The sequence below is a fragment of the Podarcis cretensis genome, assembly GCF_951804945.1.
Source record: "Podarcis cretensis genome assembly, chromosome: 16".
Taxonomy (NCBI): domain Eukaryota; kingdom Metazoa; phylum Chordata; class Lepidosauria; order Squamata; family Lacertidae; genus Podarcis; species Podarcis cretensis.
Window position 1 is genome coordinate 42407860 of NC_137186.1, and position 1150669 is coordinate 43558528.

Below are 1150669 nucleotides of genomic sequence, written 5' to 3' on the forward strand. Positions count from 1 at the left end.
CCGTTTACCTTCCCGCTGGTAAGCGGTCCCTATTTATCTACTTGCACCCGGAGGTGCTTTCGAACTGCTAGGTTGGCAGGCGCTGGGACCGAGCAGCGGGAGCGCACCCCGCCGCAGGGATTCGAACCGCCGACCTTTCGATCGGCAAGCCCTAGGCGCTGAGGCTTTAACCCACAGCGCCACCTGCGCCCCTTAATGGGCACTTTAGAGGCTAGTAAATGTATTATTCCATAAGCTTTCATAAATTACCAAGAATGATGCACCTGATTAAGTAGACCTTAGCACCCCAAAACTTATGCCATAATAAATTTGTTAGTCTTTAAGGTCCTGGTGCTGGTCTTTTTAATGTTTTGTTTAAACTGCACTGTGGTCTACTGTACTTTGCAGGGTTGTTGAGGATAAAAAGACTTTAAAACAGTTTGGCACATAAAGCCTTCAATAACTTGGGACCACTTCAACTGCAAGATTGCCCTACTCCACATGTGCCCACTTGACTGCTTTGATCACCAGAATTGGGACTACTGCACGGGCCACATACCTGTTCCATATTTGTAAGAACTCAGGCATTCAGTGTGGAAGCACCTGGACTTTGGAGCTTCCGGCCTATTGAGATCTAGCAGGCACCTTCGCTTTATTCTTTTTTGGTGCCTGCCAAAAATATTATTGTTTAGAAAAGTCTAACTTTTATTTTGTTTTAGTTTTTGTATGTTTTATAATAGGTTTGTGAATTTTTCTAACTTTCCTTGTTCTATCTTTTTGTAAACCACTTTGAGGCTCCCCCCCCCCATCAAGTGGTGTATGAATCCTATGAAATAAATAAAATGGGTGCATTCAGGGGTGCACAGTAGCGGCACTCTTTTTTCCTGGAAGAAAGGCCAGAAGCGAGGAAGGTGCGGGAGGGTCCAGAGGCCCGGCAGTTTGCCCCCCACCCTCGGGCATCTTCCCGAGGAGCCCGCAGCGCACGCCTATCGGGGAGCGACCCCGGGCTCTCGGCAGATCACGCTCAACTCCCCCGCTCTTCCAAGGGGGAACCAAGAATTCGGTTTCCAAACATCTCTCTCGCCGTTCCTATCTCTAGTGGCCGGGCGCGGTTTTCCAGCAGCCCCGCCCCCTGTGCGCTGACTATCTTTGACCCTCGCTGTGTCCCGTAGCCGACTGCCACTCAGGAGCGTGCGCGCCAATTTGAGCGTCTGAGGCGCTTCTGCGGGGAGAGGTGCGCGCGGGCTACAGTGGGGCTGGAGCCGGGCGGGTTGGGGCTGGGCGTTGCCTTCCAGAGCTGCCAGGCGGCTGGGCTTCTCCTGGGGCGTTTCTGGCTACTCGGCTTGTGCGGGGAGAGGTGCGCGCGGGTGGGTGGCTATCGGAGCCCTTTGGGCTTCTCCTGGGGGAGCTGCTGCGGGAGCCGGGCCGGGAAGCAGCCTGTCCGCCCCTCTCTCCCATTACGCAGGAAAATGTAAAATGGGGGCACGGGTGACTAACACAGGACTCTCTCAGGCTGGGGTTTTTTTTTATTAAAAATATATTTTAATAGATAAAATATTTTATTAGATTTAAGTGCAGTTATATTTTTCCAGAGGAGTAGCTACTGTATTTGTATATGAAAAACCTAAAGTTTTGAACTCTTTATTACTGTCTCTCACAGCCAATATACATAAATTATAGTGTAAAGAGCCTTAGGATTTAATGCTATTTATGATATTTTTATTAGTTAGAAAAACTGTATTGAGTGATCTTTGTATATTGGAGGCAGGATATATTCCTAAAATAAAAGAATGGGGAAATGAGTTTCATGGTGTTGATGTTTCTGCTAAATTGACTACCGTATTTTTCGCTCTAAAAGACTCACCAGACCACAAGACGCACCTAGTTTCTGGAGGAGAAAAAAAAGAAGAAAATATTCTGAATCTCAGAAGCCAGAACAGCAAGAGGGATCGCTGCACAGTGAAAGCAGCAATCCCTCTTGCTGTTCTGGCTTCTGGGATAGCTGCACAGCCTGCATTCGCTCCATAAGGCGCACACACATTTCCCCTTACTTTTTAGGAGGGAAAAAGTGAGTCTTGTAGAGCAAAAAATACGGTAGTTAGTTTTGACATCTTTAATGTGTGTGGTATTATCTTACTGAGAACTGGAGACATTTTCTTGAATACTAGGAAAAACACAGGTCATGCCTCTAATACTGGTGATACATTTGATATGTTTAATCTTGTACTTTTAAAGTATATATTTTAAGAAGTATAATCATTTTTAAAAGTTAAATTCGCCCCCACCCCCCGTTTATTCTGTTATAAAAGTCACAAACAACAGGGAAAGCTTATGCTGCTACATTTCTACCAGCTAAATAAATGCATTTCAAATTTTTGCCTGTGGGGACATTGCTTAAACACACAGCATGGTTATTTTGTCTTAATACAAAGGTTCAAATCATTACTTTGCTGGTCTATGTTGTTCATTAGTTTCTCTTCTGATTTTCTCCAGGTTATAAAGCCATGTGGGATACCGTGGAGCTGTTGGGTGGTGATGATACAGGGAGTGGTGCCCTGTATCAAAGAAACACCCTTGTTAAAATCACCTCGTCCGAAAAGGTAGAATTACTTTTAGTGGCATCACTGCAAGAGAAGACTCTGTAAAGACCTGTATAATGAATAACTTTAAAACTGAACTAAAAATCATGTTGACGGATGTTTCAAAGGTGCCATTGACTATGATTTGTCCTGTCAGTTGAAATGGGACTATAACTTAGGTTAAACTACTGTGGCATTATGGACTGTAGTATCTGGTCAGCATCTAGATCTTCCAGAGGGCCACATTATTATAATAAATAATAAATAGTAATAAATAATAAATTTTATTTATACCCCGGCCAAGACTGGGCTCAGGGCAGCTAGCACCAAATACATAATACGTACATTAAAAACACAAAATCAAACGATTAGTTGAAAATACAATTTGAATCACATTTAAAATCAAAATACAATTAAGTGGGAACCCACAAATCATAACTGTAGGAGTAAGGAATTAAAAGTTCACCAGGCCCAGCCACCTGTTCTGGTTCCATATGGGCCGATAGAAAGAGCCAAGGAGGCCATTTACATACAGGGTCCCATAGAAAGAAGGGGGTCAGACTGAGTCCAAACCAAAGGCCAGGTGGAACAGCTCCGTCTTGCAGACCCTGCGGAAAGTTGTCAAATCCCACAGGGCCCTGGTCTCTTGCGACAGAGCATTCCACCAGATGGGGGCCAGGACTGAAAAGGCTCTGGCCCTGGTCGAGGCCAGTCTAACCTTGAGGCCTGGGACCTCCAAAGTATTATTGTTTATGGACCATAAGGTCCTCTGTGGGGTGTACCAGGAGAGGCGGTCCTGTAGGTACGAGGGTCCTAGGCTTGGGAAGGACATGCTAAATAAAGGTTTTGCCTGGCACCTAATTATATATATTGATTACGTTAGGTGAGCCTCCTTGTTCTACAAACAGGGAACCACCACTGAAAATGCCTGTTCTTGTGTTGCCACCCTTGGCCTCCCGTGAGGGGGCACACGAAGAAGGGCCTCATGACGATCCCAGGGTCTAGATTGGTTCAAATGGGGAGAGGCATTGAGGTATTGGGGTCCTGAGCCTTATATGTCAAGAGCAACACGTTGAATTGCGCCTGGAAATTATTTGGTAGCCAGTGCAGTTGGGCTATGATTGGTGTTATGTGCTCACAATGTCTTGCCTAGGTGAGCAACCTGACTTGCATTCTTTACTAGCTGAAGTTTCCAAACCATTTTCAGAGGCACTGCAGTAATCTAACCTGGGGGTTACCAGAGCGTAGACAACAGAAGTTAGGGCGGCTATCCAGATGGGGCGTAGCTGAGCCATGCCATGCCACCAAGGCCACCTGAGCCTCAAGTAACAGTAATGGATCCAGAAGTCCGCCCAAACTAGGTACCTACTCTTTCAGAGGGAGAGTAACCCAATCAAGAGCAGGCAACCTCTCATTTATCTTGTCTAGGGAAGCATCCATTAACAGTGCCCCTGTCTTACATGGATTGAGCTTCAATTTCTTGGCCAGGGTGGATAAAAATCAATGATTTTAAAAATAATAATTAAAAAATTGATTTTTTAAAATAAAATGCTTTTGGAGGGAAAATCTTTCTACAGATAGTTTTCTATTTAAGCTACATTATACAGTGGTACCTCGGGTTACAGACGCTTTAGGTTACAGACTCCATTAACCCAGAAATAGTACCTCGGGTTAAGAACTTTGCCTCAGAATGAGAACAGAAATCGTGCTCCGGTGGCATGGTGGCAGCAGGAGGCCCCATTAGCTAAAGTGGTACCTCAGGTTAAGAACAGACCTCCAGAACGGATTAAGTTGTTAACCAGAGATACCACTGTAGTCCAAAGGCTGTTCATCAGAAAATAGGGATTTACTTTAATTTTTTGATAAATGAATTCCATTAATCCATTCACAATGTCATGCTCTTCCAGAGGTTTCTGTAAGATTATTTGGGGCAGTTTTTCTAATGAGAAGATATCACATATGCTTGTTTTTGCAGTTCTCAAAAGTGTGAATTTGTGTCTGCAGAGATGACATGCCTTTTCTTCACAGGAAAAATGTTATAAAATAAACATACAGAGTTGAGGAAAAAACCTTAATCCCATTGTTCCTTTGCAAATTCATATTCACAGAATCAACCCCTTACCTCTTAAATGCTGAGTTCCAAGAGGTTCAATGAATAGTGGAATAGATCTGCACAAGTAGCTAAGTGTGAAGCAGTAAAAATGAAAGTGCAAACCTTGTGAGCAGAATACTCCACAAATCTTGGGATCTTTGTGTAATGATTGTGCAACTCAGACTTGAGGCAAGTGCTGAAGGCTCTTCAGGGCTGGCAACCTCTTCCCAATCCCACTGGGCTCCAACAACTGCACCAACACTTAACTGTACAGAATACACACCTGAATCCAAAGCAAATCCAAAGAGGGGTGGTGGTGGTGGAAATAGTAACTGGGATCTGTAAGTCCTTGGTGAGACTTTGAATTGCTTGCCAGACAACTAATAAGAGCTCACTGGTTCCAGGTCCTTCTTCCCAGAGCTTGCCTGACATTGTCCAAACAATAAAGTCTACCTGGAACTTCAGTCCTGCAGCAGGAATCCCTGAACTTCTCTGCTCCAATCCTTTGCTCCCCTTTTCCAGCTGTCCAGCTGTTCATTCTGCAAGCCTGTTCCAGCCTGGGCCTATCAACTGTATCTCCCCCCTCCCCCCGCACTCTAGAAAAAGAAAGGCCAGCCTCTCCAAAGCCAGGGCTGCTGGGAGATATAGCCCCTTTTAGATTCCATTACATTTGTGTGTAAGGTCTAAGGTTTTTTTTAAAAAAAAATGTTTAACCACATCAGTTAACAAACATGGATACATATGCTATGTTATCATTTTAGTTAAATAAATTATTTAAATTGTTATTAAGGAAATTGGTTTTTTCCCCTCCTTCCAATAAAGTGCAGCAGAAAAGTTGTCCAAATATGAAGTTAACTTATTAAACCTCACAACAATTTCATAATTATCGGTCTGTGTATTTCTAATAGTATAACCAAATCAGTAATTTTTTATATAACTGTAAAAACCACTACGAAAATTTATTATTCCAAAAATGAAACATTAATCTGGTTGTAAATATTAAGATTATACCAGCAAGAATGAGCCTTTCTGTAAAATAGTGATTTAAATCAAGTCTTACTGACTAGTGATTTAAATTGTGATTTAAATAGATTTTATTTAAATCAAATCCACCCTGTTCTCGGCTCTCATCCGGTCCACGACCAAGACAAGACATCGGTCCAGTCAGATGCTAGATTTTATGCTAGATACACACAGAAAGTTACAACACACAATTTAATCTGGACAGGCTGCTTTTCTGTTTGTATTTGTAAATAAGTTCTGTTTACGTTCAGATGCTTTCTTTTATTGGTCAGGTTTTGTCTAACCCAAAGTTGTATGGCTGTTCCTCCAGTGATGGATGTGTGTTGGTGGCTGACAGAACAGTGGTGGTGCTTGATAATATTTGCCAGTCTCTTGAGATGTTTCTTCAATTTGGTGAGCTTACCATTTTGTATCTTGAAGCAGCCATAAATTGAATACTTGGAACTTTCAACGTAGTGTACCTCAGTTTGTTTTCTTCATTAAAATCTGTGCTCTGATCTGGAGTTTTGCATGTTCTGTGATATGGTTTTGAAGTCTTGAACACAGGAACTCTTTCCCCTTTGAAGGAAACAGATCAGCCTGGTGTTGTCATGCCCTTATAAAATCACTTGATCAGGGCAGTGGCTCTCAGTATTAATGTTGGTATATTATAGACACATAGCCCAAATTTTTAAACGTTTGTCAAAATAATTTTGCCATCTTTTGACCTATGAGTTGTTAAGACAGTAATAACTATCTAGTATTTCTCACAGCAGAGGAGTGTATGAGGCAAAAATTCAATGCATCTCGTTATGTAATAATACATAATCATTTCTGAATATAGTCACCCGTTGTGGTATCTGAATACTTCTTTTTAAAACCTTTTAGAGACTGAGGTGGAAGTTGTTGGATTGTGTCAAGAAGCACAGTTTCTTGTGATTGGGGAGAGAAGTGGAAACCTACATCTGATTCATGTATCAACAAAGCAAACCTTGTTAACTAATGTATGTAGCTTATTTCTTTTTTGCTTCTATATAACTATATGCAGCTGCCTCAGACATTCTTAAATATATGAAGTGTAAGTTGCCTCATACTGGTTGCATTGATATGTGGCACTAAACCCTGGGGATAAACCTAGGTGAGCTTTGGCTCACATATTGCCTCCTTCCTTTTCCTCCTTTTGCTGATTGCAAGGAAGAGATTGGAAGCTTTTGCTTATATTTTCAGCTAACTGTAGTTACTCATTTTGTCCAAGAACTGTGGTTAGGGTTAAATATAGTTTAGGGAAATAAGGTAGGATTGTAAACTATTGTTTGAAGTTGGCTTTCTCTCTAAACCATAGTTAGTACTAACCATAGTTTGTCTGGATTTAAACATAGCAAGTAACCATAGTAGATAAGAGGTGTGGGAGAGTGTGTGAGCCCTGAGGCTTGGTATGTAATACTAAACCATAGTTCAGTGTTACTTCTGAACCATTCCAGCCCAGTTACATCAATAGTCCAGTGTCATCAAATCAGTTGAATTTCCTGCTTTGCTATCAGAGGTCTATTTCACTAGAGATGCTGATAATTGAACTGTGGGACTTATGGGTGTGAAGCATATATTCAACAATTGAACTTTAGTTTTGGTATCCTGGTGAATTTCTGCTGTTGATGTGCTGACTGATTTTAAACTATAATAGATACTAATGTAATTTACAAAATTCATGATTTGAGTAGGATTAAATTAATTTGTGGTGTAAATTACATTGCTTTTTTGAAACTCATTCTAATAACCTTTTTTAAAATTAAAAATGTGTTTAGATGTTGGTTCAAAGATCTTCAGATGACAGGACTTATCTGAATCTTATTCTAGAAAAAGATAATGGAGATACAGGTACGATATTTTTTCTGAATAAGCTCAGGTTTTTCTCTTGTAAGCTCAGGTTGAGTGGGGGAGGGGAGGAAATGTAATGCCATAGAATTCTGCCTGATACAGGATACTTATATGAGGCTGATTTGAACTTGATTCTGTGAATTTTAATCATATTTCAACTTGTGCACCCTTGATTATTTTTATTTACTTTGATTTCAATTACCTTGGTGTAAACCAAGTTTTCTTCCTTTATTTGCTCATGTTTGGAGATGCCAGGTGGCAGTTCCTTTACTTGAAGAAGATCACATGGACACAATTTGATAACCCTTGCTGGGAAGGCTTCTTGATATTTACCTTGTCTTTGGTTATTTTGATAGGAACCTACCATGCATTTATTCTCACAAACAGTGGCTTCTTCTACATTACGCACCTCCCATTTGCCAAAACTCAGGAAGGTAGGACAATGTTGTTTTAGATCTAAAGCCTAATTGTGCATCATTGCATGGAAACATGTAGTAAGAGATGGAGTTTTTCTTTCTGCTTTCTGTAATGATTAGAATCTCAGGTTTGTAATGTGCTGAGCACCAACATCTTAATACTGCAGGAGCAAGAGATTTTGTTTAAGTGGTAATTGATTATGTGTATTAATTGAATTGCACTGGCTTTGATAATCTTTATTGGTTTGTAGTATTCAATGCAGACCAATTTCAATATGTTTGCTTTAGAGAGCCAACAATAACCACACAACTGCTGCAATTGTAATATTTATAAATGAATGCAGGATACTTTTCACATGACCTTGAGCAGGACTTCAGGAATATTTAGTGTTACTTTCACAGTATCACAGCTTGTTGGGGTGTATTAACCAGAGATTGTAGTTTGCAACTAACTGGTTACTTTAACAAGTTGTCTTCATGGTTTGATGTTGGCTTATTTTGAAACTAACCAGAGTTTGTTGTAAACTGAGATTTTTGGTTTCTTCACAATTATAATCTGGGATTTTGTGAAATTGAAATTAAATGCTACCAAATCCTCACAATCTTTTCAGAGGAGAAGTGTGTGTGTGTGTGTGTGTGTGTGTGAGAGAGAGAGAGAGAGAGAGAGAGACAGAGGGAGGTGTGTGCAGGTGGGTTGTTCAGTTTTGTTTCAACTCTTGCGTGTAGTTTTAAATTTTGGATTAATTTTGCATGTGAATGTGGCCATTGAGTCATCTGGAGCTACCTGCCTTGTAAGCATACTTGTGTCATGCTCTAGTCTGGATTGTATGAACTGATCTGTGATTGTGGATTTTGCCTTTGATCTGTTCTAAATCTAGTATTTATGACAATATTTTTCTTTCTTTGTTCAACATATATCTATCCAAAGTGTTTTGTTTTATATTCTTGATCATGCAGATTTTCAAAAACTGAATGTTATTGTCTATCTTTATTTTAAATAACAGTATCAATATTTATTGCTTAATTATTAGATAAAATTCAGAGGAGTAGATGAGTTATCCGGCTGCAATCCTAACCTCTTTTCCTGAGAGGAAGCTGCATTGAATTCACTAGGAATTACTTCTGAGTAGACATGGTTAGGGTTGTGCTGCAATAGTATTATAACCAGCAAGGAAAAAGTATACAGTGGTATCTCGTGTTGCGTAACCTCCAGGTTATGTAATCTTTGGGTTATGGCCGTGGCAAACCCGGAAGTGTATACTTCTGGGTTTCGCCCCAGGCGCTGAATTGCTCCATCGCTCCGCTTGCGTGCGCAGAAGGGTGCCTCCAGTTATGAAGTTTTTGGGATACGGCCGGGGCTCCGGAACGGATCCCATTCATAACTGTAGGTACCGCTGTAATGAGACTTTCAAAGACTGATATATCATGGTATTAGATTTCATTGATGCACAGACACTAGTCCATGGAAGCTTAAATTACACTAATCTGTTAGTCTTAAACTGCTTCCAAGACTCTTTCTTTATGTTTGTATATTATAAGTTATTGTAGTAAGCTACTGCAACTGCAAATTTCCTGAAGTATACATTAAAAAAGAGGCCAGGCTAATAAATGTGTGATCAGTAAAAAGTTTACAGAAATCAAATCTGCCTTCTGAATCTGTGACTACAACAGCCCAATAGAAAATACTTTCTAAAAATAGATATGTAATGTTGCTTTTCTCAACACACATTTTATGTTTATGCAGCAATTGACAAGCTGGACTTCAATTCTGCAAAGAAGGCAAGTGGGAGAATTCATATATCTTATATATTGTGTTTTGGTTTTTGAAATAGTTTGGTTGTGATTCATAGTACTGGGTGTGTGTACGGATCTACTAGGGATGCAAAATGTTAATTGCCACATTAAAAATGAATTAATATATCACATTTGTAATCCACTGCTCTTCTGTGATGGAGATTAAGCAGAGTAAGTTATTCTTTCCACTTACCTCAGGAACAGGACGATGCAAAGAACTTTGTGCATCACTCTATTGATGGAAGGAGAGACCTTCCCCTGTTCCAGGAAGCTGAAGAGATTTCATAGAGCTTTGCTAACATTCTTATAAGGATAGCTGCCAGATTCAAGGTTGATATCTCTGACCCTGATGAAAAAGTATGCCCCATATGAAAGCAGATGGCAAGCACCAACTTCTCTCATGGGCAGGAGGGAATGCCTCTTCTAAGATGATGCCTGCTGCAACACATGCGTGCATCACCTTATTAATAAATAAATAAAGCAAGCATGCTTATTCCTTTAGAAATGCTATTTTTATCCATATCCAAATATCTGAAATGTAATTGATAAAACTACTTGGCTAAATAATTCATTAGGTTTTTTTAATCAAGTTACTCCTCCAAATTAATTTATCATTTCTCTTGCGATTGTGAGTTATTTCTACCACTTTAACAAAAAGTAAAATCTGTGAGTGGCTATTTGTCTACCTTACAGTTACAAGGGCAGGTGGAAACATGTTTTATTTCTACAAAAGACTATCACACCATTGGCTGCCTGACTTCCACAACTAAGCACACAACTAACAAGATCACTTTGATAATAGGGGTAAGTATTATTTGAATACCTTTGTCTGTGAACTTCCTGTGGGTTTATCTGCAGCAATCTGTGCTGACTTCAGGATGTGTGCAAAATATTTGGCTTCTGTAGTCCCTCTTATGTGTTCCCATCTCTCTGTTGAGAGATTTTGTACCCAGGTGTGTTTTGCTCTTTTTGTCTTCATACGTCTAAGGCCACAAAATGTGTCATGTGATGGTTGTTTCCTTTTCCCAGCCACTTCATTGCTAGCTGTTGCAGAGACAGGCAACATCATGGTTTAATATCCCTAGTGTTATAAGAGTTTAAGGTCTCAAATATATAAATTAAATGTTCATAAACTTACAAGGCACATAAACACATACATAAGTATATAAACCACATGTCTGGAACAGTGCAGGAAAGCAGTCCTGAAGCCTTTTTGACTTTCCCAATGACCTCAAATATTCCTCTGCAGCAAGGGAGGCAAATGGGGAAAGCCCCATTGTCTCTTTGCTCACAAATCCTGGTGTATCTGTGTTTGAAAAGAGTAGCCAGACTGCCCAGATAATGCAGTCAGAGACCATTATCAATCAATCAGTGACCATTACTGGTATCCTGGCTTCTGCTGTAGGCTGCCCCTTCTGTGATGTATGTATGATGTATTGGGGGGTGGTCTTAGGCTTGCAGGGTGGCAATTTCAAAAAGTCTATATAAGGGCTTGCACACCATTGTTCTGGGTTCCTCTTCCTCCTGCATGTGGTGAGGGAGGAAGGAGCAGAATCACTGCATAACAGGGCCCCCAGCTCCCAACTCCTCTAGATGGATTTTGTAAGGATTTCGTAATGTGTGTAGCAGTTGCAATTCAAAGCAGCACTGGAAAAATCCACCAGCAGCTGGTGGCCCAGAGTCTTCCAAAACTGTGATGCTGAGCCCAGAAATTGGGGTGGGAGAGGGTTCCAACTTGCTATTACAATTTTAAAATCTTTGTGCCTATAATGATTTTCATAAGAACTAAATATCTTGAGAATCACTGATTAGGTCTGTTGTGAAACAGAATGCAGGTTTCTGATACAAATACTTTTCTTAAAAGGGTACAGGTGACTGTGTGATGTCTGTGTGGGAGGTGAATCCTAACAAAAGGCAGATAAGCATTCAAAGTGTTGCCGATTCAAGTTTGATTGAAGGTATGTTTTCCAGGCATAGGCATCCTAAAGAACTCTTTTTTTTTCAAAGACTTAGTTTCCCACGACCTTTGATATTTATTTAAAAGCCTTTGTTTCCATACTCTTCCAGCTTGTCAATATCCTTTTTAAACTGTGCTGCCCAGAACTGGACACAGCAGTTCAAGCGTGATCTGACCAAGGTGGAATAGAGCAATACTATGATTTCCCTTGATCTAGACACTATACTTCTGTTGATGCAGTCTAGAAGAGCATTAGCCTTTTTTGCTGCTGCATCACACTGTTGACTCATGTTCAGCTTGTAGTCTACTAAGATCTTTAGGTCTTTTTCTAAGTTCTTATGCTAGGGGGCGGGGCGGAAAAAGCCACTCCTGGAATCTGCAAGTGACTGACACAGTCATGAACTTTGGATTTCTGAACTGTACATAGTTGCTCTAAATAAAACCTGGAAAAGACAGGTTGGAGTCCTGGCTGTTTACTTGCAAGCAACCACCTAGAGACCTGATATTTTCACATGTACTATTGACAATCCAGGTGTCCTCCATCTTATATTTGTGCAGCTGGCTATGCCTGCCTAAGTGTGTTATCCTACAAAGGGGGTCTGGAAATAGCCAGTCCTTTTTTAGCCAAATAAAGGCAAGCAGCGTCTTGGAAAGGGTTCAGATGTATTGCAGACTGTTGTAAGAATAAATGATCCAGAGGAATTATGGACTCCGAGCATACATTTCAAAACCTCTTTATAGCTTTTGCTTTACACAATTAATTTGTGATCGATTCTTTTCAGCAATACGATTGGATAACAGAACATGAACAGCTTGATTGGTTTACAAAAATTATGCTCCTATCTACCAGCAATACAGTGGCAACAGATAGTTCTGAGCAAAGTTTATAGATTCACTATTCTTCTGTCTTATACAAATGCCTTTGAAGTTTCTAGTATGTGAAGGGCAATAAGCTCTTGGTGTGTTTTGCTAAGCTGATAAGAAAACAAGAGGCCCTGCTTGCTAGGAAAAAGACAGAAATATTCTCAGGTGGGGATGCAGGGAGAAAATGCTTAAACTTCCAACTCTATGATTCTATTTCTCTACAGTGTAAATCCTTCATTTACTCAATTGACAGATTATCTGATTGATACTGGACATCTCTGGCTTTGGGATTTAATGAGCATTACATGTGTGAAAAGAGAGAGATGCCTATCTTTCCAATACATTTCCAATAGAAGACAATGGCACAGATAGATTGTAGTTGTGACTGTGAGAATGTGCTTAGCATTTAGCAAGCTTAGTGAGGTCAGTTGTGTTTGAGAAACATGTACTGCGATAGAGAGTGCGAGCATAGGTGCATGCTGTGCCGTGTTGAGCTGAGGGTCTTGACATCTGTCCCAAGTTATGGGTCCCAGGTTACGACAGCTAGGTACATTTCTCTCTTGAAATCTTTATTAGCTTTGACCCTGTTTCCTAAATGGTCATCTTATTTTTTTAAAATAATATTTATTACTTTTAAAACTTACAAAAAAGAAAGAGAAGAAAAAAGAAAAAAAGAAAAAAAAACAAGAAAGGGAAAATACAATACAATATATAAACAATACAAAACACAGCATTGACACATTGACCTAAACAAAACAAAACAAAAACAATTTAAAAACATACATCATACCATTTCAGTACTCTATCTTTCATACCCTTGTTTCATCGACCTCCTCTCACCTCCCTTTTTGTATTCCACTTCTATTAATTGTTTCAGCAATTCCTTTCCATCTTTCTCTATTTTCTGTCATCTAAATATCTTAACTTATGTTTACCCTTATTTTCCATTAATACTATAATGCTTATTTATGCTTAACTCCTTATAACATTTCTACTAAAGCCATAAGATTTCATTCCAACATTTTTCTAACACTCAGTAATTTTACAATATTTCTATTTCTAAAAATAAACTTTAAACTTTTTCCAATCTTCTTCCACCATCTCTTCTCCCTGGTCTCGGATACTGCCAGTCATTCGTCAATTCCATATAGTCCATCAACTTGGTGATCTTCTGTCCGAGGCTCTTAACTCTTTTCCAAGTCCCTTCTGCAGGTCTTCTTCATATTTATACATGCACTTTACTTTGTCTTTTACTGATCTTGTTCTTATTTTCCTTCCTTTGATACTGAAGAGCAGATCTCGGGGAAGCTTCAACCTAGCAATGCTTTTATTCCTTCTCGACAGGTCAACCAAATTTTCATGGTTAAATCTAAAATCCATAAGGTATTTCAGGACATGTTTCAAAATTCCTCCAAATCTAAAGGCCCCCACAGCTCCAATCTCCTCACGACCCAAGTCCAAATCCCAAAAGTCAGTAAATCCCTGCATGAAGGGATCTATCCAAATTTCCTTCTCCAGTCCAGGCAGGGCTCCGATCCTTAAAATCTGACTTTTTCTAAATTCAATCATAAAAGGCCTCAACTTATAGTCCTCAATTTGCCTCTGTAAGGTTGGGGCTCCCACTTGTATTAGTTTAGGTTCAACAACAGCAACTTTCTCCTTCGCCTTCTCGACAATTTGCCCTGTCAAAGTAGATTCCTGAAGAAGTGGTATCTGAAGAAGTGTGCATGCACACGAAAGCTCATACCAAGAACTAACTTAGTTGGTCTTTAAGGTGCTACTGGAAGGAATTTTTTTTGTTTTGACTATGACAGACCAACACGGCTACCTATCTGTAAAGTAGATTCCTGAATCAGATCCTGAATAATTTCTGTATTGATGTTCACTTTTTGTCCCAAATTAGTCACTTTTTGTCACAAGTTAGTCACTTTTTGTCCCAAGTTATCAATTTTAGTAGTAATAAAATCTTTCTTCTTGTGGAGTTGTTCCAACGAGTGACTTATCTTGCATAATGCAATCACTAAAGCTTCTTCTGTCGACATTCTCAAATAGTCCAAGATCAATCCCTGATTCTCACAGTCTCTTATCTTGCAGCTGGTTCCCCCGGCTCAGCTCTTATAACAGTTTCAAAGGCTTCCTCTAGAGGGAAACAGTTTCTATTTGTGCCAATCCTTTTGAGCACAGTTCAAACAGTAAATATAGTTTCAATTTTCAGTTACTTTTCCTCCTTTTTAAACGCAGAAGAGGACAATGGAAACAATATATTTCTCTTATTTAGCTAACTGTCAAGATACGTTCTATTCACAGCCAATGTACTTCAAAACATCAATCTTACTGGCAGCCCCTTTCCAGGTTCAGAGCAGTGGTGATTTAATTTTCATCACTCTCTCCTGCAGGCTTGCGCGATCCAAAATTCCCCCCCTCTTCTCCCTTCTTCCAAGGGGGGTTTAATAGTTTTAATCGATGGAAGTTTAATCCTTTGCGGAAGACTTTCCAAGACCTTAGCTTGCAGCGTCTTTGCTTCAATCTATTTACAGAAGGGGAAGGCGGACTTCCTGTTTGAAACCTTCCCGTTTCGGTGCCAAATTAAGACATTTATAGATCAAGGGTAAATCCCCAGGGCAACGCTCAGGGCCTCAGGACCCTAGAGTTTCAGTTCAGAGACCCCAGGTGTTTTACTGTAGGGATGGGGAACTCTGTGACTGTCCAGATGCTGCTGGACTGCAGCTACTATCCTCATCATTGCCAATGCCATCATCATTTTATTATTTGTACCTCACACATCTGACTGGGTTGCCCCAGCCACTCTGGGCGGCTTTGAACATATATAAAACATAATCAAATATTAAACATTAAAAAACTTCCCTGAGTGCTGGCCCTACTGGCTAGGGCTATATTGGAGTCCTGTAATATCTGGAGGGCCACAGGTTCCACACCCCTATTTTACAGTTTCTATTTCAAATGCAACTTTTTAAAGCAAGAAATTAACAGACTTACATCCTTTTTTCCTTTTTACATTTTTTTACAGCTGCAAAAATGCTTCAGGTTGTAGATGAATTATTGTTTGTCTTGGATAATGAGGCAAGTGCTATTTTGATTTATTTGTTGCCCAGTTTTACAGATTGCTCCTGGATAAGGTTATGTTCCATAGTTTCAGTATTTGGCAAATGGACAATTAGTAAGAAAAAGTTTGTTTCCACTAGTGGAATTCAGAGCATTCATAACCATGATGAGCTCTTATTTAAATGGTTAATTAATATATTAAACTTTGGTTATGTTTTAAGAATGTTTAAGATAAAGACTACTTATATTTTTAATTGATTTTTAATTTCAAGTAACAAAGCATATACAAGGAATACAAGGAATATAGAGTTTAGTAGAAAAGAAGGAAAAATAGCAGCTGATGGTTTTAGTTTTAGATGTTTCAAGAAAGCCAGTCAAATGAAAGTTTTTCTCGATAAGGTTCCATGACTTGATGGAGGGTGAAAACCTTGTTTGATTGTCTTAACAAAGTCAGTAAAAGGATACCATGTTGAGGTGTGAGCCTCCCCCCCTCCCACCCCGATTGATACTCCTTTTGTGAAATGGTTAATTTGTCCACAAGTAGGATTTCCAGTGTTCAAAATTTGCCATGCACATTTTGCACCTGGCTATCAGTGCCTGAAGTCTCCACCATTTGGTGGTGCATACCTAGGGATTCTTGGAACTTGACTGTTTTTGCATACTAGCAACACATCCTGTCATGTGGGACCAATGTGAGAGAAGATGTGCACTGTGGAGAAAAAATGGAAACGATGAAGGGACAGAAGCCATTGACAGCCCTGATTAATGAACATGACAAATTATCCACCGAAATAGAAATGTTTGTTTCATAGTATGAAAGATCTAAGTATTACAAATGTATACTTTCATGGTTCATATAGTCAAAGGTAATAGGTCTTAATTAGTTACATCATAATGACACTTTTGTTTTCTTTTTCTTGTAGAATGGTTTGTCTTTGTGGAATATTTGCACTCTTACCATGATTTGGAGCTGTTGTTCTGTTCACATTGAAGAATTTCTTCTGATTTCAGAATCAGATTTTTCAGCAGCTGCAGGGTAAATTCAGGATTATAGCATACTTGCTGAGAAATATGAAAGGGTGTGCCACAGCAGAATGGCTCCTCCCCTAGCCTCTTACCAGAGCTGATGCCCACACTTTCTTGAAGTTTTGTATTGACTGACTTCAGAATCAGCCCCTGGGAACAAATTTCTGAGCAGACATCCATAGGAATGGGCTGTGTGTATGTGTTGTGTGACTAATCAGTTGTTATTGAACTACATCTCTGGCCAGTAGCCATGTTCCATGCTGAAAAACAGGGGTGTTGGGAATCCATAATCATTGCAGGGCCACAGGTTTCTTGTCCCCATATGGCAAGCATAGGCAACTTGGTGCCCCCTCCTGATGGAGCCAGCATGGTGCAGTGGTTAGAGTATCCAACTGGGTTCAAATTCTCACTCAGCCGTGAAGCTCACTGGGTGACCTTGGACCAGTCACTGTCTCTCAGACTAACCTACATCACAGAATACAATGGGGAGAGTGAGAATCATTTATGCCACTTTGAGCTCCTTGGAGGAAAGGTGAGATACCAAAGTAATAAATAACTAAAGTACTGAAATAAAATGTAAATGGTGATGGCTCATAACTTTTGTCATTAGTTGATGCATTTCCCTTCTTTTGTTAAGACAGGGGATTGCCAGTCTTAAGCTAGTTGCTTTGACAAACCGTGATGATGGCAAACAGGTAATTGTCTTCTATCAAAGAAAAGCTTCAAAACATTGTGCCTGTATTTTGGCAGCATCCTTTAGGATTATCCTAATTCCACTATTTCTCTGTAGATGAGGAACACTGTGGTGTTTTCACTGCCTACTATGCACCAGCTCTATTCTTTGGAAACTACTAATGTTTCTTCATTGATTCAGAGCGGAATAAATACGGTATGTTTTTCTCTTTTCTTCAATCCTAAGTAAGGCTGACCAGGGGGAATGTAAAAAGAAATCCAAGTCAGAGTTTAAGTATTGTAGGATTTGGTACAGTGATTCATCAGATATTAAAAGCTTCCCTAAACAGGTCTGCCTTCAGATGTCTTCTAAAAGTCTGATAGTAGTTTATTTATTTGACATCTTGTACAGTTAAGGCACATGCTACATATTGTTTCCCATGCAGGATACAATTTACTTTTTGGAAGGAATGTATGAAAATAACCAAGGGTAAGTTTGCACTTTAATAAAATACAATAAAAAGCTGCTGCTTTATTTTTGATGGTTATCAAAGCTTTTTTAAACCACACACTCATTTCTAGGGCATCAGACCATCCAGTTTCACTTCTGGTATTGAGATGCTTAACTGAAGCCTTGCCTGAGAACAGGTATACATATATTTTGACTTCTACTACTGCTTATGTAGAAAATTTGGTACTTGTGATATGGCTGCGCCAAAGTTAAGTGTGTCGTAAGCCTCATTAACTTCAAAGTGAAAGAGTTAAACATATGCTTAACATTACAATCCTATAAGTGTCCACTCAGATGTAAGTCCTATTGAGTTAATTGCAGACTCATTCTCCCAGTAAGAACATAGGAAGAGAAACTTGTCTCCAGATGGAAATCCCTAAAGGTAAATGAAATGGGCTTTGGACCAAGAAACCTCTGAAATCAGTTTCTTTACATCTAAGAGAATAATCACTAAAATGATTGCATAGATAGCACCTCTTTCTTGTCTTAATGTCAGATAATTTCAGCTACCACAGCTGCTTGCTGGAGAGAGTGTGAGGAGGTTTGGTCATATTTCCTTATGTGGTGGTTCTGTAAGGCAGTCCTCAGTTATTTAATTGTAGAATTGTAGAGCTGAAAGGAACCCCGAGGGTCATCTAGTCCAACTCCCTGCAATGGAGGAATCACAACTAAAGCATCTGTCACAGATGGTCATCCAACCTCTACTTAGAAACCTCCAAGGAAAGAGAGAGTCCACCATCCTTGAAGGTAGTCTGTTCCACTGTCAGAAAGTTCTTCCTGATGTTAAGTCAGAATCTTTTTTCTTATAACTTGAAACCATTCATTTGTGTCCTATCCTCCAGAGCAGGAGAAAACTAGCTTGCCCTTTACATATTTGAAGATTGCTGTCGTATCTCCTCTTTTCCTGTCTTGACAATCCCTGCTCCCTGAACCAGGCTTTTTCTGTGGTGGAGAAGCCTTGCTGAATGCATTGGTGGTGGGAAAATAGTTAGTTTAGTTAGCATACCAGCCTGTGCCTGTAGATCTCAGGGTGGTTCACAACATGAAATTACAATATAAGCCCCCCCCCATACATAATAAAAATAAGAACAAAAACAAGTCAGTAATCCTCCCGCAACACATTTAAAAAGGGATTGGATGTCAATCAGCCAAAGGCCTGGGAGAAGAGGAACATTTTCTCCTGGTGCCTAAAGGTGTATAATGAAGAGTGGGTTTCTCCCACTCTATTTATTTATCCCCCTCCCACCGGCCCAAGGTTGTGATCATGTTACTCAAGTGAGTGTAAGTAATTAGATGAATAGATTTAACTGGCTGTAACCATTTTGAAGTGGGAGGCAACAGCACTTCGTTTTCTCCCCCTTTTTAGACTGAGCCGTTTACTTCACAAGCACAAATTTACTGAAGCTGAGAATTTTGCTGTTCAGTTTGGACTGGATGTTGAGGTAAATGACTTTGTCTGCAAATCGTACCTCATCACTTACTGCCAACTGCAAAACCACAATGAAATAAGTAGACAAGGAAGCTCTCTCTGGTAGCTTCTATGCCTACTCATTCCAGTTACCCACTACAGCAGGAGTTTTAAATGTAAATTTCAAAATTGTTAATGGAGGCAAGGGACTGGTAAAGAATAAACAAATGTTCTGCAAATTTTTCTCTGACAATACTAGACAAGCCTGCTACTCTGAAAATAAAGAAGATTTTTTTTCCCAAAGGGGAAATAATGTGTTATGTGTGTGTTTAAAAAACAACAGAACGTTTACAAAGTGAAAATGAGCTCTATTTTGGAGAGATTGGCTTCAGAGTCTGTTGCCGGAGATTGCCAGTCAGCCTGGCTAGAACTTGTGGCTCAAGCTAAAGAAACGCTGGATAAAATAAAGGTATGGATTTATCCTACTATATTTAAAAGCATTTTTATACCACTTTATATACAAAATATCTAAGCGACCTACTACATAGAGTGCACTGCAGCAATCCAGTCTCAAGGCTGCTGATAGCCAGGATATCCCTTTCAATGAGCTGTTGTAGGCATTTCAGCCAAAGCTGGTAAAAGGTACTGATAGTCACAGAGACAACTAGAGCCTCCAGTGATCAATAATGGATCCATGAGTACTCCCACACTATGCTCCAGTTCCTTCAGAGGGTGTGCAATTCTGTCTATAAAGGCAGTTCACCTGTTTTCTGGATCCAAGTACCTCTCACCCACAGGATCTCCATCTGACCAGGATTCAGCTGCAGTTTATTAGCCCTTACCAGGTTCAGAGCCTATACCTCTACACCTTCTATGGAGAAGCCAAACTCTATGCGTGTCTTGTGAATGTGTATCTGTAGCTCTCTTGCAGTAGATAATTTGCACATGGGTGTATGTGATAAGTTTTTCTTTTAAGCTGTTTAGAAGATAAGTTTATTCTGTGTTTTTAATTGTTTCTCCTTCTAAATAGGATAACCAGTTTGTGACTGAGTACTGCATAAATACACCATGGCCAATATATGAAAGTGCTCGGGAAATGCTGAACTATGCTAGAAGCAGGGTAGGTTTTGATAGGTGCTTTCACACATCCTACTCGACTAGGGCCTTGGGAAACCCATCTTGGAGGCAGAGGTGTGGGACCCCATAGAGAATCGAAGCTTAGCTGAGGGCCTGGAAGACCTGCTACAGTTCTAAAGCAGTGTAAAGTACCTAGTGTCACCTGGGTTGCTGACAACCTCTCCAGCCACATTACTGGCTTTGCCTCAAGCCCTGATTCTTTTCGCTCACCCAGACCTTAAGAGTGAAGATGGCAGAGCATCTGGTGGGAAGCCCCAGAGTCAGCCTCTGGGAAGTTATCACCAGATGTCTCCGTAGGATAAAGTCTCTTTGGACGAAAGAGTCAAAAATTGCAGCTGAGAACAATGACCCAGGAGATGACTAAGAAGGGCAGGGAGATTCTAAGCTGGGTTAACAGTTGTTTACTGAGTTCCCTCTAGACCTCTCTTGCGCAGGCCCTGCTCCAGCACTAGATATTGGTCACCGACATCCAGAACCAAACCTAGTTTACAGCTACCCGTGTAGATTTTTTTGTTACAATGTTTGCATTGGACTGCAAGTTAATTTAGCACTTATTATTTCAGATCCTGAAGAGAGGTGACAAAACTGTTGCTCCTTTCTTGACTGGGGACCCAGCATCTCTTACAGAGGTAATGAAAATCAAATAATCCTGGACCTTTAAATTATTACTGGGATGTGGGTGAAATGAGGAACTGGAAAGAAAACCTTGGCCTCTACACTCTGGCTTGGCTCCTCTAGCAAGTGTATAGAGGCTGTGAGGCGGGGCACTGATATGTCTTCTTGTCAAGGGCACAAGGGAGTGAAACATTTAAATTTATTTTAATACATTTCTGCTCTACTTTTTAGGGCAGACCTTCACAAGGTAGTTTATAATGAGAATAGTAATGAAACAATTAAAACATAGTAAAGAATAGCAACATATAAAAGCTATTTTCCAACTGAATGAAAAGGCTTAGGTGTTCATTTTGTATTGTTTTTCAAGTTTTTCCAGTCATTTTTGTGCTATTCAAAATATTTTAGCTGTTTTTGTGACGAGAGATATATGTAAAAGGTGATTAATAATTTTAAAAATGCCTCCCAATTAAAAATTTTTTGGCAGAATTAAAGCAAAAGCCCCTCTAGGATCTGCTTAGAATGCCACAAGATGTGAGCAAGTGGCATTTTCAGAGGAGATTCCAGAAAAGGCTAAAAAGGCTTAGCCCATCCCTGATACCCTCTAACCTAATTGTGCACAGTGGAATACTGAGTTGGCAGTTCTGAAGAATCTGTCAGTCTATTGGCAGATCTCTTGTTAAATGTGCATCCAAGTATTTTTCTTGTAAAAAATCAGTGGTTTTTTCCCCTCCAGGTGATGAAGGCACAAGCAAAGCTAACTACATTTTGTGGAGCATTTGGATCAGAGATGTTCAGGTCTATCTTGTTTTTTTTCTTGTGTTGATTTTGGGTTTGTGCATGTGTAAATTATAACATTTTCTAGAATGATGTATATTAACTGTAGTAGAATTTTTTTCTATTTTGCAGGACTACAGAAGACAAAAATAATGGGGATTTGAATTTTTAAAAATCCTATTAAGATTTATATTCCACTTAATCTTAAGATCTTGGGGCAGTTAAAATACAGGATAAAAACAAGTAAATAAGTAGATCAAAACAGCAAAACAATACCCCCCTTCCCACAGACACATTTAAAAGGCTGTAGAATGTCAGGGAACTGCCATCGGAAAGACAGGAGGTGGAGGGGCTCTCAGAAGTCAGGAGAGACTCAGCAGCGGCGGAAGGCAGCAGCAGGGGGAGAGTGGGAGATCAGGGAGAGAGAGAGACGAAGGAATGGCTCAGGGAGTCTTCCAGCGATAACAGCGGAGAAGTCTCAGGTCCTCCCATAGGTACACCCACTCCTCGCCGGAAACTGTCGCGCCGAGAATCTAGACGACGCATTTCCGTCAAGGAGCTTTTATGCTGGAGTAGATTCCGTAAACGCCCACTGTCGGATTCTGCCAGCGACTGAGGGAGCCATGCTTAAGGGCTCCGCTAAAAACAGAGCCTTGCTAAGTTGAGCAAACTCTGAGGGACTAAGCTTTACGCACAAGCAGCTCATCATCCCATCACAGCAATCCGACAGTCTCTGAAAGCCGCTTGTGCAAAAGAAGCATCATGAGCAACCCAACCGGAGCAGGAGACGCAGGAGGAGCTGGAGCGGGTCCAAGCCTGGAAGAAAGGTACAGGATGTTGGAGGTCCAGCTAGCGCTGCAAACGGCTAGGCTCGAGGAGAGGAGGGCTCAGGATGCAGAAAAGGGGAAAGCCACCCCACTCACGAGGAAGGTGCCAGGATTGGTGCAGAAGTTTGGGGGGGATCCCAGGAACTATCAAGCCTTTAGAACAGAGATGCAATATGCCCTCAATCTGCAGTTTGATGACTTTCCCGATGAGGAATCGAGGGTAGCGTTTGTGATTGGCCATCTCGAAGGAGGGGCGAAGGACTGGGTGAGACCCCTGATGGCAGCTAATAATGACGCCCTAAAGGACTCGAGGAAGTTTTTTCGCGCCATGGACCTGATGTTTTCCAGCGAGATTGAGCAGGGAGTGGTGCGCAGACAGTTAATGGGGTGTAAACAGGGGAGCCGATCTGTCCGTGAGTACTGGACTGAGTTCACCATGTTGATTCATAAATTGGGATGGGACCTGTCGGCGGAACCCATACAAATGCTCTTTGAAGAAGGGCTATCTTCGGCGGTGAAGGACGAACTTTCCCGGGCGCCCAGGGTGGAGTCTATGGACCAGCTGACTAAATCAGCGCTGGCCATAGGAGCACGCCAGGAGGCGAGAGCTTTGGAGAAGCAGGAAGGGGAAGGGGGAACGTTGGAGGGATTTCCGCATTCCAGAGATTCCCGAGCAGCATTCCCCGCCAGTAGAGCCGATGGAAATTGGAACAGCGCGCGCGGGGGCAGTTTCAAACCCCAGTGAAGGGCGGAAGAAGGAGGGAAAGGGCGCCAAGAAATGTTTTCTCTGCCAACAGCCAGGTCACTTTGCCAGAGTCTGCCCACAAAGAAAGGAATAGCAAGGGATGGCGGGAGCTGTTGGGGGGGAGGAGGAGGGAGTTAAGGAGCAAGTAAAAGCCAACGCCTGGCTGCCACCATCGGGGCACAGCAGCCAGGCCAAAGAGCAGTGAATGTGCCCACGCCGGAACCACCAAGACCAGCGCTTGTAATAGAGGTGTCGCTAGAGCTGCCAAACGGACACCCACTAAAGATAAAGGCGCTATTGGACTCAGGCAGCTCCTGTAATTTTATGAGTAAGGAGTTTGCAGCCGAACACCAGATACAGATTATCCCTCTAAGTAACCCTTTGCAGGTGACCACGATTGATGGGAGGGCGCTGTTGGGAGGAGAAGTTAACCAGCAGACTGTCCCAATGATAATGAGGGTGGCAAGACACACGGAACTGATAGCGTTTAATGTGGCCACCTTGGGAGGAGCGCCCATTATTTTGGGAATGAGCTGGCTAGCGCTGCATGATCCGCTAGTGGGATGGCACCAGAGAGTAGTCTCATTTGGGTCAACACACTGCCTGGCACACTGCAAGGAAGGGGAAGCACAGGTGGGAGCCAAGGCCACCCTAGCAGGGATGGAAGTAGCTGATAAAGGGAAGGTACCATGACAATACGCCGACCTGGTTAACGTCTTCAGTGAAAGAGAAGCAGATAAACTGCCCCCGCACAGACCCTTTGACTGTCAAATTAACTTACTCCCAGGAGCACAACTGCCAGTGGGCAAGCTGTATGCAATGTCAGACAGTGAGATGCAGGAGTTAAGGGAGTTCATTGACAAGAATCTCAAGCGAGGTTTCATCAGAGAGTCATGAGCAGTGGGGGGCAGCCTAGTGTTCTTTGTGGACAAAAAAAATACTAATAAACCCAGATTGGTCATGGACTTCCGGGCCCTAAATGCAGTGTCAGAACCAGTGACTTTCCCCATGCCCAGAATCGATGACATTTTGACCCGGGTGAGGAAAGGGAAAATTTTTACCAAGCTGGACCTAAGGGGGGCATATAATCTGATACGTATGAGAAAGGGAGATGAGTGGAAAACCACTATGTTCACCCCCTTGGGGGCCTTTGAGTACCTCGTTATGCCCTCAGGTCTACAGGCGGGCTCGGCCTGTTTTCAATCGTTCATGAATCACGTCCTGGGACCATTGCTTTACAAGAACTGTGTAGCGTTCTTAGATGACGTCCTGGTGTACTCAGAGAATGAGGAGCAGCATGTGCGAGATGTAAGAGAGGTACTGAGCAGACTGCAAGAAAACCAGCTGTGGGTGAAACTGGAGAAGTGTCAGTTTCATACCAGAGAGGTGGAATTCCTGGGGTACCGGTTGTCAGACAAGGGATTGGCCATGGATCCCAGCAAGGTTCAAGCGGTACTGGAATGGAAGACACCGAAAACTAAGAAAGACATGCAAAGGTTTCTGGGCTTCGGAAACTTCTATCGGAAGTTCATCAAGAACTTTGCCCACTTAACGGCGCCCATCACTGATTGTCTTAGCAGCAAGAAGAAATTTGTCTGGACGGAAGAGGCGCAGCGAGCGTTCGAAAGATTAAAGAAGGCGTTTGCGTCGGAAGAACAACTTTTGCACGTGGATCTACAGCAACCAATGAGAGTGGAGACTGACGCCTCAGACCGAGCGGTGGGGGCTGTGCTTCTACAGCCGGGAAAAGATACGTCGGAATGGAGACCGTGTGCCTTCTTCTCGCGGAAGTTGAACAAATCCGAGAGGAACTACACCGTATACGACCGAGAATTGCTTGCCATTCATGAAGCGTTCCGGAGATGGCGACACTTGTTGATTGGGGCGCAGCACAAGGTCCAAGTGCGGACCGACCACAAAAATCTGGAGTACTGGAGAACTGCCCGAGTACTGAACCAGAGACAAGTGAGATGGGCCCAGGAGTTCTCCAAATTCCATTTTGAAATTCGTTACGTACCAGGACCAGAGAACGTAAGGGCGGACGCTCTCTCTCGAAAACCTGAGTATTTAGAGGGGGAGGGAGCGCCTGAGGAAAGGCATATCATCCCTGAGGACCACTGAGTGTGTGGGGCGGCATTGGTGGGGTAAAGAGAACTGGTAGAGGGCACCGAGAACAATGAATACGCCCAAGAGAAACTCAGAGAACTCAGGGGGACAGGGGAGAACACAGGGGGGTTTGAGGAAAAGAACGGGGTGTTGTATTACAAAGGGGCACTGTACATACCCGATGGGGAACTGAGGGGCAGAGTGCTCAAGCAGTTACACGACAGCCCCACAGCGGGGCACTTCGGGCAGCACAAAACCATGTGGTTGCTTACCAGGGAGTTTTGGTGGCCCAAGGTGAGGGAAGACGTACGGGAATATGTTAGGGGGTGCGACAGGTGCCAGCGAGCAAAAGGGGAGAGGCTGGCACCAGCGGGGCTATTGGAACCCTTACCCACACCAGAAAGGCCATGGGAGGCAGTATCCATAGATTTTATGACGGACCTGCCAAAATCCAAAGGGAAGACAGCTGTCATGGTGGTGGTAGACTTATTAACTAAGATGTGCCATTTTATAGCCTGTTCACACGCGGTCACAGCGGAAGAAACCGCCAAGTTGTTTGTAGAGCATATTTTCAGGTTGCATGGTGCCCCCTTGAGGGTGGTCAGCAACAGAGGGAAACAATTTACTTCCAGGTTCTGGAGGAAGCTCATGAGCTTACTGCACGTGGAAGTCAATTTTTCCACTGCCCGGCACCCAGAAACAAATGGGCAGGCGGAAAGGGCAAACGGGATTTTACAACAATACCTGAGGTGTTATGTAAATGACAGAGAAAATGATTGGGTAGATAAGTTGGCCCTGGCAGAATTTGCCTACAACAACGCGGAGAATGTGTCCACAGGGATAAGTCCCTTCCTGGCTAATTATGGGTGTCATCCCAGGGCATTTCCAGGAGAAGGAGGGGAGAGATGGAGTGTCCCGGCTGCGGAACACTTTGTTGAAGAGATGGAAGCGATCCACCGGCAACTCCAACTTAACTTAGAGAGGGCCAAGGAAGAATACAAAAAGCAAGCAGACAGAAGCAGAAGGGAAGGTGAAACCATAAGGGTGGGGGACAGGGTGTGGCTATCCACCCAAGGACTGCCGTTCAAGGGAGGGTGTAAGAAATTGAGACCCAAACGGCTGGGACCCTTTGAGGTCATACAACAGGTCAACCCGGTGGCATTCAAACTTAGATTACCCAACCACATGAAACTGCACCCAGTATTTCACAGGTCTCTACTGTCGCCATACCGAGAGGGGCGAGAGTGGGGGGAACGTGAGAGGGAGGTTACTCAAACACCAGTCATAGAAGAAAGGGAACGCAACATGCATGTGGCAGAAATCATTGATGCCAGGTGGAAAGGGAATCAGGTGGAGTATTTAGTAGAATGGGAAGGGGAAGCAGAGTCGGAAAACACATGGGTACCGGCAGAGGAGGTCAATGACGAGATTTTAATAGAAACGTTTCATCAACGGTTTCCAAGGAAACCTCAGCCCGTGGGACGGTTCAGGAGGGAATACTTTGGCACCACCGATGAGGAAGAGGAGTTTGAAGGGTTCCCAGAATCAGGGCTGGAAGAGGGAATAGACTCAGACGGGGAAGAGGACACAGGGAGAAGAGACGGGAGGCAGTGGAGAGAAGTGTTTGAATCCTCTGATGATGAGGAGTGTTCTTTCTGGGGTTTTCCATCCTCACCGCCAGCAGGGGAGGGGGCGGGAGGGGGTGAAGGGGGCCCTGGAGGGGAGGTGGATGTCAGGGAACTGCCATCGGAAAGACAGGAGGTGGAGGGGCTCTCAGAAGTCAGGAGAGACTCAGCAGCGGCGGAAGGCAGCAGCAGGGGGAGAGTGGGAGATCAGGGAGAGAGAGAGACGAAGGAATGGCTCAGGGAGTCTTCCAGCGATAACAGCGGAGAAGTCTCAGGTCCTCCCATAGGTACACCCACTCCTCGCCGGAAACTGTCGCGCCGAGAATCTAGACGACGCGTTTCCGTCAAGGAGCTTTTATGCTGGAGTAGATTCCGTAAACGCCCACTGTCGGATTCTGCCAGCGACTGAGGGAGCCATGCTTAAGGGCTCCGCTAAAAAACAGAGCTTTGCTAAGTTGAGCAAACTCTGAGGGACTAAGCTTTACGCACAAGCAGCTCATCATCCCATCACATAGAATATTAATCAGCCAAAGGCCTGGTTGAAGGGGAAGGTTTTCACCTGGCTTCTGAAAATATATAATGAAGGCGTCAGGTGAACCTCCCTATGTAGTTCTGTGTGAAATCAGTTTTTTCTTCTTTCTTTTCCTTCTCTTCCTGTTGTAATCCCACATTCTCTTTGGCGACCCTTCACTTTCGTTTTCTGCACACACAGACAATTCTCAGTGCGTCACAGCCAAGACAAAGGGAGACTGGCCTTCCGCCATTAGCACCAGGCATATATCCAAACTTCCCTTCTTTGGTCTCATTCCAGCTGCTAACGAGCTACTGCTTCAACAAGAACACCATTACTCCCATCATAAATTCTTTTATCATTCCATTAAGAGTCTTTGCCAAAACCTTAGTCAAATTTTCACAGTCAATTTTGTAGTTAAACCATAACGATAGCAAGATACTCTTTCAATTCCACTTGCATTTTCAAACAATCAGGCAGTCAGTCTTTCAAGGGGAATTTGCCAAATAAAACAGCAGATGCAAAATATATCAAAAAGAATAATGGAGGCTCATCCCTCCTCTGTTCCGACATACCAGTCCAATTGCGACGATAATCCTTCTCCAGGTCAAATCCTTGGTACCCAGTGGCTGAATCAGTTAGCAGAGTGCTTTGTCTCCCCTAGTTCAGAGCATGCCTGTTAATTAAGTCCAAATTTCATCTTAAAAAATCAGGTGTCCTCTGCTCATGGCGACAGCTTTGGAGAGTTGCCGAAAACTGTTACGATATGAGAGCAACGCAGCGGCAAACTTGCAGCTTGGTGAAAACATCACATGATGTGACTAGCTGTGGGAAAGAATCTTCCCGGAAGTTCACAGGCTTCAAAAGTCTTTGCTGTGTGTGTAATATGAGACCTTCCTGTTGCGTATGTAAAGGAAGTCTTTGCCACTTGCTTGCTGAAGACTGAGCTGTTCGGTCATGTTTTCTGTAGTGCTGCAAAGTCAGAAATAAAGAGATGTAAATAGACTTTCTGACTATCTCCTTTCCCTGCTAGGGAAGCAAGGAGGGAGGGGGTGTGCATTTTCCACGCTGGGAAATGTCGCGTATCAAGATCTTCCTTGACTGCGGGGATGCCAGCCAGGGCAGATCACCGGTAAACAAGCTCTGGGAACCGACGAGGGGGGCCAGCCTCTCCCGAGGGGGCTTGTTTTCCTCTGCTCATGGCGACAGCTTTGGAGAGTTGCCGAAAACATGCGGTGCATTGCACCCAGCGCCCCCTGCCCCCTCTTCCTTCTGGGTGGGCAGCAGGTATTGGATGAACTGCGGGTGGAGCTGCCCCCCCCCCAGCCTGGGGGGCGGGGTTGGGAGGATAATTACTCCCATATTATCCTTGATTAACTGCACGGAAAGGCGTACAGTGGTACCTCAGGTAACAGACGCTTCAGGTTACAGACTTCGCTAACCCAGAAATAGTACCTCGGGTTAAGAACCTTGCTTCAGGATGAGAACAGAAATCGCACGGTGGCGGCGCAGCAGCAGCAGGAGGCCCCATTAGCTAAAGTGGTACCTCAGGTTAAGAACGGACCTCCAGAATGAATTAAGTTCTTAACCCGAGGTACCACTGTAATGTAATGAAAAGTGTCATGGGTGCAGCCGTTCCCCATGGCAGCCAGACAGGAAGTGTTTATAATTCATGTTTTGAATCTATAGGCAAGGCTCAGCCAGCAGAGTACCATGATAATTTGATTTTTCTTTTTTGTGTGTGTGTGTGTTATCTAATCCAAAACCTTCGGTTGGTTACAAAGTTCAAAGCTGAACACATTTTTGGAGGAAGAATCTTCTGTATCTTAATTGCACCTCTGTTTTCGTATTTGTAATTTATGTTTTGTTGGGCTATGGTTCAATGTTCAATTTTTGTGGTTCTAGTGGAACTGCTTGGTTTGAATTTCTGAACAGTGAGGACCTCTTCAGGGACATCCTTTTACAGATAAAAGGAGGAAATCTCATGTCTGCCCAGTACCTCTGGCTAAGGCATCAGGTAAACGGTTTTGGATATTTCCAGTGGTCAGCACCATTCTCTGTCCTTGCCACACTCCTCCCCACTGCTGTTTTGTGTTCCTGAAGTATCTATGAGATACCTTGCTACATGCGTTGCCTGATCTTGGCTGCAGCTCCTCAAGAGCTCTTACGACTCCACCGCACGTCCATTAGATTGGCTTGTATCCCCTTTGTATGATACAAAGGTAGCAGGACTCTGTCTGATGCCTCAGAGAGCTGCTGTCAGAGTTGACCATACTGAGCCACATGGACCTGATAGTCTTTGATTTAAGAAAGCAGCTGCATATAATCACAAGCCATTCACTAACTACCACAGTTATTGGTCTGATGGTTGTGAAAATCTCTTTCCTTTTCCTCAGGAAGACTTCGAAGGTGACTTTAATGTGAAAATGCTGGACAAGTTGCTTAATACAATCCCTACAACAGTTTCCCTCAAAGAACTATGCCTGTGGTTTAAGGATGTCATCATTCCTTTTGTAAGGCGTGTTGTACCCAAAGGACAGGTAGAGTCTAATGGGAGACAAGGGGGATCCTTATAAAATATGGGTGAAGAACCCACATCTCAGGAGCGACATGTTGTCCTTGGTCTAATTTAATGTGCTCTGGGTCTGCCTGACACTGGCATGCAGTCCCTATGGGGGGTGGGGAGATTTCTCATCCTCTGTCTTTTTAAGATCTCAGTTAGTGAAGATTGGTGAATAGGGAGATGCACTGATTTATTTATTTTTAAGCCCTGGTAATTTTAAGCTCTGGTAAAGGTGGAGATTGCACAACAGGTTGCACAACAGTTGTGATAGAAAACAGCTGCAATAAATTTGTCCAAATACTTGGTCAGGACTGGTCGTTGTCCTCTTCAGATCACCACACAAACGCTTCTTGTTCTTTTATAACTTTTTATTGCGTATTAACAAAACAATCTTATAAACGGTTCTTAACTATTATTCCTGAGTCACTTCTTTCAGATCCCTTCTGAGCTCTGCTTCTCCGTGACCAGCCACTCTCAAAATGGCGAAGGCGCCCTTCCCTTCGCTTTCCTGCTCTTTTTTCTCACCTCCTGGCTAGAGCTGGCCTGTATCTCCCCTCCTCCCAATCTGAGCTAGAACTCAACCCTTGCCTTTCCTTGGAACAGCCGGTCCCTCCCGGTTGTTCCTCTTGCTCCCTTCTATTAGATTCACTGCTCCCCTCCCCCCCTTGGGGAATGCTTTCTCCCTCTGATAAACGGGAAACTTCTAACTCTTCCCTGACATACTTCTTAATATTTAAAGGACATTGAAGTAAAGTTAATATCTGTTGGGTTTTTAAAGTACTAAATTTAGCATATAACATTATGGAAAAGAATGTGAATTGAAAGTGGATTACCGTATTTTTCGCTCCATAAGACGCACCAGACCATAAGGCGCACCTAGTTTTGGGAGGAAGAAAACAAGAAAAAGTTATTCTGAATCCCAGAAGCCAGAACAGCAAGAGGGATCTGGCTTCTGGGATACCGTGTGGCTGTTCTGGCTTCTGGGATAACTGCACCAAGCCTCTTCAGGGCAGCGGGATGAAAGCTCCCCCTGCACGAAGAGGCTGCACACGGCTAAGGCAGAAGCCAGGACAGGCGCGTTGCTGAAGGGGCGCTGTGCAGTTCTCCCTCTCTGCGCAGCGCCCCTTCAGCGAAGCTGGAGAAGGAACAGGAGACCTTTCTGTTTCTCCTCCAGCTTCCAGGACAGGCACGTCGCTGTGAAGCTGGAGGAGGAACATAAGGAGTCTCTTCTGTTCCTCCTTGCTTTGCAGGACAGGTGCTGCACAGAGAGGGAGAGCTGCGCAGCACCCCTTCAGCGAAGCGGGAAGAGGAACAGAAGGGGCTCCGTTCCTCCTCCCGCTTTGCTGAAGGGGTGCTGCGCAGCTCTACCTCTCTGCGCAGCACCATTTGCTCCATACGATGCACTCACATTTCCCCTTTTTAGGAGGGAAAAAGTGCGTCTTATGGAGCGAAAAATACGGTACATTTTTTTTTAAATGCCCTAAGTCAAGGCCAGATGTGGATACCCAAATCAAAATACATAATACATTTTTGTTCACCCTGGTGCTAGATGCATTTTTCACAAGACAAAATAGTTTGAAAGCTACGATGGTCATATGGGCCTGCCCTTCTGTATGCCTTGCTTTTACCTGGTGTGTGAGTGGAAAAGCTACTTCTGTTTTGGTGCTCAGGCAATTGAATTCACGGCTCTGGGTAATCCATCTCTGCTAGGGATAGGGGTTTATTTTGTTCACTATGCATTTTGATGTGAAATTGCCTGATTTGCCGTTCTCATACCAGTGCTTTGATTGGAACATAGGTACTGGGAGTTGTCTGCGTATCAATGAAGTTCTTACAGCTTATCTAACAGGTTATGACTTGTAAGGTGGTCTGAGGGGCACATTTTTTTCTTAAATCTTTTTACATTTTCAAGCTGCCTATAGCAGCTAGCAAGCACAGCACTGAGTGAGATGCCTTTTTAAATGATCCAAGTAGCAGCTGTACATCGTAATGTGTGACCTGTTGCTAGGGAATTGTATAGAGAAAAGGATGGCTGCCCTGTTATACCTAAGCAGGTAACTACCTTTTCTTATACAATGTCCATGGTAGCTAAGTAGGTGTGGCCTGATGACAAGTTCTAGTGCTCTCTCCTGTAAGGGACCATCATGTAAAAGCACTGGATATATATATTTAGTATATGGCCTAGATGACGCTCATGGTCTCTTCCAATTCTACAGTTTTATGATATTCTCATTCTCTCTCTCTCTTTCTTCACTCTCTCTCATCTGGTTTGGTCCTTATCTTCCAGGAAAAAATAGCAAAGTGGCTGGAACAAAGAGCACGAAACCTTGAGTTAATTGACAAGGTAACGTAGTAATTCTCCTGTAAAACCCTGCATATTGCCTCTCTCCAAAAATGTCACTAATGTTTCATTTTTCAAAACAGGCCAACTGGCCAGAAAATGGACTTGAAATGGCACAGGTGTTTTTTATCAGCAAAGATCCAGGTGAAATTGGATCTGCATCTTCCTGGCATGGAGTTTCTTTGGTAAGGATTCTGCTTTCATGAAACCCATGTTTGGGAAAGTGTGAGCCTATACTTGTGCAGATGCACATGTGTTTAGAATTTGAGGGAGGGGCAGCATATTCTTAATTTATCCTGTTAAGCAAATTACCCCATTGCATTTATTTTAATTAATGAAAAATTTTGAAAGCACAAATTTTCCAGAATTTAGTAGTTTTCCTTTTTTATGTTTCTGTTAAGTGCAGAAGGATAATTTTGATGCAGGGAAATTTCACTGTTGTGTGTTTCAGGACCATGATGGTGAGGAGGTACGTGGTTTAGCAGAATTAGTCAGTGCTCTGCAGGGCTTGGTGGACCTCTATAAGAAATACAACTGCAGGCTGGCCCTCTGCGACTTTGAAAAGGTACAGTAAATTTGTGGCATTAAACCTCTGTGTAGGTGCCTGTGCGTGTGTAAAAAGAAAGAATGAAAGATTACTGTTACATTTAATTTATTAATGGGATTCTATGCCACTGAGTCATGATTTACATGTAAGATAATTAAAAACACAAAAACAACAAATAGATACCAAACAAGTCTAAAATCCTAATGATCCAGCTGGGGAAACCTAACAGAACAAAAATGTCTTCAGCTGTTTCTGGAAAGTGCAGATAGTGGGTTTTATCTCAACAAAAATGCTATTCTCTGGAACATGGGCAGCTGCACTAAAAGCCTGCTCCAAGTTACTGTGGAGTGCCCAGGCTTCTGAGATCTTTGGAACTTCAGGAGAAACTCTCCCATTGGCTGCAGTGATTTACTGAGTGTATAAGGGATAATGAGGTCTCTCAAGTACCAATCCTTTGAATTTGGGTTGGTAGCAGACTGGAAGCCAGTGCAAATTCCCCAAGCAAGGTGTTACATGCTGGCGGTAGTTTGCCCTTGGAAGCAACCTGGCTGTAATGTCCTGCACCAGCTGCAGCCTCCAGAAGAATTATCTCTGAAAAGCCGTTAGAAGAGCCATTGTGGATAGAATATTGGACTCAGATGAAGGAACTGGAATCTGAATCACTGCTTCCCATGAGATACACTGGCTGAATTTAAGCCATTCAACCTCAAAGGTTGTTGTGAGGCTGTGATCTGATAGCCACATAGGAAGAGCCTGCTGGGTCAGGCCAATGGCCCATCTAGGCCAGCAGCCTGTTCTCTCTCACAGTGGCCAACCAGAAGCATGCAGGAAACCCATAAGCAGGATCTGAACTAGGTAAAAGGGCTTTCTGCCCTCTTGTGGTTTCTGGCAGCTGGTATCCTAAAGCATCCCTGTCTCTGATTGTGGCGGCAGAGCAGAACCATAATTGGCTAGGAGCCATTTAGCCCAATCCTCTTTGAAAGCCATCCAAATTGATGGCTCTCCTCCTGTGGGAGCCGATGCATTCCTTGAAAGGGGGGGGGGTCGAATGTGAGGAATAAATTGGAACAGATGGAGTGGGCTGCTTTGAATGCATAGTTTGGTTTAAGTAGTCATGTATTAACAGACAAACTATGGTTGTTTTTATTAATATTTTATTGAATTTTACTTTAGTTTACATCAATACCTCAAGTGTAATCATAACAAAAAACACATTATGGTGAAATAAAAAGGTGGTGAGGAGAAAGGCCAGATTTCATAGCACCGCCCCCCCTCTCAATTTACTGGTGGGTCAAAATAAAAAAGAAAGACTTGGAACCAAAATACTTGAAGGAGAGCTCCCGCTCCCATTGTCCTGACTGGAGGTTAAGATCTAGGGAGATCTTCCTTGGTGTTCTACTTCAGGAGTAGGGCTGAGCAATATCTGGTTTTCAACATCACAATATATCACCAGCTAAATATCACAGTATCTTATATATCATGATGTATATCTGCGATGGCTGAGGGCCTTGCTGTGCCTCCCCGCAGGGGCAGAGGGTCTGGCCATACCTCCCCACAGCAGCAGAGGGTGCGTTGCACTTCCCCACAGCAGCTGAAGGCCTTGATGAGGCTTCCTGCGATGGTGGAGGGTCTTAAAATGTAAGGAAGTAGTAGATTTAATAAAAATGTTAAATAAACGTCCATGTATTGTATTTAATATATTTTCAACTAATTTATATTCAACTAATTTAAGAGTAGTTTAAGTGATTTACTGGTCAACTTGCATCTGCCTCCCTACTCAGAAGTCTAAGTGGAATCTGCTGGAATAAGCTCCACTGAGTTCAACTAAACCAGAGGTGTCCAAACTTTTTTCAAAGAGGGCCAGATTTTTAGGATTGAAGTTGTTGACATTTTTTTAGGATTTTGCCACAAAGTTGTTGCTCTCCGAGGGATAGATAGGCAGGCAAGAGCGGCTGCAAGAGGATTTCAAAGAGGGAGAGTGAGCCGTTGCAAGAGCCCGCTGGCAGCCCGCTGTAAGAGCCTGTGGGTGGGAGAGCGAGCGGCATGCAGGGCGCCTGCATGAGCCGGCCAGCGGCCAGGATAGAGAGCCGCATGCAGGGCGGCTACGTGAGCCAGCCAGCGACTGGAAAAGAGAGCCGGGTGCATGTGTGATCTGATGGGTGGGCAGTTCTGTTGTAAACAAAATCTGCCCTTTTCCCCTTATGGGGTATTCAAGAGCCCGTATAGAGTCCTGACATGGATTCCCTATTGGTAGGAGAAAATAACAGGCCAACCAGAGAATATTGAGAAGCAAAGCAGCTCGTAAGCCTGATCTTTATTAAAGCTGTTGCAACAGGGTGCTCCCCTCACACGCAGGAGGACGGAGGAGGACCCAGAACAAAGGTGTGCCAGCCCTTATATAGACATTTTAAATTCCCTGCCCTGGAACTCAAGACCACCCCTCCATACATCATACATACATCACAGAAGGGGTGTAACCCAAGACCCACCCCCCACAAACATCATACCTACATCACAGAAAAGGCCGTCTATAACAGAAATTTCAATGTTGTTGTTTTTCCTGTCTGCCAGGTTATCTGATAATGCCTTATCTGATTTCCTTTCCTGGTAGTCTGCCCATTCCTTTAAAATGGTGATTACCCAATTCCTGAGACAATGGGAAGGTTCCCTCACGCCCTCCCTCCTTGCAGAGAAACACTTGGTCAGCTTGGGAGTCAAAATGGTTTCAGGACGGTCTTCCTGTGCTGCTCCAGACATGTGGTCCACATATCTATGTTTGTGCTTGGTTGGTACAATTATGAACATTTTATAGACCTTAAATTTTTATTACAGTTCCAAGAGCTGCATGGCGAGCGCCGGCCTGCGGGCGGGTGAGCAAGCCGCACCGCATAACCACCCAGTGGGAACGCCGCCCACGCTCCCACTCCAGAACACAACTGCCTCTGGGGCCAGATTAAACCAACCGGCGGGCCAGATTTGGCCCAGGGGCTGGACTTTGGACATGCCTGAATTAAACGTACTTCTACTTTCCCAGGTGTAAGCCCCATTGAATTCAGTAGGGCTTGCTTGTTGAGTAGACACGCATTTGCTTGCACTCCTTCCTGAAAAACACCCTCCCCATTATTCTCATGCAGTACCCAACCTCCCATTTCATCATACGGCAGCCAGCTAAATCTTCTCCCCTCCACTACCCCCCCAGAAGGGCCCCCCCCAACCTTCATCCCACCTGTCGCTCCCTTTTTATCAAAGGGAGGGAGAGAGGGGAAGCAAGCTAAAAGATGATCACATTTGAATTAAAAAAACCACCCTTTTTAATATGTAGGAAAGCTAATTAGGGGGAACCAACAATAAAAACCACCAGAAAATAATAATAAAAACTCTTCCCCCTCTTTTTTTTTCCACTGATGAGGCTTTTTCTTGAAGGGCTTTCCAGTTTCCAGTGAGGAGGGAGGAGGGAGAGAACAAACAAAGCTGGAGACCCATGCCTGCAAATTATCTGCAAAGCAGAGCCACCCCTTGGGAAGCTGTTAAGTCTCCACCTTTTGTTCACTGGTATATTGCCTTGTTGAAACACGTATCACAATGTTATTTCAATACCAGTATTCAACTATATGGCAATTTATTGCACAGCCCTCCTCAGGAGCTGTCTGTTACACTGTGACTCAGAGTAGCTCCCTGGTTGTTGTTGTTGTTGTTTATTAGATTCATATGCCTTGCTTTATCACAAGATCTCAGGGCAGTTCACAAGATAAAAATACATGGTGAAAGCAGAAATAAATAGTTAAAACAAAAACAACAAAATAATAAAACCCCCCCTTTGCACAGACGTATTTAAAAGGCTGTAGTATAGTTAAAGCCATGGTTTTCCCAGTAGTGATGTATGGAAGTGAGAGCTGGACCATAAAGAAGGCTGATCGCCGAAGAATTGATGCTTTTGAATTATGGTGCTGGAGGAGACTCTTGAGAGTCCCATGGACTGCAAGAAGATCAAACCTCTCCATTCTTAAGGAGATCAACCCTGAGCGCTCACTGGAAGGACAGATCGTGAAGCTGAGGCTCCAATACTTTGGACACCTCATGAGAAGAGAAGACTCCCTGGAAAAGACCCTGATGTTGGGAAAGATGGAGGGCACAAGGAGAAGGGGATGACAGAGGATGAGATGGTTGGACAGTGTTCTCGAAGCTACAAACATGAGTCTGCCCAAACTGCGGGAGGCAGTGGAAGACAGAAGTGTCTGGCATGCTCTGGTCCAGGGGGTCACGAAGAGTCGGACACGACAAAACGACTAAACAACAACATGTTAATCAGCCAAAGGTGTGATTGAGGAGGAACATTTTTGCCTAAAGATGTAGGCACCAGATGAACCCCTACCTCCACAAGTAGGGGGCCACTGCAGAAATGGCCCACTCTTGTGTTTGTCACCCTCCAGATCTCACATGGAGGAGGCACATGAAGAAAGACCTCAGATGATGAATGGGTAGATTTATATGGGGAGAGGCAGTCCTTTAGGTACTGCTGTCCTGAGCCATATTGCTGGTTGTAGAATACCCTCCCCTTTGAGGTATAGCTTGTGCAGACTCTCTTGTTCCTGCATTTGGTTGTTTATACACTTTTGGAAATGTTTAGACATTAAAGATGGCTATTAGCTGGTGTTAAAAGAGAAGATAGTATGTATGTCAGGTGCTACTTGTGAATTTCCCAGGGTGTTTGACTTGTCATTGTTGGAAGCAATGTACTGACCTAGATGAGCCTTTGGTCTGATACCAGCAAGACCAGTTTGTTTTTAAAATCAAAATCAAATGGACCTGTTGGTGGATGGAGTTGGTGGCTTTTGTGTGATAATGAATCCTCTGAGCAGTTGTTCCTAAACTCCATCCCCCTCCCTCCATATGAACTACAGTGGTACCTCTGGTTATGTCCGCTTCATGTTACTGTTGTAAACAAAAATTGCCCTTTTCCCTTCTTAGGGAAAAGGGCAATTTTTGTTTACAACATTACGTTCTTTCAGGTTATGTCCTGCGGCGACCCTGAAGTACCAGAAAGGCTTACTTCTGGGTTTCGCCGTGTGCACAGATGCACAAAATGACGTCATGCGCAGAAGCGGCAAATTGCGACCCACGTGTGCGCAGACGCGCCACTGCGGGTTGCGCTATTTTCATGTTGCCAACGGGCCTCCGGAATGGATTCTGTTCGCAACCAGAGGTACCACTGTACTAAAAATTGTTGGTCTCTTGATAGACCACTTAGGGGTGGATTCAGCTTCCCTGTTCTGCTAGAAGCAGCCAATTTTTAGTGCTTCTTTTTTATTCTATTTTATTGTATTACAATTTTCATTCCATAAAATTAAAATTATAGTTCAATAAAAGACAATATAATTAATTAAAAACAATAAAAATGCAATTAAAAATCAATATGAATATTTAGTGTGGACACACTGTGGACCATTTGAATGAAGCTCACGGACCACATTTTGGTAACCCTGCTTTAGAGCAGAAGGTGGGTTATTGTATCACAATCAATTCTACGTTCAGCTCATCTTGCTACATAGCTAGTTCTTCTATTGTTTTATTTTGTTTGTTTCATAGGAAAATGCAAATAGGACTGTGTTTCGTATGCTTGATAAAGTACTTGCAGCAGAACTCATTCCAGCTACCTTAGAGAAGTATATTGAACCATACATGCACCATCATAATCTGGAGAAAGATGAAATTCTATTGCAGTACATAAAGGTATGCTCTTTTCTCTATTCAAGATCAATACAAAATCTCTTCTGAGTATTAAATAACTAAAGACTTTATTTCCCTCTACAGGGAGCCAGGTGCTTCTTTTCTTAGGTAGAAAAGTATGAATTTACAAAGAACTAGGCTAATTTGCATAATATTCAGCATTTAAATACTTCATTTTTTTCTCACCAGATCAAATTTCCCTTTTAGGTCCAATAAATTTACTCACAGGTTATTCTTTTTAGTCCAAATCCGAAATTTCCAAAGAAGAAGTCGTTGCTCTCCGCCGAATGGCATGCGGCTTCGCTAGGCAGGGGAAGCAGTGGACTCATAGCACCCCCCCCCCGTCACCTGCTCCGCAGCCTTTAAAAAGGCTCCTTCGCGGGTCGGGGGGGCGCAAACAGTGCCTGCCAAGTCACCAAGTCCATGGGCATCTCCGCCCATGGTTTTTGAGGGTCCCCGCGTCGCCGGCGTGGCAGGACCCAACCCCTACCCAGCAGACTCCCTCCGGAGCTCGGAGGGAGTCCGCCATTCGGCAATGGCGCCGACCCGGAAGTGCACAATACATTTAACTCTTGCCTGCTTGTCTGCCTGCCTGCGGAGCCGTGTATTGCCAGCACAAACTGCTTGCTCTCTTATCTGCCTGGCTGGCTGCCTGTTTGTCTCCATGTGATCAAATGGGGTGGGTGGCTGGTCTCTTTCCTCCCCAGCGATCCACAGGGAGGAAAGAGATCAGCTATCTCACTTGCTTGTGAGAAGGCAAACAGGCAGCCAGGCAGGCAACCAGAGCTGCCTAAGCAGTTGGTCTTGCACAGCTGGGAGCCTTCCTGCCTCCCAGCTGAGCTGTTTAAGGAAGCCCCAGCAACCCTACCACCTTGGCTTCCATGAGCTGGAGAGGTATGGCAAGGTGGCTTGCTCATCTGAAGGTCTGGGCAATGTATCTGGCTGCTTCTTCCTCCCCTAAGGTGGGGAGGAAGAAGCAGCCAGATACAATTCAGACATTGTGATATATCAGTATACCGTGGTATTTAGCTGCTGATGTAACATGATGCTGAAAACCATCCATCGCCCGGCCCTAGTACAGTCTTCAACAAATACACAGCCCTATGTTTAGTACTTGGTTTCTTTTTAAATTTGTTTTGTAATTATTGTTTTGTAATAATTGCATTGTTTAAATCCTTGTATTGTAAACTGTGGTGGCATTTTATTTACAGTGGAAAGTGTTGGTTCTAGGAAAAATAGGTATAAAGGAGATCCAAGTTTGGGGCAAGTACTCTTCGGTGAGAGAACCCCAGCAGAGAGTCAAAATCACAAAATATGCAGCAAAGTAAAATGTGGAAATTTAGGCTCTTAGACCTTTAAAATATGCCCTTCCAAGTTCTTTCCGGAGTTTCCCTCTTCCTTACCTTGGTCTTCTCCCCTTTTTGAAAATGGGGACAAGGCTTGCCCGCCTCCAGTCTGCAGAGACCTCCCCTGTTCTCCAAGAATTCTCAAAGATTATAGACAGAGGCTCTGTGAGTACATCAGCAAGCTCCTTTAGCATCCTTGGGTGCAGCTCATCAGGCCCTGGAGATCTGAGTTCATTTAAAGTAGCCAGGTGTTCCCCTACTACTTCTTTTCTTATCTTGGGCTGCAGCTCCCTCCTTGCATTGTTTATTCCGTTACCACCAGGTTGGGCACTGCTTTCCTTTGGGGTAAAGACAGAGGCAAAGTGTGTGTTAAGCATTTCCACTTTCTCTCTGTCACCCAGTAGTATTTCTCTGTCTTCTCTCAAGAGGCTTACTACTTGCATGTTCTTCCTCTTGCTTGGAAATAGCCAAAGAAACCTTTCATTATTATTTTTAATCTCTCTTTGAAGCCTGATTTCATTCTGAGGTTTTGCCCACCTGACATTCTCCCTGCAACAGTTGACAACTGATTTCTCCTTTCTTCCATTTTTATAAATGCCCATTCTTACATACTCAGCTCATCTGTAAGTTCCTTATGCAGACACACTGGTTTCTTTAGGTGCCTCCCACTTTTCTTTCTTTTTGGAATTGTCTGCCTTTGTGCTTTCAATATTTCACCTTTAAGAAGCTTCCATTCACCTTGGAATCCCTTCGCTTTGAGAATTTCTAACCGTGGGACTTCAACCAGTAGTTCCTTAAGCATTTTGAAATTATCCTTCCTAAAGTCCAGAGTGCATGTCTGACTATACTCAGCTTTCCCTTGCCTTTGTATCATGAAACCCAAGAGGACATGATCACTTCCTCCCAAGATTCCCTGTACTTCTACATTGTCAATCAGTTCCTCCCTGTGGTGAGGAACAGGTCCAGGAGAGATGACCCCCTTGTTGCTACTTCCATGAAATGAAATTGTCATTGAGGCAATTGAAAAATTTATTGGACCTTACAGTTCCAAGAGATATTGGGGTAGTTTATGTCTCCCATGACTACTATAGCTCTCCTTTTTGAAAGTTTGTTAATCTGCTGTAGGAAGGCATCATTCAAGTCCTCAGTCTGTAGCAGCACCCACAGCAAGGCCACTTGCTGTTTCCCTATTCTACAGTTTTTACCCATATACTCTCAATCTTCCATGTTCCAAGTCCTGGATCTCTTCACAAGTGTACATTTTCTCCTTCTCCTTCTCCCTTCCTGCTTGATCTATTTCTTTTGAGCAGGTTGTACCTCTCAATTTCTTCCTGTCTTCTTACCAGATTGCAGTGTGTGTAGGACTCTAGTCTAAAAACTGCATAGGAATTATACTAATGAATGGCATCTATTTTTAAAAAGGTTGATTTTTAATACTTTTGAAATACTTTTGCCACAACATTTTCACAACTTTCTTAAAATACTCTTTAGGACTTCCTGGAGCGGTATTGTAAACAGTCGACCTCTGTCTTTGACACTACGTGGGAAGCAAAGGCCATCGCTGTCTTGAGTTGCATGTCCAACATAGATGTGAGTAGGACAAGTGTGCCAATGTTCCAATGATCCTTCTTTTCATATTGAAATGCATGCGGGATGAGAAACGCCTCTGGTTTGGAAAGAAGAGGCCACTGGCACATAAGTCATAGAAATTTTCTTTTATAGTTGATCTTTGAAGGTGTGATAGCAGTAACATACAGTGCTGTGGTTCCTTGGAATCCAGGAGTGGAACAGCTGGTTCAACAGTACCTGGACATGGACCATGACAAGTAAGAGAACAAACACATATGTACCTCTTAGCCTTTAAACACAAGGGGTAGCAAACATGATGCCCTCTGCAACTCTCATCGTCCTTTGGTCTTCACCAAGCTGGATGGGGCTTGTGAGAGTTATGTAGTTCACAAGATCTGAAGACCACCAAGTTGGCTACTTCTGCTCTAACACTTAGTGACTTCAGGAATTGTTCCTTGTTTGTTTGACTTAACTGCTCACTTTTCTCTTTGTTAAAGTTTGAAGACTGTATAACATTAAAATAATGACTTACTGTGGTTGGATAGTCAGTGGGCCAGCATTGATGGTTTGGGCCTCTTGAAGCCTCTCATAGCATTGGACTGCCAGATACCCAACTGGGTCATTATATTAAATTTCACTCAGTGCCCCCTTTCGGTAAACAGTATTATAGTGCTGTTTAAAACACCTGCAAATGCATAAGAATCTTTCACGCATGAGCTGTCTTTCGTGGTGAGAATGGCATTGTGATTGGCTAGCCCTGTGTGTCAAGGGGCCCTACTAATGTACACATGGGGAGTTTCTTAAGGGGATTCCTGGGATCAATCAGGAGCCCCCCTCATAAGGAGGAGCACTACATTCATACATCAGTAAACAGGCAATATCTTTTTTCTATTGTCAGTCCATTAGTCCATCCAGCTAGTATTGTCTCCACTTACTAGCTAAGTTCTCTCCAAGCCCTGATGCCATTAGGGATACACTAGGGATGCCATGCCCAAATGTGGGGCCTCCTGCGTGCAAAACATGTACTCTTTCACTAAGCTGTGGGCCCTCACTGAATAGCTCACATACTCTTCTTGCTCTCAGATGCCCAACTGGTTTAGTATCTTCATGCTTGCTCTCCCAGGACTGAACTTTTAATTGGGTGGGGAGGGAATTGAATTTAAATCCTGTCCCTGAATGTTGGTAGAACAGAAGCCATTTGGACTTAATTTTTCCCATGTCTTACACAGCTTAGCTGTGCAAAGACAGGAGTGAGAGGCTGCTAGAGCAGCCTTAGGTTTTAGCTGTAATTCATATGGGTAATTTTGTACCATTATACAGGGGTGTTGAAGTTCAGGAAAAGAGAACAAATGTGGTCTACCAGGCCTTGTGGTTCTCTCCAGACTATACACTCACGGACTTTTGCCTAGTGGAAATGAGAGATGGCCAGAGGGAGAGTGCAGAAGCCCCCAACTTTTACATGGCTAGTACATAGCTAATTGTCATTGCAGGCATTTGCTCTGCCCTGGCCCTGCCCATTGGTGGCATATGGTCTCATGAAGTATGCCCATGCGAAATGGTTCCCTGTCCTGGCACTGTTGTGATTAATTTATTTGTGAGAGGTGGAGGGAAGATGGCTTAAGCTGCAAGTGGGACAGAAATATATGGGGTTGGCCCCCTTTGGGGAATGTTCTAGCTGCTTTGGCACAAACTTTTGTTTGTGGTATTTCTGCAACTGAAACAGCTTATTAGATTGGCCTGCCAATTTGTCAGAAGCTGAAATGTAAGTGCAGGCACACTTTATCTGCAGGGTGAAGCTTCTGCAAGAAGGTTATAGGCTAATGGAAATGAAGAAACTTTTGCGGAGCTATGGTATAAGAGACACCAATCTTTTAAATGATAAACAAGTGATGATGGTAAGTGGGGTCCTTTTTTTGGTAAAATGTACAGAAATAAGTCCCAATCATTTGAGTTGAAGAATGCTGTCATTGTTTGCAAGATTACAGCCTTTGTTCATATGCCAATTTTGGTTTATGCATATTAAAATTTAACTTTATATGCAAGATACTATGTTCTGTGATGAATATATTATGTCAGGCTTCCTCAACCTTGGCCCTCCAGATGTTTTTGAAACTACAATTCCTATCACCCCTGACCACTGGTCCCGCTAGCTAAGGATCATGGGAGTTGTAGGCCAAAAGCATCTGGAGGGCCGAGGTTGTGGAAGCCTGTATTATGTATTATAGTGTACTGATTTGTGTCTTTTTCCAGATGCTGGTAAAGTACATTCTACAACAAGACTCAAATACTTCTTTAGAAGATGCTTTGAAAATAGTACATGCATATATGTTGCCCACTGCAGATGTCTATGTCTGGAGGATTGTGGAACTTATTGATAAAGAAAAGGTGTGAACATACTCATTCTTTACATTTTTTTTCTTTAAATATCCAAACTGTCCATTAGAAATACTTCATATTTAATTATATTAGGTTACGTGCTCTACAGCAGCTAGCTGTTCTACAACTAGCAACTATTGTAGAAATAATTCACATAATTAACACAATCTTACTTAGTGGTCCATAGCTCAGTGGTAGAGCACAGGTTTGATCCCTGATATCTCCAAATAGGATCTAAACCCCCATATTGCCAATCAGTATAGATAGTACTGAACCAGATAGACCAAAGAGCTGACTTAATATAAGGCAGCTGCCAATGTATCTGGATCTAACTTAACTAGAATTTAACTAGTGCCACATTGCCAAAGGGGTCTCCAGATGTGTTTTTGAACAGTAATCTCTGTGCCCCACGGCAAGCTGTTTGTGAACTGAACATAGAATTAATACACTTTATGTATGCTTTCAGGGGGATGATATTATAAGTTTATTAAAAACACTGCCTCCTGCTGAAGCTGTGGAAATTGCAGATAAAATGTTGATATGGGGAAGACTGACATTAGAGAAAGAAACAGATGACTCTGAAGAAAAGGTAACTTCCATGAAACTGACTGCTGCTGATAATGTGTAAGTTATCCCCCAAGAGAGGTCAAACAAACATGTTCCCTGTTAAAAGCACAATGCTGTTCTCAAATGTTAACAGTAAAATCTTGCTCTTTGAGGTTGATGGGAGCATTCTCACATTTTCTTTTTCCTGTCCCCTTTCCAATGTCAACAGAAAATGCAGCTGTATATTAAAAAAATTCTTGGGGAGATCCTTGAATTCCTACTTGGTTGTTGTCAGAAAGGTAAATCTTGCATTTATTGTGTTTTAGGTTTTGTAATAAACCATCCAATAACCACTCTTATTCACTCCAACCCACTCTTTTTTTTTGGACAGAAAATATTTTGAAAAAAGAGGAATATGAAACAAACTTTAAATTGTTTAAAACTCTTGCAGCCTTACAGGTAAGGATCATAAGGCATTGATTTTTTTTAATCTGCTTTCTAGGTTGAGGTGAATGTAATTATTTAGAGGGAAAATGTAATCATGTATGTGTATTTCTTTAAAATACCCACATTCATCATTCACATATATGTGAATTCATCATTTTCATATATATGTATATGATCAGTGCTTTTTTTCTAGAAAAATAGGTGCTGATACTCACCATGAAGTTTTTCCAGTAAGTGCCACACTTTTAACAGCCAAAAAAAGAGGTGGTGGTACTGCGTACCCTTGAGTCCCCCCTTGGGGAAAATCACTGAATATGATTGAACCAAACCTCTTCACTTTCTAACCTGAGGGGTTTGGGGAATGGCATTGCTCAGTAGTAAGATTGCAAGCTTCCATGAACATGGTTCCGGGTTCAACCTCCAGTACTTCACTAAAGCAGGGATGAGGAACCTGTGGGCCCTCCAGATGTTCCTGGACTACAGTTCCCATCTTCCCTGACCATTGGATATCTTGGGTGGGGCTGGAAGAGATTGGTGTCCTACAACATCTGCAGTGCCACAGGCTCCTCATCAAGGAGTCAAAGCATCTCTGATAGCAGGGCTTGGGGGGGCCCATACTTGGAGAATCACTGCTAGTTCCATAAGAGTCAGAACTGGATTTGATGGAGCTCTATTCTGCACACTATGAGGTGGCTCATTTATTTTCTCAGTGGAGTGTGTACATTTCATCACCTATGAATGAACTTGAGCGCAAGTATGTGTTTAGCACTGTAAATAAACACAGTTTCTATGGGGGCGAAGCTGGACGTGAAGCTACGCAATTCTATTATTCTATTATTTTCATATTTTTCCTTTCACCCTCTTATTTTATCTTTTTGTTTAGGAGAATTTTAATACCTGTACTTTGGTTGGAGGTCATTGGAATCAATTATTAGTATCTCAGCTCCTTGAGAAAACTGAAGGAAAAGCATCCAGTTTACAAGATATCAGCAGGAAGAAACAGTTGTCCCATGTGAAGCTTGACAAACTGGCTTTGCTTCTGCAGAGGAGCAAGCATGAGATGGCCTTAGAACTGGTTCTGAGAGCATTAGAAGCTGGAAAAGTTGAAGAGGCACTAAATATATGCAGGTTTAAAAAATACATTTGGGCTTAGCCATTACCAGTCACTGTGCAATCTGGAGTTTTGCATGCTATATTAACTAACTATATTTATTTGAGGTTATTTTTTGACATCTTACGTCTGTTTGTACTCACCTTAATCCTTTCCTTTAAAATTTTGTCCTTAAAGAGATTTTCATGAAGATCATCCTAATGAACAAACAGGACAGTTGCTGTTCTTAGCATGTCAAAAACTTTGTCGTATGCTGGGTTCTAGTACTCCAATGGTTATGCCAAAAGGATTAAATCTTCCAGCTGTGGTCAATGAAATGGCATGTCAAGCAGTTACTATTTGCAGTCCAGGTAATGAATAACTTCACATGTTGTTATCTTCTGGAAAAAAAATATGGTTTCTTCCATTCATTTTTACATTAAATGAGTAAGAGTTCTTAAAAATTGTTTGAGCTCTTGTATTTTTTTTAAAGGTAAAATATATTTAAAACATTCACACTCTCTCCACAGATCTGATCTTAGATGCATTGGAGCTTTGCAAATACACCTCATTTGCCCTTGAAATTTATGGAAAGTGCCAAATTGAGGACTATGGATTTATATCAAAAGTGGTAATGCAGAATAAAGTATTTGCTGTTCATGGTATCTTGCTCTTCAGTTTAATAATCAAAGTTGTCCCTGTTGTACTAAAATAAAAGCAGTAAGGATGTGTTTGGATGCTTTGTATAGCAATATTTGAATACATGACATTTCATACAACTTTTCCCTTTTCTTGCGAGGAATCCTATTCGGAATAAGGGAATTTCCCTTAAGAAAAGGGAAACGTTGACAGCTATGCACAGGACAGGGTCTTACCCCCAAGGACTTTCAGTAGAAACAACAGACGCAGGGGTAAACAGGAGGAGAATATGGATTCCCACTTAACAATTTTCAGCTGTGTTTGTGTGCTCAGAGCCCCACCCATTTATAACCTTATGAACAAGAGCCAAGCGCAGGTGTTTCCACACACTAGTCTGATTCCTTTTTGTCTGTTCCCCCTTCCATCTTGGGCGGGACAGTTAAGGACCCAGCAAGATATCTGTGCCCTCCCTACTTCATTCATCTTGCTTTTCTTGTGGAGCTTTGACAAAAATGATAGCTAATTCTCTTTGTTTAGACAACCTATTTTGGAGCTGATAAAGACTCTTATGTAGAGTGGATGTTCAATGACTTTTTCACTGAAGATGGAGCACTTCTGGACCTGCCCTCTGTGCTTCCTTCTGCATATGAAATTGCTACATCTCTAGTGACTCAAGCAGGTAACCTTTGGTGGCTTAAACTTATTTCCACAATCTTTTCTCATATGAACTACTGTTTTAGGGAATTCTGGCACTTTATTCCCCACCCCCATTCCCTGTCTCTCCAATGCCTCATCTCACTCTGTGTTATTCTTTTTTTGTGCTAGCTAAATTGGTAATATTCAAACCCTTTAGATACCTACAGTTCACCTTTACACTATTCAGGGTTAAAATATCGGACATGTTAGTCAATAGTAGTGACTGAATAGTGACACAAGCATTTGGTTAGTTAACTGGAGGAGATGCTTTGTTGATCTTGTGGAGCTGTGTTCTTTATTTATTGTTGTGGCTTTATTTAGTGTGTGGAGTGCTTGTGTGTCTGTCTATATGTTGCACCCTGCTCTGGGATTGATTTTATTTGGAGAACTGATTATAAATAACCTGAATAAATAGTACTGCGGTCACCCTCACATGCTATGATAAGACAGGATTGCTTGTTAAGAACATAAGAAGATCAGACAAAGGGCCCATTTAGTCTACTATTCTGTTCTCGCAACCAGATGCCTATGGGAAGCCCACAGATAATACATGAGCGCAATAGACCACTCTCCCCATTTGTGATTATGCGCAACTTGTATTCCGAGGCATGCTGCCTCTGGTTATGGAGATGGTACACAGTTGTCATTAGTGGTAGCAATTGATGGCCTTGTGATGTGCAAATGCAGAAGCGCTTTCTCTCCCTCCCCCCTTGAAGAAAGTAAGAAAAAATAAAACTGGTGGTAATGGAGGAACCACCTGGGAAACTCCCAAGAGAAGAAGGCTTAGAGTCCAGGGGTTGGTGATAGGGCAACAATGAGTCATCAAATGTGGAAGACCGGGGAAAAAAGGTCAATCAATCAAACCTTTATTGCATTAGCATACAGCCATAGCAGGATAAAACAAAAATGCTATAGACAAGCAACCAAACAAAGTTCAAAACGATATTACTGGGGTTATGACATTTAAATTACCCTAAGACAATAATGTATAAATTTAGTTGCCGGGGCCGGGAATCTAGAATGCGGATGTATATAGAGCATATAATGGCCCCAAAATAGGCTCGACACATTAGGTTAAAAAGGTAATAAAGGAATTAAAGCAGGTCCAGGTCTAGGACACACTATCCAGTCAGACTGGGGAAAGGAGGTGTCGGAAGCTGAAGAGGTAACATGGCTTAGTGAGCAGAGAGGTTCAGAATTGGAGGCAGAAAATGAAGCAGGGGAGAAGAGACCAAGAGGCAGAGATGAGGCTGGGTGATGACAGGTGTCTTCCCCTCCACCCTTGTCTCCCAGAAGCAGAAGAGGCAGAAAAAGGGTGGAGGTGAGGTTGGCGACACACCGATGTAGTCTCTGATTCCTTGGGGGGGACGGGACATTGGAGAGGAGGGGACTTCGACAGCTGTGGAGAGGCAGGGATCTTCAATCTCTGCAACTGCTTCATAGGGGCAGGACCTGCCAGAGATGTGTTGCTGTGCTCATTAGGCCCGACACTCTTGTGCACATCTGGTTTTGCTAATAAAGAGTTAACTCCAACTTGCACAATGTGATTTACTGATATTTCTCATCTATTTCCACTCATCCTACTTCGAGAAACGTGACTCAAAGAAGTAGGAGGCCCAGGCTTCGCTCTGATTGTTTAGAAATACACAATCCCCTATTATGGAAGACGAAGAGCAGACTCCATTTGAGGATCTCTCCCTCATTACAGTCGATCAGGTATATGAAGACGAGCAGCAAAGTCAGTCCTCAGGGAATGTGCAGGCGACCTTGGAACGGACAGCTCACGGAAGAACCCCGACCAGACCTAAGAGGAGGCGTGTAGTGATGATAGGGGATTCCCTACTGAGGGGAACAGAAGCAGTGATCTGTGGGCCTGACAAGATGTCTCGAGAAGTGTGCTGTCTCCCCGGGGCTAAGATCCAAGATGTAACTGAACGACTGCAAGGAATCATAAAACCCACTGACAAATACCCCTTCCTCTTGGTTCATGTGGGAACCAATGACACTGCAAGCAATAGCCTCCAGAAGATCAAAAGAGACTACGAGGCTCTGGGCAGGAAATTGAAGCAATTAAATGCACAAATTGTCATCTCATCTGTCCTCCCAGTTGAACGACGTGGCCCAGGGAGAGAGGGAAAAATAGTGGAAGTGAACAGCTGTCTTTGCAAATGGTGTAAACAGGAACGGTTTGGATTCTTAGATCACGGACTGCAGTTTCTTGAAGATGGACTTCTGGCAAGCGATGGGCTGCACCTCACAACGGTTGGGAGGAATGTTTTTGCCAAAAATCTCAGAAACCTCATCAGGAGGGCTTTAAACTGACTAATGTGGGGGAGGGAGACAGTGCTCCTGAAGGTAGGAGTCTATCAATTGATGAAGATGATCATCCAAATATCATAGACCAAATGGAGCAAACAGCACACAGACCTAGTGGTGGGAGGAAAAAATCCTTAAATAAGAGACACGGGGGAATGATTAATGGACTTCAATGTCTGTACACTAATGCGCAAAGCATGGGAAATAAACAAGATGAGCTTGAGCTCTTGGTACAGCAAACTAAATATGACATAATAGGCATCACTGAAACCTGGTGGGATAAGTCCCACAACTGGAATGTAATAATGGAGGGATACAATCTATTTCAGAGAAACAGACCAGACAAGAAAGGAGGAGGAGTGGCGTTATATGTCAGGGATGTGTATACCTGTGAAGAGATCCAAGATTTAGAACCTCAAAGCCAAAGTGAGAGCATTTGGTCAAAATTAAGGGAGAGAAGAATAACAGGGACCTCATTGTGGGAGTTTACTATAGATCCCCAAGCCAAACGGAGGACAGATGGCCAAGCATGTTCCTGTTCCTGGAACAGATGGCCAAGCATGCAAAAGGAAGGGAGATAGTAGTAATGGGGGACTTCAATTACCCGGATATTTGCTGGATGTCAAACTCAGCCAAGAGCATAAGGTCAAACAGATTCCTCACTGGCCTTGCAGACAACTTCGTTGTCCAGAAAGTGGGAGAAGCAACAAGAGGAACAGCCATTTTAGATCTAGTCCTAACCAATGTTGATGACCTGGTTAGTGGGGTAGAAGTGGAAGGATCATTAGGCGCGAGTGATCATGCTCTTCTGAAGTTTACTATACAGCGGAAAGGAGCAGCCAAGCATACTAGGACTCAATTTCTTGACTTTAAGAAAGCCGACTTCATAAAACTTAGGGAAGTGCTGGGTGAGATCCCATGGACAGTAATACTAAAAGGAAAGGGAGTTCATGATGGCTGGGAGTTTGTTAAGAGGGAGATAGTAAAAGCACAACTTCAGGCAATACCAATGAGACGGAAACATGGAAGGTGCCTAAAGAAGCCAGGGTGGCTATCTAAAGAACTTTTAACTGAGTTAAGATTAAAAAAGGATGTGTACAAAAAATGGAAAAGGGGGGAAACCACCAAAGAGGAATTCAAACAAATAGCCAGCACATGTAGACCCAAAGTCAGAAAAGCTAAAGCACAGAATGAACTCAGGCTTGCTAGAGAGGTTAAAAACAAAAAAGAGGCTTTTATGGGTATGTTCGTAGCAAAAGGAAGAAGAAAGAAACAGTGGGGTCACTCAGAGGAGAAGATGGTGAAATGCAAACAGGGGACATAGAAAGGGCTGAACTCCTCAATGCCTTCTTTGCCTCAGTCTTCTCCGATAAAGAAAACAATGCCCGACCTGAAGAATTTGGAGCAAATGATTCAGCAGAGGAAACACAGCCCAGAATAACTAAGGAGATAGTACAAGAATACTTGGCTAGTCTAGATGTATTCAAGTCTCCAGGGCCAGATGAACTGCATCCAAGAATATTAAAAGAACTGGCAGATGTGATCTCAGAACCACTGGCAGTCATCTTTGAGAATTCCTGGAGAACAGGCGAAGTCCCGGCAGACTGGAGGAGGGCAAATGTTGTCCCTATTTTCAAAAAGGGGAAAAGAGAGGACCCAAATAATTACCGCCCAGTCAGTCTGACATCAATACCAGGGAAGATTCTGGAGCAGATCATTAAGCAAACAGTCTGTGAGCACCTAGAAAGGAATGCTGTGATCACCAATAGTCAGCATGGATTTCTGAAAAATAAGTCATGTCAGACTAACCTGATCTCATTTTTTGACAGAATTACAAGCCTGGTAGATGAAGGGAACGCAGTGGATGTAGCCTACCTTGAATTCAGCAAGGCATTTGACAAGGTGCCCCATGATATTCTTGTAAAGAAGCTGGTAAAATGCGGTCTTGACTATGCTACCACTCAGTGGATTTGTAACTGGCTGACTGACCGAACCCAAAGGGTGCTCATCAATGGTTCCTCTTCATCCTGGAGAAGAGTGACTAGTGGGGTGCCACAGGGTTCTGTCTTGGGCCCGGTCTTATTCAACATCTTTATCAACGACTTGGATGATGGACTCAAGGGCATCCTGATCAAATTTGCAGATGACACCAAACTGGGAGGGGTGGCTAACACCCCAGAGGACAGGATCACACTTCAAAACGACCTTGACAGATTAGAGAACTGGGCCAAAACAAACAAGATGAATTTTAACAGGGAGAAATGTAAAGTATTGCACTTGGGCAAAAAAAATGAGAGGCACAAATACAAGATGGGTGACACCTGGCTTGAGAGCAGTACATGTGAAAAGGATCTAGGAGTCTTGGTTGACCACAAACTTGACATGAGCCAACAGTGTGACGCGGCAGCTAAAAAAGCCAATGCAATTCTGGGCTGCATCAATAGGAGTATAGCATCGAGATCAAGGGAAGTAATAGTGCCACTGTATTCTGCTCTGGTCAGACCTCACCTGGAGTACTGTGTCCAGTTCTGGGCACCACAGTTCAAGAAGGACACTGACAAACTGGAACGTGTCCAGAGGAGGGCAACCAAAATGGTCAAAGGCCTGGAAACGATGCCTTATGAGGAACGGCTAGGAGAGCTGGGCATGTTTAGCCTGGAGAAGAGGAGGTTAAGGGGTGATATGATAGCCATGTTCAAATATATAAAAGGATGTCACATAGAGGAGGGAGAAAGGTTGTTTTCTGCTGCTCCAGAGAAGCGGACACGGAGCAATGGTTCCAAACTACAAGAAAGAAGATTCCGCCTAAACATTAGGAAGAACTTCCTGACAGTAAGAGCTGTTTGACAGTGCAATTTGCTGCCAAGGAGTGTGGTGGAGTCTCCTTCTTTGGAGGTCTTTAAGCAGAGGCTTGACAACCATATGTCAGGAGTGCTCTGATGGTGTTTCCTGCTTGGCAGGGGGTTGGACTCGATGGCCCTTGTGGTCTCTTCCAACTCTATGATTCTATGATCCTGTAAATAGTTTCTGCATGAATAAAGCCTTTGAACTCCATAAACTGTTAGTGATGGTTCCAATCTAATTCATCCAAGCTTCAGGGTTTGCTAACATGGTTACAGTGGTACCTTTGTTTGCAAACTGTCTGGTTTCCATACATTTTGGATTACAACCCATTTTTTTGTCAACCCATTGACAAACGTGTGCCTTGGGTTACAACCTGTTTTGGTTTACGAACGGACCTCCGGTACGGATTATAGTTGTAAACCAACATACAGTGGTGCCTCGCAAGACGGAAAACTCGCTAGACGAAAGAGTTTTCCGTTTTGGAGGTGCTTCGCAAAACGAATTTCCTATGGGCTTGCTTCGCAAGACGAAAATGTCTTGCGAGTTCCTGCGGGTTTTTTTTCTTTTTCCACCCTTTTTCTAAGCCGCTTATCCGCTAAGCCGATAATCCGCTAAAAGCTGCTAAGCCGCTAATAGCGCTAATCCGCTAAGCCGTCAATGGGCTTGCTTCGCAGGACGAAAAAACCGCTGGACGAAGAGAATCGCAGAACGGATTATTTTCGTCTTGTGAGGCACCACTGTACCACTGTAGTCATATCTCGGGTTACAGATGCTTCAGGTTGCGGTTTTTCAGGTTGCAGACCACTGAAACCTGAAAGTACTGGAACGGGTTACTTCCAGGTTTCGACGGTCGCGCATGCGCAGAAGCACCAAATTGCAACCCACGCGTGCGCAGACGCACCGCTGTGGGTTGCGAATGTGCATCCCGCACAGATCACGTTCCCAACCTGAGCGTCCACTGTATTTGGAGAAGGAGGATTATTATCTAAACTGCTGACAGTGTACCAAAGTATTTTGATACATTTGCTACCTTTCTTTTGCAGACTGGAAGATGTATCCTCTGGACTCAAACAGTTTGGCATATTGTCCATTCAAACAAGGTATTACATGAAAAAATGGTTACAGCTATAGGGACAAAATATTTTTTAAATCCTTATTTAAATCCTTAGTAGTCGAGAAGTAGAAAGGCATAGTGTTGCTTAACACATTTTCTTTTTTCCTTTTGTGTTGTAAATCCTTGAGTTTTAACTAGTTATTTGACTCACACAATCTGTTCAAGAATAAATGATTAGGTTACTATTCAAATAGTTATTTTAGATATGCTCAGGGGCTTCAATATGACCTGTAGGATTTTTAAACCCCTTTTTAGCACAGATTGCCCTAGCCCCTACAACCTGTTTTAAAGCTGGCAGAGCTTTAGGAAAGTGTTCCTTTCTGCATTATAACAAAATGTCTGTGCAAATGTCATTTCTAAGGCCTTTTCTTATATTTGCCTATAGATTAAAATACAATCCAGGGTTCCCTTGCATATGGGGAGATAGTTGCTCAGTTACTTGAATCCTGGCATGGATGCTTGTTAGTAGTAGTAGTAGTAATAATAATAATAATAATAATAATAATAATAATATATATATATATATATATATATATATATATATATATATATATATATATAATTTATACCCTGCCCACCTGGCTGGGTTTCCCCAGCCACTCTGGGCAGCTTCCAACAAAATATTAAAAATACAATAAAACACCAGACATTAAAAACGTCCTTAAAAAGGGCTGCCTTCAGATGTCTTTTAAAAGTCAGATAGTTGTTTGTTTCCTTGACATCTGATGGGAGGGTGTTCCACAGGGCAGACGCCACTACCGAGAAGGCCCTCTGCCTGGTTCCCTGTAACTTCACTTCTCGCAGCGAGGGAACTGCCAGAAGGCTCTTAGAGCTGGACCTCAGTGTGTGAGGTTGACCTGGCTCGTGTGACGGAGACCTGGGTGCGCGAAGGGGAAACTTATGAGAGATGGCACCCCCAGGTTTCTCCGTCCTCCACCAGTCGCGGACTGTGGGCTGGGGGGAGGCGTGGCATTATTAATCCGGGAAGATTGTTCTTTCAGGGCTCTACCATCGCCATCGATCCCCGGCATTGAATGTATTGGCCTAGTGTGGGGCTCCGAGGAGAGCTTGGCTGTCTGGCCGGTGTACCGGCCACCTAGCGCACCAGCAGCCACCCTGTCAGGCCTGCTGGAGGCGGTGGCCGGCTGGGCCTTGGAGTTCCCTAACCTATTGGTATTGGGGGACTTCAACATCCATGCTGATGCCACTCCCTCCTCACAGGCTCTGGACCTGGTGTCTTCCATGGCGACACTAGGGCTCTCCCAGTTTGTTTCAGGCCCCACACATCAAGCAGGCCACACGCTGGATTTGATTTTTGGCATTGGTATAGATGTGATCATGTTTCCTTCAATGAAGGTGCCATGGTCTGATCACTACGCTCTGAAAGCCAGGATTAACGTTCCACCCCACCCTGCTTAGGTGGCGAGCCGATTTGGGCTCGCCCGCAGAGGCTGATGGACCCTGATAGATTCCCGTCAAGCCTTGCGGGGCCTTTCTCCCCCTGGCGACTTATTGACTGAGCTTGTTGAGGCCTGGAATACCCAGCTCCTGGCAGCCATCAATGAGATCGCACCTAAGCGCCCTCTGCGACCCCGCAGAAACCGGGCTCCCTGGTTTACCGAGGAGTTCCGGAAAATGAAGCGGGACCTCAGACGGCTAGAGCGAGTATGGCAGGGTGCCCGTGATGGAGCTTCAAGAACATCTTATAGGGTTTTTATGAAAACCTACGAGATGGCAGTGAAGGCCGCTAAGAAGTCCTACTTCTCGGCCTCCATTGCATCCGCTAGCTCTCGCCCGGCGCAATTATTTAGTATAATCCCTTGAAGGACAGCCAAATTTAAATAACAATTTGACACACAGCTGTGAGGCATTTGCGAGCTTTTTTGTGGAGAAGGTCCTGTTGCTCCGCCATGACCTCCCTGCCAATTTGGATACAATAAAGGAACTGGAAGCCCATTGACTGTCCTCGGGTTCAGTATTGGACCACTTTGACCGGATATCCCCAGCCGATGTGGACAGACTCCTCCGAGCTGGAAAGCCCACCACTTGTCCTCTCGACTCATGCCTGTCTTAGCTGATTAGAGCGTGTCCAGACGAGGTGCGGGCCCCCCTGGGGGATATCATCAATTTGTCCCTTGGCACCGGGACATTCCCAGGGGAACTGAAGGAGGCAGTGGTGCGCCCGCTCTTAAAGAAAACATCATTAGATCCCTTAGATCTATCCAATTACCGCCCGGTTTCGAATCTTCCATTCCTGGGTAAGGTGATTGAGAGAGCGGTTGCTGAACAGCTTGGTAGGTTTCTGGATGAAACATTGGCTCTGGATCCATTCCAGTCCGGCTTCCGCGCTGGTCATGGGACCGAGACGGCTCTGGTCGCCCTAACAGATGACCTCCGCAGGCAGCTGGATCGAGGCGGGTCGGGGCTGCTGATTCTTCTAGACCTGTCAGCAGCCTTCGACATGGTCAATCACGAACTCCTGGACCACCGCCTTGCCGACGGGATCCAGGGCACATTCCTTCAATGGCTGCGCTCGTTTCTCTCTGGTCGGGGACAGAGGGTGGCGCTTGGGGGGGGAATTGTCATCGCGCCTGTCAGAGCTGCCCCTAGGTCCCAGCTCACAGAGGACCAACGCGAGGCTGTCGTTATGTACAAAAGTCTTTATTGAGGTTCAGTTTCCATTTCAAAGCCGCAGCGCGCAGCTCTACGTCTTAAACCCTAGACCGGCGAAGTCCCGTCTGAATCTCCTCCCCTCTGACACCAGTTTAAGATCCTAGCCCTGCTCCACCTTTTCCGCTGCTTTCTCCTCCTCTGGGTCCTCCTGCCCGCTGGGGCATCCCCCTTTCTGGACTCTTCTGACGCTGAGTCGCTTAACTCCTCCCCCTGCCTCCGGCGGGCTTTAGGACCCGGTTCCCAATCCTCATTCTCTGCTGTCCCGCGCTCCTGTACATTTGAACTTGCCTCTCGCGCCAACCCAGTGACCTTCCTCCTGACCATTACACTACTTCTGTCACTGCTTCCCTCTTCCGGGATACTGGCCGGATCTGACCTCCCCTCCGTTGTCTGACTCTCCGATGGAGGTGTGGTCAGCCCTGCCTTATCTTCTCTCCCTGGTGGGCAATGCACTGGCCCCGATCCTTGGGACTCTTCCCCCCCACTCTGCTCTGGTGGGGAAGCTGGTCCTGATTTCCAACTACTGCTCTGGGAGTCCCTGCTGCCCCCTTGCTCCTGGGGCGTTCCCCTTGGGAACCCCCTACCCCTGGCCACTGGCGCCCCCTTCTGTGAATCTTCCGATTCGCTGGAGAGGCTCATGGAATCCCTCGGTCCACTGTCCTCTTCTCCTACGCTCCCCTCGGATTCTTCCCCTTCGCTCTCCATCTCCTCTCTTCCCTGTGCCTCTGCTCCTGAGCCCCTGACATCCCCCCCCCTCGAAGCCCCCCCTTCCCCCCTCCCCCTCTTCTGGCGTGGGTTCTGGGTGCTCCAGTGTTGTGGGGGGGGTGAGTGCAGGATACAGTTCTTCCCCCGTGGTGTGCCTCCAGCCTGTTAGATCCGGCCAGTCCTCAACGGGCTCGTCGACGTCGATCTCCTCAGCTTCCATCTCTCTGCCGGTGTGTTCGAACCCCGGATCCTCCCCCAACACGTCCATGACCCCCTCTCCCCCTGTCGCCTGGGGTGACGCTGCGTGCGCGGGCCCGCTCTGCGCCACCCCACCTCAGGTTGATCTTCCCACCAATAAGAGCCGCCTGTGCCAAACCCTGAGAGGGACCCCTCTGGGGAGCTAGTCTCCGGCGCCGTGTCCTCCTCTGAAGAGAAACCCCGGAACGTGCTGGCTGAAAGTGTGGGTGTGAAAAGATATTCGTCGAAATAATCCTCCGGCATGGGCCTGTGTGGGAAGAGTGCGTGGAACTCGCCTTTGAGGTAGTGCTCCTCCACCGCATAGTACGGTACCCAGCTGTTGGTGCTGGCCGGGGTACATTCCCTGGCGAGGAGATATTCAACCCCCTCTTCCCCCCATCTTGAGTCCAAAATCTCCGTGACCTCGTTCAGCGGCCCCGCCCTCGGCGACCCCCCTGTCGTGGGTGCGTCTCTAAGCGGGCTAGGAGCTGTCCCTGGTGCCTGAAACCTGTGAGGTGCCTTGTAGGGCGTGAGCACCGATCTATGAAAGACCGGGTGCATTCTGGATCCCTCCGGTAGTGTCAACCGGAAGGCCACTGGGTTGATCTGTGCCTCAACTTGGTAAGGGCCTAGCTGCTTGTGTCCGAGCTTCTTCTTAGCTAAGGATCTGGCCGGCACTGCCTGGGCTGCTAAACAGACCCAGTCCCCTACCCGTATGTCCTCCCCAACTCTCCTGTGTCTGTCTGCCTGCATCTTGTACACGTGTTTTGCTAGCTCCAACTGCCTTCGGAGCTGTTCATGGACCTCCTGTAACTCCTCTGCCAATGCCTCTGCTCCCTGCGGCTCCCCTTCCCCCTCTTTCTCTAAGCCCGGGAAGGTCCTGGGATGTCGCCCATTGTTGGCGAAAAACGGTATCACCCCCGTGGACACGTGTTTCGTGTTGTTGTAGGCAAACTCGGCCAGCGGTAGGTAGTCCACCCAGGTCGAGGGCTGCTGGTTCGCGTAGCATCTCAGGTACTGCTGCATGATGGCGTTGACCCTCTCCGCTTGTCCGTTGGTCTGCGGGTGTCTTGCCGACGCTAGGTTGACCTTGACGTTCAGGATCCCCATCAGCTTCTGCCAGAAACTCGAGATGAACTGGCGCCCCCGGTCGGACAGGATAGACCGTGGCAGGCTGTGCACCTTGAACACGTGGTCTATGAACAGCTTGGCTGTCTGTTCCGCTGTGGCCACCTTCGCGCAAGGAATGAAGTGCGCCATCTTGGTGAACATGTCGACTACCACGAGTACTGCTGTTTTGCCCCTCGAGCTGGGCAGATCAGTGACAAAGTCCAAGGCCACCCTCTCCCACGGTTCGGACGGGGTCTGTAGCGGTTCCAACAGTCCCGCCGGCGGTCTGTGTACTGGCTTGGCCCTTTGGCATGTGTCGCACCTCGTGACGTAATCCGCGACTTCTCCCCGCATCTTGGGCCACCAAAAGTCTCTGGCTACTAATTCCACCGTCTTGTCCTTGCCGAAATGTCCGGCGCTGGGTGCGTCGTGTAGCTGTTGCAGTACTCTCGCGCGGAGTTCATCTCCCGGCACGTAGATGGCCCCTTTGCGGAGGAGCAGTCCGTCGCATATCTGGAACTCGTCGTCCTTCGCTGTGCCACTGCGCACCTCCTCCATCTTGGATCGTGCGAAGGAATCCGTTCGAAGCTCGCGCCGTATTGCTTCCAGGTCCACGGTGGCCGAAGCGCATGCCCACGCCTTAGGTGCGAAAATGTGTTTGGCCGCTACCGGTGCTGCTTCCTCCAGATACTGCGGCTTCCTGGATAGTGCATCAGCCATGATGTTGTTGTCTCCGGGGATATATTCTATCCTGAAGTCGAAATCCGCAAAGAACTCCGCCCAGCGGATGTGTCTCTGGTTCAGGAACCGCGCCGTGCGCCAGTATTCCAGGTTCTTATGGTCCGTGCGAACTTGCACTGTGTGTTTGGCTCCGATGAGGAAGTGCCGCCACGCCTTGAAGGCTGCATGAATGGCCAGCAACTCTCTGTCCCAGATGGTGTAGTTCTGCTCCGACTTGGTGAGTTTCCTGGAGTAGAAAGCACACAGCCTCCAATCCCCTTGCGGGTCTTGCTGCAACAGGACTGCCCCCACGGCTCTGTCGGAGGCATCCGTCTCAACCCTCATGGGTCTGCTGGGGTTCACATGTAGCAGTAGTTCTTCGGAAGCGAAGAGACGCTTGAGTTTCTGAAAGGACTGCTCCGCCTGCTCCGTCCAGATGAACTTCTTCTTCTTGGAGCTGAGGGTGTCCGTGATGGCTGCCATCTGCATAGCGAAACCCTTGATAAACTTGCGATAAAAGTTAGCAAAGCCGACAAACTTCTGGACCTCCTTCCGATTGCGCGGGCTTTTCCAGTCCAGTACCGAGCGTACCTTGGCGCTGTCCATGGCGATTCCCTTGTCGGACAGCTTGTAGCCCAGGAAATCCACCTCCGTCATGTCGAACTGGTACTTCTCCAGTTTGGCGTAAAGTCTGTGCTCCCATAGTCTTTGCAGGACTTCCTTGACATCTCTCTCGTGAGCCTCCTGCGATTCCGAGAAGATCAGAATGTCGTCCAGGAAGCAGACGCACTTCTTGTAGAGGAGCCCCGCTAACACGTGATGCATGAAGGCTTGGAAGCAGTGGGAGCCATTTTGTAAACCGAACGGCATAACCCTATATTCATAGGTGCCCAAGGGCGTAAACATGGCCGTCTTCCACTCGTCGCCCTCCCGCATGCGTATAAGATTGTACGCCCCTCGTAGATCCAACTTGGTGAAGATGCGTCCCTTCCTCACCGTCGCGAGCAAGTCGTCGATCTTGGGCATCGGGAAAGCTGTGGGCTTGGTTTTCGAGTTCAAGATTCTGAAATCAACTACCAACCTCTTTTGGGGCGTGTTTTTTTTCTTCACGAAGAACACAGGACTGCCCCCCACTGCTTTGGATTCCCGGATGAATCCCCGTTTCAAGTTGTGATCTATGAACTCCCTGAGCTCTTGCAGTTCGTCTTCAGACATGGAATACAGTTTTCCCGTCGGCAGCGTCGCCCCCAGCAGGAGGTCAATCTTGCAGTCGTAGGGTCTGTGGGGAGGCAGCTTGTCCGCTTCCTTCTCGCAGAAGACCTCCAAAAACGCCTTGTACTTGTCGGGTACCGCTTGCAGCATGCCCAGTTGTAGCTGTGGGTCATCCTCTTGCCCCTTGTCTTCCTGGTTAGTCATGATGCAATGTTCTGCGCAGTAGGAGGAGCAGAAGGTCAATTTACGCTGGTACCATGCCAATGCCAGGCTGTGCCTGTCCAACCAGCTCATGCCCAATACTATGGGCGTGTCTGACAGGTGGGTGACATTGAAGCTGATGACTTCGCGGTGATTTCCAATTCGCATCACCATTGGCGGCGTTTGCTGTACCACCTGTCCCCCCAGCAATTCTCTTCCATCGACTGTCACTACTTTTAGGGGCATCGTGGCAGGCAGGAGCGCTATGCTATGTTGCTTGATGAAATCCACTCCTATAAAGTCTGCATTGCTACCAGAGTCAATGGTAATAGGGACTTCCATGGTGAGCCCATTGGGAAGCTGGAGTGCTGCGGTGAGCTGCACCACTGGTTTGGGCGGGAGGGGGTCTGTGGGCTGTAAGATTCCTGGGGACTGCTTCACTGACTCGTCTGGCTGGGCCCCAGTGGCTCTGCTTCCAGCCAGACTTCGTCGTTTCCCTGCTGTGGTTCTCTCTGCTGAACTGCTTCTGTTACTGTTGCTGAGGCTGCAGTGTGCTTGTGGAGCCTCTGGGGGCACTCTTTTGCCATGTGCTGAGCACTGTCGCAGATGTAACACTTCCTGTTCCCTCTAGGAGGCTTCACTTTGGCTGCTCCCGGTGTTAGGGCTCTGGTTGCTGACTGAGCCTTGGCACCACCTATCTCCATCGGCTCCTCTCCCCCTCCCAGTGGAGGCGTGGATTGAGCGCGCGCTGAGTCCCTGGGAAAGAAGGGAGGTGCTCTCGCTGGTGTGCGTCCCCAACGCCCTTCGTCTTTGCTCCAGGGACGTTCTTCCAGACGCACCCCAATCGTCAGCGCTCTCTGGACAACTTCTTGAGTGCTCTGGGGTCTCTCCCCCCTTGCGATTTCGTCTTTCACAGCCCCGTTCAGCCCCTCCCAGAACAGGTCCCTGACGGCCGCTGAATCTTTTTCCCATCCCAGCGCGTTGACCAATGCAAAAAAGCGGGAGTGATATTGCCTCACAGTGGCTCTGCCTTGTTTCAATCCATGTATCTCCTTTCTGGCGACATCTACATCTATCGCTGATAAAAAAGAAGCATCCATTGCCTTAATGAAGGCATTCGCGTTTTGGAGGGCTGGATCATTATCTCTCCACAGATTGCGCAACCACGCTTTAGCTTCTCCACGGAGATGTGTTAGTATGAAGCCTACTTTCTCCTGCTCATCTCTAAAGTCCTTCTCCAGTAACTTTAGCGCAAAAACCACATCTGCTCTGAAGTTAGGATAGTGCTGCAGACTCCCATTGAAATGAGACACAAGGCTGCCTCCTCTCTTTCCCAGCCCAATCCCCTCTGGTCTGGCTCCCGGTAGCCCCTGTTTAGTCAACATTTCCAACCTGGCTTGCAGATCCTTGCAGACAGCAGCTGCTTCCTCTTCTCTACTCCTGGACGCTAGTATTTCTGCGTTAAGTTGTGTCACTGCGTTTTGCAGGGCTGCCATTTGTTCTTCGGTAGTCATCTTCTGCTGCTTTCGTGAGCTCGCGAAGTACCAATCTTCGCCCCTCGCTGCGTCCACTCACGTTGCAAGGTTTTTAGGGAGACGGGACTTACTATCAGAGCTGCCCCTAGGTCCCAGCTCACAGAGGACCAACGCGAGGCTGTCGTTATGTACAAAAGTCTTTAAAACTCTGGGGCTGGCAAGAGGCTGGAGGATGCATGAGAAAGTAGGAGCAGCAGCCGCTGACAAAGCCCCGCTGTGGCTCTGGTCTCTTCAGGGCTTCCTCCACCCTCACTGACATCCTGTGCGGGCTCCGGGAGGGTCTCTTTGAGAGCCACTGGGACTCTCCAGCTCTCTCCCTCAGCTCTTTTCAGGTTTGAACTTATTTATTCAATTATTTCCCAGCCCTGCACATATACATGGTCACGCACGAGTCAATTATGTATAAGTGGGGGGGGGGCGCCTGTATTATATTCCTTGACTGCCCTTCCCCAGCAGATCCCAAGCTGGGGTACAATCCTCTAAAATTTAACATTAAAACTGTTTTAACAAAAACTGATTATTTTCATAAGAATCTACTTTACATGAGCTAGTATTGTGAAAGTTATTTTACAACTTTTAAAAATTGTTAAAGTAAAAGGTATATATTTAAATGGAGTCCATTCACACATGTTTTGCGCAAGCAGGCAATGTGAGATCAAGGGTTGTAAATAGCGATTACATTACTAGTTTGATCATTAGGCCTCTAATGACACAATGACAAGCCAGTGTCGACCTCAGTGTCTGGGCTGAACGATGGGGGTGGAGACGCTCCTTCAGGTATACTGAGGCCGAGGCCGTTTAGGGCTTTAAAGGTCAGCACCAACACTTTGAATTGTGCTCGGAAACATACTGGGCACCAATTTAGGTGTTTTAATTCTGCTGTTACGTGGTTTTGGCAGCCACTCCCAGTCACCAGTCTAGCTGCCGCATTCTGGATTAGTTGTAGTCACCTTCAAAGGTAGCTCCACGTAGAGCGCATTGAAGTAGTCCAGGTGGGAGTAGCTTTAGGCCACAATCCTACACACACATACCTGTGTGTATGCTCAGCGGGCTGGACCTCTGGGAAGACATTGATCAGAGTGTGCCTACTGGTTGATTGCTGTTTGCACTTTATTTCCTCTGTCTTGCAGGCCATCTTTTGGTTCTGGTTTCAGATCCGCTGAAGTCGATCAGGAGTGTTACCACTGACTGACACCCCCCCCCCCCGTTTTTTCTTCAGTGGGTACCTTGCCAAGTTAGCTCCCTACAGTGTGCCCTACAAATCCATAATTTCCAATATAAGCCCAATTGTCATTCTTACAACATTCTGTAACTTTCCCCTCTAGGAATGGATGTTTGCCTATCATGCAGGAATCCCATCTTTGTTCTGCTCAGCACCTTACAAGAATTTGGCCAATTAGAGTTGGCTTTGGGGCTAATTGCCTCTGCTTTTGGGTCGTTCTTGCAGCATATGACATCAAACAGCGTGGAAATTAGTCTGTGTGAAAAGGTATGTGCCGGATCTGCAAGGAACCTACTCTAGTGAGGTCTACTTTAGGCTTGTGCCTAAGGCCAAATTGGATAGGACACCATTTACTCGATTAGCATTTGTGTGAATATACATAGCAGGTGGGGGACGGTGACAGTAGTGAGGCTTAGACTCTCTGCCCCGGCTGTAGTCTTGGATCAAGCACCTGGCAATATCCTATTTGCATGGGAAGTAAGGTTTGCATTTTGTGCCAGTGGCAGCCATTATATAACTGTGATCCATAAGTGTTCCTTCCCATGCAAATAGCAGACATGGGGCCTTCTATCTGGATCAATACTGCAGAGGAGGCTAAAGATGAAAAGCAGCCACCATGGTCTTGATCTATATCAAGACCCCTTCCCCTACACTTGCTATTTACATCATAGAAATGACATTAACGTAATTGCTGAGTGTGTGAGTGGGGTTATGCCTAGTTTTACTCCTCCTAGTTCCCTGCCTATGAAGGTGTTTGCAGAGTGTGTGAGTGGAGGGCAAGATTTTACTTAAAGCAGGTGGGTGCAGTGATCTGACTGGGCTGCTGTCCAATTGCACTACAGCTCAGGCTCTGCTCCTAAGAGCCAAACAGCTTTGCCATGTTTGGATCTTGTTTGTGATGCTTGTAATGTATATGACACATGTTTTCATAGCAACAAAATCGTTCCCGTATATTATTCTCTGTCCATCAGCTGTATGACCGGAAGACACTGGATGATGCCAGAACATTCTTCTTAACACTGATTCAAAGATCTACTTCACTAATTAAAAGCATCATTATGGGCCTATTGCACAAGGTGAGCATGTAAGCATGTATTGTGAGGAGGAAATGGCTTTGCAGGGCACCCGATTTCCTCTCCTTAGCTCTTTTGCAGTTCCCGTTCATTTGTTGATGCTTGTGCAGGAGAACTTTCTTGGGGGGTGGTGCCCTTTGTTTGCCAAGTGCCATATCCTTTCCTGATTTACAGAAAATTTAAATTAAGGTAAATTATTTTTAAAAAGAGCTTACTTTAAAGTATTTTTACTTGCAAAGGTTTTCAACAGCCACCTGATAGACCACAACCTTGCACTGGGTTACTGTACTTTGTTGTCCAAAGATGATGTATTTAAAAAGCTCTGGGACGTCATAAATAACATGTCACAGAATTACAGCAAGATTCTGGTAAGTTGTTTAAAACATTTTTCAGTTAGTTATGCCTTGTTTCTGGGCTTCCCATAAGTGTCTGGTTGGCCACTGTGAGAACAGGATTTCTCTGGCCCCATACAGGAGGTGATTCTTGTGTTCTTGTGCTTCCCTCCCCTTCTCCAGCACAGTTGCAAAGATGAGATCTGAAGAATCTGCTTCCATTTGTAAATAATTATTTGTTTAGCCAAGATCATAAATGACTGTTTAAATCAGGGTTCCCCCGAGAATGGATGTAAAGAGGAATTCTGGTTAATTTTAACGAACCAGAGTTCCCCAAGTTTAAATGTACTGGGCAACGTCACTTCAAAGCGAAAACATATGCTTCTTATCACCACCTAGTGGTCATGCCATAGTTTAGTGGGCTTTGTGTGCTCTGTTGGTGACCAAAAGTCTGGCGTCATGACACTGGAAGGAACTTACATCTCCCCCAATTGTTCATTTGTTGGAAGACTTATCTACTCTTGCAGCATATGATACTGCACCACAGATTGATGTGATCTGTTGCAGAGATATATTTTTCCCCTTTTTTGTTTTTATTCATTGATTAGATAGTTAAGGAAAAATAAAAACCAGTATAATATGAGAAAAGTCTAATTGAATGATAGCATAAGCAATAAGATAGCATAAGCAATAAACCATATGTCAGGAGTGCTCTGATGGTGTTTCCTGCTTGGCAGGGGGTTGGACTCGATGGCCCTTGTGGTCTCTTCCAACTCTATGATTCTATGATTCTAAGATACAAACGCATGAGGAGGCTCCTTTTTAAAAATACCTGAAGGGTTTGTGAATGATTGCAAGTACACTTGTGTTTTTCTTCATTACAATTTCTTTCCCCCACAAACAGGCAGTTGGTCTTGTTGGAGTGCAGCTAGCCAGTCACTATGATGAGACAAACGAGAAACAAGCATTTGAAGAATTAATCACAGATGCTGAATGGGGTATTCAGCTTGGTAAACTTGGTGTGAGTGCTTTTTTGCGTTTGAATTTGGATCAAATGGTTTATTTACATTTCCTGGGAGCTGATTCTTAAATTGGCTCTTTGACCAGAGAATATTTGCACACACATATGATGATAAATGGGGACGGGGGTGGCGCTGTGGGTAAAACTCAGCCCCTAGGACTTGCCAATCGTATGGTTGGCGGTTCGAATCCCCGTGGCGGGGTGAGCTCCCATCTTTTGGTCCTAGCTCCTGCCCACCTAGCAGTTCGAAAGCACTCTTAGGTGCAAGTAGATAAATAGGTACCGCTTTATAGCGGGAAGGTAAACGGCGTTTCTGTGTGCTGCGCTGGTGCTGGCTCGCCAGCTGCAGCTTCGTCACGCTGGCCACGTGACCCAGAAGTGTCTCTGGACAGCGCTGGCCCCCGGCCTCTTAAGTGAGATGGACGCGCAACCCTAGAGTCAGACACGACTGGCCCGTGCGGGCAGGAGTACCTTTACCTTTATGATGATAAATATTCCTCCAAACCTTGCTGCTGCACATTTTCTGTTGAAGTTTGGTGACTTTTTGTAATCTGCTCATGACGTGAGTAAAATGAGTGACTGGACCACTTACTGCTGCACAAACACCAGAAACATGTAAGAACATTTACTTTACCCTTCAGTACACTTACTCTAGAGTTGTTTTGCTTAAGTCCTTGTTCATGCTCCAGAGTAAATGAGTTGCAGCATTTGCTGCTGATATAATTTTAAATTGGAGAGATAGGGCCGCTTAGAACGGAGCCCCCACTTCCAGGTGCCAAATTTGGCTAAAACCCACCTGATTACTAAGACGCCCTCTGCCTAAAGGCATGTCCATAACAGCATTCTGCTCCAGACAAGGAAGCTTAGATCAATTCTTTGTGCCAAAAGAGAAGTGGATGTGTGAAGCTCAAACAAGTAGTGGAGAAGGAGCTGCTCCAGAGAAAGAACTTGAGGGGAGAGAGACATTCTGTTCTTCATCAGGCAATGGTGTTTCCACCACTTCCATTTTCTTAAATTTGGCATTTTGTTTATAGATCTCTTTCCAGGATTTATTTAGAATGCCCTCAGTAAGGAAGAAAGAGCTTCTAAGAACTTTGGTACAGCATCCAAATGTGGATACAGATCTCATACTAAAATACTGCAGGTAAGAAAGCTAAATATCATTCTTGCTATAAAAACACCATTTTATTCCATAAACATTTGTTAAAATAATTTAGAAATATCATTTGTAAACTGCTCTGAGGTATGTGGGTGTGTGTGTTTTACAATCAAGTGGTATATAAATTTTATGAAATAAAATAAATAAAATGTCTGCCTAATAGGCCCTCTGAACTGCGTTTTTTTAAAGAGATGTGTTCTGTAACACATCATTAGCGCAATAATATTTCATGGTAGCTAAGGTTATCAATGGCTCCTGGCCACGGTTGAAGGCAGTCATGCTTCTGAATACCAATTGCTGGATACCACAGAAGGAGAGAGGGCTCAGATTTCCCTTCCCACAGGGGGCATCTGGTTGGCCACAGTGAGAACAGGATGCTGGACTGGATGGACCACTGTCCTGATCCATCTGGGCTATTCTTATGCTCTTGTGTAGGTTCATTAGTGCTGGATTTATATTAGACTGTCCACATACCCTTCCATGTTACTACCTGCTCTGCAAAGCTTCCTCAGTGTTACTGTATTATTGTCATCTGGAGGGGCCACTCTTGCACTTTAGCACAACAAAAGCAGCACAACCCCCCCCCCATTAAAAAAATGATTTGTTGTTTTAAAAAAATGACAGGATTTCAGCAGGAAGTTACAGGTCATGCAGTGATAAATGAAGCAATATGCCCACCCTGAAACTTTTGCAGGCGCAAAAGCTATTGAAAATGGAACTTCATTACTATCATATCCTTTCTCTGGAATTGCTGTACAGTCATACCTCGGGTTAGATGTGCTTCAGGTTGAGCGCTTTTGGGTTGTGCTTCGCAGCAACCCGGAAGTAACGGAATGCGTTACTTTCGGGTTTTGCCGCTCGTGCATACGCAGACGGTCAAAATGACGTCACGCGCATGCACGGAATCGGCGAATCGAGACCCGCACAGATGCGGGTTACGTTCGCTTCAGGATGTGAACGGGGATCCGGATTGGATCCCATTTGTATCCAGAGGTACCACTGTAATGCTGCTTACAAATTAGATGTAGCCTTTTAACCATGAGTTGTATGATGATCTGATATCACCTGAGTTTCTCTTTCAGTTTGACTACTTCACCAGAAACATGATTAAAGTTAAAACAGACTAGTAATTTTTGAAAATGCAAAATTTGGACTGTGCCAATTCTCCATGAGACGCAAGTGGTGCTGTGGTCTAAACCACAGATCCTAGGGCTTGCTGATCAGAAGGTGGGCGGTTCAAATCCCCGCGACGGGGTGAGCTCCCATTGCTCAGTCCCTGCTCCTGCCAACCTAGCAGTTCGAAAGCACATCAAAGTGCAAGTAGATAAATAAGTATCGCTCCGGCGGGAAGGTAAACAGTGTTTCCGTGCACTGCTCTGGTTCACCAGAAGCGGCTTAGTCATGCTGGCCACATGACGCAGAAGCTGTCTGCGGACAAACGCCGGCTCCCTCTACCTTTACCTAATTCTCCATATTAAATACATCTTTGATAAACATTTCTTTGTTCTGTATGCATTGCACTGGAAGTTAAGATTTAATTTATTAATTTTGGATGTGGTTAAATTAATTTTATTTATGTAAGCTGTTTGTGATTGGCTGTTATTTCTAAATTATTTATATAAGTGAAATTCACTTTTTAATAATAAATAAATAGAATTGTGTATAACTGCTCTGATACCAAATCATCATGAATGCACAATAGAAAAGATGTTTGGAGAGGCGCTCAGAAAAATATTCCCAACTCTTACTGTATTCAGAACATACTACCTGACTGTGCTTTTTTCTTTTCTTTTCTTTTCAGCACTTTCCAGTTGGACACTGATTCAGCTTTGCAGCTTTGCATTGAAACACACCTCCAGAATGCTAGCATGAGTCATGCTGAAGGGTATTTAGGGGGGCATTCTGGGAAGCAGACTCATGCATTGGTAGTGGCCAGAGCTGCAGAAACAATCCCTCTTCTGAAAAGCACTACTGACTTGGTTACAAGCCTCAGTGTAATGTTGCACAAGGTAAAACTTACAGGCTATGTTTATCCCCCAAACCTAAATTCCACAATTTCTATTCCATTGTATGGAATAGGGCAGTATTAATTAGAAGGATGGACTGATTAAGCCTAACAGTTTTTTGCAAATAATTTTTCATACTAATTAGAAGGAAGAGGCCGAAACTCTGTCTAGTTTCAACCCCACCGCTTTTAAGATGAGGCCACCCACAGACCAACCTTCTCTTAACTAGATTATGACAGCCCGCTAGACCCATCTCAGGAAAGTACCTCCAGAGCAACTAACTTTTATTTAATACTTCATTACAGAAGATAGATGCCCAACATTACAGTCTCCAAGAGCCACAAGTTGTCCTCAATTTGCTGTCCCTGCCACATGTGATCATTGCATGCACTTAATAGCTGCATGTGAATTTGACCTTGGGATGGTTAGTATTTAACTTTGTTCCATCTAAACCAGGGTTTGTATCTGGTTAGCAAACCCTGGTTATGAGAGAACCTGGTTATCACTATCCATGGTTAAGGTCAGCAGGGGAAGGGCAAGGGGGATTCATGTTTGTGACAGGCAGCATGACCAAAGGCTGAGCTTTGTTTCTGTCCTCAGCAGCCTGACATGTATTTGTTTTTATGAGCTTTATCGTCTGGGATTTATCCATTCCTTTTGGTTTGTTCTGTGTTTTTGTTTCCTGTTTGCTTCTAATCCCTGGAACAGCTTGATCCATATGACTATGAAAGGATTGAAAGTCTTCTGACAATCACAGAAAAGGCTGGTGTGGAAGCAGCAGGCATCTCTCTGAATCAGGTAAGATAATGAACTGAGCCAATTGACTTACGGAATTGCAATCTGGCTTTTAAATGGGGGATCTGTTTGATAAACTATGGATTATTCTAACCCAGTGCTGCATATATAATCCATTTTGAAGAGAACCTCTAGAATCCCCTAGAAGTTTCAAGTAATGCTTGTTACCAGAAAGAAGTAGTACTGCTAGTCCATTTGAAAAGTATGTACTTTACAGGCATTATTCTTAAATAATTTGTTAAGTAACGACATTTGTTCAGTCGCCCTGCCTGAATCTTATTCCAGAGTGTGTATATTTATCTTTTAAAAGCCAGCTCTGGAATGAGCATTTTGTCTTTGTCCCTCTAGGCCCTGAAGCTCATAAAACTCCTGAAATCCTATAAAAGAACTTCCACTCCTGGAGATCTGGAACATCAGTATGCCTTTGAACAGGCTATTCCTTTATCACCAGCTGCTCAAACCAGGCTGCCTTTCCACTTGATCTTCTTTAGAACATTGCAGTGTTTCTGGAAAATCATTTGTAAGTTTGCAAAAAACAAACAAAACCCAGCACTTTTTAAACCTTAAATGAAGAGAGATGCATTTAAAGAATTTTCCCTGCTTTCCTCAGCTGAAAAAAGCTCCCAGAACAGCTGGCAGCAATCATTAACTTAAAAGTAGCTTGCCCTCAGCCTTACAGTCTTACAAGACACAAGAGGAAAAGGGAGTAGGAAGGAATGTGGGGCAGGGAGAAGTGAACTCAAGCACTCTGTGCATGGAACATAAGAAGAGCCTCCTGGATCAGGCCGCTGGTCCATCCAGTCCAACATCCTCTTCTCACTGTGGCAAACCCACAAGCAGGACCCCCCCCCCCCAAGATCACTCTCCCTCCTCAGAATTTCCAGCAACTGGTATTCAGAAGCATGACTGCGTCCAAGTGGGGAGGCAGAGCATGGCCCTCCTGGCTAATGGTCACTGATAGCCTCATCCAACATGAATTTGTCTAGTCGTCTTTTCAAGCCCTCATGCTGGTGGTCCTCGTTGCCTCCTGTGGGAGCAAGTTTCATAGTTTAACTATGCACTGCATGGAAAAGTCCAGAATCTTCAAACATTCAGCTTCATTTGAACGTTCACAAGTTCTAGTGTTATGAGAGAGGGAGAAAATCTTTTCTTTATCCACTTTCTCTGTGCCATGCATAATTTTATAACCTAACATGCTACTTCTTATTCTCCTTTTCTGTCAAGTCCCCAGTGCTGCAACCTTTCCTTATAGGAGAGTTGCTCCATCCCCTTGATAATTGTGGTTGCAATTTCCTGTACTTTTTCCAATTCTACTTTTTTAAGGTGAGGCATGCAGAACTGCACACAGTATGTTTGCAAGTCTTCTTTCTGGCAGGAAAGCAAGCTCCCTGCAGCAGCTCATTCTTAGGCTGATGGTAAAGGTACATTTGCAGGTGTGGACGAGAGGATATTTGATTGACAGGATTACTCCTCCCACTGACTCAGATAGGCAGGGTTCTTTGATGTGTTCTGTCTCCCCCCCCCATGCTCCCCCCCGGGGGTACTCAGGTACACGGTACTGGCACTCTAGGGGGGTGGTTTAAAATGTGGCACTTCTGTAACAACTTAATGGTGAGTACCAGCACCTTTTTTTCTAGAAAAAAGCACTGCATTGGCAAGCCTATGGGGCCCTGCGGAAAGTTCCCCCAACTCCAGCGGGTGCAGAATGCCGCAGCGAGACTCCTTACGGGGTCTTCGCTGCGAGATCACATTCACCCGGTGCTATACCAGCTGCACTGGCTCCCGGTGGAGTACAGGATCAGGTTTAAGGTGCTGGTTTTAACCTTCAAAGCCCTATACGGCCTAGGACCCTCGTACCTATGGGACCGCCTCTCCTGGTATGTCCCACGGAGGACCTTACGGTCTTCAAATAAAAACATCTTGAAGGTCCCAGGCCACAGAGAGGTAAGGCTGGCCTCAACTAGAGCCAGGGCTTTTTCGGCTGTGGCTCCAACCTGGTGGAACGCTCTGTCACAAGAGACTAGGGCCCTGCGGGACTTGACATCTTTCCGCAGGGCCTGCAAGACGGAGCTGTTCTGCCAGGCCTTTGGTCAGGGTTCAGTCTGACTCCCTCTCCCCTTTCATAAGAACTTGCATGAAAGTGGCCACCCAATTTTTCTCACAGGCCCATATAAGTTCAGCACAAACAGTTGGGCCTGGTGAGCATTGAAGGTCCCCAACCCTAATCTGCGGGTTGCCATCTGATTGGATTTTATTCTGATCCTGATCTGATTTGAGGATGTATTTTAATTGATTGTCTGATCTTATGTTAATGTATTAAACATTTGATGTTAGCCGCTCTGAGCCTGGCTTCGGCTGGGGAGGGCGGGATATAAATAAAAATTATTATTATTATTATTATTATTATTATTATTATTATTATTATTGAATAATTGGCATGGCTCTGTGGTGCTGTGCCATAAAAATGTTAGTGTTGAGGGGTCATCCGTAGCTCTGCCTGTTGATCTGGAGGCAAGATTACTTCTCCCCCTGGTTGGGGAGACGAAACGTGTGAAAGAACTCAGCCTGTCTGAGTCAGTGGGAAGAGGAGTCATCCCATCAATTGAATATCCTTGAGTCTGCTTCTCAAACCTTCTCAAAATTCATGGTAAGAGCCATTTTCTGTTTTCTGATAGCATTTGGAAAATCATTTATGGCTTTTCTTTTTGTAGATCCAGAGCTCAGTGAGGAATCATTCCCAAAAATTCTCTTGATCTCCAAACTTTTGAAGGTAATGATGAGCATATTTTTGATCTTGTTTTAACTTGTGGAATTAGCTTGTTGCAAGATGAGATGAACGCAACGCAAACTTAGGGGGCATCTTTCTAAAAGCAGATTAGGTAAATTCATGAAAGGCAGGCATATCTGGCTTGAGAGCAGTACATGTGAAAAGGATCTAGGAGTCTTGGTTGACCACAAACTTGACATGAGCCAACAGTGTGACGCGGCAGCTAAAAAAGCCAATGCAATTCTGGGCTGCATCAATAGGAGTATAGCATCGAGATCAAGGGAAGTAATAGTGCCACTGTATTCTGCTCTGGTCAGACCTCACCTGGAGTACTGTGTCCCAGTTCTGGGCACCACAGTTCAAGAAGGACACTGACAAACTGGAACGTGTCCAGAGGAGGGCAACCAAAATGGACTTACTCCTCCCCCACAGGAGAGAGTGGCAAGGGCATTCAGGGATGCCATTCAGATGGGGTCTAAACCAATGGTATCTCCAGACAAGCCAGCCCCTTCATCGGTATGGTCTGAGTTTTATTCCTTGGCTACATTAGAATATGACCAAATGGTGAGAGAGTGAGGTGGAAAGTATAGAACTGACATATCTAGAAGATCCTTTTTTCACATCATCTCCCCAATTTAAGGTGTTTAGTATTAGTGCACTAAGCCATAAACCGCTTGGAAGCCAAAGCCTGCAATTTACACTCAATTTACTTAACACAATTGTAATCTTACGTGCATGTCTGAAAAACAAACAAACAAATAGAAAAGAATGGAAAAAATAGGGGGGAAACAGAAGAAAAATGTCAAAAGGGGGCGGAAGAGCAGGAAAAATTATTGGCAAGCCTATCAGCCATTGCATTCACCCCAGGAGAGTGTTTGAGTGTGGTCAGACAGAGAGCGGGCCGAGTGAGAGCAATGGGGAGGTAGTTGGAGAGCACTTGCAGCTGGTCAGTGAGCATGGAGAAGGTGGTTAGAAAGTAAGCAGAGGTTCAGTCTGAGCATGGTCCCCAAACACAAGGCAGCTTCCTCCTCAATGGATGGGAAACCTAAACAGCAGAGACGTGTTCCCACACTGGAAGAGAAAGTGGCTGTGCTGGACTGCTTGAGGGATGGCATGTCTGCCTGCAGTGTGGCATGCAAATATGGCTGTAATGAATCCAGCATCTGTGCCATCAAGATCTGAGAGAAGGAAATGCACAGGGCTGTGGCAGCAATGAACTAGGTGTGTGACAAGGCCTTAGTCAAGACTAGAATGGCATTAAGCTTGTGGTTGGAAGGTGTGAACCAGAAATACGTGCCTGTTGATGGCCAAAAGCAGGGGGGCCAACTTGAATAAAACATTGGGGGGCCCAGACAAGCCCCTCCCTGCATAATCAATCACAAGATGTGACACCCTCCCCATTTGAATGACAATGCCTATTAACTTTGGAGGGGGGCAGCCCCCTCAAATATTTTATTGGGGGGAACTGAAGGGACTCCAGCCCCTAGGAGTTGGCTGCTATGGCCAAAAGGCTTTTACCCTCTGCAGACTTGAAACCTTGCGCAGGATGCACAACCAACCTGTGAAGGAATTCAAAGGCAGCGCTTGTTGGCTTCACAGGTTTAGGAGCCATTTCAACCTCAAATATGTGCACATGACTGGGGAGGCTATAACTGGACAGAGAGGCAGCAAAACTATTCCCTTGGCAATTAAAAGAGCTGCTTGGTTGGCATTAACCTGTGAGAGGGTCTACTCAGTGGTCCCCTGTTTGTGGTCTGCCCTCCCTGTTGTGTGCTCCCTTTTTTATAACTTTTTAGAGGAATTTTTAAATGTTCCCATTTACCCAGGCATTTGATTTCTATTCCTGGTAATCTTGTGATTGTTCTTAGATATGTTTTATTTTTGTTGTATTGTTTTAAGGCTGGTGTGTTTGCCACCCTGGACTCCTTTAGGAGGAAGGGTGGGAGAGATAATTATTTTTATTATTTGTAGCCAGCATCTGCTTGTAAGAGTTTGGGAGGTATCTGCATATTTGGAGGTGGGGCCCAAGACTCGCAGTAGGTAGGTAGGTAGATAAATGGAGGAATACCAAAACAGCCAAAGGAGGACTGGGTGTGTTCAGTAGCTGTGAAATGCTAGCTGACAGGGGGAGGGAGAAGTAGAAAAGGGGACATGGAGAATGGAATGTAGTGTTGGAAATCTGAGCAAGGAAACCCCACACTTAAGCATTTTGTTGCGCATCCCACTTGTAATACCCTTAAGTTTGTTGGATAGAAAGATCTCACACTGCCCTGTCAGTTTTTGTGCTCTTTTTTCAAGGTTTCACTGGATACCCTCTACACATCCGCAGCTAACCACCTGTTTCAAGAAAAACTGAAGCCGAAAATGCTGGAACTGGCAAGAAGAGGATATTTGCTGACATCTAACAAGGAAATTGCCAAGACCATGCAGACCATTCAGTCTTACTTGTTGTCTATAGCTAATCCAGAATGGGCTACAGCGCTCGCCTACAAGATCTTGCAAGAACTTCCAGCAGGTTAGCGAGGAGTATAGTCTTTTTAAAAGGGCATTTTGCACATCAGTTACAGTGGTACCTCGGGTTACAAACACTTCAGGTTACAGACTCCGCTAACCCAGAAGTAGTACCTTGGGTTAAGAACTTTGCCCCAGGATGAGAACAGAAATTGCACGCTGGCGGCAGCGGGAGGCCCCGTTAGCTAAAGTGGTACCTCAGGTTAAGAACGGACCTCCGGAACAAATTAAGTTCATAACCAGAGGTACCACTGTACTTGAATTGATGCCCATATGGATAAAGGAAGCTGCCTTATTGTGGACCATATTAGTTGTCTAGCCTAGCATTGTCTACTCTGATAGCAGTTCTCCAGGATCCCAGGCAGATGAGGCTGTTTTGCTCTGCAAGAAGATGCTGGGGGTTGAAACTGGAACCTTCTACATGCAAAGGAGATGGTCTTCCTCTCAGATATGCCACTTCCCAATATGCCTTCTAGTTCTGATTTATTCAGAATGTGAAATGCATTCCGTATTTTCTTTAAGGGAGCCTGTTGATTATTTATGCACTGGCAGACGAGTGATTCCTACACTCCCGCCTCTTCAAACCCCCACCTGTTTGCCCTTCTTAAGTGAATATTGTTTCCTGAAAGTTCATGACACGCTTGCATGGCTCCAGTCCTTGCTCTTTTTGAACTGTGGGGACTCCATTGGTTGCTAAGGGTTGTATCCAATATGTTACTTAGTGGTACACTGTTTTCTGCTGGAAAAATGTTTCGCGCCTACTGAACTTTGTTGCACAACAGATTCCACAATCTGCTGTACGGTGGCACCTCGGGTTAAGAACTTAATTCGTTCTGGAGGTTTGTTCTTAACCTGAAACTGCTCTTAACCTGAAGCACCACTTTAGCTATTGGGGCCTCCTGCTGCTGCTGCACTGCCGGAGCATGATTTCTGTTCTCATCCTGAAGCAAAGTTCTTAACCCAAGGTAATATTTCTGGGTTAGCGGAGTCTGTAACCTAAAGCATGTGCAACCTGAGGTACCACTGTACAACTTTTGCAATGGATTCTTTGTTGCACAGCGTTAAAACTCGCTCATCCACTTGAGCAAAAGCCTTTGCACTATTGGACAGAGAACAGGTCTTATACAGGAATATGGTGGAGCAGGCCAGGCCTCTTGTCTTGAGTGACTTCTTTATCTCATGGTCCCTTGTTACTTTCCACATTCCAGAGTTAAGCTTTGTCATTGCAACCAGACTTTTGCTGATGAATGCCAGCTCAAACAGTTTTGAGATCTAAGGGAGGAAGGGGAAAGTGACTGAGAGAGTGCTTTAATGTCTTCTTTCTTTTCTTTTTTCCCTTCAGGATCCACCAAGGCCCAGACTTTGAAATTCTGTTGCAGTTTAGCTGAAACATGGCTGAAGAATACAAATGTGACGGTATTAACTCTTGCACCACAAGCCTGTTATCAATATTTAGAGAACAAGTTTGAATTACACACATGTGCGTGTATAAGTAAAATAACATGCCATTTCTCAGATTCTGCTCCACTGGTGAGACCAGGAAACAGAACCAGGGGCTGTGGCTATGCAGATAAGAGGAGGCTTGATTCCAAGTGGTTGGGATCACTGGAGACAGGGAGTGCACTTTACTTTCTCTCCCCATTTGTTCCTATGGTCAGAAGTCGAGTACGGTACTGGTGGGTATTGGTGCCATAGGGCACAAACCCTTCCCTTCATTACTGACACTGAGTTGCCTTATCCACACTGGCAGGGACTTTGCAGAGATGTACAGTCTGTCTTCCAGCAGGGTATGCATGTGTCTCTTCACACAAATGCTGCCTTTCATAATGACAGACAGTATGCTAGCTTTTTGGTTTGTTTGGTTGGTTTTCCCCCCCTTACAAAGCACATAAAGCTGTGTGCTGTACAACCATTTTTTAAGTGTTATAATTTGTTAAAATCTTCAATAAAAATGATATTAAAGCAGAACATTTAGAAAGAACCCCACAGAGCAGCCCACACCACAGATGTGATACAAAGGAAAAAGGTACCTGGAGGGGAAAGAGAGATGGAGAAAGTTCCAGGAGAAGAGAAGCCATGGGGTATTTTGGCCCAGCTGAGGCAGTGAAGTGGGTTTGTGCCTTCTTGCCTCTGCAGCATTCAGGGAGTTCAGGAAGAGAAGGACATATGTAATAACCTGAAATAAGCTGTCACAGTAAGATGCAAGCTTTGCACGCAGCAGTTGAACTTACAGGTTTTACTGGCAATCCATTCTTATTAGCTTATTGTTTTCGTTTTTCCATTTGTTTGTTGATGCAGCCTGTTGGCTCTGCTTGTGAATGAAATGTTCTGTCTTCTGATAAAGGATGACTCTCGTGAAAAGGCCCGAGTGCATCTGAAGAAGCTGCAGATGCAACGCCAGAGATCTGCTACTGAGGCTGTACTTGCAGAGCACAAGCTGCACTCTGAGAGCCATCAGAAGCTCATTGGAAAACCTGCAAATCTGGTTGTTTTGCTTTATCAGCACAGCAGCATATCCGAAAGATTTCAGAATCCATCTGGCAGAAATTACCCAGGTTAGGTCACACCTCTCTTGCCTTCTGTGAGAGCCCGCATTTGCCTGGGACCCTTATAAAAGCAGCGCTCCTGCGGATCAGACACTACTGTTCCCACTCTGCTACCAAAAAAGGCTAGAGGCAACACAAGGATTCTCTGTTTGCACACCTTTCTTCACAATTAATTGGCTTGACTAAGGTCCTTTGTCAGAAAGGTGGCCTGTTAATATTTTCATTAATAAATAAAATAATAGTGTTTTGTTTGTAGCCCCTCCCCCACCGACTAAAGCTTTTACTACTGGCTCCCTGGCAAACTAGTGGTACCTGGACAGAGCAATGGCTTAAAAACTGTGCCTGGAAACTTGACTTCCCCCTCCCCTCTTATTAAATTTCTATACTGCCCTTCATCAGAGGATCACAGGGCAGTTTACAATATAAAAACACAACAATACAAAACAAACAAAAACAATAACTGCCCCCACCCAGTTTAAAAAGCCAAAGGCCTGGGAGAAGTCCTCAGCATCTTATCAGGCAAAGCAGCTTCCTTGAAATATGGCTTGCCTGCAACTGCCAATGATCCTCTGCGATGCCTGTTCATAGGAAGGTGTAAGGCACATTCTCATTTTATTTATGTTGGGCACTGGTGCCTTCTGAACAGTGTGTATACAAGCTGGAATGAGGATTTTGTCATAAAAATACTGTGTCTCTCTCTGTGTAGATATCCATGCAATGGCTAAAGAAATAGCTGAAATTAACAACTTGGATATGGAGAAAATACGGAATATGCTATTAGAAAAATGGCTATGTCCAAGTGTGCCACCAACAGATGTAAGTGTGCCCTTTAGAAAGAGGACTCAGTCATATTGTATCTCCTGTATTGGTAGCAATCTTCTTAAAGTGCATAGTGCACGTTCAACTACACTCAGCTTCCCCTTGTCTGTGTATAACGAAGCCTAAGAGGACATGAGAACTTCCTCCCAAATTTCCCAGCGCTTCCACTTTGTTGATCAGTTCCTAACTCTTGGTGAGGACCAGGTGTAAGATAGATGACCCCTGTGTAGCTTCTACCACCTTCCTTTTCTCTAAACTAAAAGCCCCCAGATGCTTTAGCCTTTCCTCACAGAGAAGTATGAATGGTGCCCAGATCAGTGTGAATGCCATTTTTTGCATTTTTTCCTAGTTTTTAATTATCTTTTTTAAAAAATTAAAAAATCAGTTGATATGTTCACACCAACACCCTTGGAAAGGGCTCAGTCTTACAAATTACTTGTTGTATTACTGGACCAATGAGGTGGAGAGATTGGGACAAGGGGCACACACTGCAACTAGATTCTTAGAAACTGCCTAGATCTCATAAAATCATAGAATCTTAAAGTTGGGAGGGACCCAAAGGTCATCTAGTCCAACCCCCTGCAGTGTAGAAATCTTAGCTAAAGCATCCATGACAGTTGGACAGTATTCCAGGTGTGGTCTCACCAAGGCAGAATACAGTAGGACTATTACTCCCCTTCATCTGGACACTAGACTTCTGTTGATGCAGCCTAGAATAGCGCTAGCTTCCCCACCTGCTGCATCACACTGTTGACTCATGTTAAGCTTGTGGTCCACCCAGACCCCTAGATCCTCTTCACATGCACTGCTAGTAAGCTAGGTGTCCCCCATCTTATATTTGTGCATCTGGTTCTTCCTGCCAGAGTGTAGAACCTTACATTTGTCCCTGTTGAAATTCATTTTGTTAGCTTGGACACAGTTTTCCAATCTGTTAAGGTCATTTTGAATTCTGATTCTGTCTTCTGCAGCATTAGCTACCCCTCTGTTTGGTGTCATCTACAAATTTGATAAGCACCCCCTCCGTTCCATCATCCAAGTCATTTATAAAGATGTTGAACGACAATGGGCACAGGAGTTTGTTCGTTTAAAGTTTTATAAATCTCCTTTTACCTACCCTCACATGGCAGCTTCCATACAGTATTAAAATGTAGAAACCCAAATATTACAAAATCCTTAAACCATATTTAAAACAAAACCAGAAACCAGCACAATAGCATTTAAGAGCCAACCTAACAGTTCGAAAGCACGTCAAAGTGCAAGTAGATAAATAGGTACCGCTCCGGTGGGAAGGTAAACGGCGTTTCTGTGCGCTGCTCTGGTTCGCCAGATGCGGCTTAGTCATGCTGGCCACATGACCCGGAAGCTGTACGCCGGCTCCCTCGGCCAATAAAGCGAGATGAGCGCCGCAACCCCAGAGTCAGCCACGACTGGACCTAATGGTCAGGGGTCCCTTTACCTTTACCTTTACCTTTACCTTTAAGCTTTAAAAACCACATAGTCAATTATATGCAGCTGCAAGCCCTTTGAGTAAACTGCCCAGGTGTGGTCATGATGTCTTTGAGCTGTGGAAAATGCAAGACATTTGGATTGGAATACTCCTGAGTATTTCCAGGATTATTTGGAAGTTTCCTCTTTCTTTGGTGGAGAGAGCCACAGCTGAGTGGTAGAGTGTCTGCTTTGTAAGCAGAGGTTCTAGGTAGGCCTGGGAAAGACTTTATTCTTGAAAGCCTGGCGAGCAGCAGCCAGACAGTAGACAAGACCAGGGGTCTGACTCAGGAAACATGGAAACATAGAAAGTCACCTTTGAGGATTAGGATGTCAAGATTTGGGATTCTCTGTTCTTAGATCAGTTCCAGAGTTCTGTGTTCAGGAGAGTAATCTGCAAATCACAACCCAGTCGTAGCCGTGCCAATTTCTAGTTTTAACACAACACAGTCAGTTGGGGAATAATCTGCATCTGCAAGTGTAAATGTATGTTTGGGGTGGGATGTACTCAGCTCAAATGCACACAGCATTTGGAAGTTGCCAGAAAGGCAGAGCCCCAGTTAAAATGCAGCAAAATATCTCACCTGCTAAGCAGGTTCTCTTCCCCAGTAAACTCCTGGGCTTTGGCCTGACCGAACATCTCAGTTTTGTCACTGAAAGCTAGTTTTCCAAAACCACCCTCTTCTACTTTCCATTTACTTTCCCATATCTTTTTAAAAGGTTTTTGAAAATATCCAAGATGAAGACTTTAAGAGGTAGGACTTTGTTCTGATGCAACCCTCTGATTGATTGGTTGGTTGGTTGGTTGGTTGGTTGGTTGGTTGGTTGGTTGGTTCATTCTACCTTGGGCTTCAGGCTTGGGGGAGCCCTTGGGGAATATATCCTAATGTGAGTAGGGGCTTGCCAAGGAAGTGTAACCCCCACTCACTGGACCTCTTCTTCTGTGCCCAATCTGCACAACTTCCCAGAGGGAGTTTCTGCTATGTCTCCCTCACTCTTGCATGTTGGAGGGGGCAGGTGAACAGCAAGGAAATGGATCTGCAGGACCAGGAGGCCTCAGAGGTTGGGGGTGGGCCCTCTGTAGTGCTGTGGGCTTCAGCAAGCACCCCTGGCACTGACTACAGTTTTCTTTTAAAGACTTGTTCTTCAGTAAGTTATTGATTTCATCATGTACGATGGAATTAAAATGTCAGCTTTACGCACAGTGAAACAAACCACTTTAGTGCAATCTGGAGTTCCCATTATTATTTTTATTTTTTTCCAGAGTTCTCTATCTCTTACAGCATGGCCCAGTGGATAACCACTTGAGAATCCTTTATGAATGTACAGTATCCACAACTTCAGTAAGTTATTTGTGTGTGTATTATAGATGCAGTGGCTAGACATTTTATGCTGTGCAAATTCTCTACTTCAGAACTAATTGATGGGGGGGGGGGTGGCACTAGAGTCCCAAGTCTGAGCTAGAATTTGAACACAGTGGCCGGGATCCAAAGAGCTACTGTTAAGCACATCTATGGCCTAAAATAATTCATGACTTCCTCACTCAGAACCTACAGAACCTGCTACCCCTTGTCATAACACTTATCTGCTCTTGAAACCTCCTTCAAAAACGGTTTGCCATGCAGCATGGCAGGCTGTTGTTTGAGAAACATAAGCCCTAAATCCCCTTCAGTGCATGGAATTAAAACTATTCTTGGCCCATAACTACTGGATTCTAGCTTTGAAATATATCTTCAGCTAGAGCAGTGTTTCCCAACCTTGGGTCTCCAGCTGTTTTTGAACTACAATTCCCATCATCCCTGACCACTGGTCTTGCTAGCTAGGGATGATGGGAGTTGTAGGCCAAAAACATCTGGAGGCCCAAGGTTGGGAAACACTGCGCTAGAGCATCAGAAGAGACTGCCGGATCAAGCCAATGGCCCATCAAGCCTAGCAACCTGTTCTCAAATTGGCCAAGCAGATTCCTGTGGGAAACTGCAAGCAGAACCTGAACACAAGAGCACTCGCCTCCAGTATCTTGCAAAGAAAGAATATAGACTGCTGCCTTTTACCTGGTCATACTCTGACTGGCAGGAGCTTTCGGGGACTGAGCCCAGGACCTTAAGTTTACAAAGCCAAGGATGGGGAATCCAGCCCTTCAGCTCACATCACCCCTGACCGTTGGCAGGGCTGACTGGGGCAAATAGAAGTTGGAGTTCAACAGCAGCTGGAAGACCAAATTGTTCCTATCCTTTTACTAAGCTGTGGTCTGGTGCGAAAAACAAATGCTGCTGGCTCCATAACTTTGCAAATTTATCAATCCCTAAGTTGTTTTGTTTCAATTATTTTATTTATTTTTGAAAATTTTAATGCTGTTAGCTTTGGGAGTGAACACTGAAAGTGTATGAAAGAAAATTTAAAACAATTTCACAAAATAACATACAAGTTTAGACATTATTTTGATGGTTTTAAACTAGCTGCAGCAGCAACTGAAGGCGGTAGAGTAGGTTGAATGAATGCAATTTCTAAAAGCACAATGGAGATAAGTGGGCATCCCTCCGAAGATCATTTCAGGGCCATGGCAGAAAAGGTCCTGCATTCTGTAGCTGGCAGCCTGGCCTCTCTAAATCTTGGAACTTGAAACAAGTCCTCGTCTGCTGTGTAATTTGGGGGAGGCATACATGGGCAAAGGCCTCAGTTGGCACCTTGAATTGAACTCTGAAACCAGTTGGTAGGCAAGTTGCTGGATAGGTCAATGCCGGTTTGGGTCTGTGAATCAGGAGCTGGGGCTCTAGCCCACTTGGTATCCTAAACTGTCTTCAGTGGCATCAATGTGGCAGTTTACTTCAACTGTAATATCCTCTCATTCAGTGAACAGGTTCTTGCAGGGCTAGTTTCAGCAATATTTTCACTCGGCAGCTGTCCTTTGGAAGAATGGAACTTTTTGCCTAATAGTCAGGAATAGCATCTCCCTCCACCCCCAGCACCAATATATAAAAAAGCCAATAAACTGGGGAAAAGATACTGTATAGTTTATTAATAGTTCAGTGCTTTAAAAATAATAATTCTGTATTATTTTCACCCCCCTCCCTATTTTAGCCTATTGGAGTAAACAAGTTGACCTTTGCTCACAGAAGCCGGGCTCTCAAGTGTCTGCTCTGCCTGGCGGACCCTTGTGCTGTTGAGACCCTCTTCAAAAAGCCCCTAGAGGAAGTGAGGTAAGCAGAGTCTTGTTTTCCTTCAGACATACAAAATGCCAACCAGTGATGAAGTTTCATTCAATTTCCCCAAACACCTTGTTGGCTCCCATCCACAGCATGTGCAGCGCTGACAGTGCTGCAGACATGAAAGCCTCCCCCACCCTTCTCCCAAGGAATTCAAGGTGGAATGTGTTGTGAGATGGCAGGCAGATCAATCACCCAAGGCTGAGCAGGAATTTAAACCAGAGCCACCACATCACACTGGCAGATTTAAGAAGCTAAGATCCAGCCAGTGCATGGATGAAAGCCGGGTCCTGAATTCCATGCAACAACTCAGTGACATTTTAGCATTTGAAAAAGGGCCCTGCATGCACAGTTTTGGATCAGGGAAAGAAAACAAACCGTTCCTCATCTAGCTCAGTTTGGCTGCACAGACTGTTTGCACACAGCTGTCTTTATTAGAAGTTTGTAGCATTTTGGTTTCCCTGTTGTGAACCTCTACAGTAAATGCACATTTCTTTTTAATAGGAATTTCCTGAAATGCTTAATTTTCCTTGCTCAGTTTGAAATTCTGAATATCCCATACACCTACTCAACGTTTCATAGCACTCCCAAGGAAGGAATGATCAAAGGCTTGTGGAAGAACCATAGCCACGAACCCATGGTAATACGGCAGGGGGTTGGAGATTGGAAGGGACAAAACACATATCTTTTTCCTCATGTTGTATCTTTTGTAATGCACAGCGGTATTCAGGACATTATCAGGCACACAGAGAAGAGTAAGAAGTGTTTAACTCCTACGTTACTGATGAACAGCAAAAGTTTTCTCTGCTTTGGTGCTTTGGAATGATTCACAGTAACATGGTGTTCAATAAAAAATAAAATAATTTACTCATTGGTTTCAGGCAGTGAAACTTGTGGCAGAGCTTAGCTTGGAATATAAAGTGCACGATCCTTTACTCTGGAATGGTTTGCTTCAGAAGCTAATTAGTTTCAACAAGGTAAGACTTCTTTGGAGAGGGAAAGGTCCCTCTGTGTTTTGGTGTCCTGCGAGAACAGCTCCCTAGTGCTAGTGCAGGTCTGGGTTCTGGTTAGTTAAATTTTACAGATTCAGGTACGTAGCCGTGTGTCAGGCCTGGTCGTTGTCCTCTTCAGATCACCACACAAACGCTTCTTGTCTTTTATAAAACTTTTTATTGCGTATTAACAAAACAGTTTTATAAACGGTTCTTAAGTATTCTTCCTCAGAGTCACTTATTTCAGATCCCTTCTGAGCTCTGCTTCTCCATGACCAGCCACTCTCAAAATGTCGAACGCGCCCTTCCCTTTGTTTTCCCGCTCTTCTTTCTACCCTCCTGGCTAGAGCTGGCCTGTATCTCCCCTCCTCCCAATCTGAGCTAGAACTGAACCCTTCCCTTTCCTGGGAACAGCCGGTCCCTCCCTGTTGTTCCTCCTGTTCTCTTCTATTAGATTCACTGCTCTCTTCCCCCCCCCTTGGGGAATGCTTTCTCCCTCTGAGAAACTGGAAACTTCTAACTCTTCCCTGACACCATGTTGGTCTGATGCAGTTGAAATATATATATATATATATATATATATATATATATATATAGTCCAGTAGCACCTTAGAGACCAACTAAGTTTGTTCTTGGTATAAGCTTTTGTGTGCATGCACACAAAGTAGTATCTGAAGTATCTGAAGTAGTGTGCATGCACATGAAAGCTTATTCCAAGAACAAACTTAGTTGGTCTCTAAGGTGCTACTGGACAATTTTTTATTTTTTTTATTTTCAGAAGGGGCTGTCTTCATCATTTAATTAACCAACTCAAGATGTGGTGATGGTCACCAAATTGGGATGGCTTTGCAAGAGGATTAGACAGATTTACAGAGGATGAGGCTCCCATTAGCTGCTAATCATAATGGCTGTGTGCTGTCTCCAGAATCAGCAGCTGTGTGGCTCTCAATAACTCTTGCCAAAGCACCTGGGTTGGGAGAGGCCTGTTGTACTTGTGTTCCACCTGTGGGCATCCCAGCACCATCTGGTCTGAATTGATGTTGATGTTTTATGTTATAAGACACCTTGTATGTATTAGGAAAGATGGGATAATTTAAAAAACAATAATGATAAAAACAAATCTATTCACTATTCATCCTTTTTTTTCTAATTTGCCTCATTTCATTTCTCATTTGGTTATTTGTCTCATTCTCAGACCAATTAATGGGGGACGATTGCATTGGGGGACGTCTTGAATTCCATGTCAATGTTTGTTTATTAACTTTTGGGTTTTCATAGACAAGCTAGAAAACTCAAAAGGTGCATGTTGTCCTCTATTGACTGATAAAGATGGGAGAGAATTAAACAACGCCATGCCCTCCATTAAAGTTGCATCTTAACAGTATCCTCTTGCTGTACTTATACAATCCTGGAAAATGCCTTGTGTATTTCAGGTTCATTATCTGAAGAAGGTTTTGACAGAGGTTACTGGGATCTGTTCCTTATGGCAGGTGCGTGAATTCTCACTCCCTCTCAAGCTGGAATATTTGCCCAACTTTAAAAAGAAATGAGTGTAGTAATTTGTTTATTTGCAGACAATTTAATATTTAATTTAATATTAAAAGGTCATTGATGTTACCGATTGCCTCCAAAGCACTGAGTGCCTTTCTACCAGCTGTGTTCCTGCCTGGACAGGAGGAGCCTGGTTGGCCTTAGTAATCTATGTACCTAGACTATGTGTGGGGTTGCCTTTTTAAAACTCTTCAGAAATTGCAGTTAGTCCAAAATGGAGCTCCAAAGTTGTTCCAGTTAGGAGTTAAGATCACATTGCACTTAATGGTTTACCCACTAAAATGGCTCCAAGTTCAATTTCAGGTTCAATTCAATGTCCTCATTTTTAAGGTGTAAAATATTTCATTACTGGGATTGTAGTACCTGAAGGGCCACTTTTCTCCACATGTGTCCCCCTAGACTTTTCAGACCTTCAGCAGAGGCCCTGCCTGAATGCCCTTGCCCTCGGAGGTGCAGCAAAGAGCCCGACTTGGCAGTGGCAGCATAACTGGGTTGCACTTTGCAGGGAGACTTACTGGGCAGTTAACTCGAAATAATTTGTGCACAAGGCAAAAATTCTTTAATTTCCCCCCAAGCTTTTTAATCCACTCTTCATTGCTTTCCTGCAGCTTGATGTTTATTTTTTTATTTCACTGACTGCAGATGGGATCCCCTGCCCACTGCTGCTAATCAGGGCACATTCATGGCGCCCTGTGAGCCTAGTACCGCTTTGTGAGACTTGCAAAAATGGCACTGGGCTTGCGGGGCGCTGTGAGCTGTTGTGTCCCTCTCAGCCTCCCTCCAGCTTGAGGGTGCTGAGAAGGATGCCATAGCTTACAACGTGGCAAGGTGCCGTGATGCGCCCCTCCGCCAAACCATGCCCAGGCCAATGGCCCCTCAGCCCCACCCACCCCATGCTACACCGCTGAGTGGTGGCAGGTGACTCCCTACTTAAGGGGACAGAGCCGCAGTGGGTGGAGGTAACAGGATGTCCCAGGAGGTGTGCTGTCTTCCAGGTGCAAAGATTTACTATGCAACAGAGGTTGCCATGTCTTATAAAACCCATTGACCACAACCCCTTCCTTCTGATTCATGTGGGTACAAACAATACTGACACACACAGCCTTTAATGTATAGAAAAGGACTCTGAGAATCTGAGCAGGAAGTTGAAGGGTCTTGGGGCATAGGTGGTTTTTTCATCACTCTTTCCTGTTGAAGGTCATGGCCCAGCAACAGAGAGGAAAACACTGGAAGTAAACCACGGGCTGCACAGTGGTTTTTGTTAGGGAAGATTTGACTTCTTTGACTGTGGTCTCCAGTTCCTTGAGGAAGGACTTCTGGCAAGAGTTGGGTTGCACATCACAGCAGTTGGCAAGAATGTTTGCCAAGAGTCTCACAAATCTGATCAGGAGAGCGTTAACCTATATTCTTGACAGGATCCACTAACCAATAAGTAGGGCATTCTCTCAGGCATTTGAAGATTTGTTTTAACTTTCCGCAGATTCCAAACTTCATCCTAGCTTGGCAGAATGTCATCCTGGCGCCATGCCTTTCAGGTTAGTTCTGTTTCTTTGCTCTTGAATCATGCCACTAAATCATCACTCAATGCTTTTGTGCATTTTAGGTAGAGCAAGTAAAGTGAAGGAAAAGCCATCAAAATTTGGAGGGTGGATGTGGAATTCAGCATCTTGGTAACCTCAGGTTTCGTTTCAACAAAAGGATTCTAGCCTGTTTGGTAGCAAAAGAAGAGCCTTCAAAGCGTGTGCAAAATAACTGATGAAATCTCAGGCACCAGAAAGTGGGTCAGTGGGATTCCCAGCAACCATGGGGAGGGGCTCATAGAAACATAGAACTGTAGAGTTGGAAGGGGCCCCTGCAGTGCAGGATTCACAACTGAAGCATCCATATAGAATCCATAGTTCAGTGCATTTCTCCTTGACCAACAAAAGCAGAATAAGGCTGTCGTCTTATATACACTCCTAGGCAAGTCCTACTAAACTTAAGTTTTACTCTTGAATAAACATGCATTGCAAATCATGTGCATTCTTAACTTATAGAGAAGTTTTTTAAATGTACAATTTGGATTGGAATGAGTGGGCAGCAGAATAGGACAAAGTGTTTGTTCATGCAGTGCATAATGAATGCATGGTACTAAAAAGCCACAGGATGTGCTCATGGTCACTGGCTTATAGGGGAATCAGACAAAATCATGGAGGAGTGGTCTGCCCAAAGGACAAGTGATAGATCCTTGTTCAAAGGCAGTATGTCTCTGAATTCTAGTTGCTGGGGAGCAACAATTGGGGAGGGCTGTTGCTGGCTTTCCTGGAGGCATCTGATTGGCTCCTGGAGGAAGGAATATTGGCTCTTGGTCTGACCCAGCAGAATGTTTCTTAGTTTCTTATAGCACATAATTTTTAATTCACATTTGCATATCCCCCACCCCCAATTTAGCCTTATTCACTTATTTGGTCTTCTGTTCTTGCTTAAATACTATGTGGTATCTGGCCATCCTACTACAATAGTCACACATTACAAAGATCACTAGTTTGCTATACTGTGTATAGAGAGATTTATTTATTTGGAGCATTTGTATCTCGCTCTTCAGCCAACAAGATGACTTATATACCATCAAAGCAAGATGGTCCCTACCCACAGGCAAAGGGGCAGGGAGGGAAGAGGAATATCAAATCTCAGTCACAAATCTTTAAACAGTTGTTGCTATATAGACCAGCTGGCACAGTTCAGGGGCTGGAGGTGCCTGAAGGAGCTGGGCCTCCAGCAAAGCTCTCCCACTGATGGCTGCCCCAGATGACAGTTGTGGGGAGAGGAGGCCTGATGGAGCTGACCTGTCACAGCAGAGCCAGTGGAGGGAGCTCTGCTTCACAGCTCTCACAGAGGTAGTTTGGATACAATGAGCTCATCTGCAGAGCTGAAAGCAATTGCTCTGTAAATCAAAAATTCAGTGTGTAGAAATCCTTTCACTATGTGTCTGTTTTGTTTTTAAAGCTTCACAGCCACCGAGTGCTAATCAGCTTGAAGCATGCTATGAGTCTTTCAGAACATTATTGAGGTAAATAAACATCTCATGTGGGAGAAAGAGACGCAATGTTTCCTTAAGAATTAAAAATTCCAGCACTCTCCATATGGAGCAGAATGAGGTGGCCAAATGGACCATACTACCTCAAGCTACAGGTGGGGAATAACACTTCTCCTATGTGTAAAAGCAAAAACCTAGCACATCATGGAGAAAGTACTTGCCAATTAAAAAAGCTAGCCTTTTCCCTGCTTTGCTGGCTTTATAGTTGCAGGGAATTTTAGTGTGTGAAAGCAATTTTCCATTGCTGCTCTTGCAGTTTATTTGACAGCTTCAGATGGCTTTGTGTGTGTACCAGGTCTGTGATAAGCAGTGCTTTTTTCAAGGGGTCCTCAAGGGTGTTGGCACCTCTTTTGTTGTTGTTAAAGTGTGGCATTTACTGTAAACCTCATGGTGAGAACCAGCACCTATTTTTCTAGGGGGAAAAAGCACTGGTGATAAAAGCATGAAAGGAACAACTAAATCATGAAGAAGTTGAATGATTAAAATATGGAATTAGCGTGTACACTTATGCATCAAGCTGTTAGGCCACTGAAGGAAGGTTGTTACTCTGTTAATTTATAAAATAACTGTAGCTGATAACTGTTTCCTCCACTTAATGGCTACTTCCCAAAGGTGTCCTCTCGTGGCTGATCTAGATCTGACTGGGATTGCAAAGCAGTATGCCCAATTAGACCTGCCAGCTTTGGCCTTGGGGTGTCTGTTGCTGATTCCACAACCTGAGAAAAGAGCTCAGCAGATTCAGGTGAGTGAAAACAGACACAAATAGTTGGTGTACTTCACAATCAGTTGGTGAAGCCCCTGAGTTAAAATTCTACAGTATCAATCTAGACTAAAGATGGATTGGGGGACCTGTGGCCCTCCATAAGTTTAGACTACAACTCCTGTCATCCTTGGCAACTGGCCAGTCTAGCTGGGGCTGATGGGATCATGCGAGTGAGAGTCCAACACATGGAGGGCCCAGCACACGTACACCCAGGAATTCCTACCCAGGCCTTATGTGTTCCACTTCAAGCGTTTATACAATCCTTTGTGCTTTTTTAAAAAAATCACCAGTAGCTCTGGGTTGGGAGTAGGTCGCATTCACCCTGAGTAGATTTTGTATTTACAGTGGTACCTGCAGTTGCACACAGGATCCGTTCCGGAGCTCCAGTCGATCCCAAGGTGTGCGTATCCGGAGGTGCCGCTTCTGCGCATGCGCGCAGCACGGTTTAGCACTTCTGACATGTGCGCATGGGAAAACCCGGAAAAATACTTCCGGGTTTGCCACATATGTATCCCAAAGGATACATAACCGGAGGTGAACCTGAGTAGAGGAGGTACCACTGTATTTGTGTTCTGTACACAAATGAAACACTCTTTCTTTGACTTTGGCCTACTTCTGTTAAAAAAAAAAGTTGCACTCCTTTCTTCCTCTAGTTTTATTTTGTGCCTGTCAATTTAGGATAGTACTCTTGTGACGAAGATGATGTCACGAATCATAGAATCTTGGAAGGGACTCCAAGGATCATCTAGTCCAGGGGTGTCAAACTCAAATTCATTGGGGGCCACATCAGCAGTTTGGTCACCCTCAAAGGGCCAGTTGTATCTGTGTCCACTCTTTATTATCACTTTCCCATCTCTCCTTAAATTGCCTTCCCTCTGCATCAGCTCCGCCTCCGCCACTTCCACCGCCCCCCAAGGCCTGGTCGCTCTTCTTGCGCTTGTACTTGTCCTTGTACATCTTGTTGTGGTGCCTCTTGCACATCCAGGGCTTGCGCTGCTTGGCCACTTGCGTGGTGGTCTCGCTGCAGCCTTTGTAGGCGCAGCTCTTGCAGCCTCCTCCTCCTCCTCCTCCCCCCTACTGAGCGCCGCCCTCCTCCTCCTCGTCCAGATACTCCAGGACTCCGCCAGGGCTGCTGGCGCTGTCGCCTCCGCCCCCGCCGCCGTCCGCGTTGCCCGCCGCCTGCGGGCCCAGCTCATAGAAGACCATGAGGCCCGAGGGCGCCTCCGAGGCCCCCCGCAACGGTGGCTGCGGCTGCTGCACCACCTGGGGCTGCAGCAAGGCGCCCACCGCCTCCCCGTCCCCGCTGCAGAGCTGCATCACCAGCAGCGTGAGCAGCTGAGGCGGGGAGGGGGAAGGCGACGATGAGGAGAAAGCGGCCGAGCTGCCGCTTGTGTTCCCGGAAGGCTCCGTCCCTCGGGCAGGCCTTGCAGCCAGGGCCTCCCGCAGGGCCCCTCGGCTGCCACAGCAACGGCAAACGGGCGCCACGGGCCAGGCGCTGACAGGTTGCCGGCTATTACGCACGCGCGGGGAAGGCGGTGCGCACGCGACCTCCGCCTCCTTTCCCCGGAAGCTCATTTAAGCGCGCAAGCGCAGAGGCGGCGACGGCGGGGCTTTCCCCCCCAATCCTTCCCCATCTGCGCATGCGCGTTGCACGCCCGACGTCACGCATGTTCAAAAAAGGCCGCTAGGGTAAGCGATCTCCTTTATGATATTGGAGTTAGCGGGAGGATTCGTTGCGCGCATGTGCCGTCTCGTTGGCAGCCTGTTCGATGGGCGGGTGGGAGGCAACTGGGCTTCTAATAGCAGCCTGGGGCTACACGGCTACACGGGCCACATGACGAGGTCTGGCGGGCCGGATTCGGCCCGCGGGCCTTGTGTTTGACACCCGTGATCTAGTCCAACCCCTGCAATGCAGGAATCTCAGCTAACGCATCCCTGGCAGATGGCCACCCAATCTCCAGGGAAGGAGAGGCCACAGCCTCCTGAGGGGGATACTGTTCCACTGTCAAAACAACTTTTACTGTCAGAAAGTTTTTCCAAATATTTAGTCAGAATCTCTTTTAATGTAACTTGAAGCCACTGGTTCGAGTCCTGCCTCCCAAAGCTGGAGGGGGAAAAACACATGTTCCCTCTTCCATGTGACAGCCCTTCAGATATTTGAAGATGGCTATCATATCTCCTCTCAGTCTCCTCTTTTCCAGGCTAAACATACTTAGCTCCTTCAACCGTTCCTCATAAGGCTTGGTTTCCACACCCTTGATCTCTTGCCCTCTATCCTCCTCTGTACATGTTCCAGCTTGTCAACATCCTACTTAAATTGTGGTGCCCAGAATTGGACACAGTATTCCAGGTGTGGTCTGACAAAAGCCGAATATAGTAGGACTATTGCTTCCCTTGATCTGGACACTGTACTTCTGTTGATGCAGCCTATAATGTTAGCTTTTCCCCCCTGCTGCATCACACTGTTGACTCATCTTAAGCTTGTGGTCCACAGACCCCTAGATCCTCTTCACATGTACTGCTAGTAAACTGGGTGTCTCCCATCTTATATTTATGCATCTGTTTTTTCCTGCCTAAGTCCAGAGCCTTATATTTTGTCCCAAAATGAATTCAATTTCATTTTGTTAGCTTGCACCCAGTTCCTCAATCGGTTACAGTCATTTTGAATTCTGATTCTGCCTTCTGCAGCATTAGCTTCTCCTCCCAGTTTGGTGTCATCTGCGAATTTGATGAGCATCTTAATTCCTTCGTCCATATCATTTATAAAGACATTGAACAACAATGGGCCCAGGACAGAACCATGCAGCACCCCACTTGTAACATTTTTCCAGGATGACGAGGAACCATTAATGGGTTCTCTCTGGGTTTGGTTAGTCAACCAGCTACAAATCCACCTAACAGTTACCTCGTTCAACCCCCATTTTACCAGCTTCCTCACAAGAATATCATGGGGGACTTTGTCAAAAGCCTTACTGAAATTAAGATGCACTATGTCTACAGCATTTCCCTGATCTACCAAGTTTGTGATAGCATTTTTAAAAAATGCCTCTTCTGCATGAAAGCTTCTACTGCAAAGAATGTTGACTTTAAGACCCTGCAAAACTTTTTGCTGCAATATTCAGTACAGCTCCTATATAGGATTTCATAGTTTGTGAAGCTATTATCCTTTGCAACCTCTTTGAACAAAAGTGCTGTAAGAATCAAGAATATTTCTGCAATGTTTGTTTGTTCTCAGATGCTTTAAAAGATTTGATCCTGTTTTTCCCCACCAGGGCTTCCTATCCTTATGTCAGCTTGGGACTGTGTTACTGCAAGTAGAGGAGCACATGAACCAGGGTATAGTAGCTGGCTTTGCCATACAGGTACCCCAATTTCAGCCCTTTGGGACAAAATAGACAAAGACACAGTTGATTCTTTCTCGTAAGCCGTGGACCTAACCAGAATAACTCTTCTACTGCTTTGCAGATTAGATGTCTGATTTTAGACTACATCATAAATGAGAAGTGTGAAGAGTTTCTAACCTCAGAATACATTCCATTCTTGAAGTTGCAGGAGATTCACCCTGGGAAACTTAAAAGCTTGGTAGAAAAACTTGTAGAAAATAATAGGTAAGTGAGTGCAGAATTCTCAAGTTTCATTTTTCTTTGTGCTAGGAGGGCCTAATCCTACTCTTCTCCACAACTGTGCCAAAGGATGTTCCCAGGCCTTTGCTTATACATGGAAGGGAGAGGTCTTGTTCATGTACAGTACCAGTAAGCCACGTGTGCATCCAATGTAAACAAGACACTGTAGCTCCTTTGTCGCTTCCTGGGCAAAGCAAGGGAGCAGCAGGCACACAGTGCAGGAGGAAGCAGCTGGTGGGCAGCTTGAGCACTCTTCTCCCGAGGCAGATGATGGCCGTGGAGAAGGCCAGGAGCGAAAATAAGCATCAGGGAGCAGAGACTGTATGCAATGCAGGAGGAGAGCAGGTGGAGAAGGAGCCAGCAATGGCAGAGACAGCAGTGGGTGGATCCACCGCCCCTCCAGAGGTCCATATCCGCTGCCCCACTCCCCTGGCATGCTATGCTTCATGCAGTGATTTGCCAGGTGCGACATATGCAACAAATGCTGCATTGGATTGTTGTCTAAATGAATACATACCTCTTCCCGCACTCCCACTGCAAAAAAATACCCTACAGGTATTGTGATTTTAGAAAACACTTGCCTCTCTTCTCTCAGTATGCACTTTTTCTTTTTTGCATAGTTCAAAAATATTGATTTGTTTTCTGCTAATGACCGCGTGTACATGTTTTATGCAGGATGGATGATGCAGCAGCCCTAATAAAAGGGTATCTTAAAACCTCTAGAACTCCTCTTCCAGAGGACAGGACATCTTCAGATGTTGTGAAGGTAATAAAACTTTTGTTAAAAAAAGTCAACCCACCATTAGTTCTCCTGAAACGCTTTCTATCTATTGAGTTTTAAATTTGTATCCTGACCTTTGTTTCAAAGGAGCCAAGAGCATCAACCAAAATGATTGAACAAAGTCTGAGAGCATCTTAGCTGAAACATGTTAGGCCATATTTTGTGTGCATCTGCAGGAAACAAAACTGCCAGTCTGAAAATTAAGATTCAGTAACTAATGAATTCTCAACATTTTTATTATTATATCTATTTATAGCCTGCATTTTCTCCAGACCTGGCACAGAAGGTGGTTTACACAAATTAAAAGAACACAGATAAAAATGCAAAAAGCTAAAAATAGTTAAAAAGCAATTAAACAAATGTCTTTTATAATCTTTTATATGCTTTATCTTTTTGTATTTTATCTGTGTTGTTTTATGTAAACCGCCTAACAGATGCAAATGTCTAATAGACATAGAATAACATACATACTTAGTACACATTCTGTTTCTTATAGAAAACTGAGTGGCTGGTAATTTCTTTTTCTTCCTTCAGATGTACTTCAACGAGCTGGCATAGAAGTCTTGTCATTCATATATATGCAGAAAGCCGTTTATGAGGTCTCATTATCCTGTATAGCTATGCTTTTTGTATTTTACTTGGCTCTGTATTTAATTTGAACCAAAAATTCACTAAAAATAACTGTTACAAATCTTGTTTGAGATTTCATAGAATCATAGAATCATAGAGTTGGAAGAGACCACAAGGGCCATCGAGTCCAACCCCCTGCCAAGCAGGAAACACCATCAGAGCACTCCTGACATATGGTTGTCAAGCCTCTGCTTAAAGACCTCCAAAGAAGGAGACTCCACCACACTCCTTGGCAGCAAATTCCACTGTCAAACAGCTCTTACTGTCAGGAAGTTCTTCCTAATGTTTAGGTGGAATCTTCTTTCTTATAGTTTGGATTTCTCTGCTTATGAAGAGAGAAACTTTGCCTAAAATCAAGGCAGCGCTAAGTTTCAGGGAATTACTGCATCCTTGTTGCACTTTGAAATTATTTGCAAATCCTATGATACTTTGATATCAAGACTGTTTTTAAACTGCTTTTATTCCAGTCCAGATAAATCTGACATTAAACCCCAACATGGCAACCACAGTGTTTTGTCACGAGCCTGACACAAGCTAAGGGGTATTTCACCCACCCAAGTAATTCCACTGTCATTTCAAGATGGCAACTTTCCCCCAAGCCCTAACCCCTGGCCACTGCTCAACATACCACCAGACATCTCTGCAGCAGCAGTTCCAAGCTTCAGGCTGCTGTTTGGTGCAGCAACAGTGCACAAGGCCTTGCGCTGGATGGAATTACAATATGGACTTGTACTTTTTCAGGTTTTGTGAGGCTTCTCCCCTATTGAAAAAATATACCATAGTTTTCGCTCCAAAACACGCACTTTTTTGCTCCTAGAAAGTAAGGGAAAATGCCTGTGCGTGTTACGGAGCGAATGATCCGCTGGGAGGGAGCAGCTTGTTTTCAGGCAGGATAGATTTGAGCATTGTCTGGGTCCTAGTGCCCCTACCGCTTTTTTGTGCTCCACTATTGCTGCTGGTGGCTGCTTATCACTCAGGCTGCAAAGAGGAGCGCTTTTACACAGCTAATGGCGAATCCCCTGCAATCCAAGTCCTCCTCACTTGCTCAAATCTATTCTGCCTCAAAACAAGGAGCGGAAGGAAAAGGCTGCAAACTGTTAAATAGAAAAAAACCCAGGCACAGGGTGAATACCTTAAGTATACCTTTAAAGCAACAGTGCTCTTTCCCTCCCTCCTCCCCGCTCAGCTCGCCGAAAAGTTCCTTCTCCACGCGTGCTCCTTGTCCCTTGAGTGCTTTTCCTTCCCTCCCCACTTAAAATGTGGTTACAAGGCACGGATCCACATGGATCCTCAGGATTTTTGCATTGGGCTACCCCAAGCTCACCATCAGATCACATGTCTGTGGCCACAGCATGAACCATAAAAATCATACATCCACTGTTTCGTTTAGAATATTTTTTTCTTGTTTTCCTCCTCTAAAAACTATGTGCGTGTTATGGTCAGATGCGTGTTATAGAGCGAAAAATACGGTAGTTGCCTCTCTTTTCTCCTGGTTTTCAATCCATTGGCTTAAGGAACCACTGAAATACAGTGGTACCTCAGGTTACTTATGCTTCAGGTTACATCCGCGTCAGGTTACAGACTCCGCTAACCCAGAAATAGTACCTTGGGTTAAGAACTTTGCTTCAGGATGAGAACAGAAATCGTGCGGTGGCAGCACGGCAGCAGCAGGAGGCCCCATTAGCTAAAGTGGTATCTCAGGTTAAGAACAGTTTCAGATTAAGAACGGACCTCCAGAACAAATTAAGTACATGTACACTCAGTAGAGTTTAATTTTCTGTCTAATATGTGAGACTTGGTTATTGCCTGCACATGAGGGTGGATTTGCAGTGGATTTAAGAGCACCTCCACCTTGCTTGGAAAAAGCCTTGCACTTCAAGGACGGCAAGCAAACGAGATGCACTCTCCACTGCTACAAGACACTATGACATATGTGGTCAGGCCTCAGATTTTCAGCTCTTCTAAGGCCCCCTTGCTTGGCCAGATCAGCCTGGAAACTTTCAGGCTCAGGTGACATTTATCCCAATATTGCTTTCTACCTGTCCTGTACATTCGTCCCCCAATGTCATGGTTTCTTCAACTAGGATAGAGAGCCACATACGTTATTCTCAGCAAAGGAATCCCAGCCCAAAACAGCCCCAACCTCAAGGAAGAAGACAGAAACAGAAAGCTTAAGTGTGACCAATTCTTATGTTCTTATATTGCTGGACAATGAGCCCATTTGGATGGGGTGAGAGAGGTCACTTCCAACATCTCTCTGTTCCACACTGAATAAATTTATGTTGCCATTTCTATGCTATTTAACATAATTCTTTCTCTTTTGGAGGGAGACTCATGGCCAAGAATAGACTCCAAAATGGCCACATGGCTGAGGTTTCCCCCCCCCGCCCGTGTGCAATTCAGCATCTGGAAGATTCGAGAAATTCGTAACATGACTAGCTCCCTTTCTGGTACATTCATCCACTGAGTGTAAAAGAAGAGAGGATGGAGACCTCTTTCAAGTTAATGTCCTGAGTCCTGCTTCTAGCAGCATTCAGACATGGAGCTGCAGTGACATCAGAGGAGAAGCTGGTTCAGGGCTCTGAGCTGCTGCTGGACGTAGGGTGACCCCCCCCCACCTGAGCTGTTGGACAGGAGCCTCCCAGACTACCAGGGTCTATAAGGACCAGAGCCCCTCCCGCCTCTGGCAATGCCAGGGCTGTTTCAGAAGGGAGGCTGCAGTGTGCCTGCCTTCAGGCCACAGGCTGGCTGCCCTTCAAGGTTGAAGGCTCAAAGCAGGGGAGCCTGGTGCCAGAGGCATTCAAGGTGTCTGTCTGTCTGCCTTTCTGATCCCAACCTTTGCTGCAGCAAGCTGCTCCCTCAGTGCTCCCCTCAGCCCAGCAACCTTTGACCAGACGTGCCTCTTTTTCTGTGGGATCCCAGTCTCGGATCAGAACATGACAAAAACTGTATTTCAGATGTATTTCAAGTTAGACAATAAAACTGTATTGAAGGGAGGGGGGTTAAACAGACATTTGTACACTTTTGTTACAAAACTGTAGAGCTACAATTTGTTGTAAAATCACTTTTTGGTCGGCAAACATTGCAAAATCTTTGTGTGCAATTACTGTGTATTTACAGGCTTCCTGTTAGTGATTTTCAATTATTATTATTATTATTATTTAGACAATAACATCACACACTCAACATAGGACATGGCTTAAGATAAATATATTAGTAAATAAATATTCTGAGAACATCTTTCCATAAATGAAATGTGCTGCTATACATATACAGAATGTACACAAATTGTTTCCTAGCCTTAGAAACATTAAAAATAGTAATGGAGAAAGAGCCCTTTAACCATATTACAAATCTTTACAGTACATTTTATACAAAACTGTTTTAAGTGCTACAGAAGTTTCATTTTCTTAAAAAAGTTTTTTTTTAAAATAGTGCCTCATGAGCCCATCAAAATGGCAACAATTAATTAAATAGGAAGGCATTTTGGATTAAAAACATCTATTGTACTGACCATTACAACACCTTTGTCATGAAGCTCTAGGACGAGGAAATGAAGACACGCAGCAGGCAGAAACTGGAAGCACCCTTGTTACTGGGGGTGAGGAGCAAGCGAGGAGAGAGACTTTCTAACCCAGCTCCTCAGGTTCAACTGCAAAGTGTCCAAGGCATGCAAACTCCACAGAGGAGCCTGTTCCTGCCTTCTGAGCCTGAGCCTGAGCTCAGGGCTGGGAAACCTGCTGTTGGGATTACCTCCTCTCCTCGTCCCTGACCTCTGGCTGTCCTGGCTGGGGATGATGGAAGAAGCAGGAGACCCAACAACATCAGCAGGAGGCCACAAGCGCCCCATAACCAGGGTGCTTACCTGTTGCCACTTTCTGAGTGGTTCCCCGCATTGTCACACTCAGGTGGGATCTTCACCTGTGCAGAAAGCATTTGGGAAGGTCTTAGGAGAGCTTGCAGCCCCTGCTCTCAAGCAGGGAAGCTCCATGGCCACTGCACACCTCAGGCCTCTCCTGCCATTCCTTGGAGCAAGCCGCAGCCCCGATATAAGAGCCTGGCCTTCATTCAACAGGGAAGGAAAGTGGGTACAGAGGTGCATAGATGGCCACTCCAAAAAGTTCTGGTTCCTCCTGGAATGAAACTTGGCTGGTTCTGCGGCCTAGTCTCAGGGGTTGAGTTCAGAGTGCGTCCTGTGAAGGGCACATCATATCTGTAGGCAGGCATCCTGAGAGGAGATGATGGCCCTGTCACACAAGTCAGGCGATGAGGCCCTTGGGGAGAGGCTCCACAGACACTAGGTATTGCCATCAACCAGTACCCAAGTGAAGGCTATAAAGAGAAGGTTGGATTCTGGAGTGAGTCCTGAAGATTGATCTAAAATGAGGATCAACATAGAATGTTCCAGAAAGGAAAAGGCCACTCCTGATAAACACCAAGGCAAGACATCAGACCAACTAATCATTGCTCAAGTGGGGCAGGCAAGCTCACTGGACTTTGTAGCATGCCTTTTGTCCGATGAGGGTTAGCTTTCAGTTACCTAAAGTTACCAATGTAGACTTCCCCCACAGAAAAGCAAATCTCAATTACCGGTAGAACATGAGAGACTTAATCTCACGATCATGTGTTAGAGGCCCACATTAGGCAAAACATTCCTGCATCGCAGGAGGTTGGACTAGATGAAGAGCAAAAAGTAATCAACTCCCAGGCTCTGGAGGATTGGAAATTGGCCTGAATACCCCAGGGGTGTTTTCAAGTTTGTCTCTGAAATGCAAATAAGTGTACTGACCATCAAGGTGGTCCAAACAAGCCTGGAAGGGCTTAAACATGCTCAGGTTGGACACTGAGCAGAAAAGATCTGTTGTCTGGTGCTTTGAGCCTTAATTCTGTGTATCCTTCATAGCTTGGGAGGTGAAACACTGTTAGAAGACAGATGCCAGATTGTCAGACCTCATGGACAAGATTCTAAGAAAGTGCTAGTGACAGAAATCAGTGCAAGACAGAAAAGTGGGTAACAACCACTGAACCTGTTTAAGGGTAGTAGAAGGCACTCAAAATGGATCTACCCAATGACTGCTAAGGATCAGAGGCAGTGCCTGAGCATTGCTAGCAAACAAAGGGAAGTGTGAAAAATGGAGGCTAGAGTTTGGCATCAGATTGCTGACACCCAGCACATCATTAGCATGCAGACTGTTAAAACTGGTACTAAGCTGCCAGCTGGGTAGTGTGTTATGGTTCTGGACAGTTAAGAGTTAACACTCCAGGAGCGTTCTTATCAACTGGGTGCATTGCCCACATGACCCAGGCATTTTCCTTTGATCTGTGCTCTGTGGGGGCTGAGCTCTCTCTGGAGAGCAGTCTGTCTGAGAATGTGAGCAAGGTAGTTTCGTTTTTGTTAGAGGCAGAAGCTGCAAGCATGCAGCTAGATTCTGCAGGTTTTTCTTTTCTGTTTGTTATGCTTCTAAATAGTGTTAGAATAGAAGCACTGGTATCAAGCTGAGTTATCGAAGACACCACGTCGACACAGACAAGCCATTTTACACTGCGAATGAACTCTGCTATTATCCGGCAACTGAGGAGAGTGGCAGCGCACGAGTGGAAGCGTGTGGGTGCCACTGGAGTTTGTCGTAGTGGCAATAAATCAAATTTATTGCAGGGCCGTTGCAGCAGACTCAGTGGGTCAAAGGATTAACGACCCACAAACTTTAACATAGTGAAATGAATTTGCCCCTCTTCTCCCATCTCATATATATTAATCATTCAGAAATGACCCAGGTACCAAGACTGAAGAATTCATTTAAGTTCTAGAGCAGGGACCAGATCTTCTGCTGTTTGCAGAAGTCCACAAGATTATCTACACAGGTGTGCTGGGTTCCAAGGCCCAGGCTAGATCATTCCCACAAACCAGTAATGTTTGCTAGATATGCATCTAGGCTACAAACTGCCCTTATGCAAGATGCATCTGTATGGTTCCTAGCATGCACTGAGATGCCATCTATAAAGGTACAAGATCCAGACAATGTCCTTTGTGTTAAAGCATCTATACTGCATGTGCTGGACACAAAGTCTGTGTGTCCAGGCACCCAGGGGGTTAGTATACCAAGATCACAAGCAACCTGTAGTGGGAATAAATCTGTATCTCTGCCTGGTACGAAGACTTGGATGAAATGCCAGGACTCCATTATCATCCATTCAGAGAGACAAGAAGGTGCCTGCATTTAAACCACATGCCTCAAGTACAAAGAGGAAACCAGAGTGTCCTAGGTACCAATATTGTCTGTACTGAGGATGCTCGTTACTGAGGATTGATCAGAGTGTGAGGCTGGCTGCACACGTTTCAGCACCAAGCTGAGGAGGGTGAACTGGAGTCATCGTGGATATGGAAGTCTCAGTCATCACTGGAAATGATGACACACTGGCTCTAGGATGCCCAAAGCACGAGTTGTGAATGGAAGTGTCTGAGCATCCAAAAAAAACAACAAAACAAAACCAGATTGCTGGGCCAACTGCAGAGGCAAAAACAGAGGTTGGAACCGATCATTGTGCCGTTTTGGGGATATGACAGCTCTTGCTATCAGCCTTGTGCCATTTTGAGCTCAAACACTGTTGGCCCCAGTCGGTATCATCACAAAACTTGGGGATTGACAAACCTGGCAGCACTTGGATGGGATACAAACAGGAGTTGAGGCAACAGCCTTCAGCAAGATGGTCACCCAACATAGAGAACTGTGGCTGGGCATGGGCGCCATGTTCCCTTCTGAAAAACCTTCCTGAGATGGACCTCAGCGGAGCACATTTCTGTCAGGCACAGGGGGTGTTCCCACTTGAAAGTGGCACCCTGTAAGGTGCAGAAGCCACAATTTTGGACATTAAAAAAATGAAGGCAAAAGTATGGATTCCTGCATTGCAAGGGGGTTGGACTAGATGACCCTGAGGGTCCTTTCCAACTCTATAATTCTATGAAAGCTGATAGAAACTGAGGTACTCAAAAAGGAAAGTTTCCAAATTCAGTTCCTTCTCTCCTTTCTCGCTTTGGATGACACACATATAGTCAATGACAGGAAATAAAGTGAAATGAAATATATTTTGAGGATAAATATTTGTAAAGCAAGAGAGGGAGGGAGGGAGTCTTGCTTGAAAAGAAACTGAGGAGAAAGTGGAGGCCCCTGACTTGAAGTCAGCTGGCACAGGGTCCCCTCACTCTGGAACAGGGCTGCAAGCTCTTCTAAGCGCCAGAACCTTCTGGAATGCTGCTGTGTGGTTGCAGATCCCGCCTACGTCACAGCACAGAGATCATAAGAGCATGAGGCGAGGAGGCCCATGGGCCAGGCCCTCACCTCTTGGGCTTTGATCTCAAATGCAGAAATCAAAACAGAACCCATTTTCCTTCCCTGTGCTCCCCTTGCACACACAAACACACGGCTGAGAGGGACTGCAGCTCACCAGGGAACTTCACTTGGTGAACGTGTACAATGCTGAGTTAATAATTACTGACGGGTAAAACACTAGGGTCTGTTCGTGTAACCTAGAACAGGTTAAGAGCTCTTTAAAATTTATACTGTTCAAGCTTTCTTTTTATTTTCATGAGCTGGGCACAAATGGAGAGGTTAGGTACCTTTCTGAATCACACAGTGCCATTGGTTTTAGTAAATTAAACTGAGGCTGGGGCAGGGAGAGAGTTCTAGGCACATTCCATTAAGAAAACATTAAACACCCTCCTCCCACAATCCACATTTTGGACACAGTTTAGCCAAATGTCCATCACAGAGAAGATAGAAGCAGCCTGCATACAGCATGCATCCACAGACCCCAAAGAGTGGCATTCCCTGAGGTCCTGCCCACGCAGACCAGGGGCCCTTTGGAATCATGCCTATGGGAGACAGAAGCCATTGTTTCCACAGGAAACGATTAACAATTGGAAGCAAGTGACAACATGCATCAACAGACAAAGAGGGAGGGATCTCTGCCTGCCGGGGCATGAGCGCAGGCAGGCACAAGGCACGGCCCTCAGAGCAGTGGCAGCAACCATCTCTGCAGCAGCGGACACAAGGCAGGGCTTAGGTCCAGCCTTAACCAACACACCCCTCCCTCGGAAGAGCAGCACCAGGCTCCCGCATCATCCCCAAAAGCCCTTTCCTGTTTCAGCAGAGCCCCTGAGATTACTGCGGCAGGTGTGCTCCTTGGAAACATTCATTGGTCCCCCGACCCCTCATCTTCTGGGGGCAGGTGAAGCTATCTCGGAAGATGCTATGCTCCAGAACGCTCCTGACTGCTGCCCCCAACTCCTTGACTGGTGCTGGACTGGCTGTGAGGAGGAAGGGGCACTCCGCAGCCAGCCTGCTTTCCCTGCCCCCTCGCGGCCATCCTCACTGCTGCCACTCCTTTGGACTTCTTTTGCTTCAAGGTGCCGTTGGCTTTCTAAGGCAGGCCCAGATGATCTCTGCAGGCAGCGGGGCTTGATGGCCCTCTCTGGGCTCCTGCCCAGCTGCAGGAGGTGGCAGAATTGGCACGGTGGCTTGTTACGGACACTTTGTGGCATAGAGGCTGCAATGCACACTGCGGAAGGTGCCTTCTCCAGTTGACCACTTCAATGGGTGAGCAAAAGCTAAAGACAATTTTGAATTCCAGCAGAGATTGCGAGGCACAAAGACAGGCTCCTGCTCTCATTAGTCACCAACCTGGCCTGGGCCTGGAGGATCACAGCCTGAAAAGACAAAGGAAGTGCCTCGAGTAGGCAGCCAGAGGGGAGGGCTTCCACAGCAACTACAAGCAGCTGAAATGTAGCAACCCACAGTTTAGCCAAATCTGCTTCCCTGGAAGCCCCACACCCTGTGCAGTAGCGTCCGTTCCTTCTTTCTGCTTGGGACCTCACCATGGGTTCTGTGCTCCTGCATGCACAAAGGCAGGTGTCAAAGTGACACCCCACCCCACCCCACCGCCCCACAGCCAGCACACTCCCATCAGGGCCAGGTAAGAGCCTGGCAGGCTGCTCTGCCCGACATCCAGCAGAAACACATTTCAGAGTTTGCCATCCCTCATGAAGCATCTACGCAGATTAAAGAGCTGGTGTCCCACCTACAACACCTTTCCTGCACACCTGCTGGAGCTGCTGACTTACCCACCATCTGGATGCCTCCTGCTGCTGCTGCTGCCGCTACCACAGCTGCCTCAGGACAGCTCAGGAGGGGGCTGGGAAAGAGCCCCAGGGCTTCCCCTTGCAGTAAGTCCCCCGGCTGATCCTGCAACAGCTCTCTGTGGGCCTTCCCTGGACCCAGGCAGAGTTGGTTTGCGGCTGCTGTTCCACGTGGCTCCTCCCAAGAGCGGCTGCTGCCTCCGTGGCAATCCGTGTGAGGCAGGGGTAGCTCACAGTCCCGGTCCTCGGGAATTATGGAGATGCGCTGACCCAGGTCACATCCCCCCACGTAGCAGCCTGGCAAGGCAGAGGAGTCCTCGGGGCACGGCGTGTACTGCACGTTGACAGCATAGTCCTCGGCGGCATAGCAGCCAGGCTGAGTCAGGCAGCTGTTGCCGGCCACCTGCTTCTCTTCATAGATGCAACAGGGCACAGCCTCACATGTCCCCCCCTCTGTCCTAATACTGTACAGATCTTGGCTTCTTCCTGCCTGCGGCTCTCGCCCAGAGCCACACCCTGCCCAAAGAGGCGGCCCAAGAAGCAGCATGCTGCACTCAGCTGCCCTGCCCAGCGACTCCCGGGGTGCAGGAGGGGCCTCAAAGCAGCAGGCACAAGCTGGCTCCCGGAGTCCTCTGCAGGGCCGGCTGGCTCCCCCCGCCAGGCCCTCTAGCCCTCCCCCCTCGGGGATGGTGCCTGGAGGCTCCCGGTGCTCTAGCGAGGAGTTGCTGCTGTAGTTCATCTCCAGGCTGCAGTTGGAGAGCTGGTCCCCTGCGGAAGTGGCCAGCACAGGCAGGCAGTCGCCGTCCACCACGTTTGGAGCAGGGGGCCCTTCCAGAAGAACCACGGTCCCTCTGCTTGCCCCACCCACCTCGCCCCCCCGACAGGGACTTTTGCTGCGGTAGATGTACGGGTCATAGTCACTGCTCAGGGAACTGCGGAAGGTGGAGCAGCTCCCATAGACTCCCTGGTTGCTGACCTCGGTGCAGTCCACCATGGAGTCACTGGAGGAGCAATGGCAGGGGCCCGAGCTGCTGCTGCCGCTGCTGCTGCTGCTGTCGCTCCCAGGGCCGTCGGCCAGGTAGCCGCTGCAGACGGAGCGGTGGCCGTGGTAGCAGCTGAAACTGGAGGTGCTGCCGCTCTCCAAGCGGGAGGAAGGCGCAACGTGGACCACAGGGGCGAAGAGCCTGCTGCTGCCGCCCCCACCGCCCACAGGCTGGAAGGCACGCGAGGGGCCCTTGGCAGCGACGCCCAGGGGCAGCTGTCCGTTCTGCTCTGGGTAGCTAAGGCCTTGGAAATAGTAGTGCTGGAACATGGTCTCATACTGGGAGAAGCAAGCTGGCTTGGAGAAGTGGTGGCTGCTGAACTTGGGCCTTCGGAAGGTGTGAATGGCTGGGTAGGCCCTGTGCTCCACCCCGCACTGATGCGCGTTCAGAGCATGGTCCAAGTGGATGGGCTGGTAGCTCCGGAGGAAGGCCGGGGCCTCCCCGTGCCGGTCCACTGTCAGGACGGTAATGGGGTTCCCGTGGGGGTCCATGCTGGTTCGTGTGGGGTAAGTGGTGACCCGGCTGGCTCTGTGCACTCGGCCCGGGTAATGGACGGGCAGGATCATGCGCTGCTGGTGCTGACGGCTGCGCATCTGATTGGCAAGGTCGTCGCACACCTGGCCGGTGGCACCCTTCTTTTGCTCTGTGCAGAAAGATGAAAGACGAGTCAGAGAAGGCTCTTGCAGCCAAGGCACGGCACACCTGCCCATCAGACGCCCCTACGGACCACCCAAAGAACTCCGGGGGGGGGGAGAGACTTCAACAAAGTTGTCCTACCATGCTGGAAGGTGCATCTCCCCTCCCGTTCCAGCTCTACTCCCAAGTATTTGTCCATTTAGCCTTCCATGGAGATGAGAGCAAGAGCCATCTCCCTTGGTGGGCAGGAATGGACCTCATCTTCCTTTTCCCCTGGGACACGTGCAGTGCTACAGAACACGGCAAGTGCCTGGACTCACCAATGATGTTGTGGCGGCAATGCGGGCAGGTGTGGTGCTGCAAAAGCCACGGGTCCACACACTTCCTGTGGAACCGATGAGCGCAGGGAATGACACGCAGCTCCTGTGGAAGCAAACGGGAGCTGAAGGGGTGGAAGCAGCCATGGACGGGGCCTTTGTCTAGCTGGCTTCTGGCTCATTCAGAGCAGCTCAGAGATTGGGCTGGATGCGGCTTCTCAAACCCGGACGGCCAGGCGCACATTCTGGCAAGCTCAGGTGACAGGGAGATGCTCAGCCAGGTGCCCCCTCAAAGGGCAGAACAAGGCCCCCCCCTCCACCACGAAGCCAGGAAGACTCTTGTGTTGCAAGCAGATGCCAGAGGCTCTCTTGTCACAGCCCACTCAAGACACTCAAGACACCCACCAACAGCAACAGGGAGGCCAGCTGCCTTGCTAGAAGCTTCTGATGAAAAGCAGCGCAGAAAGTGTTAACACCCTAGATCAGGGGTAGGCAAACTAAGGCCCGGGGGCCGGATCCAGCCCAATCGCCTTCTCAATCTGGCCCACGTACGGTCCGGGAATCAGCGTGTTTTTACATAAGTAGAACGTGTCCTTTTATTTTAAATGCATCCCTGGGTTATTTGTGGGGCCTGCCTGGTGTTTTCGCATGAGTAGAACGTGTGCTTTTTCTATGGCAAAGAAAGGCCACCTGCTCTCTTTCTCACCTCCCCATCCAGGTACTTCTCGAGGCAAATGGCGCAGTCAGAGGTGGAGCTGCTGCTCAGCGTGTCCAGGGCACCGCAGCTGCCTTCGCTGGGCCCTTTCAGCTTAGACTTGAACTTCCGTGTCTCCATCTTCTCAAGGGCCTGCACAGCAAGCCTGTTCATGGAATTCTGCAGCAGGAGAAAGACAAGGGCATTCCTGGGAAGCAGAAGCGGGGCAGCCCCACAGTGGCAGCCCCCGTTCGCTCAACCCCTGCATGACATTCTCAGTGCCAGGGTCAGGCCCAGGGGTAAAGCAATGGCCGGGGGTCTCCCCAGGCATGACAAAAGCCGTGAATGGGGTGGGAATGGACCTATCTCCTCCTTTCCACCGGGCCACAGTATGGACTTCCTCCAGATGTTAACGGAATCACAGAATGGTACAGATGGAAGGCACCCCCCAAGCGCCATCGCAACTAATCTCACGCTGCTGAGCCCCAGCTCCCCTCAGCCGCAGCTCATATGGCCAACGACCAGAGACAATGGGGATCTGAGGCCAACATCGGGGGGGGGTGAGCTGGAGCTGTTCCCCACCTCAAAGTAGTGCAATGCAGGGCCTGTTGCCTGCAGAGAGCCCATCCTGAAGCATGGAGGATCTGGGCAACACCCCTCCGGCACCGTGAGCCCCCACTGGTTACATTTGCACTTGGGGCAAGCCTCCCTCCCTCCCTCCACATTTAGGATGGCACTGACTGGCACTCACTGAGGATCCACATGCCATGAGGCTATCCCTGCCAGCAACTCAGGCATGGCTGCCAATGGGACCCTCCAGGAAATGCAAGAGCAAGAGCAATCGACATTAGCACGTCAGGAAGGCTTTGAAATTACTACAAATGCATTTGCCAAGAATGCCACAAACCTGCCTGTTCTAATTAAACCACCTCCCAAAACATAACCTAGGACATTTCCAAACAACACTGACCAGCCAAACGAAAGGAGAGGTGATCCTTTGAGGCCGCCTTCAGTTCCCAAGCCAGAAGAGGAGCCACTTTTCTTTTCACCCAAAGACTGTTTACCCCAGGGATCTTGAGCAACCCTGCATGTTTCTACCCGCTCCCTCCAGAAGGTGCCTTTTCCCCTCTTCCCTTTTAAATCCCTCACCTTCTCCAGTTCTTTTTGTCTCTTTGCAGCCTGCTTTCCCACTGCAAGAGCCTCCATCAGGACAGGACTGGTGCTTCGGGCTTTGTTGAAATGGCTGCTGGTGGTCACGGCAAGGAGGAAGCCAAGAACTCCCGCCTGGCCCATTAAATTGGCCAGCCCTGGGCACCCAGGAATCAGGGCAGACTCTAGGCCCACCTCACAAAGCCAGAGGCAGCAGTAGGGCAGGTCTGCCCAGAAGGCCCCTCACACCCCAAGGCCAGCGGAGGGCAAAGCATTTCTTGCCAGGAAGCTGCCTGCTGCCACCTTTCCAGAGCAGCCCCTCTTCTCCAGAGGAAGTGATTCACCTTCCCAGCAACACACGGCTAGAGGCCCAGGCAGCTCTTACTTACCTGGCTCCGGCGCTGCTTCAGTTTGATCTTGACCAGAAGAACAAGGCACACGAGAGAGACCACCACGAAAAAGGCCAAGAAAATCCCCATGTCGAAGTATTCGGTAGGTTGCTTAGAAGCAAAATCAGGGAGAGGAGAAGGCAAGAGATGGACAAAGATCAGCAGGGTTAACTTTTTTCCAGCTCAATGGCATACACCTTTTGGATACATTCAAAGCAGGCGGAGATTTTTCAGCTGGCAGCAGCAGCTAACATGGTGAACTAAACTGAAACGGTTAAAGTTTGAGGTACGCCACACCCAAAAGACTCCAAAAGGAATCCCGAGGTTTCAGAGTTTGCTGAAAGCTTTCATAAGGAATTCTCCAGGGTTTGTGCATGCACAGAACCTGTTTCCTATTCCTCTGACAAGTGTGTGTTTGCTGTTTGCAAAGATTTGTCCCTGGCTGGAAGTGAGCTGAATGCCAGGTGAAACCTCAGAGCCCTGGTTCACAATCCTTGCCTGCAACGTGCCTTGGGCACAAAAGGTCCGGGTTCAATTCCTGACAACTTCAGGTAGCACTGGGAAAAATCTGTGGCTTGAAGAATCGCAGAGAAGCTCACTGCTCGGCAGCGTCAATGATACTAAAGTAGATAGACCAAAGGTCTGACTCTGCATAAAATAGTTCTCTGTGCTCTCATTCTGTGAAAGGGAATTCTACATCCCAAAGCCTGGTGCTAATTCAGTCCATTTCTCTTCTGCTTCTGTGATGCATCAAGAGTTGAAATCAGCACCCTTCCCCATTACTAAAATCTCTGAGCAAACATTTTCATGACTGAATCAAGCCAGCTTTAGAAGAAGAGGGCTTTCACATATGAAAGCCTCAACTTTTCATTGGGAAGTGATTTGCTCCTATGAGATTAGTTTTCATGGAAAGGCACTTTCAAAGACCCCACCCCACCCCCAATACAAGGACTTTGCCCATTCACTCAAGTGCCTTTTTGAGCAACCATCACCCACCTGCCCACGAAGACCCAATCCCCCTGCCCAGCCTCCTACTAGGAATTGCTATGTCCAGCTCCACAAGCCTCTGTCTGGGCTGGCGACTCTTTCTTCCACTAGCTACTGGCTTCAGGGCATCCACTGGTAACTGTGCCCTCTTCATTTGGAGGTGACAAGACTTCCTTCCCATGCAGCTGTTAACTGCAAGAGCCATTTCTATAGCATGCCACTAGAAAGCAATTGCTTGGATTTCATTAGGCTCTTCTGAAGGCAGGGGAGGCTTTGGCTGCTTTTAACTGTCTAGTACTAAGAGGTGAAAGTCCCTGAAGAATGTTTACTCAACCCAAACATGTTTCTGGAAGCGCAGGCTTCACTCCAACCAGCCGGCTCTACTGGATCTCTCAGCGGCCTTTGATACCATCGACCATAACATCCTTCTGGGCCGTCTAGAGGGGCTGGGAGCTGGGGGCACTGTCATACAGTGGTTCCGCTCCTTCCTCCTGGGCCGTGTTCAGAAAGTGGTGGTGGGGGATGAGTGTTCAGACTCCTGGGCTCCCACTTGTGGGGTGCCTCAGGGCTCCATCCTCTTGCCCCATGCTTTTTAACATCTACATTCAGCTGCTGGGAGAGATCATCAGGAGGTTTGGGCTGGATGTCCATCAATATGCAGATGATACCCAGCTCTACCTCTCTTTCAAATCAGAACCAGTGAAGGCGGTGAAGGTCCTGTGTGAGTGTCTGGAGGCGGTTGGAGGATGGATGGCGGCTAACAGATTGAGGTTGAATCCTGACAAGACAGAAGTACTGTTTTGGGGGGACAGGAGGCGGGCAGGTGTGGAGGATTCCCTGGTCCTGAATGGGGTAACTGTGCCCCTGAAGGACCAGGTGTGCAGCCTGGAAATCATTTTGGACTCACAGCTGTCCATGGAGGCGCAGGTCAATTCTGTATCCAGGGCAGCTGTCTACCAACTCCACCTGGTACGCAGGCTGAGACCCTACCTGCCCGCAGACTGTCTCGCCAGAGTGGTGCATGCTCTAGTTATCTCCCGCTTGGACTACTGCAATGTGCTCTACGTGGGGCTACCTTTGAAGGTGACTTGGAAACTACAACTAATCCAGAATGCAGCAGCTAGACTGGTGACTGGAGGCGGCCGCCGAGACCATATAACACCGGTCTTGAAAGACCTACATTGGCTCCCAGTACGTTTCCGAGCACAATTCAAAGTGTTGGTGCTGACCTTTAAAGCCCTAAACCGCCTCGGTCCAGTATACCTGAAGGAGCGTCTCCACCCCCATCGTTCTGCCCGGACGCTGAGGTCCAGCGCCGAGGGCCTTCTGGCGGTTCCCTCATTGCAAGAAGCAAAGCTACAGGGAACCAGGCAGAGGGCCTTCTCGGTAGTGGCGCCCGCCCTGTGGAACGCCCTCCCATCAGATGTCAAAGCGATAAATAACTACCTGACATTCAGAAGACATCTTAAGGCAGCCCTGTTCAGGGAAGTTTTTAATCTGTGATATTTTACTATATTTTTGGTTTCTATGGAAGCCGCCCAGAGTGGCTGGAGAAACCCAGCCTGATGGGCGGGATACAAATATGTTGTTGTTGTTGTTGTTGTTGTTGTTGTTGTTGTTGTTGTTGTTATATCTGTATGCTCAGCCTTCCCCTGGAGCGAGGCAGAGTGCCACTGGGTCAGAATCTTACAGCTCAGCTTCGCCAAGAAATCCCTAAACTACACACTTTCAGCTCCATTTGCAAAAAAGAGGAAGTGAGAAAAGAGGGAGAATTCTAACTTAAGAAGACCAGCCCTCCACCGATGCCATGAGGTCAGTCCAGTGGTGGGTCCTTGGGGGACCCTGATCAGTACCTGGGCCAAGAGGCGAGAGCCAAACAACCAGAAAAGGGAGCAGGGAGAAGGAAAGATGGAGGAGGTGTTCTGGAGCATGCTGCAGTCTATTCAACTGGGGGGAGGGAATTATATTTTAATCTGAAGATTAATTTTCTAAACATTTCTATTATTTTTTCTTAACTTAAGGTTAAATACTATGATCCCAGCTAGGCTTGCAGGGCTCTGCCCACCAGTTAGCGAGCTGCAATAAAGAAGGGGAGCAGCCCACAGAAAGCCCCTGACAGGGGCCTGCCGGGTTGCCTTACCGGGGGAGGCCGGTGCTGAATCCTGGCACGGGCAACCTTCTGCTTGTTGACAATGTTCATCAATTTGACAGCATCTGCTCCTTTCACATACACAATGGGCCTTTTCAGGGGGTCTTCCAAGCCCTGGTTCAACTAGAACAAAATGGCGAAAGGTTAAGCTTCTCCCCACAAATCAACCTTTTTCTGGCAAATAAGCAGGTTGCAGGCTCACCAGGAAACTCCAGTCCCCCATCAGCAGAGGACCAACAACTGCACAAACAAATGATGAGCACCCTCCCCTTTCACAATACAACACACTTGACACTGCATACCTGGTCAATTGCATCTGGGTTCTCAGATACGTCAAAGATGACAGCTGTGGCTCCTCTCTGAACTGCCCGCTTGGCCTACAGGAAGTGGAGAGAGAAAGATGGAGGGAGAGACAGAAAGAGAATCAACTCAAGCCCCGCTTGCCTTCTCAGCCTGTCAACAGCAGCTCAAGGAGGAGGGAAAAGTCCCCTCCCAAGAAAGGCAGCTCCTTGCACTGGCCACAAGAGGTCAGCCATGAGCTGGACAAGCCTCCACTTGATGCCCCAAAGCGCTTTGGGCAGATCATCTCCAGTGGCAGGAACTGCCCCTCAAATCCCATGTCATCCGACACAAAGGCCACAAAGGCCGCTGCTCTTCAAAGGAAAACTCAACCCTCTGCAGTGTTGCATGAAGTCTTTCCCTTCCTCTCCGGCCTTTTGTGTAGTTTTGACCACACAAACTGTGCCCAACAACCTCATCCTTGTCCACCCCCTCCTGAAAGGGCACAGTAGCCTAACCTACTTGGAGGGGGGGGGTGCAAAAAGGAGATCTCAAAGCACATCATTCTCAGAGCCACCCCACCCCTGCCCATAAAACAACACTGGCACCCCCCCATCTTCAACTCTTTGAGTCTGCTGCCGGAACAGTCCAGGGCAGTTATGCCAAGGTTGATGCCACCCCGACGACAGCTCCTCTGTTGAGTAAGAATGGAAGCCAGGATGACACACACACACATACACACACACACACACACCCAGCGCCTTTGCCCGGCTTGAGAGCCCCCACCCCAGAGCGAGAGATTTGGGTGGCTTGCCCAGGCGGGGAGGCTCCACTCCTGCATTCCAGTGTGCTCCGTGCTCCACAGCTTCGCTGCAACTTGGCCTGACCTTCCAGGTTTCCCTGGCAGGAGATCAAAGCAGAGAAGCCACAAACACACCACAGAATGCAGAGTCCTCCTCCCTCCCTCCCTCCCTCTTCCATTTCCTCCTCTGCTCTGCTCTCAGGCAAGCTTTGAAGCCACAGGAGCAGCAGCAGCAGCAGCAGCAGCATGGAGCAGGCTAGAGCCTCAGGAGGGATCTCCGCCAGCCCACCACCTGCTGGGGGGGGGGTGACGGGACTACACAGGTGGCTGCCTGCCTGCCTGCCTGCCTGCCCCACCACAAGAAGAAAGAATAGGAAGAAGTGAAGGCCTTCCCCCTCCCCTCCCTGGCAGGGTAACTGAAGTGCAAAGAGGCCTTTGATAGCCCCCATTCAGCAGCAGAGCCCAGATGAGATGTGGGGAAGAAGCTGACTCCCTGACTGAGATAGGCAAGTGGTGGTCTCCACCTTCCATCCCTGGAGGGGGGCTGCTCTCCTCCTCTGCCTGCAGCCCAGGGCTCCCTGTGGATGGGCTATGTGTGAACCCCCCTCTAAAGAGGAGCTGGGTTGGCCAGCCTTCAAACAGAGGTGCTTGGAAAACTGTCTTCCCCAGGCCTTTTGACACTTGGCTCAAAGTATCCTGGACCCCAAATAAGTGAGAGCAGAGGAGGGGGGTGCTTGCGGCCCTCACACAGCCAGCTCCCCAGGGCTAGTGACTCACGGTCAGGATTCCCTTTCTGCTTTTATACCAGGGGCAGCAGCAGTTCTTACAACAGCATTTCCAGAGTTTTCCCATTGAAGGCAGCCTCAGCTCGCATTAGATACCTCCACCTGGTACAAGACACAGAGCCTTGGAAGGAATGCCATCCATTTCTGCTGCTGCTTCAGGCAAAGGAGATTCCCTGACAACCTCCAGAGCAGCCCTGGGGGGGGGGGGGGGAGCAGCTTGGCAGGTTTTTGCTCCAGGTCCAAAAAAGGAAAGGGGGGCAGTTGCACCCTGGGCTGCCCGCCATGCGCACGGATGGGCTGGACAAAAGCAGTGCCCTCTTTTCAAAGGCAGAATCTGGTCCCCCAAATGCTGCACGGACGGGGAGGAGGAGAGAGGAGGAGGAGGAGGAGGAGGAAAAGAACAAGGGAGCCGGCAGTGATGAGTCTAAGGCGGCTCCTCCTCCTCTTCAGCACCAATTTCACTGGCAGCTTTGTGAGCAAGGCTCAGTGCTGACACCTGACCAAGGCTTCATCTTGAAAGCAGGATCAGGCCACCTTAAACAGCCATTGCTTCCTGGGAAGTGCAGCTTGTTCAGGGTGCTGAGAGTTATTATAACACCTCTATTCCCCTTTCAGAGCTACAACTCCCAGAGTTTTATTTTATTATATTTATTTATTAAATTTGTATTCCACCCTTCATCTGAAGATCACAGGGCAGTACACAACCTAAACATGCAAAATGCACACGAAAACAACAAGAAGAAGCAGCTCTGTGAGGGGACTAAGGTGAATAGGGCTGTGTGTGAATCTGAACTTATTCTGTAGTTTATTACTATGGATCATGGCATAGGGAAGAAAAATGACATAACTCTAATATGACAGGAGACGCTCCATGAGGACCTCGGTACAAGTCTGATCTCAAAACATGTCCAGAAGGCATTCAGGAAACATCCTGAGCTCCTTCCACCTTGCATAAAGGTCAACACATGTAAAATTAGTTGTCATTGCAGTCTCTTCACCACCTGAATGGGGGCCATCAAGATAATGGCTAACACAACTTGAAGTCAGAGAGCAGACAAAAGATAACCAGTTCAGTCACAGCCCTCTAGGATGATTTTATTTCAAACACTAAATTTGGAAGGTGAGTGAGGTGAAGCTGGGCAGGAACTCTGGGGGAAAGACAACAGGACTATTGGAAATTGTATAAATTGCTCATCTCCACTGGGATGCCTTGACCAAGGTCAGCTGGCTCCCCCAGACCCCCAGAGGACCTTCATTCAGTGATCCCAAGGAAGAACAGGGATCCTCTTCCTCCCCTCCCTTTCCATTTCTTAACTTAGGAGCAGTGTGGGTTCTGCTGCCAAAACTGTCATGCTCATGTTCCTATAGACTTTTGAAAAAATGAAATAATCTTCCACTCTTCAGATCAAGGTGTGGGTACATTGCAGGATTTCCTGGCTGCTTAAACTGTAATTTTGCTGTCTGAAGCAGCTTTATAGGCGTCTCCCCACTTACCTGCATTCAACTCGCAGGACCAGGAAATAGTGAAATCAATCAATTTAAACTGCAAAAATGGCGTGAAAAGAGCAGCAAAACAGCTAGCAATCCCAGGAGCCTTTGCAACTGCGATCCCTCTGCCCCAGAGCCATAGCTAGGAGATCTTGCGCCCCTGGCAGAACCGTACAGATTGTGCCCCCGAGCGACGGACAAATTAGCTCTTCTTTTCGCCTCTCCTCCAACCCCCCCTTCACCCATTCAATTCCTCACGCACTTCACCTTGTAATGAATTTTTCACAGAAAACCCAATATTTAATTTATTATTTCTTAATAAAAAGTTTCCGCAAAGAAAATGACATTTTGATGTGAGTTGAGAGGGTTTTTAAAATGTAATTCCGTTGTAAAACAATACAGATAGGTCTAAATGAAACATACAAACAATAACATACAAACTGATTTGTTCCACAATGATAATTTTACATTATAATACCATATTAAAAAAAATCTGGGAGAGGAGATCCCAGCAAACTTTAGGGGTGCCAAAATTATCAATCTCTTTAAAAAAGATGACAGAACGGATTGCAGAAACTATTGAGGCATCTCTTTATTGGCTGCGGCTGGCAAAATTATTGCAAGGATCTTAGCAAACCGTCTCCTAACAAGGCGACCCGCCCTGAATCCCAAAATGGTTTTAGATCTTCTAGGGGGACAGTGGACATGATTTTCACTGCTTGACAGCTTCAAGAAAAATGCAGAGAGCAAAACCAACCCTTCTATACGGCATTTATTGACCTAAGGCCTTCCAGCACTATAAATCGTAATGCCCTGTGGACTGTCCTGAAAATTGACTGCTAAGATAAATTTGCGAACACCATTAGGCTCCTCCATGATAATATGACAGCAACAATCGCAGATAACAATGGCTCCCAAAGTGAACCATTCACAGTGGGATCAGGTGTTAAACAGGGTTGTGTTATCGCCCCAACTCTATTCATTACAGTGGTATCTCTGGTTACAAACTTACTTCATTCCGGAGGTCCATTCTTAACCTGAAACCATTCTTAATCTGACGTACCACTTTAGCTAATGGGGCCTTCCGCTGCTGCCGCGCCACCACGGCACGATTTCTGTTCTCATCCTGAGGTAAAGTTCTTAACCTGAGGTGCTACTTCCGGGTTAGCGGAGTCTGTAACCTGAAGTGTTTGTAAACCGAGGTACCACTGTGTTTTCATTGCCATGATCCTACAATTTGTCGATGGGAGACTCCCCTCTGGAGTAGAAATCATATATCGAACAAATGGAAAACTCTTTAATCTGAGGAGGCTGAAAGCAAAGAGTAAGGTAACTTCAGTCATAGAGCTTCAGCATGCTGATGACAACGCAGTGTGCGCACACTTAGAGAATGACCTCCAAACTATCCTAAGTATCTTCGCAGAAGCTTACGAAAAGCTTGGCCTATCGCTCAACACCCAAAAAACCAAAGTGCTGCACCAACAAGCACAAAACAATCCCTCTGCAGCACCACAAATCCAACTCAATGGTGTGATGCTAGAAAATGTCAATCACTTCTCCTACCTGGGCAGTTATCTTTCCACAAGGGCCGACACTGATGCCGAAATCCAGCATCGCCTAAGCTGTGAGTGCAGAGTGTTTGAGGACTGGGACATTGGCAGGGAAACCAAAATGCTTCTTTACAAAGCTATTGTACTACCAACCTTACTGTATGCTTGTGAAACATGAACTACCATATTTTTCGTCCCATAGGACACTTCGTCCCATAGGACACACCTAGTTTTTTGGGGGGGAAATAAAGGAATTTCCCCCCCTTTATCTCCCCCCCAAAAGCAGTCGGGGAAACCGAACCAGGTCGAGGAACAGCGGGATGGCAGTGCTGCGCCTCCCTGCTGTCCCCCGAGCTTGTGGGGCTGGCCGATGTCTGCCCGGTGCGAGGGGCGCTCTGCTTCAGGGTGCTCCTCGTGCCTGGCGGCAGGCTGCTATCCGCAGCATGGGGAGCCCTGCGGGGAACTCCAGCAGAGCTCCAACACGCTGCGGATGTCTGCCCTGCGGGGGGGGGGGCGCTCTGCTTCAGGGTGCCCCGCGCACCGGGCGGCAAGCTGTTATCCGCAGCGTGAGGAGCCCTGCGGGGAACTCCCGCAGGGCTGCCTAGGCTGCGGATGTGTTCCCGAAGCGCCGGGCGCTCTGCTTTCAGGGCACCCGACGATCCGGGAAGCAGGCTGCTATCTGCAGCCTAGACATCCCTGCGGGAACTCCCGCAGGGCTGCCTAGGCTGCGAATGTCTTCCTGAAGCCTGGAGAGCGAGAGGGGTCGGTGCGCACCGACCCCTCTCGCTCTCCAAGCTTCAGCGCAAGCCTGCATTCGCCCCATAGGATGCACCCAGATTTCCCCTTCATTTTTGGAGGGGAAAAAGTGCGTCCTATAGGGTGAAAAATACGGTACTTATAAACGCCATCTCCAACTCCTCAAAAGATTCCATCAATGGTGTCTCCGAAAATGTTTACACATCACTTGGGAAGAGAGGCGAACTAATGCCAGTGTACTGGAAGAAGCAAAGCTCACCAGTGTCAAAGCAATTATTCTTCAACATCAACTTCACTGGACTGGTCATGTTGTGCGGAAGCCTGATTATCGTCTTCCAAAGCAACTACCCTATACCAAACTTAAAAATGGAAAGCGTAATGCCAGTGGTCAACACAAAAAGTTTAATGACTGTCTCAAGGCAAATCTTAAAAAATGGTGTATAAACACCGACAATTGGGAAACACTGGCCTGCAAGCGCTCCAGTTGGAGAACAGCCTTGACCAAAGGTGTCATGGGCTTTGAAGATGCTCGAACTCAGGACGCAAGGGAGAAACGTGCTAAGAGGAAGGCACGCTTGGCAAACCTTCACCATGATGAACTCCTGCCCGTAAACCTCTGTCCCCACTGTGGAAGGACGTGTGGATCCAGAACTGGCCTCCACAGTCACTTACTGTGTTAAAACCGTGTTTATGGAAAACAATCTTACTCGGCTACAAGGGATTGTCAAAGAAGAAGAAAATATGATGTAAAATGGCCTGGGGGGCCCAGTGCTCCCAGGCTGCAGCTCTGCAGATGGTCACCTTAACCCAGCCAAGGCTTCAGGGAACTGAAAGAGACAACATGAAAGCCTTGCCCAGGTTTGCTCCTCCTTGGGGCTCGAATGAGGAGAGGGAGCAAGGAACAAGAAAGGAAAGGAAAGGAAAAAGGAAAAGGAAAGGAAAGGGAAAAAAGGAAAGATGAGACAGTTTCTCCAGCCAAGCCGGAAAAAGTGTCTTTCCTGTAAGAGCAGAGGCAGGCAATTAGAGAGGATCCTTAACTTCGCACACAAGAGAGAGAGAAAAAGAGTACAGGAGCAGAGCAGAAATAGGAGAAATACAGGGCAAACTGTCCTGTATTGAATCAACATAGGACACAACTTTGAAATAAGGAACAATCCTATATTAAACAGGACAGGTGGTAACCCTTGACCCCACCCCTTGGATAATTCTCAATGGAAAGTTCAGTTCTCATTACAGTGGTACCTCGGGTTACAGACGCTTCAGGTTAGAGACTCCGCTAACCCAGAAATAGTACCTCGGGTTAAGAACTTTACCTCAGGATGAGAAATCGTGTGGCGGCGGCAGCAGGAGGCCCCATTAGCTAAAGTGGTGCTTCAGGTTAAGAGCAGTTTCAGGTTAAGAACGGACCTCCAGAACGAATTAAGTTCTTAACCCGAGGTACCACTGTACCGGTAATGGATGGAGAACAGTTTTTTAAAAAACAAACAAACAAAATGTTGTTATTTGTAAAATTTATATCTTGAAGCAACTCTCTAAGCTATGTGGACCCTCTTGCTTAGTGGTGGTGACCTGGCCTTCTGACTCAAAAGTCCTACCCTGCAGACGGAAAATTTATAGAGGCTTCCCAATACTTTCGGTTTAAAAAGAACTGCGCAACAAAACAGTGCTTTGGTGTCTCCATTTTGCTGAAGTTTAGCGCGATCTAGCAACAGAAGGAAGAAAGTAGAAAAGAGATAAAAAGACAGATTGATGGATTTACTGGATTACATTGAGCAACGCACTTCCCTTTTGGCACCTTCTTATTTTTCTCTTGTTTAAGTCCTTCTAAGTTTAATTTCCAACTTTCTAAGGATTGCTGAGTCTGCATGAAGGTTTATTGCTTATCCCCTCCTCTGAATGGTCTATCTGGCTACGTTTTGACAGAGCCACTTGAAATATATAGGGACTAGATGCCTATTCGGATTTGATCTAAACTGAGATTTAAACTTCTATAATTTTGGATTATTTTTAGCTCCCTCTTTGTGTTTTTAGGGGGATCCTGTTCTCATTTTCATTTTTCATTTTTTACTCTATTTTCCCCACTCTTATTTCTGTCTTTATTTTTTTTATTTTTTATTTTTGTTGTTGTTGTTATTATTATTCTTTTTTCTACAAATTAAATGCATGATTTGCTAAGTGGATTTTTACAAGTATATTGGGACATTTAGGCAATTGGAAAATATTTAACATTTGGACTTAATTTCATCAACTTAATATAATTGAACTCTGGATTATTTTTTCATTCCCTTTTGCCTTTTCGTGACACGTCTGGCCATTTTGTTTTTTGGTTTCTTTTTTGTTTTTCCTTCTTCTGAGATAATACTATTGGCTAGGGAAATGTATTGATTTGGATATTATCATCATTCAACCCTGGAGTCTGTGGAGCTTTAATCGTGGTTTGGATTGGATTTAGCCTAAGTGGTGGCAAGAAGAAGGAAGGAAATTTATTGGTCATCCTGCCCATTGGGTTTTGGGTCCTATAACAATTTTGGGAAAAATTAAAGGAAATTGAAGTTTGATATTTACATAATTTAATTGAGATATAAAAATAATTTTTAAATATTTTGTTATTGGGCCTAAGAATATTTTGGGAAGTGTAGGAATATATTAATTTTGTTTCTCCAGAAAAAGGGTTGTGTTTACATTAATTTGTTAACGACTATATATTGAGTGGGAAAGAGTTGAGATTTGGTAAAACTATGTCTCACACACAGAAGAAAGTGAGCGAAAGTGGAACTCCGGCGGACAGGAGAGGCTCTAAACAGGAAACAGACTTCAGAGGAGAAATTTTGAAAATATTTGCAGAAATTAAAAATGATATTAAGCAGAGTGAGAAGAATTTAGAATCCAAATTAGAACAAATGGACAAAAGAATGGGCCAGATGGATAAAAAAATGGGCCAGATGGACAAAAAAATTGACGAAACAGTTAGTGAACTGAAAGGACAATTAAAGGACGTGAGTAGGAGGACTCAAACTTTGGAAGAGGGAATGAAAAGGAATAAATTGGAGATGAGGGAGGTGAAAAAAGAAGAGGAAAAAATAAGAACAGGAATGTCGGAAATTAATAAGGCACAGGAGGAGGTTTGGGACGCGATTGCCATGAATGAACTGAGACAGCGGGAAGTGAATCTGAGATTAAGGCTTGTCCCAGAGGTGCAAGGAGAGAATATTAAAGAGAAATTAATAAAGGAGATTGCACAATGAATGGAGCTGCAGACAGAGGAGGTTGCAAGGACAATACAAAATGCATTTCGAATCAAGACAAAATCAGTGATTTTTTGGAGAGCGCAAGGCGAAGGCTCAGCCCGTTCCCTCAAAGTCTGGGGTTATTAAGGGGTGTGGTTGGGGGGGGGGCTGCCTCTCCCTATGATTTTGTGGGCCCCCTCGCCTGCACCCGCCCAGCCTCGCACTCACTCCCCAGTGTCACCAGGGCTCCAAATGCGCCTGAGAGCAGAGCAGGAAGGCGGGACGGGCACAACCAAGCATGATGGTGGGGAGGCGGAGCCGGCGCAGAGGCGGCCACCAGGTTTGGTTGCGGTGGCAGATGGGTTTGAGTAGCGCTGGATGGAGCGGTGGTTGCCGGGCACGAGCCCTCCTCTCCTCCAGCACCAGCCAACCACCCCGGCGCAGCCCCAAGGGTGAAAATGGTGCCGGAGCAGCGCTGGGAGCATGCCGGAAGCCGCCCGGAGCCTCCTGCAGCGCTGTGGTGCCAGTTTCAGGAAAGGCACCAGCTTTGATTTAGCGCCCCCCTCTCACCTGCGCCTCTGGCAGCCGCCCACTTCGCCACCCCCTCGCTACGGCCCTGCTCTGCACCAACCTTTGAGGCCTGTAGAAAGCTGGAGTCCGACAGATTTTTTTGTTTTTTAGATGGTGCTCCCCACTATATGTGATTTCACATGTAAGCGCAGTACCTGGGAACGCAACCCCCGCAGAAGTGGGGAGACACCTATATCTATTTTGTCAATTTCATTTCATGTAAAAAACAACCTTCTTTTCCTTTTGTGTAATAATAACTTTTGTGGGCATAAGGGTTAAGGGTAAAACACGTATTCATAAATGGAAAGCAGGCTATAGCTCCAGCAAAAGCATCCAAAACTCTTTGACAGTATGTGTATCTCACCACGAGTGGTGACACACATACATGTTCAGGCACACAGTAACACTAACAGCTCTCAGCACCCTGAGAAAACTACACCTTCCAGGATTCTCTGGGACACGCCATGGCTGCTTTAAAGTGGTATGAAGCTGCTGCAAATGTATAGGTGCAGATGGGAGCGAAGATGACCCTGACAAAAACCAGCGGACACTGAACAGAGCAGGTGCCTCTGCTGCTCATCTCCTGGCAAGTGCTGGGCCCCCTGGAAGACGATGCTGCTCCAATAATAATTATAATTATAATAATAATAAATTTACATGCCGCCCATCTGACTAGCTTGCCCCAGCCACTCCAGGCAAACAAAAATAGTAAAAACACAACAAAACATCACACACTAGAAACTTCCCTGAAGGAGGGCTGCCTTCAAATGTCACTACCAGCAAGGCCCTCTGCCTGGTTCCCCCTGTGCTTTGAGGAGGTGTGCATCTCCTCTAACATTGCAGAGCGGCCAACTGGGAGAGATGGCGGTGGGGATAAGAGCAAGAACCATTTCACCAGGCAGATGCAAATCAACAGCTCCATTTTTCTTTCTATGACTGAATGCTTGGAATTTTTACTTCTCAGATGTGGGGTGGGGCACAGAGAAAGAGAGGGCCACCCACCCCACCTGCAGCCACGTTCTGTGCAACTGCAGCATTGCAACACCCTTCCGCCACCACTGCAGGATCAGGACCTCAAAAGAGAGGGACCAGAAATTGCACTGGCACCATTAATAACTTGCAAAGGTCTACCGCAGTTCCCAGGAAGACGTGCAGTGAATGTGATCCACGCGATGGTCACATCCAGACTGGATTATTGTAACTCACTCTACGTGGGGCTGCCCTTGAGACTGACCCAGAAACTCCAGCGGGTGCAGAATGCTGCGACGAGACTCCTTATGGGGTCTTCGCTGCGAGATCACATTCATCCGGTGCTATACCAGCTGCCCTGGCTCCCGGTGGAGTACAGGATCAGGTTTAAGGTGCTGGTTTTAACCTTTCAAGCCCTATACGGCCTAGGACCCTCGTACCTACAGGACTGCCTCTCCTGGTATGTCCCACGGAGGACCTTACGGTCTTCAAACAAAAACATCTTGGAGGTCCCGGGCCACAGAGAGGTTAGGCTGGCCTCAACCAGAGCCAGGGCCTTTTCAGCACTGGCCCCGATGTGGTGGAATGCTCTGTCACAAGAGACTAGGGCCCTGCGGGACTTGACATCTTTCTACAGGGCCTGCAAGACAGAGCTGTTCCACCAGGCCTTTGGCCAGGGCACAGCCTGACCCCCTCCTTTGGCAATCCTCACAGAACTCTAGCCCAATGGTTGCCATTAATCTGATTTGAATTAATTTTATAATGAAATGATTTTAGAATATTGTATTTATTTTACTATTGTTAGCCGCTCTGAGCCCGGCTTTGGCTGGGGAGGGTGGGATATATTATTATTATTATTATTATTATTATTATTATTATTATTATTCCTTCATGCCAAGAAATAATGCATGCCTTATCATTCTGTTAGCCAGGGGAAGCCTCCTTCTCTCAATTACTGCCCCCCCCCAGCAACACACCATAGGCAGCACAGCCCCTTTCCTCCCCAGCTGCTGCTTTGGTCCCCGAGAAACATCTTCCCTTCCCTATCGCTTGGGAAAGCTGCTCTGTGGCCAGCCTGGCCTTGTGGGGTTCTTGCAGAGCTGCTCCTGCTCCCTGGATGGCTCTTGTGGAGGCCATGCCACTCTGCGTCCCAAATTCACATGTTGCTTCATTTCAAAAGGAAGAGTTATTACAAAACTGGAAACTTCTCTCCACACAATCAGAGGAACAGAGTTGCATTGCAGAAGCCTTGGGACAAGGATTACAGAAAAACAAAAACAGAAACCCTTCCACCTCTGATTAGGGGTCTCATTTGCCAAAGCCGCTCCACAGAAGGCGTTGCTTGGAGAAGGTCTCCCAGCAGGTCGGCTCCTTTTGGGAAGCCTGCTCCAAGCAAATGTTTCTGGTGATGGAGAGGCAAAGGGCCTGCGGGTTGTTCCCCCTGGCCTTGCATTGCAGGAACAAAAAGCTTGACTAGGAAAGCCAGACCCATTTTCTCCTGCATGCTCTCCAGCGTGGGCATTCTCTCCTCTGCCCTCTCTGCCAGCCGTGCCTATTTGCCTGGCACCCAGCCCCCTCACCACGGACACTGCGGTGCTGGCGGTTGTGGCCATGGCTTGCGAGGGAGCGCTAACTTGCGAGAGGTTAACCACTGCCAATAAACAGGCAGGCAGGCAGGCTCATTAGTCCCTTGCAGACAAGCAGGCCAATGCCATAGTCTCAGGGCGGGTTGCAGGCTTTGGCATCAGTCATATTGCAGGGCCCACGTGGAGAGCATTTTTGCGAGGAGAGTTTGAAGTCAGTTCCCGGCCCCCACCCCAAACAGAGCAGCTTGTCCAGAAGCCCCCTGGAACTCCTAATATTCCTCCATGCCTGACACTATGGCAAGAGGGGAGCAAGAGACCCACAGCCATTGCTTCCCCAATGCTGGGTCTTTCCATTTATTTAGCTTGCAAAGGAGGAACCAGGAGGGAGGGGAGGGGTTTCCTTTTCGACTTTACAGGTAGCTTGTGTTTAGTTTGGAATTGCACCTCAGCTCTGCTCTGGAATCCAAGAACACTGGTGATTCCCTCGGCCACTCTGGACACTTTGACTGAAAGCTCCCAAGTTGACCATGTGGAACCAGATGTTATGGTTCATTTCAGGGGTGGGGAACCTCTGGCCCAATGGCTAAATTTGGCCCACTAGGCCTCCCCACCAGATGTCAAAGAGAAAAACAACTATCAGACTTTTAGAAGACATCTGAAGGCAGCCCTGTTTAGGGAAGCTTTTAATGTTTAATAGACTATTGTATTTTAATATTCTGTTGGAAGCCGCCCAGAGTGGCTGGGGAAACCCAGCCAGATGGGCGGGGTATAAATAATTTATTATTATTATTATTATTATTATTATTATTATTATACTACACATGAAGTCATACATGGCATCGTGGGCTGGAGGTGGGACTTTAAAGGAGCGGACTCCTGACTGCTCCTTTGCTGGAGCAAGGCATGCTTCCCACTGTCTATCAACCGGCACCCCTTGCTCAAAGGGGGGAACCACTTCTCCCTCCCAGGGCTGCTCTTTGAAGCTGCCCCTATTTCCACCCATTTTTTCCATTTCCACCTCCAACATCAGGGAAGAAAAGGAGACACATGGGAAGGCTTTGAAAGCCCTTTGTCTTCTATGTGTACAAAGGAGAAGCAGGGTGGATAACAAAGCCTCTTATTCCCCCCTCCCCAATGCTGGATGTGGAAAGGAGAAATACATGGGGGGGCAGGGAAAACAAAGGGGGGGGAGTGCCCAGTATCTACACCCCTGTCCAGAGGCTTGCAAACCCTCTTAAAGAACCTAATAGCCTGGCAGCTGGATCAGGCCCAAGGAAGCTCATCTAGTCCAGCATCCTCTTCTCACCCTGGCCAACAAGATGCTCCAATAAAAGGCACACACACACACACACACACACACACACACACACCCGCAACGCCCAGCGAGTATCAGAGACCTGCAGCCTCCTGACAGTGGAGGTAGAACACAGCCATTGTGACTAGAAGTCACTGACCACCTTGCTATCATTTGCTTATTCATAACGCTTACAAATTCTCCTTGATCATGTTTTCCACTTATTTATTGCCCAGAAGTGTTGCTGGCCCAAGAACTCACATGCTTCCTCACTCCCCACCCGATTCCTTTTTAAACATTGGCCATATAACTCACTTTCCAAGAAGCCCAACTTGAGTGAAAGTTGCAAATCTTGTTAGCCAAAATGAGCCAAAATCCCACCCCACCCCAGTGGGGGGGGCACTGCTAATGCAGAAAAGCATCTCTCCACAGACAAGGTCAGGTATTTCTGACTCACAAAATCTGGGAAGAATTTCTCCAGCTAAGGATCCTCAAAGCCGTCTCCTCAATGGAGAGGTTTTGGCCAGCCTCCCAGTCCTTTCGCCAAAATCTCCAGGGAAAGGAAGGGCTGATATGGAGCAACCTGGTGTTGACAACTCCAGAGAGGCAGCCTCTGCTCCTTTTCCCCACAACACGAAGGCCTGGTGGCAGGGGTGGGTGTCTCTTTGAAGCAGCCGGCATCAGGCACTTTTTGTGGTGGCCATGGAAACGGGCTCAGTGGGTTCCCAGCCTGGGAACCAAGCAGCAGCAGCAGCAGCAGCAGCAGCAGCAGCAGCAGAAACAGCAGCAGCCTGTGTGCCACCATGGCTCAAAGCAACCTCCTCCCCTCCACCTCCGAAGGAAGGGGGCAGGATTAGCCTAGCAGAAACAAGCTGGCCTTCAGGAAGGAAAATCTTGTCCAGATGAGGCCAGGGCTTCTCGACTCTTCTCCCCTCTCTGCCCCCAGACTGACCATTCTATTCAGAAGATCATCGGATCAGTCAAGAACAGCCCTCAAGATGCCTTGATCAGTCAAGGGGGCAACACCCTCTGCAAAGGCTTCCACGGCATCCCTTCCAAACAGCCCCACTTGCCACAGCACCAGCAGAGCCAAGTCCTTAGAAAGAAGGGCACCAGAAAGAAAGGGAGGATGCTTGTCTTGCTGCGCCCCCTTGGAAATGAAGAGTTGGGCGTTAATACCCAGTTCAAGAGAGGAGTCAGAGCATGGGGGGCAGACAGGATGGGATCTTCTCTTCCTTATAGAAAAGCAGCAATAGCACCACTGCCTTTCTTGCACAATGCTTCAGGCTCAAGGTAGCACCCGAGCACAAACACAAAATCACAGAATCATAGAACTCTAGAGCTGGAAGGGATCCCAAGGGTCATCTAGTCTGACCCCCCTGAAGTGCAGGAATCTCAACTAAAGCATCCTTGACAAATGGCCCGGTGACAGCCCTTGAGATCTCTGAAGATGGCTAGCATATCTCCTCCCAGTCTCCTCTTTTCCAGGCTCAACATACCCATACTTCATTCTTCAACTGTTCCTCATAAGGCTTCATCTTGGTTGCCCTCCTCTGCACCCATCCCAGAAATAAAAGCAAGGAGATTGATAGTGCCACTTCACAGTTGTCCTAACAGCTTCTTCTGACCTCACTAAGCCCTCTCTCGCAACCAGCCACCGTCAGCCACCTGCCTTTAACACAGGAATGCCCTCGGCCTCCTCATGCTGCTGAACTACAACTCCCGACAGCCCCCATGGCCAATGGTCAGGGCTGATGGGAGCACCAGCAGCACCTGGAGGGCCCCCACAGGTTCCTCAGTCCTGCCCTAGGGGAATCCTATTCCTCACCCTGGAAAGGAGCAGGGCCCTTAGCAGCTGGAAGCCAGGGTGCTCCCTGCATGCCCTCTTGGTGTCCTTACCCCCAACTAGGCCTGGTCAGCCTCACGAGGAACGGTACTTTGCCCAAAAGGAACATCAGTCTGATGCAGCAAAGGTATCCACCCAGTACTCTTCACTGCTGTGGGAGGTAAGTCCTCCACTTTAGAAGTCAGACAGTAAGGCAGCTTCTTCCATCAGTGGACACCAGTCTGCCAAAATGAACTGTGTGTGTATGTATGAACAATGCGGGGTGGGTGAGGAATCACTGACCTAATGCAGGTATTCCATGGGGGCCCTTGCTCCCTGGAGAGCTGCTGGGTGAGGGTGCCCACATTCTCCAGGGGAACAACAACCTGCTTGGAAGAACATCTGCCCCCACCTGGGTTAAGTGAAGATACCCAACAGGACCACAACTCAAGCCCTTCTGGCTCAGCTGCCCATTGCACAGTGCTAAGAAAAACCAGTATCAACTTCTCACACTTTTCCAGGTGGGTAGGAACCTCACAAGCATTCTTTTTTTAAAAAAAGAAAAAGGTATGCCTCAGCCCTGCCAATGGCCCTCTGGCAAGAGTCAAGACTGCCACTCCCTGCCCCGCCCCATCCCAGGGCTGTTCTTTGCCTGGTGCTGCTCCCAAAGGCTGTCCTGGCCTCAGCCTCACTGACCACCACAGCTTTTGGTCTGCCAGCAGCCATTTGCAGCCCCAGCTGAGGCTGGGGGTGGGGGGCGGGCAGCAAAGGCTCCCTTGCAGTGACGCCTGTGCTTGTCTTCCCAAAAGGGGCCACCTTGGAATGCATCCAGCTTGACCTTTGCCACAAAACACAGACTTAGAGTTGGAAATATGCCAGCTTCTAAGTTTGGCAAGAGCAACATCGGGAGATGGAAACGGAAAGCTGAACAGCCTCTTTGGCAAGGAAGAGTCATTCATGGACTAGGGTCATTCTCCAGTGGAGGGAGACTCTCAGGTGCCTCTGCCTGACCAAGGCAGAAGGAGCTCTACGCTGTCAATGGGGAGGGGAGCGGAGGGCCCAGGAGGGACATTATTAAGAGCAGCAGTGGGCTGGGGCACTTAGTGCCTTGCAACAGACCTGGCTTTAGACAGACACCCAGCATCTGGTGGGAGTGAGGGTTCACTCTGAGTCTGAAGGAAAGGATGTTCTTGGGAAGGAAGGGAAACAGATTACAATGTGGCAGCCCTAAACCATCCAGCATAAAAGCCCTGAATCTGCGCCTTCTGGGTGAACATTCATTGCTCATTTGGACTGTGCAGTGCACACCAAATCTCCTATTGTTTACTTGGCTTTGCAGCAACTGGTGCAGGATCAAGTCTCCGTGATGGAGATCCAGCAGCACACCAAGAGATCACGGCAGCCTGGAAGCACGTTTTGGAGAAGGGGCATCAAGGAGTAAACTTCTGGCAGCAACAACACCCACCCCTGCCAGGATTGTGTGTGTGCTCTACCAAGCTCACATCTACCTGGGAGTCAACCAGCACAATGAAGAGGCCCACCAAACAAGTCTCCTGGCAGCATGGTGTGGCATGGGGCAAGGGCATGGCCCTCTGCACCATCAGGGAGGGTCTTCTTACCTTGCCCAAGACTGTCAGGCAGGGCTTGGGTTCCACCTCCGGCTGCTCCAGCTTCACCACTCCAACCCAGCCATATTCGTACAAATCCTCTTCATCATTGCTATTGCAGAGTCCCAAGGGATGCATCTAGAAGAGGAGGAAGGGAAAGGAAACCATGAAGCAGATGAACAGGTTCATCTCATTTGCTTTCCATTGTGAGGTCACCAACATCCGTGCCCCTGGCGCCCCGCCCATCAACACATCCTCAGGTTCCCATAGAATGGTCCTAAAGATATTGCTGAGCACAACTCCAGGCAGGCCTCTCAACCTGCTCCTACCAGTGCTGTGACCAAGAGAAAATTCAGAAGTCGTGTCTCCTGCTGGGACATATTTGCAAAGTCCCAATGCCCTTGAGACTGAAGGGAGATGAACAGCATTAATACTGAAAAATGCATAAGTCTTTGTGGGTGTCTGTACATGGGACTGTTCTAGGTCAAAGCAGTTGAAGCAAAATGCTACAAAATGAAATGCTGCCAAAGCAGATATCCCTTCAGAGGGAACATCCCCATTCCTCCCAGCCGGCAAATGGTCAAGGCAAAAGGGGAGATGTCTCAAAGTGGTTTGCTAACAGCAGCAGAAAGAGCAACATCTCACTCATTTCTCTGAACCTGCTGAATCAAAGCTTGTGGCCATGAACTCTAGGCATTGGTTAGGTGCAGTGCAAGCAGAGTTTTCATTTAATTGGGTGCACTCTCATTCTTGTTTCATTCTTGGGATGGTCCCTAACCATCTCTCCTTTCCTACGGCTGCCTCTTTTTAAAGCAAAACCATATTGCTGTTTCTTCCCTTTAAGAAGAGACATCAAGCGCTTGCCTGACTTTGCTTGCCTCTTCCTCATGCTCTGAAGCAGCCTTGTTTGCGTTATCCAAAGGCAAGGTGTACAACTGCATTAAATGGTGCAGCAGACGGAGCCATCACTTTCCCCATCAGCATTCCCAAAGGATCTTCCTATACCCCTCACTGTCTGCTTGGAGTTCCTGGGTGGTGAAGGGGCACAGAAATGGTACATTCTTCTGTTTGCGGTCAGGATCATTTCCTGCAAGAATCTGTTGCCTCCCCAAACACAGCTTTTACGTCATCTGCATTTCTTCACAGACATTACACAGAAAGTAGCCTTCAACATGCTCTCCTGGCAACCTTATTTCCTCATGTGGGCAGAATTTTATGTTTTATCAGAGGACACTTGAGCACCTTAGAATAATTTTCAAGGATCCATTTGGATTAAGTCCAGGGGAGTGACCTGCTGGTCTGTTCCACTGCCAGCAATTCTAGGGCATTCAATACATCTAGGAATTTTACCTGCTTGTTGTGACCGGAACACGCATGTACTGGGCCTGTTGTTGTTCAATGTTTTATAAATGACTTGGACAAAGGAACTGAGGAGATACTTATCAACTCATCATTGAGGAAGCCAATGCCCCTGAAGTCAGAATCGGGATTGAATGTAACCTTAACAGATTGGAGAACTGGGCCCAAACTGACAAAATGAATTTCAATAGGGACATATGTAAGGTGCTGCACTTAGGCAGGAAGAACCAGATGCACAAATATAAGGTGGGGGACACCTGGCTTACTAGCAGTATATGTGAAAAGGATCTAGGAGTCTTGGTGGAACATAAGTCAACAGTGTGGAGCAGCAAAAAATGTTAATGCTATTCTAAGCTGCATTAACAGAAGTATAGTGTCCCAATCAAGGGAATTTATAATCCCACTCTATTCTGCCTTGGTCAGACCACACCTGAAATTCTGTGTCCAGTTCTGAGCAGAATTGACCAGCTGGAACATGTGCAGAGCAAGGTAAACAAAATGATAAAGGGTCTGGAAACCAAGCCTTGTGAGGAACGGTTGAGGGAGTTGGGTATGTTTAGCATGGAAAAGAGGAGACTAAGGTGAGATGTGACAGCCATTTTCAGATATCTATAAACGGAACAAGATACATAGTTTCCTCCTGCTCCAGAGTCTAGGACCTATGGTTTCAAGTTACAAGAAAGGAGATTCTAACTAAACATCAGGAAGAACTTTCTGACAGTAAGGGTTGCTTGACAGTGGAACAGACTCCCTCAGAAGGTGGTAGACTATCACTCTGAAACTTATCTATAGATGGTACCTAACATCACGTAAGCTGGTGCTGGTACACCCAGGAACCTCATCCAAATGCTGGAGAAGCTGCACCTACATAGGCACATACCTCCACTTGTGGTGGGAATGCCCCAAGGTTCAATCCTTTTGGATATCACTGCCGCAGGAAATCTCCAAAATAACAAAAGAGGTAATAGAAGCAACTCCAGAACTAGCCCTATTAAACATATTCCAGGTCAACAACACACATGCACATGACAAGGAACTCATGTCACTTGCTCTCAGCAGCTAGAAATATTGTAACTAGACACGGGAAGAACCTATTAGGAGTGAACATGGACCACTGGTACCAAAATATACATGAAACAGCCCAATTAGAAAAGTTAGCCGACAAACTTACAAATAGCACAAGGACAAGCAAAGGAGTTCCCCTTCATCACATGCACAGCACAACAAGACAATGAACTATCCCCCACAACAGCACACAAATCAATGTGGTTAACCTGACCCCACAACCTACCGCCCCTCCCCCGATAAGCCACACTGCAATCAACTGAACGCAACTAACCAAGCTCTGGACCCCTCTCTCTCTCACAATGCAAATAAAAACAAATAACTATATATGGTAAATAAAGGGCATACCCACGAGATGGTGACACAAAAACCCTGCACAAACACTATGCAACTGAATGAAAAAAATCATTATTCTTCCCCAACCCTCTCCCTTATCCCTTCCCCCCCCCCATGTCTAGGACAATAGTGTCTCATGCTGAATATAAACAAACTGTGAAAAAGAATATGAATCAAAAGTCTGCCATGTACTATCTAGTTGAGATACCTGCCTTGCAGGGGGTTGGACTAGATGACCCTGAGGGCCTGTTCCAACTTCACAATTCTATGATTCTATGGGACCTGCCTAGGAGGGGATAACTGGAGTCATCCACTACCATGTAGCACTTCTGTCTTTGGGTGCCTCGTTTTTAGGCTCCAAAACCCATCCTCTCCTGAGAATTTGGGTCAGGGGCATGATAGCACATTGCCAGTACTAAATTACTCTTGGGGATTAGTGGGGGTGTCTGACCCTTTGGGAATTTCTAGCTTGTTAGACTCAACACCTTTGCTGACGTAGAGAGTGAGGCATTCGCGTAGGAACACTTACAGTACAGTGTCTCTCATCAACTGTATTTGGAACAGACATCTTTAACCTCCTGTGCTTCAGCCTCCTCCAGCCCCCCACCACACACATGGATGTTCCTGCTTCAGCTTCCCCCAAGCCATCAACTTATGGGCTGCTCTGTTGCCATCTCAGCAGCTAAACTAGGAGAGAGTTCCTCTTCCTTCTTCAGTCCATCTCCAAGAAGCAGAGCAAAGCCAAATTGGGGGTGAAGGATCAGCCAGCCGTTTAAACCACCAAGCTTTTGCCTTTAAATCAAATAATTGAAATAAATGAGTGGGGGTGGGCAGAGATCTTCCCAGATGTCTGAAACAGCCTGTCTCAAAGGGGGCTGCTGCTGCTGCCTTTATCCAAGGTCACAGTATCTGCACACACTCCCAAGGGTTTAAAATAACTTCTAAAAGGACCGCACAACTTAAGTGGGGCTACTGTTACAGAGCAGGCCCAACGTGACTGGGAGGAAGAGTGCAGAACAGTCCCCCCACCCCAAGAAAAAGCGGCTTAGTGATTCAGAGGGGAGAAACTTCCTTTCTTTTGTCCTTCTAGCAAATAAAGCTCCCAATCTTAAAAAGGCAGAATAACCAGCTTCACCATTTAAATCCCAAACCAAGTCCTCTCTAAATCACAGGCTCCCTTTCCTATTAGGGGAAGTGACCCCACTTGCACAGGGAAGCCAGGACACAAAAGGAAACTTTCTGGAAGGCATCCAACAAGGTTTTACTCAGAGTGGCCTCATTCATTACTCATTCATAGACCTACTCTGAGTAGAAGTGCGTTGGCTGCCACCTTCCTACGGAGACTCCGCCCTGGGGCTCAGGCTTCCTATGAAGGGAGGGCTAGCAAGGCAGGGGTTGGGTCATGGCACTCCGGGAGGCAAGGCTGGGGGCAGTGGAGGAAGGTTCTTCCTGTGCTCTGCTTCTGGGACTCTGATCCTCAAGCTCCCTATTTGTAAACTCTGTGACTTCAGAGTCTCCATGCAAGACACAATCTGAGATATCGGGGAGGGGAGAGAAAGCAGACACTGGAAGAGTGAGGAAGATCATGAAACTGCTTCTGGAAGGGAGAGAAACAGCCTCTGTTCTGCTCCTTCCATCTCAAATGTGAGAAAAAGACTGTTGTTCTTCAGCAGCAACAGAAAGGCCAGAACTCATAAATCTGTTGGTCACTGTGAGAACAGGACACTGGACTACGTGGGCCTTTGGCCTGATCCAAAAGGGCTTTCAGAACTTGGCATACCTAAGATACAAGACTATCCTGCTAGAACAGTCAACAGTTCTATCAATTGCTTTATCCTTCATGGATCTGTTGCATACTTTTGAAAAATCACTGCTGGCTCAGGTTGAAAGTGTCACACCCCAGAATGCCACAGGGAAGCCCAAAGCAATGTGGTCCCTGAACTAGCATGACTAGCAGCCATGGAGAGCCTTATTCTCCTCCATGAATTGCTTCAATCCTCTTCTAGAGCTACCCAAGGGGTGGGGGAGCAAATCCCATAGTTTAAGCATGTGCTGTGATAAGTAGCATGTACTTTCGTCTGCCCCGAACGTCCCAACATTTGGTTTCACCGGATGGCCTCAATGGGTTTTACCCACATGACAGAGACAGAATAACTTCTCTCTTTTCACTTTTCTCCACACCATCCATAATTCCATAAGCCTCTCATCAGTTCTCCCACTTCCTCAATTCCTTCCCCTCACCCCCAATTAATTAGTCTCAAACTGTGTAGTCTTTCCTTACAGGCGAGTCTGCTCCAACCTCCCCATCACCTTGGTTGTCCCTTACTGCACCTTTTCCAGCTTTACAAGTTGTGGCAGTTGTAAGAGCATACAGGTGTGGCCACACTATCAATTTGTATAAAGGCACTATGATGTTGGCATTTTAATTTCTGATCCTTTCTTAATGATTCCTAACATGGAAGTCACCCTTTTCATGGCTGCCGCACACTAGGACCAATTCTTTCACAGAGCTTTCTGCCACAGCCCCACTATCGCTTCCCTGATTAGTTCACCGTGAGTTTAGTTCCCACCTGTGTGAAGTTAGAATTTTTTGCCCCAACATGCATCAGTCTCACTTCAATAGACCAAAATACATTTTCCACTGTAATGATCATTCAACAAGTTTGGACTCTTTTGGAGCTCATTCCCTATCACTTTGAGCATCTGCCAGCCTGAATAATTTGTTGTCATCTGAAAACCTGGCTGCCTCACTGCCCACCTCTGCCTCGAGAACATTTCTGAACAAGCTAAAGAAAAGCCTCTCTCCCGATGTAATATCCTTGGGAAGACCTCATTTCTTATACGCTTCAACCATGAGACCGCCCAGTTAGTCCTACTCTCTTCTTCCTCAGTTTATGTATGTTCAGAGGCAAGATGTTGAGTTAAGCAGACACACTGTGACCTGACCGAGCTGGGCTCATCTTATGTCAGGTCCAGACACAGAACTCTTACACCAGTCTTTTCTTCTTGTTGATTTGGACCAATCCTCTTTGTGCTGTGGGCTTAGGGGGCTTCATGCCTAGAGGCTACAAATTCTTCATAAGAATTTTACTGCACAATACTGATTAATTGCCCTGATGAGATTACAAACAAGTGAGATAATCCTGGCAATATGCACTCAAGGCCAGGATATGCTTCTGCGAAGGACCCCAATTTGTTTTAGAAGCATAGTCTTGGCTCAGCAACACTCCACTGTGGGCATGAAGACCTCATAGGATGAGGAAAAGTCAGGCTGACTTTTGAATAGACTACTGATGTAAACTGCCCAAGTTATGAAGCCTCCTCCTTTCTCTAATTTACAAAGCAAAGTTGGGAGTCTGCCCTGCAGTCCCATCCACAGGCTCCCATTTGCCCAGGAAAAAAAGGCTCAAGCCCTGACTGTCCTCCTTCTGGTCTCTCTGCCAGTGTGACATGTAACTCAGGAAAAACCACCCCTTAATTCTAGCCATCAAATGCGAGTGAGAAGATTTCATAGTTCCATTAACCTTTATACAATTTCTGGTCATGACTGAACAGTAACCTTGGTAGAGTGCCATAATCATCTTTTTTTTTAAAAAAAAAAATAATATTTATTAACATTTTAAAGACTGCAAAAGAAAGACAAAGAATTAAACAAAACAAAACAATACAATGCAAAAGCAAAAACACCACACAACACCAACCCCCAAACATTAAATTAACAAAACCAAACAAACACAATTTAAAACACACCTAATAAGTTCAATATCTTAACTTTCATTTACTTGTTTCAACGACCTCCTCACACCTCCCTTTTTGTATTCCACTTTAATTAACTGTTTCAGCAATTCCTTTCCATCTTCCTGTTTTCTGTCCTGTAATTTATCTTAACATATTCTAACCTTATTTTTCCCTTTAATATATAATTGTCTTAACATATTTTAACTTTATTTTCCCTTTAATACTCTAATAATCTATTTGTACTTAATTCCTTATAACATTTCTACTAAAGCCATATAGCTCCTTTCCAACATTTTTCTAAGACTCATTAATTTTACAATATTTTTATAAATAGTTTTTAAACTTTTTTCAATCTTCTTCCACCGACTCTTCTCCCTGGTCCCGGATTCTGCCAGTCATATCCGCCAATTCCCTATAGTCCATCAACCTGGTGATCTTCTGTCCGATGCGCTTAACTCTTTTCCAAGTCCCTTCTGCGAGTCTTCTTCATATTTATACATGAACTTTACTTTGTCTTCCACTGATCTTATTTTCATTTTCCTTCCTTTGAGGCTAAAGAGTAGATCTCAGGGAAACTCCCACCTAAAGATAATTTTATTCCTTCTCGACAGGGCAACCAAATCTCCGTAGTTAAATCTAAGATCCGAAAGGTATTTCAGGACGTCTTTCAAAATTTCCACTCTTGACTGTTGTTCTTCTAAGTTCCTCTGGTATTTCCAACAGTCTCTTATTTTGTTCTTCTCTTTTTTCCCTCCTCATCCAAGTCCGAGAGCCCTCACAGTTTTAATCTCTTCTTGACCCAAGTCCCGGTTCCAGAAGTCATCAAATTCCTGTGTAAGGAAATCTATCAAACTTTCCTTCTCCAGTTCAGGTAGGGCTCTGATCCTCAAAATCTGATTTTCTTTAAATTCAATCATAGCAGGCATCAACTTTTGGTCATCAAATTGCATCTGTAAGGCTGGGACTCTCTCACTCTCCAATTGTGTTACTTTAGGTTCAACGGCAATAACTTTCTCCCTAGCCTTCTCCGCAGTTTGCCATGTCAAAGTAGATTCCTGTGTCAGTTTCTGAATAGTTTCTATATTGGTGTTCACTTTTTGTCTCAAATTGTCAATTTTGGTAGTTACCACATCCACCTTTTTGTGAAGCTGTTCCGGTGAGTCACTTATCTTACATAATACAACCACTAAGGCCTCTTCTGTCAACATTCTTAACCGATTCAAGGTCCCCAGAATCTCACAGGTTTTTATCTTGCAGCTAGAAATTCCCCCAGCTCAACTCTTGTGACAGTTTCAAAAGCTTCCTCTAGAGGGAAACAGTTCCTCTAGAGGGAAACAGTTTCTATTTGTATTAGTCCTTTTAAACTCAATTCAAACAATAAAGTTAGTTTCAATATTCTGTTACTTTTACTCCTTTTTAAACGCAGACGGAGACAGTGGAAACAATGTATTCCTCTTATTTAACTAACTGTCAGTGAACGTTCTAATCATGGTCAGTCCTGTTGGCAGCCCGTTTCCAGGATCGGAGAGGTGGTATATTAACTCTGTTCGCTCTCTCCTGCAGGTATACTCAGTCCAAAACTTTCCCCCCTCTTCTCCTGCCACCAAGGGGGGTTTAGTATTTTTTACTGATGGAAATTTAGTCCTTTACAATAGGCTTTCCGAGACTTCAGCTTGCATCCTCATTGCTTCAATCTATTTACAAAAGGGGAAGGTGGACTTCCTGTTTTAGACCTCCCCGTTTCGGCACCAAATTAAGACATTTAAAAATCCAATTCTCCTCTCTACTCACGGGTAGTTGCTTTAAGATCAAATTGTCCACAGGAAAAAGTCAGCGCTCTCCGGCAACAGCTATGCGGCTTCGCTCCGTGGAAGAAGCAGTCAATTCGAAGCACCGCGCCGCTCACCCCACATTGCTCCGGATCCCCGAAACCGGGTTTCCCCGCGAGTAGGGGAGGCGCAAAAGGTGCCAGCCGAATCCCACGTTCACAGGCTTCACCCGCCTGTGATTTCTAGTGGGTCTCCGCCTTCGCCGTGGCAGCCAGACCCGGATTCCTACGAAGCAAATTCCTCCCGATCAGAGGAATTCCGCCATTACCAATGGCGAGTACCATATTCATCTTATCTTAGTATGGGATCTATAAATGCGAAAACCTCAAATTCCCAAGTTTTCCATGTCTGAGGCAGTGGGGATTACTCACAGATAGGTCCAGGCCACACTCTCACCCAGCTTGAACAGAACCCAGAATAAGTCAGCCTGGAAGTCTGCCAGGGAGTGATCTTCCAAAGGCCAAAGAAACACCATGGGATTATGGGTTCTTCCACTCCCTCCCAACTTATAATGCATCCATTAGACAGGATAACCATAAGCATTTGGTCTCCTGCAACTGTGCTTCTTCTAAGAGAGTAGAATAAGTCCCCCCCACCCCCCCACCCCACTGTTGTGTCTTCTTCCAATGCTGGCCAAAGGCTTATGGCACATGGCCCCCAAGGAGAGAAAAGAAAAGAGAGTGAGGTGCAAAATGTTATGTCCAGACTATTCTGGCAGAAGAGATTTGCCAGTAACTCCAAGAGCCAAAAGTTCTTGGCACTATCTGAAAGGAAAATAGCCTGAAATACACAGATGCTGTAGTTAAAGCTTCAGAAGGGATGCAAGGCTTCTCCCTCCACCTCCTCCCAATCACACACACCTGCAGCATGGGAACCACGTACCTGTGGTGCAATCCCATGCCACTTGGCAGCGTGGAAGTGAGAGTGTGAATGCCAATGGGCATCGTCACCACACTTGGGTCTATCCAAAAAACCAACATCCTCCCTCTGTTTGGAGTGGCTTCCACACCACTGAGTGCAGGTCCGGCTTGGCCCCTTCTGGTGGTCGACAAGGAAAGTACACTGCCACCAACAACTTAAGATGCAGACAACGTGGGGACACAAGTGTGGTAAGCTCACAACTGGCCTGTGACAGCAATCTCCAATTTACACACATGGCAGAAAGCATTGCCACCCCCTCCACTCTCACACCAGTCTTCTCCAGAAGGATTAATGGGCCTTACAAAAACTGCTCCAAGGTGAAAGATCCCCAACCACCACATAGACAAGGTGACAGCTTGAAAAGACATCCCACTCCTTTGCGAGCACAGAGCGGCTTCTCTCTCACCCTGGAAACTTTCTAGGTGCCAAAGCAATTGGCCCTGTGCTAGGCCACCAAAATATTGCTCACACTGCAAGACTGCTTTAAGGAAAACTGAAAAAGTCTGAACACCCTAAAGCATTTTTTTTTTTATAATCATATTTTATTAGGTTTTACAAAATTAACAGTAATAAAATTAACTAAAATCACTAAAATTAACTAAAAGCATTTAAGGACAGTGGCCCTCCTGGCCTGCATGCTTCTGCTACTTGAGGCTGCAGAGGTGGTGATGGAAGGGGCATGGATCCCAGTATCACTGGGCTCCCCCAGCTTCACTCACAAATACTCCCAGGGTGCCTTTGCCTGGTCCTCCTTGTGTCAGACACAGCCAGCAAATCCACCTGCAGAGGCCCACGTTAGATTCCACCTAAACATTAGGAAGAACTTCCTGACAGTAAGAGCTGTTCGACAGTGGAATTTGCTGCCAAGGAGTGTGGTGGAGTCTCCTTCTTTGGAGGTCTTTAAGCAGAGGCTTGACAACCATATGTCAGGAGTGCTCTGATGGTGTTTCCTGCTTGGCAGGGGGTTGGACTCGATGGCCCTTGTGGTCTCTTCCAACTCTATGATTCTATGATTCTAAGAAAAAAAATATTCTGAATCAAATGTTGTACTAAACTACTTAATAAACTACTGGTATATCAGAATAATATTTCAACCACGTACAGTGGTGCCCCGCAAGACGAACGCCTCGCAAGACGGAAAACCCGCTAGACGAAAGGGTTTTCCGTTTTGGAGGCGCTTCGCAAAACGAATTTCCCTATGGGCTTGCTTCGCAAGACGAAAATGTCTTGCGAGTTCCTGTGGGGTTTTTCCCCTCCCCCCCCCCTTTTCCTAAGCCCTAAGCCGCTTATCAGCTGATCCGCTGATAAGCCGCTTATCAGCTGATCAGCTAAAAGCCGCTAATAGCGCTAATCCGCTAAGCTGTCAATGGGCTTGCTTTGCAAGATGAAAAAACCGCCATACGAAGAGCCTCACAGAACGGATTAATTTCGTCTTGCGAGGCACCACTGTAAAGTGAACAGCAGTTAACAGTGGCATTAAGAACCATCATCACTGTCATTAACAAATGAAGAGAGACTTTAAGGTTTGAGTACTCTTCTAGTCTTCTGTGAACCCCAAGAACTTATCAGTGCTGGAGTCAGAATTTATGAAGCTCAGTTGTTCACAATCACTGACATCACTTTCTTCACTATCTTCATATAAGATACCATCTTCGTTTCCATCCAAAGCATTGCTAATGCCACATTTTTTTGAATGACTGTACAACGATTTCCTCCTTCACTGAGTGCCATGATGTTTTCACCCATTCACAAACTTGAGTGATAGTGGGCCTCTTCATTCGTCCAGTAGGTGTCAGATCATGATTACCAGCAGCCATCCACTTGTTCCACTCTTCTCACATAAAGACCTTAAATGGCTTGTAGTGGAAACATCGAGAGGTTGCAACTGGCTGGTAAGACCTCCAGGAATTGTAGCTAGATGAGTCTTCATTTCTTTAAAGCACTTTTCTGTAGTTTCGCTAAAATGTGCTCTAAACTGGTCAAGTACTAATAAGGCAGGTTTTTTCAAAAGCCCTCCAGGACGTTTGGACCACACTTTTTCAGCCCATACTCTCATTTCATTTTCGTCCATTCATCCTTTCTCATGAACATGTACAGCAATTCCTCTTGGAATCACTTCTTTTGGAAATGTTTTCCTTTTGAAAATTAACATGGGTGGCAATTCGGGGCCGTCTGCACAGCAAGACAACACAACCGTGTAATGGGTTTTCTCATGTCCGAAGGTTTTCACGGCGATAGTTTTGGCACCTTTCAGATCAACAGTCCTATTAGATGGCACATCAAAGGTTAGCAGGACTTCATCCATATTCCCAATCTGGCCAATTTCAAACCCATTTCTCTTCCTAGCATCAATTACAAATTTATGAAAAGACAAAATCTTATATTCATATTCTTCTGGCATTTTTTGTGCAATTCTAGTTTTGGTGCGCATAGCAAGGCCATATCGCCTCATAAATCTGTAGCACCACGATGGTAATCCAGTAAAATCGTGAATGCCTTTCTCTACAGCAATGTGTTTGGCTTCATATATTATCATTTTTTTAGAGACTGAGAAACCATTATTCTGGTGATTTGTGATCCATTCTTTCATGGCCATGTCCAACTGTGGCCACTTTGCAGCATTTCCACGAAAAGTCTGCTTACTTTTATCTGCTTTTTGCAGCTGATCCTCCTGTTTCCTCCACTCTCTTTCCATTTTTTCAGTTGGAGGTGGCCCAAAATGTCTCTCTGCTGCTCTGTTTCCATGCTCCTTAGTATATTTTACTACCTCTAGTTTAAAAGGAATCTTATATGCTAATCTTTTCTGCTTTATCATCCTTGTACGTAGAATGTAGAATGCCTCCGCCCATGCGAGCGTCGTCCTAAGGGGGTGGTGCAAGCGCACGAGCCAATCGCAATGGGGCAGTCGAGTGCAGGGACAGAAGGATTACACGGCCCCCACTGTGCTTGCTTTACACCTGTGTAAGCGGCTCCTTTCCCACTTTGCTGCTTTAAAGCAAGCTGCGGAGGCTCCCGTCCATCCCTCCTCCACGCAGCATTCACTTCATCACACAGACATTTCCCCTTACTTTTTAGGAGGAAAAAAGTGTGTCTTATGGAGCAAAAAATACAGTATATCTTGGCCTGCCACACACTTTGGATCTGGCTTTCTGTAATAGAATGGGGGAGGGGAGGATCTATGGGTGGGCAAGGCAGTGGTGACTCCATTACTCCTGCACAGAACATTATCTGACGCAGGTGGATCTTGTGGCAGGGGTAGAGCATCAACTGTGATGGCTTGGCCCAGAGACCAATGGATCCAGATGGCTTGCCAAGGTCCTTCAGGGTGTGGCTTTAGCTGGCAAGCCAGCTAGGGCCCTGGTCTCTTCCTGAAATAGGGAGATGACCGAGGCTACCAATATGATCACTCTGGAGCATCCTTGAGCAGCATCCTGCTGTTCTGAGGAGCTGGAGGGAACCAAAGAGTCGGGCCCACAACTCATACTCATACTTTGGTTCCTGGGATAGCTCAGTTGGTAGAGCATAAGTCTCTTGATCTCAGGGCTGGGGGTTTAAGCCCCACATTGGGTAAAAGATTCCTGCATTGCTGGGGTTGGACTAGATGATCCCTTTCAACTCTACAATTCTATGGTTTCTATGATTTCTCCTCTCCCTTACTCTCTCTCTTAAGAAAGTCAGACTCTGAGCAAGACTCAACAGCCATAGCAGCCACTGTGGAGTTCATGCTCAAGCTATGGCTTCCTTGCCAATGGTTCTGGGAGGCATCCAAAAGAGTGCACTGGACCAGAGCCATGCCCACTGAGTGACACTTCAGAAAGACACAGAAGGCCTTGAGCCTCAGAGCACCCAAGGGAAGAGCCTCCAGGGCCTGGATTAGGCACCAAGCAGGCTCAGAGAAAGTTTCCCTTTCTGAGCATCCCATGCAAGTTCCCAGATAGGCTCAGTCCAAAGCCATGTCCATCAACAGCAAACCCCCCCCCCCCCACTTTGCCTAATACAGCTGGACTTACATCCAGAGCAGGATATCTGATCAGATGAGTGGTCTCCCAGCTGTAGCATCTTTCCCACACACCCAAAGCCATGTGCCTGCTGTTTCCCAAAGCACCCATCTACATTATGCCAGGGACCCTAAATTCTGGCTTGTTGAAAGTTGTCTGGAAACTCATCTATGCCTGCAGTCAAGAGAACCCAGTGCACGGCCATGCTGTCTCTTCACCATCTCAGGCTCGCCAATCTCACACCACCAAGTCAGAGAAGCTCTCTCAGACTCCTAAAGAGGAAGCTTCCTTTTTCTGAAAATATCCCAGGCACCCCCCCCACACAGGATTCAAGGCGCCTTCAGAGGTGCACCAGCATCCCTCATCACCTACACCGGCTCCTCCACAAAATCAGAAAGGGTGCTTGGCTGTAAAGCAGGGGGCAGGGAAGGGGCCTCCACTCAGCCAGTAGGGCTAATGAACCTGCCTCATCTTCTTAACAGCCATCTTAGCTACGTTTCATATTATGTCATATGTAACAAAGGAATTCCTTCTCTTTACCCTGAACTTTCATTGGGTGACCACAATGTTCAGAAAGAGGGGAGTTGTCTCTACTATGGCCTCCTTTTCTGTGTACCAAAAACTGGTCCCCACAGTCTCTGCTTCATCACAGAAATCAAAATGGATGTTCTCAAGGAGGATTGGACATTCCTGCAGAAGGGGCTGTGGCCTCATTCAGCTCTTCTCCCCCATCATTACACCTTGGAAATCCAGTCTGTGGATATAGATGGCTGGGGGTGGCATTGGCAGCCCTGTCAGGAGATGTGGGGAGCCTTCCGGCCTTTCACAAATGATTGCTGGGAACCACATTCCCAAGGTTTCCCCCCTTTTCTTAGGATTCTGCTCTTGCATTTTCAGACTGCCAGTTGCAAGATGGTGGACAAGAGGAAATCTGAAAGACTAGAGTCTGTGGCAGGGCTCTCTCTCAGCTGCTGCGCTCCAGGGAGTCCTGCTCAAGCAGAGGGAGCCTCAGTCGGTGTCTAGACTCCAGACTTTTCTTTTTAAAGAACAGTCAATCTTACAAAAATGTCTCCTTAAAAATAACCTGGTGAAAAAACAAAGTTGAATGAAACAGAAAGCTGCCTGACATGCATACTCTGAAAATGGAATGCACAACCTTCTGTCAAACACAGAAAGTAAAAAAATCTACTTTTCTGTGTAAAGGAGCAAACCAGGGGCAAGAGGATGGGCCTTCGAAGCAGGACAAAGCCGATCCGGCTGCAGGCAGCATTTATTATGGAGCAAGGTATACTAACAGTCATTTGCTTTCCATCAACATGGAGAAGTCCTCTCCAGCTTGCATTATTACTAATTTAATTTATTACCTTTCACTCTAAGGCTCCAGGGAGGTAACGATAATTTAAAATACATTAACTGCCAGTCCCCACCTACACCCCCCAGTTTACCACCCTGTGCCCAAGGGCAGCACACCAAACAAAAGCTATTTTTTCTTAGCACAAAAGTGAAAAATGTGTTCAGAAGATGTTCCTGCTCACCAAAAAGACTCTGCCATTCCAAAAGGTTGGCAGACAGGCATCTTACACACTTCCTATAGCAATATATGAATTAGAAACCTGGGAACTTTTGTTTAAACCTGTTATTCAAATTGGTATTTTTCTTTTTTCTTTTCTGTATTGAAAAATAAGTACAAAATTAAAAGTGTGCAAGGTAAAATAAAACACAAATAGAAATAAAATAAAATAACACCCACGTTATAAAAAACTATAAACTTTTCATGATTGCTATTGTAGTTAAGCTAAACTTACCCTAATGCAGTCTTTATAAAAATGAATTCCAAATATAATTACATTTGTCAATGGTGAATCTACATTTGTATGCGACTGGTTCATGTGTTGCAAGCTTGTACATATCTTCTATCCATTCGTTGAAGGGTGCAACATTTTTATTTTTACAGTTCAATACCTGTCTTTTTGCCATAGAGTGCTGAGAGTCTATTCATACTGACCCTTTGTTAGGTTTCATGTACTGGTATACAAAATGAAAATTTAATATTTTACTGTATAGTTACATTAGGCGTCTCTATTACCTTGTGCCCCGAAATTATCCATATAGGACATTGTAAGAACATATGTTTTAAAGAAGGCTTGTCCCTGATACATCTCCAGCAGCTCGATGTCTTGGATAGCCCTTTAAAAACAAGCGCAATGGAGTCCCATAAGTTCTAAATTTTATCTTTGCTGTTGCATGACTCTGAGCTTAAGGTCCAGTGACACCCTTGCTAAAGAGCTTAACAGTTTCTCATTGCCTGGTTGAGACTGAGACCAATCTGTGTATTGAACTGGTTGGTGGCTAATAAACATTTATATAAAGTGATAGTGGGAGATTTCTTTTGTTAAAAAAAGGTAAAGGACCCCTGACCGTTAGGTCTAGCCGTGAACGACTCTGGGGTTGCGGCGCTCATCTCACTTTATTGGCCGAGGGAGCAGGCGTACAGCTTCTGGGTCATGTGGCCAGCATGACTAAGCCGCTTCTGGCGAACCAGAGCAGCACACGGAAATGCCATTTACCTTCCCGCCAGAGCGGTACCTATTTATCTACTTGCACTTTGATGTGCTTTCGAACTGCTAGGTTGGCAGGAGCAGGGACCGAGCAATGGGAGCTCACCCCATTGCAGGGGGTCGGCAAGTCCTAGGTTCTGTGGTTTAACCCACAGCGAAATATAGGCCATCATAAAACATCCATATATAAAAAATTAAAATATATACAAATAAACAGCCATGTAAAAATATGTACAGTCATAACAAGGATTTTCATTGGAGTTTCTTCCCACTAAATAGTGCCATTCACCACTCTAAGAGATACTATTGATTAAAAATTCAGCCACTCTTGGAGTTACTTCCGGGTTAATGTCAGACAGATAAAATCTGATATTTTCATTGTGCCATGATGTCAACTACCAAAAAAGGGGGGATAGCATGTGTTTGTATAGCTGGTTGTACAATGGACAGTAGAAAAGAATATGTTCTACTGTGTCTGGCACATTCAAAAAACTTATATTAATGCATTTTATAAAATCCAGTGGAAAGCCAAATTTCTGTAGTACTTTTTCCATGTGTTGTTTATGGACTTTATCAAAAGCTTTTTCCATGTCTAGAGATAATATAGCTAAATCATATTTGCTCATATGTCTCAAATCCACAACCACCCTGATATTATCTGCAGCTTGCCTTGTCTTTATAAACCCCGTTTCATCGTTTTTAACAATAGTCAGTATTACTATTTGCAGCCTTCTTGCCAGTATTGCTGTTAAGATTTTTGCATCAATATTAAACAGAGAAATTGGGCAAAAGCTAGCGCATTGCATTTGCCGGGTTTGGGAATAATAGTAATGTATGCCTGATTAAATAATATTGAGCTAATTCCTTCTTTATATATCTCATCATATAATGGGCATATCCTAGGCGCCAAAATATCAATATATGTTTTGTACCATTCCACTGGGAAAGCCTCTAACCCTGGTGCTTTACCATTTACCATGGTACAGTTTGTGATACTGATTCAGGCAAGGCAGATCCACCCTAGATCATTGCTTTTTTCCAGCACATCTCATAGACGAGTAGGCTATGAAACCACGTGGTGTGCTTTATGCAGCTTTCATCAATTTGAAAGCTGCATTTGACTCAATTTCGCAAGCAAGACTCTGGGATAAATTGAACTCCTCAAGTATAGACAAAAGACTACTGTACTTGATCAAATGCTTATTTGACGATACAGTGTTGAAAGTGCGCTGCTCCACAAATGGACAACTTACAGGATCTGTACCAGCCACAAAGGGAGTCAAGCAAAGGTGTATTCTAGCCCCCGCACTGTTCAACCTATACATATATGATATTGTCTAGTGTCTAACGTCTCCAGAGTATCATGCCCCTAAATTGGCCTCAAAACCCATCTCAATATTATTATATACAGACGATGCGGTTCTTCTAACCCAAACAAAAAAGGTACCCCTGCCCGTACGGGCCAGTCGTGTCCGACTCTAGGGTTGTGCGCCCATCTCACTTAAGAGGCCGGGGGCCAGCGCTGTCCGGAGACACTTCCGGGTCACGTGGCCAGCGTGACGAAGCTGCTCTGGCGAGCCAGCATCAGCACAGCACACGGAAACGCCATTTACCTTCCCGTTAGAAAGCAGTACCTATTTATCTACTTGCACTTTAAGGGTGCTTTCGAACTGCTAGGGGGCAGGAGCTGGGACCGCAGACGGGAGCTCACCCCACCGCGGGGATTTGAACCGCCAACCATGCGATCGGCAAGCCCTAGGTGCTGAGGATTTACCCACAGCGCCACCCGTGTCCATCCCAAACAAAAGCAGGCCTAAAAAGACTGATGAGGGCATTTTCAGGACATTGCCAGAGAGAACATCTGGCTGTGAATTACAAGAAAACCAAAGTCATGGTTTTCTCAAGAAACTACAGGGCCCATAGACGGCACATGGGCAATCAGCTAATAGAACAGCTTAAAGTTTTCAAATATCTTAGCCTTATTTTCCAGTCTACGGGGTCATGGGGAGCACACCAGAAATGTGCAAAAGAAAAAGCATTCCAAAGCGCCAAAATTTTGACATGCTTCTTCTACCCAAAAGGTGGTAAACATATACTGTACCATCAGTCCTAGAAGTGTTCCAAGCTAAAACACTAGCAGAGTTATTATATGGGGCTCAGATTTGGACAGACATCACCTTGGATCTATGGAAGCTGTCCGATCAAAGTTCTTAAGGCAAATTTTCTCTGTACCACCCTATGTCCCAAACGCCTCGTTGCGCATAAAGAAAATCTTCCCTCAGTAGAATTACGGATTTGGCATAGGACACTTAACTATTGGCTTCGCCTAAACTCAGATTCCCCCCAGTCTAATATCCCTAGTGCTGCAAGATTGTCACAAGAGCACCTGGACTAAAATCGTCTATCAAAAACTTCACTCTTGTGGTTTATCACAACAACAGCTACTCACTTTGGGTTTTAGTAAAGCAAACAGTCTAATTTGTCAGCGCCTAAATGATTTCGAGTGTCAGAACAACTTGGCCACAATAAGGAAATTTTGCCCATGGTATGACAATTTTCCACCTACCCATTTCGACTCTCTGGCACCCTATCTGCATAACCTAGCAATTCTAAAATATAGGTGCGCTTTTTCTCTCGCAAGATTGAATGTAGTGCCCTTGGCTGTAATTGAGGGACGATTCCAACAGATTCCACATGAAAAACACTTATGTAGCTGTGGAGATGGCAGTACCAAATCGGTGGCGCATGCCCTTCTGGCTTCCACTCTTTATAAAGACTTGAGGAATGAGGCTATCACCCCTCTTTTAATGTCCATCCCGGGTCGCCCAGTCAGTGCCACAATGTCCTTTCTCTTAGCAGATCAAGATGACCAGGTGACAGCAAAGGTTGCAAGGTTTCTAGCTGGGGCAATTAGAATAAGATCCACTATCTGACTATTGATTCAAAACCCAAAAATGTATTTCATATAATTGACTTTTTATTTCTATTATTTGTATATTGTATTGTTGTTTTACTACTATGGCCGATGGCTGACGCAAATAAGGATTCATTCATTTCTGATACTGGAGACATTAATAGTTGTTTGTGCATTGTCTCAAGAGCTGGTAGATTTATTAATTTTTAAGTTCTCCATAACCTCATCAGATAGCTCTTTTGGGTTACTATACAGAACTGAGTAAAATTTTAACACTGATTGTTCATATTTGTTGAAGATATATGCACTTCATCTGATTCCTCTCTAATTTGTGGGCTTGTTGACCTTCCGTCCTTCCTTCCTTCCTTCCTTCCTTCCTTCCTTCCTTCCTTTCTTTCTGGTTAATTTGCCAGAATCCTACCCACCTTTTCACCTGTTTCCCAATGCTTTTGTCCCATACACATGAACATGAATTCTACTTGTTGGGATAATATATTATTTAGTTCAATTTTCTTCTTTTGTGGCTTACTGTACAGTTGGGTTGTTAACTATTAATGTGCATAGATCTTTTAATTCCTCTTTTAATTTTTTTTCTTACTATTTCTAAGTTTATTTCTAAATTTCTAAATGTGATGTGTATGCTGTAATTTGACCTCAAATAAAAGCTTTATATCCTTCCCATTTATACATTCTAGTGGTCAAAGTCTCAGCATTTGTCAAAGACTTGTTTAGTCTTAGCCTTCTTTTGTTTTATGAATAGTTCATCATTAAGTATGATGTTAAGATGCTAGTTTCTTGATATTTCAGTTGTACTATGACATCTCCAATCCAATGTTATTGCTCTGTGAGTAGATACACAACAAACAACAATGTCCCAGTCTTGAATTTGATAGTGGAGGAACACTGTTATTAAGAAAATGTCCAATTTTTATGAACTTGACTATAGAATGAAAACTTCCTCTCAGTGGGGTGTCTTAAGCCTCTGGAGCACAGAAAACAAGCTTGCTCTATCATCCAGGTGACAACCCTTCAGATATTCAAATACAGCAATCATATCTCTCTGTCTCCTCTTTTCCAGGCTAAACATACCCAGCTCCTTCAACTCTTCCTTATAAGGCTTGATTTCTAGACCCCTGACCATCCTGGTCACCCTCATCTGCACACATTTCAGCTGGACAATATCCTTCTTAAAGTGTGATGGCCAGAACCGGACACACAAATCCAGGTGTGGTCCAGCGAAGACAGAATATAGTGGGAGCATAACATCCCTTGATCTGGAGACAATTCTGCAGATGCAACCTAGAAGAGCATTAGACTTTTCTGCTGCTGCATCACACTGTTGACTCATGTTATGTTTGGAGTCCACTAAGACCCCTATATCCTTTTCACATCTACTGCTAGTAAGCCAGGTGTCCCACATCTTACCGTATTTTTCGCTCTATAGGATGCACTTTTTCCCCTTCAAAAATGAAGGGGAAATGTGTGTACGTCCTATGGAGCGAAGAAGCCATAGCCCCACGACCCTCCCCCAGCTGGAGAGGTGACGTGCGACTATGGCAGCAGCCTCTCCGCTGCGCCTTTCCACTGCTCTGACCTGCTCTTTGGGGCTGGTGGTGGGCTTCCCCCGCCAGCCCCAAAGAGCAGGTCGAAAGGAACCTGAAGCCTGGTGCACACCGACCCCTCTCGCTCTCCAGGCTTCCAAGGTAGCCGCCTGAACGGCACCTTGTTTTAGAACAGGAAAACAAGAGGGGGAAAATTCTCCCCCTCTCTGCGCAGCGCCTCCTGCCGCTTCGCTGAAGGGGCGCTGGACAGAGAGGGGGATAATTTTTTTTCTTGTTCTCCCCCCTCTAAAACAAGGTGCGTCCTATTGTCCGGTGCGTCCTATGGTGCAAAAAATACAGTATATTTGTGCATTTCGTTCTTCCTGTCTAAGTGCAGCACATTACATTTATCCCTATTGAAACTCATTTCATTTGGGCCCAGTTCTTCAACCGGTTAAGGACATCTTGAATCCTGATTCTATCTTCTGAGGCTTTAGCTATCCCTCTCCATTTGGTATCATCTGCAAATTTGCTGAGTGTCCCTTTGTCCAAGTCATTTATAAAGATGCTAAACAACACCAGGCCCAGGGCGAACCTTGTGGCACAACAACTTGTCCATCTTTCCAGTATGATGAGCATTCCCCGATCCACCAAGCTCGTAACATTATCAAAGAAATAGTCTGGCATGACTTGTTTTTGAGAAACCCATGCTGGGTCTTAATAATCACCGCATCTTCTTCTAAACTTCCATTCTAAACAATGAAAGAAAACAAGGCTGCCTGCTTCCTTCTACACCAGGCTTGAGGAAACTTCTCAGCCTTCCTACGAGGCTCAGCCACCAGCTCCGCAGCCAAGCAGGTACTCTTTCCCTGCCTCCACCATACATGCTTCACCTCTCTGAGCAAACAAGGGGTGCCTTTGTTTTTCTCTCTCTCTTAAAAAAGCTTTGAAACCTGTCTCACAGGCTATGATTACATCAGCCAAGAGCCTTCTGGTTTTTTGTATCAGTTCTGCCTTACTCAGGCTTTGAAGAGCCTCTGTGTGCTGCTGCTCTGCGCTTTGATCTTTCCATTTCATTGCTCCAGGGCCGGAGGAGCTGATAGCATCTGCTTTGCCTGCACAGTTTAGGGCAACGCAGCAGCACCCATTCCTGCCTAGCTGAGGTTTTGCTAGATCAACTGGAGGAGCAGGAGCGGAACAAGAGGCACATGTGCACAAGGGTGCAGTTCTGGGCACAAGTCCACCCGCCCCAATCTAGGTCCAGAAGCCGAACATGGCTTCCTGCCTGCCAACCCCTGGCCACATCTGCACAGCTGGCACAGATGCTGGGAATCTGCCTGCCCCTCAGTGGTGCAGTTGGCCCCAAACCTAAGTGTCAGTGCTCCCCTTCACAGCAACAACAATGAACCTGCAAGAGCAGGTGCCGAATGGCCCTGGGCTGCATCTGGCCCTGGGCTGCATCGAGGGAGCTAACTTCATCCCATCATCTTTTTATAACCTGCTCTTTATTTTTTTAAAAACCAAAAAAACCACTATTTGCTCACACATAAAAGTTGAACCGCACACAAAGTGCTTCAGCTGGCTCAGTACTGTCTACAGTGGCCTTCCCCAACCTTGTGCCCTCCAGATGCTATTGAAATACAACTCCCATCATCATCTGTGACCACTGGCAATGCTGCCTATTGGGTCTGCTAGGAGGTGGTCATGAAGAGCACCCAGTTGGGCAAGGCAGCTGCCTGGCAGCAACTGTTCTCCAGGGTCTAGTTATGATGCTTCTAGCAGAGTAAGCAGCTTATGAGTTTTTTGTCATGGGAGTGCACATTATTGCCTTGGGATATATTTAGTAGAGCCAGTTCTGGAGTTGCTTCTATTACAAGTTTTGTTATTTTGCTGATTTCTTGTGAGACTGATATTCAAAAGGATTGAATTTGGGGGCATTCCCACCACAGGTGGAAGAATGTGCCCATGGAGGAGCTACCTCAGCAGCACCCAGGTGAAGTTCCTGGATGTATCATCACCAGCTTCTGTGGTGTTAGGTACCATCTATAGATAGGTTTCAGAGTGAGTTCCCTTCTTTTGGTTGAGATAGATCTAAAGGGTTTAAAGAAACTCAGATATGCATGCTAATCAACAAATGGCATCTTAAATCTAGGTTATGGTGACAACAACATAATGTCTAGGTGCCAGTCCCCTGCCCTGGTGGGGGGAATGATGATGATGATGATGATGATGAACATCAAATGAAACAATCTAGAAAAACAATAAATTCAAACTTCAAGGAAAATATTCCAGATCCTTCCCTAAGTGACATTTTGCTTTCCCCATATTGTTTTACCTACTTATAGCAGAAGTACTTTATGAAGTCTGTGTGGTGTAGTGGTTAAAGTGTTGGACTGGGACCTGGGAGTTGAGGATTCAAATCCATACTCAGTCATGAAGCTCACTGGGTGACCTTGGGCCAGTCACAGCCTCTTAAAGTACCTCACAGGGTCACTGTAGGGATTAACTAAGGAGGCAGGTAAGCCATCTCCTCCTTGGAGAAAAAGGTGGGTTATAAATGCAATAAATAAGCTGTTCTTCTTACTGCTCAAGAAAGCTGGAGGAGCTAGCCAGATGGAGATCTCAGTCACCAACCTGGCATCCAGAGATCTCCATGTGGACCCAATCCCCAATTGGACCCACACCAGTCGCAAAACATGCCTGAGAGGTTTCGAACACTGGCTTGGAGCAACGTTTTGACCACTGGGTTGAGTTTATTTCGTATCCTATGTCATGTTCCCATTGGTCTTTGATTGTTGTAATGGGGCCTGTAGTGTTGTGGAGTAGTATTTTGTAAATTGCAGACAGTGTTAGAAACTCAGGTATATAAGCTAATCACCAAATGGCACCTTAAATCTAGGTTGTGGTCACTGCAACAGACTGTTTAGGAGCCGTTTGGGGGGCTCGGCAGATTTGTTGTGTGGATTAATTTCATTTCTATACCACTTTATATTTTAAAGGAAAAAAATCTCAAAGCAGTTTACCATCATTAAACCAACCAGATAAAACAATCCAGAATTAAGCAGTGACACGACATCTCCCCAGATTGGCTGGCTGGCTGGCTGGCTGGCTGGCTGGCTGGCATGCAGCAGCATCTTTTGATGCTGGGGCAGGTGGGGGGACATGCCGCAACTCCAATTCCAGTTGGTCAGCACATGAGTTTTGCAACTAAGGAATCATGCCTAAGTTGGCTTCCCCTCCCACAGCCACAATTCCTTTTGTGTCAGCCAAGAAGGCAACAACTATAATATCACTGAATGTTGTTAACTGTTTTGGGAGTCCCTTTTTTTAACTGATGAGTGGGATAAAAATATTTTAAGTACGTTTATGTACCATTAACAGTGGCATCAGAACACCCTTATTTAAAGTACCTACAGAAGACCCCTCAGAGATATGCCAGACGATAGTGAGCCTTGGGAGGTCACCCCAGGGTGGCACCACCTTCTGGCTTCATAGGGGAGATGGCACTTCCATGCCCTGGGAAGACTTCTAACCCTACTGCTGCTGCCGCCTGAGGATAGGGAACAGTTCTCAGAACCTTGTGCAAGGGTAACACCTCTCTGCACAAAGCCCCTCGGGGGGGGAGGGGGGGAGGACAACTACTACTACTACTACTACTACTACTACACCTTCACGGAGACCTCCTTTCTCTTAGACCCATTTTGCTTCCTTTAGAATCCCCAAACTAGAACTACTCGTGCAACTACACAATAAACTACCATTTAGAGATTTTTAAAATATCCAGCAGTTAATATATACTTTCAAATGCATAAACAAACATAATATGCAGTACACTGCCATGCCACCACTGCATTTTATAGGACGCCTCTGGAGAAAAGCTGAGCAAGGCACCATTCAGCTCCCTAAGAAGCCTCACTGCTTTCCTTTTGCCAGGGGAGAATATATAAAACAACATGAAAACCAATAAAACCAGGGTGATCTTCCGGCACCACCAAATACTGGAATAATCGGCCAAAAAGGCTCTGTGTGCAGCCTGAAATCAGAGGATGGAGCCAGGCGTCCCTCGCCTGGTGGCTGCCACCACAGAGAACAATGGCCAACCACAGTGCTGGCTGCATTACTGCAATGAAACAGTCTAGTGTAGAGCAATGCATGCAGGATCAAAATAAGAGATACTTTTTGGGAGAAGATCTGCATCAGCACAACCAGACGCCTTCGTCTGCCCCAGCTGCAACAAAACATCTTTCCCTTATCAGTCTCTACAGCCATAGCAGGCACTGCAAACTTCCAACAGTTTGATTTCACCCCCAAAGATGCACTCCTCTGCTGTCTCCGGAGACAGCTGGGTGCCAATAACAACAAGAGAGTCCATGGCTTGGCTTTTGAAAAACAGGGGGTCTGCAGTACTTGGGTAAAGGTAAAGGTACCCCTGACCGTTAGGTCTAGGAGGTAGTAAAGAATGGGGCAAAGAGGCCATTAATAGGGACTGAAAGATACAAGAACATCACCTTCATCCAGTAGGACAGTCTATCCCTGGACACCTTCCCTATAAAGAGCTATGTAAAACAGGGTTGTGTTCTGGCCCCAACTCTCAGCTTGACTGAAGACTCCATTCAAGGAGTGACAGGTTCTGTTCAACCTGGTGCATCTCCACTCCAAGACAAAAGTGTGGTGGGTTCTTATCTGCAAGATGTTATTCGCAGGTGGTGCAGCCTAGACAGCGCACTTAGAGGAAACTCTACAGAGGCCTATCATCAGTTTTGCCTAATCCTGCTTGGAGCTGGGCCTTTCCACCAGCCTGATGAAGACCAACATCCTGGGTCAGCACTCCATGCATCAGCATTGGTGACCACACCCTTGAGCAGCGTTCAAAATTAGCCACACACATTTTGTGACTGGGGATTGTCAGAAAGTGAGCCCTTTGAAAAGTCTTGTCGCCATGTATGGCAACTGAGACTCAATAATAAAATTGCCATCGCTGGTGCTAAGAGAACGGGAGGAGAAACACCTCCAGTCCATTTTAGGATTTTTTTGTGTTGTACTTTGTTCTTTTCCTTTTAGCTGCCTTTTAATTGATTTTGTTCGTATTTTATCCTGTCGTTAAGCCACTTTGAGACCTTTTTTCCTGCATGATGTGATGAACAAGTGCAATTAATAATCACACACCCACACCCCGGCCTTTAGCCATGTTAGCTGGGGCTGATGGAAAGGGCCCCACAGCTGCTGGCTACCCCACCCCCATCATTTAAACAGAGGCAGCTAATGTGATGCCCTCCAGGTGTCAATGGACAATGCCTGGTCATGCGGATGAGGGCTGGGGGTGATTGCTGATTGGGGAGGCCAAGCTCCTCCTCTGCTGTCAAGAGGCAGCAGCCTGCCTCTCAATACCTTTTTAAAATGAGCTTTTTCTTTCTTTCCCCAGAAAGAAGGGTAGGATCCATACCAATGGATTCAAGATACAAAAAAGGAACAAGGATGCTTCAGTTGAGATTCCAGCATTGAAGGGGTTGGACTAGATGATCCCTTCCAATTCTACGATTCTACAAACTGCTTTCCCTTCTGCAGAGTCTTGACAAGGGGCTCCCTGCAACCTTGGATCAAGGGAAAGAAGGTATTCCAAGGCCCATCAACCTGTCTTCAAAGTGGCGTCAATGCTGCCACTTCCAGGTGGCCCAGAATCGCCTCCTCTCACAATGAGGCACTAAGGAGAGTGGTGGATGATGGCACTTATCAGGCACATATCACGCCAAAGCTGAGGGACTGGCGCTGGCTGCCTCTTATTTCATAAAATTTGTACCCCACTCGACTGTAAGGAACAATCTCGAAGCACCCCCCCACCCCGTGATTCACCAAGCCAGTTTCAAGGTCCAAAAAAACCTTCCTCTTCACTGTCTCTTCCCACGATGCTCATGGAACCTGGTTAGTTTTGTCACAGCCTGGTGATTATTGTCTTGTGGCAACTAGGAGGTGGGCTTTTTCACTGGCACTACCAGTGCTATGCAGCACCCTCCCTGCTGAAATGCAAGAGGGCCCATCAGTGCTGTCATTCCACCAGCTCCTGAAGACACACCTGTTTGGGTGAGCATTCCTCTGAACTGAATTGGTGATTTTATTGTTTTAACTGTTCATTAAGTGTTTTAATTGTTATGCTTTATAATTGTTTGTTTTAAGTAATGGTGTTTTAATGTTATTGTGTATTGTAATTATGGGTCGATTTTATGGTTGTAAGCTACTGAGAAGTCATTTTGGCATGTAAGCAGTATTTAAATTAAGATCACCACCAGCACCTCCCCAGTCCTCTTGGCTTTTCCCTCCACGCTTAATTTGAGAGGCCAGGAGGGGAAGAATGCAAGTGGCCACTTAAACCTGTCCACATCCTCAAGCCACACTCACTGAAACTTGCCCAGTAACACAGATGCAGGTGGCGCTGTGGTCTAAACCACAGAGCCTGGGGCTTGCCGATCAGAAGGTTGGCGGTTCGAATCCCCGTGACGGGGTGAGCTCCTGTTGCTCGGTCCCAGCTCCTGCCCACCTAGCAGTTCGAAAGCACATCAAAATGCAAGTAGATAAATAGGTACCGCTCCAGCGGGAAGGTAAACAGTGTTTCCATGCGCTGCTCTGGTTCGCCAGAAGCGGCTTAGTCATGCTGGCCACAGGCCCCGGAAGCTGTCTGCGGACAAATGCCGGCTCCCTCGGCCTATAAAGTGAGACAAGTGCACAACCCGAGTCGTCTGCAACTGGCCCTAATGGTCAGGGGTACCTTTACCTTTACCTAACACTGGACCAGGCAATACTCTGGACACCCCGTGAGGGTGACCTGCTACAACAGCAGCATCAGGGTCCCTGCCGTTACAAGCAACTCTATCCTCCAAACACCTTGCAATCAAGTTGCAGCAGATTGCCAAGGATACTAGTCTTTTGGGGGCCAGTAAGTAAAACATCCCACATGACTCCAGAGGGGAAGCAATGGCAGCAGAGAAGCAACTCTTCCTCATCACCATCACTGAGGAGGCACTTATCAAAATGAGCCCACCCAGAACTCGGCTGCTCCACCTGCAGCTTGCCTCCACTAGCTTTCTAGCTGCCACCTGAGTTGTTTTACTGCAGCAATTGCAGCGCCGCCCCAGATGCGCCCAGTGGGAAGGGGCACTCAGGAGTACAGGCAGCAACTGCCTGGGTCATTTCTGCATTCGCTCCATCAGCCAGGAATTCAAGGGGAGAATCAGTTCTACCAGAGCCCCCAGAGCCACCTGAGGTCCAGGGCTTCCCCTGCCTCTGCAGAGAACAGTTGTTGTAAGCTTAACCCTCAAGAGGAGTGACCTGACCATGACAAGGGAATGGTGCTAAGATCCTCACACCTTCAGATCGCATCTTCCTTCTTGGCCCATTGAGAAAACCAGGGGCAAAATGCCTCCAAGCCGATGCAGAGAGCCAGTAACATGTTGTGACAGTCCCACAGTGCTGAGCCATCCCAGAGCTGGTGGCCTCAGCATGAATGAGAAATCCTCCAGGTCTGAAAGCTTGGGGGACCTCAGCACCAGTCAGAATCCGAAATTCCTCAAGGCACCAGGTGCACTTTAGGACTGGCACAGTCCAATTGTGACTAAGTGAAGATGTCTTGTCGCCAGGTTTGCAGATCACCATCTCCACTATCTGGCTGGCACACAGCAGAGGTTTCTGCTGCTGCATGTCCCAATCAAAAGGTGCTGCTGCATGCCAACCAGCCAGCCTGCTGATCTGTGGAGATGTCTTGTCACTGTTTAATTCTGGATTGTTTTATTTGATGTTTTAATGTGTTGTAAACTGCTTTGAGATTTTTTTCTTTAAAATAGAAAGCCATATAGAAATGAAACAAATAATAAGAATAAGAAAATCCAGTCAGGCAAAAGTAAAAAGCTGTCTACAGTGGTACCTCGGGTTACATACGCTTCAAGTTACAGACTCTGCTAACCCAGAAATAGTACCTCGGTTAAGAACTTTGCTTCAGGATGAGAACAGAAATTGTGCTCCGGAGGTGCGGCAGCAGCAGGAGGCCCCATTAGCTAAAGTGGTACCTCAGGTTAAGAACAGTTTCAGGTTAAGAACGGACCTCCAGAACGAATTAAGTTCTTAACCTGAGGTACCACTGTAGACAGTCTGTTATGGTGACCGTAACCTAAGTTTAAGGTGCCATTCAGCGATTAGCTTATATATCTAAGTTTATAGCACTGGCAACAGCTCAGCCCCATCTCTATCAGCTCAAGCAGTGAAGCTGCTAGGCAGTGAGGTGGGCAATACATCAGCAGAACCCCTACTCTGCCCTGTGTGCCCAGTGCCAGGTACAGACACCCAACTGAAAAGAAGCCTGGACAGAGGGAGAACTCAAATTCCTATAGCAACCGCTTCTCAACCCTAAAGCTTGCTCTACTGCTGTGGTGAGAACCCTGGGAGGCACAAATGGGGAAGACCAACCACTTCTTTTGCACTCACTCAAGTTTTTGCTACACATGGCAGATTCAGCTGGAAACTTTCCAGTCATCAGAAAACCCTCCAGATCTATCACCCACCAGGAGAAAATGGATCACGGACCCTTCCCGCAAGGCCTTGTAACCTGCATCCTCCTGTGAGAGACGGCTCAGAAGCACCTGGAGACATTGAATTGGCAATCACTAGTTTGTTTTCCTTCAGTGGAGATGCTCACTTATGAAGGGAAACGAGAACAGCCCCAACTTGCCCCTTTGAAAGTCTGGCAAGAGAGAAGAGCCAACCAGCAGAACTGCTGCACCCAGCCCAAGTCAAGTCAGCTCCCAGTCCAGGTTTTCCCCTCAGCCGCTGCTCGCTCCCAAGACTTCAAAGGAGAAGTATTTTTGTGCAACCCAGCAAGGAGTGTAAACTGGCCAGCTGCTTGCAAAGCGCAGGAAATTAACTCTTTAGCAGCTAGCATCTTCCACTATCACTGAGAGCCAACCAGCAACAAGAAGAGGGAAGGCAGCTGGGGGAGGAGCAGGGAGCCATCTTTGATGTGGCTGACAAACTTGGGGAAAGCAAGGCAGCCAGGACTGCCCAGCACCACCACCAGACAGCTCCATGTTGTGCTTCAGAAAGCCAGCTCAGTGACTAAGGCAGAGTCCTCCGTTCCTCTAGCAATGCCAGTAGGCAGCTATAAATAGCTTCCTCACAGGCTGGAGGTTCAAAGGGCCTTAGCAATTTGCCACTTCAATGGAAAATGCCCCTCAGATCCACTCTGGTGTCACTAATCCAAGCCCTCTCAAAAAGTGGAAAGGAAGGCTTGCACTGGCCCTACCACCCCAGACAGGTCCCATGGAAGGGGCTGCATGCAGAAGGCCCTGCAGTTTCTCAGCTGCTACCCTGTAAAGGAGCCCCCCACCCCTTCCTTCCAACAGCTGAGTCACCCATTTTCCTCTCTCCAGGCTGTTTCAAGAGGGGCTTGCGGTCAGCTCTTAGCTAATCCAATTCTTCCTCAGAATGGAGAGAAGGAAAAGGCAGGATTTGGCTCCCTCAGCCCAAAGGGGCACTGCCAGGCCAGGAGTATTTATCTTTGTGTCTTAGCAAAGATGTGCCAAGGTGCAGCTGGGGAAATGGGCTCTCTAGAGCTATGGCTGCCTTGACTGAGGGAAGTGTTAAATGTTTGCCTGGCCTCCACATGTGACAGAGAGCTCCATGTGGATGAGAGGAATAGATAGATCTGGGTGACCAGAATCAGGGCTAGCTGCCAAGGCTTCTCTCCCACTCAGCAACGCAGTCACAGGGGTGGTCATGGCCTCCCCCCAGGGCAAAACAAAAACAGCACCTGCCACGCACGAGGACCAACGGCCCCTTGATTGGAGGGGTCAAGGGGGAGAAGGCAAGGCAGGAGGGGAGGCAGGTGAGCAAGGTACACCTGCAGATGCAAGAGCTGCCCTCCAAAAGGAGCCGGCAGCAGAAAATGACAATCACTCTTCCGTCCAGAACAAAGGGAGCCTGGGAGAAGCAAGAACCCAAAAGGAAAAGGAAGGCTGCAGCACAGCAGCAGCAGGAGCAGTGCAGAGGGAGATCCCTCTAGCTGTGGTCAAAAAGTGGACATTTCAAGAACAAAGGCTGGGCTAACCACTGGAGAGCCAGTGTGGTGTCATGGCTCAAGGGTCAGTCTAGGATATGGAGGAGATCAGGGTTCAAATCCCCAGAAGGCCCTATGAAGTTCAATGGGTGACCATGGTTCAGTCACGGCCTCAGTCAAACCCATCTGATGGGGATGTTGTGGGGATTTAATGAGCCAAGGGGGCAGCTATCACCTCTTCAGAAAAATAGTTTGTTGGAGGCGGGGCTGGGGGGACTCCTGCCACAACATTGCCAACAAGGTTGCATAAGTTACCAACCTGTTTATGGACAGCATGGAATTGCAAGAAGTTTACTCAGAAGGAAGTCTTGCTTTAGTCACTGGGGCCTTGGCAGATGGGGAAGAAGAAAGGAACAACTTAACCTCTTTCCACACCTTACCTGGTAGGAGGAAAGGGACATGCAGAGAGGAGAGGGATGCTTAGTTTTTATTAATTTGTACATTGTGTTTATATCCCACCTTTTTCTCCAAGGAGCTCAAGGTGGCTAACCATTTTTCTGAAGTGGTGACAGCTGCCCCAACAGCCACCCTCTGGTGGCCTCCAGCCTCGTCCCCCTCCCTCCACCTGCTCTGCTGGAGCCTGCTGCTCCTCTCCTCGTGACCCTTCAGCCTTGCTCTTTCTAGTTCTCCTTGATTCCCTCAGAATCCGCCAGGGCAGGGAGGCCTGTGGCCTCTTCTAGTGCTGCTGGACTGCAGTTCCCCTGCAACACAGAGGGCACCCTCTCTCATTCACCACCCAGGAGAAAGAGGCCAACTGAACCTGCCGCCAGTGCCTTCAGCTTCCAGGCCGCATCAGTCTAATTCCGTACGCAGCCTCAGAAGTAATTGTGCAATCAAATAAGACAAAGGGTTTTCAGTAGTTCATTAATCAAGCCAATCAATTAAAACCATTTTTTAATCCACTAGGCAGCAAAACTGTCCCTGCTGGTGGCTAGCAGCCTCTGCTAGGATGGTGCCCCGTGGATCATTTCCAAACCAAGAAATGTTGTGCTTTAATTCAGAACTAGTGCTTTAACTCATATGCAGAGCAGATTAAGTTGATTGGTTTAAACAATGTGTGCACTTAATCAGCCATGATCTGTTTATCCGAAGCAGACGTGGCTTGAAGAGATGCTTTCATCACAGTACACCAAAAGCAGGTATGGAGTCTCTGGGGAAAGGGAAATGTCTGAGGCCAAGTCAAGAGGCAGACCCCTCCAGGACCCCACCCAGAGGAAGGGGCTCGCATTCCAAAGACACAGAAGCCTCCCGGGAGTTAACAGTGTGCTCCCAAGTCCACGGATATAAGAGGAGCTGTTCACACAACCCAAGGGCAGGGAAGGAAACATCAAGCAGAAGGTTGCAGAATACTAATGCAACAAATACATAACAACTCCCTCCCTATTACCCGGAATCACATGCTTTGTACTTTGCATGCACGGGGGCCAGCTTAGCAGGGACTGGCTGTTCCAAATAGCACCCAGTATTAACAGCCTCCTCCAAAGCAGGAGGGCCAGGCACAGCCAGTACATGCCAATTGTCTTCTCTTCTTGCATTCTTTCCTGCTCCTGCACAGATACTGGTGGCAGCCCTGGAACAGCCCACCCCCGCTTGGCAAGGGCCCCTCTTTCAACTACACATGTGCTTTCTTCTACACCTTTCTTTCCAAAGTGGATCAGAGTCCTGCTTCTTTTAGTCCTCAGACTGTCAGTGCAACATCTAGGTGAGGCAACCCACACAGAAGGCAGCTGCCCCTCCAGCCCTCACCACCCTCAACCAGTGTGCCTAGGGCAGTGCCCCAGAGCACTGGCACTGCTCACAGAATTTCTCCTGGGTGCACCTTAGTGGCAAACAAAAAGGGGAGGACGGTCATAGAGCTCTGGGTTCTTCAAGGAGGTGGCATCATGACATAGCAAGAGGGTCTCCCTAGCCTTCTCTGATTAGGATGGCTTCACACACACAGCTTAATTGGTGTAGGGTGTGAGGGGAGGGGAATACAGGCACCATATCACATATTTGTGAGTACACATCTTAGGAATCAACTTCAGCACATGGCTTCAAATGGAGTTGTACACGACCTTCACCCACAGCTGTCCAACTTGTTCTTTCCCCCCACAACTTAGACAAAAAATGGGTCATGTGTGAAAGCTCCCAGAAGAAAGGAGGAGGTGGGCAGCTGAGGAAAGCAGAAGCCTGTTGCACTCCCCCAGAGAGAAAATGATGTGTGCAAGTGCTGCGTTCCTACCCAGGACCAGGGATCTTGAACTCTGTGGCTTTTGGAGGCTCACCTGCCTGTCAGGACATGCTTGATCTGTCCTCAGTAGCTGCCCTTCTCTGCCTTGCAGCAGAGAAAGTGTCAGTAGGAAAGGGATTGCCCTGACCACCCCTGTCCTTCCCCTCCTTGGCTCAGGATAAGGGGCATCTCTCAGCACAACACCCATCAATCTGGGCCAGGGGTCTGTCTTTTTAGGAGACATCTGACACATATCCAAGACTCTGCAACTGGCAGCCAAGACTGCTGCTGCTGCTGCTGCTGCTGCAGGGCTCATTTCTTCTGGGAGTCAACTTACAATGATCAAATTCCAAATTGTATCATCAGAGCAGTAATGAAACTCTACTATAAAGGATGCTTCAGCTTCCCAGGCAGCGCAACCCAATGCTGGCTAAACTGGGAGCCAAGGATCTGTTTACTAGAAGTGTGCCTACTCATAAGTCACCAGCAGCCAGTTAGGAGGACAGCAAATATTTCCTTAGCATCACAAACCCTTGACTCAGGTTCAGGCACTCCGATTTGGATTAGGACCGAAAGCAGCTCTCAGAAGCCTCGACAAGACCACTTGCAGAGTCCTGGAAGCCATCTTCAATGTCCTTAGGGAACAGAGAGAGTTGTGGGGATAGAGAGAGAGAAAGAAGGGGGGGAGTCACCCACAAAGCTCTCAGTAAGGCATCTGCAGTATCCAAGGACAGTCCCCAACGTCTGCATCTGCCACCGTTGCATGACCAGGTCCCACTGTACCATCATCGGAACAAGAATGGAACATGTGGGTGATCTGGAGTGGTGGCCGCTGAACCACCCAAGACCACAGCACAGCACACCTATGGTGGAAAGAGTGTTGTATGCCTCTCTGCCACCTTTTCTGCAAAGGCAAGGCAAGGGAATTTCCATGTCCTTGAGTTGTCCACAGGCTATTCATGTTGTGCCTGATTTCCATACACAGCTGTGGCTTAATGTTCTGCTATAACATTCCACACGCTAACCTAATACCGCCCCCACCCATCCAGCCCCAATGCCTTTTCCTGGTCCCTGGTCCTCCTGCCCACTCCCTCCACAACCAGACACTCTGGCCTCACTCTCCATGCAATTCTCAGTAGCCTCAATGCAACTCCCAGTTACACGCATTTCGAAGTGCTCTCTGCTCAGACACAGCCTGGCTGTTCCAGAAGTGGCATTTGGCTTCAAATGTCAGGGAAAGCAGGAAATTAAAAGTGGTTATGTGCGATATGCTCTGTTTTTAACTGCAGTGTTTATTCTTGGCTGCCCATACCATGGTTATTCCACAAGAACTCAAAATGAGCCTGCCACAATAGCCCTCCGTCCCCGCCCCTGTTACTGACACAACTTACTCACATATTATGGAGAATCCAGGCAACATTCCTGCCAAGCCAAGCTGTCCTGAGTTTTCCTCATCACTGCCCTTCCTCCTACTTGTCAGTGCTGTTTTAGAGCACATCAAGGCTGCTGAATTACAAGGTGAATTGTGAACCCATTACAGGTGAGTTTAGCACAACTGTCTTACCTGGTGTGGAGGACTAATCTGGACAGGATTGCTAATGCAAAAGCTCACTTTTCTATCTCCCGTGCTTCACCTCTGGGGAAGGTCCTCTCTCTTTCACTGCTACCTTCTAATTTCTTAGAATTACAATTATTTTCCACTTCACCAGTAGAACACACTTGTGCCCTTATAGAATGACATTCTCTACTTCCCTGAGCATCAAGATCAGCCTCCAAGGCCTTTCCCAAGTCTCTCTCAGATCAGAAGCAGGGCAGACAGGAACTAGAGAAGAGGCCCACCAATCTTTGGGCTCTGTCCCCTGTGAAGCTCCTCTCATGCTACACCAGTTTTCTGTTGGGACCTGGTGGTCAAGATCTTTTTATTTGCCCAACACTTTTAGATCTATCAGCCTGAAAGAGTTTCAGTGTATTTTTTGTAAATTAGTCAAACATGGGTTGCTCTCAGAACCTGCTGACTGAAGAGTGGAAAAGACTGTAAATAAAATAAAGTAAAAGGGGAAATTGCCCCTCCTGGAGCTGAAGCAGCAGCAGCAGCAGCTGGCTGAGGAAAGGGAGATCACCTTCTGCAGGTAAGGAGGGCTATGTAACCACCACCACCCCAGCCCAGCATCAGGACTGCCAATACCTCCATGAGAGCCTGGCTGCTGGACCAGGCTAAACATTCACCTGGTCCAACTTCCTGCTCTCCAGTGGCCAAACAAATACCTCTGAGAATCCTACAAACAGAGCCTAATCACAACAGCACCCTCTTCCAGCAACAAGTATTGAGAGCCACACCGCCTCTGATATGCTGGAGATAGGATACAGCCATCATGGCTAGTAAAACACTGATAAACAAATTCATGGAAGATAAAGCTAATTCTCTCTAAGTAGGTGCCAGTGCCACATTTTGCAGAAGAAAATCCCACAGTGCCTGGACTTAATGAAGGCGAAGAAGCCAGCTCTGAATCCTGCAATATGGAGGTGCTGCAGGTTCCAAAGTCTAGATGATGGGTCAATTGCCTGCTTTGTTTGGAGTCATACAGCCCCTGAAAGAGGAGATCCACAGTCTGTGCATGCCCCTGGATCCATGTCCATCATAAGAGACACAGGTGACCTCACTCAGTGGCTAGGACCAGCTTCAGGTGGCAAGATGGATAGGGTCATTTCTAGACTGGGAAAACCTAATTAAACACAGCTGTCTATGCACTGGTGACCTGCAGGTTGGATTACTGCAATGCACTCTGTGGTCTAGTGCAAAATGCAGCTGGTCAACTGAAAGAATTGTGCCGGCTGCCAATTAGCTGCTGGGCTAAGTTTTAGGTGCTAGAGTACTGGTGGGGAAAGTCCTACAATACAGTGAAAGATGGTCTCATGCCAAGGAATTCCTGCAGAGACCATCTCCTCAGAAGCTCCCTTCTGCTGTACAGCATCACGGGGCCCCTAGTGTGGTGGCACCCATGCTTTGGAATTCCCTCCCTTTACAAATCAGGCAGACACCATCTCAATCGCCTGATTGGTGCCTGTTGAAACCTTCCAAGTGGAGATTTCTATCCCACCTGCTATTGGCATTGAAATGGTTCTAACTGTTTTTTATATATCTAACTGTTTTTTAATATATATATATATATATATATATATATATATATATATATATATTTATTTATGCAATTGTTTTATTGTGTGTGAAATCACTTTGTGGTGCTACACAGGAAGCAGTGTTAGAAACTGAGATAGGAAAGCTAAGAGCTAAATGCACCTTAAACTAGGTTATGGGTGCAACAATGGAATGGCTTTTTATAACAAGAATTCAAAGTTGAAAATGAATGAATTGCAGCTAAAATATTACGTTCATTTTTCACATGGTCTAGTCCATGGGTAGGCAAACTAAGGCCTGGGGGCTGGATCCGGCCCAATTACCTTCTAAATCCGGCCCACGGACGGTCCAGGAATCAGCATGTTTTTACTTGAGTAGAATGTGTCCTTTTATTTAAAATGCATCTCTGGGTTATTTGTGTGGCATAGGAATTTGTTCATTTCTGCCCACCCAAAATATAGTCCGGCCCCCCACAAGGTTTGAGGGACAGTGGACCGGCCCCCTGCTGAAAAAGTATGGTGACCCCTGGTCTAGTCTTTCCCCTGCCCGCCCCCCTAATATTCTAAAGAGGGTTTCTTCTCCAGTCTTCAGAGAGTAGCTGGAAGTGGAGAAGCAGAAAAAGGTCCTCCTTCCACTTTGCAGTTTTAATCTGAAATCTTAGGTGCAGTACTGCTCCCAGAGCTCAGAAACTACTTGCGCTAATGAAATTCCCTGTCGCAAAATGCACCTAGAACAAAGGGAGTTTTGAACACTAGACGCCTGCTTCTTGGGAGAAAAGCAATGACAAACCTAGACAGCATCTTCAAAAGCAGAGATATCACCTTGCCAACAAAGGTCCGTATACTTAAAGCCATGGTTTTCCCAGTAGTGATGTATGGAAGTGAGAGCTGGACCATAAAGAAGGCTGATCGCCGAAGAATTGATGCTTTTGAATTATGGTGCTGGAGGAGACTCTTGAGAGTCCCATGGACTGCAAGAAGATCAAACCTATCCATTCTGAAGGAAATCAGCCCTGACTGCTCACTGGAAGGACAGATCCTGAAGCTGAGGCTCCAATACTTTGGCCACCTCATGAGGAGAAGACTCCCTGGAAAAGACCCTGATGTTGGGAAAGATGGAGGGCACAAGGAGAAGGGGACGACAGAGGACGAGATGGTTGGACAGTGTTCTCGAAGCTACCAGCATGAGTTTGACCAAACTGCGGGAGGCAGTGGAAGACTGGCGTGCTCTGGTCCATGGGGTCGCAAAGAGTCGGACACAACTAAACAACAAAGGAAGTGATTAATAAATGAAATTAATAATAATAATTTAACTATGCCATCCAGCCCCAACCAGATGACCTCCAAATGTCTTGGAATGCAACTGCCGGTGGCCCCAGCCAGCATGGCAAATGGTCAGGGTTTTGGGACACTGTAGTCCAATGCTTCTGGGAGACACCAGGTGAGGAAAATATGGAGTCAAATACTTGTCTTTGTCTGTCTGGAATATCCCGGCTTCACTGGATGACCCCACTGGGTTCTAGTATGATGAGAGAGGGCAGGCTGGGGGGGGTGCTTCTTCAAACTTGCATAATTTTTCACACCCCTCTATCCTGTCTCTTCAGATATGCAGATGACACAACCTTGATGGCAGAAAGTGAGGAGGAATTAAAGAACTTTCTAATGAGGGTGAAAGGTAAAGGTAAAGGTACCCCTGCCCGTACGGGCCAGTCTTGACAGACTCTGGGGTTGTGCGCCCATCTCACTTAAGAGGCCAGGGGCCAGCGCTGTCCGGAGACACTTCCGGGTCACGTGGCCAGCGTGACATCGCTGCTCTGGCCAGAGCCAGAGCCAGAGCCGCACACGGAAACGCCGTTTACCTTCCCGCTGGTAAGCGGTCCCTATTTATCTACTTGCACCCGGAGGTGCTTTCGAACTGCTAGGTTGGCAGGCGCTGGGACCAAGCAGCGGGAGCGCACCCCGCCGCAGGGATTCGAACCGCTGACCATGCGATCGGCAAGCCCTAGGCGCTGAGGCTTTAACCCACAGCGCCACCTGCGTCCCGGTGCCACCTGCGTCCCGGTAGGGTGAAAGAGGAGAGCGCAAAATATGATTTGAAGCTCAACATCAAAAAAACGAAGATCATGGCCACTGGTCCCATCACCTTCTGGCAAATAGAAAGGGAAGAAATGGAGGCAGTGAGAGATTTTACTTTCTTGGGCTCCATGATCACTGCAGATGGTGACAGCAGCCACGAAACTAAAAGTCGCCTGCTTCTGGGGAGAAAAGCAATGACAAACCTAGACAGCATATTAAAAAGCAGAGACATCACCTTGCCAACAAAGGTCCGTATACTTAAAGCCATGGTTTTCCCAGTAGTGATGTATGGAAGTGAGAGCTGGACCATAAAGAAGGCTGATCGCCGAAGAACTGATGCTTTTAAATTATGGTGCTGGAGGAGACTCTTGAGAGTCCCATGGACTGCAAGAAGATCAAACCTATCCATTCTGAAGGAAATCAGCCCTGACTGCTCACTGGAAGGACAGATTGTGAAGCTGAGGCTCCAATACTTTGGCCACCTCATGAGAAGAGAAGACTCCCTGGAAAAGACCCTGATGTTGGGAAAGATGGAGGGCACAAGTAGAAGGGGACGACAGAGGATGAGATGGTTGGACAGTGTTCTCGAAGCTACCAGCATGAGTTTGACTAAACTGCGGGAGGCAGTGCTCTGGTCCAGGGGGTCATGAAGAGTCGGACATGACTAAACGACTAAACAACAACAACAACAACAACAATCCTGTCTCTCCCCTTTACTTGCCTTTCTTTCTAGACTTTGCAATTAGTTTAGTTTGATTAAACTTCTTAGATACCTTTTCTAAAGAGAGACTCATATGGAGGGGGCATGTCTCTCACCCTCCCTCTCCTTTAGTTGGGGCACACCACAGCTGGGGCAGTTTCCAGCGCCATCAGCATTTCTCCTGTGGTGTTGCTAGGGCTGGCCCTCCCTGGGATTCCCCCAACGTTCAGGCATCCAACTCCCCTCACACAAACACCCTCAGCCCTCCTCCCACCCACTCCACCCCCCTGCCTTGCTTCGTGTTCACCCTGAGTCGTTCTGACTTGGGGAGTGGCCAGCAAAATGTTGGACCAGCTTCAAGCACTGAAGTTGGTACAACTCAGATCAGGCTAACCAGCAACATGGTGTTCACACAGGACTACAGTTCCACTTGCAGGCAGGCAGGGAGGGGAGGGGGCTGCAGCTCCCAAGAGGCCTCTTGCCTCATTTTATTCCTCCCCCCCCCCTTCCCATTTTCCACAGTGCCCAAAATAAACAGCACGTCCACAAAGGATACAAGATGAAAGGAAGAACTTCAGTTTCAGTATAAAGAAGTGCAAGCTGGAGTGATCTGAAGCTGCCTATAAATATGCAAGATCAAAGCCGGTCCTGTTAAATTAAAAATGCTGTCACACAGATAGGAACTAGCCTCTAGCACGGCCGGCTGCAACATGCGAGCCTCTGATCTGAGGCAGAGAGAGGATCAGCGCCCCAAGAAGCTGCATTCACCAAAAGGAAAAAAGGAAAGTGGAAAAAGAATTTCACCACCAGCAGATGAGTTTTAATAAGGATATTAAATAGCTTATACGCAAGTTATTAGAAACTTAACTCTTTCAAGGCAGCCTCAGGGCTTCGCAGAGGAGGAGGCACTAGCAATTTTCCAGGCTCCAGCAGACCCCTTCCAAGTCAGAAGGTGAAGCAGCCACAGCAGCCGTATGGCCTCTCAGCCAGGTAGCTGCAGCGCTGCAGGACCCCCTATCAAAGCAGGAAGCCATGGCTGTCCTGGGAAGGGGCATCTGGAGACACAAGGGATGGATGTCACTGCAAAGCAGAGACCGAGAATCTGTTACACCACCAGACCTCAAGAGCCGCCACATTATTATTATTACTATTACTATTATTATTATTAATTATTTATACGCCGCCCATCTGGCTGGGCCTCCCCAGCCACTCTGGGCGGCTTCCATGGAAACCAAAAATACAGTAAAATATCACAGATTAAAAACTTCCCTGAACAGGGCTGCCTTAAGATGTCTTCTGAATGTCAGGTAGTTGTTTATCGCTTTGACATCTGCTGGAAGGGCGTTCCACAGGGCAGGCGCCACTACCGAGAAGGCCCTCTGCCTGGTTCCCTGTAGCTTTGCTTCTCGCAATGAGGGAACCGCCAGAAGGCCCTCGGCGCTGGACCTCAGCGTCCGGGCAGAACGATGGGGGTGGAGACGCTCCTTCAGGTATACTGGACCGAGGCTGTTTAGTGCTTTAAAGGTCAGCACCAACACTTTGAATTGTGCTCGGAAACGTACTGGAAGCCAATATAGGTCTCGGCAGCTGCTCCCAGTCACCAGTCTACCTACCGCATTCTGGATTAGTTGTAGTTTCCGAGTCACCTTCAAAGGTAGCCCCACGTAGAGCGCATTGCAGTAGTCCAAGCGGGAGATAACCAGAGCATGCACCACTCTGGCGAGACAGTCCGCAGGCAGATAGGGTCTCAGCCTGCGTACCAGATGGAGCTGGTAAACAGCTGCCCTGGACACAGATTTGACCTGTGCCTCCATGGAAAGCTGTGAGTCCAAAATGACTCCCAGGCTGCGCACCTGGTCCTTCAGGGGCACAGTTACCCCATTCAGGACCAGGGAATCCTCCACACCTGCCCGCATCCTGTCTCCCCAAAACAGTACTTCTGTCTTGTCAGGATTCAACCTCAATCTGTTAGCCGCCATCCATCCTCCAACCGCCTCCAGACACTCACACAGGACCTTCACCGCCTTCACTGGTTCTGATTTAAAAGAGAGGTAGAGCTGGGTATCATCCGCATACTGATGAACACCCAGCCCAAACCCCCTGATGATCTCTCCCAGCGGCTGCATGTAAATGTTGAAAAGCATGGGGGAGAGGACAGAACCCTGAGGCACCCCACAAGTGGGAGCCCAGGGGTCTGAACACTCATCCCCCACCACCACTTTCTGAACACGGCCCAGGAGGAAGGAGTGGAACCACTGTATGACAGTGCCCCCAGCTCCCAACCCCTCAAGACGGTCCAGAAGGATGAAAATGAAGAGAGTTCAGTTCGCAGGTGCCTATTCCTTTCAACCTGGATAAACCAAAAAGGCAAGTGCTGAGGTCAGACTGGTACCGTAAATGCAATTCAGGAGGCCAGGTGGTCAAACCAGCTCACCCTCTTCAACCATTTATCACACCCTCTTCTTCCCACACTGCAGCTCTCCTCTTTTTGCCTGATGGTGGTGGAGGGACTGGATGAAAAAAGCAATGGGCCAGCTTTGGGAGTTTATAAGTCCAGTTCAGTGAACCAGGAGGCTGGTAAAGAATCTCCCCCTTATGCTTTCTTCCTCTGCTGCTCTGGCTGTAAGGGCCACCTCTGGACCAAGCCATGGCTGGTCCCAAGAGGAGCAGCTCGCAGATTTGCTGATCATCAGAAATGCAGCACCAACAGTGCCAAAGTATCAAAGTATCACTTCCTTTTTCTAGTTAAAAGCGAGACAGAAAGACCTGGAGTGTACAGGCATCCTGGCATGCAAAGCCACAGACATCTGCAGGTAGGCCAGTCAGTTGGTTCCCTCTCTCCAAAACAAAGCATCAAGTCCAGCCAGCCCCAATGTCTGCTGCAAAACTAGAAACATAGGCAGCACTCTGCAGCTGAGCCCGTTTTCCAGCACTGGCCTCTGAGTAAGGCATCACCTTAGACAAAGCCACACTGTGGCAGAATGCACAACTCTGCACCCAAGAGAGGATCTAGCTCTTCAGGAGCATCTTTTTCACCATGCTTATGTCAATACCGGTAGACCTCACTCACACTTAACTGCTCTTGTAAGCCAAACTTAAGCTGCAGAATTCCCAGCAGAACAGGAAAATTCCTGCTCAAGGGCTACTGAGCATAGAGGTGCTATGCCGGACTTTGCAGGACCAACCATCAGTGTGCAGAAAAACAGGGCACAGAGGTTTCCACATCAGAGGCTCCCCAGCTGTCATCCAACAGGCAACAATCCTCATATACTGCCATAGCAGCCTGTGATCAAGACTTGCAAATGGCAAACTAAGGCAGCATTGAAGGAGGTTGCACCAACATTTCTAAATAATTGCTTGAAAACAGATTCCTAAAACAAAAGTATCAACCTGGGAGTTGCAAGAAGCTTAAAGGTTTTGCCGCCATGGTTTATCCTCCTCTTCAGATATGCACAACCCACATCTGAGGCACACCAATGACAAACCCTGGAAGTAATTGGTCTGACCCAAGAAGCACAGACATCCCCCCAGAGCAGCAATTCTGCACTCTGCCACTTGCACAGTCAACATGCTCTGTGCCAGGACTCCTAAGGTGCTTCACACACCACGCCACAGGCTGCAATTCAGGCTGAGCAGGTGAACTCCTGCCCCCCTCACAGATGGCCAAGGCTTCCCCGCCAAGAACCTAGCCTCAAAACTGGAAGACGTGTACACCGTGGGGGAAGCAGACGCTCCATGCAGCCCAAAGAGCTGCCAAAACCAGGGGCCACACCCAGCCTCCTTGTCACTTGCACAGCCGTGCTGCCCAGCATCATTTCCTCGCCACTTGCCTGCCTGCCTGCCTGCCTGCCTGCCTGCCAGGAAGAGTCAAGGGTTTCCTTTGACACATACAGGAGGAGTGAGTAAGACACCTCAGGCAGGCAGCTACGCTCATCTCACTCAAGCTTCAGCAGCGAGAAGAGAAGATGACATTTTGGGCCCACCTGGAAGACAACCCTCCTCCATTGCTTTTTATTGCACATTCATGATTATCTGTACTATTGGGGCAGTCATATGCTGCCCCACTTTCAAAGCTGGCTGCACCTATAAAAGGTTCAAGGCAGCCACTCTGCTGCAAATGTTCTGGTTTATTTTTGTCCCACTTTTCTTGGCCTATTCAGACCCCAATAATGTGGCAGGGACACAGGTGGCCCTGTGGGTTAAACCAGAGCCTTGGACTTGCCGATCAGAAGGTCAGCGGTTCGAATCCCCACGACAGGGTGAGCTCTCGTTGCTTGGTCCCTGCTCCTGCCAACCTAGCAGTTCGAAAGCACAAAAAGTGCAAGTAGATAAATAGGTACCGCTCTGGTGGGAAGGTAAAGGGCGTTTCCGTGTGCTGCTCTGGTTCACCAGAAGCAGCTTAGTCATGCTGGCCACGTGACCCGGAAGCTGTACGCCGGCTCCCTCAGCCAATAAAGCGAGATGAGTGCCGCAACCCCAGAGTCAGTCATGACTGGACCTAATGGTCAGGGGTCCCCTTTACCTTTATTGTGCTCCTTCAACACAGCTGGCTAGAATTATTTAGACATGGACACTCGAACTAGAATGTAACTGAATGGGACTGACTTCAGAGTTCAGATGCACTGGATTGCACACTGAGTGGCTAAGAACAAGGCTTTGCATTAAGGATGCCCATAGTTATGTACTGATCCGTTTTTTCACTTCAATGAAGATCAGCTAATGCATCCTCACACAGCTGTATTGAACGTCAAGATCAGGAACTTCCCCCAATCTACACTCCCAACCCTCAGAAACTCTCAATCCTATCAAGGGGGTGTGGGGAAATGACAGATATAGCATCTGTTGTGCCCAAGCGGCCTGCCCAGAAGTAATAGCAGCAGCTTCTGTGAGTGGCCCACTTAAACTGAGGAAAGGAAGAAAGAGTTAAGATGCAAATGAAAACCCACAGGGGAGCCTAAATTCAAAAAAACTCATTTGTTAGGGTTTGAAGCAGAGAGACAGGAGTCGTGTGTTTTTTCATCAACAGGGTGACCTTTGAGGTGGCTTTATAATTCTAAATACTGGTACTGCTTCATGTTGTTCTGTGGAGGTTTTCATTACTGCAGAGCAGTACAGAGCAGCTAAGAAAGCAGAATAAACCCACCACTAACATCAGTAACACCTTGCAAGATACACCCACCATAAAACAGTGTCTGGAGCAGCCCTTAGTACAGGCATCCCCAAACTTGGCCCTCAAGATATTTTGGCACTACAAGTCTGTTCATCCCTAGCTAACAGGACCAGTGATCAGGGATGATGGGAACTGTAGTTCCGAAACAGCTGGAGGGCCGAGTTTGGGGATGCCTGCCTTAGTACAACAAAAGCCAGTTTGGGACCCAGCCCTGGGAGATGGATGCTTCCCCTGCCTTTTCCTTGCCGGAAGAGCTACATGGCTGAACAAGGGCCTCCTATGTCTAAGGGAACTTCAGCAGAGGTCCAACATGCGTGACGCGTCTGAGCAGGTGCCCACAATTCCTTCAAGAGCTGCTAAGAGAGATGTGAGTTCTCACAACACTTTCAGTCCTATGTAGCTGCTTGACAAGGCCCTTGGCAGTATTCACTACAGCACCAGCAGCTTGCAGAGGACAGGATGAGACAGACTCCTTCTCTGCAGGCTGGCCAGATTCCGGGGGGGGGGGGCAGGTTCCCCCCTCTCCAAAACAGGGCCACTACTGGCTGGACTTCATTAACCGCAAAGTTAGAAACATGTACTGTACGCTTTTGACACCTGAGCTGCTGTTGCGCTTTTGAGTAAAACAGCCTTCTACATGTTTGGACTACAACCTCCAACAGAGGCTGATGGGAGCTAAAGTCCAAAACATCTGGCAGGCACTGGCTTGGGGAGGGCATCCTGGACAACAAAATTCTCGCCGGGCACTTCGATTTGGGAGACAAAGCCTCTCTGTTTAGCAGGTTAGCACTAAAGCATGTTTAGAAACTAACGGGAGGAATGAGGCATTTTTCATTAAAACACGCAGGCGCTGCATGCTTATGGGATTCAGGCTGAGAGCCAAAGCCACCTTGCTTGGGGCGCCTCCGTCCACCCAGCAAAGCCCCTTCCTCTTCGCCCTGCTCCGAGGCGGGTTTGGGATGCCCCCCCCAACTTAGCAAGTCCCCCCCGCCCCCCGCAAGGCGTCCCGCGCAGCACCCTCGGCTCGCAGGCCAAGGCGACGGGGCGCAGCAGCCGAGCGCCAGGAACCTGCAGCACCTGCCCAAGCCCGGCCGGCCAAGCCCTCGCCTGCCGCCCCCTCCGCGGCGCCCGCCGGTTCTCCGTCGCAGGACGACCAGGCGGGCCGGAGCCCCGCCAGCAGCCCTCTGCCCCCTTCCCAAGTCCCGCGGCGCCCGCCAGGACCAGGCACTCTGCAGATGCTCAGAGGCCCCTCCCCGCGCGGGAAGGCCGCCCAGCGCGGCCTGCCCCGGAGCCCCCTTTCCGCGGCCGGCCGCGGGCTCACCTGCACGATCTCGCCCTCGGCGCTGAGCGTGGCCCCGGCGCGGGAGAAGCGGCCCTGCAGCCCCGTGGTGTAGGTGGTGTAGTCGCCGCCGGGGCTGGACTCGAAGAGCACCACCTCCACGAAGGCCGTCTCCTTGGCCAGCGCCGCCGCCGCCATCCTCGTCGCGGCCGCCGCCAGCAGCGCCACCAGAAGCAGCAGCAGCCCCGGCGGGGAGAAGGGAAGCGCCGGCCCCGCGAGAAGCCTCATCGCGCCGCCTGGCCCACCGCGCCGACCACGGGCAGCAGCAGCGCAGGAGGCGGCGGCGGCGGAGGCGGCGGCGGAGGCGGCGCCCGGTGGAGGCCACGCATCGCTCCCGCTGCGGCTGGCCCGACCGCCCGACCGCCCGCCTGCGCCGGCGGCTCCGACCCCAAAGCGCGGCGGCGGCGGCGCCTGCTGCTCGTGGCCGGGCCGGGCTGGGCTGGCCTCCCGTCCTGCGGCTCCCTCGCCTCGCGGCTCTCTCTCTCTCTCTCTCCTTCCTTCCTTCCTTCCTTCCTTCCCTCTCTCTCCCTCTCTCCCTCCGCCTCGCTCTCCTTCTCCGCCCTGCCGAGCCGCTTCCCTTTCATCCGCTCCACGTGACGGGGACCGCGGGGTTATCTCCGCCTCCGGCCCGCCTCGCTGCTCGCCAGCGCAGCCCTCCCCGCCGCGGCTGCGGCCTGGGCCGGCTGCTTCAGAGAGAGCGAGCCGCCTCCGAGCGCGCCCGGAGCCCCAGGCCGGCCAGGCGGCTCCCCGGGGTCTCGGGCGTCCCTTGCTCGCCTGCCTTTTCCTGAAGCGTCGGGGAAGGCGGCCTCGCGAGGAGCCCGGGGACCGTCCCGGGGCGTAGCCAGGATTTGGGGGGCAGGTGCCCCCCGTGACGCCCCTGGGAGCGTCCCCAGCCCCGCAAGGGGGCGCCAGGGGGAGGCCGGTGCTAAGCCCTGGCCCCTCCAGCGCTCCCACCTGGGGACCGAGCTCGCCTGGGGTGGCTGCTTGGCCCCTTGAGGAGGAGGCATCTCGGGTCAGAAGGCAGCATCTGCAGCGCTTCCAGCTTGGGAGAAGAGGATCCTCCAGACTTCACCCCGGCCTAATTCCCCCATGGCGGGGGGGGGGGCACCCAGGGGCTTCAGTGTGGCCCAGGGGGCCACTGCAGATCCCGCCCCTTTACCTGGCTGGTCCTCAGCCAAGGAAGTGGAGAGATGAGGGTGGGCAGGTGCCTAGGATCCTCCTACCTGCTGGACCGCCTCTCCTGGTCTGCCCCACGGAGAGCCTCAAGGTCCATAAATAGCAACCCCCCAGTGGTCCCGGGCCCTAAGGAAGTTAGATTGGCTTCACCCAGAGCCAGGGCCTTTTCAACTCTGGCTCCGGCCTGGTGGAACGCTCTGCCTCATGAGACCAGGGCAGGATCTGATTTCTTTCCGCAGGGCCTGTAAGACAGAGTTGTTCCGCCTGGCCTTTGGCTTGGAGCCAATTTGATTCCCTCCCTCTCTTTTTTTTTCTTTTCCTTCTCCTCCTGCGATGAGGCTACATTTTAATATTTTAATGTTTCAATATTTTAATGTTGTATTTTAATCTTGTTTTTAAGTTGTATTCATTCAACTTGTTTTTATTATTGCTTGTTAGCCACCCTGAGCCTGGCCTTGGCTGGGGAGGGCGGGGTATAAATAAAAATTATTATTATTATTATTACCTGCAAGAAGAGACCTCCACCTCTCCAGCCACCGGAGGGGAAATAGAAAGAGCCAGCCTGCCTGGCCTGTGGATGGATATGGCTTCCTCTAGGAGGGTCTCCATACAGCAACCTCCCTTGGGCACTTTCTCAGCCCAAAGCACCACCGAGTTCCCCCAAAAGGGGCCTAGACTGGCCGTTTTCCTTTCTTCCTCTGGCCTGGAAGGAACTTCCTGTTTTACGCGTCCGCCACGCACCCGGAGTCTCCCTGTTCCTGGCGCAGCTGACTGTTCCTGCTGTGGCTGCCTCACTCTTTCTTTTTATGTAGGTATGCTGCTTATATCTTCCCATGTAGCCTTTGAAAAGGCCCTTGAGGTACAAAAAGGAAAAACTTAACATGAAGAACCATCAAGAAGGATAAGTTCAGCCGTTCTCTTAGGGCAGCAAAAGCCAAACTCACAGGCCTATTTAAAATGCTGTTGTCCTTTGCTCTCCAAAGGCTGATGGAGAGCACTATTTTAATCATGTTTGCTCATTTTTGGAAGGTGAGAAGGACCCCCCAGCCTTGTTCTTCCAGAATGTGCCTGCCCCCTTTCCCCCACTGCGGTCCATCAAGGAAGGGGCTTTGGCCAGGTGGCTCTGTGTCCTCTGCCTCAGGCCCCAGAAGATCTGCCAAATTCTCACTTGTTGCAAGCATTTTAATCTAAATGCCATTCAAGGTAACTCCTAGCCAAATGGCATGGGATTAAGAAGCAGGAAGTCCTCATAGAATCATAGAATAGAATCATAGAATTATAGAGTTGGAAGAGACCACAAGAGCCATCGAGTCCAACCCCCTGCCAAGCAGGAAACACCATCAGAGCACTCCTGACATATGGTTGTCAAGCCTCTGCTTAAAGACCTCCAAAGAAGGAGACTCCACCTCACTCCTTAGCAGCAAATTCCACTGTCGAACTGCTCTTACTGTCAGGAAATTCTTCCTAATGTTTAGGTGGAATCTTCTTTCTTGTAGTTTGGAACCATTGCTCTGTGTCCGCTTCTCTGGAGCAGCAGGAAACAACCTTTCTCCCTCCTCTATGTGACATCCTTTTATATATTTGAACATGGCTATCATATCACCCCTTAACCTCCTCTTCTCCAGGCTAAACATGCCCAGCTCCCTTAGCCGTTCCTCATAAGGCATCGTTTCCAGGCCTTTGACCATTTTGGTTGCCCTCCTCTGGACACGTTCCAGTTTGTCAGTGTCCTTCTTGAACTGTGGTGCCCAGAACTGGACACAGTACTCCAGGTGAGGTCTGACCAGAGCAGAATACAGTGGCACTATTACTTCCCTTGATCTAGATGCTATACTCCTATTGATGCAGCCCAGAATTGCATTGGCTTTTTTAGCTGCCGCGTCACACTGTTGGCTCATGTCAAGTTTGTGGTCAACCAAGACTCCTAGATCCTTTTCACATGTACTGCTCTCAAGCCAGGTGTCACCCATCTTGTATTTGTGCCTCTCATTTTTTTTGCCCAAGTGCAATACTTTACATTTCTCCCTGTTAAAATTCATGGAGAATTTTAATTTTAAAATTCATGAAGTCCTATCCCACCTTTGTTCCTCCAAGGAGCTCAGTAGCAGGCATGGTTATCGCTTTCCCTGTTTTTCCATGAAGTAAGTTAGATTGAGAGATGGACTGGCTCAAGGTCACCCAGTGAGCTTTATGCCTCAGAGTGGAGATTTGAACCCTTGTTCTGAAATGGCCCAACTCGGGTGTGCCATCCCTGGCCACAAATGGATGGGACTCCCACTGCAAATGCCACAGAATAGCTGGAAGCTGGCCCTTCACAACATGGGCGCAGTCAAGGGGGCAGCTGCCCCCCAAATCAATAAAAATCAAATACTTAACTGAGGTTCTGCACCCCGCAACAAAAATCCAGGCTACGCCCATGTTTCTCAAGGCATTTTCCGGCCCACTGTCTCAAGAAGAGCCACTTGCAGGAGGATCCCTGACTTTGGGTGGGTCAGCTTGGGGTTCATAGGCAGGAGCCCCTGCCCCTCACAGATGCTCAAATGTTGACACATGGAGGGGCCTTTCTGGGTCCAGGGTGACATTCCCCCCTCAGTCTCTCCCCCTCCCCCTGAGCAAGGGGCTTGCCGTGTCTGTTTCCTTCTGTGGTTTCAGGCTCTTAAGACAGTCTCATGTGGACTAGTCGTGTTCTGATTCCTATCTATAAACCACCCCAGCAGGTGGAGTGGGGGCTGTGGACCAGGGCTTCGCTTTCATGAAGAAGCTGCCAAGTTTTGTTACATAAGTTTTAGCTGGCCTTTGAGCTGCTGCTTTGTTTTTCCCTTCTGACACCCACTTTCAAAACTTTTCTTCATAGTGAAAGCTAAATGGAGTTGCTTGGCCAGTGATATGTTAAATGTAGTCTTTAAAATGGTCTTCAGATTAGATAAATAGGTTCCTGTGGTGTTGCGGTGGGTGAGCTGCATGCCCTGAGTTGTATTTAGAGCAGGCATAGGCAAATGGCCCTCCGGATGTTTTAGGACTACAACTCCCATCATCCCTAGCTAACAGGACCAGTGGTCAGGGATGAGTTACCTGGGTGAACCCTATTCTGTCCGGACAGCCACTCACCCGTGGCTGTCTCAGTCACTGGCAGAATCCGTCAGTGGGCGTTTCTTGAACTTCTTCCAGCAAAGAAGCTCTTTGACGCCTAGTCTCCGCTTACTCTCCCTGTGCGGAAGCCTTCTGCGCAGGGAGGGTGTGGGCAGCGGAGGACCCGTGCTCTCCCCGCTGGTCTCCGGCAAGGAGTCATGGAGCCACCTCGCCAATTCCCCCATCTGCCCCCCTTCTCCACTGGTGCTACGCTGATTTCCCTCCCCAATAGATGGGCTGCTTCTCTCCCTCCTGGGACGCTTTCTGTAATCCCTCTGGAGCCCTCCCTCTCCCTCTGGCTCCGATGGCAGTTCCCTGACATCCACCTCCCCCCCAGGACCCCCTCCACCCCCGACACGATTTTCCGATTCAACCTCGTCTCTTTCCTTGGCCGACGATGCGGGGAATCCCCTGAAGGAGCTGTCACCATCCTCTGAGGATTCAAAATCAGCTTCCCACCCGCTCAGACCTCCCAGTCTGATTCTTCTCCCTCTGACACCTCCCCTCCCTCCTCTTCGGAGGCAGGAAAACCCACAAAGTCCTCTTCGTTGTCTGTGGTTCCAAATTCTTCCTCCCAGAATCTCGCTAGTGGTTTTGGTTTATCCGGGAACAAGCTGTGGAATTCTCCCACCAGATAGCCGTCATTCTTTGACTCAGCGGGGACCCACGTGTATTCTGATCTGGGTTCTCCCTCCCAAGCTACCAAGTACTCCACCTGGCGACCTCGCCACCTTGAATTGAGTATTTCCGTGGCTTGGTTGCGGTGTTCCCTCTCCTCTACCTGCGGGTGGGTGGTGACTCCTCCCTCCCGCCCTGGAAATTCCCGCCCCTCCCTGTACGGTGAAAGTAGGGACCGGTGGAACACAGGATGTATCTTCATGCTGTCAGGCAACTTGAACTTGAATGCCACGGGGTTCACCTGCTGTGTTACCTCAAAAGGCCCCAGCCGCCTTGGCTGCAACTTTTTGCACCCTCCCTTTAGGGGTAACCCTTGGGTTGACAACCACACCCGGTCTCCCACCCGTATGGCCTCCCCCTCCCGACGGTGCTTGTCCGCCTGCCTCTTGTAAGCTTCCTTGGCCCGCTCCAAGTTCATCTTGAGTTGCTGGTGCAAGGCCTCCATTTCTTCTACAAACTGCTCTGCCGCGGGTACACTCCATCCTTCCTCCCCCCTCCCCGGGAAGGCCCTGGGGTGACACCCATAATTGGCCATGAACGGGCTCATTCCCGTGGACACATGCTCAGCGTTATTGTACACAAATTCAGCCAACACTAGTTTCTCTACCCAATCGTTCTGTCTGTCGCTGACGTAGCAGCGTAGGTATTGCTGGAGTATACTGTTCGCTCTTTCTGCTTGTCCGTTGGTCTCCGGGTGCCTCGCCGTCGAGAAGCCCACCTCGACCTGTAGCAAGCTCATGAGCTTCCTCCAGAACCGGGAAGTAAATTGTTTCCCACAATCCGAGATGACCCTCGAGGGAGCCCCAGGCAGCCTGAAGATGTGATCCACAAACAACCTGGCTGTCTCATCTGCCGTCAGCGCATGTGAGCAAGCTATGAAATGGCACATTTTGGTCAGTAGATCGACCACTACCATGACTGCTGTCTTCCCCTTTGACTTGGGCAAATCTGTCATAAAATCAATGGACACCACCTCCCAGGGTCTCCCCGGTGTAGGTAAGGGTTCCAATAACCCTGCGGGGGCAGCCCTCTCCCCCTTTGCCCTCTGGCATCGGTCGCACCCCCGTACATATTCCCGTACATATTCCCTCACCTTTGGCCACCAGAACTGCCGGGTGACGAGCAGCATGGTCTTGTGCTGTCCAAAGTGCCCAGCTGTTGGGTTGTAATGGAGTTGTTTGAGTACCTTCCCCCTCAAGGTCTCCCCCGGTACATACAGTGCCCCCTTATAGTACAGTAGCCCTTCTTTTTCCTCAAACCCTCCCTGGTCTTCCCTTCCATCCCGGAGTTCCCTGATTTTCACTTGAGCGAATGCATCGTCTCTAGTAAGCCCGGCCAGTTCTCATTTCCCAACCAATGCTCCCCCACACACCCATCGGTCCTCGGGAAACACATGTCGGATCTCCGGCGGTCCCTCTCCTTCCATGTACTCCGGCTTCCTGGAGAGAGCATCCGCTCTTACGTTTTCCTCTCCTGGCACATATCGTATCTCGAAGGAAAACTTGGAGAACTCCTGAGCCCATCGAATCTGTCTCTGGTTGAGTACTTGCACGGTCTGCCAGTATTCCAAGTTCTTGTGGTCAGTACAAACCTGGATCTTGTGCTGCGCCCCTATCAACAGATGTCTCCATTGCCGAAAAGCCGCATAGATCGCAAGCAGTTCGCGGTCATACACGGTATAGTTTTGCTCCGACTTGCTTAGCTTCCTTGAGAAAAAGGCACACGGCCTCCAGCCCTGCTTGGCCCTGGGCTGCAAAAGGACCGCTCCGACGGCTCGGTCGGATGCGTCCGTCTCCAGTCTCATGGGCTTCTCCAGATCAACGTGCAGGAGCTGCTCCTCCGAAGCAAACGCCTTCTTCAGTCTTTCAAAGGATTGCTGGGCACTTTCTGTCCACGCAAACCTCTTTTTGCTACTGAGACAATCTGTGATGGGCGCTGTCAAGTGAGCGAAGTTCTTTATGAACTTCCTGTAGAAGTTGCTGAATCCTAAGAACCTCTGTACATCCTTCCGGGTTTTGGGGGCCTTCCATTCCAGCACTGCCTTCACCTTGCTTGGGTCCATAGCTAGGCCCTTGTCTGACAACTTGTACCCCTGAAACTCGACCTCTCTGGCGTGAAATTGACATTTTTCCAGCTTGACCCACAACTGGTGCTTCTGCAGTCTCTGTAGTACTTCCCTGACGTCTCTGACGTGTTGCTTCTCATTGTCCGAATAGATTAAGACGTCATCCAAAAAGGCTACGCAATTATTGTACAGCAGGGGTCCCAACACGTGGTGCATGAATGCTTGAAAGCAGGCAGAGCCCAATTGTAATCCAAATGGCATGACTCAAAAGCCCCTAGGGGGGTGAACATGGTAGTTTTCCATTCGTCCCCCTCCCTTATCCTAATCAAATTGTACGCTCCCCTGAGGTCCAGCTTGGTAAAAATTTTCCCGTGCCTCACCCGTGTTAAAATGTCGTCAATCCTGGGCATTGGGAAGGTCACGGGTTCTGACACCAGGTTCAGGGCCCGGTAATCCACTACAAGCCTGGGCTGATTAGTGTCTTTTTTGTCCGCAAAGAACACCGGACTGCCCCCCACCGCCTTTGATTCCCTTATGAACCCCCTTTTCAGGTTCTTGTCAATAAATTGCCGCAACTCCTGCATCTCCCGGTCTGACATGGCATACAGCTTACCCACCGGCAGCTGAGCCCCTGGGAGTAAGTTGATTTGGCAATCAAAGGGCCTGTGGGGGGGTAGTCTATCTGCCTCCTTCTCGCTGAAGACTTCTTTCAGATCAGCATATTGTGGTGGCACCTCCCCTCTTTGTTCCACGGCCAGCCCAGCCACCCTGGCCACCGTCATTCTTGGGTCCCCTCCCAGACAGTGTTCTAAGCAGTAACCTGACCCAAAGGTGACTGACAACTGATGCCATGACACTACTGGATCATGCAGTGCCAGCCAGCTAATCCCCAGTATTATTGGGGGTCCTGCCAGTGTGGCCACGTGAAAGGCAATGGTCTCCATGTGCCTGGACACCCTCGTTCGCATTGGCGGGGTCTGGTGTGTCACTTCCCCCCCCAGAAGTTCCCTGCCATCGATGGTGGTCACTTGCAAGGGAAAATCTAGGGGCAGCAGGTGGAGTTGGTGCTCCAGAGCAAAGTCCCTGCTGAAGAAATTACATGAGCTGCCCGAATCCAGCAGCCCCTTAACTTTGACGGGGTGCCCATTTGGGAGTTCTAGCACCACTTCTATGGCTATAGCTGCCTTGGGAGGGTCAGGCTGGGGCACTTCTATTGGTTGCTGGCCTGGCTGCTGCCCCTGCTGGTTGGCAGCCAGGCGTTGTCGTTTCCCTGCGCCTGCCCTTCCTCCCCCTTCTCCTCACAGCCAGCAGCCCCCACCATCCCTTGCCAGGCTTTTCTATGAGGGCAGACCTTAGCAAAATGTCCTGGTCGTTGACAGAGGAAACACTTCTTGGTAGTTTTCCACTCCTTTCCCTCCCTTTTGCGACTTTCACTGGAGTTTGAAACCTCTCTCGCGCGCGCGCCATCAATTTCCATTGGCTCCGCCGCCTGGGAAGGCTGTCTCGGTATCTCAGGAATGCAGTAGTCATGGCAACATTCCCCTCTCCCTTCGCGCTTCTCCTGAGCCCGCGCTTCCGGGCGTACGCCAATAGCAAGCGCAGCCTTGGTGAGCTCATCCATCGACCGTGGGCGGGGTGCGCGGGAAAACTCATCTTTCACTGCTGGGGACAGACCCTCCTCAAACAACATTTGTATCGGTTCAGAGTCCAGATCCCACCCGAGCCAGTGGATGAGCATCGCAAAACGCAACCAGTAGTCTCTGACGGACTGGCTCCCCTGCCTGCACCCCATCAGTTCCCGCCGAGTCACACTTTGCTCCACTTCGCTGGAGTACATCGCATCCATTGCCTGGAATAATTTCTTAAGGTCTGTGATGGCCTGGGATTCCGATTCAGAGGCTGAACCAGAGGAATCCCAGCCTGCACAGGAGTCCCCGCCTCCAGGGCCGGCTGAACTGGGGCAAGGCCTAGATTCTGAGGAGCCTGCACCTGTGTCAGATCCTCAAGAGCAGGCACCAGGTGAAACCCTTCTGGCCCCAGAGGTGCTTGAGGACTCAGTGGCTACAGGTGAGCCTCCTCCGGGGCCCAGTAACCCTTCGGCCTCTCCTGAACTACAGAGGCTTAGTGCAGAGAGGCAAAGGGAACTGGTTGCTCCCAGGAGGAGTGCTCGCCTTAAGGCCAGAGGAGGCGGGGCTCCTGGGGGCCGGGACCGCCCCTGGCCTTAGAAGAAGATAAAGGTCAGTCAGCCCGGTCCCAGGTTGCGGGAGCAACGTCGTTGTTGGCTTCAGACCTTCCAGTGTTCCTGTTCCCTGCTCGGCCTCCTGTTCCTGACCTTCCAGCGTTCCTGTACCCTGCCCGGCCTCCTGCTTCTGATCTTCCAGCGCTCCTGTTCCCGCCCGGCTCCCAGCTTCTGACCTTCCAGCGTTCCTGTTCCCTGCCCAGCCTTCTGCTTCTGACCTCCCAGCGTTCCTGTTCCCCGCCCGGCTCCCTGTTTCGGACCTTGCCTCTCATCGCGTGAACTCTGACTATGATCACGGTACCTTTCCCCCGGGACCAGCACAAGGTCCTTCAAGGCATCATTTTGCATCGCCATTAGGGGCCTGATCCATTCGCGTGCCCCATCCTGCAGATGCCCCACAATGTAAGCCACCCTCTCCCCGTCATCAGCAAAGTCATCATTTTGCAGTTCCAAAGCGTACTGTACTTCCGTTCGGAAAGCATTGTAGTCCTGGGGCTTCCCACCAAACTTTTGTACCAGCCCCAGTACCTTCCTTGCGATGGGGGTGGGTCTGACCTGTGCATCCTGAGCCCGTCTTTCGTCCAGCCGTGCCGTCAGGACAGCTACTTGCTGTTCCAAGTCTCAGTTCCTCTCTACCAGACTCTGCATTGTAGCTGGTTGCTCCGTCTCTCCGGCTGTCCCTGTTCGGCTCATCGTGCTGCCTCTCTGGGGCTGCGCACAAGCAACGTAAGGGACTGACTGATTGCTGTAATGGTTCTAGGGGTTGCTCGTGCGTAAGTCGTCGCCACACCTGGCTGAGTCACCTGGGTGAACCCTACTCTGTCCGGACAGCCACTCATCCATGGCTGTCTCAGTCGCTGGCAGAATCAGTCAGTGGGCGTTTCTTGAACTTCTTCCAGCAAAGAAGCTCTTTGACGCCGAGTCTCCGTCTACTCTCCCTGCGCGGAAGCCTTCTGCGCAGGGAGGGTGTGGGCAGCGGAGGACCCGTGCTCTCCCCGCTGGTCTCCGGCGAGGAGTCATGGAGCCACCTCGCCGATTCCCCCATCTGCCCCCCTTCTCCACTGGTGCTACGCTGATTTCCCTCCCCAATAGATGGGCTGCTTCTCTCCCTCCTGGGACGCTCTCCGTAATCCCTCTGGAGCCCTCCCTCTCCCTCTGGCTCCGATGGCAGTTCCCTGACAGAAGCCAAAAGAAAAATGACAATTTTAATGCAATCTGGTGTCACATTATTGATTACACAAATATTGAGGCATATGGTAGAACAGTAACCAAAGTACTGGCATGCATGAAGTACATATTTTAATTTTTTCTCTTTCATCCCTCCCCCACTTCCTATAAATTCCTATAAATTATAATTGATATTGATACAAAATACCTTATAGTTATGGTCTCCAATCTAAGCAATACATTATTTCATATCTGTAATAACTAATAATTTTGGTATATACACTGACACAGTTTTGTTAATATATTCAGAAACGTTTATCTGCATGTTTTTTGTTTTTTATTTTTATGTGATTGTTGTATGCCATATGCTCTGTGTAAACAAAGCTATATCTCAATGCAACCATGTTAAAAGGTAAAGGTAAAGGTACCCCTGCCCGTACGGGCCAGTCTTGACAGACTCTGGGGTTGTGCGCCCATCTCACTTAAGAGGCCAGGGGCCAGCGCTGTCCGGAGACACTTCCGGGTCACGTGGCCAGCGTGACATCGCTGCTCTGGCCAGAGCCAGAGCCAGAGCCGCACACGGAAATGCCGTTTACCTTCCCACTGGTAAGCGGTCCCTATTTATCTACTTGCACCCGGAGGTGCTTTCGAACTGCTAGGTTGGCAGGCGCTGGGACCGAGCAGCGGGAGCGCACTCCGCCGCAGGGATTCGAACCGCCGACCTTTCGATCGGCAAGCCCTAGGCGCTGAGGCTTTAACCCACAGCGCCACCTGCGTCCCTAATGCAACCATGTTAACCAATTTAAAGATGCAAACGAATACAAACCACATTACAGACAAACACATAAATTCACGGGCTAGGACCCTCGTACCTACGGGACTGGCTCTCCCGGTCTGCCCCACGGAGAGCCTCAAGGTCCATAAATAGCAACCCCCCAGTGGTCCCGGGCCCTAAGGAAGTTAGATTGGCTTCAACCAGAGCCAGGGCCTTTTCAACTCTGGCTCCGGCCTGGTGGAACGCTCTGCCTCATGAGACCAGGGCAGGATCTGATTTCTTTCCGCAGGGCCTGTAAGACAGAGTTGTTCCGCCTGGCCTTTGGCTTGGAGCCAATTTGATTCCCTCCCTCCCTCTCTTTTTTTTTCTTTTCCTTCTCCTCCTGCGATGAGGCTACATTTTAATATTTTAATGTTCCATTATTTTAATGTTGTATTTTATTTTTGTTTTTAAGTTGTAATCATTCATCTTGTTTTTATTGCTTGTAAGCCGCTCTGAGCCCGGCCTTGGCTGGGGAGGGCGGGGTATAAATAAAAAATTATTATTATTATTATTATTATTATTATTATTATTATTATTATTATTATTATTATTATAAATTGGCAAAGTCCAATCCTATATTGATGGAGTGGATCCTGAAACAGAAAGGCACATGAGATTGCCAACTTTGTGGCTTCAGCTGAGTCATGTTAAGAGCAATGTCACCTGTGGCACAGCAGTCTGTCATGGAGCTTGCAAGGCTACAGGAGCCCGACTGAGACAAGTAGGTTGGCTGAGACAACTAACTTTGCAACCCCAAAGAGGAAGAGCCAATAGCAACTGGGTCCTTGCTTTAAATAAAAAACAAAGTTTATTTATTGCAGAGGTTGGACTAGATGACCCTCAAGGTCCCTTCCAACTCTACGATTCTATGAAACAGAATTAAGAAATTGAAAGCTACTTCAGCTACATGGTTATTTTGGTTATTTTGCTTAGGGTATGGGAAGACACGTAGCATCTGTTTATTACCTGAAAGGCTTTTTTTTAATCGAGTGGACATCGAGTCGAATGCCTTCCCATTTATCCTGATCAATAATGGTAGCAACATCTTGTTCCCATAGCTACTTCAGGCTATCAGTAGAACCTTTAGTACTTTTCCTTAGTACTGCATGTTTCCATGTATAAGACCGCCCCCCCATGCATATGATGACCCCTATTTTTTTGGAATCCAAAATTAAGAAAACAATATTTTAGAGTCACCAGAACCCTAAAATTGAAATGAAAATCCAGACAATTGGATTCGTCTTATACACGGAAAAATATGGAAATTCATATATGTCAGATGTTAGAACTTTGTTTCAAAAAGTGTTAGTGCCAATGTAGCCTATGTTTTTACCTCTAAGAGTGAATGGGAGTGTTGCTTCTGGCGTACCTGGAGCCAGCTGAAGGACACCATAGTGATTTTGTCTTAAATCTGTGCAGCAGTTAAGGGTTAAGTTGTTTCTAAATAAACCTTGTACGTGTTTTGAGTCCCACTTTGCCCTATGAATTTAATTGTTGTAATGGACCCTCACAGTAAAATATGTGGTGATACAGGAACAGAATGAGTGGTGATGTTGGTGGGACTAATTTTATCAACAATTCCTTCCAAATTTTAAAATTTCTATTAAAAATAGGTTGTCTAGTGTGTTCAGTTTTTTCCATTGTATGAATTAGGAGTGCAGTGCTTTTGATTTTTATTTGTTCCCAATTTTTAGGATATTCCACACTCAACCAGATTTTAGGATATTCATCTTCAATAAGTGCAAAAAGACATTTTATATGAGAGACATTGTTCTAGCAGAGCACACCTGGAACACCCAGGGCTCATGTGACTTCTTTATAAAATGCTGAATTTCTGATTCTTGGTTTCCCTCATTAATAAATTTATTGATTAGTATCTGTCAGTTTTTCAGTTTTGGTTCAGCTGTTGCAATTAGAATTACTTGCTATAAAAGTAACCACTCAGGAATACCAACCATTTCAATTACTGCAATTTTACCTAGGTAATATAGCTTAAGCTTATTTTGTTGAAAAAGCTTTTTATTTATTTATTTATTTTTAATAGAAGTGAATAAGAATTAATTTTAAGATGTCATGTCCAAGTTTTAGGAATTGTGACATTCGGGTATTTAATTGATGAGTATAAGTCCAGTAGTAGTTTGTTGCATTTGGTGTTGTGGTGTGTGTGGTATATTTAGACAGAGCATTTCCAGTTTTTGAAAATTAATTTGGAGATCAGATAAAGCTCCATAAATGTTAGCACAGCTCATTATACCTAAACTAATCTAGACCTCTGCAATGGTTGTTGTAATGAGGCATCTAATCATAAGCTTGCATTTTTATTAAAGCTTATATGTTTAATCAGGGCTTGTATTTTAAGAATGAGTTTAAAAATGTTCTGTTTCATGCCAGGCAGAAGACCAGTTGCCTAAAAACCTTGGCAAGATATTTTTACTCCTAGACAAGGGCCCCCCCTGATTTATAGCAGAAAACAATTCTCAAAGTCGTAAAAAGGGAATTACAGGCTGACAGCCAAGGTTACACTGACCCTACAAATTAAGGGTGGATAAATAGTAAAATGAGCCATATCTTCTTCCTAAGGTTAAGAAGGTCAAGAGCAGTGAAAAAGCATCTAGCTGGTAGAAAGAGAACATTTTCTGGGAATACTTTTTCTAAAGCTGTTTCTTTCTTAAACTAAGATCCTTTTAAGATTTCTTTTCCTTTTAAAAGGTTGTTTATGTATTAAATATATTAGTTTAAATATAATTATGCAAAGGATTTAAGAAATGCTAGATTCTTATTTCATATAGTTGTAAGAGTTGTAACTATCCTGAAATTAAGTCAGGCACCAGCCAAGCCCCTTGCCAGACAGAAGACGCCAATCGAGCGCTCCTGATATATGGTTGTCAGGCCTTTTGTTTAGAAACCTTCAAATGAAGGAGATCTCTCAATGTTGATGTGAACTCAATCTTTGACATATGCATAAGATAAAAATTCAAGATTAATTATCTGTTTTGGAAGGCAATAGGGCAAGGAGGGCAAGAGGTGAGCTGGTAATTAAGATTCCTTGTTGAGACACATGTAAGATATATTACTACTTATTTGTCATTTATAGATAGAAGAATATATAGCTTTTTATTTTCCATAAAAGGCAAGAGGAAATGGGTGTATCTTTTGTGATTGGTTCTAGCAAACAGCCAATAGGAATTTCAACCAGGCTGATTGGACAGAGGCAGCCACAGGAGGAGCAAGGGGGCTGGATTAAGGAAATATAAGTGCTGGCCAGAATGGCAAGAGGCCAGGCCAGAGCTTGGTAACCATATACCACTGTGCCTCATATTTATTTGTCTGACAAATAAATTCCTATTTTAATTTCTCTATTGCTGCGTTGAATATTTCATTCCAGCTAAGCGTTAACCACAAGCAGGGTGCTACATTTTATGGTGCCTCTGTGACTCGGATAAGTGGTCTGCTGGAACGCAGCCCCTTCGCCCTACTGGGCAGGGTACAAGAGAGAGGACCTCTAAACTGCTTACCCAGCGCGCACTGGGAAATTTTTCCAGGGGAACGCAGAAGACTCGTCTGTCTGATACCCTGCTCACTGGCGGCGACGGACCGGGGGGAACCAGCCAAGGGTAAGTGCACAAAGGGGTTTTGGCCCTCCAATTAATTGGGAGGAAGAGAAGTCTTGATCAAACTTCTGCGTCTCAGTAAGGGGGAACTGAGTACGCTAGGTGGCTGGGTACATCAGATGGTGATCTGGTGTAGGGAAAGGTTGGGAGGTAGAGTGTGGTGAAGTATCCAGCGCATTGTATGTGTGAGAAAGTACAGAGCAATTTGTAGCTGACCTGAGTGTGGAGTGAGTAGTACTCCGGTTCCTAGTAAGGCGACTTCACTAGGCGAGAAACCTCACAAAGCGCTTGTGTGAGTGACTGAGTGGATACTTCACAGGGCCATACAATGGGAGTTGGGGGTTCAAAGGGGGGAAATACACCTCTTGAATGTATGTTAAATAATTTTAAGAAAGCCTTCTCAGGGGCATATGGAGTCAAAATGACGCCAGAGCGCTTGAGAACGTTATGTGAATTAGAATGGCCGAAATACAATACTGGATGGCCATCTCAGGGAACCTTTGATATAAATTTAGTAAGCAAACTTTGGTCTGATATCACCAAAGAAACTGGAGGGTGCCCAGAACAATTTTCATATATAGATTCTTGGCTGAGCACATTAAATAAAAATCCTCCATGGATAAGGGAATGCAAAGTCAAACGATGCAAATTATTGGCTGTAAAAGCCGAAGCTAGGAAAGGAATCTTGCCAAATAAACTCAAACCCATTTTTGAGGGACCAGAGGAAGAGGTGCTTCCACCTCCACCCTATGCTCCACATCGAAGGGAGCCTAATCCAAACACTCCACCAGTTGTAACCCCAAGGCAAGAAACTGGAATGAATAATGGGGGTGGAGTCACAGAGCTTGATTCCTTGATAGATTATGATAAATATCTTCAGGAGGCATTGGAGTCCTATAATAAAGCCCAAGCAGAAGTGGTTATTCCACCTGTGACTCCTAATAGACCTCCATCTACAGTCTCCTTTAGTGGAACAACTGATTGCCTACCCCAAACCCCTGTACATCCAAGTCCTAGAGAAATATTACAGAAGTTACAGGGAGACCTTGATCGGTCAGCAAGCAATACAGCCAGGCGTATAAAGCTGCTAAAAGAACGCCTTGGGACAAATACTATCCCCTATGATTTGAGGCCCCTAGAGCAAAGTGAAGAGAAAGGTCACGTAGTAGCCCCTCTTAGAAGAGTATTTGATGCACTTGAGGAGCCTGTGCTGGTTAACGGGCAACCCGGACCACGACCACCTCGAACTTCGACCCTGCAATATATTCCATTCACGACTACGGATCTGATGAATTGGAAAACACACACCGCATCTTTTGCAGAAAAACCTCAGGCTATGATGGACTTGGTGACTTCAATAGTAAATACTCATAGTCCTACTTGGACAGATTGTCGCCAGCTCCTAAATACTCTTTTCACCACTGAGGAAAGGAGAGACATAATTGAAAAGGCACAGATATATTTGCGTGAGCAGGCCAGAGTGGGAAATATTTTTAATATTGATCGTCATCTTCAGGACAACTTTCCCTTGAAAGATCCTAATTGGGATCCAAACAATGCAATTCACCTGGCCAGACTTACCACCTACCGCCAGACACTTGTGCAAGGTATCCGCAGGGCATGCCAGAAGCCCACTAATATGTCTAAAGTCTCAGAAGTAGAACAGAAACCAAATGAGAGTCCGGGAGACTTTTTTAGAGAGGCTGCAGGAAGCCTATCGTATATGGACTCCTTTTGACCCTGAAGCCCCTGAAAACAGCAGAATGATTACTGCTACATTTGTGGCCCAGTGCGCTTCTGACATTCGTAAGAAAATTCAGAAATCAGAAGGATGGGAAGGGATGCTGATGAGCCAAATTATGGCCATTGCACGCCGAGTTTATCGGAATAGGGATGAGGCTGAGAAACAAGAGAAGAAGAAGTGGCAGAAGGAAAAGATGGTAATGCTAGCCACAGCAGTGAAGCAAGATTACCGCCCCTTAAATGGAGGGAGAGGACGGGGAAAAAATCCACCACTGGGAAGGAATCAATGTGCAAATTGCAAGAAGGAGGGTCACTGGAAGCGGGAGTGTCCTGAACCCTTGAGGTTGGAAGAAGTACGCCCAGGTCCAGGCCCAGGCCCAGGCTCCGGCCCAAGGAACCAGGGACGGGGACGGGGAATGATCCGAGATGGAAGATATCAGAGACCTGGACAAGGACAGAGTAGAGACAATTTCATTGGACTGGCAGAAGAGGATTTTACCCAAGACTAGGAACGACCGGACTCCATAAAGTTAGGCTTCCAGGAGCCCACGGTCACGATTCAATTAGGGAGCCATTTAATAGACTTTATGATTGATACTGGGGCTGAATACTCAGTACTCCCAGAACTATTGCAGAAAAAGGCATCCAAAAGTGTAGTCATTAAAAGTGCCACTGGACAGTCAGCTAAGAGATCTTTCCTCCAACCTTTGGAATGCCAGATTGGGGGACATCGTTTAACCCATCAGTTTTTGTATATACCTGAGTGTCCAATACCTCTCTTAGGCAGAGATATGCTGTCCAAATTGCAGGCCCAAATCACCTTCACTCCTCGAGGTCCAGAAATGAAACTGCCATCAAAAGCAGCAGGAATAATTACCCTCTCAGTACCTAAGGAACAATCATGGCGCCTAATGTCAGCCTTGCAAGTCCAACCCACATTAGATACAGAATTAAACAAGCTCCTCCGAACTCTACAGGTGCCACCAGGAGTATGGGCCGAAAATAGCCCACCAGGAATGGCTAAGAATATAGCTCCAATTGTAGTAACCCTAAAACCTATGGCTACCCCTGTATCTGTAAAGCAATATCCCTTACCCCGGCGAGCAGCAGAGGGCATCCAGAAACATTTGGACCGCCTATTAAAATATGGTCTGCTTAAGCCCTGCCAATCAGAATGGAACACACCCCTTTTGCCTGTTCGAAAACCTGGGACAGATGAATACAGGCCAGTACAGGACTTGAGGCTCGTAAACCAGGCTATCGAGACCTTGCACCCAAATGTACCAAACCCATATACCTTGCTGAGTTTGATCCCACCAGAAGCAACATTTTTTACTGTATTGGACTTGAAAGATGCATTCTTCTGTTGCCGGCTGGCACCACAGAGCCAACCTATATTTGCCTTCCAGTGGGAAGACCCTTTGACAGGAACAAAAGGCCAGCTAACCTGGACAAGATTGCCCCAGGGATTCAAAAATTCCCCAACTTTATTTGGCACTGCCTTGGCGAAGGATCTAACAAGTTACCCCTTAATACCGGGAGAAAAGGTTCTGCAATATGTGGATGATCTTATACTAGCGGCAAAGGATTTTGATACCTGTAAAGAAGGGACAGAGGAACTGCTCCACTTGCTCTGGGAAGCTGGCTACCGAGTTTCCCAGAAAAAGGCACAGTTATGTTTAGAAAAAGTCAAATATTTGGGCTTTGACATCTCACACCAACAACGAGCATTGAGACCAGAGAGGAAAGAAGCTATTTGCCTTATCAAGGAACCTACCACAAGAAAACAACTTAGAGGATTCCTGGGAACAGCAGGGTTTTGTAGACTATGGATACCTGATTTCAGCAGTCTGGCCAAGCCCTTACATGAAAGCACTCGAGGTGCAGAAAAGGACCCATTTGTATGGGGACCTGAGCAGAAACAAGCCTTTTTAGTTATCAAACAACGACTTATGGAGGCCCCAGCCCTTGGATTGCCTAATTCGGAAAAACCCTTTCAGCTGTATGTACATGAACAGAATGGGATTGCAGCGGCAGTCCTGACCCAGAGATTAGGAAGTTGGAACCGTCCAGTAGCTTATTTGTCTAAACAATTGGACTCAGTAGCAAAAGGATGGCCTCCATGCCTAAGGGCAGTAGCGGCCACTGCAAGCCTTGTCAAAGAAGCTGATAAATTTACCTTTGGCCAGACGATGTATGTGAATGTACCTCATGCTGTTCTGACACTCATGGAATATAAGGGTAGTTATTGGCTGACGAACCCAAGAATGGCTAGATACCAAGGCCTATTGTGTGAAAATCCCAGAATTCATCTACGAGTAGTGAATATGCTCAATCCAGCGACTTTGCTGCCCCTACCAGAGGTAGATGATGAAGAATCACATGATTGTCTCCAAATAATGGATGAAGTTTATTCCAGTAGACCCGATCTGAAAGATGAGCCATTGAAAAATCCAGATGTTGTATATTATACTGATGGTAGCAGTTACCTGCATGAAGGTGCCAGACGAGCAGGATATGCTGTGGTCACTAATGAGGAAGTTGTGGAAGCTGAAGCTTTGCCTGCTGGCACCTCAGCACAAAAAGCTGAACTTATAGGTTTAACTAGAGCTCTGCAATTGGCAGCTGGATGTAAGGCAAACATCTATACTGATTCTAAATATGCCTTCTTAACCCTGCATGCACATGGAGCTCTATGGAAAGAAAGAGGTCTAATCGGAGCCCACGGGAAGGCCTTGAAATATGGACCTGAAGTAGAAATCCTGTTGGAAGCAGTATGGGCTCCAGAACAGATTGCTGTAATGCACTGCAAAGGTCATGGACGAGGAAGGGATCCAATAACCAGAGGAAATCATGCTGCTGACAAAGCAGCCCGGGAGGCAGCCCAAAAGCCTGTGGGAGGATTTATAGCAGCCCTCATACCAGAGGTAGTTCCAGAAGAAGTTAAACCTCACTATACCCCAGAAGAGAGGAAGTGGGCTGAACAGGAAGGAGCAGTTGTGAAGGACGGTTGGATGATCCTGCCGGACAATAGGATTTATGTACCTCATCATCTAGCAGGCACAATTGTAAGAAATTATCATGAATCTACTCACCTTGGCGGTACTGCAACCAGAGAGAGTCTCAGTCGGAAGTTGTATATTATTAATCTATCACAATTAGCAACTTGCATTTCACAGAAATGTGTTATTTGTGCTAAAAACAATCCCAGGCAGGGACCGGTACAACCTCCTGGAATTCAGCATGTGGGATACGTCCCCATGGAAAGCCTAATTGTGGACTTCACAGAGTTGGTCCCTTCTAAGGGATTCAAGTATCTCCTTGTGTTTGTAGATACTCTTACCGGATGGGTTGAAGCTTTTCCCACCCGAACTGAAAAGGCACGAGAGGTAACTAAGAGACTCCTCACTGAATTGATCCCGAGGTTTGGATTACCTAGATGCATTGGAAGTGATAATGGGCCAGCATTCATTGATCAAGTAGTACAAGAAGTATGTCGAGTCCTACAAGTGAAATGGAGACTGCATGCAGCATATAGGCCTCAGAGTTCAGGGAAAACTGAAAGAATGAATCGGACTCTGAAAACCCAATTGGAAAACTTAACCCAGGAAACGGGATTGGGATGGGTAGATGTGTTACCCATAACACTGTTTCGTGTTCGGTGTGCACCCACAAAAAGACTTAAGTTGTCACCTTTTGAGCTCCTGTATGGGAGGCCACCCTCCTTTGTTCAGGATATTCCAGCTGACCTTAAACAAATAGGAGACCATGTGACACAGGAACAAGTGCAATCTCTCTCCCGTGTTTTTGTTTCTCTTAACAGGTGGGCCCTCGAGCGCACGCCGTGCAGCATTGCCGAGCCGATTCATCAGTTCCAGGCTGGCGATAGCGTATGGGTGAAAGAGTGGAAACGCGATCCACTTGCACCTAAGTGGCGTGGACCTTACACCGTCTTGCTCTCTACTCCAACAGCGGTGAAGGTAGCTGAGGTGACCCCCTGGATTCATCACTCTCGTTTGAAGAAGTCTGAAGGCAGTTGGACGTGCAAAGGTGACCCCTCTAATCCTTTAAAACTGACTCTCTCCAAAAACCCCTGTATCTAGCCCTACCGGGAACGGGCTAGGTCACGGGCAACATTAGACGACCGGCCTGCTGCAGCCACAACCTGGAAACTGGCTGACCTGCGCACGCCTGAAGCTTGAGGAGCGTCTGAACCAGTGACTGTGGACGGGAAGATTCTCTTATACAATTGATTGACTGCCCCCTTGTGGAACAATTATAAGGGATATTACTCATTGGGGATTCTTGGGATATATGTTTTGGTCTTGGTGGTTCCCCATTTCTGTCACTGTGGGAATTATATTGGGGCTAATATTTATTTGCTATCACAATAAGGTAATCTTTTGTGGAAGGAATGCATATGCTAGACATCAACATGATTTTATTATTAATCCTGATCCCTTGGGAAGGGGAAGGGTCCTTGAATCTGACCAAATTTGCTAAATATGGATTCCGCCATGACCACAATATGTGGGTAGGCTTAGCTGAGATGGTAGCCAATGTTGCAAATAGGACTAATTGCCTTGTTTGCTCTCTTGGGCAAGATGATTCAGAGGGAGGTATGCCCTTATTACCGATACCATTAAATGCCATTGGTATGGTAAGCGAAATGCCACACCAAACAGAAGTACAGAATTTCCCCGGATGGAACTCAACTAAACCAATACGAGTTATACCTGTGCAAGGGGAATTCTGTGTGCATAAATCATCAGATGCAGCTGATCCTACCATGATAGGCTCTTCTCATTGCCACTATACTTGGGATTATATTAAGAATAGTCAAACCTGGGCAAACGGTACTACGTATCGAACTCGGAATACCTTGCCCTGTGCACCTCCTTTTATTCATGCATGGAAAATGGTATGGAACATAACTGTGACAGAAGAAGGCAATCTAACATACTGCACTGTGAACTCTCTACCCCTTTTGATATTTCGCCGTCTGCACTCCACGTACCAAAAACCTCAGACCCGATGGTTGTGGTGGATATGTGGAGAATGGGCATACAAGAAACTCCCTTCCAAATGGAGTGGGACTTGTTTCTTGGGATGGGTATTACCACCAATGTGGATTATGCCCACTAGTTCGGCCAAGCGTACACGAAGAAACGCTGACATTTCTCATATAGCAGGAGGAAGTACCCAAAGTTGGAGCGGTACTGATGATTGGCCACCAGAGCGCATTATAGCCTATTATGATCCTGCCTCCTGGAATCCTGGTGAGCTCATACAAGGGGCACGGGATCCTATTTATAATCTAAACAGAATAATTCGATTGCAAGCAGTAGTGGAACTTGTAACCAATGCAACGGCCCAGAGTTTGAGACTTATTGCACAACAGTTGGATGAAAGTAGAGCCGCCATTTTGCAGCTGAAAATGGGAATGGATTATGTACTTGCCAGGCAGGGAGGCCTATGTGGAGTCTTGAACTTGACAGGGAATGCCTGTTGCTTCAACATTTCTGATAATGGTGAGGCAATCCGTGTGTTGGCCACAAAGATGGAGAATATAGCACATGTCCCAGTACAAACATGGGAAGGATGGGATATGGGATGGCTCACCAATTGGTTACCTAATGTCGCAGGACTCAAAGGGATACTATTGTCTTGCTTGTTTTTCTTGACAGTAGTAATAATGGTTTTATGTATGGTGCCATGTATCATTTCATGTTTTAGAAGTACAATTAGCAAGATGATTTCAAATGAAACTCTACCTCATATCATGGCCCTATACAGAGCTTTACCTCAGGAATATGATGAAGGTCAATCTATCAAGGACACTTGGGATGAAGGTCCTTGAGCTTGAAAGGGGGGAATGAGGCATCTAATCATAAGCTTGCATTTTTATTAAAGCTTATATGTTTAATCAGGGCTTGTATTTTAAGAATGAGTTTAAAAATGTTCTGTTTCATGCCAGGCAGAAGACCAGTTGCCTAAAAACCTTGGCAAGATATCGTATCTCGAAGGCACATATCGTATCTCGAAGGAAAACTTGGAGAACTCCTGAGCCCATCGAATCTGTCTCTGGTTGAGTACTTGCACGGTCTGCCAGTATTCCAAGTTCTTGTGGTCAGTACAAACCTGGATCTTGTGCTGCGCCCCTATCAACAGATGTCTCCATTGCCGAAAAGCCGCATAGATCGCAAGCAGTTCGCGGTCATACACGGTATAGTTTTGCTCCGACTTGCTTAGCTTCCTTGAGAAAAAGGCACACGGCCTCCAGCCCTGCTTGGCCCTGGGCTGCAAAAGGACCGCTCCGACGGCTCGGTCGGATGCGTCCGTCTCCAGTCTCATGGGCTTCTCCAGATCAACGTGCAGGAGCTGCTCCTCCGAAGCAAACGCCTTCTTCAGTCTTTCAAAGGATTGCTGGGCACTTTCTGTCCACGCAAACCTCTTTTTGCTACTGAGACAATCTGTGATGGGCGCTGTCAAGTGAGCGAAGTTCTTTATGAACTTCCTGTAGAAGTTGCTGAATCCTAAGAACCTCTGTACATCCTTCCGGGTTTTGGGGGCCTTCCATTCCAGCACTGCCTTCACCTTGCTTGGGTCCATAGCTAGGCCCTTGTCTGACAACTTGTACCCCTGAAACTCGACCTCTCTGGCGTGAAATTGACATTTTTCCAGCTTGACCCACAACTGGTGCTTCTGCAGTCTCTGTAGTACTTCCCTGACGTCTCTGACGTGTTGCTTCTCATTGTCCGAATAGATTAAGACGTCATCCAAAAAGGCTACGCAATTATTGTACAGCAGGGGTCCCAACACGTGGTGCATGAATGCTTGAAAGCAGGCAGAGCCCAATTGTAATCCAAATGGCATGACTCAAAAGCCCCTAGGGGGGTGAACATGGTAGTTTTCCATTCGTCCCCCTCCCTTATCCTAATCAAATTGTACGCTCCCCTGAGGTCCAGCTTGGTAAAAATTTTCCCGTGCCTCACCCGTGTTAAAATGTCGTCAATCCTGGGCATTGGGAAGGTCACGGGTTCTGACACCAGGTTCAGGGCCCGGTAATCCACTACAAGCCTGGGCTGATTAGTGTCTTTTTTGTCCGCAAAGAACACCGGACTGCCCCCCACCGCCTTTGATTCCCTTATGAACCCCCTTTTCAGGTTCTTGTCAATAAATTGCCGCAACTCCTGCATCTCCCGGTCTGACATGGCATACAGCTTACCCACCGGCAGCTGAGCCCCTGGGAGTAAGTTGATTTGGCAATCAAAGGGCCTGTGGGGGGGTAGTCTATCTGCCTCCTTCTCGCTGAAGACTTCTTTCAGATCAGCATATTGTGGTGGCACCTCCCCTCTTTGTTCCACGGCCAGCCCAGCCACCCTGGCCACCGTCATTCTTGGGTCCCCTCCCAGACAGTGTTCTAAGCAGTAACCTGACCCAAAGGTGACTGACAACTGATGCCATGACACTACTGGATCATGCAGTGCCAGCCAGCTAATCCCCAGTATTATTGGGGGTCCTGCCAGTGTGGCCACGTGAAAGGCAATGGTCTCCATGTGCCTGGACACCCTCGTTCGCATTGGCGGGGTCTGGTGTGTCACTTCCCCCCCCAGAAGTTCCCTGCCATCGATGGTGGTCACTTGCAAGGGAAAATCTAGGGGCAGCAGGTGGAGTTGGTGCTCCAGAGCAAAGTCCCTGCTGAAGAAATTACATGAGCTGCCCGAATCCAGCAGCCCCTTAACTTTGACGGGGTGCCCATTTGGGAGTTCTAGCACCACTTCTATGGCTATAGCTGCCTTGGGAGGGTCAGGCTGGGGCACTTCTATTGGTTGCTGGCCTGGCTGCTGCCCCTGCTGGTTGGCAGCCAGGCGTTGTCGTTTCCCTGCGCCTGCCCTTCCTCCCCCTTCTCCTCACAGCCAGCAGCCCCCACCATCCCTTGCCAGGCTTTTCTATGAGGGCAGACCTTAGCAAAATGTCCTGGTCGTTGACAGAGGAAACACTTCTTGGTAGTTTTCCACTCCTTTCCCTCCCTTTTGCGACTTTCACTGGAGTTTGAAACCTCTCGCGCGCGCGCGCCATCAATTTCCATTGGCTCCGCCGCCTGGGAAGGCTGTCTCGGTATCTCAGGAATGCAGTAGTCATGGCAACATTCCCCTCTCCCTTCGCGCTTCTCCTGAGCCCGCGCTTCCGGGCGTACGCCAATAGCAAGCGCAGCCTTGGTGAGCTCATCCATCGACCGTGGGCGGGGTGCGCGGGAAAACTCATCTTTCACTGCTGGGGACAGACCCTCCTCAAACAACATTTGTATCGGTTCAGAGTCCAGATCCCACCCGAGCCAGTGGATGAGCATCGCAAAACGCAACCAGTAGTCTCTGACGGACTGGCTCCCCTGCCTGCACCCCATCAGTTCCCGCCGAGTCACACTTTGCTCCACTTCGCTGGAGTACATCGCATCCATTGCCTGGAATAATTTCTTAAGGTCTGTGATGGCCTGGGATTCCGATTCAGAGGCTGAACCAGAGGAATCCCAGCCTGCACAGGAGTCCCCGCCTCCAGGGCCGGCTGAACTGGGGCAAGGCCTAGATTCTGAGGAGCCTGCACCTGTGTCAGATCCTCAAGAGCAGGCACCAGGTGAAACCCTTCTGGCCCCAGAGGTGCTTGAGGACTCAGTGGCTACAGGTGAGCCTCCTCCGGGGCCCAGTAACCCTTCGGCCTCTCCTGAACTACAGAGGCTTAGTGCAGAGAGGCAAAGGGAACTGGTTGCTCCCAGGAGGAGTGCTCGCCTTAAGGCCAGAGGAGGCGGGGCTCCTGGGGGCCGGGACCGCCCCTGGCCTTAGAAGAAGATAAAGGTCAGTCAGCCCGGTCCCAGGTTGCGGGAGCAACGTCGTTGTTGGCTTCAGACCTTCCAGTGTTCCTGTTCCCTGCTCGGCCTCCTGTTCCTGACCTTCCAGCGTTCCTGTACCCTGCCCGGCCTCCTGCTTCTGATCTTCCAGCGCTCCTGTTCCCGCCCGGCTCCCAGCTTCTGACCTTCCAGCGTTCCTGTTCCCTGCCCAGCCTTCTGCTTCTGACCTCCCAGCGTTCCTGTTCCCCGCCCGGCTCCCTGTTTCGGACCTTGCCTCTCATCGCGTGAACTCTGACTATGATCACGGTACCTTTCCCCCGGGACCAGCACAAGGTCCTTCAAGGCATCATTTTGCATCGCCATTAGGGGCCTGATCCATTCGCGTGCCCCATCCTGCAGATGCCCCACAATGTAAGCCACCCTCTCCCCGTCATCAGCAAAGTCATCATTTTGCAGTTCCAAAGCGTACTGTACTTCCGTTCGGAAAGCATTGTAGTCCTGGGGCTTCCCACCAAACTTTTGTACCAGCCCCAGTACCTTCCTTGCGATGGGGGTGGGTCTGACCTGTGCATCCTGAGCCCGTCTTTCGTCCAGCCGTGCCGTCAGGACAGCTACTTGCTGTTCCAAGTCTCAGTTCCTCTCTACCAGACTCTGCATTGTAGCTGGTTGCTCCGTCTCTCCGGCTGTCCCTGTTCGGCTCATCGTGCTGCCTCTCTGGGGCTGCGCACAAGCAACGTAAGGGACTGACTGATTGCTGTAATGGTTCTAGGGGTTGCTCGTGCGTAAGTCGTCGCCACACCTGGCTGAGTCACCTGGGTGAACCCTACTCTGTCCGGACAGCCACTCATCCATGGCTGTCTCAGTCGCTGGCAGAATCAGTCAGTGGGCGTTTCTTGAACTTCTTCCAGCAAAGAAGCTCTTTGACGCCGAGTCTCCGTCTACTCTCCCTGCGCGGAAGCCTTCTGCGCAGGGAGGGTGTGGGCAGCGGAGGACCCGTGCTCTCCCCGCTGGTCTCCGGCGAGGAGTCATGGAGCCACCTCGCCGATTCCCCCATCTGCCCCCCTTCTCCACTGGTGCTACGCTGATTTCCCTCCCCAATAGATGGGCTGCTTCTCTCCCTCCTGGGACGCTCTCCGTAATCCCTCTGGAGCCCTCCCTCTCCCTCTGGCTCCGATGGCAGTTCCCTGACAGAAGCCAAAAGAAAAATGACAATTTTAATGCAATCTGGTGTCACATTATTGATTACACAAATATTGAGGCATATGGTAGAACAGTAACCAAAGTACTGGCATGCATGAAGTACATATTTTAATTTTTTCTCTTTCATCCCTCCCCCACTTCCTATAAATTCCTATAAATTATAATTGATATAGATACAAAATACCTTATAGTTATGGTCTCCAATCTAAGCAATACATTATTTCATATCTGTAATAACTAATAATTTTGGTATATACACTGACACAGTTTTGTTAATATATTCAGAAACGTTTATCTGCATGTTTTTTGTTTTTTATTTTTATGTGATTGTTGTATGCCATATGCTCTGTGTAAACAAAGCTATATCTCAATGCAACCATGTTAAAAGGTAAAGGTAAAGGTACCCCTGCCCGTACGGGCCAGTCTTGACAGACTCTGGGGTTGTGCGCCCATCTCACTTAAGAGGCCAGGGGCCAGCGCTGTCCGGAGACACTTCCGGGTCACGTGGCCAGCGTGACATCGCTGCTCTGGCCAGAGCCAGAGCCAGAGCCGCACACGGAAATGCCGTTTACCTTCCCACTGGTAAGCGGTCCCTATTTATCTACTTGCACCCGGAGGTGCTTTCGAACTGCTAGGTTGGCAGGCGCTGGGACCGAGCAGCGGGAGCGCACTCCGCCGCAGGGATTCGAACCGCCGACCTTTCGATCGGCAAGCCCTAGGCGCTGAGGCTTTAACCCACAGCGCCACCTGCGTCCCTAATGCAACCATGTTAACCAATTTAAAGATGCAAACGAATACAAACCACATTACAGACAAACACATAAATTCACGGGCTAGGACCCTCGTACCTACGGGACTGGCTCTCCCGGTCTGCCCCACGGAGAGCCTCAAGGTCCATAAATAGCAACCCCCCAGTGGTCCCGGGCCCTAAGGAAGTTAGATTGGCTTCAACCAGAGCCAGGGCCTTTTCAACTCTGGCTCCGGCCTGGTGGAACGCTCTGCCTCATGAGACCAGGGCAGGATCTGATTTCTTTCCGCAGGGCCTGTAAGACAGAGTTGTTCCGCCTGGCCTTTGGCTTGGAGCCAATTTGATTCCCTCCCTCCCTCTCTTTTTTTTTCTTTTCCTTCTCCTCCTGCGATGAGGCTACATTTTAATATTTTAATGTTCCATTATTTTAATGTTGTATTTTATTTTTGTTTTTAAGTTGTAATCATTCATCTTGTTTTTATTGCTTGTAAGCCGCTCTGAGCCCGGCCTTGGCTGGGGAGGGCGGGGTATAAATAAAAAATTATTATTATTATTATTATTATTATTATTATTATTATTATTATTATTATTATTATAAATTGGCAAAGTCCAATCCTATATTGATGGAGTGGATCCTGAAACAGAAAGGCACATGAGATTGCCAACTTTGTGGCTTCAGCTGAGTCATGTTAAGAGCAATGTCACCTGTGGCACAGCAGTCTGTCATGGAGCTTGCAAGGCTACAGGAGCCCGACTGAGACAAGTAGGTTGGCTGAGACAACTAACTTTGCAACCCCAAAGAGGAAGAGCCAATAGCAACTGGGTCCTTGCTTTAAATAAAAAACAAAGTTTATTTATTGCAGAGGTTGGACTAGATGACCCTCAAGGTCCCTTCCAACTCTACGATTCTATGAAACAGAATTAAGAAATTGAAAGCTACTTCAGCTACATGGTTATTTTGGTTATTTTGCTTAGGGTATGGGAAGACACGTAGCATCTGTTTATTACCTGAAAGGCTTTTTTTTAATCGAGTGGACATCGAGTCGAATGCCTTCCCATTTATCCTGATCAATAATGGTAGCAACATCTTGTTCCCATAGCTACTTCAGGCTATCAGTAGAACCTTTAGTACTTTTCCTTAGTACTGCATGTTTCCATGTATAAGACCGCCCCCCCATGCATATGATGACCCCTATTTTTTTGGAATCCAAAATTAAGAAAACAATATTTTAGAGTCACCAGAACCCTAAAATTGAAATGAAAATCCAGACAATTGGATTCGTCTTATACACGGAAAAATATGGAAATTCATATATGTCAGATGTTAGAACTTTGTTTCAAAAAGTGTTAGTGCCAATGTAGCCTATGTTTTTACCTCTAAGAGTGAATGGGAGTGTTGCTTCTGGCGTACCTGGAGCCAGCTGAAGGACACCATAGTGATTTTGTCTTAAATCTGTGCAGCAGTTAAGGGTTAAGTTGTTTCTAAATAAACCTTGTACGTGTTTTGAGTCCCACTTTGCCCTATGAATTTAATTGTTGTAATGGACCCTCACAGTAAAATATGTGGTGATACAGGAACAGAATGAGTGGTGATGTTGGTGGGACTAATTTTATCAACAATTCCTTCCAAATTTTAAAATTTCTATTAAAAATAGGTTGTCTAGTGTGTTCAGTTTTTTCCATTGTATGAATTAGGAGTGCAGTGCTTTTGATTTTTATTTGTTCCCAATTTTTAGGATATTCCACACTCAACCAGATTTTAGGATATTCATCTTCAATAAGTGCAAAAAGACATTTTATATGAGAGACATTGTTCTAGCAGAGCACACCTGGAACACCCAGGGCTCATGTGACTTCTTTATAAAATGCTGAATTTCTGATTCTTGGTTTCCCTCATTAATAAATTTATTGATTAGTATCTGTCAGTTTTTCAGTTTTGGTTCAGCTGTTGCAATTAGAATTACTTGCTATAAAAGTAACCACTCAGGAATACCAACCATTTCAATTACTGCAATTTTACCTAGGTAATATAGCTTAAGCTTATTTTGTTGAAAAAGCTTTTTATTTATTTATTTATTTTTAATAGAAGTGAATAAGAATTAATTTTAAGATGTCATGTCCAAGTTTTAGGAATTGTGACATTCGGGTATTTAATTGATGAGTATAAGTCCAGTAGTAGTTTGTTGCATTTGGTGTTGTGGTGTGTGTGGTATATTTAGACAGAGCATTTCCAGTTTTTGAAAATTAATTTGGAGATCAGATAAAGCTCCATAAATGTTAGCACAGCTCATTATACCTAAACTAATCTAGACCTCTGCAATGGTTGTTGTAATGAGGCATCTAATCATAAGCTTGCATTTTTATTAAAGCTTATATGTTTAATCAGGGCTTGTATTTTAAGAATGAGTTTAAAAATGTTCTGTTTCATGCCAGGCAGAAGACCAGTTGCCTAAAAACCTTGGCAAGATATTTTTACTCCTAGACAAGGGCCCCCCCTGATTTATAGCAGAAAACAATTCTCAAAGTCGTAAAAAGGGAATTACAGGCTGACAGCCAAGGTTACACTGACCCTACAAATTAAGGGTGGATAAATAGTAAAATGAGCCATATCTTCTTCCTAAGGTTAAGAAGGTCAAGAGCAGTGAAAAAGCATCTAGCTGGTAGAAAGAGAACATTTTCTGGGAATACTTTTTCTAAAGCTGTTTCTTTCTTAAACTAAGATCCTTTTAAGATTTCTTTTCCTTTTAAAAGGTTGTTTATGTATTAAATATATTAGTTTAAATATAATTATGCAAAGGATTTAAGAAATGCTAGATTCTTATTTCATATAGTTGTAAGAGTTGTAACTATCCTGAAATTAAGTCAGGCACCAGCCAAGCCCCTTGCCAGACAGAAGACGCCAATCGAGCGCTCCTGATATATGGTTGTCAGGCCTTTTGTTTAGAAACCTTCAAATGAAGGAGATCTCTCAATGTTGATGTGAACTCAATCTTTGACATATGCATAAGATAAAAATTCAAGATTAATTATCTGTTTTGGAAGGCAATAGGGCAAGGAGGGCAAGAGGTGAGCTGGTAATTAAGATTCCTTGTTGAGACACATGTAAGATATATTACTACTTATTTGTCATTTATAGATAGAAGAATATATAGCTTTTTATTTTCCATAAAAGGCAAGAGGAAATGGGTGTATCTTTTGTGATTGGTTCTAGCAAACAGCCAATAGGAATTTCAACCAGGCTGATTGGACAGAGGCAGCCACAGGAGGAGCAAGGGGGCTGGATTAAGGAAATATAAGTGCTGGCCAGAATGGCAAGAGGCCAGGCCAGAGCTTGGTAACCATATACCACTGTGCCTCATATTTATTTGTCTGACAAATAAATTCCTATTTTAATTTCTCTATTGCTGCGTTGAATATTTCATTCCAGCTAAGCGTTAACCACAAGCAGGGTGCTACATTTTATGGTGCCTCTGTGACTCGGATAAGTGGTCTGCTGGAACGCAGCCCCTTCGCCCTACTGGGCAGGGTACAAGAGAGAGGACCTCTAAACTGCTTACCCAGCGCGCACTGGGAAATTTTTCCAGGGGAACGCAGAAGACTCGTCTGTCTGATACCCTGCTCACTGGCGGCGACGGACCGGGGGGAACCAGCCAAGGGTAAGTGCACAAAGGGGTTTTGGCCCTCCAATTAATTGGGAGGAAGAGAAGTCTTGATCAAACTTCTGCGTCTCAGTAAGGGGGAACTGAGTACGCTAGGTGGCTGGGTACATCAGATGGTGATCTGGTGTAGGGAAAGGTTGGGAGGTAGAGTGTGGTGAAGTATCCAGCGCATTGTATGTGTGAGAAAGTACAGAGCAATTTGTAGCTGACCTGAGTGTGGAGTGAGTAGTACTCCGGTTCCTAGTAAGGCGACTTCACTAGGCGAGAAACCTCACAAAGCGCTTGTGTGAGTGACTGAGTGGATACTTCACAGGGCCATACAATGGGAGTTGGGGGTTCAAAGGGGGGAAATACACCTCTTGAATGTATGTTAAATAATTTTAAGAAAGCCTTCTCAGGGGCATATGGAGTCAAAATGACGCCAGAGCGCTTGAGAACGTTATGTGAATTAGAATGGCCGAAATACAATACTGGATGGCCATCTCAGGGAACCTTTGATATAAATTTAGTAAGCAAACTTTGGTCTGATATCACCAAAGAAACTGGAGGGTGCCCAGAACAATTTTCATATATAGATTCTTGGCTGAGCACATTAAATAAAAATCCTCCATGGATAAGGGAATGCAAAGTCAAACGATGCAAATTATTGGCTGTAAAAGCCGAAGCTAGGAAAGGAATCTTGCCAAATAAACTCAAACCCATTTTTGAGGGACCAGAGGAAGAGGTGCTTCCACCTCCACCCTATGCTCCACATCGAAGGGAGCCTAATCCAAACACTCCACCAGTTGTAACCCCAAGGCAAGAAACTGGAATGAATAATGGGGGTGGAGTCACAGAGCTTGATTCCTTGATAGATTATGATAAATATCTTCAGGAGGCATTGGAGTCCTATAATAAAGCCCAAGCAGAAGTGGTTATTCCACCTGTGACTCCTAATAGACCTCCATCTACAGTCTCCTTTAGTGGAACAACTGATTGCCTACCCCAAACCCCTGTACATCCAAGTCCTAGAGAAATATTACAGAAGTTACAGGGAGACCTTGATCGGTCAGCAAGCAATACAGCCAGGCGTATAAAGCTGCTAAAAGAACGCCTTGGGACAAATACTATCCCCTATGATTTGAGGCCCCTAGAGCAAAGTGAAGAGAAAGGTCACGTAGTAGCCCCTCTTAGAAGAGTATTTGATGCACTTGAGGAGCCTGTGCTGGTTAACGGGCAACCCGGACCACGACCACCTCGAACTTCGACCCTGCAATATATTCCATTCACGACTACGGATCTGATGAATTGGAAAACACACACCGCATCTTTTGCAGAAAAACCTCAGGCTATGATGGACTTGGTGACTTCAATAGTAAATACTCATAGTCCTACTTGGACAGATTGTCGCCAGCTCCTAAATACTCTTTTCACCACTGAGGAAAGGAGAGACATAATTGAAAAGGCACAGATATATTTGCGTGAGCAGGCCAGAGTGGGAAATATTTTTAATATTGATCGTCATCTTCAGGACAACTTTCCCTTGGAAGATCCTAATTGGGATCCAAACAATGCAATTCACCTGGCCAGACTTACCACCTACCGCCAGACACTTGTGCAAGGTATCCGCAGGGCATGCCAGAAGCCCACTAATATGTCTAAAGTCTCAGAAGTAGAACAGAAACCAAATGAGAGTCCGGGAGACTTTTTTAGAGAGGCTGCAGGAAGCCTATCGTATATGGACTCCTTTTGACCCTGAAGCCCCTGAAAACAGCAGAATGATTACTGCTACATTTGTGGCCCAGTGCGCTTCTGACATTCGTAAGAAAATTCAGAAATCAGAAGGATGGGAAGGGATGCTGATGAGCCAAATTATGGCCATTGCACGCCGAGTTTATCGGAATAGGGATGAGGCTGAGAAACAAGAGAAGAAGAAGTGGCAGAAGGAAAAGATGGTAATGCTAGCCACAGCAGTGAAGCAAGATTACCGCCCCTTAAATGGAGGGAGAGGACGGGGAAAAAATCCACCACTGGGAAGGAATCAATGTGCAAATTGCAAGAAGGAGGGTCACTGGAAGCGGGAGTGTCCTGAACCCTTGAGGTTGGAAGAAGTACGCCCAGGTCCAGGCCCAGGCCCAGGCTCCGGCCCAAGGAACCAGGGACGGGGACGGGGAATGATCCGAGATGGAAGATATCAGAGACCTGGACAAGGACAGAGTAGAGACAATTTCATTGGACTGGCAGAAGAGGATTTTACCCAAGACTAGGAACGACCGGACTCCATAAAGTTAGGAGCCCACGGTCACGATTCAATTAGGGAGCCATTTAATAGACTTTATGATTGATACTGGGGCTGAATACTCAGTACTCCCAGAACTATTGCAGAAAAAGGCATCCAAAAGTGTAGTCATTAAAAGTGCCACTGGACAGTCAGCTAAGAGATCTTTCCTCCAACCTTTGGAATGCCAGATTGGGGGACATCGTTTAACCCATCAGTTTTTGTATATACCTGAGTGTCCAATACCTCTCTTAGGCAGAGATATGCTGTCCAAATTGCAGGCCCAAATCACCTTCACTCCTCATTTTTCCAAGGACTTCAAAAAGTAAAGGCCAGGTCGGAGCTAAACAGTACAAATTGAGAGCATTTGCAGATGACTTAGTATTGACGTTACAGGAGCCAGAATCTAGTACTAAAAGGGTTTTAGAACTAATTCAAGAATTTGGTCAAGTGGCAGGATTTAAACTGAACAAGTTAAAAACTAAGGTTTTAGAGAAAAATTTGACATCAATTGAAAAAGAGAGGTTTCAGAATGAGACAGGTTTGACCGTGGTTAAGAAAGTGAAATATCTAGGGATTAATATGACAGCAAAAAATGGGAACTTATTTAAGGACAACTATGAAAAATGTTGGATGGAAGTGAAAAAAGATTTTGAAACTTGGTCAAATTTGAAGCTTTCCTTGTTGGGTCGAATTGCAGTTATAAAGATGAATGTATTGCCTAGAATGTTGTTTTTGTTTCAAACATTGCAAATTGTGGACAAGATGGACTGTTTCAAGAAGTGGCAGAAAGATATCTCAAGATTTGTCTGGCAGGGCAAGAAGCCCAGAATAAAATTTAAGATATTAACTGACGCAAAGGAAAGGGGTGGATTTGCCCTGCCAGACTTTAAACTCTATTATGAATCAGCAGCATTCTGCTGGCTGAAAGATTGGCTGCTTCTTGAGAACACAGACATTTTGGACTTAGAAGGATTTAACAATGTTTTTGGGTGGCATGCATATTTGTGGTACGACAAGGTTAAAGTACATAAAGCATTTAAAAACCATATTGTCAGGAAAGCATTGTTCAATGTTTGGATAAGATATAAAGACTTATTGGAAAATAAAACCCCGAGGTGGTTGTCACCAATGGAAGCGAAAGCTTTTAAAAGACTCAATATGGAGGCCAAATGGCCGAAATATTGGGGAAATTTTGGAACAAGAGGGAGATAAACTGAAATTGCAGATTTTTGAGAAACTAAAAAACAAAGTGCGAGATTGGCTTCATTAGTATCAGATAATGGAGGTATATAAATTGGACAAGAAAATTGGATTCCAGGTGGAAAAATCAAAATTAGAAACAGAATTGTTAGAACCCAAAACTAAGATTTTGTCAAGGATGTATAACTTGCTGCTTAAATGGAATACTCAGCATGAAACGGTGAAGTCTGTTATGATTAAATGGGCACAGGATGTTGGACATAATATTATGTTTGCTGACTGGGAACAGTTATGGACCACCGGTATGAAATTTACGGTATGCAATGCCTTAAGAGAGAATATTATGAAAATGATTTATAGGTGGTACATGAGCCCAGTCAAGCTTGCAAAAATTTATCATTTGCCCGATAATAAATGTTGGAAATGTAAAGAGACTGAAGGTACATTCTTTCACCTTTGGTGGACATGCCCAAGGATTAAGGCTTTCTGGGAAATGATTTATAATGAAATGAAAAAGGTATTTAAATATACCTTCTTGAAGAAACCAGAGGCCTTTCTCCTAGGCATGGTTGGCCAATTGGTGTCAAAGAAGGACAGAACTTTTTTTATGTATGCGACAACAGCAGCAAGAATACTTATCGCAAAATATTGGAAGACACAAGATCTACCCACTCTGGAAGAATGGCAGATGAAGATGATGGGCTATATGGGACTGGCAGAAATGACCGGCAGAATCCGAGACCAGGGAAAAGAGTCGGTGGAAGAAGATTGGAAGAAGTTTAAAAACTATTTGCAGAAATATTGTAAAATTAATGAATGTTAGAATGATGTTGGACAGAAATTAAATGGTTTCCAGCTGTAATGTTTAAGAGATATGAAAAATAAGGTTAGAAATAAGTAAAAACTAATGGCGAGGATTTGCTGAACGAACAATTTCAATTGGAATACAAGAAAGGGAGGTATGAGGAGGTCTGGAAAATAAGTTAAAAGAAAATAAGTAACGGAAATTCTATGTGGTTGTTTTTTTTTTGTTTCTATTTTTTTAAAAAAAGTAAAATCTCTCATTGCCTCCATTTCTTCCCCTTCTATTTGCCAGGAGGTGATGGGACCAGTAGCCATGATCTTCGTTTTTTTGATGTTGAGCTTCAGACCATATTTTGCACTCTCCTCTTTCACCCTCAATAAAAGGTTCTTTAATTCCTCCTCACTTTCTGCCATCAAGGTTGTGTCATCTGCATATCTGAGGTTGTTGATATTTCTTCCGGCAATCTTAATTCCGGCTAGGGATTCATCCAGCCCAGCCTTTCGCATGATGAATTCTGCATATAAGTTAAATAAGCAGGGAGACAAAATGCAGCCTTGTCGTACTCCTTTCCCAATTTTGAACCAGTCAGTTGTTCCATATCCAGTTCTAACTTTAGCTTCTTGTCCCACATAGAGATTTCTCAGGAGACAGATGAGGTGATCAGGCACTCCCATTTCTTTAAGAACTTGCCATAGTTTGCCATGGTCGACACAGTCAAAGGCTTTTGCATAGTCAATGAAGCAGAAGTAAATGTCTTTCTGGAACTCTCTAGCTTTCTCCATAATCCAGCGCATGTTGGCAATTTGGTCTCTGGTTCCTCTGCCTCTTCTAAATCCAGCTTGCACTTCTGGGAGTTCTCGGTCCACATACTGCTTGAGCCTTCCTTGTAGAATTTTAAGCATAACCTTGCTAGCGTGAGAAATTAGTGCAATTGTGCGATAGTTGGAGCATTCTTTGGCACTGCCCTTCTTTGGGATTGGGATGTAGACTGATCTTCTCCAATCTTCTGGCCACTGCTGAGTTTTCCAAACTTGCTGGCATATTGAGTGTAGCACCTTAACAGCATCATCTTTTAAAATTTTAAATAGTTCAGCTGGAATACCATCACTTCCACTGGCCTTGTTATTTGCAGTGCTTTCTAAGGCCCATTTGACTTCACTCTCCAGGATGTCTGGCTCAAGGTCAGCAACCACACTACCTGGGGTATATGAGGCATCCGTTTCTTTCTGGTATAATTCCTCTGTGTATTCTTGCCACCTCTTCTTGATGTCTTCTGCTTCTGTTAGGTCCTTTCCACTTTTGTCCTTTATTATGGAAATCTTTGTACAAAATGTTCCTTTCATATCTCCGATTTTACTTTCTTGGGCTCCATGATCACTGCAGATGGTGACAGCAGCCACGAAATTAAAAGACGCCTGCTTCTTGGGAGAAGGGCAATGACAGGCCTAGACAGCATCTTGAGAAGTAGAGACATCACCTTGCCAACAAAGGTCTGTATAGTTAAAGCTATGGTTTTCCCAGTAGTGATGTATGGAAGTGAGAGCTGGACCATAAAGAAGGCTGATCGCCGAAGAATTGATGCTTTTGAATTATGGTGCTGGAGGAGACTCTTGAGAGTCCCATGGATTGCAAGAAGATCAAACCTCTCCATTCTGAAGGAAATCAGCCCTGAGTGCTCACTGGAAGGACAGATTGTGAAGCTGAGGCTCCAGTACTTTGGCCACCTCATGAGAAGAGACGACTCCCTGGAGAAGACCCTGATGCTGGGAAAGATGGAGGGCACAAGGAGAAGGGGGCGACAGAGGACGAGATGGTTGGATAGTGTTTTCGAGGTTACCAGCATGAGTCTGACCAAGCTGCGGGGGGCAGTGGAGGACAGGAGTGCCTGGCGTTCTCTGGTCCATGGGGTCACGAAGAGTCGGACACGACTAAATGACTAAACAACAACAAAATTTTTGTATTTTTGTTTTTTCTTTTTGGTTTTTTCATTGTATTATTTCTGAAAACTTTAATAAATATTCTATAAAAAAAAAGTAAAGGCCAATATAATTTGCAAAATACTTTCCCCCCATCGTCACAGTACTGATAATGGGATATATCTTTCTCTTCCTGTGGTACAAAATGTTGTGACGTGGGGTTTGTGATTTCAGCTCTCTTGACATAATATGCTGGAGACAGTTCTCTAGTAACACTTCTTTATTAAAGCAACAAGACTGGTACCTGAGGAGGGGAGAGCTACATTTATAGGGACAGGGAACTAGCTAGAAAGGATACATTTTGGAGGGAACAATATCAGGCAATCACAGTCCTGCCTTTTGGAGGAAACCAATAAGACAGAGGATCCAAATACAGCAGCTTAAATGAACCAATAGTAGCTGTACCCTCTGGAACCAAAAGGCAGTTACTTTACCCTAATGCAAATACAGACAATAATAATACAGATATAAAATCCTTTGACTCAATACACAACACCCCTCCCCCCCTAGTGAGCACAGCAGACGTAATCTCTCAGGTACTGTGGGGTCCTACAACTTCTACTTGATCTCCTGACAACAGGTGTTGCTGGTTCTGGATTGGGTGTCACCTGTGGTAGGGGGGCTGCTATAGGGGTTTCGTCAGGAACAGATGGAGTCCCAGACATCTCAGGGTCCCCTACCTGTACCTAGTCATCCTGAGGACTAGCAGACCCTGGTTCATTTGCTGAAGCCCCTGGTGATTGCACCTCTGGGCCATTTTCACTCTGGTCTTGCAGCTCTGCATCGTTAGCTAGGGATGAATTATCAGACTCCTCCCTGCTGAGCGCCCGGCGCCTCAGCTGATCTATATGTCTCTTCCAAACTTGCCCATTTTCCAAGGTCACATAATAGGACACAGGTCCACTAGTCCAGGTGACCACACCAGCCACCCACCGCGAACCTCGTGAATAGTTCCTCACCCAGACCAGATCTTCAGGGGCGAAATACCTTGTTGTGTCAGTCTCAGCCTGGGGGTTTGCTCTTGAATTACGGTTTGGCATTTTATCCGGGTGGACATAATCCAGCACCGTTACCAATCTTCTACCCAAGAGCAGCTTAGCTGGTGACTTGCCCGTCACAGTACACGGTGTCGCATGCTGCAAAAATAACATTCGCGCGATGCGAGCTGACCAGTTACCCTCCATTAAGCGCGCAATGGATTCTTTGGCTGTTCTTACCATGCGTTCCGCCTGCCCATTGGAGGACGGGTGAAAGGGCGCGGATGTGACCCCTCTTATGAAGTTATCAGCCAAGAATGCCCTGAATTCTTGGGATACAAAAGCTGCCCCATTATCTGATACAATGGTCTCGGGTAACCCGTGGGTTGCAAACAGCTGCCTCAACACCTTGATTACGGCAGCTGATGCCATGCTAGGGACCATCGTCACTTCTAACCATTTGGAATATGCATCGACGATAACCAAAAAGACCTTCCCCTGGAATGGCCCAGCAAAATCTAAGTGCAGCCGGCTCCAGGGAGCTCTGGACTGCTCCCACCAGTGAACTGGTGCTCTGGCCACTTCTGGCCGCACCTCTTGGCATGCCTTGCATGTTCGTACCCATTGTTCTATGTTCTGGTCCATTCCAGGCCACCACACATAACATCGGGCTAGCGACTTCATCCTGACCATTTCCAGGTGTCCCATGTGAAGTGTCTCAAGAACCCTGTTTCTCAGTGGTGCTGGGATGATCACCCTATCTCCCCACAGGAGACAACCCTTATGCATGGATAACTCGTGCTGCCTTGTCGCATAAGGCCTGAATTTGTCTTCATGCGGACCACCTGGCCACCCCCTCCCCACCCAAGTGAGCACACGGGAGAGAACAGCATCTTTCCTCGTTTTCTCAGCAATATCAGTAGCTGTTACAGGAGCCCCCGGAAGTGTTTCCAGCATCATTATGTGCTCCGCTGGAGCAGGATCCTCATTGCTCCCGCCAGGAAGGGGCAATCGACTCAGCGCATCAGCGTGGCACAACCGTTTCCCCGGCACATGGGTCAAGGTGTACTGGAACCCGTTCAGGAAAATAGACCAACGCAACATTCTGGGGGAGAGAATTTGTGGCGTTTGTTTGTTCGGGTTGAACAACCCCAACAGTGGTTTGTGGACTGTTTCAATGGAGAAATGACGACCGTACACATAATCATGGAACTATTTGATTCCTGCCACAATTGCAAGCGCCTCTTTGTCAATTTGAGCATAGTTGCGCTCCGTGGGCGACAACGTACGGGAATAGAAAGAGATGGGCTTTTCCGACCCATCCGGTTCCCTATGACTCACCACCGCCCCCAGGCCGTATTGAGAGGCATCACATGCCAGGACCAGCGGCTTCTATTCATCATAATGAGCAAGGGCGCTCTTGCTACTCAGCATTCCTCGCAAGGAGTCAAAAGCCTTCTGCTGCTTCTGCCCCCATCGCCACACATTCTTTTTCTGCAACAGTCTATGTAATGGTTCAGCTACCGAAGCTTTCTGGGGTAAGAACGAATGATAAAAGTTAATAAGTCCCAGGAATGACTGCAACTCCGTCTTGTTCTGTGGTCGTGGTGCCTCGATGATGGCCTTAACCTTAGCATCTGTGGGGTGGATGCCTGATGCATCAATTTTAAACCCCAAGAATTCCACAGTTGGCACCCCAAAACTGCATTTTTCCTTTTTTAGTTGCAACCCCACCTCCTTGAACTTGAGCAACACGGCACGGACACGCGCAACCAGTTCCTGTGGGTCTTTTCCAGCAATCAAAACGTCATCAAAAAATGGCAAGACCCCCGGCAGACCTCTTAACAGGCGTTCCATGAGCCCTTGAAAAATCCCTGGGGCCACACAAACTCCAAATTGTAATCTGTTAACTCTGAACGCCCCTTTATGTGTGACAATAGTCTGTGCTTCCGCTGATTGTGGGGTTACTGGCAGCTGTTGGTAAGCTTGCGCCAGGTCAGTTTTGGCGAACACCTTGCCCCCAGCCAGTTTAGCCAACAGATGTGATACGACTGGAATGGGGTATGAGTTTCCCCTGAGTGCCTTATTGATAGTACATTTGTAATCAGCACAGATCCTGACTTCCCCATTTGCTTTAAGGGGCGTGACGATTGGAGTCTCCCACTTAGCGGAGTCCACGGGTGAGAGAACTCCCTGCTTGACCAATTTATCCAGCTCTGCTTCGATCTTGGGTTGCAGTGCAAATGGTACTCGCCTTGGTTTGAGTCGGATTGGGGCCACCCCAGGGTCCAATTCGAAGTCAACTGGGGGCCCTTTATAACAACCCAGTTTTCCATTAAAGAGACCAGCAAATTCTTTGCATAATGCCTCGCTCATCTCAGGGCAGGTTTGGATTGAATTAAGCCCTGATATACTCAGTCCCAGGGCGGGGAACCAGTCAGTGCCCAGGAGACTGGGGCGACTGCCCTTCGCAATCACCAGTTTGAGTACCGCCTGTTTGTCCCGGAACTGTACTCTCACGGCACACATTCCCATGACATGGATGCGGCCCGCTGAGTATGACTGCAAAGTTGCCGGGAAGGGCTCCAGAGGGGGCAACTTACCCCTGGGAAAGAATGTCCTCGCGGTCTGGTCCGACAAGATAGTGAATCCAGATCCGGAGTCCACCTCCATGTCGCACAGCTGACTCTCAATCTTCACCTTGACGTGTGTCTTGCCTTGCGCTGGAAACTGCACGACCCTCCCGTTGATCTCCATTACGTAGTGGCAGTCCTTTAGAACATGGTTTGCTGTGGGCGATCTGTGATGCTCCAGTCTAGGTGCTCCTGTCGCTCCCAATGCCGCCGATCTACAGACCCTGGCGATGTGACCTGTCTTTCCGCACGTCCGGCACATAGCATCCCGGAAACGACAACTCTTCCGCTCATGGTTTCCGCCACAACCAGGGCACCTGCCTCGGTGATCTTTGTGCACTGTGCAGGCCTGACGCACTGACTCGACCCCACGGACTGGGCTCTGGCTCGGAGTAGCCTCTAGCTCATCCATGGCATGCGCAACTTCTATCTGTGGCTTAGGGGCCCTGCGACTGGCATCAAGCTCCTCTCTTTCATAATTCTCCGTGGCGGTGGCCTCCTTCAAGGCTGAAGCAAGGGTAACCTCTTCTTTGGCCACGATGCGTCTTCTGGCTTTCTTGCTGCTCAGACCACCGATAAACCGATCCAGGAGAGTCTCTTCCAGATCTTGGAAGTCGCAGTGCTGAGTGAGCTTCCGCAGTTCAGCTAGAAATGCAGATACAGACTCCCCAGCACGCTGCTGCCTCTTATGAAACTCCATCCTCAGGGCCATCTTGGTCTCAGTAGGCGCTAAATGGCTTGTTAGGCAGGCAAGAATATCTTTGAGAGATGTCTCACTTAGCTTCGCTGGGGCAAGCAATGCCTTGGCCAGCTTGAAGATCTCAGGCCCACAGTAGCTCAGGAATGTGGCCCTTCTTTTGCTGGCATCGGTGATCCCTTGAGCCACTGCGAAAAACTCGAAGCGTTCGACGTAGTCTTCCCACGTGTGGGGCTCTGATGGCTGGAAGGGCTTCAATACCCTTGGACTCTCCATTGTCCTGTGGGCAGGGTCGTCTTCTCAGCTGGCCAGTGAGTCTTGTTCTTGGCTACAATCCGGACTCTGAGGCAGGGCTGCGTTTAACCGCTCCTCAGCATTCCGGATCCCACCTTCGTTGCCAGTTGTTGTGACGTGGGGTTTGTGATTTCAGCTCTCTTGACATAATATGCTGGAGACAGTTCTCTAGTAGCCTTTATTAAAGCAACAAGACTGAGACCTGAGGAGGGGAGAGCTACATTTATAGGGACAGGGAACTAGCTAGAAAGGATACATTTTGGAGGGAACAATATCAGGCAATCACAGTCCTGCCTTTTGGAGGAAACCAATAAGACAGAGGATCCAAATACAGCAGCTTAAATGAACCAATAGTAGCTGTACCCTCTGGAACCAAAAGGCAGTTACTTTACCCTAATGCAAATACAGACAATAATAATACAGATATAAAATCCTTTGACTCAATACACAACACAAAACATTCAGAATCTTACTGGGTCACCTGTAGATCTTTACCATCATCATCATTATCATCATCATCATCATCATCATAAATTAAATCTATACTGCCCTTCATCTGAGGCTCACTGGGTGGTTTCCTCAATCTTTTTCAGCCTTCTGGCTGTTACACTTGTAAAAAATATGCATCTATATTAAAAGTATCAGTCTATATGAGTCTATTCTTTCTCCTGGCTTGGTTTGGGTATAGCTATGAGTATTGTATCTTGCCACAGTTCTGGAATAAGTACTCAAGATTTAATGTCATTAAATAACAGGCACAAGAAAGGAATCAATTCTTCTTTAAAACTTTTAAAATCCACCTACGCATCCATCTTGTCCAGGGGATTTGCCTGGCTTTACATTTTTAATGACTCGGTTTATTTTGCCGATTGTGATTGGTTGGGTTAAGTGAGCTACTTGATCCTCATCTAGTTGTTGCACTCCTGTCCTGCCTAGATGTGTATTTATTGGTGTTTGGTCTGATTATTTCTCAGTACAGTATACAGGTTTCCAAACAATTGTTACAATTCCAGTTAGGTTTTTTTTCTTGGTTCATACAGTCTCCTGTTTTGTTTTGTTTTTAAGGGGGGAAATAGCATGTCCTTTACATTTTTGTTTCCATTTGTAAGCCAATCATATCGTTCAGTATCAAATTCATAATATTTCTGATTAATATACTGGAGGGGTCCTGTAGTTTTATTTACCTCTAAAAAATCTATTTCTGGGTTTCACCTCCTCCCCAGTTAATATTCAGTGCATCCTCTTGCTCCTAGACTTTTTATGTCTAAGTTCTGAATTCTTGATTTCTTAATTACTGTAATTAAGGCTGCTTCTGTTCCTGTCCGATCTTAAGCCAACTCCCTTCTCATATAAAGGTGCCCCTCAAAACTGCTTTCAGTGTATCCCATAGCAGACTGGTGGAATAAGCCTCCAGGCTAGCTAACAAATTGCAAAAACAAAAACCCGTTTATGTCATCTCTGATTTTTTTCTGCTTCAAGCGTGTTAGCAATAACAGGTCAGGCAGGTCACAGAACTCACATATAGCAAATTTTTGGAGGGGGAGAGATGAGGGAGTTGCCACAGTGACCCTTGGCAGCATTACGGTTTCCTTTGCTTTCTTTCGTAGGGTGCTCTGGGGCACATACTGTAGATGCTGACAGGACCTAAATTAGCAGTGTCCAGCCAGTAAAGGGGTTGTGAGGTCATGGCGAATAGCTTGAAACCATTGGCCAGATGTGTGGCTGCAATGTGGAGGTGTAAGCAGCCATTCAAGGCTGATCCGTTCTGCCATTCTTCATGGGGACAGGGCTAAGTCTCCTGCCCCACCTCCTTGCAGATTTTTAAAGGGAAAACCTAAAATCCACAGAGAAATATGAATGTTGACAAGTTGGATTTATCAGCTGCATTGCACATCTGTTGAACAAAGAGGGAGCCAGCAAACAGCTTTGTCTGACCCCTCTGGTTGAATCTGTTTCCTGTGACAACTGCCCTTCACTGCCTGCTCCGACTTGAAGCCTGGTGCCTGTGAATCATCAGGCAAGGTATAAAAGTCAGACATTTTGCATACTGTGTCCTTTAAATGAATATGCCATGGGGTGCTGATTATTAACTTTATTGTGGGAAGAGGAGCGGGGGAGTCTGTCATCCTGGTGCAAGACCAGAGAGATGGAGAGGAACAGGACCACTGGTAACATCTGCAGAATGGGAATGCCAGCAATGCTCAGATGGCTTCATTTCCAGCTTCCTGGTCCTATGTAGGATCTTGAGACATTCTGAATCCCAGTTTTCCTCAGTTCCTTTATTCTGATGGGAGTGATTCTGTGGATGCCCAGACATAGGACAGCAATCAGCTCCCTCTGCTGTTAGCAAAAAGAAAAGGATTGGTCTGCCCAACGTTGCTGCTGCACAGTCACACCTCCTGCCTCCAGGTGCGATGAACAGTTAGGGATTCTTCCTGCCAAAAGTGCACAGCTGTGCAGGGTGTCAAACAGTGGCTCAGTCCACCTGCTTCTGGCAGTAAGGTATATATGGGCTAGTTTACATGCCTTTACCTTCAGAGAGAATACCATTGTGGGGAAATTGTAAGGAGAAAAGGCCTTAGAGCAGAGGTCCTAAAAGGGTGTGTTGTGCCACACAAGCATGTCAGGAGAAGAAGCCAAGGGCGGCAGGAGGATTGAAGGCCAATTATGTGAACATTTCAGTACAGTACAGTATGGTACAGTACAGTATAGTATCAAATAAACACACACACACACACACACACACACACACAGAGTATCTACACCTCTCTTCAAGAACAGTGGCTATTCTTCTACAGTTCTCCACAACTGATGGTTGTGAACAGGGATTTCCAACTTTGACAAATATGAAAGGTCAAATAAAAGCTTATTTGTGTTGATGAAGAGAGGAGAGTTTGTCTCAAATTAGACCTGATATAAATAAGATTGCCCGGCAAAAGCAAGCCCACACCTTAAAGTACATATTTAAGAGGCTCATTTATAATTATATTTTGGAAATGATTCATGATTTTCTCTAGCTGTATTGTTTATACTTTCTGGGTGTCCCACAATCATATAATAAAGTAGCTGTGTTCCATGTTATAAATCACGCACTGCTGGGAGATGTTTCTTTTGTTTTCCAATGCAATTTTACCGATACACAATTTGGTGTCATGTGCACAAAGTTTTATTCTGAATGTGTGGCCCAGAGAAAAAAGTTTGAGAACTACTGCCCTAGAAAGACTGAAAAGGGCTCTTGGTGTTGCCTATATTGCCTGCTCAAATCCCACAGAAATATCAATTCAGACTGCTGAAAATTATTTTTACAAACGAAACTTTCTTGTTCCCATTTGTGCTGGTGTAATTAGAAGGGATTCAGTATTCGAAAGTGTTTTGATACAAGGCCATTGGAGAGGAGGTCGGAGGGGGAAAGGATCTTGGGCAGAGGCGGATTTCAGTTGCACTGGGTGTAGCGCCTTGCAGGTGCTGTTGTGGGCACCACAACTATTATTTAGAATGGAGTTTGAGAGGCAGAGGGGCACCAAATGTTGTTGTCACACAGGCTGCTGCTGAAATTCTAGACCCCAAGGTCTCCCACTATCTTGGGGTTGTGGTAGACAGCTGCATATGACCAGCATATCTCTGAATACTTGCACTGCAGAACAGCAGCAGCAGCAGAATACTAGGGCAGCCATGGGCTGCTTGCGGGCTTCCCTTAGGGGTGTGGTTGGCTACCACTGTGACAGACAGATGCTGGATTAGAAGCTAGTCCCTTGCTTTAAGCCAGCGGGGCTTCATGTTTTCTTTCATTTAACCAGATGCTTCAGGGAAGCCCACGGACAGGACAGCAGTGCCTGCTGTTCTTATGATGCAGGGGATGAGGATTTCCTACATGCAGACAAGGAGGGATGTTCCCAGCTGGTTCAGGGAAACCTCTAAGAAGCATCTCCTCAGATAACTGGCAGCGACTGTTCCCTCCCTGATATGCATAAGGGCAAAACCTGCCATGTGGGCCAGGACCTCTCAGGAAAGCACATGCCAGCTGCTCTCAGTGCTGGGAAAAGGGCTGCTGCTGCTGGGAATGCAAGTGGCACAACCGCCCACACAGCCTCACTGCTGCTGCTGCCGCCGCCACCTGCTGCATAAGTGTCCTAAAGGGCACCCTGGGGGTCCATAGGGCCAGGGCTAAGGCAGTGCCAGGCTTAGCTCATCCCTGCCTCTGCAGCCCCTTGCCGCCACTGCTGCCAGCTCTCTGGATTCATGGGCTAGAGGCAAAGCCACTCCCCCCCCCTTTTGATTTAGTACTTTCATATTATGCTGTGCTATTGTTCTTCTTGTGTTTTCTTTTTTATTGCAAGCTGCTCTGCTTCTTATGTTAATGAGATAAGAACAATATACCTCGGGTTACATACGCTTCAGGTTACATACGCTTCAGGTTACAGACTCCGCTAACCCAGAAATAGTGCTTCAGGTTAAGAACTTTGCTTCAGGATGAGGACAGAAATCATGCTCCGGCGGCATGGCAGCAGAGGGGGCCCCATTCGCTAAAGTGGTGCTTCAGGTTAATAACAGTTTCAGGTTAAGTACGAACCTCCGGAACAAATTAAGTACTTAACCTGAGGTACCACTGTAAAGCCAACCTGAACCCCAGGAGGCGGCTGCTGTGCTCCAGGGCATGGACCATCAGCTGGCTTGGGTTTGTGGCTGCCCACGGCTGATCTTTGAAGGTAGAGGAAGCCAAGGACGAGACTGGCAGTGTTGGGTGCCATGCTACTCACATCCCAGCACAAGAAAGGCTCAAGGCAGGGCTCACCTTTGCCTTCTCCCTTTACATAATATAATTCCCCTGGGCATTTGCAAAGAGTCTTTCCCTCAGAAGCCTCAGTCAGACATTGTGGAATTCAGGTGGGTGGCGGAGAAACAGTCTTCTTTGGCTTCCAACGCTCTAGTTTTGGAAGTTATGCTGTAGAGTTGAGAACAGCCGCATGACTGGCTTGGCAACAGCCTGTTCGGAAAAAGAGTGGCAAAAGTAGCCCGCTCAAGCCCATGTGTCCATATGCAAATGAAATCTCCCAAAGACCCGTGTGGAGCTGGACCCTGAAAAGGCGCCTCGGCCTGATTGCTCCAACGAGAGGACCATCTGCCTGCCTGCCTTGCATGGCTTTTCCTCTTCTCCCCTGGGCTGGGGAGGTAGCTCAGTTGCTTCAAGGCAAGGACAATCTGGGCAGCATAAGAAAGGCAGGCAGGCTTTGGATCAGCAAGTGGCTTTTGTTTGTTCTCCACCCCAGCTCTTCCCTCAACAAGAGAGAGGTGAGCAGCACCCGGACTTCACAGGTGGTTACAGGAAGGAATTCCTGCTCCAAACCAGGATATGCAAATAAGCAGCAGCTTACGGGAAGGGAGACTGCCAAGATCTGTAAGGCAGTTTCCCATGATAGCCGGTTCAACCAGCTGCCTTTGGAGCACAGCCAGCCTGAGGCAGCAGAGAAGGAGTGCCTGTCAGCTCAGACCCTCAGCCTTCTTCCCCAGAGGCCTGATAGACACAAAATGGCCAAATCGGAATGGCCAAATCTAATGCACCTCTGAGGCTAGAAAGAAAGAAGGCAGTTTCCTTCAATAACTGATAGCAGTAGCAACCCTATTTAAGGAGCATAATCGTAGCAATGTTGGCATGGTGGAGATGCTCCAAGTACAGTGGTACCTCAGGTTATAAACACTTCAGGTTACAGACTCCGCTAACCTGGAAGTAGTACCTCGGGTTAAGAACTTTACCTCAGGATAAGAACAGAAATTGTGTGCCACTGGAACAGCGGCAGCGGGAGGCCCCATTAGCTAAAGTGGTACCTCAGGTTAAGAACAGTTTCAGGTTAAGAACGGGCCTCCAGAACGAATTAAGTTTGTAAGAGGTACCACTGTACTGGAAGATGGGAAGTGACCCTTAATGGAATAAGCAGCTCATCACTGATTTTTTACATCCTTCACAGAAGTGCCTGATGGTAGGTGCAGTTCAGACATGGCAGTAGCAATGCGGAGTTTTTTTGCTACAAACTGTGAAGAAGATGAGGCTGGGTCCACCACAGAGAGAAGACTTTACTATTGGCTGGGGACTCTAGGGCAGCAGTGGGCCAGTCCTTCAGCAGGGGCAGGAAGAATCATTCCTGTCCAAAATGCCCAAGGGCAGGCACACACAGCTGACTGCTGTGAGGTCCTTTCTGGATGTGACCTGCCTGGTGGGCGCTTCCTGTGAAGAGGGAAAGCTGAACTCTGAAAAATGGACCTTCCCTGGCAATTGCTGCTCCAAGGGCTTGCCAAGAAACTATTCCCTTTGGGACATGTGGCCAGGCTCCCAATGACTACTATTTCCAAGACTTGACTTTCTGCAGCCCAGGAAGAATCCTGATGCAAGCTGTGTCTCAGACAAAGTGACACAGGATGCTAATGACTCTGCAACATACTGTGGGAGGGAGGGAGCGGTCCAGGCTGAACTGAGTCTCTTCTTACTGAAATTGTCACTCAGTTTTGTTATGTTTTTAAATGTGCCCAGTTTCTTTTGGCCAGCAGCTGCTGAAAACCTATGGGATTGTGGCTGCTCACTTATTAGGCGCTTCACCCCCAAATGCTCCCAGGAGGATCCATATTTGCTTTGGTGGGTACTGTCCCATCATCGCCACATCTAGACAGCCAGTTTATTGAGCATTCCATCTGATATTCTTGCACAAAGTTTGTGGGGAGATTATATCACAACATAGGCTGTTTATTGAGCACTCATTCCAAGTTGTCTGTGAGGAAGTTATATGGTGATGCCACAACAAGTAGTCATTATTCCACACTGTCCAGGGATCACTTTATGTATTGCAAAGAAGGCTGATTTTGTTGTGCAAGAGTAACCTGAATTTGCCGGCATTCAGCTGAATCCCACCCACAAAACAGAAACTCATTTGAAATGCCACCATAGGAGCTGGTGGCTGCATCTGCCTTTATGCCTTACAAAGGTAGGGAAAGGTATGTTGGGGGGCAGGCTGGGAAAGGGGCACACATGGCGCAGGAAGGTAGTGACTGTGCCAGGTGCCAGCCCCTCCTCCAACCTGGGGAATTGCAGTTGTCCTATCAGCCAGCCCCCCATGTGCATAAGTCAAATCACGTAAAATGAGGAGCTCCATCTAAAAAGCCACTAGATGTCTTTTTTTTTTTTTTACTACTGTCCAGCTCTCTCTTCTGCTCTCTCCAATCCAGACCAAAATATCTAGAGTTGAAGCTCTGGGGGCCGGCAGAAGGCCACAGGATTCACGGGGAAATGGCAGCTGCTGCTGCTGCTGCTGCTGCACTACCCTGCACGTCAGCTGTTAGGTGGGGGAGGAGAGGGCTGAGCAGCCTCGTCAAAGCCCTGCTGCACCTCCGGTCTCTTCTGGGCTTTCTCCACCCTCACTGACATCCTCTTCGGGCTCCGGGGAGGGTCTCCTTGCGACCCATGAGGAATCTCTAGCTCTCTTCTGCCATTTCCTGGTATGATTCTATTCATTTATTATTTCCCAGCACCATATGTATACATGGTCATGCGCAAGCAGAATGCACACGTCGGGTGTGTGCCTGTATTATGTTGTAAATCGTCCTGTGATCTTCAGATGAAGGGTGGTATACAAATGTAATAAATAAAATTAAAAAATAAATCCAATGGCTCTGCTTGGAGAAATTTTAAATGCTTTACTTGCCCTGTTTCATGAGCAACTAAAAAAAGGGGGGACAGCTCCTCTGAGTGTCATCTTCTTGCCTAGTTCCCCTCCCAGAAAACCTAGACCTAATCTGGAAGAGAGAAAATGCTTCTTTCTTCCCTTCCCTCCACACTTAAGTGAAATCCTCACCCTGTCTCTCCGCTTCCTTTGCTAATTCACTTCCCCTAGATATTGTTTTTCTCCTTTAAAGTCTGTTTATCCCACTCTTCAGTGCAATTAGAGAGTCAGTCATTGCTCTCAAGCTTACCATCTAAGTCAGTGGTTCTCAAACTTTTTTCTCAAAAATTTGCTCATGCCACACCAAATCTTTTTATTGGAAAAACCTACAAGTAGCAGTGCTTGATTTGTAAAGTAGAACACAACTACTTTATATGACCATGGGACAGCCAGAAAGTACAAAACAATGCGGCTACATAAGACCATGAATCATGTTACCAGAGAATCCGAGGGCTCCCTTGGGCAGAAATCAAGACACCAACCAGAGCAATTTGGAGCAAATCAGCGGCCTGTAGGATCGGTCTTTATTGAAGAAAAAAAACTGTCGCAACAGGACTCCCACCGCCCACAAGGTGAAGCAAGATGGAAGCCCAGAACAAAAGAAGACCCCAACTTTTATTAGCTCCTAATCCCCTAAGTTACACCCCTAGAAATACATCGTATTTACATCATGACTACATTAAAAATAGGAGGAGTCGGGGGAGGGGTTGCACAGGTAATCTGAGTATCCTGACACCTGGCCGGAGCCCCTTCTCTTCCTCCCCATGAGTCATTTTCAGGAAACAAAGGGAAAGGCGCAGTTTCCTGCCCCCTGAGGGGAATCCGGTCATGGTCCCTTTGTCAGAGTCTGTGTTGAATACACTAGTGTATGCAGTTCGTTGTGTCCTTGATAGTCTTCTGTCTGGGCCCATCAAGATGACTATCAAGGTTGACATGTCAACTGGGAAGGGCTGCAGAGTACGTGCCTGCTCGGTCAAGGGATTATGGCTGACTGGTATCAGGCCACCCCCCTTTGATAGTCCTTGTAATACAAAGCAGAACAAAAGTGGTCCGGTGAAAATCCGATATACGGCTGATTTATGGTGAATTTACGAAGAATACTGTCCTTGAAGTTCAAAGCACTTTTGCCTTCCCATAAGCGGTTTGCAACATTTTGATTAAATCAGTCATGGTCAATTGGACTCAGAAACTTTGTATTTGAGAACTGTCAAAGATAGAGAAGCAGGCGCCTGCTGCCTGCAGTACCTGTGTGGCCGCCACAAGGGGCGCTGTTTGGTAACGCTGATTGGCTGAAACGGCAGCTGATTGACCCCGAGTTCAGGCAGTTGGTCTCCCCATAATAAGGATAGGGCGAGGTAGAGTGTTACGGTCCACTAAGGTAAAATATACGAAAATAAAAGGGGTTCCGTGCAGAGCTGTCAAGCTAGCGCTTCCTTATTTACGGAAGGCTTTTAGGGGATGCCCCTCTAGAAGGGACATCTCCAGGCTCTGGGAGGGGGGAGGTGTGTGTGTGTGTGTGGTGCTTGTGCATTACATTGTAATGAATGGGGGTCTCCTGCTACAGTTCCCCCCTTCGGAGATAAGATTGCGAAGGTGGACACCGCACAATCCTTTTCTCTGCACAAGCTAGTAAAAATCTGACATGTCATACCCAGAATCCGGATTTCGTGGGGCTCCTAGGGGTCTCATCTCATTGAAAGTCGAAGGGGTTCCCGGTGGCAACATCCTGTGAGAGGCAGGCGTGCGGGAGCAGAGAAACGGAATGCAGGAGTCGCACGTTTGACAGCAAAGCGGGAAGCAATGGATAGCGCAGCAGAAGAAAGCAATGCAAATAGCTACGGTGATCAGAATCAGGAGCCCGTTTCCCAAGAGCTGTTTTATCCATACGGATCCTGGTAGCCAGCTCCAAAATTGAGCATCGGATAGACCTTCATGTTGAATATCTCTAAGCTCGTCTGTCAGTTTGTGGATACTGTTGAGATGTCCCGTAATGTTCAAGGTCTGATCAGAGACGTATGTACAGCACTCGGTTCCTACGAGGGCACATATGCCTCCGGTCGAAGCCAGAATATAGTCTAAAGCAAGGCGATTCTGAATCGCCATCTCTCTGACCTCCGTCAACTCCATTAGGATGGACTGGGTTGCCGCGTTAGATTCCTCCATAAAGGTTAATAGAATGTCAGTCAGTTTAAGGATGTCAACATGGTTGGAACCTGCTCCGTAGGCGGGGAAGAGGGCTCGCTCATAGGTTTCCCCATTGGCTGACACATCGGAAAGTTCTGATAAGTCCTTTGCCCTCTTATTGCGTCTCCTTCCAGGGGGAAGGTCTGGGGTGACCCTGATCCCAGGCAAGATAAGTCCAAGGTAGCAGGTGCCTTGGGAGTGGGGGCTGGCCCATACATAGCCACGATGGCCGCACACCCAAAACAATCCCTGTAGGCAGGAGTCTATGCGGCCGGTGAGAAAGGTACGGAAAAAGCACTGGGAAACGGGGGAGGGGTCCCAAGAATCAGGCAAGTTCATCACTTGTTTCCTTTTTTTAAATAAATAATATTTATTTTTAAAAAATTGAAGGTTACAAAAAGAAAAAGTAAAAACACCATATCAAACAAGAACAAAACAACGCATCACAATAAGAAAGAAGAGGAAGAAGAAGAAAAAAGAAAGAAAAGAAAGAAAAAAACACAGCTAATCTTCCCATAACTTGTCTTTCATTTGCTTGTTTCCTTGACCTCCTCATACCTCCCTTTTTTGTATTCTAGTTCAGTTAACTATTTCAGCAAATCCTTTCCATCTTTTCCACTTTTTGTTCTGTAATTTATCTTAATATAATGTAACTTTACTTTCCCTCCTTTCACCAATTAACAATCTATTTTTTCCTAGACCCTTATAACATTTCTGCTAAAACCACATAACTTCATTCCAACATCCTTCTAACATTCATTAATTTTACAATGTTTCTGTAGATAGTCTTTAAATTTCTTCCAATCTTCCTCCACCGACTCTTCTCCCTGGTCTCGGATTCTGCCAGTCATTTCCACCAGTTCCATGTAGTCCATCACCTTCATCTGCCATTCTTCCCGGATGGGTAGATCTTGTGTCTTCCAATACTTTGCAAGAAGTATTCTTGCTGCTGTTGTAGCATACATAAAGAAAGTTCTATCCTTCTTTGACACCAATTGGCCGACCATGCCCAGGAGAAAGGCCTCTGGTTTCTTCAGAAAGGTATATTTAAATACCTTTTTCATTTCATTATAGATCATCTCCCAGAAAGTCTTAATCTTTGGGCATGTCCACCAAAGGTGAAAGAATGTACCTTCCGTCTCTTTACATTTCCAAAATTTATTATCGGGCAAATGATAAATTTTTGCAAGCTTGACTGGTGTCATGTACCACCTGTAGATCATTTTCATTAAGTTTTCTCCTAGGGCATTACATGCCGTAAATTTCATGGCCCAGTCTTTTATTACTCAATACCTTCCTATGTAGCCTTATCACATGTGTTTCTTGTAGACAAATCAAGTCCAATTGTTCTTTTTTTAATAGATGAAATACTCTTTTCCTTTTTTGCGAGGAGTTCAGTCCATTAACATTCCAGCTTAATACTTGCAGTGCTATGATGTAGTTACTCTGATTCTCCTCCAACAGCACCCAATGCTTGTTCATCACTTGTTTCCAGGCAGACAACAGATCTGGATGGGTAGAGGGGGTGCCCTGTCGCCAGAAGGTGATTCTACCGGTCAGGGTGATGTCAATGATGTACTTACAGGTACTTTCTCCAATCATCCTGTCATTGCCGCTGAACTTCCGACAGAGGTCACTTTTTGTAGGTCCGGTTAGGTAGATGTACTGGTGAGTTAAGTTTACAGCCGTCAGGTTCCAGGACTGTACGCTGGCAGAGAGGTGTTGTTGTAAGGTGAGGGGTACTCCAAGAAAAGGAATGCCGCTGTGGAGGTGAGCCGGGGCGTTGGCACAGATCCAACAGTCGTCGGTGGTTGTTTGTTTTGCGATTTTGGAGACCAGCTTCACGTAGGTGTTGGAATGCCAGGTGGATAATAGGTCGTCATTGGTAGGGGGTTGAGATATCGACAGTTCCCCCCTTTGTTGAGGTGCCGTGCCCGCAGGGTGGAGGGGGTCTTGTCGATGTAGCTAGGTGAGGTTTGTAGCCACACCTCCACATCATTGGGCCCCCGAGGTATCCCACTCCGCAGGTGGGGTGGTGGAGTGATGCCAGCCCTCAAGGTACGCTCTGCCATCCCAGGTGGAGGCAAGGCCGATGTCCCAGACGCAGCAGTACCTTTGGAGGCAAACTCCCTGGAAGGTGGTGGGGCGAGGTACGGAGTCCACTCTCTGGCAGTAAAATCCATGAATCAGATGGTCGGTCAGTGTAAACTGATTCCCCACCGCCATTGTCTAAAATTGTCCAGTTCAGCGATTGTTGGGGCACATCATTGGAGAATAGTGTATAGGAACCATTTATACAGCGGAGTCTCATGTAACTTCTTAAAAAATTCCGATTTTCCTTCATTTGGTGCATAAGTGCCTACTATCAAGAATTTCTCTCCTTGTGATTGGATTTCAATTGCAACAAATCTTCCTTGGTCATCTTTAAATATGAATTTTGGTGATAGGCTCTCCTTTGCATAAAGAACTACACCTCTTTTTTAAACTTTATCTGATGAAATAAATTCATGGCCCAATCTTTTATTACTCAATATCTTCCTGTGTAGCCTTATCACATGTGTTTCTTGTAGGCAAATCAAGTCCAATTGTTCTTTTTTCAATAAATGAAAGACTCTCCGTCTTTTTTCCGGGGAGTTCAGTCCATTGACATTCCAACTCAATACTTGCAACGCCATGATATAATTACTCTGATTTTCCTCCAACTGCACCCAATGCTTGCTCTTCTTCTGTTAGTAGTGTTGGTGTCACATTCACTGGAGGGTCCAGTCCAAAGGATAATGTTGCTATATCCACTATTCCTCTATTCGATGATCTTCTGTCCAATGCTCTTTGCTCTAGTCCTCTATCTGGTGATCTTCTATCCGATGCTCTTGGGTCTTTTCCAAGTTCCTTCTGCAGATCTTCTTCGTGATTATACAAGAACTTTACTTTGTCTTCTACTGATCTTATTTTTATTTTCCTTCCTTTGAAACTGAAAGATAGGCCTTGGGGAAATTCCCACCTGAAGACGATTTTATTCCTTCTCAATAGGGCCACCAAATCTCCATAGTTAGATCTGAGATCCAAAAGATATTTCGGTATGTCTTTAAAAATTTCCCCTCTTGACTGTTGTACTTCCAAGGTCTTCTGGTAGTGCCAACCCAAAATTCTGTCTCTCTCTTCTTTAGTTTGGAGGGTGATCAAACAGTCTCTTATTCTATTCTTCTCTTTTCCCCCTCCTCTTCCAAGTCTGAAGGCTCTCACAATTCTGAACTCCTCTTGCTCCAAGTCCAAGTCCCAAAACTCAGCAAATTCCTGCGTAATAAAGTCTATCAAACTATCCTTCTCCAATTCAGGTAAAGCTCTGATCCTCAGATTCATCTGTTTTTCTTTAAGTTCAATCATAGAAAGCGTCAGCTTATGGTCATCAAGTTGCCTCTGTAGGGCTGAGACTCTCTCTCTCTCCAGTTGTGTTACTTTACATTCCACAGCAACAGCTTTTTCCCTAGCTTCCTCCGCAGTCTGCCGTATCAAGGTAGATTCCTGAATCAATTTCTGGATGGTTTTTGTATTAGTATTCACCTTTTGTCCCAAATTATTTATACTTTCTGTATTTAAATCGATTTTAATAGTTGCCGCATCCACTTTCTTGTTAAGCTGTTCCAATGAATCATTTATCTTACTTAATGCCAGCGCTAAAGTCTCTTCTGATGACATTCCTCTTGATTTGGAATTTACTGTTACAGCCACAGAGGAAGCAGGGGCCCCCAATGTTGAGGCCCTCCTAGGTTGCTGCCAGGTCTTCCCAGACCTTGTTGTTTTTTCAGGAATTGACTGGTCTATTTTTTCCTTTCCATCTGCCGTAACACTTAAGAAATTCAAGGTCAATCCCACAGTCACACAATTTTTATATTGCAGCTAGAGATTCCCCCAATCCAACTCTTGTAACAGTTTCAAAAGCTTCCTCTAGAGGGAAACAGTTGCTATTTGTATCAATCCATAATGTTCCCTTTTAGAACACAGTTCAAACAATAGAGTTAGTTTCAGTTTTCAGTTACTTTTACTCCTTTTTAAGGTCAGACGGAGACAATTGAAACAATTTATCTCTCTTATTTAGCTAGCTGTCAGCAAGCGTTCTATTCGCAATCAATAAACAATCCAAAGCACGTCAATCTTACTAGCAGCCCGTTTCCAGGTTCGGAGGGGTGGTATTTTAGCTTCCTTCACTCTCTCCTGCAGGCGTATACAATCCAAAACTTCCCCCCTCTTATCCTGCTTCCAAGGGATGTTTAATATTTTTTACTGATGGAAATTTAGTCCTTTGCAATAGGCTTTCCAAGACTCTAGCTTGCAGCCTCTTTGCTTCAGTCTATTTACAAAAGGGAAAGGCGGACTTTCTGTTTTGAACCTCCCCATTTCAATGCCAAATTAAGACATTTAAAAATCCAATTCTTCACTCTACTCACGGGTAGTTGCTTTAAGATCAAATTGTCCACAGGAAAAAGTCAGCGCTCTCCAGCAACAGCTATGCGGCTTCGCTCCGTGGAAAAAGCAGTCGATTTGAAGCACCGCGCCGCTCACCCCACGTTGCTCCGGATCCCTGAAACTGGGTTTCCCCGCGAGTAGGGGAGGCGCAAAAGGTGCCCGCCGAATCCCACGTTCACAGGCTTCACCCATCTATGATTTTTGATGGGTCTCCGCCTTCGCTGTGGTGGCCAGACCCGGATTTCCACGAGGCAAATTCCTCCCGGTCAGAGGAATTCCGCCATTGCCGAAGGCACCAACCCGGAAGTCCTATATGGATTACAATATGATTTTGATGGGAGATATGAATGGAGTGGTGTCTACAAATATGGATAAGGCACAGAGACAGGTAATTACCAAAGATGGTAGACTACCAAAAACCTTCTATGACATGACTGAAAATATGGATTTAGTTGATATCTGGAGAGTGAAGAATCCTCTGGGAAGAGAGGGAACTTTCTTCTCTGAGGCTAAAATGACATGGACAAGAATTGACCAAATATGGGTAACTAGAGGACTGGCTCCGAAGACTAGCAAAGTCGAGATTTGCCCCAAAACTTGTTCTGACCATAATGCTGTGAAGATGGAATTGAAATTGACGCCAATTGGTTCTTTTAGACGGCGGATGAATGATACTCTATTTAGGAATGAAGAAGTGACCAAGAATGCCCAAAAAACCTTGAGAGATTATTTTGAGATAAATATGAATACTTCAGTGGAAAAAAGAGTAATCTGGGATGCAAGTAAAGCGGTTATGAGAGGATTTTTGATACAACAGAATGCAATTAAGAAGAGAACCCAAAATGAAAAAAAAAAAATCCTGGAGAAAATAAAGGAAGGAGAGAAGAAACTGAGAGCAAAACCAAAGTCACAGGAGATCCTGAAAGAGATAAAGTTATACCAAGTACAATATATGAAAATGATGAATCAGGAAATAGAATGGAAGATTAAACAGATGAGACAAAAGACATTTGAAACGGCAAATAAGTGTGGAAAATTGTTGGCTTGGCAAATGAAAAAAAGACATAAACTTAATACTATTACAAATTTGGAAGTGGAAGGAAAGAATGTACAGAACCCAGTGGAGATCAGGAAGTGCTTCCAGAGGTACTTTAAACAACTTTATACACAGGAGAAGCAGAAAGAAATGGACATTGATTGATTTTTGAAAATAAATGGACTACAGAAAATCTCTCAGGAAAATAAGTTAATGTTAAACTATAAAATAATGGATCAGGAGGTGGAAGGGGCCATACAGAATATGCAATTAGGTAAATCTCCAGGACCAGATGGTTTGACTTCAAGATACTACAGATCTTTGAAATAATGGTTAATACAACCTTTGAAAGAAGTCTGTAACAAAATTTTGGAAGGGAGAAAGGCACCAGAGTCGTGGAAGGAAGCCTACATTACACTTATACCAAAAACAGAGACTGAAAAGACACAGCTTAAGAACTACCGCCCCATATCGCTGCTTAATGTGAATTATAAAATTTTTGCAGACATTTTGGCTAAAAGATTAAAAAAGGTTCTAGTAGAAGAAATTCATAAAGACCAAGCGGGCTTTCTCCCGGGCAGACATTTGTCTGACAACATGAGGAATATAATTAATATTCTAGAAAAATTACAAGTGAATATCAATACCAAGGCAGTTCTGATATTTGTGGACACAGAGAAAGCTTTCGATAATATTTCTTGGAATTTTATGAAGAAGAATTTACAGGGGATGGGGGTAGGTCAAGGCTTTGAAAATGGTATAGGTGCAATTTATTCAGAACAAAAGGCAAAATTAATTGTGAACAATGTAGTGACAGAAGAGTTTAAGATTGAGAAAGGAACACGACAAGGCTGCCCAATCTCTCCATTGCTTTTCATATCGGTCCTGGAGGTATTGTTAAATATGATTAGAAAGGACCAAGAGGTTAAAGGTATACAAGTGGGAGCTAAACAGTACAACTGAAAGCATTTGCTGATGACTTAGTATTGACTTTACAGGAGCCAGAATCTAGTACCAAAAGGGTACTGGAACTGATTCAAGAATTTGGACAGGTAGCAGGCTTCAAGTTGAATAAAATGAAAACTAAGGTCTTAGAGAAAAACTTAACTGTGAATGGGACTTCCGGTTGGCGCCAGCGCTAATGGCGGCTCTTTCTCTGATCTCCGGAGAAAGGGCTGCTCCACGAGTTCGGGTCTGACCGCTACGGCGAAGCGGGGACCCCTAAAATCACAGGCGCGGAAGCCTGTGAACAAGGAGACTCGGTGGGCACCTTTTGCGCCCCCCTTTACTGCAAAAGAGCCTTTTTAAAGGCTCTGGAGGAGCATCGGAGGTGTGCGGAGCTGAGAGTTGTTACCCAGCCCGTGGAGTGAAGCCGCGTCGCCATTGACGGAGAGCGCCGATTCCTTCCTGAAATTTGGACTGAAAAGGGATTCCCGTGAGTAGGATTGGAAACCTTACTGGGATTTTAAATTAAAGTTTTTAAAAATTTGGCCGAAAGTGGGGACGGCAAATAAAGGAAGTCTGCCTCCCCCGGACTGCATGATCGCTAAAGCAACGGAACTAGGAAGCTGTAATTGATAATTTATGGTGAACTTCTGAGAGGACTAACCCTAGCATTGAAGTTTAATTCCCCCCTAGTAAGCAGGAACAGGGGGGAAGAAGAAAAGGAAACCTGCATGAGAAAATCTTAAGGGACAATTTGCTGCAGTCTCTGACTCTGGGAACGGACTGTCTGGGTGAAGCACTTTGACAGGGAACTGTCAGATTTGTTGCAAAGTGAGGACTTTATTAGATACAATCGTCTGAGATTCTGTAGAAATAATATTGTTGCAACTAAAAGACTGAAAGACGTTCTTTAGTAACTTTTTCCCTCTGAGGGTTTTTGGATTCTTTGTTTCTTTGCTTATTGGATATCTTGGCTCCCTCTAGAGGGCTGAAGGCAACAGTTGCAACACTGACTGTTAAAAACAAAGTCACTGGATTTTTCCATTCGACCTGTTCCTGTGGGAACAACCTTGGGACATGAGTGGCCCTGCAGATGAAATAGCAACAAGATCTAAGGCTAAAGCAGCACAAAAGAAAAGGGGCTCCTTATCAGGATTACTGCCAACAGGCCCAGTTGGACAGGAAAAAGGAATAAGTGCATTCATGGAGTCAGTGACGCAGGCATTATTGAAGATAAATGAATCTTTAGAAAAGCTGAATAAACAGAGCACAGAAAATACCAAGCAATTGGCAGACCTTACGGCAAAATTAGACTTAAACACCAAAAGCGTGACATCTAACACAGAGATTATAAATAAATTGGTGCAAGAAAACGCCACAATTAGGAAGATTGAGGAAGAAGCCAAATCCACTGTGGAATCTACACAGGGAAATTTAGTACCGGTTTGTAGGAGGCTTGACCAACATGAGGAGACCCTCTCTTTGTGGGACATGCAACGTAAGGAGAAGAATTTGAGACTTAGGCTTGTTCCAGAAAGTGAAGGGGACAACCTAGTGGACTTTCTCACAAAATAAATTTCAGATTTCTGGCAGGTGAACCTAGAGGAAAAAGAATTTGAGATAACAACTGCCTTCAGATTGGGCAGAAGGCAAGGCAGGAAGATTCCAAGGGATTGCCTGATAACATTGAGATCTAAAGAGGAAAGAGACAAGATATTAAATTTGCATTATCAGAAGACGCTTCAGATCGAAAACGCCTCTGTGCAAATCTACAGGGATATCCCAAAATATATTCTGGAGGTGAGAACCTATTTTAAGAATTTGGTTGACCTGCTGAAGAAGAACAACATACCCTTTAGGTGGGAATATCCACAGGGTTTGTCCTTTAACTTTAAAGGAAAGAAAGTTAAAATAAGAACAGTACAAGATAAAGAACAATTTTTGGACAGATACGAGGAGGACCTGGTGAAAGGAGTGTTAAACTCGACATCAGACACAGATTTGGGGAACCTGACATTTGGACTTAAATCACCAACGGAAGAAGAACAGTCGCAGGGTGCTACTGGAGGGAACTAACCAATAATGTCTCTGCGGTTTTTAACCTGGAACTGCAATGGACTGAACCTTCCCAGAAAAAGGCGCGAGGTTTTTCATATTTTGAAAAGAGAACAATTGGATCTGATTTGTTTACAAGAAACCCACGTGACAAGGGCACACAGAAGATTACTTATAAATAAAAGATTGGGACAAGAATTTATTTCATCAGATAAAGTTAAGAAAAGAGGAGTGGTGATTTATGCAAAAGAGAAACTGGTTCCAAAACTGATTTTTAAAGATGAACATGGAAGAATTTTGGCAATTGAGATACAAATTCAAGGAGAAAAAATTTTGATATTTGGAATTTATGCACCGAATGAAGGGAAGGCAGAATTTTATAAGAAACTGCATGAGACATTAACGGACTATTTGGATTATAAGGTGATTCTTTTAGGAGATATGAACGGCGGCGTCTCTACAAATATGGACAAAGCACAAAGACAGGTGATCTCTAAGGATGGGAGATTACCTAAGACTTTCTTTGAAATGACTGACAATATGGACCTGATTGATATCTGGAGAACAAGAAACCCTCTCGAGAGAGAGGGAACATTCTTTTCGGAATCACAGATGACTTGGACAAGAATAGATCAAATATGGATTACTAGTGGAATGGCTCCAAAGATAAAAAAAGTGGAAATCTGCCCAAAGACATGCTCCGACCATAATGCGGTAAAGATGGAAATGAAAACAACAACAGCTGGCTCCTTTAGATGGAGAATGAATGATACCTTATTTAGAGATCCAGAGGTTTATCAAAAGGCCCAAAAAACCTTGAAGGACTACTTTGAGATAAATCTGAGGACAGAAGTGGAGAAAAGAGTGATCTGGGACGCAAGTAAGGCCGTGATGCGGGGTTTCCTGATACAACAGAACTCTTTAAAAAGGAGGAAACAAAATGAGAAGACAAGATTTTGGAAAAGATAAAAGAAAGCGAAAAGAAATTGAGATCTAAACCAAAGTCACATGAGATCTTGAGAGAAATTAAATTGTATCAGAAGCAATATATGGAATTGATGAACCAGGAGATTGAATGGAAAATTAAGCAAATGAGACAAAGGACATTCGAATCGGCAGATAAATGTGGGAAACTCCTATCATGGCAATTGAAGGAGAGACAGAAATTGAATACAGTCACAAGCTTGGAGGTGGATGGAAAGAACATTTTTAAACCAAATGAGATCAGTAACTGCTTTCAGAGTTATTTCAGAAGATTATATGCACAAGGGCCGGAAAACGAAGGAGAAATGGAAGAGTTCCTCAAGAAATATGGATTACAAAAAATTTCGCAACAAAGCACGTTGGCCTTAAATGAGAAAATAACTGAACAAGAAATAGAGGGCGCCATTCAAAATATGCAATTGGGGAAATCTCCAGGACCAGATGGATTAACCTCCAGATACTACAAAGCTTTGAAGGACTGGTTAATACAGCCGCTTAAGGAGGTTTGTAATGAGATATTAGAGGGGAAAAGGGCACCCGAATCGTGGAAAGAAGCTTTTATTACACTTATACCAAAGACTGAAGTTGATAAAAATCAGATCAAGAACTACCGCCCTATATCATTACTTAATGTGGATTACAAAATATTTGCAGACATTTTGGCAAAAAGATTGAAGAAGGTGTTAGTGGAGGAGATTCATAAAGACCAGGCAGGCTTTCTCCTGCGTAGACATCTATCTACCAACGTAAGGAATATAATTGACATTATAGAAATGTTGACAGTGAATATTAATACAAAGGCAGTTTTAATTTTCGTGGATGCGGAGAAAGCCTTTGACAATATATCTTGGAAATTTATGAAGAAGAAGAACCTCCATGGGTAGGCCAAAAGTTTGAAAATGGTATAAGTGCAATTTATTCGGAACAAAAGGCAAAGTTAATTGTAAATAATGTGGTTACTGACGAACTACTCATTGAAAAAGGGACACGGCAGGGGTGCCTAATATCCCCATTACTTTTTATATCGGTCCTGGAGGTTTTGCTAAACATGATTAGGGGGGACCAGCTGGTGAAAGGGATCCAGGTCGGAGCCAGACATCATAAATTGAAGGCTTTTGCAGATGACTTAGTATTGACTTTGCAAGAGCCAGACACTAGTACCAAAAGAGTCCTAGAATTAATTCAAGTATTTGGTCAGGTCGCAGGATTTAAGTTGAATAAACAAAAAACTAAGGTACTGGAAAAAAATTTAACAAATGTTGAAAGAGAGAGATTCCAAGAGGAAACTGGGTTAATGGTGGCAAAAAGAGTAAAATACCTGGGGATTAACATGACATCTAAGAACGTAAACTTATTTAAGGATAATTACGATAAGTGCTGGACAGAGATAAAGAAAGATTTAGAAATATGGTCGAACCTGAAGCTTGTTAGGTCGAATTGCAGTAATTAAAATGAATGTATTGCCTAGAATGTTATTTTTGTTTCAGACATTACAAATCGTTGATAAACTGGATTGTTTCAAGAAGTGGCAGAAAGATATATCTAAATTTGTCTGGCAGGGCAAAAAGCCCAGAATAAAGTTTAAGATACTCACTGATTCCAAAGAAAGAGGGGGGTTTGCCCTGCCGGACTTAAGACTGTATTATGAATTGGCAGCTTTCTGCTGGCTAAAAGACTGGCTACTTCTTGAAAATGCAGACATTCTAGACTTGGAAGGATTTGATAATAGTTTCGGTTGGCATGCATATATTTGGTATGACAAGGTTAAAGTGTATAAGGGTTTTAAAAATCATATTGTTAGGAAAGCACTGTATAATGTTTGGATTCGGTATAAGGATTTATTGGAAAATAAAACTCCCAGGTGGCTTTCACCGATGGAGGCTAAGGAGGTAAAGAAACTTAATATGAGAACTAATTGGCCAAAATATTCTGAAATTTTAGAACAAGAAGGTGGTGAATTTAAACTACAAAGTTTTGAGAAAATAAAGTCCAAGGTACGAGATTGGCTCCATTATTTTCAAATAATGGAGGCCTATAAACAAGACAGGAAAATTGGTTTCCAGGTGGAGAAATCGAAATTAGAAACAGAACTGTTAGAACCCAATACTAAGAATGTATCAAGAATGTATAACTTGCTGCTGAAGTGGAATACAATAGATGAGACAGTGAAGCCAGCTATGATTAGATGGGCACAAGACATAGGTCATGACATTATGTTTGCTGACTGGGAGCAGTTATGGACCACAGGTATTAAATTTACGGCATGCAATGCCTTAAGAGAAAACATTATGAAAATGATTTACAGGTGGTACATGACTCCAGTCAAGCTTGCGAAGATTTATGATCTGCCCAATAATAAATGTTGGAAATGTAAAGAGACTGAAGGTACCTTCTTCCACCTTTGGTGGACCTGCCCAAAGATTAAGGCCTTCTGGGAAATGATTTATAATGAGATTAAGAAAGTACTTAAATGCACCTTTCATAAAAAACCAGAGGCATTTCTCTTGGGTATGGTCGGCCAATTGGTGCCGAGGAAGGACAAAAACTTTTTTTTTGTACGCTACTACGGCAGCAAGGATTCTTCTAGCAAAATATTGGAAGACACAAGAGCTACCCACGCTGGAGGAATGGCAGGCGAAAGTGATTGACTTTATGGGATTGGCAGAAATGACCGGCAGAATCCGTGACCAAGAGAAAGAGACTGTGGAAGAAGACTGGAAGAAGTTTAAAATATATCTTAAGAGCTACTATAAAATTGAGGAGTGCTAAAATGCTAAGGGAGAGGAAGACGTAGAATTACAGCGGTAAATTTTGTTTGATTTAGGGTGAAATTGAAAAGGAGAATGAATTTAAATTTAATTGGTTAAAAGGGTTGTTGAATAATTGTTAAAAACAAAAAAGGATGCAAAAAGGGGAAGGTATGGGGAAGTCCGAGAAAAGAGGCTTATGAAAATAAGGTTAAGAAATTATGAATTTATGTGTTTGTTTGTATGTTGTTCTTGTTGTGTTTTTTAAAAATTGGAAAACTAATAAAAAATTTATATATATATATATATATATAAAACTTAACTGTGAATGATAAAGAGAAGTTCCAGGAGGAGACAGGATTAATATTAATAAAGAAAGTGAAATATTTACGGGTTAACATAACTGCCAAGAATGTGAACCTGTTTAAGGATAATTATGAAAAATGTTGGATTGAAGTGAAAAAGGACTTAGAAATATGGTCAAATTTGAAGCTATCATTGCTAGGTCGAATTGCTGCGATAAAAATGAATGTATTGCCAAGGATGTTGTTTTTGTTTCAAACATTGCAAATTATAGACAAGATGGATTGCTTCAAGAAGTAGCAGAGAGATATTTCCAGATTTGTCTGGCAGGGCAAGAAGCCTCGAATAAAATTTAAGATATTAACTGATGCTAAAGAAAGAGGTGGATTTGCCCTGCCAGACCTTAAACTTTACTATGAATCAGCTGCTTTTTGCTGGCTGAAAGAATGGCTGCTTCTTGAAAACACTGATGTGCTGGATTTAGAGGGTTTTAACAATGTATTTGGTTGGCATGCATATTTGTGGTATGATAAGGTAAAAGCACATAAAGCGTTTAAAAACCATATTGTTAGAAAAGCACTGTTTAATGTTTGGATAAGATATAAGGACTTGTTAGAAAATAAAACCCCAAGATGGTTGTCACCAATGGAAGCGAAGGCACAGAAAAAACTCAATATGGAGGCCAAATGGCTGAAATATTGGGAAATTTTGGAACAAGATGGAGACAGAGTAAAACTGCAGAGCTTTGAAAAATTAAAAAACAAAGTGCGAGATTGGCTCCATTATTACCAAATAATGGAGGCATATAATTTGGACAAAAAAGTTGGCTTCCAGGTGGAAAAATCAAAATTGGAAACAGAATTGTTAGATCCCAAAATTAAGAATTTGTCAAGAATGTATAACTTGCTGTTGAAATGGAACACTCAGGATGAAACGGTGAAATCTGCTATGATTAAATGGGCACAAGATGTTGGACATAACATTATGATGGCTGACTGGGAACAGTTATTGTAATGGTTCTAGGGGGTTGCTCATGTGTAAGTTGGCACCACACCTGGCTGGATTACCTGGGTGAACCCTTTCTGTCCGGACAGCCACCCATCCGTGGCTGTCTCAATCACTGGCAAAATCTGTCAGTGGGCGTTTCTTGAACTTCTTCCAGCAAAAAAGTTCTTTGACGCCCAGTCTCCTCCTACTCTCCCTGCGCGGAAGTCTTCTGCGCAGGGAGGGTGTGGGCAGCGGAGGACCCGTGCTCTCCCTGCTGGTCTCCGGTGAGGAGTCCAGGAGCCTTTTCTCCGATTCCCCCATCCGCCCCCCCCTTCTCCACTGGTGCTACGCTTATTTCCTTCCCCAGTGGATGGGCTGCCTCTCTCCCTACTGGGACCCTCTCCGGCATCCCTCTGGAGCCTTCCCTCCGCCTCTGGCTCCAGGGGCAGTTCCCTGACATCCACCTCCCCCCCAGGACCCCCTCCACCCCGGCCCGATTTTCCGACTCAAACTCATCCCTTTCCTCGGCTGACGATGCAGGGAATCCCCTGAAGGAGCTGTCACCATCCTCTGAGGATTCAAACCCCGCTTCCCACCCGCTCCAATCTCTTCCCGTGGGTTGGGCCTCCCAGTCCGATTCTTCTCCCTCTGACACCTCCCCTCCCTCCTCTTCGGAGGCAGGAAAACCCACAAAGCCCTCTTCGTCGTCTGTGGTTCCAAATTCTTCCTCCCAGAATCTCGCTAGTGGTTTTGGTTTATCCGGGAACAGGCTGTGGAATTCTTCCACCAGATACCCGTCATTGATCGACTCAGCGGGGACCCACGTGTTTTCTGACCGGGGTTCTCCCTCCCACGCTACCAAGTACTCCACCTGGCGACCTCGCAACCTTGAATCGAGTATTTCCATGGCTTGGTTGCAGTGTTCCCTCTCCTCTACCCGTGGGTGGGTGGTGACTCCTCCCTCCCACCCCGAAAATTCCTGTCCCTCCCTGTACGGTGAAAGTAGGGACCTGTGGAACACAGGATGTATCTTCATGCTATCAGGCAACTTGAGCTTGAATGCCACCGGATTCACCTGTTGTGTTACCTCAAAAGGCCCCAGCCTTCTCGGCTGCAACTTTTTGCACCCTCCCTTTAGGGGTAACCCTTGGGTTGACAACCACACCCGGTCTCCCACCCTTATGGCCTCCCCCTCCCGACGGTGCTTGTCTGCCTGCCTCTTGTAAGCTTCCTTGGCCCGTTCCAAGTTCATCTTGAATTGCTGGTGCAAGACCTCCATTTCTTCTACAAACTGCTCTGCCGTGGGTACACTCCATCCTTCCTCCCCCCTCCCCAGGAAGGCCCTGGGATGACACCCATAATTGGCCATGAACGGGCTCATTCCCGTGGACACATGTTCAGCGTTATTGTACGCAAATTCAGCCAACGCTAGTTTCTCTACCCAATCGTTCTGTCTCTTGCTGATGTAGCAGCGTAGGTACTGCTGGAGTATACTGTTCGCTCTTTCTGCTTGCCCATTGGTTTCCGGATGCCTCGCCGTCGAGAAGCCCACCTCGACCTGTAGCAAGCTCATGAGCTTCCTCCAGAACTGGGAAGTAAATTGTTTCCCGCGATCCGAGATGACCCTCGAGGGATACCCATGCAGCCTGAAGACGTGATCCACAAACAATCTGGCTGTCTCCTCTGCCGTCACCGCATGTGAGCAAGCTATGAAATGGCACATTTTTGTCAGTAGATCGACTACTACCATGACTGCTGTTTTCCCCCTTGATTTGGGCAGATCTGTCATAAAATCAATGGACACCACCTCCCAGGGTCTTCCCAGTGTAAGGGTTCCAGTAACACTGCGGGGACAGCCCTCTCCCCCTTTGCCCTCTGGCATCGGTCGCACCCCCGTACATATTCCCGTACGTCTTCCCTCACCTTTGGCCACCAGAACTGCCTGCTGACGAGTAGCATGGTCTTATGTTGCCCAAAGTGCCCAGCTGTTGGGTTGGCATGGAGTTGTTTGAGTACCTTCTCCCTCAAGGTTTTCCCCAGTACAGTGCCCCCTTATAGTACAGTAGCCCTTCTTTTTCCTCAAACCCTCCCTGGTCTTCCCTTCCATCCCGGAGTTCCCTGATTTTCGCTTGAGCGAACGCGTCATCTCTAGTAAGCCTGGTCAGTTCTCGTTTCCCAACCAACGCTCCCCCCCACACCCATCGGTCCTCTGGAAACACGTGTCGGACCTCCGGCGGCCCCTCTCCTTCCATGTACTCCAGTTTCCGGGAGAGAGCGTCGGCTCTTATGTTTTCCTCTCCTGGCACATATCGTATCTCGAAGGAAAACTTGGAGAACTCCTGAGCCCATCGAATCTGTCTCTGGTTGAGCACTTGTGCGGTCTGCCAGTATTCCAAGTTCTTATGGTCAGTACAAACCTGGATCTTGTGCCGCGCCCCTATCAACAGATGTCTCCATTGCCAAAACACCACAGAGATTGCCAGCAGTTCTCGATCAGACACTGTAGAGTTTTGCTCTGACTTGCTCAGCTTTCTTGAGAAAAAGGCACACGGCCTCCAGCCCTGCTTGGCCCTGGGCTGCAAAAGGACCGCTCCCACGGCTCGGTCGGACGTGTCCGTCTCCAGTCTCATGGGCTTCTCCAGATCAACAAATAGGAGCTGCTCCTCTGAAGGGAACGCCTTCTTCAGTCTCTCAAAGGAGAGCTGGGCACTTTCTGTCCACGCGAACTTCTTTTTGCTACTGAGACAATCTGTGATGGGCGCGGTTAAGTGAGCGAAGTTCTTAATGCACTTCCTGTAGAAGTTGCTGAACTCTAAGAACCTCTGCACATCCTTCCGGGTTTTGGGGGCCTTCCATTCCAGCACTGCCTTCACCTTGCTTGGGTCCATAGCTAGTCCCTTGTCTGACAACTTGTACCCCAGAAACTAGACTTCTCTGGCATGAAACTGGCATTTTTCCAGCTTGACCCACAACTGGTGCTTCTGCAGTCGCTGTAGTACTTCCCTGACGTCTCTGACGTGTTGCTTCTCATTGTCCGAATAGATTAAGACGTCATCTAAAAAGGCTACGCAATTCTTGTACAGCAGGGGTCCCAACACGTGGTGCATGAAAGCTTGAAAACAGGCAGAGCCCGATTGTAATCCAAATGGCATGACCAAGTACTCAAAGGCCCCTAGGGGGGTGAACATGGTAGTTTTCCATTTGTCCCCCTCCCTTATCCTAATCAAATTGTATGCTCCCCTGAGGTCCAGTTTGGTAAAAAATTTCCCTGCCTCACATGTGTTAAAATGTCGTCAATCCTGGGCATTGGGAAGGTCACGGGTTCTGACACCAGGTTCAGGGCCCGGTAATCCACTACAAGCCTGGGCTGATTAGTGTCTTTTTTGTCCACAAAGAACACCGGACTGCCCCCCACCGCCTTTGATTCCCTTTTCAGGTTCTTGTCAATAAACTGCTGCAATTCCTGCATCTCCCGGTCGGACATGGCATACAGCTTGCCCACCAGCAACTGAGCCTCTGGGAGTAAGTTGATTTGGCAGTCAAAGGGCCTGTGGGGGGGTAGTCTATCTGCCTCCTTCTCGCTGAAGACCTCCTGCAGGTCAGCATATTGTGGTGGCACCTCCCCTCTTTGTTCCACGGCCAGCCCAGCCACCCTGGCCACCGTCATTCTTGGGTTCTCCCCCCCAGACAGTGTTCCAAGCAGTAAGCTGACTCAAAGGTGACTGACCGCTGATGCCATGACACTACTGGATCATGCAGTGCCAGCCAGCTCATTCCCAGTATTACTGGAGGTCCTGCCAGTGTGGCCATGTGAAAAGCGATGGTCTCCGTGTGCCTGGAAACCCTCATTTGCATTGGTGGGGTCTGGTGTGTCACTCTCCCCCCCCCCGAAGTTCCCTGCCATCGATGGTGGTCACTTGCAAGGGAAAATCCAGGGGCAGCAGGTTAAGTTGGTGCTCCAGAGCAAAGTCCCTGCTGAAGAAATTACAGGAACTGCCTGAATCCAGCAGCCCCTTAACCTTGACTGGGTGCCCATTCGGGAGTTCTAGCACCACTTCTATGTCTATTGCTGCCTTGGGAGAGTCAGGCTGGGGCACTTCTATTGGTTGTTGGCCTGGCTGCTGCCCCTGCTGGTTGGCAGCCAGGCGTTGTCGTTTCCCTGCACCTGCCCTTCCTCCCCCTTCTCCTCACAGCCAGCAGCCCCCACCATCCCTTGCCAGACTTTCCTTTGAGGGCAGACCCTGGCAAAATGTCCTGGCCACTGGCAGAGGAAACACTTCTTGGTAGTTTTCCAATCCTTCCCCACCTTCTTGCGACCTTCACTGGAGTTTGAAACCGCGCGCGCCATCAATTTCCATTAGCTCAGCCACCTGGGAAAGCTGTCTCAGTATTTCAGGAATGCGGTAGTCATGGCAAAGTTCTCCTCTCACTTTGCGTTTCTCCTGAGCCCGCGCTTCCTGCCGTACTCCAATCGCAAGCACAGCCTTGGTCAGTTGATCCATCGACTGTGGGCGGGGCGCGCAGGACAACTCGTCTTTCACCGTTGGGGACAACCCCTCCTCAAACAACATTTGTATTGGTTCAGAGTCCAGATCCCAACCAAGCCGGTGGATCAACATCACAAAGCGTGACCAGTAGTCTCTAACAGACTGGCTCCCCTGCTTGCACCCCATCAGTTCCCGCCGAGTCACACTTTGCTCCACTTCGCTGTAATACATCGCATTCATCACCTGAAAAAAATTCTTAAGGTCCTTCAAGGCATCATTTTGCATTGCCATTAGGGGCCTGATCCATTCGCATGCCCCATCCTCCAGATGCCCCACAATGTACGCTACCCTCTCCCCGTCATCAGCAAAGTCATTATGCTGCAGTTCCAAAGCGTACTCTATTTCCGTTTGGAACGCATTGTAGTCCTGGGGTTTCCCACCAAATTTGTGTACCAGCCCCGGTACCTTCCTTGCGATGGGGGTGGGTCTGACCTGCGCATCCTGAGCCCGTCTTTCGTCCAGCCGCGCCGTCAAGAGAGCTACATGCTGTTCCAAGTTTCGATTTCTTTCTAGCAGACTTGGCATCGCAGCTGGCTGCTCTGGCTCTCCAGCTGTCCCTGTTCGGCTCATCGTGCTGCCTCGGGGGGGGGGGGGGGCTCCGCACAAGCAACGTCAGTGGCTGACGGATTGCTGTAATGGTTCTAGGGGGTTGCTAGTGCGTAAGTTGGCACCACACCTGGCTGGGTTACCTGGGTGAACCCTTTCTGTCCGGACAGCCACCCATCCGTGGCTGTCTCAATCACTGGCAGAATCTGTCAGTGGGCGTTTCTTGAACTTCTTCCAGCAAAAAAGTTCTTTGACGCCCAGTCTCCTCCTACTCTCCCTGCGCGGAAGTCTTCTGCGCAGGGAGGGTGTGGGCAGCGGAGGACCCGTGCTCTCCCCGCTGGTCTTCTGCGAGGAGTCCTGGAGCCTTCTCTCCGATTCCCCCATCTGCCCCCCTCCTCCACTGGTGCTACGCTGATTTCCTTCCCCAGTGGATGGGCTGCCTCTCTCCCTACTGCGACCCTCTCCGGCATCCCTCTGGAGCCTTCCCTCCGCCTCTGGCTCCGATGGCAGTTCCCTGACAGTTATGGACCACAGGTATTAAATTTACGGCATGTAATGCCCTAAGAGAAAACTTAATGAAAATGATTTACAGGTGGTACATGACACCAGTCAAGCTTGCAAAAATTTACCATTTGCCCGAAAATAAATGTTGGAAATGTAATGAGATTGAAGGTACATTCTTTCACCTTTGGTGGACATGCCCAAAGATTAAGACATTCTGGGAGATGATTTATAATGAAATGAAAAAGGTATTCAAATATACCTTCCTGAAGAAACCAGAGGCCTTTCTCCTGGGCATGGTCAGCCAATTGATGCCAAAGAAGGACAGAACTTTCTTTATGTACGCAACAACAGCAGCAAGAATACTCATCGCAAAGTATTGGAAGACACAAGATTTACCCACCCAGGAAGAATGGCAGATGAAGTTGATGGACTATATGGAACTGGTGGAAATGACTGGCAGAATCCGAGACCAGGGAGAAGAGTCAGTGGAAGAAGACTGGAAAAAGTTTAAAGATTATTTACAGAAATATTGTAAAATTAATGAATGTTAGAAAAATGATGGAATGAAGTTATATGGCATTAGCAGAAATGTTATAAGGAATTAGGTACAGACAGATTGTAAATGTATTAAAGGGAAAAAATAAGGTTAGAATATGTTAAGATTAATTACAGGACAGAAAACAGAGAAAGATGGAAAGGAATTGCTGAAACAGTTAATTGAAGTGGAATACAAAAAGAGAGGTGTGAGGAGGTCGCTGAAACAAGTGAATGAAAGTTATGATATTGAAATTATTGGATGTGTTTTTAATTGTTTTTGTTTTGTTTGGTCGATTCAATGTTTTAGGGTTTGGGTTGTGGGTGTTTTTGTTTTGTTTTTGCATTGCATTGTATTGTATTGTCTTGTTTAATTCTTTTTCTTTTCTTTTGTAATCTTTAAACGGCTAATAAATATTATTTTTTTAAAAAAAAATATACAGCGGGCTCGGTGCATTACATTGTAATGAAGGAGGGGTTCTCCTGCTACAGTTCCCCCCTTCGGAGATAAGATTGCGAAGGTGGACACCGCACAATCCTTTTCTCCGCACAAGGTAGTAAAAGTCTGACATGCCATACCCAGAATCCAGATTTCGCGGGGCTCCTAGGGGTCCCATCTCGATGAAAGTTGAAGGGGTTCCCAGCAGGAACATCCTGTGAGAGGCAGGCGTGCGGGAGCAGAGAAACGGAACACAGGAGTTGCACATTTGACAGCAAAGCGGGAAGCAATGGATAGCGCAGCAGAAGAAAGCGATGCAAATAGCAACGGTGATCAGAATCCGGAGCCCGTTTCCCAAGAGATGTTTTATCCATGCGGATCCTGGTAGCCAGCTCCAAAATTGAGCATCGGATAGGCCTTCATGTTGAATATCTCTAAGCTCATCTGTCAGTTTGTGGATATTGTTGAGATGTCCCGTAATGTTCAAGGTCTGATCAGAGATGTATGTACAGCACTCGGTTCCTACGAGGGCACATATGCCTCCGGTCGAAGCCAGAATATAGTCTAAAGCAAGGCGATTCTGAATCGCCATCTGTCTGACCTCTGTCAACTCTGTTAGGATGGACTGGGTTGCCGCGTTAGATTCCTCCATAAAGGTTAATAGAATGTCAGTCAGTTTAAGGATGTCAACATGGTTGGAACCTGCTCCGTAGGCGGGGAAGAGGGCTCGCCCATAGGTTTCCCCATTGGCTGACACATCGGAAAGTTCTGATAAGTCCTTTGCCCTCTTATTGCATCTCCTTCCAGGGGGAAGTTCTGGGGTGACCCTGATCCCAGGCAAGTTAAGTCCAATGTAGCAGGTGCCTCGGGAGTGGGGGCTGGCCCATACATAGCCACGATGGCCGCACACCCAAAACAATCCCTGTAGGCAGGAGTCTATGCGGCCGGTGAGAAAGGTACGGAAAAAGCACTGGGAAACGGGGGAGGGGTCCCAAGAATCAGGCAAGTTCATTACTTGTTTCCAAGCAGACAACAGATCTGGATGGGTAGAGGGGGTGCCCTGTCGCCACAAGGTGATTCTACCGGTCAGGGTGATGTCAATGATGTACTTACAGGTGCTTTCTCCAATCATCCTGTCATTGCCGCTGAACTTTCGACAGAGGTCACTTTTCGTAGGTCCGGTTAGGTAAATGTACTGGTGAGTTAAGTTTACAGCCGTCAGGTTCCAGGACTGTACGTCGGCAGAGAGGTGTTGTTGTAAGGTGAGGGGTACTCCAAGAAAAGGAATGCCGCTGTGGAGGTGAGCCGGGGCGTTGGCACAGATCCAACAATTGTCGGTGGTCGTTTGTTTTGCAATTTCGGAGACCAGCTTCACGTAGGTGTTGGAATGCCAGGTGGATAATAGGTCGTCATTGGTAGGGGGTTAAGATATCGTCAGTTCCCCCCTTTGTTGAGGTGCCGTGCCCACAGGGTGGAGGGGGTCTTGTCGATGCAGGTAGGTGAGGTTTGTAGCTACACCGCCACATCTTTGAGGCCCCGAGGTATCCCACTCCCCGGGTGGGGTGGTGGAGTGATACCAGCCCTCAAGGTATGCTCTGCCATCCCAGGTGGAGGCGAGGCCGATGTTCCAGACACAGCAGTACCTTCGGAGGCAAACTCCTTGACGGGTGGTGGGGCGAGGTATGGAGTCCACTCTCTGTCAGTAAAATCCATGGATCAGACGGTCGGTCGGGTGATTTCGGTCAGTGTAAAGTGTGTGTGTGTGTGGTGCTTGTGCATTACATTGTAATGAAGGGGGGGTTTCCTGCTACAATCATTCCCAAAATATAATTATAAATGAGCCCCTTACCTATGTGCCTTAAATATGTATACAAACTCAATGAGAGGTGTGAGCTTGCTTTTGCTCATTTATATTACCGGTAGGTGTAATTTGACACAAACTCTGATCCCTTCATAAACACAAAGAAGCCATTCTCTTTTCTGATCTTTCATATGTATCAGAACTGAAAATCCCTGTTTATGCTATGTCGTGGAGAGACTGTAGAAGAATAGTCAGTGGTCTTGAACAGACGTATGGATACTGTTTCTGGTTGTATATCCAAAAAGAGTCCAGTGACATTTTCAAGGTGCAATCATTGGAAATGGATGTCATTGCCTCATCCTGAACAGCTGCGATTTGCAAAGGAGTCTATAAGCCAGTCAAAATTTTATGTAGACAGTGATGCAAAGTACTAAATCCTTCCTACCATGTTGCAAGGTGTTCCTGTATGAGGCTGTTCAGTTCACTGATTGCTTGCCATCCTCTCCTGCCACAGCAGTGCGGTGCCATACCCTCCGAGAACCACTGATCCAAGTCATGATACATAGTTGTCACTAGGTGACAGCTGAAGGAGAGCCAAAGATCTTGGAGAACAAGTTGAAGGAGTGCCAAAGACAATTGCTAGCCCCTCAAGGGAGCTGGTGGAAAAGCCTCACTGGATTTTCTCCTTTGCTACCTTCCATCTGTTTCTGGCTTAATCCAGCCACCCCATTGAGCTCTGCCTACTGCAATCAGTCCCTGTCGCCATCACTGCCCCTGTGAGAGGGATGCGTGGCAGAGTAGCTGTTGTGTGCAGCAGTGGCGTAGCGTGGGTTGTCAGCACCCGGGGCAAGGCAAGTAATTTGCGCCCCCTAACCTGTGGATTTTAGTAGGGGCAGAGAGCTGCGAGTGCGAGCGCGCCCCCCCCCAGATGTTGCGCCCGGGCCCCCCTGCACCCCCCACGCTAGGCCACTGGTGTGCAGGGCCAGAATGGCAAGCTGAAGAAGGGCACAGTGCCCCCTCTGCAGTTTGCAGAACTGTATGCAAGAGGGGCAAGGGTGCTTTTCTCGCCATAAAGCACAGGGAGAGTGTCCTTTGCAAAGGTCTGGCCCCGCCTTAACTTCAGGAGGGAGGGCCCACCTGGTAAGCGCTGCCCATCTCCACAAGGCACCTGGGTCTGGGCCCAGGCTCACCTGCTGCCTCCAGAATGGCTTCGGAACAACTCCTGTGTGAAGGACGCCGGCATCATCGGGAACTTTTTACTTTAGAGCCAAGAGGAGTAACAGGGACATGAGAGACAGTGTAAAATGTTCCATAACCCTGGAAGCAGGAAGGGTGGGGTGAGACCATGAGGCGCCTCCGCGGGAGGCCCCAGGCGGGTGGGGTGGGGGGGGGGACGAGGCTCCAGGGCCAGAGGCGGGCGCTGGGCGAGGGGAGCCCGCGGCGGCCTCGCTCTCCTCCCGCTCCGGCCCCGCCTTCGCCCTCGTGCGGGCGCCTCGGGGCAGAGACCAGCGAGCGGCGCGGACAGAGGCGTCTCCCCTCGGCGGGGCTTCTGCGGCTGCGCGCGAGGGCGGCCAACGTGGCGCTGGTTGGGGGGGAAGGGCGAGAAGAGGGAGCATGCGCAGCGCGGGCAGTTCCTCCGGCTGACGCAACCGCCAGCTGCCCAATGAGCGCGAGCCACGACGTTAGCTATGCGGAAGGGTCTGTTGGCGAGCCAGTCCGCCGGAGCGAGAGGGAGCCGAGAGGAGCCGCCGCGCCGAGAGAGGAGGAGGAACGAGCCGCCGCCGCCATGGTCCCCCTGCCGGTCCCCGCAAGCGGGCCTCCGCCTCCCCACGCGCGGCTGCTGCTCCTGCCGGCGGCCGCCGCCGCCTCCTCCTCCTCCTCGGCAGCCGCGCCGCCCGCCCCCGGCGCGGCCTTGTCTCCGCCGCCGCCGCGCAAGAGGCAGCGCCTGGCGCACCTCAGCCCCGAGGAGAAGGCGCTGCGCCGGTGAGGGGAGCAGGGAAGGCGGGCGGGCGGGCGGGCGGGCGGGGGGCTCGGGAAAGGGGCCTGGCCGCTGACAGCCTGCCGCCTCTCTCCGCAGGAAGCTGAAGAACCGCGTGGCGGCGCAGAGCGCGCGGGACCGCAAGAAGGCGCGCATGGGCGAGCTGGAGCGGCAGGCCGTCGAGCTGGAGGCGGAGGTAGGTGGGCCAGGGAGGGCAGCGCGGGCCGGAGAGGGCTCCCGGGGCCGCATCCCGCCGCTCAGCGCCGCCTCTCTCCTCCCCGCAGAACCAGAAGCTGCTGGCCGAGAACCAGGCGCTTCGCGAGCGGACGCACAGCCTGGCGCGGGAGAACCGGGAGCTGCGCCTGCGCCTCGGGCTCCCCGCTCTGGAGGCACCGCCCGCAGGAGCAGAAGGAGGGGCAGCACCGACGGCAGTAGCGCTGAAGGTAAGAGAGCAGCTCCAAGAGGCCCCACCTGTCTCCCTGAACTCGAGCGCTCGCCTGAGTCTCTCTCTCCTTCCCCCTCAAAGGTGGAGATGCTGGAAGAAGATGAGGGGGAGCAGCCCGAGAGGGGCAGCACCACTGGGGCAACGGCCGGGTCCGCTGAGTCTGCAGCACTTAGACTACGTGTTCCTCTGCAGCAGGGACAGGCCCAGCAGCCGCTTGCCTTGGTGGTGGTGCCCTCCGCTTGGATCCAGACAACTCTGATTCTTCAGATTCTGAGGTGAGTTCTGTTGCAACCCTTTCTGGCCTGCTGTGCACAAATGCAGATGGAACATGGACCCCTTTTGGCTTCCTAGAGCACAGCTCAGACTGGGCTTCATCCCACAAAGAACGGCCTAGATTTCCTCACATTCTCACAGCAACGGCTAGCCACCTTACTTTCACCGAGGGGTTAGGCAGCTTGTTAGGAGCTGGGAAGCTGACTGGGACATCTTGGAATGGGATGTTTTTTTGTGATAATGAGAGGACTTATTCCTTTTGCAGTCTGATCTCCTCTTGGGCATTCTGGACAGCTTGGATCCAGACTTGTTCCTGCACTATGGAGGAAGTGCAGAACCAGCCTGTGTGGAGAAGTTGCACCAAGAAGCGAGTGGAGAAGCAGATTCCTTACCAGCCTCCCCCAGTTCCTCTCTGGGGTCCACAGCACCCAAGCTGGAGGCCATTAATGAACTGATACGGTTTGACCATGAGTATACCAAACCCTTCTTCCTGGAGATTGTGGCGGAGGGGGAGGGCCAAGCCAATATGCTAGTGAGAATAGAGGAAGTTGTTCCTCCCTCCTCTGAAAGCGTCCCCCTGGAGTACCCCATCTCTGTCAAGGAGGAGCCTGTCAATGTTCTCTTACCTGAGCTGGGCGTCTCCCACATGCTCACCTCAGACCAGAAGCCTCATCTCACCCCCTGTCTGCTAGATGCTTCCAGTGATTCAGGTTACGAGGGCTCCCCTTCCCCTTTCAGTGACCTGTCCTCCCCATTGGACGCAGAGTATGGCTGGGAGGAGGCCTTTGCCAATGAACTTTTCCCGCAGCTGATCAGTGTGTAAAAGTCTCTGACTCCCCCAGTGAGCCCCTGCCCTCACAGCCAAAAGGAGAGCAGGGCTACTTATAAAGAACATTCCTCTTGAAAGTGTTTCAGCAGAACCTTAAGTATTGTTCTCATTTGTATGTTTTATATACCCAACATTTGCCTAATGCAGAGATGAGGCGATCTAAGAAATCAACATTTTACAGGGTTAGAAGTGGGCACCTGTGCTCTTTGAGTAAGACATTGCCCTGTGAGGGGTGGGTGGGTTTTCCCCTTTTCATTTATGTAAATAATGGGGCAATTTGGGATAGAAATCTTTTGTAAAACAAAAAAGTGTAATAATTATTTTTCCTCCGCTGCATATTTAAACAATTATCTGCAATTAAAAAAAAATGGAAGTGATTTCTTGCCTGCCTTCCCCACCCTATTAAATGTGTAAAATACTTTTCCTATAGACAGTATTGCACAATTGCTGGCAATAAGGTGGTTTAGGGTTTGAAGAAAGTTTATTATTATTTGGGCAGTCAGAACAGAACGTATGGCATTGCTACATAAAGAACAGTCGCTAGCTTTGCGCCATTCCTTTTCATTCACATTAAGATTTTGAAAGGAACAAGGTATCAAAATTGAGCCAGTATGTGTTCAGACTTTTTTTGGAATCTGAACGTACTCCGTGCAGGGGGTGCACTTCCATTTTGAGTTCCACACTTCTGTTGCCTGCTTGCTTGCCACCTGACCTGGGCTTCCCTTACTCGGTGAGGGGATGGCTGATGCTGCAGTGACAAAGGCAGCAGAGGGACCCAGCGCCAGGGGGGTAGCGACGGCAGCACTGCAGCATCACACTCGCCCCTTCAATGGCAATTGGTAGATCAGTGCTAGTTTTTTATACTTGGTAGTAAATTGCAGCCTGGTCTATTGCTGTCATTTTGTGGATCAATGGTCTCGTCAGATAGTAAAATTCATGTTAAATTGCTGTTTTAGGGGTTGTTTTTAATTGTCTGGAACGGATTACAGTCATACCTCATGTTACGTCCACTTCATGTTACGTTTTTTCAGGTTACGTCCCGCAGCAACCTGGAAGTACCGGAAAGGGTTGCTTCCGGGTTTCGCCACTCGCACATGGGCAGACGTGCAAAATGACGTCATGCGAGGTGGCGAATTGCAACCCGTGCATGTGCAGATGCGCCGCTGTGGGTTGTGTTCCTTTCATGTCGTGAACAGGCCTCCAGAACGGATCCCGTTCACATCCAGAGGTACCACTGTAATCCATTTCGCATTACTTTCTATGGGAAAGTGTGCCTTGGTTTTGGAACAGACTTCCGGAATGGATTCAGTTTGAGAACCAAGGTACCACTGTTAGACAAGGAGCAGGTAGGCACAAAACAAGTCCATGTTATGTAATGAGGCACAGTACATGGTGTCTTTCGATCAGCTCTAGCATTGACCTGCAGCTTCATTTCAGCTGACACAGAAATACAGACTAAGTCACAACACTTTGAGGGATCATAGGCTAAAAACTCTGCACATGAAAGACTCAAAATCCAAGGGTGCCACTAGAAGTTGTAGGGGGAGAGCCAGATAAATAGTTACCAAAACATTGAAAGTGCAATGTGGCAATGTGTCCCTCAAGGCAGTTTTTTTTTTGGGGGGGGGTCCCATTTAGGCCGCTGTTAGTGCTTGAGATGCAAGACACCTGCTCCACCTCACACAGCAACTGCAGGTGCTTTTATTGCTTTAGCGACACAATGTTACTTGCTGATTTGCAACACAGCTTGTTCAGGGAGATGGTTTGATCACTTCAGCAGGTTGCGAGTGCTCGGTGGTGTATATTTTTCAGGGCCTTCTGGAGGGGCAAAGGCTGAACTAAAAAGTCCAAAGGAGCTTTTCATGGCAGCTAGCCAATGCAGCATCACCAGGGGCCAGTAGAAACTTGCAACTATTCCACCACCTCTTCAGTGGTCAAAACAGCAAGACCATCCCGCAGCATACTACAAACGTTAAAAAAGTTTATTGACATACAAATTGGTCCAACCAAAGACAGACCACAATCCAATGTTGCTTATTTCAAACGGACGGACCAGCAAAAACACTCGGAGAACTCCCCCTCTGAGCTATACTTGTGTGGCACTGTTTTCCTGTGAGGAAGCTGAGGCAGGTCTCAATGACAAAAATGAATTGGAAAATAAATTAAAGTGATCTGGATCTATTTACCTCTGGAATCAGAAGAATTCCCCTTCTCTCACCAGTATTTGTGGGATAAGCAGCCTCATAACCAACATGCTTACATAAGCTGTTCTGCCAGGCTTAGCTCACCTTGAGAGACTAGATAATCAAGTATTTGTCCGCCCCGCCCCCTGAAAAGCTCAGCATGTGTTCCAGCTTAGCCGCATGGCTCTAACAAACCTCCCTTGAGTTCCTATACCAATAATTTAGGAACTTTCACCACTTTGTAAGTAAGCCAAGTTTTACAGCCTGTGCAACTTTCTGAGTGCTGTTGCTGTACGGAAAAGCACATGAATCTGACCTTTGGAGAGTTTTAGACAATTTTAAGCTTACCAAATGTGTTGTCCTTTAGAACACACAAGGGCATATTCTAAAGGTCTGTATTCCCACACTTTGCTTGTGTCCTCACCATGGAGTACTTGCCCCAAACCTGGATCCTGGCATTCAGGAATTCTTTCTTTATATACCTATTTTATCCTTCCACCAACAGAAGTAGTCTTCATTAAACAGCATTTAGCCAGCATGAATGGTAACTGCAACATCTGAAAAAGAACCACCACTCACTCCTTCTGACTTCCAAGGATGTGGGCCAATGGAAGACCCAATGCCAGAGCCAGACATTTGCCTTCACCGTCTTCTCACATCAGCTGTGGAGGCCCTTCCACATGCTACCAGAGTGGGGACCAGCAGGTTCTAACCTGCTCTATCCTCTGAAACTTGGGCAGTTTAAAAGCCACTTCTGCTTGTATGTAGAGGACTACCAAAAAGGAAAATAACAATGGGATAAATGCTTTTCTCATACTTCTTTGGCCCACCAGTTGTTGCCAGGCTACATCCCCAATCTCTTGACCACTAGCCCTGCTGGCTGCAGGTGACAGTTTAGTCTTAACAAGATTGGGGGGTGGATGCACAGGGTTTCCACTCTGAATTAAGATGTAAATGTTTAGGTACAATTGTTCTAATGTTTTGAAGAAGACAAGGAGTGTGGGCAGGGAAGATTAATAATAATAATAATAAAAACCAACAAAAAGGACATATACATAAACTCAAGTGACCATCCAGGAAATGAGTGTGGTTTTAAATTCTTTCAGGTGAGGATGTTTTGCTGATGTTGCCCTTCCTGGTAATTCTAGATTTAGGAAAGGACCATTTTGTAGCTTCCTGGCAGCCAGGAAATGGCTTTTCTGAATAAAGACACGAGGTATCGTTCCAGAGGAAAGCAACTTTGTGTTCTATGGCATTCAGACAGTTGTCACTGGAGGACTGGCAGCACCAGCCATGGCTCAGATTCAGGCACAATGTGAAATGAACGTTAAAGCTGCTGTTTTGGGCAGGCTGATACTTGTATGACATTGGTTTTGGGAATGGTTGGCCCAAAGCCATCAACTGTGTCCTGACTCCCTCAACCCAATGGAGCAATCTTTGGGAGGAAGGGGAGAGTAAGCAGGAGTCAGCCAACAGAAATGGCTCTTGACTCAAAGCTAAGGCCTGCAGCCAGCTCTGTGGCTTGGCTTCTATCCCGCCCCACCTCTTGACAATTTCTAGGCCACACTTGAGCCGGCAAGGATGCCTGCAAGGTGGCCTTTCCTCCCTTTCCTCACAGCAACACTTAAGCCACACGGCTCAAGGAGCAGCAGTGAAAGCGAATGCAGGCAACCAAACACTCAAGACTGAGACTCTCCTTTTAAAGCAGGTGAAAATCCTCCACTGAAGTTCCAAACAGAACAACACTTGTAGCTTAGTGGGCATAGAGGGTGGTCTGAGCCAGAACTACACTGTCAGCTCCTGACTTTTACTCCATGAAAAGGGAAGAAAAAAGTCACGCCCAAAAGGAAAAATATGAACCTTACCCATCACATTTCTTTACAAGGACTCTGAAAGTGTCTTCTGCTCCATGTTCCAGACATGTTACTATTCCACCCTAGATTCTTTATGGTCCTCACAGTCCCCTCCCCCGAAAAGTCCAGTCTCAGCATGTCTGGAGAACTCTGCCTCAGCCCCTTCTTCTTTGCCTACAACTCCATCTCTTCGTCTGCACCTGCAGGGCGCCCCAGGGGGCCATAGAGGGCCGAAGGCATCTCCTCTTGCTGAGGCTGCTCAGGAAACTCTGCTGTCTGTGGGCAAAAGGCAGCTTCCTGGGCTGCTGGCTTCATGGGGCATCTTCCTGTGATCAGTGGCTTGAAGTTTTTCACAGAAACAGGCGTCCTTTCAGTGAGGAACTCTGGGAGAGGCTTCCAAAGCACCAGCTCCATGGAGGGGCGGCTCCTGCGTGGATGAGAGCACAGGAATCACAACAGAGAATCCTGTTGCATCAACCCCTAGCCAAAGCCCTGCAGTGTTACTGCTGCTCTGGAGTTCATCCCCACAGTTGCCTATTTTTGGTCCCTTCAACAACCCCCTCCTCAAGCCAAGCAGGAAGATCCTGTCACAGCCTGCCTTGCTATGGCCCTGGGCAGGGTGTGTGTGAAACTGGCAAATGCATTCTTAGTTCAGTGGACTGTGCGGCCCCCTCCCAAGCACCTCCATGAGCCAGGCTTCGCTCTGGCAGCTCCTTACATGGACTCGATCATTTGCCTTGTCAGGTCTCCTTCGTAATCCCTCTTCAGGCCTGTTTTCAGGGTGTCAGAAAGAACCAAGGTGGGAAGGGTGCAGACACCTCCTGCTGGAAGGGCGCTCTCATCTTCTTCATCCTCGTCAATTATTCTAGCAACAGAAAGGGAGGGATATGAATTTTTTTCAAATATAAAGCTGTAAAGAAATGAAATGAAAAAAATAATAATGTCACCACAAAAAAAGAAAAAGCAGCTAGACATTCTGTTGCGGCAACTGCAAGTTTAAGGTGCTGCTCGGCAATTAGCTTATGCTTCAAAGTTTCCAACACTGCTGTGAAGGCAACATTGGAAGTGTTTGGGCAATTTCTGATGGAATCATTGATGGGGTGGGGGGAGGAGAAGATGAGGTCTATCAATCTCACCTATTCACCTCTGCACCTACTCACTTTCAGCCAAAGTAGAGAAAATACCAGTGCGGAAACAAAAAACAAGCAAACACCAGGCCAGCAGCAGCAAATCCAGTCCAGGGGGTTGCAAAAGGAGGCACCTTCCCCCCTCCTGAGCTGAACTGTCTCGGCCCCTACCTGTCCTCGATCTCCTGCAGCTTCCTGCGGGCCGCCTCGCACTGCAGCTCCCCCGCCGACTGCTCCATCTCTTCCCAGGGAACGTCCAGCGGGCCAGGCAGGTGACTCTGGCCCTGCGAAGAGAGTCCCGGGCCGCACGGCTGGCCCGCGACAAGGAGCCACTCGCCCAAGGCAGGCACCGCCTCCGCCAGCCTCTTCTTGGCCTCCGGGCAGCTGGCGAAGGAATGGCGCAGCTTAGACGGGGCTCCGCGGCGGCCGAAGCTCGCGGGGGCCGCTCCCCGCCGCGCCCCCTCCCCACTTCCCCGCCGGCCAGCCGGCCGGCGCTTACCCGTCGGGCTCCCCGTCCAGGCGGCGCTTGTGGCTGCTGCGGCGGCGGCGGCGCAGGGCGGGCGGCCTGCGGGGGAGAGAAGGCTGCGCTCAGCGGGAGCCGCCAGGGCGCCCAGGCCCGGACCACCCCGCCCGCCCGCCCCCCACTCGCCCGCCCGCCTACCGTGCGCGGATCCTGGGCGGCGGCGCGCAGAGGCCGGCCCGGCGGGCCCCCAGCCCCTCCATGGCCCTCCCCGCCGCGGGCCGGAGGGGGGGCGCGGCTCCTCCCCCCGGAAAGGCCCCCTGCAGGGCCGCCATGGCGCGCCGGGGAGCGCAGGCGCGGGTTCACGCGGGCGGGTTCGCGCGGGGCCTGCTCGTCCTCGGAGGGGCCGCCCGCGCCGCTGCTTCTTCCGCTCTTCCGCTTCCGCTCCCGGAGGACGCCGGGAATGGCAGGGGCGGCGGCGGCGCCCTGGGCATGCCGGGAGCGGTAGTTCCGTCGGGGAGGCGGGGCACCGCCCTTCCGGAAGCCCCTTCCGCCCGGCCGCCTCCTTGCGGGGCTCCCCTCCTGCCCTCGGCTCCTGGAAGTGGGGCAGCCGGAAACGTCTGTAAGAAACACACGACCCATTTCCCCCCATTCCCTGTTTAAGCGCCGCCGGGAGACGAAGGGATCGCGGGGCGTCTCTTATTTTGACGGCTGCTTGCGAGGCAGCGCCCCCTAACGAGGACCCCCGGTACTGCAGGTGTAAACCAGGCATCCTCGCCGAGGACCCCCGCGGAGTCAGGGAAAGTGGGGAGCTGACTTGCAACATTGTATCCAGCCTTGTTACTTTTTACCCAGTAGAGCCGTGGTCTCATTTTCTACAGTAAAAAAATTCAATATAAAATCACATCTGTGATGGATTTTCATCATTCCAATGGTGTTTTGCTCAGGGAAAGGATGGCGACCAGAGGAGGGAGGTCGGGCCTGGGGGAGCCATAATCCCCAAGGGGAATGGTCACGTACTCCCTGCAAACCCTGCCCATACCCAATAGGTGCTAGGTCTCACCTTCCAGACTCAGACAAAGGGGGATATTGGTCTTGGCCTGGATGTCAGAGATTGCGGGCATCACCTTTTGCCTTAACCAGTGCCAGGAATGCTAAATATCCCAGACTGACAAGGCATCAGTTTTCAGCCAAGATGCCACTCCTAGTTTATGACATGCTTGTGACATATGTGTGACGATTTCAATGTGGTGCAATGAGTAATTCGGGAAAACCTTTAAAAGAGAGTGACACCCTTCTGATGCTTCTCTCTGCATCTTTTATGTTGTAGTTTGGAGTCATTGTTGCAACAATAAAGATCAGGCCTCTTGGCTGCTGTTTTGCTTCTATATCCTGGCTATGTTCTTTGCTTGACTCTTCAACCTGAGCCTCAAAACTCTTTGCAGCAGTGGCCAGCATGGGACAGTGGCCACACCCTGCGAAATGGCTTTGACTGGACCCACACCTGCGAGGCCGAGACGGGGGTGTTGTCATCTGCACAGCCCATGACACCCCCCGCCCCCCCCACTCTGCCCAGGCTTGCCCAGAGAGGTCACTTTGGTGCTGCTAACACAGCAAAAAACAATGCAGAATGGCAACAGTTACAAGTGACCGGTCTCTGCAGCCACAGCAGGCACTGTGATTCCCCTGCGGTTTGACTTCACCCCTGGAGGCACACTCCATTGTCTCTCAAGACAGATGGATTGCAACCAAACCTGCTGTCCACCTGACTTCCACTCTGCTGCTGCAGTCAACTTTACAGCCCCCTCGCCCCTCTTTTTCCCCAAAAAAAGAAAGAAAAAAAAAAAGAAATACCGGTACTAGGCTAACAACATCCAGCTATTCTTCAGGGTTGTCTTCACTTCTTCCCACCTCCCTTCAGCAAAATGGGGCTAACAACAGGGAGCTGTTTTGCAGGGCAGGCATAGCTCACATTCTCTCTGCTCTTAAAGCACATTCTTGCAAACCTGCTCCATGCAATAGGGGTATAATCACAGACTTCATCTACATTGGTACTAACAGAGTAATTTTAAAAATGCTTACAAACTCAGGAGAAAATCACCTCCCGTTTTGGCATGAAAGCCTAAATGAGAAGGATCATGACACACCACTCCCCAGTTGCAGCTGCACTTAAATCCCAGGTACCATGAAGTGGTGGCAGCAGCAGCCCTTCACCAGGGGAAGCCAGTGGGAAAGGCTTAAAGTCAAGCCAAAAATCTCTGGTCACCTCCAGGGTTGTATTTTATGGGAGAGGTTTGAGGGCACACTGGAAATTTAGGTTTGTGCAATTAAAGTGGATTAAAGTGCCCCATTGTCCTGGTGCAACAAATCCACTTCAATCAATTAGTCTCCTATATTGGCATAGAATACGTGCATCATTTACATGGATCAGAACACATCACTGTTAACAGAACATAGTAGGAGATACTTTAGGATAAAACTGTCCAGACACCGTGAGGTATGAAAATGGCTCTTAGGACCTATAGTGATGTAATTTCATGGTTTCATTCAAAAATCTTGCCACATTCTCCACAACGTCATTCCTACAATTTGTCAGTCTGCATTTCTTAGTAAAGAAAGTGTTGATTTCTGTGTAGAGATTTTTCCTGTTCTACTTAATTCAAGAGTGTTCTGGAAAGTTTTCTTTCTATGTGAAAGAAACAGGCAGAAGGTTATTGTTTGGGTTATTTCTTCTGGGAAGCTGAGTACAGCTGGTTTACACTAGTTCTTTTATCTTTCTGTCAAGGTTGTGCTGACTATTAAAGTCAGACCAGGAGGAGCCTGGGTCTCACTTTTTCCTTTTATCTCATTGTTCCTGTGTGGTATTCTGTATGCTGTAGTGTTAAGGTTTGGTCTTATTACAACTGGATTTTGAATGTACTGGATTTGTGACCATTATGCTCATTTGCTTTCAGTAGCAGTAAAGCTCTGCTGGATGAAGTACAGTACAATTGCCTTTGGTCTATTTTTGGGAGCTCTGCAACATGTTTAAGTTTTTTTCTCCTCTGAAGAAGCTGGGGCGACACAATTGTTCAACAGATAAGACATCCTGGAAGAGTCAGAGCAATAAATCCCCTTCTTCTACTTTTCATATATTTTTTTGCAGAAAATGGGCAATAAAAGAAAATGTATGTGATGGATTCAACCTGTTTTGTGCCACAAGGGCAGTATCTCTTATAGGATGGGTTTTTAAAGAATCTACCTTGCAAAACTGCATATGGTAAGACGTTAAATCTTGCAAGGGAAAGAGCTCTACCTAGGTGGGGACCATAAAGCTGATGTAAATATGCAGTGTCCTGGCCAAATGAGGGTGGAATTCTCAGCCCCAATGGGAAACAGGTTTTACTGCCTACGCTGCTAAGGGTTTGGAATTAAATATCTAGGATTCTGTGCTTGATTGTTTAGAATGCTTCCAATTGTGGGAACATAAGCAGTGACTTGAGTGATAGGCCACAGGTTCTGATTTTGCTCTCAATGCAAGCTAGCCATTCAGAGTGGTGGGATTCTGCCAGTATGTGGAAAGTTAAAGAGGAGGAATCAGGCATGGAATGTAGGCGGAGTCAGTACTTTATAGTGGTGAGCCACGCTTTGATTTCCAGCAGCTCGTCCAGTTTCCAGACACATAGCTGCATGTGGCACACAATTTGACAGGATTTAGTGCAAGAATTTGGATTGGATGCGTTCCAACGACTGGTTAACTGCACCAGTCCATAATGGGATGCCATAGAGGAGTTTGGGGGCTACTTTGGCCTTAAATACCTTTACACTCCAAGAGTTGGGGTGCTTTTCTTCACACAACACCCTAACCTGAGTGCCTAAAGCAGGCACAGGCAAACTCGGCCCTCCAGATGTTTTGGGACTACAACTCCCATCATCCCTAGCTAACAGGACCAGTGGTCAGGAGTGATGGGAGTTGTAGTCCTAAAACATCTGGAGTGCCGAGTTTGCCTCTGCCTGGCCTAAAGGGTTGCTAGCTGGTCAGAAAGAAATGACCTTGCCTTGCCCCTGTTCCTTTGGCCAAGGCTCGAGATGCAGGGATCTGCAGGGGAGGTTTCTCAGGTGAGGGACCACAGAAACTCCAGTTTTCTCCTCTCACCTGCCTCCCTGAGCTATCTCTACTGACATCCTCTTTTCTCCTTCCTGGCCTTGGAGCCCCTGCACATTCTGGGAAGCAGCTCCTTGGGTTTGTCTGCCTCTTCTCCCAGTGACCGGATTCCTTTGCCAGCCTATCCACCTGGGTCTCTGGCTGGCTGCGGCCATCTTTCCTTTGGCTCTTTTTCTGCATCCACTTTGGTGTCGCCAGCTCCATATTCTGGAGGCTTTTGCTGCATCTCCAACAGAATTCTGCCCAAAGGGGGCTAGTTTGAAAAGCTCTGGACTGTGACCCACTCTTTCCAGGCAGACGTGAAGCCTGGAGACACCAAGGGATTCAGACAGCCTCATTTCTTCCCAGGTCTCTTCTCTCGCATTGTGTGAGCAGCACTGAGCTGGGAGCCCTCCCTCCCCACCGGACGGAGTTTGCAGTTTAAAGCCAGCTTAATTTTTTGAGCCAGCAACATGTGAAAGCCAGTCAGGTGAGGGGCTCAGTCTTTCTTATTGGCGCTTCAAGGGGCCTCTAGGTGGAAGAGCTGAGATGCGAGAGAAGGGCCCTCGGGTGCTTCATCAGCTCTGCGCATTGCTCCATACTCCATGGACTGCTCCAAGTGTCCTGCCAGAGGCTCGAGGTCCAAGGGAGGAATGAGGGAAAATCACAAGGTAATTGTCTCCTCCCAGCTCTCTGTTTGCTTCTTTATATCTCTCTCTTCACGGACAAATGGGGGCCCACAACAAACTGGTCACTAATGTGCATGTTTCCCTGAGCAACCAAAACGAATGGACTTTTCACAGTTGGTGAAAAAGTTCTTTGTGGGGTGACCCCTGAAATGCTTTGACTCACTGGCAGGCTGTGATGAGTCCCAGCCCATAAAACTCCATAGACAGCCGAGTCTGAAGTACCTTGGCATGAAGGCTCTGGGGTCTGCTGCAACAGCACTTTGCCACCCCAACGGTGGCACGTCTCAGCCTCCTTCTGCTGTAGCTCAGCCACCTTGGTGAGAAGGCCACCTGCCAGGTGTGGAGAATGGAGCACCAGCCGCTGCTGAAAGGTGCTGGACAGCCTAGCAAGGTAAGCAAGCTTGCAGAGTCACAGGCGACAAGGCGGCTGTGGGCTTAGGTTTCAGGCAGAAGTATTGAGTCTCGTAATACAGGAGGGGATGTGTGCGCATTGTAGAGGCAACTGAAATGAGGATGCAGATTTGCATACCCTGATTTTAGAGGAGATCCCTTCTAACAAACAGATGGTGAGTTGTGTGAATACTTTCATGAGGCAACTGATAATGGAAATTGCAGCATGAATTTGAGAAGTATCTGCCTATCTATCTACCCAGCCTTTTAGGATACAAATTCTTCTAAAGAGGCTTGCAGGTAAGATTACACTACCTTCTTAAAAGCCCCCAAATACCCTTAGAGACCATCTTGGGTGTTCAGATTGATGGGGGGGGTGTGTGCTCTTGATAGTTCTGGTGGCACTAGCTGTGCCATCCCTCCTTCCCCACAGAGAAGGGGCATCTGGCCCCTTTGTCATTCGGCTCCCATCCTATGGTGAAGAGGCACCGCTTCATCCTGGCCCTTGATACCTGTGAAATATATATTTCAGGACCCACCCTAATATTCCGATTGTAAATGATTTCCAGTGATTGTAATATTGCAATAAATTCGACAGATAAATAAATAAATAAAGTAAACAGCATATTTCGTACAGGGCAGTTGATGGTAGGTACCTGAGGGGGGGGGGATTTGTTTTGATTGTTAAATTTCGATTTTCTACCCACTGTACTTCAACCATTTTGACACCACTGTCAGTGAGTGAGCAAATATTTATATATTGGTGACTCGTGTAGAGAATTGTCCTCTCTCTCTCAGGGTGCAGAACAGAGAAATAAAAGTGGAGTTTAATTCTGTAAGTAATAAATGGGGGTGGGGTCAGAGTCTGGAATGGCTTCCAGGGGGCGTATGGCTGCAGCTACTGCTTCACCATCATTTCGGCTTTGGCGAAGGCATGTGTTGAGCTCTGATACTTGCTGCTGTTGGCAAGAGACTGATGGGCCAAGTGACCACACTGAACTCTGTTTTGGGTGAAGAGTCTAACCAACTGTGCTGGAGCATCCATGTCCCTGAACAGACACCTCTCCCATCCCTCAGCCCCCATTTGCTTGTCTCAAGGTGGGTCAGTTTAATGTTGTGCCATGTCAGGAGTGAAGGAAAGGAAGCAGGAATGCGAAAAGCTAAGAGCATAATGAATGACAGCTCCTCATCCTGTCAAGTGATTAATTCCTCAGATAATCCATCCACATCAGCATCACAAGCAGGAAGTCACGAGGCTCTCAGCAGTGATGGGGATGCTTCTCCTGTGTGGCTGCCCTGCTCTGCACACCCAGCTTGTTGCCCGAGTGCTTGGTCATCTCCTTGTCTGCCAGCCCCGAGGTGAAGCCAAGGCCCGCTCACCGCCCAGTCTAGGAGAAAAGGGAAACAACAAGGCACTGGCGGTTGGGTCCCAAGGAAGTCCTTTCCACCTTGCCCCCTCCCCCAGGACAAAGGCAAAGTCAAGAAACACAGCAGCCCCAGAGAACTATAGTGAGCAGTGGGAAAGGGTTTGTTTGTTTTCCAGTTTGGGGCTTTGAAAGTCCAGAGTGAGTCATGATGTAGCCAGTAACTTTGGTGTTGGGGTGGTAGTTTTGTGTGTGTGCATTCCTTTGTGCTCAAGCCAGACTTGATCAGCCTGGGTCACATGCCAAGGGATTACCTGGCAAAGAGGCTATTCCTACTTGAGGACCAAGGCGGGAGGCCAATGGGCAGGTTTCCAAGTGGGGACAGATGCCAAACAGCTCATGCCTCTGCTGCCTGGTGGAGCAGGATTCCTCCATCAAACAGGGCAGCAGTTCTGTGGGTCAAATGAGGTGTCACCCAGCAAAGCTCGCTTTGAACAGTTGGGCCACTCAGCAAACACTGTTCTGCAGCAGGCTCAAACCTCATGAGCCCCCCCCCAAACTTACCTGCTCTCCTTGTTTTCCATTTTTTGCTAGAAATTGCTGTCTGCCACTTTTTTAAATTCACAAAGCAAGAATGCAAACCCACAAAGAGGAGAGCTCTGATGGGCAAGAGTGAGCTGTGCTCAGGGATCCTGATTCTGCAACTCTTGCTAAAGGTCACAATGATTGTCTTGTTGGATCAGGTAGTAGCTAGTCAGGTCCTGTGTGCTTTGCCAGGATTCTAGCGACCTGCAAGCATCTGGAGTTTGTTGGTGCTGACCCTGGGAAGCTGAACTGCATTCAGGAAAAGGAAGGCCAACACCTCTGTAGTGCTGAGAAAGATCCAAGGCAGGTGGGGAATGGAGAAGCTGAATCCTAGAATCCTAGAATTGTAGAGTTGTAAGGGACCACGAGGGTCATCTAGCCCAACCCCCTGCAATGCAGGAATGTTTTGTCCAATGGGCATGGGAGTAGCCAGGATTTTTGTTGGGGGGGGCAGGACTTTCTATTGTTTTACTTGATCTGGGGGGGGGGGTTAGCTGCCCCTTGCCCCCTATTGGCTATGCCCATGCCAACGGGGGACTCAAACCCACAACCTGAGATGAAGAGTCTCATACCCCACAGACTGAGCTATCCTGCCTCTGCTTTAAAATGCAAGAGGAAGAGAAGAAGACAGCTGGATGGGGCACCTGGAAGCAGAGGCAGCACAAGGAGCAGAAACCCACAGGCCAAAGGGCAGTGCCAGACCTGCTGTTCAGCGGGTGCCCAATTGCTGCCACTGTGCCATGCAATCAATGGTGCTTGCTTGTGTTTGTCCTTAATTCATTGGTATGCTTCTTAATTAATTGCTTGATTCAGTTTATAAACCATCTGTTCACATTTATTATGCTTGACTCCAGTGTGAGTACAAATCCGCTTCTCCCTTAGTTCAGAACTGTGGGTCCAGCATCAGCGCACCTCTGCGGCAGCCTCTCTGCTGGAGAGGAGGGTGGCATAAAATGCCTGCCCCCTGGGCCTGAGGGAAGCCTTCCCCAACCTGTTGCCCTCCAGATATTTTGGACTGCCACTGTCATCCGCCTCAGCATCATACAGCCACGTTGGTTGGCTGGGACTGATAGGACTGCTAATCCATAACATCTGCAGAGCTTGGCAAAGGCTACTTAGATGTCAGTTATAATCTGCAAAAGTGAGAGATCCCATTCTCTGAAGGAAGGCTCTTGGGATGAGAGGTTGTGGGGGAAGGCCCCAGTCTGTTCCAAGTAGCATGACTCTCTGGACCATGAGGGTCTCTGGCTTCTTTCTCTAGCTCCCGACTTGGACGCTCCTTTTGGCTGTTTGTGCGGCAGGAATCGGAGGCACCTTTCAATATGGGTACAATGTTTCAGTCATCAATGCACCCACCGAGGTGAGATGCTGTTTTTATCTCTTTTCTATTGCTGGAGATGGGAGGGTTACTCTACACTATTCTCTGACCTATCAAAGGCTTGGAGCAAAGTTGCCTGTTGCTTTTGTAAACCTCTTCCCCAGAAACACTTCTTATCAAGCCATGAGGATAAATAAAAAGCTGTCAGGTTGTTGTTCAAATATCTGCATCATGCAGATGACTCATGCAGTCCAAACTAAGTGAACACTCCACCCCAGATTTGTGTCAAGGAATGGGGGCCACTTGCCCTCCCCAGATACAGGGGGGCTTTGTCCCTCTCCCTTCCCTCAGGGCTACTTTGGCTGCCGTCATTGGGCAGGAGGCCACAAGGGCCAAGCAGAAGAATCTCTTCCTTCCAGTCTTGCCACGCCCCAGTTGCCCCTGAGGATGGGGAGACTGGCCAAGAGCTGGTGATGGCTCCATTGTGCTGTCATAAATCGACAGTAAGGCTATAGATCGTAAAACTGAGCAAGTCTGGAGGGATGCAGGCGGCTGCCCTCGCCCATCATCAGCTGATTCCCTTTCTGATTAAAGAGTGCAATCTTGATTTACCAAAACATTTCATGCATTTTAAAAATAATTAAAACAAAGTAACCATGGAGAGATAAAAGCACGAGACTGAAAAAAGAGTGAGACAAACAGGCTGATGTCTCATGGACTGAGAGCCTGGGGCTGCACGGATAGCAGAGTTCAGAGGATGCTGGTATATTTTGGTCTGTTGAAGAGAAAATGGCCTGCCTTCGTCTCACCATGACCCAGCATTCAGAAAGAGGGATTCCCCCCTCCCAGACTCTTGATTGAGACAATGAAGCATCTCTTAGAGGACAACCAGTGCCTGTGTGTAGTGGTGGCGGCAGGGGGAGGGGAGCATAGTTGGGGACATTGTCAGGAATCGGCACCGGGGGGCCCCTGCTGGCCCTGGGAATCTGGGAAAGCCAAGCCCCACACCTCCCCACTTTCCCTCTCACCAGCCTCTCTGGTTTCGTGGTGGCCTGGCAATGGGAATATGACTGTCCTTCAATAAGAGGGTTAGGCAGCTGTTGCCATGGAAACAGAGCCACCTCTCTCTGCATAGAGAGGGGCAGAGGCAAGGTGCCCACAGCCTTGAAGAGTGGCAGTGGCTCAGTGAATGGAGCACTGGGTGTGATTGCCCTATCAAGTCCTAGCGGCTCTGCCAAGTCATTGATCAGTTGTTCACCAACAATAGTAAGCATTACCATGTCCTGACTCCTGCTGCTACTTCCTGCTTCTTGCTGTTAGGGTGCACCCCCCTGCAAGGTTTCTACCTCACACTGTAAATCTCCTTTTCAAACTAACAAGATGCCCCACAGCCTGCCCAAGTCCATAAGTTAGAGGGTGGGAGGGGGCGAGGACCACAAAACCCCTGAGCACCTGCCAATTTATTTAGAAGAATTTATAAACTACTTTTTAAAAGCCTAAGCAGTATACATGAAAACAATACAAGCAATTATCAATATACAAATAAAATAAGCAAAATTTAAAAACAAGTGAACACAACTAGTCTTGCCAGGTTTGCTTGAGCAATTTTTTAGCTGTGTGTTTGCCTCATATGAAGACACAAGGAGCCTCAAAGCACAGGTACCAGTTCCTCGCAAATGTGAGGTGAACATCATACGGTCCTTGTAAGAGTTCAAGGTCCATGGACTAAATTGCCGAGAGGCACCTGGGGGCGGGGAGCAACCCCTCAAGTAAACTCTGCATTCACCAGGCCCTGGCTTGCTCTCTCTCTCCTGTGGCATTTGCTAAAAAAAGGCTGTTGTGTAGCTGGGCAAGGAAAGAGATGCTTCTGGGCCAGGTGGGAGGCTTTGATTAGATGGGCTAAATGATCTCTTCACTTTGTCCTTCCAGCACATCCACAAGTTCCTCAATGACACCTGGCAGAGGCGTTACCAGGCAGAGCTCAGTTCCAGCATGCTGACCCTCCTCTGGTCCACCATTGCTTCCATTTTCTCCCTGGGAGGGCTCTTTGGGGCTCACCTTGGAGGCAGCCTGGCCATCCGCCTGGGCAGGTGAGCAAGATGGAAGAGCACACGCTTCTGGCTTCTGCAGAAGAAGCTTCACTGTTCTGCAGGATGCTTCTTATCATAAGAAGAAAAATGGTTGTATTGCTTTCTTTATTTTTTTGCATTGCTTAATCCGAAGGATGTGAGGCCACGTACGCAGTCCCCAACTTAATTTCCCCTGCATAACAACCCTGTGAGGCTGGGCTGAAAGAGTGAGACTTGCCCAAGAATAACCAGGACATTGACTGAGTGGGTCTTTCAGCTCATCTTCCAGCACTCAAAGCCAAGCACAACCCTATCAGCAAAAATAGGAGTGTTGGGGGCGGGGCGGGGAGTCTCCAGAGGGGTGACTCTCCATTGTGTGGTTTAGTGGGAAAGAGGCCCTTGTGGATTCCAACCAGCTTATCCAAGATGTTTAATTTTGCCTGTTTCTCTTGGAGGTCCTTGAACGCTGTGCCAACTTTGTCCAGGAGCCCGTCAGGGTCTGTGACAAAAAATTCTCTGTCCCTCAAGGGTGCAATCCTGTTACCCTCCTCCTTTGCAGGAAAGGAGCTCTTTTAATGAACAACTTTATTGCCATCCTGGCCGCCATCCTCATGGGAATTAGCTTTCCAGCCGGATTGTATGAATTGCTGATTGTTGGGAGATTTCTGATTGGTATGAACACAGGTAAGACTCAACTTTGCACCTGGGAAAATTCACCTGGTGGGATTTCAGGGGCATTAAGGGCACATGTGGGATATGTTTGTGCACCTGTGACTTCATCAATGATCAGCTAGTGGTCTTACTTTGTGTGGGCACATCCTACTGCAAAGGGCCTTTATGTAGTTTTATTTTGTGAACCTTTGCTTTCTTTTTCTGGTGGTGTTGTTGAGGCTGAACACCCTGTGACACCACTAGCAACCTATAATGAAAGGCCACCTGCAGCCCCTGAGGCTCCCCTGGGTGTGGATCCTGCAATGAAGAAGGGAGGCCACTGATTTCCTCTTCCATTTCCAGGCATCGGTCTCTGTGTGCAGCCTCTCTACATAGGCGAGGCTGCCCCTAAGCACCTGCGAGGCGCTATGGTCATGGGCAGCTCCATCTTCCTGACAGGGGGGATTCTAACAGGACAGGTTATTGGCTTAAGGTGAGTGCCGGGGCCCTCATCTCCCAGAGGGGGCTGCTCAGCTCAGGCCTGGCTTGTTGTCCCAGGATCAGGATGGAGCTGGCAGCCCCTTGTCTCAGCATTGTCTGTTCTTCCTGCAGGGAGTTACTTGGTGGAGAGGCCTACTGGCATTTTCTGCTCTCAAGCAGCTGCTTCCCAGCCTTCATCCAACTCTTGACCCTACCCTGGTTTCCAGAAAGTCCCCGGTTTCTCTTCATTGACCAAGGGGATGAGATGAAATGCATCAAAGGTGAAGTCTGCCCTTCAGCATCCGCTGCTCCTTGCTTCCCCCACCCCACCCCCCTCTCAGCCCCAGATGCCCTGCTCCCCAAAAGGTTACTTACCTCCCCAGAGAGGCTTTTAGCCACATGGGAATGTTCAGGGAGGCAGGAGAGGATATATTGTTTAATTATATCCTTCCCAACTTGTGTTAACAAGTTCTATAATTTAGCAGAGTAACATTCCCCCTTTTAAAAATTGCACAGTGGATAATGTCTTTGTCAGGCTTGCATAAGCCTCTAAAATAAGTTTCCTGAGAATTCCCCTTTATTCCCTCTTAAAAGAATAGACAAGACACAGTCTTGTATAAAAGTATATAAAATAGTTTACTCACATTCTGTTCACAGAAGTTTCCCAGAAGGCAGACTTAGGTTACAAAATATATATATGTGGAATCTATCCCATAAGGAGATAGAGATGTTGCTTCTTCGAGGAATGGAGTCAGAGAGAGAGAGATGGGTGCCTCCCCTGTGCTATTTTGTTACCTGCACAGGTGAGGTCATGCCCACCTCTGGTCGCATGTAGAGGAAATTTGTCCCAGCCCAGGAAGAAACAGGAAGTTCTGACTGGCTGGCCCAGACACCCCCTTTTTATGTCCACTCTAGGAATGTTGTATTTGACTACTCTGTGTTTCACACCCCACAAGCCACTGCTGGTTGTTTCCTTCTGCTCCAAAGAGTTGTGTGTCCAAGGACTTGGTGTGGGGCCTTGGGCAAGCCAGTTTGTGCCCAGTCCAGGTGCACCTGTGAAGTAGCCAGCCCGACTCCTCTCCCATTGGGTGGGTGGGAGGGTGGTTTCTATGATCCAAACTGCAAGGCCCCTTGCCTGTCTCTCTCTCGAGCTGCAGCAGCTCTTGGCAGCCTCACGAAGATCTCCTGCGCTCAAAGGCCCACTTGGGCCCTAAAAGCTCTCCTCTATCCTTCCCAGCAATGAAACGGTTCCATGGCCCTTTGAACTACCAGGCAGAAATGGAGGACATCCAGAAGGAGCGCTTTGCACTTGGTGGTGAGGCAGCCAAGAAACCCTGGCAACTCTTCACTGACCGCAGCATCCGATGGCAGCTCATCACCATCATCCTCTTGACAATGGGCCAGCAGCTCAGCGGGATCAATGCGGTGAGTACCAGGACTGAGCCACTCCCCACTCAGGAGAAGAGCAGCTCTCCATTAGGCATCGCTCATTTGCCTGCTGCCTAGTTTCCCCCCTGCCATGCAATGACATGCATTGACACTCCAAGCAAACATCAGCCAACTTGGAAATGGCTTAGCTGCTGGGACTTCTCTAAGAGATTCCTGGCAGCTGTCACCTTGAGGAAATGCTGAGTATGGTTAGGTCAGGGGTAGGCAACCTAAGGTCCATGGGCCGGATGCGGCCCAATCGCCTTCTCAGTCTGGCCCGTGGATGGTCCAGGAATTGTCATGTTTTTACATGAGTAGAATGTGTGCTTTTATTTAAAATGCATCTCTGGGTTATTTGTGGGGCATAGGAATTCGTTCATTTTTATTCCCCCCCCAAATATAGTCTGGCCCACCACATGGTCTGAGGGATGGTGGACCGGCCCATGGCTGAAAAAGGTTGCTGACCCCGGGTTAGGTGCTCTGTTCTCTGATAGAACTACAGTTCCCAGGATTCCTTGGCTGGGAGCTGAGAGACTGAAGGTGGTGCGGAGCTGGCTCAGTGTAGATGTGTCCAAACAAAGGGCATACATGTGAAAGGACATTTATTCCCATTGTTAGCACAAACAGGGAAATGTGCATTGGGCTCAAAGGTGGACTGGGAAAGGGGCAAAATGTCAGCCTTTTTAGGAACTGGGGTGACAGGGAAGTGTCTGAATGTCACTCACTATGGGAGAAACTCCAACCCATCCTTTGTTCCGAAGCAACTGTCAGAACCAGAGTGGGGTTGTTTATCTGCCAGTTTCATGTCCAAGTCCAGCTTTCCATTTTACATACCCAAGCTGGCTGGCTGATCTGCTTCTTAAACTGAACTTTGCCTGGTCCAGTTGTCTATGAAGAGCAAAGCCAGGCCCTCTCCCCACCCCACACTGTTCCCCTCCATGTGCTCTCCCTTGCACTGGACTTCAGCAGTGAGGGCACGGCTGGTGGCACTCTTGACCAGCCCTTTCACACCCAGCTCACTTTCCTGTGAAGATTGGAGGGCGACCCTCCCATGGAAGAATGCAGAGCTTCCAGGCCCCCGTAGTGGGCAAGGTATGCACATCAGTTTTTAGAAGGTGGTAACATTAAGCAGTTTCTTTTCTTTTCTTAGCCGCTTTTCCAGGTAAGATACCTACCCAAATTAACTCTGCACAGGCCACGTTGCCTGGGCTGTGCCTGCTTTGCCTGGTGATTTGCCTCCCATGCATTATGTTTTTGGTATTTACTCACAGATTTACTTCTATGCAAGTTATGTATTTGAGGAAGCTGGGATCCCCCGAGAAAACATTCCTTACGTGACCCTTGGCACTGGGGCTTGCGAGTGCCTCACTGCCCTCACCTGCGTAAGTGATGAGTGTTCCAATTGCGCCCATCTGAATTTCTGAGGCAAGAAAGAGAATCCTCCTTGCTGCCGAGTGAGTGAATGCTTTTCTCTTCTTTTCGCAGGGCTTGCTCATTGAGTCTATGGGGAGAAGGGTCCTGATCCTGGGAGGCTACTCCCTGATGACCTTGTGGTGCATAGTGCTGACTTTTTCCCTGACGTACCAGGTAGGCTGGGAAGTCTTGTTCAGAACACATGTGGGCCAGCTGCAATGCAGCTTTTCAGCATGATGCCTGCTCATGTGGTGTGCATGGGTGCTGAATCTTGATGAGCAAGGCACCATGAGAGGAGTCACTGAAGGCCAGCAGGTCTCAGGAGTCCCCTGCTATTGGATTCCCACCCCCGGCTTGGCCCTGATCCCCTTCAGGGTGGTTACATGAGGGAGGGGCATGGTGGCTGCAGCCAGTGCCAAGCCTTCCCATGTGCTCTCTCTTCCCCAGGTGTACTCGTGGGCACCCTACCTGAGCATGGCCTGCATATTTGCCTTCATCTTGAGTTTTGGGCTTGGACCAGGTACCTCTTCCCAGTGATGAATTTGGTGCAGCCACTGCGTGTGCCCTCAACTACCAGTTGTTGGATTTTAAGTTGGGGACTTTTGGAGCCACAGGGTTTTACCAACAGGCAGAGCAGGGCTACCAACAGGATGCTGCAAAAGCTAAGCAGGCTGCTTGAAGGCACTGAAACATCCCACCTGCTTAGGGCAAGTGCAGGAAATGCATGGAGGCATCCTAAGTCCCCAGGAAGAACCAGGTTGCTGGAAAAAGCCTCCTGTTCCCATGGTGGCCAGCTAGCTGCCTCTTCCAGGAAGCCCTAAGCAGGACATGAGGACAACAAACCTCTCCCACTTGCGTTTCCCATCAACTGTTCCTCAAGATTAAGCACCATTGGATTCTCCCAGAAGCTAAGGGCAGGCATGAAGGGGATGGGAAGCATCCTAGGTCAAGAGGTGGAGCTGTTATTAGGTGCATTCTCTCCATTTTATGGGCATCAGATACTACTATTCTGTACTGACGTGCCTTCCCTCCATAGACCCAAGGATTACAATAGTTGCCATGCTTTAAAAGAAGAGGGAGTTGCCACAACTGACCGTTTGTTCTTAGCCTATGGCTCTGTAGCCAGATTCCAACAAAACCTAGCTGCTAGCTTCCCCCTCAAAGACATGCAAGCAGCTTCCTAATCTACGAAGGGAAATCGTTTCATTTTCTGTTTATTGAAATACTGCCCCAGCATAGCACCACCTTTTTTGAAAATTGGTTTGCAGGTGGGGTGACGAACACTTTGACCACAGAATTATTCACCCAGTCTTCGCGCCCAGCTGCTTACATGATTGCAGGCTCGGTGAGCTGGCTCAGCTTCTTCACTATCGGGATGCTCTTCCCCTTCATTGTGGTAGGTAAACTGGCAGTTTGTAGCCACCCAACCTCCCCTGGCTGCTCCTGCAAGATACCACTCAGGGGGACTCATCAGGAGATGGCGCTGCTGTGCCCGTTGCCCTGGTTTTTGCATTTGACATTTGTTGTTTTTATTATTATATTCCTAGCTGGGCTTCTGTCCACTTTCACATCAAAAAAGGGGCTCATAAATGTTGATATAAAATAGAGGGAACCCCAGAGAGCACCCTTCTCTATCGTCATCATCATCATCCCCACCGCCTGACATCAATGCAAAATGAACTGAAGCTGGCCTCTGATGAGACAGCACCAAACCCTGGCTGGGTTCTCTCAGCAGCACCCCTGGCTGCCCCTTTTCAGTAAAGCCCGAGAAAGACGGTTCACCTCTTAGTGCAATTGGAGGCAATTCTGTATGATGAGCTGCCCTTGAATCAGGGAGGTGCCTCATGCACGAGGGACAAATCTTCACTAATTCCTTTCCAGCAACCCCCTGCGAAGGGAGCTGAGAAGTACAAAATGAGCAGAAACAGCTGCCAGTAAAACAGCCTGTTCAGCCCAGAAATGCATTTAGATCATGTTTTCTAAGCCTTTAATGATCTCTATTTAGAACTTGCCTCCCCAAAAAATGAAAAGGGAAAAATGCATCTAATTCAAATTCCTAGAATTTCTAAGATGTGCAATGATTCCAAGTTCACTAAGCAGGAGAGATTTCTAGCCAGTGATAGTGGATGCAAGAATTCAAATGACCAGCTTAAGCAGATAAAGCCACTCCAGGTGGGGGTTGGGGTGTTGCTCATGGTCCAGGATCTCCTTGTGAGGCATGCTGGATCAGGCCAAAGGAGCCCCTCTAGCACAGCATCCTGCTCTCACAGCGGCTGGCCAGATGCAGCCTCTCTGGGGAAGGCTGCAAGCAGGGCCCAAATACAACGACACTCTTCCTACTAGTGATGATGGAGGTAACTTGTAGCCATTGAGAGAGAAATTCATGAAGAAGGCTGAGTCATCCAGCAGTGCCTGGAGGGGCACAGAAGGTGCCCCCCCCACGTGACATGCTTTCTTTTTCCTTCTTCCAGAAAGGCCTCAAGCAGTACTGCTTCATTGTGTTTTTGCTAGAATGCTGCTTGGTTGTCATTTTCATCTCCTTTGTTATTCCTGAGACAAAGAACAAAACCTTCCTGGAAATTAAGAGAGAGTTCCACAAGCTCAACTTTGGTAGAAGCAAGGAACAAGAGGGAGAACTGTGCGAGAGACAACATCTTAGCAATGAATTCTAAAGGGTGGGACATAGCTGTTAGGCGCAGGACCTTGCCAGCTGCGCCAGGGAACACTCATACCAACTGACTCTGCTAGCAGGCCAACCGTTGCTCCCCAACACTAGCAACCACCCCCCTGGCTACAGAGAAGGAGGCTGTTCTTGCTGCCAGGACTTTGTTCTCCCCCCACCCTGTCCCTCCTTAAACACATTTTGTATCCTGTACAAGGACTCAGTTCAATAAAGTCAGCTGTTCATCTAAGTGACTGTCTTTACTGCTGAGCCACAAAGCTGTGAGATGCAGCCTGGCAAAATCAAGGTAGGACAACCAAATGAAAGGTGACCAGCTCAGCAAGGAAAGCATCTCGGGGGCTGAGATACCCAGTGGGCATCTTTTGTGACGGAGTATTTGGAGGAGGAGGGGGGAAAGGAATAGTGCCCAGGGAAATATAAACAGAGACCTCACCCTTTACACCCCCTTCAATGTAACCTTTCTGGTACTTTTAAAAAACTACCTATAGTTGTTTATTTTGTACTGTTATAAAGTCCCTTGAAACATGTATGCAAGGTACTTCATAAACTATGGATGATAACCTACAAACCTTGGGGGGAAAGGATTGCAAAGGGAAAGAAGAATTCGACATCAGTCTCTGCCCTGTACAGTGTCCATCCTGCTACTTATGCAACAGCGCATATGTTTTAAAACGGGATTAGACACACTGAGGGAAGATGAGGCATTAGTTGCCAGAGAAGGGCCACTGTTTTCATACCCCTCCCTGCTGGTGGGCTGTCAAGGGGGGTGGGAGCAGATCTGGCTGGCCACTACAGGGAAAAGGATGCAGAAGTCAATGGGCCTCCACCAGCTGCAAGGCTCTTCTTAGTGGACTGTGTACCAGTTGCTCATAAGAGTCCTTCTAGAGCTCCACTTTGCACTAAACTGGAATGAGGAACCTTCGACTCTCCAGGTGTTGGGGCTCTCTTGAGCCATGCAAGTTGGAGTGTCCCGCCCCCCTTGCAGGAAACACTCAGAACTGGACATGCTAAACAGTAAGTTGCTTAAGTGCCAGAAGATCTGGTTTCCTCAGAACTTCTACAAGCCTCGCCTAGTTTGTATCACTCCCTGTCTTTCCCTGTGCCGCATCTCACAGAACAGTCTTAGACCAACTCAGCCCTCACCAAATCAAGACAGCATGTCACCATCTAGCCTAACCTCATTTCTTTAAAATTCTAAACTGAAGTGTATCCAGAGGCCACACATTTATTTTGATTTATAAGCTTGGGAGCTCAAAACAACGCATAACATGTATTTCCCAGACATAAACTGGGCTAAATTAGGCAGTTCCTAAGTATGGCCTCATCCAAAGCAGGGTCTCTGCACTCAAGTGTTTATCGGAGAGCATCTTGACAATGGAGCAGTGAGATGTTTTCCACAGGTTGAGGAGCAGGTATCATGCCCATTCTCTTCCATGTCATGCCAAAGAATGCACTGCACCGTGGCCTCATTGCTTTGAGTTGCCTATCAAACATTCAGATGGGAACCACTCATCCTAGGAAATACTGTGAAGTCAGGAAGGGATTTTCTTCTTCTTCAGCTTTTCTTCTAGGTTTGCAAAATATTTCATTTTGGCTAGATATTTTTTGGCTTCTTGAAGATCATCTGCAATTAAACAAAGAAAAAGCAAATTTGTACTCCAGTGGGAACTTTGCTCCCAGCACTGAGAAATGGCTACACTATCAGAATCAGCACACTCCTGGCATTCAGGAACCCAAAGAACAGCAGGTTTTTGCAATATGTCAGTCAAGTGACTTCAAGAAAGTAGGCTGCTCTGCTGCTGGGCCATCCTGCAGAACTTAGTACTCCTAACAGGACTAACCATTGTGTGCCTTAAGATCAATGTCTGTAGAGAAATGAGCCTCAATAAAACCAGTAAATGCATTCTGTTTCTGAACAGCTCAGCTTTCCTTGAAAGGTTGGCTTTAAGCAAGTCCTTACAATCCAGAATGGCTTTTGATGAGCGCTCAGCCCTGTAAGCCATGTGGATGGCACGTGCCACATGCAGCCGGGAGCACAAGAGGTCATTTGCAAGCAGGTCACACCCCAAAGAAAGTAGGAAGGAAATACTCCTACCATGTTCAAACGCTCTGCTCACATCCTTAATCAGCTCCTCTTGTTTAGCTGGAAGGGAAAGAAGAGGGCATTGATTTCATTTAAGACAAAGCTGTTAACTACATGTGCCTTCACCCCTGTTCATGAGATATCATGACCATGGATACTGTCCTTAGGAGGGCAAATGTTAAAGCAGCCTTCCGGGCCCATTGTCCTTACTGTTCTGGATTATAATTCTCATCATGCCCACCTATGAACCATGTTGGCTTGGAAGAATGCTCTATTGAGCCAGGAAGCAGCAGATGTCTTATTGAAAGTCTAGCCACACCCACAAAGGGATTTTTCCAAAATGTCTCTAGAAATGAGAAAGTGCTCTCTGATTCATCTGATCTATGACTGAGCTCACTCCATGTCAAGCACGGCACAACCACCCCCCCCCTTCAGTTCTTCCTTGTTGTACTTGCCCTTGACAAAGGGGAAATTGCTTGGGCTCCAGTGGAAAATATATTGCAAATATGAGCTTTTAGTCTTTCTAGAAATGACACCGTAAGCCCCTTGCTGTAGTTTCTGCATAGAATTGGGTACTGGTATTGTGCTTCTTAGGGACACGGGTGGCCCTGTGGGTTAAACCACAGAGCCTAGGACATGCTGATCAGAAGGTCGGCGGTTCGAATCCCCACGATGGGGTGAGTTCCCATTGCTTGGTCCCTGCTCCTGCCCACCTAGCAGTTCGAAAGCACAAAAAGTGCAAGTAGATAAATAGGTGGGAAGGTAAAGGGCGTTTCCGTGTGCTGCTCTGGTTCGCCAGAAGCAGCTTAGTCATGCTGGCCACATGACCCGGAAGCTGTACGCTGGCTCCCTCGGCCAATAAAGCAAGATGAGCGCCGCAACCCCAGAGTCGGTCACAACTGGACCTAATGGTCAGGGGTCCCTTTACCTTTATTGTGCAACTTCAACACAGCTGGCTAGATTTAGACATGGACACTCAAACTAGAATGTAACTGAATGGGACTGACTTCAGAGTTCAGATGCACTGGATTGCACACTGAGTGGTTAAGAACAAGGCTTTGCATTAAGGATGCCCATAGTTATGTACTGATCCGTTTTTTCACTTCAGTGAAGATCAGCTAATGCATCCTCACACAGCTGTATTGAACGTCAAGATCAGGAACTTTCCCCAATCTAAACTCCCAACCCTCAGAAACTCTCAATCCTATCAAGGGGGTGTGGGGAAATGACAGATATAGCATCTGTTGTGCCCAAGCGGCCTGCCCAGAAGTAATAGCAGCAGCTTCTGTGAGTGGCCCACTTAAACTGAGGAAAGGAAGAAAGAGTTAAGATGCAAATGAAAACCCACAGGGGAGCCTAAATTCAAAAAACCCTCATTTGTTAGGGTTTGAAGCAGAGAGACAGGAGTCGTGTGTTTTTTCATCAACAGGGTGACCTTTGAGGTGGCTTTATAATTCTAAATACTGCTTCATGTTGTTCTGTGGAGGTTTTCATTACTGTGCTTTCACTCCTTGATAGATTCCCACCCCTCACCCTACTGAAAGACAGCACAGACACCTCTTCAGGCACAATTCTCCATCTTACCTGCAATAAAGTTTTCCATCTCTTCTATTTTAGCATCATTGTTTGCATCTGACAGTTTCTCGTTCATTTCCATGATTTCTGAGAGAAACTCAGGGTCTGCCTCAAGGTCTGTTCCTTTCTCCAGCTCTACTCCATTCAACTCCAGCTAGAAAAGAATGATCATGGCTTTTAGCAAATCCTTTCCATCTTCCTCAAATTTCTGTCCTATCATTTAACTTGACAAATTCTAACATTATTTTTTCCTTTAATCCATTTACAATCTGTTGTACTTAATTCTTTATAACATTTCTGCTAAAGCCATGTGGAATACAAAAAAAGGGAGGTGTGAGGAGGTCGCTGAAACAAGTAAAAGAAAGTTAATAACATTGAAAGTATTGGATGTGTTTTTTTAATTGTTTTATTTTTGTTATGTATATGTAGTATTTTTGTCTTTGTATTGTATTGTACGGTTTTGTTATGTTTAATTCTTTTTCTTTTTTCCTGTAACTTTCAAAACTTTAATAATTTTTTTTTTTTTTTTTAAAAAGATAATGGCTTTTAAGAACTTCCTCACTTGACTCTGAAGGCAGCCTGTGAACCATGAGAATTGATCAGCACCTGTTGATGCAAAAGGCAGTAGCTACTTCCTATGGAAAGCCGAGGTAGACACGAGCATGGAGATGCAATGCCACTGCTGGGCTGGAGATTCACTCTGGTTGGCTGCAGGTACAGCTAGCCTGAGGAGGGTGGGTTCAGCACTTTGGGAGGGAAAAAGAAAAGGAACCGAGAGTTGGTATTCTTGGCGCTCAGCTGGATAGGTGGATAGCCTTTTGGCTGTTTGTGTAACATCCACCCTGAGGGAAAGATCTACAGCCAGAGAAAGGAGTCTTTGAACTGAGTGTCAGATTTAAAGACAGTGGAGTATACAGACAAATGAGAACTGGGAAGCTGAATTTGAGAAAGGAAAAGTAGAGTTGTGAGGGAACACTCCACTTAGGTTTCAGTTCAGCAAGAAGGGGATAGATCTTCTGGAGACAACTAATCCCAAACCAGTCAGGAGGGGTGTGGTGATCCCCTGGTCTGTCATACTAATAGAGGAGCCTCAGGAGTGTGATTTATAGAAGGCTGGGAAGCCAAGAAAAAGTATCAGCTTGTGAAGAAATCATCCATAAAAATGAATGCTTTAGCTTAAGTGCTACTTTTATTTCAAACCGCTCTAGTAATTAATAATACAGGCTGCTTCAAAGAATGGCAAAGGGAAATTTCTAGATTTGTCTAGCAGGGGAAGAAATTGAGAATAAAGTATAAAATTCTGATAGAAGCTAAAGAAAGAGGTGGGTTCTCGCTGCCAAACTTACTTTATATTATGACACTGCTTGTTTATGTTGGTTAAAAGCTTGGATACTGTTGAAGAATATTCAGTTAAATTTGGAGGGGTACAATATTAAATTTGGTTGGCATGCATGCTTTTGGTATGGTAAAGCTAAAATTTATAAGAACTTTTTGAACCATGTAATTAGGAAGAATTTATATAGGGTATGGAGGACACATAAAAATCTGCTAGAAAGGAAAACACCCTTATGGCTCTTGCCTATGGAAGTAATCTCACTGAAAACACTGAATATGGGTCAACAGTGGACAACATACAGAGACCTTTTGGACATTTTAGATCAAGAGGTAGAATTGAAGAAACTAGAAGACATCAGAAACTAGGTGATGGACTGGCTACATTACCCGCCTACTGAACGAAGTGTTTAAGTAAGATAAGCAGTGTGGATTTATGGACCAAAGTTCCAGATCTGAAAGGGAACCAGTAGAAAATAGAGGAAAATTAATTTCTAGGATGCGTAAGAGTTTGTTAGAATGGGAAACAAATGATGACTTGGTAAAATCTGCTATGATTCATTGGGCAAGGGATGTAGGACATAATACAGAATTGAGCCTCTGGGGAAAACTGGAAAACTGGTTTGAAATTTACAGTATGTTATGCTTTGAAAGATGTGAAAATGATTTATAGAAGGTATCTGGCACTAAGTTAGCAAATATGTATAAGTCAGAATCAGGTACCTTCTGTCAAGAAACAGAAGGTACATTTTATCATATGTGGTGAACATGCAAAGCAGCTAAAGGTTTTTGGGAGATGATACGGAATGAGAAGTGGCGGCAGTAGGGACACATCCCTCCTTAGTCTTTCTTTAATGAAGCAGCTTACTGTCAACCAACACCCTCTTCTTTTCTAAAATGTCCTTATCATCTCTCTCCCAGCCTGTCCTTGTCCAGGGGCCAAAGTAGGCTTTATTTCACCTGGGTCAAAGACCCCACTTGGCATCCCCCATGGGCATTTGTGTACACAAACACACAGGCTGGGAGACTCAGTGGAATCCCTCTGGAGGCTTCATCTGTAGCTAGGGGTCTGCATTCTCCCCTTTGCTTCGATTGGCCTTTGACCTGAGCCAGCAGGGCTTTGCTTCTCACATGGGTGGTGTGAGGCCCTTTGGCCACGTGTGAGGGTGTCATCCTGTGGAACACAGCAGGTATCTTACCAGGTACAGCCCACGGCTCAGGGGGCTCAGGAGCGTCCGGTAGGCTTTGTTAGCCAGAGAAGAGTGTTGCTTGGAAAAATTCTGCTCCGCCTGTTGAAAGAGCATTGGGAGATCAGCTCGCCAGTACTCCTGAGCCACCACTGGGAGAAAAGCACAGCGAACCCAAACAACTGTGTTTACCTTACACTTTAACTTTACTCTGACTTGCTTGCACAAGAATCCATTTACTGATCTGCTCCCTCCCATGACAAGAGAGGGTGGCAGAAGGGAAGGAGGCACCCGGCCTAGGCCTCGCCTATGGAAGCGGAGGGACGCCCCCCCTAAATAGCCATGGGGCGTCTTTCTAGGACGTCTGCGAGGGCCCCCCCGGGTGGGCGAGGGGCGGCCGGCCCGCCTGACCTGAGGTTTCTGGCTGAAGAAGTCGGGGTGCAGCGCTCGCTGCAGGCTCCGGAAGCGCTGCTGGACGAGGCCCACGTCCACCTGGAAGCTGCGCTCGCTGCAGGCGAGAGAGAGAGAGAGAGAGAGAGTGAGGAGGGGGCGCGGAGAGAGACCCCGCACCCGGCCCAGCGCCCTCGGCTCCAGGCCACGCACCATCCCAGCAGGCGGAAGAGGTCGGCGCGGGGCTCGGGGGGCTGCAGCGCCCGGCACGAAGGGCAGAAGAAGCGCGGGGGCGGCGAGGCGGGCGGCAGAGCCAGGCCGCAGCTCCAGCACGACGCCGGAGGCGGCGGCGAGGACGAGGAGGGCGAAGGCCAGGCGGCGGCGGCGGCGGCCCAGGGGGGCGCCCGGGGGTCGAGGAGGCGCCGCGGCGCCGCCGCCCAGCGAAGCCTCCTGCTCAGCGCGTCCCACCTCATCCGGCCCGGACTACAACTCCCGGCGGGCCCTGCGCGCCGGCTCGCCCGCGGTTGGCTCAGGCTCGTGACGCAGGCCTCCGGGGGCGGGGCTGCCGAAAAGGCGGGAGGGAGCCGCCAGGTGCGCCGCCGGGGCTCGCTCTCCTCGCCGGGAGAGTCGCTGCGGAGAAGGCCTCGGCCGGAGGAAAGCGCCCCTGGGCGGCGCCCCTCCCTCGCTCGGCCGCGTCGCCGGCAGCTCCTTCTCCCGGGAAGCCGCCATGTCCCACCCGGAGCCCGGAAGCGACTCCCAGCCGCCGCCGCCGCCGCCGCCGCCTCCTCGCCCGCCGGCGGAAGGCTCCAGCGGCTCCAGCGGCACCCCGGGCGCCAGCCAGTCGTCGTCCAGCTCCGGCACCCTCAGCTCCCTGGACACGCTCCCCACGCAGGACCTGCCGCCCATCCCCGAGGACCCGGAGCCCGGCCCGCAGGAGCCCTCGCCGCAGCCCTGGGGCCGCCTCTTCAGCCTGGCCAGGGGCTTCCCCAGCTGCGGTGCGTGAGCCCAGCCCCGGCCCGGCAGGAGCAGGCTGCCCTCTCCCGCCGGCTCCCCTGGGCTTCAGACCAGAGGAAGTCACAGCATAGAGTGTGTCTTCAGGCTAGGGAAAATACGCTGCTCTTGCCTCTTCAGAATCACAACTGGGTGGAGGGAAGAGCAGGCACAGGCAAGCTCGGCCCTCCAGATGTTTTGGGACTACAACTCCCTGACCACTGGTCCTGTTAGCTAGGGATGGTGGGAGTTGTAGTCCCAAAACATCTGGAGGGCCGAGTTTGCCTATGCCTGGTCTAGAGGTGCGTTTGCTCTAAGGGAAATCCACCCGTGCCAGCCAGAGAGCCTGTTCCTTTGCTAAGAAGGGTGCTCTTATGCACCAGGTGGCAGTGGCGTAGCGTGGGGGGTGCAGGGGGGGACCGGGCGCAACATCTGGGGGTTAGGGTTAGGGGGCGCAAATCCACGGGTTAGGGGGCGCAAATCCACGGGTTAGGGGGTGCAAATTACTTGCCTTGCCCCGGGTGCTGACGACCCACGCTACGCCACTGCCAGGTGGGAAAACTCAGTGCAGCCAGCATCCTCCACTGGAGTTCCAGAAGAACCAGATCCAACTGGGATATTGCTTGTCCAGCTGGGATGTGATCTTGTACCCTTTTCTTTTATATGAGCACTCGGGAATAAGGCAAGTAGTGGAATGGGCTCCCAGCCCAGCCACTCGCTAAGGTGTTTCCTTGTGTTAGAAGGAAAAGGTATCAGGAATTCATCTACATCTTGGCCAAACTGCAGCAATTCTGGTCTTCCTCTATATTTGAACTGCTGTTCATTATTTTCAGCAGTTCACTATACTTTTTGCTTCCTTCTTTGTCTCTTTTTGGATGATTCCTCATTATCAGGGACTGGGGTTTTGCTGGGAATCACCTTTTCCTTCTGTTAATACCGTTCTGGTCTTTGATGCCAGCAAGCAATTGCCCTTCTGGTGAATAAAAGTAAAAGGAGAGCTTGTTTATAAACCCATGTCAGATAAATCTCTGGTAGGTTTTAATTTCTCAAAGCTTTTTGATTCAGATGGGGAGATGCCTGCTATGCTTGAGCCTCCTTTGCTCTTCTCAGACCCGCAAGAGGATGCAGGAAACATGCTGTTTCCTTACTTGGGTTTTGTGCTCTTCTTTTTCCCCACCCTAGACTGCGTGAAAAATGAGTACTGGTTTGGGAGAGACCCAAGTTGCGACTACAGTTTTGCTAAGCTGAATCTGACTGAGACAGAGCTCTATAAACAGTACAGCAAAAGGCACTTCCGCATCTTCAGAGTAAGTACTGCAGAGATTCCTTCTTGCTTTCTGCTCTGGGCAACAAGTTCCACTTTGAGGAAGTTTTCTGGTGGCAGTGAATGGGTGTGCCTGGGTTGTGTGCCCTTCTGGCTTGCAAGGTTTATGTGGGGCTCTTTCTGCAGAATTTGAACCCTTCCTATTTCCTCGCTTATGATTCTGCTGTGAGGGAGACCCTGCCAAGTGGACTCTCCTAGCTCACTGTCCTTCCTCCAAGGAACCAGGGCCCGGAAGCTGCCACGTGGCCTATATTGAAGACCAAAGTGCCAATGGGACTTTCATCAATGGAAAGCTCCTTGGGAAGAGCAAGAAGCTTCCCTTGGCAAATGTTGCTGAAATCTCGCTCTCCCTGCCCCACAACAAAGGTAAGATTCCTTGCAAACTCCCTGGCTTACAGGGGCATTTTGGGTAGTGAGTGTAATCCAGTTTTCAACCTTCATGGTTTTATAGTGACACAGCTTGATGAAATAGTGTCAAAATTAACCCTGAATGTAATGTAAGAGGCAGTCTGTATCAGAAGAAACGCCTCACTCTCTGTGGGTGATAATCTCCCTCCACTCCTGTTCTCCAGTGGCTGCTGTTCAGAGTGACGCACTTGGAGCTGTTGTGTGTTTAGTGCACAGGCAGACAATGAAATTCGTTAGCCCAACATGTAGGGATGGATACTAGCTTGGATGGTTGTTGTTTTTCTAACTGATTTTTAATTTCAAGTAAGAAAAAAAACCCATACAAAGAAAGCAGTTTAGTAGTAGTACAGAAAGGAAATAAAAACAGCGTCTGATGGTTGTAGTTTTAGACCTTTTAATAAAGGCAATCCAATGAAAGTGTCTCTCCATAAGTCCAGTCCCTGCCTATTGATATTCCTTTTGTGACATAATCAATTTGTCCATAAGCACAATGTCACATATTTGCGAAATCCAGGCTTCAAAAAGATTTGCATTTGCAGTTTTCCCATATTTTTGTGATCACTAATCTAGCTGCAGTTAATAAATTGAGGATGAGGTCTTTATTGGTTATGTTCTTGAACTGAGGGGTAAAATAATATAGGAAGGCCAATTTGGGGTCTTATAGTAGTGATTGTCCCATTGTTTGATTAAATGTTTGAAAAACTTTCCCCAAGGGAATTTTTTTTGGGCAGAACCACCACATGTGCACTAGATAGCCAGGTAAGTTGCATTCCCACCAGCAAAAGTTGGATGTGTTATAATTAATTCTGTATAATCTAGCTGTATGTAGCATCAATGTGCTATCTTAAAAGCATGTTATTGAGTTCTAATTGAGATAGATCCACATGGTAGTTTATTCCAAATTTGTTGCTCTAATTCTTCTTCAAAATCTTTTCCCCATTTTAGTCTTAATGAAGTGAGAGGAAGAGTAGCCAATTGTGTGTGGATTTTATTTTATTTTAATTTTTATTCAATAAGAAACTTTATTGTTATTACTGTATTGTCATTTTCACACAGAATGGTTATTGACATAAGCACATACAAAATGCAGTAAGAATGATGAATGTAAAAATACAAGTAGAAAAATAAAATGAGAATACATAGGGGAGGGGATAACTGGGAGACAACTGAGAGTGCAACGCCGCGTACACTTATCACATATAAGAAGAAAAAGGTGAATCAAATTATGTCTGAGGATTTTCTATAGTTGTGAGAGATTCCCTTTCCCAGTGGGTTGGTTGAGTTGAGTAGTTGCTCAAAACTATTTAAGTCGTGTAATGCTTGAATCTTATACAGTGGTGCCCCGCAAGATGAATGCCTCGCAAGACGAAAAACCCGCTAGGCGAAAGGGTTTTCCGTTTTGGAGGTGCTTCGCAAGACGAATTTCCCTATGGGCTTGCTTTGCAAGACGAAAATGTCTTGCGGGTTTTTCCTACTTCCCCCCCCTCCCCCCCTTTTTCTAAGCCGCTAAACCGCTTATCCGCTAAGCCGCTAAAAGCCGCTAAGCCGCTAATAGCGCTAATCCGCTAATGGGCTTGCTTTGCAAGACGAAGAGACTCGTGGAACGGATTCTTTTCGTCTTGCGAGGCACCACTGTATTTGGCTGATTTAGAAAATGTATAATCTGGTATATCTCTAATCAGCCACATCGTATATCTTCCAATACAAAGGAGCAGTTGATTAGCTTGGCTGGTTTTAAAAGGGGAATAAGCAAATGCATTGAGGACAGGGCTGTCAATGGCTTTTAGTCATGATGGTTGTACTAGCTCAAATATAATAATATCTGCTGGAGATCATGACCCAAAGAGAGTTGTTGCGCTCATGTCTTGCTTATGGGGTTCCCATATTGCCCTCCACCTTCCGCAGTGAAGGCAGACTTTCCTGGCGTGTAGCAAAGCAATTTGGAAAGGGATCTCATTCTGTCAGCATTATTAGCATTGTTACATATACAAACACATTGTTCTTCTGATCTCTTCCATTATGTTTGGCCACAACACTGAGCACTGGAGATCAGGAAGAGAGTTGTATGTTTTCCTTGCAATAGTAGTTATTGGACTGGGATCGCCTCTCCTTCCTCTCGCTTTCCAGTATTTGTATTCTCTGACCTCATGGAAAGTGATCATCAGCTGGAGTATCCCAAGGAGCTCACAGACAAATATATCATATCAAAAACGTTGGGCACGTAAGTTAGAGTCTTTCTGCCTGCCTATCTTACAAGTTTTCTGCAGTGCTGTCTTTAGGGAAGACCACTGAGAGTTGCACCTGTGGGCGGGGGGTGGGGGAGTGGGCATCATGAGGTTTCAATGGTAGCCCTCAGTGGAGGTGAATCAGCCTCCTCAGTCTTTTGCTCCCACATCAGGGGATGAGAGAGGAGAGGACTGTCCTCTGAAGCTCTGTTTAAATCTGGGGCACTGCGGGCATTTCTTTCACAGTTTCACCATCTAAATGTTAGAACCCTAACCTTGAAGTAGCCTCCTTTTTCTGCTAGTGGTGCCTGTGGAGAGGTGAAGCTGGCCTTTGAAAGGGACACCTGTAAGAAAGTGGCCATAAAAATAATAAATAAACGGAGGTTTATGGCAGATGTTTTGCCGGAGAATGTAAGTATCTCTTTGTTTTTGTCCTCTGGGCAGGGAATTTTTGATGGAGGGAAATATTATTTGTAAAGTACCTTAGGTTGTCACCTGTGCTCTGTAGATGATTAAACATTGTTTGCTTTGACTGCTGCTGATTAAGATGATATATGCAAATTTATTTGTGCTAAACAAATTGTGGATAACTCACAATCTTAAATGACTCACACCTCAGTCCTAAACTTATAGCATGGAAGAATCAGTGGAACTTTTGTGGCATGTGCTGAGGTTTGTGGCCCTAGTGGAATTTGTAAAGTTACCTGATTGTGCCTATGTGAGCTTTTGTTTCAAGAAAAGCATTGACTGGTTCAGCCTCCCCCAGGGTGGATGTTTTAGACTACAATTCCCATCAGCCTCTGCCAGCAGGGCTGTGTTGCCTTTAGCTGATGGACATCTTTACCCAAAACATCTAGAAGGCACCAGGTTGAGGAAGGCTGGCCTAGTTTCCTTTTCTATCTCTCAAAACAATCTCCCTGATACAAATCAGGTGGTTCTACAACTCTGTGAAATTTCAAGGACTCTTCTGCCAGCTGAGCCTTATGTTTGGCTTTCCTGCTTTTTTTGCTGCAGCAATGCAGGCTGTCTTCAGCACTTTTACTGAGGGCAGGAGGCTTGATGTTCTGTCAGTGTGTGAGCTTCCTTCTGTTTCGCTGTCCTCTTGCACCGTCAAGCACCCTCAAGCTAAGCAGATGGGCTCATACTAAAGCTGTGCAAGTGACCTTTATGCTTTGATGTTCCATTGTCTAAAAGCAGGACAAGCCTTTTAATGTGGAAACAGAAGTGGAGATTCTGAAGAAGATTGACCATGTAAGTGGGCCCTTAAACCAGGCAGCTTTTAAAATTATTTTTACCTCCCCTCTTCTCACTAAAGGCTAGGGCTGGGTGATATCTGGTTTTCAACTTCACAATATATCGCCAGTTAACATTGTGATATCTTGATATGTTACAGTGTCTGAAATAAGCATGGAGCTGGTATCACCAGCTAAACATTGAAATATACTGATATATCATAATGTCTGAAATAAGGATGGAGCTATGTAGAGGCATTGGCTGGCTTCATGGTTGCTTCCACATTGTGATTTTTGCATGGCACACACGCACACTCATGATTAGCAATATATTGCCAGGTCAAAAATTATGAAACAGATATCATGATACGGACTTGAAGTGGTTTTGGATGATATATCGATATATTGTCCAGCCCTACTAAAGATCTGACAGTGCTTCTAATTTATCTCATATGCTACTAGCAAGCCCATTCTCTCGGGGCAGATTCTGATGTCTGCAAAATGGAATCCACTGTGCCCAACAGGCTGAGTATTGTGGGGTTCAGCCTCAGAGGAACCTAAAGGTGTTCAGAAGCACAACAAAAATCTTAGGGGGGAAATCGCTTAAACGTGGGAGGAATTGAGGCCAGGGAATGGTGTTGGCTGACTGACTGTTGAAAGGCAGGGAGGAAAAGTAATTTAATTTGAAGTACCTTGGGAGAGGGCAACGCAGGCTGGAACGGTGAACAGCAACATACCATGCTGCAACAGTTTATTGCAGTTCCCACTTATTTTTTTACTCAGTGGAGTGTGGCGGTATATTTAGGTCCTATGGTGGAGATGTCATTCTTGCCCTTTGTCCTCACATTTGTAAGCATTTTCCTTTGAACTGAGAGTTCTGTGCTGTTCTTTGGCTTCAGGAAGAAAGAGCTGCTTTTGGAGGCTGTTGCTTTCTCCGAGAGCGGCTTTTTCCTAGCAAATGTTTGGATGTTTTCCTTTCCTTCCTTGCTACAGCCTTGCCTTATCAAGATAATAGACTTCTTTGAAGGAGAAGACTTTTACATTGTTTTGGAATTGTAAGTTATTCTTCTTTGTGCTTTTTGGGGCGGAGGGAGCGGTTTTGTGCCTCAGGTCTGTGAGTGGCAGTGTCTAAAATGAGCAGTTCAGTGTGGCTATAATTAAAGAAGAAGAAAACTCAGGTGATGACTGCTGGAAAGAGAAGCTAAGGAGATGGAATGAATGGACAATCTAGGCAGCCTTTCTCAGGGGCTGGATTTGTATTGGAACCAGCCCTCTTCCTCCTCGTTCAGCTGTTGTTCAGACTGTTCCATGTTTAGTGCTCAAAATAATCCCTGTGTGTAGAGGTTCTCATCTCAGAGTCAACCATGCTCACTTGATGAAGAAGGTTCTTGATCACAAACAAGCCTCTTAGGCTCCAGGCTGCTTCAGAATTTTTCTTGTCATTTTGGAAGATATCCTTGGTCATAGAGATTTCAGCATACAAAGACTGTCTCTCCTCTTGGCTTCCTTGCTAGTGTTTGGCTAGTCTTGGAAAACTAATTCTAGATCTTTGCATGCTACACTGAAGAATTTTGTATCCAGTGATGAAAAATAGTTGCTACTTTACATCATGAACACCATTTCCATTTTTATTTTGCCTTCAAACATGGGTTTACTCTGCTCTGTCTTTCAGGATGGAAGGTGGAGAGCTATTTGACAAGGTTCTGCGCCCAGCAAGACTGAGTGAAGCAACGTGCAAACTTTATTTTTATCAAATGCTTTTGGCTGTGCAGGTACCCCTTAACTCTGCAAAACTGGTTGTCTCCCGGTAATGTAGGATGAGCTTGGCTTGATGACTGTTAATGTATTCACTGGTACAATCTGGAGTCTGCTTTGTTGCACCACATGGATGCAACAGCCTCTTTTGTTAAACCTTCTGATGAGCAAAGGCTGTTGTGTAGCTGCTTCAAAATATGGTTAACTAACCTTGCTGGATTGCAGTTCCCCTCATCCCTGACTATTGGCTGGCTAGGGATGATGGGAAGTGGGAGTCCAACCTGGAAGTCTACAGGTTAGTTGCCCCTGATGTAGCACATGGAAACATTTACTGCATAGACCATGCAATGTCTCTAAACAGAAGTGTACCTCTCTTCATCACTTGGAGAATTCACAGAAAGACATTACATCTCTGCACCCTGAGGAAGTGCCACAGCTCAGTGACAGAAAAGATAAGAGCAGTTTGCTGGATCAGGCTGGTGGACCATCTAGTCCAGCATCCTGTTCTCACAGAAGTCAACCAGATGCCTGTGGGAAGCCAAGCATGACCCCAGCACAAGAGCCCACACTTCCTGCCTGCCTTGGACTGTGGAGGTGGAACATGGCCTTCAGGGCTAGAAGCCATTGCTCACCTTATTCTCCATGAAAGAGAGCCTTTTGTTTTATTCCACGACTGCTAAGCTTTCTCAAGAGTTTTTTTATATTATTATTTAACAAAATTTATATACTGCTTGATTATAATAAAACCTTTACGCACTTAAAATACAATTATCAATAAGAGACAGTTAAAGCAGGTGTTTAAAAGCAACCAGAGTCTTGGACAAGGTCCTTTGTGAAAAGCTTTGTGAAATTCCAAGTACACTTTGCCGGCTGGATCACGTCTATAAGCTTGTTGACATTCTTATAGAACACTAAAAGGTTAGCAAGACAGCATAGCAAAAACAGTAGCATAGCAAAACAATAGTAATTATAATAATGTACAAAGCCCCCACATTTCAATACAGTGGTACCTCGTTTTGAGTCCGCCCCGTTTAGCATCCATTTCATGGAATGTCTGTGACAAACCTGGAAGTGCCGGGCTACTTTTGGGTTTGCTGCACGCGCAGAAGCATAAAACCACTCCGCGCATGTGCGCAGAGCGGCGCTTTGTCGAGCGTCCCTTTCGTCAAGCGGATCCCGGACTCAAAACGAGGTACCACTGTACTATAAATATAACAAGATTACATAAACAACATGCAGCATCCAATAGCAAAAATAACAAGGGAGCCTCATAGTTTCACCTTAGTCCTGGAAACACCCTTCCCATGATGTTGCTCTCATGATGTTGTTTCCACTGTGGAATCCTCTTCAGATTTTTCTATTCAAGATTGGGAGTTCAAGATTTATTTTCTTCAAGATCAGCTCTAAGCATTGAACTTGCAATGTGGACCTGTTATGTTGAATTGTTCTGCTACACTCTGGGCAATATAGATCACACACACACACACACACACTAAGTTGTCAGTTGTTTTTGTTTACGAAGTGCTGGTGGCTGTGCCTGTGAGGGGGCTGACTAGGCATGGAAGGCAGGACATGGTACTCTAAAAGGAGTGGAGATGCCACTTGCAAAGGTGTGTGAGCCACAACAATCTGTTAATTGCATAATATTCTTTCTCTTTTTGGCGCTGTGCAAAGTATCTTCATGAAAAAGGCATTATTCACCGGGACCTGAAACTGGAGAATGTGCTGTTGTCATCTCCTGAGGCAAATTGCCTTATAAAGGTGAGCAGGAGTTGTCTAAGAATTCAGCCCTCCCCTCCTCAACCCACATCATGTGCCTTAAACAAAGTTGCTCTGCGAGATGCTTTGACCCAGGTCTCTGATGTCGATGGCATTCCAGTGCATGCCACTCAGTTATCATGGAATGAAATATTTAAGACAGAGGCCATGAGTGCAGGGTGTGTTTGTGAAAGACCTTGTGACTCTGCTTGGTCTCCCAGGCCCTCTTGGTCTCTCCCTCTGCAAAATCTTGCCTTCCAAGGTTTTGCTTTGGAGACGAAACTATTGTCTAGCAGTTTTTTTACATACCTAGGCAAGGGTGGCTTGGGAGACATGCAGACCTTCATTGCAAGAAGCAGGTTAAATGACTTCTGAAGTTTTGATCAATCTATTCTTGTTACTTTTCTTGTTGTACAAGATAACAGATTTTGGTCAATCCAAAATTCTTGGAGAAACATCCCTTATGAAAACATTATGCGGTACACCTGACTATCTTGCTCCCGAAGTTCAAAATTTTGCTGAGACAGGAGGTTATGGGCGCTCAGTGGACTGCTGGAGTCTGGGAGTCATTCTCTTTATTTGGTAAGAAGCCCAGGAAGGCTGACAAAGGTTTGTGTCCTCCCATAAAGTGTACCTGTTTGTGGGTGAAATTTTGAACACATCGACTTGAATACTTTTTATTTTTAATTTTTGTCTCTTGCCCTTCCATGGAGAACGAAGGCTGAATTCTGTGCAAGACTTACTTGGATGTGAGTTCATTAAAGTTAGTTTGACTTCTGTACATGTAGGCTCAAACTTTAGTTGCCTGTTAACCTTGTAACAATCCTGTAAGACTGAGTGAGAGTTGCATTTCCAAGCGCTGTTGTCGCCGTGGAGTTGAGCCTCCAATTCCCACTTCAGACATTGTCCCTCTGCCCCTCGTGGGTTTTTGGCTGCAGGCCTGCCATGTTTTTCTTCTTGTTTGTCTCAATTAGCCTCTCCGGATATCCACCCTTCTCTGATAAAAATGCTCGTCTGTCTCTGAGGGAGCAGATCGCCCAGGGAGAATACTACTACTGTGCAGAAATATGGCAGCATGTGTCAGAGGAGGGTAAGGCATTGGTGTGACCCTGTTTCTCAGGACAGAGGAGTGTCTGTTGACCATAGAGGCACCAGCATTGTTTAAATGAGAGAGCTGTCTAAAAGTCTTAAGCGTCATTGTGACTCAAGCAGAAGGTTGGTAGTTCCAGCCCATCCAGGGACAGCTGTGGGCAGGATTCCTGCATTGCATGGGGTTGGGAGGGATATCCTTTGGGATCCCTTCCAATTCTACAATTCTGTTAGTGCAAGGCATGTTGGCTGGGACTCAAACAAATGACACAAACTGAACTGCTGGGGTCTTCTTCCTTGCATCAAAGGGAAGCCTGGCTAAACAATGGCGCTGAAAGGAACTTCTTGTCTCTTGAAGGCTACCTGTGGCTTCCAATAGGGAGCCAAGGAGACTTACAGCATCCTCCTGGCCCTCAAACAGGTGAAAGAGGTGAGGTACCTTTTTCCTCTCCCACTTAGGAAGCAAGGGCAGCAAAACCACACAGGTGTGTTCTGAATAGCATCTTACAAGGTAACTGGCTTATGGCTTGGCACTAAGTGCATCTGCATCTCCTCAGCCACTGTGCCATGACTGGTGATGTTAATGGCAGATGCTACCGCAGTCAGACTTCCTTCCTTTCTTGCTTGGGGTTGTGGCAAGGGCTCATGGCATCATTTTAACCCTGGTCTTCTGGGTCCTAGTGCACTTAATATCCCTCCATGGTATTCTGCATTCCAAAAAGATGTAGAAGTGAGTAAGCTGTAGGAGCAGAACAATATTTTCCCATGGGTTTGGAAATTTATGGGGTCCCTTGTTAACAGTCCTTTTTGGCCCCTGTAAGACTAACCGATTCAGGCTTTGTTCCTGTACATACTTATCACAGAGCAATCCCCTTGGAATTAAATGAAGCTTATGTTTGAGTAATGTACAGTTTCTTTGGCCTGAACCCACACTAGAAATTGTGACAGCAGGAGCCTCTTCTGAATATAGGTAAGGTACTTAAACATTGAGTACTAACTACAACGTTTATGTATCAGCTGTTCCTTTGCCAAGGAGGAGGACAGGGAGGGAGCCAGAACAGGTGGGGGCCACACATGTTTTCTCCAAGCAGAGAAGCAGGTGTGGCAGGCTGGACTAGAGGGGCCATGAGGGTTTCATTCTGTTATTGCTGAACTACAGCACATTTTGCTTTGTTGTTTCAGCCTTTGACCTCGTGCAGAAGTTGCTAGTGGTGGATCCACGGAAGCGTCTTAAAATAGAAGAGGCTTTAGAACATCCCTGGCTTCAGGTATATGCTCACCTGAGCTGTCCTATCTAGGTAGAACAGGACAGGATGATTTTGTTCATTTGTTTTGTTGAAGATGTTTCTCAGCGGCCCCTCATAACAAAATGCATCACAATCCACAGTAGACCAGCCATATATCAGGCAGGTCTTTAACAAGCATTGAAAGCCCTTATTTTGAAGTGGAGGTGGTTCCATTTGCTGGGTGCCACAACTGAGAAGTCCCTTCTTCAAATTGTGGCATGATAAGACCTAACAGGCTGTGACAGCCAGGATGACCTCCTCCAACAGTTTTAGTGTATGGAATGGTCTGTATTGGACAAATACAGGTTCCAAGTTGTTGTTTTTTTAAAAAATATATTTCTACCCCACCCTTTCCCCTGACAGGACCCCAGGCAGCTTACAGATAAAAGCAATAATTGCTACAAACCTAGAAAAGTCAATAATTAAAAAAGCACTTAAACATTAATAGAATTAAAAGAATAAACATAAATGAAATCTATTTAAAACATACAAATAATTATAATAAAACCAGCGTGGCACCAGCCCTTTCACTAAAAGCAGTCAGTTCCCAAAAGCCTGTTGGAGCGAAAAGCTCTTTACCTGCTGATGGAGTTCTTAGCGTTTTGTATGTCAACGAAAGACAGCAAATGGCCAGTGTGTGGAGTCTTCACAGGGACACCGTGGCAGTGAAGATAATGCCTTGGCAATATGAATGGAGAAGGGGAGCTGGGTGTATGGCCCCCTTAGGGGCAGGGGCTTGTACCTTTGGCCAAGGCCAAAGACTGCATTCCACCATGTTTGCGTTTCTGCTTGCTGAATCCTGCAGATAGATTTCCCTCTCTCTGAAATATAGTGGACCCTCCAGTTCTGGGGGTCCGTCTGCTACCCAAAAAGTGTCTGAGGCAGAAAATCCAAATAACTCCTCCCACTGTAGTGGGGAAGGAATTTACTAATAAACTGACAATTTGATGCCCTCCAATAGGTACCCCAGAATATGCTGCCTGCCTGAGGCTGGAGTCTGCTCCTTGCATCCCCTCCATCCCCATTCTTGCTTCCCATTGCCTGCCTTGTGGCCCAGCCTCGTTCTTGGCTGCTTCACACTGTTAATCAACTGCTAGAATTATGCCACCCTATGATTTCATTTTAAATATATGTGCAAATACATATTCTCCACAGGATGAAAATATGAAGCACACTTTTCAACGGTTAATCACTCAAACTCAGGAGCCGGTGCCTGCATCAGAGGCCTCAACTTTGGTATCTATTTCTCATGATGGGTTGCTTGAAGAACTTGTGAATTGATTTTAGAAAACTTTTGGGGGGATTTTCCTTTTTTAAAAAATGGGAAAATAACTTAATTCAGCACTGGCTTGTGTTCAAGCAAGCAGAGGCATTTGGGAGCGCTGCTGCATGGTGTAAGGAGCCAGAGTCCTTGGGTCACCTGAGGCTTTGGGTAGGGGTTTTGACAGGTGAAGCCGTAGATAGACCACTGGAGGGCTTTGGGGGGGGGGGAAGATGAAGAGTGAGGGGGGTGGTAGCCCCAAACAAAAATAGTGCAGTATAATGGCTTTGTATTACAGGAGTGCATTGACTACCCATGAAGGCACAAATACAATTGGCATTTAAAGAAGTAGAACAGAGTCCTACAACCGTATGCTAAAACCAGCCAAATCTATATGGCAGCAACATAAAATGGTCACCAGATATGAGATGGAATAAACTGAAGCAACTTTTCCAAGGGGGGTGGGGAATGGACTTCTCACTGAGGCTAAAAGTCCTCCAAGTATTTTGGAATATTTGACAGGCGGTGTCTCTTTCAGAGCGGCTGGTCTGCTTTCTCTCTCTGTTTCATTTGATCCTCCTCGTCCAGATAATGCAGTCGCTTCTGGAGGCAGAGTGGTGCCTATAATGATGGGTTGTGCCAGTTCAGGCCCCATGCCCAGCCACAGTTGGCAGCAATCCATGGTTTGCAAACCCACTTCAATCCGTGGTTGCTGATTTGCCTTGTGGACAGCAAACCATGTTTTCTCCAATCATACAAGGGGCTTTCTTAGGCACCACGGAGTGTTTGGAGCACTGCTGCACCCTTCCATGGCCTTGCAGCAGGTGGTTCCACAGGTTAATCCTCCTGCTTTCTTTTTCAGCCACCCACCAGCAGGAGGAAACGGCACCACTCGCAGGAGCAGGCTGGTCCCTCCAAGGTGCAAAAAGTGAAGATGGCTTCTTAAGGGCTGTTTTTTAAAAAAGAAATTTTTATAAGTTTATGAAGTTCTTTTAAACTGTAGTACATGAATATTTTGATAAATAAAAAGCTTTCTAAGACTAGCGTGACCTGGTTAATTGTGAAGAACTCCCACTGTGTATACCGTGCCTGCCGTCCTGGGGAAGGGGGGCGAGTGTAAGCGACCCCTTCCGACGTGCGCGCGTCGGTCCCTGTCCTGCCCCGGACTTTCTGCAACTTTTCTCCTGCAGTTGGAGGGAGCGGAGGAGGGGCGCGGCCGTCCCCAGCCCCCCCCGGCGGGGCGGAGCAGCGCACAGCCCGAAGATGGCGCCGATGCCGCCGCCGGCGGGGCGGGAGCGGGGCGGCCGGCGGGCCGAGGGGGCGTCGCAGCCGCCGCGGTGAGCCGAAGCGGGGCCGCCATGGAGCCCGAGGCGCCGCGGAGCTTCAGGCGCTGGCGCCGAGGAGGCGGCGGCGGGCGGGATCCTCGCGGGCCCCTTCTAGCCGGGGTGAGCGCCGGGCGAAGCTGGAGGGACGGGGGCGACGAAGCGGGGGGCGGATTTGGACGCTGGGAGAGGAGGGGGTCGTCCGGACAGGCGGCGAGGTCTTGCCGCGCCCAGCGCCACGTCCCGGCTGGATGGGGCTCCCGGCGCGGGGCTGCGGAGGTGGGAAGCGGGAAGCGGGAAGCGGGCGCCGCCCCTTCGGTAGCCCCGACGTGCCTGGGGGCAGCCCCTGCCGGGAGGCGAGCGCGCTCTCCAGGGCGCCCCGGGGGCCGCCGCCGCCGCCCCCTCGCGCCCTGGCCGCTCCTTCGGGGCTGCCTCCCGGCCGGGGGGGCCCGCGCCTCTCTGGCGCGCCGGGGGAAGGGCGCTCGGACAGCTGGGCTCGGCGGAACTAAAGGCGAAACTAAGCCAACTTGACGCGTGTGCGCTGAGGCAAGTTGGAGGGTTGGGTGATAGTTGCACACTGTGAGGTGGACTCGTTTGTTAGCCCCTTGAGTATAAAAAGCGCCCCCCCCCCACTTCCAGTGTTTGTGCAATTTTTATACAGATGGGTATAGATTTCTCTCCCCTCCCCTTCTGGCCTGCCTTCTTTCCCTTTCCTTGTCTTGCCTTTCCCTTGCAGGATGGGAGTTGTAGTCCAAAACATCTGGAGAGCTCCAGGTTGACTGAGGCAGCTCCCGGTGTAACTGAGTTGAGCAGACCAGAGTTTCCAGATCCAGGAAGCTGCCTTGTGCCAAACCAGGTCGTGGGCTCATCTCCTTCAGTACTGCCCACTTTGGCAATGCACTTCTAGCTCCAGTGCCAGAGAAAGGCTTTTCACTCATCTGCTCCTTAATATACGTGTGCATGAGTACACACACACACACACACACACACACTGGAGGCATCCAAGTTGCACAGTTTCAGCTATGCTTGCCCCACGAGAGCACACCCAACACTCCCAGAGCTGTTGTGCTGCTCAGGCCTTGCTCCTTGGGGGTGGCTGCTCTAGGACTGGTAGGGATGCTCCCTCCCCAGCACTGTTTGCCTTACAGAAGGCTGGCTGGCTGGCTGGCTGGCTGGCTGGCTAGCTGTGGGGCGGCTTCAGGGGTAACATGATTGTGCAGTTTTTGCATATATATGAAAAGCAGGGCTGGCTCAGGGAGGGTGTCCTGCAAGGAGGTCTGTATCAATGCCTTGGCACTAAAGTGGTTAATAAAGAGCTGGTTGAGAAAATGCTCTCTCCTTCCTGGGGTGAGAGGGGAGAAAGTGCCATAAGCTGGAAATCCTGAAGAGTTGCTATTCAGCTTGTTTCACTTCACAGCGGGGGGCGGCTCCCCCCTGAAGGAGACCATTTTATCCGGCATTGTCTTTGGGAAGCCTTTGGAGGAGCTGGGGCTGTGGATGCTGCAAGGGCACCAGGTGCCCGCCTGCCTTTTCTTACATGGGCCAATGATGAGCAGGTGAAGAGCAGCAAAACTGTTGTTGCCTTGCTTGTTTTGCATCAAGTAGCAAAGGGTTCCTGCTGTTCTTCCAGTCCCTGAAACCCCTTACATGCAGCCCTAAGGGCTGAGCGTGAAGCTTCCTGGCGAGAGGGCAGATTTATTCCTTGCCTCCTAAATAAAAAGTAGAATTAGTGCGGCCCATCAGGCAGCTGCAGGTTCCATACTAGTCAGCTGTCTCCATCACTGGCTTAGACTGGCGTTGTGCAGACAGTACATTTTCCTTATTGGGTCCTGCTGCCAATTAGAAGTTACTCCAGGCCATTTGAGTTAAAAGGTAAAGGTAAAGGTACCCCTGCCCGTACGGGCCAGTCTTGACAGACTCTGGGGTTGTGCGCCCATCTCACTTAAGAGGCCAGGGGCCAGCGCTGTCCGGAGACACTTCCGGGTCACGTGGCCAGCGTGACATCGCTGCTCTGGCGAGCCAGAGCTGCACACGGAAACGCCGTTTACCTTCCCGCCGGTAAGCGGTCCCTATTTATCTACTTGCACCCGGAGGTGCTTTCGAACTGCTAGGTTGGCAGGCGCTGGGACCGAGCAGCGGGAGCGCACCCCGCCGCAGGGATTCGAACCGCTGACCTTTCGATCGGCAAGTCCTAGGCGCTGAGGCTTTAACCCACAGCGCCACCTGCGTCCCTTGCCATTTGAGTTACTTCTAGGCTTTTTGAGATGCTTGCAGGAGCCGTGGCTTCTGTGCAAAGTGTCTCTGGGTCCCAGCACCTGACTTACGTTGGGCCAGCTGTCCTCATGCTGTCCACCTGATTCCACCAGGTACTGATGCCGGCAATGGGTGGGAAAGGAGGAGGAGACTGAATGATAGGAAGGAGGATGAATTATCCGCACGTTGGGACAGTTTGAAGCTAGCTTTGCTTACACCCCTTAAAGACAGCGATGCCTTCTTCAAGGAACACATTATCTCCTTGTAGATGATCTTCCTTCAGCAGCTTGTAGGCTTCTGTCATAGCCATAAATGAGAGCTTGGCCTCGCGGATGCAGGAATGCCCCCAGCCTCAGAGTTTGCACCACTTCCAGTCCAACCTGTGTGTGCCAGTTTGCTTGCCCCTTAGCTTCCTTGACTTTGACTTTGCTAAAATGTGGGGGGCTGTTCTCGGGGAGTGTTACTGTGGCGTTGCAGAGAACATGTTTTGCCCTGACAGCTGACTACTTTCTCCTCCAAGAAAAGTATTTGTACTGCACTGGAAACGGATGAAAGGATGTTCAGTAAATAACTGAGGGTGGTGGGGTGGCAAGAAATAAGCATTACTATTCCTTGAATCAGCAGTTCTGATAAATGTAGGTAAGGGCTCCTTTCTGAGCAGCTACAGGGGAGGACAGTTTGGGAGGAGGAAGACAGAGCATTTAATCCAAGTGTGTACAAAGCCACCACCCTCAGATTTGATCTGTGATGTGTGGCTAATCCCACCAGCCGGGGTTGGTTTTAGTATAGTGAAAGGATCTTCACTGTGGTTCCTAGGTCAGCCTCTGCGGAAGGTGAGGAGCTTCTACTCTGCTGCTGCTTGCCTTTTTAAAATGAAGCAAAAAGCTGATGACCCCATCCGGGTTGATTTGCCAGCTGTTGGGGCCTGAGGACTTGGCAGAGACTTTCACAAGGCCGGAGCAGTGAATAATGAAAACCTGCAGTGACTTCGCAGGGTGGAAGCCATTGTGTCTTTCCTATTAATAAACAGCATTTTAGTAAGTGCAGGAAGTGCTGCTTGTTCTAGCTGATAAATTGGATAAATGCCTCCTCCTCCTCCTCCTCCTCCTCCCTGTCTATTTGCAGATTTCTCTGTTTGGGTTGAAGCGCTTTGAGAGCAGAAGCCCTGACGGCCTTGTGCTGAGCAAGGCTGAGTTTGTTGAGAAGGTGCGCCAGAGCAACCAGGCCTGCCACGAGGGCAACTTCCACAAGGCCATTGTGCTCTACAGTGAAGCTCTGGCTGTCGATCCTCAGAACTGCATCCTGTACAGCAACCGCTCGGCAGCGTACATGAAGACGCAGCAGTACGACCAAGCCCTCGATGACGCCATCCAGGCACGCCTCCTGAACCCCAAGTGGCCAAAGGTAGGCCCCCTGACTTGCTCTCGCCTGTGCAGCAGAGCGTCCGCACAACTGGGCACCTAAGGCTCCCGCAGCAGAGGTCCGTGAGAGCCAGATACACTACCTTTCCTGGCTTGCTGCCTTCTGCCAGAGGGAGAGAGCAGGGCTGTGTGCTCTGCCCAGGGGTGAGGGGGGGTGGATCCTCACCTTCTCTGGCCCCTGTAATTTTCATTTATTTATTCATTTTGTATACCGCCCTTGATCTGAAGATCTCGGGGTGGTTCACAGCATAAAAATACAAGATAAAAACACAAAACTCAATAGAAACAGGAACAAGAGCAAAACAAACCGATAAACCTACCTTCCACAAACACATTTAAAAGGATACAGGATGTTGTTCAGCCAAAGGTCTGGCTGAAGAGGAAGGTTTTTGCCTGGCACCTTTCCCTCTGGCTTCTGAGGTTCCTGTGGATAGTTCCCATGCTTTTCCAAGTCCTGTCTGTATTTAGGACATTCACAGCTATCTGCTAGTCCTTCTAAGAGTCACACTTGGTGCGCTTTCCATCAGGCTCCTGGGCATGCTGCTCTCCAAAAGGTTTCCATTACTCGGCTTGCTGAGCTAGTTGTTTGCCTTCAGGCCTTGGGGGAAGGGCTCTCCCTCCCCCCCCCCCCCGCATTGCAGAGTCTTGCGAAGGGGACTGTGCTATGTGTGCATGGTCACGACTAACGTGTACATGGAATTCTATTTAGCTGCTGAATGAAGAAGCCATTTCTCCACTTCCTGGGCTCTTAGGTTATGCTGCCTTTCTGCTCACCAAGTGGAACTTGGGGCCCCTGAGGGTCCTGCTCCTGCTTGTGGGGGTCAGCCAGGCCCAGAGTGGGCAAGGGCTCCGCCCCTCTAGACATTCTTCTCCCTTGCTCTCCCTTCCAGCCCCTACAAAGCGTGGCGCCAAGGGGGCTCACTGCCAGGTTGAGCTCTTGATCAGAGAGACCTTGCTCTGGTTTCCATTTCCTTGTTCTAGACACACACGCAGATTTGTGCTGTTGCTCTGAATGAACAGCAGTAGTCAAAAATGAAGTGAGATTACCCTTGTCTTTACCCAGCAATTAACACGGACACCTGGGTGCACGGGGCCTGCCTTTCTCTCTCTTGACTTTGCTGTCTACGGAGCATTCCCGTTCCTCCCTAGCCCGCTTGCTCTGACTCCCTGGCCACCATCGTCCTGACTTGCAACAGGCAGCTCCCCTTCTTCGTGGGTGGGTGGGTGGGTGGGGGAATGCAAGCATTTATCTTGTGGCTCCCGTGCCTCTGTGACCCCCTCCAGTACCCAGCACCCAGCATCTCCCAGCGCCTGCCCTGGCGGCTCCTGGAGCAGGGAGGATAGGTAGGAAAGACTCAGGTCATGTGTGAAATGGGTTTCTGGGTGCAAGTGGAATCTCCTCAGCCCCACTCTTCTGACCTCTTTGGATGGCCTGCTACAGGAATCACAATTTTGTTCTCTCCCCTTCCCCCTAAAAGTTGGATGTTCTGAGCTCCTAAAAGGAGCCCCCTTGGCCCCAAAGCACAGGATAAGGACAGTATCTTGACAACCTTGTGTAGTTGCCCTATAAAAAGCAAGTGAACACGAAGCCTGGCCATTCTGGAATAAATGCCTGGTGTGGACTCTCCCATGCCGTCAGCTGCTTTGCAAGGCTGGGGCATCTCTCTTGCTCTGACGGGCATTGGAATTTGTGCCGGATGCATTGTCATGCCTTCATAGTGGGACGAAACACGACGAGGGTTTTCTCGGCTTCAGATTTTGCTCCAGAGGCAGCGAGCAACGTTATGTTAGGAGGACTCCTCCTCCTCCGTCCTCCCGTCCTGCCTGCCTTGAGCTGCCAGCACGAGCTGTGAAAGGGCCAGTGCCTGGCAAGCAGCAGCCTGCCTTCCTCTTGGACCAGAGGCTCTTCACCTCTGAGGCCGCTGTGCAAGAGAGGAAGCCACTCTTTCCTTGGCTGCATGTGCGGCTGTGTGCCCAGGGCTGCTGAGCAGAGAAGCCCCGGACAGGCTCTTCTTAGCTCTCTCTCTGGAGAAAGCAAGGGCAATTTTTTTCTGCCATAGGTTGGGGGGGGGGCAGCAGCTTTTGCTTCCTTTCTATTTTGCTCTTGAAGGAAATGGCAGGTTTCCCATAAATGTTTGTCTGAGGCTGTGCTTCTGCTTCCATGGCAACAAGGGCCGAGTTTTACTCCGCTGACTCTGGTGATATGAAGGCTATTAATCTGCTCCAAATAGTAGGAAACGGAGGAGTCTGGCCCAGGAGGGGTCTCTCAGCCTCCCCAGGTGCGAGGGGCCAGTCCCCAAGGCCTCTCTGCACATTATCTTTCCATTTCCCTTTGTCCTGCTGTGTCACTGAAGAGACGCAGGGAGGGGAGTGAGACCCACACATTTCAGGCTACATTTTGCAGCTTGATCCAATTGTGCCCCCAAGCTGTTCTCCATCCTGTCAGTCTGACAGCAAGTCTGCCAGAGAAGAGTCTGATAAGCCGCTTTCTTTGTCCAAAGAGTTTAGATTTTCTCTTGCTGTGATGTGAGACCGATCCCTTGCAGACACTCCACTGATTGGCACTGGGCTTGGAATGAGGTGGGGGTGGGGGTGTGCCAGACACATTGGTGCTTTGTACTCTCCCAGGGAAAATAGATGTGGCGTGTGTGCTTTGTTCTGTAAGTGTGAGACTTCAGAGTGATTTCTCAGAGACACTGCAGGGCCTTCCCCAGCCCCTTTCTTCCCATGTTTCATGGGCACAAAGCCCCATCAAGGCTGGTTCTGGGCTTGGCAGTGCCTTTGTAAAACCAGATTTGTAATAGGAATGGAATATAGACAGAGGCAGCCCGTTGGTCCATCTGGCTCAGCACTGTCCCCACGGACTGGCAGCAGCCCTCCAAGGTTTCAAGTGGAGCTATGCCACCTACACAGAGGTGCCATTGGGGAAAGAACCGGAGGTCTTCTGCCTGCCCCACGGCTGTGCATCTCCATGTCTGGCATCTTCCTGTGAGATTGCTGTGGATGGTCCGATCCTGCCTCTCTGTTCATGTCGTCTTCCAGGGCCAGATTTCGCCAAGGAGAATCTAATGGAGAATCATGGAATTGTAGAGCTGGAAGGGACCCTGAGGATCATCTAGTCCAACTTCCTGCAGTGCAGGAATAGGCAGCTGTCCCATAGGGGATCAGACCTGCAACCTTGGCGTTGTCAGCACCACACTGCAACTGAAGCTCAGGTCCACGCACAGGCGTGCCAGAGGTAGCTCATAGGGAGCCTTACACAAAAGAAAATTGCTCTGCTGCCAGGTGGTGAAACAGAGGAGGAGGAGGAGGAGGATAAACACAATGTTTCTGGAAACCAGTGGGACACATCCTTTCCCGCATTTCTGCCACATAGGTAATTAATTGTTTGAAAATTGCAAATCCTCCCTCCCTCCTTCCCTCCTTTGCTGCCTCTTCTTCCAGGCCTGCTGATACATTTGTGATCATAGAATCATATAATTGTAGAGTTTGAAGGGACCCTGAGGGTCTTCTGGTTCAATCCCCTGCAGTGCAGGAGTCTCACTCCCAGCCTCATGCAACTGTCTTAGAAATGCTTGCTAGGAGCTGAGCTTCCTGAGATACTCTGAAAAGGCCAGGCTTTCCAAGAAAATAGGCACATCCTTTTCAATTCTCTTAAATCTGTTAAATAAAATGACACAGAGAGAAGTCCATTCTTAGTAATTCTGATAAATATTAACCATTGATCACCAGCAAGCAGCCTGATAATGCAATTATAGTTACAGGTGAAACTCGAAAAATTAGAATATCATGGAAAAGTTCATTTATTTCAGTAATTCAACTTAAAAGGTGAAACTAATATATGAGATAGACTCATGACATGCAAAGCAATGTACGCTGTACGCCATAATCATCACAATTATAACAAATAAATGCTTGACATATCTTGCTTTGCATGTCATGAGTCTATCTCATATATTAGTTTCACCTTTTAAGTTGAATTTCTGAAATAAATGAACTTTTCCATGATATTCTAATTTTTCGAGTTTCACCTGTAGTAAAAAAAGCAATTTTGTATCTTGTGCCACTTATTAGTTTTTAGAACATTATAACATTTAATCTAAGATCAGAAAAACACAGCCAACTTTAAATGAATAAAACATTGTGGATCCGTTAAGTTATGTTTGGTAATAATTCAATAAAATTCTGCCACATTATCAAGAAGTTGTGTTCCAAAAGTCTAAGGGAATGTGTTGACTTCACCAGTGCTGCAAAGTCCCTGATTCCATCCAGCCATTTTTGGGTTGTGGACACTGTTGATTCTATCCAGTCATTAGCAAAAAGTACTCTGGCTACAGCTGAAATCTAATGGGCTCGTTCTTTATGTTCTGGTCTAACTGATCATTTCGTATAATGTAATAAAAAGAATGCTGAATGAAATGGGACTTCATAGCCTATAATCCTTGTTAATTAATGTTTAATTTTCCTGCAGTATTTTTGACATCTCGCATTTCCACTGTGTGTGTGTGTGGGTGGGTGGGTGGGTGGGTGGGTGAAAACCACCCCTGGCATTTTCAACAAGTGGGTGGGTAATTTTTTATCTTCATTGGGACAATGCACCACCTACTCATGATCTTAGAGAAATTTTCTCTTACTCCATAAAGTATTTAAAGGGAGTCTATATGCAGTTTCCTATAGATTTCCCCAGATTTCTAAGGGGATTACTCCCCAGCCCGTAGTCTATGCCCATAAGATATTGTTTTACTTGTTCAGGTCTGGTACCTTGTTTTATAAAAGGCTGGTTAAGATTTTGGTATCTGTGCCTATTGGCCTTTATACTTAGTTTTCCAAAGTCTTTAACTATGGAATCATTGAACTTTGGGTCATAAGAGCTTTAACCCTGAAATGATTATGATCCTTCCTCATTTGGAAACCTGCTATTGCCTTTATATCAGGGCTCAGCAAACTTTTTCAGCAGGGGGCTGGTCCACCGTCCCTCAGACCATGTGGTGGGCTGGACTATATTTTGAAAAAAAATAAAAAATGAACGAATTCCTATGCCCCACAAATAACCCAGAGATACATTTATTCTACTCATGTAAAAACATGCTGATTCCTGGACCGTCTGCAGGCCGGATTGAGAAGGCGATTGGGCCGGATCCAGCCCCTGGGCCTTAGTTTGCCTACCGATGCTTTATATCATCTTTTATTGACTCCGTAGGGGAGAGGCTCCAAATTGGTATTAATTCCAGATCTGTAACAAAGAGGATGATAGTAGGGGCTGCGCTTGCTCCCCTCACCAGCCTCCCTCTCATTCTCCCATATCAACCCTCAAGAGCTTCCTGCCTTCTGCAACTGGTGAGTTCATTTTCCACTTTCCCAACCCCATCTCTCTCTTCTGTTCTGCAGCCACGCTCTGCTCCAGTTTTCACCTTTATCCCTTGGTCCATGCCTCCCCCACTTTTCTCAGCTCCTCCTTGCACACACATATTGCTCCCCTTTCCATGCCTTGTTCTTGCTTGTTCTACATATATGGGTCTCTGCTTGTTAAATTATCTGTTCCACATTACTACATTTAGTAATCACCAGGAGTGAAATACATTATGTGACGGTGCTATGGAATATTTGAGGACTCCACATCCCTTATCTCTCTCACATGAAGGGGTTGAGGAATGGAAGAGGGAGAAGTTTGAGTTCAGTGAAAAGGGAGAAGCAGTGAAAGGAAAAAAAGTTGCTGTTTTAAACAATGGCAAAAGTTAGAGTAAAGCAGGGGCATATAGACATTGAGAGGAAAATGGTAATGTTAAACAACTGCAGAGGTTTAAGTAAACAGAAAACAGTTTTTACAAGGCAAAATAGTAGAGATGGGTAGAATGATATGATACGATACAATAATCTTTATTGTCATTGTCCCATACAGAACAACGAAATTGAAAAAATCTACATTCTACATAGAAGCTAACAGCAAAAAGGCAACACAGCGGAGCCCTTCCAAATTCCCTTCTCACTGTACTCACACCTCCCTGCAAACTTCCTAGAACTAACTTAACATCACCTCATTTTTCCTCCCCCTTATTTATTTGGCTGCTGCTCACATACATGCAGGGTTCTTTCCAGTAATAATGTGGTTTTCATGCTTCCATTTTGTTTCCAAAACCATGTTGTCTGTGTTCTCTGCTTCACTGCTGTAACAAGTCCCGTGAGTTTGCCCAAGTGGGGCAGGCCAGGGGGTGCTTTCGATGTGGGACTAGTTGCAGTGCACTGCGCTTTTCAACCCTGTTTTTAGCTGGCTTGTTGCCTCCCAGTGAGGCATCTGTATGTTGGGCAGTGGCAAATTGCAGGTTTTAAGTTTCCTTTCCTCTTGCATTTTTCTCCCACGTGATGGTGCGAGGGCCTCAGCCTTTTAGAAAATCTGCCTGGTGGTTCACGGCTGCTTGAGAGCAGCAGGAGCCAGACGGTTGCAGCCTGAGATGGGGCCGTATCCTCTGTGCATACATTGCTGCAGATAACCAGAGAGAAATGGATGAAGGGAGAAGCTGGAAAGGATAGCTGTTTTGCTCAAGACCAGCCATAGTCTGAGCCTTCCTGAGCTCTGCTTCCCATTAAGGGCATGCCATCCACATTTCTCCAAGGAAAATAGGGACATCCTATTCAATAACAACAATAATAATATTTATACCTCACTCATCTGACTGGATTGTCCAAGCCACTCTGGGCAGCTTCCAACATATATAAAAACACAATAAAACATTAAACATTAAAAAACTAACCTATACAGGGATGCCTTCAGATTGCTTGGGCGGTTGGATAACGCCATACCTTACAAACTTTCTCTTATGAAAATAGGGACGTCCTAAGGAAAAGCAGGACATTATGGGATCAAATCAGAAACTGGGGCAGCTTCTGTAAATCTGGGACTGTCTCTGGAAAATAGGGTCACTTGGAGGGTCTTTGCAAGGGCAGTGATGAGAGGAACGCTGGTCTTTGTACTGCTGTGGCATTCAGACAAGGAGGAAGCAAATAGCTTCTCCACATGTCTTCTCGTATTGCTTCTTGACTAGACTGGGCCCCCCAGGACCCCCAGCTGTTCCCAGGGAAAGCAGAGGAGACCAGCAAGGCCTTCCTGAAGTCCCATAGGCAGAGAGTGGATGTGGTGAGGCCTTTGAGGCCAGAGCTGATACAGACCTGGACGCGCTGTGCCGTGCCCCCTGCGCTGGGTACCACACAGGTCGTTCCCGCAGGACTGGGGCCTCCTCTGGCAAGAGCAGGGCTCCTGTGACACAAGAAGGAAAGCTGCTTTTTAGCTGTCAGCCAGATGCCAGGGCAGCCACTGGTGGCCAGCCTTGAAGGCTGGGCAGTTCTGGGCGTTTGTGGGTGGGGAAGATGCCGCTCTCCTGCCTTGTATGGCAGCTGATGGAGGCCTCTTGAACGAAGTTTTTCTGGCCCACCGAGGTGTCCAAGCACACCAGACAAGAATGTTGGAAAGTCACACGTTCAAAGTCACGTGCTGGTGGCTGAATGCTCAAGGGGAAGCTGAGGCTGGATTCAAATAAGATGGGCTTATGAAACCAAGAGGTTTCTCCATCTTGGTCCCTGCTTGGCTTGATATCCAGCTCTTAGAGGTTCAGCATCCTTGGCCTTCTTTGCATTTCATTCCCAGAGAAGCTGCTGGTGTGGTGGTGCCTCTCTCAGGACCTTTGGCAAACTCCTTCCCTCCTCTTTCAAAAAGATACCTTTTTGCTGTTGGTGATTCTGGAGACTTCTGTTTTCTGTATATTGTAATGCTTTATTGCTGTATTTCTGTACTTGATGTTGCTGCTCTTAGTAGTTTGTATGGATGGTTCTAGTATATATTTTTGTATTTTAATTTGCTGAACACCTTAATACAGAGGTTTTCAACCTTTTTGAATCCACGGCTCCCTTGACCAACAACGTTCTTTCTGTGGCTCCCTTGTGGGATAAGTGGTACAATCCTGACCATCATTCAAGGTGCTGAAGGGTGTAGCAGTGCACCAGTTGAAAACTACTGGCCTATGCTATAAATTCTGCACATGCTCAGAGAAACATCTTTAGAAGCAACCTAACACCCCCCCCCCAAACAAACAACCAGGGAAGGCACAGACCTGCTCATAGATTTCCTGTCTTGCTTCGGAACTTGTCTCTTACATCATACTTGTTTGTTTGTGCCAAGCGGGAGCCTCGGAGTGGACTTGCTTGGTGGGTGCTTGTTTTAAGAGGTCTGCTTTGGTTGTCTGCCAGAATGTCTCTTAGACTGGCGCAAAAAGTATTTTTGCAGATATGAAGTGATCTCCAAGTGGCAGAGCAAGTGTTGCTCCATCCCTGGGAGCTCGGTGCCTCTTTTTGTGTACCCCTCTAGAAGCGTCTTCCTTTTGCCCCCAACTCAGCCAAGCTGCGACCTTCAAGGAGGGTCTGTGATGCCTGCCTCTGCTCCAGCCCAGCGCCACTTGGCACTTGCTTCCACCTGAGCACTGGGGTTTGTAGATGATCAGGATCCTGAGCGCAAAAAGCAGAGGCAGGGGGCTTTCTGCTCAGATCAAGCAGGTGACAGAGGGTCTTTCTCTGCTGCAGCTCAGCCCAGACAGAGCCACCAAATGATGGTCTCTTGCCTTGATCACCAGGTCTCCATCAAGGTCAGTGGAGGGGTTTGGGGCAGCATTAATTACGTTGTGTCTGTGGGAGGCAGTGTTGCACTGAGGAGGAGAAGGCTGCAGGCTGTCATGGAGTCTTATGGAGTCTTAAACCCACCTCGCCTGCTTGCGGTTAGGAGCACAGCTGATCCTGTCTGGAGCCTCCTCTGGGCCTGGTGGGCTCTAGAACGTCCCAGGCAGTGCTGCTTCCACCTCCACACCTGCATGTTGATTTGACACCTGTCCAAAGTACGGGACGACCTCTCTGCACACTAGTTTGGCTTCCCTGACTCCCTCTCCTACCTTGCCTTTGCTGTGGAGGCCCAGCAACACCTCTGGGCGTGCTCGTGGGGCAAAGGCAGATCCTAGCCAAAAAGGAAGAAGGAGGCCTAGCTCTCAGCATCTCTTGAGAAGCCGGTGTTGCCTTTTGCCTGCCAGCCAACGACCGCATTTTCTTGCCCATTGATCCTTGGCTGGGCTTTCCTTTCCAGGCATCTGCAATAAGGAAACTCCAGCTGGGCGTGGAGACAGCCGCATCCCAGAGGCTCCTGCAGAGCTGGGGGAGGAAGCTTCCTGCCTTGACTTCCAAGTGGCTTCCAGCACTTCAGTCTGTGGAGAGGCACCTGTGGGTCGCACCTTGAGGTCCGTGTGCCTTGCCAAACTGTTTGAGTGACCCATCAGTGCAAGGGGTGTCTGTCACACCTGTGGACAGGAGGCAGCAGTGCAGTGGTGGGCTTTGGGGTTTGGGCTCAAAGGGATGTTTTTTTCTTTTATACCAGCTCCTCTGGCAGCTGCTTTCATTGCGTCCTAGAAGAGAGGGGTTGTTAGGCTATGTTTTCTTTAGTTTGGGCTTGAATGTGGCAGACCTGGCTTCCGAGGATGGCCTTGGCAAGCCTCAGCCTCCTTTTCCTCATGAATCCAGTGAGGGGAAAAGTGGAAGCTTAAGGAGCTCTAGAAAGAATGGGCAGCAAGTGGAGCACAGGAGCTCTTTGCTCAAATGTCAGGAGGCCTAGCATGGCAGTTGCTGCTGCTGCATGTTACTTTATTTATAAAAACAAAACAAATAAATAAAAAGGAAGTTTTCCTGGCTCCCTGCATGTGGGCACTTTCCCTCCCCCCTTCAGTCTCCCTCAGGATGTGTCTGGCTGGCCAGTGCAAATGGCATCTGGCTGAGATGGTCCCCTGCCAAGCCATGCTCTGCTCATCTCCTGCTCTTGGTCTCGTCTTCTGGGGGTGCGCCCTTCCCTCCCAGAAATTGCCTGCTTGCTTAAGAGATGCCTTTCAAGCGTGTGAGAGCCCAGCAAGTACACATTTGCAATGAGGGCACTTCCCTTGGTATTTGATGCAGAAGTCACTCTTGCGGCAAAACAAGCTCTTCGGAGACCCTGCACAGCGATGTGAAAAGTGGAGGCTTTCAGAGGTCCAGCTTTTATAGAGTGACCCAGAAAGAGAGCTTGGGAGGGGGCAGTGTATGACTGCCTGGCATCCTGCTATCTCTGAGCAAAACAGGATGGCCAAGTAGTGCCACTTGTGAGCGATGCTCCGCCTTGTGGCTTCCTGCCTGCCTGGGCTTTGCTCTCCCCAGCATCTCTGCTCTACTTTATTTCTCCAGTGCCCACAGTTTACTATCCTCTCATCTCCTTTTGGCTTTGTAGATTTGGGAATATTGCCTGGAAGGGGCGGGTTGATCTTCACTCTGAGTTGCTGCTGCTGTTGTTGTGTCATGTGAATTTTGGAGGATGCAACAAAATACTGAGGAGGACTATTTGCTTTTCTCCTTGCTTGCTAATTGGGCCCAGCTGTTGGCCACGTGAAGAATCCTTGGGATGGCTTGAGGATGGGTGCCCCCGCCTAGTCTGCTGAAGGGGGGGGGGGGCTAAGACATTGGTCCTAGTGGCCCCCCTCACCGGCAGAATGTTGCTCCCCCTCGTGGCACATAAAAACACAAGAGTGAAGAATGTGACTTGACCACTGAAGAATTTTTTATGAATAGGGCTCTTGTTTTTAATTTGATGAGCAGAGAACTTTCCAGGTTTGTCCCTCTCTTTCCAATCTGTCTTTAATTTGCAGAGAGATGCATTCCAGTTTTTCAAACATGAAACTGTTTAATGGGTTTTTTTTGGCTCCTCCTGAGTGCTGGTTGTGAGAGTTTACCCCGAGACTTCGCATGTTTGCTCCTCCTCCCACAGTGCAGTGAGGCAGACTTGGGGGGAGACCTTTTGCCAGTTCCCTTGGTAGCCTGTTTTTCTTCTTTTGCTGCAGGAGGTAACAGGTTGACCAGCCAGCCTCTTTTCCAAAGCTGAGTGAGCCCCACTAAGAATAGTCTGCAATAAGCTTGTGCCTCTCAGGCTGCTCTGGCCTCTCTGTTGATCCTTGGTGATGCCTTTCTCGGTGGCCAGTTTGTGTGGCCCCCATGCCTTTCCCCTGGGAGATGGGACTGGCTTCTGTTGCAGGCGGCACCTGTAGTGCACTGTCTTGCAGTGCCTTCTTTGCTCCTGTGGCTTCAAGACTTTGGGTCTGGCACCTGAGACTGTGGGGTGTGTGTGTGTGTGTGTGAGAGAGAGAGAGAGAGAGAGAGAGGGAGGGAGGGAGAGGGAGAGATAAGGGGGCTCAGTGGGGAGGAGGGGTAACAAATTCACAGCTGGGAGCAGCCCTTAGGTTTCTCTGCTGGCCCCTGTGTTCTTCTTTTGCCTGAACACCCCCCCATCCCTTTTTTTAGAGCTAGGTACGTTTAATGCGATACCTTAACTGAGCTGAATTCAAACCCTAGTTTGCTTTAATTCACACTTTGAAGTTGTTGGAAGAAACTGCTGATTTGGGTTTGTGGTTCATGCTGACATAGGGAGCGTGGGCTACACCAGTTTGAAGGCCCCTCCCACCTGCCCTGGCCTCCAGTAGAATTGTAGGGTTAGAAGGGAGCCTGAGAGTCATCTAGTCCAACCCCCTGCAAGGCAGGAATATGCAGCTGTCCCTTGCGGGGTTGGCATTATTAGTACTGAACTATGTTCTCACCAACTCAGCTACCTAGTTGATCTGTGGCAGCTCCATCTCTGCTTCTTCTGTGTTGTTCTGCCTTTAGACATCCTCAGCTGCCCAGAGAGGAAGCAAGAGAGGGATTGCCCATGGGGAACACGTGCGGCATGTTGCCATGAAAAAGTAAATAGGAGGAATGATATCGATAAAATATTGGCTCAGGGAAGATTGGACCTCCTGCCAACCCATTCCCTTGAGTGTACATTTTGCTTACGTTTGAATTCTCTGTGAAGAAAATACAGGCAGTGACCATTCCGCATGGGAGTTCTGTTCCTGGCCCCCATGCACGTCAGCGAAGCACATAGAAGCATGCCCACCCACCTTCTGCTTTCCTCCAGGTCCAAAAGGACCCGCACATCGGTGTTCACACATCAATTGGTCACGCTTAAGGTGGTCACCATCTGTATGCATGAATATACAGTGGTACCTCAGGTTACATACGCTTCAGGTTCCAGACTCCGCTAACCCAGAAATAGTGCTTCAGGTTAAGAACTTTGCTTCAGGATGAGAACAGAAATCGGGTTCCGGTGGCGGAGTAGCAGTGGGAGGCCCCATTAGCTAAAGTGGTGCTTCAGGTTAAGAACAGTTTCAGGTTAAGTACGGACCTCCGGAACGAATTAAGTACTTAACATGAGGTACACAGTGGTACCTCTGGACACGAACGGGATCCGTTCTGGAGCCCCGTTCGCATCCTGAGCAGAACGCAACCTGCATCTGCGTGGGTCGCGATTCGCTGCTTCTGCGCATGTGCGTGACATCATTTTGAATGTCTGCGCATGCGCGAGTGGCGAAACCCGAAAGCAACCTATTCTGTTACTTCCGGGTCGCCGCGGGACGCAACCTGAAAAGATTTAACCTGAAGCAACTTTAACCCAAGGTATGACTGTACTCTATTTGGTTGCACAGGAACTCAGCAAAGCAGTGCTTTTTGACGAAGAATCTGTTTTCATAACAAATCCTGAAGCTGACTCAACAGACCCTCCAAATCCCCACTGCTGAGTCTCACAGGGGCTGCTCCTGTCCTGCTTGTGACCCATCTGGTTGGCAACCATGAGAGCAAGAGGCGGGGTTGGGGGGGCCCTTTTGGCCTCGTGCTGCAGAGGCTCTTCTTATGGTCTTATGCTACAAAGCCAAGGCACAGAAGCCATGCCTCTCTGTCTGCCTGGTGGAGCATATTTTGAAGATCTCCTCCTTAATTCCTAAAGCAATAATGCTTGGAAGGTGACTGAGCTGTTCATTCCTCAAGCGTAGACTATAGAGGAAGGCAGGAAACAGCAGCAGCAGAAGGTACCCTGGTTGTGGCCTCCTGTGGCTGGAGGGGGCGGATCTTGTGGTCCTTGAAATAACAATGGGATGATTCCTGGAAGGTCACATTAAGGAAAATACAGTTTTAGTGACTCTCTCTCTCGAGAAACTATCTGGTTATTCAGTACAAAACTGAGGTGGTTGCTGAGCGATAGGGAGTGAGCCTTGGGACGGGAACAGGAAGCTGCCATGGCAAGACTACTCTAAGCTCTCAGGAGCCTGCTTGCAGTCGCTAGCTCATAGGAATGACCAAAAGTAATAGAACCTGTCCAGGTGTCCTGGTTTTTTTGTTTCCCTGCTGATTTGTAAAGGAGTGAAGCATTCCAGGTTATTTGTGAGCATGTGTGGCAAAGAGTTAAAAGTGAAGGTGCAAGTGGGGAGGAGGAGCTGCCAAATCAGTGTGGAATTGACACTGATTAGCAGCTTAATTGTGGGAGTTCAGTGTGCAATTTCTGCAGCCTCCTGCTCTGCAGCAAACTGTCGCTGCACAGCCTTTCTAGCCGCCATCTGGCAACTCTGGGCTAGTCCTGGAGCAGGTTTAATAGCCTTGTGTGCTGCTTTGTGTGTGTTTTTCAGAGAGTGGCATTCCTCCAGCTGCATTTCTGTGTCATGAAATCAGAGCTAAAGTGGGGAAGAGAAGAATGCAGAGCTTGGAAATGCAATGTTTTATGCAGAACTGCTGTGTGCAGGCGTAAAGAGAAAAGAAAAGAAAGCCCCAAAACCAGAATCACAGTTCAAATGAAAAGAAAATGTATTCATTCAACATGTCACTCCTGAATGGAGATAATGGCCAAGGCTGACGTGGTAGCTGCTGCCATTGAATGGAATGGTTTGCTGGGTTCTGCTCCTGGGATGCGAAGAGCAGCTTTGTTAAACATCAGGAGGGTGCACTGAATTGGCTCCTGCCTCTTGTACTGGTGTTAGTTTTCAAGGGTGACCAAACATGTATCACAGGGATGAGAGGAGTCTTGTTTGCTTTGAAATCCTAAGGGATTTGGCTTCTGGATGCTGCCTTTCCATGCTCCCCAGTGGAACGTCTTCTCTGGATCCTCCAGGGAGGGATGTGCCAAGGGAGCTGTTCCTGCTGCACAGTGGAAGGAGGCCTCTTCCAGGAGATGTGGTTGTCCTTCCATTTCACCTGGTGCTATCAGGGTTCCTGCCCGCCCTTCTCTGAAATGTTTTGTGTACTCTGGAAGTCTACATTACCTGTGCCTGTCCCAAAATGCAATTGCCGAAATGTGAGAGGAGACACTGTAATTCCTTCTCCTGGTTTTGGACTTCGGTTGTGGTTTTCAGACTTTGATTTTACAAATGGTTGGCTGGGATCCAGGTTGTGGATGGTGGATTGTATGAATAGTCATGGATTTAAAAAGTGTTATCAGGACTTGTGGTCAAGGAATCCTCTTTGATGATACTCCAGTTGTCGAGAATTCTCCTGCTGGTTTCTGCAGGTGGTGGATTCCTTTGGCACTGCTCTGGGGGCACCAGCAAGTATTGTGCTCTAAATGAAATTTGTGTCCTAACCAAATTTTTCCTGACCTGATTAGGACCAGGAGCATTGAGCCATATGCTAGGCAGACCCTCCTCCGCCTGTGGCTGGGCAGGCTGATCAGGTGAGGCAGGTGCTTTGTAGGGACTGGTGTTGGAAGAGCCCTGCTGCTGGATCAGACCAAAGTGAGCCCATTAGTCCAGCATCTCACCGTAGTCAGCCAGATAGTTTTGGGAGACCTTCAAGTAGCAAAACATGAGCACAAGAGCGTTCTTTCTTCATGGAGCAAATTCGCTGTAGGTCTGTGCTGGCCAGCAGCTTGTGTCTGATAGCAGATGCATCTTTAGCCTTGCTCTCCAGGCATAGCCAAGCCCTCCATGCTTCAGAACTTGATTTTCGTGGCCAGGATGGTGCATGAGTTAACTTCACATGGGGAGGAGATGCATTTGAAGATGCATTGCTTGTGTCTGCTCAGGAGCAATCTTAATATCACCACACTTTGCTTGGGACTGCTCACTTCAGGTGCTTGAGCTAATTCAGGGGTGGCTGGGGGGCCCTTATCTCTCCTACCCTTAGGGGCCACATAGAACAGGTGGGTGGGGCCGCCCACTTGTCTTTTTTTTAAAAAAAAATATTTATTAAGAGTTTAAAGATTACAAAAAGAAAGAAAAAGAATTAAACAAATCAATATAATACAATACAAAAACAGAAACAAAAACACTACATAAAACATTGAATTAACAAAACAAAATAAGAACAATTAAAAACACTTCCAATATTTTCAAGCTTATCTTTCATTCACTTGTTTCATTGACTTCCTCATGCCTCCCTTTTTGTATTCCACTTCAGTTAACTGTTTCAGCAATTCCTTTCCATCTTCCTCTGTTTTCTGTCCTGTAATTAATCTTAACATATTCTAACTTTGTTTTTTCCCTTTAATACATTAACAATCTATCTGTACCTAGTTCCTTATAACATTTCTGCCAAAGCCATATAACTTCATTCCATCATTTTTCTAAAGCTCATTAATTTTACAATATTTCTGTAAATAATCTTTATTTTTTTCCCAATCTTCTTCCACCGACTCTTCTCCCTGGTCTCGGATTCTGCCAGTCATTTCCGCCAATTCCATATAGTCCATCAGCTTCATCTGCCATTCTTCCCGGGTGGGTAAATCTTGTGTCTTCCAATACTTTGCGATGAGTGTTCTTGCTGCTGTTGTTGCATACATTAAGAAAGTTCTGTCCTTCTTTGGCACCCATTGGCCGACCATGCCCAGGAGAAAGGCCTCTGGTTTCTTCAGAAAGGTATATTTAAATACCTTTTTCATTTCATTATAAATCATCTCCCAGAATGTCTTAATCCTTGGGCATGTCCACCAAAGGTGAAAGAATGTACCTTCAATCTCATTACATTTCCAACATTTATTTTTGGGCAAATGGTAGATTTTTGCAAGCTTGACTGGTGTCATGTACCACCTGTAAATCATTTTCATTAAATTCTCTCTTAGTGCATTACATGCTGTAAATTTCATACCTGTGGTCCATAACTGTTCCCAGTCAGCCATCATTATGTTATGTCCAACATCTTGTGCCCATTTAATCATAGCAGATTTCACCGTTTCATCCTGAGTGTTCCATTTCAACAGCAAATTATACATTCTTGACAAATTCTTAATTTTGGGATCTAACAATTCTGTTTCCAATTTTGATTTTTCCACCTGGAAGCCAACTTTTTTATCCAAATTATATACCTCCATTATTTGGTAATAATGGAGCCAATCTCGCACTTGGTTTTTTAATTTTTCAAAACTCTGCAATTTTACCCTGTCTCCATCTTGTTCCAAAATTTCCCAATATTTCGGCCATTTGGCCTCCATATTGAGTTTTTTCTGTGCCTTCGCTTCCATTGGTGATAACCATCTTGGGGTTTTATTTTCTAACAAGTCCTTATATCTTATCCAAACATTAAACAATGCTTTCCTAACAATATGGTTTTTGAATGCTTTATGTGCTTTTACCTTATCATACCACAAATATGCATGCCAATCAAATACATTGTTAAAACCTTCTAAATCCAGCACATCAGTGTTTTCAAGAAGCAGCCATTCTTTCAGCCAGCAAAAAGCAGCTGATTCATAGTAAAGTTTAAGGTCTGGCAGGGCAAATCCACCTCTTTCTTTAGCATCAGTTAATATCTTAAATTTTATTCGAGGCTTCTTGCCCTGCCAGACAAATCTGGAAATGTCTCTCTGCCACTTCTTGAAACAATCCGTCTTGTCTATGATTTGCTATGTTTGAAACAAGAACAACATCCTTGGCAATACATTCATTTTTATCACAGCAATTCTGCCTAGCAATGATAGCTTCAAATTTGACCATATTTCTAAGTCCTTTTTCACTTCAATCCAACATTTTTCATAATTATCCTTAAACAGATTCACATTCTTGGCAGTCATATTAACCCCTAAATATTTCAGTTTCTTGACCAGTGTTAATCCTGTCTCTTCCTGGAACTTCTCTCTCTCATTCAGAGTTAAATTTTTCTCTAAAACCTTAGTTTTCATTTTGTTTAACTTAAAACCTGCTACCTGTCCAAATTCTTGAATCAGTTCCAGTACCCTTTTAGTACTAGATTCTGGCTCCTGTAAAGTCAATACTAGGTCATCAGCAAATGCCCTCAATTTATACTGTTTAGCTCCCACTTGTATACCTTTAACCAATTGGTCCTTTCTAATCATATTTAGTAAAACCTCCATGACCAATATAAAAAGCAGTGGAGAGATTGGGCAACCTTGTCGTGTTCCTTTCTCAATCTTAAACTCTTCTGTAACTACATTGTTCACAATTAATTTTGCTTTTTGTTCTGAATAGATTGCACCTATACCATTTTCAAAACCTTGACCTACCCCCATCCCCTGTAAATTCTTCTTCATAAAGCTCCAAGAAATATTATCGAAAGCTTTCTCCGCATCCACAAATATCAAAACTGCCTTAGTATTGATATTCACTTGTAGTTTTTCTAAAATGTTGATTATATTCCTCATATTGTCAGACAGATGTCTGCCCGGGAGAAAGCCCCCTTGGTCTTTATGAATTTCTTCTACTAACACCTTTTTTTTAATCTTTTAGCCAAAATATGTGCAAAAATTTTGTAATCCACGTTAAGCAGTGATATGGGGCGGTAATTCTTAAGCTGTGTCTTTTCAGTCTCTGTTTTCGGTATAAGTGTAATATAGGCTTCTGTCAGGGAACTGCCATCGGAGCCCAGGGATGTGGCGAGGCTCCCAGATGCTGGGGAGGGAACCAGCAGGGGGAGAACTTCTGCTGAGGAAGTAGAGGAGGGGGAAGCGTCGGAGGGAAGGCTCAGAGACGCTTCCAGCGAGGGCAGCGGAGAGAGCTCAGGACCTCCCATTGGGATGCCCACTCTGCGCAGAAAGCTGTCGCGCAGGGAAGCTAGGTGGAGACTCTCGGTTATGGAGCTTTTATGTTGGAAGAAATTCAGGAAACGCCCACTGACGGATTCTGCCAGCGATTAAGACAGCCACTAAGTAAGGGCTGTCCGGGCAGGGAAAGTTTTAGCCAACTACTCAGCTTGGAGCGGAGTGGCGCTTATGCACAAGCAACCCCTTATCCCATTACAGCAATCCGTCAGTCCTCGACGTTGTTTGTGCGGAGGAGGCATCATGAGCAAAACAGAAGGAGCTGGAAGTGGAGAGGGAGCCAGGGGAGGACCAACTCTGGAGGAGAGAAACAGAGATTTGGAACAACAGCTGGCTCTACTAGTGGCGCGGCTCGATGAGAGGAGGGCTCAGGATGCACAGGGGAAACCCACCCCCATTGCAAGGAAGGTACCGGGACTGGTGCATAAGTTCGGGGGCAATCCGAGGGACTACCAGGCATTTAAGACATAGGTGCAGTATGCACTGGACCTGCAGTACGATGACTTTGTAGACGAGGGGGCGAGAGTAGCCTTCGTGATCGGACACCTGGAGGCTGGAGCCAGAGAGTGGGTTAGACCACTGATGGCCTCCGATAATGATGCCTTAAAAGACTTGAGGAAGTTTTTTGCAGCCATGGATCTGATGTTTTCCAGCCAAATTGAGCAGAGCATTGTGCGCAGGCAGTTGATGGCGTGCAAGCAAGGGAACCAATCAGTCAGAGAGTACTGGTCGCGATTTGCCATGCTCATACACCGACTGGGGTGGGATTTGACTTCGGAACTGATTCAGATGTTATTTGAGGAAGGTCTGGCCCCCGCAGTGAAGGACGAACTTTCCTGTGCGCCCCGCCCGCAGTCGATGGATCAGCTGACCAAGGCTGTGCTTGCTATTGGAGCGCGGCAGGAAGCAAGGGCTCTAGAGAAGCGGGAAGGCAGAGGAGAGCGTTGGAATGACTTCCGCATTCCTGAAATACCAGAGCAACCTTCCCCGCCAGTGGAGCCAATGGAGATCGGAGGTGCGCACGTGCGCGGGGTTTCAAACTCTGGCGAAGTTCAAAAGAAGGAGGGGAAAACAACCAAGAAGTGTTTCCTCTGCCAGCAGCCAGGGCATTTTGCCAGGGTCTGCCCTCAAAGAAAGGCATGGCAAGGAATGGTGGGGGCGGCTGGGAGTGAGGAGGAGGGGCTTAAGGAGCAGGGAAAAGCCAGCGCTTGGCTGCCAACGACTGGGCACAGCAGACAGGCAAACAACCAGTAAATGTGCCCAAACCAGAGCCCCCCCGAGCAGCCATCGCCATAGAAGTGGAACTAGAGCTCCCCAACGGCCACCCACTCAAGATAAAGGCGCTGTTGGACTCAGGGAGTTCTTGTAATTTTCTTAGCAAGGACTTTGCGTCAGAGCATCAGCTGCAGACTCTGCCTCTAGAGAGCTCTTTGCAAGTCACGACCATAGATGGGAGGGAACTCCTGGGAGGAGAGGTAACACACCAGACGCCCCCCATGAGAATGAGGATCGCCAGGCACACTGAGATTATTGCCTTTCACGTAGCCACCCTAGCGGGACCGCCAATCATACTGGGAATGAGCTGGCTGGCGCTACATGATCCATTAGTGGGATGGCACCAGCGGACGGTCTCATTCGGGTCAGCTCACTGCTTAGAACACTGCCACGGGGGGGGGGGGAACCCCGAGGATGGCAATAGCCAGAGTGGCAGGGATGGCAGTGGGGAAGGAGGGGCAGGTACCACCGCAGTACGCTGACTTGCAAGATGTCTTCAGTGAGAAAGAAGCGGATAGATTGCCCCCTCATAGGCCCTTTGACTGTCAAATCAACCTACTCCCAGGAGCCCAGCTGCCAGTGGGCAAACTGTACGCCATGTCGGACAGGGAGATGCAGGAGTTGAGGGAATTTATAGACAAGAACCTAAAGAGAGGTTTCATAAGGGAATCAAGGGCGGTGGGGGGCAGTCCAGTGTTCTTTGTGGACAAGAAGGACACTAAGCCCAGGCTTGTAGTGGACTTTCGGGCCATGAATTCTGTGTCGGAACCTGTGACCTTCCCCATGCCCAGGATAGACGACATTTTGACCAGGGTGAGGAAGGGAAAGATTTTCACCAAGCTGGACCTAAGGGGAGCGTACAATCTGATCAGGATGAGGGGGGGAGATGAATGGAAAACCACCATGTTCACCCCTCTGGGGGCCTTCGAGTACCTCGTTATGCCCTTTGGATTACAAGCGGGTTCGGCGTGTTTTCAATCTTTCATGCATCACGTTTTGGGACCCTTGCTGTACAAGAACTGCGTAGCCTTTTTAGATGACGTGTTGATTTATTCGGAGGACGAGGAACAACACGTCAGAGATGTCCGGGAAGTGCTAAAGAGGTTACAGGCGCACCAGCTGTGGGTCAAACTGGAGAAGTGCCAGTTCCACACCCGAGAGGTCGAGTTCCTGGGGTACCGGTTGTCAGACAAGGGACTAGCTATGGATCCGGGCAAGGTACAAGCGGTACTGGAATGGAAAACACCCAAGACCCGGAAGGACGTGCAGAGGTTCCTGGGGTTTGGAAACTTCTATCGGAAGTTCATCAAAAACTTTGCCCACTTAACCGTGCCCATCACAGATTGCCTCAGTAGCAAAAAGAAGTTTGTCTGGACGGAAGAGGCGCAGCAATCTTTTGAAAGGCTAAAGAAGGCATTCACTTCGGAAGAGCAGCTCTTGCATGTGGATCTGCAGAAGCCAATGAGGCTGGAGACCGACGCATCGGACAGAGCGGTGGGGGCCGTACTGCTTCAACCGGGAGGGAACCAGTCCGACTGGAGACCGTGTGCCTTTTTCTCCAGGAAGTTGAACAAGTCGGAGCAGAACTACACGGTGTATGACCGGGAGCTGCTGGCTATTTATGAAGCCTTTCGACGCTGGAGACATTTGCTAATAGGGGCGCAGCACAAGATCCAGGTGTGTACGGATCATAAGAACCTGGAATACTGGAGGACGGCAAGGGTACTCAACCAGAGACAGGTGCGGTGGGCTCAGGAGTTTTCCAAGTTCCATTTTGAGATTTGTTATGTACCGGGGGAGGAAAATGTCAGAGCAGACGCCCTCTCCCGGAAGCCGGAGTATCTGGAAGGAGAGGGAGCGCTGGAAGAACGACATGTGATACCTGAGGACTGATGGGTGTGTGGGGGAGTGTTGGTAGGGCGACGGGAGCTTGCAGAGGGGAAGGCAGACGACGAGTACACCCAAAACAAGATCAGGGAGCTCAGGGGGACAGGAGGAAACCCGGGGGGGGGGGTTGAGGAAAGGGATGGGGCACTGTATTACCGGGGGGCATTGTATATACCAGAGGGGAACTTGAGGAGTAGAGTACTCAAACAATTACACGACAGCCCCACGGCGGGACATTTTGGTCAACACAAAACCATGTTGCTAGTCACCAGGCAGTTCTGGTGGCCAAAGGTGAGGGAAGATGTACGAGAATACATAAGGGGGTGCGACCGCTGCCAGAGAGCCAAAGGGGAGAGGGCGGCACCCGCGGGGTTACTAGAACCATTACCCACACCAGAAAGACCATGGGAGGCAGTGTCCATAGATTTTATGACCGATTTGCCCAAGTCAAGGGAAAAATGTCCGTCATGGTAGTAGTCGACTTGTTAACTAAGATGTGCCATTTCATCGCCTGCTCACATGCGGTGACGGCGGAGGAAACTGCCAAGCTGTTTGTGGAACACGTTTTCAGGCTGCATGGCGCCCCCTTGAGGGTTTTATCAGACCGAGGAAAACAATTTACTTCCAGGTTCTGGAGGAAGCTCATGAGCCTACTACACGTCGAGGTCAATTTCTCGATGGCCAAGCACCCGGAGACCAACGGGCAGGCGGAAAGAGCGAACAGTATACTCCAACAATACTTACGATGCTATGTCAGCGAGAGGGAGAATGACTGGGTAGAGAAATTAGCTTTGGCCGAATTTGCCTACAATAACGTGGAGCATGTGTCCACGGGAATGAGCCCGTTCATGGCCAATTATGGGTGTCACCCCAGGGCCTTCCCAGGGGGAGGGGAGGAGAGATGGAGTGTACCAGCGGCGGAACAGTTTGTGGAGGAAATGGAAGCCCTGCACCAACAGCTTAAGATGAACTTGGAGAGGGCCAAGGAAGTTTACAAGAGGCAGGCAGACAAGCACCGTCAGGGAGGGGAGACCATAAGGGTTGGGGACCGGGTGTGGTTGTCAACCCAAGGGTTACCGTTCAAGGGAGGTTGCAAGAAATTAAGGCCAAGGCGACTGGGACCCTTCGAAGTAACACAGCAGGTGAACCCAGTGGCCTTTAGGCTCAAATTGCCTGACAACATGAAACTACACCTGGTGTTCCATAGGTCGTTACTCTCACCATACAGGGAAGGGCGGGAATTTCAGGGACAAGAGGGAGAGATTCCCGAACATGCACAGGTAGAAGAGAGGGAGAGCAGTAGTCACGCAGCGGAGATACTAGATTCAAGGTGGAGGGGAAGACAGGTGGAGTATCTGGTGGCTTGGGAGGGGGAGCCTGAGTCGGAAAATGCATGGGTACCAGCGGAAACCATCAAGGATGAGTTTCTCCTGGAAGAGTTTCACCGCAGGTTCCCAAGGAAGCCCAGACCTTTAGTGAGGTTCTGGGAGGAGCAATTTGGCACCACAGATGACAAAGAGGATTTTGAGGGATTTCCGGCCTCTGAGGGGGAGGGAGGAGAAGTATCGGAGGATATGGAATCGGATTGGGAAGATTCTCCAGTGGGAAGAGATAGTAGTAGGTGGAGAGCGGTGTTCGAGTCATCAGAAGATGGGGAAGGTTCCTTCCGGGGGTTTCCGGCATCACCGGCCAAGGAAAGGGGATGGACCGGGGGTGAGGGGGGCCCTGGAGGGGAGGTGGATGTCAGGGAACTGCCATCGGAGCCCAGGGAGGTGGCGAGGCTCCCAGACGCTAGGGAGGGAACCAGCAGGGGGAGAACTTCCGCTGAGGAAGTAGAGGAGGGGAAAGCATCGGAGGGAAGGCTCAGAGACGCTTCCAGCGAGGGCAGTGGAGAGAGCTCAGGACCTCCCATTGGGATGCCCACTCTGCGCAGAAAGCTGTTGCACAGGGAAGCTAGGCGGAGACTCTCGGTTAAGGAGCTTTTATGTTGGAAGAAATTCAGGAAACGCCCACTGACGGATTCTGCCAGCGATTAAGACAGCCACTAAGTAAGGGCTGTCCGGGCAGGGAAAGTTTTAGCCAATTACTCAGCTTGGAGCGGAGTGGCGCTTACGCACAAGCAACCCCTTATCCCATTACAGCTTCCTTCCATGACTCTGGTGCCCTTTTCCCTTCCAATATTTCATTACAGACTTGCTTCAATGGTTGTATTAGCCATTCTTTCAAAGATCTATAATATCTTGAGGTCAAACCATCCGGTCCTGGAGATTTACCCAATTGCATATTCTGTATGGCCCCTTCCACTTCCTGATCCATTATTTTATAATTCAACATTAACTTATTTTCCTGAGAGATTTTCTGTAGACCATTTGTTTTCAAAAATCGATCAATGTCCATTTCTTTCTGCTTCTCCTGTGTATAAAGTTGTTTAAAATACCTCTGGAAGCACTTCCTGATCTCCACTGGATTCTGTATATTTTTTCCTTCCACTTCCAAATTCGTAATAGTATTAAGTTTTTGTCTTTTTTTCATTTGCCAGGCCAACAATTTCCCACACTTATTTGCCGATTCAAATGTCTTTTGTCTCATCTGTTTAATCTTCCATTCTATCTCTTGATTCATCAATTTCATATATTGTACTTGATATAACTTTATCTCTCTCAGGATCTCCTGTGATTTTGGTTTTGCTCTCAGTTTCTTCTCTCCTTCCTTTATTTTCTCCAGGATTTTATCTTGTTTTCATTTTGTGTTCTCTTTTTAATTGCATTCTGTTGTATCAAAAATCCTCTCATAACCGCTTTACTTGCGTCCCGGATTACTCTTTTTTCCACTGTAGTATTCATATTTATCTCAAAATAGTCTCTCAAAGTTTTTTGGGCCTTCTTGGTTACTTCTTCATTCCTAAACAAAGTATCATTCATCCTCCATCTAAAGGAACCAATTGGCGTCAATTTCATCTCCATTTTCACAGCATTATGGTCGGAACAGGTTTTGGGGCAGATCTCCACTTTGCTGATCTTTGGACCAATCCCCTAGTTACCCAAATTTGATCAATTCTTGTCTATGTCATTTTAGCCTCGGAGAAGAAAGTTCCCTCTCTTCCCATCAGGTTCTTCACTCTCCAAATGTCAACTAACTCCATATTTTCAGTCATGTCGAAAAAGGATTTTGGTAGTCTACCATCTTTGGTGACTACCTGTCTCTGTGCCTTATCCATATTTGTAGACACCACTCCATTCATGTCTCCCATCAAGATCATATTGTAATCCATATAGTCCAATAGAGTCTCATGTAACTTCTTAAAAAATTCCGATTTTCCTTTATTTGGTGCATAGATACCTACTATCAAAAATTTCTCTCCTTGTGATTGAATTTCAATTGCAACAAATCTTCCTTGTTCATCTTTAAACATAAATTTTGGTGATAGGCTCTCCTTTGCATAAAGAACTACACCTCTTTTTAAACTTTATCCGATGAAATAAATTAATGGCCCAATCTTTTATTGCTCAATATCTTCCTGTGTAGCCTTATCACATCTGTTTCTTGTAGACAGATCAAGTCCAAATGTTTTTTTTTCAATAAATGGAAGACTCTCCGCCTTTTTTCCGGGGAGTTCAGTCCATTAACATTCCAACTCAGTACTTGCAATGCCATGGTGTAATTACTCTGCTTTTCCTCCAACTGCACCCAATGCTTGCTCTTCTTCTGTTGGTGTTGTTGGTGTCACATTCACTGGGGGATCCAATCCAAAGGAATATGTTGATATATCCAATATTCCCTTATTTGATGATCTTCTGTCCAATGCTCTTTGCTCTAGTCCTCTGTCTGATGGTCTTCTATCCAGTACTTCTGGCTCTTTCCCAAGTCTCTTCTGGAGATCTTCGTATTTATCCAAGAACTTTACTTTGTCTTCTACTGATCTTATTTTTATTTTCCTTCCTTTGAAACTGAAAGATAGACCTTGGGGAAATTCCCACCTGAAGATGATTTTATTACTTCTCAACAGGTCGACCAAATCTCTGTAATTAAACCTAAGATCCAAAAGATATTTCAGAACGTCTTTAAAAATTTCCACTCTTGACTGTTGTATTTCCAAATTCTTCAGATAGTGCCAACCCAAAATTCTATCCCTCTCTTCTTTAGTTCGGAGGGTGATCAAACAGTCTCTTATTCTACTCTTTTCTCCCCCCCTCTTCCGAGTCTGAAGGCACTCACAATTCTGAATTCCTCTTGCTCCCAGTCCAATTCCCAAAAATCAGCCAATTCCTGCGTGATAAATTCTATCAAACTGTCCTTCTCCAGTTCAGGTACAGCTCTAATCCTCAAATTTGTCTGTTTTTCTTTGAGCTCAATCATAGAAAGAGTCAGCTTATGGTCATCAAGTTGCCTCTGTAGATTTGGGACTCTCTCTGCCTCCAGTTGTGTTACTTTATCTTCTACAACAGCAACTTTTTCCCTAGCTTCCTCTGCGGTCTGTCGAATCAAAGTAGATTCCTGTATCAATTTCTGGATAGTTTCTGTATTAGTATTCACCTTTTGTCCCAAATTATTTATACTTTCTGTATTTAAGTCAATTTTAATAGTTGCAGCATCCACTTTCGCATTTGTCGCATCCACTTTCGCATTTGTCGCATCTGCTTTCTTATTAAGCTGTTCCAATGCCTCATTAATCTTGCCCAATGCAGCCGCTAATGCCTCTTCTGTTGACATTCCTCTTGGTTTAGAATGTACTGATCCAGCCGCTGAGGGAGCAGGGGGACCTGATGTTGAGTCTCTCCTAGGTTGCTGCCAAGACTTCCCAGACCTTGTTGTTTTTTCTGGGGTTGACTGGTCTATCTTTCCCTTTCCATCTGCCATAACACTTAAAGAATTCAAGGTCAGTCCCACAGTCACACAGTTTTTATCTTACAGCTGGGAATTACCTAATCCAGCTCCTGTGACAGTTTCAAAAACTTCCTCTAGAGGGAAACAGTTGCAATTTGTAACAGTCTGTAATGTCCCCTTTTAAAATGCAGTTCAAGCAATAAAGTTAATTAGTTACAGTTTTCAGTTACTTTTTTTAAAAGTCAGACGGAGACAGTCAAAACAAAGTATCTCTTATTTGGCAAGCTGTCAAAAAACGTTCTATTTGCAGTGCATAAACATTTCAAAGCACGTCAATCTTAATGGCAGCCCCAGTCCAGGTTCGGAGCGGTAGTATTCTAACTTCCTTCACTCTCTCCTGCAGGCATGTACAATCCACACTTCCCCCCTCTTCTCCTGCTTCCAAGGGGGGGTTAGATGTTTTTTTACTGATGGAAATTTAGTCTTTTAAGATAGGCTTTCCAAGCCTTTAGCTTACAGCCTCTTTGCTTCAGTCTATTTACAAAAGGGGAAGGCGGACTTCCTGTTTTGAACCTCCCCCGTTCGATGCCAAATTAAGATGTTTTAAAAATCCAATTCTCCACTCTACTCACGGGTAGTTGCTTTAAAATCAAATTGTCCACAGGAAAAAGTAAGCGCTCTCCGGCAACAGCTGTGCGGCTTCACTCTGTGAAGGAAGCAGTCGGTTTGAAGCACCGCGCCACTCACCCTACGTCGCTCCAGACCCCCGAAACCGGGTTTCCCCGTGAGTAGGGGGGGGCGCAGAAGGTGCCAGCCGAATCCCACGTTCACAGGCTTCACCCGCCTGTGATTTATAGTGGGTTTCTGCCTTCGCTGTGGCGGCCAGACCCAAATTTTCAAGAAGCAAATTCCTCCCAGTCAGAGGAATTCCGCCATTGCCGATGGTGCTAACCCGGAAGTCCGGGGCCGCCCACTTGTCAGTCACCTAACGTCATACAAAGAGCCCTGCATAGTGCTCAGAGGTGCAGCTGATCAGCAGGCTTGAAGTCGCTTTGAGCTCTCAAGCAGTATCATGCAGGTTGTTTTTTTTTGTCCATAGCTTTTATATACTGCTTTTTAACACGTGGTCTCCAAGTGAAATGCAAACCCTCCCAATAAAAAAAAACCGTCAACCACATGTTTAAGCAACAAATGTCAGTACAAAGCAGTCAGAACAAAAAGCATGGGTAAATGGCCCTGACAGGAGGGCCAGACTCCCTGAGGTCCAGAAAAAGGAGAATGATGGGCAGCAGTCTTGCCTGCCCATCCAACCACGGGGACCATTCTAGGGGTCTGGGGCTCAGCCTCCAGCCCAGCCCAGAAGGCCCTGCTGCTTCCGGTGGAAGTCTGGCAAGGCCGTGGACTTTGGAGATGGGAGTTGGGGCTTGGAGCAATTTGAGAGAGATCCTGGAGACTGCTTTGTTGAGCATGCAGTGTTGGAGCACAGCAGGAACCACAGATTCAAGAACATAACAATGAGCATTAACTGTGTGGTTTATATGGTGAGGTTTCTGGGGTTCTTCTGTAGTGTAATGGCAAAGAATCGGAACTCAAGCCTAGGAAGCCCCAGGTTGAAAACTCAGCCCAGCTTTGTACTGGGCAACCTTAGGGAGGCCTCTGTTCTGCCCGCTAGCAGAAGTGGGGTATTAATCCCAGCCCACCTTACAAACGGATGGTCAGGAGAGCTGTGAAAATTCACTGTTGTTGTATAAATGCTGGGTGTGAGTAATCATTTTTGCTAGTTGTCAGAGGTGCCTGGGTCTGTGGGTGGGCATTGCTTTCTGGGGTTCCTTCAGGTGCAGCTGAAAAACAAGCATGGGGAGGTTGGGATACTGGTGCTTGCATTCAAGGGGGGTGAAATTCCTCAGTTGTCTTCTACTCACATTGAGTTTGGACTGTGAAGCGATCAGTTTTTGCTAGCAAAGCAACTGCCAGGTGGAAAAGTTTCTGGTCTTCAGCAGTGGGAGGAATTAAGCAGATGTTAGCAGCTGCACTTGAGCAGCAGGGCCTGGCCTTTCCTGGGCCAACGGAGGGCCCCACCCCCGCTCCTCTTTCAGCCTGAGGTGCTGCTGCTGCTGCTGTGAGTTGTGTCCCTGCATGGACTGTCACTGAGAGGGAGGCTGACATATTTCCCATGGCTTGGCTCATGGGCTGCTCTCCACCCACACCCCTTGAGGTGCATGCTGGGAAATGTTTCCTCACCATGACCTTGGGAAGAGCTCTGCAAACCATTTCCGTAGCCAGAGTTGGACCATGGCCAGCTTCCTTGCAAATGAGAAATCAAAATGCAATTGTTGCTTGTGGGAGGCCTCCTTATTCCTTCTCCCAGCATATTTTATGGATTTATTCATCCAAAGGAACCTAAGGTGGCATCCATGGTGGCATAGTCAGGCTTTCAGGTGACTTCCTCATCTGTCATGAAACGTGTATGCTTGAACAGGCAAAAATCGAGCTTTCTGCCTCCCTCTGCTTCTCCCAACAGTTTTAAGATAGAAATATTCTCTTGCGTTCCTTTTCAAGGAAGATTCATAAATGTAATAAGAAGCAAATGCTCATCAACTTTGCCCCTGTCACAGAGAGGAGGCCACAACGATTTAAAGAGATGTAGGACTTCACCGATGCTCATTCCTGCTGGTGGAAGATATTGAAGGAAAGGATAGGAGGCTGGACATTCCCTAAGCCCCTGCCCTGGCCTTTGTTTTGAGCAAGAATTTAGAAAAAGTGCCAGGCAAATGCTTTAAGATGGTTAAAATAAAGCTGACAGTTCATCAGAAGTACAAAGGGATTGTGTGTGTTGTTCTGTGTGATAGTGTTTGTTCCAGAAGTTGCCTGTGTCTCCTTTGGTGGAATGAAGGCACCAGAGGTACACTCAGCCTCTGCCTTTTCTTTTCTTTTTTTAAATAATATTTATTACTTTTAAACACTACAAAAAAGGAAAGAAAAAAGAAAAAAGAAAAAAAAGGGGGGAATACAATACAATATAAAAAGATTACACAACACTAACGCAATAAACTAAACAAAACAAAACAAAAACAGTTTAACACACACAGCCTCTGCCTTTTCACAGGCACAGGTGCCTTCGGGGACTCCTGAGGATGGCCCCCTCCTGTCAGGGGATGGGCAAGAGTGGAAGGTGCCTTATACGAAGTCAGACCATTGGTCCATTTAGCTCTGTGTTGTCCACAACGACTGTCTTTCTTCTTGTTCAGCAGTAGTTCCTCCTCCAGAATGCAAATATCCCCTTGCGGTCACCTCTTGTTCCTTCCAGCCAGGAGGCAGGTTGCATTTGATCTGGCACAGCTGCTGCTGCTGCTGCTGGGATTCCAGGAGCGGGGAATCCCGAGCTGAGGACATTCTTGTTGCTGCTGTGATGGCTTTCTCTCTGCCCACTGATGATTAAGTGATACCTGCACTTAGCACAACGCTCCGCCCCCCCCCCCCGCACACAAGGTCTCATGGGCACCTGCATCCCTCCACCCCAGCTCTTCTGGGGCCAAAGACTCCTGCTTGAGTCAACATCTGGCTGGCCCACCCCCTGTGGCTTATGGGGAGATGTTGCCCACTTGATCCACATTGGGGACTGGGAGGGACAAAGGCCCACTGGGCTGTTTCTTTTGAGCAAGGGAGGGAGGGAGCAGCCCACAGGGACAGGGGCTGCTGGTGCCCCTCTGTGTGCCAGCACTCAAGAGAGCTGCCCTCCTTGTGCTCCTCCGCTTGCTGAGTGGCCAGGCAGCGCTTTCACTGCCAGGACTGACATTCTTTGCATACCTAGGGGATGTTTGTTTTGGGTTTTCTTGCCTCCCTTTGCAAAATGCATTCGAGGAAATTACATTTTATCCTGCATTTTTTGGTCGTGAAATGCAGGCAACTGTTTTTGAGGGAGTAAATTTTTCATGACTAGCACTTGGATACTAAATAAAAAATGACGGCTTCTTGGATTTGATTGCACTCTAAATATGTGCCTGCAACTAAGGGAGGCGGTGATGGTTTGGAGGTGGCAGGTGGAGGAGAGGTGAAGGTATTGAAGGAGGCAGGTGTCTCCCTCTCCTAGAGCACTGCTTGGCCTCCTGTGTGGATACCACGCCTTCGGACAGAGGTGGGGGGGCAAGAGGCAGAAGTCCACCTTCTTCACACAGGCACAATCCTTAATTGCATGGGGGAGCAACAGTGGGCACCAACGAAGTTGGTGGGAACTTGCCTCATTCTGCTCATGCGCTACGACACGTTCTCAAGATGGAGGGTGAGGGAACAGCTGCAGTCGCCTGCGGTTCCTGCGCAATGTTTGCCATCTTGCCAAAGGTTGCAGGCAGCTTTACCTGCAGCAATTGCATGTTGATTGCCCTCTTAGAAGACAAAGTCCAGCAACTGGAGGAACGTGTAGCTATGCTCCAAAGTATTAGAGAGCTGGTGCTCTTCTTGGAAGCAACAGAGCACACCGTCTCCACCAAGGAGGAGACAGGGGACTCCCCTGAGAAGGAGGCTAGTTCACCAACACAGGAGCCAGATATATGGAGAAACGTGACTCAAAGAAGTAGGAGGCCCAGGGTTCGCTCTGATTGTTTAGAAAAACACAATCACTTTGAGGTCCTCTCCCCTAGCATGGAAGACGAAGAGCAGACTCCATTTGAGGATCTCTTCCTCATTACAGTCGATCAGGTATATGAAGACGAGCAGCAAAGTCAGTCCTCAGGGAATGTGCAGGCGACCTTGGAACGGACAGCTCACGGAAGAACCCCGACCAGACCTAAGAGGAGGCGTGTAGTGGTGATAGGGGATTCCCTACTGAGGGCAACAGAAGCAGTGATCTGTGGGCCTGACAAGATGTCTCGGGAAGTGTGCTGTCTCCCCGGGGCTAAGATCCAAGATGTAACTGAACGACTGCAAGGAATCATAAAACCCACTGACAAATACCCCTTCCTCTTGGTTCATGTGGGAACCAATGACACTGCAAGCAATAGCCTCCAGAAGATCAAAAGAGACTACGAGGCTCTGGGCAGGAAATTGAAGCAATTAAATGCACAAATTGTCATCTCATCTGTCCTCCCAGTTGAACGACGTGGCCCAGGGAGAGAGGGAAAAATAGTGGAAGTGAACAGCTGGCTTCACAAATGGTGTAAACAGGAACGGTTTACTCTGGGAGGTGATTTATAATGAAATGAAAAAGGTATTTAAATATACCTTTCTGAAGAAACCAGAGGCCTTTCTCCTGGGCATGGTCGGCCAATTGGTGCCAAAGAAGGACAGAACTTTCTTTATGTATGCAACAACAGCAGCAAGAATACTCATCGCGAAGTATTGGAAGACACAAGATTTACCCACCCGGGAAGAATGGCAGATGAAGCTGATGGACTATATGGAATTGGCGGAAATGTCTGGCAGAATCCGAGACCAGGGAGAAGAGTCGGTGGAAGAAGATTGGGAAAAAAATTAAAGATTATGTACAGAAATATTGTAAAATTAATGAGCTTTAGAAAAATGGTGGAATGAAGTTATATGGCTTTGGCAGAAATGTTATAAGGAACTAGGTACAGATAGATTGTTAATGTATTAAAGGGAAAAAAATAAGGTTAGAATATGTTAAGATTAATTACAGGACAGAAAACAGGAAGATGGAAAGGAATTGCTGAAACAGTTAATTGAAGTGGAATATAAAAAGGGAGGCGTGAGGAAATCAATGAAACAAGTGAATGAAAGCTAAGATTGAAAATATTGGGAGTGTTTTTAATTGTTTTTGTTTTGTTTTGTTAATTCAATGTTTTACGTAGTGTTTTTGTTTTTGTATTGTATTATATTGATTTGTTTTAATTTTTTTCTTTCTTTTTGTAATCTTTAAACTCTCAATAAATATTATTTTTTAAAAAATAATAATAAACAGGAACGGTTTGGATTCTTAGATCACGGACTGCAGTTTCTTGAAGATGGACTTCTGGCAAGCGATGGGCTGCACCTCACAATGGTTGGGAGGAATGTTTTTGCCAAAAATCTCAGAAACCTCATCAGGAGGCCTTTAAACTGACTAATGTGGGGGAGGGAGACAGTGCTCCTGAAGGTAGGAATCTATCAATTGATGAAGATGATCATCCAAATGTCATAGACCAAATGGATCAAACAGCACGCAGACCTAGTGGTGGGAGGAAAAAATCCTTAAATAAGAGACACGGGGGAATGATTAATGGACTTCAATATCTGTACACTAATGCGCAATGCATGGGAAATAAACAAGATGAGCTTGAGCTCTTGGTACAGCAAACTAAATATGACATAATAGGCATCACTGAAACCTGGTGGGATAAGTCCCACGACTGGAATGTAATAATGGAGGGATACAATCTTTTTCAGAGAAACAGACCAGACAAGAAAGGAGGAGGAGTGGTGTTATATGTCAGGGATGTGTATACCTGTGAAGAGATCCAAGATTTAGAACCTCAAAGCCAAAGTGAGAGCATTTGGGTCAAAATTAAGGGAGAGAAGAATAACAGTGACCTCATTGTGGGAGTTACTATAGATCCCCAAGCCAAACGGAGGACATAGATGATGCCTTCCTGGAACAGATGGCCAAGCATGCAAAAGGGAGGGAGATAGTAGTAATGGGGGACTTCAATTACCCGGATATTTGTTGGATGTCAAACTCAGCCAAGAGCATAAGGTCAAACAGATTCTTCACTGGCCTTGCAGACAACTTCATTGTCCAGAAAGTGGGAGAAGCAACAAGAGGAACAGCCATTTTAGATCTGGTCCTAACCAATGTTGATGACCTGGTTAGTGGGGTAGAAGTGGAAGGATCATTAGGCGCGAGTGATCATGCTCTTCTGAAGTTTACTATACAGCGGAAAGGAGCAGCCAAGCATACTAGGACTCAATTTCTTGACTTTAAGAAAGCCGACTTCATAAAACTTAGGGAAGTGCTGGGTGAGATCCCATGGACAGTAATACTAAAAGGAAAGGGAGTTCATGATGGCTGGGAGTTTGTTAAGAGGGAGATAGTAAAAGCACAACTTCAGGCAATACCAATGAGACGGAAACATGGAAGGTGCCTAAAGAAGCCAGGGTGGCTATCTAAAGAACTTTTAACTGAGTTAAGATTAAAAAAGGATGTGTCCAAAAAATGGAAAAGGGGGGAAACCACCAAAGAGGAATTCAAACAAATAGCCAGCACGTGTAGACACAAAGTGAGAAAAGCTAAAGCAGAATGAACTCAGGCTTGCTAGAGAGGTTAAAAGCAACAAAAAAGGCTTTTATGGGTATGTTCGTAGCAAAAGGAAGAACAAAGAAACAGTGGGGTCACTCAGAGGAGAAGATGGTGAAATGCAAACAGGGGACACAGAAAGGGCTGAACTCCTCAATGCCTTCTTTGCCTCAGTCTTCTCCGATAAAGAAAACAATGCCCGACCTGAAGAATATGGAGCAAATGATTCAGCAGAGGAAACACAGCCCAGAATAACTAAGGAGATAGTACAAGAATACTTGGCTAGTCTAGATGTATTCAAGTCTCCAGGGCCAGATGAACTGCATCCAAGAGTATTAAAAGAACTGGCAGATGTGATCTCAGAACCACTGGCAGTCATCTTTGAGAATTCCTGGAGAACAGGCGAAGTCCCGGCAGACTGGAGGAGGGCAAATGTTGTCCCTATTTTCAAAAAGGGGAAAAGATGGGTGACACCTGGCTTGAGAGCAGTACATGTGAAAAGGATCTAGGAGTCTTGGTTGACCACAAACTTGACATGAGCCAACAGTGTGACGCGGCAGCTAAAAAAGCCAATGCAATTCTGGGCTGCATCAATAGGAGTATAGCATCTAGATCAAGGGAAGTAATAGTGCCACTGTATTCTGCTCTGGTCAGACCTCACCTGGAGTACTGTGTCCAGTTCTGGGCACCACAGTTCAAGAAGGACACGGACAAACTGGAACGTGTCCAGAGGAGGGCAACCAAAATAGTCAAAGGCCTGGAAACGATACCTTATGAGGAACGGCTAAGGGAGCTGGGCATGTTTAGCCTGGAGAAGAGGAGGTTAAGGGGTGATATGATAGCCATGTTCAAATATATAAAAGGATGTCACATAGAGGAGGGAGAAAGGTTGTTTTCTGCTGCTCCAGAGAAGCGGACACGGAGCAATGGATCCAAACTACAAGAAAGAAGATTCCACCTAAACATTAGGAAGAACTTCCTGACAGTAAGAGCTGTTCGACAGTGGAATTTGCTGCCAAGGAGTGTGGTGGAGTCTCCTTCTTTGGAGGTCTTTAAGCAGAGGCTTGACAACCATATGTCAGGAGTGCTCTGATGGTGTTTCCTGCTTGGACTCGATGGCCCTTGTGGTCTCGTCCAACTCTATGATTCTATGATTCTATGATTCTACGGTGGTCTGGAGTTCCACAGGCCAGAGTGTTGCTTCATTTGGGAACATACCCAAGCTCCTTTTCACTTTGGTTACTGCATGGTGTTGGGAAAAGCAGGGGGAGCTTGTGCAAGAGAGGAAAGGCTGGGTCTGGCCTGGCAATGCCTCCTGCTCCGTAGAGCTCAGGAAATGACTCCATCTGTGCCAGGTAACGCAAGAGCTCCCCATTTGGTTGAATGTCTGCATGCATACAATTGGTTCCCTAGAATTGGGACACCTCCTCCCCTGCTGAGAGGAGGAGACAGTGGGTGGACGTTCTTGGGAAGGGGAGCCCAGGCTCGACTGAGACTGGGGGTTCTCTGCGCTTGAAATAGAAGGAAGCGCCATCTGTTCTGCTGGGTGCCAAGATCAGCTAGCATCTGCCTCAAAGCTTCTCCCACTTGCGCTCTGGCATTTTAGCACTAAACTGGAGCAGGCGGCTGGTGGAAAATTTGCAGAGGTTAAGCTGTGGGAGAAACTTAGTTTGCAGATGTGCCCAAGAAAATGACCTCTGTCCTGCCAAATAAGTTATAGCCTAGCTGGTCATCAGCTGGTCTGGATCAAGGTACATATTACACCAAACCATGTGTGTAGCAGTGAGCTCGGCCAGTGTGGCGGAATTTGGAGCACACCATTGGGGTGTTTTTTTTGGGGGGGATAGGGCTGAATGCTCCCTTGCCCATCTCCCACAAAATGCACCTGCCTCCTTAAGTGGCTGGTCTGGTGTGACGTGGAGGGGTGGGCTGGGGGACGGAGCCCCTCCCCCTCTTATTGTGCTCCATGGAGGAAAAGCAGCCTCTGGGGTCTTGCCTCTGGGGCAGGGTGGGGTGGGGCGGAGGGAGCCACCACAGAGGCAGAGGCTTCTCTAGTAGGCACCTATGGGGTGCATTGTAAGATAGAGTTGCAGGGGGGAAACCTAGAACAAAGAATGGAAGAAGTCTTGTCAAAGACAAATGAACTCCCCCTTTCTATCTTAATGGCAAATGCAAGGATGGGGTTGCTGTGGCAGGAGGCCTTTGTGGTCAGAGCTGCCTCTTGGTGACGTCTCTTCAGAGAGTTGACCGTTTGGGGGACAAGTTTGGGGCACCTCAAGCATGGCTGGCAGGGTCATGTGCCATCTGCCCGGGAAGCATTTCGTGGCTCTAGAAAAGAGCCTGTGTTTCCATCACCAGTTGGCCACGTTTCCTGTAAGCAAATGGTTTGGCCTCCCTCTCTGCCAGTGGAGCAGGCACCGGGTGGAACAGTGTTTCTGAGTGGGAATGTGAAGCGTTGGGGTGAACTTCAGTCTTGATTGCAAGAACTGAACCCCTTTTATACAGCCAGCTCTACATAACAAGAAGAGGACTGTTTAAAAACGAAGATCCATGTTGGCTTTTGCTGTCTGATCTTGGTTTCAGCAGAGAGGAGCAGAACTGCCAAAGCGGGAGAGATATGAGGTGCTGGCTGGTTGCTTCCCTGGCCCACAGCTGCTGCAGCGACAGTCGGAAGAGATGCTGCGAAGGGGGGGGGGGGGAGGTGGCATATGGTGCAGGAGGAAGCACCGTGGAGAGATAGGGTGGGCGGACATTCTGTTATTAAAAGCAGCTCTCATTAACCCCTCTATTTTCTTGGAACCAATTTCAGAGGGAAACAAGTAATTAATTAGAGTGAGGAGGCTACATCTCAATCTGGGTGCCTCTGTGAGGCATCCTACAAAAACATTGCATTGCCTTCAGATGTGCCATGCGCAGAGGTTCAAGGCAACACACTGTGACTGAGACAGGCAAGGAGTCTTGCCCTGGGGGGCAGGCGAGAGACGTCTGGGCCAGATGAAAGGGGAACTGGATCCATTCAGGGAGAGAAGAGGCTCCATTGGACTGAAAGACGGAGTGGCTTTGTTGATTCAGGACATGAGCTGATGACTGGTGCCCTGCATTGAGGGGGAGGCAGGTTTGGAGCCGGGTGGGGGAGAAATTTGATTCTATTCTCATCTGAAGCCGAATAGATCAAATTCACATTTTCTGAAACAGTATGTGAACTGAAACACAGAACCGTCCTTTGAAATTCATAGTTGCCTGAATGCTGTGATGCAGTTCTTCAGCCAAACTATGTTTACAAAAGCACATGTATTAGGAGGAAGTGTGCAGCACAGTGATGTGATGGAAGATGGCGCAAGCTTGTTTTCTGCTACTCTGGAGGGTAGGACCCGAACCAATATTACAAGACAGGAGATTATGACTAAACATTAGGAAGAATGACAGGGGAACAGACTCCCATGAGAAGTGGGTGGACTCTTCTTTCTTGGAGGTTTCAAAGCAGAGTTTGGTTTTCCATCTGTCACGTATGAAGCAGTTCCTGCCTTGCAGGGGGTTGGGCTAGATGACCCGCAGAGTCCCTTCCAACTCTATAATTCCAACTCTATGATTCTATGAGAACTGAAATGGAGAGATCTTTCCATCCTAGTTTTGAGAGTGTTTTGTGACCATGGTAGTCCTCTCAATATGTTTCAGAAATAAAGGAAGAGCACTGAACCTTCTGAACAGCGCTTCCCTTTCCCCACTGGTTGCTTGTTCCTATCCCAGACAAGCTGCACTTGCAGCTCTCTGGGCTCTGATGTGACCCCAGCAGGGCCCTTGGCAGAGCGGAGCCTGCAGCCACCTACGGGTGGCATCTCCTGCTACCTCCATCCTGTTTGCAAAGCCCTTTACGTGCTTCTGAAGAATCATGGCGGAGCTGGTCCCAACTGATATATATGGCTTGCATTTCCTTTCATATCCTGCTGCCTTCTTAAAACACTGTTTAATGGCTGAAAGGAAGTTATGCCAAACAATTCTCCTCTAGGAAGGGCATCCCTGCAGACTGCTTATGACCTAGAAAGGCAGCATTAACAGTGCTCTCCGCCAGAAAGTAAAATCCGTCCAACCCCTGAAGAGTTCATGAATTTATAATCAAAGACCTCCCTCCTTGAATTGCTCTACATTGCAGAAAACTCTTCCAAAATACTTCATTCCGCCAAGAAAATGTGTGACGTGGTGACTGACTCTTTGAAAGCTCAGTTTCTGTCTTGTCAGAAGCAAGGTGGTTTAAAGAAATTAAAAGAATCAATATATACCCTGTAATGCAGAAATACTTCACAGAACCTAGAATCATAGAATCATAGAGTTGGGAGAGACCACAAGGGCCATCGAGTCCAACCCCCTGCCAAGCAGGAAACACCATCAGAGCACTCCTGACATATGGTTGTCAAGCCTCTGCTTAAAGACCTTCAAAGAAGGAGACTCGACCACACTCCTTGGCAGCAAATTCCACTGTCGAACAGCTCTTACTGTCAGGAAGTTCTTCCTAATGTTTAGGTGGAATCTTCTTTCTTGTAGTTTGGAACCATTGCTCCATGTCCGCTTCTCTGGAGCAGCAGAACCTGTCAACTGTTAATCACACACATCAAGAAACAGCATGTAATACAAAGTGGGCACCCACCTCTTGTTTCAGGGATCTCTTCTCTCTCCTCTCCCCTCCTCACCTTGCTCTCCAATTTAACTTTTTCTTTTTGGCTGATACCAGGTACAGTGTTACATACGGGTTACATACGCTTCACATACGCTTCAGGTTACAGACTCCACTACAAAAAAGGAAAGAAAAAAAAAGACAAAAAAAGACAATACAATACAATATAAAAAGATTACACAACACTAACGCAATAAACAAAACAAAACAAAAACAGTTTAACACACATCATACAATTTCAGTATCTTATCTTTCATTCACTTGTTTCAACGACCTCCTCACACCTCCCTTTTTGTATTCCACTTCCATTAATTGTTTCAGCAATTCCTTTCCATCTTCCTCTATTTTCTGACCTATAATTATCTTAACATATTCTAACCTTATTTTTCCTTTAATACTCTAATAATCTATTTATACCTAATTCCTTATAACATTTCTACTAAAGCCATATAACTTCATTCCAACATTTTTCTAACATTTATTAATTTTACAATATTTCTATAAATAGTCTTTAAACTTTTCCCCAATCTTCTTCCACCGACTCTTCTCCCTGGTCTCGGATTCTGCCAGTCATTTCCGCCAATTTCATATAGTCCATCAACCTCAGAACCAGAATCAGAATCTCAGAACCACTGGCAGTCATCTTTGAGAATTCCTGGAGAACAGGCGAAGTCCCGGCAGACTGGAGGAGGGCAAATGTTGTCCCTATTTTCAAAAAGGGGAAAAGAGAGGACCCAAATAATTACCGCCCAGTCAGTCTGACATCAATACCAGGGAAGATTCTGGAGCAGATCATTAAGCAAACAGTCTGTGAGCACCTAGAAAGGAATGCTATGATCACCAATAGTCAGCATGGATTTCTGAAAAATAAGTCATGTCAGACTAACCTGATCTCGTTTTTTGACAGAATTACAAGCCTGGTAGATGAAGGGAACGCAGTGGATGTAGCCTACCTTGATTTCAGCAAGGCATTTGACAAGGTGCCCCATGATATTCTTGTAAAGAAGCTGGTAAAATGCGGTCTTGACTATGCTACCACTCAGTGGATTTGTAACTGGCTGACTGACCGAACCCAAAGGGTGCTCATCAATGGTTCCTCTTCATCCTGGAGAAGAGTGACTAGTGGGGTGCCACAGAGTTCTGTCTTGGGCCCGGTCTTATTCAACATCTTTATCAACGTCTTGGATGATGGACTCAAGGGCATCCTGATCAAATTTGCAGATGACACCAAACTGGGAGGGGTGGCTAACACCCCAGAGGACAGGATCACACTTCAAAACGACCTTGACAGATTAGAGAACTGGGGCAAAACAAACAAGATGAATTTTAACAGGGAGAAATGTAAAGTATTGCACTTGAGCAAAAAAAATGAGAGGCACAAATACAAGATGGGTGACACCTGGCTTGAGAGCAGTACATGTGAAAAGGATCTAGGAGTCTTGGTTGACCACAAACTTGACATGAGCCAACAGTGTGACGCGGCAGCTAAAAAAGCCAATGCAATTCTGGGCTGCATCAATAGGAGTATAGCATCTAGATCAAGGGAAGTAATAGTGCCACTGTATTCTGCTCTGGTCAGACCTCACCTGGAGTACTGTGTCCAGTTCTGGGCACCACAGTTCAAGAAGGACACGGACAAACTGGAACGTGTCCAGAGGAGGGCAACCAAAATAGTCAAAGGCCTGGAAACGATACCTTATGAGGAACGGCTAAGGGAGCTGGGCATGTTTAGCCTGGAGAAGAGGAGGTTAAGGGGTGATATGATAGCCATGTTCAAATATATAAAAGGATGTCACATAGAGGAGGGAGAAAGGTTGTTTTCTGCTGCTCCAGAGAAGCGGACACGGAGCAATGGATCCAAACTACAAGAAAGAAGATTCCACCTAAACATTAGGAAGAACTTCCTGACAGTAAGAGCTGTTCGACAGTGGAATTTGCTGCCAAGGAGTGTGGTGGAGTCTCCTTCTTTGGAGGTCTTTAAGCAGAGGCTTGACAACCATATGTCAGGAGTGCTCTGATGGTGTTTCCTGCTTGGACTCGATGGCCCTTGTGGTCTCTTCCAACTCTATGATTCTATGATTCTATGAACCTGGTGATCTTCTGTCTGATGCTCTTAGCTCTTTTCCAAGTCCCTTCTGCAGATCTTCTTCGTATTTATACAAAAACTTTACTTTGTCTTCTACTGATCTCATTTTTATTTTCCTTCCTTTAAAACTGAAGAATAGACATTGGGGAAACTCCCACCTAAAGATGATTTTATTCCTTCTCAGCAGAGCAACCAAATCTCCGTAGTTAGACCTAAGAGCCAAAAGGTATTTCGGGACGTCTTAAAAAAATTCCACTCTTGGCTGTTGTACTTCTAGGTTCTTCTGGTAGTGCCAACAGTCTCTTATTCTGTTCTTCTCTTTTTCCCCTCCTCTTCCAAATCTGAAGGCCCTCACAGTTTTAAACTCTTCTTGACCCAGATCCAAGTCCCAAAAATCAGCAAATTCCTGTGTGAAGAAGCCTATCAAACTTTCCTTCTCCAATTCCGGTGGGGCTCTGATCCTCAAATTCGTCTGTTTTTCTTTAAATTCAATCATAACAAGCGTCAACTTATGGTCATCAAGTTGCCTCTGTAAGGCTGGGACTCTCTCTCTCACCAATTGTGTTACTTTGCATTCAGCAGCAACGGCTTTCTCCCTAGCTTCCTCTGCAGTCTGTCGTATCAAAGTAGATTCCTGTATCAATTTCTGGATTGTTTCTGTATTGATATTCACCTTTTGTCCCAGATTATTTATACTTTCTGTATTTAAGTCAATTTTAATAGTTGCAGCGTCCACTTTCGCCTTTGTCACATCTATTTTCTTGTTAAGCTGTTCCAGTGAATCACTTATCTTACTTAATGCAACCGCTAAGGTCTCTTCTGTCAACATTCCTCTTGATTTTGAATATACTGTTACAAAAGCAATAGCGGAAGAAGCAGGGGGGCCTGATCTTGAGGCTCTCCTAGATTGCTGTCAAGTCCTCCCAGACCTTAATGTTTTTTCAGGAATTGACTAGTCCGTTTTTTCCTTTCCATTTGCCATAACACTTAACCGATTCAAGGTCAGTCCCAGAGCCTCACAGCTTTTTATCTTGCAGCTGGAAATTCCCCAGCCCAGCTCTTGTAACAGTTTCAAAAGCTTCCTCTAGGGGGAAACCGTTTCTGTTTATATTAGTCAATAATGTCCTCTTTTAAACACAGCTCAAACAATGAAGTTAGTTTCAATTTTCAGTTACTTTTACTCCTTTTTAAAAGCAGACGGAGACAGTAGAAACAATGTATTTCTCTTATTAGCTAGCTGTCAAGGAGCGTTCTAATCGCTGTCAGTGAGCCTTCCAAAGAACGTCAGTCCTGCTAGCAGCCTGTTTCCAGGGTCTGAGCGGCAGTATTTAAACTCTCTTCACTCTCTCCCGCAGGCATATTCAGTTCACAACTCCCCCCCTTCTTCTCCTGCCTCCTGTTCTTTAATGACAGAAATTTAGTCCTTTACAATAAGCTTTCCAAGGCTTCAGCTTGCAGCCTCAATGCTTCAGTCTATTTACAAAAGGGGAAGGCGGACTTCCTGTATTGAACCTCCCCGTTACGATACCAAATTAAACTTTTAGAAATCCAATTCTCCCGCTTCAGCTCTACTCACGGGTAATTACTTTAAAATCAAATTGTCCACAGGAAAAAGTCAGTGCTCTCCGGCAACAGCTATGCGGCTTCGCTCCGTGGAAGAAGCAGACGATTCGAAGCACCGCGCTGCTCACCCCATGTCGCTCCGGACCCCCGAAACAGGGTTTCCCCACAAGTAGGGGAGGCGCAAAAGGTGCCCGCCGAATCCCACGCTCACAGGCTTCTCCTGCCTGTGATTTTTTGCGGGTCTCCGCCTTCGCCGTGGCGGCCAGACCCAATTCCCTTGGGGCAAATTCCTCCCGATCAGAGGAATTCAGCCATTACCGGAGGCACCAACCCGGAAGTCTAGGTTACAGACTCCACTAACCCAGAAATAGTATCTCAGTTTCAGAGCTTTGCTTCAGAATGAGAACAGGCACCGGCACAGCGGGCCCCATTAGCTAAAGTGGTACCTCAGGTTAAGAACAGTTTCAGGTTAAGAACAGACCTCCAGAACAAATTATTATCCCGAGGTACCACTGTAGTTCTGAAGAAGAAAAGAAAGACCCACAAAGGGCTCTTTCAGGCTGCCGGAGCATAAAGTGGGCCAGTTAGGGGGGACTTTGGATGCCCTGCTGGAGCTGTCCTCTGGCCAGCCTGCCTAAGCCTCAAAGAGGCCCTTGTGTGCCTCCGTCCCCTTAAATGAGGTTGCGTAAACCAGGGCACCACTAACAATAGCCTGGGTGACTTAGTGCTGGCAGCCAAAGGCCCTTTCTCTCAGCAGAGGACGGCCAAGATGTGACTTTCTGCTGGAATTGGGGTTGGGGGAGGCAGAGCGTTCCTGATGGAGCACAGGATGTACCAGGAGAGATCAAGTGCGGCAGCTGTGATATTGTCAGTAAAAGTTTGGCCTCTTAGGCATTAAGTCTCACAGCTTCTGGATCACCTGCTACAAGTGAGAATATTGTGTTGGCAGATGCAATGTCTTGTTTCCCGAAGGTCCTAGAGATGGGGTGAGGAGCCTGCGACCCACCCTCAGCTTAATTTCAAAGGGCCCACAGAGATGGGGTGGCAGAGGGAGAGCTTATATGGGGCAGCAAACTCCACTTGCCACCAGCTCTACAGACCTCTCATCTGCCCTGCAGCCCTCTGTTGATGCTCCCCACATTGAACCATAGAATTGTAGAGTTGGAAGGGACCCTGAGGGTCATATAGTCCAACCCCTTGCAATGCAGGAATATGCTGCTGTCTCATATGGGGATTAGCCTGCAACCTTGGGGTGATCAGCACCATGCTCTAATTGCTCTTAATAGAAGCTCTCCCGGCTTTTACAGTCTTGCATGTGAAGTCAGCCTAGTGGTGGTCCAGCTGTGGTCCCCTAGTCACAAACCACATAATGGCATCTTCCTTGGCAGAAATGGACCGCAGAAGAGCCCTGTGGCCCAGGGCAAGCTTGGTCCACCAAGGAGTCCAGTAGCCTGATCCCCTCACCAGCCAGCCAGCCAGCCAGCCAGCCAGCCTTCTGCAGCTTCCAGGCAGCACAGTCAGACCAGGCAAGACTGCGTGGGCCAACCCACTCCCATTTCATGTTCCCATCATGGTGTTTCCATGTAACTGTATAAGAATGTAAAACTGGGTTTGTTTTCAGGGTCTCTGTTTGACTTTCCCACAAAGGATATCGGGTTGTAACTCTTCCCCTTGGTGGCTCCCTGTCCGCGGATGTGAGGCAGGCGCTGTCTCTGCTCCCTTTCCAGGACCTACTGCAGATCTCCTTCTTCCAGCAAGCCTTTTCAATGGAGCTCTTTCTTTCCTAGCCAGCATCTGTGTTAGAATTCTTTTAAACACGTTTTTAAATGCTTTATTCTTTGTGTGTTTGCTGCCCTGGGCTCTTTTTGGAGGCAGCACAGATACAGGATACATTTAAAAAATAAAAATAACAAAGTAGATAGCATGTCTGCAAATGAGAAACTGGCACCCACAAAGGAAGGGTGGGCATAAGCTGGAGACACCTCTGGGGCAACCAGACAGGGGCCCTTCTGCTTCCTGGAGGGGCGTGGCATTTTCCTCCCCAACTGAAGCATCATATTGTGGAAAGAGGGTTGACAGGTTGGTACATGGGCAAGAGATTTCACAGCTATATTAGGACAAAATATCTCTTCAGTGATTTTAAGCAGTAAAAATCTAAAGCAAAGATTGTTTTCATTGGGACTAGGCTGAAGGCCAAATGAGGCTTTAAGCAGGAGGGCTTCCACAATGGGATCTCTGGGTACTTTGACTGGCTCTGGGCTGGGGGCTGAATTGAATGGGGCAGTGGTGTTCTGGTCTTCAGTGCATTTTCTCCCTCCAGACCTCCCCTCCAGCTGCTTGTTCCAGAATCTCCCATGTGAGGATCTTGCTCTTGCCGTTGTCGGAGTGATCCTTGCATGTGTCCCCATTGCATGTCAGACCCACCAAGTGTCCCTGTTTTCCAGGGACAGTCCTGGATTACAGAAGCTGTCCCAGTTTCTGATTTGATCCTGGCATATCCTGCTTTTCCTCAGGACGTCCCTATTTTTATCAGAGAATTATTGAAGGGTATGGAATTATGTGACCCCCAAGCCAAGGAGCTATACAACCTTTAGAAGACATCTGAAGTCAGCCCTGTATAAGGAATGTTTTTTTTAATGTTTAATGTTTAATTATGTTTTTATATATGTTGGATGCCCAGAGTGGCTGGGGCAACCCTGTCAGATGAGCCAGGTATTATGTAAAAGAATGTCCCTATTTTCACTGGAGAAATGTTGGACAGTATGGTGGATGGAGCTGTGCTCTTTCTTAATGGTTGGGAATGCCTTTTACCAGCTGCAGCGGGAATGCCAACTATGGCCACCCTTGGGCAGAGATGATCTGGCCATAGTGATTCATGCACTTCAAGATGACTTCTTCTTCTTCTTGCATAATCTTCATATCAGCTTTAATTCATTTTAGTTCCATTGTTTTGAGCCTCCTGTACTCCACTTAGAGGCTACTGTCATTCAGTGGAATAGTAAACAAGGTGGTTGGGTTTTTTTGCACAGGGGGCAGGAAATGTGGCCCCTGCTGCAATAACAGATGGAGGGAGAGGGGGGCATGATTCTTATGGTATTGGAAGCCCATCTTCTGTCACAGGTCACTTGAAAGACCCCAAGAGGCTCCTGATCTCTCCTCGAGAGCCAGTGTGGTGTAGTGGTTAAGAGCGGTGGACTTGTAATCTGGTGAACCGGGTTCGCATCTCCGCTCCTCCACATGCAGCTGTTGGGTGACCTTGGGCCAGTCACACTTCTCTGAAGTCTCTCAGCCCCACTCACCTCACAGAGTGTTTGTTGTGGGGAGGAAGGGAAAGGAGAATGTTAGCTGCTTTGAGACTCCTTCAGGTAGTGATAAAGCGGGATATCAAATCCAAACTCCTCTTCTTCCTCTCCTCCTCCTCCTCCTCCTCCTCCTCCTCCTCCTCTTCCTCCTCCTCCTCCTCCTCCTCTTCCTCCTCCTCCTCCTCCTCCTCTTCCTCTTCCTCCTCCTCCTCCTCCTCCTTCTCCTCTCTGTACACTCCTTCCACTGCTTCTCTGTAAGAGAACCTATCCTTGTTCAAGGAGGAACTCCATCCTCTGACTAGACCCAGGACTGGAAATTGGAAGAGGCGCCTGGGTCCCTCCAACAGCTCACTTGTTGCAGAAAGATGAACTGGAGGGGGAAATTCCTGGTGGTTCCTCTCTGAGGGCTTTGAGATGCATTGGGAGGCAAATGAACCCTTAAAAGGGTGTGTGGAGGCCCCAAGGAAGACACAGGGTGGCAAATAACTGCTTTGCAATGAGGAAAGTGGTGTTTTCTGGACAAATGAAAAGAAACCAGGGCTGGAAGAACCTGTGGGAAGATCTAGTGGTGAAGGAGCAGCACTGGGGCTTCAGTGGAGGGGGGGGGAGGCACCAGTGGTTTCTGCCCCACTATTTCCATGGTCTGTTCAAGAGTGGCTGCACACTGGTTGGCAGGCAGGGGTATGATGTCACTAGTGGCAGAAGATCCCTCCCCCTGCCCCCAGGCTCTGCAAGCTTGTTCACAGCCAGATGTATATGTGCTGGAAGGGAGCTGCCATCCCTGGGAAGGCAGGAGGAAGGGAAACGGGATCATCTCCTTCCCAGCCAGCTGCCAAGGCCTTTACTCCTCCCTCCTGATGCTCCAGCCTTTGGGGCTGCTGCTGCTGCTGTGTCAGTTCAGCACTTGGGAGCCGTCTGTCTAGAAGACCTGAGTCAGCATTGTTCTCCTTCCTGCGTCGCTCTGGGAACAAGACAGAGCAAAACTCTTTGTTTTATTTTGCTTTCTGTCTGGGTGATTTACAGCCTGGGCTTCTCTGGCCCTGCCAGGCGGTTCCTGTGTGTGTTGCTTTTGGAAGGACTACACCAGGGGACCTCTTGGGTCACTGCCAAGCTGCCCATGCCAGTCAGGACTTGGGCCTGGTGGCAACTCCCCCATTTTGCTGCTCGTGTCTGAGTTTGCTTGGTTCTTCAATTGCGCATCCTGAACAAAGACAGGTTTCTGTCTGTAGGTGAGAGGAAGAGAGCTTCCAGGCAATAGTCCTGTTAAATTGAAATGAAGAGAAGGCAGGAAGATCTGGGGCTGCAGCAACTGACCCCTGGCCCATGTCATGAGAAGGACTAAACAGGTTGTGGCGATGGGGCCAAGGGGCAGAACACAGTGTCTTTGGCCAGTCTGTGGACCCCACCTGCTCCCTCCCTTTGCATTCTTGACTCTTTCAGAGTCTGAATTCTTCATCTGTACAGGAGGCCTAGTGTTTGGATTGTCCAGCACTGCACCCCCCTGGATGGTGAAGGTGTCTGGTTGAGGAAGCCATGTGGGTGTTTCAAGGCATTCATGGAAGAGGCTGTTGTGTGTGTGTTGAGGGCCCCTGGGCAGATGCCACCGTCACCCCCTTCTTTGCTCATTTTGGAAGGGGTCTTGTGTGTTGCCTCAGTCTCTGAAGATCTCAGAGCGATTGAAGCCAGTATTACTTCTCTTCCAGGCTGTTTATAGAATCATAGAATTGTAGATTTGGAAGGGACCCCCAAGGGTCATATAGTCCAACCCCCTGCAGTGGAGGAATCTAAACTAAAGCATCCATGACAGGTGGCCATCCAACCACTGCTTAAAAACCTCCAAGCGAGGAGAGTCCACCACCTCCTGAGGGTGTCCAGTCTACTGTGGAGCATCTCTTACTTCAGAAAGTTCTTCCTGATGTTGAGTCGGAATCTCCTTTTTTTGTAACTTGAAGCCATTGGTTCAAGTTCTGCCCTCAAGAGCAGGGAAAACAAGCTTGCTCAATTCCCCATGTGGCATATTTGAGCAACGTTGTAGCTACTTGGACCTGGTGCCCTGGGAATCAGAGGAACAATACTAAAGCCTGAAGGTTTGCTAACATTTGGAGCAGCTGGTGATGGTGGTAGTAAAGGTAAAGGTAAAGGGACCCCTGACCGTTAGGTCCAGTCGTGGCCGACTCTGGGTTGTGGCGCTCATCTTGCTTTATTGGCCGAGGGAGCCGGCGTACAGCTTCCGGGTCATGTGGCCAGCAGGACTCAGCATGACTTCTGGCGAGCATGACTTCTGGCGAACCAGAGCAGCGCACGGAACTGCTGTTTACCTTCCCGCCGGAGCGGTACCTATTTATCTACTTGCACTTTGACGTGCTTTCAAACTGCTAGGTGGGCAGGAGCAGGGACTGAGCAACGGGAGCTCACCCCGTTGCGGGGATTCGAACCGCCAACCTTCTGTTCGGCAAGTCCTAGGCTCTGTGGTTTAACCCACAGCGCCACCTGCGTAGCTTTGACCACAAACCTGGTCAGGGAGGGAGTGGGGAGTGTTGGGTTGAATTGTGTCTGGAGGTAATGCAGGGGCCATGTCCTGTTGTGCACCTGGGCAGCAGGTGAGGGTTCTCCCCTTGGGTGGCTCTTCCAAGAGAAAATGCTCGGAGGCTGTAGCTGCAGGAGCAGCAGCATCTGCCAAAGGGTAGCAGACGTCTTCCGCAAGCTTGGATCTGTGCATGAGAGAGACAGACAGATGGATCATTGGCATGTCCCATATTCTGTGGCATTAAACTGCTTATGCCTAAACTTTCAGTAAATGCCAATGGACTCAAGGCACACATGGCAAAAATGCTGCAGATGCTGGGACGTTCCCTGTCAGGTGTGACTTCTTTAGCTTGGCACTACTTTCCCCAAGAGAGGCGCTTGGTGATCCTTGCTGCCCTGTTCAGGGTTTGATAAGGCCCTGGGCCTGGTCCTCTTTTCAGGAGAGGGGGCACAGGCCAGGGCACCAGTCCTCTTGTGCTGTACCCACAGCTGCTTCTTAGGAATGGCCTCCTTAGTGAGGATAGGGGGAGCTAGCTGCTGTCAGCGTGGTTTTCTGTATAAATTGGGACTGTTTTGGCAGAGTGTTTAGCCATGGCTACTGCACAGAAGTTTCCCCCATGGACAGGAGGGAGGTTTCATGTGGATTGGGAAGAATGGGGCACTGCAGTGGTCACTCGCATCTTCCTGATGTCTTCCCAGCAGAGTCTGCAGGCGGACACCGGGCACTTTCTCCTTCCTCGCTTGCAGCCAGCCACCTTGCTTCTCCTTGCAAATCAGTAAAAGAAGACTCTGCAGCAGAGGAGCCTGAGAACGGTTGCTGGCTGTTACAGGATCCTGTGCAGAACCCCTTGAGGAAAGACGAGCAGAATGGATGTTGTAACCTCCATATGTTTCCAGAGCATGGAGGAGAATTTTGAATAGACAAAACAGATCTTTTGCAATACAATAGTTTTATTGTGCAGCCTTTTGAGGAAGGGAGAGCTGAGCGAAGCTTACCTTTCCTTCAGTCCATTTGCATTGGAAACAAGCAGCCCAGCTCCACAGCAACTACAGGGAGCTGCCCACCTCGAGGAGGAGGAGGCCTTCTGCTCTTAGGTTTCCGTTTTGCTGTCTTCTCCTTTCAGACACTCCATGTGAATGCAGAATGTTCTCCTCACCACAGTTGTGAGGGCTGAGATTTCTGCAGCTGCTCAATTGGGGAGAAGCAATGAAGAACCGAGATGGCCACTGGGAGGATCAGAGATGCATCAAAGGCTTCTTCAGCAAAGGGAGTATGTTGTGGGCTTGCAGTTGTGTTTGCATTCCCCTTTAATTTGCATACTTCGTATGGCCCTCAAACCACACCCATCTTAGTACTCCCCCCCCCCCGTAAATTTGGATTTACTTGATATGGGGGAATTGTGGGAAAGTGGGCTCCAAATTGCTCCACTTCAGGTCATAGGTGATTAGTTTTAGGCGTTTGGGTAGGGGGGCTCAATTGTCACTTTCATTTCTTTTTCCACTGTGCTTGCAACTCTTTCCAGTATGCTTAGCCTTCCCTGTAGTTTTCTTTGGATCTCTCAGATTTACACAAAACCAGAAAACTGCACAAGCAAACCACATTTTACATTTCTCCAGCAGATATTGCACAACAATCTGAGAAGTGTTTAGTGAGAATTTATAGCTGCCTTACTGTGTGCTTTTACACACTTGTTGGATGGGGGAAACTAAAAAAACAACCCCCACACACCTGAGGTGTAGCTGTCTCTGCCCAACTGGAAGTTCCTATTCGTGTACAGTCCAATCTGAATGTGGGGAGAAGCACAATAATAGCTAAATAATGCTCCATTGTGGACAGGCCTTGAGAAAAAAAATCAGAGCATGGGGTGGTTTTGCCTGCTTTTAGCCAGCGGATGTGATTCAGTATCTCTGGACATTACTTCTGTTTCTGGAGAAAGTTGCCTCACTTTGGACTCATCCACACTTACCTTTGCTCTGTGCTTTGTAGGCACATCTCTGGGCTTTCCAGGTCTGTCCATGCCTGAGCAGTGTTGGGTTTTTCCCCCTAATGAAGCTTAACCCTGGGGAAACTGCATTTTACTGCTGAATCAGAGCAAACAACAGTTGGGTTTTCTGCAGACGACCCCTCTGAGATGCCAGCAGGATTGGGTTTAATGGGCAAATGGGGCGGATTTGAATGAGCCAGGTGTCAGGGAGTGGGTGCTGTTGTTGGGGTCTGCAGACCCACTTCTTTGAAGCTAAGAGGGAGTGAGTGAGAGGACTGCTGCTCTCTCCGAGGACTGGAGTGGCACTTGTTGGTTATTTGTACCTACTCACCTGTGTGATTCTTAGTGAACAGCCAGAGAACTCCCTCTCACCTTTGCAGAGCGGATAAAGGCAAGGTAGGGCAGGATGCTCAAGCAGGTGCCTCTCAACCATAGAGAACCTTGGGCAGCTTCCCTGTGGGCTTTGGGCCTCCGCCTGCCTGACGTCTCCTCGTTTAGCAGCCCCACTTTCTAGGCCAACCACAGCCTTGTTGCACCCATCCCAGCAGCTGCAACCGCCACCTCTTGCACGCTGCGTAGAAGGGGCTGGGAGGCAGAGGCGTGTGGGGTGGGGTGTTAGGGTGTGGGCAGGAGGGAGGTCTCCTAAAGGAGAAGGAAATTAGAAAGTGAGATAAAAGGTTGACATTGTTATCAAACATAAATCAATAAATAGATAGATATGATAGATAGATAGAGGAAAGATGTTACAGGTGAGCGTGAGGAAAGAGTCCTGGCCATTTGGGGGAAAGAAAGGATAAAGTGCAAGTTAAGTATGAAAGGATAACAGGGGAGAAGTTGTTGAAGGAGCTAAGTCAAAATACTTTGAGAGGCACATGGGGTGGGAAGGGAAATGTATGAAAGAGTCAACCTTTTCCATTCAGAGCCTCTGAATGAACAAATTCTGCATAAAGAGGTGGGCCAAAATACATCCAAAGCAAAATGTCTGTAGTTAGGTTTGAGGAAAGCTGAGCTAGATAACTCCTTGCCAAAAGGAAAATGATGTGGCAAAGAATTTAGAAATTTACAAAGATGGATCCGATGTCAGTAGAAAATGTTGGTAATTGCAGAGCTCTGATTCCACCCACCTGCCCCCATTTTGAGACTGGCGGGCCTCAGTAATTTCCATCCATTTTCTTTTTCTTTTTTGGGAAGTCTGAGATCCCCTATGATAAAGGCAGCTTTCCTCTTCCAAATCTCCATTTGCCCTTGGCTGAGGGCTGCCTGCTCTCCACGGACAGGCATCTTGCCCTCCCGGCTTCGTGTCTGCCAGAAGAGGGTCTTGAAGGCCCACTGACCCCTCTGCTGCCTCCTTTCCATTTTTTCTAGGCAGGACAAAGCCCAGCGCCCTTCCTCAGAGAATCCCAGCAACAGAGCATCAAGGAAGAGGGGCATCTCTGGAACATATTAAGATGTGACTTGCCCTTCTCCTGTGCAGCCTGTGAAATAGTTAAGTTTGATGAAGTGCTAATGAAGAATTATGAAGTTATTTGTTTGACTTTGTCACTCGGGGCTCTTTGCAAATGAGACTATTCATCTCACAGTGCAGCCAGTCGTGTTTCTTAAAGGGAATTAATTAATGCCGTTTGTCTTCCTACCCAGATCTCCGGTTCTTCTCCTTCCCAGGCCTGGTCTGCCATCATGCCAGCCACCCTCCTGTTCTTTCTCAAATGGTTTCTTCTCTTCTGCAGTTTCGCTTGTGGGTGGCCACTTTTATCTGATCACCCACACACTTCCAACTAACTCCCTTGGGTGCCTGAAAGAGCTGGCGAGGGGGGGTTGTTTCCTTTGGAAGGGGCCATGTGTGGGAAGGGTCTTTCCAGGGCCAGCTCCCAGCCATTAGGTTGATGGCTTGGCAAGTTCTCAGGTCTCCCTCCTCCCCTTGCTGGCAGCAGGCTCTCTTTCTCGGCCCCTCCTCACTGGCCAAATGCCCCCCCCAGTCCATTAAAGGAGGAGGAGGCATGTCGCTTTGGTGATGGAGGTTCAAGGCATAGTGGAAACTGAACCAGGCACCGAAGGGTCTTCAGACGGAGCAGAGAAAGGCAGAGTCTGCCACTGAGAGGACCATGTGCCCTGAGGATCTAGCTGTCACAACGCCCAGCAGAGGCTGTCAAGTCTTGATGCTGAAACCATTGATGATCAGGGTGATCCCCTGATGAATGGTTGGTGTCAGCTATGGACTTTTGACTGGAAGTGAATTGGTGGCCTCTGCAGTTGCTAACTGCTGAGGTTCCCCTAGCAAATGGAGCAGGTCTCCTGGCGGAGGCAAGGGCTGCCACAGTCTTCTTCATCTAGCCCCTTCTGGCCACTGAAAGCTTTCCGATGTGGTGGGCACAAACGTGAGCCCCGTGGATCCCCCCGGGTGCGCCTCAGAGATGCTGTGCAAGTAGAAGAAGCCATGTTTCCTTGTTTTCTGTACGGACAAAAATGGATGTGTCGTTTTCCAGCAAAGGTCTGGGAGAAGCACAGGTGGGAAACATGCAGCTGTGTCGCTGGGTGCGTGTGCGCATGCATTCATGTGGCAGTGCTGAGCGGCTTTCCCTCTCGTCCTGCAGCAGGTGGAGCTTATTGTCTGTCCACTGAACAATGCAGGTATTTGATGGCTGAGTGGTTGTGCACGGGGTTTGGGTGTGGTGTTATTTCTGGCATTTGGAAGAAGCTGTGCCCCCCAGGCAGCTAAGAGGTGGTGTGTGTGTGTGTGTGAGAGAGAGAGAGAGAGAGAGAGAGACAGAGACAGAGAGAGAGAGAGACAGGCAGACAGATAGACAGACAGACAGACAGAGAGAGAGAGACAGACAGAAAGATGCAGAGAAAGAAAGACAGACAGACATTGATGTCTGCCTGCAGTTGCAGGCACAGAGGTGGGGGAAGGAAGGCTTTCCCCCTTGTCTTTGAACATCCCCGATCTTTACAGTTTCAGACTATACATTTCTGCATGTCTAGATGTGGTCCTCTCTGTTGATAGTTAAAGCAATGGGGTTGGGGTTGCCTGGCAACCACAGGGAGAACTAGGAGGAGGGAGGGAGGAGCTGTAGCAGAGAGAGAGAGAGAGAGAGAGAGAGAGAGAGAGAGAGAGAGAAGCAGCAGAAGAAGGAAGGAAGGAAGGAAGGAAGGAAGGAAGGAAGGAAGGGAGTCCCTGCATGGTTAAGCCACCTCCATCCCACCCACATGGAGCAGAGCTGCCCCCCACTTTTTCTGGGGCCACCAGGGGCTTGCTCCTATCATCCCCACTGTGGTGAAAGCTGCATTTGTGAATTTCATTTCTTGCTTCTTCGTGACCTTCGCATGTCCACCCCATAACGTGGCATTTCCTGGACTGAGCTTAGGTTTCCTCAGGTGGGCGTTGACAACTGCCTCACTATAACCATGGGCTCTGTGGAGACTGCCCAGCCCTGGGGTCTGACCCTTTGACTGACCCAAGCTCGGCTGAAAGCCAAAGCCTCTTTCTCTGTGCATGAGGGCAGAAGCTCCATGGGGTCAGGTGGAGTTTCTGCACTGGGAGTGGTTCTTGACCCACATCTTGATCAGATTAAATGTTTTCATGGCAACAGGATGTGTGCTTTCTAGGAATGGAGGAGAGGGGCAGTTATGATGGGGCGGTTGGGGGGAGGGAAGGAGTCCTTCCAAACAATGCATTTTCTGTTCAGCATCCTAAAAATTTCAGCGAGGTAACCAAAGCCTCTTAAAAATGGGGTCACAATTAATGTGGCTCATAAAATCCATCGCCTTCTCCCCGAAGATGTCACATTTTGGGCCTCCAATGAAAACAGAAGTTAAAATCCATTTCCTGTCAAGTGAACCGCAGGAATGAACCGGGTGCCTGGGGACTCTACCATAAATAATTCACAGGCACAACATCACATTAAAATAATGCTGCTGAGCTCAGGATACAAGCCCTCACCGGCCAGGAAATTCCAATTTTCCCACTCCAGCCTCTCTCCTGAAGCTGAAGCCCTCTCAAGGCAGGTCGCGAGACTGCTGCGGTGGGAGGGAGCAGGAGGGCACCCCTTACTCCACAGGCCATGAAGGAGGGCACCCCATGCCCTACTCTGTCCCTCTTGGCCCTCACTCCCCAGAACACAGCTCCACCCTGCCGGGACAGCACCTTCTGGGGCAGCAGGGAACGGAGTCTCCCTTGGATGCCATCAAACTCCAACTCCCATCGGTCAGTGTGGCTACCTGGGTGACCGCAGGGTCAGCCGCCATTCCTCAGTCCCCGTGGGCAAGATTGCTGCCAGCATGGGGCTTCTCCCAGAGTGGCTTTCCCCCCAGATCATAGAATGGTAGGGTTGGAAGGTACTGCAAGTGCAATCTAGTCCAATCCTCTGCAGTCCAGGAGGCTCTTGCCCAACGTGGGGCTCAAGCCCATGGCCCTGAGATTAAGAGTCTCATGCTCAACCAACTGAGCTTTCCCAGCTTGTTTAGTTATGTTCACTTGTGCATGTCGGCAGCTTCCCAAGGCCTTCCAGCAGTGCCTTTGTGCCTTGAGACCTCTCCAGCCCTTCCTCAGGGTATTCTGAGGTCTGGCCAGCTGGCCTTCTCTGCCAGGGCTCTCAGGCTGGATTCTAGCCCATCCTTGGCTGCACCCAAACCTCAGCTTTTCCAGGATGGCTGTACCGCTTTGGGGGCATTTTGAGTGCAACAGCAGGATGTGACCTCACCCCATGGGAAGGTCTTGTGGTGGCCTCTTGTGGCCTTGCGCTCATCTGCCCTCCTTCCTCCCCGGAGTCAGCTGCACCCCGTAGCTCTTGGCTGGCCTCTGATCTGCTCAGAAGATCGTCAGGATTTCCTGCAAGCCCAGAGTGACTCAAGGCCAGGTCAGGGCAGCTTTGCAAGGAGAGGGAATTCAGAAAGCCAAAGACCATTGTGAACATTTCTCTTGAAAGCAGGATAGAGATGAGACCCAGGGAGTTTATAGGATTCTGCCCTTCCTGTTTTGGCTGTGATTCTAAAATGGTCTTAGCAGAAGGGACGATCAGAAGTGGGGATCCACAAGGTCGTTTCTCTTCTCTTCGCTTTCCATGTTGTACAGTGACCCTTTCAGGGAGAGGCAGAGTTTCCCAGAGCTCTTTCTCAAATCTTTCTTTGTGTGTTTTGCATCTGTTGGGGTCATTCTGAGTGCTGCAGCGACCAAGACCTCCCCATCCTGTTCTCTTAGCTGCAGGGGAGGGAGGGCTGTGCTGTGCTGTGGCAGCCCCTGCCTCCTCTTCCAGGGGCATCATCAGTAGCAAGCAGGGAGGCAATTCTCTATTGCAACAAGATTAAGCTTAATCCTGCATTAACCTATTTGATCATTTTGCAGCCCAGCTGAATAAATTGCAATTAATGGCAGGCACCTCGAGCCCTGTGATAATCCTGTGTGCGAGCGCGTGTGAGAGAGTGAGCAGCCTCCCCTACAGCAGCCCTTCAAGTCCACCAGCCTGGCAGTTGGTGATAAATGCTGCTGGCACAACTTTTATCTCCAGGCAGGGTGCTCTGCACCTCCTTGAACCAAGTGACACAACATCTCTCTAATTAGTGCTAAGCAGGGAGTTTTCCCCAGCCTCTCTTGCCCTGTCAGATGGGGAATTTTCCAGATAAGCTGACCCTCATTTTGCAAAGGCCTGTCTCTGGATTATACCCCTGAGAAAAGAGCTTTATTCTGCCTGGATAAGCAAAGTATTTTTCCCAAAGTGATTTGCAGTCTTTTGAAGTGAGTCACCCTATACAGAGCCCAGATAGCCTCTGTGCAGCCAGACCCGCCTTCATGGCCAATGGGGAGCTGGAGGGAGAGGCAGCCCCTTCTCCAACTTGCCTATAAAGCAATGTTGAAAAAACAGGCTGGGCCTCACTTTTTACTTGAATGGGTGGTAAGTCATGGGTTAAAATGGATGAAGAAACTGACAGGCTGAGTGTTGGAGCAAGGCGCTGCTAGGGCATGCACACATGGGGACTTGTTTAGCTTGGCATGCGCACCTTGAAAACATTTTTAATTGTTTTTAAAATACACATTTCTTGAAATACCAGATTTGCACAAAACAGCAGTGAACAATTGGTCAAAAACACGTGTTGCTCCAAGAAAGGCAAGCTTTTGCAATTGTTTGCACGAAATGCTGCCTCTTCCTTTCCCACCTCCTGTGCTTGCAAGGAGAAATTGTTAATTTTAATTTTAATATAGCTGTTTTGTGCAAAAGCACTTCTGTGCAAAGAGCTGTTTTAAAAATAAAAACACAATGAATGTGCCTTCACCAGCAATGGGCCATGAAGGGCCACCTGCATCCCTTTCTTTGTTCTGATGACAACAAAATGAAAGCAGGATTCGGGGCAAGAGATGGCACCCAGCAAAATTGTCACCCCCAATGTAAAAAAGCCCCGCCCACTCCATGTGCTTCAGCAGCACTTTTCTATGGGATTTTCTTCCTTTAGCAGATTATCCATAGATTGGGAAAATCCGGATTTAGTGGGGGAAAGTGCTGACTGCCACTCTGATGCTGAGGATGACACAAGGAGCTCCGGCTCCAAAGGGGGCTGAGCCCTACCGCAGTTGTGCTGGGGGGAGCAGCTGGGGCTTGGCTCTCCATCCTGGCCTCCGAGGGCAGCTGGAAGGAGACCGGAGGGGCAGGCGGGGGGGGGGTCCTTGTGAGTAGGTGGGCGCCGGGGAAGCCAGGCCTGGGCCTCGGAGAAGCTGCCTTGGGGAAGCCCCCTGGGGCTGCCCACTCTGCTTTTACAGGAGGTGTTTGCACAACAGCCGTCGTAGTCCTGGAAGACTAGATAGATGCACCGTCCAGATAGTGGGAACGTGTGGCTTTGCTAGGAAGACCAAAGAGGTTTCTTTTGTGCTGGGCCGGACTCTTTCCTTTGTTCGGCTCGGTCCAGCCTGCTCGGCCCCCGATGCCGGGCTCCCCTCGGGAGCTGGGCGGGAGGCAGCCTCGGGGTGCGCGGGCCCCGCTTGCCCAGGCGGCGCTGCCGGGGACGCGGCGAGGAGGCTTCCCCGACCCCGCAAAGGGAGGGCGCCCCCAGCGGCGAGCACTAGGGCCCGGGAGGCGCCCCGCTCCCGAGCTGGAGCAGGCGGGCTGCGCCGAGCGAGGGAAGGAAGTCATTAGTGCAGCGGCGGCGGCGGCGGAGGCGGAGGCGGAGGCGGAGGCGGGCGGAGAAGCAGCGCCGCGGGCTGGCCGGGGCGTGGATGTGGGGCTCGGGCAGGCGGGCAGGCAGGCGCTGCTGCTGCTGCTGCTGCTGGGGGCTGTTCTGCGCGCAGGACCCGGAGCCCCGCGGGGGCGCGCGGGCCGTGGGGCTTTCCTGCGGGCCGGGCTCGGCGGCGGCGGCGGCGGCGGCGGCGGGGCTTGCATGGCCGCGGCAGGGAGGGCGGCTTCCCGACGCGGCCGCCGCCCCTCGCCCTCCGGCCTGCCTGGCGCTCTGCGGAGGATGCCGCGCCTCCCGGCCTCCCCGCGCGGCCGCCCAGCGGCGCACTCCGGCCCCCGGGCGCCGTGAGCGGCGGAGCCGGAGCTGTCCCGCCCCGAGGGCAGGCCGGCAGGCAGGCAGGCAGGCAGGAGGCAGCATGAGCGCCGCTGCCCGAGCCCTTGAGCCCGCCGCCAGCAGCGCCAGCCCCGTCCCGGCTTGATGCTCAGGAGCCCGGCTGTACAAATATGATGAAATGGCAGCCCCGGAAGAAGGTGAGGTCGCGCGGCCCCGGCAGGGGACTGGGGAGGGGGCTCGTCCCGGGGCATCTCCCCCCCGGGGGGGCTGGTGTGGGGAGGTGGCTAAAGCGGCAAGGGGGGCCCTGCTGCCCGGACTCCGCCCGGGATCCTCTGGCTGGTGCTCCTTCCTTCCCTTTCGGGGAGACGGGCGTGGGGAGGCGCTTTGCCCCGCCACGTGTGGAGCGGATGCCCCCCGGACCCGTCTCGGTGCAGCCTTGTCCGCTGCGCACGTGCCAGGCGGCTGCCCTTCTGTGTGCCACTGCGGTTGTGCTGGGCTGCTGCTGCTGCTGCTGCTGCTGCTGCTTTGAGCTCACGTCTCAGCTGGCAGTAAATCTCCCTCTTTCAGGCCATTTCCTTATATGGCCGCTTTGTTGGAAGTAGAGTTTCCTAAGCTGATCGTCCTTCTGCAGGCAGCGCCAGCCAACTGTGGCGCTGGGTGGGGAAGGGACGGCTGCTGTGGGTGATGGGGGCTCCTGGGGTTCCCAGGGCGGCTCGCTGCTTTACCTGGATGGCTCACCGCTGAGCAACAGGACCTGTCAGTCCCCTGTGCTGCATATTGCAGCTGTGCCGGCCACCAGATATCGCTCTTCCTTGGTACTCTGCTGTGCCACGGAGCTGGCCATTGCCTATCTTTGCTTGCCAGGGACTTCCTGCCTTTTGCCTCAGTGCGGGAGCTGGGAAGGGGCAGGCGGGCGGGCGCCCTTTCTCACATCCATGCACACACCCTGCCTGCCTGCCTTCCCACCCACCCTCCTCTGGCAGTGCCCTCTCCACCTCTCCAGCATGTTTGTCAAAGCCTGTTTTTGTCATTCGGTGGAGCTGGCCAAGTCAAGTCCTGTGGTTTGCACTTTGGACCCCCCCCCCCCTTTGGGCTGCAGTTGCAGAAGCCTTGACTCAAACTGCTGAAATATTATTCTTGGCAGCTGGAAGAGGCTCTTCGAAGTGTCGGGGTTCTCTCTGCAGAATCGGTTCACCCAGGCGACGCTTAATCACAAAACCAGAGGCTGGAGTTTGTTCTTTGTGCTCACGTCTCAGCCACAATCCTCACCAGGGCTGGTTCCACCCTCTGCCGGAGAAAGATCACTTTGCTCTTGGCCTCGGCTATCAAATGTCTCCTGAATCTGCTTGGTCTGTGAGATGATGGAAACACTCCCTCTCCATTTGCTCAGACACAGCAGGAAAGAGCTCCCTGGCACAGGCGGCTGGCAGCCCCCACTGCATTTGTGGCGTGAAAGGGGCTGCCTGCTTGGCTTCAGACTAAGAGTGGTGCCAGGACGGTGCCATCTGTGATGCCAACCAATAGCACTTGACCATCGTTCCCGCACCATTTGGCTCTGAGGTGAGGCCCAGCCGCTTGCCTGGTGAGCCCAAACACGGTCAGCTCTGAACTGCTCCAAAGGGCTCTCTTCTCTGCCCCACTCCTCTTGTGGGTTGCTTGCTCTCCATAGTTTTACAGGAGCCTCTTTGTTCGGGGGGGGGGGGGGGGAGCCAAGGGAAGGCTGGCAGGTGGGGAGAGTGTACTGTAAATGCCCATGCGTTTGGAGCTGGTGGTTCTGGCGTGGGCACCCTATGGAAAGCACGCCTCTTCTGTTTGTATTTGTATCCAGTCATGCCACTTTCATCAATACCACACCAGGCAGTATCCCTTAAAGGTCAGAATAGATGGGCACCAACCCCCTGCCCCCAAGATGGCCCCTGGGGAGCTGGCCTTGAAAAAGGAGTGGTCTTGTTTCAGAGTTGCCCCTCCTTGTGGTACATGTAGCTTCTGGGGGGTTTCAGGCACAGAAGGTGTACAGTGGTATCTCGGGTTACATACACTTCAAGTTACAGACTCCGCTAACCCAGAAATAGTACCTCAGGTTAAGAACTTTGCTTCAGGATGAGAATAGAAATTGTGCGGCAGCAGCGCAGCAGCAGCAGGAGGCCCCATTAGCTAAAGTGGTGCTTCAGGTTAAGAACAGTTTCAGGTTAAGAACGGACCTCCAGAACGAATTAAGTACTTAACCCGAGGTACCACTGTATCCTCTTTTGGCTCATGTTAACTCTTCTCAAGTCTTTCTTTCCCTTGACAGGGTCTTGCAGGCTTTGAGATATTTAGCCAGCTCCATCCCATTCTGTCAGTTTTGCTTTGGGGGGTGGGGGGTGGGGAGAGCTCTGAATCCAGCACTAATTCAAGGAGGTTCCTGCCTTGAATTTTTCTTCCTCTCCCCCTGCCGACAACTATAAATAAGAAAAAGAACAGGGAGACAAATTCTTCTTCTTGATTAGTTATTAGTTATTCGCTATCCTGGTTAAGGGACGCAGGTGGCGAAGGGACGCAGGTGGCGCTGTGGGTTAAAGCCTCAGCGCCTAGGACTTGCCGATCGAAAGGTCGGCAGTTTGAATCCCTGCGGCGGGGTGCGCTCCCGCTGCTCGGTCCCAGCGCCTGCCAACCTAGCAGTTCGAAAGCACCTCTGGGTGCAAGTAGATAAATAGGGACCGCTTACCAGCGGGAAGGTAAACGGTGTTTCCGTGTGCGGCTCTGGCTCGCCAGAGCAGCGATGTCACGCTGGCCACGTGACCCGGAAGTGTCTCCGGACAGCGCTGGCCCCTGGCCTCTTAAGTGAGATGGGCGCACAACCCCAGAGTCTGTCAAGACTGGCCCGTACGGGCAGGGGTACCTTTACCTTTACCTTTATCCTGGTTAGCTCAGCTGGTTAGAGTGCGGTGCTTCTAATACCCAAGATTGGAGGCTTGATCCCCATACGGGACAGCTGCATATTCCTGCATTGCAGGGGGTTGGGTCCCTTCATCATTTGAACACCAGAGATACGGTAATCTGTTTGGGGTTAACAGGGTGCCCCCCTCCAGGACTACAGCTCCTGTCATCCTTGACCATTAGTCATGCTGGCTGAGGCTCTTGGGAATTTTGGTAGCTGGAAACCACAGGAGGCGAGAGTGCTGTCGTGCTCGGATCCTGCTTGTGGGTTTTCCACAATAGGCCTCTGGTTGGCCCCTGTGAGAACAGGATGCTAGACGAGATGGGCCCCCTTAGGCCTGATCCAGCAGGCTTTTCTTATGCTCTTATGTGATGCCCTCCATATGTTTTGGACTACATTGAGTACCCTTGATATAAACTAAAGATTCTGTAGTCTCAAGCCTACCCATTCTGAACAGAGGAGAGGTGCAAAAGGCTTCTGTTTGTGTGGCAGTGGCTAATATAGGCAAGTTCCCCCCATTGACTGGTGGCAGTGGGTAGGAGGCATGGATGCACCCTTCTGTTTTTGATTTGGCTGCCATTTTGTGTCATGCCACACCCCACCGGAGCCATTCCCATGGTACTTTGGAAAAGAATGCAATTGTACTTAGGAACTATGTGCATTTGGGTTCCTACCTGATTTTGGGATCAATATTTGTCCTTGTCTGCTCCAAAGCCTTGGATTACCCTGGCTGACATTCACTCATCCATGGTATTAAGCAATGGTTGACCTGCAACATCTCCAGATACTTCATAATATTCTGGAGGTAATTGGCCAAGACCTGGTGATTTGTTGTTCTTAGTTTTCTTTGTTGTTGTTGTTGTTTAGTCGTTTTGTCATGTCCGACTCTTCGTGACCCCCTGGACCAGAGCACGCCAGGCACTCCGGTCTTCCACTGCCTCCTGCAGTTTGGTCAGACTCATGTTTGTAGCTTCGAGAACACTGTCCAGCCATCTCGTCCTCCGTCATCCCCTTTTCCTTGTGCCCTCCATCTTTCCCAACATCAGGGTATTTTCCAGGGAGTCTTCTCTTCTCATGAGGTGGCCAAAGTATTGGAGCCTCAGCTTCAGGATCTGTCCTTCCAGTGAGCACTCAGGGCTAATTTCCTTAAGAATGGATACGTTTGATCTTCTTGCAGTCCATGGGACTCTCAAGAGTCTCCTCCAGCACCATACAGTGGTGCCCGCAAGACGAACGCCTCGCAAGACGGAAAACCCACTAGACGAAAGGGTTTTCCGTTTTGGAGGCGCTTCGCAAAACGAATTTCCCTATGGGCTTGCTTCGCAAGACGAAAATGTCTTGCGAGTTCCTGCGGGTTTTTTCTCCTTCCCCCCCTTTTTCTAAGCCGCTAAGCCGCTTATCAGCTGATCTGCTAAGCCGCTAAAAGCCGCTAATAGCGCTAATCCGCTAAGCCGTCAATGGGCTTGCTTCGCAAGACGAAAAAACCGCTAGACGAAGAGACTTGCGGAACGGATTAATTTCGTCTTGCGAGGCACCACTGTAATTCAAAAGCATCACAGCCTGTTTAAACTAAAGAAACTAAGGATCCTAGAAACTAAGATAACCCTTAGGAAACGCAGGAGCCCCTCTTTTCCCTTCTTGAAATTCTGCTCCAGGCAGGGGAGGGGGAAGTGTCTTGTGCTGGTCCCAAGGCCCAGCCTGTCAGCATCCTGCACCACTGCCCTTAGCCGAGCTTGATTAATTACAGGCAAGTTCTGCATCTGCCCCCAGAAGGGTTATTGATCTGGAGCTGCCTCATTGCTCCAGCGAAGTAGATGTGTGTTTGCTCTCAGTGTGTGAGCCAGATTCTTTTGTGAGAGAAGGAGTTGCCCAGAGTCCCCAGAGCTCACCTTGCCTATATGTGGGGCCTTGTGGTGAGGCGGACAGAGTTGTGACAGTGTATTGGGACTGTCCACTGCTTTGCCTGTGGCTGCAGGAGATGGGATCTCTTGCTTGACCTTCTTCTTGCCAGGGATTGTGCAGCAGGAGGTAACACACCTTGACTCCTCTTCGCACCATTTGTGAAATATTGCAGGCTGGAGAGTTCTGGGTTGTTTTCAAAACCTCTTTCCTCTTGAGATGACAGCTTTGGAGAGAGCTGCTGCTGGCTTTGAGCTGAGTTACCGGGAGATGGGTGGGGGCAAAGCAGGAAGAGGAGTCCTTGTGGCGGCTGGAGGGGATGCTGCCCCCTTTCTGCTTCCAGTGGCAACCCCTCTCCCTTGCTCAGTGCCACTGCATCATTAGTGCATGCAGGTAGCATGGATGTGTGGCCCTGTTGCAAAACCCCTGTGGGTGCCACCTGCCTCTGCTGAGCACCCCCCAGGGTTCTGGCTGCTCCAGCCGTGCCTGCGCACCATCATGATGGAAGCTCTGAGCACCTCCATCAGGGAGCTCCCCTTCTCCCTGAAGAAGAGCACCTACATAAGAGGCTAAGAAAAACCTTGCAGCTGCATTAGGCCAAAGGGGGCCCCTCTAGTCCTGCTCTCATCAAGGCCAACCAGGTGCTTATTATGGGAAACCTGCCAGAAGGGCACAGGGTTGTTGTGCCTCCTTCTTTTTGGGTGCAGCGATATGTCCTCCTAGGTGGGTCCAGGCCATCCCTGGGGCTCCCCGTTTGTCCTCAGGGAAACGGTTGTGTGAAGTTGTGGCATAGACAATGCTTGGTATGGGCATGGATTCTGCCATCTCTCTCTTTTCCCTTCTGTGTGCAGCACACTGGCTCCCCCACAGGTAGCCCTGTTCTCCATCTCCCCTCATTCCCAGCCAGCATAGAAAAGGCTCAGAGCTGCAGCCAAAGGACCTCAGGAGGCCTCCCTTTGGACTGCTTTCCACTTTCTGTGAAGTTGAGGCTTGGTTAGGCTGCCTCACCTTCCTGCCAGGCCCAGCCTGGTTTGTGCTTTGAAAATCTCTGGATAGTTAGGTTAACAGAAAGCCAGATGCTCTCGTGGGCAGAAATGCTGAGAGGAGGTCAAGCGATTTTGTTTCTGGCTCCGTTGCCTTGTAGTGTATTGGAAGCTGAATCCTGCAAATGGCTGTGGCTCCTGAGTGTTGTGGGGATTTCAGAGTGGAGGGGCTGAGCCACACCCTGCTCTGCTTCCCTGCGACTGGCATGGCTGGGGGGGGGGGGGACTTTCCTTGGGCCTCTTTGTCTGGCTGAACAGGCGGCTCTTCATTTGTTCCTCTGTCAGCTGCGGGTGGGGCTTTTGGGTTTGCAAAAACCCAAATAAGGGGAGGGAGATTGGACTGGGGGCCGAAGGAAAGTCAAGCCTATGTGCGAATGCTGAGCCCAGAGAGGGGAGGGGGTTTGGGACCCATGAAGGCTGCTGCTGCTGGTGGTCTTGGAGGCTTCACATCTAGATAGGCAATGGAGTCTGGTTTGGGGAAGACTGTCTTTTCTAGGGCTGGTCAACCTGGGAGCAGATTTTCTTCTTTGTTCTGTGCCTCCAGAATAAACTGAGCTTTCATTGCCTACCTGAGAACTGGAGGAAGTCTGAGTTTTGCTTTGTTCTGACTGTGGAGCTTCCCACTGTCCGTGCTTTTGCCCGCATTCTGGATTCTGTGGAACAAATCCTGGCTACTGCGCCACCTGTTTCTCTCCCTGTTTGCCCCCCCCCCCATCATTTGGGGTTTAATTTTCAAAGAATTTGGCATCTTTATCCTGGCAAATGGTTTTGTGACAGGCTTGAGGAAGGATGATGGTGGTGATTCAAAAAGGCTTTCTTTACCTTGTTTAAATGTCATGTTGAAGTTGGCTCTAAGTGAGGAGTGGCCTTGTGACTGACACAAATACCATCCAATCAACACTGTGCAAAGCCACCTTCAGAAGTTGCCACATGTGGCACAGCTGTGATGAGGCTCAGGGCTGAAATCAGATGGGATGCCTTCTGGCCAACAGGGGAGGAACTCAGGCAGCACCTAGGCTTCCTTGTGGCACCCTTCTTTCTCTGCAAAGTCTCCTCCGATTTGGGGGCAAGCACTGCTGTTGCTCCTTAAGGAGAAAAGGTGTGTGTTGGGGGTGGGGAGTCCGTATTTGTCTGGGGAGTGGCCGGCCTCTCTTGGACGAGCCTTTTGACAGCAGTCAAGGGAGCAGGTTCTTGCTTTCTTTGTGGGGAGAGCAGAATTGGGCACGTCCTCCCCCCTTGCTCTGAGGCCTTGTCTCTTTCTGCGTGGGCCACAGGCTGGAACTGCTGGGTTGGAGTGAGATTTATTTCATAAAATTTATATACTGCTTGAATATAAAGGAAGACCTCGGAAGGGTTTCCAAAGCAGGTGAGGGGGGCGTTCACAGCTGAAGGAGCTCCCTGGCACAGACTTCGTTTCCTCTGGGGTGTGGGGTGCCTTTGGGAGAGTCTCCAAAGGGCCATGTTAGGCTTTGTGGGGTGTAGGGTAGGAGTCTGAATGGTAGAATGGTCTAGTCCTTAAACACCAGGTTTGTTCTGGGCTAGGAGTCTAGCTGCACCACTGGTTCTGTGCCACTGGAGCCACCACTGAAAAGCCCTTTTTCTTGGGGTCCAGACCTCTTAACTGAAGATGGACCACCAGGAGGGCCATAGAAGTGTAGAGTTGGAAGGGACCCCAAGAATGACCTAGTTCAGGCATAGGCAAACTCTGGTCCTCCAGATGTTTGGGACTACAATTCCCACCATCCCTTGCTAACAGGACCAGTGGTCAGGGATGATGGGAATTGTAGTCCCAAACATCTGGAGGGCCAGAGTTTGCTTATGCCTGACCTAGTTCAACCCACTGCAATGCAGGAATCTCAGTGCTTGTGGTCTACTAAGACCCCTTGATCCTTTTCACATGTACTACTGGCAAGCCAGTAGTTTCCCATCTTATATTTGTGCAGCTGGTTCTTCCTGCCTAAGTGCAGAACCTAATCCCCCCCCCCCACTGAAATTCATTTGTTAGTTTTGGCCTAGTTTTCCAATCTGTTAAGGTCATCTTGAATCCCTAGTCTGTCTTCTGTGGCATTGGCTACCATTCCCAGTTCAGTGCCAGGTACAAATGTGATGAGCATCACCTCAGTTCCTTTGTGCAAGTCATTTATAAAGATGTTGAACAAGAACAGGTCCAGGACAGAACCCTAGGGCACCCCACTTGTCCCTTTTTTCCAGGATGACGAGGACTCATTAATGAGTACTCTTTGGGTTCAGTCAGTCAACCAGCTACAAAGCCACCTAACAGTTACCTTGTCCAGGCCACATTTTACCAGCTTCTCCACAAGAATATCATGAGGGACTTTGTCAGAAGCCTTACTGAAATTAAGATACGCTACATCCACAGTACCCCCCTGATCCACCAAACTGGTAACTCTATTGGAAAAAAAAGAGAGATTTGTCTGGCATGACTTGTTTTTGAGAAACCCATGTTGGTTGTTAATAACCACAACATCCTTTTCTAAGTGCTCACAGACAGACTGGACCTTTCCTGGTATCTGTGTCAAGCTGACCAGTTGGTATTTCCCTCCCTTTTTGAAGATGGGGACAACATTTGCCCACCTCCAGTCTGCAGAGACCTCACCTGTTCTCCAACAATTCTCAAAGCGTAGAGGCTCTGAGATTACACCCTCAAACTCTATAGTACCCTTTGGTGCAGCAAATCAGGCCCAGGAGATGTGAATTCATTTAAAGTAGCTAGGTGTTCTCTTACCACCTTTTTCCTGTCTTGGGCTTCTGGTCCTTGCTGGCATCGTTTATACTGTTATCACCAGGTTGGGCACTGCTTTCCTTTGGGGTGAAGACAGAGGCAAAATAGCTGTTGAACAGTTCCTCCTCCTCTGTGACACCCAGTAACATTTCTCTGTTGTCTTCATGGAAGAGACCGACTAATTGCTTGTACTTTGAACCAAAGCCAAAGAAACCTTTTTATTTTTAACCTCCCTTGCAAATCTGAGTTCATTCTGAGCTTTGGACCACCTGACCTTCTCCCTGCAATTGCTGGCTACTCATATATACTCTTATTTCATGATTTCTTCCGTTTCCCATTTCTTATACATGCCGCTCTTAAATCTCAGTTCATCTTCAAGTTTCCTATGCAGCCATAGATGCCTCCCTCTTTTATTGTGCCTCTTTCCGCCTTTGTGCCTCCAATATTTCACTTTTAAGAAACTCCCATCCATCTTTGAGTATTTCTGACCATACTACATCCAGTAGTTTCTTACACTTTTTGAAATCAGCCTTCTTAAAATCCAGAGTGCATGTCCGACTACAATCAGCTTTCCCTTGCCTGTGTATAATGGAGTAGCCAAAAGGCTATGATCACTTCCTCCCAAGGTTCCCAATACTTCAATTTCTTCAGTCAGTCCCTCCTTGTTGGTGAGGACCTGGTCCAAGAGAGGTAACCCCCTTGTTGCTTCCTTCACCTTCTGGGAAGTGAAATTGTCAGTGAGGCAATTGAGAAATTTGTTGGAGAATTTGAGTTCCAAGAGATATTGGGGGTATTTTAAGTTTCCCATGGCTTATCCTTCCTTTTTGAATGTTTGGTAATCTGCTCTAGGAAGGCATCATCCAAGTCCTCAATCTGGCTTGGGGAGTCTGTAGCAGCACCCACAGTAAGGTCATTGTGTTTCTCTCTTTTACAGTTTTTACCTGTATACTCTTGATGTACCTTCCATGCTTCAAGTCATGGATCTCTTCACATCCTTTCTATATAGTGCTACATCCACTTTGCACATCCTTTATATATAATGCTGCTACTCCTCTCTTTTTGGTTAATTTCTTTTGAGCAGACTGTTCTCAACTTCTGTATTACAGTTAATGGTCTCATCCCACCAGGTTTCAGTAATGCCTATTAGGTCATATTTGCCATCCTGTATTAAGAGCTCAAGTTCTTCTTGCTTGTTTCCCATACTCTGTGCATTTGTGTTGAGACAACTGAAACCATGAGCCATTCCTCTGCACATTGCTGCTTTTGTCCCCCTCTGTAGGGAGTCACGTCTCTTCCTTCTCTGGGAAGCAGCAGGATCTGTACACACTTAGATCTGTACACACTGATCTAAGAGCAGATCTTAGAGTACAGGCTGATCACTATGGATGAAGGTGTTCTTGCAGATATTTATTTAGATCTCAAGGCTTTTTGGGTTTTTAGTGTCAAAGTAAGCACCTTGAATTGGACCCAGAAAATGATAGCTAATATGCTGTCCCTGTCAGCAGTCTTGCAGCAGCATTTCTGGGCTGCCTTCAAGAGCAGCTCCATGGAGAGCACATCACAGTAGTTGAGCATGAGTATCCCTGGCCAGGCTATCCGTGTCCAGAAATGGCTGTAGTTGCTGCATTTGGCTAGCTAAAGCCAGACATAAAGGCTCCTAGTCACCAAGGTCACCTTGGCCTTAGGTGTCAAGATGATTTCAGAAGTACCTGTTGCTTCAAGCAGGGTGCAGCCCCATTAAGAACAGGTAATTCTGCCAGTTCTGAGGCCCTTCTTCGTGTGCTGCCTCCTTGAGAGGTCTGGAAGGTGACAACACGAGAACAGGCCTTTTCTGTGGTGGCTCCCCATCTGTGGAATGCTCTCCCCAGGGAGGTTCGCCTGGTGCCTTCATTATACACCTTTAGGTGCCAGGCAAAAACACTCCCCTTTAACCAGGCCTTTGGGTGATTGGCATCCAATGCCCTTTTAAAACGTGTTGGGGGGCGTTATTGGGTTGTTTTTGTTTTGATTATGTATTTTGTGGTTTTATATTCTGATTTTATCCTATGAACTGCCCTAAGATGTGCAGGTATAGGGCGGTATACAGATTTAATTAATTAATAATAACAATAACAATAATAACTCTGGGACTTGGGAACCTACCCCACGTCCATCTTGCCTGGTTCCCGTTTCTGTCTGCAGGCCCACAGGCTGCCTGCACACCTGGGCTTGAGCCTCTCTGTGCTTCTCCTGGTCCTGATGAGGGAGACGGAGAGCAAGGGAAGGGAGCGAGAGTGCCATGTCTCACTTCATCCCTATCTTGCTTTTGCTGGGGAGGGAGGAGGGCAAAGGGCACCTGCTGGGTGTCTGGCAGCTGCCTTGGCAGAGCTGGGGGAGGGAAGTCTCTTGTGTCTTCTCTGCTGCTGGCTGTGCCTTCCCTCTGGCTTTCTCTCTCCACTTCCATGTCTTCTGCTGCCGGAGGGATCTTCTTCCATGGAGATTCTCCTGCAGATGATGGACTCCTCTAGCAGCATGTCACCTTGCCTTCAGATCATTGTGCTGTCAGCAGCTGGGGGGGGGGGCTGTGCATTTTGGTGCTGAATGTAGGGCAGAGCCATCCCTCTCTGAAAATGTGCTGGAGCCAGCCAAGAACAGCAGCTGGCTCTCAAGTGCCGTGTTGCTGGGCCTGCTTGCTGGCCTGGGGGGGGGGGGGAACCCTCCTCCTTGTTCTCCAGACTGAAGGAGAAAGCAGGAGATGGGAGGGTGCTGATGGGTGCCTAGCCAGGGTGGCTGTGCAGCCATGATGGGGAAGCGGTGGCGGTGATTGTGGGGCTTGGCTTGCCTTTCCCTTCAGCTCACCAAGAATCCTATGGGCGCAGCTCGTTGGTCATTCTTGTGCTCTCTGTGCTGTTTTGCTTGGCTTTGAGCAGCTTCTGCAACAGCTGTTGCCATGTTTTCCCTAATTGCCCTCAGAAAAAAGAGCCCCTTGGAGGAGAAATGCCTTCAGGCATTGCACACTCCTAGCACAGAGAGGGGGGAGCTGTGCTGGGCTTAGGGGAGGGGGGGACTGCTTCCCCGCCCCACTTGGCTGTAATGGTGGGGCTGAGTCGTGGGGAGCGGGGGGGGGGGGGCTTTTTTCCACAGAGATGGAAGAGTGATGAAGGCATCACCCAGCAATGGGCATTCATGAGCAAAGGCCCTGCTGCTGACCCCACAGCGACACCAAGCTCTGACCTCCTGCCATGGTGGAGAATTTTGGAGGGCACAAGAATGGCTTGCGATAATGGCACTCCTTCCCTCACCCCAACTGGTTCCTGTTAAGAACCATAATTGCAGCCATTGAATGAAATACTTCAAGGCGTCATTTCTCTTTGGGGTCCATTCCCAGTGGAGGCTAACAGCACCTGACACCTGAATTCCAGCCAGGTGGGAAAAGTGGAGGGCCCCCCTTTATTTTGAGGAACGGCTAAGGGAGCTGGGCATGTTTAGCCTGGAGAAGAGGAGGTTAAGGGGTGATATGATAGCCATGTTCAAATATATAAAAGGATGTCACATAGAGGAGGGAGAAAGGTTGTTTTCTGCTGCTCCAGAGAAGCCGACACGGAGCAATGGTTCCAAACTACAAGAAAGAAGATTCCACCTAAACATTAGGAAGAACTTCCTGACAGTAAGAGCTGTTCGGCAGTGGAATTTGCTGCCAAGGAGTGTGGTGGAGTCTCCTTCTTTGGAGGTCTTTAAGCAGAGGCTTGACAACCATATGTCAGGAGTGCTCTGATGGTGTTTCCTGCTTGGCAGGGGGTTGGACTCGATGGCCCTTGTGGTCTCTTCCAACTCTAGGATTCTATGATTCTATGATTTTACTTACTTACTTAGAGATTTCTACTTGGCACTTTGGTTTAAACCCAAGTTACAGGAAGGCTCCTTGGAACCACATTAGGCAGGCTGCTTTCCTTGTTCTCCTGCCTCCTGATGGCTGAAATGGGTGAGCAGGACTTGGGGAGAGGGCCCTTTTTCTGCGGTGGACCCACAACTTCATAGTTCACTGCCAGCTGATCTCTGCAAAGCTCCTGTCTCTTAGAATAGCTTTGAAGACCAGTTTGTTTGGGGTGGCTTAATCAGGAGGGATGGATCATTTTTTAATGGTGCTCCTTTTCACTATTGGCTGGGCTGAATTTTGTGTTTACAGTGGTGCCTCGTAAGACGAAATTAATCCGTTCCGTGAGGCTCTTCGTCTAGCGGTTTTTTCGTCTTGCGAAGCAAGCCCATTGACAGCTTAGCGGATTAGCGCGTTTAGCGGTTTAGCGGCTTTTAGCGGATCAGCTGATAAGCGGCTTAGGGCTTAGGAAAAGGGGGAAAAAGGGGAAAAAACCCCGCAGGAACTCGCAAGACATTTTCGCCTTGCGAAGCAAGCCCATTGGGAAATTTGTTTTGCGAAGCGCCTCCAAAATGGAAAACCCTTTCGTCTAGCGGGTTTTCCGTCTTGCGAGGCGTTCGTCTTGCGGGGCACCACTGTATATTCTGGGCGGAAGGTGGGGCTTTGTAGTATTGGTGTTTTATAAAAGTTGTGGGTCTCTTGCAGAAATTGCTCAGTATTTTGTATTCTTTTACATTTCACTATTGCAGAAGCTGTATTTTTACACAGTTGTTACGTCAACCACTGTGAGAGAGTTTTACTCAGAAAGGTAGCTGATAAATGCTCAAAATAATAAATGAAATGAATTCTGATAGTAGGAAGGTGGCTTCTTACAATTTGAAATGATACTGTCATGCAACCCTTCTCTTGGGCTCCCGGGGCGGGGGGGGGGCCTGGAGGAGGAGGAAGAGCAGGGCAGGTGCTGAGCCTGAATGGGGGCTGAGATGCTGCACAGTCTGAAGGTTGGGCTGCTTTGAATTCTTGCTCCTTCCATGCAGGCCGGATGCCAGAGAGAGAGATAGGGGGGCCTCCTCCTTCTTCTCCTCTGCTTGGCTTTATGGTTTGTAAGCTCCTCTTGATCAGTGAAATGGGAGTGCAAAGCAGAGCTCCAACTCTGAGACCCTCCAGGATGGCTGGCTTTTGCTCCTTCGATGCAGCCTTGGAAATCTTCCCCCTGAGGTGGTGGAAGTGGCGGGGGTCCTGCTTCCTCCTGGACCCACTTCAGGGTCACCCCTGGCAGAACTGTCCAGATTGCACCCCCTAGGTAAAGGTAAAGGTACCCCTGCCCGTACGGGCCAGTCTTGACAGACTCTGGGGTTGTGCGCCCATCTCACTTAAGAGGCCAGGGGCCAGCGCTGTCCGGAGACACCTCCGGGTCACGTGGCCAGCGTGACAAAGCTGCATCTGGCGAGCCAGAGCCACACACGGAAACGCCGTTTACCTTCCCGCTGGTAAGCGGTCCCTATTTATCTACTTGCACCCGGAGGTGCTTTCAAACTGCTAGGTTGGCAGGCGCTGGGACCGAGCAGCGGGAGCGCACCCCGCCGCAGGGATTCGAACCGCCGACCTTTCAATCGGCAAGTCCTAGGCGCTGAGGCTTTAACCCACAGCGCCACCTGCGTCCCACAAAAGTTACTAGCCTGTAAATAAATAATATTAGCCCACTTCTGCATACATGTCAGCCAGTATGCTAGCCTGTTTTCTGGATATTGCTTTTTCCAACACATGTGACCAGGAAGATGGTTATTAAAGGTAAAGGTGACCTTCCACAGACAGACCATTATGGCATTGCACCCCCTAGCCACTAACAAATTAGCTCTTCTTTCCGCCTCTCCTCCAACCCCCCCCTTCAATTCACCCACTATTTCAAACCTTTTCTTATGAGGCAATAATATTTTTATTTATATATATATCTATGGACATATTTTAAAGCCCATTTTGCACACACACCCTTGCCTGCGACCCTGGCGGGGGCCCACCTCACCACCTCCTAGCTTTGGCCCTGCCACTGGGACCCCCCCTCCTGTTTTTCTTGGTCTTTCCATCTCCCACATTGGGGTGTGTCACAACCTCCCCAGGCCACACCTAAAGCCAAGAAGAGTCCATCTTGGGGCCTCAGGGTGTGATCTAGAGGTCTGCTGCTTTTTTACTGCTTTGTACCACCCTGCTCTGATCTTCCAGCAGAGCTCTGAAATCATAGGAAAATCAAGTTCTGCCATGACCCCAAACTCTCTGTGAAGATGAGATCTCTTAGCAGCAGCAGCAGCGTCCTTGCCCTTCCAGCCAGGGAGGTGTGTGTGTATGGGGTGTGTGTGAGAGTTTTATGTGCTGCCCAGCAGAAGCCAGTGGAGTCCCTGCTCAGGGTTTTCCTTTGAAGGCTGTGCTGGGTTTCTTTCTTTGCATCCTTTGGGCTCACAGAGCTGTGTGTGAGCAGGAAAAGCAGCCGCTGCTTACCAAGTGGATTTTGATTCCTATTGTGAAGCTCCACGATGCCCGTCTCATTTCCGTGGGGAGATGGTGATATGGGGACGGCAGAGGTGCTTGGCTTCTGTGTGGGAAGGAGCTGCCCGGTGGTGGAGGCAGCGAGGAAGGAGGAGTGCCAGGGCCACTTTCCCCTTCTGCCTTCGTCTGACCCAAATCCAACAGGAATGCTCCAGGGCTTGAGGAGCTGAGTCTCCACGGCAGAGGTGGGCAGCCCTTTTGGCCCTGGGAACCAGCTTTGATGGTTGGGCAGGGCAACCAAGATGTCTGTTGCATGATGGCACTATGTCACCACGTGATTGACAGGTGGGCTGCACCACTTGCTTTTCCGCAACCCTTGCGTGGGGTTGCCAAGCTTAGGAAGCGCAGTGCCAGGAGCTTTGCCAACCTCCCAACATGGGTGGCAGAAAAGGGAAGGGTGTGGGGCTCACAAGGCCCCTTGCCAGCCTTGCCATCTCTTCTCCTCTCCAATGTCAGGGGCAGAAAGGAGGAGCGGTTGCCATTGAATGGAAAATGCTTCCTCCCTGCTCCTTGAAGAAGGGGTGCTCCTCCCAGCTGTTGGGTGATGGGCTCCTTCGATGCTCCACTCCACTCCTCTAACATGGGGCTTGACTTCATGTGAAGGGGGCATGAGGGTTCCCTCAAAGTGCCTGACAGGCCAAGAATGCTTCTCAGTTCCTCACACCTCTTTTCTTTTGTTTCTGCAACCAGTTTTGGGAGAGATCAGAGAAGACAAGGAAATGAAGTGTGGCTGATTTTGGGATGCTTCATTCTGAACCATGCTCCTCTGCTTTTCTTTCCTCACACCCCACTTCTCACACAATTAACAAGGAACGTGTGTGCCAAAGTCTTGGGCAAGCTGTTTACAAAGCCTGTTCCTGGCTGGTGCTCCCCACTCTGCCACAAGAAATTAGGGGGCAGCGGGTGGCTTCAACACCCAGTTGCAACTGGGCAAAACCCATGAGGACTTTGAGAGCGGCAACAGCCCTGAGGCCACCAGACCAGGCACAGCAAAGAAAGAGGGCTCCTTTTCGTGGTGGAAACAGTTGCTGGAGCCTCTAAGGAGCTGGCCCAGTTCACAAGGCTGGATCTCACCCAACAAAGCGGCTCAACAAGCCTTCCTGTTTCCAGACATGCTTTGGAAGTTCTCACCCAGGAGAGGGAGATGGTCCCTGGGGAAGCTTTTGCACTTGGGCAGAGGAGGAGTCAAAGTGGCTCAGCAGGCAAGAACGGGGGCCGAGGGAGCTCCTCCCACCGTGAGGCAGCTGTGGTCCTTCAGTGGAAACTCTTCATCCTCTCAAGTTTTCAGATGGGCAAGATGAGGTTGGGGGCTCATTGGGGACTAGCGTTCCTCTTGCAAAGCAAGTATCGTCAGCCAAGCCTGCCTTCTTGCTGGCTGCTTGCTCACTCTGCCTCAGTGGCTCTCAGATTCCACCTGCTCAGCACTTTCTTCCCCATCAATTGCAGGGTGGCTTCCTAGGGATGCACCTCCCAGATGTGCTGCTCCCAGCATTTCTTGGGCACCCACATGGAGCTGGTGTGGCTGATGTAGCTTTGCTCAGAGCCTGGCGTGCTCTTCTCCTCCTCCTAGTTAATGGGCAGCCTCCAGTAATTATGGGGAAGGCGATCCAGTGGCCCAGTTACAGGATTTTGAGGCATTTCCACTCCCAAGCGTCCACAAAGCCTGGGAGGTTTGGTTTCCTTGGAACTCATGCACATCCTGAGAAGAGCTGCTGGAGAAGGAGGAGGAGAGGCCGCAGATTTGTGTGAGCAGCAGGAAGGTCTCCCAAGCCACACCCTCGATCCTAAGTGAAGTGCTCCATCCTCCCATGGCCTTGGCTTTGGGGCCACTGGCTTTTCTGGGTCCTTATTTGCTCTTGAGTCAGAGACCGTGAAGATCAGGTTGGGACCTTCGAGTGCCCATCAGGTGCAGTCGGAAGGAGGTCTAGAGTGCAATGCGCAGGCAGCCTTTGTGGCTGAAGGGCAGGAGCCTAGCCTGGAGGGGGGGAGCCTTGGCAGCAGGAATAGCTTCAAAGGGCAGAGGCTGTTGAAGAGCCCTTTGCCTGCCTGCCCAATAGCTGCCTACCCCCCCCCTTTCAGAGGCTGCCCTGTCGTGTTGTGGATGGGGACAGGAGCCTCACTTGGAGCTGGAAGGCAGCTTCCTTGCGGAAGGGAAGGGGTCTGGACAAGGGGTCCAGTCTGCCACCGTCCAGTCCGTTGTGGGAAAAAGAGACACCACCCCCAGCTTTCCACAGTTTTGCCAGAAGTTACAGAGTTCTCACTTAGAACCATTGTGGGCTGAAAGGTGAGAGCTGTCCTTTAAAAGCGATGTGTGCATTTGAGGGCTTATCCACATGTGCTTTCATGCTTGCACTGCTCAGTGTCCAAGCGGGAAAAACTGCAATTCTGCAGAAAACCCAAATGGCTGTTTGTTGCACTTCAGCTTCAAAGAGCAGGTTTTTGCAGGGAAACCTTCAGAAAGAGAGGGAGAAGGGAAAGGAAAGTGTGGAGAACCCCTGAGTCTTGTGCCCCCAGCCTGGGCACCCCTGGGCATTGCCTGGGCACCCCTTCGAGAGGCAGAGCTGGTGCTGGGCCTTGGGGGCGGCAGGCAGGCTTCTACAGCCAGCACTCAGCCAGCTGCTGTTACTGCAGGAGGGGAAGGAATGTGGACCTGGCAGTCAGAGGGGCCCCCTAGCTGCCGGAAGAGGCTTCATGCCCAAACAGCCTCCTTTGTGTTGGCCACCCTTTGGGGAGGCGTGTAGGGGTTTCTGGTCTGCTCCAGTCTTTGGAGGGCCCTGTCTGAGCCTTGTGGAGTTAGGCCGCCTGCTCCTCTGCAGCCCCTTCTTCTACCCAAGGGGGTCCGGACTGCAGCCAACCTCTATTTCCCAGGTTCAGAGCCCCCTCCTGGTTGCAGCCTCTAAGAAAGCGCTTCATCTGAGGCTGCCTCTCCTCCCCAGGGTCTGCATTCTCTGTTTTGGAGGGGTCTCCATTGTGAGGATGCTTTTCCCTGTGTGTGAGGAAGGAAAGGGGGCCCCTCTTCATGTGCCAGGAAAGGTGCTTGCGAGCCTTCTGGGTGTCACTGCCTTGTGCAGAGGAGTCTCCTGCCCTGCCTGGAGTTGCAGTGGCTTGCTCCGAAGCCGGAGCCGGAGCCTGCCCCAAGCATTTTGAGGGGAGGGTGTGGGGCTATGAGGAGGCCTTGGCCTTTTATGCTTCCGCTCCTCTGTGTACGTGACTTTTTCGAAATTGCAATTTTATTTCCTTGCTTGGTAGTAAATGCACTGGACGCATATGAGGCTGGAGGAGGAAGGCAGCGGTGGCGGCAGCAGCATGAGCAAACAGCAGCATAAATTGTGCTTGGCGGGTTGGAAGTGATTCCTGCCCCCTGCAGGGCTTTGGAGAGGTTCAGCTCCTCCAGAGTCATGAATAATGAAGCCGGAACGTGGAGGGCCATGCGCCAGTTGCAAGGAGGCTTTCTACTGGGGGCGAGAGCTGCTCTTAGCAACTGCTGCTGCTGGGGCCACTCTGGGCTGCAGTGGAGCCAGTTGGACGGCACTCTGGTGCTTCCCTAAAACACTGATGTCCGTTCAGCAGCCTGGGGTCCCACAAGTCGCACATTCCTTTGCTGGGGCTGGGGCCAGTCCGACTCCCCGGCTTGCTGCAGGATCAGGGAAGGCCTTTGCTGCATCTTCTGTGAGGCTAGATGGGACTCTGGGTCAGGGTCCTGGCAACAGGAGACAGATCAGTGATGCAAAACACTCTGCTGTGTGGAGGTGCTCTTGCAGTCAAGTGTACAACCTTTGCCACTGACACCTTTGGTTTGGATGTGGCCATTTCCATTAGCCAAGGAGCTGGCTCCCCAAGGGGCACTGGCACTGGACCTGGAGTACTTGGGAAGCAGCGGGCTACGCCACCAGCTGTCCTTGCTCACTCTGGTGGGACGTTAGACAGGCTGCCCTCTCTTTGGACTGGGCAGCATCTCTGGGAGAATTGGGATCACAAAAGGGTGGAAGGACTGGAAAGATTGAACATTTTGGCAGCAATGGCAGAATGTGATCTACCATGGTGGCCACTGGCTGGCACCCGCCGGGCCCACTAGTCAGCACCCTGCCTGCAGAAGAACCCCTGAGCAGCACTACCATGTTTCTACTCCCCATAGTTAGCCATTGTGGGTGGTGATTTTGGTAGATAGGCTGCATAGGGTGGAGTGGATTTATTGGACTGTAGTATTTATTGGAGTAAATTGACACAAAGGTGATTTACAAAAAGAATAAAACCATGAAACATGGTCTTAGCTGAGCGTGTGCATGCTGTCTCTTAGTGGCTTGGCTCCGTGTGGCTGCTTCATGAGGGGCAGAGGTGCTGCAGAGGGGCCTCAACTTGTCTTCCATGCCTGCTTTCTTCAGGGTGAAGTATCTGTCAAGCTCACAACACCAGCCTGCTTGGCATTTTTGCAGGGAGGATGTCATGGATGGGCTCCACACATCTTCTTTCTCTGGTTCTCATGGGGGAAGCTGGAGTGGTGCAATTATTGATCCCCACATAAATATTGATGGGCGCCAACCCTTGTATGCTGTAAAAGAAGATGAGATAAATTTGTGGAGGACAGGTCTCTCAGGGTCTCTCAGCAACTATGTTGTTGTTGTTTAGTCGTTTAGTCGTGTCCGACTTTTCGTGACCCTATGGACCAGAGTACGCCAGGCACTCCTGTCCTCCACTGCCTCCCGCAGTTTGGTCAGACTCATGTTTGTGGCTTCAAGAACACTGTCCAACCATCTCGTCCTCTGTCGTCCCCTTCTCTTTGTGCCCTCCATCTTTCCCAATATCAGGGTCTTTTCCAGGGAGTCTTCTCTTCTCATGAGGTGGCCAAAGTATTGGAGTCTCAGCTTCAGGATCTGTCCTTCCAGTGAGCATTCACGGCTGATTTCCTCAAGAGTGGATAGGTTTGATCTTCTTGCAGTCCATGGGACTCTCAAGAATCTCCTCCAGCACCAGAATTCAAAAGCATCCATTCTTCGGCGAACAGCCTTCTTTATGGTCCAGCTCTCACTTCCATATATCACTACTGGGAAAACCATGGCTTTAACTATACGGACCTTTGTTGGCAAGGTGATGTCTCTGCTTTTTAAGATGCTGTCTGGGTTTGTCATTGCTTTTCTCCCAAGAAGCGGGTGTCTTTTAATTTTGTGACTGCTGTCTTCATCTGCAGTGATCTTGGAGCCCAAGAAAGTAAAATCTCTCACTGCCTCCATTTCTTCCCCTTCTATTTGCCAGGAGGTGATGGGTCCAGTGGCCATGATCTTAGTTTTTTTGATGTTGAGCTTCAGACCATATTTTGCGCTCTCCTCTTTCACCCTCATTAAAAGGTTCTTTAATTCCTCCTCACTTTCTGCCATCAAGATTGTGTCATCTGCATATCTGAGGTTGTTGATATTTCTTCCTATGCAATATTTTTCTTTACAGCATTGGACTTTCCTTTCGCTTCCAGGCATATCCGCAACTGAGCGACCTTTCGGCTTTGGCCCAGCCACTTCATCAGCTCTGAATCTACTTGTACTTGTACTCCGCTCTTCCTCAGTAGCATGTTGGACACCTTCCGACCTGAGGGGCTCATCTTTCAGTGTCATAACTTTTATATGCCTGTTGTCTTTGTCCATGGAGTTTTCTTGGCAGGGATACTGGAGTGGCTTGTCGGTTCCTGCTCCAGGTGGATCATGTTTGGTCAAAACTCTCCACTATGACCTGTCCATCTTGGGTGGCCCTGCACGGCATAGCTCATAGTTTCTCTGAGTTATTCAAGCCCCTTCGCCATGGCAAGGCAGTGATCCATGAAGGGGCAGCGACTATGAGTCCATCCCAATTCTTCTCTCCAGCCTTAAGTTCTGCCTTCGCTTTCAATGGGGGGGGGGCATCAATATTCTTTTCTTTATCTCTTGCAACCATGACTTCAAGAGGTGGTTCTTTTGGTTTCACTTTCAAACTACCCACAGGTTGTTAGATGGATTCTCCTTCGATCTTTTAACAGCGTCCAGTTCTTAACAGGTGGTCTCTTTCACTTTCTGGTCTTCAAGCCCAACGTCGGCAGCTTTGTAGCGTTTTACTTGGAGACAGTGGGCCTCTGAATACTAGCTGCTGGTTGTCGCAAGTGGGGGGAGAGGGCGGTGGCGGTGGCTTCTGTAGTGCTCAGGTTCTGCTTGTGGGCATCTGCTTGGCCACTGTTTGTACAGGATGCTGGACTAGAGGCCCCTTTGGCCGGATCCAGCTGTAGCCAGGCCCTTCTGATGTTCTTAGAAACAGAAATGTAGTCTGATGGACACTAGGCCTGGGTGATGATCCATCACCCAGGATCGCTCTCAGGGCCAGAGCACATTGGTGCCTTCCCCCGGCGGTATATCACGGGGGGAGCCTGCCTGCTCCTGAGTCCCTCTGCTGCCAGTGCCCCGAGGGAGGAACAAGCTGCATTGGCCTTGTGAGGCTCTGGGGTGAAACTGCTGCCACTCCCACCGAGGGAGGGAGCTGAGGTGGTTTCACCCCGGAGCCTCAAGGGGCTGCTTCTCCCCCTCTGCTTTTCAGAATCGCAGCGCATCACGTTTGGCTGGTGATACATTGCGATGTTGAAAAGCTGGTATCGCCCAGCCCTAATGGACATCTTGTTGAATGCTTAAAAGCTATGTGTTGTGCATTTCAAGGTTAACAATGGATAACATTATGGACATGGATCCTGTCTGTTTTGGAAAGAAGGCCCCTTGTTCTTTTTTGTAAATATTTTTGTTGAATGGTTTTTTGAACATACAAATAAGAAACATCAATATAAAACAGAATCATAGCACATCTGTCATATCAATCGCTGTGAACAGACCCTCCCAAGTGTCCCTATTTTCCAGGGAGAGTCACGGTTTTACAGAAGCCATTCCGGTTTCTGATTTGATCCCAGAATATCCTTTTCCTTAGGACACCCCTGTTTTCATCAGAGAAATGTAAGAGGGTACGGAAGTCTCCATGAGTGGATGCAGGAATTATGGTATGACTAGATCTGTTAACATATGAAATAAAACCAACCCTCTCATCCTCTGCTGAGTGGGAGCACTGCAGCTGGCAGGTGATGGCCTCTGCTCTGGGTCCTCCGGCTCACGTGCCCATCTCCTCTAGAGCTTCCCTTGCTATCAACAAAATGCTTGTGTGTACAGGCAAAGCAAGACTGGGGGGCAAGGATGGCCAGTTGCTGGACCCCAAATCTGTACGCCTGCCAGGGGAGATGGGCAGCTTTGATGCGCCTTGGAAGTTTGACATTGCATTTTCCCATTAATGAGCCAAAGCATTGCTGGCTCCCTGCTTCAGTAGCTGCTGCCCACCCTTGGCCCATAGCAAGGAGCAGATGGTTCCATGGTCTGCTCAGACATGTTTCCAGATCGCAGGCTGAGGTGGGGGGATGTCATCTTCTCCCCTGCCTGGTGGATGGCACCTATGCCAGTCCTTGCATTTCTCCCCCCCTCACTCGCCACCCCCTCAGTGAGGCTCCTGTTGATTCCTCTCTCCTCCTCTTCCTCCTCCTGTGCCTCCTTGGTGCCCCCCTTGCCTTTCCCCTCTGCCTTTCTGACCCAATTCCCCAGTAGCCTCCTTGGAGGGGCAGCTGCACTTATTCCTCCTCATTTATTCACTCAGAGGAAGCTGCATTACATTTGCTGCATGGTTCCAGCAGGAACTTGAGGGGTCTGCAGAGATTTTGTGACAAGACGGGCTCCTTGCAAGAAGTAAGCTGAGTCCCAGGAAAGAGTGGAGCAGACTCTACTCATTCCCCTCTTTGTTTCGGGGTTTGCATCTCTCCCTCATGGAAGAGTTCCTTTGAGTGGACCCCCATGAAAGGACAAAGGGGAGGTACCTGTAGGAGAGGGAAGCAGATGGCCCCCCCACAGCTGTGACTTGGGTGGGTGGGGTCTCCTTGGGAGAATGAAGTCACAGGTGCTCACTGGTTTCAGAGCAAGTTTCAGTGGCAAATACTTGTGTGTGAAGGTTGAGTTGTTGTGATTTCCCCTGGAGGATGAGCCACGTTCCTTCAGATTTATATCAACCGGAGATTCCCCTGCTTGCCAGCCTAATGGAAGGGCTCGTAATTGCTGTGTAGATTCTTTTTACAGCCTCCTTGGACTAAATTTAACAATCCGTAGCTGAATCAGGTAAACACAAGACATTCAGAGCACCTCCAGAGAGACTCCAGGGGAAGGGGGCATGTTCTTCATGGCTTTGTTTTTCAATCAGTATCAAATAGTTTAGGGGTTCTGTGTGTGTTTTGCATAGAAAGCTGACTCTTCCAGCTGGCTTGGTGGTGTTTGCAGTCTGTTTCCTTGACCAATCAGCTTCAGAGGAATTTCGCTGCTGTCCAACCAGCAGTTGGGTTTGAGACAGGAGCCGTTCATGGGAAGGTAGCCGTTTTGTGTCTGTCAGGTCTCTCTTGATGGCCTCTCCCACAGTTTGGCCTCAGTTTGGTCGAATCATGGAATTGTAGAGTTGGAAGGGAAACTCTTGACTCTTCCAATCAGAGCAGAGATCCTTGTGACAGGTGAAGCAGGTGGAAACTTATTTCCGCTTGAAGGTGGATGGCAGCATCACCATTGTCAAAGAGCAAAGCACCTCCCTCCTCACCGCATCAGGCTGGAAGCAGCAGATGAGACTTGTTGCATCTCACATGATCACACAGCAGAATTTGGGCAAGGGCCAAATCTTGCACTGGATGACCCTTGAAGTTAGACAAGGCTAACTTCTACTGCCAAAGGATTCTGGGATGGAGGGAGCTCTGTGGCTTGGTCCTCGCAATGCCTCTCTCCCACCAACTCTTCTCAGGATCAAACAGAAGAGGGGTGCAGTTTGGAGCACTTGGGATTCAAGGCTGCAACCTCAGATTAGGCAAAGCAGGAAGGTTAGACCCCTCGGCATTACCCACAGGACACCTGGGCCCATTTGTCGATCTTGGATGTGTTGGGATGTGACTGCTTTTAAAGTCCAGATTCTTCAAGTGATAGCAGTGAATATTTTATATCTTCCACTTAAGTAAATTATTTAAGCAGAGGTTCTTGAACAGCATTGCCTGGCAGCTCCAGGGAGAGGATTTGTTGCTGTGAAACTGGTTTGTACTATTTTAAGCTTATGCTGTTCCCCAGACATGCTTTCTTGGTGAAGATTAAACCAGTTCTTAGAAAATATTCCTCGCTGTTAGTCTTATCAGGTGTGGGGAAGCAATTTCAGCCTGAGGGCCACATTCCCTTCTGGGCAGCTTTCCAGGGGCCACAGGTGGGCAGAGCAATACATGTGAAGGTGACCTTTGTGCAGGAGTCCAGTGTTTGCACATGCCCCCTCCTCCCCCAGGCAAGCAAGAAGATTTATCTGTGTCCAGAGACCCATCCCAGCTAGTCAAGGACACTCAAGGAGCAGGGGCAAAGCAAGGCTAGTGGGGGTGTAGCCTGGGAGGGTCCCAGGGGCCAGACAGAGAGGGTTGAGGGCCACATGTGCCCCCCATCACTGCACTAAGTCATGGTGAGATGTCTCGCTTTCTGGGAGGAGGCAGGAGCAGAATGTCAAAGGCTCTTTCTGGTGGGGGGAGGCAGATTGTTTGGGGAGCTTTTCAGGGGGTCTCAACTAAGAAGCCTTTGGGGACGCAGGGAGGTGCTTTGGCTTGCTGAAAGGATCCTGCTCCCAGCTCCTCCAGGCCACCATCTAAGTGGGGCAAGCAGTGGATTCTACATGCAGCCCTCTGAGCTGCCAGATCTCAGGGCGGCAGGGGCTTTCCCTGAATTCCTGCCTTTGGAGCAGAACACACCACATGTTAGCAGCTGCCTCTGTTGAGGGGGCGGGGGGGGGGGGGGCTGGGACAAGGCTGGTCCAAGAGGAAGGTAGCTCTCCTTCCCTCCTGCTCGTATCCAGGTCATTGCAAGAGGGCAGGAAGAAGAGGCGAAAGGTGTCTCAGCCAGTTTTCCCTCTCCAGCCTTTAGCTGGCAGGGGCCCCTGATTTTAAAGCTAGTGAGAGCTGAATCGCCAGAGGGCCATTACTGTGTGTTCCTGGGGCTCAGGGACCCCCTCCTTTCTCCCAGACCACTCCTGAAATTCTGCACAGAGCCCTGGCATTTAGGAACACAGGGAGCTGCCTTACATCCAATTCAGCATTTGTCTGCACTGACTGGCAGCAGCTCTCCCTGATTTCCGGCAGCATTGCTCTCCCAGCATTACCTGGCAATACCAGGGATTGAACCTTTGACCTTCTGTATGCAAGGCAGATGTTCTGCCACTCAGCTGTGGCCCACAAGATTTAGGGATACTTAGAAACCACCTGGCAAATGCATGTTTTATAAAGTACAATGGAAGTCTAAAGACACCCAACAAGATAAAGGCAGGCAGGTTGGCTTAGCTGGCGATGGCAGGGCCATCCAAGGCAGCAACTTGAGCTGCAGTTGGGAAGAAACAAAAAGCTTCTCTGGTGAGGGATTGGCAATGTGATTTCTGCACAGACTCTTTCTTGAAGAGCTCTGTATAAAACAAGCATTTTAATTTGCAAGCGCAAAAGGTGACAAGCCAATTTCCTGTCAAAGCCAAGGTAGAGCCAGATTTGGCAAATAGGCACCTCTTTCCTAGCAGAAGACTTGGATCATGGTCCTCCTCACGGACGAGAGATGAGCTCTGAAACATGCAAGGCCTTCATGTGGGCAAGCATAATGTTTCATACAGAGAAGAAAGGGCTTGTGTTTGTCAAACACCACAGAAGGTTCCAGGGACGTCCATCTGCGTGGAAGTTGCAGCCCTCTTGCTGTCCTCTATCTCTGTTTTCCTCATTTGGGAGGAGCAGATGAGCGCACAACTAAGTCCATCTCACCAAGATGGGTGATCTTGTCATTCTGCATTGGCAGCAACCAAAATTCCTGTCACAGAGGACCCCCCATCTCCTTTGGTTCCAGGTTTCAGCAGGTGAGAATGAATAGCTGATTGTTGGCCTCCAGTGTCAGAATCCCATTTCTTGAGCACCTTCTCTTCAGGGGCCAGGGCAGCAGGCAGGGGGGACTGATCCGGAGAGTGTGGATTGCCACCCCCAGGCATTGCCACCCCCTTCCCCAATGCCAAAGGAGAGGGTGGGCTGCTGCTGGTGGTCCTTCATCTGCTGCGTGGGGTAGAAAGGGAATTAGCAAGCAGATGAGTACCGGTAATTGGTGTGTTGCAAATCTGTGAAGTACATACTTGGTTGCAACCTTCTGCAACCCCTCCCCACAGCCCCCTCTTTTATTCCCATCTCAGAGCCCCCTGGGAAGGACAGTGCAAACTCCATGTGTTTTGGGGCCAAGAACAATCCACCCCACAGCCCCCCAACCCCCACTTGCTATGTCTTTAAGCCAAGGCTGGAGTTCGGCTATTCCTCTGCTGTCTAGGGATCCAAACAGAAGAGAGCCTTGGCTGAGCATCCTCTCCAGCCCATTGCCCGGCCTGCTGGCTCTGGTGTCCTCCTTGCCTCTTCCCTGCCTCTCCTGCTGCTGGGTGAGGGCGAAGGCTTCCTTCAGGCAGGCTGGCCACGTATTCTGGCCTCCTCTTCCTCAGCTCCTTGGAGAATTGGCTCCTAGTGCAGCCGGCCTTCCCTTTCCCTTCCAAGCGCAAAGGATGGCCTCACATGGACCATTCCTGCTCCTTGCTTTTAGAGCAGCCACCTGCTGATCTCTCTTCCTCCTGTGTAGGGTGAGGAGCTAAGTCTTTGTCCCTTTTCTGAATGCTTTTGGTGCACCTGGGAGAGCCAGGGCAGAATAGGCCAGGGTTTCCTTCCTTCTTTCTCCCCTGGCTCCTTGTCCTGCCCTTGCAGGAGACACAGAGCAGAGGAGAGGGATGGCCTGGCAAAGGAAGCACATCTTCCAAGAGAGAATCCAGGAAATAGTTTTGTCTGGGATCAGAAGATGCATTTATGCCTGTCAAGAAGAGACCCTTGAGTCGCAGAGAGATCGGAAGGGGGAATGGGTGACATCTGAGCAGGCAGCTGGTCTAGCCTTTGTGGAATCTACCTTTTGCCTCCTTTTCCTTGGTCCTTATTTCCATTCTCCAGAAAGAAATCAGAGGCTCTTGGCTTCAAACCTGCAGCAAATGGCAGTGGGGAGTTGGGGGCTGGGGATTTGAGTAAACCCTCTCCAGTTCCCCGCCAATCAGTTGAGAAGCTCTTTACAATATAAATGTGAGCGTATTTTAATATGGTAATTAATTGAGGTGTGCCGCAGAGGGGCATTCATTGCCCCGAGAAAGTGCCCCTTCCCCCGAAAGAGATGCCCATGGGACAGCTCAGCTATGAGGAATTCTTCTGTAATTTACAGGATGAACTGGGAGGTAATTACTTATGCCTGGCGGGCCAGGAGAATTAGTATTGACGGGTGTGTGTGTCTGCACTGGGATGGCGGTCGATGGAGAGGCTTTTACTGGGCTGCCGCTGTCAGTTGAAATCCTGCTGGTTTTGTTCGGCTTCATTTTGTTGGAGTGGCTGGAAGCCCCCAAGAGGAGAGAGGGGTCTTGGGCTCAAATCCTGCTTTTCCATGATGGACACCTGTTTGGCCACTGTGAGAACAGGATGCTGGACTAGATGAGCCATTGGCCTGACCAATGACTCTTACTGTGTTCTTATGTGCACTGTATGTGGGTTGGGCCCTCTGGCCCACTCACAGATTAGCCTACGATTTGCATACGCTTTCTGTCATGTGCAGATTTGTGATTTCTTTTGCAGATGGAGTGGAGGGCCTCAAAAGAAGTGTACATCCACACATGTAATTTTACGACAGACAGGTGTACAGGTGAAGCTTTTCCTATAATGGCGTTTCCACATGAGGAAAGGCTTAACCTGTAGAATGCCTGCCTGCCACGCAGGTGAAAGGACCATGCTTTCCCCCCATGTCATCCTAAACCGAAGTCTGGGCTGCAACCCTGTGCCCACTTAACTGGGAGCAAGCCCCATCCAACGCGGTGACTTCATTCTCAATGGATGTGCACCTTTATGCTGTAAGCACACAGCAAATTATTCACAAGAAGGTGCCCTGGGGCATTGAGTGCAGGAGCCGCAGATGTGCTATCAGGCGGCAGGACCTGCAGCCTTGAGTATGTTCATTTAGAAACCACTCGATCAAAAACTTCCCCGAGTGGTATGCAACAAAAAATTATAGATAAAACATGAGTAAAACCAACAAACCAACTAATGTAAAATATATGTGTGATTTTTTTTAAAAAACCCCCCACAAAATTGATAAAACTTTAAAAACAAATGTAGACAACCTAGTTGTGTGCCTGGACAGGGCTACTGAAGCACGGAGGTTTTCAGCAGGTGTCCAAAACCATCTCTGGAGGGAGCCATCGTGGAGCCACCTGGGTTTCGGCTGTTTCGTCAGATGCTGCCACTCACTTTTTGTTATGTGCACCACCCTCTCCATCACTCTCAGTTTTGGGTGGAGATGTGGAGGCTGGGAGGCCTAGAGCGCAGGAGGGCCGGGGATTGGGGCAGCGGCAAGGAAGCCCTTTTGCGGGAGGCGCTGGGACTGGGGGGGGGGGAGTGAAGAAGCCACAGCAGCCGGTTTGAGCTGTGGCATCTGGAGGCCCTGTGTGCTCTGGCCTCTTGCCAATGTGTCTCTGACTTGAGACATTTGTTTGCCAGCCTGGGTCCCGTTGCCCTAGGATTGCACCCAGGGCCCACTTGCCACTTGGCTTCTGATGAGTCAAAGGAGCAGCACATGGCAGCTCCCAGGAGGCCGAGGAGGAAGGCTGGGCCAGGGATCCACAGTGCTCAGGTGAAGAGGTGCATCCTCGTTTGGGGGGGGGTTGCTGTTTTTGTTCTACCACCCACCTTTGCTGCTCCACACTTGGTCCTGTCTCACCAGCGAACAGAAAGTTGATCCTATTAGAGCGACTCTTGTGTTTGAGACTTAGAGTTCATAGAATCATAGAGTTGAAAGGGTCACCCATGAGGGTCATCTAGTCCAACCCCTGCAAAGCAGGAATCTTTTGCCAAATGTGGGGCTTGAAACCACAGTCCTGAGATTGAGAGGCTCGTGCTCTACCAACTGAGCTATCCCAGCCCTGAAGAGTTGGGCTTCCGTTTTTGGTCACTGTGCTGGTTGATGTATTGTCCATTTTGTCTACGCTCCCTAGGGCTGTCAGCCGGGGGTTTCCTGAAAGAGCCCCCAGCCGACCCCCTGCCAAGGCTTGGGCACCTGAAGGGGCTGAGGCCATGGGGCCTTGGGTGGGCAGAGCAGCTCCCCAGGCAAGTCGCCCCTTGCAGGACCGGGTCAAGGGGCGGTGAGGCTTCTTGCAGACTCGTGTGCTGTTCTGGGGCAGGCAGCTAAAGCAAAGCAGATGTTCTGCTAGGAGGGGTCTGCGCAGGATCAGCCAAGCTGATGTTTCTTGACCTTTTTTAGAACAGTTCAATAAAAACAAGCAGTTGCCATAGCAACTACCACATTATTTGGTGCTTCAGAGATTTGCGATAAAGGAGGAGAGCTGAGTGAAAGCAGCACATGGTGAAGGCGTTCCTCTCCTTTGTGCTGCAGGCTTGAGAGTCCATGAAGACGCTGCGTGGTGCAGGGTCTGGGCGTAAGGAGCCCCTGTGGTGGAGGCAGGCAGGCAGGCAGGCAGGCAGGCAGGCAGGGGGCCTTGGTGTTTGTAGTGAGGGGATTGCCTCTCAGCCGCAGGAGGAGGAAGGCGGAGACAGAGTGATTGGCCGAGACCTGCCGTGCAGGACGGATTGTGATGCCTTTGAGGGTCGGCACCCCACAACCCTTTGCTAACCTTCCTGGCTGATGCCTCCCAGGCTGCCTCAGGTCCTTGTCTCTGGGGCCAGGCATTGCCTCCCTTTGGACTCCTTGAGTCGTCAGACTTGATTTTGTGCAGCCATGGTTGGGCAGAGAGAAGCAGCATGAGCAGAAGGCTGCTCCCTTCAGTGCGAGGGCTTGTGAAATGGCCTCTGTACCACATGCCAGAATTGGGCCTGAGCTACGTGGCCCTGGGAAAGGTGCCTGCATTCTGGGGCAGCAGTGTTTGGGTGCCTGGAGGATCAAGGCAAAGAAGGGGACAACCTGGAGACAGGGGTCCAGAACTGATCCTCACAGGATGTGAATGAAATATTGCTGGCTGCAACTGATCTTAGGACAAGAAGAAATCTTTAATCACTCCTTGCAAGGAGGCAACCAGGAAGAAAGATGTTAATTAGAGTAAAAGATGTTGTGGCTTTTGAAGCCAGACTTCCTTTCTCTGAAGCAGGCCTCCTTTGTTTTTCCTTCACTGGAAACTCCAAAGATTTGCTTTCAGGCGTTCGGCTGCTGGCTTATTCTTAAAAAGGCAGACAGGGTGGCTCTCTCAAGATGGAATAATAAGCACCCAAAGGCTTTTCACCATGCCTTTTGGAGAGGGCCATTTTGCTGACGCTGTTGAGCAGGAATTATGTACTTGGCTGCCCATATTTATTTCTGCCACAGCGAAACGGCTGCAGCTGCGGTCGGGTCCGTGGGCCTCCTGCCTGTCCCTTGCAGGAAAACCCTCTGGAAGGCTTGCAGCAGGAAGCGACAGCCTTTGAGGTGCTTGGTTGTTGGTCCCTGACCAGGATCTCTCACTTGGGGCTTGCCCACACTTCCATTTGCCCCACCACGTCCCCTCTGGTGGAATCCGCTGCTGAATTGGAGCAAACGTCAAACCGCAAGGGCTCTGAGCTGTGAAGAGCACCTGTGGAAAGGGAAGTGAGAAATGGGTGGGAATGTGGGGGTGTGCCAAGTAGGGGGCGGGGCTGTATGCTTTTTGGACCATTAAGTGCTTCAGAGAGATGTTTTGGTATTTCCTCTGCCCTCTCCTCCTCTTTGTCTGATGGAAACACCACAATGGTTCAGTGTTTAGTCCAGCAGGACTGACATTTTACTTGAGAATCTGAGATACCCACCAAGAGTGACAGTCAAGGGTGGTCCACCCCAAGGCCCTTTTGCAAACAGAATGCAATTTCTGTTCTGCATGGAAATGGGTGGCTGGACTGAGCCTTGAGGGAAGGGCCTCCTGCAGCCTCTTCCTAGCATTTGCCAGCCTCAGGCCCACAACAGGGCATGTTCTGGCACATGTGAGGCAAGTGTGCCCCTTCCTCTCCAGGACCCTCCCCAAGATGCTCCTAAGTTGAAGCAAGGAGACCTCCAGGTGTGTCTGGTCAGGGCACACACAGGCAAAGCAGCCAACCCAGCTAAAGCACCTGGAAGCTGGAAAAGGAGGAGGAGTTGGCCCCAGGAAAGTGGGGAGCGAAGGCCTGAGCCAACTATAGCACTGCAGTGGCAGCCTGGCCCTTCATGGCAGGGAGTACTGCACCCAGAGGAGGAAGGCCCAGTGTCTGCTGCGGGTCCTCTTCTCTGGCGATGCACCTTGACCGTATCAGGTGTGGGGCTTGCGTGCATCAGCCGGCAGAGGAGCGCTGAACAAAGCCGGTGCAAGGGGCTGGATTGCACGGTGCTCGCTGTGCAGGCCCTGCATGGTGGAAGCAGCTCCTCAGAGCTGTGCCTTTTCTTCCCCCTCCAAGCTCTGCAGCAATCCTTGCTGGTTTGAGACTGTCTTTGTGTGGTACTGGCAATGCATTGCCTTCTCCATTGCCTGCTTACAAATTGGCCAGCAATTTGTTATGCAAATGATCCACACTCTGCTAGCGCAGTTTTCATGACAAAATTACAGGGTGAATGCTAATGAAGAGCCTGGGCCCTGAATCCGTTCCATTACCTTATTGTGTGGAGTTTATTCCGCAGGGAGCTGCAGCTTCTAAGCCTTTGCTCTACAATCACTTTGCAGCCAACTATACTTGGCTCCTGCCAGGATTAACCCTGTAATCTGGTCACCTTCTTGCCACCAATTAAGCTGCTGTGGCTACAGCCACCCTGCTTCCCAAAGGGAGGGAAGGCACCGCTCACAGGGGGAGGAGGGGTTTTTGCTCCCCCCTTGGGATCAATGAGCAGCAGGCAGGTAGCTGGAGGCCCCTTGTGCAGCTGCAGCAGATGCTCCTAATGGTTGCAGAAGGGGAGTAGAAAGCAGATTCTGGGAGGGGCTGCTGCTCTTTGGGACCCCCCCCCCCGCCACAAGAGAACCCTTTTGATTTCCAGTGTCAAGGCACTGCCCATCATGCAGCACAGCTGGCGACTCTCCATGTCTGGAGGCCCCAGATTAAATCCTGGTGTCTCCTGCAAAAGGCTCTCCTGTCACAAGAACAGTGAAACTTTGGAAACTCTTACCTACGTGAAGGGGACGCAGGTGGCGCTGTGGGTAAAAGCCTCAGCACCTAGGGCTTGCCGATCGAAAGGTCGGCGGTTCGAATCCCTGCGGCGGGGTGCGCTCCCGTCGTTCGGTCCCAGCGCCTGCCAACCTAGCAGTTCGAAAGCACCTCCGGGTGCAAGTAGATAAATAGGGACCGCTTACCAGCGGGAAGGTAAACGGCGTTTCCGTGTGCGGCTCTGGCTCGCCAGAGCAGCGATGTCACGCTGGCCACGTGACCCGGAAGTGTCTCCGGACAGCGCTGGCCCCTGGCCTCTTAAGTGAGATGGGCGCACAACCCCAGAGTCTGTCAAGACTGGCCCGTATGGGCAGGGGTACCTTTACCTTTACCTTTTTACCTACGTGAAACTCTGACATTGTGAGAGGCTTTGGGGCAAAAGGGGATTCCTCCTGGTCCCACTGCCAGCCTGGCTGGTGGGTCTGGCCTGGAAGCTGTGGTGGAGAAGGGGTGCTTTCCACTAGCCCAAATTGGGCACTCTCAGGGGGGCTGCTGGCCCAGATTCTGCGCCTGTCTTTGGTGTTTCCCAGTCGTATGGGAGTCGACGAGCCCTTCTGTGTTGATGCCAGGTGGAGTAGACAATGCAGGCTAGATGGCAAAATGGCCTGGCTGGAATCAGGTCCCTTCCACCAGCCCCCCTATGAGAACTGGCAGAGTCTGGCCAGGAAGAGGACCTTGCAGGCCACAGCGGAGAGCTCAGTGAAGACGTTGACCCTGCATGCGGCAGCTGTGCCAAAGGCGAATGCCCGCCAGGAATGGGAAATAAAAGTGCCATTGTGCAAATCTATTTAGAATACATACGACATACAGTTCTGGTCGCCTCACCTCAGGAAGGATGTTGTGGAGCTGGAAAAGGTTCTGGAAGGGGCAGCATGGGGGGTCCTGGGGTTGGTGTAGCTCCCCGTGAAGAAAGGTTGCCGCAGTTGGGGAGCCAGATGGGGTGTGGAGACGAGATTCTCTGCGCTCCCTCAAGATGCAGTGATGGTTGCCAGGATGAGTGGCCTCTGGTGGGGACTCCTGCTGCCGCTTGTGGCCCCATGGTGAGAGGGGGGTGCCCAGGGGCGTGCGTTCCCTCCCCCCGCCCCTTTGTTTTGCAGCTTGGCTCCCTTTCTTGTGGGCGGCTGCTGAGGGGCCACTCTTCCCTCTGGGCTCTCTCTGCCTGATGCCCAGCAGTTGCTGCTCCAAACGCCTTTCCTCCCAGTCAGACCCGGAGGCTGGCAAGGAGAAGGAACCACCAAGCGCCAAGGAGGCCCAAGAGGGCGGCCCCCTTGGCAAGGGCTCCTGGGCTTTGTGTGCTTCCAAAAGGCAAGGCACCTTGCAGAGATTCTCTTCTCCCGTCCCCTTCCTGCTGCTGGAGCCAAAGCCAGGGGCTGGGGCCTTCCGAACCACCCCCATCTTGCAGAGCTCTGCTCCAGGGAAAGGGTCTGAGTCACCCCAGCTGCACCGCCTGTTCCTGGAGGGTTGGGGAGAGCCTTCTTGCTATTCCTGGACGGCCTGATCTTCCTCCTGCATCCTCACAAGGCATGCGTTGCTGGCAGGAAGCTGGGCTGTGTCCGCCATTCTCCCTGAGCCCAGCCTGTGCTGCCTGCTTGGTACCCTTTGCTTCCACTGTGGGTGACTCTGCGTCCTGCCCCCCCTGCCAGTATCGGGCACAGGATGGGGTCAAATCACGCCTGGTGGGTGATCTTTTGTGACACCTCAAGGCTGGAGAGTTGGGGGATTTGCTGCCTTTTAGGGTCTTGGGTGTGTCTGGGAGGATCTTGGCCCAGCCCACCCGCTCTGACATTGGCAGGTGGGGTGTTTGGGTAGCATGTGGCTGAGCTGGGTCAGCTGGTTCCCTTCTCTGTGCTGGGGGCAGTGCCCCTTTCCTGCCCCAAGATGTCTTCCACGCTGTGTGTGGCAGCGCTTTGAGCAGCCCACAGACTGCACACCAGCTGTCTCTGCCAGGGTCCTCAGCCCTTCTCTTGGGTGCTGAGCTCAGTTTGGGTCCAGCAAAGCTGTCTGGAGCCTGGGCTGGGTGAACTCCTTGGCACCCTCCGTCCAGCTGCCTTTCTGCCCTCCCCATCTCTCTGTTCTCTCTGCTGCCTCTTCCGCCCAGTGGGCTCCTCACGAGTCAAAGCCTCTGGCCCTAATCTAATTGCTCTGCTGCTGGATTTGTACTACAGTGGCCTGTTTGGTTCAATAATAACACATTTATGCTAAAGGTTAATGAAATGAATTCTGCTTCCATCCAATTCATTAAAAATGGTTCTACAATCAACGCTTGCTAATGGAAAAGAGATTAAAAATTCATGTCTATAAATTTCCCGTGTCATTTCTGATTTTTCTTAATCTCTGCCTCTGTGGACTGGCTCCTGAGCAAGCCTGAATGCCCTAATGGACAGCCACTTTGGGTATTAATTGCAAATCTGTTCCACTTGGGTAACAACAAAGGTGTGTGTGTGTGTGTGTGAGAGAGAGAGAGAGAGAGAGAGAGAGCGCATCCTGCCACATGCCTTGCATCCAGGCTATAGAAGCAGCTTGGGAAATGCCGCAAACTCTGTTCATAGAAATACTTTTTCATGTAAAAGATTATGCCTGCTTTGTGGATGAATGTGCTGAAACCCTTGTGAGAGACACACATTTCACATTTAATAAGTGTGTATCTGATGTTAAGTAAGTGTACAAAGTTTAAGCATGGAAATCAGCACAAAACATGATGGAATGGCCTTCCGTGATGGCGTTCCCGCGAGGTGAGGGCCCCGTCTGAGCGGTCTGCTTAAGGCAGCATCATGCCCCTTTAAGCCGCCCTGGCCTCCCCCAAGGAATGCTGGGGAGTGTAGTTGGGAGCGTTAGGAGGCTGCTCTTCCCCTGAGGCTCCTGGGCTTCTCCCTGCTGACCTTTGCCTTGTGTTGTTGCAGGCCTACTTCCGACAGGGTGTTGCCCTCCAGTACCTTGGGCGCCATGCCGATGCCCTGGCAGCCTTTGCCTCTGGCTTGGCTCAAGATCCCAAGAGTCTGCAGCTGCTGGTGGGGATGGTGGAAGCCGCCATGAAGTCTCCCATGCGAGGTGAGTGAGGGCCCCTGGGATTCCTGCCCAGCGCCGGCTGCACTGTGTCGTGCGGAAGGTCCCACAGGTTCACGCTTGCTTGCTTCCTTGCTTCTCCTGTGTTTGGCCCCAGCAGAACTTGGGAACTGTGCTTGCCAATGCAAATAAGGACCCAACGCAATCGGTAGGGGCCAGCCTCCCCCCCCCCCAGTGTTGTCAGCTTCATGGATGACAAGTGCAGCCACCAAGGGGCTCCCTTTTGCATTGAGACATGCGGGGCACTGCCAGGCTATCACGGTTGTTTTCCCACCTCCCCAATAGTCCTTTTGCTCTCCTTCCATATTCTCTTGCACCAGCCACCTCCTTCTTTGTGAGTTGAGTGATGATGCCCTGAAGAGAGGTTGAAATGAAGTCTTCTGTCCACCTCTCTGATTGGGGAGCCTTTCAGGTGTGTTCCTGCTGTGGATGGAGGGTTTTCACTCTGCCCAGGCCTGGCCTAGTACTGCTAGGAGTCCCTTCCAACTCTCCCATGCTATGACTCTACCTGGAATGCTGCTGGGGATTGAATCTGGGGCCTTCTGTAGGCAGAGCAGATGTTCTACCTCAGAATCATGGCCTTTTCCTAAAAATCAGAGGTGGGGAACATCCAGGCCACAGCCCAATCTTGGTCCACTGGGTGAGGGAAGGTCTAACTAAGTTGGCTTGCAAATCCATTTCTTCCAAACCATGGTATTTTCCCCCAAATATTTCCATTCTTCAAGACTTTTCCCCTCATTTTGTTATTTAATTCTCACAGTTAGTATAGACATCTCAGCATATTCCAAAATCTTCATGAGCAATTCTTCTTTGGTTGGGAGTTCTTCTTTCCATTTTTGTACGTAGACTATTCCTGCCACCGTTGTAGAATACGTAAACAAATTAATTCCTTTGGCAGCTCTGGACCAGTTATACCTAACAGAAAGGCCTCAGGATTCTTGGGAATCAGGTGTGAACCTGAGACTTCCCTCAGCTGCAGCTGCAGCTGTCCTGGGTGGGTGTGTTTGCTTCTCCAAGGCGGAGGAAGGATGGTACATGAAGCCTGTCTCCCTTCCTCTCGCAGAGTCCCTGGAGCCAACCTACCAGCAGCTGCAGAAGATGAAGCTGGACAAGAGCCCTTTTGTAGTGGTCTCTGTGGTTGGCCAGGAGCTGCTGACGGCCGGCCACCACGGGGCCTCGGTGGTGGTCCTGGAAGCGGCCTTGAAGATTGGGACATGCAGCCTGAAACTGAGGGGCTCTGTCTTCTCAGCCCTGAGCAGCGCCTACTGGTCCCTGGGCAACACCGAGAAGAGTGCGGGCTACATGCAGCAGGACTTGGACGTGGCCAAGACTTTAGGTAGCCGTTTGGACCACCTGTCCCAACTTAGAGGGCAAGCGGGAGGAGGAGGATGGCTTGTTCAGCAGCATAGAAGCAGGTGGTGACGACCAGGGCTGCAGGGGGTCTTTGCTCCATAGCCTCCCGCACTGCAAGGAGGCTGGATCCATGCTCATCCTTGTGTGGAAAGGGTGGCTCATTTTCTGGAGCAGCCAAGGACCCTGCCTCTCCCTCGGAATCTGTAGTCTCTAGAGAGCGGTGTGAGGAACAGCTGCCCCCCCTCCTCAAGCGGTGGGGCATCCTCTTTGTGCCTCTACACCCTACACAGCAGTTACCTTTGAAAGTCTAGTGGCCAGGCAGGGGAGCATTGAAGGGGTGCCGCTCGTCTCCAGGCAGATCACCTCTCTTGTGGCATTTGGGCTGGGAGAAAGCGAAAGACACCTGGTTGCTGGGGTGTGTGTTTGCTGTGAGAAGAGATGAGCATGGGTATTAGATGTGAATTTGCATGCATTTGCATAAATGTCTCTCTCTGGCTGCTCCTCACTCTTGTGTTTCTGCTTGCTTGCCATCCAGGTGACCAGATGGGTGAATGCCGAGCTCACGGCAATTTGGGCTCTGCATTCTTCTCCAAAGGAAATTACCGGGAGGCCTTGACAAACCACAGACATCAGCTGATGCTTGCCATGAAACTCAAGGACAGAGAGGTAGGTGGGGCTGGGGGGAGCAGTTTGTGCTGGCTGGGCTGGGGGTGTCCTGCACTTCCAGGGAGGCAGCTCTTCTGGGCTCAGCTGTATCTGCCGCTTCTTTCTGCCAGCTTAGAGGTGGCTGACATGGTAGAGCCTGGGGGTGTCACCCTGGAATACACCCTATGAGCCATGCCAACAGATAAGATTCTGAAGGGGCCCAGTGGGCACGTCTGGCCTTTGGCTCTGGGGTGGGGACTCTGAATTGTGTTTCTAAGAGCCAGCCACAAATCCCTCGCTCACAGAATGGCTTTGGGACATGGGAGAACAGCTGCCTTTGGGTGCTGGGAAAGTATCCTTGTAGGGGTGGAGACCAGGCGCAGGCCAGCAGTGGAAAGTCTGACTGCTTGTGTCTGTACAAGAGGAGGCTGGCCGCCCGGCACCGTGACTGAGCAAGCCTGGATCAACATGGGGAGCTGCCTTTGGCAAACGGCACAGCTTCGCCCCACTGCCTGTGTGTGTGTGTGGGGGGGAGGGTGGGGGAGATGGGTGTTTTGTGCATCTCCAGCTTGCTTGGGCTTGGTGCAGGCCGGTGGATCTGGATTCTGCTTGATCACAATATTTTTTCCATTTATGGCCCATCTGGGCACATAATTAGCAGCTATTGACAACAAACGGCTACTTGGATTGTGAGAACCCCGAGCCTCTTGGATTTCCTGTGGATGTAACCACAGGAAATTGCTTTGGCGCTTTCTGATGACATCACCCTGACCACAGGGCTTCCTCTGAATGCACAGCTGTTTTTCTTGGCCCCCTCTGCAGACTTCTCTGTAACAAGCAGACTCTTATAATGTTGCAACGGTGCTGATGTGAATTCCACCAGAAGGGCTTGTTCTGGGCTGGCCTGGAATGAGGTAATGGTCACCCGGAATAGGAAGAAGCACAGCTTGAATGCTGGCCAAGCTCCTCCCGGAAGAGCCTTTTGCTGGGCAGCCTCTGCCATATGGAAGAGGTTTCCGGAGGGCTCTGGGTCCCACCAGCAGCGGGCAAGCTGGTTTGGAGGCCACCCTCACCCACGAACTGAGCAAAGGGAGCAGGAAGGGAAAGGCTCTGTGCCAGCTTCCTTTGGGATCAGAGAGGCTCTGAGCCCAGAGTTGCTGGAAATCATTGAGGCAAGCCCTGTGAGAGGAGCGGGCGACGGCATGGCCCCCTCTGCCCCTCAGCACTGTTGCTTTCATCAGGGGGTGGAGTAGGACTGGCCTGTGGCGGGCGTGGCTCTTAATGATGCCCCTTCCCATTATCTGGGAAGTGTTCTTTGGCTGCTACAGGAGTCCAGAGGAGGCGGAAACAAAGCGTTCAGATCGCTGGAACCTTTTCCTCACAATGGCTGCAGAGACCACAGAAATGCTGCAACATAATCAGCTCTCCCAGCTCTCAGGACTTTCTAAGGTTACCAGATTTTTTTCAATGAACCTGGGGACACTTTTCAACTTCAATAGGAATGATTTTGCCAGGGGACTGATTGGTAAATCCGGGGACTGTCCCCGGGAAACGGGGACGTCTGGTAACCTTACTTTGGATGCCTCCGATTACAAGATGCCCTGCTTTTAATAATAGCAAAGAGAGTGAGATGGAATCGGAGCCTGGCTCTGCGGAGATACGGGATTACTTGGAAGCGGGTGGCAGAGGAGGGGCCCTGGCTGCTGCAGGCGGCTCCAGGATGGCGCTTCCAGGCCTGTCTGGATGGAGCAGGACTGGGCCCTTGAGGGGAAGACGATGGCTGCCTCTGGGGCAAAGGGCTGTGAGAGCCAGGTGCTCACCTGCCAGAGGACATTGACTGTCTCACCCTCTTTGGTCCTGTTAGGCAAAAGGGCTTGCATCTCAAGCAGGGCTCACTTCTCTGCCTTACAGTCTCGATGGCGTCTTTGTCCGCGGGACAAGGACATTCTCAGTGCCTGCCATGCCTTTGGATGGAGCTTTGCTTTTTTTAAAAAAATAATATTTATTACCTTTTCCAACAATTTAAACACTACAAAAAATAAAAACAATACAATACAATACAAAAAAACAACAACAACCACTACATTACACTAACAAAACACTAACATTAAACTAACAAAACAAAACAAACACAATTTAAAACTCATCCAATAATTTCAATATCTTATCTTTCATTCCCTTATTTCCGCGACCTCCTCACACCTCCCTTTTTGTATTCCACTTCTATTAATTTTTCCAGCAATTCCTTTCCATCTTCCTCTATTTTTAATCCTATAATTATCTTAAAACATTCTAACCTTATTTTCCCTTTAATACTCTATTAATCTGTTTATCCTTAATTCCTTATAACATTTCTACTAAAGCCATATAACTTCATTCCAACATTTCCCTAACATTCATTAATTTTACAGTATTTCCGTAAATAGTCTTTAAACTTTAATCTTCTTCCACCGATTCTTCTCCCTGGTCTCTGACTCTGCCAGTCATTTCCGCCAATTCCATGTAATCCATCAACTTCATCTGCCATTCTTCCCGGGTGGGTAAATCTTGTGTCTTCCAATATTTTGCGATGAGTATTCTTGCTGCTGCTGTTGCATACATAAAAAATGTTCTATCCTTCTTTGGCACCAGTTGGCCGACCATGCCCAGGAGAAAGGCCTCTGGTTTCTTCAGGAAGGTATATTTGTGTGTTTTTTTATATAAGATATTTATTGAAATTTTCAAAGATAATACAATTTAAAAAAAAAAGGAAACAACAAAAATACAAAAATGCAAAAACAAAAACAACTAAAAACACATATAATTTCCAATTACTTATTTTCTTTTAACTTATTTTCCAGACCTCCTCATACCTCCCTTTCTTATATTCCAATTCAAATTATTAATTCAGCAAATCCTCACCATTAGTTTTTACTTATTTCAAAACCTTATTTTCCATATCTCTTAAGCATTACAGCTGGAAACCACTTAATTTCTGTCCAACATCATTCTAACCTTCATTAATTTTACAATATTTCTGTAAATAGTCTTTAAACTTCTTCCAATCTTCTTCCGCCGACTCTTTTCCCTGGTCTTGGATTCTGCCGGTCATTTCTGCCAGTCCCATATAGTCAATCATCTTCATCTGCCATTCTTCCAGAGTGGGTAAATCTTGTGTCTTCCAATATTTTGCAATAAGTATTCTTGCTGCTGTTGTCGCGTACATAAAAAATGTTCTATCCTTCTTTGGCACCAATTGGCCAACCATGCCCAGGAGAAAGGCCTCTGGTTTCTTCAAGAAGGTATATTTGAATACCTTTTTCATTTCATTATAAATCATCTCCCAGAATGTCTTAATCCTTGGGCATGTCCACCAAAGGTGAAAGAATGTACCTTCAATCTCATTACATTTCCAACATTTATTTTCGGGCAAATGGTAAATTTTTGCAAGCTTGACTGGTGTCATGTACCACCTGTAAATCATTTTCATTAAGTTTTCTCTTAGGGCATTACATGCCATAAATTTCATACCTGTGGTCCATAACTGTTCCCAGTCAGCCATCATTATGTTATGTCCAACATCTTGTGCCCATTTAATCATAACTGATTTCACCATTTCGTCCTGAGTGTTCCATCTCAGCAACAAGTTATACATTCTTGACAAATGCTTAGTTTTTGGATCTAACAATTCTGTTTCCAATTTTGATTTTTCCACCTGGAAGCCAACTTTTTTGTCTGAATTATATGCCTCCATTATTTGGTAATAATGAAGCCAATCTCACACTTTATTTTTCTATTTTTCAAAGCTCTGCAATTTTATTCTGTCTCCATCTTGTTCCAAAATTTCCCAATATTTCGGCCATTTGGCCTCCATATTGAGTTTTTTCTGTGCCTTCGCTTCCATTGGTGACAACCATCTTGGGGTTTTCTTTTCTAACAAATCCTTATATCTTATCCAAACATTAAACAATGCTTTTCTAACAATATGATTTTTAAAAGCTTTGTGTACTTTTACCTTATCATACCACAAATAAGCATGCCAGCCAAAAGCATTATTGAAACCTTCTAGATCCAACATGTCAGTGTTTTCAAGAAGCAGCCATTCTTAACCAATGTTAATCCTGTCTCCTCCTGAAACTTTTCTCTCTCATTCACAGTTAAATTTTTCTCTAAAACCTTAGTTTTCATCGTGTTCAACTTAAAGCCTGCTACCTATCCAAATTCTTGAATCAGTTCCAATACCCTTTTAGTACTAGATTCTGGCTCCTGTAAAGTCAACACTAAGTCATCAGCAAATGCTTTCAGTTTGTACTATTTAACTCCCACTTATATACCTTTAACCTCTTGGTCCTTTCTAATTATATTTAACAAAACCTCAAGGACCGATATAAAGAGCAATGGAGAGATTGGGCAACCTTGTCGTGTCCTTTTCTCAATTTTGAATTCTTCTGTCACCACATTGTTCACAATTAGTTTTGCCTTTTGTTCTGAGTAAATTACACCTATACCATTTTCAAAACCTTGACCTACCCCCATCCCCTGTAGATTCTTCTTCATAAAACTCCATGAGATGTTGTCAAAGGCTTTCTCTGCATCCACAAATATCAAAACTGCCTTGGTATTGATATTCACTTGTAATTTTTCTAGAATATTAATTATATTCCTCGTCTTGTCAGACAAGTGTCTGCCCGGGAGAAAGCCCGCTTGGTCTTTATGAATTTCTTCTACTAGAACCTTTTTTAGTCTTTTAGCCAAGATGTCTGCAAAAATTTTGTAATCCACATTAAGCAGCGATATGGGGCGGTAGTTCTTAAGCTGTGTCTTTTCAGTCTCTGTTTTTGGTATAAGTGTAATATAAGCTTCCTTCCACGACTCTGGTGCCTTTCTCCCTTCCAAAATTTCGTTACAGACTTCCTTCAATGGTTGTATTAGCCATTCTTTCAAAGATCTGTAATATCTTGAAGTCAAACCATCTGGTCCTGGAGATTTACCTAATTGCATATTCTGGATAGCCCCTTCCACCTCCTGATCCGTTATTTTATAATTCAACATTAGCTGTTTTTCCTGAGAAATTTTGTGTAGTTTGTTTATTTTCAGAAATTGATCAATGTCTATTTCTTTCTGCTTCTCCTGTGTATAAAGTTGTTTGAAATATCTCTGAAAACACTTCCTGATCTCCACTGGGTTCTGTATATTCTTTCCTTCCACATCCAAATTTGTAATAGTATTTAGTTTTTGTCTTTTTTTCATTTGCCAGGCCAATAATTTTCCACACTTATTTGCCGATTCAAATGTCTTTTGCCTCATCTGTTTGATCTTCCATTCTATTTCCTGATTCATCAGCTTTGTATATTGTACTTGGTATAACTTTATCTCTTTCAGAATCTCCTGTGACTTTGGTTTTGCTCTCAGTTTCTTCTCTCCTTCCTCTATTTTCCCCAGGATTTTATCCTTTTTTTCATTCTGAGTTCTCTTCTTAATTGCATTTTGTTATATTAGGAATCCCCTCATAACCTCTTTGTTTTCCGTCCCAAATTACTCTTTTTTCCACTGTAGTATTCATATTTATTTCAAAATAGTCTCAGAGTTTTTTGGGCCTTCTTGGTCACCTCTTCATTCCTAAACAAGGTATCGTTCATCCTCCATCTAAAGGAACCAGTTGGCATCAATTTCATTTCCATTTTCACAGCATTATGGTCGGAACAGGTTTTGGGGCAGATCTCCACTTTGCTGATCTTCGGGACCAATCCCCTAGTTACCCAAATTTGATCAATTCTTGTCCATGTCATTTTAGCCTCGGAGAAGAAAGTTCCCTCTCTTCCCATCGGGTTCTTCACTCTCCAAATGTCAACTAAATCCGTATTATCAGTCATGTCAAAGAAAGTTTTAGGTAGTCTACCATCTTTGTTGACTACCTGTCTCTGTGCCTTGTCCATATTTGTTCATATCTCCCATCAAGATCATGTTGTAGTCCATATAATCCATCAAAGTCTCATGTAACTTCTTAAAGAACTCTGATTTGCCTTCATTTGGCGCATAAATACCTACAATTAGGAATTTCTCTCCTTGTGATTGAATTTCAATTGCAATAAATCTTCCTTGTTCATCTTTAAATATGAATTTTGGTGATAGGCTCTCCTTTGCATAAAGGACCACTCCTCTTTTTTTTAACTTTATCTGATGAAATAAATTATTGGCCCAATCTTTTATTACTCAATATCTTCCTATGTAGCCTTATCACATGTGTTTCTTATAAACAAATCAAATCCAAATGTTCTTTTTTCAATAAATGAAAGACTCTCCGCCTTTTTTCCGGGGAATTCAGCCCATTCACATTCCAGCTCGAAACCTGCAACGCCATCATGTATTTACGCTGATATTCCTCCAACTGCACCCAATGCTTGCTCTTCTTCTGTTGGTGGTGGTGGTGGCACGTTCACTGGGAAATCCAGTCCAAAGGATAATGTTGATATATCCAATATTCCCCTATTTGGTGATCCTCTATCCAATGCTCTTTGCTCTGATCCTCTATCTGGTGATCTTCTATCCGTTGCTCTTGACTCTTTTCCAAGTCCTTTCTGCAGATCTTCTTTGTATTTATCCAAAAACTTTACTTTATCTTCTACTGATCTTATTTTTATTTTCCTTCCTTTGAAGCTAAAAGATAGACCTTGGGGAAACTCCCACCTAAAGATAATTTTGTTCCTTCTCAGCAGGGCAACCAGATCTCTGTAGTTAGACCTTAGATCCAAAAGATATTTTGGGACATCTTTAAAAATTTCCACTCTTGACCGTTGTACTTCTAGGTTCTTCTGATAGTGCCAGCCCAAAATTCTATCTCTCTCTTCTTTCGTTCGAAGGGTAATCAAGCAATCTCTTATTTTGTTCTTCTCCTTTTTCCCTCCTCTTCCAAGTCTAAAGGCCCTCACAATTCTAAACTCTTCTTGGCCCAAGTCCAAGTCCCAAAAGTCAGCAAATTCCTGTGTGAGGAAATCTGTCAAACTTTCCTTCTCAAATTCAGGTAAGGCTCTGATCCTCAGATTTGTCTGTTTTTCTTTAAGTTCAATCATAGCAAGCGTCAACTTATGTTCCTCAAGTTGCCTCTATAGGGCTGGGACTCTCTCTGCCTCAAGTTCTGTTACTTTACATTCAGCAGCAACAGCTTTCTCCCTGGCTTCTTCCGCAGTCTGCCGTATCAAAATAGATTCCTGTGTCAATTTCTGGATAGCTTCTGTGTTGGTATTCACCTTTTGTCCCAGATTATTTATACTTTCTGTATTTAAGTCAATTTTAGTAGTTGCAGCATCCACTTTCACATTTATCGCGTCTGTTTTCTTGTTAAGCTGTTCCAATGAATCATTTATCTTACTTAATGCAATCGCCAAGGCTTCTTCTGTTGACATTCCTCTTAATTTTGAGTGAACTGATATGGAAGCAGCCGCAGAAGGAGCAGGGAGACCTGGTGTTGAGCCTCTCCTGGGTTGCTGCAAAGTCTTCCCAGACCTTAATGTTTTTTCTGCGGTTTGCTGGTCTGTTTTTTCCTTTCAATTTGCCATAACACTTAAAAATTCAAGGTCAGTCCCAGAGTCTCACAATTTTTTATCTTGCAGCTGGAAATTCCCCTAGCCCAGCTCAAAAAAACAACCAATTTCAAAAGCTTCCACTAGGGGAGAAACAGTTTCTATTTATATTGATCAATGTATCAATCAATAGTGTCCTCTTTTAAGCACAGTTCAAGAAACCCAAAGTTAGTATCAATTTTCAGTTACTTTTACTCCTTTTTAAAAAACAACCGGAGACAGTAAAAACAATGTATTTCTCTTGTAGCTAACTGTTAATAAATGTTCTAAGCGCTGTACAGTGGTGCCCCGCAAGACGAACGCCTCGCAAGACGGAAAACCCGCTAGACGAAAGGGTTTTCCGTTTTGGAGGCGCTTCGCAAAACGAATTTCCCTAAGGGCTTGCTTCGCGGTTTCCCCCCCTTTTCCCCCCTTTTCCTAAGCCGTTAAGCTGCTTATCAGCTGATCCGCTGATAAGCCGCTTAACAGCTGATCGCTAAAAGCTGCTAAATCGCTAATAGCGCTAATCCGCTAAGCTGTCAATGGGCTTGCTTTGCAAGACGAAAAAATCGCTATACGGAGAGCCTCACGGAACGGATTAATTTCGTCTTGCAAGGCACCACTGTATAATCCAAAAGACGTCAGTCCTGCTAGCAGCCCGTTTCCAGGGTCCGAGCGGCGGTATTTTAACACTCTTCACTCTCTCCTGCAGGCATATTTAGTCCACAACTCCCCCCCCTCTTCTCCTGCCTCCAAGGGGGGGATTTAATGTTCTTTACAGATGGAAATTCAGTCTTTTACAATAGGCTTTCCAAGACTTCAGCTTGCAGCCTCATTGCTTCAGTCTATTTACAAAAGGGGGGACTTCCGGGTTAGCGCCATCGACTAATGGCGGATTCCCTCCGAGCTCCGGAGGGAATCGGCTCTGCAGGATTGGGTCTTGCCGCTGTGGCGACGTGGGGACCCTTAAAAATAACAGGCGCGGAAGCCTGTGAGCATGGTGACTCGGCGGGCACCATTTACTCCCCCCCAATCCGCGAAGGAGCCTTTTTAAAGGCTCTGGAACGGGGACGGGGTGCGGCGCGGTGCTGAGAGTAGACTGCTTCTTCTGCGGAGTGAAGCCGCAAGCCATTGTCGGAGAGCGCTGACTTTTTCCTTTGAACAATTGGACTTTAAAGCAACAACATGTGAGTAGTACGGAAATTGGAATTTTAAAGAAAAATTTTGATGAATTAGGTACGAGCGGGGAAGGTTTAAAAAGGAAGTCCGCCCCCCCCTTTGTAAATAATTTAAAGCAAAGGACCTGCTAACTAAGGTCGAGAGAATCTTTTCTTTCTTTTTTGTAAAAGATTTTAACTTCACGATTTGCTATTACAAGAAATCTTACTGGAGGATAAATAACTAATTTTGGGAGCTGAAGTGTCACCCTCCCGGACCCGGGAGAGTTCCGCGAGAGAGCCTGTTGATGAAGTACCGAAGAGTTTGACAGCTGTCAAGTTAGCTGTCAAGAAGGAAAAAGAGAACTTTGTTTCTGTTGCTTCTGCTGGTTATATTGGTTACAATTTGTTGAAAATAAGGAAGGGCTGATACAAACTAACTTGATTCTTGGATTTGAGCTGAAAGGAACATTAAGGAACCAAAATCCTCCTAGAGGGGTTTTAGGGACATTATAAGAATGGCTGGAGGAGGGAAAATCCAAGCTGAATTGGACAGAGCATTTGTTCTCTTGGGAAAGTTACAAGGCCAAATTGATGTTTTGGCTATAAACGTCACAACTCTGGACTTAACAGTAAATAACATGGTTGAATCTGATATGGATTTGAAACAGGAAGCCTATTCAATTGGACAAATAGAGAAACCTGAGAGCTTTGAAAATATCGAGAAGGAAACATATGTGGCCCCGAAGAAAAGGAAGGAGGAGCTGTAATTTTGCAGATGTTAAAGGAGAGCTGTAACTTGAGGCCTGACATGATGGCAACAAAGCAAAATAAAAACTTGATGTGGAAAGTCTGGCCTGAATTGGAGAGTGGAAAATTGAGAGATCTCCTTATGTGGAGATCTGAAGACCGAAGGATTATAAATTTGATTAAGGTGGAAGTTGGAGCTTTGGGGACATTTGGATTTGAAAGGAGTTTGAAACAAGATTTGGAATACCCCATAGGCTTTATTTTTAAGTATGGAGGTCTGACTGGAAGAAACATGGATCCTGTTGGGCCGGAGCCTCTCCGAGATTTGGGGTTTAACATTAAGGACTATCAAAAAGACCGGCAGAGAGGAACTGAGAGAGATTTAAGAGCCTCGGATGTGAGATCTCCAGGCTAATACTATATTGAGACTGATGGACACTTGCTGGGGACTGAAACCGGGAAAGGGGTGGGTGGAGTCTGGGAATCCAAAGGGTACACAATTATAATTTGTTCTGTTTTTATATTGTTTTGCTATTGGTATGAAAATTGGGAAAGTCGTAGAAGGGAAGTTTGGTCGACATTAGGAAAAATGTTTAAGAATGAGTACTGATGTATAAGCATTGATGTTTAAGTTCGGATAAGTTAAAACTGGTCTCTAAAAAGGGTCTAAATTAAATGAAGATAAGGTTTGCAAAAATAAATTAAGGAAATGGAAGAAAGAGAAAAAGTAAAATAATAACATGTTAAAATAAATTATTAAGTAAAGTTGAGAAATAAGTAATAAGGATTTGCTGAGCTAATAATTTAAATTGGAATACAAGAGGGGGAGGTGTGAGGAGGTCTGAGAAACAAGTTAAAGGAAAATAAGTAATTGAAATTCTATGTGTTTTTAATTGTTTTAAGTTTTGTATTTTTGTCTTTTTGTCTTTTTTTGGGGGTCTATTTTTGTTCTTGTTTTGTTATTGAAAATCCTAATAAATATTCATTTTAAAAAAAACAAAAAACAAAAGGGGAAGGCGGACTTCCTGAATTGAACCTCCCCGTTACAATGCCAAATTAAACTTTTAAAAATCCAGTTCTTCCCGCCTCAGCTCTACTCACGGGTAGTTACTTTAAAGCCAAATTGTCCACAGGAAAAAGTCAGCGCTCTCCGGCAACAGCTATGTGGCTTCGCTCCGTGGAAGAAGCAGTCGATTCAAAGCACCGCGCCGCTCACCTCATGTCGCTCCAGACCCCCGAAACCGGGTTTCCCCGCGAGTAAGGGAGTAATGGGACGCAGGTGGCGCTGTGGGTTAAAGCCTCAGCGCCTAGGGCTTGCCGATCGAAAGGTCGGCGGTTCGAATCCCTGCGGCGGGGTGCGCTCCCGCTGCTCGGTCCCAGCGCCTGCCAACCTAGCAGCTCGAAAGCACCTCCGGGTGCAAGTAGATAAATAGGGACCGCTTACCAGCGGGAAGGTAAACGGCGTTTCCGTGTGCGGCTCTGGCTCGCCAGAGCAGCGATGTCACGCTGGCCACGTGACCCGGAAGTGTCTCCGGACAGCGCTGGCCCCTGGCCTCTTAAGTGAGATGGGCGCACAACTCCAGAGTCTGTCAAGACTGGCCCGTACGGGCAGGGGTACCTTTACCTTTACCTTTACCTTTAAGGGAGGCACAAAAGGTGCCCGCCGAATCCCACGCTCACAGGCTTCTCCTGCCTGTGATTTTTTGTGGGTCTCTGCCTTCGCCGTGGCAGCCAGACCCAATTCCCAGGGTGCAAATTCCTCCCGATCAGAGGAATTCTGCCATTACAGGAGGCACCAACCCAGAAGTCCGGATGGAGCTTTGCCCTATGAAGGCAGGGGCATCCTGCAGCCGCTTGGAATGGGTGGCAGCAGTGGCCCCCTCACCCTCTCCCCCCAGCCCCCTTCCTTGCTGGGCCCCACACAGATTGTGTGGCCATGGTGCTGGGGGGAGGGAGGCGGGGTCTGATGTTGCCATGCTTGCCTTGTGCTGGAAGAGAAGCAACCTGAATTTTGAAGGGAAGGAGGGCTTTGTTTGTTTCGGCTCAGCTGTCTCCCTGCAAATCCTGCTCTCTCCCCTCCATTGTCTGGCCACCGTGTTGCACATTAATCATGGGGGAAGGCTGGAGAGCCTGACGAACGGCACCAGAGTTTGGCAGCCGCCTAATTGCTCTGCTGCTGTGGTGGAGCAGCCTGCTCTTCTCTTGCTCCTTGGGAGGAGGCCTGAGCCTCCTGGCTAGTGATGATCCGGGGCCTTTTCTCTCTGGATCCCTCTGCTTTGCTACTCGGCCTCCCGCTGCTCTCTGGGGACGTGATGCAGGCTGCTCGTTTCCTTTCTCTTGAAAGTTATGGCATTCCTCTGAGTCGCCTCTCTGACGCTTGCCAAGGCAGCTGTTTCAGGGGAGTGCTGGCACCAGTGGGTGAGGTTGCCACCTACCACCTCTGCAGAATTGGGGTGTGTTTCGGGGGGGGGGGTGAGCCTTGGCGGTGAGTGTGTCTCTTCCCAGTTGGCATTGGCATGTGGCAGAAAAGAACCAGCTCTGTGTGGCTGTCCCACAGCCAGCTTCCTCTGGAGGGTGCCAAACACTTCTGAGACCTCAAATGCTCAGAATTTTTAAGAGGGAGCTTCTCGCTCCAGGGACATTTTGCTGTAAATAAAATACAGAGAGAAGGATGGAATGACCCAAGGATCCAGGCTGCCACCCCCATCTCCCTTCAGCATTGGCTGAAAATTCAAAAGGAGAGAAACTCCTGGGAAATTCTCTTGGCCTCTTGGTGCCCACAGAAATTTCCTTGTGTGAGGTCTGAATGGCTCCCCCTTTATACCACCACAGCTGAGGAAGGAGGCCTCCAGGGCTCTTCTGCACACCCCCTGTGAGAAGACAGAGCAAGGGGCTGGGGAAGTGATGGCCTCCCCAGGCTAGCCTGCAGGTGCCAGAGGCTGGCCGGCCTGCCGCCTTGTGGTCAACCCTGTGGGGAGCGGATTTGCCGCCTGCCGCATTCCAGCCCAATGACAAGGGTCCCTGCCTAGAGAAACCCCTTGAGCCTTGGCTGGGCGGCTGAGGGGGGGAGGGGATCAAAGCTGCCAGCAGAGTCATGGGGAGCAGATCCCCTTGAAGGAGCCATTAATCTGGCGGTTCCTCTGGGGTGAGACCATCTTTGCCTCAGGCAGCCAGGTGTGATGGCCCAGCTCTTTGCCCTGGTGGCCTAGGCCTTGCAGAGGGAGGGGCCCACCATTGCCTTTGCCCCCGTGGCTTCCCCAGTTGGGTTTCTGTCTGGGCTGCCAGGAGGAAGAACTCTGGGTTCCCTTTGCGCTGCGTGGAGCTATGGAGGAAGGAACGAGTGGCGAGAGAGCTGTGCTCAGCCCCCCAAAGGGAGCAATCAGAAGTGCATCCATCATGCGCTAATCTCTGCAGCTTACTCCCCTGCTGGCTGGCCGGGGGGGGGGGGGGAGACTCTCCCTGCATCTTCATTATTTCACTCTCTGTTTGTGGTGACAGGTTGAAGATGGTCAGCAAGTTGGTGAGCCAGACCAGGAAATGAAATCTCAGGGCAGGGGGGCGTTAGGCATTTCGGCAAAATTCAGTGTGTGTGGAGGGGACACTCCAAGGAAGCATGTGCTCTTGAGCCCTTTTTTTGCAGGGCATGGGGTGCTCATCCACACAGCAGTTGAATCGCTGAACTGTGAGCCTCCAGTTCCCATTCACAGCCCCAGGTGTTGCCATTTTGGCTCCTTCCTGGCTGTGTCTGCTTAGCCACCCCCTCTCCCCATTCTGTCCCTCCTCCCCCCAAAAACCCCAGGCTGTCTGAGCAGGGCCAGATCTGGCAAGGCTAAAAGCTGCTCCCTGGGCTCTCCCCTCCCCGCTCCACTCACATCTGATTTGGGGGGGGGGCTGAGGGTGGTTGCAGTGGACGGAGCTGGCTTCCCCTTCCTGCTCCTCAAGGAAACAGCTTGCTTTGAATGATTAATTTGCAGGAAGCAGGGTTTTATTCATTTTTAAAGAAACCCATTCACAGTCAGTTGCATGGCCAAGGGGGTGTGGAGGCGGTGTGTGTGTGTGTGATTCAGGACACTGCACAACAGCGCTGCACAGCATCCCCCCCTCCCATCCCTCAGGATTGGAGCAGATCTGAAGTGGGTTCCTCCCCATCCTTCTGGATTTCCCCCCTGTGTGCGGGCTGACATGATAAAGGGACTGGGATGAGGTTGGTGCCGGAGGGAGGCCACTGATTAAGCAGAGACACCAGCCTCTCCAAGGGCACACCTGAAGCCACCTGGGCGGGGACAGGCCCCTTTGCCCCACCAGCCCCTTCCTGCCTTCACTCCATTTTCTCTTCCGAGGGGTGGAGGGAAATGGAGGCTGGCGCGGCCTCAGGGTGGGAGGGCTTCTGGGGGCACCTTTTCTTCCCAGAGGAGCTAGTGCCAAGAGAGAGAGCCCAGCAGAGGGTTTGCCCGGCAAGAGCCATGCTTTCTCTAAGGGCACATGGAGTCAGTTGCAGGCCCATGCGCTGCAGGGTGTGCCAGAGGCTCCCTGCCCTCTGCTCTTGGCCTTCAGTCTCACCAGCACCCAGGACAGCCCCGGGTTGCAAACCATTGGGTGGGTCTTGCTCCAGGGTGAAAAATCTGACCCTCCTGCCCAGCTGGCTAAGGCGGCCTCTTCTGGGCTTGGCAGGGATTCTGAAATGCAGGAAATTAAGAAAATGCCTGTCTATGATAGCTGATCTCTGCTTTTAAATGTTTGCATGGTTTTTATTGTATTTAGGCAGGTTTGTTATAAGCCGCTATCAGTATATAATTTTATGAATAGTGGTATACAAATGTTTTATAAATGGAATAAATAAACATTCCCCTGGTGAGAAGAAGTCCACCTCCTCCACCAGGGCTCCGTGAGATGCCCCTCGCCACTGTTGGCTGTCCCAGGGACTTTCCCCCAGGGGGTGGCCTGGATGGCTGGGCCTTGACTCCTTTTGGCACACGGGGCTCTGTGCCAGGGGGGAGGCACAGGGGCAGGCACAGCCGTGCTGCTGACAGCGACAGCCTTGGCTGGCCAGGGGGGTTCAGTTCTCAGTCACCTTTGACAACTCAGGAGCTGCCTCCGCCAGCGCCTTCTGTCAAAAAACAAAGCAACTGGAGAGCCCATGAAGTAGCTTACTCACTTGCAAGTCCTTGGGGGGGGGGCATGTCTGCAGGGCTGTGTGTGGTCTTCCCTCAGGCGTGGGTTGCCACTGGCTCTCCACGCAGGAAGTCTCTCATTTTGCATGTCCCGCCAGTTGCAGAAGCAGAGCTGGGCTAGTTTGTCCTTCGCACAGGAATGCTACGTGGTGCCCAAGTGCAGCCAAGCAGGGGGGCTTTGTTAGCTATGATAACAGAAAGAAACGGAGGCCTGCTGTGGCTTTGTGCATGTGTGCCAGGGGAGCAGCACAGCACCCCAGTTGCTGCCCTCTCCATGGGCTTGTGAAGAGCTTCCCGCAGCATGCCTTGTCTCCTGCCTGCTCTGCCCTGTGCTGGCCCCGCGTCTGGGCTTGCGGGGGCTGTTTGGAGGGCAGGGAGCCCTGGTGGTTCTGTGGGGCTCACTCCTTTCTCTGCTCCCTCTGCCTCTCCCCTGCAGGCAGCCTCCTCGGCCCTCAGCAGCCTGGGCCACGTCTACACGGCCATTGGGGACTACCCCAACGCCTTGGCCAGCCATAAGCAGTGCGTGCTCCTGGCCAAGCAAGGGAAGGACGATCTCTCCGAGGCCCGGGAGCTGGGCAACATGGGGGCCGTCTACATCGCCATGGGCGACTTCGAGAACGCCGTGCAGTGCCACGAGCAGCACCTGGCCATCGCTAAGGCCCTGGGCTGCCGGCGGGAGGAAGCCCGTGCCTACAGCAACCTGGGCAGCGCTTACCACTACCGCCGAAACTTTGACAAGGCCATGTCTTACCACAACCACGTTTTGGAGCTGGCCCAGGAGCTGGAGGAGAAGTCCATTGAGATGCGTGCCTACGCCGGCCTGGGCCACGCTGCCCGCTGCATGCAGGACCTGGAGCGGGCCAAGCAGTACCACGGGGAGCAGCTCAGCATCGCCGAGAGCCTGCAGGATCGCGCCGCCCAGGGGCGCGCCTCCTCCAACCTGGGTGAGCTGCTTCTACCTTTCTGCCTGACCTGAGCCTAGTGAGGAGGAGGGGGCCCTGTGGGGCAGAGGCGGTGGCAGGAGGGTGCGATGCTTCCTCAGGAAAGAAGGAGGCGGGCAATGTGGGGCTGTCCAGGAGGCTCCACGGGGGCCGGGGGGCTTATTGAGCTTGGTCTGTGACGTGGGGGCTCCATTTGACAGGCACTTCAAGGACTGATGCAGATTTGTATAAAATTGGCATGTGCCAGCTGGGGAATTAGAAGGGAGGTGGCCCCTCATCCTCACATCTGTAGAAGACCAGGAACAAGAGAGAGAGGAGAGAGACCCTCGGCTGCTCCTTCCCTTCTCCAGACAACAGCACCAGCCGTGGGTTGGGCGTGGGGCAGGAGCAGAGGAGTGTCTCTGGGCAGCCATGGAACACATCAGACCTTTTCAGCCCCCCCCCCCCCAGCCCCTTCTGCTGCTCAGCACCAGGTTCTGGATGTGTGCAGAATTTTCCAGATTTGCTGGCAGAGGAGCACCTAGTTTGGGATGTTTCTAAGGAGGGTTTGGGCTTCCCTGGAATTTAAAAACAGACCTAGAATCATGGAATCATGGAGTTGGAAGGGGACCCTGGCTATCATCTAGTCCACCCCCTCCAATGCAGGAGTCTGGCCTAAAGCATCCCCGACAGATGGCCATCCACCCTCTGCTTAGAAACCTCCAAGGAAGGAAGGCCCAGCACCTCTCAGGGTTGTGCTTCCCTGCTGCTCAGGGAGGCTCCCAGCCTGTCAGCCCACCTGCACTCTTTTCTCTTTGTTTGGAAAATATATTTATTATTTTACATTGATTAGATCAAATGGCATACAATTTACATCAAAATTTATTTATTTACCTTCGTGACTTTCCATCCTTTATTCTGTGATGGTCTAATTCTCTCTCTGGTTCCCTCCTGCCTGTCTATTTACCGAAATCCTATATTACAATCTTTTCTGTTTTCTTTCCATTGCTCGTAAGTCAAAACCTGCTTGAAATTTTATGTGGCTGTATTGTCTTCTTCTATAGACTGAGCACTCCAGTAGCTAGAGTAACTCGCTTGAGCTTCCTCCTTGGTTGGGATTTCTGGGGTTTCCCATTTTGGTGCCCAGAGTCCTCTAGCTGCTGTGCTGGCCTACAAAAACAACTTTGCCAGCCTGTTTGTGCTCCTTCCTGGCAGGGATCATCCATCAGATGAAGGGCGACTATGAGGCGGCCTTGAAGCTGCACAAGGTCCACCTTTCCATTGCGCAGGAGCTGAACGACTACGCGGCGCAGGGTCGGGCCTACGGGAATATGGGCAACGCCTACAACGCCTTGGGCCTCTTTGACCAGGCGGTCAAGTACCACCGGCAGGAGCTGCAGATCTCCATGGAGGTGAACGACCGAGCCTCTCAGGCCTCCACCCACGGCAACCTGGCAGTGGCCTACCAAGCCCTGGGTGCCCACGACCGGGCCCTGCAGCACTACCAGAATCACCTCAACATCGCCCGGGAGCTGCGGGACATCCAGAGCGAAGCCCGGGCCCTGGGCAACCTGGGGAACTTCCACTGCTCCCGGGGGGAGTTTGCCCAGGCAGCCCCCTACTATGAGCAGTACCTGCAGCTGTCCCCGGAGCTGCAGGACATGGAGGGGGAGGGCAAGGTGTGCCACAACCTGGGCTATGCCCATTACTGCCTGGGTAACTATGAGGAGGCCGTCAAGTACTATGAGCAAGACCTGGCCCTCGCCAAGGATCTGCATGACAAGCTGAGCCAGGCCAAAGCCTACTGCAACCTGGGCCTGGCCTTCAAAGCACTGGCCTGCTTCGGCAAGGCTGAGGAGTGCCAGAAGTACCTCCTGTCCCTGGCCCAGTCGCTCAGCAATGCCCAAGCCAAGTTCCGGGCGCTGGGCAACCTGGGCGACCTCTCCATCTGCAAGAAGGATGTGGCTGGTGCCGTCAAGTTCTACGAGCAGCAGCTGAGCCTGGCGCACCAGGTCACGGACCGGAGGCTGGAGGCCAGCGCCTACGCAGCCCTGGGCTCGGCCTACCGCCTGCTGCAGAAGCACGACAAGGCCCTGGGCTACCACACGCAGGAACTGGAGGTATACCAGGAGCTGGGCGAGGCCCTGGGCGAGTGCCGCGCACACGGGCATCTGGCCGCTGTCTACATGGCCCTGGGCAAGTTCACCATGGCCTTCAAGTGCTACGAGGAGCAGCTGGAGCTGGGGCAGAAGCTGAAGGACCCTGGCATTGAGGCCCAGGTCTACGGCAACATGGGCATCACCAAGATGAACATGGGCGCCATGGAAGAGGCCATCGGCTACTTTGAGCAGCAGCTGGCCACCCTGCAGCAGCTGAGTGGCACCGAGGCCATGCTGGACCGGGGAAGGGCCTTCGGGAGCCTGGGCGACTGCTACGAGGCCCTGGGCGACTTTGAGGAGGCTGTCAAATACTATGAGCAGTACCTGTCCGTGGCACAGAGCCTGAACCGTGTGCAGGACCAGGTCAAGGCCTACCGGGGCCTGGGCAATGGGCACAGGTAAGGCGGAGGCAGCGGGGAGGGGAGTCCCAAGGGATGCATGAGCAGCTCCCCAGTTAGGGGTCAGGGGAGGGGGAAAGGCTCTGGGCAGTGATGGGGCCTTTCCAGAGGGGGACCCGGAACGGGATGGAGGTCCCGGCTCTGTCCCATACAAAGAAAGGGGCTGCCTTCCTCCGTTGCCGTGGAGCCCAAGGGGTGGATTTCAGGGCTCAGTGGCGGGTGGGAGGAGGCTGGCACAGAAGCCGCCTGCCCCCGGCAGCCTCCTTCCCGAAGCCCTAGTGAGAGTAATGCTGGCTGTGTCCCCCCTCCCCCAGGGCAATGGGGAGCTTGCAGCAGGCCCTGGTGTGCTTTGAGAAGAGGCTGGTGGTGGCTCACGAGCTCGGGGAGGCGTTTGACAAGGCCCAGGCCTACGGGGAGCTGGGCGCCCTGCACAGCCAACTGGGCAACTCGGAGCAGGCCATCTCCTGCCTGGAGCGCCAGCTGGGCATCGCGCGGGAGATGAAGGATCAGGCCCTGGAGGGGAGCGCCGCCTGCGGCTTGGGCAGCATCTACCAACAGATGGCTGAATACGACACGGCCCTGCAGTACCACCAGCTGGACCTCCAGATTGCCGAGGAGACCCACAACGCGGCCAGCCAGGGCCGGGCCTACGGCAACCTGGGCCTGACCTACGAGTCCCTTGGCACCTACGAGAGAGCAGTGGTCTACCAGGAGCAGCATCTGAGCATCGCGGCTCAGATGAATGACCTGGTGGCCAAAACTGCCTCCTACAGCAGCCTGGGCAGGACCCACCATGCCCTCCAGAACTACTCCCAAGCCGTGATGTACCTGCAGGAAGGTGAGCAAGCAGGCGGGGGAGGGGGGCAACATGGCCAGGCCAGGCCAGGCTGCCTGGAAATATTCAGGAGAACCAAGGCCTTGTGGGCAGTCCCTCCATAGCCTGCATGTGTCCAGGGAGCTCCTTTGAGAAACCCTGACTGGATACAGGGGCGTCCACAGTGGGGAGGAAGAGGCAGCAGAGGAGGAGCTCAGCATCGTACTGTGGCAGCTGTTCCATCAGGACCAGCATTTCAGCTTGCACGCTGATGTGTGTGTGTGTGTGTGAGGGGGTCTCCTGACCTCCCCAGAGCCAATTTGGGGGAAGGATGCAAGGAAAGCGCAGAGGAAGAGGGTTTGGGTCTGGGCTCCTGGTGGTGGACAACCGGACACACCCAGAGGAGGGGAAGAGCTGGGAGCTACTGGAGCCTGGGAGCTTGGAGGGTCAGGGAAAGGAGGAAACAAGCAGGTGCCCCAGCCCAGACCAAAGACAGGAGTCAGGCTTAGCAGCTTCACCACAGAGACCCCCTGCCAGCTCCTCGCACTCGCAGATCCAGCGTTTGCTCCACATCACAGACAGAGGGTCCCTGGGGGCTCACTGTAGACAGAGGGAGGGGCGCGACACAGAGGGAAGGGAGGGAAGGGGAAGGTGCAAGACAGTCTGAGCAACTGGGAGTGTATCTCTGGAGCCTCCATGTGGATTCTATTCTGATTCCTTAATAAAATGACTATGGGCAAGTTAGCTGGTGTTGCCTTCCCTCTCTCCCTGCGGGACCCCTGAGTAGATTCCCTGCCCAGGAGGCAGCGTGGAAGTGCTGGGGGGCAGGGGGGCGGGTCTTGTTCTTCAGGGAGCCCTTGCCTGGCTCCTGGGGGTCCAGAGGGGCGGGGGCATTTTTCTGCCCTGCCCTGCGCTGGAGCTGGGACCCAGGATTTGTGGGCACCTCTTGCATCCTGTGCTCCTCCTCTGGCTCTTGCCCCCCCCCCCGCTTGTGGCTGACAGGTTCCCAGTTCCTGAGAGGCCAGCTGGTCCAAGGGGGCTGCAGGGGGCTGGAGGGGCCAAGTAAGGAGGGTGGCTTCTGGGTCTGGCTGGTTGAAGAATCCGCATGAGTCAGAGAGCAGAGCCCCACGGCTGCTGGGGCCTTCTGCAGCAGGGGGGCAAGACTCACCCTGCCCTTCCATTCTCCTGCAGGGCTGAGGCTGGCGGAGCAGCTGGGCCGCAGGGAGGATGAAGCCAGGATCCGGCACGGCCTGGGCCTTTCGCTCTGGGCTAGTGGGAATCTGGAGGAGGCTCAGCACCAGGTGAGCACCAGGGAGCGGCGGGCGAGGAGGTCCCTCAGCCCCTGCAGATGATCCCAGAGGATCCATGGGCCATGCTCCGTGGTGCCCCATCCGCCCTTGGCAGTCCTGGTTTGGGCAGCTCAGCTGAGCTTCAGGATTCTGCCTCCGCCTTGACGGGCTTCCCCCTCCCCCTTGCCCCACAGCTCTACCGGGCCTCCGCCCTCTTTGAGACCATCCGGCATGAGGTGCAGCTCAGCACAGACTACAAGCTCTCCCTCTTTGACCTCCAGACGTCCTCCTACCAGGCCCTTCAGCGGGTGCTGGTGAGTCTAGGTAAGAGAGGGCAGCACCTGGGGGGAGGGGCATTTGGGACAGATCTTCCTGCCCTGGGCCCGGGGGGAAGAGGGCTGCAGATTTAGCAGTGCTGTGGGTGGGGAGGGCAGGTTTCTCCTTACCTTCTCGTTTCCACAAGCGTGTCAGGCAGGTGCATTGCTCTGGGATACCCCTCCCCCTGGCAGCATGAGCCTCACGTGTGGCTCCGCCTCCTTCCTCCCCACAGGGCACCACGATGAGGCTCTGGCCGTGGCGGAGAGAGGCCGCACAAGAGCCTTTGCTGACCTGCTGGTGGAGCGCCAGACAGGCCAGCAGGAGTCGGACCCCTATTCCCCCGTGACGGTTGATCAGGTCCTGGAAGTGGTGAACGGGCAGCGGGGGCTGGTTCTGTACTATTCCTTGGCTGCAGGGCACCTTTACAGTTGGCTCCTGGCTCCTGGGGCAGGTAAGTCACAGTGACACCAGTGTGTGTGTGTGTGCCAGGTAGGGCTGGGCAATATATCTGCTTTTCAACATCGTGATATATCACCAGTTCAAACACACTGCTCTTCAGTTGGGAGAAAGCCACACTCGCAGAGCTCAGTTGATGCTGGATTTCGGCATCAGTGTGGAAAGATAACTGCCCAGGTAGGAGAAGTGATCAACATTTTCCAGCGTTACACTGTTGAGTTGGATTTGTGGTGCTGCAGAGGGATTGTTTTGTGTTTGTTGGTGCAGCACTTTGGTGTACTAGAAGAAGCAAAGCTCACCAGTGTCGAAGCAATGATTCTTCAACACCAACTTCATTGGACTGATCATGTTGTGCAGAGGCCTGATTATCGTCTTCCAAAGCAACTACTCTATTCCGAACTTAAAAATGGATAGTGTAATGCTAGTGGTCAAAAAAAGAGGTTTAAAGACTCTCGAGGGAAATCTAAAAAAATGTATAAACACAGACAACTGGGAAACACTGGCCTGCGAGCGCTCCAGTTGGAGAACAGCCTTTACCAAAGGTGTCATGGACTTTGAAAACGTTCGAACTCAGGACGAAAGAGGAAGGCACATTTGGCAAACCCTCATCGTGATCAACTCCCACCTGGAAACCTCTGTCCCCACTGTGGAAGGATGTGTGGATCCAGAATTGGCCTCCACAGTCACCTACGGACTCACTGTTAAGACCATATTCATGGAAGACAATCTTACTCAGTTATGAGTATCACCGAAGAAACCACCAGCTAAACATCACGATATACCAATATATCACAATATCTGAAATAAGGATGGAGTTATGGAGAGGCATTGGCTGGCTTCATGGTTTACATCGCATTGGGATTTTTGCATACCGCACACAAACACACATCAAGATTTGTGATATATTGCCAGGTTAAAAATTATGAAATGGCTATCACGATATGGACTTCGAATCGGTTTTGGATTTTATATTGATATATCACCCAGCCCTAGGGCCTCCTGGGTCCTCGCTTAGAGGCGCTCAGCTTTCTTTTGGCAGGGCTGGATGGAAGGAAGTTCCTGGGGTGCTCTTTGAGGCTGGGGGCAGCCATCTTGGGTGGGATGCCACAGAGGTGAGGGAAGCACACCATGGGGCAGCTGCCTGTTCCCAGGAGAATTCCACCCCCCCCACCTTGGCTGACTCAAGGCCTCCCTTCCTCCTCCCGTGTAGGCACACGTGTGCTCAAATGGTGTCCTGGGCTCACCCAGCGAGGGGCAGGCGCAGGGGTTCTCGGGCTGGTCAATTGTGACTGCCTCCTCCTTGCAGCTGATCTGCCCCACTGGCCGGCAGAGGAGGAAAGCCCCTGGTTGTTGTCTCAGGGGGCAAATTATTCCATTACGTCCAGAATCGGCCTTAAACTACAAGTGCTATTCCAACCCTACTAACGATTTTAACTGTTTACAATGGTCTTTAAGATAAGTTTTCCCATTATTAAAATTTTGGTCTTCCTGATTTCTCTCTTTTGGTCATTTTAGCCATTTCAGCATAGTCCATAAACTTCATTTGCCATTTTTCTCTGCTTTCTTACCTCTGAGCTGCCACTTGGGCCCGTCTGGTTCTGGGTCTTCTGCTGCCTTCCCCAGCTGCCTTGGCTGCTTGGACCCTCCCCTCATGGGATGAGAGACCCCCTCTCAGGATTGCTGAGAGGCTCTGCTCTCCCCACTTACAAGCTGGCTCTCCTCCGCTCACCTGCCTTTCTGTGGTTCACCTTTGCAGGTAGCTTAAAGTCCATAAAGAGGAGGTGGAGCGGGTGGAGGTCCCTGCCACACCCTGCTGAGCCACCACTTCCTGGCCTCCATCCCCCCCCCCCCCAGGCTGGCTCCCTTTCTCCGTGTGGTTTTGCCTGGGGAAGCTGGACCAGGACCATTTGTCAGGCAGACAGAGGAGCCTTTGATAGAAGCATCCTGTATTTTGGTTCTGAGAAACCTTCTTTATGGGCTGCTTGAAGACACAGGTGACTGCGGCAGAATGCGCCTGGCTTATCTGAGGCTCCTCTCCCAGCAGCACTTGTTCAGCTTCCTCATGGAAGGCTGTCTGCTGCAAAGCAAGGGGGGAGGGGGGTAGGGGTCCTGGCTTGCGGGGAGGGGGGTCTGACCGCCTGTTCATTGCTGGGAATAACAGAGGCTTTAAATCTTTCTGCCTCTTCCCACTTGCAGGCTGATGAGCAGAGGCCCTTCTCCCTCTGCACGCCCAGTTGCAGCAGCAGAGATGGAGCAGGGCCCATCTAGCAGGTCTGGGGAGGAGGAGGAGGAGGAGGAGGTTTTGGCCCCTCGTGGCTCTCCTGATGTGGGGACTCCTTTTCAGGGATCTTGAAGTTCCACGAATGCTACCTGGGCGAGGGTCCGGCCGAGGGTTCCGGAGACTTCCAGGAGAACACCGCCAGCCTCCAGGCAGTCACCAGCTCAGCTCTCGAGCACCTCAGCGCCAGTGTGCGGGAAGCGCTGGGCGTGGACTCTTACTACATGCGGTAAGGGGGGGGGGCTTCAGGGGCAGAGGAACCACAGTGAAGAAGAGGGGGCAGCTTTCTCCCGGCAGCCACCGCCCAGGAGAGTGCCCCTTCCCCTTGCAGGCTCAGAGGGGATTGTTCCTGGCTGAGGCAATTCTCCAGCTGGTCCGTCAGGAGGTCCTGGGGCTGCCAGGGGGCGGGGGCGCTGCCTGTGAGGATTTGAGCCAAGGGAGCCCAGGAACACGACCGGCATTCCAGCTGGGAGGAAGGCAAGCTGCTTTGGAGGATTCCTGGCAATTGGGGAGATTTGTGAGCAGAGTGTGAATGGGATTCCTTTCCTCACAGCTGTCAGAGCCTGCCTGGAGTGCAGAGGCTGCAGCCTGGTCCTTGCAGAACCTTCCTGTCCTGTGAAGAGCAGGAAAATCTCTTTGGATCCTGCTCCATCCTGAGCCTCTGCCTGTCTGTGAAGGCTGCTGCCTTGGCATGCATAGGCCTTTGAGCCAGCTGCATTCATCGGGGGCAGCGATGGCGGCTTAGGGCTCTCCAAGGCCAGCCGAAGAGGGGGAGGCACTCCCTTTTGCAGCAGAGGCAGGAGCTCCCTTCCAAGCCCCCACCCTGAGCTTTCTGGCAGCAGCAGGAAGATTCCTCCACCCTCTCCTGCAATGTGCCTCCTAGTTCTCTGCTGCTGGGTCTCGTGGCTCTGCTGCTCCCCAGTCATGCCAGCAGTGCTGGCAGCAGCCCCTGCTCGGGGGGGGGGGGGGCAGGCCAGACCTCTGAGACCCCCCCCAGGAGTGTTGGCTGCCCTGAAATCTATGTTGGGAGGAGAGTAGCATGCAGATGGGCTCTGTTAATTGATCTGTACTGGCCAAATGAAGGCGGTCAAGCCAGCTGCATTCTGAGAAGGGCAGCTGCAGTTGAAATTACCCCAAATGTGCTGAAGGGGAGGTTTTGAATTGTGACTGATTGAAAGCATCATGCTTTTTGCGGGGGGGGGGGGGGAGCAGAGAACAAGCTGGAATTTGAAAAGCAAAAACTCACCACAGCTGTTCCTTTTGTGTTGTTTGCCCAGCTATTTCTCTGGGCCCTGCTTGCTGCTGGGAGCACAGATGCCCCCCCCCCCCGTGTTCTCTCAGTTCCTGCTGACATTCCTGCCTCTTGCTCCTCTGCCAGAGCCTCGGCCAGCAGCGAAACTGAGAGTGAGGCAGGAGACATCATGGACCAGCAGTTTGAGGAGATGAGCCACAAGCTGGACTCCACCTCGGACCCCACTGGCTTCCTGAGGATGGTCAGCAGGAACAACCTCTTCAACAGGTAGGGTGAAGGGAAGAGGAGAGCCCTGGGGGCCCCTGCCCTGCCCTCCTCGTGGGGCTCTCTCCAGCCACCCTCCTTCTCTCTAGCCTCTCGGTTTCTGCCTGCTGAGACCCCCCCCCCCACTTCGCTGTCCAGGGTGGGGGCAGAAGCAGGCATTCAGACGTGGCTTGGGCAGAAAAGTGAAACCTCCTGGGGCTTTTTTTTCAGCCACATGGGTGGGGACTGGGCTTCCCCCCTCATTCCAGCCCATTCAGGAACAACAGTTACTTTAGACAGTTACTGAACATACACAGTGCAATCTTTGTTTAAAAACAAAACAAAAACACAGCTAAGCTTTCTTCACTACTTTAAGAACATGAAATGTATCCCTGAAAACAACCATTTAGTATATGTATGAAATTTAAAGATATACCATAAATCACCTCTTACATGAGTATTGTGTGTATATGCAAAATCACATAAAGTCTAGAAAACAGTAAAAAAAGAAAAGAAATAGCTGCACTTATCGGTGAATGTGGCTCTTCCTCCCCTCCTCCTCTTCGCTGGATGTTTCTTCAGGGTTGACCGATAGCCAGAAAAAGTGCTTGGCTGTGGTTCAGATCCAGAGGTGGGTTGCATGGGCTCATTTGGTGATGGTGCTGCTGGGTTCTTGACCAGTACTGCAGTAAAATGGAAGAAGGTTTTTTATCTGGTTTAGAAATAGTTTGTAGACTCACAGTGTTACCATACAAAAATGAAGTAAATGTTTAAAGATTTAAAACGCAAAAAATAAACATTCTTACAACAATGTTGTTGTGGTTATTTATTAAATCTACATACTGCCCTTCACCTGCAAATCCCAGGGCAGTTCACAACAGAAAAACCCCCCAAAACAAAAAAAAGGCAAAACTAAATGCAGTCGTTTAACCGGCAGCAAAGGGGCCCGTCCAGGTCTCCATTCTGCGTGTGTCTTCCTGGCGGCAAACGTTCCGTGGGGAGGGACGCAGCGCCTTGCAGGGCTGGAAGAGGGGCTTGCCTTGCACCCTGCCAGGCCTCCCTTGCTCTTCATTAAGCTGTGCCCCCCCCAACCTGTCCCTGGGATAAATTCTTGGTCTCACAAACAAGGCAGGAGGGTGGAGAGCTGCTGCCCCCTGCTGGCTGTTCAGAGCCTATGCTGCTTCCTCCTCTTGCATCTCAAACTCGTCTCTGTGTGGTGAGCAGCCATGAAGTCTGGGCCCTTTGGGAAAGGAGATGCAGAGGGAGAGGGAGCCTCTCTGGGCAGTGCCCGGTGCCCCCTCTCCAGCCAGGCTTAGGAGATGGACCTCCTCCCTGCCCCCAGCTAGCAAGGTCGCTCAGCTCTTGGGGCAGACTGAAGGGATCGGCTGTGGTTGGCATGGGCGCAGAGGGAGCTGCCCCCATCCTGCGGGTTCTCACCAACTGGGGCTTCAGCACCCCTTGAAGTGGACCCATGCCATTCTCCCCAGGTCAGAGGTGGCGGCTGTTGCTTCACTCAGCCACTTGTGCTCAGCTGCAAAATGTCCCCCCCTGGAGGTTGTGCCAATGCCGTGGGGCATGGGCTAACTTCTGGAGAAGAAGCAGGTGCCAGGAGGTCCTGGCACTGGGCTGATCTGCCCCCCAGCCCCTGCCTCCTGTTGCATTCCAGCCAGTGCCCATGGGCACCTCAGGAGGGGCAGCAGAGCCCTCCACTTCTGCAGGGCTTTTGGTGTGTGTGTGCCAGAGGGCTTGGGGTTCTAGATCTGCAGCGCTCTCCCTCTCCCCGCTCTCCACAGGAGCTGCCAGAGCATGAACAGCCTCTTCAGCGGAGGAGGCCCAGCGTCCCCAGCCAAAGAAGCCGCCTCCTCTTCCTCCTTGCCCCGCCGGCTCAGCTCCTTCAGCAAGTCCCCCCTGCGCTCCCTCTATGACCTGCTGATTGGGCCCATGGAAGGGGTAAGTCCTGGGCAGTGCCTCCCTTGGGATAGCAAGGCCCCTCTGGACACTGCTGGGAAGCAGGGGGGGGGGTTGCAAGAGGGTCCTGGTGGGGCGAGGTAGGGTGGCTTCCCTTTATGGGATTCCTCCTCTTTGGCCTGATGTGAGGGTAAATGAAACCTAGTTGGCCACCAGTTTTGTCCCACTCCAGAATGGAGAAGAACAGAGCTGAAGTCTTTCCTGCCTTCTTCCTCCTGGCCACCTGCTGTGGTGGCGGCGTCTTGTCAGGGAGAGTCCTGGTTCGGCCGCTTGCGAGAGAGTCCCAGGCAGGCAGGCAGGCAGGCAGGCAGGCAGGTGAAGTGGGTGGCTCTGCCTCTCTCCCCAGACCTCCTTCTCCTGGGCCTTGGGGTCTTTCATTAGCCACTGACCTGGGTCCCCTCCCCCCTTGGCCTTGCTGCCTTGCTCTGTTGTGGGCAGCTGGGCTCCCTGGCTGGCAGTGGCGGGGGGCGTGTGCAGGAGGAAAATGCAGCTCTGTGTGGTGAGCAGCCATGAAGTCTGGGCCCTTTGGGAAAGGAGATGCAGAGGGAGAGGGAGCCTCTCTGGGCAGTGCCCGGTGCCCCCTCTCCAGCCAGGCTTAGGAGATGGACCTCCTCCCTGCCCCCAGCTAGCAAGGTCGCTCAGCTCTTGGGGCAGACTGAAGGGATCGGCTGTGGTTGGCATGGGCGCAGAGGGAGCTGCCTCCATCCTGCGGGTTCTCGCCAACTGGGGCTTCAGCTCCCCTTGAAGTGGACCCATGCCAGGCGGATACCCTTTAAAAATCCCAGGCGGAGGAAGCCTGGGAACGTGGGATTCGGCTGACACCAGGAGCGCCCCCCGCTACCCGCAGGGAAACCCCTTCCAGTTCCCAGCCTGGCAGTTGGGGAACTTGGCTGTGAGGGTGCTGTTTTAATAATTCTGAATGGCTTTGGTTTGTTTTGTGCCACCCCAGGCACCTTTGGGAGGAAGGGCAGGTGTGTTCCTGTGTGTGTGTGTGTTCCAAAAGATCTCTGCCTCCTCCTCTCTCCCTCCCTCCCAGGGCCTGATGCACTCCAGTGGGCCGGTCGGCCGCCACCGGCAGCTGGTCCTGGTGCTGGAAGGGGAGCTGTACCTCATCCCTTTTGCTCTCCTCAAGGGCAGCTCCTCCAACGAGTACCTGTACGAGCGCTTCAGCCTCATTGCAGTGCCCTCCCTCCGCGCCCTGAACCCCAGCGCCAAGGTAGGCTGCCTGGTCCTCCACTTCTCCTCCGCGTCCTCTGGGCCCTGGGAAGCTGGTGGGGCAGAGCCGCTCTGTTGCTGTCCCATAGTGGCAGGGAGTCCTACCCCCCACCCCTGCCTCCCTCTTGTGACCCTCCAAGACCCCCAAGCCACTTTTGTTCCAGTGGCAGGAAGGTATAGCCCTGGGTCTGCCCCCCTGTTCTTCCTCCTTGCACCCCACAGCTCCCTGGCCCGCTTTGCCATGCCAAGAGTGCCAACCAAGGACCTGCCAGGCCACAGCAGCACGTGGAGGGTGCAAGTGCCCAGCTGGGAGGCAGTGAGGGGGCGAGGGAGTTGGTCCTCTGACCAGCAGGGGTGGCCCCGTGGTCAGGCATTCCCTGTGTGGGGCTTGCTGGTGTGAGCAGTCCAGCCCTGGGGAAGGTGACACAGCTTCTCCTTCTGCCCTTCCAGAGCCAGGCCAAGAAGGGTCTCTCAGCATACGGCAGCTCCCCTGCCATGGCTGCCGTCATCGGCAACCCCAAGCTGCCCCCCTCAGTGATGGACCGCTGGCTGTGGGGGCCCATGCCCTCCGCCGAGGAGGAGGCCTACGCAGTCGCGGAGCTGCTGGGCTGCCAGCCCCTGGTGGGCAGCATGGCCACCAAGGAGCGGGTGATGAGCGCCCTGGCCCAGGCCGAGTGCGCCCACTTCGCCACCCACGTCTCGTGGAAGCTGGCCGCCCTGGTCCTGACGCCCAACGCCGAGAGCCTGGCGGCCAGCAGCAAAGGTGCTTTCGGTAACTCCTACACCATCCCGGAGTCTCTGCGCATGCAGGACGACACCAGCGACGCAGAGAGCATCTCAGACTGCCCGCCCCTCCAGGAGTTTCTGCTCACGGCAGCCGACGTGCTGGACCTGCGCTTGCCTCTCAAGCTGGTGGTGCTGGGCTCCTACCAGGAGTCCAACGGCAAGGTCACGGCCGACGGCGTGATTGGGCTGACGAGAGCCTTCCTGGCGGCTGGCGCCGACTGCGTCTTGGTCTCCCTCTGGCCGGTGCCCACGGCCGCTTCCAAGGTGTTTGTCCACAGCTTCTACACGGCGCTGCTTGGAGGCCTCAAGGCCAGCGCAGCACTGGGAGAGGCCATGAAGATGGTGCAGAGCAGCAAGCAGTTTGCCCACCCCTCCAACTGGGCAGGTGAGGAAGGCCCCTGAACATGGCGCCCACCCCAGACCAGGAGGTCACTGCGGCTGTGAATGTCATGAGTCGAAGGTGGCGCTGGCACAGCTTGGGGGGCTGGGTGCTCCCCCTGCCCTGCCCTTGCCGTGGGTCAGAGAGGGTGGCTCTTACCCCTGAGACCACGTGCAAGGCGAGCATGGCCAGCCCACCTATAAGGCAAGGTGAGGGGACTGCCTCAGGCGGCAGGATCCACAGGTACAGCAGATCTCACCTCCAAGGAATGGCAACGATGGCACATTCCTTGGAGGTTGGATCTGCCACCCATGCTGCCTCTAAGTGGCCTTTTGGTGAGTAGGAGGCTGGTCTCCGTGCACCCCTTGGGAAGAGATGGCAGGGGCTGCCTTTGGGGGTCTCTAAGTCTCAGCACCGGCCCGGCGTGATTGAAAGTGGGCCGCTTTTGCCCCTACAATGCTCTCTGATTCCCACTTCAAGTGATTTTTGCAGCCCCACCTTGTTCCCAAAGCAGATCACCTTCACTCCCCCTTTGTTCCCTGGCAGGAGGGGGCAGCATTTTGTGGTTTGCCTCGGGTGCCAAAATGCCTTGGGCAGGCCCTGAGAGTGAGACTTGTCCCTGCTGCAGGCTTCATGCTGATTGGGAGCGACGTCAAACTGAACAGCCCTTCCTCTCTGGTTGGCCAAGCCCTGACGGACATCCTGCAGCACCCAGAGCGGGCGCGCGATGCCCTGCGGGTCCTACTCCACCTGGTGAGGGTGCAGCCGCTGCCTCAGAGGAGCTGAGCATGTGGGTGGCGAGACAAGTGGCAAGGAAGGGGCTGGCTGTGCTCACTTCAAGGCTTGAGCTTCTCTGGGGGCTCTTGCCAGATGTGGGGCATGTGGAGCCCCTCAGGAGCCTTCCTCTAGCTTGGGATGGGGCAGGGAGGGAGGCGGGAGGGAGCTCACAGACTCTGCTTTGCGCATAGGTTGAGAAGTCCCTGCAACGGATCCACAGCGGGCAGCACAACTCCATGTACACCTCCCAGCAGAGTGTGGAGAACAAAGTGGGCGGGATCCCAGGCTGGCAGGCTCTCCTGACCGCAGTGGGCTTCCGGCTGGACCCCCCAGCCAGCGGGCTCCCCGCAGCTGTCTTCTTTCCCACCGCAGACCCCGGGGACCGTCTCCAGCAGTGCAGCACCACGCTCCAATCCCTGCTGGGTAAGGCTCGGGCAGAGGCCTGGCAGGGCAGCCTCTGGGCCCCTCTGGGGCACCCAGGGCCTGGGGTGGGGGTGAGGGTGGGGCTTTCCCCCAGAGTGATGGGGCCTCTCTCCATGGCAGGTTTGCCCAATGCTGCCCTTCAGGCCCTCTGCAAGCTCATCACCGCCTCTGAGACGGGAGAGCAGCTCATCAGCAGGGTGAGTGGCGTGTCACCCCCCCCCCCCCGAGGCCCCTCTGGCAGTGATCACTGGGGCCAGACAAGGAGTGCTGCCTGACGCCCACCGTGCTGCAAAGGGACACCATCAGGCTGCTGCCTGAGCACGCCCTCTCCTGGCTCTAAACATCTCTCTCTCTCTCTCTCTCTCTCTCTCTCTCTCTCTCTCCCAATTCTCCTTTCTGCTTCCCAAAGGCTGTTAAAAATATGGTAGGAATGGTGAGTATCAGAACCCTCCCTTCAACCCTCTCTCCCATCCTGCACCTGAGTTCTGGGGTGGGGGGGGGGACAGCCTTCTGCTTCCCTCCTTTGTGTCCTTTTCAGCAGCAGCAGCAGCAGCAGCCTTGCTTTCCTCCCTGTCCCCTGGAGTAGCCCATTCCTTGCTCTTTCCTTCCTCCTGCTCCTCCCTTGGCTGGCCTCCAGAGAGGAAGGGGGCAAGGGGGGGGGGGAGGGGAGTCGAGCTGGGTTGTCCTGCCTCTAACTGCTTCTCCTTCCTCCTCCTCCTGCACTCCAGCTCCATCAAGTCCTGGTGCAGCTCCAGGTGGGAGAGAAGGAGCAAGATTTCTCCTTGGCCCCCATCCAGGTCTCCATCAGCGTCCAGCTTTGGCGGCTGCCAGGCTGCCACGAGTTCCTGGCAGCTCTAGGTAAGGCAGCGGGTGTGTCTTTGGGGTGCCAGCCGGGAGGGAGGGCAGGGCAGGTCCTGCTCCAGGGGCTACCCACTGGGCCCCTCCCTGTGGGCTCCCGGCCTTAAGCCGCGTCTTGCTTGCAGGCTTCGACCTGTGCGAAGTTGGCCAGGAGGAGGTGATCCTGAAGACAGGCAAGCAGGCCAGCCGCCGGACAATGCACTTTGCTCTGCAGACGCTTCTCTCGCTTTTTGGTGAGGCTTCTGCCTGGGAAAGGGGCGCCTTGTGGCTGGGATGGTGGGCATGGGAACACAAGCTTCCTGCATGGGCAATGTCCTCCAGCAGCTGCCCAAGAGACTGGGCGAGGGGCACCAAGGGGCTGGGAAAGGAGGGCTGCTCCTTTGCTCAGCTGTTGCTCTGGAACTGCGCCTGGTCTTTTTGGCAAATGGCAACCATGCCTGGGTGGCCGGCAGGACAAGCGGCAGCAGCTGGAGATACTGGCACCAAATCCTCAAAGGAGGGGTGGGATGGGGTGCTAGCCAGCAGCATGTGGCCCTCGGGGGGTTCCTGAGTGGTGAGCAGTGGGGACTCACAGCTTGGCTCCAAGGGGTCAACCCCAGTAAGAGCGCTTGAGGCTGTTCCTCTCTGAGCCCCGGGGAGCACCCCTGCTGCCTCCTTGGCCTTCATGCCCCTCTCTGCTTTCTCTAGACTCCACGGAGCTCCCCAAACGACTCAGCCTGGACAGCTCCTCCTCCCTCGAGTCGCTGGCCTCTGCTCAGTCCATCTCCAACCCTGGGCCGCTGGGCTACCAGAACCCGCCCTTCTCCCCGCCATGCCCCGACAGCCTGGGCTCCGACGCCATCTCCGTCTACAGCCTCAACTCCATCACGTCTTCCATCAGCTTTGCTTCCAAGCCCGAGTGCGGCGTGGCGGAAGGGGGCAGCTTCAGGGGGCGCCTGGACCCCGAGAGGCCCAAGAATGCCTATCCCCAAAGGGCTGCCCCACCCCATGGGCAGCTCTCGCCTCCAGGCAGTGCTGTCCCCAGCAAGGAGGAGGAAGATGACGAGGAGTATGAAGGCTTCTCCATCATCAGCAACGAGCCTCTGGCGACCTACCAGGACAGCAGGCGGGGGCGCTTTTCCCCTGACCACAATCCCTCCTGGACTCATAGAGGCAGAGGCGTTGTGGTCTCAGTCAGTTCCAAGGGGAGTGTCAGCTCTCCCAACTCCCCTGTGAAAATGGCTCTTATTCCCAGCCCAAACTCCCCTTTCCAAAAAGTTGGGAAACTGGCCAGCTCGGACACTGGCGAGTCGGACCAGTCCAGCACTGAGACAGACAGCACCGTCAAGTCCCAGGAGGAGAGCGCGCCCCCACTGGACCCCCGCGAGTTGGCCCAGAAGATCCTGGAGGAGACGCAGAGCCACCTCCTGGCTGTGGAGCAGCTGCAACGCAGCAGCCAGCTGGCACAGAGCAGCAGCAGCCTGGACCCCCTCCCCAGAGCCCCCCTGCTGCCCACGGGGCGCGCCTCCTCCTTCCGCGCCTCAGAGACCAGCGCCTTCAGCAGGCCTCCGTGCTCCGGCCACAAGGGCCAGGCCTCCCCTGCCCCCCTCCGGCCAAAGCCCCCTGCCAGGAGCTCCTCCCTTCAGAAAGTCAGCTCTGGCTACAGCAGCCCCACCACCTCCGAGGCCTCCCACCGAGAGGAAGGGGCTGGCCCCCACAGCAGCCAGCCGTCCCCCAGCTCCGAGCCTCAGGGGGGGTTCCTGCCCGGGGAGCAGCAGCCTCTGCCGTCCTCACCCTTCCGGCTCAAATACCCCAGCTCCCCCTACAGCACCCACATTTCCAAATCGCCCAGGAACGCCTCCCCGAGCTCAGGACACCACTCCCCGGCCGGCAGCACCCCCTCGCCCGCTCTCTCCTACTCTTCCGCCAGCTCTGCCCGCTCCAGCCCCGCCGACGCCCCCTCCCTCGACAAGCTCAAGATGGCCGCCATCGATGAGAAGGTGCAGGCCATCCACAACCTAAAGATGTTCTGGCAAAACACCCCTCAGCACCCCACGGGGCCCCTCAAGATCTTCCGGAGCTCCTCGGGGAGGAGGGACGTCCTCAGCTTGCTGAACTTGTCTCCGCGGCACGGCAAGGAGGAAGGGGCCGACAAACTGGAGCTGAAGGACTTATCTGCCCCTCGGCCACTTTCTTCCCCTCAGAGGGGTGCCCCCAATGGACACACCAGCCCCCTGGCCCCCCCGGCACAGGCCCCAGCCCCCACCAGCACCCCAGGCCCTGGGCGCCCCGCACGGCTGCCCTCTGGGAATGGCTACAAGTTCTTGTCGCCAGGACGGTTCTTCCCCTCCTCCAAGTGCTGAAGCCCCCGGCCACCTGCTCTGCTGGTCAGGAGCCCAGGGCCTTGGATGGGGCAGAACCTCGGGCAACGAGCTGGGAGGGGTGGGCAGAGGCGGATCCAGGCGCTCAGTGAGCTGCCTGGGCAGAGGCCAGAGCTGTGGGTCGGTGCCAGCTGGCAGCTTGCCTCCTCTCAGTGCCCCCCCCCGGGTGCCGGATACCAGCTTCCAGAGTCCCCAAGGACTGGAGTGGGAGGAGGGTGTTCTAGCAGGCAAGATTCACAAACAACTGTCTGTGGTGAAAAGGTACAAGCCTCTCTTTTGATGTTTCTGGGGAGGTGGGTTGCTAGAAGTGGGTTGGCACTGCCCTTTTCTGGGAGATGCAAGTGTGGTCTTGTGGTCGCCTGCCCTCCAGGGGTCTTCTCTGGAATGACTAGACCCCGCCTAGAGACCTTGTCTGGCTGGGACAGGCAGGAGGATCCGTTGGGTGCTGGAGCTGGCACAGAGTCAAACCACAGCAGGCTCTGTCCTTTGCAAACGATGACGCGACTCTGCTCTGGGGCAGTAGCTGCTGGCCTGGAGGTCCAGGGCCCCCCATCTGGCACCAGGCCTCCTGCCTCCCTTTGCCACCTTGCCTCCTCCTGGGGGCTTTCCCTTGCTCACCTGATTTGGGTCAGACACCAGGCTCCGCGTCCCAAGCACAAAGGAGAGGCCCCCCTGCTCCTCTCCCCACCTTCCTCCCCCACATCCCTATTACTGTGCCAGGGGCTTGGGGTTTCTGAAGGCAGGAGTGTGGGGGTTGCCAGGAGTTGCCCAGCTTGCCGCCACATGGGGAGCAAGTGTTGGGGTTCCTCACCTTTCTTTGGTTTTCTTTCTTCACATTTCCAAGCTATGCAGCTGTGAGGGGAGGGGGGAGCCTACGTCCAGGCCAGGAGACGCAGGCGGAAGCCAGAGAGTGGGAAGACAGGGCAGGTCCCAGCAGGCCGCTTGCCCATCAGTGGGAACCCAACCCTTCGGGGTCCTGCCCATTGGCTGGTGGGTGTGGTGGGCCTGCCCCCCAAGGCCCAGCCTCTTCCCTTGTGGGTGCGAGCTCTCGGGAGCACCTCTTGGTCTTCGTCTACTCTATGCAAAGCCACTCTGCAGGCAGCTGCAGGGGGTTTTCTGCAAAATCTTGGGAGGGCCTGTAGCCCCGCCCCCTGCAGCCTGCAGAGCTTCTGTGCTTCCTTGTTTGCTTGCTTCTTAGGCAGAAGTCTAAGCAATGGTGCTTTCATGGGCTGCCGCCCTCCTCCGCCCGCTTCCTGGTGGTGCCAGGTGCTGCAGCCTCCAGCCTTCTCAGAATGCCAGTTCTTCCCTTGAGGGGGGAAGAGGGGGCTCCCTGCAGGGCCCCTTTGGCCTCAAGTTCCACGTTCAGCAAAGCCTCACCCCTCTGCCCCACCCTGGCTCTCAACTCACTCCTCTGCTCCCCGTGAGGAGGAATCGACCAGGTTTGTCGCTTATAAGGGGAAATTCAGGGAGGATCATATCTCTGCACCCCAGGAATCTGCCCCCTGTGGAGCCCCTCCTCGTTCGTCGTCCTCCTTGTCGTGTTTGTGCATGTCTGAGTGACAACACTGCTTCTCACAGTGAGCAATAAGCGTTCGGTGTGATGCCACGTACAAGTCCCCCCCCTCACACACACACACACACACACACACACACACACCTCGCCAAGAGAGGGCCCTTCCATTTGACTTCAGGCTGCAGAGGTCCCTGAGCCACCTGGGCTTTGGTCTCTGTGGGGCCCAGAGCTGGCCAGAGCATGCTGCCCGCTCCCCTCCTGCGCCAAGGCCCTCGCCCAATCTCTCATGCTGGAGAACTGAAAGGTCTGGGGGAGGGTGGTTTCCAGAGGCCCCTCCCCCACCTGCTTGTGTCCACTGGGGGCCTTGTGGTCCATCTGCTCTGCCCCTTGGTCATGTGTTCTTGTGGGGAGGATCCTGGCACACACACACAAAGAGACATGCTGCCTCCCTGCCTGTCCAAAGCTGGCTGGTCCTCTGCACTCTCTGATCTTTATGCAGCGTTTGCCATGTTTGGCCTATATGGACTTTTTTGTAAATTAAAACTCCCGTTTCCAGACAGCATTAAACTTTTTATATTACGAAGTTTACCATGTAAAAAGAATTTCATATTTTTATTGCAATTCCTAAGGCATTTGGCCGCCTCCTTTGTGATTTCCTTTGTGTCTATTAAAGCATGAGATCTCTCGGCTCCTGTGTTCCTTGTCTGACATAACTGGCTCTTGGCTTCCCCAGCAGCGCACAAAGGGGGGTGGGGGAGCTTTGGCTGCTGAGCTGGAAGTGGGGAGTGGCAGCCACGGCTGTCCTGCACCTCGACTTTGTGGGGCCCACCCCTTCCTCCATCCTCTCCCTCTGACCCAGCATGGGCTTCCTTCTCCAAGATGCAAGAGGGGTTCATGTCTCCCCTCGAACTCTGCCATCGAACAGGATGCCAGGCAGATGTTGGGGCCCCTCTTGGGAGGAGCCCAGCCGCTTGCTTCCACTCCCACTCAGACTTTCTCCCAGCTCCTCCTTCCAGGGGTGCTTTCTGCTGGGAAATTGTGTTGCAGCCCCAGGCTGAGCAAGGGGGAACTGGCAGCCGCCTGTTCTCACAAGGGCAGCCACTCTGGCCCCTGGCACACGCAAAGGCACTTGGAGGGCCAGGAGGGGGGTGGGGTGTTGTTATGATGAAATGTTGATGCTTGCTCACCAAATTGCACCTGCAAATGATCAAAAGCAATGGATGGGTTGGCACTGGAAGTCCGCCTTCACAAGCGCTGTCTGTCTGTCAATGAATCCCACTTGCAAAGGAACTGTGAAGAGTTCACTTCAAGCTCCGAATGGTTCCCTTGGAGCTACACCCATGCCTGTCCCACACGTGGTGTCAGATGTGGGGCAAGTGGCCATGGTTTGGCAAAAACAGCCTGGTGGACTGAAGGCTCTCCATCCTTGGGCTAGCTGCTCCCTTGACAGCCCCAGCTCCTGCTGGGGACAAGATCCGACACCGTCCAGCCCCCAAGCTCCTAGGGAAATTCCCTCACATTCAAACACCTGCCCCCAGTTGCCTGGTGGTTTTCAAAGGCCTGTGTCTTGCCCTGCCACAAAGTTGTTGTTGCTGGAGTCATTCCCTGGTTCCTTTCTCATTCGGAAGCCCTTGACTTGCTCTCACTGTCTCTGTGGGAACATGTGATATTTCTGAACCTGTATTTTAAAGTAGCAATTCCTGTAAAATGCTGGGCTGGTGGACTGGAAGTAACTTTATCCAGAAAGCAGCTTCCTCTGCTGATGTCTGTGTAGGAGACATATTCTAGGCACAGGCAGAAGAAAATGCAATTATATTTTATTGCAAAGAATGTAAAACAGATTTTTTTTTTTAGTAACAAAATTAGCTGTCTGAATTACCTAGGGGTGTCTTTAATAGTCTCTCACACATGTGAAATGTAATAAAAGACACCAAAGTTTATTAAGCATGATCAAAATTGTATCTTAATTACTAGCTTCATTTTCTGAGGCAATGAGAAATGAAATGGACACAGAAATCAGTTATACAAATGGTGCTTTCTGTCTCTCTTAAAGGCCAATCAAACACAGGAGTTGTTTTACCCCACACAGATGGTTCCTGGCTTACATCTCCTGATGCTTCTAGCAGTTTTCAGGCCTTGGCATTAAATGGGGCCAGGATCTCCAGAGCTGATGGTGAGGAGGAGTTGAGAAGAATTGAGGGGAACAAATGACAGTAATGGCTGACATCGGTTACCCTCACATAGACTGGCTATGCATGTCTTGCAGTCTCGACAAAGAAGTAACAGTTCTAGGTACCTCAAATGACCTAGAAGTGGCCTAGAACAGGGGGCCATGACTAGAAGTGGCCTGGACTAGGAGGCACTGGCACAGCACTTTGTGCCCAGGACCTGCTGTGAGACATGCGGTTGAACCAACTGGGAGTGGTGACCATCGTGTTACCAGATTTAATCTATATGTAAATGGACAATTGCCAGGAAAATCAACAGAGTTGACCAGTTAACTTGAAAGAAGGAAACTTAGCCAATATGAGAGTATTGCTTAAAAAAGGAAGTTGAAAGGCAAAGTCAAGAGGGTCAGATCTCTTCAAGGTGCTTGAGAATTGTTTAAAAACACAGGATTAGAAGCTCAGTGAGAAAATATACCACAGATCAGGAAAGGTATTACAGAGCCCAAGAGGACACTGGTATGGTTAACAGTCGGAGTCAAAAGCACCCTTAGAGGCAAGAAGGCTTCATTCAAAAATAAAAGTCACGTCCAAGTGAAGAGAACAAAAAGGCACACAAACCTTGGCAAAAGAAGTGAAAGCAAAAAAGTGTGGGATGCTTAAAAAACCCCAACAACTTGAGGAACACTTTGCTAAGAAACATTTAAGATCACCAATGGGAATATATTAGTTTCAGGAGACGGTCTAGGGAGGCAGCTGGGCTTTGGGATGACCTTGGACACAAAGGTGTACTAAAGAAGAGTGAGGAGACTGCAGAGAAGAGGAAGGCTGCCTTTGCACCTGTCTGCACAATGAAAGCTCTAGGACAGATCCCTGTGCCTGAACTAACTTTTGCCGGAAGGGAGTCTGAGGAACTGAGCCACATGAGGACAAGAAACGAAGTTCTGGGCCTTGAAGACAAAATAGAAACTGGCATCCACCTCAGAGTTGTTGAAGAACCCAGCACCTACTTTGCCTGTCTTGGACACAAAGGTGTACTAAAGATAGGAAAATAGGTGGTAAGGGAATACTTGGCTACTTTAAATGAATTCAGATCTCCAGGGCCTGATGAGCTGCACCAAGGATGCTAAAGAGTTTGAGGATGTAATCTGGGAGCCTCTCAGCTCTGAGAATTCTTGGAGAACAGGTGAGGTCTCTGCAGACTGGAGGCGGGCAAATGTTGTCCCCATCTTCAAAAAGGGGGGGGGGAGAAGACCCAGGTAACTACCAACCTGTGAGTTTGACATTGATACCAGGATAGGTCCTACAACAGATAATTCAACAGTCAGACTGTGAGCAATTGGAAAAGGATGCTGTGACTACTAAGACCCAGCATGGGTTTCTCAAAAGCAAATTATGCCAGATGAATCATTTTTTAAATAGTAGTAGTAGTAGTAATTATTTATTATTTATACCCCGCCCATCTGGCTGGGGTTATGAGCTTGGTGGATTGGGGAATTGTGTGGACGTAATGTGTCTTGGTTTCAGTAAGGCTTTTGACAAAGTCTCCCATGATATTCTTGTGAGGAAGCTGGTAAAACGTGCACTGGATGAGTAAACTGAGGGGGATTTGTAGCTGGTTGACTGACCGAACCTGAAAAGAGCTCACTAATAGGTCCCCATCATCCTGGAAAAAAGTGTCAAGTGGGGTGCCCCAGGGTTCTGTCCTGGCTTCTTGTTGTTCAATGTCTTTATAACCTACTAGGACAAAGGAATTGAGGAGATGCTCATCAAATTTGTAGATGAGGCGTAGCTAATGCCCCAGAAGACAGAATTAGACTTCAAGATGACTAACAGACTGGAGAATGAAGCCAAAACTAACAAAATGAATTTCATTGGAGACAAACTTGAGCAGGAATAACTAGTTGCACATATACAAGATGGGGGACACCTGGCGTTTAAAAAATCATTTTATTTTATTTTAAAAGAACAGTTTAATTGAACAAAAGAAAAGAAAGTTAATTACAATTCCATATATGCTCATATCTGTAATATACTTACAGAAATAGGTAACTTGTCCCTCAGATCCGCCTCCATACCTCTGCAGCTGGAGGCAGCGAATGCTCCTGGGTGTCCATCGCTAGGAATGGCAAGTGTGGGGACCACTGTTGCATTCATGCCAAGCTTGTAGGCTCCCCAGAAGAAGCCCCGGGTTGGCCACTGTGGGAACAGGATGCTGAAATAAATGGGCCCCCTTTGTCCTAATATAAGGAGAGAGTTTCTGAGCAAGTGCAGAACATGTGCAGGCTAACAAGGTGTTACTAGTGTTGCCAAGAAGGCCCTTTCCTCACCTCAGGGAAGAAAGGCACAGCTGTAAGGCTCAGGCGGGACCTCTATTTGCTACAGCAGAAGCAAGCAGGAAAGAGGGGAAAGAGGAACTAAAACTCTCAACTATATGTGCCAAATTACTCTATGGGACTTGGGTACCCAAATTCTTTTCCTCTGGGGGCCCAGCCCCCTCAGTACTTCTCCTGTCCCACCTGCACCCACCACTGCCCATCTCTCCTCCCCCTCCTGCTTGCAGCTATTGTGTGGCCTGGTGTGGAGAAGCCAGGCAGGAGCACACGGGCGGAAGGAGCTGCCGGGGCCAAGCAGCCGCCACATTTGGCTCTGCCCCATGTCATGACATCATGCGTGTGACATCAGGGCATTACAGAGCCCCCCCCCCAATCATGTAAAGAAGATGGTGCCTCTGCCCACAACTCAGGGAAGCCACTTCCTCTATAGTTCTAGTGGGTTTTGAGACTCATTTACCCCAACCAACTGAAGGCACACATGATGAATTCCCACTGAGACTACAGAAAGGAAAGGGCAAGTCCCCCTCCCACACACTGTGGTCCTGAGGCCGACCCGTCTGCAGGGGAGTAGGCCAGCTGAATCCCATTCAGACTCCCCATCTAGTGAAGGCTGCTGCCACCCGGGCCCTTCGGACGGACCTTGAGCTCTGCCAACGAATGTCTGGAACCTGAGCAGAGCCAGCTGGGTAACTGGCAAACATGGTGGTTGCCTGAGGACACTGGCCCTGGCAGCGTCTAGGCCCACGGCAGGCAACAGGTCTCTCGATGTATCAGGCCACATGCCCCAAATAAACACGGATCTTAAAGAAAAGGGTTATGAGTCAGGCTGTGATTGTAACTTAATGACAGCTAATTATAATGGTGTCACACTTGGACAACTGAGGAGGAACCTCTGAGGGCAGGTGGGAGTGGGAGCTGCCACCCCCAATCCTGGAGAGCAAAGAGCTTCAAGGCCAGGCTGCAGAGCAGCAACTCAGAGTCAGTGGGCTGCTCGTGAGTAAGCAATCCCTACTGCTCCTTCCCTGCCACTAGCTGGGGTTCAGGTGTGGTCTAGGAGGCCATAGTATATCTGGTCTCCTTCTTGCAACAGACAACGGCATCTCTGTCTCCCTGTTGACTTGCCCCTGTCCCTCATTATGCCTCCTGGTGGTCTTGTACCTGGGGGGGGGGGGGGCTACGCTGTCATGGAATCATAGAATCATAGAATCATAGAGTTGGAAGAGACCACAAGGGCCATCGAGTCCAACCCCCTGCCTAGCAGGAAACACCATCAGAGCACTCCTGACATATGGTTGTCAAGCCTCTGCTTAAAAACCTCCAAAGAAGGAGACTCCACCACACTCCTTGGCAGCAAACTCCACTGTCGAGTGTTTCTGGACCATATATGGCTTATATGGATATGATATGATGCTGTGGATTCTGGACTGTGCTGCAATACAAACTCTGTGCTGCTGGGATGGACTCTGGAGAGAAGCTGATCTTTCTGGGGCCTTAGCCCCTCTGAGGACCCTCTGGAGCACCTGTGCTCAGGTGTGCTCTTCTGATGAAGAGTCGCTTCTTTGGTCCACCTCCATGAGGATGGCTGTGTAGGAGGAGACAGGCACTAGCCCTTTGGAATAAGACTGCCTCAAGGGATCTGGTTGCAGGCCGAGATGGGCCTTTGGTCAGATTCAGCAGTCTGGCTCGTTGGATATTCTTACTGGCTGCCATAAGAAGATAAGAACAGCCTGCTGGATCAGGCCAATGGCCCATCTAGTCCAGCATCCTGTTGTCTCAGTGGCTAACTAGATGCCTATTATAGGAAACCCACAAGCAGGAACTAAATGCAAGAACATTCTCCCCTCCTGTGATTCCTAGAAACTGGCACTGAAAAGCATTGCTTCCTCCAGCTCTGCTCTGCTTCCGTAGTTGCAGTAAAGCAGAGCTTTCCAAACTTTTTATGTTGGTGGCACACTTTTCAAAGAATGCATCAATTTGTGACATGATAATTCAGTTTTACTACCAATTAACCCCTTTCCAGCCCCTGGAGGAGCACAGGGAGTGTTCACGTGATACACCTACATAGTGCCTCTGACACATTAACGTGTCGCGACACACAGTTGGGAAAGCTCTTCAGTAAAGCTGCTTAATACCAGTTGCTGGAAACCACAGGAAGGGGGTGACACTCAGGTGGGGGCACCTGAGCAACTCTGAAGGAGGCTTTGCTTCTGCAGGCAGGCCTACTGCTCCTTGCCACACGGCTGCTGTGCCACTCGGTGACGTCTGCCAATTGCTATGCCTTGCATCTATTTCCAGGGCAGAAGCAGCCATACAAGATGCCTTAAAGACTGTGAGCCCTTCTAGGCAATCTATTCATTGTGCATTCCTGATTGATGCTCGTGACGCTTTCTGGATGGTCACACACAATCCCACTTCTAAATTTGTTTGCAAAAGTTTTGGGCTTCATTTCATTTGGGCTTCATAACTTTTGCACAACTGCAAAAGTTGTTGTTGTTGTTGTTTAGTCATTTAGTCGTGTCCGACTCTTCGTGACCCCATGGACCAGAGAACGCCAGGCACTCCTGTCCTCCACTGCCCCCCGCAGCTTGGTCAGACTCATGCTGGTAACCTCGAAAACACTATCCAACCATCTCGTCCTCTGTCGCCCCCTTCTCCTTGTGCCCTCCATCTTTCCCAACATCAGGGTCTTCTCCAGGGAGTCTTCTCTTCTCATGAGGTGGCCAAAGTACTGGAGCCTCAGCTTCACTATCTGTCCTTCCAGTGAGCACTCAGGGCTGATTTCCTTCAGAATGGAGAGGTTTGATCTTCTTGCAGTCCATGGGACTCTCAAGAGTCTCCTCCAGCACCAGAATTCAAAAGCATCAATTCTTCGGCGATCAGCCTTCTTTATGGTCCAGCTCTCACTTCCATACATCACTACTGGGAAAACCATAGCTTTAACTATACGGACCTTTGTTGGCAAGGTGATGTCTCTACTTCTCAAGATGCTGTCTAGGCCTGTCATTGCCCTTCTCCCAAGAAGCAGGCATCTTTTAATTTCGTGGCTGCTGTCACCATCTGCAGTGATCATGGAGCCCAAGAAAGTAAAATCTCTCACTGCCTCCATTTCTTCCCCTTCTATTTGCCAGGAGGTGATGGGACCAGTAGCCATGATCTTTGTTTTTTTGATGTTGAGCTTCAGACCATATTTTGCACTCTCTTTCACCCTCAATAAAAGGTTCTTTAATTCCTCCTCACTTTCTGCCATCAAGGTTGTGTCATCTGCATATCTGAGGTTGTTGATATTTCTTCCGGCAATCTTAATTCCGGCTAGGGATTCATCCAGCCCAGCCTTTCGCATGATGAATTCTGCATATAAGTTAAATAAGCAGGGAGACAAAATGCAGCCTTGTCGTACTCCTTTCCCAATTTTGAACCAGTCAGTTGTTCCATATCCAGTTCTAACTTTAGCTTCTTGTCCCACATAGAGATTTCTCAGGAGATAGATGAGGTGATCAGGCACTCCCATTTCTTTAAGAACTTGCCATAGTTTGCCATGGTCGACACAGTCAAAGGCTTTTGCATAGTCAATGAAGCAGAAGTAAATGTCTTTCTGGAACTCTCTAGCTTTCTCCATAATCCAGCGCATGTTTGCAATTTGGTCTCTGGTTCCTCTGCCTCTTCTAAATCCAGCTTGCACTTCTGGGAGTTCTCGGTCCACATACTGCTTGAGCCTTCCTTGTAGAATTTTAAGCATAACCTTGCTAGCGTGAGAAATTAGTGCAATTGTGCGATAGTTGGAGCATTCTTTGGCACTGCCCTTCTTTGGGATTGGGATGTAGACTGATCTTCTCCAATCTTCTGGCCACTGCTGAGTTTTCCAAACTTGCTGGCATATTGAGTGTAGCACCTTAACAGCATCATCTTTTAAAATTTTAAATAGTTCAGCTGGAATACCATCACTTCCACTGGCCTTGTTATTTGCAGTGCTTTCTAAGGCCCATTTGACTTCACTCTCCAGGATGTCTGGCTCAAGGTCAGCAACCACACTACCTGGGGTATATGAGACATCCGTTTCTTTCTGGTATAATTCCTCTGTGTATTCTTGCCACCTCTTCTTGATGTCTTCTGCTTCTGTTAGGTCCTTTCCACTTTTGTCCTTTATTATGGAAATCTTTGTACGAAATGTTCCTTTCATATCTCCAATTTTCTTGAACAGATCTCTGGTTCTTCCCATTCTATTGCTTTCCTCTATTTCTTTGCATTGCTTGTTTAAGAAGGTCTTCTTGTCTCTCCTTGCTATTCTTTGGAAATCTGCATTCAATTTCCTGTATGTTTCACGATCTCCCTTGCATTTTGCTTGCCTTCTCTCCCCCGCTATTTGTAAGGCCTCATTGGACAGCCACTTTGCTTTCTTGCATTTCCTTTTCATTGGGATGGTTTTCGTTGCTGCCTCCTGTATAATGTTACGAGCCTCCATCCATAGTTCTTCAGGCACTCTGTCCACCAAATCTAAATCCTTAAACCTGTTCCTCACTTCCACTGTGTATTCATAAGGGATTTGACTTAGATTGTATCTTACCGGCCCAGTGGTTTTTCCTACTTTCTTCAGTTTAAGCTTGAATTTTGCTATAAGAAGCTGATGATCTGAGCCACAGTCAGCTCCAGGTCTTGTTTTTGCTGACTGTATAGAGCTTCTCCATCTTTGGCTGCAGAGAATATAATCAATCTGGTTTCGATGCTGCACATCTGGTGATGTCCATGTGTAGAGTCGTCTCTTTTGTTGTTGGAAAAGCGTGTTTGTGATGACCAGCTTGTTCTCTTGACAGAACTCTATTAGCCTTTGCCCTGCTTCTTTTTGATCTCCAAGGCCAAACTTGCCAGTTGTTCCTTTTATCTCTTGACTCCCTACTTTAGCATTCCAATCCCCTATAATGAGAAGAACATCCTTCTTTGGTGTCACTTCTATAAGGTGTTGTAAGTCTTCATAGAATTGGTCAATTTCAGTTTCTTCAGCACCAGTAGTTGGTGCATAAACTTGGATTACTGTGATGTTAAAAGGTCTGCCTTGGATTCGTATCGAGATCATTCTATCATTTTTGAGATTGCATCCCAGTACAGCTTTTGCCACTCTTTTGTTGACTATGAGGGCCACTCCATTTCTTTTACGGGTTTCTTGCCCACAGTAGTAGATATGATGGTCATCCGAACTGAATTCACCCATTCCCGTCCATTTTAGTTCACTGATGCCCAGGATGTCAATATTTATTCTTGCCATCTCATTTTTGACCACCTCCAACTTACCCATGTTCATGGTTCTTACATTCCAGGTTCCTATGCAATATTTTTCTTTACAGCATTGGACTTTCCTTTCGCTTCCAGGCATATCCGCAACTGAGCGTCCTTTCGGCTTTGGCCCAGCCGCTTCATCAGCTCTGGATCTACTTGTACTTGCCCTCCGCTCTTCCCCAGTAGCATGTTGGACGCCTTCTGACCTGAGGGGCTCATCTTCCGGCGTCATAACTTTTATATGCCTGTTGTCTTTGTCCATGGAGTTTTCTTGGCAGGGATACTGGAGTGGCTTGCCGGTTCCTCCTCCAGGTGGATCACGTTTGGTCAAAACTCTCCACTATGACCTGTTCATCTTGGGTGCCCTGCTCGGCATAGTTCATAGCTTCTCTGAGTTCTTCAAGCCACTTCGCCACGGCAAGGCAGTGATCCATGAAGGGGCTGCAAAAGTTACACGACTTCATTTCCTTTTTTTTTTTTAATAATATTTATTACCCGTTTAAAAATTACAAAGGAAAAGAAAAAGAATTAAACAAGACAATACAATACAAAAACAAAAACAAAACTCCCCACAACCCAAACCCTAAAACATTAAATCAACCAAAGAAAACAAAAACAATTAAAAACACATCCAATAATTTCAATATCATAACTTTCATTCACTTGTTTCAGCGACCTCCTCACACCTCCCTTTTTGTATTCCACTTCAATTAACTGTTTCATCAATTCCTTTCCATCTTCCTCTGCTTCCTGTCCTGTAATTTATCTTAACATATTCTAACCTTATCTTTTCCCTTTAATACATTTACAATCTGTCTGTACCTAATTCCTTATAACATTTCTGCTAAAGCCATATAACTTCATTCCATCATTTTTCTAACAATCATTAATTTTACAATATTTCTGTAAATAATCTTTAAACTTTTTCCAGTCTTCTTCCACCGACTCTTTTCCCTGGTCTCGGATTCTGCCAGTCTAGGACTCAATTTCTTGACTTTAAGAAAGCCGACTTCATAAAACTTAGGGAAGTGCTGGGTGAGATCCCATGGACAGTAATACTAAAAGGAAAGGGAGTTCATGATGGCTGGGAGTTTGTTAAGAGGGAAATAGTAAAAGCACAACTTCAGGCAATACCAATGAGACGGAAACATTGAAGGTGCCTAAAGAAGCCAGGGTGGCTATCTAAAGAACTTTTAACTGAGTTAAGATTAAAAAAGGATGTGTCCAAAAAATGGAAAAGGGGGGAAACCACCAAAGAGGAATTCAAACAAATAGCCAGCACGTGTAGACACAAAGTCAGAAAAGCTAAAGCACAGAATGAACTCAGGCTTGCTAGAGAGGTTAAAAGCAACAAAAAAGGCTTTTATGGATATGTTCGTAGCAAAAGGAAGAACAAAGAAACAGTGGGGTCACTCAGAGGAGAAGATGGTGAAATGCAAACAGGGGACACAGAAAGGGCTGAACTCCTCAATGCCTTCTTTGCCTCAGTCTTCTCCGATAAAGAAAACAATGCCCGACCTGAAGAATTTGGAGCAAATGATTCAGCAGAGGAAACACAGCCCAGAATAACTAAGGAGATAGTACAAGAATACTTGGCTAGTTTAGATGTATTCAAGTCTCCAGGGCCAGATGAACTGCATCCAAGAGTATTAAAAGAACTGGCAGATGTGATCTCAGAACCACTGGCAGTCATCTTTGAGAATTCCTGGAGAACAGGCGAAGTCCCGGCAGACTGGAGGAGGGCAAATGTTGTCCCTATTTTCAAAAAGGGGAAAAGAGAGGACCCAAATAATTACTGCCCAGTCAGTCTGACAACAATACCAGGGAAGATTCTGGAGCAGATCATTAAGCAAACGGTAAGCACCTAGAAAGGAATGCTGTGATCACCAATAGTCAGCATGGATTTCTGAAAAATAAGTCATGTCAGACTAACCTGATCTCGTTTTTTGACAGAATTACAAGCCTGGTAGATGAAGGGAATGCAGTGGATGTAGCCTACCTTGATTTCAGCAAGGCATTTGACAAGGTGCCCCATGATATTCTTGTAAAGAAGCTGGTAAAATGCGGCCTTGACTATGCTACCACTTGACAGATTAGAGAACTGGGCCAAAACAAACAAGATGAATTTTAACAGGGAGAAATGTAAAGTATTGCACTTGGGCAAAAAAAAAAAAAAAAAAAAAAAAAAAATGAGAGGCACAAATACAAGATGGGTGACACCTGGCTTGAGAGCAGTACATGTGAAAAGGATCTAGGAGTCTTGGTTGACCAGAAACTTGACATGAGCCAACAGTGTGACGCGGCAGCTAAAAAAGCCAATGCAATTCTGGGCTGCATCAATAGGAGTATAGCATCTAGATCAAGGGAAGTAATAGTGCCACTGTATTCTGCTCTGGTCAGACCTCACCTGGAGTACTGTGTCCAGTTCTGGGCACCACAGTTCAAGAAGGACACTGACAAACTGGAACGTGTCCAGAGGAGGGCAACCAAAATGGTCAAAGGCCTGGAAACGATGCCTTATGAGGAACGGCAAAGGGAGCTGGGCATGTTTAGCCTGGAGAAGAGGAGGTTAAGGGGTGATATGATAGCCATGTTCAAATATATAAAAGGATGTCACATAGAGGAGGGAGAAAGGTTGTTTTCTGCTGCTCCAGAGAAGCGGACACGGAGCAATGGATCCAAACTACAAGAAAGAAGATTCCACCTAAACATTAGGAAGAACTTCCTGACAGTAAGAGCTGTTCGACAGTGGAATTTGCTGCCAAGGAGTGTGGTGGAGTCTCCTTCTTTGGAGGTCTTTAAGCAGAGGCTTGACAACTATATGTCAGGAGTGCTCTGATGGTGTTTCCTGCTTGGCAGGGGGTTGGACTTGATGGCCCTTGTGGTCTCTTCCGATTCTATGATTCTATGATTCTATGATTCTATGATTCTATGATTCAGTCATTTCCGCCAGTTCCATATAGTCCATCAACTTCATCTGCCATTCTTCACGGGTGGGTAAATCTTGTGTCTTCCAATATTTTGCGATGAGTATTCTTGCTGCTGTTGTTGCATACATAAAGAAAGTTCTGTCCTTCTTTGGCACCAGTTGGCCGACCATGCCCAGGAGAAAGGCCTCTGGTTTCTTCAGGAAGGTATATTTGAATACCTTTTTCATTTCATTATAAATCATCTCCCAGAATTTCTTAATCCTTGGGCATGTCCACCAAAGGTGAAAAAATGTACCTTCAATCTCATTACATTTCCAACATTTATTTTCGGGCAAATGGTAAATTTTTGCAAGCTTGACTGGTGTCATGTACCACCTGTAAATCATTTTCATTAAGTTTTCTCTTAGGGCATTATATGCTGTAAATTTCATACCTGTAGTCCATAACTGTTCCCAGTCAGCCATCATAATGTTATGTCCAACATCTTGTGCCCATTTAATCATAGCAGATTTCACCGTTTCATCCTGAGTGTTCCATTTCAACAGCAAATTATACATTCTTGACAAATTCTTAATTTTTGGATCTAACAATTCTGTTTCCAATTTTGATTTTTCCACCTGGAAGCCAACTTTTTTGTCCAAATTATATGCCTCCATTATTTGGTAATAATGGAGCCGATCTCGCACTTTGTTTTTTAATTTTTCAAAGCTCTGCAGTTTTACTCTGTCTCCATCTTGTTCCAAAATTTCCCAATATTTCGGCCATTTGACCTCCATATTGAGTTTTTTCTGTGCCTTCGCTTCCATTGGTGACAACCATCTTGGGGTTTTATTTTCTAACAAGTCCTTATATCTTATCCAAACATTAAACAGTGCTTTTCTAACAATATGGTTTTTAAACGCTTTATGTGCTTTTACCTTATCATACCACAAATATGCATGCCAACCAAATACATTGTTAAAACCTTCTAAATCCAGCACATCAGTGTTTTCAAGAAGCAGCCATTCTTTCAGCCAGCAAAAAAGCAGCTGATTCATAGTAAAGTTTAAGGTCTGGCAGGGCAAATCCATCTCTTTCTTTAGCATCAGTTAATATCTTAAATTTTATTCGAGGCTTCTTGCCCTGCCAGACAAATCTGGAAATATCTCTCTGCCACTTCTTGAAGCAATCCATCTTGTCTATAATTTGCAATGTTTGAAACAAAAACAACATCCTTGGCAATACATTCATTTTTATCGCAGCAATTCGACCTAGCAATGATAGCGTCAAATTTGACCATATTTCTAAGTCCTTTTTCACGTCAATCCAACATTTTTCATAATTATCCTTAAACAGGTTCACATTCTTGGCAGTCATGTTAACCCCTAAATATTTCACTTTCTTGACCAATATTAATCCTGTCTCCTTCTGGAACTTCTCTCTCTCATTCACAGTTAAATTTTTCTCTAAGACCTTAGTTTTCATTTTATTCAACTTGAAGCCTGCTACCTGTCCAAATTCTTGAATCAGTTCCAGTACCCTTTTGGTACTAGATTCTGGCTCCTGTAAAGTTAATACTAAGTCATCAGCAAATGCTTTCAGTTTGTACTGTTTAGCTCCCACTTGTATCCCTTTAACCTCTTGGTCCTTTCTAATCATATTTAACAATACCTCCAGGACCGATATAAAAAGCAATGGAGAGATTGGGCAACCTTGTCGTGTTCCTTTCTCAATCTTAAATTCTTCTGTCACTACATTGTTCACAATTAGTTTTGCCTTTTGTTCTGAGTAAATTACACCTATACCATTTTCAAAACCTTGGCCTACCCCCATCCCCTGTAGATTCTTCTTCATAAAACTCCATGAGATGTTGTCAAAGGCTTTCTCTGCATCCACAAATATCAAAACTGCCTTGGTATTGATATTCACTTGTAATTTTTCTAGAATATTAATTATATTCCTCATGTTGTCAGACAAATGTCTGCCTGGGAGAAAGCCCGCTTGGTCTTCTACTAGAACCTTTTTTAATCTTTTAGCCAAAATGTCTGCAAAAATTTTATAATCCACATTAAGCGCGATATGGGGCAGTAGTTCTTAAGCTGTGTCTTTTCAGTCTCTGTTTTTGGTATAAGTGTAATGTAAGCTTCCTTCCACGACTCTGGTGCCTTTCTCCCTTCCAAAATTTCGTTACAGACTTCCTTCAATGGTTGTATTAACCATTCTTTCAAAGATCTGTAGTATCTTGAAGTCAAACCATCTGGTCCTGGAGATTTACCTAATTGCATATTCTGGATGGCCCCTTCCACCTCCTGATCCGTTATTTTATAGTTCAACATTAACTTATTTTCCTGAGAGATTTTCTGTAGTCCATTTATTTTCAAGAATCGATCAATGTCCATTTCTTTCTGCTTCTCCTGTGTATAAAGTTGTTTAAAGTACCTCTGGAAGCACTTCCTGATCTCCACTGGGTTCTGTACATTCTTTCCTTCCACTTCCAAATTCGTAATAGTATTAAGTTTTTATCTTTTTTCATTTGCCAAGCCAACAATTTTCCACACTTATTTGCCGATTCAAATGTCTTTTGTCTCATCTGTTTAATCTTCCACTCTATTTCCTGATTCATCATTTTCATATATTGTACTTGGTATAACTTTATCTCTTTCAGGATCTCCTGTGACTTTGGTTTTCCTCTCAGTTTCTTCTCTCCTTCCTTTATTTTCTCCAGGATTTTTTTTTTTTTCATTTTGGGTTCTCTTCTTAATTGCATTCTGTTGTATCAAAAATCCTCTCATAACCGCTTTACTTGCGTCCCAGATTACTATTTTTTCCACTGTAGTATTCATATTTATCTCAAAATAATCTCTCAAGGTTTTTTGGGCCTTCTTGGTCACTTCTTCATTCCTAAATAAAGTATCATTCATCCTCCATCTAAAAGAACCAATTGGCGTCAATTTCAATTCCATCTTCACAGCATTATGGTCAGAACAAGTTTTGGGGCAAATCTCCACTTTGCTGATCTTCGAAAGTTCCCTCTCTTCCCAGAGGATTCTTTATTCTCCAGATATCAACTAAATCCATATTTTCAGTCATGTCAAAGAAGGTTTTTGGTAGTCTACCATCTTTGGTAATTACCTGTCTCTGTGCCTTATCCATATTTGTAGACACCACTCCATTCATATCACCCATCAAAATCATATTGTAATCCATATAGTCCAACAGAGTCTCATGTAACTTCTTAAAAAATTCCGATTTTCCTTCATTTGGTGCATAAGTGCCTACTATCAAGAATTTCTCTCCTTGTGATTGGATTTCAATTGCAACAAATCTTCCTTGGTCATCTTTGAATATAAATTTCGGTGATAGGCTCTCCTTTGCATAAAGAACTACACCTCTTTTTTTAACTTTATCTGATGAAATAAATTCATGGCCCAATCTTTTATTACTCAATATCTTCCTGTGTAGCCTTATCACATGTGTTTCTTGTAGGCAAATCAAGTCCAATTGTTCTTTTTTCAATAAATGAAAGACTCTCCGTCTTTTTTCCGGGGAGTTCAGTCCATTGACATTCCAACTCAATACTTGCAACGCCATGATATAATTACTCTGATTTTCCTCCAACTGCACCCAATGCTTGCTCTTCTTCTGTTAGTAGTGTTGGTGTCACATTCATTGGGGGGTCCAGTCCAAAGGATAATGTTGCTATATCCACTATTCCTCTATTTGGTGATCTTCTGTCCAATGCTCTTTGCTCTAGTCCTCTATCTGGTGATCTTCTATCCGATGCTCTTGGGTCTTTTCCAAGTTCCTTCTGCAGATCTTCTTCGTGATTATACAAGAACTTTACTTTGTCTTCTACTGATCTTATTTTTATTTTCCTTCCTTTGAAACTGAAAGATAGACCTTGGGGAAATTTCCACCTGAAGACAATTTTATTCCTTCTTAATAGGGCCACCAAATCTCCATAGTTAGATCTGAGATCCAAAAGATATTTCGGGACGTCTTTAAAAATTTCCACTCTTGACTGTTGTATTTCCACGGTCTTCTGGTAGTGCCAACCCAAAATTCTGTCTCCCTCTTCTTTAGTTCGGAGTTTGATCAAACAGTCTCTTATTCTATTCTCTTTCCCCCCTCCTCTTCGAAGTCTGAAGGCTCTCACAATTATGAACTCCTCTTGCTCCAAGTCCAAGTCCCAAAAATCAGCAAATTCCTGCGTAAGAAAGTCTATCAAACTATCCTTCTCCAATTCAGGTAAAGCTCTGATCCTCAGATTCATCTGTTTTTCTTTAAGTTCAATCATCGAAAGCGTCAGCTTATGGTCATCAAGTTGCCTCTGTAAGGCTGGGACTCTTTCTCTCTCCAGTTGTGTTACTTTACATTCCACAGCAACAGCTTTTTCCCTAGCTTCCTCCGCAGTCTGCCGTATCAAGGTAGATTCCTGAATCAATTTCTGGATGGTTTCTGTATTGGTATTCACCTTTTGTCCCAGATTATTTATACTTTCTGTATTTAAATCGATTTTAATAGTTGCCGCATCCACTTTCTTGTTAAGCTGTTCCAATGAGTCATTTATCTTACTTAATGCCAGCGCTAAAGTCTCTTCTGTTGACATTCCTCTTGATTTAGAATGTACTGGTACAGCCGCAGAGGAAGCAGGGGCCCCCGATGTTGAGGCCCTCCTAGGTTGCTGCCAGGTCTTCCCAGACCTTGTTGTTTTTTCAGGGATTGACTGGTCTATTTTTTCCTTTCCATCTGCCATAACACTTAAGAAATTCAAGGTCAATCCCACAGTCACACAATTTTTATCTTGCAGCTGGAGATTCCCCCAATCCAACTCTTGTAACAGTTTCAAAAGCTTCCTCTAGGGGGAAACAGTTGCTATTTGTATCAATCCATAATGTTCCCTTTTAGAACACAGTTCAAACAATAGAGTTAGTTTCAGTTACTTTTACTCCTTTTTAAGGTCAGACGGAGACAATTGAAACAGTGTATCTCTCTTATTTAGCTAGCTGCCAGCAAGCGTTCTATTCACAATCAATAAGCAATCCAAGGCACGTCAATCTTGCTAGCAGCCCGTTTCCAGGGTCGGAGCGGTGGTATTTTAGCTTCCTTCACTCTCTCCTGCAGGCATATACAATCCAAAACTTCCCCCCTCTTCTCCTGCTTCCAAGGGGGGTTTTATATTTTTTTACTGATGGAAATTTAGTCCTTTAACAATAGGCTTTCCAAGACTCTAGCTTGCAGCCTCTTTGCTTAAGTCTATTTACAAAAGGGGAAGGCGGACTTCCTGTTTTGAACATCCCCGCTCGATGCCAAATTAAGATGTTTAAAAATCCAATTCTTTTTTTTTATATAAGATATTTATTAAAGTTTTCAAAAATAATACATTGTAGAACAAAAACAAAAAAAACAAAAATACAAAAATACAAAAATACAAAAATAAAAGCAATTTAAAAACACATAGTTTCCACTTACTTATTTTCTTTTGACTTATTTTCCAGACCTCCTCATACCTCCCTTTCTTATATTCCAATTCAAACTGTTTGTTCAGCAAATCCTCACCACTAATTCTTTTAATTATTTCAGAACCTTATTTTCCATATCTCTTAAACATTACAGCTGAAAACCACTTAATTTCTATCCAACATCATTCTAACATTCCTTAATTTTACAATATTTCTGCAAATAGTCTTTAAACTTCTTCCAGTCTTCTTCCGCCGCCTCTTTTCCCTGGTCTCGGATTCTGTCGGTCATTTCTGCCAGTCCCATATATTTGATCATCTTCATCTGCCATTCTTCCAGAGTGGGTAGATCTTGTGTCTTCCAATATTTTGCAATGAGTATTCTTGTTGCTGTTGTTGCATACATAAAAAAAATTCTGTCCTTCTTTGGCACCAATTGGCCGACCATGCCCAGAAGAAGGGCCTCTGGTTTCTTAAGGAAGGTATATTTAAATACCTTTTTCAGTTCATTATAAATCATTTCCCAGAAAGCCTTAATCCTTGGGCACGTCCACCAAAGGTGAAAGAATGTACCTTCAGTCTCTTTACATTTCCAACATTTATTATCGGGCAAATGATAAATTTTTGCAAGCTTGACTGGGGTCATGTGGGACAGCTGTATATTCCTGCATTGCAGGGGGTTGGACTAGATGATCCTCAGGGTCCCTTCCAACTCTATGTTCCTATGATCCTATGATCCTATGTACCACCTGTAAATCATTTTCATAATATTCTTTCTCAAGGCATTACATGCCGTAAATTTCAAACCGGTGGTCCATAACTGTTCCCAGTCAGCTATCATAATGTTATGTCCAACATCTTGTGCCCATTTAATCATAACAGACTTCACCGTTTCATCCTGGGTGTTCCATTTCAGCAGCAAGTTATACATCTTTGACAAAATCTTGGTTTTGGGTTGTAACAATTCTGTTTCTAATTTCGATTTTTCCACCTGGAATCCAATTTTCTTGTCCAATTTATAAGCCTCCATTATCTGATAATAATGAAGCCAGTATCGCACTTTGTTTTTTAATTTCTCAAAACTCTGCAATTTCAATTTGTCTCCCTCTTGTTCCAAAATTTCCCAATATTTTGGCCATTTGGACTCCATATTGAGTCTTTTAAAAGCTTTCGCTTCCATTGGTGACAACCACCTTGGGGTTTTATTTTCCAATAAATCTTTGTATCTTATCCAAACATTAAACAATGCTTTCCTGACAATATGGTTTTTAAATGCTTTATGTACTTTAACCTTGTCGTACCACAAATATGCATGCCACCCAAAAGCATTATTAAATCCTTCTAAGTCCAAAATGTCTGTGTTCTCAAGAAGCAGCCAGTCTTTCAACCAGCAGAATGCTGCTGATTCATAGTAAAGTTTGAGGTCTGGCAGGGCAAATCCACCCCTTTCCTTTACATCAGTTAATATCTTAAATTTTATTCTGGGCTTCTTGCCCTGCCAGACAAATCTAGAAATATCTTTCTGCCACTTCTTGAAACAGTCCATCTTGTCCACAATCTGCAATGTTTGAAACAAAAACAACATTCTAGGCAATACATTCATCTTTATAACTGCAATTCGACCCAACAAGGAAAGTTTCAAATTTGATCATATTTCTAGATCTTTTTTCACTTCTGTCCAACATTTTTCATAATTGTCTTTAAATAAGTTCACATTTTTTGCTGTCATATTAATCCCCAAATATTTCACTTTCTTAACCAAGGTCAAACCGGTCTCATTCTGAAACCTTTCTTTTTCAATTGATGTTAAGTTTTTCTCTAAAACCTTAGTTTTTGACTTGTTCAATTTAAATCCTGCCACTTGACCAAATTCTTGAATTAAGTCTAAAACCCTTTTAGTACTAGATTCTGGCTCCTGTAACGTCAAAATTAAATCATCTGCAAATGCTCTCATTTTGTACTGTTTAGCTCCGACCTGTATACCTTTAACCAACTGGTCTCTTCTAATCATATTCAGCAGGACCTCCAGGACCGATATAAAAAGCAATGGTGAAATTGGGCACCCCTGTCGTGTCCCTTTTTCTATCTTAAATTCTCCCGTAACCACATTATTTACAATTAATTTAGCTTTCTGTTCAGAATATATTGCACCTATACCCTTTTCAAAACCTTGCCCTACCCCCATCCCCTGTAGATTCTTTTTCATGAAACTCCAAGAAATGTTGTCAAAAGCTTTCTCCGCATCCATGAATATCAAAACTGCTTTAGTGTTTATATTTACTTCTAATTTTTCCAAAATATCAATTATATTCCTCAAGTTGTCAGACAAATGCCTTCCCGGGAGAAAGCCCGCTTGGTCTTTATGAATCTCTTCCATCAATACTTTTTTCAATCTTTTAGCCAAAATGTCAGCAAAAATTTTGTAATCCACATTTAATAACGATATGGGGCGGTAGTTCTTAAGTTGAGTCTTTTCAGTCTCTGTTTTCGGTATAAGTGTGATGTATGTCTCTTTCCACGACTCTGGCGCCCTTTTCCCTTCCAAAATTTCATTGCAGACTTCCTTCAAAGGTTGTAGTAAACACTCCTTCAAAGATTTGTAATAACTGGAAGTCAGCCCATCCGGTCCTGGAGACTTGCCCAATTGCATATTTTGAATGGCACCTTCTACTTCCTGTTCTGATATTTTATAGTTCAACATCAATTTACTTTCTTGAGAGATTTTTTGTAATCCATTTGTCTTTAAAAATCGTTCTATGTCCATTTCTTTCTGTGGCCCTTGTGAGTATAGTTGTTTAAAGTACTTCTGGAAACAGTTTCTGATCTCAGTTGGGTTATGTATGTTTTTCCTTCCACTTCTAGATTTGTAATGGTATTTAATTTTTGTCTTTTTCTCATTTGCCAAGCCAAAAGTTTCCCGCATTTATTCGCCGATTCAAATGTCTTTTGTCTCATTTGTTTAATTTTCCATTCTATTTCTTGATTCATCAGTTCCATATATTGTGTTTGGTATAATTTTATTTCTCTCAAGATCTCTTGCGACTTTGGTTTTACTCTTAATTTCTTTTCCCCTTCTTTTATTTTCTCCAAAATTTTATCTTTTTTCTCATTTTGGCTTCTCTTCTTTATTGCATTCTGTTGTATCAAGAACCCTCTCATAACAGCTTTACTTGCGTCCCAGATTACTCTTTTTTCAACATCAGTGTTCATATTTATTTCAAAATAATCTCTCAAAGTTTTTTGGGCCTTTTTGTAAACCTCTTCATCTCTAAATAAGGTGTCATTCATCCTCCATCTGAAGGAACCAGTTGCTATTTGTTTCATCTCCATCCTTACAGCATTATGGTCGGAGCAAGTTTTGTGGCAGATTTCCACTTTCTTTATCTTTGGTGCCATTCCTCTAGTTATCCATATTTGCTCAATTCTAGTCCATGTCATCTTGGCTTCAGAAAAGAAAGTTCCCTCTCTTCCCAAGGGATTCCTTACTCTCCAAATATCCACCAAATCCATATTGTCAGTCATTTCAAAAAAAGTTTTAGGTAGTCTACCATCTTTGGTAACTACCTGTCTTTGTGCCTTGTCCATGTTTGTAGATACGACTCTGTTCGTATCCCCCATCAAAATTAAATTATAATCCAAATGATCCAATAAAGTCTCATGCAACTTCTTAAAAAATTCAGAATTCCAACTACCAGAAATTTCTCTCCTTGGTGTTGAATTTCAACTGCCAAATATCTTCCTTGTTCATCTTTGAAGATTAATTTCGGTAAAAGTCTCTCCTTTGCATATATCACCACTCCTCTTTTTTTAACTTTGTCAGATGAAATAAACTCTTGTCCCAATCTTTTGTTAATAAGTATTTTCCTATGTAACCTCATTACATGTTGTCAGAGCTGCCTCCAGGTCCCAGCTCACAGAGGACCAACGCTAGGCTGTAGTTATGTACAAAAGTCTTTATTGAGGTTCAGTTTCCATTTTAAAGCTGCAGCGTGCAGCTCTACGTCTCGACCTTAGACCGGCGAAGTCCCGTCTGAGTCTCCTCCCCTTCCACACCAGTTTAAGACTCTCGCCTTGCTCCACCTCTTCCTAAATTCCTTTCTCTTCTGGGCCCTCCTGCCCGCTAGGGTTTCATCCTTCCTGGACTCCTCTGACGCTGACCCTGATGATTCTTGCCCCTCCTTCCGGCAGGCTTTAGGACCTGGTTCCCTATCCGGGCTACCTTCTGTGCCGCTCGCCTGTACCTTTGAACTTGGCGCGCGCGCCCAGCCTGCAACTTTCCTCTTGACCGTTAACTCGCTCTCCGATGGAGGCGTGGTCAACCCTGACTCATCTTCTCTCGCTGGTGGTGCATATGTGGGCTCTGACACCTGGGACTCCTCCCCCCCACTACGCTCTGGTGGGGAAGCTGGTCCTGATTTCCAACTGCTGCTCTGGGAGTCCCCGCTGGCCCCTTGCTTCTGGGGTGTCCCCCTTGGGTCGCCCCTTGCCCTGCCCATCGGCACCCCCTTCTGTGAATCTTCCGATTTGCTGGAGAGGCTCGTGGAATCTATCGGGCTGCTGTCATCTTCTCCTACGCTGCCCTCGGATTGCTCCCCCTCGCTCTCCATCTCCTCTCCTCCCTGCGCTCCCGCTGAGTCCCTGACATCCATCCCCCCTCGAAGCCCCCCTTCCCCCCTCCCCCTCTTCTGGTGTGGGTTCCGGGTGCTCCAATGCTGTGGGGGTGCATGCCGGATACAGTTCTTCCCCCCTGGCATGCTGCCAGTCCGTGACGGGTACATCGACGTCGCTCTCCTCCGCTTCCATCTCGTTGCCGGTGTGCTCGAACCCAGGGTCCTCCCCCAACCCGTCCATGCCCCCTTGTTCCCCCATTTCCTCTGGGGAGTCTGCGTGCCAGGGCCCTCTGAGTAGTCTCCTGCGCCACTCCTCCTCGGGTTGAGTGTCCCACCAATAAGAGCGTTCCGCACCCAAGTCTGAGATCGACCCCTCCGGCGAGGTAGTCTCTGGAACCGTCTCCTCAGCTGAGGAGAACCCCTGAAACGTACTGGCTGAGAGTGTGGGGGTGAAAAGATATTCATCAAAATAATCCTCCGGCATGGGCCTGTGTGGGAAGAGTGCGTGGAACTCGTCTTTGAGGTAGTGCTCCTCCACCGCATAGTACGGCACCCAGCTGTTGGCGCTGGCCGGGGCACCTTCCCTTGCGATGAGATATTCGACCCCCTCTTCCCCCCATCTCGAGTCCAAAATCTCCGTCACCTCGTTGAGTGGCCCCGCCCTCGGCGACCCCCCTGTCATGGGTGCGTCTCTAAGCGGACTGGGAGCTGTCCCTGGCTCCTGAAACCTGTGAGATGCCTTGTAGGGCGTTAGCACCGATCTATGAAAGACCGGGTGCATTCTGGAACCCTCCGGTAGTGTCAAACGGAAGGCCACTGGGTTGATCTGTGCCTCGACTAGGTAAGGGCCTAGCTGCTTGTGTCCTAGCTTCTTCTTAGCTAAGGATCTGGCCGGCACTGCCTGGGCCGCTAACCAGACCCAGTCCCCTACCCGTATGTCCTCCCCCACTCTTCTGTGTTTGTCTGCTTGCATCTTGTATACGTGTTTTGCTAGGTCTAACTGCCTACGGAGCTGTTCATGGACCTCCTGTAACTCCTCTGCCAATGCCTCTGCTCCCTGCGGCTCCCCCTCCCCCTCTTTCTCTAAGCCCGGGAAGGTCCTGGGATGTCGCCCGTTGTTGGCGAAAAACGGTGTCACCCCCGTGGACACGTGTTTCGTGTTGTTGTAGACAAACTCGGCCAGGGGCAGGTAGTCCACCCAGGTTGAGGGCTGCTGGTTGGCGTAGCATCTCAGGTACTGCTGCATGATGGCGTTGACCCTCTCCGCTTGTCCGTTGCTCTGCGGGTGTCTTGCCGACGCTAGGTTGACCTTGACGTTCAGGATTCCCATCAGCTTCTGCCAGAAACTCGAGATGAACTGGCGCCCCCGGTCGGACAGGATAGACCGTGGCAGGCCGTGCACCTTGAACACGTGGTCTATGAACAGCTTGGCTGTCTGTTCCGCTGTGGCCACCTTCGCGCAAGGAATGAAGTGCGCCATCTTGGTGAACATGTCGACTACCACGAGTACTGCTGTTTTGCCCCTCGAGCTGGGCAGGTCAGTGACAAAGTCCAAGGCCACCCTCTCCCACGGTTCGGACGGGGTCTGTAGCGGTTCTAACAGTCCCGTCGGCGGTCTGTGTACTGGCTTGGCCCTTTGGCATGTGTCGCACCTCGTGACGTAATCCGCGACTTCTCCCCGCATCTTGGGCCACCAAAAGTCTCTGGCTACTAATTCCACCGTCTTGTCCTTGCCGAAATGTCCGGCGCTGGGTGTGTCGTGCAGCTGTTGCAGTACTGTCGCGCGGAGTTCATCTCCCGGCACGTAGATGGCCCCCTTGCGGAGGAGCAGTCCGTCGCGTATCTGGAACTCGTCGTCCTTCGCCGTGCCGCTGCGCACCTCCTCCATCTTGGATCGTGCGAAGGAATCTGTTCGCAGGTCGCGCCGTATTGCTTCCAGGTCTACGGTGGCTGAAGCGCATGCCCACGTCTTGGGTGCGAAAATGTGTTTGGCCGCTACCGGTGCTGCTTCCTCCAGATACTGCGGCTTCCTGGATAGCGCATCAGCCATGATGTTGTTGTCTCCGGGGATATATTCTATCCTGAAGTCGAAATCCGCAAAGAACTCCGCCCAGCGGATGTGTCTCTGGTTCAGGAACCGCGCCGTGCGCCAGTACTCCAGGTTCTTATGGTCCGTGCGAACTTGCACCATGTGTTTGACTCCGATGAGGAAGTGCCGCCACGCCTTGAAGGCTGCATGAATGGCCAGCAACTCTCTGTCCCAGATGGTGTAGTTCTGCTCCGACTTGCTGAGTTTCCTGGAGTAGAAAGCACACGGCCTCCAATCCCCTTGCGGGTCTTGCTGCAACAGGACTGCCCCCACGGCTCTGTCGGAGGCACCCGTCTCCACCCTCATGGGTCTGCTGGGGTTCACATGCAGCAGTTGTTCCTCGGAAGCGAAAAGACGCTTGAGTTTCTGAAAAGACTGCTCCGCCTGCTCCGTCCAGATGAACTTCTTCTTCTTGGAGCTGAGGGTGTCCGTGATGGCCGCCGTCTGCATAGCGAAACCCTTGATGAACTTGCGATAAAAGTTAGCAAAGCCGACAAACCTCTGGACCTCCTTCCGATTGCGCGGGCTTTTCCAGTCCAGTACTGATCGTACCTTGGCGCTGTCCATGGCGATTCCCTTGTCGGACAGCTTGTAACCCAGGAAATCCACCTCCGTCATGTCGAACTGGCATTTCTCCAGTTTGGCGTAAAGCCTGTGCTGCCGTAGTCTTTGCAGGACTTCCTTGACATCTCTCTCGTGAGCCTCCTGCGATTCCGAGAAGATCAGAATGTCGTCCAGGAAGCAGACGCACTTCTTGTAGAGGAGCCCCGCTAACACGTAATGCATGAAGGCTTGGAAGCAGTGGGAGCCATTTTGTAAACCGAAGGGCATAACCCTATACTCATAGGTGCCCAAGGGCGTGAACATGGCCGTCTTCCACTCGTTGCCCTCCCGCATGCGTATAAGATTGTACGCCCCTCGTAGATCCAACTTGGTGAATATGCGTCCCTTCCTCACCGTCGCGAGCAAGTCGTCGATCTTGGGCATCGGGAAAGCCGTGGGCTTGGTTTTCGAGTTTAAGATTCTGAAATCAACTACTAGCCTCTTTTGGGGCGTGTCTTTTTTCTTCACAAAGAACACAGGACTGCCCCCCACTGCTTTGGATTCTCGGATGAATCCCCTCTTCAAATTGTGATCTATGAACTCCCTGAGCTCTTGCAGTTCGTCTTCAGACATGGAGTACAGTTTTCCGGTCGGCAGCGTTGCCCCCGGCAGGAGGTCAATCTTGCAGTCGTAGGGTCTGTGGGGAGGCAGCTTGTCCGCTTCCTTCTCGCAGAAGACCTCCAAAAACGCCTTGTACTTGTCGGGTACCGCTTGCAGCATGCCCAGTTGTAGCTGTGGGTCATCCTCTTGCCCCTCGTCCCCCTGGTTAGTCATGATGCAATGTTCTGCGCAGTAGGAGGAGCAGAAGGTCAATTTACGCTAGTACCATGCCAATGCCGGGCTGTGCCTGTCCAACCAGCTCATGCCCAACACTATGGCCGTGTCTGACAGTTGGGTGACATTGAAGCTGATGACTTTGCGGTGATTTCCAATTCGCATCACCATTGGCGGCGTTTGCTGTACCACCTGTCCCCCCAGCAATTCTCTTCCATCGACTGTCACTACTTTCAGGGGCATCGTGGCAGGCAGGAGCGCTATGCTATGTTGCTTGATGAAATCCACTCCTATAAAGTCTGCATTGCTACCAGAGTCAATGGTAATAGGGACTTCCATGGTGAGCCCATTGGGAAGCTGGAGTGTTGCGGTGAGCTGCACCACTGGTTTGGGCGGGAGGGGGTCTGTGGGCTGTAAGATTCCTGGGGACTGCTTCACTGATTCGTCTGGCTGGGCCCCAGCGGCTCTGCTTCCAGCCAGACTTCGTCGTTTCCCTGCTGCGGTTCCCTCTGCTGAGCTGCTTCTGTTACTTTTGCTGAGGCTGCATTGTGCTTGCGGAGCCTCTGGGGGCACTCTTTTGCCATATGCTGAGCACTTTCGCAGATGTAACACTTCCTGTTCCCTCTAGGAGGCTTCACTTTGGCTGCTCCTGGCGCTAGGGCTCTGGTTGCTGACTGAGCCTTGGCACCACCTATCTCCATCGGCTCCTCTCCCCCTCCCAGTGGAGGCGTGGATTGAGCGCGCGCTGAGTCTCTGGGAAAGAAAGGAGGTGCCCTTGCTGGCGTGCGTCCCCAACGCCCTTCATCTTTGCTCCAGGGACGTTCTTCTAGCCACACACCAATCGTCAGCGCCTTCTGGACCACTTCTTGAGTGCTCCGTGGTCTCTCCCCCCTTGCGATTTCGTCTTTCACAGCCCCGTTCAGCCCCTCCCAGAACAGGTCCCTGACGGACGCTGAGTCTTTTTCCCATCCCAGCGCGTTGACCAATGCAAAAAAGCGGGAATGATATTGCCTTACAGTGGCTCTGCCTTGTTTCAAACCGTGAATCTCTTTTCTAGCGACATCCACATCTATCTCCGATAAAAAACAATCGTCCATTGCCTTAATGAAGGCTTTTGCGTTTTGGAGGGCTGGATCATTATCTCTCCACAGATTGCGCAACCACGCTTTAGCTTCTCCATGGAGATGCGTTAGTATGAAGCCTACTTTCTCCTGCTCATCTCTAAAGTCCTTCTCCAGCAACTTTAGCGCAAAAACTACGTCTGCTCTGAAGTTAGGATATTGCTGCAGACTCCCATCGAAATGCGACACAAGGCTCCCCCCTCTCTTCCCGAGCCCGATCCCCTCTGATTTGGCTCCCGGTGGCCCCTGTTTAGTCAACATTTCCAACCTGGTTTGCAGATCCTTGCAGACAGCATCTGATTCCTCTTCTCTCCTCCTTGCTGCTAGTATTTCTGCGTTAAGTTGTACCACGGCATCTTGCAAAGCTGCCAGTCATTCTTCTGTAGTCATCTTGTGCTGCTTTTGTGAGCTCGCGAAGTACCAATCTTCGCCCCTCGCTGCGTCCTCTCACGTTGCGAGGTTCTTTGAAGGAGACGGGACTTACTGTCAGAGCTGCCTCCAGGTCCCAGCTCACAGAGGACCAACGCTAGGCTGTAGTTATGTACAAAAGTCTTTATTGAGGTTCAGTTTCCATTTTAAAGCTGCAGCGTGCAGCTCTACATCTCGACCTTAGACCGGCGAAGTCCCGTCTGAGTCTCCTCCCCTTCCACACCAGTTTAAGACTCTCGCCTTGCTCCACCTCTTCCTAAATTCCTTTCTCCTCTGGGCCCTCCTGCCCGCTAGGGTTTCATCCTTCCTGGACTCCTCTGACGCTGACCCTGATGATTCTTGCCCCTCCTTCCGGCGGGCTTTAGGACCTGGTTCCCTATCCGGGCTACCTTCTGTGCCGCTCGCCTGTACATTTGAACTTGGCGCAAGCGCCCAGCCTGCAACTTTCCTCTTGACCGTTAACTCGCTCTCCGATGGAGGCGTGGTCAACCCTGACTCATCTTCTCTCGCTGGTGGTGCATATGTGGGCTCTGACACCTGGGACTCCTCCCCCCCACTACGCTCTGGTGGGGAAGCTGGTCCTGATTTCCAACTGCTGCTCTGGGAGTCCCCGCTGGCCCCTTGCTTCTGGGGTGTCCCCCTTGGATCGCCCCTTGCCCTGCCCATCGGCGCCCCCTTCTGTGAATCTTCCGATTTGCTGGAGAGGCTCGTGGAATCTATCGGGCTGCTGTCATCTTCTCCTACGCTGCCCTTGGATTGCTCCCCCTCACTCTCCATCTCCTCTCCTCCCTGCGCTCCCGCTGAGTCCCTGACACATGTGTTTCTTGTAGACAGATCAAATCCAATTGCTCTTTTTTTAATATGTGAAAAACACCTTTTCTCTTTCGAGGGGAGTTAAGTCCATTACAATTCCAGCTTAGAAGTTGCAGAGCCATGGTGGGGTTACTTCTCTTTACCTCCAACTGCTCCCAGCAGCTGTTCTTGTTCTGTCGGTGGTGTCTCTTTCCCTGGTTCAGGTAGTCCAAATGATAGGTTTGCTATGTTTAAGATTCCTCTATCCAGTGGTTTCGGGTCTTCTCCAGATTCTGCTTCTTTCTGTAGGTCTTCTCCGTAGTCTTCCAAAAACTTATCTTTGTCGTTCACTGTTCTTATTCTTATCTTTCTTTCTTTCTTTATATTTAAAAGATAGGCCTTGGGGAAATTCCCACCTGAAGAGTATTCTATTTCTCCTCAGTAGGACGACTAGATCTCTGTAGTTGGTCCTTATGTCCCAAATGTTGCTTTAAGATTACCCGGATATTTGCTGGATGTCAAACTCAGCCAAGAGCATAAGGTCAAACAGATTCCTCACTGGCCTTGCAGACAACTTCATTGTCCAGAAAGTGGGAGAAGCAACAAGAGGAACAGCCATTTTAGATCTGGTCCTAACCAATGTTGATGACCTGGTTAGTGGGGTAGAAGTGGAAGGATCACTAGGCGCGAGTGATCATGCTCTTCTGAAGTTTACTATACAGCGGAAAGGAGCAGCCAAGCATACTAGGACTCAATTTCTTGACTTTAAGAAAGCCGACTTCATAAAACTTAGGGAAGTGCTGGGTGAGATCCCATGGACAGTAATACTAAAAGGAAAGGGAGTTCATGATGGCTGGGAGTTTGTTAAGAGGGAGATAGTAAAAGCACAACTTCAGGCAATACCAATGAGACGGAAACATGGAAGGTGCCTAAAGAAGCCAGGGTGGCTATCTAAAGAACTTTTAACTGAGTTAAGATTAAAAAAGGATGTGTCCAAAAAATGGAAAAGGGGGGAAACCACCAAAGAGGAATTCAAACAAATAGCCAGCACGTGTAGACACAAAGTCAGAAAAGCTAAAGCACAGAATGAACTCAGGCTTGCTAGAGAGGTTAAAAGCAACAAAAAAGGCTTTTATGGGTATGTTCGTAGCAAAAGGAAGAACAAAGAAACAGTGGGGTCACTCAGAGGAGAAGATGGTGAAATGCAAACAGGGGACACAGAAAGGGCTGAACTCCTCAATGCCTTCTTTGCCTCAGTCTTCTCCGATAAAGAAAACAATGCCCGACCTGAAGAATTTGGAGCAAATGATTCAGCAGAGGAAACACAGCCCAGAATAACTAAGGAGATAGTACATGAATACTTGGCTAGTTTAGATGTATTCAAGTCTCCAGGGCCAGATGAACTGCATCCAAGAGTATTAAAAGAACTGGCAGATGTGATCTCAGAACCACTGGCAGTCATCTTTGAGAATTCCTGGAGAACAGGCGAAGTCCCGGCAGACTGGAGGAGGGCAAATGTTGTCCCTATTTTCAAAAAGGGGAAAAGCGAGGACCCAAATAATTACCGCCCAGTCAGTCTGACATCAATACCAGGGAAGATTCTGGAGCAGATCATTAAGCAAACAGTTTGTGAGCACCTAGAAGGGAATACTGTGATCACCAATAGTCAGCATGGATTTCTGAAAAATAAGTCATGTCAGACTAACCTGATCTCGTTTTTTGACAGAATTACAAGCCTGGTAGATGAAGGGAACGCAGTGGATGTAGCCTACCTTGATTTCAGCAAGGCATTTGACAAGGTGCCCCACGATATTCTTGTAAAGAAGCTGGTAAAATGCGGTCTTGACTATGCTACCACTCAGTGGATTTGTAACTGGCTGACTGACCGAACCCAAAGGGTGCTCATCAATGGTTCCTCTTCATCCTGGAGAAGAGTGACTAGTGGGGTGCCACAGGGTTCTGTCTTGGGCCCGGTCTTATTCAACATCTTTATCAACGACTTGGATGATGGACTCAAGGGCATCCTGATCAAATTTGCAGATGACACCAAACTGGGAGGGGTGGCTAACACCCCAGAGGACAGGATCACACTTCAAAACGACCTTCACAGATTAGAGAACTGGGCCAAAACAAACAAGATGAATTTTAATAGGGAGAAATGTAAAGTATTGCACTTGGGCAAAAAAAATGAGAGGCACAAATACAAGATGGGTGACACTTGGCTTGAGAGCAGTACATGTGAAAAGGATCTAGGAGTCTTGGTTGACCACAAACTTGACATGAGCCAACAGTGTGACGCGGCAGCTAAAAAAGCCAATGCAATTCTGGGCTGCATCAATAGGAGTATTGCATCTAGATCAAGGGAAGTAATAGTGCCACTGTATTCTGCTCTGGTCAGACCTCACCTGGAGTACTGTGTCCAGTTCTGGGCACCACAGTTCAAGAAGGACACTGACAAACTGGAACGTGTCCAGAGGAGGGCAACCAAAATGGTCAAAGGCCTGGAAACGATGCCTTATGAAGAACGGCTAAGGGAGCTGGCCATGTTTAGCTTGGAGAAGAGGAGGTTAAGGGGTGATATGATAGCCATGTTCAAATATATAAAAGGATGTCACATAGAGGAGGGAGAAAGGTTGTTTTCTGCTGCTCCAGAGAAGCGGACATGGAGCAATGGTTCCAAACTACAAGAAAGAAGATTCCACCTAAACATTAGGAAGAACTTCCTGACAGTAAGAGCTGTTCGACAGTGGAATTTGCTGCCAAGGAGTGTGGTGGAGTCTCCTTCTTTGGAGGTCTTTAAGCAGAGGCTTGACAACCATATGTCAGGAGTGTTCTGATGGTGTTTCCTGCTTGGCAGGGGGTTGGACTCGATGGCCCTTGTGGTCTCTTCCAACTCTATGATTCTATGATTCTATGATTCTAAGATCAAATTGTCCACAGGAAAAAGTCAGCGCTCTCCGGCAACAGCTATGCGGCTTCGCTCCGTGGAAAAAGCTGTCGATTCGAAGCACCGCGCCGCTCACCCCACGTCGCTCCGGATCCCCGAAACCGGGTTTCCCCGCGAGTAGGAGAGGCGCAAAAGGTGCCCGCCGAATCCCACGTTCACAGGCTTCACCCGCCTGTGATTTTTAATGGGTCTCTGCCTTTGCCGTGGCGGCCAGACCCGGATTTCCACGAGGCAAATTCCTCCCGATCAGAGGAATTCCGCCATTGCTGAAGGCACCAACCCGGAAGTCTCTACACGGCTTCATTTCCAACCAGTGCATCCCCTGTAACTTCCTGCTGAAATCCTTTAACTTTGCATTCCACAGATGCTCTGCCTCCCACCACTTTATTTATTTAATGTATTTGTTTAATTTATATCCCTTTCTTCCCAAGGAGCTCAGGGTGGGAAACAAATACACTTAGAAAAAAAAGCATTCTGAAGCAATTAAAAAGTTCTAAAAACAATTACAATTTAAAATATTCTTCCATCCAGTGATCTCAAGGTTGCCAGTAACAGTGATCCACAATCTCTGCTTCCACAGAGAAGGACTTTTGGTACCTCACAGCAGTTGGCAAGAATGTGTTTTCTAGGAGTCTCCCGAACCTGATTAGTAGAGCTTTAATGTGAACTCTGAGGGGCAGGATTCAGAGGACAGAGAGACACATACCAGGGATAATAACCTCATTGTAGGAATCTGCAATAGGGCAGGAAAAAAAAGAAGGAAGCAGCAGGAGGAGCATGGAAGGCAGATTGAGAGTTTATGGGTCAAGACTGTAAGGGGAGAAACAACAGTGACCTTCCTGTGGGTGTCTGTTATAGACCGTCAAGCCAGACTGAAGATTTGGATGATGCCTTCCTAGAGCAGATTACCAAACGTTCAAAAAGGAGAAAAATAGTAGCCACAGGAGACTTCAACTTCCCCAATGTCTGTTGGAACTCAAACTCTGCCAAGAATGTAAGGTCCAAGAAATCTCTCCATTGCCTCACTGAACTTTTCATTTCCCCAAAGGTGGAAGAAGCAACAAGGGGGTCACCTCTCTTGGACCTGGTCCTCACCAACAAGGAGGGACTGATCAGCGTAGTGGAAGTACTGGTAACCTTGGGAATAAGTGATCATGTGCTCTTGGGGTTCATTATACAGAGAAGGGAAAGCAGAGTGTAGTCAGACACACACATTAAGAAGGCTGATTTTAAAAAACCTTAAGGAACCACTAGATGATATCATATGGTCAGTAATATTCAGAGAAGGGAATCTATGAAGGATGGGAGTTTCTTAAAGGTGCGATATTGAAGACACAATCACAAACAATTCCAACAAGAAAAACTGTGAGGCATCTAAACAAACCCTGACAGATTGCCACCCAACCTCTATTTAGAAGCCTCCAATGGAGAGTCCCCCACCTTCCAAGGAACAATAACAATAACAATAATACTTTTAATATTTGTTCTCTGCCCATCTGAGTGGGTTGCCCCAGCCACTCTGAGCAGCTGCCAACATGTTTAGAAACATAATAAAACATTACAAATTAAAAACCTTCCTGATACAGGAATGTCTTCAGATGTTTTCTAAAAGTTGTGTAGGTCTTTATCTCCTTGATATCTGAAGGGAGGGTGTTCTACAGGGTGGGTGCCACTACTGAGAAGGCCCTCTGCCTGGTTTCCTGAAACTTCACTTCTCGCAGTGAGGGAACTGCAAGAAGACCCTTGGAAGAAGACCTCAGTGTCTGGGCTGAATGATGGGGGTGGAGATGCTCCTTCAGGGATACTGAGGCCGAGGCCGTTTAGGGCTTTAAAGGTCAGCACCAGCATTTTCTTCTTCTTTTTTTAAATAATTTTTATTCATTTTTCAAACACATAATAGAAACAAAACACAAAACAAAAACATACAAAACATTTAAACAAGTATAACTTCATAATTGTATTTTCATACACCTTCTTTCCTTCGACTTCCCCATACCTCCCCATCCCTGCATCCTTGTTTTATGGTTCTTTAGCAACCCTTTGGTCAATTTATCTTGATTCCCTTTCATTAAATTTCCTTTACTTTTTTAGTTACAGCTGTAATTCTCTGTTTCTTACCCCTTGACATCTTAGCATTCCTCAATTTTACAACAGTTTTTAAGGTATATTTTAAATTTCTTCCAGTCCTCTTCCACTGTCTCCTTCCCCTGGTCACGGATTCTGCCCGTCATCTCAGCCAGTCCCATAAAGTCCATCACCTTTGTTTGCCATTCTTCCAGAGTAGGTAGTTCTTGCCTCTTCCAATACTTTGCCAGTAGAATTCTTGCTGCTGTGGTAGCATACATAAAGAAAATCCTATCCTTCTTTAACACCAATTGGCCAACCATGCCCAAGAGAAAAGCCTCTGGTTTCTTAGGAAAAGTCCACTTAAGGACTTTCTTAATTTCATTATAGATCATTTCCCAAAAAGCTTTAATCTTCGGACAGGTCCACCAAAGGTGATAAAAAGTACCTTCAGTCTCATTACATTTCCAACATTTATTATTGGGCAGATGATAGATTTTTACAAGCTTGACTGGGGTCATGTACCACCTGTAGATCATTTTCATTATGTTTTCTTTTAAAGCATTACATGCAGTAAATTTAATACCGGTAGTCCATAACTGTTCCCAGTCAGCAAACATAATATCATGACCGATATCTTGTGCCCATTTAATCATAGCTGATTTCACCAACTCATCCTGTGTGTTCCATTTCAACAGCAAATTATACATTCTTGATAAGTTCTTAGTATTGGATTCTAACAATTCTGTTTCTAGTTTTGACTTCTCTTTCTGAAATCCTATTTTCCTGTCCTGTTTGAATGTCTCATTTATCTGATGATAGTGCAACCAATCTCGAACTTTGGGCTTTAATTTCTCATAACTCTGAAGTTTAACCCTTTCACCATCATATTCTAAAATTTCACAATATTTTGGCCATTTAGAGTCCATATTAAGCTTTTTCACTTCCTTAGCTTCCATTGGTGACACCCACCTGGGAGTTTTACTTTCCAACAAATCTTTGTATCGAATCCAGACATTATACAATGCTTTCCTTACAATATGGTTTTTAAAGCCTTTATACACCTTTGCCTTATCATACCATAAGTATGCATGCCAACCAAAGCTATTATCATACCCTTCCAGATCCAAAATGTCTGTGTTCTCAAGAAGTAGCCAGTGTTTCAACCAGCAAAAAGCTGCCGATTCATAATAAAGTCTTAAGTCCGGCAGGGCAAACCCCCCTCTATCTTTTGCATCAGTTAAGATCTTAAATTTTATTCTGGGCTTTTTGCCCTGCCAGACAAATTTTGATATATCTTTCTGCCACTTCTTGAAACAATCCATCTTGTCCAAAATCTGCAACGTCTGAAATAAAAATAGCATTCTAGGCAATACATTCATCTTAATAGTAGCGATCCGGCCTAACAAGGAAAGTTTCAACCTTGACCATATTTCTAGATCTTTCTTTACTTCTAACCAACATTTTTCATAATTATCCTTAAATAAATTCACATTCTTAGATGTTAAGTTTATCCCCAGGTATTTCACTTTTTTCATTATTTCCAAACCTGTTTCATTCTGAAATCTCTCTCTTTCCTCCATTGTTAAATTTTTTTCCAACACTTTCGTTTTTTGTTTGTTCAGTTTAAATCCTGCTACTCGACCAAATATTTCAATTAATTCTAATACTCTTTTAGTACTAGTGTCTGGCTGTTGCAGGGTCAATACTAGGTCATCTGCAAATGCTCTTAGTTTGTAGTGTCTAACTCCGACCTGAACTCCTTTAACCAACTGGTCCTTTCTAATCATGTTTAACAAAACCTCCAGGACTGATATAAAAAGCAAAGGGGATATTGGGCATCCCTGCAGTGTACCTTTTTCTATAAATATTTCTTCTGTTACCACATTGTTTACAATTAGCTTAGCTTTTTGTTTAGAATATATTGCACCTATACCGTTTTCAAAACCTTGGCCTACCCCCATCCCTTTGAGATTCTTCTTCATAAAGCTCCAACAAATTTTGTCAAAGGCTTTCTCCGCATCCACGAAAATCAGAACAGCCTTCCTGTTAATGTCAACTTCTAACAACTCCAAAATGTCTATAATGTTCCTCACGTTATCTGACATATGTCTCCCTGGGAGAAAGCCCGTTTGGTCCTTATGAATCTCCCCTATCAACACTCTCTTCAATCTTCTTGCCAAAATGTCTGCAAAAATTTTATAATCCACATTAAGTAAAGATATAGGGCGGTAGTTTCTAACCTGGTTCTTTTCAGTCTCTGTTTTCGGTATAAGTGAGATGAAAGCCTCTTTCCACGATTCAGGTGCCTTTTTCCCCTCCATAATTTCACTACAGACTTCCTTCAATGGTTGTATCAGCCATTCCTTCAACACTTTATAATATCTAGCCGTCAAACCATCTGGTCCTGGTGATTTTCCCAATTGTATATTCTGAATGGCACCCTCTATTTCTTGTTCTGTTATTTTCTCATTCAGGATCATTTTACTTTGTTCTGAGATTTTTGGTAGACCATATTTTTTAATAAATTCTTCTATTTCTTATTCGTTAACTGGCCCTTGTGCATACAATTTCTTAAAAAAACTTTGAAAACAATTACTTATCTCGTTAGGTTTATAGATAATTTTTCCATCCATTTCTAGGCTTGTCACAGTATTCAATTTCTGTCTCTTTTTCAATTGCCATGACAGAAGTTTCCCACATTTATCTGCTGATTCAAAAGTCTTTTGTCTCATTTGCTTTATTTTCCATTCTATTTCTTGATTCATGAGTTCCATGTATTGCATCTGATATAACTTTATTTCTCTCAAAATCTCATGAGACTTTGGTTTGGACCTCAATTTCTTTTCTCCTTCTTTCATTTTTTCTAAGATTTTTTCCTTCTTCTCATTTTGCTTCTTCCTCTTTATGGAGTTCTGTTGGATTAAGAAACCTCGCATCACGGCTTTACTAGCGTCCCAAATTGTTCTTTTCTCCACTTCTGTTCTCAAATTTATCTCAAAGTAATCTTTCAATGTTTTTAGGGCCTTCTTATAGATCTCTTCATCTCTAAATAGGGTGTCATTCATTCTCCATCTAAAGGATCCAGTTGTTGTTAATTTCATCTCCATCTTTACAGCGTTATGGTCGGAGCAGGTTTTTGGGCAGATTTCTACTTTTTTTGTTCTTGGCGCCAGGCTACTAGTAACCCAAATTTGGTCGATTCTAGTCCATGTCTTTTTTGCTTCAGAGAAAAAAGTTCCCTCTCTCTCAAGAGGGTTCCTTGTTCTCCAGATGTCAATCAAGTCTATAGTTTCAGTCATTTCAAAAAAAGTCTTTGGTAGTCTCCCTTCCTTTGAAATCACCTGTCTCTGTGCTTTATCCATGTTTGTGGAGACAACTCCGTTCATATCTCCCATCATTACGATTTTATAGTCTAAGAAGTCCATTAAAGTCTCATGCAGCTTCTTAAAGAATTCGGCCTTCCCTTCACTTGGCGCATAAACTCCAACTATCAAAAAATTTTCTCCTTGGATTTGTATTTCAATTGCCAGGTACCTTCCTTGTTCATCTTTAAATATCATTTTTGGAACCAATTTTTCCTTTGCATAAATCACCACGCCTCTTTTCTTCACTTTGTCTGATGAGATAAATTCCTGTCCAAGTCTCTTGTTTATCAGCAGTTTCCTGTGTATCCTGGCAATGTGAGTTTCTTGCAAACATATTAGGTCTAATTGTTCTCTCTTCAAGATGTGAAAAACTTGACGTCTTTTCTGGGGAAGGTTCAAACCGTTACAATTCCAACTAAGAAGTTGCAGAGACATTTTGTTCTTAAATACCTGTTCCTCCGACTGCTCCAAGCTTTTGTTCCTCCTCCGATGGTGGTGGTAAAAGTCCGAATGATAGATTTGCAATGTCAGTTGGTTCTTTCTCCTCTACAGTTCCTTTCTGCAGGTCTTCCACGTATCTCTCCAGAAACTGTTCTTTGTCTTGAATTGTTCTTATTTTAATCTTCCTTCCTTTAAAATTGAAGGACAGTCCTTGTGGGAACTCCCATCTAAAAGGTATGGTGTTTTTCTTCAGCAGGTCAACCAAATTTTTATAGAGGGTTCTCACCTCCAAGATATATTTAGGGATGTCTTTAAAAATCTGTATTTGACAGTTCTGAATCACCAGTGCCTTTTGATAATGCAAGTTCAATATTTTATCTCTTTCTTCCTTTGATCTCAATGTAATTAGACAACCCCTCGGTTTCTTACCCTGCCTCCTGCCCAGCCGAAAGGCTGTTGTTATCTCAAATTCATCTTCTTCCCCCCATTCCTCTTGCCAGAAAGCCGCAAAGTTCTCTGTAAGGAATTCCACGAGGCTGTCCCCCTCACTTTCAGGAACCAGTCTTAATTTCAAGTTTTTCTCCTTCCTCTGGAGTTCCAGTAAAGACAAGGTTGCATCATGTTCATTCACTTTTTTTATAATCGGCCCAAACTTTTCCCTTGTCTCCTCTGCAGTATTTTTTGCACTTTCAGCGATCTTTCGTGTTTCAGAACTTTCTTGAATTAATCTATTAATAGAATCTGTATTAGATGTTACACTTGCTGTATTCACATCTAATCTTGCTGTCAGCTCTGTCAATTTTTTGGAATTTTCTGTAGACAACTTTGTCAGTGCTTCCAAAGATTGATTTATTTTAAGCAGTGCCTGTGTCATAGGATCCATAGAGGCTGTTGCTGCTTTTTCCTGTGCAGCTAGCACCAGCATTTTCAATTGTGCTCGAAAATGTCACATCAGGTCTTAACATCAGGAAGGTCTTCCTGATGTTTAGTTGTGTAGCAGGAGACCCCCCTTCATTACAATGTAATGCACAAGCACCACACACACACACACACACACACACACACCTCCCCCCTCCCAGAGCCTGGAGATGTCCCTTCTAGAGGGGCATCCCCTAAAAGCCTTCCGTAAATAAGGAAGCGCTAGCTTGACAGCTCCGCACGGAACCCCTTTATTTTCATATATTTTCCCTTAGTGGACCGTAACACTCTACCTCGCCCTATCCTTATTATGGGGAGACCAACTGCCTGAACTCGGGGTCAATCAGCTGCCGTTTCAGCCAATCAGCGCCCCTTGTGGCGGCGACACAGGTACTGCAGGCAGCAGGCGCCTGCTTCTCTATCTTTGACAGTTCTCAAATACAAAGTTTCCGAGTCCAATTAACCGTGACTGATTTAATCAAAATGTTGCAAACTGCTTCCGGGAGGCGAAAGTGCTTTGAACTTCAAGGACAGTATTCTTCATAAATTCACCAAAAATCAGCCGTATATCGGATTTTCACCGGACCACTTTTATTCTGCTTCGTATTACAAGGACTATCAAAGGGGGGTGGCCTGATACCAGTCAGCCATAATCCCTTGACCGAGCAGGCACGTACTCTGCAGCCCTTCCCAGTTGACATGGCAACCTTGATAGTCATCTTGATGGGCCCAGACAGAAGACTATCAAGGACACAACGAACTGCATACACTAGTGTATTCAACACAGACTCTGACAAAGGGACCATGACCGGATTCCCCTCAGGGGGCAGGAAACTGCACCTTTCCCTTTGTTTCCTGAAAATGACTCATGGGGAGGAAGAGAAGGGGCTCCGGCCAGGTGTCAGGATACTCAGATTACCTGTACAACCCCTCCCCGACTCCTCCTATTTTTAATGTAGTCATGATGTAAATACGATGTATTTCTAGGGGTGTAACTTAGGGGATTAGGAGCTAATAAAAGTTGGGGTCTTCTTTTGTTCTGGGCTTCCATCTTGCTTCACCTTGTGGGCGGTGGGAGTCCTGTCGCGACAGTCTTTCTTCAATAAAGACTGAGCCTACAGGCTGCTGATTTGCTCCAAATTGCTCTGGTTGGTGTCTTGATTTTACCCAAGGGAGCCCTCGGATTTTCCGGTAACAGTTGGAATCTCCTTTCTTGTAACTTAAAACAATTGGTTTCAGTCCTACCCTCCAGAGCAGGAGAAAACAAACTTGTTCCCTCTTCCATATGACAGCCCTTGAGACACACGCAGCTCCTTCAAGCGTTCCTCATCAGGCTTGGTTTCCAGACCCTGGATCATCTTGGTTGTCCTCTGCACACCTTCCAGCTTGTCAACATCCTTCTTAAATTGTGGTGCCCAGAACTTGACACAGGACTCCAGCTGGGGTTTGAACAAGGCAGAACAGAGTAGTGCTATGACTTCCCTTGAGCTGGACACAATGCTTAAAAGGTGACAGCTTTTAAGTATCTTGTTCTGCAGTGAGTCCAGAGGGGAATGGCATCAGTCATATACACCCAAGTTTTACAATTACAATTTTTGCCCCTGGATTTACAGGTTGGGAAGGGAGAATTCTTTATTGTCTGTTTTTGTTGTTCAATAAAATTATTTTAAGTAATAATAATAAAAGACTTTGGCTGATGCTTCCATTCCTATATGTCAGCAGCGATGATCAGGCAGAGCTTTTTACCGGTCTAAAACAAAATTTCAAAAAGACTGACCAAGCAGTAGATGGTGCTCTTGCACAAGGAAACTGCATAGGCACCTTCCTGCACTTGAGAGTTTCATTTCTGTTCTCCTTGGCACAGATCAGGCAGGCAGGCAGGCAGGCAGGGGCTGTGCAAATTTCTGGATGTGGATTTGCTGGTAGCAGATGCTTTGCACAGGAGAGGCCAGGAAGAGGAGGACCAAGAGAAAAGCAGAGGATTGTTTGGTTCCTCTGAAGATGAGCAGTGTGAGATCCAGAGAGTGCTCTCCCACCACTTTCACTTTCCCCAGGAAAACCCACTCTTTAACACTGAATTCAGGTTTTCAACAGAGTGGGTTTTTGCAGAGAAAGCGCAAAGGCAAAGGCAAAAGGAGGAATAAAGAAGCAGACTCAGTGTGCTTTAAAGGGCAAACCTTTGCCTAGAAACATGACACAAAAGGAAATCTGGATGATCCCCCCGAAATGGGAGTGACTCAGAAGAGGTGCCCTTTGCAAGCCCAGTGCAAAGTACCACCTGTGTAGTGGGTGAGGCATTTCTGAATGTGCATCCCTCCATTTATTTAATTTCTCTCCTATTTAGCCTCTATCGGAGTCAGGAGAATAGTGGGCTGGATATGTCTGCACTGAGATTTGAACCCAAGTCTTCATAAGAACATAAGAAGAGCCTGTGGGATCATGGCAGAGGCCCATCTTGTCCAGCAAGGAGGAGCCAAGCACGAGAGCCAAGCACCCTCCTCTCCTGTGGTTTCCATGGCCAGCCCTGCTTGCTCTGTCTGCTCCACCCCCTGCTGCACCCCCTGCAAAAAGGAAACACTGGGGCTCAGCATAGCCCACTACAGTTGGGACTTACTCCCAAGAAATCACAGTGGCCTGCTGAGGCCATTTCATTCTCACTACAACCCTCTGAGGGGGGGTAGGCTGAGGGGCAGGTGTGTTCCATGGCTGAGCCCTGGGGCTCTTGTTCCCATTGCCTCCCTTTGGCCTCAGACCCTCGTGGGGACAGCACTGCAAATGTAAACATTGGGCCAATGGGCAGTTATTTTTAATCAGTTTTATCAATCATATTGATATTTTGTGCAGCTGCTTTTATACATTCACTGTTGTATTTACTTTGTATTTTGCTGTTTTCAGCTGTTGTGGTAGAAAATTGGGACGCAAATTTAAACAAAGCAAACTGCTTTTGTCTTCACAGTGACTCTGCAGTGACCAGGGATCCTCCGGCCTCCTTTCCCTGGACAAGCTGGTGCAAAGCTCTCGTTGCAAAGGCCGAAAGCCCTGTCTGAGTGGAGCCTTGTCTGAGCTGCTGCCCTCTGGCCTTCCAAGACTGTGCCCTGTGGGCAGCACCCAATTTCTCCTCCCCCTCCTCCCCCCACCTGCATCTGCTCATTAATCCCCAACGCTGCCAAGCCAACCAGCCATCTGTAATGAGATGCCAACTGGATTTTCTGTAATATCGGGTGAGGGAAGGTCAGCAAGGTAAGTCTGCAGTCAGCGTATTGTTATTATCAATCAATAACCTATTTATTTTCCAACACTCCTATTAACCTCAGCCAGCCAATCGCCATTTCAATTTGAAAAGGCTTTGTGGGACGCCCTGCTGACTGGACAAGCCTGATTGAGAAGGCAATGGTGGTGACCCGACCCCGAAGGTGGAATCCAATTACAGTCATTTTCATTTGGAGATGAATATTTTTAGCATGTTCTACATCCTCTTGGTTTTGGCAGTTTCAGCTGATAAGTATTGGGTGACCCGTGAGGAAATAATGAGACTCCAGGACACAAGGGGGGCAATAAAGGTGGCAGCTTTTAACGTCTACCCACACGGCATCCTTTTACCAGGAGGCCTTTGCACAATCCTGGGTTCAATCCTCAACAGCATCTCCAAGGAGGGCTGGGAGCAATTCTTGGTCTGAGATCTCAGAGCTCTTGACCATTCTGAGCTAGATGGGCCAAGGATATAAGGGCAGCTGCTACTGGAGAGCTCCCTTAGCATCACCTGTGGGGCAGTGGAGGGGGGGGGGGAAGAAGTATCAGGCTTAGTATCTGTCTGAAGAGTTGCCAGAGGGCAATCCTGTTGCAAGGGCTGGCTGGTCCAAGGTAAAGGACCATCACCAAGGAGAGGAAGAGGAGGAGGAAAACGCCCCCACCAGAGTGAGATGTATTGTCTTTAATAGACATTATTTCCAAATGGAGATGCAGGGGAAGCAGCCTTCTCCGATGTAAGGCTAGCCCAGGTTGTTGTCTTTCTTTCCTCAGGATGTCCGAGACAGTCTGCAGAAAGTTTTACGTGACAAGAGGCAGTCCATACTCGCACCTTTCAGAGCAAACAGTCTTGCAGAGGGGATGCCTTCATGTTTTTATGACTGCAAACAGTCTTGGGGGAAATCATGTTGTTGGCTGCCTGTCTGTTTCCAGGCACAATCCCAAGTGCTGGTTTTGGACCTCAAAACCTTCAATTATTTGGGGCCAGGTTATCTGAAGGACCATCTGCCCCTGAAAAAGCCAGCAGCTGAGGCTGCCATCTGGCCTGCCAGTATGCAAGGCTTGAGACTGACGGTTACCAGGGACTTTTCAGTGGTGGCCTCATATTGTCATTGGGAGTTTTGTAGAGAAATCTCAATGTGTTTTTATTTCAATTAGCATTTTTTAACAGCTGTCCTAGGGCTCCATTGTTACTGTTTATTTAAAGAGGGTAATGTGGTTATTATTTGATGGTTTTATATATTATGGGTTTGTTTGTTTTTAGGACCTTTGTATGTCACCTTGTGAAGAAAGTTGTGCCCCCTGCCTGGCAGTCTAGTAATCTCTCAGTAAATAAAGAAATGCATCCCAGGGGGCCTCTTTCCCCATTTGTTTCCTCCCCCCTCGCTTCTCGATGCTCCTCAGGGTTCCTCTGTGCCAGTCAGGAGACCGGAGGCTGAGGGGAGGGGCACTTTATCCACCTCCCAACTGCAAGAGAGTCATTCAGCTCGATGGATCCTGACTTGCCAAGGCTGGGTCCTCCTCACCCAACACCAGCTGCTATTAATAATATACCTTTCATAATGAGCTTCAACTTTTTAAAAAATGATATTTATTTTCAATTTTATCATCATATTTCACACAAAAGAAATCGAAATAGAAAATAAATTCCCCCAGGACTTCCCTCAACTACCTTTTCTGTTTTTTTGGCATTTTATCTCACCCTGCTTATTGGATATTTCTTATTCTTTTAGATAATTATTACTCTTGCCTTATCACTCTAACCTCATATTTCTATTCCTACATTTATTTTGTTAGTTTGTTTTGTTAGTTGCAAGTGTTGAATCAAACCCTTATAATGAGCTTCAGCTTCAGCTTCTGCTTTGCAGGCTTCCCTCTTGGGCTGTTTCCAAATGGGCCACAGCCAACAGAGGAGAGAGCAAGTCCTTGTCTATCAGACGGTTGTCCAAATCCTCTAACCATTGCAAGACATAACAAAATTTAAATCATATAATCAAGAAAACATTTCATATTAACACACAATAAAATTAATCCTCATAATTTATAATAAGGTCCCAGGGCAGATTACAACAATTAAAACAGTATTCAAAACCGTTTAAAGCAACTTCTAATCACAAAGATGCATCTTGCCGCAGCAAGAACCCCTAAGCAAAGTTCCCTTTGCCCGCAACCAATGGTCTCTGGGCCCCCTGAGCAGCAGCTGGAGTCTGCCAGGCACCTCCCTGTCCCAGGTCAGGCAAACAAGCACTCACAGCAAGGCAGGCTCCTGCAGTCGCTGCCCTTGTAACTGCGCTCCGTCAAGGCCCACCCCACCTAGAAAACGGGCCACACCAGCAGAGACCAAGTCTCCTCGACTCCCACCTGACAGGCATTTTCTCTTGTGCATGTGCGTTTAGATTTTAAAACGTACCTGGAAAATGCCACTTTTGCTTTGACACTGCCAAGGGCCAGCACAGGCCAACTTAGGGGGCACAGGGCAGGCCATGTGGCACACCCACCTCTGCCCACTTCCTGCCCCTCTGCACCTGCCGCACTCCTTCTCATGGTGGGGCCAGCCAGCCCTGTAGCCCCTGCCAGTGGGCCACATCTAAGGTGCTGCCTGCTGCACACTGAGGCCCTTTGGTGCCACCCCAGACCCCTCTTCTGTGCTGCCACGGGCTGCTTCTGGCACAGACTGTCTTGCGGAAGAGCAGCTACAAATTCTCCAGAGTGGGCTCATAATTCTTGGCTGCATCTTCCAGATGGGAACGATTTAGGGCCAGGGAGCCACAGATTCACAGAAACAAGATCCAAGCAGTTGTTTTTGCAAGAGTTTTGCAGATTCTTCTTCTTCTTCTTCTTCTTCTTCTTCTTCTTCTTCTTCTTCTTCTTCTTGTTAAAGACCGATGGATCACTTATCCCCGTGTTCACTAACCTCTTAAAACTTGCCTTTCCTTGTCTGATCCCCATGTCCCTCAAGCACACCCGAGCCTAACACAAAGGCCATATCGGTGCCAGGCCCTGGACAGCCCCCCCCAGCACACCTGCCTCCCCCACCAGCCCATCAGGCCCCCGCTCCTGAGGCTGCTTCCACCACTACCCACTCAGTCTCCTGCCGTCCTCAGACCTGATCCTCTGGTGGGAGGTGGCACCGGGGAACAGGAGCCCAGCTGGTGCTCAGCTCCCATTGCAAAGTGGAACCAGGATGCGCCAGAAGAGAAGGCCAGAGGACGTGGGGAGGTGAGTGGCCGGGCAGGGGGTCCCAGTGGGATGGGGGCAGGATGGGCTGTGGGTCTTCTGGGCCACACGGACCCGATGCCTGCCCTGCTCCAGTTAGTGTGGCCACTGTGCGAAGTTTCTCGCGCATCTGTGGTCTTGAACAGGGTCCTGAAATTCAACAGGATGTCCCTGACTCCCTTGGAAGAAAAGGTGGACTATATTCCACCTGTGGTGAACTCTTATCTTTGGAACAGACTCACAGGGGTCCTTTGAGTGTCTAAGATCTTCCATCCATGTTGTTGTGAGCCCTGAACATGCAGACATCCCGGACTTTAATCCCTTTAATCCCTTACCCTCCCCCCAGCTGGCCTGAATGGATGCAGCGGCAGAGCCTTTAAAGCAGTGGACCCAGCCTCTAAATGAATGGCTGTTTGGCTACCTAGAGCAGGGGTCAGCAAACTTTTTCAGCCGTCCCTCAGACCACGTGGTGGGCTGGACTATATTTTGAAAAACAAAAATGAACAAATTCCTATGCCCCACAAATAACCCAGAGATGCATTTTAAATAAAAGCATACATTCTACTCGTGTAAAAACACGGCAATTCCTGGACCATCTGCGGGCTGGATTGAGAAGGCGAATGGGCTGCATCCGGCCCACGGGCCTTAGTTTGCCTACCCTTGACCTAGAACTTTGACATCAGACATGGGATCTTTCCCACAGCTGGCCAAAAGAACCATCTGTCCCCATTCAGAGGTCAGCTTTTCCTGGTCTAAGATTCTCATAAGTAGGTAAAGCATTGCCTCTGTGCTTGGTGTTTTGGAACTACTCAGCCAGTTGACCAAAGGTGCTTTCTCTTGGATCCTCTCTTCTGAAAGGAACTCTGCACGTGCTCTGAAATTCAGGCTTGTGCTCAAACGAATAATATGTAACTAGCTAAGTTAAAATGAAACCAGACTCTCTCTCTCTCTCTCTCTCTCTCTCTCTCTCTCTCTCTTTCCCACACCCCCACACCCTGTGTGTGTGATGGTTGCCTTGGCTTCTCCACCGCCTATGGTCCTGTGAGGTAGATAAGGCTGACTGGCCAAGAGCTGCCCAGCAAGCTTAAGGCCTAAGAGGCGATTTGAACCCCGGTCTCAGAAGTCCCAACCACTGTCGCTCTTTTTGCCTTCTGCACAAGCCCACCGCTGCTGCATTCTGCCACATTTGCCTTCTCCCCTGCAAGGAACCCCAGGCTCCCTCCTCCATCCCTTCCTGGCCCCTCCTTCCTTTTAACCAAAAGCACAAATCCTTTTATCGCATTGCCTTGGGTGGATTTGCCCTTTGATTTAAACTGCATCTCCACCACCCTTCTCCGCCCAGGGGTTTTCATCAGGCCTGGTGCTTGCTATCTCTTGCCATTTATCTCTCGCCTGGAGGCCTCTCCTCCTATTTCTTGGGACCAGATCAATACGGCCAGGCAGGGGCTGCTGGCAGGCTCCCTCCCTCCCTGCATCGCAGTGTGTAGTTTTTCTTGGGGGACTTGTCCAGTATTTCTTGTTAAGCTTCCGTCTTGCCTTGTTCTTTTTCTCATTAGGTCTGAGCATGGGGCCGGCCGTATTTCTCCTCCTGCTCTGGAGGATCCCTGGCCATTCGTAAGAACAAGACTTTTAAAAGTTTCATTTGACTCTAGTAGACTCTGGAGCCTGTTTGGCTAAAAGGGAAGAAGCAAAACAACCAGGCTGGCATTTTTATTTTTCCAGCGGGGAAAAGGATTTCCGCCCTCAGCTTTGATCCCAGCAATGAATTTCCAGGCAAATGGTCAATGCAGAAAATGATTTTTTTAAAAAATATTAAAGGTAAAAGGTAAAGGTACCCCTGCCCATACGGGCCAGTCTTGACAGACTCTGGGGTTGTGCGCCCATCTCACTTAAGAGGCCAGGGGCCAGCGCTGTCCGGAGACACTTCCGGGTCACGTGGCCAGCGTGACATCGCTGCTCTGGCGAGCCAGAGCCACACACGGAAACGCCGTTTACCTTCCCGCTGGTAAGCGGTCCCTATTTATCTACTTGCACCCGGAGGTGCTTTCGAACTGCTAGGTTGGCAGGCGCTGGGACCGAGCAGCGGGAGCGCACCCCGCCGCAGGGATTCGAACCGCCGACCTTTCGATCGGCAAGCCCTAGGCGCTGAGGCTTTAACCCACAGCGCCACCTGCGTCCCTATACCACAAGCCATCCAATAATGCCTCTGCCCTCCCATTTCCCCATTTTAAAGCCCATAGGATGTTAATCAGCCAAAGGCCTGATTGAAGAGGAACATTTTCACCTGGTGCCTAAAGATATGTAATGGAAGGCTCCAGGTGAGCCTCCCTGGGGAGAGCATTCCACAAATGGGGAGCCACCACAGAAAAGGCTCGTTCTTGTGCTGCCATCCTCCGGACATCTGCACTACAGGGGGTTGGACTAGATGACTCCCAGGGTGCCTTCCAACCCTATAATTCTATGTTAGATTCTCTCTCTCTCTCTCTCTCTCTCATTTTTTGGATTACCCTATAACAATAAATGATGGAGGCAGAAAGCTTCAGTTTCTTATTTGGCTTTGGCCCCACCCAAAGCTGAATTGGACTAAAGGGTTTTAGATTGAATTGGGCTGTTTTCTGAAGCCCAGAATTGGGGTCTGTCCCCAGTCTGCCTGGTGCACAGCCCTGCTGCATAGGTTGTATGAGGGTTCCTTGGAGCTGCAGAAACTGGACTCTCCAAACCTGGAAGAGACAGATCCATCCCTCCTTGCACCCTTGCAGCCCCCTTCACTCCACAGCCAATTTCCTCAGAGACAACAGTCAGATTCCTTCTCTCTGCATTCTTGGATTGCTCTGTGCAAAAGCCGCCCTTTGCTTTGGCCGCAACGCTGCCTCTTCCCTCCCCAGTTAATAAGCCGTGTTCTCTTCTGTCATCGCGCAAGAGCCATTTCTATGTAGATGACTCTCTAATCTAAGAGAGGAGTGGGGGAACGAAAGCCCTCCAACTGTTGATGAAATTCAATCTCAGCTCCAGTCTGATTATGATAATTTGCTACGCGCTGAGGAAAAGTGAATTATTATTAAATGCAAATAAAAGTTAAATAATGCTGTTTGGGAGCTGCTGAAAATGACAGAAAAGCTATAAATTAGGAGGAGAGATGTGAACTGCAGATAATATATCATGGTGAGAGTAGTTAAGCGTCTCTTAAGGCCTGGTCCTGCCAGCCGGCCGGCAAGGGTCCCCCATCCCCACAGGGCTGCAGCCTATCAGCAGCCATCAAGAGAAACAACTGCCTTGTGTGGATATGGGTTCTCTTGCAGGGGGAGGTCTGTTTGCTATACCCCAGGTGAGGGATTAAAACAATTCTGCGACCTGGGTGTGATGGGAGCTTGCATAAGGATTCTGCATGGGGGGGGGGAATCCTTTCTGAACCCTAAAGTTGAACCAGATAGGTTTGGGTGAGTGGGGTGTCCTGTTTGATGTCTGACACCGAGGCCAGTCATGGTGGGGAGAAGCTGAAGGCTGGGAGATTCAGGAGGACAGGTGAAGGGAAGGACTTCTTCACAGTGCAGTTAAACTATAGCAATGGCTCCCACAAGAGGCTGTGATGGCTGCTCACCTGGACTGCTTTAAAAGAGGATTGGACAAATTCACAGAGGACAAGAAAGCACCCACAACCATTTGCCACGATGGCTATGAATTTCCTCCAGGATAAAAGGTGTGGCTTTGCTCTGCATACCAGTTGCTGGGGAAGAAGAATGTGATTGTGCTTCTGTCTTGCTTGTGGGTATCCTGGAGGGTGTCTGGCAGGCCACTCTGGGGTGGAGGGTGCTGAATGAGATGGTCTTTTGGCCCCTCCAGCAGGGCTGGGAGGCACCTGCCAAAGCTCACAGACCCCAAATCTTGCAATGGCCTTTGGCAGATTTCACCTCCACAGTCTGCTTTTGCCTCCGATGGAGACAAGCAGATGACATCTCCTTTTTCCTTACTTTGCAAGCATCCCCACAGCAGGAAGTTTCACTATGGGTGCATTGTGATTTGGGGGGACTATTTCATGGGGACCACCCTGAGTTCTTTTGCCCCAGAAATCCAAGAAAGAAAAGAAAAGGGTATTGCTCTAGATTGTGTGGGGCTACATAGAAAAAAACAAGCAGATTCCCATTGTTTCCGGAATAAAATGTGTGTACACAGTCTGAGTCAAATAGGCTTTCGCATGGGTCCCATTTGGACATGCTGTCAGGTGAGGAACTTCAAGAATACACATTCTCATGCAGCAGTCTTATATTTTTATCAGCAAGACTTGAAAGAATCAGAGCTTTCAAAAGCATCCCAAAAATGAAGTTGAAACAAAGAACTGAGAAGAATTGTGATTCGGGTTTTTCTAAGGGATCCAGTTGTGCTCACATTTGGGTCCTGAGGGTCATCTAGTCCAACTCCCTACAAGGCGGGAATAAGATACTCTGATATTTAAAAGAAGCAGAAAAAGTCCCTGGCTGCCACTTCCCTGGGCTTTGCTTCTCCACCCCAAGGTGGAGAGATGGTCCTTCCTGGGGCCCATTGCCCACTCCCCTCTGCTCATTGCTCTCCCGAAGAGCAAAGGCTTTGTAATTTACTTGTTAATGTTCAGCATAATTCTCTAATGGCCCACCGCGATTACCTCGCCTCTGCTTTCTGTGGTCTCTTACCCTATGCAATCCACCAGCGATTCCTCAGTTATGCCTTATTTGCACCGTTGAACTATAGCCTATTGATTTTGATTTCACAGACAATTGAAATTTAAATTGACTCCAAATTAAATCCCTCCATGTGCTGCACTGAAGAAGACAGGCAGCTGCTCAGGATGATGGTGGAGTATGTCTGTATACTTAGTTTGGGCTCTGGAATTCATCAAGAGACAGCTGTGAGGAGCTCCACCCTGAGAGGTGGAGGAAAATTCTCCTGTAGCCCCCCCCCCCCAAGAACTGAAGCCGGCCATCTGACTCATGCATACACCTTCCACTTTGGGCCCTCTTGCTGAACAGATTGCACAGGTTTTATTTCAAAAATCGACTTGATCAGAAAGATCAACGGGTCAAAATCTCTGTGTGTCTATCACATGTAGCAAAACAAACCCTAAACCACTTTCAGCTCTCTTAACAAGTAGCATTCCTGTGGCCTTTGCCTCTAGCACCTGAAAATTTCTTTCTGCTCTTCCAAAGAGGCTCTCCAGAGAGCAGCAGATTAAACCAGTAGGCTAGAGATGGGGAAATGTGTTGATTCTGGTTGTCTCAGTTTCTCATTTTTTCTAATTTAAAATTCAGTTTTCCACTGTGATTTTTGTAGTTTACTTTCACTAATACATGCATTGATGCAACCCCTTTCCCACCAGCATTCACATTCTCGAACGCATTCCATGGCTGAAGCACCACACTGCAAAATTCGGAGAAGTGCAGATTCTGAAGGGTGGCTGCATTTTGTTTTGCTTTATTACCGGAAAATCCGAGGGCTCCCTTGGGTAAAATCAAGACACCAACCAGAGCAATTTGGAGCAAATCAGCAGCCTGTAGGCTTGGTCTTTATTGAAGAAAGACAGTCGCGACAGGACTCCCACCGCCCACAAGATGAAGCAAGATGGAAGCCCAGAACAAAAGAAGACCCCAACTTTTATTAGCTCCTAATCCCCTAAGTTACACCCCTAGAAATGACTATCAAGGTTGCCATGTCAACTGGGAAGGGCTGCAGAGTACGTGCCTGCTCGGTCAAGGGATTATGGCTGACTGGTATCAGGCCACCCCCCTTTGATAGTCCTTGTAATATGAAGCAGAATAAAAGTGGTCCGGTGAAAATCCGATATACGGCTGATTTATGGTGAATTTATGAAGAATATTGTCCTTGAAGTTCAAAGCACTTTCGCCTTCCCGTGACGGAATCCTGCCGTCATAGATGGTGCTTAACATAGCATAGAAAGAAGACACAATGAGGCAGAGATATTTTTTTTTGAATTTTTTTTTTGAATTTTCACCATAAAAATACATAACACATCACATTTCAACTTTAACAGATATTTCACTTTTGGACTTCCTTCAGCCTCTCTGATAATCATCCGAATTAAATTTTTAATTACACATTTCTTAAATTCGCTATTGCCTTTAAGTAACCCTTTAGTACCTGTTTTTCTTTTTTGCAATATTTCTTCAAACTTTTACAGAGCTTCTTTAAATGCCACCAACGTTATTTCTCTATCACTTATACCTTCCCAATACTCCACCAGCTTTCCCCAGTCCTCGATAAACTTTTGGTCTCGTAGATATCTGATCTTCCCTGTCAGTTTATCAAGTTCTGCATAGTCCATCAGCTTCATTCTCCACTCCTCTAATGTTGGTACTTGTTCTTGTTTCCAATTCTGAGCCAATAATATTCTCGCCGCTGTTACTGCATATTGAAAAAGTTTACAGTCCTTTCTATTTACTTCATTTCCTATAATTCCTAAAAGAAAAGCCTCTGGTTTCTTAACAAATGTATATTTCAACATTTTCTTCAATTCATTGTAAATCAATTCCCAGAAGCTCTTCACTTTTTTACATTCCCACCACATATGATAGAAAGTACCATCTTTTTCTTTACATTTCCAACATTTCTTACATGTTTTATACATTTTTGCAAGTTTCACCGGTGTAATATACCATCGATACATCATTTTCATAATATTTTCTTTTTAACGCTGTACATGCAGTAAATTTCATATTTTCATTCCATAATTTAATCCAATCATCCATTTGTATATTATATCCAAAGTCCTTGGCCCATTTTATCATAACAGATTTAACTTCCTCATCTTTTGTATGCCATTCCAGCAAAATTTTATACATTTTAGATAATATTTTATGTTCATTATTTATTATTTCTGTTTGAAATTTTGACTCTTTCTCTGCATATCCATATTCTTTAAAATCCTTCTTAAACATTTCATTTGTTTGTAAATAATGCAACCAATCATATACATGCTCCTTTACCTCTTCATAGGGTTTCATTTTCCATCTCCCCCCTTCCTTAACGATTAAATCTCCATATGTAATCCAATTTTTCCTCATATTAATTTTTTTAACACTCATAACCTCTAATGGAGACAACCAGTGTGGTGTTTTAGGCTCAAGTAGGTTTTTATACCTATCCCAAATTTCTTTCAACGATCTTCGGAAGATGTGGTTCTCAAAACCTATATGACCTTTCTTCTTTCCAGACCATAAATATGCGTGCCACCCAAATCTATTATCAAATCCTTCTAAATCTAACAACTCCGTATTTTCTAATTTTATCCATTCCTTTAACCAGCAGAGACATGACGCTTCGTAATATAATTTCAGGTCTGGCAGGGCGAAGCCTCCTCTTTCTTTAGCATCTGTTAATAACTTAAATTGGATTCTTGGCTTTTTACCCTGCCAGATATACCTTGAAATTGTTCTTTGCCATTCCTTAAAAATTGCCGTCCCTCTGATTACTGGAATTGTCTGAAACAGAAATAGTAATTTTGGCAGAACGCTCATCTTTATCGTTGAAATCCTCCCCCACATCGATAGTTTCATTTGTCCCCACACCTCCAGATCTTTCTTTATTCCATTCCACACTGGTATATAATTATTCTGATACAAATCAATACTCTTGGGGGTTAACCAAATACCAAGATATTTCACCTTCTTCACCACTTCTATTCCTATTTGCTGTTGCATCATTTCTATCGTTTCTTGATCCATATTCTTAGCAATTATTTTGGTCTTTCTCTTATTCAATTTAAAACCTGCCACTTGGCCAAATCTTTCCACCTCTGTAAGAATATTTTTAGTACTCTCCAAAGGTTCTTCCACCGTTAAAACCAGATCGTCGGCAAAGGCTTTTACCTTTTATTTCCTCATTTTCTCTTATAGAGTTTAAAAAGACTTCCAGAACCATGATGAATAACAATGGCGAAAGTGGACACCCTTGTCGTGTACCTTTGGTTATCTCTATTTCTTCCGTAGTCACGTTATTTACAACTAGCTTAACTCTTTGCTCAGTATATATTGCCTTTATTCCATTAAGGAATTCCTTCCCCACCTCCATAAATTCCAGATTTTTTAACATAAAATCCCATGATATATTATCAAAGGCCTTTTCCGCATCCACGAATATTAACATTGCTTGTTTCTCATTCCTGGCAGTCAGATATTCCAAAATATTAATTATATTCCTTACATTGTCTTTCATCTGTCTGCCAGGTAGGAAACCCGCTTGGTCTTTATGAATAATTTCTTGTAATATTATTTTAATTCTCCTCGCTAGAATGCTTGCAAAAATTTTATAATCTCTATTTAACAATGAAATAGGCCTATAACTTTTAACTTGTGTCAAATCAGAGTCCTGTTTTGGAATAAAGGTGATGAACGCTTCCTTCCATGTTTCAGGGATTTCTTTCTCCTTGAGAATATTGTCCATAACTTCTTTCAAAGGTACTGACATGATGTGTTTCATTTCTTTATAATAATGTGCTGTAAATCCATCCGGCCCCGGAGCCTTCCCTCTTTTGAGTTCTTTTATAACTTCTTTTATTTCACTAATTTCTATTGGGGCATTCAGCCTTTCTTTTTTTTCTGTCGGGATCTTCTGCACCTTTTTTCCTTTCAGATATCTTTCTATCTTTCTGATATTATTCTTCTCTGTTCTTTTATATAGATGCCTGTAGAAATCCAGAAATCCTTTCCTGATACCTTTTGGACTATCTATTTCTTGTCCCTCCACGATGATTTTATTAATTGTATTCTGTTCTTTCCTTTTCTTGATTTGCCATGCCAGCCATTTTCCTGACTTGTTAGCCAGTTAAAAGTTCCTTTGTCTCATTTTTTTATATTCCATTCTATTTCTTTGTTGATCATCATCGCAAACTGAGTTTGTAGAGCCTTTATATTCTGCTTTGCTTTCACATTGTTCGGTTTCTTGACTAATTTCTGTTCATTATCCATTATTTGTCTTAAGATTTCTTTCTTTGCTTTTTCTCTGTTTTTATTCTTAATTGAATTTTGTTGAATAAAGAACCCTCTCATAACCGCCTTGCTGGCATCCCATACTGTACTCATTTTTGTACCTTTATTAGAATTGTTTGCAAAATAGTCCGCCAAATTCTTTTGAGCTTTCTCCAAAAAATTTTGATCATCTAGGAGGTAATCGTTCATTTTCCATCTAAATGTTCTTTCTTCGTATCCTTGTAATTCGAATTCTATTGGGCTGTGATCTGAAATTGTTCTCGGTTGGATTTCTATTTGTCTAATTCTTGGGGTTAATTCATTTGAGACCCATGTTTGGTCGATTCTCGACATTGACTGGTTCGGGTCCGAGTAAAATGTAAATTGTTTTTCCAGTGGGTGTCTCAGTCTCCAAATATCAATTAAATTGCAGTTTTTTATCATTGAGAAAAACGTCTTCGGCAATTTCCCTTCTTTACTGAGCCCTGCTGCTCTTAGTCTGTCCATTTCCATTGACACCACACCATTCATATCCCCCATTATAATAATCTTTTGGTCTACATAATCGAACAGTTTTTCCTCCAAATTCTTGAAAAAGTCATTTTTATTTCCATTTGGTGCATAGATCCCGACAATTATTATTTTCCCCCCTTGCCATTTGATCTGAACTGCAATAATTCTTCCTTCTTCATCTTTGAAGAGTTGTTGAGGCAGAGAGTATTCTCATAATGGCCGGGCAGCTCCGTCCAACCTCTCTCCTCCGGCAACCTTTATTATCCTTTGTCCTCCCAGCCGCATGGCCGTTTTCCAAAGTCTCCTGTTACCTCATCCGGTCAAGGCTTTTATTGCACCCGTCACCATATAAGGTAATCATTGCCCAGAGGAATGTCAGGGGGCACCCTGCAGTATTTACAAGCCTCCGCCTTGGCTTTATGACTCCCACATGCCCTCTTTCTTTATTTTATTAATCAGAATCATATATGTCAGTACCAATACGGTTATAACAAGCGCGATAAGCGACTCTTGTAAGGGCGGGAGCAGGCCGCTGACCGGAGAACCATGCAGTACATATAGAGATTAAGGAAGGAATACACTGTATACAGCAACACAAAATAACACAAATAACTACTATAATGATCACTAAAATCAATAAATGTCAAAGCCAACTTCCATCCAGAAGCCAAGAATATAACCATGCCCATGGATCTGCCACAAAGCAACCATAACTCTCTTTGGAGTAATTAGCTGATATTACTACTCTGTTGGGACCAAGTAAAGGCTGCAGTAAATAAGGAACTGATATGAAATTGCTCATCAGCAGCATTTGGTAAGCCAGGGATAGAAGAATTCAGACTCCAATTTGCATGGTAGGTTTCTTTTCTAGTTTTTAGCCATGCACTGGTGTCACTTCTATAGCACTGAGATTGGTCACTGTATGTTCCTGTAAGAGAACAAGAGCTATTAAAGGTGAAATTCAATGTATATTGACAGTTTGGATATATGCCCCATGATTCTTTCCCCTCTTTAATTTGGAAACAAGTGGAGGCAGGCTCATGGAGGGTCAATTGTACTGGAGGCCAAAAAGTTTGGTTAGGTGATATAACATTTGTAAATTGAAAAGATCCATTGACAGGCACACCATGAAGCATAAAGCCTGAATGACGGGCAAAAGGGGATATGTGCATGCACAGCCAGCATCTAGGAGCATGCAATAAACTGGTAAACATAATCATATCTTGTACAAAAGTATTATCCCTCCATATCTTATGATAATTTTCTCCCCTAAAAGTCTTATTCAATAACACAGTTCTTTTAGTTTGAGAGTGGCTGAGCCGTGGAAACTGCCAGCCAAAGTAGGATTCTGACGACTGCGGCTTGCCAGCTGATAAGGTGAAATATGGTGGTTTCAACTGGACTGGGTCGTCTGCTTCTCTTCCTTGTATAACGGTGCAACAAAGGATGGCGAGGCAGATGGTGGGGAAGGCACTTCCGCAATTGAAGGGACTCGCCATGGCTGCACGCATCGAGCTGGAACCCACAAAGGCTTGTCCTCTAGGTGGCGCATGCGGAAAGGTTTCAATGCTTCACCCACAAAATGTTGACAAAGTGTAGGGGAGTTCCACATGCCCTGAGGCAGGACAACCCACTTATATCGCTGGGTGGGCTGCGAATTGTTATATACTGGCAATGTAAAAGCAAACCGTTCCCTGTCTGCTGGAGCCAGTGGGATAGAGAAGAAACAGTCCTTTAAATCAATCACCGCCAACTGATATTCTCGTGGGAGCATATTTGGATTTGGCATGCCAGGTTGTAAAGTTCCCATTGGCTGTATTTGTTCCTTGACTTTTACTGACAGCTGCAGCTCTTTCAAGATTTTAAAGTCAAAAGGTTGGTGCTGGGCTTGAGTTCCTGCTGGAGCACCAGCAGGTGGCACTATAACGGGAAATGCCACAGTATCCTGATTTAAGGAACAGGCAAAAACTGCACGTTGAAAAGGAGTGGCTGGTTCTGCTGGTGAGAGAGTAGGATCATTGCTAGCCAGACCATGGCATTTTTGCGGGATTGTATCCTCTGGTGAGGAATTATAGTCTGGAGGCTTGGGGTCTGGTTTTGTGGGCAAGGCAAGTGCCGGAACAGGCGGCATCACAGCAGGCTGGACTAAAGAAGCCGGAGGTGATGTTGGCAACGCTACCATAGAGATATTTTTTGGTGATAAAGAGCCCATGGCATAACAAACCTTGCACCATGCATTTAGAATCCGAACCCCAAAGCTGGGGTGCCCATGAAAATGTGCTCCAATCTTATCCCATTGTTTTAATTCCCAAGTCCCATCTGCAGGAAACCAGAGGCAATGCTCATTGATGGCTTGAATAAGCTATATCAAATCACCCTCAGGAACTTCCAATTTGTTGGAGGAGAGGAGAAATTTTAAGTCCTTTAAAAATTTCTGTTGGGGATAAGACAGGGAGCTGCCCATATTTCTAAAATCAATATAAAAGGGATCGACTCACCGGGATCTGTAGATGAATCAGTGCTGTGCAACCCTTGCCGGACATGGTGAGTCGATGATATCCGTAACTTGGATCAATAAACCTCACACGGTTTCCTCTGTAGTCAGTCTCACACTGCTTTCTTTAGTCAGCCTCTTTTCTCTTAAGTTTTCCTCTTCTTTTAAGCGAGCCTCACACGGGGCACCATTTGACGGAATCCTGCCATCATAGATGGTGCTTAGCATAGCATAGAAATGAGGCAGAGAGTATTCTCATAATGGCTGGGCAGCTCCGTCCAACCTCTCTCCTCCGGCAACCTTTATTATCCTTTGTCCTCCCAGCCACATGGCCGTTTTCCAAAGTCTCCTGTTACCTCATCCGGTCAAGGCTTTTATTGCACCCGTCACCATATAAGGTAATCATTGCCTAGAGGAATGTCAGGGGGCACCCTGCAGTATTTACAAGCCTCCGCCTTGGCTTTATGACTCCCACATTCCCGGAAGCGGTTTGCAACATTTTGAATAAATCAGTCACGGTCAATTGGACTCGGAAACTTTGTATTTGAGAACTGTCAAAGATAGAGAAGCGGGTGCCTGCTGCCTGCAGTACCTGTGTGGCCGCCACAAGGGGCGCTGTTCGGTAATGCTGATTGGCTGAAACGGCAGCCGATTGACCCCGAGTTCAGGCGGTTGGTCTACCCATAATAAGGATAGGGCGAGGTAGAGTGTTACGGTCTATTAAGGGAAAATATATGAAAATAAAGGGGTTCCGTGCGGAGCTGTCAAGCTGGTGCTTCCTTATTTACAGAAGGCTTTTAGGGGATGCCCCTCTAGAAGGGACATCTCCAGGCTCGGGGAGGTGGGAGGTGTGTGTGTGTGCGTGGTGCTTGTGCATTACATTGTAATGAAGGGGGTTCTCCTGCTACAGTTCCCCCCTTCGGAGATAAGATTGCGAAGGTGGACACCGCGCAATCCTTTTCTCCACACAAGGTAGTAAAAGTCTGACATGCCATACCCAGAATCCGGATTTCGCGGGGCTCCTAGGGGTCCCATCTCGATGAAAGTTGAAGGGGTTCCCAGCGGGAACATCCTGTGAGAGGCAGGCGTGCGGGAGCGGAGAAACGGAACACAGGAGTTGCACGTTTGACAGCAAAGCGGGAAGCAATGGATAGCGCAGCAGAAGAAAGCGATGCAAATAGCAACGGTGATCAGAATCAGGAGCCCGTTTCCCAAGAGATGTTTTATCCATGCAGATCCTGGTAGCCAGCTCTAAAATTGAGCATCGGATAGGCCTTCATGTTGGATATCTCTAAGCTCGTCTGTCAGTTTGTGGATATTGTTGAGATGTCCCGTAATGTTCAAGGTCTGATCAGAGACGTACGTACAGCACTCGGTTCCTACGAGGGCACATACGCCTCCGGTCGAAGCCAGAATATAGTCTAAAGCAAGGCGATTCTGAATCGCCATCTGTCTGACCTCCGTCAACTCTGTTAGGATGGACTGGGTTGCCGCGTTAGATTCCTCCATAAAGGTTAATAGAATGTCAGTCAGTTTAAGGATGTCAACATGGTTGGAACCTGCTCCGTAGGCGGGGAAGAGGGCTCGCCCATAGGTTTCCCCATTGGCTGACACATCGGAAAGTTCTGATAAGTCCTTTGCCCTCTTATTGTGTCTCCTTCCAGGGGGAAGGTCTGGGGTGACCCTGATCCCAGGCAAGATAAGTCCAAGGTAGCAGGTGCCTCGGGAGTGGGGGCTGGCCCATACATAGCCACGATGGCCGCACACCCAAAACAATCCCTGTAGGCAGGAGTCTATGCGGCCGGTGAGAAAGGTACGGAAAAAGCACTGGGAAACGGGGGAGGGGTCCCAAGAATCAGGCAAGTTCATTACTTGTTTCCAGGCAGACAACAGATCTGGATGGGTAGAGGGGGTGCCCTGTCGCCACAAGGTGATTCTACCGGTCAGGGTGATGTCAATGATGTACTTACAGGTGCTTTCTCCAATCATCCTGTCATTGCCGCTGAACTTTCGACAGAGGTCACTTTTCGTAGGTCCGGTTAGGTAAATGTACTGGTGAGTTAAGTTTACAGCCGTCAGGTTCCAGGACTGTACGTCGGCAGAGAGGTGTTGTTGTAAGGTGAGGGGTACTCCAAGAAAAGGAATGCCGCTGTGGAGGTGAGCCGGGGCGTTGGCACAGATCCAACAATCGTCGGTGGTCGTTTGTTTTGCAATTTCGGAGACCAGCTTCACGTAGGTGTTGGAATGCCAGGTGGATAACAGGTCGTCATTGGTAGGGGGTTAAGATATCGACAGTTCCCCCCTTTGTCGAGGTGCTGTGCCCACAGGGTGGAGGGGGTCTTGTCGATGTAGGTAGGTGAGGTTTGTAGCTACACTGCCACATCTTTGAGGCCCCGAGGTATCCCACTCCCCGGGTGGGGTGGTGGAGTGATACCAGCCCTCAAGGTATGCTCTGCCATCCCAGGTGAAGGCAAGGCCGATGTTCCAGACACAGCAGTACCTTCGGAGGCAAACTCCTTGACGGGTGGTGGGGCGAGGTATGGAGTCCACTCTCTGTCAGTAAAATCCATGGATCAGACGGTCGGTCGGGTGATTTCGGTCAGTGTAAACTGATTCCCCACCGCCATTGTCTAAAATTGTCCAGTTCAGCGATTGTTGGGGCACACAGTCGGAGAATAGTGTATAGGAACCATTTATACAGCGGGCTCGGTTCCAGGGACCATCTCTGCTTAGTATGAGTTTGCTGAGTGGGGTGTAAGTTGGAGAACGGACAAACAGTTCCCAAGTTTGTTGTGTGGTTAGGGTAGGTAGTATGGAATGGCGGAGGAGGACACGGGTCTCCGGTATGCAGAAGTCAAAATCCCAGAGGCGGTCCAATGTCCCTGTTTTCACCATATCCACAATGCCGAAGTCAAGATATTGGTGCTCAATTTGTAATCCTGGGCATGAAACATGCGTGGTCATGGCGGTCAAGGTTGTGGCAAAAATGGGAAACACGAGTAGGACAGAGAAGGGAGGAGGTATGATGCGTCTGGTGAAGAGCATGGTGGTCGGAACAGGGTGGTGGTAAGCAGTAGGCTGTGAAAGGCAAACTGTCAAGAAGGCGAGCTGTCAAAAGGCGAAGCTGTCAAAAGGCGAAGCTGTCAAAAGGCGAGCTGTCAAAAGGTGAGCTGTCAAAGGGTGAGCTGTCAAAAGGTGAGCTGACAAAGGCGAGCTGTCAAAAGAGCGAGCTGTCAAACGGCGTGCTGTCGAGCTGTCAAATGGCGTGAAGCGGTGTCTTACGGAGTCGGAGGCGGATCGGGGGTTGCTCCCGGTTGTCCGTTGTTGCGACGATTTCTGAGGTCCAATGGGTCGGTGCTGGTGTTGAAGCAGGTAGGGCCCGATTCCTGCCCCGATCTGGTCCAGTCTGTAGGGCTTGATCTGTGCCCCGATCTGGTCCGGTCTGTAGGGCTCGATGCGTACCCCGATCTGGTCTGGTCTGTAGGGCTCGATGCGTGCCCCGATCTGGTCCGGTCTGTTGTTTCACCTCTATGTCGGTGTCGTCTTCTGCCGGTTGTGGGGGAGTAGAGTAGGGTGCGTTGCCAGTGGCGGAGTCAGGTGGGGAAGCAGGTTTGCAGCAGGTATGATGTAGCCAGGCCGACTTCTCTGCTACCTTGACGGAGGTTGGGGTAGTTAGAAGTACCTGGTAGGGTCCTTCCCAGGTGGGCTGTAGGGGTACCTTCTGGTAAGTCTTTGCCAGTACCCAGTCCCCTGGTTGGAACGGATGGATGTTCTCGTCTAGAGGTATGTTTTGCCTCGCTGCCGCGTATCTGTGGAGAACAATCAGTTGCTTCTGGAGCTGTATTATATATTTGGTTAATTCAGACTCACCTACTTCTATTTCTTATGGGGGAAATTGCCTGTTGTACACGGGGGAGGGTCTCCCAAAAAGTAATTCATAAGGAGATAAGTTCAGGTTCCCATGGGGGCATGCCCTGAGATTGTGTAAGACCAAGGGGAGGGCATTGACCCATTTGATTCCCGAGTCTCTGCAGAGTTTTCCTAGCTGAGACTTAAGCTGCTGGTTCATTCTCTCAACCTGCCCTGAGGAAGGGGGGTGATATGGGGTGTGTAATTTCCATTTGACCCCTAGAGCTTTAGCTACTTGTTGAACTACGTCGGAGATGAAGTGTGAGCCCCTGTCACTGTCTATGTGTCTTGGAACCCCAAATCGTGGTATAATTTCATGCAGTAGAATTTTTGCAACTATTTGGGCAGTAGTTCGACGAGTCGGGAAGCATTCCACCCATCCGGTCAATTGATCAATAATGACAAGGGCATGTTTGTAGCCCTGACAAGGGGGTAGGTCTATAAAATCGACTTGGAGACTCTCGAATGGGACAAAAGCCCATGGTCTGGCTCCTGGTGGACATCTGGCGGTATGTTTTGGATTAAAAGTTTGACAGGTGTGACAATTCTTTACTGCCGCTTTCGCGGCGAGGGCCAGTCCTGAGGCATACCAACAGCGTTGTACTGAGTCTATGAGCTTGTCCCTTCCCCAGTGGGTACACTGATGTAAGATCCTTAAGTGTTTGGGTACCCAGAGTCTGGGCATTAAGAGTCTCTTATCGGGAAGGTACCAAATGCCATTTTTTAAGAGAGCTCCTTGTTCTTCCCATCCCTTTATCTCTTCTGGGGTTGCGGTTTTGTACATTAGTTCAAAGTCCACATCTGAAGGAACCTGAGCTCCCTGGAATTCATTGTCTGCAGACAGTGGTTGGAGGGCTGCTTCTTGCGCTACGCGATCAGCACAACGGTTCCCTATTGAAACTGGGTCCTTCCCCTTGGTATGGGCTTTACAATGGACTACCGCTATGGCCTCAGGAAGATGTATGGAATCCATGAGACGTTGCACTAGGGGTGCGTGGGCTATTTGGGTGCCTGCAGCGGTCAGAAAGCCCCTCTGCAGCCAGATCTGTCCGGTGGCATGAACCAACCCAAAGCAATATTTTGAATCTGTGTAAATGGTGATTCTTTGTCCCGCCCCCAATTCGCAGGCTCGGATCAGGGCAACAAGTTCGGCAGCCTGTGCGCTGTACTTAGCATGGACAGGGCATGCTTCTAAGATGTCGGTGTCGCTAACAACAGCATATCCGCTTTTCCGTTCCCCTCCCACAATCTTTGAGCTCCCGTCAGTGTACAGTGTACAGGATGAGGTCGGGGTTGGTTAAGGGGAGATAGTCAAGGTCCTCCCGTGGTTTTTCGGCATGGTGAACCACTTGGGAACAGTCGTGATGTGGGGTGCCATCGTCAGGGAGGGGTAGGAGAGTCACAGGGTTGAGACTTATTTTGTATATTTTCTCTCCTAGGGATATTCCATTTATTTCTTGATCCAATCTGATTTCTTGATTTAATATTTCCAAAACCAAAATGAATAATAAAGGTGAAAGTGGGCACCCTTGTCTGGTGCCCTTCTGTATTTTAAAATAATCAGTCGTGTCATTATTTATTATTATATTTGCTTCTCGTTGTTCATAAATTGCTTTTAGCCCTCTTGTAATTTGGTCTCCCATGTCCATCTGGTCTAATAATATTTTTAGAAATTTCCATGATACTTTGTCAAATGCCTTTTCTGCGTCCACAAAAACAAAGGCTACCTTCTTACTTGGTTTCATGTCTAAATACTCGATCATATCAATCACTGTTCTTATATTGTCACTCATTTTCCTGCCCGGCAAGAACCCTGCCTGCTCTTTATTTATACAATCCTGCAAAACTGTCTTTAATCTTGTTGCCAATATTTGTGCATAGATCTTCTAATCATTATTTAGTAATGATATTGGTCTATAATTGGTTATAAACTCTTTATTTCGTCCTTGTTTTGGGATTACTATTATGTGCGCCTGTTTCCAGGTGTTGGGAATCTTCCCGTCCTCTAGTATTCTATTTAAGAGTGTCTTCATAGGTGATAATAGTGGTTCCTCTAATTTTTTGTAATATATTGCGGTAAGACCATCTGGGCCTGGGGATTTTCCCAGTTTCATCTTAATTATCGCTTGATGAAGCTCTGTCGTAGTTATTGGGGAGTTTAGCTCTTGAATCTTTTCTTTCTTAATTTTAGGTATATCCTTTCCACATAAATACTCTTTTATTTCAACCTCTGTCTCATTTCCTGCTTTATATAGCTTATTATAATATTTTGTAAAACACTTTTTAATTTCCTCAGGATTATCTAAAGTTCTCCCCTCTTCCACTATTTTATCAATCAGTTTTTCCTTTTGTCTCTTTTTCAGTTGCCAGGCTAGCATCTTTCCGGGTTTATTTGCAAATTCGAACGACCTTTGTTTCATCCATTTAATATTGTCCTCAATTTCACTATTTAATATTGCTGAAGCCTGGGTTTGTAATATTTTTAGTTTTTGGTTTATTAATTCATTTTTTGGTTGTTTTGTTAATAATTTTTCAGTTATTCCTATTTCTTTCCTTATTTGTTCTAGTTTTTGTTCTCTGTTTCTTTTCCTTATTGCACTTTGTTGTATGTAAAAGCCTCTTATGAAAGGTTTACTTGCATCCCATATTGTCCTGAAGTCTGTATCCTGTTCTTTATTTAATTCAAAAAATTCTTTCAGTAGGACTTCCGGTTAGCGCCATTGCTCAATGGCAGATTTCCCTCGGAGCTCTTGAGGGAAATCCGCTCCGCGGGTTCGGGTCCCGCAGCTACGGTGAAGCGGGGACCCTAAAAAATCACAGGCACGAAGCCTGTGGACCAGAGACTCGGTGGGCAAATTGAAGATTCCTTCGTGGAAATTTTTAAAGATATTCCGAAGCAGATTTTGGATGCAAGAAGTCAGTATAAAGATCTGGTGGTGTTACTGAAGAACAGTATACCATTCAGGTGGGAATACCCTCAAGGCCTATCTTTCAAGTACAAGGGAAAGGAAAGGAAAATAAAGACGGTGGGTGACAAAGACAAGTTTTTACAACAACACGAAGAGGATCTCCGCAAGGGGGCGGAATCGGGACAAGATTATCCAGAAGGAGGAACTTTGGACAAAGACAATTTACCATATAGATTGAAACCACCGACAGAAGAAGAACTACTACTCGGAGCAGTAGGAGGAGAAGATAAATAGACTGATCATGGCTCTGCAACTGTTAAGTTGGAACTGTAACGGTTTAAACATTCCCCGGAAGAGAAAAAGTGTTTTTCATATTTTAAAAAAAGAGCAATTGGACTTGATTTGTTTACAAGAGACTCATGTGACGAGGTCACATAGGAAACTACTTATCAATAAAAGATTGGGACAAGAATTTATTTCATCAGATAAAGTTAAAAAAAGAGGAGTGGTGATATATGCGAAGGAAAAATTGCAACCGAAATTTATTTTTAAAGATGAACAAGGAAGATATTTGGCAATTGAAATTCAAGTTCAAGGAGAGAAATTTCTGGTCGTGGGAATTTATGCACCAAATGAGGGGAAAGTTGAATTTTTCAAGAAGTTGTAGGAGATATTGATGGACTATATGGACATAAATTTAATACTGATGGGAGACATGAATGGAGTAGTATCAACTAATATGGACAAAGCTCAAAGACAGGTAGTTACAAAAGATGGAAGACTACCAAAAATCTTTTTTGATATGACTGACAATATGGATTTGGTTGACATTTGGAGAATAAAACACCCACTTGAAAGAGAGGGAACCTTCTTTTCTGAAGCCAAAATGACATGGACTAGAATTGACCAAATTTGGATTACTAGAGGAATGGCACCTAAGATAAAAAAAGTTGAAATCTGCCCAAAAACCTGCTCCGACCACAATGCGGTAAAGATGGTGATGAAGTTAACAACAACTGGTACCTTTAGATGGAGGATGAATGACACCTTATTTAGAGATGAAGAAGTTCGCAAAAAGGCCCAGAAAACTCTAAAAGACTATTTTGAAATTAACATGAGGACTAATGTAGAAAAAAGAATAATCTGGGATGCAAGTAAAGCAGTGATGAGAGGATTTTTGATACAACAGAATGTAATTAAAAAGAAAAGCCAGAATAAAAAGAAAGAAAAAATCTTGGAAAAGATAAAAGAGGGAGAAAGGAAATTGAGATCAAAGCCAAAATCACAGGATATTTTGAAAGAAATTAAATTTTACCAGACACAATATATGGAGCTGATGAACCAAGAAATAGAATGGAAAATCAAGCAAATGAGACAAAAGACCTTTGAATCGGCAGACAAATGTGGTAAATTGCTGGCTTGGCAAATAAAAAAGAGACAAAAATTGAATACAGTTACAAATTTAGAAGTGGATGGAAAGAACATTTACAAACCAACAGAAATTAGGGATTGCTTCCAGAGATATTTTAGACACAAGGGCCGCAGAAAGATATGGACATAGAACAGCTTTTGGAGAAAAACGGCCTGAGAAAGATCTCACAGGAAAGTAAAAGAATTTTGAATCAGGAAATAACAGAGCAAGAAATAGAAGGTGCCATCAAAAATATGGCATTAGGAAAATCTCCAGGTCCGGATGGACTGACTTCTAAATACTATAAGGTATTGAAGGAGTGGTTGATACAACCTTTGAAAGAAGTTTGCAACAAAATTTTGGAGGGAAAGAGGGCACCAGATATGTGGAAAGAGGCTTACATCACACTTATACCGAAGACTGAGATAGAAAAGACTCAACTTAAAAACTACCGGCCTATCTCCTTACTAAATGTGGATTACAAAATTTTTGCTGATATTCTAGCGAAAAGATTGAAAGTAGTTTTGATGGAGGAGATTCATAGGGACCAAGCAGGCTTTCTCCCGAGAAGACACTTATCAGACAATGTAAGGAACATAGTTGATATTTTGGAAAAGTTGGAAGTGAACATTAACACTAAAGCAGTTCTGATATTTGTGGACGCTGAGAAAGACTTTGACAATATTTCTTGGAGTTTTATGATGAAGAATCTTCAGGGGATGGGGGTAGGTCAAGGGTTTGAAAATGGTATAGGTGCGATATATTCTGAGCAAAAAGCAAAACTTATTGTAAACAATGTGGTTACAGAAGAACTTATTATAGAAAAAGGGACACGTCAGGGATGCCCAATCTCTCCATTACTTTTTATATCAGTCCTGGAGGTTTTGTTGAACATGATTAGAAAGGACCAGTTGGTTAAAGGAATACAGGTCGGAGCGAAACAATATAAATTGAGAGCATTTGCAGATGATCTAGTGCTTACACTACAAGAGCCTGAGTCTAGTACTAAAAGAGTTTTAGAATTAATTCAAGAGTTTGGTCAAGTAGCAGGATTTAAATTGAATAAGTTTAAAACGAAGGTTTTGGAGAAAAATTTAACTACATTGGAAAAAGAAAGGTTTCAGAATGAGACAGGGTTAACTGTGGTTAAGAAAGTGTACTATGAATCGGCAGCTTTCTGCTGGTTGAAAGATTGGCTACAGACATTTTGGATTTGGAAGGGTTTGATAATAGATTCGGTTGGCATGCATATATATGGTATGACAAGGTAAAAATTCACAAAGGATTCAAAAATCATATTGTTAGGAAAGCACTGTACAATGTTTGGATTTGATATAAGGATCTGTTGGAAAACAAAACCCCTAGGTGGCTTTCACCAATGGAAGCTAAGGCGGTGAAAAAACTTAATATGGAATCTAAATGGCCAAAATATTGTGAAATTTTAGAGCAAGATAATGGGAAAATTAAATTACAGAGTTATGAGAAAATGAAGTCTAAAGTACGAGATTGGCTTCATTACCATCAAATAATGGAGGTGTTTAAACAAGACAGGAAAATTGGCTTCCAGATGGAGAGATCAAAATTAGAAACAGAATTGTTAGAACCCAATACTAAGAATTTGTCAAGAATGTATAACCTGCTGTTGAAGTGGAATACACTAGATGAGACAGTTAAATCAGTTATGATTAAGTGGGCACAAGATATTGGTTATGACATTATGTTTGCTGACTGGGAACAGTTATGGACCACCGGTATAAAATTTACGGCATGTAATGCCTTAAGAGAAAATATTATGAAAATGATTTATAGGTGGTACATGACCCCAGTCAAGCTCGCAAAAATTTATCATTTGCCCAATAATAAATGCTGGAAATGTAATGTGACTGAAGGTACTTTCTATCACCTTTGGTGGACTTGCCCGAGGATTAAGGTCTTCTGGGAAATGATCTATAATGAAATTAAGAAGGTACTTAAATGTACTTTTCATAAGAAACCAGAGGCATTTCTCCTGGGCATGGTCGGCCAATTGGTGTCAAGGAAGGATAGGACGTTTTTTATGTATGCTACCACAGCAGCAAGGATTCTTTTAGCAAAGTACTGGAAGACACAAGAATTACCCACGCTGGAAGAATGGCAGACGAAGGTGATTGACTACATGGGACTGGCGGAGATGACTGGCAGAATCCGTGACCAAGGAAAAGAGATGGTGGAAGAAGATTGGAAGAAATTTAAAGTATATCTTAAGAATTGTTGTAAAATTAATGAGTGCTAAAATGTCAAGGGAAAGGAAAAAATAAAATTACAGCTGTAATTGATTAAGTAAGAGAAGAAGGTAAAAAAAGAAAATAAGTAATTAGTTAACTGAAGTGAGGGGTTGCTGAAGGAATTTTAAAACAGGGATGCAGAAAAGGGGAGGTAAGGGGAAGTCTGGGAAGTTAGGTTTATGAAAAAGAGATTTTGAAATTATACATGTTTATATGTTTTGTTTGTTTATGTTTTGTGAGCTGTTTTGTTTTTAATTTGTGTTGGAAAATTAATAAAAATTATTATAAAAAAAGAAAAAAAAAGAAAGTGAAATATTTGGGGATAAATATGACATCTAAAAATCTGAATTTATTTAAAGATAATTAAGAGAAAACTTGGACGGAAGTAAAAAAAGATTTAGAAATTTGGTCAAATATGAAGCTTTCCTTGTTGGGACGAATTGCAGTTATAAAAATGAATGTATTGCCTAGAATGTTGTTTTTGTTCCAAACATTACAAATACTTGACAAGATGGACTGTTTCAAGAAGTGGCAGAAAGACATTTCTAAATTTGTCTGGCAGGGCAAGAAGCCTAGAATAAAATTTAAGATATTAACTGATGCTAAAGAAAGGGGCGGATTTGCCCTGCCAGACCTTAAACTTTATTATGAATCAGCAGCTTTCTGCTGGTTGAAAGACTGGCTACTTCTTGAGAACACGGACATTTTGGACTTAGAAGGTTTTGATAATTTCTTTGGGTGGCATGCATATCTGTGCTATGACAAGGTTAAAGCGCATAAAGGTTTTAAAAATCATATTGTCAGGAAAGCATTATACAATGTCTGGATTAGATATAAAGACTTGTTGGAAAGTAAAACTCCAAGGTGGTTGTCGCCAATGGAGGCAAAAGCCGTTAAAAAACTTAATATGGAGGTTAATTGGCCGAGATATTGGGAAATTTTGGAACAAGAAGGGGACAGATTGAAATTGCAAAGTTTTGAGAAACTAAAAGGGAAAGTGAGAGATTGGCTTAATTACTATCAGATAATGGAAGTTTTTAAAATGGACAGGAAAATTGGCTTCCAGGTGGAAAAATCAAAAGTAGAGACTGAATTGTTAGAGCCCAGTACTAAGAATTTGTCAAGAATGTATAACTTGCTGTTGAAATGGAATACACAAGATGAAATGGTTAAATCCGCAATGATTAAGTGGGCACAGGATATTGGTCATGACATTATGTTTGTTGACTGGGAAAAGTTATGGACCACCGGGATGAAATTTACGGCATGTAATGCCTTGAGAGAAAATATTATGAAAATGATCTATAGGTGGTACATGACCCCAGTCAAACTTGCGAAAATCTATCATTTGCCCGAAATTAATTGTTGGAAATGCAAAGAAATTGAAGGAACATCCTTTCATCTTTGGTGGACATGCCCAAGGATTAAGGCTTTTTGGGAAATGATCTATAATGAACTGAAAAAGGTACTTAAGTACACTTTTCCTAAGAAACCAGAGGCCTTTCTCCTGGGCATAGTCGGCCTATTGGTGTTAAAGAAAGATAGATAATTTTTTATGTATGCTACAACAGCAGCAAGAATACTTATTGCGAAGTACTGGAAGACACAAGATCTACCCACCATGGAAGAATGGCAGATGAAGGTGAGGGACTATATGGGTTTGGCAGAGATGACGAGCAGAATCCGAGACCAGGGAAGAGAAACGGCGGAAGAGGATTGGAAAAAATTTAAAGACTATTTAAAGAAATATTCAAAGATTAGTGAATGTTAGATTGAAGCGGGATGAGAAAATTAGGGGTTAATAGCGGTAATGGTTAAGTTAAAAGAAAAGGAGTGTTATTAAAATTAAGTTGAAAGTAAGGGAAGGATTTGCTGATCAATTAATTAGACATGAGAATACAGAAAGGGGAGGTATGAGGAAGTTGGGAAAGTAAGTTATGAGAAATTAAGAGTTGAAATTATATGTGTTGTATGTTTTTATTGTTATGTTTTATGTTTTGTTTTGTTTGTTTTGATAAAAATTTGTGGAAACTTCAATAAAAATTATATATATATATATAAAAACACAAAAAATTCTTTCAGTAGTTCTTGTGCTTTTTTCACAATCTTTTTGTCATTTAATAATCTTTCATTAAGTCTCCATCTTTTATTAGTTTTCTTGTATTCCTTTAATTCTAATGTGACTGGGTTGTGATCTGTAATAATTTTGGTCTGTATTTCTGCTTTTTTAATTTTAGTTGTTAAGTTATTTGATACCCATATGCTGTCAATTCTGCCGGCTGATTTTTTAACTTCCGAGAAATGTGTATACTGTCTTTCTCCTGGATTTTTATATCTCCATGTATCAATCAAATTTAAGTTTTCTACCATCTGAAAGAAGGTGTCTGGGAGTCTGCTTTTTTTTGATTTTCTCTCTCTCTCTGTCCTATCTAATTCTATTGATGTGACACCATTTAGGTCTCCCATCAAAATAATTTCCTCTTCTATAAATTCCAGTAAATTAGCTTCTACTTTTCTGAAAAATTCTGTTTTGTTACCATTCGGTGCATAAACTCCTACTATAGTTAAATGTTCTTTACCTTTTGTTATTTTTACCCCTAGTAATCTACCCTCATCATCCTTAAAGATTTTTTTTTGCGTCTAGTTTAGGGTTCACATAGATCACAATTCCCCTTTTCTTTTTTACATCTGAGGATATAAATTCTTGACCCAATCTCTTGTTTTCTAAAACCCTTCTGTCATTTCTAGTCACATGGGTCTCCTGCAAGCATATAATATCCCATTGTTCTTTCCTCAATACATGTTCTAGTTTATTTCTCTTCCTCTTATCATTTAAACCGTTAACATTCCAAGATATAATTTTTAGATTCATTAATCTTTATTTATTATCTACAATGGTTTCATTGAGTAAATAAAATAAAAGAAAAGAAAAGAAAAGAAAAAGAAAACTCAGAAATTTTAGGATTTTGATAATCTGTTTCTTCCAATCTCGCCCCCCCCCCTTAATATGCGCTTGTCTCTCTATGCTTCTTGTGGTGTCTGCGTTGTTTCCTCTTGGTCCAATGTTGGATCTCCAGTTAATTCTTTTTTGTACTTCCTCCAGAATCTTCCAAGCTCGTCTACTGATCTAAAAGTTTTTCTTCTGTCCTTATATGTGAAGGTGATGCCCTCAGGAAATTCCCACCGGAATCTAATCGAATTCTTCTTGAGTGCTTCTGTTACTGTCTTATAGTTCTGCCTTTTCTTCAGAATTCTTTTTGGGATTTCCTTAAATATTTTGATAGGCCTATCTTCTATTATTAACTTCACTTGTCCTTTTTGATGTAATATTTTGTCCTTTAAAAGTATTGAGTTGAAAAAAATTAAGCAATCTCCTGGCCCTTTATAAGTGTCCGATCTTTCTGATTTGATCCTGAAAATTTTATCAATATCCAATAGCATCTCTTCTACCTCTACTCCCAACCAGTTTGCAATCTCCTGTGGTAGTTTCTCTTGAATTTGTTCATCATGAGTTTGTGAGACGCCTCGGAAGCGGAGGACCATCTCCTTCTAATGCATCTCCATCAATGATATATCATCTAGCAGCTCTTCATGGGCTCTCTTTAGGTCGTTTATTTCTTCCTTTGTTGAATCTTGTGATTTTTTAATGTCCTTATTTTCCATTTGCAATTTCTTCGTCATTTCCTCTTGTTTGGTAGATTTACTCTTAAGTTCTTGTACAGATTTATCCAGTTCTTTATTTTTAAATGAGAGGTCACTTATTTGTGTTAAGTCTATTATTAGCTTTGAGTTTTGTTGGATGTTGCCAGCTAGTATGTCCAGCTTATCATTCAGGCTCTTTTCCATCCCCAATATAAGGTCTTTTATGTCAGCATTGGGGTCTGTTTCAGCTGTTGATTGTCTTCTCACTTGTAGACCTGACCCAGATGTCAGTGTAGTTTGGTATTTTTTAGAACCCATATTTGTCTTCTTCCTTTTGGTTCTGATCTAGATATCTTTATTTCAAACCAAGAATATATATATTCCTAAACTTTGAAAATGCTCTGTTTATAGTCTATAATTTGGTCCTTTTTTCTGTTGGGATTGAAAGTCAGTTAAGATTCCGGTGGTTTTACCCTATGTTGATATCAGTTAATCTCAAATATTTAATTTTTTATATATATAAAAAAGGGGGGGGGAAGGTCCAAGTTTTAATAAAAAATTAGTTAAGTATTTTGTTTTACTTTAATTACTTTGGCATTTATCAGAGAAAAATTCCTTCGCAGTACTTAACATCCGTCTTAAGAACTTATTTTCTAGAAGCTGAACTTGGTATTTCAAATGTCCTTTCCTGTATAGCTAGTTTTCTTTATGGTTGTACTTCAAGCCTGTGTCTTAGCAGCGTTTTTTAAATTATGGGAGTAATTTTATTTTCTGCCACTAGGTGGAGCGATTTTCCAATTTACTTGTGAGGTGGTCCTTCTTGTTTTGTTTCTCTAGCCTCTCTTTGTTGCAGTGACTGTTTCCGCCACTATTCTTCTTCTGGCTTTTTTCCCTTCTGAGGGCGATGACTCACTCTTCCCCCCAGCGCCATTTTCGCCAGCTGCTTTCTTCCCTATTCCAGTCTTTTCCTCCTTCTTTCTCTCCCTTTGTATATCTCTTCCTCTTCCCTTTCACTTCTTTATCTTAATCTTTATTTTCCCACCGCTGCCTGGTCTTCAAATCTTTTCTATTCCTTCTCTTTTTCCACTGTATCCTCCACGTTCCTCCCCCTCCTTTTCCTTTTTCACTCACCCCTTTGTTTTATGCTGATCTCCTCCTCAATGGCCACTGCTTTGTTGTCACCGCTGCTGCTGCTTGCTATTTCAGCTCCTTGTCTATCTCAACAGAGCATCCCCCTGTAGAAGCAGGTACTCAGTATGTCTCAGTTTTTGTTTTCTGCCTCTTTACAAGGCTTATTTTCCACAACTTGATAAGTCTCAGAACGCTGAAGCTCCTCTCTCCATTAGCTTTACTGTCCTTTATAATATTAAGTTAGTCCGTACTCCTTTTATTTTAATTTAAACCAGCGTTATTACCTTGTTCCTTCAGGAGTACTCTTGATTTTACAGTTTTAGTTTGGAGCAGCCTGGTGCTTTCTCATTCGGGTCTCAGGGGCGTCTCACGGTCGGGTGTGCGATCTTTCTGCGCTGAAGTTCTTCCACCTCCCTCCACTTTTTGTGCTGGGACAGTAGAAAACCCCTTTAAGCGCTGCTTGGATCGATTTACTTCAGTCTGGAACCTCCTCTCAGACCTCTTCAGGGTTTGCGTCGCCCTCGCTTCCCCGTCTTTTTATCCCGTATCCGTGATTGGGAGCGCTCTTACTGCAGCAGAGCGCTTTCCCTGACCCGACGCTGAGCGCACCACGCCAGGAAGTCCCATCTTCACAAGATTAAAGGAACCATGAGGTGGCCATTGAGAGGCCGGCTGCAGATGGTGGGTGAAAGCGACCCACGAGATGTTGCAGAGGTCCCTCAGTCTGGACTTTGAGAGTCCCTTCCTTCCTCTCAGCTCTTTCCAATTTGAGAGAACGAATTGTAGAGGGGTATCGGAGTCCTCTCTAGGGCGGAAAGGCTTCACGGAAGCCTTGTCGCCTGGAGGAGTCCAGTTGGAATGTTTGGAAGCGTGGGCTCCCATTTCCTTTAGTATGTATTGTAGGGTTTTCGTTAATGAAGTACACTAAAAGACAGAAAGAATGGACACACAAGGAAAGGGACAAAGGGAAAAGGGGCAGAAAAGGAATATTCTTTCAGTATTCAGGATATCTTTGACTAGCACAATTCCTACCTATCAGTAAACTCCGCGTTTTCCCCGGCCAAACTCCGAGAGGGAAAACGGGGGAGAAAAGGAGAGAGAGAGATTAGGACGTTCCTGGTCGACTCCGAGGGGTAACGTCAGAAAATAACAAAAGTTCCACGGTTTCCCCGGCCAAACTCCGAGAGGGAAAACGGGGGAGAAAAGGAGAGAGAAAGTTTAGGACGTTCCTGGTCGACTCCAAGGGGCAACATCAGAAAACAAGAAAAGTTCCACGGTTTCCCCGGCCAAACTCCGAGAGGGAAATCGGGGGAGAGAAAGAGAAAGTTTAGGACGTTCCTGGTCGACTCCGAGGGGCAACGTCAGAGATAGAAGGAAGAAAGGTCCAGCTGTCATGGGGACGTTGCTTTCCTTTTTTTAAAAAAATAATATTTATTCAAATTTTAAAGATTACAAAGAGAAAATTAGAAAAGACAAAAAAAGGAAAATAAAAAAATACAGAAAATACAATACAAAAATACAAACAATTCGAAAAAAGGAAAAAAAAGAGAAATAAAACAGCTCAAACTTTTACATAATTTTCTTTCCTTTGCTTATTTCCTTGACCTGCTCACACCTCCCTTTTTTGTATTCTAGTTCAATTAGATATTTCAGCAAATCCTTTCTAGCTTTGTTTTTATCCTTATAATTTATCTTAATATACTGTAATTTTACATTCTCATCTTTCTCCAATTAAAAAATCAGTTTTTACCTAATCCTTTATATCATTTCTGCTAAAACCACACTACTTCATTCCAACATCCTTCTCACATTCCTTAATTTTGCAATGTTTCTGTAAATAAACTTTAAATTTTTTCCAATCTTCTTCCACCAACTCTTCACCTTGGTCTCGGATTCTGCCAGTCATTTCCGCCAGTTCCATATAGTCCATCACTTTCATCTGCCATTCTTCCCAGGTGGGTAAATCTTGTGTCTTCCAATACTTTGCGATGAGTATTCTTGCTGCTGTTGTTGCATACATAAAAAAAGTTCTATCCTTTGGCACCAATTGGCCGACCATGCCCAGGAGAAAGGCCTCTGGTTTCTTCAGAAAGGTATATTTAAATACCTTTTTCATTTCATTATAGATCATCTCCCAGAAGGTCTTAATCCTTGGGCATGTCCACCAAAGGTGAAAGAATGTACCTTCAGTCTCTTTACATTTCCAACATTTATTATCGGACAAATGATAGATTTTTGCAAGCTTGACTGGTGTTATGTACCACCTGTATATCATTTTCATTATATTCTCTCTTAAGGCATTACATGCCGTAAACTTGATAGCTGTGGTTCATAACTGTTCCCAGTCAGCTATCATAATGTTATGTCCAACATCTTGTGCCCATTTTATCATAGCAGATTTCACCATTTCATCTTGAGTATTCCATTTCAACAGCAAGTTATACATTCTTGACAAGTTCTTAGTTTTAGGATCTAACAATTCTGTTTCCAATTTTGATTTCTCCACCTGATAACCAATTTTCTTATCCAAGGGGACGTTGCTTTCCACCCCCTCCCAATGTATTTACTTCAAACCATACTTACATTCGTAGATGTCCCTCGTGGATCCCGGGATCCTTTCTCTTTAGCCGGCTTGACCTCGCCTTTGCTCCCCCTGGTTGGGCTTTTGGTGACGATTGATTACTGCCCGCAAAGAGGATGCAGGGAGAGGAAGAAGGGATCCCTGGGCTAAGGTTGCCCAGTGGCGCCCGATCCCCTCTATCTCCCCTCTCACCTTTACAGGAGAACCAAGTGTCTCTGAGCACGGTCACCAAAACTGTTACCGGAAAATCCGAGGGCTCCCTTGGGTAAAATCAAGACACCAACCAGAGCAATTTGGAGCAAATCAGCAGCCTGTAGGCTTGGTCTTTATTGAAGAAAGACTGTCGCGACAGGACTCCCACCGCCCACAAGATGAAGCAAGATGGAAGCCCAGAACAAAAGAAGACCCCAACTTTTATTAGCTCCTAATCCCCTAAGTTACACCCCTAGAAATACATCATATTTACATCATGACTACATTAAAAATAGGAGGAGTCGGGGAGGGGTTGTACAGGTAATCTGAGTATCCTGACACCTGGCCGGAGCCCCTTCTCTTCCTCCTCATGAGTCATTTTCAGGAAACAAAGGGAAAGGTGCAGTTTCCTGCCCCCTGAGGGGAATCTGGTCATGGTCCCTTTGTCAGAGTCTGTGTTGAATACACTAGTGTATGCAGTACGTTGTGTCCTTGATAGTCTTCTGTCTGGGCCCATCAAGATGACTATCAAGGTTGCCATGTCAACTGGGAAGGGCTGCAGAGTACGTGCCTGCTCGGTCAAGGGATTATGGCTGACTGGTATCAGGCCACCCCCCTTTGATAGTCCTTGTAATATGAAGCAGAATAAAAGTGGTCCGGTGAAAATCCGATATACGGCTGATTTATGGTGAATTTATGAAGAATACTGTCCTTGAAGTTCAAAGCACTTTCGCCTCCCGGAAGCAGTTTGCAACATTTTGATTAAATCAGTCACGGTTAATTGGACTCGGAAACTTTGTATTTGAGAACTGTCAAAGATAGAGAAGCAGGCGCCTGCTGCCTGCAGTACCTGTGTCGCCGCCACAAGGGGCGCTGTTTGGTAACGCTGATTGGCTGAAACGGCAGCTGATTGACCCCGAGTTCAGGCGGTTGGTCTACCCATAATAAGGATAGGGCGAGGTAGAGTGTTTCGGTCCAGTAAGGGAAAATATATGAAAATAAAGGGGTTCCGTGCGGAGCTGTCAAGCTAGCGCTTCCTTATTTACGGAAGGCTTTTAGGGGATGCCCCTCTAGAAGGGACATCTCCAGGCTCGGGGAGGTGGGAGGTGTGTGTGTGTGTGTGTGTGTGTGTGTGGTGCTTGTGCATTACATTGTAATGAAGGGGGGGGGGTTCTCCTGCTACAGCTTCTTGTTTGCGAAAGTGTGGAATAGCTGACTTTGCCTTTACGTGTGAACTCCGACAAACTTTCCCTCCATCTTAGAATAGACAAGACTCCTTAGCAGTAGTTTGTGTAGCATATCTCCGTGTTAGAGGGCCAGGCTAGGCTTCCGGTTCCTGTCCCGTGGCGGTGCCTCCGTCAACATCAGAGAGGGCACAGGTGAAGGGGAAGGGAACAAAAGGGGTTAAAGCACTCCCTGAAAATTTCCCGAGGTACAGGAGAGCAGGCTGACTCGGTTGCCTCAATGGCTCATTCCCACGCAGATCAGCAAGGGGGGCAGAGGTCCTGGTGCTAAGCACCTTTGCCATGATGCACACCTCCCCCCGAACTGCCATCGAAGGCAGAGGTTCTCCTAATAATTGGGTCATAATTGGCATAAAGTAAAGCCTCAGCGCCTAGGACTTGCCGATCGAAAGGTCGGCGGTTCGAATCACTGTGGCGGGGTGCGCTCCCGCTGCTCAGTCCCAGCGCCTGCCAACCTAGCAGTTCGAAAGCACCTCCGGGTGCAAGTAGATAAATAGGGACCGCTTACCAGCGGGAAGGTAAACGGCGTTTCCGTGTGCGGCTCTGGCTCGCCAGAGCAGCGATGTCACGCTGGCCACGTGACCCGGAAGTGTCTCCGGACAGCGCTGGCCCCTGGCCTCTTGAGTGAGATGGGCGCACAACCCCAGAGTCTGTCAAGACTGGCCCGTATGGGCAGGGGTACCTTTACCTTTACCTTTAAAGGTGCACGCTTGAAGAGATGTGGACACTGGCCCTGCAAACGACCCAGCTGCATGGAACTGAGGTTTGAAATGGGAAGAAGATTTTAGTCTGTGTTGGTGGTGGATGGAGAAGGGGCGCAGTCTCTGCTATATTTTATATTATGGAAGTCCCTAAGTTCATGATTTGGCAGCCCTCTCCAAATACAAGATATAAAGAGATACAAGTGAGGATGGCTTGATTTACTATGTAACTTGGATATTTAAAAGAAGACTTAAAGACGACGGACTTGCATAAAAGAAAACTTAAAGCTTTGTGTGGATGGGAAGGAAGGAAGGAGGGGAGAGCCCTGTTGTGCTTAGGGATGTGCTGGAGACTAGAGCTTATCCCCCTCCACTTAGAATGAGACTCTGGGCTTAAAGAAAGGTTAAGATACAACTTATGTTTAAAAGTCACTGTGAAGGTGAGAGGTACAAAGTACAGTGGTACCTCAGGTTACATAAGCTTCAGGTTACAGACTCCACTAACCCAGAAATAGTACCTCGGGTTAAGAACTTTGCTTCAGGATGAGAACAGAAATCGTGCTCCGGCGGCAACCAGAGGCCCCATTAGCTAAAGTGGTGCTTCAGGTTAAGAACAGGTTCAGGGACTTCCGGTTGGTCGCCCGGTTATGGTAGTCGGGAGCTCTTTCGGCTGAAAGAGCCCCAGCTCTTTAAAGTTGGGGAGACCGTGAGAGCGTCGTGGTTCCCCACTAAAAACCTCAGATCGGGCGTTCTGAGGACCTGGTGTTCCAGCGGGTGCCTTCCAGCGACTCCCCCGCTCCCTGGTAAGCTCATAAGAGCCCCGGGAGCGAGCGGGGTTGGAGACGCAGCACAGCGGAAACGACTGCTTCCTTCAAAGCAGCGAAGCTCCGAGACTGGTGATTGTGAGCGGCCAATTCCTTCATAAAAAAGATTGAACAATTTGGAACTGTAAGTACTTAAAAAACTAATTTGGAAAAGATTGGGAAGAAAAGGGAGACTTAAAAACGGAGGTCGGTCCCCTTTGTTGGAGAAGGTGAAAATTGGTGCACAAAGACCGAAGCCTTAAAGGAACGAAAAACTTTTAAAATCTTGCAAGCAATTTTGACCCCCCACTTCAGGGGAAGAGGGGGTATTTGTGCCTTGGATATCACTTTAGGAAGTCTGTGAATACGATTGAGACCTCCCCATTTGGCAGCAGACCACCCGGGAGGGAAGACTAGTCTCCATTGTGATGTCACAATGGAAGAGGAAACATTCAATCTCCGTTTCCACTGACTTGGTTACAAACTTTTCTGTGCTGCCTGTCTACATTCTGAATTGGCTAAAAAGTGTCCCCCTTCCTCAGAATAATGGGAGAATTGGAAAATTTTCTCTTTGCCATTTTTGTCTTTGGCATCCAGCTAATTTGGAAGATTAAAGAAGCTGCATTTGGGCTGGTGGAAGCAACTTGTTTTTCTCCTTTATTGTGCCACTGTGAGACTGACCTTGACATTCTTAAGCTATTATGAGTTCAGAAAGGCTGAAAAACTCCACAATTTGAGGAGTCGGTGATGTCAATGTTAACTGACATCAAAGAAGGTTTAGATTGTAATACAGTATGTGTGAAGAGGTGCTGATGCTTCTGATTGAAGAGGGAAGGAGGTCCCCCTCAGACAGAAGAGAAAATGGCAATTTCCTGGAATTTGTTGATCTAGTCGACAAACAGAAAGGACTATTATGGGATGGAAGGGACAAGAGCAGAACTGAGGAGGATTGGAGCTAACCAGCTCCGCCCCAAATCACAACGGAACCATAATATTGTGACTAGCCAACGAAGAATGCAGTTTAAAAACATCAGTTGCAAACATACAAGGCCAATGAATGTCAGTGCTTGGATTTATTGGATTACACGCAGACTGAGAAGAAAATAAATATTGCTCCTCACTTGATGTTATATGGAAAGTTAAATAATATAATAACACAAATAGAAATCATCAAGAGTGCAGCTGTGGATTAAGTTATACTTTTGTAAAATGGATGGAACCAGAAGTAAATAAGAATATGAAAAACAGCAATAGTGGATTATAAAGACACATCAAAACAACTCATGGGAAACCACTTTAACAAAATTGTATTAATATGTAAATAACTAGCATAATTTGCATAATTGGGTTAAAATTTGGAAAATCAATAAAAATAATAGGCAAAAAGTAGAGAGCCTGCCTAACATGCAGAGGGTTCTGGGTTCAAGCCCTGCTGTCTCTGGGCTGGACAGCGGCTGTGATTCAAGAATAGACAAGACTCTGCTAGACTCAGCAATTGTCTGCCTTGGCTGTACTACCCCATCTCCTCTTCCCTGGCATTTCCTCACAAGAGCAATTTCAAATGTGAGCACATCTTGCAGGAGGAGCAGTTCAGCTCTCCCCCTTTTCCTGTTGGATGTGGGTGGGGGAAGCTCTTCCAACCTGTTGGCCACCTGGGTAACCTTGCAGGGTCCACAAGCCTGGGTGGGACAAGAGGCAAGAGTTGGTGGAACAAAGGATGTGACGCTTCCCTTTGCAGTGTGCTACATTCCAAACACAAATGCCAGAGGTTCCCACACACCCACATGTCCCTCTCTCCATCCAGATGAGCACGTGATATTACAAGGGCCTATTCCAGGTGGGCAAGAGCACCTGAGGGTGCAGAACAGGTCTGCTGGAGGACGTGGCCTGTGTGAAGCCCTGGAGGGCTGCGTGGGACCAGAGGTGCCCCAGTCCTGCTGCCTGGAAGTAGTGGCGTAGTGTGGGTTGCCAGGGCCTGGGGCCATGCAGAGGTGGGGGTAGAAGGGAGGGAAATGGATGGAGTACACATGCTCATTCAACAGTCTAATGACATCCACATCACCCAGGAGATCACAGCCACAGAGAAAAGAAGAGTCATTCCATTGTCTGCAGAGGTCACTTCCTGGTTCACATGGAGAAGTTGTTTTCAACATAGCTCAGTGACGGAAGCATGCAGCTGTATTGAGGCAGCACTGGGGGTTAAATTTTCCACCCCTAACAATTTTACACCCGGAATAACTGCCCCTGTGCCCCCCCCCCCACTGCACCACTGCCTGGAAGCCTTCTGAGGAGAGCCTCTGGGGGTTGCCTCTGCTGCCACCATTCTGGAGATATTGAGATCGGCAAAGACTGGCCCCAAGGGGCCCTGATGGCCCAATGGTCCCCGTTCACGAGGGCCAGGCACACTGCAACCTTTCCATAAATGAGAACTAAGTGGAGTCGCTAGGCTGGCCCTGCCTTTCCTTCTACAGCTCCCATTGGTAATAATGCCTCCATTATGGCTGACCTTTAATGCCAGCAAAGGTAATTCTCTCTACAGCAGTGAACTGTTTAGTGGCTGATGGATAGAGCCCAGCTGGAGAGGACCAGCCCGCCAGGCCTGCAAATCTGCTTGGCTGCCAGGCACACCCCCACCCTGGCTTGCCAGCCCCTCCAGCCTGCAGCCTTGCGCCTCCTCCAGCTGCCCTGTGCCAAGGGGAGCTTTGAATGACCCACTTGGGTCTTTTGCCTCAGGCTTGCTGTCAGTTATTTGGTAGAATCAGACCAGGAGTTTATTTTCCCTCCCGTTCAACTAGGCTCTACCTATTGATGTGTCAAAACCTGCTCTTCATTCTCCCCACTGACAGTCTCAGCCTCACCCATTTGCCAAGGACCCACATTTTTTGTTGAGAATGGAACAGTGTTATGTCCACCCATTTCTGTTCTTCTGCCAGCTGAGGGTAAACTGAGAGGGCCTCTGACCATGTGCAGACTAGATTTCCCCCATTACTGAGTAATTATAGCATAAAGCCTCCTGTCTGGGACTTAGGCATGTGGTTTCTGCAACCTTGAGCCCTAGAATGTATCTTTGTAGCTTGAACTTACTTTTGTAGATCCCCTGGAGGGGCTTTGGTCGATGGGTGGCCTAGAAATCAAACAAAATCAAACACAAATAAATCAGAACCTTTTAAGGAATTTCATTTGCTCCTGGGAATGGATGGGCTGGGTTCCCTTCCCCCACACCAAAGCCTGCTGAACTAATCCCACCCTCATAGTTCCTCACACACCTCCCAGGTTCCTGCTGTTTGCAAAGATTAATTGACAGCAATTAAAGAGGTGCTAATAATCATCTTGCTAGTGACTATTCTACAGGGGAACTTTGTTCACCATTATCTACACAGAGATTACAATTTGTAATTGGACTGAGTTGAATCAAGCACCTTCCAACGGATAGTTCATCAGTGAGTGATGGGCTGAAATTTTGTATCATGTGGGAAAATTAACTTGGAACCAAACAAATGTGGGGGTAGATCATCTGATTGGCTGAGAAAGTGGTGCTGCCCCTGCCAATGTAGGGGGCACAGTCATTGTGTGAGTGTGTGGAAGCTGGTAGCAGTAACACGCAGCAAAACTAACCCCCCCCCCACTGCTGTGGCAAACAAATGTTAACATAACAGAGCATTCGAAAATGTCCTGAGCCAAACGACAACTTTATTTCAAGGGGAACTAATGAATATGCCTGTCGTCTTCTTTGCACACAACAGGCTGCTCTAAGAAGCTCTCACTTTCCTATGTCAAAGATGGCCACACTCTTGCCCAAGGCAACCTGAGGAGAAACAGCGAGCCCATCTTGGTCCTCTGGGAGCCATCTTGGATCATTAAGAAGAGCCTCCTTGTTGTGCAGCCGCCTTCCCCAACCTGGTGCCCAGAGCCACGAGGCCCAGGGCCATGGGAGCTGGCTGCAGGTCCAGATCCAAAGCACCTGGGAGGCCCCCAGGCGGGCAGCCATTTGTGTTCTCCAAATATCAGCCGGGCATTGGTGGCTGGCCTAGGCACTGGATCTTCTTGCAAAGTTTCAGGCTAGCGTGCCCTCCCTGCTTTGTCCTGTGGACCAGGTGGGCACTGGAGAAGTCCCTTCTGCCTCCTGCTCAGGTAAGCCGCCACAAAGAGAGGCAAGCTGTTTTTAGTTGGGCTTGAAGGTCCTTAAGAACAAAGGAGGCGGCGGCGGTGGGGTGTGTGTGTGTGTTGCCTCTGACCTTTTGGGGCTGGAGTGGGGGTGGGTAATGGAGCAAGCAGGCTGAGAAAGCTCGTGAATGGAGATCCAGCCCTGCCGCAAAGTAGCAGGATCAGGCCAAAGGGGGCTCAGCTGGTTAAGCCTTGTGTTCTACCAGGGTCCAGCGAGAGACCCCAGAGGGAATCCTCCCCACTTTTGCTCCCCAGGCATCCTGCCTCTGACAGCGAAGGCAGAACATCACCAGCAGGGCTAGTAGAAGCCACTGGGAACGTCCTCCTCCAGCGATGGGGTGGGCTTCACCTGTTGGATTTCTGTCTGTCCTGTGATCACACATGGGGCAGGAGTCCTGTTGGTGGGACAGTGCAGACTCAGAACTCTACTCAGTTTTTGCTTTTGTTTTTCCAAATCACCTGTACCTGAAATGGTCTTTGCCCAAACCATTTTGATGGGCTGCATTTTGACCCCACTTCTTGATTTGCCAGGAGAGTTTACAAACTTTCCTAGATTGCTCAGTTCCAGACCCACTTTCCTTTTCCACTCACCGCCATTCACGAAACTTTACTGAGCTCCCCAATGTATGTAGAGCAGCATCAGTGTTTCTTTTTAGGGTGGCCTACACTCATCCCAGAGTTTTTAATTATTGCATGCAGTAATTATTATTACATCTCAGTATTATTACCCCTGGTGCAATGTCATCGTTTGTTTTAAAGCACGATGTATCTGCTTCACAAGTGAAGGGAGCAGGATTAATACCAGCAATGAATCATCTTTGGAGGCTTCATTTCAATTACTATTGTTTCGTCATTTGAACATTTATTATAGTAATAATTACGTATCTAATATGCTCATTATTGTTGGGTATGAAGAAGTCTGGATGAACACAGCAATTAAGTGGATTGTGGTACTGGCAGGGAGCTGAGGAGCAGGAAATATCTCCTCCCGTCGGGCTGGTCGGAGCCCCTGGCAAAGCTTCCAGCCCCAAGGGGGACGGGCCCTGCCTTGCCTACACGGCTTCTCTCTCTACCTCAATTCTGTTGTTTGCGAATTCTCCAAAGAATCAAAGTCTGTAAGAAAGCTCATCGTGGCTAAGTGTGCAAGGACGAAGGAGGCACATCCACCACAAAGCAGCAGAATCCACCACAAAGCAGCACAAATGCAGCAGTTTTTAAAAGTTTCTTTTCGGCCGCTTTGAGTCCCAAAAACAGCATAAATGTTACCATGAAGAACAAAGAGTCTTGTGGCACCGTAAATCAACAGAGGATGACCTAACAAGCTCTCTGGGCTCATGCAGACAAGGGCGACCTTGAATGCAGCAAGCGAAATCGTAGCTGGCAGGAATATGCAGGAGAAAAGGGTCAGGTGGGAGCTGAATGGCAGTGAGGGACAACAGTCACAGCCAGGGGCCACTACTTATGGTAGCAGATTGGTGGCTAATACTAACAGAACTCTAAGTCGGGGTGAGGCATGTTTTTCAGCCTGATGGCCACTTTCACTCCTGAGAAGTCTCTGGGCCCTGTGGGCCGGTAGAGAGCAGGGCCAGGGCAAGTGGGCGGAGCCATGGGTGTGACCCTTCCCTTTGTACAGTTCACAGAAGTCAGGCACACACGCAGAGCCCTCCCTCCAGGAATGCAAGGGGCATTGCCGCAGTTCCAGGACCCATTTCTGACAGCAGCCCCACAGCCAATGGTGGGTGGGGTCCTGGGTGCAGCCATTTCTCAGCCGCCTCTGTGTCTTGCATACACCCTTACCAGGCCAGAGGTCACCCATCCCTGCTGTGAGTCAATCCTAAGAACATCTATCCCTTTACGTATTTTCAATATGTATATATCTATCAATCAATCAATCAATCAATCACAAAAGTTATCTGCATTTCATGCTGCAAAGTGCATGCTGAATCAGTGAAACTCACTCTCCATCTGTCCACACACACAGACACACTTCCTTTAACTCATTTCTATTTTTTAAAAAATAATATTTATTACTTTTAAAACTTACAAAAAGAAAGGAAAAGAAAAAAGAAAAAAAGAAAAAACAACAAGAAAAGGAAAAAAAACAATACAATACAATATATAAACAATACAAAACACAACAGTAACCTAAACAGAACAAAACAAAAACAATTTAAAAACATACATTGTACCATTTCAGTACTCTATCTTTCATACCCTTGTTTCATCGACCTCCTCTCACCTCCCTTTTTGTATTCCACTTCTATTAATTGTTTCAGCAATTCCTTTCCATCTTTCTCTATTTTCTGTCGTATAAATATCTTAACTTATTTTTACCCTTATTTTCCATTAATACTATAATGCTTATTTATGCTTATCTCCTTATAACATTTCAACTAAAGCCATAAGATTTCATTCCAACATTTTTCTAACACTCAGTAATTTTACAATATTTCTATTTCTGAAAATAAACTTTAAAACTTTTTCCAATCTTCTTCCACCATCTCTTCTCCCTGGTCTCAAATACTGCCAGTCATTCGTCAATTCCAAATAGTTCATCAACCTGGTGATCTTCTGTCCGAGGCTCTTAACTCTTTTCCAAGTCCCTTCTGTAGGTCTTCTTCATATTTATACATGCACTTTACTTTGTCTTCTACTAATCTTGTTCTCATTTTCCTTCTCTTGATATTGAAGAGCAGATCTCGGGGAAGCTCCAACCCAGCAATGCCTTCACTCCCTCCCGACAGGTCAACCAAATCTCCATGGTCAAATCCAAAATCCATAAGGTATTTCAGGACATGTTTCAAAATTCCTCCAAATCCAAAGTCCCCCACAGCTCCAATCTCCTCACGACCCAAGTCCAAATCCCAAAAGTCAGCAAATCCCTGCATGAAGGGATCTGTCCAACTTTCCTTCTCCAGTCCAGGCAGGGCTCCGATCCTCAAAATCTGACTTTTTCCAAAATCAATCATAAAAGGCCTCAACTCATAGTCCTCAATTTGCCTCTGTAAGGCTGGGACTCCCACTTGTATTACTTTAGGTTCAACAACAGCAACTTTCTCCTTCGCCTTCTCAACCCTTTAACTCATTTCTAGGGATGATCAAATTTGCAGATGACACCAAACTGGGAGGGGTGGCTAACACCCCAGAGGACAGGATCACACTTCAAAATGACCTTGACAGATTAGAGAACTGGGTCAAAACAAACAAGATGAATTTTAACAGGGAGAAATGTAAAGTATTGCACTTGGGCAAAAAAAATGAGAGGCACAAATTCAAGATGGGTGACACCTGGCTTGAGAGCAGTACATGTGAAAAGGATCTAGGAGTCTTGGTTGACCACAAACTTGACATGAGCCAACAGTGTGACGCGGCAGCTAAAAAAGCCAATGCAATTCTGGGCTGCATCAATAGGAGTAGAGCATCTAGATCAAGGGAAGTAATAGTGCCACTGTATTCTGCTCTGGTCAGACCTCACCTGGAGTACTGTGTCCAGTTCTGGGCACCACAGTTCAAGAAGGACACTGACAAACTGGAACGTGTCCAGAGGAGGGCAACCAAAATGGTCAAAGGCCTGGAAACGATGCTTTATGAGGAACGGCTAAGGGAGCTGGCCATGTTTAGCCTGGAGAAGAGGAGGTTAAGGGGTGATATGATAGCCATGTTCAAATATATAAAAGGATGTCACATAGAGGAGGGAGAAAGGTTGTTTTCTGCTGCTCCAGAGAAGCGGACACGGAGCAATGGTTCCAAACTACAAGAAAGAAGATTCCACCTAAACATTAGGAAGAACTTCCTGACAGTAAGAGCTGTTCGACAGTGGAATTTGCTGCCAAGGAGTGTGGTGGAGTCTCCTTCTTTGGAGGTCTTTAAGCAGAGGCTTGACAACCATATGTCAGGAGTGCTCTGATGGTGTTTCCTGCTTGGCAGGGGGTTGGACTCGATGGCCCTTGTGGTCTCTTCCAACTCTATGATTCTATGATTCTATGTCTGTGGAATTTCCCAGTAGTGATGTATGGAAGTGAGAGTTGGACCATAAAGAAGGCTGATCGCCGAAGAATTGATGCTTTTGAATTATGGTGCTGGAGGAGACTCTTGAGAGTCCCATGGACTGCAAGAAGATCAAACCTATCAATTCTTGAGGAAATCAGCCCTGAGTGCTCACTGGAAGGACAGATCCTGAAGCTGAGGCTCCAGTTCTTTGGCCACCTCATGAGAAGAGAAGACTCCCTGGAAAAGACCCTGATGTTGGGAAAGATGGAGGGCACAAGAGAAGGGGACGACAGAGGATGAGATGGTTGGACAGTGTTCTCGAAGCTACCAGCATGAGTTTGACCAAACTACGGGAGGCAGTGAAAGACAGAAGTGTCTGGCGTGCTCTGGTCCATGGGGTCACGAAGAGTCGGACACGACTAAACGACTAAACAACAACTGTGGAATTTGATCTTTGTGATACCAGTGGACTTGATCCGCTGCGCCTGGACTAACGTGTGGGTCAGAACTTCGTTGTGCAAAGGCTCTGGCTGTTTCCCAAATGTTTCAATGCAGTTCCTGATACATCAGATTGTGACTTTTGTGAGAAAACAAGTCTAAAAATATATTTACATGTGTATTTAAAAGTGGACTTCCATGTGGGCTTTTAAAAATCACAGATGAATGTGGGAATGGGAATGCAATGGGTCAGAAGGGGCCCAGATACAGCTGCTGGCAACCCCCCCACCTCACGGCCATCTCCATTCTGTGTGTCAAAGTACATTGGAATTAACTCAAGTCTATTGATGTGTTATCGCATGTAGGGCCTGTTACAGCATCTCTAAACTCTGCTGTGGTTGAAAATGGCCCTGGAAGGGAATGGATCCATTGGGATGGATTTTTTCCCTTCTGGATCTTCTGCTGCCTTTGTTGGAGTGGAGGGGTGCATGTGCCCTGGGTCACGGGCATGGGTGTAGCCAAGGGGGGGCAGCGAGGAGCAGTTGCCCCCCAATCAATAAGAATCAGTAAAAATACCTCCCCCTAACAAAAGGCCTGCCCCCCCAACAAAAATTCTGGCTATGCCCATGGTCACAGGCGCCCTTTAATCATTTAGTTCATTTCTTCATAAGATTAGCTGTTCTTTCCCAGCCCTGGAACGTAGTGTTCCAATAACACACAGTTTGGGAATTATAATTAGAAAGAATACTTAAATAAAAATATGGCTTAAGGAACTCGCGGCTAGAGCTTCTTGTCACAAACAGGCCTTTTGGAACCAATATTTTGGACTGTGCAATCTGCACAGTAATGTCTGCACATTTGTGGTTTGTTCTTTCAGTTTGTTCAGCTGTTTGTTTGCTTGCTCGCTCAGTGAGTGGAGAATGAGGGACATTTTTCTAGCCTGCCCCTCCATCATTCCTCCTCTCCTGCCCTCCACGGCCTTTTCCATTCCAGGCTTCCAGACTGGTGTTTCTGAACTTTTTTTTGTGAGTGCCACCTTCAAAAAAACTTTTCTTGCATTTCACAATAAGCATAATGCGGCGGGGCGGGGCGGGGGGAATTGTGTGCTGTTGGGTGGAGGAGGAGGAGGAGGAGGAGGAGGGGGAGGGCCATTTCCATTTGATTTTTGATACTGAGTTCTTGCTCCAGAGTGATATTTAGCTATATCAACCTGCTCTGTGATTTAGCAGGTGTGTATGGCTATATATATATATATATATATATATATATATATGGAAATGCCCCATAGGCCCCCATTACCTTTAACAGCACAGCCCTAAATTCTGCCCCACCTAAAAACCCACAGCAACAATGAATTACTGGAATCATAATACAAGGTCTTGTGCAGATCACCACCAGCATTATTTCTAAAGTCAAATGCACAGGACCCTGCTTACATCTGAGGCCAGACCCTCACACACTTACCACGTGGGGACCTTGAGAGATGAGTTCAGGGGTGTCTTCAGCCTCTTGTTTGGCACTGCGGTCACCAGAAACAAAAGGAGGAGGTTCTGCCCAGGAGAGGAGGAAAAAGAAACATCACCAAATATGGCACAAACTGCCCATTATTTTTACTCATCAGATTTTCTGTGGTGAAGGGAAATGTGGATTAAATGCAGGGATTTTGGGGGGTGATGGTCCAAGGTAGCAGCACTTCTTTTTTTTTTTTTGCCCCCATAAAAGTTATTTTGTATGGGCACCTGTGGCACTTTTATCCATGTCAGTAATGGCACCTCATCTTTTCTTTGGCCCCCAAAGCACCGAGTAAATGCAGTCAATAAATTAATACTGCCCCACCCCCGCCCTGGAAATCGCACCTTTCTAGAGAAGAACTTGTGTTTCGTTGGGGCAACAAGAACAACAAGAACACCAGACATTAAAAACAAGGACCCAGCGAGCGTTTCAGTCAGGAGGCATTGAATGACCTAATGCCCACATTTCAATAACAATTCCAAGAGGAAGCGAAAGTCAAGCCATAAGCTCTGTCTAGATAGGAAAGTCCCAGCCACCAGCCAAGCAAAGGTCGGGAGAGGAAACATCGCTGCGCATGGAGCCCCTTCTTCAAGCAAAGCTTGCTAGCTGCCCACCCCCCGCTCCCCAGGAGCCTTCTTTTCTCTGCTGGCTCAGAAGCAGGGACTCTCCACACGGGGTCCCCCTTCACCTGCGCTGGAGTTTGCTGCCTCCCCTCCCCGCTGCTCGCAGGTGGAGGCTGTGGCCGGCGTCTCACGTCTGGAGCTGTGCGCTGGGGCGGGGGAAGCCCTCTCCTTCTCCGGAGAAAGAGGAGCTGGGCTGTTAACACGTGTCGAGGAAGGTCCCAGCCCCACCCACCCGCCGAGGGCAGCTAGGCCAGCCTGGAGGGCCAGCTAAGCCTGTTCATCTGAACCAGGTCACAAACCATAAGCCATGGGCTTCAGCCTCCGCCCCACCCTGGCTCCCCGATGATGCTTCCTTTCCTCACTCTCACCAGCCGATGAGCTGTGGACCCTCCCCACTCCTGTCACCCCTGACTGCAGAAGGAACACCGTTCCACTGGTGGGGGGAGGGAGGACACTTCTCTCTCCTTGCCGCTGAGATGACTCTGGGCTTCTTGGCAGCCCTGGCTGTATTGGACATTCTCTGGCAATTGCCAACATGGAGCAGGCAGCAAGCCTTCCAGCCAGTGCCTGGCAACTGGAGAGGAAGCAGCCCTGGCCCACGAGACCTTCCGGCCTGTTGCCTTCCTCTGCGTGGACCTTCCAGGGGTGGGGTGGTCTTCTGGCCTTGTTGTGCGCTCCCTGCCTTTGCAGGGGCTGGCTGGCGAGTGGCAGGGCCTGCTTCACTGTGGTGCCCTGCATGCTGAATGCCCTCTCTGGTGTGCTCTGCCAGACCCCAGCCTGATGCCATTTCCATTGCTCAGGCCTTTGAATGACTTGCAGGGGTGGCATGATCTTCCCTGCTGGAGGTTGCCACACAGCAACTGGACAGCTGCTGGGGCGCGCGACAATCTCTCCCTTAATGTCCCAGTAGGAAGCAGGTGGTTGGAGTAGGCTGGGATGAGCTTCAGCACCACATTTCCTTGTGGGCACACCCCACTCTCCATCCTCCATTGACATCAGCAAGAGGTATCATCCGAGGACACAGTGGGACAGAATCCCAAGGGGCAGGCAGGGGGGAATTTTGTCTCTGGGCCTGAGCTTCTCCATCCCTGAACTTGATGCTTCCGTGAACAGTCGGCACAAGTTGCGGGGAGGTTGAAACAGATCAGGAAACATTTCATGGCATGTCTCCCAAAAGTCTGGCCCAGTCACTCACTCTCATCCTGTCTTTCCCTCTGAAATATGGGTGTGATAATACTCTCGTTCATTCTTGTGGCTGATTAGTTGCTCTCCCTGTGCAAAGGTCAGAGGGGGCAGGGTTTCTGTTGAGGCAGGTGATTAGCTGTGGGAGGAGCTTATCAGAGCTTGCAGGGCAGCAGCTGAAGAAGGAGCAAAAAGGGTTTTCTCGTGTGTGTGTGTGTGTGTGTGTGTGTGTGTTTCTTTGTGGCTGATTAGCTGCTCTCCCTGTGCAAAGATCAGAGGGGGCAGGGTTTCTGTTGAGGCAGGTGATTAGCTGTGGGAGGAGCTTATCAGAGCTTGCAGGGCAGCAGCTGAAGAAGGAGCAAAAAGGGTTTTCTCGTGTGTGTGTGTGTGTGTGTGTGTGTGTTTCTTTGTGGCTGATTAGCTGCTCTCCCTGTGCAAATGTCAGAGGGGGCAGGGTTTCTGTTAAGGCAGGTGATTAGCTGTGGGAGGAGCTTATCAGAGCTTGCAGGACAGCGTGCAGTTTGATCCATCTTTTAGATTTAGGGGAGCTAGTCTCAAACGTTTGTTGGGGGAGACCTAGGGTTTTTTTGGGGGGAGTTATTTGTCCTGTCTTCACGCTTTTTATGATGGAGGACCTTAAATAATCCTTAAATAAGAGTCACGGGGGAATGATTAATGGACTTCAATGTCTGTACACTAATGCTCAAAGCATGGGAAATAAACAAGATGAGCTTGAGCTCTTGGTACAGCAAACTAAATATGACATAATAGGCATCACTGAAACATGGTGGGATAAGTCCCATGATTGGAATGTAATAATGGAGGGATACAATCTATTTCAGAGAAACAGACCAGACAAGAAAGGAGGAGGAGTGGCGTTATATGTCAGGGATGTGTATACCTGTGAAGAGATCCAAGATTTAGAACCTCAAAGCCAAAGTGAGAGCATTTGGGTCAAAATTAAGGGAGAGAAGAATAACAGGGACCTCATTGTGGGAGTTTACTATAGATCCCTAAGCCAAACGGAGGACATAGATGATGCCTTCCTGAAACAGATGGCCAAGCATGCAAAAGGAAGGGAGATATTAGTAATGGGGGACTTCAATTACCCGGATATTCGCTGGATGTCAAATGTCAGCCAAGAGCATAAGGTCAAACAGATTCCTCACTGGCCTTGCAGACAACTTCCTTGTCCAGAAAGTGGGAAAAGCAACAAGAGGAACAGCCATTTTAGATCTGGTCCTAACCAATGTTGATGACCTGGTTAGTGGGGTAGAAGTGGAAGGATCATTAGGCGTGAGTGATCATGCTCTTCTGAAGTTTACTATACAGCGGAAAAGAGCAGCCAAGCATACTAGGACTCAATTTCTTGACTTTAAGAAAGCCGACTTCATAAAACTTAGGGAAGTGCTGGGTGAGATCCCATGGACAGTAATACTAAAAGGAAAGGGAGTTCATGATGGCTGGGAGTTTGTTAAGAGGGAGATAGTAAAAGCACAACTTCAGGCAATACCAGTGAGACGGAAACATGGAAGGTGCCTAAAGAAACCAGGGTGGCTATCTAAAGAACTTTTAACTGAGTTAAGATTAAAAAAGGATGTGTCCAAAAAATGGAAAAGGGGGGAAACCACCAAAGAGGAATTCAAACAAATAGCCAGCACGTGTAGACACAAAGTCAGAAAAGCTAAAGCACAGAATGAACTCAGGCTTGCTAGAGAGGTTAAAAGCAACAAAAAAGGCTTTTATGGGTATGTTCGTAGCAAAAGGAAGAACAAAGAAACAGTGGGGTCACTCAGAGGAGAAGATGGTGAATGCAAACAGGGGACACAGAAAGGGCTGAACTCCTCAATGCCTTCTTTGCCTCAGTCTTCTCCGATAAAGAAAACAATGCCCGACCTGAAGAATTTGGAGCAAATGATTCAGCAGAGGAAACACAGCCCAGAATAACTAAGGAGATAGTACAAGAATACTTGGCTAGTTTAGATGTATTCAAGTCTCCACGGCCAGATGAACTGCATCCAAGAGTATTAAAAGAACTGGCAGATGTGATCTCAGAACCACTGGCAGTCATCTTTGAGAATTCCTGGAGAACAGGCGAAGTCCCGGCAGACTGGAGGAGGGCAAATGTTGTCCCTATTTTCAAAAAGGGGGAAAGCGAGGACCCAAATAATTACCGCCCAGTCAGTCTGACATCAATACCAGGGAAGATTCTGGAGCAGATCATTAAGCAAACAGTCTGTGACCACCTAGAAAGCAATGCTGTGATACCAATAGTCAGCATGGATTTCTGAAAAATAAGTCATGTCAGACTAACCTGATCTCATTTTTTGACAGAATTACAAGCCTGGTAGATGAGGGGAACGGAGTGGATGTAGCCTACCTCGATTTCAGCAAGGCATTTGACAAGGTGCCCCATGATATTCTTGTAAAGAAGCTGGTAAAATGCGGTCTTGACTATGCTACCACTCAGTGGATTTGTAACTGGCTGACTGACCGAACCCAAAGGGTGCTCATCAATGGTTCCTCTTCATCCTGGAGAAGAGTGACTAGTAGGGTGCCACAGGGTTCTGTCTTGGGCCCAGTCTTATTCAACATCTTTATCAACGACTTGGATGATGGACTCAAGGGCATCCTGATCAAATTTGCAGATGACACCAAACTGGGAGGGGTGGCTAACACCCCAGAGGACAGGATCACACTTCAAAACGACCTTGACAGATTGGAGAACCGGGCCAAAACAAACAAGATGAATTTTAACAGGGATAAATGTAAAGTATTGCACTTGGGCAAAAAAAATGAGAGGCACAAATACAAGATGGGTGACACCTGGCTTGAGAGCAGTACATGTGAAAAGGATCCAGGAGTCTTGGTTGACCACAAACTTGACATGAGCCAACAGTGTGACGTGGCAGCTAAAAAAGCCAATGCAATTCTGGGCTGCATCAATAGGAGTATAGCATCTAGATCAAGGGAAGTAATAGTGCCACTGTATTCTGCTCTGGTCAGACCTCACCTGGGTACTGTGTCCAGTTCTGGGCACCACAGTTCAAGAAGGACACTGACAAACTGGAACGTGTCCAGAGGAGGGCAACCAAAATGGTCAAAGGCCTGGAAACGATGCTTTATGAGGAACGGCTAAGGGAGCTGGCCATGTTTAGCCTGGAGAAGAGGAGGTTAAGGGGTGATATGATAGCCATGTTCAAATATATAAAAGGATGTCACATGGAGGAGGGAGAAAGGTTGTTTTCTGCTGCTCCAGAGAAGCGGACACGGAGCAATGGTTCCAAACTACAAGAAAGAAGATTCCACCTAAACATTAGGAAGAACTTCCTGGCAGTAAGAGCTGTTCGACAGTGGAATTTGCTGCCAAGGAGTGTGGTGGAGTCTCCTTCTTTGGAGGTCTTTAAGCAGAGGCTTGACAACCATATGTCAGGAGTGTTCTGATGGTGTTTCCTGCTTGGCAGGGGGTTGGACTCGATGGCCCTTGTGGTCTCTTCCAACTCTATGATTCATTCATTCATTCATTCATTCATTCATTCATTCATTCATCAATCAATCAATCACTTATAGTCCACCCTTCTTGGCAATGACCAGATGGAGACTACAGCAGCCAACTTAATGCCCAACTCCTGCCAGCCCCAGCAAGTGTGGCCAGTGGTCAGAGGGTGGGAGCCCAGCCCCCTCTGGCTCCCACCCCTGGATTGCAAGGAGGTAATATTCAGAAAGCACTTTGGCCACTCAAAAACATTTTCAGATGTGGTAAGGGTTATTGTTATTATTTATTCCTTATGGGGATCCCCAATTCTGCCAACCAACAGTGGTTTCCCTGTTCCTGTAAGCAGCAAAGAAATAGCTGTGTACATTTATTTGCATGTATATATATTGGCTCCAGTTCCACCCTGGGAATGAGCAGGGCACCCTACACAGGGCATGCCTGCGAAGAGCGGGGACTGAGAGACAGAGCGAGAAACAGGCTCTGCAGGTAAAGGCTTGTGGGATTGGCCGCAGGACTGGCTAGTTGACCCCAATGGAAAAGCTACTGCTATGCATTATAGTGGGAGGCAATTAACCCCCTTTCATCAGATACTTAACTCACACTCCATAAACTCATTTTGAGAGAGAATGATTTTATTATGCTCTTTGCTGTTCCAGGGCAATTAGTTATCAGCTCTTCGCCTTTTTGTAATTTTTTTGCAGCAAATAATGGCTGTTTTAGGGACGCGGGTGGCACTGTGGGTAAAACCTCAGCGCCTAGGGCTTGCCGATTGCATGGTCAGCGGTTCGAATCCCCGCGGCGGGGTGAGCTCCCGTCTTTCGGTCCCAGCTCCTGCCCACCAAGCAGTTCAAAAGCACCCTTAAGTGCAAGTAGAAAAATAGGTAGCGGGAAGGTATAGCGGGAAGGTAAATGGCGTTTCCGTGTGCTGCGCTGGTGCTGGCTCGCCAGAGCAGCTTCATCACACTGGCCACGTGAACTGGAAGTGTCTCCGGCAGCGCTGGCCCCCGGCCTCTTAAGTGAGATGGGCGCACAACCCTAGAGTCGGACACGACTGGCCCGTACGGGCAGGGGTACCTTTACCTTTACCTAATGGCTGTTTTAGCTGCAGAAATTCCTAGCATTCATTAGCAGCAGAACCAGACTCATCATGTTCATTAAGAGAGAGCAAGAACAAGAATGAGGGAGACTTAACTGTGTTCTGCCTGATGCTGGAGCCTTGGAAGCAGCCTGTGTGGAGCTGAGCTGGGTTTGCGAAGAGGCATCTGGGAGGCAGCCTTCTTGCTGGGGCTGGCAGTTTGGAGGGCAAAGGGCAGGCAGGCAGCCCAGTCTGCCTCGGGGCCTGCGCTGCTCCCATACTAGAGACCGCAGCTGCTCACTGGAGGAGCACCTTGTTAGCCTGGGAAACATCAAGAGGCAGCCTTGGATCCCACTGAAGTGCAAATTCCTCTAATCAAATGTGCATCATAATGCTATAATGCTCATCTTGTTCAGCAATATTTCACCCGCGTCGTAATCTAAACACAATTCAGTGCATATTGTGAGCATGCATTATGCACAGCGACAGAGATATTGTGCCATAAATGTGCCGCATCTCTTGTTTTAAAAATTGCCAAAGTGTTCTCTAGCTATTGAAACAATTCAAGCATCTTAGCCATTACTGTAAATAGTGGATTAGCAAAAAGATGCCAAGGAAACAGACCTGGGCTTTCAAATTAATATTTTATGTAAATATGACATATCTGTGATCCTTTCCAGTGCACATTCTTTGTCTCTATACCCCCTGCCCACCGCCCATCAGCTGAGATGCTCCACCAACTGTATTCAGCAAGTCTTACTCTCAAGAGAAGGCATTGATCATCGAATCATATAACAAAGGTCAAGTAGTCCAGCCCCCTGCAATGCAGGAATCTTTTGCCCAATGTGAGACTCGAACCCACAACCCTGACATTAAGAATCTCATGCTCCAGTGACTGAGCTATCTCCATGGCAATGACAACATGAGAGGGCCTGCTTACGGGTTGAGGTTTGGTTTGGGGCCACTTAAAGGTAAAGGGACCCCTGACCATTAGGTCCAGTCGTGACCGACTCTGGGGTTGCAGTGTTCATCTCGCTTTACTGGCCGTACCCACAGCGCCACCCTCGTCCCTTTGGGACCACTTAGTTGTGAGTTATCAGAGGTTCTGCAAAGCCTGAAGCGTTTCATGCAGCAGGGCACCCAGTGGGGCATAGGCCTCCTCTCCAAGTCTTCTCCCTGCCCAGATCATTGAAAGACCTTGCTGACCTACTACTGTACAAGAAAAGGATGAGAATTTGAAGATTTTGGGATTCTCTAGTCTATGGATCCAAACTACATTGGGTGTGTTTGACTTCTTCATTTTTAAAAAAGAATACCAGGCTGTGGTTTAATTTTGAATGTGCAGTGGTACCTCGGTTTTTGTGCGTCTTGGAAGCTAAACATTTCAGTTTTTGAACGCTGAAAACCTGGAAGTGAATGCTTCCGTTTTCAAACGTGCCTCAGGAGTCAAATGGCTTCCACTGTGTTTTTTTCAATTTTCATTGACTTTGCGCCTCGATTGTTGAACATTTCGGAAATCAAATGGTCTTCCGGAACGGATTACGTTCAACAACCAATGTACCACTGTATACACTTAAGCGTTATTTGTGTCCTTCAGGGTTAAATCACTCATCTGGGCCGCCAAAGTCACAGATCATACAGAGATGGGGCAGGCAACGTCTTCTGTGGATGGATGGAGCTATAGATTAAAAATAATAATTTCATTTCTTTTAATTAGGTTTTTTTTTAAAGATTTTCTTGTGTTACAAAACACAAAAATTCATAGAGCCATTTTCACGGTTTGTTTATGTTTGGTATGAGACAATATTGTCATAGACCTCATGTGGTGGGAGGGGAGGGAGGGGGGTAATGTTCCTTCGTTCTATTGCATAGCGATTATATGGGGGTTTATGTCAGCAGCACTTGGGTAGGTCCTTTGTTTATATATATATTTATTTATATTGCTATTGGCATTGTGAGAGATTAGAGGGTCCAGAGCATTCAGTTGGTTGCAGTACAGCTTGTTTGTTTGTATGTGTGAGGCTGGTGTCTTGTGGGTCAGATCAGCTATATTGATTCATATGCCGGGGGGGGGGGAGAGGTCATTGTCTTGTTGAGTTGTACATGTGATAAAGGGGAGTCACACTGGGGTGAAGGTGTCCTGTGTTGCTAATTTAAGTTTGTTGCAAGCTCCCAGCTCCCCCCATTGACAGCACAGTTGTGTGCTCCAGCACAGAGTTATAGGCTTAAAAATGCTATTTTTCTAGAAAAATAGGTTCTGGTACTCACCATGAGGGACACGGGTGGTGCTGTGGGTTAAACCACAGAGCCTAGGACTTGCTGATCAGAAGGTCGGCGGTTTGAATCCCCGCGATGGGGGGAGCTCCCGTTGCTCGGTCCCAGCTCCTGCCCACCTAGCAGTTTGAAAGCACGTCAAAGTGCAAGTAGATAAATAGGTACTGCTCCGGCGGGAAGGTAAACGACGTTTCCATGTGCTGCTCTGGTTCGCCAGAAGCGGCTTAGTCATGCTGGCCACACGACCCGGAAGCTGTACGCCAGCTTCCTCGGCCAATAAAGCAAGATGAGCGCCGCAACCCCAGAGTTGGCCACGACTGGACCTAATGCTCAGGGGTTCCTTTACCTTTACTCACCATGAAGTTGTTAACAGTAAATGCCATACTTTTTGACAACAACAACAAAAAAGAGGTGCTGGTACTGTGTATCCTTGATTGCCCCCTGAAAAGGGGCTTAAAATGCTACGTCTGCCTTTCCTGCTGGGCGCAGCCTGGCCTGCTTAAAAGGTAAAGGTAAAGGTACCCCTGCCCGTACGGGCCAGTCTTGACAGACTCTGGGGTTGTGCGCCCATCTCACTTAAGAGGCCAGGGGCCAGCGCTGTCCGGAGACACTTCCGGGTCACGTGGCCAGCGTGACATCGCTGCTCTGGCCAGAGCCAGAGCCAGAGCCAGAGCCGCACACGGAAACGCCGTTTACCTTCCCGCTGGTAAGCGGTCCCTATTTATCTACTTGCACCCGGAGGTGCTTTCGAACTGCTAGGTTGGCAGGCGCTGGGACCGAGCAGTGGGAGCGCACCCCGCCGCAGGGATTCGAACCGCCGACCTTTCGATCGGCAAGCCCTAGGCGCTGAGGCTTTAACCCACAGCGCCACCCGCGTCCTGGCCTGCATGGAACCAGTCAATGAACCAAGCCATTGGTCTCACCCCAAGGGAGCAGCACCCTGCTGGATGCAGCAAGAGCAGCAGCACCCCAAGGCTCTGACCATTAGGGCTGCCTGCACTGTAAGAACCTAAGAAGAGCCTGCTGGATCATACCCATGGCCCATTGAGTCCAGCATCCTCTTCTCACAACAGCCAATCCGATGCCAGTTGTGAGAAACCCACCAGCAGGATCCAAGCACAAGAGCAGACTCCCTGTCCCAGAGTCTTCTTCCTCCTCCTCCTCCTCCAGTGCTAGGATGAAAAGAGCTTGGCAGCCACGGCCAAAGGACTGCCAGGGCTGCCTGTGGAAGGAGATGCTCTAATAAAGTCTCCACACCGGAGCTTTGCTAAATGATTTGTCTTTTAACTATTGCACAGGCCTTATTTCTATCTCTCTCTCTCTTATAAAAAGCCAAACATTGTTTTATGCAGGAATGCAAAAATTATTACACATAATTAGAGTCATTTCGATTCCAATCTCCGCTTGGGCCTGACATATTTTGCATACTCTGCTGGCATATAACAAGTCAGCTCATAAAAATGCAGGCAGCTCGCAAGCATGGCTCAGGCGAGATCGGAGGTTGTCTAAACTAGCGTAAAAACTGCCTCTGCTTTAGGGAAGGGGGGCCTGGCGACGACATGGGCGTAAATTTATTTTGTCTCATTAGGGATCGAGGCAGAAGCGAGGCTCTGCATCCCAATCAAGCTGCTGCGGCGTCCGTCACCCAGCAAGCGGGGTGGGGGGAGGCAGGCGGGGAGGTGACAGCCTGTGTGGAGCTCTTGCCCACCCAAGGGAGACGGTTGGGTTCTGTGGCTCACTGTGCATCCGCTCAGGAGGGGTTGCCACTCCAGCTCGCCTTGCTGCACACCTTTGGGTTGTGGTTAGCGTTTCACGAGTGAAGTCCTGCAGGAGCCTTCTGCATGCAGATGCTCCCCACTTCCGAGGAGGGAGGAGAAGATGCTTGCAGCACGAGCCACACCTGGGCATAAGGAGAACCTGGTTGCTGGATCTGGCCCAGGGCTGGATCACCTAACAGGCAGACTAAGGGCTCATCCACACCTTCACTTCATCCATATGTTGCTCATCTAGTGTAACAATTACGTAGTTTCCCCGGATCTGAGAGCTTTTCTTGTTGTTCGGCAGCTCAGCCTTGCGGAAATCTGATCTTGCCAGCTGAACTGAAGCTCAGTTAAGCAAAATCTCTCTCTGGGTTTTCCTTGCATCTGATAAGATCTCATTCTGCGGGTGAGATGGTATTTTCACAAGGCATAGCCATGGAGCAAAAAGGAAAGCTATTAGATCTGAGAGAATTAATCAGGACATGATGCAATCAAAATACAGGTCAAACGAAAGTGTGGATGAGCCCTAAGTGCAAAGAATGGGATGGGATGGGAAAAGAAAAGAAAAGAAAAAGAATTTGGGGGGAAAGAATTTGGCATTTGATATTTCAAAAAAGAAGAAAAAGAAAAAAATATTTAAGTCATCATGAAAAAAACCAGAATTTTGTTAGACTTCCTTACCCTCTGCCCCCCCCATTTTCCTGCTCTCTTTTTTACTCCTGCCCACCTAAACCTCTTTTTTTGTTTTTAAAGAGTGTAATAACTTCATACTGGCACCTATTTTTTCTTGAAAAAAGCACTGGCACCAGTATGCATAGCATTGCTGAATATTTTTTTTTTAATTAAGAGTCAAAACATTGAAAGAGTATGTCAAAAGTTCCTCTGAATTCAAACTTTAAAGTGGCATTCAACATTTCTGAATTACAAAACTATGCTGTATTTTGAAACTGTGAAACTTCATTCCATCTTTTGCTCCTCAGTGGTAGCCACCTTCTGCCCGGCACAGGGGGCTGTTCCACCCATTTGCACAGAAACAAAGCTGTATTTCCCACAGAGTGTACACTCAGCAAGGAGCCACTCCCAGATCCTGGCTCCCTCGATGAGCACAGCTGTGTGATACGTGCCTCGCAAAAACCAGATTGCTCTGTTCACATCCTGCATTTTTAAGTGTAGGGATTGATTGCTTTTTTTAAAAAAGTAAATGTATGCTGAGAAAGTGTTATGTGTGGAGTTGAAGAGCCTCCAAATGTGAAGGAAGGCAGTTTTCATTCCTCCTCATTTCACAGAAGTAAGCAGTTTGAAATAGCTCCCTCATGGGGGGGGGGGATTTGGACCCAAAGATTGCAACCCCTCAGGGGGCCCCATGCTAGAGCAGTGGGCCAATGTCAGTGAGAGACATCTTGAGGGGAAGACCGGGGGGGGGGAGGTTTAACCCCTCTGGGATGCCACTGGAGCCAAGGGCTGCACCCCCACAGAAGTGGCAGGTAGATTAAGGAAGGACTCTGATTGAGAAACAGGGAAGTGGAGCTCTCAGGGTGAGAGAATGGGAGGGGAAAGGGAATCTCCCAAGAGCGAGCCAGGAGGGTCTGTCATTTTCTGCAGGTGGCCAGGAATTTAAGAGCTACCATCTGGGATTCATGCAGTCTTCTGTATTTCAGATACCCTGCCCCCCCCCTTAATGCTGTTGCACTTATGAGAATCTGCATTGTATTGTGTAATTCTTAGAACGGTTTTAATTTCTATGCTGTACATGCAGGTCTCACTATTCAAATGTTCACAATATGAAAATTCACTTATCCAAACATAAGGAATTAGTACCCAAATCTCACAACGCACACTGCAGATTCAGATATCCAAACAGCTGAACCTGTGTATAATACTGTAAAGAAATAAGTAGCCTTACTTTTTGGTGTTATGCTGGTCCATGGCAGCCATTTCACCAGAAACCATGGTGGGAGGGAGTAGGGAGGGAGCAGAAGAGATCAGACATACAGTGGTACCTCAGGTTAAGAACTGAATTCGTTCTGGAGGTCTGTTCTTAACCTGAAACTGTTCTTAACCTGAAGCACCACTTTAGCTAATGGGGCCTCCCACTGCCACTGCCGCTCAATTTCTGTCCTCATCCTAAAGCAAAGTTCTTAACCTTTTGTACTATTTCTGGGTTAGCGGAGTCTGTAACCTGAAGTGTCTGTAACCTGAAGCATCTGTAACCCAAGGTACCGCTCTATAAGAGAACATTTTTTTCACCCTTTGTTTGCCTTTTGCAATGTTTTCTTGGGTTTCCCCAGGTTTTCCAGTCATTTCTGTGGTCGTGATCATATTAGAAATTTCACCGCAGGGATCAATGGAAATCATTGACTCGTTTTGTGCATGCTTGCCTAACAAATGTTTTCCTGAGAACACATTGTGTTTGGAAAGGTATGCATGTATAGATAAATAATAAACAAGAATAATGCTGGGGATGGCTTCCCTGTGCAGCTGGCACAGGTGCCCAGAGTATGCTGGCATCATTACCCACCAGTGTCCCAAGGCTCCCTGGGATCCATCCTTCCTGCCAGCCTGAAGCAGCTTGGCCATCTCTGCCTGGCATCTCCAGTGAATTCCAGTCTCCCTTCCGCTTCCCCCGTCCCTGTGTTGTAGATCTGCCAGTGACAATTGTTTCCAATCTCTTTCCTTATTGCTTTCTACACCAAACGCAGAGTCCGCCTGCATCTCCGCACAAGGTTCTTGGTCTGCTCTCCATTTGTCTTGCTTGAAAACAGCAGCAGCATGTGAGAGAAACTTATTTGTTTATTAACCATAAGATGAAGCACCTGGAGCTGGCGATGAAGGTGATGGGGAGATGAAGGATGACGGATAGTGAACAAGTGGCTGAAGGACAGGCTGGACACATTTTTGATGGAGACGAAATGGGTTGGCAAACGAGCATTTCCTCATGACTCTGGGTCCGTATACACAGCCCAGCTGGGAAGCCGAAACCAGTATTGGCAGTGGAGGGGCAATGGGGAGGGGAGCTCAGCTGTAGGGCTATTCTTCAGGGCTGGAGCCATGATGTCACCAGGATAGCTGACGGACCCTCCTTGCTCTGGCAAGAAGATGAGGTGATAACAGGGCTTTCAAATGTTCCTATAATGGGTTGCAAATTAACATAGATAAAGTCTGAGAATGTGGGTGGGGGGCAGGGAGCCGCTGGATCTTTTGAGGAGGTTTCTACTTCACACCACCAGGCTAAATGGTAGCTTCTTTGCAAGGCTAGTTTGGAATTTCAAATTTAAAGTGAAAGAGGCAAATTTAAAGTGAAAGAGCTTTTACTAGCACGCAGCATGCTTTGCAAATTGTATATCCCTCTTTCATCTTTTATATTTATCTATTTCATGAAATTTATATGCCACTTGGTTGTAAAATACCCCCCCCCAACCCTCAGAGCAGTTTCTATGAGAGTCTGCTGGTCCTCATAAACTGGGTATTGTCATGCCGTGTGCTACTGCTCCTTGGGTGAATATGGATGTATATATAGAGAGATCAACACAGCTGCCTGAATTTTGGGACTCTTCTTGAAGCAAGTGGTGGAGGATCATCGTCAAAATTTATGCCACATTGCACCAGTGGCTAAGAATGGGATATGTCCACATGTGCAGTTTACTGTTCTTTGTGTATAAGGTTTATTGTCACCAACAAGCAATACTTGCAATTGAATCATTGCTCCCAGCTCCCATGGGATAACCAGCCTCATATAACCAACATACTTAAGTCTAATTAATATATGAAGGGGTTAAAACCATAGAGTACGCTGTCCTGTCAGGTTTACCTCATATTGGAAGGGATTAGGTAATCAAGCCTTTGTTCCCCTTCCTCTACCTGAGAAGCTCAACTTGTTTAGCTCAGTGCATGGCTCTCACAAGCCACTCTTTTGAGTTCCTATAGCAATAATTTATGAACTTGCACTGTATAGTAATTAAGCCAGGTTTTACTGCCTGTGCAAGTTTGCATGGAAAAGCACATTAACCTGACCTTTGAAGAGTTTGTAAGTAAACCATTTTAAACATACCAAATGTTTGGTCTTTCTCTATGCTAGTGGAAGAGGGAAGTTTTGGAACTCCCAAGGGCACATTTTCAAAGTCTAACAGCCTATATTTCCATGCTTAACTGCCTGCCAATTCAAATATAGCAAGGTCAGCCTAGCTCTTGCACAGAGCCCTCATTTTGTGATTTTCTCACCAAAGATCCAAACCTGGATCTTGGCATCCAGGAATTTATCCTTTTACATACCCATTTTTTCCTTGAAGCAACAGCTCCCACCCAAAAGACTCTGGAGTGCTGCCACTTCCTGCGCACAAAGAGTTGGCTGGTGTCCCTTTCAGAGGCAGCCTCTCCCTGGCCTGCTCAATGCAAGCAGACATATAAGCCACTACTTCCATCATGGGGGGGGGGGGGGAGTGGGTAGGAACACCAGCCACCTAATCCCCTTGTCCCCCACAGTGTGAACTGTGTAGACAAGGCGGGGTCATTTGCTGCTCATCTGAAAGGCAGGCAGGCTGGATGTCAGAGGTGGCTGCAGTGATCTCCCCCTAAAAGTGGGGCAGTTTGGGGGCTTCTGCCTGAGGCCACTTCTGGAGAGGAGCCTGGACTGGCAGTGGGGAGGGCGGGGCAGAGAGGAGGCCGGTGATATCTAGTTATCCTGCTGCTGACAGGTAGTTCAGAGACTGCCTGAGGATATCCAGTCAGCAGCAGCCACTTCAGAGCCAGGTTGCCGTGGCGAGAAAGCTGCCAGTCGGAGCTGTGCTGGGCTTTGAGATTCCTCCACCGTCTCATTAATCCTGATTTACCGAAAGTGGCAGCAGGCTGGGGCCCTCTTAACAGGCTGTCCGGGCTGCTCATTTGCCTTCGCGGAAGACGATGGGGCCCCCGAGACCAGGCCGTGCTGAATTATTCAGGTTGGGAGCGAGCTGGGAGATACTCTGTGCTCCTTCCACCTGCGCAGGCTCCGAACACGCACACACAACACCCACCTGCTCTGCCACTTCACTGCGCTTGCTGCTTGGCACACAAAGGCTCTGACCTTCTGCTTGCTGCCAGGAGGAAGGTGGAAAGGTCAGGGGGCACAGCGGGACAGGGAATCGGGGCCCATGATTTGTAAGCATCTCAGCTCATTGGCAATGGACCCAAAGGGGCGCCTCCCGTCTCACTCTCCCTGGCATAGAGGCCAGGAAATGCCTTGGAGCTTCTTGCGATGGCAGCAGGGTGTGCTGGCAGGGGAGGGGGGTCACTGTGCACGGGGGGAGGGGGAGCTCTGAGCTTGCCTCAAACAGGGCACTGTAGAGTGGGGAAAGGTGCAGAAAAAGGGCAACCAAAATGATCGAGGGGATGGAGCAGCTCCTTCGTGAGGAAACGTTGAAGACCCCTGGAATTTTTTAGTTTAGAGAAAAGGGAGTCAGAGGCAACATGATAGAGGTTTATAAATTACGCATGGCATTTAGAAAGTGGACAGGGAGAATCTTTTCTCCTAATACTAGAACTTGTGGTAATTCAGTGAAGCTGAACGTTGGAAGATGCAGGATTCTTGCTCAAATCCTGCTAAAGGATTCCCATTGGGACATCTGGTTGGCCACTGTGTGAACAAAATGCTGGATTACATCGGCCATTGGCCTGATCCAGTATGTTTGTCTTATGTTCCAGCAGATTTTAAAAAATAACAAAACAGACCTGTTTGCCACCGGAAGCAGTCAAGACACAGAAGTTGCCTTGAGGATTAGCTGGTTCCTTGTGGATCTGGGAAGGAACCCCACAGTGTGTGGTGCTTTGCAAAGGACCAGAGGCCAGGGGTCCTGCCCAAATTGGCTTGCTTTTTGAAACTCAATTTGTTATGTACTGAAGTTCTCAGCCTGGGCCAGCAGAGGGATACTGTAGATAGTTTTCACTCAGGTCCGCATATGCAAATAAGGGATTGAAAGTGACGTTCAGTGATTGGATAGTTACAGAAAGTTGTTACAGTTGCGTGGTACTGGAGCTCTATATAAGCAGGCTGGCTGACCCCTTCAGTTCAGTTCTGTTCTGGCCTGTGAATAAACAAGAGATGTTTGAAGAATCGCTGTGTCATCTGTTAACACAATTCATGTTTGGCAACAGTGAAAGGGGGATGGAAACTGGGGCAGGGGGTAAGCAGGGACAGAAGAAAACCCGCCTGTATTGCTGGCACACAAACTTAGGCTGCGGACAGTTTGCGGCACAAAAATGTAGTTTTTCCAATACAGAATTGTTCATGCCTGCTGATGACATGCTGCTTATAATGCAATGGCACCTACCTGAGAGGTGCTGGAGTTGAGTTTGGGTGAGTTCTGGCTGAAAAAAAACACACTAGCTCTATTCCAGATGTTCAAAAGGTCTTCTCCTTTGGCTCTAGTTGGTGGAACTTGAGAATCTCGCAAAAACAGAGCAGATGTGTTAAACCTGATGTCTGCTCACCCCAGACATTTAAAGGTCATTCTGGCCCTTAAAGAATCATGGGAACTGCAGTTTCTCCCTCATAGAGCTCCAATTCCCAGCACCCTTAACAAACAACAATTCCTAGGATTTGGGGAAGTCTGGCGTGTTTGCCGCCACAGACTTGGCCAAAGGGCGATGTGGGGTGGGTCGGGGGCAGAGACTCGATGCCATTGGCTTTCCAGGAGGAGGAGACTGGGGAAGACTAATCCAATGGAAGTTTATGCCATAATAATGGGCTAGGCTTTCAGGTGCCACAAGGCTCAGGGCGGCCTTTGCTGCAGCAGACTGACGCGGCTGCCTCAGGATTCCTCTGGGAATCCTTAAAAGCAGTCACACAAATCCTTCCATGACTCCCAAAAAGGACCTTACTGTATTTGAAGGGCCGCTATGTTCTCTCAAATTCTGTCTCAGAATGGCAATGTGCCATTACCATCAGCCAATATTTCCTCCTCCCGCCATCCTATTTTGCCAGGTGAAGAACTATAGAGAACTCAGAAGCTTGCGCACTATTTCCCAATTATCTTGACTGACCTGATGAAGGTTGGGCTCTAAGATAGTCCTAGAAAGAGGAGTGTCTCTCCCTCCATGTGGAGGACCTGCCCATCGCTTGGTGTGGAAATGCAGCAAGGGAGAAAGCCACATGTGTTGAATTCCTGCCTGCTTTGCAGCTGAACCTCCTCAAGCCTCTCGTGGCAAGCTTTCTAATGGAGGAAGCGGCAAGCGAGGTCTGAAGGAGCCTCTTCAGCTGTTAGCTGAGTCCAGCGGCTGATCTGGGCCCCATCCTGTCTCTGTGCTGCAGATCCACATGGCCCCAGGTGATACCAGAGGCAGGAAACTCGTAATTGCACCTGGCCCAGGCTTCCTCCTCTAATTAACCTTGCACACAAGACTGGCCAGGGCCAACCCAGGCTTGCAGGGGTTCCCCCCTCCCCCTCCTGTGCAGTGGAAGCTAACAAGCAAATCCTGCACTCCCACGTGGGCACAGGGGCCAGCTCTGCTCCAAGGGAGGAGGCGAACCTCTGTGCCTTCTGCTCCCCCAACACCTCCTGGTTCTCCTGGGCCAGCCGGGCCCTCCTCTTTCGTAATCAGATCGGATTCCTTCATGGCTAGTGTTACTTGCAGATGAGGATGTCTCGCCCGCCTTTCATCTTGCCTGAGAGCTGCAGAGCCGCTGGCTTCGCCCCAGGCCCAGAGCAAGTCAGGTTAATAGGCTCGTTTGCAGCAGGGCTGGTTCAGCGTCTTTTAGCCATGGAGGCTCCCTGGGGCCCAAACACGGCAAGCCGGAGCCTCTCCATGGTGCGGGTGGCAGTTAAGGCTGTGATGCTGGACACCCACACACTGCGCCCCCCCCACTTCAGGTGTCAGAAGGAGTCTGTGTCCTGCTCACCGTCTGCAGCCCAAATGCAGCAGCAACAGGAACCCCACTGAGCTGTCACAGCTAACAGCCTAAGCCCCCCCCCACTGATTTGTGTAATCCCCTGTTACAGCTGGCCTGCCGAGAGTCAGATATAAGATGGGGGACACCTGGATTGCTACAAGATGAACATGAGTCAACAGCGTGATGCAGCAGCAAAACAATCCCAATGCTTTAAAATCTTGGTCAAACCATACCTGGAATACTGTGTCCAGTTCTGGGCACCACATTTTAGGAGGGATATTGACAAGCTGGAAGGAGGAGATAGGATAGCCATCTTCCAATATCTTAAGGGCTGTCACGTGGAAGATGGAGTAAGCTTGTTTTCTCCTGCTCTGGAGGGCAGGACTCAAACCAATGGCTTCAATTTACAACGAAGGAGTTTTTCAACATCAGGAAAATCTTTCTGATGGCAAGAGCTGCTCCACAGTAGAACGGTCTCCCTTGGGAGGTGGTGGACTCTCCTTCCTTGGAGGTTTTTAAGCAGAGGTTCGACGGCCACCTGCCATGGATGCTTTAACAGGGGGTTGGACTAGATGACCCTTGGGGTACCTTCCAACTATAATTCTATGATTATATTACTGAGTGGGGATTTGAACCCAGCTCTCTTCCTGTACCCATGCAGCATCTGGATAGCCCCAAGTTGTGGAAGGCTGATTTAAACCAAGGGTGTGGAACCCAAGACCATTGAAACAATGTTTTCTTCCAGCTCCCCGACCATCACAGCCAGATAATGCCAGGGCCGATGGAAGCATAACTTTGCTAGCTAGGGATCATGGGAGTTGCAGTCCAAAATCACCTGGAGGGCACCAGGCTGGGGAAGGAGCCCATGAGTGCCCGAACCTCACCCTGTGATGCACTGCTGAAGGAGCATCGCTCTACAAAAGCCACCTCACCACACCTTGGAAAGCTGCTGTGTTTTTCCTCATGGTTAAAGGCAGGAAAACAACCCCATCTCTAGTATTTTGCTAGCTCAGATCCAGACAGCGCCCAGCCTGAGGCTTCAGGCATGGATGTGCATGAAAGATCAGATGCAACCTCTCGCCACCTCCTCTCCCTATCTTCCTTCCCCTCCCCCATTTCCATATCTTCACTTTAATCTGGCTCCCTGAGGGGGCTGCTGTTCCACTGCATCTCATGTTCCACCCCATCCCACGCCTCCCGATGTTACACCTTGTCAGGGCAGCTAAGATGCCACCCATCTCCAAAACACTGAGACCTGCTGCTGGTGTACATCTAACAAGACAACGTCAGCAACAAAACGTGCCGAGCCCCTTGGGGAAGCCCTGAAGGCAGTCTCCTCCTTCCCACCATCTGTGCCAACCAAGGCAGCACTCTCCTCTCATGGTGATGATCATGATGCCTGGTGTCAGTTTTGCAAGGAGAAGTTGGGAAAAGGAGGGGTGCCCAAGTTAGATATACAAAGTGGGGAGCCATTTCCAAAGGAAGGCTGGGCCGGGACTGCTAAGGCAGTGGGCAGAAAGCAGAGATGGATTCGTGAACAGGATGCTTTGGAATTCCTGGGCACACGCATTATTCTGTTTTAGAGTGACACCTGGTTGGCAAATGTGAGGTCAGGATGCTAAACTAGAAGGTTACTAGACTGTCCCTGGATTTGCAAATTTGTCCCCGGATAAATTCCATCCCGGAATGTCCCCAGATTTCAACTAATGTCCCCGGGAAACGTGGCGGCAGCAGCAGCAGCAGCAGCAGTGGCAGTTTCCTGTCTTCATTAATTGATTGATTGATTGATTGATTGATTAAATTTATATACTGCCCTCCATTCCAAACATTCATTCATGCCAAACAAAGCAATTTATAGTGTACAAATACAAAATGAAAACACAAAAAACAAAAAATATACAAAACGACATATAAAAAAACTGCAAAATACAAAATGAAGAATACAAAATGAAAACACAAAAAGGAAAGCTATAGTCCTTTTTACACAGAAAAGGATCTTAGTGACAATTCAAGTATGAGGAACCCCTATTCTGTGTGTGCAGTGGCCTCTGCCCATTTAGAAGAAAACTCCATGACAAAAAAACAAGGGGAAAAAATCCTTTTCTCCTCCATAGTTTGTCTTGCCTGAACTGGTCCTGCAATTGCGGAAATATGCAGGGTCACTGATTTTCACCAGAAAAGAAATCTTCCCAGCAGCACAGAAGTGACTGCCATTTTCCCTTGAAGCCCCCATTCTGACACCCCCTGCAACAGAGGTCTGGCCTGCCAAAGCCTCTCCAGGTGAAATCCCCAGAGGGTTGTGTCAAGGACAGAGCGGTGGATCCCTTGGGTACATATAGTTAGCACAGCTGCAGAAAAGAATTTATTTCTTGTTTGTGATATCATTTTTAAAGGATGGTACACAGGAACCTTTAAAAATGAAATTATAGCATGCAATAAAGGGGGGAGTATGCACATCTATGAACAGGCATTATATTCAAATTATGCAACAGTAATATTCCAAGTTCATAAATAAACATCACTTATTAACCCTTCTCTGCCACAAAACTGAAGAAAACCTTTTGCATGAGTCCCAGCATCCCAAAGCCCAGACAATCTGTTGTGGAAAGTTCCAACCTGAGATGGCTAAGCCGCTTCTTCTGAATGGCTTCCCCTGCTCTGTAGGGAAATGCACAGTTATTTAATTATAATGGGGAATAGTCAGGATGGAAAATGAACTCACACATCTGTTTAGGTGCTCCAAGATTTGCAGAAGAGGTGAAGCTAAAATTCACTCAGCTCAAAAGGTTAGCTGTGATTCCTGCATTGCGCAGGGGCGGGCTAGAAGCGGGGAGGAACACGGAAGGCACAGCCTCCTCTTGCTCTGAGAGGTCCTCTGAACCCTGAGGATGGGGATTCTGCAACCTTGGCCATCATGACCCCTGACCATCAGGTCCAGTCGTGGCCGACTCTGGGGTTGCGGCGCTCATCTCGCTTTATTGGCCAAGGGAGCTGGCATACAGCTGCCGGGTCATGTGGCCAGCAGGACTAAGCCGCTTCTGGTGAACCAGAGCAGTGCATGGAAATGACATTTACCTTCCCGCCGAAGCAGTACCTATTTATCTACTTGTACTTTGACGTGCTTTTGAACTTCTAGGTAGGCAGGAGCAGGGACCGAGCAACGGGAGCTCACCCCGTCACAGGGACTCAAACCGCCGACCTTTTGATCAGCAAGTCCTAGGCTCAGTGGTTTAACCCACAGCGCCACCCGCGTCCCTATGTGATTAGGAGGGGAGCCTTAATTTCACATGTGCCATCCTAAATCATTGGGCTGGAGCTCTGTTGATGACTTTGGATGTCCTCACTTTATTCACACTCAGAGATGGTGTGCAGCAATGGAATAAGAGAGTGGAAGTATTCTTGTTCACTGCAAATCATCACCCAGCGAGGATGACTATTTAATTCTCTAAGTGGAAACTTAAAAACAAAAAAACAAAAACAAAAACAAAAAAAACTGAGGCAGGAAAGAAGAGGAGGTACGGCCAAGAGTGAAGAGGCATCAGAAGTGGAACTGGGGATTGTTTTACCTTGTATGTTGCATTACAAGTCTTGCAAATGGGGCGTGGAGGGGCAATATGGATGACGCCATTCAAAGGATAACTCCAGCAGTTTTCCATGCCAGTTCTATTCTGAACCATGGATTAAACCATTTTGTCCCTGAAGTACAGTAGCTTGGATTGGTTTATTTGTTAGGGCAAATAAATCACTGGGAGCTTCCTCCTCTGTTGTCCTCTATCTCTCCCTGTTGATTTTTAGCCACCTCTGTCATGTTGTTGTGCAGAGCAGGAGAGCAGGTCTGGGATTTTTTTCAGCGCGGGGGTAATGGTGTCATCTGCTGGAGTGCCATGCTGCCTCGCAGACCCTCCTGGCTCTGTGAATCAGGTCTTGATGGGGCTTTTAAGCTTTACTATTGTTTATGACTGATTAGCATGGAAGGAGGATGAGGAAGACAATCAGATAGAGGCTGGACCCCTCTTTTCTTTGAAGGGGTTCCTACTTCATGCTTGCAGTTTTCATGGTTAACACATGTTCGCTGGGTTGTTTGCACTTCTAATTAAAAGCTAAAGGTTACATTTCAGCTAGCTGAAGATCTTTTGCTAAAGCTCAATGTGCTTTACAAGCTGCACTTTAGCAGTCAGAAGTCAATGTATCCGAGGTCTGTTGAGCTTCCTCCCCGGAAACAATGTGTAGGGTTGTGATCTTGGGATGTTATGGCGTTGCTGCTGTTTAGGGTGTGTGGGTGTTATACACATGATCGGAACAGCTGGCTGCATTTTTGCATTCTTCATGGTTCTGTGGCTGCTGTGGGGGCCTCTCATTATGGCTCCTGCACTTCAGAATTTACCTCTGCTTCCCCACAGCAGCTTCCCCCTGAAGGCCTCGTTATTCCCTGATGCTGCCTGAATTTTTTTGAGTGGTTTTGTTTGCATGTTCAAGTGGGGAAACGGTTGCTCCATTAGTGCAAAAGGGGACCCCTCTCTCCTTCCCTCTCTCTAGCACCCTTTCCGCCGCTCCAATAATTCTCTTTAAAGTTATTGGGAAGTGTATGCTTAATTATATTTGCATATGAAAAATAGGGTCTAATTAGTGTGATTGATTATTATTTTAACCTTAATGACATTTTGAGTATCTGTCCCTCCCTAATAGCAAAAGTATCACTAATAAATCATGCTCTTTGTATGGCGATGGTCTATTGAGCTGCCTTATGAAATATATTTTATTAATATTCCAGAATGTATTGAATCTGAAACAAGTCAAACAACTGCTCATTTATTAAACCGTTTAAATGTCAGCTTTATACAGGCATAATATTACAGGAAATATGTTCCTGTGAAAGACATCTGCAGGCCAAGCCGACTCAAAATAGTAGTTATTTCACTCAAATATATGAAGGAAATAAAAATTCAATTATGTAATATATGGCACTAAATAAATTTATATCGGCTAACATAAATGTTTTGAATTAGCAGGCGTACTTTTCTCGCAAAGTTTCCTGCCTTCCCTGAGAAGCTCAGCAGCTGAGACCCATTTTCACATTCCCCCCCCCCCAAGACAAGCGGCAAGCAAGGAGCGAAAGGAAAGAAGCGGCCAGAGGGGGCTGCTTGCACCATCAGCACGCAAATACGCCTTGCCAGAGAGGAACTTGGCCGGCAAAAGAGGATCCTCGGCCGTTGCCTTAGGACGGTTGCCTGCAGTTCATATGCAGCATTGGCATTTCAGCCCTAATTAGAAATTAGCATAGTCACATTGAGATGAATTGAATCAGACTAAAGATGATTAGCAAAGTAATGCAAGAAATCATTAAATTAAGCCAGTGTGCCAAGTCCACTGCTGATCTATCACAAATTTGGGCTCCTAATGAGCTATTAATTAATGGGTTGGGTCAAAATCATGTCATTCAGCCCAGGGAAGATACACACCCCCTCACTCCCCCCCCCCATGAGTGCTGAAGACAAATTTATCAGGGGTGAGTAAACAGACTGCAAAACTAACAGAATGCCAAGGTGGCAGGTTGCATTGCAGCAGTGATGAAGAGGAGGATTTGTCCTGAAATGTTTGTGCGGTTGTTGGGGAAACAGCATAGAATCATAGAATTGTAGAGCTGGAAGGGACCACAAGAGTCATCTAGTCCACCTCCTGCAAGGCAGGAATCTCAGCTAAAACATCCGTGACAGATGGCCGTCCAACCTCTGCTTAAAAACCTCCTAGGAAGGAGGACCATTGCAAGATTGGAACTGGGAGCTTCCTGGCTCACAGCTTGGCTTTTTAACCTCAACTGGTCCTTCCCCTACAGGACTGGCCTTTTGCATCTGTAGAGATTCTTCCACCATTCTCTCCCCACCCTGCAACTCTTTTGCCTCCCACAACTTCTGTCCCCAAAATCACTTGTGGAAAGCTAGAAGTAAGGCAATTGCATGGTGAAAGAATCCTTAGCTGATTAATCCCATGAGCTGGACTAATCAAGCAATCAATTTGTAACTGGCTGACTGACCGAACCCAAAGGGTGCTCATCAATGGTTCCTCTTCATCCCGGAGAAGAGTGACTAGTGGGGTGCCACAGGGTTCTGTCTTGGGCCCCGTCTTATTCAACATCTTTATCAACGACTTGGATGATGGACTCGAGGGCATCCTGATCAAATTTGCAGATGACACCAAACTGGGAGGGGTGGCTAACACCCCAGGGGACAGGATCACACTTCAAAACGACCTTGACAGATTAGAGAACTGGGTCAAAACAAACAAGATGAATTTTAACAGGGAGAAATGTAAAGTATTGCACTTGGGCAAAAAAAATGAGAGGCACAAATACAAGATGGGTGACACCTGGCTTGAGAGCAGTACATGAGAAAAGGATCTAGGAGTCTTGGTTGACCACAAACTTGACATGAGCCAACAGTGTGACGCGGCAGCTAAAAAAGCCAATGCAATTCTGGGCTGCATCAATAGGAGTATAGCATCTAGATCAAGGGAAGTAATAGTGCCACTGTATTCTGCTCTGGTCAGACCTCACCTGGAGTACTGTGTCCAGTTCTGGGCACCACAGTTCAAGAAGGACACTGACAAACTGGAACGTGTCCAGAGGAGGGCAACCAAAATGGTCAAAGGCCTGGAAACGATGCCTTATGAGGAACGGCTAAGGGAGCTGGGCATGTTTAGCCTGGAGAAGAGGAGGTTAAGGGGTGATATGATAGCCATGTTCAAATATATAAAAGGATGTCACATAGAGGAGGGAGAAAGGTTGTTTTCTGCTGCTCCAGAGAAGCGGACACGGAGCAATGGTTCCAAACTACAAGAAAGAAGATTCCACCTAAACATTAGGAAGAACTTCCTGGCAGTAAGAGCTGTTTGACAGTGGAATTTGCTGCCAAGGAGTGTGGTGGAGTCTCCTTCTTTGGAGGTCTTTAAGCAGAGGCTTGACAACCATATGTCAGGAGTGCTCTGATGGTGTTTCCTGCTTGGGAGGGGGTTGGACTCGATGGCCCTTGTGGTCTCTTCCAACTCTATGATTCTATGATTCTATGATTCTAATCAAATTTGTATGTATGGGCAGAAACCATAGTTCTGAAGTCGCCATCCTAGTTTCTGTGCCTGTAGCTGATGTCTGCATCACAAGCATTGAGCCAAGCTAGAAGTGAGCAGCACACTGTTGGTGAGAGCTCTCCATCCACCCCCCCTTTAAACCTTACCCAACACCCCCAAAGAGAAAAGGATGACAGAGATCCTTGGAACATCAAAGCCCTCCAGCACTGGACCACACATGTGCAGATGCCAGAGCCAGTTGTTTGTGCAACATGAAGGACAGGTAAAAAGGTCTTTTTCACACAGCACATCAATAAACCATGGAATCCACTCCCACAAGTTGGCCCCAAGTTTTTCAGCTGCCCCAGGTCTCATGATGGCCAAACAGGGCAGGGGACACTTTTCTCCAAAAAAGGATGATCAAGTTTTTCCAGGAACAGGTGGAAACCCTAGCCACACCTGAACCGCAGCTGGTGGCAGGGAAGGAGCAGTAGGGATTGCTTACTCATGAGCAACCCAGGGATTCTTCCTCAGCTGTGTGACACCATAGCCTGGCTCATTTAAGGGCTATGTTTATTTGGGGCCTGGACTATTGGAGAGAGGCAGGGGTCTTCTGATGTCCTCGAGTCCAGCATTATTCAGGATCTCCACAGGTGTTGCCATGTCAGGAACATATTACTTTGGTAACCCTGGGAACGCCCCCCCCCAGTGTTGAGAATGCCAAACTACAGAACCTCTGTCTGGATTCTCACTGAGCCAGAGGTGTTACTCCTGGGCAAAAAGGGAGGTGGAAGGGAAAGCCACCCTGGGACAGCAGGGACAGTGGGCTTCGATGGACTTCCCACGCCTCATATTTGGCAGCCTGGTGCCAGGAACTGCAAGCAGGATGAGATAAAGAGCCCTTTCCAAAGAAAGCAAGGAGGGCTGATCACACACACACACACACACACACACACACACACACACAGAGAGAGAGAGAGAGAGGGGGGGGGGAGATGTGAGAGCTAACCTGACCAAAACCCTTCTCTTGCCATCTCCACTTTCAGCTGCTTTGACTGTGGAGGAATTAAGGAAAATGCATCACTTTCCCTCACGCTTTCTCTCGCTTTTTGCATAATTGAATTCCGTGCCTTTTCCCTTCTTCTGTCTGTGAATAATTTCCCTTTCATGTTACTTCCCAGATAGATAATTCAAAGGCTGCTTTCCTTGGAATGAAAACAGGAACAACATCCACACGTGAGGAGATTCTTGTGTATTCCACTTGTTGTAGACTCACTAAGGAATCATCTCTAAATATCTGTGCAGGGGCCGGGGGGGGGGGCAAGAAAAAGGCAAGAAAAAGGCACCCCCTCCAAAAAAGAGACACTCCTTGCATCTGAAGCAGTGAATGCTGCTCACTACCTTTCTCCAACTTGTATATGAATTCACTGCAGCAAAAGCTCATTTTTGTCTGTCGTACATACCACATAACAGTGACTCCTTCAATGGTGCCATTAAAAAGTAGACACCCCAGAATATCTTATTATTGCTGTACAGTGGATGCTCGGGTTGTGAATGTGATTCGTGCGGGATGCACATTCGCAACCCGCAGTGGCTCGTCTGCACACATGTGGGTTGTGATTCAGCGCGTCTGCACATGCACAAAGCACGATTTAACCCGTTCCAGTACTTCTGGGTTTCGGCCGTCCCCAACCAGAAACAATGCAAGCTGAAGCGTCTGTAACCAGAGGTATGACTTTATTATTACTTATTAAATTTGAATACTGCCTGCATCTGAAGATCACAGAGCAGTGATCTTCAGATGCAGTGAATAAAACAGAAACAAAACAGATATAAAATTATATTATGAAGCTTCTTGCATTTGTTGGATCTGGGATTGGATAATATTAAAAAAAACACAGATTTGTTAGATTTAGAAGGACATGATAATAGATTTGATTGGCCATGCATAATTGTGGTACCAGAAGGCAAAAGTGCATAAAAGCTTCCAGAACCACATAATAATAAAGTTTTGTTAGAACAAAAAATACTGTGGTGGCTTTCCCCACTGGAAGCAATATCCATGAAAAAAGTAAATATGAAACCTAATTGGGCAACATGTAGAAAGCTGTTAACGGAAAAGGATCACCAATTAAAATTGAAGGAACTTCAAGAAGTAAAAGGAAAGGTAACAGATTGGCTACAATCAGTGGTGAAGCTAACTGCTCTGGCACCGGGAGCGGCATACATCTGGGGGCGTGGCTGGCGTGCGTCCCAGGGGGCATGATGGGCTGCCCGCAGGGGCGTAGCATGTGTCCGGGGGTGCACGTAAAGCGGTTCGTGCGTGGCAAGCGCCTTGCATCCTGGAAGCAGGGGCAGCCACGATGTCACCCCCCCCGGATGGCACCCAGGGTGGACTGCCCCCCGCCCCCACCTTCATCCGCCAGTGGCTACAATATTTCCAATTAAATGAAGTATTCAAAAATGAATACACAATGCACAAGGGCCACAGAATGAGACCAAGATTGACGAATTTTTAGAAACAAATGGATTACAATATATTTCGCAAGAGAACAAACTAATATTGAATGATAAAATTTCTGAACAGGAGGTTGAAGGTGCCATTAAGAATCTGCAACTCGGCAAGTCTCCAGGCCCAGACGGGCTTTCCTCCAAATATTATAAAGTGATGAAAGACTATTTAATTCAACCACTAATGGAGGTTTGCAATGAAATTATGGAGGGGAAAAGAGCGCCGGAGTCGTGGAAAGATGCTTATATCACTCTTATACCGAAAAATGAAGCGGAAAAGACACAGCTTAAGAACTACCGCCCCATTTCCCTACTTAATGTGGATTATAAAATTTTTGCAGATATTTTAGCTAAAAGATTAAAAAAAGTTTTGGCAGGAATTATACATAAAGACCAAGCAGGCTTTCTTCCAGGTAGACATATGTCAAATAACACAAGGAATTTAATTGATATTTTGGAAAAATTACAAGTTAATATCAATACAAAAGCAGTATTGATATTTATTGATGCTGAGAAAGCCTTTGATAATATCTCTTGGAGTTTTATGAAGAAAAATTTGCAAGGGATGGGGGTGGGAGAAAGGTTTGGAAACGGTATAGGGGCGATTTATTCTGAACAAAAGGCAAAGTTAATTGTGAATAATGCGGTCACAGAAGAAGTCAAGATAGAGAAAGGGACACGACAAGGCTGCCCAATTTCCCCTCTACTCTTTATTTCAGTCCTGGAGATATTGCTGAACATGATTAGAAGGGACCAACAGATTCAGGGTATACAGGTCGGAGTGAAACATTATAAATTAAAAGCCTATGCAGATGACCTAGTTTTGACATTACAGGAGCCAATCCCTAGTACTAGAAGAGCTTTGGAATTAATACAAGTGTTTGGTCAGGTGGCAGGGTTTAAACTCAACAAATCAAAAACTATGGTTTTAGAGAAGAATTTAACACAAATGGAGAAGGATAGGTTTCAGAGAGAAACAGGTTTAACAGTGGTGAAAAAAACAAAATACCTAGGGGTGAACATGACTTCAAAGAATGTTAACTTATTTAAAGATAACTATGAAAAATGTTGGTCTGAAGTGAAAAAAGATATTGAAATATGGACAAATTTAAAATTATCCTTACTGGGTAGAATAGCAGTTATTAAAATGAATGTATTGCCAAGACTATTGTTTCTGTTTCAATCGTTACAGATAATTGACAAGATGGATTGTTTCAAGAAGTGGCAAAAAGAAATTTCTAGATTTGTCTGGCAGGGCAAAAAGCCCAGAATTAAATATAAAATTCTTACTGATGTGAAGGAGAGAGGGGGGTTTGCCCTGGCGGACTTTAAACTATATTATGAGGCGGCAGCTTTTTGCTGGCTGAAGGAATGGCTACTTCTTGAGAACACAGACATTCTTGACCTGGAAGGGTATGATAATGCTTTTGGATGGCATGCATATTTGTGGTATGGCAAGGATAAAGTACAAAGGTCGTTCAAAAACCATATTGTCAGGAAAGCGTTGTTTAATGTCTGGGTCAGATATAAAGATCTTTTGGAGAATAAAACCCCAAGGTGGCTCTCTCCAATGGAGGCCAAGGCCTTGAAAAAACTTAACATGGAATCTAAATGGCCAAAATATTGTGAAATTTTGGAGCAGGAGGGAGATAAATGGAAATTGCAGAGTTATGAGAAACTTAAAGATAAGGTGCGTGACTGGTTACATTACTTTCAAATAAGAGAGGCCTATAATTTGGACAGGAAAAATGGCTTTCAGGTGGAAAAATCGAAGCTGGAAACAGAATTACTAGAACCCAGGGCTAAGGTATTGTCGAGAATGTATAACTTGCTGCTGAAATGGAATACTGAGGATGAAACGGTTAAATCTGCTATGATAAAATGGGCACAAGATATTGGTCATAACATTATGTTCGCTGACTGGGAACGGTTGTGGACCACCGGTTTGAAATTTACGGCATGTAATGCCTTAAGAGAGAATATTATGAAAATGATGTATAGGTGGTACATGACCGCAGTCAAGCTTGCAAAAATCTATCACTTGCCCGATAATAAATGCTGGAAATGTAAAGAGATTGAAGGTACATTCTTTCACCTTTGGTGGATGTGCCCAAGGATCAAGGCTTTCTGGGAGATGATTTATAATGAAATGAAAAAGGTATTTAAATACACTTTCCTAAAGAAACCAGAGGCCTTTCTCCTGGGCATGGTCGGCCAATTGGTGCTAAAGAAGGATAGAACCTTTTTTATATATGCTACTGCAGCAGCAAGAATACTCATCGCAAAACACTGGAAGACACAAGACCTACCCACCCTGGAAGAATGGCAGATACAAGTAATAGACTATATGGAATTGGTAGAAATGACCGGCAGAATCCGAGATCAAGGAGAAGAGTTGGTGGAAGAAGATTGGAAGAAGTTCAAAGTTTATCTACAAAATCATTGTAAAATCTATGAGTGCTAAGGGCAGTGTAAATGAAATGATGGGGTTCTAGTGATTAGGATAAGGAAGAGTATAAAGGGAAAGATAAAGGATGAAAACGAATATGAATGAGCTTGCTGAAAAAACTTTTAAAGTGGAATACAAGAAGGGAAGGCGGGAGGAAGCAAGGAAAATAAGGTTTTGAAGACTATTAGAATGAACCAGAGTTTTCTTTTAATTTTTCTTTTATTATTATGTTGAATCCTTTTTATGTTTTCTTCTTTTTTTTCTTATGATTCTTGATATTGTTTGTATTTCTGATGTTTGTTGTTTGCTGTTTCGAAGTTTGTTATATTTTGTGAAACTTAATAAATATCATTTAAAAAAAATGATAAAAAGAAAGGATTCACCTATGAAATTTCAAATTTCCAGAGAAATAAGAGAAAGTGATACTAAATTATTATCAAAAAAGGACAATATATTGTTGGAATGGGAAACTAAGGATGAAGAGGTCAAATGTGTTATGATAAAGTGGGCAAAAGACGTGGAACATAATATTCTGGTGACAGATTGGGAAAGACTATGGAAGAAGGATATAAAATTTACGGCCTGTACCTTACTTAAAGAGAAATTTATGAAAATGATGTATAGGTGGTATTTAACTCCAGTTAAATTGGCAATAATGTATAAAACAAGGGAAAATAAGTGTGGGAAATGTAAAGAAGTAGAAGGTAGAAGGTATGTTTTATCATATGTGGTGGCAATGTACGTAAGGTTCTTAATTTTTTGGGGGAAATGATATATAACGAATTGAAAAAAATAACCTTTGTCAAAAAACCGGAAGCTTTCTTATTAGGTATTACAGCAATGGATTTACCTAAAGCAGGGGTCAGCAAACTTTTAAAGAAGGGGGCCAGTTCACCGCCCCTCAGACCTTGTGGCGGGCCGGAGTGCATGTGGCGGCGGGGGGGCTCCTCTCCCCCCTCCCCAGCCCCTCCCCCTGCTTTCCTACCTCCTCTGCCGCTCTGCCTGCGGTTGGGAGCTGGCGTTGGCGGGAGCGCCTCCCCTTTCTGGGCCAGCTTTCCTGGGTACCAGGCACGGGGCCAGCAGGTGCGCCAAGCTCCAGCTGAAGCCCCACGATGCGCCCATCATGATGCCCACAGCACGGCCATGAACGGAGAGGCTGGTGGTGAGCGGGCAGCGAGGCTTTGGATTGGCTGGCACCAGTCAAAGCCCAGCTCCCTCCGCAGGGCAGGGAAAAGCCAGGAGGAGGGAGAGAGGAGGGAGGAGGTGCCACCGCGGGGTGTGGGAGGGAGGGAGGGAGGGGAGGAAATGGCACCCGAAAAAAATTGCAAAAAATGGCGCAGCCCGAACCATCACGCCAATCCAAGTGGCAATTCCAGGACCGTCCGCGGGCCGAATCCAGAGGGCAGTTGGGCCTGATCTGGCCTGCGGGCCCACGACATAATGAATACAAGCATTTCTTCATGTATGCAACAATGGCTGCTCGGATATTGTTAGCCAAACACTGGAAAGAAAAAGTCCCCACCAAGGAAGATTGGCAAACTAAGTTAATGGAGTATGTGCAAATGGCTAAATTAACTGGGAAACATAGAAATCATATCATATCATATCATATCATATCATATCATATCATATCATATCATATCATATCATATCATATCATAAATATAACATAACATAATAACATAACATAAAACATAACATAACATAACAATATAATAAGAATGGGAAATGTTTATTGCATATTTACAAAAGCATTGTAAGGAAGTTAATACATTAGCAGGATTTTTAAAACACTTGTAATGTTATGGATAATGTTTAAATTTGGAGGTAATTAGAGATAAAGACTTTATTGACATGCATAAATGAAGATAATACAAAGGAACCATGGGAGGGAGTGGAGGGAAGTCATCCCATAATGTGGATCTAATATTAAGTGTGCATACAGTTGTTTTAAATTTTTTACTTTATGTTTTGAGAAAAATAATAAAAATATTATTAAAAGAAAACACAAAATAAAAAACTAGCCCCCCTTCCACAAACAAAAATAGAAGGCCATAGACTGTTAATCAGCCCAAGGCCTGGTCAAAGAGAAACGTTTTCACTTGGCACAGAAAGATATGTAATGAAGGCACCAGGCAGGCCTCCCTTGGGAGCATCCTACAAACGGGGAGCAACAGAATATTGTTCAACCATCCTCATTTAAATGGGACATCCCGGAATTATAGAAGCCATTCTATAAGCCATTCCCGGATTCTGCCTGGGTCCCAGAGTGTCTCGTCTTTTGGTCTCATGCTCTAGCGCAAATCAGCCAGGGCGCGGGAGAGTTTGAAAGCCCAACGGTCTGGCGGGAAGGAAAAAAAAGACTGGCAAGCGGGAAAAAAGATGTTTTGTGTGTCAGAAGACTGGGCACTTTGCCAGAGTGTGCCCAGAGCATCGTAACTGGCAGGGAATGGTGGGGGCCACCCAGCAGGCAGAGGGAGAGGAGCCCCAGCATTCGGGAAACGAAGAGGCCTGGCTGGTGGGGAACCGGGGCAACAGCCAGGTGGGAGCAGCACAGAAAGTCCCCAGCTTGGACACCCCAAAGCAAGCATAATGTTGAAGGTGGTGCTAGAACTCCCAAATGGACAGACGGTGGAGGAGTTGGCGCTAATTGATTCTGGGGCCTCAGTATCCTTTTTCAGCAAGGAGTTTGCGGTGCGACACCAACTGAACCTGAGGCCTTTGGATTTTCCGCTGCAAGTGACAACAATTGATGGAAGAGAACTGCTGGGGGGTGAAGTGACGCATCAAACACCCCCAATGCGAATGCGGGTGGCCACCCACTCTGAGGTCATCGCTTTTCACGTGGCCACACTGGCGGGGCCGCCTATCATATTGGGCATGAGCTGGTTGGCGTTGCACGATCCGATGGTTTCCTGGCACCAACGGTCCCTGACGTTTGGCTCGATGCACTGCATGGAGAACTGCCTAGCCCAAGGGCTAGATCGTCAAAGTGAGGGCAGGAGGGCAGCAGCATGCAGAGCGGGGATGAGCGAGATTCCGTCGTGTTACAGGGATCTACAGGAGGTGTTCAGCGAGAAAGAGGCGGATGCGTTGCCACCCCATCAGCCGTATGACTGTCAGATCAACCTGGTACCGGGGGCCACGTTGCCGGTGGGGAAAACCTATTCCATATCAGAGGGAGAGCTCAAGGACCTAAAAGAGTTTATTGAGAAAAACCTGAGAAGAGGTTTTATCAGGGAGTCCAAGGCTGCAGGCGGGAGTCCCGTGTTTTTCGTCGACAAGAGATTGACGAAAGAGAATTTTGAACAGCCAGACGGAACCGGTGGCCTTCCCAATGCCGAGAATCAACGACGTTTTGGCACGGGTGAGGAAGGGGAAGATTTTCACCAAACTGGATCTCCGAGGGGCTTACAACCTTATCAGAGTACGAGAAGGCAATGAGTGGAAGACCACTATGTTCACCCCGATGGGGGCGTTTGAGTATTTAGTCATGCCCTTCGGTTTGCAGTGCGGAAGTCACTGTTTCCAAGCCTTCATGCACCACGTGTTAGGACCCTTGCTCTACAAAAACTGCGTCTGCTTTTTAGATGATCTTCTTGTGTTCTCGGAAGACGAACAACAGCACGTGAAGGATGTATGTCAGGTCCTGAGCAAACTCAAGGAGAACCGCTTGTGGGTCAAGCTGGAGAAGTGTCAGTTCCACGCAAAGCAAGTCGAATTCCTGGGGTACCGGCTGTCGGACCAGGGGTTGGCTATGGACCCGGGGAAGGTGAAGGCAGTGGTGGAATGGGAGAGTCCCCAAACCAGGAAAGATGTTCAGCGTTTCCTGGATTTCAGCAATTTCTACAGGAAATTCATAAAGAATTTTGCAGAATTGACGGCGCCAATCACGGACTGTCTCAGTGTTAAGAAGAAGTTTCAGTGGACGCAGGTGGCCCAAGAGGGGTTTGAGAAACTAAAGAGGGTTTTCGCTTCAGAGGAGCAACTGATCCATGTCGACCCGGCTCAACCACTACGGGTGGAAACAGATGTGTCGGATCGGGCAATAGGGGTGGTGCTGCTGCAGCCAGATCGAAAAGGGGAATGGCGTCCGTGTGCCTTCTTTTCGTGGAAGCTCAACAAATCAGAGCAGAACTACACCATCTATGATAAGGAATTGCTTTCGATCGTGGCTGCTTTTAAACAATGGCGGCACTTCCTGGTTGGGGCAAAGCACCAAATTTTGGTGTGCACGGACCACAAAAACTTGGAGTATTGGCATACGGCATGGGTGTTGTGCCAGAGACAGATAAGATGGGCAGAGTTCTTTGCCAACTTCAACTTCAAGATCCAATACGTGCCGGGAGAGCAGAATGCGAGGGCGGATGCGCTCTCCCGGAAACCTGAGTATATGATGGGGGAAGGGCCACCTGTAGCAAGACTGATGTTCCCAGAGAGCAAATGGTTGTGCAGGGGGACGTTGGTCAAGGACGACGAACTGATGCAAGTGCTCAGAGACGATGCCTTTGCCAGACAAAAGATGGGGGAGTTAAGAGGAAGAGGGTGTGCCGAGGGTGGTTTTGAGGTGAAAGGGGGGTTACTGTACCACAAAGGGGCTTGTATGTTCCAGGAGAAGACCTTCGGGGCCGAATCCTCAAGCAACTCCATGACAGTTGTATGGCGGGGCATTTTGGACAGCATAAGACCATGCTACTGGTCACGAGGGAATTTTGGTGGCCAAGGGTGAGAGAGGATGTAAAGGAATATGTGTGAGGATGTGACACATGTCAGAGGGCCAAAGGGGAAAGGGCGGCACCAGCGGGGTTGCTGGAACCATTGCCCACACCTGGGAAGCCGTGGGAGGTGGTGGGTGTAGATTTTATCACTGATCTGCCCAGATGTAGGGGGAAGACAGCGGTCATGGTGGTGGTTGATCACTTGACCAAAATGTGCCATTTCGTGCTCTGTTCGCACACCATAACGGCGGAGGAAACAGCTAGGCTGTTCGTAGAGCATGTGTTTAGGTTACATGGAGTACCTGCAAGGGCGGTGTCGGACCGGGGGGCTCAATTTACCTCACGATTTTGGCGCAAGCTCATGGGGCTGCTCCAAGTGGAAGTGAGCTTTACAACGGTGAGCCACCCCAAGACCAATGGGCAAGCGGAGAGCGTGAATACTGTTTTACAACAGTATTTGAGGTGTTACATAAGTCAGAAGCAGAACGATTGGATGGACAAACTAGCCCTGGCAGAGTTTGCTTACAACAACGCGGAGAATGTATCCACAGGGATGACACCGTTCTTTGCTAATCATGGGCTTCATCCAAGGGCCTTCCCTGGGAGGGGGGAGGAGTCGTGGAGTGTTCCAGCGGCCGAACAGTTTGTGGAGGAAATGGAAGCGATCCACAGACAGCTGCAGTTAAATTTGGAAAGGGCTAAGGAGTTATACAAGAAGGAAGCCGACAAACATTGTCGATCAGGGGAGGTCATCAGGATTGGGGACAAGGTGTGGTTGTCCACGCAAGGATTTCCTTGGAAAGGTGGCTGTAAGAAACTCAAGCCCAGGAAGGTGGGGCCCTTTGAGGTTATCCAGCAAATAAATCTGGTGGCGTTTAAGCTCAGGTTGTCAGAAAGCATGAGAATCCATCCGGTGTTCCATAGGTCACTGCTGTTCCCCTACAGGGAGGGGGGAAGGAGAGAGGGTAGTGGGGGAGTGGAAGGCTCACCACCCGAAATGGAGGAAAGGGAGCAGTGCAACGAGGTCACGGAAATACTGGACTCTCGTTGGAGAGGGGGAAATGTGGAATATTTGGTGGCTTGGGAAAGGGCCCCGGCATCGGAGAATACCTGGGTCCCAGAAGATAGTATGTCTAACAATGAGCTGGTGGAGGAGTTCCACAATTTCTTTCCGGACAAACCAAAAGGCAAGGTGAGGTCCTTACAAGACGTGTTCGAAACAACAGACGACGAAGAGGAATTGAAAGGTTTCCCAGCATCGGATGAGGAGGAAGAAGACGAAGGCGTGGACTGGGGAACACCAGGACTTGGGGATTGGAGGAGTGTGTTCGGAGAGACAGATGAGGAAGAGGGTAGTTTTGCGGGGTTCTCCCCGACCACCTCTGAGGAAAGAGAAGGGGACATAGTCGGGTCTCCTGAGTGGGAGGGGGCCTTTGAGGAGGGGGTGGATGTCAGGGAGAGGCAAACGGGAAAAGATGAAAGGACAGAAACCAGCAGTTATAGAGAGCCTAAAGAGATTATCAGCAGCTTGTCGTCTGATAGTTAGTCTGACGTAGAGGAGGAGGAGGATGAGCCTGGGACAAGTCATGCTGTACACAGAGGAAGTAAGGGGAGGAGTTTTCGCAGACTTGCATGCTGGGTGCGGAAAAGGAGGAAGTAACATTAGAGGGAGCAACTGCGCACAAGGGGAAGGAGGTTAATGGAAACGCTGGAGATGTACGTTTGAACTTTGTCAAATAATTCAATTGTTTGGAACTGGCTGGCAGCCCACCAGCTGGACAGCACTAAGCCTCTGACACACCGGATATCGGCTGCTGTTGGGAATGGGATGGTGCTGCTGAGTTGGAAGGATTATTTTGTATCAGGTCATTTCGCATGACTTGGTTCATTTTTAAAATTAATATTTTATTAGAAGTGTTTGGTTATAAAATAAAGGGGGGGGGAGAAAGAGAGAAAAGTGCAAAAAATACAATAAAGAGGAAATTATCATGTATATAATAAATATTCTCAGTTACAATAGATTATTATGTAAGTATATAGTTTGTGTATGATACTGGATAGAAGTATTTAGATAGTATTGTTATCCTAATGCAGAAGTGGGATAGAACAAAGATATGTTCCATTCCACTTCTGCATTGACCTGTGGGGCTTGGGATTTGTTCATTTTAAAAATATGCACAAAACTTTGTACAGTGGTACCTCTGGTTACGTACTTAATTCATTCTGGAGGTCCATTCTTAACCTGAAACTGGATTTAACCTGAAGCACCACTTTCACTAATGGGGCTGCCACCTCGCGATTTGTGTTTTTATCCTGAAGCAAAGTTCTTAAGCTGAAGCACTATTTCTGGGTTAGCGGAGCCTGTAACCTGAAGCGTATGTAACCCGAGGTACCACTGTATTTAAATATGGCATGTATCTCAATGCATACATTTCTTTCCTATTCATTTATGTATTCTTCTGTGTGTGTGTGCACAAGAGAGAGAGAGATGGCCCATGTGACCACGGTCTCTGAGTGCTTTACATAAAACAATAAAATACACAATACAATTCACAACAAAAACACAAATAAAATGACATAAAATCACAAAAGCAGCTGAAGTCAGCATAATAGATGGCAGTTAAAACCATTAATACCATCATAAAACACCCAGATGAATTTGGTGCAGAAGTTAAAGTCCCCAAATGGATTGTAATAAAAGGGACAGGAAGTTCCTTCTCTGGTGTCAAAAAGAACACAAGGGAGGTGCCAGGTGAGCCTCTGTGAGGAGGGCATCCCATAACCAGGACGCCACCACTGACCCAAGTCTCGTGCTTCTCAAAGGGTGTGGCAGGAGAGGATGGCAGGTGTAGAGGGAAGGATCAAGGACAATCACAGAAACACTGAAACATTTCAGGGTAGTCTAGTTTGTCTGTCTCAAAATAGAGCTGATCTAAATGGGATTGCCTGGCAAAAGCAAGCTCACACCTTAAGGTACATATGTCAGAGGCTCGTTCATAATTGTATTTTGGGAATGATTCATATTCTTTTATAGCTACATTGCTTTATACTTTCTGGGTGTCCCATGGTCATATTATGAAGGTGTTGTGTTCTGTGTGATAAATCAAGCACTGTTTTTGTTTTCCACCATGTTTCTGATAAAGAAAACAATTGATGCGGTGTGAGCAAATTGACATAAAATCTGAAAGTGTGGCCAAGAGAAAATTTCATGAGAGCCCTAGTATCTGCCAATCCTAAAATATTTATCACAATATATACATTTTTGATGTGTTTGAGTAAATTTTGTGATATAAGGGCTGTATCACAAAATTCAAAGGATCCTCAGGATAATTATACAGCATTCCAATCCACACAGTATTCCAATCTTGGAAGGTAAGGATCTGGTAAGAATCTTGAGAAAATTGATGGAATACGTAGAGATGGTGAAATTTACTGGAAGAATAAGAGATTAAGATGAGAGACTTTTAAAAATAGAATTGGGAAAAATTGTTGAATGCATGAAGAAAAACTGTAAACAATTAAAAACGTAAGCAGGATTGCCACCTAAACATGAGCAGTAAGAAATAACTTAAAGGGAGTAAAAAGGTTAAACTTGTAAGTAGGTTTGAATTGGTTATGCAGTAAGATTATGATATAAAATAAGGAACTGCAGGGGGGGAGTAAAAGAAAATGTAGCTTTAATTTGTTTAGATTTAATTTTTGTTGTTGAAATATTGTAAAATGCAAAAATGCAAAATAATAATAAAATAACCCCCAGAAATCAAATCCCTTCAGCACTACCTGATGCTAGTCTAGATGGACCTTTATTCTGATCTGGCAAGGTGATCCTTAAGTCTTTGTCAAATGAGGAGTCACTACATAGAAATTACATAGAAACATGTGCCTATAAAGAGAATATTGCATCGAAATGCAAACTGATGTGGAAATGTGGAGAACTGAATTTCAGATTGGAAAAATGAGAACCCAAGAGAAAGTGATATTATCAGATCTGCTCATCCCTATCTATAAAATCCCTTGGTTCATTACTGCCTCTGCCCTGGTGGCAGAGCTTGTGGTTCGTGGCCACTGAGAGAGAGCCCTTCTCCTCCGTGAATCTGTCTCATCTTTTAAAGTCATTGAAGTTGGCAACCAGACCTTGCCTCCTTCGGGAGGGAGTTCCAAAGTTTGTGCTGCAGGAAGAAGTACCTTCTTTTATGCGCCCTGAATCTTCCAACATTCAGCTTCCTTAGCTATCCATGGGTTCTGGTGTTATGAGAGAGGGAGAAAACCTTTTCTCCATCCATTTTCTCCATGCTTGTGCCTGGCATTTTATAAACTTCTCTCATGTTGCCTCTTACTTGCCTTTTCTATAAACTAAAAAGTCCCAAAGGTGGCAACCTTTCTTCATAGGGGAGCCCCTCCACCCCCTCTTCTGAACCTTTCCCAATGCTTCGGTCTCTTGCCGGAAACTCTGGGCAGCCCCTGCTGTGGACAATGCTGAGCTAAAGGACCAATGGAGTGACTCTGTCAAACGCAGCTTCCTGTGTTCCTGAGAGAAGGTTCCATCCTGGCAGCTCCATTGCCCTAGAGATGCCCACTAAGGACAGACTGAATCCAGTGCTTCTCCCTAAATCCAGAAGGTGTGACGGAGAGGAGGAGCAATGAGAGAGAGATCAGGGCAATGGTTGGGAATGTTCCTCTACAGCTCCCTCTTAATTTGCTCTGGAACAACTTTGCTTATGGAGGCAACTTCTGGCACCAGCTCTTATTTTTTAACCTTAAAAATGTCAGCAAATTTTCAAAAACTGTAAGTTGCCAGCCTCCCATCATCATGGTGCTTCAGCTTAAACCTACCCCTCTCTCTCTCTCTCTCTCTCTCTCTCTCTCTCTCTCTCTCCAAGCTGTGTCATTTGTGGCTATCTCTCATGGTAAATCATGTGGGAAGATGTGGGGTTCTCATTGTGCACAACGGGGGGGGGGGAAGTGGGGCAATATTTGGAGAAACCCTCCCCCCACATCTTCAGAATTGTCCCCCCCCCCACTTTTGCTACAAGGAGTCCTCAATCTCTTCCCAGTCCTGCCTTTTGTTAGCTCTTCTCACCTCAGAGATGTTTCAGTTAATCTCAGTTTCTTCCTATCTCCCTCTGATAAGCTCCTTCCATTCTGGAAAAGGTCTCACTCTGCATCCAAACTCCAGAGGAGCCCCACCCCAGAGCTGCAGCAAAGCCAAAGGGGGGGGGGGTCTTTATTTGGTTGTGTCTCAGGGGGAAGTCATGGTGTGGGCTGGAAGAGCTGGGCCATGTGCTGAGTCAGGAACGCTTGCCTGTCAAGAGCCTTGTCAGCATCACACTAACAGTAATGAATATGTGGCCTCCTGACCCATGGCACCCCCTCACGCCACCCTTTGTGCTGCATGCGAAAAGTAGCTGCCATCTTGGCTGTCTGTTTTGTGGGCCGACATGACATTCTGAGGCCTGCTCGTGAGTGCACGGAGGGAGAGGTCAGGCGCTTTGCAGATGACGCTGGCTGCCTGGGGAGGATGGCCACTCTCCTGAAATAAGAACTGCTGCTCTCAAAGTGGACAATGCCCAAAGGCAGGCCAAGGAAACTCATTACAAGTCAGGGCGTAAGTGGCAACTTGGACAAGGTGCCCTGAAGAGTGGAAATCCTCTCAAGTGGAGGATCTGATTGTCACAGCCGCAAACCCGATTAGATTCTTCTTTGTCAGGCATTCACAGGAAGGGGAGCCACAGAGAGCTTGTGCACAGGAGAGAGCTTTTTCCTGTTGTTAACGGAAAATTCCAAGGCCTCCCTTGGACAAAAACAAAGACACCAACCAGGATAACTTGGAGCAAAACAGCAGCCTGTAGGCTTGGCCTTTATTGAACTGTTGCAACAGGGTGTTCCCCTCACTTGCAGGAGAGAGGAAAGACACAGAAAAATGGTGTGCAAGACCTTATAAAAACTTTTGAAATTCCCATCATGTAGGTCAAGCCCACCCCCAGAAACATCATGCATACATTACAGAAAGGAGGGGTTGAGGGAGGAGTTGTGGTGGTAACCTGAGTGTCCTGTCACCTGGCTGGTTCCCTTTTCCCCCTCCCCATGAGTCATTTTCAGAAGACAAAAGGTGGTCGCAGTTTCCTGCCCCCTGAGGGAAGATCTGATCATTGTCCTTTGTTCCAGTCCATGCTGAATCCACTCCCATATGGAAGTTCTTTGTGATCTTGATTGTCTTCTGTCTAGGACCATCAGGGTTGGCATAGCAACTGGGCAGGGCTCCTGTGGATGTGCTGGGATGTTCAAGGGATTATGGCTGGCCTGTATCAAACCTTCCCCATTTTGTAGTCCTTCCTTCATGGAGTAAAATAAAAGTGGAACAGTGCAAATCCGATGTATGGTTGATTTTCTATGAATTTATAACAGAAGCGTAGCGTATGTAGTGTGTGAGTATGAGTCTGTGTGAAGTTTGTACAAACTTAATGATGGGGGGGGGGTTTCCTGCTACAGTTTCCCCCTTCGGAGATAAGATTGCAAAGGTGGCTACTTTGCAATCCTTTTCTCTGTACAATTTAAGGTGGTAAATATTAACCTGCTATTCTCCGTCCCAGATGCATGTGTCCATGTGAACCTGAAAGGGACTTGGATGTCATGCTTCTTAAGGATATTTGCATAGAAATATAACAGTGTAACAGTGCACATAGTTAGACATAGGATATCACGTAAAATTACTATTTTGTTGCTCAGTTACTTGTGGTATTCTAGCACCCTGGAAGAAATATTTTCTCAATAGTGGTCTATGCTTTACATTTAGCAGGAAGGTCCACTAATGACTGAAAAATGCAGTTTGCTTTGTCCCCGCCATTTTTGTGTTCTCAGGTGTCAAGGTAGCTCTTCTGTGGTCTCACACCGGCATGGTGTCACAGTAGTGACAATCCCTGGTGAATCCACTTAGGACTTTCATATTAACCATGTTGCCTGGCACTCACCACAGCTGGCACAGGTTTGGACACGTCATGAGAGAAATGTCTTTGCCTTGGCCATTCTATCTATGGGATTTTATTATTATAGGCTCTGGTCTTGCAGTCATGGGAAGTTGCTCACTTGCACTTTAAGGACCTTCATGGAGTAAAATAAAAGTGGAACAGTGCAAATCTGATGTATGGTTGATTTTCTATGAATTTATAACAGAAGCGTGGGACGCAGGTGGCGCTGTGGGTTAAAGCCTCAGCGCCTAGGGCTTGCCGATCGAAAGGTCGGCGGTTCGAATCCCTGCGGCGGGGTGCGCTCCCGCTGCTCGGTCCCAGCGCCTGCCAACCGAGCAGCTCGAAAGCACCTCCGGGTGCAAGTAGATAAATAGGGACCGCTTACCAGCGGGAAGGTAAACGGCGTTTCCGTGTGCGGCTCTGGCTCGCCAGAGCAGCGATGTCACGCTGGCCACGTGACCCGGAAGTGTCTCCGGACAGCGCTGGCCCCTGGCCTCTTAAGTGAGATGGGCGCACAACCCCAGAGTCTGTCAAGACTGGCCCGTACGGGCAGGGGTACCTTTACCTTTACCTTTTATAACAGAAGCGTAGCGTATGTAGTGTGTGAGTGTGAGTGTGTGTGAAGTTTGTACAAACTTAATGATGGGGGGGGGTTCCTGCTACACTGTGGAGTTGCATGAGCGTGGGGGCGGGGGGGGGGAAATAATTGACACAGGAGAAATGTGAAATTACCCTGCCTCAAAGAAGGCATCATGCTGAGTAGAAATGAATGAGGAATTGGAGCAACGAAGAAAGCCTAAAGAAACAGATGGGATAGCTCAGCTGGTAGAGCATAAGACTCTTAATCTTAGGATTGTGGGTTCGAACCCCACGTTGAGCAAAGGTTTCCTGCATTCCATGGGGTTGGACTAGATGACCCTTGTGCTGCTTCCAAGTCTACAATTCTATGATTCTCTTAATGTTGTGCAACCTTATTTCTGTTTTGTTCCTCCAAGGAAGGGTCTCCCTCCCCTCCCCTCCCCTTCCCCTTCCCCTTCCCGTCTTCCTGGTGTGATCAGCTCCATCCTGACTCTGGGAACAGAGGACCTTTCTGGCTGACCCCTTCCCTTCCTCTGTGAAGGCAGCTTGTTTTGGCTGCTCCACCCAAAGACCGTCCTGGAGCTGAGTGGGAGAAGGAGGCAGCTTGCCTTGAAGGGCACATGGGGGGCGTTCTGGAAGGAACCTCCCCAATTCAGAAACACCCCTCCATGGCTGAGGCCTTATCACTTTTATTCATGTAATAGAGATGAAGTCGCCCGGCCTCTCAGGAGCATCCATCTAGAGATTTATTAACCAATTTAAAATACTATTGTCTTTCACTTCAGTGTGAGATTGAGGTGTGTTGTCGGAGGAATATAAAGCTACAATCAGTGAGGCGCCGTGCAGCCAGACGCCACTACCTGGAACTCAATAGATATTCATGAACACTCCCGTATTTAGTGAAGGAAATAACTTAATGCCGACAGAGTCGATGGAATAATAGCCGTTTCCTGGCTGACTTGCAGCCCTCAGAAAATGAGATTGCACCTGCCTTCATTTTTCTTGTCTTTTTCTGGGTTTCTTGCAGCAGAATGCGCCACTGGAGGGAAATGTGCCACGCATTCCTAATGAGCTGCAGGGACAGGCGGCGGCAGCCTGCCCTTCCTGCTCCAGTCTTGCAGGAGCCTCTGCTGGGCACGCCCCTCTCCCCTCCTCCTCCGCCACCAGGTAGGGTTCATTTCATGCTTGCTTAGATTATGAATACTCTCAAAGGCAATTTCCTCGTCTTTCTTGCCCTCCACCTCTGCTCTGCCCACCTCTGCCCGCCTTTCTAGTCCCATCAAATTCCCTACACTCTTCCATGCAGGCAGCCACAGATAATCCCCTGCTCATTTCAGTGGGACCCGCCCAGGCATAACTGTGCACCGGGGGGCAACCTTGGAGTCAAGGAGGGAACCTTTGTATCAAATTGGTTTGCATCTAGGGATCATTTGCTTGTGGGCTGTGGGAGCAGGCCTGTCTTGTGGGGGACGGCTTAGACACAGCAAATTAGAGAGAGCTTCTTTCTTGTTCTCTGTATTACCTGCCATTTCCCAATTCTCAGTGGCATTAAGTTGCCCAGGGGAGTCTGACAGGCCGGCTGGAAAGGGTGTGCCGCTGGCAGAAGCCTTATGAGGAGCAGGAGGGGCCCATTCAGCATTTTGCCGCTGTTCTTTTCTCCTTACTAACAAAAAAGATTATCGTAGGCAGTGATGCTGCCCAGCAGCTCCCTGGTAAAAGGACCAGTTTATGCCCTCTGCAGACCACATGAAACAGCTTTCCCAGGCAAGACCAGTTTGCTGTGCACTGGGGGAGATGTGTATCTGCATGTTCTGGGCAGAGTCTGTCCATGCAGGGGAAAAGAGCACACAAGGAGAAGTGCCGGCTCAATCCTTCCACGTTTCTATGTGCAGGAAAGAGATTCCTCTGTAGCCCAGTTCAATGCCTAGAGCAGCAGCTCTCCAGGGATTCCTCAGGCAGAGGAGGGTCATCTTTCCCCTCCCCCAGGGATTGAGCCAGGGGACTTTCTGCAAATCAATCAGGTGCGGTGAGCTATGGTCCTTCCCTGAAACTGCTGATAACTTGATGAACCTGCCAGTCTTCTTTTCCTTCTTCTTCTTTGGTCATCCCTCATAGCCAAGTAAGATTGTCTTCCATGAACATGATCTTAACAGTGAGTCCGTAGGTGACTGCGGAGGCCAATTCTGGATCCACACATCCTTCCACAGTGGGGACAGAGGTTTCTGGCTGGGAGTTGATCACAGTGAGGGTTTGCCAAACGTGCCTTCCTCTTGTGTGTTTCTGCTGCTGACATTGTAAACTGATCCTCAGATGAGAGGCAACATTGCTTGTGTGGAGCAACCCCACAGATATTCAAAAGTTGGCTCTGAGCACCAGCCTAGCCAAGTGTCCTGCCACTGACCCTGGGCTGCCAGGGGGTTTCTTCTTGCAAAGCCTCATTTCCTCTTCTGATCTGTCATTCCAGCTGAGCCAGGTTGGGCCAAAACCTTCTGACCCCAGTTCTGTGGGAATGTTAAGGAAGGTAGGAGAGGATATATTGTTTAGGCTCAGGGTGGCCTGTCTAATGTTTGTTCCTAGAGAATGGTCTTCTGCTACTCCTGTTTACCCACATAGTTCAAATGCGCCTCTTTCTCCTGCGAGGAGAAATTAAAAATAAAATCCTCACACAAATTCATCAATGTTTTTGTGTTCCCTGTAGCAAAAAAACCCTGTTTGTCTGCCCACCCTTTCGCCTTAGTGAGCCAGGCATACCCTTCTCCCCAAATTCACAAATGCAGGACAGGTTTTGTTTGGCAGGAAGTTTGAAAAATCCTGGTGGCGATTTCTGTCACTTTCCACAGCATTGGCGGGAAAACCTTAAAGACGGAGGCCATGCAGTGCTTTGCCCCTCCCACCAATGCCCCTCAACCCTACTTGACCATCAGAAAACCTGCAACTGACCATCTGCCTTGAGGCAAGAAACCTGCTAGTAAGTAATTGGTTCAGTATAAGCTAGGCCTGAGCTCAAGAGCTCCTTTTGTTTTCCATATTCTGCTTTATCTCTTTGTCCTCTCCCTTGTCTTTTTTATTCCTAATAAACCTGACATAATTTGACAGGCGGGTCTCGTGTGCATCGTTGGCAACTCACAAGGTTAGTGGAGGACCCCCCACGAGCCTAAGCTGCTTGGTTCATGCTACACAGAGGTATAGGATTGGGGTTGACAGGCTGCTGGAATCTCTGCAGGAGGGACTGCAGTAGAAAAAAAGCAGGTTTCTTTCACTCCAGGGAGCAGCCAGGAAACTGGATGCCATATTGAAGTCCCTGTTTGCACATTTGCCTAAGAAATCCAGATTCTCTTTCTCTATGCCCCATCCAAGAGCTGTAGCTACAAAGAGGGCTGGAGGTAGCACCAAGTGTTGTTGTTTAGTCGTTTAGTCGTGTCCGACTCTTCGTGACCCCATGGACCAGAGCACGCCAGGCACTCCTGTCTTCCACTGCCTCCCGCAGTTTGGTCAGACTCATGTTCGTAGCTTCAAGAACACTGTCCAACCAACTCGTCCTCTGTCATCCCCTTCTCCTTGTGCCCTCCATCTTTCCCAATATCAGGGTCTTTTCCAGGGAGTCTTCTCTTCTCATGAGGTGGCCAAAGTATTGGAGCCCCAGCTTCACAATCTGTCCTTCCAGTGAGCACTCAGGGCTGATTTCCTTCAGAATGGAGAGGTTTGATCTTCTTGCAGTCCATGGGACTCTCAAGAGTCTCCTCCAGCACCAGAATTCAAAAGCATCAATTCTTCGACGATCAGCCTTCTTGATGGTCCAGCTCTCACTTCCATACATCACTACTGGGAAAACCATGGCTTTCACTATACGGACCTTTGTTGGCAAGGTGATGTCTCTGCTTTTTAATATGCTGTCTAGGTTTGCCATCGCCTTTCTCCCCAGAAGCAGGCGTCTTTTAATTTTGTGACTGCTGTCACCATCTGCAGTGATCATGGAGCCCAAGAAAGTAAAATCTCTCACTGCCTCCATTTCTTCCCCTTCTATTTGCCAGGAGGTGATGGGCCCAGTGGCCATGATCTTCGTTTTTTTGATGTTGAGCTTCAGACCATATTTTGCGCTCTCCTCTTTCACCCTCATTAAAAGGTTCTTTAATTCCTCCTCACTTTCTGCCATCAAGGTTGTGTCATCTGCATATCTGAGGTTGTTGATATTTCTTCCAGCAATCTTAATTCCAGCTTGGGATTCATCCAGCCCAGCCTTTCGCATGATGAATTCTGCATATAAGTTAAATAAGCAGGGAGACAATATACAGCCTTGCCGTACTCCTTTCCCAATTTTGAGCCAATCAGTTGTTCCATATCCAGTTCTAACTGTTGCTTCTTGTCCCACATAGAGATTTCTCAGGAGACAGATGAGGTGATCAGGCACTCCCATTTCTTTAAGAACTTGCCATAGTTTGCTGTGGTCGACACAGTCAAAGGCTTTTGCATTGTCAATAAAGCAGAAGTAGATGTCTTTCTGGAACTCTCTAGCTTTCTCCATAATCCAGCGCATGTTTGCAATTTGGTCTCTGGTTCCTCTGCCTCTTCTAAATCCAGCTTGCACTTCTGGGAGTTCTCGGTCCACATACTGCTTGAGCCTTCCTTGTAGAATTTTAAGCATAACCTTGCTAGCGTGTGAAATGAGTGCAATTGTACAGTAGTTGGAGCATTCTTTGGCACTGCCCTTCTTTGGGATTGGGACTGATCTTCTCCAATCCTCTGGCCACTGCTGAGTTTTCCAAATTTGCTGACATACTGAGTGTAGCAGCTTAACAGTATCATTGTTTAAAATTTTAATTAGTTCAGCTGGAATATCATCACTTCCACTGGCCTTGTTATTTGCAGTGCTTTCTAAGGCCCATTTGACTTCACTCTCCAGGATGTCTGGCTCAAGGTCAGCAACCACACTACCTGGGGTGTACGAGACATCCATATCTTTCTGGTATAATTCCTCTGTGTATTCTTGCCACCTCTTCTTGATGTCTTCTGCTTCTGTTAGGTCCTTTCCACTTTTGTCTTTTATTATGGTAATCTTTGTACGAAATGTTCCTTTCATATCTCCAATTTTCTTGAACAGATCTCTGGTTTTTCCCATTCTATTGCTTCCCTCTATTTCTTTGCATTGCTCATTTAAGAAGGCCTTCTTGTCTCTCCTTGCTATTTTTTGGAACTCTGCATTCAATTTCCTGTATCTTTCACTATCTCCCTCGCATTTTGCTTGCCTTCTCTCCCCCGCTATTTGTAAGGCTTCGTTGGACAGCCACTTTGCTTTCTTGCATTTCCTTTTCATTGGGATGGTTTTCGTTGCTGCCTCCTGTATAATTTATGAGCCTCCATCCATAGTTCTTCAGGCACTCTGTCCACCAAGTCTAAATCACCAACACAGGAGCCAGATATATGGAGAAACGTGACTCAAAGAAGTAGGAGGCCCAGGGTTCGCTCTGATTGTTTAGAAATACACAATCTCTTTGAGGTCCTCTCCCCTAGCATGGAAGACGAAGAGCAGACTCCATTTGAGGATCTCTCCCTCATTACAGTCGATCAGGTATATGAAGACGAGCAGCAAAGTCAGTCCTCAGGGAATGTGCAGGCGACCTTGGAATGGACAGCTCACGGAAGAACCCTGACCAGACCTAAGAGGAGGCGTGTAGTGGTGATAGGGGATTCCCTACTGAGGGGAACAGAAGCAGTGATCTGTGGGCCTGACAAGATGTCTCGGGAAGTGTGCTGTCTCCCCGGGGCTAAGATCCAAGATGTAACTGAATGACTGCAAGGAATCATAAAACCCACTGACAAATACCCCTTCCTCTTGGTTCATGTGGGAACCAATGACACTGCAAGCAATAGCCTCCAGAAGATCAAAAGAGACTACGAGGCTCTGGGCAGGAAAATGAAGCAATTAAATGCACAAATTGTCATCTCATCTGTCCTCCCAGTTGAACGACGTGGCCCAGGGAGAGAGGGAAAAATAGTGGAAGTGAACAGCTGTCTTTGCAAATGGTGTAAACAGGAACGGTTTGGATTCTTAGATCACGGACTGCAGTTTCTTGAAGATGGACTTCTGGCAAGCGATGGGCTGCACCTCACAACAGTTGGGAGGAATGTTTTTGCCAAAAATCTCAGAAACCTCATCAGGAGGGCTTTAAACTAACTAATGTGGGGGAGGGAGACAGTGCTCCTGAAGGTAGGAGTCTATCAATTGATGAAGTTGATCATCCAAATGTCATAGACCAAATGGAGCAAACAGCACGCAGACCTAGTGGTGGGAGGAAAAAATCCTTAAATTAGAGACACGGGGGAATGATTAATGGACTTCAATGTCTGTACACTAATGCGCAAAGCATGGGTAATAAACAAGATGAGCTTGAGCTCTTGGTACAGCAAACTAAATATGACATAATAGGCATCACTGAAACCTGGTGGGATAAGTCCCACGATTGGAATGTAATAATGGAGGGATACAATCTATTTCAGAGAAACAGACCAGACAAGAAAGGAGGAGGAGTGGCGTTATATGTCAGGGATGTGTATACCTGTGAAGAGATCCAAGATTTAGAATCTCAAAGCCAAAGTGAGAGCATTTGGGTCAAAATTAAGGGGGAGAAGAATAACAGTCACCTCATTGTGGGAGTTTACTATAGATCCCCAAGTCAAACGGAGGACATAGATGATGCCTTCCTGGAACAGATGGCCAAGCATGCAAAAGGAAGGGAGATAGTAGTAATGGGGGACTTCAATTACCCGGATATTTGCTGGATGTCAAATGTCAGCCAAGAGCATAAGGTCAAACAGATTTCTCACTGGCCTTGCAGACAACTTCATTGTCCAGCAAGTGGGAGAAGCAACAAGAGGAACAGCCATTTTAGATCTGGTCCTAACCAATGTTGATGACCTGGTTAGTGGGGTAGAAGTGGAAGGATCATTAGGCGCAAGTGATCATGCTCTTCTGAAGTTTACTATACAGCGGAAAGGAGCAGCCAAGCATACTAGGACTCAATTTCTTGACTTTAAGAAAGCCGACTTCATAAAACTTAGGGAAGTGCTGGGTGAGATCCCATGGACAGTAATACTAAAAGGAAAGGGAGTTCATGAACTTTTAACTGAGTTAAGATTAAAAAAGGATGTGTCCAAAAAATGGAAAAGGGGGGAAACCACCAAAGAGGAATTCAAACAAATAACCAGCACGTGTAGACACAAAGTCAGAAAAGCTAAAGCACAGAATGAACTCAGGCTTGCTAGAGAGGTTAAAAGCAACAAAAAAGGCTTTTATGGGTATGTTCGTAGCAAAAGGAAGAACAAAGAAACAGTGGGGTCACTCAGAGGAGAAGATGGTGAATGCAAACAGGGGACACAGAAAGGGCTGAACTCCTCAATGCCTTCTTTGCCTCAGTCTTCTCCGATAAAGAAAACAATGCCCGACCTGAAGAATTTGGAGCAAATGATTCAGCAGAGGAAACACAGCCCAGAATAACTAAGGAGATAGTACAAGAATACTTGGCTAGTTTAGATGTATTCAAGTCTCCACGGCCAGATGAACTGCATCCAAGAGTATTAAAAGAACTGGCAGATGTGATCTCAGAACCACTGGCAGTCATCTTTGAGAATTCCTGGAGAACAGGCGAAGTCACGGCAGACTGGAGGAGGGCAAATGTTGTCCCTATTTTCAAAAGGGGGAAAGCAGAGGACCCAAATAATTACCGCCCAGTCAGTCTGACATCAATACCAGGGAAGATTCTGGAGCAGATCATTAAGCAAACAGTCTGTGAGCACCTAGAAAGGAATGCTGTGATCACCAATAGTCAGCATGGATTTCTGAAAAATAAGTCATGTCAGACTAACCTGATCTCATTTTTTGACAGAATTACAAGCCTGGTAGATGAAGGGAACGGAGTGGATGTAGCCTACCTTGATTTCAGCAAGGCATTTGACAAGGTGCCCCATGATATTCTTGTAAAGAAGCTGGTAAAATGCGGTCTTGACTATGCTACCACTCAGTGGATTTGTAACTGGCTGACTGACCGAACCCAAAGGGTGCTCATCAATGGTTCCTCTTCATCCTGGAGAAGAGTGACTAGCGGGGTGCCACAGGGTTCTGTCTTGGGCCCGGTCTTATTCAACATCTTTATCAACGACTTGGATGATGGACTCAAGGGCATCCTGATCAAATTTGCAGATGACACCAAACTGGGAGGGGTGGCTAACACCCCAGAGGACAGGATCACACTTCAAAACGACCTTGACAGATTAGAGAACTGGGTCAAAACAAAGAAGATGAATTTTAACAGTTAGAAATGTAAAGTATTGCACTTGGGCAAAAAAAAATGAGAGGCACAAATACAAGATAGGTGACACCTGGCTTGAGAGCAGTACATGTGAAAAGGATCTAGGAGTCTTGGTTGAACACAAACTTGACATGAGCCAACAGTGTGACACGGCAGCTAAAATAGCCAATGCAATTCTGGGCTGCATCAATAGGAGTATAGCATCCAGATCAAGGGAAGTAATAGTGCCACTGTATTCTGCTCTGGTCAGACCTCACCTGGAGTACTGTGTCCAGTTCTGGGCACCACAGTTCAAGAAGGACACTGACAAACTGGAACGTGTCCAGAGGAGGGCAACCAAAATGGTCAAAGGCCTGGAAACGATGCCTTATGAGGAACGGCTAAGGGAGCTGGGCATGTTTAGCCTGGAGAAGAGGAGGTTAAGGGGTGATATGATAGCCATGTTCAAATATGTAGAAGGATGTTACATAGAGGAGGGAGAAAGGTTGTTTTCTGCTGCTCCAGAGAAGCGGACACGGAGCAATGGATCCAAACTACAAGAAAGAAGATTCCACCTAAACCTCCTGACAGTAAGAGCTGTTCATCAGTGGAATTTGCTGCCAAGGAGTGTGGTGGAGTCTCCTTCTTTGGAGGTCTTTAAGCAGAGGCTTGACAGCCATATGTCAGGAGTGCTCTGATGGTGTTTCCTGCTTGGCAGGGGGTTGGACTCGATGGCTCTTGTGGTCTCTTCCACCTCTCTGATTCTATGAAATCCTTAAACCTGTTCCTCACTTCCACTGTGTATTCATAAGGGATTTGACTTAGATTGTATCTTACCGGCCCAGTGGTTTTTCCTACTTTTTTCAGTTTAAGCTTGAATTTTGCTATAAGAAGCTGATGATCTGAGCCAGTCAGCTCCAGGTCTTGTTTTTGCTGACTGTATAGAGCTTCTCTATCTTTGGGTGCAGAGAATATAATCAATCTGATTTCGATGCTGCCCATCTGGTGATGTCCATGTGTAGAGTCATCCCTTGTGTTGTTGGATAAGAGTGTTTGTGATGACCAGCTTGTTCTCTTGGCAGAACTCTGTTAGCCTTTTCCCTGCTTCGCTTTGAACTCCAAGGCCAAACTTGCCAGTTCCTTTTATCTCTTGACTCCCTACTTTAGCATTCCAATCTCCTATAATGAGAAGAACATCCTTCTTTGGTGTCAATTATATAAGGTGTTGTAATTCTTCATAGAAGTGGTCAATTTCAGTTTTTTCAGCACCTGTGGTTGGTGCATAAACTTGGATTACTGTGATGTTAAAAGGTCTGCCTTTGATTCGTATGGAGATCATTCTATCATTTTTGAGATTGCATCCCAGTACAGCTTTCGCCACTCTTTTGTTGACTATGAGGGCCACTCCATTTCTTTTATGGGGTTCTTGCCCACAGTAGTAGATATGATGGTCATCAGAACTGAATTCACCCATTCCTGTCCATTTTAGTTAACTGATGCCCAGGATGTCAATATTTATTCTTGCCATCTCATTTTTGACCACATCCAACTTACCCAGGTTCATGGTTCTTACATTCCAGGTTCCTATGCAATATTTTTCTTTACAGTTTGGACTTTCCTTTCACTTCCAGGCATATCCGCAACTGAGCATCCTTTCGGCTTTGGCCCAGCCGCTTCATCAGCTCTGGATCTACTTGTACTTGTCCTCTGCTCTTCCTCAGTAGCATGTTGGACGCCTTCCGACCTGAGGGGCTCATCTTCCAGCATCATAACTTTTATATGCCTGTTGTCTTTGTCCATGGAGTTTTCTTGGCAGGGATACTGGAGTGGCTTGCCGGTTCCTCCTCCAGGTGGATCACATTTGGTCAAAACTCTCCACTATGACCTGTCCATCTTGGGTGCCCTGCTCGGCATAGTTCATAGCTTCTCTGAGTTATTCAAGCCCCTTCGCCACGGCAAGGCAGTGATCCATGAAGGGGAGCACCAAGTACTGAATAGTTTGGGACATGACTGGCCCACCTTGCAAAGTGGTTGCGCAAAGCAGTTAGTGCAAGCAGGCTCTCCTTGCTCTTCCCCTTTCTTCACATGCCCTTTCTCTTAATAATCACATTTTTGTAGACAATTTTCCACAATGTACACATTTTTGCAAGTAATTTCCCTTTGTATAATACTTTATTTCTATCTGTCTGCATTTTATGCACACTTCCTCCTAATATATGCAGTTTGGGTACAAAATCTGGCAAATGTGATTTTCAAAAGATAACCTGCATTTTGATGTGCACGGGTGTTTTCAAGAAGTGTGAATGAAGGTAGGTTCAAATAAAAATGTGAACCAAACTGATTTTCCCTCTTTTCCTACTTTTCAATACACAGAAAGTGCCAACTTGCAACCCATCCAAGATAACGGTAATGGCAAAATGATTTTCAAGGGATGGAATTCAGGAGCAGGGCTCACTGTTGCCTGAAAATGGGGCACGACTTCCTCTGCAGAAGAAAAATTGCAAGGAAGAAGGAACCTGGAGGTTGGTTGTGTGAATTCAGTTTCCGTGGCTAACAGGGTTGAGGAGCTTGAAACGTGATAAGGAGAGAGATGAGCTGCATTGCTATGGTAACTTAATCAGTTAAAATCCTCCTGCTCAATTCACTCCTGTTAGCATTAAGGGAGGGAGGGGGACAGAGAGGAGCGATGAATTCACCTGAGCTCAATTGGCTGATTAAATTAATAGGTATGGATGACTAGGGTTCTATTTCAAAAGAGCTATTTTTAAAAAAATATGCATAATTTTAATTACACATTGACACACGCTCTATTCCTAATGAAGAAGAACTTGACTACAAGGGCAGGTGCTCTTAATTAATTCTTCGATGGAAACCAGCACAAGGAACCTGGGGGGAGAAGGAGGACTCTGTGCTCTTCTTCCCCCCGCCCCGAGCCCCTGGCAGCACTCAGCTCGCCTTCCATTCTTTTCTATTTGTTCTCTCCTTCCCTTCATTAGTCTAATAATGAATAGTTCCAGAATTTTAAAAAGGAAATACGCAGAATCCTTGGGAACTATTGCAGCAATAACACCTCCTTCCAACTCAGCCTTTCTCAACCTGGAGCCCTCTGGCAGTTTTGGACTGCAATGCTCATCAGCCCCAGACACCATGCAGACAGCTCTAAGCAGGCAGAGGGCACCAAGTTGGGGAAGGCTGTTTGAACTCATCCCTGTTTTCTGACATGCTGACATCCTTCCTTCCTTGCTTCTAGCAGGACTTGACATGTACCTGATTGGCTGATCTGCTGTGATGTCATGGAACCTTCACAATTCAGCGGGGAAGCCATCACACAAGGGCAATGGTGGCTCTTAGTCTTCCTCATCATTGGAGGACATTCTGCAAACAATGACAAGCAGGGTAGACCGGTACACCAAAGTGCTTGGCTGTGGGTCAGGTGCACTTGGTGGGGCTGGTGGTGTCTCACCGAGGAACATGGCGATGGGCAGCTGGCGCTTTTGTCTTTTCCGCTGGTCAGGGCGCACTTGGTGTCTCCTCAGCTGGTCAGGGCATGCTTGGGCAGCCTCCTGGTCCACGGATGCAGCTTCAACATGGTCGCCAATGTTCTTCAGACTGACACATCATTTGAATCCGGCTCAGAACTCCTTTGCAGGCTGCTTGAAGCGTGCATACAGCCTGAGAGTCTTCTTGCGCAAGGTGCTGCCATCAATGGGGATACGCTGGAGAGTCATGTCCTCTAGCCACAGGTTCAGGGCCTCATGTGCCTTCCCCATGGCCTCGTCTTGTGCGTACCTGGGGACCTTGGCGGTTGTAGGTGTACTCGCTGCCACTGATGCCCGGATTTATTTCTCCCATATCTTAGTGGCACCTATGCTGGATTCATTCCTGCCAAACTTGAGTGCCACAGCACAAATGCTCATGCCATCCTGTAAACAGTCCAGTACTTCCAACTTCTCCTCCAGTCTGGGCACCACTCGCTGCCTTTTGGGTTTGTCATCACCTGAGGAAGACGACGATGCGTGTGTTCAGGTGTCACCTCAAAACAACAACAACAAAACACCTCTTCAAAAAACCCTCTCCAAACAACTAAAAAAAATAATCTCAAAAAACTCATCCAGAAACTCCTCCAAACCGCCAATAATCTGCCAAATTCCACCACAATTGCTTCCTCCCTCCCTCAAACTCCAACTCTCCACAGGCTTCAAAGGTTGGTGCAAGGGCTCCCGGGATCAGGGCCGTCTTTAGCAGATGTGGCACCGGGGTGCAAATATCCGCCCAGCACCCCCCCCCCCAAATTACCACAGATAGTGTTGGGGTGGCCATAGATGCACACTGCCAGCCATCCAGGGGGAAAACAACTCTCTCCCATGCCGCTGCGGGAAAGCGATCCTTGCAGAGGCTTGGGAGTGAAGTTGCGCCCCTCCCAAGCCTCCACGGGAGGAGAGCGCAGCTTCCCTCGCAAACCTCCTCGGGAGGAGAGCGATCTCCGCAGAAGCTTGGGAGGGAAGCTGCACGCACGCCAGCGTTATGGTTGGTGGGCGTGCAGCTGGCGGGCGTGCAAGGAAAGGGGAGGCCGCCGGCAAAGCCACGCAGCTCCCCCACTCACTGGGGCACTCCTGAGAGGCCGGCGCCCTGGCGCAACACACCCCTAAGCTCTATGGGAAAGACGGCTCTGACCGGGATTCCACTTAAAAGCTGTTTTCGCATGATTTTTCGGCTTCTTTTAGGTGTTTCTGTCCCTTCCGCACTACTTCCAGGCTTGACACCATACAAGTGTACCTTGAACACGTGTAAAAGCCTGCATTTTAAATTGCCTCTCCATCCAGTGTCACTGGGATAAAAGAGTGGCCTGATTCTCACATGTGTGGCTGCCACTGTCCCATCTCTGGGCTGCAGAGCAGCAGGAGGTCTAAGTCCTGTCAGAATGGGAATATGGAGAGACAGAGAGAGGGCTGGGAGCAGATGCCTGCCGGAGTCAAAGACTCCGGAAGCTGGAGGTGTGATTGTGTTTGCTGCTCCCTGTTGGTGTCGTGAGCCAGTTGCTGCTCAAGCGCCCCAGAAATGATGGCAAATGTGTTTTAAAATTTTGTGACAGTCCATGCACAAATCACCAATTAAAGGCTCCCAAACCGCACATTAACATGATAAGTTATAACAGCTCCAAAAGAGACATTCTTGTTTATCACGGCAGCGACCCATGGATTAAGGGCTCCCTCAGTACACATTGACAGCCCGGCGCCAGCGGCACCAAAGCTGTTGCGCTCTGCGTTGTGCCAATGATCTGTGGAGAATGGGAGGAGGGCGCCTCCTCATTCCCCCTCACAAGTTTTAAACAAAGGGGAGAGACCGGGCTTCCTGACCAGCTGCAGATCAGTGACTGAGCATTTGCAGTTCCAAGGGGGGAGGAAGAGAAGCGTCTTGGAGCAAACGTGAAAGGGAATGAGTACAGAGCACCAACAGGCAATGAGGGGGGTAATCTCAGGCTCTGGTAGAGCCCAGGCTGGATTACCGTGGTGTGTAATTCATGGAACTGTCCTTGAAGACAGCTCAGAAACCTCAACTAGCACAGAATTCAGCTGACAGAATTCTGGTTAAATTCAATGTTGGTCAGAGTTGTCCTATTAATAAAATTGATGGAGATGGCCACATATCACCTCATATCTCCTCTTTTCCAGACTAAACATAACCAGCTCCTTCAAGAGTTCCATTTAAGGCTTAGTTTCCAGCCCCTTGATGATCTTGGTTGTCCTCCTCTGCACACCTTCCAGCTTGTCAACATCCTTCTTAAATTATGGTGCCCAGAATTGGACACAGTATTCCAGGTGTTGTCTGGCCAAGGCAGAATAGAGTGGGACTATTGCTTCCCTCTGAATCCCATTGATGCACTCAGCAGCTGGCAGTTCTGCCAGCCGAGCAGAGCGTGGGTCTCCACCAGAGAAAGTGGCACCCCTAGAAAGCCAGCTTGTTTTCAATCCAGCTTTTATGGCCACAAATGTGCATCTGCAAAGGATAAAAGGTAAAAAGGTAAAGGACCCCTGACAGTTAAGTCCAGTCGCAGATGACTCTGAGGTTGTGGCGCTCATCTCGCCTTACAGGCTGAGGGAGCTGGTGTTTGTCTGCAGACAGTTTTTCCAGGTCATGTGGCCAGCATGACTGAGCTGCTTCTAGCGAACCAGAGCAGCGCACGGAAACACCATTCACCTTCCCGCTGGAGCGGCACCTATTTATCTACTTGCATTTTTGGTGTGCTTTCGAACTGCTAGGTTGACAGGAGCTGGGACTGAGCAACGGGAGCTCACCCCGTCACGGGGATTCAAACCACCGACCTTCTGATCAGCAAGTCCAAGAGGCTCAGTGGTTTAGACCACAGCATCTCCCGCATCCCTTTCTGCAAATGATACATTTCTCTAATTCACTGGTGGTGGCTATTACTCCCTCCCGTGGCAAAGGGTTCCAGAAGCCACTGATGTGTAGTAGCAGCAGCAAGTACTTGGAGGTAATAATGGCCTGGATGTGGACCAATAAACTGAGTCTGGATCCTGGTAAATCCAAAGCAGTATGTTGACTTGGGGAAAGAATTCAATTCCGTTCACATACAAAGGTCAACCTCCCTAACTTTCATTTTCCAAAACACAGAATTATTCTTCATGATTCAAAAGTTGCACTTCTCTGAATTTTGCAAAACAGTTTTCCAGGCAAGTAATGTACCCCAAAATAAAAACAGTAGGGTAAAATGTGCATAACATGCATAAAACATAAATTGCATTCTATTATGGAAAACTGATTTGCAAAAATATGCATATTGGGCAAAATTGCACACAGGAAATGTCTATATTAGGAGAAATTCACACTAAAATGCTGGTGAATTTTCATGAGGCATTTTTTAAATGGTACAAGTGTGGAAAGATAGAAAACTGAGCTTAACACAGTAAAATGGAGAAACAGAAGAACCAAAGAAGAGAAGAACTAGACAGAGTCATCCCCCTCTAGCTGTTGGCTAGCTGGCATGTTCTGAATGGGGTACCCTCCCCATGAAAGCCCAGGGGCAGAGTCTGAGGGTGCTCCTGGAGCCACTCGAGTCCCTGGAGGCTTGGGGGGCCCAGAGGGCCTTTGCTCACCTTGTTTTGCTGGGACAGAAAGAGCCTGTCTGCAGTGAGTCCTGCTCCCGTAAACTCCCATTGGATGATCTTCCTGTGCTCTGCGCAGAGATGCCCTGACAGACAACCTGGAAGTCGCAGTTAGTAGGGGCTGCTCTGGCACGAATGCTGGCTGGGGGCCCCCTCAGGGAACGCGGAGCACCAACCCTGAAGACTTCTCATTGGCTGCCTGTTTCCAGACTGAATTCAAGGTGCTGACTTAAACAACCCTAGCTGACTTAAACAACCCAGCAGCCTGAGTCCTCAGCTCTGGGTGAGGTGTTCATTCTTGTTGCCCCCCCTCCAGGGGGAAGTTTACTGGGTGGGGACGGGAGTAAGACCTTCTCTGTGGTGGCGCCCTAATTATGGATTGCCCTCCTCTTGGAATTACCACTGGCACCAATGGTGCTGACATTTCAGCACAAGGTTAAAACCTGCCTTTTTCACCTGTGCATTTTTGGGATTTTGACCCACTGCTGCAAATTGTTGTGCTGGAATTCTTCATTTTATTTTTTTAAACTTTTGCTTTAAATGGTTTTAAATGATGTTGCAACCCATCCTGGGATCAACTGACCAATATCCTCAACAAATTCACGAATATATATTTATATACAGCAAGTGCACCACAGCAAATATTTCATGTTCAGCAGTTAATATCTAAAATGAGGTGGAGGGGCCCCCACACGGGGGATGACCTAAAATCTTGCATGGGTGGCCTAACTGGTGGGGGGAAGCTGCTCTGTGAGGACGTGGGGGCCTTATCAATGAATCCTTTTGTTCTGGCACTATCAAAACAGGTTTCAGAACAGGGTCATCATAAATGTGGGCTCCAGCAAATTTGGTTTATCTCTTAAAGCTGAACAGCCTCCTGCTGCTGGGAATTTGATGTGGTTCTTTCTCCTGAAGTCTCCTGGCCCGTCCCCCCACCATGTCCTCTCCAGCTATGCTTAGGGTAGGGCCCTCTGTCACTGCCCCAGCTGGGGAGTTGTGAGTGCAAGTGCTGCGGCAGTGGAGAAAGCCTGGCGGAGCCCCCGTTCTCCATGGACAAGATATCAAAGTTCTCATTCTCCATTCTTGGTGAAGAATCAAGATGGCACATGACAAGCCTGTTTGCATGCAAATGACCACAGGAAACAGGAGGCAGCGTGGAGAAGCAACTCGGATGGCTCCCCAAGGATTCCACCCCACTGTGCTTGTGGGCCCAGGCGGCACGTTGCAAAGAAGACAAGGGCCATTTGGGAAGGCAGGGTTTGTGTGTGCATTGGAGGGAAGGGCCTTTAAAGACAATAATGGGGCAGGACCGTGGGGGTACCACCTATCCCTTAAAATACAGGACAGTCCCATTTTTGGAGTCATAAAAATAAAAATTGGCATTTGTGCGCTCAGCCAAACTGCTTGTTGCTTAGGCAGTTGAACCCGCCCTTCCCTCCAAATCTGACTGATTGACGCTCCAGGCTAGCCAATGCCAAGTAGCAGCCTTGCGAAAGAGCTTGTTCCTGATGTATAGGTGGTACATTACACCGGTAAAATTGGCAAAAATGTATAGAACAGACCAAAAGACTTGTTGGAGATGTAAAGAAGGGGAAGGTACATTTTATCATATGTGGTGGGATTGTAAGATTATTACAAAATTTTGGGAAATGATATACAACAAATTTTAAAAAATGGTTAAAATAACATTTGTTAAAAAACCAGAAGCTTTTATCGTTAGGTATTTTAGGACAAGTGTTGTCGAAAGAAAAAAAGACATTATTCATGTATGCTACTACAGCGGTAAGAATTTTAATAGCTCAAAATTGGAAGACAGGAGAAGTACCATCAAAAGCACAATGGCTAGAAAAGTTAGCAAAGTTAACGGACAAACTGTGTGAAAAGGACAATAGTGACTTTGAAAAAGAACGGAACTCTTTACAATATATGTGCAGCAATAACAGAAAGAAAAGGTCTCGTTGGCAGGATTTAAATAAACATTTACAACTTTATTTACAGAGAACAAGAAGTATAACAATGTGATAACATAACATTGTATATAAACAGCAGAATGTATCATCTGATGTAATAAACCAGAAATGGTAGTTAAGGGAAGTCAACGGAGGTCAGGGGGATTGGAAAATGTGTGTTGACACCTGCTTCTTGGGAGAAAAGCAATGACAAACCTAGGCAGCATCTTAAAAAACATTACTACTATCATAACTCTTGCACTTCCCTCAGATGTGGCTCTACATCAAGTGACAGCAAACAGTCAAGTCCCTGCTCTGAGGAGGCTGCAATCAAAAAGTGGTGGAAGGCATGCAAAAGGGGGAGGTGGAGAAGGAAGGAGGTGGGGGTGGCGTGGAGAAGCTGAAGGAGGTGGGCTGCTCATTAGGGTTTAGAAGCTTCCCCCCGACTCTTCAGCCTACCCAACCTACAAAACTCTGGACCCAAGCCACATGCAGAGGTGTAGCGTGGGGTAGGGCCAGGGTGCCAGGGCCCAGGGCGCACATTGTCGGGGGCACAATCAGGTGTCCCCACGACAGGCATAGAGCTCTGGTAGCTCAGCTGTGGCAGCAGGTGCATTGGTCTAGTGGGCAGGTGGATGAAGCGTCCTGAAGGAGCGTCTCTACCCCCATCCTTCTGCCCAGACACTGAGGTCCAGTTCCGAGGGCCTTCTGGTGGTTCCCTCACTGCAAGATGTGAGGTTACAGGGAACCAGGCAGAGGGCTTCCGGGTTAGCGCCATCGGCAATGGCGGAATTCCTCTGACTGGGAGGAATTTGCTTCGTGAAAATTTGGGTCTGGCCGCCACGGAGAAGGCGGAGACCCACTATAAATCACAGGCGGGTGAAGCCTGTGAACGTGGGATTGGGCTGGCACCTTCTGTGCCCCCCCTACTCGCGGGGAAACCCAGTTTCGGGGATCTGGAGCGACGTAGGGTGAGTGGCGCGGTGCTTCGAACTGACTGCTTCCTTCATGGAGCGAAGCCGCACAGCTGTTGCCAGAGAGTGCTGACTTTTTCCTGTGGACAATTTGATTTTAAAGCAATTACCGTGAGTAGAGTGGAGAATTGGATTTTTAAAACATCTTAATTTGGCATCGAACGGGGGAGGTTCAAAACAGGAAGTCCTCCTTCCCCTTTTGTAAATAGACTGAAGCAAAGAGGCTGTAAGCTAAAGTCTTGGAAAGCCTATCTTAAAAGACTAAATTTCCATCAGTAAAAAACATCTAACCCCCCTTGGAAGCAGGAGAAGAGGGGGGAAGTGTGGATCGTACATGCCTGCAGGAGAGACTGAAGGAAGTTAGAATACTACCACTCCAAAGCTGGACTGGGGCTGCCATTAAGATTGACGTGCTTTGAAATGTTTACGCACTGCAAATAGAACGTTGACAGGGTAAAATTGCAGAGTTTTGAAAAATTAAAAAACCAAGTGCGAGATTGGCTCCATTATTACCAAATAATGGAGGCATATAATTTGGATAAAAAAGTTGGCTTCCAGGTGGAAAAATCAAAATTGGAAACAGAATTGTTAGATCCCAAAATTAAGAATTTGTCAAGAATGTATAATTTGCTGTTGAAATGGAACACTCAGGATGAAACGGTGAAATCTGCTATGATTAAATGGGCACAAGATGTTGGATATAACATAATGATGGCTGACTGGGAACAGTTATGGACCACAGGTATGAAATTTACGGCATGTAATGCCCTAAGAGAGAATTTAATGAAAATGATTTACAGGTGGTACATGACACCAGTCAAGCTTGCAAAAATTTACCATTTGCCCAAAAATAAATGTTGGAAATGTAATGAGACTGAAGGTACATTCTTTCACCTTTGGTGGACATGCCCAAGGATTAAGACATTCTGGGAGATGATTTATAATGAAATGAAAAAAGGTATTCAAATATACCTTCCTGAAGAAACCAGAGGCCTTTCTCCTGGGCATGGTCGGCCAATTGGTGCCAAAGAAGGACAGAACTTTATTTATGTATGCAACAACAGCAGCAAGAATACTCATCGCGAAGTATTGGAAGACACAAGATTTACCCACCCGGGAAGAATGGCAAATGAAGTTGATGGACTATATGGAATTGGTGGAAATGACTGGCAGAATCCGAGACCAGGGAGAAGAGTCGGTGGAAGAAGATTGGAAAAAAATTAAAGATTATTTACAGAAATATTGTAAAATTAATGAGCTTTAGAAAAATGGTGGAATGAAGTTATATGGCTTTGGCAGAAATGTTATAAGGAACTAGGTACAGATAGATTGTTAATGTATTAAAGGGAAAAAACAAGGTTAGAATATGTTAAGATTAATTACAGGACAGAAAACAGAGGAAGATGGAAAGGAGTTGCTGAAACAGTTAATTGAAGTGGAATACGAAAAGGGAGGCGTGAGGAAGTCAGTGAAACAAGTGAATGAAAGATAAGCTTGAAAATATTGGAAGTGTTTTTAATTGTTCTTGTTTTGTTTTGTTAATTCAATGTTTTATGCAGTGTTTTTGTTTCTGTTTTTGTATTGTATTATATTGATTTGTTTAATTCTTTTTCTTTCTTTTTGTAATCTTTCTTTCTTTCTTTCTTTCTTTCTTTCTTTCTTTCTTTCTTTCTTTCTTTTTCTTTCTTTTTGTAATCTTTCTTTCTTTTTGTAATCTTTAAACTCTCAATAAATATTATTTAAAAAAATAATAATACAGGGAACCAGGCAGAGAGCTTTCTCGGTGGTGGTGCCCGCTCTGTGGAACGCCCTCCCATCTGATGTTAAGGAAATAAACAACTATCTGACTTTTAGAAGACATCTGAAGGCAGTCCTGTTTAGGGAATTTTTTAATGTTTGATGTTTTATTCTGTTTTTAATATTCTGTTGGGAGCTGCCCAGAGTGGCTGGGGAAACCCAGCCAGATGGGCGGGGTATAAATAAATAAATAAATAAATAAATAAATAAATAAAAAATTATGGAGGCAGTGGGCAAGGAGCCTGTTGGAGGCAGGCTCCGTTCACCCTCCACATGCCCCCACCCCAGCTACCCAGGCCCCTGGGGGTGCAACACTTGTCCCACCCCCGGTGTCAGCAACCCATGCTATGCCACTGGCCACACTCCTCCTCGCTGGCTCTGCTGTGTCGCCTCCTTGACTTTGTTGTCGTGGCTGGAAGGTGTCTCTGCACAGTGGCAAGGCCTCCTGCTGGCCTGTGGGGGGGGGGGGAGAGCCTCCAGTGTTTTGCAGAGCTAGAGTGTAAGTGGCAGTACAAATTGAAGCGTCACCTGTGAGGCTCTGCCTAGCTTTGCCTCTGGCCCCGCCCAGTCCTCTGCCTCCAGGTAGCCCTAAACAGGGCAGGAGGGGGCCACTCTCGCTCTCCTCCTGCTGTTTCCCGCCCAGAAACAGATGTTTCAAAGGTAAACTGCCTCTGGAGATGGACCCCCCCCCCTGCAGCTCTTTTCCCTGATGAAACTGCCATCTCCCTTTCAGACTTAAAAACCCAACTACGCCTTAGAACATGAAGCCATGTCTGGTTGGTTGGATATTCTTCAGAATTACAACCAAGTGAGGGAGAACGAGAGTTTAAGTCCTTCCCTCCCCCCTCCCCCCACCTTGTTGTAGCAGAGAACATTTTTTTAAAAAAAGAAAGGAAATCTGTTAGCAACTAGACTTTTAGCAGGGTGGTAATTGCCTGTGTGAGAGCAGGTAGCAAGAGGGCTTATTGGCAGGTGTGTGCTAGGATCCTGGACTCAGCTGCTCCATCCAGCCTCTACTTGGCTGAGGAAGTCCGGTGTGAGAGCATCCCCTGCAGATGGGAGCCAAGCCTCCACTTGAAGATGTCCAGGCAAGGGGGGAGGGAGGGAAGGAGAGAGGACACCCCCACCCCCACTAGGTAGCTGGTTCCATTGTCAAAAGGCTCGTATAATGAAGACTAAGACATGCATCTCAAGGGAGCGGCCAAGGTCAAGAGACGACCTTGACAATTTTTGTTGACAACAATTTTTGTACATTTCAGCTATGCCTGCACAGGGAGGAGTGGAGGAAGAGAGAGACATCTAATTAACAAAGCTACGCAGCACAGTTCAGTACAAACTTTGGGCAACTCGGTCCTCCTCACACATTGATGCTTTTGTGGAAACATGAAACATCCAATTATCCCACTGATTTTGCACTGCCTGAGTAGTGGCTGGGAAGAGGCAAAAGGTTGGCAGATCCTGGGGAGCTGCACAAATTTTTAAAATAAAATAAAAACCCTGTGCTTCCCTCAAATATCTGTTTAATTACTGAAACAACTGTTTGAACATTTTTATATATTAATTTAGCAAAATGATAATTGTGTGATTACAAATGCACTTTGACCAGGAGCCAGAGAGATTTCATTTACTAAAATGAAAACTTTGATTTTAAAGGGGATGGAAATAGAACTGATTTAATTCCATCCCACTGGGAGCTGTGTTAAGTTTTAGCCCCCCTTCATTTGTCAAAAAAGGGAAGACCATTGCGCTGAGTTTTTCTGCTACAAAACACCCCAAATGCTGAAAATGACGGCTGTTTGAACTTGCTGGACTCAGCAAGCGGCAGCAGCAGCAATTGTTGGGGGCACAGATCCCTCTGCCACCTTTGCATCTGAAAGCTTTACGCTACCTAGTTATATCACCTGGTCTATGTTGATTGGTCCTCCAGCTCTGTGACCCCAAACTGCATGATGCAAAGGTCTCCTGCTCTTTAAATGGAACCATCCATCCTAGAGTGACATCTACTTATTCATTTCTGAATTATTATTTTGACCACCCGATGAATAGCTGCCTGCTTTTTTTTCTCTGGGCAGTTTACAAATCTAACTTAATAAAAGACAAAGGAAAACAACCAAAGAATAACCATAAGAACAGCAACAGCCCTGCAGAAGCCAAGCACAAAACCACCATGAAGCCATCATGGAATCGGAACCAATTAAAGCAGCACTGAGGGGGGTAACAACAAGTTCAAGGAATCTAAATGCTCTAAAGCCACAGATATTAAAAGGTCTGGGAGAATATTCTTGGGGCAGAGAGAGAGAGCTACTAGGTGTCAGCAACTAGGCGTCATGAGAACCATCCGGACCCACCATTTTCAAGAGCAGTCTACCTCAATGTAGCAGGTGCTAAAGACAAAGAATGGATGAGGGCAGTCTTCTTTGTGCCTTGCTGGTGGGCTTCCTGGAAGCATCTGTTGGTCGTAGTTTCCTGCTGAGCAACAACAAGCAGAGCTCATGGAGTGGGAGGCCAGCCAACCAGAAGAACCTTTGAGGTGTACTGGTGGAGGCAGAGTCAGTATCCAAAGGCAGGACCAGTCCTAGGGTCAGGCGAATAGCAATCCACATGGTCAAGACAGTCCAGAGGTCAGAGAATCCAATGGTCATGGGACACGACGAGCAGGAAGCAGTACGGTTGGGCCAGGAACTACCAGCATTGTTTTCAGCATCTGACTGCTGCTGGAAGCTCTGCTTAAAAAGGCTGAAGTCAGCTGGTTCTGATCAGTGCCTTCTCCTCTGCGTCCTTGAAGGCTAATCAGCTGCAGGTGGAGTCACTCTTCCTTCTCCCCCTTTCAGGCTGCTGTTCAGCAGGCAAAGTTGACTCCTAGCCCATGACATTGGCTGGCTGCAGTTGGAAACAGGATGCAGGTCTGGATAAACCCACCTTTGCCCAACCCACAGGGCTTCTCAAAAACATAAGCTGCTCATGGGTAGGGATTTGCCTTTTTCTTTGTGCTTCCTTGTATGTCTACAAGTTATAGAGTTGTGAGGAAAACAATGAAGCTGAATTTTGGAAGGTTCAGGACAGACAAAAGAAAGGACTTCTTCATGCAGCTCATAGTTAAGCCATGGCACTCACTCCCACAGGAAGCAGAGATGGCCACCTGCCCAGATGGCTTTAGAAGAGGCAAATTCATGGAGGAGGCTCTTGAGGGCTACTGGCCAGGATGGCTTTGTTCTGCTCTCACAGCTGGAGGCAGCCATATTTCTGAATGCCAGTTACTGGGAACCGCAGGAGGGCAGTGCTCTTGAACTCGGGTCCTACTTTGGGCTGGGAGAAGAGGGGAAGAGGAGCAGGGCTCTCCTTATGCCAGGTACATCATTCTGCAGACCAAAGCTAACTGCATTTGGGCCACCCTTTGCATGCCTTCTGGGAGTGGATCATGCTTAAAGCCCTTGGTAGGGGAGATGAGAAATACAGGCCAAAGGAAAATTGCTCATTAACAGTCGTTCACAGAAATGTCACTGAGTGTAAACAGCACCATAACCTTTGCCTCTCCTCAGCTCCTTGGGGAACAGGCAGCAAATGCAATAACCAACCTCCTCCTCTTCTCTGCCACCCCCACCCGGGGTGAGTTCTTTAAATAAATGCTTATTGGATCATCCTAGCCAAGCACTGCCTTACCTGGGCCTGAACGATGAACATCCTGGGACTTTTCTAGGCCTCCGATGGAAGCTTCATGGTAGCAGCGCACACCCTGGGCCCTCTCAGCCCCCAGGGCTTTTCTGATCCTCTGCTGGCTGGCAGGATCCTACCTTAGGGCAGAGACACAAATGGTTCTGGAAGCCTCTTGGCACTGCAGCTGGTCCGTGAGGGGTGTGAGTATAAATGCAACCTTGGAATAGACAGGTGTGAGATACACTGGCAGCACATAGCTCATATGCTCTGACTCTGAGGATGAAGAAATGCAGACAGACTAGTCTCTGGCATCTGATTCTGACCAACCCCTGACATCACCCCCCTCTCCAGAACTCTCCTCCTCTTCCTCGTCTTCCTTCCACCCTCTTGGTTTAGGTTTGTTGGGATGGCTACTGTGAAATTCCCTTTGTAACTCTGGGGTATGAACATGCTCTGCATATTCCCATGACCTATCTTCAGGCCCACACCCCTTCCATGCCTTCTGCCTCCATCGTAAATTCAGCACCTGCTCCACTTCGAACACCTCCTTTCCCTCTACAACTACAGGAGGAGGGGGTGCTTCCCTAAGAGTCTGGTAGGGGTGTGCAGGGATCACTGGGGATAACACAGCTCTATGGAATACAGGGTATATTTTAACGGAGGCTGGTAACTTAAGTCTGAACATTACGGGATTCATCTGCTCTATTACTTCAAATGGCCCCACCCTCTGTGGATCCAATTTTCTGCATCTACTTTTCTGGGGCAAATCTTGTGTATACAGCCACACCTGGTCCCCCACTTTTATCTCACTACCTGGTTGTCTGTGGGCATCTGCCACCCTTTTGTATGCCTCTTTGGCCAAGTCCAACCATTCTTTCAGCAAACTCTGAATAGTGGCCATTTCTTCAACGAACTCTTTCGCTGCTGGTACTGACAGGTTGTCTGCCTGTGAAGGAAAGGTATGTGGGTGTCGCCCGTGACTGGCAAAGAAGGGGGTCTGCTGCGTAGATGCATGAAGGGCATTATTATACATGAACTCCACCAGTGACAACTTTGACACCCAATCATCTTGCTGATAGTTCACATAACACCTAAGGTACTGCTGCAACGTATCACTGGTCCTCTCTGATTTACCGTTCGTCTCTGGGTGCCTAGCTGAAGAGAGACACACTTCTACTTTGAGCAGCTGCATTTGTTTCTTCCAGAACTGCTAGGTGAATTGGATCTCCATATCCGACATTACCCTAAGGGGGAGTCCGTGCAACTTAAAGACATGGTCTACAAAGAGCTGAGCCATCTCCTGCGCCATTGGTAGACTCCTACAAGGTATGAAGTGCACCATCTTCGTGAACAGGTCTACTACTACCCAGATCACTGTTTGTCACTGTGACTCTGGTAGATTGGTAATAAAGTCCAGGGCTATGTCTTCTCAAGGCCCTTGCGGTGTAGGGAGGGGTTGGAGCAGACCTGCAGGCGCTTCCCTGGGTCTCTTCACCCACTGGCAAGTCTCACAGGCTCGCACAAACTCCTTGACTTCTCTCATTCTTGGCTATCAGAACTGCCTAGTCATTGGTATAGCATCTTATGTTTCCCGAAATGCCCTGCTGTAGGGTTGTTACGGCACTGACGTAGGACTTTAGCTCTCAACTCTTCCTCTAGAACGTAGAGTTTATACAATCCTTTATACAATATCCTTTATACAATAGTCCATCCTTTCCCTCAAACCCCTCCGCTCCGCCTGCATTCCTTTGCAGTGTCTTTAACTTCCCCTTTGCAAAAGCATCCTCCCGTGTTTTCCTTCAGAAGCTTTGGTGACTGAACCAGCTGCTAGCTGTAGTTGCTCTGGCTTTAGGATGTGCTGGTACACTGGAACTGGCTCCTCCTGGTACACTGGCTTCCTTGAGAGAGCGTCTGCCCGTTGTTTCTGATTACCCGCCACATACTGTACTCAAAAGTCAAACCTGGCAAAAAATTGTGCCCAACAAATCTGCCGTTGATTTAGGTGTTTCGTCGTCTGCCAATACTTCAGATTCCTGTGATTAGTGCACACCTCTACTTGATGTTGCACCCCTTCTAGAAAGTGTCTACAAGTCTCAAAGGCATCTTTGATAGCCAACAACTCCTTTCCCCATATGGTGTAGTTCTGTTTTGAGGAAGCACCTCTATCACGTGCCATACGTGCTGCTCCAGGCTCTCAGAGTATATCAGCAAATCACTTGATGAGTTCGCTAAGACAGCAACTGCTGTTCTTAGTAGCTCAGAGAAGGTGTGGGAACCATCAAGGTTCAAAGTGGTGCAGGAATTAACCTCTAAAGATGCTGAACCATGGCTTAATGCCATGAAGGCTGAAGTTGATTCCTTGAATAGGAACCAAACCTGGGAGCTGGTGCCAATAGTCCCAGGAATGAGGCTGGTTGGCAGCAAATGGGTCTTCAAGGCCAAGACAGACCAGACTGGCAAGGTTGTCAGACACAAAGCCAGATTGGTCACCAGAGGTTTTTCACAGGTACCAGGACAGGATTACCATGAGACCTACTCACCCACCATCAAGTATGAGAGCATTAGGCTAATGCTCAAGATTGCTGCAGAGGAGAAGCTTCACGTTTCTTATCACAATGTGAACACAGCATTTTTGTACGGGATTTTGGGGGAGGAGCTGTACATGCTTCCACCTGATGGAATGCAGGTACAGAAGGGAATGGTCTGTAAACTATGGAAATCCCTATATGGTCTCAAGCAGAGTGCCAGGTGTTGGAACACAAAACTCACTGAGACATTGTTTTCTCTAGGTTTTTACCAAGGCAAAGCTGATCCATGTGTGTTTGTCAAAGAGGAGGGGCAAAACAAATTGTATTGTTTACGCTTTGTTGATGATCTGCTTCTTTTCTGGAAGGATCAGGCTTTGTACCAAAGCACCCTAGCTCAGCTGAAGGTGCACTTTAACATGAAGGGTCTTAGTGAGGTATCGAACTATCTTTCTCTGCAGATGGAGAAGGACCAGGCAGGTAATTTTCTGGTACACCAAACACAGAAAATTGTTGATGTATTAACCAGACTGAATTTGGTTGATGCAAACCCAGCAGACACACAGATGGTGACAGATTACCAGGTAGATAGTACTGCTGAAGCATTTTCTGACACCACACTGTACAGATGCATTCTAGGCAAGCTGAATTTCATTGCTAGATGTTCAAGACCTGGCGTAGCTGTAAGCACTAACCTGGTTAGCAGATATGCCAACAATCCTACTGTTCAGGATTGGAAAGCTTTGAAGTGCATAGCCTGCTATTTGAAGGGGACTTTGCACAACAGACTAAGGTTCACAAGACTGGAGGTCTTGAAGTCTTTGCAGATGCTAGTTTTGGAAGTGACACCACGGATGGTACCAGCACTTCTGGAGTATGCTACATGTACAACCACTGTCTGTTTGACTGGCTGTGCAAAAAGCAAACAACAGGAAGCCTAAGTTCCTGTGAAGCAGAACTCAATGCCCTGTCATTTTCACTTATGGATTGTGAATGGTTGATGCAACTGTTTCAGGACATCAAGGTTTCTGTGAAATATCCTATACAGGTGTATCAAGACAACAGATCCTGTTTGGCTTTGCTGAACTCAGAGAGTTGCAAGCAAAGAACCAAATACTTGCAGATTAAGTTACATCATGCAAGAGAGTGTATTCAGAAAGGACTAATTCAGGTGTCCTACATGCCAGGAAATGAAAATCCTGCAGATCTGTTGTCTAAGGTTGTTAACAGAGAACAACTTAAGGTTTATGTACAGAGGTTGCAATTGGGTTGAACCACAGGTAATACAGGTTACATGGAAAGGAGGAGGATGTTAGGATATAGTTTCATTCCACCTTTAGAACAGGCATGTGGAGTTGTTGTATGTCACATGTCTGTTTACTTCCAGCACAGTCTGCTGGGAACTTCTGTTGTATATAGCTTTTGTCTATGCTGCTTTTTGTTTGGACACAAAGGGAAGCAGACATGTTTTCTTTTGTCCCGATACTGAATAAACGCTTGTAAATATGCTTACATATGCTTCTGTCCGCCACTTCCATTGTGAAGAGTTATTCACTCTGCTGATTAGAGCGTGCTCAGTATCTGAAGGTTTCTGAGGCTTGAGTCACTGATTGATGCTGTTTCGAGAACCGGAGTTCGCCCGGCTGCTGGGCGGTGGCTGGAGCCAGCTGGAGGCCTTCCAAATGCCCCACCTCCCTGGACGTGTCCCAACAAGCTGCCTTTCCTTGCTCCGCAGACATCCTTGAATACTTCTCTGGCACTTGATGTGAGGAGTTTCAAAGTGAACAAGTTGTGAGATATGCGGCAGGGGAGTTTCCCCTTCTCTCTGGGAGGTTCTTATAAGAATTAACAAGCCTCTGACAGGTTTATAGTCCGTTTTATTTACAACAACACACAGAGAGTGGCATTGAGCCACCCCCTTTTAGGAGCTCAGTTGTTCACTCTGAATCCCCGCCCCTTCCGCAGCAAGAAGTGCGCCACTATCCAGCTCTCCCATCCCTGTACTTCCATTGAACTGTAATGCTTTCAGACCTCCTAGTAACGAGGGCTGGGAGGAAAGTCCTCGCTGCTCTCAAATGAAGAGTCTCCCAAATGCTCACTCCCTCCTGGTTGCCTAGCTCCTGACTCAGAGTTATCTAGCTCTTCCCCCGACTGTGCCATCTCTGAATCGACTACTGGGAAAGTTGAAGGAGGGGGGGCAAACTCTCCCCTTCTTCTTCTGTCAGAGGCTGCTCTGTCTATCCCTGCGTTCCTTCACCTTTAGAGGCAGAACAGTCTCTGGCATCTGAGTCTGACCAGGCCCTGACAGCAGGTCTCTGCGGTAAGGATGGAAGGGAGCTGCCAGTTTCTGTCCTTTTGGTTTTCCATTTTTCCAACCACAAATTTAGTTCTCCACATTTCTGAAACAATTCATGGATTCTTTTTCTTTTTTTAATCCTCATGAAAATTCATTGGCATATCAATGCAAATTTCTGTTAATAAACACCTTTTTGCATGCAGTTTCGACCAACGTGCACATTTTGCCAAGCAGTTTCCCCTAATACAATTTTTTTTTGTATGTTAATTTAACTAATATATGTTTTTATGCACACTTCCCCATGATATATGCATTTTTGTAAACCTTGTTTGGTTGGAGAATTGCATTGTGAAATTCAGATGAGTACAAATTTCAAAGGATGATTCTGTGTTTCAGTCCTCACATGGTTTCAGAAAGTGTGGATATGACAGATTTGCCTTTAAATACAAACTGAATTTCTGCTTCCATTCCTACTGGGTTGTAAGAAATTGTCCTAAACCTGCCTCCCCTTGCAGGAAAGTGGGGAGCTCCTTCCCTGCGTGAAGCAACAAAGGAAGCCTCAGCAGTGCACAACACTTGTGGGACTCTCCCTGAGCACAAAGCCTCCTGTATTTGTCTTCCACCACCTCAAAGATCTTTGTGGGGAGTGGTTAGGGCAGCTTTAGTCCTCCATCTGTAAAATGAGATTATATGTTCGCAGGGGATTTGCAAAATCTGAGTGAGATCAAGGTGGCAAAGAAGGAGAATTGCTCGAGCCATTGTGGAAGCATTGGTGGACAATTCTTGTGGCTTTGGATGCAGAAAGGCCACCCTCAGCATCTCTTGGCAGGGCTGGGAGAAACCCCGGGGTCTGAAACCGTGGGGAGCTGCAGCAGAGCAGACATTATGCTGCAAGAAGGACCAAGAGCCTGGCTCAGGATGAAGAGGCAGCTTCCTGTCTTCTAGGAGCCTCAGGGAAATGATCCAAGTTCCCCTCTTTTGATATGCCACAAACGCTCAGTGCCTTTGTCAATTCTCCTTCTCCTCTTGAACCACTTGTACTACTGGCAAGCTGAGTGGGGTGGGGAGGCAAGGGGCTGCCTTGGGGGAGAAGAAGAAGAAGAAGAAGAAGAAGAAGAAGAAGAAGAAGAAGAAGAAGAAGAAGAAGAAGAAGAAGAAGAAGAAGAAATTATTTGTACCCCACCCTCTGTCCTTTCAGCTGGTTTTTTTTTCTTTTCAAAGCTTTGTATCGCACTTTAAATTATCAATTTCTGACCTTAATATTCTTGTACTCAACTCTGTCTCTTTGGTCTGAAAAGTTTTAAAGTTTATTGTTGCCGGATTTATTTCAGTCCCGCTAATGTCTTCACATTTTTACAATAATTGTTTATAAACCAAATAAATTTACTCCAGTCTCTTTGAAATTTTTGGTTGTCTTAGTTCCGGATTCTACCGGTCAGCTTGGCTAATCCCGCATAGTCCATCATCTTCGTCTGCCACTCCTCAATCGTTGGCAATTCCTGCACTTTCCACTTTTGAGCTAAGAAAGTTCTTGCTGCCGTCGTGACGTACTTAAAAAGTCTTTGGTCAACCTTTGCAATTTCCTCTCCCATCAAACCCAACAAAAATGCTTCTTTTTTTGGGGAAAGTTACATCTAAAAATCTTTTTCAACTCATTGTAAATTGCTTCCCAAAATGCTTTTACTTTATCACAAGGTCCACCACATGTGATAAAAATCTCCATCTTTCTCTTTACATTTCCAACACAATTTGTTCCTCATTCTATACATTTTGGCCAGTTTCACCGGTGTCAGATACCACCTATACATCATTTTCATGACATTCTCTTTTAAGGCTGTACACGCAGTAAATTTTAAATTTTCATTCAACTACTTTGACCAAGATTCATAGTATTATACCCAAAGTCTATAGCCCATTTTATCATCACTTCTTTAGTGTCCTCGTCTTTTGTGTACCATTCTAACAACAAATTGTACATCTTTGTCAATAATTTAACTTTGCCCTCCAGCAATTCAATTTGAAATCTAGATTTTTTATTTTCAAAACCAAGATTTCTTTTATATCCATTAAATATATCATTTACCTGATGGTATTGCAACAAACCTGTAAGTACTTCCCATCTCCTTGACATCGGATGGGAGGACGTTGCCCAGGGAGGGCGCCACCACTGAGAAGGCCCTCTGCCTGGTTCCCTGTAGCTTCACTTCATGCAGTGAGGGAACCACCAGAAGGCCCTCGGAGCTGGACCTCAGTGTCCGGGCTGAATGATGGGGGTGGAGACGCTCCTTCAGAATCTCTTCATCCATTTCCTCTGCCCCCAGGAACTGCATAGGGGTGGTTGTTGGGGGCCATCAGCATATTTAAAATACCAACAGCTGTCCTCCAATCTCCACCAGCACCCCAGAACTATTTGCAGGACAGAACAAGCAATGAAGAACTTGCAGAAGGAGGGGGTGGGGTAGAGAAACTGGTTTTCTGAAGCCTCCCCTCCAACCACGGAGGCCCACTCTACTGTCTGTGTAGTCTATGTGTGTGCATGTAGAAAGTGTGCATAGACTTGTGGAATTTCCATTTCAACATGCCCCTTCAATTTTAACAAGGGGAGGGAATTTCATCCTGTCTTTTGCATGTTACATCCCCCACAATTCAGTCAAAAGTTCCTAAATAGAATTGTCAGCCCAGAATTAGGAAACTCACAACACTGAAACTGGGTTGGGAGGGGTTTATGCACCTTAAAACAGCCCCTTTTCCAGACTCCTGTCCTGACTGCAGGATGCAAACACATGGGGGGGGGGAAGGAGAGGGGGTATGGTGGGTCATTTATAATTAAGCAAATGATGCGTTTGAGGTAATTAATAGGCAAGGAAAGTGTATATGATTTTGTCAAAGCCGAAATAATTACTGGGAATGATTAATAGAGCTAACTATCCACAACTGTTTTAGTGAAACATGCTACACAACACACACACACCCCACCAAATTTCTTTATCTTCATAGGCTAATTTGATTGAAGAACTAATTTGATAGATATCAATTTCCAAACAAATGAGCTTCATCTTTATCAGATGAATGCAATTTGCTCAGAGTCCAACCCCATCCCACAAAAAAGTCTTTAGTCCCAGTTGGTGCCTCTTTTCTTCTTTGGGATGTGGAAAACCATATATCAAAACACTTTCAATACATTTTTTAAAATGTTGTTCCAAGCATGCACTGCTCATCCTCTGCCACACAAAAGAGAGATCGATGGGGCTTGGCACTGTCAGCTTGCATGTACCATGTTGCTCATGTGATCTGACTGAATGTCTCCTTTTTGGTGCCAATTAGTACTGTGTCCGTGCCCCAAATTTGCTCTGCATTTTTTGCTCTTCTTCATCACTGGTAGTGTGAGTAAAGAAACTGCACTGATATAATAATAATAATAATAATAATAATAATAATAATAATAATAATAATAATAATTTATTTATTCCCCGCCCATCTGGCTGGGTTTTCCCAGTCATTCTGGGTGGCTCCCAACAGAATATTAAAAACATGATAAAACATCAAACATTAACAATTTCCCTAAACAAGGCTGCCTTCAGATGTCTTCTAAAAATCAGGTAGTTGTTTATTTCCTTGACATTTGATGGGAGGGCGTTCCACAGGGCAGGCGCCACTACTGAGAAGGCCCAGAATTCTCAGGGGTGAGTTGCAGGGTTTTACTGTTGTGTTTTATTATTTTATTTTATTTTATAATATATTTCATTAGTTCCCACCCCTCTACAAGAAAACCGAACAGAGTACAGTCAAGTCTGCAGTAGAACAAATGCCACTTGTAAAGGGTAAAGGTAAAGGTACCCCTGCCCGTACGGGCCAGTCTTGACAGACTCTGGGGTTGTGCGCCCATCTCACTTAAGAGGCCAGGGGCCAGCGCTGTCCGGAGACACTTCCGGGTCACGTGGCCAGCGTGACATCGCTGCTCTGGCCACAGCCAGAGCCGCACACGGAAACGCCGTTTACCTTCCCGCTGGTAAGCGGTCCCTATTTATCTACTTGCACCCGGAGGTGCTTTCGAACTGCTAGGTTGGCAGGCGCTGGGACCGAGCAGCGGGAGCGCACCCCACCGCAGGGATTCGAACCGCCGACCTTTCGATCGGCAAGCCCTAGGCGCTGAGGCTTTTACCCACAGCGCCACCTGCGTCCCTAATGCCACTTGTATAGCAATTTAAATCATTGGTTGTCTATTTTTTTTTTAAAAATTAATTTTTTATTCGTTTTTCAGACAGATAATAAAGACACAACGAAACAAACAAAAGAAAAACAAAAAGCAAGCAAGGCACACAAAACAATTAAACCAATATAACTTCAAAATCATCATTTCATACTCTTCTTTCTTTTGACTTCCCCATACCTCCCCATCCCTGCATCCTTGTTTAATGATTCTTTAGCAACCCTTAAGTCAATTGTCTTAATTCCCTTTCATAAAGTTTCCTTTAGTTTTTTAGTTACTGCTGCAATTCTTTACCTCTTACCCCCTGACATCTTAACATTCCTCAATTTTGCAATAGTTTTTAAGATATATTTTAAATTTCCTCCAGTCCTCTTCCACTGTCTCCTTCCCCTGGTCGCGGATTCTGCCCGTCATCTCAGCCAGTCCCATAAAGTCCATCACCTTTGTTTGCCATTCTTCCAGAGTAGGTAGTTCTTGCGTCTTCCAATACTTTGCCAGTAGAATTCTTGCTGCTGTGGTGGCATACATGAAGAAAATCCTATCCTTCTTTAACACCAATTGGCCAACCATGCCCAAGAGAAAAGCCTCTGGTTTCTTAGGAAAAGTCCACCTAAGGACCTTCTTAATTTCATTATAGATCATTTCCCAGAAAGCTTTAACCTTTGGGCAGGTCCACCAAAGGTGGTAAAAAGTGCCTTCAGTCTCATTACATTTCCAACACTTATTGTTAGGCAGGTGATAAATTTTTGCAAGCTTGACTGGGGTCATCTACCACCGATAGATCATTTTCATAATATTTTCTTTTAAAGCATTACATGCAGTAAATTTAATACCGGTGGTCCATAACTGTTCCCAGTCAGCAAACATAATATCATGACCAATATCTTGTGCCCATTTAATCATAGCTGATTTCACCGTTTCATCCTGTGTATTCCATTTCAACAGCAAGTTATACATTTTTGATAAATTCTTAGTATTGGGTTCCAACAATTCTGTTTCTAGTTTTGACCTCTCTTTCTGGAATCCTATTTTCCTGTCCTGTTTGAATGTCTCATTTATCTGATGATAGTGCAACCAATCTCGAACCTTGGGCTTTAGTTTCTCATAACTCTGAAGTTTAACCCTTTCACCATCATATTCTAGAATTTCATAATATTTTGGCCATTTAGAGTCCATATTAAGCTTTTTTACTTCCCTAGCTTCCATTGGTGACACCCACCTGGGGGTTTTACTTTCCAACAAATCTTTGTATCTAATCCAAACATTATACAATGCTTTCCTTACAATATGGTTTTTAAAGCCTTTATACACCTTTGCCTTGTCGTACCATAAATATGCATGCCAACCAAAGCTATTGTCATACCCTTCCAAATCCAAAATGTCTGTGTTCTCAAGGAGTAGCCAGTGTTTCAACCAGCAAAAAGCTGCCGATTCATAATAGAGTCTTAAGTCCGGCAGGGCAAACCCCCCTCTATCCTTTGCATCAGTTAAAATCTTAAATTTGATTCTGGGCTTTTTGCCCTGCCAGACAAATTTTGATATGTCTTTCTGCCACTTCTTGAAACAGTCCATCTTGTCCAAAATCTGCAACGTCTGAAATAAAAATAGCATTCTAGGCAGTACATTCATCTTAATAGTAGCAATTCGGCCTAACAAGGAAAGTTTCAACCTTGACCATATTTCCAGATCCTTCTAAATCATTGGTTGTCTAAATGAGCGGGGCCAAAAAGAAATCTGAGTGAGGGGAGTAGAAAGTCAAGGCCGAGATCCGGTACCCAGTGGATCCAAAAGTGGCTGGCCATGCCCCCTGGTGGGCAATGTAGTGTGAATGACGACCAGACTTTGAAAAGCGGGCATCGCTGGATCAAGTTCGTCCGTTTTGTTGAATTAATTGAACTAAATAGTTTTAATTGGATTTTGAACTAAAGTGCAATTAATTGTTACTGTTGTTACTGTTTTGAATTTTATTGCATTGTTATCTTCCTTAGTGAGTCGTGCAGTACGCTATTCTGAGTAATGCTTTTTATAAGGTAGGAGGCACTGGGGATGAGTTCATTGGACCAAGGGACAGGATGCCCCCCCCCCCCCAAGTTAGGGCACCACTGCATTGACCTATGTGATAAAAGGATGCCAAACATTTATCATGGTGAGAGAAACAAGGGCCTACCCTGCTAAGCAGCATCGGTTTTACTGAGAGGGTTATGCCCCATTACGGTTACCACCATTTTCTGGCAAATTGCATCACAGAATGGAGAGGGGAGGAGTTGGGAGGCAATCCCCCCCCCCTGCCCCCGGTTCTGAAATGATTTCAAAGCAATCCATTACAATCTATTGCAGCATAACCGAATGGCCCCTCTGGAGATTGTCAAACACACACACATACACAGGAATTTGTAAATCTGTCTCTGCTTTGCTACCTAGAGCTTAAATGTACAACCTGGGGTGGGGGTGGAGCAGGGGGGGTGGGGGGCAGTGAGTGTTTCAATTGCACGAGGTATCACACAAGCGAGCAATGATCGCAACCACCATGCAAATTGGGGGTTGCCTGTAAATGCAGGGAAATAAACAAATAATGAATGAATGGGCATATTCTGATGAGGGGATGTTGGGATGAGCTTTGTTCCACGTGTTAAATTTGTGAAGGAGAGAGAAAATATATGGGGGGAGGGGGGTGCCCTCCTCTCTCAAATATCATGCAGATAACAAGGTTCAGATTTGGGGCTTCCGGGCTACACCTAGGCCTTCTGGCAGTTGCCTCATTGCGAGAAGTGAAGTTACAGGGAACCAGGCAGAGGGCCTTCTCTTTTTTTGCTTTTTGCTTTTTTTATTATATTTTTCATAGAATCTCCAATCATACAAATTTTCACATCACATATTTTAGCTTATTGGACCTCCCTCGACTTCTCTGACAATCATCCATAGTTAAATTTCTATCTTCACATTCCTTAATATTAGTATTGCCTTTAAGTACATTCTTTCTATCCTCATTTACATTCTTGCAATATTCCTTATTTTTTCACAAAGCTTCTTTAAAACACACTAGCGTTGTATCTTCCTCACATACCGTTTTCAAATATTCTCTAAATTTTCCCCAGTCCTCTAAAAACTTATGATCTCTTTGGAATCTAATTTTTCCAGTTAATTTGTCCAGTTCTGCATAGTCTGTTAGTTTTGTTCTCCATTCTTCCAAAGTCGGTACTTCTTCTTGTTTCCATTTTTGAGCCATCAATATCCTCGCTGCTGTTATTGCAGAGGGCCTTCTCAGTAGTGGCGCCTGCCTGTGGAACGCCCTCCCACCAGATGTCAAGGAGATAAAAAACTACACAGCTCTTAGAATGCATCTGAAGGAATCCCTGTATTGGGAACCACAGCATTATAGTGCCCCCAGCTCTCAACTCCTCTAAATGGTCCAAAAGGATACCATGGTCAATGGTGTCAAAAGCCGCTGAGAGATCCAGCAGAACTGGGAAACAGATTTCACCTCTGTCTCTAGCCTGCCGGAGGACCAGCACAACCAAGGCAGCTTCAGTCCTGCAATGGGGCCTGAATCCCGACTGAAAGGGATCCAAATGGTCCGCATCCTCCAGGCTTGCCTGGAGTTGTTCAGTGACCACCTGCTCAATTACCTTGCCCAAGAATGGAAGATTTGAGACTGGACGATAGTTGGCCGTAATGGCTGGGTCCAAAGATGATTTTTTAATAAGCAGTTTAATAAGCACTTCTTTAATTAGGTTTGGGAAGACCCCCTCACAGAGGGAAGCATTCACCACCCTGCAGAGCCCATCGCCCAGCCCTTCCCGGCTTGCTTTTATGAGCCAGGATGGGCAAGGATCACGGAGACAGGTGGTTGGTTTCACTCGTCCAAGCAGCCTGTCCACATCCTCGGAGGTGACAGGTTGGAACTGATCCCATACAACCTGACTAGACAGAACTCTGGCATTCTCCTGCCCCAGCCAGGCCCCTGCAGTGGAGTCTACCTCCCTCCGAATCTGAGCAATTTTATCTGTGAAGAACAGATGCCACAAGCCATCTTGAAAATACTTTATTAATAGACATTCAATGTCCTTTGGGCAGCGTGCATCATTGTCCAGGTAGCAAGCACAAAGGCCCAAATGAGACCTGACAACTTGCCACCCAATGGATGACCCGTGAAACACAAACCACGGATGGTGCTCAGTTTTTCAGCCCATGAATTTTTATAGGGTTATGCAAATCCATATGCAAAATACTTGGCTTGCTTTAAACACTGATCTGCATAAACAACTGCAAGGTTTGTTTGTTTTTTGTCCACTTGGCACTTTCTGTTTTCTTTTCTTGGTGAGTATCTTGTTCTGCATATAGGAAAGATGAGCACCTTAGAATCATAGAATCATAGAGTTGGAAGAGACCACAAGGGCCATCGAGTCCAACCCCCTGCCAAGCAGGAAACACCATCAGAGCACTCCTGACATATGGTTGTCAAGCCTCTGCTTAAAGACCTCCAAAGAAGGAGACTCCACCACACTCCTTGGCAGCAAATTCCACTGTCGAACAGCTCTTGAAGGGAATGCAGTGGATGTAGCCTACCTTGATTTCAGCAAGGCATTTGACAAGGTGCCCCATGATATTCTTGTAAAGAAGCTGGTAAAATGCGGTCTTGACTATGCTACCACTCAGTGGATTTGTAACTGGCTGACTGACCGAACCCAAAGGGTGCTCATCAATGGTTCCTCTTCATCCTGGAGAAGAGTGACTAGTGGGGTGCCACAGGGTTCTGTCTTGGGCCCGGTCTTATTCAACATCTTTATCAACGACTTGGATGATGGACTCAAGGGCATCCTGATCAAATTTGCAGATGACACCAAACTGGGAGGGGTGGCTAACACCCCAGAGGACAGGATCACACTTCAAAACGACCTTGACAGATTAGAGAACTGGGCCAAAACAAACAAGATGAATTTTAATAGGGAGAAATGTAAAGTATTGCACTTGGGCAAAAAAAATGAGAGGCACAAATACAAGATGGGTGACACCTGGCTTGAGAGCAGTATATGTGAAAAGGATCTAGGAGTCTTGGTTGAACACAAACTTGACATGAGCCAACAGTGTGACGCGGCAGCTAAAAAAGCCAATGCAATTCTGGGCTGCATCAATAGGAGTATAGCATCTAGATCAAGGGAAGTAATAGTGCCACTGTATTCTGCTCTGGTCAGACCTCACCTGGAGTACTGTGTCCAGTTCTGGGCACCACAGTTCAAGAAGGACACTGACAAACTGGAACGTGTCCAGAGGAGGGCAACCAAAATGGTCAAAGGCCTGGAAACGATGCCTTATGAAGAACGGCTAAGGGAGCTGGGCATGTTTAGCCTGGAGAAGAGGAGGTTAAGGGGTGATATGATAGCCATGTTCAAATATGTAGAAGGATGTCACATAGAGGAGGGAGAAAGGTTGTTTTCTGCTGCTCCAGAGAAGCGGACACGGAGCAATCGTTCCAAACTACAAGAAAAAAGATTCCACCTAAACATTAGGAAGAACTTCCTGACAGTAAGAGCTGTTCGACAGTGGAATTTGCTGCCAAGGTGTGTGGTGGAGTCTCCTTCTTTGGAGGTCTTTAAGCAGAGGCTTGACAACCATATGTCAAGAGTGCTCTGATGGTGTTTCCTGCTTGGCAGGGGGTTGGACTCGATGGCCCTTGTGGTCTCTTCCAACTCTATGATTCTATGATTCTATGATTCTTACTGTCAGGAAGTTCTTCCTAATGTTTAGGTGGAATCTTCTTTCTTGTAGTTTGGAACCATTGCTCCGTGTCCGCTTCTCTGGAGCAGCAGAAAACAACCTTTCTCCCTCCTCTATGTGACATCCTTTTATATATTTGAACATGGCTATCATATCACCCCTTAACCTCCTCTTCTCCAGGCTAAACATGCCCAGCTCCCTTAGCCGTTCCTCATAAGGCATCGTTTCCAGGCCTTTGACCATTTTGGTTGCCCTCCTCTGGACACGTTCCAGTTTGTCAGTGTCCTTCTTGAACTGTGGTGCCCAGAACTGGACACAGTACTCCAGGTGAGGTCTGACCAGAGCAGAATACAGTGGCACTATTACTTCCCTTGATCTAGATGCTATACTCCTATTGATGCAGCCCAGAATTGCATTGGCTTTTTTAGCTGCCGCGTCACACTGTTGGCTCATGTCAAGTTTGTGGTCAACCAAGACTCCTAGATCCTAGAACCTTCAAGAGCATTTAAGCAGAACCATCCCTTACTGGAGTGTACCCAGATTTTGGATATGGGGGTGGGGAGCACTCTTCCATCACCACCACCCTGCAGTCTTGGACGCGGAGCTCTGCTGAGCCAACAGCTGATCGGGACAGGGGCAAGGAGATGCAGATCTCTTCACAGCAGCAACAGGGATTCAAAGCCACGTTTCACAGGTTGGAACATATCTCATGGGCTGCAATGTTGATGCCTTGCTCTAGCTTGGAAATAGTTCTTCTGAAGCACAAAAGGCCTGTCTTTCAGCAGCAAGATTTCTTCTCCTTTTGATGAAAGGCTTCTCTCCTGCCCTTCCTTGAGCCAGACCATGATCAGAGGGAGACCCAGGCCAGCCCTTTCCAAAGCCTCCACATGGTGACAGGGGCAGGGTCTTTTCACTGCTGGCCTCCCAGCCAGGCACATCAGGCACGGGCATCTTCATCTTCTCAGCACCAAGTGAAAGCGTTCATGGGATGTGTCGGACCAATTTTTAAATATTGTCTTCATGCTAGTTGGCTATTCTTGATGATTTGTCATTCTTAGGGTGGGCATTGTGATTTTGGGATATTCATGGGTGTGTTGTTCTTGTTTTTTTGGATTTATTTGGCTTGGTGATGATGATGATATCAATTACATATACTGCCCTCCATCTGAAGATCACAATGAGGTTGCAACATAAAAATACAAAACAACAACACAAAATACATAATAAAAACAAGAATAAAAGCAAAAAACACAAGAATGTCTGCCCCCCCACGCCCACAAACACGGCCATATAATGTTAATCTACCAAAGGCCTGGTTATAAAGGAACACACAGCTCTGTGGGAAGGTTCTCCTACTTCTGAGTCCGATCCTGCCATTGACAAGGCATCTCCAGGTGGGCTAAGAACTCCCTGAGCTTCTGAGTAGGTCTGTGGCTTCAGATGCCTGAGGGGGTGCAAAATTGAGAAAACCCATAACGAAGAAGATCCATTTAGGGGTATCAGTTGTTGGCCATGCTCAGGGCATCCTACTACTGAATATTACCAATGTCTGCCCTGATTGTCACGGCCCATTAGCAGTGCTTTTTTGGGGGGGTCCTCATGGGTCCATAGCACCGGCCCCTTTCCTCCCTCCCACATGTTAAAAGTGTGTACTGTAACAACTTCATGGCAAATACAGGCACCTTTTTGTCTTTTTTTGTTTTAAAAGCTAGTTGCTTTGCTGGTTGTTTTTGAGAAAACACTGAGATGATTCCCCTCCAACAGGACATGGGATCCTAGGAAGATGCCTTATCCTGAGTTGGACCCTTGGCCATCTTGCACAGTACAGCCTACACTGGCTGGCAGCAGCGGCTCCCCAGGGTTTCAGGCAGGGCACATTCCCAGCCCTAGCAGACCCTCCCAGGGTCCCTATTTTCCAGGGACAGTCCCAGATTTACAGCAGCCATCTCGGTTTCTGATTTGATCCCGGAATGTCCCGCTTTTCCTTAGGACTTCCCTGTTTTCATTGGAGAAATGTTGGAGGGTATGGAGTTATCCAACCCCAAGACATCTGAAGGCAGCCCTGCATAGCGAAGTGTTTTTTTTTAAAAAAAGTTGAATGTTTTATTATGTTATTTTATATGTTGGAAGCCAGCCAGAGTTGTTCTTGTTGCTGTTGTTATGTAATAGGATATGCCTATTTTCATTGGTGAAATGTTGGAGGGTATGCCCTACCTGGAACTGAAGCTGGGGCCTTCTGCATGCACAGCACCTGCTTCCTGAGGGGGCTCCTGGGGCTCCTTCTCCCTTTGCCCTGCCTATTCTTCAGCCAGAGGCCTCGTTGCCACTGTCACCTGCCCCTGTATAGCCAAGCCTGCCACCCCTCTCTCCCACCAGCCGGGGCCAATATTTTTCACTCCAGCATGGAGATGATGCTGAAGATGCACATTATCTGCCAGCCGGAGCCTGATGGCTCTTTGTAAGCTGTGGCATTCTATCATCTAAAAGCTCTACTTAGGATCTATTTTAAAATTCATATTTTCTACCACAAAACATAACGGCTCCTTGGGAGCCAATTTTGAGATTATCAGATAATGTTTTTAGAGGTTTTCTTTTTATAAAAGCCACACATTTGTTTGCAGAACGTCTTTCAAAATGTGTATTATTATGTATCAGCAAACTCTGAAAATGCTTCCCAAGATACAGCCCTCAAATGATGCCAGTCAAAGTGGGTGAATGGGGAGTGTCTTACAGAGATAATGCAAGTTTACACGACTTTACAGCAGCTTCCCAGGTTGCTAATACCACAGAGATATCCTTTTACCATCAATACAATTGTGCCCGCTGAGAGAGCAGATTTATGAATTGCTGTTTCCAGCTACACTAGTTTATTATGCAAATTACTAGGAACTGATAGGTCAATTTATAAGTGACAATGTAAGCAAAATCTGATGGGACTCCAAAAGCTACCTCTGTGAACCTAGGCTATAGGGCATGCTGCAACCCTTCAAAGACAATCAAGTCTGGAAGTGTACTGGTCTTCATAGCCCCAGCTTGGTCAATAATGCAGCCAGCTGCGAAGCGACAAAAACACTTAGTTGAACAAGCACACTGAACGGTACACCCAGTGTCCAAAATCATGTAGGCTGGGTGCCCAAATAGTGTTCTGCTTTTTTCTTTTATGCCTTTTGAGTGTGGAATTGATTTTTAAAATATAGATTCTGCAGCTGACTGACTGCATTATCCATGGGTGCTTGGGATGACGAACTGCTGCCTTCTGTGTGAGGGAAAGCACTGGGGGAATGTGAAGAGAGCAAGAAAGATGACGAAGGGAATGCAGAGGAAAAACTGCTATGGAGAAGCTGAGGGAAGTGGGCTTTGCTCTGGGAACAAGAGTCGAAGAAATGCTTCCCGCAGTCCTCAGATAGGCAAAAGGACAGAATGTCACCGACGGATGCTCAGAGGTCAGCCCAGGGGGAGGTCGTGTTGCAGACCAGAAAAAGCTTCACCAGGCCAATTTCTGCCAGTCAAGGTACAAGAGCTTGGCTAGAAGAAAAAGGAAGGAAGGAAGGAAGGAAGGAAGGAAGGAAGGAAGGAAGGAAGGAAGGAAGGGGCGCAATCTGGGAAGGTACCAGTACTTTCTACCACATGTGGTGGACATGTAAAATAGTAAAAGACTTGTGGGAAATTATATATAATGAATTGAAAAAAATGTTTAAGATAACTTTTATCAAAAAACCGGAAGCCTTTCTATCGGGTTAACAGGAGATGAATTACCAATAGAATTCAAAAGACTATTTATGTACGCGACAACGAATGCTACTTGCCCAGAAGTGGAAGGAAGAAAAAGAGTGGATAACCAAGATGATGGACTATGCCGAAATGGCAAAGATGACCGTGATGATCAGACACCAAGAGGACAAGAAATGCAATCAAGAGTGGAATTGTTTATAGAATATCTTAAAAACCACTGTGTATATTTAAAAACGTTAGCAGGATTATTGTAACACGTATAATGTAATATTAGTTAAGTGGGGGTGTCAGGGAACTGCCATCAGAGCTAGAGGCGGAGGGAAGGCTCCAGAGGGATGCTGGAGAGGGTCCCAGTAGGGAGAGAGGCAGCCCATCTGCTGGGGAAGGAAATCAGCGTAACACCAGTGGAGAAGGGGGGCAGATAGGGGATTCGGAGAGGAGGCTCCAAGACTCTTCGTCAGAAACCAGCGGGGAGAGCACGGGTACTCCGCTGCCCACTCCCTCCCTGCGCAGAAGACTTCCGCGCAGGGAGAGTAGGAGGAGACTTGGCGTCAAAGAACTTCTTTGCTGGAAGAGATTCAAAAAACGCCCACTGACGGATTCTGCCAGTGACTGAGACAGCCACGCAGTGAAGGGCTGTCCAGACAGAAAGGGTTCAACCAGGCAACCAAGCCAAGAGTGGCGGCAACTTACGCACAAGCAACCCCAGAACCATCACAGCAATCCGTCAGTCACCGAAGTTGCTTGTGCGCAGCTCCAGAGAGGCAGCACAATGAGCCAACCTAGGGAAACCGGAGAGACAGAGCAAGCAGCTGGAGTGCAAAATCTGGTAGATAGGAACCGAGATTTGGAACAGCATGTGGCTCTCCTGGCAGCGCGGCTGGACGAAAGATGAACTCAGGATGCACAGGTCAGACCCACCCCCATCGCAAGGAAGGTACCGGGGTTGGTACACAAGTTTGGGGGAAAGCCCCAAGACTACAATGCGTTCCGAACGGAGATAGAGTACGCTTTGGAACTGCAGCATAATGACTTTGCTGATGATGGGGAGAGGGCATCTGGAGGATGGGGCACGCGAATGGATCAGGCCCCTAATGGCCACGCAAAATGCTGCCTTGAAGGACCTTAGGAAATTTTTTCAAGCAATGAATGCGATGTATTCCAGTGAAGTGGAGCAAAGTGTGACTCGGCGGGAACTGATGGGGTGCAAGCAGGGGAACCAGTCAGTGAGAGACTACTGGTCGCGCTTTGCGATGTTGATCCACCGGCTTGGGTGGTGTCAGGGAACTGCCATCGGAGCTTCAGGTGGTGGAGGGGCTCCAGGAAGCTAGGAGACCCTCGGATGCTGAGGAGGGAACCAGCAGGGGGAGAGGGAGAGTTTCAGCTGAAACCGAGTCGGAGGAACGGCTCTGAGACGCTTCCAGTGAGAACAGCGGGGAGAGCTCAGGACCTCCCCTTGGGACGCCTACTCTGCGCAGGAAGCTGTCACATAGAGAATCAAGGCGTAGAGTTTCTGTCAAGGAACTCTTATGTTGGAAGAAATTCCGGAAGCGCCCACTGACGGATTCTGCCAGCGATTAAGGGAGCCATGCACCGATGGCTCCGCGGAGAGGGAGAGTTTTGAAACTGATTACAAAACTCTGAGAGTCTAAGCGCTCACGCACAAGCCGCCCCATATCTCATTACAGCAATCCGTCAGTCACTGACGCTGCCTGTGCGAAGGAAAGGCATCATGAGCAACCCAACCGGAGCCGGAGGAGCGGGGGGAGAACCCCGGGGGTTTTGAGGAAAGAAACGGGGCACTGTACTACAGGGGGGCTTTGTATATACCAGAGGGGGAATTGAGGAGTAGAGTACTCAAACAACTGCACGACAGCCCCACAGCTGGGCACTTTGGGCAACACAAGACGATGTTGTTAGTCACCAGGCAGTTCTGGTGGCCAAAGGTGAGGGAAGATGTACGAGAATATGTAAGGGGGTGCGACCGCTGCCAGAGAGCCAAAGGGGAGAGGGCCGCACCGGCGGGGTTGCTAGAACCATTACCCACACCAGAACGGCCATGGGAAGCAGTGTCCATTGATTTTATGACGGATTTGCCCAAATCCAAGGGGAAAACGGCGGTCATGGTAGTAGTAGGCTTGTTAACCAAGATGTGCCACTTTATAGCTTGCTCACATGCGGTGACGGTGGAAGAAACCGCCAGGTTGTTTGTAAAACACGTTTTTAGGTTGCATGGCACTCCCTTGAGGGTGGTCTCTGACAGAGGAAAACAATTTACTTCCAGGTTCTGGAGGAAGCTCATGAGCCTACTGCATGTGGAGGTCAATTTCTCGACCGCCAGGCACCCAGAAACCAATGGGCAGGCGGAAAGGGCAAACAGTATTTTGCAACAATATCCAAGATGTTATGTAAATGACAGAGAGAATGACTGGGTAGAGAAATTAGCCCTGGCCGAATTCGCCTACAATAACGCAGAAAATGTGTCCACGGGCATGAGTCCATTCATGGCAAACTATGGGTGTCATCCCAGGGCCTTTCCAGGGGAAGGGGAGGAAAGATGGAGCGTGCCGGCAGCGGAACATTTTGTGGAAGAAATGGAAGCAATACACCAACAGCTTAAGTTGAATTTAGATAGGGCCAAGGAATCATACAAAAGGCAGGCAGATAGGAGCAGAAGGGAAGGAGAGACTATAAGGGTTGGGGACCGGGTGTGGTTGTCAACACAAGGGTTACCACTCAAGGGAGGTTGCAAGAAATTGAGACCGAGATGACTGGGACCCTTCGAGGTTACACAACAGGTAAATCAGGTGGCCTTCAGGCTCAGGCTGCCAGACAACATGAAACTACATCCAGTATTTCATAGGTCATTACTGTCACCATACAGGGAAGGGCGGGAATTTCGGGGACGAGAGGGTGAGGTTCCCGTGGCACCGCAAGTAGAAGAGAGGGAGCGCAGCAGTCATGTAGCAGAAATACTCGACTCTCGGTGGAAGGGTAAACAGGTGGAGTACTTAGTGGCATGGGAAGGGGAACCGGAGCCCAAAAATGCTTGGGTACCAGCAGAAACCGTCAAGGATGAGTTTATTGTAGGAGAGTTTCACCGCCGGTTCCCAAGGAGGCCCAAGCCCTTAGCTAGGTTCTGGGAGGAGCAATTCGGCACCACCGAAGAGGAAGAGGAGTTTGAGGGGTTCCCGGAATCAGGACAGGAAGAGGAAGAAGAATCAGATGGGGAAGATTATTCAGGAAGAAGGGATAGTAGTAGGTGGAGAGCAGTTTTCGAGTCATCCGAAGATGGGGGAGATTCTTTCTGGGGGTTCCCAGCCTCACCACCCAGAGAAGGGGGAAGAACGGGGGGTGAGGGGGGTCCTGGAGGGGAGGTGGATGTCAGGGAACTGCCATCGGAGCTTCAGGTGGTGGAGGGGCTCCAGGAATCTAGGAGACCCTCGGATGCTGAGGAGGGAACCAGCAGGGGGAGAGGGAGAGTTTCAGCTGAAACCGAGTCGGAGGAATGGCTCCGAGACGCTTCCGGTGAGAACAGCGGGGAGAGCTCAGGACCTCCCCTTGGGACGCCTACTCTGCGCAGGAAGCTGTCACATAGAGAATCAAGGCGTAGAGTTTCTGTCAAGAACTCTTATGTTGGAAGAAATTCCGGAAGCGCCCACTGACGGATTCTGCCAGCGATTAAGGGAGCCATGCACCGATGGCTCCGTGGAGAGGGAGAGTTTTGAAACTGATTACAAAACTCTGAGAGTCTAAGTGCTCACGCACAAGCAGCCCCATATCTCATTACAGGTGGGATCTGGACTCCGAACCTATTCAAATGTTGTTTGAGGAGGGGTTGTCCCCAACGGTGTAAGACGAGCTGTCCCGCGCGCCCCGTCCACAGTTGATGGATCAGCTGACCAAGGCTGTACTTGCGATTGGAGTGCGCCAGGAAGCGCAGGCTCAGGAGAAACGCGAAGTGAGAGGGGAACATTGCCATGACTACCGCATTCCTGAAATACTGAGACAGCCTTCCCAGGAGGCTGAGCCAATGGAAATAGATGGTGCGCGCGCGCGAGGTTTCAAACCCACCAAGAAGTGTTTCCTCTGCCAACGGCCAGGACATTTTGCCAGGGTCTGCCCTCAAAGGAAGGCCTGGCAAGGGATGGTGGGAGCTGCTGGCTGTGAGGAGAAGGGGGAGGAAGTGCAGGCGCAGGGAAACGACAACGCCTGGCTGCCAACCAGCAGGGGCAGCAGCCAGGCCAGCAACCAATAGAAGTGCCCCAGCCTGACCCTCCCAAAGCAGCTATAGCCATAGAAGTGGTGCTAGAACTCCCGAATGGGCACCCAGTCAAAGTTAAGGGGCTGCTGGATTCAGGCAGCTCCTGCAATTTTTTCAGCAGGGACTTCGCTCTGGAGCACCAACTCCACCTGCTGGCCCTGAATTATCCCTTGCAAGTGACCACTATCGATGGCAGGGAACTTCTGGGGGGGGGGGGGAGTGACACACCAGACCCCGCCAATGAGAATGAGGGTTTCCAGGCACACGGAGACCATTGCCTTTCACGTGGCCACACTGGCAGGGCCCCCGATAATACTGGGGATGAGCTGGCTGGCACTGCATGATCCAGTAGTGTCATGGCATCAGCGGTCAGTCACCTTTGGGTCAGCTTACTGCTTGGAAGACTGTCTGGGGGGGGAGAACCCAAGGCCAGGGTGGCTGGGCTGGCTGTGGAACCAAAAGGGGAGGTGCCACCACAATATGCTGACCTGAAGGAAGTCTTCAGTGAGAAGGAGGCGGATAGACTACCCCCCCATAGGCCCTTTGACTGCCAAATCAACTTACTCCCAGGGGCTCAGCTGCCGGTGGGTAAGATGTATGCCATGTCTGACCGGGAGATGCAAGAGTTGCGACAATTTATTGACAAGAACCTGAAGAGGGGGTTCATAAGAGAATCAAAGGCGGTGGGGGGCAGTCCGGTGTTCTTTGTGGACAAAAAGGACACTAATCAGCCCAGACTTGTAGTGGATTACCGGGCCGTCAACCTGGTGTCCGAACCCGTGACATTCCCGATGCCCAGGATTGACGACATTTTAACACGGGTGAGGCAGGGGAAAATTTTTACCAAGCTGGACCTCAGGGGAGCATACAATTCGATTAGGATGAGGGAGGGGGACGAATGGAAAACCACCATGTTCACCCCCCTGGGGGCTTTTGAATACTTGGTCATGCCATTTGGATTACAATCGGGCTCCGCCTGCTTTCAAGCTTTCATGCACCACGTGTTGGGGTCCCTGCTGTACAAGAACTGTGTAGCCTTTTTGGACGACGTCTTAATCTATTTGGACAATGAGAAGCAACATGTCAAAGACATCAGGGAAGTGCTACAGAGACTGCAGAAGCACCAGTTGTGGGTCAAGCTGGAAAAATGCCAATTTCACGCCAGAGAGGTCAGGTTTCTGGGGTACAAGTTGTCAGACAAGGGCCTAGCTATGGACCCAAGCAAGGTGCAGGCAGTACTGGAATGGAAGGCCCCCAAAACCTAGAAGGACATGCAGAGGTTCCTAGGGTTCAGCAACTTCTACAGGAAGTTCATCAAGAACTTCGCCCACTTGACAGCGCCCATCACAGATTGCCTCAGTAGCAAAAAGAAGTTCGCCTGGACAGAAAGTGCCCAGCAATCCTTTGAAAGACTGAAGGTGTTCGCTTTGGAAGAGCAGCTCCTGCACGTTGATCTGGAGAAGCCCATGAGGCTGGAGACCGACGCGTCAGACCGGGCCATTGGAGCGGTACTTTTGCAGCCAGGGGCCAAGCAGGGCTGGAAGCCGTGTGCCTTTTTCTCGAGGAAGCTGAGCAAGTCGGAGCAAAACTATACGGTGTATGACCGCGAACTGCTTGCGATCTACTCGGCGTTTCGCCGATGGAGACATCTGTTAATAGGGGCACAGCACAAGATCCAGGTTTGTACAGATCACAAGAACTTGGAATACTGGAGGACCGCGCAAGTACTCAACCAGAGAAAGATTCGATGGGCACAGGAGTTCTCCAAGTTTTCCTTCGAGATCCGATACGTGCCGGGAGAGGAAAACGTAAGAGCAGATGCGCTCTCCCGGAAGCCGGAGTACATGGAAGGAGAGGGAACACCGGAGATCCGACACGTGTTCCCCGAGAGCCGATGGGTGTGTGGGGGAGCATTGGTTGGGAAACGAGAACTGGCCGGCCTTACTAGAAATGACGAGTTCGCTCAAACTAAAATCAGGGAACTCCGGGACGGAAGGGAAAACCACGGAGGGTTTGAGGAAAAGGAAGGGGTACTGTACTATAAGGGGGCGCTGTATGTACCGGGGGAAACCTTGAGGGGGAAGGTACTCAAACAACTCCACGACAACCCAACAGCTGGGCACTTTGGACAGCACAAAACCATGCTGCTTGTCACCAGGCAGTTCTGGTGGCCAAGGGTGAGGGAAGATGTACGGGAATATGTACGGGGGTGCGACCGATGCCAGAGGGCAAAGGGGGAGAGGGCGGCCCCCGCAGGGTTGCTGGAACCCTTACCCACGCCGGGGAGACCCTGGGAGGTGGTGTCCATTGATTTTATGACAGATTTGCCCAAGTCAAGGGGGAAGACAGCAGTCATGGTAGTAGTCGATCTACTGACGATGATGTGCCATTTCATAGCTTGCTCGCATGCGGTGACAGCAGAGGAGACAGCCCGGTTGTTTGTGGATCACATCTTCCGGCTGCATGGGACTCCTTCCAGGGTCATCTCAGATCGTGGGAAACAATTTACTTCCCTGTTCTGGAGGAAGCTCATGAGCTTGCTGCAGGTTGAGGTGGGCTTCTTGACGGTGAGACACCCGGAAACCAACGGGCAAGCAGAAAGAGCGAACAGTATACTCCAGCAATACCTACGCTGCTACGTCGGTGAGAGACAGAACGACTGGGTAGAGAAACTCGCGCTGGCGGAATTTGCGTACAATAACGCTGAACATGTGTCCACGGGAATGAGCCCGTTCATGGCCAATTATGGGTGTCACCCCAGGGCCTTCCCGGGGAGGGGGGAGGAAGGGTGTAGTGTACCTGCGGCTGAGCAGTTTGTGGAAGAAATGGAGGCCTTGCACCAGCAACTCAAGATGAACTTGGAACGGGCTAAGGAAGTTTACAAGAGGCAGGCAGACAAGCACCATCGGGAGGGGGAGGTCATATGGGTGGGAGACCGAGTGTGGTTGTCAACCCAAGGGTTACCCCTAAAGAGAGGGTGCAAGAAGTTGCAGCCAAGGCGGCTGGGACCTTTTGAGGTAACACAGCAGGTGAACCCTGTGGCATTCAAGCTCAAGTTGCCTGAAAGCATGAAGATACATCCGGTGTTCCATAGGTCCCTACTCTCACCATACAGGGAGGGGCGGGAATTTCTGGGGCGGGAGGGAGGAGTCACCACCCACCCGCGGGGAGAGGAGAGGGAACACCACAACCAAGCCACGGAAATACTTCATTCCAGGTGGCGAGGGCGCCAGGTGGAGTACTTGGTAGCTTGGGAGGGAGAACCCAGGTCAGAAAACACGTGGGTTCCCGCTGAGGCTATCGATGACGGGTATTTGGTGGAAGAGTTCCACAGCCTGTTCCCAGATAAACCAAAACCACTAGCGAGATTCTGGGAGGAAGAATTTGGAACCACAGACGACGAAGAGGACTTTGTGGGTTTTCCTGCCTCAGAAGAGGAGGGCGGGGAGTTGTCAGAGGGAGAAGAATCAGACTGGGAGGCCCACCCCACGGGAAGAGATCGGAGCGGGTGGGAAGCGGGTTTTGAATCCTCTGAGGAGGGCGACAGCTCCTTCCATGGATTCCCCGCATCGTCGGCCGAGGAAAGGGACGAGGTTGGATCAGAAGGTCGGGCCGGGGGTGGAGGGGGTCCTGGGGGGGTGGTAGATGTCAGGGAACTGCCATCAGAGCTAGAGGCGGAGGGAAGGCTCCAGAGGGATGCTGGAGAGGGTCCCAGTAGGGAGAGAGGCAGCCCATCTGCTGGGGAAGGAAATCAGCGTAACACCAGTGGAGAAGGGGGGCAGATAGGGGATTCGGAGAGGAGGCTCCAAGACTCTTCGCCAGAAACCAGCGGGGAGAGCACGGGTACTCCGCTGCCCACTCCCTCCCTGCGCAGAAGACTTCCGCGCAGGGAGAGTAGGAGACTTGGCATCAAAGAACTTCTTTGCTGGAAGAGATTCAAAAAACGCCCACTGACGGATTCTGCCAGTGACTGAGACAGCCACGCAGTGAAGGGCTGTCCAGACAGAAAGGGTTCAACCAGGCAACCAAGCCAAGAGTGGCGGCAACTTACGCACAAGCAACCCCTAGAACCATTACGGGGGGGAAGAGTGAAAAGAGTGACTTTACAGGAGCCAGAATCTAGTACCAAAAGGGTACTGGAACTGATTCAAGAATTTGGACAGGTAGGAGGCTTCAAGTTGAATAAAATGAAAACTAAGGTCTTAGAGAAAAAATTAACTGCGAATGAGAGAGAAAAGTTCCAGGAGGAGACAGGATTAACATTGGTCAAGAAAGTGAAATATTTAGGGGTTAACATGACTGCCAAGAATGTGAACCTGTTTAAGGATAATTATGAAAAATGTTGGATTGAAGTGAAAAAGGACTTAGAAATATGGTCAAATTTGAAGCTATCATTGCTAGGTCGAATTGCTGCGATAAAAATGAATGTATTGCCAAGGTTGTTGTTCTTGTTCCAAACATTGCAAATTATAGACAAGATGGATTGCTTCAAGAAGTGGCAGAGAGATATTTCCAGATTTGTCTGGCAGGGCAAGAAGCCTCGAATAAAATTTAAGATATTAACTGATGCTAAAGAAAGAGGTGGATTTGCCCTGCCAGACCTTAAACTTTACTATGAATCAGCTGCTTTTTGCTGGCTGAAAGAATGGCTGCTTCTTGAAAACACTGATGTGCTGGATTTAGAAGGTTTTAACAATGTATTTGGTTGGCATGCATATTTGTGGTATGCTAAGGTAAAAGCACATAAAGCGTTTAAAAACCATATTGTTAGAAAAGCACTGTTTAATGTTTGGATCAGATATAAGGATTTGTTAGAAAATAAAACCCCAAGATGGTTGTCACCAATGGAAGCGAAGGCACAGAAAAACTCAATATGGAGGCCAAATGGCCGAAATATTGGGAAATTTTGGAACAAGATGGAGACAGAGTAAAACTGCAGAGCTTTGAAAAATTAAAAAGCAAAGTGTGAGATTGGCTCCATTATTACCAAATAATGGAGGCATATAATTTGGACAAAAAAATTGGCTTCCAGGTGGAAAAATCAAAATTGGAAACAGAATTGCTAGATCTCAAAATTAAGAATTTGTCAAAAATGTATAACTTGCTGTTGAAATGGAACACTCAGGATGAAACGGTGAAATCTGCTATGATTAAATGGGCACAAGATGTTGGATATAACATTATGATGGCTGACTGGGAACAGTTATGGACTACAGGTATGAAATTTACGGCATGTAATGCCCTAAGAGAGAATTTAATGAAAATGATTTATAGGTGGTACATGACACCAGTCAAGCTTGCAAAAATTTACCATTTGCCCGAAAATAAATGTTGGAAATGTAATGAGATTGAAGGTACATTCTTTAACCTTTGGTGGACATTCCCAAGGATTAAGACATTCTGGGAGATGATTTATAATGAAATGAAAAAGGTATTCAAATATACCTTCCTGAAGAAACCAGAGGCCTTTCTCCTGGGCATGGTCGGCCAATTGGTGCCAAAGAAGGACAGAACTTTCTTTATGTATGCAACAACAGCAGCAAGAATACTCATCACGAAGTATTGGAAGACACAAGATTTATCCACCTGGGAAGAATGGCAGATGAATTTGATGGACTATATGGAACTGGCGGAAATGACTGGCAGAATCCGAGACCAGGGAGAAGAGTCGGTGGAAGAAGACTGGAAAAAGTTTAAAGATTACTTACAGAAATATTGTAAAATTAATGAATGTTAGAAAAATGATGGAATGAAGTTATATTGCTTTAGCAGAAATGTTATAAGGAATTAGGTACAGACAGATTATAAATGTATTAAAGGGAAAAAACAAGGTTAGAATATGTTAAGATAAATTACAGGACAGAAAACAGAGGAAGATAGAAAGGAATTGCTGAAACAGCTAATTGAAGTGGAATACAAAAAGGGAGGCGTGAGGAGGTCGCTGAAACAAGTGAACGAAAGTTATGATATCGAAATTATTGGATGTGTTTTTAATTGTTTTTGTTTTGTTTGGTTGATTCAGTGTTTTTGGGTTTGGGTTGTGGGTGTTTTTGTTTTGTTTTTGTATTGTATTGTATAATTCTTTTTCTTTTCTTTTGTAATCTTTAAACTGCTAATAAATATTATTTTAAAGAAAGAAAAAAGAAAAAATGAACTGGAAAAATGTAATTAGATGCAAAGAAATAGGGGGAAATTTGGAAACTAGGGGTGGGGGGTGGGGGAAGTCCGAGGTATCTAAGTAATCCCAGGAGTGCAAAATTTGAAAATGATGTGAATATATACAAATTTTGTTTAAAAAATGAAAAATAAAATATATTTTTAAAAAAGAGAATTGTTAATCTGCACATATTGTTGCCTGTATATTTGTGTATTGGTTTTCATCCCAGGAGCTCATGCTTTTTTATCTTCACAACAGCCCTGTGAGGTAGGCTGAGTTTGTGAGTCGGACACTTAAGGTTTGTTGTTGTTCTTTTTTGCTTGGTGTCATTTATAAAGGTCAGCAAACCCTTTTTTTCCTTTGTTTTGGTATTTTGCTGTAAGTATCAGGACTATGAAGGATTGAAGGAGACTGCTTTTCTGCCTTTCTTTACATGATCTCTGAATGTAAGAAGAGCCCTTTGGATCAGGCAATGGGGCGCAGGTAGACCATGAGCAGACTTGAGGGCAGCGGCACCCACCCCTCCTGTGGTTTCCGCCAGCTGGGATGCAGAAGCCTTGCTGTCTCCCACTGTGGAGGCAGAGAAGGGCAGAGCATGGGGGAGCCAGGGAGGCTGGGGCCCCGGGTGCAGATTGGGGGGGGGGGGTGAACCAGGCATCCCCTGCATGGGTCCGGTGTGTGTGCCCCCTGGGTGAATGCAGAGGATGTTCTTCACCCTCCATGCCCTGCCCCGCTCCTGCCCACCAGCTGACGCCCCCCAGTACCTGGCGGGTGGAGGGTGCGGAGGGGGAAGAGCACCCTCTGCACCCCACCCCCGCCTGGTGCGCGAGTGCCCAGCCATCAGCAGCTGGGGCTGGGTGAGCACGGAGGGAGCCCAGCAGCAGCAGCAGCAGCAGCAGCAGCAGCAGCAGCAGCAGCAGCAGCAGCAGCGAGGGCTGAGTGAGCGTGCCCCATTCCCGCTTGGGGGGCGTGCGTACACCGCCACCCGCCCCGGGCACCTGTGGACAGTGCTACACCCCTCAGCATAGCCACCATGGCTAGTAGCCCTCTTAATAGCCCTCCTTAAAGCTTTTGCTGCCTCCTGTGGGAGGGAGTTCCAGAGTTTAACTCTGCAGTGGATGACATATATTTTGATTTTCCAAACAGGTGCTCAAGACCTGCCAAAATTCTTCCCTATATCACCTCCTGAAAGGAGCCCACCTTCTTCTTCAGTGTTTGCAGGATGGAAAGACCCTGGCAGCATCCTTGCAGAGCAGAGGCCCTTCACACCTTGGTATGGGGAGGGTCCTGCAGCGATCGCTCACCCCTTCCGATCAAGGCAGCACCGACCCCCCCCCAACCCCTTCGCTTTTTCACCCAAGACTCCCAGCCTGCTCTTGGCTTCCTTCAGCCCAATGCCTCTTTGCAAATGGATTCCCCTTTGTATCTGAATATTTTGATTACAAATTTGCCGAAGTACCTGGCACAATAATGAGCCCATTTTGTTTGGCTAATCGCAGCTGCCTATTCCCCACTGGCAGGCCAGGAAATTTGAAGCCGAGGTCTCCTCTTCATGATCACATTAGAGTTTATTAAATTCTCATTCAAACATTAGCATTTTAGGTTCCTAATCCCATTACAGCCAATTAGCTGGCCCTCCGTATAGCGTGCCGTTGTGGGTGGGCTGGGCTTACCAGTTATTTTGCATGTGTCTAAGAGAGAGGCTCCCGATGGGGGTTTTCAGTATTCTGTGAGTTTCCTTTAAAGCGGAATTTAAAAATCTATGAGTGGAATTTAAAATGAACATACAGGCAGAAGGGTCATTCTCTATCAGAGCCCCATCAAAGAAGCACAGGTGTTTCTAGATGGCCAAGAGCTTCCAGGACTTCCTAACCTGAGACACTGGCAGCTGTTTGAGAAGGGGACCTCGTAGTATGTAATTGTGGACGTGTTTGGCATTTTAACACTCCAACTTCAGTCGCAAAAAGAAAACCCCAAAGCAAATGTTTCCCGATATAAATCACACAGGGCTCAGGTTTCCACTCTCCTCTCAGCTCTGAATTTGCTGGCTGGCTGTGCTGCTTGACTCTCACTCCTGCCCTCCTTGGCCCCTCTCACAACAACACTCCTACAACACGAAAGATGTGGGATGGGTTTTAATGGGTAGGAGAGGATATATTAATTGCAATTTAGCCTTCCAGGCTTCCACGTTTGTGGGTTGAACAGAGTTTCAAAATCCCATTCTCAGCAGCAAAACTAAGAGCATAGGAATATACTTCCATGGAAGTCTAGTGTCCAGCTCAAGGGAAGATATAGTCCCACACTCTTCTGCCTTGGTCAGACCACACCTGGGATACTGTGTCCAATTCTGGGCACCACAATTTAAGAAGGATCTTGACAAGCTGGAACATGTGCAGAGGAGGGTGACCGAGATGATCAAGGGTCTGGAAACCAAGCCTTACGAGGAGCGCTTGAAGGAACTGGGTATGTTTAGCCTGCGAAAGAGGAGACTGAGAGGAGATATGATTGCCATCTTCAAATATCTTAAGGGCTGTCACATGGAAGAGGGAACAAGCTTGTTTTCTCCTGCTCTGGAGGGTAAAACTTGAACCAATGGCTTCCAGTTTCAAGGAAGGAGATTCCAACTAAACATTCAGAAAAACTTTCTTGACAATAACAGCTGATTGACAGTGGAACCGTCTCCCTTGGGAGATGGTGGACTCTCCTTCCTTGGTGTCAGGGACTGGGCAGAAGAGGACACTGAAGGGGGGTGATGTCAGGGGCTGGACAGAGGAGGAGGAGTGGTGGAGACCACCTCCCCAGCCTGACCCTTTGATGGAGGAGGAAGAGGAAGATAGTATACATTTACAAAGGGGTTTGCGGGAGGTCACAGCTCAGAGGCAGATGAGGGGAAATTTGGGAAATGATGGGAGAGGCGGAGCAGGCAGCCGGAGCAGCAGTTGGCTGACACATTGTCACTAGAAAGCATTCCAGACCCTTCATCTCCCAGAACCTGGCAAAAGTAGGAGAGCAAAGAGCTCAGAGGCAGAGGGCACAGAGGAGACGATGACCAAGGAGGAAGTGGGAGAGAAGGGGGTGGAGAGCCACTTGGGACAGCACCATTATCCAAGAGGCTCTCTCTGTAAGGTCTGAAATAAAAAAGAACTGTAAGAAACTTTTCCTTGTCTTTATACTTTTCCGGCCAACCAGCCAGGAGCCACTGACAGCATCCTGACATTTGGCGGTTTCTAAGCAGAGGTTGGATGGCCTCCTGTCCTGGATGCTTTAGCTGAGATTCCTGCATTGCAGGCGGTTGGGCTAGATGACCCTTGGGGTCCCTTCCAACTCTATGATTCCATGAATTAGGCTGTAAAGCCTTGTTTTGAGCAACTCCAGCTATGAAATAAGCTGGCACCTCTTTCTTACAGGCAATAACTTGGGAAGTAAGTTTATAAATATAATTGACTTACCATCTTGCATTGTTTCACAGCAATAGCAGCAGTAGAATCCATGCAGGCAAAATACTTAAATTTACAATATAACTAGCTTCGGGCATGTGCCTAAAGCTGGAGCAAGCACATGTGTGTTTGCATCCAACTCTGGCCAAAGGAAGAGAGAGATGGAGGAACAGGAAGTACTACATGCTCCTTCCTCTCCAGGAGGGGAGGGGAAATGACATCACAAAGAACCCTCTCTACCAATTGTATTTCTATGGCCTGAGTATCAGCCCATCAGCAATACAGCTCTGTGGCATTAGTCCCTTTTCATGCCAACTAGCAAGAATATGTATTTGTTAGGTTTGGCTGCTGATCTCTCACAAAAGACAGGGCATGTTTGGAAAGGAGACGTTGGCATAAAGACCGGGAGCGGACAAAACCAAAACAGCGAAGGGCTTTCACCTTGGCCCGTTGTCAGGCCCTCCCTTCTGCAATTCAAGAAGGCCGTTATAGGAAAATACCATACGAGGAGAGGAAATGAGCATGTGGCTCTGGGCAGCAGGAAAATAGAGCACACCCTTCTTCACTGCCAGTATTATATGGACATTTGAGCCAGGTTTATCCAGCCCATCCTATATACATTCCCAGGGCGTTCAGAACAACACAACATCTTCCTATTGCTACAGGACGAAAGCCCAGAAATCACATATTCAGTTGCCAGATTCTGCGCTGCCATGATACTCATTGGAGGATGGTCTGTGCTACAAATCAGTCCTAAAATGAAGGCCCATATTGTTAGATCTGTATCACTGAAGCCCCACCCCATATAGCTGTTTTAACGGGTCTTTTTTAATTCTTCTTATTATTTTTTATTCATCCATTATTTATGCTTAATCAAATATTCTATGTATATGTTTTAATCTACAATTGGTTCTTGCTCCCATTTATTTAATAATTATTTGCTTAGATTCATACTGTTACACTATTTATTTAGATGTTTTGCTTATGCTGATCTGTGACCGAATAAAGTAAATTCATTCATTAGGTATTTAAAAGACCTGGGACACCCAGACCCGGGACCTGTGCTCTGGTGGTGGACTTTGGGATCCTGAGGGCAGTGCCCTTTGCAGCAAGCCCAGGCCCCTCCAAGCCCCCCTTTGTTTAAAAAGTGGGAGGACCAGGGGTCTGCCTCCCCCCCCCCCCTTGTGCAAACGATCCAGACTCCGCTCCTGTGGCCAACAACCCACAAGGGCACCCATCTTAGGGGGTTTCCATATCAAAACAAAGCAAAACTAGAATACAATTTGCAATGCAGGGATGAAGTGCTTGGTCTATGGCTGCATGTTTGCTTCCCGTTCCAGGATAAATTTTCATGAAAAGGGTACAGAAACCAACCCTTTTGCTTCTGCTCTTTCATCTGGAGCCCCCCCCCCCCCGCCCAGAGGACACCCCTGTCTTTCTGAAAGACACAAAGAAGGCCTGAAAAGGGTCTTTCATCTCAGCTTCACTGCGAAAGCCTCTGCCTGAATGACAGGTCGGCGCACTTGGGGGCGCTGCCGCAATCTAAATAATAAATTACAGGAGTCCTCGTTTGTCACACAAAACGCACCGGCAAGGGAAGAAGCAAAAGCCCCGAGGAGCTGGACGAGAGTGCAAGAAGAAGTGGGCGGGGGAGGAGAAGCCCCGTCAAAGGAGGAAGCCGCTTCCTTCGGACAAAATGGGCTTTTCCTTCTAAGAGAACGCCAGATTTATGGGTTAATAAGTATCTACAATTAGTGGCTGGGAAAAATCTACCCAGGTAGACAAGAATTATTCATTCCAATTAACTACAAATTAAGATCAAGCCAATTTAGGCCCATTAAAATGGAAACGTGCATCATCTCCCATTCAAAGGAATTTGTATTTGATGCAAATAGAAGAAATTCAGAAACTTTGGAAATGTTTTCTGATTGTTCATTTGCATCGTTAAGCAGCACAGAAAGGGGGGGGGGCTTCCCGAAAAGGGGGGAAGCAGAGAGAACAGAAGGAACAATAATTAGTTATGTAAATAATGTGGCATTCTTGTTTATAATTAGTTCAGGAATAAAATAAAATTCACGCATGTCACAGGACTAATTTTCGTATGCAAATGAACAATCAAAATTATAAACGGTAATAATGCAGTTTGGGAGAAGGTGGCATTTCCAATTTATTAGTGGGCACGCATGAGGAAGCTGATTCCAGCTGACGGCAGAGGCTTTTAAGGTAGCTGCAGGGAGATAAAAAAGGGGAGGGAGACGGGAGGGGAGGAACTGCCAGGGCCAAAGGCACTTCTGGCCACCTGACCCCCCCTCCTGACCCCCACAAGTTGTTTGCTTCAAGACTCCAAGCGGCCAGGCCTTCTTCAGGCTCAACTGCATGTCAACGGACCCCAGGTGGTGTGCTGCTTCCACGACATTCCCACAGAAACCAAACACACCCTTAGTTCCTGCATCTCATTTTGCAGAAAGCTGATGTGCTGCATCAGGACGATTTTGGGCATCCCATGGCAGGACAGGGCCTCAAGCAAAGATGCCCCCCACGCCCAAGCCCACATTCCCAGCAGGTTGGCACTCTTGTTTCTGCGATGTCTGCGCTGCCTTGGTCATGTCCACAGAAGGGAAGAAGGCAGGATCCCTAAGGATGTGCTTGATGGGAAGCTGACAACACACTAGCCTCTGGCCCATGGGACTAGCCATCAGCTCCTCCTGGGTCCATGCTTTTCCTGCAGCAGTGCACAACCTGCCTGTTTCCCAGCCCCACCAGGATTTCCCCCCATGCCTATGCCTGGAAAACTTGGTGATTCAAGTGTTCGGCTTATTAAAACAACAACAACACAAAATCCCCCAACAGTCCGAACTTACCACTCAATGATTCCAGCTGCGCTGCACTTATAAGAGGGATGAATGAAGTCCAGGGACAAGAAACAGATGCGGTAAAACTCCCCAGATGCAGCCATTGGTCTGCAGAGCCCGGGTGCTGCACACTCTGAAGAGCAGCAGTGTCTCCCAGGGTCTGGGGGGGGGGAGAGGAGCCTTTCCTGAAATCTGAGCTGGGGGAACCTCTGCCCACAGGCCACCTGCAGCCTCCAAGCTTCTCTCTCCAGCCCTCTCTGGCCCTGCTGCACACCCTTGTGCTCAGGCGCTTTGGCCTGCCTGGAATGTGCCCTTGGACTCTTTGCCTCAATGAAGGATGGAGAGATGCAGGTCTGTGTGTAGAAACCTCTGACTTGTGGCGTGGGGATTGAAAGGTGGCCTGCTGTTCAAAAGCTGCTGCTGCTGCTGCTGCTGCTCTGCCTCTTTTGCCTCTATCCCTGCCCAGGAAGGAATGTGGAACTCAGGCTGGAAAAGAAATATTATTATCTATTTATTTATACCCCACCCTTTCCCCTGACAGGGATGCAAGGCAGCTTACAGATAAAAGAAGAACAGCTAAAAACGGGGGAGAACACAATTATTAAAAACAATTTAACAGTTAGTTAGAAAGAGAGAGAGAGAGCGAGCGCATACAGATAATTACAATAGAAACAGCATGGCACCAGCCCTTTCATTAAAAGCATTCAGTTCCCAAAGCCTGCTGAAACAAGAAAAGTCTCCAACTGTTGTCAGAAGGACAGCAAGGAGGGAGCCCGCCCAGCTTCTCCTGGGAGGGTGTTTCAAAGTTGCCTGGCAGAAGCCACCACCAAGAAGGACCTCTCCTGCGTCCCCACCCAGCCTGCCTGGGAGGGTGGTGAGACTGAGACTGAGAGAAGGGCTTCCCCCAAAGGTCTCAGAGCCTGGGGCAAGTTCTTATGAGGGAAGAGGGTCTTTCAGAAAGCCTGGACTTAAGCTGGGTAGGGTTTATAGGTCATAACCAGGCCCTCTGCCCTCCAATTTAAATGGAGGCAGACTTGGACCTTCTATGTGTGAAGTAGGTGCTCCTTCCCAGCCTCAGCTGCTGGAGCAGGGGAGTCCCAGCTGGTACTGGACCACAACTCCTCTCAGACCCAGTCCCAAACCCCTGGGCTGGGAAGGGTGGGTATAACCAGGCCTCTCTTGACTCATTTGCTGTAGGGGTGCTGTTGTCCAGATGTTGGCCCTCTCCAGATGTTGGCCATGGTGGCTGGGGCTGATAGAAGCTACAGGGCAGCAACATCTGGAGGGCATCTCATGGGCTGCTCCTGCTCTCGAGGGACTTGTGGTGACACTTTTCAGCCTCTGCTCCCCCAGTCCAGCCCAATTCTCTTGCTCCATTTCTCCCACTCCTTAGCCAAGATTGTGCAAAGCCACCTCCTTCCAAGTGTGGCTGCATGATTAATGCTCAATGTGGAAAATCCAGGCTGTCCAAAAGTTAATTGTTATCACTTTGAGGGGCTAAGATGAATGACTGGGCCTATTATTTCTGTCAAGTTTTTTTGACTTATAGCATTTGATATTTTGCCCATCATTTCAGATCTGTTGGAGATGAAGGGTTGAACGGACGCAGGGAGAGCTCAAAGATTCTCCTTGAAATTAATTATTTTTTAAGTTAATTAAGAAAGGGGGGGGGGAACCTTGGGAGAAAAAGTCAGGATCGATTTGGTAAAAGTTGAGAAAAAGAACGCCACCCCTCCTCCCACCTTGGAATTGGGAAATACATCTTTTCGAGAAATGTGGATTTCAGGCCAAAGACACAAGGGGGATCCACCAAACTAAAAAGGGGTCCCTTCCTGATCCTGAGTCAGATGATCCTTGGTCCATCTAGCTGAGGACAGGCAGGGAGAGGCCTTTCCCAGACCAAAGGGTCAAGATGAAGAGCCATCCGAAGGGAGAGCAACAGTTAGCAGACTGGACACCAGCAACCCCCACCCCCAGTGCGTGAAGCCCCTCGTGTGGTGAGGCAAGAAAGGGCCTCCTCTGTGGTGACACTCTGCCCATTTCCTCCCTGGGATTATGTGGAATGAAGAGTGGCCAGAATACAATCATGTATGTAATTACAGTGATTATTTCTTGGCTTGCATTTGTACATGTAAATTAGCCTTTTTTGTATTCCTTTTCGGTGGCACTTTGGGGGCTGCCCAAGGTTGGGCCACAGCATCAAACAGCCCCTGGCCTTGGTTATTGCTCAAGGATGGAGGAAGAAGATGAAATGAGGGATGTGCCAAAACTGTATCTCAACCTCCACCCCTGCATTCTCCAAGAGAAGAAAATGAAGTCAAAAATTACCAAAAGGGAGAGAAAATTTCAGTGCCATTCTTGGGGGTGTGTGTGTGTGCAGAGTTTTTGTCATGCTTACCTTACTTTGAAAGTGTCCAATGGGTACTTTTGGGAGCCCTTTATTTTCTTCTGAAAATCACCTGGCCAGCCGCTGGCTCTTTGCAGCCTTCCTGGGTGCCTGCCCTTCAGTTGAAGCCCAGAGAAAGAGCTTGTGTGACAAAGTGCTGGTTTTTTACATATAAAGCCTTAAATGACTCAGAACTGAAACACCTCAAGGACTGCCTCTCTCCATATGAACCGATCTAGACCCTGCAATTGTCCTCTTCTTTTGCACCCTCCATGAGAAGTCCATAGGGTGGCAACACGAAAACGGGCCTTTTTGTGGTGGCTCCTACTTGTGGAATGCTCTCTCCAGGAAGGCTCCCCTGGCTCCTTCATTAAATATTTTTAGGCGCCAGGCAAAAATGTTCCTCTTCAACCAGGCCTTGGGCTGATTAATATTCTACAGTCTTTTAAATGTGTTTGTAGGAAGGGGGTTGTTTTGTTTCTGTTTTAACTATTTATTTGTGCTTTTAGCGTGTATTTTTATCTTGTGAACTACTCTGAGATCTTTTGCTGAAAGGTGGTATACAAGTCTAATAAATAATAACAATAATAAAATGACTCCTGCTCCCATGGGAAGCACAGGTCAAAAGCTAGTCGACAAACAAGAACACATCATCAGCATCCTCTGCCCCTTTGCAATGATAAGGTAAGCGTCAAATCGCTCATAGACATTCTGAAGAAATGTTGGAAAAAAGTGTTCAGTAATCTGGAAGGCAGATTTTGGCACAGCACTAGATGAGGCCCAAAAGATGCCCAGCCAAGGCCATTGAGCTCATCCATTCCTCTGGCTCTCCAAGGCTTTCCTCTGCACTTTCAGGCAGACTATGTGGTGTCTCCATTCGTGGTAGAAGCTGGGCTGGGCTTTCTAGGGGTGGGGGTATCAGGTGACCTTGGGGTGGCCTGGCTCCTTGGCTTAGCTACTGTGGAGAGATTAAATTCTGACCCTGCTGCAGGAATTTAATGATAAAGATCCTTTCTAGACAGAGCCCAGATAATGAACTGCTTTGTGAAGTAAAGAGGAAGTAAAGAGAGGTTGTGTGCAAAAGAAAGAGAGAGATGATTGCTGCATTGAACGTGGGATCTCTAAAGTCAGCTAAGCTCCTTGCCAAATCTAATATTCTTCTTTATCATAGCAAGGAGGGGAGAAAGTTGGTTCATGATTTAATATCACAAAGCTCGCTGCCCAGAGGCCACTGAGTCTTAAGGCATTGAACAGGCAGGAGAAGCAAGAAGGCTGCCACGCCCGCCCACCCACATTCACCCAGAGAGACAAATCAGAACACAGTGAGATTCAAGTTGACACCACAGGAGGCACAGAGTGTGTGAAATTTGGTTCGGCTCCCATTTTAACGCCCAATTCATGCTCCCCAAAACAATACATGAACAGAAATCCATATCTCCTTTCAAATTTGCACATCCTTGAATTCTGCAGTGGAAGTCTCTAAGCAAATAATCACAGGGAGTACAAAAATGCATCCTGGGTAAAGTGAGCTTCAAGATGCAGCTACTGGTCAAAGATATCATGCCAAAGATGCATCATATTAGACAAAGTTGTTTGCAAAAATATCCCTGTGGGCAAAACTGCATCCAAAAGCTGTCTCTTAGGAGATATGCCCACTAAAATACTGGTGAATTTTCACGAAATCTTTGCTAAAATAATAATAATTGCAAACTGATGTAGAAATCTGGCAAACAAAGGCTGGATGGCCATCTGCCATGGATGCTTTCAGTTGAGATTCCCGCATTGCAGGGGTTGGACTAGATGTTTGGAGGGTGGAGGAGTTGGTTTTCAAATATGTGCTTGTTCTTTCTGCCTCCTGGCTACCCAGGTGGGATGCAATCTGAATTGGTAACTAGGTCTCTCCCGAAGATTTTCTGCCCCTAATTGGGAAACAGAATTCAGAAAAAAAACAAATTTCTCTCTAGGGGGGAGCTCAGTGGTGGGATGAACATATTTCATGTGGAAGGCCGCAGGAGGTTCAGTCCCTGGCATGCTCAGTTGCAGAGGCCAGGCGGCAGGAGAGAGGGAAGGGACCTCACTCTGGCTGAGCGTGCCAGGAAGTCCCCGCCAGCCCTGGAGAACAATGCATTGGAAGTACAGTGGTACCTTGGGTTAAGTACTTAATTCGTTCCGGAGGTCCGTTCTTAACCTGAAACTGTTCTTAACCTGAAGCACCACTTTTGCTAATGGGGCCTCCCACTGCCGCTGCCGCACGATTTCTGTTCTCATCCTGAAGCAAAGTTCTTAAACTGAGGTACTATTTCTGGGTTAGAGGAGTCTGTAACCTGAAGCGTATGTAACCTGAAGCACATGTAACCCGAGGTACCACTGTACACAGGACTGAGCTAGAAGGGCATCTCCTCTGTCCTGGCAGAAGGCAGCTCCTGGCTTTTCCCTGGCCCTTTCCCTCAACAGAGCTTTCATTAAGCAAGGCAAAGAGAAGTCAGAGGAACACAGAGAAGATGCAGGCAGAGTTACGGTCTGCGGCTCTGGGATGCTCAGGGTGTTCGTCATAGAAAGGGAGGCAAGCTTGTCCATTTATCTCAAAAGATATCAAAGCTCCCTGCTAATTAAAAAGCCCCTGGCTGCTAAAGTATGCACTAACTCATGACAATATAGTCTCATCAGGCTGTGATGCAGGAGGGGAAAAGATTTAAATCTTTGCAAAAATATGTGTGTTTTTCCAGCAGTGCACGGAACCGGGACTTTGGAGGCCCCGCTGCCTGGGTCCTTGGAGAGAGGCTGCCTCTCTCCCTGCCCCCTTGGTGGTCCTCACCTCCCCCACCTCCAGTCTGTAGTTCACATCGACTTTGGGACCTCAACAGGTTCAACGTTCAGAATCACTTTGGGTTTGGCTGCCTGGTCTTCCTACTTGCCCTTCATGCCCTTACTCTGCCTGGGGAGATGACCCAGGCATCTACCTTAGGGCCAAAAAGAGTGGGGGGTGTTTGGGATTTGGATCAGGGCCCCAGCCCCAGGGAAGGGCCATAGGGCCTTGCCTTTTGCTATCATGTTGTCGCCAAGAGCCAACAAAGAGTCAATATTGGGAGGAAATTGTGCCTTAAAAATGCATGCATTGGTGAGAATAAGATTAAGAAATGATTATATCAGGGGAAATGTGTATAAGACAAAATTGCTTATGAAAAGAACACTGAAAGGCTGATAATTTTTTTGTGAGGACTTAAAAAAACCCCCAGAAATGGATGTGAAAATATGGCAAATTTAAGACTGGGAAAATGAGAAAGTGAAAGAAACCTAAATTGACAGATTTATCACTTCCTCCAGGGAATGGAGGCAGACTGCCCCCAAGGCAGCCAAGCCCAGCGCCCTCTGATCTGAAGCCATGGCAGGCAGAAAACGGATGGGTGCCAGAGTTGCCAGGAACAGGACCACATAGTCCAGGCAGACTTCTGCAAGCCTCCCTTCCTGCCCGCAGGAATTCTCCTGAAAGGCTCACACTCTCCTCAACTCAACAAAGGTTGCAACACACCCGTGGAACACTTAATACTTCATGTTCCACTTTGAAGAGGAGGACTCTGTCTTTTTCTCTGGTGGAGTTTCTTGTCTTCAGTGAAATGAGAAGAGGAACAGAACAGATTTCTTGGTGTGCAGCCTCCAATGGCCAAACACTTAACTTGCATATTGACCTGCAAATAGCTTTGAAGCAGGGTTGGGTCAGTAGAAGGGTCTCCAATCTTTTAAAATAGACTCCGCTATCCATCTTCCTGTAATCTCTGCTTTCGTTTAAATCCCAAAGAGCAGCTTCTAGCTCTTGTGGACACAGAGCTGCACGCTTGAATGTACTATATAGCCGGTGAATTTGAGGTTTTCCCTTTGCTGCCCCCCATAGCCTTCCCTCACCAGGACTAGCCAAAGCAGACCATTCCCCGAAGAAAGTGGCAGGACACAGCTTGGGTTGCCATAGTTCAGGACACCCTAAAAGTTGTTGAACTTTTTTTTAAGAAGACTCCAAAATTGATGAGCTTTTAAAAAAAGGAAACCACCAGATTTTGGTAAAAGCTACAAGAATTTTTGAGTTTTGGAGCTTTTTAAAAGCATTTCCGGCATGATTTAACCCCATTGCTGGTTTTCCAGGACATTTGCCCATTTTTCGAAAAATAACCCAGGACACCATTTCCAGAGGTGAATTCCAGGACATGTCCTGGAAAATCAGGACGTATGGCAGCCCTAGCTCAGGCCTTGAAATATACACAAGGTCACACAGAATTCAGATTTGGCCTCAGTGCAGAATCTGGATGTTAGGTTTTTGTGTGTGTGGTGTCCTGGTTGCAACTCTGCCCCCGCCAGTGTAACTACCACTCCCCCTGCCTGGCATGAATTAATTTCAGGGTGTTGGGAAGTGAAGCCATAGCTGCCAATGCTGCCACCGTCATTCTTGACTCTGCCCGTGATACGAGGCAGGCGGTGGCGGGAGTATCTAGGGAAGGAGAACATCCCGAGTGCAACGAGGCTTTCTGAGCTTCAGAACACCAGCCTGGAAACAGCCCAGTGGCTGGGCTGCGGCTGCAGCTGCCTGGAACTTCCTGGGATTCACCCGTCCAAGAGAGGGACATCTCCCTGACAGCAAGGAATACAAAGGAGAGGCCTTGCCGCCTCTGACGTGCCTCCGGCTCCGACGCAGCGGGGGCCCTGGGCGCCCAGGTAGAGCCCGGCTGCTTTTCTGCAGGCTCGCTTGACACCAGCGATAAGGGAGAGTGCCAGGCAACTGGACACAAGGTGAGGAATCGGACATGCTGCCCAATGGAAGGGACAGCCAGCCCCGACCTCGGGTGGGGAGTGCAGCTGCCCTGCATCTGCAGCTAAACAAACCACGTAAATCATCCTGGCAGATAGATAATTAAATAATTATCAGCCACTTAATAATGAGGAGTGGGTGTTCAGCATTAGCATATTAGACAGTGTCTTTAAGGGCTAATTGTTGCATTACATCAGAGTTACTCATTCATTATTCCTGTCATTTCGGGTGATAATTTGCACTTTAGAAGACAGTGACAATTTTAGCAGCAATTAGAGGCATGTCAGCTTGGGCCTAGTGAGTTACTGTCACAATTATGAGCAGTTTTATTTTATATTATTATTATTATTATTATTATTATTATTATTATTATCTGAGCATCCTGACTTGTTGGAGTGTGCTTAAGGGCAGCCTGGTCAGGCCATGAAGCTGACCCACCCGGCTGGGACAGCCTAAGCTGGCAAAGAGAACGGGGCTGCCAGCAGCCTTCAAAACTTTCCAAAACGGTGACACAGAATCTCGGCTGGGAGATGCAGCACACGCGAGACGGTTCTAGACAAGGAGGCAACAATAGAAGGCAGAACAATTAGAATCATAGAATCATAGAGTTGGAAGAGACCACAAGGGCCATCGAGTCCAACACCCTGACAAGCAGGAAACACCATCAGAGCACTCCTGACATATGGTTGTCAAGCCTCTGCTTAAAGACCTCCAAAGAAGGAGACTCCACCACACTCCTTGGCAGCAAATTCCACTGCCGAACAGCTCTTACTGTCAGGAAGTTCTTCCTAATGTTTAGGTGGAATCTTCTTTCTTGTAGTTTGGAACCATTGCTCCGTGTCCGCTTCTCTGGAGCAGCAGAAAACAACCTTTCTCCCTCCTCTATATGACATCCTTTTATATATTTGAACATGGCTATCATATCACCCCTTAATCTCCTCTTCTCCAGGCTAAACATGCCCAGCTCCCTTAGCCGTTCTTCATAAGGCATCGTTTCCAGGCCTTTGACCATTTTGCTTGCCCTCCTCTGGACACGTTCCAGATTGTCAGTGTCCTTCTTGAACTGTGGTGCCCAGAACTGGACACAGTACTCCAGGTGAGGTCTGACCAGAGCAGAATACAGTGGTACTATTACTTCCCTTGATCTAGATGCAATACTCCTATTGATGCAGCCCAGAATTGCATTGGCTTTTTTAGCTGCCGCGTCACACTGTTGGCTCATGTCAAGTTTGTGGTCAACCAAGACTCCTAGATCCTTTTCACATGTACTGCTCTCAAGCCAGGTGTCACCCATCTTGTATTTGTGCCTCTCATTTTTTTTTGCCCAAGTGCAATACTTTACATTTCTCCCTGTTAAAATTCATCTTCTTTGTTTTGCCCCAGTTCTCTAATCTGTAAAGGTCGTTTTGAAGTGTGAGCCTGTCCTCTGGGGTGTTAGCCACCCCTCCCAGTTTGGTGTCATCTGCAAATCTGATCAGGATGCCCTTGAGTCCATCATCCAAGTCGTTGATAAAGATGTTGAATAAGACCGGGCCCAAGACAGAACCCTGTGGCACCCCACTAGTCACTCTTCTCCAGGATGAAGAGGAACCATTGATGAGCACCCTTTGGGTTCGGTCAGTCAGCCAGTTACAAATCCACTGAGTGGTAGCATAGTCAAGACCGCATTTTACCAGCTTCTTTACAAGAATATCATGGGGCACCTTGTCAAATGCTTTGCTGAAATCAAGGTAGGCTACATCCACTGCGTTCCCTTCATCTACCAGGCTTGTAATTCTGTCAAAAAACGAGATCAGGTTAGTCTGACACGACTTATTTTTCAGAAATCCATGCTGATTATTGGTGATCACAGTATTCCTTTCTAGGTGCTCACAAACTGTTTTCTCCATAATCCAGCACATGTTTGCAATTTGGTCTCTGGTTCCTCTGCCTCTTCTAAATCCAGCTTGCACTTCTGGGAGTTCTCGGTCCACATACTGCTTGAGCCTGCCTTGTAGAATTTTAAGCATAACCTTGCTAGCGTGTGAAATGAGTGCAATTGTACAGTAGTTGGAGCATTCTTTGGCACTGCCCTTCTTTGGGATTGGGACTGATCTTCTCCAATCCTCTGGCCACTGCTGAGTTTTCCAAATTTGCTGACATACTGAGTGCAGCAGCTTAACAGTATCATTGTTTAAAATTTTAATTAGTTCAGCTGGAATATCATCACTTCCACTGGCCTTGTTATTTGCAGTGCTTTCTAAGGCCCATTTGACTTCACTCTCCAGGATGTCTGGCTCAAGGTCAGCAACCACACTACCTGGGGTGTACGAGACATCCATATCTTTCTGGTATAATTCCTCTGTGTATTCTTGCCACCTCTTCTTGATGTCTTCTGCTTCTGTTAGGTCCTTTCCACTTTTGTCTTTTATTATGGTAATATTTGTACGAAATGTTCCTTTCATATCTCCAATTTTCTTGAACAGATCTCTGGTTTTTCCCATTCTATTGTTTCCCTCTATTTCTTTGCATTGCTCATTTAAGAAGGCCTTCTTGTCTCTCCTTGCTATTTTTTGGAACTCTGCATTCAATTTCCTGTGTCTTTCACTATCTCCCTCGCATTTTGCTTGCCTTCTCTCCCCCGCTATTTGTAAGGCTTCGTTGGACAGCCACTTTGCTTTCTTGCATTTCCTTTTCATTGGGATGGTTTTCGTTGCTGCCTCCTGTATAATTTATGAGCCTCCATCCATAGTTCTTCAGGCACTCTGTCCACCAAGTCTAAATCACCAACACAGGAGCCAGATATATGGAGAAACGTGACTCAAAGAAGTAGGAGGCCCAGGGTTCGCTCTGATTGTTTAGAAATACACAATCTCTTTGAGGTCCTCTCCCCTAGCATGGAAGACGAAGAGCAGACTCCATTTGAGGATCTCTCCCTCATTACAGTCGATCAGGTATATGAAGACGAGCAGCAAAGTCAGTCCTCAGGGAATGTGCAGGCGACCTTGGAATGGACAGCTCACGGAAGAACCCTGACCAGACCTAAGAGGAGGCGTGTAGTGGTGATAGGGGATTCCCTACTGAGGGGAACAGAAGCAGTGATCTGTGGGCCTGGCAAGATGTCTCGGGAAGTGTGCTGTCTCCCCGGGGCTAAGATCCAAGATGTAACTGAATGACTGCAAGGAATCATAAAACCCACTGACAAATACCCCTTCCTCTTGGTTCATGTGGGAACCAATGACACTGCAAGCAATAGCCTCCAGAAGATCAAAAGAGACTACGAGGCTCTGGGCAGGAAATTGAAGCAATTAAATGCACAAATTGTCATCTCATCTGTCCTCCCAGTTGAACGACGTGGCCCAGGGAGAGAGGGAAAAATAGTGGAAGTGAACAGCTGTCTTTGCAAATGGTGTAAACAGGAACAGTTTGGATTCTTAGATCACGGACTGCAGTTTCTTGAAGATGGACTTCTGGCAAGCGATGGGCTGCACCTCACAACGGTTGGGAGGAATGTTTTTGCCAAAAATCTCAGAAACCTCATCAGGAGGGCTTTAAACTAACTAATGTGGGGGAGGGAGACAGTGGTCCTGAAGGTAGGAGTCTATCAATTGATGAAGTTGATCATCCAAATGTCATAGACCAAATGGAGCAAACAGCACGCAGACCTAGTGGTGGGAGGAAAAAATCCTTAAATAAGAGACACGGGGGAATGATTAATGGACTTCAATGTCTGTACACTAATGCGCAAAGCATGGGTAATAAACAAGATGAGCTTGAGCTCTTGGTACAGCAAACTAAATATGACATAATAGGCATCACTGAAACCTGGTGGGATAAGTCCCACGATTGGAATGTAATAATGGAGGGATACAATCTATTTCAGAGAAACAGACCAGACAAGAAAGGAGGAGGAGTGGTGTTATATGTCAGGGATGTGTATACCTGTGAAGAGATCCAAGATTTAGAACCTCAAAGCCAAAGTGAGAGCATTTGGGTCAAAATTAAGGGAGAGAAGAATAACAGGGACCTCATTGTGGGAGTTTAGTATAGATCCCCAAGCCAAACGGAGGACATAGATGATGCCTTCCTGGAACAGATGGCCAAGCATGCAAAAGGAAGGGAGATAGTAGTAATGGGGGACTTCAATTACCCGGATATTTGTTGGATGTCAAACTCAGCCAAGAGCGTAAGGTCAAACAGATTCCTCACTGGCCTTGCAGACAACTTCATTGTCCAGAAAGTGGGAGAAGCAACAAGAGGAACAGCCATTTTAGATCTGGTCCTAACCAATGTTGATGACCTGGTTAGTGGGGTAGAAGTGGAAGGATCATTAGGCGCGAGTGATCATGCTCTTCTGAAGTTTACTATACAGCGGAAAGGAGCAGCCAAGCATACTAGGACTCAATTTCTTGACTTTAAGAAAGCCGACTTCATAAAACTTAGGGAAGTGCTGGGTGAGATCCCATGGACAGTAATACTAAAAGGAAAGGGAGTTCATGATGGCTGGGAGTTTGTTAAGAGGGAGATAGTAAAAGCACAACTTCAGGCAATACCAATGAGACGGAAACATGGAAGGTGCCTAAAGAAGCCAGGGTGGCTATCTAAAGAACTTTTAACTGAGTTAAGATTTAAAAAGGATGTGTCCAAAAAATGGAAAAGGGGGGAAACCACCAAAGAGGAATTCAAACAAATAGCCAGCACGTGTAGACACAAAGTCAGAAAAGCTAAAACACAGAATGAACTCAGGCTTGCTAGAGAGGTTAAAAGCAACAAAAAAGGCTTTTATGGGTATGTTCGTAGCAAAAGGAAGAACAAAGAAACAGTGGGGTCAGGAGTGCTCTGATGGTGTTTCCTGCTTGGCAGGGGGTTGGACTCGATGGCCCTTGTGGTCTCTTCCAACTCTATGATTCTATGATTTGCGAAGCCAGCTGTTCACTTCCACTATTTTTCCCTCTCTCCCTGGGCCACGTCGTTCAACTGGGAGGACAGATGAGATGACAATTTGTGCATTTAATTGCTTCAATTTCCTGCCCAGAGCCTCGTAGTCTCTTTTGATCTTCTGGAGGCTATTGCTTGCAGTGTCATTGGTTCCCACATGAACCAAGAGGAAGGGGTATTTGTCAGTGGGTTTTATGATTCCTTGTAGTCGTTCAGTTACATCTTGGATCTTTGCCCCGGGGAGACAGCACACTTCCTGAGACATCTTGTCAGGCCCACAGATCACTGCTTCTGTTCCCCTCAGTAGGGAATCCCCTATCACCACTACACGCCTCCTCTTAGGTTTGGTCGGGGTTCTTCCGTGATCTGTCCGTTCCAAGGTCGCCTGCACATTCCCTGAGGACTGACTTTGCTGCTCATCTTCATATACCTGATCGACTGTAATGAGGGAGAGATCCTCAAATGGAGTCTGCTCTTCGTCTTCCATGCTATGGGAGAGGACCTCAAAGCGATTGTGTATTTCTAAACAATCAGAGCGAACCCTGGGCCTCCTACTTCTTTGAGTCACGTTTCTCCATATATCTGACTCCTGTGTTGGTGAACTAGCCTCCTTCTCAGGGGAGTCCCCTGTCTCCTCCTTGGTGGAGACGGTGTGCTCTGTTGCTTCCAAGAAGAGCACCAGCTCTCTAATACTTTGGAGCATAGCTACACGTTCCTCCAGTTGCTGGACTTTGTCTTTTAAGAGGGCAATCAACATGCAAGTGCTGCAGGTAAAGCTGCCTGCAACCTTTGGCAAGATGGCAAACATTGTGCAGGAACCGCAGGCGACTGCAGCTGTTCCCTCACCCTCCATCTTGAGAACGTGTCGTTGGGGGTGGCTACAGCGGTCCTCCATCATAAAAAGCGTGAAGACAGGACAAATAACTCCCCCCAAAAAAACCCCTAGGTCTCCCCCAACAAACGTTTGAGACTAGCTCCCCTAAATCTAAAAGATGAATCAAACTGCACGTGCCGCTAGGCGCGCGCCGCTGCCCTACAAGCTCTGATAAGCTCCTCCCACAGCTAATCACCTGCCTCAACAGAAACCCTGCCCCCTCTGACCTTTGCACAGGGAGAGCAGCTAGTCAGCCACAAAGAAACACACACACAAGAAAACCCTTTTTGCTCCTTCTTCAGCTGCTGCCCTGCAAGCTCTCCCTTCTCCCAGGGAAAATGCTTTCGTGGAGCTTGTTACACGAGACACGTGACCATGCAGCATTTCCACCTGTTCAGGGAAGAGCCGGTCAGCCTCTCTCCGTCCGGTTCTGGTTCTGCTTTCATCCACACACCTTTACATATATTGCAGACAGAATGCACTTCTTTCCCCCAATCTCAGAGCGGGGAGAGACTACAGAAGTTCCAGCTATTACTCAGGGTTCTGTTTCTTTGGAATTGAGGTCAGTGGTGTCTGTGGTGTCTTGAGGAGATATGGCTTCATTTATAGACACAATATACAACCTGAGCATATGATGGAGGAGCTTACAACACCCACACTCCCAGCGGATCTCGCCTCCCCATCAGGGTTGCAGGGGAGCCTTAGTCACAGCTCTTGAGTCCCGCACACAGCAAAACATGCCTCTTTCCCCCTGGCATGGAGCCCCCGCACCCCAAAACTCAGGCAGTGCCTGCACTTGGGGCGCCGGCTCTTCTTCTAGCTGAGGTCTTGGGGGGGGGAGTTGTTGCTGCTGGTTTTTTGTATCTTTAGTTTAGATTTTGTTGTGAGTTATGTGCAAATCGTTTTGTTTTTAATGTTTAATAAATGACTACTTTTGTTATGTTGTAGTTCCTATTTTGTCCATGTTGCAAACCGCCTTGAGCATGGTTTTGACTGTCGAAGAGTGGCATAAAAATAAAATAAAATTACATACATACATACATACATACATATGTATGTACCTATACACCTTACCAGGTGATGTTGCTTCCAGTCAGGTGAAGGGGTCCCCCCCCCATTTGTCTCTATGGCAACAAGGTAGCCTCTTTCCAGTATAAATGGCTGTACTTCACTGGTCAGCTGCGGCCTTACACCTTCACAAAGGAAATGGCTTGGTCGGCTCAGCAGGTCTGCTGAGACGGGACTGCGGGTTTAGAAGAGACCCACAGGCACATTTAGGGCTGCCTTCCTTCTCCTCTATTTTTCTAAACATTTTTAATCTGCTCAGAGCATCCAGTATATATGAGTGTGTGTGTGTGTGTGTGTGTGTGTGTGTGTGTGTGTATCTGTCTGTCTGTCTATCTATCTATCTATCTATCTATCTATCTATCTATCTATCTATCATCTGCTTACAGGACAGAAAGTCCTCAGGCTGTAGCCCCTTCCTGGAGGCAGGGAGGAAGAAAGATGGCTGCCCCCAAGACCCTGAGAGAACTGCTCCTCTGAGGTGTGTGCAGTCAGCTGTGGGCAGAAGAAGGATGTCCTTCTTGTCTAATACAAAACTGCAGGATCTACCTGCTTCCCGTTCCCTTCCTGCATCTGCGCCTGCTCCCCACCCTGAAAAAACACAGCACAAATATGCAGCTCCCTCTGAGGCCAAAAGGGGGAAAAAAAGCTTAGAATTATTGCAAGGATTAAATATTTCTTTAACTACAATCAAAAAGGGGGAGCAGCCTCTGTAAGCCAAACACCTTGGGAAACATGCATTATAAGGGTACATATAGTCAAATAGAGTTAATTAAGCTAAAACCACAGTAAATCTGTCAGGCCCATATTAATGCGATGGTCAAAATTGGGGGAAATATAGTATTTTGTGTAATAAATCGTGTCCCACTGCAGATTTATGCTGGCATCTGCGTAGTTACCACAGTTTTACAATAATCATTGATCAATCAAACTTTTATGACAAAACTATAATTTTTGCTGTGTTTCTCTATTACTTAGTTTCTGAGTTTGCTTAATTCCCAGAATGCGCCCCAGTAAATCTTGCGTTCTGAGATATAAAGTAGATAATAAGAATGCGATGTAAGATTTGCTTATATTTTAAGCTGTCTTTGCAAATGATTTATAATTAGGACAAAATCTAAGACAAAACATTATTAAAGACAAACGCCACTCTATAAATCACCCGTGTTTGCTTACGCCCCTGGTAATTTATTAGAGGATTTTACTACAGATTTTTGCAGATGATGGCCCCAGCGTTGCATGTCATAAGTGGTAAATATTTATGATTAAGAAAATGGTATGCAAAATTCTAACAATCCCTCAGTGACCTGGTGTGGCAGAACCCGGGACTGAAGCAGCATCGCAGGCCTCTGGGCTTCCCATCTCACGTCAAGCTTTAGCTCAACTCACCTGCACCTAAAGTGCTACGGGAGCACGTCAAACACCTCCCAAAGACTCCTGAGAAGCATAGCTTGTTAAGAGTGCCGAGACTTGTTAGGAGACCCCCTATTCTCCTCACAGAACTACAGTTCCCAGAATTCCCTGAAAAGAGGGAGTGACAGTTACACCACTCTGAACAAACTACACTTCCCAGGATTTTTTGGGGGAAGCCTTGACCATTTAAAGTTGTAAAGTGCAGAAGGGGCAGTCGCAGCCCACTTGGGATATGTGTGTGCAAATCTGAGCTGGTGCCAGACATTTTGCTCTGCTTTCCTTTGGACCACATGGGCAGCCCAGGACCTCCATAGGCCCTAGCCAGGCTTGCGCCCTGGGCAGCTCAGCTCCATGCTGCTAAAGCAGTGGAGTCACACTCCATTGTCTCTTGAGACAGGCGGATGCCAACAGCAGAGCCTGCCAGTATAGAGTCCTTGTTGAGACGTTGATTCTCAATATACTGAGAGTTTGGCAATAGGAGTTAATTCCTTGATTTATGCAGCAAAGGCAGATGGTCAGCTGAGGACTCTTCAGATGGTTGATGGCCCTGCTTAAAACACAGAACAGAGAGAGGCGAAACGGCCTCCTTAGCCACTCAGCCCACAAGCAGTAACTCCTGACTGGCGGCCTCTTTGGCAAAGTGGCAAGGCTGGAGCAACCTCTCTGCCAGGAGGAGATGGTCACACAGTGAACCAAGCTAACTCAAGGGTGTCTAGACAAAGAGCAAACTGAGCTGGTCCAGATGGAGCCCAAACCTCTCCGTCCGGGGACAAAGAGGGGGAAGTCTGAGCAGGCTCAGGGGAATCCCAAGGTCTGGAAAATGCCTCCACCCCAGAAAGAAATGTTTAAGAGAACAATGGCAACAGGGGAGGGGGACAGAGTCCACTAAAGAAAACCCAATGAGGGCTGAGCATACTCAGTGTCCACTCAGTGCTGATGGACTGGGGGTGGGAAGGACAGAAAACTCTGGAGAGGGGGAATGGAACGGAGTATTCCTTAGGAGGGCCAGCTCCTGAAGAGGAGGAGCATGCCATGCAGAGCCCACACTTTGTTGTCCAGCTTAATCCCCCCCCCCACTAAGTGTGGCACTGGCAGACCCTTGTAATTCAGTGACTGACGGATCCCCAGAGGTTCTTTGCATGTGTGGGGCACCCATAAACACATGTGCCAATGACAATTCCTTCCCCATTCACTTCAGGAGCTTGGGGCATGTGGAGAATGAACGAATGAATGGGGAAGGCAGGTGTCTCCTCTCACCTGTACTTACCTGGCCTCAAGAACTTCACCTGAGTCCTAGCAGACGGATGTGGTGGCAGTTCCTGGGGAGAGGGACTTTTTGGTGGTGGTGCCCCAGTCATGGAATGCCCTCCCTGACCCAAAGAGGGGCTCCCCAGGGACCTACATGGCCGCCTTGTCAACTTCACATGAATAAGACCTTTGGATTCCCCTAAGCTTTAAATCTCCCAATCTTAATCATTAATGATTACAGACAGTGCTTTTCCCCCCAACAAAAATGTTTAGGGGTACTCTCATTTTCCTACTCATATTGAAATACTGACCCTCAATGAAGCCAAATTTAGTTTCAGAAAATGTTTAGGTGTATGCGTACCCCTGCGTCCCCCCCAGAAAAAAACACTGATTATAGATATTTATTGATGTTTTAAGATCTGTTGAACTTTTGGTGTGGCTGTGAGTCCTGAGCAAACTCGCCTTCTACTCTCTCTCAGTGGTTTCATTCTGTGTTTGTATGCCACTTTTCCATGAAAAAAAATGTGCTCAAAGTGGCTTACAGCAAAGGAAACAAATGCATTTCGAAACCAAACAGTGCGTGATTTCATTGGTATATTTGATGGTTTAAACATTTGTATAAACTGCCTAAGAACCTTTTACTATTGGATAGCCCCAAACCAGAGTAAATAAGCATCCCCTTCTACCTGAAGATAAAAAAAATATATGGATGTGAAGCATCCCTCCCCCCCCCCCACACAGAGAGGGATCTAAGGGAAACATTCGGCATTTAATATTAAATTGGTAGCATTCTATTCTTTCTGATAATGCTCTGCCTGCACCTCGAGGGGGAAAATGAAAGAAGCCTTCATTTTTCTGCTGGTCAGCCGTTCAACTGTTAAAGGAGGTGACTTTTGCCAGGAACTAGAGGAACAAAACAATCTCTTTCTGGCCTTCAGAAACAGCCGCTTCTTCCTCGCCCCCCCCCCCCCCCGCCCTCGCTTGCTGAGGCAAGAGCCTTCCCTGAGATGCAGCTGCTGACATGCCGGATGTCTTAACAGCCCTTCAGACTAACATGCTGTTAACAGACAGGCACGTATGTAGCCTGCCATGCTGAGTCTTGGCGGAAGCAGACTGACATGTTTGTATGCATGAAACACAGCGAGGGGTGGGCCTGTTCCACACTCTGAGCTCAAGAGCTGGTGGCAGAAGGGCGGGGGTGGGGGGTGGGCAGAGGCATTGGATGTGGAGCGGCTCAGCACCCTTGCAGAAAAGCACCTTTTCGTGCTTGGCCTGAGCCCAGAGCGCCACACCATTTCCCCACACCTATTTATCAATCAATCAATCAATCAATCAATCAATCAATCAATCAATCAAAAAGCCATCAGAGGTAGAGGAGGACAGATTGATTGCAAAAGTGGTTATAATCCATTGTTCTGATCATCTCTCAGCCAGCATAATCTTGACTTTCCCCTTGGTGGCATCGTCAGGAGATGCTGCCTGAGTTGCTGGCTGGCTTTGTTATCAGTCCTGCTCTATCCATCACCAGGCAGATAATCTTTTTGCTCTGACATCAGCTTGCGATAATCTTGCTGTTCCATGCTCAGTATTCACAGGCAGCTCTTGAGAGTCAAGGAGGCAGTTTCTACCCAAATCAGCTGGAAAACACAGAGGCAGCTACCTTGGGACTCTGCACATATGCGCATGCACACAAACCTCAGGTTTCTGTAAGAAGGATCTAACCAGACATGCAGGAGTGACATGGAAATAACACACTTTCCCTCTTATGTGTTCTTTTTTTTCTTTTTTTTAGGGAAGGGCTTTTAACAGTGCTGTGCTGTTTTTATTATCTGTATTTTAATAGATTTGTTCTTCATTTTGTTTTAATTCTTTTACAGTTTAATTGCTTTGTAACAATCATCATTTAAAGTTGATTGGTTGCTTGATTGCATTTATACCCCCCCCCCTTTCTCCAAGGGCTCAAGGCGGCATGTGTGGTTCTCCCCCATAACCACCCGCAGGCTGAGAGGCAGTGGGGATTTCAACCCTGGTTTCGGAGTTTGTCTCCCTAACCGCTACATCACACTGGCTCTCTCTATGTTTTTATCTGTAAGGTTTTCATTTATGTAAGCCACCTTGAGTCCCTGTATGGGGAAAAGGCAGAACAACAATTGCTGGAGTTGGGAAATTCCCTGTCAGTTTTTTAAAGTGAGACCTTGGCTGAATCTAGACACATCAAAAAATGTTTTAGGAAAACACATCGTAAACCTCATAATGGGGAATCATGTTGCTGGAAGAAGGGGCTCTACAGCGCCACCTGGTGTCACAGTGTTATAACACATTTAAAACGCCTTTTCAGAATTAATGTAGGTGATTCCCTGGATATTTTTTGCAGCTTGCTGAAGGATTGTTCCAGCGGCTATGCCATCACCCTTTGTGAAGTGGATTGCTTAATGATTAGTGTTGGGGGACTGATTGGCATTCACTGGGCGGGGGAGGGGTTTGCCTCGGCATCAGTGCCAGACTGGACCAAAGGTGCCCCCCAGAGGTGCAGGCTGCGGAGGGTGCTCCGAGGGGCCCGTGGGGCCTGCTCCCATGTGCATTGTGAGTGTGGGTGGGTGTCAGACTCAGAGAGCATATTTGATGTGGGCGGGTGCTCTGGCATCTGCCTCCCCCCACTTTTACCCCAATGGCCCTAATTATCTGACACGATTGTTCTAAAAAAGAAAAGAGAATGACGACAACAAATGGGAAGAGCAAAACAAGTATAAACTGAATGAATGAAAAACTAAACAAACACAATTTCACAAAGATAAGTAAACAAAATGAGCAGCGCTATGTTTCTAGAAAAACAGGTCCTTCTAAAAACGGTCCATTTTAGACCCATTTACCTGTCGAATCTCCAGCCTGCCTCACTAAGATTTGCTTTTGCTGAGCTGTGTTTTCAAGCTATGCTGTCTGCCATCCTAGATGGACGATATAACAGGGTACCGTACGAAGACAGACTCTATATGTGGGCAACTGCAGGCAGGTGATCTTGCCCCCTTGGCAGAACCGTCCAGATTGCACCCCTTAGCCACAAAAAATAGGGGAAAACAGGGCGCCCGCATATCATATAAAGACCCGCTATTAAAAACCTTTTCTTATGAGGTAGTAATCAATTTTTTTTATTTACAGACATATTTATGGGCATTTTTTTAGCCACGTTTACTCCCCCTCCTCACCTGCGCCCCAGGCAGGGGCCTCCCTCCCCACCCCCCAGCTACAGCCCTGACCAGAGGGGGAATACATCTTGCACTCTTTACTACATTGCCCACTATACTTTGGACCCAGGAGGCAATTTCTCATCTCACCATCCATACAGGAAAGATGTCTCTCCCTGGCAGAGAAGGTCCTATGACTTCTTACTGATGTCAACACTTCAGTGACTCCTAAAGCTGCCCTTTTTGCTTTGGTGGACAAAAGATCAGAGAGAAAACCCTGGACAATATAGCAGTGAACTGTAAGAGAGAGACTGAGATCTAAAGAGAGACTGTTATTTGTGGTGCAACACCCCTTTTGCTTGTATTTATTTCTGATTCAAATTTGTCATGGCCAATGGCTAGAACAATAAAGTTATTTGGATTGGATAGAAAAAGAGGTGCCAGAACTCACCATGAACGCTTGTTCTCTTAGAATGGCAATGGCCCTCACTTGAAAGGTGCTGGAACTGAGTTCCAGCTGGAAAAAAAGTCCTGAAAATGAGTATTTAAATAACAACCACAAGAAATTTTCCCTTGCACACCCCTGACATCCCCTCACCAGGAGTAAAAGTTAGGAGTGCCGTTTCCTGCAAAAGAAAAATTTATCTTCCAGGTGGTGCAGCAACATTCTGTTTCCTTTATCAATTTATCTGCTGCTGGTTTTTTAGGGAGGGTGGATTGAGGGGATGAGATGGCAAAAATATTGCAAAATATTTGTAAAAAGCTAAATCATGCCTTAAAATTGAAAGTATTAGTTGATTGGCTAGTGTGGTCTACTGGTTGCTTTGGGAATCATACATACAAAATCTAAATTTTGAAGCTGATTTTAACTTGTTTCCTTATAAACAGGAATTGTGGGGGAGAAGCAATCTGTGCATCCCGGAACAAGTGCCAGTAGCTGCACAGGCACAGCACCCATGGTCCAAAAGGAGGACTGGGAGCACCCACCCCACCAGCCGAGGGAGCTGCTCATGTCCAGGCACCCCCTGCAGCTGGGGAGGCTTGTCTGTGTGTCCACTGGTTCAAGGCTGCTTGCAGTTTTGCTTTCTTTTAAGCCCACTGCTGGCATTGCTCACCCAGCGGCGGAAACCCAGCTGTGCTGGCTTCACAGACGTGAGGCAGGAGGCGGAAAAACACTGACAGCCTCTCAACCTACCCAAGGATGAGGCACCCCAGTTACCGCTCTGTTACGCATCAGGCAGGTGGGCTTCCCAGCTGAATATTTGGGCAGAGTTACTAAGGCTTCTTCTCCAAGCCTTTCTACTTCATGGAATGACAAAAGTGTAATCTTATCAGAACAAGTTATTTGTTGTTTACCGTTGTAACAACTGTTTTCTCAAAATTTATCTTCTGTAACTTGAAAATAAATAAAAACAGTATTTTTTAAAAAACAAAACCCCAAACCAAGGGGCAGTGGTCAATCCCATCTCTTTGCTGAGGGTACCTGCTTTGTGCACCTGTTTTCAGACACCTGTTCGTCACATGCGCACATCGCATTTTGAGGCAGGTGCTTTGTAAAAAGCAAACAGACGCAGCCGGACGCTTCAGTGCCGGCCATGCCTGCAGCAGCCCCTCCGCCTCAGAGGAGTCCATCAGCAGGGGCAGCTGCCTGGCTGGCTGTGGAGTCTCCTTGGTTCTGCCTCTGGGCTGGGGAGATTTGTTTCTTGACCTCCTGGAAATGAAGGCAGTGGCAACGGTCCCTCCTGGCAGCTCAGGCTTCCTGGAAGGCGCCTCTTGGTCTTGGGACTCCCGCTTTCCATGTTTGGTGCCACTTTTCCCAACACAAAGTGGATGTGATTTGTCCTAATTTATGTTTCCTGAACCCTTTCCAAATTTACTTTTAGGGTCCTGTCAATATTCATGACATGTGACATTTATGTTCCCTCACCCAAATTTATTAGTGCTGGATGTCACAAGATGCCAGGAGAGTTTTAAATGGGGACAATTTATGAACAAGGTGGGATAAGGTTAAAAACAAAGGGATACATTCAGTGTTTCAGATCGAAGGACTATATTTCATTTGCCTGGGAAAGGCGTGAGTGGGGGGGAGGCAAGGGGGGAGCAACACGGGAGCAGAGCAGGCGGAGGTGGGGAGAGTGGCATCAAGTGTCTTGGGCACCTGGGCACTTGTCTGCCAAACAGCCTTCCCAGACGGAGCCCACGTCCCCTTGGAACAACACCCCTACCCACCCTCTCAGGTGCTGGGATCAGTGGAAGGGGCCATCCCTCAGGAGTTCGGGGCTGCTGGTAGCCCGGGAGAGGGCCTTCTCTGCAGCAGCCCCTGAGCTGCGGAACTCCTCCCCACTGAGGTGCATCTACATAGCTCCTTCAATAATCAGCTTCTGATGAATGCTGAAGATGTGCCTCTTTTTGCTGGCTTTAAATGATTGAGAAGTATATTTTTAGGACCTGCCTTCTGTGATTGTAAAGTGTTTTAAACTGTTTTTAACACTGCATTTTAATTGTTGTAACCTGCCCTGGGACCTTTGGATGAAAAGCAGGTCAATAATAATTGTAGCACCCCTGCCAAGTGGCTCTGGGTTTCAGAGATTTATGCACAGCACAGCTGAGTTTATTAACCCCTAAAAGAGAAGTGGGGTATGGACAACCGAAGATAAATAGGAACTTTCCAGGAAGGTTCCCTGGGAGTTGTGCCAGTGCTGAGTTAACCCAGGGCTAATTCCAAGGTAACATTTCATGGCAATAAGGGGAACAGCATGATGTTTTAGCTGGCTTTAATTTCTTAGCATGGCTCAAGCAAGTGAGCCAAGCTGTACCCTACTTCAGGGTGGCACAGACCTTGATGAGACCACAATCCTATATGTGCCCACCTGTGAGCAAGTCCCACTGAACCTAATGGGACTACTTAGTAGGCATGCATAGGATTGCACTATGAGTTGAGAAGGAATCCTTGGAGCTCCCTCTGAGGGAGACGCTTTGCTCTACCTTTGGTCAAACAAAGTCTTCCTGAGGAATCTGCTCAGCTTAGCCAGACAGCCCTCTGCAATGTTGGTAGAGACACCGAAATCCCTTTTGTTACGCGGAGGGTGGGAAAGGGTTTGGGGTTTCAGGAGAAAGAGACCCCTGTGATCCTGGGATGAAGGAGCAACATCCCTGGCAGGTATGTGGGCTCTTTCTTTCCCTTCATCTTGGATCTTCTCAGTCTCCTCTTGGCAGCAGCTATTGCTGTGACTTCCTTGGTTTCCTTCTTCAATCGGCCCTTATATTTTAAAGCTCAGCCAAAGTTTCCTTAAAAATGATGCCTTTGCAGATTGTTCCCCACCCTTGACAAGGCCAGCTCGCCTCCTTGTCAGCACGTGTATAACTCCAGAGTGTCAGTAATGACACCCAACATTTGCCAGGCACCTTTCACCTGCACTTAGTTATCTGGTGGAGATCACTCACCTGCTTCCCCTTCCCACTCCGTTTCCCTTCCCCTTGCAGTGTTGCTCCGCTGCAGCACTTTCTAACGTCATTGAATCAGAGAACTGCAGAGTTGGAAAGGGCCCGGAGGATCATCTAGTCCAACCCCCTGCAATGCAGAAATATGCAGCTGTCCCAGACGGAGATCGAACTTGCAAGTTTGGTGTTATCACCACCATGCTCTAACCAACTGAGCTACACATCCCTCCCAGGAAAAGGCAGCAACTGAAGCTGGCTTGCTATAAAATATAAAGTCAAAGTGTGCTGTATCATGCAGCTTTATTTTTAATCCTCGACTACAAGAAAAAATATATTTCAACCCTGCCAGAGATTCTTTATTTGAAGGTTCAAAATGAAGGTTTAATTTGTATCCATAAAATCATAGAATCATAGAGTTGGAAGAGACCACAAGGGCCATTGAGTCCAACTCCCTGCCAAGCAGGAAACACCATCAGAGCACTCTTGACATATGGTTGTCAAGCCTCTGCTTAAAGACCTCCAAAGAAGGAGACTCCACCACACTCCTTGGCAGCAAATTCCACTGTCGAACAGCTCTTACTGTCAGGAAGTTCTTCCTAATGTTTAGGTGGAATCTTCTTTCTTGTAGTTTGGATCCATTGCTCCGTGTCCGCTTCTCTGGAGCAGCAGAAAACAACCTTTCTCCCTCCTCTATGTGACATCCTTTTATATATTTGAACATGGCTATCATATCACCCCTTAACCTCCTCTTCTCCAGGCTAAACATGGCCAGCTCCCTTAGCCGTTCCTCATAAGGCATCGTTTCCAGGCCTTTGACCATTTTGGTTGCCCTCCTCTGGACACGTTCCAGTTTGTCAGTGTCCTTCTTGAACTGTGGTGCCCAGAACTGGACACAGTACTCCAGGTGAGGTCTGACCAGAGCAGAATGCAGTGGCACTATTACTTCCCTTGATCTAGATGCTATACTCCTATTGATGCAGCCCAGAATTGCATTGGCTTTTTTAGCTGCCGCGTCACACTGTTGGCTCATGTCAAGTTTGTGGTCAACCAAGACTCCTAGATCCTTTTCACATGTACTGCTCTCAAGCCAGGTGTCACCCGTCTTGTATTTGTGCCTCTCATTTTTTTTTGCCCAAGTGCAATACTTTACATTTCTCCCTGTTAAAATTGATCTTGTTTGTTTTGGCCCAGTTCTCTAATCTGTCAAGGATGTTTTGAAGTGTGATCCTGTCCTCTGGGGTGTTAGCCACCCCTCCCAGTTTGGTGTCATCTGCAAATTTGATCAGGATGCCCTTGAGTCCATCATCCAAGTCGTTGATAAAGATGTTGAATAAGACCGGGCCCAAGACAGAACCCTGTGGCACCCCACTAGTCACTCTTCTCCAGGATGAAGAGGAACCATTGATGAGCACCCTTTGGGTTCGGTCAGTCAGCCAGTTACAAATCCACTGAGTGGTAGCACAGTCAAGACCGCATTTTACCAGCTTCTTTACAAGAATATCGTGGGGCACCTTGTCAAATGCCTTGCTGAAATCAAGGTAGGCTACATCCACTGCATTCCCTTCATCTACCAGGCTTGTAATTCTGTCAAAAAACAAGATCAGGTTAGTCTGACTTGACTTACTTTTCAGAAATCCATGCTGACTATTCCGTGTTCTTTGTATGCCCTTGGGGGTAGAGGTGGATGGGAATAACTATCTATCTATCTAATCTATCATCTATCTATCATCTATCTATCTATCATCTATCTATCTATCTATCTATCTATCATCTATCTATCTATCTATCTATCATCTATCTATCTATCTATCATCTATCTATCTATCTATCTATCTATCTATCTATCTATCATCTATCTATCTATCATCTATCTATCTAATCTATCATCTATCTATCATCTATCATCAAAACACATGATGTAGGAATGTTTAGGAAGATAGGAGGTAAAGGTAAAGGGACCCCTGACCGTTAAGTCCAGTCGCGAATGACTCTGGGGTTGTGGCGCTCATCTCGCTCTATAGGCCAAGGGAGCCGACATTTGTCCGCAGAGTTTTTCCAGGTCAGGTGGCCAGCATGACTAAGCCGCTTCTGGAGAAACCAGAGCAGCGCACGGAAATACCGTTTACCTTCCCACCGGAGCGGTACCTATTTATCAACTTGCACTTTGACGTGCTTTCGAACTGCTAGGTTGGCAGGAGCAGGGATTGAGCAACAGGAGCTCACCCCGTCACGGGGATTCGAACCGGCGACCTTCTGGTTGGCAAGTCCTAGACTCTGTGGTTTAACCCACAGTGCCACCCATGTCCCATTAATTCAGTGGGACATGTTTAGGATTGTGCTGTAAGGTGTCACAAGGATGCAGAGAGCAGGCATGGGGTAAAGATAGCGTCCCGGGGGTGAACACAAACAGAACTGAATCTGACACTAATGAAGCTGTGCTGAGGTGAACAGCTTGGGTGGGTTAGGTGGAGTTCTGGGAAATGCACCAAAAGCACACCAACCTTCTGATCGGCAAGCCCAAGAGGCTCGGTGGTTTAGACCGCAGCGCCACCAGGAAGATAGGAGAGGATATATTAATTAGGTAAACAATCGCCCTTTGTGCAGACTGGATTCTTCCTAGTCATTTCCACTTTATTTCCCTCTTAAAATATTAATAACACAAAACAGTATTCTTCAAATATGAATAAGGTTTACTCACAGTTCAATTCAGCAGCAAACTGAAGGCAGACTTAAGTTGCAGTTACAGGATCATGTAGAGAAGTGATTTCTGAGCTAAGTCTCAGACTGAGAACTTGTGCCCTACATCCTTTCTTACGGATGAGGCCCCATGTGCACACTGGGATCAAGAAGGAGCAAGGGAGGTGTGGCATCAAAGAGAGGTGGCTGTGTGCCCAGCCCTTGTATTTGGGCTTTACTTGGGTCCTGCCCAACAACCTGGTCACACTCGGGGGAAGTAGCTTCCAACAGGTATGACAGGAACCCCTCCCTGTGTGGGGCCCCATTCCTCTGTGTGGGGCCACATTCTAGCAAACAGGTAATGTTGGACTTGATGGCTCTAGCTATACATCCCACACACAGGGTTGCCATATTTTGAAGAGCAAAAAAGAGGACACATTTGTTGACTTCTACTTTTAACTATGGATTGCTCTGACGACTCTCATTTTAAATATCCCTACTATATGTAGGCTATAGAAGCTGTGATATATTGCTAGTAGCAATGTTTGTAACTTTCAAAAACAAAATAACACACCCTCCAATGAAAATAGGGATGTCCCATTCCGTAATGATAATTTTACTATTTATACTCCACACATCTTACTGGGTTACCCCAGCCACTCAGGGTAGCTACCAACATATATAAAAACATAATAAAAGATTAAGCATTTTTAAAAAAACTTCCCTATAGAGGATTGCCTTCAGATGGCTCAGGACTTGGATAAATTCATACCCTCCAACATTTCTCCAATGAAAATAGGGACATTGTAAGGAAAAGTGGGACATTCCAGGATCAAATCAGAAACCGGGACGGCTCTTCTAAATCAGGGACGTCCTTGGAAAATAGGAACACTTGGAGGGTCTGAAATAATAACACGTATTGCCCTCACTTGCCACATGAAACTATTTGGGCTCATGTTCGCTTCTTTGTGAACATAAGTGTGCACAGAACAATTTATTAAACTGTTTTAACATGTATATATGGACTCTTCTTAAGGGAAGGGGGATGTTAACTCCTGCCCTTCCAGACTCTTTCTCCAAGATCTTGTAGCTGAGCCAGTGTTCTTTTAGTTCAGCCACAAGAGAAGGGCTGTATACAGTATACAGCTAGTTTAAGATGCTGCTCTGTTGTGATTCTCTGCTGCAGACTAGCTTAGCCGGGTACCTTAGATCTGAGTCTAATGCACTAGAAATTTTTCTTGGGATACTTTAAACAAAAAAACCAAACAAAAAACCCCAGACCTTTTACCAAATTTTAAAAATCTGCCCGGACAGAAATTTTAGTCTTGAAAAAGAGGACATGTCTGGGAAAAAGAGGACATATGGCAACCCTACACATGGCAGAATAACAAACAAAAACAACACCCCCACCAAGAGTTTAAGATTGTTTAATTAGCCAAAGGCCTAGGAGAAGAGGAATGTTTTCGCCTCCTGGCACCTAAAGGTATGCAACGAAGAAGCCAGGAGGTGAATATCCCAGAGGAGAGCATCTCACAAATGGGGAGCCTCCTGGTAGCTTCTGCTCCCTCAGAAGTTGGGGGATTGATGGCCTGGGAGAGGGCAGGTTCTTCTTTAGGGGCATAGCCTTCTCTGCAGCAGCCCCAAAGCAAGTAGAATTCCCTGTCCACAGAAGTGCATCTGGCAAATGCTGAAGATGCACCTCTTTCCTCTGGTGTTTGGCACCTGAGATGTGTTTTTTCAGGAACTATCCCTATTCTTGGGAATCCATATGTTTCAAATGTTTTTAATTCTGAATTTTAATTGTTATAACCTGTCCTGGGAACTGCTGGCAAAGGATTCGTAATAAATTTAACAGCAGCAGCAGCAGCAGCAGCAGCAGCAGCAGCAGTAGTCATGATTGCTATCTATCCACTGCCAGGGCCCAGACAAACTTTCCCTTCAGTCCGTACTTCTTTGCCCTGTTTTCAGTTTGGTCTGGAGCTGGGTGTTCTGACTTGTGATTTTTGCTCAGATTTTACTTGGGGGAAGGTCCCTGAAATCCCATTCCCGTTCCTATAATCAATAGCCCACTTTTTGTGGCACAGAGTCAGAAAATTGGAGAACCAGTAACCCTGGAAATCAGACAAACATTAGACATATACAAAAGGAGCCAGGACTCTTCCAAGATTAGTGGGAACACACAGATATCAGTGGCGGGAAGTCACTGGGAAATTAAAAAGAATGTATAGAGAACAAATGTTGTTAACTTTTTTTGTATTTTTGTTTCTACTATATATATGCTTGTTGGTAATATTTTCTTTATTTTCAATAAAGCATAAATAAAATAAAATAAAATAAAATAAAAAAGATCAACATAAAATTCTAGAAGTCGCAGGACAAACGACCATGTGGCTGGGTGCTCAGAGGTTGCAAGTCTCTGCACACATGTTGCTGGGGAGCTCAAGCGGGGAGAGTGGCTGCCTGGTTGGCTACTGTGAGAAGATGAAGCTGGATGAGATGGGCCCCTAGAACCCCCCCCCCAAAGGTCCTACAGGTATTACAATGATCCACTTTGGTGTCCCTTTGGTTTGGGCTTTTTTGCAGTTTCATACTTTTGGGGAGGGACAGCCACTCAGCCACCAGAACGTCCTCTGGGCAGGGTGAACAGAAATCATGACAAGGTGCTCTTAGGAGATGATGGACTCTTCAGGGTCAGGGCATAAGAGACATCACTGAACCCCACCTTCTGCAGAGTGGGGGAGCTTCTTGTGCCGGCGGCATCCTGCTTGTGGGTTTCACACTGGGGCATCTGCGAGAACAGGATGCTGCCCTAGATGGGCCCCTGGCTCCCCTCTCTGCCAAGGGAAGCTGGAGGACACGCTCCGAGGCTGCCCCTCCTCTCTCTCTGAAAGGGGGCTGCTGCTGCTGCACCCGAGCAACAGTGCAGCTCACTGGCTGCTCTCCTTTCCCGTCCGCACGACAAGCCATGATTACTAATAATGAACAAGTTCTCCCTAATTGGGCACCGACAATTTTGGATTTCTCTCTCCTCTCTGTCTCCATCTGGGGCTCTCTGAAAACACCAAATGCTGGAAGCAATTCCTATTCATTACAACCCCAATCAGCTCATTTGTTATTAATGGGCCCTTTGATGGGGTCTCGCTGCCGTGCAGTCGGTGGGTCTTCGTGGTCGTTATCCCCCCGTTTTTTGTAGGGAAGGCGAAGCGAGGCAGGGGAGCGAGCGAGCGAGCGAGCGGCACTGAAATATAGAAGTATGCAGATTACGCCATTAAAATTTCATGGGGATCCAGGAAAAAACCCGACTCGGTGTTGACTCCGTGACGCAAATAGGTATGAAAATTCTGGCAAGAGAGCCTCATTGTTACAAAAATCAAATGGCTGAACAGCCACTAATGAGGCAGACAAGAGCCCTCACTCATCCTCTGAGGATCTGAAGGCAAGAAGAGAAGAAGGGAGCCCCCTCCATTATTCATGCCGCCTTGTTTGAGTTGCGAATCAGAGGAAATCACAAGGAGAAAGCAGAGCATCGGCTGGTGACCAGCTTTGCTCAGAAGGGGGGCAGAAATGAAAGAAGAGAAGCGGGGGGGGGGGAGTTCAGCAGCCTGGATGTCACCCACCTGACAACGTGTGATTTAAAATTCTGCTGCTTTCCTGGAATCACTGGAAAGCAGCTCAGCAGAGCCCATTTCCACCCGCTGCCTTCCAGATGTTCTGGACGGCAGGTCCCACCCACCTTCCACAGCAGGGTGTTTTCCCCGACCCAGCCTCAGAAAGCCATGCAGGCTGGGGGTGAGGGCACCAGGTTGGGGAAGGGAGACTTTTTTGGCGGTTCAGCTCCCCATTAGGTCCAGGGCAGGTTACAGAAATGTTAAAAAAATCTACGAATGTGGAGAAGATGGGGACATTTCATCTGGGTTTTGGTGTCCTTGATCCACCGCCTTAGAAAACAGTGGAAGTCAAGAATGATGATGATTCACTCCTTCACCAAAGAGTGATTTCACTGGATAAGTGGTTGAAAAGAGATGACACCAAGGGAGGCTCCCCCCCCCCACCCCGTAATCTGTCTGTGGCTGCTCCCTTGATTTTAAAAACTACCACAGGGTTGGGCATGGCAGTTTGCTGCCACTAAAAACATCCAAAGGCTATCGGTTGCTTCCAAGGGATAGAGCTCACTCTATCAAATGTGTGAATGGCTCTCTTCAGTTGGGAGATGGAGACAGAGACAGAGATATAGATTTCTAGGGGGTGCCAAACCTGCTTGTGTTTCCCACCAACCCCCACTGCCAATATCCTACAACCCCCCAAGGTTACCCCCTGGACCTTCCCTCATGATGGCTGGGAGTTTGTTAAGAGGGAGATAATAAAAGCACAACTTCAGGCAATACCAATGAGACGGAAACATGGAAGGTGCCTAAAGAAGCCAGGGTGGCAGTGAAAAAGGATTTAGAAATATGGTCAAATTTGAAGTTATCATTGCTAGGCCGAATTGCTGTGATAAAGATGAATGTATTGCCAAGGATGTTGTTTTTGTTTCAAACACTGCAAATTTTGGACAAAATGGAGTGTTTCAAGAAGTGGCAGAGAGATATTTCTAGATTTGTCTGGCAGGGCAAGAAGCCTCGAATAAAATTTAAGATACTAACTGATGCTAAAGAAAGAGGTGGATTTGCCCTGCCAGACCTTAAGCTTTACTATAAATCAGCCGCATTTTGTTGGCTGAGAGAATGGCTGCTTCTTGAAAACACGGACATTTTGGACTTAGAAGGTTTTATGTCTTTGGATGGCATGCATACTTGTGGTATGATAAGGTCAAAGCACATAAAGCGTTTAAAAACCATATTGTCAGGAAAGCACTGTTTAATGTCTGGATAAGATATAAGGATTTGCTTGAAAACAAAACTCCAAGGTGGTTATCACCAATGGAAGCAAAGGCTCAGAAAAAGCTCAGTATGGAGGCCAATTGGCCGAAATATTGGGAAATTTTGGAACAAGAAGGAGACAGATTAAAACTGCAGAGTTTTGAAAAACTAAAAAACAAAGTGCGAGATTGGCTTCATTATTACCAAATAATGGAGGCTTACAATTTGGATAAGAAAATTGGCTTTCAGGTAGAAAAATCAAAATTGGAAATAGAACTGTTAGACCCTAAAACTAAGAATTTGTCAAGAGTGTATAACTTGCTGTTGAAATGGAATACTCAGGATGAAACGGTGAAATCTGCTATGATTAAATGGGCACAAGATGTTGGACATAACATTATAGATAGATAGATTCTTTATTGTCATTACACAAGTGCAACATTGCACAGTGCAACGAAATTGGATGTCATCCCTTAAAAAAAACAACAAAAGCAAAACAGCAACAACAACCAAACAAACCACATTCCAGCCACACCCACACCCACACCCATCAAACTCCCAGGTCACACTATCGAGTTACAGCATTCAAAAAGGCCACAGCTCTTGGATAGAAACTATTTTTCAGTCTATTTGTCCTTGACTTGATGTTTCTATATCTCCTGCCAGAAGGCAGTAGTGCAAACAGACTGTATCCCGGGTGAGATGCATCCTGCAGGATGTTGTTTGCTTTCCTAAGACAACGGGAACCGTACAGTTCTTCCAAAGATGGGAGAGGATGACCAATAATCCTTTGGGCTGTGGTTATGACCTTCTGGAGCACCTTCTTCTCCCTAGCTGTACAACTGGAGAACCAAGCACAAATACAGTATGTGAGAATGCTCTCTATGGAGCCTCGGTAGAAGGACACCAGCAGTTTCTCACTCAGATTGTTCTTCTTTAAAAGTCTGAGGAAATAAATTCTCTGCTGAGCCTTCTTCACCAGAGCAGTGGTATTTGCGCTCCAAGTCATGCCCTGATCGATAGTCACTCCCAAAAACCTGAATTCCGCCACCCTCTCCACCCGTTCCCCGTTGATATACAAGGGCTGAATGACCGCCTTTTTTGTCCTGTAATCCATCACCAATTCCTTGGTCTTAGCTGTATTAAGAGCCAGATTGTTCTCTCCACACCAAACACAGAGCCGCTCCACCTCGTCCCGATAGGCGGACTCATCCCCTCCTGAAATGAGCCCCACCACCGTAGTGTCATCAGCAAACTTGATGATTTTGTTGCTGGAATAGATGGCTGTACAGTCATACGTATAGAGAGTAAAGAGCAGGGGACTCAACACACAACCCTGTGGTGAGCCGGTGTTAAGGCTAAGGGCTTTGGACATATGTGACCCTACTCTAACCCTCTGAGAACGTTCTGACAAAAAATCCAAAACCCAAAGACAGGTGGAGTTGGAGAGTCCAATCGCCTCTAGCTTGGACACCAGTCTATGGGGGAGGATAGTGTTAAAAGCAGAGCTAAAATCCACAAACAGCAGCCTCACATAACTCCCCGGCTGCTCCAGATGGGACAGAGCAGCATGGAGAGTGGTGGTGATAGCGTCTTCTGTGGATCTATTTGCCCTGTATGCAAACTGGTAGTTGTCAAAAATTGGTGGAAGACAGGAAATAATGTGACGGCGCACCAGTTTCTCAAAGCACTTCATGATGATTGGAGTCAGTGCAACTGGTCTGTAGTCATTCAAACTACTGATTGTGGGTTTTTTAGGCAGAGGAACAATAGTTGACGACTTCAGGCAGGGTGGGACAATAGACTGGTGTAAGGACTTGTTGAAGATCTTAGTAAAGACCCTCGCCAGCTGATCCGCACAGCCCTTCAACACCTTTCCAGTGATGCCATCAGGTCCAGCAGCCTTCCTCGGATTCACCATCCTCAATACCTGTCTCACCTCGTGCTCCTCTACAGTGAATGAGGGGCCCCTATGGGCTGGTGGCTGTAATACCGACGTCTCAGGTGGCTCCCTCTCGAAGCGAGCAAAGAAGAGGTTAAGCTCCTCCGCCAGCAAAGGGTCACCGTCGACAGCACCAAGGTTAGGTTTATAGTTGGTAATATGCTGAATCCCCTGCCACATCTGTCTTGTGTTGTTGCTCCTTAAATTATCCTCAATCCTCTGTCTATAATCCAGTTTCGCCCGTCGAATACCCCTCTTCAAGTTTGCTCTTGCCACACTGTAAAGCTGCACCTCGCCCGACCTGAAAGCCCTGTTTCTTTCCCGCAACAGGCATTGGACCTCTCTATTCATCCAGGGTTTCTGATTGGGGTAAAACCGGATGGATTTATTTACTGTGACAGTGTCTGTGCAGTGATTGATATAGCACAGAACTGCCGCCGTGTGCTCCTCCAGGTCTGAACGATCGAAAATATCCCAATTGGTTCTCTCAAAACAGTCCTGCAGCTGGTGAATAGCACCTTCAGGCCAGATTTTAACAGTCCTTGATATTGTGGGAGCCCGTTTCCTGAGTGGGATATATGCTGGTACCAGGAACAGAGACATATGGTCGGACTGGCCCAAATGTGGCAACTGTAAAGCCCTATAGCCGTGATTTACATTCGAATAAACTTTATCCAGTGTCTTGTCCCCTCTTGTGGGACATTTCACATGCTGATAGAGCGTTGGGAGCACTGTTTTAAGTTCAACATGGTTGAAGTCTCCCGCAATGATGTGCACAGCTTCAGGATACTTGTCTTGCTGGCTGCTGATAAGGCTCTGCAGGCATCCCAAAGCCAAGTTGGCATTAGCATCTGGTGGCACGTACACACCAGTTAGCATAACAGCTGTGAACTCCCTAGGGAGATAGGCTGGTCTACATTTAACAGCTACAAATTCCAAATCTGGTGAACAGTGACTGCCCACAGTCTTAGAATTTTTAGACCAGCACTTGTTCACATATACACACAGCCCCCCTCCTTTGGTTTTTCCGAAGTCCATGCTTCGGTCATGACGATGTACCGCACAGCCTTCCAACTGAATAGCTATGTCTGGTATGGACGGTTGAAGCCATGTTTCAATGACAAATAAAACGCAGCAATCTTTTACAAGGCTGTTCTTTGCTGCCTGCAGCCTCAATTCATCCATTTTGTTGGCAAGAGATCTCACATTAGCAAGAAATATGCTAGGGAGTGGTGGTTTAGATGGACTCCTCTGCAATCTTACCAGGACGCCGGCCCGACAACCCCTCCTTTGCCTCCTGTCTCTACGCCGCCTTCGCCTCCTCCCTGGAGGCATAGTAATCCATGGAGAGCCCGGTGGCCTGGCTACTCCCACAGGAACGGTATCTGGGCGAAAATAATCAGCTCTTACAGCTTGTTCACACTGTAACCCGACCTTCAGAAGTTCCTGCCTGCTGTAAATCTTTCTTGCCCGGCCAGACATACTCAGAACAAGTAAAAATAAACAAAAACAAAACGCTGAAAAACAAAGGGAGAGCACTAAGCCACAGCGTCTGTGCGCACCGCCATCTTGGCTGACAGTTGATGACAGTTGATAGATGATAGATCTAAATAATCAGCTCTTACAGCTTGTACACACTGTAACCCGACCTTCAGAAGTTCCTGCCTGCTGTAAATCTTTCTTGCCCGACCAGACATACTCAGAACAAGTAAAAATAATAAAAAACAAAACAAAACGCTGAAAAACAAGGGAGAGTACTAAGCCGCAGCGTCTATGCGCGCCGCCATCTTGACATCATTATGATGGCTGACTGGGAACTGTTGTGGACCACAGGTATGACGTTTATGGCATGTAATGCCTTAAGAGAGAATATAATGAAAATGATCTACAGGTGGTACATGACGCCAGTCAAGCTTGCAAAAAATTATCATTTGCCCGATAATAGATGTTGGAAGTGTAAAGAGACTGAAGGTACATTCTTTCACCTTTGGTGGACATGCCCAAGGATTAAGACTTTCTGGGAGATGATTTATAATGAAATGAAAAAGGTATTTAAATATACCTTTCAGAAGAAACCAGAGGCCTTTCTCCTGGGCATGGTTGGCCAATTGGGAAGAATGGCAGATGAAGGTGATGGACTATATGGAACTGGCGGAAATGACTGGCAGAATCCGAGACCAAGAAGAAGAGTTGGTGGAAGAAGATTGGAAGAAATTTAAAGTTTATCTACAGAAATTGTAATTGTAAAATTAAGGAATGTTAGAAGGATGTTGGAATGAGGTAATGTGGTTTTAGCAGAAATGATACAAAGGATTAAGTAAAAATGGATTGTTAATTGGTGAAAGAACAGAATGTAAAATTATAGTATATTAAGATAAATCATTAGGATAAAAATAAAGATGGAAAGGATTTGCTGAAATATCTAATTGAATTAGAATACAAAAGAGGGAGGTGTGAGGAGGTCAAGGAAATAAGCAAAGGAAAGAAAGTTATGTAAAGGATTGATTTGTGTTTTTTTTTAATTATCTGCATCTTTTTTTCGTGTTTTTTTCCTTTGTTCTTGTATTGTTCTGTATTTTTTTTCTTCTGTTTAAACATGTTCTTTATTTTTTCTTTTTGTACCCTTTAAAATCTCAATAAAAATCTATTGAAAAAAAAAGAAGAAGCCAGGGTGGCTATCTAAAGAACTTTTAACTGAGTTAAGATTAAAAAAGGATGTGTACAAAAAATGGAAAAGGGGGGAAACCACCAAAGAGGAATTCAAACAAATAGCCAGCACGTGTAGACCCAAAGTCAGAAAAGCTAAAGCACAGAATGAACTCAGGCTTGCTAGAGAGGTTAAAAGCAACAAAAAAGGCTTTTATGGGTATGTTCGTAGCAAAAGGAAGAACAAAGAAACAGTAGGGTCACTCAGAGGAGAAGATGGTGAAATGCAAACAGGGGACACAGAAAGGGCTGAACTCCTCAATGCCTTCTTTGCCTCAGGCTTCTCCGATAAAGAAAACAATGCCCGACCTGAAGAATTTGGAGCAAATGATTCAGCAGAGGAAACACAGCCCAGAATAACTAAGGAGATAGTACAAGAATACTTGGCTAGTCTAGATGTATTCAAGTCTCCAGGGCCAGATGAACTGCATCCAAGAGTATTAAAAGAACTGGCAGATGTGATCTCAGAACCACTGGCAGTCATCTTTGAGAATTCCTGGAGAACAGGCGAAGTCCCGGCAGACTGGAGGAGGGCAAATGTTGTCCCTATTTTCAAAAAGGGGGAAAGAGAGGACCCAAATAATTACCGCCCAGTCAGTCTGACATCAATACCAGGGAAGATTCTGGAGCAGATCATTAAGCAAACAGTCTGTGAGCACCTAGAAAGGAATAGTCAGCATGGATTTCTGAAAAATGCTCTGATGGTGTTTCCTGCTTGGCAGGGGGTTGGACTCGATGGCCCTTGTGGTCTCTTCCAACTCTATGATTCTATGATTCTATGACCTTTCAACTACTAACCATCCTTTTTACCTGCCCTCCAGTTTTGAAGCAACTACCCCTTCCTATTTCGCAGCCCTCTTTGCAACCCTATTTTCAGCCTCCTCTTCTTATCTTCCCCCCTTCCTTCACTTGCATCTCACGCAACACTTTACCAACAGCCAACAAGGCCAGCAGCTTTAAAAACTTTTTAATGTAACCAGTCCCACCCCACCCCTGCAATTGCTAGCCCCCTCCCCCCCACATCCTCTTGCCCTTCTTTTGCTTTAGTAGTTCAAGCAGTTTGCCGCCCCACCCTTCATTCAGACTCCCCAACCTCAAAGGGAACCAGCCCCTACTGGGATGGGGCTGCTTCCTGTCAAGGCTGAAAAGGTGAAAGTGATGAACCTGAGCTTCCTGGCTCCCATATCGGGCTCCCCACCCCCACTCCAGGGTCCCAGACTTGGTAGCACCTGCCCTGCTGGGTGTGTCTACCTGGCCCAGGTCAACCTGGTCTCTGCATAATGTGTGAATGGGCTGATGGGCGCAGCTTGAAAGGGGAGGGCCCCATGGACCTGAGGCCATCTTCTGGGTCCCTTCTTATGATTTCAGCCTGCACCCACAATAGACTGACAAAATGCCCCAAACTGCCATGATCCGGCACCATCCATCTTCTCTCCTTCCCCATCTCTGCTTCACAGACATGCACTCATTATACCTGCCTGTCACTCCCCAAAGGGAGCCCCCAGCAAATCCTTTCTCATAGAGCTTTAGTTATTTTCAGTGCAAGGTTAATTTTTCCTCCTGTTACAAAAGAATGACAATTAACATAAATAATGTGATTGTTGCATTTAAGATAATTTAACCCGTCTTTAGTTTTGTCACACAGAAATCTGCAATAATGAAAGAACGGTGGTTGTTTTGTTTTAAGGATGGGGAAACAACCTGAGTTTCTTTTCCTTTTGTAGGGATTTGATGGGCATGGTGGGGGGCAAGCAGGGATTTTAATATGGAGCCCTAGAGCTCCCTGTGGCCACTAGGACTGCTTTGCATTTTGTGAAAACCGTGGCTCATAATTTTAAAACATGTGTACACACAGCAGCAGCAATCCTTACTCTTTCAGGTCAAAATGGCAGCAGTTGTAGCCTTGCTTCCTTTCTGTCTTAGCTGCAAGAGGGGATTAAGTTATAAATTGTGGTCCTCCTCACTTTAGCTGAGAGCAGACCCACCGGCAGAAGCTTATAAAGAGCCAGTCAGGGCATTATTTATTACCATTCTTTCTTCTCATCCATCTTTCACTATCAGGATTCATTCATTCATTCATTCATTCATTCATAATGTTATGGGGTTTTTTTGGGTGTCAGTCTGGATGATATCCTTCCCAGCCTGTGATCCTGTATCCAGTAAGGGTAAACTGGTTCCTTTGTCAAGGGGGCGACTTGCCACTTGAGTTCCCATCAGCGCCCCAAAGAATGAGTGAGGTTGCAAGAGCTACACGGAGGTAGCTAATGGAAGGCCTCTCCCTCTCCCCTTTCACTGAGAAGAACAATAGAATCTGCTAGTGATTAAGGCAGACATGGATTTTGGACTTCTGCACTGTACATAGTTTTTGCACCCAATAAAACCTGTAAAAGACAGTCCAGAGTCCTGGCTGTTATCTTCGTGAGCAACCACACACACACCTCACAGAAACCATCTGTCCCAACAGTGTTCGCTGTCCCACAGAACACCTGTCCCACAGTGTTCGCTGACCTTCGCTCCAAGGAAACCAAACCCTGGGAAAGCTCACACACCCCTGGAGCCTCTTGCTGCTCGGATATTGGGGTGGCTCAAAGCAACTCACAAGACAGAAAACAGAAACACTTCTCAAATTAGCCATCACAAGAATTTCATAACCTAACCTAAGAAAACAACATGTTAGCAAATATGGCAACATATAGAAAGCAATATTTCATACCCTCCAAGTGTCCCTATTTTCCAGTGACAGCCTGTTTCTGATTTGATCTTGGAACATCCTGCTTTTCCTTAGGATTTCCCAATTTTCATCAGAGAAATATCGGAGGGTATGGAGTTATGAGACCCCAGAGCCAAGGAGATAAATAACTACACAACCTTTACAAGACATCTGAAGTCAGCCCTGCATAGGGAAGTTTTTAATTATGCTTAATTATTTTTTTATATTTGTTGGATGCTGCCCAGAGTGGCTGTGGCAACCCAGTCAGATGGGCAGGGAATAAACAACAACAACAACAATTATTATTGAACAGGACGTCCCTATCTTCATCAGATAAATGTGGGAGGGTATGGAGTTAACTGACCCTGAGCCAAGGAAACAAGTATGGTAACTACACAACCTTTAGAAGACATCTGAATGCAGCTCTGTATAGGGAGGGGTTTTTTAATGTTGAATGTTTTATTATATTTTTATTTATGCTGGTAGCCACCCAGAGTGGCTGGGGCAAGCCATGCAGATGGGCAGGGTATAAATAGTAAAATTATTGTTATGGAATAGTACGTCTCTATTTTCATCAGAGAAATGTTGGAGGATATGGGGTCCAATCCTGCAAAGAGAGGCGGAGGAGGGGAGAGCTGGCAGCCGGAGCTGGGGAGCGGGGGGGGGGGGGGTGTGAAGTTGCACCTGAGGAAAGGAGCTGGGGAGCAGAGAGAGCGCCACCTGAAATAGCTGCCTCCAGCCAGCAAAAAAGCTAACAAGGAAGGAAAAGACCAAATGGATTTCTTTAAAGCTGTTTGCTGCTTTTCCGCTGAGAGATTTGTTTACAGGCAGGTCCTGCTGTTCGGACATCTGAATCAGATGTTCTTGTGGTGAGGTCAGGGCACAAAATCTTGATGTTTGGATAAGTGATATTTTGTGTGCGTTTGCATAGCAGGACCTGGCGGTATAGTTAATTAACCCTACAACAGTATGCATACCTATTTTGAAGTAAGTCCCTTTGTGTTTAATGGGACTTGCTCTCAGGTAAGTGGGCACAGGAGCGGGTCCTCCTTGGGGGTCAGAGATCTCTTGTGGCCCAGAACAAGCCATATCCACCTTGCTTGGACCCTCACTGGGATTCTCTGATTCCAACTCGCAGAGCTCCTCCCACTCCTCCTCTGGATCTGACCACATCCCTTCCAAGACACTCGCTCAACACTCCCTCGTGATACTTCTCCACAACCCTCCCTAAAAAGTGGGCATAGGAGCCAACTCCTAGGGACCAAGGTCCCTTTGCCCCTCCCCAATAAAATATTTGAGGGGGCTGCCCCCCCAAATGTTGGTGGGCATTGCCATTCAAATGGTGTGTGTCTACCATGTCATGTGATTCATTATGTTGGCATAGGGGGCATTTGGGTCAGTAGTTTGTTCACCCCCCTCCCATACAATGTGGCCAATACAACCACTTATTTCAAGGCGTCAGAGGCCACTCACTCAGCCATGGCACATTGACCATGCTCTGGTCCCAACCAGTCGACTAACCTTCCTAGATTTAATAAGCCAAGAGGGACAGAGATCAGGCTGCACCACTTGAAAGTGGCCCCTGTGGATATCACAGGCTGTGGCCCTGGGCATTTTGGTCAGGACTGCAACAGCTGCAGAATCTTGATCTCTACAAAACTGAATGGCTTTGCCCTCAGAATGTGTCATCAGTTGGTCACAGATCTTCGAGGGCTCCATGAGTCCTTCCCCTCTGTGGGAGTCAGCAGCCTCTGGGCCACCCTGAAAGGGCTCTGCTTGAGGATGCAATGCAGGCTGCAAAATGCTCCTTCCTTGCAGCCTGCCCTTTCGCATGGTCATCACAACTGCGTGCATTGCTTAGTGCTTGACTGATCTCAGTGCAAAACGATGTTGTGCAGCCCTGGAGCACCTCCAAGAATGGCACTGTGCTGGTCGTAGCACAATGCTGGTCTCCATCCTATGTTTGATGTTTTAATTTGTTGGAAGTCCCTCAGAGTGCCTGTGGCAACCCAGTCAGGTGAGAGGCATTAATAATAATAATAATAATAATAATAAATAAATAAATAAAAAACACGGGCTGGAATTCCAGACAGTGGAGGCTGTAACCTGACAGGCCTGGTTCCTATATTGTTGCCTGAGAGTTTAAGCTGCAAAGGCTCATTTATCCGTTCCAGGACAGACCATGGTGGTGCAGAGGAGCCCCACTCTGCTCCAGGGAAATGCTGGAGCTCAACCTGACTGCACAGGATACGATCTCACGCCATAACAGTATTGCCCAAATAACGTGACTGCTAAGCGATGTCGGTTCCTGGCATTTTGAAGCTTGAGTGATCATGGAAAGCCCTTAACACAACATGTTAAACCCAAAGGTTTCTTTGTTAATTGAATTTGCTTCTAAGCGATGCAAAGGGAGAAGACAGAATGGCCCACAAGGGTGCTGTGATACTTAATTGGGTAAATGTAAATTGTTTCATCCTTGTTAGAGAGAACAATTATTGTTGGGGGGACGGGGACTCCAAGCTATGTTTTCTTTCCTCTTTGCGATGCTATTCCTGACCAGAGTCAGAAGTGTAGGGATATGTATAGATGCGAAGAGAGGATATATTTATTAGATATTAGCCTGCCTTCCTCATGTTTGTGAGTGCCATCCCTTTGCAGCTTAAAAGAAAGCTTAGATAAGCTAGTATTAGCCTTTTAATTTAAGTAATCCAGGATGCATTAAGACTGACTGGATTCTCCTAGTATTTCCCCCTTTTCTCCTCCTTAAAATAATAACCACACAAACAATCTTGTTAAAGGTAAAAATAACATTTGCTCACTCAGAGTTTCTGTTGCAGAGTAACAGATACTGCTGCTTTGTTCAGGCAGGTTTAAAAGGGTAATTCATTTACAATGGCATGCTTAAGTCTGGCTTAAGATGTCTGAGACTATATAAGGAGAAGACATGTGTCTCCGCCTGTCAGGGCACAGTGCGCTGTCTCTCACAGAGTTCTCTCTAGCAAACTTACTCTGTGACCTTCAGCTCCTAGCATGTGCCTCTCTAGCATACAATGAAGCGTTGGTTTGACTGCCCGTTGAGCGGAGCAAATGGGCGCTCTGTGGGCGCCAGCAGAAAACCCTACCTCCTCAGTCAGGCCTGTGGGTAATAAGACCCTTGACCCAGGGAGCACTGTGGATTTGGGTTGCTGAGGGGGCTTAAACTGGTCAGTACCTGGATGGATGACCAGAAGGTTTTGTGGAGGCCTTAATTAGATCAATCTGATGCCCTCCCTAAGTTTTAGAATACAATTCCCATCAAATGTGGCATCATGAGGCTACATGTGGCTGATGGGTGTTGTGGTCCAAAAGCACGTGTGTGAGAGCACTGTTCAGTTTTACCTGTGGTATACAGTTGGGTTCTGTTTCTATCAATATTTCAGAAAGGTGTTTTTGTTGTTTTTTGCTGCTGTTGCATTTTTAAATGAATTTATAGTCACCCCCAATTGTTTTTTATGTAAGCTGCTTAGAGATCTCATTTTATCTTAAGTGGTGTATACAAGTTATAAACAAGCAAACATCTGGAGGCTAGAGAAGGCTGCTTTCTTTAAGCACACCCCACCACCCGGGTGGGAAAATCCAGACACACCCTTGAGATCCTCCAGTCACAAACACTTTTAAAGTATCCTCTCCCATACCTTAAAAGGTGACAAGCCTTTTAGCTGTCTGCCCCCTCCCCCAATTGTTGCTGTCTTCCTATTATTCCTAGACACATTCAGTGCTGTAATGATAGATTAAATATCAAATAGCTTAACATTTGAAAAATGACATTTATTATACAGAGTTGTAAATAGAGAGAAATGGGGAGGGGGGCGGAAATGACTCTAGAGCAGTGCTGAGCTCCCACAAACTGCATCACTCCTTTGTATTGCCTGTGATAATGCCAGTGCTAACAAGCAGATAATTGGCATCAGGGAAATAAATTTTGGCACCTTCTGCAGAGAGGAAACTGTGCTGCATAATTATTTTACCTAAGAATATTCCTTATTTAATAGGCCCATTTGCATAACAGCTCAAAGTTCTTTTCTTTCCCCCCTACCCAGTCATAAAGGGGCTTTTAATGTGCAGGTTTGTTTTAGCCAATGAAACAATTGTTTATTCATGAGCACTGGCACCTGAGGACTCTGGCAATTAAGCGGAGGCGACCCAGTAGGAGAGAAGAAGGACAAGTGGAATCCAAATGAGCTGAAGCGACACTCGGGCCCCACAGATGGAGCAGGCAGGAGGGCAATAAAACCAAGGTGCTTCCCGTAGCTGAAGCAGACTTTTACCCCCAGAAAACCTTTTCTTTAAGAAGAAAAGAAAGCAGACAAATGAAACATCCCAGGTACTGGGAACTTGGTGCAGGAGGCTGTGAAATCCACATCAGGAGCATCACCAGCATCACCAGCAAAGGTCTTTCCTTTGGCTTCCTTTAGTTTCTTGGATCATTCTCCCAAGAAGGTAGCTGCAAAACATCTCAGATTTTGCTTTAGGCGACATTTTGTTGGCCACTCAAGCCAAGACCTGTTTGGTGCTCCCTTGTAAGAGGCCTTTACCAGTCATCTCCCTCAAGATGTTGGTCAGTCTCAGCAAAACCTGACACTTTCTGCAATTAATTCTGTTTCCTCGAGAGGTTGCTTCCCCAAGCTGGGCTGGGTTTCCTTCAGCCTGGAGTCACAAAGGCCAGCTCCCTGAGGGAGGAGACCGATACTCAGTGGGTAGAACACCCACTTTCCATGCAGAGTCCCAGGTGCAGACCCCATCATCTCAGGCACAGCTGGGCAAGTTCCCTATCTGAAATCTTAGAGAGCCACCCCAAGCCATCGGTTCTCGCAAGAGGCTGTGATAGCCACCAACTTGAAGAAGGCTATTGATGGCTACTAGTCCTTAGTATTTTATGATTTATTAGTTGCTTATAGTTGAAGTTTCTAAGCGGTTTACATTAAAAGCACATTTGACCATTGAAAACCCACATGAGATGTTAACGTTTTCATACAAGTGCCTACAATTCATATATCCACATGTACAAAAGCAATCTCCCCACCTTGCTCCATAACAGTAACTGGAATTAGTTCAGTTTCCCAGGTGGACCTTCCTGGGGAGAGCATCCCACAGATGGTGAGCCACAACTGAAAAGGCCCTGCCCTCCCATGTCATCACCCTCTGAGCTTTCCTCAGAGGCGGCCCCTGGAGGACCTCAGCAGATCTAAGGGCCTAGCTAGGTTCATACCAGGAGAGGCATTCCAGAAGAGACTGGGGTCCTGCCCTGCAAAAAGCTTTATAGAATTATTTATTAGTATACTGCTTAATGGCAAAACAAACTTTTAAGCATTTGAAGGATAAAAACTGTCACACAGACATTAAAATATAAACACCCACAATTTAAATATGCTATGAAACAAGCCCATTAAAACAGCTCAGGGATTGAAACAGACAACATGAAGGGTGTGATTTTCCTCCACGGTTGGAGGCAGCCAGGAGAGTTGCAGTCCTTGGGCTCAGGTCCTGCTTGTGGGATCCTCACTGGGGCATCTGGTTGGCCACTCTGGGAACAGGATCCTGGACAAGTTCTTAAGAGCTTCCTTCATTCCAAAGGCTTTCTAGGGCTTCAATTGTATCATCTGGCACAGGGTCACACTATTTATTGCCTTTGGGTTAAATTCAACTTTGTGCTATGGGGAACATCATGCAAGTGCACACATTACAGTTGACCAGATGGGATGAGCTTTTAATACAGGAAGCCAAATATGACCTGGCAGGCATTACTGAAACCTGGTGGGATGAGACTCATGACTGGAATAGAGGGGTGTAACCAAACAGGAAGGGAGGAGTAGCAGCATTATATATAAAGGATGTGTACACTTCTGAAGAAATCCATGACCTGGAGCACAGAAAGCAGATTGAGAATATATGGATAAAAACAGAAGGAGAGCGAAACAACAGTGACCTTCCTGTGGGTGTCTGCTATAGACCACCAAGCGTGAAGACCTGGATGGTGCTTTCCTGGAGCAGATTACCAAACATTCAAAAAGGAGAGATATAGTAGTCAACTTCCTTGATATCTGTTGGAACTCAAACTCTGCCAAGGATGTAAGATCTGACAAATTCTTCCATTGCCTCACTGAACTTTTCATTTCCCAAAAGGTGGAAGAAGCAACAAGGGGGTCATCTATCTTGGACCTGGTCCTCACCAACAGGCAGGAGGAACTGATTGATGAAGTGGAAGTACTTGGAAACTTGGGAGGAAGTGATCATGTTCTCCTGGGTTTCATGATACAGGGGCAATGAAAAGTTGAGAGTAGTCGAACATGCGCTCTGGACTTTAAGAAGGCCAATTTCAAAAAGCTTAAGGAGTTACCGGGTGAGATCCCCTGGTCAGAAATACTCAAAGAGAAGGGAGTCCAAGGAGGATGGGAGTTTCTAAAAGAAGAAATATTGAAGGCCCAAATGCAGACAATTCCAACAAGAAAGAAAAGTGGGAGGCATCTAAGAAAACTGGTGTGGCTGCATAAGGAGCTTACAGTTGAGCTGATAGTTAGGAAGTGCATGTATAAGAAATGGAAGAAAGGGGAAAGGAAGGGTATACTCAAATAGCCAACAGCTGCAGGCTGAAGGCCAGGCTAGCTAAAGCTCAGAATGAGCTCAGGCTTGCAAGAGAGGTTAATTTATTTAAAGGTTCCCTCTTAAAGTAAGAGGAAGAACAGGCAAGTAGTAGTAGAGCTTCTCTCTGTCTTGAGAGAATAATAATAATAATAATAATAATAATAATAATAATAATAATAATTTTTATTTATACCCCGCCCTCCCCAGCCAAGGCTGGGCTCAGGGTGGCTAACAAGCAATAATAAAAACAAGTTGAATGAATACAACTTAAAAACGAGATTAAAATACAACATTAAAATATTGAAACATTAAAATATTAAAATGCAGCCTCATCACAGGAGGAGAAAGGAAAAAGAAAGAGAGGGAGGGAATCAAATTGGCTCCAAGCCAAAGGCCAGGCGGAACAACTCTGTCTTACAGGCCCTGCGGAAAGAAATCAGATCCTCATGAGGCAGAGCATTCCACCAGCCGGGGCCAGTGTTGAAAAGGCCCTGGCTCTGGTTGAGGCTAATCTGACTTCCTTAGGGCCTGGGACCACTAGGGTGTTGCTATTTATGGATCTTGAGGCTCTCTGTGGGGCATACCGGGAGAGGCGTTCCTGTAGGTACGAGGGTCCTAGGCTGTGAAGGGCATTAAAGGTCAAAACCAGGACCTTAAATCTGACCCTGTACTCCACCGGGAGCCAGTGCAGCTGGAAAAGTACTGGGTGAATATGCTCCCATGGCAGAGACCCTGTGAGGAGCCTCGCTGCAGCATTCTGCACCCGCTGGAGTTTCTGGGACAGCTTCAAGGGCAACCCTGCATAGAGTGAATTACAGTACTCGAGCCTGGAGGTGACCGTTGCATGGATCACTGTGGCCAGGTCGGGGCGGGAAAGGTAAGGGACCAACTGCTTGATGCAGCGAGGGTGGAAAAATGTTGCCTTGGCTGTTGCTGTAACCTGCGCCTCCATGGAAAGGGAGGCATCAAGGATTACACCCAAACACTTAACAGAAGGCAATGGCACTCAAAAAAACAAAGATCATGGCCACTGGTCCCATCACCTCCTGGCAAATAGAAGGGGAAGAAATGGAGGCAGTGAGAGATTTTACTTTCTTGGGATCCATGATCACTGCAGATGGTGACAGCAGCCACGAAATTAAAAGACGCCTGCTTCTTGGGAGAAAAGCAATGACAAACCTAGACAGCATCTTAAAAAGTAGAGACATCACCTTGCCAACAAAGGTCCGTATAGTAAAAGCTATGGTTTTCCCAGTAGTGATGTATGGAAGTGAGAGCTGGACCATAAAGAAGGCTGAGCGCCAAAGAATTGATGCTTTTGAATTATGGTGCTGGAGGAGACTCTTGAGAGTCCCATGGACTGCAAGAAGATCAAACCTATCCATTCTTAAGGAAATCAGCCCTGACTGCTCACTGGAAGGACAGATCCTGAAGCTGAGGCTCCAATACTTTGGCCATCTCATGAGAAGAGAAGACTCCCTGGAAAAGACCCTGATGTTGGGAAAGATGGAGGGCACAAGGAGTTGGAGGTTGGAGGTTTGGGGGTTGGACTCGATGGCCCTTGTGGTCTCTTCCAACTCTATGATTCTAAGGAGAAGGGGACGACAGAGGACGAGATGGTTGGACAGTGTTCTCGAAGCTACCAGCATGAGTTTGACCAAACTGCGGGAGGCAGTGGAAGACAGAAGTGCCTGGCGTGCTCTGGTCCATAGGGTCACGAAGAGTCGGACACGACTAAACGACTAAACAACAATGGCACTAATTGAGCCCCTGCAAGAGAAGGGAATTGGTCCCTCATCCCCATGCCATCCCGACCCAGCCATAGGACCTCTGTCTTCAAAGGATTTAGTTTCAATTGGCTCCCACGAAACCATCCAGCCACAGCTTCCAAGCATCTGGTCAGTGTGTCCGGGGCTGAGTCAGTGTGGCCATCCATCAGCAGATAGAGCTGTGTGTCATCAGCATATTGGTGACAACCCAGCCCAAAGTTCCGGACAATCTGGGCAAGGGGGCGCATAAAGATGTTAAAAAGCATCGGGGAGAGGATTGCGCCCTGCGGCACTCCACACACCAAGGAGTGGCGTGACGACATCTCCCTCCCTAGCGCCATCCTCTGTCCCCGACCAGAGATAAAAGAGCACAGCCATTTACAGGCTATGCCCTGTATCCCCATGTCGGTGAGGTGGTGGACCAGAAGATCATGATCAACCATGTCAAAGGCTGCTGACAAATCTAAAAGGATCAGCAGTCCTGACCCGCCTCGATCCAGTTGTCTACGGAGATCATCTGTTAGGGCAACCAGAGCTGTCTCGGTCCTGAAACCAGGACAGAACCCAGACTGAAATGGATCTAAAGCCGATGTTTCCTCCAGAAACCTACCAAGCTGTTCAGCAACTGCTCTCTCAATTACCTTACCCAGATATGGAAGATTTGAAACTGGGCGGTAATTGGATAGGTCTAAAGGATCTAGTGAAGTTTTCTTTAAGAGTGGACACACCACTGCTTCCTTCAGTTCCCCTGGGAATGTCCCCGTACCAAGGGACAAATTGATAATTTCAACCAGGGGTTCTGCACAACATCTGGACACGCCCTAATCAGCTAAGACGGGCACGGATCGAGGAGGCAGGTGGTGGGCCTACCAGCTTGGAGGAATCTATCCACATCAGCAGGGAGTATCCGATCAAAATGGTCCAACACTGGACCTGAAGTCAATTGAAAAAGTCAATCAAAAGCTCACGAATGCCTCACAGCTGTGGGTCGAATTTGTGCTTAAATGTGGTTGTCCTCCTAAGGACGTTATCGACCTAATTATTCTAAAAAGTTGTGTTGGGTGAGAGCTAGCGGATGCAATGGAAGCTGCGAAGTAAGATTTCTTAGCAGCTTTCATAGCCATCTCATAAGCTTTCATAAGCGTCCTATAAGATGTTCATGAAGCTCCGTCACGAGTCCGTCGCCATGCTCGCTCTAGCTGTCTGAGATCCCGCTTCATTTTCCGGAGCTCCTCAGTAAACCAAGGGGCCCGGTTTCGACGGGGTCGCAGAGGGCGCTTAGGCACGATCTCAGCGATGGCCGTCAAGAGCCGGTTTTTCCAGTCCTCGACAAGGTCATCTAATGAGTCGCCAGGAGGAGCAGGGTCCTGCAAGGCCTGATGGAATCTATCAGGATCCATCAGCCTTCGCGGGCGAGCCCAAATAGGCTCGCCACCCAAGCAGGGGAGGAGTGGGAAGTCAATCTTGGCTTTCAGAGTGTAGTGATCAGACCATGGCACTTCGACAGGGGGGAGCATGATCACATCTATGCCAGCACCAAAGATCAGATCCGGCGTGTGGCCTGCTTGATGAGTGGGGCCTAAAACAAACTGGGAGAGCCCTAGTGTTGCTATGGAAGACACTAGATCCAGAGCCTGTGAGGAGGGAGTGGCATCGGCATGGACGTTGAAGTCTCCCAAAACCAGTAGGCTTAGGAACTCCAAGGCCCAGCCCACCATCACCTCCAGCAGGTCTGACAGGGTGGCTGCCGGTGTGCTGGGTGGTCGGTACACCAGCCAGACAGCCAAGCTCTCCTTGGTGCCCCACACAAGGCCAACAGAGAAGACAGAGAAATACTATTGGATGACAGAGAAAAAGTAAGCAACAGAGCACACTGTCTCCACCAAGGAGGAGACAGGGGACTCCCCTGAGAAGGAGGCTAGTTCACCAACACAGGAGCCAGATATATGGAGAAACGTGACTCAAAGAAGTAGGAGGCCCAGGGTTCGCTCTGATTGTTTAGAAATACACAATCTCTTTGAGGTCCTCTCCCCTAGCATGGAAGACGAAGAGCAGACTCCATTTGAGGATCTCTCCCTCATTACAGTCGATCAGGTATATGAAGACGAGCAGCAAAGTCAGTCCTCAGGGAATGTGCAGGCGACCTTGGAATGGACAGCTCACGGAAGAACCCTGACCAGACCTAAGAGGAGGTGTGTAGTGGTGATAGGGGATTCCCTACTGAGGGGAACAGAAGCAGTGATCTGTGGGCCTGGCAAGATGTCTCGGGAAGTGTGCTGTCTCCCCGGGGCTAAGATCCAAGATGTAACTGAACGACTGCAAGGAATCATAAAACCCACTGACAAATACCCCTTCCTCTTGGTTCATGTGGGAACCAATGACACTGCAAGCAATAGCCTCCAGAAGATCAAAAGAGACTATGAGGCTCTGGGCAGGAAATTGAAGCAATTTAATGCACAAATTGTCATCTCATCTGTCCTACCAGTTGAACGACGTGGCCCAGGGAGAGAGGGAAAAATAGTGGAAGTGAACAGCTGGCTTCGCAAATGGTGTAAACAGGAACGGTTTGGATTCTTAGATCACGGACTGCAGTTTCTTGAAGATGGACTTCTGGCAAGCGATGGGCTGCACCTCACAACGGTTGGGAGGAATGTTTTTGCCAAAAATCTCAGAAACCTCATCAGGAGGGCTTTAAACTGACTAATGTGGGGGAGGGAGACAGTGGTCCTGAAGGTAGGAGTCTATCAATTGATGAAGATGATCATCCAAATGTCATAGACCGAATGGAGCAAACAGCACGCAGACCTAGTGGTGGGAGGAAAAAATCCTTAAATAAGAGACACGGGGGAATGATTAATGGACTTCAATGTCTGTACACTAATGCGCAAAGCATGGGTAATAAACAAGATGAGCTTGAGCTCTTGGTACAGCAAACTAAATATGACATAATAGGCATCACTGAAACCTGGTGGGATAAGTCCCACGATTGGAATGTAATAATGGAGGGATACAATCTATTTCAGAGAAACAGACCAGACAAGAAAGGAGGAGGAGTGGCGTTATATGTCAGGGATGTGTATACCTGTGAAGAGATCCAAGATTTAGAACCTCAAAGCCAAAGTGAGAGCATTTGGGTCAAAATTAAGGGAGAGAAGAATAACAGTGACCTCATTGTGGGAGTTTACTATAGATCCCCAAGCCAAACGGAGGACATAGATGATGCCTTCCTGGAACAGATGGCCAAGCATGCAAAAGGAAGGGAGATAGTAGTAATGGGGGACTTCAATTACCCAGATATTTGCTGGATGTCAAACTCAGCCAAGAGCATAAGGTCAAACAGATTCCTCACTGGCCTTGCAGACAACTTCGTTGTCCAGAAAGTGGGAGAAGCAACAAGAGGAACAGCCATTTTAGATCTGGTCCTAACCAATGTTGATGACCTGGTTCGTGGGGTAGAAGTGGAAGGATCATTAGGTGCAAGTGATCATGCTCTTCTGAATTTACTATACAGGGGAAAGGAGCAGCCAAGCATACTAGGACTCAATTTCTTGACTTTAAGAAAGCCGACTTCATAAAACTTAGGGAAGTGCTAGGTGAGATCCCATGGACAGTAATACTAAAAGGAAAGGGAGTTCATGATGGCTGGGAGTTTGTTAAGAGGGAGATAGTAAAAGCACAACTTCAGGCAATACCAATGAGACGGAAACATGGAAGGTGCCTAAAGAAGCCAGGGTGGCTATCTAAAGAACTTTTAACTGAGTTAAGATTAAAAAAGGATGTGTACAAAAAATGGAAAAGGGGAGAAACCACCAAAGAGGAATTCAAACAAATAGCCAGCACGTGTAGACACAAAGTCAGAAAAGCTAAAGCAAAGAATGAACTCAGGCTTGCTAGAGAGGTTAAAAGCAACAAAAAAGGCTTTTATGGGTATGTTCGTAGAAGAAGAAAGAAACAGTGGGGTCACTCAGAGGAGAAGATGGTGAAATGCAAACAGGGGACACAGAAAGGGCTGAACTCCTCAATGCCTTCTTTGCCTCAGTCTCATCCAATAAAGAAAACAATGCCTGACCTGAAGAATTTGGAGCAAATGATTCAGCAGAGGAAACACAGCCCAGAATAACTAAGGAGATAGTACCAGAATACTTGGCTAGTTTAGATGTATTCAAGTCTCCAGGGCCAGATGAACTGCATCCAAGAGTATTAAAAGAACTGGCAGATGTGATCTCAGAACCACTGGCAGTCATCTTTGAGAATTCCTGGAGAACAGGCGAAGTCCCGGCAGACTGGAGGAGGGCAAATGTTGTCCCTATTTTCAAAAAGGGGAAAAGAGAGGACCCAAATAATTACCGCCCAGTCAGTCTGACATCAATACCAGGGAAGATGCTGGAGCAGATCATTAAGCAAACAGTCTGTGAGCACCTAGAAAGGAATATTGTGATCACCAATAGTCAGCATGGATTTCTGAAAAATAAGTCATGTCAGCCTAACCTGATCTCGTTTTTTTGACAGAATTACAAGCCTGGTAGATGAAGGGAACGCAGTGGATGTAGCCTACCTTGATTTCAGCAAGGCATTTGACAAGGTGCCCCATGATATTCTTGTAAAGAAGCTGGTAAAATGCGGACTTGACTATGCTACCACTCAGTGGATTTGTAACTGGCTGTCTGACCGAACCCAAAGGGTGCTCATCAATGGTTCCTCTTAATCCTGGAGAAGAGTGACTAGTGGGGTGCCACAGGGTTCTGTCTTGGGCCCGGTCTTATTCAACATCTTTATCAACGACTTGGATGATGGACTCAAGGGCATCCTGATCAAATTTGCAGATGACACCAAACTGGGAGGGGTGGCTAACACCCCAGAGGACAGGATCACACTTCAAAACGACCTTCACAGATTAGAGAACTGGGCCAAAACAAACAAGATGAATTTTAATAGGGAGAAATGTAAAGTATTGCACTTGGGCAAAAAAAATGAGAGGCACAAATACAAGATGGGTGACACCTGGCTTGAGAGCAGTACATGTGAAAAGGATCCAGGAGTCTTGGTTGATCACAAACTTGACATGAGCCAACAGTGTGACGCGGCAGCTAAAAAAGCCAATGCAATTCTGGGCTGCATCAATAGGAGTATTGCATCTAGATCAAGGGAAGTAATAGTGCCACTGTATTCTGCTCTGGTCAGACCTCACCTGGAGTACTGTGTCCAGTTCTGGGCACCGTAACTTTAAAAGGATGTTGACAAGCTGGAATGTGTGCAGAGGAGGGCAACCAAGATGATCAAGGGTCTGGAAACCAAACCTTATGAGGAGCGCTTGAAGGAACTGGGTATGTTTAGCCTGGAAAAGAGGAGACTGAGCGGAGACATGATAGCCATCTTTAAATATCTCAAGGGGTGTTGCATGGAAGAGGGAACAAGCTTCTTTCCTCCTGCTCTGGAAGGTATGACTCAAATCAATGGCTTCAAATTATAAGAAGTGAGATTCTAACTAAAAACAGGAAAAACTTTCTGATAATAAGGGCTGTTCAACTGTGGAATGGTCTCCCTCTGAAGATTGTGGATTCTTTCTTCTTGGAGGTTTTTAAGCAGAGGTTGGATGGCCATTGTCATGGATGCTTTAGTTGAGATTCCTGCATTTTAGGGGTTGGACTAGATGACCCTTGGGGTCCCTTCCAAATCTATAATTCTATGAATCTATGACTCCTCCTTCATCAGAACACCCACCTACTCCATTCTGTGCACTCATGGGGGGTGGGCTCCTCTGCCTTTAGGGTTGCCAAGTCAGCCACAGCACAGACCCTGAGATCTCAAGGCCTAAACCGGATTTTTACTTCTTGAAATATGGCAACCCTATTTGCAGTCAGCTCTTGCTGGGCTAAAGCTTGCAGGCTGCAAGCACAGCCTTCTTAAGATATATATTGTAATAAATAATATACAGATACATTTATTAAAGGAGCATATAGTGCTGTCATTCTGGGAAGATAGTCCATCTAGGAGAGGGAAAACCGAGAAGAAAAGGCTAAGGAGTAAAACCTACCCAAATCCGGAGCGCAGTCCCTAATAGGGTTTGATGGCGCCTCTTTGGGGCGCCACTGTCCCGCCTTGCCCCGCATAGCTGGGAGGCCGCGGGCTCTCCGCGACTCCGCCCCACCCGGGCTTCTAGCCGGCCGCGGGCAGGAGCCGGTTCTGCGCAGAGTTGCCTGCCTGCCAAGCGGAGAGGGCGCCCGTGATTTAGGATGCGACGGCTGCCTCGCTCGTCTCCGTGCCCGCAGAATGCTAAACCTCCTACCCGTCTCCATTCGGGCGGAAGCTTTGCGACCAGAAGCTCCGCTTTCCAGAGCGCCGGTCTTTCCCCCGCCCCGCAGCTGGCACGAACCAGCCCCGGAACCTGCCAGCAGCATCGGAAGTCGGCGCCTTTCCCGCAGGTCAGGGCCAGGTGCTGCTGCTGCTGCTGCAAAGGCGCAAACGTCCAGCAGCCGTCAAGCACAGCCCCTCTCGACTGCGTGCAGACAGGTGCCTGCCCTGGGAACGCAGGCGAGGCTGTCCGTCGCCCGGCCGACTTTTGCCCGGCCTGCCAGCCAATCCCCTGCCCAGCGCTGCGCAAAAGCACGCTGGGCTCTTCTTCCCGGCTCCGGCTCAGCCGCTCCCTGCATCCTTGGCCCTGCAGCTCGCCCTATAGAGAAGGTCTCTCCCTCTGGGGCACCAGGTCTTGGAAGCAAGGCCCACCACCCTTAATGAGGCTTACTTCCGAGGAGACATGTATAGGGTTGTACTGTAAGGTTGATTTCCTTCTTTCACTACTGAGATGCCTGGACATGTCTTTCATTCCAATTTTAAAATCGGCCTTTGAATGTTTTGAATTTCCCTGTCTAGACTTCAGATGTTTGCACAGCCTCCGTTCAACTGCCCTTTCAGCTTAGCTGTGTGTTGACTGACAGGCAAGGTTTCTTCGAGGAATTTCATAGAATTGCAGAGTTGGAAGGAATCCTGAGGCTCATCTAATCCAACCCCCTGGAATGCAGGAACCTTTTGCTCAATGTGGGGCTCAGACCTACAACCCTGAGATTAATGGGCTCATGCTCTATCAACTGAGCTATTGCCAAAATGGCTTCGTGGCAAACTGATGAGCCGTTCCAGGGAAGGGATGCAGCAGGTAGGGAGGACATCTGCTTTGCTGCAAAGAAGGTACCAGGTTCAGTCTTTGGTGCCTCCAGATCCCCTGGCTGAAACCCTGGAGAGCTGCTGTCAGTAAACAATACTGTGCTGGAGGGCCTAGTGGCCTGGCAAAGCAACCTCCCTGGGTCCAGCCATTAGAGGAGACAAATAGGAAGGTGGAGAGGGAGGAAGCCACAAAGCAGTCGGTAGAAGTTGCTCTTCAGAATAGTTTAAGAGGCACTTGCCACAGCCCAATCTCCTTTACTGGCCAAGAGATGCCACCCCAGGAGCAGAGCCAGCCCTAGACATTTTGGCATCTGAGGTGAACCACAAAATGGTGCCCTCCCCACCAGGGAAGAAGAATCATTCAGAATGGGGGTGGCAAATCAACCTTACCCTACAGTTGGAGCAGCCACCATGGGGGGGGGCACGGAAAGGGGCCTGCTCTGAATCACGTTGGGTGGGTACAGACGCTAGGAGACCCCAGAGGGTGGGAAGAGATCAGCCGTGCTTCCTATTTGCTGAGAGGCCACAGTAGAGGTGGTATGGGGGACTGCTGAGGAGGTGGAAGATCTGGCCTCCACAGTGCGCTGGCATCACTGCTACCGTGGCTGTACTTGCAGGCAATGCATTCCTTGGAGGCCAGATCTGCTGCCCCTGTGGATCCTGCCATCCAAGGTGGTTGACTCACCTTACCTCATGGGTGGGCCAGCCCTACCTGTGAGAGTCATAGCTCAGCAGGGATATGCTGGAGGGTATTCTGTGGAGGGACCAAAGTCCTCAGCCCGTTAGCCCCAGAGCAGCTCCCACCCCCTGCCCGAGTGCCTCACAGGGCCTTTTTGGGATGGTTTCTAGCTGCTTTCCTCTGTGCTGGGACATGAGAGCCATCCTCGGCCATGGATGGTTTGCCTTGAATTGATACAAGATCCTGGAGACATTATTGATCCTTGTAGGTTGTCAGTAAGGGAAAAGTTGTAATTGCTGCTGTAGTTCCATTGTAACAGGCCACTCCGAAGGGAAATTAAAGTTTTGGAGCTAATGGGGTTGTATGACTTTCAACCTTTGATGAATTGAATTCAGCATTGCCTTTTGCAGAATACTGATTTGCAGCACATGGAATTTGTGGGGCGGAGGGGGGCCTGTTTTTTTTTTAAAAAAACTTTTCACTCCTGACGCTGCTTCCATTTTTCCTTGCCCCACTTCTAAAGGATCTAGTCCTGAGACCCAGGAGGCGCAGACTGCAGCTCATCCAACAACATGGTTACAGTATTATTATTGACTCTTACTATCAGTTTTTGTATTTCTGTGAAATACCAAAGGCAGCTTACAGCCAGAGTAAAAATACACTTGTATTTGTACAAAAGAAAACAACAATATGACAGGGAGCATGAAGAAAAACAGCCCAAGAACTAAAAGGCAATAAAGACAAGAAAGAAATGGAGGCCTTAGGCCTCTGAATGACGGTCTGTTGCACTCAGGTCCAGCTTGCAGGCTTCCCATTGGAGCATCTGATCGGCCAATGTGAGAACACAATACTGGACTAGGTGGGCCCCTTTGGCCTGATCCAGCAGGCTCATCTTATGTTCTCAGAGAGGCTGGCACAGATATCCCCCTCCCACCCCCTCCATTCATTAGTGGGGCAGGAGGTCTTGATCAGCTGCCTCCTTTGGTCTGTTGCCTTCCAGCTCAGGTCATCAGCACCCAAGGCAAGGAAAGCAAAGCCATGCTCATCCCTGGCACGAGGGAAAGTGAATGTGTGAGAGCAAACTGGGAAACTTCCCAGAGCAATCTGAAACCTGGCATTCCAGCCTCTCCAAGTGTTGGAGCTGAACTGTAGGCAGCAGCTGAATGAGAGCGAGAGATCACATACCTCGTCCGTCCATTGATCCATCTAGCTCAGCACTGTTGACACCGACTGACAGCGGCTCTGCAGAGTTTCAGGCACAAAATGGTCTCAGTCCCAGCCCTGCCCAGAAATGCCATTGGGGATTGGATCTGGGAACTTTTGCGTGCAGAGCAGGTGCTCTCAGTGGCGTAGCGTGGGTTGTCAGCACCTGGGGCAAGGCAAGTAATTTGCGCCCCCTAACCCGTGGATTTGCGCCCCCTAACCCGTGGATTTGCGCCCCCTAACCCGTGGATTTGCCCTAACCCCAGAAGTTGCGGCCGGTGCGGCCGGCCCCCCCTGCACCCCCCACGCTACGCCACTGGGTGCTCTGCTGACAAGCTGCATCCCACCCCCATATAGACAGCTGCCTTTTGCAGATCAGTACCTTGCATTGTCCACACACTTGCTCTCCATGGTTCCAGGCAGAAAAGGCTAGGGCTACCAGATGCTGAGGGGACGCAGGTGGCGCTGTGGGTTAAAGCCTCAGCGCCTAGGGCTTGCCGATCGAAAGGTCGGCGGTTCGAATCCCTGCGGCGGGGTGCGCTCCCGCTGCTCGGTCCCAGCGCCTGCCAACCAAGCAGTTCGAAAGCACCTCCGGGTGCAAGTAGATAAATAGGGACCGCTTACCAGCGGGAAGGTAAACGGTGTTTCCGTGTGCGGCTCTGGCTCTGGCTCTGGCCAGAGCAGCGATGTCACGCTGGCCACGTGACCCGGAAGTGTCTCTGGACAGCACTGGTCCCTGGCCTCTTAAGTGAGATGGGCGCACAACCCCAGAGTCTGTCAAGACTGGCCCGTACGGGCAGGGGTACCTTTACCTTTACCTTTACCTTTACCAGATGCTGAGGATTGAAACTGGGACTTTCTGCTTGCCAGGCATGTTCTGTCATCTGCCAGTCAACCCTGGTCCACATCTGGAATCTGAGCCAAAGACGTCAAGGGGAAAGGGATCAAGGCCAGGAAGACAATCATTGCCCAGGCAAAGCCTCTGCAGATCTTCCTGTCAAGAAAAGCCATTGGTCAGTGGGGGGTGCAGTGGTTGAGAAGCACCAGTCCCTGGAAACTCTTCCCTGCAGGCTTCCCCCACAAGACAACCAGGCACAGGCCTTGGCTTGTGTGGAGCAGCAAAGGGTTCCAGAGCATCTTCAAAGACCTGCTGCTTTAATTTCTTTCCACCTTGCATTATTTTATGGTTCAATTCATACTTCTTGTCTTCTTCAGTTGTTGTGTGACACACCCCAAGCATATTTATATTGAAGGGCAGCACAGAAATTTGTTAATAAATGAGCAAAAGCTCTCTTCTCCTGGTGCTCCAACTCTCCCTCCCTTCCCAGATGGCTCCTGTGTTTACTTACAGATTCTCCCTTCTTCCCAATGGTGCTTCCAAGCTGCCATTGAACTCAGCATCTTGGGGTGTGGGGTTGGTGAGGAAGTGGGGCTTTGCCCACAGTGAAGCTCAATGCAGCTTGCCAGGGCATCTGAGGGGAATCATCTATTCCTGCGGGTGGGAGTGGCCAACCCTTTGGAGTCGTACCCCCCTAGGCTGTGTGCTTTGCAAATGACAGCCCTCCCTTGCTGGTGTTCCATCTCCCCCAGCTCCAGTTCCAGTCCTGCCCTATGAAGGCTTATGGAATATTATCCCCTGTAATTAGCTGTTTGCAGCCACCCCAGATGAAGCAGAAAAGAGAAAGCCACAAGGAGGGAACCTTCGCCCTTCACTGGCATTCCTGTGATGACACCCCCATTAGGTGATGCTGCTGCAGCTTGCAAACTGGAGGAGGGGGCTTCCTTGCGATCCCCCGCCAGGTCAGTTCAGACACCCCAACTCCTAAATCCCTGCTGAGGACAGCAGGCAATTTAGACCTGAGAGCAGCAGCTAATTAAATCAATATGAGATAATGAACAGCAATTAGAAGTCCAGCTAGGCACATCTTCTCTTGTAAATACTGTTTCTCTCCCAACGGGAATCTCTTTTTTAATAATCTGTTTGCGTTTCATTTCCAGGAGCAGCAATTCCCCAAAGAAGCAATTTGGGGGAAAGTGATTTGTTTGTCTGTATAATTGCCAAAGAATTTAGTTAGACTTGTTTGTTTGAAGCTTCTCCTCCCAGTGCCTCCCCCTGCCCCCTGCTGCAGCTCCTGATACTTTTGGACAAAAACAAATCTATTCCCGTCCTTGCTGTGACTTGTGGCAAGAGTTCAGGAGCAACACCAGCCTGAGCTCTGACTTGGATGAGATTCACTAGCCAGATTCACTAGCCGCAAAGCATGGGAGGTAGAGGTCAGAACCCCCACCTCACCTCGACTCAAGTGCCGATGGGTCAGCCCAGTCCATAAATCCAAGGGCACAGGAGGATGTAGTTCATGCCCATACCTCAGCCCATCAAATCAGGGGCTCTGGAGCAGGCATAGGCAGACTTGGCCCTCCAGATGTTTTGGGACTACAACTCCCATCATCCCTAGCTAATAGGACGAGTGGTCAGGGGTGATGGGAATTGTAGTCCCAAAACATCTGAAGGGCCTAGTTTGCCTATGCCTGCTCTGGGGCCTGAGACCCCTGAGATTGATCCTCTGAGCCTGCACCCACTTACAGGAGGAGCTGATCCCCTTTACACCAGGAGCATGCTTCTGCCAGTCACCCCATCAGGTCAGGCATTGCGTCTGGAGGGACATGTCAGAATGGAAGAGGAGAGCTGTCTCTTTAAGGCTTTCCATCCCTCAGTGAAGAGGCGGAGACTGGTGTGTGTGACCTGGCCTGAGAGCATAAAAGCTGCCACTTCGCTCTGAAACTTTTCCAGAGCAAGTTGCATTGTGAACTGTGATGCTGTCCTTCTGGTGCTGATTCCTGGGAATCTAGGAAGTGGTTTTATACAGACATTGGTTCATCTACCTCAGGAATGTCTACATGAACTGACGATGGCTCTTCAGGGTTCCAGGCAGGAGACATTCCCAGCCCCCTGGGATCCAACCTGGGACCTTCTGCATGCCAAGCATGTGCTCTCCTGCTGAGCCACAGCCTTTCCCCATCATGGCGACAGAGAGCACGGCTGCTCTTCCTTCTCCTTTGCCTGCAGGGCTCCAGGCCTTCGCCTCTGGCTTCCACAGGGGGGTGTCGCTCACAGCTTCCCAAGCTGAGCCCTTGCTGCGCATCTTATTAAATTGCAATAACCTTTCAAATTAAGCCAAGCACCTTGTTTATTAGAAGTTAAATGCTTCCGTGAGCCTCTGAGCTACAGCGGGACAGAGGACACTTTGTATACGGCTCCTTAATTGGATAACTATCGCCTCTTTAGTGCGGAGCCAATTAAACAGCAAATAGGTTATAGTCCTTGTACAAGTTAGATATGGCCTTGTAGGCTTCCTATGGACTCTCTGCTTCTTTTCATCCCAGTTCTCCTCAGCAAGGAAACCAGGTGCTGTGTGCGGATGGGTAGGGTGGCACCAATTCACTTGTGACATCAGGCGGGGGGGGGGGGGGGAGGTGGTCTTCAACGGTTAAATTTGGTTCAGGATTCTTCCAAGGAAATGTGTCCCTCATTTTAGCCAGCCTTGGAGCAGAGTCCTTACTGGCAGATACTGGGACCTCCTCAAAGTGTTTTAGCATACCAGTGCAAGTAGATAAATAGGTACCACTGCAGCGGGAAGGTAAGCGGCATTTCTGTGCGCTGCTCTGGTTCACCAGAAGCGGCTTAGTCATGCTGGCCACATAACCCAGAAAGCTGTCTGTGGACAAACACAGCCTGAAGTAAGTTGAGCACTCCACCCCATAATCACCTTTGACGGGACTTAACCATCCAGGGGTCCTTTACCTTTAGACAGTGCTTTTTTTCTTAAAAATTTTTTAGGGGTACTCTCATTTTGACCCAAGAAAATCACCATTTTATAGTTCAAATCAGGAAAAATAAATACAGTAAATGGACAAAAGTACAAAGATTCACAAAATGTTTAGGGGTATGCATACCCCTGCGTCCCTCCAGAAAATAAGCACTGCCTTTAGGAGGAGCAACTGTTCAGATAAATATTTTGAAAATGGTTTGTCTCCTTGTTTGCTCTACATTTGGCCCCCTCTTAAGATATGATAACCAAATTTGGTTTGATCGTTCTGAAATGAAAGAACAGGATTTTGTTTATGTTTGGATACCAACAGACCCAATTTTGAACAAAGATGGCAGACCAAACTGTGTAGGAGTGCAAATATCCAGAGATGTAGTGATCAGGTGGGATTGCTATGAGGAATTATAACAAATATAGAGTAGGCCATCTGTGTCAGCAATGAAAGCATGGCGTTGACTGGGTTTAAACTATTTTGATATGATTCTTGATCAATCTACACCTCTGCATCTCTGGCCATTTCTCTACTTACAGATAGGTAGCCGTGTTGGTCTGCCATGGTCAAAACAAAATAAAAAAATTCCTTCCAGTAGCACCTTAAAGACCAACTAAGTTAGTTCTTGGTATGAGCTTTCGTGTGCATGCACACGAAAGCTCATACCAAGAACTAACTTAGTTGGTCTTTAAGGTGCTACTGGAAGGAATTTTTTCATTTCTCTACTGTTCATCTCTCTTGCTTCATAAGTCACGTACACAGCCCAGTTGCTTCTTGCTTAGCCAGGCAGGCATCCCGGGCCATAAAGATAGTGGGCGAGTTCTTTGATGTAGTTTTCTTATATATAATCTTAAAATGTTAATCTTGGAGCCAGGAAACAGATCTCACATGGAGGTGGTAGTGATCTGGTCTTTCTGGCCATCCTTCTTATCATGTTTATTTCTCACCTCTGGGTTGCCAGGTGCTCTTCCTTGTAGTTCTGTTCTTTGTTTACCCTAGAAATATTTGTGCTTAATTAGTTTTAGTAGTTTAACTTCTCCCCATGTGGGTTTGTTGAAATGCTCAGAAGAAATCTGATTGGTTCTTACGAACACTCTGTAATAAGTTATTTTGTGAATAAAAACGGCCTGGGCCAGGGGCTGCGGAGATCGGACAGGCACAGAGAGAGACATGATTATACGCACCCTTCCCAGAGTCTTGCTGGTTCAAGCCTCTGTGTGTATTCTTATTAATCAGAGTTCAATCCTTCCTTTACTTTGCGAACGCAACAAAACTGTGCTGGTTTGGACACTTCCTAAGATACCATACCTGCCATGCTGGAGGAATTTTCTGAAAATGAGAACCTGGCACTCCCCAAACAAACTGCAGTGAGACAGAGCAGCGGGCCCAGGGCCTTCAGGGTTCATAGCACCTCAGACTCCTCCAGAAGACACAGAGGAACCCCACAGACTCAGAGGTGGAGGCTGAGTCACCCCTGAGTCTGGGGGAGTACCAGGGCATAAAGGGGCAGACCCAATCGGATGCCTGACTGAAAAACAAGGACTCCCTGGGAGTAAGGGGCTACTCATAAGGAAGCTACTCCTTCTGCATAGACCAGGCACCCCCCAAATGCGGCCCTCCAGATGTTTTGGGACTACAACTCCCATCATCCTTAGCTAACATGACCAGTGGTCAGGGATGATGGGAATTGTAGTCCCAAAACATCTGGAGGGCTGAGTTTGGGGGTGCTTGGCATAGACCAAACTCCTCAGGCAATCCTGATGGCTTGCAGCTGTGTTCTGGGTGGGGCTTTGAAGGCTCATGATTAAAAGTCTCTACCAGGCACCCCAGAGAGGAGACAGGTTTCCAGGAGGCTGTGCTGGATGGAGCCGCAATGACTATGTAGTCATAGCAGTAATAATAATAGTAATCTGAGGCTTGATTTGCATGGGCTAGAGCACTTGTTCCAGAAACCCAATTTCAACTGGCAGAGATATGAGACCCAAGGGATCTCTCAGGCTTGCAATGCTGTATCAGTAACAGGTATTTATGAGGCTAGAAGCTCATATTTAGGTCAACAATGACTGTATTCCTTGCCTCAATGTGCCAAATAAGGGTTTCATTGTGCATATTGATATCGGCTCTTGCCTCCAGATTTTTTCCACCCCACCTGTAGGTGAAGGCCAGAGAACAGAACAGACCTTCTGGTTGCTGTATTATCTCAACCTCAGAAATTGCATCATATTTTTAAAAAGGAGGGTCAGGGGTGGGGATGGGGGAAAGAGAAATTGCATCATAAATACTTATTATGCCTAAAAAGGTATCCTGATCCTCCTGCTTATTTTAGTCCAATAATGTGCTCCACATAATTGTTTGTCTTGTGTGTGTGTGTGTGTGTTGTGTTTATTGAGTTTATTGAGTTTACAAAAACAATCAACCTGACAAAATTTCTGCCACATTTGCATGACAAAGAACTGCATTCTCACTTGGGATAGACTATGAGGTTTCCTGTGGGGAAGGCTGGGGGAGTGTACAGTAATCCCTAAACTTATATAAGTCTGATTCCAGCCCGACACAGGGCAGGGGGTGGGGACTAGATGGCCGTACAACCAGAATTCCTGCAACAACCATTTGCCTAACATTGACGAAAGAACAGAACAGCCTGCAGAGGGAAGACAGATGCCATTTCCATGCAAACGTGCAAAGGAGGATCATACTGGCAAAATGCTGTTGTGGTCCAATTGTCCAAATGTCTAGGATATGTCTCATCCTATCCTATCTGACAGGGTCGTTATTGGGATAAAAGGGCAGAGGAAGACTACACAATATTTATTTAAGAAATGTATACCCCACGTTTCACCATATGTCTCAAAGCAGCTTAAAGAAATAATAAAACAAACTGGGGGCTGCACCCCTTCTCTCTTCAGTCACTCACCCCACCTGTCCCTCACCCCCTACCAACCCCTCTCCCTTTACACCTTGCCACACCTCTACAGCTTGGCAGGGCTGCTCACCTGCCCACCTGCTTCAACCTAGTTCCCACCTCCCCTCCCCTGGGCTGCCCACCTGTCCCCTCTCAGGGCTCTGGATCCAGCCTTGCCTTGCTTGGACCGCTTGCCAAGGCCACCCGCCTGCTCTGACTGTGTTTCCTTCCTCCTGTTTCTGAGGCATCTAATCATAGCCTGCATTTTTATTAAGGCTTGATCAGGGCCTGTATCTTAAAAAGAGCTTAAAGATTTTCAAATGTTCATGCCAGGCAGAAGACCAGCTGCCTAAGAACCTTGGCAAGATGTTTATTCTCCTGGATAAGGGGGCCCCCTGATTTATAGCAGAAAACAATTCTCAAAGTCGTAAAAAGGGAATTACAGGCTGACAGCCAAGGTTACATTGACCCTACATATTACAGAAGATAAAAAAGAGAAAAACATAATTAAGAGTGGGTAAATAGTAAAATAAAACCATGTGCCTCCCATTAAACTTGAGCCATATTTTCCTAAGGTTGAAAGGTCAAGAGCAGTGAAAAAGGCAACTGGCTTGGCTGGAGAAGAGGTTTTCTTTCTATCTTATTTTGAGGCTGGAAACTGTTCCTTCCTTTTTTTACTTTGAAAAGGTTTATTCTTCTAAAAAGCTATCTATGTTATGTATTAAATATATTGGCTTAAATGTAATTATGCAAAGGAATTAGAAGCTAAGAAATGTTAAATCCTTATGCTAGATTCTTATTTCATATAGTTGGAAGAGATCACAGGGGCCATTAGCCACCAGCCCAGCCCCCCCTGCCAAGCAGGAAACATCATTAGAGCACACATATGGTTGTCAGGCCTTTGTTTAAAAGACCTCCAAGAGAAGGATGATGTGAACTCAAGATCCTTGACATCTGTTTAAGATAAAAATTTAAGATTAAACCATTTGTTTTGGAGGGCAATAGGGCGAGGTGAGCTGGTAATTAAGGTTCCTTGTTGAGACACATGTAAGATATATTACTACTTATTTGTCATTTATAGATAGAAGAATATATATCTTTTTGATTTCCATAAAAGGCAAGAGGAAATGGGTGTATCTTTTGTGATTGGTTCTAGCAAACAGCCAATAGGAATTTCAACCAGGCTGATTGGACAGAGGCAGCCACAGGAGGAGCAAGGGGGCTGTATTAAGGAAATATAAGTGCTGGCCAGAATGGCAGGAGGCCAGGCCAGAGCTTGGTAACCATATACCACTGTGCCTCATATTTATTTGTCTGACAAATAAATTATTATTTTAATTTCTCTATTGCTGCGTTGAATATTTCATTCCAGCTAAGCGCTAACCACAAGCAGGGTGCTACATTTTCTCTTCCTCCCTTTTCCTGGACCTGCCTCTCCATCCTTTGGATCCCTCCTCAACTTTTCTGGCTCTCCACGCTGTAGTTTGCAGTGCCCCCTATCTGCGGCCAAGAGAGATGCAGCATCACAACATCCTTAGGATTTTATTGATGAGAGAGACAATAGGCGAAATTTAAAATGCACACCCAAAGCACCTTATGTAGGTTAACTTGAGGTCCTTAGAGGAAGTGTGGGGTATAAAATGTACTATAAATAAATTTCTCAGTGACTTCCTTCTTCCAAATAACCAAGACTGCTGTGATCACCAATAGTCAGCATGGATTTCTGAAAAATAAGTCATGTCAGACTAACCTGATCTCGTTTTTTGACAGAATTACTTTTTTAAAAAAAATAATATTTATTCGGAGTTTAAAAGTTACAAAAAGAATAAAAGAACTATACAAAATACAAAAAAAAGAATACAACAGCAACAGAAAAAAATAAAAATAAAAATACATTCACTTAAAAAAGAAAAAGAACAGATTAAACCTTTACATAACTTTCTTCCTTTACTTATTTCCTTGACCTCCTCACACCTCCCAATTTTGTATTCTAGTTCAAATCGTTATTTCAGCAAATCCTTCCAACCTTATTTTCATTTAAGTAATTTAATTTAATATATTATAATTTAACGTCCTCACTTTCGTCAATTTCATCAACTCATTTTTACTTAATCCTTTATATCATTTCTACCAAAACCACCTAATTTTCTTTTTCCAACATCTTTCTAACAGTCCTTAATTTTACAATATTTTTGAAGATATACTTTAATTTTTTTCCAATCTTCTTCCACCGACTCTTCTCCTTTGTCCCGGATTCTGCCAGTCATCTCAGCCAGTTCCATATAGTCCATCACTTTCGTCTGCCATTCTTCTCGGGTGGGTAATTCTTGTGTCTTCGAATACTTTGCGATGAGTATTCTTGCTGCTGTTGTAGTGTACATAAAAAAAGTTCTATCCTCCCTTCGCACCAATTGGCCGACCATGCCCAGGAGAAAGGCCTCTGGTTTCTTCTGGAAGGTATATTTAAATACCTTTTTCATTTCATTATAAATCGTCTCCCAGAAGGCCTTAATCCTAGGGCATGTCCACCAAAGGTGAAAGAATGTGCCCTCAATCTCTTTACATTTCCAACATTTATTATCGGGCAAATGGTAAATTTTTGCCAGCTTGACTGGGGTTAGGTACCACCTGTAAATCATTTTCATTATATTCTCTCTTAAGGCATTACAAGCCGTAAACTTAATACCTGTGGTCCATAACTTTTCCCAGTCAGCCATCATAATGTTATGTCCAAAATCTTGTGCCCATTTAATCATAACAGATTTAACCGTTTCATCTTGTGTATTCCATTTCAACAGCAAGTTATACATTCTTGATAAATTCTTAGTTTTAAGATCTAACAATTCTGTTTCCAATTTTGATTTTTCCACCTGAAAACCAATATTCTTATCCAAATTATAAACCTCCCTTATTTGATAGTAGTGAAGCCAGTCTCGTACTTTAGTTTTTAAACTGTCAAAGCTCTGCAGCTTTAATCTATCTCCATCCTGTTCCAAAATTTCCCAATATTTTGGCCAGTTTGTCTCCATATTAAGTTTTTTTCAGAGCCTTAGCCTCCATTGGTGACAGCCACCTTGGTGTTTTACTTTCAAGCAAATCCTTATATCTCATCCAGACATTAAACAATGCTTTCCTGACAATATGGTTTTTAAAGGCTTTGTGTGCTTTGACCTTGTCATATCACAGATATGCATGCCATCCAAAAACATTATTAAAGCCTTCTAAATCCAAAATGTCCGTGTTTTCAAGAAGCAGCCAATCTTTCAGCCAACAAAATGCGGCTGATTCATAATAAAGTTTAAAGTCTGGCAGGGCAAAACCACCTCTTTCTTTAGCGTCAGTTAAAATCTTAAATTTTATTCGAGGTTTCTTGCCCTGCCAGACAAATCTTGAGATATCTCTCTGCCATTTCTTGAAACAGTCCATCTTGTCCAAAATTTGCAGTGTTTGAAACAAGACCAGCATCCTAGGCAATACATTCATCTTTATCGCAGCAATTCGACCCAGCAGTGATAACTTCAATTTTGACCATATTTCTAAATCCTTTTCCACTTCCATCCAACATTTTTCATAATTGTCTTTAAATAAATTCACATTTTTAGCAGTCATATGAACCCCTAGGTATTTCACTTTCTTAACCAATATTAATCCTGTCTCCTTCTGAAACCTCTCTTTCTCAATCTCTGTTAAATTTATCTCTAACACCTTAGTTTTCAACTTATTCAACTTAAATCCTACAACTTGACCAAATTCTTGAATTAATTGCAATACTCTTTTAGTACTGGATTCTGGCTCCTGTAATGTCAAAACTAAATCATCAGCAAAAGCTTTCAATTTATACTGTTTAGCTCCGAGTTGTATACCTTTAACCAATTGGTCCTTTCTAATCATATCAAGCAAAATCACCAGTACCGATATAAAAAGCAGTGGGGAGATTGGGCAGCCCTGTTGTGTTCCTTTCTCAATCTTAAACTCTTCTGTGACTACGTTATTCACAATTAGCTTAGCTTTTTGTTCTGAGTAAATTGCACCTATACCGTTTTCAAAACCTTGGCCTACGCCCATTCCCTGTAAATTTTTCTTCATAAAACTCCAAGAAATATTATCAAAGGCTTTCTCCGCGTCCACAAATATCAAAACTGCTTTAGTATTAATATTCACTTGTATTTTTTCTAAAATGTTAATTATGTTCCTTGTGTTATCTGACAAATGTCTCCCTGGGAGAAAGCCCGCTTGATCTTTATGGATTTCTTCCACCAATACCTTTTTTAATCTTTTAGCCATAATTTCAGCAAAAATTTTGTAATCCACATTAAGTAAAGATATGGGACGGTAGTTCTTAAGCTGTGTCTTTTCCTATTCTGTTTTCGGTATAAGTGTAATGTAAGCTTCTTTCCACGAGTCGGGTGCCTCCCCCCCCCCCCCAGTATTTCATTGCAAACTTCATTCAAAGGCTGTACTAACCATTCTTTCAAAGCTCTATAATATCTTGCAGTCAAGCCACCTGGCCCTGGAGATTTGCCCAATTTCATATTCTGGATGGCTCCTTCCACCTCTTGGTCAGTTATTTTGTAGTTTAGCATTAATTTATTCACTTGAGAGATTTTTTGTAATCCATTTATTCTCAAAAATCAGTCAATGTCTATTTCTTTCTGAGTCTCCTGTGTATATAACTGTTTAAAGTACTTCTAAAAACACTTCCTAATCTCCGCAGGATTCTGTATGTTCTTTCCATCCACCACCAAATTCGTGATAGTGTTGAGTTTTTGTCTTTTTTTCATTTGCCATGCCAGCAGTTTCCCACACTTATTCGCTGATTCAAATGTCTTTTGTCTCATCTGTTTGATCTTCCATTCTATTTCCTGATTCATCAATTTCATATATTGTACTTGATATAACTTTATCTCTTTCAGGATCTCCTGTGATTTCGGTTTCGCGCTCAGTCTCTTTTCTCCATCCTTTATTTTCTCCAATTCCCCCCCTTTTTTTCATTTTGAGCTCTTTTCTTGATTGCATTTTGTTGTATCAGAAACCCTCTCATAACTGCTTTGCTTGCATCCCAAATCACTCTTTTTTCGGTAGTGGTGTTCATATTTATCTCAAAATAGTCTCTCAAGTTTTTCTGGGCCTTTTTAGTGGTTTCCTCATTCCTAAACAAGGAGTCATTCATCCTCCATCTGAAGGCGCCAATTGGTGTTAATGTCATTTCCATCTTCACTGCATTGTGGTCGGAGCAAGTTTTAGGACAAATTTCCACTTTTTTTGTCTTTGGGGCCAGTCCCCTAGTTACCCAGATTTGGTCAATTCTTGTCCATGTCATTTTGGCTTCAGAGAAGAAAGTTCCTTCTCTTCCCAAGGGGTTCTTAGTTCTCCAAATATCAACAAGATCCATATTGTCAGTCATTTCAAAGAACGTCTTTGGTAATCTACCATCTTTCGTCACAGTTTGTCTTTGGGCTTTATCCATATTCGTAGACACCACTCCATTCATATCTCCCATCAAAATCATGTTATAATCTAAATAGTCCAGTAGAATTTCATGCAATTTCTTAAAGAATTCCGATTTTCCCTGATTTGGTGCGTAAATACCTACTATCAAAAACTTCTCTCCTTGTAGTTGAATTTCAATTGCAACAAATCTTCCTTGGTCATCTTTAAATAAAAATTTCGGTGACAGGCTTTCCTTTGCATAAAGTACAACTCCTCTTTTTTTAAACTTTATCTGATGAAATAAATTCTTCTCCTAATCATTTATTAGTCAAAATTTTCCGATGTAGCCTTGTCATATGCGTTTCTTGTAGGCAAATCAAATCCAAATGTTCTTTTTTTAATATGTGAAATACTCTCCCCCTCCTTTCCTGGGAGTTCAGTCCATTAACATTCCAACTTAATACTTGCAGTGTCATGGTGTATTTACTCTCCTTCTCCTCCAACGGCGCCCAGTAGTTTGTCTATATCGGTCGGTGGTGTTGGTTTCTCTTTTTTTGGTGAACTCTTGTCCAGTACGGCTGGCTCTTTTCCAAGTCCTTTCTGCAGATCTTCTCCATGTGTTCTCAAGAACTTATCTTTTTCCTCCACTGATCTTATTTTTATCTTTCTTCCTTTAAAACTGAAAGATAGGCCTTGGGGGAATTCCCACCTGAAAATGATGTTGTTTTTTCTCAATAGGATAACCAAATCTCCAAAGTCGTATCTTAGATCCAAGAGATGTTTCGGTATATCTTTGAAGATTTCCACTCTTGATTGCAGAATTGTCAAAGGGTTCTGGAAATGCAAACCCAAAATTTTATCCCTTTCTTCTTTGGATCGGAGGGTAATCAGACAGTCCCTTATTTTGGACTTCCGGTCGGCGCCAGCGCTTAATGGCGGTCCTAGCCTCGAGCTCCGAGGCAGGACTGCTCCGCTAGTTCGGGTCCGACCCGCTACGGCGAGCGGGGGACCCCTAAAATCACAGGCGCGGAGCCTGTGAACAAAGGAGATTCGGTGGGCACCTTTCACGCCCCCCGGTACGGTGAAGGAGCCTTTTTAAAGGCTTCGGAGCGGCATCGGGGTAAGCGCGGTGCTGAGAGTCGTCACCCAGCTAGCGGAGTGAAGCCGCGTCGCCATGAGCGGAGAGCGCCGATTCCTTCCTGCAATTGAAAATTGACTACAACACCCGTGAGTAAGATTGAGAGATTGACGGGACATTAAAATTGGAAATTTGGCTGAAAACGGGAAAGGCATAAACTAAGGAAGTCTGCCTCCCCGGAGCTGCATGATAAATAAAGCAACGAAAAAGCAAGCTGCATTTGAAGGGGAAAAAAATTCTCTTTTTTTTAAACTGTCAAACCTGACATCGGACTTAAACTTCCCCCCCGACAGGCAGGAGAAGGGGGGAAGGGATCTGGACATTGATAATCTGCTGAAAAATTAACGGGAAAATAAGACCTTTCACTGCCAAATCCCCCAGGTCGGGCTGCCCAAACAAGGCACCGGGAAGTGAACTGTCATACTAATCTGTGCAAAGTGGGGATTTGTCTGAAACAAAGTTACTGGACTTTAATTCAGTCTGCTGCATTTTTGGTTATATTGAAGGACTGAGAATTTATAGCGGGGACTTTGGAAATTGTTGGCTACTGTTATGCTTCCTTGCTCCTTTGTTTCTCCTTGCTATTTGGATACAATTGAATGCTCCCTCTAGAGGGTCTCAAGTGAAACTGTTGCACTGAAAAAGAAACAGTGGGATTTTCCACTTGGAAACTATTTCTGTGAGAACGACCTTGAGGATATGAGTGGCCCAACAGAAGAGATAGTAACAAGGCTCAAAGCAAAGCAATCTCAGAAGAAAAGGGGCTCAATATCAGGCACAACACCAGCTGCACAGGAAAAAGCAGCAACAGCTTCTATGGATCCTATGACACAGGCACTCCTTAAAATAAACCAATCCTTGGAAGCATTGACAAAGCTGTCGACAGAGAATTCCAAAAAATTGACAGAGCTGACAGCAAGATTGGACGTAAATACAGCCAGCGTAACGTCTAACACAGATTCTATAAATAGATTAATTCAAGAGAGCTCTGAAACACGAAAGATTGCGGAAAGTGCAAAAAACACTGCAGAGGAGACAAGGGAAAAGTTTGGGCCCATCATTAAAAAAGTGAATGAGCATGATGCAACCCTCTCTCTACTGGAACTTCAGAGGAAAGAGAAAAATTTAAAATTAAGATTGGTTCCTGAAAGAGAAGGGGACAGCCTTGTGGAATTCCTTACAGAGAACTTCATAGCTTTTTGGCAAGAGGAATGGGCCGAAGATGATGAATTTGAGATAACAACAGCCTTTCGACTGGGCAGGAGGCAGGACAAGAAACCAAGGGATTGTCTTATTACACTGAGATCAAAGGAAGAAAGAGATAAAATACTGAACCTACACTATCAAAAGCCACTGGTGATCCAAAATAGTCAAATACAGATCTTTAAAGACATCCCCAAATACATCTTAGAGGTGAGAACCCTCTATAAAAATTTGGTTGACCTGCTGAAGAAAAATACCATACCATTTAGATGGGAGTTCCCACAAGGACTGTCCTTCAACTTTAAAGGAAGGAAGATCAAAATAAGAACAATTCAGGATAAAGAACAGTTTCTGGAGAGATACGTGGAGGACTTGCAGAAAGGAACTGTAGAGGAGAAAGAACCACCTGACATAGCAAATTTATCATTTGGACTTTTACTACCACCATCAGAGGAAGAACAGAAGCTTGGAGCAGTTGAAGGAACAGGCACTTAAATACAAAATGTCTCTGCAACTTCTTAGCTGGAATTGTAACGGCTTGAACCTTCCTCGGAAAAGACGTCAAGTTTTCCACATTTTGAAGAGAGAACAATTAGATTTAATATGTTTACAAGAAACCCATATTGCTAGGATACACAGGAAATTATTGATAAATAAGAGGCTTGGACAGGAATTTATCTCATCAGATAAAGTGAAGAAAAGAGGTGTGGTGACCTATGCAAAGGAAAAGTTGACCCCAAAATTGATTTTTAAAGATGAACAAGGAAGGTACCTGGCAATTGAAATACAAATTCAAGGAGAAAAGATTTTGATAGTCGGAGTATATGCCCCAAATGAAGGGAAGGCCGAATTCTTTAAGAAGCTGCATGAGACACTAATCGACTTTATAGACTATAAAATCGTAATGATGGGAGATATGAATGGAGTTGTCTCAACAAACATGGATAAAGCACAGAGACAAGTGATTTCAAAAGAAGGGAGACTACCAAAGACTTTTTTTTGAAATGACCAAAACTATGGACTTGATTGATATTTGGAGAACAAGGAACCCTCTTGAGAGAGAGGGAACTTTCTTCTCTGAGGCAAAAATGACATGGACAAGAATAGACCAAATTTGGATTTCTAGCAGCCTGGCGCAAAGAACAAAAAAAGTAGAAATCTGCCCAAAAACCTGCTCCGACCATAACGCCGTGAAGATGGAGATGAAACTAACAACAACTGGATCCTTTAGATGGAGAATGAATGACACCCTATTTAGAGATGAAGAGATTTATAAGAAGGCCCTTAAAACATTAAAAGATTACTTTGAGATAAATTTGAGAACAGATGTGGAGAAAAGAACAATTTGGGACGCAAGCAAAGCCGTGATGCGAGGTTTCCTAATTCAACAGAATTCTATAAAGAGGAAGAAACAAAATGAGAGGAAAGAAAAAATCTTAGAAAGAATAAAAGAAGGAGAGAAGAAATTGAGGTCTAAACCAAAGTCCCATGAGATCTTGAGAGAAATAAAGTTTTACCAGATGCAATACATGGAGCTTATGAATCAACAGATAGAATGGAAGATAAAGCAAATGAGACAAAAGACTTTTGAATCAGCGGATAAATGTGGGAAACTTCTGTCATGGCAATTGAAAAAAAGGCAGAAATTGAACACTGTGACAAGTCTAGAAATGGATGGAAAAAGTATCCACAAACCTAATGAGATAAATAATTGCTTTCAAAGTTTTTTTAAGAAACTGTATGCACAAGGGCCAGTTAACGAACATGAAATAGAAGAATTTATTAGAAAATATGGTCTACCAAAAATTTCAGAACAAAGCAAAAGGATCTTAAATGAGAAAATAACAGAACAAGAAATAGAGGGTGCCATTCAAAACATGAAACTGGGAAAATCACCAGGACCAGATGGCCTGACGGCTAAATACTACAAAGCGCTGAAAGAATAGCTGATACAACCACTGAAGCAAGTTTGCAATGAAATTTTGGAGGGGAAAAAGGCACCTGAATCGTGGAAAGAGGCTTTTATTTCACTTATACCGAAAACAGAGACTGAGAAGAACCAGGTTAGAAACTACCGCCCTATATCTTTACTTAATGTGGATTATAAAATTTTTGCAGACATTTTGGCAAAAAGATTGAAAAGAGTGTTGATAGAGGAGATTCATAAGGACCAAACAGGCTTTCTCCCAGGGAGACATATGTCAGACAATGTGAGGAACATTATAGACATTTTGGAGTTGTTAGACGTTGATATTAACAGGAAAGCAGTTCTGATTTTTGTGGATGCGGAGAAAGCCTTTGACAACATCTGTTGGACTTTTATGAAAAAGAATCTCCAAGGGATGGGGGTAGGCCAAGGTTTTGAAAATGGTATAGGTGCAATATATACTAAACAAAAAGCTAAGTTAATTGTAAATAATGTGGTAACAGAAGAAATATTTATAGAAAAAGGTACACGGCAGGGATGCCCAATATCCCCTCTGCTTTTCATATCAGTCCTGGAGGTTTTGTTAAATATGATTAGAAAGGACCAGTTGGTTAAAGGAGTTCAGGTCAGAGTTAGACACTACAAACTAAGAGCATTTGCAGATGACCTAGTATTGACCCTGCAACAGCCAGATACTAGTACCAAAAGAGTATTAGAACTAATTGAAATATTTGGTCGAGTAGCAGGTTTTAAATTGAACAAACAAAAAACGAAAGTGTTGGAGAAAAATTTAACAATGGAAGAAAGAGAGAGATTTCAGAATGAAACAGGCTTGGAAATAACGAAAAGGGTAAAATACCTGGGGATAAACTTAACGTCCAAGAATGTAAACTTATTTAAAGATAATTATGAAAAATGCTGGTTAGAAGTAAAGAAAGATCTGGAAATATGGTCAAGGCTGAAACTTTCCTTGTTAGGCCGAATCGCTACTATTAAGATGAATGTATTGCCTAGAATGTTATTTTTATTTCAGATGTTGCAGATTTTGGACAAGATGGACTGTTTCAAGAAGTGGCAGAAAGACATATCAAAATTTGTCTGGCAGGGCAAAAAGCCCAGAATAAAATTTAAGATTTTAACTGATGCAAAAGACAGAGGGGGTTTGCCCTGCCGGACTTAAGACTTTACTATGAATCGGCAGCTTTTTGCTGGTTGAAACACTGGCTACTTCTTGAGAACACGGACATTTTGGATCTGGAAGGGTACGACAATAGTTTTGGTTGGCATGCATATTTATGGTATGACAAGGTAAAGGTGTATAAAGGATTTAAAAACCATATTGTAAGGAAAGCACTGTATAATGTTTGGGTCCGATATAAAGATCTGTTGGAAAATAAAACCCCCAGGTGGGTGTCACCAATGGAAGCGAGGGAAGTAAAAAAACTTAATATGGACTCTAAATGGCCAAAATATCATGAAATTTTAGAATATGATGGTGAAAGGGTTAAACTTCAGAGTTATGAGAAATTAAAGCCCAAGGTTCGAGATTGGTTGCATTATCATCAGATAAATGAGACATTCAAACAGGACAGGAAAATAGGATTCCAGAAAGAGAGGTCAAAATTAGAAACAGAATTGTTGGAACCCAATACTAAGAACTTATCAAAAATGTATAACTTGCTGTTGAAATGGAATACACAGGATGAAACGGTGAAATCAGCTATGATTAAATGGGCACAAGATATCGGTCATGATATTATGTTTGCTGACTGGGAACAGTTATGGACCACCAGTATCAAATTTACTGCATGTAATGCTGTCAGGGGTTCAGGGAGAGAGGCGCAGAGGAGGGAGGAGACCGAGAGTGAGGGAGAAGGATTCCAGCCTGACGAGGAAGAGGACGACAATGACCCGAGATGGTCCATGAGTCCGTCCAGTGAATCGGAGGATTCCCAAAAGGGAGCCCCCCTGGTCAAGCCAAGGGGAGCCCAAGGGGGAAGCAGTCAGGAGCAGGGAAACGTAGGGGGAACCGCCAGTGGGAGTTGGAGATCGAGACCTGCTTCTCCACCGGAACGGAGTGAAGAGGGTGGAGTTACCAGTGTGTCGGGAGGAACAGAACAAGGAGCAGAGGGGGGAAGGAGATCGGGGCAAGACGTCCTGCCGGAAGGGGCGGAAAGCAGTACCGGGAGCAGTGTGGCTGTTGAAAGGAAGGTCAGGAGCAACGTACGCGCGCCAAGTTCAAATGTGGAGGCGCGCGGAAGTGGGGAGAGCTCTGGGGAGGAGCCTGGTGCTAAAGCACGAAGGAGGGGGCAGCAGGCAGGAGAAGACTCAGCCTCTGGGGAGTCCCGGAAAGAGGGAACACAGGGGGGCAGGAAGACCCTGCGGAAAAGGAAGGAGAGGAAAAGGTGGAGCAGCACAAGCCTCTTAAATTGGTGCAGGGGAGGGACGGACTCAGAGGGGACTTCTAACATCTAAGGGTAACAGATGTGGAGCCACGGAGTTTGGATGTAATGACGACAATGATCTTCAATAAAACCTTTTGTATATAACTTGGACTGGACTTTGGTCTCTTGTGAGCTGGGACCCAGGGTGGCTCTGACAGTAAGTCCCCTCCAAAGAACGCAAAAATTTTTTTTTGCAAAGCTCACGAACGGTGACAGCCATGAGTGCGGAGGAGCAGTTGACAGCTCTGCGAACTACAGTTTCCGAACTCACTGCTGCAGTCCTTGCGTCTCAGAAGAAGCATGACGAAATGGAGAAGCGCTGCCAGGACCTGCAAACCAGGTGGGAACGTGCAAGCAGGGAAGGGTTCCCAGGGTCCAGATCAGAAGGGATTGGACTTGGACGGAGGGGGGGCAGCCTAGTCACCCACTTCGATGGGAACCTGAAGCACTACCCCAGTTTCAGAGCAGACGTTTTGTATGCATTGCACTTGCTTCGTCATGACCTTAAAGATGAGGAGGAGAAAGTGGGGTTTATTGTTTCTCACTTGCATGGGCCGGCCAGAGACTGGTTGCGCAATTTGTGGCGTGAAGATGGCCCTGCCCGCCGCGATGCAGATGAATTCATTAAAGCAATGGATGCCTGCTTCCAGTCAACTGTAGATGTGGATCTTGCACGCAGGGAAATTTTTGGATTGCGGCAAGGCAAAGCCACTGTGCGTCAGTACCATTCCAGATTTTTTGCTTTACTGACTGCGCTAAGCTGGGAGAAGGATTGTGCACCTGTGAGGGATTTGTTCTGGGAGGGGCTCAGCGGTCCCATTAAGGATGAACTTGCCAGGGGAGACAGACCCCAGACCCTGGAGGAGCTTGTGCAGAGGGCTTTGGCGATTGGGATAAGGCACGAGGGACGTCCTTGGCACACTGAGGAAGAACGTCAGGTGCGTCCACCAGCGAGGACGTCTTCTTTCATCCCCAGGGAGTTCAGTCAGTCACATCCTTCGCCACTGGGAAGGCAGGGGGAGGAGCCCATGGAACTTGGTGGTGCTAAGGCTCAAGCAACAGCCAGAGCCCCAGCTTCCGGTGCAGTAAAGGCACAGCCTCCTAGAGGGACCAGGAAGTGTTACATTTGCGACAGTGCACAGCACATGGCGAAAGAGTGTCCCCAGAGGCTGCAGAAACACACTGCAGCTTTAGCAACTGTTGCAGCAGAAATGATGCAAGCAGAGCAACCTCAGGGAAACGACAGTGCCTGGCTGGAAGCAGAGCTGCTGGGGCTCAGCCAGGCGAATCTGTAGAGCAGTCCCCAGCGCTTTTGCAACGCACAGACCCTTTACCACCCAAGCCAGCGGTGCAGCTCACTGCAACACTTCAGTTGCCGAATGGAACCACCCTGGAAGTCCCCATCACGATTGATTCTGGGAGCAACGCAGATTTTGTGGGGACGCACTTTGTCAAGCAGCATCGCATAGCGCTTCTGCCAGCGACAACACCTCTGAACGTAGTCACGGTGGATGGCAGGAAATTGCTAGGAGGACAAGTTGTGCAACAGACGCCTCCCATGGTGATGAGGATTGGAAATCATCGAGAAGTCATCAGCTTCAATGTCACCCGCCTTTCAGACACGCCTATAGTATTAGGCATGAGTTGGCTGGAGAGACACAGTCCTGCTGTAGCGTGGTACCAACGGCAGATCACCTTTTGCTCATCGTACTGTGCTCAACATTGCATCCAGTCCAGCCAGGAGGAGGGAGCTGAGCAGCAGTTGCAACTTGGCATGGTGCAGGCAGTACCCCGCAAGTACGAGGGGTTCCTGGAGGTTTTCTGCGAGAAGGAAGCTGACCAGTTGCCGCCCCACAGGCCTTATGATTGTGCCATCGACCTGGTGCCAGGGGCGCAGTTGCCGACTGCAAAGCTGTATTCCATGTCTGAGGACGAGATGCAAGAACTCAGGGAGTTCATAGAGCACAATTTGAAGCGCGGATTCATCCGAGAATCGAAAGCGGTGGGGGGCAGTCCTGTTTTCTTTGTAAAGAAAAAGGACACGCCCCAAAAAAGACTCATTGTGGACTATCGATTCATAAACAGTAAGACCAAACCCAAGGCCTTCCCCATGCCCAAGATAGATGATCTCCTGGCAACCGTAAGGAAGGGGAAGATCTTCACCAAATTGGATCTGCGTGGAGCGTATAACCTCATACGCATCCGGGAGGGCGATGAGTGGAAGACGGCCATGTTCACGCCTCTGGGCACGTACGAATACAGAGTGATGCCATTTGGTCTCCAAAATGGATCTCACGTCTTTCAAGCATTTATGCATCACGTGCTAGCGGGACTTCTATACAAGAAATGCGTGTGTTTCCTCGACGACATCCTGATCTTTTCGGAAACGGAGGAGGCCCATGAGAAGGACGTAAAGGAAGTCCTGCAGAGACTACGGGAGAACAAGCTCTACGCCAAGTTAGAGAAGTGCCAGTTTGATGTGACGGACGTGGATTTCCTAGGCTACAAGCTGTCCGACAAGGGGCTGGCCATGGACAGCGCCAAGGTCCGCGCGGTGTTGGACTGGAAGAGCCCTCGCAATCGGAAGGAAGTCCAAAGATTCATCGGCTTCGCCAACTTCTACCGCAAATTCATCAGAGGTTTTGCAAAGGAGACGGCAGCGATCACGGACACTCTCAGTTCCAAGAAAAAGAGGTTCGTGTGGACGGAACAGGCGGAGCGCTCTTTTCAGAAGCTTAAAAGCCTTTTCGCCTCCGAGGAGCAGCTGCTGCACGTGAATCCAGGCAAGCCCATACGAGTAGAGACCGACGCGTCAGACAGAGCGGTTGGAGCCGTACTCCTGCAAGAAGATCCACATGGAAACTGGAGACCCGGTGCCTTTTACTCCAGAAAGCTCAGCAAAGCGGAGCAAAACTACACCATATGGGACAGGGAGCTGTTAGCCATTCACGCAGCGTTCAAAGCGTGGCGACATTTCCTCATTGGAGCCAAGCACACAGTGCAGGTCCGCACGGATCACAAGAATTTAGAGTATTGGCGCACGGCGAAACTCCAGAGCCAAAGACACATGCGCTGGGCAGAGTTCTTCGCGGATTTCGACTTCAGGATAGAGTACGTCCCAGGGGACTCCAACGTTATAGCCGATGCGCTCTCCAGGAAACCGCAATATCTTGAGGAAGCGGCGCCAATAGCAGCCAGGCACATTTTTGCACCGCAGGCGTGGGCGTGCGCTGCCATCGCTGTCGACCTGGACGCAGTGCGACGCGCGTTGCAGGTAGATCAGTTTGCACAATCCAAAATAGAGGAGCTGCGTAGGGGTTCGCTGAGAGACGATGAGTTCCAGTTACGCGACGGACTGTTAACTCACAAGGGTGCCCTCTACGTGCCGAGCGACGAGCTCCGAGCAAAGGTTCTGCAGCAGTTGCACGACGCTCCCAGTGCGGGCCATTTCGGCAGGGAGAAGACAATAGAACTGGTGGCCAGGGACTTTTGGTGGCCCCAGATGCGAGGAGAAGTAGCGGAGTACGTCGCCAGATGTGACACTTGTCAGAGGTCCAAGCCAGTACACCAGAAGCCGGCGGGCTTGCTGGAACCACTGGAAACACCACAGCAACCGTGGGAGAGGGTGGCGCTGGACTTCGTCACTGACCTGCCCAGTTCCAGAGGCAAGACGGCGGTACTGGTGGTGGTGGACTTGTTCACCAAGATGGCGCACTTCATTCCCTGCGCGAAGGTGGCGACGGCGGAACAGACCGCCAAGCTCTTCATCGACCACGTGTTCCGGGCGCATGGGCTGCCGCGGGCCATCCTGTCCGACAGGGGGCGCCAGTTTATTTCCAATTTTTGGCAGAAGCTCCTAGGTATCCTGCGCGTCAAGATCAACCTAGCGTCGGCAAGACATCCACAAACCAACGGCCAGGCCGAGAGGGTCAACGCGATCATGCAGCAGTACCTGAGATGTTATGCAAATCAGCGACCCACAGCTTGGGTGGACTACCTACCGATGGCGGAGTTTGCCTACAACAACACGAAGCATGCGTCGACGGGGGTGACGCCGTTCTTCGCGAACAATGGACGTCATCCCAGGACCTTCCCGGGGTTCGTAGCACCAAGAGAGGGGGAGCCGCAAGAGGCCGACCAGTTCGCTGCAGAACTACAAGAGGTGCACGAGGAGCTGCGGAGACATTTGGAGCTAGCCAAACAAGCATATAAGGTGCAGGCAGACAAAGGCAGAAGAGTGGGAGAGGACATCCAGGTGGGGGACTGGGTGTGGTTAGCGGCCCAGGCGATGCCAACCAAGTCGTTGGCCAAGAAGAAGCTAGGGCACAGGCAGCTAGGACCATACCAGGTGGAGGCTAAGATCAACCCCGTGGCTTTTCGACTGGCCCTCCCCGAGGGTTCCAGAGTCCACCCGGTTTTTCATAGGTCGGTGCTCACTCCCTACAAGGCCCCGCACAGGTTTCAGGAGTCTGAAACAGTACCGCAGCCACGCACAGAGTCACCTAGGAGGGAGGGATCGCCTAGGGTCGAACCACTCAACGAGGTCACAGAGATCCTGGACTCGAGATGGGGGGAAGAGGGAATAGAATACTTTCTAGTCAGAGAGGGTGCACCAGTCAGTGCCAGTGGGTGGGTGCCGGACTACGCTTTAGACGAACCTCTTTTAAAGGACGAGTTCCATGCCCTTTTCCCACATAGACCCATGCCAGCCGAGTACTTCGATGACTGGCTCTTTACCCCCACATGTTCAGGCAGCACTTTCCACGGCTTTTCTTCAGCCGAGGAAAGAACGCCGAACTCAAACTCGCCCAGGGGATCGTGTTCGGGGGTGGACACAGAGCCCTCTTATTGGTGGGATGAGCAACCAGAGGAAGCCTGGCGCAAGAAATGGCTGAAGGGGCCTTGGCCGGCAGCACCAGACGAAGTAGCAATGGAAGAGGGAACTGCGAACATTTTGGGTGAAGAACCCGAATTCGAACACACGTACACCGAGCTGCCAGCAGAGGTCATGGACGTAGCCGAACTGTATCCTGCATCTACCTCCGAGGAGCTGCAGTTCCCACAACCCGCACCCGATGGGGGGGAGGGGGGAAGGGGGGGCTTCGAGGGGGGGATGGATGTCAGGGGTTCAGGGAGAGAGGCGCAGAGGAGGGAGGAGACCGAGAGTGAGGGAGAAGGATTCCAGCCTGACGAGGAAGAGGACGACAATGACCCGAGATGGTCCATGAGTCCGTCCAGTGAATCGGAGGATTCCCAAAAGGGAGCCCCCCTGGTCAAGCCAAGGGGAGCCCAAGGGGGAAGCAGTCAGGAGCAGGGAAACGTAGGGGGAACCGCCAGTGGGAGTTGGAGATCGAGACCTGCTTCTCCACCGGAACGGAGTGAAGAGGGTGGAGTTACCAGTGTGTCGGGAGGAACAGAACAAGGAGCAGAGGGGGGAAGGAGATCGGGGCAAGACGTCCTGCCGGAAGGGGCGGAAAGCAGTACCGGGAGCAGTGTGGCTGTTGAAAGGAAGGTCAGGAGCAACGTACGCGCGCCAAGTTCAAATGTGGAGGCGCGCGGAAGTGGGGAGAGCTCTGGGGAGGAGCCTGGTGCTAAAGCACGAAGGAGGGGGCAGCAGGCAGGAGAAGACTCAGCCTCTGGGGAGTCCCGGAAAGAGGGAACACAGGGGGGCAGGAAGACCCTGCGGAAAAGGAAGGAGAGGAAAAGGTGGAGCAGCACAAGCCTCTTAAATTGGTGCAGGGGAGGGACGGACTCAGAGGGGACTTCTAACATCTAAGGGTAACAGATGTGGAGCCACGGAGTTTGGATGTAATGACGACAATGATCTTCAATAAAACCTTTTGTATATAACTTGGACTGGACTTTGGTCTCTTGTGAGCTGGGACCCAGGGTGGCTCTGACAAATGCTTTAAAAGAAAACATTATGAAAATGATCTATCGGTGGTACATGACCCCAGTCAAGCTTGCAAAAATTTATCACTTGCCTAACAATAAGTGTTGGAAATGTAATGAGACTGAAGGCACTTTTTACCACCTTTGGTGGACCTGCCCAAAGGTTAAAGCTTTCTGGGAAATGATCTATAATGAAATTAAGAAGGTCCTTAGGTGGACTTTTCCTAAGAAACCAGAGGCTTTTCTCTTGGGCATGGTTGGCCAATTGGTGTTAAAGAAGGATAGGATTTTCTTTATGTATGCCACCACAGCAGCAAGAATTCTACTGGCGAAGTATTGGAAGATGCAAGAACTACCTACTCTGGAAGAATGGCAAACAAAGGTGATGGACTTTATGGGACTGGCTGAGATGACGGGCAGAATCCGCGACCAGGGGAAGGAGACAGTGGAAGAGGACTGGAAGAAATTCAAAATATATCTTAAAAACTATTGCAAAATTGAGGAATGTTAAGATGTCAGGGGCTAAGAGGTAGAGAATTGCAGCAGTAACTAAAAAACTAAAGGAAATTTTATGAAAGGGAATTAAGACAATTGACTAAAGGGTTGCTAAAGAATCACTAAACAAGGATGCAGAGATGGGGAGGTATGGGGAAGTCAAAAGAAAGAAGGGTATGAAATGATGATTTTGAAGTTATATTGGTCTAATTGTTTTGTGTGTTTTGATTTTTTTGTTTGCTTCTGTTTGTTTTGTTTTGTTTTTATTATGTGTTTGAAAAACGAATAAAAATTATTTAAAAAAAAAAAAACAGACAGTCCCTTATTTTGATCTTTTCCCCTCCTTTTCCTAACCTGAAAGCCCTCACGATCTTAAAATCTTCTTGTTTCAATTCCGATTTCCAAAACTCTGCAAATTCTTGTGTCAAAAAATCTGTCAAGGTGCCCTTCTCCAGTTCAGAAACAGCTCTGATCCTTAAATTTGTCTGTTTTTCTTTCAATTCGATCATAGACAACGTCAGCTTGTGATCTGCAATTTCTTTCTGTAGGCCTGGAACCTTCTCTGTTTCCAATTGCACTACTTTAACTTCCACTGCAGCAGTTTTTTCCTGAGTCAATTTCGATTCCTGCAGTAATTTCTGAATAGATTCTGTATTACTGTTCACCTTTCCCCCCAAATTATCTAGTGTTTCTGTATTTAAGTCAATTTTTTTTATTTGCAGTATCAACCTTCTTATTGGTTTCTTCGACCTTCTTATTAGTCTCCTCAACCTTCGTACTGAGTTGTAACAAAGTTTCATTAATCTTAACCAATGCATTCGCTAAGGCTTCTTCTGACATTCCACTAGACTTAGATTGTGTTGATGCTGACCCAGATACAGTAGGAAGGCCAGCAGTTGATTGCCTTCGCTGTCCCCAAGCTTTCCCAGACCTCAGAACTGACGCGTCTATTTTCTCTTTCCCATCTGCCATAACAATAAAGCAGCAGAAAAACCAAGGTCAATCTCAGATAAGCTGTTCCTGTTTACCAGTGGAAAATTCCCCTTGTTGCAATTTCTAAGGGCCCCTCTAGGTGGACACTAGGTGCAATTTCTAAGGGCCCCTCTAGGTAGTTGCAATAGTCCAAAAAAGTAACTTTCCCCTTTTAGCAAAGAAAAAAAACTCCAGCCGAGAAATAGAAACAGTTCCAATTTAGTTACCTTCCAGTTGCTTCCCCCCCTTCTTAACAAACAGAGAACTAAAGCTGGCCACGATGTATCCAATGTACTGTCAGGCTGACACACAGGCTAAAAAGCAACAGTCTTACTTCACAGGCAGACCGTTCCCAGGTCTGAGCGGTGGATTCTAAGCACTTCCCCTCTCTTCATGCAGGTTTAAACAGTCCAAAACGGCCCCCTTCCTTCCCTGCTTCTAGGAGGGGGGTTCAAAAGAGTTCTCGAGTTGGAAAGCAACCCTTTTCAAACTTATTTCCAGCGCTTTAGCTCAAAAGTCTCTATGCTTTGATCTATTTACAAAGCGGAAGGCAGACTTCCTGTTTAGACCTCCCACCGCGGTAGCCAATTAAGTCTTTTTTTCCCCCTTCTTTGTCGATAAATCCAATTCCCCCTACTCACGGGTACTTTCTTTAGAGTCCAATTGTTCCAGGAAAGAAGTCAGCGCTCTCCAGCAACGGCCATGCGGCTTCGCTCCGCGAAAGAAGCAATTGACTCACAGCACCACGCCGCTTTCCCCGTTCCGCTCCGAAGCCCCGAAAAGGCTTCCTCGCAAGCTGGGGGGTGCAAAAGGTGCCCACCGAGTCCCCACGTTCCCAGGCTTCACCGCCTGTGATTTATAGGGGTCCCCACTTCGCCGCAGCGGAAAGGACCCGATTTCCGCGGAGCCGATCCCCTCCCAATCAAAGGGAATCCGCCATTACCTGATGGCGCTGACCTGGAAGTCCCCGTTTTTTGACAGAATTACAAGCCTGGTAGATGAAGGGAACACAGTGGATGTAGCCTACCTTGATTTCAGCAAGGCATTTGACAAGGTGCCCCATGATATTCTTGTAAAGAAGCTGGTAAAATGCGGTCTTGACTACACTACCACTCAGTGGATTTGTAACTGGCTGTCTGACCGAACCCAAAGGGTGCTCATCAATGGTTCCTCTTCATCCTGGAGAAGAGTGGCTAGTGGGGTGCCACAGGGTTCTGTCTTGGGCCCGGTCTTATTCAACATCTTTATCAACGACTTGGATGATGGACTCAAGGGCATCCTGATCAAATTTGCAGATGACACCAAACTGGGAGGGGTGGCTAACACCCCAGAGGACAGGATCACACTTCAAAACGACCTTCACAGATTAGAGAACTGGGCCAAAACAAACAAGATGAATTTTAATAGGGAGAAATGTAAAGTATTGCACTTGGGCAAAAAAAATGAGAGGCACAAATACAAGATGGGTGACACTTGGCTTGAGAGCAGTACATGTGAAAAGGATCCAGGAGTCTTGGTTGATCACAAACTTGACATGAGCCAACAGTGTGACGCGGCAGCTAAAAAAGCCAATGCAATTCTGGGCTGCATCAATAGGAGTATTGCATCTAGATCAAGGGAAGTAATAGTGCCACTGTATTCTGCTCTGGTCAGACCTCACCTGGAGTAATGTGTCCAGTTCTGGGCACCACAGTTCAAGAAGGACACTGACAAACTGGAACGTGTCCAGAGGAGGGGAACCAAAATGGTCAAAGGCCTGGAAACGATGCCTTATGAGGAACGGCTAAGGGAGCTGGGCATGTTTAGCCTGGAGAAGAGGAGGTTAAGGGGTGATATGATAGCCATGTTCAAATATATAAAAGGATGTCACATAGAGGAGGGAGAAAGGTTGTTTTCTGCTGCACCAGAGAAGCGGACACGGAGCAATGGATCCAAACTACAAGAAAGAAGATTCCACCTAAACATTAGGAAGAACTTCCTGACAGTAAGAGCTGTTCAACAGTGGAATTTGCTGCCAAGGAGTGTGGTGGAGTCTCCTTCTTTGGAGTTCTTTAATCAGAGGCTTGACAACCATATGTCAGGAGTGGTCTGATGGTGTTTCCTGCTTGGCAGGGGGTTGGACTCGATGGCCCTTGTGGTCTCTTCCAACTCTATGATTCTAAGACCCTCTTGCAACTTCCCTCTTGCCTCAACCCCACAGCCCTTATTCACAGGTATTCTTTCCCAAAATACAAGGGCAAAACTTTTTTTTTTTGTAAGGAGAACTTTGAAAGCAGCCCCAGTTTCACTGATTTCTGCTCCACATAATCTTGCAAGGGATGTTGTAAAGGAGCTCTTAGAATGCACCTCAAAATATTAGTAACTCTTCAGTTGCTGCTTAATTTTTTAGAATAATAATAGTACAGTGGTGCCCTGCAAGACGAACGCCTCGCAAGACGGAAAACCCGCTAGACGAAAGGGTTTTCCGTTTTGGAGGCGCTTCGCAAAACGAATTTCCCTATGGGCTTGCTTCGCAAGACGAAATGTCTTGCGAGTTCCTGTGGGTTCCCCCCCCCCTTTTCCTAAGCCGCTAAGCCGCTTATCAGCTGATCCACTGATAAGCCGCTTAACAGCTGATCACTAAAAGCTGCTAAACCGCTAATAGCGCTAATCCGCTAAGCTGTCAATGGGCTTGCTTCGCAAGACGAAAAAACCGCTATACGAAGAGCCTCACGGAACGGATTAATTTCATCTTGCGAGGCACCACTGTAATAAAGTTTCAGATATCAAAAACAGTTGTGTAATGGTGGTGCATTATTATAGCAAACTTAGGGCCATTCTTTAGAGCAAAATAAACACATGGGTTCTTCTAGAAGCAGTTGCAGCATCCAATGAAAGTGGTGCCATCTGAAGGACACCTGCCAGTTCAAAAGGACTGATAAACATTTCCAAAGGCACGTTTGGGTGAGCGAATGAAGCTCCAGGATCTTTGCTTGCTGGTGAGGAAAGAATGGGACTAGCACCAGGACCCCATTCACAAGACCAGAGCCAAGGAAATGCTGCCCTCAGCTTCTGCACCAGAGGAGGAGAGAGGCAGGCAGCAAGTGCTCTTGTGAGATGGGAAGAAGCCTAAGAGGGGAGGCTAAGGGCTAGGAGCCAAGGGAGATCCCTCATCGGATTTCTCAATGGTGTAAAGCAGTGGTGGCCAAACTTGGCCCTCCACCTGTTTTTGGACTACAACTCCTAGCTAACAGGACCAGTGTCAGGGATGATGGGAATTGTAGTCCCGAAACAAGTGGAGGGCCAAGTTTGACCACCACTGGTATAAAGGAATCAGGGAAAGCCAACAGAGCAAGCACAGGTGGGGACCAATCCATGCAATAGCCAGGATGGAATTGCAGAGGAAATCAGATGGAAGACTTGAAATCCTGAAAGGGTGTGTGTGTGTCTTGAAGCGTGTTGGCCAAGCTTGCTTTGCCGCCCTAGTAAGAAATCCAGCTCCCTCCTCTCTCCCCTACCCACATTATTCCCACCCCTGCATTGCGCCCTGCAGAGAGACACTGACTGCCAGGCGTATTGTTCTTTCAATGACGCCAAGAGACAAAATCTACATTCAGTGAATCAACAAGGCCATCTCGGAAGAGGCCAAGAGGGAAATAGCGGGCCCCTCCTCCAGCCTAATGGGACTTATCAATTATTATCTCCGACCATATTTCTTTGAGGGGTGATTGTTTCACGCGGACTGACATCTCATATAGCTTTAAATTACTCACAACCAGGACGGCTTACAAGATAGCAGTAAAATCAGGAGAGGATTGGCCAATGTAATTATAGTATGGAAATGATGTTGATCGTTCAAGCAGGGAGCAGACCTTGAATCGAAAGGAAGGGAAAAGACACCCCCCTTCCTCTCCCCCCCCTCCACCCCATTCTTTGCTGCAAATGGTGCACCTGAGTAGGTTGGATCTTTGACAGGAACTGAGCCACTGAGATGGAAATGTGAAAGCTGGGCCTGGCACTTCATCAACTGCCTTCCATTTTTTGGCCAATTAATTGATTCGTTAACCAATTAAAATGAATGCTGGGGAATCTTAGAGCAGCCAGCATGAGGAGAACAACTGCCTTTATTTTTTTTCCTCTTGACTTAGCTGTGTGGGCAAATCACGGGTGGTTTGGAAATGCAGACAAGGTTGCATTGCTGGAATCAAGAGAGGCACCAAGATTGTGTGCAGCAGTGACGTCAGCAGTCTGGGCAAGCCTGTCAATATCCTAGGAAGGGCTTCCATCCTTTCATAAAACACATTGCCACTGACTACTGCTTTTTAAACCTCCCTGTTCCATTTGCTCCTGGACACATGCCCCCTCCCCCCGCCTTCTTGGCCTTCTTACCTGTGTCCAGGATTTCACCCCATGTATCTTCTGGCTTCCCTTTCCTCTGAGCTTTTCTTCTTCGCTTTCTACCTTCTTCTCTCTCCCTCTTAGTTCAGTGTCTTCCTCCCTTCAGAACTTTTTCCTCTCCTGTTCCCTCCACAGCCCCCCTCCTCCCATGCTTTCCCCAGCAACTGCCATTCCTGCCCCACAACAACCCTTGAGAATAATATGCTGGGGTGAGCTAGCAGGCAAAAAATGGCAGCCCCCATTTGGCCAATTTTGCACACACAGCTAAACTGACGAAGCTTCCTCCTGTTCTGATTAAAACCTAAGCTAATTCAGTTGAAAGTTTTCCTTTGAAACGATGCATAAGAACATAAGAAGAGCCTGCTGCATCAGGCCAATGGGCCACTAGTCCAGCATCCTGTTTTCATGGTGGCCAACTAGATGCCCCAATGGGAAGCCCACAGGAGCCAAGCACAAGAGACCCCTCCCTCCTTTGGTTTCCAGCAGCCGGGATTCAGAAGCATCACTGCCTCTGACCGGAGGCAAAGTACAGACATCATGGCTGCTAACCCTTGCTAAGCTTTTTCCATGAATTTGTCATATTGTCTTTTGAAGCCATCTAGGTTAGTGGCCATCTCTGCCTCCTGTGGGAGCGAATTCCATAGTTTAACTAAGTGCTGCACGACAAAGGACTTTCTTTTATTTGTTCCGAATGTTCAAATATTCAGTTTCATTGGAGTTCTCATGTTGTGAGAGAGTTTTTCAGCCCAGTTCTAGTCAAGAAGTTGATATTAGAGTCTGTGCTTCCTTGCTGCAAACCTGCACAGGTCTGTTAATTGCCCCAAACAACCTGGCAAGGGACACGACAGCCAACAGGAGCTGTGGGCTCTGGCAGTGAGATGCAGTCCCGGAGGGCAGGCTGGATGGAAGACTCCATCCAGTTTGGTTCCTCTGAGTTTCTCCTTTTTCCAGTCTTAAATTCTGTTCTATCTCTGCAGAAACTTGTGATCTCAAAACATCCTTGTGAAAACCTGCCAGCATGTTAGTGTGAGTGTCACGCGAGGAACACATATTTCTCTGCACTCTTTTCAGGAGCATGCAGTTTCCCCTATTGCAAGGTATTTTTGTACACATTGTTCAGTTGGAGAACTGCACTAAAAAAATTGGAGAAGTATGCATTTTGCAGGATAGCTGTCTTTGGTTTGAGAAGTGTGAATTAGAGAGTTCCTTGTGAAAGTGAAAACGAAATTGAATGTCTCCTGGAGCGACGTGGGGTGAGCGGCGCGGTGCTTTGAATTGACTGCTTCTTCCATGGAGTGAAGCCGCATAGCTGTTGCCGGAGAGCGCTGACTTTTTCCTGTGGACAATTTGATCTTAAAGCAACTACCCGTGAGTAGAGCGGAGAACTGGATTTTTAAACGTCTTAATTTGGTGTCGAAACGGGGAGGTCTAAAACAGGACTAAATTTCCATCGGTAAAAAATACTAAACCCCCCTTGGTGGCAGGAGAAGAGGGGGGAAAGTTTTGGACTGAGTATACCTGCAGGAGAGAGTGAACAGAGTTAAAATACCACCGCTCCAATCCTGGAAATGGGCTGTCAACAGGACTGACGTGTTCTGGAATGTTTATTGATCATGATTAGAACGTTCACTGACAGTTAAATAAGGAATACATTGTTTCCACTGTCTCCATCTGCGTTTAAAAAGGAGTAAAAGTAACAGAAAATTGAAACTAACTTTATTGTTTGAATTGAGTTTAAAAGGACTAATACAAATAGAAACTGTTTCCCTCTAGAGGAAGCCCTTGAAACTGTTACAAGAGTTGAGCTGGGGGAATTTCCAGCTGCAAGATAAAAAGCTGTGAGATTCTGGGGACCTTGAATCAGTTGAGAATGTCGACAGAAGAGGCCTTAGTGGTTTTATTATGTAAGATAAGTGACTCACTGGAACAGCTTCACAAAAAGGTGGATGTGGTAACTACCAAAATCGATAATTTGGGACAAAAAGTGAACACCAATACAGACACTATTCAGAAATTGATACAGGAATCTACTTTGACATGGCAAACTGCGGAGAAGGCTAGGGAGAAAGTTACTGCCATTGAACCTAAAGTAACACAATTGGAGAGAGAGAGAGTCCCAGCCTTACAGATGCAATTTGATGACCATAAGTTGATGCCTGCTATGATTGAATCTAAAGAAAATCAGATTTTGAGGATCAGAGCCCTACCTGAACTCGAGAAGGAAAGTTTGATAGATTTCCCCACACAGGAATTTGATGATTTTTGGGACCGGGACTTGGGTCAAGAAGAGATTAAAACTGTGAGGGCCTTTGGACTTGGAAGAGGAGGGAAAAAAGAGAAGAACAAAATAAGAGACTGTTGGAACTACCAGAAGAACTTAGAAGAACAACAGTTAAGAGTGGAAATTTTGAAAGATGTTCTGAAATACCTTTTGGATTTTAGATTTAACTACGGAGATTTGGTTGCCCTGTCGAGAAGGAATAAAATCATCTTTAGGTGGGAATTTCCCCGAGATTTACTCTTTAGCTTCAAAGGAAGGAAAATAAAAATAAGATCAGTGGAAGACAAAGTAAAGTTCATGTATAAATATGAAGAAGACTCGCAGAAGGGACTTGGAAAAGAGTTAAGAGCATCGGACAGAAGATCACCAGGTTGATGGACTATATGGAATTGGCAGATATGACTGGCAGAATCCGAGACCAGGGAGAAGAGTCGGTGGAAGAAGATTGGAAAAAGTTTAAAGACTATTTATAAAAATATTGTAAAATTAATGAGTGTTAGAAAAATGTTGGAAAGGAGTTATATGGCTTTAGTAGAGATGTTATAAGGAATTAAGTACAAATAGATTATTAGAGTATTAAAGGGAAAATAAGGTTAAAATATGTTAAGACAATTATATATTAAAGGGAAAAAATAAGGTTAGAATATGTTAAGATAAATTACAGGACAGAAAACAGAGGAAGATGGAAAGGAATTGCTGAAACAGTTAATTAAAGTGGATTACAAAAAGGGAGGTGTGAGGAGGTCGTTGAAACAAGGGAATGAAAGACAAGATACTGAAATTATTGGATGTGTTTTAAATTGTGTTTATTTTGTGTCAGGGAACTGCCATCGGAAGAACAGGTGGTGGGAGGGCTCCAGGAGGATAGAAGAGATTCAGCAGCCGAAGAGGGAACCAGTAGGGGGGGAGCAGGAGCTTCCAGGGACAGGAAGTCGGAGGGGAGGCTCTGGGACACTTCCAGCGAGAACAGTGAGGAGGTATCAAGGCTCCCTTTAGCGACCCCCACCCCTCGCCGGAAGCTGTCACGCAGGGAATCTAGGAGACGCGTTTCCGTCAAGCAGCTTTTATGCTGGAAACGTTTCCGCAAGCGCCCACTGTTGGATTCTACCAGTGACTAACGGAGCCATGTCCAAGGGCTCCGCTCAAGGCAGAGCTTTGCTAGGTTAAGCAAACTCCGAGGGACCAATCCTTTTACGCACAAGTAGCTCATTGTCCCACCACATTTTGTTTTGTTAATTTAATATTATGGTGTTGGTGTTGGTGTTGTGTGGTGTTTTTGTTTTTGTATTGTATTGTTTTGTTTAACTTTTCTTTCTTTTGTAATCTTTAAAATGTTAATAAATATTATTTTAAAAAAAACATGAAATTGAATGTCTCCTTCTCTCCCTGGTGGTGGAGGAAGGAGCCGCTGGGATGCTTCTCAGCTGCCCTTCAGTGCTGCTGTGGCCAGTTCAGCAGAAGGACCATCGTTCAGGAGTGCAGCACCTGCATGCAGAAGGTCCCAGGCCCCAGTCCGACCCTGGAGAGCCATTGCCAGTCAGCATAGATGGTTCTCAGCCAGATGGACGAGCTTGGCATCAACAGCTTCCTGTATTCCTATTTAGACTCATGATGACAGGAATCTGCATCCTTAGGGGAGGGATGGTAGCTCAGTAGTAGAGCACCTGCTTTGCTTGCAGAAGATCCCCGGTCCAGTCCCTAGCATCTCCAAGCTGTGCTCTGAGAAATCTTTCTCTGAAGTCCTGGACAGCCGCTGCCAGACAGTGCAGACCATGCTGGGTTCAGCAGGAGGCAGGTGCTTAGGTTCCAGAGCCTAAGGAAAAAATGTGAGGAGCCTGAAGTGGGTGGCGGCCATCAATTAGTGGAAGACAAGAGACAGTGGCTGAGCCCTTCCTCCTCCTCCTCCTCCTTGGCAGCCGATCTGCTCTGCACTTTCTAAGCAGTCTGCATGCAGGTCTTGCAGTTCACCAGGCAAGGAAGGATTTCTAGACTCTTAAAAAATCAGTTCTTGACAATGCTATTAAAAAATACCTTCCGGCTCTTTTAAGGCAGGGGGAAGGAAATTGAGAAATGAATTTGGCTCAGCGAAAGCTTTGCTGAAAGACATGAGGTTGAGAGAGAGAGAGCGAGAGAGAGAGGAAAGAAGGGGAAATGGAATTGGAAAGGATTAGGATTAACTAAACACATAGAGAGTAGGAAGAGGAGAGTCAGGCAGATCCAAGTGATGGAGGAAATATTTAATAAAGATGCCTGTGACACAGCGCACTGGGCCTGGCTCTTAATTGCCAGCAAGGCAGAACTCTGGCATGAGAGCAGCCAAGAGCATACAGAGCTCGGCTGCAGGGAAGCTCCCTTGCCCATAGCCTCCACACACCTGTCTTCTGAATGACACACAGTCCCCAAGAATCCTTGCACAGGGACCATTTCTATCTCTCTCTGTCTCTGGGTAGGATATCAAATGCATCCCACGGCATAAAGAACCAGAGCCAATGTCACATAATGGGCCCAGTGTGGGCCCCGTACCATGGAGACCCTGTTCAAATCCTTCCTTCAGCACTGAAACAAAGTGGGTGACCTAGAAGCATAGAATCATAAAACTGTAGAGTTGGAATGGACCCCCAAGGGTCATCTAGTCCAACCCCCTGCAATCCAGGAATCTCAGCTAAAGCATCTGTGACAGATGGTCATCCAACCTCTGCTTAAAAACCTTTGCCACCTTCTCTCCATGCAACCCTCTGTCACGCAGGCTTGTTGTGAAGATGAGACTCACATCTCGTCCAACCCCTTGAAATGCAGGAATCATGGCTAAAGAATTCCTGACAGATGGCTGTCCAACCTCTGCTTAAAAACCTCCAAGGAAGGAGAGTTCTCCGCCTTTTGAGGGACCTCTGGAAGCAGCGTTACTGTAACCACCGATACTTTCCAGCAAGGCTTCACCTTTACTTTGGACAGCCTGCTTTTTCCAGATGGAATTAAACCCAACACATTTCCCTTACGAACTGTGCTGAAAAGACAGAACAAGGTTTGCCATATAAAACATACCAGGTGGACAACTTGATGGGAGAGATGCATAACAGCAACAACAGCAGCAGTGGCAGCAGCAGCAATAACAACAACAACAGGCTTGTCTGTCTACTTTTGCCTTCAGCAATGCTGCTACATCTGCATGTTTTGATGTCATCACAGGGGAGGGACCATAGCTCAGTGGCGGTGCATCTGTTTTGCATAAGAGATCCTTCAGCAGCATCTCCAGGTACAGTTGATAAAAGACTCCCTGAAATCCAGGGTCTCAGCAGTACTGAGACAGAGGGGCACAGGAACCACCATGGATCAGGCCAGTGGTGCATCTGGCTCAGCATCCTGTTCTCCTAGTCGCCAACCAGATGGCTGTGGGAAATCCACAAGCAGGAGCCCCTGGAACAGCACTCTACCCACCTGTGACTCCAGCACAATGTCTCTGACAGTGTGGGCAGAACATACCCAGCTCCTTTGAACCTTCTTCATAAGATTTGGCTTCTAGACCTTGTTTTGTCCATCCTGCATCTTCCAGTGTTCAGCTTGTGGGATGTGAAACATAAGAGCAGTCAAGTACAACACATCCCTAGAGTGGGTATAAAAGTGGATGTCTGGACCAGCCAGTTGGAACTTCCTGTTCTCCTGTCTGGGACAGACTTCCTCTGCATGTGACTAGAGGTGGGCATGACCTCACCTGCCCAGGTAACAAAAGAGCAGGACTGGTCAGCCATCTCTTTCTCTCTGACGACATTCATCAAAGAAGCAACATCTGCTTAGCCTAAGATGCTCCCTTGGCTTCCAGCCAAGAGAAGACAAAGGGACTGTCTCCTTATGGGATAGTTTCCAGGTGTATATAACTTTTCTAAGCTAAGTCTGCCTTCTGGGATCCAATTGTGAACAGAATGTGTGAGTAAACTCTTTTTATACTTTTATAGAAGACTGTGTCATGTCTTATCTTTTTATGAGGGACTAAATTTATTTTAGAGGCTTTAGCGAGTCTGAGCAAATGCATCCGCTATAAGTTTTAAAAGGGGAATGTTACTCTGCTAAATTGTGGAACTTGTTAACACAAATCGGAAAAGGATATCATCAAACAATATATCCTCTCCTGCATCCCTGAACATTCCCACACAACTTCTCTGGGTGTCCTGATATTATGAAAGGGGAGGAAAGCTTTTTGCTATCCACTCTCTCCGTGCCATGCATAAGCTTATGTCACGTCTCTCTTGCTTGGCTTTTCTCTAAGCTAGAGCTTTTCAACCTTGCTGAGTCCATGGCTCCCTTGACCAACCACGTTCTTTTTGAGGCTCCCCTGTGGGACATGGGGAATCCCCACTTACATAGGAATTCAATTCTGGGCCACCAGATGAGTCACCTGAACTCATCTAAATGGGGTTTTCCCTCTTCTACTCCACCCAGCCCCTGCTTTGCTCCCTATTTTTGGCACTGTTTTCGGTGCACTCAAATAGGGATTCCCCTGTTTTGCTTTATACTAAAAAGGTAAAGGTACCCCTGCCCATACGGGCCAGTCTTGACAGACTCTGGGGTTGTGCGCCCATCTCACTTAAGAGGCCAGGGGCCAGCGCTGTCCGGAGACACTTCCGGGTCACGTGGCCAGCGTGACATCGCTGCTCTGGCGAGCCAGAGCCGCACACGGAAACGCCGTTTACCTTCCCGCTGGTAAGCGGTCCCTATTTATCTACTTGCACCCGGAGGTGCTTTCGAACTGCTAGGTTGGCAGGCGCTGGGACCGAGCAGCGGGAGCGCACCCCGCCGCAGGGATTTGAACCGCTGACCTTTCGATTGGCAAGTCCTAGGCGCTGAGGCTTTAACCCACAGCGCCACCTGCGTCCCTTTGCTTTATACTAGTGCTTGCCAAACTAAAGAATCTTTCCATATTGCTGGGATCTGGGTGCAAGAAATTCTGGAAGCAGAAGGAATAAAATAGCAGGAAACGTTAGGCCCAAACAGACATCAGTTGGCCATAATTACTGGCAGTCACATGAAAATGCCATCAGTGTTGACACCTGCCTTGATTTTACAGTTTTATATCCCCCCCCAAATTGTTTTATGTATTGCAAGATCTTTTGTTGGGCAGCATGCAAATAATGGCAGTAAATAAATGTGTGTGGGGGTTTACTTTTATTTATGGCTTGAGGCAACCCTGGAGAGGACCAGCCTTTGTGGCTTTGGGGTTGCTGCTATTATTACCTGAGTATGGGCTCTGGAGTAAATTAAATGACTTGCAGATGTCTCCGTCTCTGTCTAAATGTGTGACTTTGCAATCAAGCGAAGAGTTCTGGTTGCTCTATTTTGAAGAGTTAGAAACACTGAAGTAAAGAGAGAATGGTCAAACCAACCAGGGGCCTGGGGCAACTTCAGGGCTTCAGATCTTCCACTCTGCTATGAAGCTCACTGGGTGTGACCTTGGGGACCAGTCACTGCCTCTCAGCCTGATCTACCTTGCAGGGTCGTTGTGTGGATAGAATGGGGAGGTGCGAGGGAAGGAACCATGTCACCGCCTTGAGCTTCCTGTAGAAAAGGTGGAACAAAATGATAGCACACATGCAGTAGCCTTCAGGAAAGACAAAACTATGCAGGACCTTTTCCTGCACAAGCCCCTTTCAAATCAACTGAAGCAGTGCCACTGCTCTTCAGGGCTGAGCTAACTCGCTCAACATGGCAGCCGTGCTTCCCGGGAACATTCCCCAAGTCTCCCCCATGAGCTGCGGCTCACTGGTTGAAAGTCATTGCTCTAAGTCCCAAGCACTGCAGCCCTTTCTGCAAGGACAGCTACTTGGTTGTCCTTTTCTGACCAAGGAGATAAAGAGTTGTCTTCTGTGATTCCTGATTGGCCAGGATCCTGCAACTGGCATGAAGGCTAATGTTGCTGGTCTTTGGTTTGAATTGTGCCAAACCCAGCAGGAGCATCTGGAGGGGGGTGGAGCAGAAAAAATACATGGCTGGGGAGGTGCTGTTGTAGAAGGCACCTACCAAATGAAATACAGTGGTACCTTGAGTTAAGAACAACTTAGTTTATGAACAACTTGGATTAAGAACGCTGCAAACCTGGACCAAGATGGAAACTGGAAATTAAGAGATTATGAGGAAATAAAAGATCATTTTCAGAGTTGGCTGCACTATGGACAACTACATGAAACATATACAGAAGACAACAAGAAAGGATTTAGCTACATGATATCCAGATTCCAAAGGGAAGTCTTAGAAGGGAAAGCAAAGCTGCTGAAAGGTGCGTATAGTATTTTGCTAGAATGGAAGATGAAAGATGAAGAGGTGAAATCAGTCATGATTAAATGGGCACAAGACATATGTCATAACATCATGTTCGAAGATTGGGAAAGGCTATGGAAAACTGACTTAAAATTTACAGACTGCTCCTTTTTGAAAGAAAATTATATGAAAATGATGTACAGATGGTAATATAACACCAGCGCAGTTAGGAAGAATGTATAAAACCAGTTCAAATATGTGTTGGAAATGTAAAGAAAAAGAAGGGACCTTTTATCATATACGGTGGGATTGTAGCAAAATTTTAAAAAAAGGGAAATGATATATAATGAGTTGAAGAAAATGTTCCAATTAACATTTGTTTAAAAAACCTGAAGCATTTTTGTTCGGGATTGTAGGAAAAGACCTGCCAAGGAAACTGAAAAACATCTTCATGTATGTGACAACGGCCGCAAGAGTCTTAATAGTACAAGGATGGAAGAAATCCCAACTAAAGAACTGTGGCAAGAGAAACTGATGGACTATGCAGAATTGGCAAAACTGACACATAAATTATGTGACAAGGATAACTGTGACTTTAAAGATGAATGGGAACCCTTTACAAAGTATTTGAAGACGTAACAAAGCGAACTGGACTCCTTGGCTGGCTTTGAATAAACATTCACAAACTTTTTATAGACAACATTTAGATAGATAAATTAAGGATCTATACAATTTTGTAACTTGCAGAGAATAACATATGTTGATAAACCAGAGAAAGGAGCTGAGGGAAGTCGGGGGGGGAGGGAGGGGGGGTTATATTTTAGGGAGGGGGAGGGGAAAAATAGGGGGGGGTAGGGATGATATGTTTTTTGATAAAATGTTATGCTGAAATTCCTAATAAAAATATTTTTAAAAAAGAAGAACGCTGAAAATCTGGAAGTAGGTCTTTTTGTTTGTGAACATTGCCTTGGAATAAGAACATGTTTTGCTTCCTGTTGAGAGTGTTTCATTTGTAAATTGAGTCCCCCGCTGCTATGGGAAATAACACTTTGGTTTAAGAAAAAACTTCCGGAATGAATTAAGTTCATAAACCAAGGTACCACTATAACTACCTCGCCAAAATTAGTTTGCCCAGCATTAAGAGATGAGGGTTTCCATCTCTTCCTTCTTCCTGGACCTGCCATCTCTGCCACATCCTTTTGTGAGAGGCATAAGCCCTTAGCAGCACATTGAACATTTCAGAAGATCAATATTCCTGCAGCAACATACCTTGAAGTGAGGCACTTATGCCACTGCTGAGCAGCCCTGGAGAGTCAAGCATAATGGCATGGGCTTGAGAGAGAGAGCACCACTTGTCACATGCCATATATAAATAATAAAATTATTATTATTATTATTATTATTATTATTATTATTATTATTATTATTACAGACCCCCCCCCATGAGTTGCATGTCCCGACTCCTCCTGACCCTGGAAGGTCAAACCCAGCTGCAGCTACAACAACCCAAACCTCCACAAAGTCCTACTGGGTGCAAATTGTCAACTTATCAGGCTGAGTGGATAAATGGGCTGCTGGGGGAAAGTCTCTGCCCCCTGAATAATATTTGGAAAAACGTTCTCCCCAACTTGACCATTCATTAATTTGGGGTGCAACTATTGTAACCTTGTGATCCTTGGATGAAGGGTGGCATTGGAATTAAACAATTAACTAAAAAAACCAACAAAAAACCCGATGGATCCAGTGTTGATACCCTTTAGCTGAAGAAAGCCATGGACTTCCCCTTTCCAGTCCTCAACTCTGGAAGGGGCCTAAGTGTCCAGGCTTGCCCCCTTTGGACTCAGAGTGTAAACCATTACTATGACTGGAGGCTTTGAAAAGTTTTTGGATGACATCAGTGCCGCATCCAGGCATCGGTCAACAGATTGCACAGGTCAAGCACAGCAGAATAGTGCAGTACATGGCTAGGCTTAGCTAAGGCATTGATCCAACAATTGGCATGCCCCTTGTGTCCCCCTTTTGAAGAGTGGGGCAGGCAGGTTACATCCTGACCGTCAAGACTGGGCAAGCAGGTGTGTTCCCCCCACCCCCACCCCTCGAGGCTGGACATGCAAGTCTTTATACTAGCACTGAAGCTGTCATCTTTGTGTCTCTGAAGATGGAGGCAGAGTCAGTGGAATTGATTTGCTGCTGGATTTGTTCCTGGGAGCCTCCCCTGCAAGCTCACTCACGGGGGAAGGTGCCAGAGCTGCCTCAGCCCCCATTGGTGTGGTGTTTGAGGTGTCCAGTATCACAGAGGTGGATTGCTCTTCTCACAGGTCACTAGGCATTTCCCTGGGTCCAGATCTCCACCTTCCAATCTGCTGGAACCTTCCCCTGGACTGGGCTCTTACTGGAGCCCAGGTTTGCATCCTCTAACCCACTGGTACCTTCCCCTGGGTCAGCCTCTTCCAACTCTCCAAACTCCTCCAGTTCCTCATCATCACCTGACCACCCTCCTCACAATGAATCCACCTGACGTGACCTCTAACCTGACCTGGGCCTCTGCTGTAATTCTACTATCTTAGCACTTCTGACAGGTTGTCACTCAGCCTCTGAGGCCACTGCTTCCTCCATCCACCAGTGCCAACTAACAACAGAACAGAACCAGAAAGATGGTTCTGTTAGAGATTCACAGTGCCTGCTGTTGCAGGAGAGGCATGTTTTGTTGGAAGAAGTCCGGTTGTGCTGCTGCAGATGCGCCCAGGGGCGGAGGAAGGGGGTGTGGTGGGGGTGGACCACCCTGGATGTCATCACTGAGGTGACAAAATGCCAGGCAGCACTCACCGCGGGGCCTGCAGCACGCCCGAGCCACGCTTCTCTCCTGGGAGTGACGCTGTGGCTTGGGCGCCCGCAGGCTCTGCGCTGTCCCAAATGGTCCACCCGCCACCTCCCCCTCAGATGTAGGGTGGCTGAGTGGGAGGAGGCAGGCAGATTCCTGGGAGGCCCTGGCTGGCCCCACCCCCGCAGATGGCACTTGCGCTGCCCTAGGCACCCGATCGGCTTGCTCTGCCACTGGATGTGCCAGGGCCTTTCTTCTCTCTGTACTTCTCCCTGTGGTCATTTTGGTCACTGCTGTGGGTACATGACCTGACAGTCTCCAGGCACTGTGGTCATCTGGAAGAGATTCCCACCTGACAGGGTTGATGCTGCCAGCCTTTATGTTATGTCTGCAGACATCTTTGTGAGGCAGAGTTGGTCTGCCAATGGGCCTGGTGGATATTTCAGATGAAGACACAAACGATGCCCTTTCCGGCTTAGATCTCTTTCTGTAAAATGACAGTCATCACAACATAACGCCCCCACCCCATTTTGGGGTGAAGGATGAGTTGGATGATAATGTTAAAAACCAGTAAAATAACACCTGTGGAGAGAGAGAGAGAGAGAGTGTGTGTGTGTGTTTTAAAGCTAAGGGGATGGGAAAATAATAAGCAAAGCCTGACTCCTGGAGTGCAGTTTGGCCATGTCTGCTTTATTACTACCCCCACCCCTGAGTCTCTCTGTGTGGCATATAATTGTAAAATGATGGAAATCACCTGTGACTTGACCTTCATTCATGATGGATGGTGAGCTCATGCAGATCATCCGCTGAGCGCTCTCCTTCCAAAGGTGCTGGCTGCATCCAGGATGAGTTGGAGGCAGGAGGGTGCCTCTGAGGTGCCAATCCAGGCCTCCCTGGCCCCTGACTGATTCTCAGGCAGTGGAGGGAGGAGGTGGGCACAGGCTCGGCTGATGGTCCCAAGCAAAACCTTTTCCTCCCAGTCATTTGAGATCTGATAGCCTATCATTGCTTTGTGGGGGGCAGTGGTGACAAGGGGAGGGGCTGTGTGTTGTTTTGAGCTGATTAATCTTATGGTGATGATGTTTATATTGCAGGAGATAGAGGGTTTCTTTTTAGGAGCTATTGATATGAAGATGGCTTCTAGTGGGTTGTGGTTGTTGTGCTTTTAACCTTTGTTAACTCAGGTACTTGATGTGTATTTCATTGGACATCCCCTTGAGATATTTGTGTAAGGTAATTAATAAGTTTAATTAATAATAATTACAGCAGGATCAGCAGCAACAACCCAGCGTGGTGCCAACTCTGCTGGTGCCGAGAATGCAGTGCAATAGAAAATGTTGTGTTTTGTTTTTAGTGGGAAAGATGCCATTGGGTTGGGGGGGGGCAGGTTCACCCATAAAGGGAATTAGACCTGGAAAACAGCTACTGGTAACGATCTGGGGCTGAATCAGCATAACAGAAATAAAACCCCAAATGGCTACACACTGGCCTGGGAGAGTGGCTGACAAACTCCAGTATCCAAAGGAGGCTCAGTTCTAGCACAGCTACACGATGCTCAGAAATAAGTCAGCAAGGAAAACAGGGCTTATGCAGCAACTCTTTAAGCAGAGGTTGGATGGCCGTCTGCCATGGATGCTTGAGCTGAGATGCCTGCTTTGCAGGGGGTGGACTAGAGGACCCTGGGGTCCCTTCCACCTCTACAATTCTATGAGTCTATGAACTCCTGCAAAAATTCTTTGTTTCCCGTAAGCAAAAAAATTGCTCAGTGTGGCCTTTGGGAAAGAAATGTTCTTGAACTCTTGAATACAGTTGTAAAAACATATCCACAGAATTCAGTCCAAAAGAGATACTTTGCCTCACAGTGCAGAGCAGACACAACTTACCCCTTTCAAAGCCACTTGTTCAGCATCATCAGTAGATTGGTTCTGGGGACATTGGCTCTTCTCAACACATTAGCCAGAATCATTTTGTTGTCTTAAGCATCTTGATCTGACCAGAGGCAGCCACAGGAGGAGCAAGGGGGCTGGATTAAGGAAATATAAGTGCTGGCCAGAATGGCAGGAGGCCAGGCCAGAGCTTGGTAACCATATACCACTGTGCCTCATATTTGTTTGTCTGACAAATAAATTACTATTTTAATTTCTCTATTGCTGCGTTGAATATTTCATTCCAGCTAAGCGTTAACCACAAGCAGGGTGCTACAGCTCCTCATAGCCTTCCTTTGTGCCCAGTTGTGGGACCCATTGGAGCCCCCTCCCTCTCCAGCAGCCCTCAGATCTGAGTACAGCAAGCTTGAATGGGAGCTGGGGGCTTGGATGCCCCCTTTGTGCACCATCTAGAAGCAGTGTGCATGATAAGGCCCAGACATGGAAACATGTATAGTTTATTCAGGATGCACCCAGAATCCATCCTTTTTAGGGGCTGCTTTTTAGCACAGTTTGCCCCCCCCCCTGGGGGGGGGGAAGCACCAGATTTGGTGGGGGGGGGAGAAGGATCAGGAAGCTCTCTTGGCCTTGGCACTCTCCTTCCAATCGCTGGATTTTCATATATTTGAAAACCTAATATAAACAACAGAGAGGGAAATTTGCATTTGGGGCAGCAAGGAATGAAAAATGGAGGCGGCATAATGTATTGCTGCTCGAAGAAGAGGGATGACAGTGGTAAAGCCGTGCACACGCGTCAGGCCCCAATCGGCTTGTGGCAAACTCATTTCCTGGCAGAATATAAGGTTTCATCTGCTGGAACATTTAATAGGCATCAAAGAAAGATCGCTTCCCCTCCCCTCCTGCAGATTGAGAGCCTTCGCTCCGGCTTTATTTCCACCATTTTATTAAACCCTTTATATAGTTTTAATATAATACATACCATTCCTCAGGAAATATATCAGTTCTTATGCACTTCTAGGATTCCCAGAGTTTCTAATGGTTATGTATGTTTCATCTGTATTTTTTGGAGAGACGCTCTGTATGTGACATGATAAAAAAATATGTGCCAGAAGATCAACTTCTACACCTTGCGACTTGAAGGTGAAGGAGAACTTTACAGGGTGGAGATAATTTCTGGAATTTGGGTAGAGGCAGGGAGCAGGGAGAGTGGTCAGCCTGAGAACGCCCTGAAGGCCCCTGAAGTCTTTTTGGCCCCCTCTCACGCCATTCCACTAATCATTTGAACTACATCTAGGATTGGTCCCCCTCTTTTTTTAGTGGGAGACCAATCTTAGATCTCCCAGGCTGATGCTGTGTCAAGAGCCCTTTCTGGTTGGGTCCCATGCCAGCCCCTTTGGTGAGCTGTGAAGTTCTGTTGGGGCAGAGCTGGGATGAGCTTCCGAGGGAGTCCGAAGACCTCCTGCTCTGTCTCACCATTACATCGAACGTGAGTTGATATACTTTATGCCAGCTTTATTGTTGGCATAACATTATGCCAGCCTCTTAACTGGCCCAATGATATTGTATGTTTTGGAACACCAGCCTGGGTGATTCCCCGATTACTTTCCCATTCCTGGGTTCCGGTATCTGTGAGAACAAGTTTTCCCAACCAGCCTCTTTGTCTAGGCAATGGCATTGGCTGACTAGTTAAGCACCTTAATTAGCAGAAGCAAAGGAATTGCTCTGTGCCCTAGAGCAAATGCCTGGGCCTTTCCTTCAGCTCCCTCACTGAGCTGCTAGGCAGGGGAACAGTAGAGCAGTGGGGGGGGGGGAGCTGAGCTGGAAGCAGGCTGGAAGATGTAGACACAGAGACCTGCTTGCTCTGTGCTGGATTCAAAGCTGTGACTTATACAGAAGCGAGGTCTGCTGGGGTGTTCATGCTGTGAGCCCCTCCATCCTGTGCTCAGGTGGTATAGATGAGTAAATAAAACCACATACCCTGAAGACACTACAGTCCCCACTGACCTTCATTCCAAGGACACCAAAGCTGGGCAATCACCACTCAAGAGATCAAGGTGGCTTGTATCAATATTAAGAACATCAGTAAAATCCAGCAGCAGGTGGGTAATCTTTATCATCATCATAATTTTTTTATCTATACCCCACCCATCTGACTGGGTTTCCTCAGCCACTCTGGGTGGCTCACAGCATATATCAGAACATACTAAAACATCAAACATTAAAACCTTCCCTGAACAGGGCTGCCTTCAGATGTCTTCTAAAAGTCAGATAGTTGTTTATTTCCTTGACATCTGATGGGAGGGCGTTCCACAGGGCAGGTGCCACTACCCAGAAAGCCCTCTGCCTGGTTCCCTGTATCTTTGCTTCTTGCAGTGAGGGAACCAGCAGAAGACTCTCAGAGCTGGATGATGGAGGAGGAGACGCTCCTTCAGGTCATATACCTTCTGAAGCCATCCAGGCTCCTGACTATTATTCCATCCTCTGGTGGCAAATGCCATAGTTTAACTATGTGATGTGCAAAGAAGTCTTTCCTGTTCCTTCCCTGCCACAACCCACTCAGCCCCTGCTCTGGTGTTGACTTTCTGGGAACAAGGCTGGTCGATTTTAAACTTAAAAACTCTTCATCTAGGTGTCCCTAGCCTGGAGGGATGGAAGGGGAGCCTTGCTGCTCCCCATGCAGCAAGTTCCCCTGGGAGCTTGGTGGCATCCTGTGACTGCTAAGGCAGAAATCTCTTTTCCCTATAACCCCCACTCAGAGCAATGGGGTGCCATCAAGTCCTGGCGGTGCTGTGCGGAACGGGCTTCCCCTCTTGGCGTTCAGTGGCAGCAAAGAGTCCTGAGCATGATCCAGTCCACCTGGTGGGTGGCTGGGTGATGACTTTTTTTAAAAGCTTAAAAGGAATAAATATTGCTATGAGTTTGAGAGTCAGTCAGGATGATCCCTTGGGGGAACTTTCATACCTGTGATCCTGTATCTGTGAGGCTGGAATGTATGAAAGGGAGCCCGGCAGACCAGCCAAACTGGTCCCTTTCTCAAGGCAATGACCTGAGTTGCTCAGCTAATACCTGCCATCTGCATCTTAGAAGAGTGAGCTCCCTTGCCACAGAAACAAAGGGGTGGGTCTTTCCAGAGGTGGATTTAGGGCCGCATGACTGGTTATCCTGCACAGGGCGCAGGGGCAAAAGTCCGCCCCTGGCCTTTCCCCCACCCCACTCTCACTTTTTGTGGGAGAGCAGAAAGGGAGATGCAGAGAGATGTCTTGCTCTGTGCTGAGCCTAAACTGGACTTTGGGGCTCCCCTGGAACCCTAGCTGGGAGGCAAGAGCTACTGGGGTGTTAAGGCTGTGGGCCCCTGCATCCTACACAGAGATTGTGTATATATGTGTGTGTGTGTGTGTAAATAAAACCATACATCCCGTGCTATTTTTCTGGGGAAAGAGGTGCCAGACCTCACCATGAACTCCTCCTAGAATGGCAATGGTGCACACCTGAGAGTTCCTGTGAGTTCCAGCTGAAAAAAGTCCTGTATACATCCTAAAGATACCACAGTCTCCGTTGACTTTCATTCCAATAGTCTCTTGCTGTGTGGAGACTGGGTGGCACTCCTGGCACTGGCCTTCTCTCGGCATAAATGAATTCAGTAGCAATTCTGCCTGACCCAGTGGACTGAACTCAAGGAGAGCATCACTGTGGGGTACAAGAATTAGTAGCAATAATAAGAAATAACAGCAAAGCAACAACATCGTAACAACACCTCTCCTTAAGAAATCTTTATGTACTTCATGCAGATGGTATGTTTAGCTTGGATAAGAGGAGACAGAGAGGAGATGTGATAGATAGACATTGAAATATGTAAAAGTCTGTCACATAGTGGTTGGAGCAAGCTTGTTATCGCCTGCTCTGGAGGCTAAGATCCGAACCAAAAGATTCAAGTTACAAGAAAGGAGACTCCAACAGCAGGAAGAGCTGGTTATAAAAATGGCACACACAAAACCATTAAAGAAGAACAAATTTGATTTAAATCATAAAATAAAAACAGCAAAACTCTGTCGCAGAACCAGAGGGACAGCAGATGACTGGTATTTTATGCATCTGAAGTTTCTTGTGTACCACTTAAGAGGTGAAGAGGTGTTATGTATTGAAGTTCTCACCCTGGCCACCAGGAGTATCGTGTATATAGTTTTCACTCAGGTCCACGTCAGTTACTTTAGGCGGGAAACCCTGGGTTGTTGTTGATACAATGTTGACAGCCGGCTGCCTATAAAAGCAGGCCGGCTGAGCTGTTTGCTGTTCAGTTCTGTTCCAGCTTACAAATAAAGAGCTGCTTTGGAGAAATCGCTGCGTCGTCTGATACGTTCACCCACAATTTAACAAGGGGTGTACTGTACAAGCATATATATCTGTAGCCTAGATAGTTCAGTTGGTTGGAGTGTGGTGCTTCTAATACCCAGGTTGCAGGTTTGATCTCTGTACGGGGCAGCTCCATGTTCCAGCATTGCAGGGGGTTGGACTAGATGATCCTTAGGGTCCCTTCCAACTCTACAATTCTATAATGCTATCATGTTATATCTATAAATGTTCTTAAATAACAATGATTTTTTTAAAAAAGAAACGCATCTCGCTATGGGGTAAGCAGCTTTCTGAAGTCTGCTGAAATGGTTTATAAATATTCTCAGCAATGAAATTCTTGGTAATGAGTTGGGGACTCTTCCTGCTTCTTCTTGTGCTTGCGTAGCACAGCTTCCCACCCTGAGCACTTTCTTTCCAGTTTTCACAGGCTGGGAGAAAATGTTGGAAATAAAGGCCACTGCCCCCCCCCAGCTTTCTGCATTTTCCTCTGGAGTGTCCTCCCGGAGTTGCAGATGAGAAGTGCAGCAGAATGAAGCCCTCTCTCAAGGAGGGTCGCCCAGCCAAGATCCTGCTTGCCCAGCTCCTTCGCAGGTCCGGCTTGGTCTCCCCCTCCCTCTCCCATTTCCACCTGCTTAATTCCTCTGCATCTGTCTCTCGCTCACATCCTGCCAGCAACCATCATGTCCCCGCCCCCCACGGCATTTCCTTAATCACCTTTGGACTCATTTTCTCCCCCTCCTCTCTGTCCCAAGGAGAAACGTTTTTTACAAAAATCGTCTGCAGAAGTTTAACTGTTTAAAAAACCCATGGCTTGGTGATAAACGTTAAGAAATCCTGTCCTTTTATTGGAATGTGCTGCCTTTCAAATGTTTAACAGATTTGTAAAAATAATTTCTCTGAAAGGTTACAGTTCTGCTGAATTCCATTAGGAAGAGGCTTCTCTAAATCATGGCGCCCAGAGAGAGGGAGGGGAAAGGGAGGCTTGCCAGAATCACCATCACTTCCCATTCCATGCCACACCACATCTGGGGTCTCAGTTCCAGCTGTGCGCACTTTAGGGCAGCTTCCAGGGTGACACACAACCAGCCCCCTGTCCCTGCCCTGCAGCAAGGAGGAGGAGCTGCTCTGCTCTGAGGCATGAAATGGCGGGAGAAAAGGGTCTGGGGTGGCACGCCAGGGGTGCTGAGACCGAGGTGCAGAATTGTCCCTTTCTCCCTCCTCTCCCCCTCACACTGGCCTGTCGCACGCCTGGCGGAAAAGATTGTATTTATCACCTGTCAGGCTTTGGCACCGCTGAGTTACGTGGAGCAGGACAGCATAAAATTATCATACACAAGCATGAAATTACAAAATCGCTCGGAACTGAACAACAAAATTATTTCATTTCGGAGGGAGGTCCTTCCATTTTTTAGCCCTGACACCTCGGCTGCCAAACTTTGAATGGGAATGGAGAGTGAGGAGCAGGAAGAATATAGACACCAATAACAAGCCAAGGCATGTAAACTAGCCATGCAAATACCCTGCATTAATGGCCCCTGAAAACTCCCACCGGAGACGTGTAACTAAATAAACGTCACATGTCCCAATAACTCAACTTTCCTCATACGCTGTGAAATGAATTATGCCGCAATTGGAGGCCGGCAGTGGGATTCCCGTATGGCTGGTGTTGCTGCAGATTACATGTGTTTCTTGATAGTCTTCTCCCAGTCCTTGTTATCGGAAAGAGGTAAGCGCAGCCGAAGTCTCAGCGCTGGTATCGATCTGGAGCTGCAGAGGGAGTGTAGAACAAAAGCAGGCTGTGGTTTGTGGGGCAGCAGGGCTGGGCTTTGGGTGAAGAGCCAGGATGAGCCCCTCTCCCGCCCAGTCACAAGAAGCGCCAAGGCCCTGCTTTCACAGTGCCTGGGGCTGAGTCAGAGCAAAGAATCCACCACAACCCTAAGGACAAAGATGTCAAATCAGTAATGATACAATGGGCACAAGACATTGGGCATAATATTCAGTTTTCATCTTGGGAAAAATTATGGAGGGAAGACATAAAATTTACAGTGTGCTCTGCATTGAAGGAAAACTACGGTATATGAAACTGATGTATCGGTGGTACTTAACACCTGTAAAATTAGCGAAAATGTATAGAACTGCTTCCAATCTTTGCTGGAAATGTAAGGAGAAGGAAGGCACCTTCTACCAGATGTGGTGGACGTGCAAGGTAACTAAAGCATTCTGGGAAATGATTTACAATGAGTTGAAAAAAAATGTTTAAATTAACATTTGTGAAAAAGAGAGAGGCTTTTTTGTTAGGCATTTTAGGTTCAGAGATTCCGAAGGAGCAGAAACGACTATTCATGTACACAACAACAGTAACGAGAAAACTACTGGCCCAGAGGTGGAAAGAAGACAAAAGTTCCAGCCAGAGAGGAATGGCTGATGAAGATGATGGACAAAACTGACTGAGAGAATCAGAAACCAGGAAGAGAAGAATTTTAAGAAGGAATGGGAAAAATTTATAGTGTATTTAAGAGAACACTGTAAACAACTAAAAGGTTTGGCAGGATTTGAGTAATGCTTGTAATGTACGAAAAACCATGGAAAATGGATTACTATTTTTTTTTTAACAAATTAAAGAAAATAAGATAAGCAGTTGGGGGGAAAAGATTGATAATGGTAAGCATGGAAAGGCGGAGGAAGGTCAAAGGATTCGGAGAATCCTAAATGAAGAGGTGAATGATGTGTTTGAACAGGGAGCTCCCTGTCTCTTGAGTCTGACACCGTCTCTCAGCCCAGCCTACCGCACAGGGATGTTGTAGGAATTAAATGAGGACAGGGAGAACCACACTGAGCTCCTTGGAGAAAATGGTATATATGCATACAAATAAAACTACCAAGGTGGTGTACATGCTCCTTCCCCCATCTTCTTATCCGTACAACAACCCTGTAAGGACTGCGAGGCAGAGTCTGGCCCAAGGTCACCCAGTGAGCTTCATGGCTGAGTGGGGAATTGAGCTCTGGTCTCTCCCAGGACATAGACCAACACTCTAACCACTGCACTACCTAGCCAGCCCTGTCCTCTGGGCACTTCTGGCTGCAGACCATGCAAAAGAGCCCAGGTTCGGACTCCAGTAGCATCTTCAGGCAAAGCTGGGGAAAGACTCCTGCCTGAAATCTTGATGCCTCTGCCCATCAGGGCTGAGCCAGGAAGTTGCCCAATGGTGCCCTGACTTGGAATAGGGCAGCTTCCCATGTCCCTATAGCTAGTCCTAGAGATGACTGCCAGGGCACTTGCTCACACACCTACTTGGGGCTAGCGGTAGAAAAAGCACACAAGGGAGGATCCAGCAACTGTTCCCCGTTTTCATTCTCTTTTAAAATATGATGAGGAGTTTTGCAGTGGTGAAAAAGGTAGCTCAGGAACAGCATGAGGATCAAAGGAACTCCCTAGGGGGCTTCCTACCTCGCCTTGGCACCCCACCCTACAGGCTTCAATGCTGCCCCCTTCAATGCTGTCTTTCTCACCTGGAACTAATTATATCAGTAAGTTAGTCTTTATGTCTAATTAATACCAGAGAAATGCTTCCGCATATAATGAGTAGCCTTGGGCAATGGCTTCTGCACCCCCCCCCCAAACCCCCCCCCCCAATTTCCTTGGGTGTATCTTGAGATGACCCTCATTGGATCACAGCAGTGAGGTCACCTCTTTGCAGAATGACTCTCAACTCGCCTCTGCACCTCTTTCAGCCAGGCCACTTTCCTTAGACTCCTTGACAAAGGAAGAGGAGCTGGGAATGGCTTCCAGGTGTGCATATTGGGAGTGAAAGGAGATGCAGGCCACGTGGCAAAGTGTTGCACTTGCATTCACTCTTCAAGCGTGAATGTGGATCTGTGGAGGAAACCATAAAAGGAGGAGCCACCTTGAGGTTTCAGGGGCTGTTTCTACAATTGTCTAATTGGGAAAATGTTTTATTTGGTGCTCTTGTTGGCCTGCTTGTGGGCTTCCTAGAGGCATCGATTGGCCCCTGTGGGAAGGGCCAGAGAAAGTTAATCCTGTAGGGCTCTATGTTACACACAAAGAAGTGGGTTGCTAATTGTAAGTTTCTCTTTGGCTTCTGCAGTGCCAAATAACACCTTCTGATTGTTTTGTTTATGGATCAATTCACAGGAAAAAACTGAATCTGAGTAAGGAGATGCTTTGGAAATTGGATGAAGTAGCATCCCCTGTGCCAATGCCTTTTGAAGTGTGCACTGAGGATGTCTGGTACCAGCTCAGCAGCAAGACTGCTGTACTCAGAACAGGCAGATCCAGATGCAAATCGTCTCCTGGCCATGAAGCTCCCCCCCACGTGCCCCCCCACAAGAGGACTGGAGGGTGGAAACACGAGAACAGGGCCTTTTCTATGGTGGCTCCCTACATGCAAAATGTTCTCTCTGGGGAGGGTTGCCTGGCACCATCATTATATATCTTGAGGCATCAGGCAAAAGCATTTCTTTTCTGCCAGGCCTTTGGCTTTTAATTATCTGTGGCCTCCTTGAGTGGTATTTTAATTTTGCATTTTAAAATTATAAATGCCTTTCAGATTTTTCTCTGTTTTGCTTTCTGCTGGTTTCAGTGCATGCATCCACTTTGCTTGCTTGTTGTGGGTTGCTTTGAATTGCTTTGGGGGGGGCACCAATAAGCTTAATAAATAATAATAATAATAATGGAACTGGTTGAGGTGGGAACTCTGTCACTGCAGCCTGCCAAAAGCTTCTTGTCCGTGGGACTCACAGAGAGCTGCTGAGAGCTTGCCTAGCCCTGGAATGGGCATCCTAACCCGGGAAGCTGCCTTGACACTGGTTCAGCCCACAAGGGGTCGCCTCCTCCTGCCGCCATCACTGCCCCTTCTAGAAGGTCCCCATCCATCTTCAGAGGAGTCATGGCAGCAGCTCCACCAGCCAAGAGAAGGGTAGGGCAGCAAGAGCTAGCACCCAGGTGGCTCCTTCATGGGAGGCAGAGAATACACTCCCTCTACCAAGCCAACCCTTTGGGGTGAGGATACCATGGGGCTAGCCCACCAAAGGTGATCTTGGGGTGCCATCGCAAAGTGGGTAGCAAGAGACCCCCCTGACTTCTCTCTCCCTAACCCCATCAACCCCGGGAGCAGGAGGGGGGAAGCCCACTATTAAACTGATTCACCTTGGGTTGCTGAAAGCAGCTGTCTTGAAAGGGGAGGCAGAGGCCACGGAGGAGAGTTGGGGAAGGCCCAGGCAAGCCAGAGTTACTGCACTTGTGGCTGCCTTGTGAGCAACCGGTGCTTGTGGTTGGCCTCTGCCCTCATGGGGGATGGGGCCCCTCAAGTGTTCCTCCCCCGGCTGCTCTCCAGAATTCCAGGCTGGGGTTTGAATCTTGGCCCTTTGCACACAAAGCAGATCCTCTGCCGCCGAGCTACTACGGCCATTCTCCCAAACGGCTGTTCACCCTTTGGGCCCCAGTTCCCCATCTGTAAAATGGGAACAATCACAGCTCACAGTGATGCTTAGTTAGCAAACATAATGATGAATGTTTACCACACACTTTGCAGGACTGCCTGTGTGGTGTTGGACTCGGACCTGGAAGACCAGGGTTCAAATCCACACTTGGCCACAGAGTTTGCAGTCACAGCCTCGCAGGGTTGTTGTGGGAATTGAATGACGAGGGGGAGGACCATGGATGCTGCCCTGAGGTCCTCGAGGGAAAAGGTGGGATAGAAATGCAACAAATAAATAAAACAATAATAAATGATAGCAGCTACCCGCCCCAAAGGATCGTTCAGCGTGCAAACGAAAGACGACGGGAGAGGCGGGAAAGAGTTAATCGCTTGCATTGCCAGACTGCAAATTCTTAGCCATTCTCCCACATGCAGCCAAAAAACAGCTTGACATTTTCCATCCTTCACGAGAAAGACAAAGGCGTGAAGATATTCCCATGATTCCTTTCTGCATGCCTAACTATGAGCTCAGGTGCACCAGCATTTGCCCTGGACCGGCCTCATCAACATGAAGGGCGAACTCATCGCTTCTGCATCTTTCCTCGCCACGGCTTGATTAATTGGCTCGCAAGGACGCCTGCGGAATACCTAATGCCTGCGCGCCCGTCCCTCGCCTTTCTTCACAGCCTCGCACACCATTTACATATACTTTATATTCCATAATTTTCACACACACACACACACACACACACACACACACACACACGGGAGCCCATCTCAGTAATTTGATGTAATGACGGCATGTCACCAAAAAAAGAGGAATTAGAAAAATCTGTAGGTACTTAATTTATTCTTGGGCTGGTTGTTGCCCCCCTTCTCTCTCTCTCTCTCTCTCTCTCTCTCTCTCTCTCTCTCTCTCTCCAAGAATATCTCTCTGAGAAAGACATTAATATTCATGCACAAGAGGGAAAGAGAGAGGGGGAAGCAGGAGCAGGAGGAAAGAGTTGACTCTCCGAAAGAAATTTTCTGCATTTTAGCCTTAAATTAAAGGCCTTTCCAGAGAAACAATATTTAACTAATAATGCTTAGAGGCAAAATGAATGGAAGTAGTCTCTATTTTTAACCCGCCCGTGTAAGGTTGCCTGTATCACTTGCTAGACATGGCCCTGGCAGGGGAAGGAAGGAAGAAAGGAGAGCTGAGGCGAGCTGCGCTTCTTGAAAAGGATTCAAAAGAGCAGGAGAGGAAATTAAAGCCCCCTTAAATTATGCTAGCCGCGGTGCTTTAGTCTGCTGCTATTTCAATAAGAGTTGGTGCCTTTTTCAAGCACCCTCCAAAGGTGCTTCTGAGGTGTGGAGATCCTATTAGCTCTCCCGCATGTCAGATCTGAATGAGAAGTTTGCGGGGGGGGGGGGGAATCCATACTAATCCGTAGGGAGTCTACAAGGGGGAATGGGACCAGCGGCTGAAGAGTGAGCAAGTTGAGGAATCCTAGCAAGCCTGACAAAGACACGCTCTGTCCCTTTGGCTCAGCCTAAAGGATTATTTCCCAGGAAAGCGTGTGTGCGCGCGCGCAGATGGCTTTTTCCAAGGAGAAAGGCACATGCCTCATCTCTATTTGTTGACTTATTTAGAGCCTGTTTTTCAAAACCCCGCAACACTTTAAAACACCATCATAAAAACAGCAGGAAGTAAAAGGCAGCAAAAAACGAACGAACCCATAGACACAATGAAAACCAGTAGATGAAAGAGAGGTTTAAAACCATTTGGTGCGAAAGCCAACCAGCCAGTGCCCAGTTAAAACCATTACAGAAATACAATAAAGACACACTTCGCCTCCTGCCTGGATCTTAGCTCTGAGCTCTCTGGGGAGGGCGTCTTCTGCAGCCCCATCTCTCCCGCTGGAGGGGCCTCCTCTCCTGTTGCAGCCTGATGCCCCTACGAAGGAAGATATTGGGGAGGGGGAACAGTGTCCGGCAGCCAGGCCCAGGCCCCCCAGGGAGATGGGGAGGAAGCCTATGGTGCTGATGTCAGGAGAGTGCTGGACTCAGCTCCTGCCCTCCTCCCTCAACCCCACCCCCACCCCACCCCCTTCTCTGGCCTGAAAACCAGAGAATGAAAAAACCCAGTATGCTTGAAGAATTCCCATTTTTTAAAGCCAAAAACAAAGCAAAGTGGGAAACAGTAGTAGGGACCATCTTTTTAGGTCCATAGTTTCCAAGCTGCATTAATCAGACTAAAGTCAGAGTTGGGACTGGACTGAGAGTTGTTCCTGAGGTGGGTTTACTGTAGGACAAGTCAGAATACCCAGTTTCCGTTGTCTCTCCCCACCCCACCCCAAGTTCCTTGCCCCCTTCCAAAGCCTTCCAAAGGCTACTCTTGAGGAGTGAGGGGGACCCTCTGGAACAAAAGAGGCTTGGGTTGTGTGGCAAGAAATGGACAGAAAAGCTTAGCTCAGTTTTGCTAAGGCTCCATCACAGGTCCAGCCTGCACTGTTTTACAGGAATTCGTGAAAACTCCTTATTTAAGTTGTACACGTTTTGTACAGTTTCTTACATAAAATATGCAGTTTGTCACACACACACACACACACACACACACACGGAGAGCATACTTGGTATTCGCATACTGAAACTGCCTTGCAAAATCTGGAGGCATGCATAATCCAACTGGGAGTTTCATGTCTATCCACAAGCAAATCCAGGAGCCTCCTATTGGGTTGGTTCTCTTCTGTGAGAAGTGGATGAATGACCCCCCCCCCCATATCCCTCTGTGCAGGCAGTATGTGGGGGGTGGGGGGAGTGAAAACCCAGGTGTCTTACTCTGTGCAACTGGGAGCGCAGCTGGGAGTTCTTCATGCTTGAGTTCCACTGAATCAGTAGGACAAGTCGGTCATGACCAACTGAGTCTCTAGACCAAACCAAATGGAAAGAGGAGAAGTATAGAGAGTTGGTAATGCTGAGCTGGTTTTTCCCCATTTGTTCCATTACCTTCTGACTCTGCAACACCCAACAACAGCATCCAAAACAGTTGCATGATGAACAGGGGACCAAGTGGGTATCTAGAACAGTCCCCTTCCAAAGGCAGGACCAGATGCCTGCAACACGCCCCTCCCCAGCACTTGACCTCCAAGCAACAAAGGGCAAGCAGGTGCCTGGACAGCATCTAATGTTAGATGACTTAAGTGAGTGAGCCAAGCCAGAAGCTACCACAGAAGGCAAAATGACCCAAGCTCTCCATGCCTGGCAAAGATTCCTTCAGAACTCAAGACTTTCACCACTGTTACCAATGGGACCCTTGGTATTCCGTTTTTCTAAGTCACCTAACATTGTTCCCTTGCTTTTTAATCCTTTAGAGGCCAGCTTCATGTTGTGAATATGTACAGTCAAAGCTTTCTTCTTTCCTTCTTTCCAAACCTTTCAGGGCATCCTCTGATAATGACAGAGAGGTAGTTTGGCACTGGAGGGGCACATCGGTTTTGTCCCACCACAAAAGCTAAGGTTGAGTGTCAGGGAACTGCCATCAGAGCAGGTGGTGGAAGGGCTCAAGGAGGTTAGGAGAGACTTAACAGCAGAGGAAGGAACCAGCAGGGGGAGAGAAGGAACTCCGAGGGAAAGGGAGTCGGAAGAAGGGCTCTGGGACACTTCCAGCGAAAACAGTGAGGAGGTTTCAGGACCTCCAATAGGGACACCCACACCTCGCCGGAAACTGTCACGCCGAGAGTCCAGAAGACGCGTTTCCGTTAAGGAGCTTTTATGTTGGAAGAGATTCCGCAAACGCCCACTGTCGGATTCTGCCAGCGACTGAGGGAGCCATGCTTAAGGGCTCCGCTAAAGACAGAGTTTTGCTAAGCTGAGCAAACCCTGAGGGACTAAGCTTTTACGCACAAGCAGCTCATCATCCCATCACATTGAGCAATGAGGTTGAAACACAGTTTATGTGGAACAGCTTTCAAATTAAAAATAGATAGGCCACCATGCCTAATGAAAGGAATCTTAGTCCATCTAGAGTGATTTGGAAGGAAAGGGGCACCCCCTATTTGTGTTTGGAGTGTACTTGCCTGAAGGGGTGATGTGAACAAGCTCCATCTGAGAACAGGCTTTCTTTCCCCCTGAGTGCGAAGGACGTCTTCTGAGATGGTGCCTTGCTACCTGCAGCTTTGATCAGTACTTGTATTGAAAACATGTTTTTGGACCCAACCTCCCATCACTCAGCCAGAATTTAAAATCACCCAAAGTTCCACTGGAAAAGTAACTAAATTCACATTCAGTTCACCAGGAAACTATAGAAAAGACTTTCAGATGTAATTTAAATATTTTTGAATTAATTAGTTGACCTGAATTAGTTCATACCAAAGAACAAAATGATGCTTAATAAAAGCAAAATAAATAAATTTGTTGTTCATTAAACTACAGAAAGGGAAAAGAAAGGCATTATAATACATTAATGAATAGAAGAGAGGCAGGAAGAAATACGTAATCTGGGTAAGCTAATATCTTTCTAGTCTCTCATTTCCATACAATGCATTCCAATCATCCACAAAACAGTCCCATCTCTCTGTGCATGTTATATGCCATGATGCTATAATGTATACCTTATATTTTATGCAAACAGCTTAGCCATTTCTACATTTAAGCAGAATACAACTTCAGTTCCAAAAGAACATCACACCCAACAATCTGAAGGCTGAGGGCCACGTTTCAGGGGACCCATAACTGGAACAGAGGTGCAGCGCAGGAGACGGGACATGAGGCGTCAGCTGTGGGATCCCTGGGAGACAGAGGCCCCGGAGGAATTCTGGGCCCTTGCCAGCGGTCCTGATGGAGGGAGATCACACAGTAACAGCCAGAAACTGGGGGGATTGGAAGTGGCAGCTTGGGATGGGGAAGGAGTTCTGTTCACTTTGTACTTCAAGGCAAACTTAGCCAATTCACACTTTCCAAACCAGTCTGTCAAGTGAAACACAGACCCAGGCCTCAAAGATTGCACTTCTTATAATTTTGCAGCGCAGTTCTCCAGCCCAGTTATGTCTACAAAAATGCATCTACTAAGGTAAAGTGGGCATAAAAATGCATATATTAGTGAGAATATCATGCAAAAATCTGAGAGGAAATGGCTTTGCAAAAATGTACATGTTAGTCAAAACCGCATACAAATACATGCATATTAGGAGAAATTCACAATTAAATCTTGATGAATTTTCATGAGGATATTTTTTAAAAAAATCCAAATTGTTTTGGAAGTGTGTGGAATTGACTTGAAAACTGGGGAAATGAGAAGACTGGAGAACCAAAATCGACAGGTGTCTGCATCCTTAGTGCCTGCAAACACTCCAGGGAGATTCCAGGCAGCACCACAAGGGGGCGATGAGGACTGAGGAGGAGCAGCTTGGACTAGGCCAGAGGAAAGAGGGGTGCTGGGCACCATTTCTGCAATGGGGTGGAGCAACTCACAATTTCCTTGTGCCCTGTATATCAAAACCACTACACACACATCTGTTTCTTTCATCCTTGATTTTTTCTTTCAGTCAGCACAGAAGGACTGTCCTAATCAGGGTAGGGAGGGTGCAGGCTGCACATCTCACCTCTGGCCCCATCCCAAAGGTGAAGGGGGAAGAGTTAAATGGAGCAAGAGAGGGTTTGTTTTCCGAGCAGAGACCCCAGCAGGGCTGCAGAAGAGCCAAGAGCTTCCCCTTGGTGCGAATTTGGGCTAGGCATGCAAGAGAGGGAGGGAGGGAGGGAGGGAGGGAGGGAGGGACACGGTGAGGCTTTTTAAACTGGTCTCTTGATAGTTTATGAAATAACTTTTTTTCCTAAAGTACTTCTTGATATTTTTATGTTTACCTATTTGAAACTTCAGTTCAGCCTCATAAAAAATACATGAGAAGTAAGTAAGTGGTTCCCGCAGATGTTTTATACATGATTTGAGAAACGGATCTGATCTGCGTAGAGGTGAGAGATAAATATTTCATCACTTGTCATGGACGGACTGCCGGCCGACTAGCTCCAGACAGCAGGGAAAGGACAGGTGGAAACAGAAGCCAGAGGCGGGACACACACACACACACACACACACAAGCATTTCCCCCCTAGATGCTCCCCTGGAAAGGCCGGGTGAAGATGTCTCTGGTTCAGCTCTTGCCACCGTCCTTGAGAATGGTGCGTCAAGTGTCAAATCCTGCAAAAGAGCATTAGTACTGGCATCATCCTGATTTTTATTGTTGTGGGGTTTGCTGAGTTTGGGGGATGGAGGAGAGGAAGAAGAAAACACAAAGTGTGGTGTGGGAGGAGGAGGAGCAGGAGCAGAGAGAGACCAAAAAGCCAGAAGGATAGAGCAAGAGACAGTGAACAGGGAGCTTGGAAGGCTGTCGGGGTCCCTGTGGAGTCTCCATTTCCCAAATGTATAATGCATTTACTTAAAAGCATATTTCACCTGCAACTTTACAGATCCCAGGAAAGCAGTACGCAATAGTCACAAATAAAAATTAAACATGCCACAGAAATTGCATTATGTTGAAATAAATAAGACATATTAGACCAAAAACAAGAGTAGACTGAAATGACCAGCTTTAAACCACCTGGGGTAACAGGGAAGTTTTGACTCGATGCTGAAATGATTGTAAAGTTCGCACCAGCTGTGCCTCTGCAGGGAAGCATTTGGAAGGAGCCACCACCGAGAAGTCACGCTTCCTCCCTTGGCAGAGGTGTGTGAAGAGCCTTCTCTGAAGGTTGTAGGACACCCAGGGAGGTTGCCATAGGGGTGGGGTGGAGGAGAGGAAGGGAGCTTTGCTTTAGTGTGAATGGATATTTAATATCTTAGTTTTTGAAAAAGAGAAGTGGCCAATAAACTCACAAATAAATAAACAGCCTATTTTGAAAACGGAATGATGGATGGCAGACACCAACATCCAGAGGCATGGAACGGTTTGCCAGGAAGATATTGGCCATGGAAGAATCCTAAAAGTAAACAACATTTGAAACAGAAAAGCCGTCATTCATGGTTTAGAGAAGAAAAGTTGTGACTTCGGGGAAATAAACCGGATGCCCTTGTCCTCTTAGGCACATTTTGTGGGAATGTTAAGGAAGGTAGGAGAGGATATATTGTTTCAATATTATCCCTCCTCACTTACTCTAGTGAGTAAACAGCAGAGCACATTCCCTTTGCAACTTATTGGAAGCAAGCTGATGATTCGTTGTTGTTGTTTAGTTGTGTCCAACTCTTCATGACCCCATGATGATTCGTTAGAATCCTTTAATTAAGCAATCCAGTCTGGCTTTTTCCTGGTAAGTTTCCCCTTTATTTCCCTCTTAAAATAATAATAACACAACACAGTCTTCTTTAAAAGTAAGAATCAAGTTTTACTCACCTTCAGTTCACAGCAGTAACTCTGAAGGCAGGCTCTACCTTGTGGCTACAGTGAAAAGAAGCCTGGGCTACATCTCAGACTTTCTGCCTGTGGGCTCATCCTATGTGAAGGTTGAGCCATGCGCTGGCTAAGAGCCAGGAGAGCAAGAGACCAAGAGAGAGATGGTTGCGTGGCCAGCCCTTGATGTGGTCAGCTAGGGTCATGCCCATCTACCTGGTCACACACAAGGGGAGGAAGCTCCAGAGCAGGTAGAACAGGAAGTCCTCCCTGTCTGGAGCCACATTCCCCTCTGTGTCCGTTCTAGGCAACAGGAAAATGTTGTACTCGACTGCTCTAGGAATAACACACCCCACACATTTTGTGACGCTGAAGCTGTCTCTGGATTGTGTCTAGGCTCAGCTAGTCTCTCCAGACACAATTTTGTTTAAAAATGCCTGGCTTGCTAAGGTGAGTGCCAGAAGCCAAGAGACTCCCCTCTCCAAGACTTACAAACCCCAGACCAGAATTCCTTCCCCAACTGACTGCATCTCACAGGCGCATGTCCAAAGCCGAAAGAATGCAGAGAGAAGGACTTCTCTACGATGTCCATGCTTTTCCCAGTTATCTGGTACACCTTCTCAATTTGAAGTTAAAGCTTTTAAAAGTTTAATTGCACTGATTCATGGAGTCAACTTGCAGCACTAAGGAAGCCTGGCAGGCTCAATCCCATTAGAGGCATTTCCCACAAGGTAGGATGATTCTGATGCAGCAACTGCCCTGCCCCTCGCTCTGGCATCCATCATCTTGCCTTTCGCTGCCCGTGTCTCTGGGCCCCTCACTGCCATGCCTCTCAGCCCAGGGAGCTCTTCTGCCTCCCCACACCTAGGCCCTGTCTTAGAAGGAAGACCAGGTTCAAATTCTGCCTCTGGATGCGGCTTCATAGACTAGCAAGACATGCAGAACAGGGCTCTACTTCAGCTAGGACAGTCGGGCTGTGAGACCAGAGAGATATTGCAGCAACATCACAACTTATTTATTCCACTGTATGTGGTTTCTCACTCTGGCTGCATAATATAATGTGAAGTTTCTCTCTCTGTGTGTGTGTTTTTCAAAGATACAGTTACATTCTATTCTTCTTCCGCCTCCAAGGATTTTTTTGTTTCTGGTTATTTTTTAGGTTTGCAAAAACATGTGGTCACCCCTGCCAAGGTGTCAGGGGCAGGGGCACTAGAAGGGAGCCACAGGTATCATCCAGACTGATCCCCCAAACATATAATTATATAATAAAGCAAGATGAGATCACTAAGATGACATGAAGGGTCCATCTTGAAAACATACACTGCCAGAAAACTTACGGAGCCCAGTTTCCCCACCTGGAGCCTTCTGAAATCCCCGTCTGATGCCCAAAGGGTTAGGAGCAGAGCTAACTTCTCTTGGAAGTTCACCATGGTGGTTTCCTCACTGAGAAAGCACAGAGAAGGGAAGCCATGGGGCAAGGAAGGGGGTGGGGAAGCAGAGTTCGTGGCTGCCCTGTGGGGTTGTTATGACAGGGGCAGGGGAGGATTGGGACCTGATCCCAGATCACCAACATGCTAGGCCAGCTCATTAGATGCTTGAACCACTACAGGGTTTTCACAGTGCCTGGTTACTCTTGGCTCTTCCACCTTCCAAAGAGCCAAGTATTTTTAAATGCACATGGTCTGGGAGAATGGAGTTGGCAGGAGCAGGAGAGGCTTGTCAGCTGCAGGCGGAAGCTGACGGGGGTGGAGGGGGGAGGGGAAAGAGAGGGAGGGAGGGAGGGAGGGAGGGAGGGAGGGAAGGAGAAAATCCCCATACCACCCTCTCCATCTCTGGCAACCAGGAGGAGGGAGTGGAAATCTGTTCTGCAATCAGCCACCATGCCTGCCTGGCAGTGCCAGCCTGGCCCTCCCTGCCAACTGGCAGCACAATGGGCTTGTCTACTTTTCGGCACCAGGTGCATGTCCAAAAGAAGCCAGCCTGCCAGTGAGCGGAAGGTGCCAAGGACCTGCCCAGGGGAACACAATGTGGCAGCCCAGAGGTGCCAGACATTGGCCGAAGGGTGCCAGCTGGCTGCCTGCAGGGACTTGTGAGTCAGACTGCCCATCTGCTTGGCTTGGTCTGTGGGAAGGCAGCCCAGGCAAAGCTGTCTGCTAGGCTGTGCCAGGGGGCTCCGCCAGCTGCTCCATTGGTCTCCATGAAGCCATCCAAAGCCACCAGACACTTGCGTAGCTTGGGCTGAGCTGGCCTGGAGGCAGCTTGGGAGAGGGGGCCCAGCAGAAGACACAGGAGAGAAGGTGGCAGAGGCTCAGCAGGAGGCTTCTTGCATCATTCAGGCAGACCCAGGATCTCCCGGATCCACAGAGCTGCTCTGCTTTCCTTCCTGGCCTGGCGGCTTGTCTTTGAAGACTTTGGTGATTTTTGAAGCTTTTCCAAAGTCCGTGCTTCGCAAGACGAAAAAATCGCAAGACGAAAAAACTCACGGAACGAATTAATTTCGTCTTGCGAGGCACCACTGTATATAAAAGCGTTAGGCTTCCCTCTACATGGCTGCCTTCAGATGTCTTCTAAAGGTTGTATAGTTACTTATTTCCTTGGCTCTGGGGTCGCATAACTCCATATTCTCCATAATTTATCCAATTAAAATTGGGATATCCTAAGGAAAAGCATGACATTCCAGGACCAAATCAGAAACCAGGACGGCCTCTGTAAATCTGGGACTGTCCCTGGAAAAGAGGGACACTTGGAGGGTCTGTCTTCCACGCACACTTCCCCCCAATAAATGCATCTTTGTACACCTTGGTTGGTTGGAGAACTGCATCCCAAAATGTGGATGAGCGTGAATTTCAAAGGACGGCTCTGTGTTTTGGTTCTCATATTGTTTTGGAAAGTGTGGATTTGATTTATTTTTACTTATTTATTAAATTTATATACTGCCTTTCATCAAAAGACCCCTGGGGCAGTTCCTATGTGATAGATTCTGCTTGAAATGCCTCATCCTTAATTGATTTTCCACACCTGGCTGGAACCCTGAGAGAGCAGGCGGCAGCAGGGGTGTGGGGCACAGCGGCAGCTGGAGGAGGGGGAGCATGTTATCAATGGAGAGGGTTTAATTGCAAGGGAATATGGCTGTTTTGCAGAGGCTTTGCCCGGGGTTCCTGAGCCTGGCTGCAGGAGGGAAGAAAAGGGAGGCCTGCTGTTAAGGGCAAGATGGCTGATGCAGCCTCCGTGGCAGGGCATGCCTGATCCAGGCCTTCCCTTCCTCTCCTGTTAGCAGCAGATTGGGCAAGCTAAGAAGCAGCTAATGAGGAGGAGAGTTGCTGTTCTGCTTTAGAAGTGCCTGTGTGCTCCTGGGGCTGCCCATCTCTCTCGCTGGTCTCGGCTAGGTGGAGACAGAGCAGCGAGGAGTTGAACATTTGCACTTTTGCAGATTCAGAAATTATGGCCCGCCTGCACGTATCTTTTGCAAAGAGAACTCTCTGATGCCTTATTATTTTTCTAGTGCTTACTGACTCCAATTCATTTACATTGTTTCCTCGTTTGTTGTCTTTCAGTTAGCAACGGGGAAGAGTGAGGGACTCAGCAGAACCACACCAGCATCATTTCACCAGGCTCCTTTCCTCTGAATTCCCACAGGGGTCCAGGCAGGAAAAACCCTTCAGGTGTCACTTTTTGTGTGTGTGTGTGGGGGGGTGTACCTCAAGCTTCCAGTCCATGTTGCCACCTGCATTCCAGACAATCTGTGTGTTCTCTTGACCTGTGACCAGAAACAGCTGTACTTTGCATTTGCATAAGAATCAGAGTAACCGGATCTGCAGCCTGCTAGGCTCCAGTTTTTCTCCTTCTCCTTCTCAGAGAACTTCCAGAATATACCTGGCATTAGCAGGTGGTGCCCACCCAATCCTGGGTGGTGTCCCGTACTTAAGGCTTCCTTTCTGGGGTCTGTCATGGACAAACTGCACAAGTCCTCTTGAAATGTACAAGATGTCCAAAGGTTGCCACCAGAGAATGAGATCCCAGAGGCAGTGCTGTGTAGTGGTTAGAGTGTCAGACTAGGACCTGGGAGAGGGCAGGGTTCAAATCCCTGCTTCCTGGGTGACCTTGGGCCAGCCACTGCCCCTCCCCACATGACCTACCTCTCAGGGTTGTTGCTGAGATTAAATAAGAGGGGGAGAACTAGGCACGCCAGCTTGAACTGCCGAGGATAAAAGTGGGATATAAATAAAGAAATGGATCCGTGTCAAGGTGAGGCCAATTTGGGTGCTTCTGGCCCAGGGACATGGAGGGGCCTTGAGCCCCCTGGAGCTGCTGCATCAAGGCACCCACCTTCCCTCCTCCTTGCTTCCCTCCTGCCGCGAGGACACAGCAGAGGAAAGGGCAGCGCAAAGGCTGCCTCACTCACTGTCTGTGAAGGTCTTAAAAGAAATTATAGCCTGCATAAAAATATTCACTTTGCTGGAGGGCCTTAAAGTATTCCCCTGAGCACCAGAGAGTGACTGGAAGTATATTATTCTGCACTTAAGGTTACTGTGGTAACCCAAGGTCAAACGCTGCCAGGCCGCCACCAGTCCAGGCAGAATAGAGCTGCTTTAGCATGAACAATAACACTGCTAGAATAAACGGGGGGGGGGGGGGGTTATCTATTGGAATTTAACTGGCTATTCAATTTAGACTGGGATTGTTTTGTGTGTGGCAGAAGGGTGGGTGGGAGAGTTTAACAGAGCAGAATCTCGTTTATAATCCAACGTTGTGGCTCTCATTTTAGTTAGTGGGAGGCTGACCATAATTGAATTGGAGGCGGGGGCTCATGAAGATTTAGCCCCAAAACCTGCTTCCACGGCCTCTGCTCAAACTAGAGACAATTATTAATAATCCCCCGTCACCAGGGCAGAATCATCCCGATAAGACCCCTGGAGACGAGTGTGGCAGCAGGGGTGGAAGGGGTGGTTTTTAGCAGCTGTGAGCCCCTGAGCCTCATGGAGAGTGTTTGCAAAGCCCTAAGGCGCCCAGATGCCAAGGAAGCGGAGTCCCAAATAAGAGCAAGGGATCAGGCTTCCATTTATTTACACATAAATACATATATACCTGCTGAGTGTTCAAAGTCCCTCGTGGTATTTTGCAACTGTACAACAACCCTTTAAAGTAGGCTTGGCATTATCATGGGGCTGCAGCTGAGGCAGCAATCCTTGCCCAGAGCCCACTTAGACAGATGAAATGAAGACACAAGGGCTGGGGCAGGTCAAGTGCGGAGCTGGGAGAGCCAAGTTCAAAATTCCCCCTCAGCCAGGAAGCTCGCTGGGTGGCCTTGTGCCAGTGACTGCCTCTCAGCCAAGCCTACCTCACACAGGGAGGGGGATGACCATGTCTGCCACCACCTTGAGCTCACTGGAGGAAGGAAACCACCCCCACCACAGTGTGAAGAAAGTACACAGAGAGAACCTTCTCTCCCTCTCCCCTGATAAGAGACCTCACCATTCAATGAGATTACACAATGCATGGAACTCCCAGCCACTGGTCCTCTCCTTCTGGGACAGCGGCTGCCCTTTCTGGAGCCTCCAGTTTCAGAGGCAGGTGGCGGACCTCCTTTGAGTAGCACCTCCTTTGAGTAGCACCTGCCAGAGGCCAATTGCAATGGGTTAGAGTGAGAGTTGCCTCGCCAGCCCCTTTTGGAAGCTGTGAGCAGGCTCATCTCCTCTTCTGATGGGGACATTGCGACTGCTGCCATCTTACATACTGCCCTAAGCGCTTTGGTCCCAAAGTCTCCACTTTACCTGGGAAAGGTTGGTTCCCAAAGGCTGCCTGCCTGCCTGCCTGCCTGCCTGCCTGCCTGCCTGCCTGAATGCCTGCTCTCCAGCCATGAGGAGCCTGGAAGCCTCCACTCCTGGTTCACTTCCAAAGAGGGGTGCACCTGTTGGTGGGCAGCCTGGCGCTCCTGCCCCGCCTCCTGAGGCAGGGCTCCCCTGCCTGCCTGCCTGCCTGCCTGCCTGATGTTCCTCGGGCTCTCCTGAAGGACGAGCCCCAGCAGGCACCCTCTTCTCCAACCGTAGTTAGTTTGAGTGACTCTTGGAGACATGGAGAGACCAAAAGGGCCCCAGTAGACAAACAGCAGCGCCCCCTCTTCATTGCAGGACAATCAGACAAGTGGCCTTGCTGGTCACCTGTGTGCCCTGCCAGATACAACAACAATAGCATCATCAACAACAACAAACCAGCCTTGCAAGGAGCTGAGCCAAGACTTCCCTCTGACAGCAATTTGCTTCTCCTGCTTGGTGCCTCAGGAAGATGTCAGGCAGGGCTACAGTGCTCCCCCTCTCACTGCTTCCCTTGATTTGAAGCTCCCATAAATTCAGAATCTTTTCCCTCCAAGGAGCTAATTATATAATTTCAATGTTTACTCTATGCAGATGTCTCCATTGTGATGGGGCCCCAGGGAAAGGGGAGGCTGCAGCAAGGCAGCTGAGCCCTGTGCCTTCATTGCTCCTAGCTGCTCTCCCTGCCACGCTTGCGCCATGCAGGGCTGGCTAATTTGTGTGGACCCCCCTCTAGTGCCCTGGGAGGAAGACCTGAGCTCTCCTGCCCAGCCTGTGGAGATGGGTCCTGGTCACTCAGAGCTCAGGGAATGGCACTCTGTGTGGCACTTCAGGGGCACTGAAGTTGATGAGGCTTCTGTTGGGGTCTTTAAGAGGAGGAGAAGAGGTAATTGGGCTGGAGGAAGTAGGAAGGGCTTTAAGGCCAATGGCACCTTGAAGGCTTCTCTTTCCTCCTTTTGGCCCTAAACTACCAACTCAGGGTTCTCACTTCTGCTTCTTCCTGCTCCTTGGCAGGGATGGCACCCAGGGGGCCAGGCAGCCTGGTGGGTGCCAATTTTTCTGCTCTTTCCTAGCAGGCCTTAGATGGCCCACTCCCACCATCACTATTGGACTCCAAATCCTATCTGCTAGCCTGGCCCAGTGGTCAGGGCTGGTGATGGCAGATCCTCCAAGTGCCCCTATTTTCCAGGGACATCCCTGATTTAAAGAAGCCGCCCTGGTTTCTGATTTGATCCTGGAATGTCCCACTTTCCCTTAGGCTGTCCCTATTTTCACTGGAGAAAAGTTGGAGGGTATGAAGTTATCCAGCCGCCAAGCCATCTGAAGGCAATCCTGTCTAGGCAAGTTCTTTTTTAAATGTTTAACGTTTTATTATGTTTTTATATGTGTTGGAAGCTACCCAGAGTGGCTGGGACAACCCAGTAAGATGTGTGTGGGGTATAAATAATAAAATGATTATTATGGAAGAGGACGTCCCTATTTTCATTGGAGATATGTTGGAGAGTATGAGATCCACACATTCTTTTTGACAGCAGCAGCCTCTTCAAAGCAGGGTGGTCCCAGTTTTTGCCCTGAGAAAGGGAGAGGGTGCAATGCCCTGTAGAGGGGGCCAGCCTCCCCACCTCCAAAAGTTCACCACTGGGCGGACCGCAGGCTGTCCCTTTAACCACTGCTAAATTGTTTTCTGACAGCCTTTGCAGCAATTTCATCCCCTGACATTTGATTTACATATGATCTTTAAGCAGTAAAACGCCAATGCTGTAATAGCTATTTGGTTAATATTCAAATCACTCAGTGATGTCACCCGCCTTGATAGGTCATTCCGCTGCCGCTTGATAAAAAAGCGTGCAAAAATAAATAAATGTATAACTAATGAAATAAACTGATTAAGAGGAGAAATCAATCGTTTTACTGCTGTAGTGAAGATCTAGTAGTTAATTTAGCAAGGATCTGCAAGGGTGCCCATTAATAGAGCAGGCTCTCATCTCGTCTAATTGGCGCAGGGCTAAATGAAATACCGGCCTCCCCAGTGCCTCCGAAGGGCTGCCTTCATTCCCTGGGCTCTTCCGAAGCAGCTCTTTGCAGCACAATGGGAAGGGCTTGTTTCTCCTCCTCAGAAAGTGGACTTCTGCTGAGGGTCAGCCCCAGAAGCCTCCTGCAATTAGTGAGTCTAACAAGTGAGGCAGTCTCTGGGAATTATTTTGGTTTCTTCATGGCGACTGAAAGCCCACAGCTTTTCACACTGCCAGTGTTTTGGGTTTGCGTTTGTAATCGGGGGAGCATCCCAGAACTAGTAAAAAAAGCAGAATAAATCCACCACTTGTGCAGAAAACACCCACTGCCACAAAATACCCGTCTGCAGCATACCCAAGTGCCCTGATTTTCCAGGGACAGTCCCGGAATTACAAAAGCTGCCCCTGTTTTGTTTGACGCTGGAACAGCACACCCCCCCCCCCCCCGTTGTCCCTTTTCCTCCCCTCCATGACTCAGAGAACAATACAAAGTGTGTGTGTAGGTGCGAGTCCTGCTTCTACAGAAAATAAAATACCAGTAAAGGTAAAGGTACCCCTGCCCGACTCTGACAGACTCTGGGGTTGTGCGCCCATCTCACTTAAGAGGCCAGGGGCCAGCGCTGTCCGGAGACACTTCCAGGTCACGTGGCCAGCGTGACATCGCTGCTCTGGCCAGAGCCAGAGCCAGAGCCGCACACGGAAACGCCGTTTACCTTCCCGCTGGTAAGCGGTCCCTATTTATCTACTTGCACCCGGAGGTGCTTTCGAACTGCTAGGTTGGCAGGCGCTGGGACCGAGCAGCGGGAGCGCACCCCGCCGCAGGGATTCGAACCGCCGACCTTTCAATCGGCAAGTCCTAGGCGCTGAGGCTTTAACCCACAGTGCCGAGGCTTTAACCCACAGCGCCACCTGCGTCCACCAGTACCCTGCACCAAATGAAGGAAACGGTGAATATGGCATACAAAGCCCTTCCTGTAATTTTGAAGGAAGATGTCAGCAATTCACTTTAAATTCTTTCATTGCAATGCTTCAGCAGCAAGCCATTTCTTAGGAAACATGTGGATTGTTTATTCCTTTATTGTAAATGGAGCCTGACAATCTACTCAGAAGTAAGACCCACCAGATTGTCAGACACATCCAAGGCAGTGACTTTTTCAATTTGTTCTGCCCCAAAGTAGAAAAGGGGAAAATACAATAGCACTCTATTAAATGGAGCTTACTCCCAGGTAATAGGGTAAAGCCTGTGCAGCCTTACACTGCAATCCTAAGCATTTTTACTCAGAACTAAGTCCCACTGAGTTCAACAGGATTTACTCTCTGGTATGTTCCTGATCATTCTCACAGTTGTTGTTGTTGTTGACAACTCAGGGCAGCTTACAGCTAAAATTTATTTCATTCCATTTATCTGTTGAAAGTGTTGCACATTATCCCTTCCCTCAAACACTTTTTCTTCACAACAATCCTGTGAGGTAGGTTCGGCTGAGAGGTTGCACTTGGCTCAAGATGACCGATGTTGATGTGCAGATGACGCCTATGTGGGGGGAGATCAAAGGCGGGAGAAGCGTCCTGATATAGAATAGGGTGCCTCTATTTTCCTCTGAGAAATGCGGGAGGGTATGAGAACGTGGGGTGCCCAGACTTGCCCAAGTGACACGGAGGGACATGGAAGCAAAAGCCCCCTCCCACCTGTGCCCCCCAGGAAGCTGGTATTCAGAGGTACACTGCCCCTAGATTGGGAGGCTTCACAGAGCCAACATGACAAGCTACCAATTACGTGAGAAAGGAAGTGCGTGCATGTTGTAGGCAACGGCATCTCTCTGGCTTTGGAAGGGGTTGGGACAAATCCATGGCGGTGAGAAGGTCATCCCTTGCTGCTAGTCATGATGGCTGCATGTGACTGCGAGGATCAGTGCCAGCCTTCCTCCAAATGCGGGTTGCTGCAAATCACCGGGGGGGGGGGGGGGAGTATGCTGCTGCTGCTACTTACTGCTGCTGGCACTGCCTCAGGCCCTGCTTGTGGGCATCTGGCTGCACACTGTGAGACAGGATTATGGGCTAGATGGCCCCCCTCTGGCCTGATCCAGAATGCAGCTCCTCCAACTCTTTGGAAGGTTGTCATCCATGCAGCACAGTTGCTGACTTCCCTGCCCAGCAGCCATGAAGCTGTCTGAGTGACCATGGGCCAGTCACCATCTCCTAGCCGAGGCCTACCTCACCGGGTTGTTGTGAGGGTAGTATGGAGGGGGGGGGAGCACCACACATGCCACCTCCAGCTCCTTGGGAAAAAGAAGGTTGGATATAAAAGCAAAAGTAAAAACAAACAATTAAACAATTAAACAATAGGTGGGGCTGTTCTGTGGACCATCAGGAAGGAAGGAAGGAAGGAAGGAAGGAAGGAAGGAATTCCTGTTCCAACCTTGATACTGTTGTGAGTTTGGAGTGGGGTGGGCTGTACGCCTAAGACCAGGGGTCAGCAAACATTTTCAGCAGGGGGCCGGTCCACAGCCCCTCAGACCTTGTGGGGGGCTGGACTATATTTTTGGGGGGGAAATAACCCAGAGATGCATTTTAAATAAAAGCACACATTCTACTCATGTAAAAACACGCTGATTCCCGGACCATCCACGGGCTGGGTTGAGAAGGCGATTGGGCCACATCCGGCCCCTGGGCCTTAGTTTGCCTACCCATGCCTTCTAATTCCTGGATCCAGGAAGTGTTAAAGTCTAAGCAAGGATTCAAACTGTTGAAATAGCCAGACACCTTTCAAAGGTCGAATGGAGATATGTGAGCTAGAAGCCAGAAGCAAAGCTGGCAGGCTGGGAAGCCAGAGAGACAGAGCCATGCCTGGTTTCTGCTTGAATCCAAGACTGTAGTGATGGGAGAAGCAATACCTTTTTGGGGTTCCAAGACTGTGAGCCCCTCCATCTTAGGCTCAGGTTGCATATACGTGTAAATAAGACATATGTCCGAAAGACACCACCATCTCCGCTGTCCCTGGGTCAGCTCCTGGAACCCCTGGATTCTTGCATCGCTTGGAGAGTGGGGTGGTGCACAACAACACTCTTGAATTTCTCTCTCTTGAATTTGCTCTGGAGAGCAAAAAGGCTCTGGTATTTTCCAGGAATTTCTCTGCTCATTTGAGAATATGTCTCAGCCAAGTCCCACGGTTCTGGCAGGAGGAGGCCCAACCCTCGCATCAGATATTTATTCTAGACCTGTAGGGGAAGATATTGAAGAGGGGTGTGTGTGGGGGGGAGTGATCTATCCAAACGCTTTGCATAAAAAAGTGATCAATGCAAATTCCACCTCGGAAATGGCATCAGCAGATGGGATCAACCCATCTCCAGTCACTGCCGCGGGCTGTGCAGATGGTAATTATGGGGTGTGTGTACATAGTCAGGCTTCAATGGGTGTGGAAAAGGCAATGCTGAAAAGAAGGTGTTGGGGTGCCCCCAGCCCCAGTTGGGCCCTCCTTGGGGCTCAGAAGCCTTGTGCACTCAGCCCCCAATGGGCATGAAGGTCAGAGCCTGGGTTCAACCAGAGACGCCTTCTTGACTCAGATGGGCAGTGGCTCTCTAGGGTCTTGGGCAGAAAGGGACCTACTCTCTCAGCTGCCAACTGACTGGGCCATTCTGCATGGGAGATGCCACCGGCTGAGCCCCAGAAGGCCTCCTGCAGGCAGAGCAGGTGTGCAGGTGCACAGGTGCTCGACCACAGCCCAGGAACAGGAGGCACCAAAGGACTAACTTGGACATAACAACCCTAATAGCTCCAACCAGGGCTTGGGGGAGGGTGTGCAAGGGGGACATGCCCCATTGCTCTTCCCTTGGCAAAGCCTTCTCTTCCCGCAAACCAGAACCGAGGATGGCACTTTGACCCTGGCTTGCGATGCCTGATTCAGCCTGGCTTAGAGGTCATGGCAAGCCGTGGAGGGGATGAGGGAACCCCAAGAAGATGCCCAAGAGCCCAATCCAAAGATGCCAAACCCCAGCATGGTCTTGCATCGGAACTGGGCCAAATAAGCTGCATGGAGGAAGGCCCTTTTTCTGAGGAACCACCACCACCACCACCAGGGCTTTGACACAATCAAAGTTGAGGTTGCAGTTGCTATTTTCAATTCATATCCCTGTCCCCTTTTTTCCATCAGAAGCAAAGCTAAAAAAATAGACACACAAAGCAAAATATGGTCAGGCAAACACACGAAGGCAGTTGGCATATGTTGAAGGCTTCTTTTGTGCATGTGGACTGGCTCGCTTACTAAAGCTTCTAAACAAAATAGCCCTTCCTTGAATTGTGCCATTTCCTTCCCCCTGCTTCAGTCTTGGTTCATGGCACAGACTGATGCTCCGTGGATGTGGTAGAAAGAGCCCACAGCTAAGTGGCGGAGCATGCAACCTGGCTTATCCTCCTCTGCACACCTTCCAGCTGATCAATATCCTTCTTTAAACTCTGGTGCCCAGAACTGGACACAGCACTCCAGATGGATGGATGAATGCCAGTCATCATAAATGAGGTGCTGGAAGGGCCTCGGGTGGCAAGAAAATGTGTTAGACTGATCTTCAGCCTCAGGAAGATTCCTGTATGTTTCTCGCTGTTCTTTGCTGCTTGAAAGAAGCCGGAGAGCCTGCACCGAGAGTCAGTGTGCTGCAATAGTCATTAGCAGTTTGGACCAGAACCTGGGAGAGCAGGATTCAAATCTCCCCCACTCGGCCATGAAGCTCCCTGGGTGACCCAGGGCCAGCCAGGGCCTCTCAGCCTGATCTACCTCACAGGGTTTTGTGAGGAAAAAATGGGGCAAGTGAGAGAACTGTTATGTAGTGAAGTTTCACCCTGGGCCAGCAGGGGGATACTGTAGATAGTTTTCACTCAGGTCTGTAGATAGTTTTCACTCAGGTCCACGTCAGTTATTTTAGGCGGGAAACTCTGGGTTGTTGTTGCTACAATGTTGACAGCCGGCTGCCTATAAAAGCAGGCCAGCTGAGCTGTTTGCAGGTCAGTTCTATTCCCATCCTCGTCGCCAGTGTTTACAGCCAGCTCGACAAGGAGGCACTGGCACTTGTGGCTGGAGTGAAGAGTTTCCATGAATACCTCTATGGCAGGACTTTTGACCTCATCACTGACCACAAGCCACTCCTGGGCCTCCTTGCCGGTGATCGTCCAACTCACCGGTCCTGTCGCCACGCATGCTGCGATGGACTGTTTTCCTGGCTGCCTACCACTACCGGCTCATCCATCGCCCGGGGAAATCGATGGGCCATGCCGACGCCCTCAGCCGTTGCCCTCTTCCAGCATTTGTGGAAGACCCGGCTCCAGCTTCATCGCTCCTCCTGATTGAGGATCTTCCGGCAGCGCATGTATCGGCTGCCACTGTGGCCTCCGCGTCTGCCCAGGATCGCACCATCAGCCGGGTGCTCAACTGGGTGTGGAGGGGGTGGCCACAAGGGCCTTTTGCATCGGAGTTCCAGCCCTTCGCAACCAGACAACATGAACTCTTGGCTCATCGCGGCTGTCTGCTGTGGGGAGACCGCATCGTGATTCCCCAGGGACTCCGTCAGCACGTCCTGGAGGCTCTGCACATTGGCCACCCGGGAATTGTTAAAATGAAGGCGTTGGCTCGGTGTTATGTCTGGTGGCCTAATATGGACGATGCCATCACTGCCTGGGTGTCTGCCTGTCAAGCGTGCCAAGAGTCGAGGCCTGCACCACCGGCAAGTAAGGGACACACCTGGGAGACGCCAAAGACACCCTGGTCGAGGGTGCACATCGATCTGGCTGGCCCCTTTCACGGCCGGACCTTTATGGTAGTGGTGGACGCCTATTCCAAATGGCTGGAGGTGGCCCTGATGCCCTCCACCACTACCGAAGCTGTCATCTGGGTGCTGCGAGGCCTGTTTGCAACGCATGGGTGTCCTGATGTCCTTGTCTCCGACAACGGACCACAGTTCACGTCAGGCACGTTTGAGCGGTATCTTTTGGGACTGGGCATCCGCCATGCCCTAACGGCACCCTTTCATCCATCTAGCAACGGGCAAGCGGAGAGAATGGTGCGCTTGGCAAAAGAGGCACTGGCGCGCCTGGACCGGGGAGACTGGCACGAGCGGGTCGCCGAATACTTGTTCGTGCAACACATCACCCCTCATGCGGCCACAGGGCGGAGACCTGCTGAACTGCTTATGGGCCACCGCCTCAGGTCACCTCTCGACCGGCTGCACCCGGACTTTGCCGTGGCTGAACCCCCAGGCTGTGCCAACGCGCCACGGTCATTTGTCCCAGGAAACCAGGTCTTTGCCCGGAACTATGTGGGGGACATTCCTTGGGTGCCAGCCACAGTAGTGGGAGTCACTGGACCTTGCTCGTACCAGGTGGCGCTCAAAGACGGATGCTTGTGGCGCCGGCACATAGACCAGCTTAGGTGCAGGGTTGAGGACTTGGACACTACCGTGGTGCCCCCAACTGCGCTTGCGGCTCCAGAAGAGACACTTACAGATGGCGAGGCTCCACCTACACCTCCCTCGCAAACTGCCAGCGTGGAGCCGAACCAAGCCGCTTCAGAGGGTCTGCCAGACTTACCACAGACTCAGACCACTCCACTTGCGGAGGCTCCACCCACAGCAGCGGATCCAGGGGATTTGGTTCCAACGCCACCTAGGGTCGCACCACAGCCTCAGCAAGAACTGTGTGGCCCTCCGGACTTGGCTACCAGTCCCCGGCAGTCTGGCAGAGTTTCCAAGTGCCCAACTTATTTAAAGGACTATGTTGTTGGACAGGTATCACTGTTGGTCTAAGTATGGGAAATGTAACCGATATGCTTTTGTGCCTAATTGAACCATTACGCGTAGTGCTGTATATAATGAAGCCATTACGATTGTAACTAACGCCTTATCTCGGTGGGGAGGGGTGTTATGTAGTGAAGTTTCACCCTGGGCCAGCAGGGGGATACTGTAGATAGTTTTCACTCAGGTCTGTAGATAGTTTTCACTCAGGTCCACGTCAGTTATTTTAGGCGGGAAACTCTGGGTTGTTGTTGATACAATGTTGACAGCCGGCTGCCTATAAAAGCAGGCCGGCTGAGCTGTTTGCAGGTCAGTTCTATTCCAGCTTACAAAATAAAGAGCTGCTTTGGAGAAATCGCTGTGTCGTCTGCTATGTCAACCCACAACTTAACAAGAACCATGTACACTTTCTTGGGGAAATACTGGGATATAAATGCAATCAATCAATCAATCAATCAATCATTTTTTAAAAAATGGGTTTCCTACCCATTGCACCCACATGGATGCCCATCTACCTTGCTATGGGTCACTGAATTCTTGCTACCCAGTCAAGGGCATCCCATTTGGTTCTGACTGTCAACACACCTCCAGTTTGTCTTTGCCCATATGCCGCTTTGGAAAGTCCCCTGGTCAGAACTTGGTCACTGGGCCCCTCTTCCTGGAGCAGCAAGCGGAGGATCCTACTCCAAGGAAAGGGCTCTTACTCTACCCTCTTTTGGGTGGGTGTAGATGGGTGTGGCTCCCCTCTTCATGCACCCATCCATCTGGCCCATCAGGAGCTCCTTAGACATTGGCAGCAGCACAAAAGAGGCAGGAGACCCATGACCACACTGACATTCTTCACCACCCAAGGTTGTCTGCCTGCACTCACATAATTATGCTAATAGGCTTGTTTTTGGTGAGGTTCCCCCTCCCTCTTTCCCGTTTAAGAAGTCAGCTTGGAGAAGAAACTGCCGGTACAATGTTAATTGGGGCTGAGTAATTAGACAGAGATAGTTAGTGATCTCTCCAACGTCATGAGCACTGAGTGCTTTGCTTTAGTGCCATAATAATTACTCGTGCACTACAAAGTGCTGCGGCATTTGACAAAGGGAATCCGTGCAATGCTGAACAGTTCCCCTGGGAGAACAGGAGGGAGGGAGGGCAGGGGGCAGGCGAGGAGGATTGGGGGGCTGGAGGGTTGAGGTGGCCTCTGTACTGCCCTCAGGACCTGCCTCTGAAGATGAGAGGGGAGGCTGGAGCAAGAGCCAGACCACTGGGGCGCCTAATCCAAAGCACAAGGAGGTTACTGAGCACATGCTATGGGGCACTGTCTTCTTGGCTGCCACTGTCTTAGAACATCCCAAGACAAAGTGTGAACCATAGGAGAAGATCCAGGGAGCAGGCAAAAATCAAACTTTGGGTTTAATTGCTTTGGGTTTTGTTTTGTTTTTGTTTGCTAATGCTCTGAACAGCAACCCAGAAGCAAACTGGTCCACTGCAAAAAGGATTTTCTTGTGTGTGTGTTTCTTTGTGGCTGATTAGCTGCTCTCCCTGTGCAAAGGTCAGAGGGGGCAGGGTTTCTGTTGAGGCAGGTTATTAGCTGTGGGAGGAGCTTATCAGAGCTTGCAGGGCAGCGGCGCGTGCAGTTTGATCCATCTTTTAGATTTAGGGGAGCTAGTCTCAAACGTTTGTTGGGGGAGACCTAGGGGTTTTTTGGGGGGAGTTATTTGTCCTGTCTTCACCCCCAACGACATGTTCTCAAGATGGAGGGTGAGGGAACAACTGCAGTCGCCTGCGGTTCCTGCGCAATGTTTGCCATCTTGCCAAAGGTTGCAGGCAGCTTTACCTGCAGCAATTGCATGTTGATTGCCCTCTTAGAAGACAAAGTCCAGCAACTGGAGGAACGTGTAGCTACGCTCCAAAGAATTAGAGAGCTGGAGCTCTTCTTGGAAGCAACAGAGCTCTAGATCAAGGGAAGTAATAGTGCCACTGTATTCTGCTCTGGTCATACCTCACCTGGAGTACTGTGTCCAGTTCTGGGCACCACAGTTCAAGAAGGACACTGACAAACTGGAACGTGTCCAGAGGAGGGCAACCAAAATGGTCAAAGGCCTGGAAACGATGCCTTATGAGGAACGGCTAAGGGAGCTGGGCATGTTTAGCCTGGAGAAGAGGAGGTTAAGGGGTGATATGATAGCCATGTTCAAATATATAAAAGGATGTCACATAGAGGAGGGAGAAAGGTTGTTTTCTGCTGCTCCAGAGAAGCGGACACGGAGCAATGGATCCAAACTACAAGAAAGAAGACTCCACCTAAACATTAGGAAGAACTTCCTGGCAGTAAGAGCTGTTCGACAGTGGAATTTGCTGCCAAGGAGTGTGGTGGAGTCTCCTCCTTTGGAGGTCTTTAAGCAGAGGCTTGACAACCATAGGTCAGGAGTGCTCTGATGGTGTTTCCTGCTTGGCAGGGGGTTGGACTCGATGGCCCTTGTGGTCTCTTCCAACTCTATGATTCTATGATTCTATGATTCTATAGCCACGAGGTTGAAGAGAAGTGTTCAACTAAGCTCTTCTCAGAGTAGACCCATTGAAATAGTTGGACCTAAGCTGCTCCAGTCCATAACTGAGTATGGGTAATATAAGGCAGGGAGAGCCAGAGCCCCTGGCAGTGGGACCCGGTCAGCCACCGTGCTGCTTGCCAGAGGAAGGGAGCTATGAATCTTTCATTTTATTTTTTAAATTAAACAACTGCTGCCCTGTGGGAGGAACATAGGGAGCTGCCTTGTGCTGAGTCAGGCCATCCAGCTCAGAAACAGTTGGCAGTCCTGGCTCTCCTGGGTTTCCGGCAATTGACCTTCACAACCCTACCTGGAGACACTCCCAGGATTGGAACCTGGGACCTTCTGCATGCAAAAGCATTTACTCTACCACTAAGCTTTGGGGGGATAATTTACCAACTGCATTTATTACATAACTTTTGATGGTTGTGTAAGCCCAGGGCTCACAGCGGCTGCTGTCCCTTGAAGACAACTCAGAACCTTCAGCCGGTAGAAAATCATGCTTGGATGTGAGGAAGGTTTGCCTAGCCTGCTTCTGGGCCTGGTTTAGAGTGCTGGTTCTAGCTTTAAAAAAGCTCATTGCAGCCTAGCAGCAATATCTTCTTCCATGGACATCTGCTGAAGGGAGAGCCATGGTCAGTTGCGCCCCGATAAGCCATAGCCCCATGTCTCCCAGCTTTCTTTCTTTTTTAAAAATGAAGTCTCTAGAATGTGACTTACAAAGCAAAACCTGCAGGCCCTGCTCTCCTTTGCTTTGTGGGGAACAAGCCTGCCTCCCCTTCCATGCTTTGACTAATGAAGAGTTGACTTGCATATAATAAAGCACCTCTAGCCTATGTGACAAACACAAGTTCCAGGTGACACCCTCGACTTGAGCCCTGGTCCAGAGGCAGAAGTGGTCTGGTTCTTCAGAAGCTCTAATCAGCAGATGCCGACGGATAAGAAGGCCTCTGTGTGTGATGGGTCTGGGTCTCCTTTTGCAGGCAGGACAATAGGGGTTTGGGCCCTTTACTCTTGCTCTCGAGGTGGCTCCCACTGCCTCAAGGGAAGGGTGCTAGGCAAGCAACTGGGTGCTGGGCTTTCTGACAGTTCCTCCGTTTTTTCTGACTGACATTTCAATTTAGACAAGGAAGGTTTTCAATTTCTAAAGTACATTTTCATCAAAAAATCATCGCAGCTCACGCTGTGCCTTTGTTTGGATTGGTATTAATCTTAATCAAGGGAATAATCCATTCCGCCTTCCCTGCATCTTCCCCAGTGGTGCCTCATCCTGTCTGAATGAGGGGGCCAAGGGGTGATGGCTGGGTGAGAGGCTGAGCCACCTGTGACTTTGGGCAGAGAAGGACTTCTGGAGGAGACGGCCGATTCAGCACAGGACTCAGCCTGCTTGTCTGTCTGTCCTTCCTGGAAATGTAAACACGCAGCTAATTGACTTTGTTCCACATTTACATTGCAAGTCTGAAGGAGAGGAATCTCCCTGCAGCCTCATTATGCAAATAGAACAAGTGCTATAGTGTACAGGCTGCGGATGGAATATGCAAATGGCTAATGATGGAAGGGAGCTTAGCTGAGAACGATGGCGCTGGTGGCACTAACGGGGGTGGGGCGGGGGGTTATGCTTCTGGTATTGGGGGTTGGTTTCCATCCAGAGGAGGCAGGAGACCTTTTCCCCAGTCCCTCCTTACTGGCAAGCGAAAAGATGCTTTGAGGAACTCCTTGGCAAACAGAGTGGAAAACGTAGACGTCAAAACAGGGGCAGCTGATCTCCAGGTGGCCTTGAACTGCCACTCCCATCACCCTTGAGCATTCATTGGACATGATGATGGGGGCTGATGGGGGTCATAGTCAGCTTTTTCCGCAGCCAGAACTTGCTGGAACTGAATTCCGGCACCTGTCAGGTGAGTTCTGGCACCTCTTTTTCTAGAAAAACAGCACTGGTCGTAATTCAAAAGCTTCTATCGGGCTGCAGGGGAGGCACCCTCGCTATGCAAGGCAAGTAAAATGCTGAGAGCAGGCAGAGTGGATAGGATGAATCTGCCGTGTTGGATTGCTCTTGATATTTTGATGTAATATGTGAAGCAATGGCAGCAGATTGGCTTCCCAGCTGCAGTTTAGCTCCTTTGCTGACAATTATTATATATCCCAGTCAATTGCAGTGGTTGGCTGGACTGTGGACAGAGAGACTGCACTGAACTCTGCGCAACAGGATTGCCCCATCCGTGAGGAGGAGGGCTATGTGCATGTTCACTTTTGGGGTGAGGGTGGGGTGGGGTGGAAAGATTCTTCACTGTCCGAGCAGCCAGTTCTGCTTCCCTATTTCTACAGGGGAAGTGTGGACTACTGGTGATACTAAGCTGAGCATCAAAGTCTACTGCACAGCACTCAAAAGCAATGCCAGGTTATTGTGCTTTGGTGTCTGTCAGCAAACTGTGCCACAGAGCACAAATGCAATCACTCGTTCCACAGTCATGCTCTGTAGTTTTGCTGAGCCCAAGGAGTGGGAATAGGAGTCAATGACAACAAGATAAACAGTCTTTCCCATTAAGTTGACCAGCTGCCAACATTTGCCAAGGATGCTCTGGTAACCCCAATGCACTACAAGGCTATACCGGGACTATTTGGGGCTGAGCCTGCACTTGGTGGTTGGCTACCCAGCTCTGTGTGGCTTCTATTCCTCAAGGGCCGACAAACGGTCTGACCAGCTTGGGCTCAACATTTTGTAGTGCCCTGGTGAGCTTGCTGGCTCTTTTCTCAAACATGCTGCTGTGAGGCTGGTGGAAGCATCATTCTTGTTTGAAAAAAACAGTAAATTCTTGACCATATAGACTGAGTTTCTCCTATTAGTCAGCTTGGAGACTGAGTTTTACCTGCAATGTTGTTTTATTTTTTTGCACAAAGGGCAAGCAAATCTGCTTCCAGAATCGCTGATAAAGGTATCCTCATCAGGAATGGCATTTGTATGACTTCTTGTTCATAGTGTAATTGACCCGGAGCATCAGACCAACACCAGGAAGACTCAGGTTGCAACTGCCACTCAGCCATGAAGCAAACTGGGCTAAAGACCTTCTCTTAGCCTAAACCCATCTCACTAGGATGTTGTCTGCCTGACAGTGTGCACTCCTCTAAGCCATATAGCATTTGTGACACCTGAAGCTGGAAGACCTCTGAGGCAGAGGAGATCCCAAAGGGAAAACTCTCAGAGCAACTCACAAAGAGGATGAAGAAAGTTGTTGATTTAAATAGTTCCTCAGCTAAGGGAGTCTGCCAGAATCCTGCTCCAGCATCCAGTGTGAGAACTTTGACTTATGCTGATTGTACCCAGAATGTGTCCTACAGCAGACAGAATATGCCTTTGACTTTCTTTTGATTTCTGTTGCCTCTGCCCTGCAACATGTAGAGCATCTACACCTAGTGTCAGTGGCAGATCTTGGGGTCTCAAATGTCAGCAGCGCCCTGTGCAAAGACAATATTTGGTGCTCCTAGCTCTCACCTTCCCTTCTACATAATAAGTTGTGGCACCCCCTGCAGTGGCCCAGAGGCTCTGTGCCCAGTGCAACTGAACCGGCCTCTGCTATTATTTGCTGACTAGGCATAAAAGCATTTTTACTGAACTCAAGATACACTATGTCCCCAGCATTCTCCTGGTCCACCTAGCTGGTAGCACTATCAAAAAAGGGAGGAAAACAGAGATATTTACCTGGCATGAATTGTTTTTGAGAGCCCTGTGCTGGGTCTTACTAATCACAGTATCCTTTTCTAAATGCTCACAAACTGACTGTTGAATGATCTGTTCTAGGACCTTTTCTGATACCAGGCGCCCCCAAGTTGATCCGCATTGCTGCTTTTCTTTATTTTCCATGTATGGACTTCGTTTCCCAACAAGTTCTGTAAATGAACTTCTAAAAGGGTTGCTGGATGGTTGGGATTGGGCAAAAACCTCTATCATTGTTTTTTATGGCCCTTGTGATTGGAGGGGGTGGGGGGGGGGAGAGAGAGAACAACCTGTTTGCTCTGCGGGCAAGTTCACAGAACTCTGGTAGAATGAGAGAGGAGGCAGTTCCTGGTTGCTTATCATCTTTAAAAATTAAACTAGGAGTGCCTAATTCAGATTACCTGGAGGGTAAAGCTCTACCCCCCCTTCATGGATCACTGCCTTGCCGTGGCGAAGGGGCTTGAATAACTCAGAGAAGCTATGAGCTATGCCGTGCAGGGCAACCAAAGATGGACAGGTCATAGTGGAGAGTTTTGACCAAACGTGATCCACCTGGAGCAGGAACCTGCAAGCCACTCCAGTATCCCTGCCAAGAAAACTCCATGGACAAGTAGATTCAGAGCTGATGAAGTGGCTGAGCCAAAGCTGAAAGGACACTCAGTTGCGGATATGCCTGGAAGTGAAAGGAAAGTCCAATGCTGTAAAGAAAAATATTGCATAGGAACCTGGAATGTAAGAACCATGAACCTTGGTAAGTTGGATGTGGTCAAAAATGAGATGGCAAGAATAAATATTGACATCCTGGTCATCAGTGAGATAAAATGGACGGGAATGGGTGAATTCAGTTCGGATGACCATCATATCTACTACTGTGGGCAAGAATCCTGTAAAAGAAATGGAGTGACCCTCATAGTGAACAAAAGAGTGGTGATAGCTGTACTGGGATGCAATCTCAAAAATGATAGAATGATCTCCATACGAATCCAAGGCAGACCTTTTAACATCACAGTAATCCAAGTTTATGCACCAACTACTGGTGCTGAAGAAAGTGAAATTCACCAATTCTATGAAGACTTACAACACCTTATAGAAGTGACACCAAAGAAGGATGTTCTTCTCATTATAGGGGATTGGAATGGTAAGGTAGGGAGTCAAGAGATAAAAGGAACAACTGGCAAGTTTGGCCTTGGAGTTCAAAACGAAGCAGGGCAAAGGCTAATAGAGTTCTGCCAAGAGAACAAGCTGGTCATCACAAACGTGCTTTTCCAACAACACAAGAGACGACTCTACACATGGACATCACCAGATGGGCAGCATCGAAATCAGATTGATTATATTCTCTGCACCCAAAGATGGAGAAGCTCTATACAGTCAGCAAAAACAAGACCTGGAGCTGACTGTGGCTCAGATCATCAGCTTCTTATAGCAAAATTCAAGCTTAAACTGAAGAAAGTAGGAAAAAACACTGGGCTGGTAAGATACAATCTAAGTCAAATCCCTTATGAATACACAGTGGAAGTGAGGAACAGGTTTAAGGATTTAGATTTGGTGGACAGAGTGCCTGAAGAACTATGGATGGAGGCTCGTAACATTATACAGGAGGCAGCAACGAAAACCATCCCAATGAAAAGGAAATGCAAGAAAGCAAAGTGGCTGTCCAACGAAGCCTTACAAATAGCGGGGGAGAGAAGGCAAGCAAAATGCGAGGGAGATAGTGAAAGATACAGGAAATTGAATGCAGAGTTCCAAAAAATAGCAAGGAGAGACCAGACAAGAAAGGAGGAGGAGTGGCGTTATATGTCAGGGATGTGTATACCTGTGAAGAGATCCAAGATTTAGAACCTCAAAGCCAAAGTGAGAGCATTTGGGTCAAAATTAAGGGAGAGAAGAATAACAGGGACCTCATTGTGGGAGTTTACTATAGATCTCCAAGCCAAACGGAGGACATAGATGATGCCTTCCTGGAACAGATGGCCAAGCATGCAAAAGGAAAGGAGATAGGAGTAATGGGGGACTTCAATTACCCAGATATTTGTTGGATGTCAAACTCAGCCAAGAGCATAAGGTCAAACAGATTCCTCACTGGCCTTGCAGACAACTTCATTGTCCAGAAAGTGGGAGAAGCAACAAGAGGAACAGCCATTTTAGATCTGGTCCTAACCAATGTTCATGACCTAGTTAGTGGGGTAGAAGTGGAAGGATCATTAGGCGTGAGTGATCATGCTCTTCTGAAGTTTACTATACAGCGGAAAGTGTCAGCATCGCCCTTGAGCCAGTGTCACCAACTGGACTCGTGCGCTTCAACCCCGACTGGGCTAGGCGAGCTGGGTAGCACTTTCAGAGACCACCAGGTCAAAGTGCTGTGGACTCACAGCTTAAAGTTGTGAGCACCGGATTCACTTCCACAATACACTCGTCGCACAGCAGAGTATAGCAGAGTATAGCAGTGTATAGACGACTCGGAGAGCAGCTCTGTAGAATATCTTCTTTTATTCTATAACTACAACTATGATACAAAACTATATACAGAGCTAAATAGGTCTAAGCATAAATGAATGCTACACTGAGTGTCTGCAGCTGCTCTTAGCAGCAACCTTATCTCTACACACGATCTCTAACACTCAGTCTCTCTCTCTCTCCGACACACTGACTGACTGACTGACTGACTGACTTGCTTACGGAGCTGAATAAGTAGAAAGCAGTACACTGCTCCTCCTCTCTGCAGAATCAGCAGACTCGTCAGGAGATTCTTGGATATGGGAGGGGTGAAATCTCCTCATCCTCCCCCATTTCATCCGACCATTTCAAGAATCTTTAATATAACTGCAATTTACACACACACTCCAAAAGTTGTTCTCTGCTTACAACCTTGGTTTACATGTCTGTAGGTATCTCTCTCCCCCCTTATCTAAGACACTTTTATAATACCATTTAACAGTTACTGCAACCACTCTGTGTCCATTAGGAAAGAGTTAAAACATAAATCTCAATCTGCAGTTTACACGAAATACACATCGTGAACACACAAATGAATAAGCAGCTTCTAGAAAAATCTTCACACACATTTCTTCCTCTCAAATACAAATTGACATTTCTAATTACGCAGATTTGAACAAACCACTTTCAGTACTCAGACACATGCTTGCTCCTTCAATCCTGATCCTTCAAATGTCAGGTAAGGAAATAAATGAAGCGTTTTGTGCTACTACTCTCAGCACACTTCATGCTAGGTTTAAAAACCCCACCAGAGTTGCATGTGACCACAGCCTTAGCGAACTCTTCAGAAAACCTTTTCGGTGGTACACCCTTGGTTGTTCTCTCGGATCTGCGCAAAACTCTTTGATCCTCTTGTTCTGGTGCTTCCTCCTCTTTGGGAGAATGGGGAGCTAAAGTATATGAAGCTGCTAAGTCTGAATCAGCGTCAGACTCACCTGAGGCTTTTGGGCTCTGATAATCTGTGCCATCATCTGGCATCATTGCCACATTGGCATCAGGATTATCAATCACATCAGAATTTGCCTCCCTCTTAACTTTCTTTGCCCCTTTTGCACCATCATCACAAATGGGATGGCACTGAAAAACGCCAACTCTGTCCCATTGTGGATTGTCGTCAATACTTCTGGTCAGCCTTATGGTTTTCGTGTCTGTGATCAAGACACGATAAGACCCTTTCTCATATCCTAGGAAAACACCATGTTCCCCACGCTTACTCAGTTTGTCACCCTGCGAGGTGTGCATCCAAACTTCCGACCCAAAAATTTTAAAGTGCTTCACACATGGCTTCCTTCCATGAAGCATCTCATATGGGGTGCAATTTACTGCGGACTGGTACCTCCTGTTATACACGTGACAGAAAAACGAAAGAGCTTCAGCCCAAAAAGGATTGGGCAGCCCCGAATCATGTAATAGTGTTCTGATTCCTTGCTGCAGGGTCTGGTTTATTCTCTCACATAAACCATTCTGCCAGGGTGATCTGGGCGTGGCCGTCCTATGCTCAATGCCCTGTTCAGAAAGAAAAGCCTCAAACTCTTCTGAACAAAACTCTCCACCCCAGTCTGTGAAAATACAACGTACATTCTCATTATGTACATTCCTGAGCCATTTACAAAACTGACAAAACTTAGTAAAGGCTTCAGACTTTTTCTGCAACATATAGACCCAAACATACCTCGAATAGGAGTCTATCAAAACCATGAAAAACCTTGAATTGCCTCTAGAGAGCGCTAGAGGCCCCACTAAGTCTGCATGAATGACTTTGTATGGTTTCTTGGCCTCTCTCCCAGACTCCGTACCTTTGGGAGCTTGCCTTGCCTTACTCTCAGCACAAGAAACACATTTCATGTGGTAGGGACATTCTTTCAACTTCATACCCTGAACCATATCAGGCATTTTTGCCACAGCCTGGAAATTCAAATGACCATAAACACAGTGGTAATGATGAATACATTGGTCATGCATCTTCTCATTCTTATCAATAGACAAATTGCAACACTCTTTCTCAGTTGCTTCAGCAGTACCTGTACTTGAAACAAAAGGCAATTGGTACAAACCATTAACACATTTTGCATATAGAATGAGCTTGCCATCTCGACGAATTTCACAACGAGATTTAGCAAACACCAGCTTAAACCCCTGACAATCAAGCTGGGAAACACTCAACAAATTGTCCTGAATATCAGGTGCATACAGGACATTCTTAATAGTTGCATTCAGGCTCTTTAAGAACACAGTTCCCTTAGCCAAACTCGTGAGAACAGTCCCATCTGCTTGATGAATTTCTTTCTCTTGCTTCTCAAGCTGAACAAAGAGATCCTTATCTTTGGCTACGTGGTTGGAACAGCCAGAGTCGATCACAAAGAAACTCCGCCCACGTTGATTGGAGCAGCGAGAGATCAAGGCCTTTGAAGTAGCAGGTGCTTGGGGATTTCGTCCTCCTCCCCCTCTGCCTCTGAAGTTTCCCTTCTTCTTTGAAGATTTCTTGCAGCACTGAAAACTCAAATGGCCTTGTGCTCCACACGAAAAGCACCGCCTCAACTTTAGTGCTTCAACAGTTTCACTTTCACTTTCCCCTGCTGAAGACTCAGGCACATTTTCAAGCACATTTTTAACAGCACAGTCCCGGCTTTCTCTAACAGCCTGTCTGCGATCCCACTCATTCAAGAGCACGCTAGACACATAATCTTCTGTTAGCCGGTCAGCAGGCATTGTAGAAATCTGGGCAGCTACTCCATCGTAAGAATTGTCTAGGCTATTTATCATCAGCATTGCAAACACAGCCTCTGAAATAGCCAGGTCTCGCTGAACACGGTCCTGTCTGAGACACTTTAACTGAGATAGATGGCTAGGCAAATCACCACCTTTCTCCAACTGCAGCCTGCACAGCTTCTTGAAGAAAATCACACTGGAACCAGCATTTTGTCTCAGATGCATATCTCTCAACTTATGCCAAACAGCTTGTGCAGTCTCTTGACCCTCTAAGTTCACCAGCAAGTGGTCTGAAACACTCAAAACAATTGTCCCTCGGGCTTTCATATCTGCAGCATGCCACTCAGCCCAATCATCATCATCCTTATCTGGAGGGTCATCTTCTATCGTGTGAAATAGCTTTTCCCTCTGTAAAAGCGCTTTCATCTTAACTTGTCAAACTGCGTAGGTTTCAGGCGTGAGGAGAGGAAAGGACAGAGCCATCTGGCCAGAATGTGCACAGGCCATGTCTGCTATTACTTAGAGCAAGACACTTCCCTCATGCAACACAGATAAAACCTTGGACTCCTTCAGCCACTCTCTCTCCCACTCAGAGCGCAATTAACAGGCAAACAGGGATGCTATCTTCTTTCTTTGGCAGTTAGCAACATACCTCCATAAATCAAGCAGCAGCAACAGTAACAGCGGCAGCGTGAACACTCTGCTCCAAAACAGCTCTGCTTCTAGGCACCACAAATCAGTCCAGCATGCAGCCTCCGTTCCACCGTCCAGCAATCAGCAACAGAAACCTCTGGCGACTGGGATGACTGGAACAACGACTGGTCAGACGACTGGGCCCATAACCGATGTCAGCATCGCCCTTGAGCCTGTGTCACCAACTGGACTCGTGCGCTTCAACCCCGACTGGGCTAGGCAAGCTGGGTAGCACTTCCAGAGACCACCAGGTCAAAGTGCTGTGGACTCACAGCTTAAAGTTGTGAGCACCGGATTCACTTCCACAATACACTCGTCGCACAGCAGAGTATAGCAGAGTATAGCAGTGTATAGACGACTCGGAGAGCAGCTCTGTAGAATATCTTCTTTTATTCTATAACTACAACTATGATACAAAACTATATACAGAGCTAAATAGGTCTAAGCATAAATGAATGCTACACTGAGTGTCTGCAGCTGCTCTTAGCAGCAACCTTATCTCTACACACGATCTCTAACACTCAGTCTCTCTCTCTCTCCGACACACTGACTGACTGACTGACTGACTGACTTGCTGACGGAGCTGAATAAGTAGAAAGCAGTACACTGCTCCTCCTCTCTGGAGAATCAGCAGACTCGTCAGGGGATTCTTAGATATGGGAGGGGTGAAATCTCCTCAGTAAGGAGCAGCCAAGCATACTAGGACTCAATTTCTTGACTTTAAGAAAGCCGACTTCATAAAACGTAGGGAAGTGCTGGGTGAGATCCCATGGACAGTAATACTAAAAGGAAAGGGAGTTCATGATGGCTGGGAGTTTGTTAAGAGGGAGATAGTAAAAGCACAACTTCAGACAATGCCAATGAGATGGAAACATGGAAGGTGCCTAAAGAAGCCAGGGTGGCTATCTAAAGAACTTTTAACTGAGTTAAGATTAAAAAAGGATGTGTACAAAAAATGGAAAAGGGGGGAAACCACCAAAGAGGAATTCAAACAAATAGCCAGCACGTGTAGACACAAAGTCAGAAAAGCTAAAGCACAGAATGAACTCAGGCTTGCTAGAGAGGTTAAAAGCAACAAAAAAGGCTTTTATGGGTATGTTCGTAGCAAAAGAAAGAACAAAGAAACAGTGGGGTCACTCAGAGGAGAAGATGGTGAAATGCAAACAGGGGACACAGAAAGGGCTGAACTCCTCAATGCCTTCTTTGCCTCAGTCTTCTCCGATAAAGAAAACAATGCCCAACCTGAAGAATTTGGAGCAAATGATTCAGCAGAGGAAACACAGCCCAGAATAACTAAGGAGATAGTACAAGAATACTTGGCTAGTCTAGATGTATTCAAGTCTCCAGGGCCAGATGAACTGCATCCAAGAGTATTAAAAGAACTGGCAGATGTGATCTCAGAACCACTGGCAGTCATCTTTGAGAATTCCTGGAGAACAGGCGAAGTCCCAGCAGACTGGAGGAGGGCAAATGTTGTCCCTATTTTCAAAAAGGGGGAAAGAGAGGACCCAAATAATTACCGCCCAGTCAGTCTGACATCAATACCAGGGAAGATTCTGGAGCAGATCATTAAGCAAACAGTCTGTGAGCACCTAGAAAGGAATGCTGTGATCACCAATAGTCAGCATGGATTTCTGAAAAATAAGTCATGTCAGACTAACCTGATCTCATTTTTTGACATAATTACAAGCCTGGTAGATGTAGGGAAAGCAATGGATGTAGCCTACCTTGATTTCAGCAAGGCATTTGACAAGGTGCCCCATGATATTCTTGTAAAGAAGCTGGTAAAATGCGGACTTGACTATGCTACCACTCTGTGGATTTGTAACTGGCTGACTGACCGAACCCAAAGGGTGCTCATCAATGGTTCCTCTTCATCCTGGAGAAGAGTGACTAGTGGGGTGCCACCGGGTTCTGTCTTATTCAACATCTTTATCAACGACTTGGATGATGGACTCAAGGGCATCCTGATCAAATTTGCAGATGACACCAAACTGGGAGGGGTGGCTAACACCCCAGAGGACAGGATCACACTTCAAAACGACCTTGACAGATTAGAGAAGTGGGCCAAAACAAACAAGATGAATTTTAACAGGGAGAAATGTAAAGTATTGCACTTGGGCAAAAAAAAATAATGGGAGGCACAAATACAAGATGGGTGACACCTGGCTTGAGAGCAGTACATGTGAAAAGGATCTAGGAGTCTTGGTTGACCACAAACTTGACATGAGCCAACAGTGTGATGCGGCAGCTAAAAAAGCCAATGCAATTCTGGGCTGCATCAATAGGTGTATAGCATCTAGATCAAGGGAAGTAATAGTGCCACTGTATTCTGCTCTGGTCAGACCTCACCTGGAGTACTGTGTCCAGTTCTGGGCACCACAGTTCAAGAAGGACACTGACAAACTGGAACATGTCCAGAGGAGGGCAAGCAAAATGGTCAAAGGCCTGGAAACGATGCCTTATGAGGAACGGCAAAGGGAGCTGGGCATGTTTAGCCTGGAGAAGAGGAGGTTAAGGGATGATATGATAGCCATGTTCAAATATATAAAAGGATGTCACATAGAGGAGGGAGAAAGGTTGTTTTCTGCTGCTCCAGAGAAGCGGACACGGAGCAATGGTTCCAAACTACAAGAAAGAAGATCCCACCTAAACATTAGGAAGAACTTCCTGTCAGTAAGAGCTGTTCGACAGTGGAATTTGCTGCCAAGGAGTGTGGTGGAGTCTCCTTCTTTGGAGGTCTTGAAGCAGAGGCTTGACAACCATATGTCAGGAGTGCTCTGATGGTGTTTCCTGCTTGGAAGGGGGTTGGACTCGATGGCCCTTGTGGTCTCTTCCAACTCTATGATTCTATGATTCTATGACAAGAAGGCCTTCTTAAACAAGCAATGCAAAGAAATAGAGGAAAACAATAGAATGGGAAAAACCAGAGATCTGTTCAAGAAAATTGGAGATATGAAAGGAACATTTCGTACAAAGATTACCATAATAAAAGACAAAAGTGGAAAGGACCTAACAGAAGTAGAAGACATCAAGAAGAGGTGGCAAGAATACACAGAGGAATTATATCAGAAAGATATGGATGTCTCATACACCCCAGGTAGTATGGTTGCTGACCTTGAGCCAGACATCCTGGAGAGTGAAGTCAAATGGGCCTTAGAAAGCACTGCAAATAACAAGGCCAGTGGAAGTGATGATATTCCAGCTGAACTATTTAAAATTTTAAAAGATGATGCTGTTAAGGTGCTACACTCAATATGCCAGCAAATTTGGAAAACTCAGTAGTGGCCAGAGGATTGGAGAAGATCAGTCTACATCCCAATCCCAAAGAAGGGCAGTGCCAAAGAATGCTCCACTACCGCACAATTGCACTCATTTCACACGCTAGCAAGGTTATGCTTAAAATTCTACAAGGAAGGCTCAAGCAGTATGTGGACCGAGAACTCCCAGAAGTGCCAGCTGGATTTCGAAGGGGCAGAGGAACCAGAGACCAAATTGCAAACATGCGCTGAATTATGGAGAAAGCTAGAGAGTTCCAGAAAGACATAGAATCATAGAATTATAGAATCATAGAGTTGGAAGAGACATCTACTTCTGGACATCTACTTCTGCTTCATTGACTATGCAAGATCCTTTGACTATGTCGACCACAGCAAACTATGGCAAGTTCTTAAAGAAACGGGAGTGCCTGATCACTTCATCTGTCTCCTGAGAAATCTCTATGTGGGACAAGAAGCTACAGTTAGAACTGGATATGGAACAACTGACTGGTTCAAAATTGGGAAAGGAGTATGGCAAGGCTGTATATTGTCTCCCTGCTTATTTAACTTATATGCAGAATTCATCATGCGAAAAGCTGGGCTGGAATTAAGATTGCCTCAGATATGCAGATGACACAACCTTGATGGCAGAAAGTGAGGAGGAATTAAAGAACCTTTTAATGAGGGTGAAAGAGGAGAGCGCAAAATATGGTCTGAAGCTCAACATCAAAAAAATGAAGATCATGGCCACTGAGCCCATCACCTCCTGGCAAATAGAAGGGGAAGAAATGGAGACAGTGAGAGATTTTACTTTCTTGGGCTCCATGATCACTGCAGATGGTGACAGCAGTCACGAAATTAAAAGACGCCTGCTCCTTGGGAGAAAGGCGATGGCAAACCTAGACAGTGTCTTAAAAAGCAGAGACATCACCTTGCCAACAAAGGTCCGTATAGTTAAAGCCATGGTTTTCCCGGTAGTGATGTATGGAAGTGAGAGCTGGACCATAAAGAAGGCTGATCGCTGATTAATTGATGCTTTTGAATTATGGTGCTGGAGGAGACTCTTGAGAGTCCCATGGACTGCAAGAAGATCAAACGCATCCATTCTTAAGGAAATCAGCCCTGACTGCTCACTGGAAGGACAGATCCTGAAGCTGAGGCTCCAATACTTTGGCCACCTCATGAAGAGAGAAGACTCCCTGGAAAAGACCCTGATGTTGGGAAAGATGGAGGTCATAAGGAGAAGGGGACGACAGAGGATGAGGTGGTTGGACAGTGTTCTCAAAGCTACCAACATGAGTTTGGCCAAACTGCGGGAGGCGGTGGAAGACAGGAGTACCTGGCGTGCTCTGGTCCATGGGGTCACGAAGAGTCGGACATGACTAAACGACTAAACAACAACAAAGCTCTACCTGTTGTTGTTGTTGTTAATCTACCTTTTACTCCAAGGTCCCAGGGTGGGTTACAACAATTAAAGAACAATATTTAAAAGCAATTTAAAACAACTTACTGTCACAGAAATAAGGTTGGTCCTAAAAATATGCTCAAGCAGGCAAATGCATCATTTTGCAGTCACCTCTCATGGGTTTGGGGAGATTTGGCTTCAAGTCCCTTTTTTAGCTTTAAGAATTCAGTCCTGGTCCAGTCACTGTTTCCGAGACCAGTAAACCTCACAGAACTGTTTGGGGGATAAATAGTGGGGCGAGGGGGGCAGCGGCGTAGCGTGGGTTGTCAGCACCCAGGGCAAGGCAAGTAATTTGTGCCCCTACCCCCTAACCTGCCGCCGCTGCCAGCTTCTTCTTGCTGCTGCCTGGGCTGGGGTATTTACGGTAAGGTAGCCACGGCGGCGGCGGCAGGTCCATGTCAGGTGATCTGAGGCGAGTTGCCGCTGGCGCTGCCGCCCAAACGACGCCGCTTGCCCGGAGGAGGAGGGCAGAGAGGCGATGAAAATGCAACATGGCCCAGCAGCCGCTGCTGCAGCAGCAGCGGCGGCGGCGGGGCTGTGAGGAGGGGCTGCCTGGCGCGCCCTCCGCGGCCCTGATGCGTGGGACTGCGGCGAGCGCTGAGAGCCGCTGCCTGCCGGATGCCTTCAGCCCGGACGCGCGCACAGCTCGTCGGTTCCGCGAGACATGGGGCTCTGCTACAGCCTGCGCCCGAGGCTCTTCGGCGACTCCGGAGGCGGCGAGCGCCCGGTGCAGCCGGCCCCCCCTGCACCCCCCATGCTACGCCACTGGAGGGGGGAATAAACCATTTCCGCAGCACCTGCTCACAACAACTTGCCATAGTTTAAGCTGCGTTTCCGGCAGTCATAGCAGTTTGTTTCTCTCCTCCACCCTACATGCCATTCTTCATCCTTCGACTATCCCTACTACCTATTCCACAGACTTAAAAAATCACTGCTTTCCATTCCTTGTCATTTTCCTTTGGCTGCAAATCCTGGTAAATTCCCAATTAAGTGCCCAGTAGGCCGGTGGCTCCTACAAAAAGCATTCTTTTTTAAAGGAATTCCTAGCTGGGTGTGGTAGGATTGTCTCTTGGCCCAACTTCATTGGGGTATTCTGTGTAATGGATCATTTAAATGTGCACTGTTGTGTATGAAGTGTTTTGCAAGTGTGTATTTTGCGATATCACTAGGGATCGAAAACTTGTTGGTTGCAGCAATGCCTGATTTAGTGTGGCCCACCCCATCTAGCTGTGCCGAAGTTTCACTCTTTCTGTTGTGCTTTCCTCATAGTGGAGCAAAAGCAGGCAAGGGCCCTGGGTGCGGAGACGCTGGCTTGGCAGGGTGTCACCCTCCTGAGTCTCACCCTTCTCCCTGCTGCCTTTGCTGCCTTCGCAGCCCAGCAAAACTCTCCCTTGCCTTGGCCTCCTCGCTGTCTTCCCTTTGTCTCCTGGAAGCAGCCCAGGCCTTGCTCCAGACACCTCTAGCTCTCGCTGTTTGCTGCTGTTTTCCTGCCCTCCCAGAGAGCTGTTTTATCCACCTTATTTGTTGCATTTTTTAAGAAGCATCCCATTAAAAGAACTCCATGTGGCTGATATTGCTAAATTTAAACAAGTGCGTAACATGACTAAGTACAGGACTTGCTAATGGCTGCACGCAAGATTGTCATACAGCAGCAACACAAAAGGCAGCCGCTCTTGTTCTCACCCCCTCCTTATGTTTAATACATCAGGTCCTCTATCTTTTCATCAGCACTCACAGGCAGATTTTCTCAGCATGGGAACTGCCGTGAAAATGGGGAAGATTGGACAGAAAACTTCCCCTCTCTCTCTCTCTCTGCCTCACTAGCTTGATTAATTGTGCTCACTTTGATTTTAATAATCTCATTTTATTAATACCCTGAAGGCAAAAGAAAAGAGAAAATATATACCCTTTTAATCCCCCCCCACCTGGATTTTTGTTTTGTATTTGATTTAATTGGCACTGCACACACACACTTGCCTTTTGCTGCTTGGGGATCTAGGCCAAAAAGAGGCAGAGGGTTTTGTTCTTTATGGGCAGAGAGATCCTAAGCTCACATTATTTCCTGGGCTGCGAATGCACCACCATGACACGAGTGGAACAGACGCCCTCCCACCTACAAATTGATTTATTAGTTATTTTTTATCAATTAAAATATCTATAGCTCACCCTTATCTATACAGATACTTGGGTGAGGTGCAGAAGAACACAAAATGAAAAAGCATACATCAATAAAATTTGGAACAATAAAGGAAGATTAAAAACAGCAACAGTCCTGAGCAGGCTAAGCAGCCACCTGCAGAAAAGGGGGGCATTTGTTAATAGTGAAATTCTGCAGTGGCAATCCCATTCCTTCTGATGGTGTGGCACAGCATGACTTGTGTATAGATTCCTTCCTGTCTCTGGGACTGGGACAAAACCACACAGCTAAATCATCAGTCCGTGTGGCCTATAAAATGCACTGGGCATGAAGCACTTGGGTAGGACCTGGACCCCCTAACCTTTACAGAAAATGAAACATCACCCATATTCTTCAAGGGGATTCAGCTGCTAATATCACAATGCCTTGATTCAGGGGCAGACTTTGGTCTTTCAAATTTCAGCGGCACACTAGGTGAGGCTAAAATCCCCCCCCCCGACTGTCTCTTGCCTTCTGTTCTGCTCAGTTCACTACAGCATAGTGGCAACACCCTGTGGCTCCCCCCCCCCCCCAGACTTGGTGCTCTGTGCAGTAGTACAGAGGCTGAATGCGCCTCTGCTTCATTCAAATGGTGTAGCGGCCCTTGGAACACAGCTGCAGGCAGTAATGCTTCTGAGCATCAGTCACTGCCGGAGCACCCAAAGGCTCACCTCCCACTTGTGGGCTTGCCAGAAGAAGCATCTAGGTGGCCACGGTGACACCAGGATGCTGGCCTAGATGGGCCCCCTGTGACCTGATCCAGCTGCTGCAGTGCTCTTCTTGGGAACAAGAAATGCTGCAATATTTAAATCATTTATTAGATTTATTTATTAGATTTATATACCACCCTTTGTCAAAAGATCTCAGGGTGGTCCACAAAATAAAAATACAAGATAAAAGCATACAAAAAACAGTTAAAACAGAAACAACCAAACAATAATCCCCTTCCTTCCCACAAGCTCATTTCAAAGGCTGTTGAATATTAATCAACCAGAGGCCTCGTTGAAGAGAAACTTTTTCACCTGGTGCCTAAGGATGTATAACGAAGGTGGCAGGTCAGCCTCCCCGGGGAGCGCATTCCAGAAGGGGGAACCACTATAGAGAAGGTTCTCGTGTTGCCACCCTCTGGACCTCTCGTGGCGGAGGCACACAAAGAAGAGCCTCAGCAGATTTTGTGATACAAAAATGACAACACATATCTCCTGGAGATTTGTTGTGCTTTGAACTGTGAGTTGTGGTGGTTCTTTGAGACTCCCGTGTCAAGTGGTTGGATGCCATGAACCAGTCGCTGGAAGCAAGAGGAGGGGAGGATTGGAGCTTTTGGGGGCTTCCCAGGGGCATCTGCTTGGGCACAGCAAGCGCCCCAGGAAAGATGGACCTCTGCTATGATCTTGAGTTCTTAAAGGAACAACAGAATTCTGCTGTTTACTTACAATAGTCCTGTGAGGTAGTTCACTGTTATCACCATTTTGTAGATTGAAGCCAGGTGAGAATTAGCAAAAAGAGTCTATCGCAGAGATGAAGCAAGGCTCTCTATCTGCTGGGTCCAAAGTTTTGCTATCACTGGCACCATCCCAATAAGAACCTTTTCTGTTTTAAAACTAGAACCGGGCAGGACATGCATGTGGAGCCCCCACAAAACAATTCAAAGGGGAACTTCTTCTTCTGACTGGGGTTGTTCCTTCACTCGGCATCTTAGTGGTTCTGTTTGATTCCCCGTTATGAAATACAGCCCTCCAAAGGACCCTCCCTATTGGAGAAACCATAAAATGAAAAATCTTTCCAAATGCCACTCTTTGGAGCCCATTATTTAGGGTCTGTGGTGTGCTGCCGTACATCACGAGCATGACATGTCCATAATGCGGCTCCCTCCATAACAGCAGAAGGCACAGAGCTCAGCTTTCTGCAATTGCCTGTCAGGGAAATCGAAGGCGACAGGTGTGAGATACTGGGCAGGCCGAGGTGCACACGACTCTCCTGCTCAGATTGGTTTTCTTCGCAGTCATTTCACCAGGGGTGTGGGGGTGTGGGGGTGTGTGTGTGTGTGTGTACATTTTAAGGATTTTTTTGCAGCTTCTGAAATGCCAGGGAAAAGGAGATCTGTTGACCCAAAATCTTCCACCTGCACAAATTTTACAAACACTTCCAGCCTGACTGAGATAAGAACATTTGCAGAAATGGAGTCCTTAGGCATCCTCATACTATTCCCTACTCTCTCTGAACTGAGCCTTGTGTCCTCACCAGTCTTCTGCTGGTGGTTAATATTATCATTAACAACATTTGTCTACTAGTTTATAAAACGACAACAAAACGTCTCAAAGTGGCTTAAGAACAAGATAAAAGACAATCAGGTAAATTCAACTGAAATCCAATTTCAAAAGAAAAGAAGCATTGAGAAAGAAACATTTCCCATAATGACTATTTGACAATGCATGAGAAAAACAAATCCTGCCCCACCTCACAGGAGAGGCTACAATCATGCACAAGCCTGATCTCCAGACTTCACCACTCAAAGTTTGGGGAGATAAAAATGACATAGCCTGGTGTGTAAAAAACGGGTAAAGCTGGGAACAGGAGGGGAGTATCACTGGAACAACCCATTCTCACATGACCATACACCTGCTCCTCTGCTGGATGAGGCCCGTGGAGAAGGGTCTCTGATATGTGGGGAGAGGCAGCCCTTGAGGGAGATGAGCTGCGTAACAATTTATGGGTCAAAGCCAACACTTTTAACTGAGCCGGGAAACTAATTGGTAGCCAGTGCAGTCAGCCCAGAATTGTTGCAACATTCCCAGACCTCCTGGTCTGAGTCAGCAATCCTGGCTGCTGGATTCTGCACTAACTACACTTCCTGAACCATCTTCAAAGGCCCCATACATGATACACTGCAGGACTCTAAGCTAGAGGTTGCCCCGGTGGAGGCAACAGGAGCTTGGCTACTGGATCCAGAAGTTTCCCCGCCCCCAAACCTGTGCACTTGCTCATTTAGGCGCGGTGCAACCCCTTCCCCTATTAAGAAAGTTTTGGTGCTTTCTTAGCCATAATGCCATGGAAACAGCAGGTGCCTCCTGCTCCAAACTTTCCCTCTGTCTCCCTCTATCCTTCTGGGGGAGGAGGTTGCCCAAATACCTCCTGTAGACTTAGATCTTATGACAGCTGTCAGTTGACGATTTGGTTGAAAGACATAATGCACCAAATAATTATTTTTTTCATTGGCTGGTTAATAATCAGTTAAATTTAAATGAGGGAGTGGAGACTTCCCTATTTTCTGTTTTCCTTTTCTCTGTTAAACTCTGGCTTCTGCTCCTCTAAAAGTTCAGTTTCATGTGGGAGGGTTTCTAAAATTAATTTTGCAATTGGCGCACTCATATCATGCCACAGCTTTTGGTTGCTTCAGTAAATTCATCTTTTTCCACCTGCATTGCTGATGCACACATGAGCACTGATAATGCACCTGAAACAAGCAAACTCAGTTTGGTTGTATGCACAATTGCAGCAATGTTCTTGCAGCCACTGGGTAGCTTTAAGCATTCATAAAACACCACACTAAAGAATCTCTGTTCAATGGAACATTCATCATCACATCGTGGCTGCTTGTTTGGGATGTTTCAACTATACACATACTGGTAATGTGGGGGAAGGGAAGAGCCTTTTTTAAAACAACAACAACACCCCACCCCCCCCAGGCCAAGCAATCCTCATACATCACTTTAGAACAAGGCCATTTAATTTACATCTCCAAAATCCAGGGAGACACTTGGATGGGGAACATTTTAGAAGTGATCCTCATTGCAATCTATTTTTGCATTTCCAAAAGCATTTTAAGATACCAAAGGAAGTATAAGACAGAGAAAAAACTACCACTGGCTATTTGCAGGGAAAAATGTTGACTTGGTGCTGTTACTGCTTTTCATTCCATGTTACAGTAACACACCAGGAGCAAAATAGCCACACGCAAAATTAAACACGGGATTCCTAAATTTGCAGCTATACCAATCGAACAATTGCCCTCATCCAGTAAACTGCACCCCCCACTGCTGAACTAATCAACCACAGCTTTAGTTGATTAATCTGGTGCTTAAGCTGATGAAAACACAAAGCCCTAATTCTTACCAGATGGACTGAGCCCAATATGGGGGGGGGGGAGGGGACAAATAAAGGAGAGGAGCTTCCTGGGTTCCCTCCTAACTTCCCCTGCTGACAGACCCTCACAAAGCTCCCCGAGAGTCACTTAATGTTGGGTCAGGTCCTCCCAAGCCGTGCATTCAGGGCCTCCCCCTGCCTCACTTCCCCATCTGCTCTCTCACCCCACATTCCATTTGTCACAGCCCCCCTCATTGCTTAGGAATGTCCGTGGCAGCCTGTCCCATCGGCTCCCTCCAAGAGCTGCAGCACAAAGGAACGAGCAGAGGAGGTGCGGCATCACCCCTTCCCTCCGTCATCCTGGCAATTCCCTTCCTGTCAACATCAAGGTAATTGGAATCTTCCTGATCAATGGTCCAGCTCTCTCTGAGCTTGTCTAAGCAGCTGTCCAGATGTGCAAGCATTTTCTGACTTGTCAACTCATTGTGTGCTTGTGTGCGTGTGTTGGGGCTCAACAATCACTTATTCTGCACCCCCTCTTATTTTCCCCCTTGTCCTGTTTTGAGTTGAACTCGGCACCCAATGTCCGTGTGGCTGTGGCCAAAGATGCTCAGAGAAGGGGCATCGCCTGGTAACGAGAGCCACAGACCTTATTTCATGGCTGTTACAAAGAGACAAGCAGGAAGAATAAGATCCGTGGGCAAAGGAGCCCCTCAAGCAGAATCCCACCTTGAAGCAAGCACGGATCACACAACAAATTCAAAAGGCAATAAGTTTCCCCACAGATGAAATGATTGGATTTCAAAGCAGGCAAAAGACCAAATCCAAGGCTTCGAGTTCCTCATCAGGAGAGAACAAAACCCAGATTTCAAGAGTGCATTCATCAGAATCTCAAAGGATAGAGTTGTTCCTGGATCAAGAATGAATGCTGCATGAAATTCCAATCTGTCCAGCAAAAAAATCCCGGGGGGGGGGGGGGACGGGACCTACGGAAATTTGCCCAGAGAAGCAAACATTAAAAGCAACTTACAAGATGGTCCAAGGACCACTGTCCACTTCTTTAGTGTGTGTTCTTGGACCTGTTTTTCACCATTCCAGGAGTGCTTCTGCACAAAACAAGGCTCCCTGCATGTAGAAAAGTAGGCAGTCAGGGAAACTATTTTAGCCTAGGCTTCTTCCTAATATGCCACCATAAAAAATAAGATTTTTAAAAATAAAAAACAGATTTCTGAAAAAAGGAAAATAACAGTAGCACAATAAGAACGAAGCTTAAAGCGAAGAACAAACAGCCCAAAGACAGCAGTTAATGACAACGTGGCATGAGGGGAGGGTGCAGGTCAGGAAGCTGCAGAGCAAATTGTATAATACATCAAAGTGGACCAAAATTAAAGAACAGAACCACTAAAATGCTGGAAGCAAACGCAGTATAGAAAAACACAGGGAAGGAATTGCCACCCAAGTCAATGGAGGGCAAGGTAATGATCTTGTGGGAGGGGCATTTTCCTTTCCTTTTGGTGCCTTTGTGTAACCCAGGAAGAAATTGCCCTGATCCATATGCAATAATTCCTGTTCCTTAGATACGCCACCTTTCTTCATATGCTAAGAGGATTTCTTTTGTTTTCATTGCGGGGGGGCGGGATATAAAAAATGCCAGACAACGTGAAGGGGAGCCTCTAGCGGAAGGCTTCGTCCCGACCTGACTGTTCTGGAGCCGTTTCCAGGGCCGTCGGTGAGCTCTTTCGTCCTGCAGAGGGGAGTGCGGCACAGCCGAGGGGGCAACCAAGGCTGGTGGCAGCAGAGGAGGAGGATCCCCGGGAACAGAGAGCAGGAGAATGTGCTTTGCCTGCTCCTTGCTTATCTGCAGCCCTCAAGGGAGAGGGCTGCCTTTCCTGGCTGCAGTTTGGAGACACAAATGCACCCCTGCTCACTTATCCAGAGGGTCCTCCTAGATGATCTCCTGGTGTCTCTGGAGCATAACAGCTGCAACTCCCCCCCCCCCCCCGCCCACAACATTTATGAATGGGGAACAGAGCAAAGGTTTGGAGCACATGCTGCCGTGTCGAAGCATTTTGGAGAAGGTGGATGAAAAGAAGATCAGTGTAAAAGTGCTGAAATCAAAGCAGGAGGGGGCTCAAATTCCTAGACACCAGCATCACCACTTTCAAAGCCAGCTTTCTTTCACTCACAAATGGGACAGCCCATGCTTCCAATTGCTAGGAGCTGCTGCTGCTGCTGCTGCTGCTGCTGCTGCTGCTGCTGGCAGTTTCCAACTTGTAGGCACTTTCAGATTTTTTTCCAGTCTGGTTCAAGTCCTGCTTGCCTCGGAAACTGTAGGCATGTTCTACTGGGAGGATGAAGAAATAGGGGAGGGAGAGACAGATTAAGAGATCTGAGCAATTAAACTCTCCCTGCCTCCAGACAACAATTTATTCACAAATTAGATCTGTCTCTGAAGCGGGGCTTCACCTCCCCCACCCGCCCCCTTGCACCCACTTCTGCATAATGCCCACGTTTCCTTCAGCGCACACCCAGTCACACAGTGGCCATGCATCTCAAGGCTTGAGCCCCTTTTTATTTCTCTGGCGTGACGCGGCCAGGCCTGCAGGCCAGGTACCTTATCTTTGTCTTTAAATAAATATGCTTTTGTCAGGTTTATGAAAAATAATCTAGCGTGTTATTTTTCATAAGCCCTGACTGATCTCTCCATTTCCCTTTGGTTCAGCCGAGGCCATAAACATGACCTGCTCTGAATGATTTCACACACACACACCCGCCTGCCATGACACCCTCCCCTTGAGTGGAGGGAGGGGGAGAGCAGGGGCCCTGACCAAGGACCTGACTGATTATTGACAAATTAAAAATATAAGCTATTGACCGGATGCTGGGATAGAGTCCCTGAGCTGGTGTCCGGAATCTAAATGAGGTTATTGAAGCTGCACCGATCGATGCTGCAGCTACACACCCACCCACCCACCCTCTGCCACAGTGATGGGCCGCCACATGAATAATGCAGGGCTGAGCATGTCAGGGGCTTAAGCAAACAGCTCTGCACGTTAATGGGCAGGCCCCACAATGCAGTCAGAAACAGAAGCATTATTGGGAAGCAGGGAGAGGAGGCTGGGGTGCTGCTGCTTTCAGTCATCCGAGGGTGAGCTGTGCTGGTGACCCACTGAAACACACACTGCACATGCTCAGTGGCACTCCCTTTCTTCTTACCATCACCATGGCTGCAAAACAATGAAAGAAGGTGTGTGTGTGTGTGTGTGTGTGTGTGTGTGTGTGTGTGTGTACATAATGGTCCTGGCACCTTGGGGGAAAGGATGGATAAATAAATAAATAATAATAATGCAACTTCTCACTCTAACACCTGTCTTGCTACCTATCACTTGACCACCTTAGAAAGCAGTGAAGCTGTGTGTGCTTTTGGTACATTTCCCAGAACTTCACCTAACCCACCCAAGCTGTTCACCTCAGCACAGCTTCATTAGTGTCAGATTCAGTTCTGTGTTCACCCCCGGGACGCTGTCTTTACCCCATGTCTGCTCTCTGCATCCTTGTGACATCACCTTACAGCACAATCCTAAACACATCCCACTGAATTAATGGGACGCAGGTGGCGCTCTAACCATTACGCAACACTGCAGCAGGATCTTCCCGGAGCACAACAAGACCGAGGGCGGCAGGGTCAAAGTGTCTCCCCCCTGCACTGTGGTGAGCACCCTCTTGCACTATTTGCCCATGGGTAAGCATCTCCTGAGGGACGCAGGTGGTGCTGTGGGTTAAACCACAGAGCCTAGGGCTTGCCGATCAGAAGGTTGGCCGTTCGAATCCCCGCGACTGGATGAGCTCCCATTGCTCGGTCCCTGCTCTTGCCAGCCTAGCAGTTCAAAATCACGTCAAAGTGCAGGTAGATAAATAGGTACCGCTCTGGCGGGAAGGTAAATGGCGTTTCTGTGTGCTGCTCTGGTTCGCCAGAAGCGGCTTAGTCATGCTGGCCACATAACCCGGAAGCTGTACGGCGGCTCCCTCAGCCAATAAAGCGAGATGAGCGCCGCAACCCCAGAGTCAGGATCCTGGTCAGGAAGGACTGATATAGATCCAGGGGACGGGTAGAGCAGTCTAGGGGGAAGCCCACCTCAGATACCCTGAGCCCCTTGTCCCAGCAGACTGGCGTGACTGTGGCAGCACTTCCTGCCAGAGAAAAACCTGCCCATCTCCTGCATGGTGCCTGGGGACAGATCAGACATTGATCCAGCCCCATCAGCTTCGTCGCCAAGGACATGGAGATGATTGCACTGGCGTGAACAGACTCAGCAGACCCAGCCTGCCCAGAGGAGTGCCCGCTGGCTTGCCCAGTCTTATGGCTCGGGATGCCAGGCACACAAATAACTGTGCCCACCCTTCAAAAGCAGAAGCTTGGGATAACAATCAAGTGTTGGGATAACATCTGAGTTTACCCCTGGTCCTGCGTAGACCACTGTGACATTTGTTCATCTGATTGCTTTGTTATTGCTGCAGGCCACCCCCAGTCTCTGAGTAGTGCAAGACTCCAGGGGGTTCTGGGCGCTTTACCCAGGGAGGGTCTGTGTTTCCTTTTGGAAAATGAGGCACGGAGCAGACTGTGGGGTCTTCATGATATCTGATAATTTACACATCTATATGCAACCTGAACCTAATGCGGGGTTCATGGTATCATCACTCCAAGAAGATCTTGCTTTCTCCAGAATCACAGCCGAGGATCCAAGCAGAGATTCAACATTGTGCTCTGCCTGCTGCTTTGCATTTGCCCGTCACATAACTCCTAACTCTCAGCTTCTAACCCACATTGCTTCTAACTCTAACCTCTCTAAGCTCTGGCTTTATCTTCCAACCAACTCTGAGCTAAGAGAGGGGCCTCAACCATTTGCCATCTCACATGAGTCCCTGTGATGCTTTGTCCTCTTAATGGCTCATCACCGCAAGTCTGGCTTAATTTGTTTTTAATTAACACTTGGCTTAATTAAAAGATTAGCAGCGTCTAGCACACAGCTTAATACACTCAGGCTTTGGCCCTCACTGGTGGATGCAATACTTAACTCCCAATTCACTTTTTTGGTGTTAGAATTCAATCGATGCTCATCTAGCACCCAGTTTTGATTAAATTCAAACACCTGCTGGACATAGGAATATAGGGTGTCTTGCACCCACAAGCTCTTAACAGTATCATGCTGGGAAGTGAGGTGCAGAGAGTGTCTTAGGAGGACAGGCTCCTAAGCATGTCTACTCAGAAGCAAGTCCCTTTGAATTCAACTGCACTTACTCCCCAGTATGTGGGTTTAGGACTACAACCTAAGTCTGTTTACTGGGGACATGAAGCTACATTGCACTTTGGGGGCCTGGGAAGCTCTTTATTACGGCATTTATACTGTATCCCTTTCCGACCCCCAGCACAACTTACTGAAACATGTCAGAATTTCCTGGTATTTCCCACTTCCCCTTAAAATCTCAAGAACTGCCAGAAAGCATCAACATTCCCCCAATTTTTTTAGACATCTATCACATTAATATGTGTCGGCTAGCAGAGAGAGAAGAGAGTATGGAACACAAAGCACGAGAGAGAGCCAGTGAGGCAAAACAGTTAATTATTATTATTATTGCTATTGTTATTTGCTGTTATTAATTAATCCTTCCTGCTTCCCTCTATCTACTCCAGCAGTGTCTGCCCCCCCCCTGCCCACTCCTCTCAGCATGAGGCCTCATCCAGGTCTGTCCCAAACAAACTGCAAAGGGAACCTGTTTTATGACCAGGCTGGTTTTCCATTATGTTTGTAAAAGGAAGAGAGGAAGTGCCCCCCCCCCCAAGTGAGATCACTGGTCCAACTACCTCTGGATTGACTACACTGACTGCCTACACAGAAATGGCTCCCCAGAGTTTCAGGCCAGGAGTCTTCCCCAGCAGGGCGATCAAGCCTTCTGCATGTGTGAAGCAGGTGCTGTACTCTTGAGTGACACCCACAGTTTGATCCCCCCAGCAGCTTCGCTGGCATGCCTGGGTGACATGCAAGTGACAGGCCCTGACTCACGGAGAGAACGTCATGGCTGAGGTGGGATTTGAACCCACATCTTCTTGGTTTAAGGCCATTCCTCTGCATGAGCTGGACGGGAATCTGTTTAGTCCCAGCGGGGCTGCCCAAGACATTTAGATGCCTAAGACAATGCACAGCAATGCCTCCCCTCCGGTCTGTGGCCATAAACAAACACTTAGGATTTTAGGGAGAGATTTAAAACACACAAATACCTCAAAAACTGCCTCACAGATCTTCCCATTGCAAAGGCTGATGAGCTTCTTGTCTCAACCTGCTCAGCTTCCAGTTCCTCTAGGCTGGAGAAGCAGCACCCTCAGGGGTGTCCTGTCTGGCCGAGACCCTCGGCTCCATCATCTGCATTTGTTTCACCTGCCAGGAAGTGTTGCCTCTTCCATTCTTTGGCAGCAAACCTCCTTCTCTCACCTCGTTTGCTGGCAAGAGCTCTCTGAAGTGCGCAGCCGAATCCCGCTGCCCTCCTTGAGAACTCACGGGGAAGGGAGGCGGCAGATTGCTTGGATGGCATCAGATGGGCACAGATGGCGCCATCTGCAAGGAGATCTCATTAGCTGCGCAACAAGAGCTCTTGGTGGCTGTCCAGGGGGAAGACTGCCAGGGCCATCACCGCTGGCTTCGGGGTTTATCTCCCTCCGGCAGCTGGTAAGAACTCGGCCGGTTGGCTCTGCCGGGGCCTTCCTGGGGGTGAAGGCCTTGCCAAAAGGAGCTGACCCCCAAAAACCTCTTGGCTACCTGCAAAAGGGGGGGTCCAGAAGTTGCCCCAGGACAGCTTCCAGGATAGGACACCCAGGACACTGTTGGTATTTCTTGTAATTTCCAATTTTTGGCTAGCAAAATTCTAGCTGCAGTTGTGGCGTACAAAAACAGTCTAATATCTTTCTTGGGCAGTTCCAAACCTATTATTCCAAGTAGAAAGGCTTCTGGTTTCTTAATAAATGTATATTTCAACATTTTTTTTCAATTCATTATAAATCTTTTCCCAGAAGTCTTTCACCTTGGGACACGTCCACCACATATGGTAAAAGGTACCTTCTTTTTCTTTACATCTCCAACATAAATTATCACTCTTATGGTAAATCTTTGCTAGTTTTACTGGGGTTAAGTACCATCTATACATCATTTTCATAATATTTTCCTTTAACATCGTACATGCGATAAACTTAACTCCTTTCTTCCACAACCTTTCCCAATCTTCAAACATTATATTGTGTCCAACATCTCTTGCCCAATCTATCATCACAGATTTGACTTGTTCATCCTTTGTGTGCCCATCTTCTGCCAACATCTGGCAGAAGGCTGGCCGGTGAAGATGGAGAATCAAAAGAATGCAGAACCAAAAGATGCACATTTTTTTGGTCTCCGTGGACTGAAATCCCAAGACACCCTAAGATGGAATCAGAAGCCAGGGTGGCTTCTGTAATTCCAGGATGCCCTGGTTAAAATGGGACAGTTATGCAGTGTGTGTGTGTGCGTGTTTAATTGTTTTTAGTGATTTCCACTGTTTTTCAGCTATTCCTATTTTTATCTGTAAGGTGCATTGAGTCCCTTCCAGGGGAATAAGGTGAGGAATAAAAAAAAAATAGTATAATAATGATACAGGTATAGATACATAGATATATAGGATATATATAGGATATATGAGCAAACATCCGCCCAGTGGAGAAGTACACGGGGGCTGAGAGGTCAAGAGTCTCCATTCCGCTCAGAAGAGAATGCTCTGCTGTCTCCGCACTGCAGCTGAGAGTTCGCACATTCTTGTCGTGTTGGATGCGAACGGTGCAGTCTGGCAAAGGCAACAGAGGACGAACATGTGGGAATGCAATCAGAAAGCTAGGAAGGAAACATTGAGACCCCCCACTTCTTTTTCCTTCCTACTGAGATTGCTCACTGAGGGTTAAATCCAGACACAAGTGTTTTTATAAAGAACAAACTCCAGCTTTGGATGTGCACACCAAGCCCCAGACTCCTTCTCTCCAGGGAATCAACCAATCAGAGAGCTGCCTGCATGTTGGAAAATATTTATGTCACCTCCCCGGCAGCGAGCCGGCTCCGTGGGTTCCTGGTACTTTCTGATCGACAGGGTCAGCTCCCAGCAGCTGTTTCAGAGGCAGGAATGAGTCCAACAGCTGTGCACAGTGCGAGAAACTGCCAGTGATGGTGCCATCTTGCATTACCACAGGAATCCTTTCTGACCCCAGGAATGGGAATTTGCACACATGCTCGGCACACAGCGCTCCCCAGGGAGGCTCGGCTCACTCGCAGCCACAGTTTCACGTACAGGTAAAATGGCAGCAACTTTGGAGTTGGGAACAGGGAAGGTTCTGCACAACTCTGCATGTAGAGCTTTTTGCTTTAAAATACTAGCAAAATCAGTGTGTGTCTCCCAGCACGATTACGACCATTTTCTGAGATGCTGCATTTTTTGCACAGGCATTTTGCCATCACTACCATCACATGGTTGTGTGAGAGATGGATGAATTTGCCAGTTTGGGGTTTACACAGCTTCTCATTTTTCCAAGGTTAGGTTCCATTCTCCACATTTCCTTATCAATTTTTTTAAAATGCCTTATGAAAATTGTCAGTATTTCAGCATTATTTGTCCTAAATTACTCATTTTAATGCAGTTTCGCCTAACACACTTTTCTACAAGCCACTTTCCTTAAAAAAATGAATTACTGCATTTTCATTCACATACACATTTTAGCGCACATTTTCCCCCAATAAATGCATTTCTGTAAAGAAATGTTGTTTTGCTTGGAGAACTGCATGAAACCCGTCCCCTAAAGCCAGGAGTTGAAGGGGCAGAGGAGCCCGAGTGCTTGAACCTCCTCCCCTTTAGTGGAAGAGCCGAGAGGTTTTCCATGCCACCCATGGCTCCCACCCTAGAGTCTAGGTACACAAAGCACAGATTAGCGTTCCTTTTGCCACTCTGTGCTCATCCAACTGTGTAGGACACTCAGCAGAGTGTGCTTATTTTTAGGCAGATCCACATTGCTCTTGGTGGCTGCCATCTTGGTTTACTTGTGGCTGCCCATTGGAACTGGCAGGGCGGAAAGCTGCAAGGCCAACAGGAGGGGGATGGGCAAGCCGGCTCATTCCAGCTTTACTCCCTGCCATGGTAGGAGGGTGGTGGACCAGCTCCCACAACTCTCACAAAGCTGGATTGCCCCAATTAAAATCCAGTCATTCTTCCTATTAGCATCAAGCCACACTAGGCTGGCTGAAATCCAGTCCCTCTTCTATTGAACCAGCTTGCTTGAAAGAGACGGACGCCAGGCTGCAAGGGGCAACAAGGCAGAGCGTCCCGCCGGCAGCCAATGGGCCCTCCAGGTCCTTGCTCCACACTATAACGCCACCCAATGGCTCCTTTTGTCGTGAATTAAAGCTGATATGTAGAATGACACGGCAAACAGCTTGATGGCAAGGTGTTGTTGTGAAGTTAAGAGGCAAGTCTTAAGTAATATTCTGCTTTTTTATTATTAAAAGCTGCCACTGTGGATCCAGAGCCAGGGAAAGGTTTAAGTGCCATGCAGCTACTAACGGATTCATTAAACTCGCTCCAGAGCAGCTATAAAAAATCAATTTAGTTCACTGGGCGGATTGAACTGCTGCCAATGGCAGAGATCGGCTCCTGCCTGAGCACACACCAACTCTTCTTCCTCCGCCCAGTGCAACCCAGTGCAGCTCAGACAATGGCAGGGGCTGCAGAGGAACGGTGCTGGGCTGGAGGGGGTGGGTGGGTGGTGTCTTTAAGTCCCACCTTGGCCCATGCTGGTGGCAGTGGGGTGGGGGTGTGCAAATGAAGCTGGCAAACCTTTGCCATTGAACGCTGTCTTAGTTCTCCTTTCCAGCCTGAACTGCGAATTAGGAGTTCTCTGGATTCGAATCCACACCAGCCAGGAATTCCCTCAGGGGCTCCAGGGAAGCCACACACAATTCCTTCCCTGCCTCCATCGCCCCCACATGGGGCAGGATACAGACCTCAGCTTGCAGAATTGTCTTAATGATGGCAATGGCATAATGCACATGAAGCGGTTCAAACAGTTCATTTATTTTAATAAAAACTAATTAATTAATTATTAGGCCAAGAGATTCTATGTAGAATCTCTCTCCCTCTCTCTCACTCTGTGTGTGTGTGTGTGATTAATTTACAGTCGTACCTTGGAAGTCGAACGGAATTGGTTCCAGAAGTCCGTTGGACTTCCAATGCCTCTTCGGACGTTCAGCTTCCAAAAGACCGTTCAAAATCTGGAACAGTCACCTCCGGGTTTTGATCGGGAGCCAAAACGTTTGAGAACTAGGCTGTTCATAAACCAAGGTATGACTGCATAATGATTAGTATTATTTACTGATGTGATATATTCCTATCAAGGGTGGTAAAATGTTGGAATGGATGTTATGTCAGCATCTCTTGGCAGGTAGGCCTGCTTCATTGTTCCCATTGCAGGTGGGGGGAGACTGAGGCTGCAGAGCTGGAAAAAGTTCAGGAGAAGGCAATGCAGCTGATCAAGGGCTGAAGCAAAAGTCTCTGCAAAGGAGGCTGGCAACATTTAGGGCTCTTTAGTTTAGAGAAAAGGCAGGTGGGATGTGGGAATTAAAGGTAAAGGTAAAGGTACCCCTGCCCGTACGGGCCAGTCTTGACAGACTCTGGGGTTGTGCGCCCATCTCACTTAAGAGGCCAGGGGCCAGCGCTGTCCGGAGACACTTCTGGGTCACGTGGCCAGCGTGACATCGCTGCTCTGGCGAGCCAGAGCCGCACACGGAAACGGCGTTTACCTTCCCGCTGGTAAGCGGTCCCTATTTATCTACTTGCACCCAGAGGTGCTTTCGAACTGCTAGGTTGGCAGGCGCTGGGACCGAGCAGCGGGAGCGCACCCCGCCGCAGGGATTCGAACCGCCGACCTTTCGATCGGCAAGCCCTAGGCGCTGAGGCTTTAACCCACAGCGCCACCTGCGTCCCTGGTATGTGGGAATTAGAGAGCTGCATAAAACTATGTAGCGTGTAGAGAAATTGACATGGATGGTTCCTCTCTCCATCTCTCACATAAAAGTAGAACCCGGCTGAATGTCAGAAGATTTGGGAGAAGGAAAAGGAAGGTCCTTCTCCACACGGCAGCGCCTATGGGACTCACCACCACAAGATACAGACCCTCACAGGCTCCCTTGGGAGGTGATGGACCCTTCTTCATTGGAGGTGTTTGAACAGAGGTCGAATGGCTACTTGCCAGGGATTCTCTTGCTGTGATGCCTGCATTGCAGAGGGTGGAAGGGACAAACCTTGGGATCTCCTCCAACTCCACCATGGAATGATTATATGTAGAGTGATGGCCACGGTGGGGCAGATTTAAGAAAGGGGCCAAGGCGGATTAATTGAGGAGGAGGCTTCCGCCAGTGCTGCAGCTGCTATTCCTCTGGACCGGGGCTGCTGGGAGCTCTGGCGAGGAGAGGAGGACTGCTGCTGCCACTGCCCTCGAGTTCTGCTTCTTTGCTTCTCATTGGGGCACCAGGTTGCCCCCCCCCAGGGGGGGACAGGATGCTGGGCTCCAGTTGCTCTTCTTATGTGGAGACAGTGGCATGTCTTCCATCACCTAATTGGTGGCAGGGGACCTGTCCTGGAGTGGCACCTTGGGATTGGATCAGGCACCAAGCTTGCAGAGGCTGGAGCATGATTCCAGCCCAACATAGGGCAGGCTTGGGCACTTCCAAAGCCCTTCAAGTCAACCAGAACCTTTGGGACCCTCTTGGTGGGCTGCCCTGTCACTCAAACAGGCATAGGCAAACTTGGCCCTCCAGATGTTTGGGGACTACAATTCCCATCCATCATCCCTGACCACTGGTCCTGTTAGCTAGGGATCATGGGAGTCGTAGTCCCAAAACATCTGGAGGGCCAAGTTTGCCTATGTCTGCACTAAAAGGTCTGTAGCTAATCCAGCTTTTCCCTTTTAGGAAGCTCTCTGGTCTTATCGGCCTGGATTTGAGAAGTGTTGCTTAAGTGGCAGAGAAAGGTTCACATTCAAAGATATTCAAGGGCTCCATAATGAGATTCTCTGAAAACATTAAACGAGATGGTGGGGAAGGAAGGAGAGCCTCATGTGAAATGCAAATGCTCCTCACTGGAAGCTGCTCTCAACTCAGCTGCTCTTTTCATCTCCTGATGCAGATTTGCAGAGGCTTGGAAGTTTGCTCTGCAGCTCCACCAGGGCTTGGGATTTCACTGGATGGAGCGGCTGAGGAGCTGCTGGGGGCCAGTCACCAACGCAGCGTCCTCACAGTGGCACCAGCCTCATGGTCACCCTGATCACTGGAGGAGAGAGTGGGAGAGGAAATAAAAGGATGAAAGAAGAGTGGAGGGTGCAAGGAGATTCAGGGAAAGAAGTGAGCTCTCTGAAACATCACTCTCCTCCTCCTCCTCCTCCTCTTCCTCCTCCACCCTGGACCAAACTTTGGGAAGCATCTCAGCAAAAGCGGAGGGGAACGGGAAGCCCAATGCCCTCGCTGCTTTTGCAGGTCAAGGTGGGAGGGAAGCTCCACAGAAGGGTAGTAGAGCTGAGGGATAGAACAAATGCCAAGCACAAGGGCAAAGAGCCCACCTCTTCACCTGACCTTTCCTATCTCAGGCTCGAGGGCGGACAACCTCCAGGTCAAAGAGATTCCTGGAGAACAGGGCTGGGCCCGGGCTCAGTGGCTGAGCACCTGCCTTGCATGAAGAAGGCCCTTGGTTCATTCCCCAATGGCAGCCCTCTGGGTAGGCATGGGAATGTCTCTTGCCTGACTGCTGCCAGTCGTGTAGGCAGAGTTAAGCTAAATGGACCAGTGGTCTGGCTCTGTGTAAGGCAAGCTTCCTGTGATCCTGAGTGCAGCAGTCTCTCCCAAGGGCCCTTCCCTCCCAAGCATCTTAAGTTTGTGGAGTTTTGTAATTGGCTGTCCATTGGTCCTGGGCATTGTCCCAGGGGATTGTGGCACTCCTCAAGGAGCCCAAGTCAGCCATCTGCCGAGTGGCTCAGGAGCAGCTGAGCGTGGGCTGGTTTTGCGATGTGTCGAGGGCTTTCAAGGCCCTTGTAATGTGAAGCTCTTAAGAAGCACTTGGAGGAGGGAATGTCTGCAGCCGCCACCATGTTCAGAGGGAGTTCAGGACCACTCACTACGTTAAAACCATCCCTGTGGCCTTATAAACCCCCTTTATGGCATTCCTTGGTTTCCTTTTATAGAGGTTGTTAGTCACCCGGCTTTATGCAATTATAGGTTTATAGTAATGGCTGGTGTTCCTGCTCGTCTGGCGGGTGTGGAGAGTGGCAAAGGTTTAAGTGGGAGCTTAAATGCCTTTACGAGGCCATAGAAGGATTTGTGTCTTTATGAGCCTGTTTGCCGTGGAAAGCTCCCTGGTTTTTGCTTCCTGCCGAGAAAGTTCTGTGGAGTTTGGGGTATTTAAGGCCAGGGATTTGCTTCTGGAGCTTCCCTGCTCATCACCGGTTTCTCCTGCCTCTGCCAGCAGCAGCTCAGGCTTTGCTGAATGCACCAGAACCAGCTCAGAATGGAGCAATTGGGGAGGCAGCTGCTGCAGGTTCCCCTGAAATGAAAGGGGGACCAGAGTGGTGACTCTGCGTAGGCCAGGAGGGTTCTTTGCTGGACTCTGCCCAAAAGATGGCTTTCAAGCTGAAACAAGGGCAAAGAGGAGCACTGTATGTTGAGGGCCATCACACCAGATTCCTTACAGAAAGATGTGAGACCAACTTGTTCCTCGCAGGTTGCCTGATGGGGCAAATCCAACACTGGACCCGCCAGTGTCAAGCCTTGCAAGGACTGGACGCCCTTACTTTTTTCTGAGCCACCGGCAGGTGAGATGAGAAATGTTCAGGTGGAGGACAGAGGGCCTGGATTCCTCTGGCATCCATTGTTCCTTCCCCAACGCAAACATGCCCCCCTTATATATAATGGATGCCTCCAGTTTTGTGTTCTCGTGAAAGCTCTCCATTTTTTAAACAGAGCAATGACTACTACTAAAAGATGAATTTTTTATACATTTCCTTTGTTATTTTGAATTTTTTATAAACTTCATACCCTTAAGGAATGTTTTTTTTACAGCTGACTATAAAGTATGTTAATTTCATACAGAAAGGGAAATGCAGGCTTGTTCTTTGTTAAACACACTCCACAGCTAGGCACACATGTATAAATTCTCTTTCTCTCTCACACACAAGCACATACTCTGGAAATATGCTGGTACCCAAATAATATATGAAAGCATCCAACTGAATCCATCATGTGTGTCGTTTTATGGGAACACACAGCTGGGAGGAGGCACAACAACTTCCTAGCAGATACCCCAATTCAGCAACTCTTTGCTGGAAGCTGCATAGAAGGAACATTTCCACTCATCAGAGCTTCTCTGCTCCATGGGATGGTGTTGAAATGCAAGTGGAAGGCATGGATTGAGTCCAAAATCCTTCCCATCCCAATTCCTCCACTGATCCTGCAGTTCCAAACTACTTGGTCCCTGACCCAAAGATGGAACCCACACTTTGGGAAGTTTCCAACACTAGTACATTTTGTAAGGTCCATTGTCAGAGCTGCCTCTAGGTCCCAGCTCACAGAGGACCAACGCGAGGCTGTCGTTATGTACAAAAGTCTTTACTGAAGTTCAATTTCCATTTCAAAGCCGCAGCGCGCAGCCCTACATCTTAAACCCTAGATCGGCGAAGTCCCGTCTGAGTCTCCTCCCCTCTGACACCAGTTTAAGATCCTAGCCCTGCTCCACCTTTTCCGCTGCTCTCTCCTCTTCTGGGTCCTCCTGCCCGCTGGGGCATTGCCCTTTCTGGACTCTTCCGACGCTGAGTTGCTTAGCTCCTCCCCCTGCCTCCTGCGGGCTTTAGGACCCGGTTCCCAATCCTCATTCTCTGCTGTCCCGCGCTCCTGTACATTTGAACTTGCCTCTCGCGCCAACCCAGTGACCTTTCTCCTAACCGTTACACTACTTCGGTCACTGCTTCCCTCTTCCGGGATACTGGCCAGATCTGACCTCCCCTCCGTTGTCCGACTTTCTGATGGAGGCGTGGTCAGCCCTGCCTCATCTTCTCTCCCTGGTGGGGAATGCACTGGCCCCGATCCTTGGGACTCTTCCCCCCCACTCTGCTCTGGTGGGGAAGCTGGTCCTGATTTCCAACTACTGCTCTGGGAGTCCCTGCTGCCCCCTTGCTCCTGGGGCGTTCCCCTTGGGAACCCCCTACCCCTGGCCACTGGCGCCCCCTTCTGTGAATCTTCCGATTCGCTGGAGAGGCTCATGGAATCCCTCGGTCCACTGTCCTCTTCTCCTACGCTCCCCTCGGATTCTTCCCCTTCGCTCTCCATCTCCTCTCTTCCCTGTGCCTCTGCTCCTGAGCCCCTGACATCCATGTTTTTGTTTCGGAGGCTGAGGCATGTGCCACAGATTGTCACAGTGCCCTCTTCGTTCAGTCCCCTCCTCTCCCCACTGACGCACAGGTGAGCATGGATGCCCCCAAGATGCTGTCTTAATGTGATTGTATGCATCAAACAATAAAGGAAATGGGCAGCTGTGGGGGTAGGGTGGGGTGGGGTGGGAATCCACTCCTCCCAGGGAACCCCATTCAGGCGGATCTGGATCAAGACAGGGAGGTCACAGGTTGGGCTCCATTGGGGCCCTTACTGACCCATTCAGACCCCCACCAAAGTTCCTTGCTAAGTCACCTCATGTCGACACCAGCACATCCCTGCAGTATTCCTTCCCAGGAATTAGCCCTTGAGTTTGGGGGCTTTGCTGCCAACGCTTTGGGCTTGTACAGAGACGCTCCTGGCAAGTGAGCCAAGAGCAAGAACACTGCCTTTGCAGGAAATATCTCTGCCTTGAAGGGGTCTCTCCTGTGGGATGTGAAACACAAGAACAGTCAAGTACAACATTCCTAGAGTGAACATGTTTGCACTTGGGGGGAATGTTTGTCCAGCCAGCAGGAAAACTTCCTGTTTCCTTCTGGGCTGGGAGAGACTTCCTCTGCATGTGACTAGAGGTGGGTGTGGCCTCACCTGTGCAGGTAACAACAAAAGCGCAGGGCAGCCATCTCTCTCTCTTTCACCACATGCATCAAAGAAGCAACATCTGCTTAGCCAAAGATGCCCTCTTGGCTTCCAGCCAAGAGAGGACAAAGGGACTGTCTTCTTATGGAATAGTTTCCAGGTGTATGTTACTTTTCTAAGCTAAGTCTGCCTTCTGGGATCCGATTGTGAACAGAATATGAGTAAGCTCTTTTTATACTTTTGTAGAAGACTGTGTTGTGTCTTAGCTTTTATGAGGGAATAAGGGGGAAATACCAGAACAGTTATTACAGAGGCTTTAGCGAGCCTGAGCAAAACGCATCCGCTGCAAATTTAAAAGAGGGGAATGTTACTCAGCTGAAATTGTGGAACTTGTTAACACAAGCTGGATAAGGATCTAATCAGACAATATATCCTCTCCTGCATCCCTGAACATTCCCACATCTCCTTCTCCTCCCTTTTCTCCACCATCCTCCTCATCCTGGCAAGTCCGTTTCCTTCCTGAGGGATGCCAGCCTGACTTTGGCTTCTGCACTTCTGCTGACACACATTCCTGAGCAGATGGAGCCGGGGGCTTGTCCAGGGCAGGGCAGGGCCCTCTGCCTTGGCGGCCGCCTCCTCTCCATCCTGCTGCTGCTTTACTGGTTTTTTTATTTTATTTTAAGGGTGCTTTCTTTTTGGTCCACTGCAGGATCATGGCTAAGGATGAGTGAAACTGTTTCTTCCTGGCCAGTGTTACTTTCCTGTGAGTCTATTATTTTTCAAGTACAGAAATTCACATTCAAATACAAATATTTTCCCACAGCTACCCTCTCTCAAAGTATACATTTCTAAATGTATTTTGCCTCCAAAACACACATTCTATACTTATTTTGATATGGATTGGGACAGGGGGTTTAGCCAAGAACCATACTGGAACATTTGCTAAGTGAGAAAGGTGCTGGATCACTAAATTTCAACCTGCACTTTAGTCGGGAGGTGATAAAGGGATGTTTGAGTGTTTTGGAACCCACAAAGATCACATTTCAGAAGCATCACTAATCAAGACTAGACTGGTAAGCAAGCGTTGGGAGCAACCAAATATTGGAATCCATAAAGTCTTTTTGGATTTTGCAGCAGAAAAAAGAATGGGAGAATATTATTATTATTTATTAAATTTGTAAATCATCTATCAACCACAGATCTCAGGGCGGCTCATAGCTGAAAAATACAAGATAAATGCCACCCAGGAACTTGCCAGTGTCAACACCAGCAGGGACCCAAGCAGGAATGGTACCCAGGGCCAGCCTGGGGTCAGGGAGGGTCAAACAGAGCTCAAATAAGGGCTCAGGGCAGCTCGAGGTTGTGCTTGAGTCAGGCAAAAGATTCAGAGCAGGTAGCCAGCAGGGTCAAAGCACAGTGCTGCTGGTACAAAGATGTTGTTCCAGCAACACTTCCATCCAGGTACTGGGATTTTTTTGAATTGGGGCTGCTGGAACCACATCCCTGAGGAGGCTACTCTTGTGCTTGGGTCCTGCTGGCAGGTTTCAGATGACAGGCATCTGGTTGGCCATTATGAAACTAGGAAGCTGGACTAAATGGGCCATTGGATTGATCCAGTAGGTTCTTCTTGTGTTCTGCCAGCTGCCTTCATCCAGAGGTCTCCTTTACAGGAGAGTCTTACTCCTGAGGAGCTCTTGCCTGCAGTTGGGCACGTCTTCTGATGGAGTGGGTTTGGCATTTGAGGTGCTGCCTTTCCCTCCAACTCAGGGACAGCCCCTCTTCAGCATCATCTAAGGATCCTGGCTCCTCACCCCCAAACTGACCCTGATCCAGGTCTTGCTTCGATCCTGGGGCCTCTAGGTCGTCCTCTGGTGAGGCACCCCCTGGCTGAGGCATGCCACCCCTCCCACATGGTGGACACTTCTGTGGCTTCCACATTTGTTGTTGTTTAGTCGTTAAGTCGTGTCCGACTCTTCGTGACCCCATGGACCAGAGCACACCAGGCACTTCTGTCTTCCACTGCCTCCCGCAGTTTGGTCACTTTTCTGGAACTAGAATTTAAAATGGGAACCCCCCACAGACAGGACTTTGCTATGATGTTATCTGGCCAAGAATGCCTTTTCCCATGGCCAAGGTCCTTCTAGAATGTTTGCTCCTGATTCCCCCTAGTGCAACAAAAGTCCTTTCCGATGTTAATTAAAGGCTTTCTGGTTTGGCTTGTTCTAGTTGTTTCTGGTCAGCGCTGCTGGTGCCTTCGTGTTGAAATGCCCCCAACTGCCCCTTATTAGACAACTTTTGTTCCCCAACCTGGAGGAGGGAATCATTCCTGGTTTCCTTGCATTTAACAGAATGATTTGGTGATGTCATCTAAATACTTTGTAAACAGTGAGTGAGCAAAGAAAACAAAACAGGAAAGTGTTTGTGTGGAAGAGGATGGAACACCCTGAGCTGCTGTGAAGAAGGGGCAGGCTGCTGGGGGACAAGGAAGGGGCCTGGACGTGTGGGGCTTGTCTGCAGTCACACCAAAGGAGAACCAACCCCCTGCTGATTCTTAGCAGAGCCTTTCATAGCAGAAAGCCAACCGGTGCTGCTCTCCACAGTCCCAAGTTGCAGTGATAGAAGGAACTGCACCTGGAGAACATCCTTTCCTGCAGCTGCAAAAGCTGTGGGGGCAGTGTATGCAACAACGGCAGCAAGGATACTCATCGCTAAATATTGGAAAACCCAAGATCTACCCACACTGGAAGAATGGCAGATGCAACTGATAGACTATATGGAACTGGCTGAGATGACCGGCAGAATTCGAGACCTGGGAGAGGAGAGGGTTGAAGAAGATTGGAAGAAATTCAAGATTTACCTACAAAAATATTGTAATTTGGTTGAATGTTAATAAGGATATTAGATCACAAACAACTGAGCACCACTAAAATAGTTGGAATTAGGATGATAAGTGAGATTGAAGAAAATATAAATTTTTTGGAGAATTATTATATTTAAACGAGCGGGACATAAGAACGCAAACAAGTTGATAAATTGCTGGCAAAAATTTATAATGATGTAAGTGGGAGTGGGAGACGTGAGGGAGTCCAAAGAAGTTATGAAACTATGTTATGAAATATGTTATATTGTTTACTAATTTTGCATTGGTATTTAAAAATCTCAATAAAATATTATTTTTTTAAAAAAAAAAAGCTGTGGGGGCAGAAGGAGAACGGTTTGCATTGCCCAAAATGCAAGGACTCTGCTGGAGCGCTGAGGCAGCTCTAAGATAACAGACCAAGAATCTGATGGCACTTCCTTTAAAAGGCATGTGGGCTGGTGGCAGAAGGAGTTTAGGAAATGGGTGGCTCGCCTAAGCACACTACAAATTTGCTAGTCCTTAATGGCCATGGATTGCTGCCGGCAGAGGGCAGAATTCTCCTGAAACCTTGGAAGAGAAAAAAGGAGGGTCCCACCTCCAATCAGTGATACCCCCCTTCTTCCTAGGTCTCTAACCTTCACTAATAGGCAGCAGGAAGCAGACTGGGTGAAAGAGCTGCCTTCTCCAGTCACCCTTTCTCATTGCATGCCTGAGTATGTAATGCAAGCCTGCCTTAACATGCTCTTCATTAGGTCTCCAAATCAGAGCAGAAAATATTTTGAGGTGCAAAATAGCTCTATGCCCCATATCCAATACCATAAAAACTTATTTCTCTCTGGGGTTTTTCCTTTTCTTTTATCTTCTGTTTGCATAATAGCTGAGATTCAGCCCCCTGAAATTTCTGGACTATCCATAATATCTGTGAATCTATCCGTGCTAAATGGAGAGGCCGGCCGTCTCCTCCTGCTGGCTGCGGCTGCTGCTTGGTTCTGTCTCTCCCCTCCTCTCCCCTACTTCATAAACTACAACCAGCCTGTGGTGGAGGAAGAGATAAAGAATGCTGCTCCCCCCCTTTGTACAAGTAACCAGCGAAGCTGTGACATGTCCTCAGGTGAAGGCTGCTTGTCTGAAGCTATAAAATGCTAGAGCAAGCGGAGGGCAATCAGGGGTGACAAAAGGCCCAGCCGTTCTCCCTTGTAAAACACCAGAGTAAAGACAGAGACGACACAAAACATGAATCGGCGCACAAATAGCTGGCCTGCTCCTCTTTGGTGTTTGCTGTGGCCCGGCAGATTCTCTGGGATTCTTCTACCAGGCGGTGGTGGTATTTCCTGGGGTTGACCTCGTTGGAAGTTTGGGTGCAACTCAGCTTGCAGAAAAGGGTTCAAATAACTAGAGAGAGGGGCTTCCATATTCCTGGGCTAGTCCTTCTCCTTTAACCTCTGTGCTGACCTCCTAATCCTTTAAAGTTTAGGCTGATAGGTTGCATCTAGTTTACAATTTCTTCTTCACATATTTTCTGGACCATGAGTACCAAGGTCCCATTGGAGGTATCTTCTAAGGAGAAAAGGGGCAAGCCTGCCTTTTTTCTTTCTCCAAGTTAGTTCGCTAGGACTTCCAATCAAGAATGTACTACCCTTAATAAACCCAAACTTTCTTATTTTATACCAATTCTCAGTCTGAATGTGTCAGGGAACTGACATCGGAGCGAGAGGTGGAGGCTAGGCTCCAAAGCGATGCAGGAGAGGGGACCAGCAGGGGGAAAGGAATTCAGCATAACACCAGTAGAGAAGGGAGGGAGATGGAGGAATCGGAGAGAGGTCTCCAAGACTCTTCACCCGAGACCAGTGGAGAGAGCATGGGCACGCCTCTGCCCACTCCTTCCTTGCGCAGAAGAGTCCCGCGCAGGGAGAGTAGGCGGAGACTTGGCGTCAAACAGCTTCTATGCTGGAAGCGGTTCAAGAAACACCCACTGACGGATTCTGCCAGCGACTGAACGGCCACAGAGTGAGGGCTGTCAGCCAAGGCATGGTTAGCCAGGCGATCTAGCCAAAAGTAACGGCAACTTACGCTCAAGTAACCCTTTATAACCATTACAGCAATCCGTCAGACACTGACGTTACTTGTGCACAAGCAGGAGACCATGAGTCAGACTGGAGGTGCCGGCGCTGCGGAGCAAGCTACGAGTGTGCAGAACCTGGTGGAGAGGAACCGGGATTTGGAACAGCGTGTAGCTCTGCTGACGGTGCGGCTGGATGAAAGACGAGCTCAGGATGTGCAGGTCAGACCCACCCCTGTGGCAAGGAAGGTGCCCGGACTGGTACACAAGTTTGGGGGGAAGCCCCAGGAGTATAATGCGTTCCGAACGGAAATAGAGTACGCTTTGGAACTGCAGCACGATGACTTTGCTGATGATGCAGAGAGGGTGGCATATATCGTGGGGCATCTGCAGGATGGGGCGTGTGAATGGGTCAGGCCCCTAATGGCCACGCAGAACGCTGCCATGAGGGACCTTCGGAAGTTCTTTCAGGCTTTGGACGCAATGTATTCAAGCCAAGTGGAGCAGAGTGTGACCCAGCGGGAACTAATGAGGTGCAAGCAGGGGGACCTATCAGTTAGAGACTATTGGTCCCGTTTTGCGATGTTAATACACCGGCTGGATAGAACCTAGATTCCCCACCTATACAGATGCTGTTTGAGGAGGGGTTGTCCTCAGCAGTGAAGGACGAGCTCTCCCGCGCGCCCCGCCCGCAATCGATGGACGAATTGACCAAAGCTGTGCTTGCGATAGGAGTACGGCAGGAAGCGTGCGCTTTGGAGAGGCGGGAAGGGAGAGGAGAGCGTTGCCCTGACTACCGCATTCCTGAGATGCCAAGGCAGCCTTCCCGGTCCGTTGAGCCAATGGAAATTGATGGCGCGCGAGAGAGGTTTCAAACACCAGCGAAGGGCGCAAGAGGGAGGGAAAGGATGGCAAAGGCACCAAGAAGTGTTTCCTATGCCAACGGCCAGGACACTTTGCCAGGGCTTGTCCACAAAGAAAGGCTTGGCAAGGGATGGTGGGAGCCACTGTTGGTGAGGAGGAGGGGGCAGAGGAGAAGGTGCAGGGAAACGCCAACGCTTGGCTGCCCATCAGGGGGCACAGCAGCCAGGCGAGCAACTAATGGAAGTTCCCCAACCAGATTCCCCCAAGGCCTCAATAGCCATAGAGGTGGTGCTAGAACTCCCAAATGGACACCCAGTCAAGGTAAAGGGACTGCTGGATTCAGGCAGCTCCTGCAATTTCTTCAGCAAGGAGTTCGCACTAGAGCACCAACTCCACCTACTGCCACTGGATTTTCCCCTCCAAGTGACCACGATAGATGGCAGGGAACTGCTGGGAGGGAAGGTGACGCATCAAACCCCACCAATGAGAATGAGGATGAGGGTTTCCAGGCACACGGAAACCATTGCCTTTCATGTGGCCACACTGGCGGGACCCCCAATAATATTAGGCATGAGCTGGCTAGCACTACATGATCCAGTGGTGGCTTGGCATCAGCGGACAGTCACCTTTGTGTCAGCTCACTGTTTGGAACACTGTCTGGGGGAGGAGAGGCCAAGGCTGAGGGTGGCCAGAGTGGCGGGAACAGTACTGGAGCCGAGAGGAGAGGTGCCGCCACAGTATGCTGACCTGCAGGAGGTCTTCAGCGAGAGGGAGGCTGACAGGCTGCCACCACATAGGCCCTTTGACTGCCAAATCAACTTACTCCCAGGGGCGCAGCTGCCAGTGGGGAAGCTGTATGCCATGTCGGATCGGGAGATGCAGGAGTTGCGGGACTTTATTGACAAGAACCTGAAAAGAGGTTTCATAAGAGAATCTAAGGCAGTGGGGGGCAGCCCTGTGTTCTTTGTGGACAAAAAAATCACTAATCAGCCCAGATTGGTCATAGACTATAGGCGGTTGAACCTTGTGTCAGAACCCGTGACCTTCCCAATGCCCAGAATTGATGACATTTTAACATGGGTGAGGAAGGGAAAGATCTTCACCAAGCTGGACCTCAGGGGAGCGTACAATTTAATTAGGATGAGGGAGGGGGACGAATGGAAAACCACCATGTTCACCCCCCTGGGGGCCTTTGAGTACTTAGTTATGCCATTTGGATTACAGTCAGGCTCTGCCTGTTTTCAAGCCTTCATGCACCACGTGTTGGGTTCCCTACTGTACAAGAACTGCGTAGCATTTCTGGACGACGTCCTAATCTATTCGAACAATGAGAAACAGCATGTTCAGGACGTCAGGGAAGTGCTAAAGCGACTGCAGAAGCACCAGTTGTGGGTCAAGCTGGAGAAGTGCCAATTTCACACCAGGGAAGTGGAGTTCCTGGGGTACAAGTTGTCAGACAGGGGCCTGGCTATGGAGCACAGCAAGGTGCAGGCAGTGCTGGAGTGGAAGCCCCCCAAAACACGAAAGGATGTGCAGAGGTTCCTAGGGTTCAGCAACTTCTACCGGAAGTTCATCAAAAACTTCGCCCACTTGACCGCACCCATCACGGATTGTCTCAGTAGCAAGAAGAAGTTTGTCTGGACCGAAAGTGCCCAACAATCCTTCGAAAGACTAAAGAAGGCATTCGCTTCGGAGGAGCAACTCCTTCACGTGGATCTGCAGAAGCCAATGAGGCTGGAGACAGACGCATCGGATCGGGCCGTAGGAGCGGTGTTGTTGCAGCCGGGGCCCAGCAGGGGAGCTGGAAGCCATGCGCCTTTTTCTCACGGAAGCTGAGCAAGTCAGAACAAAACTACACGGTGTATGATCGCGAACTGCTTGCAATTTACACAGCCTTTCGGCAGTGGAGACATCTGCTAATAGGAGCCCAGCACAAGATCCAGGTGTGCACGGACCACAAGAACTTGGAATACTGGAGAACGGCTCGAGTGCTCAACCAGAGACAGATTCGGTGGGCACAGGAGTTCTCCAAGTTCTACTTCGTGATCCGGTACGTGCCAGGAGAAGAGAATGTGAGGGCAGACGCGCTGTCCAGGAAGCCGGAGTACACGGAAGGAGAGGGACCGCCGGAAGTGAGACACGTGTTCCCAGAGGAACGATGGGTGTGTGGAGGAGCGTTGGTGGGAAAACGAGAACTAACCGAGCTGGTTCGCCACGACGAATTCGCTCAAACCAGAATCAGGGAGCTCAGGGAAGCAAGGGGAGACCCGGGAGGCTTTGAGGAAAGGGACGGGCTGCTGTACTACAAGGGGGCGATGTACGTACCAGGGGAGACCTTGAGGGAAAGGGTGCTCAAACAGCTTCACGACAACCCAACAGCGGGGCACTTTGGTCAACACAAAACTATGTTGCTGGTTACCAGGCAGTTCTGGTGGCCAAGGGTGAGGGAAGATGTACGAGAGTATGTACGTGGGTGTGACCACTGTCAACGGGCTAAAGGGGAGAGGGCTGCCCCGGCAGGATTGCTGGAACCCTTACCCACACCGGGAAGACCCTGGGAGGTGGTATCCATCAATTTTATGACAGATTTGCCCAAGTCTAGAGGGAAGACAGCAGTCATGGTAGTAGTGGATCTGCTAACCAAAATGTGCCACTTTATAGCTTGCTCACATGCAGTAACGGCAGAGGAAACGGCCAGGCTGTTTGTTGACCACATCTTCAGGCTGCATGGGGCTCCTTCGAGGGTCATCTCAGATCGCGGGAAACAATTTACCTCGAGGTTCTGGAGGAGGCTCATGAACTTATTGCAGGTGGAGGTGGGATTCTCGATGGCGAGACTCCCGGAGACCAGCGGGCAAGCAGAGAGAGCGAACAGTATTTTACAGCAATACCTACGCTGCTACGTCAACGAGAGACAGAACGACTGGGTAGAGAGACTAGCGCTGGCTGAATTTGCGTACAATAACGCTGAGCATGTGTCCACGGGGATGAGCCCATTCATGGCTAATTATGGGTGTCACCCCAGGGCCTTTCCCGGGAGGGGGGAGGAAGGGTGGAGCATGCCTGCAGCAGAACAGTTTGTGGAAGAAATGGAGGCCCTGCACCAGCAACTTAAGATGAACTTGGAAAGGGCCAAGGAAGTTTACAAGAGGCAAGCAGACAAGCGTCGCCGGGAAGGGGAGACTATAAGGGTGTGGTTGTCCACCCAAGGGCTACCCTTTAAGGGAGGGTGCAAGAAGCTACGGCCAAAACGGCTAGGACCTTTTGAGGTGACGAAGCAAGTGAACCCCGTGGCATTTAGGCTCAAGTTGCCAGACAGCATGAAGATCCACCTGGTGTTTCATAGGTCCCTGATCTCACCGTACAGGGGGGAGAGGGAGTTCCGAGGGGAAGGGGGAGAAGGCATCACACATCCGCAAGTAGAGGAGAGGGAACACCACAACCAGGCAACGGAGATCCTAGATTCGCGGTGGCGGTGGCGGCAGGTGGAGTACCTGGTAGCTTGGGAAGGGGAGCCCGAGTCAGAAAACACGTGGGTTCCTGCGGGGGAGATAGATGATGGATATCTGGTGGAGGAGTTCCACGACAGGTATCCGAGTAAGCCCAAACCATTAGAGAGATTCTGGGAGGAGCAATTTGGGACCACAGACGAGGAAGAGGATTTTGTGGGTTTTCTGGCTTCCGAAGAGGAAGGAGGAGAAATGTCAGAGGCGGAGGAATCAGACTGGGAAGCCCATCCCGCGCGAAGAAATCGGAGCGGGTGGGAAGCTGGGTTTGAGTCCTCGGAGGACGAAGGCAGCTCCTTCCGGGGATTCCCCGCATCGTCGGCCAAAGAAAGAGACGAAGTTACGTCACAGGGTCGGGCCGGGGGTGGAGGGGGTCCTGGGAGGGAGGTGGATGTCAGGGAACTGACATCGGAGCGAGAGGTGGAGGCTAGGCTCCAAAGCGATGCAGGAGAGGGGACCAGCAGGGGGGAAGGAATTCAGCATAACACCAGTAGAGAAGGGAGGGAGATGGAGGATTCGGAGAGAGGTCTCCAAGACTCTTCACCCGAGACCAGTGGAGAGAGCATGGGCACGCCTCTGCCCACTCCTTCCTTGCGCAGAAGAGTCCCGCGCAGGGAGAGTAGGCGGAGACTTGGTGTCAAACAGCTTCTATGCTGGAAGCGGTTCAAGAAACGCCCACTGACAGATTCTGCCAGCGACTGAACGGCCACGGAGTGAGGGCTGTCAGCCAAGGTGATCTAGCCAAAACTAACGGCAACTTACGCACAAGTAACCCTTTATAACCATTACAGAATGTCTTCCAACGAAAAGTATGCTCCAAGCAAGCATTGATTTTCCTAAAGTTAACTTCTACTGTTGCCTACAAAAACGATATGCTAACAGAACGCTGCTCTTTGGTTCTCCAAGATGCAGGACCTTCTCCCAAGCCCCTCCTTGTTCCCCGAGCAGGTGTGATTCCCAATGAGGTGGGATCACCCCTGTAACCAGCCCAGGAATAAGAAGGCACAACCATTAGAAGGGAAAAACAGTACCAAAGTAGCAACACATCAGAGAGAGAGAAAAGTGAGCATTTTCAGAGTTTAGAGATCCAGGAGAAATATAATTGCCTCCCTGCCCCCAAGCTACTTTTAACCTGAAAAGTGAAATGGGAGAAAATTTGGAGAAATTGGAGCTATCATGTTAGCTGTCTGTTCCTTTACAACTGACCCTCCAAGTGTCCCTATTTTCCAGGGACATCCCTGATTTAGAGAAGCTGTCCTGGTTTCTGATTTGATCCCGGAATGTCCTGCTTTTCCTAAGGATATTCCTATTTTCATTGGAAAAATGTTGGAGGGTATGGAGTTATCTGACCCCCAATCCGCCTGAAGGCAATCCTGTATAGGGAAGTGTTTTTTCATGTTTAATGTTTTATTAAAGTGGCTGGGGAAACCCTGCCAGATGGGCAGGGTATAAATGATTAATTATTATTATTATTATTATTATTATTATTATTATTATTATTATTATTATTTTATATATGTTGGAAGCTGCCCAGAGTGGCTGGGGCAACCCAGTAAGATGTGTGGGGTGTAAACAGTAAAATTATCATTATGGAATGGGATGTCCCTATTTTCATTGGAGAAATGTTGGAGGGTATGTTACAGGATGGCTATCTGAATACATACTAGAGAAACAACTCCCTCTTTAAACTAAAGGCTGACTTGTCTTCTTCAGCAAATGTTCTAAACTGAAAAGTGCCTTATTTTTTTAGCAGTGCAAATTGAAGCTGAAGTGTGGCATGTTTTGGAAATGTCTAATGAACTTCTGCATCTTCAGCATTTTCTTCCATTATTCTCTTGGAGACCACCTGAAAGGGAACAAGGACCACAGCAGGGCCGAAGGTTTTAAGACCACTGTTACAAAGCACCTGCCATGATGCATCTGTTTGTAAGAAATAAACATTCCTAGAGGTAAATGGACAAATGGAAAGAAGGAAGGATAATTCATTTATAGAAAAACTGGCATTTTTGAGCGAGTTCATCAGTGCTCACCAGTTGCAACAGAAAACCTGAAAACCAATTTGTACATGGGAGGGTACAAAGAACCCAAGAAAATTAGCCTGGCTGTATAAAGAACTCTCTTTGATCCCAGGAAAGAATTGTACTTGGGAAATGATATTCTATTGGTTATAAAGCCATGGCATGCCAATAACTGATTAAAGCTAAGCAACAAAACACCTCTCCATCCTGGCAAACTGTGCTAATCCTGAATAAATCCAAGAACATAGGAGGCTGCCATACACTGAATCGGAACATGGATCCATTGAGACTAGAGAAAGCCAGCCAGCTGCCTCCCAGCTGCTTTCTGAATCCCAGTCGCTGGGAATCACAAGTGCAGAGAAAGCTGCTGCCCTCAGCAGGTATCTGTTTGGCCACTGTGAGAACAGGGTGTTGGGCGATGAGCCCCTTTTGGCCCGATCCAGCAGACTCTCCTCGTGCTCTTAGGCTGAACTACACCTCAGTTTGTGACTATCGGCCATGCTGAGCATAAGAGCACAGGAACCCACAGAGGCCGGCCAGATGGGGACCTGAGTGCAAGAGCAGGCTGCCCTCCCCTTCCAGCAATTGGGACTCAGAAGCATAACTGGAGACACAGCAGAGCCATTGCTGCTAGTAGCTGTTGATAACCTTATGCACCATGAATTTGTCCAATCCTCTTTTAAAGCCATCTGGGTTGGTGGTTATCACTGCCTCCTGTGTTCTGCATTTTATCTATGCGCTATGTGAAGTTCTTTCTCTAGTCTGTTCTGAATCTTCCAACATTCAGCTTCACTGGATGTCCATAAATTCAGAATTTTTTCAGAATACTGGTTTGCATGGGAGGTAAAATACAAAACAGGAACAATCAGTTGCACATTTATTCAAAAGCCAAGTAAAACTATTTAGTTTAATTAATTCAACAAAACTGATTAACTTGATCCAGTGACACCAACTTTTCAAAGCCTGACAGCCACAAAGGTGCCTCCCTGGAAAAGCTCAGAGTCTTCTGAAGCAGCCAAGTAGCTCATCACGGAGGAGCGCAACACCTTTTAATCTTCCCCTGCTTTGATGATCTTCATGAGAATGAGTTTTGTTTAATCCCTTATCGGTGGCATTTTTCTCCATCTCTCATCATCCAAGGTGGGTTTCAGGTGATAAAATATTCTCTGTCCCACCCACCTCCCTGTTGTGATTACTCTGTAACACGCACTCGCTCACTTCCCATTAAGAAATGCTTTCCCGTATGTCACACACACCCTTCTAACTCATCAGAGGATACCGGGGGGGGGGGGGGTCTTAATTTGCACACCAACCAGCGCTTTGCTGCTGAAAGGTGGTATAAGGAACATTATAAATAAATTAATGGTGCAGTAGAATTACAGGCCACATATATTTGTGCAATTGATTATCCCAAGCTTCTGCATGGAATATTGATTCTCCAACATGCCGAGAGAGACCTGAGGTTGGCTGAATCATTTGACCCCCACCTGACTCTGTGTCTGACTGACACAGGAAGGGGGCATAATCTGGATCCCAAAGCAGCGAACCCTGAACGGACAGCTCTGGATTCATTTCTGGAGTGACCCTGGCATCTAAGGATGTCAGTCACAAGAGGTGTGAGAGGAAAACCAAGACAAGGCAGACAGTCTCATCTAGTTGTGTTGGGTGGGTGGTGGGCATTATTAAATTTATTTATTTATTTATTACATTTATTAGTCTTTGTCACCCAGAGGGTCTCCAAGTGACTTACGCTGAAAAACAATCTATATATACATAAATAAATACCATTGAGATGTGTGTGGGGGAGTGGGGTGGGATCTTATATTAATATTCCATACAACATATGGGGAAGAAAAACAAACCTTCAGTCTCCCATCACAGTAAAAATAAAAAATTAGCAGTATGCAAACAATAAACAGAATGAGACTTATCCACTAACTCATAGAATCCTAGAATTGTAGAGTTGGAAGGGACCCTGCGGGTCATCTTTATATATATATATATATATATATATATATATATATATATATATATATGCCATTATCAATCTTTCTTCAACTGCTTCACTTATTTTCTCTATTTTTCTTAAATAATCCACTTTTACCTTAGTTTTTAATACATTACAAGCGTTAATCAAATCCTGCCAAAGTTTTTAGTTGTCTACAGTGTTCTCTTAAACATTGCAAAATTTCCCCATTCCTTCTTAAAGTTCTTCTCTTCCCGGTCATTTTCACCATTTTGGTATAGTCTATCATCTTCATCAGCCATTTGTCTCTGGCCCGTACTTTATCTTCTTTCCATCTTGGGCCAGTAGTATCTGTGCTGCTGTCATTGCGTACATAAATAATAGTTTCTGCTTCTTTGGTATCTCTGCACCTAAAATTCATAATAAAATTCCACAAATGTTATTTTAAACATTTCCCCCCAACTCATTATAAATCATTTCTCATAATGCTTTAGTTACCTTGCACGTCCACCACATCTGGTAGAACGTGCCATTTCCAGCATACCTTTGAAGCAGTTCTATACATCTTTGCTAATGTTATAGGTGTTAAATACCTCTGATACATCATTTTCATGTAGTTCTCCTTCAACGCACAGCATGCTGAAAATTTTAAGTCCTCCATCCATAACTTTCCCCAAGATGATAATTAGATATTGTGCCCAATATCTTGTGCCCATTGTATTATTCAAGCAATTAAATAGGTAGATTTAAAACTGTTAACTCACTGGAAGTTGCCCCTGAATTAATTAGCACGAGGAGAGAGGCAGGCAAGCAGGCAGGATATGCACCATTTTAAATACAAGTACAATGAAGCCCCCCTTACCCTCCTCTCTCACACAGAATGGAATGCCTCTTCTTAGCTGATGTTCTGCTGCAACAGCGAAGCTTCTTGCTCCAGAATGCTTTTGTCCACAGGTAAGTGTATGCAAATTAAAGAGACTACTTAGGATGTAGTTGTTTATGGCACATTTCTGATTATTTGTGCTCTTGATGGTGCTGGGACAGTTATACGTGGTCCCACTTTCAATTCTGTTTTTGTGCCGGCAAAAGTTGTTGGGGTGGATGACCTGCTTCGTTTCCAGTCAGTGCCTTGTCCCACAATTTCCTCCTGAAATCTGACTTTTCCTATCACAAATGTTTCGTGGTGCCCATGCTTAAATCTAGGTCCAGAAGGATCTATGAGTTCCTGAGGCCAGTCACTGGTGTGAGCTGGCCACTACTGGCCTCATCCTGCCTGCCAGTCAGAAGAAGAAGAAGAAGAAGAAGAAGAAGAAGAAGAAGAAGAAGAAGAAGAAGGCGGCTCCCAGAGTGCCATGTGGCTGCTGCTTCATGACCAGGATTCAGGGCTCATACTAGAGACTGCACAAAATTGATACTGACTGGGAATCTCTAGGTTTTGGGACTCAGTTGTCTCTTGGAGTGTCCCCCCCCCCAGATCTGCTCAACACACCTTGAAATACAACCTGATGTTGCTTCTCAAATCTCCGTTCCTCTAAGGAGTGATTCTACCTAGGGATTCACCAAACGAGAACGGACAGATCTGCTTCTGTGAGCTGAGGCAAGCGCTCGCCTTCACACTTCTTGCTCTTAATGTAGCTTAAATGCTAATTGTTCCAGCCAATGAATATGTATGTAGCTGCCCAATTCCACCATCTATAATTCAAAGCTCATTGGCGTGAACAGAAATCCACCTGACCTTTACTATGAAATGGATGTGGGGCCAAGGGAAATGGGGGGTTATTCAATTACAAACATATCATAAAAGACAATGATGAGTGCTGATATTTTCCCCACCCCTCCGCTTGGCCCCACCCTTCTCACAGCTGTGGAGAGGAAGAAGGCAGGGCTACCTCCCTGATGGGCTAGGATTTCCACACCTGGTATTTTTTACCTGGACGGCCTCTCTAACAAGCAGTCCCACCATGAGCCTTCTGAGGTGCGACAAGTCCATTGAGCAAGGAGGATGGTAGAATCATAGAATCATAGAGTTGGAAGAGACCACAAGGGCCATCGAGTCCAACCCCCTGCCAAGCAGGAAACACCATCAGAACACTCCTGACATATGGTTGTCATATGGTTGTTAAAGACCTCCAAAGAAGGAGACTCCACCACACTCCTTGGCAGCAAATTCCACTGTCGAACAGCTCTTACTGTCAGGAAGTTCTTCCTAATGTTTAGGTGGAATCTTCTTTCTTGTAGTTTGGAACCATTGCTCCGTGTCCGCTTCTCTGGAGCAGCAGAAAACAACCTTTCTCCCTCCTCTATGCGACATCCTTTTATATATTTGAACATGGCTATCATATCACTCCTTAACCTCCTCTTCTCCAAGCTAAACATGCCCAGCTCCCTTAGCCGTTCCTCATAAGGCATCGTTTCCAGGCCTTTGACCATTTTGGTTGCCCTCCTCTGGACACGTTCCAGTTTGTCAGTGTCCTTCTTGAACTGTGGTGCCCAGAACTGGACACAGTACTCCTAGTGAGGTCTGACCAGAGCAGAATACAGTGTCACTATTACTTCCCTTGATCTAGATGCTATACTCCTATTGATGCAGCCCAGAATTGCATTGGCTTTTTTAGCTGCCGCGTCACACTGTTGGCTCATGTCAAGTTTGTGGTCAACCAAGACTCCTAGATCCTTTTCACATGTATGTACTGCTCTCTTTTTAAAAAAATAATAATATTTATTAAGTTTTCAACAAGAAAAAGGTTGCAAGACAATAAAAGACAAACACAAAAAGTACAAAAACCAAAAGTAGACATAAAAAGAAAAAAAAGAAAATCCCTCTTTCTGATATCTTACCACTCATTTACTTATTTTCATGACTTCCTCACACCTCCCTTTTTTGTATTCCATTTAAAAAATTTGTTCAGCAAATCCGTACCCTCTTAGTTTACCCTTAATTGTTTATCCTCACATATTATAATTTCAAATTTTCATCCAATCAATCGATTCTTACATATTCTTATTTTGCCTTATTGCTAGAACCACTTCGTTTCATTCCAACGTCATTAACATTCATTAATTTTACAATATTTCTGTAGATAGATTTTAAATTTCTTCCAATCTTCTTCCACCGACTCTTCTCCCTGGTCTCGGATTCTGCCAGCACATGTACTGCTCTCAAGCCAGGTGTCACCCATCTTGTATTTGTGCCTCTCATTTTTTTTGCCCAAGTGCAATACTTTACATTTCTCCCTGTTAAAATTCATCTTGTTTGTTTTGGCCCAGTTATCTAATCTGTCAAGGTCGTTTTGAAGTGTGATCCTGTCCTCTGGGGTGTTAGTCACCCCTCCCAGTTTGGTGTCATCTGCAAATTTGACTGGATGCCCTTGAGTCCATCATCCAAGTCGTTGATAAAGATGTTGAATAAGACCGGGCCCAAGACAGAACCCTGTGGCACCCCACTAGTCACTCTTCTCCAGGATGAAGAGGAACCATTGATGAGCACCCTTTGGGTTCGGTCAGTCAGCCAGATACAAATCCACTGAGTGGTAGCATAGTCAAGTCTGCATTTTACCAGCTTCTTTACAAGAATATCATGGGGCACCTTGTCAAATGCCTTGCTGAAATCAAGGTAGGCTACATCCACTGCGTTCCCTTCATCTACCAGGCTTGTAATTCTGTCAAAAAACGAGATCAGGTTAGTCTGACATGACTTATTTTTCAGAAATCCATGCTGACTATTGGTGATCACAGCATTCCTTTCTAGGTGCTCACAGACTGTTTGCTTAATGATCTGCTCCAGAATCTTCCCTGGTATTGATGTCAGACTGACTGGGCGGTAATTATTTGGGTCCTCTCTTTCCCCCTTTTTGAAAATAGGGACAACATTTGCCCTCCTCCAGTCTGCCGGGACTTCGCCTGTTCTCCAGGAATTCTCAAAGATGACTGCCAGTGGTTCTGAGATCACATCTGCCAGTTCTTTTAATACTCTTGGATGCAGTTCATCTGGCCCTGGAGACTTGAATACATCTAAACTAGCCAAGTATTCTTGTACTATCTCCTTAGTTATTCTGGGCTGTGTTTCCTCTGCTGAATCATTTGCTCCAAATTCTTCAGGTCGGGCATTGGTTTTTTTATCGGAGAAGACTGAGGCAAAGAAGGCATTGAGGAGTTCAGCCCTTTCTGTGTCCCCTGTTTGCATTTCACCATCTTCTCCCCTGAGTGACCCCACGGTTTCTTTGTTCTTCCTTTTGCTACGAACATACCCATAAAAGCCTTTTTTGTTGCTTTTAACCTCTCTAGCAAGCCTGAGTTCATTCTGTGCTTTAGCTGTTCTGACTTTGTGTCTACACGTGCTGGCTATTTGTTTGAATTCCTCTTTCCCCCCTTTTCCATTTTTTGTACACATCCTTTTTTAATCTTAACTCAGTTAAAAGTTCTTTAGATAGCCACCCTGGCTTCTTTAGGCACCTTCCATGTTTCCGTCTCATTGGTATTGCCTGAAGTTGTGCTTTACTATCTCCCTCTTAACAAACTCCCAGCCATCATGAACTCCCTTTCCTTTTAGTATTACTGTCCATGGGATCTCACCCAGCACTTCCCTAAGTTTTATGAAGTCGGCTTTCTTAAAGTCAAGAAATTGAGTCCTAGTATGCTTGGCTGCTCCTTTCCGCTGTATAGTAAACTTCAGAAGAGCATGATCACTCGCGCCTAATGATCCTTCCACTTCTACCCCACTAACCAGGTCATCAACATTGGTTAGGACCAGATCTAAAATGGCTGTTCCTCTTGTTGCTTCTCCCACTTTCTGGACAATGAAGTTGTCTGCAAGGCCAGTGAGGAATCTGTTTGACCTTATGCTCTTGGCTGAGTTTGACATCCAACAAATATCTGGGTAATTGAAGTCCCCCATTACTACTATCTCCCTTCCTTTTGCATGCTTGGCCATGTGTTCCAGGAAGGCATCATCTATGTCCTCCGTTTGGCTTGGGGATCTATAGTAAACTCCCACAATGAGGTCCCTGTTATTCTTCTCTCCCTTTATTTTGACCCAAATGCTCTCACTTTGGCTTTGAGGTTCTAAACCTTGGATCTCTTCACAGGTATACACATCCCTGACATATAACGCCACTCCTCCTCCTTTCTTGTCTGGTCTGTTTCTCTGAAATAGATTGTATCCCTCCATTATTACATTCCAATCGTGGGACTTATCCCATCAGGTTTCTGGTACCCTGCGTATCTCTGAACATCTGAATCAGTCTTCATTTTTTTCTCTTCAGTCATTCCAAATCCTATCATGCCTGCTTAGGGCTGCATGTCAGGACAATTATATTCCCACCCACTCATCTTTCGTCCGTATGCCTCCATCTAGATGTTTGGGCTACAACACTCATCAGCCCCAGCCTGCACAACTGGATGATCTGTAGGAACCATCTGATGAGAGTTGGAGTCCAAAACCCTTCGTGGATACCAGGCTGGTAAAGGCTGAACTAAGCCCTCTCTTTGCCCCCGCAGCCCAGTAATGTTTACTTCTTCAGTTTGCACACCGCTTTCTGCTGCACTTGCCCTCAAACCACCAACCTTTCCTGCTCAAGCTGATCAAGCCAAGCTGCTTGTGCCTTGCAATGCCAGATGGCAGGGAAGGAGGTTCCTTAAACTGCTGCCTTTTGGTCAGAAATTGCCTGCAACCTCACCACTGGCTCCGTTATCTGTGTTTAAATCCCCCCTGTAACTTAGGAGGTACTGAACAAGCTTCTGCAGCAATAAAGCTGATACGGGTTGTTGCAATGGAATTTATTATTTTCAAGTTACAAGGCTCGTTGCATCATGATTGAAGCAATCATTGTGTTTTGCAATTCAGATGATCTGTAGATAAAGAGCCCGTCTTTGAGTAAAATCAGAGTAAATGTGCAAGTGCACATTTGTTGGAGAACTTTGCTCCTCCCAATCCCATCAAGAGTACAGTGCCCCTGGACTCACTAGGGGAAATGAGTGATGAGCTCCTGTAAGAGCTATGCCAGCTGCACTGGCTCCCAGTGGAGTACAGGATCAGGTTTAAGGTGCTGGTTTTAACCTTTAAAGCCCTATGCGGCGTAGGACCCTCGTACCTATGGGACCGCCTTTCCTGGTATGCCCCACGGAGGACCTTATGGTCTTCAAATAAAAACATCTTAGAGAGCCCGGGCCACAGAGAGGTTAGGCTAGCCTCGACCAGAGCCAGGGCTTTTTCACTCTGTCACAAGAGACTAGGGCCCTGTGGGACTTGACATCTTTCCGCAGGGCCTGCAAAACAGAGCTGTTCCATCAGGCCTTTGGCCAAGGCACAGTCTGACCCCCTCTCTCCTTCTGTAATCCTCATAGAACTCTAACCCAATGGTTGCCATTAATTTGATTTTAGAATGTATTTTAATTAATTGACTGTGTGATTTTATGTACACTGTGATATTTTTACTTGTTGTTAGCCGCTCTGAGCCTGGCTTTGGCCGGGGAGGGCGGGATACAAATAAATTATTATTATTATTATTATTATTATTGGACTTCCGGGTTGGCGCCTCCCGCTAATGGCGGATTCCCTCCAAGCTCCGGAGGGACTAGCTCCACGAGATCGGGTCCTGCCGCTGCAGCGAAGCGGGGACCTCTGAGAATCACAGGCGGATGAAGCCTGTGAGCGTGGGGGCTCAGCGGGCACCTTTTGCGCTCCCTCCGAACTGAGAAAGAGCCTTTTTAAAGGCTCCGGAAAGGATCGGAGTGAGCGGCGCGGTGCTGAGAGCCGACTGTCATTTTCGTGGAGTGAAGCTGCGCAGCTGTGGCCGGAGAGCGCCGACTTTTTCCTGGACAATTGGACGCTAAAAGATCTACCCGTGAGTAGGCTTTTTGAATCAAATTGGAGAACAAATTGAAATAAATTCGGTGCCGAAAGGGGAAAGTATAAACAGGAAGTCTGCTTCCCCTGCTTGTAGATAGAACAAAGCAAAGAGACTTACAAAGCGGAAACCTTGAAAGACTCTTCTTTGAAAAGATATAAAATCCAACACCAAAAAGTGGTCTCCCCCCGAGTTTGCAGGAGCGGAGGGGGGGAGATTTAAGCTTTATTCCTGCATGAAAGGTGGAGTTTGAAAGTTAAACCCGCTGTCTCAAAGCCCTGGAAACGGACTGCCTTTTGAAAGGAGCTTGACTTGAAGGGGAAAATTAAGACCTCTATGTAACTCTGCGAAAAAGATACAGTGTTTCTGGACTTCTTCTGAATTTAAAGTAACTTTTTAAGGGTTTCATAGTAGCTATTTGGGACTCTGAAATTGTAGCCCTGAAAGGCTGGGGGGCTTTGTAAAGATTACATTTGTTGCTAAAGATGGCAAACTGAAGTTGTCCCCCTAGAGGAAAGTGACATTGTTGCAATAACATTGGAAAATTCCTCTCTTGCAATTACAACTACGCCACTGGAAAATTCCTTCTCAAAACAAACTTTTAACAAATCTTCCAGGCGTGGGACTGACCTTGAATTCTTATGAGAGGGCTATGGCAGATGGTAAAGAAAAACTAGACCCACATATCATACCAGGTCAGGCAAAACATACCATCAGCGAAGGCCTTCAACCCCGGGAGTAACAGGAGGAGCAGCTGCCACGCAGACTAAATCGAAAACTATGTCAACTGACGATGTATTAACCCAGGCACTTAGCAAAATTAATGACTCTTTGGAAAATTTAGCAAAAGAAGTGGTTGATACAAAAAAACAGGTGGTGGCAGCATCAGCAAAAATTGATGTCAATACAGCAAGTATTAATGATCTGGTAAAGAAAGTGACTTTTAATACAGAATCTATTGAAAAATTAATTGAGGAATCAGCTACTACTCGGAAAGTAGCTGAGGAAGCAAAACAGATTGCATCTGCTGCTGAGGAGAAGATTTTACCTGCATATAAGAAATTGGAGGATCATGATCTGGCACTGTCTTGTATAGAATTGCAAGCTAAGGAGAAAAATCTGAGAATTAGAGCGGTGCCTGAAAGTGAGAAGGAGAATCTGGCGGACTTTCTTACAAAGGAATTTACAGATTTTTGGCAAGAGGAATTGGGGAAGGAAGAATTTAAGATTGTGAGTGCTTTTAGAATTGGGGCACGACAGAGGAAGAACAAGGTAAGAGATTGTCTGATCACCCTGCGAACGAAAGAAGAAAGAGACAAAATTTTAAATTTGCACTACCAAAGAACCTTGGAAATTGGAGATTCATTTGTGGAGATCTTTAAGGATATTCCAAAACATATTTTGGATATAAGGACATACTATAGAGATCTCGTGGTTCTGTTGAGAAGAAATAAGATACTTTTCAGGTGGGAATTTCCCCAAGGCCTATTGTTTAAATATAAAGAAAGGAAAATAAGAATAAGAACAGTAAATGACAAAGACAAGTTTCTGAAAGATTACGGAGAACATCTTCAGAAAGAATCAGAATCAGAAGAAGTGCCAAAAACACTGGAAAAAGGAATTTTGGGCATAGCAAATTTACCATTTGGACTCCCTAGCCCAGAGAAGGTAACACCACCGACAGAAGAAGAGCAACTACTTGGAGCAGTGGGAGGTGAAACGAAATAATCCCATCATGGCTCTGCAACTCCTAAGTTGGAATTGTAATGGACTGAATTCCCCTCGAAAGAGAAGAAGTGTGTTTCATATATTGAAAAAAGAACAATTGGATTTGATTTGCTTGCAAGAAACACATGTAATGAGGCAACACAGGAAATTACTTATTAATAAGAGATTGGGACAAGAGTTTATTTCATCGGACAAAGTTAAAAAAAGAGGAGTTGTGATATATGTAAAGGAGAGATTTTTACCGAAATTAATTTTTAAAGATGAACAAGGAAGATATTTGGCAGTTGAAATTCAACATCAAGGAGAAAAATTTTTGGTAGTTGGAATTTATGCTCCGAACGAGGGAAAATCTGATTTTTTTAGGAAGTTGCATGAGACTTTATTGGAACATTTGGATTACAATTTAATTTTCATGGGAGATATGAATGGAGTGGTATCTACGAATATGGACAAAGCACAAAAACAGGTAGTCACCAACGATGGTAGACTACCTAAAACTTTTTTTGAAATGACTGACAATATGGATTTGGTGGACATTTGGAGAGTAAAGAACCCTCTGGGAAGAGAGGGAACCTTCTTTTCTGAAGCCAAAATGACATGGACCAGAATTGACCAAATATGGATAACTAGAGGGATGGCACCAAAGATAAAGAAAGTGGAAATCTGCCCAAAAACCTGCTCCGACCATAACGCCGTAAGGATGGAGATGAAACAAATAACAACTGGCTCTTTTAGATGGAGGATGAATGACACCTTATTTAGAGATGAAGAAGTCTATAAAAAGGCCCAAAAAACCTTGAGAGACTATTTTGAAATAAATATGAATACTGAAGTTGAAAAAAGAATAATTTGGGACGCAAGTAAAGCTGTTATGAGAGGGTTCCTGATTCAACAGAATGCAATAAAGAAGAAAAGCCAAAATGAGAAGAAAGATAAAATTTTAGAGAAAATAAAAGAAGGGGAAAAGAAATTGAGAGTAAAACCAAAGTCTCAAGAGATTCTGAGAGAAATAAAATTATATCGAGAGACTTCCGGTGCACCGCGATCCCAGCGCAAGCAGGGTTCTCACCGGGAGGGAGAACTCAAGCTATTTTGAAGGATAGGGGGCAACTCCAGGGCGCGGAGACCCCCCCCAAACCCTTCTGAAGGGTGTTCAGAAGGTCTGGTTCCCAGCGAGACCAGAAAGCGACCAAACCGGCTGCCAGGTAGCCTCGGAAGGGGTGAAGAGTGCGGCGGTGAGGTTTAGCGGGTCGAGGGAAGCCATTACCTACCTTCAGATAGCGAAGCCCTGAGCTTGCAGGGAGAGCGGTGCGCTCTCAGTTCAAAGGACTCCGAACGTAAAATACTTGAATTTATGCGGTTAAAAGAACAAAAGAAGAGTAAGGAAGTATCGGAGCAACAAATAGAGGTAAACGGAGTTCAGCCGATAGCCAAAATCTACTTAAACGCGGTGTGGCACCAGTGCGAGAGAAAGTGAAAGTGTGTCGCCTTAGCGGTTACGTTGTTTCTCCTTAAGCGTCTTCCCCCTACCAGATATTCAAACATAAAGTACGTGGAAGGAAAGGAGGGGAAGAGGAAGGAGCCAGAGACAAGTAGTAGGACTCAGAGTTCTTGGTGAACAGGAGGGTGAGAAGAGGAGAAGGGGCGTCCTCTCCATTTTGGCGTCAGAATATAAGAGACAAACGCGGAAGAGAGAGCTCCGCCACCATTAGGAACTTGTTGTGCGTATGGAGGGTGGAAAAACCGACTAACTATATGTATACTTATATGGGACATATATCCATATGATCTCTACTTTTTCTTCCTTGGTTTGAGACTGGGATTTGAGGTCTGCTATTTATTTATTAAGAAACGCCGAGCAATTGGGGAAAGAAGATGTCGGCACATTTCTAGAACATTAGTTTGCAGAGACCTGGCGACCCCTAGCGATAAGATGGAGTCTGTGTGATCTTCGACTGACTCCCCCCCCCCGTTTTCCTCCTTTACCTTCTCTTTCTCTGCATGTTATTTTGTTCCACTTCCCTTCTTATCAAGCCCCCCCACAGGTTTACCCAGCATAAGGATTAGCCTGATTGAAGGCAGGAAGAACCCCCGGCATTGAAGAACCCCGCATCGAGAGGACAACTTTGTAGCAAGAACCTTATACTGACTCTATATCTTGACTTTTTGGAAACATATGTATATAAAAGATTGGGAACTTCGAATAGTAATATTAAAGGAAGTAAGTGGACTTAAGGAAAAAGGATGAAGCGGGGGATATAAAGGATACAAAGGAAGGTAGTGGATATAAATTACGGTGGGAAAGATATTACCTGGGATTGTGAGGGGGGGTTATAACTGTATAAAATGTCACTTACCGGGAAGAAAGCGACAAATGGTGGGCCCTCTGGGGACAGGAGGGGCTCCAAACAAGAGGGAGATTTTAAGTCGGATATTTTGAAGATGTTTGCGGAGATCAAACAGAGTCAAGTTAATTTAGAGCATAAACTAGAACATGTGGACAATAGGATTGGGAAAATGGATAAAAAAATAGATGAAACTGTTAACGAACTTAAGGGCCAAATGAAAGAGATATTTAGGAGAACGCAGCTCACGGAAGAAGGATTAAAGAAGACAAAGTTGGAATTAAAAGATATTAAAAGGGAGAAGGAAAGGATCAAAGCAGAAGTGATGGATCTAAATAAGGCACAGGAGGAGATGAAGGATATTATAGCCATGAATGAACTAAAACAGAGGGAGATTAATCTGAGATTTAGAGCTGTGCCTGAGACGCAAAATGAAAATATAAAAGAGAAATTGATAATGGAGCTAGCGGATTGGTTGGGGGTACCACCGGAGGAAATGGCCAAAAACATACAGAATGCATTTAGAATGCGCGTTAACACAACAAGAGTAAGAAAACCTACAGGTGATTGATTACATTTAAGGATAAAGAAATGAGAAATAGGATTCTCCAGAGGAATAGAGAAAAGAGGTTGAATATAGAAGGGAGCTATATAATTATTTTTAAAGATGTCCCAATCAGGTTACTCAAACGAAGAGACTCTTACAAATCTTTGGTGCAGACATTGAAGAAAAATAAGATAGAGTTTAGATGGGAATTCCCGGAAGGGGTCTCATTTACGTATAGAGGTAAGAGACACAGGCTACTAAGCCAGGAAGAAACCGGGAAGTTCCTTAGGAAATATAAAGAGTTGAGAACGGAACCAAATGGAACAGGAGGTGTAGAGGGAGGACTACCAGGAGAACCAGGAGGGGGGGGAGGGGGGGGAGGGGGGGAAGCGGATCAGAAGAAGAGTTAGAGGAGGAAAAAGAGGATTCAGGTCACCTATAAAAGAAAGGATAACGTAAAGAAAAGCTAAGTGAAAGTCTAGCATTATGGGACTAAAAATTTGGAATTGGAATATCAATGGGATGAACGATAAAAAACGGAGAAATAAAATTGAGCAATATCTGAAAAAGAAAAACCTGGATATTATTTGTCTTCAGGAAACGCATGTAGCCAGAAGGCATAAAAAGGTGCTAATTAATAAAAGATTGGGAAACGAATTTGAATCCTCAGATAAAGAAAAGAAAAGAGGTGTTGTACTGTATATTAAGAACAAGATAGAAGCTAAAACACTATTTAAGGATGAAGAGGGGAGGGTGATAGGGGTCAGCATCAACTGGCAAGGAGAAAAACTGGTGGTGGTGGGGGTGTATGCCCCAAATGGTAGTAAAACTGAATTCTTTAAAAAACTAGAAGAGAAGCTATGGGAATATATGGATCAAAAAATAATTCTAATGGGCGACATGAACGGTGTCGTCTCGCTAGAAATGGATAGACTTAGGGTTGGCATAAACAAAGAAGGAAAACTACCAAAACCCTTCTTTTCAATGGTAGAAAACTGCAACCTGATGGACATCTGGCGCCTCAGACATCCATTGGACAAACAATTTACTTATCATTCCGAACCTAACCAATCGATGTCACGTATAGATCAGATATGGCTTTCTAGTGAATTATGTCCAAGAACTAAATTAATAGAAATAAGACCGAAAGTTATTTCAGATCACAGTCCGATAGAGCTAGAACTGGAAAGTTTAGAGACAAGATCTTTCAGATGGAGACTTAAAGACTATCTTTTAGATGACCAGAAAATTGTCGAAAATGCAAGGAAAAAACTGTCAGATTACTTTGCAGACAACTGTGACAAAGGAACAAAGATTAATGTAGTCTGGGACGCAAGTAAGGCGGTAATAAGAGGATACTTTATCCAACAGAATGCAATTAAAAATAGGAATAGAGAAAAAAATAAAGAGGAAATTCTAAAACAGATAATGGTAAATGAGCAAAAACTATCCCAAAAACCTAACTGCCAGAAGGCAAAAGAAAGAATAAAAATGTTACAAACTCAGTTTGCTACTATAATAAATAGAGAAGTGGAGTGGAATATCAAAAAACTGAGACAAAAAAATTTCAAATTCTCAAACAAACCAGGTAAATGGCTTGCCTGGCAAATTAAAAAAAGGAAGGAACAAGGTACAATAAACAAAATAATAGTGGGGGGGGGGGGAGAAAGAACTGATCCCAAAGAAATTAGGAGCGAGTTTGTCAACTATTATAGAAGTCTGTACAAGGACAAAGAGAGAGTTGGTATAAGGAGAATAGAAAGATTTTTGAAGGATAAAAAGGTGCAGAAAATCTCGGTAGAGGATAAACAAAGATTGAATATACCAATTGGCAATGAGGAGATAGAAGAAACAATCAATGACTTAAAGAGGGGTAAAGCACCAGGCCCTGACGGATTTTCCGCTGGCTATTATAAAGAGATGAAATCTATTCTAGTGGAACCATTGAAGGAGACTATGAATAACATCTTAAAGAAAGGAGAAATTCCTGGGACATGGAAAGAAGCATATATTGCGTTAATCCCCAAACAAGATGCAGACCCAACCCAGGTTAAAAACTATAGACCAATTTCACTGCTAAACACAGACTACAAAATATTCGCAGGAATCCTAGCAAGAAGGTTGAAAAAGTTGTTATCAGAAATTATTCATAAGGATCAGATGGGATTCCTGCCAGGGCGGCAGATGAGAAATAACACAAGAAGCATAATTAATATGCTAGAATATTTATCTGTTAGAATTGACAAACAAGTTATTATGATGTTTGTGGATGCCGAGAAGGCATTCGATAAGGTGATTTGGGACTTCATGCTGAAAAATCTAGAATACATGGATGTGGGTAATGACTTCTTTAACGGGGTAAAAGCGATATATACGGAACAGAAGGCTAAATTGATTATAAATAGTATAGTGACGGAAGAGATAAAGATACAGAAGGGTACAAGACAGGGTTGTCCACTCTCCCCGCTATTATTTATAATAGTTTTAGAAGTACTCTTGAATTCAATAAGGCAAAATGGGAAAATAAATGGAGTAACATTAGGACAGAACGTGTATAAGACCAAAGCTTTTGCTGACGATGTAGTAATAATGACAGAAGAACCAATAACAGCAATAGAAGAAATATTAAAGGAAATAGAAGAATTTGGAGAAATAGCAGGCTTTAAACTAAACAAGACAAAAACGAAAATGATAGCTAAAAATGTGGACTTAAAAACAACAGAAATCATTCAACAGCACTCACAGATAGAGATAGTTAAAAAAAGTCAAATACCTTGGTATTTGGTTAACATCAAAAAACATAGACTTATTCAAAAATAATTACGAGCCGATGTGGAAGGACATAAGGAAAGATCTGGAAAAATGGGGAGGGCTGAAACTGTCATTCTGGGGAAGGATTAATACAATTAAGATGAATGTCTTACCAAGACTTATGTTCTTATTTCAAACCATCCCTATAATTAAGGGGAGCCGAATCTTTAGAGACTGGCAACGAATACTCTCAAGATACATATGGCAGGGCAAAAAACCTAGAATTCAGTTTAAATTATTGACAGACATAAAGGAAAGGGGGGGTTTTGCCCTGCCAGACTTATACTACGAGGCCTCATGCCTTTGTTGGATAAAGGACTGGGTAAAGTTGGGGAATACGGAGCTACTCGATTTAGAGGGCTTCGACAATAGATTCGGCTGGCATGCCTATTTATGGAAGAACAAAAGGAAAGTACATAAGGGATTTGAAAATCATATTTTTAGAGGCCCGTTAATTGAAGTATGGGAAAAACATAAGAATTTGTTAGAGCCGAAAACACCACATTGGCTATCACCTCTTGAAGTAATGAGTATAAAGGCTATAAATATGAGAAGCAACTGGGCTACATACAGCCAGTTGCTAACTAAGGTTGATGGGAAATGGAAGATAAAGCCGTACGAACAAGTAAAGGAGTATGTCTATGATTGGCTACACCATATCCAGGTAAATCAGATGTATAGTAAAGATTTTAAAGAAAGAGGCTATGCTGAAAAAGACTCTAAATTCCAAACGGAGATAATAAATAATGAAGTGAAAATCATATCTAAGATGTATAGGATGCTGTTGGATTGGAATCTAGGTGATGAAGAAGTTAAATCAGTGATGATCCGTTGGGCAAGGGATGTAGGCCACTGCATACAATTTGAAGATTGGGAAGAGCTTTGGAAAGAGGGGCTAAATTTTACAGCGTGTACAATGATAAAGGAAAATGTCATGAAGATGTTTTATAGGTGGTACTTAACACCGATAAAATTGTCAAAAATGTATAAGACGGATAAGAAGTGTTGGAAGTGTAAAAAAGAGGAGGGCTCCTTCTACCATATGTGGTGGGAGTGTGGAAGAGTGAAACAATTCTGGGAGAAAATATATATTGAAATAAAGAAGATTCTAAAATACACGTTCAGAAAGAAACCAGAAATTTTCCTGTTAGGGATGTTAAGGCAAGAGATTAAAAAAGAAGATCGTAGAATAGTATACTATGCAGTGGCAGCAGCAAGGGTAGTACTAGCCCAAAAGTGGAAACAGCAGGAAATACCAACGGTGGAGGAGTGGAGATTTAAGCTGCTGGACTACGCAGAGCTGGATAAATTAACAGGAAAAATTAGGTATGTAAGAGACCAAGTGTTTATCAAGGATTGGGGAAAGTATGTGGATTATCTGGAATGTATTAGTGAGGGACAAACAACGCTAAAGGGATTTAGAGACGCACTGTGAAAGACAAAGAGTTATTGTTTAAAGCAAACAGGAGACAGAGATAGGTTTAACGACAATAATAAGCAGAGAAACGTGTGAACTTGATTACTGCTTCGAAAGATTTATGGACAAGCTGAAGGAAGTCTCGAAAGGGATGTATATGTAATAATGTTAATGGGCAAATCATAAGTTTATGTATTTTTTATACACTTTTTTTCTTTTTGTAAATCCTTTTTTTTCACTTTTTGTATATTGATTTTTCTTCTATATGTGGGTTAGTTTTTTACTTTCTTTTGTGGAATTAATTAATAAAAAGAATGATGAAAAAAAAAAGAGAGAAATAAAATTATATCAAACACAATATATGGAACTGATGAATTAAGAAATAGAATGGAAGATTAAACAAATGAGACAAAAGACTTTTGAAGCGGCAAATAAGTGTGGGAAACTTTTGGCTTGGCAAATGAGAAAAAGACAAAAATTAAATACCATTACAAATTTAGAGGTGGAAGGGAAGAACATACATAACCCAACTGAGATCAGAAATTGCTTTCAAAGGTACTTTAAACAACTATATTCACAAGGGCCACAGAAAGATATAGACATAGAATGTTTTTTAAAGGCAAATGGATTACAAAAAATTTCACAAGAAAGTAAATTGATGTTGAACTACAAAATTTCAGAACAGGAAATAGAAGATGCCATTCAAAGCATGCAACTGGGCAAGTCTCCAGGACCGGATGGGCTGACCTCCAGGTACTACAAATCTTTGAAGGAGTATTTAATACAACCTTTGAAGGAAGTCTGCAATGAGATTTTGGAAGGGAAAAGGGCGCCAGAGTCATGGAAAGAAGCATACATTACGCTTATACCGAAAACAGAGACTGAAAAGACTCAACTTAAGAACTACCGCCCCATATCCTTATTAAATGTGGATTACAAATTTTTTGCTGATATCTTGGCTAAAAGATTGAAAAAAGTATTGATGGAAGAGATTCATAAAGACCAAGCGGGCTTTCTCCCGGGAAGGCATCTGTCTGATAATTTGAGGAATATAATTGACATTTTGGAAAAATTAGAAGTGAATATAAATACGAAAGAAGTTTTTATATTTGTGGATGCGGAGAAAGCCTTTGATAATATTTCTTGGAGTTTTATGAAAAAGAATTTACAGGGGATGGGGGTAGGGCAAGGGTTTGAAAATGGTATAGGCGCAATTTATTCTGAACAGAAAGCAAAATTAATTGTAAATAATGTGGTAACGGATGAATTCGAGATAGAAAAAGGGACACGACAGGGGTGCCCAATTTCCCCATTGCTTTTTATATCGGTTTTGGAGGTTTTGCTGAACATGATTAGGAAAGACCAGTTGGTTAAAGGGATACAGGTCGGAGCCAAACAGTACAAGTTGAGAGCATTTGCAGATGACTTAGTTTTGACATTACAGGAGCCAGAATCTAGTACGAAAAGGGTTTTAGACTTAATTAACGAATTTGGTCAAGTGGCAGGATTCAAACTGAACAAGTTAAAAACTAAAGTTTTAGAGAAAAATTTAACATCAATTGAAAAAGAAAGGTTTCAGAATGAGACTGGTTTGACTGTGGTTAAGAAAGTGAAATACTTGGGGATTAAGATGACAGTGAAAAATGTGAATTTATTTAAAGATAACTATGAAAAATGCTGGTCAGAAGTGAAAAGAGATTTAGAAATATGGTCAAATTTGAAGCTTTCCTTGTTGGGCCGAATTGCAGTTATAAAAATGAATGTATTGCCTAGAATGTTGTTTTTGTTTCAAACATTGCAAATTGTGGACAAGATGGACTGTTTCAAGAAGTGGCAGAAAGATATTTCTAGATTTGCCTGGCAGGGCAAAAAGCCCAGAATAAAATTTAAGATTTTAACGGATGTAAAGGAAAGGGGGGTTTTGCCCTGCCAGACTTCAAACTTTATTATGAATCAGCAGCTTTCTGCTGGTTGAAAGATTGGCTGCTTCTTGAGAACACAGACATTTTGGATTTGGAAGGCTTTAATAATGCCTTCGGGTGGCAGGCATATTTGTGGTACGACAAGGTCAAGGTACATAAAGCATTTAAAAATCATATTGTCAGGAAAGCATTGTTTAATGTGTGGATAAGATACAAAGACTTATTGGAAAATAAAACACCAAGGTGGTTGTTACCAATGGAAGCTAAAGCTTTCAAAAGACTTAATATGGAGTCCAAATGGCCAAAATATTGTGAGATTTTGGAACAAGAGGGAGACAAATTGAAATTGCAGAGTTTCGAGAAACTAAAAACTAAAGTACGAGACTGGCTTCATTATTATCAGATAATGGAGGCTTACAAACTGTACAAGAAAATTGGATTCCAGGTGGAAAAATCGAAATTAGAAACAGAATTGCTAGAACCCAAAATTAAGGTGTTGTCAAAGATGTATAACTTGCTGTTGAAATGGAACACTCAGGATGAAACGGTGAAGTCTGTTATGATTAAGTGGGCACAGGATGTTGGACACAACATTATGTTTGCTGACTGGGAACAGTTATGGACCACCGGTTTGAAATTTACGGCATGTAATGCCTTAAGAGAGAATATTATGAAAATGATTTATAGGTGGTACATGACCCCAGTCAAGCTTGCAAAAATTTATCATTTGCCCGATAACAAATGTTGGAAATGTAAAGAGACTGAAGGTACATTCTTTCACCTTTGGTGGACGTGCCCAAGGATTAAGGCCTTCTGGGAAATGATTTATAATGAATTGAAAAAGGTACTTAAGTACACCTTCTTGAAAAAACCAGAGGCCTTTCTCCTGGGCATGGTCGGCCAATTGGTACCAAAGAAGGACCAAACTTTTTTTATGCACGCAACAACTGCAGCAAGAATTCTTATCGCAAAATATTGGAAGACACAAGATTTACCCACTCTGGAGGAATGGCAGATGAAGCTGATCGACTACATGGGATTGGCAGAAATGACTGGCAGAATCCGAGACCAGGGAAAAGAGTCGGTGGAAGAGGATTGGAGGAAATTTAAAGACTATTTACAGAAATACTGCAAAATTAATGAATGTTAGAATGATGTTGGACAGAAATTAAATGGTTACCAGCTGTAATGTAAAGGTTGAACAACAAGCTAAAATAAGTTATATTAAGTTATAATAAGGATTTGCTGAATTAAGAATCTGAATTGGAATACAAAAGGGGGAGGTGAGAGGAGGTCCGGGATACAAGGTAATGGAAATAAGAAATGGGAAATATATTTGTTTTGTTTTGTTTGTTTTAATTGTGTATTTTTGCTTTTTTGTCTGTTGTTTTTTCTTTTTGTATTAAATTGGAAAATTTTAATAAATATCTTAAAAAACAACAACAAATAAATTGTTATTATTATTATTATTATTATTATTATTATTATTATTACAGTCATACCTCAGGTTACAGGCGCTTCAAGTTGCGTTTTTTCGGGTTATGGACCGCCGAAACCCAGAAGTACCAGATCAGGTTACTTCCGGGTTTCAGTGGTCATGCATGCGCAGAAGCGCTAAATCACACTTTGCGCATGTGCAGAAGCACTGAATTGCAACCCGCGCATGCACAGACGCGCCGCTGCGGGTTGCAAACCTGCATCCTGCACGGATGACTTTCTCAACCCAATTGTCCACTGCATTATTATTATTCTTATTAAGAGGAGGGATGCCGCACAAGAATACCTGAGCATCCTGTCCTGACAAATTCTTGGAAGGTGCACTGAGCAGAGAGTAGCCCTGATTTGCCTGCAGCCTTCAAGAGAGCAAAGAAAGAACCCCCAGCCAAGTCCTTCTGCAAGGCTGGCCAAGCAGCTAGGCTCCTGTTTCCGTGGAGAACCTGCAAGAGAGATTGGGAATCTGAGACTCGGATAAGGTGAGGCCAGGATTTCTAAGCATGTTCAGGATTTTTCCTGGGGTGAACAGCCCAGCCAATCTCTCAAATGGGGGTGAGGAACCTTATCAGCTCAGCAGGCAAGTGCTTTATCTACCCCCACCCAATGGACCAGCCTTGACAGGTGAGCAGCAGCACCTGATTTGACATCTAAATGTGCAAGCCGCTGATTCAGCCATGTCTCTCTATGGTACTGGGTGTGGAGGAGGTGGGCATGTTCTAGGGGGGACGGCCTCATGGGCCAAACTGGGGCTGCTGGACACGGTTTCCCCACCCCTGCTCTGAAAGGTTATCCAGCCTTTAAAATGCAGGGAAGTTACACAGAATTCTTCTCTGGGCTTCAGTGTCCAGAAAGAAAGCAATGAATGTTCACAAGATGGAGCTGAGAGCTGCCTCATCCCGGATGCTCTGGAGCAGAGGAAGAAGAAGACAGAGATTTAACACTGAGATCACCATTCCCTTTGGTTAGCAAGGGAGCTCTAGGAGGACGTGGACTAGACAGGTCCTCCAAAACAAAAAGCAGAGTCTGGAAAGCATGTGGCCAGGGGCCCACCCATGAGGCAAGGTGAGGCGAGCCCCTCAGGTGGCAGGATCCACAGAGGCAGCAGATCCTGATGTTGATCTTTCTTTGCTGCTTATTCCTGATGTAGATCTTCACTAACCCCTTCTTCCCTGGTAAGGAAACATGGAATTGTAAAGTTGGAAGGGACCCCAAGGGTCATCTAGTCCAGCCCCCTGCAATTCAGGAATCTCAGCTAAAGCATCCATGACAGGTGGCCATCCAACCGCCTTAAGAACCACCAATGAAGGAGAGAGAGTGTGTGTGCCCATGCTTGCTCTTCCAATGGGCCCTTAGTACATTAGAGGCCCTGGGATATATGCAATGCTTTTTTTGGGGGGGGGGGTGTTCTCTAGGGTTGCCATATTTTCTCCACCAAAGTGCCTGCAGCTTTAACAAGTGCCCAGGAGGAAGAAAACCAAGAGAGGCAGGGGTAGGGGGCACCTTAACTGTTCAGCTTCTATCAGGTAGTTATCAAAAGCCACAGACAAAATCCATCCACATTGGTGTTGTTGGTGATACTCTGCAGGTCAAGGGGGCTGGCACCCTCCCCCCAAAGGGTGTTCATGGATATGCATTCAAAGCCACTCTTAGCTCTGGGGTTCTTTCAAAATTGACTGCATGGGCTCTGGGCCTTTGCATGTTGCAAAAACCATGTACAGTGCAGTATGTAGTTTTAAAAGAACTTCACATTTCACTAAAATTCGGTGTCTTCTCCTCTGCTGATTCATCCAAGAGATCCCCCCCCCCCCCGCTTACACACACACTCACTGCCAGCATCCCATAGCACCCAGAATAGCACAATGCAGTGGTTTCTTCCTCCCTGTTGCTGACCCCATAGTGAGAAAATATGGGGCACTGAAAAGAGGGAAGGGTTTGGAGGAGGCTCCTTCAAAGAGATGCCACCCTGGTGAATAACAGCCGTTAAATTTCGGCATAACCCCTATCTACCGCACTCCGTCCTACTTAACATCGCTTATGGCCGCGTCTCACCGATATGCCTTCATTAGAGCTAGGTTTAATGTCTTTCCAACAAACGTGCTGAGACATAGATTCACTAAGGGCCAAGTCCCTTCAACGTGTGCTTGTGAAATGAAAACATCTGAATATCATGTTATGTTTATCTGCCCTTTGTACAGTTCAGCCCGTGCTAGCATACTAAACTCCATAATCCAGCCAATGGCTGACAAACCAGTAGACCTACAGCTTGCCTGGGTTCTTCAAGATGTGGATCCTTATATTACCCTACAGGTTGCTAAATTCCTAATAGCCGTCCTCTCGTACAAGAGACGGAATGGAATGTTAGCTGATTATTGATAGTTATAAGAATTTTCTATAACGACATCAGATATTGATTTTAGTGTAGTGCAAAAATTTTTTAATTTTAATCTTAATCTTAAACTTTTCTCATGAATGGCTGATATTTGTCCTTGTGAGTTGTGAACTGTGTTATACTACTTGTGGCTTGTACGAGTCCGCTGTTTTATTTGATTTGTTTTGTTGTGTTGTGTTTCATGATGGGCGTAAAGCCGAATAAACATTTTGATTTGACAGGCTCTGGGAGAGAGAGAGAGGGAGGGGCCCGCACTGGGCTTGTTCCTCAGTTCATTTCGTTATTGATGACTTCTTTCCTTTCATTGTTTATTCATTAAAATCACAGAGGTTTTCATTATTCACAATCACATCCATTTTCATTCCCTGTTGGTGTTTTGCTTGTTCGCTTCCTCTGAAGCACCATTTTAGTTTGCAGCTACTTGTGTTCTTATCAGCACCACAGTGCTGGTTCCTGGGACTCCCCTTTTATTTTCCCAGAATGCCCCAAATGATGTCTTTTCCTTGCCCATTTTGATGGGTGGGGTGGGGGGATGAGGAGCCAAACTGCTGCTCCCTCTTTTCCTGGGAGCAACGTCCAGGAGCCTTTGGTGTGGTGGTTGGAGGGCTGGAGTGGACCTGGGAGACCCCAGAGTTCCAGTCCCTCCCCAGCCATGAAGCTCCCTGGGTGGGTGAGCCTGGGCCAGGCGCTGCTTCTCTTGGCCTAGCCCACCTCACAGGGTTGTTGTGAAGATTGCATGAAGAGGGGGTGGGCCCCCTCTTCCGTGGAGGTCCGTGGAGAAAAAAGGTGGTATAAAAATGGAATAAATAAATAATAATAATCAATAGAATGCCTACTTGGTCATGAAGCTCTTACTGGGTGACCTTGGGAGGCAGGTCTGGGTGTGTGGTGGTTTCTTTTATTCTTGTTCTTCACAGAATTGTAGAGCTGGAAGGGACCACACAAGGGTCATCTAGTCCAGCCCCCTGCAGTGCAGGGATCTTTCACCCAACAGGGGGCTCGAACCCAGGACCCTGAGATTAAGAGTCTCGTGTTCTACCAACTGAGCTATCCATCTGACTTTTTGTTCTCATTAAGTATTTTGTGTTTTTATCTTGCATTTTTATGCTGTGAACCACTCTGAGATCTATAGAGGAAAGACTGTATATAAATTTAATAAATAGGAAAATAATAAAAAATGATCTCATCCTAACCTACCTAACCAGTGGTATAAATGCAATAAATAAAATAAATATTTCTAAATTTGCATCTCTCTCTCTAAATTAGCACATACTAATGTTATGGGTGGCGCTGTGGGTTAAAGCCTCAGCGCCTAGGGCTTGCCGATCGAAAGGTCGGCGGTTCAAATCCCTGCGGCGGGGTGCGCTCCCGCTGCTCGGTCCCAGCGCCTGCCAACCTAGCAGTTCGAAAGCACCTCCGGGTGCAAGTAGATAAATAGGGACCGCTTACCAGCGGGAAGGTAAACGGCGTTTCCGTGTGCAGCTCTGGCTCTGGCTCTGGCTCTGGCTCTGGCCAGAGCAGCGATGTCACGCTGGCCACGTGACCCGGAAGTGTCTCTGGACAGCGCTGGCCCCTGGCCTCTTAAGTGAGATGGGCGCACAACCCCAGAGTCTGTCAAGACTGGCCCGTACGGGCAGGGGTACCTTTACCTTTACCTTTAATGTTATGGGCCAGTGTGGTGTAGTGGTTAAGAGCAGCGGACTCGTAATCTGGTGAACCGGGTTTGGGTCTCCGCTCCTCCACCTGCAGCTGCTGGGTGACCTTGGGCGAGTCACACTTCTCTGAAGTCTCTCAGCCCCACTCACCTCACAGAGTGTTTGTTGTGGGGAGGAAGGGAAAGGAGAATGTGAGCCGCTTTGAGACTCCTTCGGGTAGTGGTAAAGCGGGATATCAAATCCAAACTCTTCTTCTTCTTCTTATGCAAACCCGAACCTCCTTTCTCCCCTCTCTCTTGAACAAATTGTGGGAATGTTGTGGATAGTAGGAGAGGATATACTGATTAAATATTATCCTTCCTCGATCACGCTAGTGAGTCACACATATATGGCAGAGCTCATTCCCCTTTACACAGCAAGAAGCTTGTTGCAGATTCGTTTGAATCTCTTTAGTTAAGCAATCCAATCTGGCATGTCCAGTATATTCCCCTTTGATTCCCTCCTAAAAGAATAAAGACACAAGAGTCTTCCTTATAAGTAATAAAACATTTACTCACATTCAGTTCACAGTTGGATCCCTGAAGGCAGGCTTTAGCTTGTAGTTACAGATACAGTGTGGCTGACATCCTTGTAAGGATGGGCCCATGTGCTGCTGGCAGAGAGCCAGCAGTGCAGTCCAAGAGAAGAAATGGCATCAAAAGAGGAGGATGGCTGCGTGACTGGACCTTTTGTGGGGTCTGCAAGGGTCATGCCCACCTAGCTGGTTGCATGCAGGGGGAGGATGCTCCAGACCAGGTGGAACAGGAAATTCTACCTTGGCTGGAGTAACACTGTGTCCACTCTAGGGAAACAAGGAATGTCCCAATGGATTACATCCCACATAAAGGTAAAGGTAAAGGGACCCCTGACCGTTAGGTCCAGTCGTGGCCGACTCTGGGGTTGCGGCGCTCATCTTGCTTTATTGGCCGAGGGAGCCAGCGTACAGCTTCCAGGTCATGTGGCCAGCATGACTGGCGAACCAGAGCAGCACACGGAAACGCCGTTTACCTTCCCGCTGGAGTGGTACCTATTTATCTACTTGCACTTTGACGTGCTTTAGAACTGCTAGGTGGGCAGGAGCAGGGACTGAGCAACGGAAGCTCACCCCATCACAGGGATTCGAACCGCCGACCTTCTGATCGGCAAGTCCTAGGCTCTGTGGTTTAACCCACAGCACCACCCGCGTCCCACATCGCACATAAATGAAAGTTAAACCAAATGGGCTCAATTCAGGTCAGTCTTGGGATTGTTCCTAACCCTCTGCTCACCCCTCCTCTGGATCCAGTTCCACCAGCAGCTGCACAATGTCCTAGGACCAGGGGGATAGTGGCCTTGGCCCTGCTCTGCCTCCTTCTGGCTGGGGGCAGCTGGCTGGTAGGTGACCCTTCCTGGGCTGATGCCACAGAGCTATTCAAGGGGGCTTTCAGCTCCACTAGCCCCTCCTTTCATCCTGCCTGCTGAATGCACCTTGAAAAGCTGGTCAGGGAGGGCATCCCCTCCAACATTTCTCCAATGAAAATAGAGGTGTCCCATTCCATAATTTTACTACTTATATCCCGAACATCTTACTGGGTTGACCCGGCCACTCTGGGCAGCTTCCAACATATATAAAATAATAAAACATTAACCTTTTTTTTTTAACCCTTCCCTATTTAGGATTGCCTTCAAATGACTTGGGGGTTGGGTAATTCCATACCCTTCAATATTTCTCCAAAGAAAATAGGATCATCCTAAGGGAAAGTGGGACATTGTGGAATCACATCAGAAACCAGACAGCTTCTCTAAATCAGAGACATCCCTGGAAAATAGGGGGCCTTGGAGGGTCTGGGAAAGGGAGAGCAGCCCAGCTGGGTGTTGCCTTTGCAAGGGCTTCCCTGTCTTGGAAGCAACACAGGACAGACCTCATGACATCCTGGTGGCCCTTTCATCCTGCACAGATCTCTTGGCTTGTGGACTGCAAATATCTACCTTTTAAATAGTTGTGGTTGTTTTTTAAGGGACCCTACCTTAAGGTTCCTGAAAATTCAATAAGCTCCATGTAGTTTCATGTTTAGTTGCACCTCTAACTAAACCAGGGGTCAGCAAACTTTTTCAGCAGGGGGCCAGTCCACTGCCCCTCAGACCTTGTGGGGGGCCGGACTATATTTTTTGGGAAAGGGGAGAATGATTTTCGCCCACCCGCAAAGAGGCCTGAAGATATTTCACTTTACCTGTCCCAGTTGTCCTCCCAATAGCCACAGTTGGGCTTCTCCAGCCAGCCAGGTGCTGTGGCGGGGAGGAGGCTGGCTGGCCAGCAAAGACAGAAGCAGCAGCCCCGCTGGAGGAGCAGCGGACAGAGGTAGGGGAGCCGGGGCGTCGCCGGAGCTTTTACCCACCACCTGCTGCTGCTGCTTCTTGAGAGGCACCGTGGAGAAGAAGACAGAGCCGCCTGCCAACCCGCGACAAAGAAAGCGGCATGGAAAAGGGGCACAGAGAAGGAAGGAAAAGCGGACTGGGGGAGGAGGACCAGGACGAAAACGCAGCAGCAGCCGGTGTCACACGCCCCCTTCACAGCGCCGCCCTGCTCAGGCAGGCAGGCAGACGGCGAATCCTGCCGTCGATGGCGCCCAGCGTGGGACAAGATTGCTCCGTCCCCGAGGAGAAAAGCGCCGCCCTGCGAGGGAGAGGGAAAGAACGTGTGTGCTGGCGATCCAAGCGCTGGTGAGCCACGCGGCGATTCCCGGACTGTCCGCAGGCCGGATCTAGAATGCAACTGGGCCTGATCCGGCCTGTGGGCCTTAGTTTGCCGACCCATGAACTAAACTGTCCCTCCTCAGTGCCTGAACAGCCTTCCTGTTGGAGGCCACCTGAAGAGTTGGCAATCCAGCCCATGAAAGTTGGTGAGAAATCAATCGCAGGACAGTCATTTCTCCAAATCTGGAAGGGCTGATACTTGCATGCCCACTGCCCTGAGGGGACGTTTGGTGGCAATCTCAAGTTCCAAAACTGGGAGGGAAGTGTGTGTGGGAGAGGGAGGGAGGGAGGGAGGAGTGCTGAGCGCCTGGGCTGGTCAAGGCAGGGCTGCCAAGGGCTGGCATCTTGCCTGCTTGCCTGCCTCTTTCCAGGTAATTCTGCATCAAGGGAGACTCAATTAAGGCGTTTGCAGTGAGGTCCTGGAGATGGCAGCAACATATAATCACAAACAGAAAGGACTTTGCCCGTGATGATTAAATATTCTCTCCCCCCTTTTTATCAGTGCAACACAGAGGACGACTTTGTCCTTGATGGTCATATTTTTGATTCAGCCCCTTCCCACCCCCTTGGAAGAATGTAAAAAGAGGAAGAACCTGAGGCTTCTGGCTGTAGCAACTTCACCGTCCGGGGATTAACTGATTCCTTTGCTCAGTGGCTCCCAAAGTGGGCAGTACGACCCCCTGGGGGGCAGTGGGATCCCCTAGGGTAGGAGCGGCAATAAGAGAAAAGGGGGCAGCAGGGGGGTCACTGAGGTGTAAATGACTATCAGCTGTCAAAACTTTGGTGTCACTTGATCACGTTCATCAACTTTGTTGAATTAATTAAACTAAATAGTTTGAATTGGATTTTAAATAAATGGGCAATTGGTTGTTACTGTTTTGAATTTTATTGTGTTGTTATCTCCCTTAGTGGGTTCTGCAAACTCCTATTCTGATTAATGCTTTTTATAGGGTAGGGGACACTGGAGATGTGCTTGTGGAAAGACCTATACTGTATTGGCTCCCAGTACGTTTCCGAGCACAATTCAAAGTGTCGCTGCAGACCTTTAAAGTCCTAGAATCATAGAATCATAGAGTTGGAAAAGACCACAAGGGCCATCGAGTCCAACCCCCTGCCAAGCAGGAAACACCATCAGAGCACTCCTGACATATGGTTGTCAAGCCTCTGCTTAAAGACCTCCAAAGAAGGAGACTCCACCACACTCCTTGGCAGCAAATTCCACTGTCGAACAGCTCTTACTGTCAGGAAGTTCTTCCTAATGTTTAGGTGGAATCTTCTTTCTTGTACTTTGGAACCATTGCTCCGTGTCCGCTTCTCTGGAGCAGCAGAAAACAACCTTTCTCCCTCCTCTATGTGACATCCTTTTATATATTTGAATATGGCTATCATATCACCCCTTAACCTCCTCTTCTCCAGGCTAAACATGCCCAGCTCCCTTAGCCGTTCCTCATAAGGCATCGTTTCCAGGCCTTTGACCATTTTGATTGCCCTCCTCTGGACACGTTCCAGTTTGTCAGTGTCCTTCTTGAACTGTGGTGCCCAGAACTGGACACAGTACTCCAGGTGAGGTCTGACCAGAGCAGAATACAGTGGCACTATTACTTCCCTTGATCTAGATGCTATACTCCTATTGATGCAGCCCATAATTGCATTGGCTTTTTTAGCTGCCGCATCACACTGTTGGCTCATGTCAAGTTTGTGGTCAACCAAGACTCCTAGATCCTTTTCACATGTACTGCTCTCAAGCCAGGTGTCACCCATCTTGTATTTGTGCCTCTCATTTTTTTTTGCCCAAGTGCAACACTTTACATTTCTCCCTGTTAAAATTCATCTTGTTTGTTTTGGCCCAGTTCTCTAATCTGTCAAGGTCATTTTGAAGTGTGATCCTGTCCTCTGGGGTGTTAGCCACCCCTCCCAGTTTGGTGTCATCTGCAAATTTGATCAGGATGCCCTTGAGTCCATCATCCAAGTCGTTGATAAAGATGTTGAATAAGACCGGGCCCAAGACAGAACCCTGTGGCACCCCACTAGTCACTCTTCTCCAGGATGAAGAGGAACCATTGATGAGCACCCTTTGGGTTCAGTCCGACAGCCAGTTACAAATCCACTGAGTGGTAGCATAGTCAAGACCGCATTTTACCAGCTTCTTTACAAGAATATCATGGGGCACCTTGTCAAATGCCTTGCTGAAATCAAGGTAGGCTACATCCACTGCGTTCCCTTCAACTACCAGGCTTGTAATTCTGTCAAAAAACGAGATCAGGTTAGTCTGACATGACTTATTTTTCAGAAATCCATGCTGACTATTGGTGATCACAGCATTCCTTTCTAGGTGCTCACAGACTGTTTGCTTAATGATCTGCTCCAGAATCTTCCCTGGTATTGATGTCAGACTGACTGGGCGGTAATTATTTGGGTCCTCTCTTGAATATATCTAGACTAGCCAAGTATTCTTGTACTATCTCCTTAGTTATTCTGGGCTGTGTTTCCTCTGCTGAATCATTTGCTCCAAATTCTTCAGGTCGGGCATTGTTTTCTTTATCGGAGAAGACTGAGGCAAAGAAGGCATTGAGGAGTTCAGCCCTTTCTGTGTCCCCTGTTTGCATTTCACCATCTTCTCCTCTGAGTGACCCCACTGTTTCTTCGTTCTTCCTTTTGCTACGAACATACCCATAAAAGCCTAGCAAGCCTGAGTTCATTCTGTGCTTTAGCTTTTCTGACTTTGGGTCTACACGTGCTGGCTATTTGTTTGAATTTCTCTTTGGTGGTTTCCCCCCTTTTCCATTTTTTGTACACATCCTTTTTTAATCTTAACTCAGTTAAAAGTTCTTTAGATAGCCACCCTGGCTTCCTTAGGCACCTTCCATGTTTCCGTCTCATTGGTATTGCCTGAAGTTGTGCTTTTACTATCTCCCTCTTAGCAAACTCCCAGCCATCATGAACTCCCTTTCCTTTTAGTATTACTGTCCATGGGATCTCACCCAGCACTTCCCTAAGTTTTATGAAGTCGGCTTTCTTAAAGTCAAGAAATTGAGTCCTAGTATGCTTGGCTGCTCCTTTCCGCTGTGTAGTAAACTTCAAAAGAGCATGATCACTCGCGCCTAATGATCCTTCCACTTCTACCCCACTAACCAGGTCATCAACATTGGTTAGGACCAGATCTAAAATGGCTGTTCCTCTTGTTGCTTCTCCCACTTTCTGGACAATGAAGTTGTCTGCAAGGCCAGTGAGGAATCTGTTTGACCTTATGCTCTTGGCTGAGTTTGACATCCAACAAATATCTGGGTAATTGAAGTCCCCCATTACTACTATCTCCCTTCCTTTTGCATGCTTGGCCATCTGTTCCAGGAAGGCATCATCTATGTCCTCCGTTTGGCTTGGGGATCTATAGTAAACTCCCACAATGAGGTCCCTGTTATTCTTCTCTCCCTTATTTTTTTTTTTTTTTTTATAATAATTTTTATTAATTTTCCAAACAAATAATAAGAACAGTATAGAACAGTATAACTTCAAGCTCATCAGTTCATACCCTTCTTTCTTTGACTCCCCCATACCTCCCCATCCCTGCATCCTTGTTTAATAATTCTTTAGCAACCCTTAGGTCCATTGTCTTAATTCCCTTTCATAAAAATTTCTTAAGTTTTTTTGTTTACTGCTGCAATTCTTTACTTCTTACCCCCTGACATCTTAACATTCCTCAATTTTACAATTATTTTTAAGATATATTTTGAATTTCTTCCAGTCCTCTTCCACTGTCTCTTTCCCCTGGTCCCGGATTCTGCCCGTCATCTCGGCCAGTCCCATAAAGTCAATCACCTTTGTTTGCCATTCTTCCAGAGTAGGTAGTTCTTGCGTCTTCCAATACTTTGCCAGTAGAATTCTTGCTGCTGTAGTGGCATACATAAAGAAAATCCTATCCTTCCTTGGCACCACTTGGCCCACCATGCCCAAGAGGAAAGCCTCTGGTTTCTTAGGAAAAGTCCACTTAAGGACCTTCTTAATTTCATTATAGATCATTTCCCAGAAAGCTTTAACCTTTGGGCAGGTCCACCAAAGGTGGTAGAAAGTGCCTTCAGTCTCATTACATTTCCAACACTTATTATTAGGCAAATGATAAATTTTTGCAAGCTTGACTGGGGTCATGTACCACCGGTAGATCATTTTCATAATATTTTCTTTTAAGGCATTACATGCAGTAAATTTAATACCGGTGGTCCATAACTGTTCCCAGTCAGCAAACATAATATCATGACCGATATCTTGTGCCCATTTAATCATAGCTGATTTCACCGTTTCATCCTGTGTATTCCATTTTAACAGCAAGTTATACATTTTTGATAAGTTCTTAGTATTGGGTTCCAACAATTCTGTTTCTAGTTTTGACTTCTCTTTCTGAAATCCTATTTTCCTGTCCTGTTTAAACGTCTCATTTATCTGATGGTAATGCAACCAATCTCGAACCTTAGGCTTTAGTTTCTCATAACTCTGAAGTTTCACCCTTTCGCCATCATATTCTAAAATCTCATGATATTTTGGCCATTTAGAATCCATATTAAGCTTTTTTACTTCCCTAGCTTCCATTGGTGACACCCACCTAGGGGTTTTACTTTCCAACAAATCTTTGTATCTAATCCAAACGTTATACAATGCTTTCCTTACAATATGGTTTTTAAAGCTTTTATACACCTTTACCTTGTCGTACCATAAGTATGCATGCCAACCAAAACTATTGTCGTACCCTTCCAGATCCAAAATGTCGGTGTTCTCAAGAAGTAGCCAGTGTTTCAACCAGCAGAAAGCTGCTGATTCATAATAAAGTCTTAAGTCCGGCAGGGCAAACCCCCCTCTATCCTTTGCATCAGTTAAAATCTTAAATTTAATTCTGGGCTTTTTGCCCTGCCAGACAAATTTTGATATGTCTTTCTGCCACTTCTTGAAACAGTCCATCTTGTCCACAATCTGCAACGTCTGGAATAAAAACAGCATTCTAGGCAATACATTCATCTTAATAGTAGCAATTCGGCCTAACAAGGAAAGTTTCAACCTTGACCATATTTCCAGATCCTTTTTAACATCTGACCAACATTTTTCATAATTATCCTTAAATAAGTTCACATTCTTGGATGTTAAGTTTACCCCCAGGTATTTTACCCTTTTTGTTATTTCCAAGCCTGTTTCATTCTGAAAACTCTCTCTTTCTTCCATTGTTAAATTTTTTTCCAACACTTTCGTTTTTTGTTTATTCAATTTAAAACCTGCTACTCGACCAAATATTTCAATTAGTTCTAATACTCTTTTAGTACTAGTGTCTGGCTGTTGCAAGGTCAATACTAGGTCGTCTGCAAATGCTCTTAATTTGTAATGTCTAACTCCGACCTGAACTCCTTTAACCAACTGGTCCTTTCTAATCATGTTTAACAAAACCTCCAGGACTGATATTTTTGACCCAAATGCTCTCACTTTGGCTTTAAGGTTCTAAATCTTGGATCTCTTCACAGGTATACACATCCCTGACATATAACGCCACTCCTCCTCCTTTCTTGTCTGGTCTGTTTCTCTGAAATTGATTGTATCCCTCCATTATTACATTCCAGTCGTGGGACTTATCCCACCAGGTTTCAGTGGTGCCTATTATGTCATATTTAGTTTGCTGTACCAAGAGCTCATGCTCATCTTGTTTATTTCCCATGCTTTGCGCATTAGTGTGCAGACATTGAAGTCCATTAATCATTCCCCCGTGTCTCTTATTTAAGGATTTTTTCCTCCCACCACTAGGTCTGCGTGCTGTTTGCTCCATTTGGTCTATGACATTTGGATGATCATCTTCATCAATTGATAGACTCCTCCCTTCAGGACCACTGTCTCCCTCCCCCACATTAGTCAGTTTAAAGCCCTCCTGATGAGGTTTCTGAGATTTTTGGCAAAAACATTCCTCCCAACCGTTGTGAGGTGCAGCCCATCGCTTGCCAGAAGTCCATCTTCAAGAAACTGCAGTCCGTGATCTAAGAATCCAAACCGTTCCTGTTTACACCATTTGCGAAGCCAGCTGTTCACTTCCACTATTTTTCCCTCTCTCCCTGGGCCACGTCGTTCAACTGGGAGGACAGATGAGATGACAGTTTGTTCATTTAATTGCTTCAATTTCCTGCCCAGAGCCTCGTAGTCTCTTTTGATCTTCTGGAGGCTATTGCTTGCAGTGTCATTGGTTCCCACATGAACCAAGAGGAAGGGGTATTTGTCAGTGGGTTTTATGATTCCTTGCAGTCGTTCAGTTACATCTTGGATCTTAGCCCCGGGGAGACAGCACACTTCCCGAGACATCTTGTCAGGCCCACAGATCACTGCTTCTGTTCCCCTCAGTAGGGAATCCCCTATCACCACTACACGCCTCCTCTTAGGTCTGGTCGGGGTTCTTCCGTGAGCTGTCCGTTCCAAGGTCGCCTGCACATTCCCTGAGGACTGACTTTGCTGCTCGTCTTCATATACCTGATCGACTGTAATGAGGGAGAGATCCTCAAATGGAGTCTGCTCTTCGTCTTCCATGCTAGGGGAGAGGACCTCAAAGCGATTGTGTAATTCTAAACAATCAGAGCGAACCCTGGGCCTCCTACTTCTTTGAGTCACGTTTCTCCATATATCTGGCTCCTGTGTTGGTGAACTAGCCTCCTTCTCAGGGGAGTCCCCTGTCTCCTCCTTGGTGGAGACGGTGTGCTCTGTTGCTTCCAAGAAGAGCTCCAGCTCTCTAATACTTTGGAGCGTAGCTACACGTTCCTCCAGTTGCTGGACTTTGTCTTCTAAGAGGGCAATCAACATGCAATTGCTGCAGGTAAAGCTGCCTGCAACCTTTGGCAAGATGGCAAACATTGCGCAGGAACCGCAGGCGACTGCAGCTGTTCCCTCCCTCTCCATCTTGAGAACGTGTCGTTGGGGGTGGCTACAGCGGTCCTGCATCATAAAAAGTGTGAAGACAGGACAAATAACTCCCCCCCCCAAAAAAAACCCTAGGTCTCCCCCAACAAACGTTTGAGACTAGCTCCCCTAAATCTAAAAGATGGATCAAACTGTGCGCGCCCACACACACGAGAAAACCCTTTTTGCTCCTTCAGCTGCTGCCCTGCAAGCTCTGATAAGCTCCTCCCACAGCTAATCACCTGCCTCAACAGAAACCCTGCCCCCTCTGACCTTTGCACAGGGAGAGCAGCTAATCAGCCACAAAGAAACACACACACACACACACACACACACACACACACGAGAAAACCCTTTTTGCTCCTTCTTCAGCTGCTGCCCTGCAAGCTCTGAGTGGCCTTGAGTCCTAAGTGGCCTTGGCCCAGTGTACCTGAAGGAGCATCTCCACCCCCATCATTCAGCCTGGACACTGAGGTCCAGCGCCGAGGGTTTTCTGCTGGTTCCCTCACTGAGAGAAGCAAGCTTACAGGGAACCAGGCAGAGGGCCTTCTCAGTAGTGGCACCCTCCCTGGGCAATGTCCTCCTGTCAGATGACAAGGATATGTTGTTGTTGTTGTTGTTTAGTCGTTTAGTCGTGTCCGACTCTTCGTGACCCCATGGACCAGAGAACGCCAGGCACTCCTGTCCTCCACTGACCAGCTTGGTCAGACTCATGCTGGTAACCTCGAAAACACTATCCAACCATCTCGTCCTCTGTCGCCCCCTTCTCCTTGTGCCCTCCATCTTTCCCAACATCTGGGTCTTTTCCAGGGAGTCTTCTCTTCTCAGGAGGTGGCTGAAATATTGGAGCCTCAGCTTCAGGATCTGTCCTTCCAGTGAGCACTCAGGGCTGATTTCCTTCAGAATGGAGAGGTTTGATCTTCTTGCAGTCCATGGGACTCTCAAGAGTCTCCTCCAGCACCAGAATTCAAAAGCATCAATTCTTCGGCGATCAGCCTTCTTTATGGTCCAGCTCTCACTTCCATACATCACTACTGGGAAAACCATGGCTTTAACTATACGGACCTTTGTTGGCAAGGTGATGTCTCTACTTCTCAAGATGCTGTCTAGGCCTGTCATTGCCCTTCTCCCAAGAAGCAGGCGTCTTTTAATTTCGTGGCTGCTGACAAGGATATAAAGAACTACAAAACTTTTAGAAGACATTTGAAAGCAGCCATGTTTGGGGAAGCTTTTTAAGGTTACATTTTTACTATGCTTTTATAAATGGTGGAAGCTGCCCAGAGTGGCCAGTCAGATGGTGGCATATATAATAATAATAATAATAATAATAATAATAATAATAATAATAACAACCACCTGAAACAGCCACTTGCATCACCCCCCATCCTCACCCCCCCCCGCCCGAATTTAGAGTGCTTCCTTGCCAAATGACTGGTTATTAATGCCCCCCTCAAGCAGCTCGACTCTGCCTGCGTGCCTTCAATTAGAGATTCATGGGGTAATCAGCAACTGGAAATCTCCCCTGTAACGGTAACTGGAGCCTGGCATCCAAATAAAGCGAGCCCCATTAAGGAAGGATTGTGGTCACTGGGGTGGATCTAGTGCGCTAATAGCCCAGCTAACAGCAATTAAGTCAATTAACCGTTCAAAGGCAGCCTGTTCCAGCCCCCCGCCCCCCACCACGCATCTGCGGGAACGTATTTATGGCGCAAGCGGCTGTGAGTCATCCATAATTCTGCGGCGAGAGGGAAAAATTAACGACTGCAGCAAAGGAGAGCCGCAAATCGCTGCCTTGGCTCCATTTCCCAGTCACCGAGGAGGATTCCTTTTTCCTTTGCAATGCGGGGACATCACTGTGCGGGCTGTTTGGCTAGGCAAAGGAGCAAAGCTGGCCCAGCCAGCCAGCCATGGCTGCTTCTTTCCTCCCCATCCAAGGGGCAAGCTGGAGGGCTCTCTTCTGCTGGGCCTTGAACCAGGTTAAACCAAAGGAATCTGCTGCGTTGGGTACCTCTTCATCCGGCTTCCTGCAGTGGCCAAGGGGGCCCTCCCTGCAGAGCAGGAGCCTTCTTCCAGGCTTGCTCCCCAGCTGCTGGTGCTCAGAGATTGCCTCAGATGCTGGACGTAGAACACAGCCACCTCCCCGCTCCTTGCGTGCCAACCCAATGTCAGGGCTTGTGGCGGCAATTTTCACCCACAACAATGGTTCCTCTTCCCATCTCCGTGGAATGCGTCTCACTTGAGGCCTTAGTGGTGGGGAGGGCCTTTCCTCAGCTTCGGCCGGTGGCCCAGCTACACCCCTATTTGGACAGGGCAGCCAAACTACTGTTATCTATGCTCTGGTAACCTCTAGGTTGGATTACTGCAATGCATTATACGTAGGGCTGCCTCTGAAGACGGTTCAGAAACTTCAGCTGGTGCAGAATTTGGCGGCCAGGTTACTCACCGGGGCAAGATGGTTTGAGCATATGACACCGATCCTGGTCCAACTGCTCTGGCTGCCAAACAGTTTCCTGGCCTAATTCAAAGTGCTGGTTTTGACCTGTTGTTGTTGTTTAGTCATTTAGTCATATCTGACTCTTCGTGACCCCATGGACCAGAGCACGCCAGGCACTCCTGTCTTCCACTGCCTCCCGCAGTTTGGTCAAACTCATGTTGGTAGCATCGAGAACACTGTCCAGCCATCTGGTCCTCTGTCGTCCCCTTCTTCTTGTGCCCTCCATCTTTCCCAACATCAGGGTCTTTTCCAGGGAGTCTTCTCTTCTCATGAGGTGGCCAAAGTACTGGAGCCTCAGCTTCAGGATCTGTCCTTCCAGTGAGCACTCAGGGCTGATTTCCTTCAGAATGGAGAGGTTTGATCTTCTTGCAGTCCATGGGACTCTCAAGAGTCTCCTCCAGCACCATAATTCAAAAGCATCCATTCTTCGGCGATCAGCCTTCTTTTTGGTCCAGCTCTCACTTCCATACATCACTACTGGGAAAACCATAGCTTTTACCATACGGACCTTTGTTGGCAAGGTGGTGTCTCTGCTTTTTAAGATGCTGTCTAGGTTTGTCATCGCTTTTCTCCCAAGAAGCAGGCGTCTTTTAATTTCGTGGCTGCTGTCACCATCTGCAGTGATCATGGAGCCCAAGAAAGTAAAATCTCTCACTGCCTCCATTTCTTCCCCTTCTATTTGCCAGGAGGTGATGGGCCCAGTGGCCATGATCTTCGTTTTTTTGATGTTGAGTTTCAGACCATATTTTGAGCTCTCCTCTTTCACCCTCAATAAAAGGTTCTTTAATTCCTCCTCACTTTCTGCCATCAAGGTTGTGTCATCCGCATATCTGAGGTTGTTGATATATTTGTAGATTTTGAACTACAAAGCCTTAAATGGCTCAGGACAGCAATTCCTCAAGGATCACCTCTCTCCATATGGACCAACCCAGACCCTGCATTCATCCTCTGAGGCCCTTCCCCGTGTGCCTCCCCATGAGAGGTCCAGAGGGTGGCAACACGAGAACAGGCCTTCTCTGCAGTGGCTCCCCGTCTGGCAAAAACCAGGCGTTTGCCTGACTTGATCTACATCCTATACCCTTTTTAAAAATGCTGGCTCTTTTGGAGGTTTTTTTGTTGGGTTGTTGGTTTTGTTTTGATTTTATGTATTTGATATTTTATGTGAAGCATCCTGAGACCTTCGGGTATAGGGTGGTATAGAAATTAAATTATTATTATTATTATTATTATTATTATTATTATTATTATTATTCTATCCTGCCTTAGCCCCAAGGAGCTCAAGGTGGCATAATAGTGCCCCCTTGCCCCGAATAAGGTCCCGTCCAGACTTCTCCACAAAATCCACATTTCAGGTCATTGATTGGTTCCCCTGACAGACCATACCTGAGCACCTTATATTTGGTTGTGATTTTAACCTGGGGTCTCCACACCTTCTCCCTTCCCCCCACTATTTGCTGTTTTATGCACCCTCACCTCTGTGGAAGCTGCTCCACATCCAAAACACCCTCATCAAAAAACCAAGAAAAACCCAGACAAAAGCATCCAAGGAAAGCTGGCAGGAGCCCTTTTTGGCAGAGCAGAGGTCCATTTTGGATTTTCTGAGGATGGGGAAACTCCATAAGAGATTTGGAATGGCAGCTTCCCCAGTGAACGTTGCATGGATGTGTGTGTGTGGGGGGGGGGTTAAAGGGTGCACAAGGAGCACATACCAATTCCACATTAAGAGGTGGTGCGGATGCGCCCCACAGGCAGAGCTTCATGGCTCTGTCAGGATTTTACCCTCAGAACATGTTCACTTTAGCACACACACCCCACTGCTTCATTCCAAGTGGCATTTTGCACACTTGGGCACACCAGCTCCTGATTACTGGATGGTTTTCCCATGCCTGCAATTGCCTGAGCTCCTACCCCACCTGCGCATGGGCAGCGGCTGCCTCCGATGGACCCCCCCCCCAGCTTAACGGCAACCATAGGAGCCAACTCCTAGTGACTGAGGTCCCTTCAGTCCCCCCATTAAATATTTGAGGGGCCCGGGGCCCTGCAAAGCCAGTGGGCTTCGCCATTCCAATGGTTCGTGTGTGCCTCATCTTGTGATCGGTTATGCAAGGTGGGGCTTACCTGCCCATAACTTATTCAAATAAGCACCCCTGGCTGCGACTCCCATTTTCAAACAGATGGAAGCTGCTCTGCGGCAAAATGTATCCAATAGCAGTACTTCTCATGAATCTACAGGATCTAGCTGGATGGGGGCTATTGTGCTGGGAGTGCCCTGGAGCTGCTGCCAAACGTTATGTGTGCACAACCCTGGTCTCCGGGGTCCTGGACTGACCTCCCCCCATAGCTCCCACTGGCTCCCTCCCTTGTGCTAAGTTGCCTTTCCTTTCCTGTCTCTTGGCCTCCATTTCACCCCTCAGGTGGGCCAACCCCCCAGTCTTGTGAGTGAGGAAGACAGGAGCCCTCCTCTCCAATTTTGTCACGCTGTGCTCCACTTCACCTCCCTCTTCAGCCACATTTCTCCCCAGTTCCAACACCTGCAAGGTGATTCAAAGCCTTCCTGACTTGCCTGGCTCCCTTACCCAGGTACAAAATGTTTAAAAAATCTCTCGCTGTACAGGGACAACTGGGGCAAGTGTTGCCTGGGGTCACCATATGGAACCGAAATCAGAGGGCTGTCCATCCATAATGACCTTTGCAAAAGAGCACCCCTGACCGGTCATCTCCCCAAGGGGTGCAGGCAGGCTGGGTTACAGGCTGGCCCAGGTTGGCCTGCAGGTGCTAAGACATCCAACTCATCCTTGTATATTTATAGAGATACAGGCTGCAGCTCTTCTGGTAAACAAGAGCAGATCAGCAGCAGCACCTGAGAACCCCTCTCCAGGTCACAGGGATGCTCTTGGGACTGCATTTCCACCTCCTCTCCCAGGGTGCCCAGTGGAGACCCACACCCTGTTTGGTTGGTGCTGGGCACCCAAGAAAAGGCAAGTGGGGCGATTTGAAGAAAGAGGCGAAGGCGTCTTGTGAGATTTCAGTGAGGTCTCACTGGAAGCCAGCCCCAAGGCAGCTTCTCTGCCAGCAGTGGAAGCAGAAGGGAGGCCATGGCACCACTCAGAAATTGAGTGGTGTGTGAGAAAGACCGACTCTGCAGATGAGAGCTGGCTCACAGAGTCAAGAAAGGGCAGTTTGATCCCCCTTCTCAAGGAAGACACTGTTAGCTCTCAAGAAGAGGAGGAGTTGGAAGGCAGCCAGAGCGCTGCTAGGCAATCAACAGAAAAGCAGAGGTCTGAGACTGTGTCAAGTGGAAGTGGGGAGGGCGAAGGCCAGCCTCTCAGTCCCTGTTCTAGGAGACTGGATAAGATCAGAGGGCAATGGAAGGGCAAGAGGGGAAAGGTGGGAGTTTGACGTCCTTCCTGCTGTGGGAGGGGTGAAGCTTCAGACTGACCAACTATCGTCAATGCGAGCAGGCAAGAAGCTGTGCTCTGGATGCGTTTTGTTGTAAATAAACGTACATAAAACTACCAGAGAGTTATTACTTCTTATCAGGGCTTGCTTGCCTGCCAGAGATCATTACACCTTATACGCCTCCTTCCTGCAACTCCTGCAGCCCAGCTGGTGCCAAATGTACTGTTCTGCTTTCCGTTGGACCAAACCAGTGAGGCCAAGAAGGTGTTATTGTTGTCTGGGCAGCCCAGGACCTCCAGATACACTGCCCAGACTGGCGCCCTGGAGACGTCAACAAAGCAAAAACAACGCTGGAGGCAGCAGTCATGAGCTACTGGTTTCTGCAGCCACAGCTGGTGCTGTGATTCTCCAGCAGTTTGACTTCACCCCCAGAAATACACTCCATTATCTCCTGAGACTGATGGGTACCAACAATTTCCCCTACCTAAGCTACGATTCCCATGACTGTTTCAAGTGGTATCATAGCGCTTCAGATATATCGTGCGAATGTGGCCTGAGGCTTTGGCCTGGCCTGGTTGGGCAGCTGCAGCAGCTCAGAGGCAACTGCTTCTTTTCTGCAGACTTCCTTCCTTCCTTCCTTCCTTCCTTCCTTCCTTCCTTCCTTCACCTGAAAGGTAGATGTTCCAAAGTTTTCAAGCTTCCCTTTTAATGAATCCCGTTAAAGTTAACCTAGCCATATAATATCCAGGAGAAATCACCCATAAATATCAGTAAATAGAGATGGTGGAGATAAATAACAATGGCTCCGCATGTGCAGGGCGATAATGCGCTCTATTTACAGCGGGACCCATAAAGGTCTGGGGAGAGGAGATGCGATCCTTTAATGGCTAACTTTGTCCATGAAGGCGGCGTCAGCACTCAGCCTTCGCCAGCTAAAGATGCAGTGACACACAACGCTTACAGATAATTAAATATTGATTTTTTGTTTTCTAATCCTATATAAAAATTGTCCTGGGTCTCCCAATGGTAGTTTCATCTCGCCAGGACACATGGAGAGCTATTAACCCTACTTGGTTTCAAGCTGTTGTAGGACAAATAATAAAGAGGGGACGGCTGGCGCAGCGGGGGGGGGGGAGAAGGAACCCTCTGAGGGGGGCCTCAGTGGGGCAGCTGCCTCAACATCCTTTTCCCACCTCAGCCAATGGAAGCGCTGCCAAGTACCTCTGGAAGGAGGTGGGGCTTGCTGGGCCTCCCTGCCCCTCTTTGCCAGAGAGGTCCAGCTTGTGACAGGTGCCACTCAGCCTCTTGCTCATCACCCAGAGAGCCAAGTGTAGAGAGGCTCGCTCCAGTTGGTGGAATTGAGCTCTGACTGCGCTGCCCTTGAAGACTGTTTCCATCTGGAGCAGGACACTAATTGCTGCTGAGATGGAGGGGGAGCGTGTGGCACCCAGTGTTATACCAGTTGCGCTGATTACTGATGTGGTTTCAGGCCCAGTTCAAAATGTTGCTGTTAACTCTTAAAGCCTTAAACAGTTTGGGGACCCATTAATCTGAAGAGCCATGGCCTGGCTTGTCAGCCTGCCTGTGAAGTTAATCTGTGCTTTCTCCCAAACTGTCAGCCCCTCTCTCTGCAGAGGTGTGCATGGCCTCTGCAAACTGTGCGGGTTTTAAAGGCTCGTCATTTTCAAACTGCCTTTTCCTAAAGAAGGCTTTTCCTACAGACATTTGTTTGTTTCAGAATTTATAAACTGCTTCATTCATTCTGTTTCATTGTTCTGTTGGGTCTCATCCACACCTCCACTGCTGCTTCCCCCCAGGAAAACCAGCTGTTTACTGCTGAATTGGATTGACATTTCCTCTACTTCAATAGTAAACCATGGGAATTCCTGGGGATATTTGGTGGGACAATTGGAAAAGCACTTGGACCCCTGCTTTCTAGGAATGGGATGAGCAGAAGTGTGGACAAGCCCTTCATCCTTGTGACTGTTTGAAATTGTTAATGCTGATGCCTTTGTTGGTTTGGGTTATTTTAGGCTGTTGCATTTATTGTGTTATGAGCTGTCTTAGGTGGACTGTGACCAGAAAGGAGGCATAGGAATTGTTGGGAGTGCTGCAGTGCATCAGAGACGTTTGGGTCTGCATGGAGGAAAGCAGAGAGAGGGAGAGGAACCTCCAGACTTCCTAGGTTGCCCTTTAAGCTGTGCTGGCTGACCTTCACTCAGGGGCTACTCACAGGATTGCCTTCTTCATTTCCTTTATCCTCCTTCATCATCCTCACTGTGGGAGAGGAAGCCTCTGTCTCTCCTGCTGAGAACGAACAGCAGACAAGGGCTCTTTGTCGCTCCACCTCAGACAGAACTAGCATCTTTCCTACCAAGCAGGCATTTCCTTACTAAACTCAGCTTTCCTATTCTCCTTAACTTAGAGTCTCAGTGCACTTGTAGCCCTGGGTAAAGTATGCTGTTCCAGCAAGGATTCAGGGCTTAGCTCTGCTTTCAGTCTGCATGTTAACTTTGTACACATATGCCAAGATAAATAATATACAAGGTACCACCCACAGCCACCAAAGCTGCTTGCCTCAATCATCAGGCTCCCCCAGGCTACCTGTTTATGGAGCATTTATCCTTCTTTGCTTACACGGAGGTTAGACTATGCCCTCTTGTCTTTATTGAGCATCCATTCAGATTTGTTTGCAGGGAGGCTTCACAGCAATGAGCATTCATTCTGATTGGCTTGTGATCCACATAGGACTTCCTGGGGAACCATTTGTTCCTTCCACATGGTGCAGTGCATTTTCCATTGCTTTCTGAACAGCAAAAAATCTGTTTCTTTTTCACAGAGGATCTGCTCTGCTAGGGTGGCACTCTAATCTGCTCTCCTTATATGTGCGAGAATCCCTCACACAAAATACTGACAGTCTGGAGGCATCCATCAGCTTTTTCTACCGAGAAGCCCCTCTGAAGGACTGTTGGGAAGTTTTGGGGGTGCTTTCCCTGCTTCCTGTGCTTCCCATGGCAGCAATCAGGAAACCATGGAGCCCGTCTTTGGGAGGAATGGAGAAGGTCAGAACAAGAGCCCTGCAGCTAGATCAGACCAGAGGCCTATCTGATCCCAGGATCCTGTTTCTCACAGTGACCCAATGAAAGCTGATCATCTGGGCCCTGTGAGGCCTGAGGCACAGTCAACTTCAGCAAACAGGAGAGCAGCCATGATGGATCAAAATGGATGCCAAGAGTGGGTGTGTGTTTAATTCCATGCTGCTTTGAGCTTCAGTGCATTTCTGCCCCATCCCATGAGACTGATGGCATCTTGGATGATGGAAATATCCAGGACAACTTAAAGGCAGCATCTTCCCATTGCCATACAGAGATGCTAAAGAACCTGAAAATAGATCTCGGCCTATGCCGACTCATAAGGAGATTTAGCTCTCTTGGAAGAAATAAATGTTGAAATGCATAAAGATAATCTGAGGAAAGGGTAGAGAGGACTGCAGGGGTCCCAGTTCCAGCAGCGTAGCGTGGGTTGTCGGCACCCGGGGCAAGGCAAGTAATTTGTGCCCCCTAACCCGGGGCAAGGCAAGTAATTTGCGCCCCTAACCCCTAACCTGCCGCCGCTGCCAGCTTCTTCTTGCTGCTGCCTGGGCTGGGGTATTTACGGTAAGGTAGCCATGGCGGCAGCGGCGGGTCCGTGTCAGGTGATCTGAGGCGAGTTGCTGCTGGCACTGCCGCCCAAACGATGCCGCTTGCCCGGAGGAGGAGGGCAGAGAGGCGAGGAAAATGCAACATGGCCCAGCAGCTGCAGCAGCAGTGGCAGCGGCGGGGCTGTGAGGAGGGGCTGCCTGGCGTGCCCTCTGCAGCCCTGACGCGCGGGGACCGCGGGGACCGCTGAGAGCTGCTGCCTGCCGGACGCCTTCAGCCCGGACGCGTGCACAGCTCGTCGGTTCCGCAAGACATGGGGCTCTGCTACAGCCTGCGCCCGAGGCTCTTCTGCGACTCCGGAGGCGGCGAGCGCGCCCCCCCCCCAGATGTTGTGCCCGGTGCAGCCGGGCCCCCCCCCCTGCACCCCCCACGCTACGCCACTGCCCAGTTCCACTTTCCTCCAGATTATGGGCATCTATAGCCCACTTTTTAGGTAAGGAATGAAACTGACACAAGCGAATGAAAATTCCATCCTCCTCACCTGATTCCTAGTCAATGCAAATGCTAAGAGGAATGTGTTAAGAGAAAGATTCTGTTTTGTTCTTTCTGCTGCCTATCCAGCTCTGCTTCTCACTCTATCACTCAGCTGCAGAGGGCAGGGCCCTGTTAGCCCATGGGCTCTGGCTTGGTGACTGCATTTCATTCCAAAATGCTACGGCACTCTTTATTTGAAGATTTTTGGAGGCTCCCCTGTCAGTCTGTTCATTCAGAAGCTGAACAGGCAGCAAAAATACTTGGGGGAGACTCTGCCCCTCTCCCAAAGCCAGCCCCTCCCAGTGCAAGGGCAGAGAAGCCTTCTTGAGCAACTGTACTGGCCAGCAGCACCAGGCAAGGGAAATGCAGAAATATTGTCTATTCCCCCTCCCCCCAAAGGTATGTTTTGGATTGCCTTGTGGAGCTGGGCTATGTAATGCTGTGTGATTTACTAGGCTTCTTCCAAAGTCTGAGAAATGGTGAGGGGAGAGGAAGCTCCTTGTTTAGTGAATGGGGGGGGGGACTTTGGGGGTGTCAATTGTTCTATCCCTTGCTGTGTGCACACAGCACTTGCTGCCTGTTTCAAAATGAGCAACTTGGAGACAAGATCTTTGCTTGAGGCAATTGTTTTCCCAGCTGTGGTAAAGTGCAGCCTGAGCAACAGGAGCGCAAGGAAGTTATTTTAATGCCTAGTTGTTGCTTGTGTTTCAGAATGTGGGTGATTATGGGAGGGGGAACCCTTTGCAAATGGGTCCCTGTTCTAATGCTTCCTGTACCAAAATACTTGGCATGTTCAACACCCACAGGGAAGGCGCACATGTATGCTCAGTCATCACACCATATGTGTTGGGGAAGAGGCAGCATCTGGTGTGCCTTTGTGAGCAGTAGCCTCATCAATCCATAGAACCATAGGACTGTAGGGTTGGAACCCCAAGAGTCATCTAGTCTAACCCTCTGCAATGCAGAAATCACAGCTAAAGAATCCCTGACAGATGGCCCTCCATCCTCTGCTTACAACCTCCACTGAAGGAGGGTCAACCACTTTCTGAGGTCCTAGCCTCTGAAGCAACAGAACACAAGCATGCTCCATCTTCCATGTGACCTGGAAGGAGGCCATCTGATCTGGGAAGAAGGTGGCTTCCAGTCCTGTGCCATGATATGGTGGTCGCCACCTACATCTCTCCTGGTTTGCCTTCCTTTCCTTGAAGACATTAAGGGAAGCTCTCTCCCCTCTTTCTTCCTGCATATGTCAGAGAACTTCTCCAGCTCTACTTTGAGCTAAGTTATCTATGGCCAAGAAGGGACAATTCTATAAATCCACCTAACGTGTTGCATTCACCTCCTCCAAGTAGCTAAGTAGCAAGAGGCAAAAGGAATGAGTTTGATAGAAAAGCATATTGGCAGTTCACCATCTTTCAATCAATGCTCACATAAAAAGCCTTCACTCTCCCAGTCTAAATCTGGAGGTGGTTTTATAAAGTCTTGCTGGTACCTACTCTTCAACTTTTAAACTGCTGGGTAACTTGTGAAAATATTTTAAAACAACACCTTACAAGTGGTTTCAAAAATTAGTCACCAGGCCAGGAAGGAATCTGGGCAACAACAAGTTTGTGGGCTTTGCTCAAGCTGTTGTTACTCTGAAGGAAGCAGGAGAAATTGTGTTGTGCAACAGTTGGAGACGATCTCAGAAAGCAAAGCACACTCCACAGTGTCCAGCCATGGAGATGGTTAGCTGATCAGGCAAGGTGGGCAGGGGAGGATGCTTTGGGACAAGCAGAAGCATCGGGGAGAAGAGAAATTTCAGGGAAGTTCAAAGTTAGCAGGTCTTCAGTACCATCTTCAGACGGTAGGTTTAGATTCCAGCATTTGACATTAACATTTTGGCATCAAAATCCGACAGCATCAGTTGCTTCTGGGTTTGCTTCACCCATTTTTCAAGGGATGTTTAGGGGACAGTTAAATAAGTGATAGAATTAGAACAAAAATCACTAAATGCAGTTGCATGATCAGCTGTCAGGAAACTGTGCATCAGGTGTTGAATTCTATTGAATGTTAGCTCTCAAGATACTGTCAAATACCAACTGGGACCTGTCCGATACAGTGGTACCTTGGTTCTCAAACTTAATCTGTTCTCGAAGTCCGTTCCAAAACCAAAGCGTTCCAAAACCAAGGTGTGCTTTTCCATAGAAAGTAATGCAAAATGGATTAATCCGTTCCTGACTTTTAAAAACAACCCCTAAAACAGCAATTTAACATGAATTTTACTAGCTAACAAGACCACTGATCCATAAAATGAAGACAATAACACTGGTCAACAACAAATTTGTTGTCTGTGTTTTTTCAGCTGATTTAGGACGAATCTGATGCGCTGAATCCAAAAATCACATTGGTTTTGCTCAATCAGGTCAAGTTTTTGAGCTATGGCCACATGTCTTTTTTACATTTTTGTTCACATGTACGCTTGTGTGGAGCATTTTAGAAGAAGATGGTGGGGGTAAAATGCCATGTCGAATAATTGTTTTGATTGGAAATGATTATTTTAATGACAAGAAGTATTCAGGTCCGATAGTTCTGGGTGATTATGTCGAAAAGGGATCAGTTTGAAGTCATAAAACCTCGAAATCTTCCATAAATTGGTGCTCAGCATTACACGAAGAAGGACTGGCCTGTGCGGGAGGAATTGGTGCCTTCCAGAAAAAGGAACGTCATCAATGACCCTCTGGTGGACAGAGACAAATACTCTTCCCACCGCTGCACATCAAGCTCGGCTTAATCAAGCAGTTCACAAAGGCTCTGGACAAGGATGGTAACTGCTTCACTTACTTGTGCCAGGCTTTTCCAGGATTGACCATGGAGAAGTTAAAAGCTGGCATCTTTGACGGTCCTCAGATCCGTCAGCTTATCAGAGATCCAGAGTTCAGAAACTCAATGAACGAAGTGGAACTGGAAGCGTGGAAGGCATTTGTTCTGGTAGTGAAGAACTTTCTTGGCAGCAATAAAGCCAGAAACTACACAGAACTTGTCAACAACATGCTGACTGCTTTCAGAAACCTGGGCTGCAACATGGACCGGTTTCCTGAGAAACTGGGTTCAATGAGTGACGAGCAGGGGGAGAGATTCCATCAGGACATGAAAGAGATGGAGACCAGGTATCAGGGTCGCTGGGATGCAGTCATGACGGCTACCTACTGTTGGACTCTGAAGAAAGACCTCCCTGCCGCTGAGCATTCCAGGAGTTCCAAGAAACGGAAGTTCAAGCCCTGAAGTTTGAAAAATGATGAAGCAACATGCAATTTACGTGTACTTACCTTTATCAATGAGACGCAGGTGGCGCTGTGGGTTAAAGCCTCAGCGCCTAGGGCTTGCCGATCGAAAGGTCGGCGGTTCAAATCCCTGCGGCGGGGTGCGCTCCCGTCGTTCGGTCCCAGCGCCTGCCAACCTAGCAGTTCGAAAGCACCCCTGGGTGCAAGTAGATAAATAGGGATCGCTTACCAGCGGGAAGGTAAATGGCGTTTCCGTGTGCGGCTCTGGCTCTGGCTCTGGCTCTGGCTCTGGCCAGAGCAGCGATGTCACGCTGGCCACGTGACCCGGAAGTGTCTCCGGACAGCGCTGGCCCCTGGCCTCTTAAGTGAGATGGGCGCACAACCCCAGAGTCTGTCAAGACTGGCCCGTACGGGCAGGGGTACCTTTACCTTTACCTTTACCTTTATCAATGCCCACCATTCAGTTACAGTAATCGATGTTTCAATCAGGTAATCAATATATGTTGTTGGAAAAACATTTTTTTCTCTTAAAAACATATTCAGGATGATATGTGTTGACAAAAATCAGCTGATAATGCCACAAAAATGTAATCATTTTGTCACAAGATCTGATTTTTTCAAATCAACATAGCACAAAAACCTGACCTGATGGAGAGAAACGGATGCCATTTCCTGATTCAGCAGTGCAAAAATACCCTAAATCAGTTGTAGAAATCTAGACAACATTCAAAAAGTAAAAAATTGTTGCCCAGTGTAATCAATTCTATAAAATAAATAAGACAGTATTGTAGATGATGAAAAATAAAATTATTATTTTTTCTTACCTGCACTGATGATAGTCATTGTTTGGATGGGGGGCTTTTATCTATTTCCACAGTCACACAATCAGTCAGTAGCTGAACTGGGTTCCACACAATCACAAAAACAAATTAACTGAAAAAGCCTCAAAAACAAAAACGCAAAATAAATAGCAAAAACAAAAGCACCAAACTTAATCCATTCCGGAAGTCCATTTGACTTTCGAAATGTTAGGAAACCAAGGAGCAGCTTCTGATTGGTGCAGGTGCCCTGGAAGCAATAGCCAACAGCCGCATCAGACATTCGGCTTCTGGAAAATGTTCAAAAACAGGAACACTACCTGGTTTTCGGCGTTGGAGAACCAAGATACTGTACTGTCTTTTGCTGAAGGCAAGTGCCTGATGTCGGATATGAAATACCTAGAGAATCATCATCATCAAAGTCTGCACAAAAGAACCGGAAGTAAGTGGCGGGGGGGGGGGTGGTTAAGTGTTGCTGCAACAAAGAACCTTTTCTCTCTAGGGCTCACCCAGTCTACTTGAGCAAGCCCAAGTTTTCAGTTTTGAGTGTTCCAGAGGATGCAGGCTTGTTGGCTCCCGTTGGGGCCCCTGAGATGCTGGGGGCCAAGGGAGGGCTGCCAGTTCCCTTCAGGTTGCCCTGTGTCTGGAGGGGTTCCACGAGCGCAACAGTTTCTTTCCCAGCTGGCTTCCGTCTTCATAGCACAAGTGCCTGTGGGGGGCTGAAATAACAGCCCTACTAACAGTTACAACTTCACAGCAGTCTCCCTCCCCTGATGTGCATTTTATATATCATTACAATCACAGAATAATTACATGCAGGCCATTAGGAAATAAATGTGAAAACGCAGCCAGCAGGACACGGGAGGTTGGAGCAGCAGATTAGCGTGTTTGCTCTGCTTCTTTCTCGTAGAAGCCTGTGAAAAAGTCCTCAGATGTGGATGCAGATTCCTTGGCAACAAGACCCAAGGGACTGCTCACTGTGAAGCACCAGGGCTCTAGGACCCAGAAGCCCAGCAGCAGCAGCAGCAGCAGCAGTGAGGTACCTTATTCCCTGTGTTGCCCACTGTGTCCGCTTGCCAGAAGGGGGCGCTGTTTGTCTGCTCACTGCTGCACTTCAGCGCCACCATTACAGGTGGCCAAGTGCAGAATAGCACAAAGACACCCCCCCCCCTTTGCCTATATATTTCCACCTCATGCTTCACTCTCTGGCCCAGTAGCCAACATAATTCTGTAGCCCTGCAATTTTATCTCAAGCAGCCTCATCCTAAACTTAGAGCCAATATAAAATGATTTTGCTGAAATGAATTGGGCTATGCCAAAATGGGGTAGGGTGACAAGGAAGCATCTCATGAGCATCCATAAGAATTTCCTTTCCCTCGGCAGGAGGCAAATCTACGCTGCGTCTGGGTTTGTGACCTGGACCAGTGGGACAGAACAGGGGTGGTACCAATGCACCATCCATCCCCCCTCACTGCAGCCTCCCTGACTCTGTTGGCAGAGGTAATCTTGGGTGTGGTGATGGGAGACTCCAACGTTCACGCTCAGGTGACCTGCCCAGACTTTGTTCCAGACTTCAGGGCTTCCATGGGGCTGTCCCAATACATTGTGGTCCCAACCCCTGTGGCCACACATGCTCTATACCTTGCTTTTGCAACAGAGCAGATTGGACACATTGTGCTGATAGGGCTTATTGTGAACCCACTGTCATGGAGGAATCATTCTCTGGTGAGATTTTAGCTGGTTGTGTGACTTTTCCCCTCCGCAAGGAACGGGGGGGACTCACTGAGATCTTCCACCTCCAGAAGGTGACAGAATCAGTTTGGAGTGAGACAAAAATGGAACCAAACATCTCAGAAACTCCTGAAAAAATCAGAAATTCTCTGGGGGTTTTTCAGCTGACATGGCTGGAATTCATGGGTCATGAGTTCAAGCCCCACCTTGGGCAAAAGATTCCTGCATTGCCGGGGAATGGACTAGATGACCCTCATGGCCCCTTCCAACTTTGTGATTCTGTAATTTGTGGCAGGAGCACCAACTGACTCACATGGAGAGATGGGGGCGAATCCCCAAGATTGAAGGGCCTGGTGCACATTTTGCATGTGTGAGGTCATGTGCATGACACATGCACAGTCATGTTGTCTGGAGGAGGCCAAGTGCTCTGGAGGAGCCAGCTGCTGAAGTTGTGACGTGAGACTCATGGCACATGTGACACCATGCTCACACAATGTGTGCTGGCCCCCCCAACATTGAGGGGGCTCACCCCCTTTCCAATAAATATTGAGAGGGTCCCCTAGAGTTGGCATGCCTGACCTGGGATTAAGAGTCTCAGGCTCTACCGACCAGTCGCTCCACCAGGCATTTTAAAACAAATCTTCCTTTTCACACTTCCACAAACGATACACTGATTGAAATGTAGCTGTCCTTCAAATTCTGCCCTTCTTAAAATTTGGTCATGCACTTCTCCAACCAAAAGGTTTCAGGGGAGCTTCCAGTAAATATTCTGAGTAGCTCCAAAGCCCCCTTTTGCATGCCATAAACTTTCTGTCCCAAGAGATGGCAGGGGCTCTCAGCAGCTCCTTCTTCTGAACCTCACCTGCCCCACATGGATGCAAAGGGCTCATTCCTTTGTGTGGTGGTGGGGAAACCTAGATGTGAAAACCCCATCTAAAACCTTCCTGGTTCCAATGAAAGAGGGGGTTTCTTAGTATGGAAAGAGGGTTGGGTATTGGGAAGAATCCACCCAGAACCTCTGTTTGTTTCTGTAGTTCTGCTGGAGAGAAGAGAGAGGAAAAGAAAGGACTTCCCCCAAACCACAAGGCCTCTGTCTGGGCTGCTCCTTCGGAGTTCCTTTTCTTTTTTTGAAGCTAGCAGGGGGCCCAAATATCTTCCGGAAGAGAAACACAAACCCTTCATCATAGGGCCAGCAAAAGTAAAAGATCTCCCTCCCTCTTTTTTCTCCCTTTCTTCTTTCTTCCTTTTGGGTTAAATGTGTGCAAACTGCTCTCTGCCCTTTCAGAATCCTTTTCTCTCTCTCTGAAAAGTTGCTTTCAGGAAGTCAAAACAAAGAGTTGGGTTTGTTTGCTTTTTTAACAAAAAGGAGGACCAGGGAGCCCGCGGCACCTGACTCTCAAGGTCAGGGGGGTCACCTGCCCAGCGCTTGACGCCTGAGACTCGCTTGCGCTCAGGATCCCACACGGCACCATGTGCCTTCTGCTGATAAGAGTATGGGCCACGTAACCTTGTGCCACGTGACTGGGAAAGAGAACGAGAGCAAGAGAGATGGGGCTAGGGCAAAGAAAGAGAGGAATCGTCTATTCTTGTGAGCTGTGAAAGGGAAGCGCGGCTGCCGCGATGGCGATGGAGTCTGCTTCTGAGGAGGAAGGAGATAAGAGGAGGGAGCCGTCAGCCACTGAGAGCCTTTCTTTAAAAAAGAGAAGGTCGTGGCCCAGCCTGATGGCAAGAATGCTGCCCTCTGATATTTTAAAAGGCTACAAGGAGGATTAAACATGTAATTCCAAATTCAGATGTGCGTTTCCACTTCGGCATCGTGAGTGGCATAAAGGAACGGTTCATATTTCTGAGGGGGAAAGCTCTTCTATTACTTTCCAGGCCTCTCATTCAGAGCTGCTTGTTCAAAACCCCAAAGCAAAACACAAAGTCCAGATTTGAGGGTGTTTCTGTTGGGAGGTTCTCCAGAATTCCCTCCCTATCAGGAAAGGAAGAATTTGAGTGGAGATTTCTCTCTTTTTTGGCAGGGGGATGGAGCAGGTCAGGACTTTTCTGTGGCTCAAATGGAGGAGGCAACTTCAGAGAGCAGCCAGTGATCCCACAAAGCACATCTAGCTGTGGCGTTGCCGCGTTGGACACCTCCCATGGTTCTGCACAAACTGGTGTCAAGATCACTGCAGAGCCAAGCGATGTGGCTGAAAAGCTCCCTCCAGAGCAGGCTTCCGAGGGATCTGGGAAAACTCCCTGAAGGACCAGAGCTTCACTGGAGGCAAAGAATGAGCCTTCTTCACTGCCTTCACCACCATGAGGTTGACAGAATGGTATGCTCTAGAGTGCTTGGTCGACTTTGGCATGAGACTTGCACCATTTGTGGGCTACTTAAAATGCTTCACTACTCACAAGTTTCTGGTACAGCCACATTTGGACCCCCCCCCCAATTCTGGATGCCTCACTTCAAAAGGGGTGTTGTAGAGTTGGGGAAAGCCCAGAAAAGGGCAACCCAAACAATGTAGGGGTGGAGCAACTCTATGAAGAAAGGCTGTAGCATTTGGGATGTTTTCGTTTAGAGAAAAGAATACTAAATCATACTAAACTCCAGTGCTATAATACAGTGAAGAGGAATGTTGGAAGATTCAGTCCAGATGCAGGAAAGTCCTTCTTGCATTGTAGGGGTTGGATGAGATGACCCTGGGGGTCCCTTCCAACTCTAGGATTCACGCAGAGCAGAATTAAACTATGGAACTCACTTTGATGGGAGGCAGTGGCGACCACCAGCTTCAATGGCTTTAGAAGTGGGTTGGACACGTTCACAGGGCGAAATCTACCACTGGCTAGTAGCCACGCTGGCTCTGCTCTGCCTCCAAGGCTTTAGGCAGCCATGCTTTTGAATGCCAGTTGCTGGAAACTGCAGGAGGGGCAAGGGCTCTTGTGCTGGGGTCCTGCTTCTAAGTGACCCCCTGGCATCTGGTTGGCCATGTGAGAAGAGGATGCTGGACTAGATGTTGTGCCTTTGGCCTGGTTCAGCATGGCTCTTCCTATGTTCTAATGTTGTTACATCAGGCAGGAGAACAGACTCTGCAGCATCAGAGAAAACACTCAGGAATGGTTATGATAATGGCCCCTTTCAGGGCCTCAAGGACCGTATAGAAACACAAGATATCTCAAGATATAGAAACACAAGATATCCCGCTGTCACCGCGCTGCCGGAGCACAATTTCTGTTCTCATCCTGAAGCAAAGTTCTTAACCCGAGGTACTATTTCTGGGTTAGTGGAGTTTGTAATCTGAAGCGTCAGTAACCTCTGAAGTGTCTGTAACCCGAGGTACCACTGTAATTATTTCCTTTTGGTTTAAGTCTCAGTCAAGAGAAACCTATTCCATGCCATGTTTCTAAGGCCCAGTGTGACTTGGCTGAGTTGCAGCTTGGAGGATATGATCCCCAGGAAGGTCCCGCCCACCAGAACCCCTTAGAGGAACACAAATTGGGGGGGGGGGTGATGGAGGCAGCCACTCCCTTCCTTGCTTCTGCATTTGACTCGTTTTATCCATGAGCATGGCTCATCCTTTTAACAGTCCACCAGTGACCCTCACCATTATCTTGTGGTGAGCAGTTCCAGGGGATGGCTGAGTCCCACGTTTCTCTTTCCAGCAGTTGGCCCGTCTTGGCTGGCTATTCTTGGACCACCACCAGCAGCAGCAGCAGCAGCAGCATCTTGTTCAGATCATAACCTTGTTCTAGGTTTCCTTCTCCTCACAGAGTCTGAGTGAGAGGCTCAGCACTGGGGCTCCTCCCATCAGCTGGTTCTGCTGGTTCTGAAAGCTGCAGTACATCCTCTGGCCAGCTGCAATGGTGGTGCTGTAGAGCCGCAGGCATCCCCTCCTCCTGCAAAGTGCCACAATGTCAGAGGACATCAGGTGACTCCATCACCCCAATCGCATCCCTGGAGCCTCCAGTTCAAGACCTCACAGGCCAGCCTCCTTCCCTCCTTCCCTCCTGCTTAACCCAACAGCATCTTCAGAACCAAATCTACCATTTCTCCAGCAATTTGCATTTCTCCTGGAAAACTCTCCTGTTTTTGCACCACAAATTGCACCGATTGTCTCCTCATTCCTCCTCTTCTTCTATTGGTGTCTTTTGATTACAAGTCTCCTTGGAAGAGACACTAATTGTTACTTCCCCACAATGCTTGTAATTATGCCTATTACATTTTGATTCATTTCCATACGTCAACACCATTACGGAGGGGGTGTGAATTGTCATGGTGGGGTGGGGGGAAGTGTGGGTTTTTTAATTTTTTATAAGCGGGTATTGTCTGCATGTGCGCACACACAGGCACTCAGAAAAGAGAAAGAAAGTCAGCATGAAGCGTGAGTGAATCCTTCTTTGTTGAAATTGAAAATAAGATTATAAATAAAAGTCTTTCTGTGACACCCACAAAATGGACACTTTAAAATAAATTGCCACTGTTGATCAAGAAGATTGCTAGCTACCTTTTACACTAATGAGGTAAATCGTCTTCCAGCCCCTAATAGCAATATGTTGGAGTGTGTCATTTCGATGCCTGCTGCCTTAATAAAGTCTGACCTGACGATTCCCCCTGCTGTCAGAGCCATTGTCCTCCCAGACACATAGCTGAGGTTTAGCTGCTCACCAAATAGGGAGGAGGAGGAGCCACAGGCGGGGGGGGGGCGGGATTGAAGGCATCAAACACCCAAGGCAGGGGATAAGAACAGCACCCAGACCCCTTCCCTTTAAGGGGTGGAGGCTTCTCATAGCCCCTTTGAGAAGCCACATAGCCTCCCAGGCTCTCTGCCACATGGGAACAGGAGAGCAGCCATGACTTTGCAGTTCTCGAGGCGCAAGCACATGGTAGCAGGTCCCACTGAGAATATCAGCATAGCTTTCAAATTTAAAAATTGAATAATGCAAATATAGAAAACATGTGGTTTATCTCCTTTTCACAAAGGTGGGCCTTCTTTCCTCTTGTCTCCAGATTTCAACCAACAACTAAAATTTAAAATCTGGAGGATGCTCAGGGGAACATAGTTCAGGGATCCAGCACTTTCCTTGCACACAGAAGGCCACACGCTGAATCCCAACACCATCTTCAGGTAGTGATGGCAATGTCCTCTGCCTGAAGCCCTGGAGGTGACCATCCATGATCAACTCTTCTGGGGCACAGTCATTGAGAGTACCCTTGTTCCACCATAGAGAATATATGGTATTGTATTTCCACCCTTTCTGATGGAGATGGAACATGTTGCAGAGCTTTCAGTGGTGTGTATGGGCGGATCCATAGAGGAGAAGACAACCAGTGGGATATCACAGCCGTCAGACACTTTAGGGCTTAGTTCCTTACATCCACCTCCCATCTTGCTTGCTTCCATCCTGGAACCCAAAGCGACGTTCATGGGAGGTTCCCATACCTGCTTAGCATCAGCCATGGGGCGGACTCATATGGCTTCAGACCAGGCCCTAGAATTAGAGAGAGACTAGAGAGGGGAGGTCTTTTTTAAAAAAATAATATTTATTAAAGTTTCAAAAATTACAGAAAGAAAAAGTAAAAATACCACATTAAACAAAAAACAAAACAACACATCGCAATATAAAAAAAAGAAAAAAACAGAGAAATAAAACCCATTAAACAAAAACAAAAACACAAAGAAAAATGCATCAGATCTCCTCATTACTAATCTTTCATTAGCTTATTTCCTTGCCCTCCTCACACCTCCCTTTTTTGTATTCTAGGTCAATTATCCATTTCAGCAAATCCTTTCCCTCTTTTAAAATTTTTGTCCTGTAAATTGTCTTAATATAATGTAACTTTACTTTTCCTCCTTTCACCAATTGACAGTCAGTTATTCCCAAATCCTTTATATCCTTCCTGCTAAAATCATATAATATTATTCCAACATCCTTCTAACAGATATTAATTTTACAATGTTTCTGTAAGTAGTCTTTAAATTTCCTCCAATCTTCCTCCACCGACTCTTCTCCCTGGTCTCGGATTCTGCCAGTCATTTCCGCCAGTTCCATATAGTCCATCACCTTCATCTGCCATTCTTCCTGGGTGGGTAAATCTTGTGTCTTCCAGTACTTTGCAATAAGTATTCTTGCTGCTGTTGTTGCATACATAAAGAAAGTTCTGTCCTTCTTTGGCACCAACTGGCCGACCATGCCCAGGAGGAAGGCCTCTGGTTTCTTCAGAAAGGTATATTTAAATACCTTTTTCATTTCATTATAGATCATTTCCCAGAAAGCCTTAATCCTTGGGCACGTCCACCAGAGGTGAAAGAATGTACCTTCAGTCTCTTTACATTTCCAACATTTATTATCGGGCAGATGATAGATTTTTGCAAGCTTGACTGGTGTCATGTACCACCTGTATATCATTTTCATTATATTCTCTCTTAAGGCATTACATGCCGTGAATTTCATACCTGTGGTCCATAACTTTTCCCAGTCAGCCATCATAATATTATGTCCAACGTCTTGTGCCCATTTAATCATAACAGATTTCACCGTTTCATCCTGAGTATTCCATTTCAACAGCAAGTTATACATTCTTGACAAATTCTTAATTTTAGGATCTAACAGTTCTATTTCCAATTTTAATTTTTCCACCTGGAAGCCAATTTTTTTGTCCAAATTATATGCCTCCATTATCTGGTAATAGTGAAGCCAATCTCGCACTCTATTTTTTAATTTTTCAAAACTCTGCAATTTTAGTCTGTCTCCGTCTTGTTCTAAAATTTCCCAATATTTTGGCCAATTGGCCTCCATATTGAGCTTTTTCTGAGCCTTCGCTTCCATTGGTGACAGCCACCTTGGGGTTTTATTTTCAAGCAAGTCGTTATATCTTATCTGTAATGGTTATAAGGGTTTGCTTGTGCGTAACTTACCGCCACTCCTGGCTAGGTAGCCTGGTTAAACCTGTTCTGGCTGGACAGCCCTTCACTTCGTGGCTGTTCAGTCGCTGGCAGATTCCGTCAGTGGGCGTTTCTTGAACTTCTTCCAGCAAAGAAGTTCTTTGACGCCAAGTCTACACCCACTTTCCCTGCGCGGAAGTCTTCTGCGCAGGGTGGGTGTGGGTAGCGGAGGACCCGTGCTCTCCCCACTGGTCTCCAGCGAAGAGGCCCCTCGCCGATTCTCCCATCTGCCCTCCTCTATCCCTGGTGTTACGCTGATTTCCTTCCCCAGCCGATGAGCTCCCTCTCTCCCTGCTGGGCCCCTCTCCAGCATCGCTTGAGAGCCTTGCCTCCACCTCTGGCTCCGATGTCAGTTCCCTGACATCCACCTCCCCCCCAGGACCCCCTCCACCCCCGGCCCGACCTTTTGACCCAACTTCGTCTCTTTCCTCGGCCGACGATGCAGGGAATCCCCGGAAGGAGCTGTCACCATTCTCTGAGGATTCAAACCCCGCTTCCCACCCGCTCCGATCTCTTCTCGCGGGGTGGGCCTCCCAGTCCGATTCCTCCTCCTCTGACGCCTCTCTTCCCTCCTCTTCAGAGGCAGGAAAACCCACAAAATCCTCTTCCTCGTCTGTGGTTTCAAATTGCTCCTCCCAGAATCTCGCTAGTGGTTTGGGTTTATCTGTGAACAGGCCATGGAACTCCTCCACAATATATCCATCATTGATCGTCTCCGCGGGAACCCACATGTTTTCTGACTCGGGTTCTCCCTCCCAAGCTACCAAGTACTCCACCTGGTGCCCTCGCCACCTTGAATCGAGGATTTCCATGGCTTGGTTGTGGTGTTCCCTCTCCTCTACCTGCGGGTGTGTGGTGACTTCTCCCTCTCGCCCCGGGAATTCCCGCCCCCCCTGTACGGTGAGAGTAGGGACCTATGAAACACCGGGTGTATCTTCATGCTGTCAGGCAACTTGAGCTTGAATGCCACGGGGTTCACCTGCTGCGTTACCTCAAAAGGTCCCAGCCGCCTTGGCCGCAACTTCTTGCACCCTCCCTTAAAGGGTAACCCTTGGGTAGACAACCACACCCGGTCTCCCACCCTTATGGTCTCCCCTTCCCAACGGTGCTTGTCTGCCTGCCTCTTGTAAATTTCCTTGGCCCGTTCCAAGTTCATCTTAAGTTGCTGGTGCAAGGCCTCCATTTCTTCCACAAACTGCTCTGCCGCATGTACACTCCACCCTTCCTCCCCCCTCCCCAGGAAGGCCTTGGGGTGACACCCATAATTCGCCATGAACGGGCTCATTCCCGTGGACACATGTTCAGCGTTATTGTACGCAAATTCAGCCAGCGCCAGTTTCTCTACCCAATCGTTCTGTCTCTCGTGGACGTAGCAGCGTAGGTATTGCTGTAATACACTGTTCGCTCTTTCTGCTTGCCCGTTGGTTTCCAGGTGTCTCGCCGTCGAGAAGCCCACCTCGACCTGCAGCAAGCTCATGAGCTTCCTCCAGAACCGGGAAGTAAATTGTTTCCCGCGATCCGAGATAACCCTCGAGGGAGTCCCATGCAGCCTGAAGATGTGATCTACAAACAACCTGGCTGTTTCCTCTGCCGTTACTGCATGCGAGCAAGCTATGAAATGGCACATTTTTGTCAGCAGATCGACTACTACCATGACTGCTGTCTTCCCCCTTGACTTGGGCAAATCTGTCATAAAATCTATGGATACCACCTCCCAGGGTCTTCCCGGTGTGGGTAACGGTTCCAGTAACCCTGCGGGGGCAGCCCTCTCCCCCTTTGCCCTTTGGCAGCGGTCGCACCCCCGTACATACTCCCGTACATCTTCCCTTACCTTTGGCCACCAGAACTGCCTGGTGACAAACAACATGGTTTTGTGTTGACCAAAGTGCCCCGCTGTTGGGCTGTTGTGGAGCTGTTTGAGCACCCTTCCCCTCAAGGTTTCCGCCGGTACGTACATCGCCCCCTTGTAGTACAGTAGCCCTTCCTTTTCCTCAAACCCTCCCTGGTTTTCCCTCCCTTTCCGGAGTTCCCTGATTTTTGTTTGAGTGAATTCATCATTTCGAGTCAGCCCGGCCAGTTCTCGTTTCCCAACCAACACTCCCCTACACACCCATCGGCTCTCTGGGAACACGTGTCTGACTTCCGGCGGTCCCTCTCCTTCCATGTACTCCGGCTTCCAGGAGAGAGCATCTGCTCTTACGTTTTCCTCTCCCAGCACGTACCGGATCTCGAAGAAGAACTTGGAGAACTCCTGTGCCCATCGAATCTGTCTCTGGTTGAGTACTCGCGCAGTCCTCCAGTATTCCAAGTTCTTGTGATCCGTGCACACCTGGATCTTGTGCTGTGCCCCTATTAGCAGATGTCTCCATCGTCGAAATGCTGCATAAATTGCAAGCAGTTTGCGGTCATACACCGTGTAGTTTTGCTCCGACTTCCTCAGCTTCCTCGAGAAAAAGGCGCACGGCCTCCAGCTCTGCTGGGCCCCTGGCTGCAACAATACCGCTTCGATGTCCCGGTCTGACGCGTCGGTCTCCAGCCTCATTGGCTTCTGCAGATCCACGTGCAGGAGTTGCTCTTCCGAAGCCTTCTTCAGTCTTTCAAAGGATTGCTGGGCACTTTCTGTCCAAACGAACTTCTTTTTGCTACTGAGGCAATCTGTGATGGGTGCGGTCAAGTGGGCGAAGTTCTTGATGAACTTCCTGTAGAAGTTGCTGAACCCTAGGAACCTCTGCACATCCTTCCGGGTTTTGGGGGTCTTCCATTCCAGCACTGCCTGCACCTTGCTGGGGTCCATAGCTAGGCCCTTGTCCGACAACTTGTACCCCAGAAACTCGACTTCTCTGGCGTGAAATTGGCATTTTTCCAGCTTGACCCACAACTGGTGCTTCTGTAGTCTCTTTAGCACTTCCCTGACGTCTCTGACATGTTTCTTCTCATTTTCCGAATAGATTAAGACGTTGTCCAAAAAGGCTACGCAGTTCTTGTACAGCAGGGACCCCAACACGTGGTGCATGAAGGCTTGAAAACAGGCGGAGCCCGACTGTAATCCAAATGGCATAACTAAGTACTCAAAGGCCCCCAGGGGGGTGAACATGGTGGTTTTCCATTCGTCCCCCTCCCTCATCCTAATCAAATTGTACGCTCCCTTGAGGTCCAGCTTGGTAAAGATTTTTCCCTGCCTAACCCATGTTAAAATGTCATCAATCCTGGGCATTGGGAAGGTCACGGGTTCTGATACCAGGTTCAAGGCCCTGAAATCTACGACTAATCTGGGCTGATTAGTGTCCTTTTTGTCCACAAAGAACACCGGACTGCCCCCCACCGCCTTTGATTCTCTTATGAAACCTCTTTTCAGGTTCTTGTCAATAAATTCCCACAACTCCTGTATCTCCCGGTCCGACATGGCATACAGCTTACCCACCGGCAGCTGAGCCCCTGGGAGTAAGTTGATTTGGCAGTCAAAGGGCCTATGGGGGGGTAGTCTATCCGCCTCCTTCTTGCTGAAGACCTCCTGCAGGTCAGCATATTGTGGTGGCACCTCCCCTTTTGGCTCCACCACCATCCCAGCCACCCTGGCCACCGTCATCCTTGGGGTTTCCCCTCCTAGACAGTATTCCAAGCAGTGAGCTGACCCAAAGGTGACCGTCCGCTGATGCCATGCCACTACTGGATCATGTAGTGCCAGCCAGCTCATGCCTAATATTATTGGGGGTCCCGCCAGTGTGGCCACGTGAAAGGCAATGGTCTCTGTGTGCCTGGAAACCCTCATTCTCATTGGTGGGGTCTGATGCGTCACTTCCCCTCCCAGAAGTTCCCTGCCATCTATGGTGGTCACTTGCAAGGGGAAATCCAGGGGCAGCAGGTGGAGTTGGTGCTCTAGAGCGAAGTCCTTGCTGAAGAAATTGCAGGAGCTGCCTGAATCCAGCAGCCCATTCACCTTGGCTGGGTGCCCATTTGGGAGTTCTAGCACCACTTCTATGGCAATAGCTGCCTTGTGGGGGGGTCTCACTGGGGCACTTCTATTGGTTGCTGGCCTGGCTGCTGTGCCCGCTGATTGGCAGCCAAGCGTTGGCGTTTCCCTGCGCCTGCCCCTTTCCCCCTCCTCCTCACAGCCAGCGGCTCCCACCATCCCTTGCCAGGCTTTTCTTTGTGGGCAGACCCTGGCAAAATGTCCTGGCCGTTGGCAGAGGAAACACTTCTTGGTGCTTTTCCAATCCTTTCCCTCCCTCTTGCGAACTTCACTTGAGTTTGAAACCTCTCTCGCGCGCCATCTATTTCCATTGGCTCAACCGGCTGGGAAGGCTGCCTCGGCATTTCAGGAATACGGTAGTCATGGCAACGTTCTCCTCTCCCTTCGCGCTTCTCATGAGCCCGCACTTCCTGTCTTACTCCAATCGCAAGCACAGCCTTGGTCAGCTGATCCATTGACTGCGCGCGGGGCGCGCGGGAAAGCTTGTCCTTCACGGTTGGGGACAACCCCTCCTCAAACAACATTTGAATGGGTTCAGAGTCCAGATCCCACCCAAGCCGGTGTATCAACATCGCAAAACGTGACCAGTAGTCTCTAACTGATAGGCTCCCCTGCTTGCACCCCATCAATTCCCGTCTGGTCACATTTTGCTCCACTTGACTGGAAAACATTGCATCCATTGCCTGATAGAATTTCCTAAGGTCCTTCAAGGCAGCATTTTGCGTCGCCATTAGGGGCCTGATCCATTCCCGGGCCCCATCCTGTAGATGCCCAACAATATAGGCCACCATTTCCCCGTCATCAGCAAAGTCATCATGCTGCAGTTCCAAAGCGTACTCTATTTCCGTTCGGAACGAGTTATAGTCCTGGGGCTTCCCCCCAAACTTGTGTACCAGTCCTGGTGCCTTCCTTGCGACGGGGGTGGGTCTGACCTGTGCATCCTGAGCCCGCCTTTCGTCCAGCCGCGCCGTCAGGAGAGCCACATGCTGTTCCAAATCTCGGTTCCTCTCCACCAGATTTTGCACTCCAGCTGCTTGCTCCGTGGCGCCGGCTCCTCCGGTTTGACTCATGGTGCTGCCTGCCTGTCACTGTGCACAAGCAACGTCAGGGACTGACGGATTGCTGTAATGGTTATAAGGGGTTGCTTGTGCGTAAGTTACAGCCACTCCTGGCTAGGTAGCCTGGTTAAACCTGTTCTAGCTGGACAGCCCTTCACTTCGTGGCTGTTCAGTCGCTAGCAGAATCCGTCAGTGGGCGTTTCTTGAACTTCTTCCAGCAAAGAAGTTCTTTGACGCCAAGTCTACGCCTACTTTCCCTGCGCGGAAGTCTTCTGCGCAGGGTGGGTGTGGGTAGCGGAGGACCCATGCTCTCCCCGCTGGTCTCCAGCGAAGAGTCTTGCAGCCCCCTCGCCGATTCTCCCATCTGCCCTCCTCTATCCCTGGTGTTACGCTGATTTCCTTCCCCAGCCGATGAGCTCCCTCTCTCCCTGCTGGGCCCCTCTCCAGCATCGCTTGAGAGCCTTGCCTCCACCTCTGGCTCCGATGTCAGTTCCCTGACATTATCCAAACATTAAACAGTGCTTTTCTGACAATATGGTTTTTAAACGCTTTATGTGCTTTGACCTTGTCATACCACAAATATGCATGCACCCAAAAACATTGTTAAAACCTTCTAAATCCAACACATCAGTGTTCTCAAGAAGCATCCATTCTCTCAGCCAGCAAAATGCGGCCGATTCATAATAAAGTTTTAAGTCCGGCAGGGCAAATCCACCTCTTTCTTTAGCATCAGTTAATATCTTAAATTTTATTCGAGGCTTCTTGCCCTGCCAGACAAATCTAGAAACATCTCTCTGCCACTTCTTGACACACTCCATTTTATCCAAAATTTGCAATGCTTGAAACAAAAACAACATCCTTGGCAATACATTCATCTTTATCGCAGCAATTCGGCCTAGCAATGATAGCTTCAGGTTTGACCATATTTCTAAATCCTTTTTCACTTCCATCCAACATTTTTCATAATTATCCTTAAATAGGTTCACATTCTTAGCAGTCATATTAACCCCTAGGTATTTCACTTTCTTAACCAGTGTTAATCCTGTCTCCTTCTGAAACCTCTCTCTTTCAGTCACTGTTAGATTTTTCTCTAAAACCTTAGTTTTCAACTTATTCAACTTAAAATAGAGAGGGGGAGGTCTTGGCACATAAGCTGTGGGGGTTGGGTCAAAGGTTGTCAAACTGGGGTCAGCATGATGACTCCTGGGAGGTACACATGCCAGTGCAAAGTACCTGTTGCAACCACCACAATCACTACCTCAAGACCACGAGACCTAGATTCAGACGGAAAAGATTAGCAGCACAGCCTATGATGATGTCACTTCAACCTCAACCACATGCCATGCAAAACAAGATGTTCAGCTATCCAGCAAGCAGGTATGCATTGCATCAAGACACTCTTGCACTCAACAACCCATCTTAGTGGGTGGTAGGAAGGAGATGAAGCGAGTGAAATAAAATAAAATACGCCAGCTTTTCTTGTCCAATTATGGCCGGTTGACCTGCCAGCTATAGAAGGGCAGGGCTAGTTTAGCAGCTCTGAATGTCAAGCTGAGTCTTCAGAACTGCTGAGCCCCTCAATGAAGTTGCCGCTCCTGCTTGCTTAGCAAGGAAGATGCAGTGCTTGGGACGTGGAAAGTACCCCCCCCCCTCTCTCCATCCCCTCTGCAAGAACAGAGGTGCCCGCTTGACTTCTCTTTCTCTCTCTGCCTGGTAATTCCACCAACTTGCCCTGGTCCTTGCGAGGAAGAGATCCTCTTTTTAGCTATCAATCAACACCAGATAAAAGGGCATCATCTTCCCTCGTCAGGTTCAGTAACAATGCTCTTTAGAAAATTGGGTCCTTTTGCGTCGTTTCCCTGCTTGACACGCCATCCGTCATTAGCTGCATCAGTCAGATCATTTTTATGTCTCAGGCCATAATCCAAGATGATGGGTGATAAGGCATCTTTGCTTGCAAGTGGCTTTGTGTTTTTTCTTTTTCAGAAGAAATGAGATGGATATTATTAGGATGATTATTAGGATGAGTCTTACTTGCAAGAATGGCCACTTTGGGGAGAGATGTTGGCACAAATGAGCTCCTCTCTCTCTCTCTCTCTCTCTCTGAAGAGGGCTGCCCAGAAAAGTTATGTCCACAACAGGCCATCAGGACCAGTGGCGGAGCTTCATGCTCTGGCACCAGGGGTGGGGTGGGGGCAGAGAGCAGATGGGGATGTGGTGTGCGTTCCAGGGTGTGGCACACCACCCACTGGGGTGTAGCGTCCGTCCTTGGGGCGTGGCGCACTGCCTGTGGGGGTGTTAGCGCCCAGCGCGGGCAGAGGGCAGCCACGATGGCACCCCACTGGGATTGCGCTGCCGGGGGCAATGCGCTCCCCCCGCCGCCCTCTTCCTCCATCAGTGATCAGGACAGAAATCAGGAAGTATTTTACTGCTGAAGTTCTTTCCCAAATGCTTTGCCATCCTCATCACAATCATGCAAAGAAACTCACCTCAGTCCCTGGTTGCTGCTGCAAGAAGGAGGGGGAGGTGCCTGGTGGGCCCAAGGAGTGATTTGAACCCAAGGCTTCCATTGGCCTACGCTGGGTGGCCAAGTGAATATGCATTCATGGGGGTGCAGGAGATACAGAGCTGTGGGGAAGGGCCACCTGCCTTGCCTCTGGAGGGGCTCCTGCTAAGTTCTTGCTGTGATCTGTGTGGGCTGGGGGAGCTACCTAGCAAAGATCCAAAGGGCTTCTCTATAGGTATATCCAGAAGAATTTGAACATATCCAGCGGAGGCCCCTGGATGGCAAACGTCAGTCCAAACGAAATGGCCTTCAGTGCCTTGGAGCAGGCCCCAGCAGGACCTCTCCAAACTGAATGAATGAGCAGGAAAGTAGCAGCTGTGGTCCCATGTAAGCAAGTTACAGTATGCACAGTAGGGCAAAAATAAAAATTATTCCCATCTTAATTTCCCATTACATACATGAGCATAGGTCAGCTTATGGGGTCTAAATTGGCAGTGAGTGTCAGTGGCTGAGCAGGAATGGGACCTCGGGGTCAGATGAAAATGCAGACTCTGAGAAAGGCAGATTCCATGCTAGAGAACATTAGGAAGTGGGTTGAAAATAAAACTGCCCGTCTCATTAATGCCTTTATACACATCTATGGTGTGTGGCCACAATTGGAATAACAAATTCAATTCTGCCCACCTCTCCTCAAAAAGAGTGTTGCAGAGTTGGAAAAAGTTCAGAAAAGGGCATCCCAAATGATCAGGGAGATGGAGAGACTCATAGAATCATAGAATCATAGAGTTGGAAGAGACCACAAGGGCCATCGAGTCCAACCCCCTGCCAAGCAGGAAAACTCCCCTGTGAGGCAATGTCATGGCATTTGGGGCATTTTAGGTTTGAGAAAAATTATGCTGGATGTTTCCCCCCTCATTTTACTAGAGCCTGGGATCATCCATTGAAGCTGAATGTTGAGAGAGTCAGAACAGACAGAAGGGAAGACTTCTTCACGTGCACAGAATTGAACCCTGGAACTCACTGCCACAAGGTGTAGTAGTGATGGCCACCAACTTGGCTAGACAAATTCATGGAGACAAAGGCTATCAATGGATGTGTTCTACCCCAGTGTCAGAGGCTTCCCATGGGGGCGGGGAAAGCTGGTTGGTCACTGTGAGGCGATGGACTAGATGAGCCCCCATTGGCCTACTCCAGCAGGCTCTGCTTCTGTTCCTATGTAGACTTCAGGAGGAAAGAAGAAGTTCAGTGCTTGCAGAACAACCCCACCACACTCTGCTTGAAAGCTGCTTTCCAGGGGTACCAACTATAGGGGCCCTGGGGGCCCCAGCATCCAAAATGTTTTTGTTGTGGGTGCTCAGCACCCACGCCCCAGGGCCCCTGACAAAGCACCAGAAGTCATGTCCGAGGCCTAGCAAGACCAAGGAACTTGAATTCTGGTGCCACTGGAAGTCAAGTTTTGAGGCCGTGGGGCACGTGACGTCATGATGTCACATCACAACGTGATGTCATGCTGTCATGGTGCGTGTGCTGGGCACCCATAAACTGGGGCCCAAGTCGGCTGCCCTGCCACTTTCCATTCCTGAGTGGCTGCTTGGCTTGTGCCTGATGGAGAGATGGAAGAGCTCAGTGGCCAGGAGCAGACGGCAGAGGAGGAGGCAGACTCAGCTTCATTGCGAATGAGAGCCTGAGCCTGAAGGCAGCTGCCAGGGGGAGCTAAAAGCCAGTGGACAAGGAAGCCCAATTCAGGCAAGTATATCAGGCAGAGTTAAGTTGCCTTTTTGACTTGCAACACACAGCAGGAGGGAGGGCAAAGTGGGAACACTCTCCCACAGTGGAGGGCTGGCTTTGGAGCACCTAGCAAACAGATAAGGGAAACATTGCAGATGCTGAGCAGCTATAAGGGAATATATGCATTCTTCATTCTGGGAGAACTGGAGACCTTTCCGTACCTACTGGATCAGAATCTACTCATATGAAGGAATTTGGGGGGCATGCTAACGTCTTTTCTGTCATATCTTCTTCTTTTTTTGTATTTATGTATTATGTAAATTTTATATATTTGAATAATTTACATCATGCATGGAATTATTTTGAGATGTTTTTCTGGTTCATTTATTGACCAGTCTGGGTTTCCATTTCTTTCCTAAAACCACAGGCTGAGGTTCTGCAACAAAATCTTGCCAGGTGTGTTACGGTAAAATCTGGGTGCGAGGCTGCTCTGCCACCCAGCTCGTCGGACTAAGTCCGTGGGTCCCTGCGGAGGAAAATGAGCTCAGCTGGAGACAGGAGCAAGATGCAGAAGATCCAAGTTTATTGTGCAACAGGTTCAAGGCGAGATTGAACAGTGAGAAAGGGGTGACATGAACTTTTGTTTTTTGTTTTATTTCCGAAATTCTATTTTTTTTATATGATATTTGTCAGAGCTGCCTCTAGGTCCCAGCTCACAGAGGACCAACGCTAGGCTGTCGTAATGTACAAAAGTCTTTATTGAAGTTCAATTTCCATTTCAAAGCCGCAGCGCGAAGCCCTACATCTTAAACCCTAGATCGGCAAAGTCCCGTCTGAATCTTCTCCCCTCTGACACCAGTTTAAGATCCTAGCCCTGCTCCACCTTTTCCGCTGCTCTCTTCTCCTCTGGGTCCTCCTGCCCACTGGGGCATTCCCCTTTCTGGACTCCTCAGACGCTGAGTCGCTCCTGTACATTTGAACTTGCCTCTCGCGCCAACCCAGTGACCTTCCTCCTGACCGTTACACTACTTCTGTCACTGCTTCCCTCTTCCGGGATACTGGCCGGATCTGACCTCCCCTCCGTTGTGACTCTCCGATGGAGGCGTGGTCAGCCCTGACTCCTCTCCTCTCCCTGCTGGGGGAGACGCTACTCCCGATACCTGTGACTCTTCCCCCCCACTATGCTCCGGTGGGGAAGCTGGTCCTGATTTCCAACTGCTGCTCTGGAAGTCCCCGCTGGCCCCTTGCTTCTGGGGTGTCCCCCTTGGGACCCCCCTTGCCCTGGCCACCGGCGCCCCCTTCTGTGATTCTTCCGATTCGCTGGAGAGGCTCATGGAATCTCTCGGGCCACTGTCATCTTCTCCTACGCTGCCCTCAGATTCTTCCCCTTCGCTCTCCATCTCCCCTCTTCCCTGTGCTTCTGCTCCTGAACCCCTGACATCCATCCCCCCCTCGAAGCCCCCCTTCCCCCTCCCCCTCTTCTGGTGTGGGTTCTGGGTGCTCCAGTGTTGTGGGGGTGAGTGCAGGATACAGTTCTTCCCCCGTGGTGTGCAGCCAGCCGGCTGGATCCGGCCAGTCCTCAATGGGCTCGTCGACGTCGATCTCCTCTGCTGCCATCTCTCTGCCAGTGTGTTCGAACCCCGGATCCTCCCCCAACACGTCCATGACCCCCTCTCCCCCTGTCGCCTGGGGTGACGCTGCGTGCACGGGCCCGCTCGGCAGTTCTCTGCGCCACCCCACCTCAGGTTGATCTTCCCACCAATAAGAGCCGCCTGTGCCAAACCCTGAGAGGGATCCCTCTGGGGAGCTAGTCTCCGGCGCCGTGTCCTCAGCTGAAGAGAAACCCCGGAACGTGCTGGCTGAAAGTGTGGGTGTGAAAAGATATTCGTCGAAATAATCCGCCGGCATGGGCCTGTGTGGGAAAAGTGCGTGGAACTCGTCTTTGAGGTAGTGCTCCTCCACCACATAGTACGGTACCCAGCTGTTGGTGCTGGCCGGGGTACCTTCCCTGGCGAGGAGATATTCAACCCCCTCTTCCCCCCATCTTGAGTCCAAAATCTCCGTGACCTCGTTGAGCGTCTCCGCCCTCGGCGACCCCCCTTTCGTGGGTGCGCCTCTGAGCGGGCTAGGAGCTGTCCCTGGCGCCTGAAACCTGTGAGGTGCCTTGTAGGGCGTGAGCACCGATCTATGAAAGACCGGGTGCATTCTGGATCCCTCCGGTAGTGTCAACCGGAAGGCCACTGGGTTGATCTGTGCCTCGACTTGGTAAGGGCCTAGCTGCTTGTGTCCGAGCTTCTTCTTAGCTAAGGATCTGGCCGGCACTGCCTGGGCTGCTAACCAGACCCAGTCCCCTACCCGTATGTCCTCCCCAACTCTCCTGTGTCTGTCTGCCTGCATCTTGTAAACGTGTTTTGCTAGCTCTAACTGCCTTCGGAGCTGTTCGTGGACCTCCTGTAACTCCGCTGCCAATGCCTCTGCTCCCTGCGGCTCCCCTCCCCCTCTTTCTCTAAGCCCGGGAAGGTCCTGGGATGTCGCCCATTGTTGGCGAAAAACGGTGTCACCCCCGTGGACACGTGTTTCGTGTTGTTGTAGGCAAACTCGGCCAGCGGTAGGTAGTCCACCCAGGTCGAGGGCTGCTGGTTCGCGTAGCATCTCAGGTACTGCTGCATGATGGCGTTGACCCTCTCCGCTTGTCCGTTGGTCTGCGGGTGTCTTGCCGACGCTAGGTTGACCTTGACGTTCAGGATTCCCATCAGCTTCTGCCAGAAACTCGAGATGAACTGGCGCCCCCGGTCGGACAGGATAGACCGTGGTAGGCCGTGCACCTTGAACACGTGGTCTATGAACAGCTTGGCTGTCTGTTCCGCTGTGGCCACCTTCGCGCAAGGAATGAAGTGCGCCATCTTGGTGAACATGTCGACTACCACGAGTACTGCTGTTTTGCCCCTCGAGCTGGGCAGATCAGTGACAAAGTCCAAGGCCACCCTCTCCCACGGTTCGAACGGGGTCTGTAGCGGTTCCAACAATCCCGCCGGCAGTCTGTGTACTGGCTTGGCCCTTTGGCATGTGTCGCACCTAGTGACGTAATCCGCGACTTCTCCCCGCATCTTGGGCCACCAAAAGTCTCTGGCTACTAATTCCACCGTCTTGTCCTTGCCGAAATGTCCGGCGCTGGGTGCGTCGTGTAACTGTTGCAGTACTCTCGCGCGGAGGTCGTCTCCCGGCACGTAGATGGCCCCTTTGCAGAGGAGCAGTCCGTCGCGTATCTGGAACTCGTCGTCCTTCGCTGTGCCACTGCGCACTTCCTCCATCTTGGATCGTGCGAAGGAATCCGTTCGCAGCTCGCGACGTATTGCTTCCAGGTCCACGGTGGCCGAAGCGCATGCCCACGCCTTAGGTGCGAAAATGTGTTTGGCCGCTACCGGTGCTGCTTCCTCCAGATACTGCGGCTTCCTGGATAGCGCATCAGCCATGATGTTGTTGTCTCCGGGGATATATTCTATCCTGAAGTCGAAATCCGCAAAGAACTCCGCCCAGCGGATGTGTCTGTGGTTCAGGAACCGCGCCGTGCGCCAGTACTCCAGGTTCTTATGGTCCGTGCGAACTTGCACTGTGTGTTTGGCTCCGATGAGGAAGTGCCGCCACGCCTTGAAGGCTGCATGAATGGCCAGCAACTTTCTGTCCCAGATGGTGTAGTTCTGCTCCGACTTGCTGAGTTTCCTGGAGTAGAAAGCGCACGGCCTCCAGTCCCCTTGCGGATCTTGCTGTAACAGGACTGCCCCCACGGCTCTGTCGGAGGTATCCGTCTCAACCCTCATGGGTTTGCTGGGGTTCACATGTAGCAGTTGTTCTTCGGAAGCGAAGAGATGCTTTAGTTTCTGAAAGGAATGCTCCGCCTGCTCCGTCCAGATGAACTTCTTCTTCTTGGAGCTGAGGGTGTCTGTGATGGCCGCCGTCTGCATAGCGAAACCCTTGATAAACTTGCGATAAAAGTTGGCAAAGCCGACAAAACTCTGGACCTCCTTCCGATTGCGCAGGCTTTTCCAGTCCAGTACCGAGCGTACCTTGGCGCTGTCCATGGCGAGTCCCTTGTCGGACAGCTTGTAGCCCAGGAAATCCACCTCCGTCATGTCGAACTGGCACTTCTCCAGTTTGGCGTAAAGTCTGTGCTCCCGTAGTCTCTGCAGGACTTCCTTGACATCTCTCTCGTGAGCCTCTTGCGATTCCGAGAAGATCAGAATGTCGTCCAGGAAGCAGACGCACTTCTTGTAGAGGAGCCCCGCTAACACGTGATGCATGAAGGCTTGGAAGCAGTGGGAGCCATTTTGTAAACCGAACGGCATAACCCTATATTCATAGGTGCCCAAGGGCGTAAACATGGCCGTCTTCCACTCGTCGCCCTCCCGCATGCGTATAAGATTGTACGCCCCTCGTAGATCCAACTTGGTGAAGATGCGTCCCTTCCTCACCGTCGCGAGCAAGTCGTCGATCTTGGGCATCGGGAAAGCCGTGGGCTTGGTTTTCGAATTTAAAATTCTGAAATCAACTACCAACCTCTTTTGGGGCGTGTCTTTTTTCTTCACGAAGAACACAGGACTGCCCCCCACTGCTTTGGATTCCCGGATGAATCCCCGCTTCAAGTTGTGATCTATGAACTCCCTGAGCTCTTGCAGTTCGTCTTCAGACATGGAATACAGTTTTCCAGTCGGCAGCGTCGCCCCCGGCAGGAGGTAAATCTTGCAGTCGTATGGTCTGTGGGGGGGCAGTTTGTCCACCTCCTTCTCGCAGAAGACCTCCAAAAACCCTCTGTACTTGTCAGGTACCGCTTGCAACACGCCCAAGTGTAACTGCGGTCCATCTTCTTGCCCTCATCTTCCTGGGTAGGCAGTGGCTGCTTCGTCTTCTCTCTTTCTGGATGCTAATATCTCCATGTTAAGCCTTGTCACTGCGTCTTGCAGGGCTGCCATTTGTTCTTCGGTCGTCATCCTGTCCTGCTTCCGTGAGCTCGCGAAGCACCAATCTTCGCCCCTCGCTGCGTCCACTCACGTTGCGAGGTATAGAGCAGACGGGACTTACTGTCAGAGCTGCCTCTAGGTCCCAGCTCACAGAGGACCAACGCTAGGCTGTCGTAATGTACAAAAGTCTTTATTGAAGTTCAATTTCCATTTCAAAGCCGCAGCGCGCAGCCCTACATCTTAAACCCTAGATCGGCGAAGTCCCGTCTGAATCTCCTCCCCTCTGACACCAGTTTAAGATCCTAGCCCTGCTCCACCTTTTCCGCTGCTCTCTTCTCCTCTGGGTCCTCCTGCCCGCTGGGGCATTCCCCTTTCTGGACTCCTCAGACGCTGAGTCGCTTAGCTCCTCCCCCTGCCTCCGGCGGGCTTTAGGACCCGGTTCCCAGTCCTCATTCTCTGCTGTCCCACGCTCCTGTACATTTGAACTTGCCTCTCGCGCCAACCCAGTGACCTTCCTCCTGACCGTTACACTACTTCTGTCACTGCTTCCCTCTTCCGGGATACTGGCCGGATCTGACCTCCCCTCCGTTGTCTGACTCTCCGATGGAGGCGTGGTCAGCCCTGACTCCTCTCCTCTCCCTGCTGGGGGAGACGCTACTCCCGATACCTGTGACTCTTCCCCCCCACTATGCTCCGGTGGGGAAGCTGGTCCTGATTTCCAACTGCTGCTCTGGGAGTCCCCGCTGGCCCCTTGCTTCTGGGGTGTCCCCCTTGGGACCCCCCTTGCCCTGGCCACCGGCACCCCCTTCTGTGAATCTTCCGATTCGCTGGAGAGGCTCATGGAATCTCTCGGGCCACTGTCATCATCTCCTACGCTGCCCTCAGATTCTTCCCCTTCGCTCTCCATCTCCCCTCTTCCCTGTGCTTCTGCTCCTGAACCCCTGACAATATTTTATTAGATTTTAAGAAGAAAAAAGATTACAAAGACGACAACAGACATTAAACACAAAAAGATTACAAAAAGCTTACAAAAACCAAAAATTCAACTCAAAAACAAGACAAAAAGAAAATAAAAATAAAAGAAAAAAAGAAAAAAAATAAAATCCCTCCTTTCAGATTTTTTGACATTCTTTCACTTATTTTCCTGGCTTCCTCCCACCTCCCTCTTTGTATTCCATTTAAAGAAATTGTTCAGCAAATTCACCCTTATTACTCAAACCTCTTCATTTTTTATATTTATCTCATTAATTTTTATCTTATCCTCTTAATCTTGAAAATTATTAAGTTTACACCATATTTAACTCTTTGCTAAAGCCAATTATTCCTTTCCAGCATCTCTTAATATTTCATTAGTATTACACTAATTCCATAAATATAGGTTTATTACAAAAAGCATTTCTCATTCTAAGTTTATCCAACGTCCCTTTTTCTGGTTCCGGATAATGTCAGTCCTTATATCATTATGTCATCCTCAGTCCGGTGTTCTAATGTCTGAGGCCCTCAAGTCACTTCTAAGCCCCCTCTGCGAGTTTTCTTGTTTCTGTTTGTGGTTGCATATATCCTTGTTCCCCGTTGGGTTCTTTCGCATTTTCTTCTCTTTCTCTTTGGGGAGCCAATCTCCGGGGAGTTCCGTGCAGTAATATTCTTCATTTCCTTTCATCCAGTTGTCCCATTCCCCGGTGATGCACTCCCCATCATTTAGTTTGTAATCCAGAAAGCAGTTATTCCAGAAGTGATCTTCCACCTGTTTCACAGTCCCACCAGAGATAAAACTTTTCTTAAATCCAAAATTTAACCAGTGTCCTCCAAATTCCATTTCCCAATGTTGCAACTTTTGGTCATGTAGGACTTGTAGTCTCTTTATCTTTTGTGGTGCATTCACAGCCTCTTCCATTTTTCTCTGCCCTTGCACTTGTTCTGTTAGGCCAGCTTCCTGAGTAAATTGTTGTGCAGTTTCTGTAACTACATTTCCCATTGGCACCTCCTTGCTGACTGCAGCTGTTATATAGACCATCTGTTGATTCATCAGAGATACTTTCTCATCCAGCTGGAGCAGCACATCATATATTTTGTCCAGGGTAGATAAAACTTCCTTTCTAGTCATTTTGTCAAGGTCAAGGAGCTAGTCCCACGGTCTATTTTTCCCAGTTACAGTGTTCTCTTTGTAGATTGTAGCAAACACACTGGTAAACTTCCTCTAGGGGGTGTAGTTAATTTTTGGCATCCATTTTTAAAGTGTAACAAGCAAGGAAAAAGTTACTTTCAATTCTCAGATATTTTGTTTCCTTTCAATGTAAAACAAACAGGCAGAAGGGAGCATTAGAATTATTTTTTCCCCTTTTCCAATTCTATCTGTCAATTTTCCTATAATCAAATTGTAGGCATCACCGACGGTTTCTTTCCTGTCATTCCGTCCCCAGATTAGGGACAGTGGAGGCTTACTTTCTTAACACACTCTCAGCAGGATTTAAAAGTCAATTTTTTTCCCCTTTCCTCCTGCTGGCTGGGGGGGGGGGGGTTGATGACTAGAAATGCAGGAAATTCCCAGCTGTCAATTTACCCGGCTTTTAGCTTGTAAGATCTTTGCTTTATACTTTATACAAGGAACGGGAGGCGGACTTCCTGTTTACACCTTCCCGTCTCGGTTCAAATTCAGAGATGTTTTTTAAGTCCAAAAGTTTCATTTATCCTACTCACGGGTTGTTGTTTATAGTCCGAATTGTCACAGGAAAAAGGACAGCGCTCTCCGACATCGGCTATGCAGCTTCGCTCCGCAGAAGTAGCGATTGACTCTCAGCACCACGTCAACCCCCGTCTCACTCCGGAGCCCTTAATAGGGTCTCTTTGCTAAACGGGGGGGGGGGCGCAAACGGTGCCCGCCGAGTCCCACGGTCGCAGGCTTCTTCCACCTGCAGTTTTTGAAAGGGTCCCCGCTTTGCTGCAGCGGTGAGACCCGGTTTCTGTGGAGCTGTCTCCCTCTGGATCAGAGGGAATCCGCCATTGTCGGAGGCGCCGTCTCCGGAAGTCGTGACATGAACTTTTGAAACTTCCCTCCATGTCCCAGGATACAGTGCAAAATACATCCCAGTTACGTCATGAATACATTAAGAAGAGGTTGGGTTACACAGATTACATCATGAATACATTAAGAAGAGGTTGGGTTACACAGGATTAACATATGGAGGAGGGAGGGGGGAATATGCAGAGCTGGAGATATGCGCAGATAAGCACATCCTGAGTACCTGTGATGAGAAGACAATGGTCCATGTACTGGCATTGCCCAGAGGAAAGGCTTGGCAGAGTGATTTGACAGGATTAGGGTCTTGACACCTTGCTTAAGGGATTATGGAGGACAGGGGAGGTGTCATGGAGTCCTAGAGAAATTGAGCAAATTGGCACGTTGAGTTTCTATGAATTTTATAGATTTTAGTCCCTTTTGACATTGACAATTGGAAATAAATGGATATATTGTAGCGAAGAAGAAGGTGAAGAAGACATGCCCCCCCTTCCGTATCAAGGTGGGAAAGACAGTGATAGAAACTGAGACCTGGTGCTTAGCAGCTCCTGTGCATGAAAGCCCTCAATCCTCTCAGTAACCTCTCATGGAAAGGAGGAAGGGCAATGCATGATGGGAGCAGTAGTTTCCAAGAGCACTGGAATTTTACAATATAAATTTTTCTTTTAAGAAATGTCCAGTAGCACCTTCTTCTGAAGAAGTGTGCGTGCATGCACACAAAAGCGTATACCAAGAACAAACTTAGTTGGTCTCTAAGGTCCTAGAGGACAATTGATTATATATATATATATATATGGTGGACTATATATATATATATATATATATATATATATATATGTTTAGTTGTTTAGTCGTGTCCGACTCTTCGTGACCCCATGGACCAGAGCACGCCAGGCACTCCTGTCTTCCACTGCCTCCCGCAGTTTGGTCAAACTCATGCTGGTAGCTTCGAGAACACTGTCCAGCCATCTTGTCCTCCATCGTCCCCTTCTCCTTGTGCCCTCCATCTTTCCCAACATCAGGGTCTTTTCCAGGGAGTCTTCTCTTCTCATGAGGTGATATCTATCTATATATCTATATCTATATCTATATCTATATCTATATCTATATCTATATCTATATCTATATAATCTATATCTATATCTATATAATCTATATCTATATCTATATCTATATCTATATCTATATCTATATCTATCTATATATATATATATATATATCGACTTTCTCTTCCAAAACTCTCTGTGTTTGCCCCTATGGAGCATACCTGCACAGGGGTCAGGGATGGACAAATTGCTCCCTTTCAGTTTCTCTTAGTGTCTTGTTTCTTTTAAGTTCAGTTCACCACTTCACATTAAAAAAAATTAATCTTGATGAAAATCATCAGTATTTTAATTTGCATTTCTCCCATATGCAATTATATTTTATGTGATCTTGTGTGTTATACAGGTTTGCAAGTAATCCCCCCTAAAATAGTGCACTTTTGTATATTTTTTAAATACTGTACACACGCGTGCACACACACACACACACACACACACACACACATTCTTTTTAATTGTTTTTGAAATTATTTTTAGTGCTGCAACCCAGGACCCTGGGACCTTAGGGTGAAGGGCAGGTAATAAATTGTGTGTGTGTGTGTGTGTGTGTGTGTGGCTGAATTCCAAAATATGCATTGTTAGGCACACTTTTGACCAATATACACATTTTTGTGCACATTTTTTGAGTTGGAGAACTGCACTGCGCAATTCAAACAGGTGCAAATTTTGAAGAGAGCTGTGCTTATATATGAGCTGTATAGACAAGGGAAAGAAAAAACATTTAAGATAGAAGAGTACCTCAGAAATAGCAATATGCCATACAGTGGTACCTCGGGTTAAGTACTTAATTCATTCTGGAAGTCCATTCTTAACCTGAAACTGTTCTTAACCTGAAGCACCACTTTAGCTAATGGAGCCTCCTGCTGCCACCGCGACACCTGAGCCCGATTTCTGTTCTCATCCTGAAGCAAAGTTCTTAACCTGAAGCACGATATCTGGGTTAGCAGAGTCTGTAACCTGAAGCGTATGTAACCTGAGGTAGCACTGTATTTAAAAGAAGAACAAAGGAACATTCTTAATTCCCAGATAACAATGCAAGAATTACTTGAGGCAATAAAAAGCTCTAAAAATGGCAAGTCTCCAGGCCCGGGTGATTTTATGGCAAAATATTACAAGAAATTAAATGAACAATTAGCGAACCCACTGAAAGATGTCATGAATGGAATATTGAACACAGGTGAAATCCCAGAAACATGGAAACAGGCCTAGGTAAAGGTAAAGGGACCCCTGACCATTAGGTCCAGTCGTGACTGACTCTGGGGTTGTGGCGCTCATCTCGCTTTATTGGCCGAGGGAGCCGGTGTACAGCTTCCAGGTCATGTTGCCAGCAGGACTAAGCCGCTTCTGGGGAACCTGAGCAGGGCACGGAAACGCCGTTTACCTTCCCGCAGGAGTGGTACCTATTTATCTACTTGCACTGCGTGCTTTTGAACTGCTAGGTTGGCAGGAACAGGGACCGAGCAACGGGAGCTCACCCCGTCGCGGGGATTCAAACCGCTGATCTTCTTATCGGCAAGTTCTAGGCTCTGTGGTTTATGCCGGATGCAGCATATTTTTAGAATGGGAGACAAAAGATGAAGAGTTAAAATCAGTTATGATTAAATGGGCACAAAATGTAGATCACAACATTATGATGGAAGATTGGGAAAAATTATGGAAAACTGATTTAAAATTTCAGATTGTTCCCTATTGAAGGAGAATTACATGAAGATGATATATAGATGGTACACAACACCAGTGCAGTTAGGGAAAATGTACAAAACTAGTTCAAATATATCTTGGAAGTTACAGATAGGTAGCCGTGTTGGTCTGCCATAGTCAAAACAAAATAAAAAAAATCCTTCCAGTAGCACCTTAAAGACCAACTAAGTTAGTTCTTGGTATGAGCTTTCGTGTGCATGCACACTTCTTCTGATACACTGAAACAGAAGTCACCAGACCCTTCTATATAGTGAGAAGGTGGGGAGGGGTATTACTCAGAAGGGTGGTGGGAATGAGATAAGAATCCAATGTCTTTGTTCAGACCATGGAGAGACCTGGTCTGAACAAAGACATTAGATTCTTATCTCATTATACATGACAAAGCCATTTTTCACCTTCTCACCCCTTGCTTTTTCCTGTAAGACCTATTGCAGTCGTTAAGAGTCATCAACAGGCTCATCACAGCTATCTGCCAATCACCCATTCCCACCACCCTTCTGAGTAATACCCCTCCCCCCCTTCTCACTATATAGAAGGGTCTGATGACTTCTGTTTCAGTGTATCTGAAGAAGTGTGCATGCACACGAAAGCTCATACCAAGAACTAACTTAGTTGGTCTTTAAGGTGCTACTGGAAGGAATTTTTTTCTTTTGTTATATCTTGGAAGTGTAAGGAAAAGGAAGGGACATTTTATCATATGTGGTGGGATTGTAATGTAATTTTAAAAAAATTGGGAAATGATATACAATTAATTGAAGAAAATGTTCCATTTAACATTTGTTTAAAAACCAGAGGCATTTTTGTTGGGGATTGTAGGGAAAGACCTGCCAAAAAAGCTGAAAAACATCTTCATGTATGCAACAACGGCCACGAGAGTTCCTGGGTAAGGTCATTGAGAGAGCGGTTGCTGAACAGCTTGTTGGGTTTCTGGATGAAACATCGGCTCTGGATCCATTCCAGTCCGGCTTCCGCGCTGGTCATGGGACCGAGACGGCTCTGGTTGCCCTAACAGATGATCTCCGCAGGCAGCTGGATCGAGGCGGGTCGGGGCTGCTGATTCTTCTAGACCTGTCAGCAGCCTTCGACATGGTCGATCACAAACTCCTGGACCACCGCCTTGCCGACGTGGGGATCCAGGGCACAGTCCTTCAATGGCTGCGCTCGTTTCTCTCTGGTCGGGGACAGAGGGTGGCGTTTGGGGGGGAACTGTTATCGCGCCACTCCTGGAGGAAAAAGGGGGGAGGGAAACAAGGATATGTTTTTGGATAATATGTCTTGCTTTAATTTTGAATAAAAGAAACTTTTTTAAAAAAAATGAAGAGAGGTGTGCATGGTTCAGGAAGTGCACATTTTAGGCAGGTTTGCCTTAAAGGACAAACAAAACCAAACTTCCCCCCACTCCTAACACAGATACTCTTTCAACAAAATGAAGAAACTCAGCTCTTGAGAATGTGGGATAGCTCAGTCGATAGAGCATAACTCAACCTCAGGTTTGCGGGTTTGAGCCCCATGTTGGGCAAAAGTTTCCTGCATTGCAGGGAGTAGAACTCGATGACCCTCGTGATCCCTTCCAACTCTACAGTTCTGTGATCCCCTTATTTTCCCCATCTGGCAAAGCCACCTGCAGCCCGCACCTGAAAGGGGGCCCGCAGGCAGAAGGCAGTAGAAGAGGACCTTCCAAGGGAGCAGATCCTGGGCACAGCCAAGAGCGCCAGGCAGGAGCCCTGGTTGAGCCTGACTTCCAACAAGGAGCGGTTCCTGGTGCTCCTCACCCCTGGCCGCATCCGCAGCCTGCAGGTTAGGGGGGCGGGCTTCTATTTATTTCCTGCCCTCCTCCTGGAAAGGCCCTGATTCACCAGCCCCTGAGAAATGCCTGCCCAGGCAACAATGGGTTTCTGCTTTATGGAGTATCTGATCTGCTGCTCCTCCTTCTCCCTTTAAAAAAAAATAAAATCCTCGAAAGGGCTTCTATCTATTCTCGGGTGTGATCATCAACGCCCCCAAGACAAGCACATCCTCAGAGCACCCAACCTTCCGCCATCCGCCTCCTGGCTCTTCTTTGTAACAAAATGCAAATCTCTTCCTCCCGCTTTCAGTTAAAAAGGGAGGGGGCCTCGCAGTGAGTCAGAGAAGGGCTGGATGTCAAGATGGTGGAGATGCCCAGCGATTATGTATCAGAGCAAGAAGGACATTTGCTTATTTATGTGATGGAGAAGCCTCTGCCGAGCAGGCGGGCCTCCCTCCCTTTTTTCCAGGAGAAGGCGGAATCAATTTTTGTAAGCGCTTCTGAGCTGAATTCGAGCAAGGAATTTAGTGTAACACTGCTCCCATATATATTTAACATTATTATTCTTGCATTAAAAAATATAACTCCAAGGCCAGAAAAGAGGAAGGAAGGAAGGAAGGAAGGAAGGAAGGAAGGAAGGAAGGAATCAGCTAATATGCACTTCAGAATAAATATCAATCCAGTGCATAGCTGTCAACCTTCCCTTTTTTTGCGGGAAATTCCCTTTTTCCAGCGCCGTTTCCTACTTCCCACTGCTATCCTGGATTGTTAGATATCCCGTAGACTGTCCCTGGGACAGGTGAGGCTGCTGATCCCTCATTTTCAAATCTGAAAGTTGACAGCTATGATCCAGTGGGGTTTAAAACAAGCACATATGTCCATTTCAAGCAGTGAATTCCTGTTTCAGTAAATCAAAATTGTTCAGTCTAAATAAGATCTCAGCATCAATTACACATCTCTCGAAAATTAATGGACTCTAAACTATCAGACAAATCAAAAACTTCAGCCCCATGGGAGTTGGCTTCCATCTGCCTGGTTGTGCCAGCTCCTTTCTGTTGACCCACAAACTCTCCCTCCTCCTCCAGAAAGATGCAGCTCAGCTGTGGAGCCTCCCAGTCGGGCTGCTTGCTGGTGGTCACCTTCCAGTGAGATCTCCATCCTTTTCTTCTCTATCCACTTCTGTGATTTCAAATAGAGCCTGCTTGTGTAAAAAGTGCCTTCAGTTAGGGATGGAGAAAAATTAGTTTCCCATTCACATTTAAAGGTAATCTTACCCAATTTGAAACTCTCTAAAGACCCACCCACACACACACACACACACACACAGAACTAAAACACAGAACCATCCTTCAAAATGTGCAATTCAGTTCTCCAGCCAAGTAAAGAGAAAAAAAATAGCCTATATGTACTTGGGTTAAAGTGTTCATAAAAATGCATGTGACATACAAAACCACATTGTTTTAGGGAAAATTGCTTTGCAAAAATGGGGATATAAGGCCAAGTGGCATATAAACACATGCATATTAGGAGAAAATTGCATTAAACATGGGTGACATTTTACAGAGACTATTTCTAAAAATTGCAAACTGATGTGGAAATATGGAACTGAACTTAAGATCTGAAAAATGAGAAACAGAGAGAAACTGAAAGTGACAGAATTTCCCTTCCTTGCCTTCAGTGTCAAAAATGAAGAGCCAGGATCCCCATCACGTGACACTAATCACGTGACACTTTCACTAAATATGAGAAGACCTGACTACCTCAAAAGAGCCTCCTTGTTTGGGGTGGATAGGGTGTGCCAGCTCCAGGAAGGAGAGCCAGTTTCATCTCCAAACATGTTGGGAGTCAATTTGGATTCAATTTCCTGAAAGTCTCGTGCCTGATTGTTTTCACCGCTCATCTTTCGGCTCTGCACTGCTGGCCTCTAGTCCACCCATCTGCAGCCAGTCCAGAAAACTCTCCCACCTGGAATGAGAGCTCTGCAGAATCTGTTTCTTTTTGTAAATAATTTTTATTAGCTTTTCGGATATACAGATAGTTCTCAGCTACATTATATTATCAAACGAATAGTCATTCTTATAATTGTATACAGAATAAACTGTAAAGCAATATAATAACAATTTCTTTAAGGAAAAAATACAAAACAAGCTAGAGGTGTATAATAGCTTGGAAATTTATACTTAGGGCTGTAAAATGGGCAAATAATCCAGATTCAGTAATCATAATTGAAATCAAAAGCAAAATCATAAAATCCTTCTATGTCAAGGGAAACTGATCTAAACATTCAGTTTACATTATGTTTAATGTTTTAACCAAATCCACTCATAAGCAAAAGAGGGTTCTGGACCATGTTCCTCCTTACCCACAAATGAGATAAAAACGAACTCAACTGTTACAAAATTATCCTTCTTACTTTGGCCCCTGGTAACTCCTAATTTGCCTGTTAATCTCTCCGAAATCGCTGTTTATGTTCCATGTCACAGTCCAGTTGCAATCATACACTTTGGAATAATTGTGCTGTGAATGCTCTGTATCAAAGGGCCTTAGGAGCACAGGATGGTGCCCTCAGAAGCTGAGCTATGCCACAAATCAGTGACAGAAACATAATCACCGCTATCACAGGTGTCGTCGTCATGCAACCATCAGCATTCAATCATTTGATTATAAAATTTGTATTGGAAGTTGAGGGTTATAGTCAAGAGGGTTACACCAGCTGGCCTGTACAAAAGCTCCCACCCCCAGCACCCATGGCTCAGTGGAGGTGCAGGATGCCTGGGCAAGTGATGATGGGGGGTGAGGTTGGGTTAGGAAGCAGGAGGAGGACCTGGGGTGGGCTCAGATTTTTGGAATGGAGGCAGGAGGAGATTTCAAAGGAAGGCAGTTGCACAGATGGAAAGTGAAATACTTTGCAGGCCTCTTCTCTCCCCCCCCCCCTCCCCTTCACTTGCTTGTCCTCCGAGGTGTAAATTATACCGACAGATGTACAGTCTGGGAACTTTTCCAGCTTCAATTCTTAAGAAAGGGAGACACCAGAAGCAGCATTTGCCCTGCATTTGCAACAGCCTGTGGAGTGCCGTTGGGTTGGCTGAGGAAATGCACCCCTGAGCTCACGGGGATTTGGGTTTTGTTTTTAAAAGCCCTGCCGCCAGTTGCCCCAAACACTTTGGAGAGTCTTCTGAGGTGGCCTGTGGCACTGCTGGCTAGGGGCCTGATCTCTTCAGATTGGCTCCTTGACCAGATGGGATGGAGGGCCATAGCACAGAACCTCTCCCTGCAACCTGCCTTATTCTAAAAAAGACCCAGGTTTCCTCTTCTGGGGTCTCCGGTTGTCAAAGCACTTGTGGTCATTGGCTTAGACACTAATAGGAGCAGCTCACAGGAGAGGCAGCCCCCTTGCCAGGATGGCAACCAGGGTGGGGTCTTTTTTCAGCCCCCCCACCCCCTAGGAATCCTTCTGAAAACGTGCTTCTCTTCTCATGGCCATTTGGGCATCTGCGAGGGGGCTCAACAGCCCTTTCAACGCAGCTTCAAAAAAATGGGTAGCAAGCAAAGTTTCCAAAACATATTTTCTCCCCTGTCAAATCTTACACTCCTTCTGGAGGCAGTCCACAGCTTTGACACGCAGCTTGTTTTTCTACTCGGTTACAAAATCCCTTTGGCTTCTAAATGGAGACATTCAGAGAATAGCTCTCTCTAAAAAACCCCCACCATTTCCCCCCTCCTCCTTCAAAGCTAAATTTTCGCTTCATAATCTTTCAAAAGCAGTTTTTAGAAGGGGTGATCTTTCTTGGAGAACTGGGCCCAGGCTAACAAAATGAGGGGAAATGGAAAGAGATTCACTGGAGGAACCATCCTGGGATGGCGAGATAAAACCCCTGTTTTGATAAGAAAGGTGTAAGGTTCATGACTCAGTGGCCGAGCATCCGCCCTGCATGCGGCAGCTCCCAGGGGCTTTTCCTGCTCGTCAGTGCAGGCAGAGGCAGGTGGAATCAGCATCAGACAGCTTCCAAAGTTCCTATAAAGTTGCCCCCCCTCCCTGTCAGGATTGCAGATACAGCCCATGGAAGGGATCTTGAGAGAAACGGGAAGGGCTTCTTATGGTGGTGGCACTAGGGGGTTCAGTCCATTGGTTGTGCCTGGGCGTTGCCTAAAGTGCAATTCAAAGCAAATCCAGAGTTTCCTGCTCAGGCTGGAATCTCTGAGGAATTTCAAGAGAAAAGTCCAATAATGTGAGTGGAATGTCTCTCGAAAGGTTCTGCTCCTCTCGGAGTGCAGCTTGGGGCTAATGTGGGTGGAGAGGTGAGTTGGAAGGGCCCCTCAGGGCCATCTAGTCCAACTCTCTGCGTGAGGCTTTTTCGGGAAGCCTGTGAGATTTCTCCACCCCCCGAGGACAGCTGGTCTCTTCACCTGCTGCCTCCTTCTCTCCCTCCCTCCCACCTTGCAGAATGCTGGGCCTTCCCCACACTTCAGGGCCTCTGCGTGGCACCAGGCGGGTCTGTGTGGCAAGACGGCAGCATGCGCCTCTGGTGTGCAAGCAGGGAAGCTTTGTGGTGAGGGAGCATGGCACTGCCTCCCACGCTAAACAGGGACCAGGCTGCCTCCTCAAACTCCATACCAAATCATAAGCAACAGAGCAGAAAACCAAATTATTCTCAGCTGTTACACTGCTTAATTTAATATTTCCAATGAGCTCCTTTGCCTTCTCCTCAAGAATGAAATGCGTATTTGTGCTGTGTCACAAAACATTAGATTTTGTCAAGGCAATTCATTTTTCAATGGTAATTTGTAAAGTGTGCACCATAACCCCCCCCCCCCACTCTCTCACACACACGGTCTGGGGAATTTTATAGCTTCTTTCAGAGAAAAGGAAAATAAGAGGCACTGGGTGAGTGATGGATGAGATGGGAGAGGGAAGGCTGGAGAGGCAACCGTCACAAACTGGGGAGGCCATTGGCCCCTCCCAGCCCAGCTATATCCAAGGACAGGACACGCTGGGGGGGGGGGGCAATAAATGGCTGGGGCAGTTGCCACAAGGCACAACACCCCTTGGAGAAAACTTTCAGTTCTCTGCAGCATTTTCACGTGGACTTTAATGAGGCATAAAATGGACCAAATGAGATCATCAAGGAATAACAAAACAAATAAAGTCAACTTAGCTACATTTTTTCCTAAACACACACATTTTATATCATCCAAGGAGGCCACCAAATGCTGGGGGTAAAGACTTATTCCTCCTCCAAGATCCAGCAAGTTTTCTTTCCTCGGCAGAGAGGGAAAGGGGCTCAGAGCTCCCTGTGGATCCCGAGTGTTCAGGGAGGACACAGAGGAATCGGCCCAGAGACGGAGGATGAGTCCACCTCCAGAGCACAGGGGGCTGGGGCAGATATCTTTGCCCGCAAGAGTTTACTGGAGCTAAGGATAGAGTTCAGAAGGCCCATATCCAAATGGCAGGACAGCTGCATTGCATGCAGAAGGTCCTCTGGCATTAAAGGATCCCAGAGTGCTGCATAGCAGTGGACCAGAGCCGGCAATGCAGCAGAAGGTGAACCAACATAAGGCCATTTCCTTTGTTCCAGAGAGAAATACTCTGTTCTTTAGGCGAGGAGCGATTCAGGGAGGGAGGGAGAAAAGCTGCTATGCATGTAGAATCAGACCCTCCAAGTGTCCCTATTTTCTAGGGACATCCCTAGTTTCTGATTTGATCCTGCAATGTCCCACTTTTCCTTAGGATGTCCCTATTTTCTTGGAGAAATGTTGGAGGGTCTGGAGTTATCCGACTCCCGAGCCGTCTAAAGGCAATCCTGTATAGGGAAGTTTTTTAATGTTTAATTTAATTATGTTTTTATATATGTTGAAAGCTACCCAGAATGGCTGGGGCAACCCAGTAAGATGTGTGGGGTATAAATAGTAAAATTATCATTATGGAATAGGACGTCCCTATTTTCATCAGAGAAATGTTGGAGGGTATGGTAGAATGCCACCGCTTCCGTCTCTGGCATCTCCTTCCTTACCACCACCATGGTGCTACAATTCCCAGCACCCTTAGCACACTACAGTTCCCAGGCATCTTTCAGGGAAATTGTGTGCTTTGATTATATGGGAAAGAGTCTCCTTTGCTGGAGATCCTGCCAGTCAAGAGCAGCCCACAGGGCAGAGCGAAGAATTTCCTCTCTCTCTCAGGTGCTAGGCTGCTGGATTTCTCTTGCTGCTGCCCAGCCTCTTTCACTCTGGCTCATTTCTCTTGAGGAAGGCCAGATCTGGTTCAAACATGATGTGGTGCGTGATCATTCTCCTGAATTGCTCTTTTAATATATTCTGTGTAACTTTAGTATTTTATAAAGATAAAATACTGTAAGTCACTTTGAAGCTCCTCTGTGTAAGGCAGTGAATAAATGAAATAAATAAACCCTGGGCAGGATAGCCCCCCCCCCCCCGCCGCCGGGTGGTTTTGCTCAGCTCCCTGCTCATTTCTGGAAGGCCTTGTGCAGACAGGAACTCTGCTTAGCAGATCATGTCTGGCGCCATCAGAACATGAGAAGAGCCTCCTGGATCAGGCCAGCAGCCTGTCTCGTCCAGCCTCCTGTTCGCACAGCTGCCAACCAGATGTCCCTATGGGAATCTCCCAAGCAGGACTCGAACCCAGAACCGTCTCCCTTCCTGCGCTTTCCAGCAACTGGTATTCAGAAGCGTTTCTGCCTCTGACTGTGGAGGCAGAGCAGAGCCATCCTGGCCAAGAGCTATTGATAGTCTCCTCCTCCTCCATGAATTCGACCAATCCTCTTTTAAAACCATCCAAGCTGGTGGCCGTTGCTGCCTAACTAAGCGCTGAGCGAAGAAGTCATTTCTTTGCTCTGTGCAGAATCTTCCAACACTCAGCTTCCTTGGATGTCCGTGAGTTCTTGAGTTGTGAGAGAGGAAGAAGACCTACTCTCTCTCTCCTCTCTCCATGATAGGCATCATTTTGCAAATGTCTTCCATGTCGCCTCTTCCTTGCTTCTTCTCTAAACGTAAAAGCCTCAGACATTGCAACCTTTTCTCATCAGAGGAGGCTGCAAAGAGCCTCTGTCCAGTTTTCTTCTTCTGTGATATTAATTTTTATGTTTAATCCTATAAAACGCTGATTACAATTCAGTAAAGAAAAGGAAAGCTCAATTGCCACATAATGTTTCTTACTCACTCATCCCATATCTTTCCTCCCCTTTCTTCTGTGAAGCCCAAAGGGGAAAGCCTTCCTGCGTCGTTTATTACAGGGCTCTCCCCATGTGGGAAACAGGAGTCGATGCCTTTGGCCCCTCACCCTGGGAAGGCTATAAACAAGGAGAGAAACAGAAAAATACATGTCTGAGAACAGGCAGTGAAATAAGGTTGTAATTGTTCCAATAATGAGCAAAGGCATGACCAATTATTTTCAAGCTCATTAAAGTTGAGCCTTCCCTTTCCCCTAAATATATTGTGAGCTTTGCCGTGCTGGAAATTTTCTAGATCTTCATTAACTACTCTCATTAACCAAAAGGGTGGGCTATTCTAAGATTAATGATCTATAACAACTGAAAACAGCAACCAGCCCATTGGAGGGCTGGACCAGCAGCTGGGTCTTCCAGCTTTGGATCTGCGAACTCCTCTGCTGCATCAGGGCAAGGAGGTCCTCTCCACGGGCCTTCTAAGGGCTTCTTGGGCACCTCCTGCCCAGCCACTGCCTCTCAGTTTCCCCTTCCTCATGGGGAAGATGTCTCCTGCCCACCCACCACCCCAGATGGCTGCAGGGATGGGGGTGGGGGCTGCAGCACCCAGTACTGAAAGGCCAAGCCCCCCACAGGCAGCTCTGCCTGCTGCGCTCCAGTGCCTGGTGGCCAGCACTGAGTACTGGTTGGCTTCTGAAAGGGGAATGCGGGGCAGAAAGAGACCATTTCCTCCTTTGCCTCTGGGGGCAAAAGGTCTTGAGCTGGGGCTGCCTGCCCCATCCTGTGTGTGGGCTTCCTGCCTCCCTCCACATCTTCAGAGGGGCAGCCCCCGCCCCAACTTCTGAAGGGAGCCAAAAGCTCCCATGAACTCACGCAGGGGAGGGGGCAGGCAGTTGTTGCACAAATAATCATTAGCTGGGTTTGTTTGCTTTGCTTAGAAAATATAAAGATTTTCTTTCCAGCTTTGCACTGGGGGAAAGGTTAATGAATTCCCTCAGAGAAGAGAGACTTCCAAGCAGTGGAGGTCACAAATCAATGCCCGAGGTATGATAGGCCAGGCTGGCTGGAGAGCTTCAGCAAGGAGGGAGAGAGAGAGAAGGAGAGAAGGAGGCAGTCGGGGGGGGGGGTGTCCCCATCATGTGTGCCACATGCAAGCACTTGGCCTCTCTGACCTTGCAGGTGGGCTTCAGCCCTTGCATCTCGGCGCCTCCCTGCCTCCACCCACCTCACGGTGTCCGGGGAGTTAAACACCCCCTTTTCCGGTGGGAAAGGGGTGCACTGTGACACAAAGTTGTCGACAAAGCTGCCCATCACTGAACAAAGCGGCATTACAAAGCAGCTCACATCAATAGGGCTAATTAATTGGATTAATGGAAGGGCAGCACAAATTAGGTCTGGCTTGGATATTTTCAATGAAAACTGAATACCAATCCCCAAAGTCGATGAAATCTGGATGAGACAAAATTGAGTTAAAATAGTGGAGACTGCCAGAGTCATTAGCCCACCCAGTCTCTGGAGCAGTTGTTTAATATGCAAGCTATTAATATGCAAATTGACACAAATAAAAAAGTGTGACTTAAAAAAAATTCCCTGTGTTGAGCACAGGCATCTGCCTGATATGAAGGGGGATTGGAGTTGACGGGAAAGTGGGGGCTATCAAGTGGCCATTCAGCCTAGAGAGCCCACTCTGCTGGATGCACAAGTCAACCAAGTGGTGGAAGCAAGCAGATATAGACCGACATTTGTAACTGGATTTCTCTCCACACTTGGACCAGCTTAACATTTTTATCCCAATGAAGTGCCAACAATTAATGAGCCTAATATCAGTTGTTTTTACAAAATTCTGTCTTCTCTGAATGGAGAAGAAACCCCCAGAGCAGATCTTGCACACCCAAAAGGGCACTAGGGGAAGGAGCATACCCAGAGCTTGAGGTGCCACCTCTCAACCGCCCCCTTGGCCTGCTCAGCTATGACACTGCTGGTCCCCCTATTTGTGGGTTCGGGGCTTGGTTCTGCTGATCATTCTCACCCCAAATAAATGTCAACAGGGACAGAGTCGAGCACATGTTAGCTAGCTGCAGAGGAACCCAGGAAGCTGCCTTAGGCAGAGTCCACCTAGCTGAGTATTGTGTGCTCTGGCTGGCAGCAGCTCTCCAGGGTCCCAGGCAGGGAATCTTTCCTAGCCTACCAGGAGATGGTGTTGAGAACTGAACCGGGAACCTTCTGCACGCTGATGCTCCGACACTGCGCATGTGGACAAAGCCCATCAATACCTGAATGCAGTTTATTATTTTGCAAGCCGGTTCTAAAACGCTAAACTTTTGGATGTGATGTAAATAACATATTTTAATATTTCTCCCTTTAAACTGAATACAGCAGCTGGAATGTGATTCTCTGCTGGAGGGTGAGCTCTGTTTCCTTCGCCACCACTTTCACCCCTGAAAGCAGTCTTTCTCAAACTTGGGTCTCCAGCTGTTGTTGGACTATGACTCCCATCATCCCTGACCACTGGTCCTGCTAGCTAGGGATGGTGGGAGTTGTAGTCCAACAACAGAACCAAGTTTGAGAACCCTGCTTCAAAGCATGCATTGATAGCAGCCTTCCCCAAACTGGTACCCTCAAGCCTTTTTAGACTGCATTGCATTGCATTGCAGGGGGTGGACTAGATGGCCCTTGAGGTCTCTTCCAGCCCTACAATTCTATGATTCTACAACTCCCATCAGCCTTAGCCAATATGTCCAATCATCAGGGAATCAGGGATGACAGGAGTTGTCCAAACCATCTTGAGGGCACCAGGGTGGGGAAGGCTGGTTACCTCTTCCTCTCTCCTGACAGGCACCAACCAGGTGGTCTATTTCTTCTTCCTCTGGACCTAGGAAGAGCCTGTTGGATCAGGCCCATGGGGACCATGTAGCCCAGCACCCTGTTCTCATGGTGGCCAACCAGGTGCCTGTGGAAGACTCATAAACAAAACATGAGCACAAGAGCACACACGCAACCCGGTGTGGATTCCAGCAACTGGTCTTCAGAAACTTTACCATCTCTAGCTGTAGAGGAAAAACACAGCCATCATGTCTAGTAGCCATGAATAACCTTGTCCTCTATGACTTGATCCTCTTTAAAAGCCATGCAAGTTGGTGGCCATCACTGCCTCCTGTGGGCGTGAGTTCCATAGTTTAATTTTCTTTTATCTATCCTGAATCTTCATTTGTGGTGCAGTGCAGGACGGACCCCCAAACTGGATCATCAAGTACTTAAGGTTTAAGTACTTGCCGCCACTGCCAAGGTCAGGGCAGTAGAGTCAAGACTTTTATACAGTGCTCTTAAATGTTCCACACACACTGACATTATTGTAAGCCAGTCGGATAGATGTATTTGAAAGGCTGGGCAGTCATGCTAACCAATATTGCAATCTTCCAGGACTCTTTAAAACAACCCTGTATAATAAATAATAATAATCAGCCTGAAGACAGGAGTGTCTGGCACTCACAAAGAGTCGGACATGACTAAACAACAACAACAGCAACATGGTCAGTCAGGATAATAATAATAATAATAATAATAATAATAATAATAATAATAATATTTTTTATTTATACCCCGCCCTCCCCAGCCAAGGCCGGGCTCAGGGTGGCTAACAAGCAATAATAAAAACAAGTTGAATGATTACAACTTAAAAACAAGATTAAAATACGACATTAAAATATTGAAACATTAAAATATTAAAATGTAGCCTCATCGCAGGAGGAGAAAGGAAAAGAAAAAAGAAAGAGAGGGAGGGAATCAAATTGGCTCCAAGCCAAAGGCTGGGCGGAACAACTCTGTCTTACAGGCCCTAGGAAAGAAATCAGATCCTGCAGGGCCCTGGTCTCATGAGACACAGCGTTCCACCAGGCCGGAGCCAGTGTTGAAAAGGCCCTGGCTCTGGTTGAAGCCAATCTAACTTCCTTAGGGCCCGGGACCACTAGGGTGTTGCTATTTATGGACCTTGAGGCTCTCCGTGGGGCAGACCGGGAGAGGCGGTCCCGTAGGTACGAGGGTCCTAGGCCGTGAAGGGCTTTAAAGGTCAAAACCAGCACCTTAAATCTGACCTGGTACTCCACCGGGAGCCAGTGCAGTTGGTCAAGCACCGGATGAATGTGATCCCATGGTAAGGACCCCGTGAGGAGCCTCACTGCAGCATTCTGCACCCGCTGGAGTTTCTGGGACAGCTTCAAGGGCAGCCCCGTGTAGAGCGAATTACAGTAGTCAAGCCTGGAGGTGACCGTCGTGTGGATCACGGTGGCCAGGGCGGGACGGTAAAGGTAAGGTAAGCTCTTTATTACAGATGTGGGAAGCTGAGAGGTTGAGACCAGCCTGCGGCTGTTCCACAAGTTCATGGTGTGGGAATGTTGAGGGTGGCAGGAGAGGATATGTTGTTTATTAATATCATTTCTAACTTGTGCTAGCAAGTTTCTTCATTTAGCAGAATGCATTCCCCCTTCTTACGCAGCAGAAAGCTGGTTGCAAACTCGTGTGAGTTTTTTAAAACAATAAGCAATTCAATCTGGCTTGTCCAGATTGAGATATGTTCTAATCTTCATGCTAAGACCCCTTTGATCCCTCCTAAAAGAATATAGACACCACAGTCTTACTCATAAGTAACAAAAAGTAGTTTTACTCACGATCAGGCAGAGCGCAGTGTGATCCCTGGAGGCAGGCTGCAGGCTGCAGGCTGAAAGTTACAAACATGTACAAACAGGTTTGCCCCATATGGGAGATGACCTGGGGAGCTGTTGGCTGGCAGTCAGCAGTCCAGTCCAGGTGAATCAGGAAGTTCACAGGACGAAAAAGAAGATCAAAGAGAGGGAGGTGGCTGTGTGACTTGGCCTTTGACCAGGTCTGGAAGGGTCACACCCACCTACTAGTCACATGCAAAAGGAAGGATGCTCCAGGCCAGGAGGAACAGGAAGTTTGACCGGCTGGACCAACATCCCCTGCATGACCACTCTAGCAAAACAGGTAACGTTGTACTTGACCACTCCCAGTGGATTACATCCCACACATGGGAGGTGTGGTATTTGAAGCAGGGTCTTGGCCAGCTCCAGATTGCCCCCCCCCCTTCAAGTTGCTCCACCCATGAACCCAGGCAGCCCCCCACCCAGCACCGGCACTGACACACTGTAATGACATCTTGGATTGATGATTCTGCGAAGGGCTATTGGGGGAGGGCACAATGTCATTTGCAGGCGGGTATTGATCTCTGCCCCTTCATGGATCACTGCCTTGCCGTGGCGAAGGGGCTTGAAGAACTCAGAGAAGCTATGAACTATGCCGAGCAGGGCACCCAAGATGAACAGGTCATAGTGGAGAGTTTTGACCAAACGTGATCCACCTGGAGGAGGAACCGGCAAGCCACTCCAGTATCCCTGCCAAGAAAACTCCATGGACAAAGACAACAGGCATATAAAAGTTATGACGCTGGAAGATGAGCCCCTCAGGTCAGAAGGCGTCCAACATGCTACTGGGGAAGAGCGGAGGGCAAGTACAAGTAGATCCAGAGCTGATGAAGCGGCTGGGCCAAAGCCGAAAGGACGCTCAGTTGCGGATATGCCTGAAAGCGAAAGGAAAGTCCAATGCTGTAAAGAAAAATATTGCATAGGAACCTGGAATGTAAGAACCATGAACATGGGTAAGTTGGAGGTGGTCAAAAATGAGATGGCAAGAATAAATATTGACATCCTGGGCATCAGTGAACTAAAATGGACGGGAATGGGTGAATTCAGTTCGGATGACCATCATATCTACTACTGTGGGCAAGAAACCCGTAAAAGAAATGGAGTGGCCCTCATAGTCAACAAAAGAGTGGCAAAAGCTGTACTGGGATGCAATCTCAAAAATGATAGAATGATCTCGATACGAATCCAAGGCAGACCTTTTAACATCACAGTAATCCAAGTTTATGCACCAACTACTGGTGCTGAAGAAACTGAAATTGACCAATTCTATGAAGACTTACAACACCTTATAGAAGTGACACCAAAGAAGGATGTTCTTCTCATTATAGGGGATTGGAATGCTAAAGTAGGGAGTCAAGAGATAAAAGGAACAACTGGCAAGTTTGGCCTTGGAGATCAAAACGAAGCAGGGCAAAGGCTAAAAGAGTTCTGTCAAGAGAACAAGCTGGTCATCACAAACACGCTTTTCCAACAACACAAGAGACGACTCTACACATGGACATCACCAGATGGGCAGCATCGAAATCAGATTGATTATATTCTCTGCAGCCAAAGATGGAGAAGCTCTATACAGTCAGCAAAAACAAGACCTGGAGCTGACTGTGGCTCAGATCATCAGCTTCTTATAGCAAAATTCAAGCTTAAACTGAAGAAAGTAGGAAAAACCACTGGGCCGGTAAGATACAATCTAAGTCAAATCCCTTATGAATACACAGTGGAAGTGAGGAACAGGTTTAAGGATTTAGATTTGGTGGACAGAGTGCCTGAAGAACTATGGATGGAGGCTCGTAACATTATACAGGAGGCAGCAACGAAAACCATCCCAATGAAAAGGAAATGCAAGAAAGCAAAGTGGCTGTCCAATGAGGCTTTACAAATAGCGGGGGAGAGAAGGCAAGCAAAATGCAAGGGAGATCGTGAAACATACAGGAAATTGAATGCAGATTTCCAAAGAATAGCAAGGAGAGACAAGAAGACCTTCTTAAACAAGCAATGCAAAGAAATAGAGGAAAGCAATAGAATGGGAAGAACCAGAGATCTGTTCAAGAAAATTGGAGATATGAAAGGAACATTTCGTACAAAGATTTCCATAATAAAGGACAAAAGTGGAAAGGACCTAACAGAAGCAGAAGACATCAAGAAGAGGTGGCAAGAATACACAGAGGAATTATACCAGAAAGAAACGGATGTCTCATATACCCCAGGTAGTGTGGTTGCTGACCTTGAGCCAGACATCCTGGAGAGTGAAGTCAAATGGGCCTTAGAAAGCACTGCAAATAACAAGGCCAGTGGAAGTGATGGTATTCCAGCTGAACTATTTGAAATTTTAAAAGATGATGCTGTTAAGGTGCTACACTCAATATGCCAGCAAGTTTGGAAAACTCAGCAGTGGCCAGAAGATTAGAGAAGATCAGTCTACATCCCAATCCCAAAGAAGGGCAGTGCCAAAGAATGCTCCAACTATCGCACAATTGCACTCATTTCACACGCTTTTCACACTCAATTGCACTCATTTCACACGCTTTTCACAATTGCACTCATTTCACACGCACTCATTTCACAGCCTTTGACTGTGTCGACCATGGCAAACTATGGCAAGTTCTTAAAGAAATGGGAGTGCCTGATCACCTCATCTGTCTCCTGAGAAATCTCTATGTGGGACAAGAAGCTACAGTTAGAACTGGATATGGAACAACTGACTGGTTCAAAATTGGGAAAGGAGTACGACAAGGCTGCATTTTGTCTCCCTGCTTATTTAACTTCTATGCAGAATTCATCATGCGAAAGGCTGGGCTGGATGAATCCCTAGCCGGAATTAAGATTGCCGGAAGAAATATCAACAACCTCAGATATGCAGATGACACAACCTTGATGGCAGAAAGTGAGGAGGAATTAAAGAACCTTTTATTGAGGGTGAAAGAGGAGAGTGCAAAATATGGTCTGAAGCTCAACATCAAAAAAACGAAGATCATGGCTACTGGTCCCATCACCTCCTGGCAAATAGAAGGGGAAGAAATGGAGGCAGTGAGAGATTTTACTTTCTTGGGCTCCATGATCACTGCAGATGGTGACAGCAGCCACGAAATTAAAAGACGCCTGCTTCTTGGGAGAAGGGCAACGACAGGCCTAGACAGCATCTTGAGAAGTAGAGACATCACCTTGCCAACAAAGGTCCGTATAGTTAAAGCTATGGTTTTCCCAGTAGTGATGTATGGAAGTGAGAGCTGGACCATAAAGAAGGCTGATCGCCGAAGAATGGATGCTTTTGAATTATGGTGCTGGAGGAGACTCTTGAGAGTCCCATGGACTGCAAGAAGATCAAACCTCTCCATTCTGAAGGAAATCAGCCCTGAGTGCTCACTGGAAGGACAGATTGTGAAGCTGAGGCTCCAGTACTTTGGCCACCTCATGAGAAGAGAAGACTCCCTGGAGAAGACCCTGATGTTGGGAAAGATGGAGGGCACAAGGAGAAGGGGGCGACAGAGGACGAGATGGTTGGATAGTGTTTTCGAGGTTACCAGCATGAGTCTGACCAAGCTGCGGGGGGCAGTGGAGGACAGGAGTGCCTGGCGTTCTCTGGTCCATGGGGTCACGAAGAGTCGGACACGACTAAACGACTAAACAACAACAAAATTGATCTCTGTTAGCCTCCCCTCAGAAAGGAAGGAATAAAAATATTGGCTTATTTACAAAAGGTGGCTTTTTCCTTCTAGCCAGGAGGCAGCCTCAAGATTCACAGCTTTGCACCAAGTCCCTTGGAAATTGGAGAGGCTGAGGAGGAGGAGCCCAGCTCCATCTTAGAGGGGTGGCTGGAATCAAAGTCCCCCACCCCTTCCCTTCAGTAAAGGGTGGGCTGATCACCTCCAGAGGTGGGGCACTGCCTGCATGGGACTCTATCGGCTAGCTCCTTCTGGTGTGGGGCTGCTCTGTCTTCCTGGAGAAATTGAATTTCTGCACCAGGCTGCTCTTAAAGATCCAAGAGCAGGGTAGCTCTCTCGCCCCACTCCCCTGCCCAAATCTGACTCATCAATTTTTATTTTTTATTTTTGCCACCACCACCAAAATTGGTGGGGTCTTGGAGACCAGAAAAAATGGTCAAGGGAGGCAGATGAGGCTCCATAATTGAAGAATAGGCTCCCCGCCTCCACCCTCAGCTTGGAGGAGACAGGCAGGATTTGCTGCTGGGAAGCAAATGCTCCTAGATTCCTTCCCTCCTAGATTCCTTCCATGGTCCTAGTCAGAAGGGGTTGTGGAGGATGGCTGGCATCCTGTCCAAGGCCCTCATCAGCTCAGGGGTCTTGCAGCCACTCCAGCATTCCTGACAGGGGCAGCCCTGCCTACCCTTTAAGGCCTCCAGCAAAGGGGGGAAACCCAGAATTGGAGTAGATGGTCCTCCGGGGGGGGGGGTGGCTTTCCAAGTCTACAGTTCCATGATTCTATGATTCTCTCTGGAGATGGCCTGTTCCATCTCTTCCATCTGCTCTCCTGGAATTGGATCCCTGGAATCTGGTGCAGGAGAGAAAAAAGGCCTGTCCACACTGGAGCATTATTTCCCTCTTAATCCACTCCACCACCACCCCATTCAAACTCTCCTCTCCGCTTGCATTCTCCTTCAAGATCTCAAACATCTATGAAATGTAGCTAAAAGGCCAAGAGATAAAGGTCATGCATTTCTAGCAGAAAGATTCCTCCACTGGTTCTTGCATTCTCCTGGCTGGTTTGGGTCTGGCAGGCTGGGAGGTGGGGGGAAGAGAGGTGGTTTGTACAAAGGAAAATAAAAAAGCTAAGAAGTACCTCCAAAAACATCTGACAGAAGGGAAAATCCCAGCAATAGAAAGGAGAGGAGGATGAAGGCGGCTCCCTGAAGGTCCAGTCCAAGCTGGCAAGTGTCAAAATATCACCAGCTGTTTGCAGAATGCAGAATAAACACATCTGAAATGCCTGTTTGTATGTGAAGAAGACTGGCTGCAGAGCCCTTGCGGCTTTAGGAGTCAAAGGCTTCAGACTCTGGGTTGTGCCAAGTGGCTGGGCCAGAATTTTTGGGTACAGATTAAGCCCCTCTAACAACAAGGCAGTGCCTAGAATGACTACAAAGCTGGCCCACAAGTGTTCAGTCAGGTCAAGACTAAAGACTGCTAATAAGATCAGTGGCTGGACAGAACTGATTGGAGCAGCTGGATTTCAGCAGGACTGAGCTTTCCAAACAGATGGGGAAGCCAAAGAGAACACACAGGAGTGAGATGCAGAGGCAGGAACCCTCCGCTTAGAAAGAAATAAAAATTAAAAAGGGAAGGAGGAAGGGGGCCCAAACAGCCGCCCACTCAAAAGACAGAAAGGCATAAGAGACCTATGGTGACGATGGAGAGGAAGACGAGCTCAGGGCAAGTAACCATCAAAGAAATGCCCCAGGGCCACCAAGCATGCCTCATGCCCCTGGCACTGCCCTGTGGGCACTAGGGCTGCTTGGGCAGCACATATTTAAACTATGGAACTCCCTCCCCCAGGAGGCAGTGGCGGCCAACAATCTAGATGGCTTTAAAGGGATTAGACAAATTCAATGAGGACACTCGTCATTTCGGCTATGCTCTGTGTGCACAGCTGGTGGGAGCAATGCGTCTGGATACAAACATTGGGAGTGGATTTCCAGGCTGTGGGGCATTTGAAGGACTTGGGCTGCTTTCCCTGGGACATCTGTTGGGAAGCCTCTGTGTGGTCATGTTTCATGCTCAGCCAGTGCTCTGCCCTTCTCATGAGTGATGCCATCCATGGAGTCTTTGGGGGACCTAGTTCCCTTGGGGGAGCAAATCCCCCCCCTGAATCTGCCGTGAGGCCCCTGTCAGGGGCTCCACTTACAAGCCCCATTCTCGACCACCTCTCCTGAGCAATCCTGGGCCCCAGAGCTTGGCAGGAAACTCCCTCACAGGGAAAAGCAGCCCAAGTTAGGAAATGTTTCTCCCTCTAATCGGAAGCAGATGTGTTCCCTGCAAGGCTGTCCAAGGGAGAGGATTCCTTGGGTTAGCTAGACCTCCATTCCTTTCATGGGATCCAAGGCCGCCCGTGTCTGGAAACTCTGAGGCAATCCTGAAGCACTCATTCCTTTTTTAGTGATGGTGAGCACAGGGGGAAATTAAAATAATAGGGCTTTGAGTGGTTTCAGATGATTCTTTAAAAGGCTCGTGTTTAGCATGAGGCCAGCGATACATCTCCATCTGTATCTTGCTGCCTACCTCCAATGCTTTTGCCTGGCATTCTTGCTTTCCCATAATTGCAAGATGGGCATGTTACACAGGGATGCCCAGTATGCCCACAGCACACCCTCTGTGGGCAAGGAAACCACAGGTTCAGCATCTCCAGGCATTTTCTGTGCCTTCGGGGTGGGTGCTGAAAATGACCCCCAAATATTGGATTGGTCTGTGGGGGAGGATCTTAGAACTTCCAGGCTGGAGTGGGCTTATTTTTAAAGGTAAGATGATCAATGGGGTCCTTGTTTTTGAAAAGGTTTTGCTCATTGCTTTTTTTTTTTAAGGGGGGGAAAGCTGCCAGTACTAACCATGAAGTTGTTACAGCAAGTGCCACACTTTTAACATTTGAAGGGGGTGCCTGTACTGCGTACCCTTGAGTACCTCCAGAAAAAAGGACTGGTTTTGCTGCTGCTACAAGGATGTTGTATCTGATGGTTTCCATGGAAGAATGAGAAAGGATATACTCAACCTAGATAAAATGGGGTAAGGGGGGATAGGAAGGGCCTCTCTGCATGAGCTGCAGCAAGTCAGAGGAGACCAGTCTTCCCCAACATCCTGTCCCCCAGATGTTCTTGACTACAACTCCATAGTCCCTGGATGTTGGTAGAGAGCCAGTGTGGTGTAGTGGTTAAGAGGGTAGACTTGTAATCTTGTGAACTGGGTTCACGTCTCCGCTCCTCCACATGCAGCTGCTGGGTGACCCTGGGTCAGTTACACTTCTTAGAAGTCTCTCAGCCCCACTCACCTCACAGAGTGTTTATTGTCGGGGAGGAAGGGAAATAATAATAATAATAATAATAATAATAATAATAATAATAATAATAATAATAATAAATTTTATTTATATCCCGCCCTCCCCAGCCGAAGCCGGGCTCAGGGCGGCTAACAACAATAAAACAGTACAAAAGTACAGCACAAACAACACTCTAAAATCATTCATTATAAAATTAATTAATTCAAGCCACTGGCAACCATTGGGCCAGAGCTCCGCGAAGATTGCCAAGGAAGGGAGTCAGGCTGTGCCCTGGCCAAAGGCCTGGTGGAACAGCTCTGTCTTGCAGGCCCTGCAGAAAGATGTCAAGTCCCGCAGGGCCCTAGTCTCTTGTGACAGAGTGTTCCACCAGATCGGAGCCACAGCTGAAAAAGCCCTGGCTCTAGTTGAGGCCAGCCTAACTTCTCTGTGGCTTGGGACCTTCAAGATGTTTTTATTTGAAGAACGTAAGTTTCTCTGTGGGGCATACCAGGAGAGGCGGTCCCGTAGGTACAAGGGTCCTAGGCCGTATAGGGCTTTAAAGGTTAAAACCAGCACCTTAAACCTGATCCTGTACTCCACCGGGAGCCAGTGCAGCTGGTATAGCACCGGGTGAATGTGATCCCGCAGCGAAGACCCCGTAAGGAGTCTCGCTGCAGCATTCTGCACCCGCTGGAGTTTCTGGGTCAGTCTCAAGGGCAGCCCCACGTAGAGCGAGTTACATTAATCCAGTCTGGAGGTGACCGTCGCGTGGATCACAGTGGCTAGGTCAGGGCGAGAGAGGTAAGGAGCCAACTGCTTAGCTTGGCGGAGATGGAAAAATGCCGCCTTTGTTATAGCTACAATCTGCGCCTCCATGGAAAGGGAGGTGTCGAAGATTACACCCAAACTCTTAACGGACGGTGCTGGCACTAATTGCTCCCCCGCAAGAGATGGGAGTTGCCCCCATTCCGGACAAGCTGGGCGAGGGGGCGCATAAAGATGTTGAAAAGCATCGGGGAGAGTATCGCACCCTGAGGTACTCCACACACCAAGGAGTGGCGCGATGACAATTCCCCCCCAAGCGCCACCCTCTGTCCCCGACCAGAGAGAAACGAGCGCAGCCATTGAAGGACTGTGCCCTGGATCCCCACGTCGGCAAGGCGGTGGTCCAGAAGTTCGTGATCGACCATGTCGAAAGCTGCTGACAGATCTAGAAGAATCAGCAGCCCCGACCCGCCTCGATCCAGCTGCCTGCGGAGATCATCTGTTAGGGCAACCAGAGCCGTCTCGGTCCCATGACCAGCGCGGAAGCCGGACTGGAATGGATCCAGAGCCGATGTTTCATCCAAAACCCAACAAGCTGTTCAGCAACCGCTCTCTCAATCACCTTACCCAGGAAGGGAAGATTCGAAACCGGGCGGTAATTGGATAGATCTAAAGGATCCAATGATGTTTTCTTTAAGAGCGGGCGCACCACTGCCTCCTTCAGTTCCCCTGGGAATGTCTCCGTGCCGAGGGACAAATTGATGATATCCCCCAGGAGGGCCCGCACCTTGTCTGGACACGTTCTAATTAGCCAAGATGGGCACGGGTCGAGAGGACAGGTGGTGGGCTTTCCAGCTCGGAGGAGTCTGTCCACATCGGCTGGGGATATCCAGTCGAAGTGGTCCATTACTGGACCCAAGGACAGTTGAGGGGCCTCCAGTTCCTTTATTGTATCCAAATTGGCAGGGAGGTCATGGCGAAGCAACAAGACCGTCTCCGCAAAAAAGCTCGCAAATGGCTCACAGCTGTGTGTCAAATTGTTATTTAAATTTGGCTGTCCCTCAAGGGACGTTAAAGACCTCATTATACTAAATAATTGCGCCGGGCGAGAGCTAGCGGATGCAATGGAGGCCGAGAAGTAAGACTTCTTAGCAGCCTTCACCGCCATCTCGTAGGTTTTCATCAAAGCCCTATAAGATGTTCTTGAGGCTCCGTCACGGGCACCCCGCCATACTCGCTCTAGCTGTCTGAGGTCCTGCTTCATTTTCCGGAGCTCCTCGGTAAACCAGGGAGCCCGGTTTCTGCGGGGTCGCAGAAGGCGCTTAGGTGCGATCTGATTGATGGCTGCCAGGAGCTGGATATTCCAGCCCTCAACAAGCTCAGTCAATGAGTCGCCAGGGGGAGCAAGGTCCCGCAAGGCTTGACGGAATCTATCACAGTCCATCAGCCTCTGCGGGCGAGCCCAAATCGGCTCGCCACCTAAGCAGGGTGGGGGTGAAAAGTCAATCCTGGCTTTCAGAGCATAGTGATCAGACCATGGCACCTTCATCGAAGGAAACATGATCACATCTATACTTATGCCAAAGATCAAATCCAGCGTGTGGCCTGCTTGATGTGTGGGGCCCGAAACGAACTGGGAGAGCCCTAGTGTCGCCATGGAAGACACCAGGTCCAGAGCCTGTGAGGAGGGAGTGGCATCAGAATGGATGTTGAAGTACCCCAATACCAATAGGTTAGGGAACTCCAAGGCCCAGCCGGCCACCGCCTCCAGCAGGCCTGACAGGGTGGCTGCTGGTGCGCTAGGTGGCCGGTACACCAGCCAGACAGCCAAGCTCTCTTCGGAGCCCCACACTAGACCAAAACATTCAATGCCGGGGATCGATGGCAATGGTAGAGCCCCGAAAGGACAATCTTCCCGAATTAATAATGCCACCCCTCCCCCCTGGCCCACAGTCCGCAACTGGTGGAGGACGGAGAAACCTGGGGGCGCCATCTTTCATAAGGTAACTGTTGCCCCTTTGCGCACCCAGGTCTCCGTCACACAAGCCAGGTCGACCCCCTGCGAGATAAAGAAATCTCGCAGGGTGGCGGTTTTGTTGCCTATAGACCTGGCATTGCACAGCACCAGTGACAGAGGTGAGTAATCCTTGCTCACCCTACCCTCGTCCCTTGGGATGAGGCGCAGATTGGAAGGGGTACGAGCATATCCATATCTCAATCCCCTTCGCCTATAACATCTGCCCCCACCGCCATACCTCCCTCGCCCCTCCACAGTAGCAATCCCAAGCCTCATAGTAGCCTCCATTGATGGCAATTAATGTTATTCTTTCGCAGCCTAAAACAATAAAAACTTAAAACAAAAAAAACAAAAAACAAAAACAACCCAGAAAACAATAAAACAATACAAATAAAAACTGCAAAAATTACAAATTCATCAGAATCCAACAAATTCCCAAGCCCACCCAAACATCCATCCCACCCCCATATATAGAAAATCTAAAGGGAAAGGAAATTTTTAAAACATGTTAAAAAGAACTCTGCACCCCTCCGGGTCCTCCTGGGCAGTAGCAGCATCAGTGGCAACAACCGTCCTTGTGAGGCCCCACCCTGGGCCAGATAGTAAGTGGCAGGAGCAGTCCTTGTGTGACCTGTCAGGCCCCGCCCCGGGCCAGATGGTGAGTGGCAGGAAGGAGCAGGGCCCTCAGGCACTCACACAGGGGAGTCCTCCTGGGCAGCAGAGCAGTCCTTTTGAGGCTTCAGGACCCGCCCCATGCCAGATGGTAAGTGGCAAGAGCAGGGCCCTCAGACACTCACACAGGAGAATGTCAGCCGCTTTGAGACTCCTTCGGGTAGTGATGAAGGGGGTATCAAATCCAAACTCTTCATCTTCTCTTCTAGTGCTGACAGGGACTGATGGATCTGGCTATTACCAGATTGCAGGAGGCAGGAGTAGAGGATATTGGTTGGGTGGAGCAGTGGGAAGGGTTGGGAAGCTTGGTCCTTCAGATGTTGCTGAACTACAACTCCCATCAGCCTCAGCAAACCAGGGATGACAGGAGTTATACGGTAATTCAGCAATATTTTGAGGGCCAAAGCTTACTCATCCCCGGGCAGGCTTTTGTTTCTTGAGGGCCACATTCCCATGAGGGTGGCTCATGGGGGTCCCCTGCAAGCTGGCAGTGGCTGGAGGCCAAGCCCATGACAGGTGAGCCACAAGCACAAATGTTCTGGATGAACAAATACCACCGAGGGAAAGCAGAGAGACAAAACAAAAGCAAAGCAGCCATTTACTTTTATCAAATAATATGCTGCCTCTTCCAATTGTTCTAAATCTAAAACTACAAAGAAATATGAGGGGAGAGCGACTTTAGAAAGTCAGGAAAACAAGGAAAAGGCAACAAACAGGAAGGAAATATCTTGGGCAAGAGTGGAACAGCTTCAGGAGGAGTAGAGGGGCCACATAAAAGGTGCTGGGGGCCGTGAGTTGCCCACTGGTGGTGTCAGGCATCCTGGTAGCTTTCTGTTTTAAGGGGCTCAGCCACAGGGAGTGGTAGCTCAAGTCCTTTGGGTGCAGAGATGGTGGGGTCAGCAGGCGTTTCTGGCTGGGAGGATCTGGAAGCTGGTGCAAAGATAGAAATGGACACTCTCTCCGTCGGAGACCCTGGCCCCACCCCCGAGAGCCACTGCCAGTCAGAGTCAGATTGGTCCACAGGAACCAGTCCCGATTTTGTGATGAGAGCCACTTTGTCCACCCAGATATGCAACTTTCTGGACAAAACTCAAGAGCAAGTATGTCTAGCCTTTTTTATTTTATTTTATTTTATTTTATTTTATTTTATTTTATTTTATTTTATTTTATTTTATTTTATTTTATTTTATTTTTATTTTATTTTTATTTTATTTTTATTTTATTTTATTTATTTGTATTTATTACATTTATATACCACCTTTATCTTCCAAGGTTCTCAAGGTGGTCTATATGGTTCCTCTCCTTCCCTATTTCCTCCTCACAACTGAGGAGTGGGTGCAAGGGCACCCAGTGAGCTTCATGGCTGAGTGGAAATTTGAACCCTCATCTCCCAGGTCCAAGTCCAGCACTCTAACCATTATGCCACACTGCAGCAGGATCTTCCTGGAGTACAACAAGACCAAGGGCGGCAGGGTGGAAGTGTCTCCCCCCTGCACCGTGGTGAGCACCCTCTTGCACTATTTGCCCACGGGTAAGCATCTCCTGAGGGACGCGGGTGGCACTGTGGGTAAAACCTCAGTGCCTAGGGCTTGCCGATCGCATGGTCGGCGGTTCGAATCCCCACAGCGGGGTGAGCTCCCGTCTTTTGGTCCCAGCTCCTGCCCACCTAGCAATTCGAAAGCACCCTTAAGTGCAAGTAGATAAATAGGTACCGCTTTATAGCGGGAAGGTAAACGGCGTTTCCGTGTGCTGCGCTGGTGCTGGCTCGCCAGAGCAGCTTCGTCACGCTGGCCACGTGACCCGGAAGTGTCTCCGGACAGCGCTGGCCCCCGGCCTCTTAAGTGAGATGGGCGCACAACCCCAGAGTCTGTCAAGACTGGCCCGTACGGGCAGGGGTACCTTTACCTTTAAGCATCTCCTGAGGGATGCAGGTGGCGCTGTGGGTTAAACCACAGAGCCTAGGACTTGCCAATCAGAAGGTCGCGGTTCTCGTTGCTCGGTCCCAGCTCCTGCCAACCTAGCAGTTTGAAAGCACGTCCAAGTGCAAGTAGATAAATCGGCGGGAAGGTAAACGGTGTTTCTGTGCGCTGCTCTGGTTCGCCAGAAGCGGCTTAGTCCTGCTGGCCACATGACCCGGAAGCCGTATGCTGGCTCCCTCGGCCAATAAAGCGAGATGAGCGCCGCAACCCCAGAGTCGACCACAACTGGACCTAATGCTCAGGGATCCCTTTACCTTTAAGCATCTCCCATGTCAGAACTCTAGTCTTGAACAAGGCCGGTCTGTGCCCCCCCCCCCCGCCAAATGTGGGGTGGGATAAAATGGGGAAAGAGTTCTTGGTAGCAAAGCTGGGGCCAAGATGGGGCTGGCCTTTCCTGGAGCACGCCTGCCTGCCCAGAGGTCTGCTGCAGGATGAGTCCTCCCCATCCTGCCCCCCGTTGCAATCCCGCCCTCCGGGTCCCCCCCTCCCGGGCCAGCAGCATCTTCCTCCTGCCTGGCGCACTCCCTCTCTTCCTTCCCTCCTCCGTCCTCCCGAGCGAGGCCTCCCGTGAGTCAGCGGCGAGGAATGCGGGAATCCTTCTCGCATTACTTGGTTGCAAAAGCCCTTTAATCCCGTCGCGGGGAGGGGACAGGGCCCCGCCCGGCCGCCCGGCTCCTCCTCCGCCCGCTGCTGCCACTCCGGTCCGGGCAGGTGCGCAGGAGATGTTCCAGGGTCTCTGCCACGCGGGGAAGCGACGCGGGCGACCCTGAACCTCCAGCCAAAGAATGAAAGCCGGGCGAGGACTGGGGGGGGGGGCGGGGCGGCTAGGAAGCGCCTCTGGCGGCTGCGGGGTGCCAACGGGCTTGGCTGGAGGCACTTGGGGAGCGGAGGGGGGAGCGCCAGGACCCCGCTCGCCTCCGACCCCCAGGCCTGCGGGTCTGAGCGGGAGGCGCGCCGGCGCCGGGCGCGGGCAGCATCGAACGACTTGGCTGGTGGAAGCCCCAAAGCGCATCTGGGCCACATCCAGATGTGCTGCTCACCCCACCCAACCAAGCTCATCCTATTTCTACATCCATTTGCAGCGCGCCCCCCCGGACATGTAAATACGCACTTAGACGTGCGTGTTTTAAAATGCATTTTTCTCTCCCTATGTGCAGTTGCGAATGTGCTTTGGATCCGTTGTCTTAGCACTGCCTTGGGACGTTTGGAAAGTGCGCCCCCCCTTACTTCCTTTTCACTCAGGAGGCCCTGCAGACCAGGCTAGTTTGTCCAGACTTTGCCTCAGTTGGACTCCACAAGTTCGTTTTATTTTATAACATGCATTTTTATACAACATGGTCCCAAAGCAGTTTCCAGCACACAAATATAAACCACTCCCCTGACAAGATACGTGGTGGCTAAAGAGGGTCCACAGGAAGGGCCCCCCAGGCAACCCTAGACTCCAGGGCTGATTTAAATGAGCCCCCCCCCCCCATGTGTTATGACAAGGCAGTGGAAGCCCCTAAGTGATGTGGCTGTTTATCTGGACCCTGAGGGCAGGGAGTTCCACAGTTGTGTTACAGCAGCAAGGGCCCTATCAGCTGATGTGAGAGCCCCAGCTGACTGCCTGGAGGCCTTTATAAGTGAGCATCAGCACCTTGAATTGGACCCATAATGCAGAAAGGCATTAGAGGCCGGCTGTACTAGCCACTGTTTCTGGGCTGTCTTCACATAGAGCGCATTACAATACGAAAAGCAGGATGTTCCTGGAGCATGCAAAACTCTGGCCAAGTGATCTTGATCCAGGAACAGCCATAGCTGGCAAACCAGCCTTAGCTGCAAGTGGCCACCTGGGCTTCCTGTGACAATGGTGGATCCAGGAGAAGAACCACCAGACTGCATGCTTGCTTCTTCATTGGGTGGGGGGCAACTATCTAGAACAGGCCAGACACCCAGTTCCCAGACAGAAGAACCACCTGCCAGCAGAAGCACCATTTTATCAGGATTCAACTTCCGTTTCCTGGGCCCTCGTCCAGCCCATGCACTGGTTCAGCATAGACACAGCTACACAGAAGGTAGGGAGAGAGGAAGAGCTGCACATCACCAGCTGTCCTGCTGATGATAACACTGAGCCCCAAACCCCCTGATGACGGCACCTAGCGGCTTCATCGAGATGTGTGCCCTAGTTGTGGCAAAAGGAGCCACGGCTCCTTCTGGTCTAAATACCTCTGTCACAAAGGGGATTAAACCTGGTAGTCCTACTCTTGCATTGCAGCTTGCACCAGGTCCAGTTCCCATGACCACAGGGAAAGCAAACTTCTGTCCTGCCTTCAGGGGGTGTTAGAGAATTGCTTGGAAATTCTTTCTTTGCTCCTTCTGATATGGGCTGACCTTATCCACACTTCCCAAACTAATGTGCAGATTGGACCTCAAGTTGCCCATTGGCTTTCACACATCCCCAGTGCTCCAACACAACCCCCTAAACATGCCAAGATACATGTTACAACACTTATTTTGAGGGGAAGGGCATTTACAAAGTGTATTTCAAGAGAAAATGTGTTTAGAAATGTCTGTTTTGATAGAAAGTTCATTTAAAAATACACATTTCAATGTGACTTTTCATGCAATCTTTTTAAACGCAAAAAACAAAACAACCAATCTCAAATTAATGCAAAAATAGGATGGAACAGAGGAATGAACACTTATGGAAAGGCTGTGGACATAGAGAGAGGGGCCAGCCTGAGTGACTGCCCCACAACTTAGAAAGAAAAACAGAAAGGCACAATGGTGGCTTTGGGTGGCTAAGTAAGGTGAATCGTGGCCATGGAGAATTAAGTTTTTCAGTTTTCACCATTGTAGAAAGATGTGGGGAGGGGAATCTCTTGGTTCTTTGGAGGTTTTGAAATGGTTCCATTTGTTGCAAAACTACGCAGACATTGCTACGCTATTTCGGGAGTTCAGAATGGCTTTCATTGAGGTCCAGCACACAAACACACACACTGCTGGGGCCTCCATGGGGACTGGGAGTGTGTTGCTGCTGTCAAATGGACTGTCATCATATGACTGGCACTGGTACCTAATTTGGTAGTGCCCATCACATCACTCGAGGTGTGCCCTGCTGCCATTCTGCCTCCCCCTTGCCTGCTCCATGCCATTCTCCATGCAGGTTCGGCATTCCATGTTTTTCTAATCTGAGGGCTTTCCTGGCCATCTCTCTCAGAACAAAAGCTGAAAGCGTGGCATGCATCTGCAAAGCTGTCCGTGGCCACACACCAAGCAGGGCCCTCCATTGTGCAAACTGCTTGCCTTAAAGGCCACCATTAAAAAAACCAGCAAGAACAATACAGTATAATAATAAACCATTTCCTGTGCTTCTAGGTACCTGGGAAGGCATAAAAATGTAGAATCCGATCCATTAAAAATACAAACGCAACAAATGGTTAAAAGCAAAACGAAAGAACAAAAGAAATGCAAGGGGTGGGGGGAAGAGTGAAAAGCAAACTGTAGCGAAAACGAGGAAAGAAGATGCTCCATGTTAAGATTGGGGGCAATAAAAAGAAGCCCCGCCCATCAAACCCCTGTCTTGTTCTCTGTGGAGACGGGCTTTGGCATGGCCACAGCACAGCTCAACGCCCTGTGCCCCTTGACCTTCCCAGCTCCATCCAGCCCTCCTCCAGAGGAGCATTTCCTGGGAGCTTCCTGATGAGGCCAGTACACACACACACACACACACACACACACAGAGAGAGAGAGAGAGAGAGAGAGAGAGAGAAAGAGAAAGAGAAAGAGAGAGAGAGAGAGCTTTTGCAAAAGAAATGCCATTTCTGGGGAAGAGCTGCAGTTGTTTCCGTCAGAGGAGACAGGATGGAAAAGAGGCCTGCTTGACAGCCCCGAACAAGAGAGGCTTCCCAGCCTGGGCTGCATTATTTGCCATGGCAACGGCCCCGTCAACATGCTCTGAGAACAGCAGCATGTTTGGAAAACAAGATGGTGCGCTGGCTCCTCTCTGCCTCTCCTGCCTGGGCGCACGGCACGCGCATCCATCACCAGTGACACCAGGGTGCCCCTCCCCCTTGCATCTCCTGGTGCAAGGAGGAGTAATGCTCTCAATAACCCCACCAGCCACCTGATTCGCTGACGGGGGGGGGGGTTGGGGGTGGACGTCAGGTGCCACAGACAGAATGAGCAACCAAAGGCACAGCCCCAAGCCACCTCTGGACACAAATGCAAGCAGGAGACTCTTGGGCCAAGCCAGCTTTCCTCACCTGGCTTGGCCCCAGTGTCTTTCCTCACCTACTGCTCTCCAGGACCACAACCCCTGACATCCCCCTGATCTTTTTTTTTTTTAATATTAATTTTCCAATAATACAGCAAAAAAAGAAAAAGAAAGAAAAATAATAATCATAACCAGATTTGTAAACCATTATTTTTTGGTCAGCTTCCCTCCACTCCCCCTCCTGATTCCATTACAATATGATTGTTCAGCATGTCCATTAAACCTTATATACTTAACAATCCAATTTTTAAAACTTCTTCATCTTATTACAAGTGACTTTTAGAAGTTATGCTAATGTGATGATCTGTACACAAGGCTTAGGAAATATGCATTACACAGTTACCCTTTTTTGTACTAATTTGTCCTGCATAGGTCAATATTTTGTTTGGCCCATCTTCTTTGTCTTCTTCATCTTCTTTGACCGAGGCTTCTTCCTTTTGTAGGGGCTGGTCATCATGCCCCTGTCTGGGGCTGCACTGGCTGCAGCAGATGGAAGCTGTGCTGGTTCAAAACATCTGAGGCCACAAAGTAGGAGGAGCCTAGATTAAAACACCTTTCCCTTGAAAACAAACCTACCTTTTCTCTTAACCCCCTTTTCTCTTGTTTTTGGGAATCTAGAGCCTCCTTGATCTTCAATAAAGGCAACCAATTTGAGCAGATGGACTCGTGGTCCATTTCAGCCGAAGCAGAACTGAATAGATGTCACCTCCTGGAGGTGGCCTGATCAGAGGTGGCCAGAGGCACCTGGGGAGAAGTGGGATTACCTGGGGAGTGGAGAGAGGCCGGGGGGGGCAGGACAGGGGGTACAGGAAGTGTAAATAACTATCAGACTTCAAAAAGCTGGCATCACTGGATCAAGTTCCCCAGTTTTGTTGAATTAACTAAACGAAATAGCTCAGTTGGAATAGTCGGGGGGATAGTTTTAACTGGATTTTGAATAAATGTGCAATTAATGGTTAGTGTTTTGAATTATATCAAGTTACTGGTATTTTATTCCTTAGTGGGTTGTGCAAACCACTATTCTAAATGATATTTTTTAAAGGGTAGGCTAGGGGGCACTGGCTTTATGTGTTTATGGAACTGGGGTGGGGAGTGGAATGGGTTGGGGAACCCCTTCTCTAATGCAACCATGTACCACTTTAATTATAGGCAGCCATGTGCTCTCTTGAGTCCAGCATCCCCCTCACTCAGCCAGCAAAGGCAGAGAGCAGCGCTGGCAGGTCTTCTCTTTGTTATCTCCCCAAGCCCAGGCTCCACCAGCTCAAACTCTGGGGTGCTTTTCCTTCTTGACGTGCACACAGCATAGTCCATCAGGAAGGAGTTGGGTTGTTTTTCAAGAAGTGATTCACTCCTTGGGAAAGATGGGAGAGGGGCGGCGGGAATTAAACACAGCTAAGGTTTAGAGTTACAGGGAAAAGACCCAAGATTGCAAGCTAGTTGGGAGAACTCTTGGAGATGCCAAGGCATTGTTGTGCTTTCTTGCACCCTGTCCAAGTTTTCACTCTGAAGACTGCCTTTTCCTAGCCAGACCCACACAGGCTCTCTGGGGATCAGCAGCAACTCTCTCTGCAAGGCTTCTGAGTTCCAGGGTGGCCATGTGTCCTGCATTGTGGAAGAGAGTCCTTTGTTTGAAGGGATGTCTAGTCCAGATCCAAATAAAGGTAAAGCACCCTAAGAAGGAAGGGTGTGTGTGTGCGTGTGCTTGTGTGCGTGTTTGTATGTGTGCGTTTGTAGCCCATCCACAGTTAGCATCATCTGGACAATAGGCTGAGCTGCGAGGGCACCCAGCTCACCTGGTTACAAGCTTCTGTGCTGCGTTGAGATGCATTGTATTGCTCCACAAATCACTGCAATTATTTCTAAATGCACATTGATACAGATAAATTAAAGGTAAAGGTAAAGGGACCCCTGACCATTAGGTCCAGTCGTGACCGACTCTGGGGTTACGGCACTCATCTCGCTTTACTAGCCGAGGGAGCCGGCGTACAGCTTCTGGGTCATGTGGCCAGCATGACTAAGCCGCTTCTGGAGAACCAGAGCAGTGCACAGGAAACACCGTTTACCTTCCCGCCGGAGCGGTACCTATTTATCTACTTGCACTGTGTGCTTTCGAACTGCTAGGTTGGCAGGAGCAGGGACCGAGCAACAGGAGTTCACCCTGTCACGGGGATTCGAACCGCCGACATTCTGATTGGCAAGTCCTAGGCTCTGTGGTTTAACCCACAGTGCCACCCGCGTCCCACAGATAAATTAGCATGTGCAAATTTTATGTCCACTTTTTGATGACCTGGAAGTGGCCCTGTTCTCTTAAGTTCTCTGCAGAAAATTCTGTGTGACTCCACCCAACTCTACCTCCAAAAAGCATTGCATCTTGTGCTGTCCTTGAAAGACGGGCAGGCAACTGTGGCTGCCCTCTATCTGGCCTTTTTAAAATATTTGGTCACATCCAACATATCTCCTCCATGGCTTAATGTTGCCCCCCAGGATAAACTTCCCTGGTTGCTCCTCCAGGCTGTGCTCTCAGGCTTGGCTTCCAGCATGTTGCTGCTGCTCTCCTCCTCAGAGCTCTTTCCAATTTGTCAACATCATTTGTTACTACAGCAGCACTGAGCACATAGTTAAGCGGTCTAACCACATGGCCACCACAAGCTTGTCAGAAAGGTTAGGGTGCAATTAACCCTTTCACCTCTTGGTCAGTGCTGAAGTGGTCCCTGCCCTCTGCCTCCTTTCCTGGGGCTTCCTCTCCAAAGCCACTGAAAGAACCTTGCGGTGCAGGCATTCCACTAAGCTCTGGTTACACCACCACTGGGCTGGTATCCAGCTGGGCGGAATCCAAAAATGTTGTTAAAAATAAAATGTATCCACACTCTATACTGCAGAGAACTGCTAGAGGGGAGGACAAAAGAACGGAGCATTTCTTGGGGACTAAGTCTGAGATGCTTGTTGTGCCACGGCAAGGACTCCATTCAGGGTGCCACAAGGCTCTTTGGGGTTAGCAAGGCTCTTGCTGACAGAGGTGCAGAGGTGACAGAGGTGGACTTTGGTAATCTTTCATAATATGGCACCCTGTGCAAGGCCAAAATTTAGTGCCCCAAAATGGATCTTCTCAGTTATGGAACTTTTCAGTTTTGTGCCTCTTCAGCTCAGCACCCTGTTCGAGGGAACCGCCCGCACCACCCTAAATCCGGCACTGTCAGTGGTGGCAGGTGGTGGGGCGGGGATCTTTTTAAAGGGTTTGAAAGATGCCTTGGCTGCTAGCAAAAAAAGAAAACAAACTGGCAACTAGGCCCAATCCAGACAATAGAAAGGAGAGAACTCCGACCACAGCATGGGGCTTAGTGGCCACAGAGGCACCACAAAGCATTGGGAGGAGAGCCCTCCTTGCCTCTAAGCAGGCCAGCCCTGAATCCATGGCAAGTTCCAGGACCAGCATCTGTTAGCGCTCTGGGAGGAGCCTGTCTTCTGCCTTGCCCCCATCTGCTCTGAAAGGGGAAAGGGAAGCTCTCTCACTCACCAGGCCCTATTTCAGTGGCTCAAAGGAGTTGGCTGCCTCTCTCTTTAAATTGCAGTGCTAATCAGAAACACGTGGTCCATATTGTCAACACTTCATTTAACCACTTCTATAAATTCAGTATTAGTGTTAAAAAGAGTCTGACTTGATGGATGAAATACTTCGACATCTGATGAGGCAGACCCAATAAAAAGTCAAGCTAATAACTCAGAGAAAGCAGGGAGACGCAGGGAGGCTTTAGGCATGCAGCAAAGGAAGGGGAGAAAGAAAGAAAGAAAGAAAGAAAGAAAGAAAGAAAGAAAGAAAGAAAGAAAGAAAGAAAGAGGGTGTCCTGCCATTTGCATGCAGTTGAGGAGCAGTAACCAATGAAACCATGACAGGGAAACAGCCGTCCTTGTTGCTCGCTCGGCAGGAATTCACTTTCTCTCCTTTGATAGCTTTTGGCAACGGAAAGTGTCCTGGGAAAGCAGAAATCTGGAGGTTTTGACAACCAAACATTTGTGCAAAATGGTAACTCATCTCCTTTCACAAGCTGATAATTTGTTGTTGTTTTTTAAGGAACAATTAAAGAATATTGGGTGGGGCAGAAATGGAAGGTTCAGTTTTGCAGCACAAGAGGAAGAGGAAGAGGAAGAGGAAGGCTGTCCCGGTGCACCATCTTCTCTTCCTGTTCTTAGAGCAAGAGGCTGCTGGGCTGGGCTCTGTGTAGACCTGATGCAGTCCTGCCCCACAACTAGGCTTACAACCTACAGAAATAGTTGTCTAAACACAACCTGGAACTATTCTCAGCTCTGCAGCTCATCCCATCTGAGAGTGTATGCAAAGATGCATCGCAAATATCCCTGGAAAATGCCAAGAGCTCAAAATACTGCTCTTTAAGTGGAAAGGGAGGGGCCTTTATTGTTCCACAGCCCACACTGCATATGAGTCAACACAATTCTTGCCTGAATTAAGTAATTTAAAACTAAGAACACCCTTCTCTCTCAGCGCAAATGTGACTGTTGTCAAAGGTAGGGTACACAGAGAGTGTGATGTGGTACATGTAGGCAAAGTAGGGGGGTGCATTAGTGTAAGAGGTGGGCAGAAGGCAACAAACCCTGTGCATTGTATTTCAGAACAGCCCCTGCATTGGCCAACACAGCTAAGAATGCATGGTGCTTCACAGACATCCTTGTTGCCTCATTTTCCCCTCTGGGAAATGCCCCTCTCCCCTCAGTCCACCTCTCCTGTGTGTTTGTTTGCTTTTTGGCTCTCCTTTCAGACAGTGAGGGAAAATGCCTTCCTTCAAAGGAGAACAAGATCAGCTGGAGAAGGTTGTTAGTAAAGAAATATATGGATATAGAGAGAGATTTCTATCCGCACCAGGAGACCTGGTGCAAAGATGAAGGGCAGGAGAATTAGCCAAGGAAAAAGGGAGGGGGGCTCCCTCCAGGGGCACATTTTTGCAACCTCCACTTGTGGGGGGGGACCTCTGAGTTAAGCTGGAGTTACTCAGTTAGCACCCACAGCTGAGAAAAAGGTTGCCACCCAATTAGGGGCGGGGCATGGAAGATGGGGCAATGTCTGGACAAGCAAGGTCTTTGCAGAGCTATGTAAACTTTAAGAATTTAATGGTCACAGCCTTGCACTGTTGCCTCTGCTTTAGGGCTTTTGTCTGATGTCATTGTTTTTCTGATTGTTTATTAACTATTACAAGATTTAATTATTTCCCTCAATTCCAAGAGTCGCCTTAAAATTTTGTGGAAAGACAGAGAACAAATTATACTGTAGCCCTCCCCTCCCCTGCCCCCTCAAAAAGACTCAGGGTGGGGTTTCAGACTGAAAGAGGAGTGGAAACCTTGCCACTGGGCACTGCCAGGACTCCTGGTGGCATATGAATCTGCATATGCCAAGGTACTTGCATTAGTGCCTCTGGGAAATTGGCATGGTGGCTGCCTGGATCCATCCCACCAGTTCTCCAGATTGCTCAGCCACCCTAAAAGCAAAGGAAAATTAGAAAATTAGAGGTCCAGGGCCTGTGGCAAAAGCTTCAGCAACCCCCACCCACCCCCACCCCACCCCACCCCATGGCTTCTGTCTTGAGAGTATTTCAAAGTGTCTTGCAGAGGGAAGGGGCTTTGCCAAGGGGGAGCTGGGGCTCTTGTGGAGAAGCTCCTTTAGGTGAGTGTCCTTCTGCCTGGATGGCATGAAGGCTGGGTGTGCTGATGACCCAGAAGCCCACAGCTAAAGCCCCTCAGCTCCATGGCTTCCTAGCAGGAGTGGATGTCATCACTCTGCCCTGCAGCCAATGGGTTACAATCAGAGTTTGGAAAGCTGATGTTTCAACTGAAACAGGAGAGGAAGGAAAGAAGCCCTCTTCCCAGACTGGGTGCCCTAGTGAGGAGGAGGAGGAGGAGGAGGAGGAGGAGGAGAAGGAGAAGAAGAAGAAGAAGAAGAAGAAGAAGAAGAAGAAGAAGAAGAAGAAGAAGAAGAAGAAGGGCCTTCTTGGGACTGCCCCCAGGCCTGGCTCCCCCTACCCCTGCTAAAACAGTATCTCCAAAGGTATTTAAAAACAAGGGGTGGTGACTACACCAGGATGTAAGGCTCCCTCCATTGATGCGAAGGAATCACTTTTTGCTCCAAGGCAGACGCTTGCAATCAGGACTCTGTGTGTTTGTGAAATTTATTCCCGTTCATGATCCCTTGAGGTGTGGGAGGTCCTTTCCCCCTCTGAAGTCCATTTCGTACCCATTCTGGGGTAGGGGTGGGTGATGTCTCAAGTTTGTGGATCCAGAGACCCCACTTTGCAGATCGCCTGGGAACTGGCTGGGTTTTTTTTTTGTTTTTTGTTTAGAGAACTCCAGAAACTGTTATTCTATGAGGAGGGGCAGAGACCTAAGATGGGAAATTCTCAACAACTTATGAACTATCGTGGCAAGGAACATTTTTTTTTTTTTTTGCAGGTGGGGTGTGGGGGAGACAACATGTTGGTCAGAAATCTAACCCCAGGCTGAACAGGCAGAATTGATACCATGTTGAGGAGTCACTCTTTGTGGATTTGTGGCTCAACAAACCTTATGCCTGGAGATTTTGTATTTGCTGCCCTACCCAAGGCGGCCTTTCTAGCTGAGGCCAGTGAGGGTCCCTCTTCATCTGCATCAAGCAGCACGTTTCTGCTTCACAGGAAAAGCCAAAGGCCACCATGGATTCCGCCTGATTTCTGACGGCAGCCACATCTGAAATACAATTTGGGGGTGGGGAAATGCATCCAAAAGGGAGAGGAAGGAAAATGCTGCGGATCACACTGTTTGTGGAATTGTGGAGCATCTCCAAGAAATGTCCAGCTGTTTGTCTGGAACGAGCTGATGGAACAAAGAGCCCAAACTGCAGGTACCAGGCGAAACCGGCTCAGCCTGAGAGCTGGATTTCCTCCTGGTACCGAGCAGAACTGCTCTTTGGAATCCGCCTGAGCCAGGCCCAGGAAGTACCACTTGACTGAGCTGCTGGGAAAAGGCCCAGTCAGCCGCTGGCCCCTCCACCGCCCCCTACTTCTCCCCTCCCACCCCCGTTTCAAGCTGAAACCTTTGGCTATATGTATGTTTTGCCTAGCAATGAGGTTCCTCCTCCTCCTGTGGTTGGGAGGTCTCCTGCAACAGAAATGGATGCTAGAAGTATGTGCCAGGAGGCCCAGACGAGGTTCCACAGGAGACGGGGAGTGATGGACAGGAAGCAGGTTGCAGCTCTCTCTCTCTCTCCCCACCCCCACCCCATCTCTCTGGGTTCCCTCGTGGGAAGCCACACACTGCTTCTTCCAGATGGCCTCTGGATCAGAGGTGGGGAACCTTTATCAGCTTGAGGGCCACATTCCCTTCTTGACAATCTTTCAGGGGCCATATGCCAGTGGTGGGCGGGGCCACGGGCAAAATGGGCAGAGGAAGGAATGGAAATGTGACCTTCCTTGCCATGCCTGTTTTTTATCCACATTCACACTCCTGCACAGTCAGAAGCAGCCATGCTTCAGAGGGCTTCTCCACACTTCACTGGGTGCGGGTGGGGGAGAGCACTCTGCAGCCCTCAGTTGGAGCAACTTGGGTTTACTCCAGATTGGCCTTTGCTCCAATTTAGCACTAAAGAGCATGTTTTGCATGGGAAAGGAGCAGGGCAAGGGGGAAACTGCCCAGACTCATGTCCAGAAAGCTCAGATGGAGTGGAAAAATCACTCGAGACAAGCAGAAGTGTGGATGAGCCCTGGAAGCCAGTTGCTGGAAGCCACGGGAGGAGGGGAAAGTGCTCTCATGCTCCGGTCCTGATACAGGTTTCCCATGGGGGCCAGGGGCGTAGCTAGCTGCTCCAGCCCCCAGAGCGGCGGGGGCGGGGTGATTCGCCCAGGGGGGCACTGTGGTGAGCTGCCCATGGAGTCTGCCTGCCAGACGCAAGTCCCATGCTGCCGTTTCGGGCAGTGCAGGGCCCGAGCCACCACGTCACTCCCAGGAGAGACGCATGGCTCGGAAGCACCGCAGGCTAGGCCCCACGGCAAGTGCCGCCCCCCCCCCCCGCGGTGTGCCATTTGTCACCCCCTCAGGGATGACACCCGGGGCGGACAGCACCCCCCGCACCCCCGCTCGTATGCCCCTGATGGGGGCACCTGGTTGGCCTCAGTGAGAATAAGTGGCTGAACTAGATGGGCCGCTGGCCTCATCCAGCAAGCTCTCCCTCTGTTCTTACCCTCTATTGTGTTCATATGGCCATGTTGCTCCTTCTGGTCACTTCAGAGTGAAACCTTCCTTTCCCCCGCTTTGCACCCTCTTTCATCTCACTGTGTGCCACCACCTGCCCATCCAGCAGTCTGCTAAGAGGCTCTGAAAGGGCTTCCTTCCTCTCCTGACTTCACACAAGCATCTCCTTGCAATGCCACATCTGTGTTTAAAAATGGCATGGAAGTCTTTGGGGCCGGGAGATGTTTGCTTCCCAGAAGGTGCTGCTGCCCTGTTTGCTGGCATTTGGGGGCAAATTTGCCACAGGCGCCTCTTGCTGTATTCTCCAGCTCCTCCGTGGATTTGTCAGCAGGCATGATAACCACGCAGATAGCGGCCCACCATCCAGGGTGATGGATACCTGACACAGAGGCAGGTGAATGGGAGCTTCAAAGCTCTTAGAAACTGCCTGGGAGAAAAGAGCTTGGAACCGCCAAAGAAGCTAAAGAGAATAAAGCCCTTGCTAGGGAAAAAGTAGATCAGATAAGCCACAAGGAAGGCGAAAATTCAAAATGCATCATGTAAAAAATAAAACAAAACTGTTATGTACTGAAGTTCTCACCCTGGGCCAGCAGGTGGATACTGTAGATAGTTTTCACTCAGGTCCACATATGCAAATAAGGGATCGAAAGTGATGGATAGTTGGATAGTTACAGAAAATGGTTACTGTTGCATTCTAGTGGAGCTCTATATAAGCAGGCTGGCTGAACCCTTCAGTTCAGTTCTGTTCTGGCCTGTGAATAAACAAGAGCTGTTTGAAGAATCGCTGTGTTGTCCGATATGTTTCACCCACAACTTAACAAAAACAATCCCTAATTGGGGTGGAAGGGAAGATGACTATCCAGCTGATCAGAAAAGATCAAACAGAGTTCCTGAGCATGCTTGGAGTTCCTTTGGGCTCCTTCTGTCTGCCCTGCAAGAGAGTCAGGCCCTCTCCTTTTCTGCTCTATCAACTTCTGTTTGCTGAGGCCTAGGACCAAGTGATCTGAAAAGGTTATTCTGAGGCTGGGTCACTCAGCTCTTCCAGGCCTAATAAAACAAACCCTGAGCCAAATTAGAAACATATTTCATCTAATATAGGAAAATATAATTGGGGAATGGGTCTGGAGTTTGACCTACAGTATTTTTGCTAAATAGAGATTTAAATATATCACTGCATGGAATGTGCAGGGAAACAGCAATGGCCACATTCCTCTTCTAGGCTGGGAGCTGGGGGGGGGGCATGTCCCATTTAACCCTTCATGGTCCTGGGAAGCAATCTTGTTCTCCATCATGCTAACGCCATGAAGCAACAGCAGGGCTGGTCAGCTGTGGGTTTTTCAGAAGATGAAACCTTTGAGACAGCTGAACATGCCTCTCCCACCCTGTGGCAACTTCCTAAGATTTCCAAGGAATTATTAAACATGAAAACAGAGGGTTGGGGAGAGACTGGAAAAGGGAGGTGGCCCAACAGTTTGTGGTGCCTGCAGAAGGTTCTTCTGCCCCAAGAGGCTTGGTGTCACCTAAGAATTCACCTTGCTGGATCAGACCCCAAGAGCAGACCCTCCAATTGTCCCTATTTTCCAGGGACTGCCCCAGATACACAGAAGCCATTCCAGTTTCCATTTGATCCCAGAATGTTCCACTGTTCCTTAGGATGTCCCTATTTTCATTGGTGAAAATGGTGGGTGGTATGCAATGGTTCATCTAGCCCAGCTTATCATTTCCAACAAGGCAATAGTGTTCTCTTGCTGCTTCCGCCAGGCACCTGGAATCAGAAGGCTCCATCCGGCGCCACAAGAGAAGAGCTCTGCAGGAAGTGATGGGCCCTGAGCTTCCACGAATTTTGTCTAATATTTGTTAAAAGCCAGCTAAACTCATGGCTCTCATCTCACCTTCTTGCAAGCCATCTCATAAATCAAAACGATGCCCATGTCGATGCAGCCATGACTCCTGCCCGTCCTGTTTCAAGGGACTCTTGGGCTGTTTCCCATGGCTCCTTCTGTGAGAATCCTCTCAAAGGTAAAGCAGAACAATGGCAGCCCCTATGCCTGCCCTCCAGTGGTTCAGGTCTCTTTCTGAGCCAGAGATACAATTACAGACTTGCTCTGGATGACAGGGATGCTGTGGCACATGCAGAAAAGGAGTCTAGAATGAAAGATGTCAAACGGGCTGGTGCTTTTCTCTTTAAATACTTCTTGAGGATGGGAAGAGGCTAATTAAATTCCTTTGCTGAATGCACTTAGCGTGTCTTTGAAAGTCCTGATTGCCTCTGGCTCCCGTCCAAAACAGGATCTGTGAACAGTAGATGAAGCAGAGGGGAAGAGCAATGCTGCCCATTTCAGAGGATGGCCAAGCGGGCCCAGGCAGGCAGCCCGCAGTCGTGTTTTCTTGGCCCTTTCGAAGGAACTGAAGTGCTTCAGAAAGAGAACAAGCAACTCCCGGCCTCCTCCACCAGGTTCTTGGTTGAAGAAACCCAGCTGGACCTTTGGAAAACCAATCAGGCACAGGAGCAGCGAATCAGAGCTTTGCAGGGCTGTGTGAGACATTTCAGGGCAAGCATGTGTGTGTGTGTGTGTGTGTGTCTTAGTATAGACGCAGCTGGCAACTCAGCAGGAAACAGGTGACTCAAGAGGGTTCCAGCTGGGCCTCCCTCTTCGGTCTAGTTCTTCCCTCTGAGCTGCTCGCTGGTGGAGAGACCAGGTCAGGATACCCTGCATAAGCTATGTGAGGTGGCTCTTTGCACCATGGACAATATCCCCATGTGAACAGCTGGTGCAGCAGCCCTCTTCCCCTGCCGGGGTCTTGCCTCCACTTCTGAGTTGGTGCCATGCGAAAGTGAAACACTGCCTTGACCATAACACCCTTCTGGACCGTCTAGAGAGGCTGGGGGCACTGTTATACAGTGGTTCCGCTCCTTCCTCCTGGGCCGTGTTCAGAAAGTGGTGGTGGGGGATGAGTGTTCAGACCCCTGGGCCCTCACTTGTGGGGTGCCTCAGGGTTCTGTCCTCTCCCCCATGCTTTTTAATATCTATATGAAGCCACTGGGAGGGATCATCAGGGGGTTTGGACTGGGTGTGCATCAATATACTGATGATACCCAGCTCTACCTCTCTTTCAAATCAGAACCAGTGAAGGCAGTGAAGGTCCTGTGTGAGTGTCTGGAGGATGGATGGTGGCTAACAGATTGAGGTTGAATCCTGACAAGACAGAAGTACTGTTTTGGGGGGACAGGGGACGGACAGGTGTGGTGGATCTCCTGGTCCTGAATGGGGTAACTGTGCCCTTGAAGGACCAGGTGCGCAGCCTGGGAGTCATTTTGGACTCACAGCTGTCTATGGATGCACAGGTTAATTCTGTGTCCATGGCGGTTGTCTACCAGCTCCACCTGGTACGCAGGCTAAGACCCTACCTGCCTACAGACTGTCTCGCCAGAGTGGTGCAAGCTCTAGTTATCTCCCGCTTGGACTACTGCAATGCACTCTACGTGGGGCTACCTTTGAAGGTGACCCGGAAACTGCAATTAATCCAGAATGCGGCAGCTAGACTGGTGACTGGGAGTGGTTGCTGGGACCTTATAACACCGGTCCTGAGAGATCTGCATTGGCTCCCAGTACATTTCCGAGCACAATTCAAAGTGTTGGTGCTGACCTTTAAAACCCTAAATGGCCTTGGTCCTGTATACCTGAAGGAGCATCTCTACCCCCATTGTTCAGCCCAGACACTCAGATCCAGCGCCGAGGACATTCTGGTGGTTCCCTAATTGTGAGAAGTGAGGTTACAGGGAACCAGGCAGAGGGCCTTCTTGGTAGTGGCACCCACCCTGTGGAACACCCTCCCTTCAGACGTGAAGGAAATAAGCAGCTATCCTATCTTTAAAAGACATCTGAAGGCAGTCCTGTTTAGGGAAGTTTTTAATATTTAATGCTGTATTGTTTTTAATACTTGATTGGGAGCCGCCCAGAGTGGCTGGGGAAACTCAGCCAGATGGGCGGGGTATAAATTATTATTATTATTATTATTATTATTATTATTATTATTATTATTATTATGGGGGGCTTCCTTGGCTTCTCCACAAGTTGCCTGTTCCTAGGGAAACTCTATTGCCTGCTCCCTGCCCTAGAGAATTACTGCTTCTGTTACCTCTTTAAGTTTGCCTTTGGAAAATGCCATTTGTGTGAGTCCCTAGAGTTGTCCTTCTAAAAGGGTTTTGTACAAGTTCCATTTCAGGTGTGCTGCTGCTGCTGCTACTGCTGTTGGAAGGCTGGACCAACTGGCCCCGGCTTTTCTTATTCTGTCCTTCTGTGATCTTCAGGGCAAGTGTGAGGCTATAGGGCACCTCTGTAGTTCACAGAGAGGGTGCTCTGCCCCTCTTTTTCCTTGGGGGTTTCACCTTTGTATTTTCTTCAAATGCCAAACTTGCACTTGGCACAAGGCTAAGCATGGTGTCTTGGGGCAAAGCCTTGGGCAGCACTCACGTCTGAGGGATTTGGAAATGCATCTTCCCAAGCTGACTGTCCATAGCAAAAGCCTCTGCCCAGCTGGAACAGAGGGCTCATCCCTACTTCTGCTTGCTCCATGGTTGATTCCGTTTGTCCTATGGTTCCCAGGCACGGGTCAGAGAGGGTTTTCTTTCATCCTGCCGCTTTCCCTGTTGTTTACTGATGAACTGAAAACATCAATCTGCAGAAAACCCGACTGACTTTGTTCTGATTCAGCAGTAAATGGAAGGTTCCTCAAGGGAAAGCAGTGAGGCAGAAGAAACACCTCTTGGAGCTGTGCCTAGAAATCATGCAACAAACAGAAGTGTGGGTGAGTCCTGAGTCGTTATTGAACCCAAACCAGGGCTCCTCATTGCCCCAGGCAGGAGACGCTCCCAGAAGCTGCGTGAAGCAGACAGGCATCGCCACAACATCTGGGAGGTCTCAGTGCTTCAGAAACAGAGGAGGGTCTGCAAGACTCAGGTGCTCCCAAAGGTTCACCCAGCCCTGATCATCACCACCTCCTGGTCTGTTAAGCTCATTCACACGAGGCATAAACAGAGCAGTCAATTTCTAGGTCAATTTCTGTTCCCTTATAGTCTGTTCCCTTATAGTCAGAACTTTTTTTAAAAAAAACCTATGGGCAGAAAACCACATTTTAATTGCACTCTTTCCCATAAAATATGCATTTTGTATGCATTTTTTTCCTAATATAGGCATAATTGAATGCTTATTTTTGCATTTCTCATGAATATATACTTTCAAAAATGCATTTTTAAAAGCAGCATGCAGATTTTTTGAACTGAAACTTTATCTCACAATTTGTAGAAGTGCAAAATCTGATTTAACTGCATTCCAACCCACATAAAAGTCCAGGCTCTGTGAATCAGATTGGTTTGCTTGACTAAGCAGACAAAACAAGATCCTCCCTGATCCCTGTTACAGCTGCCTCCCCATCTTTAGAGATCTCCTCTTTGAGCCCTGTGTGTCCAAAGTTGTCCTGAGTTCCATTTGTCCTCACTATCTTTTGCTGGTTTGGTTAACACTGGAGGGGAGATGGTGGCCAGAACCTTCATCCTTCTCCCAGGCCCCTTTTTCAGGAGTTATGATACCAGGGGTCTGAAAGGCCTCAAGGGTCACGGATGTCCTTGAGGCTTCCACCTAGATGGCAGCCACCAGCCTGGCATGACCAATTGCACCTTTCTGCCCCATTGATCCAGCCCCCCTTTGCCTACCAACAAAACTGGTTGGGACTGGTTTTTGTTGTGTTCCCATACTAACTGGAGATGAAGGCGGCATTTTCCAGAGGCCCCTCTGCAGTCTGCACAACATCTCTGCCGAGCAGTTCCTGCACTGGGTCCTCTCGAGTCGTGGGGGCCTCAGAGGAATGGGCATGTCAAGATCAGGGACCCAGAGCCTCCACCTCCCTTTTTCTGCAGAAGATGTGGTGCTGGGAAATAGGGGAGGGGATGCCATCCTGTACATGTGGTGGCTGGTGGGGGAAGGGGGCTGGAACACAGGCCCCAGCGCTGGATGCTGGCAGGGATCCGCTTTGTCACCAGTGACCCATGCCGGGGCGCCTTTGTGAGGGGCAGGCCTTATTATCCCTGTTTCTCCAAGCACAGCCAGGAAACAGCTTGCTCAGGCAGCCCCTTCGGCACATTTGCATCAGCCTCCCCTACTTCTGGGGCAAATTGCTGGGGTTTATGATGCCTGACCAGCTCCCCCAGGAATATCATTAGGCAGGCTCACTGAACCACAGCTCAGGGGCCAAGGTTTCCCCACAAGGCCTTGCATTTTCCCACAAGGCCCCAGTGAGGAAGGGCTGGCTTGGCAGCCCTCGCCCCTCTGGAAAGAGGGAGGAAGGCAAGGCCTGGTGATGCAGGAAGTTGCCCAGCTAGCTGTGGGCTGCCTACACAACTGGCAGCAGTTCTCCAGGCATGGGTCCTTTCTCATCTCTGCCTGGGAGGTACTGAAAGGGATTGAACCTGAGTCCTGGGACCTGCTCCTGCCAGGCAGATCCGCCCCCCCCCCAAGCCCACCTCTGGCCTTGAAAGGGATCTCAGCTGGTCTGCAACCCACCCCCCTCCCAGCCTCAGCAGGAAGCTGCTCTTAACTTTTTAATATGGTTTCTCCTGTACGGTTATACATATATTTGTGGTATACTGCTTTGATATTTTAATAAACAAAATAGTGTTATATAAATATTTTAAAACCACTTTGTGAACCCCCTTGAGGTTTTTAACTGTCAAACAGTGTATAAATTTTATGAAAAATATAAAACATAACAAATAAAAGACAGCCCAACCACTCCTCCTTCACAGGGACATGACTGGAGAGATCCCAGATCACCAGAGAAGAGCCCTTTAATGCAAAAAGCAGAGGGCCGCCAGAGGCTTCATGCTATGGTGGCGGTGGAGGAGGTCAAGCGCACCCCAGGTGCAAAAATCCAAAGCTACCTATTCCACAGATCCAGGTGTTGTTATTAGGGCCCCCTAGGAATGCGGGTGGCACTGGGGACTAAACCACAGAGCCTCTTGGGCTTGCAGATCAGAAGGTCAGTGATTCGAATCCCCGCGACGGGGTGAGCTCCCATTGCTCTGTCCCAGCTCCTGCCAACCTAGCAGTTCGAAAGCACACCGGTGCAAGTAGATAAATAGAAAAGTAGATAAAGTAGATAAAAAGAAAATCTTGCATTCTGCACACAGCTTTGAAGTTTTGATAAGGAATGAGATGCTTTGCCTTCAAAGCCACCCCCCACCCACCCACCAGCGCAACTTGGTCAATCGGTAACCTTTGCATGCCCTGCTGGGAGACGGCTCTTAAGACTAAGTACCATCCTGCCAGGCCCAGGGAGCATGCAGGCTGGGATTCAGAATATCTTGCAATCCCTATTCACTTCCATTCCCCGTTTAAAAATGTACTTTGAGGAGAGGGAAGAACAGAGGACGATTGATTTAGAAGTGCCATTTTCTCCACAGACTTTGCAAGTGGCTGCAACAAGGTCAGGGGAAAAACAGTTTTACTCCTGTCTTACAGCAACATGAAATGAACCTGGAATTGCATCCTCTTTGTCTAGCAGCTCAAGCATAGTGTGCTAGACCCCTCAGAGAATCCTGGAACATCAAGCAAACAAGGGAGAGCATGCAGGAGGAGACAGAGGGCAGCTTCCCTTCATGACAGTCACAGCCATGCCCACTTCTGAGATTGTACCATAATCTTGCAATTATCATACAACAACAAGGGATGCATTGCAACAATCAGTGCAGATCTCCATGTGTTGCCTTTCCTTTAGATCTAATATTTTCTGGGCAAACAATTTGGAGTGCTCCAATTTCTTCTTTCAGAGTGACTCAAGTTGCTTTTTCCTTGAAGTTCCGTTGTACAGAATTTTCACACCATTCTCATGAAAACGTTTTCTGTGTTCTAAATGCTTAGCTTTTGAGCACACGGAACAATTTCTCCAGAGTGACCCTTGGAGCCCATCCTCAGTAGCTAACTCATCACTCTGAGCAGCACAGAGGGTGAGAAGACTTTGTCTCCTTTGGGATGGTATCAGACTCCCAGGAAATTAGTGAAAATATGTAAGTCGGAATTAGGTACCTGTTGGAAATGTAAAGGGGGGGGGTACCTTTTCCCATATGTGGTGGTCACGTAATGTAGCAGAAGCTTTCTGGGAAATGATTTATAATGAGTTGAAAAAAATGTTGAAGATAACTTTTGTTAAAAAAACAGAAGCCTTTATTTTAGGTATAATTGGTGGAGAGGTACGCAAAGAACAGGGGAAAAAAATTATGCATGTCCCAATGGCTGCCCGAATGATTTATGCCCAGAGATGGAAAGAGGAAACAGTTCCAACGAAGGAGGACTAGAGCAGTGGTGTAGCGTGGGTTGTCAGCACCCGGGGCAAGGCAAGTAATTTACGCCTCCTAACCTGTGAGCCAGGTAGGGGCAGAGAGCTGCGACCGCGCGCCCCACCCCCCCAGACAGTGGCGTAGCGTGGGGGTGCAGGGGGGGCCGGCCGCACCGGGCGCAACATCTGGGAGGCGCACTCGCCACCTCCGGAGTCGCCGAAGAGCCTTGGGCGCAGGCTGTAGCAGAGCCCCATGTCTCGCGGAACCGACGAACTGTGCGCGCGTCCGGGCTGAAGGCGTCCGGCAGGCAGCGACTCTCAGCACTTGCCGCAGTCCCCGCGCGTCAGGGCCGCGGTGGGCGTGCCAGGAAGCCCCTCCTCACAACCCTGCCGCCGCTGCTGCTGCTGCAGCGGCTGGGCCATGTTGCATTTTCCTCGCCTCTCTGCCCTCCTCCTCCGGGCAAGCGGTGTCGTTTGGGTGGCAGCGCCAGCGGCAACTCGCCTCAGATCACCTGACACGGACCCGCCCCCGCCGCCGTGGCTACCTTACCGTAAATACCCCAGCCCAGGCAGCAGCAAGAAGAAGCTGGCAGTGGCGGCATGTTAGGGGTTAGGGGCGCAAATTACTTGCCTTGCCCCGGGTTAGGGGGCGCAAATTACTTGCCTTGCCCCGGGTGCTGACAACCCACGCTACGCCGCTGCCCCCAGATGTTGCGCCTGGTGCGGCTGGCCCCCCCTGCACCCCCCACGCTACGCCACTGGACTAGAGTGGATGGAGTATGCAGAAATTGCGAAACTTACCAGAAGAATAAAAAACCAAGAAGAGAGCCTTTAAAAAATAGAATGGCGAAAATTTATTGACTATTTGAAGATGTATTGTAAACAACTTAAAACATTAGCAGGATTGACGTAAACATGTGCCGTAAGAAATAATTAAAAGGGAATACAAAGGGAAAATTAGTAAATAGGTTTGAACTGGATATGCAGTAACAAAGAAATATACCGTATTGGCCTGAATATAAGCCACACTTTCCCTCCAATTTCCAATTGCAAAAAGTTAAAGTGTGTCTTATATTCGCAACCTTACAGTATCGCTGCTGAAACAGCTGCCCACCAGGGCCATTGGGGGTGCGGGACAATGGTGCCTGTCCCGACTCAAGCCTCCACTGAGCCACCTTAGGTAAGGGGGAGGGGGAAGGCCGCCAACAAAGCCCCCCCCCCCCCCCCGAAGCAGCCCGGGAGCCCAGGGCAACAGCGCACAGCCCGCCTGCTGCTCCCAAGCCTCCCTCAGTGCTGGCTTGGGGAAGTAGTGCCGGGAGGCGGTAGTGTTGGAAGGCAGGTGCACAGCGTGCTCGTCGTGGGATGCAGGTGTGTCATTGTCAAAGACTTTGGCAAGGAATCTCAGGCCAAAGATGCCATCCAAAAGTACTTCAAGTGCTGCTGATATTTTGGCTAAAAGATTGAAAAAAGTTTTAGTAACAATGATACATAAAGACCAAGCGGGCTTTCTCCCAGGTAGGCAACTGTCAAATAATACGAGAAATTTAATTGACATTTTGGAAAAATTACAAGTTAATATAAATACAAAAGCTGTATTGATATTTATTGATGCAGAGAAAGCCTTTGACAATATTTCTTGGAGCTTCATGAAGAAAAATTTACAAGGGATGGGGGTTGGAGATCGGTTTGGAAACGGTATAGGTGCGATTTATTCAGAACAAAAGGCAAAATTAATAGTGAACAATGTAGTTACAGAAGAAGTGGAAAAAAGAATAATTTGGGACGCAAGCAAAGCCGTGATGCGAGGTTTCCTAATTCAACAAAATTCCATTAAGAGGAAGCAACAAAATGAAAAGAAGGAAAAAATTTTAGAAAAAATAAAAGAAGGAGAGAAGAAGTTGAGGTCTAAACCAAAGTCTCATGAGATTTTGAGAGAAATAAAGTTTCATCAGATGCAATACATGGAACTTATGAACCAACAAATAGAATGGAAGATAAAGCAAATGAGACAAAAAACTTTTGAGTCAGCGGATAAATGTGGGAAACTTCTGTCATGGCAACTGAAAAAAAGGCAGAAAATGAATACGGTAACAAGTTTAGAAATGGATGGAAAGATTATCCACAAACCCAATGAGATCAACAATTGTTTTCAAAGCTTTTTTAAGAAATTGTATGCACAAGGGCCAACTAACGAGCAAGAAATAGAAGAATTCATTAGAAAATACGGCTTACCAAAAATCTCAGAACAAAGTAAAAGGATCTTAAATGAGGAAATAACAGAACAAGAAATAGAGGGTGCCATTCAAAATATGAAATTGGGAAAATCACCAGGACCAGATGGCCTGACGGCCAAATATTACAAATTGCTGAAAGAATGGCTGATACAACCATTGAAGGAAGTTTGCAATGAAATTTTAAAGGGGAAAAAGGCACCTGAATCGTGGAAAGAGGCTTTCATCTCACTTATACCGAAAACAGAGACTGAGAAGAACCAAGTTAAAAACTACCGCCCTATATCTTTACTTAATGTGGATTACAAAATTTTTGCAGACATTTTGGCAAAAAGATTGAAAAGAGTGTTGGCAGATGAGATTCATAAGGACCAAACAGGCTTTCTCCCAGGTAGACATATGTCAGACAATGTGAGGAACATTATAGACATTTTGGAGCTGCTGGACGTTGACATTAATAGGAAAGCAGTTTTGATTTTTGTGGACGCGGAGAAAGCCTTTGACAACATTTGTTGGACTTTTATGAAAAAGAATCTCCAAGGGATGGGGGTAGGACAAGGTTTTGAAAACGGTATAGGTGCAATATACTCTCAACAAAAGGCCAAATTAATTGTAAATAACGTGGTAACAGAAGAAATACCTATAGAAAAAGGTACACGACAGGGCTGCCCAATATCTCCTTTGCTTTTTATATCGGTCCTGGAGGTTTTGTTAAACATGATCAGAAAGGACCAGTTGGTTAAAGGAGTTCAGGTCGGAGTTAGACATTATAAATTAAGAGCATTTGCAGATGACCTAGTATTGACTTTGCAACAGCCAGACACTAGTACTAAAAGAGTATTAGAATTAATTGAAACATTTGGTCGAGTAGCAGGTTTTAAATTGAATAGACAAAAAACGAAAGTGTTGGAAAAAAATTTAACAATGGAAGAAAGAGAGAGTTTTCAGAATGAAACAGGTTTGGAAATTACAAAAAGGGTAAAATACCTGGGGGTAAACTTAACATCCAAGAATGTGAATTTATTTAAGGATAATTATGAAAAATGTTGGTCAGAAGTTAAAAAGGATTTGGAAATATGGTCAAGGCTGAAACTTTCCTTGTTAGGCCGAATTGCTACCATTAAGATGAATGTATTGCCTAGAATGCTGTTTTTATTCCAGACGCTGCAGATTGTGGATAAGATGGATTGTTTCAAGAAGTGGCAGAAAGATATATCAAAATTTGTCTGGCAGGGCAAAAAGCCCAGAATTAAATTTAAGATTTTAACTGATAGAGGGGGGTTTGCCCTGCCGGACTTAAGACTCTACTATGAATCAGCAGCTTTCTGCTGGTTGAAACACTGGCTACTTCTTGAGAATACTGACATTTTGGATCTGGAAGGGTATGACAATAGTTTTGGTTGGCATGCATATTTATGGTACGACAAGGTAAAGGTGTACAAAAGTTTTAAAAACCATATTGTAAGGAAAGCATTGTATAACGTTTGGATTAGATACAAAGATTTGTTGGAAAGCAAAACCCCTAGGTGGGTGTCACCGATGGAAGCTAGGGAAGTAAAAAAGCTTAATATGGATTCTAAATGGCCAAAATATCATGAGATTATAGAATACGATGGGGAAAGGGTGAAACTTCAGAGTTATGAGAAACTAAAACCTAAGGTTCGAGATTGGTTGCATTACCATCAGATAAATGAGACGTTTAAACAGGACAGGAAAATAGGATTTCAGAAAGAGAAGTCAAAATTAGAAACAGAATTGTTGGAACCCAATACTAAGAATTTATCAAGAATGTATAACTTGCTGTTAAAATGGAATACACAGGATGAAACGGTGAAATCAGCTATGATTAAATGGGCACAAGACATAGGTCATGATATTATGTTTGCTGACTGGGAACAGTTATGGACCACCGGTATTAAATTTACTGCATGTAATGCTTTAAAAGAAAATATTATGAAAATGATCTACCGGTGGTACATGACCCCAGTCAAGCTTGCAAAAATTTATCATTTGCCTAATAATAAGTGTTGGAAATGTAATGAGACTGAAGGCACTTTCTACCACCTTTGGTGGACCTGCCCAAAGGTTAAAGCTTTCTGGGAAATGATCTATAATGAAATTAAGAAGGTTCTTAAGTGGACTTTTCCTAAGAAACCAGAGGCTTTCCTCTTGGGTATGGTGGGCCAAGTGGTGTTAAGGAAGGACAGGACATTCTTTATGTATGCCACTACAGCAGCAAGAATTCTACTGGCAAAGTATTGGAAGACGCAAGAACTACCTACTCTGGAAGAATGGCAAACAAAGGTGATTGACTTTATGGGACTGGCTGAGATGACGGGCAGAATCCGGGACCAGGGGAAAGAGACAGTGGAAGAGGACTGGAAGAACTTCAAGATATATCTTAAAAATAATTGTAAAATTGAGGAATGTTAAGATGTCAGGGGGTAAGAAGTAAAGAATTGCAGCAGTAAACAAAAAAACTTAAGAAATATTTTTGAAAAAGAACTAAGACAATGGACTTAAGGGTTGCTAAAGAATTTTAAACAAGGATGCAGGGATTGGGAGGTATGGGGAAGTCAAAGTATGAACCGATGATTATGAAGTAATACTGTGTTACATTGTTCTTCATTTTATGTGTGGAAAATTAATAAAAATCATTATAAAAAAAAAAAAAAAAAAAAAAAAATACAGAAGAAGTTAAGATTGAGAAAGGGACACGACAAGGCTGCCCAATTTCCCCTTTGCTTTTTATCTCAGTCCTGGAGGTCTTGCTGAACATGATCAGAAGGGACCAACAGATTCAGGGTATACAGGTCGGAGTTAAACACTATAAACTTAAAGCCTTCGCAGATGACCTAGTACTGACATTACAGGAGCCAATCCCTAGCTCTAAAAGAGCTTTGGAAATAATACAAGAATTTGGTCAGGTGGCAGGTTTTAAATTGAATAAATCTAAAACTATGGTTTTAGAGAAAAATTTAACAACAGCAGAGAAGGAAAGGTTTCAGGAAGAAACAGGTTTAACATTGGTGAAAAAAGTGAAATACCTAGGGGTGAATCTGACTTCAAAGAATGTAAATTTATTTAAAGATAATTATGAGAAGTGTTGGTCAGAAGTGAAAAAAGATCTTGAAATTTGGACAAATTTGAAGCTTTCCTTACTGGGTAGAATAGCTGTTATCAAAATGAATGTATTGCCAAGAATGTTGTTTTTGTTTAAGACGTTACAAATTATTGACAAAATGGACTGCTTCGAGAAGTGGCAAAAAGAAATTTCTAGATTTGTCTGGCAGGGCAAAAAGCCCATAATAAAATATAAAATTCTTACTGATGCAAAGGAAAGAGGGGGGTTTGCCCTGCCGGACCTTAAGTTATATTATGAAGCAGCAGCTTTCTGCTGGCTGAAGGATTGGCTACTTCTTGAAGACACGGACGTTTTAGATTTGGAAGGATATGATAATGTTTTTGGGTGGCATGCATATTTGTGGTACGGTAAAGCTAAAATTTATAAAGCATTTAAAAACCATATTGTCAGGAAAGCATTGTTTAATGTCTGGATGAAATATAAAGATTTATTGGAAAATAAAACCCCAAGGTGGCTTTCACCTATGGAAGCAAAGGCCCTGAAAAAGCTTAATATGGAATCTAATTGGCCAAAATATTGGGAAATTTTGGAGCAGGAGGGAGACAAAGTGAAATTGCAGAGCTATGAGAAACTTAAGGACAAGGTGCGAGACTGGTTACACTATTTTCAAGTAAGAGAGGCCTATCATTTTGACAGGAAAATCGGTTTCCAGGTGGAAAAATCAAAGTTGGAAACAGAATTGTTAGAACCCAATGCTAAGACACTGTCGAGAATGTATAATCTGCTGTTGAAGTGGAACACTGAGGATGAAATGGTAAAATCGGCTATGATAAAATGGGCACAAGATGTTGGTCATAATATCATGTTTGTTGACTGGGAAAAGTTGTGGACCACCGGTATGAAATTCACGGCATGTAATGCCTTAAGAGAGAATATTATGAAAATGATATACAGGTGGTACATGACCCCAGTCAAACTTGCAAAAATCTACCATTTGCCCGATAACAAATGTTGGAAATGTAAAGAAACTGAAGGGACATTCTTTCACCTTTGGTGGACGTGCCCAAGGATTAAGGCTTTCTGGGAGATGATATATAATGAACTGAAAAAGGTATTTAAGTATACCTTCTTGAAGAAACCAGAGGCCTTTCTTCTGGGCATGGTCGGCCAATTGGTGCCAAAGAAGGACAGAACCTTTTTTATGTATGCTACAGCAGCAGCAAGAGTACTTATTGCAAAGCATTGGAAGACGCAAGACCTACCCACCCTGGAAGAATGGCAGATGCAAGTAATAGACTATATGGAACTGGCTGAAATGACCGGCAGAATTCGAGATCAAGGAGAAGAGCAGGTGGAAGAAGATTGGAAGAAGTTTAAAGTCTATCTACAAAAACACTGTAAAATCTTTGAATGTTGAGGACATTGAAAAGGAAAAGAAGGGGTTCTAGTGACTGAGTTAAATAAGAGTACAAAGGGAGGGATCAAGAATCAAAATGAACAAGATTGAGCTTGCTGAACTAATTATTACACAGAATACAAGATCGGGAGGCGGGTGGAAGTAAGGAAAATAAGGTTTTAAAGGTTATAACTGGAAAGTGAGTTTTTTTATGTTAAAATCTCTTTTTTTCTTTTCTTTTTTTGTCTATGTTTTTCTTTTGTAATGTTTGTGAAAATCTGCTTCTTTGTTCTTTTTTGTGAAAAATGCAATAAAAAATTATTATAAAAAACAAAAAAAAAACAAAAGTACTTCAAGTGCAAGAAATGAACCAATAAAATATATTTGCGCCTGGAAAAAAGAAAAGAAGAAGAAGAAGAAGAGCGCTAGTGCCAGCCTGGGGAGTGAGGCGCCAAGTGCCAGTGCTGGCCGCCCCCTGTTCAGGGCAGTAGTGCCTAGAGGCAGGTCGCGCCTGCAAATAAGCCTTGAATTTTAAAGGTAGAATCATAGAATCATAGAGTTGGAAGAGACCACAAGGGCCATCGAGTCCAACCCCCTGCCAAGCAGGAAACACCATCAGAGCACTCCTGACATATGGTTGTCAAGCCTCTGCTTAAAGACCTCCAAAGAAGGAGACTCCACCACACTCCTTGGCAGCAAATTCCACTGTTGAACAGCTCTTACTGTCAGGAAGTTCTTCCTAATGTTTAGGTGGAATCTTCTTTCTTGTAGTTTGGAGCCATTGCTCCGTGTCCGCTTCTCTGGAGCAGCAGAAAACAACCTTTCTCCCTCCTCTATGTGACATCCTTTTATATCTTTGAACATGGCTATCATATCACCCCTTAACCTCCTCTTCTCCAGGCTAAACATGCCCAGCTCCCTTAGCCGTTCCTCATAAGGCATCGTTTCCAGGCCTTTGACCATTTTGGTTGCCCTCCTCTGGACATGTTCCAGTTTGTCAGTGTCCTTCTTGAACTGTGGTGCCCAGAACTGGACACAGTACCCAGGTGAGGTCTGACCAGAGCAGAATACAGTGGCACTATTACTTCCCTTGATCTAGATGCTATACTATACCTTGATCTATTTGCAGGTGCGTCTTATTTGCAGGTGCGTCTTATATTCGGGCCAATATGGTAAACTTAGTAACCGCAGAAAGGAGGGGAGGGAAGTTGAGGGAAATGCAGCTTGATTATGTAAAGACTTTGCTTTTTCGGTAAAATATTTGTAAAATGAGAAAATGAAAAATAAAATTAATAAAAATTAAAAGCTCCCCTTTTGTGCTGATTGCACGGCTCTAGGGCACTGGAGACAGGGACCCTGAGGCAAAAATATTAACTGGTTTCATACAAACTCATGAACCCGGACTTCTGCACCAGAGATAGCAGTAAGATGCTAACTAAATCTGGAATAAGGGGATTGAGTATCACCAGTGGTGAATTAGGAGGCGAGTTTGCAGCTGAACTAAAAGGGATGGTGAACGATTCCAAGGGGGAAGGAAGTTTGCAGAATCTGGGGCAAACTATGGGTCAGGAATATAAGCAAAGAGGGCTAAGGGCTTGTCCACATTTGCCCTGCTGTTTCCAGGCACTAGTCCACGCTGAAAAGCTCTGCTTCTGAGCAGGTCCCCCCTCCCCCGACTGACGTTTGCTCTAATTGAGCTTTAAAGAGCGAGTTTTTGCAGGGGAAGCTACAAAAGGGTGGGGGTGGGATGCTCAGACAGGGAGCTTTAAAGCACGGACTGGAAGGAGCAGAGGAAAGGTAAGTGCAGAGGAACCCAAGGTGTGCACCTGCTGATGAGAAGAGACATGCTGGAGCTCTGGCGCACCCGGGACCCACTGCAAAATAGGGCAGGGAGCCTCTCAGGTATTTTCCCTCCCTCCTCCTTAACGTATGACAGAGCACCAGCCTATGTCAACCCACATGGAAGGGCCCTCCTCAGACAGATTTATCTCCCTTTTAGTCTGCCTTTCCTCCATGGAACACAGAGTGTTCTTTGTGGTACCCTCCGATTTGTGCCTCGCAACATTCCTGTGAGGTCAGCAGAGATCATCTGTAGACTGTGAGTTCACCCAGAGAGCTTCCTGGCTAAGTGAGGATTTGAACCCAGGTCTCCATAGCTTTATGAAAATGAAAACAAACCATTGCATTGTGCTTTCAAGTGTTCAAACTGCTTTGCATCCATTAGCTAGTTATAATCCTTACCACAACCTGTAAGGTGAGTCAGGATGATGGTGGTGATGATTTAGGGTGACTCAGAGTGGCTTGCCATGGAGTGAGCAGGGGGCAGAGACGAGCTTTGAACTGGGGACCTTCCGACCCACAGTTTGAGCTCCTTGCCGCTACACTCTGCCAACTCCAAGGCCCACATGCCCTTTCTCCAGCCTGGTTGGTGTTCTTCAGGGCACCATCAGCCTGGCAGTGGAAAAGAGGTAACAGGAATTATTATTGTTATTAAAGCCAAATTCAAACAAGTGGGGAGCTGTAAGCTTGATTCCCATGGTCCCTCTCTGACAAAGCCCATCCTTTCACTGTCCTGTCAGGCCCTCAAGGGTTAATGTTCCTGCAAAAGGGTGGGGGGAGAGTTGCTCTTTTTCAGAAAATTCCTCCAAGATCTTATTGCAGTGACCTCATGGCTGTGCTATGAGGCCTGGCGGGGGTCTGGTGTGTTCTCAGCGCTGTTGCCCAGGGTGCTGCACCAGAGCAGCCGGTGCTCCTCTTGGTAAGTTTGAGGAACGTCAAGGAGGGCGGATGGCAGAATCAGCACAGAGGCCTCTTTCTCAAGGACTTGGCCCAGCTGCCTTGCTGCTGCAGAAGCAGTATCCCTGGGATAGGGGGCTTTTGTGGGTGCTTAGTGGGGCTTCTGTGAAGCAGGAGGCCAGAGCCAAGCAGCAGGCACACTTGGCAGATCCCTTCCGGAGCTGTGCCAGACTGCAGAGCTCTTACTTGGCCAAAGAGTGGGTTCCGTTGCACCAGCGCCAAGGGCCCTTTCCAGACCTTCAGAAACAGATTTCAATTTATATTTACTGACAATACTTATAGACCTCCTTCCAGCCATAACAACTCCCAAGGCAAATTAAATTGGAACAAATCAAAATTATTCACAGTTAATTTGCATCTAAAAACAAACCTGAACAGCCAATAGGCAGAAAGGTGCCATGCAACCTCCCCAGACCTGGTGCCCTCTGGCTAATTTGGACAGCAGCTCCCAGCAGCCTCAGATAACCAAGCCCCAGGATGCTGGAGCTGGTGGGCACCAGGCTGGCAAATGCCATTCAGATGGTGGCTTCTCCATTCCCAGGTCTGAGAAAAGGTCCAAGGGTCCTTCTCAGGCTTCCTGGGGTGAGGTGGTCCCCAAATTGTCTGTGTCTGCTTGTGGTGGAGGGGGCAGGCAGAGTTGCTGGAGGGGCATAGGTGCCAACTCCCTCAGGCCCACAAAATTCCCCATGAAGGGGCCAGGGCCATGCTGCATGGCACCCACGGCCCCGGGCACCCATGGAGGTGTGGGCCAAGCTGGCACCCCGTGGAGCGGTGAAGGTTGCGAAAGAGGGAAGGCAAATCTATCCATTTCAGCTTCTCTCAGTTTCTCCTTTTTCCACCCTTAAGTGAAATTCTCCACATTTCCTCATCAGCCTGTATTTTTTTTAAAAAAGAGATTTCCGCATGAAAATCCCGCATTTTATCAGAGTGAATGGCCATGTATGCAATTTCACCTAATATAAGCCTGTCTGTGTAGCATCTTCCCCCACCCCCATGCCTGCTGCTTTCAACCCCCTCACTTTTGCCTGCATCCCTTAGCTAGAGAGCTGCTTGGCAAAATTCAGAGGTGTGTGTATTTCAAAGGCTGGTTGCCCTTTGGGGCTGCAGATAGCGCTCCTTTGCCCACAGTGCAAACCAAACTGCCTTTTCCCCACCCCCCATGGAAGCCTTGCCTGTTACCAGTGGCGTAGCGTGGGTTGTCAGCACCCGGGGCAAGGCAAGTAATTTGCACCCCCTAACCCGTGGATTTGTGCCCCCTAACCCTACCCCTACCCCTAACCCTAACCCCCAGATGTTGCGGCCGGTGCGGCCGGCCCCCCTGCACCCCCCACGCTACGCCACTGCCTGTTACCCCATAACCCTTTACCACTCGCCATATGTGCTGGTGAGTGTCCATTTCCCCACTGCTGGGAGGGAGGAGTTTGTTTCTTCTGCAAGGAAGCAGCTCAGCAGCTCACACAGGACAGACCCAGGAGTGCTTCCTAGGACTTCCTCCTCACACGCCCTTAGCTCTGAAGCTCTACCTGGCTCCCCATCACTCCTCTGCCCAAGCACCTGGTGAGGGTCCCCTCAGCCCTGGTCCTGAGCAGGGATGCCCAGGTCTAATGGGGTTTCAGGGTCACTAAAAGTGTGGAGATCCACTCTGTGGGATCCTCGTCCTCTGAGAAGACCCAGACCCAGGTTTCATGGACTCAGTCCATGGAGAGAGAGAGAGAGAGAGAGAGAGAGAGAGAGAGAGAGAATTGTAGAGCTGGAAGGGACCACGAGAATCAGCTGGTCCAAGCCCTGCAACGCAAGACTCAAACCCAGGGCCCTGAGATTAAGAGTCTCATGCTCTACTGACAGCTGTCAAGGGAACTGATCTGTGGTCACTGAGGACTCCAAGAAAGACCGAGCGAAGGGAGAAGTTCACACTAAGCCAGTCCCCACCAGCCCCTGCCTGCCATTGCAGTCTCACAGCTAGCACAGGCCTCATCCTGTTCTTGAAGGTTTCGGCAGATGATCTCATGGCAGCCACCTCAGCCTCTGGTTAGTAACCTTTTCCATGTCTATCGAGGAAAAGCACCCTTTAACTGGAATCTGGGGAAAGTATCAGTGGCAATTTCCTCCCCCCATTTCTTATTTGTTATAAAAATAGTCCAGAGAAAAATAATCCATCTGAAATTCTCTGGTGCAGCATTCAATTACCACAATTCGTCCATTTTGAAACTGGGACCCTGAATGTAATGGAACCGGGCAGCCATTATTGCTAACAAACTTGGTCTCGGAACGCAGAGAGAGTTTTGCTCTATTCAGTTATGAGAACAGAAGTGAACTTTGCTGGGTCATATTCCCCCCCCCCCCCGCCCCGTTTAAACATGTAGATTATGTTTCATGCAAACTCCACATCTTGGAAAAGAAAGAGCCTCCTGGAGCTGAAGGGGCAGAAATGTGAGATTCCTCTTGAAAGGGGGAATGTGAGATTCCCACTGAGGGAAGAACCACATGCTTGGATGCAAGGCTTCCCTTCTCTGGTGGCAGGCGTCATGGCAGGAGCCCTGAGCGTGCCAGAGCCTGCGCTTGGCCTCCTCCTCACACAGGACGTTATTTCGGTGTTCAGCTACAAGGTGTGAATGTGACAAACAGATACTTGGGAGTGTGTGTGTGTCTTATCCAGGCTTCAGCAATTCCAGGGGGGCTGATATAAATGGGGCACAGAACTGCATGGTTACTGACCTGACTGCATGCCTGAGCCACAAAAAGCGAGAGTGGGAGGCTATTCTGGAGAACTGGTGCTTTGGCTGCCAGGTGGAAAAGGTCAGCATCTTTTTCTAGGTGAAAGACCTTCTGACCCAATCCAGTGCAACTGGCAACTGGACACACTTTCAGCCCACTTTCTATCTCCACTCTCAATGATACCTCTGAGATAGATCCTGCCCTTGGTACAGAGATCTCTTGCATTTAGGGAGTGAAGGGCAGGACAATGAAGGGCAGGGAAAGCAAGCAGAGGCAGAGCCTTGGAGAAAGGTCCTTGCAGTGACTCAAGGCGGCTGCAGAGGAGAAGGCAGCCTCCCATCAGCCTCCCCCGCCAGAGCAGCTCCCAGACATCAGCCAAGTGATGAGTCATTGGAATGGTTTGCAAGGGAAAGCTTCTTAGTTTAGAAAGTTCAGACGTGATTCATGCTGATGAAAACAAATCCTGAGAGGGCAGCTTTGAGTACTGCACCATAGCAACGCCCCCCCACCCCACTCGAACCCACCTCCCAACCCCTTTTGCAGCTACTGCAAAAGTTGCCTCTTTGTATTCCACACATGGGGGGGGGGGTGTCCAGGATGGGGAGGGCACCAGGCAGGCAGGCTGCACCAAACTGGGAGGGTGTAGCTCATACCTCAGAAGATAGAATCAGGATCCAAGATGACCTTACCAGATTGAAGAAATGGGCCCAAAATGTCAGGTTCTGCACTTAGGCAGGAACATCCCAAGGCACAAATTGGGGGGGGGGGCACCTGTCTTGCCAGCAGGGCATGTGGAAAGGACCTCAGGGTCAAGGTGTGCCTGCTGCTTGAAGCCAAGCTGGTGGGGATCTGGCCCAGTCCGACCTCAACGGGATACTTCCTTGGAATACTATGGAATAGTGGAGCATATACATACTGTACAGTATAACAAATTGTGTGTGCATGTTTTTGTGAAACAGAAATGTCTGGCTGATTCTTCCTTCTCTGCACAGATACAGGGCTGGCAGGTTTGCCGGTACCAGGTGCAGACCCACAGTTTTGTCTGGCATGTTGAATGGTCTGCACCCCTGCTGGAAAGCCTTCCTGCCACCCAGGTGGCACAAGGGCCTAAGCTGTAGAGTTGGGAAAGGAGGTCCCAAGAGGTTGTCTAATCCAGCCCACTGCTAAGGACAAGGTCTGCAAGGCAGGGTCCTTGCAGCAACCGCATCCCTAGGGGGTGGAATCTAAACACATGACTCCAGCGAGGGAGAATCTGCCACCTTCTCCGAAGGTGGAGCCACAAGGGACTTCTCTGCAGTGTCTGTCCTTCAGGGCAAAAAAGTACCAAGCTGGTCCATTCTCTGCGGGGCGGCCCTTTGTATCCTGCCTCTAACACACTTCGCTGCTTGAAGTAAAGGACAAGGCGCTCCTCCCCTGCCCCCCCCCATTCACAAACAGAAGCCAACTAGACTAGCAGCTGACTCTGATGCCAGCACTGGCAGTGGGACCACTTTATGCAGTGTAGAGAACAGGGAACGTGGCAACCGCAGCTCTGTCTCCCAAGAGAGGAAAACAGCCAGGGGCTGCCATTGCCTCCCGCTGATGCTGCCACCCCAGCTGCCGCCCGAGAGCAGCTGACTCAAGTGGAATCTAAACACATATTTTAAAAATGCTTTATTAAAAAACGTTTTGAAAAATATATTGAATTTGCCATAGCTCACCATTGCCATCTAGTGTCACATTTGTATGATGCACTTTACAACACACTTAAAACGTTTTATTTGCAGCTGTATATGCTGCTGCCGCTGCTCTTACACAGAGATACCCCAATGTATAGGAAAGGCTTCCTCCTAACTTATCTTTGAGATTCTTTTTTCAGGGTCTTCCTTCTGGAGAACAAGCTATTTTAAAATCTGCATATATTTGAATAAGTTAATGTGAAAATTGGGGGGGGGGTCGGCCCTGTTTCAAATTTTCTCTGCTTTCTCTGCTTCTCTTCCTGCTTTCTCCATCTTCTCCCCACAGCAAACATTTATCAGTGTTTGAGCCCTGTGTCTATGTGTTGGGGAAGCAGGAACAGCTGCCATGATATTTTTTCTGCCCTTCCAAGCTGCCTCTCAAGGCACACACCGGCCCAGCTCCCCTCCTGGCCACACAGAGTGCTGTTGTCCAAGAACCCTAGGAGCTTGTCTCTCGACCCCCCCAAGCAACTGTGCTGGAGAACTTCGCAGGGCTGCAATGAAAACACAGAGGAAGGGCTTTAATGAGCCTGCTAGAAGCTTCAAATGGAGTGTTGAAGTGCAGGCCGACTGTGTCCAAGTTCACTCGCTCCACTGGGTGCCTGTGTCTCGTAAAACAAATCCACGCAGTGCTAGCAAACCTGGGAGGCTGGATGGGCTCTTTCTCTGCAAGGGGAGAGCCTCCCTGGGGTTCGCTTTGGTGGCCAGGGGGGGCACCACCCACACCAACCTCTAGAAGGAAGCAGGGGTGTTCTGTAGGTTTGAGGGTGTTTTGTCTTCTTTAGCAAATCAGTCTGCAAAATTCCAATTGCAACTATGACTTGACCTTCTGGCTCAGAATGGTTTTGTGCTGATCCTGCCAAGTCTGCTCTGAAGGAGTGCCCAGAAGGACACACCGGCTTGGCACACCCCCATCCCAGGATCCCAGGATCCCACTGGTGGTGACAAGAAAATTGAAGTGGTACCACCAATAGGAGCGGTTACAGAAGTTTAACCCTCTCCAGCCAGCCCAGCACCCCGACATGGATGCAAAGTGCTCTGTCCCTACATTTCTGGAAAGTTGCACCCAGTTTCAAATATAGATATCTCCTTGTTTTTGCACATGGAGGCAAATGTGTCACACGTACACACAGAGACATGCACGGGGTCTGTTTGATTTCATTAAACAGAATATTTAAGCATAAAAATTGTTTAATCGCCTTGTGTCATTATGAAATGAATTTCATTTTGCATACATTTGCATACTTCATCAAAATTAAAGCGAGCTCATATGCTAATGAATGGTTGCGGCTGAGGTGTTTATTGTAATAGCTTCCAGACTGTTTCTAGGTTAAGGGAAACCACGGCTGCCAGTAGAAACCAGGAAGTTCCTCCGCAAACTGAACAAAATGACCACAACACACACTTGCCCTATTTACCTGCCAACCCTGCTTATCACATTTCAACAGCATTCAGACCTGGAGCTGGGGCCACATTGGGCTGCTTATAGTAGTGGAAAGCAATCATCTCAAGATCCATTGGAGAGAGTGACCCAGTTCTTCTGCCACTCTCTTCCTCTCTTGTTTTCTCTCTTTCTCTCTCTCCACCCACACTGTTCCTTACAAAGCTGCACCTTTAGGTCACATTACGGTGCAGCAGAATAGTTCTGTAAGGAACAGGACATGGGAGGAACTGGAGCCAGGCTAGCGTCTTGCTCCTTCACTTTGCCAACTCCCCTTGCTGTCTCCCCATCAGAAAGCTGCTCTGTTTCTGGACTGACAGCCTCCGTTACCGCTGGCAATCCTAGGTGGTACTAACACACCTCAGCAGTGGGCCACTTTCTCAGAGCTGTGGAGTTGTGGGTTTTTTAAAAAGCGAAATATCCTCAATGTTTTTACCACAGAATGGCATCCCCATGGGATGTCTTAGATTGTCCAGGCTGCAGAGTTTTGGCCCTGAGGGGAGTGGAATTTTTAGGGCAGCAGGAAGAGCCTTCCCAGTGATGGAGGGAGGGAGGGTGAAAGCAGCTGACATGCCCTGGCTGGACTGGGAGAAACCGGAGCCAGCCCAAAGGCAGCCTTGGAAGGAGCCTGGACTTTCCTTTAGGAAGCCACAGTTTCAAATCCAGGTCTACAGGCTGATCTCGAAATCCTGGTGCTCGAAGGATCCTCCCAGCTGCATATGCCACTCTTGCTAATAGTGATATTTTTGGTGTTTACTTCTCAGCCTAAGGCACTCTTCGGTTGTGTGGCTTTCCCCCAATGCAAAATGAAATTTTAAGTCAAGTTTCATTATTTCAGAAAACTCTGGAAATTGCAAGGTGGGCGCTTTTTTTAAAAAAGCACAGTAGTACCTCGGGTTAAGAACTTATTTTGTTCTGGAGCATAGCTGTCAACTTTCCCCTTTTTTAAAGGGAAATTCCCTTATTCCAAATAGGATTCCTCGCAAGAAAAGGGAAAAGTTGACAACTATGTTCTGAAGGTCCTTTCTTAACCTGAAACTGTTCTTAACCTGAAGCACCACTTTAGCTAATGGGGCCTCCTGCTGCTGCCAGAGCATGATTTCTGTTCTTATCCTGAAGCAAAGTTCTTACCCAAGGTACTATTTCTAGGTTAGCGGAGTCTGTAACCTGAAGCGTCTGTAACCCAAGGCACCACTGTAGAGTAAATAAATTGTGATTTAACCCTCTGAGAAATGTATTCCCAACTTAACTCCAGGGATATTTTATTCCAATTTGGCATCATACCGCACACATCTAATGGACTCTTCTAGCTCTTTAAAAGCTTCTATTATATTTATTCTATTTAAAAGCTTCTATTCTATTTTAGAAGCCACAAGACTGTTTGTCATTTTATTACAACAGGACTCACACAACTGCCCATTCTGGAATCCCCCCTCCCCAATTGAGGAGTTTGCAACCGTATGGCAATATGCTACATTACAATCCAGGATGAGCAATTAGCTGCTTTTACTTGGGGCCTGGTAATTAAAAGAAAATTAAGTGGTGAATAGGTAAAGATGTGTCTTCTCAGAAGCAACCCTTGTTTTCTGCTGACTCAGCATGGAACATCCTATCCCCACACAAAATGGGGCAGACTCCCCCCTCAGCAGCTCCCTCTGCAATAGGAGGCAAGAACTAAAAAGAGCACCGAGGTGGGGAGAAGTGAATTGATGGGGCAGGGTGGTTTTGTTTAAAGCACCCTAACCTTTTAAAGACTGAATCCATCACATGACAGAACTGCTGTGTCAATTAGGACCAAACTGGGTGCCATAGTAACAGGGGCCCAAATCTCTTCTAAAACAAGGGCTAAAGTTTCAAAGCTAAGAAGGCACCTAGGACACACATGCTACTTGCATACCTTCTCCCAACACGCTTTCCTCCCACTTCCAGCCAAGTTGGACTTATGGCATCAGGGCTTGGGCAAGGAGAAAAGGCCTTGCAGGTGCACCTGGCAAGAGCCCCACTTGGTCACCCCAAGGTGGGCTCCTCCAGCGGAAGACAAGCAGACAATGACAAAGACAATGACAAGCGGGGGGCCACCTGCTTCTCAAAAGGAAATGGCTGCTACTTTCCAGAAAAAGAGGTGCTGGAACTCACCATGAAGGCTTCCCTTGTTCTCTTATAATGACAGTCAATGACGCCCAGCTGAGAGGGAAAAAAGTCCTGGGATTAGCCATGGGGAAAAAAGTCCTGGGATTAGCCACATGAAACTAAATGGCCACAGCTGGAAACCAAGCAGGGGTCATGCCAGATCAGGCCAGGATAGGGTCCAGCCCCCTGTTCCCAGCTGCAGCTAGGGTTGCCATATGTCCTCTTTTTCCAGGACACATCTTTTTTTTCATGGGTAGAGTTGTCATAGCGATCCATAGTTAAAAGTAGAAGTTGGCAAATGTGTCCTCTTTTTTCCTCTTCAAAATATGGCAGCCCTAACTAGCCAGATGTTTCCGGGAAGGGCAGAAGCAACAGTCCTGCCCTCAAGATTGCCCCTACAACCTGGTATTCACAGGTAGACTGCTTCTGAACCTGGTGGTTCTACTTAGCTCATGGCCGAGAACCACTGATTATCCTCTTCGAAAGCCTCCAAGCTCTGCAGCCACCAGTGAGCCCTAAGAGAGTTCTGAGCAGTGGCAAGCCAGAGCCCAGGAGGCCTTCTTGCTCTCTGCTGTCTTCGGAGCAGGCCAGCCATTGCAGAGGACTGTCTTACCTCAGAGTAAGACTCTGGAGTTTAGAAGTGGGGGTGGGGCAGGAGGGGCAGTTAATATTTAAAAGAAAAAGTGTGAGTGTGGCGGCAGCGGCGGCGGCGGCGGCAGCAACTGTGGCAACCACAGAGGAGAGGAAGAAGTGGGGGGAAGAAGGCGAGCGCTCATTCCTCCGCAGTCAGACAGGGTCAAGAAAACCAGACTAAATAGTCTAGTGCAGGGCAGGGCGGTGGGGCACGGATGTCTGAAAACTGATCCTTGGGCTTGGGAGGACGGCAAGGGGAAATTGGGGAGGGGGGCAGGGAGGGAGGGAGGGGGGAGGAATTGGAGCCAAAGAAAACAGCAACCAGGAGGGGCTGCATCCAAGCAGTTTAATCTGACTCTGGGCTCTCCTCTTGGTGCTTGGCTTCTCTGAGGAAGGAGAGTCCCCAAAGGTGAGCATCCTTGCCGGAGCTTCCCATAATTCAACCATGGATGTGCTTGCCATACAAGGAAGGGGCCAAGATTTTACAGCCATTTCGGAAAGGATAAATCCTGGCTCTCAATCTTGAGTGAAAGAGGCTCCTCCAGGCAGCCATGTTCAGCTCCCGTTTTGATTCCCTCCCTCCCCCCCCCCCCCCGTCAACTCCAAGCATTTGCTCTGCCATGGATCCTTCCCTCTGCACACAACCCCCCCCCCCCCCCCGCAGCAGAGTATCCTCCACTGGACACTTAGCACCCCCTCCCCCGCTCTCTTCTGGCTCCACAACTGCACCACAAAATGTGGAGACATGTGACTTGCAAGGTGGGAGCACTGCATTTGGGTTCACAAACTGCTTTGGGAAGTATTGAAATGTGAACTCAACCTCTGTGATGCCGTCTAGAGCAGTGGCTGTGGGCTGTTTGTGGGCCCTTTAACTGTGCTCAAGAGCTGCTCTGTTCTGGGGTTGCAGCATTCATGGCAAAATATTGAGGGGGGGCATGTCAGCAGTGCAGTGAGGACACAGCCTGGTGGATCATGGGTGCAGCCTGGCAGTTTCTGTCATTTCCCAGTTCTTCAGAAACCAGCCACAGTTACCTTGCAGAACATGGTTTTCCTTTATGGACCAGGAGCATCCCAGTTGCTTGGCCACCAGACATGGATCTGCCTGCTTCTGCCAAATCTCCAGGCTTCTCTGTTCAACTCCTCTTGGGATTTTCCCAAGGGCTGCTCTCTTCTTTGCCTTTGCATGTTTAGCTCTCTGTTGTGGCTAGAAGGCGCCTTCCTGTGTATCATGAACCTCCAGCAGGACCTCTCAGGATAATACCTTTGCTTGATCTTCCAACTGGTTTTCATAGAACTGTAGAATCATAGAGTTGGAAGGAACCCCAAGAATAATCTAGCTCAACCCCCTAAAATGCAGGAATCTCAACTAAAGCATCCATGATGGATAACCATCCAACCTCTGCTTAAAAACCTCCATGGAAGGAGAGTCTGTTGAACAGCGTAGGTATTGGCTCCCTCTTTTTATTTTTTGAGGGGGCCAGGACCCCACAATGTTCAGAGGGCATTTCACTCCACCCCCTGGTTCCTCGTGACATTGCATGTGTGATGTCAGGCCATCGCGTCAAGCCCTGTCAATCATCCTGAGAAGCTGGTGCCTCTGTCAAAAAGTTCTTCCTGATGTTTAGTGAGAATCCCCTTTCTTGTAATTTAAAGTCATTGGTTCAGGTCCTACCCTCCAGAGCAGGAGAAAACAAGCTTGCTCCATCTTCCATGTGACAGCCCTTGAGTTATCTGAAGATGGCTTTATTTGAAGACCCTTTGTCATCTTGCTTGCCCTACTCTGCACAACTTCCATCTTGTCAACATTCTTCTTAAATTGTGGTGCCCACAACTAGACACAGTATTCCAGGTGTGGTCTGGCCAAGACAGAATAGAACTGGACTATAACTTCTCTTGATCTGGACACTATACTTTTGTTGATGTAGCCTAGAATAGCATTAGCTTTTTTGCTGCTGCATCACACTGTTGACTCATATTAAGCTTGTGGTCCACCAAGAACCCTAGATCCTCTTCACATGTACTGCTAGTAAGCCAGGTGTCCCCCTTCCTATATTTGTACATCTGGTTCTTCCTGCCTAAGTGCAGAACTTTACATTTGTCCCTATTAAAATTCATTTTGTTGCTAGGGCCCAGCTGTCCAATTCATTTTGAATTCTGATTCTGTCTTCTAGCTACCCCTCCCAGTTTGATGTCACCTGCAAATTTGATTAGTATCTCCTCAATTCCTTCATCCAGGTCATTTATAAAGACATTGAACAACAATGGGCCCAGGACAGAACCCTGCAGCACCCCACTTGTCACTTTTTTCCAGACTTCAGTCAGTCAACCAGCTACAAATCCACCTAACAGTCACCTTGTCCAGCCCATATTTTACCAGCTTCTCTGCAAGAATATCATGGGGGCTTTGTCAAAAGCCTTACTGAAATCAAGATGCATCACACCCACAGCATTCCCCTGATTCACTAAGCTTTTAACTCTATTTTTTAAAAATGAGGTTCATCTGGCGTGACTTGATTTTGAGAAATCCATGCTGGGTCTTAGTAATCACAGTATCCTTTTCTAAGTACTCATAGACCAACTGTTTAATTAGGACCTTTACTGGTATCAACGTCAAGCTGACCAGTCAATAGTTTGTTTTTTTAAAATAAATTTTTATTGGAATTTTAGAGGTTACATGAATAATAAAAAATAACAGCAGAAAAAACCCAATTAGACCAAAAAAAAAAAAACAAAACAATACATAAAAACAAGTCCCATCAAAGAAAAAAGATTAAAAAAGAGAACAGACATAAAAGGAGAAAAAAATGCATACAATCAAGGGGGGGAAAAGAACAAATCAAACCTTTACATAACTTTCTTTCTTTAGCTTATTTCCTTGACCTCCTCACACCTCCCCTCTTTGTATTCTGGTTCAGTTAGATATTTCAGCAAATCCTTCACCTTTGTTTTTATCCTAATAATTTATCTTAATATACCGTAATTTAACATTCTCTTCTTTCACCAATTAATCATCTATTTTTACTTTGTTTAATTTTATTTCTCCTTAAAACTAATATATTTGAACTTAATCTCTTAAGACATTTCCCCTAGGGTCATAAAAATTCGTTCCACGATTTTTCCATCTCTCATTAATTTTTTTTTTTAAATCTCCATATATACACTTTAAATTCCCAATTTTCTTCCACCGTCTCCCCTCCCCGGTCTCGGCCCCTGCCGTCAGTTCCATCAACCTCCCAGCATCCATCAACCTGGAGATCTTATATCCGAGGCTCTTAACTCTTCTTCACTTCCCTTTTGCCGGTCTTTTTGATAATCTTTGGTGCTAAAAAGCAGATCTCGGGGGAGCTCCAACCCAACGATACTTATATTCCTTCTTGACAGGTCTGCCAGATTTCCATAGTTAAAGCTAGGGCCCATAAAGTATTCCGAATCTTGTTTCACAATTCTTCCAAGTCCGAAGGCCCCAAAAGCTCCAATCTCCTCCTGGCTCAAATTCATATTCCAAAAGTCATTTGATCCCTGCATAAGGGGATCTCTCCACCTTTCCTTTTCCAGATTAGGCCAGGCACCCATCTTCAAAAACTGGCTTCTCCTAATTACAGTCATATAAGGCCTCAAGTTGTAATCCTCCATTTGCCTCTTTAGGGTTAAGGCTCCCCCTTGTTTTGCTTTGTACTCAACAACAGCAACTTTCTGCTTCTCTAATTCATCAATTTGTTCAGTTAAGAAAGATTCCTGTGCCGGGTTCTTGTCGACTTCTATGCTGATACCCACTTTTGTTCCCAAAATGTCAATCTTAGTAGCCATGACATCTATCTGTTTATGCAGCTTTCCCAACAAATAGAATGTTCTATTCAGTACAGACGCTACTTCTTCCTTTGCCGACATTCTTAAGATGTTCAAGGTCAGAACTAGTTTCTCACAGTCTTTATCTTCAGGCCAATTTCCCAGCTGCACTCTTGTAACAATGTCCCAAAACTCCCTCTAGAGGAAGACAGTCTCCATTTGTATCAATCCTTTCCAGCACAGTTCCAAAAGTAAATTAGTAACAGTTTCCAGTTACCTTTTCTTCTTTTTAAGTGCAGAAGCAGACAATAGAAACAATATCTTTCATTTAAAGCTAGCTGTCAAATTTGTCCTGTTTACCGTCGATGGACTTTTTGCAAGCCGTTCCCAGGTTCAGAGACGTGATGCTTCAATTTTTAATTTTTCACCTTCTCCTGCAAGTTCACTTGGTCAAAATTAATACTTTCAATCAGTGGGATTTTAATCCTTTACGTAAGACTTTCCAAAACCTTACTTAACAACTACTTTGCTTCAGTCTATTTACAGAAAGGGAAGGTGGACTTCCTGTTTGAACCTTCCCCGTTCGGTGCCAAATTAAATTATTTAAAAGCTCAATTTCCCGTTCTACTCACGGGTTGTTGTTTAAAATCCAATTGTCCACAGAAAAAAAGTCAGCGCTCTCCGACAGCAGCAATGCAGCTTCGCTCCGTGAAATAAGCGGTCGATTCAAAGCACCGCGCCTCTCACCCCACGTCGCTCCGGATTCCCGATACCGGGTCTCCCCGCGAGTAGGGGGGCACTGAAGGTGCCAGCCGAATCCCAGGTTCACAGACTTCTTCCGTCTGTGATTTCTAACGGTCTCCGCCTTTGCCGTGGCAGTCACACCTTGTTTTCCACGGAGCCGGTTCCTCCATTGCCGGAGGCGCTAAGCCGGAAGTCCTGACCAGTCAATAGTTACCTGGGTCCTCCCCCCCCCCTTTGAACATTAGGAAAACATTTGCCTGCCTCCAGTCTGCCTCACCTGTTCTCCAATAATTCTCAAAGATTATAGACAGGGGCTCTGAGATTACACTCACAAGCTCCTTTAGTACCCTTGGGTGCAGTTCATCAGGCCCTGGAGATGTGAATTCATTCAAAGTAGTTTTATTCATTTAAAGTTTACAGGTAGTGCAATCAAATACTGTATATGTTCTTGGGTTTGTTTGAAAGAATGGGATAGGGAAAAATCAGAGAAGAGGCACAACTGTTTGGTTCAGATCAATCCTCCTCCTCCTCTTGCCCAGCGATTGAAAGTGAGTCCATCTAAACATCTGAAGGTTGGCTTGGAGACCTTTGTGACCCAGCTAAATTGGAGAGGTAGGCAGCTGAATGTACGGCATGGGGATTAGGCAAGTCAGCGAGAAACACACGCCTCGTTCTCTGCTCTTAAGTTACGACTGCACTTAATTACTGTGTTTTCTGCCACTCATGAACCACATCTGGGATTTATTAATAACCCTGTTGAATCAGATGGGGCTTGGCTTGGGCAACTACGAGGGTGGAAGGGGACAATAAAACCAGCCAAGGAACTTATTTATTACCTCTATCTTGGCAGGAGGCAGGCTGTCCTCACACAAGGTCCTCCTTGATGGAGCCTTTTCAGGCACAGCCTTCGGAAAGCATGAGTCAAGAACAGGATCCCCTCCCAGCCTCTTTCCATGGGTGGGGAGGGCCCCTGGGGGCCACTTTCCCTGATGATCTGGAGGTGAAATGAATGTGCTGCCCTTTTTATTCTCCTGTCAGTTTTGATGTTAAACGTTTTGCCAAATATTATCAGAATATTTGACACCGATTCAGGGCTCATCCAGACCTCCTTTCGTGCCATGTTCCTAGGCGCATGTCTGGCCTTTAAAGCTCCATGTCTCAGCAGTTGGGATTTTTTTCCACCACTGAATCAAAGCAAACTGAATTCAGTTTCTCCATGAATTGCCATCTGCTCCAATTCAAAGGTAAAATGCAGGTTCCTCCAGGGAAAGTGCCAGGACCAAAAAACAAAAACAGACACGGAGCTTTAAAGCACTGACCTCAGTCCCTCTATAGGTAAGCTCTAATGTGTAATGTTGTTGTTGTTGGTGGTGGTGGTGGTGGTGGTGTTGGAAGCCATCCAGAATGGCTGGGGCTACCCAGTCAGATGAGAGGGGTATTATTATTATTATTATTACTATTATCGGAGGGTGTGAAGTTCTAAGGTGAATGCCAAGAAGAGAAGCTCATTGACTTGGCGCACGAGCGCAACAACGATGAGCCCATGGTTGGCAAAGTGGGCCAGTGGCTATTGTCTCTAGCAAAAGCTGGGTTTGTTCATTAAACAGTAGCAGCAGCATTATAAGTTTTCTAAGGTGCTTTTCAGCCTTCAAACTTTAGTAGTGCTTATGGGGCATAAGTACTAACCAGAGGCCCTACTTCCTCTGATTTTATTCAAATTGTGACCCCATAGTTTTTAAAAATGATAATGCTGGGCCATCACAAAAGGCAATGACTCTGGGGACTCCCTGGCCATGCCTCCATATTCAAACACCAGGTCAAAGGGCTTCAGATACATTACCTTGTTGTGCTCCTCCCAACAGCCCTATAAAGTAGGCCACTGCTGTCTCCTGCCTATTGCTGAGTTTGCTTCAAGAGGAAGACTCTGACCTGGGCAACTCTACAATTCTATGATTCTGTTATTTCCCCTTCTCCTTCTCCTCCACTCCATAGCTTGAGAATTCTACTTAAATGTACCGACTCCAATGGCCCAGCTTGATAATGAAAATAAGCAGGCCTTCAATTTGTTGAGCGGCTCTTTGACCCTCCCACCCTGCCAACCCCCGCCTTCCATGGGAAAATTGCTTCCACTTGGCTGCCTCCTGCTTGGAGCCCCGTTTGGCGCTGCCTGACCCGCTGGAGATTGGGCTGTCATTTGGGAAGATGCCAGCAGCAGCAGCAGCAGCAGCCGGAGAATGGAGCAACCGGGTGAGTGAGCATCAGAGCTGGCATCAACTCCAGAGAACGAGCACAAACAGCAGCAGAACAAAGGAGCAGAAAATGAACCTGAGGGATGGATGGCACCCACTGCCCAGCCAGGTGGAACCTGAGCAGGCTAGAGGCAGCGCTGACCTCATGGGCACCAAGAGGCCTCACTAGGCAGCTGTGAAAGGAGCACTGGGATGCCCCGGACCTCTGCTCTGGGTCACTGGCTGGTCCCAGAGAAGGAAAATTCTATGGGTAAGGGGTGCCCTCCGGTGCACCTCACCCCATGCCCAGCCTGGATCAGGTCTGCAAGCAGGCATTGACCCACACCCTGCAAGCGTCCTTCCTCTTTGCAGATGCTCTGTACCTTTGCTCTTGAGTTTCCCTCTCCTCCTGCCTTAAAACCTTTCCTTCTACCTCATATCTTAGACTCATGGACCAAAGGGTCATCTAGTCCAACTCTCTGCAATGCAGGAATACCCCCTTACAAAGCATTCATTTTGCCTCCACCGATAGGTGGTTGTGTGTGCTTGAGGGGAGGCTGCAAATAGCACTCTGGAAGTTGGAGCAGCCCCAGGCTTTGCACAGCCACCCCCCTTGTTATTGCACCTCCTGCTCACACCAGCATGGAGGCCAGAGAAGCCCAGGAGTTGTCGCAAATGAAGTCAGAACCCAGATCCACCTGGCTCAGTTCTCCAGAGCTCCAGGCTGGTGTTTTCCTTCAGCCTTTCTTAGAGATGCCAAGAATTGAACTAGACCATTTTGCAAAGAAAGCAGGGGCTTTAACACTGAGCTATCGCCCCACAGACAAGGGCAGAGGTACCCTAAGAAGCCTGGGATGGGTGGGTGCACGCTAAGCGCTCATGTTTTTCCCCAGAGCACTTCTGTGCACATTGCTTCACCATTGTCTGTCTGCGGGAATAATTGAGTCAGATGCACCAAAGACTCCAATGAATTTTAAGGCTCCCAAACTATTTGAATTCTTTAACTTCCTCAGCTCATAGATATGCCTTTGTAAAGGCAAGATTCAACACCTTCCCATCGAACGTGCTGAGAAATAGATTCTCCAATGGACAGATATCGCTCTTATGTGATTGTAATTGTGGGGCACCGGAATCGTTAGATCACATAATTTTTGACTGTGCTCTGCACTTACCGGCCAGGAGCAAGTTTCTTGCTCAATATCTTAAGGGAATTGCCGATGATACGATTGAAGCCAAACTGAGATATCTACTAATTGATGATGACCCCCAAAGATCACTCATGGTTGCCAGATTCTTGATCAGCGTCCTATCCCTAAAGAAGAGAAACGGACTCCTGTGTGGCTCCGATAATCCCTTTAAACCATGATCTATGTTTTAGGTGATATCACCATTGATATCCCTGATTAATTTATGAGCAGAGGGCGATGTATAGGTTACAAATTTATTGTAATGTATGATGGTGGTCTCTGTTTTTATTTTGCTTTGGTTCCTGTTTGTTTTTTGTAAGTTTTGGCGATTTTAAATTTGGAGATGTAAGTATATTATGCTGGTATGGGAAACTGTCGTGTAACGGGCCAATGGCCGTAATAAAGATCAATCCAATCCAATCCAATGAATTTATTTCTGTACCCAATTACTGCCGCCTGAATTCTACACGCTCAAAATTGGTGGGAGGGGGCAGTTCCCACGAAAGAGGAGTGGCAGTTGAAGATGACGGAGTATGCAGAATTAATGAGTCTAACCAGTGGAATTAGAGAACAAGACAAAACATCTTTTAAGGAGGAATGGAAAATGTTTGTAAATATGAAGAATTATTGTAAACAGGTAAAACAGCTAGTAGGTTTAGAGTAAAGTTAGCAGTAAAAGGGATATTGAGAACAAAATGAGAAAAAGAAGGTATAGACTGATTATAACATGCAGCAGCAATTGGGAATTAGAGGAAACCATGGAAGGGCGAAAAGGAACCCGATGGTTAACGTACTCTTTATCATTAATGTGTGAATAGTTGTATTGTTGGAAAATTATTTTTGAAAAATTTAAAACAAAAACAAAAAACACTGTCCATCTGTGTGTGCTGTACCAACAGTATTGCTGCTCTCCACACACTCAGGTGGGCCTGGACTTGGAAGGACCGGTGCTTTGTGGGCAGGTGCACACGTATTGGCTTACCTGTGTATGCACAGACAACTTTTAAATTTTTGAGATACAGGTTTCCCAGGCTACAGTGGTACCTTGGTTCTCAAACGTAACCCATTTCGGATGTCCGTTCCAAAACCAAAGTGTTCCAAAATCAAGGTGCATTTTCCCATAGAAAGTAATGCAAAACAGATTAATAATAATAATAATAATAATAATAATAATAATAATAATTTTTTATTTATACCCCGCCCTCCCCAGCCAAGGCTGGGCTCAGAGCGGCTTAATCCATTCCAGACTTTTAAAAACAATCCCTAAAACAGCAATTTAATGTGAATTTTACTATCTAACAAGACCACTGATCCATAAAATGAAAGCAATAATCAGTGTACTGTACTATAAAATAAATAAGACAGTATTGTAGATGATAAAAATTAAAATTATTATTTTTTCTTACCTGCACTAGTGATAGTCATTGTTTGGATGGGGGGCTTTTGTCCATTTCTGCAGTCACACAATCAGTCAATGAATCAGTAGCTGAACTGGGTTCCACACAGTCACAAAAACAAATTAACCAAAAAAGCCTCAAAAACAAAAACACAAAATAAATAGCAAAAACAAAAGGACCAGACTTAATCCGTTCCAGAAGTCCATCTGACTTTCAAAATGTTTGAAAACCAAGGTGCAGCTTCTGATTGGTGCAGGTGCCCCGGAAACAATAGCCGACAGCTGCATCAGACTTTCAGCTTCTGAAAATGTTCAAAACCCGGAACACTTACTTCCGGATTTTCAGCGTTTGAGAACCAAGCTACCACTGTACTAGATTTTCACAAAATAATGGGTTTAAAACACCCACCAGTAAGGCCACTGGTAGGGCTCTGGTTGAAGTGAATGAACCCTTGGAAGCTAAGTGACTGTCCTGAGGGGCAGACAGGAAGGGGGATTGCTGTGCTGTGGCACATGCCCACTGTGATGTCACGATGGTGGGGTACCACCTTGCCGTGGCCAAAAAAGGTATCATTTGCATGCATGTTCATTTGTGCACAAATGGCTCAAGTGCAAATGTATTCCATTTTGAAACCTTTCTAAGGGCTCATCTACCCTTCTTTTTGCACCGCTTCCCCTCTGGGAAAAGCCTCTCTTTTGCGCTCAACCAGAGCAAACAACAATTCAGGTATTCTCCAGATTGACATTTGCTCTGTTTTAGCACCAAAGAGCAGGTTTTGCCTGGGGAAGGAGTGGGAAAAGGGGAAAACCACTCGGACCCATGCTTTCCAGGCACGGAACAAGCAGAAGTGTGGATGAGTATACAAGCCTACATATAAAATAATTAAAGCAGATTACAATCAAGAAAACAGAGGAATTTCAGTTGGCCGGAGAGAACATAAAGTGAAAGCCTTTGCAGACGACTTAGTGCTAACTATAGAAGAACCATTAAATAATGCCAAAGAAGTTATTAAAGAAATAGAATAATTGGGACAAGTAGCAGGTTTCAAACTAAACAAAAGCAAGACTAGAATATTAGTTAAAAATATGAAACAAGACTTGGTTGATATGTTGCAGCAGGAAATTGGTATAGAAGTAGTCAAAAAAGTTAAGTATTTAGGAATTTAGTTAACCACAATGAACATAGATTTATTTCAAAATAACTATACACCGGTGTGGAATGGAATTAAGAGAGACATGGAAATATGGGGAAGAATGAAATTATCATTTTGGGGAAGGATTTCAACTATAAAAATGAATGTGCTACCAAAGATGTTATTTTTGTTTCAATCAATTCCTATAATCAAGAGGGCAGCAATTTTTAAAGAATGGCAAAAAGCAATTTCAAGATATGTCTGGCAGGGGAAGAAACTGAGAATACAATATAAATTCTTAACAGATGTTAAAGAAAGAGGGGGCTTCGCCCTGCCAGACTTGAAGTTGTACTATGAAGCGGTATGCCTCTGTTGGTTAAAGGAATGGATGCTGTTAAGAAATACAGATTTGTTGGATTTGGAAGGTTATTGTCAGGGAACTGCCATCGGAGCCAGAGGGAGAGGGAGGGCTCCAGAGGGATTCCGGAGAGCGTCCCGGGAAGGAGAGAAGCAGCCCATCTTCTGGGGAAAGAAATCAGCGTAGCACCAGTGGAGAAGGGGGGCAGATGGGGGAATCGGCGAGGTGGCTCCATGACTTCTCGCCGGAGACCAGCGGGGAGAGCACGGGTCCTCCACCGCCCACACCCTCCCTGCGCAGAAGGCTTCCGCGCAGGGAGAGTAGGCGGAGACTAGGTGTCAAAGAGCTTCTTTGCTGGAAGAAGTTCAAGAAACGCCCACTGACGGATTCTGCCAGCGATTGAGACAGCCACGAGTGAGTGGCTGTCCGGACAGAAAGGGTTCACTCAGGCAACCCAGCCAGGTGTGGCGCCGATTTTACGCACGAGCAACCCCTAGAACCATTACAGTTATGATAATAGATTTGGTTGGCACGCATATCTATGGTATAATAAAACAAAAATCCATAAAGGATTTGGTAATCACATATTTTGAATATCTTTATATCAAGTATGGGACAGGTATAAAAACTTATTAGAACGTAAAACACTGTGGTGGTTATCTCCATTAGAAGCTATGAGTGTGAAAAAGATAAATATGAGTAAAAATTGGGTTACCTATGAGAAATTGTTGGGGGGGGGGGAGGAAATAAATGGAAAATGAAACCATATGAAGAGGTTAAAGAATATGTAAATGATTGGTTGCACTATCGCCAAGTCAATGAAATATATAAAGAGGATTTAAAGGGAAAAGGATTTGATGATAAAAAATCAAAATTTGAAATAGAAATATTAAACAATGAATGTAAAACAATGTCTAAAATACTGTTGAATGTCTAAAATACTGTTGAAATGGCGTTTGAAAAATGAGGAAATGAAATCGGTAATGATACACTGGGCAAAAGAATTTGGATATATTATACAGCTTGAAAAATGGGAAAGGTTGTGGAGTGAAAGGATAAAATTTACAGCCTGTAATGCTTTGAAAGAGAATATGATGAAAATGATATATAGATGGTGAAATTAGCTAAAATGTATAAGACAAATAATAAATGTTGGAAATGTAAAGAAAAAGAAGGAACATTTTATCATATGTGGTGGGAATGTAAAAAAGTAAAGAACTTCTGGGAAACGATATATAATGAGTTGAAAAACATACATTTTTTAAAAAATATACATTTTTAAAAATATACATTTTAAAAAAAAACCAGAAGCATTTTTACTTGGTATTATAGGTCAGGACATTAATAGGCAAGATGTTTGGTTTTTTTTTTATACATATTTATTAAAGTTTTTTGGATACAAATGCATAAATAATAAACAACATTACTTATATCATAACATAATTTCGTCACTTCTTTGGACTCCCTCACGTCTCCCGCTCGCACTTACATCGTTACAAAAAAATTTTCCAAGCAAATTACCCACTTGTTTGCAATCTTATCTCCGCTCATTTAAATAAAATCTAGCAATTCTCCAAAAAGTTTGTATTTTCCTTAATCTCACTTATCGTCAAATTCAGATCTAATTCAGTGGTGGGCAATTATTTATGATCTAGCATCCTTCTTAACATTCAACCAAATTACAATATTTTTGTAAATAAATCTTAAATTTCCTCCAGTCTTCCTTAACCCTCTCCTCTCCCAGATCTCGGATTCTACCAGTCATCTCGGCCAGTTGCATATAGTCCATCAGCTGCATCTGCCACTCTTCCAGTGTGGGTAGATCTTGAGTTTTCCAGCTCTTAGCGATGAGTATCCTTGCTGCCGTTGTTGCATACATAAAAAATGTTCGGTCCTTCTTTAGCACCCAGAAGGAAGGCCTCTGGTTTCTTAGTGAAGGTATACTTAAATACCTTTTTCAACTCATTATATATCATTTCCCAGAAGGCCTTCACTTTAGGGCAGGTCCACCAGAGGTGAAAGAATGTTCCTTCATGTTCTTTACATTTCCAACATTTATTATCAGACAAATGGTATATTTTGGCAAGTTTAACTGGGGTCATGTACCATCTATATATCATTTTCATTACATTTTCCTTCAGAGCATTACATGCAGTGAAGATGTTGGCAAGATGTTGGATTGTTTTTCTATGCAACAACTGCGGCAAGAGTATTGTTAGCCCAGAAATGGAAACAAGAAGAAATTCCGACGAAAGAAGAATGGTAGACAAAATTAATGGACTATGCAGAATTGGACAAAATGACAGGAAGGATTTGAAACCTGCAGGTCCAGAGATTTACAGAAGATTGGAAGAAGTATAGGAACTGTTTGAAGAGCAACTGTAATCAACAAATTACGCTAGTAGGACTACAAGAAGCTTTGTAAGGAGAAATATACAAAGTGTTACAAAGTAGAAAAAGATAGAGATATTGGTTATGAGTTTGAAATGTAATAGGGAAGATAAGAAATGCATACTAAGAGATTAGATTGGGAAATTTTCAGACAGGATTGATGGAAGTCAAAAATTTGAATAAGATGTAAAAGTATGTTTAATTACTGTTGAAAATGATATGCTAAAAAACCTAATAAAAATTATATATAAATAAAAAAAACATTCAAGAAAACAGGATGCATCCCTCAATGCATCTCTCAGCAGTCAAAGTGGTGTGTCATCAGGATACAATGAAAATGATATAATTAGGGAGCCAGGTGTACTGGGGGCGGGGGCCCCACAACGTAGGGGCTGCAAGAGAGAGCGCTGCCCTCTCCCAGGCTACTCCTCCCCCCAAATTCATGAAAGTGGCATACTAAACTATATTATCATAGAATCATAGAATCATAGAGTTGGAAGAGACCACAAGGGCCATCGAGTCCAACCCCCTGCCAAGCAGGAAACACCATCAGAGCACTCCTGACATATGGTTGTCAAGCCTCTGCTTAAAGACCTCCAAAGAAGGAGACTCCACCACACTCCTTGGCAGCAAATTCCACTGTTGAACAGCTCTTACTGTCAGGAAGTTCTTCCTAATGTTTAGGTGGAATCTTCTTTCTTGTAGTTTGGAGCCATTGCTCCGTGTCCGCTTCTCTGGAGCAGCAGAAAACAACCTTTCTCCCTCCTCTATGTGACATCCTTTTATATATTTGAACATGGCTATCATATCACCCCTTAACCTCCTCTTCTCCAGGCTAAACATGCCCAGCTCCCTTAGCCGTTCCTCATAAGGCATCGTTTCCAGGCCTTTGACCATTTTGGTTGCCCTCCTCTGGACACGTTCCAGTTTGTCAGTGTCCTTCTTGAACTGTGGTGCCCAGAACTGGACACAGTACTCCAGGTGAGGTCTGACCAGAGCAGAATACAGTGGCACTATTACTTCCCTTGATCTAGATGCTATACTCCTATTGATGCAGCCCAGAATTGCATTGGCTTTTTTAGCTGCCGCGTCACACTGTTGGCTCATGTCAAGTTTGTGGTCAACCAAGACTCCTAGATCCTTTTCACATGTACTGCTCTCAAGCCAGGTGTCACCCATCTTGTATTTGTGCCTCTCATTTTTTTTGCCCAAGTGCAATACTTTACATTTCTCCCTGTTAAAATTCATCTTGTTTGTTTTGGCCCAGTTCTCTAATCTGTCAAGGTTGTTTTGAAGTGTGATCCTGTCCTCTGGGGTGTTAGCCACCCCTCCCAGTTTGGTGTCATCTGCAAATTTGATCAGAATGAAGAGGAACCATTGATGAGCAACCTTTGGGTTCGGTCAGTCAGCCAGTTACAAATCCACTGAGTGGTAGCATAGTCAAGTCCGCATTTTACCAGCTTCTTTACAAGAATATCATGGGGCACCTTGTCAAATACCTTGCTGAAATCAAGGTAGGCTTCATGCACTGCGTTCCCTTCATCTACCAGGCTTGTAATTCTGTCAAAAAACGAGATCAGGTTAGTCTGACATGACTTATTTTTCAGAAATCCATGCTGACTATTGGTGATCACAGTATTCCTTTCTAGGTGCTCACAGACTGTTTGCTTAATGATCTGCTCCAGAATCTTCCCTGGTATTGATGTCAGACTGACTGGGCGGTAATTATTTGGGTCCTCTCTTTCCCCCTTTTTGAAAATAGGGACAACATTTGCCCTCCTCCAGTCTGCTGGGACTTCGCCTGTTCTCCAAGAATTCTCAAAGATGACTGCCAGTGGTTCTGAGATCACATCTGCCAGTTCTTATATATGGGGGAATTGCAAAAAAAGTGCATGTTAGGGGAAACTGAATAAAAAGGCATATATTAGGGAAATGTGCATGCAAATTCATGCAAATACTATTTTTGCTGACTTTTTAAATAAAAATTTGCAAATTGATATAGAAATTGATATAGAAATGGGGTGAGATTGGAAAAAAACACACGAAAAAACTGAGAAGAACTCAAAGTGACAGATCCGTCTGTCCGTCTGTCCGTCCCTCCATCCCCAGAGGCCCCTCCCAGCCTTGCTGCTTTTGGTCTTCTGAGAGGTCTGCATAGTGCAAGAGATAGTTTTTCATATTTCCAAAGGGGTTCTCTCTCTCTCTCTTCATTTTTCATTAACTGCTTTATCCCTGGAGGGCCTTTTATGTAACTTGGGAGCCTTAACAGCCTGACTTGTTTTAATCTAATTAATTGTCTGCTCCAACTTCCCTCCTTCATGTCTACAGACAAGGAGGAAGCCGTGCAAAATCCGCCCCATTTGTTTCTCCTGAGCATCCAGCAGTGGGGAAGCTCTGGAGGCTTCCATCTCATGTGCTGAGAAGCACAAAGGTGCCCTCTCACTTGCCAGTTTCACTGACGGCACTTAAATGGACACCTCGGAAAGGGGTGGCTGCAAAAGCTTCAGCTTAATAGAAAAACGTTACACCCACCCACCCCCATTCCTGGGCTAGAAGTAAAAGATTTATTCAATGCTCTTTTCCACCAAATCTGGACTATTCCCCACAAGGGGAGTGAGGAAGGTCTGTGGTCCTATGGATGTCAGCTGTGACAGTGCATGTGTTTGGACCCAGATGTGTGTCTAGCAACCAAGAGGTTTAGGAACTTTTGCTAGGGTTATGGTGTTTGTTCATTGTGAATACGTGTTTACTCTTAACCTTTTGCCACAAAAGGAACAAAGGAAGATTGGTTATTGCATGAAACAAAAGTGACAGAATATATAAATGCTGCTTCAGACAACATCACAGTTTAAGCAGGCAGCACACCTCAGACCCTCCAAGTGTCCCTGTTTTCCAGGGACTGTTCTGGATTTACAGAAGTTGTCCCCGTTTCTGATTTGATCCCAGAATGTCCCACTTTTCTTTAGGATATCCCTATTTTCACTGGAGAATTGTTGGAGGGTATAGAGTTATGCAACACCCCTGGGAGACAAGGAGATAAGTAACTATAGAACCTTTAGAAGGCATCTGAAGTCAGCCCTGTATAGGAATGCTTTTTAATGTTTGATGGGTGACATATAAATAATAAAATGTTGGTGGTGGTGGTGGTGATGATGATGGAATAGGACATCCATATTTTCACCGGAGAAATGCTGGAGGGTATGCCGAGACCAGGGAGAAGAGTCGGTGGAGGAAGATTGGAAGAAATTTAAAGACTACTTACAGAAACATTGTAAAATTAATGAATGTTAGAAGGATGCTGGAATGAAGTTACATGGCCTTAGCAGAAATGTTATAAAGAATTAAGTACAATAGATTGTAACTGGATTAAAGGAAAAAATAATGTTAGAATTGGTTAAGTTAAATGATAGGACAGAAGTCTGAGGAAGATGGAAAGGATTTGCTGAAACAATTAATCAAAGTGGAATACAAAAAAGGGAGGTGTGAGGAGGTCGCTGAAACAAGTAAAAGAAAGTTAATAATTGAAAGTATAGGTTATGTGTGTGTTTTTTATTATTATTGTTTTTGTTTTATTTTTGTTATGCATATGTAATATTTTTGTTTCTATATTGTATTGTATGGTTTTGTTATGTTTAACTTTTTTTCTTTTTCCTTTTTGTAACTTTCAAAATTTTAATAAATATTATAAAAAAGAGAGAGAGAAATGTTGGAGGGCATGAAACCCTACAATACATACACTTCTTGAGCTAAAGGGAAAAATGATCCCTAAATATTCTCAAAAGCCTACAGAAAGTGAGTGTGACAATTCTGCCACAGAACCCACACTAAGAGCAAGGCAAGAAATGGAGCAGCAAGTGTAGACCTTTCCTAAGGCAAAGCATGTCTTGGCTCCTTGAGTCCAAGTTGGAGATTTGAGAGCTTACTAACCATTGAAAATCTAGGGGTTTTGTACTAATTTTAGCCAATCCATTCTAATGGAGAAGGGAGGGGGCTTTCAGATGAGCAATTCCTATAATTCCAATATTTCTATTGCCTATGTTCTCTTCCTAGAGCTTCCTGACTGTTTTTTATTATTCTTAATTGAAAGTAGGGGGGGGGGGGAATCCTAGTGAGCAATGACTGAACTGGTTGTCCTTGTTTGTTTCCTGTCTTACTCGTTATCTGTGTGGGAACCATTCTTGAGCAGGAGGTGTTGCTCAATGTTTGCTGGTAACTAGATGACATGGGCTGATCTTTAAGCAAAGTATTAGGAGCTCAATCTGTCTCCTCGAAGCCTTCTAGGACATGTTTGAGATAAGACTTGTACCCGGTCAAGAAATGTCCATAATGGAGATCTCTGCCATGCCAATCCTTCTTTGGTGGAGTCTCCTTCTTTGGAGGTCTTTAAGCAGAGACTTGACAACCATATGTCAGGAGTGCTCTGATGGCGTTTCCTGCTTGGCAGGGGGTTGGACTCGATGGCTCTTGTGGTCTCTTCCAACTCCATGATTCTATGATTCTATGATTCTATGATTCAATCATCACTCATGCCATGAGCTACAGGAATAAACCACAGAAGACGTTCAGGTGGACACAAGCCTGCTCCCATGCAGAGATGCCTCTACAGCAGAGCCTGGCCTCACCTTAAAGGTTTCTTCTGCATGAAGCTTGTGGGGCTTAGAGCCCACCTTGCCAGAGGCAGCAGTCCTAGATCAGGCCCCAAGTGGTTTCAGAGCTCCAGGGAGCCCTCCTTGCCTCACTTGAAGGAAAACTCTGCACTTGCTTCATCCTTCCTGAGTGGCAAAGTATGTGCTGCAGGAAGCATACCCTCCATCATCTCTCTGATGAAAATAGGGTCATCCTATTCCACAGAATCATAGAAACACAGAATTGCAGAGTTGGAAGGGACCACAAGAATCAACAAGTCCAACCCCCTGCAGAGCAGGAAACTTTCACCCAAAATGGGCCTCAAACCCACAAATCTAAAATCAAGAGCAATAATAATAATAATTTTATTATTTATACCCTCTCCATCTGACTGGGAGAAATTAGAAACTTCCCTATACAGAGCTTTCTAAAGGTTGTATAGTTATCTCCTTGGCTCAGGGCTCACATAATAACTCCATATTCTCCTACATTTCTCCAATGAAAATACAGACATCCTAAGGAAAATAGGGGCATTGTGGGATCAAATCAGAAACTGGGATGGCTTCTGTAAATCCGGGACTGTTCCTGTAAAATAGGGACACTTGGAGGGTCTGCAGGGAGCAGTATTTGAGTTTCATTGCATCTGGGGAGAGGGGAAGAGAGGGGCTGTAATTGCAGCAGCCGGAAAGGGGGTGGGCAAATGGGACCCTTACTGGTTTTTCTTGTTGCTCAAGCTGGCAGGTGTGGGTCTCCCTGCTCCACATTTAATCCCCGCAACAACCCAGTGAGGTAGCTCAGGATCTCAACATCTGGGGAGTTTCATGGCCCCGGGCGATACCACACTAGGTCACAGAACCTGTTGTTGGGGCGAGCGAGACCCTGTGGGGCAATGAAGCACCCTTGGGATTCCCAGCTCCAGCAGCGCTAGACCTCCTCCCCGCTGCAGGGTCTCCCGCCCACCCAAGGACCCAGGTTTCTCCTCCTCCTCCTCCTCTTCCTCCTCCTCTGCCCTCCTCCCGCTCCCTCCTCTGCTGCTGCTGCGGCGGCGGCGGCGGCGGCGGCGGCTCCTCCTTGACGTTCTGAAGCCGGAATGAGACAGAAGTGTTAAATTTGTTCTTGGCTACTTTTCCTTGCAACTCCCCGAAGGCCCCGGTTACAAACTGCATCAGTTATCAGCTAGTTAGTCTGGCAGCTCCCGAGGGTCCCCCGCTTGAATACTGATCGGGACCCCCATGCATTATTCAGCGGCGAGCGCCAGAGGAAAATGAGCAACACGTCCAAAACAAGGAGCAGCCGCGGCAGGAAGGGAATAATTAGTGAGCTGTCACTTGTCCCTGTCAGAATCCCCTCCCTCAGCACCGGGGGGGGGGCGGGGGGCAGGGAGAGAGGGGGGAGAGAGAAGAGAGAGAGAGAGAGAGAGAATGAATGAATGGATAAATAAATAAATAAATAAATAACTATAAATAAATAAGCCAGCAACAGGAAGGTGGGAGAGGAGGGGTGAGCCCCCCCCCTCAAAAATGCAGCTGATGGGATAAAATGGAAGGAGAAAGCAGGGGAGCCTCTGCCTTCTGCCTTGACGGGAGCGGGCAAATGCAGCTCCTCCTCCGGCAAGCCCCGCTTCCTGGACCGGCCACGGCTAGAAGGGGAGGCGGGCGAGGAGGCGCCTCCCTCGGATCCCCCGGTTGGATCTCAGCCAAGGCTTCTCCTTTCCTCCCTGGGTCGGATGACATTAGGAGTGCTGATAAGAATACCTATTATTATAATTAATTATCAGCCGTTTAATTAGCTTAAGTAACGGAGCTGCCGTGGCGGTGAAGAGCGTAAGCAGAGGAGACCCTGGGTGGCCTTAAGGAAACCCCCCTCTCCCTTGGCCTCAGTCTCCCGCTCCGCAAATTGGGGGTGCGGACGGTCAGGCTGTTGGAAAGCCTCGTCCAGGAAACAGGACGTCTGTGAAGCTTCATCAGTGCTAAAGCCCAGCAGGAAGCAACATCCTTTGGCCAGGAAGCCCTTCCTTCCCTTGGTTGCAGGTGGTCATATGGCAACGAAGGCAGTGCACTCTGCACTTGGTCAGAGGCCTTACTTCCCCTTTATTTATTCATATATAGCCTTTTCCTCCAAGGAGCTCAAGGTGGCCTAGGGAGTTCTCCTCCTCCTCCTCCTCCTCCTCATTCCATCCCCACAACACCCCTGTGGGGCAGGTCAGATGGAGAGGCAGTGGCTGGCCTAAGGTCACCCAGGGAGCTCAGGGTCTGCAGGGACCTGCATTGTCTCCGCTTAGAGATTTCTACCTTGGACTAAGGTTACCAGAATTTTTTCAGTGACTCTGGGGACACTTTAAATCAATCAATCAATCAATCAATCACGTTCAGGAGGTTGATGCTGCAGCGATGGGGGTGGCAGAGGGGCGGCCACCACCTTGACCTCAACCGCCACGTTTCCCCTTCCTCCAAGGCTTCTATCTCCTTTCTCCATGAGCCTGGGCAGCCCCTGAGTAGTTGGTTCTTCATTGGTGGTGGTGGGGAAGCAGTGTGCGGTGGGTCAGGCACAGAAGGCAGAGAAGGAGGGCGGAGAGGCAGCGAGGCTCAGGCAGCGCGATGCCTCCCTTCCCATCGGAGCAGCCCCAATCCCATTCCTAGCAAGCAGCAGGGGGCGGGAAGGGAGGCTTCCTCAGCTGGGAAGGGAGGCTTCCCTGCCTAACTGAGAGATCCCCGCCCCACTCCTGCTTGCACACAAGTAGGAGTTGGGATCAGGGCTGCTCCGGTAGGCAGCATGAAGCCTCCCTTCACAGCTGAGTTGCTGGGGTCAGGGAAGGTGGAGGCAGCCCAGAAGCTGCATCTTAGATCCCCTGCACCACCATCATATGGGGACTTCCGGCGAGGCAAAATGGCGGGCACCATGGCAGCGAGCAGCTTCTGAAGCCAGCCAGAGCCAACTGCGCTACCAAGCTGGCTCCGGGCTGCTGAGGCTGCCGCTGCCACATTTCCCGGGGACATTAGATTGTCCCCGGGAAACGGGGACGTCTGGTAACCCTACCTTGAACATCCTGACTGCCACAGGTTTGGGTGATGTGTTGATGGCAGGGTGTTGGTGGTGGGGAGGCTCTGTTCAGCCTGCTGCTGCTTTGAGACATCCTCTGTGGCACCTCCAACTAGGGGCTGCCTGGTTGAGGGGGGGGGAGCAAACCACAGTGGAGGGGGGCAACGTTGTGGCTTCTCTGCTGCAGCTCAAAGATGAGCCAGGGGCTGCTGGCCTGGCCCAACAGAACCATTCTTTGCTCTGACAGCCAGATCATCTGAGTAGCTAGCAGGAGGATTTCCATCTCTCTTTGCTTCTTCAGTCCTCCCATGCCGCCGCCTCCTCCTTGTGATGGCCTGGGATTTGGACTTGGATGCTGAACCTGAGGGATCCCAGCCTGCACAGGATTCCCCGCCTCCAGAACCAGCTGAGCCGGGGCTGGGGCCTGAACCTGAAGGGTCCTCAGCTGTGCTGGATTCTCAGGTTCAGGCATCAGCTGAGTCTGCTCTGGCTCCTGAGGTGATGGAGGACCCATTGCCGGCAGGTGCTCCACTCTCAGCCCCGTCAGAGGAAGCTGAGGTTGCCTCTGGGTCCGGTAACCCTCCAGCCTCTCCTGAGCTGCAGAGGCTCAGGGCAGAGAGGTGGAGGGAACTAAGTTCCCGCAGGAGAAGTGCTCGCCTCCAGGCCAGGAGAGGTGAGTCACCCGAGGATCAGGGCCGCCCTATGCCTCGGGGCAGATAAAAGCCGGCCAGCCCCAGTCCCAAGTTGTGGGAGCAACAATGTTGGTTGCTAGTTCCTGCCTGCACCCTGTCCTGCTCTTCTGCCTGAGCTCCTGACCCGCCCTGGCTCCCTGCTTGCAAGCCTGCTCCTGACTTCAACCGGCTCCCTGCCCTGCACCCAGCTCCAGCTACTATGGACTGCCTCCATGTTGCACTTTTGACCACGGACCAGACTTGAACCTCGCCTCTCGGGTAACCCACAGGACCAGCACACTCCGCCTCCGCCTCCTCCTCTTCCCTAGCATGTCCTGTGGCAATGAATCCCAAAGACCCAAGTGGTGTCTCTTGTGGGGAAATGTGTCTTCTTCTTCCTCCTGGCCAGACCTTTCTCTGGGGCCATCTTCTCCAGTCTCCAGAACACACCTGCCTCTACCTTGTGGACACCTTTGGAGACCAAGTCCACCTGTGGCCCCACAACCAGAGGAGCCACATAGGAAGGAGGGGGATCTCTCCTCTGGCCGAGGAGTGGGGTGGAATCCCCTCCCACTTTTGTTCCAGACAGACTCATTCACCTTACAGGCACCAAGATAAAACAGGCCTCTGTTTACAGTAACATTACAGAATCATAATAATCATGACTGATTTTTCCTGGGCATTCCTACAATGCTCCTGACTGCTTCTCTGAGTGGGTTCTGCTCTTTTAGCATGGATTTGATTTACATTATGTGATCATTCCTTGGTTTGGAGGCATGAAAGCCGCCTGAAATGAATGTGTGCTCCCCCCCAAACCCATGGAAATGTTTAAAGTGAAATGGTCCAACAACTCTTATCTGAGATTTGGCAGGTGACCAAACCTAGGGCCAGGTTGAGGGGCATGGTGGAGGGGTGAGGAGGGGGCGGACAGTAATGAAGCACCTCCAGTTGTACCATGGCATCTGTGGCATCATATCCTGGGCTGGTGCTTGTCAAGTCTGCTGCAGGCCAAAGGAATAAGCTTTTTTTCAGACAGTTCCTCGCCAAAAAAGCTAAGCAGACATGTGAGGCTAATGGCTAAGCCACCACTTTCCTCTGGAATAGTGGAGAAGTCCCTTTATGACAACCAACCTAAATATCCCAAAAGAGTGAGCCGGCTTTTCAGTCTGACAGAACTCTTCCCCAGGCTGGAGCTTGAGCAAAGCAGGGATGAGCCAGAGAGGTGAAGTAGCTTCAGACTGAAGCCACGGTGTCTGCATCGGACAACATACAATGTTTGTTGTATATTACATGCACGTACATACACAGAAACTTTATTTGCATTAACCACTAGCCATAGCAATAAAATAAAATACAATATACTGAAGACAGAGCCAAATGCTTAGCTATACAAAATACATTCCAGAGGTTTACTTCAATACAAATGACAGAATGGATCCATTTGTTGTATATTCCTAGAAAGGGCTGGGTGGTCAAGAAGAGGACCTGCCCATCAGCATTTTGCAGGAGACTGCCTTGCTGCCAGGAGCTGCCCAGATCTGACGTCTTCCCCATTTACACTGCCTGCAGAACCCTTGCCAAGCATTTCCAGGCTGCTGGGTTGGGTGGCAGGGATGGTTCTGGGGCCTGGCTGGGTGAGCAGCCCCCTCTGGCGCAGGCGTGGCAGCCCCTTGTCTAATTAATGCCGCGGGAGGCACACCTGTCGCCCCACACAGCCCAGAAGCGGGTGGATTTCGGAGGCATGCTTGATGCTCTCTGCTGCCACTGCTGCCGTGACTCTTCTGTCATCCTGCAACACTCGGAGGATGTTGAATTAAACAGAGGCCCCTTTGATGTTTCTGAATTAAGGAAGGCATTAATTATCCATGGCATTTGCACAGGCACCTTCCATCGCCAAAGAGGTGTCTTTCCCCCATGACTGAGGCGCAGAGTCGGGCTTGGCTTTCTGCATCAAGGGACGGGGTGGAAACCCTCAAGAAAGAAAACTCCGTGGGTGCAAATGGCTCTGCTGCTTCTGCTCGACAGGTGAGGCTGAAGATTAACTTTTGCTCTGGGATCTGTCGGGTGATCTTTCAGGGATGATGGCAATTCGGTAATCATCCAGCTTGCCTTGGCTGAGCCTCACTCTCCCCCAGCATGGAACTGGATGCAGACCTCCTCTCTGGGTGGGGAACCCCTTCCCCCCACCCCACTGGTAGGGAGGGCCATTTGGGCTCTTCCCCCTTCAGCACGCCCTGCCATGGGGTGTTTGCATGCCCTGCACGTCAGGGGGCAGCCCTTGAACGTGAAGGTGCCCTTCACCTCCAGCCCAGGGGTCAAAGCCTGCCCTACAAGCCTCCTCAGGCCACACCCCCTCTCCAGCCCTGCTCCGCCCCCTCAGGAGGGTTTTTCCCTGGCTGGAAGGTGCCCTCAGGGGGCAAGAAAGCCTCTCACCTTCCTGGCAGGAGAAGGGGCTTTTGTGTGGCTGGAATGTGCCCCAGTGTGCAACAGTCAGAGCTGCATTGGCCCCTGGCCTCGCTCACCCCTCGCTCACTTGCCTTGGCCCCTGGCCTCGCTCACCCCTGGTCTCTGGAGGTTTCCCATCTCTGCATGCTGAAGAAGGCCCTGGGAGAGACCAGGCTTCAGTTGCCTTCTCAGCCATGAGCTCACTGAGGGCTTGTCCACTCTTCCTTCCGCCCAAGAGGTTTTCTGCTTGTCCCATGTTTTCTAAGCACTATTGTGGAAAGGGGGGGTATTATTGGGTTGTCTTTCTTTTTATTATGTATTTTCTGTTTTTTTATATTGTGATTTTATGTTGTGAACCACCCTGAGATCTATGGGGATAGGGCAGTATACAAATTTAATGAATGATAAAACAATAATATTGCAGATATTGATATTGCGCAACTTGAAGCGACTGGATGCATAAAAACTGACTCCTTTTGGAAATACTGTAAAACATTGTCAAGTTTCATTAATGCTTTATTTGCAGATCTTTCTTCAAAAACAGAATAAAAAGCAGTAGGTGATACATCCAAATAACTCCATATCTGGTATTCATCCAGCACAGGCTCATCATCATCTTAGAAATAACTTTAAACAGGATTGGGGTCATCACTCTGTTTCTCCTGCATTCCGGCCTCCATGCCAGCCTGAGGCTGCGTCCTCCGGGGACAAGCATCTCACTCCCAGCGCCTGAGAACAATGACTCAAAGGCAGCTCCCTTTCAAAATGGAGATTTGCAACCAAACACCTTTGCCACCGGATCTAAGGCTAAACTCCCACGTGTAGAAAGCCACCAATAGCTAATTATCAACCCATCAAGGAGTTCAGCAGCCACTTAGTATACTCCAGTGGAATTTCCTCATTTTAAACTTTTTCAGCAATACACACAGGCATTCGCCATGTCAGTATCAATTAAACAATTGTATTTAGCTGGCATGGGTCCGAGCACTTTTCCACTTGCCCTGGGGACACCTGCTCTTTACCACGAAAAACCCGACTCACGTTTGCTCTGATTCAGAAGTGAAGAGCAGGTTCCCCGGAGGAAAGCAGCCTTGGGCCAGTCCCTGCCTCTCAGCCTACCCCACCCCACAGGGTTGCTGTGAGGATAAAGTGGGGGTGGGGAAGAGAACGATGTACGTCACCTTGAGCTCCTTGGAGGAAAGGTGGATACAAAGGTAATAGCAAACAAATCCTGGCTGGGCACCGGGATGTGTAGTTAGACACGGCCCTTGCAGGCAGTCTTTCAGGTGGCAAGCAGAAGCCAGCCATACCCAGCAGGCAGGGCTTCAGGGAACGGCCACCCCAGGGCTGGGCTGTTTCCGAGGCCTCTGGAGAAGCAGCAACTCTCTTTCTCAGAGAGCAGAGCACACATTTGCTTTGGATAAAGATGGTGGTGTTTAGAAGCAGCAGCGGTCTTCTTTATTGAGGGGCCACTTTCAGCAAAGTGTCTGTAAAAACAAACCCCAAAATAAAAATAAAAATCAGCAGAACAAAATCTTAAAAGACCACACTGAAGGAAACCTTTTCGCTGCTCTTTGAAGTGAACCTCAGGCGACGGTTCTGGGCAGGTCTCATTGCCTGGGCTGGAATTTCACAAAACAAAGGGCATGTTTTTTCCCCTTGCTACTGCCCCTCTTCTAGGGAAACTATAGTACAGCCTTGGCATTTTGCAGCACAGTTCTACAACCAAACAACAACAATAATTTAATACTCGCCCTTTGACCCAAGGTCCCAGGGTGGGTTGCAATGCTTAAAATACAACATTAATTTTAAAATGCCAATTTTAAACAATACTCCTTAGAGCTTAATTCACAATCCAGGCGACTAGACAATCCCAAAGAGGCAAAAGCACTGCTTTTATTCCTGCTTCCTTTGCCCAGCAAACATCACCCACCAGGGAGGTGGGTGCCTGAAGCAGACTCGGCCCTCTAAAGCAGATGGAAACACCCATGACTTATAAGGCTGGGTGTGTTGTCCATCAGCCAGGAGGTGTAAGAGGAAGGCTGCTGTACTAATCCCGGAGAAAGCGCCATCCCAAGCACACCTCCTCTCTCTTCCCAGTCCTCTTCCTCCCCCCTTGCCAAGCCTGCTTGTTTAGAAAGCAGTCAAGGGACCCAGAAGCATGTGGGTGGGTGGCTTATAAATCAGCAGAAAATCAAATGCTAACATGTAAATAAACTGCAAATCAGCTGCAAAATTGATTTCATTTTGAGACACAATTGCATCCTTTCCCTCCACCAACTTTCTAAGGTGCCCCTTAAGAATAGTGAAATTTCTGTGTGGTAATGATAAACATTAGTGAGTTGCTTTAGAAATAATATATAAAAAAATAGCAACCCTCTAGGGGATTTCGGAGGGGGGCAGAATATGCACTTCAAATTTGAAAATCCAATTTAACTGTCTGTTATACAGAGAATAAGAAGAGAGGGAGAAAAGGGAAGGGAGGATAATTTTGCAGTTACGCAGCATTTGACTAAATCTGATGCTGGGATGACAGCTACACTTTAAAAGCTACATGTCTGAATGTAAGGAGACAGCAAATCATTTATTTATGATTGCAATCTAGCTGCTGTCTAACAAGTTAACAACTGTGCCGAGCACTCCAGGGCCAGGCACAACGGTGTGTGCAGGCCTGTCAGCACTTTGGAAAGAGAATGCCTGGCTTCGGATCGCTGAGGATGAAAGGCTGCAGTGGCAAGCAAGCCAGCCCACCAGAGGCATCGTCCACACTTCTGCCTGTGCCGTGCCTAGGAAGCAGAGGTGCCAGCGGCTTTCCCCTTGCCCTGCACCTTTCTTTGGTGATAGAGCGGAGCAAATGGCAATTCGAGGAAAACCTGAATTGCCATTTGCTCCAAGTGAGTGCTGAAGTGGCTTTTTGGGAGTGGAGAGCAGTAGAAGAGGATGTGTGGATAAGCCCCCTGGGGGGCACAAATCAGCCCCAGCTGAAAAATGGCAAAAGGCAGAGGAAGAAGTGAAAAGCTTCCCCTTGGAAGGCAGGAGGCTCCTCCTGGATGTTTACCTCCTAGTCATTTTTCAAGGATTTCAACACCAAGAAAAGCTTGGGAAGCCGCATGCCCTTCTCCAATGCTTTTTTTCTTTAAAAATGTTTAGGGGTACTCTCATTTTCCTACTCATATTGAAATACTGCCCCTCAATGAGGCCAAACTTAGATTCCCAAAATGTTTAGGGGGATGCCTCCCCCCAAGAAAAAAAGCACTGCCCTTCTCCAGAAAGCTAGCAGCCTAGTTCTGGGTTCCGCAGCACAAAAACAGGAGACTGCCTGGGATGTGGAAACTAATCCTGGGCTCATCCGTGCTCCCACTTGTTCCGTGCCCAGCAAGCCCGACTCTGAGGGATTCCCCTTTGCCCCACTCCTTCCCCAGGAGCAAATGGCAATCTGGGGGGAGGAAGTGAATTGCTCCAATTGAGCACTAAAGAGCAGTTTCAAGGGGGGAGGAAGCAGCAGGGCAAGAGGAAGTGTGGATAAGCCAGAAGTTTCCCAAGAAGACCTAAGTGTTGTTCGCTTGACCAAGCATCTCTCCCTGTCCATCCCCCCCCCCCCCGCCCCCAAAGCTTCCCTTTTCTACGTTGCTCTTTTTGATTCTGTGCACACCTGGCCACCTCACTTGGCAGTCATCACCACTATCTGCTGATTTACGTGCAAGAGTTTGCTTATGACTTTGCTGCACCGTCTCAAAAGGTTTTCGGAGAGCACAATGCTTAGCTTAGTAAGTTTGTTATGTTTATATATTTGCTTCTCACATCAATAGGTGTCCTGAATCGATTTATGGTAAAGAAATACATAAGATATTTAAGAAAGCAATACAAGCGCAAAATACTGAGAGGCTTCGTCCAAAGAAAAGTCGTACCTGGGACGTACTGGTTTCCTCCTCCTTATTTATTTCCCACAAGAACCCTGCGAGGTAGGTTAGGCTGAGTGAGGCCATCAATGGCCCAAGGTTACCCAAGGAGCTTCTTGGATGAGGGAGGGATTTGAACCCAGATCTCTCCCAAGTCCTAGTCCACATTTCTCTTTCCAGGCACAGCTCCACACTTTACCACTCCATGTCTGAAGTTTTGTCTCCCCGCCCCCCCCCCCCAGCTTTCTTTGCGAAAACTGGCTCTTTAAAGCTGAATTAGAGCAAACATTAATTCAGGTTTTTTGGGGGAAGGTCTGGAGCAAAAAGAAAAGGGTGCTTGAACAGTCCATGCCTGCAAAGAGCAGAGGAAAGGTAAGTGTGGACAAGCCCTTTGACCACTATGTCACACGGGCTCTTAGAACACGCAAGCCCGGGCTGAGCATCTCTGCAAAGACTGAGCTCCACCAAACCTCATGGTTGAGAATTAAATACAGTAATGGCAGATGAAAAGCTCTCCGTGGGACCAGGGATGGTTCTGGCTCTGCATGGTGCTCCCACCTCATCCATTTAGCCTTGGGCCTCTTTCCTTCTCTCACCCAGCTATTCCTCTTTCCCATCAGAAGGGTCAGAGGCTGAGGGGTCAAAGAAAAGGCCAGAAGCTGGCCGGGTGGGGAGAGGAGTGCAGGGCAAAGACCCAGCAAAGGCGGAATTTCAGAGATGACTTGGAAGGCCAAGTGGGGAAAAGCGGAAGCCCAACAGAACGGAAAGGAAGGAGGAGGAGAGAAGCTTGAGAGGAGAGGGGGGATGTCTCTCTCTCCTTCCCTCCCTCCCTCTGCCCTGCCCTGACTTTGGAAGGTTTATCTTGCCCACAGCAGCGGGCTCAGTCACTGATCTAATCAAATTATCCTGCATTAAAGAGCTGCGAAGGCATTCCAGCGCTGCATCATGCAGGGGCCCAGCTGGGATCAAATGCTAATCGCCTTCTCCTCCACCATTTCCATTCCACTGTCCGTCTGGTGGGCGCTTGTGCTCTGAGCATGGCATGCTAAGCGCGGGGGAAGCAGCAGAGCAGAAGAGGCCTCAGCATGGCTGTAGTGCGAGAGGGGGGCAGTCAGATAGACGGGGCCTGCGCAGTAGCTGGAAGGGGGGAAGGGGGGCAGTGCACCAAGGCACCCATGGCCACAGGCTCAATTTCTAGTCAGTCTTTGGCAAATATTGCTAGAGTGAATTTGTTTTGCAACCACCAAACTGAGGATGCCACTGAAAAGCTTAAACGATCATCCTTTTTAGATAAATCATTTCAAAGAAAAAGCTACTGGTATTTTAAAGGGGTTTCTTACAGAAGGTTTGCACTGTTTTATGCAAAGTGTGTTGGATATTTGCAGTTTAATTGCACTGCAGAAAGCTTGCTGGGGAGACCACACATTACAAAGAACTCAAAAATAACTTTAACAAGGTTTTAATAACAAAAACAAAAACTCCTTTTACACTAAACATATCAACAAGCATGACCCAACCACCAACCCATCCCCCAGGGTACTGAGAGAGCTAGGTGCTGCTCTTTATATACTATACCTAATTGCTGACACAGCTTAATTAACACAACTTAGCAGCACCAGCTATACTATTCAAATTTAAAGAGACCATTCAACAAAGTAAGGTTTGAAAATAAGAAGTAAAACAGACTTCTGGGTTGGCGCCATCGCCGAATGGCGGACTCCCTCCGAGCTCCGGAGGGAGCCTGCTCAGCAGGGGCTGGGTTCTACCGCGCCGGTGACGCGGGGACCCCCAAAAACCATGGGCGCTGAAACCCATGGGCATGGTGACTCGGCGGGCACCGTTTGCGTCCCCCCCGACCCGCGAAGGAGCCTTTTTAAAGGCTGCGGAGCGGGTGACAGGGGTGGTGGTGGTGCTGTGAGTCCTCCGCTTCCCCTGCCGAGCGAAGCCGCATGCCATTCGACGGAGAGCGCTGACTTCTTCCATTGAAAATTTGGACTTTAAAAGAATAACCCGTGAGTAATTGGAACTTGGATTAAAAAAGGGGAAAAATTCTTTTTAAATTCGGAGCGAGCGGGGGAGGTGCAAAAAGGAAGTCAGCCTCCCCCCTGTTGTAGAGGAGCTAAAGCAAAGGATTTGACAACTAAGATTGAGTGCAACCTTTTTTTGATAAAATTATTAACTTCGCGATGGAAAATTATAAGACTGGGCTGGAGGAGAAAAGTGGAATGTGAATTAAAAGGCAACCCCCCCCCGGAAACCCCGGGAGCGATCCGTAAGAGCGCTGGGAGAGGAGAAATAGAGGTTTTGACAGCTGTCAAAGGAGCTGTCAAAGTGGAAGAACAAAAAGAGAACTTTGTTACGAGGACTTTGCTGGTCACATTTGTTACAAATTGGATATAAATTGTTTAAAACAAGGAATAATAAGTTACTTTGACTGTTGGGTGTGATCGGGAAGGAAACTGAGCTACTATAATCCCTCTAGAGGAGCTGTGGGACACTACAAGTATTGTTGGCATCGAATTTGAATAGGACTTTTTATCTCCTGGGAAACTGCAGAAATGGAACACTATTTTGTCTACAGAGGTTTACACACTAAAGGAGACAATAGATTTATCTATTGAAGAATGGAAGGGACTTGACGTAATGTTTTGTTCCTGAATAACAAAGCCTCTGCAGAGGAATTAGAAGCTTTTTGGAATTAGAACATTTGTGCAGGAGAGCGGGGGGGAAAAAAAAAAGAGGAGGAGAGAGAACAACAAGAACAACAAGAATAATAAGAACTGGACAAAGTCGGAAGATAGACTCCTTCCAAGATTGGACATGTGAAATCAAAGATGACCAAAAGACAGCAAAGACTAATAAAAAGACGGCAAAGCGGACTGGTGAAGGACTGTGGTTTAGATGTGGGAGCTCCAGGATGACAGTAGATATTGACGGACATTGGGAACGCAACCGGGAAAGGGGGGAGGGAAATTTGGAATCCAAAGGGTGTTAAATTACATTTTATTCTTTTTTCTATTTTTCTGTTTATTTCAATCTGTATTGCATATTAAAGAGGGGAACTCGTGGAAGGGAACAGGTCGATTTTAGGGGATGGGAAAATATTTTTTAAATTGGGCCAATGATAATAATTTTAAAATTTGGGGTAAGAATTTGTTGAATCTATTTGAAAGAATTGGAATACAAGAGGGGGAGGGGAGGGGAAGTCCTGGAAGGATGCCAATGAAAATAAGGTTTTAAATTTGGATGTTTTTTTTCTTTTCTGTTATATTTGAAAATCTTTAATAAATATTATTTAAAAAAAGAAAAAAGAAAATAAGAAGTAAAACATCAGTCTTTGTTAGAACTAGCAAATAACACACCACTACCTTTGGTGGAAAGGGGATGTGGATGGCGCTGTGGGTTAAACCACAGAACCTAGGGCTTGCCGATCAAAAGGTCGGCAGTTCGAATCCCCGCGACGGGGTGAGCTCCTGTTGCTCGGTCCCTGCGCCTGCCAACCTAGCAAATCGAAAGCATGTCAAAGTGCAAGTAGATAAATACGTACCGCTCCGCCAGGAAGGTAAACAGTGTTTCTGTGCGCTGCTCTGGTTTGCCAGAAGCGGCTTAGTCCTACTGGTCACATGACCCAGAAGCTCTCTGCGGACAACCGTCGGTTCCCTTGGCCAATAAAGCGAGATGAGTGCAATAACCCCAGAGTTGGTCACGACTGGACCTAATGGTCAGGGGTCCCTTTACCTTTACCTTTGGTGGAAAGGGATCAGTATCCAAAACATTCTGTTTGTATCGTTCCAGAAAACTTTTGCAAAAACAACTCCATCAAAGGTTTCATACTCAGCATACACATAAGACCGAGATATAGCCCTGGCCAAGATGCTTCATTACCAATGAAGGCATTTTTGTTATTAACACTATTTAGATCCATGTGCTCCTCATGTACATCTTATGTAATCATAACTAGGACAGGCTGTGCATGGAGAACAAGCTGGAGGACAGGACCACCTGAAGAGAGGACTTTATTCTGTGCAAAACTAGAACTCTCTCCAACTTGCTAGCTGAGCTACTCAATTTGACTCTTTTTGTGTTTTTGTTTTTAATCCACCATGCATCACCTAAAAGTAATCTCCAGTTTTGTTAATATAAAAACTGCTGAGTTTTTCTTTCTTTCTGTTTTTCTGCCTACTAAGGAACTGAAGGAAACATTGTCCCTTGCCTCGGGATGGAGACAGACCTGGGAAACAGTTGGATTTTACATCTTCATAAATGGAAGATCAACCATTGGGTTCTTCTTCTCCTGTCCAACCATGTTGTGAGCGGCCTCAGGCCTAACCATCTGTGACTATGCCCTCCCCCATTCCACCTTGAGCCTGTGACCAGATGCACACCCCTGGTGCCTTCACCAGGAACCACCATTGCCCCCCGCCCCCCATTGTTTGGTTCGCCAGCTAGTTTCCTGGAGAGTTCTGGAGAGCTGAAAAGCTTGCATATTATTCTGTGACATTTTGGTGGCTGGCCTCATAAAGGCATTCCCCAAACGTGTCCAGAGGAGGGCAACCAAAATGGTCAAAGACCTGGAAATGATGCCTTATGAGGAACGGCTAAGGGAGCTGGGCATGTTTAGCCTGGAGAAGAGGAGGTTAAGGGGTGATATGATAGCCATGTTCAAATATATAAAAGGATGTCACATAGAGGAGGGAGAAAGGTTGTTTTCTGCTGCTCCAGAGAAGCGGACATGGAACAATGGATCCAAACTACAAGAAAGAAGTTTCCACCTAAACATTAGGAAGAACTTCCTGACAGTAAGAGCTGTTCGACAGTGGAATTTGCTGCCAAGGAGTGTGGTGGAGTCTCCTTCTTTGGAGGTATTTAAGCAGAGGCTTGACAACCATATGTCAGGAGTGCTCTGATGGTGTTTCCTGCTTGGCAGGGGGTTGGACTCGATGGCCCTTGTGGTCTCTTCCAACTCTATGATTCTAAATGTAGATTTTGTAATTTCTTCTTACGGGCCACAATGGCTGCCTTTAAATTCAGAATGTTAATATTAGTTATTTTGTTTACAGTGTTTATAGCCCACCCTTCACTGAATATTTTCAATCCCAGAGAGGGAATAATGTAATAAAATTAAACAGAGAAAAACAATGTATCCCAAATAACAAAATCATACAAGCAGGCCCAATAAATGACAACCTAGCAATTTTGTCATGAGGCAAACAAGCAAAACTACACTAAGAAAACTAAAAAATTCCAGTTATCACCAAATACCTAGATAAAGACAAGGCATTCAAACAGATTTGAGCCCATTAAACAACTCCTGGTCTTACAGCAGATGCGTCTCAACCCCAGCTCACTAGCAAACTAGTGTGCCTGAAGAGAGGGATAAAGTGATGCTAATTTGAAGTAATAGATACTATTAAACACAGCTGCATTTTGTTGCCAGTGGATCTCTGGTTGATCATTATAGCTTACCTGTGCAATCGAAAGTTTGTAGAGAATGTATTTAAGAGTAACCAGAATTAATTTAGGTAGGATAGAGAGGGTGGGATGGCAGAACCAAAAAACTGGAAGCCAAAGATAGGGAAAGCCGAATTTCAAAATGATGCTTGAAGTAACCTAATTTTAATTGTATAATGTCATGTACTCAACCTCTTTTAGGGAAGGGTCACAACTCAATGGCAGAGCCTCTGCTTTGCATGCATAGGCTCCCTGGCTCCCTAAGGGCAGCTCCAAGTCTCTCTCTCTCTCTCTGTTCTCCAGCACTCTTGCGGCAGCCCCTGCAGGGAGGGGGAACCCGTCACACTACCCTAAAACTGCCTCTTTAGAAGGCAGCTTCCTGTGCCTCAGTGTGGTGAGGAGAGAAGATGGTCAGGGCAATATTGGAAGTTGTGAATTTTAAAAGAAAATTAAAAAAACTTTGCATTGAAAAGTATGCATAAGAAGCATACCCATTGACATCAATGCATGTAGCTCCCTCAGTCTTAAAAAAACAGTGAAAAACCCCAATGACACCCTGAATAGATAAATTATGAATAATAATAAAACAAAAAGCATAAGAATCTTAATTTTAAAATTACATGCAATTTTTTAATGTATATATAAAATATTTAATTGGTTTTTCAGATTAAAATTTTACAGTGACATGTCCAACATACAACATAAAAACAAGATTCCAAGGAATCTCTTGGACTTCCCTCCTCCCCTTTGTGGGTCCTACTGTTAGTCATTTCCTCCTGCATCTTTTATAATAATCCAAATCTTTTACATCTCCATTGTATCAAAAATTCACTGTAACGGGAATTGGGGTTGCTTGTGCGTAAGCCACAACTGCTCCAGGCTGGGTTGTGGCTAAAACCTTTCCCTGGCTGGACAGCCCTCACACCGTGGCTGTCTCAATCACTGGCAGAATCCGTCAGTGGGCGTTTCCTGAACTTCTTCCAACATAAAAGTTCTTTGACACCAAGTCTCCGCCTAGCCTCCCTGCGCGGAAGCTTTCTGCGCAGAGTGGGCGTGCCCAGCGGAGGTCCTGTGCTCTCCCCGCTGGTGGAAGAGTCTCGGAGCCCTCCCTCCGAAGCCCTCTCAGCCTCCCCTTTCTTCCTGGCGTCACGCTGATTTCCTTCCCCAGAGGAAGCTCTCCCTCTCCCCTTGCTGGTTCCCTCTCCGGCGTCATTGGGGGGCCTTACCTCCACTCTTGGCTCCGATGGCAGTTCCCTGACACTCACCATTAAATTAAAACTGATATTCCAATCCTACTAACGATTTTAACTGTTTACAATTATCTTTAAGATAAGTTATACATTTTCCCCATTCCTTATTAAAATTTTGGTCTTCCTGATTTCTGATTCTTCCGGTCATTTTCGCCATTTCGGCATAAATCATCAACTTGATCTGCCATTCTTCTCTGGTAGGGACTTTACCTTCTTTCCATCTCTGGAAAGAATAACATGCAATTGTTAATCCAAGCACATGTTGCGTTCTGCATTCTACAAACTCTGTGATAAACAAGGGAAGAGGTCATGATAAAGACACAGGAAATGATTTGCAAAGGCAGAAATGCAAATGCACCGCAATTCAGAGCAGTCTCCCCAACTTAGGGCCCTCCAGATGTTTTGGTCTACAACTTCCATCAGCAGCAGACAGCAGAGCCATGAGGAGGGTGCCTGAAACAGAAGAATTTTGCATATAACGAGCAGAGTGAAAAGAGTTCCTCTTGTACTTGAAGGGGGGTTCCCCTTCTCACCCCGCTCTGGCTGGGGGGGGGATATAAATAAAAAAATATTTATTATTATCATTATTCAGATGGTCTGTGGCATATTTGTGGATTTTTGGTTGAAGATAGGAGGTGGCACATGCATCATACTGAATGTCGGCTATGGTTTTTAATTGCTTCTTCTACTCCTTATATAATTGTATTTTATTGTATTACAATTTCAATTCTATGGAATTACAATAGCTACAATGGGCAGAAAAATCATTAAGTCCTTCTCAAAGACCCTCAGCAGTTTTCAGGTGGTCAGGGTGGGGGGAAGGGGGAGTTTAGAAGGCACAGCATTAGGTCAAGGGAGAGATCATGCTGGAGTGGTGAGATCAGCAAAACTCCACAAAGCTCTCCTGCCACTTGCCCCAAGCCCTCGGGATGGCAGGAACAAGAAAGGCACACGCCCATTCAGAAATTGGCACACGCCCATTCAGGTCTGGATTGGCTGTGTCAGATTGGCCTGTGGGTTTTAGCTGGCCATGAATCACTGTGACCTCAATGCTGCCTTGCTTCCCCTTCCCTCAGAGAACCATGGAGCTTCAGGATCCGCAAAAGTCACCTAACCCATTCAGTGCTGCTCAGTGCAGGTGGCTCCAGAGCTGCTGAAGTTCCTCTGTTGCAAACTATTCCCCCTCAGCTTAGGCCACTTGGGTGAGTTTTCTCAGACCCTTCAGTACTTTTGCTTTTTGCTTTCTATAGTTGACAACTTTGTCCTGAGCTGTTAGTAAGTTGTTTGAACATCACAGCTACCCAGCCAATGGCTGTTTACAAGAGGCACAGCCCAGAAGATGAAAGTAGTATTTTTAGCCTATAATGGATTAAGACACTGCCTATGTGTTCAAAGCACAAGTTGTTTGATTCCACCAAAAGCACAAAATCTAGTTCCAGAATCTTCAAGGATTATGAAGCAGGATTATGGGCTGCTTCTAGCCCCAGTTGCCTTGCAGCTACACACACACACACACACACACACACACACACACACACACAATTTAGCTGCAGCAGGCACAGGAAGCCAAATCAGCCGAGGGATGGGGAGGGGCGGCAGGATCAGCCCAGTGGAGTCCCGAAAGTGATGCACAAACACAGGAGCATTTCAGTGGCCTCCTGAAACGCCAGCCACCCCAGCACCGGGAGGCTAATTAATTTCCTTTTTGTTTCTTCAAAGTTTCATTTTTAAATTACAGTCTTCCCTCCTCTCTAATAAATACTCAACAATTAAAGCTGTCTTCCTGACATGAGATGCCAGCGTCGACTGCTCCACCCCCTTGTCACCTTCTCTGCCATAAACAGATTCGTAAAAACGGCTTTTCAAGCCCCAGCTGCCATTAGCCACTTAAAATCCCATAATTATCATCCTATCATGGGCCTGTTAACGAGCAGTAAAAATAAGGCCATTGAATATGGTAATTTATTCGTAAATTAGCCTAATGAGAATAGGTTTCAGACACTGTTTACTTTCGAGCTGCCTGTTCCAGTAAGGTGGTGCCTGGCTGTGGGGATGGAAGCGGGAGGTGGGGGAGAGATGGGGCCAGGGGGAGCGACGTGCTGGGTGGCAGACAAAGCTTTTCTGGGGGAGATTTGTTAAATTAATGTGCCATCCCACATTTTCTGCTAAACTGGGTGTTCGGCAGAAGGCCCCTCTCATTCTGGCAGTGTTTTCCTCACATATTTTTCAGTTTGGAGACTTAGCATTCAGCTCTGCACTTCCCTGCAGCCTTCCCATTCCTCTCCCAGCAGTTCAAGGGCTGCGAAAGGAAAGGAGGCTCTCAGGAATGACACGTCCTCTTTCAAAGGAGCTGCACGGAAAAGGCTGAGGTCTCACCCGCTGCCACCGCCACCACCCTGCCTTTCACCGCAGTCACACACATTCTGGTTGGGTTCAAGTCTTCCAAAAGTCATTCTCTCAACTGATGCAAGCAAACTTCAGATTCCTCCCTCTCTCAAAGGAATAGGTAACTTATAAAACAGTCCTCTGATTCCCTCAGCCCTTCAGACAGCTTCACTAGGTGAGAAAACTTCTCCATCATCAACATTTCCCCCAAATCAATGCCTACTCCTGGCTATAGCTTGCTTCACTCTTAAAAGAAAAAAAAGCTCACCATTTTGGATGCACCAAGCGTAGCTCCATCACCACCACCTCAGGGACACTTGTCATAACTTAGCTTTAAATAAATAAATAAATAAATAGGTAAGTAAGTAAGTAAACCTCCATCTAGAACTGAATCCTTGCGGGTGCTGCCAACTGAAGCCCTTTTGGAACCAGTTCCCTTTGCTTATTTTTGGAGAGAGGTGAAAAGTTCTCATGTGCACAGTATCTAACTCAGTGATTCCCAAACTTTGGGGGGGGGGGGACCACTGCCTCCTTGGTTCCATAAACTCAGGCCTAGGGCTCCCTACCCTGCCCAATAAGGAGGATTGTTTAGTGGTTTGCACGGAGGAAGAAAATAACACAATAAAGTTCAAGACACTACCAATTAATTGCACGTTTACTAAAAATCCGATTAAAACTATTTTGTTTGATTAAATAAAAAAGGCTGATTAACTTGATCCCATGATACCCGCTTTTCAGAAGTCTGATAGCTATTTGTACTATCAGCGCTCCTCTGCTGCCCCCTTGCCTCTTACTGCCCCCTAGATAATTCCACTCCCCAGGGGGCGCTAGCCCCACTTTGGGAACCACTGCTCCAACCTCTTCTTCTTGAGGAAGCAAAACAGTCAAGAACACCAAGCAAGTGTTTATCCAAAGAGAAATCAACTCCATCTGCCAGTTGCCCTCTAACTACAGGGCTGAAGGGGGCAAAATGCCCTCCGACCTCTGCCGCTAGCCAAGGGGGAAGGCCTGAGTCCTTGATAATATGGAACAGATGGCAATGAGAACTGAGTTTGCTGCTTCTTTTCCTCTTCCCTCCCCAACCCCCTTTTCCTTTTGTACCGTTTCTATTAAACTATAAGGCTGTGAGAGAGGCTGCCTTATATTTTAATCTCTGTGCCGTATCTAGGTGCTTGATTAGTGAATCATAACTGCTATGACTACTGAAGCCTTTGCAACAATCCCTGCAATTTTTCAGAGGAACTAAAGCAACCCAGTTAATTGTAATTATTTTTAAACATTTGTAATTGTTCCTTATTGAAAATTCTAATATTTCTTGCAAAACTGCTTTGAGGTTTCACTAAAGTAGTTAAACATTTTCTTAAACAAAATAAAACAAACCTCAGTGATCTACAACTTAAGTCCATCTTGGCTTGATGTAGCACCTCAGTAGGAAACCTCTCTCTCTCTCTCTCTGATAAGGGTCAGGATATGTTGTTCTAGTGCCTGTTTTGAGATGACCAACCAATCTCTCCCCAATATCTGCTCCCCTCGTTGCCATCTGGTTGCTTAGTCTTTATTCTCATCCCCAAAATGGATCCAGCCAAAAGGAAAATCCCTGGGGGAAGTGGCCTCTCCAGTGACCTCCCACAGAGTTCTGGTCATATAGGATAAGTCCCCAGGGAGTCCCCTGCTGCCTATCTGAAGGGAAGGCAATATGCTTCAGTAGCAAAGCAGAACATTTGCATGCAGGAGCCTTTCTAGGCAGGGCTGTGAAGACCCTCACCCTGTAACCCTGGACGCTGTTGCTGGCAGCCAGTCTGGACAATGCTGAGCTAGAGGGACCAATGGTCTCACTTTGTACAAGGCTCCTCACTGTGTTCCCATGGACATTTGCCAAGTTGCCCAAAGAGATTTTTTTTGTCCCGTCCTGTCCCTGCCCCCCCCAATAATAAAAATTTAACCACTGTTCCTTTTTAAGAAGAGGAGGAGGAGGAGGAGGAGGAGGAGGAGGAGTTTGGATTTGATATCCCACATTATCACTACCCTAAGGAGGCTCAAAGTGGCTAACAATCTCCTTTCCCTTCCTCCCCCACAAGAAACACTCTGTGAGGTGAGACTTCAGAGAAGTGTGACTGGCCCAAGGTCACCCAGCAGCTGCATGTGGAGGAGTGGGGAATCGAACCCCGTTCACCAGATTACGAGTCCACTGCTCTTAACCACTACACCACACGGGTTCTTTAAGCACTTGCCTGAAGCAAAAGATTTATTCCAGTTAACAATGCTCAATTCCACAGTTGCAATCTGGCCAGGCCACAAATATTGACATTTCCCCATGCTATCTCCTTCAGCTGAGTTTCAAGGCTTCAGTTTCATTATACTCTTTATTGCAAACTCTGCTTTTAGCCAAATTCTCTTATAGATTGCTTTCAGTGACAGGAATTTTAATTACTCCGGGCAAGAGAAGAACTCGGCCCAGGATCTCTGGTTTATCAAGTTTAAACCTGAATCTTATCTTTACTTTGCCTTACTTTGCTTTACTTTACGGCTGCCCATTAGTAAGTGGCATTGTGTAGGGCCCATTTTTGAATTCTAAGATTCAGCCTGATCACCTTTGTAAAGGACTGTAACTGTCACTGCAAAAAAGGAGGTAATAAATAAGGGAGGGGGCACTGAGCCTCATCCTTAATGAAGAAGTATCCAATTGTTGAGCATATGCAGATGCCACAGTCAGTCCCTGCCATATCTCTGCCCAGAGATGATCCTTCAGTTTGTGGTGTTGGGAAATTTCCACTCTAGACGATCATATGCTTTTTCTGCTCCTCACACCACAATTCCAAGAGAGGGCCTATGAACAAAACCTTGCAGATGAATGCTGCTACATACTTCCCACATGGATGGTGCAGAACTGGTCTGCTAGGGACAAAATCCACCTGAACTAGCTGTGTCTATAATGTTCAGTGATTGTAAGTCTTTCAGCTAGTAGAACCATCACAAATTTCAATTTCTATTTAAGCAAGAAGATAAGAATAGACTCTATTCTTGCTGCAGCATCTCCATTGGGTTTCAAGATATCTGTCACCCTGATCACCCTCCCCTCCCCTGCCCAACAATGGACATTTTGAGGTAGGCTGCCTCAAAACCTGGAGGTTCCATATAGCAGGAATGTCCATCAGGTTGATCGTGATCTACTGGTAGATCCCTGCAAGGTTTCGGTAGATTGTGGTCTATCTCTGGCTCCCTTTCCCTAGCGTCGCTAAAACTGACTCCTGCCATGCCCCCTTGCCTTGCCCTCCATTGTTGTATGATCTCTGGAAGGGAAGACAGAGCTTTCTCTGGCTGCTGTTTTGATCCATAGTGCTCTTTCTGTGAGTAACTATACCCCTTTGTCCCTTTAACCCCCCGCAAAACAGAACTCCCCCCCCCAAGCTTTTTTTATAACCCCTAAAAATGGGGCTTTTCTCCTCCCTAAAAAGCTCAACAATTTTGAGTTGAACCCCCCAAAAACGGGGGTAGATCACTGCCAGTTTTTAATTCTGAAAGTAGATCGCAATCTCTTGAGAATTGGACATCCTTGCCATATAGGAATGTGGGATCAAAATGTCTCTTTTTTGAGTTCAACATTTGGATTTTGCTCTATAACCAGCACCTCACAATGGGGTCGGGGGGGGGGGAGAGATTGAGAGAGAAAGAGAGAGATTAGGACAGTTGAAGGTGATAAGCTACCAAAGGCCCAGGAAAATATGAGGGTCTTGTTTTGCCCTTGCCTGGTTCACAGTCAAGCCTTTTCAGCTTTCTCCCTCCTCCTAAGTAGACCTTTTCTCCTGGCAGAAACACCCTGGCTTCCCACTGGGCAGCAGCTGCTGCCACTCTTGAGATCCAGGGGGGCAAAGGGGGACCATTAGGGGGGGTCAAGAGGGGTTTCAGGGTGAAAATTGGAGGGGGTGTTTGGGGTGGCAGGCAAGATTTTCATGAGATCAAACACACCAGACTGTCTTGGGACTGGAGTAGGCTCTTCTGTGTCCCCAGTTCATGGCGCCCATGCCTCTTCCTCAGACAAGCCCTCCCTGGGAACCTGGTTGGGCAAGTGACTGACAATTTTGAGGCCAAACTTATTTTACCTCAAAAGCCCTACGTTACATTTATATGCTTTCTAAATAACAATATCATGCTGCAGAGGCCCCCAACAACAGTTGCCTCTATGTGGTGAGGCTGCCTTATGTACACGTGACTCTTATTTTCAAAATGTTCCTTTGTGGAATCTATTTTATTTTGACGTCTGCAAAAGTGCCCTGAACCTTCTGTCAATTTTATTTCAGCTGCAGTTAGTATTCCACACACTGGTTGTTTTTTGTGTCTAAACTAGTGCATAAACTAGATCAACCATTGTATTCCAACAGCAATCACCAGCAAGTCAGGCTAGTTCCACAGGAACACCCAAATATGCTGCATCCAGAAACCAAAGATGGTTCCTTTGTTGGGTGCTGGGTGTATGAGCTGCAGAAGCTCGGTCAATCAGTTAAGCTCCCTGCAGAAAACAGCCGTTTAGCAGAGTAATCCTTACCATGAAAACACCAACACACACTCTTCATATACACACTGTTTACAGATATTACAGGTAGTATTCTCTCTCGCTCTCTGAGCCCAGAGAGGGTTCTTTGCTTCAAAGTCCTTGCTGTGTAAAAAGTCCTGAGTTCAGCTGTTTGCAAGCTCTTGCAATTTTTGACAAAGTCTTCAGTCTTGTCCACAGTTCCAATTCTTCTTCTTCAAACTGCTACACACTGTCTCACACAAATTCCCCCACTGTCCCACCACATGGAATGCTGTAACCTGAGACCTTTCTTTACCCAGCGTTACATGCCAATTCTGCCTGGCAACACTGATAAGAAAGACAGAGACAAGGGCCAGCACCCTGGAGGAGGGCAGCGCCTTCCTCTGCTCAGGCTGCAAAGCGCCATCTGGTCCACGGATCATGGACGAGGAGCCACAGCTCCTTGTGAGGGACCCTCTTCGCTTCACTCTTGCCTTGGTGTGAGTTGGCTTTAGGAATTCGTTGCTATTGTTTCTGTTGTTTATAGAAAGAAAGAAAGAAAAAACCCTTATACGTTGCCTTAAGATTTGTTTTGCTTTTGTTTTCATTTTATGGGGAAAAGCCCCCTGGCAAACAGAATTAAATAAATTGTGGGACTAGCTTGGCAGCATGAGGGCTGGAAGGAACCATTTCCCCAAAAGCTCTTCCTAGAAAAGTTTTGAGGCCCTTGCCAAAGTTAACAGATTTATGGCACAACATGAGATGATTGCAAGGTGGGGGTGGGAAGAGGGAGAAAACTTTCTGAAAAGTACACCACCCTATATGAATTTTCATAAATGGAGCATTGGCTTTGACAGGCATCTGTTCCACTGCCCTCTCAATATGCGCCCCTTTTACAAAAATGCCTATTCTTGCCCAAACATCTTCAACAGCCGCAGTGCAGATTTTGCATAGAAATAAGCCAAAAACAAGGAGGGGGTAGGTTTTTGTTATCTTCACAGTAAAGGCTATCCCCAAATTTCAGCCACTTGCAGTTTTCTTTTTGTAGGGATAAACTGCCTCAGGCGGGCAGGGGGTGGGAGGCATCTCAGTGAATTGATTGGTTTTTGCCATTGGGGGCTTTTTTGTCCTAGGCCAGGGGTAGTCAACCTTTTTATACCTACCGCCCACTAATGCATCTTTCTTGATGGTAAAATTTCCTTACCGCCCACCAGAGCTCGATGGAAGGAGGATTCAGCTTGTGCCGTAGAACCCCCAACCGCCCACCTAGAATCCTGAAACGCCCACTAGTGGGCGGTAGGGACCAGGTTGACAACCCCTGTCCTAGGCAGTATTGAGGGGGTATCCTCTGTAATTTTTCAAACAAAAACTAACCTAGAGAAGCAGATGGAGAGTGCCCTTGTTTTGGGACATTTTGCTACCCCAAAATAGAGGTCCCCAAATGCCATCCATGGAAGTTTATTTGCCTGTGTTCACGAAGGCTATTGTTCCTGATGGGAGGGGCTGGAGTGCCATGGCAGCTCAGCATGCAGAAGGTCCTCCCAGGTCCCTCCACCGGCAGCATCTCCAGGGAGGGTTCACTACTTGAAACTCTGGAGAGCTGCTGCCACTCCATCCTTCCTGTGGAGACCATTGCAAGCTCTGCCCCACCAGAAGGCAGCTTCCTGCCATCTGTTGGGAGGAAAGAAACATTGCCATTGTGATTAGCGGAGGCGGGTCATTTTGGTGCAGCACGCGGTGTCCAGAAGTGGGGAAAGTCAGTTGGGTTCTGCAGGGCTGGATTCTGTATCCTCCCTCACAGGGCACCAACTGCACTCTACATTCAGAAGAGCTCCTGCCACTTTGAAGAGTTTGGATTTGATATCCCGCTTTATCACTACCCGAAGGAGTCTCAAAGCGGCTAACATTCTCCTTTCCCTTCCTCCCCCACAACAAACACTCTGTGAGGTGAGTGGGGCTGAGAGACTTCAGAGAAGTGTGACTAGCCCAAGGTCACCCAGCAGCTGCATGTGGAGGAGCAGAGACGCGAACCCGGTTCCCCAGATTACGAGACTACCGCTCTTAACCACTACACCACACTGGCTTCCCCAACAAATCCTGGGAAGTGCAGGTTGTTCAGGTTGGTGAGAGTTATTCGGAGAGACCCCCTTCTCCTCACAGGGCTGCAATTCTCTTCCCAGGAAACTCTGTGAACTGTAGCTTGGGAGGGGAGAGATACTTCCCAGGATACTTTGGGGGAGTTTTAATGGCTGTTTTAATTGGTATGATGCTGCTTTAAATGTGAAGTGCAGATGCACCCAAGGACGGAGGGACGGGCTGCTTTTATTTCTATGTTCTGTGAGTTCTGGGGAGGACATGCTCTCTGAGCACTCCCACATGCGCCTTCCTGGGGAGTGGCACCTGTGGGCTTCCTGCTCAGCACTGGCTGCAGCTCAGGGCCAGAGCATCTGCTCTGCATGCTGAAGGTTTCGGGTTCAATCCTTGGCAGCTTCTCCAGGGAAAGGACTCCTGTCCAACCCTAGTCCTGGAGAGCCACCCCAAGAACAGTCGTACCTTGGTTTTCAAACAGCTTAGTTCTTGAACGTTTTGACTCCCAGATGCCACAAACCCGGAAGTGACTGTTCTGGTTGGGGAACTATTTTTGGAGGCCAAATGTCTGGTGGGGCTTCCACGGCTTCCGATTGGCCGCAGGAGCCACACTTTGGTTTCCAAATGTTTTGAAAGTGGAACGGACTTCCGGAACGGATTCCGCTCGACTTCCAAGGTATGACTGTAGATGGACTTAGCAGAAGGCCACTCCCTACGCAGCCCTCTCCCCCTCTGGGTCTTGGGGGCTGCAGCTCAGGCATCAAGCACCTGCAGAAGGTCCCAGGATCAATCTCCAGCAGCATTTGCAGGGAAGGCTGGGAAGGCCCCTCTCGGAATTCTTGGAGAGCGTCTGCCAGCTCAGTCAGCTTCTCCACAGCCTCCGAGGCTCCTCTCTGCCCCTCTCTGGGTTCTTGCTGCTTAGATGCCCGGGATGCATGCAGACCATATATAGGAAACACTTCCTCCTTCACCCGCAAGAATCCTACAAATGGCCTCAATTTCATGCTGCTGCTGTTGTGTCATTTACATCTCCGTTGCATGTGTTGCATTTTAATTGGGAACTGGTTTGCAGACTGCGTGTTTCTTTTGGTATTTCATGTTGCAAAGCATTAAAAGAGGTGTGTTTATGTCAGAAAAATAAGAATGGGGTTTTTTAATTAAAAAATGAAGCCTTCAATTAAATAACTTAGATTATTGGTATTCAAAAGTCTGGAAATTGCGTTTCTAGAAAATATTTCCCATAAATTGAAAGTCACTAAAGGATGTAGCACATGAGTCCAATTTTATTTTTATTTTTTGCAACATGGCATGCCTTTATTTCAGTTGCAAAGGATGGTGCCCATGGCTAACAGAGGTGTGGATCCTGTGAGGTTTTTCGCTTTGGTGGGTTTGTTTTGTTGTTTAGTCGTTTAGTCGTGTCCGACTCTTCGTGACCCCATGGACTAGAGAACGCCAGGCACTCCTGTCCTCCACTGCCCCCCGCAGCTTGGTCAGACTCATGCTGGTAACCTTGAAAACACTATCCAACCATCTCGTCCTCTGTCTCCCCCTTCTCCTTGTGCCCTCCATCTTTCCCAACATCAGGGTCTTCTCCAGGGAGTCTTCTCTTCTCATGAGGTGGCCAAAGTACTAGAGCCTCAGCTTCACAATCTGTCCTTCCAGTGAGCACTCAGGGCTGATTTCCTTCAGAATGGAGAGGTTTGATCTTCTTGCAGTCCATGGGACTCTCAAGAGTCTCCTCCAGCACCATAATTCAAAAGCATCAATTCTTCGGCGATCAGCCTTCTTTATGGTCCAGCTCTCACTTCCATACATCACTACTGGGAAAACCATAGCTTTAACTATACGGAGCTTTGTTGGCAAGGTGATGTCTCTACTTCTCAAGATGCTGTCTAGGCCTGTCATTGCCCTTCTCCCAAGAAGCAGGCGTCTTTTAATTTCGTGGCTGCTGCCACCATCTGCAGTGATCATGGAGCCCAAGAAAGTAAAATCTCTCACTGCCTCCATTTCTTCCCCTTCTATTTGCCAGGAGGTGATGGGACCAGTAGCCATGATCTTCGTTTTTTTGATGTTGAGCTTCAGACCATATTTTGCACTCTCCTCTTTCACCCTCAATAAAAGGTTCTTTAATTCCTCCTCACTTTCTGCCATCAAGGTTGTGTCATCTGCATATCTGAGGTTGTTGATATTTCTTCCGGCAATCTTAATTCCGGCTAGGGATTCATCCAGCCCAGCCTTTCGCATGATGAATTCTGCATATAAGTTAAATAAGCAGGGAGACAAAATGCAGCCTTGTCGTACTCCTTTCCCAATTTTGAACCAGTCAGTTGTTCCATATCCAGTTCTAACTGTAGCTTCTTGTCCCACATAGAGATTTCTCAGGAGACAGATGAGGTGATCAGGCACTCCCATTTCTTTAAGAACTTGCCATAGTTTGCCATGGTCGACACAGTCAAAGGCTTTTGCATAGTCAATGAAGCAGAAGTAAATGTCTTTCTGGAACTCTCTAGCTTTCTCCATAATCCAGCGCATGTTTGCAATTTGGTCTCTGGTTCCTCTGCCTCTTCTAAATCCAGCTTGCACTTCTGGGAGTTCTCGGTCCACATACTGCTTGAGCCTTCCTTGTAGAATTTTAAGCATAACCTTGCTAGCGTGAGAAATTAGTGCAATTGTACGATAGTTGGAGGGACGCAGGTGGCGCTGTGGGTTAAAGCCTCAGCGCCTAGGGCTTGCCGATCGAAAGGTCGGCGGTTCGAATCCCTGCGGCGGGGTGCGCTCCCGCTGCTCGGTCCCAGCGCCTGCCAACCTAGCAGTTCGAAAGCACCTCCGGGTGCAAGTAGATAAATAGGGACCGCTTACCAGCGGGAAGGTAAACGGCGTTTCCGTGTGCGGCTCTGGCTCGCCAGAGCAGCGATGTCACGCTGGCCACGTGACCCGGAAGTGTCTCCGGACAGCGCTGGCCCCTGGCCTCTTAAGTGAGATGGGCGCACCCAGAGTCTGTCAAGACTGGCCCGTACGGGCAGGGGTACCTTTACCTTTACCTTTACGATAGTTGGAGCATTCTTTGGCACTGCCCTTCTTTGGGATTGGGATGTAGACTGATCTTCTCCAATCTTCTGGCCACTGCTGAGTTTTCATCCAGCCCAGCCTTTCGCATGATGAATTCTGCATAGAAGTTAAATAAGCAGGGAGACAAAATGCAGCCTTGTCGTACTCCTTTCCCAATTTTGAACCAGTCAGTTGTTCCATATCCAGTTCTAACTGTAGCTTCTTGTCCCACATAGAGATTTCTCAGGAGACAGATGAGGTGATCAGGCACTCCCATTTCTTTAAGAACTTGCCATAGTTTGCCATGGTCGACACAGTCAAAGGCTGTGAAATGAGTGCGTGTGAAATGAGTGCAATTGTGAAAAGCGTGTGAAATGAGTGCAATTGAGTGTGAAAAGCGTGTGAAATGAGTGCAATTGTGCGATAGTTGGAGCATTCTTTGGCACTGCCCTTCTTTGGGATTGGGATGTAGACTGATCTTCTCTAATCTTCTGGCCACTGCTGAGTTTTCCAAACTTGCTGGCATATTGAGTGTAGCACCTTAACAGCATCATCTTTTAAAATTTTAAATAGTTCAGCTGGAATACCATCACTTCCACTGGCCTTGTTATTTGCAGTGCTTTCTAAGGCCCATTTGACTTCACTCTCCAGGATGTCTGGCTCAAGGTCAGCAACCACACTACCTGGGGTATATGAGACATCCGTTTCTTTCTGGTATAATTCTTATTTTGTTGGAATTATGAGTACTGTGGATGCAAGGAGAACTCTGCTCTTAACTCTGCTGATATCTGGCAGGCACCTTCACTGGGCATCTTTTGGGCATATTTTAGCTTAGAAAAGTCTATCCAGACATTCAGAAAGTTGATGTGAGTTTTAATGTTTTTAGATTAGACTTATTTCAACTTTTCAAAAGTTGTAGATTATTGTTAACTCTTCTTATAGTTGATTTTTACTGCTTTATCTTTTTTGCAAACGCCATTGAGGATTTTTTTTTTATTGATGGTCAAGCGGTGGGTAAACTGTTACGGAAATTACGGGGGGGCCACATTCTTAAAGTTAAATGTTACCAATATTATGCCTGAATGTATGCTTTCAACTTCACAGCTCAGGGAAGTTACCTAGCTTTAAAAATAATATAAAATCAACTCCTTTGCCAGTTTCCCCCATTCCAAAGCTATTTTCCCCTTGAAAAAGGACTCCAGGAAGTTCCCAGAGGTGACAATTGCTGAGCTGATTGTTGGCCAAAGGAAGTTCTATTGCACTTTGGGTGGTGGGACTTCAGAGGTGTTTGCCTAGGCTAATCTTATACCTGAGCCTTGCCCTGCCATGTCTGCTTATGCTAATCTTGTACCAAGGACTTGTCTGGACCTGTTTGCCAAGGTTAAACTAGTGTAACCCCTGTCTACCTCCCCTTTTGTGACATGTCAGTGATGTAGCAATGATGCTGTACGAACTGTATTCTGGGATATGGTGGGAAAGTTTTAAAAGTCCTTGTCACCCCATCCTCGGGGTTCAAATTTCTTCTTTGAACCTATTGCGCAGTAAATCCTTCCTTTATTCCTTTATTCCGTAACAACATTTTCATGAAACAAACACAAAAACCCTCTTTCCTTCATTTGCTAAGTGTGCAGGGGTATCTCTTGACTTGAGTGTAAGAAAACAACCACCATTTTCTTTTCTCTCTGCAGGAATTGGCGTTGTATTCGACTCCAGCGCTTTCTGCTATGAAACTATTTCCCTTTTGTTATATTTTTAAATTTTAATGTTAACAAAAAGTTTACTGCGAGGGTGAACCAAGCCCTCCCTCATATACTTTCCGCCACCTCCGCCAAGCAGCCCCGCTGGGTCCGGCGGCAGCAGCAGAATTCGAACGCGCGGCTGGGCGGCCAAAGCAACCCCGTCTCCTCTCCCCACGAGCGCCTAGCCTCGCCGCCCCGCCCCGCGCCAGCTGCCGCCCGGGGGACCCTCGGGCAAGGCCAGCGCAGCTGCAGTAGCAGCGTCCTGCGAGAAGGGTCCGGTCCCTCTCCTCCTCCTCTCCAGCCCGAAACTTAATATTCCAGGCAGCTCTGGCGCTGGGAGGCACCGAGCGCCTCGCAGCCCCTCGAGCGGAGGGAATATTACTCACCGGGTCATGGTCGGCTGAGTAAAATACAACCCTCATATATCATCATAACTGCCAGCAAATGACAATTATAATTGAGACGGCAATAACTAGGAAAGAGTTCCTTAATTTAACATCCAATTATTACAAGTTATCACTCCTTAATAAATGTAATATAACAGACAATCAATGTTGCATGCGACGGGGCCGGCTGCAGGGGGAGGGGAAATTTATATGGCGGGGGGGATTGTGTGTGTGTGTGAGAGAGAGAGAGGGGGGGCAGAGGTTGGGGGGGCAGGCGGGGAGGGGGGCTGCCTTTTAAAAAATAGCAGAGAATGCAAAGTGTAGCAAAAAAATCCTAGCTATATATAGATGGCCCGGGCTGGCTGCATTTGCATATGCACAATAGCTGTAGAGCGAGGGAGGAGACGGATCTTGGGCGGAAGGGGGAGATTCTTTCTCTCCTCCAGCGCCGTGAAAGAAGAGCAGCAACAGAGGAAGCAGGGAGACTTTGTCTGCTGAACACCCCCGCGCACCCCCCGCTTGCCCACGACGGGCTGAAATGAAGCAAATCCTGATAAAAATCACCCTTATACGACAGGGGAAGATTACAATCTGCTGCAAAAGAGAGCCGAGCCAGGCAGCATTTGAAACCCGCTTGGAAGAGCCAGACTGAGTTGGGAGGGGGGCTTAATTTTCTGTCTCCCCAACCAATATCCTCTTTACTTGCATTCCCCTCCCCACCCGCCTGCAGTGGGGACGAGCCTGGGGGGCAAAACCAAGGTGCGTCTCACAGGAATTTGACCTTCCCTGGCAAGAGCATGTCAGGAAGGACAGAGGAGCTGCCTCTGGACGCCACCTAAGCCCAACCTTAATTAATTAAGGGTGCGATTCAGCTCTAACTCAGAGTAGACCTAGGAGGGGTAATGGTCTTAAGGTAGCTGTGTTCAATTACTTCCAGCAGGCCCACCCTGAGAACAAACTTAGTGCAGTGCTACCACCCTAATTTTCCTACCCAGCCCGCCCCCCACCTACCAAAGAAGCCCAGGTTGGCAAACACATCAGTGATTTCCCCAAAATGCAATTACATATCAAATGAAAACCAAATGCCTGTGTGAGTGGGAAGGCTTTTAAGTCCCTCCTCAAAGCCAATAAAGAGTGTGAGAGATGCACCCCACCAGAGAGAGGGCATTCCAAAAATGGGGAGCAGCCACCGAGAAGGCCCCATTGCAGGTCAGTGCCAACCAGGCAGCAGCCAGCGGCAGCCAAAGACCTCCTTCTGCATCAGCAAAGAGTGATGACCAAACAGGACACCTCCTTCCGGATGCACTTAACCTGTTCCCCAAAGCCATTGGAAGAGCCCTTTTGCCTGTGCCCTCTCCCGAGGAAGCTCAGGATGGGGCCAGGGGAGGAGGGGGCTCTTGGCTGGTGGCCTTCCAGGCATGGAATGCTCACTCCAGGCAAGCCTGGCTGCTGCTGCTGCTTCTAATTATACCCCACCCATCTGGCTAGGTTGCCCCAGCCACTCAGCGTGGCTTCCAACTTTTGTGGGGGGCTGTCATGTGGTTGTACTTTTGGCACCAGGTGAAGATTTTTCTCCCTGCAGGCCTTTTGGGCTCTGCTTTGAAGTCCCTGCACTGTCTATAGGTAAAGGTAAAGGGGTCCCTGACCATTAGGTCCAGTCGTGGCCGACTCTGGGGTTGCGGCGCTCATCTCGTTTTACTGGCCGAGAGAGCCAGCTTGCAGCTTCTGGGTCATGTGGCCAGCATGACTGGCGAACCAGAGCAGCACATGGAAATGCCATTTACCTTCCCGCTGGAGCGGTACCTATTTATCTATTTGCACTTTGATGTGCTTTCAAACTGCTAGGTTGGCAGGAACAGGGACCAAGCAATGGGAGCTCACCCCGTCGTGGGGATTCAAACCGCCGACCTTCCGATCGGCAAGTCCTAGACTCTGTGGTTTAACCCACAGTGCCACCCGCATCCCCACAGCTCCACCCGTGTCCGCGCACTGTCTATAGTCAGTGCTTTTTTCTGGAGACGCAGGGGTACACATAACCCTAAACATTTTGTGAATCTTTGTACTTTTTTCCATTTACTGTATTTATTTTTCCCTATTTGAACTATAAAATGGTGATTTTTCTTGAGTTAAAATGAGACTACCCCTAAACATTTTTAAAGAAAATAAGCACTGTCTATAGCAGACATCCCCAAACTCAGTCCTCCAGCTGCTTTGGGACTACAATTCCCATCATCCCTGACCACTGGTCCTGTTGGAGGGTCCTGTTGGAGGGCCCAGCTGGAGGGCCAAGTTTGGGGTGCCTGGTCTATGGGGGTGGGGTGGGGTACATACCGGTACCTTGTGTGTAGTTTGAATCTGCCGGTTTGAATGTAAGTTTGATTCTGTTGTTGTTGTTGTGGTTGTGGTTGTTGCAGTTTATATACCACTAAACTACAATAGTCTCTAAGTGGTTTACAACAATACAGTACAAAAAAACCAAAAATTGGTTAAAACTATAAAATCAGACTACAGTAAAAATGCCAGCTGGTTGTCCCTTTAAGTTGATTGTGGCATAACTTTATTGTTATATTATTATTCTCTCTCTCCCCCCCCCCCTCTCTCTTTGGTATGATACCTAGATGATTTATTGGATGAAGCATGCCATAAATATGAATAAATGCATATAATAGATGCAGGTTGCCTTCTGACCTTCGCAGCCAACTGGGGATGTGAACGGGGGTCTTTCCAGTCCTCATCTGACCACCCCACTGGCTCTGCAAGAAGGTCTGATCCAACACCATCCTGCTCTCAGAAGGCAGCCCCCAAACACTCTGTGCTGTTCCAGAAAGAAAGGCTTGGATGAGGTTCCAGGGCAGGAGGGGGAGCTGAGGCAAGGAGTGAAGGCTGAGCACCATTCTGTGCCCAGTGATTTTGTCAAATACTCCCATGATGGGACCTCTCAGCAAAAATCCACAAGGGTGTCTTTGTCGGGTGCCTGCAGGTGGGGCTTGCTGCTTGGTTTCCCCACCCATCATCCTCGCCCCATCGTAGACAGGTTGCTTGACATCTGTCTCCAGGGAAATGATTGACACCGGAAGAGCCACCACAGTATATGAAATGGGGGGGGGGGTTGCTTAATTCCACCCAAAACCCACGTATGTGTCAGAAATCCTTGACACATAAAAGCGAGGATACAATTGCTTTGAATCTGCAACATTTATTCTGTTGCATGTGCTACATCAAGAAAATGCATAATTATCAGACAGGCTCAAAGGAATTAGCATCCTTTTTTGCAAACACCTTAAGCAAATCCCAGAAAGATCACAAGGATCCTTCAGCCTGGTGACAGCTGGTCCAATGTAGTGAATAAAGCCTAGAGCAGTGTTTCCCAACCTTGTGCCTCCAGCTGTTTTTGAACTACAACTCCCATATCCCTGACTAGCAAGACCAGTGGCAAGGGATGATGGGAATTGTAGTCCAAAAACAGCTGGAGGCACAAGGTTGGGAAACACTGGCCTAGAGCACTGATGCAGGAGCCCTCCCTGGGTTCAAGGCAGCCATGAAGCTTACTGGATGACCTTTCAGCAAGTCTTTTCAGGCTAGCCTACCTTGGAGGGTTGTTGAGGTGACAAAATGTTGCTTGGAGGGAGACGTGGCTGCCCTTGTGATAAATGCAGAGTTTTGAGACTCAGACGAAGCTGGCATCCCAACAGACAGTGGTTCAAAGCCGTGAATCATGGCCCTGTGATCGGTGAAGACTCTGACCTTGAATGTGTGAAGTGATACAAAGGAGAATGACACTGAGCATGCACAGAGTGCCCTTCCCTCATCGCCAGTGCAGATGTACAGTAGGAGGAGAATCCGGAGGAGAGGCTGGCTGGGCTTGCAGAGTCACAGCCTGCCAAGCTGCTGCCTCCTCACACTCCTCTTGGCTTCCTCCCCAAAGGGCTGTCCCATCTCCCAGCAAAGCATCTTCCCTTCTTCTCCTTACAGGCCAGCAGCTGCGGAATCTCCCACCCCAAGCAGCACACGTACCCTAGTTTGCCATCCCGGGTGGCACAATGCCCCCTTGGCCTGTGCCACACCAAGGTCTCTTCTGAGAATCAGGGCAGCAACTCTCTTCCGTCTCATCCCACACCTGCAATGAAGCAAATGAAGGTTGGCAAGTTACCCTTTCCGGGGAAATTTCAAAAGAAGCAGCTTCTCTCTACCCTGCAGGACAAGCTGCACTTGATGTGCTGTAGGAGGGGCGATCCTTGCCGTTCTCTGCAGCTGCCTCCCCCCAATGAATTAGGCACATTGTTAAATACGGCTCAGATGTGAAAATCAGTGGCCAAAGCAGCAAGGAGATGGACTTGTATTCTCTGGGGAAGGTCACAAAAATTATTCAGCCTAAAGAAATTATGCAAAGGAAGGCAATTGACTTGCATGTTTATTATTACTCTTGCGGAGGACCCTTCCCCTATTTCCAGCCTTTCAAGGGGCAAGGAGCTTTGCAGGGCCCTGGAGCCCACTCCCCACTCCTGCCTGTCCCCAAGTGTATGCCTGCCTGCCTGCCTGCCTGCCTGCCTGCCTTTGTGAAACTTGGAAGCTGTTCCCATTCTTTAAATCAAAGCAACACACAACCTTCTGCCTGGCCAGGTGCCAGGAGGAGCTATGCTATTCACTTGAGGCACCTGATGGGGCTCCTGCTTCAGGTCCTACCTGACCAGGTGCCACAGAGCACTGCTGGGCATGTTCCTATGCCCTTCAGGTCAAGGGATAAGGGGAGCACCTTTGCTGAGTGGCAGCATCCCCACCTAGGAATGATTCCCGTCAAAAACCCTGGGAAGCTGCTGTCAGTGAGTACAGTCAAACTAAGCTAGATGGACCAGGTGTCAGGTGCAGAAGCATGACTGGAGAAGGCCGAGCCAAACGCAGAAGGATGGGCCCCAGGGAGGGGGAGGGCAGAGCCAAATGCCCCCTCCACACCATGACCATACCCTGGGATGACCTTCAATAATGTCTGGGTGTGCAAACAGGGGTCCTAACTGGGGTCCTACAGTAGGATGTAATAATAAGAAAGCCTGAGTAAATTACCACTGAGCTGCTGCTGTAAAGGTTAGGGTTCATCCATACCTCCCAAGCCTAGAAACCATGGGTCTGAGTGATTTTCTGCTTGTTTTCTGGTTGTCCCTGGGAAAACCTGCTCTTTAGTGCTGAATTGGAGCAACCATCAATTCACAGAAAACCCCGTTGACATTTGCTCTGATTCAGTGCTAAAGAGCAGGTTTCTCCAGGGGGAAGCAGAAGTCTAGATGAGCCCAGGAAGGTGTGTCTATGTAACATGCATTAATCTCTCGTGGTCACCGGATGCAACTGCTGCCCCTCCTGGCTATTCAGCTCCCACCTGACCCTTTTCTCCTGCACATTCCTGCCAGCTGAAAGTTTGCTTCCTGCATCTGAGGTTGTCCTTGCCTGCTTGAGCCCTAGACAGCGGATGGTGCCGGGGGGCCACTAGGGGGCGCATCGGAAGATGGCTGACAATAACATCTCTCCGACACACACGAGGTAATTTGGAGGCTATGATGGGAGTAATTAGCCTCGGTGCTCCTGGACGCCGTCCCTGATCCGCGCCACTAGCTGCAAGAACTTCAAAAGAAACAATTTGGATGAAGGAATGCACATATTTCAAGGAAGGAGGGGGAATAAAGACTGCTAACAGAAGAGATCTCTGATAAAACAAGACAAGAATAAAACATGAGAAGATACGCCAAGATACGGTATGGCAAATGACTGATGGGGGAGGGGGAAAAACTTTCCTTTCTTTTCTTATGTGATTAAACAAGAATCCCCTCACCTCACGAGTCAGAAATGTCGTTTTAAGGACTTAAGCTGTGGATTTAAGGCTGTGTGGAGATAAACTTTCGAACCAAAGCATGTTTTAAGAAGAGCGTGGAATGTATAAGAGCTTTGGAATGACACAGTTAAAAATGCCGTCGCCATATTGGGAAGTTCTGTCGGAGGTCTTGAGTCTGGGAGGAGAAAGAGAGAAATAGAGCTGTTTATACATTGTGGGTGAAACTCCTCAGAGGGACTTAAGAGCGATAGTTTTGCATGATGGAAAGAGCGATGTTATCTATGAAGGTGATGATATATGGAAACCATCCCGATTTGAGGATTGGAAGAACAGAAAAATTCACACAGGATTATTATTGGTGTTTATCGGCTTAAGGAGACTATCAGAAGAGATCATAAAGAAAAAAGAGAAAATATATGAACAAGATGTGATGTGGAAACAGCAAGACAAGACTGGATAGAATTATGAACTCTGTTTGGACTGATTTGGATTGATTTGGACATTAACACAGTAGCAAGAAGATGATCAGAATCCCCCTTCGGATCTTGAAATATGGATCCCCCCAACAAAATTTAAAATTCGGCTTTGTAATTCGGAATTTATGTGATGTGATTTAATTTGATTTGATTTGATTGGCCGGTTAATAAAAATTATTTTTTTTTAAAAAAAAAGACAGCGGATGGTGCCAGCATCCATTTATTGGCCTCCAAGGTGCCACAATCCTCTTGGTGGTGCTTAGTGTGACACCATCAGGAGTCAGAAACCCTTTGCTGGTTTCCTGTATGCTGTTCCTCTGCCTCTCTTCTTTCTGCTCTTGTTCGAAACCTCCTGCAAGCAGCCCACGGCAGCCCCTCTCCACCCCACCAGCCACACACTCCAGCCTGGGCTGCCTCTTCCTTCCACAGTTCACTGCCGGCAGCACCTTCCCCCAAATTCAATTTTGTCCTCTTCTTCCTCTAGAACATTGCATCTTGTTCAACCCTTCCCCTGTCACACGCTGGCTCCGGCGCAGTTTCAATTGGATTCCAAAAATAACCGCTTTATTCGCACGGCTCATGCTATTATAGTGCGGCAGCGCCTGGGCAGGCGAGGGGTCATTCCATTATCCGGGAACGAGATAACTGAGCAGGAGGGCAGCTGGGCTCTTTGACTCGCTGCCCTGTGGTAATGGGCCTTTTTTAAGGGCATTAAGCAATGTTTCTACTAGGGATTTGACAAGAGTAAAGGTAACATTCCCATTTAATCCTCTTTTTCTTTTCTTTTCTCCCCTCCCCCGCTCTCCTTTGCTTTGCCAAACAGAGCACTCAGCACAACACATTGACTTCACTCCAAGTGCTCAGACCTCTCTTTAAAAAGTGGCAGAAGTGCTGTCCTCTGTGCCCAGCTTCACTCAGCGCCCTGCAGGTGGTGGCCAATTCACCCTGATCCCCAGCAGTCAGGGAGGCTGCAAACCCCTGGCTAGGCCCATCTGCCCAGGCAGGGGCTCTTCAGTCAGGCTTGCCAAGCCAGCTTCTCACACGGAGGAGATGGCCTGTCTTGGGCTGGGCATTTGGCTGCCTTCCCACTTTTCCCAGCAAACCTGCATAGAATATTCGCAGGAGACAAATGCCTTGGAGCAGGCCCTTTCCCCTTCTGTTTCCAAAAGTGCCACACATGTCAATGACACTATTCTTTGTGACAAATAAATACTTTGTCAGAGGGCTGGGTATCTTTCCCTTGCTCCAACCCCCCTCCCCTGCCTGCAGTTAAGCAACTTAGGTCCAGGGTACCTCAGGGATTACCTGAAGCCTTAGATCCCAGCTTGATCACTGAGGTCATCTGCCAGAGCATCCTTGGTCATTCCCCAAGCTGGTGAGGCTCATTGGACAACAATGAGAAATTGAGCCTGTGGAACACTCTGCCACTAGAGATTCAGCAAGCCAACTTTTAAATGCCTGCTATGCAGGCAGTACATCCTTCCAATTGTTAATTGATGTCTGTTTTTAACTTTCTAAAAAGACACCATTAGCTGTGTTGGGTAGGAAGGATGGGAGTTATCATGGAGGAGAAGACTCTCCGTGGCTTCTTGCCGTGAGGGCTATGTCGTACCTCCCGTGTTGGAGGCAGCCTTCCTCTGAATACCAGTCCTTTGTTCTTTGCTTTGGAGGGGTACGGGGAGGGGGTTAGTAGTCAGAGCTCAGAGTCCCTTCCTGGGAGATGGGCAAACAACATATGCGGGGACATTTTTGGTGGCTTTTGCAGAAAAGAGCTGTTTCTTGGGTCCACAGCAGAGTACTCTCTTAGCTACAGATATGGTCAAATATAGGCGATGAATGGGAAGATGTTGAATACTGACATCATGGAGGACTACGGTTGGAAAGAGTCAACAAGGGTTACTGACTTGTCAGAACATAAGAAGATCCTGCTGGATCAGACCAACAGTGCTCACCTAGGTAGGAATCCCATAAGCAGGACCCCCGAGCCCAAGAGCAGTCCCCACTCCTGGGGTTTCCAGCAACTGGTGCTCAGAAGCATGGCTTCCAAGATACGCCCGGGGTTTAAGGTGCATTCTCCTGTGAGGCCAGGCCACCAACCCATCAGGTCCATCTGCAGATCAACCAGCACCATCAAGAAGTCCACAAGCAGAGAGCGCCAAGGAACAGAGGCTGACAAGGCTCACCGTGGTGCACTGCAGGGGAAGGCAGAAAAACATCAGAATCGCACCCCACTGATCCATGCGTCTGACCCTTGAAGAAATACCAGGCCCTTTAATGTGGACAGCAGCCGTGAGTCATCATGTCTGCATGTCTGTTAACGGAAAAATCCGAGGGCTCCCTTGGACAAAAACAAAGACACCAACCAGGATAACTTGGAGCAAAACAGCAGCCTGTAGGCTTGGCCTTTATTGAACTGTTGCAACAGGGTGCTCCCCTCACCTGCAGGAGAGAGGAAGGACACAGAAAAAATGGTGTGCAAGGTCTTATAAAGACTTTTGAAATTCCCATCCTGTAGATCAAGCCCACCCCCAGAAACATCATGCATACATCACAGAAAGGAGGGGTTAAGGGAGGAGTTGTGGTGGTAACCTGAGTGTCCTGTGACCTGGCTGGTTCCCCCTTTCCCCCTCCCCATGAGTACTTTCCAGGTGACAGAGGGGAGTTTGCAGTTTCCTGCCCCCAGAGGGAAGAGCTGATTATTGTCCTTTGTTCCAGTCCCTGCTGAATCCACTCCCATATGGAAGTTCTTTGTGATCTTGATGGTCTTCTGTCTAGGACCATCAGGGTTGGCATGGCAACTGGGCAGGGCTCCTGTGGATGTGCTTGTATGCTGAAGGGATTATGGCTGCCCTGTATCAAACCTTCCCCATTTTGTAGTCCTTCCTTCATGGAGTAAGATAAAAGTGGAACAGTGCAAATCCGATGTATGGTTGATTTTCTATGAATTTATAACAGAAGCGTAGCGTATGTAGTGTGTGAGTGTGTGTGAAGTCTGTACAAACTGAATGATTGGGGGGGGGGTTCCTGCTACATGTCACAACAAGCGCTATGTTACACAGGGCAAATGCCAGGTGGCTGGGAACACTTACGTGGCCTTTGAACAGGAGAACCCGCCTACAGGCCAAGTTCAGCTGGGCAGCCCTTGCACCTGGGGGGCACAAGCAGGTTGGCAAGACCCATTGTTTACTTCCTATTGGGGCCTTGCATTAACCAACAAAATAAATCATCACTATCATTATTGTTACCTGAAAGGTCACCAAGCAACTAACACTGAAAAAGCTGATACAAAAATTTATTCTACCAAAGAAAAGGGGAGGAAATCCATTTAGAAGATGAACACTGCACACAGCATATAAAAAACAAAAAACCATTGCATATATGTGTGTTTCAATGCTTTTCAGAAATAGCAAGAGAGGTTTTATATGCTCTCAACCTTTCTTCACAAAGGGCTTGATGTTTGTTTGGCTCCCAGAAGAGCCACCAGGGCCCCCCCTCTAGATGGGCCCCTTCACCTTCACACACAGAGCATCACTTTCGGAGCTTCCTGCCAGCATGAACCCCTGCTCCCGTGGGGACAAAGGGATTGGGGCCTTGGTTAAGAACTCTCTCCCTAAAGGCCCAGGCTGGCGGGAGCCTCCTGCCTCCCCCCCCCCCCCGCCACCCTTCCAACTTCTTAATAGCCACATTGTGTCTGTGTTCTGACACCCAGAACTGTGACAGGCATCATCTAAACCGTCAGATGGGAATTTGTGATGGCTTTACCTGGATATAAAATGCATAATTTTGCACTAAGCCAATGAGCCAGACTTAAAATAGACTGATCATTCTTTGGTGGGTGGCTTCCTTTGAATGGGGCTCCTAGCAGTTTCGAAAGCACAGAGCGGGGTGGGGGTGAGCAGGCCCGTCAGCAGTAGATTGGCTTGAAATAACTGACAGGAGACGCCGTGCTGCTTGAAAGGGAGCCTGGCAAACGCTGGGCTCTTTTGAGCTCACCCAGGAGAGGCGCCTTCTGCAGGTTCCACAGTGCTCCAGCTCACCACCCAAAGTCTGGGAAGGGAAAGAATTTGCAACATATTTTGTGGGATGCAAAACGCACACAGCAGAAGATGCACCCAGGCTACATGATGAAAGCCACTCTGGAGAGGGAGACAGGTCGCCCCCAGAAACAAAAAATGTTTGTGCTTAATCCTGTACTTTAAAATCCGTCCCCCACCAGTTCATCCCCCACCCAGGTGTTAAGTGTCCTCTTTTCACTGTTCACTCTTTAATGGACATTCACTCCATAAACAAAATGATTAAATATTGCTGTTCTCTACCTTCAGCTGCCAGGTCAGGATCAGGTTGTAGATAAATCCAAATGAATCAATGAAGGCGGGGCTCCAAATACCAGCTGCTGAGAAGCAACCATGAGGGAGGGGGGAGCAGCAGCTTGTGGGATGAGGAACGTGAGAAATGACCACACCCTGAGTCAGACCTTTGGTCCTTCGAGCTCAGCATTCATTTATTCATATGTTTGTTTGTTTGTTTGTTTGTTTGTTTGTTTGATTGATTTATATACTGGTCTTCGTCATAAGATCTCAGGGCATCTCATAGAATAAAATACAGGATAAAACCAAGTAAATAATTAAAAACAAAACAGGCACATTTTTTCAAATAAAACAACCCCCACTCGGTGTTTAAAACGAGTCAAAAAGACACTCTGCATTGAAAACAAGGTTGCCTTGCCTGCACTGAGCGGCAGCAGCTCTCCAGGGCTTTGGGTGAAACAAGGCGTCTCCTGCTCCTGGAGATGCCAGGGAGTGGACCTGGGCCTCCCACTGAACTTCTCAGAGGCATTTGGTTGGCCCCTTGGAGGAAGAAGATGCTCAACTAGATGGAGCTTTTGTCTTTTTGTAGCTTCTTTGGGCTTTTCTCAACTTCTCACATGAGCAGCAACTGGGGAAGGGCCAGTCCCTGCTTGGGTGTACTTCATGTGGGTGGGGTTGGGAGTACTGGATAGTTATAGAGAAAGTGGGCCAAGAAAAGGGGTCTGTGGGTTTCTGGTGATTGGGAGGGGCTGCCTTGAACACCCACTCTGAGCTCTTCCAAGGAAGGGGGGGCATAAATGGAAGACATCGCAAGAGTGCAAGGAACCATTGTGCCCTGCACACAGAAGGCCTCCGGTTCAATTTCTGGCAGCTCCTTCCATCAAAAGGATCCAACTGTGGTTAACAGGTAACCCTGCCTGAGGCCAGTCAAAATAAGCAGCTCAGGGTGAGGCTCAGAATTCACTCCACTTTAGGCATTCATAGGAAGATGAAACCTGCCAGTTTACAGGCTCTCTGGGAAGCACTCGGCTTCCGATTGCGACAGCTCAGCCTCCAGGGAAAGGAGGATGGCCCTCAGGGAGCCAGATCCTCTCCCCAGGGTTGTTTCTGCCTGGAGGAGCCAGCCCATGGACCGCAGGCATCAAGGCAGGAGGCATCCTTCAAGGTTATGCTGGCAAAAGCATGCAAAGGAGAAGGTGGCAGGGCCTGCCTCCGGAGCTCAGGGCAGGCCCTGGCGAGGGCTGCAGAGGTAAAAAAAATCAGCACCCCAAATTGCAGGGATGATTTGCTCCTTGCTTATCACAGCAGCTTTTGCACAGATCATTAATGACTCTAACAACATTTAAATTGCTCCCGTTGCCTGGATTGTAATGCACGGTGTTTGGTTGGGAAGCCCTTGCTTGTCTGATACATCCATCATGCCTTTCAGCTACGACGCTGCATCTGCCAGCAAGAACCGCCCAGCCCAGCCGGAAGGAAGCAGAACCTGAAGGGAGTGTGCCAGAGAGTGAGCAAGGGGCCTGCCTTCGGGGGGGGGGGGGGGCAGTGGCACCTGCTTGCAAGTTCTGCCAGCCTTAAAAAAGGGGGGTGCAGCCTTACAATGGCCATGTGAATGAGGCCGAATCCCATGAAAGCCAACTCTCTGGGCTCTTGATGTCCAGGGAACAATCCTACCATTTGCTGGATTATTGCCTCTGGTCTAGTTCACGGTTCCCTCTCTCAAATGGGGTGGCTTTGCCTCCCTCCCCCACCCCTTTAAAACTTGTTTATGTTCATTCATTTGTTTACCAAAATGCAACAAGCTTGTAAGTTAGTAATTGTAAGTAAACAACTAATTATACCTGCAATGAAAATGTGTGCATTTCTAGGGGATCCAGAAATTTCAGCTGGAAATTTGAAAATAAAATTAATTTTTTAAAAATAATAATTTTAAAAATTATTGATTAAGGAAGATTGATTGTTAAAGGCAATAATACAATCTATTAATTTGCCAATGTCCATGCCTTGCCTGTTTGTAACAAACCTCCAAATCAAGAGATAATGTTGTTACATTAATTGGCTGTGCACCTAAACATTTTTAAATGTTAGACAGAGATTTAAAAGATAAGGCAGGAACAGTTATGGAAGAGGAAAGCAAGCACATTGTTTATTTATTAAAATATTATAATTTCCCAAAAGTAAGATAAAAAACAGATAAAAACAAAATGCAGCTGTATGTCATAAATGTACAACACCCTCTCCCCCCAAAAGAGAGAGTTAAGAGTTAGAAGAATTGCAAGAGCCTGAGCTGTTTGGAGGCATATCATTCATGCATTCAGAGAATACCCAGATCAACTCTGGGTCTCTCTAGGTTTCTCTAAGGCTCCAGGAGAGATGCAGTATGCAGCCACAAGTCTATCATCCCCAAATCTATCATCTATCTATCTATCTATCTATCTATCTATCTATCTATCGTCTATCTATCTATCATCTATCTATCTATCTATCTATCTATCTATCTATCTACTATCTATCTATATCTATCATCTATATCTATCATCTATCTACAGTATCTATCTACAGTATCTATCTACAGTATCTATCTATCTATCTATCTATCTATCTATCTATCATCTCTCTCTATCTATCTATCTATCTATCTATCTATCATCTATCTATCATCTATCTATCTATCTATCATCTATCTATCTATCATCTATCTATATCTATATCTATCTATCTATCTATCTATCATCTATCTATCTATCATCTATCTCTATCTATCTATCTATCTATCTATCTAATCTATCTATATCTATCTATCTATCTATCTATCTATCTATCTATCTATCTATATCTCTATCTATCTATCTATCTATCTATCTATCTATCTATCATCTATCTATCTATCATCTATCTATCTATCTATCTATCTATCTATCATCTATCATCTATCTATCTATCTATCTATCTATCTATCTATCTATCTAATCTACCATCTACCATCTATCACACTGGGGACTGCCCTGTGGCATCCCACATATCAACTGCTAGGTGCCAATTCTTAAAGTTACAAAAAGTTGCAATGCTGTTCTTTCAGTGCTTGCTGGCATAGCTGCAAATTGGAAGCAGATTCGGAATGGGGTAGCAAGTGGCTGAGGGTCTGAGCCAAGCCTATGAAGGGCTCTGGGCTGCCCCACCTCTCCCATGGGTGCAGTCAGGTGGGGTGGCAGCTAACTGGCAGTGGTGGAGCTTCATGCTCCAGCGGTGGGGGGGGGCAGAGAGCAGGCAGGGGCGGGGCTAGAGTGTGTCCCGGGGGTGGTGCACTCCCCCCCCCACTCCTCTTCCTCTGCCAGTGCTGACTGGAAGCAGATTCTGGGGGAGGAGAGGGCCAAATATGGTGTGCTGTTGTGGATTTAGGGGGTCAGTCTGGATGATAACTGTGTGTCGCTTCCAAACCTGTGATCCTGTATAGATGAAGGTAGAATCTATAAGAGGAAACCAGTCAAATCAGTTCCTTTGTCAAGGTTCCTTAGTTAGCCAGTTAAGTACTGGCATTTGCATTTACATTTACATTAGACCGAGGATACCCTGTTGCCATAGAGACAAATGGCATGTCATGTGTGCAAGTTTTGGCTGAGTCTGGAAGCTGGAGAGAGGCAGAGGCATGTTTTGCTCTGTGCTGGACTTTGGAGCTTCCCTGGAAACCAAATGGCAAGGTCTGTTCGGGTGCTAATGCTGTGAGCCCCTTATCACCAAACTCCCCCAGTCTCAAATGGTCCTGGTTTCATTTTAATTGGTTGATTAAATGCTGCCACTCAGGCTTGCAGGAAACTGTCAGCCACAGAAAGTATTATAGCAAATGTCCCAGCATCATCCAAGTGATTGGTGACCAGGCAAAATATAGCAATCTTGCCATTGCCAAGATCCCTTGGGAACCTGATTTGATATTACCAATGAGCAGTGGCATTCACTTTGGTCCAAGAAGCCATTAAAATTGGTTTCTGTTCAGATAAGAGTCACCTGTAACACTCCTGCACAGGTGGTGTTTCACACCTGTATGATTAGCCCATATCTTGAGCGGAGCCACTCCTAATTTTTGGAGATGATGCAAGGGGACAGGGACTTTCATACACATGTGGTGGCACTTAGAAGCTGTTCAGTTCTTGTGGTCCGAGGTCTTTAAGGAGCTGGACTTAATCTACAAAACAAAGACACATGCTTTCCCTAACTTAGTGTAACTGGAAATGCTGGATGCCTCAAATCAGCAAATCACCTGTAAGCAGTGCTTTTTTTCCTGGGGGGGGGGGACACAGGGGTACACATACCTCTAAACATTTTGTGAATCTAGGTTTGGCCTCATCGAGGGGCGGTATTTCAATATGAGTAGGAAAATGAGAATACTGCTAAACATTTTTTTTAGAAAAAAAGCACTGCCTGTAAGGATCCCCTAATTCTTCTATTGGTGGCAGCAGCACGTCTGGAAACAGCCAGGTGTTGGTGCTCTGCTGAAAGCTTAAATACTGAATCTTGGTTCACTCAAGTTTGGGCAATGGTACAAGCCGAGAAACTGACTTGTCCAATTCATGTCACCAAATGGAAGTCAAATCCCCTTTCTTTCAATAACACTTGGTGGCCATTTAATGAATATATATGGCAAGGAGAAGTCTGCTACAAACTCATGGAAGAAGATGCAGAGACCTTTTGGACTTATCTGCCATATGTCAACCCTGCATGCTTTACGCTGTATGGAGCTGTGGCTGCCAAATTTCTTGCGTTGTTGTGTTTTCATAAGTTGAAAATCAATAAAGATCCTTTGGTTTTTTTAAATTCTGTGACCCCTCCATTCTAGGCTCAGGTTGTGAATATGTCCAAATAAAACCATATATTCTAAAGATGCCACAGTCTCCATTGTCCTTCATTCCAAGGAAACTGAACCCTGGGAAAGTATGGGAACCCCTGGAATCTCTCACTGTTTGGAGATGGGGAAGCACAGCATAGTAGGTTTGAATTTGTGTAAGCAAGGAGAATCTGTTTCTCCCCAAATTCATTCCGTTCCAAGCTCTGCAAGAGAGGAGAGCTGCTCTGTCCAAAAAAGTTCCTTGCAGTGGGATCTGTACCTCTGTAGCTTCATCCCGGAGCCAGGCGTCTCTCTACCCCCTTACCTCAGGATGCTGCAGCAGAGAAGTTCTGAAGAGATGCAGACGTTTGGGAAGCAGGTCAGTTCATTCAGAAGCCAGTTCAAAGCCACTTTTCCAGCAAGCGAAATGACCCACACAGCTCCTTTACACATACACACAACACCCCCTGAAAAGTGTTGGCAGCAAACCACAGAGCAGCCTGGAAGGGGACAGGCAGGCAGAAGAGGCTCCGCTGCGCTTTTGTCCCGGACCCCGTCCCTTCCTTCCCTCTTGCATGAAGACCCTGTCCATCTGTCTGTCTGCCCCTGCCTGCCTGCCTTCCTCCACACCTGCCATGCTGAAGCCAGGGCCCTGAAGAGCAAAGAGCAGCTGCAATGGGCTTTGGGCTGGGTAGGAGAATCACAAGCCACTGGTATGGGCCAAACAAATTGGTGGGAAATGAGCAAATTATCCTGATAATTGGTTTAAAAAATGCATCAAAGAAAAATGATCTCCAATAATGCCGCCAGTTCCTAATGAATGTGCCTGTAATGGAATCAGGCTGTTTTGGGCTGCCGTTGGCCCCACACTTCACATCCCCAGATTAAAAATGGAACATCTGTGATGATTTAATTTACATGTTAATAACAAACAGGCCTCCAGAAACCAAGGAATAAATGCCTTTTATTGCCGGCATATCTTCTTCACTGCAGCTTGAATGAAAACTCTGGTAATTAATTGTTTTAAGCGATTCTATTAAAAAGTGTCTGGAAGTGCTGCGTGTCGAATGCTTATAAAGGCAGGAGGAGGAGGAGGAGGCAGGCTGCTAATTATGGGCCTTTTAAAAAATACACTGCATTAAAAGATGTGGGGGGGGGGGGGCGGCTTTGACAGGCAGGCCGCCCACCGTGGCTTCCTGGGACCTCCCTCTCCTCTCTTCCTGGTTTCCTCAATGCAGATCAAGTCTGGCTATGGGGGCTCTGCTGTGCCAAGGCGCCCACTTCCATCCAGAAAGGCAGCCTGCAGCTTGACTGGGAGCCAAGGGCCACCGTCTGGGTGCGCTCGCTTGCTTCAGCCTTTTAGAGCAGAATCCTGCCCATTCTTTTTCTTCTGCTGCTGCTGCTGCTACATAGAGGACAGAGAATCTCCTTCCATCCCAGGAAGCAGCTGCTGGCTAAGGAAAAATCGAGTTGCCTTCTAGGAAAGGAAATAAACTGCCCCTCAGCTGCGTGGCAAAGTAACAACCCACACAAGCCATATTTGTCAGCCCACCCCCATGGGTGCAGAAACGTGGATAAATGGAACTGTGCTTGTGGGGAGGAAACATTTCAGAAAGGCCAACTATGAAGGGAAGTTACAGATAGGTAGCCGTGTTGGTCTGCCATAGTCAAAACAAAATAAAAGAAAAAAATTCCTTCCAGTAGCACCTTAAAGACCAACTAAGTTAGTTCTAGGTATGAGCTTTCATGTGCATGAAGAAGTGTGCATGCACACGAAAGCTCATACCTAGAACTAACTTAGTTGGTCTTTAAGGTGCTACTGGAAGGAATTTTTTTCTTTTATTTTGTTTTGACTATGAAGGGAAGGGAAGTAAACTTAAGGTCTGAAAAAAGAGAAACTAAGAGACAGATTGGTTCCTCCCTCATATGCTCCCGCCCTCCACCATCAGGAAAGGGGTGGGAGGACAGGGGGAAAGAGCGAATCTGCTTTTGTTTGCCCATTCCAAGCTCTCTCCCTCTCCCTCTCCCTCTCCCTCTCTCTACAAAGAGCCCTCCTGCACCAGCCGGGTCACACCAAGGGGCCCATCTAGTCAAACATTCTGTTCCCACAGGAGGTTACTGGGCCCCTCTGGGAAGACCCCACGCAAGGCATGAGCACCACAGGGCTGCTGCAAGATCAGAAACTTTCGTTTCCCTAAAAAAGTGTCACATGCAACATTTAGGCAAATCTTGCCTTGGAGAAGGGGCTTCCTCCGGGCCTCCTGGACAGCCTCTGGGGAGGGGAAAACACTTTGGCACATTCAGGGAGGTTTCTCTGGAAGGCCTCCAGAATGTCTGTTCTTGCCACTCCTCCTCTGCCACCCCCTCCCCAATCTGCTGCTTTACTGGTCTTTTACTCTCCAAGGAGCCACACCGCCTTTCAGAACAAAAAGAAAAAGGGGAGAGGTTTGTTTTTTGGTTTTTGTTTAGAAAAGAAAGAAAAATAGTGGTTGCAAGGGAGGGCAGCAGAGGGAGGAGGCTGTGTGTTTTCTTAAGCCAGGCTGGGCAGGCCAGGAATTGCTGGTGTCTTGCAGAATGACATCTGCTAGCAGGCTCTCAGGCCTGGAAGCCCCAATCCCTCATCCCAGGTGGGTGGGGGGAAGGCCTGAACCCAAAAGAATCTCAACCTTCACTGACAAAATTATCTGACGACGCCTTCCAAAATAAAAGCAGAGGCAGAGGCTGACCAGATTAATAGGGGCGGAGAGTTGGAGCACCCAGTGCACACTCCGTGAAACATGATTCCCAGGCTGCATGCACAACAACATATTATTTTGGAACCAGTGGTAACTGAGGACTTGTTTAGAAAAAACACCCAATCTAGATCTACGGCATATTTCAAGCCTCTGAAAAGCACTTCTTGAGAAACTGGTTTTATGCAGAAAATAAACGCTCATGGCAGATGGATCCTGCACTGGATGTAGGCGCTTCCAGCAGTGGGGGCGGGATTTATCCACACCGGCCCAATGAGGCTTTATATCGAGATCGCAATACCCATTTCCTTTTTCATCCCCCCTGGGGAAAATCTGAAAGGAGGAAAAGGCAAAAATCCAGGGGAGGGTTTTCAAACATGTATTGGCCTTGTTTACGGCAGGATTGAGAATCTAGAGTAAAATTTACGGCATGTTCTTTATTGGGAAAAAAATATGAAGATGATGTACCGGTGGTATTTGTCCCCGGTAAAACTAGCAAAAATGTATAGAACAAGTACCAATATATGCTGGAAATGTAAAAAAAAAGAAGGTACCTTTTATCATATGTGGTGGACCTGTAATACAACTAAAACATTCTGGGAGATGATATATAATGAAACGAAAAAAATGTTCAAAATAACTTTTGTTAAAAAACCGGAAGTTTTTTTATTAGGAATTATAGGTACCGAGATTCCAAAGAACCAGAGGAAACTGTTCATGTATGTTACAATGGCCGCTCGAATGTTAATAGCCCCGAGATAGAAGGAAGAGACAGCCCTAACCAGAGAAGAATGGCAGATCAAGTTGATGGACTCTGTCAAAATAGCAAAACTAACTGGGAAGCTCAGGAATCAAGAAGACAATAATTTTTTAAAAAGAATGGGAAATGTTTATAATGTATATACAAAATTATTGTAAACAGGTCAAAATATTAGCAGGATTTTAAATACATTGGTAATGTAACAAGACTTATAGATAACTTAGGAAGATGAAAAATTGGAGAAGTACTGATATGCAGGTGAAAATAGAATCAAAAGGACCAATGGAAGGAATGGGGCAGAAGTCAGGAGATTCAGAGTACAGTGGTACCTCAGGTTACATACGCTTCAGGTTACATACGCTTCAGGTTACATATGCTTCAGGTTACAGACTCCGCTAACCCAGAAATATTACCTCGGGTTAAGAACTTTGCTTCAGGATGAGAACAGAAATCGTGCTCCGGCAGCGCGGCAACAGCAGGAGGCCCCATTAGCTAAAGTGGTGCTTCAGGTTAAGAACAGTTTCAGGTTAAGAACGGACCTCCAGGACGAAATAAGTACTTAACCCGAGGTACCACTGTAATCTTGATATTTGGATTTTGTACTGTTTTATGTTGTATGTTTATATTTTTGAAATTCAATAAAAAATATTATTTTTTAAAAAGAGAGAATCTAGAGTGAAACCAGCATGCTGGAGATGAGAATGGACAATTCTGGACTGAAAAAAACTACATTTCTGTGCCACAAATGGGTAAGTGTGATTCAGTCCCCGCTTGCCCCTGGCAACCCCATAAATACCATTCCATCTAGAGAAATGCCATTTAGCAAGGAAGTCCTGACTGTGCCTCACATATTGGTTGCATCAATAGGAGTATAGCATCTAGATCAAGGGAAGTAATAGTGCCACTGTATTCTGCTCTGGTCAGACCTCACCTGGAGTACTGTGTCCAGTTCTGGGCACCACAGTTCAAGAAGGACACGGACAAACTGGAACGTGTCCAGAGGAGGGCAACCAAAATGGTCAAAGGCCTGGAAACGATGCCTTATGAGGAACGGCTAAAGGAGCTGGGCATGTTTAGCCTGGAGAAGAGGAGGTTGAGGGGTGATATGATAGCCATGTTCAAATATATAAAAGGATGTCACATAGAGGAGGGAGAAAGGTTGTTTTCTGCTGCTCCAGAGAAGCGGACACGGAGCAATGGTTTCAAACTACAAGAAAGAAGATTCCACCTAAACATTAGGAAGAACTTCCTGACAGTAAGAGCTGTTCAACAGTGGAATATGCTGCCAAGGAGTGTGGTGGCGTCTCGTTATTTGGAGGTCTTTAAGCAGAGGCTTGACAACCATATGTCAGGAGTGCTCTGATGGTGTTTCCTGCTTGGCAGGGGGTTGGACTCGATGGCCCTTGTGGTCTCTTCCAACTCTATGATTCTATGATTCTATGATATTGCATCAGAGCAGCTCCATTGCATTTTCACTTGGAAACGGGAAGGGAGAGAGAAGGGGGCTTACCCTGCCAGAGAGGAGGGGGCATTTGATCTCTTCACCTCTGTAGAGGCTAAATGCCTTGCAAAGGATGTGCTCTCACAAATGGGGTGCCTGACCTCCTGTGATTGACAGATGGGCAGTTCCCGCAGTGTGCATCAGTTGAGTTTAGAAAAGTGCAAATATTGAAGTGTAGCTGTGTTTCTGTTCACATACTGTTGTAAGAGTGCAAATGAGGTAGATTTGCATTAAAATGTGACCTGAAGTGGACAGAATTCTTCCCTCGCCCGCTTTGGGAGTTTTCTGGGAAGGGGAAGCAGCTGATAAACCAGTTTTAATTCTGTTTAAGTATAGATGCACCATCACTATACCACCAGACTTAAAGGGAAGTGAGAGGGGGGTGTCTTTCACACACACCCCTGACAATCCCCTTCAGAGGTCCTTGTCCACATTCAGACTGGTTTAAACTAGCCAATTTACTTTGGATGAAACAGCTGTTGAATTTTCCTCCAGAATGGATGAGGTGACATTTGTGGTGGCCATAACTCATCTCCTTGGGCTCCTGCTTCTGGCAGGGGGCAAGACAAGTGGGGGTGGGGGTATGAGGAGAGACACTTATTGTCGCTCTAGTCAATATTTCACCAAAGTTTGTTTTCTCTCTTTCCTTCTTTCCTTCCTTCTTTTTAAAGCACAATTAGAATCCCGAGGAGGAGCCTCGTGATAAATCAAAGTCCTCCCATTCAAGTGTCCCAGGCAGACACATCACATGCACACCCAAATGGATATATTTGCTGCCTTCTCTTGCCGTGCACCAATAAAAAGAAAAAAACAACACCCTGTGGCGACACAAGCAGAAATAAGCAATTTAGGATCCTGAAAGATAAAAGATAATAAAAGTAATTAAGATAATTAACCACCCTGAAGTGAGAAGAATTTACAACTGTAAATTTTGTCCTTGAGTTTAGACAGCCATATTGCAGCTGCCACTCAAGCCACAGAGGCACTTTTGATGCATTCGCTAAAGGAGGAGAGGCGGTTCCGCACCCCATTGGGAGCGGCAACTGAGCGTTTCTCCCCTGGGGCATTTTCAGAAGGTCCAACCCTGTGCCTGAATGCCCAAATGCTGGGGAGTCTCTGTTCTTCCCAAGGACTGACAGAATGGAGAACTCAAGTCTCCATCAATAACCAAGCTATAAGCCTGTGGAAGCTTTTGAGGCTCTGGGGTCCCTTTTGATGGGGTGGAGCTGGACCCAGTTTATGCCAGATGTAAGCACTAGAAAACATGAGCTGGTGCTAAAAACATTGTGACAAATTGGTTTCAAATGTCAAATATGACTTGAACACACATCAGGATCATAACTGGCCTCCTCCTGGCCCATCTCAGCCCCTGTATCCTCTGGATGTTGTGCCCGTGATGTGAGTGTGATGCATCAGAGATTGAGTGTGTGTGTGACAGTCAGAGAGCTTGCAAAATTTCCAGATAAAAATCAGACTCAATGGTAACATGTCAAGAAAATGAGCTGCATTGCAATGGCAGGGAGCAGGGAGCCTTGGAATATTTTCTTTTTCATTGTAGGGATTGATGAATCTGTCAATTTCACTTCATCTCAGTTACTTTTATCAGCTTAGTTTGGCCCACTTCTGTATGTTGGGATTTGTTTGTTTGTTCAACATTTGCATTAAAGCTCGCCCTTCCTTCCTTCCTTCCTTCCTTCCTTCCTTCCTTCCTTCCTTCCTAGAATGAAATGAGAGAAGAATGCATCACGGAAACATGGAGGCAGAGCAAAGAAAGGGAAGTCCAGCAAAGGTTTTTTCAGCGCCATCAAAGTGGAGTTGAGTGTGGCTTGATGGAACGCCAGACATGTGCAAAGGCTGGGGCAGGTTCCACAAGGTTAGTAGAGGTAAAAGTCACATGGATTTCCATATAAAGCCATATCTGGCAGATCCAGTGTTCAGATGAGGACACTTGTTTATGATTGTTATAAAGGTACACCAAATGGCTGTGAAATCAAAGAATTGTAGAATCGTAGATTTGTAGAGTTGGAAAGGTCCTCCGGCTCTGCATCACTGCGTAGAACTTTCAGGGAGTGGGAACTTCTATGTTGATGTTTGCCCTGATTTAAAGCTGAAGGGTGGGTTTTCCCTAGGAAAGGAGTAGGGCAAGGGGGAAACGGCTCAGCCCTGTGCTTTCTATGCATGGGACAAGGGGAAATCTGGATGAGCCCTTAGACAGGCATTTTGACACTTGCTTCCCCCTCTGCTTCTTTGTTGGAGAACCATATTGCAAAATTTGGAGCTATGTGAAAATGGATAGCTGTGTTTCGATTTGCATATTGATCTGAGGCCCAAACAGTTTCTCCAGTATCCCTAACATGCATTCAGTGTGTGAATTTTGAGCCATAACCACAGATTACAATGCAAACAAAATCAGTTTGCCCCATCTCCGGAAGTGCTTAGGTGGATATCTGCTTAGTTCTTTCACATACCCTTCAACATTTATCCCATGAAAATAGGGATGTCCTATTCAATAATAGTAATAATAATAATAATAATTTATTATTATTATTTTATTATTTAGGTGTCATCCATTAAACATAAAAAACCATCCCTGTCCAGGGCTGCCTTCAGATGTCTCCTAAAGGTTGTATAGCTACTTATCTCCTTGGCTCGGGGGTCGCATAACTCCATATCCTCCAACATTTCTCTGATGGAAATAGGGATGTCCTAAAGAAAATCGGGACATTCCAGGATCAAATCAGAAACCAGGAAGGCTTCTGTAAATCCGGGACTGCCCCTGGAAAATAGGAGCATTTGAAAGGTCTGTTTTCATGTATTTACAGAAATAATGTTTTTTACATATTTTGAACCCGGGTTTGGCACGATACCCCAGCACAACGCTGTGTGTTCAGGGAGGGAGGAAGAAAGAAAGAAAGAGGAAGGAAGGAAGGAAGGAAGGCTTGAGAGCTGAACTTGTGTTCAAAAGTATAAAGCAGGCAGGAACTATATGTGGCCTGTAGGAATTGTTGGGGGGGGACTCAGAGCCACCCCAAAAGTTTTGATGCCTTTTGATTCAGCCGGAGGTGCCTTGAGTTTTTCCAACGACTTAAAATATTAGGGGAGGCAAGGGCCCAGCTAAGCATAAGAAATTAAGCAGAAAAGGCAGGAGAGGGGGGAGAACCAAGATATTTCACTCCAAAGGGGTGAAAATGGTTTTCAAATGAAATCCAGAAAGAGCTGCCAGCGAAGGGGGCTTTGTCTGTTCAGTCACAAAAGGGTTCCCTCCCGGGCTGAGTGCAGGGGAGAGAAAGAGGAGGGGGCTGCCTTTCAGATTCTGGCTGCCAAGGGCCCCCTCCGAAAAGAATGAAGCGTTGAACTCTTGCCAAAGGAGGGGAGTGGGCTGGGGGGAGGGCTGCTATTTATCCCAGAAAAGTAGCCAACATTATGTCTGTGATGGGAAGGGAACTGAAGAATTGTGGGAAGGAAGCTGTCAATCAAGGGCCCAAATTTCCATGACCTGTCAGTCATAATTAAAAGGAATTCGGTAGTTCAGGAAGGTTACGGCAGCGAAGATTGCCCTGAATAAACACCCAGGTTCCCAGCTGAAGCACCCCCCGCCCGCATCCCAGCGAACAGCGAGGCCAAGAGGTAGCCGTTTTCCTGCCATCTCCTTCCCAGACCCCAACTGGGTTGCTACAGTCCCCAGGGCTGGCGGGGGGGGGGGGGATCAACTTGCATCTCAGAGTGGCATCCTCACCTCTCCCTGCAGCCTGGGTGGGTGATGATGGCAAGTTCATTGTTTTTAACACCACATGGCCCCAATGAAGAGGCTGTGAAGGTGACACGTATCAGTAGGGGTGATTTTAGGGGGTGAAATTTAATTTTTGCAAATTTCTTCAGTGAGGGGTCTTAAAAATATGTTTTGGGGTGTGAGGAATTCAAATCTGCTATTATTTTTGTGACTGCACAACATTTAGCTTGGTAAGTCTGCATTTGATGAAGAAGCACATAAACTGCTTTTGGAAAACCAAAGAATTTTAATTTTACCTTCTGAAAATGTCAACCAATGTAAGTAAGTAAGTAAGTAAGTAAGTAAATAGTAATATAACTGCAAGGACTTGGCTATCATTTTAATGATTTCTATGCAATTTTACTACCAAGCTTAATTAAATTATATGAATTTAACCAAAATATCTTTTGAATTCCCAAGTCATGTTACACCTCTCATTTTCAGAATTTGAAAAAATGTAACACACCCTAGTGTATCAGCCTTATAGGAGGTTCCAAGTGAGCCTATGTAACTCCGTAATCAATAGTGCTGGGCTGGACATTTTTCTTGCATCCTCAACTCCTGCCACCCACCTGCCCATCATTCTCCATCAATTAATGAGAAGAGAAATTACATTTAAGGAAAATTATCTTGGATGGACTGCAGGCATTTTGTTGTGCTTACTGTACTTTTGGCTGAGGGGGTCTTTGGATGTGGCAGCTAGACTAGCAACTGGGAGCGGCCACTGAGACCTCATAACACTGGTCCTGAAAGACCTACATTGGCTCCCAGTACGTTTCCAAGCACAAACTGAGGTCCAGCTCTGAGGGTCTTCTAACAGTTCCCTCACTGTGAGAAGCAAAGTTACAGGGAACCAGGCAGAGGGACTTCTCGGTAGTGGCGCCTGCCCTGTGGAACGCCCTCCCATCAGATGTCAGGGAGATAAAGAACTACACATCTTTTAGAAGACATCTGAAAGGCAGCCCTTTATCAGAAAGTTTTTAATGTTTGACGTTTTACTGTGTTTTTATATTTTGCTGGAAGCCGCCCAGAGTGGCGGGGGAAACCCAGTCAGATGGGTGAGGTAATACTACTGCTACTTCTACTACTACTAATAATAATAATATGGTGGTGTGTCCTTTCATCCTACAAATCACCTCAGCAGCAGCACTCCAGAAGAGCCTGCAGGATCAGGCCGGTGGTCCATCCAGTCCAGCATCCTGTTCTCATTGTGACCAACCAGATGGGAAACCCACAAGCCGGATTCAAGCAGAAGAGCAATGCTCTCTCCTCCTGTGCTTTCCAGTAACTGAGATTCAGAAGCATTTCTGTGTCCAACTATGGATGCCAAGCAGAGCCTCCATCATGCCTAGAAGCCACTGATAGGTCTCTTCTCCATGACCCCTTGCAGCCTTCCTGGGTCCCAGGCTTCAGGGGAAGCCCCTACTGAGGCAGCTGTTTGATCACGGGGCTTTTTCAGACAAGGAAAGGTGGACAGCAGCCAGGGAGGCTGCAAGGAGTGCTGGGAAATGCTTCCTAGAAAGACAGTCACACAAATTACCCCTTCCCTCTTGCAATGATAAGAGAACAGCACAGAAACATGGAAGCCTCTTTTGCAAGGAAGGAAGTGTTTCAAAAAATGGGAGGCAGGTTTTGGCACCACACAAATCTGCTTTCTCCAACTTCTGTATTGCCAGTTTACCTGGCCTCCTAAATGGTGCAAGCCTAAACACCCCTCCCTATCGGAGTCCCATAGAAGCAACTTCAGCTTCACTCACTGATGGCTTTTGAAAGGGGGAAGAGAGAGGGAGGAAGGGAGAGAGGCTGTCTTTCTAATGAGCTTTTACTAGAAAGGATGATAAAAATAGGGTTGTGAGGTTGATTGAAAGACGCCTTGTACAGACATTTCCTCCCCAGCCGTAATCACTCAAATAGTCTGGCAGCTGGATGGTAACATTTAAAATTAATGAGGGGCTGCTGCTGGCAAAGTGCTGGGCCAAACCAGGTCCTCAGCTCCAGACCAGTAGCTGTGCAAGCCTTGCGGGGTGGGGTGGGACAGCAGCAGCAAAGCCCCCCCCCCCCGACTTACCTGGGCCTCCTGTGAAACTTGCTCAAGTCAGATTTGTGTGTTACATTTCAGCAGCAAAAAAGTTGTCCCTTTGAACCCTCTCTTTGTGTTGCCCACCATCTTCCGTCTCCCCTGAGAGCAGGTTTGCATTTGAAAGGGGTTTATGGTGCAGGTTACCTCCCCCTGCCAAAAAAATCTCAGCCACCTTTTTGTACAGCCCTGTTTGCTCTTCTCTGGTAGAAGCAGGACTTAAAATAGGACACTTGGAGGGTATGCTGCAACACAACCCTCCAAGATGCAAGGAGGAAGAGGAGGGCAGCCTAGAAGCAAAGGAATGGAAAAGCAGAGCTAGGGAGAGAAAGGAAGGGGGCTCCTGCTGAGGATGGGCTTTGAACACTCCTGTGCTCCAAAACCGCCCCACCCCTTAGGGGACTTCCGGGTTGGCGCCATCGCCGAATGGCGGACTCCCTCTGAGCTCCGGAGGGAGCCTGCTCGGCAGGGGCTGGGTTCTACCGCGCCGGCGACGCGGGGACCCTCAAAAACCATGGGCGCTGAAACCCATGGGCATGGTGACTCGGCGGGCACCGTTTGCGCCCCCGACCCGCGAAGGAGCCTTTTTAAAGGCTGCGGAGCGGGTGACAGGGGTGGTGGTGCTGTGAGTCCTCCGCTTCCCCTGCCGAGCGAAGCCGCATGCCATTCGACGGAGAGCGCTGACTTCTTCCATTGAAAATTTGGTCTTTAAAAGAATAACCCGTGAGTAATTGGAACTTGGATTAAAAAAGGGGAAAAATTCTTTTTAAATTCGGAGCGAGCGGGAGAGGTGCAAAAAGGAAGTCAGCCTCCCCCCTGTTGTAGAGGAGCTAAAGCAAAGGATTTGACAACTAAGATCGAGTGTAACCTTTTTTTGATAAAGTTACTAATTTCGCGATGGAAAATTATAAGACTGGGCTGGAGGAGAAAAGAGGAATGTGAATTAAAATGCAAAACCCCCCCCAGAAACCCCGGGAGCGATCTGAAAGAGCGCCGGGAGAGGAGAAATAGAGGTTTTGACAGCTGTCAAAGGAGCTGTCAAAGCGGAAGAACAAAAAGAGAACTTTGTTACGAGGACTTTGCTGGTCACATTTGTTACAAATTGGATATAAATTGTTTAAAACAAGGAATAATAAGTTACTTTGACTGTTGGGTGTGATCAGGAAGGAAACTGAGCTACTATAATCCCTCTAGAGGAGCTGTGGGACACTACAAGTATTGTTGGTATCGAATTTGAATAGGACTTTTTATCGCCTGGGAAACTGCAGAAATGGAACACTATTTTGTCTACAGAGGTCTACACACTAAAGGAGACAATAGATTTATCTATTGAAGAATGGAAGGGACTTGACGTAATGTTTTGTTCCTGAATAACAAAGCCTCTGCAGAGGAATTAGAAGCTTTTTGGAATTAGAACATTTGTGCAGGAGAGCAGGGGGGGGGGAAGAGGAGGAGAGAGAACAACAAGAACAATAAGAATAACAAGAACTGGACAAAGTTGGAAGATAGACTCCTTCCAAGATTGGACATGTGAAACCAAAGATGACCAAAAGATGGCAAAGACTAATAAAAAGACGGCAAAGAGGACTGGTGAAGGACTGTGGTTTAGATGTGGGAGCTCCAGGATGACAGTAGACATTGATGGACATTGGGAACGCAACCGGGAAAGGGGGGAGGGAAATTTGGAATCCAAAGGGTGTTAAATTACATTTTATTCTTTTTTTATCTTTCTGTTTATCTTAATCTGTATTGCATATTAAAGAGGGGAACTCGTGGAAGGGAACAGGTCGATTTTAGGGGATGGGAAAATATTTTTTTAAAATTGGGCCAATGATAATAATTTTAAAATTTGGGGTAAGAATTTGTTGAATCTATTTGAAAGAATTGGAATACAAAAGGGGGTGGGGAGGGGGAAGTCCTGGAAAGATGATATTGAAAATAAGGCCTTAAATTTGGATGTTTTTCTTTTTCTGTTATATTTGAAAATCTTTAATAAATATTATTAAAAAAAACAAAACCGCCCCACCCCTTCATCCAGGGGCTCTTTCAAAATGAGCAGAACTATCAGGGTAGAAATAATAATACCAACGATTAATATAAAGTCACCCTAAAAACAGAGCAAAAGCAGAACAACATTTAAAAATGGGACAAAGCAAGAGGCCCTTGCTGGCCTCTCTCCCTTCCCCCAGTTGCTTTTCACACCCTTGAGACGCACTCCTGGGTCCTTGAAGATGCTGCTTTACAAATCAGTGGGGACATCATTCTGGCGTTTGGGGGTGCTAAATGCCGATGTGCAAACTGAGGGAACCTCAGTAGAAGGACCTGCCCCCTTCCCCTCTGAGCTCGCATGAGGAGCTCCTTGGAAGACTTCCTGAAAAGACACACAAGCCGCCTCCAGCAAGCACATTTGGGGGAAGCTGTCATCTCCTCTGGCTGCCCTTCCCGATCCCATGGGAGAAGTTGTCTTGACTCTCCCCTCACAAAGCACACACACAATCCCTGTCCCTCTGCCTTCACCAGATGTGTGAGGATGGTTTGGCCAGAGGCGTGGAGAGAGATGAAGGAGAGAAGAGAACCCTGTTGATGAGCCCTGAGCTGTGTGTGTGTGTGTGTGTGTGTGCTCATGTGCGCACCCCCCCCCCACACCCCTCTATAGCTCATTCTGGCTCTTTGCATCTTACAGAGTCAGGTCAGTCTATCCTTCTGAGGAGTTTTACGGGGTGTCCATCTTTCACTGGAAAGTCCCTCCATTTCCCAGGGCCCTTGCAGCATCTAAAGCCTGCACTTCCCTCACACACCGCCCTAGGGAGGCGCCTACAGTTCCTCCCCCCCAAAAAAATGTGGGCATCCGAGCAAAGCCACCAGCTTCCATGTCTCAAAGAGCTTTGCTGTGGAGCAGCCTAGAAAGGACTGCCTGAAAGCAGGCCAAATCTGAAGGCTGCTGAGGCTTGAACCAGGAGTTCTGGGCTATCATGAAGTGCGTGTTCATTCTCAGACCTCAGTGCCCTCTTCAGGTGCCCTTCGTCAGCTCCTGTGATTGGTGGGTGGGTGGGTGGGAGCCAGCCCCCCAGCCCCCATGGACCAGGTCTGGCATCTATCCTGAGAGGTGAGCACAGGCTCCCAACAGCTCCAGCTCAACCCACTTGGGCGTTCGGAACTGGGGACCCTCCAAGCTCAACCTGGGCTCCTTCTGCTCACAGCCTCCTCCAGTGGCCGTGGCCAGGCGTGAGGGTGCTCACTCCTTTCGAGGGAAGGCTTATGTTAAGATCCAAGCGTCTCTTAAGGCATTTAACATTTCCCCACTGCTTGCAATCCTGGCACCTATTTGAGATAAGTTTTCAATACCTTTTCTTTGTTATTTAAAAAAAGGGGGGAGGAAGAAAAAAGGCCCCCTAAGATGGTTGGAAGGATAAATAACTGGCATGCTGACATTGCTTCTATTTAAATAAATGACACACTGCGCACGTAGATCGTTTGCATAAAACAATATTCAAGTAGGGTGATTTTAATGTTCTCTGCTATTTCTGACTCTCTCTGGATTGCTGTTTGCATATATTTGCATACCCTAGGAGAATTAAGCTAGGAGTATGTAAATGAGCTCCTAGCCTTTCCAGCAAAGGAGTTTCTTCTCCTTCTCTTGCTGCAAACGCAGCCTCCTCTCCATCCATCCCCACACACACCCCTCCATCCTCCCAGCACCCTCCCCAGCCCTTCCCCCTTCTGGATTTGCAGCCAGATCAGTGGCTGGAGAGAGAGAGAGAGAGAGAGAGAGAGGGAGAAATGATTTGCCTTGCCATCCCTTGCAAGCAAATCTCAGTTGTTGCTATCCCAAGCAGGGTGGGGAAGGCGCCGGCTGCTGAGCACATTGCTGTAAGGTAATAATGGGGGCTTTGTGGATTAATCACCTTTGGAAGTTCCATCCCTGGACAGACTCTGCAGTGACTCTGGCCTCAGTGCAGCAAAAGCGTCTGCCCTTCAAGAACAGCTGGCAGGTATTCTCCCCAGCCTGGGAATGTGAGGTCACGGGCCTAGGTCACAGATGCAAAAAGACACTCCTGAACGAGTGTGGTCCATTTTCAACATTTCTGCAAGGAAGCCGCACTGGACCATGCTATAAGAGTTGTCGCTGTGTTCATGCTCTGAGAAACTCTGCAGTCCACTGCTTTGTGGCAACTATGAGCCCCTCCCAAGAAGATGGAAAAGAGGGGAGGGAAGCGCTTGAGTGTTGTGCCTCCCTCAGCCCTCTGACCTTCTGCTTCCTCAGGATCCTCAGAGGGGCATCTGCACAGAGAAGTTGCAAAGTGAAGATGGGTTTGAATTAAATCAGCCAAATTAGATGGCTGATAGTTAATTACCGGTAATTTTTTAAAAAAAATGTTTGCTGATTGACAGTCCATTTTAAAAACAAATATTTCTCTTTCTAATAGGGTCTCTCCATGTTTTAATGGCAGATCCAAGTCAGTCACAAGGCTCTTTCTTTTCCTCTGAGCGCTGAGGGCAGGATGAGGCCACCTTCCTCCGCTGTGTGAAGATACAGCACTTTCTTGGCCTTCCAGCTAGAGGCCTTCATGCTCTCCATGCTAATGAGAAAACCTAACATCTGTTCCTTAAACCAAAGCAATCTGCTTGCACCTATGACTGGTGCCTTTCCCCCATCCCTCCCTTGTCTGCCTGAGCTTATGCACAAGGAAAAAGAAGAGAAACCCTTCAGGTGGGGGGGGGGGGCAGCAGTATGTAGCAAGCAGGTGTTTGGCAAAGGTTGCTTCAGACTTGAAGGCTGGACTTTGGTCCAGGAAACGAGGGTTGAAATCTCATCTCTCAAAAAATGGAAAGAAGAAGAAGTCCCAGCAAAAGAAGGATGGAAACAAAAACTTATGGAACATGGTGAAACTTACTGGAAAAAATAAGAAATCAAGATAACAAGCTTTTTATAAAAGAATGGAAATGGTTTATTGAATATTTACAAACAAACTGTAAACAGATAAGAGCATTGAAAGGATTATTGTAATAACCTGCAGTTTTATCAGAGTATATATTTAAAGTAGATGAATAAATGAGCAAATTAAGTTAATTTGGATATGCAGAAAATATTAAAAATAAATTTAAGAACCACAGAAAGAGGGGGAAGTAAGTCAAGTTTTGGAATGTAAAAATGATTGTAAAATTATTGAAATGTATAAAATTGAAAATCATAAATATTTTTAAAAATGAAATCCCATCTCTCCCTTTGGGTCTTAAGGAGCTGCTTATACCACACCAGGCCATTGGTCTACCTAGTCCAGCCTTTCCCAGCCTTGGGTCCCCAGATGTTGTTGGACTACAACTCCCATCATTCCTAGTCAGCATGACCAGTGGTCAGGGATGATGGGAGTTGTAGTTCAAGAACATCTGGGGACCCAAGGTTGAGAAAGGCTTATCCTAGTCAGTGGTGTTGCCTGCAGGGGCTGGAAGAAGCTTAGATAGATAAAATGGGTAAAAAGGACAACCAAATGATCAAGATTATCATTCAGATAGTGGCCCTTAATCTCATTGCACCCTCGATAAACCTAGCAACCTTTGCTGTTGTCTGATCCTTTTGATCTGATAACAGAAAGAACAATGTGGCCGCAGAGGGGCGGCCTGGGATGGTAAGTCGGTGTGGGGTAATGATCTCATTCCTCAGATCTTTATAAAGGGGGCAGGACAGGAGAGCATGAGCCACTGTTTCCAGATTACAATCTCCACAGGGGCAGAGTCGTTTCTCAGTTGGAATCTTTTGGTATCTGCCCTCAAGTACGGCAGAGGGCATCACATCCAATCTGGCCAGTGTGAAGGCACGTCTGTATTTTGGGATAGTTAATTTATACAAATATGGTGCCAGGGAATCAAACTGAGAGGGGGAAAAGAAGGCATACCAAGGACAGAGTTTCTTTATAATGGCCAGATTGTTCTGTTGCTCTATGTCCTTCAGACGCTGTCCAATTAGCCTTTTTGCTTTAATAAAGCCCTTCATGAGAAGCTGATGTGGGTGGAGTCCACAGGAGAGGAGTTTTTGGTGCACAATTTTGGACCACACACTTTTATGGGGGTCTTGTGTCACTAAGGGCAGTAGACTGGGAGGATTTAGATTTAGACGGAGCCAATAATTAAGAGTTCTTTGCCAGGACTGAGCTTCTTATTTAAGGAAAAAATCCTTAAATAAGAGACACGGGGGAATGATTAATAGACTTCAATGTCTGTACACTAATGCACAAAGCATGGGAAATAAACAAGATGAGCTTGAGCTCTTGGTACAGCAAACTAAATATGACAAAATAGGCATCACTGAAACCTGGTGGGATAAGTCCCACGACTGGAATGTAATAATGGAGGGATACAATCTATTTCAGAGAAACAGACCAGACAAGAAAGGAGGAGGAGTGGCGTTATATGTCAGGGATGTGTATACCTGTGAAGAGATCCAAGATTTAGAACCTCAAAGCCAAAGTGAGAGCATTTGGGTCAAAATTAAGGGAGAGAAGAATAACAGGGACCTCATTGTGGGAGTTTACTATAGATCCCCAAGCCAAACGGAGGACGTAGATGATGCCTTCCTGGAACAGATGGCCAAGCATGCAAAAGGAAGGGAGATAGTAGTAATGGGGGACTTCAATTACTCGGATATTTGCTGGATGTCAAACTCAGCCAAGAGCATAAGGTCAAACAGATTCCTCACTGGCCTTGCAGACAACTTCGTTGTCCAGAAAGTGGGAGAAGCAACAAGAGGAACAGCCATTTTAGATCTGGTCCTAACCAATGTTGATGACCTGGTTAGTGGGGTAGAAGTGGAAGGATCATTAGGCGCGAGTGATCATGCTCTTCTGAAGTTTACTATACAGCGGAAAGGAGCAGCCAAGCATACTAGGACTCAATTTCTTGACTTTAAGAAAGCCGACTTCATAAAACTTAGGGAAGTGCTGGGTGAGATCCCATGGACAGTAATACTAAAAGGAAAGGGAGTTCATGATGGCTGGGAGTTTGTTAAGAGGGAGATAGTAAAAGCACAACTTCACGCAATACCAATGAGACGGAAACATGGAAGGTGCCTAAAGAAGCCTGGGTGGCTATCTAAAGAACTTTTAACTGAGTTAAGATTTAAAAAGGATGTGTCCAAAAAATGGAAAAGGGGGGGAAACCACCAAAGAGGAATTCAAACAAATAGCCAGCACGTGTAGACACAAAGTCAGAAAAGCTAAAGCACAGAATGAACTCAGGCTTGCTAGAGAGGTTAAAAGCAACAAAAAAGGTTTTATGGTTATGTTCGTAGCAAAAGGAAGAACAAAGAAACAGTGGGGTCACTCAGAGGAGAAGATGGTGAAATGCAAACGGGACACAGAAAGGGCTGAACTCCTCAATGCCTTCTTTGCCTCAGTCTTCTCCGATAAAGAAAACAATGCCCGACCTGAAGAATTTGGAGCAAATGATTCAGCAGAGGAAACACAGCCCAGAATAACTAAGGAGATAGTACATGAATACTTGGCTAGTTTAGATGTATTCAAGTCTCCAGGGCCAGATGAACTGCATCCAAGAGTATTAAAAGAACTGGCAGATGTGATCTCAGAACCACTGGCAGTCATCTTTGAGAATTCCTGGAGAACAGGCGAAGTCCCGGCAGACTGGAAGAGGGCAAATGTTGTCCCTATTTTCAAAAAGGGGAAAAGAGAGGACTCAAATAATTACCGCCCAGTCAGTCTGACATCAATACCAGGGAAGATTCTGGAGCAGATCATTAAGCAAACAGTCTGTGAGCACCTAGAAAGGAATACTGTGATCACCAATAGTCAGCATGGTTTTCTGAAAAATAAGTCATGTCAGGCTAACCTGATCTCGTTTTTTGACAGAATTACAAGCCTGGTAGATGAAGGGAACGCAGTGGATGTAGCCTACCTTGATTTCAGCAAGGTATTTGACAAGGTGCCCCATGATATTCTTGTAAAGAAGCTGGTAAAATGCGGACTTGACTATGCTACCACTCAGTGGATTTGTAACTGGCTGACTGACCGAATCCAAAGGGTGCTCATCAATGGTTCCTCTTCATCCTGGAGAAGAGTGACTAGTGGGGTGCCACAGGGTTCTGTCTTGGGCCCGGTCTTATTCAACATCTTTATCAACGACTTGGATGATGGACTCAAGGGCATCCTGATCAAATTTGCAATGACACCAAACTGGGAGGGGTGGCTAACACCCCAGAGGACAGGATCACACTTCAAAACGACCTTGACAGATTAGAGAACTGGGCCAAAACGAACAAGATGAATTTTAACAGGGAGAAATGTAAAGTATTGCACTTGGGCAAAAAAAAATGAGAGGCACAAATACAAGATGGGTGACACCTGGCTTGAGAGCAGTACATGTGAAAAGGATCTAGGAGTCTTGGTTGACCACAAACTTGACTTGAGCCAACAGTGTGACGCAGCAGCTAAAAAAGCCAATGCAATTCTGGGCTGCATCAATAGGAGTATAGCATCTAGATCAAGGGAAGTAATAGTGCCACTGTATTCTGCTCTGGTCAGACCTCACCTGGAGTACTGTGTCCAGTTCTGGGCACCACAGTTCAAGAAGGACACTGACAAACTGGAACGTGTCCAGAGGAGGGCAACCAAAATGGTCAAAGGCCTGGAAACGATGCCTTATGAGGAACAGCTAAGGGAGCTGGGCATGTTTAGCCTGAAGAAGAGGAGGTTAAGGGGTGATATGATAGCCATGTTCAAATATATAAAAGGATGTCACATAGAGGAGGGAGAAAGGTTGTTTTCTGCTGCTCCAGAGAAGCGGACACGGAGCAATGGATCCAAACTACAAGAAAGAAGTTTCCACCTAAACATTAGGAAGAACTTCCTGACAGTAAGAGCTGTTCGACAGTGGAATTTGTTGCCAAGGAGTGTGGTGGAGTCTCCTTCTTTGGAGGTCTTTAAGCAGAGGCTTGACAACCATATGTCAGGAGTGCTCTGATGGTATTTCCTGCTTGGCAGGGGGTTGGACTCGATGGCCCTTGTGGTCTCTTCCAACTCTATGATTCTATGATTCTATGAATTCTATGATTCTACAGAGGGAAGACTTGCCTCCAGTCATAATGCTCCATTTGGGACACAAGGTGGTACAGAAAAAAAATCTTCCTTAAAAATTTGGATTGGACAGTTTCAAGAATGCTGCAATGATTACCTGTCCAAATTTGGGCCCCGTAAAGTATCTGCGCCAAAGATTTGGCTTGAAAAACTTCTAGGGCTGCTGGGATGTATTTGCCACCCTTCGTATGGAAAAAACGGGACAGCATCTTTGGGCTGCTTTCTCTTTAACACATTATTGGTGTACTTCCCATGACCCCGATGACTGGAAGACTATGCCCAGGTATTTAAAGGCTTTAACCTGCTCAATTGGGTGATTGTCCATGCTTCAGCTATGTAATCTATGTTTCCTTGCAAAAACCATGACTTTGGTTTTCTGATAGTTTACCACCAGCTGTTCTCTCCTGCAGTATGCTGAGAATTCTCCTATCAACCTTTTTAGGCCTATTTTTGTTCAGGATAGGAGGACCGCATCATCAGCATATAAGAGCACTGAGATTGGTTTTATGGCCAATTTAGGAGTATGGAACTCCAGAGATGTTAAGCTTTTAACCATGTCATTGATATATGGGTTAAATAATGCTGGGGCTAAAATGCAGCCTTGCTTAACCCCCTTAGTGGCTGGTACAGGGCCTATGAGTTGGCCATTTGTGGAGGATCTTACGTACAACACAGTATCTTTATATAGGCCATTAAACAAAAATAATAATCTCTTATCTATACTGGATGTATTCAATTTGGCCCAGAGTCTTACTTGTGAAATTGAATCAAAGGCAGCCTTCAGATCAATGAAGGCTGCATATAAGACCCCACGGGTTTTCTTGGCGCATTTGTCAATAAGATGTGCTAAGACAAAACAGTGATCTATGGTAGATCTGCCTTGCCTAAATCCAGCTTGCTCCTCCGCCAAGATAGCCTCAGTGTCCATCCAACTGGTTAATTTGATATAGAGGTGTTTTGCATATAATTTGCTAGGTATAGGTAAAAGACTAATAGGTCTGTAACTCGCCGGGTCCGATGTGGGGCCCTTTTTATAAATTGGGATGATTATCGCCTTGGCCCACCCTTCGGGAAATAGGCCTGTTGAATCAATGTGGGAGAGTACTGTCACCAGCAGGGGGGCCCACCACCCAGTGTTGGTCTTCAGAAGTTCTGCGAGAATATAATCTATGCCAGGGGCCTTGTTGTTCTTTAGCTGTGCGATCAAATTCTCTACTTCCTCTGTGGTTACAGGTGGTCAGTGAGGTGAAACCTCTGGTTGAATGCTTGGCTTGTTAAACTGAGCTTCCTTATCATAAAACAATGATTGAAAGTATCGGATCCACTCTTGGGGTTCAACGGTACAAATGGGTCTGTTACACTCCTGGTCCAGTAGGCCAGATATGGTATGCCCAAAGCAAGTTGGGTCTTTCTCGTGTGAAGCCTTGACGAGGCTTTGCCATGCGATTCGCTTGGCTTTTTGCTTTTTCTTCTTTAATAGTTGTTTGTAGTTCCATCTTATGGAGATATATGTTAAGTTGTGGGCGAACATATCAGACGACACAGCGATTCTTCCAAAGCAGCTCTTTATTTGTAAGCTGGAACAGAACTGACTGAGGAGCTCAGTCAGCCTGCTTATACAGAGCTCCAGAACAATGTAACTGTTGCCATTTTCTAAAACTATCCAATCACTGAACGTCACTTTCGACCCTTCATTTGCATACAAACTATCCAATCACTGAACGTCACTTTTGATCCTTCATTTGCATAACTATCTACAGTATCCCCCTGCTGGCCCAGGGTGAGAACTTCAGTACATAACAATATATGTGGTAAATAAAGGGGGTGCCCCAGTATTCTTTTATTTGCGATAAATTGTTCTCAGATGCTTCCTTGTTTGTCCGCACTCTGCATCAAATCAGCTTGCTAGATCCTGCACCCTCTTTGTGGCTGTATTCTGTATCGCAGATGATAATTGTGTTTTCAGCTTTTCTATAAGTATCTTAAAAAGCTCTAGGACCACAGCCGTGGAGTTAGTCGAAACAATAGCAGAATGTATATTCTTTAGCTCCACTGATTGAAGGAGGAGGATTAAGTTTGCATTCAGCATGGGGGACCATTTAATTCTTTTGGGAGCTGGTATACCCAAATTCACCGTGGGAGTATATTGTGGATTGGCAATGGGTTTTTCGAAAGGTGAGCCTTCAAACACTAAAGTTAGAGGGAGATGGTCATGCTCAGTATCATGTCCCACTTGGAACTTTGTGACAAAACCATACGTGAATCTTGAGATTAGAATATAATCTATAACGCTTCCGCCAGCCTTGGAAAAATGTGTGTATTCCCCAGGTCGGCCCCCCTCTTTGATGTTGTTTAATATCAACAGTTCCCTCCGTTTTGCGACCAGGGCTTGCTAAGCAGAGCCTTGAAAAGTTGCATCTGCGATCTTTAGAGAAGCGCGTAACGCCTATGTCTGTCTGGCTATCCTGGTCTAGGAACTGGGTGTACTGAGTATATAGACAGTTATCATCTGTTCCCATTCAGGCATTGACGTCTCCGCCGATAACGACTGGAGCAGTAGGGTAGGTAGATTCGAGAGGCTCTAGGAAGGCCTCTAAATCTGCCCATGCGGCCTTAATTGCCATTTTTTTTGACGGGGGGTGGGGAATAGACATTAACCAGCACTAAAGGGGCTCTCTTGAGTTTGAGTAAGGCGGCCGTTGCTAGTGAGTTGCAGCTGGGTAAAGGTATTATGGAGTGTTCTAGCTTTGTGGGGACAAAGCAGGCTAAGCCTGCACAGGGCTACCTCCTCTCAAGGATGGGGTGGCAGGTAAAGAATGGCTACTATAGCCATTGAGCAATATGGAATCACTATGCCATGTCTCCTGAAGACAAATAATATCAAATTGCTTAAAATAGGACATTAAATGTTGATTGTTTTTCTTTGCACGCCATCCTGCGATATTCCAGGATAGCAGCTTTAGGCCCCCGTCCCTCCGTAATACTGATTCGTCATTTCTACCCTGTCCAGCAACCCTTTTGTGTCTAAAAAAACACTCCCATTGGCTCTATCGATGGGCGTCTGCTTAATGAGGTTACAATGTACCTCAGTTTTTGGCATCTTAGGTATGGGGTGTGGAGTTGGAGGTGTAGCTAATCCGTTTGGGGACAGCTTAAGGTAACTAAGCCCTGATCTTGGGGGTTTGTCTTCCTGATTTGATCCTGCCTTGTCATACATCAATGGGGGCTGCGGTTGGAGATCCGGATCTATGCATTTAAATGAGCCTCCCACCTTCCTCTTATCCACTAGGCAGTTAGGGGATATGGGCCACAAATGTAGTCCCTCCGATGTCTCATTGTGTTCGTTCTTCTTGACCAGTCTGCTTCTGAGTATGTCTAGTCTATCCAAGATTTTGTTTTGAGCTGAGGGCTGCAATGACCGGAAACAGTTTATTAAGGCGTGTTCTTCCGCCGAAATGGAGTCCTTGCTGTCTCTTGTAGGAGGTTGAACATCAAGGCGGGATGTATCTTTCATTTTTAAAGTTGATGGATCTTGTTTGTGATGGTCCAGCTGGCTCATTTGGGATCTGTTTTGTTGTTTAGATTTTCCCCCTTTTTGATCCTCTGTTCCTAGCATCCTATCACCCCTGGGAGCCATGAGGGGAGCTATGGGTGCTCTGTTTTCAAAAATTCTTAGTAGCTCTATCCTTTCGTTTTTAAATAAATTTCTTGCTCTAAAAATAAAATTTACCAGGTTATGATCTAGAAATGTGATCAGAGTTCGTACCGAGTGATCGTCTTGATATAAGTACTCTATGGCAACTGTGTCAGATGTTATTACCAGCCCTGGTAAAATACCATTTAAAATGTTCAAAAGGTGCTTCATGCGATCCATCCCAGCACATGGGCTTTGGATAATTGGCCAAAACGAGCTTTTGAGGAATTAGAACCAAGTTCCATCCTTTTTGGGGGCACAATGCTAGGCAATCCTGCGATGAATTCCCATCAATATTTAGGGTTACCAACTCGCTTCTATCTGTGGTTTTTAGAGATGTCCTGGGAGGGCTCTGGTGGGGTACGGCCATGGATGGCATAGTTTCTTTGATCATGCTTGGAGTTGTTTTCTCAGGTAGGAGCTTAGATTTTGTCTTAAATGTGCCTGCTTTGCATGTCTCTATAATATCTTGTGAGTTGGCTTTATTTGTTCCAGTTGTGGCAATAGATGATAATAGGTTAAAAAGTTTCTGCCACTGCTTCTTACAGGTGTGGTAAATTATCCTGGACATCCTTAAATTTTTAATGTTTTTGCTTTTCTTCTTCTTGGGCTCTGACCTCCCCCCCCCCCATGGTTTGTTGGTATGTAATGTGTGATTTATAGCATCTGGACCAGAGGAATTGTTCGTTTTGTGGTCAGATTCTCTTTCATGTTGTTTGAAGTTGTCCACTAGGGTCAAGAGGAGCCCGTTTGTTATCGCTGGAAGAGGCTTTGAAACTGGGACCTTCATGCAAAGCAGCTGTGCTACTGAACTAGTACCCTTCCAGCTGACCCACTGGATGCTTTTGAGGTGGTTCTGCAGAGTTCTGCTCCAGAGAAGCGGACACGGAGCAATGGATCCAAACTACAAGAAAGAAGATTCCACCTAAACATTAGGAAGAACTTCCTGACAGTAAGAGCTGTTCGACAGTGGAATTTGCTGCCAAGGAGTGTGGTGGAGTCTCCTTCTTTGGAGGTATTTAAGCAGAGGCTTGACAACCATATGTCAGGAGTGCTCTGATGGTGTTTCCTGCTTGGCAGGGGGTTGGACTCGATGGCCCTTGTGGTCTCTTCCAACTCTATGATTCTATGATTCTATGAGAATGGAAGTGATTATTTATACAAGGCATGGCTGTTGGAGCCCTTTGCACACTCTTGGAAGTCCAGGAGGAGCCAGCGCTGTCCCTGCAAGGATGGCAACAGCCACAATGGAAGAAGATGTCTCATCCTTCCAGGTTAAGGCCTCTGAGCTCAGTTTTCCAGGCTTAGTTCCTGCTGAGCTGCGGAGGGTGGGTTGAACAGGCAGTTGAACAAGAAGATGGACAGGGGGTGGGAAGATTCTTGCTTGTCCTGACCTATCAGTTGAAGAAAGGAGGCATCTGTTCCATTTTCCCCAGGAAAATGCTGCTCTGGGAGTAGGGCCAGGGCACTCCAACATGATCATTCCAGGAGAGGACATGACAATTATACAAAACCAAGAAGCCCTTAAATTTTACGAATCTCAATCCCAATCTAGTGGAGCAATGGTCTTAAGCTGTGTGTGATGAAGATAAAGGAGGAGGAAGAGGGAAGGTGGCTGGTGCTTTTCACCAAGATGGGGGTGACAGTGGGTAGACCCTCAGAATCCTGACTCCGGCTGCAAGTGTGGCTTGGGGGAGCCAAGGAAAGCTGAAACTTCAGACGGGACAGTATTTCATGCATTGACTGACTAAACATTGTTGCATGGTTGGTTTAGTTCTTGTTACTAGCTTTTAATTGTGGGTTATGGGACTGAGAACAGTTCCTGGATAATGAATTATCAACAAATACTGACGCCTTCAGGAAGTAACATATATTGTTGAGGACTTCCGGGTCAGCGCCAGCGATTAATGGCAAATTCCCTCTGATTCTCGGAGGGATCGGCTCAGCGGGATCAGGTCTTGCCGCTGCGACAAAGCGGGGACCCTTTAAAAATCACAGGCAGGTGAAGCCTGTGAACGTGGGGACTCGGCGGGCACCATTTGCGCCCCCCCAAGTTGCGAAGGAGCTCTTTTAAGGGCTCCGGAGTGGGACGGGGGGTGAGCTGCGAGGTGCTGAGAGTCGACTGCTTCTTCCGCGGAGTGAAGCCGCACAGCTGTTATCGGAGAGTGCTGACTTTTTCCTGGAGCAATTGGACTCAAAAGCAACTACCCGTGAGTAGGATTAAACTGAATTAATTGGAGAAAAAGAGATTAAATTCGACACCGAAACGGGAAGGTATAAACAGGAAGTCTGCCTTCCCTGCCTGTAAATAGATCAAAGCAAAGAGACTGTAAAGCGGAAACTTTGAAAGACGTTCAGTAAGGACTTAAAATTTAACATCAAGAAAGTGGTTTCTCCTCCAGATTGCAGGAGTGGAGGGGAAAAGATTTGAGCATATTTTACCTGCAAGAAGAGGGGGGAAAGAAAGTTATATCCGCTGCCTAAAACCTGGGAACAGGCTGCCCCCAGACAGGAAAAACCGATCAGTGGAAAGCCTGTCAGCAAGTTTAAGGACTTTTGAACTAGCTCTGCGAGAGGGATACAGTGTTTCTGGACTTCGCCTGATTCTAAAGTAACTTTTGATGATATTGAAACTGTTGTTTTTAAATGACTTGGGGGACCTACAAGGATTACGGTATAACTGTTTTTTGTAAAAAGTTGCAAACTGGAGCTGTAACTGTGTCCCCCTAGAGGAACATTGACATTGTTGCAACAACAACTAGGCTACTGGAAAATTCCTTTTCAAAACAAATCTTTCAGCCGTGGGATTGACCTTGGACTCTCATGAGAGTGTTATGGCAAATGAGAAAGGAAAGTTAGAGCTGACACAGGAAAAAACTACTAGGTCTGGCAAACAATATCGGACTGACATTACGTATCAGCGAAGGGCTTCAACATCTGGAGCATCAGGTACATCAGGAGCTGCTGCTTTACAAGTTAAATCAAAAGTTATGTCGCCTGAAGATGTATTGGCACAGGCACTTGGAAAAATTAATGAATCTTTGGAAAATTTAGCTAAGCAAGTAGCTGAGACAATTTGATTTTGATGGGGGACATGAATGGAGTAGTATCTACAAATATGGACAAGGCACAAAGACAGGTAGTCACCAAAGATGGTAGACTACCAAAAACTTTTTTTGAAATGACAGACAATATGGACTTGGTGGACATTTGGAGAGTAAGGAACCCTCTGGGAAGAGAGGGAACCTTCTTTTCTGAAGCCAAGATGACATGGACTAGAATCGACCAAATATGGGTAACTAGAGGAATGGCACCAAAGATAAAGAAAGTGGAAATCTGCCCCAAAACTTGCTCCAACCATAATGCTGTAAGGATGGAGATGAAACAAATATCAACTGGCTCCTTCAGATGGAGGATGAATGACACCTTATTTAGAGATGAAGAAGTCTACAAAAAGGCCCAAAAAACTTTGAGAGACTATTTTGAAATAAATATGAACACTGAGGTTGAAAAAAGAGTAATCTGGGACGCAAGTAAAGCCGTTATGAGAGGGTTTCTGATACAACAGAATGCAATAAAGAAGAGAAGTCAAAATGAGAAAAAAGATAAAATTTTGGAGAAAATAAAAGAAGGGGAAAAGAAACTGAGAGTAAAACCAAAGTCGCAGGAGATTTTGAGAGAAATAAAATTACATCAAATACAATATATGGAATTGATGAATCAAGAAATAGAATGGAAAATCAAACAAATGAGACAAAAGACATTTGAATCAGCGAATAAATGTGGGAAACTGTTGGCTTGGCAAATGAGAAAAAGACAAAAATTAAATACCATCACAAATTTAGAAGTGGAAGGAAAGAACATACATAACCCAACTGAGATTAGGAACTGTTTCCAGAAGTACTTTAAACAACTATATTCACAAGGGCAACAGAAAGAAATGGATATAGAACGATTTTTGAAGACAAATGGATTAAAAAAAATTCTCAAGAAAGTAAACTAATGTTGAACTATAAAATATCTGAACAGGAAGTAGAAGGTGCTATCCAAAATATGCAACTGGGCAAATCTCCAGGACTGGATGGGCTTACTTCCAGGTATTATAGATCTTTGAAGGAGTGGTTATTGCAACCTTTGAAGGAAGTCTGCAATGAAATTTTGGAAGGGAAAAGGGCACCAGAATCGTGGAAAGAGGCGTATATCACACTTATACCGAAAACAGAGACTGAAAAGACTCAGCTTAAGAACTACCGCCCTATATCGTTACTAAATGTGGATTACAAAATTTTTGCTGACATTTTGGCCAAGAGATTGAAAAAAGTATTGATGGAAGAGATTCACAAAGATCAAGCAGGCTTTCTCCCGGGAAGACATTTGTCTGATAATTTGAGGAATATAATTGATATTTTGGAAAAATTAGAAGAGAATATAAACACTAAAGCAGTTCTAATATTTGTGGATGCGGAGAAATCTTTTGACAACATCTCTTGGAGTTTTATGAAAAAGAACCTACAGGGGATGGGGGTAGGCCAAGGTTTTGAAAATGGTATAGGTGCAATATACGGTACTCTGAACAAAAAGCTAAATTAATTGTAAATAATGTGGTGACAGAAGAATCTAAGATAGAAAAAGGGACACGACAGGGGTGCCCAATTTCCCCATTGCTTTTTATATCGGTCCTGGAGGTTTTGCTGAACATGATTAGAAGGGACCAGTTGGTTGAAGGTATACAGGTCGGAGCCAAACAGTACAAATTGAGAGCATTTGCAGATGACTTAGTACTGACGCTACAGGAGCCAGAATCTAGTACTAAAAGGGTTTTAGAATTAATTCAAGAATTTGGTAAAGTGGCAGGATTCAAACTGAACAAGTTAAAAACTAAGGTTTTAGAGAAAAATTTAACATCAACTGAAAGAGAGAGGTTTCAGAATGAGACAGGTATGACTGTGGTTAAGAAAGTGAAATATTTGGGGATTAATATGACAGCTAAAAATGGGAATTTATTTAAAGATAACTATGAAAAATGTTGGACGGAAGTGAAAAAAGATTTAGAAATTTGGTCAAATTTGAAGCTTTCCTTGTTGGGTCGAATTGCAGTTATAAAGATGAATGTATTGCCTAGAATGTTGTTTTTGTTTCAAACATTGCAGATTGTGGACAAGATGGACTGTTTCAAGAAGTGGCAGAAAGATATCTCTAGATTTGTCTGGCAGGGCAAGAAGCCCAGAATAAAATTTAAGATATTAACTGATGCAAAGGAAAGGGGCGGATTTGCCCTGCCAGACCTTAAACTCTACTATGAATCAGCAGCATTCTGCTGGTTGAAAGATTGGCTGCTCCTTGAGAACACAGACATTTTGGATTTAGAAGGTTTTAACAATGTTTTTGGGTGGCATGCATATTTGTGGTACGACAAGGTTAAAGTATATAAAGCATTTAAAAATCATATTGTCAGGAAAGCATTGTTTAATGTTTGGTTAAGATATAAAGATTTATTGGAAAACAAAACCCCAAGGTGGTTGTAACAAATGGAGGCAAAAGCCTTGAAAAAGCTCAATATGGAGACCAAATGGCCGAAATATTGGGAAATTTTGGAACAAGAGGGAGATAAACTGAAATTGCAGAGTTTTGAGAAACTAAAAAACAAAGTGCGAGATTGGCTTCATTACTATCAGATAATGGAGGTATACAAATTGGACAAGAAAATTGGATTCCAGGTGGAAAAATCAAAATTAGAAACAGAATTGTTAGAACCTAAAACCAAGATTTTGTCAAGGATGTATAACTTGCTGTTGAAATGGAACACTCAGGATGAAACGGTGAAGTCTGTTATGATTAAATGGGCACAAGATGTTGGACATAATATTATGTTTGCTGACTGGGAACAGTTGTGGACCACAGGTATGAAATTTACGGCATGTAATGCCCTAAGAGAGAATATTATGAAAATGATATACAGGTGGTACATGACCCCAGTCAAGCTTGCAAAAAATTTTTTTTTTTTAAAAAAATAATTTTTATTAACTGGCCAATCACATCATATAAATTCCAAATTACAAAGCCAAATTTTTAAATTTTGTTGGGGGAACCCATACTTCAAGATCCAAAGGGGAATTCAGATCATCTTCTTATTACTGCGTTAATGTCCAAATCAGTCCCAATCAGTCCAAACAAAGTTCATAATTCTATCCAGTCTTATCTTGGTGTTGCCACATCATATCTTGTTCGTATAATTTCTCTTTTTCCTTTACGATCTCTTCTGTTAGTCTCCTTAAGCCGATAGCAAGTGTAATAATCCTGTGTGGATTTCCCGTTCCTCCACTAAGTCCAGATGGTTTCCATATATCTCCTTCGTAGATAACATCACTTTTTCCATCGTAAATTTTGGCATTTGTCGCTCTTAAGTCCCACCGAGGAGTTGATTCACGATATGTAAACAACTCTATTTCTCTCTTTCTCCTCCCAGACCCAAGAGCTCCCACAATGCCTCACAAAATGGCGAACGGCATTTTTTCCTGACTGCGTCACTCCAAAACTCTTAGCTTTCTAGCTTCATCTTGAAACATTGCTTTGGATCGAAAGTTTATCTCCACACAGCCTTAAATCCACAGCTTAAGTCCTTAATTTCTGACTCATTAGGGGAGGGGGATTCTTGTTAAGTCACATAAAAAGGTAGAGGCAGGTTTTTCCCCCCCTCCCCCCTCAGTCATTACCATATCTTGACGTTCTTCTCGTATTTTATTGTTGTCTTGTTATCAGAGATCTCTTCTGTCAGCAGTATTTACTCCCCTTTTTCCTTGATGTATGTGCAATTAATCATGTCCAAATTATTTCTTTTAAAGATCATTGCAACCAGCGGCGCGAATCGGGGACGGCGTCGAGGAGTGCCGAAAATCCCACAGGAGGGCTTTGTGCCTAGTGCCCCCACCCCCACAAATTCGGGGGTGGTATAGGGCACAGCAGGCAAGGGCCATCCCCCCCATAATCCTGGGGGGGTTAAGGAGGCTAATTACCCCCATCATAGCCTCCAAATAACCTCGTGTGGGTCGGAGAGATGTTATTGTCAGCCATCTTCCGATGCGCCACCTAGTGGCCCCCCAAGCTTGCAAAAATTTATCATTTGCCCGATAACAGATGATGGAAATGTAAACAGACTGAAGGAACATTCTTTCACCTTTGGTGGACGTGCCCAAGGATCAAGGCTTTCTGGGAAATGATCTATAATGAAATGAAAAAGGTATTTAAATATACCTTCCTGAAGAAACCAGAGGCCTTTCTCCTGGGCATGGTCGGCCAATTGGTGCCAAAGAAGGACTGGCAGAAATGACCGGCAGAATCCGAGACCAGGGAAAAGAGTCGGTGGAAGAAGACTGGAAGAAATTTAAAGACTATTTACAGAAATATTGTAAAATTAAAGAATGTTAGAATGATGTTGGACAGAAATTAAGTGGTTTCCAGCTGTAATGCTTAAGAGATATGAAAAATAAGGTTTTGAAATAAGTAAAAAAATAATGGTGAGAATTTGCTGAACTAACAATTTGAATTGGAATACAAGAAAGGGAGGTATGAGGAGGTCTGGAAAATAAGTTAAAAGAAAATAAGTAATGGAAATTCTATGTGTTTTGTTTTTGGTTTTTTAAATTGTTTTTGTATTTTTGTATTTCTGTTATCTTTTCTTTTTCTTTTTTACATTGTATTATTTCTTGAAAACCTTAATAAATATTTTATATATATAAAAAAGGAAGTAACATATATTGTTGTTGTTGTTTAGTCGTTTAGTCGTGTCCGACTCTTCGTGACCCCATGGACCAGAGCACGCCAGGCACTTCTGTCTTCAACTGCCTCCCACAGTTTGGTTAAACTCATGCTGGTAGCTTCGAGAACACTGTCCAGCCATCTCGTCCTCCGTCGTCCCCTTCTCCTTGTGCCCTCCATCTTTCCCAACATCAGGGTCTTTTCCAGGGAGTCTTCTCTTCTCATGAGGTGGCCAAAGTATTGGAGCCTCAGCTTTACAATCTGTCCTTCCAGTCAGCACTCAGGGCTGATTTCCTTCAGAATGGATACGTTTGATCTTCTTGCAGTCCATGGGACTCTCAAGAGTCTCCTCCAGCACCATAATTCAAAAGCATCAATTCTTCAGCGATCAGCCTTCTTTATGGTCCAGCTTTCACTTCCATACCACACTACTGGAAAAACCATGGCTTTAACTATGTGGACCTTTGTTGGCAAGGTGATGTCTCTACTTTTTAAGATGCTGTCTAGGTTTATCATTGTTTTTCTCCCAAGAAGCAGGAGTCTTTTAATTTCGTGGCTGCTGTCACCATCTGCAGTGATCATGGAGCCCAAGAAAGTAAAATCTCTCACTGCCTCCATTTCTTCCCCTTCTATTTGCCAGGAGGTGATGGGCCCAGTGGCCATGATCTTCGTTTTTTTGATGTTGAGCTTCAGACCATATTTTGCGCTCTCCTCTTTCACCCTCAATAAAAGGTTCTTTAATTCCTCCTCACTTTCTGCCATCAAGGTTGTGTCATCTGCATATCTGAGGTTGTTGATATTTCTTCCGGCAATCTTAATTCCGGCTAGGGATTCATCCAGCCCAGCCTTTCGCATGATGAATTCTGCATATAAGTTAAATAAGCAGGGAGACAATATACAGCCTTGCCGTACTCCTTTCCCAATTTTGAACCAATCAGTTGTTCCATATCCAGTTCTAACTGTAGCTTCTTGTCCCACATAGAGATTTCTCAGGATAATTCCTCTGTGTATTCTTGCCACCTCTTCTTGGTGTCTTCTGCTTCTGTTAGGTCCTTACCACTTTTGTCCTTTATTATGGTAATCTTTGTACGAAATGTTCCTTTCATATCTCCAATTTTCTTGAACAGATCCCTGGTTCTTCCCATTCTGTTGTTTTCTTCTATTTCTTTGCATTGCTCGTTTAAGAAGGCCTTCTTGTCTCTCCTTGCTATTTTTTGGAAATCTGCATTCAATTTCCTGTATCTTTCACTATCTCCCTTGCATTTTGCTTGCCTTCTCTCTCCTGCTATTTGTAAGGCCTCGTTGGACAGCCACTTTGCTTTCTTGCATTTCCTTTTCATTGGGATGGTTTTCGCTGCTGCCTCCTGTACAGTGGTACCTCGCAAGACGAATGCCTCGGAAGACGAAAAACGAAAGGGTTTTTCGTTTTTTGAGTTGCTTCGCAAGACGGATTTCCCTATGGGCTTGCTTCGCAAGACGAAAATGTCTTGCAAGTTTGTTTCCTTTGTCTTGCGAGTTTGTTTCCTTTTTCTTAAAACCATGCATTCACTTCGAGGAGCAACTCATAGCACGTGGTGTGGTAGCCTTTTTTGAGGTTTTTGAAGACTTTGGTGCTTTTTGAAGCTTTTCCAAAGTCCGTGCTTCGCAAGATGAAAAATCGCAAGACGAAAAAACTTGCGGAACGAATTAATTTCGTCTTGCGAGGCACCACTGTATAATGTTGCAAGCCTCCATCCATAGTTCTTCAGGCACTCTGTCCAGCAAATCTAAATCCTTAAACCTGTTCCTCACTTCCACTGTGTATTCATAAGGGATTTGGTTTAGATTGTATCTTACCGGCCCAGTGGTTTTTCCTGCTTTCTTCAGTTTAAGCTTGAATTTTGCTATGAGAAGCTAATGATCTGAGCCACAGTCAGCTCCAGGTCTTGTTTTTGCTGGCTGTATAGAGCTTCTCCATTTTTGGCTGCAGAGAATATAATCAATCTGATTTCGATGCTGCCCATCTGGTGATGTCCATGTGTAGAGTCGTCTCTTGTGTTGTTGGAAAAGCATGTTTGTGATGACCAGCTTGTTCTCTTGACAGAACTCTGTTAGCCTTTGCCCTGCTTCGTTTTGATCTCCAAGTCCAAACTTGCCAGTTGTTCCTTTTATCTCTTGATTCCCTACTTTAGCATTCCAATCCCCTATAATGAGAAGAACATCTTTCGGTGTCACTTCTATAAGGTCTTGTAAGTCTTCATAGAATTGGTCAATTTCAGTTTCTTCAGCACCAGTAGTTGGTGCATAAACTTGGATTACTGTGATGTTAAAAGGTCTGCCTTGGATTCGTATGGAGATCATTCTATCATTTTTGAGATTGCATCCCAGTACAGCTTTCACCACTCTTTTGTTGACTTTGAGGGCCACTCCATTTCTTTTACAGGATTCTTGCCCACAGTAGTAGATATGATGGTCATCCGAACTGAATTCGCCCATTCCCGTCCATTTTAGTTCACTGATGCCCAGGATGTCAATATTCTTGCCATCTCATTTTTGACCACATCCAACTTACCAAGGTTCATGGTTCTTACATTCCAGGTTCCTATGCAATATTTTTCTTTACAGCATTGGACTTTCCTTTCGCTTCCAGGCATATCCGCAACTGAGCGTCCTTTCGTCTTTGGCCCAGCCGCTTCATCAGCTCTGAATCTACTTGTACTTGTCCTCTGCTCTTCCTCAGTAGCATGTTGGACGCCTTCCGACCTGAGGGGCTCATCTTCCAGCGTCATAACTTTTTGGTGCCTGTTGTCTTTGTCCATGGAGTTTTCTTGGCAGGGATACTGGAGTGGCTTGCCGGTTCCTCCTCCAGGTGGATCACGTTTGGTCAAAACTCTCCACTATGACCTGTTCATCTTGGATGCCCTGCTCGGCATAGTTCATAGCTTCTCTGAGTTATTCAAGCCCCTTCGCCATGGCAAGGCAGTGATCCATGAAGGGGAAGTAACATATACCCTTCAAAAAACTCTGCATACCAGGGCTTGTTAATTCAATCATTTGTCTTCGGGGGATAAGGCCTACATTAGCTTTCTCCTGGTACAAGGACCTGAGCTATTTTCTGGACTTTCTAACGTCAGGATCCATTTCTGAAAGGTAGCCAGATTTCTAGCTTTGCTCTCCCACACCCAAACAACTCATATTGAAGCTCCTCCCTTCCACAAGCCACGCTGGATACAACCCAGCATGCCCACGTGCAGAGGAGGGGGTTGTGTAACATATCCACCCTGAGCCTCCGAGACATCTGGTCTCTCACTGACAGAAGGCAAATGCAAGGAAGAATCCAAAAAAGTTGTTTGTGACAAAGGGCACACATTGATAGTGGGCAGAATAAAAGTGGAAGTTCAGTTTCATGAGAAGATTTCACTCATAAAATATGCCTCCACACAGAAGCCCAGAAGGAAGCAGGGTCTCCCTGAGCAATGGATATAGTGGTGCTCCTGAATACCAGGAATAGCAAGTGGGGTGAGTTGCCCATCTAGTCCAGCATCCTGTTCTCACAGTGGCTCACCAGATGCCTACAGGAAACCCACAAGCGGGATTCAAACACTCTCTCTCAGTTGCTAGCTTTGTTGACTTGCTTTGGTTTTGCTGGGGCCTGGTTCTAAGTGTCAGAAAGTTCTGGCTTTCTCCATGGCTGCAATAACACTGGGGACTCCATTTCACCATTCCCCCTAGTTGGAACAGCCCTCAGTAGCATCCCCTTGGCTTTGGGCACAGAGGAGCTGCCATGGGCCCTGCAAAGTCCTCGCTCTTCCTATGCTGCTGCTGCTGCACGTTGTACCTCTTCAGCAAGGAGGGTAGTCTGTGGGCACCATTGGAAACATCTGTGGGCTTCAAAGCTACTGACTCAAGTTCTGTGTGTTCTTCATAGTGGGTGATATAAACAGCACCCTTACTCCACATCAGAATGATGTCCTGTCTACACGAGTGGCCCATCCCATGGAGCCACTGCAGATGGACCCCCAGCCCCCCAACTCCAGGCACAGAGAGCGAGCACCCATCACAGGTGAACAGCCCAGGCCAACTTTGTGCTCTCCAGATTTTAGGACTACAACTCCCATCAGCCCCAACTAGCAGGGACATATGATGGGAGCCTGGTCGTGCTCACTGTGGTGGATGGGAGTTGTAGTCCAGGTGGGCTCCAGGTCTGCCTTGGAGACACTCAACCGTTCAGTCTTCCTCTTTTTTGAAAACAAGGTTCCCAATGATGCCTGGGAGGGATTCGTCCTGGAAGTTGTCGGGAGATGCTCACTTGGCACATTGTTTAAAGAAGACATTCGATTACCTGGGCTGCAATGCTTGGCTGTACTCTGATCATCTGCTAAGGGAAAAATAACTAATATGTAGCATGTTGTGTCATAGATAATTATGGATTACATCACTTTTAAGGAAACCAGATTTGTTCCCTCTTTCTGTGGAATTTTTTTTTAATAATATTTATTAACAGTTTAAAGATTACAAAAGAAAAGAAAAAGAATTAAACAAGACAATACAATACAATACAATACAAGAAATACAGAATACAGAAAAAATAAAAACAGTTAAGAATAAATCCCTCTTTCTATGTCTTACAATTCATTTACTTGTTTCCATGACTCCCTCACAACTCCCCTTTTTGTTTTCCTGTTCGAATAGTTAATTCAGCAAATCCTTTCCCTCTTTGTTTTATCTTAGCTCTTTATCTTATCTTTATCTTAACATATTATAACATTATATATATATTTTTTTATACATATTTATTAAAGTTTTTTGAATACAAATGCATAAATAATAAACAACATTACTTATATCATAACATAATTTCGTCACTTCTTTGGACTCCCTCACGTCTCCCGCTCGCACTTACATCGTTACAAAAAAATTTTCCAAGCAAATTACCCACTTGTTTGCAATGTTATCTCCGCTCATTTAAATAAAATCTAGCAATTCTCCAAAAAGTTTATATTTTCCTTAATCTCACTTATCGTCAAATTCAGATCTAATTCAGTGGTGGGCAATTATTTATGATCTAGCATCCTTCTTAACATTCAACCAAATTACAATATTTTTGTAAATAAATCTTAAATTTCCTCCAGTCTTCCTCAACCCTCTCCTCTCCCAGGTCTCGGATTCTACCAGTCATCTCGGCCAGTTGCATATAGTCCATCAGCTGCATCTGCCACTCTTCCAGTGTGGGTAGATCTTGAGTTTTCCAGCTCTTAGCGATGAGTATCCTTGCTGCCGTTGTTGCATACATAAAAAATGTTCGGTCCTTCTTTAGCACCTTCTGGCTGACAATACCCAGAAGGAAGGCTTCTGGTTTCTTAGTGAAGGTATACTTAAATACCTTTTTCAACTCATTATATATCATTTCCCAGAAGGCCTTCACTTTAGGGCAGGTCCACCAGAGGTGAAAGAATGTTCCTTCATGTTCTTTACATTTCCAACATTTATTATCAGACAAATGGTATATTTTGGCAAGTTTAACTGGGGTCATGTACCATCTATATATCATTTTCATTACATTTTTCTTCAGAGCATTACATGCAGTGAAGTTCAGCCCAGTGGTCCACAACCTTTCCCAGTCCTCAAACATAATATTATACCCAATGTCCTGAGCCCACTTTATCATAACCGATTTAACCATTTTGTCTTGTGTATTCCATTTTAACAGCAAGTTATACATTCTTGATAATACCTTAGTCTTTGGTTCTAACAATTCTGTTTCCAACTTCGATTTCTCCACCTGGAACCCTACCTTTTTATCATTTTTAAAGACTTCTTTAATCTGAGCGTAATGTAACCAGTCTCGCACTTTATCCTTCATTTTCTCCAAACTCTGCAATTTCCGATTGTCTCCATCTTTTTCTAATATTTCCCAATATTTTGGCCATTTGGCCTCCATATTGGGTCTTTTTCGGGCCTTAGCTTCCAGAGGTGAAAGCCACCTCGGAGTTTTGTTTTCCAATAAGTCTTTGTATTTTGTCCAGACATTAAATACTGCTTTCCTGACAATATGGTTCTTAAAGACCTTATTGATCTTAACCTTATCATACCATAAGTATGCATGCCAACCAAAAGCGTTGTTAAAACCTTCCAGGTCCAGTACATCAGTGTCTTCGAGAAGTAGCCAGTCTTTTAGCCAGCAGAAAGCTGCGGCTTCATAGTACAGCTTTAAGTCTGGCAGGGCAAAGCCCCCTCTTTCTTTCACATCAGTTAGTATCTTAAACTTAATTCTGGGCTTTTTGCCCTGCCAGACAAATTTAGATATATCTCTCTGCCACTTCCGGAAGCACTCCGTCTTGTCCACAATCTGCAATGTTTGGAACAAAAACAACATCTTTGGCAATACATTCATCTTAACAGCAGCAATTCGGCCTAACAAGGAAAGCTTCAATTTTGTCCAACTATCCAAGTCTCTCTTAATTTCAGACCAACATTTTTCATAGTTATCCTTAAATAGACTCAGATTCTTTGCTGTTATATTTACCCCTAGGTACTTTACTTTTTTAACCACAGTTAGTTCTGTTTCTCTCTGAAACCGTTCCGACTCTGTATCTGTCAGATTTTTTCCCAGCACCTTAGTTTTCTGTTTATTTAGTTTGAATCCCGCCACCCGGCCAAAATCTTGAATCAATTGTAATACTCTTATTGTACTAGATTCTGGCTCCTGCAGGGTCAGAACTAGGTCATCTGCAAAAGCTTTAAGTTTATATTGTTTCGCTCCGACCTGAATCCCTTCCACCAACCGGTCCCCTCTAATCATATTCAAGAGCACCTCCAGAACCGATATAAATAGCAAAGGGGAAATCGGGCAGCCTTGTCGTGTTCCTTTTTCAATTTTAAACTCTTCTGTAACCACATTGTTTACTATCAATTTAGCCTTTTGTTCTGAATATATTGCATCAATCCCATTCTCAAAACCCCGACCCACCCCCATTTCTTTTAAGTTTCCCTTCATAAATTTCCAAGAGATGTTATCAAAGGCTTTCTCCGCATCTATGAAAATTAGCACTGCTTTTGTATTTATGTCTGTTTGCAAAAGTTCCAAGATGTCAATAATGTTCCTTGTATTAGCAAACATGTGTCTACCTGGGAGAAAGCCTGCCTGGTCTTTGTGAATTACTTCATTTAAAACTTTTTTAAGTCTACTTGCCAGGACATCTGCAAATATTTTGTAATCCACATTTAAAAGGGAGATGGGATGGTAGTTCTTGAGTTGTGTCTTTTCAGAATCCGATTTAGGTATCAATGTGATGAATGCTTCCTTCCACGAATCCGGCGCCATTGCTAACCTCCGTCAGTGGTTGTATCAAGTAGTCTTTTAATGTCTTATAATACTTGGAGGTTAGCCCATCTGGCCCTGGAGATTTGCCCAATTTCATGTTCTGAATGGCTTTTTCAATCTCTTGGGGTGTTATTTTACTGTTCAGGAGTGATCTATTTTCTTGTGACAGTTTTTTAAGTCCATTTTTCTCCAAAAATTGTTTAATCTCAACCTCGTCCTGCGGCCCTTGAGTATATAATTTTTTGAAATATTTCTGAAAACACTTTCTGATCTCCGTGGGGTTCTGAATGTTTCTTCCTTCGATTTCCAAATTTGTAACTGTATTTAATTTTTGTCTCTTCTTCAACTGCCAAGCTAGCAGTTTCCCACATTTATTTGCCGATTCAAAAGCTTTTTGTTTCATTAATTTAATCTTCCACTCTATTTCCTGGTTTATCAGTTTAGAATATTGTGCTTGATGGAGTTTGATTTCTCTCAAGATCGGCTGTGACTTCGGGTTTAATCTTAACTTCTTCTCTAGTTCTTTTATTTTCTCCAAAATCTTATCTTTTCTGTCGTTTTGTATCCTCTTCCTTACAGCATTCTGTTGTATCAAGAACCCCCTCATCACAGCTTTACTTGCGTCCCAAATAATTCTTTTTTCCACCGTAGTGTTCATATTTATCTCAAGGTAGTCCTTCAAAGCTTTCTGGGCCTTCTTAATAGTCTCCTGATCTCTGAACAAATTGTCATTCATCTTCCATCTAAAGGAGCCGGTTGGTAATAGTATCATGTCCATTTTCAGTGCATTATGGTCGGAGCAGGTTTTTGGGCAGATTTCCACCTTTCTGACCTTGGGTGCCAGACCTCTAGTTATCCATATTTGGTCGATTCTTGTCCAAGTCAGCTGGGCTTCAGAGAAAAATGTTCCTTCTTTTCCCAAGGGGTTCTTCGTTCTCCAAATGTCAATCCAGTCCATATTGTCTGTCAATTCAAAAAAGGTCTTTGGTAGTCTGCCGTCTTTTGTGACATTTTGGCTTTGTGACTTATCCATGTTAGTTGATACGACCCCATTCATGTCTCCCATCATAATGATGTTGTCATAGTCCAGATAGTTCAGCATGGTCTCATGCAACTTCTTGAAAAATTCCGATTTCCCTTCATTTGGTGCATAGATTCCTAATATCAGAATCTTTTCTCCTTGATGTTGTATTTCGATTGCCAGAATTCTTCCATGTTCATCTTTAAATAAAAATTTAGGTGACAGGCTCTCTTTTGCATATATCACCACGCCTCTCTTCTTTACTTTGTCTGAAGATATAAATTCCTGGCCAAGTCTTTTGTTTATTAATACTTTTCTGTGGAGCCTAGTCACATGTGTTTCTTGTAAGCAAATAATGTCCAGTTGTTCCTTTTTTAATATATGAAAAATTTTCCTCCTTTTTTCTGGGATGTTGCAGCCATTTATATTCCAGCTCAAAAGTTGCAGAGACATCCTGAATAAATCTGGTTATTTTTCTAGGGGTGGTATCTTGTTCGCTGGATCTTCAGGATCTGAGGGTGCAGGCACCCCTGGTGCTCCAGGCCCCAAAGGTAGTTCAAGTCCTTTTTGAAGGTCCTCTCCGTAGGCGATCAGAAACTTATCTCTATCTTCCAGTGTTCTGATTTTAATCTTCTTCCCTCTAAAAGTGAAAGATAATCCTTGAGGAAAATCCCACCTGAAGATGATTGAGTTGCTCCTCAACAGTCTTACTAGTTCCAAATAATCAGATCTAAGGTCCAACAGTTGTTTAGGAATATCCTTGTAAATTTCAATTCTTTTGTCCAAAATATCCAGTGACTTTCCGTAATGCAGGCCCAAAATCTTGTCCCTTTCCTCCTTTGATCTCAATGTTATTAAACAATCTCTGGGCTTCTCTTTCTTTATAAGTCTTCCAAGCCTGAAGGCTGATATGATTTTAAGCTCTTTTTCCTCTATGTTCCAAAACTTGGAAAATTCTTTAGTCAAAAACTCATCTAGGTTGCCTTCTTCCACTTCTGGTACCGACCTTATCCTTAAATTAGTCTCCCTGTTCTGCAGTTCTATCATGGAAAGATAGGTCTGGTGTTCACCTACTTGTTTGCTGAGTGGTCTTACCTCTTTTTCTAAATTTCCCAGTCTTTGGCTGGTATCCTCAGCCAATTTCCGATTTTCACCTGCAGTCTCCTTCAATTCTCCAATTGCTTGTACATTCTGTGCGACTTGTCCAGTTAATCTATTTAAACATTCTGTGTTTTGATCAATTTTAGCTGTTTGCTGATCAACTTTTTTATCCAAAGATCCCAATTTTTCATGAATTTTCTCTAAAATAGAGCCAGTTGCTCCTGAGGCCATCTCTTCCAATTGTAATTCCTCAGTTTCTCCCTCCCCTGCCCGTGGCAGAGAAGCAGCTTCTTCCTCAGAAGTCAAAATAGGCAAAGTAGGCAAAGTAGGCACAGATGATCTACGTGCCTGAGAGGCTGCGGTTAAAGTTGTTAAAGTTGTTTGTCTGGTTCTCGGTCCCTTTTTTCTTGCACCACTCATTCCAGAGTTATCTAAGAATCAAGGTCAAGCTGAGTTGTTCCCATGAGAAAACAAACGGCCCAGATGGTAACAGTCAAACAGGAGGCCGGGAAAAGGAAAGTAAAATAATGTCGCTGCTGTAAATCCCAAATCCTCTAGGGGGAGCTTAAAATGTCTTTAGGGAAGAAATCAATTCCAATAAAATTAATAAAGTCTAATTTAATGTCCAGGAACCTTCAATAAGGTAGGTTTTAGCAGAGTTAGTATTTAAAAAGCCACAGTATTTCAGACAGTGCTTACTGGTGTTCCGAAAGGTGCTTCAAAATAGCCAGTCCAAACTCCCTCAGATTGTTTCAAAGTTTAAGTTCAAAAAATCCAACCCTGCAGACTGACTGCTCAGTTACTCAGGCAGTTCCAGCACCTGGGTTTTTTGCTTGAATTGTAATCCAAATGGAAGAAAGGTATCACAGTCCAAATAGAAATCATATAATCAATTACTTAAAGTCCTTATTCTGCTTAGAAATAATTTCCACGGGTGCCCAGATCTGTTAAATTAAAAGTTCGCTCTTTGCCTCCACTCCTCCAGCTCTTTGCTTTGAAGTTCAGTGTCAGCGGAAGACGGACTTCCTATTTTTCGTCACTCCGCTTTCAGCCAAATTCAATGTTTTTAGATCTCAAAGTTTTGTAAAATCCTTATTACTCACGGATTGTTGCTTTCCGAATCAGAAGTTTAGGAAGAAAGGTCAGCGCTCACCGGCAGCAGCAACGCGGCTTCGCTCCGTTGACTGCGGAACGACCCACAGCGCCGCAACCCCCTCCGCGATCCGGAGCCCCTTACGGGGTTCCTTCAACGTTTTGGGGGCTGCTCCTGGCGCCCGCCGGGTCCCAAGACCACAGGCTTCTGCCACCTGTGGTTTTCCAAAATGGGTCTCCGCTTTATAACATTATATTTTCATCTATTATCAATCCATTTTTGCATAACCTTATTACTAAAACCGCTTCGTTTCATTCCGACATCATATTAACATTCATTAATTTTACAATGTTTCTGTAAATAATCTTTAAATTTCTTCCAATCTTCTTCCACCAACTCTTCTCCCTGGTCTCTGATTCTGCCATTCATTTCCACCAGTTCCATATAGTCCATTACTTTCATCTGCCATTCTTCCAGGGTGGGTAGATCTTGTGTCTTCCAATACTTTGCAATTAGTATTCTTGCTGCTGTTGTAGCGTACATGAAGAAAGTTCTATCCTTCTTTAACACCAATTGGCCGACCATGCCCAGGAGAAAGGCCTCTGGTTTCTTCAGAAAGGTATATTTAAGTACCTTTTTCATTTCATTATATATCATCTCCCAGAAAGCCTTAATCCTTGGGCACATCCACCAAAGGTGAAAGAATGTACCTTCATTGTCTTTACATTTCCAACATTTATTATCGGGCAAATGGTAGATTTTTACAAGCTTGACTGGCGTCATGTACCACCTGTATATCATTTTCATAATATTCTCTCTTAAGGCATTACATACCGTGAATTTCATACCTGTGGTCCACAACTGTTCCCAGTCAGCTAACATTATGTTATGTCCCACATCTTGTGCCCATTTAATCATAGTTGATTTAACCGTTTCATCCTGAGTATTCCATTTCAACAGCAAGTTATACATTCTTGATAATATCTTAGTTTTGGGTTCTAACAGTTCTGTTTCCAATTTTGATTTTTCCACCTGGAAGCCAATTTTCTTGTCCAAGTTGTAAGCCTCCCTTATTTGAAAATAATGAAGCCAATCTCACACTTTATCTTTTAATCTCTCAAAACTCTGCAATTTCAATTTGTCAACCTCCTGTTCCAAAATCTCCCAATATTTCGGCCATTTGGCCTCCATATTGAGCTTTTTTAGAGCCTTCGCTTCCATTGGTGATAACCACCTTGGGGTTTTATTTTCAAATAAATCTTTATATCTTATCCAGACATTAAACAATGCTCTTTTTAAATGCTTTATGTGCTTTAACCTGGTCATACCACAGATATGCATGCCACCCAAAGACATTATTAAAACCTTCTAAATCCAAAATGTCTGTGTTCTCAAGAAGCAGCCATTCTTTCAGCCAGCAAAATGCTGCTGATTCATAATAGAGTTTAAGGTCTGGCAGAATTCTGTGGAATTTATTAAGGCTGCTCTTCTGAGCAAGAACAGAGAAAAGGGGCAGCTTACTCGTGTGCAGCCGTAACAGGGGCAGTCCCTGTCCTAGAAGCCTTTTCCTGGATCTCGGATCAGGTGCAAGAGGCAGAGAGGTGTTCTCCTTAAGCCACTGCTGCAGAATTAGAAGCAGGGATTTCCCACTACCAAGAGGTAGGAAAAGTGTCAGCCAGAACTTCCTTATTGTGCTATTATTTCTTATTGTGTTTATATCTCACCTCCAAGGAGCACAACATGGCATACATAGATCCCCTCTCATCTAACCCTGCCCCCAACCACCCTTTGAAGTAGGTTAGGCTGAGAGGCAGGGCCTGGCCCCAAGGCCACCCAGTGAGCTTCCTGGCTGAGTGGGGATTTGAACCCCTGTCTCCCAAGGTCCTAGTCTGACACTGCCACCGTCTCTCATCATTGGTAGTAGTAGGACACATTTTTTTTCTGAAGGAGCTTAACTATCTTCCCCCAAGAAGGATCTGACAATTTGCCATAATACTTTTTCTTAGCAGTGGGTGATCTCATCTTGGCTCTCTTCAGAACGGGCTCCGGTGAAATGAGCCATGGGCAAGCAATGACATCTGCAGGGTGGCAGACAGAAGTACAGCTCCAAGGGTCTTTGGGAAACTCACTACTTCAGAGTTCCAGACACCTGGGACATTTTGTTGGGGGGTGGGAGGGACGGAGCCAGCTGAGGTTACGGAAACTTATGCAGCGCAGAGCAACAGCCCAACCAGCCCATGTCAAACCCTTTCCTTCTCTTCCTCCATCCAAGCTGTAGGTGTCAATATCTGTGGGGTGAGACAGAGCAGATGAACCCTCCGAGGCTCCACCGGGGCAGCAGGTCTCAGCTTCATGGCCACTTGCGTTCCAGTTGTGATCAGTGAAGAGCATAAGGAGAATCCTGAGGCCAGATCAGGCCAAAGGCATGAAGCCAACCAGATGTCCCAATGGGAAGCCAAAGGCATGAAGCCAAGGGCCTCCCTCACCTCCAATCAGCCCTGCAGCAGCTGGATCAGACCAAAGGGGACCCACCCAGTCCAGCATTCTCTTTGCCCCTATTGGGAAGCCCACAAACAGCCCATGCGCACAGCAGCAGCAGCAGCAGTGTTTTCCTCACTCCCCACCCCCGACCTGCACACAAAACTGGCCTTCAGAGTCACAGTGCAGTAGAACATGGCCACCCTGGCTGGGAGCTTAGCAGTCCAGGAATGCGCTTTAGAAGTTGTCCTCCATTCTCAACTTTTGACAACATTGCTCATTTGAATCCAGTCCTGTTTTGGTGGAAGTGTGATCAAGGTTTTGCTCACAGGAAAAGAATGGCCTTTTTCAAAACCTGTGTGAAAGAGAGGACATTTCACACATTTGACTCTTCTGTCTCTGGGTTTTGTATGTGACTGTGTGGGGTGCATGATGTGAGGCCCTTAACTGCTCCATGGTGTCAACGTCACTGCATGATCAGTGAAGGGATTGGTTTGAAGGGCAAAGACTATTTCTGGTGCCAGCCACTTCCTGGAGCCCCCTCCCCTAAGCAGGGGCTATCTGGCATGACACTGGACTTCAGCTCCCCTCACCCCTGACCTTGCTGGCTGCATCTGATGGGAGATGCTGTTGGTATGTGGAGGGCACCAGGCTGGGGAAGGGAAATCAAGCAAGCAAAAGCATACTGTATATAGCTTTCTACCATTTTATTTCTCTCCCTCTCCCCCACTCTTTTCCACATGCACATATATCCCTAACCTTCCCCTCTTCCCTTTCATTTTCCCTCCAGCCCCAGCCCCCCAGCCCCAGCAATGAGGGATGGAAGGGGAGCAGTGGGGAGAGCAGCATGTCACCCCCATTTCCAGGAAGGCAGTCCCTACATTTTGCCCAGCATTCCCTAGGAGGGGATGATTCCTTTTCTCACCAGTCTGAGAGGAGGCTGGCGCAGGGGCACTCAAGGAAAAGGGGGGCCGAAGAAGAGAGCATCTACGAGGAAACCTCTTGCTAGAGGAGCCATGCACTGTTGCTGGCAGGAAGGAGAGAGACAAGGGCGGAGAGAGAACCAAGGGGCTGAGAGAGGGAGAGAGAATCTCACATTTTTATTGGCACTCACCTGGCAGGTGTCTGGTTGTTCTATGATCTGAAACTGCCACAGGCTCTGTGCTACTCCTGTGTGCACCCACCACCCGCTTTTGCTGACGGCAGAGAAGCCTGTAACCATTTGCGATAAACATCTCAGCAGCCGCCTGATTATCTCCTCCTTTAGCTGTACCCAGCGTGAGATTCTTATGTGGCAACAAAGTGATTTGGCTGTGGATTTATGGAGGGAGCGCCTGATTTGGTCCTACATGATGGAGCATGTCATGCAATTGCTTTGCCTGGCTCAGCTCGTGGGCACATTCCCCACTCTGCGCACAAGACAGATGCCGGGAGAGAGGCCTGGGAGAAGATGCTGTCTCATGCGCAGGAGAGAGGAAACGCAGCTGAGATTTCAAAGCTCCTCTCAGGGATGAGGCACAGAACCAAAGAGAGGATGACTTCATTCATCCATGAAAAGCAAGGTGCACCTTAGAGACAGAATGTGGGGTGCTGGGACTCGGGGAGCAGGGGGGGCACAAGGAGCAGGTGAGGCCTGCCAAGGGAAGGAGCTGCCACAGGAGGAGACGGTGGCCCTTTGGTGCTGGAATGTGTGGATTTGCTTGCCAAAAATTCTTCTGATTTAAGATTATTGTTGTTATTGCTGCCGTTCTAAAAAATCCCAGTTGTGTGATGCCATCCAATGAGAGGATGGGGTGAGGAATATGGGGTGCATCAAGGCATTGAATTGGCACAATAATATTTGGCACTGTTGCCGTAAACCTTATCAGCCGGGAGGGGGTGTTTGTGTACATACCTACAGACACGTATACATATCTCAGCAGGCTGGGCTGGGAGAGCTGCCCATCACCACCTGCCTTTTGCCTACCTCCAGCTCAGCTCCTTGCTTTTTGCCAGCTTTGCCTTTTGCAAGAAGCAAGAGCCCCTGCCTGTCCCCACCCCACTTCTCATGCGATGGGCTTTCACTCTGCCCACTGAAGTGCTTCCACACAGCCTCCTTCCCCCATGGCATTTCTGAGGGCCATACTGCAAACAGCTAGCCCTGTCCGCCCCACCCAGCGTTCTGGTCCTTTTTGTTCCAAAGCAGCTTCTTCGACACGCTGAGATAGCATCTCATTAGCCAGGCTCCCATTGGCTTGACTGCTCTGATGTCACAGGCAAAGATTAGACCACAGTCAGGTCTGACTTGTGGGATGTGATACATAAGTAGCAGTCAAGTACAACATTCCTTGTTTGCCTCGAGTGGACATGCAAAGGGGATGTTTGTTCCAGCCAGTCAAAAACTTCCTGTTTCCTCCTGGCCTGGAGCATCCTTCCTCTTGCATGTGACTAAATATGGGTGTGACCTTACCTGTGCAGGTAATAAAAGCACTAGGCATGCAGCCATCTTTCTCTTTGACTTCCTCTCGTCGTTCGAGCAGCTTTTTAGCTAGAGATGCCCTGTTGGCTTTCAGCCAACAGAGGACAAAGAGACTATCTCCATATGGGATAGACTCACATGTATATATCTGTAACTAAGTCTGCCTTCAGGGATCCAACTGTGAACTGATGATGTGAGTAAACTACTTTTATATCTTTAAATAACTTGTGGCGGAAGGCCGGTGGTTCGAATCCCCAGAACAGGGTGAGCTCCCGTTGCTCATTCCCAGCTCCTGCCATCCTAGCAGTTTGAAAGCACGTCAAAGTGCAAGTAGATAAATAGATACTGCTCTGCTGGGAAGGTAAACAGTGTTTCCGTGCACTGCTCTGGTTTCACCAGAAGCGGCTTAGTCATGCTGGCCACATGACCCAGAAATACTGTCTGCTGACAAACGTTGGCTCACTCGGCCAGTAAAGCAAGATGAGCGCCGCAACCCCAGAGTTGTTCACGACTGGACATAACCGTCAGGGGTCCTTTACCTTTACGGGACCTTACCAGGAATCTGTATTGAGAAACTTAAACAAGCTTGCAACCAGCTACCCGCTGTGTGTTTAAAGGGGAATGTTAAAACTCTGCTAAGTTATAGAACTTGCTAACACAAGTTAGGAAGGATATTAATAAACAATATATCCTCTCCTGCCTCCCTGAACATTCCCACATAACCCATCCATGAGGTGGGCTGAGGCAGCAGCCTCAGGAGGCAGGACACCAAGAGGCAGCACCCCCGCCAGTGCCCCCCTCCGCCACGGCTGGCTTCCAGCCAGATCTCACCAGCATCGCACGCATTCTCACCAACCTTTCATTGTATCCCCTGTGCTCCATGAGATGTTGCAAGAGCTCAGCGAGAGCTTGCAAGAGCTCACCAGAACCCGCCATCACTCTGCTGCCGCAGCCACACAACCCAGGTGAGGGATACTTTGGCGCAGGGCAGCAGCACCTGGATTGCTCAGTTGGTTAGCGTGTGATGCTAATAATGCCAAGGCTGCAGGTTCGGGACAGCTGCATATTCCTTCAATGCAGGGGGTTGGAGTAGATGACCCTTAGGGGCATTTCCAGCTCTATGGTTCTATGCTTCCCATTTTGCCTCAGGTGGCAAAACAGGATGGGCTGCCCTGGCCTCCTTGGCCCTGACTGCTGGCAACAGAGAAGCTTTGGTTCTACAGCCTTAGGTCTATGGTTAAATTCGCTGAATTTAACAGAATTTCCTAACTGTGTATGGAGATTTAAAAGGTTAGGATTAGAACCAAGCGTCAATAGATTTGCAACGACACTTGTCTGTGTGGTGAGGCTGCCTTATCGATCTGCAACTCCGGCTTCCGAAAATGTCCCTTGGCAAAATCTATTTCTCTGTGATGTCTATGCTGAGGAGTGTTCTGAACCCTCAATGCATCAGAAGAATGTGCTTCATGCAGTTGTTGCTCTTTGTTTCTGTTGTTTGTACTCTGTTATTTCTGAAAACTCCATAAATACACAAATAAATAAATAAATAAATAAATAAATAAATGTTTCCACATTTTTATTTCATAGAATCATAGAGTTGGAAGAGACCACAAGGGCCATCGAGTCCAACCCCCTGCCAAGCAGGAAACACCATCAGAGCACTCCTGACATTTCATGGTTTATCATTGTCTTTTGACTAACAATATCGACTCTCGCACATACCCTCAGCAGGGGCCTCCTCCCTGTTGGGGAGGGGGCTCTGCACGTAGGAATAGAATAACTGGGCAGCCCCAGATGAGCTGCTGCCCTTCAGCTTGACAAGAGGGAGAATCTGCAAGTGCCAGAGCCAGTCAGGCAGCTGCCAAGGCCCTGTTCCATGGCATGTGGGCCATAAACCCAGCACAACATGATCCCTGGATCCATCGCTGTGTGCCTTCAGCCTACCACCTGCCAGGGCTAGGGTAGCCAGACCACCAGGTCTGACTTGAAACCTTCAGGTTTGCCTGGTCCCCTCCAGGTGGCAGGTGGAGGGCTTAAATCTCCAGGTAGGTGAGAAAAAAATATATTTTAAGATATTAAGAGTTGCCATATTTTGAACATCAAAAAAGAGAGCAGGTGAAGGTGGAAAAGGTGGCAGTGCCAGGCAGAAGCTGCAGCGCTAGCATGGGACAGCCTTGCACCTCTATTTGTGTTGTCACCCACAACGGATGCCCCAAGTGCCTCTTCACATATGAAGCTCCCCGCACCCCCCTACTTTTCTCATCTCCCTCCATGCACACCACACCCCCTCCCACCAAATCCCCACGCTAGAAAGTGGCTGGGTCGAAGGCGAAGAGGGTCTTCTCCAGAACTCCAGATGGCCAGAACATGCCTCCTCCACTGCTTCTGAGGCCTCTCAGTCAGGCGTCTCATGCAAGGACATGGTGGGGAGCGTGTGGTGGGGGCGGAAAGTAGATCGTGGCTTTTGGTTGAACCAAGGAAAGGGGGTACAGATTAGAATTCCTTCCCGCTGCCGTTTCTCTAGCCTCGAACAGGACCCAGGGTGTGGGATCCCATTTCCCGCTGCCTTACCAAAGAGCAAAGGGCAGCTGTCACAGGGCCGTCACCCACCTCTCAGATCCAGCGTTCCCATATGCCTAGTCCTATTTATAGAGGCTGCCTGCTCCTTGCATATTTGCTTCGTGAACAAGAGCACATTTAGAGGCTTATCCCAGTGGGGTGGATGGGAAGACGATCGCTCTGGCATGGCTTATGAACCTAAGCACAGACGCAGCACGGAGGCTGGGATCTCTATTAAGAAGTCTCTGCACAGCCAGCTCAGAGGATAACCCAGATCCGTTTGCTCCAAGTCCCCACCTGCTGCCGCCATAAATGAGAGAGCACAGTGGTGAAAATCCCCATTGCCTAAATTAAAAGGCTTGTGTACCCTGTGAGTAGCAAGCCTCCCTGATCCCTCCTCCTTGCGTCTCTTCCCAAGTGACGGTCATCTCCAGTGCAGAAGGAGCAAGCAACATCAGGACCCCCTGGCTCCCTGATCCTCGGAGCCTGCCTGCACCCCACTTTCAAATGCAACTGACATCCTATTTCACAACCCTCACCACCCCACCCCCCACCCACCCAAGGGATTCTGCAAGCTGTGGTTCTGTGGGAGGACTAGGGAATTCAAAGAAAGGATTCTGGAGAACTCCTTCAGGGAACCTCTCCCAGGATTTCTTGGAAATTTCCTTGATGGTCAAACCACATACATGTAAAGCGAGAAAAACAAAGGTATGCGGCAGGGAATATACTCCTCCTTTCTTCTGTGGGGATCATCTCTGTGTACAAAAAACACCAGTAGACTTCTGGCTCTGGTAGAAATAACTTTGATGTCATCATTTGTTGTTGTTTAGTCGTTGAGTCGTGTCCGACTCTTCGTGACCCCCTGGACCAGAGCACGCCAGGCACCCCTGTCTTCCACTGCCTCCCACAGTGTCATCATTTACAGGGCGCAAATACCTCATGGTCACTATGCTACACCAGGGCATTTGTGCACACCTGGGTCACTGTTCCCATGTGGCCATTGGTGGGCCTTCATCCCCCCATGAGCACTGCCAGGTCTAAACCAGAGTATTCCCCTCCCTGCTAGTAGGTAGCACTTGATTTTTTGACGCTGTGTCCCCTCCATGAGTACGCCCCTGCCCACACTGATGTCCGTTGTGTGCATGCACATGGGGACTTATTTAACTTGGCATGTGCACCTTGAAAACATTTTTTATTGTTTTTGAAACACATATTTCTTGATATATCAGATTGGCATGAAATAACAGTGAAAAAAATGGTTGAAACCACATGTTCCTCCAAGACAGGCAAGCCTCTGCAATTGTTTGCACCAAATGCTGCCACTCCCTTTCCCACCTTCTGTGCCTGCAAGGGGAAATTTAATTTTTTTATTTTAATACAGCTGTTTGTGCAAAAGCACTTCAGTGCAAAGGAGCTGTTTTTTTTAAAAAAAGCACAGGGAATGTGCCTTCACCAACAATGGGTCAAGAAGGGCCACCTGGCTGGGGCGGGGGGTGGGGAGGGATAGAACGCACCCAGCAAAATGTTGCCACCCTTGTAGAAAGCCCTGCTCACTCCACATGTGCCCACAGCAATTCTCTATTGGATTTACTTCTCTTCTTGGATTATCCACAGATTGAGAAAATTTGGATTTGAGCGGGTGAGGGAATTTGTTGGTGGCAAGGGGAAAAAAGATATAAAAAGAATTTCCTGGGAGCCAAGATGCAGGATTGGGGCACGTACTCTTTGGTGAGACAACCCCAGCAGAGATTTAAAATCACACTATGTGCAGTGCAAATATAGACTGTTAAACCTTTAAAACATGCCCTTGTGAGTTCCCAAATAGTTGCCTCTTCCCTCAGCAAAGAAAAAGATCACACGCTTGGTAGGTTTAAAATGGTTTGTAAGTAAAAATGGTTTACTTACAAACTCTCCAATGGTCAGAATCATGTGCTTTTCCATTCAGAATTCAAAAAAAGTTGCAGAGGTAGTAAAACTTGGCTTATTCACAGTGGTGAAAGTTCCTAAATTATCGGTATAGGAATTGAGGAGTGGTTTGTAAGAGCCATGAGGTCTGAGCTTGGAGCAAGCCACTCAGATCTCTTTACATGCTGAGCTTCTCAGGTAGACTGAGGGTGAACAATAGGCTTGATTACCTTTTCCCCAAGGTGAGGGGGAGTGACCTAGCTAAGCCTGGCAAGACAGCTTACTCTATGGCATTAACCCCTTCATGCATTAATTAGGATAAGCATGTTTGTTATATGAGGCTGGTTATCCCACAGAATTGCAGGCTGCCACTTGGATGAGGAAGATGTTGCGTGGATGCCACCAAAAGAACCCCAAACACCTATAGGCACAAGCCTATAGGCACCTTCAAATCTACATTAAGCTCCAGTGTGGATGAGCCTACAGTCAGCACAGCCAGGAATATACAGATGGGCTGAAAACTTATTGCACATCCAAAGCACATCTCCTCCACCCCCAAGAACCCTGAGGACTATAGTTTACCCCTCACAGACCTACAATTCCCAGCATCTTAAACTATAGTTCCCAGGATTCTTTGGGAGGGGGTATAATGCTTGAAGAGCCAGCTTTACCTAATGGGATAATTGCACAGATGCCTCGAGTGAGCCTAGCAAAGGCCCTTGTGCTGTGCACAGTGAAGCAACCTGCCTTCTCCAGAGCTGCTCTCCCACGGAGGGGGAAGGGATGTGTGCAGGAAGGACCACTGGTGCCCCTTTTGGAGATGGGTGTGTGCAGCTTGAGGCATGTGCCCAGGGGGATGTGGCTATCCCATGGCCTGCAGTGGGGATAGGCTGCCATGGTGAGAGTGGGAGGGGAGACGGGGGGGGGCAGGTAATGAGATGATAGCAAGGCACCCAGCAGCAGCTCAGATTTCATCCTGTGGTCCAAATTACAAACCATCATATTTTGAAAGTGATGCTGACATTCCTCAGCCGGGAGGCGTTGCCAAAAACAACTCGAGCACAGCTTGTCTTGGCACAAGCTCAAAATCAGGGCCTCAGCAGTGAAACTGAAAACATTTACACAGCTGGACTCAAATCTGCCTCTTTTTCTAAAGCTCCTCTCAAAGCTGCCGGGGAACAGCTCTTGGGCCTCGGCTGCTCTGTCAAAGGGCTCCAGTGTTCTCCTCCTCCTCCTCCTCCTCCTCCTCCTCCTCCTCGGACTCTGCTCCTGCCTGGCCACATCCAAGGGCCGAAGCACTGCTGGAAAAAGTGGGTGGTCTTTCGTAGGGAGACTCCAATGCAAATAACTCAAGGATGGGCTCCCAGGGATTATGAGAATTAGCCTGATCTCCTGCCAGTCCATCAATATTCGAGCCAGACGTATTATATTTGCATACGGAGATATGGAAACCTCATCAATTTGCAATTGAGATGTAATGGCTAATAAATACTTTAGCAAGCCACTAATGAAAACAAATGCAAACCTGTCTTACCCATGGCTGTGGGAGCAAGAATTGGCCCTGCCAAACGTTTGCTCAGGCACTGAGTAGCTGGTTGCAGCCATGCCATGTTCCAGGTGACACCAGACTGCTGAGGACCCTCTCTAGGACTGAGCAAAAGACTGGTGGCATTTGCGGTTTTGTGAATCAAGCAGTTAGATCGGGGGGGGACCCTGCAAGAGCCAAGAAAGTGCCCCATTTCCAGAGGCTGCCAAAGGACCCTTCCCATCCCCGTGGGCACTTGGGTCCGGCAGACAGAACCTTTACATTGTACATGTTTACCTAAGATGTGGTTCTTCTTGCAAATATTACAATAATTTATAGGTGGTTTTGAGCTGCTCCCTGTTTTATTTGTTTTGATTGATGTTTCAAATGTTAAGATAATTTTTCTTAAATGTTGGATGATGCTCTGAAGAGAATTGTGCCATTCTTCTGTTCCGTTTTTATAGCAAGGTTGGCTGTAGGAGTTCTCCCTCCCTCCCTCCCTCCCTCTCTCTCTCTCTCTCTCTCTCTCTCTCTCTCTCTCTCTCACACACACACACACACACATTTTTGTGCATTTCTTCTGTTCCTCTCCCACCCTCTGCAGAAGCAGAAGGTTTCAGGGTTACCATAATGCTTCCTTTCAGCAGCCTGGGGTTCCCACTGCACAAGCTGATGCCCAGGTGAATCCCCACCCTCCAGGTATGCGAGGGCCTCTCCATGGGCATTCCTAGCTTGCTGGTTCAGACTGGTTCTCTCCACACACACTCACTGCCCCCCCCCCCCCCCATGCATGGAATTCTCTTGGTGCACAATCCTTTTTCCACGGGCAGATTCCATTCTCTGGATTTGGGCACAGGTGCAGTGGAGGATGTGATGGAGATGAAGCTCACAGCTCTCAGGTCTGAGATGCTTTCAGCTGAGATGCTCCATATCCTTCACACTGACTGTTCCGCTGCCCTCTGCTGCTTCAGACTCCAGAGCCTCCCTGAGCTTCCCTTCTAGGAGCTTCTCCTTGGGTCTCCTGCACCTTGCATTGCTGCCATTCCCTTTTTGCCAGTCCCTTGAGGGCAGCGGCCCTTCCTCTCCACGGGCACCTCCTGCCATGCCTCCCTGGGGCCTCTGCAGTTCCAATTTCTTCTCCTCACTGACACATATGGAGCCTGAGCCACTTATTTTTGTCCCTAAGCATCCAGGTTCTGTTTGTTGGGCATTTTTTCAGAATTAAACTATTGGCAATTTGTGCCACAAAGGAATTCTATTCATAATGGTCCCCTCTTTAACTAATACATAATTTTTTTAAAAGAGAGAGGGTGGGGGAAGGGGCAACCACCACAAACCCTCCCCACCTGCAGCAGCACAACAGAGCAACAGAGCACAAGATGAGGGGCCTTGGGAAGGCTCCCCCATCCTGAAAAAAAATCTCACCTTCATGAGAAGGGAGAAAGGGACACATCCATTTATTTACAGCCAATGTCTGTCACATCTGCATAACTCTGCAGATTTTAACATATGCACAAATTGAAATATGCATGCAAAATAAATAAATATTTTAGACATATCATAGCTGTATAATGCATTTCTAAATGTATTTTGATATATATATTTGAGCTGAAGACTTTACTGGTATATTAGGGAAGTGTGAAACAGAGTGAATTATTAAAGTTATGATCTACCCATTAGCCCAGAAAGTGCAGATCAAGTCCATTTGCCTTGGAATTTGCAAAGGCTGGATTCCTTAAACGTCACTCATGTCAAGGCAATTGACAAAGTGTTGGCTGCAGTGTTGCTGAGTGTGAAAGAGACCTGTTGCCTTAATCCCAGGGACTAGAAACATCGCTTTCTCCTTGCATTGCCACACCCAATCGGCTTTCTCGCAGCCCTCAGCTCTTTCCCCTCCACAGCTCCATTTACTCTCAAAAGCCAATAAACAAGAATATTTCAAACTCTTTCCCCCAGTGCTGGATTACCCAATAGGTGGGCTAAACACATGCTCAGAGCACCAGCAAAGAGCCACAAAATACCGTAATTTAAAGGATTTGGGAATAACTGACTGTTAATTGGTGAAAGGAGGAAAAGTAAAATTACATTATATTATGACAATTTACAGGATAAAAATTTTTAAAAAGGGAAAGGATTTGCTGAAATAGATAATTGACCTAGAATACAAAAAAGGGAGGTGTGAGGAGGTCAAGGAAACAAGCTAATGAAAGAATAGAAAGATTTGATGCTTTTTCTTTTTTCTAATTTTGTTTTAGTGTAATGGGTGTTATCTTTCTGTTTTCCCCCCTTTTTTATATTGTGGTGTGTTGCTCGGTTTTTGTTTAACGTGGTATTTTTTTTCTTTTTGTAATTCTTGAAACTTTAATAAATATCATTTTTTTAAAAAAACAAAATGCCGTAATTTTTGCTCTATAAGACTCACTTTTTCCCTCCTAAAAAGTAAGGGGAAATGTGTGTGTGTCTTATGGAGCGAATGCAGGCTGTGCAGCTATCACAGAAGCCAAAACAGCAAATGGGATTGCTGCTTTCACTGCGCAGCGATCCCTCTTGCTGTTCTGGTTTCTGAGATTCAGAATTTTTTTTTCTTGTTTTCCTCCTCCAAAAAATAGATGTGTCTTGTGGTCTGGTGCGTCTTATAGAGCGAAAAATATGGTAATTTTATTTATTTTATTTTATTTTTTTAAAAAAGCATAGACCTAGGGGGAGTAGATCAAAATAATGCAAGGAACTCAGATCCTCTCATGCGCAGCAATAAGTAATCAAAGTTTTATTACTGATATATTCTTCTTAGTCAGCTGAGATAAGAGACAGGATGAAATGTAACCAATAAAATGTTATTTTATGTCTTAGTATGGCTTTTTATTTTGAATGACTTCTGCAGGGCACCCTAATCTTCACAATGTTTAGGGGCTCTAAAAGTCTTAATCTGTCCTTTCTTTTCCCCACCCCATTGTATGGCAGGATACACTCTGCGTAAGGTACATTCCAAGCACCCTCTTTCCTTCAGCGAATCCCCTGGGCGCTGTAGTTCACCTCTCACAGAGTTAAAATCCCCAGCAACCCCTAACAAACGACAGTGCTCAGAATTTGAGGGTGGGAAATGCACTTTGAATGGGCTTTGAAAGTATGCTATGTATGCAGCCTCCTTTGCAAGGGACCACCAAACCCTTTCATAACTGTTTAAAATAAATCCCCTTTGATCCAAAATATTTCCCATCGCAGCCAAAATGGGATCTTGAGCTGGTTTCCTGATGTGTGTCTCCGACTGAGGTTTCCTCCTGCCCTGCCTCACACACGGGGCACCTTCTTGGCCTGGCTGCCCCTGCCATTTCCTGCATAACGGTGGATGACAGGCAGCCCATAAACACATGTAGATCTGTACGCACACAGAACACCGTGGCAATGCATGGGATGCTCTTGATTGCCCTATTTAAGGTGCTCTCCCTCTGACACCCACCCACGTCCAGAAGGGAAGGAGGCTGCCAGAAAGGACCAAGGGTCTTTTTCCAAAGCTTCGCCCTGCCCAGCAACCCAGCTCACAAGCCCGGGAGAAAGACTGCAGACACAGAAGCCCCTTCACGCAATAGAGCCAAGGCTGTGATCAGGGGGCATCCAGAACTTGGTTTTAGGATCTCTTGCAAAGGACCCCCCACCTCCTCTCCTATTGCTGCTAGTTCTCTCCCCCCACTTCTGCTCCAAGCCAGGTCTCCAAGATGCAGCTCCACAGATGGTCAGCACAAGGGAGCCCTCTTATCTGCTCAGCCTGCTCAGCCCAGATGCCATTGGCGCTCAATGCGCCCCATTGTCCTGAGCAACTGCCCAGGAAAGGAGGGAGAGCCAGATAATTATGGCTTTCATTAAATCTGCCCTTGGAAGAGCTTTTCTTTCGAAGGGCTGGGAAAGGTTGGGGGTAGGCGGGCAGGCGAGGAGAGGAGCACAGAGACAGTATCACCAACAGATCCCACCTTCTCTCATCTTTCAGGGGAGGGGGGCACTGAACGTGTTGTGGCCTCTTCTAATAATTGCAGAGCACCTGGGAAAACACTGGGGCCAGCCAGAGTCTGCTGCAAGCAAGCTTCTAAGTCACACAGGACTCTTTCATGGTGATACAAGACAGGGAGCGTCCAGCCCCAGGCCAGCCACTGGGGAGCCAAGCTAGGGAGGATGGCAGGAAGTTCTCAGATATCATGCTCCAAGGTGAAGCTTTCTGTCATAGGGAAAACTCAGGTTAGGTGCATCACCCTCCCCCACTAGAGGGGAGGGCCCCCCCCCAAAAAAACCCCTATGACTCAGCTGGTGCTTTTGCGTTGATTGGAGTGTGAGATTCCACTCCAGGTGATCCCCAGTCACCACCACCTTCTGCACCATCCAAGGATGCTAAGGAGCCAGAAAACCAGCACCTCCCCACATGGAACATGGCAGGATCGTTTGTCTGTGTGTGTACATACACACATACACAGGGCCACCCACCCATGTGACAAAGTGAGGTGACTGCCTCGGGTGACAAGCTCCACAGGGGCCGTAGATTCAGCCTCCAAGGAATGCATTGCTGCTGCTGCTGCCATGGTGGCAGCGCCACCTCCTCGCAGCCTCCCCCAATGCCAGCGCCACAGTGGCCTCTTGGTGAACAGGAGGCACTGCTGGTCTCCTCTTTCCCTTCCCCACCTCCCCAGAGATCTTTATTCCTCCCTTGTTCCCAATGTAGATATTCACTCACTCCTTCTTCCCTGGAGGGGGAGGGCAGAGGCATGTTGTGGTTCGCCTTAGGTGCCAAAATGTATTGGGCCAGCATATACCCACAAACACAACACTCTTGCCCCCCTGGGATGGGGATGGCTTCCTGATTCTCTTCCCCATCCGCATCAGAGATTTGCTTCATCCGCTCCCTCCCGCTTGCCATGCTTTGTAACTGTCAGACAAATCAGAGTTTGAATAATTAAAACAATCAAGGATAATTTGCCCCATCTCTTTGTCAAGCACAGGGTAGTCAAGAAAGATTACTTTGGTGTCAACTGTGTGATCCATTATTGTCCAAGGGCTACAACTCAGCTCAATCGATTTGCGTCCTTCTGTATCTCTGCTATTAGGGAGAAAGAACCTCGCTCTTCTTGAGTTCCATATGTGGGAAGGGAGTTCGCTTTTGAAATCCTCTAAACTGAAAACAGCTGATCTGAAATAAGGGTTGCATTAAGGAGAAGGTGAGGACTGGAAGAGGGCAGAGGGCAGAGTGTCTGCTCAGCTATCCAAGCTGAAAGTCACACTCAGCCTCAGGACTACATCTGTGAAATGAAAATTTTGATTATCTCCATACAGGGTTGTGGTTCAGGTGGATAGAATAATTCCTGCTCTAACTAGCAAAATGCCCATTGTGGTGGAAACAACAACCCTTCTGTCTATCCAGGGTTCTGCCCTGGTCCTGTTGTTGTTCAACTTACTTCTGTAAAACAATAAAATCTTTAATAAAAAAAAACAAAAAAATCTTTATACTGTAAATGACTTGGATGAAGGAACTGAGGGGATGATCATCAAATTTGCAGATGACACCAAACTGGGAGGGGTAGCTAATGCTGCAAAAGACAGAATCAGAATTCAAAATGACCTTAACAGATTGGAGAACTACCGGTATGTCCAAGCTAACAAAGTGAACTTCAGTAGGGACAAATGTAAGGTTCTGCACTTAGGCAGGAAGAATCAGATCCACATACTGTTTTCCTCTGCATGATTCCTGCCTATTTTCCTCCCATAAGCCAGAATGACATCTGGGCTCTGGGAAGATACAAAATAGTGGCTGGGGAGTGAACACGGAAACTCTGTGGTTGTGGCTCACAGTGGCCGTGTAGTCTCAGGAAGATGAAAAGCAGGTGATTCCTGGAGCTGAGCTCTGCAGCTGCTCTTGGTGTGCTTACCCAAAGAAACTGGAGCATTTCATGGGCCCAGAGAATCTTCTGCAAAACAGACCCCATACATTTCTCCAGAGTGAATATGGTGGGGGATTTGGGGAAGCCATAGTCACCAGTGCCTCATGAAAGCAGTCTTTGTTTGGTGAGAGGTAGCACAGAAAGTGCTGGGGGGGGGGAGGGAGTTGTTAAACTGAAGTACAGTAATACTAAGAAAACAGGGAACTGTTTTCATTATGAGCTTTCAGTCTTTCAGGGCCCAAGCCACGAAGCCCGCTCTTCTTGTGGCATGAGCTGATGCTGCAGGATTCGAACCAGATCATGCGGTTCACACAACCCCTATAAGCACAGCTGGGGGGCCTCATTGTCCCTTCTGTGGCTCCAGAGAGGGGAGCTGGCTGCAGCTGGAGGCATTCAGGTGAGCTGCTGGAGATGAGGGTGGCTTCAGGCCCATCGCAAAAGCTCATGTTGTGAAATGCCGGAGGCCAGCCAGGAGACGGGGGGCTCTCTGCTGTCCACTTGGCAGCCGTCAAGGGATGGCTCCCACCCTCCGCTGTGGATCTGGATCCACCCAAAGAGGCAGAAGAACGAGGTGCCCTGCGAGTGAGCCAGAGCCTCCGGAGAAGCAGAGCTCCTGCTGCTGTTCTTTGGGGAGCAGGGGGCCCCCAAGAGCTTTGCCTTCACCCCTTCTCTGGTCTGCATTATCCTCAGATTCTCTAGACTCCTTTAAACTCTCTCTCACACACAAAACATTCTGACTTCAAATAGGGGAACTCTTTTGAAAAATGGCAAGGCATTTTATTCATGATTAGCTTTTGTCCGAAGAGTTTTTGACAAGAAAATGGGTGATTCAGTTGAGAGAGATTTTCTTTGCTGGTACATAAGAAACCCATTACACATCTAAGGACGGGCGGGGTGGGGCGGGGGAATCCCGACAAGAGTTTTCTTATTTCTTTTGAGCAAGTGTGGTCAGCTGTCAAGGCCTGAGCTGAACCTCCAAATGGGCTTAATAAAACCCAGGCCTTCTCCAGGCATAGCGCAGGGGGAAGAGAGGAGATGGGGGGCAGAGCTCCACCAGAAGGGGCTGGGGGAGCTTTCTGTTTGCCCCCTTGCTTCCCAAAGAAGGGAGGTTTCACAGGTGTGCAGCTTCTCCCCTTCTGCTTTTAAGCCCTGATATTTGAAATGCAGTTGTCCAACTCTGCCTTTACACTGGCCAGTTGCCAAAGGGCAGTTCAGTTTGGCTTTTCAAAAGTGGAATTTATAACATCTGATAAGTAAAAAAGAAAGATAAGAGGAGTGGTCCTATATGTAAATGCTAAATTAGAAACGAAGCAGATTTTTAAAGATTGTAAAGGTAGAATTATTGTTATGGAGATTACAATAACTGGTGTAAAAGTAATCCCACCTGGTGGGATTCATATGGGATGCACCCATATGAGAATAAATCAGAATTTTATAAAAGTTTAGAAGAGAGGCAAAACAACATTTCACCCCAGATTAGGGCTTGTCCACACCTCTGTTTGTCCTGCCACTTTCCATCAGGGTCTGCCGCTGAATCAGAACAAATGGCAAGTTTGTTCCGATTCAGCAGTAAAGAGCATGTTTTCCTAAGGAAAGTGCAGGGCACTCAGACCCATGCCTAGAGAGCAGTGGTGGCGCATACACAAACACTACCTGGGGTGGGCACACAGGGCAAAGCGCACTTTGGGCACACCCCTCACAAAGCGCACTTTGGGAACACCTGGGAGCAGAACAGTGGCCAGGCACAAGGAAGCGGCACCTAACTGCGCCCCCTCAAAAAATGTGCCTGGGACCATGCTCCCCCAGCCCCCCCATGCTACGCCACTACTAGAAAGGATGGGACAAGCAGAAAATGACTTGGACCCGTGTCTTCTAGGTACGGGACGAGCGGAAATGTGGATGAGTCCTTAGCTAAGATGCAACTGCAAAACGGGAGCTGCTCCATGGCAACAAAATGGGCCTTGCCTGCCCTATGTCTGAGTTCTGGAGCAGCTCATGCTAAGCAAAGCTTATGATGATGATTCATCTCGAAGTAGGCCTCTCTCTCTGCAAAGGCTGAGCAAGGGACTCCTACAAACTTACCCAATGTGCTGCCCATGCACAGAACAAGAGGGAGCACACTGGGAATGTGATCTGAGTGAATGCAAAGATTGCAATATTCACCTCTGCGTTTGGTCTTTCCTCCCTTTATGGGTCAAGAAACCAGAGGTTAGTTCAAGGTCAGAAGGAGGCATCTCAACCCTCTGGTGTTTTGAGTGGTCTTTGTGAGTTGTTCCTGATTGTACTGTGGTGGCCCCCACTTGGATCAGGAGCAGGGAACCCACCACCAGGTTCCAGGTACCAACTCCTCTGGGCAATACAGTGCATGGACTTCGGGGCTCTTTAATTTTGTGGAGCAGCTTTTTCCTTGGTCTTGTTCCTCCCCAAGGCTTTCCCTTTCACAGCAGAGTCCATAGTGTGAGAATCTCCACCACCTACTCTCAGCTTTCCCAGGGGATGTCCCATTTGAGCCAAGGTCGGAGGCTGCAGACACTCTCAGAGACTGGGGGGGGGGGGGAGGCAGCCAGCCTGGGAGTTTCTCCTTTCCAAAGTTCTCCAAAGAAGGAAATGGGCATCTCAGATGCTTTGCCCAGCTCAGAGCCCACCCCCCAGGGGGAATAGAAGAAAAACAGTTGTAAATCAACAACTGGCCGGAGACTGAAAGAAGCATGAGGGGGGTCATTGTCCCCCCCCACTACTCTCCATATGTTTTCTTTGTTGTTGCAGCTGTACTAGCCTTCAGTCCCCAGAGATCTCTCCCTTTCTCTCTCCCCGCCCCCATGCATTTCTGATTTGCACTGACAGACCTTTCTTTCTCATTCCTGCAAAATGCTCCTCTTCTCTGCAAGGCCTCTGGCTTGAAAAGGTTCCTTCTCAACCCCCAGGGGCACCTTGATGAGCTCACAGCCTGATCCATGCACTGCCCATTTCAGCAAAAAGGGTCAGCCCACCTGGAGAGGGAGCCCAGCCTCTTCGAAGGCACCCAGGAAAGGCAGTTACCACTCCCAGCAGCAGCAGCAGCAGCAGGAGGAGGAGGAGGAGGACAGAGGGCGCTGGCATGCAGCTTCTCCTGGAGTGCTTCAGGAACAGAGGTGCCAACTTGAATCAAATATTGGAGGGGGGTGAAGGTAAGCCCCACCACACACAATTGATGACATGCCACGGTGCTCACACATCGTTTTGGCAATGCCCATCACCTGGGGGGGCCAGTGGTGTAGCGTGGGGGGTGCAGGGGGGGCGGCCGCACCGGGCGCAACATCTGGGGGTTAGGGAAATCCACGGGTTAGGGGGCACAAATCCACGGGTTAGGGGGCGCAAATCCATGGGTTAGGGGGCTCAAATTACTTGCCTTGCCCCGGGTGCTGACAACCCACGCTACGCCACTGGGGGGGGCAGCCCCCAGGAAGCAGGCACATCTCAAGCTGCCTCACCCCATCAAGGAAAGGGATCCTCCCAGCCCCACTGCATCTCAGAGGGAGCTTTCCTGGGGCTGCCCCTCTAGCAGTGCAGCAGCTACAGCTTTCCTCCTGCTGCTGTGCCTGGTCAAGGCTCCCCCTGGGTGCTCCTCAGATCCAAGTGGGGGGGCGCCTCTCTTTTTCTCCTGGCCAGCCTGGCAGGCCCTTTGTCTTTCCACCAGCATCCATCTACAGAGGCCCCGGGAGGATCCCAATTTCCTGTGGACTCTAATAGGTGTCATGGTTTCCTGTGCTGCATGTGCATTAATTAAGTAACACTGCATTTAGCTCCAAATCATGCGGAAGGAGCCCGTGCTGTGTTTACACAGCCATAAATATCTGGTCTGTTCAAGGGTTGGGTAATAGCTGTGCTCTCCTTAGATGGGGCTGCTCCAATTCTACTGAAGTTGTGGAGGCAATGGGGCGATAGAGGTGGGACCAAGAGGGTCCCAAGAGCTCCCGGGTCCTGCTCTCTTCTAGGGCCTCTTCTAGGACTGTTGTTTTGTTCTCATCCCATGACAGAGTTACTTTCTTCATAGCCAGTTCTGCATTGCTAGACCATCTGTCATTTCCTTAGCCTCCAGCAGTTCTCCAGAGACTAAAAAGGCCATGTCCCACAAGAGGATATAATAATAATAATAATAATAATAATAATAATAATGGCAGCAGAGGATGGCTGCCAGAAGATCTTATTGGAGGGACATCTCAAAGTGGCTTCCAGGAAGAATTCCAAAGGGCTTTCTGCTTTCTTGGCTTAGAGCCTTGGCTGATGTCATGGCAGTCCTGGAGTCAACCACACAACCATCTTGGCATGTTGCTCATGAGCCACGGAGAGGTATGTGCTGTCTGGTATCACACGGCACACCCTCATCACAGCCCCCACCCAGTCCTTGTTTTCTTTGCCGCCACCTGACGCCCTCCGACAGGTTTGCACTAACATGTTAAATATGCATTTTGAATGGGTCTGGGAAGTACCGGTAGGTGATAACCCCATTGCCCCTCCCAGGGGTTTGTGTCTATGCACTGCGCTGGAGCAGTCTGTGCATTTAATGGGCCTAATCAGACAAGTCGTGGGAGCCTTAGTGGGGTCATATTCTCTCCAAAGGACCAGGTTCATAGCTTGGCCAGGGATGGGGTGGACTTGCTGGATCCAGGGATGAAGATCTACATACATTCATTCCTGCTGTGGTGATTTCCCAATTAGACTGCTGTAATGCATTCGGCTTCAGGCAGCCCTTGAAGATGGTCCAGAAACTTTGGCTAGGGCAGAATGAGGCCGCTTGACCAGCAATTGCTGCAAGATGGCATCTTCCTATGCTGTCTCTCACAAGATGTTTGCAGAACTGGCTGATGGCTCATTTGCAGGCCTAATTTGGGGCAGGGACCTCTGTGGAATGGCTCCTTCCATATAGGCACTCACATAATCTACTCGGAAGGCTGTGCTTCCATATCATGTACAGGGGAGACTGGACTCCAGAAGAAGAAGAAGCAGGGCCTTTTCTGGGGCTTAGAACTCTGCCAAGACCTCCTCCCTTCACATTCTCTTTCCCCAGGGAAGTCCAGGCCTTCACTTTTTGGGGCTAAGATACTCTTCTGCTCTAATGCTTCATTTGCCAACTAATTTATTTCAATAAAGTTTTTAGAATTGCTTCTGTGAGTTTTGTTCTTGTCTTCCGTAAGCCACTTTGTCCTCAAAAGTAGATGTTGGTGGCTTTTAAGTATACCCACCCTTTCTCTTCTGAACCCCCCACCCCAAAGGCATTGGGTGAACCCTGCAGGGTGACCAGGGAGGAAAGACTCCACTGGCCTAGCACATACTTGGGCAGGAGAGCCGCCCCCGCTGCTTGCCCCAGGCTGTTGGCAACCCTGATGGGCCACAGCAGCTGCCTCCCTGCAGCTGCCACCTCCTTTTCAGGGCTAAGCGGCAGCATGAAGCAGAGTTGCTCTGGTGGGCAGCCCACAGGGTGGCACTGACCGCAATGCCCCTTGCGCTGCTGAAGTCAACTCAGCTTGGAGGGAGGCTGCTCATTGTTCTTCATCTTATTTTAAGGAGCATAGAAGCCAATATTTTTTTTTTGGGGGGGGGGTTACCAGGGGAGTGGAAATGAAGGATAAAAGAGTCGTCCCCAAAGACTTACACCAAAATTTAAGTCAACTGAAGTAATACAGGAAAACTGTTCTGTGTTTCCCCCTGTGGACCAAGTGGCGAGGGCTGGAGGTGGGCCTGCGTTTGGGTGTCATTAGGCAGGAATTTGACCGTGACTTCCCTGTCCCGGGTTAGAATCCTGATACAAAACCTGCTCGGCTAGTTAAACCCCCTTCTCTCCCCACCCACCCCTCTTTCTGACAGAAAAGCCAGTGGGGAAGGGGTGGGTGGGTGTTTCCGGGTTTGGGGGCCTCCTGCACTTTCAAGGTTTGGAGTGCTTCTTTCTTAACTCTGGGAATATCTGCCATCTGATGCCGTTCTCCTCCTCCTCCTCCTTCCCAATATTAATCCGCCAGAGATCTCACTAAAACAGCAGCAAATGGCTGACGAGCACAGAAGGGCTTCATTGTCCCCCCTCCTTCCACCAGCCATCTCCCCCCTCCCCAAAAAGCAGCAGCATCAAGTCAGCCTCAGAACAACATGATTGCAGCGTCCCCCCGCCTCTCCCCACCGTGGCTTGCATTAGTATTCATAGTGCATCTGACTCCAGAGAGGATTAATAGACTCTGATGCCTAATATCCTGGAGAACAATTAATTTGCCCACAGTTTTGTCATGGTTGAAAGTCAAATGCTGGAACCGATCGATGGAGGGAGAACAGCCATGCTGAAGCAGTGCAGCCTTCTGCTGGAGCTGAATTTTAATTTCCCCAACGCTTCCTGCCATGCCCCCGCCAGCCCCCACCATGCCCCCACAGCTTCTTTTCCCTTCTTTTCAGTCTCTTTTTTTAAAAAGCCCCTTGGATATTAGAGTCTTGCAGATTTCAGGCAAGATCAAAGGTGGACAAAGAAGAAGTGGAGATCCCCGCCCCCTGCCTGGCCCAATGGAAACCATTGGGAGCCTTCTGCCATTTTCTAATAGATGCCCAAATGACTGGGGTGGGGGAAGCAGGATGCCTGCAGCACGAAGCCTGGAGCTGCTCTCCCTCAGGTGGCCCTTGGGTGCATCACCTGTCCTTGGGCTCCTCTTCTTCTGGCTTGCAGGTGCTGTTTTTCATTTGCGGGACCTGGGACCACCAAGGTCTGGCAGAGACCTAGAAGGTGGGTTCACATGTGCAGCCCTAAGCCAAGCTTGTCACCGCAGAAAGAAATCTGGGCTCAGCCCCCCTGTGGGAGGCGCTTTCCCCCTTCCCAGCCAGGCGCACCTCAAGTGCTGCTGCCAGCCAGGGACAGCCATCCACCTTTCCCCTGGGGGCAGGAGCTACTGCGCAGGAGCTCCGCCCTCCCCTCTGGTTGCATCACACCTTCTGCGGCTTCCATCCTACCCAGGAAATTTGCTCTAATGCACTCTAGACCTACCCCTCATTGTTCCAAAAGCAAGCCCCCACCCTCCATTTCTGCAACAGACAGAACTCCCACACACATAGGGGCTCAGTTGGGGCCAATGATGACCACCGTCACTCCAGGGCACTTGAAGGTGTTCAGCTTCATTGCTTGTTTGTTTGTTTGTTTGTTTATGTATCCATCACTTTTTAGGGGGGGTATCAAAGCAACTTACAAGTTAAAATTAGGAAAAAAATATAATAAAATAGCCAAAAGCAATAAAACTACCCAGAATACTGAAAGTGTTCTCTCACCAACAACCAGTGGCCAGGAGAGCAGCCTTTCCCACCCAGCTAAAAGAGGAAGAACACGCCCAGGGTTTTGTTTTGTTTTCTAATAGGCAACATCACACATCTCAGGAGCAAAGTGCTGATAAATGTGTATAACCAGACAAACTCTGAGGGCTAGTGGCTGGGGGTGGGGGAGAGAAGAAAGCGTACAATATTAAAAAATAGTCCAGAAATTCTCTGGAGGGGCCACATATCTTGGTATGAACCTGCTGTTCACTAGACATCAAGCAATCTCCTTTATCTTCTCATATTCAGATCCAGAAGGCCTGGTGCTGGGAGCTGATTGGGGACTACAGCAGCTGGTCTAAAATGAGATCTTGGCATTGTTTTATTTTTAATCTGTGCTGTTATTTATATTTTAAAAATAGCCTGTTCCTGGAAGATCTGGGCCTGCCTGGCCTGTGGCCCTTGGTCTCAGTCCAGCATCTCATGGGATCTGCTCCGGAAGAGGCTGCGGGAGCCCAGCACCCCCGGCCGTTGGCCACGCAGGGGATGTGGGGAGCCCCAACAACAGCACTGGGCAAGCGGAGGGCACCACCAGGCCCAGATCAAGACCTTTAGAGGCCCTAAGCACTGAAGAGATTATGATGCCCCCCCCCCCACTGATATGTAATTCAAATTCAAAGTAATACTGAGTTGTAAAGGAAAATCTTGCTTTTTGAAATGATGCAAACGGGGGCACTGGATATAATAATAATAATAATAATAATAATAATAATAATAATAATAAAACAATTTTTATTTATACTCCACCCTCCCCAGCCAAGGCCAGGCTCAGGGCGGCTAACAAGCAATAATAAAAACAAGTTGAATGACTACAACTTAAAAACAAAATTAAAATACAACATTAAAATATTGAAACATAAAAATATTAAAATGTAGCCTCATCGCAGGAGGAGAAAGGAAAAGAAAAAAGAAAGAGAGGGAGGGAGGGAATCAAACTGACTCCAAGCCAAAGGCCAGGCAGAACAACTCTGTCTTACAGGCCCTGCGGAAAGAAATCAGATCCTGCAGTGCCCTGGTCTCATGAGGCAGAGCGTTCCACCAGGCCGGAGCCAGGGTTGAAAAGGCCCTGGCTCTGGTCGAAGCCAATCTAACTTCCTTAGGGCCCGGGACCACTGGGGGGTTGCTATTTATGGACCTTGAGGCTCTCCGTGGGGCAGACTGGGAGAGGCGGTCCCGTAGGTATGAGGGTCCTAGGCCGTGAAGGGCTTTGAAGGTCAAAAGCAGCACCTTAAATCTGACCCTGTACTCTACCGGGAGCCAGTGCAGTTTGAAAAGCACTGGGTGAATATGCTCCCATGGCAGAGACCCCGTGAGGAGCCTTGCTGCAACATTCTGCACCCGCTGGAGTTTCTGGGACAGCTTCAAGGGCAGCCCCGCATAGAGTGAATTACAGTAGTCAAGCCTGGAGATGACCGTTGCATGGATCACTGTGGCCAGGTCGGGGCGGGAAAGGTAAAGGACCAACTGCTTGATGCGGCGAAGGTGGAAAAATGTTGCCTTGGCTGTTGCTGTAACCTGCGCCTCCATGGAAAGGGAGGCGTCAAGGATTACACCCAAACTCTTAACGGAAGGCAATGGCACTAATTGGGCCCCTGCAAGAGAAGGGAGTTGGTCCCTCATCCCCATGCCATCCCGACCCAGCCATAGGACCTCTGTCTTCGAAGGATTTAGTTTCAATTGGCTCCCACGAAACCATCCAGCCACAGCTTCCAAGCATCTGGTCAGTGTGTTCGGGGCCAAGTCGGTGTGGCCATCCATCAGCAGACAGAACTGAGTGTCATCAGCATATTGGTGACAGCCCAGCCCAAAGCTCCAGATAATCTGGGCAAGGGGGCGCATAAAGATGTTAACCCTCCCTAGCGCCATCCTCTGTCCCCGACCAGAGATAAAAGAGCACAGCCAGGTACGGGCTATGCCCTGTATCTCCATGTCGGTGAGGTGGTGGACCAGAAGATCATGATCGACCATGTCAAAGGCTGCTGACAAATCTAAAAGGATCAGTAGTCCTGACCCACCTCGATCCAGTTGTTTACAGAGATCATCTGTTAGGGCAACCAGAGCCGTCTCGGTCCCAAAACCAGGATGGAAACTGGACTGAAATGGATCTAAAGCCGATGTTTCCCCCAGAAACTTGCCAAGTTGTTCAGCAACCACTCTCTCAATTACCATACCCAGATATGGAAGATTTGAAACTGGGCGGTAATTGGATAGGTCTAAGGGATCTAGTGAAGTTTTCTTTAAGAGTGGACACAACACTGCTTCCTTCAGTTCCCCTGGGAATGTCCCCGTGCCAAGGGACAAATTGATAATTTCAACCAGGGGGGTCCGTGTGACATCTTGACACTCCCTAATCAGCCAAGATGGGCACGGATCAAGGAGGCAGGTGGTGGGCCTACCAACTTGGAGGAATCTATCCACATCAGCAGGGAGTATCCAATCAAAATGGTCCAACACTGGACCTGAAGTCAGTCGAGGGGCCTCCAGTTCAGTCACTGTATCTAAATTGGCAGGGAGGCCTCTCTAGCACCAATTCTGCATCGCCTGTGTGGAGATCCAGGGATCCAAGGAAAGCCAGGCAGGGTCCAGACCAGGCTTCCATTGACTGACCTGCTGCCAGACTGGTCCTGAAGCTGCAACCAACATTGTTCCTAAAGTGAAATTCCACCTGGGTGTTGTGGGTGGGATTGTTCTTCCTCAGGCCAAGCAGTTTCCCAGAAATGCCAACTTCCGGAGGCAGCGCCATCGGCAATGGCGGATTCCCTCTAGCTTAGAGGGAGAAAGCCCCGCAGAAATCGGGTCCTGCCGCTACAGTGAAGCGGGGACCCTCTCGAAAACCGCAGGCGGGTGAAGCTTGCGACCGTGGGACTCGGCGGGCACCTTTAGCGCCCCCCCCCCGAGTTGCAAAGGAACCCTGCAAAGGGCTCCGGAGCGGGACGGGGAGTTTGGCGCGGTGCTGAGAGTCAATCGCTACTTCTGCGGAGCGAAGCTGCACAGCTGCTGTCGGAGAGCGCTGTCCTCTTTCCTGTGACAATTCGACTTTTAAACAACAACCCGTGAGTAGGTCAAGTGAAAGATCGGGGGATCAAAGGAATAAACTTGAATTTGGCACTGAAGCGGGAAGGTGTAAACAGGAAGTCCACCTTCTGCTTTTTGTAAATAGACTAAAGCAAAGACTTTCTAAGCTAAGAACTGGAAAATCGTGCTAAAAGGATCTAATTCCTAACGTCAAAATAAAAGGACTCCCTCCCTGAGCTGCAGGAGAGGGGAGGGAGGGGAGGAAAGGAACTTTTTTTTCGCCTGCAAAAAAAGGAAAAGGAGAGGAAAGGGAACAAAGACCACCACTTAATCCTTGGTATCAGACTGCCAAGGAATAATAGAACTGCCGTGTTGAGAGTCGCACTACTTATGGACAATGTAACTTTGTGATAGATACTCTGCAAGTATTATGAAGGTTTTGAAGGTTCCCCCTAAACTTGAAACTGTTGCCTACTATTGAAAGGGGACTTGAAAAGTTGGGAAAGATACTCTATTGAAACAAATATTGTTGCCATTGTGTCCCCCTAGAGGAACTCTGAAATTGTTACAACTGGGAATTTTCCATTCCAGATGGCCAGGGAAATTTCCACTGTAAAAACAAGTCTGGGCCGTGGGAGTGACCTTGATCTTCAGACACAAGGCAATGGCAAATTTGCCTCAGGAAAAAACGACAAGATTGGCTAAAACTAGGCTGCAGCAATGTAGACATCAGCATCTGGCCCTTCTGTACCAGAAAGGGAAGATCCTGTGCAGGTTGGGCCAAAAGGAATGGCATCTGAAGAGGGACTATCTTCAGCACTAAATAAAATATTTGAATCCTTGGAAAAATTAAGTAACCAAGTTACTGATGCATCAATTAAAATTGACCAAAATACCACAAGTATTAACAACCTGGGGCAGAAGGTGAATTCCAATACAGAGGCTATTGACAGGCTGCTGCAAGAATCCACATTAATTAGAAAAATAGCAGAAGAAGCAAAAGAGAAGGTACTGGCTGTAGAGGAAAAGATACCGCCGATAAGTAAACAGTTAGAGGATCACAGGTCGCTACTGTCTATGATTGAACTGAAGGAAAAACAGACTAATCTGAGGATTAGGGCTGTACCAGAACTTGAGAAAGACAACCTAAGTGGTTATCTTACACAGAAATTTGAAGATTTTTGGAACCTTGACTCAGATAAACAAGACTTTAAGATAGTAAGTGCCTTCAGACTTGGAAAAGGGGGAAGAAAGAACAGGGTGAGAGACTGTTTGATTACTCTTCGAACAAAAGAAGAGAGAGATAAAATACTGAGTCTCCACTACCAGAAATCCTTGGAAATAGAAGATTCAAGAATAGAAATTTTTAAGGACATTCCAAAACATCTATTGGATCTTAGGGTCAACTACGGAGACTTAGTGGCCCTGTTAAGAAGCAACAGAATTGCATTCAGGTGGGAGTTTCCCCAAGGTCTTTTTTACCTACAAAGGGAAAAAAGTCAAAATAAGATCAGTGGAGGACAAAGAGAGATTCTTGAGAGATCACGGAGAAAACCTACAAAAAGAAGCTGAGGAAGAAGAAGAGCCAAAAGCATTAAAACCAGGAATACTAGACCCAGCAAGGCCTCCTTTGGGATTGGACAAACCAGAGAAAGTGACACCACCGACAGAACAAGAACAACTACTAGGAGCAGTCGGAGGAAAAGCAAAATAACTACACCATGTCTCTGCAGATATTAAGTTGGAATATCCGTGGCCTCAATTCCCCAGATAAGAGGAAAAAAGTTTTTCACCTGTTGAAAAAGGAACAATTGGACTTGATTTGTTTACAAGAAACCCACGTGACTAGGCTACACAGGAAAGTATTGACCAATAAAAGATTAGGCCAAGAGTTTATTTCATCAGATAAGGTCAAAAAGAGAGGAGTTGTGATTTATGCAAAAGAGAGTTTATTACCAAAATTTATATTCAAAGATGACCAAGGAAGATTTGTGGCAATTGAAATTCAATTTCAAGGAGAGAAACTCTTGATAGTAGGAGTTTATGCAAAAAATGAGGGGAAATCTGAATTCTTTAAGAAACTGCATGAGACATTGTTGGACTACATGGACTGTAACATTATTATGATGGGAGATATGAACGGAGTGGTGTCTACAAATATGGATAAGTCACAAAGACAGGTAGTTACCAAAGATGGAAGATTACCAAAAGCTTTTTTTGAGATGACAGACCATATGGACCTAATTGATACTTGGAGAACTAAAAACCCCCTGGGTAGAGAGGGGACTTTCTTTTCTGAAGCCAAAATGACATGGACAAGAATTGACCAAATCTGGATAACCAGAGGAATGGCTCCCAAGATTCGAAAAGTGGAAATTTGCCCTAAAACTTGCTCCGACCATAACCCTGTGAGAATGGAGATGAAACTAACACCGATTGGTTCCTTTAGATGGAGGATGAATGACACCCTGTTTAGAGATTCAGAGATTACCAAGAAGGCCCAAAAAACCTTGAGAGATTACTTCGAGATAAATATGAAAACCACTGTCGAAAAAAGAGTAATCTGGGACGCAAGTAAAGCGGTTATGAGAGGGTTTCTGATTCAACAGAATGCAATAAAGAAGAGAACTCAAAATGAGAAAAAAGACAAAATTTTGGAGAAAATAAAAGAAGGCGAGAAGAAACTAAGAGCGAAACCAAAGTCGCAAGAGATTCTGAGAGAAATAAAGTTATATCAAGTACAATATATGAAAATGATAAATCAGGAAATAGAATGGAAAATTAAGCAGATGAGACAAAATACATTTGAATCGGCTAATAAATGCGGAAAATTGTTAGCGTGGCAGATGAAAAAAAGACAAAAGTTAAATACTGTTACAAATTTGGAAGTGGAAGGAAAGAATATACAGAATCCACAGGAGATTAGAAATTGCTTCCAGAGATATTTTAAACAACTTTATACACAAGGGCCACAGAAAGAGACTGACATAGAACAATTTTTGAAAACTAATAGATTACAAAAAAATTCTCAAGAAAACAAGCTACTGCTGAATTACAAAATAACTGAACAGGAGGTGGAAGGTGCCATTCAGAACATGCAGTTGGGTAAATCTCCAGGGCCGGACGGTTTAACCTCTAAATACTATAGAATTTTGAAAGATTGGTTAATTCAACCACTAAAGGAGGTTTGCAATGAAATTCTGGAGGGGGGAAAAGCGCCAGAGTCGCGGAAAGAAGCCTATATTACATTTATACCGAAAACCGAGTCTGAAAAGACACAACTTAAGAACTACCGCCCCATATCCCTGCTTAATGTGGATTATAAAATTTTTGCAGACATTTTGGCTGAAAGACTGAAAAAAGTATTAGTGGAGGAGATACATAAAGATCAAGCCGGCTTTCTCCCTGGGAGACATCTGTCTGATAACACGAGGAATATAACTGACATTCTAGAAAAACTACAAGTGAATATCAACACTAAAGCAGTCTTGATATTTGTAGACGCGGAGAAAGCTTTTGACAATATTTCTTGGAGTTTCATGAAGAAAAATCTTCAGGGGATGGGGGTTGGTCAAGGCTTTGAAAATGGTATAGGTGCAATTTACTTAGAACAAAAGGCTAAACTGATAGTCAACAACGTGGTGACAGAAGAATTTAAGATAGAGAAAGGGACACGACAAGGCTGCCCAATTTCCCCATTGCTTTTTATTTCGGTCCTGGAGGTCCTGTTAACTATGATTAAAAGGGACTATCTGATTAAAGGTATTCAGGTCGGAGTTAAACAGTACAAACTTAAAGCCTTTGCAGATGACTTAGTATTGACACTACAGGAGCCAGAATCTAGTACTAAAAAGATATTGGAATTAATCCAGGAATTTGGTCAGGTGGCAGGATTTAAATTGAATAAGTTAAAAACTAAGGTTCTTGAGAAAAATTTAACACCGATCGAGAAAGAGAGGTTTCAGAAGGAGACAGGTTTAACATTGGTAAAGAAAGTAAAATATCTGGGGGTGAACATGACTGCTAAGAATGTGAATTTGTTTAAAGACAACTATGAGAAATGTTGGTCAGAAGTGAAAAAAGATCTTGAAATATGGTCAAGCCTGAAGCTTTCCTTGCTTGAACGAATTGCTGTTATAAAAATGAATGTATTGCCAAGAATGCTGTTTTTGTTCCAATCATTGCAAATTATGGATAAGACGGACTGTTTCAAGAAGTGGCAGAAAGATATCTCTAGATTTGTCTGGCAGGACAAGAAGCCTAGAATAAAATTTAAGATACTTACTGATGCAAAGGATAGAGGTGGTTTTGCCCTGCCGGACCTTAAATTGTACTATGAATCAGCAGCATTCTGCTGGTTGAAAGAATGACTGCTTCTTGAGAACACAGATATCTTGGATTTAGAAGGTTTTGATAATGTTTTTGGGTGGCATGCATATTTGTGGTATGACAAGGTTAAAGCACATAAGGCATTTAAAAATCATATTGTCAGAAGAGCATTGTTTAATGTCTGGATAAAATATAAAGACTTACTTGAAAATAAAACCCCAAGGTGGCTATCACCTATGGAAGCGAAGGCTCTGAAAAAACTCAATATGGAGGCCAATTGGCCAAAATATTGGGAAATTCTGGAACAGGAGGGTGACAAACTGAAATTGCAGAGTTATGAGAAGCTTAAAGATAAAGTGCGAGATTGGCTTCATAATTTTCAAATAAGGGAGGCTTATAATTTGGATAAAAAAACTGGCTTCCAGATGGAAAAATCAAAATTGGAAACAGAACTGTTAGAACCCAAAGCTAAGATACTATCAAGAATGTATAACCTGCTGTTGAAATGGAATACTGAGGATGAAACGGTAAAATCTGATATGATAAAATGGGCACAAGATGTCGGATATAACATTATGTTTGCTGACTGGGAACAGTTGTGGACCACAGGTATGAAATTTACGGCATGCAATGCCCTAAGAGAGAATATTATGAAAATGATATACAGGTGGTACATGACTCCAGTCAAGCTTGCAAAAATCTATCACTTGCCTGATAATAAATGTTGGAAATGTAAAGAGATTGAAGGTACATTCTTTCACCTTTGGTGGACGTGCCCAAGGATTAAGGCTTTCTGTGAGATGATCTATAATGAAATGAAAAAGGTATTTAAATATACTTTCCTGAAGAAGAGGCCTTTCTCCTGGGCATGGTCGGCCAATTGGTGCCAAAGAAGGATAGAACTTTCTTTTTGTACGCTACAGCAGCAGCAAGAATACTTATCACAAAGCATTGGAAGACACAAGACCTACCCACCTTGGAAGAATGGCAGATGCAAGTAATGGACTATATGGAATTGGCGGAAATGACTGGCAGAATCCGAGACCAGGGAGAAGAGTTGGTGGAAGAAGATTGGAAGAAATTTAAAATCTATCTACAGAAATATTGTAAAATTAATGAATGTTAATGACGTTGGAATGAAACGAAGTGGTTCTAGCAATAAGGCAAAATAAGAATATGTAAGAATCGATTGATTAGATGAAAATTTGAAATTATAATATGTGAGGATAAACAATTAAGGGTAAACTAAGAGGGTACGGATTTGCTGAACAAATTTTTTAAATGGAATACAAAAAAGGGAGGTGTGAGAAAGTCATGAAAATAAGTAAATGAGTGGTAAGGTATAAGAAAGAGGGATTTTCTTTTTTTCCCTTTTTTTCTTTTTATGTCTACTTTTGGTTTTTGTACTTTTTGTGTTTGCCTTTTATTGTCTTGTAACCTTTTTCTTGTTGAAAACTTAATAAATATTATTTTAAAAAAAAACAAAACAAAATGGTCCAACACTGGACCTGAAGTCAGTCGAGGGGCCTCCAGTTCAGTCACTGTATCTAAATTGGCAGGGAGGTCACGGCGGAACAACAGGACTTTCTCCGCAAAAAAGCTCACGAATGCCTCACAGCTATGGGTCGAATTTGTGCTTAAATTTGGTTGTCCTCCTAAGGACGTTATCGACCTAATTACTCTAAAAAGTTGTGCCGGGTGAGAACTAGCGGATGCAATGGAAGCTGTGAAGTAAGATTTCTTAGCAGCTTTCATAGCCATCTCATAGAAGGGGCTTCACGTCCCCCCATATTTTGGGTTGGGGGCTGTGCCCCCCAATATTGAGGGGACCGCACCCCCCCCACTGCTGCTGGGTGGCCTCCACACACCCCAGCCCCAGCCTCCATCTGGCAGCCCGGGAACCAGGCAGGGGCTGGGACAAGCAAAGGGGCCCCATCAATGTGGGGGGCAAGTTGGCGCCCCTGGATGCGAAACTTACATGTATGCTGAAATGTACATGCAAGTATGTCGTATGCAACACAGGACAAGATCTGATTTCGATCTATGTTAGTAGCACATCCCACTGGCTTCCATGGGAAATAGTAATAAAAAGAGAACAGAAAAAGGATGCACAATGGGGTGAAAGGAAGCCTCACCAAGTTATGATGTTTCCCATTATGGCTACTGTTTCAATGTTCCCTCTCTCCCCCACCTCTCTCTCATGTCCAGTTCTTTAAAGGAACACCTCATTTTCCTTAGTGCCCCTGCATTGTGGCTGCCCTCAGTGCATGCTGGGTAATAAGCAGCTCCAGGCACTCATTCCCTTCCTCGATGGGAGCTGGAGGGGGTCGCTTGAGGGGGAGACACACACACCCCAGAGCACATGCAGGGTGGGGTCTTTTCCATCCCCATTAGCCGGGATGATGAAGCCCAAGTGCCAGGAACCATCCCCCCTCCCCCCTCCTCTTGAAAGAGCTTGGCTTTTGAGGTTTAATTGCGGCCTTCTCCAAATGGGTGCAGCCAGCTAATCAATAGATCTGGGACATTAGAATTGTTAATGTGAACCCTGGATTTGAATTTAAGTGCAGCCCTAATTTAATCGTTTTGAAATTGGAATAGTGCATCTGAGCCACTAGGTCCTTCCCGCCCCCGGCTGTGCTCCTGAGATTCAGCCCTTGCTGAGCCCAAGAGACCAATGGCAGTAGACCTGCCAACTCTTCCAAGCCCAATAGACTCTTTCCCTTGTTTCTGCAACTTAAAATATGGCCATGGGAACCAGGAGGGGTCAGTCAAAATAAAATTGTAAAGCGCTTTTTTAAAAAAACAACAACCATCTAGATGTTCCATTGACCATACTTTACAGCTGAGCTGTGGTGACAGGGTGGGTGCTCGGAGCAGGCCAGCAGTAACTCACATGGCTTCAGTGAAGTTAATTCTTTATTCAAAGAAACAAGACAGCCCAGGAGGCCAAGCCTAGTGAGCACAGCAACTCTTCCTGGTGGAACTTGCCCCACAGGGTTCTGTCTTGGGCCCGGTCTTATTCAACATCTTTATCAACGACTTGGATGATGGACTCAAGGGCATCCTGATCAAATTTGCAGATGACACCAAACTGGGAGGGGTGGCTAACACCCCAGAGGACAGGATCACACTTCAAAACGACCTTGACAGATTAGAGAACTGGGCCAAAACAAACAAGATGAATTTTAACAGGGAGAAATGTAAAGTATTGCACTTGGGCAAAAAAAATGAGAGGCACAAATACAAGATGGGTGACACCTGGCTTGAGAGCAGTACATGTGAAAAGGATCTAGGAGTCTTGGTTGACCACAAACTTGACACGAGCCAACAGTGTGACGCGGCAGCTAAAAAAGCCAATGCAATTCTGGGCTGCATCAATAGGAGTATAACATCTAGATCAAGGGAAGTAATAGTGCCACTGTATTCTGCTCTGGTCAGACCTCACCTGGAGTACTGTGTCCAGTTCTGGGCACCACAGTTCAAGAAGGACACTGACAAACTGGAACGTGTCCAGAGGAGGGCAACCAAAATGGTCAAAGGCCTGGAAACGATGCCTTATGAGGAACAGCTAAGGGAGCTGGGCATGTTTAGCCTGAAGAAGAGGAGGTTAAGGGGTGATATGATAGCCATGTTCAAATATATAAAAGGATGTCACATAGAGGAGGGAGAAAGGTTGTTTTCTGCTGCTCCAGAGAAGCGGACACGGAGCAATGGATCCAAACTACAAGAAAGAAGATTCCACCTAAACATTAGGAAGAACTTCCTGACAGTAAGAGCTGTTTGACAGTGGAATTTGCTGCCAAGGAGTGTGGTGGAGTCTCCTTCTTTGAAGGTCTTTAAGCAGAGGCTTGACAACCATATGTCAGGAGTGCTCTGATGGTGTTTCCTGCTTGGCAGGGGGTTGGACTCGATGGCACTTGTGGTCTCTTCCAACTCTTGTGGTCTCTTCTGTGGGGAGCGAAGATCCCTGCCTTCGTTCAGCTCCCTAAGGCTCCTTATGCCACAGGTCCTTCCCAAGCAATCTGAGGCTCTGTCGCCTTGTCTGCCTCTGCTCCACCCTCTCCATACCTTTTTGGGTTCTGGGAGACCAGGGGGAGGAAAGCTGGTTGCAGCAGGTAAGGGAGACCCCCCCCCCCCGCCAGCTTCTTCAGCAGTCTGCCTCATCTGTGCCTCTTGGCTCATAAATGATTCCCCTGCGGTTTAAGGCAGCCCCTCTCTTCCATCAAAGGAGCAGATGCCATGATTGTTGGTGTGCCTGCAGGAAACTGGGGTCCATCTTCTTCATCTTCTTCTCTCCCAATGAAAATCAGGCTGGTGCTTGGGCATATAATTATGAGAGGGATGATGGCTGCAGTGATGGAGCTCATCTGTCAGCAGGCAACATAATTCCTAAACTGTCTCTCCTGTTCCACCACCTAGATGCAAATTAACACAAGAAGATGGACACGTTGGCCATGCACCCCCTCCACCACTGTGCTTGCAGAAACATCAGCACACGCATGAACATTCACACACCAATGCAGCCTGGCTGGCACAGTGACAGATCCCTTCGTGAGGGGATAAAGCTTGGGTGCCTGCCTTGTTGCTGCCTCTCTAGCACCAATTCTGCATCGCCTGTGTGGAGATCCAGAGATCCAAGGAAAGCCAGGCAGGGTCCAGACCAGGCTTCCATTGACTGACCTGCTGCCAGACTGGTCCTGAAGCTGCAACCAACATTGTTCCTAAAGTGAAATTCCACCTGGGTGTTGTGGGTGGGATTGTTCTTCCTCAGGCCAAGCAGTTTCCCAGAAATGCCAACGAGCCGCAGGAGGACCAGCAATCGGGGGGGGGGGGGGGTCACACACCTGCCCTGCCCTTCTGAAAGGTTCTGCTACAGGAGCTGAAATGCAGCATCTGGAAACGGTGCCTGTGCTTAATAATAATAATAATAATAATAATAATAATAATAATAATAATATGCTGCTTATCTGACTGCATTGCCCCAGCCACTTCGGGCAGATTCCAACAAATTATAAAACCACAGCGAAGGTTCTAACCTGAATTTGTATCTTTTAAATGGGGTTACAAATGTTTTTCACCCTAGAAAGCAGGTGCTGACTTTTGTCTCCCCTGGACTAGGAATGAGTGGACATCTCCTTCTTATAGGTTAGGGTTTTCTGAAACATATTTTAAATCAACTTTTGTGATCTTTAGGCACCAGGCAAAAACATTCCTTTTCTCCCAGGCTAATTAAACAACCTATGGCCTTTTAAACAGCGGTGAGGGGTATTGTTTTTGTTAGTTATTGTGGTATGTATTTTTGTGTTTTTATATTGTAAACCACTCTGTGATCTTCCTATGAAGGGCATTATAGAACTTGAATACATCATTATAATAATACCCAAACCTTATGTCTCCAAGCCTAGCAAAGGAGGAGGAGGAGGGTTGCACGTGGTCCTGAGTGTTTTGTTGCCGTTGTTTCGCCGAGGTTCCCATTTGTTCTGAGGCTGCCTCCAGCGCAGGCTCCTTCCTTTGTGGCTTCCCTCCAGGGCACAGAAGTGGCCACGGTAGTTGTCCTCCTGTCCTTCATCCAGGAGCCATTCCCATTTCTAGGCCCAGAGGGAGAGAACCAAGCACACAGTTCACCTTGGCCTCTGGGCTTCCCCTTGCTTGGTCTGCAAACTCCTCCAGTGGCAAGGGAGGAGGATGCGGGGGAACTTTGGAAAAATTCCAACATTCCAACCCTAAAGGCTGAGGAAACAGGAAGCCAGTGAGCAGGCCTGCCTCTTTGGTCATGTTGATAGGAAACATGTTGGCTTCAAGGAAGGGGAAGGGAAGGGAAGGGAAGGGAAGGGGAGGGGGGATTGTTCAAAAGCTCAGGACAATCTCTCTCCCCCTCAAAACTATCCTGTGAAATCGTAGGCTTAGGCCCAGACTATCTGGAGGACCATATTCTCCCCTATGAACCTGCCCAGGCTCTGAGATCATCCTGTGAGCTCTTTTCTCAGTGCTGCTAACTTCACCAGCCCCCTTGATGGGGACGTGAGAGAGGGCCTTTTTGGTGGCTGCTCCCTGGCAACAGGGGAACTCCTTCCCAAGAGAAGCTAGACTGCAGCCTCATCCACAACTCCACTTGCCCAACTGCTTCTCCCTGGGAAAACACTCTTTGTCGCTGAATCAGAGCAAATGGCAATCAGGTTTTCTGTGACTTGACTTTTGCTTCAATTCATAGGTAAAAAATGAGTTTCCCTGGGGAAAGTGGAGAACCTCTCAGAGCCGTGCTTCCTAGGCACAGGACAAGCCTGTCTCCCTCCTTTTTGTCCTTCCACTAGTGGGTGAAGACTTCTTCTGACAGGATTTTAGCAATGAACTGTTTTTCAAGGAAAAGGCTTAATAGTGCTGTGTTTATTAGCTGTATTTTAGTAGATTTGCTTCTTATATTGCTTTAATTCAGTTTAATTACTTTTGAAAGATTAGCTTTTATATGTTTCCAGCTTTTAGCATTTTATCTGTGTTGTTTTGATTTGTGTAAGCCGCCTTGCGTCCTGGTCTGGGGAAAAGACAGAATAGAGATGATGATGATGATGATGATGATGATGATGATAACATAATGTGGCCATGCCAGGCTCCTCTTTGACTCTCCCTCCTACAGAGCTTCCTCTCTCCTCCTGGGAGACATTCCAAGGTGGTCTTCCTTCCTCTTCCTTCGGACTGGGTGCCTCTTCTTCCTGAGGTGAATTACACATTCTAACCCCCCTCTATTGCACCATCCATTTCTTCCCATGAGCAGGTGCAAAATATAATGTGCCTGATTTTCAAGATCTGATTAAACTGTCATAGCTTGGGAGTCACCTCAATAACTCCTCCTGTCAGGAAGGAGCTGCTTATTATGGCCTTGCACCCTGCGATGCTGGAGATAAGGGCCTGGCGGAGGCATTTCAATTACAGCCCCCCACCCCCACCCTTGCCATGGTCTTGGCAGGATTTGTCTTTTGAAATGGGAAGCTGCAAAGGCTGAGGGCCACCTGGGGGCCTTTTGGGGTGAAGTTTCAAGCACAGCACCTAACACACACGTGTCCCTTGTGCAAAGAACACCAGCGGCAGGTGCAGAGGTGGGCTTTGCCAGGTGCTATTGCCTGCCTTCATTGCACCCTTCCCAGATCTCATTCTCTCTCTCCTGTACTCAATCTAGTTGTTTTATTTCACCGGACAGTGGCTTCAAATCCTTCCAGCCCTCTCTATTTGGGAGTAAAAAGGTAAAGGTAAAGGACCCCGGATGGGAGTAGGGTCACTAGAAAGGACCCTTGCAGGCTGAAGATCCCGGCTCCTCTCTCCTGCTGCATGGCCAGTTTCAAAAGACCCACAGGATGCCGGGAAAGGGACTTGTCTTTCACTGGGCTCATCCACACTTCTGCTTGTCCCATGCCTAGAAAAGCATATGTCAGAGCAGTTCCCCTCTTTCCCTGCTCCTTTCCCAGGGAAAACCTGCTCTTTAGTGCTACATCGGAGCAAATATCAATCTGTAGAAAACCCAAATTACTCCAACTCAGCCCTACAGAGCAGTTTCCCCTGGCAAAAACAGCAGGCTTATCCACATGGACCTGAGCAACATATCGGAGTGCCCCCTCCCCATGAAAACCTATGTATAAAGCTGAATTGGAGTAAACAGTAATTTGGATTTTTCACAGATTGAAGTTTGCTCTGATTGAGCTTTAAAGAGCAAGTTTTCACAGGATATGCTGCAGGGCAAAAAAGTGGGGTGGCGTTTGGAGATGGAGCTTTAAATTGCAGAGCATGCCTGGAAAGAGCAGAGGAAAGGTAAGTGTGCATAAACCCCATGCTGACATTTTCGTCAAGTTATTCATCACAAGATCCCTTTCCTGATCAGCCACTGCCAGCTCAGACCTCCTCAGAGTAGATGTAAAGCTAGAATTTCATTTTATTTTGTTGCCCCACTGTCTGTTCCTTTATACTTGTTAGCACTGCCACATTTTGCCATTTTAATTCCCATTTAACCCATTTTCGTTTGCCCTTTTTGTTTTAAACACCCTGAACAATTTGGCATAATCAAAAAACCATGCCACCTCCCTGCTCACCCTTGACTCCAGATCAAATGCAACATGTCATAAAGCATCAGTTCCAGGAGAGACTCGTTCTTGTATCCCTTGGCTAAGAAGAACTGCCCATTGATCCTGCTTCCTGTTTCTTAACCAGTTTCTGACCCATTCCATGCCTCTGAAGTGAGCTCAGGAATGTTTGGTGAGCAGCTTTGTCAAAGCCTTTTTGAAAGTCCCGGAACACAACATCTCCCAGAACACCCTGTGCACATCCATATTAACTCTCTCAAAGAACTCTGGTGGGTGTTATACTGCCCACTTTCCAGTCTTCAAGTGTGAAGGCTGACCTTAGGGACAAGTTACATTTTTTGGTTAGAATAATAATAATAATAATTTATTATTTATACCCCGCCCATCTGGCTGGGCCTCAAGTGAATACCATCCAGACCTTGTGATTTATTCATTTTGAAGTTGTCACAGTAAGTCCTAGAACTTCCATCTCCAGCCACCCCTATTTGTTTTAGTCCCTTACGCTCTTGGGTGGATGCCATCTGGACCTGGCAATTTGTCAATGAAGCCAATGAAGCCTAGAATGCCATCTCTTGTCATGACTCTTTGCCTCCTTTCCTCAGACTCCCTTCCTGAAAGTGTTCGCACAGGCAATGGTCTCTGCCCTGCAGCTTATGCAGTAAAATTCATTCAGCTTCTCAGCAGTTTCCTTTTCCTCCTTTAGCATACCTTTAACTCCCTGTCACCCAAGAGGCCTTCCTGCTGTATGCATATTTTTTCAATAGTGTAATAATATGACAGTTGGTATTAATGTTTTGATGAAATGCTCCTTAAAAAAAACCAAACTCCCCCCCCCCTTTCTCCAACCGCTTTGGTCTCCTTCCCATGCACAAGTTTATGTTGCTTCTTGTTCTCATTTGGGCAGGGTCCCCATTTTCTGAAGGAAGCCCTACTGTAGCAAAAGGCCTCCTATGATCTGGAATTCTCCTCCGCCTTTCCACTTTTGGCAAATACACCTGGCACCACAGAGTCCCAAATGAGACTTCAGTGTCTCTGCTGCAGCCTAAAATTGGAGGCCCGCTGGGTTCTCTTATCACACCAGTACACAGTTAAATGTCCTAAGCAATCTTTTTTGAAGCAAAACAAGTCTTTAGAAGCAGAGGTGACCCCAGAAGTGATAAGTGAAGAGGTTCACCTGAAAGTCTGTTATCAGCTATTTGTGCCTGGCTCTGCCTCAGATTTCTCATTTCGATGTGACGGCAACTGAAAATTGGATAGATACCGCCTTCACCTCAAACAAGACTTTTTCTTTTTGTCTTCAAGGGCAGCACGAGTGCTTTACCCTCGGAGGTCACAAGGAATCCAAATGTGGCTGGGGAGGGATGCCTTTGCCACAGCTGGGGGATTGTGACTTAATTAGCAAAATTTTCAGGAGGAAGGAGAAGGAAGGAGAGGCGAAAGCAACACATCTTTGTGGGTGTTTTTGCCTCAAAAAAGAGGGAGAGATGTGTTGGAGCTGGGGGTTGGCAGGGTGGGGATAAAGCAAGAAAGAGAAAACGTAATTTCCAGCCCCGCTGATGGAACAATGCAGGCTGAGGTGCTGCTACCCGCTGCCTTTTGACATGCCCCCAACACTCAGAAGACGGAGCCAGAATTGACTCTTCTTCTGGCATTTGCTACCATTTCAAGCCATTGCAGAGGCAAAAGGCAAAGCCACCCCAAGCCCAGGAACCCTGTCAGCATTCATGCAACGATTGTCACAGGATGCAGCACCTGTTGCTTGAAAGCAGCATCAATTCCCACAAATTATTCACCTTTTCTGGATGTTCAGAGTGGGCCTCACAGGTGCCTCCCAGCTGCATGTGTTGGTTTCAGCATCCAAAGTCGTGCAGGGCAGGGGTTGGGGCTCTGCCCTTGGGTGTTACTTCCATGGTGCACACCTGACAAGGGCTAGCAGGCTCCTCTGGCTCCTCAGCAATTACACGTTGATGAAACCCAGCTGCGCATTCGGCAGTGGGCAAGTGGTCCAGAAAGGTGCGTCATGGGACAAAGCAGGAGCCAGGAAGAGCAAAGGAGAAACCACACAGGCCCAAAGGAGGCTGGAACCCCAGACGCCCCTGAGAGTCTGGGTAGCAAATCATAGAATCGTAGAGTTGTAAGGGACCCAAGGTTCATCTAGTCCAACTCCCTGCAATGCAGGAATCTCAACTAGATCATACATGACAGGCGGCCATCCTACCTCTGCTTAAAAACCTCCAAAAAAGAAGAGTGCACCACCTCTTATGGGAGTGAATAGCTCTTACTGTCAGAAAGTTCTCCCTGATGTTTAGTCAGAATCTCCTTTCTTGTCACTTGAAGTCAATGGTTTGAGTCCTACCCTCCAGAGCAGGAGAAAACAAGCTTGATTCATCTTCCACATGACAACCCTTGAGAAATTTGAAGATCTCCTTCCAATCTCCTTTTTGCCAGGCTAAACTTGCCTAACTCCCTCAACCGTTCCTCATAAGGTTTGACTTAGAATCATAGAGTTGGAAGAGACCACAAGGGCCATCGAGTCCAACCCCCTGCCAAGCAGGAAGCACCATCAGAGCACTCCTGACATATGGTTGTCAAGCCTCTGCTTAAAGACCTCCAAAGAAGGAGGCTTCCAGACCCTTGATCATCTTGGTTGCCCTCTGTGGGGCTGTTAAGGATAGTAGGAAAGGGTTAAGTATAAGTATTATCCTTCCTTCACTCACGCTAGTAAGTGCTGCAGCAGAGCAGAGTCCCCTCAATATAGCTAGAACCTACCGGTAGTTTGGGGATTTGTTTGAATCTCTTAGTTAAGATTATTTCCTGGTGTCCCCTTTGATCCCTTTTAAAAGAATAAAGGCACAAGAGTCTGAGTAAAGTAACAAAAAGTTTGCTCACATTTCAGTTCATGATTTGATCCCTGAAAGGCAGGCTTTACTTGGTAGTTACACAATAAAGAGTCTCATATGGAGACTGAACTCATGTGCTGTTTAATTACATTAAGACAACAAAATGGCAGCATGACAGCCAAAGAGAGAAGCAAGACAATAGAAAGACAAAACTAGACTGAGAAAATGGCTCCGTGGCTCAGCTCTTCTATGGAGTCAGTCAGAGCCACGTCCATCTCCCAGGTCACATGCAGAGGGCAGAAGCTCCAGACCAGTGGGACAGGAAGTTACCCAGACTGGATGTCCCCCTGCCTGTGCCCACTCTAGGGAAACAAGGAACATTGCATTTGACTGCACCAATGAATTACATCCCACACCCTCCTCTGCACATATTCCAACTTGTCAACATCCCCCTCCGCTGCTGCTGCTGCTCTTCCTCCATGACTATAGACTATAGCTATATGTTGTTTTCCCTCTGGGCTCATCCAAACTTCCTCTTGTCCCACTGCCCCCGCACACCACAACTGATGAAAATTGCTCTTTAGTGCTCAGTCAGAGCAATCAGCAATTCGGGTTTTCTCTGGATTGATGTTTTCCCCCGATTTAGCACTAAAGAGCAGGTTTTCCCTTGTAAAGATGTGGGGCAAGGGGGAAACTACTTGACTTGTGCCTAGGAAGCACAGGTCAAGCAGAAACCCACTCAGCCACTCGGCGAGGCAGTAAATGCTTCTGAATGCCCATTGCTGGGAATCACAGGAGGGAAAAGTGCTCTTGTGTTCAGCTCCTGTTTAAGGGTTTCCCACAATAGGTGTCTGGTTGGCCCCTGCGAGAACAGGATGCTGGCCTAGATGGGCCATTGGCCTGATCCCGTTTTTCAACCCTGGCAGTTTCTGTGCACTGCCAAGAGACCTGGGTGTGCCCTCAGGCATCCTCTGCCTTTTGAGGAGCTGCTTCTGCTGCCTCTTCACACAGCAGGGCAGGCTGGTGCTCACTCTCCTTCTGTGGGTGAGATGGAGCAGCAGGCGGCCAGGGAGGTATAAACCAACATTGATTTTTCCTGGTGGCCCTGTAAGCCCCTCCGTGCCGCAGTTGCACTGCCGGCTCCAGGAATGCCATTGCTCCCCTCTAATTGGGTTTGATTTTTATTTTTGCTGCAGCAGTGTAATTATGAAAGCCTGCCATAATTATTGAAACACAACTAGAGGTATTTCATTATTAAAATACCCCCATGGCCCATTATTAATTCATTAAATAAATTTGGATTATGTCTCTCAATAATTAATGCGCTGAAGTTTATTCTGTGGATTCTTTCTTTTATTAGTAATGTGTCAGTTGTTGGTTTGAAAGAGAGAAGAGCAGTGAGGAGGGGAGGGAGCCAACTAAATACACTCAGGAGATGGGGAAAAGTTGCTGCTCCAAAAGTTTGAGGAACCAAAAGTGGCGGCTGCAGCAGCAGCAGCGAGAGCTCTGAAGTGAGCTAGGTAGCCAATACGGAAGCAGAGCTGACAGTCTTCAAAGCCCAGGCAGGAGCCTGTGTGCAGCAGGCAACTGCTTGCCCCTTCTGGGAGAGGTGAGCCAGAGATCCCCGCTGTCTGCCTCACGGGGTGGGGGGTGAGGTCAGCCAATGTGAAACACCCCATTTTGGACTCCACCATATTTTTATCCATGGTCCACTCCCTTGCTTGCAGCAGAGCAAGAGGCTCCTGCCTTAAGAGCACAGCTTGGACCCATGAAGCTTTCACCCTTTCCAGCTCCAGGAATCCGATTATTGCTTATTCATTTCTTCTTGCTTTTACCAGACATCTGCCTTCCTGTTCCCAGATAGCTAAGAATCATGAACTAAGCCACGAAAAAGAAACAAGAGCTCCCCAGCTGAAGGACACCAAGGTCAGGGACTCTGAGTGGCAGCTGCCAGTGGGGCTTTCCTGGGCCCTGGAATTCCCTGCCCAGCCGCTGGCCTTTCACCCATGGCTCACTTCCCTTTTCCAGCAGTAGCCAACCAGACAGAGACCTCTGTGATGCCAGCAAGCAGCAGGAGCTGAGTGCAAGAGCAGCCACACTACCCCCCCCCGCCACCCCCACCCCCGCCGTGTGCTCCTCAGCAACTGTTATCCAGAGGAAGGTGGCTTCAGATCCAAGAGGCAAGATCTCAGCATCTGGACTGGCAGGAGCCACTGATGGCTCTCTCCTTTATACCTGCCCACTGCACCTGTGGGGGTGAGGATCAGTTGGAGGTCCTCCCTGCAAGGCCAAAGCTGGCAGGCAGATGGTCCTTGAGAGGGGGCTCTGGAAGAATAAAACCGGCAGGTTGAGCTGGGCCTGGAAGCCACTGTGTGGGTGCCAGCCGCTTCCAACGCAAAGCCCGAGAACTGAGCGGGCGAAGAAGGAGACCAAAGCTGGTTGCAGGAGGCCTGGGATTAAAAGAGGACTAAACTGTGCATGCAGCAGGGGTGCATGTGTAGATGGGATTCACTGGATTTTCAAAACTACATTTCTAAAAAGCTACAAAGTGTCAGCCATACTATTGTTGCCACACAGGTAATGATGGGTGCTCTGTGTGGCAAATGAGGCCTGGTGCTCCCTTGGAAATGTGTACCACTTGGGGTACAGAAGGTCACCCCCCCCCCCCCGAGCTTCTCCTTTGTCCCTCCAAATGGGTCCTCCCTCCTCTGCAGCATTGCATCCTGGCAGGAAGTGTCTGCAGGGCTACTTGCAGACTTGAGACTTCTGGAACTCTCAGCGCCACAAGCCCCTTCCTGCAGCTTGGGGGCATGTAGCAATGGGGGCAGGCTGATCTGTGGGTGCTGAGGGGCACGGAGGCTGTCGCCATTTTCAGAGGATGAAGCTAGGTGTTCTGCAACAATGACTATCCGTGGGGTGGACAAAAAGGGCTTGGAGGGGAGGGGCAGCAGGAGAACTGCAGAAGCAAGGTGAGCAGTTCCTCCTCACAGGACTTTGCCACCATTCCAGAGGAGCTGAGTAAGAGGACAGGACCCAGCCAAAATTGAAGCCAGTGATGCTGTGCTAAGCCGCCTGTGCTGGAAGAAGCAAGCGTCTGTCAGGATGAAAACAAGCAGATAGAGTTGAAAAGGTTAGCAGCAACTAATGGATGGCTCTTGCGTTTCTCTCCAATGCTTTTGACCAAATAAGACTAATTTCAAAGTGGTTGGAGCTGCCTGATTCATAAACTGCAATCACTTCTCAGACAGATAAAAGTGTCTTGGCTGTCTGATGCGTCCAGCCACGCCACCCCACCAGCCAAGAGGATTCTGCTTTATGTCTGCCCAGATACTAGATCGGGGCTGGGAGGCGACAGTTCATCACCCTGGCAGGAAACGTGCCTTGCCAGGCCGGAGGGGCTGCCTCCTGCCAGCAGCATCCATCACATTCCTTGGCCCTCCATAGAAAGGGGGGAGCAAGGAGGCAGCTGGCACAAACTCTTCCCCAGCACAAGGTGAGGCTGACCCAGAGTGCTTTCCACAGACATGGCAGCTCCTCTTGGCTAAGAAGGAAAAGCAGCCCGCCAGAGCAGTCTGTGATGGGCCGGAGGCGGTGGAGGGGAGCTGCACCCAAGTGGTATCTACAAGGAGAAGCAAAGGCTTTCTGAGTGCTCAAGCAAATACCCAGAGATGTTTCTGGGTCTGCTTACCGGAAGCACTTAGAATCATAGAATCATAGAATCATAGAGTTGGAAGAGACCACAAGGGCCATCGAGTCTAACCCCCTGCCAAGCAGGAAACACCATCAGAGCACTCCTGACATATGGTTGTCAAGTCTCTGCTTAAAGACCTCCAAAGAATGAGACTCCACCACCCTCCTTGGCAGCAAATTCCAGAGAAATGGTCCTCTTTGCACAGGGCTGGGTCTACACACCTGCAGAGGACAGAGGTGTGTTTTCAGTGCCAGTTCCTACCTGCTGCCCATGGGGGAGGGGAATCTTCCAGGCTCCTACATGTCTCCATCCCAGCTGTGGCTGCTTTCCTCTCTCCCCTACCCCGCCCCAACCATTGGCTCCTCTAGTCCTCTCTGAACATGTCCTTGAGAGGGAGAGCTCTTTGGGAAGGAGCAGGAAAGAGCCATCTCATGGGCTTCTCTCATGCAAAACCTTCTCCTCATGGTGGCACGGGATACAGAGCCTCACAGTGCATGCAGATCCCCCCACCCACCCACACTGTGCACACACACAGGCCCACAGGACAACCACAGATAATTGATGGCTTCCCTGCTTGCAAACATGACACCGACTTCCCCCAGGAAGGTCTCATTCACATCTTAAGTAACAAAAGGCCTCGGCTCCCCCTTCCTTGCCTACTTAGTCATGCTGCATTTGGCCTCAGTGAGATGAAATGCTAAGCTGGGAAAAGATCAGAGAGAAACTGTATCATTTCCATATTATGGGAGAATTCCATGCCTGACTTCCTCAAATGCAGCACAAAGTGGAGAGCTTCAGCCAAACCACCACCAACGCCTGTGCCGCCTTGTCAGAAGGGGGGGAGAAGCAAATTTGGAGCCAGAAGGGATCTTCCGCTTGGGGGAGGCCCCTGCAGAAAGGTCTGGTTAGACCCTGGCTGGAGGCTCAAATCCGCACTCAACCATGACGGTTGCTGGGTAGCCTAGGGCTGGCCACCGTCTCTCAGCCTGACATGGGAGAGAGGGAGAGCCATGTCCCCTTGAGCTCCTTGGAGGGAAGGTGGTATAGAAGTTCGTAACAAAACAAATCCTCCACGTTTCCATCCTTCTCTGGAGGGAGTGGAGCAAATGGAGATAGGATGGGGAGCAGCATGTGCCCATGGAAAGGGGGCTTGTGAAGCCAAAAACGTCCCCTTCTTTCCTTTCCAGCCAGATCCTCTGCCCTTGTAGCCCTAGAAACAGCCCCAAAGGCAAAACCATCAGGAAGGAAGCCTGCGCCTCACTGCCACATGGGCAGCTTCACTGTCATTGTTCAAGCCAGGACTGCCTTTGCAAAGGACCCCTGAAGTCCTGATCCAATAAGGGGGAGTGTCAGCAGGAAAGAGCTGCTGCCTCCCACCTGGCAAGTGGATTCCACCCTCTGGCCTTGTTGGTTGCTTGCCTGGGGGGCACAACAGATGCCCCTCTTCACTTCATTGGTTTTGAAAGCCACCACTGCAATGTCCTAGGGCAATGAGCGCCAGAGGTTGACTATTATGCCTTCTTGACATCACCAACAGCTTATAGTCATCCAAAACCTTGGCTTCTCCCAACTCTTGCCACTAGTTTATGGTGGAATCCTGCAAGCCAAGAACCAAGTTTGGGGCAAGTGTCTTTGGCGAGAGAACTCTAGCAGAGATTTAACATCACAAAACATGCAGCAAAGAAAAACGTGGAAATAGAAGCCATAAAACCTTTAAAATTTGCCCTTCCAGTGAGTCCCCAAAATGTCCCCTTTTAAAAGCTCTTTCCACGCTATCCCACTTCCCAAGCATAGAGATAGACCACACATTCGGTAATGGTTTACCGAATAAACCATTCGGTAATCTCCCCTCTGAATTTTTTGGGATGTAGAATTCTGAGAAAAACTCCATGTTGAAAAGACGTGCAGCTGCTCTGGAGATCTAAGGAAAAAGTGTTACAATTTCATTTGAATGAGAGTGAAAAGCAACTAATCTCCCATCCAGCAGTGCCAGCACTTTCTCTCTCTCCTCCCGCAACCTCCCCTAGAGGGCTTCTGCTCAGACCTGCCAAATTTCCACCCCATGGCAGAGGATGCCAGAGAGGGTAGACCCTGACATCCAGCCCTTTCCCCGTGAATGACCCTTTTAATCCCAGATGCCCCCCCCCCCGCAGCACCAGTCTCTGACAGGCCTGTTTATGGACTCACATGTCTGCCCTGTTGTTTGTTTGTTTGTTTGTTTGTTTTTGTTTGTTTGTTACATTTCTATACCACTTTTCCTTCCAAGGAGCTTGAAGTGGTGTACAGTACATGGTTCTCCTCCTCCTCTCCATTTCATCCTCACAACAACCCTGTGATGTTGGTTAGTGTTAGGTGTGTGTTACCTCACACAGGCTGGCTGGCTTCCCACTCTTCAGAAGGACCCTGTTCATGGCTGGAGTGGCTAAACTGCAGACCCCCTTCCCTACCTGTGGGGCTTCTTTCCCCAAATCAGGCCTCCTTCCCCCCACCCCAAGTTCATCATGACTCTTTTTTAAAAAAAATAATATTTATTACCTTTTCCAACAATTTAAACACTACAAAAAATAAAAACCATACAATACAATACAATACAAAAAAAAACAGCACTACATTACACTAACAAAACACTAACATTAAACTAACAAAACAAAACAAACACAGTTTAAAACACATCAAATAACTTCAATATCTTATCTTTCATTCACTTATTTCCGCGACCCCCTCACACTTCCTTTTTTGTATTCCACTTCTATTAATTTTTTCAGCAATTCCTTTCCATCTTCCTCTATTTTTAATCCTATAATTATCTTAACACATTCTAACCTTATTTTCCCTTTAATACTCTATTAATCTATTTATCCTTAATTCCTTATAACATTTCTACTAAAGCCATACAACTTCATTCCAACATTTTCCTAGCATTCATTAATTTTACAGTATTTCCGTAAATAGTCATTAAACTTTTTCCAGTCTTCTTCCACCGACTCTTCTCCCTGGTCTCGGATTCTGCCAGTCATTTCCGCCAGTTCCATGTAGTCCATCAACTTCATCTGCCATTCTTCCCGGGTGGGTAAATCTTGTGTCTTCCAATATTTTGCGATGAGTATTCTTGCTGCTGTTGTTGCATACATAAAAAATGTTCTATCCTTCTTTGACACCAATTGGCCGACCATGCCCAGGATAAAGGCCTCTGGTTTCTTCAAGAAGGTATATTTGAATACCTTTTTCATTTCATTATAAATCATCTCCCAGAATGTCTTAATCCTTGGGCATGTCCACCAAAGGTGAAAGAATGTACCTTCAATCTCATTACATTTCCAACATTTATTTTCGGGCAAATGGTAAATTTTTGCAAGCTTGACTGGTGTCATGTACCACCTGTAAATCATTTTCATTAAGTTTTCTCTTAGGGCATTACATGCCATAAATTTCATACCTGTAGTCCATAACTGTTCCCAGTCCGCCATCATTATGTTATGTCCAACATCTTGTGCCCATTTAATCATAACTGATTTCACCATTTCATCCTGAGTGTTCCATCTCAGCAACAAGTTATACATTCTTGACAAATGCTTAGTTTTTGGATCAAACAATTCTGTTTCCAATTTTGATTTTTCCACCTGGAAGCCAACTTTTTTGTCCGAATTATATGCCTCCATTATTTGGTAATAATGAAGCCAATCTCACACTTTATTTTTCTATTTTTCAAAGCTCTGCAATTTTATTCTGTCTCCATCTTGTTCCAAAATTTCCCAATATTTCGGCCATTTGGCCTCCATATTGAGTTTTTTCTGTCCCTTCGCTTCCATTGGTGACAACCATCTTGGGGTTTTCTTTTCTAACAAGTCCTTATATCTTATCCAAACATTAAACAATGCTTTCCTAACAATGTGATTTTTAAACGCTTTATGTGCCTTTACCTTATCATACCACAAATATGCATGCCAGCCAAATACATTATTAAAACCTTCTAAATCCAACACGTCAGTGTTTTGAAGAAGCAGCCATTCTCTCAGCCAGCAAAAAGCAGCTGATTCATAATATAGTTTAAGGTCTGGCAGGGCAAATCCACCTCTTTCTTTAACATCAGTTAATATCTTAAATTTTATTTGAGGCTTCTTGCCCTGCCAGACAAATCTGGAAATATATTTCTGCCACTTCTTGAAACAATCCATCTTATCCAAAATTTGCAATGTTTGAAACAAAAACAACATCCTTGGCAGCACATTCATTTTTATCACAGCAATTCGGCCTAACAATGATACCTTCAAATTTGTCCATATTTCTAAATCCTTTTTCACTTCAGTCCAACATTTTTCATAATTATCCTTAAATAAATTCACATTTTTGGCTGTCTCATCATGTCTCACCATGATGGCATCTGTGGCTCTCTGGTGGTGGGGACACAGAAAGATGACTGGAGCTGTTCCTGCTGCCTTGGGACAGTGGGGAAAGAGTGAGCCAGTTGACTGGGTCCTCTCCAATTGCTCCATGATGAGGGGAAGGCCCTCTGTACATGCTCTGGGTGGTTTATCTCAGGGTGGGCCAAATCCAGGGACACCCTGTTGACTCCACCAGAGCCACTTTTGTGTCTGTCACTCTGAGCATCTTAGCCCAGTGGGGCCTCTGGGCCATGGTGAGGATTCCAAAAGACTGGTGTTTGATGCTCCACCCAACTGGTGTGTGGCTTTTGTGAGCAAGAGAAGGAGATGCCATGAAGCTCTGTCTGCTTCCTGCTACGGCTCCATTGCCGGAAAGTGTCTCATCCTCAAGTGGATGTCTCTGGCTCCATGAGATTCGCCCCCCCCCCCCACCACACACACTCTTCATGCTCCATGTGCCAAAGTGAGAGAGGCACAAAGACCTCTGGCACTCGGGGCTGTGGGAGGGGGACGCTTCTTCCTCTAGAAAAACAAATCACAGTCGGTCTGACATTCCACTGAGCTTGCTGGATTAGGGGGAGACCCCACCAAAGCCCAGGCTGGGAGCTGTTTGGCTATTTTGAGGGATGGAGCAGGGAGAGTCACTGTGATGTTCCCAGCAAGGGCTCAAGGGGCAGATAAGCCCAGGCACCATCCCACACCCTCAAATGAAGAGCATCACCCTGAAGGCCCTGCCCTCCCTCTGAGGAAGAGCTGTGCAGGAGGGCCCTGGTGTTAGGCGGCATTCAACTAAGTTTTCTTTAGAGTAAACCCAACCGAAAGGAGTGAATATGACTTAAGTTAGGGCCATTATTTTAGCAGGTTTACTCTGAATCCCTCCCTTGATTCAATTCAACAAAGCCAAGGAGCTGCATTAGCCTTCACCCATGCACAAATCAGAATGTAGATACCTGGATGAGTCCACCTATCTATGCACTGATCCATGCATGGATCTGAAAGCAGGACTTAGGGGCTGGCTCACGGTTTGCATTCTGCCTTCTCTCTTTCAAAGCCTTTCACAATTCCTGGGAGCAGCTCCTGTGTTCCAAGTCTTTTAAAATGAGCAAGATTAGTAGACAGACTCATGTTTTGTTGTCTCATGCATGCCCAAGAACTACTGGGCTAATAATGCCATTTTATTGATTTAATTGTCTTTCATTACAGATAGGTAGCCGTGTTGGTCTGCCATAGTCAAAACAAAATAAAAAAATTCCTTCCAGTAGCACCTTAAAGACCAACTAAGTTAGTTCTTGGTATGAGCTTTCATGTGCATGCACACTTCTTCAGATACACTGAAACAGAAGTCACCAGACCCTTCTATATAGTGAGAAGGTGGGGAGGGGTATTACTCAGAAGGGTGGTGGGATTGGGTGATTGGCAGATAGCTGTGATGAGCCTGTTGACGACTCTTAACGACTGCAATAGGTCTTACAGGAAAAAGCAAGGGGTGAGAAGGTGAAAAATGGCTTTGTCATGTATAATGAGATAAGAATCCAATGTCTTTGTTCAGACCAGGTCTCTCCATGGTTTTAAGTTTGGTAATAAGTTGCAATTCAGCAGCTTCTCTTTCCAGTCTATTTCTGAAATTCCTTTGTAATAGAACAGCTACTTTGAGATCTTGTATAGAATGTCCTGGGAGATTGAAGTGTTCTCCTACTGGTTTCTCTGTCTTGTGGTTCCTGATGTCAGATTTATGTCCGTTTATTCTTTGGCGTAAGGTTTGGCCTGTTTGTCCAATATAGAGAGCTGAAGGACACTGTTGGCATTTGATGGCATACACAATGTTAGACGATGAGCAATTAAATAGTCCCGAGATGGTATGTGTGATGTTGTTGGGGCCAGTAATGGTGTATGTGGCAGCAAAGTTGGCATCTGGGTTTATTGCAGGCTCTGGTGCCAGTGTCCGTGTTAAGTCTGGTTGTAGTATTATTGTGGGTTAGGAGTTGTTTAAGATTGGGTGGCTGTCTGTAGGCAATGAAAGGTCTTCCTCCCAGAGCTTGAGAAAGAGAACTGTCATTGTCCAGGAGAGGTTGTAGATCTCTGATGATGCGTTTTATTTTGTTTTGTCTTTCATTACTTTTTGATGATATACATTTTTTAATACATAAGAATAAATATTTTTTAAGTTCCTTTAAGTCTTTCATAATGCTCCTGGAAAGTGACTCCCGGAAAGTGGAGCCTTCCTGGGAAACTGCAGAAAAGGGGGGGGGGAGGCACCCACAGCCTGGCCAAGTCCCCCAGGAGGGGCTCCATGCTTGTGATGTACAGTTAGAATCATAGAATCATAGAATCATAGAGTTGGAAGAGACCACAAGGGCCATCGAGTCCAACCCCCTGCCAAGCAGGAAACACCATCAGACCACTCCTGACATATGGTTGTCAAGCCTCTGCTTAAAGACCTCCAAAGAAGGAGACTCCACCACCCTCCTTGGCAGCAAATTCCACTGCCGAACAGCTCTTACAGTCAGGAAGTTCTTCCTAATGTTTAGGTGGAATCTTCTTTCTTGTAGTTTGGATCCATTGCTCCGTGTCCGCTTCTCTGGAGCAGCAGAAAACAACCTTTCTCCCTCCTCTATGTGACATCCTTTCATATATTTGAACATGGCTATCATATCACCCCTTAACCTCCTCTTCTCCAGGCTAAACATGCCCAGCTCCCTTAGCCGTTCCTCATAAGGCATCGTTTCCAGGCCTTTGACCATTTTGGTTGCCCTCCTCTGGACACGTTCCAGTTTGTCAGTGTCCTTCTTGAACTGCGGTGCCCAGAACTGGACACAGTACTCCAGGTGAGGTCTGACCAGAGCAGAATACAGTGACACTATTACTTCCCTTGATCTAGATGCTATACTCCTATTGATGCAGCCCAGAATTGCATTGGCTTTTTTTTCCCCTTTAGCTGGCACTATCTGAAGACTTTGGAAATACAACAGTCAAGAGTGGAAATTTTTAAAGACGTTCCGAAATATCTTTTGGATCTTAGGTTTAATTACAGAGATTTGGTCGACCTGTTGAGAAGGAATAAAATCATCTTCAGGTGGGAATTTCCCCAAGGTCTATCTTTCAGTTTCAAAGGAAGGAAAATAAAAATAAGATCAGTAGAAGACAAAGTAAAGTTTTTGGATAAATACGAAGAAGATCTCCAGAAGGGACTTGGGAAAGAGCCAGAAGTACTGGATAGAAGACCATCAGACAGAGGACTAGAGCAAAGAGCATTGGACAGAAGATCATCAAATAAGGGAATATTGGATATATCAACATATTCCTTTGGATTGGATCCCCCAGTGAATGTGACACCAACAACACCAACAGAAGAAGAGCAAGCATTGGGTGCAGTTGGAGGAAAAGCAGAGTAATTACACTATGGCGTTGCAAGTACTGAGTTGGAATGTTAATGGACTGAACTCCCCGGAAAAAAGGCGGAGAGTCTTCCATTTATTGAAAAAAGAACATTTGGACTTGATCTGTCTACAAGAAACACATGTGATAAGGCTACACAGGAAGATATTGAGCAATAAAAGATTGGGCCATTAATTTATTTCATCGGATAAAGTTAAAAAAAGAGGAGTAGTACTTTATGCAAAGGAGAGCCTATCACCGAAATTTATGTTTAAAGATGAACAAGGAAGATTTGTTGCAACTGAAATTCAATCACAAGGAGAGAAAATTTTGATAGTAGGTATCTATGCACCAAATGAAGGAAAATCGGAATTTTTTAAGAAGTTACATGAGACTCTATTGGACTGTATGGATTACAATATGATCTTGATAGGAGACATGAATGGAGTGGTGTCTACAAATATGGATAAGGCACAGAGACAGGTAGTCACCAAAGATGGTAGACTACCAAATTTTTTTTTTGATATGACTGAAAATATGGATTTAGTTGACATTTGGAGAATGAAGAATCCTTTGGGAAGAGAGGGAACTTTCTTCTCTGAAGCTAAAATGACATGGACAAGAATTGACCAAATTTGGATAACTAGAGGTCTGGTTCCGAAGACTAGCAAGGTGGAGATATGCCCCAAAACTTGTTCTGACCATAATCCTGTGAAGATGGAGATGAAATTGACGCCAATTGGTTCCTTTAGATGGAGGATGAATGATACTTTGTTTAGGAATGAAGAAGTAACCAAGAAGGCCCAAAAAACTTTGAGAGACTATTTTGAGATAAATATGAATACTACAGTGGAAAAAAGAGTAATCTGGGACGCAAGCAAAGCGGTTATGAGAGGATTTTTGATACAACAGAATGCAATTAAGAAGAGAACACAAAATGAGAAAAAGGATAAAATCCTGGAGAAAATAAAGGAAGGAGAGAAGAAACTGAGAACAAAACCAAAATCACAGGAGATCCTGAGAGAGATAAAGTTATATCAAGTACAATATATGAAATTGATGAATCAAGAGATAGAATGGAAGATTAAACAGATGAGACATTTGAATCGGCAAATAAGTGTGGGAAATTGTTGGCCTGGCAAATGAAAAAAAGACAAAAACTTAATACTATTACGAAATTGGAAGTGGAAGGAAAAAATATACAGAATCCAGTGGAGATCAGGAAGTGCTTCCAGAGGTATTTTAAACAACTTTATACACAGGAGAAGCAGAAAGAAATGGACATTGATCGATTTTTGAAAACAAATGGTCTACAGAAAATCTCTCAGGAAAATAAGTTAATGTTGAATTATAAAATAACGGATCAGGAAGCGGAAGGGGCCATACAGAACATGCAATTGGGTAAATCTCCAGGACCGGATGGTTTGACTTCAAGATATTATAGATCTTTGAAAGAATGGCTAATATAACCATTGAAGCAAGTCTGTAATGAAATATTAGAAGGGGAAAGGGCACCAGAGTCGTGGATGGAAGCCTATATTACACTTATACCAAAAACAGAGACTGAAAAGACACAGCTTAAGAATTACCGCCCCATATCACTGCTTAACGTGGATTACAAAATTTTTGCAGATATTTTGGCTAAAAGATTAAAAAAGGTGTTAGTAGAAGAAATTCATAAAGACCAAGCGGGCTTTCTCCCGGGCAGACATCTGTCTGACAATATGAGGAATATAATTAACATTTTAGAAAAACTACAAGTGAATATTAATACTAAGGCAGTTTTGATATTTGTGGACGCAGAGAAAGCTTTTGATAATATTTCTTGGAGCTTTATGAAGAAGAATTTACAGGGGATGGGGGTAGGTCAAGGTTTTGAAAATGGTACAGGTGCAATTTATTCAGAACAAAAAGCAAAATTAATTGTGAACAATGTAGTTACAGAAGAGTTTAAGATTGAGAAAGGAACACGACAAGATTGCCCAATCTCTCCACTGCTTTTTATATCGGTCCTGGAGGTTTTGCTAAATATGATTAGAAAGGACCAATTGGTTAAAGGTATACAAGTGGGAGCTAAACTGTATAAATTGAGGGCATTTGCTGATGACCTAGTATTGACTTTACAGGAGCCAGAATCTAGTACTAAAATTTAAAGACTAACGGATTACAAGAGCTATCTCAAGAAAATAAGATGATATTGAATTATGAAATAACAGAACAGGAGATTGAAGGTGCTATTCGGAATATGCAATTGGGCAAATCTCCAGGGCCGGACGGGTTAACCTCCAAATATTATAAGATGCTGAAAGACTATTTAATTCAACCACTAAAGGAGGTGTGCAATGAGATAATGGAGGGGAAGAAGGCACCGGATTCGTGGAAAGAAGCTTTCATCACGCTTATACCAAAATCCGAAGCTGAAAAGACACAACTTAAAAACTACCGTCCCATATCCCTGTTAAATGTGGATTACAAAATCTTTGCAGACATTTTGGCGAATAGACTGAAAAGAGTGTTAAATGAAGTAATACACAAGGACCAAGCAGGCTTTCTCCCTGGCAGGCATCTGTCTGACAATACAAGAAATATCATTGACATATTAGAGTTATTGCAGATGAATATAAATACAAAAGCAGTGTTAATTTTTATTGATGCGGAGAAGGCCTTTGACAACATTTCTTGGAGTTTTATGAAAAAAAATCTTAAGGGAATGGGTGTGGGACGAGGGTTTGAAAATAGTATAGAAGCAATTTATTCGGAACAAAAAGCAAAATTGATAGTTAACAATGTGGTGTCAGAAGAGATTAAAATTGAAAAAGGAACGCGACAGGGGTGCCCTATCTCTCCATTGTTATTTATTTCGGTCCTGGAAGTGCTCCTGAATCTGATTAGGAGGGACCAGTTGGTTAAAGGGGTTCAGGTCGGAGCCAAACAATATAAACTTAAAGCCTTTGCAGATGACCTGGTTCTAACGTTACAGGAGCCAGAATCTAGTACGAAAAGAGTCTTAGAATTGATTCAGGAGTTTGGTCAGGTAGCAGGATTCAAATTAAATAAACAAAAAACTAAAGTATTGGAGAAAAATATGACTTTAATGGAAATAGAAAAGCTTCAGAAAGAGACAGATTTAAATGTGGTGAAGAAAGTGAAATACCTAGGGATAAATATGACAGCTAAAAACCTGAATTTATTTAAGGACAATTATGAAAAATGTTGGTCAGAGGTAAAGAAAGATTTAGAAACATGGTCAAATTTGAAACTCTCCTTGTTGGGCCAAATTGCCGCTATAAAGATGAATGTTTTGCCGAAAATGTTGTTTTTGTTTCAGACTTTGCAGATTGTGGACAGAATGGATTGTTTCAAGAGGTGGCAGCGAGATATTTCTAAATTTGTCTGGCAGGGCAAAAAGCCCAGAATAAAATTTAAAATATTAACCGATGCTAAAGAAAGAGGGGGGTTTGCCCTGCCAGACATGAAGGTAAGAGTTCATAAAGAATTTAAGAACCATATTGTCAGGAGAGCAGTTTTTAATGTCTGGATAAGATATAAAGACTTGCTAGAAAATAAGAACCCAAGGTGGTTGTCACCTATGGAAGCTAAGCTCTGAAAAAGCTCAATATGGAGGCCAAATGGCCGAAATATTGGGAGATATTAGAACAGGAAGGAAACACATGGAAATTGCAGAGCTTTGAGAAGATAAAAGATAGAGTGCGAGATTGGCTACATTATTACCAAATCAGAGAGGTTTTTAACATGGACAAGAAACTAGGTTTCCAGGTGGAAAAATCGAAACTAGAAACGGAATTGTTAGAACCTAAAACTAAGACATTGTCAAGAATGTACAACTTGCTGTTAAAATGGAATACTCAGGATGAAATGGTTAAATCAGCTATGATTAAGTGGGCACAAGACATTGGTTATAATATTATGTTTGCTGACTGGGAACGGTTATGGACCACTGGTATGAAATTTACGGCATGTAATGCCTTGAAAGAAAATATTATGAAAATGATTTACAGGTGGTACATGACACCAGTCAAGCTTGCAAAGATATATCATTTGCCTGATAATAAATGTTGGAAATGTAAGGAAACTGAGGGAACATTCTTTCACCTCTGGTGGACGTGCCCAAGGGTAAAGGCATTTTGGGAAATGATCTATAATGAGTTGAAAAAGGTATTTAGGTATACCTTCTTGAAGAAACCAGAGGCCTTCCTTTTGGGCATTGTCGATCAGAAGGTGTTAAAGAAGGATAGAACCTTTTTTATGTACGCAACAACAGCAGCAAGAATACTCATCGCAAAGTACTGGAAGACACAAGATTTGCCCACTCTGGAAGAATGGTAGATGCAATTGATGGACTATATGGACCTAGCAGAAATGACTGGCAGAATCCAAGACATGGGAGAAGAACAAATAGAAGAAGAATGGAAGAAATTCAAAGATTATCTGCAAAAACATTGTAAACTATATGAATGTTAATATGATGCAGGATATTGAGACAATGTGGCATTAGTGACAAAGCTGAAAGGAATGTGCAAAGATGTTTCATTAGTAACAAATAAGAGAATCACAGTTTAGTTAACCAAAGGATGGAAAGTAAAAAGATGAGTTGATAGCAGCAGGAATGGTTAACTTTAAAAGAAATTAAGACATATTAAATTGGTTAAAATAGAGGAAAAATCTGCTGAAACTAAATTGGAAATTTGAAAACAGAAAAGGGAGATGTGAGGAAGTCCGGAAAGAAAGCTATATGAAACTAAGAATTGAACTTTTTAATTTTGTTTGATTTTTGTTTTGTATTGTTTGTTGTTGTGATGCTTTGTTTTTTGTGTTAATATAAAATTTGTTGAAACTTTAATAAAAATTATTAAAAAAAAACCAAACAGAATCTAGTACTAAAAAGGTACTGGAACTGATTCAAGAATTTGGACAGGTAGCAGGTTTTAAGTTAAACAAAATGAAAACTAAGGTTTTAGAGAAAAAATTAACTTTGAATGAGAGAGAGAAGTTCCAGGAAGAGACAGGATTAACACTGGTCAAGAAAGTGAAATATTTAGGGGTTAATATGACTGCCAAGAATGTGAATCTGTTTAAGGATAATTATGAAAAATGTTGGATTGAAGTGAAAAAGGACTTAGAAATATGGTCAAATTTGAAGCTATCATTGCTAGGCAGAATTGCTGTGATAAAAATGAATGTATTGCCAAGGATGTTGTTCTTGTTTCAAACATTGCAAATCATAGACAAGACGGATTGTTTCAAGAAGTGGCAGAGAGACATTTCCAGATTTGTCTGGCAGGGCAAGAAGCCTAGAATAAAATTTAAGATATTAACTGATGCTAAAGAAAGAGGTGGATTTGCCCTGCCAGACCTTAAACTTTACTATGAATCAGCTGCTTTTTGCTGGCTGAAAGAATGGCTGCTTCTTGAAAACACTGATGTGCTGGATTTAGAAGGTTTTAACAATGTATTTGGTTGGCATGCATATTTGTGGTATGGTAAGGTAAAAGCACATAAAGCATTCAAAAACCATATTGTTAGGAAAGCATTGTTTAATGTTTGGATAAGATATAAGGACTTGTTAGAAAAGAAAACCCCAAGATGGTTGTCACCAATGGAAGCGAAGGGACAGAAAATACTCCATATGGAGGCCAAATGGCCGAAATATTGGGAAATTTTGGAACAAGATGGAGACAGGGTAAAATTGCAGAGTTTTGAAAAATTAAAAAATAAAGTGCGAGATTGGTTTCATTATTACCAAATAGTGGAGGCATATAATTTGGATAAAAAAGTTGGCTTCCAGGTGGAAAAATCCAAATTGGAAACAGAATTGTTAGATCCCAAAATTAAGAATTTGTCAAGAATGTATAACCTGCTGTTGAAATGGAGTACTGAGGATGAAACGGTAAAATCTGATATGATTAAATGGGCACAAGATGTTGGACATAACATAATGATGGCTGACTGGGAACAGTTATGGACCACAGGTATGAAATTTACGGCATGTAATGCCCTAAGAGAAAACTTAATGAAAATGATTTACAGGTGGTACATGACACCAATCAAGCTTGCAAAAATTTACCATTTGCCCGAAAATAAATGTTGGAAATGTAATGAGACTGAAGGTACATTCTTTCACCTTTGGTGGACATGCCCAAGGATTAAGACATTCTGGGAGATGATTTATAATGAAATGAAAAAGGTATTTAAATATACCTTTCTGAAGAAACCAGAGGCCTTTCTCCTGGGCATGGTCGGCCAATTGGTGCCAAAGAAGGACAGAACTTTCTTTATGTATGCAACAACAGCAGCAAGAATACTCATCGCGAAGTATTGGAAGACACAAGATTTACCCACCCGGGAAGAATGGCAGATGAAGTTGATGGACTATATGGAATTGGCGGAAATGACTGGCAGAATCCGAGACCAGGGAGAAGAGTCGGTGGAAGAAGATTGGAAAAAATGTAAAGATTATTTACAGAAATATTGTAAAATTAATGAGCTTTAGAAAAATGGTGGAATGAAGTTACATGGCTTTGGCAGAAATGTTATAAGGAACTAGGTACAGATAGACTGTTAATGTATTAAAGGGAAAAAACAAGGTTAGAATATGTTAAGATTAATTACCGGACAGAAAACAGAGGAAGATGGAAAGGAGTTGCTGAAACAGTTAATTGAAGTGGAATACAGAAAGGGAGGCGTGAGGAAGTCAGTGAAACAAGTGAATGAAAGATAAGCTTGAAAATATTGGAAGTGTTTTTAATTGTTCTTGTTTTGTTTTGTTAATTCAATGTTTTATGAAGTGTTTTTGTTTCTGTTTCTGTTTTGTATTATATTGATTTGTTTAATTCTTTTTCTTTCTTTTTGTAATCTTTATACTCTTAATAAATATTATGTAAAAAAGAAGAAGAATTGCATTGGCTTTTTTAGCTGCCACGTCACACTGTTGGCTCATGTCAAGTTTGTGGTCAACCAAGACTCCTAGATCCTTTTCACATGTACTGCTCTCAAGCCAGGTGTCACCCATCTTGTATTTGTGCCTCTCATTTTTTTTTGCCCAAGTGCAATACTTTACATTTCTCCCTGTTAAAATTCATCTTGTTTGTTTTGGCCCAGTTCTCTAATCTGTCAAGGTCGTTTTGAAGTGTGATCCTGTCCTCCGGGGTGTTAGCCACCCCTCCCAGTTTGGTGTCATCTGCAAATTTGATCAGGATGCCCTTGAGTCCATCATCCAAGTCGTTCATAAAGATGTTGAATAAGACCGGGCCCAAGACAGAACCCTGTGGCACCCCACTAGTCACTCTTCTCCAGGATGAAGAGGAACCATTGATGAGCACCCTTTGGGTTCGGTCAGTCAGCCAGTTACAAATCCACTGAGTGGTAGCATAGTCAAGACCGCAAGTTGCTTCCTTGGGAACATTTATAAAGGCTTTTCACCCAAACAGCAGTGAACTTACTAGCTGCTCCAAGCAGCTATAAAACATTTTTTTAAAGAAAACAAAAGGGCAGCCCTCAGGACCCCTCATGAGAACATAGTTTTTACATTCCTAGAACTCTGCAGATTCCTTAGGATGTTGTTTTGTTTTGAAATGGGAGAAAACTCAGGTATGCAAAACCCTCCTGGGATGGCAGTAGGCTGGGAAAGGCTGCCAGCCTGGGCAGACAATACAACGCTCCCAGAGGCACCACAAGCCTGAATTGGCAAACATATAGGAGCATGTCAACCTTCCTAGAGGTCTTTCCCCACAACTAATGAAACCCCTATGTTTGGCTGGAGATGCTGGGAGTGACCCTCTGACAACCTCTCAAGTGCTCAGCAAACTGTCTATCCAAGAGCAGGGCAGGGCAGTTTTCCCCCAAACGCTCCACTCCATTTGTGCACAATAAATTGGGGTGGGGTCCCCAACTTTCTCCAGGAAGAGGAATTTATTTTCCCAACAGCATATTTCTTTTTTCCTAAGGCTTTTGTCCTTCCCAGGCTGGCAGCAGCAGCAACAACTGTGTTGGCCACCATTGACACCTTTCTGCCCGGCTCCCAGGCCAAAGAGTGATTTCCAAGCTACAAGATCAAAATGGTGTGGAAAATTTGGAGAAAATTCTGCAAAGTAAGAACATAAGAAGAGTCAAAGGCCCAGCATCCTGTTCCCGTAGGGGCCAACCAGATGCCTTAGTAGGCAACCTGCAGACGCGAAGAGCAACTCTCCCCCCTGAGGTTTCCAGCAACTAGGATTCAGAAGCATGGCTGGCCTCTGACTGGAGGCAGAGCAGAGCCATCGTGAAGGGGAGCCATCCATAGCCCTTTCCTCCATCAAGTTGCCTTTTCCTAAGGGGCGGAGGGGGAAATGGCTTTGGAAGAATTTCAGCCCAGCTCCAGGCCATGCATAATATCATAATGAGCAAATTGTGAACTCTTTGCATGCCAGTCCAAGCTCAACTAGCCCACTGGCTAGTGAGGAGGAGGCAATCAGCCCTTGGTGTCAAGCCAAGATGGCAGGGTTCGGGCTGCTGCAGTTGTGCAACATGCAAGGAGCTTGGTAGTTTTGCCCTGCTGTTTCCTCTGTCGGTATTAACAGAAGGAGAAGCGATGCCAGAGAACAAGCTTGCAAGGAGGAGGAAGTAGCCACTGGCGCTTAATGAAGCGTGTGTGGAGTATTGGAGTCTATGATAAACCATTATGTAAATTAAACTCATTGATGGCTCTGCTGTGAAAATCGCACTGGTAGGGGGAATCGTAGATAAACAGGAGGCTCTGAAGGTGTCATTTACTCATCCTCAAAAACAAGCACCTGCCCCTCCACAGTTAAGCAGGGAAACAAAGAGCACCCGTTCTCTGAGCCAAGTTGGGGGGGGGTGCCAGGAGCATGGCTGCAAATGGACAGGCAGAGGTGGAGGGGGCAGAACTTCCAGCTGCTCAGACCTTTCCAGGCTGGCCTTCCTTGGCTCCCTGGAAGACACTCAGAGGTGCCTTTTTTGCTGAACAGGTGGATAATTCCCCCCCCATTGCCTCAAACACTGACATGGCCCCCAAGGTGTAAGGTAGGAGAGAGCTGGTGGTGCTGTAGTGGTCAGAGTGCTGGACTAGGACATGGGAAACCAGGGTTTGAGTCCCACACTTGGTCATGAAGCTCCCTAGGTGACCCTTAGACCAGTCCCTGCCTCTCAGCCTAGCCTACTGTCAGGGAACTGCCATCGGAGCCAGAGGGAGGGGGAGGGCTCCAGAGGGATTCCGGAGAGCGTACCGGGAGGGAGAGAAGCAGCCCATCTTCTGGGGAAGGAAATCAACGTAACACTAGTGGAGAAGGGGGGCAGATGGGGGAATCGGCAAGGTGGCTCCATGACTCCTCGCCGGAGACCAGCGGGGAGAGCACGGGTCCTCCGCTGCCCACACCCTCCCTGCGCAGAAGGCTTCCGCGCAGGGAGAGTAGGTGGAGACTAGGCGTCAAAGAGCTTCTTTGCTGGAAGAAGTTCAAGAAACGCCCACTGACGGATTCTGCCAGCGATTGAGACAGCCACGAGTGAGTGGCTGTCTGGACAGAAAGGGTTCACCCAGGTGACTTAGCCAAGCATGGCACCAATTTACACACAAGCAACCCCTAGAACCATTACACCTACCTTACAGGGTTGCTGTGAGGATTAAATGAGAGGAGAGAGAGGCAAGTATGCTATCTTGAGCTCCATTCAGATAAAGGTGGGATATAAATTCCACAAATTCAGTTTAATTCCATGTATCAAGTCAGTGGATAACTAAGTACCTACTAAGAAACCCCCCCCCACAACACACATACACACGCACCCCCCCAAAAAATGCCCCAGGGGCACAGCTGGACCCTTAAAGTGCTCCAGACACAAACCCACACAACCCATCGACAGGCCTGTAGAGAGGGCCTTTGGGCAACGGGGGGGGGGGGCTGGATGGTGGGGTTTCTCTGGGACAGCACCACTTTGGAAGGCTGCCCTATAAGCAAGAGGGACAGAGGATCTGGGCAAAGACACACACAGCCCAGGCCACCCTCTATCAGCACCTATCTCTCACAAACCTAGTTGCCCAAGGATGACTGCTTCTTCAGGGTGAGCCGGCCACACTGCCCAGAAAAGGCAACTTACAGCTCTTAGAGCATCTTGATAGTTTTGCTCCTGTTGAATCTTACACACACACCCCCCTCCAACAGCTCTTGGCCCCATCTGCTCTAGGCTGGTTGGAGACCCCTCCATGTGTTTCCCTTGGCCAGCTTTCTGCCAGACAAAGTTATAAATAAACATTTCAGTGGAGCTTGCGCAGTCCAAATCCTTTGGCTGGCCCTGCAAGGAAGCCACCCCACAATCCCCTCTCAAATGCCGAGCCCCTCCAGTGCATGGCAGAAGCCCCAGGAGGACATGACTGCATGTGTGTGCCTGATTCATATTACAGGAAAAGCAGCCCCAGCTCTCCCCCCCCCCCAAGTTTGCCTTGCCAGGGGCCACCGGTGGAGGGGGGGTAAAAAGGCCATTCACATCTCTGCCCAGAAGGGACTTACAGGACCAGTGGGAGATATGGCCCTCCTGCTGGGCTGCCTCACCAAGTCACTTCCATTGGGGCTTTTTTTTTTTTTTGGAAAAAACACACCATAAGGCTAAAGGAGGCATTTCACATGGTCCTCAGAGGGCACCATCTGTGCACCTCCTTGGCCCATAAACCCAGCACTGTCCCCTCTTGCAGCGCCTCTCTGGGACCTCAGGTGGGCCCCCAACCTCTGGCCCCCAGGATCCTGTAACTAGAGGCTTGCTGGAACTGAACCTGGGAGGTTAGGGGCAGCCCCTAAACACACACCCAGGAGAAATTCCCCTCACCAAGCACAAGGGAGCCTCCTACCAAGCGGGCATCTGTGGGGTTGCCGTGGATGACACTGTCGTGCGCAGCAAGGAGTTAGTTGTACACTTTCCTATTGCAGCAGGATGCACAATTGGAAAATGAGGCAGGGACTTGGCAGCAGCTAATCTGGATTACTGGTATGCAAAGGTTTGAGCCATTCAAGTTAAGAATTCTTACAGGCCAAAGTAAAAATATATTTTTAAAATGATAACTTTCTTTTGGTATAGTCAGATTTTATGATGTATGCTAATGTTCAGGAACATGGATGGCCTCCTTCACCAACCTTAAAGCAGATTTGGATGACTTGAGTACTGTCAATGTTCACACCTTGTTTATAGTCTTTCCAGTTTGGTTTCCTATTTTTCCATTTCAGGGCAATGGGTTTGACTCATTTTAGAAATTGGTTCAGATGTTTTCTTGATGTACTTACCTAGGTACTATTCCTTAATGAGGAGGCTGATTATGTGCCTTGCCTGCCCAGAAAGTTACAGTAATTTAAACTGCATTTGTTGCAGCTAGATTTTGTTTTCCTTTTTATATAGTTTGTACTAACATGTATCATTTTAATTTTTGTTGAATATCAATTTAAAAATGCATAAAAAATAAAAGAACACATTAGCTCTCAGTATATGCATTTCTAAAGGTATTTCCTCTCAGAATGCACATTTGAAAAATGCTTTCTAATACATTTTTATACATTCCTGATCCCCTGATCCTTGGCCATGCGATCTGAGGCTCATGGGAGTTGCAGTCTGTGATAGTCCAAAACACCTGGAGAGCTCCACCAGGCTGGGAAAGGCTGAACCCCAAACGAAAGGAAAAAATGTGTCTGGGCAGGAGAGGGAGCCCAGATTCATGTGCATGCATGTACATGCCTGCAGTTGAAAGGTGCCATGAAATCCCTCCCCCTGCCCAAGATTTCCAGATTCACACAACCAAATTGGCATGATAGGAATAAGGATTGGCTGGATATCTACAGAGCTCTGCATGCCCAGAGGGAGCTGCAGGTGGGACCTGCTTTGCCAGACACCCAGCACTTCACTCAACTGGTGATGATCTTACCCAGGGGTAGGCAACCTAAGGCGTGGGTTATTTGTGGGGCATAGGAATTCATTCATTCATTTTCCCCCCAAAATATAGCCCGGCCCACCACAAGGTCTTAGGGACAGTGGACTGGCCCCTGCTGAAAAAGTTTGCTGACCCCTGGTCTTCCCCCTACCCCCCCAACCCATTTTGGGCAGCTCTGAGAAGCATGTATGTGCTGCAGGCTCTGTGTCGGGGGGGGGGAGGTAAGGTAGTGCCCCTGGCTGCATTCTCTGCATTGGTTTTGCAGAACAAGTTTTCCAAGGATGGGTGAATGCAAACTACTGGCCAGAACATGGCAGATCAGCTACCACAGGGCCCTCCCTGAAGGAGCAGGAGGGGTTCCCCCCCAAAAAAAAAAAACCCACTGCAAATAAATAAATAACCACAACACCTTAAATAATTCAGAGCTCTGTTGTCTCCCCATGCATTGTGAAAACAAAGGGAAGGGGGGTGGGAGACCTGCAGAAGAAGCTCTCCTGAAGACCACAGATTTGTGGTTTCTCACAAGGAGTTTTTATTCTCCTGCAACTGCCATGATGGGTTCTGCATGATCCTAGTGTTAACTCCTCCTTTCATGATTGCCCCTGCCCATTGCTTCAGCCCCCCCCCCTGATTAGCATCTGGATTTCATGGCCCTAAGCTATGCTGGTGAGCAGCAGCTTTTGGCCAAGCCAGATGTGAGGTTATGCACAGCATTGTTAATTTGTACATTTATGCATTTGATAAGCTTGAGAGATGCCCTGTCAACCCCTAAGAACATCAGGAGAGCCATGTCACTGGATGAGACCAATCCCTATCTGGTTGAGTGGTCAACCAGGTGCCCCAAAGGGAAGCCCACAAAGAGGACCTCAACACTAGGGTTGTCATACGTCTGGAATTTCCCAGACATAGCCGGGATTCAGCTCTTGTTAGCAGTGTCTGGGCAGAAATCGCTGAAATGTCTGGGAAAATCCAGCGTAGATTTTGGTGAATGTCATTAAAAACAGCTCAAAAATCCCTTTCTTTATTTTTTAGATTTTGCTGTATCCAGATTGTCACTTTTCAGAATATGGCAACCCTGCTCAGCACACCAACAGCACTCCTCTTCCCACTGAGGATTACCTTCCCCCCATAGCTGAGGCTGACATTAGCCACCAATAGCCTTGTCCTCCAGGAATTTTGCCTAATCGCCTTCTGATGCCATTTCTGCTGGTGACGGTCACCACCCCTTAGGGCAGCAAATTCCACACTGGCATCATTCCCAGTGCGAAGAAGTCCTTCGTTTTGTCGGTCCTGAAGCTCCCAACAATCAGGTTCACTGGGTGACCCCATTGGGTTATAGAATGACTCCTCCCTTAGGCTGGGCTGCCTTGGCTGGGTGCATCAGCCCAAGGTCTATGGTTTGCACATTAACAGTGGAGGCCCAGCATAGGAGCCGAGGTCCCTTCAGCCCTCCCCAATAAAATATTTGAGGGGGCCGGGGGCCCCAAAAGTTGATGGGCCATGAAGCACGAACACAGACAGAGTATTTTGTAAGCAGTTTAAATATCTGAGCAGGGAGATTTGGAAGGAGGTGGGTGAGTCTGGGCCAGGAGCTGTGGGAGTCCTCTGGCTGCACAGAGGGAGCTTGCCCTTGACTCAGTCGGGTACAAAAGTGCCACCTCTGTGGGATCCCTCTTTGTGCAGACCTGCCTGTGCAGCTTCACCAGTCCAGAAGGGGGGGAGGGGCCACCATCAAGGTAATCAGTGGAAACAGCTCAGGAATTCCTTTCCAGGAATCTGAGCAGTGGAATTCTGCCTTTAAAACCATTCCAGCTGTGCTCAGCTGACCTCCAAGAAGGACCAAGAAGAAGATCAGCTTTCCTCACACCAACAAAGCCCCAAAGAAGGTGCTGGGAATTGCCAGAGCAGCACAGAAAGTGGCGGGGAGGGCCTGGGAGGCAGGGAGGAGAAATGAATTTCCCAGATCTGCATTTCCTGAACTAAACTGCAATCTAAAGCATAGCACTTACCTGAATTTTGCAATGCATTTCTTAAAAGAATGAATGGGAAAACATGTACAGTACATCAGTGAAAATAACATCTGAAAGTGCAACCAGTTAAGAGCAAAAATGTTTAAACTGGGCAAAATTTTGTACCAAGAGAAAAAGGCATGAGCATGGGCGTAGCCAAGGGAGGGGGGACAGCTGCCCCCCCCCCCGGATCAAGCAAAACAATAGAAATACTTAACTAACTGACCAATCACATTGGTTCTGCCCCCCCCCAACAAAAGTCCTGCCCACCTCACCCCCTAAAATCCACGGTCATGAGTACACATTTGAAATATCAGGCAGCAGTTTTTTGTTTTGTTTTGCGTGTTGTTGTTTTTTTTGGGGGGGCAGGGAGCAGTATGTGCAATAGAGAAAACTGAACATAAGAAAATGAGATGGTACTTGTTAATGGAGGAATCCGAGGGCTCCCTTGGACAAAAAGACAAAGACACCAACCAGGACAATTTGGAGCAAAACAGCAGCCTGTAGGCTTGGCCTTTATTGGAAACGGTCGCGACAGGACTCCCACCCACAACAAGATGAAGCAAGATGGAAGACCAGAACAAAAGAAGACCCCAACTTTTATTAGTTACTAATCCCCCAAACTACACCCCTAAAACTACATCACAACTACATCATTGATACATCACAAAAAGGAGGGGTTGAGGGAGGAGTTGTGGTGGTAATCTGAGTGTCCTGTCACCTGGCTGGTTCCCCCTTTCCCCCTCCCCATAAATACTTTCCAGGTGACAAAGGGGAGCTTGCAGTTTCCTGCCCCCAGACGGAAGAGCTGATCATTGTCCTTTGTTCCAGTCCCTGCTGAATCCACTCCTATATGCAAGTTATTTGTGACCTTGATGGTCTTCTGTCTAGAACCATAAGGGTTGGCATAGCAACTGGGCAGGGCTCCTGTGTATGTGCTGGTATGCTCAAGGGATTATGGCTGGCCTGTATCAAACCTTCCCCATTTTGTAGTCCTTCCTTCTTGGAGTAAAATAAAAGTGGAACTGTGCAGATCCGATGTACGGTTGATTTTCTATGAATTTATAACAGAAGCGTAGCATATGTCGCGTGTGAGTGTGAGTGTGTCAAGTTTGTACAAACTGAATGATGGGGGGGGGGGTTCCTGCGACATACTTAGTAAATTCAAAACGAAATTATTAACTAAGAATATGGACAGTAATGAAATAGGAGAACTGCAACAGAAAACAGGAATGACGATAGCTAAGAAAGGTAAAATATTTGGGAGGTTGGCATAAATCTGCATAATTATGAAAAAGTGTGGAATGACGTTAAGAGAGATTTGGAAATATGGTGAAATAAACAAATTAAGGTATTATGTATATAATAACGGTACCAAGCAAACACATACATAGATATATAGGCCACATGTCTGAAGCTGCACAGGAGAGCAGCCATGGAGCCATTTTGACTCCCAGGCTGATCAGGTGTATTCTCTGCAAGGTCAGATGGAGGAGTCTCCCCATTGCCTCTTCCTTCGCAAAACCTGTCTTAAGGGTATGTCCGTGTATGAACAGGATGAGCCTGTGACTTGGCTCAGGAACTATGTATTTATCATTACAAAAGACTGGCCAGGCTCCCCAGGGTATCAATCCAGTAAACATTAACAGGTAACTTGCCAGACAGGAGGTAAACAACCCACTCAGATTATGAGGTAAACAACCCACTCAGATTTCTGCTTTAGCCCGCCCTTTCTGTGATGTAGGTATGATGTTTCTGGGGTGGTCTTGGACTCCAGGGCGGGCAATTTAAAATGTCTATATAAGGGCGGACACACCTGGGTTCTGAATCCCCCTCCTTCTCCTGCGTGTGAGGGGAGCACCCTTGTGCAACAGTTCAATAAAGATCAGGCCAAAACAAACAAGATGAATTTTAACAGGGAGAAATGTAAAGCATTGCACTTGGGCAAAAAAAATGAGAGGCACAAATGCAAGATGGGTGACACCTGGCTTGAGAGCAGTACATGTGAAAAGGATCTAGGTTGACCACAAACTTGACATGAGCCAACAGTGTGACGCGGCAGCTAAAAAAGCCAATGCAATTCTGGGCTGCATCAATAGGAGTATAGCATCTAGATCAAGGGAAGTAATAGTGCCACTGTATTCTGCTCTGGTCAGACCTCACCTGGAGTACTGTGTCCAGTTCTGGGCACCACAGTTCAAGAAGGACACTGACAAACTGGAACGTGTCCAGAGGAGGGCAACCAAAATGGTCAAAGGCCTGGAAACGATGCCTTATGAGGAACGGCTAAGGGAGCTGGGCATGTTTAGCCTGGAGAAGAGGAGGTTAAGGGGTGATATGATAGCCATGTTCAAATATATAAAAGGATGTCACATAGAGGAGGGAGAAAGGTTGTTTTCTGCTGCTCCAGAGAAGCGGACACGGAGCAATGGTTCCAAACTACAAGAAAGAAGATTCCACCTAAACATTAGGAAGAACTTCCTGACAGTAAGAGCTGTTCGACAGTGGAATTTGCTGCCAAGGAGTGTGGTGGAGTCTCCTTCTTTGGAGGTCTTTAAGCAGAGGCTTGACAACCATATGTCAGGAGTGCTCTGATGGTGTTTCCTGCTTGGCAGGGGGTTGGACTCGATGGCCCTTGTGGTCTCTTCCAACTCTATGATTCTATGATTCTATTCTATGATTCTATGATTCTAGGTTTACAAGCTGCTTTGCTTCTCAGTATTCTCTGTTTGGCCCCTGTTTTTTTCCTTTGACCGATGGAGAACCTACAAAGGACTATATAAGGGCTCTTGTGTCCCCCATAATGGAATAAGGGAAGATTTTTGTTTATTACAATGGGAAAGAATGAAATTATCATTTATGGGAAGAATCTCTGCCATAAAAATGAATGTGCTACCGAGAATGTTATTTTTATTTCAAACAAGCCCAATTATCAGTGGAACAGGACAATTCAGTATGTGGCAAAAGAGACTTTTGAAATTTGTCTGGCAGGGGGGAAACCTAAGAATTAAATATAAGCTTTTGACAGATGCAAAAGAAAGAGGAGGATTTTCCCTGCCACACCTTAAAATCTATTATGAGACGTCCTGCTTCTGCTGGTTGAAGGATTTGGCATTACTGGACAATACAGATGTATTGGACTTAGAAGGTTTTGATAACAGATTTGGTTGGCACACTTATTTGTGGCATGACAAGGTTAAAGTTCATAGAGTTTTCTGAACGACAGAATAAGAAAATCAATTTATGACGTTTGGAATAGATATAAAACATTATTGGAACGGTAGAAAAGAAAAATATGGTAAGTAATTGGGCTATGTATAAAGATTTGTTGATGGAAGTAGATAACAAATTAAAGCTAAAGTCTTTTGAAGAGTTAAGAGGAAGATTATCAGATTGGTTGCAGTATCATCAATTACATGATGTATTTAAGAAAGGTATTAAAAAGAATGGTTTTGGTAACATAAAATCAAAGCTAGAGACAGTTGTTAGAAAGTAGAAGGAAAACATTGTCGAAAATGTGTAAGTTATTGCTAGAATGGCACATTAAAGATGAAGAAGTTAAGACGGTTATGATTAAATGGGCTCAAGATTTTGGTCATAATATTGAATTAGAAATGTGGAAAAGATTATGGACAAAAACAATTAATTTTACTGCATGTACGACACTTAAGGAAAATTTAAAGAAGGTGATATATAGGTGGTACTTGACGCTGACTAAACTTGCTAAAATGTGTAGAACTCAAGATAAGGTATGTTGGAAATGTAAGGAGAAGGAAAGGAATTTCTTTCATATGTGGTGGACATGTACTAAGACCAAAGCCTACTGGGATATGATATATAATGAACCGAAAAAGGTTTCTAAAAATACTTTTAGTAAAAAAACAGAGGCTTTCTTATTGGGTATTGTTATGGTTTCTAAGGGGTTGCTCATGCACAAGCAGGCAACTATCTCCCTGGCTGGGTGCAAACACCTGGCTGGGCTGCCAAAGTAAACTTTATCTGTCCGGACACCACTCGCCCGTGGCTGACTCAGTCGCTGGCAGAATCCGTGAGTGGGCGTTTCTTAAACTTCTTCCAGCAAAGAAGCTCTTTGACGCCTAGTCTCCTCCTACCCTCTCTGCGCGAAAGCCTTCTGCGCAAGGAGGGCGTGGGCAACGGAGGACCCCTACTCTCCCTGCTGGTCCCAGGCAAGGAGTCATGGGACCGCCTCGCCGCTTCCCCCATCTGCCCCCCTTCTCCACTGGTGCTACTCTGATTCTCTTCCCCAGAAGATGGGCTGCTTCTCCCGATCCCTGGATGCTCTCTGGAATCCCTCTGGCTTTTGCTCTCTCCCTCCGGCACTGATGGCAGTTCCCTGACATCCACCCCCTCCTCAGGACCCCCTCACCCCTGGCGCGATCTTCCGATACATCCTCCTCTCTCTCCTCGACCGACGATGCGGGGAATCCCCTGAAAGAACCGTCATCATCTTCTGAGGATTCAAAACCACCCTCCCACCCCCTTGGATCTCTTCCAGCTGGTTGAACCTCCCAGTCTGATTCTTCTCCCTCAGACACCTCCCCTCCCTCCTCTTCGGAGGCAAGAAAACCCACAAAGTCCCCTTCGTCATCTGTGGGTCCAAATTCTTCCTCCCAGAATCTAGCTAATGGTTTGGGCTTACCCGGGAACAAACCATGAAACTCTTCCACCAGATCATAGAATCATAGAGCTGGAAGAGACCACAAGGGCCATCGAGTCCAACCCGTCAGTGATTGATTCAGCAGGGACCCAAGTGTTTTCAGACCTGGGTTCTCCCTCCCAGGCTACCAAGTACTCTACCTGGTGACCTCGCCACCTCGAATCGAGTATTTCCGTAACTTCGTTACAGTGTTCCCTCTCCTCTACCCATGGGTGGGTGGTAACCCCTCCCTCCCATCCCGGGAATTCCCTGTAATGTGAAAGTAGGGACCTATGGAACACCGGATGTATCTTCATGCTGTCGGGCAACCTGAGTTTAAATGCCACTGGGTTAACCTGCTGTATTACCTCAAAAGGCCCCAGCCGCCTAGGCTGCAACTTCTTGCACCCTGCCTTTAGGGGCAACCCTTGGGATGACAACCACACCCGGTCTCCCACCCGTATGGCCTCCCCCTCCCGACGATGCCTGTCTGCCTGTCTCTTGTAAACTTCTTTGGTCCACTCCAAGTTCAGCCTGAGTTGCTGGTGTAAGGCCTCCATTTCCTCAGCAAATTGCTCAGCCGCAGGTACACTCCATCCTTCCTCCCCCCGCCCCGGGAAGGCCCTGGGGTGACACCCGTAATTGGCCATGAAAGGGCTCATTCCCGTGGACACGTGTTCAGCGTTATTGTACGCAAATTCAGCCAAAGCTAACTTCTCTACCCAATCGTTCTGCCTCTCACTGACATAACAGCGTAGGTACTGCTGGAGTATACCGTTCGCTCTTTCGGCCTGTCCGTTGGTTTCTGGGTGCCTCGCCATCGAGAAGTTCACCTCAACCTGTAGCAAGCTCATGAGTCTCCACCAGAACTGGGGTGCCATGCAGTCTAAAAATGTGGTCCACAAACAGCCTGGCTGTCTCCTCTGCCGACACTGCATGCGAGCAAGCTACGAAATGGCACATTTTAGTCAGTAGATCGACCACTACCATGACCGCTGTCTTTCCCCTTGACTTGGACAGATCTGTCATAAAATCAATGGACACCACCTCCCAGGGCCTTTCCAGTGTAGGTAAGGGTTCCAGTAACCCTGCGGGGGCAGTCCTTTCCCCCTTTGCCCTCTGGCATTGGTCGCATCCTCGTACATATTCTCGTACGTCTTCCCTCACCTTTGGCCACCAGAACTGCCTGGTGACAAGTAGCATGGTCTTGTGCTGTCCAAAGTGCCCAGCTGTTGGGTTGTCATGGAGCTGTCTAAGTATCTTCCCCCTCAAAGTGTCTCCTGGTACATACAGCGCCCCCTTGTAGTACAGTAGCCCTTCCTTTTCCTCAAACCCCCCATGGTCTTCCTTTCCGTCTCTGAGCTCCCTGATTTTAGTCTGAGCAAACTCATTGTCTCTGGTGAGCCCTGCTAGCTCATGTTTCCCTACCAACGCTCCCCCACACACCCACCGGTCCTCGGGGAACACGTGCCTGGTCTCCGGTGGCCCCTCCCCTTCCATGTATTCTGGTTTCCTGAAGAGTGCATCCGCCCTCACATTTCCCCCTCCCGGCACGTATTGTACCTCGAAGAAAAACTTGGCAAACTCCTGGGACCATCTGATCTGTCTCTGGTTGAGCACTCGCGCGGTCCGCCAGTATTCCAAGTTCTTGTGGTCAGTTCGGACTTGGATCTTGTGCCGCACCCCTATCAAAAGATGTCTCCATTGACGAAATGCCGCGTAGATCACAAGCAGTTCTCGGTCATACACCATGTAGTTTTGCTCCGACTTGCTCAGCTTCCTAGAGAAAAAGGCACACGGTCTCCAGTTCTCCTTGGACCCAGGTTGCAAAAGTACCGCTCCAATCGCGCGGTCAGACGCGTCCGACTCCAGTCTCATGGGCTTCTCTGGATCCACGTGCAGGAGCTGCTCTTCCGAGGCGAACGCCTTCTTCAGTTTCTCAAAGGATTGCTGCGCATCCTCTGTCCATGCGAACTTCTTTTTGCTACTAAGACAATCCGTTATGGGCGCTGTCAAGTGAGCGAAGTTCTTTATGAACTTCCTGTAGAAGTTGTTGAAGCCTAGGAACCTCTGCACATCATTTCTGTTTTTGGGGGCCTTCCATTCATTTCTGTTTTGGGGGGCCTTCCTTCACCTTGCCTGGGTACTTGGCCAGTCCTTTGTCTGGGTGCTGTCAAGTGAGCGAAGTTCTTTATGAACTTCCTGTAGAAGTTGCTGAAGCCTAGGAACCTCTGCACATCATTTCTGTTTTTGGGGGCCTTCCATTCATTTCTGTTTTTTGGGGCCTTCCTTCACCTTGCCTGGGTACTTGGCCAGTCCTTTGTCTGACAACCTGTACCCCAGGAACTCGACCTCCCTGGCATGGAATTTGCATTTTTCCAGCTTGACCCACAACTGAGGCTTCTTCAATCTCTGTAGCACCTCCCTGACGTCTCTGATGTGTTGCGTTTCATTCTCCAAATAGATTAAGACGTCATCCAAAAAGGCCATGCAATTCTTGTACAGCAGGGGCCCCAACACATGGTGCATGAAGGATTGGAAGCAGGCGGATCCCGATTGTAATCCAAATGGCATAACTAAATACTCAAAAGCCCTCAGGTGGGTGAACATGGTCGTTTTCCATTCATCCCCCTCCCTTATTCTAATCAGATTGTATGCCCCCCCTGAGGTCCAGCTTGGTAAAAATCTTCCCCTTCCTCACACGTGTCAAAATATCGTCAATCCTGCGCACTGGGAAGGCCACGGGTTCTGACACCAGGTTTACGGCCCTGTAATCCACGATTAATCTGGGCTGATTGGTGTGTTTTTTTGTCCACAAAGAACACTGGACTTCCCCTCACCGCCTTTGATTCCCTTATGAAACCTCTCTTCAAGTTCTTGTCAATAAACTGCCTCAACTCCTGCATCTCCCGGTCAGACATGGCATACAGCTTACCCACCGGTAACTGGGCCCCTGGAAGCAGGTTGATTTGGCAGTCAAATGGCCTGTGGGGGGGCAGTCTGTCTGCCTCTCTCTCGCTGAAGATCTCCTTCAAATCTGCATATTGTGGTGGCACCCGCCCTTTTTCCTCCAGGGCCACCCCAGCCACCCTGGCCACAGTCATTCTTGGTTCCTTCCCTCCCAGACAGTGTTCTAAGCAGTAAGCTGACCCAAAGGTGAGCGACCGCTGATACCATGACACCACTGGGTCATGTAGTGCCAGCCAGCTCATTCCCAGTATTATTGGGGGTCCTGCCAGCGTGGCCATGTGAAAGGCAATGGTTTCCGTGTGCCTGGAAACACTCATCTGCATTGGCGGTGTCTGGTGTGTCACTCCCCCCCCCAGTAGTTCCCTGCCATCAATGGTGGTCACCTGCAAGGGGAAATCTAGGGGAAACAGGTGGAGCTGGTACTCCGGGGCGAAGTCTCTACTGAAGAAGTTACATGAGGACCCAGAATCCAGCAGACCATTCACCTTGACTGGGTGCCCATTTGGAAGTTCTAGCACCACTTCAATGGCTATAGCTGCCTTGGGAGGGTCAGGCCGGGGCACTTCTACTGGTCGCTGGCCTGGCTGCTGCCCCTGCTGGTCGGCAGCCAGGCTGTTTCGTTTCCCTGCACCGGCCCCTTCTCCCCCTCCTCATCGTGGTCTGCTGTCCCCATCATGCCTTGCCAGGCCTTTCGTTGGAGACAGACCTTCGCAAAATGTCCTGGCCGCTGACAAAGGAAACACTTCTTGGTAGTTTCCCACTCCTTCCCCTTCTTTTTCCAGGCGTCACTGGCGTTTGAAACTTCGTGCGTGCGCGCTCCAAGGATTTCCATTGGCTCTGCGGCCTGGGAAGGCTCCCCCGGCATCTCAAGAAATGTGGTTGCCATGGAAACGCTCCCCCCTTATCTCCCGCTTCTCTTGAGCCCGCGCTTCCTGGCGTACACCAATCGCAAACACAGTCTTGGTAAGCTGATCCATCGACCGCGGGCGGGGCGCTCAGGACAACTCGTCTTTCACTTCTGGATTCAAACCTGCCTCAAACAGCGTTTGTACGGGTTCAGAATCTAAGTCCCAACCGAGCTTGTGCACTAGCATCGCAAAACGCGACCAGTAGCTTCTGATGGACAGGCTCCCCTGCTTGCACCCCAGCAGCTCCCTTCGTGTCACACTTTGCTCCACCTCGCTGGAGAACATCGCGTCCATTGCCTGATAAAAAAAATTAAGGTCTTTTAATGCATCATTCCCCGTCGCCATCAAGGGTCTGATCCATTCCCGCGCCCCATCCTGCAGATGTCCAATAATGTACGCCACCCTCTCCCCATCATCAGCAAAGTCATTTTTCTGTAACTCCAAAGCATATTGAATTTCCGTTCGGAAAGCATTGTAGTCTTGGCGCTGTCCTCCAAACTTATTTACCAGCCCGGGGACCTTCCTCCCTATCGGGGTGGCTCTGACCTGTGCATCCTGAGCCCGTCTCTCCTCCAGCCGCGCTGACAGGGTAGCGACATGTGCCTCTAGGTCTCGATTCCTCTTGACCAGACCTCGCACCATGGCTTCTTGCTCTGTCTCTCCGGCTGGTCCTGTCTGGCTCATCATGCTGCCTTCCCCGGGCTGCACACAAGCAACGTCAGGCACTCACGGATTGCTGTTATGGTTTCTAAGGGGTTGCTCGTGCGCAAGCAGGCAACTATCTCCCTGGCTGGGTGCAAACACCTGGCTGGGCTGCCAAAGTAAACTTTATCTGTCCGGACACCACTCGCCCGTGGCTGACTCAGTCGCTGGCAGAATCCGTAAGTGGGTGTTTCTTAAACTTCTTCCAGCAAAGAAGCTCTTTGACGCCTAGTCTCCTCCTACCCTCTCTGCGCGAAAGCCTTCTGCGCAAGGAGGGCATGGGCAACGGAGGACCCCTACTCTCCCTGCTGGTCCCAGGCAAGGAGTCATGGGACCGCCTCGCCGCTTCCCCCATCTGCCCCCCTTCTCCACTGGTGCTACGCTGATTCTCTTCCCCAGAAGATGGGCTGCTTCTCCCGATCCCTGGATGCTCTTTGGAATCCCTCTGGCTTTTGCTCTCTCCCTCCAGCACTGATGGCAGTTCCCTGACAGGTATAATAGGAGAAGAAATTCCCCCCCAAAAAGATATAAACATATTTATGTATGCTACCACTGCGATGAGGACACTTTTAGCCTAGAAATGGAAGCAGCAGGAACTTCCAACGTTGGAAGAATGGCAGACTAAGATGATTGAATATGCAGAACTGGCGAAGCTGACGGGGGAAATCTGAAACCAGCATGATGACCTGTTCGAAAAGGACTGGAGCAAATTTTTACAATATATGAAGAAACATTGTAAACATTTGAAAACGTTTGCAGGACTGATTTAAAATATTTTGTAATGTTAAGATTAGATACCTGTTTATAAATACTAGCGTTAATTTTTTTTAAGCACAGAAAGAAAGTAAATAGAGGGATACAGAAATGCTAAGATGAATGTGAATATTTATGGAAGCCGGGGGTGGGAGGGGAGGAAGTTGATGCTCAGTTTGAGCAAATATGTATGTGATAAGATTTTACTTTTAAATTTTATTTATTTTACAAAGGGGAAAAAATGAAAACTTAACAAATATTATTTTAAAAAAAGAAAAAGAAAAAGAGATGGGGTTACAGGAAAGCAAAACAGTCAGATCCCCCTTTGCATGTGTGCTTCCTCCTCTTCCTCCTCCCAGAGGATGGATTTTAAAGAAGACAGAGAGATTGGCAGGGACAGGAGAAGGGCCTCCCCAGCCCTACTGATGTCCTCAGGAGAGGGGGTGGCTTTCTTCCACCAACTCCTTCTCTGGTCACCCCTGGCCAGAAACAAGCTGGTTGCAAAAGCTCCAGGGTTCTTGTGGAAAGTCATCCCAAGGAGAGAGAGAGAGAGAGATTTTTAATCACTAGCTATTTCTTTTCAGGTTTGCTGTAATGCAAAGCACATGGTTAGGCCCGGTACTTTTTTTCTTTAAAAATGTTTAGGGGTACTCTCATTTTCCTACTCATATTGAAATACTGCCCCTCAATGAGGCCAAACTTAGATTCACAAAATGTTTAGGGGTATGCGTACCCCTGCGTCCTCCCAGAAAAAAAGCACTGCTTAGGCCAAACCCTGCTCTGGACAGCAGCAGCTGCAGGATCACAGCATGGAGAAATGGACAGGAGCCTTTCTCCAGGTGAAGGGGGACATGGAGAGCTGGGCCACAGCTAGAATTACGGCTTGTTTTTGTTAGGTAGAGAGAGCAGGAGCAGGAAAGGCAGTCCCAAGCAGAAACCCAGCTCTGAAAGAATTTGGCCTCTGCTGGCCCGTTTTGGTCTGCTTGCCATGCAGGCTTCCTCCCTCCTCCTCCTCCTCCTCTATCTTGCGTTTGAGCCTTAATCTCTTAAGAAACTATTATTGCAACACATCAAAGGTGTGTGTGCGCGCACACACTCTCCAAAGAGGCTGACTGGGCTACATCCTGACATGGTTTGGGGATGCCAAAGTTACAGAAGAGATGAGAAAGGGCTGCAGCTCAGGGACACAGGAGAACCTCCTTTGCCTGCCCACTGTTCAAATCCTGCTACATAGGGTTGCCAATGTTGTAAACAAAAATTGCCCTTTTCCCTGCTTTTCTTTTTAGTCGAATTTTGTTGTATAAAAAACCCTCTCATCACCGCCTTGCTTGCATCCCACACTATGCTCATCTTCGTTCCTTTGTTGCAATTATCCTTGAAATATTCTTTCAATTTCTTCTGTGCCTCATGCACAACTTTTTGATCGTCCAATAGGTAATCATTCATTCTCCATCTGAATGTTCTTTCTTCGAAACCTTTAAGTTCTAACTTGATAGGGCTGTGATCTGAGATAACTCTCGGTTGAATTTCCACTTGAAGAATTCTTGGAGTTAATTCATTTGAAATCCAAATTTGATCGATTCTAGACATTGACTGATTTGGTTCTGAGTAAAATGTAAATTGTTTTTCCAGTGGGTATCTTAATCTCCAAATGTCTATTAAATTACAATTTTTAACCATTTCGAAAAATGTTTTGGGTAGTTTACCTTCTTTTGATCCAGTATTTCTTAGTCTATCCATTTCTAAGGAAACTACTCCATTCATATCTCCCATCACGATTATCTTTAGGTCCACATACTCCAACAATTTTTCTTCCAAATTTTTGTAAAAATCAGTTTTATTTCCATTGGGTGCATAGATCCCGACAATCATTATTTTCTCGCCTTGCCAATTAATTTGAACAGCAATAATTCTTCCTTCCTCATCCTTAAAAATTTGCTAGGCTTCAATTTTACTCCTTACATACAAGATCACTCCTCTCTTCTTTTCCTTATCTGAAGATATAAATTCGTTTCCAAGTCTTTTGTTAATCAAAATTTTCCTGTGTCTTCTTGCCACATGTGTCTCCTGCAGACAAATTATATCTAAATTCTTTTTCTTTAAAAATTGTTCCACCTTATTCCGTTTTTTTTTCATTCAGTCCATTAATATTCCAATTCCATAACTTTAATGCCATGTTGTTTCCAATTTATAAAAATTTCCTCTAATTTATTATAGTTTGTTATAATCTTTCTTCTTCTTCCTCTTCTTCTTCTCCTTCTTCCTCCTCCTCTTCGTCAAGCTGTCCTCCATTTTTTTCCTTTGGATCCACTCCTCCTGTTGCTCCTTTAACTTCTTCTTCCTCCTCTGCTGTCAGTTCTTTATATTTTCTCTGAAATTTGCCTATCTCCCCCGGGCTGGTCAGTCTGTGTCTCTTGTTTTTATAAACAAAGGAGATCCCTTCCGGGAATTCCCACTTGAATTCTATGTTATTCTTTTTAAGAATTTGCACCTGTGCTTTGTAGGGGTCTCTCCGCTTCAACAGCCTGATTGGAATGTCTTTAAAAATAATTATGTAACAACCATCAATAGAGAGTCTTTTTTCTCTATTTTTTTGAAGGACCTCTCTATTTTTTTGAAGGACCTCTCTATCTTTGAAAGTTATCAGGCAATCTCCTGGGAATTTCCTTGCTTTGGTCGTTCTCACTTTCATCCTAAAAGCATTCTATACTGTGTTTGCCACCTCCTCTTCTTGAAGCTCCAACCATTGTGCCAGTTCTGTTATTAATTTTTGTCTGATATTCTCACCTTGAGTTTCTGGTATCCCTCTCAACCTTAAATTAACCTCCCGTTGTCGAAGTTCATTCATAGAAATCGCATCCCACATTTCTTCTTGCGATTTGTTGGTTTCCAGAAGACCGACCCTGATTTTGTCCTCTTCACGTTTCAGTTCCTTCATTTCCAATTTTGTCTTTTTCATTCCTTCTTCTAACACATGAGTTCTTTTAGATACTTCTTTAATTTGTCCTTTCAGTTCATTTACTGTTTCATCTATTTTCTTATCCATTTTCCCAATCTTTGAGTCCACCTGTTCAATTTTTGTTTCTAAATTCTTCTCACTCTGTCTAATCTCTGCAAACATTTTTAATATTTCGGATCTAAAATCTGATTCTTGCTTAGACCCCTTTCTTTCTGCCGGAGTCCCTCCATCCCCACTTTTTTTCTGTGTATGTGACATTTTACACAATTATATTAATAACACACCAATTAGATATAAGGCCTGATTTCACTATTCAAATTACTTATCCCTAAAAAACAGGTAGAATATAAATTAATTTTCCAAAATTCCAAATCAGAGTTCAATCATTAAATTCCAAAAAAAACCCCCATCAAAATTCAATATGTTTTTAGTCCTGATATAATTATAATAGACCTTTTTTACATAAATGTCCAATGTCCAGTGTCTTTTCTTCTCTTGCCACCAATTAGATTAATCCACCGAATAAAACAAATTGAATTAAAGTTAGATGTATAAGTCAGATCCTAGATCTTAAATCTTCCTGCCACCATTTAGGCTATTCCAGATTGCTACGTTAAGCCACTTAATCTTCTTGCCCTCAATTGGGCTAATTCCCATAAAGGTTCCAACTGAAAGGGTATTCCAAAAACAGTTCACAGGCAAATTAAAATTCCTTCCCAGCAACCAGGGATCCCACTTCAATCACGACGAAGCAGCCCAAGGAGTCCAGCCAAAATCAAAAAAACAACTTGTAATTACACCCCCCTCCACCAGGAGACCACCGTCCGGCAAGGAGAAAGTAGTAAAAGGAAAAGTGCAGAGGAGAGAATATCAAAAAAGAAAAACGTGCCCAACTTTGAATTTAGTCTCCCAAAAATATTGGTAGCAAAGTTATTTATAATTATTCAGAATTGTTTAAAGTTATTTAAAATAAAAATACCGTACAAAAGCAAACAGCCTCTTCCTCCTCCTTCTTCTTCCAGGCGCACCAGAACGAAAAACAATGGAGTCTCTGACACAATGGAATCTTTCGTTGCGCAGAACTTTCAAAAGTGAAAGTAAAATCCCCTCTTTTCCCCCATCACAGTGGAGACTGGAGAAATCAAAAAGAAAGATAGCAAAATAGTATCCTTTTGCTCCCCTCTACTTTCCTCTTCTGCCAATTACTTTGTTTTGAATAATCAGGAAAGCTGACAGAGAGAAAAAAAATTGTCCGCTAGCGTCACTCACATTTTTCACCGCTTTGTTTAGATCTCTGCGTCTGCAATGATTTCAGATGAAAGTTGAGCTCTCTTTGACTTCCTTTTTTGTTCGAAATTTCCTTAGATAGAATCCACATTAAACCATCCTTATTTGAGCTCAAAATTTTCTTTTTTTGAGAATCCAGCGCTTCTCCTTCAGGCTCGGGGCTTCGCTTTTCCGGAGGCAGCTATGGCTTCCCTCAGCCCGCTTCTCCCCCCGCCGTACTCTTCGCTCCGAAACGGAGTTACCTGACGGCCGAGAGGTCCGCGATTCAGCTCCGCGGGAACCAGTGTATCTGCACACCCTCCAGATACTTTTCAGGGGACCACGGCGCCCTGTGGAACCCCTCTTTTCCTCCGAAAAGCTCGGGATTCTTCGCAGGGAAGAAATCCCCGCCTGAGTTGGAGTCGCGCTGAACCGGAAGAAAAGAAAGAGATCCTAAAACAAATTATGGAAAATGAACAAAAATTAATCAAGAAACCAAACAATGCAAGAATTAAACAAAGTATCAAGGTTTTACAAACCCAATTTGCAATGATAATAAATAAAGAAGTGGAATGGAACATCAAAAAATTAAGACAAAAGAACTTCGAATTTGCAAACAAATCAGGAAAGTTGCTTGCTTGGCAGATCAAGAAAAGAAAGGAGCAAAGTACAATAAATAAAATTAAAGTGGAAGGAGAAGAGATAACCAACCCTAAAGACATCAGAAAAGGATTTTTGGACTTTTATAGACAATTGTATAGATGCAAAGAAAAGAACAATATGAGGAAAATAGAAAGATACTTAAAAGAGAAAGAGGTGCAAAAGATCCCGACAGAAGCAATAGAAAGGCTGAATACCCCAATTGACATAGAGGAGATGAAGGAAGTGATAACAAAATTGAAGAATGGGAAAGCCCCAGGACCAGATGGTTTTGCAGCAAGGTATTATAAAGAGTTGGGAACAATCCTAATGCTACCACTAAGAGAAGTAATGAATAATATCTTAAAGGAGAGAGAGATCCCAGAGACCTGGAAAGATGCATTTATAACCTTTATTCCAAAAGAGGATGCGGATTTAACACAAGTAAAGAATTATAGACCAATCTCTTTATTAAATACGGACTACAAAATCTTTGCAGGAATAATGGCAGAGAGATTAAAAAAAGTTTTACAGGAAACCATTCATGAAGACCAAGCGGGTTTCCTTCCTGGCAGACAAATGAGAGATAATGTGAGGAATATTATAAATATTTTGGAATACCTGACAGCCAGGAATGAGAAACAAGCAATGTTAATGTTTGTGGATGCCGAAAAGGCATTTGATAATGTATCATGGGACTTTATGTTGAAAAACATAGAACAGAGGGGAATGGGAAATGATTTCTTTAATGGAATAAAGGCAATCTATACGGAACAAAGGGCGAAATTGATAGTAAATAATGTGATAACAGAAGAAATCAAAATATCAAAAGGTACCAGACAGGGTTGCCCACTCTCACCACTATTATTTATAATGGTCCTTGAGGTCTTTCTGGACTCAATTAGGAAAAACGATAGCATAAAGGGGGTGACAGTAGGCCAAAATCAATATAAAGTTAAAGCCTTTGCCGACGATTTGGTTCTAACGGTGGAAGAACCGATGGAGAACGCAGCTGAGATATTGGAGGAAATTGAAAAATTTGGAGAGGTGGCAGGTTTCATAATAAATAGGAAGAAGACTAAAATTATAGCTAAAAATATGGAAAAAAACAATGATGGAAGTATTGCAACAACAAACGGGAATTGAAATTGCTAAAAAGGTTAAATATCTGGGAATATGGCTAACTCCAAAAAACATTGACTTGTTCCAAAACAACTACGTTCCGGTGTGGAATGGAATTAAGAAGGACCTGGAGGTATGGGGAAGGCTAAAATTATCCCTTTGGGGTAGAATTTCAATGATCAAGATGTCGGTGCTACCAAAGATGTTATTTTTATTTCAGATGATTCCAATATTAAAAGGAGTGGCGATTTTCAAAGAATGGCAAAGAATGATTTCAAGATATATCTGGCAGGGCAAAAAGCCGAGAATTAAATATAAATTACTAACAGACGCAAAAGAAAGAGGAGGCTTTGCCCTGCCAGATCTGAAGTTATATTACGAGGCATCATGTCTTTGCTGGTTAAAAGAATGGATAAAACTTAAAAACACAAAGCTCCTGGATTTGGAAGGATTTGATAACAGATTTGGGTGGCATGCGCATCTTTGGAAAGAGAAGAAAAAGGGTTATAAATCGTTTGAAAACCATATCTTCCGGAGATCGCTAATTGAAATTTGGGACAGATATAAAAAAATATTAGAAACGGGGGTCCCACATTGGTTATCCCCACTAGAGGTTATAGGTGTAAAAAAAACTAATATGAGAAGCGAATGGATTACTTATGGAGATTTGGTGGTGAAAGAAGGAGGGAAATGGAGATTGAAACCATATGAACAAGTAAAAGAATATGTGTATGATTGGTTGCATTACTATCAGATTAGCGAAATGTTTAAAAAGGATGTGAAAGAAAAGGATATAAAGAAAAAGAGTCGAAATTTCAAACAGAAATTGTTAATAATGATTGTAAGATAATTTCAAAAATGTACAAAATCTTATTGGAATGGCATACAATGGGATGAGGAAGTAAAAGCGGTAATGATTCAATGGGCCAAAGATTTAGGATATAACATAGATATGGATGATTGGCAAAAAATATGGAATGAAAATTTGAAGTTTACAGCATGCACCACACTAAAAGAAAATGTTATGAAAATGGTATATAGGTGGTATATGACACCAGTAAAATTGGCAAAAATGTACAAAACCTGTAATAAATGTTGGAAATGTAAGGAGAAAGAAGGTACATTTATGCATATGTGGTGGGATTGTAAGAAAGTAAAGGGGTTCTGGGAGTTAATATACAATGAACTAAAGAAAATGCTGAAATATAGCTTTGTTAAGAAACCAGAAACCTTTTTGCTGGGAATAACAAGAATGGATATAAATAGGAGGGACTGTAAACTTTTTCAATATGCAATAACTGCAGCAAGAATACTGATGGCTCAAAAATGGAAACAAGAAGAAGTACCGACCTTGGAAGAATGGAGAACAAAATTAACAGACTACGCAGAACTGGACAAACTAACTGGGAAAATTAGATTTCAAAAGGACCATAAGTTTTTTGCGGACTGGGGAAAATTTACAGAGTATTTGAAAACTGTTTGTGAGGAACATACAACGCTAGTGTGCTTTAAAGAAGCTTTGTGAAAATATAAGGAATATTGTAAGAAAGTAAATGAGGATAGAAATATGGTATTTAAAGGCAATACTAAAATTAAGGAATGTGAAGACAGGAATTTAATTACGAATGATTGTCAGAGAAGTTGAGGGAGGTCCAATAAGCTAAAATATGTGATGTGGAAATTTGTATGATTGGAGTTTCTATGGAAAAAATTAATAAAAACTTTTTTTAAAAAAATGCCCTTTTCCCTTATGGGGTACCCAAGAGCCCATATAGAGTCCTTACATAGGTTCCCTATTGGTAGGAGAAAATAACAGAGGCCAACCAGAGAATATTGAGAAGCAAAGCAGCTAGTAAGCTTGATCTTTATTGATCTGTTGCAACAGGGTGCTCCCCTCACACGCAGGAGAGGAGGAGGACCCAGAAAAATGGTGTGCCAGGCCTTATAAAGACTTTTGAAATTGCCATCCTGTAGATCAAGACCACCCCCAGAAACATCATACATACATCACAGAAGGGGCGTAACCTAAGACCACCCCTCAGATACATCCCACCTACATCACAGAAATTTAAATGTTGTTTTTCTCTTGTCCTTGTTTATCTCCTGTCTGGCCGGTTACTTGATTGGATTTCCTTGGTAGCCTGGCCATTCTTTTGTAGTGATAAATACTTAGTTCCTGGCCATGTCACAGGCTCACACCCTATTCTGAAGAAGTGTGCATGCACACGAAAGCTCATACCAAGAACTAACTTAGTTGGTCTTTAAGGTGCTACTGGAAGGAATTTTTTTATTTTGTTTTGACCCTATTCAAACACAGACATACCCTTAATACAGGATTCGTGAAGAAAAAGACAATGGAGAGGCTTTTCCACTTTGACCTTGCAGAGGAAACATTTGCTCAGTTTAGGAATCAAAATGGTTCCAGGTTGGTCTTCCTGTGCTAATCTATGTACGTGCAGTTATGAACATTACCATATATCTAAGACCTCACACCAACCATCCTTTTAAATATGTGACTGTCCTGTTTTGGGGGTACACAGTCCCCTGTCCGTTTGGTCCCCAATTTGTCTCATTTTTGAAGTCAAAATAAAAATTGGCATTTGTGTGCTCACCCAAACTACTTGTTGCTTAGGCAGCTGAACCCCCGCCCCTCTCCTCCAAATCCGACTGATTGACGTTCCAGGCTAGCCAATAGTGGAGCAGCCTTGCGAAAGAGCTTGTTCCTTGGCGCAGAGGCAGGGAGGCAGCAAGTCAGGGAAGTTCAGTGCGGAGTCTGCTTAGTCTGTGGCCAGGCTTTTGGGGAAGGGGGCTCTCTTTGTTTTGACCTAATACCTTTTTATTATTAGTGTTTTGTCCCAGAAGCAACAGCTCTGGTGCACACGAATGTGAGTGATCACTGATCAGGTGTCCTCTATTAATCCTACCAATTATCTGTTTTTGAATGTTGCTTCCCCTCCCCCACCATCTCACACGCGGAACTACCGTATTTTTTGCTCTGTAAGACTCACTTTTTCCCTCCTAAAAAGTAAGGGGAAATGTGTGTGCGTCTTATGGAGCGAATGCAGGCTGCACAGCTATCACAGAAGCCAGAACAGCAAGAGGGGTTGCTGCTTTCACTGCGCAGCGATCCCCCTTGCTGTTCTGACTTCTGAGATTCAGAATATTTTTTTTCTTGTTTTCCTCCTCCAAAAACTAGGTGCGTCTTGTGGTCTGGTGCGTCTTATAGAGCGAAAAATACGTAAATGCATATTTTTTGATGGCACATGTCACCTACAATAGTTAGAATTTGTTGTGGGTTTAAACAAACAAAAACAAAAAAATCAGCATTTTTTCCAGCACTTCTTATACCCACTGCTGTTTTTCTAGAAAAAGGTGCCAGAACATACCATGAACATCTTCCTTGTTCTCTTATAATGGCAATGGCACCCACCTGAGAGGTGCCAGAACTGAATTCTGGAGAGTTCCCTCTGAAAAAAAGCCCTACTTATTCCTCTATATTGCAGAGCAACATTATATTGCAAATGCAGAGGGAGGAAGCAGAGACTGGGGTGGATCTAGACACAGGGGGAATAATGCTATAAATAAATGAGAAATTAAATTGTTATAACAAAAAGAAAAAAACGCTATGTAAGAATTGCTTAGAATTTTTTTTGCTCTCCAGTGTCATCTGGTGTTGCAAGTTTATATTGCATTCAAAGTGCTGTTGTTTTTTTGACTAATGTAGTGGAGTCCTGGCAGAATCGCTAGAACTTAGTGACTTTCATCTAGGCAAATGCTAAAACTCCAAATGGTGACTTGCTCAGGGAAGCTGTTCCTGTCTGTTAAAAGAGGCAGGACTGGGTTGGCCCAAGACATTTTGCTGAGAAAGAGTATTGGTAGCAATCAATCCTTCTTCCCATAGAACTCTTGGGGAAGACTCCATGACTGGTTAAGTGGTATAAGGCTGCTTTAAATGATGCTCTAGTTACCCGGAGGCCAGATCCGAGCCCTGTCAAAGTCTCTCTCGCTAGCCCAGCCCATGGCTCCCACCCCCACAGACTGCTGGTGGAACGGGACGGCTACTGCCTAGCTTGACAAAAGAGCCTTTTCAGGTGGTAGCCCTGACGAGCTTTAAAGACCATCCAGCTGCCAAAAAGGCCACATCAGTCTTTTTATGAATCTCATCACAGGGACAATTTACAAGGCAATAAGGCTGAACAACTCTATCCTCCGTGCCTTGTTTAGCTTTATTTCTGGACTTCACACTTTATCAAGTTTGTTCTTCCCAGGAGCTCCTGGCCCTGGGTGGAGGCCTGAGTAATCAGGACCGCACACTCACTCTCCAGTGCTGTTCCTATTGGGTTGGAGGAGAATCATAGAATCATAGAGTTGGAAGAGACCACAAGGGCCATCGAGTCCAACCCCCTGCCAAGCAGGAAACACTATCAGAGCACTCCTGACATATGGTTGTCAAGCCTCTGCTTAAAGACCTCCAAAGAAGGAGACTCTACCACACACCTTGGCAGCAAATTCCACTGTCGAACAGCTCTTACTGTCAGGAAGTTCTTCCTAATGTTTAGGTGGAATCTTCTTTCTTGTAGTTTGGAACCATTGCTCCGTGTCCGCTTCTCTGGAGCAGCAGAAAACAACCTTTCTCCCTCCTCTATGTGACATCCTTTTATATATTTGAACATGGCTATCATATCACCCCTTAACCTCCTCTTCTCCAGGCTAAACATGCCCAGCTCCCTTAGCCGTTCTTCATAAGGCATCGTTTCCAGGCCTTTGACCATTTTGGTTGCCCTCCTCTGGACACGTTCCAGTTTGTCAGTGTCCTTCTTGAACTGTGGTGCCCAGAACTGGACACAGTACTCCAGGTGAGGTCTGACCAGAGCAGAATACAGTGGCACTATTACTTCCCTTGATCTAGATGCTATACTCCTATTGATGCAGCCCAGAATTGCATTGGCTTTTTTAGCTGCCGCGTCACACTGTTGGCTCATGTCAAGTTTATGGTCAACCAAGACTCCTAGATCCTTTTCACATGTACTGCTCTCAAGCCAGGTGTCACCCATCTTGTATTTGTGCCTCTCATTTTTTTTTGCCCAAGTGCAATACTTTTCATTTCTCCCTGTTAAAATTCATCTTGTTTGTTTTGGCCCAGTTCTCTAATCTGTCAAGGTCGTTTTGAAGTGTGATCCTGTCCTCTGGGGTGTTAGCCACCCCTCCCAGTTTGGTGTCATCTGCAAATTTGATCAGCATGCCCTTGAGTCCATCATCCAAGTCGTTGATAAAGATGTTGAATAAGACCGGGCCCAAGACAGAACCCTGTGGCACCCCACTAGTCACTCTTCTCCAGGAAGAAGGAGCAGTAGGAAGCAACAGAAGGGGAGGCTGAACGGTGGGAACCTGCATTGGAGAAAGAGGAGGAGTCTCTCCTCTCCATCATATCTTCAGCCGCTTCCGATGAGGGATGCCAGCTCTCCCCTCCACCACACAGCTTTCGTGTGGGAAGGTTCAGGAGGGCTTGGAGCAGCCAAGGGAGGCAGGCTGAACCAGAGGAGGCAGTGACTGAACATGAGCCTGAACAGGAGGGGGCAGCCTTGGCATCGAGAACCAGGCACCACCTGCAGAAGTGGGAGCAGACCCACCCACCCCATAGGAGCACATGTGTGTGATCTCAGCATTCCCAAAAGGCAAGCAAGCCTTGCAAGGGGTACATCATGCTTTGTCTTTAAAGCTTGGCAGACGGGGTGTGTAAACTTGTTGGGACCTCCTTGTTTCTTTCTTCCTGTTGTGAACATATTGCCCTGCTCTGGAACTCCTGAATTGTGCCTTCTCAGCACTATGCATCCTGCTGAGCCTGTACCATTATTTCCCAGAGCAATGTTTTCTGTCTGACTTCCAAGTAAGAGCTTCTGCTTGTGTATGTATTTGAGTAGGGGAGTGGACAGCCTGGCAGATCAGACAAGTCACAGATTAGAAATGTTCCCATAGGAAATAGTGGAAACCGTCAGCTCATTATGTGAACACTCGCCTAAAAAACAATTTCCTGGAAACATACAGTGGTGCCTCGCAAGACGAAAATAATCTGTTCCACGAGTCTCTTCGTCTAGCGGTTTTTTCGTCTTGCGAAGCATCCCTATTAGCGGCTTAGCGGATTAGCCCTATTAGCGGCTTAGCAGCTATTAGCGGCTAAGCGGCTATTAGCGGCTTAGAAAAGGGGGGGAGGGAAAAAACTTGCAAGACTCGCAAGACGTTTTCGTCTTGCGAAGTAAGCCCATAGGGAAATTCGTCTTGCGAAGCGCCTTGAAAAACAGAAAACCCTTTCGTCTAGCGGGTTTTTCGTCTTGCGAGGCATTCGTCTTGCGGGGCACCACTGTATTGTGTTCAGAAAGTGGGCCTTGTGTTTATAACACCAAATTTAAACAAGAGAGCCAGAAGGATCCAGAAAATTACATGGCAATTAATATCTGTTCTGGGGAAACTGGTGGAAAGCATTGTTAAAGACAGAATTACCAAGAATATCGAAGAACAAGCCTTGCTGCAGCTGAACCAGTATGACTTCTGCAAGGATAAGACCTACCTCATGAAATGTAAAGAGTTTTCTGAGAGTGTCAGTAAACATATATTTAGAAATGATCCAGTTGACATTGTGTACTTTTAAAAAAGCTTTTGACAAGGTACCTCACCAATGACTCCTGAGTAAAGTAAGCAGTCCTGGAATAAGAGGAGAGGTCCTCTTCTGGCTGAGAAACTGGTTAAAGGACAGAAACAACTGTTCTCATAATGGAGGGGTGTAAGAAGCAAGGTCCCTCAAGGATCTGTATGGGAACCTGTCCTTTTAAACCTGTTCATAAATGACCAGGAATTGGGGTTGAGCTGTGAGGCAATGGAGCAGAACAGTAAAAACAAACAGGGTTTCTGAGGTGCTCCAAAAGGATCTCTATTGAATGGGCAATAAAATGGCAAATGCAGTTCAATGTAAGCAAGTGTAAAGTGATGTCTGTTGGAACCCTCCCCCCCCCCCATTTCAGGTAAGCCAGCAGGATGCCCTCCAGACATTGTTGGACTATAATTCTCCTCAGCCACAGCCAACATGACCAGTGGTCAGAGATGATGGTGTGGGGTGTGTTATGTACTGAAGTTCTCACCCTGGGCCAGCAGGGGGATACTGTAGATAGTTTTCACTCAGGTCCACGTCAGTTATTTTAGGCGGGAAACCCTGGGTTGTTGTTGCTACAATGTTGACAGCCGGCTGCCTATAAAAGCAGGCCGGCTGAGCTGTTTGCAGTCAGTTCTATTCCAGCTTACAAAATAAAGAGCTGGAGGACTTCCGGGTTAGCGCGATCTGGTTAATGGCGGATTCCCTCCGAGCTCCGGAGGGAATCGGCTCCGCTGGAGAAGGGTTCTACCGCGACGGCGACGCGGGGACCCTCAGAAACCGCAGGCGCTGAAGCCTGCGGACTTGGTGACTCGGCGGGCACCTAAAGCGCCCCCCCGACCCACGAAGAGCCTTTTTAAAGGCTGCGGAGAGGGTACGGGGAGCGGCGTGGTGCTGTGAGTGGACCGCTACTGCAGTGGAGCGAAGCCGCGAGCCATGGCCGGAGACCGCTGACTTTCTTCCCTGAAATTCGGACTTTAATTAATCCGTGAGTAGAATGGAATTTGGACTTTAAAATTTCTACCTTTGAATTCGGTACGATCGGGGGATGTGCTAAAGGGAAGTCCGCACCCCCCTCCTTACAGAAGATCTAAAGCAAGGATCGGAGAACTAAGGTGGAGAGTTTTTTCTTTTTGGTGTTTTTTAAAAGATAATATTTTCATGAATTTGACAGAAGAAGATTTGTGCTGGAGAGTAAGAGTGGAATTTTAGAAGCCTTTGTCTAAACCCCCCCCCCAGACCCGGGAGTGTCCTGTATGTGAGCTGGAGAAAAAGAAACAAGGAGTTTGACAGCTGTCAAAGGAGCTGTCAAACGGGCAGTGAAAGTTAAAAATCTTATTATTTAACACCTTTCTGGACTAAATTTGTTATATTTGAATTAAAGTGGTTGGGAACAAAGCAGTGTAATAACAAAGTAACGGACTGTCGGGAAAAGACTATTAAGTAACCAGAATCCCCCTAGGGGAAACATTGAAACACTACAATGGCTGCAGATGGAAAACTACAGGCAGAGATAGAAAGAATGTTTTTTCTCGTGGGAAAGTTGCAGGAGCAGACTACGGCTATGAATAAACAACTTATAACCTTGAACTCTAAAATAAGTGACTCTGCTGAATGCACAATGGACTTGAGCGGGAAAAAATCTGCAGCTGAATTAGAAGAGATAACTTTGGAACAGGAGGAGAGGGAACAAGGAGTGGAGCCAGTACAGATGGAGAGTACCAACCAGAAGCCTACATTGTCAGAACATAAAGAAGAAGACCCTTGGATTACAAATCTGCGAAAGATGCGAAAGAGGAGGGAGGAAGCCCCTGGAACACTTGGAATATTTGAATTTAAAAAAAACAAGAAATATGATTGGGGCTTCCTCTTTGAGTATGGAAGATTAGCTGACCTTTCGCAGCAGCTGGTACCAAGTACTTTGGATGGAAGAAAATTTGATGAGACTGAGCTAGAACTCCTTCGAGACCCGATGACCAACAAAGAGGGCTACCAACAAAATCGGCAGAGAGAGACTGACAGAGACTTAAAGGCCTCAGATGTGAGGAATCCAGGCTAAAAACTGTTTTTGTGGACATGGGAACATTGGGAAGGGACAGAATCCGGGGGGGGGGGGGAGAGAAAGAATTTTAAAAATGTTTATGACTTTTGTGTTTGATTATTATGACCTATTCTTAAGATAAAAGGGAAATTCGTGGAAGGAATTTGGGTCGACCTTAGAAAAGGATTTAATATTTATAAGAAAATTGGATAAGCAAAATTTGGCCAAGTAATAAGAATCAAGTATTTCTTTAAAAATATATATATATAATAATAATATGTAAAGGATGAGAGATATGAGCTTGCTGAGCTAATTTAATTGAATTAGGATGTATGAAGGGGGGGTGGGGGGAGGTCAAGAACTGGGGTTAGGAAAGTAAGGATATGAAACTTTATATGTGTTGTCTTTGTCTGTGTGTGTCTGTGTTTATAAAGTGTGAAAACCCAATAAAAATTTTAAATATCTACAAAATAAAGAGCTGCTTTGGAGAAATCGCTGTGTCGTCTGCTATGTCAACCCACAACTTAACACTGGCGATGAAGGTGGGATGGATGGACATCAGAGCACAGCCAGATGCGGCCAGCCTCTGAACTGAGCTGAATCACTGAGCTGAATCACAGAGCAAAATCACTGAGCGAAATCACTGGACAGAACCAATTCAGAGCTGACTGTTCTGGCTAGAGCACTGTGTTCCATCCATCGCCCTTCATGCCGGCATCGGAATCATGGCTTCACTTGTGCCTCTACCGCCGTTTGCGCCAGCCTCTGAATCATGGGACTCCTACCTCGCTCGGTTCGACTGCTACCTCCAAGCCAACGAGCTGACAGCAGTATCAAAGGAACGGAAGCGGGGCCTATTCCTCAGCCTCTGTGAGCCTGAGGTGTTTGAGACGGCCCAAGCATTGGTTGCGCCTGAAGCAGTCCAGGCAACACCATGGGACACGATCCAAGAGAAGCTCCGCAACCACTACGCGCCAAAGCCATCCAAGATTGCTGCCCGCCATGCGTTTTACCACCGGAACCAGGCAGAGGGGGAGTCAATCAACAACTACACCACCGCCCTGCGACAGGCTGCAATGCACTGCGAGTTCCGAGACTTAGACGATGCCCTGATGGATCGAATCGTCTGCGGGGTCTGGGACATCCATCTACAACAGCGTCTCCTCACCAAGCCAGACCTCACGCTACAGAAAGCCATTGAGGAGGCTGTGGCCTCAGAAGCTGCGCCCAGGAGATCCGCAAGTCCAGCAGCCCGCCAGTTCCAGTGCATCACAAAGAGGCCAGCAGTGATGAGGCATCCTCCAGTGAAGATGATGACGTGCACCAGACAATGCGGGAGCGCAGGAAGTTCCAACAGAAGTCTAAGGGCCAACCGAAATGTGCCGGCTGTGGAGGCAACCATTCCCGTGCCAAGTGTCGATTCAGAGACGCCATCTGTCGGAAGTGTTCCAGAAGGGGCTACATCGCTAAGGTCTGCCAATTGGCTCCGTCTGACACCCCCCCTTTACCGACTCGCAAGTCCAAGTCTTCACTCCAGTCTGCCAAGGAAAGCTGTTTCGCTCTCACCAACTGCCGCTGCCCGTCTGGAACCACGATTGGCCAAACCGACTCGCCTACACGACGCAAGCTGAACGTCACGGTGCTCATTGAAGGAGCTCCATGTGACATGGAGATCGACACCGGGTCTGCCCTGTCCATCGTGTCATGGAGCACCATCAAAAGACTGGTACCCAGAGTGTCTAAAAGGCAACTCGACTCTCACCGCGTATACCTGAGAGACTACCAGGGAAACGACATTCCCATGGTAGGTGTTGGCCGGTTCCGGATCGCCTTCAAGGATTTTTCGGGCCTGCTCCGGCTGGTGGTGGTTGAAGTGGCCAAGCCTCCTAGGGCTAGACTGGTTTGATGCCCTTGGCCTGGAAGTCACCGGCATCAACTGCATCTCTAACAGAGAGACTGAGGGTCTGGTCAAAGACTTTGCCGAGGTTTTTGACGGCACTTTGGGGCAATATACTGGTAAGCCCATCTCCTTGATCCACAAGTCGCCCCCATCAAGCTAAAGCCACGCCGGGTTCCCTTTGCTCTCAAGGCTAAGGTGGACGAACAACTGGACAAGCTGATCGCCCAAGGAGTTTTGGAGCCGTTTGACCACGCCAAGTGGGAAACCCCCATCGTCACGCCTGTTAAGCCAGACGGGTCGGTGAGAATCTGCGCTGACTACAAGTGCACGATCAACAAGGCACTTCAGCAGCACGCTTATCCGGTTCCTGTTGTCCAACACCTGCTGCATTCCCTGGGTGAGGGTAAGGTCTTCGCTAAGCTGGACCTTGCCCAAGCCTATCAACAACTGCCCGTCGATAATGCCACTGCTGAAGCCCAGACAATCGTCATCCACCAAGGGGCATTCCGTTGCCGCCGGTTGCAGTTCGGGGTGAGTGTGGCTCCTGGCATCTTCCAAAGCCTTATGGAGCATCTCCTGCAAGGGCTTCTGGGCGTGGTACCATATTTTGATGACGTCTTGGTGTCCGCAGACTCACACCAGCAGCTGTTCGAGCGCCTCCGTGCCATGCTGACCAGGTTCCAAGAGGCTGGGCTCAAGGTAAAGAGGGAGAAGTGCCAGATTGCCATTCCACAGGTAGAGTTCCTGGGCTATCTTATCGACGCCTCCGGCCTTTACCCGACCACATCCAAGATCCGCGCTATCCAGCAGGCCCCCATCCCAAAGAACAAGACGGAGTTGCAGGCATTCCTGGGGCTGCTGAACTTTTATAACATGTTCCTGCCCCACAAAGCCACGGTGGCTGAGCCTCTTCACCGACTCCTCAGCACAAAGACGCCTTGGTCCTGGGGTCATCAGGAGACGGCGGCCTTCAACGCGGTCAAGGCTCTCCTTTCATCGGACCGTGTGCTGGTACAGTACAGTGAATCCAGGCCGTTGGTCCTTGCCTGCGACGCCTCACCTTTTGGCATCGGTGCTGTCCTTAGTCACCGTTTTCCAGATGGAAGAGAAGCACCGCTCGCCTACTTTTCCAGAACGCTATCTCCGACGGAACGGAATTACAGCCAGCTCGACAAGGAGGCACTGGCACTTGTGGCTGGAGTGAAGAGGTTCCATGAATACCTCTATGGCAGGACTTTTGACCTCATCACTGACCACAAGCCGCTCCTGGGCCTCCTTGCCCGTGATCGTCCAACTCCACCAGTCCTCTCGCCACGCATGCTGCGATGGACTGTTTTCCTGGCTGCCTACCACTACCGGCTCGTCCATCGCCCGGGGAAATCGATGGGCCATGCTGACGCCCTCAGCCGTTGCCCTCTTCCAGCATTTGTGGAAGACCCAGCTCCAGCTTCATCGCTCCTCCTGATTGAGGATCTTCCGGCAGCGCCTGTATCGGCTGCCACTGTGGCCTCCGCATCTGCCCAGGATCGCACCATCAGCCGGGTGCTCAACTGGGTGTGGAGGGGGTGGCCACAAGGGCCTTTTGCATCGGAGTTCCAGCCCTTCGCAACCAGACAACATGAACTCTCGGCTCATCGTGGCTGTCTGCTATGGGAAGACCACGTCGTGATTCCCCAGGGACTCCGTCAGCGCGCCCTGGAGGCTCTGCACGTTGGCCACCCGGGAATTGTCAAAATGAAGGCGTTGGCTCGGTGTTACGTCTGGTGGCCTAACATGGACAATGCCATCACTGCCTGGGTGTCCGCCTGTCAAGCGTGCCAAGAGTCGAGGCCGGCACCACCGGCAGCTAAGGGACACACCTGGGAGACGCCAAAGACACCCTGGTCAAGGGTGCACATCGATCTGGCTGGCCCCTTTCACAGCCGGACCTTTATGGTAGTGGTGGACGCCTATTCCAAATGGCTGGAGGTTGCCCTGATGCCCTCCACCACTACTGAGGCCGTCATCCGGGTGCTGCGAGGCCTATTTGCGACGCATGGGTGTCCTGATGTCCTTGTCTCCGACAACGGACTGCAGTTCACGTCGGGCACTTTTGAGCGGTATCTTTTGGGACTGGGCATCCGCCAGGCCCTAACGGCACCCTTTCATCCATCCAGCAACGGGCAAGCGGAGAGAATGGTGCGCTCGGCAAAAGAGGCACTGGCGCGCCTGGACCGGGGAGACTGGCACGAGCGGGTCACCGAATACTTGTTCGTGCAACACATCACCCCTCATGCGGCCACAGGGCGGAGTCCTGCTGAACTGCTCATGGGCCACCGTCTCAGGTCACCGCTCGACCGGCTGCACCCGGACTTTGCCGTGGCTGAACCCCCAGGCTGTGCCAACGCGCCACGGTCATTTATTCCAGGAAACCAGGTCTTTGCCCGGAACTATGTGGGGAACATTCCTTGGGTGCCAGCCACAGTAGTGGGCGTCACTGGACCTCGCTCGTACCAGGTGGCACTTGAAGACGGACGCTTGTGGCACCGGCACATAGACCAGCTTAGGCGCAGGGTTGGGGACTTGGACACTACCGTGGTGCCCCCAACTGCGCTCGTGGTTCCAGAAGAGACTCTTACAGATGGCGAGGCTCCACCTACACCTCCCTCGCAAACTGCCAGCGTGGAGCCGAACCAAGCCGCTTCAGAGGGTCTGCCAGACTTACCACAGACTCAGATCACTCCACTTGCGGAGGCTCCACCCACAGCAGAGGATCCAGGGGATTGGGTTTCAACGCCACCTAGGGTCACACCACAGCCTCAGCAAGAATTGTGTGGCCCCCCGGACTTGGCTACCAGTCCCCGGCGGTCTGGCAGAGTTTCCAAGTGCCCAACTTATTTAAAGGACTATGTTGTTGGACTTGTATCACTGTTGGTCTAAGTATGGGAAATGTAACCGATATGCTTTTGTGCCTAATTGAACATTACATGTAGTGCTGTATATAAGGAAACCATTACGATTGTAACTAACGCCTTATCTCGGTGGGGAGGGGTGTTATGTACTGAAGTTCTCACCCTGGGCCAGCAGGGGGATACTGTAGATAGTTTTCACTCAGGTCCACGTCAGTTATTTTAGGCGGGAAACCCTGGGTTGTTGTTGCTACAATGTTGACAGCCGGCTGCCTATAAAAGCAGGCCGGCTGAGCTGTTTGCAGTCAGTTCTATTCCAGCTTACAAAATAAAGAGCTGCTTTGGAGAAATCGCTGTGTCGTCTGCTATGTCAACCCACAACTTAACAGGGTGTGAAACAGAGCAGTCAAATACAACATTCCTAGAGTGGACATGTTTAGACATGAAGAGGGATGTTTGTCCAGCCAGTAGATAAACTTCCTGTTTCCTCCTGTGCTGGAAAAGAACTTTCTCTACATGTGACCAGAGGTGAGTGTGACTTTACCTGTGCAGGTAACAAAAGGACAGGACTGGCCACCACATCTCTCTCTTCTCGTAGAAGAAGCATCAGCCTCCAGCCAAGAGAGGACAAAGGAACTATCTCCTTGTGGGATACATTCCAAGTGTATATATTTTGTAACTTAGGTCTGCCTTCTGGGATCCTTCTGTGAACAGAATGAGTGAGTAAACTATTTTATACTGTGTCGTGTCTATTCTTTTTAGGAGGGAATAAAGGGGAATTACCAGGAAACTTATTTTAGAGGCTTAAGCAAGCCTGGCAAAAACGTTATCCGCTGTGTAAGTTTAACAAGGGAATGTTACTCTGCTAAATTATAGAACTTGTTAACACAAGTTGGGAAGAATATAATTAAACAATATATCCTCTCCTGTCTCCCTGAACATTCCCACAGATGGGAGTCACAGTCTCCCATGGCAACCTTTGGAGAGGCCACATTAGCCATCCCTGACATATGCAGAAATGGAGTGTGAACAAGACCTTGGGGTCCAAGTGGGCAGCTCAGTGAAGGTGTTGACCCAGTGGGAACAGTTGTGAGAAAGGTGGCTGCATATTTGATCCTGCCAGGATCCGTGGGTATGTTTGCCTTGGAATGAAGGCCAAGGACTGTGGGAAGGGAAGGGCTGCTGCTCTCCTGCCCGATTCCCCGAGGCCCTGCATCAAATGAGAGGAGAGGCCAGGTGGGCCCCCTTTGGCCTGGTCCAGCTTGCTCCCCTGCCTGGGATTTGCCTTCTGCCTCCTTGACTCTCGAGGGATGTCCTCAACCTCTGGAAGCTGAGAGGTCTGTGTGGCACCAGAAGGTCCCCTCTTAGAACCAGTTTGAGGCAGAAACTTAATGAAATTATCTTGAATCAATTAGTTGAAGAGGGGGACATTCTACCCTGGAGGTCATCTCCATTAACTAATGCCTTCTTACTGTGCCGTAATGTCATTGTGAAACCATTGTGTGTGTGTCCCCACCCCAACACAGAGCTCAGACTCATTACAGGGAGAACAATGCCCTTCACCAGCTGTAGGTTTCTTCCCTTACCAAGTGTTGCGGGGGGGGGGGGGGGGATGATCCTGCTGGCACGGTTTCTCTAAATAATGGATGGGACATGTAAGAAGAGCTCCTTTTGGTGGGCCCTCCTTTACAAAGGGGCTGCACTCACCCAGCCCTGCATTTTGCAGCATTATGGCAGGGGGTCTTCTAAGCAGATTCTGCTACCCCCACCACCTCACCACTGCAGGAGTTTTATGCTGTTTTCTGCCGAAGGATATAAGTGGTACCTCGGGTTAAGTACTTAATTCGTTCCGGAGGTCTGTTCTTAACCTGAAACTGTTATTAACCTGAAGCACCACTTTAGCTAATGGGGCCTCCTGCTGCCGCCGCACTGGCAGAGCCCAATTTCTCTTTTTATCCTGAAGCAAAGTTCTTAACCTGAAGCACTATTTCTGGGTTAGCGGAGTGTGTAACCTGAAGCGCATGTAACCTGAGGTACCACTGTACAATGCAGAATGCAGTTTTGCCACCTTGCTCCCCCCCCCATGCCTGTGCAATTCAAAATACAGTGTCTTTAGAAAAGACTTTTACAAACATTGACACTCCAAACTCTTTAGCCTTTTATGAGCAAAAGAGTTTATTTTGCTAATATTTTTCTGCATGGTGTGCTTTAAATAAGAACCCTCTGAAAGTCAATTGGTGAAGTATTTACTGCTCTTTCTGCCTGTGCCAATAACAGCAGTGAATCCTCTTTGAGGGAGAAGGAGAGGGGGAGGAAGATGGGGGACTCATGCTGGCTTGGAAGCTCTGCTGCAAGGCTGAGCCCTCGCCCCCCCCCCCTTGCTGGAAGAGCCAAGTGGTGGCTAACCAGATCAGGATGATAATCCAAGCTTGGCAACAAGTCCGCCTTCAGCTGGTGCTCAGGCCCTGCCAGCAGGCAGTGCTCAGCCTGGTCCATCCACAGATGTGCCCAAAGGCCTTCCTTTCGCTATCCCTGAATACCACAAGCCACCTGCCAAACAGAGTCTGGTCTGACTCCTTCAGGAAATCTCTGATACAGCTCAGCTCTGGCTGACGTAGCAGTTAACGCAGCACATAAGAACATGAGAAGAGCCTGCTGGATCAGACCAAGGGGCCCATCTAGACCAGCATCCTGTTCTCTCAGTGGCCGGCCAGATGGCCAAAGGGAAGCCCACCAGCAGGACCCACAAGAACAACTCTTCCCTCCTGCGGTTTCCAACAACTGGCATTCAGAAGCACTGCAGCCTCTGACAGTGGAGGCTGAACAGAGCCATTGTGGCCAGGAGCCCATGAATTTGCCCAGTCCTCTTCTAAAGCCACCTAGGTTGGCGGCCATCAGACCTCCTGTAGGAGGGAGTTCCAGAGTTCCACAGAGCTCCATGGGGCTGGAATTCCAGGGGCTTTCCACCCCAGGCCCATGAGCTTCTGCATTTGGAGCAGGAAAGTGGAGCAGCTTCTCCTGGTTTTCATCCAAATGGCACTGCCAGTTTCTTTTAGGTGGGAACAAGATGCTGCCCTGAGCACTCTGAAGAATTGGCAGGAACAAAATGTCTATGCATAAGTGTATGTGTTTTCCTTTTCCCTCCCTTTCTCTTTTCCCTCGTGTGATGTTTCCTTTTTTGGGATTGCAAGCCTGCAGGCAGGAGCTGTCTCCGTTTAGTTGGTCCTTTTTGACTGGAGAGCAGGGCACAAATGCTCTAAAATTAGTAGATAGATAGATTATAAGTAAGTAAGTAAGTAAATAAATAAATAAATAAATAAATAAATAAATATTCTTCTTACTCCACCTCCTCCTCCCTCCAAGTCAGTGCAGACCCTGGGCTTCCCACTGGACCTGCTGCCACCTTTGACCAGGTACTTCAGGCCTCCTTAAGACAGCAGTAGCCTCTTCCAGGGCACTGGGGTCTGGCTTCTCCCTGGAGTCCTGCTCTGGTGGGATCCTGACACCCTTTTGTACCATTTATGGGGGGGGAGCAAGATATTTTTGTCTCCTGACCCCAGTATGGAGGAAGAGCCACAACGGGGCCATGGAAGCAACTGCTCAGAGGCTGCTCCTCCTTCTAGTCTTTTGGCTTCATGTTTCCTTTTCTGGGCTTGCAACAGAGAAGAAATCCTTAAAAAGTGAAGAAGGTATCTGAAGAAGTGTGCATGCACACGAAAGCTCATACCTAGAACTAACTTAGTTGGTCTTTAAGGTGCTACTGGAAGGAATTTTTTTTTCTTTTATTTTGTTTTGACTATGGCAGACCAACACGGCTACCTACCTGTAACTTAAAAAGTGAGTAAGGAGAAGATTCTGCCCAGGTTGGTTTCAGAGCTCCAAGGGTACTTGGAAGGCTCACATCTATGCAGGAGGAGAACCTAGCTCTGGAGGCTAGGCATTTGGGGGTGCAAAGCGAACAGAATGGACTGCTGCTGTGCAGGGGCCCCCCAAAGAGGCAGCCCCCCTTTGCGCTGACTCCCTGCTCCCCTCCCCCCAACCTCCCTGCTTCCTTCCTCTAGTTGAGCTCCCTGCTAGAGGGCAATTACTAGAGGAGAAATCCTTTTATCTCAAAGACAGCACTTTGCTAATCTGATTACTTGTTAATTGCTCTAATTAAATCTGAGCATATGGAGCTCTGTGAAAGTGGAATCTGAAATAGACTGTGGGGTTTGGTTTGGGGGGGGGAGCCTTGTCCTAGGGATTCCCTTTGATCTTTTGCACTCTTGCACAGAGACAGAGCTGATGTTTCTCAATCCCAAGTACATCTTGATATGGGACTGCAGGCAAAACAGCCCCCCCCCCCCCCGTTTTCGTGCCTTAGACATACTACCCACTTCAGGCACCACAATGCAAAGCAAAGAATGGACTCCCCATTCCCAGGAGCTGTAGGAGTTGAGGGAAGGTCAAGCTCCTTCCTTCTCTCCTCAGCTATAGTCCTTTCCATGCTTCCAATCCTGGTTTTCTTTCTCCCTGCCTCTACCTGCTAGGAGGCACTCAAGTGACACACTGAACAGGCAGCTTCTGTGAGGGAAGGAGAAGGTGAGTTTGGCTGGGAGAGAACCTCCCACCCAAGGCCTGGCAGGAACCAGAAGGGATTTGTGCAAATGGCAGGAAATTGGAGGAGAGACCAAAGGCTGAGGCCTGAAGAAGAGGCCCAGGAGTAGCCACTATGGTGGAAGGAAAGCTGAAAGCCAGAGACCTCAAAGGCATGGCGGAGACGGGGGGGGGGGGGGAGTACAAGCAGGCCCTAAGGAGCCCTGCAAGGTCTTTTTTTATGCTGCTCTGCTGTGTTTCCAGATTGCTCTCATCTTCCTTTCTTTGAAACCACAACTTTGCCATGTATTGGTTGAAACACGGCCCAGATGATGCAGTCCTCAGTCCCCTCCATGGGCCTCCTGGCACTACGTGCAGCCTTTCTTCCTACTTTTGACTCCTTCAGGCACCTCATCCCAGCCGGTGCATATCTGAAGCGTGGCCCCTTTTGGCAACCCCCAGCCCCTGCTGCCTTCTGAAATTCTCAAGACAGCTACAAATGGTGGCTGCCTGGGTTGGGGCAACAATTTAAATTGCTCTCTGTGGACCAGGAAGATAAGGTTGCAACTGCAACCCAAGAGACACCTCTCTCTGTGGGCCTGGGGAGCATCAGGCAGTCCCCACCCAGTTCAAACGCTTCCATGTGGTGTCCCTAGGAGCTCCAAGCACAGCTGTCATGGCTTATTAAATGCTGGCCAGCTGCACGAGGGTCCTGCTGCTGTCCCCACAAAGGTTCTTTCATGTTTGCCTACCATCTCAATGTCATCACGCAAAATCAGGCATAATTGTGAACAGACAGCCACTGCTGTTGCCCCCTCCTTCTTGCCCCCCACATCTGGTTTCCACAACATCTCATGAGGTCTCCTGGACCAGCCAAGAACACCGGCCCCACACTTGGCAGGCAGGCAGCCCGGCTCAGGAGAGGCAGCGCTCCAAATTAGCTTCGGCTGTCCTCCCTCCCATCACAGAGCGTTCCTGAGCTCTGCTTGGGGGCCAGCTTCAAGCCAGTTTGGCATTTGGACACCCTTTGGCAAAGCATCAAGAGACAGGCACACCAGCTCCTGTGGGCAGACAGGCACCTTTGGCAGCATCGTGAACGCCAGAGTCCTGTCCCCTGCCTAGATACCTCAATACCCACCCACAGAACCTGAGCATTTCAGGGACTGAGCCCCTCCTGGTCCAGCTGCCTCCTGAAGATGATGGAGAAGAAAGAGAAGAGACACAAGCACTTTGCAAGACCTCTCAATGCAGCACAATTAGCCAAACTGCTTGGGCAGAATTGGATTATCTTCTCCCTTTTTATGTTTCCCTCTTAACAAAGAAAGCACTCTCAGACTGTTTAAGTAAACAAGAAAAATATAAGGTTTATTCACATGAAAAGTCTTGCCAGGATTCAATAGTACAGCTACAAAAATCAGGCAGGTAATAATCCTTTAAAGTTACAAAAGTCCATAGTCCAGTTCAAAATGGAGTGAGCTCCCTGGAGGAGAGCTCATAGACATCCTAGCCCATTGCAGGTAAGAAGAAGAGTGTGTAGTGACAGGAAGAAGTACGGTAAATATTACATTTCTACTATTCCTCTTCCCACCACAAAAGTTTAGAGGATATGATATCATAGAGTTCCCTACTTGTGATCATGTATGTGAGATTTGGCTGCAGATTCTCCCACAGACTTCTGGTACTTAAACTGAGCCATTTGGGTCAGACAGATCTGACCCAAGGACAGAGCCAGAGGGCAGCGTGTTCCAAGAAGTTCTCGTGAAGCAGTTCAGTTCCCAATTCCTGGAAACCTTCTTAGAGAAAAGATGCTCCTAAACCCACCACAGCATCCCCACAGGAGAGCTCGGGCAGGCACCAGCGTCGTGGGATAATAATTGCTCAGGATCCAGCCTCTGCCTATGCAGAGAAAATTTCACTCAGCACCATAGCTGTCAACTTTTCCCTTTTCTTGTGAGGAATCCTATTTGGAATAAGGGAATTGCCCTTTAAAAAAGGGGAAAGTTGACAGCTATGCTCAGCACATGCCAGCCAGAGGCCAGCAACCACGAAGGGGGTCCAAGGGACAGATTCCTGACATTTAGTTCTTCAACAGCATCTGGGCCTCTCCAGCTCTGTAACATCCCCTTCTTTTGGGGAACACCCCCTCCAAAAAAAAAAAAATTTGTGGCATGTTTATTTTGGGACCTCCTAAGGGAAAACAGGACCATCACAGCTTCTTCACAAACTACATTTCCCAGGATTCTTTGGGGAAAGTTATGACTGCAAAAGTGGCACACAAATGCTTTAAGTGTATGGTATGGATGTAGCGCATGGTGTTCTTTTCTGAGTATAGTTTGGTATCAAGGCTAAACTTCCATCCCATACTGCAGAGAGCTTGGTCAAGGGCCTTTCAGCTGCACCCTTGAGCAAGTTGCTCTGCCATTTCCTTGACAACTCCTCTCCTGGAGACCATGTAAGGAAGTGCTCCTTACTCAGAAACATCCCCATGTCGCATCCAGTCTTTTGTT

General features: G+C 47.1%; 10 protein-coding genes, 7 long non-coding RNA genes and 1 pseudogene across 34 annotated transcripts; 9 read left to right on the forward strand and 9 right to left on the reverse strand.

Annotated features, from left to right (window-relative positions):
* The first annotated feature begins 2450 nt into the window (after window positions 1-2450).
* Window positions 2451-94558, forward strand: KNTC1 (kinetochore associated 1). Of its 5 annotated transcripts, XM_079957731.1 has the most exons (63): window positions 2452-2579; window positions 5946-6066; window positions 6541-6656; window positions 7455-7527; window positions 7884-7961; window positions 9688-9722; window positions 10431-10541; window positions 11602-11695; window positions 15587-15639; window positions 16545-16657; window positions 17285-17342; window positions 17438-17536; window positions 17766-17809; window positions 17902-17967; window positions 19197-19272; window positions 19582-19707; window positions 20269-20358; window positions 20939-21004; window positions 21724-21785; window positions 29484-29595; window positions 29975-30118; window positions 32429-32485; window positions 32566-32667; window positions 32934-33047; window positions 38616-38759; window positions 41594-41692; window positions 41825-41928; window positions 43461-43566; window positions 43922-44056; window positions 44514-44636; window positions 44823-44892; window positions 44985-45052; window positions 45924-46168; window positions 46329-46501; window positions 46661-46761; window positions 47307-47448; window positions 53669-53725; window positions 63458-63621; window positions 64326-64430; window positions 64667-64795; window positions 65664-65780; window positions 66815-66924; window positions 68741-68948; window positions 69654-69743; window positions 70089-70260; window positions 72452-72510; window positions 74806-75022; window positions 76361-76434; window positions 77363-77573; window positions 78271-78380; window positions 80589-80623; window positions 81133-81211; window positions 82947-83065; window positions 83576-83711; window positions 83953-84048; window positions 85497-85553; window positions 87095-87149; window positions 88600-88663; window positions 89303-89432; window positions 92726-92815; window positions 92919-93061; window positions 93752-93842; window positions 94392-94558. In XM_079957731.1, the coding sequence occupies exons 1-63, from the start codon at window positions 2484-2486 to the stop codon at window positions 94413-94415; spliced, it is 6558 nt and encodes a 2185-aa protein (XP_079813857.1). In that variant the 5' UTR covers window positions 2452-2483; the 3' UTR covers window positions 94416-94558. The 5 variants fall into 5 exon arrangements, with proteins under 5 accessions (XP_079813856.1, XP_079813859.1, XP_079813857.1 ...); XM_079957729.1 differs by lacking the exons at window positions 92919-93061; window positions 93752-93842; window positions 94392-94558 and adding an exon at window positions 93107-93745; XM_079957730.1 differs by lacking the exons at window positions 44985-45052; window positions 92919-93061; window positions 93752-93842; window positions 94392-94558 and adding an exon at window positions 93107-93745 and having other exon boundaries at window positions 2451-2579; window positions 44514-44671.
* Window positions 52571-173140, reverse strand: ZNRF3 (zinc and ring finger 3). 5 transcript variants are annotated; one of them, XR_013834001.1, is made up of 9 exons: window positions 172692-173140; window positions 127735-127860; window positions 111287-111361; window positions 110976-111107; window positions 107849-107959; window positions 106323-106490; window positions 105620-105722; window positions 99653-105306; window positions 52571-52795 (listed from the first exon to the last, which is right to left on the reverse strand). XR_013834001.1 is itself a non-coding variant. In XM_079957757.1 (9 exons), the coding sequence occupies exons 1-9, from the start codon at window positions 172935-172937 to the stop codon at window positions 103154-103156; spliced, it is 2700 nt and encodes an 899-aa protein (XP_079813883.1). In that variant the 5' UTR covers window positions 172938-173140; the 3' UTR covers window positions 97450-103153. The 5 variants fall into 5 exon arrangements, 2 of the variants coding, with proteins under 2 accessions (XP_079813883.1, XP_079813882.1); XR_013834002.1 differs by lacking the exon at window positions 52571-52795 and adding an exon at window positions 65461-65550; XR_013834003.1 differs by lacking the exon at window positions 52571-52795 and adding an exon at window positions 65526-65542.
* On the reverse strand, window positions 90258-90770 carry LOC307205217 (annotated as a pseudogene). Its single transcript has one exon. The product of its transcript is annotated as an uncharacterized misc_RNA (transcript).
* On the forward strand, window positions 94809-96779 carry LOC307205458. Its single transcript, XR_013834015.1, has 2 exons — window positions 94809-95268; window positions 95961-96779. It is a non-coding gene; the product is annotated as an uncharacterized lncRNA (long non-coding RNA).
* On the reverse strand, window positions 97450-519610 carry LOC307205453. Its single transcript, XR_013834006.1, has 2 exons — window positions 519119-519610; window positions 97450-99647 (listed from the first exon to the last, which is right to left on the reverse strand). It is a non-coding gene; the product is annotated as an uncharacterized lncRNA (long non-coding RNA).
* LOC307205460 lies at window positions 222933-484124 on the reverse strand. Its single transcript, XR_013834017.1, has 3 exons — window positions 483890-484124; window positions 477121-477328; window positions 222933-223228 (listed from the first exon to the last, which is right to left on the reverse strand). It is a non-coding gene; the product is annotated as an uncharacterized lncRNA (long non-coding RNA).
* Window positions 248066-249587, forward strand: XBP1 (X-box binding protein 1). Its single transcript, XM_079957826.1, has 5 exons — window positions 248066-248393; window positions 248488-248584; window positions 248673-248831; window positions 248915-249108; window positions 249372-249587. Exons 1-5 carry the CDS (start codon window positions 248074-248076, stop codon window positions 249559-249561), a joined length of 960 nt encoding a protein of 319 aa, XP_079813952.1. The 5' UTR covers window positions 248066-248073; the 3' UTR covers window positions 249562-249587.
* CCDC117 (coiled-coil domain containing 117) lies at window positions 251897-255666 on the reverse strand. The gene is made up of 4 exons (XM_079957842.1): window positions 255598-255666; window positions 255270-255482; window positions 254690-254836; window positions 251897-254398 (listed from the first exon to the last, which is right to left on the reverse strand). The coding sequence occupies exons 2-4, from the start codon at window positions 255335-255337 to the stop codon at window positions 254146-254148; spliced, it is 468 nt and encodes a 155-aa protein (XP_079813968.1). The 5' UTR covers window positions 255338-255482; window positions 255598-255666; the 3' UTR covers window positions 251897-254145.
* On the forward strand, window positions 260111-272980 carry LOC307205423 (solute carrier family 2, facilitated glucose transporter member 11-like). Of its 4 annotated transcripts, none has more exons than XM_079957784.1 (12): window positions 260111-260352; window positions 263971-264069; window positions 265957-266117; window positions 266656-266780; window positions 267111-267240; window positions 267360-267508; window positions 268465-268652; window positions 269927-270037; window positions 270141-270242; window positions 270516-270588; window positions 271337-271464; window positions 272540-272980. In XM_079957784.1, the coding sequence occupies exons 1-12, from the start codon at window positions 260287-260289 to the stop codon at window positions 272738-272740; spliced, it is 1533 nt and encodes a 510-aa protein (XP_079813910.1). In that variant the 5' UTR covers window positions 260111-260286; the 3' UTR covers window positions 272741-272980. The 4 variants fall into 4 exon arrangements, with proteins under 4 accessions (XP_079813910.1, XP_079813911.1, XP_079813912.1 ...); XM_079957785.1 differs by lacking the exon at window positions 260111-260352 and adding an exon at window positions 260388-260761; XM_079957786.1 differs by lacking the exon at window positions 260111-260352 and adding an exon at window positions 260943-261060.
* HSCB (HscB mitochondrial iron-sulfur cluster cochaperone) lies at window positions 273957-279806 on the reverse strand. The gene is made up of 6 exons (XM_079957831.1): window positions 279532-279806; window positions 279340-279436; window positions 278941-279030; window positions 276419-276563; window positions 274847-274894; window positions 273957-274375 (listed from the first exon to the last, which is right to left on the reverse strand). The coding sequence occupies exons 1-6, from the start codon at window positions 279789-279791 to the stop codon at window positions 274284-274286; spliced, it is 732 nt and encodes a 243-aa protein (XP_079813957.1). The 5' UTR covers window positions 279792-279806; the 3' UTR covers window positions 273957-274283.
* Window positions 279869-293686, forward strand: CHEK2 (checkpoint kinase 2). 2 transcript variants are annotated; one of them, XM_079957793.1, is made up of 14 exons: window positions 279869-280313; window positions 281491-281615; window positions 281851-281998; window positions 284168-284261; window positions 284568-284676; window positions 285463-285516; window positions 286491-286552; window positions 287170-287269; window positions 288927-289013; window positions 289429-289592; window positions 289985-290100; window positions 291282-291367; window positions 292541-292621; window positions 293509-293686. In XM_079957793.1, the coding sequence occupies exons 1-14, from the start codon at window positions 280046-280048 to the stop codon at window positions 293590-293592; spliced, it is 1578 nt and encodes a 525-aa protein (XP_079813919.1). In that variant the 5' UTR covers window positions 279869-280045; the 3' UTR covers window positions 293593-293686. The 2 variants fall into 2 exon arrangements, with proteins under 2 accessions (XP_079813919.1, XP_079813918.1); XM_079957792.1 differs by having other exon boundaries at window positions 280027-280313; window positions 285460-285516.
* On the forward strand, window positions 293910-427387 carry TTC28 (tetratricopeptide repeat domain 28; the record flags this gene model as incomplete). The annotated part of the gene is given in 24 exon segments (XM_079957727.1): window positions 293910-293930; window positions 293933-294091; window positions 297347-297625; window positions 389519-389666; window positions 390745-391017; window positions 391570-391700; window positions 406732-407239; window positions 408431-409772; window positions 410087-410610; window positions 411778-411887; window positions 412070-412199; window positions 412426-412644; window positions 414994-415156; window positions 416306-416446; window positions 418216-418372; window positions 419427-419606; window positions 420056-420776; window positions 421399-421523; window positions 421739-421970; window positions 422091-422167; window positions 422380-422403; window positions 422699-422828; window positions 422954-423061; window positions 423516-427387. Coding segments are annotated over 24 exon segments (7557 nt in total). The 3' UTR covers window positions 425171-427387.
* Window positions 383075-388568, reverse strand: LOC307205440 (uncharacterized protein). The gene is made up of 2 exons (XM_079957830.1): window positions 387444-388568; window positions 383075-385051 (listed from the first exon to the last, which is right to left on the reverse strand). The coding sequence occupies exons 1-2, from the start codon at window positions 388011-388013 to the stop codon at window positions 384689-384691; spliced, it is 933 nt and encodes a 310-aa protein (XP_079813956.1). The 5' UTR covers window positions 388014-388568; the 3' UTR covers window positions 383075-384688.
* A 26012-nt stretch (window positions 519611-545622) lies between the features above and the next one.
* Window positions 545623-569324, forward strand: LOC307205456. Of its 4 annotated transcripts, none has more exons than XR_013834009.1 (5): window positions 545623-545757; window positions 557888-558029; window positions 558716-558878; window positions 567513-567661; window positions 568390-569324. It is a non-coding gene; the product is annotated as an uncharacterized lncRNA (long non-coding RNA). The 4 variants fall into 4 exon arrangements; XR_013834010.1 differs by having other exon boundaries at window positions 545625-545757; window positions 557885-558029; window positions 558716-558883; XR_013834011.1 differs by having other exon boundaries at window positions 545625-545757; window positions 557885-558029.
* A 41761-nt stretch (window positions 569325-611085) lies between these two features.
* Window positions 611086-613155, reverse strand: LOC307205455. The gene is made up of 2 exons (XR_013834008.1): window positions 612982-613155; window positions 611086-611643 (listed from the first exon to the last, which is right to left on the reverse strand). It is a non-coding gene; the product is annotated as an uncharacterized lncRNA (long non-coding RNA).
* Window positions 613156-622477: 9322 nt separating this feature from the next.
* LOC307205457 lies at window positions 622478-637073 on the forward strand. Of its 2 annotated transcripts, none has more exons than XR_013834013.1 (3): window positions 622478-622987; window positions 630252-630343; window positions 636594-637073. It is a non-coding gene; the product is annotated as an uncharacterized lncRNA (long non-coding RNA). The 2 variants fall into 2 exon arrangements; XR_013834014.1 differs by lacking the exon at window positions 622478-622987 and adding an exon at window positions 629992-630132.
* A 194023-nt stretch (window positions 637074-831096) lies between these two features.
* On the reverse strand, window positions 831097-832786 carry LOC307205433 (uncharacterized protein). Its single transcript, XM_079957806.1, has 2 exons — window positions 832746-832786; window positions 831097-832545 (listed from the first exon to the last, which is right to left on the reverse strand). The coding sequence occupies exon 2, from the start codon at window positions 832436-832438 to the stop codon at window positions 831365-831367; it is 1074 nt and encodes a 357-aa protein (XP_079813932.1). The 5' UTR covers window positions 832439-832545; window positions 832746-832786; the 3' UTR covers window positions 831097-831364.
* Window positions 832787-929249: 96463 nt separating this feature from the next.
* On the forward strand, window positions 929250-930155 carry LOC307205462. Its single transcript, XR_013834019.1, has 2 exons — window positions 929250-929387; window positions 929980-930155. It is a non-coding gene; the product is annotated as an uncharacterized lncRNA (long non-coding RNA).
* The last annotated feature ends 220514 nt before the right edge of the window (window positions 930156-1150669 follow it).

Excerpts from the sequence above, each read along its gene's own strand:
- ZNRF3 (XM_079957756.1), bottom strand. The coding sequence starts at position 172,937 with ATGAGGCTTCTCGCGGGGCCGGCGCTTCCCTTCTCCCCGCCGGGGCTG. Across the intron at positions 111,362-127,734 it reads GCCTGACAGTCTTGGGCAAG|GCCAAGCGGGCAGTTCAGAG; the intron begins GTAAGAAGACCC and ends CACTTCCTGTAG. Across the intron at positions 107,960-110,975 it reads TTCAGCACCGGCCTCCCCCG|CAACCTACCGAATACTTCGA; the intron begins GTAAGGCAACCC and ends TTTGCTTCTAAG.
- CCDC117 (XM_079957842.1), bottom strand. The coding sequence starts at position 255,337 with ATGGAGCAGTCGGCGGGGGAGCTGCAGTGCGAGGCGGCCCGCAGGAAG. Across the intron at positions 254,837-255,269 it reads CTGCAGGAGATCGAGGACAG|AATAATTGACGAGGATGAAG; the intron begins GTAGGGGCCGAG and ends TTCTGTTGCTAG. Across the intron at positions 254,399-254,689 it reads AGGCAAATGATCGAGTCCAT|GAGCCGCCCCTCCATGGAGC; the intron begins GTAAGGAGCTGC and ends TCATCCACGCAG.
- LOC307205433 (XM_079957806.1), bottom strand. The coding sequence starts at position 832,438 with ATGATGCAGGACCGCTGTAGCCACCCCCAACGACACGTTCTCAAGATG.
- LOC307205423 (XM_079957783.1), top strand. The coding sequence starts at position 262,029 with ATGGGGATGCTTCTCCTGTGTGGCTGCCCTGCTCTGCACACCCAGCTT. Across the intron at positions 270,243-270,515 it reads CTTTTTCCCTGACGTACCAG|GTGTACTCGTGGGCACCCTA; the intron begins GTAGGCTGGGAA and ends TCTCTTCCCCAG. Across the intron at positions 271,465-272,539 it reads TGCTCTTCCCCTTCATTGTG|AAAGGCCTCAAGCAGTACTG; the intron begins GTAGGTAAACTG and ends TCCTTCTTCCAG.
- XBP1 (XM_079957826.1), top strand. The coding sequence starts at position 248,074 with ATGAGCGCGAGCCACGACGTTAGCTATGCGGAAGGGTCTGTTGGCGAG. Across the intron at positions 248,832-248,914 it reads CGACGGCAGTAGCGCTGAAG|GTGGAGATGCTGGAAGAAGA; the intron begins GTAAGAGAGCAG and ends TCCCCCTCAAAG. Across the intron at positions 249,109-249,371 it reads CTGATTCTTCAGATTCTGAG|TCTGATCTCCTCTTGGGCAT; the intron begins GTGAGTTCTGTT and ends TTCCTTTTGCAG.
- HSCB (XM_079957831.1), bottom strand. The coding sequence starts at position 279,791 with ATGAGGTGGGACGCGCTGAGCAGGAGGCTTCGCTGGGCGGCGGCGCCG. Across the intron at positions 276,564-278,940 it reads TGAGCCGTGGGCTGTACCTG|CTGGAGTTGAATGGAGTAGA; the intron begins GTAAGATACCTG and ends ATTCTTTTCTAG. Across the intron at positions 274,895-276,418 it reads GATGGAAAACTTTATTGCAG|CTAAACAAGAGGAGCTGATT; the intron begins GTAAGATGGAGA and ends TTTCCCTTCCAG.
- LOC307205440 (XM_079957830.1), bottom strand. The coding sequence starts at position 388,013 with ATGGGGGTGGTTCGGAAGGCCCCAGCCCCTGGCTTTGGCTCCAGCAGC. Across the intron at positions 385,052-387,443 it reads TCCACAACATCCTTCCTGAG|GTGCTCTTCACAGCTCAGAG; the intron begins GTGAGGCGACCA and ends CCCTTTCCACAG.
- KNTC1 (XM_079957729.1), top strand. The coding sequence starts at position 2,484 with ATGTGGGATACCGTGGAGCTGTTGGGTGGTGATGATACAGGGAGTGGT. Across the intron at positions 32,486-32,565 it reads ACCTTGAGTTAATTGACAAG|GCCAACTGGCCAGAAAATGG; the intron begins GTAACGTAGTAA and ends TTTTCAAAACAG. Across the intron at positions 47,449-53,668 it reads ATCTCTAGTGACTCAAGCAG|ACTGGAAGATGTATCCTCTG; the intron begins GTAACCTTTGGT and ends TTTCTTTTGCAG.
- CHEK2 (XM_079957792.1), top strand. The coding sequence starts at position 280,046 with ATGTCCCACCCGGAGCCCGGAAGCGACTCCCAGCCGCCGCCGCCGCCG. Across the intron at positions 281,999-284,167 it reads CTCCCTGCCCCACAACAAAG|TATTTGTATTCTCTGACCTC; the intron begins GTAAGATTCCTT and ends CTCGCTTTCCAG. Across the intron at positions 289,593-289,984 it reads GGAGTCATTCTCTTTATTTG|CCTCTCCGGATATCCACCCT; the intron begins GTAAGAAGCCCA and ends TGTCTCAATTAG.